General features: G+C 42.1%; 8 protein-coding genes across 14 annotated transcripts; 4 read left to right on the top strand and 4 right to left on the bottom strand.

Moving 5' to 3' along the window:
- Positions 1–74,477: 74,477 nt before the first annotated feature.
- On the top strand, positions 74,478–575,419 carry LOC134603400 (nuclear receptor ROR-alpha). 3 transcript variants are annotated; one of them, XM_063449322.1, is made up of 11 exons: positions 74,478–74,734; positions 395,914–395,943; positions 544,192–544,277; positions 558,216–558,357; positions 558,488–558,883; positions 563,902–564,023; positions 566,381–566,513; positions 567,667–567,774; positions 570,295–570,405; positions 572,930–573,042; positions 573,242–575,419. In XM_063449322.1, the coding sequence occupies exons 1-11, from the start codon at positions 74,575–74,577 to the stop codon at positions 573,404–573,406; spliced, it is 1,566 nt and encodes a 521-aa protein (XP_063305392.1). In that variant the 5' UTR covers positions 74,478–74,574; the 3' UTR covers positions 573,407–575,419. The 3 variants fall into 3 exon arrangements, with proteins under 3 accessions (XP_063305392.1, XP_063305394.1, XP_063305393.1); XM_063449324.1 differs by having other exon boundaries at positions 558,488–558,697; XM_063449323.1 differs by lacking the exons at positions 74,478–74,734; positions 395,914–395,943 and adding an exon at positions 490,580–490,668.
- A 25,215-nt stretch (positions 575,420–600,634) lies between these two features.
- On the top strand, positions 600,635–699,804 carry ICE2 (interactor of little elongation complex ELL subunit 2). Its single transcript, XM_063449315.1, has 15 exons — positions 600,635–600,871; positions 605,715–605,819; positions 612,426–612,681; positions 614,858–614,977; positions 617,992–618,126; positions 619,660–619,776; positions 620,607–620,766; positions 627,992–628,164; positions 642,905–643,790; positions 644,053–644,228; positions 645,672–645,801; positions 651,940–652,024; positions 654,683–654,733; positions 673,253–673,508; positions 699,081–699,804. The coding sequence occupies exons 1-15, from the start codon at positions 600,846–600,848 to the stop codon at positions 699,309–699,311; spliced, it is 2,907 nt and encodes a 968-aa protein (XP_063305385.1). The 5' UTR covers positions 600,635–600,845; the 3' UTR covers positions 699,312–699,804.
- Positions 699,805–730,272: 30,468 nt separating this feature from the next.
- Positions 730,273–745,736, top strand: ANXA2 (annexin A2). The gene is made up of 13 exons (XM_063449325.1): positions 730,273–730,379; positions 736,438–736,496; positions 736,888–736,990; positions 740,548–740,642; positions 741,161–741,274; positions 741,403–741,493; positions 742,498–742,577; positions 742,887–742,946; positions 743,084–743,177; positions 743,486–743,581; positions 743,852–743,910; positions 744,033–744,155; positions 745,534–745,736. Exons 2-13 carry the CDS (start codon positions 736,449–736,451, stop codon positions 745,591–745,593), a joined length of 1,023 nt encoding a protein of 340 aa, XP_063305395.1. The 5' UTR covers positions 730,273–730,379; positions 736,438–736,448; the 3' UTR covers positions 745,594–745,736.
- A 5,957-nt stretch (positions 745,737–751,693) lies between these two features.
- SIN3A (SIN3 transcription regulator family member A) lies at positions 751,694–800,783 on the bottom strand. 5 transcript variants are annotated; one of them, XM_063449318.1, is made up of 23 exons: positions 800,689–800,760; positions 797,542–797,625; positions 785,659–785,867; positions 782,779–782,955; positions 782,150–782,256; positions 781,522–781,801; positions 780,464–780,730; positions 779,764–779,916; positions 779,040–779,126; positions 777,954–778,112; positions 777,327–777,413; positions 777,049–777,167; positions 776,184–776,394; positions 775,714–775,830; positions 774,918–775,156; positions 774,191–774,374; positions 773,130–773,715; positions 772,561–772,730; positions 772,125–772,298; positions 769,678–769,770; positions 758,329–758,423; positions 753,859–754,057; positions 751,694–752,577 (listed from the first exon to the last, which is right to left on the bottom strand). In XM_063449318.1, exons 3-23 carry the CDS (start codon positions 785,833–785,835, stop codon positions 752,347–752,349), a joined length of 3,912 nt encoding a protein of 1,303 aa, XP_063305388.1. In that variant the 5' UTR covers positions 785,836–785,867; positions 797,542–797,625; positions 800,689–800,760; the 3' UTR covers positions 751,694–752,346. The 5 variants fall into 5 exon arrangements, with proteins under 5 accessions (XP_063305388.1, XP_063305386.1, XP_063305390.1 ...); XM_063449316.1 differs by lacking the exon at positions 797,542–797,625 and having other exon boundaries at positions 800,689–800,783; XM_063449320.1 differs by lacking the exons at positions 797,542–797,625; positions 800,689–800,760 and adding an exon at positions 795,499–795,765.
- A 110,121-nt stretch (positions 800,784–910,904) lies between these two features.
- PTPN9 (protein tyrosine phosphatase non-receptor type 9) lies at positions 910,905–931,331 on the bottom strand. The gene is made up of 13 exons (XM_063449326.1): positions 931,034–931,331; positions 927,986–928,129; positions 927,497–927,586; positions 926,771–926,907; positions 925,005–925,110; positions 923,377–923,487; positions 922,647–922,969; positions 922,087–922,177; positions 918,776–918,845; positions 917,861–917,939; positions 917,557–917,707; positions 913,631–913,838; positions 910,905–912,428 (listed from the first exon to the last, which is right to left on the bottom strand). Exons 1-13 carry the CDS (start codon positions 931,076–931,078, stop codon positions 912,262–912,264), a joined length of 1,722 nt encoding a protein of 573 aa, XP_063305396.1. The 5' UTR covers positions 931,079–931,331; the 3' UTR covers positions 910,905–912,261.
- Positions 931,332–943,606: 12,275 nt separating this feature from the next.
- SNUPN (snurportin 1) lies at positions 943,607–948,847 on the bottom strand. The gene is made up of 9 exons (XM_063445896.1): positions 948,713–948,847; positions 948,139–948,297; positions 947,690–947,861; positions 947,480–947,584; positions 947,295–947,391; positions 947,078–947,175; positions 946,186–946,263; positions 945,864–945,944; positions 943,607–944,282 (listed from the first exon to the last, which is right to left on the bottom strand). Exons 2-9 carry the CDS (start codon positions 948,294–948,296, stop codon positions 944,028–944,030), a joined length of 1,044 nt encoding a protein of 347 aa, XP_063301966.1. The 5' UTR covers position 948,297; positions 948,713–948,847; the 3' UTR covers positions 943,607–944,027.
- Positions 948,848–955,403: 6,556 nt separating this feature from the next.
- SNX33 (sorting nexin 33) lies at positions 955,404–975,716 on the top strand. The gene is made up of 4 exons (XM_063449327.1): positions 955,404–956,244; positions 965,521–966,231; positions 973,207–973,922; positions 975,022–975,716. Exons 2-4 carry the CDS (start codon positions 965,537–965,539, stop codon positions 975,273–975,275), a joined length of 1,665 nt encoding a protein of 554 aa, XP_063305397.1. The 5' UTR covers positions 955,404–956,244; positions 965,521–965,536; the 3' UTR covers positions 975,276–975,716.
- Positions 975,717–984,773: 9,057 nt separating this feature from the next.
- CSPG4 (chondroitin sulfate proteoglycan 4) lies at positions 984,774–1,075,260 on the bottom strand. Its single transcript, XM_063449329.1, has 10 exons — positions 1,075,174–1,075,260; positions 1,050,521–1,050,672; positions 1,044,863–1,048,447; positions 1,031,824–1,032,291; positions 1,027,338–1,027,514; positions 994,233–994,428; positions 993,241–993,372; positions 992,993–993,156; positions 992,470–992,653; positions 984,774–987,248 (listed from the first exon to the last, which is right to left on the bottom strand). Exons 1-10 carry the CDS (start codon positions 1,075,241–1,075,243, stop codon positions 984,982–984,984), a joined length of 7,395 nt encoding a protein of 2,464 aa, XP_063305399.1. The 5' UTR covers positions 1,075,244–1,075,260; the 3' UTR covers positions 984,774–984,981.
- Positions 1,075,261–1,153,433: the final 78,173 nt, after the last annotated feature.

Genomic DNA, 1,153,433 nt, shown 5'->3' on the forward strand with positions numbered 1-1,153,433 from the left:
TTCATTTGTCTTTAGGACTTTGCTACCCAAAGAATATAAATCTTTTTCTCCATTTGAACGGCACATCAATCCATTTTTACCCAAGAGCTGAGCAAGCAGGAAAGTTGAGGAGATTTTCTCTACATGTACCACTTCTGTTGGAAAATGTGAGATTTATCCTTCGTCAGAATGGTGTTGAAGAAAGAGGCCATAGGTTATCAAATGCTCTGTGTTAAATATCAAAGTGCCCGCATGTCCCCACTTCCTATCCACATTATCATTTCATTTAAAAAGGGAAATGTAATAATATTTAAAGAAAGCTGCACAGATGACCCAGTTGCACAGTTACAAACTCTCTGAGACACTTTTTACAAACACTTTCACAGACCTGACACTCTTTCAGACATTCGACCTTACAAACTCACCCTTGAGTTCAGTCACCTCTCACAGTCACATACACAGACACGCTCACAGACACACACAAGACACTCTTAAAAGCTCAGACAGATATTTCAACACACTTACTTACAAAAGACATACATTGACTAATCCATAGACATACCGGGGCACTTAAAAACTGTCACAGATATCCTGACACTCTCCCTGAGACATAATAGGACAATATTAAAAGCCCAAGCAGATACTCGGATATTCTTACTAACAGACATACTCAGACAGCATGAACAAGTAAGAATGGGTGTAAGAGAAAAAATATCTATACAAAACAGGTGCAAACTGATAAATGATTAGAGCATTCCATTGGTGATTGCTCCTTATTTGGCACTTTGCCTCAGGCTAGAACCTGTTTTTGCCTTGATACATTTGCCTATAGACCTAATTTCCAAACCTCCCATTGCACGGATGGGGCTAATCTTTTCCAGCCTTGTGATAGATTAATAATTTAATAGTTCAGATATATTTGAGTTTGTCCCTTTCTTTGTTTAGAGCATTTTAACAAGTCATCATATTTATTATTACTGAAAAGAAAAGCCACTGGTGCAATGCCAATTGATTGGAAGCGCCCACTACTAGGTCCGCTAGATGGGCACACGGATTTATAGCACATCACCATCTGAGAGGGACAAGTCAAGCTGTCACTCTGAGTAATAAAAAAACACTCTGTGACGGAGCGCCGTCACTGTGTACCATGCCTACATGTTTGCCTGCTTATGGTTTTCAGGTCAAGACTATTTCACAATGTATTGTTTGTCTGTGCCTCTGCCACTCCCTTTGCCTGTCACAGCAGGACATTGTCCCTCTTCCATCCCCCATCAGCTTCTTGGGATGGAAACCCCTGTTGTTTTGTTTTGGAGACCCCATGTAAGGGTCTGTGCATGAAAAACCTTGTGAGACGAAATAAACAGAAGGTAGTTGTGTTGTACTCCCAGAGCTGTGTGTCGTCTAGTTACTGGGGGGAAATGGATGCCTACTTGTTTTAAGGGTTCCATAGTGGCTGAAGGAAGGTATTAGCGGAGGTAACCGGCCGGGTTACCCGGGGTCTGCTACAATTAGTGGTAAGCGGTGGGATGGCACTTCCCAGCCAAACTGAACTAGCGTTCGTTAATTGAACAAGCATGACGCCCAGCTACAGTAAGGCAGAGTTTGACAAGGTTGCTGGCTTTCTATGGACCCAACCCCGCTGAGGAATACATACAGGACACAAGGCATATTGTGGCGAGGCACCTGTAGCGTAAAGCAGATCGGCAGTAGGAGTTATTGGGAGTGAAGACAACCGGTCTCACTCCCCAGTGTCAGAGTGCAGTACAGGGAGAAGAGACAGTCGGTCTCTCTCCCCAGCGGCAAAGTGCATTACAGGGAGAGAAGCATGTCGTCCTTCCACCCCAGCGGCAGTGTGGGGGCCAGGGAAAAGAGACACTCGGTCTCTCTCCCCAGCGGAAGAGTGTGTTATTGGAAAAAGAGACACCTGGTCTTGTTCCCCAGCTGCAGAGTGCGTCCAGGGAGGTAAGTGTTTCGTCTTTCCTCCCCAGCAGCAGTGTGAGGTCCAGGGAACAGAGACACCGGGTCTTGTTTGCCAGCAGCAGTGTGCGTCTCATTGAAAGAAGTGTTCCGTCCTTCCTCCCCAGCGGCAGTGTGAGGTCCAGGGAACAGAGTCTTGTTCCCCAACAGCTACCTGCACCTTTGTGCCAAACAGTAATATCTTATGATTTGGTTAAAGATGAAGATTGTCATTTATCAAAAACCATTTACATGATGTCTATCACATCTGCATTGGTTTTTGCTTAATTTTTCAAGTTTGAATTGTAAGTATAAATAATATAGTTATGTTTTAGTTTTCTTGATAATAGAAATCAGCACTTCTGATGGTTACGTTTTCAACAAATCTCATTCTATTAAAAAAAAAAAAAACCCTGGGTGCACATCCTAATTAAATGTGCTGTGAACACCTTTGTCCAAATCCTAGTAGTGTCTGAAATATCTGTGAAACATATAACTATTTTTGTATTTCCCGGCATGTTGTTGTTACTGTAGAATCTAGAGAAACTATTCTGGTGTCATGAAATTTTTATACATGGCTACAAGGCGTCGTATTGTGTGTTCTCGCATCATAGGAGCCTGCATTGTCCCTTTAATGGCATAAGGACGTTTGGGTAAAGTGAATAGAAGGAAAAAGACTTGTTTCTTTTTTAGGGACACTAAGATTCAGGGCGATAATAGCACACGCAACAGGAAACACACAGGGTTATTCACTAAACACCAAACTTTCCAGAATTAAAGGGACACTATAGTCACCAAAACAACTTTAGCTTCATGAAGCGGTTTTGGTGTATAGATCATGCCACTGTAGTCTCACTGCTCAAGTTTAAGTCATTACAGAATTATATCACTTTGTTTATGTAGCCCTAGTCACACCTCCCTGCATGTAAATTACAGGGTCTCCCTGATCACTTCCTGTACAGAGTAATCTAATGTTTACACTTCCTTTATTGCAAATTCTGTTTAATTTAGAATTTCTTATCTTCTGCTTAATATCCTTGCTAATATCCTGCTAGATCTTGAATTAATCTCCTGTATGTAACTAAAGTTCAATTTAAAGAGCAGGAGATTAAAACGTATAAAGTAAGTTACATGGGATTGAAAATGAAACCATTTTTTCCATGCAGGCTGTGTCAGTCACAGCCATGGGAGGTGTGGCTAGGGCTGCATAAACAGAAACAAAAGTGACTTAACTCCTAGATGGCAGAGAATTGACCATTAACACTTCAGAGGGGTGACCTATACACAAAAATTGCTTCATGAAGCTAAAGTTGTTCTGGTAACTACAGTGTCCCTTTAACCCCTTAAGGACACATGACATGTGTGACATGTCATGATTCCCTTTAATTCAAGAAGTTTGGTCCTTAAGGGGTTAAATCATGTGGAAAACTGGAGATAAAATAGCTGATCTGGAAGAATTCACCAACTCAGCCACAGTTGGCTCTTTGGCTATTTTAATCTCAGTATTGTTATTTTGATATAATTAATACAAATTATGAGCGTAGTGAATAGCTACCATTGCATTTCCTACTACATATTCCATGATCCACTGTACTAAATGAACCACCATATCATCCGATGACATCACTGAGGGAGTGATCTGCCAACATTGATCTACACCTTTACTTTCACTGAGCAAACTCTCTATATGTTTTAAAGTGTAGAAGCAACAAATATACTACTTTCAGCGATATGGGAGACACGATTGAAGCTTACTGATATATCAAGGATTTTAACAATGTATAAGGCAGTGACATTTTAAATAAAAAGTGAGTAGCAAGGAAACAATGAGATGCTGAAGGAAATAAAATTTAAGGGTAATGCGGGGGAAATGTGTCTTTACAAAAACAGACTTTCAGCTGCGTAAAACATTCTACTCACAGTTGTGGAAGAGACTAATAGAATGGAAAGGTTCTGGAAAGATTAGGACAGAGACTCAACCATAAATCCTGTTCCTTTACATTTTAAATAAGAAGACATGATGGGCCAGTTGTTTTTTTTTTTTAATGCCATCGTCAAAATCTATGTTTCCATGACAATCCTTTGTAGTGTTCTATCAAGACCTTCTAAAAAGAATTTGGATGTGAAAAACCCTGGATAAATACAACATTTCCATTTGATTGAACAGTGAACTCTGTTCTAGTGTGAACGGAACATCGATTGTTTCTCTTTGAAGAAGAATCTTCCTGTATGTTTTTATACAAACTATCAGCCTCGTAATGTACTGTTTTGAAGCTGTTTCTCAATTTAGAAACCCGTAAAACATCATAACTACTTTATTACTTGTTCTTCAAAATGCTGCTCTGCTAGATCTCATGACGCAAAAAATCTTGATCAATGTCTACCATATTTCATACCATCAAACTGAGGGGCAGGAGTTTTTATCTTGCAATATGGATAGAGTACCCACAGGTATCTCGAACCAGGATCCAGACAGACTAATTAAGGAGACTGATTGTTGGTGGATTTTAGCAGTTGGATTCATCTATAGAGATTAATATAAGAACACAAATAAAAGTCTCAGTCGGAAACAAATTACTACAGAAGACTACCTGATTCTTGGGGTTTGCCTAGCCGTGGATATTAGCAATTCCCTATAAGTAAACACTGGTATGGTCTCCTTGCTATCAGCAACAGCAGCTAGAATTTGTTTATTTTACACCCCATTAATTGGTGATATTACGAGGATTTGTAAAATTACATTAATGTGATGTGAAGCAATCCAAAATGCTTTTTGCTTAGGGGTGAACTAAATCCTGCTCATCATGTAGAACCAAACATCTCTCGCCCACAGGCAAAAGAAATGTAAATCAGTTGCTGAAATTAAAATACATAAAAGGTTGTGGTGATTTCTTCTGTATTGAGGTAGGTCAATATGCCTTAAAAATGTGTGAGAGTCCAGAAGGGTGTGTTTCTAATCATTTGATGGCATTATTTAGAATCATATGAATGTTCAGCTCTTGGCTGCCTCTCCCTCTAGATGGGAAATCAAATTGAGCCATCTGTCACCTGTTTAATTTTTAACTTTCTCTCTTTGTCTTCATTCTTATTCAGTCTTTAAGAAGCAACTTTCAAAGAGACCAGCCATCTGCACCTTTGCGTCCGGTCCAGCTAAAACTGGGGTTAATGTCCATCTTTTTTAAATGGGAAAGAAAGAAAATTAGAAACAAATACAAAGCTGTATTCCTAACACTACAGCGTGCTTCGGCTTCCTGCTTCCCGTGTCCCCACCCTCGCACCCTGCGGCAATGAAAGAGTTAAAAAAAACACTAACTTTTTAACACTAACCTTATTCCAGCACGAGTTCCCTTCTACTGGCTCCTCCAACATCATTGCGAGAGGATCCTCATGCGCATGCATTGATTTACTGCTTATCTATGGGGATTTTGAAGAAGCTGGGCGCCCTCATGCAAAGCATAATTTCACAAAGTTAAACTCCGTGGAACAACAGGAAGCGCCTCTAGTGGCTGTCGGTAGGCAGACTCTAGAGGCAGTCTTAACACTGCAATGTAAACATTACAGTTTCCCAAAAACAATGCAGGGTTAATGGGACAAGGACACTGCACTTCAATGAGATGAATGGCCTGGGTGTCCCTTTAATAATGCTAATACAGTATTCTTTGGCTACCAGCATAGGATCCATCATACGAGCTGTCAATATCACCTTAAGCACACGAGTACGATTCTTCTTGAGCGAAAGGTAAAAGCATTGGCTACAACTGACAAAACAAGTCTATAGACACAATTCCATATTGATTCTTTCCAAATGAATAAACCTGTCACAAGTACTTGCCATGGACTCTCTGACAGTACTATACAGTTCATGGACATACATGTATAAAGATTGCTGCAGTGGGTTGTGTACAAAGATAGATACTGCGGTGACTGAGTATTTATACAGATACAGAGATAATAATTATACACCTTCCTTGATAAACCACATGTACAGAGATAATAATAGTGTAGCAGTTATACGCCTTAATAAACCACTTTTATATTTTATAATCTTCCAAATTTCTAAAATAGCTAAGATTATAATCTCAGGTTTCCCTAGCTCTCTCCCCATTGACTAAGCTCCCCATTTAATCACACGAAGGAGGCTCCTGCCGGATCTAGAAGGCTATTAGCAGGAGCTAAGCAAGTCTAAATGACAAAAAATGTTAAATAAAGGAAGTATAAACATTAGATGACTCTTTACAGGAAGTGTTTTTCGGAAGGCTGTGCAATTTACAATATAGCAGAGAATTGAGCAGTGAGACTGCAGGGGCATGATCCATTTAGAGGTGTACTCACTTTTGTTGCCAACGGTTTAGACATTAATGGCTGTGTGTTGAGTTATTTTGAGGGGACAGCACATTTACACTGTTATACAGACTGTACTAATTTACATTGTTCCAGAGGGTCATTTCTTCAGTGTTGTCACATGAAAAGATATAATAAAATATTTACAAAAATGTGAGGGGTGCACTTAGTTTTGTGAGATAATGTATATGCCAAAACAGTTTCAATAAGCTAAAATCCAGCCCATTGAATAATCCATTGAATAGGGAGTGGGAAGCATGACTGCTGCCCTGATGGGTTGGCATAGCAACCAAATGGATACAGTTGGTTTTACAGTTGGAAGCAGGGAATTCTGGGAAAATTACCAGACTACTGGTGAACAATGCGGAGGGAGCCTGGCAGTGTCTTTCCCCACCCACCCTCCTCAATGGTTCTATTCTGGAATTGTTGTTTTGTGTTGTGTTTTCTTTGTTCTCATTTTGTCACAGCTGCGGGTTTCCTGCGCCAGCTAGTTTGGTAAAAGAATAATGCCCGGACGGGCTTGGGGAGTCGCAGCCTGAATTTGGTTGATGACGAAGGACAGGCTGAAGACGCTCTGGAAAACCAGCAGCTGACAGTATTTGGTTATGCTGGTTTAAATAAAGCTGTGGCCGTTGCCCTTACCCACTTAACATGGTGTTGCGTTACTTATTGGGAATGGAAGGGGAACGGGATTTGGTGATCGAGGGAGTCAGCAGTCATGTTGTTTTGGTGACTATAGTGACCTTACAAGTGTATGTTTCCTGAGCCAGAAGGTACCCATGAGCTCTTTTTGAGGTCTCCCCACATGTGCACAAAGTTAGGGATAGGGATAATGACGCATATGGAAATCCAGCTGCCTATCTGTTAAACAATGTGTTAGTGGAGTCCATATTTACCAAATATAAATGAATTGTCATTTGGTGCCAAATTTCTGGCACAAATAATGTAAATGTACATTTAAAAAATGAGGCACAGGCTCCAAGTAGTTCCATTCCCTTATTAGTATGCCAGAGATCTGCCTGGTTCCTCAAGTATTTTAGTAGTTTTTGGTTCCTTAAAACTACTTACTGCCCTTATAAGCAGCATTTATTGGTGTGCAGGACAAATTGTGGTGAATTGGCCGTCTGAGTTTATTAAATTGGGTTAAAATATCGGAGATGGACCATTTCACCAATTTTATGCCAAGACAGGAGGCTTAATATTTGCTTTATCTTTCTTTACTGAACCTCCCAGCAGCAAAGGAACAGTTAACAGTAAAAAGTTCAACCAATCAGATTGTATAACAGTATTATATGATGTCATCAAACTCCTCCCATACCCTCTTTCTTTGCTGATTGCCTCCCAGGTGAGTCTGTTCCATTTACATAGCTCTAATTTTCTAACATTATACTATATTTTAACCTAACTTATTACCTTATTACTATGTTTTCTTAAGGTATTATTTATTTCCAAACCATTTATTGTGCCTGTTATTCTTTATTACACTTGCACTCAGCATTTACCACTTATTTGAATTTATTGTGTGTTCCCCTTTAAAACGAGCGGGTTAATCCCGCGAGTATTTCGTTGCTTGTGGCCGCGGTCTCTTCCGAGTGACCGCGGCTCTACTTTCAACTTATTATTACTACCGCGGACTCCATTTCCCAAGAGTCCGCGGCTCAATTCCGCGACTATTTCCGTGCCTTTCGGTTTTCCCGCCCTTTCGTGGCTAATTTCTGACGCGCTTCCTCCCGCCCTTTCTTCTGACGGTGGCCATTTTAAACCGCGGTTTCACCTCAAAGGACACAGATCGCTTGTCCCAACGTTGGATTTGGTAAGTACCTTACTGATCGCTAATCAATATTTAAAGTGCCCACTTTGCATACTGAATTCTCATTATATCCTTTTGTGTTTCAATGAACAGGCTATATCTGCTGTACTCATCCTAGTATTAAAAGGCCTTGTGGGTGAACCCCACCTTTTTTTCTTAGCTAAAATTGTTTCATCTTTGTATGTTTATTGTGGGTGACCCCCACCTTATTCTTTATTAGTCAATTTCTAACAAGTGTTCACTTAAGTGAGTGACCCTCACTGGTATAACATATATTATTTAAAGTGCATCACACTTTAATACAAACAGACATACACCTTTTAATAAAGGGTCTAACTATTTGTGTGGTAACCCCACCATTTCTTTGATACAGTGGTACAACCCACTTGAATAAATTAGTGGTCTTCCCCACTATTGTGCCGCCCTCTACACCAACTGCGTTGATTTGGGTGACCCACATTTTTAACCCACTAAACACTTTGGGTGAACCCCATTTCAATCTGATCTCAGATTTTCAGTTAACTCATTCATTAAAACTAAAACATGCCTGTTAATAATGAACCCGCAATGTCTCAAGAACTCAAAGCCTGGCTGGTCTCCACAATAGCCGAATCCATCCCAAGGCGTTAGCAGCCTTCCATGAAAAAACTGGCGATATCAATCCCATCACTCACATACCCTCTGACTCAGAGGACTCTCAGCCCTCAGACCAAGAACCAACTTGCAAACGCCCTTGGAAAGGGAGTAGTATTTCCGCGGGCAAGGGCAAGGCTCCTGCCAAATCCCTAAAATTAGCAAACAATCGCCCAGCACAAGATAATTTTGACCCCTTGGAGGGTTCTACATCTCATAGGGGCGATGAAATTCAAGACTACTTTGGCTATTCTGATGAGGACCCCTCGGCGAATGTGCTAGGGGATACCTCATCGGAATTCGTCAAGGAAACCTTTATCACTCCAAAAGACAAACCCGAATCAGACATCATCCTGGATGCTTCAGGTGCCCCCTTATTTGACCCTAGGGTCATCAGACATCCACGGTCGGCCGAATGGGCCCCACCGGAACATATTTCGAAATTTTGCAAAATGTGGTTACGCAAACCACTTGAAAAAGAAATTAGGGCAAAACTCAGAGCCGAGTGCCCCAGACCTACCATTCCCAATAAGGTGGCTCTCACTCCAGAGTTTGATCCACTTTTTGTGACCTTCCTCACTAAGACGGGCAAAGACCCCTGCAAGGGCATTGAACAAGGTCTTAAGACAGCCCAATATAAACTCCTAGACATCGCAGGCCCGGTAATTCAAATTTTTATCCTAGCTGACGAAGCTATAAATAGCGGTGAGTTTGACCCAAATACGGTCAGAGAATGGGCCCAGAGAGCCCTATGTTTCCTAGGCAACGCAAACGTAGCCATATCCACAGAGAGACGCAGGGCGGCAATATATAAATTAGACGCTAAATTAGCTTATCAGAGGCCAATGGATTACTCTTTGGATACTCATTTATGAAAGATCTCTCCAAACACGTAGCGGTATTCACTACCCTAAATAAGGCCCAATCCTCCTTAAGGAGAGTTTTTCGCTCCCAGTCAGGCCGTTTTTCTGGGAGAGCTGGACGTTATAGAGGCCGAACGAACAGCAGAATTGCCTTCACAGGCTACAGGCCTCACCCCTCAGAAAATTATTGGCAGTCGGGCCAACCCCGACCATACCACAGACAATTATTCAACAATAGAGGATCTATCCGGGGACGTGGATCTGCCTCCTTACACGGACGCACTGCTTCAGGTAATAAACCTTACCTCTTTCAATGTACCTATAGCAGGTCGACTAACCCATTTTTTCCAACAGTGGCAGGGGCGGACTGAGAACCCTCAGGGCCCCCGGGCAAAATAAATCAAGGGCCCCCTTACAGGCCCCACCCATACTCTGCAGCAAGCGCCACCCATGTCCCGCCTCCATTCACCGCCTCCAGCCACACCCTACACAATCTTTAGACACAAGGAACAAAAGTGCAATAATCCCTTCAAGGCCCCAGTAGAGACTACAATTGAGGGCTAATGGGCCATGGAGGGGGGTCTTTCTAGCAGAGGCTATCTCCGTGTCCTTTAGAGAGTGTGTTAGAAAGAATCCCCTCCAGGCCCTATTAGAGACTACAATGGAGTCTAATAGGCTTGGAAGGGGGTCTTTCTAACAGAGGCCATCTCAGTGTCCCTGCTGGAAACAGTCGCCTCCAGGCCCCAGTAGAGACTACAATTGAGGGCTAATGGGCCATGGAGGGGGGGAGCATTCTAGCAGAGGCTATCTCAGTGTCCTTTAGAGAGTGTGTTAGAAAGAATTTCCTCCAGGTCCCATTAGAGACTACAATGAAGTCTAATGGGGCCTGGAGGGGGGGTCTCTCCAACACTCTGGTTCCTATTCACAATATAGCAACACAACATAGCTGATACCTAGGCCAAGTTGGCTCCTCTTACCTTAATTACTGTTGCTGGCTGGCAGTCTGTGGGCTTGCTGGAAGGCTGTGGGCTTACTGGCTGCGGCTGGCAGGCTGTGGGCTTGCTGGCAGGCTGTGGGCTTGCTGGCTACTGCCGGCAGGCTGTGGGCTTGCTGGCTGCGGCTGGCAGGCTGTGGGCTTGCTGGAAGGCTGTGGGCTTACTGGCTGCGGGCTTGCTGGCAGGCTGTGGGCTTGCTGGCTACTGCCGGCAGGCTGTGGGCTTGCTGGCTGCGGCTGGCAGGCTGTGGGCTTGCTGGCTGCGGCTGGCAGGCTGTGGCTTGCTGGCTGGCAGGCTGTGGCTTGCTGGCTGCGGTTGGCAGGCTGTGGGTTTGCTGGCTTTAAGCCTAACTGGTGGCCTGTAGGCTGGCTGGCTGTCTACTGGCCAGCCTGTGGGCTGGGTGGCCTGTGGGATGGCTGGCTTGCTGGCTACTGGGGCACTCGTAGATTATTTAAAGAAATAATCCATGCACAATAACCACTACTACTCTGTGTAGTCGTTATGGTGCCAGGAGGGCCGGGCCCCCCTCCCAGAGTAAGTAGTCAAACCGTTTAAGAACAGTTTGACAACTTACCTGGGGTCTGCTGGGATATGAGGCTGTAGTAGGGTATAGGAGCAGTGGTGTAATGTGTAAGGGGTGCAGTGTGTGTGAAAGATTCAGTGTGTGTGAGGGGGTGTAGTGTGTGAATGTGTAGGGTGTGTGGAGCAATGTGTGTACGAGGGGGCTGTGTATGTGTGTGGCAATGTTAGTATGGGGGGCTGTGTGTGTATGGGTGGGCAGTGTATGTGTGTGTGTGTGAGGCAATGTGTGTAAATGTGTATGGTGTGTGTGGGGGCAGTGTGTGTATGGGGGGCAGTGTGTGAATGTGTATGGTGTGTGGGGGCAGTGTGTTTATGGGGCTAAAGTTCACTCTCACCACTGCGACCACCAGGAATACCTGGTGGTCACAGTGTTGAGAGTGAACTCTAGCCCGTAGCTCCAGGGCTAGAGTTTACTCTCGCAAGAGCCGTAACGTTGCCGTGGTAACCGCGGCAACGATCTGTGCTCGCGCAAGAAGGACCCAGAGGAGCTGCAGGCTGAGCTCCCGGGTCCTCTCTTCCTCCCTCCCCTGCCGGCTGCCCGCACGGTGCCTGCGGACAGGGGAGGGGGCAATTGCCCTCCTCTTACTCCCCCCTCCCCCTCCTCTTACCCCCCCTCTTCTTACCCCCTTCTTACTCCCACTCTCTTCTTACCCTCCTTCTTACTCTCCCCCTCTTCTTACTCCCCGCTCCCCCTCTCCTTACTCCCCCTTCTTACTCTCCCCCTCTTCTTAATCCCCCTCCCCCTCTTCTTACTCCCACTTCTTCTTACTCCTCCCTCTTCTTACTCCCCCCTCTTCTTACCCCCTCCCCGCTCTTCTTACTCCCCCTTCCTCTTTTTACTCCCCCCTCCCCTCTTCTTACCCCCTTTACTCCCCCCCTCTTCTTACTCTCCCCTCTTCTTACCCCCTCCCCCTCTTCTTACTTTCCCCTCCCCCTCTTCTTACTCCCCCTTCCTCTTTTACTCCCCCCTCCCCTCTTCTTACCCCCTTCTTACTCCCCCCTCCCTTCTTACCCCCTCTCTCTCTTCTTACCCCCTCCCTCTTCTTACCCCCCTCCCTCTTCTTACCCCCCTCCCTCTTCTTACCCCCCTCTCTTCTTACCCCCCTCCCTCCTCTTACTCCCCTCCCTCTCTCTTCTTACCCCCCTCCCTCTCTCTTCTTACCCCCCTCCCTCTCTCTTTTTACCCCCTCCCTCTCTCTTTTTACCCCCTCTCTCTTTTAACCTCCCCTCCCTCTCTTTTAACAACCCCCCTCTCTCTTTTAACCCCTCCCTCTTTTAACCCCCCTCCCTCTCTCTTTTAACCCATCTCTTTTAACAACCCCCCTCTCTCTTTTAACCCCCCTCCCTTTTAACCCCCCTCCCTCGCTCTTTTAACCCCCCCTCCCTCTCTCTTTTAACCCCCCTCTCTTTTAACCCCCCCTCCCTCTCTCTTTTAACCCCCCTCTCTTTTAACCCCCCTCTCTCTTTTAACCCCCCCTCTATTTTAACCCCCCCTCTCTTTTAACTCCCCCCCTCTCTCTTTTAACTCCCCCCCTCTCTCTTTTAACTCCCCCCCCTCCCCTCCCTCCCTCTCTCTTTTTACCCCCTCCCCGTAGCGTGGCCGAGCTGCTCTGCGTCCGCGGTGCCGGCCGGATTGATAGGAAGGTGCACACACACTGAGTGTGCACCTTCCTGTCAGTCCGGCCGGGTACAGGAAACAGAAACTCCTGTTCCGCGCGGGGAGGGGAGGTGAGAAGCTGCAGCCGCCTGAGCGCTCTTAAGAGAGCGCTCAGGCGGCTGCAGCATTTAAAGGGGCGGCTGGGCCCCCTGATGGCGAGCCCCCCTCCCGGCCGGGCCCTCGGACCATGTCCGAAGTGCCCGACCGGTCAGTCCGCCCCTGAACAGTGGGAACTGATTTCACAAGACCTATGGCTCCTAGACACAGTACAAGGGTTCCAAATAGACTTCCTTTCCATTCCTTTCCAGGACACTCCACCTACACCACTACCGATGTCTACACCAGACAACCTGACACTTCAAACAGAATTACACAAGCTAGTAAACAAAGGGGCGATAGAGAAATCCCCCTTTCCACACACCTTTATCAGCAACATTCTGGTCCACAAAAAAACTGGAGACCTACGTCCAATTATCAATCTGAAGGACCTGAATCACTATGTCAGGTACCACCACTTCAAGATGGAGGGCATCCATCTTCTCAGAGACCTCCTTTGCGTGGGAGATTGGTTCTCCAGATTCGATCTCAAAGACGCTTATCTCACAGTCCCCGTGGCTCACAATCATCGAGCCTTTCTTCAATTCATCTGGCAAGAAGAGATTTGGCAGTTCACATGCCTTCCATTTGGTCCAAGTTCCGCACCATGGTGTTTCACAAAACTGCTGAAACCAGTGATGGCGCTACTCCGATCACAAGGGATTCGGTCCATTATATATTTGGACGACATCCTAATAATGGCTCAAGATTTAGACCTCTTACGCCAACACACGGACATGACAACGGCCTTGCTACAAAACCTAGGTTTTGTAATCAATTTTCAGAAGTCGCCCCTGAAACCTTCTCAAAAGGTTCAGTTCCTCGGATTCCTCATAGATTCCGTACAAGCGATATTGCAATTACCCTCCACAAAAATCAAAACTAAAAAAAGCCATTCGCAAATTACTATCAACCCACCAGATTCGCTTACGCGATCTGGCCCATATTATCGGCCTACTGTCCGCCTCTATCCAGGCCATTTATCCAGGACCCTTACACTACCGAGCCATGCAACGGCTCAAGACATACTATCTACACCGTTCCACCTCCTGCGATCAATACATCCACCTAACAGACGAAGTTCGTATAGAACTTCATTGGTGGCTCCACAACATGGAAGCCTGGAATGGCAAAGCCATCTTCGGATCCCAACCGGATTTCATTCTGGAATCCGATGCCAGTCTCCTAGGTTGGGGTGCCACTTTCTCCGAACGGTCCACAGGAGGCCTTTGGTCCCCCTCCGAGAAAGCACTGCACATCAATTGCCTAGAATTGATCGCAGGATCTTTTGCTCTTCGCAGTTTCGCAAAAGATTGCTTCAATTGTTCACTAGTACTACGCATGGTCAACGTATCTGCAGTACGTTATGTGAATCGCTTGGGGGGTTCCCGATCCAAGTTACTATCAGATTTTACCAAGTAACTCTACCAATTCTGCCTAGAGAGAAACTCTATCAGAGCGGAATACCTTCCGGGCACAGACAACCTAGTCGCAGACTGGTTCTCCCGCCATTGGAGGGACGTAAGCGATATGCAATTGGCCCCTCACCTATTCTATCAAATTCACTGTCTTCGTGGTCCCCTCTCACTGGACCTATTCGCATCTCGGCTCAACCGCCAGACGGAGGCCTTCTTCAGCTGGCTCCCAGACCCCCATTCCCGAGCAGTCGATGCATTCCTGCATCCTTGGCCGGTGACAGGCGCATATGCGTTTCCACCTTTCTCCATGATCCAACGCACCCTTTACAGGGTCAAAGCCCTAGTAGTAATGATAGTCATTGTCACTTCCCTATGGAGAGCCCAGACTTGGTTCCCAACCCTACTAGAATTATCTGCGAATTACCCAATTCTTCTTCCTCGACTTCCCGACATCCTCAAAGACCCAACAGGGCTCTGTCACCCACTCGCCCTTCAGTGCCGACTCCAACTTGTGGCCTGGACCGTTTCAGGGGATCCTGGAATGTGTCGGGACTTTCGGAGACAGCTCAGGCTCTCCTATAGGACTCATGGGCCCCAGGTACCAGACGAGCTTACCTCTCTGCATGGCGATCTTGGGCCGGCTGGTGTCTAGAAAGGGACACCGATCCCTTTTCAGCACCTTTGACGATCATTCTAAATTTCCTATCTACCCTTTTTGACCAAGGCAAATCCTATAGATCTATTAACGTTTTTAGATCAGCTATTTCTGCGGCCCATAACCCTATTGATAATGCATCAATAGGAAAACACCCGTCGGTAATGAGAATTTGACCTTGCGTCAACTCTCTGCCAAACTGGCCTTACTCCTATGTCTGATATCCTTCCGTAGGGTCTCAGACATTCGAGCCTTCGACTTCCACGCCATCGTCTTCTCACTTGAAGGCGTTACACTTCATATTACCAGGCGTACTAAGTCTAACTCATCATCTGTTTTCTACCCTTATTTTCCAGACAGTCACTCTGTGTGGCGCTCTGTGTAAGACATTACATAGATGCCACAGCAACTTTACGTCCATCTACAGGACCCCTTCTCGTGTCCTATGTCAAACCACACAAACCGTCAAACGTGTCGACCCCCACCATCGCACGGTGGATCAGATGGATATTAGCCCAAGCAGGTGTTGACTCAAATTTTGGAGCACACTCGGTCAGAGGAGCAGCCGCATCCTCAGCCTTTCGTGCGGGTAGTTCCCTCTCAGACATCTTGTCATCTGCGGATTGGTCCAGGGAGTCTACCTTTCGTACATTCTATTTCAAACCTATACCACATGCTGCATCTTCTATTGTATAGGAGCGTTAAAACAGCAAATATGAAGCCTCCTGTCTTGCCATAAAATTAGGGATTATTCTAGCTTTAGTGACTGAATAATCTAAATTTTATTAACGACAGGAGGCGAATATTTCCCCCCCCCCTTCTTTATTCTCACTATAATTACACCCAACCAGTTAAGTTACTATGCATGTTCGAGTCTACCGGTTCCGCACACTTCATACACCATCTGCCATAGGTTCACGCCATAACACTTCTAACCTAGAAGTGGAGCGATATATAGTGAATAAGCCCCTATCACCAAACAAAATGAATGTATACTTAGACTTTGCTGGATAGGACTCAAATTTCAAATATAGCATGTAAAAAAAGAAAATTAACAAGAGATCATAGTACAGATCTGCATGGACTGGTATGAATTCATATACGTGTATATAATATAAAAAATAACAATTTATTGCATACAATTCATAAAAACAGCTAAAATATAGCTAGATAGCAGTAAAAACTAATTCCTGCTTACTGGGAATGGTGGTGAGCATAACGGTATATATTCCCGTTTGCTCACATCAAGACTGTCCCACACTGGGTGATGTCTCCTGAAACGCAAGAGTTGTATGGAGCTCCTGTTGTTGAAGTCGGGTCGGCAGGTGAGCATTACGTCCTGACGAAGCCGTCCGAGAACGGCGAAACGCGTAGACACGTCATCACGCAAAAAGAGGAGGCGGAGCCTAAATACGAGCCGGGAAATACGGAAGACGGAACGAGTGTATACTCACCTGCCGACCCGACTTCAACAACAGGAGCTCCAAACAACTCTTGCGTTTCAGGAGACATCACCCAGTGTGGGACAGTCTTGATGTGAGCAAACGGGAATATATACCGTTATGCTCACCACCATTCCCAGTAAGCATGAATTTGTTTTTACTGCTATCTAGCTATATTTTAGCTGTTTTTATGAATTGTATGCAATAAATTGTTATTTTTTATATTATATACATGTATATGAATTCATACCAGTCCATGCAGATCTGTACTATGATCTCTTGTTAATTTTCTTTTTTTACATGCTATATTTGAAATTTGAGTCCTATCCAGCAAAGTCTAAGTATACATTCATTTTGTTTGGTGATAGGGGCTTATTCACTATATATCGCTCCACTTCTTGTACATTATACCACAATATCCTATATCTGGTGAAGGGAACACCTATAGAAGTGTGGTAGCTGTTTTGATTAAATTGTACATAATTATATGCCTAAATAGCTCTAAATTTTCATCTGTATAGAGCTTGAGTATATTGAATTGCTCCAGTAAAAGTAACTCTACTTCTAACCTAGAGTTTGAAATATTCAATATCTTTTTCAAGGAGTAACTACAGTTTGTTCTTAACTCGCATGCCATAAAATTGCATTCACCTAGTATGAGAACCTATACTCTCACGTCTTTTCTCTATTCCCTTAGTGTGAAAAATACCTACTCGTATATATGGATTCTTCAAGCGCACTGAATATTTACATGGTTGACTACTTCAGGACTCCAACTTGGTCCACAGTTCATCGTTACGGTTTACACGGTTGACACAGACATACCATCGACCACAGCAAGAAAGAGGATATGGGAGGAGTTTGATGACATCATATAATACTGTTATACAATCTGATTGGTTGAACTTTTTACATTACTGTTAACTGTTCCTTTGCTGCTGGGAGGTTCAGTAAAGAAAGATAAAGCAAATATTCGCCTCCTGTCGTTAATAAAATTTAGATTATTCAGTCACTAAAGCTAGAATAATCCCTAATTTTGCTTTATTACCAATTTTGCTGTATTATTTTGGCCTAAATTTAACAAATAAAGACAAAGACACAGTTCAGTGAATGCATTTCACATTGTATCTTTCCTGCTCTTCTGTCTGAACTCGTTCGGCTCACTATCCTAAATACTTTCCCTTTCATTCCCCAATAAGAGTTCCTGGCAGTTATAGTTTTTAAGCCTGACTTAAGATTGATGAGCTTGGGGTTCTCTGAGACTCTTTCGTACTTGCCAGTGGCTTTCAAAAAAGCAAACAATTTTTCATGCTGTGGGCTCGGGGACTTACAGCTCCGTACAGCAGGTGCATGAACAGAAAAGGGATATATTCATCTGCTGTCCTCATACACATCGATGGATGAAACCGATTACTTTCCAGCAGGGCTGGAGAGCACATGTGTTGGGTTAAGAGGTAAGCATGTGATCCATACACTTGAAGATGAGTTTAATAAATAGACGAGGGATCTATGCACCTGAAAAGATACATAAAGTGTGTTTCACTTAGGAAGGAACATAATGATGCACAGATATGTCTACATTCATAATATTCATAATATTCCATACACTATAAGGAGGGGTAATGGGGAATAAACCTATGGCTGTATCATACATTATTGGCTTATTTGCTAAATCTATGGTATATGATTGGTTTATATACTAAATCTATCATATAATAATATCGCTTATAATAATATGAATAATAAATTAGTAAGGAAATCTCTGACTGGGTGGGGAGTTTTTACCTTGTACCTAGCTTTGTGCTTAGGTTAAACCTTAAAATAAACAGAATGTGAGATGTTAGTTATATGTCATACTGTTTAAAGGCTATTAAAGTATTGCAATAGAACAGCATGGAAGTATTGCAAATACTAATTTTCTTATCTGAATCTAAGTCTGCCACAGCTGCTGTTTTAAAAAGCATAGAGCAATATTTATGCACTGCAATTTGAATTTACTTAGCAGTCATACCTGGAGACACTAGAATTCTTCTGGCCCAGAGATTATAGTAACATAGTTCAAGTTCAGCCTTTCTCACATCTGTTTTTGCTGTTGATCCAAAGGAAGGCAAAAAAAACACACAAAAAAACAAACAAACAACTAAACAGTTGGAAGCGCTTCCCAATTTTGCAACAAACTAGGAAAAAAATCCTTATTGACCCCAGAATGGCAGTTAGATCTCTCCTTGGATCAAGAAGCTGTTACCCCACTAATTAAAAATCATAACCCTGCTTATTATGTTTTTGCATGTATTCATCCAGCTGCTGTTTAAACATCTTTACAGACTCTGATAAAACCACCTCTTCAGGCAGAGAATTCCACATCCTTATTGTTCTTACTGTTAAAAAACCTTTCCTTTGCCTTAGACTAAATCTCCTTTCCTGCAATCTAAAAGCGTGACCTTGTGTCCTTTGTATAGTCCGGTTTATGAGTAGATTTCTAGACAATGGTTTGTACTGTCCTGCTTACATTTGCACAATGCTATCATATCCCCTCTGAGGTGCCGTTTTTCTAAACTAAACTGATTTCAATTTGTTAAACTTACTTCATAAGTAAAATCTACCATTCCTTTTATTAATTTTGCAGCCAGCTTCTGCACTTTTTCTAGTGCCGCATTATCCTTCCTTAGATCAGGTGCCCAAAATGGCACAGCATATTCAATATTCTCTTACTATGGATTTATAAAGAGGCAACATTATATTTTCATGACGAGAATTAATGCCCCTTTTTACCTTACACAACTGTGGATTGACATTGCACATTGTTACTTTGTTGTCTATAATGTATGGAAAGGCTTGACAAAGACAAAGATCCATTTAGGATTAAACATTGCCACTTTGATAGTAAAATAAATGAAATTTGGCATTGTGGGCATTATTATTATATGGAGTATTTATGTATTATAGTATTATATGGTACACTGGAATTTAAATCAATTGTATAATCTTATATTTCATTAAAGTCGAGTTGTCTAAAACTGTAAATCTTGGGTTACTGACTGGTTACTTAAGGTCGCACCAATTGCTCCTCATTGCCCTATCAAGGTCTCTCTTACCTGAGAGTACGTTCTTGATATTAGTGTACGATTTCTGGTTTTCACTTTCTTCTTTTATTTTCTTCCTTGATCTCTTAAATCCTAGGCCTTGGCCCTGCTTTTTCGCTTTCCAGTAGTTCTGTAGTATACCCAACCATTCTAAGGACTGGTAATACATTTTCTTACTATAGTGTGATACTCTTTGCCCTATTATTATTATTATAATTATTTATAACAAGTTCTGTATCGCTTTACAATAAGTGCACTAACAGACACGTATTTGTGACCAGACAAGTTGGACGCACTGGAACAGAGGGATTGAGGGCAATGTTCAATGAGCTTACATGCTAGAGGGAGTGGGGTATAGTGACACAAGGGGTAGGGTAGGGTAGAAAAGTAGGTTGCCCTATGTTTGAGTGTTGGGGTAGATCTACTTTGACCCAATGTGAACACATCAAATGATTGTCTGGAGCTTCTGAAAATGGGTTTGCCTCTTTCAGCAACTGCATGCATGTACATGTACAATGTCTATCACCAGCTGGAGTGCCCAATGGTTTTTCTTCATTGGATTCTCTGACAGTGGAACCAGAGTGATGACTTGTGCTTTACCGTCTGGCAGTCCAGAGATCTACTCTGGGTTTGGTGAATACCCAGAGGAATTCCCCCACCAACAAATGTAAATGTTGGTGGGGGAATGAAGGTGTAGGTATGTTTTCTTGGTTTGTGTTGGGAATATTACATTTAAGATAAAGAGATATGTTCACTGTACCTCAATGGATGATATTCTAGATGTGTCAATCTTTGAGGGAACAATTTGGTGAAGCTCCTTCCTTCTATTAATGGCATTGCCCTGTGCCTATACTGAGGTAAGGATCTCAAACACTGCCCCCAGATGATGATGGCTTACAACCTCCAGAATTCTTTGAACACAATAAATGTCTAGAAAATCAAGTTGTAGTTTAGCATAGTTTGAGATGTCTGTGCGGTATAAAAAGAAAACAGACTTCTACAACTTCCAGCACCTTTCCGATGAGTACAATCTTTGACTGTGAGCCAGATCTAATTGTACAACATCGGTGCACAACTTCACCAGTTGTAAGGAAGCAAATCCCAGTTCCCACATTCCCACATTTCAAGAGAATATTAACACCTACATATTTAAAATGAGAAATATGGTCAAGTGATGTGTGCATGTATATATTTCTTATTTTGTAAAAGTATCTACATTATTATTATCTTAACAGATTTTTATCAAGATGACAAAAGTCATATAAGGCAGTGTTAAGTAAGAACGAATGGACAAGGAAGGGGGAGGGAGAACTAAAATCAGTAAGTTAGTTGACCGTACCTGGTTATTCCAGTGGTGGGATGGTTATTAGGGAGTCACACAAATGGTGGAACTCCCCGGACAATTTTAGCAGAAAAAAGAGAAACGTTTAATATAGGACTCACGTTCAGAAGTATGACCATTAAAACAATAAGTAGTTATGGGTTTCCTCAGCATTGAGTTCATAAGACATCACATTTTCTAAGGTTATACACTTCCAATTCAGTGGAATCAGAGATTTAACCACTTTTTAATTTTTTTAAATTTTTTTTAATTCTTAAATTCTTTATTTTTGTGCGTGATTTAACCACTTTTAATAGTTAGCATAAGAGATTTCTTATATGCAGCTATTATCCAGGGTCGAATAGCACGACAGAAGGGTTTATGGTAGGAGAGGAGTAAAGGCTGATAATAACATCATATAATAATATCATATATTTTCCTCCGGGAAAGCCTAAATCTGGCATCTAAAATTGTATTTATATTGTTTATTTAAGGGAATTTAAAGTAGCGTGACCTATCTGATTATGAGCCATCTTACAATCTTATAGTACAGATATTTTATGAACCCACAGTGCAGCACTGACAAGCAAGAAGATATTTTCAGATCTATAAAAGAAACTAATAGACAGACTTTGTATAGGACCCTCTCTCTCTCTCTCTCTCTCGTTTAATACATTTTCAGTCTTACTCTTTTATCTGCTTTGTGATTATAGGATGCCGAGTGCAAGCACACAGCGTGATCATTATATTCTCTGTCTTTGATTATGATATTAAGGGGAAAAAAACATATTTCAGCCCATTATATTCTTTTTCTTTGTGACAAACATTTTTTCTTGAATCCCTTGAATAAGATCACATTCCTTCCTAAATCTCATTAAGGTTCCTTCACTATCTCCCGTACACTAATGACTTCATCCAATCTGAGACTGAAGGACATGTGAGGTCACCCTTCCGATATCTAATGCCCGGGGCTACTGTTGGTATATTTTGTCCTCTACCTGGACTTTCCGCCTCATTTCTCCATGACAGATCCCATTAGGTGCTTAATAAATAACAGATGGACCATCTTTAATTCCTCTCGGTCTAGGTTCTACTCCGTGGAGCTTTCTGTCATGTTTTAAACATCCCACCTGGACCAAATTATGTTCAATATCACCATCCAACAAATTATCTTAAAGGTGCAGCAGGCAAGCACAACCGATTGCAGGTACATTTGTTTCAAATTATTATAACAAGTTAATTGTGCTACCTACCACCAAAAAAATCAGGTAACCTTGATTAGAAATTACTTTAAAAAAAAATAAATAAAGTTAAAAAAAGTAAAAAAAAAAATAAAAAATTATATACCTGAAAAAATGAATTTTCACAATTCCATTTCCATTAAGGTGAACATTTGTGTGGTGCAAATATGAGTTACAGTTCCTGTGTGAGTGTGTGTGTCCAGGGGCAGTGTTAAGAAAAAATAGATGACTACTAATAATTTACAACAAACAAAAAACTATTTAAAACAAGAAAAGTGCGTCTTTTTTACACAACCTGATTTCTAAGTGTGTTTTTTTTAGGACACAATACTGTGAATATTATTGCTGTAGAACTCTGGTATAACTTCAAACACACCTACAAACAGCAACATCTGAATAGAAAAGAGGGTCAGAGGGATTTGGGCCCATAATAGGGACTGTGCCTTCTAAATAGGGACACTTGGGAGGTATGCAGGAAAATCTAATTTCTTAAAGGAACACAAATCAGTATGACATCGACTAGAGTCATTTTAAGCCTGCAATGTAAACATTCAGTTTGTGCAGACCAGTTATATTTTACTCTACAAGGTTAAAACAAGGGGGCATGTCACCCAGACCCTTTCCTTGAGATGAAGTGGCCTGGGTGCCTATAGTGTCCCTTTAAGAGCAATAACTTGAACCAGAAGAGGGGAAATGCCTGCAGGCATTGGTATCAGACCTTGAGAGCAGGAAATCTTAGAAGAGTGATACATATCACCCACTTTCATTTTATGATGGGGTACGCAAAACCTATGTAGTGGAGCACCAATACCCCGAATGGGTATCTCCAATGATTCATCCTCGTACCTAGAAGATGCGCTGGTTAGTGATTATAGTTCTAGGAGTACAACTCTTTTTATTGAGCCGAATGCAGCCTTTTATGCACAGACCCTCAGCATGAGGTCTCCATCCAATACATATAGTGCCCACCCAGGTGCCTCTGTGTCTGGGCGATAATGGAGTTGTTGCTCGCTAAACGAATTATCTTCTGAGTCACAGAGTTTCTTAATACAAAAAACACCCAAAAATACAATAAATGCACACAGGAACCCCACATATTATATACCCCGTATAGCGCTGGTCCGAGCGCCAACGTTGGTCAAAGTGACCAGGATTCCAGAGGTAACATGGCTGCGTTAAAGTTACATAGAGTTTGCAGCCATGTGCCACTGGGGAACTTTAGGTAGTTTTGGGGCCGAACAGTTGTCAGAGAGTGGACACGTTTGGCAATGGCGTTCGGGAGAAGGGAAGGCACTGAACCAGGAGTAGTTATAGCTCCTTTGTGTTTCCAATCGTGGTCACTTTTTAGGCTCAGGATCCTATTGTTAGTCTTTCTCTACAGTCTACACAGCTCTGGGGGCACGTACTCCATAAGTTATCAGACAAATGTAGTGCCTACATTTCTTCTACCTATTCTCTCCCCTTGCCCAAGCTATTAACATGGTCATGAGAATTGGCAAAAATCAATAGGACATGTGAATTCCATCTTTGGGGGAAAGTTGAGATTCAGTGTGCAATACTGCTGTGCACTTACCTATTCCCAAAAAGTGTCAACTACCACAATAAGTGTAGGATGATAGTCAGCATTTGGCTGTTTATCTGTCCCAGTAGTGGGTCACCTTTGCCTGAACACAGCCAGTCTCACCCTGTCACCCCCTGTGTTCTGAAGAATCAAAAATGTGGGAGATCATCATATATAAAAGACACAGAAAACATAGTTTGGGGGGCGGGGCCGGGCCGCCGAGCTGGTCGGTCGCAGGCCAGCAGAGCTCCTGCTACACCACTTAACTAATCGATTTAAAAACATGCCTATATACCGAAAAGCCGACCGACGGCTACGAAGCCTGAAGCAGGGGGACCGCTGGATCCAGGGAGAGGCTGGCTCTCCGAGCTACAGTCCCCTGGAGGGGAAATCCTCACGGACTTGCCTGAGGCCTACTCCGGTGGTGAGTGGGGCGGACGGCCGCTGCCCCACTGGCCTGCCACACAGCACCCAACCTGGAGCACAACGCTGGGCGGACCCGGCCTCGTTCCCCCCCCCTATGGACCGGGGGGGTGATCCCGGTCCTCACCCCAAGGCCTTGATCGGGAAACCACGGCCGAAGCTGAGAGGTCTAACCGCTAGGCCCAAGATGGCGGGCGCCATGTGCGCAAGCGACGAAGTACGGACTAACACCTAACACTGGCGCCCAAGACTGACAAGGTGGCCCCAGCTCTCAGATGGGGCTGAGCCGAGAAGCGAGTTCACTTACCCCCGCAGTCACTTCACTCAACGAATGCAATGGCGGCATAGGAGGTAACTCGCAAACAGACGGAAAGTGCCTCCGACACGGAGACAAGCCGACCATCCGCCCCACTCCAAGCCTGTAACAGACTCACCCAGGGACCGAAAACCGGGCTCCCCTTCACGGCAGACGCCGACAATTTGATTATCGGAGAGACGAGCACACTCCCGCACAGCTACAGCCCTATGGGAACCAACGAACACTCCACAATGCAGCATGGGGGGACTGCGTCCTGATACCTGCCATGATGGACACTCACTTCTCGGCATGATCACAAGGCAGAGCGGATTTTTCAAGCTCATGGGACTCTCGCTGAGCGTGGGGTCTCTGGACCGCCAGGAAGACTGCCACCCGCAGAGGCAACAATGGTGGTCCCGGTCGGCGGGGGTGATATAAGCAATGAAGCGACTCACTTACTCATAATTATAATTTAATTTACTTACAAAGCGTTGACTGTTCTGCATGATGTTTATACTGTACCAGCATTAGTTTTTTGTTTGTTTTTTAGCATTTAAAGCTAAGTCACTGTTCCTATAGTACAACTAAGCTATTTGCTATTGGTATTTTACCACCTTAGCTTAAGCTAACAGATATCCTACTCTGATTTTTATTTTTTTCTTCTCTTGTTTATAGCATGGTTATAGCATCAGTGTAACTCACTTATAATCTCTTATATATGTCTAAAGCTAAGTGTTTACTAACCTACTTATATATGACTAAAGCTAAGTGTATGCTAACTTACTTATAACTACTTATATAAGCCTAAAGTTAAGTGTATGCTAACTTACTTATAGCTACTTATATGTCTAAAGCTAAGTGTATGCTAACTTACTTATAACTACTTATATAGGTCTAAAGCTAAGTGTATGCTAACTTACTTATAACTACTTATATAGGTCTAAAGCTAAGTGTATGCTAACTTACTTATAACTACTTATATGTGTCTAAAGCTAAGTGTTTAAGTCTGTTAAAAAAAAAAAAAATATGTTGTGCCTGTCATTCTTGTGCCCCACATGTCAAGCGTGGGAAAGGCCAAAGGATTGCTTTTGGGGCACCTCTCGCCACTCTGTACAATTTGCGTGCACAGCAAAAATAAAGAATTTTATAAAAAGAAAAAAAAGAAAAAAAAAGAAAACATAGTTTGATACTAAGTTTAAAATAAAAAATAAAGTTAAATAAAACTGGGACCTGAATGCCATATTTACACGACAGCTTAAAAAACACTGATCATCCAGTGCACCAAAACATCCTTAGTATAGGACGCCGCTATCCCTAACCTAACCGAGTTGCATCATTTTAAAATGAACACCATCTGTAACTGCGCCTACTCACATAATAGCATCTTTCTAAAGAGGTGTGGCAAATAAAATGCATCATCTCAACAGCAGCGTTTAAATACAAATAAAATGGTCATGAGGTAATAATGGTCACCAAGGATCCCTGAAAATGATACATGGACACTCTTAGCACCATAACTACCACAGCCCATTTTGAAACCTATGGTTGAGATTACTGTCTAGCCATGTTGGAGTAATTGCAAAAAAATGAGTGCTCTCTCCAGAACCCAGAACCCAGAACCCAGACTCTCCCTGCTGTGTAGATATAACACAGAAATGTAGTTCCGTAAGATAACTATATCCCTGGACCCCACAAAGAGCCTTGACCCTAACACATAACCTGTGATCAGGTCCTGCAACTTTTACCCTAATGCTAACCTTGAGGAAATTACCCTACTAGCCAAATCTGATCTCCACAAGCCCTAATGCACTAACCGTTAATAAAATGTCAGGTCTATAATGAATTTTTTTTATGAGCTGCTTCTAGACAAACTAGTCTAATAATGTGCATATCCTTATTTTAGGCGATTTGTCTAAACATTTTTAAACTTAAGAAAGATATAATGAAAATCACTTGTGATTCGGCATCACTTCTCTGTCTGTTTTATCAATCCAGATTGCATTTTCTATTTTGCTTTTTTATATGTAGTGTTCTTGATATCCTCTAGAGGGAGCAATTCCTTGTGGCCATGTTCTGTATAATTAACATACACATGCTAACTCCAAAAACACTATAATGTTCAATCACAAAACATCACATGGTGAAAGCTGAATTGCAAACCTCAGGTAAAAAGAAATGATTTGAAAAAAAACAAAACAATTGCTACGTGCCAATGGGAACCAGTAATCAGCAACCCATTCTACATCAGTCGAAGACACAACTCTGTTTAGGCCAAGTTAAGGGAAACTGTCATCATTGTTTAATATTACTAAAAAATAAAATATTACATGTAATGTAGCCTTCCTAAACACTTTCTGTAAAGAGGCATCTAATGTTTACAATTACTTGCACATTCTGTTTTATTTAGAATTTTCATCTCCTGTTGTAGCTTGCTAGACCATGTGGGAGCCTTCTGCAATTAAAGTTTAATTTTCTTAGCAGGAGACAAAAACTTTAAAAGTAAATTATGTCTGATTAAAATGAAACTTTTTTTTCATGCGGTCTGTGTGGGTCACAGCCAGGGGAGGTGTGGCTAGGGCTGCATAAACAGAAACAAAACAGACTTAACACCTAAATGGCAGATAAATGAGCAGTGAGACTGCAGGGGCATGCTTTATACAACAAAATTGCTTCATTAAAGGATCACTATAGGGTCAAGAACACAAACATGTATTCCTGACCCTATAGTGTTAAAACCACCATCTAGCCCCCTGGGTCCCTCATGCCTCCATAAATATAGCAAAATCTTACTGTATTCAAGCCTGAAGCTGTAAATCTGCATGCTGTTTCCCTCAGAAAAACAAGCTGCCTGTTGACATCATCAAAAGTGGTAGCCTTATCCAATCACAATGCTTCCCCATAGGATTGGCTGAGACTGACAAGGAGGCAGATCAGGGGCAGAGCCAGCATGATTCAAACACAGCCCTGGCCAATCAGCATCTCCTCATAGAGATGAATTGAATCAATGAATCTCTATGAGGAAAGTTCAGTGTCTGCATGCAGAGGGAGGAGATACTGAATGTTTGGATGCATTTTAGGCAGCCATGACCCAGGAAGGATCTCTAACAGCTATCTGACGAGTGGCCAGTGGAGTTATCACTAGGCTGTAATGTAAACACTGCATTTTCTCTGAAAAGACAGTGTTTACTGCAAACCGCCTGAAGGTAATGATTCTACTCACCAGAACAAATTCAATAAGCTGTAGTTGTTCTGGTGACTATAGTGTCCCTTTAATGTAAAGTATAAGCTAATAAAACGTTTTAGTGTTCTGTCTGTGCTATGCTGCTCCCCTCCTGATGGTCTCTGTATGTAGCGTGGTCGAGTGGACCAAGGCCTGACAGGAAGTTCTAACTGAGAGACCGGATACTGTGTTGAGCAGGTACAGGAGGGGAGGGCAGAGACGGAATGAGCCACATAGTCGGGCTGGTCGGGGGGGGGAGGGAATGAGACACATGGTGGGGTGAGGTGCGAATGAAACACATGGAGGGGCTGAGGGGGGAATGAGACACATAGAGGGGCTGGCGAGGGGGGGAAGGTGAGACACATGGGAGGGTCCCAGGGCAATTTCCACACTTGCCCGGTGAATTCTAGTTGCGCCTCTGGCTCCGAATGCATTTTTTTTTAGATATGCAGCCCTTTTTCTATGATGTCAGGATTCATTTAAAAAAAACCTAACTATTGATTACTTGCACAGTTTTCTGTAAGGGATAAGCTGTGCTTCCAACCAAAGAGTACAGATGGCTGCCCCATAGACCAAAGGTAAGCTAGAAGATGCTTTAAAATTATGTCTTTTCTTATAAGTAGTAGAGGGAAGGAGTTGGGAGTAGTGCCTTAATATAGTCTCTGATAGTATATACAACAAAACACAGGAGGGCAGGGGGGAATAATATAGTGTAGTACGTAAAACAAGTGAAGGACAAAAAGAGATCCATTACAGTGGATGGAGCTATATAGCTCCAATAGGTTGCACTTAAGCGGGATAATCCTCGCCTAAGGATATTGTTGGGCTTCTCTTGATCTCAGTAGGAAGTCCAGGCATAGGGAACAAAACACAAGAATGGACACTATATAGTGTAGTATTTTATAATTCTCTAGTATCATAAATTAAATAAAACAATTTTATAATATGTGAGTGTATTTGGATTATCTGAGTTGTCTTCTTGAAATTAATAATATCTTTTGGTTGTTTATTAACTTATTAGTGTTATAAATAGCACACACCAAGGTTATAAAAAATTGAATCTTTATTTGAAATAATGGTAAAAAAAAAAAAAGAGTTTTCTTTTAAGGCAAAAATGGATTTTCTTCAGGTCAATAATCTTTTAAACATACTACACAGGCACAACTTTACTAGCTAGCATTAACTTAATCCTTTCAGAGCATTAGCTGATTGTGGCATTTAAAGACATTTAATAATGTTAATAAACTTTTATCATTATTGGGGGTTGGTAAGAAAAAATGAATGCAGTTCCTCAAAGCCAGAGACTGGGCAATGCTTATAAATATATGAACAGAACATTGGAGTTGCAAAAAGTGTGATTAATAGCCCCCCACTCCCACAAACTGTAAAAAATTGCTAATTAGCGGAGAGTGCGAGAGAAGGGAAAGAGGGTTCTTAGCACATGGACACACTACAGAGATTCTTTGCACTCTGCGACAACAGATTATAGTGGCCTATTTTGTACATATGCTCAAGAGACTCTGTCTATTCCATACTATTTTTTTTATCCCTCCTCCAATAAGAAACTTAGTAGTGAATGGGTTGACAATAGGTTTGGATCCAAAGTAAGTTATCATTTTTAAGTTTAGGTTTATCTATCGATATACAGTGCCTCAACTAATATTGTCACCCTTGGTAAATATAAACAAAGAAGGCTGTGAAAAATTGTCTTTATTGTTTAATTTTTGATCTTTCGTTCCAAAAATATAAAAAAAATACTCTGGTCTCATGGACATCAAACACTTGCAAACACAAAACGCATTTATTCAAAATAAAACATTTTTGTAAAAATGTTGTAACGATACTTATAATATGTCTACTTCAGTCCAGTCTGTTACTGTTATCCTAGACTCTGCATATTGGGGTTATTCCTTTTGACAAATCTATGTGGGGCACAATTATTGGCACCCTTTTAGTTAATACTTTGTGCTACCTCCCTTTGCCAAGATAACAGCTCTGAGTCTTGTCCTATAATGCAAGGCTGGAAAATACATGGCAAGGCATCTGAGACCATTCCTCCATAGCAAATCTCTCCAGATCCTTCAAATTTAAAGGTTGATGCTGGTGGACTCTCCTCTTCAATTCACCCCACAGGCTTTCTATGGGGTTCAAGTAAGCATACTGGGATAGTCATGGCAGGGCCTAGATTTTGTGGTTCGTAAAACCATTTTTGTGTTGATTTTCATGTATGTTTTGGATCACTGTCTTGCTGGAATATCCAACTACAGCCCATTTTAAGCTATCTGGTAGAGGCAGTCAAATGTTCATCTAATATCTGTTGATATTTGATAGAGTCCATAATGCCATGTATCCTAATAAATTGTCCAGATCCTTTGGCAGAAAAACAGCCTCAAACCATTAAAGAGCAACTACCATATTTAACTGTATATATGAGGTACTTTTCCATATGGCTACCTCTCTGCGTCCACCAATTTAACCTCTGGTGGGTATTGCCCAAAAGCTCTATTTTGGTTTCATCTGACTATAGAATCTGTCTGATCCCATTTGAAGTTTCACTAGTATCTGGCAAACTGAAGATGCTTGAGTTTGTTTTTTGTACGAAAGTAGAGGCCTTTTTCTTGAAACCTTTACAAACAACTTGGGGTGATGTAGGTGACATTGGATTGTGGTTTTGGAGACTTTCTGACCCCACGACACAATTAACTTCTGAAATTCTCCAGCTGTTATCCTTGGAGATTTTTTTGCCCATTTGAACCATCCTCTTCACAATGCATTGAGACAAGATAGACACACGGTTGACTCACAACATTTCCAGTTGACTGGAACTTCTTAATTATTGCCCCGATGGTGAAAATGGGCATTTTCAATGCTTTTGCTATTTTCATATAGCCACTGCCCATTTTGTGAAACCCAAAAACCTTTTGTGGCACATTACAGATATATTCCTTGATCTCACCCCTGGTGATAAATGACTCAGGGGATTTGGCCTCATACTTATACCCCTGTGAAACAGGAAGTCGTGTTTTTACAATTTCCTGTTCCTAGTCACCAAGGTGTACTAAATATTTTTCAAATATAAATGGGAATATACTTTTTTTTTTAATTCTTTATTTTCATTGTGCAATATCCGACAATATAGCCTTCATAGCCCCAACGGCTTATGCAGGCACAATAATAACACTTTGGTACAATTTCGTGACATTGGTGGTTTTAACGCCAGTTTTACAGATTGTGATATTCGAACCATATAACATGTTCAATTGTATGATGCGATCTAAGCGTGTATATATATATAAGTATGCCACCTTAACATATGCCTAAGCTATCTCTGCGTAACAGTCAACCTGTAAGTCGGGCTGAGGTATAATCTGCACTTTTTAGGGATGTATTGGGCTGGTTGGTCATAGCGCATGTATTGTCTGTGCCGCTAGTGACGGTGGTGGGTAGTAGGTTAATACAGGCATAGAAGATTAGCTTATGGGCTCCTGGCCCTTTACGTGGTATTAGGTATGTTAGATTTGGCGTCGGTGTATGGGCTGGGTGTCCGTGGTTCATCGTTGTGTGATCGAGTCTTATATCGGAGCTTGGTTGTCTGTGTGTCCCCAGGTCTTAGCTTATATTGTCTGCTGATAGGGGTTGTTGATATGCCTTGTAAGTAGAGTACGTGCTCCATTAGTTACTATGCCCTTTAACCCCAGGGCATTAGGGGGGGGGGGAGAGGTCTATAATCTATGTACGGGGCATTCGCCTCGTCTGTTCGGGGCGTGTAGGCCTTGGCCGACCGGTAAGGTGAGGTCTAGACTGTAAATATTATAAAATAATATAAAATAACTGGTATAACAACAGGAGTGCAATCTCAACTAATAACTGTCAGGATCGGGACAGGGATCCAACACGCAGAGTACAAAGAGTGGAAAGGTACGTATACCGGGCCTTAGAATGGCCGGACTAACGTACCGAGAGTAATAGAGAATAGTCAGAGACAAGCCGAGGTCGAGGGAACGAGAAGACAGATAAGCGAGAGACAAGCCGGGTCAAGGGATAACAGAGATAAGCAGGGTAGTACAACAAGCCGAGTCAAAACCAATAGAGCAAACTAGAATACCAGAGCACTGAGTGACTAGACAAGCTAGAACCACGACAGGGCAATGAGCTGAAGTGAGAAGTAAGCTTAAATACCCTGGCTCCGGATGGTAGACACGCCTCTGACAAGTACCGATTGGATATCGGACACTTGAGTGGCAGGTCGCTCGTGATAGCGTCAAGACGTCACGTATTGAGCGTCCCACTAGAAAAGGACGTGGATTCCTCGCGGTCGGTGTTTAAGTGACTGGATGAACCGCGAGGAACGAAGGAAACAGCTCGTTTGGACGGATAAACTACTAAGTCTCTACCTCTTTTAGAGGTAGAGACCTCAGGTACCCTGACAGTACCCCCCCCTCTCAGATACGCCCACCGGGCGGAAGGAACCGGGACGAGATGGGAAGCGGAGGTGAAATGCTCTGCGAAGGCGAGAAGCATGAACGTCCTCCTGAGGTACCCAACTCCTCTCCTCAGGACCATATCCCCTCCAGTTGACCAGATATTGCAATTTTCCCCTTGAAATTCTGGAATCAATTATGGAGCTGACCTCGTACTCCTCCCGACCCTCCACCTGAACAGGACGAGGTGAGGAAACCTTAGAGGAGAATTTGTTGCAAATAAGAGGTTTCAACAAGGAGACATGAAAAGAGTTAGGAATGCGTAAGGCAGGTGGCAGAGCAAGGCGATACGCAACCGGGTTGATACGAGTGAGAACCCTGTAAGGTCCTATGTAGCGAGGAGCAAATTTCATAGATGGAACTTTTAGGCGAATATTCTTAGTACTCAGCCACACCCTATCCCCAGGAACAAAGACAGGAGCCGCTCTTCTATGCTTGTCAGCGTGTTTCTTGAACAACGAGGAATTATGTAACAGAATTTGCCGAGTCTGATCCCATAATTTCTTCAGGTTGGCGACATGATCATCAACCGACGGTATCCCCTGAGAAGAGGAAACCGAAGGAAAAATTGAAGGATGAAAGCCATAGTTCATGAAGAAAGGGCTAGAGCGAGTTGAATCACAAACAAGGTTATTGTGTGCGAACTCCGCCCAAGGAATCAAACCGACCCAATCGTCCTGGTGTTCGGAAACAAAGCAACGTAGATACTGCTCGATCTTTTGATTGGTACGTTCAGCAGCTCCGTTAGACTGAGGGTGATAGGCAGAGGAGAAGTTCAATTTGATACCCATTTGAGAACAAAAGGATCTCCAGAAACGTGAGACAAATTGAGAACCTCTATCAGAAACAATCTCCGAAGGGATCCCATGTAGGCGAAAAACTTCTCTCGCAAAAATCTCTGCCAATTCAGGAGAAGTCGGAAGTTTAGGTAAGGGCACGAAATGAGCCATCTTAGTAAATCTATCCACCACCGTGAGAATAACAGTCTGTCTCTTGGAAGCAGGCAAATCTACGATAAAGTCTATGGACAAACAGGACCAAGGTTTCTCAGGAATGTCCAAGGGGTGTAACAGACCACAAGGAGATGTATGAGGTTGTTTAGTCTTGGCACAAGTCTCACAGGCTGCGACGAACTCCTCAATATCTTTTCGTAGTGAAGACCACCAGAAATCCTTGGATATCAGAGAGTATGTCTTGCGAATACCAGGATGGCCAGCTACTTTACTTTCGTGAAAACATTGTAAGAGCTCCAGTTGGAGTTCAGGAGGGACAAAGTTTCTTCCCTCAGGAGTGTTACCGGGTGCCAGATGTTGTGACTTCAAGATCTGGTCAAGTAGCGGAGAATGGATTTTGAGACTGGTATTAGCAATAATATTGCATTTGGGTACAATGGAGGACAAAAGTGGTTCAACTGAAGCAGAAGGCTCATATTGGCGAGATAGCGCATCGGCTTTAGAATTTTTTGACCCAGGTCTGTAAGTCAGAACGTAATTGAAATGGGTAAGAAATAACGACCAACGAGCCTGCCTGGAGGACAAACGCTTGGCCTCTCCGATATAAGACAAATTTTTGTGGTCCGTTAGAATGGTAACAGGATGTAATGTACCTTCCAATAAATGTCTCCACTCTTTCAACGCCTTGATAACGGCTAGTAATTCTCTGTCACCAATGTCATATCTGCTCTCTGTACCAGACAATTTTTTAGAGAAAAATCCACATGGATGTAATGGTTTATCAACACCCAACCTTTGAGATAGGACAGCACCTAAACCAGTCTCTGATGCGTCTACCTCAAGTAGAAAAGGCAGGGAAGTGTCGGGGTGAACTAAAATTGGAGCGGAAGCGAAAAGCTCCTTGAGAGTTTTGAACGCAAGAAGAGCTTCAGTAGTCCAATTCTTAGTATCAGCCCCCTGTTTGGTCATATTGGTGATAGGTGCGATAATTGAAGAATAACCCTTAATAAAGCGCCTATAATAATTAGAAAAACCAATAAATCTCTGAACGGCTTTAAGACCTTTGGGTAAAGGCCACTCTAGAATGGACTGGAGCTTATCCGGATCCATCTTAAATCCCTCCCCAGAGATCACATAGCCGAGAAAGGTTACCTGGGTTTGGTCAAAGCTACATTTCTCCAACTTGCAGTACAAGCCATGCTGGAGAAGCTTGTGCAAAACCCTCCTGACTTGCTTGTGATGAGTCTCAATCTCACTAGAATGTATGAGTATATCATCTAGGTATACAATGACGCAATCTTGCTGAAATTCCCTAAGAACCTCATTTATCAGATCCTGGAATACAGCTGGTGCATTGCATAACCCAAAAGGCATAACTGTATATTCATAGTGGCCATATCGAGTATTGAATGCCGTCATCCACTCATGTCCCTGCTGGATTCTCACCAAGTTATATGCCCCTCTGAGATCTAACTTGGTGAAAATTGTAGAGCCCTTCAAACGATCGAAGAGTTCGGTGATCAAGGGAATCGGGTAGGCATTTTTAATGGTTATCTTATTTAGGCCTCGATAATCAATACAAGGTCTTAAAGAACCATCCTTCTTTTTAACAAAAAAAAATCCAGCCCCGGCAGGAGAGGAGGACCTCCTAATGAATCCCTTGTCTAAATTTTCGTGAATATACTCCTCTAGAACTGAGTTCTCTTTCGTAGATAACGGGTATACATGACCTCTGGGCGGCATGGTACCAGGGAGTAGGTTAATTTTGCAATCAAAGGACCTGTGTGGGGGTAAGGTATCGGCTTTCTTTTTGTCAAATACTGCCTTTAAATCTAGATACTGAGACGGAATTTGTGTCTCTGTAGGATTGTCAGAGTTAGCCGAGGTGTTGGTTAAGCAGAGAGGTGAGACCTTCCGCAAGCATTTCTCTTGACAATTCTGTCCCCATGAAACTATCTCCCCTGACTCCCAATTAATAATAGGGTTATGTCTCCTCAACCAGGAGTACCCCAGGACTATGGGAATAGACGGAGAAGAAATGAGCAGTAAGGATATGTCCTCTCTATGTAGGATGCCAGCAGTTAAGTTAATCGGTATGGTCTCACGGAAAATAACAGGCTCAAGTAACGGTCTACCATCGATGGCCTCAACAGCCAGTGGTGTCTCTTTTAACTGGGATGGAATAGCATGCTTGGCAGCAAAACCCTGATCTATAAAGCTCTCAGCAGCTCCAGAATCGATTAGTGCCATAGTCTTTACTACTCCCTTCTCCCACTTTAAAGAAACGGGTAACAGAAGCCTGAACTCTTTGTAGTTGTGAATAGAGGACAAAGTAGAAACACCCAAGGCCTGTCCTCTAGAGAAACTTAGGTGCGAGCGTTTCCCGAACGATTAGGACAATTTAGGCGTAAATGACCTCTGACTCCACAATACATACATAAACCCTCCCTTCTTCTGTACTGTCTCTCCCTCTCTGTGAGATGAGTACTGCCTATCTGCATAGGTTCAGAAATACGTAAGTCCTCGAACTCAGAATTTTGAAAGGTAGGCGCTAGTTTAAAGGAGGGTCTACGGGTCCTATCTCGAGTGTTCTGCCTCTCTCTTAGGCGTTCGTCAATACGAGATATAAAAGAAATTAAATCCTCCAAATTCTCAGGGAGTTCTCTAGTAGCGACCTCGTCAAGAATTATATCTGATAACCCATTCAGAAACACATCTATATAAGCCTGTTCGTTCCACTTAACTTCTGCCGCCAAGGACCTGAACTCTAGTGCATAATCCACAAGTGTTCGATCGTCCTGTCTAAGGCGCAACAGTAATCTAGCTGCATTGACCTTTCTACCAGGAGGGTCAAAAGTTCTTCTAAACGCAGCTACAAAGGCATTATAATTATAGACTAGTGGATTATCATTCTCCCATAAAGGATTGGCCCATCTCAGAGCTTTCTCAATGAGTAAAGTAATAACAAATCCAACCTTCGCTCTATCTGTAGGATAAGAGCGGGGTTGTAATTCGAAATGGATGCTAATCTGGTTCAGAAAGCCACGACACTTCTCCGGTGACCCGCCATAACGTACTGGTGGGGTAATACGGGAAGAAGCACCTACAGTGGCTACCTCTAGACCTGAGACTGCAGGAGAAATAGAAGGAGTACGTGTCTCCTCAGGTGGGTTACTAGCACGAGACAAAAGTGCCTGTAATGCTAGAGCCATCTGATCCATCCTATGCTCCATGGCGTCAAACCTGGGATCAGAAGAACCAAGCTGACTGTTTGTACCTGCAGGATCCATTGGCCCTGTCGTAATGTCAGGATCGGGACAGGGATCCAACACGCAGAGTACAAAGAGTGGAAAGGTACGTATACCGGGCCTTAGAATGGCCGGACTAACGTACCGAGAGTAATAGAGAATAGTCAGAGACAAGCCGAGGTCGAGGGAACGAGAAGACAGATAAGCGAGAGACAAGCCGGGTCAAGGGATAACAGAGATAAGCAGGGTAGTACAACAAGCCGAGTCAAAACCAATAGAGCAAACTAGAATACCAGAGCACTGAGTGACTAGACAAGCTAGAACCACGACAGGGCAATGAGCTGAAGTGAGAAGTAAGCTTAAATACCCTGGCTCCGGATGGTAGACACGCCTCTGACAAGTACCGATTGGATATCGGACACTTGAGTGGCAGGTCGCTCGTGATAGCGTCAAGACGTCACGTATTGAGCGTCCCGCTAGAAAAGGACGTGGATTCCTCGCGGTCGGTGTTTAAGTGACTGGATGAACCGCGAGGAACGAAGGAAACAGCTCGTTTGGACGGATAAACTACTAAGTCTCTACCTCTTTTAGAGGTAGAGACCTCAGGTACCCTGACAATAACACGTTAACTTAAATCTGGGCGTATAGTCGCTACCGGTTTCAAGGTACAGTCTCAGGGTGTTCAGCAGGAATGTCCGTGGCGACATTGGGTAGCCCCAGTGTGGCCATTAGGGCTGGAGCATCCCCCAAGGAGGAAATCTTATAGTGGTTGTCGACTTTGGTCACCCATAGCGTTCTTGGAGTCGCCCATCGGTATGCTATGCCAGCTGTTTGTAGGATGGACGTGACTGGCTGCAGGCTCTTTCGCCACAGTAAGGTATCTCTGCTTAAGTCCTGGAAAAATGTAAGCTGGTGTGTCTCGAAGTCATGCGGTGATTTCCCTTTGACTGCTGTCATCAGAGCAATTTTGTCCGTGAGGGACTGGCATCTCAGGATGACGTCTCGTGAGGCTGCTTGTGGTGCTAGTCGAGGTTTGGCGATGCGATATACGCCATCAAATGTGAAGTGTTTTGTTTGCTTATTTGGGAGCAGGGAGTGGGGGCAATTCGTCCAGTGGTACCTCTTCTGGTACACCTCGTATTTGATGTTCTTTCTCCTGCCCCTGTCCTCCAGTACATTTATTTGTCTATTGACATTAGCTTGTGCCTTTTGCAGCTGAGTGACTGTGTCTTTTAGGGATGTGAGGTCTTGGCACAAATCTCGTACCTCTTGTTCTGCAGCGTGGGTGCGGGCCAATACCGCTTGTACTTCAGTTGCTAGTCCTTTTAAGTCAGCCTGCCACATAAGCTGGAGATGTCGCTGGAGGCCAGTCAGCATAATCTGAATATCCTGTTTTGTGGCCGGAGTTAACTCTTCGGCGGGTTGCATGTTCGTGCTGTCACTGGCGGCCTGGGCTGCACTGTGTGTAGAGTCTCCATTCTCTGACCGCTCGGGTGAGACTGCTGTGGCGGTTCGAGTCCGCTGGTGCGTGGGAGTCTGCAGCATGCTGCTTATGTCCCTGTGCGGTAAGGAGTTGTTCTGGACTGGTTTTTGGGACCTCCGTCCCATTTCTTCCTGGGAGTAAAAGTCTGCGTCGGCAGAGTATAAGCTCGCCCCGATGTTAATTCCTTGTTAAGGGTCTGCTCACGTGTATAGTAGGCCCCAGTACCTTTGGCGCGGCGTTTCATGCCCGATTTCTGCACAAACGGCATCTGTGGAATCAGCCGGTTGTCGGGAGTATGTGCCCACTGCTCTCTTTTCCCGGTGAGGTTTATTTTTACGCCTTTTAGCCGTTTTTCCGCTCCTAGATGTCAGAGCTGCTGGAAATGGCGCCCTTCCCGCTGTGCCGCTAGCTCCGCCCCCAATGGGAATATACTTTATATATATTTTTCTCATATTACTTCTTAGGAGTGCCAATGATTGTGCTACACATATATTTAACAAATATGTTTTTTGTTTTGTTTATTTTGGAAACCTGTGTTATATTTGCAATTGTCTGGTATCCAGAATATTTTGTCTATTTTTTTAATTAAAACAATAAAAAATAAAGACGATTTTTTTTCGCCTTCATTGCTCAAATTTACCAAGGTGCCAATATTAGTAGATTTCTCTGTCTTCCTTTAGATCAACTAATTATCCTTGTTTGCAAGTTTATAAACCTTGCTCATGGAATAACCAATTTAGATAAAAATGACAAGAAAATAATGGAATAATTTCAGCATTTTCTGTCTTAAAACTAGAATACATATTTTCCTAAACTCAGATTTCTCTGTAATTTGGTTCCCCTGAAATCACCATTATTCGTAAACCTGTATTTTCTTGGTCACTGGTCCCCGTCACATTGAGCTATCCTTTCATTGTCACCTTTCTAAAATCCAAGAACACAGTTCAGACATGATATGAATTGTTAATGCAGACAATGTCTACAGAAAGTGACTGCAGCTATGAGATACTGCGCGTTGGTCTACAATTTTCCTATGTGCTCCAAAACTGCTGACTCAATTTTTTTCCGTGTGTAAATACCCAAAATAGTCTTACGTCTGCCCAATTTCATTTATTTATTTTTTCAAACATTTTCATGCACCAGATTTTACCACTTCTACTGGGATTCTACATAAAATGAATGTCTTTCTAGCGTTGTTCTTTAGAAAGGCAAAAATATCTTTCTCTATTCAGTAACAAAGTTTGACATATGATGTTCTTTTGTAGTTAGTTATTTTATTTAAAAAGAGCATGCTTTAATATAACTTTGAGATCATTTGCATAATGTTCACCCATAAACATGTGCCTTTCTCAGCATCCTCCTGACATTGATTCATAGTGTTCTATGTTTATTTATATCAGCACAGCTTACGATCTTGTTAGGCTCTTCCACTTACATCTGCATTATATCCCGATCTTTGCAAAGACATTCAATAAATGTCATTCAAGAGAAGGAGAGCAGGACGCCTGCAGTTTTACCACATAGATAGTGTACGAGAATCAATGACAGATGACGCCCAGGATCTAAATAAACAAAGATTCAATCCATTGAGACCACTCGTGTCACTGATTGATATTTAGCAATGACGGATTATGTTGGTTAAGTTTTCCTTTCAGCTGCATCAGGCTGTTATTAAAGAGATCACTACTCTGCTCAGTAATGTTTATCATCACCCACTCAGTTCTGCTTAGTTATTTAAAATAAAGTAACAAGTACTTTGTGCCCATTTTTATTATCATTTCCCTATAAAGCGGCAACAGAGTCCGTGGCGTTCTACGCAGAGAAAGAATGCTTTTGTGTGTTAATTGCTCAGGACATTAAAACAAACAAAGCAATGAGTGCAAATGACCTTGTTCCTTTGGACAACTGAAAGGGAGTTCGAAACTGAGAAGCAATTGGGTTTATTTACTTATCTCCAACTTACAATAAGTTAAAAATCTCAATCGCAAAACTGAGGCAAAGTAGACAAGCTAAAATTAAAGTTGAGTATCTCCCTGGACTGAAAAGGAAGGGAGGGCATGACTGCAGGCCAGCAGTAAGGGGGTGTGTGGCTATACTGTATACATTGTTGCAATGTTAAATATAAAGCAGGGTCAAGGAGGGGCCTTATCAATTGCTCAGTAAAGTGAGGAGTGAGAACGTACTAATTTAGGGCCTAGTGTTAGATCTAGTGTGTTAGCTCTAGTGTTAGGTTTTCAGCACTTTTTAGTGTTAGGTCATAGTTGTTCTTTTTTCAACATGGCATCTACTTCAACAACAGTGTCCCAGGAGGCACTGGTTGACATGATGAGGGCTTACCTGGAGTCTCATGGCTCAGGTGCCCTGAATGCAGTGATGGCCGGCGTCGCTGGAAGTTCGGATACTACTGGGATGGAGAGGATGGCGGTAGACCCCCCTGCAGACGGTCGGAGGGCCCGGAGGACAAGGCCTCCGACGCGGTTATCCCCCAGCCCTGTCAGAAGAACCGGTACCAGGCGCGGAGATCGGAGGATTGGTGAGAGGAGTTCCGGTGCAGAGGAGGCCCCCCTGGTCCATACTTGGTGTGGGCGCTCCGCCATGGCGTCGGGTGCAAGGGCCCAAGATGGCGCCAGCTTGGAGGTGTCTTCCGGTACAACCGGAAATGACATCATCGCATCCGACGCATGGGCGCAGAATGATGACGTTTAGACCGTGTCTGCCTGGGTGTATCATATCCCCACTGGGAGTCCATATCCCCGCGGAGACACAGGATAGGATCTGTAATGGTGAGTACGTTGACTTCTTGTCCTTGGTTCCCCCTGACAGGGAATCTGTTGACAGGCCCCGTAGGGGGGATCCGCTGGAGGGCGACAAGTCTAAGCAGATTCCGCGCACGTTCGGGAACTGGCTTCAGGGGTTTAATATTTATTCTAGCATTCTAGTCCGGCGTTTTCCAGAGAAGGCTAGCTCTCTATTTGGGTATCTGGATTTAATCTGGGGGGCTTATAAAATTTATGGGGGGCAATGTTGGTTTCGCTATGACCAACAATTTAGGCAAAAAATGGCTGCATGCCCGGACATGGACTTCAGCATGCAGGATGGTAGCTTATGGCTACTTCTGATGACGCCGTGTAGGCCATCGCCATCTCCCTTTTCCGGGCCTGCCGGCGTGCACAGTGGCGCGCCGGCAGGCCATAAGAGAGGAGTCTGCTGGCTGTTCAACGACAGCCAGTGTAAATGGTTCAGTTCATGTCGCTTTAGACATGAATGCTCTCATTGCAGAGGAGCACACCCCGCTATGCGCTGCTTTAAAAAGGGGAGACAGACCTCGGGGAAGGGAGCCGGTAGGGATGACGTACCTAGAGGCGAGGACTCCAGTGAGCGTCACAAGGATGCGGCCGTGGCTCGCCCGGTACCCCAATAGACATGCCGCGGCGCTTCTGTTAAGGGGATTTTTTACGGGTTTTTGGATTCCCTTTGTCTTGTCTGAGTCCTTTTGTTTCGCGGAAAACTTAAAATCTGTCCGCGGGTTGGAGGATCAATTACAGGACAAATTGAATAAGGAGATGCAACTGGGACGGATGGCCCCTTTGTCTTCCCGCCTTTTCACAATCTCCACGTGTCGCCGCTGGGCTTAGTTCCTAAGAAAGAGCCCGGCTCCTTCCGATTAATTCATCACCTATCTTACCCGGCTGGAGGATCGGTGAACGATGACATCGGAAAGGAGGTGTGTCGGGTTCGATACGCATCCTTATTAGGGCTTTGGAACTGGTTCGGGCTGATGGAGCGGGTTCCCTGCTAGCCAAGTCAGACATTGAGTCTGCCTTTCGGTTGTTACCAGTTCACCCCGAGTGCTTCCACCTCCTGGGTTGCCACTTTCGTGGTAATTATTATTACGATATGTGCCTGCCCATGGGGTGTTTGATTTCTTGCTCCTACTTCGAGATGTTTGCATCTTTTCTCGAATGGGTTACGGTTCAGCACTCGGGTTGGAACTCTGTTACGCACTACTTGGATGACTTTCTGTTCGTGGGCCTTGCGGGCTCCCAAGTATGTGTGGACTTGTTGTCTTCCTTTTGAGCTATAGCTAAGGAGTTTGGGGTTCCGGTCGCCGAGAATAAGACAGTGGGCCCGGTGACGGTTCTTTTGTTTCTCGGTATCGAAATCGATACTGTTAATATGATTTTTCGGTTGCCGGAGGATAAGCTCACGGTTCTGCTGGACTTAGTGGACCGGGTGCCAGGGACAGGCAGGGACAGGCAGGAGTACAAGAGGAGCTGCAACTCTGCCAGAGACAGGCAGGAGTCACAGAAGATCATCAACTCTGCTGACAGACAGCAGGAGTGCTAGGAGACTTAGTGTTGCTCAGGAAGAGTCAGATGCAGACTCTTGGTAAGAGGATGAGGAAGATGCTGTCATGCCTGCAGTGCAGGAGCCACCTGTGCCACTCTCCAGGGGTGAGTTGACTTGCGCGAGCGTCTGGGGTGATCTGCCTGGGGATCAGGGTAGCTCTAGGGAGGTTGTCAGTTTACTGCGCGCAGTATTAGAACAGCTGTCTGGGGCACAGGCGCAGAGCAATAGTGCGCAGGTATCTAGGGGTGTTCAAGGGGGGTTTAGACCGTGTCTGCCTGGGTGTATCATATCCCCCCTGGGAGTCCATATCCCCGTGGAGACACAGGATAGGATCTGTAATGGTGAGTATGTTGACTTCTTGTCCTTGGTTCCCCCTGAGAGGGAATCTGTTGACAGGCCCCGTAGGGGGGATCCGCTGGAGGGCGACAAGTCTAAGCAGATTCCGCGCACGTTCGGGAACTGGCTTCAGGGGTTTAATATTTATTCTAGCATTCTAGTCCGGCGTTTTCCAGAGAAGGCTAGCTCTCTATTTGGGTATCTGGATTTAATCTGCGGGGCTTATAAAATTTATGGGGGGCAATGTTGGTTTCGCTACGGCCAACAATTTAGGCAAAAAATGGCAGCATGCCCGGACATGGACTTCAGCATGCAGGATGGTAGCTTATGGCTACTTCTGATGACGCCGTGTAGGCCATCGCCATCTCCCTTTTCCGGGCCTGCCGGCGTGCACAGTGGCGCGCTGGCAGGCCGTAAGAGAGGAGTCTGCTGGCTGTTCAACGACAGCCAGTGTAAATGGTTCAGTTCATGTCGCTTTAGACATGAATGCTCTCATTGCGGAGGTGCACACCCCGCTATGCGCTGCTTTAAAAAGGGGAGACAGACCTCGGGGAAGGGAGCCGGTAGGGATGACGTACCTAGAGGTGAGGACTCCAGTGAGAGTCACAAGGATGCGGCCGTGGCTCGCCCGATACCCCAATAGACATGCCGCGGCGCTTCTGTTAAGGGGATTTTTTACGGGTTTTTGGATTCCCTTTGTCTTGTCTGAGGCCTTTTGTTTCGCGGAAAACTTAAAATCTGTCCGCGGGTTGGAGGATCAATTACAAGACAAATTGAATAAGGAGATGCAACTGGGACGGATGGCCGGCCCCTTTGTCTTCCCGCCTTTTCACAATCTCCGCGTGTCGCCGCTGGGCTTAGTTCCTAAGAAAGAGCCCGGCTCCTTCCAATTAATTCATCACCTATCTTACCCGGCTGGAGGATCGGTGAACGATGACATCGGAAAGGAGGTGTGTCGGGTTCGATACGCATCCTTTGATAGGGCTTTGGAACTGGTTCGGGCTGATGGAGCGGGTTCCCTGCTAGCCAAGTCAGACATTGAGTCTGCCTTTCGGTTGTTACCAGTTCACCCCGAGTGCTTCCACCTCCTGGGTTGCCACTTTCGTGGTAATTATTATTACGATATGTGCCTGCCCATGGGGTGTTCGATTTCTTGCTCCTACTTCGAGATGTTTGCATCTTTTCTCGAATGGGTTACGGTTCAGCACTTGAGTTGGAACTCTGTTACGCACTACTTGGATGACTTTCTGTTCGTGCGCCCTGCGGGCTCCCAAGTATGTGTGGACTTGTTGTCTTCCTTTCGGGCTATAGCTAAGGAGTTTGGGGTTCCGGTCGCCGAGAATAAGACAGTGGGCCCGGTGACGGTACTTTCGTTTCTCGGTATCGAAATCGATACTGTTAATATGATTTTTCGGTTGCCGGAGGATAAGCTCACGGTTCTGCTGGAATTAGTGGACCGGGTAAAAGGAGCTAGGAAGGTTCAACTGCGGCAAATGCAGGTCCTTTTGGGTCACCTGACCTTTGCATGTCGGGTTCTGCCCATGGGTCGGGCATTCTGTAGTAGACTTTCTTTGGCCACTGCTGGTATTCAGGAACCGCATCATTTCATCAGGGTAAACAATCGCATGCGTGAGGATCTGCGCGTCTGGAGTTCCTTTCTGGGCACCTACAATGGCCATTCATGTTGGTTACGGGAAGCTTCACCCAATGCATCGTTGGAGCTCTTTACGGACGCTTCTGGCTCCGTGGGATTTGGAGCTTTCTTTCGTGGTCAGTGTTGCGCGGAATCATGGCCGGTGGGCTGGAAAGGTAGGGATATCATGCGCAACCTCACCTTTTTGGAGCTCTTCCCTATCGTGGTGTCCTTGGAACTTTGGGGTGGAGATTTGCGGGGTCATGTTGTCGTTTTTCATACTGACAACTTGAGTGTGGTTCACGTTATTATGCGAGCTACTTCTTCCTCCCCATCGGTGTTGGCCCTGCTTCGGCGCTTAGTGCTGTTAAGCTTAAGCTTCAATGTCTGGATTAAGGCGTGTCATGTTCCTGGGGTATTGAATGTGGTGGCTGACTCTCTTTCTCGGTTTCAGTGGGAGCGGTTTCGAGAGGCGGCGCCCGGTGCAGACCGTGTGGGTCGGTCCTGTCCTCCATCTTTATGGGACCTGGCTTTGGAGGCTTGAGACGTTTGTTGGCGGATTCACTATCCCAGGGGTCATGGCGGACCTATTAGGAGGTATGGTCTAGCTGGCTGTCCTTGACGGATAGGACTCAAGGGGTTTTATCGGAGGAAGGCCGGTTCGAGGCCACGCTGCTTCTCCTTGCCTCTTTGGAGTCTCAAGTTAAGTCCAGTGCGGTGGCATTGCGTTCTATGTCTGCCTTGTCCTTTTTCTTTCGGTTTATGGGTTGGAGGGATCTTTCCAAATAATTCATTATCCAGAGAGTATTGAAGGGTTGGAGACTTCGAAAGGGTAAGGATCGCCGTAGACCAATCTCTGCGGACTTGCTGGAGCTTTTGTTGAAGGGCCTTCCGAAGGTATGTTTTTCGGATTTTGAGGTGTTACTGTTTCGGGGAGCCTTTTCTTTATGTTTTTTTGGGAGGAATAGAACTGAGTATCTCTGTTGTAATGTTGTCTGAAGATATAATATAAAGTGTTTTGGTGTTGGAGTTGCTGCTAGGAGCAAAGAGCTTCCTAGTTTCATTAGTTTAGGAAACGTGGAGTGAGTTAAAGTGTATTGAAGAGTAGTTGAAACACCACCTGACTGTACCCAACCAACAATTGACATTTTGTGCAATGAAAGCTGCAGAGAATTGACATTATGCAGCCCCAAACTCTAGTTCAGTGTACCTAAGGGCAGACGCCTCTCCCTCTACGAAGGGGTACATCAAAAACCTCCTCCAGGATCTGAGAGCAGTCTGGAAGGCAGATCTAGCGGGGGTGCTGACAGACACTCACTCCCAAGTGGAAGCCCTCACACAGTAGGTCCAAAGCCTCTTCCATACAGTGGCATAGTTTGAGGCAAGACACCGCCGGAAAAATATCAGGATCCGAGGAGTGCCTGAAACAGTGGGCCCAGAGCTCCTACTGGACTTTGCCTACAAGGTGACTCGGGCTATGGAGGTGAGAGGGGCAGGAGACTCACCGCACTTCGTGGAGGACTTCAGAATAAGTAAAGGCACCGACCGCCCCAGTGAACGCACCCAGACACATTATCATGGTCACCCGGGACATAGCATTAAAATTGGCCATTATGGCCTGTTCCAGGAAATACCCCAGCATTAATGTAGACAACTGCAGGATTACAGTCTATGCAGATTTACCCTTCTCGGTCCTGCTGGCCAGACGCAGGTTCCTGCCCATCACCAAAACCCTGCAAAAACACGGCTTCAAGTGCCAAGGGAGGATAAGGTCCTTGTCCTGTCGGCCTCTGAGGACCCAGCAGACTTTCTGCAAAAGCTCCAACTGCCATCTCCACCAGGAGCCCAGATGCTCAGGACAGTGGAAAACACAGATTTTACCAGGCTACCTGGCCCTCCATAGAGCTGCCCATATCGATGGTCTTTACGGGCCCTCTTACAACAGTGATCTACCATGGGATCCTGGGGCTCCTGTTGCTGTCCAGTTGAGGACTGGAAACAATACCTGTTTTATCTGCCATCACTTGTTTCAGTTCTAACGAACTCATGATGTTTTCATAATGCCCTCACATAACTATTATATTATTATTGTAAGCCCTTATATGGTTCTTAATGATGTAACTACCATATCACCAATGCACACTGATGTTTTATACGTATTGAAATGTACTAAAAGATTTCTTGGTACCATTCACACCAAAAATAAAGAATTTTTTAAAACAAAAAGAAGAAGAAAGGAGGGCTAGAATTTCTTCTCAGGAAATTAGGTACAGAATTCTCATTTGGAACAATGTTTTGAAATTTAATCAAACTAGAAAGCTCCATTGGTTTCCAAACCAATTGCTCTCCATTTATAAATCTGCCCCAAAATTCCAAATTCCATTGCAAGTAGAAATGTAGTGGAAAGTTCCAAAACTAGGGCAATCACAACGGAAGCAATAGGATCAGCCTTTGGTTTTCATATCAAATGTTTAACTTACAGCACTTTGCATGACTTTTACATCATTTTCACAGCTCTTCCCCATGTTAAAATCCCATTCCTAGAGGGATGGGAGAAACACAGACCTAGAGAAAAATGTATGTTCTTGCCTCATTATCTCATATCGTGCAACGGTGAACAACTTAAAAACGAAAGAGTTCTTTGTGTTTTAACAAAGAGACTAGATTTGTAACAGCATGCTTTGACTATAAGAATATTTTACAACAAATGTAATATACCTGTTATAAGTATTTGGTGAATAGAAATTGGATGACGGCAAAGATTTACAACCTATCATGTTTTATGCAATGTTATTAATAATATTGGATTATATTGACCAAGATGGAGTGTTCCTCCAGGAACCAGACTCTAGCTGTAATTTTGAAAATCTAGCTTACTCCGAGATGTCACATTAACAGAATTACATTCTTTTGTCTATGTCTTGTTGAGGAACACAAGATTAGAGGTCCTCATCATTCTTCACCACTACTTCTGCAATATCTCACATTCATAGACTATTTCATTTTCCTTTTTCTCTTATAATGCCTTTAATCCATTTGGTTACAAGTAACAAAGCATCACCCTGAATATATTGGTGGTACAAAGGAATCTAATAATTTATTCATTGTGTATAAAAAAAATAAAAAAAATATGCAAAGGTTATACAGTAAATATTAAAGGAACGTTTGCCAGAAATTGTATTTTTAACTATTAAGGAACAGTTTAATTTCTTGAACAACATGAATTATTCTGTTAACTTTTGGTTGGTATTGTATACCCTGTAAAGTCCCCAGTGTTTTTTTTCACCCTGCAGATAAATTAAGGCATTTGCAAAGGGTCCCTCCAAAGTGGTGGTAAGTGGGGACCCACCACCTCCTACCAAAATACAGCAATGTTTTTGTTCAGATTTCATAACTTTCTGATTCCATTTTAATAGTTTAGAAGCGGTCTGAAATTTTTAAATTAATGGGTACTATGTAATCTCTAAAACATATTATCTCTGTCCTGTTTCTATCAACAATGAATACATACATTTAAAAAAAATACTTGTGAAAATGTACAACAATCTTCCTGAGCAGAAATCTTGGCACGATTATTTTACGGGCTAGCCATGCAGCCTATGTTTAAAATAAATGGAATGCGTAAAAATATTAAAATAAATATATATTATTATTATGATTATTATTATATACTAACTGGTTGTATACTATATTACATCCATTAAAGTGGCTCTGTAACTTCTCAGTATTTAAAAAATATAATATCTTCATGAAATACTCTTGACCAAAAATGTAATTTCATTGAAAAGACAAAAAACAAACAAAAAACAATTGCATATGATAAAGTATGGACTAATTTGTCTTATGGGCAAAGCAAAGGTTGGCAAAAGGCAGAGCAATGTCACAAAATGTCACACTGTCACACTGATATTGCTAACAATATTGTGAGAGGGTGATGGGACATGGGGTCCCTGTCTTTTCTCAAGTCGAATGAAAAAGGTTTAACCCAGAACCGAGAAACAGCTGCCGCAGAGTACTAGCACTGTAACTGCTACAATTAAAAATAAAAATGTATATACAGGGTGGGCCAAAATTCACAATAGGATTTCACAGGAAAATAACTTATTTGTTAGTAGCTCAATTTTTTTTGTTGCAGGTACATAATATAACTGAGTCTTGCAAACCGCAAACGCTAGGCAACCCTGCCATTAACCGCCACAGCAACTCCACGGAAATCTTCCAACGTCGGTCCAGGCGCCTCCGACTCCTCCATCCCAAAAACAAGAACGATAAAGCAGACAGAGCCCATTCCGCCGCTGCGCAAGAGTGACCCTGCTCGAGTAACCTATTCAAATATTTAAATGTAACCTCAAACAGGGCCGCCTCAGACGGCAGATGCACCGACCCGAAGAAGGCCCCAAAACCTACCAGTACCGATGCATCCGTGAACTCTGAATTGGACACCGCTTCCTGCAACCAGGATGACCACCCATTCTACTTACCCAGGAAGGTACTCAAGACTTCTAGGTCAGCCCGCAGCTTGGCCGTCACCCGAATAAAGTGGTGAGCCTCTCTAATCCCGACCGTCGACAAGGACAAATAATGACAAAAAGCCCGCCCCATAGGCAGAACCCTGCAAGCAAAAGCCAGATGACCCAGCAACACCTGCATAGTACGCAACTGAACCTTACGAGCGGACTACACCAGATCAACCTGCCTCAGACGCACAAGGAGCTTTTCGTCAGGCAAATGAAAAACCAAGTCCACCGTGTCAATTTCTATCCCTAGGAAAGACAACTTAGTAGACGGCCCTTCTGTCTTCTGCCACCGACATGCCAAACAAAGTTGCCATGGAGCGGAATACCGACAATAACTGGGCACATCCATCACCCTTCCGATGAGTCACAAACAGGAAGTAATTGAGAAAGTGAGTTACTGAATCAATACCCGAAAACCACTCCAAAAACTAAGCAAATGTTTCAAAATATGAACACGAAATGAAGCAAGCCATGGGGAGGCACATGTCATAGAAATACGACCCCTGAAATTGACAACCCAGAAGGTGAACATTCCGGGTGAACCGACAACAACCGAAAGGCCGATTCAATGTCAGATTTTGCCAGGAGTGCCCCCACTGCTGCTCACCTAACCAGCGACAACGCCCGATCAAAAGAGGCGTAACGCACCCTGCTGAACTCCCTGTCAATGTCATCATTTACCTAACTCCCAGCCAGGTAGGACAGGTGATGAATCATACAAAAGAGCCAGACTCCTTTTTTGGCACCAACCCTAAGGGCGATACCCGCATGTTAGGAAAGGAGAGAAAATCAAATGGCTCAGCCATGCGACCCAGCGATGTCTCTTTAGACAACTTGGCGCCCAACATATCCTCCCTACCCCAAACCGACCGCAAATTATCGCTTAAACCTGCAGGAGGAGTACCACCTGCAGTGGCTCTCATTAAAGAGCGCTCTGGCTGCCCCTGGAAATAACGCGGGACGACTGGGTGTCATGCGCAACAGCCACAGGCTGCCGTCCTGCGTGCTAAATTCCAATCCTGGACATGCCGCCATCTTTTGTCGGAACTGCTGGTCGTATTGGAACCAGCTCTGACCCCCATAGACCTTATAAGCACCTCAAATAAGGTCCGAACAACAACGGCGCCCACTCTGGAAACCTACGGGTCAGGATACTCGCAATGAGCACAAACCCCTGTAACCAATTCCCAAACGTATGTGGGATTTGTTTACTCCTATTCGCACCCTGTGGATCACCACAATGAGGCCTATCCACAGAATCTTTCTCAGGGGAAACCAGTGAAAGTAAATCCACAAACTCCCACTTGAGGATCTTGTCACGCATCTCCACTGGGACATGCATGCCCAAAGGAGACAACTCACATCCAGACAGGGAGGGGCAAAAATCATCCCCAATACCTGTGCCCCTTCGGCCTGTGCCTCCTCCAGCACCCTGTGCATTACTACCCGTGGTCTAGGTGCAGCGCCTGGCAAACTATCCACTACTGACCTAAGCAAGCGCAGCAATTCCCCTTGCGTAGCCTGATCCTGCCCTAGGGAGCCCCCTAACATGCCCTGCCCTTCTGCTAGGCTACTCCAAGAATTAGCGCATGCCAACTCACCGCTCACTGGAGCTGCCACGGTAGCCCGCTCAACAAGACAAGCACCATCCGGTCCTGGTCCTCTATCGCCTCCTGGGATCCTGAATCCAAATCTTCAGGCAGCCGCCCGGTCCATTGGATACTGGACTCCTGGCAGGCACAACACTCCGACTCCATCCTGGGTCCACTGCTCCTTGCGGATGCCCTCCTGTGCGGTAAGGACCTCCGGACCTGCTCTACAGCCCTGGCTCTACTGGGGCACCGATCCTGGAAGTGCGTCTACTTCCGGGTTCCAAGATGGAAATTGAGCTGATTTAAGAACAGATTCTGAGAGAGGAAGAGAAAAGGAAATAATAGGAGAAAGGTAAGTTTGGCATGACAGTGCCGCTTTAAATTCCCTTACCCATCTCTTTAGCAAATATTAATTTTAAACCTCACCAAAAGGAAACAAACTTCATCACTTTAAAAGCCACCTTCCTCTGCATTCTTGTTTTGGAATGCTGAAGAATGTCTGTTCCAGAACTCAGAATCTTTTCGTTATCTGCAGTTATAAAAAAAAAATAAAAGAATCATCATAATTTGTACATTGCTTTGAAATTGTATATGCCATTTTGTTAAATGAATGATTATTTTTTTTTACCCCAAAAATATACCTTTTAAATTTCTATATAAACATGTGATTTATATCTTAGATGAAATTTCATTTATCTCTAGAGAATTTCACATATTCCCCGCAGAGCGTAGGTTTGAAACGTCTCTCAGTTGGGGTCTTAAGATTATTAATAGTGGTATATTAATTGCGTTAGCAGCATGTTATTTGGTGCTAGAGTTTATAGAGAAATAAAATTGCAGTTAACACAGAGATCTCAATGACAGGAAGGGGCTTCTTATTGATATGTTTAATAACAGTACGTTCTCGTTGTGCCTTCCCTGTTCCACAGTACATGGCGCTCCATTATTATCTGTGATGATGCCTGGTAACCGGAAATCTGCCCTGACTGTCTGTAACCCATCCTGACATGAGAATAGTCTCACTCGTGAACAGGATTGCATGGGGAGGCAAATATCCTCAATGAATAGTTCATTTTGATAGAGTAAAGGAAAAAACCATAATGCACATTAGCTTTCTGAAGTCTTTTATGTGTCAAGAGGGTGTTCCCTTTTTTGGCAAAAAGTGCATATTTCAATAGAAATTAGCAGCTTTTTAACCCCTTAAGGACCAAACTTCTGGAATAAAAGGGAATCATGACATGTCACACATGTCATGTGTCCTTAAGGGGTTAAATTAACTTTGTAACAGGTCATGTTACTTCCTTGTTTGTTTAGCTCCTGCCTTGCAAGGATTTCTCATTGACTTGCATTGGGAATTCTGTGATTGGATAGCCACAGAAGGTCTGGGCGGGGTTAGAAGAGGAGGACTTGCAGAGACTGTAGACCAGAGATCTGCAGCTTTTGCAAGCTGTTTTTAGAAATATTCCCAATGAAAAAAAGCATAATTAAATGTGTGCATGTTTTTATTTGGGGTATATCTACTAAACTGTGATTTATTTTTTATTTGAGCTGTAGTATGTCCCTTCAAGTTGTTATAAGAGTACTTATTTTATTTACATGTACACATATTGTCATAATTATCTGCTATTTAATAGAACTATTTCAGTGTCTAATGATTCGCTAATGTGCTAATAGCCAGGAATTCAAAGTGATTTCCAAGTGAATTTCAAACTTTAGGCCCAAATTTGCCAAACTGAAAATATAGCTCACCTGGAGAATTTTTTTTTTTCATTTTGGCCATTTTAAATTTACTTTGAATTTCCAATAATTCCCAATTTATAGCAGGACTCTGCCATGATTAATAAGAGCTATGATCTGATTTGCAGTGAGCTAGTTAGATTACAATTGATACAGCCTCACTGATGAGGCCCAAAGAAGGCTGAAACGATCATCTGGGGTTGCTGTATCTCTCGTGCAGAGGGAACTTGCTGGCATTTCTGTTCTGGACCACCTTTACGGGTGGGACCAGTCTGATATGCTTCAGATATGTTCTCTCTGAAATAGCACAAGTGAGCAAAAAATATTTTGAGACCTGGATGGAAATTAACTGAAGGGCTTTTGTCCGTTCTCAGAGCTCTCATATTATTTGTTTTTGCTTAGATTACAACTGGCTGCTGTTGTGTCTTTTTGTGCTGCAACATTTTTAGTCCACAATTTAGTTTTTGAACTCTCCCACGCCCCAATTGCGGCTGTCTAACACTAATTTTCCTGATTCTCTTCACAATGTGTTTACTTCTCCTGGTGATTTGTAATGGACCCTATAACCTTTCTGGATGTTTATATCTGCCACAATATCATTTAACTGTGCCACTATACCTACCTGTCTTCAACTCTGATACAGGTGGACATTCTATCTTTCTCTGACTCCACCTGTTATGTGGACATTGTACCTTAAAACCTCTGATTCTGTCTGATTTTTTTTTGATGTTCTGAATGTCTGCTGCTCTTCCGGATATACAGATCTCCCCGCGTTTCGTCTATGTCGCTCCTTGGTGAATAAATAGTCTCTGCACACGGGCAAGGATACAGGATGCCGAAGATGTACCCGGGTACACCGAAACAGTTTTTTTAATATGAATTAGTTAAATTAACACACGATTGTACCACTGCTACTTGTAAATATTTCTTAACAAGAGCAATCCCTTTTCATTTAATTTATGACTGCTTACTGCATTTTTCCACTTTACGTATCGCTGGTGTTGAAGAAAAGATATGGATGTCTATGGTGTAATAGCACCACATGGATAAATTATTACATGGGGACAGGTAATATGGCAAGTGAGAGGGATGAAGGTCTGTAAATTCCCATGGGGATATGTTAAATGAGTGAAATATGGCAAACTGCAGCGGTTATGAAAATGGTTCTGTATATGCCTATTCTGTGCTCAGACAAGGTTCCCCACCAGAACACGTGCAGTTTGTGGTTAGAAGAACTGGACATTGAGCTTTTTAGCATTGGGCAAAATGTTTTATGATTACAAGCCTTTCAGGTTAAAATTGTCTCTTTGGGTAATGTCTATAATTTTGGTGTGCTTATGTCTCATTTTCTTTCTTTTTGAACATGTGGTTATTGGTTTGTTGAATTCATATTGCGTTATGATGTTTAGTTTAGATGGTCAGATTTTAGGTCAACTAGCCTGTCAGAGATAGGTCATCACTGCAAGAGAATATAAACAGGACAGGCGCTCACATAATATATATTCGTTTTACTGTTTTTATTGGGAAGATGGCAGAAAATGAGGTCAAGAGAGCGAGACAGACATTTTAAAGGTTTGGAGTGGAAGATATCAGATATGTATAAGGGCAGGTAATACACACAGGTAAACACTGAAATGGACAGAAAGGGGGTTAAACAGATGGCTGTGTTCAAAAAGTGTAAAAGTGTATGTTAGTGTGTAAGCATGTTCTGAGTGAACAGGACCATTTTTATCATTTACTGAATTCTGGGTAAAATAAATGTACAGAACTCCCCATATCCTTACATAATCTTGCAGCCCCGTGGCACACGTTCACACAGAGTGGCATGTGCATGCGCACACACAGAGACCCACACGCTCGCATCATGCGCGTAGAGACAATGAGTAGAGATGTTCAAACACAAAGACACTCTCCTACACACACAATAAAACATTGCAGATAACTGAATAAACATAAACAGCTCTTCAAACAGACAATGACAGAGAGACTCTCAGACACACACACACACACATGTTGGGCTCCCTTACTCTCTTTTCTCACCTTTCTCAGAGAGGTAGAGGGAATCCATACTGTGTCTAGTGATGGGAAAACAGGAGAGCTGAACAATGGCACCTACCTTTGGTTTGCATCTGTCTTTTTAATATATTATACCCCAGGCACACATTGCCTGTTGGAATATTACTGTATGTTTGTATGTGGAACCTACGTCAATGACAGCACCTCTGCCCGTTGCATAGCCTGTATTGAAGTCTCAGGGTTTGCCAGGCAAGCAGTGAAATAAGGGTAAATGCTGCACCACCCTGGTATTACATTCACATAGCCCCCAGAGCCAGTGTCCTGCTCTTCCTGTCCAAAGGGTGGATCTGTCTATGAAAATCTGACTGTTGTAAAACTGTCTTATATTGTACAGCGCTGTGGAATGTGCCGGCCTCCTCTAAAAATAATTAGTATAATGCAATTTTCTACCCTTAGATCCATGGAACTAAACAAGTCTGATTCTCACAGATCACATCTACTACCTTTTTCCTATACTTTATCGAAATGCAACATAATATCTGAAGTCATAAATTTCAGATTGGCAAAGTTCTGAATCCCGTTTATTAGACGATATTATATTACATTTTACCTCCTTTTTAGTCTTCCTTGTCAGGAGGAGATAAATCATAAGGTCTCCTTGACACATTCCATTATTCACAAAGACAAGAAAGGATCTTTGGATAAAGTGGCAGATATAACCAGAACGCACTGCAGAGGACTCACCTAAATATTTTCACAAACATATTAGTCAAACTGTCAATTTTATAAATTTACCATTGAACAAAAACTTTTAAGTTTTGTTGTCCACTAAGCCCCACCACTCCTTGTATGTTTGCTTGCATGTGGGTCAACATGTGCGCACTGCATCACTACTGTGCTGGAGTTTCCCAGCATGCTTTTTCTTGAGCACACTTATAGAGTTATTTACTAAACCATGAATTATGAGGAATCTGAGACAACACATTTGCCTGCAAATTAAAGCGCAATTTAGGTGATTGTGAAGAAACTACACCTTTTGTTTCATTATCTTTGATTTTCCTTGTTCGGTAGATAAAACTACCGAACACCGACCATCCCCCTGGCTCATTAACTACAAAGCAGACCACAAGTTAAGTGCTCTCTCTGTGTGGCCACCGTTCGTATAGCCGAACGCCACGTGCAGGAGAACGGCGGCCATCTTGTTTGCACAAAAGGTGGCAGCGGAACTTGGTCGTCGAGTGTCTGGAACTAAAGTTGGACACTTGACTTCCCAAACGCCAGTCAACTTCGCAAATGCCTGCTTCCTTTCACCGACCAGCCAGGAGAGCGCTATTCGGTAGGTTTGTTCCCACAAACTAGGAGAACAAACGCAACCTATGAGCCAGGTGAACCATTGGTGGATTTGTTCGTTTTTTCAGACTTTTTGAAATAGACCAACCGCACAGCCTTATTTCATGGAACTATTTCTGGGCAGGAGCCTCATGTACGGTCGGTCAAATTAAGACTCCCGAACCTCTGAACTGATCTGGGTGATTTTTTAATATGTTGCTCCCCCAGATCAGGGCTATCAGGGGATATGACTTTGGTGGGGTTTCCATGGAGTTTGGGGTACTTTCTGGGCTTTGTGGAAATGTGTGTTTTTTGCGTTTGGAGATAATTGAGTTTAGTACAGTACTTGACTCAATTATCTCCCAAGTACAGGGGAAGGATTATATTTTTGTATGTATGTATGTATGAATGAGTGTCCTGGACCTGAGAGCCAATGTAACTGCAGAATTTATTCTGTCACTGTCCCATCTCAGGTCCAGTGGGGAATACCTCTGGACTATGTCAATGTAAACCCTGTGCATTTGTAACTGCATATAAACTGACCAGTTGGCCTGAATAAACCATTCCTGTTGTACCCTTCATCTAGTTTAGGCTGATGTTTGGGTATCCGTCTGATTTGCTTGAGGAATATACTTGGATGCTGTACTTAATCGGGAGAACGTTCGATTTAACAACTGAACTGCAAGCTATAATCACTCAGCCTCTAGCAGTTCAGGAGGAAACAAACGTCCGGGTTTCTGCAACTCCAGCGTTCGCTTCAGTGATAATGAACAATCTCCTAAAATAATAATAATGCCCATCTTAAGACAATTTTTTTTTTTTTATAAATAAATAAACAAACCTGGGCGATTAAATATTAATGAGCCCATATGTATGACCACAACAGAATGTGAACGGAATTGACAGCTCAGGCCATCACATCACAGTGCCTTTGGCCCTCAAACACACTTGGCCAGTGGAGATAATTTCCTTTTTATTATCAATGGGTTCATGGGTCCCCTGTTCATTGAGTGAACATGACGTAAATAAAACAGAAGAAGCCAATCTCACCTAATTAATAGAAATTAGAGGATCTCCACGCAGTGTGCATGGTACAAGAGAGGTGCAGGAAGCGTTAAAGGATTTTTTAGATTTACTTATATTTTCCCTGTAATTTTGTTTGCGCCTACCGGATCTTTTTCTGGAAGGAGGATGAGTTTTGGAAAATTAATTTCTGGTCTATTAAGCCCTTAATTTAGCAACCATTTTGCTGCCGTTTGGGAGGTGTCGTTATTTTTCCGATTCAGTGGATTTTTTTTATTATTCAATTAAATGTTTAATGAATAATTTCATAAATAAACAGGCAATTTAGGGTTATCGCTCAAGAATTCTGATTAACGTAATCGTTTGAGATGAGACTTAATATTCATCATAGACGTTGGCTGTAAAGGACAGCATTATCCAACAGCTAGAAGACCTTAATGTGCAATTAAATAACATGTTATCCCATGCAACACTGGTTGCAAATATTTAATTAGCACAAGTGACAAACTCTAGTTCCCGTCTTATTAAACTCATTAGTTTTTAGGTGAATATACATGGCCATTTGACCTTATTGCAGGCAGAAATCGAGACACGTTTTATGTGAGCAGTGATCAAGGTAATACGACAAGCAGGAAAAAAAAGACTCCAAGAAATAGAATGTCAATATAGTTATCAGATCAGTGGTTTTATTAGTTGTTTAACAAGATTGTCTGATAGAAAATATAGCAATGTGGTCACTCATGGCTGCCCGCCAATTCAGAATAAAGTAGGCTCGTATCAGATTGGAAGTGTTAGAAGACACAGAAAGTGGGGCATTGCGATGTACTGGTAGTGCATCTTCTGGGCTGACTTTCCAGGTTAAATAAACACTATCAGTGGATGTATTCTCCCAGCTTAAGTGCAGAATGCTGGTAAAAAAAATAAATAAATAGATTAATTAATTCATTCAATAAAAGTGGCAGTTGTAAACTGTGAGATTTCTTTGAAATTTATAGCAATTATGTTACTGGTCATGTTTAAAAATTTTTTTTTTAAAAATGATGCTGCGTGTCTCTGCTGTAACACTGAAAGGGTTAGTTCCACTAGTTGGTCATTGTGTCTTTGTGGATAATTTTGCATTTGTTTACGAACTATAGGATTCACGCCATACAACTATCACTATTTTCTTGATGAAAAGTTGTTGTTTGCTATTCTACAGGGACATGTTTAGCTTACAATGGAGATGGCTTACAACTAGCACAGCTCCTGAGTTATAATGGCTAGTAAATAAAAAAAAAAAACGTAATTATCAATAGCATTATTTTTTTACATATGACACTCACTAGTAATAACGATTATCCCACTTCTGCCACAATCATCCACTACAGCATTATCTCCCACTACAGCATCTATTACCCCACTGCAGCCTCTATGCCCCAGTACAGCACCTAACACCCTCGTCTAATCCTTGTACCATACTAGGCCTTGCACGCTACAAAACTATAACTGGTAGATGTATACTGAGTCACACCAGATCAACAGTACTGTTGTTCCGGACTCAGGTCACCTATCTTCTTGAATAGGTGTGCACTATGAAGAGGGGCCACCAAATGTTCGCACACCACAATGACTGAGACAGACCGACGCTACAAAAAAAATGATACACCAACAAACACACTCCCAAGGACCCCCACTGACAAACTATGACTTGGATAATCAAAATTTATACATCTATACCATACACTGTTACCCCGTAGACACCGGTGGAGTGGTACGAAATAGGTTACTGTCCCAGTGAAACAGATATAACTCACCGAGTTTCACCTGGACCTTTTTCCCCTGTTATCCCAACCTTACTCTCAATACCAAGCTACATTACACCATGATGGCTCAGTGTATACATAGTATATATCGGACTGTGAAATGATCTGTAATTCTTCCTCGAGTGCATATGTATTGCCATATAATGGCATGACGATGTAATCTTTCCCATTTTCATTAATAAACAATTTGAAAGACGCAATAAAAGCATTTAAAAAAAAAGATGAAAGACACAACACACACCTCACACACAGCTACAACACTTACTGCCACCTCACACCTACACAAGTCACACACCCACACCACATGTCCACTCAACATTTTAAGAAATATTCACATTACATAACATTAAAAAATAACAAAGGGGAAGAATTTCCCGGTGCACACCCTAAAGAAATGAGCTGCACGCACCTATGCTGAGCCCACAATAATTTAGCAGATTAAAAAAAGGTAAGTAGCCAGCACATACACTGTTGCATACTCACTATTATGTGGGTGCAAAAGAGAACCTGGTTCTCACATCACATCAACCTGGTTCTGACACCTACCGATACCAAATGCCATTTCCGATACCACCTTGGTCCCCATCAAGTTACAATATATGTTTTGCCAATTTCGTTCTATAGGACAAATAAACAGAGGAATAACACTGATACTGATATTGGGACCTGCGTGTCCAGATTGCTTGACACATCTTTATCGCTTGTATTATCTCATGTTTGCAATGCTCAATATAAAGCTTTTGCAATAAAAGAAAACTATAAGTGGATTCAAACACCTCCAACACTAAGGATGTGCAGTGTTTTGTAGGTTTCTTCAAACTCAAGAGGAAATTAATTTGTAATTCAAGTTGTTCAACCATTAACAATGGTTACTAAGGAAGATGTCACATTTGGATGTAATGAGTAAGTATCGACAACCTTTGATTTACTTGAAAGACTGTTCACTATAGCTCCCATTCTAATTATATCGACACCTGGTCGACCTTACTACCTAGACGTGTATGCCTCAAAATCCCCTACTGGAACTTTATTATCCTGAAGGAATGAAGACAAAGAGTTCATATATACCATTGTATGTTTTCCTATTTTTTTTTTTTTCATCATCTGCAAAATGATTACTATATATACTGATCAGAAAAATATTTCTAGAATGTGCGGCTAAAACTGTGAAAAGCAAAATAACATGCATTCACACAGAGACACTCCATACACATACATCCATGCATTCACAGACACTCCATACAAGTACATCTCTGCATTCTCACAGCCACTCCATGCAACTACACCCCTGCATTCACACAGCCACTCCATGCAAATACACCCCTGCATTCACACAGACACTCCATACAAGTACATCTCTGCATTCACAAAGCCACTCCATTCACACACAGACACTCCATACAACCAACCCATCCCCCTCCCCCCCCCCCCCCGGCATTCACACAGAGACACTCCATACAAATACATCCATGCATTCACAGACACTCCATACAAGTACATCTCTGCATTCACACAGCCACTCCATGCAAATACACCCCTGCATTCACAAACAGACACTCCCTACAAGTACATCTCTGCATTCACACAGCCACTCCATTCACACAGAGACACTCCATACAAATACATCCATGCATTCACAGACACTCCATACAAGTACATCTCTGCAGTGCATTCACACAGCCACTCCATGCAAATGCACCCCTGCATTCACAAACAGACACTCCCTACAAGTACATCTCTGCATTCACACAGCCACTCCATTCACACAGACACTCCATACAAACACCCCCCGCATTCACACAGAGACACTCCATACAAATACATCCATGCATTCACAGACACTCCATACAAGTACATCTCTGCATTCACACAGCCACTCCATGCAAATACACCCCTGCATTCACAAACAGACACTCCCTACAAGTACATCTCTGCATTCACACAGCCACTCCATTCACACAGACACTCCATACAAACAACCCCCGCATTCACACAGAGACACTCCATACAAATACATCCATGCATTCACAGACACTCCATACAAGTACATCTCTGCATTCACACAGCCACTCCATGCAAATACACCCCTGCATTCACAAACAGACACTCCCTACAAGTACATCTCTGCATTCACACAGACACTCCATACAAATACATCCATGCATTCACACACAGACACTCCATACAAATACATCCATGCATTCACAGACACTCCATACAAGTACACCAGCATTCACAAAGCCACTCCATGCAAATACACACCAGCATTCACACACAGACACTCCATATAAATATACCCCAGTATTTCTAAATGCACACAACATAAAAATGCCAGAATTCACAGGCACAATGACACTTCATGCTTGTGATCACATGTATTAAAACCAAAATGCTGTTCACTTACATTTTCAGATAGTGAGCAGCTCCGTAACTTTTGCCCTGTTCATTACCATCCATGTCCTTGAAGTACGTACACCAAAAAATCACAAATGTACTGTGAGCAATATTAATAATGTTTTAATCTGCGTTAATCCATAGAACACTGATTGCCACATACTGTTGTCTGCTATTGAGTACAGAAAAAAATGTGTTCAGGTGCGCTTTAGAATTAAAAGTTTGTTAATGTGACATCCGCTACACACTTTAAGGGGAGTCTCCCACACCCCTTTGTAAAAATTGTATAATAGTGAACTAGTATATGCCTTAGATCGGGTGTCCCCTTTCACAGGTCATATACTAAAGTGGAGCGCTATGGAGATATTTCACACAGATATTTTACTCACATACAGTATGTATAACGGATGATATTCAGATACATAGAATAAAAACAAGAAATAACATAGGATAATTCAGTTTTGTATATTCTAGACAATAACCTTAATAAGGATTAAACTCACATTTATAAGAGCCTCACGTAAGGATAGGCTCAAACCACACACGTTCCTGTGCCGTCTGGTGGCACTTAACCCTTTTGAATTTCGTGAAAGGTGATCCTCAAAAGAAAATCGAAAGCAGAGAACTCTCTGGTGAAGTATATCCCAACAGCAATAGTATGGCAAATAAATTGAAGTGATTTGCTCACCTTATCTAGAGCCTTTTGTGCCTGCTATTGTTATATTGGTTACCAAATTCCTGCTTAAAGGGACACTATAGGCACCCAGACCACTTCAGCTTATTGAAGTGGTCTTGGTGCATTTTCCAAAGTCCCTTAACACTGCAATGGTAATTATTGCAGTTTTTAATAAACTGCAATAATAATCTTTCTGGGTTAACTCCACCTCTAGTGGCTTCCGGGCTGTTCGGCGACTTTTGGTTGCCTAATTGACACTGGACGTCCTCATGCTATGCTATTGTATAATGCTTTCCTATGGGGAAATCTTAATGTGCGTGCGGCCATTGCCGAGCATGTGCATTAGGTCTCCCCTGCAGGCTGACGTCAGCAGGGGAGGAGCGAAGGTGGACCCGAGCCAGCACCTTTGGACATTGCTGCTGGACCTAGGTAAGTGACAGAAGGGGGTTTTAATCACTTCTGCACCACAGGACTACAGGAGACTCTCCATCTGTGCAAGGGTGGAGGAGGAAATAAAAATCTTTACAGGGAAGGTAACTCAAGGACCAGGGAGTAGCATTCTCTGGTTTCTGATATGCCAAGATAGTTCCAACTGTGTAATTCCCTCTCCCCTCGCCTTAAATACAATTGCAAGAAAAAGTATGTGAACCCTTTGGAATGATATGGATTTCTGCACAAATTGGTCATAAAATGTGATCTGATCATCATTTAAGTCACAACAATAGACAATCACAGTCTGCTTAAACTAATAACACACAAAGAATGAATTGTTGCCATGGTTTTATTGAACACACCATGTAAACATTCCCAGTGCAGGTGGAAAAAGTATGTGAACCCCTAGACTAATGACATCTCCAAGAGCTAATTGGAGTGAGATGTCAGCCAACTGGAGTCCAATCAATAAGATGAGATTTGAGGTGTTGGTTACAGCTGCCCTGCCCTCAGTGGTGTATCCTGGTTTTGTGCTGCCTTGGGCATTTGGGGGCGGCGTTTTTTGCCGCCCCCTGGAAAATGCCGCCCAAGGCAAATGCCTAATACACCCCTGCCTGCCCTATAAAAAACACACACCAGTTCTGGGTTTGCTTTTCACAAGAAGCATTGCCTGATGTGAATAATGACCTACGATTAAGAATTGTTGACTTGCATAAAGCTGGAAAGGGTTATAAAAGTATCTCCAAAAGCCTCGCTGTTCATCAGTCCACAGTAAGACAAATTGTCTATAAATGGAGAAAGTTCAGCACTGCTGCTACTCTCCCTAGGAGTGGCCACCCTGTAAAGATGACTGCAAGAGCACAGCGCAGACTGCTCAATGAGGTGAAGAAAAATCCTAGAGTGTCAGCTAAAGACAAAAGTCACTGGCAAATGCTAACATCCCTGTTAGCGAATCTACAATACGTAAAACACTAAACAAGAATGGATTTCATGGGAGGATACCACAGAGGAAGCCACTGCTGTCCAAACAAAACATTGCTGCACGTTTACAGTTTGCACAAGAGCACCTGGATGTTCCACAGCAGTACTGGCAACATTTTCTGTGGACAGATGAAACCAAAGTTGAGTTGTTTGGAAGAAACACACAACACTATGTGTGGCGAAAAAGAGGCACAGCATACCAACATCAAAACCTCATCCCAACTGTGAAATATGGTGGTGGGGGCATCATGGTTTGGGGCTGCTTTGCTGCATCAGGGCCTGGGCGGATTGCTATCATCAAAGGAAAAATGAATTCCCAAGTTTATCAAGACATTTTGCAGGAGATCTTAAGGCCATCTGTCTACCAGCTGAAGCTCAACAGAAGATGGGTGTTGCAACAGGACAATAACCCAAAGCATAGAAGTAAATCAACAACAGAATGGCTTAAACAGAAGAAAATACGCCTTCTGAAGTGGCCCAGTCAGAGTCCTGACCGCAACACGATTGAGATGCTTTGGCATGACCTCAAGAAAGCGATTCACACCAGACATTCCAAGAATATTGCTGAACTGAAACAGTTCTGTAAAGAGGAATGGTCAAGAGTTACTCCTCTCCGTTGTGTACGTCTGATCTGCAACTACAGGAATTACAGGATTACAGGAACTACAGTTATTGCTGCCAAAGGAGGCTCAACTAGTTATTAAATCCAAGGGTTCACATACTTTTTCATGAATGTTTACATGGTGTGTTCAATAAAAACATGGCAACATTTCATTCTTTGTGTGTTATTAGTTTAAGCAGACTATGATTGTCTATTGTTGTGACTTAGATGATGATCAGATCAGATTTTATGACCAATTTGTGCAGAAATCCATATCATTCCAAAGGGTTCACATACTTTTTCTTGCAACTGTATAATCACCCTCAACAATCTCCACTAGCCACAGCTGCCCAAGCCTTTACCAAATATATATGATCTTCAACATCACACATTCCTGATCCATTACCAAATATTAAATTAATATGTCCACTCATTATATTTCACCCTCCTAATTCTATTACGGAGGAAAAGAGTCTTTCATTATCTTTGTAAATATAAAATAAAGCCTGTAAAAAAAAAAAATTATCGTACAATATATTGTCCACAAATCACTTCAATATGCATTACCTACCCCAAGAAACAACCTCCCAAAAAAATAATAAAATCCCAACTCAACTAATATAAAATAATAACCCAAAATCAATCCAAGAGGGAAATCCATTTGAAAAGAGAGACCTCCAGCTTGGGCGACAGATGGGGGGGCACTTGATTAGAGCCAAGGGACTAGGCACAAGGTGCAGATAAAGAGAAAACTAATCTTATGGGTCTTGAGGAAACTGAAGAAAATCAGTGAAAACTCCATTAAAATGTAGGTTTACTGTTATCTATGGGGTCATGAGAGGAAATAAAGGTCTGTATGGCTGGCCTGAAAATGACTGTTATGTGAGCCTAAAAACAATGATTACAGAACGGAAACATTTATATTTAATTTGGGAAGCATTATTTTACATGTTCCATAGCTGCAAAACGTTATTCTAGGCCTGTATTATGTACAGGGTTCATATCATTCACTGAAGAAATGTAACTATGGATTCTTGCCTAAGTGACACGAAGCTTGTGATATTAAGATTAAGGGACAGAATTCAGTAAAATTACAGAAATCACAAAGGACACGTAGATGAGGTAGCCTCACAAGCGGCAGGGAACCATAAAAGGCACAAATTGGAAAAGAGACCAAAAAGGAAAATGAGGTGAGGTGTCGGCAAATGGACATTGAACCACAAGAAAAGTGGAGGGATACTGTCACAGAAAGGAATTAATCATGGAAAATAGTTGATCTTCAAATGGAAAAATAGGAACAAGTGATGCGAAGGTTACTAATGGAAGAAAAGACAATATTAAAAACTGGTACAAAGACACAGGAGTCGGAAAAAAGATGGGGAGAGAGTCAAGGAAGTAGTAGCTCACTACAATAGAGACAAATGCATTAAACAAACAAAGAAATGCATTTGTCTCTCTTGTAGTGACAGAGGCTAAACAAGGCAGAGATGACTGTGTGGATTTATTAAAAAGGGGATGAGGCGTGGTTTTACGAATTCCCAACCCCCGCTAACACACACTAAAGCAAGCCACACACAACAACGGACCGTGGCACACGTCCCCCCTACCCAGCTCCCAAAGGGGTGTTCCACTGGCTTGTTTGGGTTTCTCTTTTTTTTTTTCCTTTCTCTCTCTTTCTTCTTCCCTTTTTCTCTATCATCCTCCCTCCCCTCTTGCCCTCTCCCCCCTACCCTAACCCACACCACACTACGGCAAAAGGACCACGTAAGTGCCACTAGTAACATAAGCATCCAAAACTGAGGACATCATAAGACCCCATCACAAATGGCAACACAGCCTCCCAACACCCCCACCTAATCACACCCCACCAGAACAAAACACTCCCTTACCCCCCAAATCCCCAGAACATGGCAGGAACCTGCAACCCCTGCACCCAATAACCTAGACTACCCTCCCCCCACAAACGCGACATAAACCCAAAAATGTGCAAGACACAACGTAAGTGGAATCCACCTCGCTTACTGTACTTTAGGTATGACCATAATTGATGCTACGCTGTAAGATATATAACTGATCACCTCGAACCAATTTGAACGCTGTACCAAAATGTCAACTGATGTGTTGTTACTTGCTTCTATGTCAACACACAAACAAAATAAAGAATAAAAAAAAAGGGGGGGGGGGATGAGGTAAGAACAGAGTCTTAAAGATGGTTTGATAGTACCACAACAAGAAATAATAGAAATAATAAGGTGAAAAAAAATCACAAACAAAACAGGGTACCATAAGGAGTACAGGGGATCACAATAGGAAGAAGAGGAAGAAAAAAGTCAGAAATGATAGGAGAGCACAAGAGGGTTGGATATAAAATAAATGGGAGAACATGAGGGACAGCATGAAGAATATATCACAAACAAGATATGCAAAAGCTGGTATGATGAGTGGAGAAACGTTTAAATGGGACACGGAGCCACAGAAGGCAAAAGAGGCTGACAAAGAGAAGGATGGAGCTTAGAGACTCACAAATAGAAAATAGGATGAGTGGCAAGTCACAAAAGGGGAAAGGAATTGCAAAATGTAGAATGGGCTATCTATAGGAGAGACAGAGAAAGACTATAAATATGAAAAGAGTTAAAGGGAGGCAGAGTGAAGACGACGATATACAAGAGGAACAGAGGAGGGTAGGCGCATGCACTTAGAGGGCAGAGCCAGGGGGACCCTAAAAAGGACAGTAACAAAAAAGAGGGAAATCACTAGGGTTAGAAAAAAACACAAACACAAACAGTGAGGGGAAAAAATGCAATACCTGTAAGCCCTATTTTTATTAAAACTCTCTATATGAATATGTATAACTTATGGAAGCACAGAGTACAGATGTTTAGACATGAACTAATTGAATACTTTTACTAGCATAATATTCAGGCATATCATTTTTAATATGTGGGGTAATAGCTTGTTTATCCAAGTAGAGTTCTAATAGCCATTCTGGGGTCGAGAAGGAATTTTTTTACCCTAGTTTGTTGCAAAATTAGAAAGTGCCTCTATTGGATCAACAACCTTCTATTGGATCAACAGCAAAAACAGATGTGAGAAAGGCTTAACTTATATAGAAATTATTAGTTTTAGGGGATCGCACACCTACACTCACAATTCCGTTTTTCATGGTGCACCGATAAGCTCAAATACCTCGGGATATGGCTACCCACTAATCTGACCCTACTGTACCAGTTAAACTTCCTCCCCATCCTTTCGGTCCTACAGAATGACCTCCGGCGCTGGAGGGGCCTCTATGTCTCCTGGTTCGGCCGGATAAACGTTGTTAAAATGAATGTGCTACCTCGCCTGCTATTTTTGTTCCAAGCGGTCCCCGTTTCACTACCACGAACCTTTTTCCAAACGATCTCCGCGGCGGTTCGAAACTTCGTATGGAACGGGAAAAAGAGCAGGGTGAGCAAGGCGATACTAGAACGCCCAAAAACAAGAGGAGGCGCAGGGCTCCCATCATTCCTGAGATATTACCACGCAGCCCACCTACTCAGGCTAGTGGACTGGCACGCTCGCCCAACCACCAAACTGTGGGTCCCCATGGAACTCGCGCAGGCGGGCAGCGTACTGCCCTCACGCCTCTGGTTAAGCACTCTAACGCTAGGATCCCTGCAAACTGGCAACCCACTGATCGACGCCACACTGCAAATCTGGTGCACACTGCGATACTTGCACCGACTTACGACTACGGACAGCCCTCTCACGCCCATAACGCACAACCCGGGGGTGGGTGGGGGACTAACACCCGCAGACCTCAGCACATACACCGACACCAACTGGCTCAGCTTTCATCATCTCACACAAGGGAACCGACTTAAACCTCTAGCGGACATCCTAGGGGACGAGGTACCCACGGGACTAGACACCTTCCATTACCTACAAATTCAATCATACTACAAGACTTTCCCAGCCAAACAGTGCTTACACAGAGCCGCCACACAGTTTGAAACTCTTTGCACAGCCAGGTCTCACCCGGATAAGGGGGTCTCCAGGCTATATGCACATCTTCTAGCTAGCGAACACCTGTCACACCCAAGATATGTTCCCAGGTGGGAAAGGGACACGGGGATCACACTCACAGACCAGGAGTGGGAAAAGATCTTAATACTGTCCCATAAAAGCTCCATCAGCTCCAAATTCCAAGAGACAAACTTTAAGATCCTTACGCATTGGTACAGGACACCGGACACTCTGCACCGTATGGACGCAGAGATACCCGGAGACTGTTGGAGGTGTGGAGCTTCAGACGGCTCCTACCTTCACATCTGGTGGAGCTGCCCCGAGATTACTCACTTCTGGACATCGGTCAGAGACTCCATTCAACAGATCACGGATATTAACCTGCCGTTCCAACCCCTCTCCATGCTTTTACACCACACAGACATGTCGCTTGCAGCCTATAAAAAGTCCCTGCTAAAACACTTGCTGACGGCAGCCACCTCACTGATCCCCACGATGTGGAAGCGACGGGATGCGCCCACACTCCGGCAGTGGATGGACAGGGTGGGGGAAATCTACACTATGGAATCCCTTACGGCGGCCTTGCAGGATAGACAGGAAAAATGTACCCGTATCTGGACACCCTGGTTGTGGCACATATCGGCTGCCGGGGCGGGGGGTAGGAGACATGCAACCCTACCCACCCCACCCTCGCACCCCCTCTCTCCTTCCCCTCCTTCCCTTAGTCCCGATGGACAGACTCTTTAACTCCTCCGTAGAGACGACTCCCCTGACTTCCACACTGTAAACTGCCGTAACGGTTACGGCCAAAAGCCGTTCTCGACCGTTCCGAGTGACGAACCCACAGACCCACCAGAGGGTCGACTCCCTCCCCTCCACCGACACGACTGTCTACCACTCAGTGTTCCATTCAAGCTCACATGAACCAGTAATGGACACCTCATGAACGATCTACTTAGTAGTGGCCCTGTAACCCTGCAAAGACGACACGTAGTATAACTACTAAAACATAGAAAGACCTCCATGTTATTGGTGGGAATTATAGGGGCGAGATGAGAAGTCAAGATGGAGTAAGATAGGATAAAGTTACACGTAGCACCGTAAGAGTATAACTTTGTAACACTAATCAGTGAACAGGAACCTAGATAGCCTGATTTGTCTTACAGTAGTCTTAAACAAGAGTTCAACAACGTCCTACCACTCCGAATGTACTAGGGGTTAACAAACTATGCATGGCAGTTGTGAATATTCCGCGCATTCAGTATCTTACCGTCTAAAATTATCTACCCTGGATTATACTATGTGTACCTGTTATACGCTTGGTGAAATGTACTTTTATCATATTATTGCTTGTTATTGTTATAATACATCTTGCTATGACAACCAAAATAAAGATTGTCTAAAAAAAAAAAAAAAATTATTAGTTTTTTTAAAAAAATAGGGATTCTGTGAAGATCACAGTTCTATTTAAAGGGACACTATAGTCACCTGAACAACTTTAGCTTAATGAAGCAGTTTTGGTGTATAGAACATGCCCCTGCAGCCTCACTGCTCAATCCTCTGCCATTTAGGAGTTAAATCCCTTTGTTTATGAACCCTAATCACACCTCCCTGCATGTGACTTGCACAGCCTTCCATAAACACTTCCTGCAAACAGAGCCCTATTTAGGCTTTCTTTATTGCAAGTTCTGTTTAATTAAGATTTTCTTATCCCCTGCTATGTTAATAGATTGATAGACCCTGCAAGAGCCTCCTTTATGTGATTAAAGTTCAATTTAGAGATTGAGATACAATTATTTAAGGTAAATTACATCTGTTTGAAAGTGAAACCAGTTTTTTTTTTTCATGCAGGCTCTGTCAATCATAGCCAGGGGAGGTGTGGCTAGGGCTGCATAAACAGAAACAAAGTGATTTAACTCCTAAATGACAGTGAATTGAGCAGTGAAATTGCAGGGGGATGATCTATACACTAAAACTGCTTTATTTAGCTAAAGTAATTTAGGTGACTATAGTGTTCTTTAAAAAAAAAAAAAAAATTATTAATGAAAGTTCATTCAAACAATTGAGATAAAAATATTCCTGGGATCTGAGAGCTGAAGAGCGATATCGTACAGAGACAATTGAAGATGTTCAAAGATTGTAAGCTCTTTAGATCAGAGCCTTTCACTCCTCTTGCCTCTTTCAATGTTACTTTGTATGTCAAATACTTGTTGCCTGATATCCCTATTCTATAATTGCAAAGTATTGTAGTATTTGTAGGCTCTACATAAATTTGATTAATAATAACATCCATTCATTTTTGAAAGTTACTCTTTTAGGGCGTGTTCTCTAAACACCAAGAGGTCCAGTATACTCAGTAAACTTATAGCAAACTGAAATTGGATTGGCTACATTTAGACAAAAATATGCAAACTATGACTATGGGTGGATTGTAGAATTTATCCAAATCAGCTCTTTTCCCCTAAATTTTGCTATTCAGGTATCAGTGTCATATAATACAGACTGTGAATAATCCTCCAAATTCTAGTGAATTGAAAAAAAGAGTTGCAAAATAGCCAGAGATCACAGGTGAATTTTTCCAAATCAGCACTTGCCCCCATTTTGCAATTTAGTTTCTAATTCGCCACAGCTCAGTATTTAGTTAATAACCCCCTTAGAGGTCTTCCTAGAACTTGCGTTGCTGCAGAGCAGAGACTGGGCCCCTTAAAACAGCATTAACACCCAGCACTCCCAAGCAACCAAGTCCTGCTGAATCTTCAGAGCAGAGGTATCATCTCTGGAAGATCTACTCAAGAATACCTGTATTACTGTTTCCTTTAAACTCTTATTTTAAAATTGTGTTCTATTCCATCTCCCTCCCTATACTATCACTACTTAATTGATACCTATATCTCCCATCCCGATCTTCTGTTTTTGTTTTGCTTAAAGCTGGTGTGATCATGTCATTTTATGTTCATTCTTTAAGACTTTTTGTTAATTGTTTGTTTACCTAGTGTTACTACTCACTGATAATCTTGTAAATTTATGTTCATGGTTTATGACTTTCACCTATCTGATCCTTCCTATCCCAAATGTTATCTCCTTTTAGTTTTTCATCTCTAATTAATTACCCCAATAGCCCCATGTCTCCCCACCCATAATAGTGTGTTTTATTTTATTTTTTTTCTAACCTCAGACCTTATATTTCAGACTGGGCCCCTTAAAACAGCATTAACACCCAGCACTCCCAAGCAACCAAGTCCTGCTGAATCTTCAGAGCAGAGGTATCATCTCTGGAAGATTGCCCACACCATCCCACCCCATGGTCAACAACCAACTTACTTACTTACTTACTTACTTACTTACTTACTTACTTATAGATAGTGCACATCAGCTGGTTTCCTTAATACACCAATCAAATCACTAAACCTCTCCTCACCTGAATTTATTTAACACACTGCATCCTTACATTGGTTTAATCACTCATTGATATTTGTGTGTTTGTATATATGATCTACATATCTATATAATACACATTTTTCTAATGTTCTCCCTTCTATTTTTCACTTTAACACTAACTTCTCTCATCACTAAAATATCCCTATCCTTTCACTCACCTGTCCCTAGCAACACCATAATTATTACTTCCACCTTACTCCCCTCCCCTCTCTATTCATCCCATGCACTCTACACATACCTTTCCAGCCTATCTCCACCAACTCCTCCCAAATTCTCTACATACATACCCTCCTACAAAACTTTCAAATCCTACTCCCACCGTCACTTCCTTTCTATCCTTCTGCTCCTAGCTGCTGGTGATGTCTCTCCTAACCCCGGCCCCCTCGCAACAAACTCAGCACATACTAACCCAAGGATCCACACTAATCTCATACCCATCTCATGTTCCTCTAAATCCTCCTTCAATACTGCCCTCTGGAACGCACGCTCTGTTTGCAATATAACTAAATCCACTGCTGTGCATGACTTCTTCATCTCTCGTTCTATAGATTTACTAGCCATAACAGAAACCTGGCTCTCCCCCTCTGACACTGCCACCCCTGCATCTTTGTCCTTCGGTGGTCTCCAACTTACCCACAACCCAAGAAACTCTGACTGTAAAGGTGGTGGTGTTGGGTTTCTCCTCTCCCCTCACTGCTCTTTTAAACCTCTTCCCACCCCCCCCTTCTCTCTCTTTCCCATCATTTGAAATACACTCAATTCGCCTTTTCAAACCCTTCTCTGCTAACATTGCTGTTATTTACCGTCCCCCTGGTTCCCCTCTTCTCTTCCTTGACCACTTTGCTGCCTGGCTACCCTATTTCCTCTCTTCTAACATTCCATCCCTAATTCTCGGGGACTTCAATATTCCTTTAAACCCACCTTTGACCTCTGCAGCCACTAAACTACTTTCAATTACTTCCGCCCTCGGGCTATCGCAGTGGGCAAATTCTCCAACCCATGTAGCTGGCAATACCCTTGACCTAATCTTCACTTATGCATGTACAGTATCTAATATCTGCAACACTCCATATCCACTCTCTGATCACCACCTCTTATCATTTGCTCTCACATACCCCCTCACCCAAAAACCTCAGCCTAACCCCCCTCAACTCAGGAGGGACCTTAATTCTCTTGATCTCCAACAGTTGTCAGCTGACATTGATTCACAACTGCTGTCCATCCCTTCCCTCTCCTGTCCTTCACAGGCCATCTCCATATATAACTCTACTCTTACATCTGCCTTGAACACTGCAGCGCCACTCCAAGCAAGCACCTCGAGGAGGACCCGCCCCCAACCATGGCATACTAAATCAACGCGCTACCTGCAAAGATGCTCCCGTTGTGCTGAACGCTCCTGGAGGAAGTCTCGTACCCAATCAGACTTTCTCCATTATAGATTCATATTGTGTTCATACAGTGCAGCCCTTGCCCTTGCCAAACAGTCCTATTTTTCCGCTCTCATTAGTTCATGTTCCCGCAACCCCAGGCGTCTCTTTCACACCTTTAATTCTCTTCTTCGCCCTGCTGTGGCCACCCCCAAAACTAACCTTACTGCTGATAACTTTGCATGTTACTTCACTGACAAGATTGAACAGCTAAGGAAAGAATTCTCCCCTCCTTGCCTTTCTGTTTCTCAATCACACATAGATCATGCCTTTCCTACCCTCCAGACATTCACCTCAGCTACTGACCAAGAGGTGGCTGCTCTTCTTTGCTCCTCTCGCCCCACCACTTGCCCGCTCGATCCTGTCCCATCTCACCTTATTAGATCTCTCTCCACTTGTCTCGTGCCTTCTCTAACACACATCTTCAACTGCTCGCTCTCTTCTGGCATCGTCCCTGCTGACCTTAAACATGCCACTGTAGTACCTATACTAAAAAAAACATCCCTCGACCCATCCACCCTCTCTAACTACCGTCCCATATCCCTGCTCCCTTTTTCCTCAAAGCTTCTGGAAAGACTTGTGTTTACCCGTGTGTCTCATTTCCTCAATTCCAACTCTCTCCTTGACCCCCTTCAATCTGGCTTCCGCCCTCTCCACTCTACAGAGACTGCCCTTATCAAAGTTACTAACGACCTAATCACAGCTAAATCCAAAGGCCACTACTCCATACTAATTCTTCTTGACCTCTCAGCGGCCTTTGACACCGTTGATCATGCTCTCCTTCTTCAAACTCTTCAATCACTTGGTCTCTGTGACTCTGTCCTCTCATGGTTTCCCTCTTATCTCTCCCAATGCTCATTCAGTGTCTCCTTTTCTAATGATACCTCCTCCCCTTGCCCTGTCTCGGTTGGAGTTCCCCAAGGCTCCGTCCTTGGTCCCCTTCTATTTTCTCTTTATACTGCCTCTCTTGGCAAACTTATTACCTCTTTTGGATTTCACTACCACCTGTACGCTGATGACACCCAGCTATATCTCTCCTCCCCAGACCTCTCCCCTGCCGTCCTGCAACGTGTCACTGCTTGCCTTTCTTCCATCTCTGACTGGATGTCATCCCGCTTTCTGAAACTCAATCTCTCAAAAACTGAGCTCCTTGTCTTTCCTCCTCCTAATACTGATCCTCCTCTTTCGCTCTCCCTCCAAGTTTGTGGTACCAACATCAGTCCATCCTTGCAAGCGCGCTGTCTTGGCGTCATACTTGACTCTGGTCTCACCTTTGAGCCTCACATCCAGCATGTTGCCAAATCCTGTAGATTCCATCTTAAAAACATAGCCCGCATCCGCCCCTTTCTTGCACCAGATACTACCAAGGAGCTTGTCCATGCTCTAGTAATTTCCCGCATGGATTATTGTAACCCTCTCCTGATTGGTCTTCCCAATAGCCGTACTGCACCCCTACAGTCCGTAATGAACGCTGCTGCTAGACTGATTTTCCTCTCTAGTCGTTTCTCTCACACCTCGCCCCTCTGCCAGTCCTTACATTGGCTTCCTGTATGCTATAGGAGTAAATTCAAGGTACTAACTCACACCTATAAAGCACTGAACAACTCTAGCCCCTCTTATATCTCCTCACAGATCCATAGGTATGTCCCTTCTCGGTCTCTCCGTTCTGCCCGTGACCACCTCCTGTCCGTTGTCCGCACTCGTACGGCCAACTCGCGCTTGCAGGACTTCTCACGGGCGGCTCCCTTCCTATGGAATAGCCTGCCTACCGCCATCAGACTCTCCCCTAGTCTTGCATCTTTTAAGAAGTGCCTTAAAACCCATCTCTTTAGGAAAGCTTATGGCCTCCAAGACTAACCCTTACCTCACACACCTGTCTCTTGCTCTCTCCTAAAGGGCAGCCCACCTTATTTGATTGCAAATTCCTGTCCTAATGTGTTTTACACCCCACCTCCTATAGAATGTAAGCTCGTTTGAGCAGGGTCCTCTTCAACCTATTGTTCCTGTAAGTTTATTTGTAATTGTCCTATTTATAGTTAAATCCCCCTCTCATAATATTGTAAAGCGCTACGGAATCTGTTGGCGCTATATAAATGGCAATAATAAATAAAAATAAATAAAAATGTTAAATGGAGAGTCAGATCACAGGCTGTAGAAATTATAAAGAATTGTCAGTGACCTAGCACGGACATCTAAGTGTCTATGTTACATGTATTGCTTACTTTTAAGATGCCCAATATAACACTTTGTAGCAAACAGCCTTGCTATTAACACATCTTTATACTACATCATATTAGCATGTATAATCTGTAAATGTGACTATAATAAATCCCAACTCTGGTTTATCTCTAGCGCCTCCAGTGGCCATGAATGGGAACTGTCTTCACATTAACACTCTCTGTATCTCTCCCTCCTTTCCTCCCTAACCATAGAGTTGCATTGACACAGAGACAGAGGGAGTCTATGAGCCTCCTCCCAGCTATACCTAACATTGGGGGGGGATCTTAATCCTCAAGATCTTACAACATCTTTCATTTTTGGGGGGAATGATGGATCCTTGTTCTCCCTCTAGTCCTGAACCTGCTTTGGAAACAGAAATCAGCAAAACAGCCCCCCAGCCTAAGGAACCTTTGGATCCTGCAAGAAGAGGAGATCAGACAGGGACAGGAGGAAGGCACAGCTACCCTGTAACCACTACAAGCAGAGGTACCATTCCCAAAATTAATGTGGGTTAATGGAGAAAGCCAAATACATGTGCATGAAACAGCTGTATTGTTATATATCTATTTATTTCATTTGAGCTTTTATGGAGGGAGAAAGAAGCAGGGGTGGCAGATTAGTGAGAAGAGAGCAGTGCAGCCTTACAAAAACTTTGACAGCTTTTTTTTTTTTTTTTTCTTCGATGGTCATTATTTTAAAGGGACCCGTGTTAACCTGTGAAGTGCTGCACAAGTGATGCTGTTCTAGTGGATAGTGTGATAGAGGGTGCTTTAATACAGATGCTGTTGCCCTAGGTGACAGGCAGCTTCTAAAAGTTTGAATTGCAATGATTTGCACTGACAGATGCTACAGTGTTGGTTGGGGGTGTTGACCTGGGTACCACTCCTACTGATACTGTAACCATCACTGTAACATTCCAAATTCTTCTACTGTATGGCGATTCCAATTCTGCCTAGGCGACAGGGACAGTGCAACTACTTTCGGCACGTGTCACCTGCTGGCAAGGGGCAGTAACCCTTTCGGTGCCAGCGCTGCCAGCCCATTTCTGGATAGGAACAGTAATAGTTGTTTCTCTGATTTAACAATGGAGTGAGTGGTTCACAGCGGATGTTCAGACTTCACAGTAGATGAATGCAGCTTAATGTAGTCACACGTGATATTCTTCATGTGTACAGATTTTAATGTGTGAACTCTTTTTTTTTTTTTTTTTGCCTGTATTGTATCACATTGCATAGACCATAGAGTGAATGTGGGATGGCTGGGGTGGAGATAATGATATTACCATAATCCTGGCATGGTTGGTGCAGGAAAATAATCTTTAATTCTGATTTGTTCATATTTTTTTTATCCTTTTCAGTATGCTGGCTGCAGTCTGCCACAACATGTTTTTTTTGTTTTGTTTTTGCACTGCTATACAATCAATGATACAACGTTTTCAGATCATTAGAGATTGCTGTCTCTGAGTGAATATATGTTATACATTATTTTATATTCCTTGCGTTTTATTACAAGTTCAAATTTGTTATGATATATGTGTTTAAATAAATAAATAAATATATATATATATATATATATATATAGATGTGTGTATGTATATATAATTTCTGTTTAATTAGAGAGCAACTTTACTTAAATTACTAGGTATTGTTTTATATTGTTTTTGTTATTGTTGAATCTATAACAATATTTCAGGAACAACTCGATTGCTTTGTCTTTAAGTCAAACATACATATTTCTAATTATTTTGGAATGATGTGCTCTATCCAAACTTCCCTTACAACAATGAAGAAGTTAGTCACTAGGTAAAGGTATTTCAGGGGGTGGGGGAAGTTGGTAGTCTCTGAGTATATCTGTGCCTAAAATCAATGGATGCATTGGGTGATCATGAATAAAGAAAACAAATGGATATTACTCATAAAAATTACTTTGAATTATGTGAAAATTACATTATGATCACGCACACGAAATTCACAATTCTGCTTTAATAGTGATTTTTCTTAAAATATGCAGCTATGTTTGTACCCAATTTTGAGGTCTAAGGTTAGACAAATATGTCTGTCAGCTCTGCTGTATGGTAAAATGTAGTTAAATGTATTATTGCAAATCTTTTGCTTTCTGTAACATATTGTCTAGCCTCCAGGCTGGCTGAACATCATTACAACATATTATACGCCAGTTGGACTACCAAAGGCTGATCTATCCCAGCAGTAACATAAACAAGTACTTTCTCTGTCTAATCAGACGTAGAAACACAGAGGGTTAATTTAATGGGGCAATTGTAGCTCAAAGTTCTCAAAACAGAGCAATCATCACCATGGACATACTTGATTGGTCCAGGCTTAGAACTTTTCTCAGAACAGCACTTTATCAATAACCCCTAGAGTTTTATACAATGGTGTTGATATTGTTTACTGTAGACTTGATGTGGACTTCAAATGCTGCCAACCATTAAGACGTAACTAATTTGTTCCAGTCACGTGACCAGCTTCCAATAAATAATTAGGACTGCGTGTATATAAGAAACTTACATGGTGATACTGGGACTAGTAATATCTTGGCTAATGCAGTAGGCATGGACGTAGGATCCTGATTTGCAGAGTTTTGCCTAAGGTGGGCCTGGCTCACAACCGCCATCCCCCACCTCAATTTAAGCACTTGGCTCAGTGATGGTGACTATCTATCCGCAGATGGTTGAGTTGCCAGGGGGTGTAAAACTAGAACAAAGTGCAGAATCCAGTCTGAAGTTCATATTAATGTATCAATCCAAGGAAGAACAGAGGGGCCACAGGACTAGATGCAAGGAAGGACGAGAAAGAAAGCCTCCAGGCTGGCTGTAGGGATCCTAATAACAGAAAGTGAATCTGTGAGCCACAGTCATCAGTACAAGGAGGCCAAAACAATTTAATCTGCCGTGAAAGGAGCTCCAAATTCAACCTAAAACCAGGGAGAAACAAAATAAACCATGGTCAGCTAGATCCAGGAGAACATGAGGACACAGATTGGTGGAAGTGTTGCTTGGATGGGCATGTCAACACGCCAGAGTCTCGTAGAAACAAAGACTGAACCCTAAAACTAGTGTCTTTTAACTTAGAACTTTGGAAAATAGAGTTCCACATAAATACACATTTCTTTTCATTTACTTTTGTCTTTTGATTCCTATGATTATGTAAATTCTTACCGCTGCCATGGCGGATACTTTAAGATAGCTTAACGAGGTGAATTGAGAATAAGGTGGAGATTCTGTACAGTATTTGTATAGAGTATATACAATGTCATACAGTACAATAGTCCCAATAATAATTCCAAAATAAACATGGAAAATAAAATAAAAAACTTTAAACTTGAACATTTCAGAAAGTTAAATCTTAATATCCAAAAAGATCACAGTGACAAGTCCACATTGAGAGAATATACTTTTACTTAATATAAGTAATGCTTAATATAACGCTATCCATCAATCAGCACTTTTCTGGCAATTAAGAGGTAATCATTGTTATATTTGTCATAACAACACGTGTATCTAAAAATAACCCATTCATACATTGCCAGGCTTTTAATCATATAAATAAATGCCACTTTGTTCACTGGGGTTCTCAAAAAACCCGCTTATTAATGTCCAAACTCCAAAATATAAAGCACATTTTCAACATGTTTGCATATCTCTTTCTATCTATCCATCTATGTCTATCTATCTATTTCTGTCTATCTATCTATTTCTGTCTATCTATCTGTGTCTGTCTATTTATCTATCTATCTATCTATCTATCTATCTGTGTGTGTCTATCTATCTATCTATCTGTGTGTGTCTATCTATCTATATATCTGTGTGTGTCTATCTATCTATATATCTGTGTGTGTCTATCTATCTATATATCTGTGTGTGTCTATCTATCTGTGTGTGTCTATCTATCTGTGTGTGTCTATCTATCTATCTATCTATCTATTTGTCTATCTGTGTCTATCTATTGATCTATATGTGTCTATCTATCTGTGTGTGTCTATCTATCTATTTGTCTATCTATGTCTGTATATTGATCTATCTATTTGTCTATGTCTGTATATTGATCTATCTATCTATTTGTCTATGTCTGTATATTGATCTATCTATCTATCTATCTGTGTGTGTCTATCTATCTATCTATTTGTCTATCTATGTCTATCTATTGATCTATCTGTGTCTATCTATTGATCTATATGTGTCTATCTATCTGTGTGTGTCTATCTATCTATCTATCTATCTATCTATTTGTCTATCTATCTATCTATCTGTGTGTGTCTATCTATCTATCTATTTGTCTATCTATGTCTATCTATTGATCTATATGTGTCTATCTATCTGTGTGTGTCTATCTATCTATTTGTCTATCTATGTCTGTATATTGATCTATCTATTTGTCTATGTCTGTATATTGATCTATCTATTTGTCTATGTCTGTATATTGATCTATCTATCTATTTGTCTGTCTGTATATTGATCTATCTATCTATTTGTCTATGTCTGTATATTGATCTATCTATCTGTGTGTGTCTATCTATCTATCTATTTGTCTATCTATCTATCTATCTGTGTGTGTCTATCTATCTATCTATTTGTCTATCTATGTCTATCTATTGATCCATCTGTGTCTATCTATCTATCTATCTATCTATCTGTGTGTGTCTATCTATCTATCTATCTATTTGTCTATCTATGTCTATCTATTGATCCATCTGTGTCTATCTATCTATCTATCTATCTGTGTGTGTCTATCTATCTATCTATCTATCTATCTATCTATCTATCTATCTATTTGTCTATCTATGTCTATCTATTGATCCATCTGTGTCTATCTATCTATCTATCTATCTATCTTCTTTGTCTGATTTTAATTGTACTTTGAGAAAGCAAATCAGATTCTGTGTGCAATGTTCAACCGGAGAAAATAAATAAATTTAAGTATGCTCAATTTGAACTAAACCCAGTTTTGGACCCTCTTTTATAGAGCCTCGAATCCTGTAGCAAGTTATTTTTATGCATACTATTACTATATACCCTACACCGAAGAGTGCAAAATGCCGAAGTAATATAGTGAAGAGTTATGCGCATGCGTGAAATTTATAACGGTAACAATAATGAACTAAAAGTGACTAAAATAGCATCTAGAAAGAGTAACTAGTTGTAAAGCACTGTGGATTATGAGTCAGTGCACAATCACTTCTATTAGTCCTGATAATATAATATTTTATAGTATGATGACTAAAACAGATTAAGGGTCACGTTCTAGCTGCTGTAAATTAACACATTGGAAAAATGGACAGAGTGAAAAATTTGCATTAATATTGTTCTCTGTAAATTTTCATTATTTGTCTTATCATTGCAAAAAAGCTATTGAAGAACATTGCAACATGGTGATAAATCGCAAATAGAAATGTGTACACTAAACAAAATAGCGTTTGAGAGAGCTGAAGATTTGGCTGAGAAGTAGTAGAAAGACCTATTTAAGTGTTCTTGCATAGCAAGACCACTTACTGTTATCTCACATATATATTATTCTTATTATTATAGCCAAATTTACCACCCTAACTCCTCCCACAGTTTTTACACTACATAGACAGTAATATACCGAAACGTGTGGATTGTTCCCGATTGGATTGCTATTACTTTGCGGAACATTTCGCCGAATGGTTCACGGAATATCGTCGTTCTTGTGGCGAAATTGGTCCCATAGGAATGAATGGCAAAATGTTCAAACCTAGAGTGTGAGCTGGCAAAAGCTGAAAAATCAAGACATGATTTCTAAACTGCCATTACTCCCTCATTTTCAAGCTCACCTACACAAATCTTATATCAAAACGTTCAGCTATCCCTGCTGCCGCTAAAAATGTCCACGGCTAAGCCATAGTCCTGATAGTTTTCACAATATGACCATTTGTTTGCAACTCATGCAGTCCATTGACATTCATTGAAACCTCACTCTAGCCAGCTCAAACTTGAAGGGCAATTTCTAAACTGCGACTGTGCCTTGATTTTTAATACTTCAGAGACATACTATGCATCAAAATGTAGGTCTGGGTCTTGTGATTCTCACAATATAAAGCTCTTCGCTGTAGGAATTATAGTTTTTAAAATACAACAGTTTGAAGATGGCAACCGCCAAAATACTCTGACCTGTGCCAGGCTGCAGCAGCAAGTGATGTCATAGACAGGGCCTTTTGTTCACCTGCTAATGTTTTTATAAATGTATGTTTTAATGTAACTGTGAAGCACTTTGGGCAACAACGTTGCAATTAAATGTGCTTTATAAATAAATAACAGTTACTCCACCCACTCCAGTTGTAGACTACTGGTGGAGGCAAGAACACTTCACACAATTTCCCCAGAAATTGTAGCTTTCTAGTTTTAAGTTGGGTTTTCTCCCAATCTATACATTTGCTAGCACAATGTGTATATAGAATTGTGTTCTCTTTTCCAAAGAGCATAAGTAGTTTGAGGCATGATAGGTCCCCTTTAACACATAATGATTATTATTATACGAGATCTGTTAGGCCTGTCTGCAAGTTAGGTATTAGCATCCATGTCTATGTTAGCATCGATCCCTAGGTTAGCCGTTAGTGACTGTTTGCAACTAAATACATTCCATTTGCTTTAGAATAGAAACGTGGCGAACTATATTCAAATACCGTAATGCAAAATTGCAGAAAACCAAATGATGGCCCTTACTTAACGTAGATAACACTTCTCCCTCTTCTGTGAGATATTGTGCTTTGTAGGATCTGCTGATTTGGAAATATAACTCATTCCTCAGACATTTTTTTTTCCAGCCGAGGAAGAATAGTTGAAGGCATGTGCCATGCATACTGGGAAAATAAGCCTGCAAGTTTAATTATTCTTATAAATAATGTATAAATCAGCCCCGGCTTTCAGAGAACGCTTGTCTTCTTGTGGCAAAGGGAAAAAAATCTGATGTTTAACTCTTTTATCTAGCATTACGTTAAGAGCAAGTTTGTAAGAAATATATGACACCAGTATTTGATTAAACTTATTTTCTCCTTTTGTGTTTCTATATACAATATGTATATATATATATACATAATAATCATCCATAATGAATGATGATATCCTTAATTAAATAATTTAGCATCTGTCTGGCATACTGTATATACCAATAGATTTTGATGGCATTTATGTAAAAAAATAATTGGCTAATCCATGTTGTCCATTCTCTCTAAAAAAAAACAAAAAAACAAAAGCACAGCTAAAAGAGGACTCTGTTCGCGATAACCACTACTCGAGAGTGCTCTCAGTCTATCATTGCCCCCATAATTTTGAAAAACTTTGCACCACCACCACCACCACCACTGTGGATGTTTTCAATTTCTGTCATGTTAGAGCCGTTAAAGGACCACTAGAGTGTCAGGAAAACAAACTCGTTTTCCTGACACTATATAATCCTTAGGTCCCCCCCACCCTCAGGGCCCCCCTCCCGCTGGGCTGAAAGGGTTAAAACCCCTCCAGCCACTTGCCTTTATCCAGCTCCGGGGCTCCCTCTTGCTGGTGACCTCTCCTCTCCCTCCAATGTCAGCTCCCGAGTGAAGCCGAATGTGAATGCGCATTAAAAACGCCCATAGGAAACCATTTCTCAATGCTTTCCTATGGACGTTCTGCGTGCTCAATGCAATTTTTGCATTGAGCGTTGGGAAAGCGCCTCTAGAGGCACTCAGGAAGACAGCTACTAGAGGCTGGACTAACCCAGTGATGTAAACATAGCAGTTTCTCTGAAACTGCTATGTTTACAGCTGCAGGGTTAAACCCTGGGGGACCTGGCACCCAGACCACTTCATTCACTTCAAGTGGTCTGGGTGACTATAGTGGTCCTAATGTATCGTTGCATACTTGCAAAGGTGAGGTTGCATAGGTCCAGTGACTTTTTAAAATTGCTTCAGCTCCAAGACAACCCACCAGAGCTGTCAATCAGGCAGATGAAATGCTTAGATCTGGCTGTCCAAAATCAGTTTTGTACAAGTCTTGCAAGTGCCATCTGCATGCTGAACACAAAACATAGAGTTTGCTCTCCTCCCCAGAGAGAAAGCCAAGCAGCAGACTGCACACATATGATAAACAGTGATTCATCTGGCAACTTTATTTATTAATTTTTACTTTCCATTTTTTAAACCATTGAAAGACCACTAAATTCACCCAGGCCACTTCTTCTCAATGAAGTGGTTTGGGCGATGTGGTCCTGTCCTTTTAGTCCTGCAATGTAAAACAGTGTAGTTTTTAGAAACTGCAGTGTTTACTTTGCAGGGTTAAATCCAACCCGTAAAACTCGGTCACGTGGCACGTTAGGCCCCTGTACATGCGCATCAGGTCCCCAATGCTCCTCTATGAGGAACATTAGATTGGACTACACCAGAGGAGGCCATGACTCTTCCATAATCGAGAGAGCGTTAGTCCTGGAAAAGGGTAAGGAAAAACATATATTGCATTACTTTTACGGTACAAAAGGGGAGGGGTCCTCTGTAGACAGGGACAGGGGGGCTTAAAGGTTAGACATGCATGTTTATATTAATAATTCTTTAGTGTACCTTTAAAAATAAAAGTTAAAATATTTATATTTTTACCAGTCTTTTCACGCTCCTAAGTTAACACTTGGTAGTACCACCGCTGGCTGCTTCCTAATGCAAGGCACTGTAAACTCTTCTAGCAAGTGTCATACTTTCTTAATTTGTTAGTTATCTTGTGATAATACACCATCTGCCTTTAGGGGAAAATTATCCACACATTTACAAAATCAGATATTGCTCATAACTGCACTGACACTGTGAGGGGCACAGAGTATATACACATATACAAGTATTGAAAATGGTATTCTTGATTTGAACAGAGAAACATGTAACCCACTAATTAATGGAATTCAAGTATATTTGCTGTCATCTTATCAATATTTTTATTCTAATCAAACAAGCTTTTATTTATCCTTATTATAATTTAATTCTTGGATTTGGGAATTTTTACTAGACTATTTGCACCTTTTCCAGGTTGCTTCATCCCTTACTGATGGATAGTTTTTTTATTTACACAGACTAATTTTGAAAAGTTTGTTCAATAATATTAGGACTGTGTGTTAGTTCGCTTCTTGGTCACTCACAACGAAAAGCTTTGCAGTCGTAAATAACTCCATTTATGGGATACATGAATGGAACTATTTAGAAAACGATCAAAGATGTACCTGTTTCTTCCCATTGTGGTTTCAGGCATGTATTTTCAAGAATTAAGCTACTTGAAGCTATTGAATTATATATACTATGAGCTCATGCTGCAGGATTGACTCTACATCATGGTGAGTGGTAAGTATATTTATTATTTTTCAAACAAAATAAATGCAAATTAATATTCTTTCTTTTTTTGCATTTTCTTTTCAATATGCACTTAATGCCGAAGATGGGGGGATGGCTGGATTGACTCTTTAAGGCACCAGGAGCAAGTGAAACATATTGTTGGGAGGAGAATTAAGAGGGTCTGTCAATGTCAGATGGAAACAGAGAGATGAAAAGTGGGTGGGCTATTCCTAGCTTGCATCCAGGGAAGATAGTACAGAATAATAACAACGAAAGAAAAAGTATAAAACAAATGGTTTTTTTCTCAAGGAACAAGACAAACAGTGACGATGTTTGGATTTGGCAAAATTTGCCCTGGAATGTGTATTGTTAGAGTAATGCTTTTTTTTTTCTTGATGCTTGCTGTTACTGTACAGATTCTGGGGTGCAGTTGGTGTTGACGCTTGCTGTTATTGTACAGATTCTGGGGTGCAGTTGATGTTTGCTGTTACTGTACAGATTCTGGGGTGCAGTTGATGCTTGCTGGTACTGTACAGATTCTGGGGTGCAGTTGATGTTTGCTGTTACTGTACAGATTCTGGGCTGCAGTTGGTGTTGATGCTTGCTGTTACTGTACAGATACTGGGGTGCAGTTGATGCTTGCTGTTATTGGACAGATTCCGGGGGTGCAGTTATTAATGATGTTTGCTGTTACTGTACAGATTCTGGGGTGCAGTTGGTGTTGATGCTTGCGGTTACTGAACAGATTCTGGGGTGCGGTTGATGCTTGCTATTACTGTACAGATTCTGGGGTGCAGTTGGTGTTGATGCTTGTGGTTATTGTACAGATACTGGGGTGCAGTTGATGTTTGCTGTTACTGTACAGATTCTGGGGTGCAGCTGGTGCTGTTGCTTGTTGTTATTAGACAGACTCTGTGGGTGCTATTGGTATTGATGCTTGCTGTTATTGGACAGATTTTGGGGGTGCAGCAGATGTTAATGTTTGCTGTTACTATACAGATTCTGGGCTGCAGTTGGTGTTGATGCTTGCTGTTACTGTACAGATACTGGGGTGCAGTTGATGCTTGCTGTTATTGGACAGATTCCGGGGGTGCAGTTATTAATGATGTTTGCTGTTACTGTACAGATTCTGGGGTGCAGTTGGTGTTGATGCTTGCGGTTACTGAACAGATTCTGGGGTGCGGTTGATGCTTGCTATTACTGTACAGATTCTGGGGTGCAGTTGGTGTTGATGCTTGTGGTTATTGTACAGATACTGGGGTGCAGTTGATGTTTGCTGTTACTGTACAGATTCTGGGGTGCAGCTGGTGCTGTTGCTTGTTGTTATTAGACAGACTCTGTGGGTGCTATTGGTATTGATGCTTGCTGTTATTGGACAGATTTTGGGGGTGCAGCAGATGTTAATGTTTGCTGTTACTATACAGATTCTGGGGTGCAGTTGATGTTGATGCTTGCTGTTACTGTACAGATTCTGGGGGTGCAGTTGGTGTTGATGCTTGCTGTTACTGTACAGATTCTGGGGGTGCAGTTGGTGTTGATGCTTGCTATTATGGGACAGATTCCGGGTGTGCAGCTTGCAACTTCGGAACTATAGTGTTTAACCTCGGCATATGAAACAAAGCATCACTCAGCCGTGTCATCATTAAAGCTGCTCATTAGTCTGTACTCACAGCAATTGTTAGTTTGTCCTCCCATGTCCTCCCGTACGCTCTGGACAGTGCTGGACTGTAATGAAGAAAGAGGAAAAACAGGAGAGAGCGGAAGGAAGATGGGAATTCAAGCAATGGGTGATAATCTGCTATCATGAAAGTATAGAAACTAAGTCTTTGACAATCCTTCATACCGGGGTGTCTATGCCAGTATGTCCGTAGGGTACACTTTTGTATGTCAGTGCTGTCCCATGTCTAAAATGAATAAGTGAGTAACTGGAGAATCTGAGGATGTGATCTCCAGCCTTTGATACTAGTTAACGGAATAATAGTTTATAGAGAAATCTTCACAAGCTCCTACATTGACCTCATCTCTTCCGAGCATTTACATACAGTCCTTCAGAGGAGGTGAGATTGACAGTTTCTGAGCTGAAAGGAATGAGATGTTAATGGAATACTTTAAACACTATAACCACTACAGCTCAATATTGTAGTAATGATATTATGAGTCTGTAAGTAGATCCCTAGTTTTTAGCTAAACTGTTTTGGAGTGGTTTTGCAAAACGTGGGTCTCTTTGGCACCCCTGACTTCTCTTAATCTCTCTAAAAAACACACGGATTATATAGAAACTAAATGTCCATGTTATCAGGTGCAAAACTGTCCTATCTTGCATGGTAAGGATAGGCGGAGAGCTCTGAGGGAGCTCTGGGGGGAGGATTAGCACAAGGCTCTCAGTCCATATAAAATTTTGAATATGTTACGCTTAAATTACATGTATAACGCATGACAGGAAGTGTTATAAAAGTAATGGTATACATAAGTTTTATGAAAAGTTGTTTCACTAAACGTTTTTTTATGACTTTTTGTGACTTTTCAACATGATCGTAAATAAGACAAATCTGAAAGACGGGAGAAGGAATTGTGGCGTAGCTTCCTTATATTTACAGCTCCCCAACCATTCTAAGTCACCATCTTGGACAAATAAGAAGCAATGGTCAGATAAGTAAACTTTTAATCCAGCTATTGACTGGTAATTTGCACATTGAGTACATTAAATCTTTGACTCTGGAGCATGAATGCAATATCAACATGATTTCCAGGTGTCAGGTTTTGTCAAAGGAATTTATCATTAGGGTTACTCCAAACATTTGAAGTGGTAATGGTGCCTGGAATCTGTATGTGAAGATTCCAGCTGCCGGCGGTATAACTTTACTCTCTCTAACTCTACTCTCTGGAAGCATCATGAGCCAGCCTTGAATTAAGTTCTTGACTGTGCCGAATTGCCATCTGATGTCAGCACACAAAGTATGCTGACACAGATAGCCAGTGGTGGCAAAGCCTCCCCCTCACCTCCTTCTATGGCACCTGTCCTCCCTTCAGACAAGGAGAATTGGGCTGCAAGGAGAATTTGGACACAGCGATGGAGCGGAGGTAAGCTTTATGCTTTTTTCTGTTTGTTTTTGGTTTGGGGAAGATTGACCACCTCACAAAGTGTTGCCAACAGTAATTATTTGAATCAACATACTCTTAGAGAAAGTTGTCCTATTTAGAACTTGGTCACAACTTATTTGTAGTTGTATAGTTTGAACCTAGGACCAATTGACATTTTCAGATTCTGGGAATTTTATTGCCGATGCTCATCCAAGCCTGTTTTGAAAAAAAAAAAAAAAAGAGGTTCTACAAAAATACCAGAAATAAAAGAAAAATGATCCAGCACAAACATCTCCACATTAGGGGTTTCTTTCATAGGTTTGAAAACAGGTGGCCACTATGATAAAAGTTTTGATAAAGCCCTTGTCCTACACTGAAACATGGCCTATTTTGTTTGGGAACCAATGAAAGGTACACTAAGCCTCCCAACAGTCCCATGTTTGATGGGACAGACCTGCTTGTGGCATTCTGACCCGAAGTTCTGATTTTGTTCTTTGATGTCCCGCATACAGAGATACCAGGGAACTGTCTATGGGCAGCACAGCACAAATGCATCATTAGACATGGCCGTGCTGTTAATGACACTAGGAGCATGCACCTTGATTGCTTAACCCCTTAAGGACCAAACTTCTGGAATAAAAGGGAATCATGACATGTCACACATGTCATGTGTCCTTAAGGGGTTAAAGGGCCACTCCACACCTATAAAGCTGAGGTGCTTAATTGGTAACCAGAATCCCATAATGATGACAGTTTATAAAAATCTGGATATCTATTCGAAATCATAAATTTTATAAATAATTGTTGAAACACCCCCCTGAATGTCAGTCACGCAGGGGTTTCTTCCTGCTTCTTATAACTCCCTTGAGCTCTATTTGAGCGCGCCTGCCTTCCCCCTGCATACCTTAGACCAGCGTCCAGTCTTCAGATCAATATGCTGCCTGTGTGGGCATGTACGAGCTGACTTGTGCACAAGAGCAGGCATGAGAAACCTCTGATTGGCTATTTCCTTGTGAAGAGACCGAAAGTCTCTTTTGGGGGAAAAGGGGTGGACTTAAAACCTGTAGTCTTTTTAAACTTTTTTTAAGATATACCCCCAAATAATATATGCTTGAAAATGTATTCATTGGGAGTGTATCTACTAAACAGTGATTTCAGGTTTTTCAATATGGCCAATGGAGTGTTCCTTTAAGCAGTTTATTATGATCATTGTCTTGCTACAAGGTGTCTACCGATGGATTTTGATGCATTTGATTGGCCAGAACACATAGGTGTCTTCTGTACTCCTTATTGCCGGCAAAGAATGTTTGTAGTTCTGCACAAACTGGTGGTCTACATTTGCCCACCGATGTACACTTAATTTATGTCTCTACATATACCTCTTTCATGGAGGTAACAGGTTAATTTCATCTGCTCCAGAAGACTTTCTTAGAGAAATCTATTAACCAATTTAATATATATTTTTAGGAAAGTGCAGATCATGCAGCCACTCAGGGATTCATCTTTAAATCACCTCTTCCACCTGAATGGAAAGTTTATCCCCTTGAAGATAATCTTGACAGACTCTTTCTCCACTCATCTACTCCTCCACAAAGCCAAACATTAGTGAATATCCCATCTCAAATGAATGTGGTTATTCTCGGGACCCATCCTGCACTTAAAGGAACACTATGTCCTTAGGAATAAAAAAAAAAAACTTATATGTATAGTTCCCTCTTCTTTTTCTGTAAAAAAAATAAAACTTTAACTCACCATTTTCCAGCGCCGAGACTCCCTCTGTGGTGACTTTATGAGTCCTTTACAGCTGTCTATGCCCATTGCTCCTGGAAAACTACTGGTAAGTCTACACACTTTAAAGGGACACTATAGTCACCAAACAACTTTAGCTTAATGAAGCAGTTTTAGCGTATAGATCATGATCCTGCAGTCTCACTGCTCAAATCTCTGCAATTTAGGAGTTAAATCCCTTTTGTTTCTGTCCATGCAGCCCTAGTCACACCTCCCCTGGCTGTGACACACACACCATGCATGAAACAAAAATGGTTTCACTTTCAATTAGATGTACCTTACTTTAAAAGTTCTTATTGCCTGCTCTCAAAAATGAACTTTAATCATACACAGAATGCTTCTGTTGGGTCTAGCTAGCTATCAACAGTGCAGGGGATAATACATTTTAAATTAAATAGAATCTGCAATGAAGGAAGTGTCAACATTAGCTGACTCTTTACAGGAAGTTTTTAGGAAGGCTGTGCAAGTCACATGCAGGGAGGTGTGACTAGGGTGCAAAAATAAAGGTATTTAACTCCTAAATGGCAGAGAATTGAGCAGTCACACTGCAGGGATCTATACACCAAAATTGCTTCAATAAGCTAAAGTTGTTTTGGTGACACTTGTGTCCCTTTAATGGGGAGGGAGTATTCTCTTTAAGACCTCTATGTGCTCTCAGTTCTTTATCAACTGCTACAGAGAAACACCACTTATTCTGGAATCTGGTGATTGGAGGAGCCCTACTATGCTTGTGCATTTGGTTTCAAACAAATTGTGATTGATTTGAATTTTTGAAACTATGAAATGCCATATGAATAAATCATGAAACAGACAAGGCACAGAATCATTTTGTTTGATTCGTGATTCGGAGAGGGTGACTGAAGGAAAAATAATAGATTATTGATTGTTGAGACATAGCCTGTAAATTTTACAGGTCAAGTGAGATATGACAAAGAGAAAAAAAAAGGAGAAGTATAAAAAATAAATCTAAATTTATATATCTAATAAATTGAGACATTTTACTGCTCCTCCTATATTTTCCTCTGTTGGTTACTTCTTTTTATTTGATCTGTAACCCTATAACCAGATGGCGTAAAAATATTTATATTTGGCAGTACACCGATTGCCCTTTTTTTGGTGCCATTGTATCCAAATTATTTTCCCCAGATCAATCGCATTGAGGAAATTTGTCCGAACCAAAGTGCCACATAGACGAACCCAATATTACCCAAAACTATTTTATTTCAGAAGAATCAAAATCTTTTGCCCAGACAAGTCTACCCGCTACATGTTGTTGCTTACATGGCATTGGTACTACATCTTATGGCCTCCAATTCCCTCTGATGTTTTATTACTACTTTTGGTTAGCAGTTTTGAAAAGTCTGATTCCGTAATTTATATCCATAAGTAATTTGCCCACACTGCTATCTTAGTGTTCTCCTTGACATTATATGTAAATTACCGTAAGTGAAGCATATTTACGGCTTACTCCAAGCACCACAACCACTACCGCTTATTGTAATGTTATGGTGCAGTGAGACTTTGTGTGCTGTCCTCCTGTTTTCTATGAAGGGCGTATGAAAGACACAGCTGAGCCCAAAAATCGCTCTTTGACAGTGAGGAACAAAAGCACGCATATTCACCGTATAATCAGCATTTTTACAAAAAGTGAAGCTCTCTTGCTATCCAAAGCTTGACCCCTCTGTAGATAATGCTTAAGATTCACCTACAAATTATCTGTCCAACCTTGGTGAGCACTTATAGGTGGAGAGTGCAAGATGCGGGATAACCCACTGGAAAACAGATTGACAACAAATGTGAATACAGGTGGTCCTCACTTTGCGACCTTCCGGTTTTGCTAAAGCTCGCACTTACGACCAGCTCTCTAGTGTGGGGATTCAAGGGAATACCCACGTTAGAGAGCTGGTCCCCACACATAGACAAGCGCGCCAGAGCAGGGAATCCCTCTAATCTATGTTCGAGGGAAATTTCCCCGAACATAGAAAAACACACCAGAGCATCAACTTGCCGGTTTTGCGACAGCTCGCACTTACGACCAGCTCTCTAATGTGGGGTTTCAAGGGATTCCCCACGTTAGAGAGCTGGTCTATATTCAGGGAATTTTCCTCGAACATAGATTAGGGAGGTTCCCTGCCTGGTCTTTGTTCGGGGACCTTTCCCCGAACATAGATTTGAGGGATTCCCTGATCTGCTGCGCTTGTCTATATTTGGGGAAATTTCCCCGAACATAGACCTGCACTGGTGCGCATGCGCCTCACTTACCGACCAATTCGTTTTAAGGACCGGGTCGATGGAACGGAACCCGATTGGTAAGTGAGGAGCATCTGTATAACCGGCAAAGAAAAAAATAAATTAAACATTAAACATTCACTTTAGAGGTCCTCACGCATTATGATACCTAACTAAATGTTAGTTATACGTTTCATTTGTGCATTTGTATTTAAAATAAATAGTTTTTATTATTATTTAGATTTCTATCAAATGCTTTCCCGCAACAGTCTGATGATAACTCTAGATGACTATAATTTGCAGCACACCCAGGGGCGGACTGACCGGTCGGGCACTTCGGACATGGTCCGAGGGCCCGGCCGGGAGGGGGGCCCGCCATCAGGGGGCCTGGCCGCCCCTTTAAATGCTGCAGCCGCCTGAGCGCTCTCTTAAGAGCGCTCAGGCGGCTGCAGCTTCTCACCTCCCCTCCCCTGTAGCTTCTGCGTGGTCCGCGGTGCCCGGCCGGAGTGATAGGAAGGTGCTCAGTGTGCACCTTCCTGTCAGTCCGGTCGGGTACAGGAAACAGAAACTTCTGTTCCGCGCGGAACAGAAGTTTCTGTTTCCTGTACCCGGCCGGACTGACAGGAAGGTGCACACTCAGTGTGCACCTTCCTATCACTCCGGCCGGGCACCGCGGACCGCACAGCAGCTCTGCCACGCTACAGGGGAGGGGGTGGGTAAGAACGGGGGGAGGAGGAAATGAACAGAGAGGGGAGGGGGGTAGTACAGGGGAGGGGGTGGGTAAGAACGGGGGGAGGAGGAAATGAACGGAGAGGGGAGGGGGGTAGTACAGGGGGGGGATGAACAGGGGGGGGGGAGGAGGAAATGAACAGAGAGGGGAGGGGGGTAGTACAGGGGGGGGATGAACAGAGGGGGGGGGAGGAAATGAACAGAGAGGGGGGAGGGGGGTAGTACGGGGGGGGGATGAACAGAGAGAGGGGGGAATGAACAGAGGGAGGGGGGGTTGGGGATCAGAATGAACAGAGGGAGGGGGGAATGAACAGAGGGAGGGGGGGTTGGGGATCAGAATGAACAGAGGGGGGGGGATGAACAGAGGGAGGGGGGGGAATGAACGAACAGAGAGGGGGGGAATGAACAGAGAGGGGGGGATTGAACAGAGAGGGGGGGATTAACAGAGAGAGGGGGGGATTAACAGAGAGAGGGGGGGATTAACAGAGAGAGGGGGGAATGAACAGAGAGAGGGGGAATGAACAGAGGGGGGGAATGAACAGAGAGGGAGGAGGGGTAAGAAGAAAGAGGGAGGAGGGGTAAGAAGAAAGAGGGGGGGGGTAAGAAGAGAAAGGGAGGGGGGGGTAAGAAGAGACAGGGAGGGGGGGTAAGAAGAGACAGGGAGGGGGGGTAAGAAGAGACAGGGAGGGGGGGAGAAGAGAAAGGGAGGGGGTAAGAGGAGGGGGAGGGGGGTAAGAGGAGGGGGAGGGGGGAGTAAGAGGAGGGGGAGGGGGGGAGTAAGAGGAGGGCAATTGCTCCCTCCCCTGTCCGCAGGCACCGTGCGGGCAGCCGGCAGGGGAGGGAGGAAGAGAGGACCCGGGAGCTCAGCCTGCAGCTCCTCTGGGTCCTTGCGCGAGCACAGATCGTTGCCGCGGTTACCACGGCAACGTTACGGCTCTTGCGAGAGTAAACTAGCCCTGGAGCTACAGGCTAGAGTTCACTCTCAACACTGTGACCACCAGGGATTCCTGGTGGTCGCAGTGGTGAGAGTGAACTCTAGCCCCATAAACACACTGCCCCCCCACACATACACATTCACACACTGCCCCCCATACACCCACACACACCATACACATTTACACACATTGCCTCACACACACATACACTGCCCACCCATACACACACAGCCCCCCATACTAACATTGCCACACACATACACAGCCCCCTCATACACACATTGCCCCACACACCCTACACATTCACACACTACACCCCCTCACACACACTGAACCTTTCACACACACGGCACCCCTTACACATTGCACCACTGCTCCTATACCCTACTACAGCCTCATATCCCAGCAGACCCCAGGTAAGTTGTCAAACTGATCTTAAACGGTTTGACTACTTACTCTGAAAGGGGGGTCCGGCCCTCCTGGCACCATAACGACTACACAGAGCAGTAGTGGTTATTGTGCATGGATTATTTCTTTAAATAATCTACAAGTGCCCCAGTAGCCAGCAAGCCAGCCAGCCCACAGGCCGGCCAGCCAGCCAGCCAGCCCACAGGCCACCAGTTAGGCTTACAGCCAGCAAGCCCACAGCCTGCCAACCGCAGCCAGCAAGCCACAGCCAGCAAGCCAACAGCCTGCCAGCCGCAGCCAGCAAGCCAACAGCCTGCCAGCCGCAGCCAGCAAGCCCACAGCCTGCCGGCAGTAGCCAGCAAGCCCACAGCCTGCCAGCCGCAGCCAGTAAGCCCACAGCCTTCCAGCAAGCCCACAGACTGCCAGCCAGCAACAGTAATTAAGGTAAGAGGAGCTAACTTGGCCTAGGTATCAGTGAGCTATGTTGTGTTGCTATATTGTGAATAGGAACCAGAGTGTTGGAGAGACCCCCCTCCAGGCCCCATTAGACTCCATTGTAGTCTCTAATGGGACCTGGAGGAAATTCTTTCTAACACACTCTCTAAAGGACACTGAGATAGCCTCTGCTAGAATGCTCCCCCCCTCCATGGCCCATTAGCCCTCAATTGTAGTCTCTACTGGGGCCTCGAAGGGATTATTGCACTTTTGTTCCTTGTGTCTAAAGATTGTGTAGGGTGTGGCTGGAGGCGGTGCATGGAGGCGGTACATGGGTGGCGCTTGCTGCAGAGTATGGGTGGGGCCTGTAAGGGGGCCCTTGATTTATTTTGCCCGGGGGCCCTGAGGGTTCTCAGTCCGCCCCTGAGCACACCCATACCCATTCATACATATGGACTCTAAGAAATCTCCCCCCTGCATTCATACACATGGACTCTGCTAACAAGTCTAACCCTGCATTTATACAGATTTACTCTAAGAAATCTCCCCCCTGCATTCATACACATAGACTCTGCTAACAAATGACTCCCCTTCCGCATTCAAACACATCAAAACTACTAACAAATCCCGCCCCTGCATTCATACACATCGACTCTACTAACAAATCCCCTCCCCATATTTACACATTCTGAATCTCTACCCAACCCCCCACCCCCCATTCATACATACTGACTGCCCCCACAAAAACCCCCTTACATTCATGCACAAATAAATTGCTTCTTCATGCCACAGATATAAAATGGTTTATTCTGTAAACTCAGTCTGAACCACAGCAAATTGAAAGCCCAACGGTAAAATTTAGGCAAAAATAACTGATGTGGAAAATGTCTCCCACCCAGCGATAGTCACAACTTGACTATTATTATAGCCTGAATTTTGTCATTTGTATTTCAGTTTTCTATAATGTGTAATTTAGTGAAAAGCCCAGTTATTTTTAATCTGAGGACAGATTTTACCACTTTATATGAAATACTGAATTAACTTTAGCCGTTTTCAGTAATATTCCCCAGTTTTCTATGTAGTATAACGAGAACTCATGGGTCATCATACTAATTCATCAGCTGTGCAGAGTACTAGGAACTACACATCCCAGAATCCATTGCAGCTGGTAAACAGCACTCATAAAAATAAATAAAATAAAAAAAAGATCCAAAAATCACTCATGGGTCGTGAGAACTAATTCCACTTAAGACATCACTACTGGTCCAAAAGCCAGTTAAGTTTCACCTGCACAGGCTGTGCAGTGCTATCATACTGGCAGTGGATTAAGAAAAATGGCTGATAGTGTGCATGAGCTGTACTTGGCATTAAGAAAGATATTTAATATGGGTGATGTTAGGCAGGGAATTCTACAAGCAGCGTTCTGTCGAGATTCCTGGCTGATTTGCTTTCTGCAGGGGGAGAATTTAAGCCAGAGGGATTTGGGTGGCTGAAATGCAGGATTTGGAAAAGCTGGTCTGTTATGTAACCAGGTTCATAAGGGGGGAGAGTGAATGCTAGGAGAGAGAGAGAATAGGGAGGGGGAGAGGAGGGAAGAGGATGGGAGGAAGAGAGACAGCAAGAACGGAGACATATTATAGTGATACCTAATCTCTGTGTACAGATCAGAGACAGCAGATAACCATATATATTTATCAGATTATGTAAATATATGCATGTGCAGTGTTAATGGGTACAGAACATGCTGACGGTAAATAAAGGACAGTGAATTAAAGAAAGTTGAAATGCTGTTTCCAATGAAGGATTATATTTGTTAATACTGAAGACTTCTCTGTTACTAACAGACACAGTGATTGAATATGCACTGTGCTTGTTAGTACTTAAAGGGGCAGTCAAGCCACCAAAACCACAACATACAATTCTAGTGATTATGGTCACATTCTGCTTTGGGCCCTGTCCTTCGGTTCCTGGTCAAATCGATTTCAAGAAGTTTGACCAAAAAACTGTAAGAAATATATAGGTTTTCTTGCTTGTAATATGTTGCACATCGTGATAGCCAAATCAGAAAGAAGATGCAGTTGGATAATGTTTTTCCAAGTTGGTGTAATATTAAATCTAGTGGCAATTCCGAACACTTTTTCATGTTTAGTGATTATTACTCAAGATGTTTGTAAACATCAACCTTGATCTCTATTATAAACACAAGAGTCCAGTCGGGTGACAAGTAGAATTGTGGCCTCTTAACTTCCAAGGAATTATTCAAGTGTTTTTACGAGAAAAACAAAGTAATAGGTTGCTTAAAAAAAACCCCAAAAAATCAGGAGCTTTAGCCCAAGGTTAAATTGTATGCCCTCCCCCTCCCCACATATACTGACTTGAGTCCCTGATAAAACCCACCCTATAACACTTCATATATTCAACCCTAAAATATTCTATGAATCGCGTTATGACCCCCAATATTTCGATGAATTCAGTGTATTATAGAAAACTGTATTTATAAACTCCACAGCCGCTGTATTACCCCTGCACCACAGGGCACCTTGAACCCTGAATAAGTAATTTGGGCAATACACGTTGGCGTTTTACTTCCACCATCCTCCACTGTTGCTGTATTCCTGGGGCAGCCCCCCTTTTTATCCAGAGCATCTCATAGTCAAGCTACTTACGTGAATGCCCAATGAATTACCACATAAGGCACTCTCCAACCATGAACCCAACAACTGCACCTGCCCTTTACATCTCTATATCAACAGAATGCCATCTAAACTGTGACAACTGTGTATGTCACTGGAACGGATCCTTGAAGGGCCATGCGAGTCTGCTGCTCTCTCGTTATCTTGGAGATTAAGCATTCTCTTACTCAGGTTCTTCCGGTTTATTTTTTATTCATTGGAGATAGTTTGTTGGTCTGCTGACACCTCCTATTATTGGACTCCTCCTGTCCAGAGGTCATTGTTTTTGCCTTTGGTTAGTTGATTGTGGAAAACTGACCCATTTCCGCTAAAGGGTAGCTGCGTCAGATTATGTTCTTTAGTTTGAAATTTTGAAGAGTTGTTTCTATTCCTTTTAACTTTCTGACACCTCCATTTTTTGGAGTGAGAGCCGTATGCGTATCCTTTAATGTTCTGCCGTTACCCTCTGTCTGTTTTCTGTAGGCTCTCTAGCGTAACCCCTTAAGGACACATGACATGTGTGACATGTCATGATTTCCTTTTATTCCAGAAGTTTGGTCCTTAAGGGGTTAAACACCATTCCATGATGTCGCCCTGCAGAACTCTACCTTACTACCTTTCTATCTTTCTTTCATTTGTGCAAGTCCCTCACACCTGATATTTCCCTAAATTTCAGCTCCTGTATGTATGTCTGTGCCTAATTAATTAATTAAGTCCACCCCTTTTTTAAGGATTCCCTTTTGAGTCGGAAATCCGGCATGACTGAAGCCAGTACCTATTTTTACAGGTGATATAACTGGCAAGTCTAACCCCCAGCTGTCTCTAGCTAATTCCACCACTGACCCCTTCACCAAATCAAGCAGTAGGGTAAACAAATGAAATGCTTGGCCCTAAGCAATGCTCCTTTTCATACCTCCCAACTGTCCCTGTTTAGGAGGATCAGTCCCTATTTTGGGCCCAGATCGCTCTGTCCCTCTTTTCAATTATAATATTCCTCCTTTGTAGGAGCTCCAAATTCTTTGTGTGTCTGAATTTATACCAGCTCTCCTCAGCAATGATACTCCCAGGAATGTGTCTTTAAACTACGATAACTGTGTTTAGAAATCAGTCAGTGTAAATAAGATACATTGTTCTTGCTATAAATTACATTTTAGTTGTATACATTCTTATGAGTAAATTACCTAAAATTTCTCAGAACATGCCTGCCCCTGGCCACACCCCCAACTCACAGCGCTAAAGTGACATTTAGATATTTATGCGATTTTTGCCAGCTGAATCATTTTTGCAAATGAAATTCAAAAGCCTTGCAAGTTAGATACAAGGCATATTTTACCAGGGTATATAAGGGATCATTATGCTATAATGCAGAATATTTTTTTATAGACACCTAGAGAAAAAGTGGAATTTAAATATGATTTTAATTCAAATAATTTTCTGTAAGTAAAATAAATTCTTGACAAACGTAGTTCTCATCTAGAGCTCCCATTGAGTTTACACAAAACACCAGCTCTTAGAACAGCCTGAATATTAATCTGATTATTATTTTTATAATTATTATTATTATAATACCGGATCTCTAATAACTATGTGACCATGCTTCTGTATTTTATTCAGTATAATATTCCATTATTTGTAAAGTTAGATTAACATGGTTGTTTATTGAACGTTCTAGGTTTCCCTTGGCTTCAGCCTAAGTGAGCATTAAACCTGCAGAAGCTCACTAAGATACCTCGCCGATTGAAACTAATAAAACAACCATTAACGTCAGTGACATCAGTCAGTACGCAGCAATATTGATACAAATTTTCTGGGTGTGCAATTTCTGCCAAAGCAAGTAGCCGTATAAGCAGTCAATATGGAATTAACATTGATTCTACCATCTTCAGTTTTCACTCATTGTGGCTGTTTAATGGGATACCATAACAACTTGCATAGGTTATGAAGCAATAAAACCCATCAATTGTAGCCATTTGAAAACATCAGTTGTGCTCTAAGTCTATATCATCAAACAAAAATAACGTGTGTGGAAGACAGTATTAATTGTTGCTGATACAAATACTTGTATTGTCTTGAGAGGATGAAAAGTTGGGGTCTCTGGAAACTGTAGTTTTAGTGGTCAACTTCAGTTCAAAGCAGAAAACTAAAATATGACTCTTAAGCCTCTGGTTGTGCCAGTAGTCTTACTATGCAGGGATATGCACTGCCATAAAAGGTTATACAAGCGTTGTGATTAGCTGAGCCTCTTCCTGGTCTGTGTTAGAGCTCAGTAAAGAAGATGCAAAACTCAGAGACTTACAGGACATGCAATAACTCAAGAGTCTAGCTCTAGAATATTTTAAAAGCACCTAGAAAAAAATGCTTTTATTTTTTTCTTAGTCCCTGAAATCGTAACTCTTCTGAAAGTTCTGTAGCCAAATTGATCTACTCCCTCTTTGCCCAGCACTGATATCTTTGCGCATGTTGGGATAGTATCCAATCAAACAAGTCTTGTAGAGATGCAATGTAAACAAAGCGAGCCATTTGGAAGTTATAAAAATCATATACATGAAAATCCAGTCTAAATAATGTGCACTGGATCTTTTACAAATTATATGAATAATAATAATTACTCACATTGTGCTGGAATTGTGCTGGATTTTTGTGACCCCCTCCCCCCTTGCTCTGGGCCCTAAGGCGGCTGCCTGTACCACCTTATGGATGGGCCGGCCCTGTGTGGACCTATTATCCCTTCCCCCAGCACCAACCAGGTGGCGGCAGATGGGAGCCCTAATAATAATAAAGAGGGGGACCTATTGTTTCCTCCAAACTGGTCCCTCCCCATCCCATGGGCGGTGAGGGGGGCCCTAATATTAATAATAAAGGGATAGAGTTTCCCACGCTTTGCCAATGTGGTCGAAATTTGGTAATTTTCACCAGATTTTGTCTATTCAGTAAATAAAATACAGTGTTCAGTGGATAACCCTCTGTGTAACTCTGCTATAATCACAGTTTAGATATTACCTTTTAGATTCAATTCACTAACATTCAGTGTTTAGAGAATTGTCTAGTATTATTGTTTCACATATAATTGTTTTTTACATATGTTTCTATATAATGCAAAAAAAAATAAATAATTCCAACCTCGAGAGCCCTTTTAAACAGGTGGTTTGTCACATAAAACATTAGTAAATATGGAGACGGTGACATCTAATGTCATAACAACTGATAATTGCACATTGTAAGCAACGCGATGCTCGAATGTCTGATTTTATAAATAGCAATATTTGAGCCAAACGATACACTGACAGATTATTAACGAAAACCCTTAATGTCACTCTGTCAATTACTGCCAATTCTTCACATTAATATGTATAATATTATATAACTCCAGTGATCATTATATCCCCGTAATTAGCTAAAAGGCTCTGAATAGCAATCTGCAAATAGATCAATTTTTCAATAACCTGCTTGAGACTGTGCGTGATAATATAATATTAGTATTACATCATAGCACATTACAGTGTTAATCTACATGTTAAAAAGTATTGCATTTTTTGCTTATCAGTCATTATTGTAAATATCATCAGACCCAATTTCATTGCTCCTTATCTTTGTTGTATGTGAACTGTTCAATGCACACTCATTTATTTTCTAGAGATTTTCTTTCCTTATGGCATTTGCATGATTTTTATACTTTCAGGGCTCGCATGTGAATTCCACATCTAAAATAGATGAGCTGTGCATTCCTCTAACCTCAGTGGAAATTTAAGTACCACTAAATGTTAAAAATAACTTTTACTCGTTTAATAAAAGCAATGGTTTTATTTGTTTGATTGCTGCTCAAATGGGTTAAATCTGACATATGCATTATTCCAGGCTGATATATTATGTTTTATGTAGAATGAGGCCTACATCATTATTGACCGTGCCTAATTGTTTTATTCAACACTGATGGCATTCATATAAAGAATTATTAAAGAGGAAGATTCACTTCTCTGGAACTACATCATTGAATAAAATATTTAAAATCACATATAATTGGTGACGTTCTCTTTACTTTTACATGCTTCTTCAATATTCAACAAATTGCATGATAATCCAGTTTCTTCCTGGCAAGGAGTTGTGTCGATTTTTACATTCTATTTAATATTTGACATGTCGCAAATACATAGTGTTAACAAAATGGGATAAATAAACATAATTAAGAACACTGGGACATGATGGTTCGTTTTTTTTTTTTTTTTTTAAATGAACTGATATTTATATTATTATTCTTTTTTTTAATTGAAAGCCTGGTAGCAATGCAGACATTACAGCCATGAGAGCACCAGAATAGTGCGACAAAAAGGTGTTCGACATTTTCAATAAACTGGAACTTATGGGATGATTGAGTAGAAAGAGGCCCCCACTGAGAGAAGTAAGTACTACCAAGAACACAGTGAGGTATCAGAAGTTATATTCTTCACAAGAAAGCCAAGTTTTTTTAAATCAGGGTAAAGAATGCCACCCCGTAGCAATGAGGTAGTCTGCCAGTTGATATTCTTCAATTAGAGTCAACACATTTTTTATAAAGGTGACTTAGTCACAGAGCCAGATCCTAACAAGGACCCTACAAGCAGCTAATGTAGTTTGTTTAAAGGATCACTATAGTGTCAGGAAAACGAGTTTGTTTTATAACCCTTAGGTACCCTCACCCTCAGGGCCCCCCTCACTTGGCGCTGTTAAAACCCCTTCAGTTACTTACTTTAATCCAGCGCCAAGTGAGGGGGTCCCTGAGGGTGAGGGTACCTAAGGGTTATAAAACAAACTCGTTTTCCTGACACCAATAGACATTTCCTGACACCAGAAGCAAACATACAGCACTGTTTGTGCACTATAGTGACGATGGCTAATCTTGAGCATCTACATAAAGTCCTTCGACTGAACCCGTGTCTATGTCATTAGCCTGGCAGCGGAGAAAAGGCCCTATCTTCTTGTCCTAAATACCATGTGTTTATGTTTCAACCAGTGGACGGAGGATCAGATAAAACGTCATGCAGCTCTGTGTCACTGCCACTCTGTTGCGGAGCAAGATAAGTCTTTGTTATTATATTGTCAGGCTGCGGAAGGTGGAGTTCGTATATAGAGTTGGTACACATGATGAATAACTCCCTCTACAGCTCTGGTGGAGGCGTGGGCTGGTTTTATACATCTATGCTACTAGTTATCTCTGAAAGGCAATGTCATGTCTCTATATTTGAAAATAATAACCTACACGCTGTGTGTCAATTAAAAGGCAAAGCTGCTTCAGGCTGGCTTAGTTCGCCAACTAAATGATCTTTTACCCCACAAACAAACTGAAGATGCTTTGCTTGAGAAATCGTCCGTGGTGTACAATTTTTACATTTTTTGTTTTTTTTAACGAAAAGAGGTTTATGTAATACGTCTGCATTTTTGTTTCCGAGTTTATTCCAGTTCTTTTTAAGAAGAGAACACAGAGTTCTTTTTTTTTTTTTTAAATGCTTTCCAGCAATGAATATTAGATTTAGTTTTAACTCAAAGTACTGTGTTATGAAAGGGTTAAGTATTTTGTATCCCCCCTTCTATCACTCCTTTCTACTCCTCCTTTTGCCTTCCCTCCCCTGTACTCATATTCAGCGAGGAGAGCTTGCTGCTGTGGGTATGATTTCTGCGAGCGCTTTCCTGTTACTGAGCATCAAAGGCCTCCCCGTTTTTGACCTGGCGTATTCATCCTGTTACATAACATATCCGTCTAGCGCAGATTCAGAATTAACCAACAGATCGCACCGAGATTCTGCTTAACTCCTTCAGAGAAAAAAAAAAAAAGAGGAAAAAGGTTCAGGGCTACAAATCAGTTCTTTGTAATGACGAGAAGTATATTGTGAAACTCAGAAAACAAATCAGCAACTACATCAATCATTCTAGAGCATGGGTCCTCAAACTTCGGCCCCCCAGATGTTGCTGGACTACAACTCCCATGATTCTTTGAATTACATAGATAGCCAGAGAATCATGGGAGTTGTAGTTCAGCAATATCTGGGGAGCCGGAGTTTGAGGACCCATGTTCTAGAGGAACTAAGAAAGAAAGATGTATAATGATTTTATCACATGCAGCTTACTATGCTGACTAATACATTGCCATTGATATACACAGTTATCTACAAATCAGGTTTGATACATACGTATATATTTTTACTTGAAACCAGTATAGGTCATCAGAGTGCAGATCTCTGTACTCATTGACTGCCATTTCCTCTTACCTGGAAACGTGAGAATGTCAAACGTTTAACTATAACAACTTCTTTGTATAAAAATATTAACCAAATGGCAAAATAAGCCACACGTGGACAACACATATTGGCAAATAGGAAGATTTGTCACAAACGACACAGACAGATGGACACTTCACGCCATGGTTTTTAAATGCCAAAAAATAACCCAAAAATAATACAGAATGAAATCAACCCTTTTGTGACCCAGTCTCAACAAAACCTGTGCACTATGAGCGTCACACAGCTGGAAATTATGGCAGCATTCCAATTTAGAAGTGGACTGTATCCAAATCTCAAAGAACACGACTTGGGAGTAAGCTGCGCTAGAACAGGAACTGTGAGCAATGTTAAGACGTTACTGAGATGGATTTATATTTGGAGAACTCCAAAGGATTTCTTGAGCCCACAATGTCTGTTACTGACAGGTAAAGACAGAAGAACCAAAAACTCTATGGACACAGTCATCCCAGCTGACTCATCAGGTCCAATGATTGTTTTACATGGTCACTACCCACATAATTCAAATTATTTTGAAGGACCAGGCAAACCTTATGGCCCAAACATTACTTGCTCGTGATTCTCCATATTCCTTGCTTGTCTATATACACGCATAATAATAAGTAAAAAATTAATTTCAGGATAAAGCCAAACATTTTGAATGGTGTCGGCAATCCTCAGAAGTTGTGGACCAAAGAACTGGAGGTTTTCTGTGTTGAGTAATGGTGGACTGTCCCAATAGACACAATTCATAATTAGTTTCAAAGAGGTTCAAGAAGGTTCGATGCTGCTCTAATAGAAGATAACCTATTCAATATAAAGTCTGTGATACTCAGAGATATTGATTGGTGTTTCTATCATTTTGTTTGTCCCAATTTGTCTTCAAAAATGTATAGCAGTAATTTATCTGTTCAAACTTCAAAGCTTAGGAAGACCTGGTACATCCATACATAGGAAAATCTCAAAATTTCTCACCTTGAAAATGCAGACGGTCAAAATTTTATTTAGATGGTAGACAATACCTGCCAAACTATTTTGGATGGGCAAACTTAATAATGACCTCTGTTGGCATAACTGTGAGCACAATGGTTCTTACTTACAAATGTTCCCCATTTTGCTCTTTACTGGACTTAAATTAAAGTGTTATTGTCTGCAGTTTTACGGGCCTATAGACTTGGACCAATGGTTCTTTCTCTTGTCCTTCATTTCCTTCTAAGCACCAATACAACTGTAATGCATTTGATAGATTTGGCCTCATTAATATGCTGTATTTTTTGCATGCTGAAAACTTTATAGCTTTTGCACAAAATAAATAAATGTTTTTCAGAATTTTGTACCATAATCCTGCCTCCATAGCCATGCCCCTCATGCCAGAAAAACTTCCTTATCAAAGGTATGTACATAATCTCAGCCCCAAAAGCACTGAGTGAACGGCTTTTTATTCACAACCTGACTGTAGACTGTGAGAGAAACTTCAAGTGGTTTGTGGTATTCGTACGATCGGGGTTATTCCCTTAAGTGAGAATTTAAGATGAATTGAAAGTGAATTTAAAATGTATTATTTTTGTCAATTAAGTTTTTAATTGAACATATGATAAATTATACCAGTGTCATAACATGTCAGACAATAAGAAATACGTTATAGAAAATATGCCGTATTGGTGACTGGCATAGCAGAATGCATCTCGTTTTATGTATATGGTAATGTAAGCAGTCTAGGCATTGGCAGACAGATAAAACCGGCTAATAAGTAATGCCATAAAACATGCTAGGCAAATAGCAGAGTAAAAAGATAACTGGAACTGAATAAACTCATCCGTTTTAGCATGACACAAAGTGAAATTAAAAGAAAAGATACAATAACATTATAATCATTAACGTTATAATCAGAGAGGACTTAAATCTTATCCAGTTAAATCAGCTGACTCCCAGTGTTGGGAAGCTCAAGGTATACAGAGGGAAGTCCTTGGGTGCAGCAGCTTGAGGGTACCAGGATGGAGCACACCTCCAGTCCCAGGCCGGTGTCGCTGACCCACGGACTCAGGGGCTCAGAGAGTCCAAGTCCTTTCTCCTTGGGGTGCAGCAGAAGGAACCGGTGGGCAGTCGCTGCTGTCGGCGGACGTTATTTTCTGACAATTACTTTGCCGCCCAGAGAGGGTCCCCCCCTGCGGCTCACCTCCTCGGTCCTTATCATGTGGCATAAGCCGAGTGGCAGGCGCACGCTCTTTGAGTTGTGTCCAAAAGTGCTTGAATAGTGTATTCAGCTGCATCGGGAAACTCTTGGTGCTGTCGTGCTGAGCTCCTAGCTACAGATCCATGCCCTGTATGTTAGAAAGCAGGGAATCCACCATCTTACGAGTAGAACGTGTCCAGGATTTAGCTTGGAGCAGGTCTCAGATACCCCTATAGTTACATGAGGCAGTCCAGTGGCGACCGGGGTATTTCCCGCTGGTCCAGAGTAGCTGAATGGAAAGCATCCGTGGCTGAAAGAAATTCACAGGAGTGTTCCACAGGAGACTCTGGAACACTTCAGACCCAGTTGTCAAAACTTGACCAGGGTCTCTCCGGAGCTTTTCCACCTGACCAGGCTGCAGCTCTCTCCTTCTAGGCAGATATAGTCCCATCTGCCTATTCCTCTGCAGCTCACATTCCAGGCAGGTATCCCCACCTGTACCTGTAATGTGATTAGCTCCTGCCTTCATAAAAGGCACTTCGCTCAAAAGGCCTAGCTCTTTTGACTTTGTCCTATGCTACAGGGACCATGCAGCCAGCCAGTAGGTCCGAAGACTCTGTTACCGGAATCACTGAACAAATTAGACACAGAACACACAGTTCCCAAAGGAACTAGCATATAATTCTTTATTTAAGTACAAGCCTTTGCTGACTAGTCCTTAAGCATGTGGTGAAAACCATAAAAATATAAACAACATACATAATGTGAAAAACAAGCAACATAATGCCTCCAATATATAACATAATTACGACTTTCAAAACTATGGGGAAACAGAGAAACATAGATACAACTTGTCAGTTTTTACAATATCCTAATTTGCATAGTGTAATTATCCCAACAATAAATTTTTCGGTTTCACCAACAAAGGGCATTAGAAAATCATTACAAGCCTGAAAATATAAATCTCCTTTTAAAACAAGGGTAGCCCTTGCTCACGGTGCCTAGAGAGATATTAGCTATGCCTCACTGATGATGCCTAACAAGGCTGAAACGATCGTCTGGGGTTGCTGTATCTCTCGTGCAGAGAGAACTTGCTGGCATTTCGGATCTGGACTACCCGTATGGGTGGGACCAGTCTGATATGCTTCAGATATGTTCTCTCTGTAATGGCACAAGATGAGCTAAAACCAGCTTGAGTTCTGAGCGGGGACCTACCGAAGGGCAGGCTATTTCAGTTGCTGTCCGTTCTCAGAATACTCTTGCGACCCGTTTTTTCTCTCCATAAGTTTAAAGGGTAATCCAGACGTGGACCCCTTGCTCACGGTGCCTAGAGAGATATTAGCTATGCCTCACTGATGATGCCTAACAAGGCTGAAACGATCGTCTGGGGTTGCTGTATCTCTCGTGCAGAGAGAACTTGCTGGCATTTCGGATCTGGACTACCCGTATGGGTGGGACCAGTCTGATATGCTTCAGATATGTTCTCTCTGTAATGGCACAAGATGAGCTAAAACCAGCTTGAGTTCTGAGCGGGGACCTACCGAAGGGCAGGCTATTTCAGTTGCTGTCCGTTCTCAGAATACTCTTGCGACCCGTTTTTTCTCTCCATAAGTTTAAAGGGTAATCCAGACGTGGACCCCTTGCTCACGGTGCCTAGAGAGATATTAGCTATGCCTCACTGATGATGCCTAACAAGGCTGAAACGATCGTCTGGGGTTGCTGTATCTCTCGTGCAGAGAGAACTTGCTGGCATTTCGGATCTGGACTACCCGTATGGGTGGGACCAGTCTGATATGCTTCAGATATGTTCTCTCTGTAATGGCACAAGATGAGCTAAAACCAGCTTGAGTTCTGAGCGGGGACCTACCGAAGGGCAGGCTATTTCAGTTGCTGTCCGTTCTCAGAATACTCTTGCGACCCGTTTTTTCTCTCCATAAGTTTAAAGGGTAATCCAGACGTGGACCCCTTGCTCACGGTGCCTAGAGAGATATTAGCTATGCCTCACTGATGATGCCTAACAAGGCTGAAACGATCGTCTGGGGTTGCTGTATCTCTCGTGCAGAGAGAACTTGCTGGCATTTCGGATCTGGACTACCCGTATGGGTGGGACCAGTCTGATATGCTTCAGATATGTTCTCTCTGTAATGGCACAAGATGAGCTAAAACCAGCTTGAGTTCTGAGCGGGGACCTACCGAAGGGCAGGCTATTTCAGTTGCTGTCCGTTCTCAGAATACTCTTGCGACCCGTTTTTTCTCTCCATAAGTTTAAAGGGTAATCCAGACGTGGACCCCTTGCTCACGGTGCCTAGAGAGATATTAGCTATGCCTCACTGATGATGCCTAACAAGGCTGAAACGATCGTCTGGGGTTGCTGTATCTCTCGTGCAGAGAGAACTTGCTGGCATTTCGGATCTGGACTACCCGTATGGGTGGGACCAGTCTGATATGCTTCAGATATGTTCTCTCTGTAATGGCACAAGATGAGCTAAAACCAGCTTGAGTTCTGAGCGGGGACCTACCGAAGGGCAGGCTATTTCAGTTGCTGTCCGTTCTCAGAATACTCTTGCGACCCGTTTTTTCTCTCCATAAGTTTAAAGGGTAATCCAGACGTGGACCCCTTGCTCACGGTGCCTAGAGAGATATTAGCTATGCCTCACTGATGATGCCTAACAACGCTGAAACGATCGTCTGGGGTTGCTGTATCTCTCGTGCAGAGAGAACTTGCTGGCATTTCGGATCTGGACTACCCGTATGGGTGGGACCAGTCTGATATGCTTCAGATATGTTCTCTCTGTAATGGCACAAGATGAGCTAAAACCAGCTTGAGTTCTGAGCGGGGACCTACCGAAGGGCAGGCTATTTCAGTTGCTGTCCGTTCTCAGAATACTCTTGCGACCCGTTTTTTCTCTCCATAAGTTTAAAGGGTAATCCAGACGTGGACCCCTTGCTCACGGTGCCTAGAGAGATATTAGCTATGCCTCACTGATGATGCCTAACAAGGCTGAAACGATCGTCTGGGGTTGCTGTATCTCTCGTGCAGAGAGAACTTGCTGGCATTTCGGATCTGGACTACCCGTATGGGTGGGACCAGTCTGATATGCTTCAGATATGTTCTCTCTGTAATGGCACAAGATGAGCTAAAACCAGCTTGAGTTCTGAGCGGGGACCTACCGAAGGGCAGGCTATTTCAGTTGCTGTCCGTTCTCAGAATACTCTTGCGACCCGTTTTTTCTCTCCATAAGTTTAAAGGGTAATCCAGACGTGGACCCCTTGCTCACGGTGCCTAGAGAGATATTAGCTATGCCTCACTGATGATGCCTAACAAGGCTGAAACGATCGTCTGGGGTTGCTGTATCTCTCGTGCAGAGAGAACTTGCTGGCATTTCGGATCTGGACTACCCGTATGGGTGGGACCAGTCTGATATGCTTCAGATATGTTCTCTCTGTAATGGCACAAGATGAGCTAAAACCAGCTTGAGTTCTGAGCGGGGACCTACCGAAGGGCAGGCTATTTCAGCTGCTGTCCGTTCTCAGAATACTCTTGCGACCTGTTTTTTCTCTCCATAAGTTTAAAGGGTAATCCAGACGTGGACCCCTTGCTCACGGTGCCTAGAGAGATATTAGCTATGCCTCACTGATGATGCCTAACAAGGCTGAAACGATCGTCTGGGGTTGCTGTATCTCTCGTGCAGAGAGAACTTGCTGGCATTTCGGATCTGGACTACCCGTATGGGTGGGACCAGTCTGATATGCTTCAGATATGTTCTCTCTGTAATGGCACAAGATGAGCTAAAACCAGCTTGAGTTCTGAGCGGGGACCTACCGAAGGGCAGGCTATTTCAGTTGCTGTCCGTTCTCAGAATACTCTTGCGACCCGTTTTTTCTCTCCATAAGTTTAAAGGGTAATCCAGACGTGGACCCCTTGCTCACGGTGCCTAGAGAGATATTAGCTATGCCTCACTGATGATGCCTAACAAGGCTGAAACGATCGTCTGGGGTTGCTGTATCTCTCGTGCAGAGAGAACTTGCTGGCATTTCGGATCTGGACTACCCGTATGGGTGGGACCAGTCTGATATGCTTCAGATATGTTCTCTCTGTAATGGCACAAGATGAGCTAAAACCAGCTTGAGTTCTGAGCGGGGACCTACCGAAGGGCAGGCTATTTCAGTTGCTGTCCGTTCTCAGAATACTCTTGCGACCCGTTTTTTCTCTCCATAAGTTTAAAGGGTAATCCAGACGTGGACCCCTTGCTCACGGTGCCTAGAGAGATATTAGCTATGCCTCACTGATGATGCCTAACAAGGCTGAAACGATCGTCTGGGGTTGCTGTATCTCTCGTGCAGAGAGAACTTGCTGGCATTTCGGATCTGGACTACCCGTATGGGTGGGACCAGTCTGATATGCTTCAGATATGTTCTCTCTGTAATGGCACAAGATGAGCTAAAACCAGCTTGAGTTCTGAGCGGGGACCTACCGAAGGGCAGGGTATTTCAGTTGCTGTCCGTTCTCAGAATACTCTTGCGACCCGTTTTTTCTCTCCATAAGTTTAAAGGGTAATCCAGACGTGGACTCCTTGCTCACGGTGCCTAGAGAGATATTAGCTATGCCTCACTGATGATGCCTAACAAGGCTGAAACGATCGTCTGGGGTTGCTGTATCTCTCGTGCAGAGAGAACTTGCTGGCATTTCGGATCTGGACTACCCGTATGGGTGGGACCAGTCTGATATGCTTCAGATATGTTCTCTCTGTAATGGCACAAGATGAGCTAAAACCAGCTTGAGTTCTGAGCGGGGACCTACCGAAGGGCAGGGTATTTCAGTTGCTGTCCGTTCTCAGAATACTCTTGCGACCCGTTTTTTCTCTCCATAAGTTTAAAGGGTAATCCAGACGTGGACTCCTTGCTCACGGTGCCTAGAGAGATATTAGCTATGCCTCACTGATGATGCCTAACAAGGCTGAAACGATCGTCTGGGGTTGCTGTATCTCTCGTGCAGAGAGAACTTGCTGGCATTTCGGATCTGGACTACCCGTATGGGTGGGACCAGTCTGATATGCTTCAGATATGTTCTCTCTGTAATGGCACAAGATGAGCTAAAACCAGCTTGAGTTCTGAGCGGGGACCTACCGAAGGGCAGGCTATTTCAGTTGCTGTCCGTTCTCAGAATACTCTTGCGACCCGTTTTTTCTCTCCATAAGTTTAAAGGGTAATCCAGACGTGGACCCCTTGCTCACGGTGCCTAGAGAGATATTAGCTATGCCTCACTGATGATGCCTAACAAGGCTGAAACGATCGTCTGGGGTTGCTGTATCTCTCGTGCAGAGAGAACTTGCTGGCATTTCGGATCTGGACTACCCGTATGGGTGGGACCAGTCTGATATGCTTCAGATATGTTCTCTCTGTAATGGCACAAGATGAGCTAAAACCAGCTTGAGTTCTGAGCGGGGACCTACCGAAGGGCAGGCTATTTCAGCTGCTGTCCGTTCTCAGAATACTCTTGCGACCCGTTTTTTCTCTCCATAAGTTTAAAGGGTAATCCAGACGTGGACCCCTTGCTCACGGTGCCTAGAGAGATATTAGCTATGCCTCACTGATGATGCCTAACAAGGCTGAAACGATCGTCTGGGGTTGCTGTATCTCTCGTGCAGAGAGAACTTGCTGGCATTTCGGATCTGGACTACCCGTATGGGTGGGACCAGTCTGATATGCTTCAGATATGTTCTCTCTGTAATGGCACAAGATGAGCTAAAACCAGCTTGAGTTCTGAGCGGGGACCTACCGAAGGGCAGGCTATTTCAGTTGCTGTCCGTTCTCAGAATACTCTTGCGACCCGTTTTTTCTCTCCATAAGTTTAAAGGGTAATCCAGACGTGGACCCCTTGCTCACGGTGCCTAGAGAGATATTAGCTATGCCTCACTGATGATGCCTAACAAGGCTGAAACGATCGTCTGGGGTTGCTGTATCTCTCGTGCAGAGAGAACTTGCTGGCATTTCGGATCTGGACTACCCGTATGGGTGGGACCAGTCTGATATGCTTCAGATATGTTCTCTCTGTAATGGCACAAGATGAGCTAAAACCAGCTTGAGTTCTGAGCGGGGACCTACCGAAGGGCAGGCTATTTCAGTTGCTGTCCGTTCTCAGAATACTCTTGCGACCCGTTTTTTCTCTCCATAAGTTTAAAGGGTAATCCAGACGTGGACCCCTTGCTCACGGTGCCTAGAGAGATATTAGCTATGCCTCACTGATGATGCCTAACAAGGCTGAAACGATCGTCTGGGGTTGCTGTATCTCTCGTGCAGAGAGAACTTGCTGGCATTTCGGATCTGGACTACCCGTATGGGTGGGACCAGTCTGATATGCTTCAGATATGTTCTCTCTGTAATGGCACAAGATGAGCTAAAACCAGCTTGAGTTCTGAGCGGGGACCTACCGAAGGGCAGGGTATTTCAGTTGCTGTCCGTTCTCAGAATACTCTTGCGACCCGTTTTTTCTCTCCATAAGTTTAAAGGGTAATCCAGACGTGGACTCCTTGCTCACGGTGCCTAGAGAGATATTAGCTATGCCTCACTGATGATGCCTAACAAGGCTGAAACGATCGTCTGGGGTTGCTGTATCTCTCGTGCAGAGAGAACTTGCTGGCATTTCGGATCTGGACTACCCGTATGGGTGGGACCAGTCTGATATGCTTCAGATATGTTCTCTCTGTAATGGCACAAGATGAGCTAAAACCAGCTTGAGTTCTGAGCGGGGACCTACCGAAGGGCAGGCTATTTCAGTTGCTGTCCGTTCTCAGAATACTCTTGCGACCCGTTTTTTCTCTCCAAGGGTAGCCCAACCTTGCAACAATGGCAATCCCAAACCAGGGGGGAAACAGCAGTCTGAATGACCCCTGTGTAACTGCCTCCCCAAAACAGAACCTCATTACCTCATTCCAGGTAAGGGCCCATAGTTGATGGGAAGAGGCTGACCTGCAGTTCCTACAGTTCTTTCCAAGTGACAAGGTAACTGAGGATTCCGCTAAAAGATCATTCAGTACTGTTTACATCTGTGTGCATATATTTTATAAGTCTTTCTTTGCAGTGAGGGTGTATGGTTAAGGTGGCAGGCTTATGGTGCAATATTCTGCAAAACATTTATTTATTGTATGCAAAAACTATAAAGATTTGAGCATACAAAATAAAACATATTAATGAGGCCAAAACCAAATACATTAAAGTTGTACCAATGAATCATAAATAACCACTCTCCTTCCCAGAGACCACTAATGTTAGATGTTTATTGGCAAGTATATCTATCATACAGTTATTTTTGTTGGGGAAGTAGATGTCCCTCTGGCTAATTCTTATTCTTGAACTAAGACATGAAGTTAATGAATGGAAGCCTTCATTGATTTGCTTGAGCATGTCTTAGTTAGATCTTCTCATGAATGAGAAAAAAAATGGCTCAGTGAGACAGTGCATGGGCTATTGGATGGATCCATACTGAAATGTACAATGGTATTGGCCGATACTGCGGCTGCTGTATCTGTTCCATAAACACTGAAATTAGCTGGTAGATAGGGTTGGATTCCAGTATTCCAGTTCCATTTTTATTCACCCCAATGAAATTAATTGAAATGCCTAGATTGTAAGCTTGTTTGGGCAGAGCCCTCTTCACATTCTGATGCCGTATGTCATACATATTTTTTGTAGAATTAAATGTTTGTCTTGTTTTCGCTGAGGAGTATGTTGGCATTATATAAGTAATTATAATAGCTTAAAAGAATAACTCACTTTCAAATACTTATACTGCCATCTTGTCATGAGGCATGTTTTCCCACAATGCCATGTATGGCTGACAGTCTTTCATTGACCTTGTGTGTTCATATACCTGGTGCATACCTAGTAAATTTACATTCACAGCCAAGACGTAGTTTGGCATCCTTGTGAATAGTAAAAATCATAATAAAAATGAGACATTTCGAAAAAAGGAATTTGTAAAAAAAAATTAAAAATAAACTTATTATTATTTTAGTAAAAGCTCTGGAGGTTGACAGTTCCTTTTTGACAAAAAAAAACAAAATTTTTTTATTGTATATGTTTTGTTAATTTCTTCTATATATTACATAAACTCTATTCAATCTTCCTTTTAAAAAAGTAGTTTTTTTTTAAATCTGCTACATAGATTTAAACTTTACTGAACTGTCTTTTAAACCCTAACTCTAACACTAGCATATTGATTTGTTGCTTTACGGCATTTGTGGATCACAAGGGTTGGAGGTAGTCCTCAAAACATTATGTACGGTAACTATGAAGGAACCTTGATAGTTCTCACTACGTATATATATTTTAAGGTCTGCAATGAAAAGGAAACCAACGTGCATGTCTGTCAATGTGTGTACTGGTGGAGTGTTATTAAATAGAGAGAGTTCTATGTGACTTTCAATCGTCATGTTTTCAAATGAACTCTTGTCCACACATAACAGCTTAGAGGCATCACATAGAAAACATTTAGTTCACTTTGATAAAACCGAGCAGTTTATTTCTCCAAATCCAGTGGGGATACGCACACGTATTAGAGTTGCTTCAATATCACTTAGTTTCGATTCACGGTTGGCTTAACTAGGCCTTTCATTCTTCCAGATTCAATAGTATGATTGCCATTGAGTTTGGTAAAATAATATTTACACCCTGGTACTAACTGACCAAAGTTAAATGTACATACCTTTCGTGATTAAAACAACAGGCTATTATTGTTATTATATATTTTCTAAAATGGTGAGGAGCAGGGAAAAATTGGGAAAAGAGAGATCATAGGGAGTGAGAGGTGCTTTTGAAGAAAATATAATTTTGGGTCAGGAAGGTATCTCACAGGGGAGTGACGGGACTGGTGCTTTGCAACAGGTGGGTTTGCAAGTTTGTGTAAGTTGTAAGGTAGGTGGCTGTACTTGCAGCTGTATAAGAAAGTCTGTAGTAGAACAGCAATGTCTGTCTGAAACTAACCCAGTTTTGCATACCTTGCAACATATCAAAGTGACAAAGAAGGACATTTTAATTGGAGGGGTGTGAGACTGGGGGTGTGAACAGGGGCGGGGTGTTCTGTGAAAGTTCAGGTGACATATTAATAACAATTTATGCAACAAAAATGTAAAATTCTTTATTTAGACAGACTGGTTTTTCGAAACACAGTTATTATAGTTTAAAGATACATTACTAGGAGTATTATTGGTGTGGAGCTCTGTTAAACACTCAGACACACCAATAATAGGAAACTCCTAGAAAAGAGGGACAGAGTGAGCAGTCCCTCCTACATAGGGACACTTGGGGGGTATGGTTTTTGCTGCTCTGACATTTTTTTTTCAAATGTAATCCATAGCAGCTTCAGTGTCAACGGTTATACAAAGATTATACATCACTGAATTGTAACATATTTCCCGGATCACCTGACTGATTATCCAGTTATTTATTTATGTGTATGCAGTAATAAAATATACATGCGCATGCATCAAGTTTATAAATAAGAAAGTGTGCCTGAGACCACACGCATCAGAAATCCTTTTCACCATCACTGCTTTGCAGCCCCCATTCTACATTACATTACAGTGAATTTCACACTACCTGCCATTTGTACTTTACCTTGCTAGGGTCGAGATCTGTCAAGGCAAAACAGGTGTTATTTGGTGTGGTTAATGTGATAGACAGTCTATTGGTTTCCACCACAGTGATTGCTCCCCGTTTAGCACTTTGCTCCAGGATAGTACCTATTTTTGCCTTGCTAAATCTCCTCTCATGTTGCCAATCAAAATGGCTTCCTCTGTAACAAACTCCCAAGAATGGGTTCCCAGCCCTTCCTGTCTTAGTAAATATGCATATTCCTAATTAATGCTTTATGTTTGCGCTGTAACTTCTATTTCATAGTAATAAATAATGTTGCCTCTGCGCAGCAAAGTATAATAAATATGTTAGAACACGGGTACCCAAAAGGTAGATCCCAGAGGGGTTTTAAAACTACAGTGTCCATGTTGCTTTGTCACTCTATCTAAAGGCATGCAAAGCATCATTGGAGTTGTAGTTCCACAACATCCGGGGATCTATCTTTTGGGCACCCCCCCGCCTTAGAACTTTTCAATTCCTGTTTTTTATAATGTTGCAGTTTTCCCCAGCACCCGGTGTAATACATATAATGCAGGTATAGATAATATTATCAGGTGGGCGGTTTAACCGTTTGAGTGCCAGCGGTATGCCCGGTACAATGCCTTGAGCACACTGCCGGCAGTAAGCGGTGCAATGCTGGATCTTTGTTGGGATGTATACTCAGATATTTTGGCATTCACCTTGCACACGTGTAAAACTCTACAAGTGACCTTTAATTCCATCTTCAAATCTGCCCCCTAAATACATTCCTTCAGAAAGCAAGACTTCCATGATTGAGAAGCCTCACTTATAGGGTAATATTCTACCTTTTTGTGCTTCAGGCTAGAAGAGCCTCAGTAAATCGTTGCCTGCGGCTGAGAGGATAACTGTGGAGGCTGGGTAGAGTGGCAAAAGGAACTGGCAGGCCAGCTGAAATCTTCAGTGCTAAGCACAGCTGATGCAAATATCCTTTATTCTGACAGACAGCCGCTGCTGAAAGCCCAGAGATTCTTCTGCTTCTTAAAGGAGAAACCTCCGATTAGGATTGGGACTACAGAGATTGACAGGTCCTGCTTAAAGGAATAGTAAAGGCTTTGTGAAATTAGTAAGGAAGCCCCTATTGAACCCATCACTACCAAGCGGTTTGCAAAACAAATAAAATACACCACCAGAATACATTTTGGATGTCCTGTCCTGGAAAGCAATGTTTTTAATTTCTGTATGCATATGCAAAAGTTGGAAATACTTAAAAAAAATATTTTAGAAATAACAAATTTATAGATTGGAAACATCGTTTTTACAAAACAGTAAATAAATAAATTAATTCCTGAATCTGTAACAGAGATATTTTTCTCACCTATTCTATAACCCTCTCATATATGTGAATATTCTGTGTGAATATATATTTATATATATATGTGGAAGGATGTGGAAAGTGAAGGCAGTAGTAGTCCCAGTTGTGACAGGAGGACTCGGGTCTGTACCTGCTAAGTTGGGGGAGTGGCTTCAGCAGATTCCAGGTGGAACATAGGAGATCTCAGTCCATAATAGTTCTAGGAACAGCAGAGACTGCACAGAAACTTCAGACTCCCAGGCCTCTTATAGAGGACCCGAGAATGAGGAATACACAAACAAAAATACACATTTGACATTGCCCATACCAGATCACAGTCACCTTACAGCACATACACACACTGATACCTGCATACACATACACGCATGCATATATACATTGATACACACACGTATGTACACACGCTGATACATGCATACACGTACACACTCTGATGCACGTACATGCATACACATACAAACACACTGATGCACATTTGTAGATACCGAGATAAAGTCACAGTGTGTGTCTGACTGGGTGTATCTGGCTGTGTGTGTTTCTGACTGAGTATGTATTGGTGTGTGTCTGGCATTGTATATCTGTGAGTGTATGTCTGGCAGTAATTTTCCCTGTGTGAGTATGTGTGTAAATGTGTAATTCTCTCGGGGGAAAATTATTTGGAACTCAACTGCAGGTGAATGAAGAGATTTGATACTGTAACTTTAAGAAAATATAATTTATTAAAATTAAGTAATTTAACTTTGGCAGACGTTTGCAGCAATAGGGTTTTGAAATAATAATGCATAAATATTGAGAATCTTGTTTCAGTATTGCTTCACAAGAATATAGCATTTAGAAATAATTGAAAATAAGGAATGCTTAATTAGCAGTAAGTAGATTAGTCTGTTAGACTGCAATATCGTTTTGACAGAGCAGGTGATTCCTGTTGTTGGAAAATAACAGCCTTTTAACTTGAACCAATAAATATTGGAAATGGTATATATCCTGGTATGAGACATCGTTATAGTCTTTTAGACTCCAATAATAATAGTTAAAGGACCACTATAGTGCCAGGAAAACAAACTTGTTTTCCTGGCACTATAGTGCCCTCAAGGTGCCCCCACCCTCAGGTTCCCACTCCCGCCAGGCTGAAGGGGGAGGAAGGGGGTTAAACACTCACCTTTCTCCAGCGCCGGGATCCCTCGGCGCTGGGGACTCTCCTCCTCCTTCGGTCATCAGTGGCTGAATGCGCATGCGCGGCAAGAGCTGCGCGCGCATTCAGTCACTCCATAGGAAAGCATTCTCAATGCTTTCTTATGGACGCTGGCGTGTTCTAACTGTGAAAATCACAGTGAGAAGCGCGGAAGCGCCTCTAGCGGCTGTCAATGAGACAGCCACTGGAGGCTGGATTAACCCATTTGTAAACATAGCAGTTTCTCTGAAACTGCTATGTTTACAACAGGCAGGGTTAATCCTAGAGGGACCTGGCACCCAGACAACTTCATTAAGCTGAAGTGGGCTGGGTGCCTATAGTTGTCCTTTAACATAAATGTGCAATTTAGCAAATGAGAATTTCAGTAGAGAAAGCAAGTGGAATCCCAGAGGGCAGACCTTAGTATTCCTTTTCTTTCCAAATAAACTTTAAGTAAGAACCAATTAGTAATCCCAATATCTGGAGAATGTATCTTGCCTTTCCTGGATGATGATGAGCATTGTAGTCCATTCCAGAGTAGATTGGACTATGGTTACCTGAAGTAAGTGGAAAGGGGCAGGAATCCGAAGTGAAGTCTGTTCCTTGTCAGGGAGCTGAGAGTAGAGAGTAGCCAGGATCAAAGCCAGAGAGGTCCAGTACACAGAAAATCAGTTAGCAGAGCTCCGTCGGGAAGCGGCAACAATGTAGCAAGTAGCGAGAGCACATCAAAGATGAGTAACACATTGATTGAGCAATTTAGATGCGGGTGCGGCTTCCTTTTGAAGGGAAGCGTGTGACGTCAGACGCATGGATGGAGACGGATCGGCGAAACCCGGAAGTCATACATGTAATGCCGATCGGTCTTAAAACAATATGGAGGAATTCCAAAACAACATGGGGGAATCCTGACATCACCCCCCTCTTAAGGAACATGCTCTGAGTGCTATTAATGTGGTTTTACAGGATATTTTTTTAATGAAATTATGCAATTAGTTGAGAGGCATGAATTTTTTCCTTGTCTTCCCATAAGTCATCTTCAGGGTCTCCAACCTTATATTCAGGAGGAGGTCTTGGCTTTTTGTCAGCAAATTTATTTTAGCTTGAAGAGGAAGATTCAAGATTGCTTTTTAGTGTTTTGAACAAATTCATAATTTCTTCTATTTGAAAATTAACTGAAGGATTTGAGCTACAAAGTATTTCTGTAGGAAAAGAGGTTGGATGAAACCCATAATTGGAGTAAAAGGGTATTATCGTTGTGCTCGAATGTAGAGAATTAGTATAAGCGAATTCAGCCACAGGTAACCATGATCACTCTCTCAGTGATTTCGAAATCCAAGACTCTTACATAATTCTTTCCAGAACTTAGATGTGATCCTCTATCTGAGATAATTTCGTCAGGTAAACCATGAAGTCGTACTATATTAGTGATGAACAATTTGGATAATTCAAGAGAAGTAGGAATTTTTGAAATTGGAATAAAATGAGACATTTTAGTAAAACGATTCACAACCACAAGAATAGTGGTTTGTTTTGGTAGAGATGGATTTCCATGGACGATCGGGAATAGGCAAATTCATTAATAGTCCATAAGGATGTTGCAGGACAGGTTTAGATATTTGACAGACAAGGCATGAGAACACATAGAATGAAACAGTATTGACTAAATCAGGCCACCAAAAATGCCTGGTAGTTAGACCAATGGTTTTCTTTATTCCCAAGTGTCCAGTTAGTGGAGGATCATGGACCATTTCTAATACTTCGGTTCTTAGAGAAGGAGGAATAAATAACTTATCACCTTTAAAGTAAACACCTTCTTGTTCAGATAAACTTGGAATTGGTAGGGATATGAAGTTCTTTATCAATTTGTTTTATTTTGTTTATAAATTGAGACGTTATTCCAATATTTTTAGAAGGTGATATGATCGAAGTTGGTTCATTTGGGTTTTCATCTTGGGGATGCATACGTGATAGTGAATCAGCCTATATACTATATGAAAATGAAACCTTTGAAAAAACAGATTCCACCTGAGTTGTCGAGCTGACAATGTTCTAGTAGTCTGCAACAATTTGAGGTTTTTATGGTCAGTGTAGAAGAGTATAGGTTTTTCAGTTCCGGCCTCAAGTAAATGACGCCAATTTTCGAAAGAATCTTTTATTCCTAATAATTCTTTTTCACTAATTGCATTTCTTTTCAGCTGGAAAAAGGGTACGAGAAAAAAAGGCAATAGGATGTAAAGGAACTTGAGGACTTACCGTATATACTCGAGTATAAGCCGAGTTTTTCAGCACATTTTTTGTGCTGAAAACCCCCAACTCGGCTTATACTCGAGTCAGTGTCTGTATTATGGCAATTTACATTGCCATAATACAGACTGGGGGCTGTGGGGGCTGCAGAGCGTTTACTTACCTCTCCTGCAGCTCCTGTCAGCTCCCTCCTCCTCCGCGCCGGTCCGTTCAGCACCTCTGTCAGCAACCAGTGTAAATCTTGCGAGAGCCGCGGGGTCATAGTGCGGCCGCGAGATGTACACTGGGACTTACTCTGGGAGCTGCACGGACCGGCGCGGAGGAGAAGGGAGCTGACAGGAGCTGCAGGAGAGGTAAGTGCTCTCTGCCAGCCCCCCTCCACTGAACTGCCAATGCCACTGGACCACCAGGGAGTGAGAGCCCCCCTCCCTGCCATGTATCGAGCAGGGAGGGGGGGGCGAAAATAAAAATAAATAATAATAAAATAATACAAATAATAAAATAAAAAATAATAATTAAATAAAATAAAAAATAATAAAAAATAATTATTAAAATAATTAAAAAAATAATAATAATAAAATTGCCCACCCCCCACCAAGGCTCTGCAACACACACACTGCATTCATACACACACTGCACTCATACATACACACTGCACTCATACACACACACTGCACTCATACACACACACACACTACATTCATACACACACTGCACTCATACACACACACTGCACTCATACACACACACACACACACTGCATTCATACACACACTGCACTCATACACACACTGCACTCACACACACACACTGCATTCATACACACACTGCACTCATACACATACACTGCACTCATACACACACACACACACACACTGCATTCATACACACACTGCACTCATACACACTGCATGCATACACACACTGCACTCATACACACACACTGCATTCATACACACACTGCACTCATACACACACTGCATTCATACACACACTGCATTCATACACACACTGCACTCATACACACACTGCATTCATACACACACACACTGCACTCATACACACACACTGCATTCATACACACACTGCATTCATACACACACTGCACTCATACACACACTGCACTCATACACATGCTGCACTCATACACACGCTGCACTCATACACACACTGCATTCATACACACACACTGCATCCATACACACACACTGCATTCATTATATACACACACTGTAAATAAATATTCAATTAATATAATTTTTTTAGGATCTAATTTTATTTAGAAATTTACCAGTAGCTGCTGCATTTCCCACCCTAGTCTTATACTCGAGTCAATACGTTTTCCCAGTTTTTTTGGGTAAAATTAGGGTCCTCGGCTTATATTCGGGTCGGCTTATACTCGAGTATATACGGTATTTGTTGGGAATGAACAGCACCTATTGCATTATCTGAAGCATCCACTTCCAGGATGTAAGGAAGAGAGGAATTAGACATCTTGAGTATGGGTAAAAATGTTTTTTGAGATAATCAAATGCCTTTTGAGTGTCAACAGTCCAATTAAAAGGAAAGTTCTTATGGGTATACATTTACGATAGAAATTAGAAAATCCCAGAAAACTTTGGACTTGTTTCACTGTAGTAGAGATAGGCCAATTGAGAATACACTGTCTTTTGGATCATCCATCTTAATGCCTTGAGGTGAAATAACATATCCCAGAAATGAGACTTCTGATACTTCAAAAATATGTTTTTCTGGTTTTGCATAGTCTGTGTGTACTTAATCTTGAAAGAACCCATTTTACAGGTTTTCTGTGGTCATGAAGGTTATTGGAATAAATAAGTATGTAATTGAGATAGATTATGACACAAGTGTCCAAGAGGTCACGAAAAATACCATTAATAAAATGTTGAAAAGTGGCAGGAGCGTTGCAAAGTCCAAATGTCATTACTAGATATTCATATAATCCATACCTTGTACAAAAAAACAGTTTTCCATTCATGTCTATCTTTTATTCTAAATAAAAATAATTTTATTACTTCCGAGTTGACGCACATGGCACCCAGCAGTATAGAGCAGAGCATCGGAAACCATCAGGCAGGCTTCCGATGCTCTGCCTGTACTGAGTGCCTCGAGGGGTTTAGGCACTCAGTTAAAGTAAAAAAAATAATAAATAAAAAAATAATAACAAATTAATTCAATTAAAACCAATCCCTGCACAATCACACTCAGGCACCACACACATTCCACTCAGATGTATTGCCTAGCAAAGAGGGACAATGATGGGGGCCCCTTGGTTCCTAGTTACACCCTAAATATAACTAAATGCTAATAGATGTGTGCAAGAACAGTGAAGAGACACTGGTGTTTTCATACATTTATAGGAGAGTCTGGAAGTGTTGCCAGGAGACGGGGCTTTTCAGAGTGAATTTCAGTCATTTATGTTTCGAAAAGTACAACAAATATAATTCAGTGTAAGACCAAAGTATCTTACTTAAACAGCCATATTAATTTTTAGGCTGAAACTGCAGGTATTGCCGTTTATAGGTAGAATGGTATTTTTGTTTTGTTGTTGCAGAGCCAAGGTAGTATGGTATTACACTCCGATTATTTTTATTATTATTATTATTATTATAATTTTTTTAGATATCGTCAACTTATTCCGCAGCCCTTTACAATATTATAAAGACAGAAATTAAACAATATATGAGATAAATTTAAGATGTGACAGGAACAATAGGTTGATGAGGACCCTGCTCAAACGAGCTTACAGTCTGTGTGTTTACACCATATGTTTCATACCATCTAACCATACTTATTACCTGACACATTCATTGGATTTGCGTATTTAATTAACACGAATGGGATATTTCTAGCTGTAGTCCTTTCACAGATATTACAGTTAGATATTACGGTTATTGGACGACTAGTGTTCTAAGATAGTATTAGGTAAATACACATTTACAATATGCATCACCACAGGGGTCAAACATGGCTAACATGTAGCCGAGAATTCTGGGTAATACAGCTTTAAAGGACAAGACTGAATAACAAAACTTTTTCCAACTTAGTGTCGACCTATACAGCATATTTTACTATAAGCGTAAATTATTCTATGGAGTCTGAGTAAATACATTTTCTCGGTTACATTTTATATGGTATTTTAGAATTTAAGAACTTAGGGAGAGTCTGGGGTCTTTTATTTTTTTTAGGTCCCACAAAAACTGAGACATTTTGTACATATTGCCTAGGAAATTACTGATACCATTTTCACTTCTACCAAAAGTGGTTCATCCTAAAAAAAAAAGTGTCACAAAACATATGTTCTTATAATATGCCATCCCCTCACAAAACTCTACAACAATATATTGAGGAAAAAAACTCTGCATTTATTTTCCCCACAATGAGGAAAAATACTGTAGAATCACAGAGTTCTTTTTAAAAACATGTAGCAGAATATTGCAAGGACTATTGCAAACTCACCTAGTTCCACCAACCGTTGAATATTAACACAGCGGCCGTGCACGAATCGCTCATCTGTTTCCCAATGTTATAATCTACTGTCGTTCTCTCATTCCCCATGTCTGTTTCATGTATCGTAGGAAATGGCTGATTTTTGTAATGGGTTAGTGGGAATCTCTGCCAACCCTCAGCTCTGATCTAGTCATATGATCGAAAAGCTGTCTCAGAAAGATGTGTCGATAACAAGTTTCTTTGATGAAACGATGAGAACAACTAATTTAGATGTCTGGGTGTGGAGACAAGTTTCCGTTACGGTTTAACCTTTCGTACACACAACTCATAACTTTATGGTAATGACGCAAACTTTATGGCAGAAAAACGTAAACCTACACTGCAAACCGCATGGACAATAGTGTACAGATATACCCCTTTCTTAACAACAGATTTACAAGTAGCATCACATTAACTCATCTCTCCCTTCCATAAAATGTAGGTTTCGTGCAAAATTCCTAATGTCAGCGCTGTCCAAAACACATAAAATACCAAACCACAGTGCACAGCTCCATTCATACCATAAAACTTGCCAAGTTTCAACTGGACTGTAAAAATTTGGCTACTGACGGAACTAGTGTTAATTTAGTTTTAGTCAAATTTTTGTTGACTAAAATGCTTAGATTTTGTTGACTAGAAGTAGACTAAAACCAAAAAAATTTAGATTACTAAAAGTAGACTAAAACTGGTAAAAAGACTATGACTAAAACTAAATAGAAATTTGCTGCCCATATTAACACTGAACAGAGGGGCTGTGGAAGGGGCAAAAGAGACAGATAGAGGCTTTAACTAAACCCATTAGATTTTAGTTGTGTTGACTAAAATCTATTAAAGATTTAGTCAACTAAAATCCTGTTTGATCCGGGTGGACTAGCTTCGGGAGTAGTGTGTTCACTTGGCTCACCAGGACCTTGGTGAACAGTTTAATGTCCACAATCAATAGGGAAATTGGCCTGTAGCTGCTGCAAAGCTCTGGGTCTTTGTTGGGCTCGGGGAGGATGGTTATTGTCACTGCCAGTGTTTCATCGTGAAACCTATTCCCTGACGTGAGTGCATTAAGTGCTTTGACGAGGTTAGGGATGAACGTGTATTCCAGGCAGAATCCGCCCTGCCTGTTTTTGCCGTCTTAATTACTGCTTTCGGTTCCTTATCCGTGATTGGTGCTTCCATGAGATCTGCTTCGTCTAGAGTCACTGTTTTAGAGAGGAAGTTTAAAAGATATTGTTGAGGCGTCTGTAGAGTTTTATTGTCGTAGGTTGTATAAGTTTAAATAAAAAGTGCAGAATCACTCGCTATAAGTTCCGTGTGTTGCGTCGTCTTGCCCCCTGTCAGTTTCAGTTTGTGTACCTGCATGTGGATTTGTTGACCTGGAGTTTTCCCCCTTTATTCACGTGTATGTAAAAAAAGCCCTTGAATCCTTGTATGTGTCTATAGTGCTTTTTAACGAGCATTGCCTGCAGCTGTCTCCTAAGGTCCAACAACTCCATGTAATCCTCGTCAGAGAGAGTCCTTTTGTGTTTTGCCGCGATTTCCCTGATTTTGGAAAGTAAGTCGTCCATCATCCGCAGAGCGTCTCTCTTTTTCTTAGTTGCTATTTGGATAATGAGGCCTCTCAGGACGCTTTTATGAGCCTCCCAGATGGTGGCATCGGAGGTCTCTCCCGGTACATTGTCTGAAAAGTAGGATTCCTGTGCCTGGGCAATCTGCTTCCTGATTTCTATGTCCGTCAGCAAAGATTCGTTAAGTCTCCAGCTCATTGTTTTGGGTCGCAAAAGTGGTGAATCCATCTCCATTAGTACCGATCCGTGGTCGGACCAGGTAGCAGCTTCAATGTCAGCTCCCTGCAACTTTGGCAGTGATTCCTGTTGGAGAAACAGGAAATCAATCCTTGCGTGGTGCTTATAGTCCTTTACTGTGGTGTGCAGCACTCTCCAGCAATCCACAAGTCTTAACGCCAGCTCATGGTACCGTGGCGCATTGGGCAGTTACCCCACCTCGTACACAAGGGGAGGGAACCACGAACAAGAGGAACAGGAGGTAGGGGAGGAGAGTAGCCAGCACAATTTAAAGACTGATCCCAGAGAAACGCAATTAGGGAACTCACCTTACGTAGCTTAACAACGAACTGAGGGGGGATGGTTCCCGGGACCTGCTTACCCCAGCCCCAATCCTGGAACGCCACTTGGAGGAAATACATCTCAAGTCTCCAAACAGAGCCAAACACAAATAAAAAAAATAATGAGTTGGGATAGGGGTCAGAGTTGAGAGAGGATGGAGGGGGGCAACAAACCCTAACAAGATACTTAAAAGGGGCCTTGAAAACCGATAGTCGTATATGCTAACTACATACCTAACACTCAAGGCCTGTAAGCCCACATGCCGACAGTGCCCAGAAACTTATGGTTTCCTCAGCTCTGTAGTGGGGCACACATCACATCCAAATAAAATAATCTAAGAAATGTTGGGGACTGAGGCCCGATTGACACCTCCACTAATGTTATGACATGATGGAAGACGAGAGACCTGCGAGTCTCCAAACCATACATTAATAGCAAGACCTGCACATCTATATTTTTTGCATTTTATCCTGTTGCAATTATTTCTGAGATTCTTGCAAAACCTGCAAGACCTGAGTGTCTCAAGCTCTGGAGGTGATGTTTGACCTCAAGATTCACCAAAAACAAAATAAAACAAAACAATATTTACCAAAAAATTTTTTTATTTTTTTTAGAAGATACCAGAACAAATCAATTATGAATCAATTTTAACTGTAGACTCTGTTGGTAAATCTAAATTTAAGATGATTTGGGATCAATTTGTTTGACAATTAGCAAGAATTTTATTCTGAGTTGTTTCAAACAATTTTTTGCACATGTCTAACCAGCTCTAACCACTACAGCTCATTGTAATGGTTATGGTGCTTTTATATCTATGGTTAATGTCCCTGAATGGTTTTCGTCAAAAAATTTTGGGTTGACTATGCCCAATCAGGATGGCAATGACAGGCTGACAGTGTGAGTAGCAGGTAGGCTCAGACCCTATCCATGGTGGAAAAAATTGCGCTTGGTAATGTGGAAGTGTAAATCATCAGTGCTCCGAATGTACTCAAAATGCTTTGACAAAAACAAACACAAAAAAGACACCTAATAAACTTTCTGTGAAGTGAAATCCTGGGTATTAAAAACAAGCAAATTATCTTTAAAAGTCTGCATCTTTTCCTTTTTTTATTCATATTTTTAATTGCATTAAGCGCACAATACATTTGACTATTGTCATAAGAACAACTACAACTTAATGTAGTGGTTCAGGTGTGTACAGTATGTCCCTGCAGGCTTTTCAATGTAAACGTTGCCTTTCTAGAGAAAAGGTAGTTTTTACATTGCTGCCGAGTAACACCTCTAGTGGCAGTTACTCAGAAAGTCACTAGAGGTGCTTCCTAGTCTACACTCTGCGTGTAGATGCTGAACGTTCCCCATATTGATGCACTGATTCAATGCATCTCTAAGAGGAAATGCTGACTGGCACAACGCGCTGTTTTACCGTGCACGGGAAAGCATTGGCTTGGCTGAGTTTGTCAAAATTGTGGGTCTCAGCTTGGGAAAAAAGGGACGTAAGGGACCTCACTAAAGTCACCATAAAACTCTTTATCCAATTTTCATACCTCCCAATGTTGTGAATCATGTTATTTTGCTGCGTGCTACCCTCTTCTAGTGTCTTAGTAGCAGCTATAATGTATATCTCATTAACCAATATAGATCTCTCATAAGCCTAATATCTTTCGTTCAGAGAGCTTTATTTAGACATTATTCAAATTATTTTATCTTTCACCTGTACATTGATTTTAAACAATTTTAAAATCATTGCACTTATTTGCATGTATATCTATGCCTCCCAACCGTCCTAATCTTGTTTTCAGGTCCTGTCCCACCATACTGACCTGACCTGTCTCCAAAAAGCTTGTGTGAGCGCATCAGTAGACATTCTCCTGCTTTGCTAAGGACACTAGGACCCTGCAAAGAGAACAATGCTCCCTTCAAGTCCTACCTTCAATGGGTCAGCCTGTGGGATTTAAAGGTATCCAGGCTGATCTGTCAATTTTTTGGGGTGGACCCTTTTTTTGGGGGTAGGTCTACCCCTTTGGGCGGCACAATTCAAATCGCTGTCCCACTTCCTTCAACACCTGCCCACCAACGTCCCAAGGAACTTGGAATTTGCATCACTGACTCACCTCCTTCTACACCTGCCCACCAACGTCCCAAGAAACTTGGAATTTGCATCACTGACTCACCTCCTTCTACACCTGCCCACCAACGTCCCAAGAAACTTGGAATTTGCATCACTGACTCACCTCCTTCTACACCTGCCCACCAGCCTCCCCCTTGCAAGGTAGGTATGTATATCTATTAGTACATTACATAATTATCACAACATTTTCACACAAGGGTGTTTATTCACTTAATAAATGGAAATTGTAATGAACTGAAAAAGAACTTAAAGAAAACAAAAAAAAAATAATTGTCAAAAATAGCCAAACCTTAATTATAACTGGGGTTGGAGAATTTTTCCAAATCACGACTTACTGCCTAAATTGTGCAGCTCGGTGAACAAACCCCTATGAAAAACAAACAAACAAACAAAAACAAAACACAGTTTAGTATCTCTCGTGCCCTTTATATCTGTCGAAAATATGGCCAACGTGAATCAAGCATTCGTGGCCACTGGCCAGGTCTGATACAGCCTTCTGTGTGGACGTGGTTATACGGTTCTGGGACTCAGCCTCCCACAGCTAGCGCTACCCAGTAATATCACAGCTGGAAAAATCAATAAAATGTGTGAAGGAGAGGATCTTTAAAGGTTGTGGACAAACTGATTAAAGCAAAATGATACAGTAAAACATAAAAGGGGCCTTATTTTGCTGAGATGAGCTAATCTATCAAAGCGAAGCGATTGAAACTGATATGTAGGCTTGGTTCGTTTTTGTATTACATATGTTAATGTTCAAAATTGTTTGAAATTGTTTTGAAATGCAAAGCTCCTCTGGCTGAACAGTTCCAGCGTGTGGAATTTTTCGAACTATCCATTGGTTTTTGGAGATACACACATATGCCAATAAATACGTAAACAGGGTTATTCATTAATTAAAGTGTTAATTGTCAGGAATTCAAAGTGCATTCTAAATGTTAGGGCACAATAGCTGAATTAGAAACATTCTCACAAATCAGACATATTTTTGGTTTGACTATTCATTTTGAATTCCGGACATTTCACACGTTGGTGACTAACTTAACAATGGCCTCTTTTAATTTTACCTTTGTTCTGTTTTGCATATTGCTGTCACAAAAGCCTAAACACTGATCAATTCTGCATTCTGGCAAACGGGGGGTTTGAAAGTTCTGCTCAGCAGTTTATGGAAATCATCAATAGATAAATCACAGCTCCTATCTCAAGGATTCCGACTAGAAGCACATGAATCCTATATACTCTGCTGTCTCAGATTTTCCTCACCAAGCCTGGCCAACTTCAACCTAGACTTGTGCATTTGGTTTCGGATTAATTGTGATTCGTCCCAATTTTAGGTGATCGGTGATTCCTCAAAAATCCGCCACTCTGAAACTCCATATGGACGTATCGCAAAACAGACAATTGATGAGCCATTTAGCTTGTTTAATGTTTTGCAGTCCGTCCCTCGGCAGTGCACAGGTTAATGCATGTAGCAGCTGGCCAGAGTTTGCAATATTTGTCTAGAGAGCGTGGATGTTGAAGTTACACATCCCTGCAGAGTTGCCATCCTCACCACTATAGGCTCGTCCATTCATTGGCCAGCGTCTGCAAGTCTTGTAATAAAAGGGAGTGGACATTGACCTATCTAGCCTCCATTATTTAACTGTAAGTCCCTCCCCCCCACCCCCGATGCTCACAGGTGGAGGCACTAGACATTCTCCAACTGTTGGGAGGTATGAATAATACAGTTCTGTTTTGCAATGTGCGTAGATATAATTTGTGATGTTGTTTGAGCGTTTTATTTTATTTATGTATTTTCAAATGATCCCCTCTGTTTGTTTCTTTCAACCTAGCCTGCTACAGCCTGATTAAACACTGAAAAATTATTTTCAAGAGTCATGAGCTCAAATCGAACCAGTATTTTTGTAAAAAACAAAACAAAATTTTTTGGATGTTAATATCAAATGGCTACTCAGGGCCAAAGAGTTAAGTCCACGTGGAATAAACCAGACCTAACTAGTGTGCTGATGTGGTTATGGTACCTGGAGTCCTCTGGTAACATCCCAATGTTCAGAATCAAACTATTTTCTAAAAGTCTGCCCTTTGTCACAGATAACACTTTTTTTTTTTGCCCTCACTTCATCAACTTTGGACAGAATTAATGATCAGCTAACACTCCCAGCAGATGGATTATTTATAAAGGTGCATGGAATTAATATTGCAAAGTAGGAAGTGGGAACGCCTGCATTAGCGTTATCTGTGAAGAGAGGATGGATCACAGGGGCAGGGGGACATCAGTAAGCGTCAAGCCATTCAAACAATGTCTAACTTTAAACATCATGGTGGTGCACAGAGTCCCCCTCGAAAAGCAATTCAACAAACATACACAAGGTGATAAACCAAAGTAAAATTTCAAAGTGAATTTTAAATTCAAGGCCAGAGTAGCCAAACTGAAAGCTGAGCTGACTTACAGAATGTTTCCAGTTCGCCCATTTTGACCTTGAATTTGAAATTATCTTTTGAATGCTCTCTTTAGTAAATAAGCCCTTACAGTGTAGTTTCCATGTGAACACAAAACACTCCATGCAAACAGCAGAGAAACCCTCTATGAAATGCCATGTTAGTGTTATTATGACTGGAAGCAATATAAAGGAAGGATTGCGTGTGCTGAGTGATTTGTTAACCCACTTAATACCAAGGTAACCGTGAAGTAAAACAATGTCCTTATCTGTAACTTTGTCCTCTGTATGTGGAATTTACGTATAGGGCCTTTTTCATTTGAATTAGTGGTGTTGGTTATTATGAAATTTAATTTGGCTTTGTTTGAAGGCTGAAAATAATACTTCTGAAGGTAAGGATACTCTTTTTAAAACATGTTTTAGATTTATTGCCCCACTCACTACTGTTAGGATGAGAGTTTCTATGCAAGTCCTATGCAAGGACTTTGATTTCTTTTATCGGGTGGCTAGGGGATTGGGGGACCCCTAGTCACCAGGGGGCATGCTATTTTTTTTTGGGTGGGGTGGATACGGACATGTCCACCACCCTTATTTTATAATTAATTAGGCCCCATAGGTGAGTTGCTCTTACTTATTTTTTTATTATTATTATTTTTTTTTTATATATACATGATATAATTTTTTATATTTTATTATATTAAATTCTTTTTTTTTAAAGTTTCATACAAGTTTATCCCAAAAATATTAAATCATTTAAAAAGCGTTTCCAAGAATATTAAACCGGGGCCCATGTGTATACGTTGTGTTGCACAATTTAAAAGGCCGTTTCAATCAATGCATGGTCTCTGCAAGTCACAATATGGATTTACCTGATGCAGATATTGGCCTAAACAATTCCATGTGTTCAAATCAACTCTACATAGCAGTGCGTATCGTAGTAGACGGTCTATAACAGTTATATGAGTCATGAATCGTGTAAATGACTGGGAGTTTTGTTTTTTTTTCATGTTTTGTTATGTGTTTGCTATGCAGTACTGGATTATATTTTTATTCATGGAAATTGTAACCTATACTTGTACATAATTATTTTCCTCATACTTAATTCTTACTTTTCTTGGAAGAGAGCCGTTAGAAGGCCTGCTTTGCATACTTTAAGTAATATTGTATACATTTGCCATATAGATTATGTTACAATACCATGACCAAATTAAATGACCCATTCATGATGGTCTCTTCATGTCCAACATTGTATATATTGTTTGGGTTTTTTTCATTGCATTTTGCTCGTGTGACAAGAGGAATTGCAAGCTTTTACCACTATGAAGCAGCACTAGTAGTTGTAGGTTAATTCAGACACATTTAATGTTCAGCCCATGTACCAGACAGCTGCCCCGGGCATTGCCTCTAGGGGGCACTACTTGAGTAAAGGCAGCCCAAGCATCCTAGTCAAGCTGGGGCCTCATGATGTCCAATCAACCTTACAGCTGTATTAGCTAGTTTTGTGAGCACTATGAGAGAGAATGCTGTAAAAGGGAGTCTGAGCATATCTTTTAATTAGCTTATTGAAATTTCAATAAAAAAATTGAAGAAAAGAGTCACTTTCACACAATCACAAAATCCCTATGCATATATAAATACCTGGAGTTTTTCTAGTCTTATTCCAATGGCCATTTAAGTGTGCACTCACCTGCCACGTCAAGGCAAATCTCTTAGGTGAGTCCTACGCTAACAATTCACCTTGCTTCTTTAAGCTTCAGGTAAAAAAAAACTCTAATGAGACAGAGAGGGGTATTTTTCAAGACTCCTACATACTTATTAACCCATAAAAGGGTACACGTGGGGTGCGCAAGGAACTTTTTTCTTTGTATTTTACTGTATGTATTGGGGGTTGGTATGTACTATAGTCATTGCTGCCGCCCAGGAGTAGTGGGAGTTTGAGCACAGGGCTACATTTTGTATATTTACATTGAACTTTTACACCCATGGACAGCTTGCCATGCTATGATAGTTGGCCCCTTAAGGCCAGGCACCTTATCAGCAATGGATTATGGACCTTACCATCCTCCTTCCTCTTGCCTGCTCCTCCCTCTCCGGATTTCAAACCTGACCAACTAATTTGTCAGGAATTCATAGTTTTGAATTAAAATTTTAGGTGAAATTAGCCGATACGAAAACATAGCTGACTTGGAGTATTTGCAAAATAGAGCTATTTTGCCCTCTAGTCAAGACTCACTTTGAATTGTCAGCATTTCACGTTTTAGTGAACAACCCTGCTCTATTAATTATTTATACGTTTATACATACATTACGTATACATCATGTCCCTTTTAGGTAAAATACTAGTCCACAGCTGATTAAATATGTATTTCATTTGATGGCAATTTCCATTGGGTATTGTCAGTTGCTTAATAAAAATAGATACTGCTTTTTTTTTTATATATATATATATAATTCCTGGGTTCAAGATTTTTTCCCCTTGGCATCCCTCCCCATTTTAATCTGATGGGGGTGGGGGCATCTTTCTTATCTTCACACTGCAAAATTACACAGCCCGTCTCTGAGCTAGCTGGTAAGAAGATTAGTTGGGAAAGCTGGATTTAAACTTGCATTTACAGTCCCGGAGAAAAAGCACTTACCAATTGAACGCCATATGTGTCATTAGATCCTCATGGGGCCTCACCTAATATGTTGTGGGTCCTCTTACTTGTAGAAAAAACAACACGCCATTTACAATAAATCAGCCCTGATAATAATGATGATGCTCCATAATATACACGCAGGGAATCTATAATTTGTCAGGTATTTCTCGGGACGAATACAGCCATTTACAGTTAGGTTCTCAATTCTGTGAGGTAGCTCATTCAGAAATTATTACAGCTGACAATGCATGTTATGGGTGCACTACCTCTCTCGTAGATCTAATAAGAGTGCCAGGCTTAGCCATTGATATCGTCTGCCGAGAGAGAGATAGCCTAAGCAGGAAATAATGTGGGTACTAATACAGCTAAAATTAATCGAATAAAAGAAACTAAAATTCAACACTGCCTCTGATAGAGCACCGTGCGCAAAAATAAAATATTTATAATCCCACTTCATATTTATCTATAAGCAGACACTTTCGCAGGTATAAATATTCACTAAAACATAACATTTAATACACCTTTTATATTTGCATCCAGAGATAAATTCCCACTCACTCACACCCCTGCGTTCACACACCTCACTGGCCATGAACATGCATACACACACACACACACACGCAAATGTGAATAAAAAACAAAATGGTGTATGCACACATTTGTGTTAATAACTTTTAAGTCTGGCTAGCGAGTTAGAACTTGGAATGTTGAGCTCTATATTACATGATCGATCTGTTATTGTGTTTCAGAATTTGATGATCTGGGACACCAGTGTGCATGTTCAGGAAATCCCCACGTTGCGCCAATACAAATGATCTCTGTCTGAGTCTGACTCAGTTCTCAGAGGGAAAGCGCTTCTAGTGGCTGGGGCACTGCACCCAGACCACTACATTGAGATGGAATGCTCTGAGTGGTTTTAGCGTCTCTTTATGCCTAAATCTGTAACGATCAATAAATTATCTCACTATCACACAGTTCAGTCATTGATAATAATTGTCACGTAAGACAAATCCGGTCTAATTCTCAGCAAGAGAGATCTAGAAAAACCTTTACCATTCCTTATTATGGAAACTAATATATAATAATATGACTGCGTTTTACTTTTGACATGGTCTATATTTTCATAGGATGTTGACTTTATCTATTGATTGGGATTTATTAACCATGCCTTATCTTATGATGGTGTAACACCTGTTTAATGTTTAAATACAACCGTGTCCTCCTCCCCGAGACATCTATCACCAGTCTCGAGCTCTACACTGTGTAGAACAAGGATAATCGGCTCATTGCTATGGGTGCAGGTGTGAATTATCTCCTGCTGATAATATAATTCCTCTTTTAATGTGATGCCAGATTTCTCGTACACAGCTTGTAGTAAGCACCGGTGAATGACGTTACGCAGATAACCAAGTTTCATCTGTCCTTACTCCCTTCTGTTAAAGGATGAAGGCTGCTGAATATTGAAATACATTATTATTATGATTATTATTATTATTTATAAAGTGACAACATATTTCTTTACACTGTGCATGTGTATGTATTAATTGAAATTAGTTTCTTTTAACTTTTTCTGTAGTGTATACCTTTTATGTACCTGCCAAGTTTCCCAGATTCAGTGGGACAGTCCCAATTTATGGTTATTCATGTGTTGTTCCCGGAGAATAATACTTCAACCACTCAAGGACACATGGCATGTGTGACATGTCATGATTCCCTTTTATTCCAGAAGTTTGGTCCTTAAGGAGTTAAATGTGGTGCATATCTTTGATATTGGGGGCAGTGTGGATACCTAGCAGGACCCGGGTAAGCGTCAGATGGCCATCTAGGGCATTTCTGGCACCATAACCAGTAAAGCAAGCCTCATTGGTTCCTTTAAAAGCCATATATTGTTGAATAAAGCAGGTACTTATTGCCTTACCTGCATAATTAAACTTTGTATCAAGTTTAACTGCCTGAAAGTGAACGGGAAACTCTTGGCAATTCATTTTATTAATGCAATATTACAATGACGCTACCCAAAAATAACATTATTATAGAGTAAAAACACAGCCCTTCTACACAGGCAAAATAAAATATTCCACGAATCATACGTGAGGATGTTACCCGCTCACCTCAGGTCATTAAACCTGCAGTGATAAAGTGAAAATCGCCTGCTGCACTTGGGAAACATCTACCACAACAACGGTTGAACAGAGCATGTATCGTATCTTAGCACAATTTTTATAATTTTAACAAGCATGTCAATCTAGGTGGTAGTGGAGGTACAGAATGAGTTTAGTCATATCAGTTGGTTTGTGGGCATCGTTACCTAGGTGGTGGGACGGTAGTAGAGGTGTGAACCAGTGTGAGTACCGTCGGTAGATTATGTGTGAGCGGTTTAGCACATTACTTCTATAAGGGTTATATGGGGGTTGTGGTGTCGGTCGGTGAGTCGTGCGAGTTGCTCGTCGGTAAACCCTTCCTCTCGATAGAGGTGTAGTGGTCTTGAGATTAGTGGAGACTACTCTTGAGGGGTGGTTGCCCTAACCTAGGGGCTGTCGGGGGGGGGGGGGGGGTTATTCTTTTAAAACGTTACTGTGCCAGTGTCATCTCTAGCAAACGCACAGAACAAACATTAAAGCTAGTTTGGTAACTTGAGCATTATCAACAACAGTGTGTGTAAAGAAAAGAAAAAACATGCAATATGAAACAGGATAATTTTGTATCACCTTTGAGCGAGTAAGGATAGGAGACCTCTCCCCCCCCCTACCCATCAGGTGGCCTGTGTGTCCATTCTCTGTGTTCTCGGTATGAATGGTTCAGTTGTTGCCGGGTCCCAGGCAGGAGTAGTGTTCTGGTCAGACATGGTCGGTAGGCCCAACTTTGTTAGGAATGCAGGAGCGTCAATTCCTGTGGTGAGTTTATGCGGGGTCCCCTGATGGGTGACAAGCAAGGAACATGGGTTACCCCAGCAGTATGGTATCCCTGCTGTGCGTAGGGGACCGGTGAGGTCACTGAGTGATTTCATCCATTGGAGAGTGGTTTTAGTTAAGTCTTGGTAAAAAGTCAATTGAGACTCCTCGGAATTGAGTGGGGTCTTGCCTTTGATCGCAGTCATAATGTGCCCCTTGTCTTGGGGTAGGATGCAGCAGACGATGACATCTCCGGCAAGCGTTGTGGTAGCTCTAGGTGGAGTGGGTAGGCGATATATCCCCGCGAAGGTGAGCTTCCTTGCCACTGAAGGGGGTAGTAGTGATTGCATGAGTCTTCTCACATAGTGTGGCAGGTTCTCTTTGGTCACAGAGGCAGGTATGCCTCGGGTATTGATGTGGTTGCGTCGGTTTTTATCCTCTTGTGTTGCCAGTTGTCAGATTTTGATGGTTATGCTGTAGTTGGAGAAAAGATTCCTTTAGCAAGGAGATTTCTCCCTGGATCGCCTTCACCTATCAGTGTTAACCACTTTCTCAGTGATCTGTTGTATGCTCGTTTTTACGGGCAGGTAGGTCTGCAGCTAGAAGGCGTTGTATTTCCTGCAGCATGTTTTGCATGTGCTGCAGGTCCTGCTTGGTGGCAGGGTCTGTGGTTCCCTGTTGGGGTGTGGGTTTGGGCTGTATGGCTCCCTGAGAGGCATGTTCTGGAGGGGTAGCCGTGTGTGGGGAGTCTGGGCCGTGTGCACCATTTTGGTGGGTGTTTGCCTCTGGAATAGAGCGCCTATATCAGGCTGCGTTTTGACTGCACCTTGCTGTTATCTCTGTGATCCGCGCCCCCTTCCCCGAGGTTTCGTGGTCGGAGTCTTGCTGGGGCTTGTCTCCTGTGTCTTCCAGGCCTTCCCCGCCCAGCAGATATTCCAGGCTGTGGTAGTTCGGTGTGAGGTAGGCCCGGGCCCTGCACTTTGGCTTAGCCTGCTTCCGGGTGTACCGGAAGGGCATCGGGTGATGCAGGGTGGTTCCCCCTGTTCAGTGCTAGTGTCTTTGTGTCTGGATGGCATGTATTTTTCGTGATTCCGAGGTGATTTAGCTTGTGAGTGATCGGAGCTGCCAGATATGGCGTCTGGTCCATCTCGCTGCATGGCTCCGCCCCCAAGAAAAACATTTTTAAAACATATATATTCCTTTATTTAAAAAAACAATACAAAACATAAATACACCAGAGGGCTCAAAACAAAAAGAACAGGATGAGAGGAAAAGAAAACCCTGATACATTCTGGGGATCCTAAGCAGGATACTCCAAATACCATAACCACTACAGGGCAATGCTGTGGTTATGGTTCCATTTGCCAAGAATTTCCTGGCGCCCTGATAAGTAAGTGGTCAAACCTCTGTCAGACGTAGTGGGGGTGGTGAGTGGTGCACAGGTAAGAAATCAAAATGTTTTATAAGGGTTTGACGACTTGCAATGGGGAGGTGCCAGGGCACTCCTAGCACCATAACCACTACAGCACGCTGAAGTGGCTAGGGTGCTCAAAGTGTTCCTTTAATCACTCTATGGTGACTTATCTGATTCAATATTTATGGAAAACTCATAAAAGACAGTATCACATCAAAGGACCACTAAATTCACCCAGTTCACTTCATCTCAATGATGAGGTCTGGGTGCAGTGGCCCTGTAGCTTTAAACCTGCAATGTAAAACATTACAGTTTGAAGAACCTGCAATGTTTACATTAAAGGGTTAAACACACCTCTAGTGACTTTCTTCCAGAGGGCCACTACAGGTGCTTCCGCAGAAACGGTCATGTGAACAAATGCAGATCGTTGGAAATCACTGACTTCTATGTTTTCCTAGAAGAAGCATTTAACTGGACTCGCAGCACTAGCCGCGCTCCTTATGAGGAGCAGTTCATTGTTCAGAGAAGCTGGGAATCAACGTCTCCACGATATAAGTAAAATCATTAATTTCACTTTTTTTTTTCAGGTGAAATGGGGGGTGGGGGGGGGAAGGCTGTAAATCTAAACATGCACTAAGACACTATAGTGTTAGGAACACAGAGGATATTACCTGGCCAGCAATGTGTCTGAATTGAGCTCACAACACCTTGATACATGTATATATATATATATTATTATTACACTATTTAATAATACAGGAGCTCATTCAATAAACTGTGAATTGTGGCAAAACTGCACTTCAAACTTCAAGGTAAGCTAACTGAGCTATGATTATGGTTAAATTATCCAAATCTTAAGCCAAAAAAGAAGAAAAGAAGCAGCAATGTTACGACCCGCTAAGGGGTCTTTGTCTGCTCCTTTTTTTTGTTCTAGTTAAACTGCCAGCGGCTTTAAACACCTTGAGTGCCTGGAGAATTATGATGGCTTATCATTGTGGGATTGTTGGTCCTGCTCCGGAGCACCGGGTGGCTGCTGAGATTGAGTGCAGCTCCTATTGTCATTTTTGCAACAATTCACTTTTCAGTCAATAAACGAATGCCACGTTTCCCTTTTTCTGTTCCCTAGCTATTTATACATTTGGAAAAAGACTGCATGCAGGAAAAACCTTTGCGCGGAAATTTCCTTAAGGGCCCAAAGAACCTCCAAATGCCCTAAACCATCAGAGTAAATTTGTTTTATACTAAACGGTTGGGGAAACCAGTCTTGTAATTCTTATAATGTAAAAGGAACACTAGGAGGACATGTTTGAACTAGCTGCACACAGAAAACAAATAAACAGTGTTTTTAAAAAGGTCGTAATTATGAATGTTCCATCTAGTTTTCTTATTTTGTGGTTATACCACCAATAATCAATATGGCGATTAAAACAGAGCTACTGTGATATATTGAAAATACAAACAAAATACTTTATTATAGCATATTATAGGAAATATTCCTGTGTATTTTTCATAGGTATATGTCACCATGTGCTAAAATAATTATAATATGTGAGCTGAGCTGGATACATAGGGGTACATTACAATCCAGCATTGATATCTGGTAGTGTCTATAGTGTCTATAGTATCTATAGTGTTTTTTGACTTTTGACTGGTATCACTAGATTCCATTCCCCACATTTATCTTTAGAAAATGTAAAATGGCAGATACACACACTGGATACAATGGCAAATACCTTTGTCTACACCCACGATACATATGCCCAACTGCAGATACATAGAGCCACATACAGACAGACACACCGATATATTTAACATGCATATAACTTAGGTGGTTGGTCATTCATTCAGCCTCCGCTGTCAGCTAAATATAAATGCCCCTGACCATTCGGTGGGAGCGTTTTTCCTCGGGCCCTCCCCCCTGGATCTGACACTGGCACCCATTAGGTTTCCCCTTTTATTACTAATTGTTTACATTTTCTTGTAATACTGCTAAAACAATGATATGATTTTATTCAGGAGCATTCCGTGGTGTCCTCGAAGGCATGTCTTTTTTTTTTCCTCGTTGAAGATACTCTACTATCTTAAAATAGATTTGTCATTTATACTCAGAATGCTTACTTGATTTCAGAATGTCTTATCCTGTCATCCCTGCTACTTTGATGTTCACCCATGCTCAGTTACATATTACCCACCACGGGGGAACGAATGCTGCACGAATGCTGCATCTAGAATGATCTTCACAATTTATGTAGATCCAGTACAGGCTGGGAGAGCATCATGGGATTTGTATTTCTACAGCGGCTGGGGATGTACCTTATGAATAGCCTAGCTCTAACTGCTTTAACCTGATATAGCTTTTGTTAATATAGTTTACCCTCTAGGTCACTGTTGTGCTATTGAGCAAAAACGGCACAAAACACCCTCCCCCCCACCCCCCACCCCCCAATTGTAATGAATTTCATAAACAAATGTGAAAATCGGCAGAATGCAAACTTTGAAATAATCAGTTTGAACTTGATATTCCATATATTCTCTAGCTACGCAGCTCTATTATTTCACTTGCCGCTACCACTTTAAATTGTGACCTGAGATGACCGTTCGATGCTAGAAATCCCTCTCTCTTCCGCTCATTAATCTCGGCTGAGTAAATAAATATCTTTCTTGGTCTTGTCTGATGGCATCTCAGGATCATCTTGTGTACTCAATTCCACTGTCTCTAAATTGTCTTGCTGGAAGCCACAATTTTAAATGGATACACACCCTCAATAAATGTGCGGTGATCTCCCCCCCAACCCCAACTGCGAGGACTGTACGCTTTATGACACAGACTGCTACAACCACTTGTTCTCTGTATCTTTTTAAACTGCCACGTTATATAGTTAGTTATTTTCAGGCAGCAAGATTCACCAGGCATCGCCGTAAGGGATTAGTGTCACGGACTGTACAAATTTAGGAGCAGTTCTTTCCATCGAATGGGACTAAAAAAAAAAAAAACTGCTTTGTTAAGCACCGTTTAGTGAGCTGGGCCCACAAAACTCTAGCATTCTTCCTTGGCTCCCTGAGCATGCTGTGCTTCTAACCTGCAGCCTTTTGGATCAGTGAGCTGGCGTTATATAACAGTAGTTACTGTCTTTCATGTGGCGCTCTCAAAAAAAGACAGGAAAGGGCATGCTGGAAAAAGGAGGATTTATTAAAGGCACATTTACTCCGTAAAAGTGGCAGACTGTAGGAATTATCAGTCCTGGTTGCAATCACTTGATTTTAAACCATGTTTTTTGTGATACTAGCTTATTTTGCAAATGTTCGAGCCTTAGATCTGAATGATCTTTTCTATTCTAGCCCTTCCCTCCTCTGCTGGGTGCCTAATTCATGAATCCACTACTCTCTAAGGAATATTCACTCAATTAGGAATCATGTGGAATTGAAAGGGAAATGTCTTCAGGTCAAAAAAGCAAGAGTTGAAGGAAAAAAAAAAAAAAAAAGCTCAATGGAAAAATATTTGTGTTTTAATGATTATAGCCTAAAACTGCTATTCCTTTGTCACATCTAGATTGTAAGCTCCCATGGGAAGGTTGGCCTGCAAATCCTCCTGTTTTTCTATTCTTTCAGATGTATTGTATCTTTTCCTTTTTGCTTGTACTAATAGTATCAATGTACAGAACTGCATAATGTATTGGCGCTTCATAATGAATGTATAATTGTAGTAATATCTACATAAGTAACAGTTCAGTGGATAACCGTGAATATATTAAATCAATATTTTCTACCTATTTTGATAACGAGCTCTTGTTCTGGAACTTCTCACTGATTACATGTTTATCTCATTTAACCCTTAAACTCCACAATTAACTGTGAAGTCGGTAAATAAGCGCCTACGTGACCCTCCTCACTGGAACCAATTCCATTCTTCATTAATTGGAAGCTGCATTCTATTAATTAGAAGTGTGTTCTGCAGTAATTTCATTTCTGCTGTCTCTATCACCTCCACCTCTCTTATCCTGCATTCTATCAACGTCGTACGGCCTTTTCGGTCCTCGCTAATATATTTCGGCTTGCTTATTTTTATTGGCGCCCCTCACCAGGCCATGACTATCACTTTCCTCCTACTGAGTTTCAGGATAAACTCTTTATTAGCAGAGTCCTTAAACTTAACTCAGATGGAGTTGAAAAATAAAACATTGCATTTCTTAAAGGTCAGAAATACGTCTCGAGTGGACGACGCATACATTTTTCACAGCTGTCAGATTTCATAGCCATTTCCTTTGCAGAGGCTATAAATGGGAATTTATTCTTCCATTGTTCTTACTTTTTTCATTTATCTATACTCAGAAAGGTCTCCATTAAAACTTCCCGGACTCCCAACACCAAATACAGTAAAGGTTTGGTATTTCTGTTGTCATTTGAAATGAGTTTGCTGTCTTTAACTGTTAATTAATAGCTCTTGGCTTTGTGTGCTCATACACAGGCGGTGGGTCCCTGCGGTTTGTCAAGAGGTAGTTTATCTTTGTCAGGACGAAGCTGGGTTTGGACTAAATGTCCTTCAAAAAACCTAGCGGGCTTAAAAAAAAATAAAAAAATAAAAATAGTCTGCCAATACACTGAACCAGTTTGTATATTTTTAATTGATACAGTAGAGTTCAAACTCAAAGTACTTGATGCAGTGGACTCTGAAATTTGACCATTATTACCGTTGGTTATTATTTTTCATAGTTATAAAACACCCACATATACCGCAGGTGTGTGCAATGAATATGCCTTTGTCTAATGCAGGCAATAGATATCATAGGTAGACTTTTATAGGAAGAGAAATGTTGCTGTAATTAAGTTTAAGAACTTCGTTTTTCTCCGAAGAATTTTTTATTTCGAAAGGATATTTAAAGATTTGAAACTAGTGGGGTGCCTTGGGCCAGCCCAAAAAGTAATGTACATGAGTGACAGAGATGGGAGTGAGAACAGAGGACATTCGAAGGATGTTGGCAGAACAGAAGAACCAATCTACTTTTCCTTACCAAATAAAGGTACACTTTTATTTGGGGGCACTACTGTGGTACTATTTGTAAGTTAGAACTATCATATAAAAATTGTTACCGTCAGTATAATGGAAGCCAGGGATGTACTGTCATAGACGCTAAGTGTAAGAGGAGTGGAAGGTGAAGCCTGAATGCTGAAGATAAGCCTATCAAAACAATTGATTATGGGCCTGAGCACAGGTTGTTATTGTCATTACTATTATTATTATTATTATTATTTAACATACAAAATTAAGCCCTGCACTCAAACTCCCACTACTCGTGGGCGGCAGCAGTGACTACAGTATACCAATAGTAGCAGAAATTACGCTGGACACCCTCACACTGTATGAGGACATCCAGATTAATCTGAATTGCCTGATTATTATTTCTCGTTAAATTTAAACCCTATTTTTTGTATATTTTTTTTTGCAGTGCATATAGAGGTTACAACAAGCCTTAGGTACCACAACGGCATTCCTTAGGCGACTCAACATATATTACAGAGGGGTGATCGGGGAGTCATGCACAATGTTTATATTATATACGAGTTAGGTAAACTAGTAACATCGTAGCTTGGTATTACCGGTATTTAACTGTGTTTGCCGCATATGTTGTCGCAAAACCGCAAGGCTGAACATCCTGTTATTACAGTAAAAGCGCCGCATAGGCGAAGTGAGTATCCACATCATAAAAATTCATGAGTGTTATAGACTGCGCGTAAACTATTGCGGTTGTGTTATACGTGTATACGAGTGCTTTGCGTTTAACTATGTACATCTATTGTGGCCTTGTATAGCAGGTCGGTCTAGTCGTGCAGCTATGTACTGGGTGGGTGGTTAAGCTCTTTATATGTTTGTCCCTTTGCTAGGGCTTGGGGCTGGCGTGGGGGGAGATTACTTAATATGTGATAGGCATCTTGGTTACATCATGAGAGAAGTGTAGGGTCAGTGGGCGCCGGTTAGGGGGTCTATACATACGGGATGTGTGGGATGTTGTACGCTGGGGTGATTAGAATGCGGCAAATGCTAAAGGTCCTTAGGTTACAGGTTAAGTTCACATTGCAGGCATCAGGTGGAGGCGACAGCGCTTGAGCCATGGTTGTTCTGCCGTGGAACGAAGGTAGTCGCCTTTTCCGGGTTCCATCTATGTGGTGTTCCGCGGGTTTCATCTTCGCTTGAGACAATCCCAGTGTGGGTAGTAGGCTCTGTGCCCTCTGTAGGTCGATGACTTCATGTCTGGCATTGTCATGTAGGACGGAGAGGGAGAGGGTAGATCGCCATCTGTACTGTATCCCTTGTTGCGTTAGGAGGGATGTGAAGGGCTTGAGGGACCTCCGCCAGGCCAGTGTATCGCCCGAGATGTCCGCAAAGAAAGTGAGCGACATTGATTCGAACTGGCATGGCGTGTGGTCTCGGACTGCTGCCAGTGTCAACACTCTGTCTTTCCTCTGTTGGAAGCATATGATAAGGTCTCTGGTGGCTGTGCTAGGCGCACTCGCTGGTTTTGGGGCTCTGAAAGTGCCGTTCAGCTCTATATTTTTCACTTGCCGCGGTGGAGCAGCGCCGACAGGAGCCTGCGCACCAAGTGCGGTAGTTCCTCTGTTGGGATATCTTCTTTTATGCCCCATACCTTAATGTTGTTCACGCGGCGCGCGTCCTCCAGGGATGCAAATCTCCGATCATAGTCCGCATTGCGCTTCTTCAGCCCCTGTATCTCCTGCTGTAAGGAAGTGATTTGCACCTCGTGGGTATCGGAGGTGTTCTCCAGGGTGCTCAGCCTTCCTGACAGGCCTTGGATGTCTGTTCGCAGACTGGCCACATCAGAGTGGATGTTAGCCTGCAGGTCTGCAAAAAGTTTCTTCAGCACTTCTGCTGTGACAGGCATAGTATCGGAGCTCAAATGTTTCGGCTTATGCGCCCGCCCGGCTGGCAAGGTGTACATTTCTTCTTCCTGTGAGGATTCTTCTGAGTAGCTCTGAGTAGGCCTATGGGTAGTCGACCATCTTGGGCCCAGCAGCTCTCCTCAGCAGCTTTTCCTCAGCAGCTCTCCAATGTCCAGGCTTTGCCGTTGCCCGTCCGGTTTTTGTTTTTTGGTCTTTCGACCCATACTGTGTTCCCCTGCTCGTTGGATGTTTGCAGTGGGTTTTCCTGTTTTTTTGTTTTTTTTTCCCCCAATCCGGCGTTTTTTAGTGTTAGTTTGCAGGAGCTCTGAGGCCATGCGACCGCTCAGCTCCGTGGTTAAGCTCCGCCCCCTAAACCCTATTTTTTAATGGAAAAATATGTATTCTGGCAGCTAAGTTCCAGAAACGCATGTGTCTTGAGTCCAAAGGAAAACTTGATGACCTGTACACTAACAGAGAGGTGGGGATATGTCATGGCCGTTCACAACATTTCTATGTCACGTTCATCCCTCTCTCCCATGATCAGTGTGTTACTGATGCTCACCGGGATCTCAATGAACGCATTGCCAAGTATTCAGTGTGATCCCACTATACCACCTACGTAATATAGGGTGTACAGGAAAGCCAAATTCTCTTTCCCAGGACCACCTTCTGACATTGCTCCATTACTGGAAGCCAATTAGTGTGTAAGGTATCAACTACCTAGGGGTGCGGTCTGATGACATTTGATTGGTCCACCTCCCTCCCAAATCGAGCTAGGTGACCTTGTGTAATATGGAAGAGCAGGGACAATATTCGGAGTGTTAACTGAAACCGGCCTCTAGTGCTGGACGTATACTACTGATTGTTTTAACAGAGGTCACTGTTTTGACTAGCAGCTGCCTGTTGTAAAATTGGAAAAAAAAACTATTGCCGGCCTTCACAGCTGTAGAGATACATGGCTAAAAAAAAAAAAAAATCGTCCATATCAATGCTTATGCTTGGCAGCTTAACCACTAGGTAAGTGCCCAAGGTTCCCATTCCATCTAACTGGTTGCAACATGCACTTCAAATTCATCAGGCTTCAGGTAATTGGCATTAATTAAGTGTTTTATTTGGCAGAATTGTCTTGCCAAGTGCATCGGAAAATTATTTTATACTAGGAATCTTTAAATGAAGGTGTTGAATATAGTTTATTTTTTAATAAACTGAAAAATCGATTACTGGTCTAAATTTACAATTAAAGTGTGGCTCACCAAACTAATGTGATGTATTCAATTTTGGGTAAAAATAAAGAAAGTTAGAGTAACTGTCACTCCCCGGGATTTTTAATATAAGGTTTACTTATCCCCTATATTTTACAATTATGCATGTGTAAAGTATGAATAAAAGAAAATAAATGTAGAAATTTACACCCCTTTATCTTGCAAATTGATACCTCCATCATTGCTCCTTATCAATTATTGACTGCATTTGGCAGTCATCAGAGAAAAGAAAAGAATTGAAACAACGTTTTCATTTTTTTTCTTCATTTGCATTGTGTGCCTTGACTGTGCCTGGACTGAAATGCCTTGTGATGTAATTTGCTAAATATAAGTGTAACAGTAAAGAGAGTATTGCATGGAAAAAAGGCCAACACAAATTATTGGTGATTTTCAATGTTTTAATCAGTGGTATCGATCTCTGTTGAATACTCTCACAGAAGAATGAAAAAGGCTGCCTCTATTAAAAAAAAAAATAGATGCAAGACTGAGCTTTTAACACAAGCCTTTCAAGACCAGCGGACCAATATCTATGCATCTCCTAAATATGACTAAAGCTGTTTCAGTCCTGTAATTTGCAGATATGCAATGGTTCCCCTTTAAGAAGCACTGCTCTGGCATAAAGGATGTGACCCAGGCACCAAAAAACGCATTTTAAAATATGTGTAAGCAACCCCTCCCTCGCCCCCCCCCCCCCCCCAAAAAAAAAAAAATGAAATGCATTTAATTTAGTTTGGTTAACTGAAATATGTAAATGTTAAAAGAACACTCCATGACAAAAAAAGATTTTGTAACCATTCAGTATATATATTCCATAATACATGTATTTAATATTTTTGTTTATATATGTATTATTTTTTTGGACGGGTATGAAAAGGCTAGCTTACTTTGTTAATATCTCCTCTTTTTATTCAGAACTCACCTTCCCATTAGTGATGGACAGTGTCCAATCAGAGGTGCTACTGACCAATCATACACTTCTCAGTGAGCTGTATTAATGAATAGAAAGCTCCTGTCTGATTGACAGTCAGGAACGTATGACAATTCAACATTTTTATAACATAGGCCAGTTCCTTTAGATCAGCTCTGTCACCTTCTGGGGTCTTTGCATATTTAGCAAAAACCCCAGATGGTGACATCTCCACTTGCTGTGCAGTGGCCCATGTGTGCAGGGAAAGGTAGACTTTACTTACCTGAACCAGTCTATCACAAGCACAGCCATCTTCTTCCACGATGTACTCTTCCACCGACGTCAGAGCTGTACTCTAGAAAATACGAAAGAGTAAAAAACATATGTCTATGGAGCATCCAGCCTTTCATCAAGCAAAGGGAAAAATACATAATACTAAGTCGTCTTTTGACTAAATGGGAATTGCAGTTTTTAAAATGTTTAAACTTATCAAATGTTCTTTTGAGGGGAGTGGTGGTGGGGTGGGAGTTAACAGAGCCCTTTTAATATACATTTTCCAATGTTACTCATCTTTGATAGATTTTAAACTTGTTTACACAGGGACACCTTCTCCTTTTGTCTCTGTCACCATCATTTTGTAAGTCAATACTTGTTTTATATCTTTATCGCCAGTGTATATTTGTAACGCGCTGCTGAATATGTTGTCACTCTATAAATGATAATAATAATAATAATAAGAGTGTTAACACAGGTAACGACAGACATTAGGCCAATTTGTTTCTCTATCTGACATTCCCTTTAATCCATTACACAATGCCAATACCACTGGTCCACTGTGGTCGTACAAAGAGCTAACCTTTTATCCAGTTCAGTATGTCACCGTGACCCTGCAGATTCTCATTTGGGCTTGCTTATTATCTAGCACATTATAGATAGTTTGGCATGTCATTTAGTACAAAATCCATCAAAGGTACACCAAGCAGATACCTTGCAGTCATTGCTCAATGCCAGTCAACCCTCTCATCCCAAAGGAAAACCGATAACAAATAGATATGTCAAGATGTCTTTTCAGTCACATGTTTATTGTGCCAAGGGTGAGTAGTGGTATCATAAGATCATTTTTACACACACGAAAACTGCCATATGTAGCAATAGCAAGATACATAGGAAGATAATATTGATCACTGAAATGGTCCCAGAAGGGATCTTAAGGAAAGGGCTCATGCTTCAGATAGTTCATCAAGTAATAGGAAAATACGTAGCTGTCCCCATGAAGCAAAACAGACAGACAAACTGATTAAACAACACTTACGGAAAATTAAAGTAAATGTTAACTTGGCATGACATGTATAAAAAAAAAAAAGCCTTTGGCAGGATCAAAGGGAACAGGAGCAGACCAGGAAAACAAATATAAGACTGAGGAAATACCATCTAGATCAGACCTGCACAACAAGGATTAAGATTGTGTGTGATCAATAGAGCCAGTGGCGGAACTACTGCCAGTGCAGCTTGTGTGCTGCACTGGGGCCCGGACACTAAGGGGACCCATGCCCGTAGGGCCACCCGGCGGTGGGCATGTGTCACCAGGGAAAACAGAAAAACCAAGTAGTGGAATAGCGCTGTGTTAAGGGTAGGGAAGGCAGCACACCTAAACGGGTTAGTCTCTCCCAAAAACCCAAAAGGAATAATAAAAATACAGAACAATAGGGTGCGCCAAGGGGTTGGGAATCAGAATAACTAAGTAAAACAAATGAGATAAAACAAATTATACACTGTCCATATGACAGTATAAAATCGTGTAGATAAAAAGAACAAACCAAAAGTCCAGGATAAAATAGAATAGTATGAATAGGTCTGTAAGGGGTTGCCTGTATCTTCAGGTTAGTTTACCTTCCTGTGCTAGAAACCAGGAAGTGCCCTCTAGTGGCTGTGTAGTAGACAGCCACTAGAGGTGGAGTTAACCCTGCAAGGTAATTATTGCAGTTTATAAAAACTGCAATAATTACACTTGCAGGTTTAAGAGTAGTGGGAGTTGGCACCCAGACCACTACTATGGGCAGAAGTGGTCTGGGTGCCTGGAGTGTCCCTTTATGTCAGCCTGGTGTCCTTGACATGCCACTTCAGTGAATTTACCCACTATGCCCATTATGAGTGTCGCTGGTGGTTCCGTACCTCCCAGTGTTAGTAGGTGTGTCTCTCTGTGCTGTCAGACAGGTGCAATAGGTAGAGTTTACGCAATCCAAACATAAAGTCTTTTATACAATGACTGACAGAGAGCGAAGATGGAGGTGCTGACAGCAAAGTGGATCTCTACATTTAATTTTATTATTCATACCTCACAGAGAACTATTCAAATATAGGAGATAAACATACATCATATTACAAATCCTGGGATGTGACAATTCCCTTTTAAATACATATAAATATGTAAGTAGCCTACTGGTTGATTATTATGATTTTTTTTAATGTTTTGAAGATGTTTTATATCAGGTGCAGTAGAGATTACCGGGTTTATTTACTACTGTGAGAATTTAAAGTGGATTCAAAGTGAATTTCAAATTTAAGGCGAAAGTAGCCAAATTGGAAGAATTCCTTGATTTGAGTTGGTCATGGTTCCTGGAGTTTGTATGTACAGTGTTTTGAACATATGGGGTTTAACCAATCTGCTCCCTGAGGTGTTACCTCCAGCAGCAACATTGGGGTGCCATCAGTCAGCATGGAACTAGTTTTTTGGGATGGCTAATATCAATTCTGTGCACAGCATGTAAGTCATTGGCTGAGAGTGGTCAGGTGAAGCTCTCGGGCCAAAGAATGTTGACCGCCAAAGCTTCTGCATAAGCCAAATGTGCGTCACTGGACCACCAGGGAGCAATGGAGCCCAGGCAAGGGCAATGTAGCAGCATTACTCTGGATCAGGGTCATGGTCCTCCTTGCACCATAACCACTATAGCAGGTTTTAGTGGTTATCATTCTTGGAATAACGCTTTAATAACAGAACTAACTGTGTATAACTATATACCTGTTGTGTTTATTTATTCTGAAATTTAAGGTGGGATCTAAAGTTGGGGTCTGTTTTTCTCTAACTCTATTAGACAAATACTTATAACTTAGGTTGGCAAGGCATCATGGGAGTGGTACTTCCAGCTGATATAAAGTATTGAAAATAGAGACATAACACTTATCAAAAAAAGCATTATGTGAGTCTCAGGGGCTGCAAAGCCCACTCTCACTCAAACACCATTGAAGAGTAGTTTGAATTGAGTCGTCAATGGCCCCGTGGAGACATGGCTCAGCGTCATTACAAAGGTTGGTGTGTTGGTGTGTTGGCATTGTTCTCAGATATTTGCGTCAGCCGCCACGTATAGTTTAACTCCTTTCTTCCTGAATCTGTCTGCCGTTGCTTTCAAATAGACTCATTGAAGGTTCTGAATGTGTTAGCGTTACACTGTGCAGTCAGGATGATTCAAGTGTCTGCGAGGTGAGGATCTGTGTTACTGAAGAGGGGGAGATATAAGCTTTACGTAGGCTCCAGTCAGATGTGAGAGAAGGATTTACCGTTGCTGCTTCTTTTGTAAATTTTTCCCATAAAGGATAATTGGCACTTTGTTATTTTCTCTGCACTAGCAACGGTGACATACAGTATAAGTACAGGCAGCCTGGCTCAATCTGAGAGCTACATGATTAATAAACAGACGGAAACCAATTGGACCTTATCTTCTGAAGGCTGGATGGTAATATTCTGCAGTAGGGCTGTCCAGGCCGGCCCGTGGGGGCCTATATTGCTGTAGTGATAGGGTTTCTCTTGTTAATATATTAGCAACAAGCTTGCTCTATTCTATTCCTTATAATTCCTTCCTTATAACCTCTCCCTATAACTCCTCCTATTACTCCCTATAACCTCTCTCTATAACTCCTCCTATTACTCCATATAACCTCTCTCTATAACTCCTCCTATTACTCCATATAACCTCTCTCTATAACTCCTCCTATTACTCCATATAACCTCTCCCTATAACTCCTCCTATTACTCCATGTAACCTCTCCCTATAACTCCTCCTATTACTCCATATAACCTCTCTCTATAACTCCTCCTATTACTCCATATAACCTCTCTATAACTCCTCCTATTACTCCATATAACCTCTCTCTATAACTCCTCCTATTACTCCATATAACCTCTCCCTATAACGCCTCCTATTACTCCATATAACCTCTCCCTATAACTCCTCCTATTACTCCATATAACCTCTCTCTATAACTCCTCCTATTACTCCATATAACCTCTCTATAACTCCTCCTATTACTCCATATAACCTCTCTCTATAACTCCTCCTATTACTCCATATAACCTCTCCCTATAACTCCTCCTATTACTCCATATAACCTCTCCCTATAACTCCTCCTATTACTCCATATAACCTCTCCCTATAACTCCTCCTATTACTCCATATAACCTCTCTCTATAACTCCTCCTATTACTCAATATAACCTCTCTCTATAACTCCTCCTATTACTCCATATAACCTCTCTCTATAACTCCTCCTATTACTCCATATAACCTCTCTCTATAACTCCTCCTATTACTCCATATAACCTCTCTCTATAACTCCTCCTATTACTCCATATAACCTCTCTCTATAACTCCTCCTATTACTCCATATAACCTATCTATAACTCCTCCTATTACTCCATATAACCTCTCCCTATAACTCCTCCTATTACTCCCTATATCCTCTCCCTATAACTCCTCCTATTACTCCATATAACATCTCTCTATAACTCCTCCTATTACTCCATATAACCTCTCTCTATAACTCCTCCTATTACTCCATATAACCTCTCTCTATAACTCCTCCTATTACTCCATATAACCTCTCTATAACTCCTCCTATTACTCCATATAACCTCTCCCTATAACTCCTCCTATTACTCCCTATAACCTCTCTCTATAACTCCTCCTATTACTCCATATAACCTCTCCCTATAACTCCTCCTATTACTCCCTATAACCTCTCTCTATAACTCCTCCTATTACTCCATATAACCTCTCCCTATAACTCCTCCTATTACTCCATATAAGCTCTCCCTATAACTCCTCCTATTACTCCATATAACCTCTCCCTATAACTCCTCCTATTACTCCCTATAACCTCTCCTTACAACCAGTGTTTAATTAATGGGAATCCCTAGTATTGAATGCTATCACTGTATGTTAATTTACGATATGAAGTATAAGAGTGTACCAGAAACTTTTTTTTTTTGCTGGTATAGAATAGTACTGGACATTCGATTTTCCAAAATGGAGCAAATAGCATGCCCCTCCTATTGCGCTCTATCTGCGCTCTCTGTAATCCCTTTGTTTAATTCCTCCAGAGAGCGCTAGTATTGTGAAAGGTCGTACTTCACATTTTGCCTAAAGTCAGAAATCCTACTGAAACATCAGCATTTAAATAAGATAAATATCCACAGCGGGCTGGTCTGGTGACAACACAGCTTCACGTCTTATGTATTTCTGCGTGAAGACCAGGTCTGCTATTGTGCTCACAACGCTCACTGATTTCCTTGACAGATAACGTGAAGAGTTGTCAGAAGGTATTAACTTGCTTTTTTAAACATGTGTCCTCCGGCTGATCAGATATGCAAATCCATCCAGTGCTTCCGATTTGGCGCTATTTTTATGAATATGTACAAGAGAGACGGCAATAGACGGGATAAATTCAGACAATGGTTCTCTTTATGTCTAGAAACTGATTTAACTCTTTGTTTTTCGAGGGCAACATTTTATAACGATTGAAGCTTGCAATAGCCTTACAGTAATGAAATGTAAAACAAAATTATAACAAAAAAAAAAAAAGCTTTAATGGGGTAACAGGGGAAATGTAATTTCTGTGGAATTTACACTGTTGAGTAAAAATTGAAAATAACCTATAACTTGTTAACCTTTTTTTTTAGCAAATGCTTTCTTTCCTTTTAAAATTATGTTAAAGCGGATTTATCACTTTTCGGTGTATCATAAAGATATATTCTTTAACACGAATGCCCAAAGGGTGGATCCCAAGATGTTTTATAACTACAGCTGCCATGATGCCTTGTCATTCTAAAGGCATGCAAAGCATCATGGGAGTTGTAGTTCTACAACATCTGGGGAATCTACCTTTTGGGCACCCCTGGTTTATAAGATATTGATCAAGGCTGTCATTGAAATTCCAACGCAATCCAAACATAAAGTCTTATGGACAAGCCTTAACGTGACAAAAGACTCTGCCATCACCTTTTTGTCCAATCACAGCATTCAGGTATTGTCTATGGAGGCTCCCGCTGTCTCCCAGAATTATTCAGAAACCTTTGTGTTCTAGTCTTGCGTGAGAGTTGCGCACTGATGCGACTACTAGGAACTGAAGCGCCAAGACTTAAGGATGACCTGTAGAATTAAGATGGCGGTGGCCAAATGGAACAGATTGAAGTGAGTAAAACGTACCTTACCCTGCACCTTGCAGCCACCAGGCACACACCGGATCCAGGGCTGTCTTTCCCCATGGGCACGCTGGGCAGTTGCCCGGGGGCCCCACAGGCATAGGGGCCCCACCACGCTGCCAAGCGTGCCCAGGTCGATCGCTCCTCCAGCGAGCAGGCTGTGTGGAGCGTTGCATCATGTTACCATGGCAACGCTCCACACAGCATTCTGCCTGCGGGAGGATAGGAGAGCCTGCAGCCAGGCGAGCTGCAGGAAATAGAACCACCAAAGGTAAGCAGAAGGGTGGGGGGATGACATTTTTTTATTAATGTATAGTATACATTACATTTGCCACCTGCACCCCTCAAACTCTGCAACACACACACATCACCTCTCAAACACACACAGCACTCTTCACACACACAGCAGACCCACACACACACAGCACATGCATTCTCACACACACAACACCTCCCAACATCACCTCTCAGACACACACACACAGCACCCCCAACACACAGCACACACACAGCACCCCCCACAGCTCCTCTCAAACACACAGCACCTCTCAAACACACACAGCACACTCAGACCCACACACCATCCCTTAGACACACACACACACAGCACCCCTCACACACACACCTCACCCGACACAGCACCCCTCACACACACACATCACCCCTCACAAATACACACACAACACCTGTACACACATACACTGCACCCCTCAATGCAGTGTGTGTATTTAGCAGTTTCTATGTATTCAGCAGTTTGTGTGTGTTTGTGTGTGTGTATATTTAGCGTACTGTGTGTATGTATTCAGCGTACTTTGTGTATGTATTCAGCAGTCTGTCTGTGTGCACTCAGCAGTCTGTGTGTACTCAGCAGTCTGTGTGTATTCAGCAATCTGTGTGTATGTGTATTCAGCAGTGTGTGTACTCAGCAGTCTTTGTGTATTCACCAGTCTGTCTGTATGGGTATTCAGCAGTGTGTGTATTCAGCAGTCTGTATGTCTGTTTGTGTATTCAGCTGACTGTGTGTGTGTATTCAGCGGACTGTGTGTGTGTATTCAGCGGACTGTGTGTATGTATTCAGCAGTCTGTGTGTATGTTTGTGTGTGTGTATTCAGCGGACTGTGTGTATGTACTCAGCAGTCTTTCTGTGTGTACTCAGCAGTGTGTGTGTGTACTCAGCAGTGTGTGTGTCTATTCAGCAGTCTGTGTGTGTCTGTTCAGCAATCTATGTAAGAATGTGTTCAGCAGTCTGTGACTGTATTCAGCAGTATGTGTGTATGTGTTGTATGAGTGTATTGAATTTGTTAAAGGTACTAATAACTATAAGCTTAATTTGATCTATAAATATACATTTTTATTCCTGTGCGTTGTGTGTAGGCAGAGCCCCAGTGAACTGCTTGTCCAGGGACCCATAATGTTGTTAAGATGGCACTGACCGGATCTGTCACTTACCGGGATCTTTGTAAAATATGCAAAGACCCCTGAAAAAAGACACATCTACTTTGATGTTTAAGCAAGTTTTACCTTAATCCAGGTCATTCTAATCATAGCCAGGACATACATTGCAAATGAGGAGGATAAATAAAAATATATCTTGTTTTCTCTTCTCTGTGTGTTTAATCCATGCTGTCTGTCGCAGTGTATAACAATGATTGACAGAGCTAAGATGGAGGTGCCCATTTCCAAGAGAAAGAGTTGTGGTTTTTTTACATTTTGGGAAGTCACAGTTCCCCTTTAAGTGTGCATGCGTATAAATCAATTCTGAAAAATAACACACAGGGCTGTTCACTGAAGTGTGAATTATCACGAAATCAAAGTGGATTTAATGTGATAAGCCAGAAGGTTTGCACTGGGATAACAAAAATGATATATTTAGTTATTTTTTTAGTTTTTCTATTTTGGACTAAGGTTTGAAATTCTATTTCAATTCTCTTTGAGCTCCTGACAAATTGCACACGTGGCTTCTTATCTATTGTTACAATCTAATACTTGCCAAGTCTTTTGAATTTCCAGAGACAGCCCTGTTTTTTGATAATCCTGTGCTCATTGGGTTGTCCCAAATTTTAAAAATGGCTTTTTGAAATGTGTAATCAGTGACGGAATATATATATTTATTGAAATTAGCAATAAGTAGTGGTACAAGCATTGAAAAGCAGGGCTTCTCAGCAACGTACTGAAGAATGCATGCAATCAATTAGCAGGCTGAAACATACAGGGGTTTTTCATTTGTATGAAGGCACATACAATGTTAACATTAAAAGCATACAGTGATTACAGCTGTGTCCTATTTTCAGTTTTATAAGCTTTACACCAATAATTCCAGTACACTGTATCATGTGGGTTACAATTGGTGAGTCATAACTAGCACCCATTTAAATTTTCTAAATTACCTAAATCAACAAGAAACAACAACCCGAGGATAGCATAACATACCCATACTTTGAGTTCCTCTCTCCCTTCCACCTCCCCCCACCCCTCTGAGACCGGAGAAAGTCCTGTAAGAATGGGACCACTTCTATATCCCCCCATCTCTTCCCACGGAGACCAGAGCCTCTCCAAAGAGTTCATGCTGCTTTGTACTATAGCCATCAATTTATCCATAAGGTAGTAGTTGGTTATTTTAGCCTTGATGTCCTCCATAATAGGGCCTGTCACCCACAACCACCTTTGTGCTAGTGCCCTACATGTTGCCAAGGTAATTTTTTTAAACGGTTTCTGTGAGCGCAATGGGAAACCTTCAATAGGTTTGGATAAAAGATATGTCCATGGGTACATCTCGAATGGCCTTTGGAACACTAGCGTAAGCGTAAAACTGAACCACAAGGGGGCAGTCCCACCTCATATGCTTGTAGGTCCCTCTAAAACCACAGTGACTCCAGCACAGATCGATAGTTGTCTTTTTTCATTTTGTGCAGTTTCACCGTGGTAGTGTAGCACTTTATCATTATTTTTACCATCTGTTCCTCTAACCCTATACAAATGGACACTATCCATGCCACTTCCCAAGTATCTTGCCATACCACCCCCTCTTGCTCCCATTCCAGGGTCCTCCTCACATGACTTCATATAGGTAAGTTTCCCCCACATTGTGGAACTCGAGCATATAGGATCATACAGCAACGATATGAGTTCTTTTCTACCTTTCCCTGGGTGTGAGAGTCTCCACCCCGTTAGTTCATCAAAAGTCAATAACACAGAATTTTTGTAAACTTAGTGTAAGTGTAAGTGTAAAGGCTTGCCCTTTCTATCCCTCTAAAATCTTTGGACCTCATTCCTGGGGGAACTCTCTTTTCCTTAGAAAGTGAGTCATGGGGGATGGAAAGGAGGTAAGATTCAACTTTTCTTTCAACTGGTCCCATATGGATGTAAGAACTACTGGGCATATCGTTCATAGAAGTGCTCTATTTATTTTCACGGTACAGATGTAAAATTGGGGGAGGTCCGTCTCCATCAATGCGGACTCCAAATACAGCCATCTCAGTTCCCGAACTCGATTATTACGTCTCTTGGCTGTTCTCCTTCTGCTTTTTAGGCTCTTAGGGTCCTGTCAACTCTGTTTATCATCAACATGTGATCTGTCAACTCTGGGGCCAGGGGGCAAAACAGCTCTAACCGGAGCAGTCTTCCCTTCCTGGCTTTTCCAGGTAACCCCGTCAGGCACAGATTGTTTTGGCGTGACCTATTTTCTTCCATTGTGTGTCCTCCATTGCCAACAGTCCTTCTTGCATTACTGTGGAGCAGTCCACGACTGCATTATGTACTTCAACAATTTTTTAAACTCTGACCTCAAGATCAGCCACGTGCTTGTCTTTTACGCGGAGGTCTTCCTTAATCTCTTATGAGCCTCTGGAGATCTCTGTGACTTAGAAGCTCCTCAGTTTCCCCATGCGGTTGAGGATGTGTGTTGTGACACTCCAAGTTAGATTTCCACATCTGCCTTCTGCATCCCTGAGGCCAGGTCCTTTTGCTAGGCTCCTCCTCCAAAGTGGTTACAGTGGCGTCTTCGCCCTTCTGTTTTCTTTTTTGCGATATCGGGTGCCCATGTGGTAGACTATCTAGAACTGTAGGTAAACGGATTGGGGAATGACCTGTTCCCTTTTTATTGGCTCTGTATGTTCCTGCACTATACAAAAGGGAAAACAAAAGGAAACATTATTCAAAAGTCACAAAAGTAATAAATAGTGGAAACAACTTTCAGAACTGTTAATTCATGCTAGAAAAAAATATCAAAACAGGTTCAGATTGTTCCTCCGAAGAGGGTCAGAGTGTCAGAGAGTGATTTTAAAAGACAAGGAGGTAGTCACTAAGAAAGTGTAAGACGGAAAAGATGGCAGTACAGGAACATATCCCCCAACAATGGCATCCCCAAAAGTGGGGGTGTATAGGGGGTGAAAATTGTGTCACTGGCTGCACCCAAAAGCAGAACACCAGGGAAGGAAGTCAGGATTGCAGGACAGGACCTGAATATCGTCTCTCTTGGTGGCTTGCAGGAGGAGAGTAACAAGAGAGTTTGAGAAAGAAAGTGACACATAGCTAAAGGGATAAAGTAACACCTACAGAGTTATTCACTAACGTGAGAATTACCAGGATTTCAAAGTTACCCTCAATTTGAAAAGGGGAGAATTGGTTATTTTTTCTTGTGTTATTCTATCTTTAGTGGCTGATCCCTTCGCACACGAGTCCTTTCCTCTAAGAAACACTCCAAACTTATAGACACACGCGCTTGTAATGTTGGAGTGTTCCTATGTTATTTTAGATTTAGGACCTCCCTCCATACAGTTGTTCTAAATAAATACATTACTCACCTCTAATCCACTGGTGAGACACTAGCGATGATCTCCCGGCCAATCCATTACTTCTGCTTTCACTGAGCTTACTCTCCTTTCTCTTCGTCACTGCCGAATATTGGGCCTCCCGAACTTGCAATCGGAAGCTAAATTCATTATAAGTGGATAAGGCTTTGGAAAGCTGTGGTGATCTCACTATCCATGTATATCTCTGTTTTGGCCACCATGGCATTATATGGATGGTGATAGATTCTATTTGGAATGTAATGGAATTGAGCTGTGGCTAGATTCCTTCAATAGAATTCATAAACTAAGCATTGCATTGGTGATGTGTAGGCAGTTCCCTCGAAGCTGGTTCATGAGTTGTCTGATACCTTGCATTATTACAGACTAAGTTACGTCTTTATTTGGCAGCTGTATGAATGAAGCCCGATGAATCATACCGCATTGCGAGTTGTCATGTGCAATAGGCTTTTAATGTGTTTGGCTATTTAGACTTATGACATATGAGGGGACTAAATGTGTTCTGACTTGTTTTATCAAGGTTCTGTAGATCAGCTTAAATTAGGGGAGAATCTGAATGAGTGACATGACATTATTCTGGATGTAGCTGTCAGGATTTGATAATAAAAAATAAATCCTGACATAGACCAGTAACGCAGCAAAGTCTAGAACAGGACCAGGTGTAGATAACTTTTTGCGGCAGTGGCTTAATGATGGTTTGTGATGAAATGCATAGAATAATAATGCAGAATGTAATTGATTGTATGACAGTTTATTATCCTTAGGCTTCTTAATAATCCATAGAACACCAACCCAACTAACTGTGAGGAACTGACTCTGCTGGGTTTCGAACCCTGGTTTACATGCTGCTAAAGCTCTTCCTTACCAGTACACCAGCCTGCCTTTTGCAAATGTACCTGAGATCTGGTAAACTTGACTCTACAAGCATTGGTATCAGTGACAAGTCTCTTCAGCTGTGTCTGGTCATGTGTCTGGTTCTTGGCCTATAAAAGCCACTTCCTGTCTCTGTACCTTTGCCAGATTATTGTGGTTCCTGTACTCTCTAATCAAGCTTGTTCCTGTTTCTCCTACCTGTTGCTGATTTTGGACCGTTTTGACTTTGCTGCTTCTCCTTCCCACTGACCTCGGCTTGCCTCACTACGATTATCATCTCTCTGTTTCAGTCTCCCATCTCTGCTTAAGACCAGAAGGCCGCTCAAGGCTCAGGGGCTCAACCACCTGGGTAACGAGTGGCTACCTCTGGCAGAAAACATTGCTGATCTGGCTACTGGACTCCAAAACTTTGTAACATCAATATCATTACACTAACATTGATGTATAGTCAGTCAAAGGAATTAGCGGGGTGTCCAAATAGGGAATATGTGGACATGCTGAAAATCCTCGTACAATTTTTGAACATCAGTTTATATAGAATGGAACCAATTCTGAATATTGTTTTATCAGCCTAATCTGAATAATTTCCAACCAAACACAGCAGGCAACCTGTAATATATTTGACGCTTTGCCATTTGTGGTTTCATAGCAAAGAGTTATTCATTAAAATGTGAATTAAATGGGAATTTAACCCCTTAAGGACCAAACTTCTGGAATAAAAGGGAATCATGACATGTCACACATGTCATGTGTCCTTAAGGGGTTAAAGTGAATTTCAAGGCTTAGTCCAAAAATAGCTGAATTAAAGACATAGCTGGCATGTAAAATGCTTCCGATTCATCTGTTTTGACATTTAAATTTTGAAATTCACTTTGAATTGCCTTTAGTCCACATTTCAGTGAATAGCCCCATAATTGGCCCGTTTGCATTTCAATCATGTCTAAATCGTATCGCATTCACTGTTCACTTAGTGATCAGTGTATAGCCACAGTACCCAGTGTCAACAGGAATACAAAAAAAGTTTAAATAAAAAAAAAAAAAACACAACTCTACTTTCCTATCTGTTGGCATTATGAACATACACTATATTTCTCAGCATTGTCAACAATACCAGCAGCTTACACTCCTTTAAAAGCATGCGTTAATTGCATTTTCCTGTAGTTTTTATGGGGGATAACATCAAGCCCTGAGTACACATCACTAGGAGCTGTTAAAAAATACTTATCTAAAAAAAAATCGTAGAAGGAAAACATTATTGTAGCCTGTTACCAGACTTTAGAGTGGTCAGACTTAATGCAATGTTTGTGGTAAAGCGAAACGTACATCCAAACAGACAAATCCAGAATGAGTTGAAGTCTAGATATGGAGAGTCAACAAAATGAGAGAATAAGGTGGTTTATTTTGCAAAGTTTGTTTAGACTGGATCAAATACAAACTGTCTAAAATACCAAATAGTCACAAGAAACTATAACAGACTCTTAGGAATACAGATAACATGGTAGGGCACACAGATATCATGCAGGAAGAGTGAGGAACTGGTTGGAATCAAACCCGCTATGCAATAATGTATTTGTACCATGTCACACATGGTACATCAGAATGTGGGTCTGTAAATCTATTAAAAAAATGAGGGTAGTGCAGGAATCAGGGAACATGGTATAGGGAAGTGAGAAGAAAATAGAAAGAATGGGGGGATAAATGACAGGATGGAAGTCTCATGAGAGAGGACAACGGTATTCAAGTCTCATCTACTACGAACTATTACCATGATTGAATATTTATGGGGCAAGGATGAGCATGGAAGCAATGTTTGAGTTAAGCTGAAGTGACCAATGGAGTCAAGAAACTCTATATCCTTCGTCATTGTTAGACAACAGTATGATTTCTTCAATCAGGCAAATCTTCTCCACCATGGAAATCTCTGTCGTTCTGTAGGAAATACCCGTATCCTCCAGTTAGTCAGGATCAGGCGTCATGCCTCATTAAAACAGGTGTGTGTGTAAGGAACATCTGTATCCTTGAATAGGGAGTGGATTAGAGTGTAAAAAAAAGCAAAATGATGTTGGAGAGAAGGTTAGAAGTCCTCTACCAGTGAAAAATGTTTTTCCAAAATAGCTCCCATCCTCAGCACCAGCACTCAAGACCTTGAGAAATGGATGGGAAATAGCTTTGTTGGGGTTGCAGTACTTTTGGGTTAGAATTTTAGATCCCACCTCTTAATATGGAGTATTAATAGTAGAATTTGTGTTAGACAACCACTTTAGTACATTGTTCCTAATCAAGAACTTTACCTAAGCCTGTCTCTCAATCGTTTGCTAAGTATGGTATTAAGTAATAATCCCCAGGAGTAATACACAAACTGTAAAGCCTGGAGATCCAGTGGTCAGAAAGTATATTTTGAGTGCAAGACTCCTCACCTTTAGTAGGTATATGTGTACACTAATGTGTTTAGGGCAAGCTGGATTGAAAATGTGCTAATTGGCCCGTACCTAAATCATCTTTAGGAAGAGAAGGGAATTTACAGACAAGTCATCAAGAAGCGCTAACATTCCATTCTCTAAGGAGTCTTTATGTCTTAATGAGTGTGGTAGTCCGAGGGAGGACTGATAAACGCTTGTGTACATTGATTATCCTGCTTTTGTTAGGCTTGACCTGAGTTCTGCGTGTTAGGGCATTACCCTATACTGAAACACTATTCTTCTCCTGGTACAATCTGCAATGCCTTTAGTTTAATGGACTGGCAAAGTACTGTGAATATACAAAACAGTGGGAGTCTTTTCACTTTTTGCAACTAATTTAGGGTTTGCTTTTTGTACATAAAGTCCCATGCCACTCTACAGCGAACAGGAAGTTAAAAGGTCAGAAAACACTTTCAGAAAAGGATCGTACTCTTGAATACATTTTCCTGGTTGCCTATTTTGGCCTAACATTTTACATTCTCAGGTCAACTGCCAACAATTCCTGGTTTAATGTTATTTTATAAAAAATCCTAGGAAAAAAAAAATTCATTCCTTTAATGCACTAGTCCTTCTTAGAACGTACGTCTGTTAATTTATAGTCTTTTTACCTGATCAGTTTCCACTCGTAGTGATGAGTTGTTATATGTAATCATATGTGTAAGTGGTCATTTTAGTAATCAGTACAGGTCTTCAGTCGTGGTGGAAATGTCAAGAAGACGTAATGCATGATTTGAATAAATCTGGGTTGGTCTAACAAAGACATCATTAGGAAGCCAACAAGGTATCTTTGTGCCGGTAAATACTCAAAGATGACCTATTTATAAGAGTACTTGGGTATAATTAAGTGTCCAGACATTTTTTCTACCGAATTTAAAATGGTTGTTCCTGCTGTCAGTACATCATTAGGCTGATTTGGTGTTGGTATTGAGATTACCTAGATATGAACATGTTGAGATCTATTCAATAGCTTGGCCTATTAACTCTTTCACTATCTTTACACTTTTTCTTTTGAAAAAATATTAACATGGCAATTCTATGAAACATGGGGGGAAATGGCTTAGTAACATTGTGTATAGATTGCGGTTCCAAAATATAATAAAATTAAATTGTGTAAATTTGCACAGTTTTATTTTTCAGTTTATTTTTTATTATTGTGGTGGAGAATTGTAGAGATTATTATCATTATTATTTATGTATAAAGTATCAGCAAATTCCGCAGCGCTGTACAATAGATTACATGGTATTACCTTCTTGAAGTATGTCAGACTGGGTCTGAAATATTAAAACCAAGCAGCCAAAATAAACAAAATAAACAAAACAGCCAAATATCCAGATTTTGGGTATTAATAATGAACCTCCTGACATTTTAAAAGTTCAGCTTCATAAAAATGCAAAATAAATTAAATAGTAAGTTAATAGTGGGAGGACCAGGAGCTGCTATTTAGGATATATATTAGCACCTGTCATCACACTATTAACTTAGTGGGGGGGGGTTTATCTCGTGAATCCTGATCAAGTTGAGCACTATTTAGCATCTCATTTTTACGCTCCCTCCCTCCACTTATCTGGTTAGTACACATAAAAAAGTAATTGTTAGAACGCATAAAGTTTCTTATTCAAACTTTTTTACAAAATGGGAGAAGAGAAGAGGGGCTTGACATTTTCGATTCCATTACATACGTTAAAAGCAACAGTAGGAATTAGAAAGTTATCTAGAGAAATTTGTTTCTCTAGAATTACATTTTTGGACACAAATATAAAGGTACATGAACTTAAAATATTACGAAGGATGATTATTTGCTTTACAGAAATAAGCAGACGCCTGTGGATTAATTTGATAAATCATAATTAATCATTTGCAAACAGAACTATAGGATCTGTTTTTGTAAATGTTATTTTTCCATAGATTATTGCAAAATGTGTCCTCCTAATATTTATGCAATGTAAATACATGTGAAAGAAAATATAAGCAGTGTGATACATTACTACGGGAAACACAAACCATACAAAACAGCAATCTCCTACTAAGTATAATTTATGGACCAGTCGTTTATACATATTATCTTACATTCAATGAACAAGATATAAATGATGCATGTATGTGCAGTGCAGTAACAATGATTTCTGGTTTGACGGTAAACCATAAATGGAGGGAAATGTGCAGTATTGTGTGTGTGTGATGGTGTGTTTGTGTATATGTGTGTGTGTGTGTAATGGTGTGTTTGTGTTTACATGTAAAAACTAGAGGCAGTCTTTACCTTGCAATGTAATTATTTCAGCTTCTCATGAACTGCAATAATTAACATTGCAGGAGTATAGGGACAGGGACACTGCACCCAGACCACTTCAATGAGCTGAAGTAATCTGGGTGCCTATAGTGTCCCTTTAAGACGGTAAGACTTATTGTTCACATACAAACACACGCACGGACACACACATATATTTCTGAGCAGCATAAATTAACTTAAAACAAACATCTTGTGCATATTTTTAATTTTTAATTATACACCTTTTTTACCCCAGAAGTTTTTGCAATTTGTTTGCTACATTTTAGCATTAATACTAACCTGAATGTTATTTATTCTGTCATCATCATTACAAAAAAAGTGTGGTCAGTTATTTGAAGAAAACATTGTTTACTATACAGAATAAGCTTAAAATAGCTTAGAAACCAAATTATAGGCATTTTGTACACTTGAAACGCTACAGTTTAATTAAATAAATATATTGCCAATAAAAGCGTATACAAGCACTGCATAGGATCCCTTGCAGTTTAACATATACTAAATTTTATTAACAGAAATCCATGAATTATTGCTGTGATATCAAACCCCAAAGGGTGCAATACATCTTGGCAGTAATAATGTTGGCCTCCTGCTGTGCCATGTGAATGGGCCCTGCACACTCTTTAGATATAGTGTAACTCATCGGATGTACCAACTAAATTACCAATTAAATTACCAGCTCAGACACAAACACCAAGGGTACAGGAATGTAGCAATTCTATTGGTCTCCCTGGGGACCTCCTGTTGAGACCCTAGATATAAAAGGTGCCATGTTTACCCAATAAAACAATTCTTGTTCACCCTTCACTAAATTTTAACTAGTGTTAACAGCTATACACACTGCAAGAGAAAGCTTAACCACACTAGAGCTATTACTACAGGGGAACGGGAATGCTTGAATTTACCACCACACTTTGATAAATAGAATTTATGCTTGTGATTCAGTATGCCCCTTATAAAATAAAAAAATACCACAGGGAATATTATAATGTGTATATTTCTCTGGGTACATCTTTACTGTCAGGGTTATGTAGTAAAGTGAGATTTCAAGGTAAATTCAAAGTGAATTTCAAATGTAAGGCCAGAGTGGATGAACTCAAAGAAATGCTAATTTAGAGAATGTTTTCTAGTTTGGCTAATAGAGAAGTACGTCAATGGCAGTGACACTCTCAAAAGACCTTCCCGTTGCATGTAGGGTCAGTGTTAGTTTAGGGTAGAGTTTAGGATTAATGTTGTTTATAATTAGGGATAGAGTAGGATTATGGTTATCGGTAAGGTTAGGTTATGTATACAGTGAAACGTGTGTAAACTTAGGGTTAGCATTAACTGGCAACTACCAAACCAATCAGGGCTGATACATGAATCTATTGACGTTTTCTTTAGTTTCATTTGATGTGTAAAAATTATTATAAGCAAAACTGTGAAAAGTTGTTTGTTTGTTTTTCTCCTTTCTCCTTTGTATTATATCCAGAAAACAACAATAAATCCAGCACAATCCTTAAAGCGGTTCCAGATAAACAGGTAACGTTTTGGCCGGATCCAGTTTGATGAAGGCCCGGTCAGGTTATTTTGGAATTACAATAAAGGATTACTTTAAGGATTTGTTGATGTTGTCTTTCCAATGCTGGTAAACAGAAAGAAACATGTTACCTCCACAGCTGGTTTAGCAGAGGTATATGGTTTATCTACTCTTCATCATAGTTATCTCCCTATTTATTTTGTTACTTATATGCTAATTCTTTTTCAACATTGTTACTGGATATTTAACAGTCAACTGATGGACTGTGTAAGCTATTTTGTGTTTGTTTTGTCATATCTTGGTCTGGTATTTAAAGGGACTCTATAGTGTCCAGAACCACTACAGCTTAATGTAGTGGTTCTGGTTTCTATAGCATGTTCCTGCAGCCTTAGCACTGTTTCTACAGAGAAATAGCAGTGTTACATTGCTGCCTAGTAACTCCTCTAGTGGCAGTCACTCAGAAGGCCACTAGAGGTGTTTCATGTGTCAGTGCAGCACCAATGTTCAGCTTCTCCATGCTCTGAATGCTCCTCGTAGAGATGCATCTATTCAATGCGTTTCTTTGAGGAGATGCTGATTGGCGCAGAGCAGTGTGTTGCTGCACATGCGCAATAGCCTCCCAATGCTTTCATTGGCTGAGATCATCAAGATTGATGTTCTCAGCCACGGAGACGGGTCCTGTCGTGGAAAGACCGGCATGGCGAGGAAGAAAAGTTAAGTGAAATCACCTTCAATCTCCAGAGAGAGGGGATCATGGACCTAACGATGTATTTCAGCAAGATTTGGATTTATCATCCTGGATATTTGTATATATTTATTGGATTGCAAATAAATACTTTTATAAATATATGGGTTGTGCTCTTAAATGGTGTTGTGATAAATGATTTTTGACCCTGAGGAAACGGGGTATTCATAGTGCGGACCCTAACATTGATATCTAAGTTATAAGTATTTTCATTTATGTATTCCCTCCACCTTGATCAATTTATCTATGGGTGTTTTTAAGGTAGGTGCATGGGTTGAGTATCACCGAGGTACCCTTAGTCCAAGTTCTCTGTACACATTTAGACTCATTGGCCCCGCCACAATGCCATCCTTGGCTGCAGATTCCCATTAACTGATTAGGTAGATCATTCTCTGTGATGCCTTGTAAAATTAGGATGTGCCCATATTCAACAAACCGCAATGTGTGTCTATGCTGCTCCCAGCTTTCATATGACAAGAACACAACAGTGCAGCTCCCAAGTATTCTTATCCCCACGGAGCACATATTTTATCGCAACAAACACTGTTGCTCAGTCGTATTACAATTTACAATGGAATCAATGTTAGCATGCACAAAATTGCTATTCAATAATGGGAGCAGTTATCTAATTGGTGTATGTAGAGCACTGGTAAATATTTCTAGTGGGAAATTCTATAAGTACAGACCTGACTTATTTCAATGTTGTGCCAGTATTTGAACAGAAACACATTTCTACGTAACCTTCAGAATTCTACCGGTGTGTGGAGGTTCATTTTAAAATCCATTTTTACAAGGATGTAATAACATTTAGTTTACACAATATATGGAATCAGCGTTCTGTTTGGAAGACTCGTGGTTCTTAGACAGAAAACGGTAAACGAAATTGAATGGTGAATGAAAGAAAATACAATATAAAGTGTAAGACTATGTATTGACTTATCAATGGTACTCAACATATGTAGGAGACCTAATTTGTTTTCGTTTTATTCCTCCACACATACACTGCCACAGACATTAGACCTCAATTTTTATAATTTTCTAGGCTATGAAAGCAGACAGATAGTTTTAATTACAGAGACAATGCTAAATGACTGAGCGCTTTACATTTGCTGAAATTGCAGTGTGTGTTGGGAAGAAGCGCATTAAAGTCTTTTTCGCGAGGATGAATTATAAATGAAAGAGCGGATTGTGAAAAAAAATATTCTGGCTGTCAGCTTGTCAAAGCAAAGCGTCCTCTGAACGGCAAGCTCGTCTCTTTTCAGGGTTTGGAATCACACAGTTTCCTTGCTTCTTTTCCCGCATGTCCTATTCATGTCTTGCATTATCATTTCATGCAAACGTAGAATTTAAAGAAAAAATAAATAAATATATATATATATATATAAAAATCAAAAAAATACCGGCACTTTAGGTTTTCTTCATCCAATTTATTGTATGAATCCAAGATTGTCAACGTTTCAGCTCCCGGTCGGAGCTTTCATCAGGACACATGAAATAGCGTAAATAAAAATGACAAACATATATAGGACACATAATCAAAATTCACTCACCAAGAACAGGTGTATCCTATCTCATCAAATGCCTGGCGTGCACTGAGCGTATGTGCGCATGTGTGCCATTCTCTAAGCCACCCCCAAGTCAGGAAGTAGCTGTAGCCAATCGCTATTCCGCGGGTACGTGACTTGGCACCAGGTGTTTAATTGTTTTTTAGTTGGAGTGCAGGAGTCTTATTTCATTTTTTATATATATATACATATACAATCCTTTCTGCCAGAGACATGGGTGATGCACTAGATGAAAACCCATGTTTAGTATAATGCTAGTATATCAAGTCTGTACTACTATTACGTACAAAGAGGACGCCATATTTGTTTACCCTGGATGCAGGATAAATGGGTGAACAGATTGCTAGGGTAAGAAGAACGTCAATGTACATAAGGTCGTGTTGGATTAGGCATCTAAAGTTTGCTGAAGCCTTAGTCATTTGATTTAAGAGACGTTTTTAAGACTCTTCACCAAAGTCTTACGGTCGAATGTGGACAATAATGATGGATGTGGGATATCCATGGGCTCCATGGACTACTGGTAAATGTCCCGCCATTATTACTTGAAGGCAGTGGATTTAAATATGGCAGAACCAGTTGAGTGTAGCTTTTGTACTGTTTGTTTTAATGTTGCCTTTTTGTAGCCTGGCTGTTGCGTTCTTGAAGTTACATGTGGTTTATGTGTTGTGATAAACGCTATGAGCTTACGGTATCCTTTGATACTTCTATACTTGCTCCATATTTTTGGACACCGAATACAGTGCTCCTGAAAGGTCTCACAGGACATACCTTATTGCTGAGAACGTTCATGCTTCATAACAATGTGCCACTACATGGATTTTGACAGAATTAAGGCTATGAATATATGCCTAGTCAATCTATTCTTATATTACACCCTAATGTTAAATTACAAAACCTGGGCATTGATGAATTCCAGGAACAATGTCTGCATTTTGCAGTCCGAATGGCCCCGCATGCAGACTTATGGTTTTGCCCCATTCAGTTTGTAAATTGAAAGTGAATTTAAAACGTAGGCCCTAGTAGCTAAAATGGATGCATAGCTGACTTTGGGCCTGAGTTTTTCCATTTATGATGGACTAAATTCACCTTTAATTCCAGACACTTCATAGTTTAGTGAATAACGGTGTTAGCTTTTGTGCTGTATGGTTTGTGCTGGATAAAGAAAATATGTATATTATGTGTAACAGTGGTGCATACATACATTAAAAGGTATACTGTAGGCACAATAATCACTTAATCGGACTGAAGTGTTTATGGTTCCAGAGTCCGTGGGCACTGGGTACCTCACTGATCAGTTAAGATGTTCATCCCCTGCAGCCTGGCCTCCAATGACAAAATGGCGGTGACGGAGCTATGCTCTACTTCACACCATCCCAGGGGCAGTGTGTGTTGATATGACTATCAGCCAATCACTGCCCCAATCCCTAGTATGAATTGGTATGGAACAAGATGCCTCTATGCCTCTCTGCCATATTGTCATTGAAGGCCAAGCTGCAGGCTGCCAGGGACAGACAATCTCTGCGAAATGGCAATAAAACCACTTCAATCTGCTGCTGATGTTGTTGTGGTGCCTGCAATATTCCTTTAAATAATCAGATTGCACAGTTCTTGTTATCTCTGGCGAAATCTAAATCTGTGTGGGCACAGTCTGAGAAATTTTGGGGAACATATTAAGTGCTGATGATAAAAGATAACTAAAGTTAGACTATCATTTACTGCACTTCAAACACAATACATTTGTAGAATCACTTTTATGTTACAATGGTGACCTCCTGTGGTTCTCACATGGTTCGAGATGTATTGACTTGTTCAGAGAATCAATGTTCTTACATAACTCTGTCAGCAAACAAAGAGCCACTCTGTGCGTCATTCCCAGCATGACAGTAAAACGCTTATGTCACAACTCATGTACATGTGCCACACACTATGCATCAGAAACAACGCTAGCGTGCTATAGCAGAGTTTTTCGTACAGTTTATTGCAACACAATGATGTCATGTTTGTTTCTTAGCCATTCTTAACTCCTTAATGACACAACTTCTGGAATAATAGGGAATCATGACGGAATATTTCCATCATGTGTCCTTAAGGGGTTAATATATTTTAATTGTTCCCTGCAAAGCACTGTGACCTCAAAACCAAGACTGTTGTCACACATTTTATTTTCTTGTTTTCTCTAAAAGTTTTAGTGACATATTCCAAAATCATCTGTAAAGCAGATGTTATAAAAAAAAAAGAACAACAACAACACAAAATCCGTTTACCAGTCTGTTATTACATAAACAGAGAATTTAAAAATATCCAAAGTCTTTAGAAGACCACGGGGACAGCTGTTAGGGACACTATAGTCACCAAAACAACTTTAGCTTAATGAAGCAGTTTTGGTGTATAGATCATGCCCCTGCAGTATCACTTTGCTTATACAGCCCTAGTCACACCTTCCTAAACCCTGAATAACCTAGATATTCTATGTTCCTCGAGTTCGCAATTTACTTTGAATTCTCATTTTAGTCAGTAACCCTGTAAGTATTCTGTGGTTGTCCACTGGTCCATTTAGGTCATGTGCTGCATTTTTAACAATGTGCCACTGCTAAGGGAGTCTCTATGTACATGTGAGTTGGATATCTAAAACAACTTGTATAACCTTCCTGGAAAAATAACCTATATATTCTATGTTCCTGTATTGCACAGTCTGTTTAATGTAGAATTTCTTATTTCCTGCTCTGTTAATAACCTCCTAGACCTTGCAGGAGCCTCATGTGTGTGATTAAAGTTCAATTTACAGAGCAGAAGACAAAAACTTCTAAAGCAAGTTAACATCTGATTGAAAATGAAACCATTTGTTTTTGTGAGTCACAGCCAGGGGAGCTGTGACTATGGATGCATGGATAGAAACCAAAGTGATTTAACCCCTTAAGACCGGAGGGCGTACAATTACGCCCTATTTTAAGCGGCTCTAAACGCCGCCGTGCGTAATTTTACGCCCTCCGGACTTTTCTTACTTACCCGGTCACCGGCGATCCCACGCCGGCGATCGCGGTTGGGGGGACTCCCAGGGAGCCCCCCGCGGCACATCCGTCCTCTTCCAACCCCCCCCCCCCCCCCCGCGCCCATGTGAGAGTGAGGTCCTTGCGAGAACCTCACAATCACATGGCCGGGATAGCTGGCTGAGGCATTGCCAGCAGGGGGACTAACTGTAATGACAGTTAGTCCCCCTGCTGGCTGGAAATAAAATAAAATTAATTAATCAGTGTAAAAAAAATATATACTTAGATCATATATATATATATATATTATATATATATGATCTAAGTACTTTTATACCATCCTACACTTATTAAGGTCTTATTACTCTATACCATCATGAGCCCTTCACACAAATATATATACACACACACACATACACTGTCTAGGTGTATTTTACTATTAATATATATAATTATATATATATTAATATCAAATTACACGTAGACTGATACTGATTAAATATATATATATATATATAATTTTTGTTATATATATATTTAGATATAATATAAAAAAATATTAATATAAGTTAAAAAATAATAAAAAAATAATAAAAAATAAATAATAAAAAATATATAGATGTGTGTTATTTCGTTCTAACTGTATTGTGATATTAATATATATATATATATATTTATATCAAAATACACGTAGAACGAAATAATATATATATCTATACCTAGATATAAATAAAAATATTTAAAAAAAAATAATATATATATATATATATATATATATATATAAACTATGCAATTTCTGGCACTCTTCCCAAATAATACATACCAGGTGCTATATATACACACATACGTATATATATATATATATATATATATACATATATTAATTCTACACATATTTATGTAATATTTTTACATAATTAGGTATCTTAATTAATTACAATTAGCGGGACCTGCCTGACAACCCATGCCGAAAGTATAGGGAATTTAATTTGCTAGCACTATATTTAACCCTATAACTTTCCAAGACACCATAAAACCTGTACATGGGGGGTACTGTTTTACTCGTGAGACTTCGCTGAACACAAATATTAGTGTTTCAAAACAATAAAATGTATTACAACGATGATATCACCAGTAAAATTGAAGTTTTTTGCATTTTTCACGCACAAACAGCACTTACTGTTTACTGTTTTGAAACACAAATATTTGTGTTCAGCGAAGTCTCCCGAGTACAACAGTACCCCTCATGTACAGGTTTTATGGTGTTTTCAAAAGTTACAGTGTCAAATATAAGGCTTGTGTTTCATTTATTTCACATTAAAATTCGCCAGATTGCTTACGTTGCCTTTGTGACCCTATGGTAGCCCAAGAATGAAAATTACCCCTATGATGGCATACCATTTGCAATAGTAGACAACCCAAGGTATTGCAAATGGGGTATGTCCAGTCTTTTTTAGTAGCCACTTAGTCACAAATACTGGCCAAAATTGAAGTTTTTTGCATTTTTCACACACAAATACTAATGCTAACTTTGGCCAGTGTTTGTGACCAAATGGCTACTAAAAAAGACTGGACATACCCCATTTGCAATACCTTGGGTTGTCTACTATTGCAAATGGTATGCCATTATGGGTGTAAATTTATTTCCTGGGCTACTATACAGTCTCAAAGGCAACGTAACCAATCTGGCGAAATTCAATTTCAAATGTAACACGCTATATTTGACCCTGTAACTTCCCAAAACACCATAAAACCTGTACATAGGGGTACTGATTTACACGTGAGACTTTGCTGAATACAAATATGTGTATTTTATTGCAGTAAAAGCAAACAGTATTATGACATTGACAGTTAAAATGTCATGTAGAACTAAAAAAATAACACAATTTCTTATTTTCTCCCATTCTTTTCATATAAAATTATGTTTCATAGCTAAATATTTGATATTAAATGAAAGCCCTGTTTCCCCTGAATAAAATGATATATAATAAGGGGGGGTGCATTTAATAAGAAAGAGGTGAATTACGGTTGGACAGACATATAGCGCAAATGCCATGTTTTGTTTACGTTTTGTTCTGTTCACAACGTGTACATTTGGCTCAGTCCTTAACCCCTTCAGGACGGAATCAATAGTACACGTTCTGATCAAAACAAAACGTAAACAAAAACTGGAATTTGCGCTATATGTCTGTTCACCCGTAGTTCCCCTCTTTCATATTAAATGCACCCACACTTATTATATATCATTTTGTTCGGGAGAAACAGGGCTTTCATTTCATATAAAATATTTGTATATGAAACAATTTATTATGAATAAAATTAAAAAAAACTGTGAGAAATTTTAATTTTTTTTTACATTTGTAGTTCCGCCTCACATTTTAGCTGTAAATGTCAATACTGTTAGGTTTTATTGCAACAAAATGCACATATTTGTAATCAGCGATGTCTCACGAGTACAACAGTACCCCCCATTAACAGGTTTTATGGTGTTTTGGAAAGTTACAGGGTCAAATATAGAACGTTCCATTTTCAAATTGAAATTTGCCAGATTAGTAATGTTACCTTTGAGACGGTGTGGTAGCCCAGGAATGAGAATTACCCCCATAATGGCATACCATTTGAAAAAGAAGACAACCCAAGGTATTGAACGTGGGGTATGTTTAGTTTTTTTTAGTAGCCACTTAGTCACAAACACTGGCCAAAGTTAGCGTTCATATTTGTTTTTGTGTGAAAAAAGCAAAAAACTAATATTTGGCCAGTGTTTGTGACTAAGTGGCTACTAAAAATGACTGGACATACCCCATTTGCAATACCTTGGGTTGTCTACTTTTGCAAATGGTATGCCATCATGGGGGTAATTCTTATTCCTGGGCTACCATACGGTCTCAAAGGCAACATAACTAATCTGGCAAATTTCAATGTCAAAAAAATGAAATGCAAGCCTTATATGTGACTCTCTAACTTTCCAAAACACCATAAAACCTGTACATGGGGGGTACTGTTATTCTCGGGAGATTTCACTAAACACAAATATTAGTGTTTTAAAACAGTAAAACATATTACAACAATAATATAGTCCATAAAAGTGCCGTTTGTTTGTAAAACATGCAAAAAACGTCACTTTTACTTAAAATATCATCGTTGTAATACAATTTACCAGTTTTAAACACTAATATTTGAGTTCAGCGAAGTCTCCTGAGTAAAACAGTACCCCCTATGTACAGGTTTTATGGTGTCTTGGAGAGTTACAGGGTCTAATATAGTGCTTGCGAATTAAATTCTCTGCACTTTCTCCCTGTGTTGTCAGGCATGTCAATTAAATTTTAATTAATCAAATGACATAATTATGTTAAAAAATTACTTAAATATACACGTAGAATTTTAATATATATGCATTTATAGGTATATAAATTCTACGTGTATACTAATGTAATCTTTTATGTAATTATATGTATTTATCTCTATATATATATTTGCGGTTATTTGTATTTTATATATAGATAGATATATATAGAATGTCATTCTAAGTGTATTCTGTTTCCAATATATATATATTAATAACAAAATACAGTTAGAATGAAATTACATATGAATACATAATTTATTTTATATTTTGTTTCAATATTTTATTTATTTATTTAATTTATTTATTTATTATTGTAATTATGCGTATATATATATATATAATATATATATGTAGATCTATTATATATATAATATATATACATATATATATGTAACGTCATTCTAAGTGTATTTTAATATTAATATATATACTAATATTAATATTAAAATACATTACGTATGACGTTACATATATATAATATGTATATATATTATATATATAATATATATACATATTATATATATATATAAAAAGGCATTTATTTTATTTTATAACATGTTTAATTTTTTTTTTTACACTACCTACCAGCAGGGGGACTGTCTAATATTTTAGACAGTCCCCCTGCTGGCAGATCCATAGCCAGCTATAGGGGGCCATGTGATCGCTCTTTGAGAGCGATCACATGGCCCCCGGGGGCCTCATTTGCCGGAGGGGGGCTGCCTGGGCTCTCAGACAGCCCTCCAGAAGAGGATCGCGGCGGAGGTGAGTACACCTCTGCTCCTGGGGCTGCAAGCCGTTACGGCGTTCTATGCCGCCGCAACGGCTTTAAAGCCCTTTAAAGCCGCGACGGCATAGAACGCCGTAACGGTGTTAAGGGGTTAAAGGGTCAACTCCTAAATGGCACTGAATTTAGCAGGGAGACTGCATGATATATATACAAAAACTGCTTTATTATGCTAAAGCTGTTTTGATGCCTAAAGTGTCCCTTTAAGGCCTATGTGACAGAAGCTCCCATGCCATTAACTTATGGAGAGGGTTGAAGGCCAGCCTCTTGCCCACACAGCATGGACCTGGTCCCAAGAGTCCTTGAAAGGGGCTTGCGATGGTAGCAATTGAAATACAAACTATTCATTGTTACTTGTGATCTCGCCCTCTGCTGGCTGAATGGAAGTGCGTTCATTTACATAATGAAAGTATGCAAACGAGGGCAACCAAATATGAGGTTAAATGCATATATTGTTGCTTTTTATTGTGTTGGAATATGTTATTTGTATTATATAGTTCATGTATTAATTATAATCGCTCGTTTGCTAATGTTCTATATATTTGTATTTTAAATGTTTGTCACTACATGCTTAAGGACTAGTCCTGAAAGGCTAGTCAGTGTCCAAAATTAAGCATGGTATGTTAGTTCCTTTTAGAACTTTGTGCCACGGATTTGTTCCGGGATCCCAGTAACAAAGTCTTCGGTACCTTTTGGCTGGATGCATGGTCCCTATAGCTAGCCTTGGATTAGTGCAAAAGAGCTAGGCCTGAGAACCACAACTAGCTAAAGGAGCTGGAATCATGATAAGCAGAAGTGTTGATACCTGCTTGGGAGAAAAACAGAAGAGGCAGAGGGGACAATACCTGCCTGGAAGAAAGGAGCTGTAACCTGGATGGATTGCAAAGTTCTGGAGAGACCCTAGTCAAGCTTCAGCGAAAGGGGTTGAAGTGCTCCAGAGTCCCCTGTGGCAGTGAGAAAGCGAACTTGGCGGAGGTACTTGGTCGGAGTAGAGGAGCTCATTCCCAGTCTGAATAGCAGAAGTGAAAGCATCGCTGACTTTTCCAGTTCTGGTATTTTGACCTTGAGTTCGAAATTTACTTTGAATTCTCAAATTCTCATTATAGTAAGTATTCTGTGGTTGTCCACTGGTCCATTTAGGTCATGTGCTGCATTTTAACAATGTGCCACTACTAAGGGAGTCTCTATGTACATGTGAGTTGGATATCTAAAACAAATATTACCCGTCTGTGTATTTTTATATTCAGCACGGCATTCTGGGAAATTTCTGGAAACAGATTCCGAGAACTGCTGTGTCTTCTAAGGTTGACTAAGGATATTCAGGTGATGTAAAAGATGAATTTACTGTCTGTCTGGAGCCCTGCAGCCATTCTGTACTGTTTGCAATATTTTTGATGAGCGAGTATTTGATGGATTCTAACGTAACAGGTGCATGTTGTATATCAAATCAGTTGCAATCATGGTTTAGCATATCACGATTACACAAACAATATATAAAGCAGTTCCTGTGGTCATCTCAAACAACATACTGTATAATGTATTGATTTTTTATTGAAATTTTCAAGACATATACAAACAAAAACCTTGGTACAAAACTAAATATATAAGAAAATCTAAAATTGTGTTAGAGGAAGCAATTTAGGAATGATACCTTTGGGAAACTAAATATTTTGTGTTTATTTTTTTATCCTGTTTTTTTTGTTTTTGTTTTGTTATTGGCACTATACAGTCCAAGGCAAGCACTGACAAACTCAAGGATGCTGTCTTATAAGGTACTGTTCAGCAACACCTGTATTTAGAATGTCTAAGTTTCTTACTGTACACCATGACCTGCAGATGTGCCACAGATTAAAAGGTCATTCTAAGCACCAAAACCACTTCAGCTTAATGAAGTGATTTTGGTTCATAGCTCATGCCCCTACAGTCTCACTGATTAATTCTCTGCTATTTTGGTGTTATAATCGCTATATTTCTGTAACCCTAGTCATGCCTCTCCTGTCTATGACTTACACAACCTCCATTCATGCAACCTGGGGGAATTACATTTTTAATTTGGAACCTTACATTTTCATCTACTTCTGTTCTGTCAGAGTATCCTTTTGTTTTTCCCAAGCTGTCTGCCTTCATAAAAGTGTAAATTTTATGTATACCTGCGTCTCATGGTCATACCGTCCTTACTGGGCGTCACCTGAAGTTTCTTAGTTTGACGGGTAATTAACGGGAAATTTTTTTTTTATAGAACTTCCTTTTCTAGTCTCAAGTGACTTTAACCCTGCCCACTAATCACTAAGATACTTCCCAAACCCACTTATACCAGGCCAGTTAAGTATAGTTTACCATTTTTCGCTGTTCTGCTGATTTTCGTGTGAAATTGAAAATACACTGCAATACCGGCGCCGGTACATGGAGAGAGACAGGGACAGGAAGCTGCATCTTATCCCTGCTTCTCTCTGACTGAATCCGCAGGGGAGCAACACATGCAGCCAGCAGAGACAGCCTATACATCAGGTAAGTTACGGATGGGGTGGGGGTTTAAATAGCCTATAGATTAGGGAAGTGAGGGATGGGGGGGCAGCCTATATATTAGGGAAGTGAGGGATGGGGGGGAGGGAGCCTATATATATTAGGGAAGTGGGGGGGGGGGAGCCTATATATTAGGGGAGTGAGGGATGGGGTGGGGGCAGCCTATATATTAGGGGAGTGAGGGATGGGGTGGGGGGCAGCCTATATATTAGGGGAGTGAGGGATGGGGTGGGGGCAGCCTATATATTAGGGGAGTGAGGGATGGGGGGGGGGGCGCAGCCTATATATTAGGGGAGTGAGGGATGCGGTGGGGGGGTTTAAATAGCCTATATATTAGGGGAGTGAGGGATGGGGGGCAGCCTATATATTAGGGGGGTGGGGGGGGCAGCCTATATATTAGGGGAGTGAGGGATGGGGGGCAGCCTATATATTAGGGGAGTGAGGGATGGGGGGCAGCCCATATATTAGGGGAGTGAGGGATGGGGGGCAGCCCATATATTAGGGGAGTGAGGGATGGGGGGCAGCCTATATAATAGGGGAGTAAGGCATGGGGGGGCAGCCTATAGATTAGGGGAGTGAGGCATGGGGGAGCAGCCTATATATTAGGGGAGTGAGGCATGGGGGGGGGCAGCCTATATATTAGGGGAGTGAGGCATGGGGGGGGGGCAGCCTATAGATTAGGGGATTGAGGCATGGGGGGCAGCCTATAGATTAGGGGAGTGAGGCATGGGGGGGCAGCCTATAGATTAGGGGAGTGAGGCATGGGGGGGCAGCCTATAGATTAGGGGAGTGAGGCATGGGGGGGCAGCCTATAGATTAGGGGAGTGAGGCATGGGGGGGCAGCCTATAGATTAGGGGAGTGAGGCATGGGGGGGCAGCCTATAGATTAGGGGAGTGAGGCATGGGGGGGCAGCCTATAGATTAGGGGAGTGAGGCATGGGGGGGCAGCCTATAGATTAGGGGAGTGAGGCATGGGGGGCATCCTATAGATTAGGCAAGTGAGGCATGGGGGGGCAGCCTAAAGATTAGGCAAGTGAGGCATGGGGGTGAGGGGGGGCAGCCTAAAGATTAGGCAAGTGAGGCATGGGGGGGGAGCCTATAGATTAGGCATGGGGGTGCAGCCTAAAGATTAGGCAAGTGAGGCATGGGGGGGGGCAGCCTATAGATTAGGCAAGTGAGGCATGGGGGGGCAGCCTATAGATTAGGCAAGTGAGGCATGGGGGGGGGGGCTAAATGAAGAGTCAGCAAGGAGCAGGGGCAGCAAGGAGCAGGGGCAGCAAGGGTCTGCAAGGAGCAGGAAGGGACAGAAGGAGCACAAAGGTAAAGGAGCAGAAAGAATCAGAAGGAGCACAAAGGTAAAGTTGAAGAAGGAGCAGAAAGGGACAGCAAGGAGCACAAAGCTAAAGTAGGAGAAGAAGCAGAAAGGGTCTGCAAGAAGCAGAAAGGAATCAGAATGAGAAAGGAGCAGAAGGGCGCAAAATAAGCAGAAAGGAGCAGAAAGGTAAAGCAGCAGAAGGAGCCAAATATAGAAGACAGTGTCAGAAGAAAAAGAAGACTGTCAAATGAAGGAGAAGAAAAGGAGATTGGAGCAGGAAGGACAAATGAACTGAACCCTCCACTTTATTCTGGACACCACATCATAAGGCTTTGGTACCTGGGCCTGGCAGGGAAACTCTGGACTTTCTCATCTCCCCAGGTAAACAAAAATATCAGTGTTAATGTGTTCACTTTTATTTACTGAGTGTCAGGAAGCACAGAGTGCCGCTGGGTAGGGGTGTTGGTGATTGGCTAGAGCGATCAGCTGGCACTCTAAGCCAATCAGTAGCTCCCCATTCATAAAAAAGTTTAAAAAAATTATGAACCAGGAACTAGCGATTGGCTTAGAGCGTCAACTGTCAACTCTAGCCAATCAGCTGCACCCATGCCTGACGTCAATATGCACTTCCTGACACTCAGATGCCGAATACCACTGAGGGACCTGGAGCTGGAGGAAGCCTTTGGGGTTAAACCATTTGAGAGCGGTTTAACCCCTTAAAGGAAAGAGAGCACCCAGGGGCTTCCTGGCATCATAGCATTTTCATTTAGATGAAGTTGTTATGGTGACCAGAATGTTCCTTTAATTTGCTTAAAGGAACACTATAGTGTCAGGAATACAAACATGTATTCCTGACACCATAGTTGTGAAAACACTATTCACCCTGGCTTTATGTGATAATCACTATGCTCCTCCCCTTCATGACACTGTCAAAAAGGGGCCAAGCATAGATGTCATTACAATTATGCCCCCCCCCTGAAAAAATTCCTGCGGACGCCCATGGCTGTTGGGACTGTTATTGTGATCTCCAGGCTGGATCAGGATACAGTCATGGATTAAATCCCGGTTACAGCCCATTCTTTATATCACCAATTTCTGCACAGTTGGGGTACGCAGATTCACGAGTATTCTGTACTAATATGGCATCTTCCTACCTACGACGATGCATGAAATATGATTCCATGCACAATTTTGAATTCATGTGCTGCAGGTAGGAAGTGCATCGAATGCATTTATCAAAGAGGAAATCTAAAGGAACTGCCTCTATTAGTTAATTGACTTCCCCAATGTATAAAATCTTCACAGTCTACCGATCCGTGAAGAAAATATTAAATATGTCCATGAAAACGTGGATATGGCAAAATTAACCACTGTGCACCTTTTAGTTGACATGCTACTTAGTGTTTCTGGTCTCTGATGCTTCTGCATAATCTTTTAGGCATGGAGAAAGCACGAGTTGAACCTGTGACTCCATCCTTTTCTGCAGAACCTCCCTTGTTTTCCATATGGATCAATTTGTCCATAAATGGTCAACATTCCCTCTCTCTTCCTGCAGCTTTGGGATGGAATACAAGGCTGATGTCACCTTCTGTAGAAAAAAGGTCACAGAGAAGCCTGATTGACTACTAGGTAATAATCAAAAACACCTGATTGGTTCCCAAGTAATAAACAGAAAAATCAGATTGCATACTTCGCTAGTGGCCTGGGTTTTAAGGGACCAACCTAAATACAGGTTGATGTCCTTTCAGGTATCGTTCTTGATTTCCTGCATCTGAAGACAGAAGGAAACTGTCTCCAGTCAGCATCGTATGAGTACGCCATTAGACTTGCTTTTGCTGCACTGACTGAACACAGAATATTAAGCCCATGTTCTGAATGCTTCAGCAATGCTCTGAGCGTGGGTGGCCCTGAGTGGGGCCGGCCTGAGAGGCTGTCAGTCAGCCTGCGGTGCATGCACAGAGCTGCAATTTACTGGGCAGACCAGCCTCTCAATGCCACCATTTCCTGGCCTGCCTAGCAATCGCTGATCCATACTTCCCAGAGCTTCTAACATACCTTCAAATATTGGGTGGTATATAAATGGGGCAGAGGGGGCATTGCCAGTTATGTGACTCGTGACACCCGGGACATGCAAGTCCTCCCAGCAAACGGGCAGGGGTCGGCAGGCCCACTCACTGAAGAGGAATGACTGCCTGTCGTTGTAGGGAGCGTGCTGAAGTCGTCTAATAATGTGCTTGCGCTGTGCTGCACAAGGACAGTCCCCTGGCACAAAGGATCACAAAAGGGAGAGATTCCATGCATTGAGTGGATCAGTACTGTTAGTCCAGAACTACAAAGACAGCAGAAATAAAAATCCAACTACTCTCTCTCCGTCACATTTTTCAGATCCTGGTCCTTAATCCCCTATATATCCATCTGTAACCTTCCACTATACAGATGATCAAATAACAGAATATGAGCACAGGCGTATTGTGTTTGAGGAGAAGTGAATCTGTCAAAATAAATGACACGTATTGATCCTCTTCGAAAAATAAAGCAACTCTGCTGAGTGCACAGAAGGAGACATGTGCTTCAGTATTTCCTAAAAAAAAAAAAAAAACAGCCACGTAATAAAAACAAAAAACAGCCACGTCATTTACACAAGATCTAAATAAACCTGAATTTTAAATGGTGTATTAATTAGTTTTAGGAATATTATCACACTGTGCGACATTTTTGTATTTTTGAGAATATTGGGGAATTTATCAGCTATTTAAAAAGGTATATTTGTTTTAGACTTGGTCTCCTGTTATGTAATTCCATTATTAGAAGGTGCAGTGGGTATAATTATCTCTCTCCTCCAAGGTGCCCGCCAGAAAAGCCTTATGTTTAACTAGTTGCTAACAGCGCCATTTTCCTGGTGCCAAAATCCCCTTAGGAAAGGCCTAAAAATAGAAGTGTCCCTTTCTATCCTGTTATAAATCTATTCCATAGCAGTTCTCAGTGAACCTGGGTCTCAGCACACAAGAAACCTGACGAAAAATAGTGTTGTGTGTAAAAATTAGAGATGTGTGCTTGCACTAGCAATTAACGTTAAAATAAAGGCCCTCTCATATCGAGACAGACTTCGGTATTCACTAATCTGTAAATTGTCAGGAATTCTCCAGGGAATTTTATATCTTAGGCTAAAATAAGCGAACCGGAAAGATTTCTCAATTCAGCTATGTTTCCAGGGCAGCTATTTTGGCCTTAAATTCGCAATTCTCTGGTCAAATTGCAGTTTTAGTGAGTGACACTGCAAGTATTTAACATTTTTTTTGATTGGCTCAAAGTATAGATCATCCCCCTCTGGAACACAAAAGGTTAAACATAATTTGATATGTTTATTTTTTATACTTACGGAAATCTCACTTTGGCCTTGATCACAATCCTGCACTGGTCATTATTTGATCCATAACGTTTTCGGAACTCAGTTGGATTCGAGTGTGTGTGATTTCAAAGCAATCACCGTGCAAAAATGTTGCAACCTTTTTCTGTCGATAATGTCTCCAAAGTTAGAAATGCTTATCGACTTAAAACGAGGTTTAACTTCAGTCTTCATTGTTTATCACATGACCTCGAGAGCACTAGTCCCAGATCGTGAGGTTAACAACGAACAAATTGGATCCATCTGACCCGCCTGTTTAACCCCCTTTTGTGCTCTGTGCTGTGTCAGTAACCTTTTGTGTTCCAGAGAGGCATTTATTTAAGCATGATTATATCAGACATTTCGGGTATTGTATACATGTGTATTTGCTGTGTAATCAATGTTGTTATGTTGTATTTATGTAACAGTGCTTATTTATACTTTAATTGCTTTAACTGGTTAATAAGGAATAATTAGTGTAAGTCTAGTGAGCTTTCTTCCACACGTCACCCATCACTAGCAGCTACTGTTAACATGTCGATACTTAGTGTGATCAAAGCCTTTATTGGTATCCGAATCTTTGCTATTATTACTGTCACCAAGTGCTGGATATTTTGGAGGAATAATTTTTTTAGGATAATCGGAACTATCTTATATTAAATCCCTAAAACCATAACTACAACAAGACAATGATGTTACCGTAACGAAAAAAGAAGAAATGATAGATGGATAAAAACGTCAAAATATTTAAAGGGTTACTGAGAGCATCATAATCACTGTGGCAAATGGGTTAAAGTTTGTATGTGCAGCATTTCAAAGTGAAATCACTGAAGTGCTGATGGTGCATAGAGTAACTTACCCTTTAAATTGTAAGGACGCATTTAAATGGTTCTTAACTAAACTGGGAATTATAGAAACTTGTCCATAGGAAAAGAGCCGAATTGTAAAAATTATTCTACTCAGCTATTTTCACAGCTTTACAATTATGACTTCAGAAGTTTAAATGCCCTTATCATTTCACAGCAATTCTCAATTGAGTGAATAACCCTGTTAGCTTTGTTGGTTGTCATTGGTTATACGTGGCATTATTAGACAGTCAGCAGGTGTATTCCCATAGACTTCTAGCGTCATAACCACTACAGTAAGCTGTAGGGGTTATGGTACCTAGAGAGTCGCTCTCAGCAAATGTTTGTGTCTGTCTCCTGTTATGTGTCATGTTAAGTGCTTAAAGTATTTTAGCAGTCTGACATTTGTTTTCTGTATATAAATAAAAATAACAATCTTTTGCGTTAAAATTGAACACTTCGCCGCTTACTAAGACTGTGTGAAAGAATTAATACAAGTGCATTTCTTTTCATGGAAATTCAAACCCTCGGTTTATCAGCAAAGGAAAAAGGCTCTATTTTAAGTGTTGCAACATATAAATGCTAAACTTATATAATTTCCCAGAGAGTCGTGCCTATTATTTTTTCCCTAAATTGGCACTTTTTAGATTGCGAATACCTGTCTGTGCAGGCAGGGGACATAGCTCGCTTATTATACCGGAATATATTACAGTCAAAGCAGCTGGCATTTTGATGAAAGTAGATTTATTTTCATCATTCACTGAGCCATTTACCACTACAGCGTACTCTGAACTCGCAATTCAGAGACCTTACAAAAGAAACCAGCCGACTTTGAGTGTGTTCAAGCTAGAGCTGGATTGCATATGTGCGTCTACTCGCTGTACGTTCAACAAGCTACAATAGAAAGGTTTAGGGAATAAGGACTAATAATGGGTAATAAGGAGAATCAGTGAACAATGCATAAGAAGGCTGATAATCTTTAATACCATTAATATATCCACACTTGTTTAAATATATACAACGTAACAAAGAATTTACATTACCAAGGGCGGCCAAAATGTAGATCCCCAGAGTTAAGAGATGAAGTAGCAGGAGAAAAGAAGGTGTTGGAAAGTGTATTTGGGCATGTGGGGTGAGGTGTCTTGGGGTGCAGTGTTATCTAAAGCTTTGTACATTGGAGACATTATCCTGGAGGATCTCAGCACTGTCATAGGGGAGGAGACGATGGGGGATGAGACTTGGAGTAGGACTTGGAATGGATGTGGAAGGGGGGATGAAGGAGGCCAATTAGGAGATACTTGGATTGGTGGAGGATGTTAAAGACGAGCAAATTATTTTTAAAATATTTTTTTTATTTTTGTTATCTCTACGGAAGTGTTGGAGATATTGTAAAAGTAAGTATATACTGCATAATACAGTCATAGTCTGTTCCAGAAACACATTGATAACCTGTATCTCTAACAGACAGGTGAGACTATATCATGACATGCCTTTTTATGCTATGTCCTTTCCTCTCTACCCTAAAAGCATAGCCAGAAACTAGCACATGTTGCACATCCAAGTATTCAATGTGATCCCATCACGCTATCTAACTAATATAAGGATGTACAGCAAAGTTCTGTTCCCCAGCAGCACCCACTCCTGACAGTCATCAGGGGAGCACTTATCCATCCCCTTAAGTAGCCTGATGGACCACTATGCGCGTCTGCTATAAGAAGCAGCTGCCTGATGTAAAGTTTAAAAAAAAAAAAAAACTCTCTACTGCCCCTCAGGCAGCTCTAGAAATCAGAGGCTTCAGCCCCCAAAGCCCACCCAGCACTGCCTTTGGTGACAGTTACATTTGAAGGAGGATCTTAAAACGCATGCTCTGCCCGACATTGTTAGAGAAAGGCGATGCCAATCCTTCAGTTGAGAGCTAATTAGTTGAAAACTTTGAGAAATTTTAAAATTGCATTAATTATTTACCTGTCTGGGAATTAGGACTACTTGATACGTTATGCGTGAACATGACCATTGGGTGGCTATTAAAAGTATAAGAAGGGATGTGTTGTACCCATTACAAAGCTTACCATTACTTCTTTTGAAACGTGATGTTCAAAGGTTACACTATTTTTTTTACCGCCGTCCTATGGCATGGGAGAAATTTGAGGGTGGCTCTGATACACTTAATTTAGATTTAATTCAGGCTTTAATATCACCCACATATTAAAATGTAGCTTGGCAGTGAAATACCGCCATGCCTTGACCTGGATTCTGGAGCATGATACATTCTCTAATTCAGGGCTGCCCAATAGGTAGATCCCCAGCTGTTGTAGAACTACAACTCTCATGATGCTTTGCATGACTTTAGAATGCATTTAGAATGACAAAGAATCATGGGAGTTGTAGTTCTACAACACCTAGGGATCTACCTGTTGGGCAGCCCTGCTCTAATTGCATCATGGAACAACAATTTATTCTGAAATCAATCTTCCCAGCTTACTCCATGCACCGTTGTTAAAATCACCTGAAAGACTCAATCCTACACTTTTTGTACCTTTAAAGCTCGGAAACTTACAAGAAACAAACTTATTGGCAAAATTCAAGATTCCTCATGTTCTCTAAACATTATTTCATAACAATCTGCCCAGCCTAACTCATCATCTTGCATTGGTAACTGGTTAAACGTTTGGTTCACCATCTATGAAACACAATAGATTGACATGAGAATCTGTTTCAATAAATTAAACAACATTGATGAACTAGACCTGCAACTGTAATTAGCGCGCTATTGGGTAATTCCACAAGAAACTCCAAAGAGAGCCTACTTAATTATAATAAAAATGCAGAACACACAAAAAAAGCATTTAAAAAAAAAAACAAAAAACATTAATTTTAAAATATCAAGGTTTGACAATAAATTAGGAAAAATACATTATTAAGCCAGGGATGAGATAACAAAGTAGTCATTAGAAATTAGACTATAGAAATGACAATTCTATTATAGCCAGAGTTTCTCATTTTAACAACTTAAAGATAAAATTAGACTGTAATAAAAACTGCCATTTATCATAGCCTGCAAAGCATACAATGATGCTAGAATTATTACAAGAAAAACACTTTAAACAATTACATAACTTCGCCTTTTCATTTTTCAAGAAATATATTATGTTTCGTGAATATTAGTGGATATTGATGAAGATGGGTTACATCAAAGTAAATTATCACCTGGTTAGCATAGGGCAGGGCTCAAAAATCTACTTGCCCACTAGCCACTGGTAAAAAATTGAGCCCTTGTTTGTGTGCAATAGACCCTCCAGGCTTACTTTTAGGCCTGGCTAGTAAGCATAGGACTTGGAATTGTGAGCCATGGCATATGGTAGTGGTGGGTAATGACAATGGTGTTGCCAACAACAACTCTTGTAGAGTGCCATGTTGTGTCTTCCAGGGAAGTTTCAATTTTTAATTGCATAGTTATATAAAAAATGGTAACATGTTTTTTCAAATCTTTTTAAAAAGTACTTGCGATTCTTTATTTAGTATTGTATATACCCAATCTATTAAAAAATTATATTGGATAGTTTTTGTTTACATATATTCGATGGTAGGCTTGTTTGGCTTGAGACCCGAAAGATCATTTTGCAAGCAATTGCATAGATTAAACAAGCCGGTTTACACTGCCACAACAACTGGTGTAAACTGATCGCTAGACATAGTGTAACAGCAGTTTGGCATTGAAAAAGAACATTGCACATTTTTGTTAATGTAGAGAAGAAACGAGAAGACATAGTAAAACTTAATAAAACTCAGATTGGCATAAGGAAAATATAGCTTGATTTTAGCAGTTCAAGTTAGCATCCCTATATCACAGGTAGATATGTGAGAAGATGAAATTTCAAGTTGCTCCTAAATAGTAAACTGGGCATGACAGTAGTGCTGCTCTATTAGGAACATACAAGAAACCATGTAAAGTACATTACGCATTGCCTAGAGAATGAACTTGCGACTTTTTCTGGCAGATAGGCGCTATCCATTCTCCGGTGGAGATTATACGTAGGAGAAAAAATGCAGCGTGTGTATTTTGAAGCTTGGTAAGGCATAGAGATGTGTATGAGTGTATTGCAACATGTCTACCTTATGAGTTTCAAGCAGGGGGGAACATTTTATATGACTATGCAGGCTATGCTGAGTGTGTCTGTGTGGTCGTCCAGAGCACAGTACTTTGGTCCCTAGTGTGTCAGTCCTGGATGGGGGACTCTGCGTGTCCGTGTGAAATACATGTGGGAACCTTGTCTATAGTTCCAGGGACACGGGATTGGAAACTCTTGACTGTCCCGGTCATCCGATTCCCTTTGGTTGTAAGCAGCTGGAGCCCTTCTGTGTGCCTCTCAGTGCCGCCGTGGTACAGGTGCGAGTGGAGGTGTCCCTCCAGCCCCAGGCTGTTGCGTAGGTCGGCATTTCTGTGCCACTAACCCGGTGACTGTGAGAGTCCGAGTGTCTTCCTCGTGTGGAGGTGCCGGAGGGTCTGATGGTCTGCATCCGTTTGCGGTGCGTGCGCCTCCGTTTGTGTGGGTAATGCCTCTGGGTCTGAGCCCTCATGGCCTTCAGCCCGGGAGGGCCCTGGTGGTTAGCAGTAGGAGTGTAATTTGGCGCTGTGCCCGAGGGTAGCCCCTTCGCTCCACATTGTTCACGGTCCAGCACACTCTTTGCTGGGAGAGCCTGGTGTCCCGTCTGCTCCGCCTGAGCCTGCTTTCGTAGTTTTTCCCAGAAACACAGGAATATTTGTTCCAGGCGGTGCAGGGAATCAGCGGAGGTACCAAGATGGGGCCCTTGGCTTGGAGGCAGGCTCGGTATGTCGAGGTATGTAAGCGGCCGCCATCTTGAGAACGCCAGAAGGAGAAGCGTTTCAGGTTTGTTGCTCAGCGTGTAGGACTGGGGCTAGGCAGATAGCTCCGGACGTCTAGCGTGGACCGGGATAACCCCCACCGGTCCGGGGGGAGGGGGGGGTAGGATGTAGTAGTGCTTGGGAGTCTGTTTTTGGGGCCGCGAGCGGGAACAGTGTCCGTCTCCTCCCGCCTCAAGCCTCAGCAGGCCTCAGTGGCTGGATCGGATCCCCCGGCTATCGATCTACTAACTATGTGGTATTGGGTTGCTCACCCGGGTGTCCCCTGCTTGTTTAGAGCTAACCTGGAGAGGGACGTGCCGAGTTTCTTGGGTTTTTCCCCCCAAAAGACGATTTGGATCAGGAGCTGGGACTCGGCACGTCTGCTCAGCCTGGCTGCTCGGCTCCGCCCCAATTGCGGAGATAATTAGTGCTAACTTTTTATGAGAGAGTAAAGGATCTGGAGGTATGTTAGATATGTTATGCTCAGGTAGAAAATGAGATGATAAAGTTTAAGGGTTGTAAGAAAAGTAGGTATTTTGATCTCAGAGGAACAAATGAGAAGATTCTTAGAAGCCAATGTAACCACTACATGTAGTGGTTCTGATGATTACATCATGTCTCTTTAGTGTTAGCACTGTAGGGGGAAGTTACAATTTTAGGTGCTGTCACTCAGACGGCCACTAGAGGTGCTTCCTATCTCAGTTCTGCATTATTTGCAGCACGTACGTTCAGTTTCTCCTTCAGTGTCGCTCTGCATGGAGAAACTGAACTCTCCTCATAGAGATGCATTAATTAATTTCCTATTGGAAAGCCTTGGATCGGCTGGGGCCACCCGCATTGAGACCAGAGCGGTGATGAATAAAATGCATGCTTAAAACATTTTTACTCTATTCTAAGATGGCATGAGACCTAAATAGGTACTACAGAACTATAGTGTTAACAATACATGTTTGTATACCTAGCACTAAAGTGCTCGTTTAAGCATAGTGATGGGTTTTTAGTGCTATTTCATAATATACAATGTGTGGTAATAGTTCGTTATTACTGTATAAATTAAATGTTGTAAGATAATATCTATGGAGTATAGTGCTACATGTGTTATCAGGAAGATCTTTGGTCATGGAGGAGAATGTCCCTTATTTTACAATGTTTTCACTATAAGTAGTCACAGGACTACGTAGCCACCATTTCATAACAACCTTTATTGTCAACAGATTTAACATCTTTCGAGTTGACCTATTGCGACCCAACGCTATAGAACATTAGATTTCCCATATTTAGAACCTGCTTCAATCACAACTTTCCTCACATAGACCATAATTTATGGGCAGATGGGAAACATATAAACATATACTGGTGGCATAAAAAAATTGTGATTTGACTCATCATTCCTCGATCTCCAGCAAAACCCAAGAAACTTTCAATAACTCTTATGTTTTGCACCCGCGGTTCCTACAGATGGTGGACCCTGATGGTGGACCCTGTTGGTGCTGCTACCTTACTCCAGGCACATTATTCCACCTATGGTGGAATTGCCCTATCATACAACCTTTTTGACCCCCCCTGCCCTCCCCTGCCCCTTCATACAGCACCTGTGTTACTACATCCCACTACAAGAAATCCCTCAACATTAGATATATAAAGTCTCTAAACAGATTGTTGCTCTAGTTTGGAAACAAGCTACAGTATTTCCCTCCTCTAAGGCTATAGTCTACTCAAATGAAAGAGCTTCGCTCTACTGAAGAATTTGACTTAAGATGTCTGTGTGCACTGCAATATAGTCATACTGGCTCCTCACTGCTAATTCCGAACCTCACTACTAATTTCAAAGACTTTCAGAGGCTGCTGTAGAATAGCTTATTTCACTGCTGATCAGAGGTTTAGTCCCCCTGCCTGGACGATCACCCCCTGTATTCCCTTAGTTTTGGTTTCATATTTCTTCTTTTTTTAAATTTGCATTTTATTTAAAGTATTATTCAAAAAAACAGTATTAAACTTCTTGAGCTATGTAGCTCCATTCAACTATGGCTATTCTTGCTTACACAGTTGGAAGAGATGTATCTACAACGAGGCAAACAAGGCATTTACCGTGGGCTACAATTTCCAGGGGGCGGCAAAAAAAATGCCTCCCCCAAATGCCCAGGCAAATACCTTGTTTGCCTCGTTTTATGGGAGCCCAAGAGCTGGCCGGCTGGCCACCTTTGGGCTCCCCTGGGGCAGGCGGGCGGTTGTTTCGCGGGCGGGCAGCCACACTAGGCTGTCAGCGAGGGAGCACTTTCCCCTGAGCGCTCTGCTCAGCCCCCCTGGCGCGACCCACAGTAATGCCGGGAGCCGGAATATGACGCCATATTCCGGCTCCCGGCATCAGTCTGCGGCGTGCGAGGGAGCTGAGCAGAGCGCTCAGGGGAAAGTGCTCCCTCGCTGACAGCTTAGTGTGGCTGCCCGCCCGCCTGGGAAATAACCGCCTGCCTGTCTGCCCAGCAGCCCAACTGGGCCCCAGGTGAAAAATACACCCAGCTATCCCAAACGTAGGGAGGCTGGGTGGATTTAAATTTAAATTTTTTTTTAATATTAATTGTGAATGTGGGGAAATGTGAATGTGTGTGTCAGTGAATGTGAGTATGTGTGTGTCAGTGAATGTGAGTGTGTCAGTGAATGCCCGAGCACCGTCCTGCCTAGGGCAGCACAAATACTAAATACACCACTGCCTGCAAGGCCTGTACTTGTTATATAATGAGACCCCCTTTCTCACTTTGTGCATTCTCCATTTTATTTAAAAAAAAAAAAGTTATAAACAGATATGTGAGGGCATGAACTTGTGTTGGAGTGTACCATAGTGTCTAAGGGATTTACCAGTAAAATATGTCAAAACTATATGCCTTAAATGAAGAGAAGCAAACCATAGGAATGATAAATTAGCATTATTTCTGTAAAAGGCACGCTACAGAGAAAATGGACTTAAAGGAAAAAATGACTTTAAAAAGTAATTTCTTGGGGGGCGGGGCCTGACCGTCAAGATGGCCGGACGCACATGCTGAACGCTCCGGCGGCAAGGGGCATAATATGAGCCCTCACGGCGACCTGCTGAGCCTGAAACAGCCTACCGGACGGCGGAGGTTAACCAGCACCTAAAGCGGCACCTAACGATACGCGAAGCATGCAGCTCCGACCGCGGAAACCGGAGCTGAGCAGCAAGGCCTACCAATTTCTGGGACAAACGGACCGCAGGGGAGACGGCCGCTCTCCTGCGGCTATCTTAAGCTATGACCTCGACTTAGGTCCCCGTTCCCCCCCCTTTGGACCGGCGGGGGTCATCCCGGTCCCCACCAAATCAGGGCAAATGATACCACAAGCCTCTGCTTTACCCCGCAGCCTGAACAACGCGGCCAGTGGGCCACTCAAGATGGCGGCTGCGACTCAGTGGCAGCAGCCTGAGCCAGACCACCAAAGCAGCCAAAGACACTACACAGAGGAGCAATACGCTGAAAGACTGGACAGGCTCTTTCGGAGCGACTGATGCTATGCTGCAGATGGGAATCACCTGTCCCGGTGGGAACGGTAAGGAGGGACGGGGTGCGGAGCTGGACCAGACCCACATCGGGCAAACCACGCACGGCTAAAACCACAGCCCGCCCTGCAATCCTTCCTGGGTTGAAGGCCCACCGGAGAATACCTCCACGGCACCGACCACACCGCCGGAAGCCCGACCGTCGCAGGCGACGGCAGAACACCCGAGCTCCCCATGGCGCCCAACAGAGGGTAGACCCGGCCTCATTCATGAGAGCACGAGTCTGTGGACAGCAGGTGCCTGCCTTCATTCCGGCCTGGGGCTGGATCGCCCCCTCCTTGCACCAACGGCTCACCGGTCTCTCGCTAGCCCGCCCGGCTCATGGATCCGACCTGCCCAGCAGAGGTATCGGCTGATAGATGGCCCGCAAGCCCACAACCCCACTACGGGCCGCACCCACCATGGACCCTTGGTGGACAATATAAAGTGTTCCTCACCAGCAAAACGACTCTACATGAAGTGTACACCAGGACGTTGCTTCCCAGACACTCATGAACCTCACCAGTGGGCCAAGTGGTACTACGCCTTTATACACCTTACTTGTCGCAACACAGACACATGTTTTAAGCTAAGCCCAGTTTGAGCAGGCCCCCGCTACGGAACACTGCAGATATGTTTCAAGCGCATTAAATATGTTAAATATGTTCATATGTTCTTAACCTCATAATACCATACTGCTAGACCAGCTGAGTACCCAGCCCTCCTGGGCATTATGTGTTTTTTTGTCTGTTCGCACATAGTATTACACACTAACTTCTCCTCAGCATGTTTTTCTAGGCTCGGTTGATAGGCCTTGCAGTATATATGGTTTGTTTATCTTTATCCACGTTGCTGGTTGGCATTCTTGGTCCCGGCGTATACCCACCATGAGAGCACTAGCACTTAATAATGTTATTTAGCTTGCTCCTCACGTTACATAGACTTAGATCTGCCTTAATAACTTAAAGCATGCCTATTGATCCCGTTGACATACTAACACATATCTAGCGAGGTCATTATAGTAACCTGTCTTATGCCTACATCTATTTCAAATCCTGTGATGCCTTAAATTGTGAGCTTAACTCTTGATGATACAATCGTTTAGTTACAGCTACCTTTATTATTGTTACTTTATGCGTGCTATTAACCTATTGAAAAGCTTGTTTAATATAAAATATAAAATGAGGCTGTCATTCGAAGGAGATGTACTACTGTGTTAAAGCGATCCCACTTTGTACAAATACTGTGCATCCCCTCTTCTTTATTCTGTACCCCATTTAACTCCTGCCTCAATAAAAGAAAGATTGACAAAAAGTAATTTCTTATGGGATAAACACTTCAAAAAGTTACATCACCGGTCAAGTGGATACATCGTTTATTTAAGGATAAAGTCATAAGCATTTTGTGGAGATCACTACAGGTGAGGGGTCAGGTCATATAACATATCTAAAACTCCTGAAATATTCCTGATCCAGTAGGAAAGCCCTGATTTGATACATCTGCCCCAACATTCCAAATGTTCTCTCAGATGTCTCACTTCTGGTGGCACCACAGAAAAATATTTTAAAAAAACACGTGAGCATGTCATTAGTTATGCTTGTGTTGTGTGTGATCCTGTGCACTTCTGAATCTTCCCTTCCCTTCTGCCTTTTTTTTTTTTTTTTTAAATAACTTTTTATTTCGTTTTCATGAAACATGAATGGAGTACAGGAAAATGAAAGTGGGGAGGTATGCAAGAATAACATAGTGGGGATCAATAATACAATGCACAATCTGCAGGACAACATGATACATTTTCCAGAACCCTGTACCTATCGTGGGTCGCTGTGGAGCTATGCCCATGGGGATGGGGATCCGTTCTGCCTTTGTAACCAATGATGTGAAATAATTCAATAACACTTCCTCCTGTACTGAATTCATCATACCACCCACTGCCACTGCTTCTTGTTCGAGCCCTTTCTAAACAGTATACGTTGTCTGTTTTATGCTTTAATATAAAACGGAAGATGTTGCCCTCCCCTATATGCACTGTATCAAAGCACTGTTACTGTAGAACAATCAAGCTGTTATTGAAGATCAGTAGAACCTTATCTTGCTCTCTGGTGGGCAAGTCAGGAACATCCTCCGCAAATAATAAAAAATAATAATACTTTATAGGGGGGAGGCACAGGAAATAAACATGTAAAGTCCAGTGGGATTTCGATACTGTTCCTTCCAGCACATGTGTTGTTTAGACCCCAGATCTCTTTCCCATGTTCCAATAATAGCATTCAGCATTGCAGGTTGCCGTACAGTGTACACTATGCATATCAGGGTTATTCTTCAACGTGAGAATTCAAAGCGGATTTCAAATTTCATGCCAAAATATCTGAATTAGAAAAGGTCAGGTTTGAAGCTACTTTGGCCTAAATTTTGAAAATTTTAATTTCACTTTTAATTCACTTTGAATGCTTTCACTTGAGTGAATTTCCCTGTAGATCTGGACAAATTTCCCTCTGTTCATTTCTCTTAATATACCGTATATACTCGAGTATAAGCCGAGTTTTTCAGCCCATTTTTTGGGCTGAAAAACCCCAACTCGGCTTATACTCGAGTCAAGGTCTGTATTATGGCAATTTACATTGCCATAATACAGACTGGGGGAAAGGGGGGCTGGCAGAGCTGTACTTACCTGTTCTGCAGCTCCTGTCAGCTCTCTCCTCCTCCGCGCCGTCCGTTCAGCACCTCGGTCAGCTCCCAGTGTAAATCTCGCGAGAGCCGCGGCTCGCGCGAGACTTACAGTGTGAGCTGATAGAAGGAGCTGCACGGACGGCGCAGAGGAGGAGAGAGCTGACAGGAGCTGCAGAACAGGTAAGTTACAGCTCTGCCAGCCCCCCTCTCCCCCCCACTGAACTGCCACTGGACCACCAGGGAAGGAGAGCCCCCCTCCCTGCCATGTATCAAGCAGGGAGGGGGGACGAAAAAGAAATAAAAATATAAATAAAATAAGAAATAATAATAAAAAAAAATAATAATAAAAAAAAAATAATAATAAAAAAAAGGGGGGTATAAGGACCACTGTGGGAGGGCGGGGGGGGGGGGGTATAAGGACCACTATGGGAGGGAGGTGGTGGGATAAGGACCACTATGGGAGGGAGGGGGGGTATAAGGACCGCTATGGGAGGGAGGGGGGGGATAAGGACCGCTATGGGAGGGAGGGGGGGGATAAGGACCACTATGGGAGGGAGGGGGGGGGGAATAAGGACCACTATGGGAGGGAGGGGGGGGATAAGGACCACTATGGGAGGGAGGGGGGATAAGGACCACTAGAGGAGGGAGGGGGGGGATAAGTACCACTATGGGAGGGAGGGGGGGATAAGGACCACTAGGGGAGGGGAGGGGGAAGTAAGGACCACTAGGGGAGGGAGGGGGGGATAAGGACCACTAGGGGAGGGGAGGGGGAAGTAAGGACCACTAGGGGAGGGGAGGGTAAGGACCACTAGGGGAGGGGTGAGTCAGGACCACTGGGGGAGGGGGGTGAAGGAACACGGGGGTGGGGAGGTAAGGACCACTGAGGGAGGAGGAGGGGAGGTCAGGACATATGGGGGGGGGGGGGGGGCAAATATCCTTGCACCGGCCCTGCACACACTGCACTCATACACACACACACACACACTGCACTCATACACACACACGCTGCACTCATACACACACACGCTGCACTCATACACACACACGCTGCACTCATACGCACACACTGCATTCATTATACACACACTGTAAATAAATATTCAATTAATATATTTTTTTTAGGATCTAATTTTATTTAGAAATTTACCAGTAGCTGCTGCATTTCCCACCCTAGTCTTATACTCGAGTCAATAAGTTTTCCCAGTTTTTTGGGGAAAAATTAGGGGCCTCGGCTTATATTCGGGTCGGCTTATACTCAAGTATATACGGTATATAAGAAAATCCCATCACGTTGCAATGAAGTGTGCGAGCAGGTCGGGAGAAGATAACGAAGAAGCGAAAGGTACTGCAAAGCAGGTTTAAAGAGAACAAGACACCAGGAGGAAGAATTTTCGTGCCTTGACGGGAGAAACAAAAAGAGATTGAATGAGATTGTAAAAAGGGAGAAATTGCGCATGAGAAAGAAAGAATATTAGTGCTCCTGCCAGGCCTCATCTCATTAGCAAGTTTCTTGCACTTGGCTCTCACTTTTGGCAGTTTTGCTGTTTTCTAGAACAAGGCATATGCAGGAAATGAACAGCCTGGTATCCCAGACACTGCACGGATCAAATCAAACAGAACAATCTGTTTGAGTACCAGTGAAAACACTGAATAGGGCCTTCGCTTCCTGCTAACCCTTATGTTGCCAGAAGGACTGCGATGATGCTTAACGTGAAAGGATTTAAGATTACAGTCTGAGGATTCTAACCTTACACTGTCACTTTATATCGGTCTATATAACCAACCAGATATCCCAAGAAACAGCTACGGTGTATACAGCCCGTTGTTTATTACAATCCATATTACTCAAGAAAATTTCAATATTAGGAAGATAAAATGCTACTATCTATTAATGATATATTTTTGTTAAAGGGATGCTGTCATCAGAAATGATTCTGTAACACTGCAAAAAATGCCTGTACCTTATTTTAATCATTTTGAAATCTGGTCAGTGTGAATATAAAAATGTCTAACAAATTTGGATTTAAATCATAGGGCATGTTGGGAAGCTGTGAGTAACTCAATAAACCACATATTTAATTTAATTGGTGACTTCAGAGTTCACTGTAGCCTTGTTTTTTTTATGAGGTCATAACAGTCTGTTGATTTCGCTTCCGTAGTTTGTGTAATTATTGACAGAATAAGCACATACTAACTATAGCACAGTTTTTGGTGAATACAAACATGAAATTAAAGCCAGACGGATGGTTAGCTAGTTGCATGGATGGATGCAAAGATAGTGATATAGAATTTAATTTATATTATAAAGACCCCGCACAGCCTTTAAAGTCATGGATTTGTTTAGATAAGATGTCAAGCGCTGCACTGTAATAAGTCAGGATCTGTGAGCATGTCGAAGCCTTTGAAAGCATTTCCCATTGTTCCAACACCAACTTGCAGGGGCCACCAAATGTCACTCTTTTTCCTTCCGTTCAACCTTTCCAGTGCAAGTTCAGCTTCTTCCTCAGATTCTAAAACTAGGAGGGAAAAAAAATCACATTTAACAAGCCTGGCTGACCCGAAAAGGTCTGCTTGCACTTGTACCAGTATATCTCTTTATTATTATATGTGCCTCTTGTATTTCCACAAAACATTGTTTTACATGCATACTGCTAGGGGAGATAGCACCAATGCACATAGTTGTCAATGTGATTAGCAAGATTGCTGCAAATTGCTATAAACGTACAAGGGTTTTCCATTTCAGATGATGTACCTGGCACCCGGAGTTGTTTTATTAAGAGCCATATTTCTGGTGTTTTTCTCTAGAGAGTCTAAAATCCACTTTGGAATCCTGCTGATGTCGTCCAATCTGTTTTGCTAGGTCTTCACCCTCTAAACTCATCCACATATGAGCTTCTATATCTTACCAAACGTACAGTGTGTCTAGAACACAGAAATTGTATTAAACCTACAACAAAGTTGTCAAAATGCAAACAGAGCCTTAAATGATCATATGTGACACAGCAGGTACATTTTCTATGACAGACGAAGAATATTTAATGTATTCTAGATTTTCGGGATTTTTCATGTGTGCGTATACAGATGTGTAGTTGATCTTGAGTGACAGAGACAGAAGACAATTGCATGATTTTGCTATTACATGACGAAAAGTCATGATTTTATTAAAGACACGGAGGCGAGTATTGCATAACCCTTTCTTTACTGTCCACCAATAGCAGCAAAGAATACAAATATAATGAAAAAATGAAGAACATACATTAACATAGGCCCCTCCCCGCTCAGGTCCCGGTATATTAGGCAGCACTTCCCTTCCATAACCCTCTTTCTGAAGATGCGACTTAGTAACAATGTCCGAACAAGTCCAATAGTCCAAATAAGAGATTCTCATAACAGGGAAGCACGACCAGATGAGCTGTAGGACCAGAGATTTTCAGCGGGAAGAGTCCATTCAACTTGGATAACAGCATGCCATCTTGTTGGATTAGGCTGTGGAAACATAAAGAGACAGGAGCCGAGAGGTTAAGATCGATAATTGCAACTATTGTCAGGTACCAACTGAGGAGAAAAATTCCAAATAAATACAAACCCACATCTTAGTGTGATTAGTAAGCCTATCAAAACATAAACCTATCCTTGAGACATGGCCCCACTTACCGTACCCAAATCTTCCATGTGACTCGTTGCAACCTACGAAATAAGGGGTGGGGAGACATGAATAATAAACGTGGGTGGGACAATACTCGCCTCCGTGTCTTTAATAAAATCATGACTTTTCGTCATGTAATAGCAAAATCATGCAATTTTATAACAAGACACGGAGGCTCATATTGCAAGTTTAAAGCTGATTAACTACGGCCGTAAAAGAATGTGGGGCCGGGCGAAAGTAAAATTCACGGAAGGTAGATTCCCTAGACCAGTCGGCTGTCCTCATAATATCTTCCAGACGAGCCCCTGCAGTCATCATCGAGGATGCTGAGGCTCCCCGGACCGAATGGGCGCCGAAGATCGTGGTATCGATGCCTGCCTGATCCAATAACCATCGCACCCATCGTGACAGTGTGGTGCTAGAGACCGGACGGAAAGGTGGCCAAAAGGATAGGAACAGCTGTGGGGATACCTGTGAACGATGACATCTGGTACGATCTTCGTATTTGCGAAGGCAAGCCACGGGACATAACGCTGGAGAGGTAGGAAAAGCGGGGTAGGACACTGACTTGATAGAGGTTTTTGTCCGGCGACTAATGTTGAACGTGACCCCGTCCGGGGTGTACGACTTGGCATCGAAGTCCAGGGCTCTAACGTCCGAAACTCTCTTGCAGGATACGAGGCAGAGCAGGCAGACCAATTTGGCAGAAAGTTGCTTCAGGGAGAGCGCTGAGTTAGCGGGCCACGACGAGATAAAGGATAGTACAATGGACACATCCCATGACGTGGAGTAGCGAGGTCTGGGTGGTCTGGAGAAACGTGAGCCCCGAAGGAGCCGGCACACCAAGTGATGTTGACCCGCCGGGCATCCATCGAAACCTTGATGAATTGCCGAGATGGCTGACCTGTAAAGGTTGATAGTCCTGTAAGCCTTCCCCGCCTCGAAGAGGGACGTCAAAAATTGCAGAACCATGGTTACAGGGGCCGAAACGGGATCCACGTCCCTAGCCATGCACCAGCCAGTCCAAGCTCGCCAAGCTGACCCATAGGCTCGTCTAGTTCCTGGGGCCCATGCTTCCGCCAACAGGCGTCTAGTTGTGTCCGAAACTCCTTGGATTTCCCAGGGTCCCCGGAGATCCGCCATGCCAGGAGTGGGAGGGAGCCGTCCAACCGGAGCGGGTGACACCGCCCCGTCGGGTCTAGCAGCAGATTGTGGTGTGGCGGTAGCAACCGTGGGTAGTCCAACGTCATCTCGAGAATCTGGGGGAACCAAGATTGGGTGTCCCAGAATGGGGTTACCATGACTAGTTCTGCCCGGTGTCTGCGGGTCTGAAGGAGGGAGCGTGGAATCATGGAAAACGGTGGAAAGGCATATAGGAGGTCCCTGCTCCAGTCTTGCAGGAAGGCGTCTACTGCCTCCGCCATCGGGTCTGGCCTCCAGCTGAAGAATCGAGATAGCTGGGTGTTGAGTCGGGAAGCGAAGAGGTCGATAGAAAAGGGACCCCAGAGAGATGATAAACTGGAGAACACCTTCGTGTCCAACTTCCAGTCGCTGGAGTCTGAGAGATAACGTGACCCCCAGTCTGCTTGGACGTTGTGCAGACCAGGTAGATACTCCGCGTGAACCATCAGGTTCCGTTCCAGGCAGAATTCCCAAAAGTCCTTCGCCAGTGTGGCCAACACTGCTGATTGTGTACCCCCCAGATGGTTGACATATCTCACCGCCGAGACGTTGTCCATTCGTAGGCGGATGCAGGTTAGGGCTCTGTCCCTCGCGAAGCTGCGGATGGCGAAAGAGCCTGCCAGAAGTTCCAGTGCGTTGATGTGTAGCCGTGACTCGGCTGCCGACCAACGACCCCCTGTAGATATCCCGTCGCAATGGGCCCCCCATCCGTGGAGGCTTGCATCGGAATCGATTGTGAATTCCGGTTGCGGGCCGAAGATCGCCTTGCCGTTCCATGCAGAGAGGTTGAGAATCCACCAACGCAATTCGTCTTTCATTTCGGTGTCCAGTGACACTTGGTCTGCGTAAGACGCACCGGTTCTCAGGTGTGCGATCTTCAGGCGCTGCAGTGCCCGGTAGTGGAGTGGGCCCGGGAACACTGCCTGTATAGATGAGGCCAGTAGGCCAATGAGCCGTGCCAGTTGTCGCAGGGTGAGTTGGGGCCGAACTAGAGCTCTGCGTAACTCCTTGCGTATGGTGAGAATCTTGGACCTTGGCAGGCTCAGAGTCGCCTCCTTTGAGTCCACGAGGAATCCTAGGAATTCCATTCGCGTGGCGGGGGTTAGGCATGACTTTTCCCAATTGATAACGAAGCCCAAGTGGGAGAGGAGGTCTATGGCCAGCCGTAGGTGGGCAAGGAGAGTGGAGCGATCTTGAGCCATAAGGAGTATGTCGTCTAGGTATACGATTAGACGAACTCCCCGGCTGCGTAGCCATGCCATGACAGGACGTAGTAGCTTTGTGAAGCACCACGGTGCTGAGGAGAGGCCGAAGGGTAGGCATGTAAACCGCCAAGTCTCTCGTTGCCAATGGAAGCGTAGGAGGTCTCGGGAGTCCGAGGCAATTGGCACCGTCAAGTATGCATCCTTGAGGTCTAGCTTTGCTAGCCAGTCTCCGTGAAGGAGAAGGTCCCGTAATAGGTGAATACCTTCCATCTTGAAATGGCGGTATCGGACTATGGCATTGAGGGGGCGTAGATTTATGACAGGCCTCAATTGTCCGCCTTTCTTTTCCACAAGGAAAATATTGCTTATGACCCCTGTGGGTTCGGGAGGTGCTTTTTCTATAGTCCTTTTGGTAAGAAGGGTGGAAAGCTCCATGTCGATCCGTCTGCGATCCTGGAGTGAAAAGCAGATCGGTCGAGGAGGGGGAATGTGTACGATGTTGTCTATCAGTTCTATGTGAAACCCTCGAATGGTAGTCAGTACCCAGGGGTCTGAGGTAATTTGTGACCAAGCTGGCAAAAAATGTCGGAGTCTGCCCCCTACACAAACATGAGAAAAAACATGAGGCTTGAGGTAACTCACCGTAGGGTCGTCTCGAACCAGGTTGTCCTCGGAAGCCTCTAGATCGCCACGGGCGTCCTCGAGATGGGAAGAAGGAGGGGCGGGTGTTAGCCTCCTGGTATTGGGAGCGTTGGTGAAAAGAGCCTCGTCCCGTGCCACGGGATTGGAAATAGTTCCGGCCGGACAGACGGCTCCTGGATCTGCCGGCCCTGGTAGAGACCCGTCCCTGGAAAACTCGCCTCATAGAGGATTGAGCCTTATCCAGGGCAGTAAATGCCCCAACGAAACGCCCCAAGTCTTTTATAAAGGAATCGCCGAAGAGGAGGCCTTGGGCGTCCTTACCGGCTTCTGTTAGGGCGAGGTTCGCCAATTTGGGCTCTATCTTAAATAAGATAGCCTTACGTCTCTCAATAGATAAAGAGGTGTTAACATTCCCTGCAATACAGATTGCTCTCTGGACCCAACCACGTAGGTCTTCAGGGTCAACCATGCGGTTTTCCGCTCTGGCGTCTTCCGCCAAATCAAAAAGTTTAGCCAAAGGGCCAAATATGTCCAAGTGCTTATCCTGGCAGGATTTCAAGGCGGATTCAAGCCCTTTACGGGGGTTCCAGCCTAGCTTGGTAAGGAATTGGGTCATCTTGGGGTCTACCTCTGGAGTGTCGCAAACTTTGTTAGGCACAACAGGCCTTGGACACTCTGCCCTCAATTTGTTGCGTGCCGCTTTCCTAAGTGGGTGTCGCACCCACTTCTCTAAATATGTGGCAACATGGTCAGCCGGGAGCCACTCTGCCGATCTCGGATGGTGGTCTCCCCTGCTGAGTGGGGTATCAGACTCCCCAGAGGGAGGTGAACCAGAGTTTAGTCTGGGTTTAGGCATTTTAAATAGAGTGAATCAATAAATCTAAAGAAAAACTGACAAGGAACAGTTTTTTGGGTTAGTCACCCAAAGTACTAACAAGCAAAACAAAAAGCGATCTCACCAGGGCCCAGACCAGTGCACACTCTGACAGGGAATAGGGAAGAAGACAGGAGGTTAGAAAATGGCCGCCGAGAATCTCGCGAGATTCGCGGTAAAATGAAGTAAGGTGAATAAAAGAAAAAACCAAACATTCGGTTAAAAGAGGTGAATTAAGTGAATACAATGGTGAGTATAGGACAAAATGCAAAACTGCCGAATGGGCCGTTTGCAAGAAACAGGCGAACGCGGCAAAACAGCCGAATGGCCTAAACTGCCGAACGGTGATAGCGATGAGAGTGCACTATGAAAGACAGCTAGAGAAAAATGTGCGCAAGATGGCGCCGATGCGGGAAAGCAATGAAGAAAGCGAAAAAAACGGGGAGTAAGAGAAGACAGAGAGGTCTGGACCCTGGGCACCAAAAAACAACTACCAAGTGTAGTAGAGAGGAAATACCATAAAAGTAAGAATCAATAAGGTAATCAGGATAGAAAAAAATGATAATACAAAATATCAATAAAATATTAATAAAATATATAAAATACCAATAAAATAATAATAACAATAATAACAATAGCGATAGTTAACGGTTATAAAGAAAAAACAACTAATACTGATAATATAAATATATCAATAAATGTAAAACAGTATTGAAAGAAGTGACATGTACTTATCTTTGATCGGAGCAGCAAAGAAAGAGGGTTATGGAAGGGAAGTGCTGCCTAATATACCGGGACCTGAGCGGGGAGGGGCCTATGTTAATGTATGTTCTTAATTTTTTCATTATATTTGTATTCTTTGCTGCTATTGGTGGACAGTAAAGAAAGGGTTATGCAATATGAGCCTCCGTGTCTTGTTATAAAATAAGTGATGCAAGCTCTATTCTGTATCTCAGTGTCCGTGGAACGTGGTAGTTGAACTTTTATATGACCTTATAAGGTTATTAGACTTGTGAACAGGACAGCTGTATCAATAGCACTGGCATTATAATGATAATGTATTCTTACACACAACTTGTGTGGTGTTATATATATATATATATATATATATATATATATATATATATATATATATATATATATAATGTATTCGATCAGTAAGACTGAAAAACTAAAAAAGATACAGAGACACAAGAACACAGGTGTGCAGGGTGTCTCCAGCCAACATCCAGCAATACCATCTGCTATTGACCTTTTAACATCAATGTATCTGTAAGATTGATTTGTATTTTTGAAGAGACGGGAATAAATCTGTTTTTAGAAGAAAATCCATGTAAACCCAATGGCATATTTTTATGTGACACACAGAAGAATTCAAAGTATATTATTATTATTATTATTATTATAATGATATTTATATAGCGCCATCAAATTCCGCAGCGCTTTACAACGGGTGGACGAACAGACATGTACCGTAGTTGTAACCAGACAAGTTGGACACACAGGTACAGAGGGCCCTGCTCAATGAGCTTACATGCTAGAGGGAGTGGGGTAAAATGACACAAAAAGGTAAGGATAGTATTAGACTAGTGACAGTTGCAGAAGAGGAATCAGTTAGGAGCTATTAACAGTTTAATTGATACGCTTTTATGAAGAAGTGGGTTTTTAATGATTTTTTGAAGGAGTGGAGACTGGGTGAGCATCTAACGAAGGAGGGAAGCGAGTTCCACAGGAACAGTGCAGCCCTCGAGAAATCTTGAAGGCGAGCATCAGAGGTGGGAGTAAGGACAGAAGAAATATGTAAGTCTTCAGCAGATCGTAAGGGCCTAGACAGGACATACTTGTGTATAAGGGAGGATAGATAGGTGGGAGCAGCATTATGTAGAGATTTGAAAGCAAGAACCAGAATTTTAAATTGAGCTCTATATTTTATAGGAAGCCAATGCAGGGACTGACAGAAGGGTGACGCATGGGAGGTGCGGGCGGACAGGAAGATGAGCCTCACCGCTGCATTCATTATGGACTGTAATGGCGCAAGTTGGGAGCACGTAAGACCACTGAGAAGCGGATTACAGTAGTCAAGGCGAGAAAGGACAGTGGAATGGACCAACGACCCAAGGCGAATCATATCATGTTTATCATTATATTTAACTAAATGATTGTCAGAGCGTAATGAGAAATGTGGTCCATAGCAGCTACATTTTATCACTCACCAGAGTATGGTAAAAAATATGCTCCTGGGGATTGGATGACATCCCACAGGTATCCTATTTTTGAAAATCCTCAGATTTGGTGATAAAGAGAGAACTGTCAGGATTATATTAATCCAGTACGCAGAATAGTATCACACCGTAGAACTAAGGACAACATCTTACCGGACCATAGAACGGCTGGACTTAAAGTACCCAAGAATAGTCAGAAAGCTAGCCGGGGTGAGGGACACAGAACGAGACACAGCGATAAGGAAAAGCCAAAAGTCAAGGGTACAAGAAATCAGGGAAGTCAAAATGAAGCCAAAGTCAAAACCCAGAAAAACACGATCAGGAACACACTCTCGGATAACCATCTAAGGTAAACCACGACAGAGCAATGAGCTAAGGAATAAGTGAGTTTAAATAACCCTCTTGCAGATCCGATAGGCTGTACCTAGCCCTTGACCCCCAAAACATGCGTGTGCGTCTTTTGCGTGACGTCATCCGCACATCGACGCTGTCTTTTTTTGTGGATGGACGTGGGGCTATATAATTACGTGGGTCCGCAGTGGCCGGCGTGCACCGACATGCCGCACAAGCCAGGCATCATGGCAGAAGACCACTGAGCGGCACTCCCCTCGATCTTCGGAAGGTAATTATCTCAGTTTTTGCCACATGGATATGAAGGATACATGACAAGAACTGAATCAAATCTCTAATTAGACATGAATTCAGTGGAAGCAATGGGAGCAATGTGAAGTTCAAAAGAGTCATGCGCATATTAAAAGTGCATATTTTGTCTGCATACAAAAAGATGCTAATATGCTCAGATAATTTTTTTTTTTTTTTTTTAAAGTACTTCGTCTTATTTAAAAACTAAACTGACCAGACGTGCTACTTTAAATTTGTCTGCAGGCTTTGACTTGCAGTAACAAGATCCAGATGTTTATCTACACAAATCTAGGGGGGGGGGGGAATTACAAGATGAGCAGCAGCATGGCTGCCTTAAAGGCACCTATCTAGGTAACCCTGTAGAAGTGTCTTACATTAACACTTTATATATCAGAATGCATCCTCAGAAGATTTTAGTGGAGTGGTCAGTGTTTTACCCCGAACGCCCCATATGCCTTGTTATGCTTCCAGATCTTTCACAAATGTATGTAAATGTTACATTTCTCTCTTGGGCCCTCTATGCATTAATCTGGATATTTCTGTAGGCTCTGTCTGCGCCAATAAGAGATTAGTTGACAGATTTTTGGCGCACATAGGTTTTCTGGTCTCAATGCCCTGAGGATTATGGAAAGAGTGATTTTGATTTGGGAATTGTAAAATAAATCATTTTAATTATATCAAACAGGGTTTTTGGTTAATAAAAAAAATAACTCAGATGTCAGCATTTCTGGTCTTGTACATTTTTCTTTTGTTGGTTAACTTATTGGAGCATGGCGTATAGAAAACTTTGGTTTCTAAATATGAATTTTATTTTAATCCCTGTCTTTTGTTAAGATCCCTTTAAATGAATCCTATAATGTTGGGAATACAAACTTATTCCTAAGACTATAGTGTTCTGCTGCATATTTAGGTGTGTGTTTGTGTGTGTTCCGTTAGGGTTGAAAGGTAATTTTTACATAACTTTATCCCTTCACCACGCTGGATGTGCCTCAACCGCTCTGCCTCACTGGCTGAGATCATCAAGATTGATGGTCTCAGCCAATCCAATGCTTCCTCATAATGAAGCATTGGGAGGCTATTGTGCATGCGTGGCACATCGCTTTGCCCAATCAAAAGCTTTCTAGGAGCAGCATTTGATGGAGAACCAAGTCTGACAAGTGACTGTGAGGAATATAGCCTCCAGAGGTGTCTTAACCCTGCACCCAAAACATTGTTGTATCTACTAAACAGCAATGTTTTACATTGCAGTGTTAAAACCTGGGGGCCACTGCACCCAGGCCACTTCATTGAGATTCATTAATATGGGTGCCTTTACTGGTTCTTTAGGCATATGTGTCTTATGTATGCTATATAAATTGATCAACAAGTAACACTTTGGTTATATTTGTGACAAATAAAACTGCAACAGAGGCAACAATAGTTGTCCCTTTATCATGATTAATAGAGTGTGTGTAGCATGCATGTACTGATGTCACAGTTGGTTTTAATGTTTTACATGTCATTATTAGTTGGACTGTGCAAATCTTACAAATAGGTCCTGACTAAAAATAACATTTCTAGTGTCAGATATTACTGATAGCATTTAATTACAGGGGGACCTAATAAAGCTTCCTTGGACCCAGAGCTTAGACAGAGCCTACCCTGCTGTGGTACCCACACCTAATTAACTGTACCTCTCTTAGCATCTGACTGGAATTAATTACTGCCCAGATGGTGGACTCCCTCCTCTATGACATAAAATAAATCCAGGGAACAAGCAGGAATAATCCTAATTGTCAGTCAGAACAGGTCAGTGTGTTCTATGTGAGAAACAGTGGCACCCCAGATGTTTTGCCAAGTGGGAGAACTACATTTCCCATGGTGATTATCCGTTCCTTAGTCTGAATTGTGTTTCAGTTTGCTGTAAACATGTTGTGTGCCAAGCGCTATAGTTACACGTTGTCACTGATACTATTGTTACCTACAATAATCAGCCACAACATTAAAACCACCTGCCTAATATCATGTAGGCCCCACTTGTGTTGCCAAAGCAGCTCTGATGCATCGAGGCTTGGACTCCACAAAACCTCTGAAAGTGTCCTGTGCTATCTGGCACCAAGACATTAGCAGCAGATCCTTTAAGTCCAGCAAGTTCCGAGGTGGGGCCTCCATGCATCGGATTTGTTGTTCCAGCACATCCTAAAGGTGCTTAATCAAATAGAGATCTGGGGTATTTGGAAGCAAAGGCAAACCTTGAACACGTTGTCATGTTCCTCAAATCATTCCTGAACAATTTTTGCAGTGTTGCAGGGTGCATTATCCCACTGAAAGAGGCCACTGCCATTAGGTCTGCAACAATCTCTAGGTAGGTGGTAATTGTCAAAGTAGCATCCACATGAACGCCAGGATCCATGGTTTGCTAGCAAAACATTGCCCAGATCAATACACTGCCTCTGTAGGGATGCCTTCATCCCATAGTGTGTCCTTCTGCCATTTCTTCCCCAGGTAAATGACGCACATGCACCCAGCCATCCACCTGATCTAAAGGTAACTGTGATTCATCAGACCAGGCAACCTTCTTTCATTGCTCTTCAGTCCAGTTCTGATGCTTACGTCCCCATTGAAGGTGTTTCGGCGGTGGACAAGGGTCATCATGAACTCAGAAAGGTGTCATCATGGGCTCTGTGACTGGTCTGCAGTTACAGCAAACTGCGATGCACTGTGTGTTCTGACACCTTTCTACCATGGCCAGCATTACATTTTTAATCAACTTGAGCAGTAGCAGTAGACGTAGCTCTTCTGTGTGATCGGACCAGATGGGCAAGCCTTTGCTTCCCACATACATCAGTAAGGCTTGGGCGCCCCTGACCATGATCACCAGTTGTCCTTCCTTGCGCCACTTTTGGTAGGTACTAACCATTGCATACTAGGAACACCCAACAAGACTTGACGTTTTAGATATGCTCTGACCTAGTGGTCTAGCCATCACTGTGTGGCCCTTTTCAAAGTCACTCAGATCTTTTCATTTCTCCATTCATGAAATTCAAGAACTGACTGTTCATTTGCTGCTTCATGTATCCCACCTCTTGACAGGTGCCACTGTAACGATATAATACATTTTTATTAATTTTACGTGTTCGTTTTAATGTTGTGGCTGATCAGTGTTGGTCATAATGTATAATAAACATGATGGAACATGTATTTCTCTTCTAGATAAAGTTCCGAATTTAGCTTTTAATCTCTCAGTGAAGTGCTTAATTTTTCAGCCTGGTGATTTTTTCTTTGAATATCTGTTTTAGAGTAGAACCCACAAATAGACCATCTACTCTTACCAAGTCCCTTATGTGTTACAGCCAAGAAACACTAGCTAATTAATAGTCTCTCTGTAAAGAAGAAACAAGAAACCTCCCTGAACACTGGAGAGGGGGTTGTTGAGGAGGATAATGATAAATCTATTTCACTAATACATAACTGGCATGTGGATTTTCCATAGATGTACTTCTTAATATGTTCTTTAAAAACTCTTCTAACCTGTATGACCATTGTTTCCGGTAACCTAAATAGAAAAACTCACATATTATGGATAAAACAAGCTGATAGATAAAACAAACTAAGAATACATTTATAGGTTATATTAAAGCAGTTTGGCCAAACTTACACTTTGCCCTAATTTTCCATTACTAGACAGGTTTGGAACCGAATATATTACAAACTTAGTAGTTCTTGATTTACTGACAACGGAAAGATAAGAGGCTGAGTTTACTTTGCCAAGTTTCGAATCTGCCACATTAACGTTTTGTAGCTGGATCTACAGCCACCAATCTGTCTCAGCTGTACAGTTATTTGTTTATATTTTATCCCTGGGATCAATTTACTTTCTGACCAAGACTTTTCGTGTATAGACCACTACAATCGATCTGGAATTCTTCTTCCGAGATTACCTGTTTAGTTAATAAATCAGTCATCACAAGAAAAGAACCGTGTGGTTTTATTTCTTGATTTATGCTCAAAATTTTTTGTCTTGTCTATATTTTCTGTACTAACTAAATTCATTTTTCCACATTTCTTTCCATTATAGCAAAGTGTTTTACTTTTTATTTATTTTTTGCCTTATTTCTTTTAAAAGTCTTTGACAGTGAAGGGGGTTTCATGATAGATACATTCCATACGTACCTTTGAGTAAAGAATAGACACTGTATCCAAGTACTAACTGGATGTTTCAGCACTCCTTAATAATAATTAGAAATACTGTTTCGGAATTCTGTTTATTCTTGGAAGTTCTACAAATTTGTTTATTTGTGTCATGTTCTATGTCAGCAGTCATGTTTCAGTATATATAGAGAGCCCAGATATTACTCAGTGTGATACTGTTAAAAAAAGTAAATCTATCATTAACTGATATGAATGCATGCATGGAGTTGTATGGACACTTCTCATATATACTTTGTTCGGATAGCTTTGACCCTGTAACTATGCTATTATGACAACAACCCTCTCTTCTTGCCATACATGGCTTGATTTAACCCCTTCAGGTGACATTTTCACAGTTCCACACAGATTGTATGCTACCATGTGGTACATCACAGAATATGACTGCCTGATAAGCACCCGGCATGTTCCGAACTGAGGTTCTTATTCAGCACTGAATCTCTAATGTGATTGAAATGGCTTGTGCATTGGATTCTGGGTAATGAGGCAGTGTTAGAAGCAGGAGTCATGTATTATGAAGGGGCTCTTCCTATTATCTGAGTTTCCTTTCAGCTCAGTGTAAAACATCAGACCATCATCTCTCCTACTGGCAGAGGCAGACAGCAGAGTGAAGTCTTTGAAGTACTCTACGGCAGAAGCGTCACTCCAGGGATCACTCTGAACCTTTGAGTGAAAGGTTAATATGTCTCTTTCAGGCTCTTACATGCAAAACCTTGTAATTTAAATCCAAGAGGAGTTGGGAGCCATTGAACAAGTTCTTGGGTTTTTGTGGGCGAGTTGGGATGAAAGAAACGGTAACTTGTCAGAGATGGTAGTACAATATTACTGTGTCTGTGGCCTTGGGGTGAGAATCTTAAGCATTTCATCAACCGTACAAAGTAAAAGTAGAACGCTGGGTGTACTTGGTCTGGTTTTCACTTTCCCAACATTAAATTCATACATTAATTGATATATGTCCCGTATTTGCTATATCAACCTTACAGCACTTGTAGAGATAGTTATAAAAATATAGTGTATCCACAGACCCTTCAATAGCAGATTGCTTTGTGGAGCATGAAATGAGGGGTATCCTTGTCCCCTGAATAACATGGCGCATAGAGGCTTTAATTTACATTGTAATTGTTGCTTATCTCATGATCGACAACAGGACTTGGCCAAGCTGGCAGGAGGTAACTGTTCCCTCGTAGGGCTTTTGGGCTACAAGACCATTCTTCTTCTAATTTAAGGCAACTAGTGGACTGTTACAGGAATGAGGTAGCATGATTTTCTTAGCACAACAATATGTTATTTTATGCTTGATATTTTATCACATGACCTCATTTGTAAGGATAACAGTGCCTTCCTGGTCCTGGACATGACCTAGCATTGTATATGTGTATGCAAGAAGTTTAAAAATTGTATGAAAACATAAATTTGGAGTACAGAAAAACTATGTAAGAGATTAGAAAAGACAGTGCCTGAAAAATTGTAGGAATTTAATTAACCGAAGACTGTTTCAGGGTTTGGTTCAATCAGAAATTGAGCTGAGCCAGTGGACCAAGATGCCCCTCGTCAGCAGTCACAGTCCGTGTCTTTATGACACTTTAAATCAAGTGTGTCTAATGGATCTCCTACCATCATTACTGTTTGTTAATTCAATTGAATCCTGCTAATAGCATCTTATTAGGCTATATTAGGTTTCTTGCTATTCAATTAATTTACTACAGCTGATTTGGTATTAGCTGTTTTTTAGATGCTTCATGACTGTAGTGGTCTCTAGATGGGAGGAATGAACTGGAGGACCACCAGAGTTTAGGGGCCCACTATTAGCCACCCATCAGGGGAGGGAGAGCAGTGAGGGCCCCAGAAGTGAACTGAAGTGAGAGCACACCCAGGTTTCGTACTGTCAGGCAAAGCACCATGTCCCAAGTGGCCCGAATCAATGGGTTCGGAGTTAGTTGCTGCCGCCATCTCGCCCCACCCCTTCTTACTGTATGGTGTGTGAATATGTATCTAACTTACATTTCGTGTGTGTCTGTGTCACTGGCAAGTTCCTTACAGGGTAGGACTTGTTCATTCAGGGCCAGGAGGGGTCTGACAGACAAGGAGGGCAGAAATATGGCAGGGCCCAGCACTTGAGGAGCCAGCGTAGGACCCTTGAGCAGTGAGTGGATAGCAAGGAAAATGAGAAGATTTATTTGGGAGGGCTGAAGGGGTTTGAAATTAGAAGAGGAATGTAGTCACCTAGTTGGGGAAGGGTTTTATGGAAGATGAATGTCCAATCTATAGAGAAAAGAGATGGTTAGTTGGCAGACAAATGTACAAATCGAATTTGGGCATGGAGAGGGCTAATTTTCAGGGAAAGGTGGCAGTTTAAACTGGTAAAAAGGGGATGTAGGGTGTTGACTACATAGTTGGTTATTTGGCAGTGGCAAGAGGGGAATTTGGGGGTAATTAGAGGTTCATTGTCTGAAGAGGTAGGGGCTCAAATAAAGTCTTTCACCAGGGCACTGTGTTCATTAGTTCAACTACTGAGAAGGTATGGTCTTCTCTAGCAGCAAGTTAAGAAACCGGAGTAAGGACTACAATATTGCTCATGGACTAGGAAAAGTTCTAACATCTGGTGAAGTTTGATGAGGAAAAATGTTGACATTGTCCAGGTCCTTGTAAAGTAAAAGGCATTTAAGGCGGCAAGCGTCACTCTGACTGCACAGTAAGCAACCAAAAACTGAAGTCTTTGCACAAAAACACAATTATTAACTAAATAAGAAACGTGATCCAAGACCTTCGCTGTCATAACCCACCATTTTAAAGAGCATATGTTAAACTTCTGCAGAACCATAAAAGTTTCCTTCTGTGATTAGTCAAGTAATTAAAGGATAATTATAGATAGAGTCTCCAGTAGATCTTGTCATGTGCCTCAAGTCACACTAAGCATCCAGAAAACATTGAGTGGAGATTTTGCGAAGTTCTGCTGGTATACAACTGGTGCAGCGTTCTAAAAGTGGTGCAACCATAAATAGAAAAAAAATTGAATTAAAAGAAGATTTGATTAATTTCTTTTGTTATTACTTCACGTTTAGAAGTTTATTCCTTTTCTACTAACACGGTTATAAATTTCCCTAATTGAATATTTAGCATGAAAATAGTTGGCACTATTGAAGAATCTGAGCAAGACACAGATAGCAGGTATCCACTGGTAGAGCTAAATGATCAATAAATAACAGCAAGTGATATAGTAGAAAATAAAGCTGCAGCTGTAGGAGGTAAAACATATGATATACTCGGGGACGTGTAACATCCTGATAAACCAGCTTCCAAGTCATTGACGGAGCCAATTAAAATACTTACTGAACATTTTTCAGCCAAAACCACTACAGTTATCTGGGGGATATAAATTCTACAACAGACGCCAGTGTGTGGGTGAGATTTTCCTAGCTCAAACAAGGATATCAGGCAAACTAGATATTGCTTGCTGTTCTGGTGATTTCTTTTACATTAAATTCAGGGATAATTGTGTGATTGGAATAAATAGAAAAATTGGCAGAAGATCTATGATTCAATAGTGCAGTGGATGTGGCAGATATAAGGGAGCAAGTTTAAAAAGGCAAAATACAAATGTATTTCATCCCCACAGTCCCACATCTGTCAAGACAACAGTCCTAATACTCTGCTACAATGGCTGCTACTGAGGTCTAGTTCACCTCTCTGGGCAAATGCACATCATTCTTCTATATGAAAAAATACATGAATACAAATATAACAATCCTGGGCATAAATCAAATAAACACAATGTCAAAGATGACCTGAGTAAAGATACAGAATATTCACTTCCTCCAAGCCCTAAAGAAGGCCTCATCAACCTAGGGCTGCCAGACCAAAATAGTCTGGGGAGATCTGAGGATGTCTCCCGGAGTTGGCCGACAAGGGTCCGAGTGGGAGATCTTCAGATATCTGCTAGTGCCGGATTGCAGTGGGCAATACACTGCTGAGAGGAACTAACCTCAGATCACTTTCTCTGAGCATTTGTGAAGGAGAAACCATGCAGGAGGATAGCATACTACCTGTCCTTGCTCTGTACCTGGCTAGACCGTTCCCTACTGGACACCAGTTTGTTTGAATCTTTGGAAACTTTGGTAATTCTGTTTATAGGTCTTTTAATGTGTTTTTTTTTTTTTTTTTTTAATAAAGTGAGGATTGTCGGGAATAAAGGTCAAAGTCTCCTGAGCCAAATAAATGCATTCTCCTCCATCCCAAAACTTTAAAGGAACACTATAGGGTCAGGAACACAAATGTGTATTGCTGACCCTATAGTGTTAAACCCTACCCTCTCTTAAAGCTAGTAAAAGCTCACCTTATATCCAGCGCCACGCAGGTGTGGCGGCTTCACCTTTGATTTGCCTCCCTGGCTGACATCATCAGAATTGATGATCTCAGCAAATTAAATGCTTTCCTCATAGAGTAGTGTGGAAACGCTGACCCAGGAAGCACCTCCAGTGGCTGTATATGGAGTGGCCACTGGAGGTGTCCCTAGGCTGAAATGTAATCACTGTATTTTCCCTGAAAAGGCAGTGATTAAAAATCTTGCAGCAACTGGCTAAACTCACCAGAACAACTAGATAAAGCTGTAGTTGTTCTGGTGACTATAGTGTCCCTTTAAAACAACATCAAGGTGATATGACCTGTTGTGGCATAATAAAGCTACAACTATCGGACCACAATATGCATATTAGCAAAATTAACGTTGTATATGAGTGTGAAATATCAATATTCAGTGTTGTGGATGCAAGAAAATGTATTACTCCAAATCAATAGTAAAAAATGTGTTATAGCGTCCATGGACCTGTCCAACGTAGGCTTACTCTTTTATAATCTGACGATTTAAAGCTGATTTGTAGTCAAACTTCACTCTGTTTGTCTTTGGCTTATAATGATTGCAACTCTACTTAGTGAGCAAAGAACAGAATCTCAAGAAGAAATTTCAAGATACTGAAACAAGAGAAAAATCAGTATTGAAAGGGAATATCCAGTTCAGGTATCTAAAACAAAATATTCCATTACCCTCCTCATAAATATAATTATAATGTGGCCTTCAACCAGTTCCATTTTGAGTCCTACTGTGATCTCGACTTTGCATTCCTTCCCGTCCTCTGCTCTCAAACAGTCCCATTGTCCAAATATTTGCTGATGGGTCAGAAAAGCACAGTGGAAGTCTGACAGCCAAGAACAATACTTATTAAATAGGAAGCAGATGTTTTTGTGTGAGATCCGGGGACACAAATCTTTGGAAGTAGACCACAAGTGTCTGTGTTACTTATGAGTTGTAGTCTTAATATGTCGTCTCAAAGCAAAAGGCAAGTTAAAAGTTAATCTACCCCACTGTGGCTTAGAAAATGGTTTCTGTGATCAGTTGTCTCGGGTGTTCTACGCAGTGGCACCCAAACAGAGTCTTATATTAAAGCACAACTTTTTGTACAAATGAAGCGAGATTTTGAAACATAGTACACTTTTTAATATTCTTGGCAATTATTTCCTCTTGGCAATTTTTTAGTCTTGCCTGCACACAAATTGAAAGGTGCAGATTCTGAAAAACTGTACGTGTTTTTTTTTTTTTTTTTTTATTGAATGTGTTTGATTGTAAGGGCAGTTGTCATCAATTTAAATCCTGTGTCCGTTTTCCACTTAGTGCAGTTTTTGTCATCAAGGGTAAAATCTCCATCAGGATTATTCACCAAAGTGACAATTTACAGTGAATTGAAAGACAAAATTCAATTTTAGGCCATAGTAGCTGATCTGTAGTATAGCTGATGTTGAGAATTTTTCCAGTTCAGCTATATTGCACTTAAATTTGACATTCACTTGAAATACTCATTTTAGTGATTAGCCATGCAGGTATCATAAAACTTGCAACTATAAAAAAATAATAAAATAAAGTGCATTTTTAAAAAGCCTCCTGGAAACATGCAGCACTGCAGCATCGGACAGCTCTCAGACATCAGGCCTCAGGGTCTTGTTCAAATGGGAACCGAATACATGCTTCCAAACAGTCCCACTTTTGGCAAGACAGTCCCAATTTCAGAACAAAAATAATAATAGGTCGCGCTACAATGGATATAAATAGAAATAAATGAATATACTGTACTCACATACACTGAAAACGTAAACAAAACGAGTGTATAAATAATAGTCCCAATACTTGGTAGACTTCTTATAGGTTCCAATTGGTATGTGAAGGCTTTGATGGATAATATGTCCAACTAGATCTTCTAATGTTGGAGAAATCTTGACTCGGTGATGAATATGGAAATAAGCAGACAGAGACAATCCAATAGTGCAGACTGTATACTGATAAGTAGAAATTAAATATAAAATAGGGAGGTAATTCACTCACCTATTCAAGAGCATGAACTAGCTCAAGTATAATTGGCATCCAGTGGCGTCTGTCCCCCACTGGTAGGATATGGGTGATGATAATTCCTCGGGATGGAAAAGAGATAAGAGCCAAATATAGTGCTCACTGCTTGTATGATAAGATAAATTTAAAATAAAGAAATCAAAGTACTCACATTTGGATGAGCAGGATGTACTGCTCAATATAATCACGTAGGTGGTACTATCCCCACCTTGGATTCTTGGGCAGGTGTAGACTCCAAGATAATATATGACCAGGTAGAAAGAAAATAATAAAATATGAAATAAAAGGTATATGGCAAGTATATAGTAAAAAAGCCAATAATCCTTTATTAATATAATCTAAAATGTAAAATTTCGCCAAAACGCGTTTCGCCTCAGTCTCAAAACACTTTATAACACATAATAAAGATCCGACACTTTTAAAAGTTAATGGGATAGAACAGGTTACTCTCCCATGGAGAGGCGGAGATATGATAAAAACCTTAGGAAAAAGGGAAATGTATTGGGTCTTTCAACTGAAAACCCTTTCCCCTGAAGGACTAAATGCTGAATTTGATCTTTTTAACTTTTTATAATATTTCTTTTATACAGTTTTCCAATTGATAAGAATTTTTATTTTCAATAAAAATATTTTTTTTTATTTTTTTTTTATATTTTTTTTATATTTACCTTTATTTTTTTATTTTTTTATTTTCACTCTTCATTTTATCCTATTTTATATCTATTTCTATTTGTATTCTTATCTTACTCTTATTCCATCAATACATTTCTATTCCCATTTTATACATTCTTATTAGCTTTTTACATTTGATATAAAACTGCTCTATTTTGCCCCTCTGTATACTTGTGTATTTGGGGAGAGGAGGCTTTTTTCTCTTATTGTACAGCTGCCATCCTTGGTATTCATATTTATCTGCCCTTTTTTATTTTTTTATTTTTTGCCCATATTTGGCATCTTGCCCTTAACGTGCATTAACAGGGCGGCGTGTTTACTCGGATCTACACGCCGCCCAACTCGCTGACGTCAGACGGAGGCGTGCTTTTTGTTGCCGACCTCCGTCTGAATACTCCATTTCCCAACGGCCATTGCGGCAGTGTCACGTGATCGCGGAAGATCGCGATCACGTGACTATTACCTCCTTCTCCTCCTCCGGCTCTTTTGGTTTGTTCTACACACACTATATTTCCCAAAGGGCACCAGGGCAAACCATGTGATCGCGTTAGATCGCGATCATGTGATCACGAATCTCCCTCTCATCTTTCAATTATTTTTAAAACACTCGTTTTAAAGTTTTAAATAAAGGTATAATAAGTACTTTGCCTCACCAACATTATGCATTCTCCATATTTATGTTTTAAATTACGTTTGTATTTTACACAATGTACTGATGACGTCATTTTGGCGCCAACATTTGAATAATCATGTTTTTATTAAGTTTATATAAGCATCTATGTACCAGGTTGACTTTTACTATTGCCAGTTGATAAAGCCCTGTGTGGCGAAACGCGTTTTGGCTAAATTTTACATTTTAGATTATATTAATAAAGGATTATTGGCTTTTTTACTATATACTTGCCATATACCTTTTATTTCATATTTTATTATTTTCTTTCTACCTGGTCATATATTATCTTGGAGTCTACACCTGCCCAAGAATCCAAGGTGGGGATAGTACCACCTACGTGATTATATTGAGCAGTACATCCTGCTCATCCAAATGTGAGTACTTTTATTTATTTATTTTAAATTTATGTTATCATACAAGCAGTGAGCACTATATTTGGCTCTTATCTCTTTTCCATCCCGAGGAATTATCATCACCCATATCCTACCAGTGGGGGACAGACGCCACTGGATGCCAATTATACTTGAGCTAGTTCATGCTCTTGAATAGGTGAGCGAATTACCTCCCTATTTTATATTTAATTTCTACTTATCAGTATACAGTCTGCACTATTGGATTGTCTCTGTCTGCTTATTTCCATATTCATCACCGAGTCAAGATTTCTCCAACATTAGAAGATCTAGTTGGACATATTATCCATCAAAGCCTTCACATACCAATTGGAACCTATAAGAAGTCTACCAAGTATTGGGACTATTATTTATACACTCGTTTTGTTTAAGTTTTCAGTGTATGTGAGTACAGTATATTCATTTATTTCTATTTATATCCATTGTAGCGCGACCTATTATTATTTTTGTTTTGCCATTTCTCCTTTGAGGACATTAGAGGGAACCTCATACTTATAGGTTGCAGCTTTCCATTCCTCAGCTCACATTAGAACATACAGCGCTGATCCTTTATCTACCTTAGTCCCAATTTCAGGATTTAACTGTAATAAAAATGTCTATAAACGACAGTATAACGCTGAGTGTAATATGCTGAGACATACAGTTGTGCTCAAATGTTTGCATACCCTCGGAGAATTGGTTATATATGTACCATTTTTAAAGAAAACATGAATGAGCAGGCAAACACATTTTTTTTTCTTGTGGGATTTATATTCAACTGTAGGTTGTAACAGAATGGCACAATAAAAACAAACAAAACATGGCAGCAAAGAAAAAAATGTAATGACCCCCTGTTCAAAAGTCTGCATACCCTTAGTTCTTAATACTGTGTATTGCCCCCTTTAGCATCAATGACAGCGTACAGTCTTTTGTAATAGTTGTCTATGAGGCCCCAAATTCCATTCTTGACAAAATGCCTCCAGGTCATGCAAAGTCTTTGGTCGCCTTGCATGAAGTGCACGTTTGAGATTTCAGCAGAGTGGCTTGATAACATTAAGTCAGGAGACTGTGACATGTGTTTCTGCTGTAACCACTGGTGGGTCCACTTGGCCTTGTGATTAGGGTCATTGTCATGCTGGAAAGTCCAAGAGCAAATTGTATTTTCTAATAACATGCTGCATTCATCTTGACATCAATTTTCTCAAGATTCTCTGTGCCTTTAGAGCTTTTGCATTTTTTTATGATCAGTCATATTTTCAAAATCAATGCCAAAATTTCACAATTCCTGCCAGGGTATGCAAATTTTTTTAGCACAACTGTATGTTTAGAAATTAGTCTTTTTAAATGAGATATTTAGAGTGGATCTGTCACTTTTCAGTATTTCATAAAGATAATTTTTTTTGGTGAAACACTGATCAAGATAGGGTTGGCATTTCATTTAAATACCAACGCAATCCAAAGACAAAGTCTCAACTACTTATGGATAAGCCTTAGGTTGACAAAAGTTGTGAAAAGGTAGAGCTCTGTTGTAAACGTTTGTCAAATACATGCAGCCATCCCACGTGATGGTTGTGGGATTCAGGCTCTGTCTATTAAGGCTCCGGTGTTCTCGCTGGATCCTCCATAGCCCTCAGTGTGGTAATCTTGCACGAGAGTACTGCACTGATGCGGTTCCTAAAAATTTAGCGACAGGAGCTGAAGAGGACTAGTAGGAGGAAAACTGCTGCAGCGTGAGACAGCTTAAGGTAAGTAAACCAACCTTCCAGCATGAGGTAAGTAAACAGTTTGAAGTAAGTAAATCAACCTTCCAACGTGAGGTAAGTAAACAGATTGAGGTAAGTAAACCAACCTTCCAACGTGAGGTAAGTAAACAGCTTGAGGTAAGTAAACCAACCTTCCAACGTGAGGTAAGTTAACAGCTTGAGGTAAGTAAACCAACCTTCCAACGTGAGGTAAGTAATATTGTGAGTAATTACCTGTGCTTGCTGCAAAAAAAGTAAATCGTTTTACTCTAGCCTTTCTGCCCCTCCATCCTAATCTGCAGTCATTCACTTTTTGCTCCAAAAATACTCCTCTACATGATACCATGACCATAGTGAACATGGCATACTCATCACTCAGTGGCGTACACACGATCCATAGGACCCCGGTGCAAAAAAATGATGGGTGGGCCCCCGCTGGTTACACCACGCATGCCGGGCCGCAACACATGGCAGCCAGGCCCCTGTATGTACGCCACTGTACACACACACACATACAAACACACATACATACATACAGACACATACTTACAAACACACACATATATACAGACACACATACATACAAGCACACATACATACAAACACACACATGCACAGACATACACACAAACACACACACATACACACACAGACAGAGAAACATTCATACAGACACACAAACATACATACAAACAAACACACACATATACAAAATATTTCAGTCACTCTCCTGTTTCCTACCTTTTAGATGCAGGAGGGTGACTTTCCTGGGGTCCAGTGGTGGCACCGCCTGATGGGAGTCAGAGTTCTCTCTCTGACTCCCTCCTCTCTTCCTCCTGCGTGGCTCAATCTGATAGCTGGGAGGAGTGACGGGGCAGTCACTTCCTCCCAGCGTCTGATGTCATCTCAGGGGGCTTGGTTGCGCTGTTAAAGTGCCGCAGCGCTGACCGGACCCCCTGGAAATCCAAAGCCAGTCGGGTGTTCCTAACAGCATGGGCCACCCGATGGGCCCCTTTACGTGCGGCCCCGGCGGTTTCACCGTGCGGGCCGGGGGCCACACCACATGGCAGCGGGTACCCAATCGCAGGGGTCCGCAGGGTGGCCGGGCCCCCTGGAGTGATAGCCCGGTCGCATGTGCGACCACTGTATGTACGCTACTGTCATCACTAGTACCCCGGCAACTGGTCATGATGAATGGCTTGCTGTAGCAACATTACTTTCTCCAGTGCAAAACTGGGATGAAAGTGCATGAATGGATGGATGGACGTTCGGATAGACAAACAAAATGTAATTCTTTTTAATAACCTGTGGCTGAAATTATATTTTGACCGAAATAGGAGTCACCAAACTAATGCCTTGTGTATCATATGAGTCCCTGTTAAAGTTCAATAATCAGTGATCTATATAATGCATTTAGAAAAAAGAAAGTGTTAACGCTAGCCCGAATTAGTGGCGTTCCTCTATAATAAATATTACATTGTAAATGTTGACTATAAAATTTCATTTTATGCTTCTTTTTCCTCTGTGTATTTCTCCCTTTACAACCATTAGGGGGAGCTATTGCACAATTATTTTTTCATTTCTGAGACTATCGAAGTACATGTAACCCAACGAACGAAAGCAGAGCTGTAAGTTTAAAATGCAGCAACGTGAACTATCAAAGATTAGGGCTACATGGTTAGAATTACAGAGACGCATCAATGTCACTAATTGGGGTAATCTGTACCTTAAAGGGACACAGGAATCATGGTTTGATGTCTGCTAATTATTAGTGCAGTTATTCATGTATATTTAAATCATTGTATGAATTTTAAGACTTATTAGCTGTTAAACTGATCTTATTGAATTGTTAGCCTGATCCCCATGCAGCTCACATTATCACAGACACTGGCAAGGAAACGTGCCATCATGTGGGTGGAGAGTTTATTACATCCGAGTTATATATTTATCTGATATTGCAAATCAGAATAGTAAATATCTCTGGCCTTTTCTACAAAACAGAGGTGTAAATCTTTTAGTTTTTATTTGTACCAATAAATCAAACTGAAAATGTTATGTATGTATTTGTTAGGAATTTGGCAAGTACACAATGTGGATACAATGTATTTTAACAGCTAAGTCCACAGAATTACCACGAACTAATCACAAATGTTAGACCAACATAGCCACGTTAGCTATATTTGAAGATCAATTATTTTCGGTCCGAAGACTCTGTTACGGGGATCCCCGAATAAACTAACCAGGACACACAGTGGTTCAAGAAACTAATGTAACATTCTTTATTTTTGGTCGAAGCCTATCTTGTGGGGACAAGTCCTTACACATGTGGTGACAAACATTTAAAATACAAATTATATAGAACACTGGAATTAATACAATGCAAGTAATATTTTCAAACACACTACAAAGCACAACATATACATTTAACTACTTATTTGATTGCCCTCATTTGAATACCAGCATTATGCATATGTATACATTTCTGTTCAGCCAGCAGAGGGTGCTGCAGAGTTCATAACTAACAATGCATAGCTTGTTTTTCGATTGCTACCATCACAAGCCCCTTTCAGGGGTTCTTGGAACGAGGTCCGTAGTCTGTGGGCAAGAGGCTGGCCGTCAAGCCTCTCCAAAAGGCCATTGCATGGGAGCTTCTTTTACAATATATAGCTTTCTGTATTTGGTATGTCGTTCCCAATTTAAATAGTTTTAGAACAGTTTGACTTATTATCTGGGCTATGCCAAAGGCCTTCAGGAGACCCAATGGCCTGTAATGGTTATGTTGCTTGGAGTATGTATTTAATTTCCAGGGAGATGGAAAATAAATAATTGAACAGTTTTGCTGTAGCTGACCCCCGAGTAAATTTCAAATTTTAAACCAAAACAGTCGATCTTAAAAAAAACAAAAACAAAAACAAACAGCTAAATTGTAGAATTAAGAAATGTTGGAATAAAATTTCCAATTCTCTTGTCAATTGTCCGCAATTCTTGTTTTATTACATAATTTTTAAAGGCAGACATTTATAAGCTGACACTCTCAGCCAATTAGCAGTGTCCCTGTCCGAGGATTCCTGATTCCAGTCTCGGAATGTGTCAGAAGCAGATTAGCAGAGTGATAGTGCACCGTATATAGACAATATAGAAATTATCAGGTGTATTGGAGGCCGAAATGGAACTATGAATGGAAAACGTACTTGTTTTTTTTTAAATCTGGTTCACAAGTACAAATATATGAATCTAGAGGGCTATTTTACTTTTAAAAAAGTGTCTCTTCTTTTTTATTTTCATTTTAGAAAAATTGCAAATTGTAATAGAAATTGGCACATTTATCAAATTTACATTGTTACACCTCTCCCCCCCAACTGTCAATCAGACAACCGGTCCTCTTACTTCCTGGTTTGCTTTGCTTAGTGGAGCTAAAGTCAAGAGGCAGCAATTGCCCAGAGCACTTGCTTTCAAAGATGTCTCATTGTGCTGCATTGGGAAGTCTGTCATTGGACAGCCACAAAAAGTCTGGGCGGGGTTAGAAGGGGAGGGCTTGCAAAGGTAGCAGACAAGAGATCCACAGCTTTTACAAGCTCTTTTTAGATATACCCAAATAAAACAAAAATGCATAATAAATAATGCATGCATGTTTTTTGGGGGTATATCTAACTAACAGTGATTTTATTTTTATTTGGGCAGTGACGGGTTCTTTAATGTCAAAAGTAGTTGAACTGGAAAAAGCCTCAAACTCAGCTAGGCTTTCAGTCCACTTTGAAATTCACAGTGAATTCTCAAAGGTTAAAAGAAACACTTTTGAAGCATGTTAAAACCATATGACAAAAATCTGCTATTAACACAGCTTTGCTATATTTTGAAATTTATTTTTTTTATTTCATTGCAGTTCAGTTTTTATTTTGTGAATAAACCCCATGGTTATATGGAATTATAAGGGATTCTGTTGTAGTACCGCCTTATCAGGGTCTAGAGTAGTATAGTTAAATTTGGGTTCCCATGCAGTTCCCATAATCCTCTCCTAGTATCAGGTCTGCAGAACATGATAGAATTAGCATTTCATACATTCATATACAATCATTTTGACATGCTCATAAAGACTGCAGAGGTCAAATTCTATCAAAAGATAATATAGGGACTACTTTGTCTGACAGTAAAGCTTAAAACTTAAAAAAAAAAAAAAAGGTTGGAGCTTTCACCACCAATTTCTGTAAATTCCCTCAGCAGTGGTGGAGGTAATAAGGGGGCAATTATAGGAAAGTAAGTTATTTAACTTTAACAACAGCCCAAAGATTCCCTTCCCCTCCTTCCCTATTAGGTATGTCATTGGGGGTATTTGCTAAATATGTAGAAGACCCCATAAAGTGCCGCTTTAAATGTTCTTCCAGAAGGATTGTATCATGACTGCTGATACCTCCCTGATAATATATATACATAATCCCATTGACATTATCCCCAATAAACAACACAACACCATAGTAGTGGGTAAGGGCAACGGCCACAGCTTTATTTCCATTACAACCAGCAACCTTACTGTCAGCTGCTGGTTTTACCCAGCAGACAGATAACCCAACTTTAACCAGAGCCTCTTCAGTCTGTATCGTGATCCACCAACTCAGACTGCGACTCCCCAAGCCCGTCCGGGCAATGTCCTTAATCCTTGCTGGCGCAGGAAAACCCGCAGCTGTGACAAAAAAAGAAAAACAGACGAACAAACACAAACAAACAATAATAATACTTCCTACCATCCCACCTAAGGGCGGGTGGGAAAAAGCACCACCAGGATCCCTCGGCTGTGCTAAAGCAGAATGGTGAGTACTCCCAGAGTTCCTTGCACTTAGCTCCTGCAACATAACTTGTAACATTTTTTGTTACCATGACAACTACTCCGGCCAGCAGTCATTTTCCCCCCTCCTTATTCAGTCCGTAGGTTGGCCTTTCTCATTATAAATTATTTAAAAATGTCATACCATAAACAAAACAAATTTAAATAATGGGTAAACTGAGGGGTCCATGTAGTAAATGGATTACATCATACTGTCCCCCAAAACCTTCCGGGTTTCTACCTGTGGGATATATCCGAAATCTCCGTGCCATTCAGTTCTGGATGTGACATAATTAATATCCCTCTATAAAATGCTGTACTGTGCTTTTACTGTACCCACAATGATGGAATCCCTTCCCAGTGCCAAGACGTTGATAAGAGAATGTTAGTAAGAAAATTCTAAGCTTTATCCAGCCAAAACCTGAATATTTGGCGCTCTGCCTACCAGCCTCAATAAAGATACCCCATCTGTTCAATACTATAGAAATATACCCTTTAGATGCCAATTGGCAAGGGGCAAAAACTCTATTGTCACATTATTTACATTATTCAATACACAAAAAAGAGATCCTTTCCAAACAGTTTTTTTTATTCTGAGCAAGTGGACCATAGTCGAAGATAATGGAATATTGCTGTCTTGTCACATTCCCTATAGCTAAAAACATAAATTACTCCGACATGAACACCCATTTTTTTATTTTAATTAAACTTGTTTTCTTAAATCTGTCTTACCACAAAGGAGCAGTAACAACGTATTCATCATTTCATTTATAAAGAGACTTTCACAGTTCACTTAGATTTTAGATTCCAAAATGTAAAACTATCTACCTACCTATTAAACATTGCAAACGGGCTTGTGAAGCAAGCATTTATCATGATCTGACAATGTACCTTAGTGTGTTCTACACATCAATGAACAAGCAAAACCTCCCAAGTGCCCCTCGTTAGGAGTACCCAGGCTTGGTTTAGCTCTAAAGTCCGACTTTCCATAATTTCAAGAATCCTTTGATATTTGGTGTGTTAGTGTATGATAATACTTTATAGCAATAAAACTCTGCAGTATTATGGCTGTAGGCCACAATAAATGTGTTTAGAAATTAGTGTGTAAATTAATGTGTAAATGAAATAATAGGAGGCATGGTAACCATGTTAAAGCAGACCTGGCATCACCTTCTCTTTGCATATTTATACGCATAACATATTTAACCCCTTAAGGACACATGACGTGTGTGACATGTCATGATTCCCTTTTATTCCAGAAGTTTGGTCCTTAAGGGGTTAAACTGTTAAAAGGGGCACCTTAAGCACTACAGCTCATTGTAGTGGTTTTGGTGCTATTTCTATTATTTATAACGCGTCAACAAATTCCGCAGCGCTGTACAATGGGTGGACTAACAAATGCGTAATTGTAATCAGACGAGTTGGACTCACTGGAACAGAGAGATTGAGGGGCCTGCTTAATAAGCTTACATGCTGGAGGGAGTGGGGTATAGTGACACAAAACATGAGAGTCGGAGGGGCGGGGCCTGACAGTCATGGTGGAAGGACGCATCTAGCCCGAACCCCTCCACTATTCTTCTAAACTAAGCAATTAGTGCCCTCACAAAGCTTGTTTTGGGACTATTTTCAAGGAATTCTAGTTCCTGGACCTACCTGCTACATTGAGCAGCAGTCAGCAACTCTCCGGGAGCTTCCATTCTCCACCGTGACATATGCGGCCTAGTGATCTAGGGCTGAGCTATAATGGGACCCTGGCTACTCTTAACGTACATACTGTGGGGAAGCTGCAAAGTTTATTTGTATATTTGCCAAACGATCCCCTTTCCATAATTTTCTTTGATTTGTTTTATATGTGTCTATCTCACTGAGTGGCTTTCTCTCTTCAAATCACTTCAAAGGGGTTGGGCCTACCTGGGGAAAACAACTTAGTAATCTTCATGTCTAATTCGCAGTGTTAGAATATCAGCTTTGGGTTTACCTTTGACCTGTATAGTTAGCTTAATACTTATTATAAAAACGTGCAGACAATTCTATGCCCATGTTCAAAATTCTGTGCCTGCAATAGCTGTTGTGGCATTGCAGACATCTATGTAACTTTTATCATAAGGGTCGGGTAGAAAACTAGGTTGGTTGAATAGTATTCATTGAGGGTTTAGTATTTTGTTTTGATGCAGGAGAGGAAACAGGGTGCGGAGAGGGAAACCTGCTAACAGTTTAATTGATACGCTTTCCTGAGTAAGGGAGTTTTCAAAGATTTTTTGAAGGAGTGGAGACTGGGTGAATGTCTAATGGAGAAGGGGAACGGTGCCACACTAGAGAAGTCTTGAAGGCGAGCAACAGAGGTGAGAGTTCAGACAGAGGAAAGACACAGTTCTTTGGCAGAGTGCAGGGACCAGAGAGGGACATACTTGTGTTTTAGGGAGGATAGGATCTACGAGTCTCCAGCCCAGGTCTTGTATTACTGCAGTTTGATAAAATCTTCCTAGCATACATGGCTTTCCCCATCTTTATACGCATTGATAATACAGAAACTATACTTTCAATTTATGGTAATTAGGGTGCCCCTTTAAGAAACAGGTGTGTGTGCAATCTTGGCCTCTCAAACATACGTGATTAGTGAATAACTTCCTCCACCTTTCCCTGTTTGTTAATAAGAAATGAATGTGATCGGTATAAGTAATATTTACATCTACAGGGTTTGACTTTAGTTAGAAGTCTTCCTGCCTCTAATATTTGAACAGTATTACGAAGGAAGTGACATCTATTTAACACTCTACTCTGGGTCTGATATATTTTTTTAACATTGTTAACATCAGTGCAGATTATTTTCTGTTCTAACTCAGTTGGATGTAGGGGAAGGATATAAGGGATAAAAGTGATCCCTAGGGGTGGAGAAAGGTGGGGGTAGGGGTGGGGGGATACAAAATGTATAGTACAGGACTTTATTAGTATGAATACCCCAATTGGTGAATTTTTATATGTCCAGCCCTGAAAAATGGAAAACTGGTGACATTTTGGTTCTTTATCTTTATTTTAACTTTTATCACAATAACTTTTACCTGTAAAATGATCGAAATAAAAACTTGAAAACTAAATTGTAGAATAGTAGTATTAGTAGTAGTATTACTATTTTCCCCCTGCAGTCTGGGAAACAAACAACTATTTCAATCACTGCCTATGCTTTTTAAAAATGAGTACTGTATAGGACAAACTATTAAATAAGTGAAATGACAACATATTCAGTCCCGGATATTATTGGTTTTCTGAATGAATCCAGCGAATATAAAAACTATAAGCATAAAACATTCTATCAATGCATTCTCAAACCTTTCTGAGTTCGTTGTAAGCCATCGTCATTTTTCTCAGAATACCCAGAAAAGTATGTGCGTGAATCAGAATTCTATTTGACTCATTTACCCATTAAACAAACAGAACATCCGACCGTTCCTTTCAAAATGTACAATCCGTTGTTACTGGTATCTGGTTCCTATGAGGGAAAGATTAACATGGGTTTCCATTTAATTTCACATTGATAGTTATTTCCGATTGGATTGCAAGCTCTTGTCAGAAACTAGCCTGTGAAGTCCCTCGTTTAATGACAGAGAGGTTTGTAAGTGGCCTCAATATGTGTGTGAAACATATGGAGAAGGATAATAATACCCAGTTGTACGTGTCACATCTAATTCAGAGGTGACATGTATGTGCTGTTAATTGGTCACTAGGTGAGGTTCCCCATCATCTCCTAGGGGCTGTACTTCTCAATACAGACATTTCTGCTTCCTGACAGCCGTGCCTTTCGGGAGGGGACCTCTCCTGCAGGGCATCTTGTGTCACTGTCAACCACAAGGAAACCAATACGATCTAAAAAGGTCTTTGGCAAAAATGATATTACCAGTGAAATCATGTTATTAACTTTTCTAAGAAATATCCCTTGGATGGTATCGCAAATAAATAGTTATTGTACCATTACTTATCAAAGTCACAGTTTACACATTATCAGTGTTATTTACTAGATTAAAAGGGAATTTCACATTTAAGGCCCAGTGGCAGAATTTAAAACATAGCTGACTCAGAGAATTTTTCCAGTCTGACTATTTTAAACATAAATTAGAAATTTACTTTGAAGTCACCTTAATTTCTCACTTACGTAAGTAACCCTGTATAATGCCTAAAATACATGTTACCAAGCAATCCTCATTCCACTTAAAGGGACACTCCAGGCACCAAACAATTTAATCTAAATTAAGTTTTTACGGTGCAAGGAGGCCCCAGAGACACTCTTACTTTAAGGGGTTAAACCGTTCTCGGTATAATCCCAACGTTGCCTCCCGCGGCAATGTCCACTCCCCTCACTCAGGTGGCATCCAGCTTCTGAATATATAGATTCAGGAAGCGCGGAGTGCCACCAGGTAGGTGTGCCGCTGATTGGCTGAGAGCGGTCAGCTAATGCTCTCAGCCAATGAGTGACTCCCAGTTCTCGGTTGTGTGCATGTATGTGGATTGTCGGTGTTGTTGTGTTTGTGGGGACTGTGGTGTGTGTTTGTGTGTAGGCTTTTTATAATATTTGTATGACAGGGAGGCTTATTCTGAAGCTCCGTCTATAACAGTGTGGGTGGCTTCTCTGGGGTCCAGTGGGGACGGAGCTGGCCTGGTACAGGTCAAGGGCATGAGCTGCGATAACTGCAGCGTGCTGCTCTACTCCAGTGCAGATTCCCATTCACAAGCGTGTGGAGGAAGTGATCAGAGATGTGGTGCAATGTGTAAATTGAGGATTGTCCCTCACCACCTGCAATCACCGCTCAGTTTACACTAGCAGATATCTGAAGCCGCACTGGAGCTCCTGATAGGCCAGAGCCAGTTTGGAGCAGTGCAGTGTAAAGGCACCTCGAGTGCAATAGGTTGCTGACCCCTGCTGTAGACTCTGGATTCTCCTTGGAAACATGTTGTCTTCTGGTAATTGTGTTATATTTCTTTACCATATTGTATATTGTGTTTTATGTATGCCAACTTGATTTCTAAAAAATGTTGTGTATGTGCTACATTCCACATGTTTATCATCCCGACCACCCCCCTCTGAAAATTTCAATAAACATACAAATTAATAAAAAATATACTAAGCCCTGGGTTTCAAGTTTATCAAGAAAAACTGTAACAATTACATATTTGACTTCTTGCCAGGTTCATGTGACGCCTCTGGCAACCAGACTTTCTTAGAAGAACTCTGCTTTGGGTGGTGGAGTCGCCTGTCTATTTTATAAATATCGTTTTATTGAAATGGTTGCAGGGTAAACAAATTGCAGTTAGTCTATGAGCAGTGCGAAACACGCAGGTTTCAATCATTCAGAGTCTCGTTTGAGATTTTGAGATGCGCAGATCTCTAAAGAAGTAATAGTAGTTGAGACTCGCAGGTATCTGGGCACAATAGGTTTCAAATTACGATATTTACAAAGCATGTTGCAGATTAATTATTTACAGTCTGTCAGGTGCGTTAGCTATGTTCAGGCTATTAGTAATCGCTCGCTCTGTGTTATGATATTGTTTGTGATCTTAGGTTCTATCGTGCACTTATTCTTACAGGTTGTAAGTGTCTCTCAGTCTTTAGTGTCGTTCGTCAATAATGGGTGTAGAATGGGGATAATGGGAGGGGGGGGGTCGGTAAGCGTGTCGTGTCCTTTAGTGGCCCATGTCCCGTCTGTACATTTCACGACCTCTTCGCAAGATGCCGATTGTCATGTGTTTGGGGCTGCGGGATGGTGATCTTGTACTTTTGTGTGTTCCAGTATAGGGTTTGATCTCTAGGGTCAGTGCGTCCGTTGGTTCGGTCAGTCTCCCCCATCATATACATGCAGTAGTGTTGTAGTATCGCTGAGGTAGGTGTTGTGTGTTTTCTCCTTCCAGCGTGGTTCCTCCTACCCCTGGTTCTTGTTTTGTCTGCCCCCTGACAGGACAGATTGCATTTGTTACTCGTGTGTTTCTGTATCTCAGGGGGTCCTAGGTAGATCCCCCGAGCACTGGTCTCATCCGCAGGGGCTCTGAGGCAAGGTAGGGGTGTGGGAGGGCCGGAAGGGGGTGTCTTACTTGGGTTTTGGGATGTCGTGCATGTCTTGATTCCCTATGTGTCTTGTCCCCTTTTTCCCTGTGTTGGTATATGTGTTAGGTACATGTACCAAGAACCCCACATTTCCGTATGTTGCTTCTTCCCAGTAAATCAGCGTATTTTGCTTCCGCTGTGTGGATTTCTTCTACTCTCTGTAGCCATTGCGTGATTGTGGGTGGTTGGGTGCTTTTCCACATTGCCGGAATCAGGGACTTGGCTGCATTCAGCAGGTGTCTCAAGATAGATTTCTTGTAGTGTGCGAGTGGTTTTTCTGTGAAGTGAATCAGTGCGGCTTCTATGCTGAGGTTTGGCATATCACCTAGGACCTTGACCAGTTCTTGTTGGATCTTATCCCAGAATGGTTTTATTATGGCACAATCCCACCATATGTGTCTCACTGTTCCCGACTGGGTTCCGCATCTCCAGCAGGTGTCTGGTGTCCCTGGGAATATTCTATGCAGTAGCGAGGGTGTGCGGTACCAGTGTGAGATCAGTTTAAAGTTGACTTCTTGGTATCTTGAACTGATTGACCTCTTGTGCTGAAGTATGAGTATCTGTTCCCATTGGGCATCTGTGTATGTTCTATCCGTGAGGTCCTCCCATCGTCTCTTGAAGGCTATGTTCCGAACCCGGTCTCCTATTATAATCCGTTGGTACAGTTTGGATACTCTCCCATCTGCTTCTGGTTCATTCACGCACAGGTTTTCGAACCACGTGATGTCTCTGTGGACTGCCAGTCTGTTTGGCAGATTGTAGTAAAAATGTTGCAGCTGCGCATAGCGGAACCTGTGCATGAGTGTGGAGGTGTCGGTTCCGGTCCATTCACGTATGTTCTTTAGTCCTGCGTTGCTTAGCGCCTCCTTCAGGGGTAAATAGTCATCTCCCTCTGCTGTCGGCCACGCGCTCCTCGGAAGGCCGCCGCCTAGGTCAATATTATTCGTTAGTGGGATCAGTGGGCTCGGCCGGGGGGATATGTATGTTTCTTTTCTCATTGTGGCCCATGTTTTCAGCGTGTGTGCTATGGGCGAGGTTTTGTCGGTGTTTGGGGTTTCCCTCTGGGTGTGATGCCATACCTGTGAGTGCAGGGTTTTGTTCGTGCTTTCTCTATCTAGTGTTGCCCAGCGTTTGTGATGAGGGGCCGTGTGCCAGTCTCTTATCCGTTGTAGGATAGATGCGCAATAGTATTTGCGGACGTCTGGCAGTGCTAGGCCTCCCCACGCTTTGGGTAGGCATATTTTATCGTGGCTAAGCCTCACTCGGCTTCCTTTCCAGACATATTTGCTAACCGCTGTTCTCAGAGTTGTGACGAATTCCGGCGGTGCCAGGGGTATGGTGTTGAAGTAGTAGAGGAGTCTCGGCAAGATGTTCATCTTTACTACTGCTATGCGACCATGCCATGAGATGCAGTCGTAATTCCAGGTTATCAAGTCTTTCTGTATTTGTTTGAGGAGCGGGGCGTAGTTCCGTATATAGGTTTCCGTTGGGTTGCTTGAAATCCAGATTCCCAGGTATCTCATCTGGTCGTCGCAGCTATGAAAGGGGTATGTTCTTTTGACGTGGTCCCAGTCGGATGTTCGGGCCGAAATTTGTATGGTTTCGCCTCTCTATTTTAGAGATGGGACAACCCCATTTCCGGCCAACAAACAGGAGTGTTGCTAGGTGGCAAAAACACCTGGGGCTTAAGCACAAGGGCAAATTTTATGTCCATATATTTACTTATGCCCCTCCAAAAAACCCACTCTATACCTTGCCCTATGCTTATCACTAAACCCCAACATGTCTGTGAATCACATTATGATACCAAATCTTAAAATATACTAGGAGTATTATATGAACCTATGTTTTTAAACTCCACCCCTGCTCTATTAATGACACACCGTGTTGTATTGATCATACACTCGCTGTTTTAAAGGAATACTACAAGCACCATAACCACTACAGCACACAGTAGTCAAACCGTTTTACAAAGATATAACTTCTCACCTCTTACCTCCCATTAGTTCTGCACTGCTAACACTATTCATTTAAAAGACTAAATAAAAATTACAAACATTTTGGGTTGCCCCTTTATCAATGCATAATGCCCTTACATTAGAAGAGCACTGATCTGTCTGTTTATATATATATATATATATATATATACAGAAACACCAATGGAATAGGATAAAAGGATACCACCCCCAGCTAATGAAACAATTAGGGCATCTCTGCTGTCATGCGCTTTCACCAGGTCCGTTGTGACGACATACGCAACGTGCTACCTACTTCTAATGTAAGAACATTATGCATTAATAAAGGGGCAACCCAGAATTATTGTAACTCTTATTTTATAAAATAAATAAATTATGTTAGTACGGTTTGTGTACTTTGTATCTGATAGCTCTGCCCTCTTTTTTTTTACGTCTTTTGTCACAATTACAGGGGATTCGGAGTTAACACTAAAATGAGACCTGTGGTTTTCAAGTTTACACTCAGGGCTTCTGCCCACATCAACCCTGTATAACAACATTTAGCCAACCAAATGCCCATTCGGACCTATGGTGCCACTATATGTGTAGATTACCAGCCTTCGTTTTCTCTTATGGAGAGATCTTCATGCAAAGATAATTAATTTCCCAGACATGGGCATGAGACAGTCATTAATTACACGTAACATCCTTATGCTCTGTCTCTATGTTATAGCATTTTTTTTAGTTGTTCATATAAATACACTTTGAATGGCTGTGAATTTTAATGCAAAATAACATATACAATATTAAAGGTCCACTAAAGGCACCAAAACCATTTAAGTCTCGATTAGTTTTAACTCTGCAATGTAAAAGGTTTTGCAGTAGAGCCACCGGGAGACCAACACTGCCTGGGTGCAAAGGTGAGTATTACTTACTTTTGAAACCCTCACGGAAGGAGGGACACACACCTACAAAGGTATAGCGTTAGGAATACAGATTTCCTAACGCTATTGTGCTCCTTGAAGTCGATTTATTGGAGTAAATGTATATATCCTGTACTAGTATAACAAACGAGACAAGCCTTTTTGTTCATCATCCTTAAATACCATTAATCAGTAGTGATGTCCCGAACTGTTCGCCGGGAACCGTTCGCCGGCGAACATAGCTTGTTCGTGGCGAACGCGGCGGGCGAACATATGCGATGTTCGGTCCGCCCCTATTCGTCATCATTGAGCAAACTTTGACCCTGTATCTCACAGTCAGCAGACACATTCCAGCCAATCAGCAGCAGACCCTCCCTCCCAGACCCTCCCACCTCCATGACGAATAGGGGGCGGACCGACCATCGCATATGTTCGCCCGCCGCGTTCGCCACGAACAAGCTTTGTTCGCTGGCGAACGGTTCCCGGCGATCAGTTCGGGACATCACTATTATTCAGTACTAATCTAACATCATAATTTGGGGAACACTGTTTAATGTACTCTCATTGAAAATGTTTTGGGAATTCATGCACAGATATAATTACATAATGCTGGTCATTTAATGCTAATCACATACTTCTCCTTTAATTTGGGATGTTTCTAAAAGATGCATCCCCCGGGGTATCGCTGTTTTTTGTACAGCCCTGCATTGTACATGTTCCATAAGCACACTGTAAGTTGTACTCTCCTTCGTTAGAAAGGTCTTGTTCATTAAGATAACAAACCCACACACTGAAATGCATCCATTTCCAGGGGGACGTTCAACTAATAGAATGACACTGGCCTAGAGCATTGGAAAACATACTGTATACAATTTAAAGTAATTGTACACAAAGGGCGTTTGTGTTCTCCTTGAATTTAATATCATACCACGCTTTTCCTATATTTATTTAGAAGGTACTCAAATGTATATCCAGAGAAACAAAAAGACTACAACATTGTAATATATTTAAATATATACAATATCTAAAGGAAAGGCTTACCTTGTCCCGACACTGCTTTTTGGTGCGTTCAATCCTTGCCTTTTACGTTGGAAAGAAGAGCAAGTGTCCAATTGTCTGTTTGTTTTTTCGTCTTTTTTTTTTAAATCTTGTTCTTTTTCTCTTGTTTTGTTTATTGTAACTTCATATCAAAATTCAGAGTCTCAGTTGTAATATTTCTCTTGCTCGTGTCCTATTTTACTGTCTCAACAGAATAATGATTTAAAAATGTGTATATATATACAGTATAAAACTAATATTTAAAGGGACACTCAAAGAAACAAAGAATGTGACGGCAGATAAGAACCATTCGGCCCATCTAGTCTGCCCAATTTTATAAATACTTTCATTAGTCCCTGGCCTTATCTTATAGTTAGGATAGTTAGGAAACCAATATATCCACTCCAGCATAAGTGTATCGGCCTGCAAGTATGGTTAACAAAGGTTATTCCCCTTCTTTAAATTAGTAATGTATTTATATATTTGTATAAAGACTAAAAAAAATTGAATCCACTCGGCCACCCAAGCATGTCTAAACAATGATCTGAATTGATGTCTAGAAACAGGTCATATTTCTGAATTGTGCAAAGACTGTGCAAATTCTATCTGATGCTGACCAACTCCAGAGTGGCGTAGAGAATAGTGACGAGAGGGAGATCAATTTAGAGAAAGTTAGGAGAGGAATATTTGGTGCCAAGTTTGACTGTTGACGTATTAATTTAATTCTGGATCAACTCTGAGTATAAGAGCTAATGAGAATTGACATGTCCATCCACCTGTCTGCCCATGAGAGATGAATGGTGGCATAAGAGTTATGATGTGTTGGACCAAAGAATCAATGCTTAAATGGACATTATAGTCACCAAAACAACTTTAGCTTAATGAGGCAGTTTTGCTGTATAGATCATGCCTCTGCAATGTCATTGCTCAATTCTGCCATTTAGGCGTTAAATCACTTTGTTTATACAACCCTAGTCACACCTCCCTGCAAGTAACACGCACAGCCTACCTAAACACTTCCTGTAAAGTGAGATCTAATACTTATACTTCCTTTATACTTCCTTTGTTGCAAATTCTGTTTAGTTTAAAATTTCTTATCTCCTGCACTGTTAATAGCATCCTAGACCCTACAGGCGCTTACTGTATGTGATTTAAGTTTAATTTACAGAGCAAGGGACACAAACTTCTAAAGTAAGTTAACATCTGACTGAATATGAAACCATATTTTCATACAGGCTGTGTCAATCACAGCCAGGGGAGGTATGGCTAGGGCTGCAAAAATAGAAAGAAAAGTGATTTAACTCATAAATGGCAGGGCATTGAGCAGTGAGACTGCAGGGGTATGGTCTATACACCAAAACTGCTTCAGTAAGCTAAAGTAGTTTTGATGACTATAGTGTCCCTTCAACAAATGTATAAACCATTAAGATTTTTGGAGAGTCACCTTTACTATTGGACTTGGCAACAAGTATAAAACCAATTCATTTTCAACCTTTTTCTAGGAAGAGGACCTTGGTTCCTGGTGGTCCAATTTCCCAATGCACACATCTTTCTCTAACTGCTCCAGTGTTGCTGGATGCTAGCCTGAATTGTGCTGGACCACCAGGTTATATATACGTATCCCCTCACAATCACGGCACTGTACTGCTGCTCCTGAATGGGGAATGAAATTCACAGTTCTCTCTAGATTTTGTTTTTCTTTTTATCACTTTCACAAACCAGGCATATGCCTTGCAAACTGAAAGCACTTTTGAAACATATGATTTTGTTTTTCCCACTAAACAGCAAGTTCTAGTTGAGATGAGAACTGATTAGCAAAATTTTGACCAGAAGAGAATTGGAAAAATTCTTTAAGCCATAGGAATTAGAGATCTTTTCAAACTGGCTGAATTTTCCTACATCTTCAAGGTTTGTTTTTTTCTCACTGCTTAGTGAATAGCGTCCTATGACTAATTTACATAACTTTGAAATCAATTCTAGCGTCAAAGTCAAATCTCGTAGAGCTTGAAATACATTTCTATTAGACATCTTACTTGGCAGCATCAATCATCTTTACACTATGTCAGTGACACATCTAATTTGTATATAAATATAATTAAATTCTCCCAGGGTTATTCACTAAATTGAGAATTCAAATTTAAGGTCAGAGTAGCCGAACTGGAAAGATTCTCAAAGTCATCGATGCTTTCAGTTTGGCTACTCTGGCCTTAAATTTTAAATTCTCATTGAATTCTCATTTAAAAAAAAGAACCCTGTCAGTTTCTGACCCACCAGACCAAGAGGGATGTACTTAGAGTATTTTTATAAAAATTATTTTAAATAAACCTCTTCCTTCCTACAGCATGGTTTTGTCAATTAATTCTTACATTCACTTGTTACATATAGGAAATAACAGAAATTAAAATGAAACATCTCGGAACTCTCATTGACCTGCGGTTTATGTGTTCTGTAGGCTTTGATTCCTCAATCACCTCCCTGTACTTGCATCAGAACAATATGGGCACTGCAGGAAACTGGACAGCATCCTCTGTCAAAAGACATTGCTTTTTGTAGCGAGACGGATGATCAGTTGTGCATTGTGTTCAGCAAAAGCGAAGGCGCTGAAAACGAGTCCATCTGAGATGGACGTCAAACCCTGAACCTAGAACAGCGGTAAGCAACCTTCAGCATTCGCACTCGAGATGTTACGGACTATGTCTCCCCTGATGCTTTGCGTGTACTGTGTCTTTAAGAGCATTATGGGAAATGTAGTCCTAACATCTGGAGTGCTGAAGGTTGCCTGCCCCTGACGTAGAATACACTTTTTTTTTTGTTGTTAAAGGGACACTCCAGACCATTGGAACACTTCCACTTTCTGAAGTACTTTATGTGTGACGAGTGCTCAAAATGCTTCAGACATGAGATCTGCAGCTTTTGCAAGCTGTTTTTAGAGACACCCCAAATGAAAGAATGGACAATTAAATGTGTGCATGTTTTCCTTGGGGATTTGTCTACTAAGCAGTGATTTATTTACTTATTTGGCCAGTGGAGTGTCCCTTTAATTGTTTGAAATGTGTTAGAAAAATTGACACATTGGCTTGTGATACTAAGTTCTTGTTGAGGAAGAAGGAGTCTGTAATTGTTGTATATAGCATGTTTACACATTTATCATACTAAATACTACACAAGTGGGTGACAGGAACAGATTTCCCCCTAGGCCAACCACTTTGAGTGCACCTGCATGTCAGTCAAACATGCTAAATTAAAATTTGAACAAATGTGCTGCCAATTTTGTTGTGGTTTGGAGTTCTGTCAAGTCACAGTTTTAAAATTCTTAAATGTTGTACCTTCTAGAAGTGGTAATGACTAGACACCTCTTAACCTCCACAGCCATGGATCATGTGGCATTTACAATAAGGCCAGAATGCAGGAAGGAACACCGGTCCCTTTTTGGAAACACAACAGAGAGAAATGATGGTGGCTGGTGACTTTATCACCTGTTGGCTCTAACTAATTGTTATAGCGAGTACTTAAAAAAAAAAAGAAAAAAGGAAATCACTGTTTAGTAGATATATCCCCAGCAAATACATGTAGGAATTTTCAGGCATGTATTCATAGGGAGTATATCTTCTAAGAGCTTGCAAAGGCTGCAGATCTTATGTGTCTTCAGTGTCTTCACAGATAAATAACCAATGTCTCTGAATTGGTGCACTTGTGCGCACGTCTGGTCTGAGGTCTGTAAGGGGAAGGCAGGCATGCTCAGGGGAGCTAACGGAAATTTATAATGGAAATCAGCACTTTTATAAACTGGGGTTAAACTAGGCTACTCCTCACCCACAAAGCACTTGCAAGCTGAAGTGCTTTTGGGGTGTGGAGTGGTCCTTTACAGGGAAAGTCTAGGGTTGAAAGTGCATGTTTATTGTTTCATTATTATTAATATTTATAAAGCGCCAACAAATTCTGCAGCGCTGTACAATGGGTGGACTAACAGACACGTATTTGTCACCAGACAAGTTGGATGCACAGGAACAGAGGGATTGAGGGCCCTGCTCAATGAGCTTACATTCTAGAGGGAGTGGAGCATAGTGACACAAAAGGTAAGGGTCAGGTAGAAAAAGTTCATGCATGTAAATGAATTAAAGGACCACTCTAGTGCCAGGAAAACATACTCGTTTTCCTGGCACTAGAGTACCCTGAGGGTGCCCCCACCCTCAGGGACCCCCTCCCGCCGGGCTCTGGAGAGAGGAAGGGGTTAAACTTACCTCTTTTTCCAGCGCCGGGCGGGGAGCTTTCCTCCTCCTCTCCATCTTGATCGCGACGTCATCGGCTGAATGCGCATGCGCGGCAGGAGCCGCGCTCGCATTCAGCCGGTCGCATAGGAAAGCATTTACAATGCTTTCCTATGGACGCTTGCGTGCTCTCACTGTGATTTTCACAGGGAGAAGCACGCAAGCGCCTCTAGCGGCTGTCAATGAGACAGCCACTAGAGGATTTGGAGGCTGGATTAACCCTCATTATAAACATAGCAGTTTCTCTGAAACTGCTATGTTTATAAAAAAAAGGGTTAATCCTAGAGGTACCTGGCACCCAGACCACTTCATTAAGCTGAAGTCGTCTGGGTGCCTAGAGTGGTCCTTTAAGACTCTAAGTAAGAAGTCAAGCTTATCAAAACCAGTTTGATTATCATGTGGGGGAGGGGCACTTATGTCACTATAACCACTACAGAAAGCTGTAATGGTTATGATGCTTGGAATATTGCTTTAAAAACATGCATGAAAATAGATATTCGTTCCCTGCTCCTCCTGTGTGAGAGAGTGTTAGTTACCAGATGGGAAGTGATCCCTTCCACTTCCTGTCTAGCCTCACACACAGACATTGGAGGAGCCGGGACGGGACTGACGTGTACAACCTCTATAACTATTTTCGCAGCTCTGCTATCCAGCACAGGAGGCTGACTGGACTAGAGGACACTGCACTGGTCAAGGCTCCTGGTACTTCTCTCTCCCTCAGCCCACTTGAGCTCCCAAAATGCACATTAAAAGTGCTTAAAACAGGCAGAGGGCAGGTGCAAGGATTTTTGGGTACATAGGCGAAGATGTATTTTTCCGCCCCCCCCCCCCATTCAAAAATAACATCTTCACCTATGTGCCTCTTAACCAGCCCCTCTCTCCGTCCATTATTGGTCCCCTCCCTTCCCTGTCCCTTAGTGTTCTTCTGACAGTCACACACACTCAATGACAAACACAGAGACTCACTGATCTGACACACACACACTGATTGACACTCATTGACAGACTGATAGTCACACAGACTCAATGACAAAGATACTCTCACTGATTTGACAGACACTCACAAACACACACTGACAGACACACACATACACTGACACACTCACATGCAACACTCATACAATCACTCACAGACACACATACACTCACTCACGCACACACTCACAGTCACTCACAGACACATACACTCACTCACGCACACACTCACAGACACACATACACTCACTCATGCACACACTCACAGTCACTCACAGACACACATACACTCACGCACACACTCACAGACACACATACACTCACTCACGCACACACTCACGCACACACTCACAGACACACAGTCACTCACAGTAACACATACACTCACTCACACACACACACAGACACATACTCACAGACACTCACTCAAACACAGACACTCACACAGACACTCACACACAGACACACACTCACAGACACTCACTCACACAGACTCAGACACACAGACACTCACTCACACACTCACTCACACAGAGACACATACACACTCACAGACACACAGACACTCACACACAGTCACTCACAGACACACAGTCACTCACAGTAACACATACACTCACTCACGCACACACTCACATACACTCACGCACACTCACAGACACTCACTCACACACACACACTGACACACACACAGACACTCACACACAGACACTCACTCACACAGAGACACATACACACTCAGACACACAGACACTCACTCACACACTCACTCACACAGAGACACACACACTCACAGACACACACTCACACACACAGACACACACACTCACTCACTCACAGACACACACTCACAGACACTCACTCACACACACTCACACACACACAGAGACACATACTCACTCACAGACACATACACACAAACACTCACACACACACTCACACAGACACTCTCACACACAGACACATCACATACATTCACAAATTATTTTAATACATAAATAATATCCACCCAGCCTCCCTACCTGGAGAGCTGGTGTGGATCATTCCCTGGGGTCCAGTGGGGCTGCAGGGCGGCGTGCGGCAGGGCTGTGATCAGGCGCTGCGAGGGAGCTCTAACCTCTCTGCTCTGCTCCCTCGCGGGCTGTCTGCTGATGCCGCGGGAGCCGGTATATGACGTCATATTCCGGCTCCCGCGGCATCACTAGACAGCGCGCGAGGGAGCAGAGCAGAGAGGTTAGAGCTCCCTCGCAGCGCCTGATCGCAGCCCTGCCGCACTGGGGGCGGAGATGGTGGCCGGCAGGAGGGAGAGCTTCCCTCCTGCTGGTCACTGAAATCTTGCGCCCCAGGAGCCGGTGCGCCCTAAGGCGGCCGCCTGTGCCGCCTTATGGACGCGCCGGCCCTGTTACAGGCACAGCCTACGGGACAGGTACCTGTAGGCAGGTATACAGAACAAAAATTAGGGATCCGGCTAAAATCCAAAGGAAAAACACACCATAGTGTAACACCGTTTAATAGATAAACCTCAGATGCATGCATGCATGTGCATTCACAAGATTTGGAAGAAATCAGGCATATCAGGGAGTCTCAGAAGGTGGTGGGAACCCTCTCCTTCAATGTAATAGAATGTTTGTTATTATTACAGGGATGTTTTACCTAAAGTGTCCCTTTAAGGAATCCAAAGACGGTATATATCTTAAGAGCCCAGCAGTTCAGTAACCTTGCTTGTACTGATTTCATGAGCCGTGCATCTGATAGCCAGTTCTGAGACTTTAGAGGCAAACAAAGGATTAAAGGTGATTGGAGTTTTACAAGCTGTTACAGAACCACTGTGAAGACCAACCTTGCTAGGTCACACCGTCCTGTCTGTGCGCGCCTGTTCCCTCCAGACGAAGAGATGCAGTAAGGAGACACCTTGTACTGAACAAAGAGCCAGCGGTTGGGATATAATTAGAATATTTCAGTACGCTGCAGGAGGGAGGGAGCCAGATAGGAAATCAACTCACCTGCAACGTCTTCCTTGAAACTTACCAATTGCGGATGATACTTATTTGCAGAAAATTAATCATATTTAATTAATAAAACGTTACAGGCACAACCGGGAACAAAGTGCAAAGATTGATTTCACTGGATGATCTGAGTATATGTAGTCGAGTTGTGTTATGTATATACTTTGTGATGCGTGTGAATTGTCAGGAATGTAAAGTTCATAAAAAAAATTTAGGCCAATATAGTTTACCCGAAACCGTAGAAAATGTTTCCAATTTAGGAATCTTCGCCTAAAATCTACAGGGTAGAACGAGAATTCTAGAAGTTATCTTTAGTGTTAAATCTGCATGTTAACCTATGTATCTTCAGCTAGTCTTCTGAATGCAAATCAGTGACTCCTTTGAAGAGTCAAGATACCAAATTAATACTATAAGGGTATGCCCATATTGCAGTATACACTATTAAGGCAAAAATGACTATATCATGGACTTTCTGCATCTAATTCAGTTTCTAACGTCACTTCATTGCCATACCATCTTACCTGTAGAAATAATTAAAAAAAAAAGGGCATGGTGATCAATGAGATGTTTGCACAACCAAATAGCTAACTAAAATCTGTTTTGAAATATCATTTGATTTTTATTTTAATATAGCTATAAAATCGGAAAAATAGCCAAAAACGATGCGGTGCTGTACACAGAGCACATGTACGCATACACAGTTCCTGGAGTAAATACCAAGCGTGCATGCGCTTCTAACGTCTGGTCCCTGAGCACACAAGGTATCATGGCACAAAAAAAGTTAGCCACTGCTTGGAAGTGAAGTGGAGGGAAGACTCCAGGCACCATAACCAATTCAATGAAATGAAATGTTCATTGTGCCTGCAGTGTCCCTTTAACTTGTTTTCACAATAATAGGAGCTTAGCAGCTGGCATTAAGAAGCAGCAGCCGGTAACTCCCTGTCGCAGTTTTGCGGTTGATAAAAAGTTTGTTGCTACAGTTAGTGAGTAGTGGCTGTTTACTTACTAGCAACTGGACAGTAAAAAAAGTTGTCAACCTTGGACACAAACCCGTCCCTACTTGTCTTGGGATTTCCTATGTTTGCAGTGATGTCAAAAAGAGAGTGTGGATCTCAGAGTTTTCCCATATATTTTTTTTGCTAACATAGACTCTAGGTAAGTAGGTTACAAATGAAGCTGGTAATCCGTAGGGAGCGTGGATTGGATGATAAACTTCCAGATGTAATAGAGTATAACCGTCTCAACTTGAATGGACATTCCCCATCATATCCACTAGAGTAAGCTGTAGTGGTTATGGTGCTTAAATAGCAAACACGAGTTAATCTCTCGGGATCCTACCTAAATAATAAGCTGTATAGATTATGGTGCTTGGTTTATGGAGCCCTTTTAATCATTCCTGAGTTGCCTCCATTGGAGAGATGTACCAAAGTCGTTTCCTATAGTTAGACTGGAAGTATAAAATAAATAACGAAACGCCAAACAAACTGCCTACTGTTTCATCACCTTTTACTTGCATTATTAAGAATAATGTCCCCACAATGAGGACACGATATATTACTTCTGTGCATTTGCATTTTAGCATTAGTTATTGTAGACAGAACCCAGCGGGGGCACAGAAGACCAAAGCATGAGAACAACCTCACCTCTATTATTATTATTGTTATTAATATATATATGACTTTACAGAGCTATAATTTTTACCAGCCATCTAATTGGATTCATCCCTACTTAGTGCAAACATCAGGAAACTATTCTGGATGCTCATTAAAAGAGGCATTAGCTGTTTGGGAAATACTATTCATTCATTTATGAAAAATGATGACACAGTCCTGCCAATCACTGCCTCAGAATCCATATAACAAGTAGCTAAGTGTTCTCTAGAAGAGGATCTTTATTTAAGCGTTGATAGGACAGTCTAAGGACCCTGACAATGTTTGCTTGTTACACAGGTTATGTAGCCCATGGATCCGCGCAGCTAAGAGGAATAGGCCTTGACAGAGCCAGGAGGTAGGCATAGCAGCCACAGGAAGTTAGTGACAGCTAGCATGCTGGGTAAGGCAGAGCCATAAGGGGAGTATTTACACCAGCCATTATATGAAGTGGCCATTTTAGGTTAGGTTAGGTTAGTTGATATCCCGTTTTTTCACAGCGGCGGGGAATGGCCTGGTTAAATCGGAGGGTAGATAGAGGAGAAAGTGGGTATCCTGAGGTTTAGTGTGGATTGGGCAGTGTTGCACGTGGTTGGTAGGTTCGAGCCCGTCGGTGGCTCCGAACCTGGGGGTGTGGTGGTGTCTTGGTACACCCTACACTGGAACTGGTGGGTAGCGGTGTCTTGGTACACCCCTTCAATGGATATGGTGGGTAGCGGTGTCTTGGTACACCCCTACATTCGATATGGTGGGTAGCGGTGTCTCGGTACACCCCTACAATTTAACCTGGTGGAAATGTGGTCATATTGGGGCGGCCAGTTTCTGTATTAAGTTTCTGTGTTTTTTAGATTGTTATCTATTGTTATTATTGTGGGGTCATTGCTAGGGGTATGTTAGGTATATGGGGGGATGTTAACTTTAATAAGATTTGTTGGCAATGACCCCATTTGTTATTCCTAAATTATTTTATTAATAATTTAATAAAGCTGTGGATTAATTATTTCCAACAGTATAACCTGTGTCCGTGTTTTAATGGGGGTTTGGGTAAGGTTAGCGCATATGCCGGCAAATCCGACTGTGCGCCTGTCATGATGCTAGGAGGTCCCATGTCCCTGTTTCCCTGCACTTGTTATCCCAGGTAGACACAGGCTTTTTACACCATAGCTGCCCATGCTGAGCTGTCCAAATATATGTACATACACATTCACACCATACATAGACTTATATACACAATCCCATACACATACTGTCAGGGGTCCGCGGGCGGCTAGTAGGGGAGGCTGCTCGCAGCTCGCAGCACTCACCCTCAGTCCATCGCCGCCCGCGGTCTCCCCTCCTCCTACCTGTCGGCGAGCGGCGTCTCCTCTCCGCCGCTCGCCGCTCGCATCCGTCACGCCTCCCAGCGGCAGCATGTATAACGCTGCACACTGGAAGGTCGTTGATTTATGCAAACGCCGGGGTCACGTGAGTGACCCGGCGTTAAAGCAACAGTACCACAATCACAGTGGGAGGCTTAGATATCTCCCACGTGTGATTGTTAATACTGATTGGAAGTTATCCAATCAGAATTTAACCTAGGGTATTTATACTCACCTTTCCTGTTCCTCCCTGCCCTGTTGTGGTCTTTGCTGTATAGTATTGATTCTGAACTTGTGATTTCTGGTTACGTACTCTCTGGCTTGTTAATCTGACTTTGTGACTTTCTCCTACCCTTTGACCTCGGCTTGTTTATCGTTATCCTGTTTTCTGGTTCCCCTTACTCGGCTTGTCTCCTGACTATTCTGTGTGTGCTTAGCCCGGCCACTCTAAGGTCCGGTACGGCACCTTTTCTGTGTGTGTGTGTCTGTTAGCGTGTTGGGTTCCCGGAATCGTGACACATACTGTATCTTCAGAAGGATATTGATACTTTAGAGAGATTACAGAGAAGGGCTACTAAACTGGTTCATGGATTGCAGGATAAAACTTACCAGGAAAGGTTAAAGGATCTTAACATGTATAGCTTGGAGGAAAGACGAGACAGGGGGGATTTGATAGAAACATTTAAATACATAAAGGGAATCAACACAGTAAAGGAGGAGACTATACACATTGCCACACACTCAAATACACAGTAACACACACACACACACACACACACAGTATATACATTTCTATATGGCCACACACCCTCGAATGCACACTGCCACACACTCAAATACACAGTAACACACACACACACAGTATATACATTTCTATATGGCCACACACCCTCTAATGCACACTGCCACACACTCAAATGCACAGTAAAACACACACACACACACACAGTATATACATTTCTATATGGCCACACACCCTCTAATGCACACTGCCACACACTCAAATACACAGTAACACACACACACACACTATATACATTTCTATATAGCCACACACCCTCTAATGCACAGTGTCACACACTCAAATACACAGTAACACACAGATTACATTACTATACACTCCGATGTACATTGACACACACAGATACACATAAACTTTAGAAACAGACACACATAAAAATAAATTATCAATATTTATATTTTAGTAACCTGGAGGGTGGTTTCCCTGGTTTTCAACAATAGCGTGCAGGAAGTGGCCGCCAAGTCCCTCTTTCACATAGTATCCTTTAAAATATGAAAATATGCCCTCCCAGCACGTGCTGCCACGTCAGAACAGCCATGCTGTTCTGGTGTGGCAGAGGCCTAGGCTGATGCAGTTGCTAAATGCATCTAGTGAAATATTTCTATCTCCCCAACCAGGGTAGCACAGGGTTAAAAGGTCCAATCTGGACTCCAGTGCTTGACCAGGCCCGTGGTCACAGTATGGACCTTAATACGCTGGTGGCATTTCTGCACTTGATATCTTTTTCTTAGATATGTGCAATTCGTTTTGGTCTGAATTGAAATTTGGAAGAATTCAGATGCTTTCGAATATCCGAATTGTCGAATTTCCGATTTTCCGAAGTGCCGAACCGAACTGAATTGCTGAAGTGCTGAAGTGCTTTGGATTTCCGAAAAGTGACAAAACAGGAGAGGGAGGGAAAATTAGGGGAATCTAACCCTAACCTAAACCCAACCCTAAACCTACCCCTAGTAGGGTTAGAATTGGGGGTAGAGGTAGGGTTGGGGTTAGGGTTTGGGTTAGGGGTTAGGTTAGAGGTAGGTTTAGGGAATTGCCGAAGTCCCGAATTTTGGAAGTGGCGAATTGCCGAAGTCCTGAATTTCGGAAATGCTGAACCGAAACAAATTTTTTGCTCATGCAAATCCCTACGTTTTCTAAGGTTGCTATCCCTCAATTTCCTCACAGCTCCCCTCCATTTAATTTTGCCTCTAGCCCTGCACTCCCTTAGTACCTGGCTACAGATCTCTGCTTTGTTGCAAATTACCAAGAAGAATCATTATTATTTAACCATTCGCTTTTGTCCCTTCATACCATGGGGCAGAAGGATTTGCAATGCAAAAAGATTGTGTTATACCAAAAAAGGTATATATGATAGGCTGGAAGACACCCATTGCAACCTTCGCCCAACCCTGATAATCATGTCCGTTCTCCATGACAAAAGCCACACAATGCAAACTTCTTTCACCTGCCGTGAACTAATTAATAATAATATCAGAAATGCAATGTTTTAGTTGACATGATACTATTATCCTTGACTTACCAGTAAATTGTCATTCTTGTTGGTCATGGTGGAATAGTTACTGACTGGTAGGTGAACACACACACACACACATATACACACACACACAGGGCATCTCAATACGAGTGGCCATGTGCGTGCATAAGATGGAATAGTTTTATTTTGACATTTATTTCCCCTTGTTCATTAAGTGTGCATTATGTGATGTGCAGCTGGATTGGACATGCCCTTTGGGATTGTGGATGTGTGATGTATTTTCTGTGACCGTCTTGTAATTCTCCCCACAACATCCATTGTGCCAATCCAGCTCTCTGTTCTCATACAGTCCCTCAGGAGGCTGATTCCCAGAGCTCGGGTTCTAACAAATCCCCGCATATCGTCTTCTGCTCTCAGTAGGATCTCTCTTTAACTTCTTTGTTGCCAAGGGATTATTCAGCCTCAAACCCCCAATCTCCCTATTTCTTCCTACGGCTACTTATACATTTTTCTCATAGTTTCTTTGTATTTCCCTATAATGATAGTTTGCAAATTATTCTTCTGTTCCAAATAGCATCACACCGTAAAATAACTTTGTAGCTCTGCAATTTGGGTACCATGAGAAGTATTTAATGTAAAATAACTATTTAACTATACATTTGCTAGCCGTTTGAATACAACAATGCATAATTAAATTAGGAACACTAGTAGTCATGGTATCTGTTTGCCACAACAATGTCCCTTAAACTGCATTAAACAGAACTCTTTTATTGATGGAATTAGTACAATCTCTCCCATTAACTCCTCCTATTACTCCATATAACCTCTCCCGATAACTCCTACTATTGCTCTATATAACCTCTCCCTATAACTCCTCCTATTACTCCATATAACCTCTCCCTATAACTCCTCCTATTACTCCATATAACCTCTCTCTATAACTCCTCCTATTACTCCATATATCCTCTCTCTATAACTCCTCCTATTACTCCATATAACCTCTCTCTATAACTCCTCCTATTACTCCATATAACCTCTCTCTATAACTCCTCCTATTACTCCATATAACCTCTCCCTATAACTCCTCATATTACTCCATATAGCCTCTCTCTATAACTCCTCCTATTACTCCATATATCCTCTCCCTATAACTCCTCCTATTACTCCATATAACCTCTCTCTATAACTCCTCCTATTACTCCATATAACCTCTCCCTATAACTCCTCCTATTACTACATATAACCTCTCCCTATAACTCCTCCTATTACTACATATAACCTCTCCCTATAACTCCTCCTATTACTCTATATAACCTCTCCCTATAACTCCTCCTATTACTCCATATAACCTCTCCCTATAACTCCTCCTATTACTCCATATAACCTCTCCCTATAACTCCTCCTATTACTCCATATAACCTCTCCCTATAACTCCTCCTATTACTCCATATAACCTCTCCCTATAACTCCTCCTATTACTCCATATAACCTCTCTATAACTCCTCCTATTACTCCATATAACCTCTCTCTATAACTCCTCCTATTACTCCATATAACCTCTCTATAACTCCTCATATTACTCCATATAACCTCTCTCTATAACTTCTCCTATTACTCCATATAACATCTCTCTATAACTCCTCATATTACTCCATATAACATCTCTCTATAACTCCTCCTATTACTCCATATAACCTCTCCTTATAACTCCACCTATTACTCCATATAACCTCTCTCTATAACTCCTCCTATTACTCCATATAACCTCTCTCTATAACTCCTCCTATTACTCCATATAACCTCTCTCTATAACTCCTCCTATTACTCCATATAACCTCTCTCTATAACTTCTCCTATTACTCCATATAACCTCTCCCTAGAACTTCTCCTATTACTCCATATAACCTCTCCCTATAACTCATCCTATTACTCCAAATAACCTCTCTGTATAACTCCTCCTATTACTCCATATAACCTCTCCCTATAACTCCTCCTATTACTCTATATAACCTCTCCCTATAACTCCTACTATTACTCCATATATCCTCTCCCTATAACTCATCCTATTACTCCATATAACATCTCTCTATAACTCCTCCTATTACTCCATATAACCTCTCCCTATAACTCCTCCTATTACTCTATATAACCTCTCCCTATAACTCCTACTATTACTCCATGTAGCCTCTCTCTATAACTCCTCCTATTACTCCATATAACCTCTCTCTATAACTCCTATTACTCCATATAACCTCTCCCTATAACTCCTCCTATTACTCCATAAACCTCTCTCTATAACTCATCCTATTACTCCATATAACCTCCTCCTATTACTCCATATAACCTCTCCCTATAACTCCTCCTATTACTCCATATAACCTCTCCCTATAACTCCTCCTGTTACTCCATATAACCTCTCCCTATAACTCCTCCCATTACTCCATATAACCTCTCTCTATAACTCCCCCTATTACTCCAAATAACCTCTCTCTATAACTCCTCCTATTACTCCATATAACCTCTCCCTATAACTCCTCCTATTACTCCATATAACCTCTCTCTATAACTCCTCCTATTACTCCATATAACCTCTCTCTATAACTCCTCCTATTACTCTATATAACCTTTCCCTATAACTCCTCCTATTACTCCCTATAACCTCTCTCTATAACTCCTCCTATTATTCCATATAACCTCTCCCTATAACTCCTCCTATTACTCCATATAACCTCTCTCTATAACTCCTCCTATTACGCCATATAACCTCTCCCTATAACTCCTCCTATTACTCCATATAACCTCTCCCTATAACTCCTCCTGTTACTCCATATAACCTCTCCCTATAACTCCTCCCATTACTCCATATAACCTCTCTCTATAACTCCCCCTATTACTCCAAATAACCTCTCTCTATAACTCCTCCTATTACTCCATATAACCTCTCCCTATAACTCCTCCTATTACTCCATATAACCTCTCTCTATAACTCCTCCTATTACTCCATATAACCTCTCTCTATAACTCCTCCTATTACTCCATATAACCTCTCTCTATAACTCCTCCTATTACTCCCTATAACCTCTCTCTATAACTCCTCCTATTATTCCATATAACCTCTCCCTATAACTCCTCTTATTACTCCATATAACTCCTCCTATTACTCCATATAACCTCTCTCTATAACTCCTCCTATTACTCCATATAACCTCTCCCTATAACTTCTCCTATTACTCCATATAACCTCTCCCTATAACTCCTCCTATTATTCCATATAACCTCTCTCTATAACTCCTCCTATTACTCCATATAACCTCTCTCTATAACTCCTCCTATTACGCCATATATCCTCTCCCTATAACTCCTCACATTACTCTATATAACCTCTCCCTATAACTCCTCCTATTACTCCCTATAACTCCTCCTATTACTCCCTATAACCTCTCCCTATAACTCCTCCTATTACTCCATATAACCTCTCCCTATAACTCCTCCTATTACTCCATATAACCTCTCCCTATAACTCCTCCTGTTACTCCATATAACCTCTCCCTATAACTCCTCCCATTACTCCATATAACCTCTCTCTATAACTCCCCCTATTACTCCAAATAACCTCTCTCTATAACTCCTCCTATTACTCCATATAACCTCTCCCTATAACTCCTCCTATTACTCCATATAACCTCTCTCTATAACTCCTCCTATTACTCCATATAACCTCTCTCTATAACTCCTCCTATTACTCCATATAACCTCTCTCTATAACTCCTCCTATTACTCTTTATAACCTTTCCCTATAACTCCTCCTATTACTCCCTATAACCTCTCTCTATAACTCCTCCTATTATTCCATATAACCTCTCCCTATAACTCCTCCTATTACTCCATATAACCTCTCTCTATAACTCCTCCTATTACGCCATATAACCTCTCCCTATAACTCCTCCTGTTACTCCATATAACCTCTCCCTATAACTCCTCCCATTACTCCATATAACCTCTCTCTATAACTCCCCCTATTACTCCAAATAACCTCTCTCTATAACTCCTCCTATTACTCCATATTATCTCTCCCTATAACTCCTCCTATTACTCCATATAACCTCTCTCTATAACTCCTCCTATTACTCCATATAACCTCTCTCTATAACTCCTCCTATTACTCCATATAACCTCTCTCTATAACTCCTCCTATTACTCCCTATAACCTCTCTCTATAACTCCTCCTATTATTCCATATAACCTCTCCCTATAACTCCTCCTATTACTCCATATAACTCCTCCTATTACTCCATATAACCTCTCTCTATAACTCCTCCTATTACTCCATATAACCTCTCCCTATAACTCCTCCTATTACTCCATATAACCTCTCCCTATAACTCCTCCTATTATTCCATATAACCTCTCTCTATAACTCCTCCTATTACTCCATATATCCTCTCCCTATAACTCCTCCTATTACTCCATATATCCTCTCCCTATAACTCCTCCTATTACTCCATATATCCTCTCCCTATAACTCCTCCTATTACTCTATATAAAATCTCTATAACTCATCCTATTACTCTATATAAAATCTCTATAACTCATCCTATTACCTATGAATCTTCCCATATGTCCATTTATTTCCTTTGAACTTAATTTCCTAGTACTCTAGGAAGCCCTAATAAGCCCATATAATCTCTCTCTCTCTCTCTCTTTCTTACATTGTCCCTGTATTAAAATAGAAATATTTCTTTTGTGTGAATAGTGAACAGCGAAGCTGTAGACTAATGGAATTGCACTGGAACCAGTAAGATAATTACTCTGTGTGTCACTCAGCCCTTTCTGCTAAGGGACCAGAAAACTTTCTCTTTTTTCTCCAGTATTATCCCCCTCCTCCTGTAGGGATAGCCAATTACTTCTTGTGCTAGATGACAGCGTACGCTGTATCAGGACCAAACCACCAGGAAAATCCCTGAGCGGCTTTACGCTGTTTGTATACACTTCACGGACACACCGTTTACTTCTATTAAGGAACCACACATTCCGTGTGCCTGTAGGTTTACTGGCGGTCTACATATGAGAAACTAGGGTGCAATATGAGAAAGGGGGACACTTATTACTCCCAACGGGATCTGAGAATTCTTATCAGCATATTTTATTGCATACATCAGAACAGTATTAGAAGCACTGAATAATAATAATAATAATATATTCACTTTATGATATCTATAATTATTCCAGAAATTACTAATATATGGCTTTCTGCAATTGTTTTATTGAGAAAACACAATATCCATCAAAATTCTGGAGTTTATTAAACAGCTGTCCATAGGTATAATCTGACTTCACATTTTTGAATTTTGTACATGGCAATGTTTGGAGGTGCAAACATTTAATGCATATGTAAGTGATTGTTAATTTTGTATATGATATATAGATTATATAGATTACATTTCGTTATCACATCTTCTGGAAGCAGACCTTGTCAACCCGTCATTGTGTAGAGGACTCTAGATTCTTGTGAACAATTAATTGTGCATCATTGAACTAAGCATACATATTAGAGTATTTTCTATGTGGCACTGCCTGTGCTGCTGTTGAGTGCTGGGGGTCTCCACACTTTAATGCATCCCAGACACCCAAAACGTATTCAAGACCCCTGGGATGGTAGGGGAGAACACAATTCGGTCCTGAGGACTTAGTGGTTGCGTGCCTATGGCATGTGCCTTGATGCATTCTTCACTGCCAGGGAGTCCCTCTTCAGTCTTGTGCCAATGCCAGTCCTGCCTCGACGCGTGTGTGACCCTCTTCCCTCTCCCTATATAAACCCTTTCAGCCATCAGTAATATTTTTAGTTGTTACAATGTGTGTGCTCCTGTGCTGCATTCTGTGTACCATTCCTTGATACATTTCATGGCCTTAAAGGGACACTATAGTCACCTGAACAACTTTAGCTTAATGAAGCAGTTTTGGTGTATAGAACATGCCTCTGCAGCCTCACTGCTCAATCCTCTGCCATTTAGGAGTTAAATCCCTTTGTTTATGAACCCTAGTCACACCTCCCTGCATGTGACTTGCATAGCCTTCCATAAACACTTCCTGTAAAGAGAGCCCTATTCAGGCTTTCTTTATTGCAAGTTCTGTTTAATTAAGATTTTCTTATCCCCTGCTATGTTAATAGCTTGCTAGACCCTGCAAGAGCCTCCTGTATGTGATTAAAGTTCAATTTAGAGATTGAGATACAATTATTTAAGGTAAATTACATCTGTTTGAAAGTGAAACCAGTTTTTTTTTTCATGCAGGCTCTGTCAATCATAGCCAGGGGAGGTGTGGCTAGGGCTGCATAAACAGAAACAAAGTGATTTAACTCCTAAATGACAGTGAAATTGCAGGGGAATGATCTATACACTAAAACTGCTTTATTTAGATAAAGTAATTTAGGTGACTATAGTGTTCCTTTAAACTTCGCCACCTTGATCGACCTGTGCTTTTACCTGACCTGCCCTTTGAATGGCTTAAGGGTAAAGTGATTATTAATCTTTATTTCAAATTTAAGATCAAACCAGTTAAACTGAAAACATTCTCTACATCAGCTTTGCTTTCAGTTTGGTCACTCAGGGCTTACATGTTAAGTTTACTTTGAATCCTTACTTTATATTCATATTTCTTTGGGAATGTACAATTATATTATTAACTAAACAATAATGTTGCATGCATATATCAAGGATCCCTAGAGAGATGTGGCCACTGAATTGGCAAAATAAATAAATTAACCAGGGCTCGAGTCCTGCAGGAACGCATGGGAACGGCGTTCCTGCACTTTTTCCAAAGCAGGAACGCCGTTCCCGCTAGTGATCCTGCAGGACCTGCCATGCGACCTGCACACAGGGGCCATCACACACGGTGTTCCCTCTCCGGCTCTAACTCTCGCGAGACCACGGGTTACCATGGCAACGCTCCGCACAGGCGAGTCTCGCGAGAGTTAGAGCTGGAGAGGCAACACAGCGTGTGATGGCCCCTGTGTGCAGCGGCTGCCTCCCTCCACCGGACCACCAGGCGATGTCCCCCCTCCCTGACAAGGTAAGAAGCAGGGAGGGGGGGATAAAATAAAAACATTTATACACATAAAGTTAAAAAAAAAATGCTTCACCCCCTAGCACCCCCCAATCATCCAGCACACACACACACATCATCCAGCACACACACACACACACACACACACATCATCCAGCACACACAAACACACACACACATCATCCAGCACACACAAACACACACACACACATCATCCAGCACACACACACACACACACACATCATCCAGCACACACACACACACACATCATCCAGCACACACAAACACACACACATCATCCAGCACACACACACACACACATCATCCAGCACACACACACACACACACATCATCCAGCACACACACACACACACACACTGCATTCATTATACACAATCTGCACTTACTACAAACACACTACATTTACTACACACACTGCATTCATTATACACACCCTGCACTCACTAAAAACACACTAAATTCACTATACACACTGCACTCACTACACACACTGCATTCATTATACACATTCTGCACTCACTACAAACACACTACATTTATTATACACACTGCACTCACTACAAACACCTCATTATACACACTCTGCACTCACCACAAACACACTACATTTATAATAAACAATCTGCACTCACTACAAACACACTACATTCATTATACACGCACTGCACTCACAACTAACACACTACATTCATTATACACACTCTGCACTCACTACAAACACACTAAATGTATTATATACACTGCACTCACTACAAACACACTACATTCATTATACACACTCTGCACTCACTACAAACACGTTACATTCACTATACACAATTTGCACTCACTACACACTTCATTCATTATACACACTGCACTCACTACACACACTACATTCATTATACACACACTGCACTCACAACAAACACTACATTCATTATACACACTCTGCACTCACTACAAACACACTAAATGTATTATATACACTGCACTCACTACAAACACACTACATTCATTATACACACTGCACTCACTACAAACACACTACATTCATTATTCATACTCTGCATTCACTACAAATACACTACATTCATTATACACACTGCACTCACTACAAACACACTACATTCATTATTCATTCTCTGCATTCACTACAAACACACCACATGCATTATACACACCCTGCACTCACAACTAACACACTACATTCATTATACACACTCTGCACTCACTACAAACACACTAAATGTATTATATACACTGCACTCACTACAAACACACTACATTCATTATACACACTCTGCACTCACTACAAACATGTTACATTCACTATACACACTCTGCACTCACTACAAACACGTTACATTCACTATACACAATTTGCACTCACTACACACTTCATTCATTATACACACTGCACTCACTACACACACTACATTCATTATACACACACTGCACTCACAACAAACACTACATTCATTATACACACTCTGCACTCACTACAAACACACTAAATGTATTATACACACTGCACTCACTACAAACACACTACATTCATTATTCATTCTCTGCATTCACTACAAACACACTACATTCATTATACACACTGCACTCACTACAAACACGCTACATTCATTATTCATTCTCTGCATTCACTACAAACACACCACATGCATTATACACACCCTGCACTGCACTATATGCATAGGAGTGTAATTTTTTTTTTTTAACGGGGGGGGGGGGGGGAAGGGGGGGCAGGAATCTTGGGTGAGTTCCCACACTTTTTTCCCCAGGACTTGACCCCTGAAATTAACAATTGAATTAGACATTCAGGCCTGGTGGGCCCTTGTCTGGGCCTGCAACGCAGACTTTTGCTGTGAGGCGCATGAGCCCTCGCACCTATTTTGCACCAATATCAGCTGTTGATCGCTGTGAGAGCTTTCTCATGGTCCCTCTGTGCTCTGAGTCATTGGCTGTGCACCGAATATGCCAGGGAGCGCTTAAAGTGATATGAACCCAATATTGCACACCACAATGCTCCTCCATCGGACCACCAGGGATCCAGTCCAGGGTGGCCTACAGTGGACCACCAGGAATCCAGTCCAGGGTGCCCTACAGTGGACCACCAGGGATCTAGTCCAGGGTGCCCTACAGTGGACCACCAGGGATCCAGTCCAGAGTGCCCTTCACTGGACCATTATTGATAGGACCCTTCTCCTGTCAAAAGGTAAGGAGGAGGGGGGAAAAAGAACAGCTTCCCCGCATACTTTCCGACACTACGCACACCCCACTTAGTCACACTCAAACTCTCCCTCGCTCCACAGACACAAAATTCTGCACACGCAACCTTTGCCACCCACATACAGCTCTCAGCCTCCTCCTACCACACTACACACAACACTCACAGAACGGAGCCCAGGGCTATGGGAGGGGGCCCAAATCTGACATCCTGCCCCTTGCCTTTGGCAACCTTAATCCAGCTTTGCTAACAGGTGTCGTAGCCATTGTGTGCCAAATGGGTCCAGTCATGGAACCAGATATCATGGAGATAGTGATGGAAAGGATACACATACCCACACGCATTAATGGCACTGTAACTCGGGTAACGTCATAGGATTCGTTTAAAGTGTTCTGTTATTTTTTTATGACAAATACTGCTCAGAACTGAGAACCCGTGGGGACTGAACAACTCATGATTTGCTTAATGCTCTGCAAGTGTCCTTCTCTCCAGATTATCTCCCCGCTTTCTGTCAATCTGTACATATTCTCACCAACCTCTTGTCTCTCTACCCATATTCTGCACCGCCTCAACTTTCTCCATATTCTCCTTCCACCTTCTATCCTTCTCTCCAAATGTTCTCCATGTCTGTCCCAATCCTGAGTAATACTTTGATTTTCTCCATACTTGTGAAGGTACATGGGACTGATAGCCACGGGAGAGTGATTGATTCAGTTTGGTATTACCTGCTGTGAGGAAGAGGTGGAGATAAAACATAAAGTCTGCGCTGGCACCAAAGTAAACGGTGAGCATGCTCCCAGGACTCTCACTCCCATACCTCTCGGCGGTACAGTGTGCACACACTAAGTTATGAATTAAAAGACTTGAAAGATGAGTTGTATATCAGAGACCCTCATCTGGTAGCCTGGCGTGGTGCCATTCAGCATCTTGGGGGGGGGACCTGCCCTGGTGCCCTTCCCACCGATTCGCATCTGGAAGAAAGTCTTTTTACTTTCTGTACATCTCCACTATATTTCCTGTGTCGATTATAGCAAATTGAGGATAGACTCCAGTTCTGAACTATGAAAAACATTATGGTCAAAATGATTCAGGTGTATGTCAATCTTAGACCATGCATAGATCAGTGGTGGGTTTGTTAATGGATCTGCTGTCCCCAGAGTTGGATCCTGGGCTGATTTTAATTTGTAGAATCTGAGCGTTGATGTTTCTTTTTACCTGCAGTGCCAAATATGACCACTAGTGGTATCTGAAATGTATGTATACTCTCTATGCTTCTGCAGTACATCTTATATACAACCATTTTTAATGCATTCTGGACGCCTGCTTAGTGAGCAAGTCAGACCAATTTGTATATTTATATTTCTGTTTGTCAAAATTATTAGGGCACCTTTCTACTGGCCTTTTGTTCCTACTTGTCCCTGCACGGATTTATTAAGTGTGCCCTGGAGATAATAGACTCGTATATGATATTAGACTTTTGTGTTCTGTGCCTTGACTGCTATTATACCAGCAAAGGAGTGGTTAACGTTTTACTCCTCTAAATAACCTATGACCTTGCAAATGACTTAACGCTTCCCTATTCACCATTTGAGCAACAACAAAAATTAAAAGAGCAGCCATTAAAATAAATTTTATATTTTTAATAAATACTACTGCAGAATACCAACTGCTGAGGAAAAAGCAACAAGGACTAAAAAGGAATTATTTCGTTAAAAATTAATAATGCAAATTCATTTGTGGTTTGTTAATAAGTGCCTGCAGATATATCCGTTACCCCATTGCACCGAGGCCCATTTATTGAAGAGATAAATTAGAGAATGGTGTCAGTGTTTGAAAAATGTTGTTTTATTGGCTGTAATTTGTCATGTTACCTGCTGGGTTCAGCTGACAGGTAACCCACTACTTTAGGAAAAAGGCTTTTTTTAGTGTCATTGTCAAGGGAATATCCTAAACATGATTTATACATCCCTGCACTGTGACAGCTCCAGGCCGCTGGGACAGAACGAAAGTACTGATGGTTGACACGGACTCTTACAATGGAGAGGGGATTTTAATCTACATTCTTCTCTGTAGTTGGAGTGGAACGCAGGATTTAATGGCAAATGGGAGTCCATTCAGCCCACCCATCCTACCGTAGATAAAGAACGACAAAACACGAAAACTAAATAAAAAGAAATAAACAAAACATGCAATGAAGTGCAAAATGTTAATACAAATATATATATATTGATTATTTAAAATATATATGTTTGGAGTTTATTAACTGGCTTCTGAATTGTCCTATATTGAATAAAATACAAATGTAATAATTTAGGTTAGAAGAAGCCAAGTTGTGACTATCGCCGTATTGGAGAATGTTTTCAAACCAGCTATATTAGCCTGCATTTTGCGATACGTATTTTGTTTGGCTACTTTTCCGTGTTTATTGAATATACCCCTCTCTCTCCCCTCATGCTGATTCTCAGGCTGTGAAATAGAACAGGTATCTGACATAAACAATGTGGAGTAAGTGTATGCATGTCTTGCAGAGCAGATTATGTCCTTTAGGAGTCTCCTCACACTGGAATGTAAACAGAGTCATATATTGTAAAGGTGCCAAAGAAACCATGGAAATTAGAGCGCTGATTCAAAATGTATCCGGCTGCTTTCTTCAAGGCTCTAAACTATTCCATTCTCAGAAGACTTATGTAGCAGTGACTGCAAGGTTTTGGCACATGAAGAGGTTCTTTAACTCCCCCCTCCCGCCCCCCACCCCTCCCCCCCCCCGACTCCAAAATGTGCATTTGATAACGACAGTATCTTTATGAAATACTCAGATTGACTGTGTTTGAATTTAACTGAAATTCCAACCCAGTCAAAAGATATATTAAGACAAAGCAGGAACGACTTTGTCTCAGTATTTTTCCTTCACCTGACAAAGCCTGACAAGCCTTCATTTTCCACAGCCGTCACCAGTGATGGCTTTAGGGGAAAAAAAAACGCCATATTTGCAACCATGTTACCTTTGGTCATCTTTATACGCAGTATCACGTGATGTTCGAGAACACAGTACAATGAGCATTCAACGCCGATTTTACAATAACTATAAACAGTTCATCATGTCATATAAAATGTCATGAATTGGACTCCTCTGTATGAGTAGAATTCTAATGCATGGTTTTGAAAAAGTGGTCTGGGCAAACGTGGAGGTTTCTTTGATGGGCAGTCTTTATTTGGCGTGCAGAATAAAATACAAAGTTTCGGCTACTTTGAGCCTTTGTCAAGTCTAATACATGGTTTTTGACACATAAGTAGGACTGGTAAATGAACAGGACTTTGAGGTGGGTTAACTCCACCTGAGAAGAGTTCACTGTAGACTATATATACCGGTATATAAGCATCGGGACATTTGTTGCAGATTATGTCCACTGTTAGTTGCAGGTTAGGTCGAATGTTGCAGAAGGTCTGTAGTAGTCTCTTATATATGCAGCACCGAGTTCTTTTTTTGACTCTTGATGCTGGAAGACGTGTGGACGGAAGAATGAAGGGGAAGCACGCTTTACAACGTGTGCATTCCATAAACATGATAAAAATATAATAAACAATCACTATGTTGGAGAGTTTTCACTATTGACCAGTTGCTGGAGCCTAGTGTCTGTAATCAGTGTGTACAAGTGTTTGTGCATAATTGGCCAGATGTATCACCAGTTTCTCTGTGCCGATTCTGATCTCTCGTATTGTCCCTCGAAGTACAGATGTAAAAGTGCTTTTCTACATCCTCTGCACTGTGCTGACACTATTTACAGTGTTTACAACCTTTGCTCACAGCTCCTACAGTCCTGTATAGCAGTACATTTATCAGTGCTATGAAAGATTACAACCTCTACTGTATGTCCTGGATAAGGGTCTGCGTCTCGTTTGGCCAAATTTAATGCCCTCTGCCATTAGTCCTCAGAGATATATGAGCTGTAAAATAATTAGCTGTATATAATTAGTAGCCACACATATTCATTATTATAATTTAATTATTGAAGCTTTGCTTGGTTGATTTTTAAACCTCTACTGCATACACACGAATCAAAGAATTAATTTGTCTTTTATAAAATAAATCGCACATTTGAAACAATATCAGTTGTAGAATGTAAAAAAAAATTATAAAATTTACAGTGTATATTTCCTTGTATTGTTGTAGCTGACATTTACTTATTTGTACAAAGATAACCCTCCAGCCCGTCTAGGCAGGTGAAATGTAAAAAAAAAAAATCTCCATATGCCTTCTTTTAATTTGCATAAAGTGCCACAGGCCTTGCATGTTAATTATGTAGTGGCAGTGAAGTTGAGACTCTACGCTTCATTGCTTCAATGGAAAAATTATGTATTTGTACAAACATCCAACAAGTGGGCACAGCAATATTTCAACACAATTGCCTGGTCCAATTGTTTACATTTTAGTATTATATTATGCCTCTTAAAGGAACATTATACTGTTAGGATTACAATGCTGTATTCCTACCACTATAGTGTCCCTCTGCAGCCCCTCCCTCATCCCCCCAGGGCTTTTAAAAAGTAAAAAAAAATCTTTAAAACCCTCACCCTTTTCCAGTGCAAAGCTCCTTGGTGCTGGGTCTGACTCCGCCTTCTCTTACGTCAGCACTGAGTGAGAACCTTATGTGCAGCGAGCACCACGTGCTCATTAGGCCTTCCCCACAGGAAAGCTTTGAATCAGTGCTTTACTATGGGACATTTGAAGATGCTGATGTAAACTCTGTGAAACAGCAGGGAGCAACTCTAGTGACTGTCTGGTAGATAGCCACTAGAGGCAGTCTTAACCATGCAGTATAAACATTGTAATTGCAATGCAATAACGTTTTTTGATTGCAGTGTTAATGGGACTGGGAAAGTGCACTCAGACCACTTCAATTAGATAAAGTGGTGTGACTGCCTATAGTGTCCTTTTAACCCCTTAAGGACACATGACATGTGTGACATGTCATGATTCCCTTTTATTCCAGAAGTTTGGTCCTTAAGGGGTTAAGGGCAAGAGCTCTTTCTCTAGCACTTACACTAAGATTAGATAAGTACCCTTTGACTATATCACTTTCAATTAGGTAGCAGAGATATTGTAGAAAATCTGTCTGTCTGTATTTTGCTGTACTGATTTTAAATTGTAAGTGTACCTTCTGTAAGTGTATATTTTTCATCAAATTCTCTTAAAATACTCATACAATGGCGGAGCTAGCATAGCAACGGAGCGGTCGCACTTCTGTGAGCTCCTACTCAAACTTACTCTAAAGAACCCTTTTCATGGTGGTGATACCGGAGAAACTGACGGAAGCCAAGCACAGAGAGATGGACACAGGTTTCTTCAGGAAGGAAGAGATTCTTTATTGGATCACCGATCGGGACTCAGAGGGACTAATGTCACCAAAATACAGCAAGTTCTGAGCCCCGGACAATAGTGCAGGCTCCTTATATAGGCACATAACTCCTCCCATATTAAGCTCCACCCGCACATTCTCTTAACCAATCAACACAAATAAGAATTAACTTCCTGTTTGACCGCATGGCTTGTCCAGCACAATGGAGGAGGGGAATACTACATCCTGTATTCTTGCACATGCTCCGTACACTACTGATCGTATCTTGCCTCGTGCATCCAACTGATCGATACGTCAGCATATGCACGTACACATGCCACGTGGTAATCTCGGCCTACTAAATTTATTTTTACCGAGATTCCACCACATTCCCCCCTTTGATGCCTCTTGATATTTTACAATTACTTGAGGCATCACATAACCTTAGTTTTGCTTACACCGCAAGTTACCTTGAACCAGACCAGACTTATCTTATGATGTGAATCTTCAACATTCATCTTCTTGCATTGGTTCTCCCTGATCTAGAGCCTTATATTTATATATCGCCATTATCTGTGCAGCAGCCTTCCTCTCTGCTATACTTCCTATCAGGCTTTGCACAGACCTAACTACTAGGGGTATAAGACACGGTAGGAGTAGACACAACAGTAAAATCAGTAGGACTCCACCTACCACTGCCTTAAGCCCTCCAAACCACTCATACCAGCTACCAAACCAACTACTTGGATTGTACCCTTTCCATACCTGAGTAGGCACATGCGCTAGTTTAACCATATGGCTAGTAAGCTCAGCTATTGCTTGCCCTTCGTCGTCTATTTGAAGACAGCAATTGCTTAGGTTAAACTTCCCACATACACCTCCCTCTACTGCCAATAGGTAATCCAAGGCTAATCTATTTTGGTAGACTGCTGTCCTCATCCTGGTGTTATGCTTCGCTAGAAGATTGAGCGCTTGTGATGTCTCATTTGTGATAATCTCAACCACCGCCTGTAATCTTATAATACGGTTGAGCATATAAATAGGGGTTCTATAACCAAAGGTACCATCTTCTGCCCACGTGGCTGGCCCATAATAATCTATGATACGCTGGGGAGGCCATTCATTATCTTCCCAGGCGCCTATCTCTATGGGTCCCCTTTTCTTCCTATGATTCACATCATACACTTTAACACCTAAAGTCTCACCTGTTTCTTTTTTTTTTTTTTTTTTTTTTTTTAAATTCTTTATTTATTATAAGGTTACAACATAACTTACATCAGTAACAATTTCAATAGAGACCATTAGGAGCACGATAAGGCGGGCATAAAGACATATAGTTTGAAAACGAGTATATTATTAACATAGCATAACCTATTGCGTTAGGTAAGTCAGATTGTGTTTCCGCCCCGACGTGCCACCCAGGTTCAAGGTGCTCCACCTTAAAAAATTTTTAATTGTAAAACGAGAAAAGAGAAAAGAAATAGACTCGGTTGGTCCAAACGCCTGATACGAAGTAACCAGGAGGACGTGATGACGGCATCTGTTGAGCTTTGTGGTATTGAAGTATGTTTCCCCTCTCCCACCTCAAGGGAAAGGCAGCCTCAGTAAAGGTGCGGTTTAACCATTTTAAGCTCCGGCAGTAATAGCTCCGTGGAGGTAGTGTGAGGATTGTGCCGTCAGATAGTGGGGGATATAGGGACCATATGGAGTCAATAGTGGAAATGTAGCGACAGGAAGATAGAAAGAGGAAGGGGGGGGGGGTGGTAAGGGGGATCAGGACAGGGTTTTAGGGGGGGGAGGGGAAGGGAAAAGGGGGTGCCGGGACCCGTCAGCTCTTTTGGACATTTAAGTATCAGTACCCGGGGGCATTGGATGGACCCAATTTTGATGGCGGAAAGGCGAGTGACATTGATGGGGTATCTTATAGCTTGCTATTTTCCGGGTCGGGTCCCCATACTTCCGTACAGGAGAGAAAAGTCAGGAGTATCTACCGGTGCAGATCCGTCGGGGGGGGTGGGGCGGTGGGGGGTAAACCCACTCCCGCCCTCTCAACCGCCCACCCCGCTATCTATCCATGGAGCCCAAACCCTCTCAAACTTCGCATGTGTGCCTCTGACCTTGGCCGTCAGTTTGTCCATTAGGAATGTATCTTTAATCTTGTGTAGGACCATGTTTAGTGGGGGGGTAGTATTTTGTAGCCACAGTTGTGCTAGGGCTCGTCTAGCTGCCAAATTAATTTTATGAATTAGTAGCTGTTCCGTTCTGGACCAGCCTTCCATAGGCCTGGCCAGAAGGAAGACCCAAGGGTCCAGGGTGATTTCTCTATCGAAAATAGTCTTCAGTACCTCTGCTATCTGTTTCCAGAATTGCTGAATCATCGGGCATTCCCACCACATATGCATGTAGGTTCCTTTATTGCCACAACCTTTCCAGCATAAGTCTGTGGGGGTTCTACGCATCCTATGAAGTTTAACCGGAGTGGTGTACCACCTAAACATAGTCTTGTAGGCTTGTTCCTGCATGGAGACACATACCAACGAAGCCGCAGCGGCCTCCCAGATATCCTGCCAGTCCACCCCTTCAAGCTCTTCGCCCAGATCGGCCTCCCACTGTGCTACGTAGGTGAGTGCTCCCCACTCCGATGTGGAGGTACTTAAGTGAGCGTATAAGGCAGTGATAAGGCCTTTCGGGAATTGCTCCTTCAGGCACATGTTCTCGAAGTATGTAGGCGGTGTTAATGCTATAGCCCGGATCGCTGGTGTTTGAGCGAAGTCTCTAAGCTGCAGATACCGGAAGAAGTCAGAGGGGCGTAAAGTCGCCCTAGTCTTTAGTTCCTCAAACTGAATTATCGAGCCATCTTCGTATAGATGACATAGACGTTTGAGTCCCGTGCTTTCTATGCCCCTAAAGTCCCCAGCCGTCAGCCCTGGGCTAAAGGCCGTATTTCGTAGGTAAGGAGTTAACGGGGAGTACTGCGTGGAGAACCCGTATTTAAGCGATGTAGCATCCCAGAGTTTTATAGAGTTCGCAATGGCCGGGCAGTGGATGCGTGGGAGTGGTCTGTTGGCCTTGGGGACCCACATAAAGAATTGGGGGATGTCGGGTCCCATGAGGGATGATTCCAGATCCGCCCACCTCCTTTCGTTCGGAGGAGAGTGCCATAACGCTATTTGCGTAAGCTGGGCTGCCAAGTAATAGTAGTATAGGTTCGGTAGGCCTAGTCCGCCTCTAGATCTTGCCCTGTATAGAATATTTCGAGATACTCTGTGTTTCTTGTTTTGCCAAACAAACTTCCCTATGGCTTGCTGGAGCGAGCCCAGGTCGGACCTAGTCAGTTTGAGCGGCAGAGCTTGAAATAGGAAAAGGATCCGTGGGAGCACGTTCATCTTCACCGTGTGGATCCTACCTATCCAAGAGATCGGTTTATCCTGCCACCTGTCCATATCCGCTATTAAGGTGCGGATTAAGGGTGTATAATTCTGTTGGTGTAGGTGGGTCGGGTCCGCTGTCAGCCGAACCCCTAGGTACTTGATATTGTCTCTGGCTATAGGAATCTTATATGTCTCCCTTAGGTGTTCCACGTCAGAGTCGCGCATATGGATCGGGAGAGCGCTTGATTTGGTGAGATTCACCTTATAGCCGGCAAGCCTGCCATAGGAGTCCAACACCTCCATCAGAGCCGCCATCGAAGCCCCTGGTTCAGTCAAGGTCAGCAAGACGTCGTCCGCAAAGCCGGAGACCACGTATCGCTGGCCTCCGATCTGAATTCCTTTAATTTCCTGAGTGTCACGTATTGTTTGCAAAAGGGGCTCCAACGACAGAGCGAACAGCAGTGGGGACAACGGGCAGCCTTGCCTCGTTCCATTGCTTAAACTAAATGGTATAGTTTTTGACCCTGCTATCCGAACCCGCGCCTGCACGTCGGTATACATTGCCCCAATTGCAGTTAGGTAGGTGGCCAGAAGGCCAAAGTGCCGAAGGACTTCAAATAGGTAAGGCCATTTGACTCTGTCAAAGGCCTTTTCCGCGTCTAGCGACAAGAGCAGCGTTGGGATCTCTTTATCTACCTGTCTCCAAATGAGGTCAATGTTACGTCTAGTATTTTCAAATAATTGCCTACTAGGAATAAATCCCACCTGGTCTGGATGGATTAGCTTTGTGAGGAAAGGGTTCAATCGGGTAGCCAGGATCTTAGCCAGGATTTTTGAGTCGTGATTGATTAATGAGATTGGGCGAAAGTTCTCCGGAACTGAGTCATCTTTGCCAGGCTTGGGTAGCAACACCATGTCGGCCAGAGACATGTCCCTGTCCGGAGTGCCGCCCTCCATAAGGTCATTAAATAAGGTCTCTAAGTGGGGTGTAAGTTCGTCACGAAAGATTTTATAGTAGCTACCTTCAAAGCCATCCGGGCCCGGAGCTTTGTTACCCTTCAGAGCGGTTATTGCCGCGTCAATTTCTTCGGCCGTGATCCGCGTGCCGAGGATCGCGGAGTCCTCCCTCCCTAATCGTGGAAGAGTCAATCGAGACAAGAATTGCTTAGTTTCCTTGGTGTCACGTTGACGTGTCGCCTCGTCGTCGTTCGAATGGTTGTAGAGATTGGAAAAGTAGCTTGTAAAGACCTGAGCTATGTCGGTGGGATCTGTACAGTTCCCACCCGAACTGTTTTTAATACTCGTTATATGCGAGTGGCCCTGTCTCGGGCGAAGAGTTCTGGCTAGCAGTGTGTCCATCTTGTTAGATTTTTCATAATAGGTCCTCTTGGACCACATTATAGCCCTGGCCGTGTCGTCCAAGAGTGCCTCGCGGACCGAAGCCCGCAGGTCTTGTACGCCCGTTAATGTAGTAGGCGACGGGGCAGCCTTGTGTTTTTCCTCGGCCCGTCCCAACGCTTCTAAGAGAGATGATATTAGTTGCGATTTGCGCTTTTTCTTCAGTGTGGCTTCGCGAATCAAGATACCGCGGATAACCGCCTTGTGGGCGGCCCACACCGTGGCCGGGCGGAGGCCTGACTCTGTTTCCCTAGTAAAATATTCTGACATTTCCTTCCGAACTACGTCCACCACTGCCAGATCTTGTAGCAAAGAAGTATTTAACTTCCAGGACCATGGGGACGCTACGCATAAGTTGTCCAAGGTCAGTGTGACCTCGGCGTGGTCGGACCAGGTGATAGAGCCGATCGTGGCGCCCGTAACCTTTGATCACCTGTTTCAATCGGTAACAAGAAGAAGGATGGTTTGAGCATACCCAACACATATGCCCCTTCCCAGTCCTGTGGCAGCTCCGAATAGGCTTTCTTACCACAGATCCAGTACAAATTGGCTGGGGCTCTCCAGGTAGATGTGATAGATAGATCAAACCACACATCCTTTAAATTGGCGTATCTAGCAAACGGGTTAGATGGTTCTGAGACATTTGAAGCCGACCACCAAGTTGTATTATTTGTATCATCATCATAAGCTTTTTTGCCCTAGACAAGTTAATTCTCCTACAGAAGTATTATACATTATTCCTTTCCTTGCTATGCAAACATAACCTATGATGGAGGTCTTTAATCTCCACTCAGATTTACCTCTAACACTCATATGATAATCGGCTTGTGTAGATATTAGTTGGTCAACTGCCTCAGAACCGGACATTACCTCCTTTGCTTCCCAAGGCCATTGGTCTCCCATGTTAGTACCTCCACACACATAGCAGTTGGTAACATTAAGACTACCGGCAATACTTTCAGCTAGGTCAATGAACAGGTTTTTAGCGTTATGGGGGATCTTATTATCTATACTCATCTCTTCGTAAAAGGAATGATATACTTGATGAGTCTGGGAGGATACCGTATCAGTCTCTATCCCTATAAACAATAATGTCCCAGGATCTAAACCCGTCCCGTATATCTGAAACCCAAATAAATTGCCATACTTATCTAGAAACTTGTCGGGGTTATTAATAAGTATATGGACTGGGTTGCATTCCATAGACTTACAATAAGGGCTAGTCGGCAACTTAGTCACTATCATGTCTTTATCTACTGTCTGTCCCCAAGTCGCCCACCCCACACAAGACCAATATGGGCAAAAGTTATAGTCTTTATTTGGGCATCTAGGACTTACATATTTATTTTTACTACTGGGACAAATATATTTATCATTAGACCCATACGTCCTCTCCCATCTAAGATCCCCACATACATTCCACGGCTTTCTACCACTCGATATCGCTTTACACGCATCAAATAGCAGAACACCCGAAGAATGTACGGATTCTAACACCGTCTTATTAATTAGGGTCCCCTGAGGATCTCCATTCCTGAGAGTCAACCAAATTGTACGAGGTTGATACTCTGGACTGAAGCACTTAGGTTCTCCTACTCCTAAATGGCACACACTATAGTCTATATTTAAGTATCTACATCTCGATACATCTCCTTTACACTCGTATTGTGAATGCCAAATTAGGGTTTGGGAAATATGGTTACCTGTTCTCGTAGTCTTAATGCATACCTCACAGCTAGGAGTGTCGGTACCTCTACCTTCCTGAATATAAAAACACATGTAAATAAACACAATCAAAAGCGCATCTTTCGCCGTCATCCTCAGTCTTCGTCCGTGCGATGGAACCTCAGCTTCCAGGATGTGAGGGCTGCAGGGAATGGAGTTCTGCTCGTCTTCACAGGTGTCCCTTCGAGACTTTCCTGGCTTATACACTATGTGTTGGTAAGCGGACAGGCTTTATTATGGCCTTCTCACTCACACCTGTAACAATAAAATTTGTAATCCACAATAATTCCTCGTTACTCCGACTGAGTAGTGCGTTTCAACCGGATCTTGCAGGGATTCTCTGGATCTGCTGTAACTTGCCAAGAATCAACTGCTGCTGGCTTAACCCTGGAGTGATGTATCCACGGAGTCACTTCTGCTACTTTTATCGCTGTAGGGGTAGACAAAAGAACAACATAAGGACCTCTCCACTTGGGCCCTAACGGTACATTATTCCACTCTTTAATCCACACTTGGTCTCCTGGATGATAATTATGAACAGGGGGATAAATATTCACAGGTAATCTATCTTGTACCCATTTCTGTACCTCCTCCATAGTCTTACCCAACTCTACAACCTGCTGCCGGGTAATTCCTTCTCCCAACTGACTCAAATCCCCCCTTAAGTTACCAAGTACGGGAGGTGGTCGCCCATACATGATTTCAAAAGGAGAGAGGCCCATCCTTCTGGTAGGGGTACTGCGGATTCGCAATAGAGCTATGGGTAAGAGAACGTTCCACTTAAGTTGGGTTTCCTGACACATTTTAGCCAACTGGTTCTTAATAGTTCTATTCATTCTCTCTACCTTACCAGAACTCTGGGGTCTATATGCAGTATGAAGCCTCCACTTTATACCAAGCATATGAGTCAGTTGTTGTAGGCACTGGTGAACAAAAGCTGGACCATTGTCCGATCCTATAGAACAGGGTAGTCCATATCGGGGTATTATTTCTCGTAGCAGGAATCTCACAACTTCTCCTGCTTTCTCTGTACGAGTAGGACATGCTTCTACCCAGCCTGAATAGGTGCACACAATTACCAGCAGGTAACGATGTCCACCCGATTTAGGCATCACTGTAAAGTCTATTTGTAGATCGGACATGGGGAGTCCCCCCATAAACTGGACTCCTGGTGGCTTTACTGGTCCTTGTCTTGCATTATTCTTAGCACACGTTACACATCTGCGTACAATGGCCTGAGTCAAGTTGGACAATCTTGGTATGTAGAAATGTTTCCTGAGAGATTCTTCAGTACTGTCTCTCCCAGAATGTGTCCCGTTGTGATAATTTTGGACGATTTCTACTGCTAGTGATGCTGGTATGACTATTCTTCCATCTTCTAGCTGATACCACTTGTTCTCCAAATACTTTCCCGGTTCAGTCTTTAACCACTCCTCTTCTTGAGTTGTATAAACTGGAGTCCATTGAGACAGTGGGGTTGGTATTAGAGCAGCTATATGCCCCACATACTCCTGTCTTCCTGATTCAGCAGCACGCTTAGCTGCACTATCTGCCATCCGATTTCCCTTGGTTACATCACCATCTCCTCTCAGATGCGCTCGACAATGTATAATACCGACTTCTTTCGGCTCCCACACTGCTTCCAATAGTTGTAGGATTTCAGCTGCGTACTTGATTTCTTTGCCTTCTGAATTCAGTAGTCCTCTTTCTTTATACAAAGCTCCGTGGGCATGAGTGGTTAAAAACGCATACTTAGAGTCCGTATAGATATTTACTCTTAAACCTTCAGCCAATTGTAACGCTCGTGTTAGTGCTATTAATTCTGCCTTTTGTGCTGATGTTCCTTTCGCCAGTGGCCGAGCTTCTATCACCTTGTCTATTGTTGTTACTGCATATCCTGCATAGCGGATCCCTTCTTTCACATAACTACTGCCGTCAGTATAATATTGAACATCGGGGTTCTGGATGGGAAAATCACGAAGATCTGGTCTACTTGAGAATACTTCATCCATTACTTCCAAACAATCATGTTGACTTTCAGTAGGTTGTGGCAAAAGGGTAGCTGGATTTAAGGTGTTTACAGTCTCTAAATGCACTCTTGGGTTTTCACACAACATTGCTTGATACTTGGTCATACGGCTGTTACTAAACCAATGATTTCCTTTGTAATCCAACAACGTCTGTACTGCATGTGGGACTCGTACATAAAGTTCTTGACCCAGAGTGAGTTTATCGGCTTCAGCTACTAGCAGGGCGGCTGCAGCTACGGCTCTTAGACAAGGTGGAAGTCCGCTGGCCACTGCATCCAGTTGCTTAGACATGTAGGTAACAGGTCTTTGCCATGATCCCAAGTACTGTGTCAATACTCCCACAGCCATTCTTCTTTGCTCGTGTACATATAAGTAGAATGGTCGTGTGTGATCAGGTAGACCTAATGCTGGGGCACTCATCAAAGCCTTCTTCACATCTTCAAATGCCGTTTGCTGTTCTTGGGTCCATAAGAAGGGATCGTGCTCTGTACCTTTGATGGCTGCGTACAGAGGTTTTGCTAGTATCGCATAGCTGGGAATCCATATCCTACAGAAGCCTGCTGCCCCCAAGAATTCTCGCACTTGTCTTCTATTCTTGGGCATTGGTATTTGGCAGACAGCTTCTTTTCTCTCTGGCCCCATAATCCTTTGACCTTCAGAGATATGGAATCCCAGATACTTGACAGTTGGCAAACACAACTGAGCCTTCTTTCTAGACACCTTGTATCCTGCCTTCCAGAGAATATGTAGTAGATCGTGCGTTGCTTGCTGACATTTTTCTTTTGTAACTGCTGCTATCAACAAGTCATCTACATATTGTAACAATACACATTCTCCTGGGATAGACTCGAAATCCAGTAGATCTTGACTTAGAGCTGAACCAAATAGGGTAGGTGAATTTTTAAACCCTTGGGGCAGTCTTGTCCAAGTCATCTGGCGTTTTGAGCCCGTTACAGCGTTCTCCCATTGGAAAGCGAAAATACATTGACTTTCTGCGGCAATTCGGAGGCAAAAGAAGGCATCTTTGAGATCTAAGACTGTGAAGTAAGTAGCCCCGCCCGGAATTAAAGCAAGCAGGTTATATGGATTGGGTACAACTGGATGTATACTAACAACCGCATCATTGACTGCTCTCAAGTCCTGCACAGGTCGATACTCATCTGTACCGGGCTTTTGAACAGGCAGCAATGGGGTGTTCCAGGGGGAAGTACAGAATTTTAGGATACCATACCGTATGAACTTATCCAGATAGGATTGAATGTTCTTCTTAGCCTTCTGTGGGATGTGGTATTGTCTTAGGCTCACTGGATAAACCCCAAGTTTCAGTTCAATTTTTATAGGTGGAATATTGCGGGCCAGTCCTGGTGGGTTGTTCTCTGCCCAAACTCCTGGTATGTTAAACAATGTCTCATCACTCCTAGGGTTTTGGCTAGTCAACACTGTATAAAGTCGCCACTCTTCTTCCTTTGGTACGGATAAAGTCATAATACCTGAAGGTCCATTAAACTTTAAAGATGTTGTTCCATTTGGTAGGAACGTAATCTGCGCTTGTAACTTTGATAGCATATCACGTCCCAGCAATTGGACTGGACATTCAGGCATATAAAGGAATTGGTGTTTTACTACGTGGCCTCCCAATGTACAGAGTCGACTTTTAAGAACCGGTCTTTCAGCACTTCTTCCAGTTGCTCCTATCACAGTAATAGTCCTTCCAGATGGAGGAGCAACTAGATTAGTCACCACTGAATGTTCAGCACCAGTGTCGATCATGAACGCACTCCTTTTTCCCCCTATTGATACATCGACCATAGGCTCCGCTCGACCAAGGGGGATGGAGCCCGGTCGGTATCAATAGTCCTCCATGACCGTGTCAGCCAATCCTACGAAGTCCCTACCTTCTCTATCGCGGGACCTTTGCGCTGCTGGAATATACCTGTCTTCCCTAACACTTCCTCTGTTCCCATTACTCCCTCTATAACCATTACTCCCTCCGGGGCCTCCTCTACCTCTCGCTCTGCCTCTAAAGTTTCCGTAGCCTGCCCTGGGTTGGTCTCTCTCGTACTGCTCTCTTTGCGGACATTCGTTCCTCCAATGCCCTTCTTCCCTGCAATACGCGCACTGATCCCTACTCAAAGGCTCCCTACTCCATCTATTATTGCCTCTATCTGGGCCCCGTTTATCTACGCCTGCGATCGCTACCGCTAGCATATCAGCCTTTTTACGCATCTTGCGCTCTTCCTCTTTCTTACTTTCTGTATCCCTGTTCATATAGACCTTATTTGCTACCTCCATTAGTTGGGTGATGGACATACCTGCAAACCCTTCTAACTTTTGTAGCTTGCGCTTAATATCTCCGTATGCTTGGCTGACAAAGGCGGAGTTAACCATTCGGGAATTGTCTGCGTCTTCCGGATTAAAGGGGGTATACAAGCGGTATGCCTCCAATAATCGGTCATAAAAGACACTGGGCGCTTCATCGCTTTTCTGAATCACCTCAACTGTCTTCGACATGTTAATGGCTTTCTTTCCTCCTGCTTTCATGCCAGCAATTATAGCGTCTCTATAGGCTCTGAGTTGAACCATATCAGCACCATTTACGTTCCAATCGGGATCAGTGTTGGGATAATGTGTTGCGGCCCATGCTGCTGGATTAGCTTGGTTCAAAGCACGGGCTCTATCCTCTAGTGCTTTAATGGCTGCTTGATTTATTCTTGTCCTTTCCTCATTGTTAAATAAAGTCATTAGTAACTGCTGGCAATCAGCCCATGTCGGATTATGCGTCTGTACTATTGAGGTGAACAGATCAGTCATGGCTTGTGGTTTCTCAGTATACGAGGAATTATGGGTCTTCCAGTTTAAAAGGTCGGTAGTGGTAAATGGGACATATACGAAGACTGGGTCAGCGTGTGCCATTTGACCTGCGGCATCGATATAAGCTGACCCAGGATTTAGGCGAAGAGGCATCTGATAGTGCTTTAATTGTTGGGCACCAGTCAACTGTCGGGTTTGGATGGGGCTACGTAGAGAGGCGTCAGTCATGGGTTCCGGTCGGGGAGGGATAGGGTATGGGGATGTGGGAGGTTGGTTTTGGGAAAAGGTCGTAAATAAAACACTTCGAGCCGAGCTAGATGAAGCTTGACCGGAAGTCTGAAGTGGCGCCAAATCAGGATATTCGTTTTTAATGGGGGTGGGTTCTGGTTCCGGAAGGGGAGATTTAGTACGAGGGGGGGTGGATCCTGTACTGGAGGAGGAAGCGGAAGTGGATGAGGGTAATGAGGGGAGGGGTGCAGGACTTCCTGCGTTTGCGTCACTTCCTCTTAACGGAAAGTAAGGGGGCGGCAAAGGGATCTCGGACTCAGGGGGCGTGTCCAAAATGGGCCTAACACCAGTCCTAGTGGACGAACAAGTCCTAGCTACCATGAGGCGACACTGCTCCTCGTGGCATGTCTGGAGCCATTTTGGCGAGTCATTTACGGCCTGTCTCCAACAGTCAATATAAGGAAACTGGCCGTAAAGTTCAGGCCTACCTGATACAGCCACGTGTAAGCGCTGTACCAGAGTTAGATCCAAACTGCCACGTGGCGGCCATGCCGCAACCAAAGTAGGCCACTCCCTAGTGCACAAAGTAACTAAACGCACAGAAGACATCTTAACCCCAAAATCACAAGTTTTGAATCCCTTTTTAAAATTCTTCACCATACAACCTAAGGGATCCGGAATCGTTGACTGCGACGCGCCCATACTTATCAATGGAACGTCGTTGACAACGAATACTATGCACGCGTACTATTCAACAGTCACACCCGTTTCCTCTGGCAACAGCACCACGTGGTACGGTTACCAAGTGAAACGTACACAATAATACAATAAACACTCAGGGAATTCCCGTACACACACAGCTGTTACACCAGTCACTATATAATCAATGTTATGCCCTTTGGCGTAACTATACAGTCACCCACGCTATAATTCTCTATATACGAATTACCCGTCTATAACACACCCCAGTAACATCGTCTTTTACAAATAGCGGTTACAGTACGGTTAGCATAGGTCAAAGCACAAGTTAAGGTCACAATACAATTATTAGTGGTTATGGTGTTAAACATGCAATGGACAACAATGATTAGTACTTATATACAGTGTCAGTAAATATACAGGGTTATGGTACCGTGCACTATAATACAGCAACACACTATTAACACTCTCGCTAGACGGCTGAGCTCGCGCTATCTAACAAGATATACACTTTACTAAAACAATCGTTAACACATTTACAATTCCCAACTAAACTATTGGCCAGTACCTTGAATGGACTACCTAAAACTATATACACCCGTTTTGGTTAGCCACACTGCCCAATCACCACATATATAGCGAGCTAGAGAACCGAATTTACACAGGCGCCTCTTAGTCGCACTATCAAAAGTCTAGTGGGTTCCAAATTTACACGCCTTCCCACTTAGCCCAGATAGGATGAGAACTAGCGAACCGAATTTACACAGGCGCCGCTTAGTCTCCCGGTCCCTCCGACCTAGCGAACGTAATATACACCCTAGAACGCTAGTCTAGACAAGACACCGGTGTCCGGCTAGGGCTATTTACACCAGAACCCCGCCTGACTAACCAAATCAAACGGTCTGACTAAAGAGCGTTCGATCGAGCGGTGCGCCTTCGCTCCTTCCCTCCGACAGAGGGGGCAGATACACAGATTCAAAACCCCTTTGGGCCTACCGCACAATCGGTATACCCCTAGTGGGTCCTGCCGTCTAAAACAGCAGTTGTCTTACCTCCTCGTTCCTGAACCTGAGTTCACACTCATCGACGGGGACACCCCAGCACTTCTCACGTAGAGGCCGATGATCTCCTGGACAACAGACCAGTGGCGCCGAGACGAAGGGAGGTCCACGCAGAAGTTCAGGGGTGCAGCCGTAGAGAACGTGGGCAAAGATAGACCGTCTCACGCCTCTGCCTCTCAGCTACCGTTGAACGATGAGCTTCCCGGCCAATGCACCAAATGATACCGGAGAAACTGACGGAAGCCAAGCACAGAGAGATGGACACAGGTTTCTTCAGGAAGGAAGAGATTCTTTATTGGATCACCGATCGGGACTCAGAGGGACTAATGTCACCAAAATACAGCAAGTTCTGAGCCCCGGACAATAGTGCAGGCTCCTTATATAGGCACATAACTCCTCCCATATTAAGCTCCACCCGCACATTCTCTTAACCAATCAACACAAATAAGAATTAACTTCCTGTTTGACCGCATGGCTTGTCCAGCACAATGGAGGAGGGGAATACTACATCCTGTATTCTTGCACATGCTCCGTACACTACTGATCGTATCTTGCCTCGTGCATCCAACTGATCGATACGTCAGCATATGCACGTACACATGCCACGTGGTAATCTCGGCCTACTAAATTTATTTTTACCGAGATTCCACCACAGTGGTACCCGACCCAAAAGTACGCACACATCTACCTGTACCTCACCGCACACCATGGGCCGAAAAAATAAGAAGGCAAAAGCAGAAAAAGGCACCCACGGCAGAGATATCGGAGATATGCTGCGGAACACACAACAGGCCACATGGTCCAAGATGGCGCTGGCGGACGACCTCTCCTCTTGTTCCTCGGAGGAGCTCGCCACAGACCTCTTGGAGGGAGCGTCCTTTAGACCTATGCCGGATCATAACACGGCGCCTAAAACAATCGGGGAACCAGTCACAGCAGACCAACTCAAGAGAATGCTAGCAGAGCTACGTAAGGACCTGGCGGCAGACATGGCCTACTATAGAGAGGCCATAGAAGGAGCCCAGTCCAAAATCACCCGACTAGAGACACGCTCGAGTACCCAGGACTCTAGATTAGCCAAAGTGGAACAACAAATGGCAGACCTGACTAAACAGCAGAATGCCACCACAGACCGGCTAGACGCTCTAGAGGATCAGCGGAGGAGGTATAACTTAAAAATCTGTGGGATACCGGACTCGGTTGGCCTCTCTGAATTACCTCACTATATCAGGCGGCTCCTGGGGAGCATGCTCCCACCGAAGCAAGTGAAATCCCTGAGACTTGATGGGATGTTTCGACTACCAAGGCCGGCTCGAGCTCCAACTGCAGCCCCTGCAGACCTTATCCTGCGCTTCCAGTCCCTAGCGGACAAAGCTGCTCTTAAAGCTGCACTAAGAGGCAAGACACCTATGCTGTTCGAAGGCACAACTCTTACAATCTTCCCAGTTATCACCAAGAGCACCCTTACCTGGCGGAAAGCACTCCAGCCGCTCCTACAACACCTCCATGCCAAAGAGACGCCCTACCGATGGGGAACGCCGCGAGCGGTATTCTTCACCCATAACGGGATACCCCACAAAGCGCAGAGCTTCCAGAAACTGGAGTCGCATCTCATATCTGCGGGCATACTCCAATCGGCACCAACGAGAAATACAGGACTGTCCCAGCTTAACCCCGCTAATGTACGGGAGTTCACCCCCCGAGGGAAACTCTGAGGGCATCACCGGCCAAACAGCCCACCTGAGGCACTAAGAACAGCCCAACCCATGGGGACACTGTTTATTCCACCACGTACAATGAACATGTTTAGCAGAGTTTGAGACCGCTGATAGAAGGTCTATGATTTAAATTTTCCGTTACATTTCTTCATTGCTTGCCTTAGTTCATATATTTTTTTTTTATTCATGCCTTGTGACCAATATGTACTCCGCACCTCCCCTGGCTGTATTCACGAGACGGCTGTCGGAAGTAGCCACACACAACAGGCCGACCACACAGACGAGCATGGCAAGCTCACATACACGTAGGACACCATAGCTACAGCCTCAGCTAGGTTTTAATAGACCGCGCATAGTCATTATGGAGTAACCTCTCCGCAAATCCCCCCCTCCCCCCCAGTTTTATCTGCCGGCCCATAAGCGAACCCACTATAGAGCACACACACACAGCTACCCGGCAAGGGGGGCCCCCTACGTGCCCAGCACTTACTTAGAACCATACCTGGATAACGCCTGGATAACGCTCCCACGTAGGGCACAAGAGATGTTTACTGTTTATATTATTATTGTGCAACCTAAACCATAAAAATGTGCAAAGTTTACCAATGCCCAATTCTGTTATGAAATGTTGAGTCCTTCGCAGGTTAATGCTGTTGTGGCATGACTTGCTACTATGTTTCCTATAAGCACCATAAAATAAAGAATAAAAAAAAAAAATACTCATACAATGCTTGAAATATTTATATATTGTATTATTTTCACTTATTAGTCGAAAGGGAATATATTTAGATTGTGAGTAGGTTTGAACTGATGCCCCACAGTTTGTACTTGTTCTACGGTACAGTTCTACTGAGTATGTTTGTGCTATATTCAAAACAATAACTATTTTGACTTGTTTGAAAAAAATATGACAGTGTCTTTCATTTGTCTGTATTAGGAAATTTGTCATAGTGTGTGAATATTTTTTAAAGATGAATCCAGACATCAGTTTGCACAGTGGTACGTGTTTCTGATTATCGAATGTTTTACAGACTCTTTGTGTTTAAAATGTAAATTATTCTTTATATTTTACTTTAGGCTTTATTCTCAAAACAGTGACTTATGATGTTTTCAATACTTCAATACTAACTTGCAGAATGTAACTGAAAAGAGGGACATGGAGAAGCCATAATACATGTCACAGAGACCGCGCATGTACAATTAAATCATAGTAGGGTTTTAAACAGTGCTTTGTGGTAAATTAATAACCAACTTGCAAAATGTAGGTCCTCTTCTAAAATTTAAACGCAAAGACAATATACGGTATAAAATATATACCAAAAAGTGGCGCGCTAAACAGATAGAACTATGGCAGGGGTTGATACCCCATTTAGTGTAACAACAAACTTGAAGGTGCATATAAAAAAAAAGAAACAAAAGAAAATATATAGTGTAGATGTTCTTAAGAATTATGTATCAGTGGTAGATAAATAACTAGAACCACTCACATGGTCCACATCCTATAGAGTATTGGTTTCGTAAAATTAACCTTTTTTGCTCTTAGGGCAGCAACACACCACTCGCTCTGTGACGTTTCCTCTAAAAGAGATACAAAAAGAGAGAAAAGCGACCAATGTGCGATACTGTACAGATACAGATAAAACACCTAATGGTAAGTAGTATGCTCACCTTTTGAAGAGCCTTCAATTCCTGGCTCTAAGGGTAATTAGCAGGGTGCCACTTTCCTGGGGATGGCACTTCCCCAATATAGATTCTTTGAGGTTTTAAGGACTTGATTGGAATAACATATGAAATGTATTGATTACAAGTAAAAACACATATAGTATATTATATAAGATAAAAAAGTCCAAATCTGCCGAAACGTGTTTCACTCATCTATGAGCTTCCTCAGTCGGCTGTAGTGTAGCCTCAATAATCCTCCATCTTTTAAATGTCCTGTGGGACCCTGCTAATTACCCTTAGAGCCAGGAATTGAAGGTTTCTTTTTCTTTTTATATTTACCTTCAAGTTTGTTGTTGCACTAAATGGATGGGGTAAGTCAACCCCTGCACTAGTTCTATTTGTTTAGCGCTCCACTATTTGGTATATATTTTATACCGTATATTGTCTTTGCGTTTAAGATTGATTGTGGATATAAGGGTTTTCCACTTTATGTAGAAAGATAGCAAATTGGATTTAGGGAGGTGCAGTCAAAGATGGGTAATAAACAGATTATACTTATACTTATGTTAGGTATGTCTTGATTTCAACCTAAAATAAAAAGAAATCCATAGCATAATACTGTAACATTTAAAAGTAAATAAAATCGGAGGTAATGGGTCACTCACGATCTGCAGAGCCTTGGAAAGCAGGCTCTAGCTATAAAAGCATGTGAATAATAAGCTTATTCCAGCTATCTCCACCGGTTCCTGGTGATAGGGCACTTTTCCACACCAAAAGACACCACAGCGGAATATATTAAAATAGAAAAGTTTTACTTGGTAAAAAGTAATATAAACAAGGGCACAACGCGTTTCGACCGGAACAGGTCTTCCTCAGGTGCATAAACAATATACTGCATTGGATTCTAATTTATACATACATGTTAATTAAACAATCACAAACATATGTTGATTGGAGGACCGTATAAGGTCCTTCCGATCAGCCTCCGCCATATTGGGAAGATCAAAATTTACAAAGCTTAAAAAACTTATACAATCTCCTACAAAACATTTCAAAATAACGTTATAAAACCCATTCCACATCATGTACCACATGGACATTAACACTAAACAGAGTACATGTACTTAGCAGGGCTCCAAATCTCCTCAAATTTTTTCGGCTGTATCTTCCATCCGGGATTCCAAGATGGCAGACGGATGTCTTCCGGTCTTTCTGACGTCATGACGTCATCGTGATTGGTCCAGCGTGTCATGTGATCGGGAGTTTCCTCTTTTCACATTGTAGTGTGGGCAAAAAGTCCTCTTTGCAGAAAAATTGCCATTATAGAAGCTGGCATAAAGTCCACTTGACAAATATATTTGGAGAAAGCATACTATTAGATAAAATAAATATAATAAATGTCACAGTGTTATTAATCATCTCCCAACATACATTGAAATCAAGACATACCTAACATAAGTATAAGTATAATCTGTTTATTACCCATCTTTGACTGCACCTCCCTAAATCCAATTTGCTATCTTTCTATGTATGCTTGTTGTGCTTTTTTGGTGATTACATAGCACTTGGGAGTTGTTGCATCTTTCAGTAGAAGCGCCAATCCACCCACCTATATTTTCTGGTTCTCCAGGGAATAATTGTTTTTTTCCACTTTATGTGTTGAGCGGCACTATATTGTATCACTCACTACCTCCTAGTAGAGGTAGGTTTTACTTTTATTGTTTCCTCTTCTTAATCTACCTATTTTGCATTCACTGCACCTATTCCCAATTTTCCTGTTTACAATTGCATTTTATTTGCTGTGCCTCTCTTTCCATCAACCTCTCTCTCTCAGCTATCTTCATGTCTGCTTTTGTATAGTTCCAGGGGTGATCTCCATGAAGGTGATTTTCTTGTCTTGTCCCAACTTATTCCTGTTTTTTCCTCCTGTATCATTCGATACACCCGCTCATGGTATCTCATTCTGTCTGTGTTTCTGTTACTGTATCTCTCTCTTCTATATCTTGCATGGCCTCCCTCCGCAGTGTCACCGTGTCTCCCATTCTATCCTCACTGTATAACTCTGCTTAACTCCACGTGACTCCCAAGAGCACAGAACCTAGTTCTTTAAACAGATTTATCTCCGGACCGTCCGAGGATCTGTACTTCCTTCTCTAGAGATGACACGCTCAGGTTATAGATAGTTTGGATCCTGCTCCTCGCTCCTCAGTGAGAGGTCCATCAATATCAGCAGAAGCCGGGTGCGAGAGGCCTTATACCTCGTCTAAATCTTCACCCACATTACAGCTGCCAAAGATTATTCTTCCAAAGGGCGTCATGCCATGATACAATATAAATCAGGAGAGATGAAGGGGGAAGGGGAGAAACATTTTTACACGCTCCCCTGGGGGATTCAGGCTAGGAATTCACTCTGTATTGGCTTTGTAATGATGTACACTGCAGGCCTAGGACATTTCCTCTAATCCATCTCTGCTGGCTGAAATATCTAATAGAGAAAACGGACCGCCTCGTTCTCACAGACCAAAATATCCCTGTACTTTCTTTTAACTAATTAGCTTTATTATATCCCTTCATCATGTACCTTGCAGTGAAACCTCTGGCGTGTACTGCTTTGCATGGTAATTGATGGAAAGAAACAATTTGTGGGTTTGTTTAAAAAAATGGCCACCGTCATTAGTGTTATTATTTTTTAGGTGGGGGAGTTGGATAACTATAGCATAAATTAACTCACTCACTGTAAATAGTTAAATATCGCACAATTCTTTAAATAGACTTTCTTATTATATTTAATTTTTTTTTCAGCAGAGAAGATTTCATATGTCTAATTTCACGTGATCTTAAATAATAAAAGTTTGTCCTTTAACAGCCTGACATTGCCACATGCTAATGATAATACGGAATTTAACTCAACACTTGCTGAAATGTCATATTTAGTACTATAGCCAAAGTTCCACCTTTTGACTGCAGAGTTCACCCCTAATAGAGTTTTATGGGATCATTCTTTGGACACTATAATTTACAAAGGACAATGACATTTATAAAGTGTCCATTTGTTGTAGGAAAGTTGTGTGCGCGGATTTAAGGGAATATGACATGATTTCAAACGTATCTTTTGTCAGTGTTGTCTTGCACCCATTATTACTAGAATAACAGCTGTGTTTTGATTGATGTGTCATTGGACTCTATAGCTCCATATTATGCTATCATTACTCTTAGGATCTATGTTCCCTAAATATCTCTAGTCAAAAGAGATATGTCATATAGTTAGCTGAACACAGACCAGCCTAGCATGTCAGGTGGGCCGTAGTTTTTTTTCTTGTCTTGTTTTTAGCTTATGTGACACTAAAAATCTATTAATGTGTATTTTATTGAAACTCAGCACAGAGAAAGTTGCCTGTTACGCTTCTATTTCTGTAGATGGTTATTCCATCTAATCTATCTTCCTATATATCTATCTATCTATCTATCTATCTATCTATCTATCTATCTATCTATCTATCTGAAGCATAGGCTCCTTTTCTGAAGTCCCTCTTTCTTTTATAATTAAAATGTTCCGTTTTGAAAACTGGTGCCCAATATTGCTCTGTATATTCAATGTAGTGACCTCAGTAATCAATCAAGTGACACAGCTGGGGCAGCCAATTAACATCTCGTTTTTTCCACCAGGAAGCCTAGCCCATTGTTTTAAATAGTCTCTACATTTACGCAAAGACAAATTCAAACTAAGAATTAAGAAATATATGTTTCCTAATTTTGTGTGTGTATATATATATCTACACAAATTTAGGAAAATCATTTTATTTAAGAAAAAGTTGTTTCAGTCTCGTCAACAAAAATAGTATATTATTACTTAATTTAAACAGCCAGAATTATGCGGTATATGAACAATCATTAAACAGCTGCAAAGTTTCTGGCCCTTGGTGCAAGGTTTAACCATGTCCTGAAAGACATAATATATTAATTCTATATATATATATATTATTTATACTATAGTACTGATTTCCTGCAGCAGTCTGGGAGTCAATTACAGCTATTCAAGATATATATAGAACTGAAACCACAGACCACAAGTCAGAAGGAGTTACATGGTCCGCTGTAGTAGTTATGGTGCTAGGAGTGCCTGGGTGTCGTCCCATGGTAAGATACCAAAAAGTTTTAGCACAGTTTGACAACTAACCTGTGTCCTGCTTGATGAGGTCTAACCGAGCAGGAGAACTGGGACGTCACCCTAAAGCAAGCAGGACCCATGCTGGGCTGCAATCATTGGTTGTGAGCAACACAACTAATGCTCTCAGCAAATGATTGTGGTCCTACTTTGCTCTGAAATAACATCTGACTTCTGCTGTAGAACACTGGATGCATCGTATTCCACACGGGTATCTGGTGGGACCTAGCTATGTTGTCAAACCATATTAAAATGGTTTCACATCACTGTGGGACAACGTTAGGGCACTCCTACCACCGTAAACACCACAGAGGACTGTTGTGGTTATGGTGCTTGGAGTATTCCTTGAATTTTACTGCTGCTATTAAGGCTTACCCCTGAAGTTTTCATAAGTTCAGATTATCCAACATTATTGGTAGGCTTTAATTCCTGCATGTTCGTGGGTTTTTGTAACACATATGCACTGTTTCAGTCCTCTACAGTGACCTATGGCTGCAAGGTTATTTCAATTCTAGAGGAGTTTTCTTTTAATCCAACTAAGTATTTTTCAAACTCTTAACGTATTCGCCTTGTACGCATTTAATGTCGTGCAAATAATCATTTATTTTGTTTTTTTACAATTGGAAGAATCTTTGAAATACATATTTTTGTCGCTTATAGCTGCCTGGTTTGTCTCAGATAATATAAGCCCCGTTCAGGAATTGATAAATTGCAGTGTCATTTAATTGTTTTCCCCTTTCTTTTTACTGATGTTCCCTCTGGGTCTACATCCTGTCTAACTGTGATATGCAATCACCAAAGTCCCCTATGTGGATAGTTTCTTAAAGGGAGAAGAAATTAGAACTATGAAAGAATTGATCCTTTCGGCGCCTGGAACTTACCAATCATACTCTTCCAATTTGCTTAGTATGATTACATTTTTATTTTCTACATAGATTTTAGGTTGCGTATCACCCCAAAAACCTTAAATTTGGCCTTCTATGGCTTCTCTTTGCCACATTAATAAAGTGAGATTCGATAAACACGCAGATGAAGTGGTGAAATAACACAGTGGATAGAGCTCCGGCTGCTGAATCTCATGTCTCTGGGTCACTTTCCGGCAAGGTCAACTCAGCCTTCTACTCTCCTAAGGTTGATAAAATGAATATAAAAATCATTAAGTTGGGTACTAATATAAAGTCTAGGTCCCAGGGCGTACTTGGAAACCTAAGCTAAATTCACCTTTCCTGACTTGAGGGGTTATTCCAATGTCCATATTCCAAAATATGTCTGTTTTCAGTGTTAACTGTGCACTGGAGAATACAGGTAGTGAACTTTTACCCATGCAGGAGCCTCTATCTACCCTCCCTCCTTCCAACATGATCACAGCAAGCCTCCCCACATTTTTGTATATTTATCCATTTTTTGTTTCATGACATGTGCACAGTCGTCCTTGTCGGCATATGCACAAAACCCCCCACCAAATACTTAATTATAATAATGACACTGACACCTGGGTTTTGGCAAAAATATATCACAGCTTTTATTTATTATTAACATAAATTATAAAGGACATTGTCCACATCAGTCCCACGTTGGCCTGCACAGTTTACCACATTAGTTTACAATTTAACCCCTTGACAATGACCCACCCCAACGTAACATCATAACATAATACCCCAACATTGTAACATATTAGCTTAACCTGAAACATGACCATTGCCACCGAAGGGCATTAACCATTGCCACCAAGGGCACCATCCATTGCCACCAAAGGGCACCACCAGTGTAGGGGCATACCGAGACACCCCTACACACCCTGGTTCGGAGCTACCTACGAGCTCGAACCTACCAAACCAGTCCAAAGGCCTACCTATTAGCCCTGAACTCCAAACTGTCCCCCCTCTCACTCTTTTCTCCCCCCAACTTTACTCTCCATCCCCCGCCACAGCTCAGAGCTCGACTCCTCGAGTTCCTGAGCGACAACCCCCCCCCCCCCAGGGAAAAGATTGCCCGCTGGAGGCCCTCCTGGAAACCTAGCAGGAGAAAATCCAAGCCCACGTCTGAGAGGTGAACCCCATCCCGCCTGAAATAGCCTGGCAGCATATCCTCCAACTCTCTGTGCCTAATTACAACCCCCCCCCACTCGCTTCACATACGCCGCCATGATTTTGTTGACCTTACCCTTAATTTTCGCCACAGCGGAGGGGTTCCGCGCGTGCCGCCAATAAAACCTCGGAACCATTTCCGACCACACCACCATAACTCCTGGCACTAATTCCTGCAACTTGTCCACATCCCTCTTCATACTTTCGATCAATACCTTCTGCGGCAATGACCCCACGTCATTGCCTCCTGCATGCAGCACCACAATGTCCGGGACCTGACCCAACAAAATTTTTCGAAACACCTCCCCACAGATAGCATTCCAACCCCAACCCCGGTATCCAAACCACCGGAGCTGCACCACGGAACTTGGAAAGCCCAGCTGTAGACCCCGATGTCGAACTGCAGCTCTCCGATGTGCCCAGTATATATATGAGTGGCCAACCACCCATGCCGTCCAACCTGTAAAACATAAAAAACACAATTCCAACCACGACACAACATTAACATAACAAACCCCTCTGAACCACCCAAAGGCCTCACACCAACTTGTCTGGCCTAACGTAAGACCTGAACCTCAGGGATTCCCACCTGCCGATCCTTTTCACCCGATCATTACCCAACCCCAGCCTCGCCGCTTCCGTATCCACGCCAATCCTGAAGGAATGAGTCCCAAACTGTCTTGGGTCCACTCCCAACTTGTCCAAAACCTTCCGCAGAACCTTGAGGAACTGGAACTTCAACAGTGAAGAACCTCTGGCCGTCGCCCGGACACCCTGGAAGGCCGTGGCGCACTTGACCGGGCACGTGCCCCCACCTGGGAGCTCCCCCAGCGTAACCAAGGTCCCCTTCCCCATCGTGTCCGTTTTGGTCCGCCTCAGATTGATCACCACCTTGTCACTCCACACCTCCACATCCGCTGCCTGAAGCCCCCCCCCCCCGTCCCTTGGCAGTTGCTGCTGACCAGCTCGCTGACCCGAAACGCCCCGAAAAAAGGCGAAACTAAAAGCCACAGAGAACAATTTAACTTCGTACTTCGAAAAACACACACCGGGCAAAACCCCCACTATCCGTTGCAGCAACTCAAACGACACCGGCCTCCTGGAGTCCACTGACACTTTCCCCCTCCTTAGCCCTTTTAGCGCCTGCCTCACCAGAAAGTGTTTCGTGGCGTCCTCCCAACCATTAAATTTAAACAAGAAAGCCAGCGCTGCCAGCTTTCGCCCTATCACCGCTGCTGAAGCCCCTGTGGCAACCCACCTACACACGAGCCACAACAGCGTGTCCAACCGAGCCTCCTGCGAGGGCTGGCCCCTCGACTGTTGCACCAATTATTCCCATTCCCCCCACACCTTACTGTAAGCCGTCCATGTAGCGGGTGCCAGGGAGTCCCTGATCAGTCCGCCAAGCATGATGTCCCGAGCCGCCACATCTCGTCCGGGCAAGACATCCCCTCCTCTTGCACGCCAGGTGCCGCCTGCCGAAACCTCTCCCACTGTGAACGAGATAACGCATCGGCAATCACATTCAACAGACCAGGCACATGCCGGGCCCGAAAAACAATATTAAAACGCATACACAACAATACAAAACGGCGGAGAAGCCGTACCACCGGGATAGAGGACGCTGACAGCCCATTCACTGCGTCAACTACTGCCATATTGTCCGAAAAGAATACGACCTTCTTGTCCCTCAACTGCGGACCCCACAGTGACAGTGCTACGACTAACGGGAATAACTCCAGGAACGCCAAGTTGCGGATCAGCGGGCTGACCCTCCACTCTGCTGGCCAAGTCCCCGCGCACCATTGCCCGGAGAAGTAGGCCCCAAACCCAACGCTACCTGAAGCGTCCGTGAAAAGCTCCAGCTCCTGAGACGAAGCCACCGGCTCCCGAAAGAACACCTTCCCATTAAACTCCCGCAAGAATTCTCCCCAGACCTCTAGGTTGGCCTTCATGGCCGCCGAGACCCGAATAAGGTGGTGCGGGAGCGCCACCCCCGCTGTCGCCCGGGCTAGGAACCTGTTAAAGACCCTGCCGACTGGGATCACCCGACAGGCGAAGTTGAGCCGGCCTAGCAGTGACTGAAGCGCCCGGAGCGTGACTTTCTTCGCTCCTCGTACCTCCGCCACCGCCTGCTGCAGCGCCACCAACTTATCCTGCGGCAGCCTACACTCCCCTTTGATCGAGTCGATCTCCAAGCCCAAGAAGCTCAAGCACGTCGTAGGACCCACCGTTTTGTCATCCGCCAGGGGGACTCCAATAACGTGCGCCACCCATTCCAAAGTCCTCAGTCCCCTCCTGCACTCCTCCGATCCGGGAGGCCCGACGCATAGGAAGTCATCCAGGTAATGGACTACCATCCTAGTGCCCGCTTCCAACTTCACCACCCATTCCAGGAACGTGCTAAACTTCTCAAAGTATGCGCACGATATCGAGCACCCCATGGGTAAACATAAGTCCACATAGTACGCCCCTTCAAAATGACAACCCAGTAGGTGATGGCACTGCGGATGGATTGGTAAAAGGCGAAAAGCCGCCTCGATGTCCGCCTTAGCCAACAACACCCCCCGTCCCGCTCGCTGCACCAGACTCACCACCTGGTCGAACGAAGCGTACGAAACCGAACAGAGGGCCTTGTCGATGTCGTCGTTAACCGACGACCCCTTGGGGTAGGACAGGTGATGTATCAGGCGGTACTTGCCGGGCTCCTTCTTAGGAACCACCCCCAACGGTGAAACCCTTAGGTTAGGTAAGGGGGGCTCGCTGAACGGCCCCGCCACCCTGCCCAACTGTACCTCCTTAAGCAACTTCTCCCTAACCACCCCCGGAAATTCCCCGGCCGACTTCAGATTGCGAAGCCGCTGCACCCCGTCCCGGTCCCGAAACGGTATTACAAACCCCTTGGAAAACCCCTCTTCCAGTAACCCAGCATCCTCCCTGTTAGCGTATTGCTTTAGCCAGGGCAGCATCGCGCCGACCTTCACTGGCGTTGCTCCCAGTGGCAGGGGACGCGGCCGAACCTCCGCCCGCTGCGGAGGCTGACTTCCCCTTCTTAAAGCATCTGTGGAGGCCGTGAGTGCCTCCACACCCTGAGCACTCGTGCTTAAAGCGACAGGTGGCCCCCCACTTGCACTGCCCCTCTTTGTACGACCAACAGTAGCCCCGTTTCTGGTTGGCCGACACGGCGGTAGAAGCGCCCGTGCCGGCCCCCGACTGAAAGGGGGACGCTTTTTGCGCCATCATCAATTTTATCCAGAGCGGTAGGTCCATCTGGTCCCACCGCATCCCCGGATTAGCGGCCAGTCGCTGACGAAATTGCTCGTCGTACCGCCACCATGCGAGGCCCCCGTACGTCCTATATGCTTCCCAAACCCCGTCCAGGTAACAGAAGAGCTGCGAACAGCGCTCCGCCGCCTTCTCGCCCATCATGCTGGCCAAGATGCAAAAAGCCCTGAGCCAGTTCCCAAACGTTTTGGGAATCTTCCTGTACCGCCGTTTCTTTTCCTCCTCCTCCTTTTTTGCGTCTTTTTTATCCTCCTCCTTGAGGTCAATGTATTCCTCAAGGGGGAGAAGCTAAAAGAGCTCCACGAACTCCCCTTTCCAGATCCTCTCCTTCACCTCGGACTTGAGGTGACAGCCTAAAGGTCCTGCAAACGAAACGTGAACGTTTTGCCTCGCAGCCTCCGGGACCCCCCCAAGCAAATTCTCCCCCTCGGTCGCTACACCAGAAGTCTCCGCCGCGGGGGTCGCACCCCTGTCCCCGTCTACACCACCCCCGGCCCCGGAAACCCCCACTGGACTAGACCCGGTGACCTTCCCTTGCAGAGCCCAAACCTGACTACAGTCCCCGTCCTGCCTTTTCCCCTCACCCCATGGATCAATTAACTGTCTAATGCCCGCTAACAGCTCCCCCGACTGCTGAAATGACAGTGCCTCACCTTCCGCACCCCCTGCCGCCGAAGGCCGTGGGGTTGCTGTCCGGCTGCGTACGTCCTGCCCCAAGCGTTCTGCTGCTCTGGGCCGTAGGCCTGTGGCGCTGGGTCTCACCCGGTCCGCGGGCGACCTTGACGACTCCTGTCTTGCAGCCCGGTCTGGAAGTCCTCGCTGCGTAGGGTCGCACCCCCTTTGCGGGTGACCGTCTGCGATACCTGCAAGGAGAAGAAGACATCTTGGGTAGGCTGGCCGTGGAAACCCTGCCCTGCCCTTCCTCCTCCTGGGACCAGTCATCCAACTCCCCTCTATTCGTCCGCCCTCGAGGGGTAAGAGCCTGCGCCGCAGTCCGCAATCCCTCCGAGGAACTCCCACTCATGGAACTATCGTCCGCTGCATCCGTCCCCTATTCCTGACAGGGGGCACCCCACGCCGCCCCTGGGTGTGGACCTCCCCGCAGGGGTCCCTGTCGTCTGCCTCCGTTCCCCTCCGGTGGCCGCTCCGAGACCTGTGTCTCCTAGCCCCTTGCGTTCCAGCCTTGCGCGCTAGCCCCCTGGCGGGCGCCGGTCTCCAACCTCCACGCCGGACTCCAACCCTCCACGTTCGCTCCCTGAACGTTCGGCAGTCTCCGATTCGGTTCCCGAACCCGTGGCCTGCAACTCCAGCCTCGCCTGATGGCCGGTTCGTGCGGCCACACCGCGACGACGCCCGCGGCCAATTCCACTTGCGGCCTTCCCGCCAACAGCCTCACTGCCGCCCCGACGACCTCTGGAGGGGCTCCTCGGACGCCGGGAAGCTGGAACCACGCTGGGGCTCAGTCTCTGCGGGGGCCTCGTCCTCCTCACCGGCCTCTGACCCTGGGAGCTTCCAGATCCGGATGGCAGAGCATCTCCAAGACGGTCCCTCAGCCACTCGAGCCCCCTCTCCTGCACAGCAGCCCTGACTCCTTCCAGCCAATCTTCCTGACAACCTGCAGAGGAGACAAAATAAAACAAAGCCACACAAATCCTGCTACAATGAACAGGTAAGTGTAACTTTGGATTAAAAGTGCCGTTAGACCTAAAATGGCCGCTACTTATACTCCCCTAGTAACTCCTCCCCACTCCATATCCTTAAACCAACCCCCAACTACTGACAACTAGCTGCCTGTCTCCTGGCAATGTCAAGGCCCACTCCCCTTAGCTGCGCTGCTCCATGGGCTACATTTCCATCCCTCTGTCCAACCCTAACCCCTTTTTGTCAACTGGGATTCAGTTTTGAGAATTTGGATTCAGTTGTTCCAACATGACCGCCTCCATGGTGAAATCCCAGCATATCTTCATGGGTAATGCCAGCTACATTTTCTGCTGATTGGTTGGATGGAAATTATATCAGTCTGCATTATTGGTTTAAACGGACACTATAGTCACCAGAACTTCTTCAGCTTATTATGTTTGTTCTGGTGAGTATAATCATTCCTGTCAGACTTTTTGCAGTAAACATTATCTTTTCAGAAAAAAAGGAATTGTTTACATTACAGTCTAGGGATAACTCCACTGGCCACTCCTCAGATGGCTACTACAGGTGCTTTCTGGGGAAGTGCTGCACAGTATGACTGACATTCAGTGTTTCCATCCTCCGCATGCAGACACAGAACTTTCCTCATAGAAATGCATTGCCTCAATACACCTCTATGAGCAGATGCTATTTAGCCAGGGCTGTGTTTGGCTTGTGTTGGCTCTGCCCCTGATCTGCATCCTTGGCAGTCTCAGCCAATCCAATGCGTTCCTATAGAAAAGCATTGTGATTGGCTCAGATCACCACTTCTGATGATGTCAGCCAAGCAGGCATATCAGGGGCAGAGCCAGCACCAGCAGACTGAAATAAGGTACAATTTTGCTATATTTAGGGGGTTAGGGCGAGCCATGGGGGTTAGATGGTGTTTTAACACTATAGGGTCAGGAATACGTTTGTGTTCCTGACCCTATAGTGGTCCTTTAACCCCTTAAGGACCAAACTTCTGGAATAAAAGGGAATCATGACATGTCACACATGTCATGTGTCCTTTAGGGGTTAAACCGATTTATTGAAAGAAAATTTTGGGTGGCAGTGCCATTTTAATTAAATATTTCTTCTAGGTGGTAGTTCTACTTGCGAGGAACACTGTTAGTCCAATTTTACAGTAGGATGAATGTTGTGTGGTTAACATTAAGCGTGGTGTATAATGGACTAAGGTGCTGTGTGTTTTAGTTAAGCAACTACAGCAGCAGCACTGCTGTCAAGGCCTGTATGAAGACGCAGCAGTGTTAAGTATATTTGGGCCGCTATGTTTTTAGTCAAGCATAAGTGGCTGTGATTTCTCTCCGGAGTTGCTCTTCCTATACTCTGCCAGCATTAATTTCACAGGCTTAAAACAACTCCGACAACAAAAGGAATTGGTAATGAACAGCCACAAGATACTATTGTTCCATCTACTGAGGAAAAGATGTTACTGTTTCAGCCTTATTAAAAATCATTTCTCAATTAGAGTACTTACATGATTTAACCATTATTGAGCTGGAAGGGAATGTGCAATACTGAGAAATTACATGCTTATTTCATTCTCAGACATTATTAGCACAGTGCTCGTCTGCATGTGTGTGTGTGTGTGTGTGTGTGTGTGTGTGTGTGTGTGTGTGTGTGTGTGTGTGTGTGTGTGTGTGTGTGTGTGTGTGTGTGTGTGTGTGTGTGTGTGTGTGTGTGTGTGTGTGTGTAAAGATAAAATTTAGGTAATTTTTTTTTTTTTTACATAAGATAAAATTTGCTTTAGAAATGTAGAATGAGAAAGAAAGGGGAAATGGTGATATGAGAGAATATTTCTTTAACCGTTTGTCCAGAGGCAGACACTTTTTTAAACATAGTTGATCGTGTGTGCTCAAACTGCAGGAAATACGTTTTAAAAAAATGTGTTTGTGTAAAAAAAACCTAAAACTTGCCTAGAGTAATTTTGAAACGTGCGGAATAGTCCCTGATTTTCATAAAAAATTACAAGTTTTGTTTACGAAAGGCAAATCATAGACCAGAGGGTGGGGATGAGGTACAATTGGATTCTGTTTTAAAATGCCCTTGTCACCTTCTGGGGTCTTTGTCTTTGAATATTTAGCAAAGTCCACAGATGGTGACTGCCACACTTGCATTCAAGTGGTCAGGGAGTGGACTATTCTGATTTCTGCTTTCCCTGACTCTGCTTCGTTACTCGTTATTGTGTATTTTTGGCTTCCCTTGCCTTGGCTTGTTTCTGACGTTTCTTGTAGTTATCTCTTTTATCTGGCCATTCTAAGGACCGGCTTAGGGACTTTCTTTCTGTCTCTATTTCTACTGGTGGTTTTCACTCTGCGTGTTGGGTTAATTATTACAGAACTAAGGTATTCTGAATCTATGATTTTTTTAACATGATGCAAAATCTGGAAGAGATGCAACTTTGAATTTCTCCATGCGTTTCCTAGATTTTTCAAGTGAACGTCATGGATTGCTCAGAACAGGTGTGCCCAGAAAGTGTGCAATTTCTATCACATCATAGCCACTTGTTCATTCTCAGTGCTCAACTCTAATGGCTTTCAAGCCACCGCTAAGTGTGCCAAGACCACCTTGACTTCAGGGCTTCAACAGATTGAATGCAGTCGTTCAAACGTATTTTTTTTTTAAAGAAACGTCAGAATTAAAATTGGGATTCCCATCTGGTGATTAATTAAAACTAATCCATCAGTTTAGTTTTCTAGTAAGACAAATTAATATGATATTTATAAGCTTCGGCTGAAGTTAAAAATAAATTAAAAATAGGTGTTCCTTGATCCTAAGAAGGTTGAGAAGCACTGCTCTGCACCGTGCCGCCTTGCTGTTTAGTATTTCACTTGCCAGAGAACTCTCTGTGCTTAGCAAGTCTCTCCAGGAAGTGTGACGTGCCTTAAAATGCATGGCCACATGTTCATTCGCAATGCCCTACACTATGCAGCCTTGATCTTGCCTGCTTTGTGTGCCAGTGAACCCACTGTGCCCAGCAAGTGGGCTATTGCACACATTTAATTGCCGTGTCTTTATTCTCACTGCAATGCCTTGTTGTCTGCCACAGAAAGTAGGTGTTTCTATCAAACTTAGCAGCATTGCAGAGCATCGCAGGATGCACATAGCTCACCAGTCTGGACCAGGATTTTGTGTGTGTGTGTTGATCTGGCTTTGCTGCAAGAGTGTGGTGGGGCACTGAAAAAAGAGCAAAGTCAGGCCTTTCCAGTAGCAATAGAGATGTGATCTGTAGCGCCCTTAGGAGGTCAGAAACTCCCTGGGGGGCATGCATTTGAAGGGAGTCTCCTGCAGTGTTGATCTTCAGAAATGTTGGTGGGAGGGGAGAGATCTTGGGACACGGACATTGTTTGACAAAAGAATGGTCCAAGAACGTCATATGTTCTGTGTAATTTCCTACTTCAGAGAGGAATTGGTAATGCAGAAGACAGGGTCCCTTGCTGATGCAGGCATCGGGGGCTTTTTGCAAAATGATGTCTAAGCAGCTGAGAAGGGCACGTCTCCTTGCTTTCCCAGCATGGTATGAAATTGGTTATCATCATGAGTTGTTTTGGGTCTTTAGAGGCTTTCTTGTATGTCTTAATCTGTTATTTGTGGATATCTACTGAGTTCAATGAGAAAAATGTAGATTGAGTCTTGACCCATTTCTTCCAAGGGTACCCACCCTCGTCAGTAATTGTGCAATTTCAGTTTTCACAAATAAAAGATTACATTGTTTGTTTGGCGCCCTATAAGAAAGAGTTGGAATAGCTGCTATATGCATATACAACTTCAGGATTGACCTTAGACCTGTAAACTTTATAATACGTAACTTAGCTACTTGTCTTATCAACATATATTATGTATAAATTGCATATACAAACATTGCTGTATCTCCAAAGTAAAGAAGATACATAGATATAATAATATAAGAGAGCAATCCATAGAAATAAGCTTTAAGATAATGAAAATTCCCTTGGAGTCCCGAAATCGGTATCATTTAATAAAAATCCTATATTACCACTTTTAATAGCCAATATCAAGAAATTATTAAAACCATTATAGGGAAAGTCTAGGTAAAAGGCCTATTAAAAAAAAAAACTGGCAGTTAAAAAAAACTGTCTAATTAGAAATATATATATATATATATAAATATATAAATATATGAATAAATCTAAAATATTTAAGAAACACATCTCATTTTAGTAAATAAATAAATACCGTAAATACAAATATATATATATATATATATATATATATATTTATATATATATATATATATATATATATATATTATATATTTGTATTTATTTATTTATTTATTAAAATGAGATGTGTTTCTTAAATATTTTAGATTTATTCATCCACACAAACATCTATACACACTTTTTACATTCACGCGGATTTAAACAGACACTCATACACACAAGGTCGATCCTTCGTAGTATTGTTCTAGCTGCGACTTGGGGTAACTAAACTTTGGAATTTTCTGGTGCTATTGTTGCGGTCACCGGCCCGCCGAGCCTCACGGTCGTGCCCGACCGGCACGACCGCTCCGACTACACGAGCTTACCTGCTCGTCGGCGAGCCGGGAACCGCGCGTGTAGTTCTTCCGGGCATCACGCCCGAATCCAATATGGCGCCGACCACGTGGTCGCGTCTATGGATAGCCCCGCCCCCGAGAATTATACTAACGTGTGCGTGACGTCACGACGTCAACGCACACGTACGTTCTGGGGTCAGAGGTCGCCCTCTGACCAATCATAGCTTAGAGAGGGGTATTTAAACCCCTAATTCACCCTAGTACTTTGCCATGTCGTGGTTTCAGTTTCCTGGTTTCCTGAAAGTGCTAGTTTCGTGTTTCTGATTTCCTGGTATCCTGATCCTTGGCGTTTCCCTGGTTATTCTGATCTCTGGTTTCCCTGACTTGGCTTGTCTTATCGGTATTGAGTATTTTCTGGCTTCCTTGACCTCGGCTTTCCCTTTGACCATTCTCTGTCTCTAGCGTATTAGTCCGGCCATTCTAAGGTCGGGTTTACGCTCTGTCCTGTTATTTTTCCTTTTCTGACTTATGTATATGTTTACATAGATTCTGCGTGCTGGACCACATTACTAGTCGTGACATTACGACATGGCCATGGATCCTGCAGAACTATGCAAACATATGATCGCCTGTGAAAATAGGGTGGAGGATATGGACCACAGGTTAGACCAATTTGCTCAGGCATTTCAGACCCTGCTCCAGAGGACTGCCTATTTAGAGGTTCCTCCTGTACCACCTGTGGTTCCGCCACCTGTAGTGGTTCCCGTACCACATAAACCACCGTCCATAACTTTGTCACCGCCCCCTCGTTATGGAGGTGATTCTAAGGAATTTAGAGGTTTTTTAAACCAAATAGAATACCACTTTGAGGCCTCCCCAGGTTCATTCCCAACAGATAGATCTAAAATAGGCTATCTGATGAACCAATTAACTGGAAAAGCCTTGACTTGGGCTAACCCCTTATGGGAAAGTGGTGACGCAATAGCCCGTGATTACAGTACCTTTCTTACGGCCTTTAAGGCTACATTTGAACCTAAAGGCAGGGAGAAGAACGCTGCCAAAGCCCTTATGAGAATCAGGCAAGGCAATCGTTCTGTAGCCGATTATGCAATAGAGTTCAGGACATTAGCGTCTGAGGTTGATTGGACCAATAGCGGTCTGGTGGCTGCTTTCTCTGAAGGTTTAGCTGAGAATATACAAGATGAAACTGCAGCTAGAGACCTTCCGGTTAGTCTTAATGAGTTTATTGCCTACATGATAAACATTGATAACCGGCTCAGAGAGAGAGAGAAAAACAAACAACGTAACAGACGTTCTAATTTGTCCATAGCTCCTCGTTTCTCTAACCCAGTGGTGAGTAGCCAAACGCCTCTTCCAGAACCTGAACCCATGCAATTGGGTAGTGCTAAACTCACTGAGGCAGAGAGACAACACAGACGTAACGAGGGGTTATGTATGTATTGTGGCAAGAAGGGACATCTAAGATCGTCATGCCCGGTTCGGCCGGAAAACTTGCACACCTAAGGCACGTACGGGGACCGACCTTAGGTGTGATGTATATGTCCCCTAAATTGACTAAGAACCGTTTCCTGGTCAAAGTAACCTTATCTTTCGAGAACACTACTGTTCAGTGTGAGGCTATGATTGACTCTGGGGCAGCGGAGAATTTCCTAGACAAAGAGTTCTCTGCTAAACATCTCCTGCCCTTAAGACATAAAGAGAAACCTATAGCAGTCGAGGCCATTGATGGAAGGCCTCTTACCCAGCCTTTCATCACACACGAAACTCTGCCAATCACTGTTTCAGTGGGTATTCTCCACTCTGAAGAAATTACCTTTCAAATCATATCTTCACCTACAGTTCCGATAATACTCGGTTTCCCTTGGCTCCTGAAACACAATCCACGTTTAGATTGGATTGAAGGAGAGATTGTGAGTTGGGGTGAGAGATGCAAAGGTGTTTGCTTTAAGCAAATCCCACAACCTATTGGCACCATTAATGTTCCTGTTACACCTCCCTTGACCACACAAATTCCTCAGCAGTATATGGATTTGAAAGAGGTATTTAACAAGGTCCAGTCAGAAGGGTTACCTCCTCATAGACCTTATGACTGTACTATAAACTTGTTACCAGGGACTATGCCTCCCAAGGGAGGAGTCTATGCCTTGTCCCCCCAGGAAAATCTTTGTTTGGAGGAATATATTAAGGATGCTCTCAGAAAGGGTCATATCCGTAGGTCCTCCTCACCAGCCGGGGCTGGATTCTTCTTTGTCTCTAAAAAAGAAGGAGACCTACGCCCTTGTATTGATTATAGGGGTTTGAATAGGATTACCATAAAAAATGCCTACCCTATTCCCCTTATATCAGAGCTATTCGACAGATTAAAGGGAGCTCGAGTCTTTACCAAGCTCGATCTCCGAAGTGCCTACAATCTAGTCAGAATTAAGGACGGTCACGAATGGAAGACCGCATTTAACACCAGAATGGGACATTACGAATACCTGGTTATGCCGTTTGGATTATGTAACGCTCCAGCGGTATTCCAGGATTTTATCAACGATGTCCTAAGAGAGTACCTTCACATGTTCGTTCTAGTGTATTTGGACAACATTCTCATCTATTCCCCAGACCTAGAGACACATCACGAACATGTGAGAATTGTACTGAAAACCCTGTTACAGAACGGCCTTTACTGTAAACTGGAGAAATGCCAGTTTGACCAAACGGAGATACAATTCCTTGGATACGTTATATCTCCGTCTGGTTTCCAGATGGATCCTCGTAAACTGGAGGCAGTCTTACAGTGGCCATTACCCAAGGGCCTTAAAGCTACTCAACGCTTTATAGGTTTTGCGAATTACTACCGCAAATTCATAAGGGGATTTTCCTCCGTGATTTCCCCTATAACCAATTTAACAAAAAAAGGAGCAAATTGTATATCTTGGCCCAAAGAAGCAAGAGAGGCATTTGAACGATTAAAATCTTTATTTTCCTCAGCACCTGTCCTGACCCATCCTGATCCATCCAAACCATTTATCCTAGAGGTGGATGCATCAGAGACAGGAGTTGGAGCCATTCTGTCTCAAAGAGAGAGTCCTGATACGCCTTTACATCCCTGTGGATTTTACTCTCGCAAACTCACACCTGCAGAGAGGAATTACGACATAGGGAATAGGGAACTTTTGGCCGTTGTACTTGCCCTTAAGGAATGGAGGCATCTCTTGGAAGGTTCCAAAGAGCCACTTTTGATCTTTACTGATCATAAGAATTTGGCTTATATTGGGGACGCTAAGAGACTGTCCTCTCGTCAGGCTAGGTGGTCATTGTTCCTCTCCCGATTCAATTTCGTAATTACATACAGACCTGGTACTAAAAACACCAAGGCAGATGCACTTTCTCGGCAGTTTGAGACAGATGAAGTTCCGGAACAGGTGATATATCCTATTGTACCTCCTGAATGCCTCATTGCCACTACAGTTTCCGAAGTGTCTTCTCCACTCTTCTGTGCCATAATAGCAGATCAAACTCAGGCACCTGTGGGAAAACCTCCGGACAAACTGTATGTGTCACCTCAGTTTCAAAAGAAGGTACTAGATTTGTTCCATGACAGCCTCACAGCGGGCCATCCTGGAGTCCATAAAACTCTCTCTGCCATCTCCAGGAGATTTTGGTGGCCTGCTCTTAGAAACGATGTCAAAGATTATGTTGGGGCATGTCAAATATGTGCTGTTTCTAAAGTTCCTCCCAGGTCACCTCCTGGACTATTACAACCACTGCCCATACCTAGTGCTCCATGGACCCACTTGGCCATGGATTTCATTGTGGATCTACCCAGTTCAAACGGGTTTAATACAGTCCTTATGGTCATTGATAGATTCACGAAGATGGCACATTTCGTCCCACTTAAAAAATTACCATCTGCTCAAGATCTAGTTCAAATATTCTTGAGAGAGATCTTTCGGTTGCACGGTGTACCCAAAAGCATAGTATCTGACAGAGGTACCCAGTTTGTTTCTAGGTTTTGGCGTTCCTTTTGCAAACAATTGGGCATCGAACTCTCCTTTTCGTCAGCATATCACCCTCAAACAAATGGAGCAGCAGAGAGGGCGAATCAGTCTTTAGAAGCCTATTTACGTTGTTTTATAAATGCCAATCAATCTAACTGGTACGAGCTCTTACCCATGGCTGAGTTCGCCAGAAACAACGCCACTCATGAATCTTCTAATCACAGTCCATTCTTTGTTAATCAGGGTTATCACCCCACTGTTTTTCCTTCTGCATTCTCAGACACAGAAATCCCCGCTTTGAACACCCGTTTAGATTCGATTCATGATACTTGGGATTCCGTCCATTCAGCTCTGCAAAAAGCCTCATTACGAGCGAAGGTCCAAGCTGACAAGAAACGGGGCGCTAATCCTGTCTATATTCCAGGTGACAGGGTGTGGCTCTCCACAAGACATATCAAGCTTAAGGTCCCATCCATGAAATTTGCCCCTCGGTATATTGGTCCCTTTCGAGTTACCCAACGTATTAATCCAGTGACCTATACTTTGGCACTACCGGCTCATATGAGAATAGCGAATACTTTCCATGTGTCTCTGCTCAAGCCCCTTACTTGCAATCGCTACACAAGGGTATCCACTCCTCCTCCGCCCTTGGTAGTGGGTGATCAAGAGGAATACGAAGTCCGTTCTATTATGGACTCCAAATTATCCAGAGGTGTCTTGTCCTATCTCGTTGACTGGAAGGGTTATGGTCCCGAGGAACGTTGTTGGGTTCCTGCTGACCGGGTCCATGCGCCCCGTCTTATCCGGTCATTTCACAACCGCTTTCCTCTTAAGCCGGGTCCTTCCCGCTCGGTGCGCGGTCTTCGAGTGGGGGGTACTGTTGCGGTCACCGGTCCGCCGAGCCTCACGGTCGTGCCCGACCGGCACGACCGCTCCGACTACACGAGCTTACCTGCTCGTCGGCGAGCCGGGAACCGCGCGTGTAGTTCTTCCGGGCATCACGCCCGAATCCAATATGGCGCCGACCACGTGGTCGCGTCTATGGATAGCCCCGCCCCCGAGAATTATACTAACGTGTGCGTGACGTCACGACGTCAACGCACACGTACGTTCTGGGGTCAGAGGTCGCCCTCTGACCAATCATAGCTTAGAGAGGGGTATTTAAACCCCTAATTCACCCTAGTACTTTGCCATGTCGTGGTTTCAGTTTCCTGGTTTCCTGAAAGTGCTAGTTTCGTGTTTCTGATTTCCTGGTATCCTGATCCTTGGCGTTTCCCTGGTTATTCTGATCTCTGGTTTCCCTGACTTGGCTTGTCTTATCGGTATTGAGTATTTTCTGGCTTCCTTGACCTCGGCTTTCCCTTTGACCATTCTCTGTCTCTAGCGTATTAGTCCGGCCATTCTAAGGTCCGGTTTACGCTCTGTCCTGTTATTTTTCCTTTTCTGACTTATGTATATGTTTACATAGATTCTGCGTGCTGGACCACATTACTAGTCGTGACAGCTATAAATGGTCATCGTGCAATTTTGAGAAGAAATATAGCGTATTTTAAACACTGGCTATATTCCAACACATGATCTGTATTGACAAAGTGATCAGATGATATCTTGTAACATGCTTCTATCAAAATACCCTTTTTCTCTGTCTGCCGTTTGCTCATTTTGTTCCTTCTGGTTAAAGTTTTTCAACCATTTTACTACCAGGCAGTTTGCAAAAAACAAACAAAAAAACTCCCCAGAACAACAGAATTACAGAACAGAAACATCCTGGAAATGTATATTGTTTCACAATATTTAATTGAAACAAAAATGAATATTTTCGTTGGATAGGAAATAGAAACATAGAAACATAGAATGTGACGGCAGATAAGAACCATTCGGCCCATCTAGTCTGCCCAATTTTCTAAATACTCTCATTAGTCCCTGGCCTTATCTTATAGTTAGGATAGCCTTATGCCTATCCCACGCATGCTTAAACTCCTTTACTGTGTTAACCTCTACCACTTCAGCTGGAAGGCTATTCCATACATCCACTACCCTCTCAGTAAAGTAATACTTCCTGATATTATTTTTAAACCTTTGTCCCTCTAATTTAAGACTATGTCCTCTTGTTGTGGTAGTTTTTCTTCTTTTAAATATAGTCTCCTCCTTTACTGCGTTGATTCCCTTTATGTATTTAAATGTTTCTATCATATCCCCCCTGTCTCGTCTTTCCTCCAAGCTATACATGTTAAGATCCTTTAACCTTTCCTGGTAAGTTTTATCCTGCAATTATGAACCAGTTTAGTAGCCCTTCTCTGAACTCTCTCTAAGGTATCAATATCCTTCAGAAGATACTCCAAGTGAGTTCTCACCAGTGTTCTGTACAATGGCATGAGCACTTCCCTCTTTCTACTGCTAATACCTCTCCCTATACAACCAATCATTCTGCTAGCATTTCCTGCTGCTCTATTACATTGTCTGCTTACTTTAAATCATCAGAAATAATCACCCCTAAATCTCTTTCCTCAGATGTTGAGGTTAGGACTCTATCAAATATTCTGTACTCTGCCCTTGGGTTTTTACGTCCAGGGCCGGCGCTACCTGTAAGGCAGACTAGGCAGCCGCCTAGGGCGCCCATTGGGAAGGGGCGCCGCCAGGAGCGCCGGCCCCCCTCATGCTGCAGCCGCCCGAGCGCTCTGCAGAGAGCCTCAGGCGGCTGCAGCTTTGCCCGGGCTGGTGCGTCCATGAGGGCGCACCGCCCGGGCGCAGCATGAGGAGAGGGGCTGACAGGAGGGAAGCGCTCAGCGCTCCCTCCTGTCACTCCCTCACTGTAGCGTGGCCGAGCCCTGTATGGTCCGCCGGTACAGGGAGCATCTGTCTCCTGTACCCGGCCGGACTAACAGGAAGTGCACTTCCTTTTAGTCCAGCCGGGTACAGGAAACAAAAGTTCCCTGTACCCGCGGACCATACAGGGCTCGGCCACGCTACAACACAGGTAGGGGAGGGTGGGACCGTGGGGGGATAAATGGAAAGGGAGGGGGGGGAATAAATGGAAAGGGGGGGGGGAATAAATGGAAAGGGGGGGGAATAAATGGAAAGGGAGAGGGGGATAAATGGAAAGGGAGGGGGGAATAAATGGAAAGGGAGGGGGGAATAAATTGACAGGGAGGGAGGGGGAATAAATTGACAGGGAGGGGGGGTAATACATTGACAGGGAGGGAGGGGGAATAAATTGACAGGGAGGGGAGAGGAATACATTGAAAGGGAGGGGGGAATAAATTGAAAGGGGGGGATAAATGGATGGGGGGGCATAAATTGACAGGCAGGGTGGGGAGAATAAATTGACAGGGAGGGTGGGGGGGAATAAATTGAAAGGGAGGGGAAAGAAATTGACAGGGTGGGGGGGAGATATTGACAGGGAGGAGAATTGACGGGGTTTGGAGGGGGAATGAGAGTGGGGAGGGGAGAAGAGAGTGACAACGGGGGAGACAAGAGTGACAAGGGAGGGGGAGAAGAGAGGGACAAGCAGGGGAGAAGAGAGTGACAGAGTGACAAGGGAGAGGGGGAGAAGAGAGGGACAAGGGGGGGGAGAAGAGAGTGACAAGGGAGGGAGAGGGGGAGAAGAGAGTGACAAGGGAGGGGGGAGAGATTGACATCCATCACACAATGCACCCCTTACACACAAAGACAATGCACCCCTTGCACACAGAAAAACACACAATGCATTACACACACACACACACACACACACACACAAGCAATGCAACCCTTACACACAATGCATTCCTTACACACACTCAATGCACCCCTTACACACACTCAATGCACCCCTTACAGACGCACACACTGCATCCCGTACATACACTGAAACACACCTTGCAGCCCTTACACATACAAACACAGATTCACACAATGCATTCCTTACACACATATCAGGACATCCCCTACTCCACCTCCTGTGAACAAACTCATTGGTGGAACATGAAGGTGGACCCTGGGACCCAGACCTTGAGCTGTGTAAAGGGCGTTAAAAAAATGGAGCTGCTTCCCGTTCTCCCAGAACATTGATTTTTGTGACCACAGTTACAAACAGCCTCCAGAGCCTGTTCTACACCAGACCAGTGGTGCCAGACTGCAGCTAGAGCCCATCATCATCCTCATCTGGTTGTAAGTAGGCAATCTAGTATATTATTCGTGGCACTAATCTCTAATTTACCTCACATTAAAGAAACACTATAGTCCCCAGAACCACTTCAGCCTAATGTAGTGGTTCTGGTGTCTATAGCCTGTCCCTGCAGGCCTTTTAATGTAAACACGGCGGCACTGCAGCACTTGCGTTAGTTAAAGGGACACTCTAGGCACCCAGACCACTTCTGCTCATTGGAGTGGTCTGGGTGCCAACTCCCACTACTCTTAACCCTGCAAGTGTAATTATTGCAGTTTTTTATAAACTGCAATAATTACATTGCAGGGTTAACTCCAACTCTAGTGGCTGTCTATTAGACAGCCACTAGAGGTCACTTCCTGGGTTCTAGCATCGCTGGACGTCCTCACACTGTGTGAGGACCTCCAGCGTCGCTCAAAACCCCATAGGAAAGCATTGAAATTATTTTTCAATGCTTTCCTATGGGGAGACGTAATGCGCATGCGCGGCATTGCTGCGCATGCGCATTAGGTCCCCTCGGCCGGTGGGCGAGATCAGTCTCGCCCACCGGTCGACGCAATGAAGAGGAGGAGCGTCGCGGAGGCGGAGACAGCGACGAGGGACATCGCCGCTGCCTCAGGTAAGTCACTGAAGGGGTTTTCACCCCTTCAGTAACCGGGGATTGGGGGGTGGGAGGGAGAGGGACCCTCCAGTGCCAGGAAAACGGATCGTTTTCCTGGCACTGGAGTTTCCCTTTAACATGGCAGATCATATGGGTGGGGCATTGTGATGTCATATGGGGGGGGCGGCAAACTTTACTTTTGCCTAGGGCGGCAAAAATCCTTGCACCGGCCCTGTTTACGTCCAAGATGCATTATCTTGCACTTATCCACATTAAATGTCAGTTGCCACAACTCTGTTACATATCTTAGTATCATCAGCAAAAATACATACCTTACTATCAATACCTTCTGCAATATCACTAATAAAAATATTAAAGAGAATGGGTCCAAGTACAGATCCCTGAGGTACCCCACTGGTGACAAGCCCAAGCTTTGAACATTGACTACAACCATATGTTGCCTGTCACTCAGCCACTGCCTCACCCATTCAACAATATTGGAATCCAAACTTAAAGATTGCAGTTTATTGATAAGCCTTCTATGTGCAACAGTGTCAAAAGCCTTACTGAAATTTAGGTAAGCAATGTCTACTGCACCACCCTGATCTATAATTTTAGTTACCCAATCAAAAAAATCAATAGGATTAGTTTGGCATGATCTCCCTGAAGTAAACCCATGTTGTCTCTGATCTTGAAATCCATGTGTTTTTAGATGTTCAACAATCCTATCCTTTAACATGGTTTCCATCACTTTCCCCACTACTGAAGTAAGGCTTACTGGCCTATAGTTGCCCGACTCCTCCCTATTACCTTTCTTGTGAATGGGCACAACATTCGCCAACTTCCAATCTTCTGGGACTACTCCTGTTATCAATGATTGGTTAAATAAATCTGTTAATGGTTTTGCTAGTACACCACTAAGCTCTTTTAATAGCTTCGGGTGTATTCCATCAGGTCCCATTGACTTATTTGTCTTTACTTTTGACAGTTGAAATAGAACCTCTTCCTCTGTAAACTCACGTGTAATAAATAACTCATTTATCCTTTTTCTTAACTGAGGTCCCTCTCCTTCATTTTCATCTGTAAATACCGAACAAAAATATTCATTGAGGCAGTCAGCTAGACCTTTATCCTCTTCTACATACCTTCCTTCTTTTGTTTTTAATCTAACTAATCCTTGTTTTACTTTTCTTTTCTCATTTATGTATCTAAAAAAAGTTTTGTCCCCCTTTTTTACTGACTGTGCTATTTTATCTTCTGTGTGTGATTTGGAAGCTCTTATAACTTGCTTAGCCTCTTTCTGCCTAATCTTATAGATCATTCTGTCTTCCTCACTCTGGTTTTTTTTATAATTACTAAATGCTAACTTTTAGTTTTTTACTATTTTGGACACATCTGCGGAGTACCACAGTGGTTTCTTGAATGTTTTGCTTTTACTGACAAGCCTAATGCAATTTTCTGTTGCCTTCAGTAGTGCAACTTTTAAATAATCCAATTTCTTTTGGACGCCATTTAAATTGCTCCAGTCTGATAACGACTCTTTTACACATATTCTAATTTTAGAAAAGTCTGTTTTTCTAAAGTCTAAAACTTTTGTTTTTGTGTGGTGTGTCTCAGTCACTGTTCTTATATTAAACCACACTGATTGATGATCACTGGATCCTAAACTTTCACCTACAGTAATATCTGATACCAAATCTCCATTTGTTAACAGTATGGCCTCTTTACGAGTTGGCTTCTAGTATGGCCTCTTTACGAGTTGGCTTCTCAACGACTTGTTTTAGAGACAATCCCAGTAGGGAGTTTAGAATATGTGTGCTCCTGGCACAAGCAGCTATTTTTGTTTTCTAATTCACATCAGGAAGATTAAAGTCACCCATGATGATAACTTCCCCCTTCATTGTCATTTTAGCTATTTCCTCAACTAGTAGACTATCTAACTCTTCAATTTGTCCTGGGGGTCTATAAATCACACCTACACGAATTACTGTGTGATTAACAAATTCTAACGTAACCCAAACGGACTCTATGTTCACCTCACTAACTTTTATTAGGCTAGATTTTATGCTATCCTTCACATACAGGGCCACCCCTCCCCCTTTCCTGCCTTCCTTGTCTTTTCTATATAAAGAGTACCCTGGTATTGCTATGTCCCAGTCATTTATCTCATTATACCATGTCTCAGTAACAGCGACTAAATCTATATTCTCAGTTGCCATTATTGCCACAAGTTCATGGATCTTATTCCCTAAACTGCGAGCATTTGTAGACATGATTCTAAGCTTATCATTTTTTAACACACCTGCTACAGGCACCTTCTGTCCTTGTTTTGGGGGACAATTGGATTGATGTTTTATCACCCTTTTGCCCCCCTAGTTTAAAGATTTAAAGACATCCTAGCAAAACCTCTGAACTGCTCACTGAGAACATTTGTTCCCTTTTGAGAAAGATGCAAACCATCTTTTTTGTACAGTTTATTTCCATTCCAAACAGAGCTACCATGAGCAATAAAGCCAAATCCTTGCTCCCGACACCATTCACAAAGCCACAAGTTAAAGTCCCTAATACACATCCGCCTGTTGTTCTGAGTGTTATGCACAGGCAGAAGTTCAACCTGTGGAAGCAACCTGCCGTATATCATTGGCAAAAACACTAAAAACTTCCTTAACCTCTGAAACCTCATTGCAAGCCAAGTCATTTCGAATTTCAATAGACAAACGGGAAACATTCTCTAAGTCAACTAAGCTTCCAGATCAGCTTCTCTGGCCTTAAAGGAACACCATAGCATTAGGACATTTATTCCTATCACTGTAGTGTCCTGTTCAGGGGATGGCCCCTCCCCCCCCCCCCCCCCTCCCACCTCCTGAGTGCATGTAAAGGTAGCTTCTTTAGTTTTTTTCCATGCTGCAGTGCTCTCTCTGCAGGGGGTCCAAGGATCATAGGAAACCATAGATGGTCTATGAGACCATCTAACAGAGCTAGCTGTGTTTCCCTTGGCTATTTCTGCATAAGTACCTCTAGTGGCTGTCAGAGTGAATACCTATAGGATGGTTAATGTGAGATTAATCTTGCCTTTGTCATGATCTGATAGACCAGTGACATTGAGTGTACCTGTGATGTATGTTAATTGGTCTTTCCATGTTAAAAGCTGCCAGATTGAGTGCATCAACACTAAAAATTTTACAGGTTTTTCGGTGGTTCCTTCATTTTTCATGCATCCGGAGCAGTATCCCTGCAGTTCTAAAAAAAATTCATAAGTACCCCTGCCTTGAGAAAGTAATTTCTGTTGGTTTAAATTCCAAATGAAACATGTAGAGAGACAGTGATAGTTAAGTTAATCCTATGTCGGAGAACATGCCTGATTAAAGGTAGAAAAGAATATTTATAAATAAATATGACGTAATGTGAATATTGTGGATGTGAGGAGGAGTGTATGAACTATTAATCTGAAGTATAAAAGTCCAAAAATAAAATATAATACACACATAATAGAATAGTTACACACAGAGGACACTGGCACATACACACTTACACACAGAGGACTATGGTACACACACTTACACACAGAGGGCACTGACACACAAACTTACACACACAGTACACACTCACTAAACGGCACACTTAAATAATATGACATACAGACACAAACACGTGCAGAGGACACTGACACACACACTTACACAGAGATGTAAACATATATAGGGTTATTCACTAAACTGATAATGTGAAGTTAATTAAAAGTGAACTTCAAATTCAAGGTAAACATAGCCAAACTGGAAACATTCTTTAAGTCAAGTAAGCTTTCAGATCAGCTTATTTGGACTTAAAGCAATAAATACACTCATTGACAGACACAATCACTGATTTGCCTACTGTGCCTTAGTGCACAGCCGGCAACCTCTTGTGGGGCACTAAGGTAGCCAGCCAGTTCTTGGCATGCTCCCTGCCTTTGGTGTGCGTACATACCACTGGTTGGAAACCATTCAATAATTCTGAGTATGTGCAACATTACCTGGGAAGGGGATGGATCTATGTTAGCTACAGAAGACAGTTCTTCAACTCGTGAAAAGAATATTGTAAGAGGGGTTTTTTTTTGTTTTTTTTTTAATTCTTTATTTTTGTCATATTTTATAGCGTTTTCATTGTCATTGGGGTGGGGGCACAGAAGGAAACAAGGGAATAAGATTATTATTACAGAGATCAAAAAGCTTAATTACCATGTGAATGACAAACATACATGAGATACTTGTAAGATAAGGTCTTTCATTGGTTACCTTATCAGATGTTTGTTAGTACGTTTGTACTACATATGTAACATTTGTTGCTGCTCTGAGTCTAAGGGTTAGGGAGGGGTACAGAAATAGAGAGGGGAGGGGGTACGGTTGCCCTATTCGATTTTGCTGTGATTATCACAAGTAAGTGGGGGGGTGGTAACAGGTGGGGAATCTCGGGGAGGGGTGGTGGTGTATATTTCACCCCTGAGCATTTATGTTTTACATTCTGAATAGTTTTCCCGTATATTCGTACGCTTGTCCGTCATATGTGTCGTCATTATGCATCTTTGTGAAGGGTTTGGTCTTTCAACGGGGTGTTGAAAGAGAGAGAGTTAGTGTGGTGGGGAGGGGGAGTAGTAGTGATAGTGGGTGGACCTTGGCTGTCCCGGTGTATGTCATCGTTATCCAGTGCACACCCGTATGGCTTGATGCGTCTCTGTGGGTACTATGGAGTCTTTGTTGCGTTCCGGGAGTAATTATTCTATTATCTCCCTCCCTCCTCCCCCGTTTCCCTCTGCGATTCCCATAGAAGATGCAGTTGGTCGTCGAGATTTATGGTGTATAAAGTCTGTGTTGTTGTGTCATGGGGTCAATTCTAGACCTGAGTCACAAGCGTCCTTTGTAGTTTGGGTTCGCGTGTGTTCTAGTGGGTACGGTTTGTGCAAGATTTTTGTCAATAGAGCAGTGACCTGCGTCCACAGGGGTTTGATCTTGGGGCAAGTCCACCAGCAGTGGAGGAACGTTCCTTGTTCGCCGCACATTTTCCAGCAAGTGTCGGGTGTTTTGTGTATAATTGCTAAGCGTTTGGGCGTAAGGTACCAGCGGAATAGCATCTTATATGCTTGTTCTGTGTGAGTTACACAAATAGATATTGACGCTGTAGCGTCCCAGATGTCAGCCAAGTCAGTGTTGTCTCCCGGGGGTCCTAGGTCTTTCTCCCAGGCTGCTATGTACGGGAGTGTGATTTGGGTGGGGTGAGTTGCTATGGATGTGTACAGGTCTGAGATTTGTCCCCGTCTGGTCGGGCAGTGTGTGCATTCTTTTTCGAATCGGGAGGGCGTTGCTGTGCCTGCTTGTTGGATTATCGGGTTTGAGGCAAAGCTGCGTAGTTGGATGAATCTAAAGTGATCAAATGTCGTCAGCGTGTCCGCATCTTTGATTTCCGAGAATTGTATCACCTTATTGTTTAGGTATAAGTGCTTAAGCCTGTCCATATCTCTTTGGTCGAAGCTAGCAAAGTGCCTCGGGGTGAGTCCTGGTGGGAACAGTCTGTTCCTCCAGATCGGGGTCATTGGGGAGAGGAAAGAGGATAGGTCATATTTGGTCTGTAGTTTGTCCCATAGGTCCAGGGAGTGAGTGATGGAGGGGGCGGTTGGGGGGGGCAGGGGTCTGTATGGTTTAGGGACCCACATGTAGAGAGACGGGTGATCTCTTCCAAAAATTGTGTGTTCTATGTCTACCCACCGTTTGGTTTGTGGAGGTGCATGCCAGTGTTGGATTTGGGTCAGTTGTGCAGCTGCGTGATAGTGTGTGAAATTTGGTAACCCCAAGCCTCCTTGTTTTTTTGGGACATATAGGGTGGTTCTGCGGACCCGGGGCTTACGCCCGTTCCAAATGAACTTGTCAACCGCTGTTTGTAAAGCTTTGAAATCTGTTGTGCGGAGAGGTATGGGTAGTGCCTGGAAGAGATACAACAATCTGGGGAGAAGGTTCATTTTTATTGATGTGATCCGGCCTAGCCATGATATTCCCAGAGATTCCCAGTTTTGGAGGTCGGTGTGTGCTTTACGCAGAAGCGGTGTGTAGTTTTTCCCATATAATGTGTGTAGGTCAGCTGGGAGCTGAATTCCCAAGTATGTTATGTTTGAGGGACATATTCGGAATGGATATTTATTTTTTAGGTTGGATAGTTGCGAGTCCGACAGTTGTATCGGTAGTATTTCCGATTTTGCGATGTTCAGTTTGTATCCTGCTACCAATGCGTATTCGTGTATGGTGGCTAGCATGGGGTCTATGGAGTGATCTGGGTTGGTGAGCGTGAGGAGTATGTCGTCTGCGTAAGCGGACACTGTGTATGAGTCTCCCCTGATGTTGACACCTTCGATGTTAGGGTTGGTACGGATTGCCTGAAGAAGGGGCTCTAGGGATATGGCGAACATGAGGGGTGAAAGTGGGCAGCCTTGCCTCGTTCCGTTTAGGATTGGAAATCTAGGTGGGGAGATGTTGGGGAGTAGTAAGGCTCCTTGCGGGGAGTGGTATGTTGCCCGCAAGAATGCGAGAAATGAGCTCGGGAAATTCATGTGTTCTAATGCAGGGCCGGCGCTACCTGTAAGGCGGACTAGGCAGCCGCCTAGGGCGCCCCTTGGGAAGGGGCGCCGCCAGGAGCGCCGGCCCCCCTAATGCTGCAGCCGCCCGAGCGCTCTGTAGAGAGCCTCAGGCGGCTGCAGCTTTGCCCGGGCTGGTGCGTCCATGAGGGCGCACCGCCCGGGCACAGCATGAGGAGAGGGAGGGGGCTGACAGGAGGGAAGCGCTCAGCGCTCCCTCCTGTCACTCCCTCTCTGTAGCGTGACCGAGCGCAGTATAGTCCGCCGGTACAGGGAGCATCTGTCTCCTGTACTCGGACGGACTAACAGGAAGTGAACACTGGTGTTCACTTCCTGTTAGTCCGCCGGGTACAGGAAACAAAAGCTCCCTGTACCCGCGGACCATGATACAGAGCTCGGCCACGCTACTATAGAGGTAGGGGAGGGTGGGGGGAATAAATAGAGAGGGGGGGGAGATAAATACATGGAGAGGGAGGGGAGGAGGAGAAATCAATGAAGAGGGAGGGGGGGGAGAAATAAATGGAGAGGGGGGGAGGAGAAATAAATGGAGAGGGGGGGGAGGAGGAGAAATCAATGAAGGGGGGGAGAAATAAATGGACAGGGAGGGGAGGAGGAGAAATCAATGAAGAGGGAGGGGGGGAGAAATAAATGGACAGGGAGGGGGGAGAAATAAATGGACAGGGAGGGGGGAGAAATAAATGGACAGGGAGGGGGGGATAAATGGACAGGGAGGGGGGGAAATAAATGGACAGGGGGGGGATAAATGGACAGGGAGGGGGGAATAAATGGACAGGCAGGGTGGGGGGAATAAATGGACAGACAGGGAGGGGGGGATAAATGGACAGACAGGGAAGGGGGAATAAATGGACAGGGGGGGGATAAATGGACAGGGGGGAAATAAATGGACAGGGAGGGGGGTAAATAAATGGACAGGGAGGGGGTAAATAAATGGACAGGGAGGGGGAGGGAATAAATGGACAGGAGGGGGAGGGAATAAATGGACAGGGAGGGGGGGGGATAAATGGACAGGGAGGGGGGGGGAATTGGACAGGCAGGGTGGGGGAATAAATGGACAGGCAGGGTGGGGGGAATAAATTGAAAGGGGGGGGATAAATTGACAGGGAGGGGAATTGACGGGATTAGGAGGGGGAATGAGAGTGGGGAGGGGAGAAGAGAAATCAATGAAGAGGGAGGGGGGGGAGAAATAAATGGAGAGGGGGGAGGAGAAATAAATGGAGAGGGGGGGAGGAGGAGAAATCAATGAAGGGGGGGAGAAATAAATGGACAGGGAGGGGAGGAGGAGAAATCAATGAAGAGGGAGGGGGGGGAGAAATAAATGGACAGGGAGGGGGGAGAAATAAATGGACAGAGAGGGGGGGATAAATGGACAGGGAGGGGGGGAAATAAATGGACAGGGGGGGGATAAATGGACAGGGAGGGGGGAATAAATGGACAGGCAGGGTGGGGGGAATAAATGGACAGACAGGGAGGGGGGGATAAATGGACAGACAGGGAAGGGGGAATAAATGGACAGGGGGGGGATAAATGGACAGGGGGGGGAAATAAATGGACAGGGAGGGGGGTAAATAAATGGACAGGGAGGGGGTAAATAAATGGACAGGGAGGGGGAGGGAATAAATGGACAGGAGGGGGAGGGAATAAATGGACAGGGAGGGGGGGATAAATGGACAGGGAGGGGGGGGAATTGGACAGGCAGGGTGGGGGAATAAATGGACAGGCAGGGTGGGGGGAATAAATTGAAAGGGGGGGGATAAATTGACAGGGAGGGGAATTGACGGGATTAGGAGGGGGAATGAGAGTGGGGAGGGGAGAAGAGAGTGACAACGGGGGAGACGAGAGTGACAAGGGAGGGGGAGAAGAGAGGGACACGCAGGGGAGAAGAGAGTGACAAGGGAGGAGGGGGGAGAAGAGAGGGACAAGAGGGGGGAGAAGAGAGGGACATGGGGGGAGAAGAGAGGGACAAGGGGGGTTGAGAAGAGAGTGACGAGGGAGGGAGAGGGGGAGAAGAGAGTGACAAGGGAGGGGGGAGAGATTGACATCCATCACACACACACAATGCACCCCTTGCACACAGAAAAACACACAATGCATTACACACAGACACACACACACAAGCAATTCAACCCTTACACACAATGCATCCCTTACACACACAGAAACACACAATGCATTCCTTACACACACTCAATGCACCCCTTACAGACGCACACACTGCATCCCGTACATACACAGAAACACTCATTGCAGCCCTTACACATACAAACACAGATTCACACAATGCATTCCTTACACACATATCAGGACATCCCCTACTCCTGTGAACAAACTAATTGGTGGAACATGAAGGTGGACCCTGGGGCCCAGACCTTGAGCTGTGCAAAGGGCCTTAAAAAAATGGAGCCTTCTTCCTGTTCTCCCAGAACACAAACAGCCTCCAGAGAGCCTGTTCTACACCAGACCAGTGGAGCCAGACTGCAGGTAGAGCCCATCACCATCCTCATCTGATTGTAAGTAGGCAATCTAGTATATTATTCGTGGCACTAATCTCTAATTTACCTCACATTAAAGGGACACTTTAGTCCCCAGAACCACTGCAGCTTAATGTAGTGGTTCTGGTGTCTATAGCCTGTCCCTGCAGGCCTTTTAATGTAAACACGGTGGCACTGCAGCACTTGCGTTAGTTAACATGGGGCATTGTGATGTCATATCGGGGGGGGGGATGGGGGGCGGCAAACTTTACTTTTGCCTAGGGCGGCAAAAATCCTTGCACCGGCCCTGTTCTAATGTGCGGTACAGGAAGGGCCATAGCAGGCGGTCAAATGCCTTTTCGGCGTCTAATGATATTACTGTGGTGGGGATTTTGCGGTGTTGGGTCAGCCAGATGAGGTCAATGTTCCTACGCGTGTTATCCAGTGCCTGCCTGTTGGGGACAAAACCCACCTGATCTGGGTGTATTAATTTTTCTAGGTATGGGTTGAGTCTATTAGCCATCATTTTGCTCATAATTTTGAGGTCTACATTGAGTAGGGAAATCGGTCTGTAATGGTCCGGTTCTGTGAGGTCTTTATTGGGTTTGGGGAGTAGGCATATGTTCGCTGTCGTCATGTCGGGTGGGAGGTGATCTCCTTTCAGGGTAGCGTTAAACACTGCACATAGATGTTTAAGGAGCAAGGGGCTGAATTATTTATAGTAGAGGGCAGTATATCCGTCTGGGCCTGGGCATTTGTTGGGTTTGCAGGCCCCGAGGGCTGTCGCAACCTCCTCTACCGTTGCCTCAGCTGCTATGGTTTGTTTGGCGGCCTGGGATAGGGTGGGTAATGATGTGCGTTGTAGGTATTTGTCCAGTTGTTCCCGATATGTTGCGTTCTCTTGGTTGAGATGTGGGGAGTGGTTATACAGTGATTTGAAATATTGTTGGAACGTGTCTCCTATCTGATCAGGCAAGTTGCTAATTGTGCCCGTCTTTGTGCGTATCGATGATATTTTTTTGGATTCTATGCGTTTCTTAAGTCGCCGGGCTAACATAGTTTCTGCTTTATTGCCTGTTTCATAGTATTTCTGTTTAAGCCACATCATGGCTTTGGTTGTGTCCGTGTGTGTGAGTCTTTTGAGGAGATCTCTTGTGGCAATTAGGTCTCGTAGTGTTTGTGGTTGTGGGTTATGTTTGTGGCTCATTTCTAGTTTTCGTAGCTCGGTTAGCGTCTCTGTTATTTGTTGCGTTTTTCTTTTTTTGTAGGCAGAGGCTAAGCTAATGAGGGTTCCTCTGATCACTGGTTTGTGTGCAGCCCACAGTGTTAATGGGGAAGTTACCGAGGTTGTGTTGGTGTGAAAATAGTCTTTTATGGCTTTGGCGATTGAGAGCCTGATTTGGGTATCGTGTAGGAGTAGTGGGTTCAGCCTCCACGACCAAGGTCGTTTTAGGTCTGGTATGCGGATGGTGATAGTTATGTCGGCATGATCCGACCATGAGATAGTGCCTATGGACGAGTGACTTATCTGCGTTGTCAGGTTCGGGGATACGAGAAAGTGGTCTATACGTGAGTATGAGGAGTGCGGGTGCGAGTAGAAGGTGTAATCACGGGCGGTCGGGTGTTGTGCCCTCCATATGTCGACTAATGATTGTGTGGCTAAGAATTGTGCGAAATATGTGTCGTTTCTGGATGGTTGCGGGGCGTTCGTCTCGCGAGTTGATCTATCTGTAGCCGGGATATGTGTGGCGTTGCAGTCTCCTCCTATTATTAAGCGTTTGCCTGCATATGCCTGTAGGTGCGATGCATAATGTTGCCAGAACGTGCTGTTAGGAACAGATGGGGCATAGACTGAGCTTATGGCATAGGGGGTAGCGCCTATTTTTCCTTCTATTGTAACATATCGTCCTTGTGGATCCATGACACACCCGACGTCCGTCAGGGGGCATGTGGTTTTGAGTAGTATTGCCACCCCTTTAGTTTTAGTATCTGGGGAGTGGGCCATGTAGCTTTGTTTGTAGTAACGGTTTGTAAGGGGGAACGATCTCGTGGACGTGAAGTGCGTTTCCTGTAGGAGCAGTACGTCTATGTGTTGCCTGTGTGCCCATCGTAGTAGACTGTGCCTTTTAATGGGAAGAGGGGTTTTTTAATTATTTTGCAAGTGTTTACAAATCCATGATTTTTGGGAGGCAAATTAATTAAATGCAATGAAGAAAAGATAATTAGTGAATAAATCTGTATGTTTCTAAACACTAAACTGTTAAAAATTAAAATGTAAACTTCACAACTGATGACGAAATACCTGCTCTATGACGATAACTGGTGAGCAGAATTTTTTATGGAATAGCTATGTTTGCCTAAGTTCACATTTTAATTCACTACAGTTCTGACATTAGTTAATAACCAAATCCTTTTTAAAAATCTATGTGTTTTTCCCATTGAGTGGCAGGTTATATTTCATACTTGTGCTCAAAATGGTATTAAAGTTAAGGATTTTGTTTATGAAATATAGAAACAAAGTGATTTGTTAAAAGTTCATCCTGTGCGACTGTTTCATTTTCCATCATAGATTCACATTTAGTATGAGTGTGCGTGCATACGAGCTATGTGTCTGTGTGCCTGTGTGTGTCTGTGAGTTTGTAGCTGTGAGGATCACTTAGTGGCTTTGTTTGTGTGGTAGAATCGCCTTCCTGTCAGGCAGCTACGGGGCTCACCAGGCTAACAGTGTTTGAGGTGCAGGTACTTCTCCTTGTTAACCCCTTCACGGGGCAGGTTAGATATGACAGACCTGCTGACTCATCCCTGGACTCGGGGAAAGTTTGAGGCTTCCAGCTAACGTCATTATAAAGCATAAAAACACAATCAGTTCGCCTACTTATTTCACAGAATTGGTCTGATTATCTGGCTGTATTATTTCCTAATAGTGCAAGAGCACAGATAAAAATAACTTTTTGAAAAAAACCAAAACAAAGCAAAACATTATTTTGTTCTTAAAATAAAAATGCCTGCAAGCAACCTTGCTTTTTTTGGCAAGTAAAAGCACATACCTGTATATCTACAATGTAAAAAGAAAAAAACAACAATAAAAGAAATGGGGGGCCCTCGGACAGTCTATTAAAGGAATTCTGTGCTGTGGTGGCTTTTGTTCCAGGAGGGCCCTAGCACCCTCCCAGGGTAAATTTCAAAACACGATCAACCCATTTGCAAATAGTTCCATGATTTACCTGGGGTGCGCTAGGCACCTGTTTCCTCCAGGAGAGATATAAGCTCCTGCTAGGAGTTCCGTTAGCTCCACTGAGCTAAGCGCCAGCTCATTGGCTGAGAGTGTCAGCTGAGAGTTATCAGCCAATGAGTCAAGCCCTGCACTGGTGGGCTAGCTGAGAGCAGAGAGCTCTGACACTTGGACCCTGGGTAAGTTACCAAACCGCGTTGCAGTGGTTATGGTGGTTATGGTGCTTGGAGTGCCCCTTTAATCCCGAGGAACCCAGCATATGAACCTGGAGGGGCAATCATTGCTGCCTGCCCACTCAACTCTTTCCCTGGACAGTGGGATTATAAACAAAAATAATTTTGAAGACGCCTGAGAGAGCACCTGCTCAATGGGCCAGCTGGCATTTTCAGTCAATGAATAACTGATATTACTAAAGTGGAATGGGAATGTATAATGTTCCATGGGCGTCCAGAGGTCCAAGGTAAATAACAAACAATTCAAAAGCAGTTATAAAACCTACCATAAGATGGGCCCAGGAAACTTCCACATTGGGCTGCAGTGGTTGTGGTGTTTAGTCTGAGCTTTTAATAGTTTTTTTTACTATAAAATATAATTGTTTTCATTTTAACATGAAATGAACATGTGTGCATACTCCCTTCCCCTCTTAATCGGACACTCTGATTTTACACACTTCCTTCACGCCATACCAATTCGTACCAGCAATGGCCACCATGATGAACTGATAAATGGTCAGCTGACACTCTCACAGTCGCCTATTGCTGATCAGGCTAATACGTCCTTATTAGTTCAAGCAGCACAGAGGAGATGGGCCGCTGATAACTCTAGATCAAAATTTTTAAATGCATTGTGGCTGAGCATGTTTTGTTTTGATTCGTAATTCCTTATTCTGCCCTTGATGCCAATAGAAGAGTTAAAAAAAAAGTTACTCTTCTGCATAAAGAAGTCTCCGATTTATTCGTCACATGGAAGTATGAGTGTGCGTGCATACGAGCTATGTGTCTGTACGCCTGTGTGGAAATGTGGAAATGTGCACTGTTCCTTTGTAGATTCTCCTGATAATTATTAATTACCCTTTAGATTCTACAAATGACCGCCTTACCATCCGGAATTATAGAACGTGTTTCTAACTATAGACACATACACTGTATCACTAATTGCCACTCACTTCTTCACCCTATAAGTTCCCACTAAAGAAAGCTCATCTGTAGTAGTCTAAGAAATTAATTCACATAATATTCAAAAACTGAGACAGTCTCTCAATTTCACGCTTTTTTGAAAGAAGGTGACAATGACTTCGGCTGAAGGACACAGACGGAGATGATTTGCCAGATATTACATATTCCAATTTGAATAAGCATTTTACAATACTTGGGGAAGAAAAAATCTTCCTTGATGCAGATTTCAAGGTGCATTTAAAACATGACTTTCAGCTGATGTAATGAATGGCCACCCATGGTAAATAAGTAAGTACGGTACATTGTTACTTTTCAGGACAAACTCTTTGGGGTCTGTTTCCTACCCGAATGTCCTTCTTTCCCGTGACCTGAGAATGTTTGAGTTCTATGAGTTTACAACAGAGTTCCAGAAATGTTAAAAGCACTCCCTATACATTTAAAAGAAATTGGGACGTATATTATATCGTTTTTTTAGATGAAGAGACAATTCCATGTTTCACAACATTTCGAATGGAAAAAGAGGGACACTTTAATTTTAGGGGTGACCAGGGGGCGGGGCTGTTCTGAGAAATATTAGGTGACTTACTAATAACAATTTATACAACAAAAATTTAATAATCCTTGCATACATTGTTATTAGTAAGCTACTTTAGCAAATCACCTAATGTAATTTAGAAGAACAATGTATTTGTTTAAACAGTAAAACATATTTCTAAATTATTATTTATTGCAGTATAACGACTCATTACTGTGAGTATTATTGCTGTGGAGCTCTGTAATACACTCAGTCACACCAATAATATGAAGCTCCTAGAAAAGAGGGACATTAGGATAGAAACGACACATAGAGATTTAGACTCAAAATAAGGACTGTCCCTCTCGTATAGGGACATGTGGGATGTATGCCATTCCTTACAGCCATGTAAGGTTGACTGTAGATTATAGAGTTTGTACAGATCTATTTATGAGACTTGTAGATTCAGTTAGTTCCGAACTGAAATTCGTCTGCATTTGGGCAGATCAGGTGACCGGTCAAATTCCTGAATTCCAAAATATAGCTGAATAACGAAAATCATAATGGCTGAGCATATTTGTTTTAGATCATGATTAAAAAGATTATAAGAAAAAAAGTTGATTGATAGCAAGGGGGCAGTCACTAAATATTGATTTTATTCACAGATCAATGAAAGGGGTGTAATAGAAGGTAAAAAGGAAGAGCAGAAAAAGAAAAAGAAAAGGTCTTATATATTTAAATCGGTAATGTCACTGTCTAGGGCAGTGGTTCCCAAACCAGTCCTCATGGCCCATCAACACATATTTTCCTGTTTCATTCCAATGGAGATACTAACAAAACCTGGACTGCTGGTGGGTTTTGGGGACTGGTTTGGGAAATGCTAGTCTAGGGTCTTTGCATGCATGAGAGCACAACACTATGGAGAATCCCACTAGACTGCCTTTTCCCCCTCAGCCTTCACTAGTGACTATTAGGGACTACTTTGTCTCTCTATATTTACTACTTCTGACACTTCTAGGCAATGGGTGGAGCTACTGCCATCTAGAAGTGTCAATCCCCCAGCCATCATCAGTGACAGCTGCAGGGAATTGGCTCTGTCTATGCAGTATCCCGCAGTCTATCCTTCATAGACCTCAATGTTGTAAAATCGCGCATGCATGACAGTACAGCACTGACGTCGGCTCAGCACCAGGAGCTGAAGAGGACCTGCCAGAGGAAGATGGTCGCACCCACGAGGCACAGATTCAGGTAAGTAGAAGTTACCTTTACCTGCTCTCCGGCCACCAGACCCACAGCGTAGATGTCACGGTTGGGGGTCTTTGCAAATTCTGCTGCAAACTCCACAGATAATGACAGTGCCGATTTAAGGCTTTGCATATAAGTACGGTGTCTGTCAGATCTCTATAATTCATGATGGCTTTCTGTTAACTTCCTCATATAAAAAAATATATAGATACAAAGAACTGATATTTTATGCTAGTATTGAACCGAAATGAAACTATGCTACTGATGAGTCAGTTTTAGTTTCACTAAGTTTATCTTTATAACTTTGACGTGTTTTGTAGATAGCAAAAAAACTATCACATGTAGTGAGTATCAATTTCTCAGTTGTTACACAGTGCTGAATATGTGCAAATTGACAACGGAATAATTTAAGAAATTGTAGCAATAGAGTTACAATCCAGCCAGCGTTGGTGAAATAGGTTCAGAGTCAATATATTGCATAAGAATGGGTGATGCAATCAGGATACCTTCTCTCGGTTACGTGAAGTTTCTCGTGTAACACCTTTAAGAAAAACTATCTTTTTGTTTTCTTTCAGCTTAAGGCATTTATTTCCTGTCTTTTAAAAAACATTTTTCTTTAACCCCATTCACTACTGAGCAAGGGATGCATAGCTAGCATATAAACTTATCGCAACACAGCAATTTTATGTATCGATTATTGGCAGATAAATGTTAAAATGATGTACATTTACACTATTTTTATTTTTTACATATTTGCTCAGCCTCTACAAAAATATTTGGAAAATGAAAAGCTATTGACAATATCGAGTGTCCTTTAGCTTGCAATATTTCACACATTGTCCAAAATGCTAGTATAAAAGGAAAAAATATTTTTTTCACATACAGTAGGTGTATGACAAAAATAGACAGTTTGTAATGATCCCAACGGCCTTATTTACTGTGAAGCTTACTGAAAATAGAAACAGAATATTAAAAGAATGTCTGCATTGAAGCATAATGTCTGCATACAGTAAATACAGTTAAAAATAAAAGTACTTAAATTGACTAGTGGCTTCTGGCAGATAAATCTGTCCCTCTACAGCAGGGGTCCTCAAACTCCAGCCCCCCAGATGTTGCTGAACTACAACTCCCATGATTCTCTGGCAATCTATGTTACTCATAGAATCGTGGGAGTTAGTTCTCGTAAGTAAGGGTAAGTGAGACTTTATAGATATCATAATAATAATAATAGACTAAGTGTATTCTTGCAAAAAAACATGAAAATAAGAACATATATCCTCAATTTAGGTAGTAAAGTAGTTAATCATTTCTTTCATTCCTCTCTTTCAAATTCTGAGCTGCCATTTTGAATAATTTTGGGTAGGCATCAGACTGTTATCCCCAAGATCACTCACTTGCCCAGTTGCTGTGAGTTGACAAAACTTCGCACAGTTGGTCAGATTTTTTTAGTCTTTTCATTTTTTAACTTCACGTCTTCTCTCTGCTGAGCCTGTGGTAGTCGGAGCCACTGAGCTTTACTGAGAAGTAAAGATGAACGTGAAGGTTTTCTAGCTGGGCGTTACTATATGAAAATGTGACATCCAGCGAAGTGACCGTGAGCTTTGGGTAATGGCTGATTCTGACCCAGGATCACTCAAAATGGAAGGCAACAGAGACAAATATTTTTTGTAAAAATCCATATCTTACGGTCTTGTGGGGGTGTCGGGCCGCTGGCCGAAGGGCTTTGATGGTGCCTGGGTGTGGACTCGTGATGATTTGTTGCCTCACTCAGCGACTTGGAGTGGACAGTGGCGCTTCCCCTTGCTAGCCAGGTGTCCCTGGGGATTGTCTTGATCCCTAACTTCAAACTTGTAAGAAACATGCTCAATCCACACCTATCCAGACTATGTAAATACTTACTTTGTAGATAGTAGATGTGGTAGGACCTATCTATCGCATGCAACACTTGTTGAAATGTCACATAGACGTCCTCAGGAACACCAGACGAATCCAACAGACTACACGTTATCAGCAACTTAGTGGGACTGGACGTTCGAGTTTTCTTTTTGTTCTTTTGTATAGTTAAACAGCTCCATTTCATGTAGCAAAAGTAAATATCCACCCTTTTCATCTCCACTGACTCCATTGCTGTTGTAGCTTACTTATTCTAACATCTCAATTGAATTCGTGCTTGTGGCTACCGGTACAGTTTAACATCATATCACGACTCTCTCGAGTGGAGAGACTTGCTTGATTGACAATAAATACAAAGGCAAAGGAGAAATGAGATACGGCTGTATACAATCTAAAATAGGAACAGAAAAAGATACATAGTGTAATACAGTAAAACACAAAAATGATGCGCCAAGATAATATTGCACTCACGAGATTGAAGTGAATAATGCGCCTGAACAGGTGCCTGCCCCAATACGTTTGGGCGGCTGGGTGTCTCCGCTTTCCACTGGAACTCCAAGCGGACCAAGAAATGGACAGAGACTTCAGTAGAGATAAGTAAAATAAATATGCAGATTTATTGTAGAAAAAAGGCTACAAATAATAGCCGTATTCAATAAAAATATAAATAAAAGAGAGGACCTCTCTTTTATTTATATTTTTATTGAATACGGCTATTATTTGTAGCCTTTTTTCTACAATAAATCTGCATATTTATTTTACTTATCTCTACTGAAGTCTCTGTCCATTTCTTGGTCCGCTTGGAGTTCCAGTGGAAAGCGGAGACACCCAGCCGCCCAAACGTATTGGGGCAGGCACCTGTTCAGGCGCATTATTCACTTCAATCTCGTGAGTGCAATATTATCTTGGCGCATCATTTTTGTGTTTTACTGTATTACACTATGTATCTTTTTCTGTTCCTATTTTAGATTGTATACAGCCGTATCTCATTTCTCCTTTGCCTTTGTATATGTTGTAAAAGGTCGGGACTGGGCCACGACCTTGAGAGGCTGTTCTTGATTTTATCAGATAAGTATAAGTATATTTAGATACCATTGTTATTCACTCTAAGGTATCATACACATATATATACTGTTTATATTTCTACTTGATTGACAATAAGCATGTATTCACTGTTTCTCCTCGTTCAACAGTTTGTCCAAAGAGTACCTACTTTTTCACCCCTCTGGTCGTGGAGGAACATCCTATTATCCAACCCTTCTTTCCCAACTCCCTCCCCCTTTCTTTTGTTTTTTTATAATCAGGAATTGAAAATGATATGCATTATTGTATACCAACATCTTTGATGTTTTAATTGATCTACTCGATAACCTCACAATGTATTTTTGTACAACATTTTACAAGCACTCTCAATAACACTGTTTGAGGGGGAACAAAATCCATATATTTCTTAAAATTAAAATAAAAACTGTGCATCCGACTGTTAAAAAAAACAAACAAATTTATATAATGTCAATGCTTTCCTTTAAGAGGTGAATTCAGGGGTGTCAATGTAGACTTGTTGGCATTTTGGTTTTTTTTCAAAGGCTATTGTATTGCAAAATGCTATGTAATAACAACAGGAATGGTACAGTTAGCAATTGCCAAACTTCAAGTACATTCCGGGGTATCTGATATTATTACCAAACTGAATGGAACTACTTTTATTGATCTTGGAGTGTTGCGAAGGCTGATTTTATTCTGAATAAACCGGAGTCTGCTGTTTAAGCAGATTCTAGACAGCAGCTAATGCATTAACCACAGTGTAGGCTTTGTATCTTCCATTTCTCTGTTTGAATTAATGATACCTATTATTTTACTTCTGGCAGGTGGATTCAGGTTCTTAGAAATCCCAGCTATGTCCATCTTTGTGCCAGGAAGGATTTGACTTATTAGTCATAATGCATTATGTATGGAATAATACAAATCATCCAGGCAACAGCTGCCAAACTAGACCCTGCTAGCTTATGTACAGCTCTCATGCTTCATGGACGCCTCTTAGGGTCCACTGTGCATAGCTGATTGATAGCAGTCCTAAATGTACATCTGTATGTGTTACCTAGTAAAGTAGTCATAGTAAGCATACTATCCTCCTTCCTTGTGCCATTATAAAAACACTCCAGATTCGAATCTTTTTCAATTTTTTTTTCAATCAATTAAACAACTATTTGCAGCGTTTTGATCTATGGGGCATTGCTGGTGGTGGTGAGAGAGAGAGAGAGAGAGAGAGAGAGAGAGTGTGTGTGTGTGTGACACTTACTAGGTGTATTTGTGTATACAGTATGTTGTTGATTATATATATATGTGTATGTATATAGCTACACGACTGTGTGAGTGACTACTTATGTGTTTGGCTTGTTATGAACGTGAGAGTAACTAATAAGGTGTGTCTGAGAGAAGCATGGCATATTAGGTAGGTGCATTTGAAAGTGGTAGATTACGTAGGTAAGTGTAAGTGAAATTTAGAGTGTTAAAGGGACACTATAGTCACCACAACAACTACAGCTTAATGTAGTTGTTCTGGTGAGTATAATCATTGCCTTCAGGCATTTTCATGTAAACACTGTCTTTTCAGAGAAAATGCAGTGTTTACATTGCCCCTTGGGACACCTCCAAGTGGCCACTCCTCAGATGGCCACTGAAGATGCTTCCTAGGGCAGTGCTGCACAGTAGGCAGCACTGCCATTCAGCGTCTCCACGCACTGCATGGGGACGCAGAATTTTCCTCATAGAGATGCATTGATTCAATGCATCTCTATGAAGAAGTGATGATTGGCCAAAACAGTGTTTGGCCCCACCCCATCCCGCCTCCTTGCCAATTTTAGCCAATCCCTGTGGGAAAGCATTGGATTGGCTATAAATCAGCAATTCTGATGTCATCAAGGAGGCGGATCTGGGGCGGGGCCAGCGCCGGCAGACCCGTGTGGCACTGGAAATAAGGTGAGTTTTAATTCCTTTTAAGAGGGCTGAGGGGGGGGGGGGCAAGCCACCTAAATGGTGGGTTTAATACTATAGGGTCAGGAATACATGTTTGTGTTCCTGACCCTATAGTGTTCCTTTAAGTAGTATGTGTAAGAGAGAAATGGAAAGAGAGAGAGATTTCGGCGAATTAAGTGTGAAGTTTGTGTGTATGCGTGTGTTGCAAACATATGTTTTCACAAATGAACCCTTCTTTACATATATATCTCTAGGTCAAAAAAATTACATAAATACATTAAACCTCCCCCCCCCCCCCAAAAAAAAATATATAAATACATTATTGGATTGGTCCAATCTTTTTCCCTTCCCTACACTGCCCCCCTTTTTCTAAAATACTAGAATATTAGGTGGTATTTTGGGGAACTTCTTTCTTGGGGTGTTTGAATATTTGCATGGATATGTGTATCTTTATATGTGTCTGTGTGTAAATATATCCATACATTAGTTTGTGTAAGTAATCCTATTTTAGCATGTTCAAACTGACGTACTAATAGGTAGATAAAGAAAACCGTCAAGTAACAATTAAATCACCAAAATTTCCCAATAATGCTCTCACTAGTCACACTCCTGTAAACACCCCTAACTGATCTCCTGAGCAATTTCATGTCATTTGTAGGTAAGTTCAAAAACTCCTCGCTGCTTTTCTAATTGTGTAAATCTGACTGCTATTCTGGGGTCAAGAAGGAATTTTTTCCTAGTTTGTTACAAAATTGGAAGTGCTTCAAATTGATTTTTTTTTGCCTTCTTTCGGATCAACCGCAAAAAATAAATGTGAGGAAGGCTGAACTTGATGGACATAAGTCTCCTTTCAGCCTATGTAACTATGGAGCAACATGTCTGTTGCTTCATGCACAACTGATTATTCCATATCTCCCAAATATATAACTATACTCACTGTTATTGTCTAATTCCCCTACGCGTTTTAAAAGATATGACAAACACTATGCAACACTGTTTAAAAAAATAAAATACATATGTGAAAGTTAAAAATTGTTTTAAAAAGCATCAACTATTTCCTATATAAGAATCAACATGTTTAAAATAAAATAATAAATAATAATTATTTTGCATTGAACAGAACAGTTATATATGGACACATTTAGAATTTTATCTCACACATTTTAAATTTCAAATGCATTTTAAATATATTTCTTCATAAATGAATATCTCTATAAAGTGTATTTAATATGTTCTTTTTTCACCTGGATTTATTAGCACAGACATGTATGTGCAAAACATTTCTACGATATATCCTTGAATAATTACACTTTATTTGTACGTATAAAACAAAATACAAGCTAAGACTGAAAAATAAAAATACATCACATATTCAGATATTTTATGTACAAAATATAATACTGTATAATATGTACCCAATAGTGCAGATTTCCACCACTGACAATTATTGCCCACAAGAAGAAAAAAAAAAGTAAGAGGAACATAGCCGTCCTTAGAATGATTGTCATTTTTCAATATAATTTGATAGTAGATTCAGTTTAGTTACTAATAAGGTTAGTAACAAACTCCAAATTTAATTAATTACATAAAAATGGCATGACTGAGACAAAAATATCCCGTCTGTGATTGTAGCTAATTTGGGGATTTTTAGATAAGCTATTTTGGCTTAAATGTTGCCACTTTTTTTTTTTTTTTTTTTTTTTATTATTTAATTTTATTGTGCAGAATAAGTTTGTCACGCCACGACAGCAGGACAAAACAAATGGTAACATACTTTTTGTGACAACGACATGGCATTCACATTTCATGCACATTTTTTGTTAATTACACAACGGAACTGCATCAATCCCTAAACGTTAAAGGTATAACTGTGCTTCGGTTTGATTAAACAGTACAGCTGTAAATGTTGCCACTTTTAAATTTTAAATGTATTACGTTTAGTGAACAGCTTTGTAGCAGAATCTCACATTGTTTTCTTGCTGGAGGTAATATTCCTAATTTAGTTGACGTATACAGCATAGACGTAATATATGTGATGCAATATTGCTTTAGAATTTGTTAAGATATTTCACAGAAAACACATTTACATCTTTTAAAACACCATAAAATATTGCTTAAATTACATTAAAAAACCACATAATCCAGATATTCTCACCCAATGCAATACTTCTTATTCCAGACCTTTTCAACGGTTGTTACGTTGAGAAAAAATAAATACATTTCTATAACAGTGATAAATGTTTTTTTTTTTTTCTTCTTCCATTTTCTGTTCTCTAGATTTCTAAGAATGACACATAGAATTTACTCTCGTAAACAATTGTACAGCAAGGCAGGGAAAACAGTGTGCATTAAATGATACAATATTCTTTTGAATAGCAAAGCTGTCGAGAGATGTTACGTTGTATAGAATTACAGTCACTGATAGAGCGTGTAACCCATTCAATGTGTTTTTTCTACGTATTATGTCAGCCTTTTCCTTTTGAATATAACACATTTATGTGCCTATTGATATGCACTTTTTGAAATATGTTGCTTTGTTTAAGTACAGAAGGAATTTCCTGGGACTTATTTAATGAAAAACCTTCTTAGAGGTGAGATCTATGACCTCGAATAAAGAGGCAGGATGGAAGTCCGTGGTCGGATTAGAAACGATTATATGTGTCATAATACATGTCACATAGGTTATGTAGCATTGTCCCACTGCACTTTTTCTCTTTCTTACTTAGCATTCGCACATTTTTAGGGAATTCTCAAGTTATCAGACGTCATGATGATAACGGGAATATATGCTCAAAGTCACACAGTGTCTATGGTAGACCAACCACCGCTCCAAATATCTATAATTTGCAAGAAAGTAATATGTAAAAAATGTGCCGTGTAAGTATTAATCTCCTTGAACGTTTCAACATTTTTAGTATTACAAGCAATGTAAAAGTGGATTTTATTTGGGTTTTTACTAGATGTTTTACATAATATACCTAATAATTTGAAGGTGAAAAATATATTTATTCTGACAATAGTTGTCCGAATAACTTCTGGCCTCAGCTACATAGAAACATAGAATGTGACGGCAGATAAGAACCATTCGGCCTATTTAGTCTGCCCAATTTTCTAAATACTTTCATTAGTCCCTGGCCTTATCTTATAGTTAGGATAGCCTTATGCCTATCCCACGCATGCTTAAACTCCTTTACTGTGTTAACCTCTACCACTTCAGCTGGAAGGCTATTCCATGTATCCACTACCCTCTCAGTAAAGTAATACTTCCTGATAATTTTTTAAAACCTTTCCCCTCTAATTTAATACTATGTTCTCTTGTTGTGGTAGATATACTTCCTTCCTTTACTGTGTTGATTTCCTTATGTATTTAAATGTTTCAATCATATCCCACCCAAAGTTAGAACTGTGAGCTTCTATCAGCTTTATGTACCGTATGTGTATTCAGGAATATTTGATTCTTCTTCTTAAGAACATTGCTCAAGATGAGTCACATTGAACGAGGGACATTGCAAACAGCAATTCTCGAAATCTTCCCACTCATTATCTCATTCAGGATGTTGGTTTCCATCTACTTCAGTGTAGACGTGGCTGTGTGCATAGGGTCACTATCCAGTTGGAAGGCGAACCTTTCTTATGGTTTCAGGTGTATTTGCCTTGATTGTAGCCCCATCCATTTTGTACGCAATCATAACTAGTTTCCAAGAACCTTCTGATGTACACTATCCTCAAATTATCATGTCAATGCACCCCCCATGGCATTTGATTACACTGGCACTTACACCTGATCTTTACAAATTTACTGGTGCCTTATAGTGTGTGTGAATACATGTGCAATGTGCATAACAGAATACCTCTAAACCGTTAGCTTGTTTGAGCAGGGTCCTCATCGACCTATTGTTCCCGTAACATTTTGTAATTGTCTCATATATTGTTACATTTCCTGCTCTTGTAATATTGTAAAATGCTGCGGAATAACTTGGCGCCATATAAATGCCAATAATAATGTGTATATGTGTAATCTGTGTAAATGTACGTGTGTGTTTGTGTGTTGAAAAACACGTTCTTAAGTCAAATACTCACAAACATATATCAAGTCACATGCACATTCATGGATATATTGAATATATGCCTAACCGCACATCACACACACATACATTCATAATCAACTACACACAGACACGGGTGTCCATTTAAACATAGGGCACATATGACACAAGTTCATAAATAGCCACACATGAATGTATCCAAAACTTTCCATATACATTTATTTACATACATAACTAGACAGACATGCAGCTAGACAATAAGACACATTAACCACACACACACACACACACACACACACACACACACTCTAAGGCAGACAACCACATACACTACATACTCATAGGCATATAATGACTCATGAACATTCAGACACAAAAGATACTTTGGTTTAATATTTTTTCACATAAGCTTTTCAAATGATTCCATATGTTTGAATAACCTTTTTAAATGATTTAAAGGACCACTATAGTGCCAGGAAAACATACTCGTTTTCCTGGCACTATAGTGCCCTGAGTGTGCACCCACCCTCAGGGACCCCCTCCCGCCGGGCTCTGGGGAGAGGAAAGGGGTTAAAACTTACCTTTCTCCAGTGCCGGGCGGGGAGCTCTCCTCCTCCGATCCTCCTCCTATCCTCCCATTCGGCTGAATGCGCACAAGCGGCAAGAGCTGCGCACAAATTCAGGCAGTCTCATAGGAAAGCATTTACAATGCTTTCCTATGGACGCTTGCGTGCTCTCACTGTGATTTTCACAGTGAGAATCACGCAAGCGCCTCTAGCGGCTGTCAGTGAGACAGCCACTAGAGCATTTGAGGGCTGGATTAACTCATTTATAAACATAGCAGTTTCTCTGAAACTGCTATGTTTATAAAAAAATGGGTTAACCCTAGCTGGACCTGGCACCCAGACCACTTCATTAAGCTGAAGTGGTCTGGGTGCCTATAGTGGTCCTTTAACTACAAAAATTCCCATAGACTTTAATGGTGACTTCTACAGATAAATCATTTGAAAAGTTTTTTGGGTTTTTTTACAACAGATTTGAATCATTTGAAAAATGTATCCAAAGATAATAAATGGAGGACTTAGTCTCATTAATTAAATAAATCTAGCTGTGAGGAGTGCGGAGGTGTGGACAGGGGTCGAGATGAATGTGGCACTGACTGATTGATGTCTCTGGTCTAGAGGGGAATCAGGAGAGCTGTGCACACACACTGTCCTGCTATTCATTCACTCAATTCACGTTAATAGGGAGTGAGTTGCTGAGATATCAAATTATATCCCCGCACCTGTATCTGCTATTGATACAAATAGGCTGATGATGGGGAGATTTCCCCGTAACCCTGCGCACCTCTCTAAAATGACTGGGTGTCAGTCGCCCTCATGTACATCCTTGGATCATAGAATGTATTTCCCTAAACTATTTTAAAATGAAAATGAAATTATAATCACCTGTGTATTTCAAAAAATAATAATAATAAAAAAAGAATACATATATACCGTATATGTTTAAAATACAAAATATAATTCATACACAGGTGGGGATTCTTAAACATGGAACCTCACAAACAGCCTCCAAATGCATACTAAACTGCAGGCAGCCTTCCCATACACACGCTAATCTCCCAAAGTTGGCATGCCAGTTTGCTCCCCCTCTGGGGCAGCGCATGCACAGAACCCTGCTGAACATCTCTGACAGGAAAAATGCCCTGTGTTTTCTTAGTACAGTGCAAGACAATTTAATGACACATTTGTTCTGCATTTGCCATAAACTTGCCTGTGGTGTCCCCATAAGTGGTATACCAGAGGAAAAAAGGACAGGGTTGAAAGCAGATATCGTGTATATTGTGTATATGTGGAAGATTCCTGTGGTTTTGAATTCATTTGACAGCTGAATGTGAGGTTGTGTGTGTGAAGGATGACTGCTTGTGGGGTTATGTGTGGGGGTAGACTCCCTGTGGTGGTTTGTATGTCGGAGGAAGGCTGTTTGTGGGGTTTCATTTGTGTGGTGCTGCTGCTTGTGGGGGTTGTGTATCTGTGAACGGGGCTATTTGTTCGGTGTTGCAGGATATGGCAGGGAGAGGCAAACTTCGGCACTCCAGTTGGAATAAATCTCTTATGCAAAGAGCATTATGGTAGATGTAGTCCACAACGTCTGGAGTGCCGAAGGTTACTTAAACCTGGTGTAGGGAGTTAGGGGCTGTAGTTTGTGGGGGCAATAAGGAGAAATGCTGTTAACGTGGTAACCTGCAGCAATGCTCTAAAAAAGAACAAGGAGCAGAGAACTTGGTCTGTACAAAGAAGTTTAAAACATATTCCCAACATCATGGTGACCTGTTTGGTGGGGTAGATCTTTGGTCTCTCTTTTATATACATTAATTGCGTCAAAAGTCCCAAACAATAGTTAGATCATTGATTTAATTTGATATAAGAAGCAAACTGCTATCTACTTCTGGCAAGAAATATTTATTTATACACAGTGTAGACACAAATTGTGTCGCCTGTACTCTCGGAAACATTTACACATGACCTCAGTGCTTTACACCTGTAATAAACCAAGGGTGACCTATACATCGCAAATGAACTACACTTCACCCACGGCACAAACTAAGCATGACCGATGCTTTAGGTACATTCCTGATTATAAAATTCTGATGGTTGTATTGTATACATCGCAATTAGAGATGTCGCGAACATAACATTTTCCGTTCGCAAACGGCGAACGCGAATTTCCGCAAATGATCGTGAACGGGCGAACCGCCATAGACTTCAATGGGCAGGCGAATTTTAAAACCCACAGGGACTCTTTCTGGCCACAATAGGGATGGAAAAGTTGTTTCAAGGGGACTAACACCTGGACTGTGGCATGCAGGAGGGGGATCCATGGCAAAACTCCCATGGAAAATTACATAGTTGATGCAGAGTCTGGTTTTAATCCATAAAGGGCATAAATCACCTAACATTCCTAAATTGTTTGGAATAACGTGCTTTAAAACATCAGGTATGATGTTGTATCGATCAGCGAGTGTAAGGGTTACGCCCGCTTCACAGTGACAGACCAAACTCCCCGTTTAACGCACCGTAAACACCGCAAACTGTTGTCAGAGGCAGACACAACAAAAAAATGCCACACTGCTGAGCTCTGCAATGACGGCATTCTGGTGGTGGCAACAGCATGCGTTGATTGGCGTGCTGTCTGGCTGACCGCGGGTGTCGATGCATGCTGTCTGACTGTGCCACTAGCTCCTTGCGACGACCTCCCCTTGCTTCCAACTCGTCTCCTTCTCCTCTCTGTCTCCCCATCTGAACTTTCCCCCTGTTCTTCTTCTCTTCTAGCGGGCACCCACGTGACATCCACGGACGCATCGTCATCATCAACCGCTTCACTTGTATCTGACAACTCAGCAAAGGAAGCAGCAGTGGGTACAACATCATCATCATCACACCGTACGCCCATGTGTGTAATGCTGCCTGACTGAGACATATCCCTGTTATCTACATCCTCTGGCAATAATGGTTGCACATCACTCATTTCTTCCAACTGATGTGTAAATAACTCCTCTGACAGATCAAGTGAAGCGGCTGTGGTGCTAGTGTTGGTGGTGGCGGCAGGCGGGCGAGTGGTAACTTGAGGTGCCCGAAGCTAAGCTGGAGGAGGATGGTGCGTCAAGGTTCCGTGCGGCAGCTGTAGAAGATTGGGTGTCCTGTGTTAGCCAGTCAACTATGTCCTCAGACCTTTTCAAGTTCAGGGTACGTGGCCTCTGAACACTGGGCATTATTCTAGGGCCAAAGTGAATCACAGCACCACGATCACGACGGCCCCTGCGGGGTGGCCTGCCTCTGCCTGTCATTTTTTTTTTTCGATTAGTGGTGCAAGCTACTGTGACAACAGATATGAGTGGCACTGTGCACTGGCAGGAGTTGACAGAGTAGACGCTGTAGGCCTGACACACACGCTTGCAGACAACTAACTGCTATTCAATCTATTACTGTCAAAATTGTATTTTTTTTTAAATGTACACTACTGTTACACCAGATAGGAGTTGCACTGGTGTGACACTGTGCCCTGGCAGGCCCTGAAAGGCACACGTGTGAAGGAAACTGACTACTATTATTTCACAGTCAAATTTCGATTTTTTTTTTTTAATGTACACTACTGTTACACCAGATATGAGTTGCACTGGTGTGACACTGTGCCCTGGCAGGCCCTGAAACGCACACGTGTGAAGGAAACTGACTGCTATTATTTCACAGTCAAATTTCTATTATTTTTTTAAATGTACACTACTGTTACACCAGATATGAGTTGCATTGGTGTGACACTGTGCCCTGGCAGGCCCTGAAACACACACACGTGTGAAGGAAACTGACTGCTATTATATTACAGTCAAAAAAGATTTTTTAAAATGCAAGCTATTGTGACACCAGATATGAGTGGTGGCACTGGGCAAGTGGGCACAGTATACGCTGTGAGCCTGACACACACGCTGGCAGGCAGGCAAGCAACTGCAATTAGATTACACAGAAAAAAAAAAAGCAGACTGATGTTCTAGCCCTAAAAAGGGCTTTTTGGGGTGCTTTCCTTACAGCAGAGATCAGATGAGTCCTTCAGGACTGTAGTGGACACTGAATACACTAGCCTAGCTATCGATTTCCCTATTAAATCAGCAGCAGCTACACTGTCCCTCCTCTCACTAAGAATGCAGCTTCCAGGGGGCGGGGCCTAGCTGTCATGGAGGAAAGACGCACTTCGTGTGAGCTCCCTCAATATCTCACTTTAAGCAGCTATCAACAAGCGAATTTCACCCCAGAAGGGGATGACCCAGCAATGTTGCTCCTACCTGACCGACCCGACATGCTTAATAGCGGTCAGCAACTTGACAGAGTCTTACTTACCTCCATGTGGAAAGGGAGAGGCGGCCGATCTCCCGATCCTGGGATGCCCAGGAGCAGCTACTTCCCGGTAGGAGCTCCGTTACCACCCCCTCGGACCGGTGGGGGTTATCCCGGTCCACCCCTGAGAGGCTGTCTGGAGCTAATGGACGCACAGAGCACAGCCGCCCAGACTGACATACTCATCTGCGACTCTCCCAATATGGCGGCAGCTGCGTGTCCTCCTGGTACCAGCAAAGCATAGCAGGATATTGAGTCTAAGCTAGACAGACTCTTTAATCAATTTTGGAAGCAAATAACAAGCAGGAAGCCCCAACAAGCTCCACCACAGCCCCAACAAGCTCCACCACAGCTAAGCGAAGTAGTCCCCATTAAAACCCACCAACGCAAAAGGCGTCGAAGACGGGACCGGAGGCACAAACAGAAATGCAGAGCCTGCCCCATGTCAAGCACTCGCCTCCACCTTAAGCCACCACAATCCCGCACCGGACGTGAAGCACCACCGGGACAGATCCGACCACCCGACAAAACAAGCTTCCACCACCTCAAGCCGCGAACCCGGCACTCAGCCAGAGATTTGCCTTTGTTGTTCCAGGTATCAGGGACTCCCAGGGTCTGCACCTGGTGCCCAGAAGGGATCGGATGAGCACAAGCAGTAAACAGCAGCCTGCCAAGCATGTCCCACTATAGCCGATCCTCCACACCATGCCTTTGATCACATGAACTGCTCTCTGCACATTAACTAATCGTAAAGTAGCAAGCGTTTAAACATGTCATTATTTCACCTCCTATAGAGTTTATTGTCGTAGTTCCTTACATGCCTTTACCTTAACCGTTCATGTATTATGTTACTCACTAGTCTCATCTCATGGGACGACTCACACTTGATTTATAACTAGTGGTGGAGCTGCTGATATAAATACACAGTTGATAACGTGCATTGTGCAAGCTACACCCTAAACATGACAGCCATATACTCATACCCTCAGTGCAACTAGCCATGATATACACACGTGCAGCTTCCGAATGAATTTAAAATGGATGCTGTCCAGGAGGTGGCAGGGTCTGGGAGGGAGGGTCTGCTGCTGATTGGCTGGAATGTGTCTGCTGACTGTGAGGTACAGGGTCAAAGTTTACTCAATGATGACGAATAGGGGGTGCACCAAACATCGCATATGTTCGCCATCCGTGGCGAACGCGAACAAGCTATGTTCGCTAGGAACTATTTACCAGCGAACTGTTCGGGACATCTCTAATCGCAATACAAGATAAGTTCTTTATTTTTTGATTGATTTATCTATTTGTTTAATTTTTAGCTCAATTGTCAAGGTTCACTATTAGGGTTATTCAATAAAGTGCGCATTTCTGGAGATAGTGAATTCAAACTGAATTTCAAATTGAAGGCATATATAGCTGATCTGGAAAAATTCTTAAAGTCAGTTCCGTTACTTTGGCCTTAAATTTGAAATTCACTTGGAATTCCTGACAATTAGAACTTTGGTGAAAAACCCTGTATGCGTTAGAATTTGTGATTGGCACGGCGAACGCAAGTATTATTGTGTAGAGTTCCCAGGGTCACCTCATTTCGAAAGTTCTTAGCTATGATATTAATATTGTAAGAAACATCTTTCTCCTGAGTACCCGTGGACTTATAATGTGTTCTTTCTATATTAGTATCTGGTAGGTTTTGCATTTCACAACATCCAACAAGGTGAGGATGTGATGTACAAAGGCATGTAATAATGACATGTATACACATTTGCCTGTGCTTGCAGATATATAGTTCTGAGTAAGTGGGACTGCACGCTGCTAAATATACCAGCATATTATGCAATATCAGTGCTTACTGGTAGAGTTAGGACAGCAAAGTGTGTTAACCAGAGGAAACAAGTTGTGCGCGGGAATATATCTTGCGTGTGCCTTATGGGAGGTGTCTGTGGTTTAGTGTTGGGTAGCGAGGGGTCCCAGAATTCAGAAGTCAGCAGAAAAATCGAATGCAGCTCAGCAGAACTTTACAAATACCTGGAATAGCGTGATATTCGTCTTCTTTAACTTCTCATCACTCCAAAGCCAATGGGTCTCTATTCTCCCTGAGAACCTTTAACCCCTTAAGGACCAAACTTCGGAAATAAAAGGGAATCATGACATGTCACACTCGTCATGTGTCCTTAAGGGGTTAAAAGCTTGGTGTAGGTTTGTTACAAACTACAAATGCAGAGATGTGCTTATTTATATCAGAGCATCCTGGCTTTGAAAGAAGAACATGTTTTTTTTTTTTTTAAATAGTAACTGGAGTCTGCACGCTACTCTTAAAATTTAAACTCAAATAAACTCAAGTCGTCTTACCTTGAAAAAGAGATAACAGGGGAACTAACAAAAAAAAAAGTCTGTCCTTTTCTTTCAATAGTAACAAGTGTGCCATGTCTTCAAAATGTAACAATAAAAGACATTTAAGAAATGTGCTGACTATTTAGTTAGTATTTGGAGATGTTTGTGTATATTTGGGAATGCACATTATTCTTTTAGCACTCACCGGGTATTTGTACAGCATTTATTGTGTATGATGCATAAGGTGTGCAATACTTATGTTTGTGTTTTACACTACTTTTAGAATACAATTAAAAAAAAAAAAAGGAATAATTACATTACAGCCCAAACGTTAAAACATTAAATGCAACTGTACAGATACGCACAGGGTTGTTCAATAAAGTATAAAGTGCCAAAAGTCATAAGTGATTTAAAGGGAATTTTAAATTTAAAGGGGCAGTCTCTGCACCATAACCAGTTTAGTGCGCTGGGTTTATAATTAGACTGTGTTGAATGCCTGATAGGGGCTCTTCTTGTGCCTAGTCTGCTGAATTAAAGCCTTGACCTGGTTACTTGCGGTGTCTGGATCAAGGCTGTTGGAGTCTGTGCTGATATCCCTTTGTTAAGCCTGAGGAAGCTCTACATGCAGAGTACAAATACACACACACAGACAAAGAAGCATACATATGTGTGTAAAAAGTTTTTAGACCTTATTTGTACCAGGCGGTACAACAAGATTAAAGGGTTACTCCGACCCAATTTACAGTAAAGAAAAAAAGAGTAAAATAGTTTTACTCACCTTGAATCCAGGGCTGAGAAAGGCTCCTGGCACTGATTTTCACACCCCCTCCAACGTCACTAGGGCCTTGCGTGGTCTAAGGGCAGACTTCTTATAGAGAAGCCTGTGATTGGACTGCCTTGCCGGCTCAGACTGCATGCTAGTACTCAGGGCCCACAAGGCAAGGCGTAAGACAACAAATTCTGTATGCAATGGAGAGAGGTGAGAGGGAGAACACCGTGGGTAAGAGGGAGGGGGGAACAAATCCTGTCTGCAAGGGAGAAGATGACCAGAGTTCTGGGCTGCCAATGTCACATGTGCTGGGGGTGAAGCTAGCCCCCCAGTACACAATTACAAAAATCTCAGTATGTGCAGTCAAGCAGAAACACTGCACATACTTACTCCTTCCAACATGACCACTTCAAATCACTGAAGTTGTCATGGTGGTTGGAGTAACCCTATAATTTAAAAGTGCTATTGAGATATGCACTTTCTGTAAAATGAAAAAAAGAGCAAGCTGACACGTTTTCGGGGCCCGGAGTGTTCCATTAAGGTTACCTTTATTACGACAAAGAGGCAGACTCCCTCCTAATCCTCCTACTGTGAAGGCATGTACCATGAGCACTTTTGTCTAATCAAAGGCTTCTCATACAGAAACATATGGTTCATGTGCAGCTATCACCACGATCCACCAATCCAGTGCTTTCTCTATCTCAAACATTGAATTCAATGTTTTGACACACATGTAGTATCAGTATACTTTATATGCTAACACTGGATGTAAAATTAACGTATTGACTCCCTAGTGTCTGTGTGAGAAACAGCCACTAGAAGTCTGGTAATTGCAAAAAGAAAACCGTGTTGTTTTTACTTGCAAGGCTGCATGGACAGCAGCTATCCCATAAAATCACTTTGTTAGCATGAATTGATTTTGGTTACTTACACTCAGGGCCGGCCTTAGGCCTTTGTGCGCCCTGTGCAAAAAATCTTCACAGCGCCCCCCCTTCCTGTCCCCCCTTCCCCCACTCCTCCCCCCCACCTCCTTCCCCCTTCCCACACACCCTGTCACACACACACAGGCAGACAGCCATACACACGCACACACAAAAACACACGCAGGCAGTCACACACAGACAGCCACACACAAACACACACACACAGACATAGAATGTGACGGCAGATAAGAACCATTCGGCCCATCTTGTCTGCCCAGTCAGTCACACATAGGCAGTCACACACACACACACAGGCAGACAGCCACACACACACACACACACACAGTCAGGCAGTCACAAACACACAGACAGACAGCCAAACACACAGAGGCAGACAGCCACACACACACACAGACAGGCATATAGTCACACACACACAGACAGGAAGATAGTCACACACATACAGACAGTCAAACACACAGTCAGTGACACACACACTGGCAGACAACCACACACACACACAGGCAGACAGCCACACACAGACAGTCACACACACACACAGGCAGACAGACAGACACACACACACACACACACACACAGGCAGACAGCCACACACAGTCACACACACAGACAGCCACACACACACAGGCAGATAGCCACACACACACACACAGGCAGACAGTCACACACACACACACACACACACACACACACACACAGGCAGACAGTCACACACACACAGGCAAACAGCCACACACACACACAGGCAAACAGTCACACACACACACAGACAGTCACACACACACACACAGTCACACACACACAGACAGTCACACACACAGGCAGACAGTCACACACACACACACACACACACACACACACACACAGGCAGACAGTCACACACACAGGCAAAAAGCCACAGACACACAGGCAAACAGTCACACACACACACAGACAGTCACACACACACACAGTCACACACACACGCAGGCAGACAGCCACACACACAGGCAGACAAACACACAGACACACACACACACAGACAGTCACACACACAGGCAGACAGCCACACACACAGGCAGACAGGCAGACAAACACACAGACACACACGCACACACACACACGCACACACACACACACAAGCAGACAATCACATAGTTCCCTATGTTCCTTGTGCAGGCAGACAGGCAGTGCAGCTCCTGGATTCTGGCTGTTTGGGGAAGCAGGGACTCCTTCCTGCTTCCCCTGCAGCAGCTAGACGGCATTTTAGCTCTGCCCCCGCCGCATGGTAAGCCCCGCCCCCGCCGCAAATTTATTTTTATTCTTTAATCCCGGCCGCAGGTCGCCTCCTGCTCCATGGCGCCCTGTGCGGCCGCACACCTCGCACTCCCCTAAGGCCAGCCCTGCTTACTCTGTCCTTCTTACACAGTAATTTGATCCCAAGTAACTATCACTATATAAACCTGTGTACCCCAGGTAACCTGTACATAAACCTGTGTACCCCAGGTAACCTTTACATAAACCTGTGTACCCCAGGTAACCTTTACATAAACCTGTGTACCCCAGGTAACCTGTATATAAACCTGTGTACCCCAGGTAACCTGTACATAAACCTGTGTACCCCAGGTAACCTGTAAAACCTGTGTACCCCAGGTAACCTGTACATAAACCTGTGTACCCTAGGTAACCTGTAAAACCTGTGTACCCCAGGTAACCTGTATATAAACCTGTTTACCCCAGGTAACCTGTACATAAACCTGTGTACCCCAGGTAACCTGTACATAAACCTGTGTACCCCAGGTAACCTGTACATAAACCTGTGTACCCCAGGTAACCTGTACATAAACCTGTGTACCCCAGGTAACCTGTACATAAACCTGTGTACCCCAGGTAACCTGTACATAAACCTGTGTACCCCAGGTAATCTGTATATAAACCTGTGTACCCCAGGTAACCTGTACATAAACCTGCGTACCCCAGGTAACCTGTACATAAACCTGTGAACCCCAGGTAACCTATATATAAACCTGTATACCCCAGGTAACCTGTACATAAACCTGTGTACCCCAGGTAACCTGTACATAAACCTGTGTACTCCAGGTAACCTGTACATAAACCTGTGTACCCCAGGTAACCTGTACATAAACCTGTGTACTCCAGGTAACCTGTACATAAACCTGTGTACCCCAGGTTACCTGGGGTTACCTGTGTACCCCAGGTAACCTGTATATACCCCAGGTAACCTGTACATAAACCTGTGTACCCCAGGTAACCTGTATATAAACCTTTGTACCCCAGGTAACCTGTATATAAACCTGTGTACCCCAGGTAACCTGTATATAAACCGTTGTACCTGTGCATAAACCTGTATACCCCAGGTAACCTGTACATAAACCTGTGTACCCCAGGTAACCTGTACATAAACCTGTATACCCCAGGTAACCTGTATATAAACCTGTATACCCCAGGTAACCTGTATATAAACCTGTATACCCCAGGTAACCTGTACATAAACCTGCGTACCCCAGGTAACCTGTACATAAACCTGTGTACCCCAGGTAACCTGTACATAAACCTGTATACCCCAGGTAACCTGTACATAAACCTGTGTACCCCAGGTAACCTGTACATAAACCTGTGTACTCCAGGTAACCTGTACATAAACCTGTGTACCCCAGGTAACCTGTACATAAACCTGTGTACTCCAGGTAACCTGTACATAAACCTGTGTACCCCAGGTTACCTGGGGTTACCTGTGTACCCCAGGTAACCTGTATATACCCCAGGTAACCTGTACATAAATCTGTGTACCCCAGGTAACCTGTATATAAACCTTTGTACCCCAGGTAACCTGTATATAAACCTGTGTACCCCAGGTAACCTGTATATAAACCGTTGTACCTGTGCATAAACCTGTATACCCCAGGTAACCTGTACATAAACCTGTGTACCCCAGGTAACCTGTACATAAACCTGTATACCCCAGGTAACCTGTATATAAACCTGTATACCCCAGGTAACCTGTATATAAACCTGTGTACCCCAGGTAACCTGTATATAAACCTGTATACCCCAGGTAACATGTATATAAACCTGTATACCCCAGGTAACCTGTACATAAACCTGTATACCCCTAGTAACCTTTACATAAACCTGTGTACCCCAGGTAACCTGTATATAAACCTGTATACCCCAGGTAACCTGTACATACACCTGTATACCCCAGGTAACCTGTACATAAACCTGTATACCCCAGGTAACCTGTATATAAACCTGTATACCCCAGGTAACCTGTATATAAACCTGTATACCCCAGGTAAAATGTTATAGTGCACTTTTTGGGGCCCTTGCCCTTCTTGTTCTAGTGCTACCTGAACCGAATCAGTTGGAGACCTTTCATTCATCTCTAGACTGTAAGCTCGTTTGAACAGGGCCCTCTTCTACCTATTGTTCCTGTGTCACTGTGTAATTGTAAATGCCCCCCTTTCATAATATTGTAAACCGCTGCGGAATTAGTCGGCGCTATATGAATACCAAAAAAAATAATATAAATTCACTATCCTGTTATTGTACTTGGTGTGCTTCCCCTTTAATTTTGTTGCCAATTGGGCTTTTTTCTACAGTAGAATACGTCAGGCCACTAAGAATACTACTTGGATTTCCGTTCAAATATAGACAGTACTAGTGAAGTGCGGAGAGTGAAATGTAATAAAAATGTAGCATTCTTTGTTTACTTTTCATTTACTCTCTTCTACTTTCTCTTGCTATCTCTCTATCTCCCCCTGTCAGGGTACCTGTAGTCTCTACCCCTGAGACGGGTAGAGACTTAGACGTTTTTCCATCCAGACGGCATGATTCTCCCGTTCCTCGCGGTCCCCTCGCGCATGTAAACGCCGGCCGCGAGAGAGCTATGCCTTTTTGTAACGTGACGCTCAATAGTCGACGTCATGACGCTATTCTAGCCCGACCTGTCAGTCAAATCCCGGACACGAATCAGGTCTCGGCGGAGGCGTGATTAGTCTCTAGAACCAGGGTATTTAAGGGAGCTCTCAGCATTTGCTCATTGCCCTGTCGTGGTTCTAGCCAGCCTAGTCACACAGTGCTCTTGTATTCTCTTGTCTTTTGGTTCTGACCCGGCTTTGTTATTACTTACCTGTCTTCTCTGTTATCCTTGACCCGGCTTGTCTCTCGCTTACCTGTCTTCTCGTTCCCTCGACCTCGGCTTGTCCCTGACCATTCTATACGTAGTATTACGTTAAGTCCGGCCATTCTAAGGTCCGGTATACGTATCTGCTACTCTTTGTACTCTGCGTGTTGGATCCCTGTCCCGATCCTGACATTACGACAGGGCCAATGGATCCTGCAGGTACAAACTGTCAGCTTGGTTCTCCTGATCCTAGGTTTGACGCCATGGAGCATAGAATGGATCAGATGGCACTAGCACTACAGGCGTTACTATCACGTCCTAATAATCCACCTGAGGAGATGCGTAATACTTCTATTCCTCCTGTGAGTTCAGGGCTAGAGGTAGCCACTGTAGGTGCTTCTTCCCGAGTTACCCCACCTGTACGTTATGCTGGTTCTCCTGAAAGGTGTCGTGGCTTTTTGAACCAGATCAGTATTCATTTCGAGCTACAACCCCGTTCCTACCCTACTGATAGGGCAAAGGTGGGATTTATTATCACCTTACTCATTGAGAAGGCTCTGAGATGGGCTAATCCGTTGTGGGAGAATGATAATCCATTAGTCTATAACTATAATGCCTTTGTAGCTGCTTTTAAAAGAACTTTTGACCCCCCTGGCAGAAAGGTCAATGCAGCTAGATCACTGTTGCGCCTTAGACAAGAGAACCGAACACTTGTGGATTACGCACTAGAGTTCAGGTCTTTGGCGGCAGAGGTTAAGTGGAATGAACAGGCTTATATAGACGTATTTTTAAACGGATTATCCGATGTAATACTTGACGAGGTAGCGACGAGAGAGCTTCCCGAGAATTTGGAGGACTTAATTTCCTTTATCTCTCGCATTGACGAACGTCTAAGAGAGAGGCAGAACACTCGAGATAGAACCGGTAGACCTTCCTTTAGACTAGCTCCATCATTTCAAAGCCCTGAAACCAAAACTCCACGGTTTCCAGAACCTATGCAGATAGGCCTTACTCGCCTCTCAGAAGAGGAGAGACAGTACAGGAGAAGGGAGGGACTGTGTATGTATTGTGGAGTCAGAGGTCACTTACGTTTGAATTGTCCCAATCGCCCGGGAAACGCTCGCACCTAAGTTTCTCTAGAGGACAGGCCTTGGGTGTTTCTATTTTGTCCTCTACTCATAACTACAAAGAACACAGGCTTCTATTACCCGTCTCTTTAACTTGGGAGAAGGGAACTTTAGAGACTATGGCATTGATAGACTCCGGAGCTGCTGAGAGCTTTATCGACCAAGTTTTTCTCACCAAACACGCTATCCCATCCCAGTTAAGGAAGACACCCTTGGCTGTTGAGGCCATAGATGGTAGACCTTTAGTTGAGCCTGTGATTTTCCGGGAAACCACACCTCTTAACTTAACTACTGGTATTCTACACAAGGAGGAGATATCTCTACTACTCATTTCATCTCCTTCTGTTCCCATAGTCCTGGGATACTCCTGGCTGAAGAGACATAACCCCATTATAGATTGGAAATCAGGGGAAATAGTCTCGTGGGGTCAGGGTTGTCAAGAGAGATGTTTAAAGAGAGTGTCACCCCTTTGTATTGTTAACACACTTAATAACTCTACCGACTCTACTAAAGTACGGATACCGTCCTTGTATCTAGATTTAAAGGCGGTATTTGACAAAAGAAAGGCTGATACCTTACCACCACACAGGCCTTTTGATTGCAAAATTAATTTACTTCCTGGTACTATGCCTCCCAGGGGCCATGTATACCCTTTGTCTACGAATGAGAACTTAGTCTTAGAGGAGTATATTCGTGAAAACTTAGACAAAGGGTTCATTAGGAGATCCTCCTCCCCTGCTGGGGCTGGATTTTTTTTTGTTAAAAAGAAGGATGGTTCTTTAAGACCTTGCATTGACTACCGAGGTTTGAACAAGATAACCATTAGAAATGCCTATCCGATCCCCTTGATCACCGAGCTTTTTGATCGATTAAAGGGTTCCAAGATTTTCACTAAGTTAGACCTCAGAGGTGCTTATAACTTGGTGAGAATTCAGCAGGGACACGAGTGGATGACTGCGTTCAATACTCGTTATGGGCACTATGAGTATACACTAATGCCTTTTGGTCTCTGTAATGCCCCGGCGGTATTTCAGGATCTAATTAATGAAGTTCTTAGGGAGTTTCAACATGACTGTGTTATTGTATACCTCGATGATATACTTATACTTTCCAGGGATATTGAGACTCACCGCGGACAGGTCAGAAGGGTTTTGCACAAACCTCTTCAACATGGCTTGTACTGCAAATTAGAGAAATGTAGCTTTGACCAATCCCAGACTAACTTTCTTGGTTACGTGATTTCTGGAGAGGGGTTTGAAATGGATCCGGAGAAACTCCAATCCATTTTAGATTGGCCTTTACCTAAGGGTCTCAAGGCCATTCAGAGATTTATTGGTTTCTCTAATTATTACAGATGTTTCATTAAGGGTTACTCCTCTATTATTGCTCCTATCACCAATATGACCAGACAAGGGGCTGACACTAAGAATTGGTCTACTGAAGCACTTCTGGCTTTTAAGACTCTCAAGGAGCTGTTTGCTTCCGCACCAATTTTAGTTCACCCTGATACTACTCTGCCTTTCCTACTCGAAGTTGACGCTTCTGAGACGGGTATTGGTGCCATCCTGTCCCAAAGGTTGGGTGTGGATAAACCATTACATCCATGTGGGTATTTTTCCAAAAAATTATCGGGTACTGAGAGCAGATATGACATTGGTGACAGGGAACTCCTAGCAGTTATCATGGCTTTAAAGGAGTGGAGACATCTATTGGAGGGGACTTTGCATCCTGTTACCATTTTGACGGATCATAAAAACTTATCCTATATTGGGGAGGCTAAACGATTATCATCGAGACAGGCCCGTTGGTCTATATTCCTCACTCACTTCAATTACATACTCACATATAGGCCTGGTTCTAAGAATTCTAAAGCTGATGCCTTGTCTCGCCAATATGAACCTTCTGCCATATCTGAGCCGGTTTTATCCTCTATAGTACCTAAGTGTAATATTATCGCTAACACAACTCTCAAAATCCATTCTCCGCTTCTTGATCAGATCAGGAGCTTGCAGCATCTGGCACCTAGACTGACTCCTGCGTCTAGACACTTCGTTCCTCCTGAACTCCAACTGGAGCTCTTACAGTGTCTTCACGAGAGTAAGGTGGCTGGTCATCCGGGCGTTCGCAAAACATATTCCTTGATCTCTAAGGATTTCTGGTGGCCTTCTTTACGGAAGGATATTAAGGATTTTATCGGAGCCTGTGAGGTCTGTACTAAGACTAAACTACCTCATTCGCTTCCTTGTGGTCTCTTACATCCCCTGGAAGTTCCAGAAAAACCTTGGTCCTGTTTGGCGATGGATTTTATTGTGGATTGGCCTGTTTCGAAAAAGCACACTGTTATTCTCACAGTGGTGGATAGGTTTACCAAGATGGCTCATTTCGTGCCTTTACCTAAACTTCCGACTTCACCTGAATTAGCGGAGATTTTTGCTAAAGAGATCTTTCGCTTATATGGGATACCTTCTGAGATTACTTCTGATAGAGGTTCCCAGTTTGTTTCACGTTTCTGGAGATCATTCTGTTCTCAACTAGGCATTAAATTGAATTTTTCTTCTGCTTATCACCCTCAGTCTAACAGAGCCGCTGAACGTACCAATCAAAAGATTGAACAATATCTGCGTTGTTTTGTTTCTGAACACCAGGACGATTGGGTCGGTCTGATTCCTTGGGCAGAGTTCGCACACAATAATCTTGTTTGCGATTCAACTCGCTCTAGCCCCTTTTTCATGAATTATGGTTTTCATCCTTCCATTCTTCCCTCGGTTCCTTCTTCCCAGGGGGTACCGTCGGTTGATACTCATGTTGCCAATCTGAAGAGGTTGTGGGATCAGACTCGACAAATTCTCCTACATAATTCTATACTGTATAAAAAACACGCTGACAAACGCAGATGGCCGGCTCCTAGTTTTGTACCTGGTGATAGGGTATGGTTGAGTACTAGAAACATTCGTTTGAAAGTACCGTCTATGAAATTCGCTCCTCGCTACATTGGACCCTATAGGATTCTGAATCGAATTAATCCTGTTGCGTATCGCCTAGCGCTCCCCTCTGCCTTACGTATTCCTAATTCCTTTCATGTTTCCTTGCTAAAACCCCTGATCTGTAACAGATTCTCCTCCAAGGTCTCCTCTCCTCACTCTGTTCAGGTTGAGGGTCAGGAGGAGTACGAAATCAACTCCATCATCGATTCTCGAATCTCCCGGGGTAAAATCCAATACCTGGTTGACTGGAAGGGATATGGTCCAGAAGAGAGGACCTGGGTACCACAGGAGGATGTCCATGCTCCTCGTCTTCGCAGGGCTTTTCATTCCCGCTTTCCATCTCGTCCCGGTTCCTTCCGCCCGGTGGGCGTTTCTGAGAGGGGGGGTACTGTCAGGGTACCTGTAGTCTCTACCCCTGAGACGGGTAGAGACTTAGACGTTTTTCCATCCAGACGGCATGATTCTCCCGTTCCTCGCGGTCCCCTCGCGCATGTAAACGCCGGCCGCGAGAGAGCTATGCCTTTTTGTAACGTGACGCTCAATAGTCGACGTCATGACGCTATTCTAGCCCGACCTGTCAGTCAAATCCCGGACACGAATCAGGTCTCGGCGGAGGCGTGATTAGTCTCTAGAACCAGGGTATTTAAGGGAGCTCTCAGCATTTGCTCATTGCCCTGTCGTGGTTCTAGCCAGCCTAGTCACACAGTGCTCTTGTATTCTCTTGTCTTTTGGTTCTGACCCGGCTTTGTTATTACTTACCTGTCTTCTCTGTTATCCTTGACCCGGCTTGTCTCTCGCTTACCTGTCTTCTCGTTCCCTCGACCTCGGCTTGTCCCTGACCATTCTATACGTAGTATTACGTTAAGTCCGGCCATTCTAAGGTCCGGTATACGTAACTGCTACTCTTTGTACTCTGCGTGTTGGATCCCTGTCCCGATCCTGACACCCCCTCTCTCTCTCTCACACACACAAACACACACACACACACACACACATTCTCTCTCCCTCTCTCTCGCTCTCTCACACACACACACACACACGTTCTCTCTCCCTCTCTCTCTCTCTCTCTCTCTCACACACACACACACATTCTCTCTCCCTCTCTCTCTCTCACACACACACACATTCTCTCTCTCTCTCTCTCTCTCTCTCTATCTCTCTCACACACACACACATTTTATGACAATTTATGAGATTTTGAGCTTGTCAGATATATATCTTAGACAGTGACATTCCAATTGCTCGAACTTCCTGGGCAGTGTGGGTGGTCAGAGTGAGGTGTCTTTGAAAGTTAATGATCTACAGAGATCCTATCTGTGCCCTCTAATGTAAGAATACTGTAGTGTAACCTTCACAAGAAACAGGTTATTCATGGATGAAGGTGTCCTGTGTCATTTGGGGATTTAAATGTAAATGGGATTATCCAACAAGTAGCCACAGTGGCTCTGTTACCAGAAATAAACTTTACGTAATCTGCTTCCATATAGCTCATTGTGTCTGAATCTTGCATATATTATAATACATAGTATAGTAGGGACTACTTTTCCTCATGTAAAGCAGTCAGGTTGACAAACAATGACATTTGGCAGAGCTTAAAGCAAGGTTCTGTTTGTCACCCATCAAATTTACCCATTATCCATCAGTCAAAATAATCACACAGATGGGCAAACTGCAGACATCATGGGCAGAGGAGAACAAAATGGCTGCTCCTAGATATTAAGATCCGGCACAAACAAGAATAGATAATAAAAATAAATAAATGCATGGCAAGAGGAGATTATAATCATTAAGATAAAGGGTGCATAACATTATTCCCGCCCTCACTATGCATTGCTGGTGTTTAAAAAAGCTCTTGGACAAATTATAATTCCTATTGGCCCTGGCCGAATAATAAAAACAGACCTATTAAAATTATTCATGGACAGTAGACGTCAGTCACGCTCATTTCAAATGTCTCAGTAGAGGTGGATCTGGGGGTTTAGCTCACTTTTTTGTCCACGTATTTTTAAATTATCTTCGGAGATGTCACCTGTGTGTGTATTTTGCAGAAACTACAAAAGCACACAAGTTGAGAGCTGCACATAAATTAACTTCCCATGTTGCACAATTAGTAAACAATGCGGTGTACCTTTTGGTTTGCATGTCAAGAATTGTATTTAATTTAAGTCACCCCCTGTCATTTTAGTTTCTTAAAGGGACCCTAGTGGTACCATAACAACTTCATACTTATTAAGTTGTTATGGTGCCCAGTGTTCCTTCAAGTTTGTCCATCATGAAACATCTAATAGCAACAAGTATATATATATATATACATAGATTTTTTTTTTTTAATTATTATTATTATTATTATTATTATTATTATTTTTTACATAATGGAGAGTGAGAGTTCAAAAGAATTTTTGCAGACGCTGCAGTCGAAGAAAGAGGAATTTTATACGTGGTGGGAGAACGTGGCTGGGAAAAGTGACACTCATTGCATTTAGAGTCTGCCAGAGTTAGAATATTCCCAGTGCAGGGTATAGCTGACGGTGCACATACACTGCTAATTGTGACGGGTTCTTCAGAAATGAAAGAGTAAGCTGGTTTAATTAGCGGAAAACTGAAAATGTGAGCTAGCTCCGGAGAAGAAACATTTTACTTTAACCATTTCATCCTGTGGCTATACAGACAGCATTTGACAAGGTGCTTTCCTCACTGCCTGGACTTACATTCCAATCTCTAGAAAGAATGTTAGGTATTGAAATATTGAGTTCTTCTAATACTATGTAAAGACACAGGTAGATTTAAAGGGACAGCTAGGCAGCTACCTACTCTCCTCTTTTAATGCATTATGTAGACAATGCATTATCATAGTGCTTCCCAAACCAGTCCAGGTTTTGTAAGTTCCTTCACTTGAATAAAAAAGGGAAATATATAACTCCTGGACTGTTGGTGGGCCATGAGGACTGATTTGCAAATATAGTCGTAGTTTGACACGCTTGACTTATGATAAAATCTATTACTAAAAAGCAGTATTTTGCCAGCCTCCATTGAGATAGAAATTGACCTGATGCTGGATTCAAGGTAAATTTTAGTTAGTTTTTTTTTAAATACATGTTTTTTTACAAAAACAAAGGGTCGGTACCTAGTGGCAAGTGCCCAACGGAGTACTATAAACACAATTTAGCACATACAAAAGGGTTAGAGTAGCCCTTTAAATACCTCAAGATGATGCCCCCAGGAAATTAGAGATATATTCTGCAGAAAATGTTCTTATGGAAGGAGGAAGGATAAAACCACCTTAAAGATTGCCAATCGGTCTGTTTGCAAGCCCATTTGGGATTGCATGTGAACACTGGGAATCCTTAGTTCATAGGACGCCAACTACTGTAAAGTAAATTTGTGATGTAATTTAGGAATGATATGACCATAACTCTTAATTTATTTAATTGAATTGTATTATTCTTTCATGAAATATTCCTACCTCTAATTTTTCATTGCTTTGAAATATCTTATCTATTAGCTGATATATGTTTGGTATTATATATACAGTACTGTCTAACAACAGAAAAATATTTTGAAACTAAATACTGATGGTCACAGGATCTTCATCTATGAGTGTACATATTAGTGTCTTAAATTCCTATTAAGACATAAGCAAAATAATTCCTAGATTTTACAATTAACATGACGTAAAGTCATGATTTTATTAATGACACGGAGACAAGTATTACGCTTTCTCATTCCTTTAATTTCCCTTAGCAGCAAAGAGAGAGATGCATGCAGAAAAAAAAACAATAAACATAACATTGCATAGTAACAGTGCAACCAATCAGCACTCATCAACTAGTATATAAGGTGTATATCTTCCAATCTACAACCTATCGTCAAAGCTTTTGATGCCATAGCGCTTCTGACCGAATGAGAGGAGAAGATTGTGGTATCAATTTCAGCTGATGTTAGCAGCCATTTGGTCCACCGTGCCAGCGTAGGTGTAGACACCGGTAGATGGGGTCTCTTGAATGAGATGAATAGAGGACCGTCTTGTGATGGGCGTAACGTGATTGTGCACAATTCATATTCCTTCAGACATGCGATCGGGCACATGTTCGGATGACCCATTAATTTAGGATAGAAGACGTTCATAGTCGCAGACTTCATCCTCCAGTAGATTTTTAAGGATACTCCTTCCGGGGGGTGAATACCCGGGCTTGCTAATCCGGGCTTGCTCTGACGTCAGATACACGTTTGCATGAGACTAAACAAATCAGCATGAGTAATTTGGCCGATAACTGTTTCAGAGATAATTTGGCGTTCTGAAGCCAGGTGTCTAGGAGGTTGAAGATCACATTCATATCCTAAAATGGTCCATACTTATGTTTTGGGGGACGTGAAAACCGAATGCCCCTGAGTAGACGGCAAATCAATGGATTTTGTTCGATTGGGAGACCATCTAAACTTTTATGATCTGCCGAGATTGCTGACCGGACAGTACTTTCAAATCGACTTTGAATGCCCAACAATTCACACTTTGGTAAATAACCCAGAGAGTATTTTTATGCCATTTAGTGTAAGCCCTTAAGGACCAATGATATTTCTTTACATCAATCAATACACTGTAGTCCTTAAAGATCCAAAACCAATAATGGAATCTCCAGATACTGATTTAGGATACGCAGCTCCATAGAGCGCGGGTGCTAAACGAGGAAAGTGTTCCATTTTGAAATTAGATCTTTGACAAAATAGTTACAATTGTCTAGTGTATCAGATGTCGTCAAGGGGTTACATGCTTGATTGAAATGAGCCATATTGCCATTAATGGCTAGTGGCACCGCAGATGTTTGTGGACTACATGATTATCAGCATGGGAAATAAGTTCACAAAGATATGAGGTGTTCAAGTTAGCCATCGCTGCAATAGTGATGCAAAATAATTTTGGTGTTTTATAAATAATGATAATGATAATCAGACAGTCTTGTTCCTGGTGAAAACGGCTGGTGAATCAGCTTCAGTCCCCCATAGCTGCTGAGGCAATAGAGAGCTTCTGTATGTGTAGGCATCTAGCGTAGCTCAGGAAACCAAAGCCATGTAGATAGAAACACACACTTCTTTTGAGGTTTCTCATTGCAACAGGAAACCTTTATCTCGAATGCACACAGAGAAAGTATAGGATTATTTCATAATTTTTTTTTTTCAATGTTCCTTCAAGCAAAGGGAAATATTTTGCAAGAATACCTCTCTTTTCTTTCCTGAGAGATTCAGAGACAATACTATTACAATTAAAGTTTAATCAAAATATATGATGCCCAATACCAGTATCACACACACAGCTCCTGTATGTATCTGTTCTGTAATTGTCAGGTCCATTGTGTACATGATTACAAAAATGTATTGTGGGTTATTAGTGTGAAATAACCCAACCCGTGTCTACTCCTGTCTCTTAACCTGCAGTGTTTTCCTACAATAAATCTGTACATGATGTCCTGACTTGGGTTTCTGGGACATTATCCAGGGTCCAGAATGGAAAATACCCCGGGGTTATTTAGAGCTTCTGTCCTTCCTGATAATGTTTGACTCAATTCCAATCTGTCTAAAACGTTGCTATCTGGATTTTCTTCCTAATGAATATACTGTAGTACTGCTTCTAGTGTTTCCATGCCAGCTTTCCAGGTATGAAGGCTGGGTGGACATTTTTTAAATTTAAAAAAAATAATAATAATTTGTGTGTGTCTGTGAGTGTATGTGGGTGTGTGTGTGTCTGTGTATGTGCCTGGGAGTTTATGTGTGTGTCTGAGTATGTGTGTGTGTGTCTTTGAGTGTATTTGTCTGTGTGTCTGTGAGTGTGTGTGTGTATGTGTGAGTGTCTGTGATTGTATCTATGTGTGTGTGTGTGTGTTTGTATGTGTGTATGAGTGTGTGTATGTGTGTGTCTGTGAGTGTGTGTGTGTGTATGAGTGTGTGTATGTGTGTGTCTGTGAGTGTGTGTGTGTGTATGTGTGAGTGTCTGTGATTGTATCTATGTGTGTGTGTGTGTTTGTGTGTGTGTATGTATGAGTGAATGTGTGTGTCTGTGAGTGTATGTGTGTGTCTGAGTGTGTGCGCGCACCTGTCAGTGTGTGTGTGCACCCATTTATAAGTGTATATTGTGGGGGTTTTTTTGGGGGGAGGGGTGAGTTCCCACACTTTATTCCCCAGGACTTGACCCCTGAAGATCGACAATAGTGATGTATTTGTGGGGGGAAAGCAGTATATTTCATTGTGCACATTGGTGTGTGTGTGAAAGGCCAGCACACTTGTGTTTTTGTTTAGTATATTCATGTCTGCAGCACAGAGTGTGTGTGTAAATTCTGTGCATATCTGTGCTGAGCAGGGGATACTGCTGTGTACAGCCTTGTGTTGCAGCCCCTGGTAACATTCCATGCTGTTCTCACAGGAGATTCAGCATAAAAGGGAATAATAAAAGATTCTCAGAGCTGGAATACTATATTGAGCTGTAAAACACTCATGAAAAATGCATGGATCAGACATGTCTGTATTAACCATGTCTTATCCTTCTGACAGCGAACTGCTCCCTTTTATTATATATTGATTTAATATGTACGACTCATATTGTTCCAGGTTCATCAATTAAATCCTCCCTCTACTCTTTACTTGTAACTTGCCCTGTTGGTCTGAATAGCCTCTCTCTATAACTCCTCCTATTACTCCATATAACCTCTCTCTATAACTCCTCCTATTACTCCATATAACCTCTCTCTATAGCTCCTCCTATTACTCCATATAACCTCTCTCTATAGCTCCTCCTATTACTCCATATAACCTCTCCCTATAACTCCTCCTATTACTCCATATAACCTCTCTCTATAACTCCTCCTATTACTCCATATAACCTCTCCCTATAACTCCTCCTATTACTCCATATAACCTCTCTCTATAACTCCTCCTATTACTCCATATAACCTCTCCCTATAACTCCTCCTATTACTCTCTATAACTCCTCCTATTACTCCCTATGACCTCTCTCTATAACTCCTCCTATTACTCCATATAACCTCTCTCTATAACTCCTCCTATTACTCCATATAACCTCTCTCTATAACTCCTCCTATTACTCCATGTAACCTCTCCCTATAACTCCTCCTATTACTCCATATAACCTCTCTATAACTTCTCCTATTACTCCATATAACCTCTCCCTATAACTCCTCCTATTACTCCATATAACCTCTCTATAACTCCTCCTATTACTCCATATAACCTCTCTATAACTTCTCCTATTACTCCATATAACCTCTCCCTATAACTCCTCCTATTACTCCATATAACCTCTCTATAACTCCTCCTATTACTCCATATAACCTCTCTATAACTTCTCCTATTACTCCATATAACCTCTCCCTATAACTCCTCCTATTACTCCATATAACCTCTCTATAACTCCTCCTATTACTCCATATAACCTCTCTCTATAACTTCTCCTATTACTCCATATAACCTCTCCCTATAACTCCTCCTATTACTCCATATAACCTCTCTATAACTTCTCCTATTACTCCATATAACCTCTCCCTATAACTCCTCCTTTTACTCCATATAACCTCTTCCTATAACCCCTCCTGTTGCTCCATATAACCTCTCTCTATAACTCCTCCTATTACTCCATTTAACCTCTCCCTATAACTCCTCCTATTACTCCTTATAACCTCTCCCTGTAACTCCTCCTATTACTCCATATAACCTCTCCCTATAACTCCTCCTATTACTCCATATAACCTCTCCCTATAACTCCTCCTTTTACTACATATAACCTCTTCCTATAACCCCTCCTGTTGCTCCATATAATCTCTCTCTATAACTCCTCCTATTACTCTATATAACCTCTCCCTATAACTCCTATTACTCCATATAACCTCTCTCTATAACTCCCCCTATTACTCCATATAACCTCTCTCTATAACTCCTCCTATTACTCCATATAACCTCTCTCTATAACTCGTCCTATTACTCCATATAACCTCTCCCTATAACTCCTCCTATTACTCCATATAACCTCTCTCTATAACTCCTCCTGTTGCTCCATATAACCTCTTCCTATAACTCCTCCTATTACTCCATATAACCTCTCTCTATAACTCCTCCTATTACTCCATATAACCTCTTCCTATAACTCCTCCTATTACTCCATATAACCTATCTCTATAACTCCTCCTATTAATCCATATTACCTCTCCTTATAACTCCTCCTGTTGCTCCATATAACCTCTCTCTATAACTCCTCCTATTACTCCATATATCCTCTCCCTATAACTCATCCTATTACTCTATATAACCTCTCCCTATAACTCCTCCTATTACTCCATATAAGCTCTCTCTATAACTCCTCGTATTACTCCATATATCCTCTCTCTATAACTCCTCCTATTACTCAATATAACCTCTCTATAACTCCTCCTATTACTCCATATAACCTCTCCCTATAACTCCTCCTATTACTCCATATAACCTCTCCCTATAACTCCTCCTATTACTCCATATAACCTCTCCCTATAACTCCTCCTATTACTCCATATAACCTCTCCCTATAACTCCTCCTATTAATCTATATAACCTCTCTCTATAACTCCTTCTATTACTCCATATAACCTCTCTCTATAACTCCTCCTATTACTCCATATATCCTCTCCCTATAACTCCTCCTATTACTCCACATAACCTCCCTCCATAACTCCTGCTATTACTCCATATAACCTCTCTCTATAACTCCTCCTATTACTCCATATAACCTCTCCCCATAACTCCTCCTATTATTCCATATAACCTCTCTCTATAACTCCTCCTATTACTCCATATAACCTCTCCCTATAACTCCTCCTATTACTCAATATAACCTCTCTCTATAACTCCTCCTATTACTCCATATAACCTCTCCCTATAACTCCTCCTATTACTCCATATAACCTCTCTCTATAACTCCTCCTATTACTCCATATAACCTCTTCCTATAACTCCTCCTATTACTCCATATAACCTCTCCCTTTAACTCCTCCTATTACTCCATATAACCTCTCCCTATAACTCCTCCTATTACTCCATATAACCTCTCTCTATAACTCCTCCTATTACTCCATATAACCTCTCTCTACAACTCCTCCTATTACTCTATATAACCTATCTCTATAACTCCTATTACTCCAAATAACCTCTCTCTACAACTCCTCCTATTACTCCATATAAACTCTCCCTATAACTCCTCCTGTTGCTCTATATAGCCAAATACTGTAACAGTTCCACTTCCTCACTTTAAATTACTTACACTCATTTAATGTTCTTCCTTGTGCTGTGCAGTCACATGCCTCCCAATTTTCCCTTCCCTCTTTAAGCTTTCAAGCAGCACAGATTTTGGGTTCCCCCGTGACAGAAACATTAAAGTTTTTATAAAAGTTTAAGAATAAAGTTACCTGTATAATTAGTGCGTTCCTACAGAGGATCGCTCCCTTTTTATAAATGCCCTTTAACTCGATCCCCTCCTGTTTAATTTCTTTCCATTCCCTTCTTGATAATTTCTCTGCTCCCCTCGGGGGATGAAGTGAAACACAATTAATATATCACATTTTCCATTTAGAAGGGTTATTTTAGCTATTAACTCTTCTGTGTTGGTGCTTGGTTTGACACGTATCTTTAACTGAGTTGGGGTTCTCTCCAATCCGTCTTGACATCTCTTGTGTTCATATATGAAGGTGTAGATACTTACTATCCCAAATGGCTCATATGTCACTTCTACCCAGAAAGTCATAGACAGCCAAGCATTTGTATCCTGCATACACTGCAATCCAATAAGGCCAGGCTCAGGGAACACTGGTTGGTTATCATCTCCTGATATTTTAACTTTTATTTTGTAACAGAAGCCAACTGCAGGTCTAGTTCTGAAAAGCTCTAGTTCTGAAAACTCACAGACATTTCCACCACTTGGAGGCATTTGTTGGAGGCAATGGTTTAGCTATCGACCAATCATTTTGTTGGCATTTGCTGATTACTTTTTTTTGGTATTGTACTACTTGCTAATTTGGGGGGAAGTAAGCATTGCTCGTCATTTCTACTGTGCATTTTCAGGCTCAGTACCCACATCAGAGGGCATAAAATACATCCAGTAAAAGATACAAGAGGCCGCCCTATAAGAGACTAGTTGTACTAGCAGGACTCATTATGCCAAACCATATATATATATCCAGGTTGTAGAATCTTAGTTCATTTAAGACATGTAGGTATAAATAACCATGTTCTGGCAGACCCAGAACAATACCGTGTATTCTCTGTGCACTTATAGTACCAAGCTCTGGAAGCCACAGTCATACATTCTATTTACATTTATAGTATCAGGTATCAGGATCTGACAGTCCTAGAACACGGCTATCTACTCGGCAGTCATTTATGGGCTCCTAGGACATTTAAATCTACTCTACAAGCAGGGACGTTTTAGCCGCGAGGCAAACAAGGCCTTGGGCGGCATTTTCCAGGGGGCGGCAAAGAAAGCCGCCCCCAAATGCCCAGGGCCAATGTCTTGTTAGCCTTGCGGCTAACTGACATGCTGGGCTGGCTGCTGGGCTGACTGATGGACGGGCGGCTGGAGAGGGAGCACTTTCCCCTGAGCTCTGTGCTCAGCTCCCTCGCGCGCCGCCCACAGAATGAGGCTGGGAGCCAGAATATGACGTCATATTCCGGTTCCCAGCCTCACTCTGCGGGCGGCGCGTGGGGGAGCTGAGCAGACAGCTCAGGGGAAAGTGCTCCCTCGCCAGCCGCCCGCCCAGCAGCCCGCCCAGCAGCCAGGCCAGCAGCCCGACCGGCAGCCCCAGGGAGAGGGAAAACCCCCTCCCCAGCATTCCTAAAGGTAAGGAGGCTGGGGGTTAAATAAAAAAAAAATGTGAGTGTTAATGTGAGTGAGTGTGTTTGTCTGCTATTGTGTGTCTGTTAGTGTATGTCTGTTAGTGTGTGTGTCTGTATGTCTGTTAGTGTGTGTCTGTCTGTTAGTGTGTGTGTGTGTGTGTCTGTGTGTGTCTGTTAGTGCGTATGTCTGTTAGTGAGTGTGTGTGTGTCTGTTAGTGAGTGTGTGTGTGTGTGTGCCTGTTAGTGAGTGTGTGTGTGTGTGTGCGCCTGTTAGTGAGTGTGTGTGTGTGTGTGTGTGCCTGTTAGTGTGTGTGAGTGTTTGTCTGTTAGTGAGTGTCTGTTAGTGAGTATGTGTTTCTGTCAGTGAATGTGTGTGTATATTTAGAATGCGGGGTAGGGGGGAAGGGTGGGGTGGCGCCCGGTGGGGGTGGGGGTGCGCCTGAGTTTTGTCCTGCCTACGGCAGCACAAAACCAGGATACACCACTGTCTACAAGCAAGTCCTATGGCTTTTCTGGTATGTGCAGATCTGTGTTTGACAATGTGTATACTATCTACTGACTGCAGGAAGAAGGGGTTTTCAACCGTTTATTTTTACCCACCATAACTTTATTGGTTTGTGCTCCACAAGCCAATAACCAACCTCATGCTGATACCAACGAAACGGCTATCCATGAGCGGCTATTTGACTTTGCACTTCTTCCTGAGTTTTGTTTCGAAGCGGTTGTATAAAACCAACATAAACTCCAAGAAATTAATGTATACAGTGGAATAAATGAGGTAAAAAGTTGGTTCTTTGTTGAGCACGTTTGCATATGCCCACCCAGAATCCCTTGCAGTAGTAACAGCAAAGCAAATGTGAGATTTCTGTTGGAAAAGCAAGTTTTATGGCAGAGGGTGTGTGCAGATCTGTGTTTAACATTGTATTTACTATCCGCTGACTTCAAGTTGAAGTAGTTTTCTATAACCTTTTTTCTCCACCATAAATCCATTGGTTTGTATATAGTATATAGTATATAATAATATTTTTTACATAAATATACCTAATATCTACTTTTATGTATGTTTTTAAAGGAATATTCCAAGCATTATAACCATTACATCATTATGCAGTTGTTATAGTGATATGGGTGTCCCTGCCCTGCATTTTAAGCAAACTCTTTTTGAACAGTTTAAATTCTCACCATTTATTGTGTGAGATTCTGGAAGATCTGGGATACTGCACATTGCGATCAGTGGTGGAATAAACATAGAGAGGGCCCTTGTGCAAGAATATTTTTTGCTCCCTCACTTATCGCAATGGTGGCCAATAGGTAGATTCCCATCTGTTAACTCAGATAATGCTTTGCCACTGGGGATCTACCATGTGTACATTCTTGCAGGGTTATATGGGGTTCAGGTCAGGCGAGTTTGCTGGCCAGTCAAGCACAGTAATCCCATGGTCATTGAACCAGGCTTTGGTGTTTTTGGCAGTGTGGGCACGTGCCAAGTCCTGCTGAAAATTAAGTCAGCATCCCCATAAAGCTCGTCTGTGGAAGGAAGCATGAAGTGCTCCAAAATTTCCTGGTAGACGGCTGCGTTGACCCTTGACTTAATGAAGCACAGTGGACCAACACCAGCAGATGACATGGCTCCCCAAATCAACACAGACTGTGGAAACTTCACACTGGACTTCAAGCATCTTGCAGTGTGTGCCTCTCCATTCTTCCTCCAGACTCTGGGTCCTTGGTTTCCAAATGAGATGTAAAAGTTGCTCTCATCAGAAAAGAGGACGTTGGACCACTGAGCAACAGACCAGGTCTGTTTTTCTTTAGTCCAGGTAAGACTCTTCTGACGTTGTTGTTCAGGAGTGGCTTGACAAGAGGAATACGACATCTGAAGCCCATGTCCAGGATCCTTCTGTGTGTGGTGGCTCTTGGTGCACTGACTCCAGCCTCAGTCCACTCCTTGTCAAAAATCCCCAACACATTTGAATGACCTTTTCCAGACAATTCTCTCCAGGCTGCTGTAATCCATGCCACATAACTTTCTATTAATGTGCTTTGATACAGCACTTTGTGAACATCCAACTTCATTCGCAATTACCTTTTGAGGCTTTCCCTCCTTATGGAGGGTGTCAATGATGGTTTTCTGCACAACTGTCAGGTCAGCAGTCTTCCCCTTGATTGTGATTCCTACTGAACCAGACTGAGAGACAATTTAAAGGCTCAGACACCCCTTGCAGGTGTTATGGCTTACTTAGCTGATTAGAGTGGGACACTGTGAGCCTAGAATATTGCACCTTTTCACAATATTCTAATTTACTGAGATTGTGGATTTGGGGTTTTCATGAGCTGTAAACCATAACCATCGCACTTATGACAAATCACAGCTTGAACTATCTTGCTTTGCATGTAATGCGTCTATCTCATATATTAGTTTCCCCTTTTACGTTGCACTACTGAAATAAATGGACTTTTGCACGATATTCTAATTTTTTGAGTATCATGTGTATGTCAGTATGTATGTATGTCAGTATGTATGTGTAACGGATCACCTGGCACCCTGACTGGGTACCTCCGTTGAAGGATGCTCCTATCGCTTCCTGAGGGCTCCAAGCGCTCCACTAGACACCATAACCACCGCAGACCCCACAAACTGAGGCAGCTTGGTTGGGATCTCGCCGTCTCCTACCCACCCTGGACCTACGACAAGGCTTCAGGTTCCAGTGGGTGAACCTCTCTTTCCCCAGAGAGTGAAGCAGGAACAAGCTCTTAAAAGAGCTTAGTGATCCCCCCCAAGAGAGAGATGGGGCGCAAGCACCGAAGATTGGCCCAAGCTGAGAGCAACAGTCACACAGATATCCGACTGTCCTTCACCAGACCACCGCCGCAGGCCCGACTAAATATGGTGCCCGTGGAAACACGCAGCTCCAGCGACTCAGAGCGATCACTGGAAGAAGAGACATCCCAAGCACCCAATTCCAGCAGTGGGATATACCAGATGTCTGAATCAGACTCAGACAAATCCCCCTCCACCAAGGGAGATATTAAAAACCTCCTGCGGGACCTGAGAGAGGTATGGAAGGCCGACCTCGCTGGAGTACAGGAGGAGGTCGGAGGCCTGAACCGCCGTATGAGAGGAGTCCAGGGAAGTGGAGAGGGGAAAGATGCTGGATGATACCAGCTCCTGCCTAAATACACTCACCGAACAAGTGCAGCGCCTCTCCCGCACAGTTACCTCCCTAGAGACACGGCACCGACGGAAAAACATCAGGATCCGTGGAGCCCCAGAGTTAATAGGCCAAGAAGCCCTGATAAGCTTTACCCACGAGGTCCTGAGGGAACTCGGAGTTCAGACGGATGGAGAGCGACCACCAATCGTGACAGCCTTCAGGGTCCGGAAGGCCCCCACGGCACCCGCGGATGCACCCTGGGACATCATAGCCATCACCAGAGACACTAACGTGAAGTCCTCTATAATGGCGCGGTCCAGACAAAGACCAAGTCTGCTCATAGCCAACACGAAAATCACAATATACGCAACTTACCTTTTGCAGTCTTACTTGAACGGTGCAGGTTCGCACCCACCACCCGGATCCTTTGAGACAAAGGTATTAGATACCGATGGGGACTGTCGGGAACACTGGTGGTGCCACATGGGGACACAGTACACATTCTATTGGCCTCCGAGGATCACGCAGAATTCCTGAGAGGCCTGGATCTGCCAGCACCGCTTCCAGCGGAACAGCAAGCGGTAGCCCAGTCCAGCCCAGTCGACAGCGAACCCCACATGAAAAAAGAAACACGGGTCTAAATCAGCCAGGGACGCACAATCACTAGATCGTAAAGACCCTCCATAGGGCTCTCCAACCCAGTGGTAACCCGGCCGCGATGGCAGGGAGGGGAGGCCAACTACCACCTATGATAGCACACCCGGGACTGATCTCTTGGACTTCCATATTGCGAATCCTTACCTGCACTAACCCCATAGAGGGCCTTCACGCGAGCCCCAATGTGTTGATGTAAATAACTGAAGGCTACATGAGTGCTCCTAATTGCTGATGTATTCTATTCATTATTTTAATTTTAATGTTTTTTTGTTTTTTTCTCCGGTCTCTTTAATTGTAATGCCATGACTATCATTATATATGCTTTTACTCAGACTGGTTTTACTACTCAGACCCCCACCACGACTGAGCTTCACGGACAAGTAGAGACCATTGGGACCAGATGGGTTTCACCAACACACTTACAGTAAGGGGGGAACATGGACGGACGCGGACCACACCCACTAGGTCGCACACAAAGACCCACGCAGGAACTTATAGCACCGACACTTAATTAGCCAGGTCCTCATTGGAGGACAAGATAAGGATATTTGCCCAAGGTGCCAACACCGGACGGACACCCGACCAACTACAAATAACACAACGGTAATCCAACACCCGTCCCTGTATACCAGGTCAGAGGGGGAGACATATGAAGTAACTGTCCGACCAATAACACCCTCATGGCCCCATACCAACAGGCCACTGAACAGGATACCGAGCATATCGGTACAGCACACCAAGAGAATAAATTACTATGCCATTATTATCCCCTTTTTTTTTTCTTTTTTTTGTGTTCCATTGCTTAACGTAATATTGTTTCCTCACCACACTACTAAAATGACTTCTGTATATGGCTATAAGTTATCGCACGCATAGATCCGTCTTCGGACAGGAATATGTTACTCTGTTAAACAACACTCATAACGGCGCAACATAATACTATATGACTATGTGCAATACTCCGCCTGCAATCGCTGTTGTGGCGATGCGGGAATATGTGAATTCCTTATGTGCGCTATGAAAATGAAAAATAAAGAATAAAAAAAAAAAGAGCTTAGTGATTATCCAAGGGAGTATGACGAGCATAGCAATCCCGTGTAGCTGTTTCCCCAATAACAGACAGGACTCTAAATTGAGGGTGAAGTAGAACGGGTTTAATGAGCACAAAGGCATTTCTTATATACACATTTTCCCACAAGGTTACCATCCACGTGGATCTTGTGGTACACAGGACACAAAGTTACAACAGCCAATCAACACAGTATAATACAGTCAGACACTCCCAGCTAAGGCACAGAAACCCTCCCCTCTGCCTGTGATACAATAACTGAACACAATGGGCTAACTTAATTAGCCCAGGCAGAAAATATACAGTTTTTACCCAAAACACAGAAACACCCCAAAACAGCAACATATCCCCATAAATATTACATCCCTGGATATCCCTGATCTGGGTGAACAACATATCCCAAAATCACCCAGATCAGAGCAGGGGTTCAAAAGTTTTATGGAAGTCATATTTGACCAACCGCAAGCATGGCTTTCTTGCCAAAAACAGTTGCACAGATTTAGGCTGTGCGGCCGCTCTATCTTCTCCTCTATCCTGGACATAATTGGCTTAAGTGGCTGTGGTAACTTAATTATCTCCAGTAACAGGAAATATCTCTAAGTCAAAAACTGTTACAAAAACCACATAAAAATACATAACTCTTAATACAATGTTTAACCTATATGTCCAACATATCCCCAGATAGCTTGGATCTAAGCCCTCAATATGTCCGAAAAGCGCTCAGATCCCATGAATACAGTTGGGTCTCCATGGGGTTAAACAATAGCAAGGGCTGATTAGAGCTTGAGGAGGGACAAAGCAGCCAGTTTCAACTGGGCTGGTAGTGTCCCTGGGACAACGCCCTGCTGGAGAACAATAGGACAGGAAAAAGGGGGAGGGGAAGAGGCACATTTTCCCATGGATTTAAAGGGGCAGAAAAAGTGTTTTAAAATCCAGTATGCCCAAATACAGTTGTTAAAGGCAATACATCCCAGGGGCCATAGTCACAGGGTAAGAGGCTGGCAAGCAGGCCCCTCCAAAAACTTGTGGCAAACTTACAAGAAAAGGGGGGTTTGTCACAATATGTATGTCAATATGTGTGTATGTCAGTATGTATTTGTGTGTATGTCAGTATGTATGTATGTCAGTATGTATATATTTATGTATGTCAGTGTGTGTGTGTGTGTGTGTGTATGTCAGGATGTATGTGTGTGTATTTATGTATGTATATGTCTGTATATATGTTAGTATGTATGTATGTGTGTTTCAGTATGCATGTCTGTTAGTATGTGTGTTAGTATGTGTGTCTTTGTGTGTGTGTGTGTGTGTGTGTGTGTGTGTGTGTGTATCTATGTCCTTTTGTAATCAGTGTGTGTGTGTGTGTATTCTGTGTCAATGTTTGAGGATCTGTGTATGTGTGTGTCTATGTGGGTATATATCTGTGTGTCAGTGTGTGTATCTGTGTGTCTGTGTATTTGCATGTGTGTCAGTGTATGTGTCTGAGTATCAGTATGTATGTTGAAGTGTATAAACTACACAAAAATGCACACCTGCATTCAAACACCAACATTCACACACATACTCCATACAAAAAACATGCTTACATTCAAACACAAATTGTCTGGGCACCCGAGGGCCCAGACCTTGAGCTGTGTCAGGGGCCCAAAAAATTCTAATGGCGGTCCTGTGAAGGAGAGTGATTTCTGCTGACTTAGGCTGCTTGGGAATAGGGACTTTATCTCCCAGTCCCCCCCCCCCTCCCTGCACCCCTCCACCTCACCCTTCCACATGGCTCAGTGTAAGCTGGGAGGGGGTGACAGGCGCTCACATCCTCTCAGAGCTTCCGACACGAGAGGGGCCCGTTTGCGCTTTTAAAGCGCGTAGCGCAGGACCGGGCACCTGATTACACATGTCCATCGGGGCCACCCAATGCTTCCCCTCAGCATGCTGTTTGCAATATCCAGAAGAAATGGTAACATGATGCTTCTCAAATACATTTATTTTACTTGAAATAAATGAAAAGCATTTAAATACATTGAAGCTCTCAGCATCCTTTTCACAATAGCAAAGGTAGTGTGACTGTTAGCAGCCTCCCTTTCCTTCCTACACTTCACTAACCAGTTTCTTTTCCTTTGCTCCAACTGCATCATAGAATGTTCATAGATCTGATTTATTGCAAACTTGCATCGTAACCAGTTTTTCGGATGTATGAAATCAATTTTTTTTTACTTTTACCTTTTGTGTCATTTCACCCCAGTCCCATTAGAATGTAAGCTCCTTTGAGCAGGGCACCTTCTGTTCCTGTACACTGCAGTATGTTTTGTTGCATATACTTATTTGATACTCCCAACTGTTGTACAGCGCTGTGAAATATGTGGGCAATATTAAAATATCAATAATATTGGATGACCTCACATATACCATATTTCCAGTTTCAGATTTCGTATCCCATTTGGCCACTGGCGTGTGGCGCAGAATTACCTATCATACCCATTATCGTAGAGCTGACTGTTATCATCACTCAGCGTTGTACACTTATAACTACTTATAACAGAAACAACTATTTTTACTATTTCATCATGTGCAGAGATAACACAGTAACAGATATTGAAAATACCGACAGCTAGCGGGACTGTTAGACACCGCGGACAGGCAGACCTTTCGTGTGATAGCAAGCCAAAAGGCACAGACTTTTCATTCCTCGTCTAGATCTATTTCAGGACTTTTATCCAGAACATTAAAACACCATTTAAAAATTTAGAAGGTTTGAAGGATCCAGCTCCATAGGCAACAAGCCCTCCCCCAATGTTAGCTCTTTAAATTAATTACGCTGCTTCTGACAGCTCCCTGCACTTAACAGAATGGACCGCAGGCCGCTCATTAATTATTGCGTTTGTCATGCATTATCACCATCATTGCACTTCACGTTGTCTTTCTAAAGCTGCAAAGAGCTTACAATCAAATATATGGGAAGACCCCAGTGACTGGTCTGGCTTTTCCACTTTCATACAAGTAAATGTTTTCTGCCTTTTCTTTGAATCCAAATGACTTTATCTCGTAATAAATCCCATTTGCCAGTCACTGTAAGTTTGTTCTCAACAAGTCTGCACATTCTATTTTCATTAAAAACTGTAACAATAAAACAATACCAAAACATAGCTGTTTTGTCTTAGCTTTATTTTATTTTATATTTTAGTTAGGTTTGCTTTAAAGGGGAAGCTGTGGCTTCGTTGAAAATTGCATTATTGAATACAATTGTGAAAATGACCTATAACTTATAGTAACCTTTGTTTTATGTAACATTGTTTCATCTCTTTTCTGTATTCTTGCTGATTGCCAGGTGTGAAGGACAGAGCTTATAACAATGATTGACAGGAAGGCAAGATGGAGGCACCCAGTTGCAGGATTAAAGGGATTCTCCAGTGCCAGGAAAACATTCTAGTTTTCCTGGCACTGCAGGACCCTGTAGTGCCCCTCTCCCTCCCACCCCCCATCCCAGATTGCTGAAGGGGTTAAAATTCCTTTAGTGACTTACCGGAGTCCAGCGCCGATGTCCCTCGGTGCTGGTCAGGCTCCGCATACTCTCCTCTCCCGCCGAAGTCAGCCAGCAGGGGAGACATAATGCATTATTCAATGCTTTTCATATGGGGATTTCGGCAACGCTGGAGGTCCTCACATAGCAACGTCCAGCCGCCGTATAACACACTTTTCGCGTTCTAAGAACACGGAAGTCCCTCTAGTGGCTGTCTGATAGACAGCCACTAGAGGAGGACTTAACCCTGCAAGGTAAATATTCCAGTTTATGAAAATTGCAATAATTACTCTTGCAGGGTTAAGGGTAGTGGGTAGGGCTGGCACCCAGACCACTCCAATGGGCAGAAGTGGTCTGGGTGCCTGGAGTGTCCCTTTAAGAGGTGTGAATTTCGACATAAAATTTTATTTGTCACACCTCACAAATGCATATTTGTTAGTTATGCAAATTAGATAAATATAATATGAGAAGGGAAAATCACTCTTTAATAGTATATTACTATTTTTATCTACTAATGCTATCTTATTGTTAGGTATGTAAAGTATGTTTATTTATACAACAAAACTTACAAATCTTTTAAAAGATTTAATTAAACATGTATCTCATTTGATATTGTGTTTTTGATAGCAAGATACTATATCGCACTATGCCGAAAGACACCATTCCAACTCTGCTATAATGTTATCACGCATATCTACAATGCTATATTACTTGGAACCGAAGTCCATCTGGCTGTCAACACGCTAATATCCTCCTGCAATTAATTTGTTTGCGTTTGCTATATTTTTAATGCACGATCTATATAATGCATTAAATAGAATGGGCCGGCTCAGAGAATTCAACAATACATATCTTCCCCGTAATCACACTACAGGATTTCCTATAAGACTATAATTAGTCAGAATCTAGGCAATCTTATAGTACGATGTTATGTATGTGATAAATATATATATATGTTGGATGTTGTGTTTGTTTTTATAATCTATTAGAATGTCTTACTTCATAGATGGTGACTTTGTCTGTGCAATTCTTTTCTGTAATGCACAGGGAATAATGCCTGGGTCTCCCCTGTGCAGTCTGCCGGCCATAACGTTGAGCTGAACTAACATATATATATGTCCTACTCTTAGATTAGTGGGAGTTATAGTCTCAAGTATCAGCCTGCACTAACCAACACAAACTCTGACTTCAACCCTCACCCTAACCTAAAAATAGCATGCAATATAAAAGACACAAAGCAGATAATAAAGGAAGAAAAATGCCATTTGGTCTTGTGGTTTATTGTGATGCTGGCATCATAATGTATTAACAAAGTTCATGTATACCAGTGACTAGTTTAGGGTTAACGCATACAATCATTGGCGTGATAGAGAGTAAATAGAGAGTAGCAGTGTCTCTGTCTTAGAGCATAGCTTGGTACATGTGGCTGAGGTCAACTGCTCCTCAGTCAATATTGTGGGTACAATCATGACCATACGATCACTGCTTTGAAACTGAGCCAGGCGTTGTTATCAAAGACAAGAGACACAATTCTTAGAACTGTAATTCTGAAAACTTAAAAAAAACACACAAAAAACACAACAACTTTCATAAATAGAACCGTTACAAATTACTAGCTGAACCCAAGCTCCAGTAAAGAGGCTTATTTCCAGACGGTTAATCAGTTTTCAGACACGCAACCTTATTTTTCTATGACTGATTTCTTGTCAGCTATTTGCATCCTCAAAGGTGGAGGAGATGAAATAATCTAAAAATATACAAATAAAGTAGGAAACACAAGCATCATAAATATAACGACAATAACAGGCACATTTTTCTCTGTGTTTCACGTTCCCTGTACACTCATGAGCAATGATGGCTTACCTTTGGCATTCCAGCTGTTGTAGACTGTGTTTCCCATGAGGCCCAGCCAGCCATCGCCTAGGAGAACCTCATGGGGAACGTAGTCTGGAACAGATGGAGGTCCAAACGGAGGCCGTCACGGCTATTGAAGACACAGATAATGTGAATGAGCTTGAGAGTGGTGTCCATCTACAATGAGAAAACGCCTACTTCAAAGTAAACATTTTTATGACACTTGGACATTTTTTTTTTTAAGACTGCCAAAAACATTTAGAAGTCGTGAAGTAAAACGCAGGCAAAAATATTGGGAAATAAATAGAAATAAAAAAGTGTTTAAACACATGGGCACAATACTGAATCCTAGAATTTATCTTTAAACACAATTTAAAAGCATATGTGATATATTAGTTGGACGTTAGGCAGGATTTTATCTCAGCCTATTTAATCCAGTATGGCCATCTAAACCACAATAGATCACACGTGGTAGAATTTTGACAACAAACCACTAACAAGAAGGAGGCTTTAGAGAGGCATAAACTCCGGCAGAGAGTTAAGCATTTCTCTAAGTTATGACGCCATTTTTTATCTGGACCACACCATAAAGGATGGAAGTTTTCCGCCTGGGTGAAATGGTGACTATTAATTAAAGCAGTGATACTCAGTATCCAGTGAGTTGTTGAAGACGTGGTAGATGCCCAGCATTGCAGGACTTTGAGATTCCATTTTTTTTGTATGTTCTTAGGTGATATTGCTACATAGTTAAAGTATATGTGGTTCCAAATTTATTTTTAATTTGAAAAAAAATAATAATAATATCAATGTGGTTTAATATCAGTCTCTTAAGAAACTGGGGCATTACCAATTCCTGGAGACTGCCCCCTCCAACTTTGATCATACAGAATTACAATTGGGCATTATCATTGTCAATTTTAACCAACCTGGATGATGTCGTTTGTTGGCTTAAAGTGATGGGAGTAGATTAGCTCTGCTCTCTGAGCCAGTTAATATAGCCCAGGTGGGATGAAATCATCATCATACAGGCAAGAAAGGGTGATCTCTGGTACCAGACACAGCCTCAATTTATATCTAATTTGGAGGGGTAGCAGTGCCGGGCACCATAGCCAACATACACAATACAGCACACTTCAAAGTTATATTAAATTTCGAGGATGACGGCTCCAGACCAGCATTGAATGACTACCAGACTCTCTATAACACACAACACCACATTAAAGCAGATCTGTCACTTCCAGAAATCTTTGCATATTTCGAAAAAACACAGAAAGTGACCGATTCAGTGTTGGTCCGGTGGCGGGGTGCAGGGTGCGGGGGAAGATAAGTTCTACTTACCTCTAGCTGCCATCCCTGTCTTGCAGGTCCTCTTCAGATGCTACACTTCAATTTTGGGGAGTCACGTAATGACTGCGGGATCCTCAATAGATCGATGCCTGTATCTTACAGCAGTCACTTTGTCAACCTAAGGCTTGTCCATAAGTGAATGCAGACCCTATTTTGGATTGCTTTGGAATTTCAGTGAAATCATTCAATCTTGATTAGGATTTCATAGAGAATATATCTTTATGAAATACTGAAAACTGACAGACCCAGTTAAAAAATATCCATGAGACAAAACTAAATCTTCTAAGATCAATGGTGGTTGGTGACGTTTTAAGATGTTGGGGTGCAATACTTCCTACTCCAGAATCTGACTCTGCACCTTAACTCTGCAGGCTGCAGCCACCATATGATGACCTGTGGGATATGTCTGCTTACTTTAATGTACTCAAACTCTAATGGTCTCCATACAATATAGAAAAATGGATATAATACAAAGAAACCCATATAATACTCAAAGTTAGGCATAATCAGAGATACACAATTTTGTGTTTAGATTGTTCTGCAGACATACTTAAACATTCAAAGGATGTAAATGTACATGTTTTTTTCACTTATTCATTCAGTTTTTAGAAAAATATCTAGTAAATGGAAAGGTTATACTTTAATTGTTCTTCTTTTATTTCTTTAAATTCATTTTTTTACTAGGGATGTCAGATGTTCCCAAGAACACTGATAAAAAACAGCGAATGATAAGCATTTCGACAAGTTAGATAAGGTCATGATATACATAGTTATGCAACTGGTGACATTCCAAACATTTTGGGTGTGAATTCTTAATGACAAAAAAAAATAAAAAATAAAGTATTGAACTGATTAGCCTTAACATGTAGCCAACTCTTGGTCCCATCAGTCTTGTTTCGCTTTCCCTCTCTCCCCCTACCCTACCCCCCAAAACAAGAAATATTAATAATACAAATGTTAGGGTCCGGAGAGACCATAATGTCTAGTATGAAAGGTATATTAGTGGTCTGAGTCTTGGGACAGTCATGCCCTGGAAGTAGGGCTGCAAGCCATAAATCAGAATTTGTCCAGTTACGTTAAAAAGCAAGTGGGCCAGTAAGCCCTACAACTAGTAAAATAACAGCTATAACAATTGCACAGAGTGCCACGAACTCACAACATTTCTACAAAGCGGTGTAAGTAGGCAGGGGCGTACCTAGAGCATTTGGCACCCGGGGCGGGTCCTATTTTTGTCACCTTCCCCTTGCCCCTTCCCCTTGTATTTAGCACTAGGCAGTGTTTGTGTGTTTGAATGTATGCATGTTTTTGTATGGAGTATGTGTGAGTGAATGTAGCGGTGTGTTTGTATGTAGTGTTGGCGTTTGAATGCACGCATGCATTTGTGTGTTGTGTGGTATTTGAATGCAGTGGTGTGGTTATATATAATGGTGGGGTTTGTATGTAGTGTCGACGTTGAAATGCATGAGTGTATTTGTGTGTAGTGTTGGCGAGATTTTTAGATGTCTGCACATATACACATACACGGACATACACACATGCAGATACCTATACACACAAACACAGTCACACACATTGACACACATGCAGACATCGTGGCGACTCTAGGAACAATATATAGGGGGTGGGGCACATAAGATACCACAGTCAAAACAGGAGGGGAAGGGGAGCAGTAAAACTTCTCACTAGGGGATGGGGTAATATGCTACCATTGGCTGTCTGATGCCAGCATGCTGTGTTCTGCATGCTGGCATCTGACTACACATTTGTATATAATTCACATTAGCCACCCAGATTTCTTGTTGTGGGCTGGCTGACACCTCTTAATTTCAATCTTTGTTTAGCAGATAACTCCTCTATTTGCTATCCTTTGTGGTATTGCCATATTTAAGGACACCAAAAAAGTTGCTATCTGCTAAACAGCACCCTCATTTGGTATCTTTAAATATGGAAATCTCACATACGGGCACCAATTCAGGGAATGATCTACTAAACGACTAAAGGATTAAAAAAAAAACGCCCTTGTCTTATTTTCAGTTGTTTAGTAGATAAATCCCTTATTTGTTATCCTTATGTGGTATTGCAAAATTTAAGGACAGGAAATAAGGGAGCCATCTACTAAAAACATACGCATAGATACACACAATCACACACATAATCACAGATATACACAAACATCACATACATACACACATTTCATAATTAAGAGGTCCACCCAGCCTCCCTACCTTGCTCTAGAAGGGCTGGAGTGGATTCTCAGTCCCTGGTGGTCTGTGGTCTGTGCTCTTTCTGCCCTGTAATGACGCCGACTCACTACAGGGCGAAGACCGTCAGACACAGTCAGATACACACAGTGCCACACACAGTCACTCACACACCTTTACAGGCAGACAGTCAAACACGCAGGCAATCACACAGGCAGACAGTCACACATACACACACACAATCACAGGCAGACAGTCACACACACACACACACACAATCACAGGCAGACAGTCACACACACACACACAGTCACAGACAGTCACTCACTCACACACACACACCCACAATCACAGGCAGGCAGTCACACACACACACACACACACACACTCAGAGGCAGACAGTCACACAAACACACACACAGTCAGACAGTCACTTACACACACACACACACACACACACCCACAATCACAGGCAGACAATCACACACACAGTCACACAGACACACACAGAGTCACACAGACACACACAGGCAGACAGTCACACACACAGAGTCACACAGACAATAACATAGACAATCACAGGCAGACAATCACACACACAGTCACACAGTCACACAGACAATCACAGGCAGTCACATACACACAGGCAGACAATCACACACACAGTCAAAGACACTCACAATCACAGTTACACACAGCACACACTCTCTCACTTACAGTAAGCTTGGGCTGGAGGAGGAGTGTATTCAGTCCCTCCTGTGCTGTAGTTGGGGAAGCAGGGACTCCTTCCTGCTTCCCCTCTGTGTGCAGCAGTATGAGGCTGCATTTAGCTCGCCCCCACACCCGGCTTCGCTCCACCCCCACGGCCGATCTGGCTCCGCCCCCAAATCTCTGTGCAGGTTTCCTGCTCCTGCTCCTGCGCCTGCTCCTAGCCACTGCGCGTGTGAGCTGTGTCGGCTGCCCGGCGCCCCTGCTGCTATGGCACCCGGGGCAGCCACGCAGATCACTGAATTCCAAGCCTGGCCAGCCCTGGAGGCACCCTAGGGCAGACCGCCCCCCCACTGTAGGTACTGTGGAATTTTTTGGTTTGTCCATTAGTCAATTCAATTTAGACAAAATTGATCTAATATTTTTGTTTTTCTGAATTTTTTTTTCGAATGAACTGAATGCTGCAATCGCCAACAAATCTTTCTTTGGTTTAGAAAGTAAATACGTCCCTAATCTGGTACCCTTATGTGGGAGTCTATATTTAAGTGTATTACATTAGGGAGGAAACTGGCATTTGTAAATCGCTCCTACATATTGATACCAACTTAAGGAGCTATCAACTAAGTCCAGCAAAATCAAGTTTAAGAAAGGGGATTTCTGTCATTTTGATCTTTCAGCTGTTTAGTAAGTAACTCCCCAACATACAATTTCTACTCTCTTGTGGAATTGCCATATTTTATGGTACCAAATTAGGGAGCTAGTCAATAGATGTAGCTTAATTGGTATCCTTAAATATGGTAATCCCACACATATTAATGAACTGAATAAAAAATGTTACTTCCCAGTGATTCGTTCATTATTTAATTCTTTCATTGTGTCATGACCGGTGTATAGTCGCCATATGGGCAATCGGATTCCAGGACAACCCCCCCACATACCTAACCCAATAACTCACTGACACACAGGTATATGGTAAAATTCGTCCACAGCTTTATTTAAAACAATCCTGAATAATAGCAATGTATTAATTACAATATTAATAATCCTAATAATAATTTAACAATAAACATGGGTCATTGCCCCCCATACACCGCCCTCGCATCCGAATCCTTCTGTTGATATAAAAGGCAATGACCCCCATATAAATAACACATATATATATATATATATAACATACATACCAACATATTCCAACATACCAACTTAAAGTGGCAAACATAAATTAACCATGGCAGGGGTATACCCGGATACCCCTGCCCCACCAGGTTCTGAGCCACCAACAGGACTCGGAACCTACCAACCACCAATGACCACAGTTTTACGTCTCCATGACGTTCATCCTAGGGAGCCTATTTCTTCTCCTTCAGCTCCCTATCCCGCCACAACCTCAGACCTTGACTCCTTAAGCTGTCTGAGCTCCGCCACCCCGAAGAAAAAGTGCCTTGGTTATCCCATCCTGCCAGCCCAGGGTCAACAGATCCCAACCAACTGCGGAGAGATGGACACCATCCAAGCGGTAGTACCCCGGCAACCCACCTTCCAACTCGCTGTGCCATACCACCACACCCCCTAGTTTACGAACGAAGCTTGCCATCAAGCTATTCACTTTGTTCCTACACCTGTCAATAGCCTCCGGGTCCCTAGCGTGCCGCCATCGCCTCCTAGGGACAATTTCCAACCAGACCAACATCACCCCAGGAAGCAGGTCCCTTAAACTGTTAAGGTCCTGCTTCATCCACTTCACCAGCCGCCGCTGCGGTGTGAGGCCTAAGTCGTTGCCCCCCGCATGGAGTACCAACTGATCTGGTCTTTGCCTGCCTGCCACCATCCGGAACACCATCCCGCAGACCTCCCCCCAACAAAAACCCCTGTACCAGCTGGTGGCCCTGAAAGCCCAGCTGGTGGCCCTGAGCTCGAGCTGCAGCCCTCCTTTCGGCCCAGAAGACAAATGAATGGCCCACGATCCATGCGACACGGCCTGGGGAAGAGAAGAAAACAGATCGTAAAACCCCCTTTCGTATCCAGCCCCCCTCGAAGGCCCCCCACCATACTAGTCCAATAAACCCAAGCGCACATACGAACGGAACCGTACCGACTCCCATCTCCCAATTCGCTTCACTATTGTCGGGATCCACTCCGCTCGCAGTACTCACCCTCCAGCCGTCCGCGGTCCCCTCCTCCTTATGGGCTCGGCGAGCGGCATCCTTCCAGCCTCGGATGCCACCCGCGTCTTCCTCCACGTCCCCCAGCGGCAGCATGCATGACGCTGCACGCTGGGAGACCGCCCATAATATTACACGCCGGAGTCAGTCACCTGACTCGGCTTTAAAGGCACAGTACCTCAATCACAGTGGGAGGTTTAGATATCTCCCACGTGTGATTGTTAATTCTGATTGGAAATTATCCAATCAGAATAACCTTAGGGTTTAAATACTTACCTTTCCTGTTCCTCCCTGCCCTGTTGTGGTCTTTGCTTGCTAGTATTGCTACTGAACTTGTGTTTCTGGTTACGTACTCTCTGGCTTGTTAATCTGACTTTGTGACTTTCTCCTACCCTTTGACCTCGGCTTGTTTCTCGTTATTCTGTCTTCTGGTTCCCCTTACTCGGCTTGTCTCCTGACTATTCTTTGTGTGCTTAGCCCGGCCACTCTAAGGTCCGGTACTGCACCTTTTCTGTGTGTGTGTGTGTGTTAGCGTGTTGGGTTCCCCAAATCGTGACAACTATGTCATCTCCCAGACCCAACCGTGTTGCCTCCGTGGCCGCCCCAATGCAAAAGGAGTGTGTACCAAACTTATCCGCCCTCAATCCCAGCTTCCCCAAGCCTGACCGAAAAACCTTGGTGAATTGGAACCGGGAGAGGGAAGACCCGTCCGCGTGCACCAGTAGCGATCCCCCAATCCCCGGCCTCCGTGCCATGTACCCTGCCACCGCGGCCACCGGGCACAGAGCGGAGCCCAGCAGGGCCCGCAGCATCACGTCCCGGCCCCAGGTCGCACCTAGCCGCCAAATCTCATCCTGGCAAGCCTGCCCCACCTCCTGCGCTTCCGGCGCCACAGTTCGGAATCGGGACCACTGAAAACGAGACAGAGCGTCAGCCACATCATTCATGAACCCAGGTACGTGGCGCGCGTGAAAAACAACATTTAGCGATATGCACAACAAAACGAAACTCCGTAGCAACCTGACCACGGGCTTCGCCGCCGCCGATTGATTATTCACTGCGTGCACCACGGCCATGTTGTCCGAGAAAAACATCACCTTCCAGTCCCGCAGCCTATAACCCCACAGCGCCAACGCCACGACCAGCAGGAACAGTTCCAAGAAAGCCAGGTTACGCACTCCCCTGGCCATCGCTCCGCACACCAACTTCCCCCAAAGTAGGCCCCGAAGCCTAAGCTACCAGACGCGTCGGTGAACAGCTCCAGTTCCGCCGCCGACACGCCCTCCTGCCTAAAAAACACTGTCCCATTGAACTCCCGCAGGAAGGCATCCCATATGGCCAAGTCGGCCCTCATGGCCGACGATACCCGAATGAAGTGACGCGGGGATCGCACCCCCGCCGTCGCTGCCGACAAACTACGACTGAACACCCTGCCCATTGGGATCACCCTGCACGCAAAATTCAGCATCCCGATCAACGACTGCAGCTGTCACAGGGTAACCTTGCGGGCTTGTGCCACCGCTGCCACCTCCCCTTCTAGCCTCTGCAGCTTTTCCACCGGCAGCCGACACTCCCCTTGCACAGCGTCTATCTCCAGCCCAAGAAAACTAAGGCACGTAGCTGGCCCTTCCATTTTGTCCACCGCCAGCGGGACCCCGAAATGGCCAGCCACCCACTAGACCGTTCTCAGCAATTGTAGGCAGGCGGGGGAGTCCGCCGGCCCCACACAGAGAAAATCGTTCAGATAGTGCACCACCGCTCCACTCCCCACCTCAACCCGAACCACCCATTCAAGAAACGTACTAAATTTCTCAAAGTAGGAGCATGAGATAGAACAACCCATTGGGAGACACAAATCCATGAAGTACTCCCCTTCGAAGAAACACCCCAGCAGGTGATGACACACTGGGTGGACCGGAAGCAGCTTAAATGCCGCCTCAATATTCACCTTAGCCATTAGTGCCCCGTGCCCGGCTCTCCTTACCAGCTCGACCGCCCTGTCGAATGATGCGTAGGAGATCGAGCACAGGTCCCTGTCAATGTCATCATTCACCAACTCCCCATTCGGGTAGGAGAGGTAGTGAATGAGCCGGAACTTCCACTGTTCCTTCTTGGGGACCACCCCGAGTGGGGAAACCCTCAGTCCCTCCAACGGAGGAGCCAGGAACGGTCCTGCCATCCTCCCCAACATGACTTCTTTGCCCAGTTTTTCCCGCACCACACCCGGGAATTCAGCCACCGATTTAAGGTTGCGCAGAACCTCTGTCCCCCCCTGTCCCGGTAAGGGATAAAGAACCCCTACCCAAACCCGCCCGGAGCGCCGCGGCGTACGCCCTATTACCGTAGCGGCTTAGCCACGGCTCCATCACGTCTAGCCTCCCCTCCCTCCCCAGCCGCGGCAGGGACTCCAGCGTGCCCCGACTTCCCTTTCTTGAAGCACTGGTTGAGCCCATGGGCGCCTCCGCAGCCCGAACACTCGTGCTTAAAGCGACAGGTGTTACCCCATTTGCCTGGCCCTCGTTAAAGAGCCAGCAGAAGCCCTTGTGCAAGGCAGCCGACGAGGCGGACTGCCCCTTTGCGCCGGCCGTGGGCTGAAAGGGCTGCGCCTTCTGCGCCATCATCAGCTTCATCCAGAGAGGCAGGTCCATTTGATTCCACCTCATACCCAGGTTAGCCGCCAAATGCTGCCTGAACTGCTCGTCGTACCGCCACCATGCCAGTCCGCCTCCCAAATACCGTCCAAATAACAAAACAGGGAGGAGCACAAGCCCGGCGATTTCTCGCCCAGAACACTAGCCAACACGCAAAACGCCCTCAGCCAGTTACCGAAAGACTTAGGTATCTTACAATACCGCTTCTTTTTCTCCTCCTCCTCCTTCTTCTCGTCTTTTTTATCGTCCTCCTTGAGGTTGATAAAATCCTCCAAAGGGAGAAGAGAAAAGATCTCGCAGAATTCGCCCTTCCAGATCTTATCCTTCACCTCCTGCTTAAGGTGAATCCCCAGCGCATCCGCAAAAGACACATATGCATTTTGTCTGGCCGCATCAGGAACCACCCCCCCAGCCAACTCAGCCCGCTCGCTCGTTGCGTCTGCCCCGGTAACCTTCGTTGCAGTGTCCTCACCCGAACTCTGCTCCGCGGAAGGAATCTCACTAGGGCCCGCTACCCCAGCCCCCTGAGCCCACACCTGACCCACACCGCCCCTTGTGTCACCCCCCGCTCCCAGTGAGTGGAGAAGCGCTTGAAGTGTGTGAACTCGCGTACTGGATTGCAGAGAAGCACAGGACTCACCGGCCAAGCCCCTCGTTCCTGAAGCTCCCGGGGCTGCGTCGTGCACTGTCCCACGACCAGGATGAGCGACATCCGTCAACGACCCTCCAACCGGGGAGCCAACCCGGTGCCTGGCCACAGCAGAGGCGGAGCGGCTCCGAGATCTGTAACGAGGAGAAGAAGTCCTGGGCAGAGCATACTGATCCCGAGCAGCACCCCCGTCCCGACCCTGGGAGCGCCCTCTGGACACCAAAGTCTCCCGTCGCGCGCCCTCACCTTTCCGCCCACCTAAGGCCCCTCCTGAGCTACCAGACAAGGACCTAGTGCGCTGAGCCCTACCCCGGGGGGGGGGGTTAAGGGTCTTTACCCAACAGCTTCTCCATGTCATCCATCGACCCTGCAAAAGGAGAGAAAACAAAAGGCCCACCAAGCCAAATCCGTGGACATAAGAGTGTACACAAACTCGGCAAGGTAGTAATTAAAAGTGAATGATTTAAAATGGCTGCCTATTTAAATAGCCAAACCTACTTACCCATAACTCCATTCCTTCCTTGCTTCCTCCTATGCCCGTCTCCTAACCCCTGTCAAGGCCTTTTTTTGCTTAGCTGCGCTTTGGCTACATGGGGCTACATTCAAACTGGGATTCTTCCAAAAACAAATGCCCACATCTATTAGATACTGTTTATTCTTGCAATATTTCATATGGGGCTGAAATATGATTACACAAGCAAAAAGGCAGTTTTTCTCACGTACCATATGTGTGACATAATTAGATGACTGATCAAATATCTTGCTTAAAATGGGTATTTGTAAGGACCCTGAAGGCATTACTAGCCGTACAGCTTACTGAAAGTGGCAACAGAATAAATGAATGAATCAATCAATCAATCAAAATCTGGAATGCTAGTAAAATGATAGAGTACATTCACACCTTTTCTCCCCTTACTGTAGGAATGGTATGACTCATTGAAACTTCCTGTAGCATTTTGGAAGGAGGAGTTGATCTGACATGTTCAGCAAATTTGCAGGCATTAAATCAGTGACCAGTGACTTCTGGCAAAGAAATGAGTTTCTCTACTCATTCCTACAGTATATACAAGGGTGAGTGATGCTTTGTGGAGTAAATTTAGTTCAGCAAAATACATGAAAACTACATGTAAAAATTTTTATTCTTGATTCAGGTAGTGAAGTGGTCAAAGCAGACAGAGCCGGTGCAAGGACATTTGGCTAGAGGCATTTTGCTGCCCCTCCCCCGAAAAATGCATTTTCATCTGTATGTCTCTTGACCTCCTTCTTGAATTTCTTACCTCCTATTGTGTGTCTTAGCTCCTCCCTTGAATGTTGTGGGTCCCTTCCAAAACTAGCCACTTTTGTGTTTCTCTTCCCCAATAGCCCCTTTTGTATATCTTCTTCTCCCCCTCCCCAGCTCCTCTGTGTGTTTCTCCCCCATCCCTTTTTGCATGTCTCTTTCTCCCCTTTCCAGCCCCTCTGTGTGGCTCTTTACCCAGCACCTTGTCTCCACGCCATGTGCCTCTTTTTCCATAGACCCTTTTGTGTGTCTTTTTATTCCCCCCGGTTCTATTGTGGTCTCTTCCCTTGTGGCCTCTCCCTTAGTATGCCTGCTCACCTCCTTTGTTGTAGTGTGGCCTCATGTACCACTGTAGAGGATCTTCTGTATCCTCTACCCAGTCTGACAGGAAGCCTTGCGCTGAGAATAATCAGCAGCTATCTGTCAGACCTGGTAGAGGATATAGAAGATCCTCTACTGTGGTCTGCACGGCCACCACGCTACAAGTAATGACTAGCGGGAGGGGGAGCACTGGCGGGAGAGGGAGTTCTGTGCTGTGCCCTTAGACCAGTGCATGCTAAAGCCGCCGTCGCCTTTCGAGCCTTATGTTTGCGCAGGCCCTGAAACCAGCTCTGTCACTCCCATATCGAAAATGACTATTTCATACAGATAAAATCTTTATGAAATACATTGACAGTTTTGGAATTTCACAGAAAAAATATACTGAGACCAAGTAGGAGGGTCAATCTTGTCACGCACTCTGCATGCCTGCTTTCTTACAATAGAGATAAAACAAGATGCCAGGTATATAAGCATGTGTACAGTAGAGGTGAAGCACTATAACGACAGTGTGATAGATGACGTAACTAGAACTGTGTTATTAGCAATAATCAGCATGGTTTTATGAAACATAGGTCATGTCAAACTAACCTAATTGCATTCTACGAAGAAGTAAGTAGAAATATAGATCAGGGTGTTGCAGTGGATGTGATCTACTTGGATTTTGCCAGTGCATTTGATATGGTTCCTCACAATAGGTTAGTCTTTAAACTAAAAGAAATTGGTCTAGATGAATATTCTTGTTCTTGGGTAGAACATTGGCTTAAGGATAGAGTACAGCGAGTTGTCATAAATGGTAAATTTTCAAGCTGGACAAAAGTGGTAAGTGGTGTCCCTCGGGGTTCTGTTTTGGGACCGCTTCTATTTAACATATTTATAAATGATCTTGAAATGGGCATTGAAAGCCATGTTTCAGTGTTTGCAGATGACACAAAACTTTGTAAAGTAATAAAATGTGAGCAGGATATTGCCTTGCTGCAGAGGGATTTGGATAGATTGGGGGCTGGGCACTAAAATGGCAGATGAAATTTAACGTAGAAAAATGCAAAGTTATGCACTTCGGGGTTAAGAATGCACAAGCAATTTACACCCTAAATGGTAGTGAACTAGGGATAACCACACACGAGAAGGATTTGGGAATTGTTATAGACAACAAATTAGGTAGCAATATGCAATGTCAATCTGCCGTTGCTAAGGCCAGTAAGGTTTTGTCATGTATAAATAGGGGCATAAATTCTCGAGATGAAAATATAATTTTGCCTCTTTATAAATCGCTGGTAAGACCACACCTTGAATATGCTGTGCAATTTTGGGCACCTGTTCTAAAGAAGGATATCTTGGCACTAGAAAAAGTATAGAGACGAGCTACAAAATTGATAAAAGGAATGGAGCATTTTAGTTATGAAGAAAGGTTAAAACATTTAAATCTCTTTAGTTTGGAAAAACGGCGCCTTAGAGGGGATATGATAACATTATACAAATATATTCAGGGCCAGTACAAACCATTATCTGGAAATCTATTCATAAACAGGGCTGTACATAGGACACAAGGTCATTTAGGCTTGAAGAAAGGAGATTTCATCTAAGGCAAAGAAAAGTTTTTTTTACAGTAAGAGCACTAAGGATATGGAATTCATTGCCGGAAGAGGTGGTTTTGTCAGAGTCTATACAGATGTTTAAATTGCAATTGGATAAATACTTGCAAAAACATAACATACAGGGATACAATTTCGAATTAGTGGGCTAATAGCTGCTTGATCCAAGGAGACAGCTGACTGCTATTTTGGGGTCAAGAAGGAATTTTTTCCTAGTTTGTTGCAAAATTGGAAGCGCTTCAGACTGGGTTTTTTGCCTTCTTTTGGATCAACAGCAAAAGCATATGTGAGGAAGGCTGAACTTGATGGACGCAAGTCTCTTTTCAGCTATGTAACTATGTAACTAACCAGTAACCAGACATCAAATAAAATAATTTGCTTACCTATGGTGCTTACCTATATATCACTAAAATAAAGTACACGTTTTTTAAAAGTATCAATTTTGGGGCGGGGCCTGAGCCTCATGGTAGCCAGAAGCATCTCGAGAGTGCTCCTCAGCAAACTACTGCATACTGCATATAATCGACCTCTGGCCATCTCAATTAGCACCAGGGGTGACTTACATGCCTTCTAAAACGAATGAGAGCCTTGGACAGAACTTATGAAGTTCCGGGTGTTTATTTTACACGGAGCTCCAGGTGAGGACTAGGGCAGGCATCGGGAGGGAGAGGTGGCCACTCTCCTAATCAGTGCAGAACAGCCTCGGAACAGAATTATCTTGCTCTCCCGCCCCCCTCCCCCTCTCGGGACTGGCGGGGGTCAACCCGGTCCCCACTGAGCCAGCATACATACCTCTGTCAGTGTTCACAAGCTTGCCTTCCCTGGGTAGCTGAAGTTGCCAAGATGCATTTTCCATCCTCGCAGGCAAGGCCTGTCACCAACCCAGCATTGCTCCATCGAAAGCTCCCTGTTGAAGCTAGAAGCTATTTACAAGCGCTTCTGGGCAGCATTGGAGGCAACAGCTTCACAACCTCTACCTCGTGGAGATGATCGAGGGAAGGAGAGACAGGAAGGGAGGGGGCCTCTTTTGGGCTCAGCAATCCCACCAGCACCTGTCACCACCCGTGCTGGCCCTCTTGGGCTGCATACCACAAGGGGTCAAACCCTGATGCACCATCTACGCAGGAGGAAGACTGCACAACATCAGCGACCCGCTATACCAGTCACCCATCCACAAGCAAGCCCGCACAGCATGGACCTTACCACAACATGGAGGAGTAGTAAACTTGCCGTGAAGAAGGTCTCTCATCTGTCTCCAGTCTGTGCCTGGCTCTGCGGCGGCAGTCCCATCTGTCGCCTAATACCAAATTGCCTTCCTAGCTTAGCTCACCAGAGTTAAAACCTGTACGACGTAGGCAATTTAATATATAAATGTAATGTACCTAATCCATATACCTACCTAGTCTAATGATATGTATGATAGTTTTCTCTATGCAGTAAGCACCCAGTGGTTTTATTTTTCACTCTTCTTTTTACCTTATGCTTCTTTGCTGCACAGATTGACTGAAAAAATGCAGTGCAAAGCTATTAATCCCAGAGCTGCTGGACAAAAATATTTTCTGCTGCCACCTATTTTAATTTTGCCTCTCCAAGTAACGATATAGTAGAAGAGGAGGAGATATAATCGTGTAATATTTTACTCTTTTTGTTTACCCAATTCCAATATAACACTATCTCCTGAAAGTAGCTTGCACTGTGATCTATCACTGAAATCACACCTCGTTAATGAAATCTACCATCTTCCCAAGTGACGATCCTTTTATTACAATTCCGCTCCTCAGTTCCCTTGTCTCTATAGCCCACCTTACTCTCCTACAAGTGTTCGGTTCTTCCATATACGAGTTTTATCAGCTTATTTTAACATCTAATCCATCAGCCCCTCTTCCATCTGTGACATGCTGTTCTTCCTCTTTGTCCATTTCTTATAGACTGTAAACTCTTTGATAAGGAACTTCTTCACCTCCTGAGATGGTTAATGGGGTCAGGCAAATTCATAATTCTGGAACCACTGTCTAACTCCTAGGCCCTAGGTTGCTGCTAGGGCCCAGGTCTGCTCTGATAATACTAGTGGTAAGAGCAGAAGCCATTCCAAAGGGTATATTGATTAGCTAGAACAGTGGTTCCCAAGCAAGTTCTCAACTACCCCTAACAGTAAAGGATTTAGGGATTACTTAATTGTGTCTGTGGTCTTTCTAGAAGAAAACATAAAACACTTTAGACAGAACAAAGTAATCCCTAAACCCTGGACTGGTAGGGAGTACTTGTGGTTGGAAACCCCTGAGCTAGATCGTTATGTTACTCTTGCTGGTAATTGTTAAGGTCCTGTAAAAATAATATTGCAGGATAACTAATGGGGCAGGCAAAATGACAGAAGCATGGACTGGCACACAGCAAGATGTAAATTGAATGGGGCAGGGATAGGTAGGAGTATTGGCAAATCAGGAACATGAAGCAATGAAGGAACATGGGTTCGGAAACTATGGTCACAGTGCTGTGTTCTCCACTTGTAACAATTACTGTGATCACCAGTTTGAGCTCTTGTGTTCTCTGAGTGATGTAGCCACATGGCACAAGAATGTCTAGAAATGTTTAACAAGATACTAGGGAACATGAATGTCCCTTCCACTTCCTACTGGTCTGTGGGGTAGAAGGTAATATGAATGCAGGATTGGAGGTTAGATACTTGGCTGTCTTGGGATAAATCCTGGATCTCATGCAGCGGCACAGTAAGGGTTAATGTTAGTTCTAGCTCACATACACAGTGACTGGCAGTACATGGTTAGTGAGACCTTACCTGAGGTCCTTCTAGTCATACAACGTAGGCCTGAAAATGGTCTATTTCACAGCTAAAGGAAAACTACTCTGTCCACATGAAGGATGTAATACAAACACGTCATAATCCCATCATTTACCATACAGAATCATATAAATAAAGGGCGCCCAGAGTGGTCCTTTAACTTATAAGAATATCATGCAGTAACTTACAACAAAAAATAACTGCAATGTACACATGTAGAACTGGAAAGTACTATTTAAAGGGACACTATAGTCACCAGAACAAATGCAGCTTAATGTAGTGTTTCTAGTGTCTCTGCAGGCTTTCAGAGAAAAGGGAGGATTTACATTGCTGCCTAGTAAGACTAAGACAGCCACCAGAGGTGCTTCCTAATCCAGTGCTACACAATGTGCAGCACTGGCATTTCCTAAGGGAAAGCATTGGATTGGGTGAGATCGTTAAGATTGATTCCTGACACTATAGTGTTCCTTTAAATATACAGTTTAAAACATCTTGATTAAATCATGCAGAAATACATGATTTACCAGTACAAACGTTTAAATAAATCTTGTGTATCTCAACAGTCATATGTTCACTCTGCTTTTTCTATCAGCAAAAAGAGTATTCTAGTGTCTATTTTTAAATAAAGACTTGTATTAACAGTTAACACCCTTTTTATGGTTGACAAAGTAACTCAGGGGCAAACTCTCAAGCTGTAGAACCTGTTTAAATCTCACAGTTTTGGGCTCTGTACCCAACAGGTAAAGCCAGACATTCAATCTCCCATGGGCAATAAACTGAGTGAATGATGTCATTATAACACCAATAACCTTAGGGTGAACAAAATAAATACACACGTAACTTCCTCGGAAAATAGTTTCATTTTTTTTATTAAATTGCATGTTGATTTGGAATGTTGTTGTAGATATATTCTTTAGTTTTATCGGTGGCTATACTAGTATCTGAAAATTTTCTTATTTAATGTCCATTTTTCCTATGAGAGTGTTTAAACTAGAGAGAAACTTTAGCATCATTAATTAATTAAATCTCATCTTCAGGACCTCTCGTGACTGTCACAACAAGTATGGCAGAGCAGGGCTTTATAACTAGAGGCCCATAGATAAATACAGGCCCTTGGGTCCCAGACTGATTTAAAAAATTAATCGTTTCCACTGGCACTGAGTAACATCATTGATTTAAAACGTGAATATGAATAATGCACGCAGCAATCCATTAAAGCTTCAGATGCCACCATGGTAGACGTTACATTGTAGTATTGCGATGAAAATTGTTTGGGATGATTCAAACCTGCCCATTACGTGAGATTACATTGCTCAGGGATAGAACAGGTGGTTTATTATCTACTGACACAAAATCTGAGGCTACGTAGGGTTAACGTAATGATGGTAATTACTGGAAGGGCTTCTGTCTGTCTGAAGGAAGTCAACCTACGTGGTGTTGCCAGTGGAAACCCTTCCATCAATCCCGAGATAAGGGCAAGATTAATTGCCCCTCTTAGAATGCTACATACGTTACAGCAGGGCAGATCTCTGTGTCTCCTGCAGGTTAAATGGATTGTTCCCATTAGTGGAAGGTGGTGTCTGAAGGAGATTGTTCGCTCCTGAATGTCACAAGGAGGGAGAGGGACAGAGCTATACAGAGGGTGACAAGCCTGCGCGTAGTCATATTTTATTGTTATCGTTAAGAACATCATAAAGTGATGGCTTACAGGAAAGCCTCTCAGTTAATAATGATAACAAGACCTCTGGCAGACAGAGAACTGCTCTAGCACATATTCACTAAGTACTGTTCTGCCAAAAGGCTACTTTTCATTGCGGAATGGAGCGAAATGATCTTAGACCCGTGCTCCTTATGAGCTTTTCATCTTCGTGTCTTGTTGACTTATTTGCTGCCAGAGGGGTCTGTTTATTAGCTGCATTGGTAGCAGAAATTATACATCTGTTATTTAGACTGTTATACATCTCTGTCTCTCACACCAGTGGAGGAACAATAGGGGCCACAATGAGAGCATTGGCTCAGGTTGAAAGTCCCAAAGTGCTTTGCAGGCCTCTGTCTTCTTTTTTACCTAACCTGGTGGATGGAATTAGATTGGTAGAGAGAGAGGGAGATAGTTTTTCCCATATCTCCAAAGTGTCCCTATTTTGGAGCGACAGTCCCTATTTTGCAAATAAATCCCTCTGTTTCTCTGAGCTCCATATTGTTGGTGTGTCTGAGTGTATAACAGACCTCTGCTATACACTCTGTCACAGAGGACAGAGGAATTTGGGCCCAACATAGTGACAGACTGCTCCTCCTAAATAGGGACACACGAGAGGTATGCCATAGTGTTCCTTTAAGGACAAAGTAGCCGAAATGGAAGTATAGCTGACTGAGAGAATTGGTTCAGTTTGGCTATTTTGACCTGAAATTTGAAAATATCTTTCAATTCTTTATCTAGTAAATAACAATGTTTGTGTTTTTCACCCTCATTACCCACTGTGGATCTCATCTCTGTTTCTGTAACTCATCAGTATTTTTTTATTTTTTTTAGCCATTTTACTGTCTAAATCCCCGCCCATCCCCCCCTCCCCCCTTCCTTTTTTTAATTCTGTGTAACTGAGGTTTTTTTTGTGTGTTTCTTTTTTGTTTTGCCTCGAATGGAACGTTCTTAGAAACGCTGGTAAACCAATAACCGTTGTTGTTTTTTAACCCCCTCGTGACCAAAGGCATTCTTTAAAATAATAATTATGATTTATTGTGATGTAATTCCAGTAAAATACAAGTTTAGCAGGCTAAGATTGCCACAAGGCATATGTATGTATATGTGTTTGTAGTATCAGTTAGTTAATTACACGTAGCTAAGATACTGTTATCACTGTACTGACCAGGTGCAGGAATGTAAGAACTGGAATTACGCGTCCCTCTCCTTTGTATCAGATGAGCCACGTGGTTAGACCGGATGGATGAGTTTAGACTCTATTTATTAAATAGGTTAAGGGTATGTGTGGGTGTAGTTAATTGTGGGAGGAGCTACAGTGCTATATAAGGAATGTACTCTATGTATTCAGTACTCAGACTTTGCTGTATTTTGGTGACGCTAGTCCCTCTGAGTCCCGATCGGTGATCCAATAAAGAATCTCTTCCTTCCTGAAGAAACCTGTGTCCATCTCTCTGTGCTTGGCTTCCGTCAGTTTCTCCGGTATCATTTGGTGCATTGGCCGGGAAGCTCATCGTTCAACGGTAGCTGAGAGGCAGAGGCGTGAGACGGTCTATCTTTGCCCACGTTCTCTACGGCTGCACCCCTGAACTTCTGCGTGGACCTCCCTTCGTCTCGGCGCCACTGGTCTGTTGTCCAGGAGATCATCGGCCTCTACGTGAGAAGTGCTGGGGTGTCCCCGTCGATGAGTGTGAACTCAGGTTCAGGAACGAGGAGGTAAGACAACTGCTGTTTTAGACGGCAGGACCCACTAGGGGTATACCGATTGTGCGGTAGGCCCAAAGGGGTTTTGAATCTGTGTATCTGCCCCCTCTGTCGGAGGGAAGGAGCGAAGGCGCACCGCTCGATCGAACGCTCTTTAGTCAGACCGTTTGATTTGGTTAGTCAGGCGGGGTCCTGGTGTAAATAGCCCTAGCCGGACACCGGTGTCTTGTCTAGACTAGCGTTCTAGGGTGTATATTACGTTCGCTAGGTCGGAGGGACCGGGAGACTAAGCGGCGCCTGTGTAAATTCGGTTCGCTAGTTCTCATCCTATCTGGGCTAAGTGGGAAGGCGTGTAAATTTGGAACCCACTAGACTTTTGATAGTGCGACTAAGAGGCGCCTGTGTAAATTCGGTTCTCTAGCTCGCTATATATGTGGTGATTGGGCAGTGTGGCTAACCAAAACGGGTGTATATAGTTTTAGGTAGTCCATTCAAGGTACTGGCCAATAGTTTAGTTGGGAATTGTAAATGTGTTAACGATTGTTTTAGTAAAGTGTATATCTTGTTAGATAGCGCGAGCTCAGCCGTCTAGCGAGAGTGTTAATAGTGTGTTGCTGTATTATAGTGCACGGTACCATAACCCTGTATATTTACTGACATTATATAATAAGTACTAATCATTGTCGTCCATTGCATGTTTAACACCATAACCACTAATAATTGTATTGTGACCTTAACTTGTGCTTTGACCTATGCTAACCGTACTGTAACCGCTATTTGTAAAAGACGATGTTACTGGGGTGTGTTATAGACGGGTAATTCGTATATAGAGAATTATAGCGTGGGTGACTGTATAGTTACGCCAAAGGGCATAATATTGATTATATAGTGACTGGTGTAACAGCTGTGTGTGTACGGGAATTCCCTGAGTGTTTATTGTTATTGTGTACGTTTCACTTGGTAACCGTACCACGTGGTGCTGTTGCCAGAGGAAACGGGTGTGACTGTTGAATAGTACGCGTGTATAGTATTCGTTGTCGACGACGTTCCATTGTTAAGTATGGGTGCGTCGCAGTCAACGATTCCGGATCCCTTAGGATGTATGGTTAAGAATTTTAAAAAGGGATTCAAAGTTTGTGATTTTGGGGTAAAGATGTCTCCTGTACGTTTGGTCACTTTGTGTACTAGGGAGTGGCCTACTTTGGTTGCGGCATGGCCGCCACGTGGCAGTTTGGATCCAACTCTGGTACAGCGCTTACACGTGGCTGTATCGGGTAGGCCTGAACTTTACGGCCAGTTTCCTTATATTGACTGTTGGAGACAGGCCGTAAATGACTCGCCAAAATGGCTCCAGACATGCCACGAGGAGCAGTGTCGCCTCATGGTAGCTAGGACTTGCTCGTCCACTAGGACTGGTGTTAGGCCCATTTTGGACACGCCCCCTGAGTCCGAGATCCCTTTGCCGCCCCCTTACTTTCCGTTAAGAAGAAGTGACGCAAACGCAGGAAGTCCTGCACCCCTCCCCTCATTACCCTCATCCACTTCCGCTTCCTCCTCCAGTACAGGATCCACCCCCCCTCGTACTAAATCTCCCCTTCCGGAACCAGAATCCACCCCCATTAGAAACGAATATCCTGATTTGGCGCCACTTCAGACTTCCGGTCAAGCTTCATCTAGCTCGGCTCGAAGTGTTTTATTTACGACCTTTTCCCAAAACCGACCTCCCACATCCCCATACCCTATCTCTCCCCGACCGGAACCCATGACTGACGCCTCTCTACGTAGCCCCATCCAAACCCGACAGTTGACTGGTGCCCAACAATTAAAGCACTATCAGATGCCTCTTCGTCTGAATCCCGGGTCAGCTTATATCGATGCCGCAGGTCAAATGGCACACGCTGACCCAGTCTTCGTATATGTCCCATTTACCACAACCGATCTTTTAAACTGGAAGACCCATAATTCCTCGTATACTGAGAAACCACAAGCTATGACTGATCTGTTCACCTCAATAGTACAGACGCATAATCCGACATGGGCTGATTGCCAGCAGTTACTAATGACTTTATTTAACAATGAGGAAAGGACAAGAATAAATCAAGCAGCCATTAAAGCATTAGAGGATAGAGCCCGTGCTTTGAACCAAGCCAATCCAGCAGCATGGGCCGCGACACACTATCCCAACACCGATCCCGATTGGAACGTAAATGGTGCTGATATGGTTCAACTCAGAGCCTATAGAGACGCTATAATTGCTGGCATGAAAGCCGGAGGAAAGAAAGCCATTAACATGTCGAAGACAGTTGAGGTGATCCAGAAAAGCGATGAAGCGCCCAGTGTCTTTTATGACCGATTATTGGAGGCATACCGCTTGTATACCCCCTTTAATCCGGAAGACGCAGACAATTCCCGAATGGTTAACTCCGCCTTTGTCAGCCAAGCATACGGAGATATTAAGCGCAAGCTACAAAAGTTAGAAGGGTTTGCAGGTATGTCCATCACCCAACTAATGGAGGTAGCAAATAAGGTCTATATGAACAGGGATACAGAAAGTAAGAAAGAGGAAGAGCGCAAGATGCGTAAAAAGGCTGATATGCTAGCGGTAGCGATCGCAGGCGTAGATAAACGGGGCCCAGATAGAGGCAATAATAGATGGAGTAGGGAGCCTTTGAGTAGGGATCAATGCGCGTATTGCAAGGAAGAAGGGCATTGGAGGAACGAATGTCCGCAAAGAGAGCAGTACGAGAGAGACCAACCCAGGGCAGGCTACGGAAACTTTAGAGGTAGAGCGAGAGGTAGAGGAGGCCCCGGAGGGAGTAATGGTTATAGAGGGAGTAATGGGAACAGAGGAAGTGTTAGGGAAGACAGGTATATTCCAGCAGCGCAAAGGTCCCGCGATAGAGAAGGTAGGGACTTTGTAGGATTGGCTGACACTGTCATGGAGGACTATTGATACCGACCGGGCTCCATCCCCCTTGGTCGAGCGGAGCCTATGGTCGATGTATCAATAGGGGGGAAAAGGAGTGCGTTCATGATCGACACTGGTGCTGAACATTCAGTGGTGACTAATCTAGTTGCTCCTCCATCTGGAAGGACTATTACTGTGATAGGAGCAACTGGAAGAAGTGCTGAAAAACCGGTTCTTAAAAGTCGACTCTGTACATTGGGAGGCCACGTAGTAAAACACCAATTCCTTTATATGCCTGAATGTCCAGTCCAATTGCTGGGACGTGATATGCTATCAAAATTACAAGCGCAGATTACGTTCCTACCAAATGGAACAACATCCTTAAAGTTTAATGGACCTTCAGGTATTATGACTTTATCCGTACCAAAGGAAGAAGAGTGGCGACTTTATACAGTGTTGACTAGCCAAAACCCTAGGAGTGATGAGACATTGTTTAACATACCAGGAGTTTGGGCAGAGAACAACCCACCAGGACTGGCCCGCAATATTCCACCAATAAAAATTGAACTGAAACATGGGGTTTATCCAGTGAGCCTAAGACAATATCACATTCCGCAGAAGGCTAAGAAGAACATCCAATCCTATCTGGATAAGTTCATACGGTATGGTATCCTAAAATTCTGTACTTCCCCCTGGAACACCCCATTGCTGCCTGTTCAAAAGCCCGGTACAGATGAGTATCGACCTGTACAGGACTTAAGAGCAGTCAATGATGCGGTTGTTAGCATACATCCAGTTGTACCCAATCCATATAACCTGCTTGCTTTAATTCCGGGCGGGGCTACTTACTTCACAGTCTTAGATCTCAAAGATGCCTTCTTTTGCCTCCGAATTGCCGCAGAAAGCCAATGTATTTTCGCTTTCCAATGGGAGAACGCTGTAACGGGCTCAAAACGCCAAATGACTTGGACAAGACTGCCCCAAGGGTTTAAAAATTCACCTACCCTATTTGGTTCAGCTCTAAGTCAAGATCTACTGGATTTCGAGTCTATCCCAGGAGAATGTGTATTGTTACAATATGTAGATGACTTGTTGATAGCAGCAGTTACAAAAGAAAAATGTCAGCAAGCAACGCACGATCTACTACATATTCTCTGGAAGGCAGGATACAAGGTGTCCAGGAAGAAGGCTCAGTTGTGTTTGCCAACTGTCAAGTATCTGGGATTCCATATCTCTGAAGGTCAAAGGATTATGGGGCCAGAGAGAAAAGAAGCTGTCTGCCAAATACCAATACCCAAGAATAGAAGACAAGTGCGAGAATTCTTGGGGGCAGCAGGCTTCTGTAGGATATGGATTCCCAGCTATGCGATACTGGCAAAACCTCTGTACGCAGCCATCAAAGGTACAGAGCACGACCCCTTCTTATGGACCCAAGAACAGCAAACGGCATTTGAAGATGTGAAGAAGGCTTTGATGAGTGCCCCAGCATTAGGTCTACCTGATCACACACGACCATTCTACTTATATGTACACGAGCAAAGAAGAATGGCTGTGGGAGTATTGACACAGTACTTGGGATCATGGCAAAGACCTGTTGCCTACATGTCTAAGCAACTGGATGCAGTGGCCAGCGGACTTCCACCTTGTCTAAGAGCCGTAGCTGCAGCCGCCCTGCTAGTAGCTGAAGCCGATAAACTCACTCTGGGTCAAGAACTTTATGTACGAGTCCCACATGCAGTACAGACGTTGTTGGATTACAAAGGAAATCATTGGTTTAGTAACAGCCGTATGACCAAGTATCAAGCAATGTTGTGTGAAAACCCAAGAGTGCATTTAGAGACTGTAAACACCTTAAATCCAGCTACCCTTTTGCCGCAACCTACTGAAAGTCAACATGATTGTTTGGAAGTAATGGATGAAGTATTTTCAAGTAGACCAGATCTTCGTGATTTTCCCATCCAGAACCCCGATGTTCAATATTACACCGACGGCAGTAGTTATGTGAAAGAAGGGATCCGCTATGCAGGATATGCAGTGACAACAATAGACAAGGTGATAGAAGCTCGGCCACTGGCGAAAGGAACATCAGCACAAAAGGCAGAATTAATAGCACTAACACGAGCGTTACAATTGGCTGAAGGTTTAAGAGTAAATATCTATACGGACTCTAAGTATGCGTTTTTAACCACTCATGCCCACGGAGCTTTGTATAAAGAAAGAGGACTACTGAATTCAGAAGGCAAAGAAATCAAGTACGCAGCTGAAATCCTACAACTATTGGAAGCAGTGTGGGAGCCGAAAGAAGTCGGTATCATACATTGTCGAGCGCATCTGAGAGGAGATGGTGATGTAACCAAGGGAAATCGGATGGCAGATAGTGCAGCTAAGCGTGCTGCTGAATCAGGAAGACAGGAGTATGTGGGGCATATAGCTGCTCTTATACCAACTCCACTGTCCCAATGGACTCCAGTTTATACAGCTCAAGAAGAGGAGTGGTTAAAGACTGAACCGGGAAAGTATTTGGAGAACAAGTGGTATCAGCTAGAAGATGGAAGAATAGTCATACCAGCATCACTAGCGGTAGAAATTGTCCAAAATTATCACAACGGGACACATTCTGGGAGAGACAGTACTGAAGAATCTCTCAGGAAACATTTCTACATACCAAGATTGTCCAACTTGACTCAGGCCATTGTACGCAGATGTGTAACGTGTGCTAAGAATAATGCAAGACAAGGACCAGTAAAGCCACCAGGAGTCCAGTTTATGGGGGGACTCCCCATGTCCGATCTACAAATAGACTTTACAGTAATGCCTAAATCGGGTGGACATCGTTACCTGTTGGTAATTGTGTGCACCTATTCAGGCTGGGTAGAAGCATGTCCTACTCGTACAGAGAAAGCAGGAGAAGTTGTAAGATTCCTGCTACGAGAAATAATACCCCGATATGGACTACCCTGTTCTATAGGATCGGACAATGGTCCAGCTTTTGTTCATCAGTGCCTACAACAACTGACTCATATGCTTGGTATAAAGTGGAGGCTTCATACTGCATATAGACCCCAGAGTTCTGGTAAGGTAGAGAGAATGAATAGAACTATAAAGAACCAGTTGGCTAAAATGTGTCAGGAAACCCAACTTAAGTGGAACGTTCTCTTACCCATAGCTTTATTGCGAATCCGCAGTACCCCTACCAGAAGGATGGGCCTCTTTCCTTTTGAAATCATGTATGGGCGACCACCTCCCATACTTGGTAACTTAAGGGGGGACTTGAGTCAGTTGGGAGAAGGAATTACCCGGCAGCAGGTTGTAGAGTTGGGTAAGACTATGGAGGAGGTACAGAAATGGGTACAAGATAGATTACCTGTGAATATTTATCCCCCTGTTCATAGTTATCATCCAGGAGACCAAGTGTGGATTAAAGAGTGGAATAATGTACCGTTAGGGCCCAAGTGGAGAGGTCCTTATGTTGTTCTTTTGTCTACCCCTACAGCGATAAAAGTAGCCGAAGTAACTCCGTGGATACATCACTCCAGGGTTAAACCAGCAGCAGTCGATTCTTGGCAAATTACAGCAGATCCAGAGAATCCCTGCAAGATCCGGTTGAAACGCACTACTCAGTCGGAGTAACGAGGAATTATTGTGGATTACAAATTTTATTGTTACAGGTGTGAGTGAGAAGGCCATAATAAAGCCTGTCCGCTTACCAACACATAGTGTATAAGCCAGGAAAGTCTCGAAGGGACACCTGTGAAGACGAGCAGAACTCCATTCCCTGCAGCCCTCACATCCTGGAAGCTGAGGTTCCATCGCACGGACGAAGACTGAGGATGACGGCGAAAGATGTGCTTTTGATTGTGTTTATTTATATGTGTTTTTATATTCAGGAAGGTAGAGGTACCGACACTCCTAGCTGTGAGGTATGCATTAAGACTACGAGAACAGGTAACCATATTTCCCAAACCCTAATTTGGCATTCACAATACGAATGTAAAGGAGAGGTATCAAGATGTAGATACCTAAATATAGACTATAGTGTGTGCCATTTAGGAGTAGGAGAACCTAAGTGCTTCAGTCCAGAGTATCAACCTCGTACAATTTGGTTGACTCTCAGGAATGGAGATCCTCAGGGGACCCTAATTAATAAGACGGTGTTAGAATCCGTACATTCTTCGGGTGTTCTGCTATTTGATGCATGTAAGGCGATATCAAGTGGTAGAAAACCGTGGAATGTATGTGGGGATCTTAGATGGGAGAGGACGTATGGGTCTAATGATAAATATATTTGTCCCAGTAGTAAAAATAAATATGTGAGTCCTAGATGCCCAAATAAAGACTATAACTTTTGTCCATATTGGTCTTGTGTGGGGTGGGCGACTTGGGGACAGACAGTAGATAAAGACATGATAGTGACTAAGTTGCCGACTAGCCCTTATTGTAAGTCTATGGAATGCAACCCAGTCCATATACTTATTAATAACCCCGACAAGTTCCTAGATAAGTATGGAAATTTATTTGGGTTTCAGATATACGGGACGGGTTTAGATCCTGGGACATTATTGTTTATAGGAATAGAGACTGATACGGTATCCTCCCAGACTCATCAAGTATACCATTCCTTTTATGAAGAGATGAGTATAGATAATAAGATCCCCCATAACGCTAAAAACCTGTTCATTGACCTAGCTGAAAGTATTGCCGGTAGTCTTAATGTTACCAACTGCTATGTGTGTGGAGGTACTAACATGGGAGACCAATGGCCTTGGGAAGCAAAGGAGGTAATGTCCGGTTCTGAGGCAGTTGACCAACTAATATCTACACAAGCCGATTATCATTTGAGTGTTAGAGGTAAATCTGAGTGGAGATTAAAGACCTCCATCATAGGTTATGTTTGCATAGCAAGGAAAGGAATAATGTATAATACTTCTGTAGGAGAATTAACTTGTCTAGGGCAAAAAGCTTATGATGATGATACTAAAAATACAACTTGGTGGTCGGCTTCAAATGTCTCAGAACCATCTAACCCGTTTGCTAGATATGCCAGTTTAAAGGATGTGTGGTTTGATTTATCCATCACATCTACCTGGAGAGCCCCAGCAAATTTGTACTGGATCTGTGGTAAGAAAGCCTATTCGGAGTTGCCACAGGACTGGGAAGGGGCATGTGTGTTGGGTATGCTCAAACCATCCTTCTTCTTGTTACCGATTGAAACAGGTGAGACTTTAGGTGTTAAAGTGTATGATGTGAATCATAGGAAGAAAAGGGGACCCTTAGAGATAGGCACCTGGGAAGATAATGAATGGCCTCCCCAGCGTATCATAGATTATTATGGGCCAGCCACGTGGGCAGAAGATGGTACCTTTGGTTATAGAACCCCAATTTATATGCTCAACCGTATTATAAGATTACAGGCGGTGGTTGAGATTATTACTAATGAGACCTCACAAGCACTCAATCTTCTAGCGAAGCATAATACCAGGATGAGGACAGCAGTGTACCAAAATAGATTAGCCTTGGATTACCTTTTGGCAGTAGAGGGAGGTGTATGTGGGAAGTTTAACCTGAGCAATTGCTGTCTTCAAATAGATGACGAAGGGCAAGCAATAGCTGAGCTTACTAGCCATATGGTTAAACTAGTGCATGTGCCTACTCAGGTATGGAAAGGGTACAATCCAAGTAGTTGGTTTGGTAGCTGGTATGAGTGGTTTGGAGGGCTTAAGGCAGTGGTAGGTGGAGTCCTACTGATTTTACTGTTGTGTCTACTCCTACCGTGTCTTATACCCTTAGTAGTTAGGTCTGTGCAAAGCCTGATAGGAAGTATAGCAGAGAGGAAGGCTGCTGCACAGATAATGGCGATATATAAGTATAAGGCTCTAGATCAAGGAGAACCAATGCAGGAAGATGAGTGTTAAAAGATTCACATCATAAGATAAGTCTGGTCTGGTTCATGGTAACCTGAGGTATATGCAAACCAAGGTTAAGTGATGCCTCAAGTAATTGTGAAATATCAGAGGCATCAAAGGGGGGAATGTGATGTAATTCCAGTAAAATACAAGTTTAGCAGGCTAAGATTGCCACAAGGCATATGTATGTATATGTGTTTGTAGTATCAGTTAGTTAATTACACGTAGCTAAGATACTGTTATCACTGTACTGACCAGGTGCAGGAATGTAAGAACTGGAATTACGCGTCCCTCTCCTTTGTATCAGATGAGCCACGTGGTTAGACCGGATGGATGAGTTTAGACTCTATTTATTAAATAGGTTAAGGGTATGTGTGGGTGTAGTTAATTGTGGGAGGAGCTACAGTGCTATATAAGGAATGTACTCTATGTATTCAGTACTCAGACTTTGCTGTATTTTGGTGACGCTAGTCCCTCTGAGTCCCGATCGGTGATCCAATAAAGAATCTCTTCCTTCCTGAAGAAACCTGTGTCCATCTCTCTGTGCTTGGCTTCCGTCAGTTTCTCCGGTATCATTATGATCAAAGTATTTTTTCCCAAAATAAAAGAAACGGTGATGCCCACTCACTGAATACAGTGTTGTCATCTATGTTTGTCTGAGACTTTGGCCTTTGTTAGTTAACACACACAATGCTACTGCTCTAAACACACACAAAACAACTTGTCTGCTGTCTCTTACTCCTTCCTTGTTGTCAAGATGGTTTCCTGACCAAAACCTGCCTAATATTATGAAGCACCATTTCATTTTAGCTTTATTCTGCTTTGGTTTTGTGGCTCTAAAGGTAACCCATGGCTCCCACCATTACCAGACTCTGGAATGACTCACAGTAGTTCTGTTTGCTGCATAATGACGCTCAGATATCTTGAGGTCAGCTATGTTGTTAAATATGCATATTTTCTATCTTGTTTATTTATTTATTTTATTTTCATATACCCATCCTAACACTTCCCACTTAACATTCTAAATCTCAATCTATATAGAATTTATATTCCTTTCCATTACATGTAAAAAGCACACAATTTTATACGTACAAAACACAATGTCGGATGCCTTAACTAAACTGGGAATTGTGTAGAATCAATCTGGGAATTGCAAAATGTAGGCCAGATAACTGATATCAATTATTTTATTAAGTTAATTTGATCATTTTTAAATGAGTTCTTATTTTAAGCTGATGTTTAGTATAACTGAACAGGTCATGTTTTGTATGTTGTCAGATCTAACATCAGAAATCGCGGGACCTCTTACAAAACCATTTTGCACCCCTACACGCTCAATCTCAGACATGCGCACTAACAGAAACCCAGAGACATATACACTTTCCCAGACACACACAGATATACACTCATAGATACATTTTCTTAACAGCACACACATTCTCATACATACACCCAAATACATATTACAAGACACATCTATTCCATGCTAGACACACAAATTCTTAGACATACACTGCCACCAACAAAGATTAACACAATGCTGCACACACATAGACACGTGGGTGCACAATGACACATAAACAGGTACAAACATTGACACACGCACTGATACACAAAGATAAATACACAAACATAATAAATACACACTTTTGGTCACCCTCCTGTTTTCATACCGATTGTGTACAGAAGGGTGGTTTCCATGACGTTCAGTGGGAATTAGTTGGAGTTTATAAGCTTCGTCTTTCCTGCCCCAATCTGTGTAGTGCAGCTACGGGCTGGTGCATCTAGTAAGGGTGATCATTTTTGGGAAGATATATCTGTCTCCCCAACTGGAACACATAGCACTAAAGGGCCCCTGTGCTCAACTGGGCCCCTTACAAGACAGCGGGCTTTAGTGCACAGCTGGTGGATCCATGTGTGATTACTGCAGATATCAGCGCCATTATAATCTATTTCTACAAAAGCTATTATTTTAGATCTGCACGTGAGTTTGGAATGTAACACTGATCCACAGATTTCTTCTGAGCAGTGTAAAGAAGAAATGCTAATGGTAGATACAGTGGAGTGGTTTACCCAGCTCTCCAAGCTAGGAAAATATAATATGTTCTTTATAAAATTACAATTTAAAAAAACAAACAACTTTTTATTAAAAAGACACGCTTGTTCTGCACAAAACAAACACAAGGATTTTCTCCCCATGATGAAAGCGTCAGCAGGGCTCTGCGTGTGGGCAACTCTGAGAAGAGCTCCCCAGCACAGCTTCAAGACAGTCAGGCACGCATGCATGCCAAACTAAAATCTCACCTTTTTCACCTAAAAAAATTGATAAATAAAAAATAAACAGATACCCGGCAATAAGTAAGCACTCACCCAGCCAGCATTCAGAGCAAGGTGTCCACCTTAAAACCTCATAAACATTGACATGTATTTCTAACACTACAGTGTCCTTATCCTTTAGGTTTAGGACCCCCCTTTTTTGTGTAAAACCCATAAAAAATTATTTTATTTACCTTTTTCCAGCGCTAACACTCCCGCTGCGCTGCTGCCCAGCGCTCTATTTAGCATGAGGCTGACAAGGCATTTGCCTTAGGCTGCACTTTCAGGTTTGCGACAAAAAACGCAGCCCCCCCCCCCTAAGATGCCAGCAAATACCTTCTCAGCCTCTTGTCCTGGGAGCCGATAAGCTGGCATGCCACTTTGGGCCCCCTGAGGCTGGCAACTGCTCAGTTTGTAGAAGGGCGGCGAGGAATCACTCAGTGTGTGTGTCTGACTCTGATTGGATGTGTGGCTGTCAGTAAGAGTGTAAATGTGTCTGTCAGTGACTGTGTGTGTCTGCCATTGAGTATGTATGTATGTCTGTCAGTGAATATGTATGTCTGTCAATGTGTGTGTGCCTCTCCATCAGTAAATGTGTAACTGTGTCTGTCAATGTTTGTCTGTCAGTGAATGTGTATGTCTGTCAGTCTGTGTGTGTGCCTCTCCATCAGTGAATGTGTAACTGTGTCTGTCAATGTGTGTATGTGTCTGTCAGTGAATGTGTATGTGTGTCTGTTAGTGTGTATGTGTGTGTGTCGGGGGTGCCAGAGTTTCATCACGCCTAGGGCAGCACAAAACCGAAATACACCACTGCTGACGCCCATTCAGGCTCCTGTAACATCATCGAGGAGGCGTTGCTTGCTTGTCACTAGTCTAATTCAATGCTCCTCTTAGATGAGTACAGGGTACCTGATGCACGTCTGCTGAGCTCTCATCCAATCAAATGCTTTGATGAATTGTATTTGATGACATTCGAGATACAGGACAGAGTCAAACTTGCGTGTTACAGCAGAAACCTCTCCAAAGTCTGAAAGTATGACGGCCATTAGAGGCTTGTTCAACCATTGAAAGTAAATGTCACCATTTTTACAAAACGGCGGTTTTACCTTGGAGGGTTAAAACTGTAAGACAACTGCATAATGAAGTGGTCTGGGTGACTTAGGTGCTCCATTAATAAATGTTCTGCCACTGTGGATACTCCAATAATAATGTTTCCATCCCAAAAGCCTTGGAAGACTTGTTGGGATGTTAGAATGTTGCAAGGTCCCTTTGGTGGTAACTCAATAAAATTATTTTTCCCTAATGCTTTTTTTTTTTTTTTAGGGCTAGGGAATTCAGTACTGCAGAAATTAGTAGGAGTTACACTCCCCGAATGCTGCTGCTATTTTCTGAACGCAACTAATTTGGTCATAGTTATCAAGATACCGAATTCTAAAGTGTGTTTAGCACCATATCTCATATTTATTGCTAGGCATGTCCTGATGACTGATCTCAGGGGCGAAGTTCTAAAAGTGAAGCAATCAGCAGGAACATTCCATTCATTTTCATGGTGATTATTCCACATTGTGAATTTTGATAGCACCAACAAATTCCACTGTGTATTGTAATTGTCAAACATGGTTATACAATAGGAAATAATTGACAAATAAAATAGATAGAAGAGGTGAACAGGACCCTGAGGAAGTGGGAAAGAAGCACGAAAGACGAGCGCGATGAAGAACAATGTGGCGGGGGTGGGGGATAGATTGATAAATGTGATGCCTACAAAAATGTGGTATGTGGAGGAACCCTAGAATGATTTGTGAAAGAGTGAATAAGGTATGAGAGAAGTGTCTTAACAAGAGCAGGTACACACACAGTCATGAAAAATGATAGATGTTCATAAAAAGATGAGTTTTAAAATACTTCTTAACCCCTGAAGAACACATGACGGAATTTTTCCATCGTGTTATCCTTTCGCTTCTGAAGCTGTGTCCTTAAGGGGTTTCTAAATGACATGGGGAATATCTGATACGATGAGATAGGACATGCCATAATAGATATATCCTGTGGGTGAGAATTACTCTTTGTACATATATAAAGATATTCATTTTTTTTTATTTTTATATTTTATTTTTTTCTAAACAACATATTGTTTAAATTGTCACCTTCAAAAAATTGTTTGGCAAAAATGTTTGGCAAATACTAAATATCCCTGTAATTGTGTAATGTGTGTATAATGCTTATTGTTTTCTTTGCTATAGGCAATACCATGGTAGGTTAATAGTTAAGTATTTTTATATTTTTGCACACCCAGGATTTTAGACGTCTTGTCCAGCATCCCTTGTCCTTGCCTTGAGCCTGTGATTTATGTTCCTAAGTGAACATTACAGCTCCATTAACAATTTGTGCAACCAAACTTTGGAATTACTAAAAGCACTTGCAATAACAGTTTGTGATTATCATTAATAGTCGGATTGTCCTACACAAGGACACACTTGTAGCAGATCTACTACAGGATTGTCTCTAAATTCTATCGGGCTTCTCTAGCACTATTAAATTGTTCACCTTTATGACTCTTTTATGTTTCCATTTGTTAATTAGTGATCATACAGCACTTCCTGTGTCCATCAGTTCTCCTCCTATTTCATTACTCTTTATGTATAATTCTCAGTCTCTGTTACTGAGCCATTTACGGTGGTGGTATTGACGCTATATGAAAAACATGGCCTACAATGGTACAGACTAGGTATGGACTACACGGATACTGAGAGTAGAAACATATGAAGACATACATATGACTAGTTCAGACAAGTCAGATTTCTATATAATAGAATGTCATGTGTGTTGGGTGCAGCGGCATAACTACCACAGGTGCAGGGGTCGCAGTGGACATAAGACATGTGGAGGGACTGGGAGGGATAATGACACAAGTGGAGGGCCTAGGGGGGAATTAGACTCGTGGAGGGGCTAAGGGGGGAATGAGACATGTGGAGGGGCTGGGATGGGGGAATGAGACATAACGTGGGGCCCCATGGCAATTTTGGCACTAGGGCCCGGTGATTTCTAGTTGCACCTCTGGGTGGGTGTCAGGTCCCTAGTTACATCGTACCATTAAGTAGTTTTTTTTCCCCTCAACCCAGTAAATGCTAGTAAACTGTTTACTGCAATGTGGTGTGCACACATAACACTTGCATCCACTGTACCTGTGAATACTGGCACCAATTTATTTCACAATGTTAAATGCAAGCTTGTGTGGTATGGCATTCTTGTTGTGATGCTGTATGCATGTATGTGTTACACAGTCCCACATGTGCACACATGCATACACCAATACAACCTCCAGACATAAATACACATAGATAAGTCTCACAGGCACACATAGAAATGCACTGCCACACAAATGCACAGCAATACACAAAACAAATTGCCATACGTGCATGCACACACAAATAAACACTGTCACGTACACAGATAAGCACTGACACACAAACACCACACACACGCACACACACTTACTTAGCTGTAGACTGCTGGGATCTTTAAATTTATTATTTCTATATGTGGATCAAATAATATCAACTGTGCTAACAAAATGTTTGCTAAACATGTAATTGCTTTTATATTGTTCTATAACTTTTCTCTTGTATGGGTAACTTGCTTTGCGTTTATGAAGATATATATATGTATATAGTTAGATAGTATTTGTATCTTTTTAAAAACTCACCTTGATGTGTTTCTCTTGTTATTCTCTTTTTAGGTCTGTCGATAACCAAGAAGACACATACATGTGAGTACACCTTTATATTCGTGTCACAGCAGTGCTTCACGGTTCCTGTCACCCTGTACATGTGTGTCCTTGTTTGTGAGTGCAGGGTGCTTGCAACGTCTCCTCCAAGATAATTCTAAATCAGTTTATTTTTGTATAAAAGGAATGACTACTATCGGGCCCTCGACCTGTGAACATTTAGCCCCACTGGCCGTTTTCCGGTTTGTCCAATGTTCATTCATGGCCTGGTCAACTACAACAATTAGATTTAATTAATTATCATCTAGTATTAATAAAGCAAACATGATCCCCCCAAAAAAACATTCCCCCACCACATTACACCACCAGCCTGAAACATTGACACAAGGCAAGACCATTGGAATCATGCAGTTTATTACAAATTGTACACACAAGGGCTGAATTATTTGACCAGTTGGCTTTTTGTAAATCTTATTATTGCCATTTGTGTGCTTCCATGATCCCTGTAGCCTCATATTTCTGCAGCCAAGATTGAAATGTCTTCTCATGCTGCGGCCCGTGTTCAGAATACCCACTGTAAACCATTGTAAAGAGTACTTAGTTAATTGAGATATTATGGGTTTTCTGTCAGGTTTAACAAGTCTGGCCTCCCACCTCTGACTTCTCTCATTAATAATAACTGGCATCCATTGGATGGTGCTTATTTACTGCACCATTTCATGCACGTACTTGTAGGACCTAGGACAATGCTCCTGAAACCACCGTGTCTGGTACAATCAGTCATACCATAATTACAGCTACTTATATCACACTTATATCAACAACCAAATCTCTTTAAAGTGAAACTGTAACTGAAGATTTTTAACATTATATTTTCATATTTCCAATATTTAACACATTTTTGCTTGTGAGGCCTGAAAAGTGAATACATGTAGAACAATTGGATTAAATGTTATCTGCTGAGGTCTTAATAAACATTTTTTTTAAAAAAAAACCCGAAATGTAGCATCATGCGAAAAAAGATTAACACAAGTTATAGGGGATTTTCCATGTTGTATTCAATAGTGTTCAATGGCGGCTGCATTTAAGTCATGTTTTAGTGATTTTTGTATTGATTTACAATCTCATAAAATGACTACTATGTTTATGAAGAGAGAAAATCTAACCAGGGGTTATTGGAAAAGCTGTATAACAAATCCCAGATAGCCGTGGTTGGACATTACTGATTTAGTATAGTGTACAATCAGCCTTTAGGTTAAGCATAGTTGCAGTTTTCTGATCCAGGTTAATCCGTTCTGTAAATTAAGATATTTATCTTTCACCAGTGTTACATGTCACGTTAGAGTGAGCTATTGGGAGGAAAAAAAAAAAACCTAGTCACTCAAAAGTATCTCACTAATAGATTTACTACTTGTTAGCATTTCTTCAATATTATTATTTTATTGTTATTTTATCATTTATATAGCGCCATCAGGTTCCATAGCGCTGTAAAATGGGTGGGCTAACAGACATGTAATTGTAACCAGTCACCTCACATTCTAGAGGGAGTGGGGTATAGTGACACAAAGGGTAAAAGTAGGGGTACGAAGTAGGTTGTTAGAAAACTATTCATTGAGGGCTTCGTAGGTAATTTTTGACAGTTGCAGGAGAGGAGTCATGGGGGGTGGGTGATAAAAACCTGCTAACAGTTTAATTGAAATGCTTTTTTGAAGAAGTGAGTTTTCAATGATTTTTTGAATGACTGGAGACTGGGTGAAAGTCTTACAGAGAAGGGAAGGGCGTTCCACATAAGAGGTGCAGCCCTGGAGAAATCTTGGAGACGAGCATCAGAGGTGGGAGTACGGACAGAGGATATATGTAGGTCTTTGGCAGAGCTCAGTGGCCTTGACGGGACATACTTGTGTATTAGGGAGGAAAAGTAGGTTGGAGCAGCATTATTTAGAGATTTGTAAGCAAGCACCAGAATTTTAAATTGAGCCCTATATCTAACTGGAAGCCAATGTAGGGACTGATAGCAGGGAGGCGTGAGAGGTGCGGGCGGACAGGAAAATGAGCCTCACCGCCACATTCATTATAGATTGCAGCGGTGCAATCTGGGAACACGTAAGACCACAATATACCAGAATGTAATACCTTGGGAGTCGATATTAGATTAGCAGGGACTAAGATATCTCCTAAAAATATAAAAGATATAATGAGAAGCAGAGTTTAAAAAAAAAAAAAAAAAGATGAAAAACCTATGGATTGCGACTGCTGGTTCTACTGATATCCATGGTGATTGCACCACGTTCTAGAACAGAATGCCGAAACACCTCATCCATGGTGCCATGCTCATTGTTAGTAATAATCGCCAGGGCCCTATCTGAATGTGTTGGAGAACTTGCTGTTGCTCGTTACATTTAATTGTCTGTGCTCGATGATACCGGAGAGGAGGTGTGTTGCCTTCTTCACTTTCTTTTTTCTCTTTTTTTCACTTGCTAAGCTGCCATTTTCACCTTTTGAGATATGACGAAATTGTGTTCCTTGTTTTATTAAATCAGTCTGCTCCTGCAAACCGCTGACTAAGGATTCTTAATTAATTACAGGGTCATTCACTAGTAAGAATTAAAAATGAACGCAAAGAGAATTTCACATTCAAGTTTAAAATAAACCCATTGGAAATATTTTGTAAGCCAGTTATGCTTTCAATTTGGCTAATCTGGACCTAAATTTGAAATCGACTTTGAATTCACTTTGATATCTCACTTTCAATAAATAAACCTGACAGCTTCATATGTGTTCTCTTCTAAATGAAGCTGCAATGTTAGTACAACTTTGCTGAATTTCAACATGCATAAGGCATCAAAAGCATTATTTGTATACGTAGGAAATAATTACTCCATCTACTCCCCATCATTTTAATTTGTTGTATTTACCGTCAATCCTGGTCTGTCCACGGTCTCCTATTGGACAATTACTGAGCGTGTGCCTGTTTACATGTAATTTCACAATATTTTTTTATATATATATATTTTTATATATATTTTTTTTTTATCAGTTGAATATAAATGTAGACAATTCTCTATTTAGTCAGAAAATGCTGCGTGTGCATTCAAGATTTTCTTTAGAACATTCTTTAGAACTTGTACTTTGACTCAACGCCTCTAAACTTTGCTCTGGGCCCATCAGAGACTTGAAACAGATTTCTGGATTAACCGAAGCAGTAAAACTGACTTTTTTTTTTTTTTTTTTATTAAAACGAGACATTTTTAACACAATGTTAATAAATGTTAGAAGTTATAGCATTTTGTTCTTTTTGGTTGCAGGTATACCTTCCATCAAAAATATACGTGGCGATAATATGCCTTGCACGTGCACTGTTTGATTAACATGCATTTGGCCTTTGCATTTTTAAACTTAATTAATTTTGGGGGGATATATTACTGTAGGTAAGTGTAAACTTAAATAAAGCTAAAGTGAACAACAATAACATAAATCAGTAAAGCAATTATTGTGGCACATGGGCATTAAAAAAATGTAGAAAATCAAGAATTAATTCTGTAGAAATGACTTTCTCCGGAGAATCCTCTTTTTAATTTCAGTCACTCCCTATTATGATTACTAAGAAAGATTTAACACTTTTACAAAAAGTTATAGATAACTTCATATGACAAAATAAGCAACATTGCATCTCCAGAAATTAGCTTCACTTTTCAAAGTTGAATTGAGGTCTAGGGTTGCCAAATTTATATTATAATATATAATGCCAAATTATACCCAGAGCAAAGAAGGTAAGTAGGCCTAGAGTCCTTGTGGATGGGGGCAGGTTTGGCACAGTTTTTCATATGGGTTCCCAAAAAAACACAGAGCATTATTTGTGCAGAAAGATGCTCTCTGGCCTCATTTCCCTCTCCACTCACTCATTTACTAAGAAACAAAACTTTTATACCAATCATGAGGTCATGGGAAAGTTGGTAGAGGAGATCTTAAATCTAGCATTACATAAAATTGGATAAGCGAGGAGATGTGCGAGGAGATTATATTTTGTGAATGCTACGACCATGCTCACCATGTATTGTACGTTTTGCTGTCCATACTAAAATAAAGAATAAAAATAAATAAATGAGAATTTAGTGATGATCTGAGCTGGCCATTGTACATATCTGCCGCATATGTTTTCTCATTATAAATACAACTCCTAATATTGCATGCTAAGAAGAGGAAACCATTGATCTAAGAAGTCCGTAGTTAGACAGTGTATTATGGGGGAACGTGGAAAGAGTCCTGAATGGATTCAGAGATTCTAAAACCTTAGGAAAAATATTGGTGTTGATGAGATTAACATTTTGTGATTGAGACTGATTGCTTGGCTAATTTGCATTTTCCATATCAATGTGTGTGCACTCCATTAATGATCAAAAAACAATTCAAAATAAAAATGTAACAATCTCCTACAAACAGACCATGTGGGGCCACTACATTATGAAATAAGATGAAGCAGAATGTAGTAGTTCCACCTTTTTGATATTAGTAATTACCATTTTAGGCTGAATTTATTTTAAATGAGCTACATTCCAGAGAATAACTCTTAATAATCTAACGATAAACAGTAAAGATGACGTTCCAAGAGCTGAAAAAAGAGGATGGGTTACAAGGGACAGCGTTAGGCAAGTATAACTCTTCATCTGCACATAGCAAATGCAGATGTTAACTTTGGGTACATTTGCTAAATATGTAAAGATAAATCTAGACAAAATAGGAGAGCGCAGATCTTAAAAATAAATAAAAATAAATATAAGTAAAAACGTGAGTAGATTCAGCAGCTATACACATACAAAGATCCTTAAAAACTTTACACACAATATATAAACAAAAAAGTGTCAGCGCTATACTTGAAAACCTTATTAAGGTGATCACTCTCAATCTGAGAGTGACTAAATATGTAAAGACCCCATAATGGGACATGGCCACTTTGAAGGAACACTACAGGCACGCAGTTCGCTTCATTCCTCTTTTAACCCTGCAGCTGAAAACATTGCTGTTCAAAACACACAGCTCACACAGTGTCGTATTGTGCTCCTTGAAACAACCACACCATCTTTTTCCAAAGCAAAGTTACAAAGTTACTTATGGGTTTTTCTTTGTATCCCGAACAATTCTTCTGGCAGTTCTGGCTGAAATCTTTCTTAGTCTACCTGACCTTGGCTTGGTATCAAGAAATCCCTGAATTTGCCACTTTTTAATAAGTGATTGAACAGTACTAACTGGCATTTTCAAGACTTTGGATATCTTTTTATATCCTTTTCCATCTTTATAAAGTTCCATTACATTGTTACGTAGTACGCAGCCCATGGCTCAGTATCTAGCCTGCACAGTGCATCCATGTGAGAGCTAACAAATTCCTTGACTATTTATACACAGACACTAATTGCAATTTCAAAAAAGCCACAGGTGTGGGAAACTAACCTTTAATTGCCATTTTAACCTGTGTGTATCACCTTGTGAGTCTGTAACAAGGCCAAACATTCAGGGGTATGGAAGCTTTTGATCAGGGCTATTTGTGTGATTTCTCTTATCATTATGATTTAAAAAGGAGCTAAACAACTATGTGATAATAAATGGCTTCATATAATCACTATCCTTCAATAAAAGAAAATTTTGTGCATGATGAATCATATTTTCAAAATCAATGCCACAATTTCACATATTCTGCCAAGGTATGCAAACTTTTTTTTTAATTTATTATTTTTTTATTATTTTATTGAGGCAAATAAGTATACGTTGCAGAAAAAAAAGAAATGGATATATCATGTGCAAATACAGCGCAATGTCATCACATATATAATCATATATCTCCCGGGTGTATTTGCCTCTTTTATATTATTTGAAAGTAAATAGAAGGTAACAACGATAAAAGAAACATAAGAAAAACATGTAAGGGGTATCAACCTCGGAATTCCTTTGAACTGACTTATTTTACTTTCCCTGAATTCTGTTCCCCGGATGAAGTACCGGGTGTACACTTTGCATGCCACTCATAGCATATGATGATAAACTGTTAAAATGCTGAAAATCACAGCATCCTATCTAATGCATCTACTGTCTCATACTAAGTATTTTACTATACAGAATTGAGTGGAATACTGCTCATGGGTTGTGATAAAACCTACATTGTAGGCTCTCATCTACTCCTTTTAGTCATCTATTCGTTTGATTGATTTTCTTATATTTCAGTGGTGCTGTGCTGCATAGTGCGTTGGTGCTCTTTTAATACATTAATAGTAATTATAATCATCTTCATAATAATGACAAAAGTATCCCAGTGCAATAAACGTGTTAATACTCTGGTAAATTAAAGGCAAGACAAGTGAAATCACGACTAACAATAGTATAACACAGCTAATCTGACCACTGCTGTATGCTTCACCCTAAAATGGTTTATTCGGGACGTGGAGGAACTTACTAAATAAAAGGAATTTTACACACGGTATTCAATAACACAGATTGATATAAAATATAGTGGCATATTTCACTCTGGATATCATTTCTATATCATGTCGTGGAAGGAGACTGCATTCATGTCGTTTCGGGCCTACACTCACGTTTCCATGCCTGTTTAATTTCAGCTCATACGGAGTAGGGCTAATAGAGAGCAGAAATAATCAGATCCCTCTAGAGTACATTCTGAATCTAAGCTTCGTTCCTCCATCCCCCTCCCTGAGGCCCTGAAAAATAGCAATGGAAGTCCCAACAGGATTGCTTCATAAATGTCTTAACTGGGCAGCCTTGGGATCCCTCACGGAGCTTTCTCCTACTGCCAAATTACTTTCCCTTTCTCTCGGCGGCTTTAAAAAGGCTTATTAAAAATGATTCTATAATAAAGCTGTGAGTTCTCTCTTGGTTGTCCTTGAGAAGGAAGTGTGGAATCTTAGAGTCGGCTCTTCCAATTTAAGGGCATTGTTAATTCTTCAGGCAACACAGAGGTTAAATCGAAATGGTATTTGCTTTTCGTAATTGGGAAGGCCTCACCTCTAGTGTACTGTTGAGTTGCGTAGACCAGGTAAATTAAAGTGTATGCAAAGATCCTGCAATGTCTGCACCTTAGGAGAGACCAAATTGTACCACGAATGCTCAGCAATGGGTAGAAGTTTGAAAAATGTCATCACATGCGATGCTAAAGAAAGAATTCATTACGGAGTGACAAAAGGCATGCATTTAAACAAACTTGGAGGTGGATTTAAGGGACAGTTTTTAAAAAGCGCAAATCTTCTGATGTTGTTCAATTTACAGACTCCATTTTTTGGCACAAATTTTCCTGCATTGCTATTAAACAAATTTCAAGCATGTATGATTTAAAAAAAAACAAAAAACGTAAAATGTATTATTGCGACATGCATATGCATTTATTGTCATATGTGGTTTTATCTTTCGGTCCCATAAAGATTTTATTTTGTTTTGGTTAAGACTGATCTTCCTCCCAATTTTGTTAGATATTTACATAAAGCCACAAAAGCACAGTTCGGGTCCCAGTGACATGCTCACAAGGTCCCATTCCAGACCTCTGAGCCCACGTTTTCATTTAGTGTGTGTACCATGTGACATAATAAAATACAGATAACTGTTAGAGCCTGTTATTAAAGCCTATTGGTTGTGTAAAAATGTCTGATTGAGAGGGTAGGAAAAGGGTTAAGTAGTAGAGTGTATGTTCTAATCCAGGCTTCCCCAAACTCCGGCCCTCCAGATGTTGCTGAACTACAACTCTCCCGATTCTATGAATGAAATAGATAGGCTGAGAATCATGGGAGTTGTAGTTCAGCAACATCTGGAGGGCCGCAGTTTGGGGAAGAATTAGCCAGCCAGTCAAACATAATGGGTTATTTTATTGATGGGTTTTGTCCAGTCACTTAAATCTAACAGGACTGTTCACTAAAGTGAGACTTTAAAGTGAATTTCAATTTTAAGGCCAGAGTAGCCAAACTGAGTGCATAGCTGATTAAGATAACTTTTCCACTTTGGCTACTTTTACCTTGAAAGTTAAATTTCACTTTGAATTCTCACTACTAAACAGCCCTGTAAATATAAGCTGTATAGATTTATTGTTTCCCATATATATAGGTCTCCCTACTGTGGTTTATAACTGAACTGTTAATTTCTACATCCAGATTACACAACCGAGGCCTTGTTTTACCTTTCGGTTGCGCCACCATTGTGGTGAGCAGGTGACATGGTTTAGGATCCTGTTAGCGGCCACTTCCTGTAATTCTTCTGCTGCCCATGAAGCCTGGTTTAAATGTCATATCTGTGTTCGAGATCGCAGGTCTTTCAGATGGGCTTAGTGATTAAACACTTTCCAAGTGTGGTTTAGATGAGGTGTGAACTCCTATATCTGAAATGCTTTCACTATTTCCACTGGTGAATGTTTTCGAGAGATAATGTTGCAGTTACGTTTGGTCACTCTCGTTCGTTAAGGATTTGCTCTATTTATCACCGGTAACGTTTATCTGATGATCTGCTACACTGAGGCTATAATACTAATATTATAGAGGTCATTTCAATACATAGTATTTTTAATTTCTTAGGTATTATTGTACCTCAAATAATTAAAAGAACACTATAGCATTAGGAGTACAAACCTACATGTCCTGTATATAACTAGGGACAGTGCTCCTGTCCCTAGTTATATAGAAGGACCGGGTGACCAGTTCCTCCATGTTTTCTGGGACATATATCATATATACATATTGATGGGCAGCACATGAAAAGGATAGCCTTATAGTATGTAGAATTCAGAAAAAGGTGTATAAGATTAAGCAATGAAGAATCCTGCAGAATATGCATTATACATACTGCAGGGCAAACCTTTTTATGCATTTTAATAAATATGACGAAATTATGTGTGTGCCTGTAAACATTGTGGATCTGGTCACTCTGACACTGGACCACTTTCACTACTCACCTGCTTCTATCACAAAGACTCAATGTAACTTCTGTATTACCTGTAAAAGTTCTAACTATTTAACCCCTCAAGTGGAAGGATAATCATGTTGAGTGACATCATTCCCCCTCAAGTGGGAGGATAATCAGGTTATCAGGTGAGTGAAAACTTGACCTTGGTATAGAAACCAACGCGAGTTTTGGCTATTTTTGGGGGGTGAGGGTAGAGGGGTGGGGTATTACAGATGGTTACTCTGACCAAAAACTGTGTTTTTTTTGGTGGATTAACCTTTTAAAACCTATTTACATCGTTTTACTATCTACATTTTAAAGGAGTACTCCAAGCACCATAACCACTTCTGGTCATTTTAGTACATTAAATGACCTACAGAAGGCTACGGTGGTTATGGAACTTGGAGTTTTTCTTTAACAGTAGAAAAGATATATATTTTTTTACATTAAGATGTGAATTCCCATATTCAATGGTTCAGTGCAATCAAAATAGATTACAGCCTCTGACGTCACATACATGGACGATGCATTGTATAATTGCCTTAAAAGGAAAACCAGAAAGGTATAATCCCTCAATGCTACAAATTAACCCCCTGTGTTCCCATAGGTGAGTGCATGCTGGTAAAGGAAATTACGTCATGAAAATAAAATCCAGAGTCCATCCCCTTATAACACTAACACTGAGACAGCAGGAAAATAAGAAAACCTTCTTTATGATATCTCCCATACAAATCATGGGATTTTTATTACCTGTGATACATTGTAAAATGAGAGGGTAATGCAAAAAGCTTAAATTGTGTTGCTTGTGTCATGATTTAATTTGCGTTTATTTTGTGTTTCCCTATTCAGAGGGCACAGTCTTTGTTTTGAGCACAAATCACGATGTCCTCTTTTCTTTCCTAGTGTCCCTGTTTTTTGAGGAGCTCCATATTACTGGTGTATCTCAGTGTTTAACAGAACCCCACAGCAATAATACTCCCAGTAATGTGCCTTTAAAGGAACACTACAGAGTTAGGAATCTAAATATGTATTCCTAATGCTATAGTACTGTACTCATCATTTAGGTGACCGGGCTCTGCACAGAGGCATTCAGGCAGCTGCTGGTAAGTGTGAGTCAGTGTGTGTGGTTCAGTCTCTGTGTGTGTGTGGGGGGGGGGAGTCAGTCTGTGTGGGGGCTGGTCAGTCTGTGTGTGTGTATGGGGGATCTGTGTGTGTGTATGGGTCAGTCTGTGTGCGGGGGGGGGGCAGTCTGTGTGTATGGGTCAGTCTGTGTGTGGGGGTCAGTCTGTGTGTGGGGGGGTCAGTCTGTGTGTGTATTGGTCAGTTTGTGTGTGTGTGTGTATGGGTCACTCTGTGTGTGTATGTGTATGTGGGGGAGGGGGGTCAGTCTGTGTGTGGGGGGGGGTCAGTCTGTGTGTGGGCTGGTCAGTCTGTGTGTGTGTATGGGTCGGTCTGTGTGTGTGGGGGGGGGGGTCAGTCTGTGTGTGGGGGGGTCAGTCTGTGTGTGTATTGGTCAGTTTGTGTGTGTGCTGGTCACTCACACACACATCACCTTAACACACACACAGCACCCTCACACACACATCACCCACACACAGCACCCTCACTCAAACACACATCACCCTCACACAGCACCCTAACACACACAGCACCCTCACTCACACACATAGCACCCACACACATCACCCTCACACAGCACCCTAACACACACACAGCACCCTCACTCACACACATAGCACCCTCACACAGCACCCTAACACACACATCACCCTCACACAGCACCCTAGCACATAATACCCTCCCTCACACACATCACCCTCACACAGCACCCTAACACACAAATCACCCTCACACAGCACCTTAACACACACAACACCCTCACTCACACACATCACCCCCACACAGCACCATAACACACACAGCACTCTAACACACACATAGCACCCTCCCACAGCACCCTAACACACACACAACACACACACAGTACCTTCACACACACACTGCACACCACACAGACACAGCAGCCCTCACACAGACATACTGCATCCACACACAGCACCCTCATTCACACACACACAAACACATAGTCCTCACACAGCACCCTCACTCACACAGCACACACACACACACACATCACCTCACACACACTATACTCCTCACAAATGCACACTACACCCCTCACACATACACACTACACCCTTCACACACACACACACACACACGGCACACCTCACAAATACACACAGCAGCCCCCAAACACGCTGCACCACACACATACACACACACTACTTCCAAACATATATGTATATATACTACAGAACCCCTCACAGACATACTGCACCCCTAAACACATTATATTCCAGACAAACACTAGATCCCTTACCCAACTCTGGATCATCTACAGATATGCAGACACTAGATCTCTATATACACTCTGAATCCTCTACACACACACACACTCACTAGATCTCCTATACACACTCTGGGTCCTTCAAACACACACTTGATCCCCTACACACACGCTGCACCACCTTCACACACACTACATTTCTGATAAACACACTCTGAATCCCCAATGCACACACTAGATTTCTTGTAAGCAAACACATTTACTTACAGTGAGTATCCCATTTATGGAAACCCCAGAGACAAGTTTCAAGCAAACACAATGCAAGCATGTTATTATATTTGCTTGTGCTGTGCAGAACAAATTCAGGGCCCCAGGAAGAGCATTGAACCAACATGCTAACTTTGAGATGGGGTCTGCTTGTCATTGGGGATGACAAAACACACCCTATCTGGCCCCGCCCCCTTTTCAGTGGGCCTCTGTGGAAAAAAATGCCTGGGCCGCAGCAGTTGCCTGGATGTGTGGTGTGCCCAAGGTGGCTTGCCCCCCTTGTTCCCCTCACCTTCATCTCATGGGTAGGTGGTAGTGGAGGTTGTACCAGGCGTTCTTCCAAAAACGATGGAATATCTTGTCCAGTCATTGTAGTGCAGTTTCCACATAGTTGCTTCTCAGTTGCTGAGGTGTGAGCACTGACGACCGGGGCATATCCACCATTTTGTTAGGCCTAGTGCGTTTTGGCGAGGCCAGTGAGTCCACCTATGCAGTATCCTTGTGTAGGTCTCTCAGTCCTCTGTCGATTGGACAGCAAGATGAGCCGGTTCTCAGGGTTTACCAGTGCAGAAATTTGATTAGTAAGCTCTGCTTTGCTGGAGCCGCAGACAGATACTTCTGCTCGGTTCTGCAGTCAGGCCCCATCACCTCACCTCATCTTTAAATGAACACTTCCAACTCCATAGCAACTTAAAGGGACACTATAGGTATGAAAAAAGTTTAGCTTAAAGGGACACTATAGGTTTAAGAACAACTGTAGCTTAAAGGGACACTACAGGGGGGGCGGGGCCTGACAGCCGAGCTAGCCAGACACACAGGCAGAGAGCTCTGGCCCAAACAAGAATAAAAGCGACAAATTTAACCTGTAACCGGGGGTTCCAGTAGCCTAATTCAATGATGGCTCACGGCACAAACGGGTGGGAACCAGAGGAAACCGACTCCGAGTTTTTCCGCCGAGGCATAAAGCAACCCGCACTGAGGCCTAGCGTGGAAGGCGGCCTCATGGCTGGGAGAGACGGCCACTCTCCCGCCGTGGGGACCGCGCCAAACGGCAACCATCGCAATGCCCTGCATCCCCCCCCTATGGACCGGTGGGGGTCATCCCGGTCCCAGCTGGAGAGACTCACGCACAAGCAACGAGGGAGTACTCAGCCTAAGTGTGGGCCGCACGCTACTTCTAAGATGGCCGCCGAGCCACTACCTCCGAGGTCCCAGGAGAACACAGAAGCCTGGAGGGAGCGTTTCAATGCCAAATTTGACCGCATATGTCAAGAATTTTGGAGACGCCTGGAGTGCAGACCTCCCCACAACAACTCACCTACAGCACAAGAGAATACGGCGGATGCAAAAGCCCGCCGACCTGGAGTGAGGCCAGAGCCCAACATGATGGCACGCCTACCCTGCCGCCCGACATACCAGGGGACACTGAGGATATTGAAACGCCAGGTGCCACTACATTCCCGTAACCCAACCTCCCACCTCCGAAACACCAAACGACCAAGATGTCCCCCTGACCTAAAAGCTCCACTCTGCCCCATCAGCAGTCACCCAGAGGCCTTATAGCCAGCCACAGTGTACCCAGAGAAAGGGGCCAAATCCAGGGCAGATGCCCGGAAACCTCAGGTTGCAACAACACTACTCGGCATCACCATCCAAAGAGCAACCAGAGCACCCTTCTTACCTCTCCATGCCAGAGCTGTGGGCTCCCTGGACACTTGCTACACCTCAAGGCATCATCACACCCAGGACTGGCAAGGGTTAAGCAGGACTTAGCCACAACACAGCACCCATACAGCAACTATATCATAGCTCAGTGTTGTTAATCTTAATGTGCATAACTAACGATAGATCCTTTTCTCACCTGTAAGATGCGTATACCCCTGCCTTGTTTAAACTGCTGCCCACAAAATCAGATATGGGACCAAGCTTAGAAACTCCCTCATACTGGTTGTTCTATTTACTCCTGCTTCATATCGTCTAGCCTGTATAGCCTGCAAGATATCTAACTTAAATACGAGCCACTAGTTTAATCAACAACAATATCTCGACTAACTCATGTTGTACCTACAAACTTGTTGTTAGCTTAATCGTTTAATATAAAATGACATGCTGTTTTACTAAATTATACAAGTACTAGCTCTAATAGACCTCAAAGTCATCTTAGATGTATCATTGAATGAACCGCAATTATTCGCATTTGCTGTTGTGGCAATGCAGGATGTAATGTAACCTCATGCATGTTCAAAAATAAAGAATAAAAAAAAAAGGGACACTATAGGTATCAAAACAACTTTAGCTTAACCCCTTAAGGACACATGACATGTGTGACATGTCATGATTCCCTTTTATTCCAGAAGTTTGGTCCTTAACGGGTTAAAGGAACACTCTAGGGTCAGGAATATCAAACACCATTATGGACCCCAGCCCCCCTTGTACCCCTTAAATATATTTAAATCTTAACTTTATTCCAGTGCTTTTTGGGTCTGCTGGCACTGGCTCCGCCCCTGATATGCCTCCCTGGCTGAGATCATCAGAATTTACTATCTCAGCCAATCCATTGCTTTCCTATGGGAAAGCATTGCGTTGGCTGAGATTGTCAATTCTGCCAAGCAGTGCCAAGGATCTTCGCCTGGCATTATTCTTTCAGACATGAAAAAGGGTTGGAGAAACCTTTTAAAGAGCACAACATTTTTGTGACATGTGTTCTTTATTTTTGACAAATTAAACAATGCCACAAAGATAAAAGACTTACCATAAGCAGGAGTGACAGAGTGGAACACGGGCAGAAGGTATTTTTTGTAGGCAATAAAATTATTAAATTTTTAAGCATGTTTGCAACCAAACCTATTTTGCCTGGATTTATGAAAAATCATCTTGCATTCTTTACGACTTAAAATAGTCTTCTTGGCACACCGAGAATGTGTCATCTCACAGGTATCGTGTTCAGCTCCTGCAGTGAGAGATGCTCTATTTTCATTCCAGCCATTGAAGAAAGAATTGTTCAAATCCCGTGCATTGATGTAATTTTAAACCATCTGTGTCTGCAGGAGCAATGAGGAAACTGTCACCGATTGGACATTGCTGTTTGAGTTGTAAAAGACATGTTCCAGGAAGGGTAAAAAAAATCTATATTAAAAAACGTATGGCACGCATTACACATAAGATTCACTGGACAGTGAACTAATGTGAAATGAAAACTATTCCAAATAAGTTGAATTTTACTTCTTGATTATACCAGTCTAAACATTGTAAATTGGTTTTAATTTTCACCACATTTCACAGTTTAAAGGGTTACTCCAAACTTTTAATGTTTTTTTTTTATTTAAGTGTTTTTATTGTATTATACAGTTTTTACAATCTCTGAGAATACAATGCAAATTTTAGAATTCATTAATGACTTATTACACTTATCATCTCGTAATTTTTATAAATGATAATCTCATTTATGTGTAAGGTTCCTAATATTCCCAGAGGAATAAGCAATGACATATAACAAACAAAGAATAAATAAGATAATAAGGAAACCCCAAATAAAAATAAATAAAAAACAAGGTAATATAAAAACAAAATAATAAATAATGAGCTCAACATAATATTCTAGGCTGTAAATTAGTATCTTAATAGATTAAGACTTTAATTGGTCTAATTCTTACTCTTTAACTAAGCCGGTAGTGATACTCCTATGTTATAGGTTGCGAACCACTATTATAAATCCAAAAAGGTGAGAAGAGAAGGCTCATACAGTGCTCAATCCAAGTTCATTTGTGGTGCTTATAAGTTCCTTCCTAGTGCTTCATTAATATTATCTAACTTTTTATATTGACAGTGAACCAAATTAATAGTAATTATGATCCCACCATAATATCTCCAAACCTTATCAAATAACCCCACCTACTTACCTTTTCAAAATTTCTAGTTAGTGATCCAGGGTTCCCATATTTTTAGATATTTGTTTTTTTTATTATTTACTTCCACAATGTAATTCCTCCACCACTTTTGTGTTCTCAACTTATCTACCCATTGGACCATAGTTGGTATAATTGTATTTTTCCAACAGGTAGGTAATAAGGCATTCACTTTATTTAGTAGGAACCATAAGAGTTCTGCTTAGTAATATCTAAGAAAGTGTTTAGCCAACCCAACAATATCTGAGAGGGTTATAGGGTAAAGGGTAAGGGTAAACCTGTTTTATATAGTCAGTAACCTGTTGCCAGTATACTTGAATTTTGGAGCAGAACCACCAAATATGTTCATAGGTGCCTGTTTCCTGTCCACACCTCCAACATTCCTTATCTAAATATGGTAAATATGAGTTGTGCCGGTGTTTTATACCAACGTATTACTCTTTTATAGAATGTTTCCCTTTTGGCTTGGCTTACCGAGTTATCCATTACTCTTTAATAAAATATAAGACCAATCTTTAATTGTAATTTGTATATGGAGGGCTGCTGCCCACTTTTTCTGGAAATGCCTTAATATTCCTTCAGTTGCCCCTTTCTGTTTCATAGAGTATATTGTAGATATTATCCTGATTCCTTGTTTCTCAGAGCTGCATATCTGTTCAAATACTGAACATTCTCCTGGTTTCCATTTTATTAAGAAAGAGCAAAGAGGAGAGGGGATAAGGGACACCCCTGCCTCATTTCATTCTTAATATGAAAATAATTAGAATATTGTCCATTCACTTTAATACTAGCTGTAGGATCTGTATACAATGTCTGTACCCAATATCTAAACCTCTCACCCAGCCCAGCTGCCTCTAAAATACTAAATCGATAGGACCAATGCACTCTGTCAAAGGCTTTCTCTGCCTCTTTGGCAAGGAGGACTGTGGACATCCTTGAAGTTGTTGCACCATCGATTACACTAAGTATCTTGGTGGTACTATCCCTTACCTCCCTGCCAGTCACAAAGCCTGCCTGATCAGGGTGGATTAGTTCAGGCAAGAAGGGCTTTAAGCGTAAGGCCAGCATCTTTGCGAAGAGTTTTAGGTCAATGATTATGAAGGAGATTGACCTATAACTCCCACAATTATGAGTATCTTTCCCTATTTTTGGAAGCACTGTGATCGAGGCTTGTAACATGGGAGGGGGTATAGCACTTCCAGGGCACATAGAATTAAATGCATTAGCAAAGTGTACTACTAATTGTGATTGAAATGTTTTATAATAAAATGTTGTAAAGCCATCAGGCCCTGGGCTTTTCCCTTGTGGCATACTTTTAATTACCCTTAAGAATTCCTCTGTTGTTAATGGAGTCTCTAAACAATTAATCTGATCGATCAATATTTTCTGAGGCAAATTCAAATTTATATATTCATACATGAAATCCTTACTTTTTGGTGGACTGGGTAGATTATTTAATTTTTGATAATATAAACGAAAAGCATCTGCTATTGCATCTGTCGTCATATATTGCTTCCCTGTATCGTTTATGATTTTTTCAATATATGAATTTTTTCAATATAAGAATAAAATGTTCACCGCGTCAGTTGTACTGCGTGCTGTGCCTCAATATTTAAAAGCTTTTCAACTCCATACGGAGAGGGACCAATTGCTTATAAGTCTCATTGACAGGATTATGCTTATGGGCCAGTTCTGCCACATAGAAATGTAAGTCACTCCAGAATTTGCGTTCTTTTTTAATCCGTGCCCCACATTTAATTAATAATCCTCTAATGACACACTTGTGTGCGTCCCAAATCTATGGAATGGGAGTATCCAAATGTATATTATCTTTAAAATATGCATTGGGTGTTTTCTTTACTTCCTCCTCCTCCACCCTTAAATCAATCAATAACGATTCATTCAATCGCCAAAGTGAGTTTGGGCAATTCAGCCCAGGAAATTTAAGATTTAGGAAGACTGGGGCATGGTCTGACCAAGTGATGTTACTGATACTCACTTTTTGTATTAAATGAAAGTGTCTATGCAGGATCATAAACATGTCTAGCCTTGAGTAATTATTGGCAGAATAAGAATAATCTATTTCAGATGGGTTAGCCATGCGCCAACTATCTACTAATTGATGTGACTATAATATTTTTTGAAACAATATTCTTTGTAATTGTAAAGAATCTCTGCCCCTGGAAATGCTATCCAACCTCTGGTCCAATGCCAAATCCCAGTCTCACCCCCACTACCAATATTCCATCCATAAACTCTTCTAATTTATTTAAGATACGTCTTATAAATGGTATTTGATGCTTGTTAGCAGCATATATATCAGCAAACGTAAATTTGAAGTTATTGAATGTTCTTTTAATAAGCAAAAATCTTCCCTGAGGGTCAGTGATATTTTGTGTTAACATAAAATTCACTTTTTTTGAAAAAATGATTGCTACTCCCCTTTATGATAATTACTTTACTTTCTGTGGCATGTATTTAGAATTTTAAATTGGTGCTGAGCCTTCATTGAAATGAGTCTCCTGAACGAAGCATACATCGGCTATGCACTTATGGATTTCATTAAATACCCTGTTTCCCTGAAAATAAGACATTCCCCGAAAATAAGCCCTAGCTTATTTTCTGGGGATGCTTGTAATATAAGCCTTATCACAAAAATAAGCTCCAGTCGCTAGGTTGCTAATCTGTGTTCGGTGAATTTTCCCCAAACATAGATTCGCAGGATTCCATTCGTGAGTAAGTTAATCTATGTTTGGGAAAGTTTCCTCGAACATAGATTCGCAGGATTCCATGCCCTAGTGAACTGGTCTATGTTAGGGGGAATTCCCCCGAATGTAGACCTGCTTTCTAGCACATGCTTGCTAAAGTTTTTCCTTGAAATAAGACATCCCCCGAAAATAAGCCCTAGTGCGTGTGATGAAGTGCCCTTTGCCACTTGTTCCTGGAGAGGCTCTGCGGTGGTTATGGTGTCTGGTGGAGTGCTTGGAGCCCTCGGAAAGCACAAGGAGCATCCTTCAACAGAGGTACCCAGTCGGGGTGCCAAGAGGTCCGTTACAGTGCGTTTTTCAGGGGGAAAATTAATATAAGACCCGGTCTTATTTTCGGGGAAAGACGGTAAGATGGTATGTTTCTCTGGGATATTTAGTCCCCTGACATTCAATGTCATTATTTTAATATTCGCCATTACCAATATGTATGTATGTATGTGTGTGTGTGTGTGTGTCTGTGTGTGTGTCTGTGTGTCATTATTTTAATATTCGCCATTACCAATATGTATGTATGTGTGTGTGTGTGTGTGTATGTATGTGTCTGTTTGCATGTATGTGTGTCTTTATGTATGTGGGTGTGTGTCTCTGTATATGTGTATCTATGTGTGTGTCTGTATGTGTATCTGTTTGTCTGCATGTGTGTGTGGGGAGTGGGGGGACCTATGGGTGAAGGGGGGAGTAGACGTATTGGGGGACCCTAAGGCAATTTTGCGCACCGGGGCCACGTAATTTGTAGTTACACCTCTGGTGATAACCCTTAACTCTCCCCAAGTGAGATTTCTTTATGTGACAAAAAATAGAAACTTTATAACTAATATATTTCTGCTCCATTTATCAGAGTGACAACAGTTTACAATAAGCCAGATGTATTTATTTTCCTGGGCTTTTCACTATTTTGCTTTTCCTTTGTAGGGTTCCCTATATCACAGCCTGTACTCCATTTCACAGCTAAGTTTGCATTCCAAAACATTTCACCATAAACTTTAATTTCATAGATTCACTTCAGGCACAAGAACACCAGAGGGCACCTTGGGATTCCTAATGCTATGGGAATTCTTGCCTGCTTCCCTAGTCTAACACATTACAAATTGTCTATATGGATTACACCGTTTTTAACAATGCTATCTGTCTTATTACCAGGGTCTCTATTCTAGGGGTGCTTGCTAGCTCTTAGTCAAACTTGTTTTCAAATAAAGCTAGTATAAACTATCGGGAACAACATGGATTTCTGAGAGTTTTAGTTTTCTTCTGAAAAGAGTTAACTTTGTAACCGTTTTTAAAAAAATATATTGTTCTCTCTTCTTGGTGCTCAAATGAAACTATAGCACCCACAGTGACAAGTTTAAATATTGCTAAGTGAAAATGTTTCTAATTCTTTTTGACTTTTTGTACACCTTTGACTCGGTTGATTTCCATCATAACCCAGCATCTATAAACACAGTATTTTACTTTGTAAATATTTATATCTTTTCATGTGATAACATTGAAGAAATGACACTCTGCTAGAATGTTAAGTAGTAAGTGTACAGCCTGTATAACAGGGTATATTTGCTGTCCCCTCAAAATAACTCAACACACAGCCATTAATGTCTAAACCGTTGACAACAAAAGTGAGTACATCCCTAAGTGGAAATGTCCAAATTGGGCCCAAAGTGTCAATATTTTCTGTGGCCACCATTATTTTCCAGCAATGCCTTAACCCTCATGGGCATGGAGTTCACGAGAGCTTCACAGGTTGCCACAGGAGTACTCTTCCACTCCTCCATGACGACATCACGGAGCTGGTGGATGTTAGAGTCCTTGTGCTCCCCCACTTTCCGTTTGAGGATGCCCCACAGATGCTCAATAGGGTTTAGGTCTGGAGACATGCTTGGTCAGTCCATCACCTTTACCTTCAGCTTCTTTAGCTAGGCAGTGGTCGCCTTGGAGGTGTGTTTGGGGTCGTTATCATGTTGGAATACTGCCCTGCGGCCCAGTTTTCGAAGGGGGGAGATCATTCTCTGCTTTAGTATGTCACAGTACATGTTGGCATTAATGGTTCCCTCAATGAACTGTAGCTCCCCAGTGCCGACAGCACTCATGCAGGCCCAGACCATGGCATGTACTCCTCACCTGGTTGCCGCCACACACACTTGACACCATCTGAGCCAAATAAGTTTATCTTGGTCTCATCGGACCACAGGACATGGTTCCAGTAATCCATGTCCTTAGTCTGCTTGTCTTCAGCAAACTGATTGTGGGCTTTCTTGTGCATCATCTTTAGAAGAGGCTTTCTTCTGGGACGACAGCCATGCAGACCAATTTGATGCAGAGTGTGGTCTGAGCACTGACAGGCTGACCCCTCCCCCCCCCCATTAACCTCTGCAGAAATGCTGGCAGCACTCATACATCTATTTCCCAAAGACAACCTCTAGATATGACCCTGAGCACATGCACTCAACTTCTTTGTTCTACCATGGCGAGGCCTGTTCTGAGTGGAACCTGTTCTGTGAAACCACTGTATGGTCTTGCCCACCGTGCTGCAGCTCAGTTTCAGGGCCTTGGCAATCTTCTTATAGCCTAGGCCATCTTTATGTAAAGCAACAATTCTTTTTTTTCAGATCCTCAGAGAGTTCTTTGCCATTAGGTGCCATGTTGAACTTCCAGTGACCAGTATGAGAGAGTGTGAGAGCGATAACACCAAATTTAACACACCTGCTCCTCATTCACACCTGAGACCTTGTAACACTAACCAGGGAGAGGAAAATGGATAATTGGGCCAACGGTTTAGACATTAATAGCTGTGTGTTGAGTTATTTTGAGGGGGCAGCAAATTTACACTGCTATACAGGCTGTACACTTACTAATTTACATTGTAGCAGAGTGTGATTTCTTCACATGAAAAGATATAATAAAATATTTACAAAAATGTGAGGGGTGTACTCACTTTTGTGAGATACTGTATGTTATTTTCTGATCTCTCCCAATCTCAGTGCATTCTTTCCTGCACCTTGCCCTATCAGTAAATGGTGGTGTCACGAAATCTTGTCTGCCAAACACAGGATGCCTCTGTCATGGATGCCATTAACCTAACTCACAGGATAGCCATAAAACGAGGGTGCAAAAAGCTGTATTACCTAGCCTTAGAGTGGCCGGACTTAACGTATTAAAAGATAGAATCAAAGTCAGGAATAGCTGAAGTCAGGAATACAGAAATACAGACTACCTGGAGCAATCGGGCCACACAGCTAGAGGGGAACTGCTGAGCACGGAGCAGGTAAGTATCGCTACAGTCACACACTTCTTCAATCTCAGTCTTATCAAAACTAAAAGTCTTCTCTTTCCTATTCAATGCACTACCAATCTCGGTCAATCTTTCTTTAGATCAATGGTTCCACCATAAAGCCAAGCACTTCTTCTGTGGTTTCAGAAGTTACTATGCCATCATTATGTCTGTTGGCATGCAATCAATCTCCAAAACCTTGACCTACATTCAGCTTATGGGAGTTCCGGTCAATAAAATACAAGATACAATCAAAGCTCCTGTTTTATCCGTTACAATCCACTCATCATCTATCTAGCTCACTCTTATTAACCCCCTTTCAATCTGTATTCTTGTTTACTGCCATCTTCACCTTCCTTACCTGTTCATCTCCCCTCTCTCCCTCTTCCGCATCTTACATTGGGTTCCTGTATAAACTTTAGCAGTCAATACGAGATTTGGTTCCCACCATCAGTGTACCACTTATTACATATAATCTCTAATCACCGAATAAAACCCATCTCAATCACGATACGTTGCCAAAAACCTTCAACGGTCCTCTTTTCACTTACCCGCCTCTGGCTCTTGCTTAAAATATGTCTTGTAAGGAAACCTGTGACTGACTCATGGTGCTGGGGCGAAGTCGCCACATTTTACTTTACTTTTGCCAGTGAGCGCTCTCAGACTAATCTCATTTAAGGAAAATCTGTTTTGGGTCACTTTGTCCGCACCAGTTGCAATATGCTATTACAGGTATTGCTAGATTGACTACTAATTACTGAAGCTCGCATTTAAGTCCATGGCAGCTTCATGCAGCCCTTAAGTACATTCTAGGTGTTCAAAAGGTAGATCACCAGGTGTTTTAGAACTACAGCTTCCAAGATTCTTTGTCATTCTAAAAAGGCATGCAAAGCAACATGGGCGTTGTAGTTGCATAACATCTGGGGATCTACAAATAGGGCACCCGTGTTCAGGATTGTTGATTATGTTAATTGTAATGTTCTGCACCCCAGATTCCTTGACATTGGCTTGTTTTACATGACTGTCTGCATTCCTGTCTCTTTTCTATCCTTCCTAATTTGGGTTCGGCCTTCATCGCACAAGTTATGCTCCCTATACTAGGACTGCCTCAGTGTTGCAAAAAGTTCTATACTGACCTTTTAGCAGGTCCTGATTTACACTTTAGGTGCCTATAGGCACAGAATTCTAATGAGCAGGGGGCCCCTCTCCCACAGAAATAAATGGCAGAAAAAGTGAGTTTTATTACTCTATAAACTAGACATTACAGGCATAAAAAAGTCTGAAAACATATATTGGTATTTGATAATTTCATTTGTGTATATATATATATATATATATATATATATATATATATATATATATATATATATGTAAGTGCATATTTTAATTGTAATGTAGTGTGTTTGAATCTGTTAGTATAGTGAGTGTGGCGGTAGAAATACATGCAGGGATAAAAATAATGTTAGAAGTGGTTATGGTAAAGGGGGAGTTAAGGTTAGCGAGGGGTTAAGGTCAGAGTTAGATTACATAGAGTGTTTCGTGTGAAGAGGATTTAAAGTTTGATATTCGTTACATTTGTGATATAAGGTCTGCTTAGAATTATTGAGTTTAGGGTTAGAGTTGGGGTGAATGTAATAATGGGGTACATGGGGTGTATAGAAGTTAATCCGCGGATTAAGAAAAAGGATGCAAGTTATAGTGTGCTCAGAGAATTGAATATCTACCCATCAGGGCTAAATTTACGATTGTGATTTGCTTATTATCTATAGTTATTATATATAGTTTGATTGTGTAGCTGATACTGTATCATCATAAGTTTATCTCTGCAAATCCCTTGCCACCTCTTATTTATGAATTTATTTCTGTGTCATCTTTTACTTATATGAAAATCAATTTGCCATTGTTTACTTAAATGAAAAGAAGATTTAAAAAGTAAGCTTTTAAATCCTCCTGGTCTCTCTGCATAAAAACAAAACAAAACAAAGGAGCAGGTAGGTGAACTTGTTAAAGTAACAATAAACATATTCATTACATCTGGTTAAACCGGTTTGAAAAGAACATTATGTAACACACAAATTAGCCAGTTATATGCAGAGCAAAAAATACCATTGCTCAATGTGTTTTCACACCTCCTGAAATTTCCCTATTCCTTCCTTCCCTAATAATAGTCAGATTATCACGAAATAAGAGAGATATGTCGGGATTCTGTCCAAGGATACTGTTTATGCACGAATTTGCACATACCTCCTCCCTTCTCATGACTGTACCTGCATATCAGTTTGGTTACTTGAATCTCTTCCACCAGAAAATAATTTTGAATCTTCCTTTTTTTCCCCTGTATTTAATACACAAATATTTAGGGAGAGATTAACCTTAAAAAACTAGGCAATAAGTTACAGGTGCCACATATAATAAAGACCATGTTAATGGTCTGTTGGTCAATTTACTAAAATATTAGGAAGCTAGCAAGTTATTATTAATAGTTAAAAGTTTTTCTTTTTTATTTATATGTTTTAAAGTGAACCTGTTTTTAAAGCATGATGCATATTATCTATGCTTCACTGCAAGCCCATCGAAATCTGAGTGAACTGGTGTCTGTCAGTCCAATCCTGTACTCCTCTTGCAGAGCATGAGATGCAGTAGCTGGAAAAATAATCACAGCAACTACAGCGCATGTGCTGTAGTGGTGTCATGGTGCACAGGAGAACCACTTGTAGCACGGTTCTTCTTCTCTACCTGCCACTCATTCCACTATGTGTCAACAGTTGATTGGCAGGTGAGGAGAAAGGACAATTTGTTTAATTATTTTTTTTTTATTGAATTTATAGAAACATAGAATGTGACGGCAGATAAGAACCATTCGGCCCATCTAGTCTGCCCAATTTTCTAAATACTTTGATTAGTCCCTGGCCTTATCTTATAGTTAGGATAGCCTTATGCCTATCCCACGCATGCTTAAACTCCTTTACAGTGTATTAACCTCTACCACTTCAGCTGGAAGGCTATTCCATGCATCCACTACCCTCTCAGTAAAATAATACTTCCTGATATTATTTTTAAACATTTTCCCCTCTAATTTAAGACTATGTCCTCTTGTTGTGGTACTTCGTTTAAATATAGTTTACTCCTTTACTGTGTTAATTCCCTTTTTGTATTTAAATGTTTCTATCATATCCCATATCTTGTCTTTCCTCCAAGCTATACATGTTAAGTTCCTTTAACCTTTCCTTGTAAGTTTTATCCTGCAATCAATGAACCAGTTTAGTAGCTCTTCTCTGACCTCTCTCTAAAGTATCAATATCCTTCTTGAGATACGGTCTCCAGTACTGCGTACAATACTTTTTTTTTTTAACCCTCAGGGGATCAATTTATTTGATTAATTAATTTAAATTATATGTTTTGCTAGCTGGGGTGGGTGGGAGTTATGGGAAATTGGGGAATTTACTGTAAGTGTTGCTTACTGCTAGTTTATAAAAAATGTAAAAGTGTAAAAAAGTTTCAAGTAAGTTTTAAAACGTTTTAAGTTTTAAAAAAGTAAACAAAAAAGTATAAAAACAAGTTTTAAAAAGTAAAAAAGTTTTTAAAAATACATAAAAAAAATGCTCATTACCACTACACCTGAAATAAACTAGTGAAAAAAGGATCCCATGCTAAGGTTCAAAATATGCCTTTTGAATTATTCCGGGATGTTTTCTTTAATAAATAGTATGTGTTTGTGGGGAAGTTTGAATAACCAACCAGCTAAACCACTCCGAAATGAAACATGGACACAGCGTAAAACTTCAAAGTTAGAAAAAAACTGAATGGCTGCGTCTCAAATGTGCTCCTTCAACATCCACATATACTTGGCAAAGGTAAATACGGGTGTATTGCTATACTCAGATGACAGAGCTGAGCAACATATGAAGTATTATACAGTCGTAGCACACATAAGCTTTGCAAAATATACTGTGCAAACTCACTTTGTTTGTCCAAAAGGCAGGAAAAATGCTTATTACCACTACACTTGGTACAAGCTAGCGGAAAAATGATCCCACGCTAAGGTTCAAAATATGTCTTTGAAATACCCTGGGATGTCTTCTTTAAGAAATGGCATGCCTTTATGGGATAGTTAGTATATATAGCCTGCTAAAATACTCTAAAATGGGACCTGGACACAGCTTTGAATAAAAATTCAAAGTTTGAAAAAAAACTGGAATGGCTCTGTCTCAAATGTGCCCCTTCAATACCCACATATACCTGGCAAATGTACATTCGGGGGTATTGCTGTACTCAGACGACATAGCTCAGCAACATATGAAGTGTTATACAGTCGTAGCACACATAAGGTTTGCAAAATATACTGTGCAAAACTCTAGACATGTGCAATTCGTTTCGGTCCGAATTAAAATCAGGCCGAATTTCGGGTAATTCGGACATTCGGGTGCTTCCGAATGTCCAAATAGCTGAATTGCCGAATTGCCGAAATTACCGAATTTCCGAAGTGTAGTAGTGCCGAATTGCCGAAGTTCCGAGGTGTCAAAGTTCCGAAGTTCCGAAGCACAGTATTGCCTAAGTACTAATATACTTACCCAGTGAAAGAAGAATGTTACATTGTATACAATTTTTTTTTTATTCTTTATTTGTCTGTGCACGAAGTGGTACAGGCAGTCGTGTTGCCACGACGACATATGGAAAGGATATAAATAACATGAAGAATGGCATATACATGGCATATTTCATAGGCACAGTTTTGAAATTATTAGAACATTCAAATAATATTGCTGCCTAATAAGGGTCTCTCTTTAGGCTTGTGGTAACAACCTGAGCTGGCGTGTGGCTAAGAACAGTGTGGGTCGTAACTATGTGCCCATTTGCCTCGTATGCTCCGTTCTTCAGAAGGGCTATGAGTTCAAGACAGTCTCAAATGTGTGCTATAGGTTGTAAGGAGTAGCTGTGTTGAAGGTCGGATGTGGTGGGGTCGAGTAGAGACTCCCGCTTGCTAATGGGGGTAACGCTCGCTGTAATTTCAACAGCGTGCATCTTATTCCCGTTAATTGGTCCCTATTTTAAATGTCTATTGCCTTCTAGCTTTCACTTCCATCCCGCCACCCCTCCTTTACTGCTATTCTCTTTTTAGCTGGGCGATTAAGCTACCGTTAGCATCTGAACGCATTCTTGCGCTCTTGTGTGCTGTCCGTGTCTGATAAGAGGCCCCCTAAGGAAACAGGGGCCGAAGGAAAAGAGACAGGACAGAAGGTAGACAGAGATAAAGAGAGGGTATCATTGTATACAATTTTAAATAAAAAGTATACAAACATAGCTAGGATTCAGCTGTAAGCGTTTGCAACACTTACAACAATCAAGTAACACACATTCATATAAAATGTAAGTTACTTGGCCAGTCATGTAATGACAGGAATTAATAAGTAGATAACTCCCTAAGTATTAGGGAGCTATCTACTAAAAGGCTGAAAGACCTAAATTGGTCTTTCAGCCAATTTTACTAATACTAAGTAAAGATTACTTAGTATTAGTAAATTATGCCCCTACTGAGCAGTGGGTGGAGGCCCTAAACAAGAATAAGGGGGGAACTAATGTCCTCCCCCTTGGCCCCAACCCCTGAGCGGTGGGTGGGGGCCCTAAATACAAACTGGGGGGTGGGACCTAATGTCCTCCCCCCTGGCCCCCACCCCTGAGCGATGGGTGGGGGCCCTAAATACAAATTTAACCCCTCTCCCCCCAGGTGACAAGGGGTCCCTAATCCCCTAGTTACCCCCTCCGACCAAAAAATGAACCCCTACCTACCCCCCTCACCCTAAAAATAATGATGGGGGAGACCTTTAACTAACTCTAAAAATAAAGATAAACTTACCATTTGATGTTTTCTTTCTTCTAAAATCTTATTTTTTCAGCCCCCAAAAAAGGACAAATAAAAATCCCTAATAACCGGCGCAATAAAAAAAACAAAAAAAACAACCCGAGAGCAAAAAAAAATTATCCATCTTCACCCAGCGAGGGCTCCGCGAAGACTGAGCTCTGCAAGGCGGGGGAAGGCTTATAAAGCCTTGCCCTGTCCTGCAATTAGGCTCAGAGCACTCTGATTGGTGGGTTTAAGCCATCCAATCAGAGTGCTCTGACAGGTAAATGAAGAGACTGACAAGTAAGTCTCTACATTTACCTGTCACAGCACTCTGATTGGTTGGTTTGAAATCCACCAATCAGAGCTCTCTGTGTCATTTTACACAGCGTGGGAAAATTCTTTGGAATTTTCCCAGGCTGTGTCATTTGACTCATAACACTCTGATTAGTTACTTAATCCACCAATCAGAGTTTTATGAGTCAAATTATAGACATAGACATGCCCCTACTCGCGGTATAGTGAGTAGGGGCAAAATGTACTAATACTAAGTAATTTTTACTTAGTATTAGTAAATTTGTCTGAAAGACCAATTTAGGTCTTTTAGCCTTTTGATAGATAACTCCCTAATACCGTGGGAATTAGGTAAAGAGCCTGTGATGATACTTTATATAAATATATACTTTTGTGTGCCAATTTAGTTTTCTGTGATGGCTACTAAACCTACAAGACAAACATATCAACATCTAAAATTGCTTCACATTGAAATTGTATTTTAGTCCTTTTATTTTGTGACCTGTAACTTTCAAAATAAGCTGAAATCCTATACATATTATGTACTCTATAAATCAAGACACATAAATGAATTTATTTTGAATAACGTTTTCTAAGCTGGACATAGTATGCACACGCTATTATTGCCAAAACTGTGAAGAGAATGTTTTGCTTCCCCCCCCCCCCCCCCCATTTTTTGGCATTTGTTTTATAATTAATGATAATTTATCTATGTATACGTCACATCAAATTAAAGCCATTTTTGCCCTGTAAACAACAGTATAAAATATGCGTTGGTGCAAAAAATGACAGAGAAGCAAATTGCGTTTGAACACAAACAGCAAAAAATGCAAAAATGGCTTGTGTCCTTAAGGGTAAGTCTAGTTTTTGAAGCTGCGTCCTTAAGGGGTGAAACCGCACTGACTGATGATCACTGGATCCTAAACTTTTATCTACAGTTATATCTGATACCAAATCTTCATTTGTTAACACTAAATCTAGTATGACCTCTTTATGATATGTCATTTTAGCTATTTCCTCAACTAGTAGATTATCTAACTCTTCTATATGTCCTGGGAGTCCCCCTTTAATATAAAGTTATGATTTGTTTACCACGAAAGATACACTTCAAATACTCTACAATAAAAAAAAAACATTTAACACTGTTGAAAGAGTATAATTTACGCTTATTTTGGGTTTTGCCTTTCTATGTAATCATGTGAGCAGTGTCTGGTTCCTCTCTACTAAAACTCACAGCTTAATCCCATTATGTGATTCGCTTCACCATGCGATTTAAACAGAAATCAATGAATTTACAAGAGTCTCTTATGCATCATCAAATATATTACAGCAATGCAGTCAGATAACATATTGATGTGATTATAATTTTTCTGGAACTGGTAAAGAGAACAAAATTAAATGTGTTTGTAAAGAAAACAACATTCACAAAATTACAATTATAGGAAATCTTGCATTGTTGGAATTCATGTAAACAGGGTCATTTTTAGTATTAGATAGGATAATGCCTATTTTCATATGGTAATGTTTCTTTAAAGCGAAATTCCTCAATTATATTGGGCTATATTTATTTATTTATTTATAAAATATTTTACCAGGAAAGATACATTGAGATTTCTCTTGTTTTCAAGTATGCCCTGGGTCCACAAAATATTGCATTGATACAATGGGGTACAACAAAATAAAAAAACATTATTAATACACAATATATACAAAATTTAACATAGAACAGATAGTAGATATATAATCAATCATGACAGGTGCATTCAGATGCAGTCAGAAACCCTGATATGCATATGCAAGCAGGTTAGCAATTTAATGGAACCACATGCTAATGATGTTTTTATCAACAAATCCAGCAGTGAGTCAGTTATGGGCGACGGGAATGTGATGACGTAGAATCTTTGTGGATTGGGCAAAAGGGCATCCATGCCAAGTGCTACAGCAGAAAATCCTGTAATCCCATAATTGGTAATGGCTGAGGCTCATGGTGATAGTCCCACACCCATGCCCCAGTGTTCTATACTTGTTCTGCATGAAGTCATAAAAAAAAGTGTCCATGAATGGTTTGACACTAATAATGATACTCTTTACAGCACTGAGTCATGAAATAAGCTGGCTGAAGACAGGTAGCACATGAAGGGCTGTTTTACTAAGCTGGCCAGAAGTTACAGTTTCACTTGCTTTCTCAACACTGAATCTGGTTACTCAACCCATCCATCGTTTATTGACTTTGCTCTGATAACATTGTGCAACCTATGGCGCCTTTGGACGATGCTGCAGCTGTTTCTATACAATTGCATAATATTTGCTACTAACTATTCATCTTTTTTTTTTATTATTATTTTGTATATTAAACAAATGTTACGCTCCATGCAGATAGGCCTTGTTGGATAAGCTTTTCAAATTAAGAATTTACCCCAGCAGCCAACATGGTTGGAGATACAGCCAAAGCTTGTATCCTATCCATTTCTAACGCTTTATTGTATAATATTCCCATGCGTTGTACATAATCACAGCAACTTCAGAGCATGTGCTGTAGTGGTGTCATGGTTCACAGGAGAACCACCTGTAGCAGGGTTCTACTTCTCTCCCTATCACTCAATCCATAGCATAGAACGTATGCTAGATGTTAGCTAGATGACTGGTACCGGTCAGACATCTAGCTCCTTTCTTGCATATCAACTTTCATAGCTCCTGTGCATTCTCGCACCCACACAAGATGTATTTCTCACTACTCTCTACTATCTAGCACAGGTTTAGACAATACCTTCCCATATAGGAGGGTTTTCACTTATTATTATAGTATATTTTATGTTGGCTTTCTATATGACGTACTATCTTTTGATGCTCAAGTAAGCTGATTGATAAAATATATAGGGACATACGATATACGGCTGAAATTGGTATGCAAAGTTTGCAGGATGCAGGTTTCAGTTATCACCATGTAGTTCTGCTGTTTCAACTGCAAAGTCACGCATTTAGACTGGAAGAAACAAGATTTAGTCTAAGGCAAAGGAAAGGTTGTTTTTTTACCATAAGAACAAGAAGAATGTGGAATTCTCTGCCTGAGGAAGGGGCTTTATCAGAATCTGCACAGATACTTAAACTGCAAATAGATGCATACAGTGAGGGGAAAAAGTATTTGATCCCCTTTGAAGGTTTGCCCACTAAAAAAGAAATGATCAGTCTATAATGTTATTGGTAGGTGTATTTTGACAGTGAGAGACAGTATAACAAACAAAAAAATCCAGAAAAACGCATGTCAAAAAAGTTATAAATTGATTTGCATGTTAATGAGTGAAATAAGTATTTTATCCCTTCGACTTAGTACTTGGTGGCAAAACCCTTGTTGGCAATCACAGAGGTCAGACGTCTCTTGTAGTTGGCCACCAGGTTTGCACACCTCCTCCTCCAAACACCGCAAGTTGAGTTGATGCCAAAGAGCTCGATTTTGGTTTCATCCGACCACAACACTTTCACCAAGTTCTCCTCTTTTTTTTTTTTTTTTTTTAATTCTTTATTTTTGTAGTGCATAGTTTAGTTAACAAGCTCACAGTGACATTTTTAAACGAAAATATACATTGATGTTGAGAGCAAGATTGTTGTAAAATGTCAACAGTTCAGCACTTTTTGTTTTTTAAGGTAACATGGAAAAACAATGATGAAAACTGTACAGTGCCTATGAATGATAATAAAACAAGGTTTGTTATAGCAATTACCTCATAGGCACTTATATTGAGTGCCACTATTAATAACAAGCTTAGTCAAATATAGGCTAGTATACAACAGTAGTGTGTAGTGTAACATGTTATACTATATATGCGCATAGCCAGGCTAATTGCGCTTTAGGTTATAGGTGTAAAGCTGTGCATTAGTGAGGTTAGCAACTTTTATGCTTAAGGCACCAGCTGCACGTGTTTAAGTGTAGAGATAAACCAACAGTTTCACCACCAGTTTTAATCCTGGTTGGAGTACCGCGTTAAATAGGACTAGCCAGTGAAGTAATACAGATGCGGGTGCGGTAAACACACACACAAGGTGTCATTGCCAGAAAAGAGAAAGCTTTGCAAGGGGTGAGAGCAACGGCATATCATTTGTTGTCACATTACGTTTAGCCAGGGTGTAGCAGGCAGTTCTTGCGATATAAGGGAAGGTGAGAAAGTCCAGCTAGTGCAAAAAAGTGCCTAAAAACATAAAGGTTAGGCAGCTGCAGTATACGTGTGTATGTATAACCTCGTTAGGTTGGCCTGTGTGGGTCATGTATGGAAGTCCCAGTATTGGCAACTGTAGTCCGTGGTTAGTCCCGTAATGGCGGCACAGCTTTAGGCAGCGGGCTTAAGTTCAGCCTATTCCCAAGGCTGGGAAGTGTGAGTCCCGTGTGTTGAGGGCAAAGGTGGCTATAGCACTTGGATGGTTCTGTTGGGCGTCCTTCCAGCCCCAGGCCGGTTGATAGGCCAGCACCTTCGTGCCACGGACATGGGGGCTCCTAAGGTCCCAGTCCTCCCCTCTGGGGGGTAAGCAGGAGGTTGTGGAGGTTGGTGGCCGCACGTGGCGGGTGGACCTCCGCCTGTGTGGACGGTGCCGTGGGGTTCTGCCCCTAGGTGATCTCTTAGTGTGAGGAAGTGCATGTGATTTGGAGACATGAATGATCAAAGGGGGCCCACTCACCATCCCATTCTCAGCCTCACGGTCAGCATCTTGATGTGGGGGCTTTACTGCTTCTTGTCGTGTCTCCAGCTTGGCCCAGAAGCGGGTGAAGAGTTCTTCCAGCCTCTTTTGGGTGGTCTGTGCCATGTTTAGAGGTTCCGGCTCGGAGTGCTGGGAGTTTGCTCCTTGCATGGTAAGCTGGGCCGCCATTTTGTTTGATTCTGCTATCTTAGTCAGTTAGGGTGATTAGAGTCGCTTGGTGCCAGGTTCAGGCTAGGAAGGACCGGGATAACAGGGCTGTGTTGCAAGCTTGGGAGGGCACTAGGTCGCACAGAGCGGGGGATCGGCCGCCTCACCCGTCCGGCGATGCTGCTAGGCCGCACTCCCGACGGACGCTCCGTGCACCCGCGGGCGGCAGACCCGGGGCACCTCGGCTGGCTCCTGAGGTAGGTATGTGTTATATCAGGCGTTTATATGGGTCCTGGCTGGCTGGTGTGCAATTAATCAAGCTTTGTGGGTAGATTGAGCTCGGAGCTCACACGAGGCACGTCCAGCCGCCATGAAGTCCAGGCCCCGCCCCCCCGAAGTTCTCCTCTTAATCATTCGAATGTTCATTGGCAAACTTCATACAAGCCTGTATATGTGCTGGGAGGTGCGAGCGGACAGGAAAATGAGCCATGCCAGCCGCATTCATTATAGATTGCAATGGTGCAATCTGGGAACACATAAGACCACTGAGAAGAGTATTGCAGTAGTTCAGGCGAGAGAGAACAAGAGCATGGACCAGCACCTTAGCCGCATCCGGGGTTAAATAGGGGTGAATGCGTGCTATGTTTTTGAGATGGAAGCGACAGGATTTGGCAATTGATTGGACATAAGGGGTGAAGGAGAAGTTGGAGTCAAAAAGAAGACCCAGGCAGCGAGCCTTCGAGGTAGAGGTGATGGTAGCGCCGTTGACTTGGAGGGAGACAGACACGGGAGTAGTAACACTTATCAGTGGCGTACATACCGGGGTCGCAGGGGTCGCGGCTGCGACCGGGCCCGGCCCACCAGGGGGCCCGGCCGCCCTGCGACCCAGGTATGTACCCACAGGGCCAGCCTCTTCTGCTGGGGGGCCCAGGAGCCGGCCACCTCCGGACCCCCGAGGCTGGCCCTGCTGTCACCCGGCTGGCTGGCGGGCGCACGAGGGAGCACTGTCCCCTGGGTGCTCCCTCTTCAGCTCCCTCGCGCACCGCACTGAAACTGGAGCCGGAAGATGACGTCATCTTCCGGCTCCGGCATCAGTACGCGGCGCGCGAGGGAGCTGAAGAGGGAGCACCCAGGGGACAGTGCTCCCTCGCGCGCCCGCCAGCCAGCCGGGTGACAGCAGGGCCAGCAACACCACTGGACCCCAGGGAATCCCCCCAGCTCTCCCACAGGTAAGGAGGCTGGGGGGATTAAATTTAAAACAAAAAAAAACAAAACGTGTGAGTGTGTTAGTGTGAGTGATTGTGTTAGTGTGAGTGATTGTGTTAGTGAGTGTGTTAGTGTGAGTGTGTTAGTGAGTGTGTTAGTGTGAGTGATTGTGTTAGTGTGAGTGATTGTGTTAGTGAGTGTGTTAGTGAGTGTGTTAGTGAGTGTGTTAGTGTGAGTGTGTTAGTGTGAGTGTTAGTGAGTGTGTTAGTGTGAGTGTGTGTGTGTTAGTGAGTGTGTTAGTGTTAGTGTTAGTGAGTGTGTTAGTGTGAGTGTGTGTGTGTGTTAGTGAGTGTGTTAGTGTTAGTGAGTGTGTGAGTGTGTTAGTGAGTGTGTTAGTGTGAGTGATTGTGTTAGTGTGAGTGATTGTGTTAGTGAGTGTGTTAGTGAGTGTGTTAGTGAGTGTGTTAGTGTGAGTGTGTTAGTGTGAGTGTTAGTGAGTGTGTTAGTGTGAGTGTTAGTGAGTGTGTTAGTGTTAGTGTGTGTGTGTGTGTGTGTGTTAGTGAGTGTGTTTGTGTTAGTGTTAGTGAGTGTGTTAGTGAGTGTGTTAGTGGGAGTGTGTGTGTGTGTTAGTGAGTGTGTTAGTGTTAGTGAGTGTGTTAGTGAGTGTGTTAGTGAGTGTGTTAGTGTGAGTGTTAGTGTGTGTGTGTTAGTGAGAGTGTTAGTGTTAGTGAGTGTGTTAGTGAGTGTGTTAGTGTGAGTGTTAGTGTGTTAGTGTTAGTGTTAGTGAGTGTGTTAGTGTGTGTTAGTGTGTGTGTGTTAGTGTGTGTGTTATTGTGTGTGTTAGTGAGTGTGTTAGTGAGTGTGTTAGTGAGTGTGTTAGTGTGAGTGATTGTGTTAGTGAGTGTGTTAGTGTTAGAGTGTTAGTGTGTGTGTGTGTGTGTTATGGAGTGTGTTAGTGTTAGTGAGTGTGTTAGTGTTAGAGTGTTAGTGTGTGTGTGTTATGGAGTGTGTTAGTGTTAGTGAGTGTGTTAGTGTTAGTGAGTGTGTTAATGTGAGTGTTAGTGTGTGTGTGTGTGTGTGTGTTAGTGAGTGTGTTTGTGTGTTAGTGAGTGTGTTAGTGAGTGTGTTAGTGTGAGTGTTAGTGTGTGTTAGTGAGTGTGTTTGTGTGTTAGTGAGTGTGTTAGTGAGTGTGTGTTTGTTAGTGTGTTTGTTAGTGTGTGTGTGTGTGTTAGTGTTAGCGTGTGTGTTAGCGTGTGTGTTAGTGAGTGTGTTAGTGAGTGTGTTAGTGAGTGTGTGTGTGTTAGTGAGTGTGTTAGTGTGTGTGTGTGTTAGTGTGTGTGTTAGTGTGAGTGTGTGTTAGTGAGTGTGTGTGTGTGTTAGTGAGTGTGTGTTAGTGAGTGTGTTAATGTGAGTGTTGGTGTGTGTGTGTGTTAGTGAGTGTGTTTGTGTGTTAGTGAGTGTGTTAGTGAGTGTGTTAGTGTGAGTGTTAGTGTGTGTTAGTGAGTGTGTTTGTGTGTTAGTGAGTGTGTTAGTGAGTGTGTGTTTGTTAGTGTGTTTGTTAGTGTGTGTGTGTTAGTGTTAGCATGTGTGTTAGTGAGTGTGTTAGTGAGTGTGTTAGTGAGAGTGTGTGTTTGGGTGAGTGTGTTAGTGTGTGTGTGTTAGTGTGTGTGTTAGTGTGAGTGTGTGTTAGTGAGTGTGTGTGTGTGTGTTAGTGAGTGTGTGTTAGTGAGTGTGTGTGTGTGTTAGTGAGTGTGTGTTAGTGAGTGTGTTAGTGTGTGTGTCTGTTACTGAGTATGTTTGTGTGCGTCTGTCTGTCAGTAAATGTGTGAGTCTGTTCATGAGAGTGTGTGTGTGTGTGTCTAAAGCATTTACCTTTCTCCAGCGCCGGGCTCCCTTGGCGCTGGGGATCTCTCCGTCCCGATCCGCCTCTCAGCTCCAAATGCACATGTGTGGCAAGAGCCACGCGCGCATTCAAACCGCCCATAGGAAAGCATTACTCAATGCTTTCCTATGGACGTTCAGCGTCTTCTCACTGTGATTTTCCCAGTGAGAATCGCAGAAAATCCTCTAGCGGCTGTCAATGAGACAGCCACTAGAGGATGGATTAACCCTCAGTGAAACATAGCAGTTTCTCTGAACTGCTATGTTTTCAGCTGCAGGGTTAAAACTAGAGAGACCTGGCACCCAGACCACTTCATTGAGCTGATTTGATCTGGGTGTCTGTAGTGGTCCTTTAAGTGTATGTGTTTATGCATGCACTGGCGTACATACCGCGGTCGCACGGGTCGCAGCCCTGCTACCAGATGCCCGCCGCCATGTGTTGCGGCCCCAGCCCGCGCAGAGTAAGCGCGGGGGGGGGCCCACGGATCAGTTTTCGCACCGGGGCCCCATGGGTTGTGTGTACGCCACTGACACTTATTATGTCTTTTGAATTAGCTTGGTAATTCAATTACAATATGTTATAACCAGGGACAAGGTATCTGAAAAGGGAGCAAACAACGGTAAGAAGGTAGGTAGCTGAGAGGAGCAGGGTTTAAGATTTGTATGAAAGGGGGAATTTGTAAGGTAGTCTAATAATTTACCTAGATTTCTGTCATTCTGAACTTGGCACGTTCTCTTTCTTTCTCATTTTCTGTCTACTGGTCACACCAATCATTTGAATAGTGCATATCAATATTCTAATTTCTGGTTGATATTATGGTCAGGAATTCCGATACCATATTTTTGCAAGTATCTGTTTTTCCATTTAATGCTGTTACCTCCCAGGGATTAGTAATCAAAGCACACTACTTTACTGTACTTATGAGGTCTCAGTAGTCCTTGAGAGGTCAGATCACCAGAAAGATTTGAATCCAAGTACAGATTTATAAATACCAGTGTGATGAAACTGTGTAAAAACAGCCACAATAACTATTAATCAACCATTTGTGGCTCCTTGCCCTTTCTGCAGACACTTCCAGCCCAAGTGCCCTGAAATCAGACAACCTGGTCGCCTAAAAAAAGAAAAGTGGTAACTCAGGCCGGTTGTGTGGTACTATTTCTCAGGTTTAAGCTCAGCTGCGGCCGATCAAGTCTTTAACCAGAACCGTTTCTACCACGGAAAAGAGATCAGGGTAGGGAGCTATTTTCACAGACAATATGCTCTGGAACAAGCCATCTGGTAATGCCAAATGCGTTGGGTTATTACTGTTTTTCGTGATGTTTTTGTAGATATTCATCTCTAGATGTCTGGAAGTTGGTTAGATTAGCGGTACTTAATCTGATAATCTCCAAGGCACAGAGGTGCCTGGGTGGGATCTCTATTATTGAGTTAACAACTCCCTACAGGGGATCTGTGTACAAAAGTGGGTGCAAAACTTAATAAAGTGATCTTATTTTCACCATTCATCCAGCATTAACTGATGTTTGGTTGGGCTGCTATAATTCGCCAATTACTTTGTGGGGTTTGGAGAGGGGTTCGGGCGGAGATACTCTGGTCAAATATTGGAACTCCTCCAAAACCAGTTTTAGTATAAGGCAGCAATTTTGAAAACCCATAAGTTTCCTTATTTATTATTCCTTAAATCATCTGATTTTTGACCGTACATTTTTTTAAGGAGCACTATAATGTTAGCAATACAAACTTGTATGTGTAACGTTAGAGTGATCTTCAGGCTATTTAGATTTCTGGAACCCCTGAAATAATAAAATAGAGCAATTTTGCTTACTTTATATCCCACACAGTGTTGGTCTTGCCATGGCCGTCACTCCTCCCTTGGCTCAGATCATCAGGAGATCATTGGGGAGCTATTGCACATGCGCACTAGTTACCACACTTCTCCAGTCAACATCTCTGTCTATAGAGACATTATCTAAATGTATATCTATGAGGAGCTTTGGCAAAAGTGAAGACACCCAGTTTTTGTCCTACAATAATTGCAGTACTGCAACAGGAAGTGCCTCTCATGACTATCTGAGTGACAGGCAATAGAGGTGTTCTTGGGGACAAATATAAACTCCTTTATTTCTCAGAAAGAGCAGCGTTTAAAATTTTTTTTATTTTTTTTTTTATTTGTATTTTATTGAATTTTCATGAATAAGACATAACTTTGCTGTGTTGCATATGGGTAACATTATCAAGAGTAAAACACAACTGTATCATTATATATATAGATAGTAGTGGTTGATTTGAAGTCTCTGATCACCACTGTCTTGGGGTATCTAGAAAGGGGCTGTGCTGTAACGCTCCGAGCAGCGGGGTGGAGGTGATCTGTGGCTCAGCGCCGGGATGTAGCCCCTTCTGATGGTCTGGCTAGTCTCTGAGCCTGTCTCTCTACTGCCTGCTTTTTGCTGTGTAGCGGGTATCTCTGTCCATGCTGGGGACGTGCTTCAAGGAGTTTGTACAGCTCCTCGGGGTCGTCTGCTGAGGTCAGTGTGTAAGCCGTGTCGCCAGCTGTCACCTCCAGGGCTCCTTCCACCCCCCAACGATATTTTATTGAGCGGTCTCGTAGTTTCCTTGCCACAGGTGCCAATTTGCGTTTTTCTACCAACACTGGGAACGGGATGTCGCTATAAATTGCCACTGAGCTCCCTTCGTGGGTTATGTTCCCCTGTGTTCTGGAGAACGTCATGATCGCGTTCTTGACTGTCACATCTCGTGTCACCGCTATGACGTCTCTGGAGGTTCCCTCTGGCGCCGCTGGGGATTTTCTGACTCTGAACACTGAGGAGATCAGTGGTGGGGTTGACCCCCCCTTGATTCCCAGTGAGTCGATGAGGGTCTGTGTATATTGTAGTAGGTTCTCTGTGCCTATTTCTTCTGGTATCCCCCTTAGGCGTATATTTCTGCGCCTGTGGCGCATTTCTAGTGTTGTCACCGTGCGGTGTAGCTGCTGCACCTGTGAGGCTAAGCCTTCTATCTGTGCCTTGGACTCCTGCATCTGGCTGTTTCTGGCTGCCTCTTTTGCCTCTATAGCCCGGACTTTAACTTGGACCTCCCCCACCTCTGTCTGGACCTTCTGTAAGTCCTCCCTCCATACCTTTCTGAGGTCTAGCAAAAGCCTCTTTATGTCTCCTTTTGTGGCGGGGGCTGAGTCTTCATCCGACTCAGGTACGTCGGATTCTCCGCCCGACTGTGGCGTGGAGATCACATCCTCCTCGTGGGAGTCCTCCGACGTCTCCTGTTCTTTGCTTGCTTCCGGCGCCATCTTGTATTGCAGCCGCGGCACGGGCCTTTCAAAGGAGAGCCTTATGTCTTGGGATCGGTGTGCCTCCGGACGCTGAGCTTTCTTATTTTTTCGCCCCATTGTGTCTGCTGTAGGGGGGTGAAGTGTAGTTGCAGGTAAACCTGTTTTTTTCGGCCAAAGGCTTCTTTTTTGCTTCTCTGGCACGGAGCCTCACAAAGAGACGTCCGTTCAGTCTCTCAGTTGACCACGCCCCCCAGCGTTTACAATTTTGATACTGCAAAGATGATATGTTTGCACCAGATCCACTACATAAGCTATAGTGTTCTGGTGCTTAGAAGGTCCCTTTAAAATAAGGCTACAAAGTTCATTGGAGAATCAGACTTGTTCTATTTAAAGTTTGAAATGTACAATGAGGGGGGCGGGGCCTGACAAGCATTGCGGATGGCAGCACTATGCAGGAGCTCCCTAACAAACTACCTTCCCGAGCGTCTTACCGGGACTCCTGCCGCCCACAAACCGCACCAAACAGGGACTTAATCAGCGAGAAAGACGGGCAGAGCGTTCCGATACTGAAAACCGGAATGCTGCCCGATCACGACGAGACAGCGAGGCTGCGGCCTGGTGACGGCTCCGGGCGGGAGAGACGGCCAGTCTCCCGTCCCCTGCCTGAACCCCCAGCAGGAATACAAAGAGTCCCGTTCCCCCTACACTGGGCCGGGGGGAATATCCCGGTCCACAAACCCTGGCCACACAGACCAGCAAGGAAAACATGCAATACAGCCACAAGACATGGCGGGGCAACTGACCCACAAGGTACAGTCAAAATGGCCGCCCAGCCTAGATCTAGTAAACGGAGAAACCGCTCTAAAGCACACATATCCCCTGTGGAAGTGTTTGACCAGCTACGTGCAGGCCTCAGGAAAGCCCTGCAAAGCCGAGGGGCAACCCACCGACAAGCTGACCTAACAGTGGCCTCGTGGATAAGACCAGCGGCGAGACGCAAATATTATAAGCAGGTACCCCGAGCACCTAAGATGGCCTTCAGGCAAATCAGATACCAGAGGGCCCTGAGAAACACGCGCTCCCACCCGCACACAAGCAACACAGGGACCCTTAAGCAAGCGACGCACACGAAAAAAGCGTTGGACCTCGATCAGCGCAGCACCAAGCACCTCTCCCCGACCAATGCTGCAACACAAGCGGCTAAGAGGCTGCACATCATGAAGAGACTTACTGGAGCTGACCCCAGCAACAGAAACACCGAGCCCTGCGGCCATGATGAGCCTGCAACACTCCGCAGCCGCACTACAGCACCCGGCCCATGGGGGTCCAGCGAGAGAGAGGTCTGGCGGGAGACATCACCGGAGACCAGCTTAACAGCCACCATGCCAGCGACACCCTCCACGCTTCGGGCGTCGGATAAACCACCAGGACTTTAGCATGAATGTAGCTCAGCATGTTCATCCATATATTTTATAATTTATTAGATAGTCCCCGTCATGCATGATCTTTTGTTATGCTCATGGTTTCTGGCCTATTTACACACAGGTCTTAGTTTACAATCAGCTGCTACCGGTGGCATCACTCTTTAATGCAGGATATTACACAAGCACAGCGTGCACTTACCCAGCACTGCTCCCTGTACGCAGTGCCCTAACTTAGCATAGCACATTAGTGCCAACCAGCCTACCAAGCAGACCTTCTTTACAGGGCCGGTGCTTGGATTTTTAGGTACATAGGCGAAGATGCATTTTTCCGCCCCCCACCCCAAAAACATCTTCACCTATGTGCCTCTTAACCAGCCCCTCTCCCCTCCCCGACCAATAGTGGTCCCTTCCCTGTCCCTTACTGTTCTTCTCCCCTCCCCCTTCTTTTCCCTGTCTCTTGGTGTTTCTCTCCCATTCCCTCACTGTCCCTTGGTGCACCCCACACCCCTTTAGTGGTTACACTCCTCTTCCTGGTGTGCCTTCTACCTCTATTGTTGCATTGCCTAGCGGAGCAGATCCCCTAAAGGAGCTTCAGTTTTCTGTACCCGGCCGAACTGACAGGGAGTGCTCTCTCTGTGAGCACCTCCTGTCAGTCTGGCCAGGTACAGGAAACAGAAGCTCCTGTACCGCGCTCCGCTACACTCTGTACACACTGACAGTCACACACTCAATGACAAACACACAGACGTCACTGACAGACACAGACTCATTGACACTCATTGACAGACACACGGATAGTCACACACATACTCAATGACAAACATACTCTCACTGATTTGAAAGACACACACTCATACACTGACAAACACACTCATCATACACTGACAGACACACTCATACACTCACATGCACACACACGCTGTCACTCACAGACGCACGCTCTGTCACTCACAGACGCACACTCTGTCACTCACAGACACATACTCTGTCACTCACAGACACACGCTGTCACTCACAGACACACGCTGTCACTCACAGACGCACACTCTGTCACTCACAGACGCACACACTCTGTCACTCACAGACGCACACACTCTGTCACTCACAGACGCACACACTCTGTCATTCACAGACGCATACACTCTGTCACTCACAGACGCACACGCTGTCACTCACAGACGCACACTGTCACTCACAGACACACGCTGTCACTCACAGACTCACACGCTGTCACTCACAGACACGCTGTCACTCACAGTCGCACACGCTGTCACTCAAAGACACACACACTGTCACTCACAGACACACACGCTGTCACTCACAGACACACATCACATACATTCACTAATTATTTTAATAAATATACATTTTCCACCAAGCCTCCTTACCTGGAGAGCTGGTGTGGATGATGCATCCTTCCCTGGGGTCCTGCTGAGCGGTGTGAGGCTGTGCTGTGCTGAGATCAGACGCGACGAGGGAGCTCTAATCTCACCTCTCTGCTCCCTCGCGCGGTCTGCTGATACCGCGGGAGCCGGAATATGACGTCATATTCCGGCTCCCGCGGTATCAGCAGACAGAGCGCGAGGGAGCAGAGAGGTGAGATTAGAGCTCCCTCGCCGCGTCTGATCTCAGCACAGCACAGCCGCGCCGGGGGCCAAGATGGTCACTGAAATTTTGCGCCCCCAGAGCCCGTGCGCCCTAAGGCGGCCGCCTGTGCCGCCTTATGGACGCGCCGGCCCTGCTTCTTTATAACCCTGCAACATATGACAGCAATTCCAAGACTACACATCTATCACTACTTACTCTCCTACGTTGTATTTAAAGCTTAACATGCATGTTCTCTTGTTTAATACTACCTTTTAAAAATTGTGCTGATTTTCTAATGCCATACATCTGTTTTACTATGTTGAAATAACTGAGCCTATTTCTGTTGATGTGGCATTACAGGCATCATTGTATTCATCTGCACAACAAAAATAAAGAATATAAAAAAAAAAAAAAAGAAATGTACAATGAGAAGATCTTTTGTATCTTACGTAATATTATCAAGGAGGCTAATTGTATTAGGAATAACCAGAATAGCCAGTTATGTAATGAACAAATGCAATCTTAATTTCCACATGCGGAATGTGTCACGAGGCATCATTTTCAACATTCGTATAACAAAATCGATCGTGATGAAATAGTATTTCTTTTAATTATGTCCGTGTGAGATGTGGTTCACATTGTATTGTTACACCACTTGGCTCTGTAATTACAATTTTACAGACGATATTTTGTGACCAATTCTGGGTTTTTCATACAGTAATTTAGACTAAACATTTAAGCATGGCTGATCCCACAACCCCCAGCCATCACTTTTAAAAGCACACACACAGAATTATCATACATTCAACGTGGTGAAAACTGTAATATGTAAATAATATCATTTAATATAATTATGGAATCAATTCATTGTGTGCAATATCATCCAAGGCAGAGGTGTCAGAACATGTGGATTCTAGTAAGGGAGTTTGTAACAAGCAACAAAAGATGGTGAGATTATAAACTCAATCATTTGATAGCCATGATGCCAACAACTTAAAAAAAACAACAACATATTTTGTTATCCAAAAATTTTTGGTTTTTTTTAAATCATAGTACAGCAACAGACAGGAGCATAGCATGGTACGTGTTTAGACTGGCACTCAATCCATTGGTAATAATGTTGCGTAGAATCATAGTTTGATTACAGAATCTGCCAAATAAGAGACGTGGATCATATCTGAGTGCTTTTTACCAGTAATTAGATTTTTGGTTTTAAGATAAGAACTATTAGGCCTGGGTAAAATATTATGATAACACAGACTATCTTAAAATGTATTTATTCATACCTTGGCCACATGCTACACATGTTATCCAATTCCCTTTTTGCCACTTGGGGCATATGTTTACTGAATGCATTCAAAGGCATTCGGCTGGAGATCTATAAATATACTAGTCACAAATGGAGGACTTGGTCCAGAGGGGCAGATGGCAGGTGGAACAGTGCCCCAAGATTTTGCTTCAATAAAAAATACAATCTTTTTCTGTGGTGAGGTCTAATAATAGCTGAGTGTTATAATATAAACACGTTGGGTTTGTCATTATTAATTCTGCAGTTTTTCCACCCTTCCTTTACTGATGCAGAAAGGCTAAACAAGTAATAATGCATTATTTATGAAAAAAAAAAATTCCCATTCACTTGGAATATATCCCTCAGACGTGCCTAGTCTGCTCTAGCAGGACTTCTAATGCCATCTATTTAGGTTTACATTGGGCCGTCTGATTCTGGATGCCCTAGAATCTGTTTCTCAACCTGTGGTACAAGTATGGAGTATGCCAAGAGCTGGTCAGCTGGCCATCTTAGAACCCTCCTGGGAGGCAGCCAGCTGTGTTGTAAGGCAGGGTAGGCACCGGATTAGACGGAGAGCAGGTGCCTACTCTGCCCAAATACAGTGTCCAGGGGGCAGTGAGGAAGCTGTAATCTCTATGTTCTTCTAGCTCTGCTCTCTCATGCGTCCTGCAATGATGCCGGGTTAGAACATCACTCCGACCCTGGCATCCATCACTGAACAGCGCAAGAGGAAGCAGAGCAAGAAGACCTTGAAGATGACAGCAGCCACATTAGACCCCAGAGAAAAGATCCACTCCAGCTCTCCCAAAGGTAGGAGACTGGATGGACGTAAATAAAAATAATTGAAAAAATTATAATTTGTGAGTGTGTGTGAGAATGTGTATATGTCTGTCTGTGAGTATGTGTCTGTCTGTGAGTATGTGTCTGTCAGTGTGTATCAAATTAGTGAGAGTGTGTGTTAGCGAGTGTGTCTGTCAGTGTGTGTTAGATCCCAGGGCCTTTGAAGATCAAATATATGTACATTAATCAAAAATATAACTTTCATGTAATACTGTATTCCTTTGGATCTGTACGGTGTGAAGACCTGTGTATAAACGTTTTTACACACACAGACCTGTGTATAAACTTTTTTACTCACACAGTGTCAGTATGAATGTATAAGTGTGTTGAGTGTTAGTGTGTTGCTGAATGTACGCATTTGAGTGTAGTGAATGTGTGTGTGACTAAGGAATGTATTTTTGTCTGCTTTGTGTTAAAGTAGGGATAGTGATGTATCGAACTGTTCGCCGGCGAATAGTTCCTGCGAACATAGCGTGTTCGCGTTCGCCACGGCGGGCGAACACATGCGCGGTTCGAACCGCCCCCTATTCGTCATCATTGAGTAAACTTTGACCCTGTGCCTCACGGCCCAGCAAACTAGCAGCAGACCCTCCCTTCCAGACCCTCCCACCCCCTGTACAGCATCCATTTTAGATTCATTCTGAAGCTGCATTCTTAGATAGAGGAGGGAAAGTGTAGCTGCTGCTCCTTTGATAGGGAAATTAATAGCTAGGGTATTCAGTTTCCACTACAGTCCTGAAGGACTCATCTGATCTCTGCTGTAAGGACAGCACCCCAAAAAGCCCTTTTTAGGGCTAGAACATCAGTCTGCTTTTTCTTTTTTTTTTCTGTGTAATGTAATTGCAGTTGCCTGCCTGCCAGCTTCTGTGTCAGGCTCACAGTGGATACTGTGCCCACTTGCCCAGTGCCACCACTCATATCTGGTGTCACAATAGCTTAAGCTTGCATTTAAAAACAAAAAAATAGTTTTCACTGTAATAGATTGAATAGCAGTTAGTTGTCTGCCAGCTTCTGTGTCAGGCTCACAGTGGATACTGTGCCCACTTTCCCAGTGCCACCACTCATATCTGGTGTCACAATAGCTTAAGCTTGCATTTAAAACACATTTTTTTTCACTGTAATAGATTGAAGAGCAGTTAGTTGTCTGCCAGCTTCTGTGTCAGGCTCACAGTGGATACTGTGCCCACTTGCCCAGTGCCACCACTCATATCTGGTGTCACATTAGCTTAAGCTTGCATTTAAAAACAAAAAAGGTTTTTCACTGTAATAGATTGAATAGCAGTCAGTTGTCTGCCAGCTTCTGTGTCAGGCTCATAGTGGATACTGTGTCCACTTGCCCAGTGCCACCACTCAAATCTGGTGTCACAATAGCTTAAGCTTGCATTTAAAAACAAAACATTTTTTTTCACTGTAATAGATTGAATAGCAGTTAGTTGTCTGCCAGCTTCTGTGTCAGGCTCACAGTGGATACTGTGCTCACTTGCCCAGTGCCACCACTCATATCTGGTGTCACAATAGCTTAAGCTTGCATTTAAAAACAAAAAAATGTATTTCACTGTAATAGATTGAATAGCAGTTAGTTGTCTGCCAGCTTCTGTGTCAGGCTCATAGTGGATACTGAGCCCACTTGCCCAGTGCCACCACTCATATCTGGTGTCACAATAGCTTAAGCTTGCATTTAAAAACAAAAAAACGCACAGGTGGAAAAGTGGCTGACTCTGCAGCAACTGGATATCGGCAAAGTGGTTTGTGACAACGGAACAAATTTGTTGGCGGCATTGAAGTTGGGCAAGTTGACACATGTGCCGTGCATGGAACAACGCTTTGTGCATAAGTACACAGGCTTACAGGACGTCCTGAAGCAGGCCAGGAAGGTGTGTGGCCATTTCAGGCGTTCCTACACGGCCATGGCGCACTTTGCAGATATCCAGCGGCGAAACAACATGCCAGTGAGGCGTTTGATTTGCGACAGCCCGACACGTTGGAATTCAACACTGCTAATGTTCGACCGCCTGCTCCAACAAGAAAAAGCCGTTAATGAATATTTGTATGACCGGGGTGCTAGGACAGCCTCTGGGGAGCTGGGAATTTTTTGCCACGTTACTGGACGCTCATGCGCAATGCCTGTAGGCTCATCGTCCTTTTGAGGAAGTGACAAACCTAGTCAGTCGCACCGAAGGCACCATCAGCGACATCATACCATTTGTTTTCTTCCTGGAGCGTGCCCTGCGAAGAGTGCTAGATCAGGCCGTAGATGAGCGTGAAGAGGAAGAGCAAGAGTTGTGGTCACCATCACCACCAGAAACAGCCTTATCAGCATCGCTTGCTGGACCTGCGGCAATGCTGGAAGAGGATTGTGAGGAAGAGGAGTCAGAGGAGGAATGTAGCTTTGAGGAGGAGGAGCAAGACCAAACACAACAGGCATCCCAGGGTGCTCGTTGTCACCTATCTGGTACCCGTGGTGTTGTACGTGGCTGGGGGGAAGAACATACCTTCAATGACATCAGTGAGGAGGAGGAACGGGAAATGAGTAGCTCGGCATCCAACCTTGTGCAAATGGGGTCTTTCATGCTGTCCTGCCTGTTGAGGGACCCTCGTATAAAAAGGCTGAAGGAGAACGACCTGTACTGGATGTCCACGCTACTAGACCCCCGGCATAAGCAGAAAGTGGCGGAAATGTTACCGAATTACAACAAGTCGGAAAGGATGCAGCATTTGCAAAATAAATTAAAAAGTATGCTTTACACAGCGTATAAGGGTGATGTCACATCACAACGGGAATCTAACAGAGGGAGAGGTGGAAGTCATCCTCCTCCTCCCACGACCACGCTGGCAAGGACAGGACGCTTTAAAGACGTGTTGTTGATGGAGGACATGCGGACCTTTTTAAGTCCTACGCATCGCCACAGCCCTTCGGGATCCACCCTCAGAGAGCCACTCGACCGACAGGTAGCAGACTACCTCGCCTTAACTGCAGATATCGACACTCTGATGAGCGATGAACCCCTTGACTACTCGGTGTGCAGGCTTGACCTGTGGCCTGAGCTATCCCAATTTGCTATAGAACTTCTGGCCTGCCCCGCTTCAAGTGTCCTGTCAGAAAGGACCTTCATTGCAGCATGAGGTATTGTCACTGAGAAGAGAAGTCGCCTAGGTCAAAAAAGTCTAGATTACCTCACCTTTATTAAGATGAATGAGGGATGGATCCCGAAGGGACTGACAGTGGGCGATACATTCGACTAAACAAGGCCTGATGAGATGAGCTGCCTTGGGCTAAAAATGGTCCACACACTGCTGTATTTTAGCTCTGAATGCCGGTTGCCTTGCGTGACTAATCCGCCACCAACTAGGGTTCAAGCCGCAATGTTTTAGGGCACTTTCTGCCTGGGAAACAAATATCAATTTTTATGGCTGCTGCTACAGCAACGGCTGCAACAATACCTAATTTTTCAGGCATGTGTACATGCCTAATTTTTCGGCCCTCTGGTGCTGCACTGTGGCTTCAAAAACCAAACCAAAAAAAAGGCACATAACAGGGATTAAACTGATAGGAATAGTACTACTTAACACACCACTCCTATCTGGTGGCACATTAGATTGCACGCGCAGTGCCCCAAATTTGAAGTAGGAGGACCGACCAAGCATCTTTTTCAATCTCCCGGTTCCTAAAATCAATGCCATATACACGTCCCCTGATAGGGCGCCAGCTCGTTATTCTCTTGGGCGCCAGCTCGTTATTCTCTTTTTCACTTCACTAGGGACACTTTACAGCACTATGGGCACGTAGACCCACTCTTTGTTTTGCACACTGTTATTCCTAGCCAGCATCTGTGATGGGAAATCAGGCAGTCATCTAAACGTTTAGATTGAGCTTTAGCTTAGAACACCCTTGAAGGTGTTTAAGGAGATTAGGGCTAGTTTAGAGGATTCTTCTTAGACCTCTCTGAGTCTTTATAGCCCTTCTACCTATCCAGCATTTCTGGAAACTAGCTAAGAGAAAGGGTGGCTGTGTGTCTGTGATACATTTAACTTTATATCACCTTATTGACACTTTATCACTCCGGTCTCCATACTCTCTGCCTATACCCATCTATTTAGAGGGAATTTCCTTGCCCCTGCCAATATTATATAACAATTACACAATTAGGTCTCTGAGGACAGGTGTCAATCCATATCTGCCAAGTGACCCTATGTAGGGGGAACAGTCCCTATTCTGCTCTGTGTCAGTGTGTATCAGGGGCTCTGAGGACAGGTGTCAATCCATATCTGCCAAGTGACCCTATGTAGGGGGAACAGTCCCTATTCTGCTCTGTGTCAGTGTGTATAAGGGATCCTTAGGACAGGTGTCAATCCATATCTGCCAAGTGACCCTATGTAGGGGGAACAGTCTCTATTCTGCTCTGTGTCAGTGTTTATCAGGGATCCTTAGGACAGGTGTCAATCCATATCTGCCAAGTGACCCTATGTATGGGGAACAGTCTCTATTCTGCTCTGTGTCAGTGTGTATCATGATCTCTGAGGACAGGTGTCAATCCATATCTGCCAAGTGACCCTACGTAGGGGGAACAGTCTCCATTCTGCTCTGTGTCAGTGTGTATCATGGTCTCTGAGGACAGGTGTCAATCCATACCTGCCAAGTGACCCTATGTAGGGGGAACAATCTCTATTCTGCTCTGTGTCAGTGTGTATCATGATCTCTGAGGACAGGTGTCAATCCATATCTGCCAAGTGACCCTATGTAGGGGGAACAGTCCCTATTCTGCTCTGTGTCAGTGTGTATCAGGGATCCTTAGGACAGGTGTCAATCCATATCTGCCAAGTGACCCTATGTAGGGGGAACAGTCTCTATTCTGCTCTGTGTCAGTGTGTATCATGGTCTCTGAGGACAGGTGTCAATCAATATCTGCCAAGTGACCCTATGTAGGGGGAACAGTCTCTATTCTGCTCGGTGTCAGTGTGTATCATGGTCTCTGAGGACAGGTGTCAATCCATATCTGCCAAGTGACCCTATGTAGGGGGAACAGTCCCTATTCTGCTCTGTGTCAGTGTGTATCAGGGATCCTTAGGACAGGTGTCAATCCATATCTGCCAAGTGACCCTATGTAGGGGGAACAGTCTCTATTCTGCTCTGTGTCAGTGTTTATCAGGGATCCTTAGGATAGGTGTCAATCCATATCTGCCAAGTGACCCTATGTATGGGGAACAGTCTCTATTCTGCTCTGTGTCAGTGTGTATCAGGGGCTCTGAGGACAGGTGTCAATCCATATCTGCCAAGTGACCCTATGTAGGGGGAACAGTCTCTATTCTGCTCTGTGTCAGTGCGTATCATGGTCTCTGAGGACAGGTGTCAATCCATACCTGCCAAGTGACCCTATGTAGGGGGAACAATCTCTATTCTTCTCTGTGTCAGTGTGTATCATGATCTCTGAGGACAGGTGTCAATCCATATCTGCCAAGTGACCCTATGTAGGGGGAACAGTCCCTATTCTGCTCTGTGTCAGTGTGTATCAGGGATCCTTAGGACAGGTGTCAATCCATATCTGCCAAGTGACCCTATGTAGGGGGAACAGTCTCTATTCTGCTCTGTGTCAGTGTGTATCATGGTCTCTGAGGGCAGGTGTCAATCAATATCTGCCAAGTGACCCTATGTAGGGGGAACAGTCTCTATTCTGCTCTGTGTCAGTGTGTATCATGGTCTCTGAGGACAGGTGTCAATCCATATCTGCCAAGTGACCCTATGTAGGGGGAACAGTCTCTATTCTGCTCTGTTTCAGTGTGTATCAGGGGCTCTGAGGACAGGTGTCAATCCATATCTGCCAAGTGACCCTATGTAGGGGGAACAGTCTCTATTCTGCTCTGTGTCAGTGTGTATCATGGTCTCTGAGGACAGGTGTCAATCCATACCTGCTATGCTACACACAGAGACCGACAGGAGGAGAGCACTGCGCGCCTTGCAGTGTGCACTCTTCCTGCCAGTCCTCCAAATCCTGTGCTCCCCGGGCCTTGTGGTAGCACCAGCCAAGCTGCAACGTCTCACTTAGAAGTGAGGAATTGCGATAGGTTACTGGGGACCTGTGCATCATCAGGGTCCTCACAACCTGCCAAGTGACCCTATGTAGGGTGAACAGTCCCTATTGACAGGTGTCAATCCATATGTCAAGGTGTCAATATGTCATATGTCAGGTGTCAATCCATATCCATTGTGATTTAGGAATGTTAGGTGATTTATGCCCTTTATGGATTAAAACCAGACTCTGCATCAACTGTGTAATTTTCCATGGGAGTTTTGCCATGGATCCCCCTCCGGCATGCCACAGTCCAGGTGGTAGTCCCCTTGAAACAACTTTTCCATCACTTTTGTGGCCAGAAAGAGTCCCTGTGGGTTTTAAAATTCGCCAGCCCATTGAAGTCAATGGCGGTTCGCCCAGTTCGCGAACGTTTACGGAAGTTCCCGTTCGCGAAACGAAAATTGTGTGTTCGCGACATCACTAAGTAGGGAATGTATTTGTATGTAATGTTGATGTGCATCAGTGTTAAAGTACTTTGGCAGAGGTTTCTTTGCATGTTGTGCAAGAATGTTAATTCAGTGTTCGATGAATGAATATCACACGTGTGTGAAATTAAAGCTGTATCTATATGGAATGTAGACATGTGACATTTTGGGTATTTTGCAATGTTGGGGTGTATTCTTGTTGAGTCCTATGTGCGTGAATACAGAGACTTGTTGGTGTAGGAATGCCAAAGTGCATTAGTGTGGAGAGTCTGTGTATGAATTCAGAGCTAGCGTTGCCAGGACTGTCTGTGAACATAGTAGTACATTTGAGCAGTGTGTATGGGACTTTAGGAGTGTAATTGTGAAGAGTGTCAGTATGAGTGTGTAGCTGGGTGTATGTGCGTAGAGCGTAGAGTGTAAGCATGTGTAAATGATGGATGTATTAGAGATGCTTAAAAAGCTTGGTGTATTTCTATGTCTTTTTTTCCACTGCTGTCCTTATATACTTATCATGCCCTCCCTAATTCCCCCTTTTCACGATTTTCTCCCTCTGATTGCTCCCTAGATCTTTTCTATGCTATGTTTATTGCCTTGTTTTCCTCTTCTTAATCACAGCACCCCTTGCTTCTCTTCTGAGATTATAGAGAGGACAGCGTTTATTGTAGCTACTTTGCTATTGCTTTCACCAGCTTTCAATCTCTCTCCCCTTTTCTCTTCCCCTTCGTCTCTACCAGGCTGCTGCTCCCTCACCTCGGTGTTTGGGGGCTGTGAGAGCTCTCTGTCTGAGAGGATAGTGAAGGAAGTGATGTAATTTCCTATCTCCCCATAACACAAAGCTCTGCGCAGGAGGGCAAAGAGGAGACCTGGTAGAGGGAACAGGTAATGCTGCCAGGCAGTGCCGGTGCAAAGGATTTTTGACTAAACAGGCAAAGACGCATTTTGCCACCCCTCCCCTCCGCCCTTCCTTCCAAAAATATCTCCACCTGCGTGTCCTTTAATCCCCCCTCTCGAATTTCTTACACCTTTTGGGTTTCTTATTCTTACACACAGAGACCGACAGGAGGAGAGCACTGCGCGCCTTGCAGTGTGCACTCTTCCTGCCAGTCCTCCAAATCCTGTGCTCCCCGGGCCTTGTGGTAGCACCAGCCAAGCTGCCACGTCTCACTTAGAAGTGAGGAATTGCGATAGGTTACTGGGGGCCTGTGCATCATCAGGGTCCTCACAACCTATCGATGGACAGATTTTTTTTAAATTGTGCCTTCCACCTGGAGAGATATCTTATCTCCCCAGCTGGAACATGGCCATGCAGCCGGCCCCTGGCTGTCTTGAGCGTTCAGTCCTTGACCAATGTGCCCAAATGGTCAGCCCATCCCTGACTGCCACTGCTAATCAAACTGCCACCACTAAATAAAATAACTTTACATTTTAAATATAAAAGTAGCTCTGTCCTCACAAGGGAGGCCAAACAATTCCCCTATTTCCCCCCTATCCCTTATGTTTTAATCTAGAGGCACTCCCCCTGTGAGGGAGCATTTGATTGGACGAGCACTGCATTTTGCCATACATGCGTATCTTGTCCAAATGCTGCTCTATGAGAAACACTGGATTGGACGAGAACGCGGAAGATGTCAAGCTTACTGACGAAGGTGGAGGCAGAGCAGGCGGCTGCAGTGGAGGTATCTCAGCGCTAGAAACAATGTGATTACACTTTATTACGTTTTACTTGAACATTCTAAGGGCTTGGACAGAGGTCAGAGCAATAGAACAATTAACTTAGAGGTAAAAAAAAAAGGGGGTTATTATTTTTGTGACTATTGGTTCAGTTTAATGTCAATGTTTAATGTCAAGGCACCTTAGATATTATAGAGAGGGGGCATTTATTGGAACTGGTCTGCTTTTACTGAGCTTTGGGGCCCTCACTCGCTCCCCATCTTATTGCAGTCCTCTCCAAAAAAGCTCCATCAGCATTAGAGGGGAGAACAAAACCAACTGTCATCCTACTCTATGGCCTTGCGAGGGTTACTACGGTCAGTGTTTAGTAAGCATTGTTGTCTGTATGTAATCTGTGCACTTTTTTGTAGTGTGGTGTTTATATTTAACTTTAGACCTAGTTCTAACTTGCTTTATTCCTTCATGGGGACTGTATGCAAATGAACATGTTATCACTACATCTCCTCTTTGATTTTAATGGGTGGCATATCAGCACACAGTGTGTTAAATTGTGGTGTGCTAGAAGTGCCTAAGGGCAGCATTTCAATAACAAAACCAAACTGTAACACTACAGGGAATAATACTTGTTCAGGCTTAATAGAGTCAGCGCTATTGTCTAATCAACAAAATTGTCGGTAGATAAAATAAATAGATAGATAATCAAAACAGCTGACATCCCAACATTCAATGGAAAATATGTAACTATACCTAACTCTACAAATCCAAAATGTCCTGCCTTTTGGTCTCCAGGGCTTGATTCACAAATGGCACTTGAGCACATTAGACCCATACTCTCTCTGTAGGGAGAAGGGCAGCGCACAACTATTTGGTTATCTGTCTCAGATCAGATGCTCTTCACAAAGAATGATATTACACACATTACATGTGCAACACTGTTTGAAGTGTTAGGCAGGAATCCCTTCCAATGGTCTGCCATTATTTCTCCATTCCAACTCCAAGCCTTTTTACAGCATATGGAATGTGAAAGGTGTGAAACATTCTACATCAAATAAGAATACGAAGTGACAGGTAGAATAGACCCTAACATGGATTTTGCAATAACTTGCAATGTCTTGTTTGTTATTCTCTAGGAGGTATTGATGTAAAGGAGAATTTAGGGCAGAAGTGGCCACAGATAGGTCCACAGCTTCTGTACCACTGCATTTTACCAACTTCATTTTTGTTAACATTAAGGACAAGGTGTAGTTTAGCAACATCTGTGGATCTACCTTTTTGCCACCTGTGACCAAAGGAGTAGTGCAATTTTTTTTTTTAAAAGGTTTTTCAAACTTCTTTGAAAACTACTACCTTTTATAGAAAAAACAAACAAACAACACAAATGAAACAATTTAAAGTCAATGTGACTTAGCAGAAGCCTCAGCCAATACATTAGTTTCATGGGAATCGTGTAGCATTCAGCTTAGCATTCAGGCTAAGATGAACATTAGATTTAAGGAAGCCGTTTAAGCGAAACGCGTCATCATGCTGTTGACGCCATTACGCTGAGATTGCCGGCATTCAGACTCAACTTAAGGGAATAGCTTTGCTAGGGGTGTATTTTTATTTTTTTACTTGTATTTAAATAAAGCTTGTAATCTACTTCTAAATTGCTGTCAGGGTACCTGAGGCCTCTACCTCTAAGGGAGGTAGAGACTTGGTGGTTTATCCGTCCAGGCGAGCTGTTTCCTCCGTTCCTCGCGGTTCATCCAGTCACTTAAACACCGGCCGCGAGGAATCCACGTCCTTTTCTAGCAGGACGCTCAATACGTGACGTCATGACGCTATCACGAGCGACCTGTCACTCAAGTGTCCGATATCCAATCGGTACTTGTCAGAGGCGTGATTACCATCCAGAGCCAGGGTATTTAAGCTTACTTCTCACTTCAGCTCATTGCCCTGTCGTGGTTCTAGCTTGTCTAGTCACTCAGTGCTCTGGTATTCTAGTTTGCTCTATTTGGTTTTGACTCGGCTTGTTGTACTTCCCTGCTTCTCTGTTCTCCCTTGACCCGGCTTGTCTCTCGCTTATCTGTCTTCTCGTTCCCTCGACCTCGGCTTGTCTCTGACTATTCTCTATTACTCTCGGTACGTTAGTCCGGCCATTCTAAGGCCCGGTATACGTACCTTTCCACTCTTTGTACTCTGCGTGTTGGATCCCTGTCCCGATCCTGACATTACGACAGGGCCAATGGATCCTGCAGGTACAAACAGTCAGCTTGGTTCTTCTGATCCCAGGTTTGACGCCATGGAGCATAGGATGGATCAGATGGCCCTAGCACTACAGGCACTTTTGTCTCGTGCTAGTAACCCACCTGAGGAGACACGTACTCCTTCTATTTCTCCTGCAGTCTCAGGTCTAGAGGTAGCCACTGTAGGTGCTTCTTCCCGTATTACCCCACCAGTACGTTATGGCGGGTCACCGGAGAAGTGTCGTGGCTTTCTAAACCAGATTAGCATCCATTTCGAATTACAACCCCGCTCTTATCCTACTGATAGAGCGAAGGTTGGATTTATTATCACTCTACTCATTGAAAAAGCTTTGAGATGGGCCAATCCTTTATGGGAGAATGATAACCCACTAGTCTATAATTATAATGCCTTTGTAGCTGCGTTTAGAAGAACTTTTGACCCCCCTGGTAGGAAGGTCAATGCAGCTAGATTACTGTTGCGCCTTAGACAAGACAATCAAACACTTGTGGATTATGCACTAGAGTTCAGGTCCTTGGCGGCAGAAGTTAAGTGGAACGAACAGGCTTATATAGATGTGTTTCTGAATGGGTTATCAGATGTAATTCTTGACGAGGTCGCTACTAGAGAACTCCCTGAAAATTTGGAGGATTTAATTTCTTTTATATCTCGTATTGATGAACGCTTAAGAGAGAGGCTGAACACTCGAGATAGGACCCGTAGACCCTCCTTTAGACTAGCGCCTACTTTTCAAACTTCTGAGTTCGAGGACTTACGTATTCCTGAACCTATGCAGATAGGCAGTACTCATCTCACAGAGAGTGAGAGACAGTACAGGAGAAGGGAGGGCTTATGTATGTATTGTGGAGTCAGGGGTCATTTACGCCTAAACTGTCCCAATCGTTCGGGAAACGCTCGCACCTAAGTTCCTCTAGGGGACAGGCCTTGGGTGTCTCTACTTTGTCCTCTATTCACAACTACAAAGAGCTCAGGCTTCTGTTACCCGTTTCTTTAAAGTGGGAGAAGGGAGTAGTTAAGACTATGGCACTAATCGATTCTGGAGCTGCTGAGAGCTTTATAGATCAGGGTTTTGCTGCCAAGCATGCTATTCCATCCCAGTTAAAGGAGACACCACTGGCCGTTGAGGCCATCGATGGTAGACCGTTACTTGAGCCTGTTATCTTCCATGAGACCATACCGATTAACTTAACTGTTGGCATCCTACATAGAGAAGACATATCCTTACTGCTCATTTCTTCTCCGTCTATTCCCATAGTGCTGGGGTACTCCTGGTTGAGGAGACATAACCCTATTATTAATTGGGAGTCAGGGGAGATAGTTTCGTGGGGACAGAATTGTCAAGAGAAGTGCTTGCGGAAAGTCTCACCTCTCGGCTTAACCAATACAGCGGCTAACTCTGATAATTCTACAGAGACACAAATTCCGTCTCAGTATCTAGATTTAAAGGCTGTATTTGACAAAAAGAAAGCCGATACCTTACCCCCACACAGGTCCTTTGATTGCAAAATTAACCTACTCCCTGGTACCATGCCACCCAGAGGTCATGTATACCCGTTATCTACGAAAGAGAACTCAGTTCTAGAGGAGTATATTCACGAAAATTTAGACAAGGGATTCATTAGAAGGTCCTCCTCCCCTGCTGGGGCTGGATTTTTTTTTGTTAAAAAGAAGGATGGTTCTTTGAGACCTTGTATTGATTATCGAGGCCTAAATAAGATAACCATTAAAAATGCCTATCCTATCCCCTTGATTACCGAACTCTTCGATCGTTTGAAGGGCTCTACAATTTTCACCAAGTTAGACCTCAGAGGGGCATATAACTTGGTGAGAATCCAGCAGGGACATGAGTGGATGACGGCATTCAATACTCGATATGGTCACTATGAATATACTGTTATGCCTTTTGGGTTATGCAATGCACCAGCTGTATTCCAGGATCTGATAAATGAGGTTCTTAGGGAATTTCAGCAAGATTGCGTCATTGTATACCTAGATGATATACTCATTCATTCTAGTGACATTGAGATTCATCACAAGCAAGTCAGGAGGGTTTTGCACAAGCTTCTCCAGCATGGCTTGTACTGCAAGTTGGAGAAATGTAGCTTTGATCAAACCCAGGTAACCTTTCTCGGCTATGTGATCTCTGGGGAGGGATTTAAGATGGATCCGGATAAGCTCCAATCCATTCTAGAGTGGCCTTTACCCAAAGGTCTTAAAGCCGTACAGAGATTTATTGGTTTTTCTAATTATTATAGGCGCTTTATTAAGGGCTATTCTTCCATTATCGCACCTATCACTAACATGACCAAACAGGGGGCTGATACTAAGAATTGGACTACTGAAGCTCTCCTGGCGTTCAAAACTCTCAAGGAGCTTTTCGCTTCCGCTCCAATTTTAGTCCACCCCGACACTTCTCTGCCTTTTTTACTTGAGGTAGACGCATCAGAGACGGGTTTAGGTGCTGTCCTATCTCAAAGGTTGGGTGTTGATAAACCATTACATCCATGTGGATTTTTCTCTAAAAAATTGACCGGTACTGAGAGCAGGTATGACATTGGTGACAGAGAATTACTAGCGGTTATCAAGGCTTTGAAAGAGTGGAGACATTTATTGGAAGGTACTTTACATCCTGTTACCATTCTGACAGACCACAAAAACTTGTCTTATATCGGAGAGGCCAAACGTCTGTCCTCCAGGCAGGCTCGTTGGTCGTTGTTTCTTACCCATTTCAATTACGTTCTGACTTACAGACCTGGGTCAAAGAATTCTAAAGCCGATGCGCTATCTCGCCAATATGAGTCCTCTGCCTCAGTTGAACCACTGTTGTCCTCCATTGTACCCAAATGCAATATTATTGCTAATACCAGTCTCAAAATTCATTCTCCGCTACTTGACCAGATCTTGAAGTCACAACATCTAGCTCCTGGAAACACTCCTGAGGGAAGAAACTTTGTTCCTCCTGAACTTCAACTGGAGCTCTTACAATGCTTTCACGAAAGTAAAATAGCTGGTCATCCTGGTATTCGCAAGACATACTCTCTGATATCCAAGGATTTCTGGTGGCCTTCACTTCGTAAAGATATTGAGGAGTTCGTCGCAGCTTGTGAGACTTGTGCCAAGACTAAACTACCTCATGCATCTCCATGTGGCCTGTTACACCCCTTGGACATTCCTGAGAAACCTTGGTCCTGTTTGTCCATAGACTTTATCGTTGATTTGCCTGCTTCCAAGAGACAGACTGTTATTCTCACGGTGGTGGATAGATTTACTAAGATGGCCCATTTCGTGCCATTACCTAAACTTCCGACTTCTCCTGAATTGGCGGAGATTTTTGCGAGGGAGGTTTTTCGCCTACATGGGATTCCTTCAGAGATTGTTTCTGATAGAGGTTCTCAATTTGTCTCACGTTTCTGGAGATCCTTTTGTTCTCAAATGGGCATCAAATTGAACTTCTCCTCTGCCTATCACCCTCAGTCTAACGGAGCTGCTGAACGTACTAATCAAAAGATCGAACAGTATCTACGTTGCTTTGTTTCCGAACACCAGGACGATTGGGTCGGTCTGATTCCTTGGGCGGAGTTCGCACACAATAACCTTGTTTGCGATTCAACTCGCTCTAGCCCTTTCTTCATGAACTATGGCTTTCATCCTTCGATTTTTCCTTCGGTTTCCTCTTCTCAGGGGATACCGTCGGTTGATGATCATGTCGCCAACCTGAAGAAATTATGGGATCAGACTCGGCAAATTCTATTACATAGTTCCTCACTGTTCAAGAAACACGCTGACAAGCATAGAAGAGCGGCTCCTGTTTTTGTTCCTGGGGATAGGGTATGGTTGAGTACCAAGAATATTCGCCTAAAAGTTCCATCTATGAAATTTGCTCCTCGTTACATAGGTCCTTACAGGGTTCTCACTCGTATCAATCCGGTTGCGTATCGCCTTGCTCTGCCACCTGCCTTACGCATTCCCAACTCCTTTCATGTCTCCTTGTTGAAACCTCTTATTTGCAACAAATTCTCCTCTAAGGTCTTCTCACCTCGTCCTGTTCAGGTGGAGGGTCGGGAGGAGTACGAGGTCAGCTCCATCATTGACTCCAGAGTTTCAAGGGGAAAATTGCAATATCTGGTCAACTGGAGGGGATATGGTCCTGAGGAGAGGAGTTGGGTACCTCAGGAGGACGTTCATGCTTCTCGCCTTCGCAGAGCATTTCACCTCCGCTTCCCATCTCGCCCCGGTTCATTCCGCCCGGTGGGCGTATCTGAGAGGGGGGGTACTGTCAGGGTACCTGAGGCCTCTACCTCTAAGGGAGGTAGAGACTTGGTGGTTTATCCGTCCAGGCGAGCTGTTTCCTCCGTTCCTCGCGGTTCATCCAGTCACTTAAACACCGGCCGCGAGGAATCCACGTCCTTTTCTAGCAGGACGCTCAATACGTGACGTCATGACGCTATCACGAGCGACCTGTCACTCAAGTGTCCGATATCCAATCGGTACTTGTCAGAGGCGTGATTACCATCCAGAGCCAGGGTATTTAAGCTTACTTCTCACTTCAGCTCATTGCCCTGTCGTGGTTCTAGCTTGTCTAGTCACTCAGTGCTCTGGTATTCTAGTTTGCTCTATTTGGTTTTGACTCGGCTTGTTGTACTTCCCTGCTTCTCTGTTCTCCCTTGACCCGGCTTGTCTCTCGCTTATCTGTCTTCTCGTTCCCTCGACCTCGGCTTGTCTCTGACTATTCTCTATTACTCTCGGTACGTTAGTCCGGCCATTCTAAGGCCCGGTATACGTACCTTTCCACTCTTTGTACTCTGCGTGTTGGATCCCTGTCCCGATCCTGACAATTGCTTTGCTTGGATTACTGCTTACCTGAGTCCCACACCATCTATGATCGTTTGGAGCACTGAACGTTTGATCAGACTACACACTGCTCTTTGCTTGTACTATATGTGTATGGACTGTATATACTGAGAAGCTCCATCATATTCATGTAGACATATTCAAAGTAAGTGTTCCCTTTATTTAGAGCACTTTGTGGCTGATTGCATACATTTTTGTGCACATTTTGTACAATATATTGTTTCAAATTTGTTTCACGTTAAATAAATATCACTGTGTTCGCGCACTTTTTTGCACTTTATTCTTTCTGCACTTTAGTTGCATATTTGTTTGCAATATTGCTTTAACCCCTTAAGGACACATGACATGTCTGACACGTCATGATTCCCTTTTATTCCAGAAGTTTGGTCCTTAAGGGGTTAAAGGTATATAGCGCACCTTTTTTCGGTTTGTTTTTTATTCTTAGGAGTGTATTGTTTGATATATATATATATATATATATATTTATTGTTTATGGTCTTTTTGTATAATTCACCGATTTTTTCAGACATATTTTTCAGCGCTTTTTTACTTGTTTTTTTTGTCTGCTACATGCGCTAAATTACATGAATAATCTAGAAGATGTTTCCCCAGAATTTGACTCTTCGTGAAAGAGACAATATGATGTAATTGTTTACATGTTTTGCCCCACCTCTTTGTGTCGCCCTTGTAATGTCAAGAGAGCACCGAATGGTGTAGGAATAATCTGAGCATTCTTGTCGACACTGGATTCTAGTCTACTAATTTCATCAGGACTTATTGGGATTGTTTAATAATGTTTTATTAAAGATACTGCACCCTTCCCTAAACAGGGCGTATTCGTGCGCTTTGTTTTCTGTTCCAAAACACCTCATTAATATTCTGTGTTCTTAGAAACCTAATAATAACCAGCATCCAGCTTCTTCTGTGTCCTATAATATTTGGAGATAACTCTGGACACCAAAAACATAGCAGCAGGCAAAAGAATGACTAAAGACTAGGATAAATGGAGGGACGCAATAAATAATAAACGTCCTATAGGTAAACCTTTCAATGCAAAACGTGTAATGCTATGAAAACCGATTTCACACATACAGGGGGAGATTTATCAAAGTCTTCTGTTCTGATTTGTAAGGCAATCACCAAGGAAACCAGTGGGACCAGCAGGTAAACTCAGTTGGTGACAGTTCGTAAATCTCCCCCATATTCTTTTTAGTGGCTAAAATCTTATGGTTGCTACCTGGTTCGATTTTACTCAAATAGATTGGGCAGCTACGATTGGACTGAAAATAAATAAATATAATGCTAGGAAAATTAGTTTTACCACTATCCAGGATTCCTATGATCTGTGACCCAACAATTATCCATTAAAGCAGTCATGAGAATACTGCGTCTAACGTTATGTTGATATGCCTGTTAAATAATGTCTTATGGATACAAGTGTCAATATTTCAGGCCTCAACTATGGAACCTTTATCAAGTGCCAAAGTGAAGAAACCTGTCACAGTAAATTAGTTGTGTTATTTTATTTGGAATTGTTATTTGTTTCTGGGTACCTGGAGTGCACCCCTCCTCCGTTAGATGCTCACCCGTATTCCACTCCTTCAAAAAATCGTTAAAAACCCACTTCTTCATAAAAGCGCTGCGGAATTTGACGGCGCTCTATAAATAATATAATAATAATAATAATAATAAAGGCGCATCAATAAACTGTTAATAGCTCCTGACTGATTCCTCTTCTGCAACTGTCATTAGTCTAATACTATCCTTACCTTTTTGTGTCATTTTACCCCACTCCCTCTAGCATGTAAGCTCATTGAGCAGGGCCCTCAACCCCTCTGTTCCTGTGTGTCCAACTTGTCTGGTTACAACTACATGTTTGTTCGTCCACCCACTGTAAAGCACTGCGGAATTTGATGGCGCTATATAAATGATATAATAATAATAATAATAATTACTCCCTCCCTTTCTCCATTAGTCGCTCACCCAGTCTCCACTCCTTAAAAAAAAAAAAAAAAAAAAGACACACCAATTCTTGACTGAATACTATTCTACAAATCTACTTTCCTAATACTATCCTTACCTTTTGTGTCACTTTACCCCACTCCCTCTAGCATGGAAGCTCATTGAGCAGGGCCCTCAACCCCTCTGTTTCTGTGCGTCTACAGAAAAGCGCTACGGAATTTGTTGGCGCCATATAAATATATTAATAATAATAATTACTTGGTCTTCCTATTAATCCTACCCAGTTAGAGTGGCAATGAAGTGGAACGCCTGGCAAATATAATAAAACAGAATGTTAAAATCTATAGCCAGAAAGCCCAATCTTTAACATAGTATATTACATATACCTGTGTATATTTATACGCAGTATGATAATACACCATTGCTGTATGTCATTGCATGTGTATTACACACTGCAACATGATGACTTTGTGTTCCACAAATAATTTCCGTGCCATATTTCAGGATGTGTTTTATACTTAATAGTTCAGGCTGTCTGCTCTGATTGCTTCCTGATTCTTGACACCACAGTGGCTGACTGTCTGAATACACATGCTGTATTTCCTTCGGGCTCCTGCAGACAGATATCGAAGGATGTGTCCACGCAGGCAGTGTGTGCACATTACAGCTTCCCATGTAAAGTTCTATGCCAGCTGTTGTGAACAAGATTAATTACATAAGATCTTAGGCTCCTCCTTGCCAAGCTATTACACCCTGACTTATTCCTGTTACCTGGATCGATGCCACAGCACTGATCCAGACAGAATCTCCAGACAGACAATCATCCATTTAACTCACATGAACAAAACACACAATGCGAGTATGCCCAGGTGTGTGCTGTGTATATCCAGTGATAGAACTTACTGACTCTGTGAATTCATAAATCAGGGGTTAAAGGAAGTTCTTCTTATAACCAGACTTGGCTTTAAAAGCACTTGTTGTGACAACGATTTGCGAGGTTCTTTACAATACTGGAAATTGTAGAGAATTGATAAGGGAATTCGGGCTATTTCAGCCAAAATAGTTTAAATGGAGAAAAAAATCTCAATCGCGGCTGTTTTTCCTACTCTGTTATTTTTGCTTAAAATTTGCAATTCCCATATCAGTTTCTGTATTGCTGTAAAACCCTTTATGCGAGCCCCATTGCAATAGCTTTTATTCTTTACATTTGCCTAAAATGTTGTATTGCTTAAAGGGCAACGGTCAATTCCCAGATTTTTTTTTTCTTTATAATTAACTTAAATATCCCTGCATTTAACAAATAGGTATTTATGAGGGTGAAAATCAAAATAAATGTTAAAATCCACACCTCTTTTTCCTGCAAATGGGCGCCTCCATCTTGGCTCCCTGTCAATTATTGTTATAAACTCTGTCCTTTGCACCTGGCAGTCAGCATAAAACAAAGCTTACAGAGAAGAGTAGAAATTAAACAATGTTTCCATTTCTCTTGATCATTAGCAATGTTTGCCCTGGAATTACAGTGTCTTAACTGGATTATAAAGAAGTTTGCTAAATATTTGATATAAATAAAAAACCCAGAGCATATCATGAACAAAGGTTAACATGAATTCTAGGTGATTTTCAAGGTTTTATTCCACTGTGTAAATTCTGAGTTAAAGCTCCTCTTTGAAGAGAAACTATCATGCCACTTTTTACTATAGGTCTTTTAACCCCTTAAGGACACATGACATGTGTGACATGTCATGATTCCCTTTTATTCCAGAAGTTTGGTCCTTAAGGGGTTAAAGGAGCTTGGAATTTCATCTAGCATTCTAGCTGTTGCACTAGCAAATGTATAGATTGCGTGAAAACGCTATTTACACATAGGCTTTTCTCCCATCTGTCTCTCAAATCCTTGGCTCTCCACCCATAGCAACCATATTGCTTGGCTTTCCACCTATAGCAACCACAGTGCATGTGCTGTGGTTGATATGGTAACACCCCCAGTTAGCGCTGGCTAGGTAGTGTAGGAATGGAGAGATGTGGTGACATCACCCCGTTCCGTGGCCGGCGTGGTGGCAACTAAGCCAGCATGTCGGCGTCATAGAGGAGGTTTGTCCTGATTGGGGATGTGTCCCCAAACAGGGCAGATCAATGAAGACCTTGGAGGAGTGAGGGTAGACCAGAGGTATGTGTTAAGAAGTGGTAGTGGAGGGCCAGGTAAGTGGTGACAGTTTTACTTTAATTCAGGTCCGGACTTGGGAAAAAATTTTGCGCTGGCATTTTTCAATCAGAGAGGCCCCCTGCGAAGGGGACGGGACCAGAGAGGGTGTGTTTTATCATCACTGATGACAAGCACACCCCCTCTCAAAGTGAGCATGTTGGTTCAATGCGCAGAGCCCTGCTGCAGAGCTTTAGCATGAGAAAAAGTCCCTGTATTTGTTCTGCGCAGCGCATGCAAATTTAATAACATGGTTGCGCTGTGTTTGCTTTTAAATTGTCTCTGGTGTCTCCATAAGTGTGATACCAGAGGACAAAAGGGCCAGGAAAGCGTATCGTGCATGTGCTTGGAGCCTGCTTGTGGGATTGCGTGTGTGTAGAGTGAGATGATTGTGGTGTGGTATTGTGTAAATAGGTCGATTTCATTCGTGTTTGTGATGTAATATGTGTGGCTAGGGGCTGTAGAGAGTGTGTGTGTGTATAGGGGGCATAGTGTGTGTATAGGGGATGTAGTGAGTGTGTGCATACGGGCTGTATCGTGTGTGTGTGTGTATATAGGTGACGTAGGGGTTGTAGAGAGTGTGTGTTTATAGAATGTTGTACGTGTTTGCTTACAAGGAATGTAGGGTGTGCATAGGTGATCCAGAGTTTGTATGTCAGGAATGTAGTGTATGTATAGGGCATCTAGTGTGTAAAGGACCCAGAGTGTGTTGAGATTGTGTATGTGTATTTGTAGAGGATTCAGAGTGTATATAGGGATATAGTGTATGTGTATGTGAGAGTGTTGTTAGTGTGAGGGTACTGTTTGTGTGAGTGTGCTGTGTGTGTGTGCTGTGTGTGAATATGTTTAGCTGAAAATTTGAAGTTCCCTCCGATACTTACTCTAGTGAATCAGAGAGACATGGAAGGGTAGGGGCAGAGCTAAACAGCACTGGCTACAAGACTTTGGGGTAAACCATTTGCTAGCGCTTTAAGCCCTAAAAGTAAGCTGGTGCCAGGGAGCTCCTTCATAACAATAAAGTTGTTATGGTGCCATTAGTTTTCCTTTAATACAAGGATTGCAGCTAATAATGCTCATAGATACTATGATCTACACAGAGCAGCTATCAACAAATCCATGAACAAATCCAAAAACAAGTCATGTGTAACCAGTTCAGTTAAAATGAGTGCATTTTATTTATGTTTAACGGAAATGCTTTTGATTATACAAATATATTTATTATTTAAATCTCTCCATAGTGCTAGCATTTCAGTCTGTCCTACACTAACTAATTGCAGTTATAGAAAAATAGTAGTTAATCAACTTTGCTTGGCTGATTTATTTAAAATATTACTTAAAAAAATAAATGTAAAATAAAATTTGCACAGTATTTCTAATAAAAGCAAGTGAAATAAATCTCCATAATTAAAGCACTCATAACTATATACCCCCTCCCTTCTTACCTTTAGCCTGGGAGGGGGGGCTGTGCTGCTGCCATCCCTGGTGGTGAGTAAACTCTAGCCTTCGGCCTAGAGTTCACTCTTGTGAGATCTGAGCGTTGCCAGCCTCGCGCTAGAGCTCCCCCGGGTCCTCCTCTCCCTCCCCCCCAGCCGGCGGCCGCTTTTCCCTGCCTGTGGACCGGTGAGGGAGACTTTGATCTCCCCACCGGCCCATGAAGGCACACAACAGGATAGTGCCGGTCCTGCATGGGCTGACAGGGGAGATCCTGTGATCTCCCCTGCCGGCCTCAGCCGATGGCCATCGCGGCCCAACCGGCATTTGCCTGGTATGCCCGATGGCCCGTCCAGGCCTGCTTTAATTGTATACCTATCATCTGGTGGACCTGTCAATCACAGATTTTTTCCTGAATGACAGATTTGCTTTAGAGTAAACCATTCACTAAAGTGTGAATAACAGAAATTCAGAATAAATTCAAAGTGAATTTAAAATTATCGACCAAAGGGACCTTAAATAGTCAGCATTCAGCAATGGTTTATTTCTGCTACTTTGACACACAATGATATTCATTTTGAATTCTTGACAACACTGAAAGTGTTTGTGAGACTTTATTGACCAGATGCACGCAATATATTTATAACCATACTTTTGACATAGGGGATACAATAATTTGATGTTAAGTATTGGATTCTTAAAATGTCATATTTTAATATTTTTGATGCAAATAAAAAGTCACATAAACTCATTTTGCAACGTACCGTTGTATCCAATCTTACATGTCTGTGATTTGTGTTCAATCCAGATATACATTAAGGTTCCTTTTCCTGAAGCCACACTCCTTATGAGTTATACGATCCAGAGAATACAGACCCGCCGTGTAGTATGTCACTGATTTTTATTGAAATGAGAGAATAACATGTATAACATATAAAAGTATAAAATACCATTGGTTGGGAGGTTAAAACATCACATCGCTCAATGATGTCTTCTCCAAATAGTAATCACTGGTACGAGTCCATTCCATATTTTGATAGCATGTAGTAAATGAAACTCTAGTGGTACCAAATCACATAATAATGGAGTGTCAGTGCCGTTATTTCTGAAGGTGGACTGATCGGACAAAACTCCACTAGTTAACATGTAGATAAAAATTGCAGAGGAAAGAATCCCCATCATGAAATAGATTATGAAGATGTATTATCACCCTATAATAATAATACTTTCAATGGATGATATATGTATCTTTATACACAGTGTCTGTAATAATCTGTTGTATAGGGCACTTGATCTGTCCCCCGAGGCAATCTCCAATACAAGTGATATTACCATTAGTGTTTGTATTTCTGATTGATTGTCTGGATAGTAAGAGAGAGAATTGATGATCTGGTTTATAACCTAGCTGGCAATGCTACTGTCAGCTGACTGCCACGATACTTTGTGATTGGATTGTCTGGTTAGAAATTAGGTCTACTTGAAGGTTATAATATATTCATTGGGCTTGATGTGCATGATGGAAACAATGTACACAACTTCTGGAATAAAAGGGAATTGTGACGGAATATTTCCGTCATGTGTCCTTAAGGGGTTAAACTCAAACCTCCAACATTCCAACCTCTCATAGAGCTGTGCTAAATAAATGATCATTTTCGTCTTGGAAAAAAAAATAGGTGGGTTAATGTTTAGTGTTCACCTGAAAGTTTGTTTTGTCTATTGACAATGCACTATCTTGTTTATCTGGTGTACGCGTGTGTGGTGTGTATATGCGAGTGTGTAGATGTGATTTTTTTTTTAATACTTACTTGTTACACCAACTTCCAGAAAAGACCATTTGTTTTCAAGTTAATAATAAAATAAACAGTAACAAAAATATAGAATTAAAGGATCGCATTAACCCAAACATTATAACAGCCCACATGAGTATGATATATCATAATAAACACTTTGCTCACACCATTTACATTTTTTGTTTTTCAGTTGGAACATATTAAATGGAAATCCAATACGGAAAAAAAAATACGAAAAAACAAAACCAAAAAAAAACAACAATAGTCTAAACGTTTACTGATCATGTACACAGAATTAATCTCATTAGAGGATTAGGGATAAAATGTAGAAGGGTATGTGCTTTAGTGCTATCTCTTGCTTTTGCGCCCCATGAATGTGGCATATAAAGGAGGTCTCCGTGAATAATGCATTATTTTTCCCTATTAAATTGACAGTAGGTATTCAGTATAATGTAGCAAAATGTATTTGTCATAAACTTCTCTTTTAACTCTCCGGTTCTGAGATGTGCGAGGCTGAAGGGCCTGGTGTATGATCATTATACATTGTATCTCTATAATACAGGACTTCTGTGTATGAAATAAAACACAATCATTGTGTTTTGGAATAATTGCATACAACATTCGTGTTTGATGACACAGTGTATCAAACATCATTTCAGATCCATACCATCCATACCGTGAGCCGTATTTGAACAATCAAAAAAATATTTGAATGCCTTGCCGGGCTGGATGCATTTAACAATTTAATTTCTTTCCCGATTTTTTTTATTTTTATTTTTTCACGAAAACAATGTCACTGATATTTAAGATCCACCACCCTGTAGCGTTGTCCTAAATGGAATTTCATATTTACAAGGGATGAGAAGGCTGGACATCTCCCATCGATCATTCTCCCTGGGAGGCCCTCCATAACATGGCTCTGCCTGATCCCATAGATCCCCCATGGGGGATTCTCTTCTCGCTCACAAAGGTCGGCCCTGCCTCTCTTATCCAGAAATAATGAGCTGCTGCTCATACTAAATTATTCTACTTCCACATTTGGTCTGAAGAGTAATATGCTGTGTGCCAGCTCACAATAATTAGAGATTTCTTGTGTTCTATGCCACCTGTTTTATCATGGACTGAGTTTCCTTAGTGTTGTAGGTCTTTAAGGAGTCACTAGCCAAATAAATGCTGTTTTATATTAAAGTAGACATTTGCTGTAGAAGAGAAGGTAATTGATATTGACTTTATTGCCTGTGCCAAAATTTTAAAAAGAAGATCTATCTAAGCTATAGGGACAGGGCGAATGATCATCCTCACAAATGAAGAGATACTTGTTTCAGAGTTTTGAAGAGTAACGGTTCTGTGTTCTAGTGAAATACAAATGTAAAGAGGAACATTTTAAATAGAAATTCTGTTTGAGCAAGAGTTTATTTGGAACACTGGTTGGATTGACAATTTTCACATCACTTATCTCCTAAATTATTTGGGACACTGCATTCTTGATTAAAACAGGCATTTGCTCACTATTGGTTTAAAACACTGAACTGTGAAGTGTGGCGAATTGCAAATTATAGCAGAGCTGGATTATCCATTTAGCAACCAAGGCGGCCACCTAAGAACAGGGTTCAGAGAGGGGCCAGGTGGGTTCCTGTTTGGGCCTGGGGCTCTAGCTGTGAGCAGGCCCTCCTTGAGACAGCAGGAGAATAAATCCCTGAACGGCCCTGCGCTCCCTCACTTCGTTGAGGCAGAGTTGTGGACTGTATCAATATCAGGTACATATCAATTTAGTTGCGGTCCCCCTGCACTTCTTACACAGAGAAGAGATTGGGGGCACACTCGAAAGATGCATTATGCAAGAAAGGTGCTGCTGCAGTGACCAAAATTCATACAGAAAAAACTAGTTACAGCGCACTCAGACTTGTAAAAAATCATAACTAAGAAGGCTACTATACAACGCCTATCTAAGAGAAAAAATATGGGAATTTAGTTCCACTATATGGCCATATGATTCCTTTGGGGTTAAGCACCCCGTCCAGGCCCCCCAGCTTCTGAGACCTCTTTAGAGGTGGCCACAGGTGTGTGTATAAATAGGAGGAGTTTTATAGTCATGTCACTTTTATTATTTTCTTCATGCAGCACAGATATTATCTGCAAATGTGAGTATACTCATTCAAGCACCAAGACTTTAATTGTTTAGTTGTTACACTGTTTTTAATTGCTTTTATCACTCTTTATTGTATACTCCCTTTGCTCTTACAAAGAAATTAATTCAACACACTGTAGCTTATGTTTAGCACCAGTATTTAATTTGTCTACCACATTTTGTAATTAGCGTAGGACCCACTGACATTGGGGTACTTTGAAGCAGTGGTGGGCTTAACATCATATGGCCATATGGTGGAACTAAATCCCCATATTTATTCTCTTAGATAGGCGTTTTATAGTAGCCTTCTGAGTTATGAATTTTTACAAGTCTGAGTATGCCGTAACTAGTTTTTTTCCCCTGCACTTCTTAATGACCATAACCACACCTCACACTCCACTGGATCAGCAGGTATTCCTGCTCATCCTCCTCTGTACCACCAGGGAAGGTAAGTAATAGAGGGTGGGGGACAAACCATACACACACAACACTCAACCACACTCAGACTCCCCTTCACACACACACACACACACACAGATTCAGGCACCATATACACACACACTCAGCCTCAAACCACTACAGCTCTTAGCCACTACACACTTTCATACACACAATACTTGTAAACACACACACCACTCACAGAACCAGAGCCAGTGATCGAAGAGGGGGCCCCAATATGGCACCCAGCCCAGGGCTCTGGCCAACTTTAAAACCTCTCTGAAGTACTCTAGATTAGATGAGATGGAAAAATAACCCAACAGTTTCCATCTTAATTTTGTTTTTTGAGTTTGGCTAGTTTGGCCTAAAATTTGGAATACCAAAAAAAAAAAACAATAAGATTTATGTACAAACAGTGTACTGTCTAAACTACTATCATAAAAAGCCTGTTTAGATACCAGAAGAAATCCACCTGTCCCACCATTTTTTTGTGATGATGTTCCCCATACAGACACACACAAACATTAAATACTAACTAGTTCTTCAGGGATTGAAGAAAGACTTTTAACATCATTTGTAATGCAAGTTCCAGCTACTGTTTAGTGAATTATAATACATAAAAATTCTGATTGTCTGATTGCTGAAAGTGTATCTTTCCCACTCACTACGTTAAAGTTCCATGTGCCAGTCTTGTTAAACAGGGCAGGTTTGGGCGCACAGACGGAGTGTACCAGTGTCAATGTCTGCAGCTATTCAAGAAGGAAATTGACACTTTCCATTTGGTTCTATCTCATGATCATTTATTTGCTGCTTGAACTAATGAGGAATCATTAGCTTGAACAACAATGGGCCTCTGAGATTGTCAGCTGACCATTTGCAGCCTATCACATTGCCCATTGCTAGGATGAATTGGTATGACTACAAGGAAGTGTGTGATACCTAAGGTAGTGGCTGGGCTATGGGAACCTAGGAAGCCTCATTCAGCAATAAAATGCTTGAAAATGGTTTAAGACTGAATGGAGGGCCAGCACCTTAGGACTTCAGACACTATAACCAATTGAATGAGATGTCCCTTTAATTCTGCCATTTGACCAAGAAATATATTAATCGAGACATAATACCATAGGAGGCACTGATTATTTCAGTCTCTCCTGCCATTCGTGAAATTCTACATACGACAGGCCAGAACTTTTCATATATTATCCATCAACTGTCCAGGAAAATGTGGTGGATCTGGCTGCTTTATCACATGCTCTTTTTTTCCCTGCTTATTTTGGAATATAGCCAGTGATTACCTCGGAGGACTACTTACAACTTATTTGCTCATTTTCTTATTAGATTCTATTCATCTGTGTGTCACTCATCTAGAATGTTATTTGTTGTATGGCTTGTGTTTCTTAAGCAAAAATAAGGCAAAAAGAAAGATATCCGGGCACACGTAGGCTCTGTCCCAAATTGCAGACTTTATGGAAGTTGGACGGACAATGTTGTGACTCAAACTGGAGCCATTCTCAAGCCACCATGTTTCGTAAAAAGGCACTTCTCTTGCTCTTCTGCACGTTGAAGAGATGATGCTTAGAAATTTCAGGTTTCCCATAAAATTGTCAGTTCCCTTGCCAGCAGCTGTCTCAGTTTGTACTACATCAAGATCTAATGGCCATGATTGCTGGTGGATCAGTTCTTTTAATCTTTTTTCCTGATTACTACAGTTTCATATGGGATTAGGGTGAATTGTGTATTGAGCGTAGGCAGAGTGCATGTAGAAAGAGTCACAAAATGGATATAAAGCTATACCGCCCCTGTTTCAAGCACAGAGAATATACAGTGGAACCTCGGAAATCCGTTCCAGAAGGCTGTTCAAGTTCCGATTCGTTCAAGAACTGAATCAACATTTCCCATAGGAATTAATGGAAATTTTATTAATCCATTCCAGATCCCCAAAATTACAGCATTAATAGAAATGTTTAGAAAATGCACAATGCATTATGTAACAGAACAGCCCTGAATTCTAGCTGTGTCTTCACAGAACTTATTTGAAGTTTAAAAAACTTTATCCTTAACCTTTTTAAAATGCTTTCTTTTTTTTAAATGCACTGCTCTGCACCCAGTAACCCACAGACTCCCCTCCCAGCCCTGCCAGCACCCGGGATCAGACCCCCAGCCCTGACAGCACCCAGGACCCAGCACCCCAGCCCTGCCATCACCCGGGTTCAGAGCCCCAGCCCTGCCATCACCCGGGATCAGACCCCCATCCCTGCGTACTGAGACATTTTTTTGCAACATTTTTGTTTGACTTCGGAATTGTTCGTGAACCGGAACGTTCGAGTTCCGAGGTTCCACTGTAGTTCTGCCGAGGAGGCCTTGTAATGAATTGTTAGTCTTAGAACACGTCTACAGCATCTTCATGTGGAAGACTGTGTGTACCATACCTGCATCAGGAATTCCAAAATATATCATCTAAGAGACTAATCTGGCATTTTTAATAACTAACAGGGTTATTGACCAAAGTGAGAATTCAACGTGAATTTCAAATGTAAGGCCAGAATAGCTGAACTGAAAGCAGAGCTGAATTTGCGAATTTCTCCAGTTTTGCTTTCTTGATGTTAAATTTGAAATTCACTTTGAATGTACCTTAAAATCCTCTGTTTAGTGGATGTAATCCGCTTTTGTGCCCTAAAGGGTTACTCAAACCCTCTAGGACATATATATATATATTTTTAAATTTACAATGCCCTATTGGGAAATCCTAGCTAGACCCCCATTCCTTTAAAACTGGAAAAAAATACTTTAAAAGTTAAAAATCTGAAATCCAGGCGTTTATGTCACCATAGGCCTTGAGGGTCCAATCCAGTGCTTCCCATGAAGAAACATTGTTTTGCACTGTTTCTCTAACTTAGCGCGCATGCACAAGGGGAGGGAGGATGTTTAAAAAAAATAAAAAATTTAAGCTATCGATGGAGGAGGAAGAGAGCACACAGAGGGAAGGGAGAGCAAGCTTCCCCTCCCTGCAAGGGAGAAGATTATTACACGCATTTAATCTAAGGCAAAGAAAATGTGTTTTTTTACAGTAAGAACTATAAGGATATGGAATTCTCTGCCTGAAGAGGTGGTTTTATCAGAGTCCATGAAAATGTTTAAGCAGCAATTGGATAAATACTTGCAAAAACATAACATACAGGGATATCATTTCTAATTAGTGGGGTAATTTCTCTTTTCATCGATGTAATTATGTAACACCTGTCACCAGCGCGCTCACAACAGATGTAGTTTTTACACGGATCTAATACCGGGCAGCCCCTAACGCCAGATCCGGGCTGTTTACATGAAAATGATTATATCTGTGAATGTGCAGTGTGTGACTCCGTACAGAGGTCTTTGTTGGCTCTAAAATTAAATCATAAACAAAAATAAATCAACTAAATAATTTTATACCATGTCCCCATAGCACACTGGAGGTCATGATATATTTTATTTTCATACACTATTTGTTTCCACTGAGCTGGGCTCTGAGGACGAAATTGCAAACGTTTGACCCTAGTAGTTGAAGGATGTCACAGATTACTTATTTTGACCTACGAAGTGCAATCCGCTTATGAAATCTTCACCGGTCCCAATTTAGCGAATACTCTCCATTTGTGCTGTATCTAAGATATTTTTGTCAGTTTAGATCCGTTGCCAGTAATGTAATCCCATTTGCATTGTAACTCTTGTTTTAATTTACACAGTAATTCTGAAGCTGCCATGAGACTCATAAACAGAAGCAGATGATGGAATGATACACACTTCCTGCAGAAACTCAGCATCGCAATATCTATTTACTAGGTATTGCCAGATACCAATTTTAACACTTTCCCTGCTAAAAGAGTCACTACTCTGCGGTTAATAATCATTGTCTGAGCTTCGTTCTAGTGCTCCTTGCTGGAACGGATCAGTGAAGGTGATTCCGTAGAATGCTCGAAAGGGATTAATAGCTATTAAAGATAGAGGGGAATAAAGTGACCTTTTGACAAGGACGCAGCCAGCTCTAAGGTGTATTCTCGGTGTGCCTGCAGGGACAGTTAGCTGCCAGTCCCAGCTTTGTCCTTTAGCGTGTTCATGCCTGCAGAATGGGAGGTGACAGAAAAGGCCCAAATGTCCAGAACATCTTCTCTACATCACATGAATGCCGTCGAACAGTTAATAAAGAGACGTCCTGTGGATTCAGATTCTTAAACAGCAGGGTGAAACATGAGTTTGTTGTAAAGGATGAAGGAGTCATAATCGTAGTTGACCCAATTATTATTTATGTAGCACCACCATATAGCATAGCGCTGTAGAACGTGTCAAAGGTGACACTAACTTTGACTGCTGGGGATGTAAGGTCACGCATTCACGGGAATCCTACATGCACACTGTTAGAAGGAGACTGACTGTGAATAGTGGACTGTAGCCCTTTGACAAGGTGACACAGACAGGAATTAGCAATGGGATGCACGATCGTGGATATCCATGCCAACTTAGCCAAAAATCTGCTTTTCTTTTTAACAGTAGGTTGCACATCGGCCTGACGCTGCCATGCCTCCAAATTGCTCCCAAATCATACCTTTTGCTGTTTCAACATATACCTCACCTCAAGTTTCTACCTGTATGACATCAAAATCCGCATACAGCTAGATTGCCCAATCAGACAGTGAGCAATTTTGGGGAATTCCTTAAAAAAGCCCCTCTTTAGAGATATATAATTAAAGACTGCCATTATGTTAGTCATAGAAACAGAAGGGGAAAAGTATATTTAGGCAAGACAGATATAACCTTCAATACTCTTATTTCTTCTCTTCAGAGAAATGTATAAGGTCATACAGTCCCTTTAACCTCTAATCAATAAAGTCAGTCCCAATACTCCAATCCACTCCATCAATGACAAACAAACTCTCTCACAATGACTTGATCTGCCTCACTGCGTGGTGTAGTTCCCCTGACTATAGCACACCTCAACTGCTGGCCAATACACCTTTAATAGAAACCCCAGACTGGAGCTGTCCTATTATTTGTTAATGCGATACACTAATAGTGCAAGAACAATTGAACATAATTGAAAAGAGAGAAAGAAAGAAAAAGAAACTCACATGTGAAGTTCGTGAATTTACTGCAAGTTCTCTGCAACTTTTGCATGGAGATACCATATGCCACCAAAGCAGGAAATGCAACACATATAGACTTCTATAGCACAGCTGGGCTTATACCATAAGCAGTGCTACTACTTTATGGTCACAGCAGAAATTTGTCGGAATTGTAGTGAAATTGTCAAATTTTCTTCACTAAAAATGTAATGGCTGAACTAAGTCTCCCTAAAACCCAAGGGCTTAAAGAACAAAATGTAATCTTAACCCCTTAAGGACACATGACATGTGTGACACGTCATGATTCCCTTTTATTCCAGAAGTTTGGTCCTTAAGGGGTTAAAGGGACACTATAGTCACCAAAACAAATTAAGGTTAATTAATCAGTTTTGGTGTATAGATAATGTCCATGCAGTGTCACTGCTCAATTATATGCCATTTAGGAGTTAAATCACTTTGATTATACAACCCTAGTCACACCTCCCTGTAAATCAGTTGTACAGCCTTCCTAAATACTTCCTATAAAGAAAGATCTAATGTTTCAACTTTCTTCATTGCATATTCTGTTTAATTAAGAATGTATTATCTCCTGCTCTTTTAATAGTCATCTATACCCTGCAGGAGCATCCTGCGTGTGGTTGAAGTGTAATTTACAAAGGAGAAAATATCTAAAGCGAGTTAACATCTGATTGAAAATGAAACCATGTTTTTCATGCAGGCTTTGAGTCACAACCAGGGGAGGTGTGGCTTGGGCTGCATAAACAGAAACAAAAGTGATGTAACTTCTAAATGGCAGAGCATTGAGAAGAAAGACTTAATGGGCCATTTAGTTTGTTTTGTGATTTAGAGTTCCAAATATGAGGGTAAATATGATCCTAGTATAAAGGATTAGTATAAAGGAGATTTAATACCTCTTATGCATCCAGTTGGGACATATCAGTGACCAGCCAATGAAAGCTAGACTGTCCAGTTGCTAGCAAAATACAAGGGGAGCAGTGACAAGTCTTCTCAAGTCTTCTTTTCTTCAAAATAATACTAATACAATAAAAAAAAAAGACCTGGTTTGCACAAAAATAATTTTTTCATGCCTCTCTCTCCTTGCCACCTTTATTTTTTCTCTCGCCCACTACCCTTCTCTTGCATAACTTAAATCATACATTCAGTCAGTTCCTTATGTTCCTGATTCATTGTCTGATACTTCCTATTATTTAATACATAGCAACACATTTCTCTTTTCTTATCTTTTTTGCTAGTTTGTTTATACAAATATTTCTAATAATACATATAATGATAAGGGAGATGGAAGGATTTTTGTGTCATTCTCGTGGCTGCTGATAATCTGCCTAAGGGAATCATTGATAATGATGTCTCGTGGGCTCACTGAGGCAAACACATGAACACGGCTGGGGTATATTTCATTTGCACTTGCAAAACATTATTATGGGCAGAGATGAGCAGAGATGTATGTGTTACTGTAACGGCATTTAGTGGGCTAGCTAGATTGAGTCACACACATAGCTGTCAAATTATCCACTATTCCTGCTGCAGGGTAAAGCAGGCAATAACTGAGTTTATTTGCCCTCCCATCACAGGGTTCATGGTGTGAGGCTCATATACACAGGAGAGTAGAATATACCATGGATGTGATCTAGTAAATTGTTGCCGTATACCATTGCAATAGTGTTTAAACACCAGACTGTAAATGTTGCTATTTCTGGATTGTGTGAATATTACGTATAGGAAGCTGCCCAAATCTTACCCTCTCTAGGTTTGGCCTAGAGCACTGATGACACAGGGATGATTAGACCAAGCTGTGGCGGAGCAAATGTTATGAATCCATGTATCTCCACGCCTGCCTAACACTTATGTGTATAAAAAGCATTGTCCAATGCTGTCCTGCTTGCAGCCATGCAGTATGTATAATACATATAATTCTAAATTATTATTTCATTGCACCAATTCCATCCTTTGTACATCCCCTCCCACCTTATTTTTCCATTTACAGGTAGTACCAGTGTGCCACTTATTATTAATTGTTTTGTTTCTCCCCCCCCCCCCCCCCCCATTTATGTACGTATTCTCTATTTGTATGTACATCAATGTATTCTATGGTAAAAATGTAAATTAAAAAAAAACCAACAGATACTGCTGGCAAATGTGTGCAAACAAAGCCTTGCTCAGACAAGCTGATAGCCTTGAGGTAGTGGGTTGCAGTTTTTTTAAAACTGGCAATATATCCAGAATAGCGGCTAGATTGCAGATTGCAGAGTGTGAAATCTGTATTGAATTATATACAATGCGTGTATACATTGTATGGCATGTGGTAGCTGAAAATGCTTTAGAGCGGGTATTGAGGACATGTTTGGTGATATAAGTTGATGTTTTTCCATTATTAAATGGATTTGTATTGATTTCTTTAGGATAGGAGATTAGGGGACAATCTGATAAGGAGAGGTACAAAGTTCCATAACAGTCAGACATATCTATAACAGGATGGATGGACAATAAACAGTCAAGATCAAGACTGGGGTGGGATACAGAAAGAGAAATAAATATTTGATTCCCTGCTGATTTTGAACGTTTGCCCACTGACAAAGAAATGATCAGTCTATAATATTAATGGTTGGTGTATTTTAACCATAAGAGACAGAATAACAAAAAAAGAAATACAGAAAAACGCATGTCAAAAAAGTTATAAATTGATTTGCATGTCAATGAGTGAAATAAGTATTTGACCCCTTCGACTTAGAACTTGGTGCCAAAACCCTTGTTGGCAATCACAGAGGTCAGACGTTTCTTGTAGTTGGCCACTAGGTTTGCACACATCTCAGGAGGGATTTTGTCTCACTCCTCTTTGCAGATCCTCTCCAAGTCATTAAGATTTCAAGGCTGACGTTTGGCCACTCGAACCTTCAGCTCTATCCATCATCCATTTGATGCGGTGCAGTTGTCCTGTCCCCTTAGCAGAAAAGCACCCCCAAAGCATAATGTTTCCACCTTCATGGTTGATGATGGGGATGGTGTTCTTGGGGTCTTAGGCAGCATTCCTCCTCCTCCAAACACGGCCAGTTGAGTTGATGCCAAAAAGCTCAATTTTGGTCTTACCTGACCACAACACTTTCACCCAGTTGTCCTATGAATCATTTAGATGTTCATTGGCAAACTTCACTTGGGCCTGTACATGTGCTTTCTTTATGTTCTTGGAGACTATGGTCCCAGCTGCCTTGAGATAATTAAAAAGATCCTCCCGTGTAGTTCTGGGCTGATTCCTCACCGTTCTCATGATCATTGAAATTCCACGAGGTGAGATCTTGCATGGAGCACCAGACCAAGGGAGTTATTTTGTGTTCCATTGCGAATAATCTCACAGACAGTTGTCACCTTCTCACCAAGCTGCTTGGTGATGGGGTCTTGTAGCCCATTCCATCCTTGTGCAGGTCTACAATCTTGTCCCTGATATCCTTGGACAGCTCTTTGGTCTTGGCCATTCTGGAGAGTTTGGAATGTGATTGATTGCTTCTGTGGACAGGTGTCTTTTATACAGGTAATGAGCTGAGATTATCTTTAAGAGAGTGCTCCTAATCTCAGCTTGTTTCCTGTATAAAAGACACCTGGGAGCCAGAAATCTTGCTGATTGATAGGGGATCAAATACCTATTTCACTCATTGATATGCAAGTCAATTTATAACTTTTTTGACATGCGTTTTTCTGGATTTTTTTGTTTTGTTATTCTGTCTCTCACTGTTAAAATACACCGACCATTAAAATATAGACTGATCATTTCTTTGTCAGTGGACAAACATTTAAAATCGGCAGGGGATCAAATACGTTTTTCCCCTCACTGTTTATTTGTGAATACAGGCTTTGTTGTTTTAGTGATCGCTATACAGAGGTTTACAGGTGAGGACCAGAATTTTACACTGAATTCTAAACTATGCACAATGCAAGTGCAAGGTAACAAACTTTATTAAACCGTGCAACAGTCGTCTTTAAATATTGCAACAGAATTATGTAGGAACATGTGAGACAGTAGGTCACAGTAATTAAACCGGGAGATGGCCCTGTGAACAGTGGAAGTATCTTATATTGGGAGCAAAATCAAACAATATTTTACAGCGAAAGTTTCTGGGTTTCAAAAATGAATGGATGCGGAAAGTAAAAGATAAACAGATTAAACTAAGGCAGTAAGATTGTTGGGTAGGGCTAGTAATGGACCCATTGATTTAAAGATGGCCCAAGTTATGACGGGTTAAGACGTGGTCTACAAAATTGAAAGCAGTAGAAGAATTGTTAGATTTTACTGATATTGCAGCCACGTTTCTTGTAGCAGTTTGAGTTACAGATCTGAGGGCAAATGCCACACTGGAAATGGCCACGTACAGAGAGATGGAACTGTGAAAGAAAATAAAATACAGTTTATTACAATTAACATGCTAAAACATGCATTATCGTTAGCACATAATGTGAGAATAATCCTACCACTCGAGGTGTTAATATACTGCATGCATTAAATTGTATTTTAGGTTTTCATCACTCATATTTCTCCCATGCCTCATTTTTTTTATTTTCTGCTGTAGATCTGTTTTGCGGTCCTCCAAATATACATGCCACATTTTGCTGTGCATCTGATCTGAAGCAGTTGCACTTTTTTTTTTAACAAACAATGCCTATTTGGGGAATATTTTCTTAGTCCCCCTAAACGCTAAAATAAAATAAAAAAACAAGCTATAATACAACTGAAATCCCAATGCTGCTTAGCACGTTCTAACGTCACGGGGTCCAATAAAAGCCTTTTCATAGAGAAGGGAGGTACGGAGGGACAAATATTTAATGGAGGGTATAGGGAGGCAAGAGACCTGCAGTTAAGAAGGAAGGGGAAACACAAGAAGGAGGAAGGGGAAGACACAGCCTCTGCCTGGAAGGGGAGAAGAAGAGAACGTCTTTTGCCAACACGCAGTGCACGCTGACGACCAACGTAAATTTTGCATTGAACTGGCATTTGGCCAGCTGCCCAAGTCACGTGTGCAGAGGGTGTAACTAGCCACTGGTACAAAACTGCAAATATCTCAGAATATAGAGTGTTTTAAACAGATTCACTGCACGTCCAGAATCTTTGCTCTATGACCACTTCAAAAAGCAGAAGTTGTCATAAACGAAAGAAGGAGTAATTAGGGATAATGCTTTAATTGTCCTTCCACTGATAAAATGCTTTTGGATGCAGTGCCGAGGTGGAATTGAATACAGTGCCACAGAAAGATCATAAATTGTCTGTTTGCTAGAGCTTGATCTGCCTTTTTGTTGTTGTTGTTGCAGAATAAAAGAAGGTTGCAAACATCAAATGCCACCCACAGCTGGGTGCCACAGGCAATAAGCATGTCTATGATTCATGGGACGATCCAGTGGCATATTACGTAGGATGGATAATAAAGAGCATGCTGTAGTTACTCTGTGATTTGAAATGCAGGCATATAGAATATTTTAGCACTAGTCATACTGTGCTCCACCCTGTTCAGTATTCTTTGTTTTGGAAGGTGTCGGTATCTTCTTGTTAGTTAACAACACACTTAATATACATTACTTCCTGCTCTTATGCCATTCAGCCTCCTGATTGGCTACCATTTTGCTAGTTCCAAGAGACTCCTGTCGGCCGGGGTAGATGCACTCTGCACCCTACAAAAATTCTGATTACCCTTGTGTGAGAAAGATTGTACACAGAGAGACATGCTAAAGCAAGCATGTCAAACTCGCGGCACGTGTGCCGCATGCAGCCCACAATGGATATGTTTGAGACCCGGTGAGCTGCAAGTTTGCCATGCTTACCAAGGCAGAGTAGGCACCTGCTCTCCCCACATTGCAGGTGCCTACTCTGCTCAAATTTACCCGGCCGTGAGGGAGCTCAGTCTTCCTGCTCCTCACTACTTCCGCTTGTCCTCTGTAGTGATGCCAGGTACCGGAATATAGAGACCTCTCTAGAAAAGATCCCCACACCAGCTCCCAAAGGTAGGGAACAATAAACAAAATGATGTGAGTGTGTGCAAGAATGTGTAAATGTGTGTGTCTGTCAGTGAGTGTGTCTGTCAGAGTGGGTGTGCGTGTCTGTCAGTGAGTGTGTGTCTGTCAGTGAGTTAGTGTGTGTCTGTCAGAGAGTGAGTGTGTGTGTCTGTCAGTGAGTGTCTGTCAGAGAGTGAGTGTCTGTCAGTGAGTGAGTGTGTGTGTGTCTGTCAGTCAGTCAGTCAGTGTGTGTCTGTTAGAGAGTGTGTGCGTGTGTCTGTCAGAGAGTGTGTGTGTGTGTGTGTGTGAGTCAGTGTGTGTGTCTGTCAGAGAGTGTGTGTGTCTGTCAGTCAATGAGTGAGTGTGTGTGTGTGTCTGTCAGAGAATGGGTGTGTCTGTCAATGAGTGAGTGTGTGTCTGTCAGTGTGTGTCTGTCAGAGAGTGAGTGTGTGCATCTGTCAGAGAGTGAGTGTGTGCGTGGTTCTGTCAGAGAGTGTGTGTCTGTCAGTGTGTGTCTGTCAGTGTGTTTGTGTCTGTCAGTGTGTGCGTGCCTGTCAGTGAGTGAGTGTGTGTGTCTGTCAGTGTGTGCGTGCCTGTCAGTGAGTGTGTCTGTCAGTGAGGGAGTGTGTGTCTGTCAGTGTGTGCGTGCCTGTCAGTGAGTGTGTCTGTCAGTGAGGGAGTGTGTGTCTGTCAGAGAGTGAGTGTGTGTGCTTGTCAGAGAGTGAGTGTGTGTGCTTGTCAGAGAGTGAGTGTGTGTGTCTGTCTGTCAGAGAGTGAGCCTGTGTGTCTGTCAGTGAGTGTGTCTGTCAGTGTTGCGACAGTGTTGCCGCAGCTGGACATTGGAGAAACTGGAGGTGCACGGAGGCACGAAAGGCCACGTCACATTCCGACGTGACGTCAACGTGCTCCACCTTCACAGCGTTTCAAGGAATAGTGGGAGGATACGCTTTGGCACAGGGTGCGGACGGCGCCATTGGGGGTATACCAGAGGCTGGACTCCGGAGTCGCATACTGGCAGCGGCAGCGGAGTATGCTTGTTGGCTAATATTGTGTTTTTGTTTTTTTTGTTATACAAGTGCCGGGGTTTAGTAGAGGGGTGTGCTAGGACTTAGTAGAGGGGGTGGGGACTGGGATTTAGTATAGAGGGGGGGACTGGGGTTTAGTAGAAGGGGGTGCTGTGGTTTAGTAGAGGGGGATGCTGTTTTTTTTCTTTTCAAACCAAACCTACTTTTATATGAAAATGTAAGTTGTTTCCTTTTTCGGCCCACATGAACCTAAACCATGCTTGTTCTAAAGCAATAGAGTATTCCATGCCTTACTAAGAGATTGATAGATCAAAGACCTATTTTATTGTCTGGTTTGGTTTATCTGCTGTGTAGCATCACTTAACCCTTTCAATAACAAGTCTTTTTTGATTGAAAAAATAATAGCATGACATTTATTCAAGGGATGCATAGCTAGCATAAAATAATTTAAATAAGCACCATTTTTATTTTTTCGCTTATTTGTTCAGCCTTCATAAAAAAAGCTTAGTTTAAAATTCTGGTTCTTACTTTCACATTTATACATAATGCTGCACCCACCTATCTATCCTTCCTAATCCTCCCTAATACACAAGTATGACCCGTCTAGGCCCCTACGCACTGCCGCAGACTTATGTATATCCTCTGTCCGTTCTCCCACCTCTGATGCTCACCTTCAAGACTTCACTAAGGCTGCACCGTTCCTGTGGAACTCCCTTCCCTTCTCCGTTAGATGTTCACCCAGTCTCCAGTCCTTCAAAAAATCATTAAAAACTAACGCTAGCAAAAGTGCATTGAGGTAAATGCATTGGGTTAGTGTCATTTTTGTCCTATTCCTTTGTGAAACTTGTGGGGCTAAGCATGCTCATCTGTGTTATTCTGTGTCTAGGATCAAATCCAACTTTTTATTCAGCTTTTCTGTTCTCTCATAGCATAGACCTGGCCTGTCTATGTCCTTACCTTGCCTGTGGGGTCTGACAGTAGATTTCTATACTTTGAATACAATTCTGGCTTTTTTTTTGCAGAAGACAATGAATTACTATCACGTGAATCATTATTTAAACTGATAAAATACTGAGTTGACCATGCCAGGAATGGAACTTGTAACTATGACAGAATTAATCCATCCAAATTTCACGATTTATTCAAAAACAGCTGATCTGGAAGAATGTACCACCTAAAAATCCAGACTTTAGTTAAGTACGATACTGCATCTAAAGCCATATCTGCCGAACCATCTCACTGTTACTTGCTCCCAGATTGCCTTTAGCAAATACCTATATAGGAACTATTGGCCAAGTTCAAGAATTTTGAAGTTCAGAGGCACATTTGGATCTTAGTAAATTAATGCTGTGTGTGATTTATAAATATGTATTTTCTATATACCAGTAAAGGACAACAAGTCAAAACATTGCAAGCAAATACTCCAAAGTATAAACATCATTAATACATCACAATAGGCTGGGCAAATTTACATCTCCAATACCTATAGGCAGGGGCGTACCTAGAGCATATGGCACCCGGGGCGGGTCCTAGTTTTGGCACCCCCCCCCCCCCCCCCCGCACTTTAAAATGTACAAAACACCCACAATTTTTTTTAATGTATGTATGTTTCAATGTAAGCATGCTTTTGTATGGAGTAAGTGTGAGTGAATGAATGGGTGTGTTTGTATGTAGTGTTGGCATTTTAATGCAGGCATGCTTTTGTGTGTAGTGTTGGCGAGATGCAGTGGTGTGGTTATATATAATGGTGATGTTTTAATACAGAGGTGTGTTTGTATGTAGTGTTTGCACTGGAATGCAGGGATGTGTTTGTGTGTAGTGTTGGCAAGATGCTGAGATGTGGGATTGCCATATTTAAGGACACCAAATAAGGGAGCTACCTGCTAAACAGCACCCTAATTTGGTATCTTTACATATGGAATCTCACATAAGGGCACCAATTTAGGGAATTCTCTACTAAATAGCTAAAAGATCTACATTTTAAAAGTCTTTTTCTTAATTTTAATATTTAGGTTGTTTAGTAGATAACTTACTTATTTGTTATCCTTATGTGGGATTGACATATTTAAGGACACCAAATTAGGGAGCTATCTACTAAACATATACACAACCACAGATATACACACGCATTTAGTTATTAAGAGGTCCAACCAACCTCCCTACCTTACTCTGGGAGTGACAAGCGGTTGCTGCTGGGCTGGGATCTCTGTGCTCTTCTTTCACAGCTCACTTGCACGACCAGTAGTGATGCCGATGCCAGGATGACGTCATCCCCCGGCTGCCGGCTTACTGCAGGGCGTACACAAACTCCTATATGGTCCATAAAAATGTTTAATCTCACTGCCTTCCAGTATATATCTGTCTTATCTGTCTGGGGGAATGTGACAACATGGATGTATATGTAAGTGGATGAGTATTACTATCAGGAGAAAGGTATATGGCAGGGTGGGACAGTGTGGTGGATACTATGACAGTGTGTGCCATTGCACACAGTGGATTGAAGGAGGTGACTGCAGGTGAGGTGGTGAGTATATGGTGTTTTATGTCACGGGTGGCAACAATGCAATTGGGTGTTATATGGAAGAGAGGATATTATGTCAAGGCAGGGGTGTATGGCAGGGTGTGTATTATGATACGGTGGAGGTATATAGCAGGTAGGGGATTATGGCAGTGTGGGTATTATATGACATGTTAAAGGGGTATATGCCAGGGTGGGAATTATGACCAGGTAGTGGGTTTATAGCAGGGAGGATATTATGACAAGGCAGGGGTGTATATGGCGGTGGTGTATATGGCAGAGAGGGCAGGGGTGTTGAAAGAGGGTGTGACTGAGGGAGGGGGTGACAGAGTGACTGAGGTGGGCTGACAGGGTGACTGAGGAGGGGTGACAGGGTGACTGGTGACAGGGTGACTGAGGGGGGTGACTGGTGACAGGGTGACTGAGGGGGGTGACAGGGTGACTGGGGGGGTGACTGATGACAGGGTGACTGAGGGGGGGTGACAGGGTGACTGAGGGAGGGGGTGAGAGGGTGACTGAGGGAGGGGGTGAGAGGGTGACTGAGGGAGGGGGTGACAGGGTGACTGAGGGAGGGGGTGACAGGGTGACTGAGGGGTGATTGGTGACGGGGTGACTGAGAGGGGGTGACAGGGTGACTGGGGGTGACTGATGACAGGGTGACTGAGGGGGGGTGACAGGGTGACTGGGGGGTGACTGATGACAGGGTGACTGAGGGGGGGTGACAGGGTGACTGAGGGAGGGGGTGAGAGGGTGACTGAGGGAGGGGGTGAGAGGGTGACTGAGGGAGGGGGTGAGAGGGTGACTGAGGGAGGGGGTGAGAGGGTGACTGAGGGAGGGGGTGACAGGGTGACTGAGGGAGGGGGTGACAGGGTGACTGAGGGGGGTGACAGGGTGACTGAGTGGGGGTGACAGGGTGATTGAGGGGGGTGAGGGGGTGACAGGGTGACTGAGGGGGGGTGACTGAGGGAGGGGGTGACAGGGTGATTGAGGGGGGTGAGGGGTTGACAGGGTGAGGGGGGGGGGTGACAGGGTGACTGAGGGAGGGGGTGACAGGGTGACTGAGGGAGGGGGTGAGGGTGAATTTACAATAATATTTTCTTACCATGATTCAGGGGCTGTTTCTCTCCATCCCAGCCCAGGCAGTGCAGGAGGTGCAGGCAGAGTGGCCGCAGGGGAGAAACCTGGCAGAATGCACGCTCTGCGCCCCCTGCTGGCACACTCCATAACAGCATCCCTGGTGCTCAGTGATGACTCAGAACACAGGCTGGGAATCCCCTCCCTGTTCTCTGACTCACTCACTGAGCGCCTGAGCCGCGAGGGAGAGGACGACCAGCAGGAGGGACAGAGTGTGGCACCCCCCTACTGGATGGCACCCGGGGCGGACCGCCCCCCCCTTAGTACGTCACTGCCTATAGGCACAGAATTCTCAGGGGACCCAACTTTACCCCTCCCCCTCAAAAAAACATTTTTGTATCGCTTGTTCCATGATTTGAAGTATGAATTTAATCTTTACTTCCTCCCTCTGCAAAAAAAATAAAAAGGAATATGAAAACATATATATAAATGAAATAATGTGGCTGCCTTCTCAGTCTACGGGCAAATCCAGCCATGGGTGTAGGTCCCCACGGTGTACTAGAGAGCTGAGTTGAGAAATGTTTCTACTATTCTAATTTGGCCTGAATGTTGCAATTTAGCAGTCAACACTCAACTAGTCACTGTTTAGAGACTAAACTCCAGAGAGCAAGTGAACTGAATATATTGAAGCAACACGCTAAGCTTCGAAACCATTGTAAGTAATCAAACCGTTTTAGAACTGTTTGACTTGCTACTTGGGATCCGCAAGGTTCCGTTCCTGCTTCCTCCTCTCCGTCTTAGCCCACTGGTTCCAACTGATCAGCTCCTGCGCTGTAATGGTTGTGATACATGGAAAGTTCCTTAGGCACGTGCCCTGGAGAATTTAATTATTTTTTTTACATAAATTGTCTTTAACAGCTGTGTGTCAGGTATAAATATATGATTTGCTGATACATATGTTCTCCAACATACAGTGCATCTTCAGCACTGTTTTAAATTGGTGCATACATCATATCACATATTACAAGGAATCATTTATACATTTTCTATATTGCTTCTTATACAATATATACACAGCACCTGACTGTATTCCAGTTTAATAATAAAGAGTCTTTGCCAGAGGCAACCTTTCTTCCAATAAGTATAAAATGAGGCAAATCTACCTCCAGACTAACTATTTAATATATCTATGTGAACAAAAAGATATTGCTATTTAGCTAGGCAAAGTGCAGTATGCTATGACAACACAACTTCACAGGGCAGACTGACCCCATGGCATTTGACCATAGGCTGAGGGTTCTCAACAGTGCAGTCATTGGCTTGCTATGGAGATCAGAAATCAGCCCCTATAGTTTTTTTTTTTTTTTTTTTTATACAAACTACAATAGCAGGACCCCGTGTTATGGTGAGCCCTGCAACAGTTACCACTTTTTATTCACTTTCAGAATGGCCACCACAACTTGCACTTTTCCTCTACGCCACAAAGTTAGTTCCCACATGAGCCCTGTGTGGACAGGGGTGGGGACTTGAACTTACATAGCCCAAGCCCCCCCATATAAAGGAACCCACCCAGGACTAGATAATGAGGAGAGCACATCAAATGGACAATGGCCAATGTTTAACCCCTTAAGGACACATGACATGTGTGACATGTCATGATTCCCTTTTATTCCAGAAGTTTGGTCCTTAAGGGGTTAAGGCAAATATGGAGGGAGACACGAGCATGGCTGAAAGATGTGTGTGAGGAGATAAGAGAGAGTTTAGTTGCTGAGTGGATTGGAAAACATTAATTTGGTTTGCAACCATTTGTGGAAATAGTTGGTTGTTATTAGAGATTGTCTAAGCAAGTAATTGATACTTCGCAGAAGCAGCAAATGTGGTTTATGCTTTTTTATTGCAGGAAACATTGTAATGTGACACCTTGTCATGTTATGGTGAAGAATATTAAATGTTATGTTGAGTTATTCATTTGTTGGTGATAAATTCTTTGAGCCAGTAACTACATTGCTCATTATCCAATTTCATTGTCTATGCTAGAAATTATATTCTGACATGTTTAAAGTAATTTTCTTTGTAACGTGGTATGATTATGTACTGATTATGTTAATATCGTATAGATTGTTGTTGTTACAATAAATTATATTTTTAAGTAATATAGTTGTTGTATGTCATATTGTATTGAATTATAAAATTAAGTTTAAGTACAAGAATGTGGGATGAGAGGTAAAATAGTAGGGGTCTTTTAAAATCAAAATTATGGGCGTGACCCCATAATTAATATTGCCATATTAATATTCTTAATATTAATAAAACATTTTTTTTTCATGATTTTCACAAAATATTATTTTTAATATTTTGTCCCGCAATTATCCCTACAATGAGGAAACACAATGTCCATTATAATACACCTATGAATTCACACACTTACATGTCTATTCTCATTCACACACACACACACACATTCCTTGCTCAAGTACACACACTATTGCATTCACCCAGAGTGACATTCATAAAATACAACACTGCTTTCACACACACAGACATTGATATGCCTCATTAAAATGCCCAGACATTCACACACATGCCCACTCCTCACTAATACACCCCCGTGTTCACACACTCACACATTCCATACAAAAACATTGCATTCAAATACATTGGACATCAGAATATATGTTTGTATTATATAGGGGGAAAATGCCAACTAATATTTTATTGCAGACCAATATTGCATACTGAATTTGAAAATGTCTACATTCATAAAGATATATTATTTTATGGAAAAACTCGTAAATAACTGCATTGCAATTTCAATGCAAATGATTTTGGGGAAAATTAAATGAAAGAGAGAATTTTTGCTGCCATATCCTTCTGTTTCTCATTAGGGTATTTCATGTTTATTTGCTCTCACTCACAAGTCATAACATGTTTATTAATTACTATTATGGGTATGTGTATACAATTGTACATTTCCTGCTGCTCTGTCCATCATTTCCTGTTTTAAGGTGGGTGGAGCTACAGTGCAATTTTTTTAGATAGTGATAGTGTTAATACTCTTGACAGGATTTACAATCTTCTCTATGAGACAATTAAAGGGGTTTTATATATATGTAACTTTTTAAAGAAAAAAACCCTTTTTTTTATAATTCTTTATTTTTGGAGTGCATTTGCTGTTGACAGAAACATTTGTCAGCATGAAACGAGAATACTATACATTGCTTTGTCACATTTATAACAGTGGTCATGCTAGCTGGTCTGCACTTTTTAATTTTACATGCTTGAGGTTATATCGTGCGTACTTGTTAGTGCTTTACAGTAACTAGGTGCCATGTTGTGGTTATGTGTAGTAGGGTGAGAAGTAGCAGTTCCTAAAGTTGTGGTCTTTAGGTGGGTTCAGTGCCAGGCTTGTCCGCCCCTCTTTGAGTATCGTGCCCCTGACCTACGAGGTGTTAGGGTGGGTAGGGAGTGCTGGGGGGGGGGGGGGGTGAGAGAAAGGAAGGGGGGGGGGGGGTGATGTCCCACCAAGTGAAGTTTGTTGGTGTGGTAGTGTTTCTATACATGAGCAGTGCCCTGTACCAGTCAATACTCCTGTTTGTGGTTTTTATGCTGGTAAACTTGTGCATCACTAAGTAAAAAAATAACTTAAACATAGGGTTAAGGCTTAACAAATTAAAACATGAGATGAAGGCATAGCAATGGGTCTTCTTTGAACTTCCGCGCAGAGCCACGTTCTTTGGGCCAGCTTGGCGATGTGAGTCCTGTGTGGGCTCTGGATGGTCAAGTCCCTTGCATATTAGGGCCTCTGGGGATGAAATACTCTATGTTATCTATATCCCAGGATTTGTCAGGGCCGTTGGGGACGTCAGTAGGAGTTCCCGTAGCAGGTAGTGGCAGTCCTATCGCCTCCAGAAATGCTGTAGTGTCATCAGGCGTGCGGAGGGTATGTATATCTCCATTGCGTTTCGCCACTAGGGTGCCCGCTGGGCCTCAGTGATATTGCACCCTCGAGGACCGAAGGTGGGTGGTTACTGTCCCCAGTGATATACGCCACTGAAGAGTTGCCTTGGAGAGGTCTTGGAAGAAGTGTAGCAGTGAGTCCTCGAACTGTATGGGCGGCTTTTCTCGGATTGCCGCCATGATGTGGGCCTTGTCGTTGGCTGAGGTGCAGCGAATTATGACATCCCGTGGTGCGGTGGTGGTTCCTGAGCCAGGAATGCGATATATCCCTTCTAGGGTGAGTCTATTGTTCACCGCGGGTGTTATGATAGTGGCTAGCAGCCTCCGGGTATAATGAGGCAGCTCCTCCGCTGTTATCCCGGCTGGGATGCCCCTAATCTTAATATTGTTGCGACGTTGTTGATCTTCTAAGTTAGTCACCCGTTGTGAAAGGTTGCACTGCTGGGTGTGTAGCTGCTGTACCGCGCCGTATCATCTGATGCAGGTCAGAGAGGAGCACCTTGAGATCCCCTTTGGTCGTCGGGGCCGAGCTGTCGGTGAGGTGGAGGCTCGTCGGGTGTTCCTGTAGGTGTGGAGGTGGTGTGTCCCGTTCAGCACTCCATGGCATTTCAGGCTGCGGGGTCTCCTTCGGCAGGGTTTTAGGTGCCGCTGGCCGATGTCCATGTCGGGTTTTTGTGATCTGTGCCCCATATGGAGGTTGTGTGGTTGCGGAGTTAGTAGTGTGGGCTCCGGTTCACCTATGTTGTGTGCTGCCAGGAGGCTATCTAGGAGTGTTTCCAGGCCTCGAGTCTGTGAAGCGTGGTAGGACCCGACTTTGCGTTTTGACCTGGTTTGCCTTGGGGTGAACGTGAAGGGCATCAGTCAACGCAGCCTGCCGCCCTGTTTGCGGTGCCGTGATTTGTTTTGAGCTTCGGAGGGTCTGTGTAGCGATTTTCGGGTACAGTTTACAAGGTAAGCAAGGAGCGATCAGGAATGGCGTCTGTTCAGCTCAAGCGTCGGCTCCGCCCCTTAAAGAAAAAAATACTTTAACTCCTATTCATTATGCTGGCTGGCTAACATATTTTCTCTTTACCCCCATCCAATCTATTACTAAAAAGAAATCAGGGTGCTGTCAGCCACAGGAAAATGGTTAAATATCTTAAGAAAGCCTGAGAGGGACACTCCAAGCACCATAACCACTTCAGCCTATTGTAGAGGTTTTTATGATAGGATGCTATGGGACCAGTTGCAGCAGTGTTTGATAAAAACTGGAGCAATTATCCCAAACACATCGGGTTATTGCACTCCCCTTGTGCTCACTTTTGTTTCTAGCCTGGATTTGCACGATTAAAATAAGTATCTATTCACTATTCTCGAGTTAGGTTACATATTCTGACAAACCTGTGATGGAATATGTCAAGATTGCATGTCATTGATGTAGAGGAGACCTTACACCTTGCCTCCGGAAGACACAAACGCTGGATGCCGTATAGTGCGCATCGGTGCATACTCCAAGCACTGAACCTTTCCAGTAATATAGGATTTTTTCCCCCTAGTTCTTGTCAATTCTCAATAGGTTTGACCAAAACCAGTGTCTTAGAACCTAAAGTCCACCATCTCTGCTGGAGATGTCATATTGAGGGAATTCACATTCTTTTTATCAATGTAACAATTCGGACAGCGTGTGCATGCGTTTCATGCTCATTATCCGTGCAGTGATTCTCTGTAAGCACTGGCGTATAATTGGAGTTGACCTCACTAAGTAGCCTTTAACCCTTTCAGTGCCACAAAAGTCACACAGGGCCCTGAAAGGAATCCTCTGCAGAGATTTCACATATAGTCTCCTAGCACCACAACCACTTCAATCGACTTGGTGCTTGGCAAGACCCTTTAAACTAAATCTACTGTCTGTTTATGTTCCTTGCACAGAGCAGTTTATTGTTTAATGTGCCATTTATAGCAAAATAATGTCACTGGAAACACTGGAATTGTAATAGACTGAATATTTTTTTTCATAGTTTAACTATTATTACCTACATTTTACAAGTACATAATCAAATTACCATAACTCTCTGTTTAGCGAATAAAGCGCAGAGTATTTAATATGTTCCTAATGTCTCGAAGGATGGATAAATATTACAGATCCCTCTACAGAGCAAAAACCTTTCTCTAATTTAAAAAAAATAAAATAATCATTATTGCATTACACAAAGCATTATTATCTGAAAATATTGCCAAGTAGCATTTTAAAGCTGAGCATCATTTTAGAGAGATGGAAAATAAGAGAAGTAGAAATGGTATTAATTGGAAATGTGCCTCTAATACCATTTCTCACCTCTCTATGAGGAGAACTATCACCCCTCCTTTCTCCACTTTCTCCCTCACCTCTACATGTGGTGTGCCAACTCTCCCTCTCTGTAACCCGCCTCCGACTATGGAGGACTGCCCCGTCCCCATTCTTAAAGGGAGACTATAGACACCAAAACAACTTTAGCTTAATGAAGCATGGGTAGTCCCCATATAAAAATATGAAGCATGGGCGAGATTGTCTTCCATTAAAAAGGGATGGTTCATGTAGGGTGTAGGAGGCAGTCCTCCATAAGGAGGAATAAGGAATGAGGGTCCAGGGGTAGGAGGTAGTCCTCCCAGAGAGTAAAGAGACACTATGAGCATTAAAACAATTTTACCTTAATGAAGCAGTTTTGGTGTATAGATTATGCCCCTGCAGTGTCACTGCTTAATTACCTGCCATTTAGGAGTTAAAGCGGCACTGTCACGCTGAACTTACCTTTCTTGAATCGATTCCTCTTCTCTCCCTCTGTCAGGATCTGCTCTTCATTTCTTCCTGTCTGCCCTAGTTTTCTTTAAAACATAAGACAAAGTAGGGTCTTATGGAGGTTTCCTACGCTTGGCCAGTGGAGGAACAAAGTGTGCTCTGTTTCCTGTGGTCAAAGCAATTTTGCCACAATTCTTACCTTTCGCAACCTTACGCGATGCTTCCTGTCAGTATTCCTGAATGTCCTGTCACTTAGACAGGACGCCGGAGAAACCACTGAATTTTGTCCAAACAGAATGAGAACAGTTTCTCCAGATGGCAATTTGTTGGTGACTAGGGGGACAATTAGATGTAGTGGAGTTGGGAGGGGGGGGTTAAAAAAACAAACTGGATTCGGCCATGACAGTGCCGCTTTAATTAACTTTTGTTTCTGTTTATGCAGCCCTAGCCATATCTCCCCCGACTGTGTCTTACACAGCCTTCCCATACACTTCCTGTAAAGGAAGCTAGATATTCTAGGTTCCCTAATTGCACAGTCTGTTTACGTTAGAATTTCTTATATCTTGCTCTGTTAATAACCTTCTAGAGCCTACAGAAGCCTCCTGAGAGTGATTACAATTTGATGTACAGAGCAGGAGATAAAAACTTGTAAAGCAAGTTAACATCTGATTGAAAATGAACCAATTTGTTCATGCAGGCTGTGAGTCACAGACAGTGGAGCCAGGGCTAGGTCTGCATAAACAGAAACAAAAGTGATTTTACTCCTAAATGGCAGAGAATTGCGCAGTGAAACTTCAGAGGCATGAACTATACACAAAAACTGTTTCATTAAGCTAAAGTTCTTTTGATGCCTTTGCTCTCTCTATGGAGAACTACATCCTATGCCTGCCCCCCCCCCCCCCCCTTTCCTTATTTCTCCGTATGGAGGATTACCTCCTTCTCCCCACATGCCTCATCTCTCTCTATGGAAGACTGCCTGCCCCCATGATATTTTTTTATATGTGGGACTACCCATGCTTCATAATATATCTTCCATGCCTCAGCTCTCTTTATGGAGAGCTATCTATCTCAGCAGCTCTCTATATATATCCCCTCAGCTCTGTATATGGAGGGCTACCTTCCCCCCACTTTCTATATAGAGCGCTGCCTCTCCCCCCCCCGCTCTGTATATGGAGGGCTACCTTTCCCCCCAGCTCTATATATGGTGGGCTACTAATCCCCCCAGCTCTGTATATGGGGGGCTACCTATACCCCCAGCTCTGTATATGGGGGGCTACCTATCCCCCCAGCTCTGTATATGGGGGGCTACCTATTCTCCCAGCTCTGTATATGGGGGGCTACCTATCCCCCCAGCTCTGTATATGGGGGCTACCTATTCTCCCAGCTCTGTATATGGGGGGCTACCTATTCTCCCAGCTGTGTATATGGGGGGCTACCTATTCTCCCAGCTCTGTATATGGGGGGCTACCTATTCTCCCAGCTCTGTATATGGGGGCTACCTATCCTCCCAGCTGTGTATATGGGGGGGGGGGGGGGCTACCTATCCTCCCAGCTCTGTATATAGGGGGCTACCTATCCTCCCAGCTGTGTATATGGGGGGCTACCTATTCTCCCAGCTCTGTATATGGGGGGCTAGCTATTCGCCCAGCTCTGTATATGGGGGCTACCTATTCTCCCAGCTCTGTATATGGGGGGGCTACCTATCCTCCCAGCTGTGAATATGTGGGCTACCTATTCTCCCAGCTCTGTATATGGGGGCTACCTATTCTCCCAGCTCTGTATATGGGGGCTACCTATCCTCCCAGCTCTGTATATGGGGGGCTACCTATCCTCCCAGCTGTGTATATGGGGGCTACCTATTCTCCCAGCTCTGTATATGGGGGGCTACCTATTCTCCCAGCTCTGAATATGGGGGGCTACATATTCTCCCAGCTGTGTATATGGGGGCTACCAATCCCCCCCAAGCTCTGTATATGGGGGCTACCTATCCTCCCAGCTTTGAATATGGGGGCTACCTATTTTCCCAGCTGTGTATATGGGGGGCTACCTATTCTCCCAGCTCTGTATATGTGGGGCTACCAATCCCCCCAGCTGTGTATATGAAGGGCTACCTATTCTCCCAGCTGCGAATATGGGGGCTACCTATCCTCCCAGCTCTGTATATGGGGGGCTACCAATCCTCCCAGCTCTGTATATGGGGGGCTGCCTATTCTCCCAGCTGTGAATATGGGGGCTACCTATCCTCCCAGCTCTGTATATGGGGGGCTACCAATCCTCCCAGCTCTGTATATGGGGGGCTACCTATTTTCCCAGCTGTGAATATGGGGGCTACCTATCCTCCCAGCTCTGTATATGGAGGGCTACCTATTTTCCCAGCTCTGTATATGGGGGCTACCTATCCTCCCAGCTCTGTATATGGGGGGCTACCTATCCACCCAGCTCTGTATATGGAGGGCTACCTATTTTCCCAGCTCTGTATATGGGGGCTACCTATCCTCCCAGCTCTGTATATGGAGGGCTACCTATTTTCCCAGCTCTGTATATGGGGGCTACCTATCCTCCCAGCTCTGTATATGGGGGGCTACCTATTCTCCCAGCTGTGTATATGGGGGCTACCTATCCTCCCAGCTCTGTATATGGGGGGGCTACCTATCCTCCCAGCTCTGTATATGGGGGGCTACCTATTCTCCCAGCTGTGTATATGGGGGGCTACCTATTCTCCCAGCTGTGTATTTGGGGGGCTACCTATCCTCCCAGCTCTGTATATGGGGGGCTACCTATTCCCCCAGCTGTGTATATGGGGGGCTACCTATTCTCCCAGCTGTGTATTTGGGGGGCTACCTATTCCCCCAGCTGTGTATATGGGGGGCTTCCTCCCCCTGGCTCAGTCTCTGTTTCTCCTGCTGTCACAGACAGGCCACGTGTAAGGTGGGATCAGAGCTGTGAGGGGCGTGTCCCCTCGCTTTCTCTCTTGCCTGCTATTGGTGGATCTGGCGGGCTGGGCGTGTCTGCTGTCAGATTTGGGGGCGTGTCCCGGCCGGGTCACATGGACTCTCATATGGCAGCTCCGGGCGGAGGATGCGGCAGAGCGAAGCTGGCAGCTGACAGGGGTGCACCGCGCTGGGCTTCGAGGGCACCTCCGGCCGGGCTACCATGTATTATGTCATCGCCGCCATGAAAGGTGAGTGACGGCTACGGCCGGGGGGGGGGAGGCGGCACAGTGCGGGCACACAGGGTACAGGAGGGAGCCGGGCAGCACTGGCAGCCGGGCACAGTGACTGGCTACCGGGCACACAGGGTGCAGGAGGGAGCTGGGCGACACTGGCAGCCGGCACACTGACTGAGTCAGCCGGAGAGACTAACAGACCGGGCACACTGACTGACTGACTGGCCACCCGGCACACACTGACTGGCCACCGGGCACACTGACTGACTGGCCACCGGGCACACTGACTGACTGGCCACCGGGCACACTGACTGACTGGCTACCGGGCATACACTGACTGGCCACCGGGCACACTGACTGACTGACTGGCTACCGGGCATACACTGACTGGCCACCGGGCACACTGACTGACTGGCCACCGGGCACACTGACTGACTGGCCACCGGCCACACGGACTGACTGGCCACCGGCCACACGGACTGACTGGCTACCGGGCACACTGAGTGGCATAGGGGGTGCATTATGAACTATCAGGGCACACTGAGTGGCATAGGGGGTGCATTATGAACTATCTGGGCACACTGAGTGGCAGGGTGAGCATGGTTAGCTGGGCACACAGACTGACAGAGAGGCAGCATTGAATGGCAGAGAGATAACATGAAGGGCTAGTTAGCTGGGCACTAATAGCAGAGAGGCAGCATTAAGAGCTACCTGGGCACAATAACTGACCGGGGGGCATGGTTAGCTTGGTACATTGACAGCAGAGGGGTAGTATGCTTACCTGGGCACTCTGGCAGAGGGGGAGCATGGTTATCTGGGCACACTGACTGGCAGAGGGGAGCATGGTTACATGGACACACTGACTGGCAGAGAAGGACATTGTTAGCTGGGCACACTGACTGACTGGCCACCGGGCACACTGACTGGCATAGGGGGTGCATTATGAACTATCTGGACACACTGAGTGGCAGGGTGGGCATGGCTAGCTGGGCACACAGACTGGCAGAGAGGCAGCATTGAATGGCAGAGAGATAACATGAAGGGCTAGTTAGCTGGGCACTAATAGCAGAGAGGCAGCATTAAGAGCTACCCGGGCACAATAAGTGACGGAGGGGCATGGTTAGCTTGGCACATTGACAACAGAGGGGTAGTATGCTTACCTGGGCACTCTGGCAGAGGGGGAGCATGGTTAGCTGGGCACACTGACTGGCAGAGGGGAGCATGGTTACCTGGACACACTGACTGGCAGAGAAGGACATTGTTAGCTGGGTACACTGACTGGCAGAGGGGGAGCATGATTAGCTGGGCACATTGACTGGCATGGTATGCTTGGCACTCTGACAGCAGAGGGGTAGCATGCTTACCTGGGCACACTGGCAGAGGGGGAGCATGGTTACCTGGACACACTGACTGGCAGAGAAGGACATTGTTAGCTGGGTACACTGACTGGCAGAGGGGGAGCATGATTAGCTGGGCACATTGACTGGCATGGTATGCTTGGCACTCTGACAGCAGAGGGGTAGCATGCTTACCTGGGCACACTGGCAGAGGGGGAGCATGGTTACCTGGGTACACTGACTGGCAGAGAAGGACATTGTTAGCTGGGCACACTGACTGGCAGAGGTAGAGCATGGTTACCTGGGCACCCTGACTGACAGAGGGGCAGCATTAAGAGCTATCTGTGTACAGTGGTTAGCAGAGGGAACATGCAGAGCTCTCGGGGCAGTCTGGAAATATGAGGAGCTCCCTACCTGGGCACAGCCAGTGCACGCAGGCCTTTAAGGTAAGAAAGGGTGAGGGCAGGACTGTGGGCAGTATGCCCAGCCACTCAGTACACTCTAGGTCAGGGGATAGTAAAGCCTTATGGGATTTGTTCTTCTACAACTGCTGGGCACCTACGGTTTTGGCCACACCTGCCTAAGGGGGAATTGGGTCAGAAGTTAACAGGGAGTTGGAGATAAAGGTCATCCAGTTGGGATATAGGGAATACTGGTCATCCAGTGGGGTGTAAGGGATAATGGGCATCCAGTAGGGATGTAGGGGATAACTCCAGAGGTGGTGCTGATATTCCTTGTGGTTGAGACTGTAGTGCTGGAAAAGAGACTGTGTTGATTTTGTCATAGTTTGTGTTCTATTGTTTATCCTACCTACCTTTAAATGTAAGAGCATCACAGTATTCCCCAAAGTTAGACTCCAACAGTCCAGGTTAGTTACTTATTATGTAGGGATTCTGTTCAGGACCCTGCAGTCCAGTTTCCTAGCTTGTTTTGCATGTTCTTTTGTATGAACCAGTGGTTGTTTTTGTGTGTGTGTGTGTCAGAATTGTTAATGAATTCAGTAGAAATCAGCGGGCCTGCAAAGTATAGAGTTTAGGAAAAATAACATTGCACTAAGTTTATACACAGGACCACATCAGAGTTCCAATAATGAGGTTCTAGCTTTAGGCACGCATGATTGTGGACCGTGATTCTATGATGCTCAGCCAGCCACTCAGCTGGCTGAGGATCATAGGAAAGGTACTTCACAATAGTTTGAGTATCAAAGGTTGGTCCTTATTGGCTTACAATACCAGGCAGCAGCTGTTAGCATGTTCCTGCATCAGAATACGAAAGCTGTGGTTTGTCTATGTGTGGGTACCCCGACTATTACTCTGTAACATGCTCGCTCATTGTCTATTTCATATATATATGTGTATATATATATATATATATATATATATATATATATGGCTGTTTTGTAAGTGAGGTTGTGGATATTGTTTCCTTTGAAGCCCACACAATCTCCAGAACCATCTGTATCATGCAACTTAATAAGACAGTTTTAGTAAAAATCTGTAGCTATAACTTCATTAGATAAAAAAAATCAAATAGTATGGGGCAAACATATAGTACTTTCTCTCCTTACCATCATTGTGGTTATACCATACTATACTTTGGTATGTTCTAAAGTGATTCTATAAATTAATACATTTGTTATCTGTCGACATATTAATTACAAGTTGCCATTCGTTTGAGTAATGTGTGTAGATATAGACGTGGTTGGGATTATATAGATAAATATTCCCACGTTCTAGATATCTATATCACTATCTCTCACATCCACGGCTATATCTATGAATACTCTGAGATCCTAATTTAGATGACAAGCTTAATTGGGTATTCTGAAAAATTGTGTTAAAGGCCTCGGAAGAGTGACTTTACTAATCATTGACCTTTTTAATATTTAACGTATGTTACTTTTTAAAATCGATGATTTTCTGTGAGTATTTCTGTTCCAATTTTTTCAGTTTTAGTACTTTTTATTTTGCGATTTGTATTTTTGCATAGCTTCCTGTAATAGTTTAGGGTAAGTTGAGAGCTGAACAGTCACTGTTTTTTTTTATTATTATATCACAAAATACTAAACAGTAGCCCTGCTCTGTAATCTAGCGTTGCAGGTTGCCAAATGATGGTCAGCATTACTTAAGCATCGATTAATGTTTAATTAAACTGAGCATCTTTTAATAGCTGTCTGTTGACCTTGAGACAGGAGGTCATAGTCGGGTCTTATTCAGCTCCCTGGTATAGATTTATTTATTTTTTTCCCCCATGATAGGACATTTGGCTTTACTATAATCTTAATAAACAGACGTAAACTGTGGCCTATGTAGATTATTTTAGAGCAAATTATTTTGAAAAGGTAAAATTCACTGGTGCAAAAATTGCCAAAGTTTAAGTAAATTTCTCTGATTTGATTATCTATTCCTCTTTCTGCCACTTCTGGCAATACCAGCATGTCTCTCATTTCTTAAAGCGAAGACATATTGTTGATGATGTGATTTGGGGTCTGTTAGGTGGTGATCATGTTTGTTTCTCTTCGTAAGGGGCCTTTCTGCGCTAAACGTGTTTCGATATTTTCCTGTGTGGGTAGTGGTGTTGTTGACAGTAAAATACACGAAACTCGCAAGGGATGTTTTTTTAAAAAAGAAAAAGCAACTACTGGTTTAATATGATGTAGTAGTACATGTGTTTTTTTTTTTTTATATATATTTTATTTTATTTGACACCTATATGTGTGTGATGCTTTTGCATTTAATATATTAGAAAGCTGGAATGATGGCTTTAAAAAGTTTAGTAACATTTTTGTTGGTATGCATATATCAATACAATAGCATCAGTTTGATTGCTATTGTCACATTGTAAACTTTTATAAGACTGTAGCTGTTAATGATATCTAATATATATATATATATATATCTTGTACATTTTTAAATATTATGTAGTGTGCTCTTTGTAATACGACTGTCATATTCAGACGTTATACATACATGCCGCGGCCAGGGCCGGTGCAAGGATTTTTGGGTACATAGGCGAAGATGAATTTTTCCGCCCCCCCCCTCTAAAATTAACATCTTCACCTATGTGCCTCCTAACCAGCCCCTCCCTCTTCCCCGTCCCTTAGTGTTCCTCTCCCCTCCCCCCTCTTTTCCCTGTCCCTTGGTTTCTCTCTCCCTTCCCCTCTCTGTCCCTTGGTGCACCCCTCACTCTCTTAGCGGTCACACTCCCCTTCCTGGTGTGCCTCCTACCTGTCTTGTAGCGTTGCGGAGCAGACCCTCTACAGGAGCTTCAGTTTTCTGTACCTGGCTGGACTGACAGGAAGTGCTCTCTCAGTGAGCACCTCCTCTCAGTCTGGCCGGGTACAGGAAACAGAAGCTCCTGTACTGCGCTCCGCTCCGCCACGCTACACTCAGTGGTGTATACACACTAACAGCCAGACACACTCAATGACAAACACACAGACGTCACTGACAGACACAGACTCACTGATCTGACACACACTCATTCATTCATTGACAGACACACACTCAATCACAAACGTACTCTCACTGATTTGACAGACACTCACAAACACACACACACAGACACACACATTCATACAATCATTCACAGACACACACAGACACATACACACACTCACATACACAGACACACACACTCACAGACAAACACATACACAGACACACACACACAGAAACACTCACAGACAAACACATACACAGACACACACTCACAAACACATGCACAGACACACTCACAAACACATACACACACTCACACATACACATACACAGACACACACACATTTAGACAAACACACACTCACACATACACTTTCAGACACAGACACACACACTCACAGACACACTCACACATACACACACACACTCACACATACACTTTCAGACACACACACTCACAGACACACACAGACACACACATACACTTTCAGACACACACACTTTCAGACACACACACTCACAGACACACACACACACACACACACTCACACATACACTTTCAGACACAGACACTCACACATACACTTTCAGACACTCACAATTAAATATTAATATCCACCCAGCCTCCCTACCTGGAGAGCTGGTGTGGATGTGTCCCTGGGGTCCAGTGGGGCTTCAGTGCAGCAGGCGGCAACGTTCTAATGAGAGGCGGCGAGGGAGCTCTAACCTGTCTGCTCTGCTCCCTCGCGGGCTGTCTGCTGATGCCGGGAGTGACGTCATATTCCGGCTCCCGCAGCATCAGCACACGGCGCGCGAGGGAGCAGAGCAGACAGGTTAGAGCTCCCCCGCCGCCACTCATTAGAACGTTGCCGCCTGCCGGGGGTCCAGGAGGTGACCTGGCAGGAGGGAGCGGTTCCCTCCTGCCGGTCACTGGAATCTGGCGCCCCCAGAGACGGTGCGCCCTAAGGCGGCCGCCTGTGCCGCCTTATGGACGCGCCGGCCCTGGCCGCGGCCTTGCTATAATTCATACATGTTTTGAGTTTCTATTTAAATTGGATCAGTGAGCGCTGTCTTTGACTTGATAGATTAGCATTGCACAAAGTTTTGCCAGGCCTGGTATAAGGATAATTATTGGAAAAAGCTAATTAATTAGGAAGGAGGGTTTGGACATGTTTGTAAATAGTTTTTTCAAACGTGGCTGTGCTGTAGAATTCTAGGCGCAGTTAGTTCTGGGTATCAATGAGAGCATATGACAGGATTATACATACAGAGTGTGACAAGTTTTTATTTTATTTTTGAAACCATTGCATCGTTCTGCAGGACGAATGGCTTTGTAAAATATGTGACATAAAAGTTTACATCTAAATACTAAATATATCAAAGGTTTGAACTGTGAAATTGTGTGTCAACTTCCAAGTGTGTTCTATGATAAACTAAAAGGAACGCACACGTTTTAAAGGTCTCAACGTCTAGACCTCTTGAACATCTAACAGGTTTAACCCCTTAAGGACCAAACTTCTGGAATAAAAGGGAATCATGACATGTCACACATGTCATGTGTCCTTAAGGGGTTAAAATTAAAGAGTCCATTCTATAACACTTTCACAGTGGTACCATTGACCCATTGGTGAAATATAAGAATTTTTCACTAAACCTGGGATTTGTGTGAATTCATCCAGGAATTTTAATATTGGATCAAAATCAGTTAATTTGATACATTTTACAAATTTCATCTGTTTTAGCAATTTGACTGTATTGGTCTAAAATCTTTAATTTCTCTTGTAAATTCTCCAAAATAACCGGTACAGTAAATAAACCCTATGGTGTACCTAGAATTCACATTCACTAATTACAATATTATATTTTTTCATTTATATCTAAGTGTTCTGTACTGCTTTTTTGCAGATTTGTATAACTCTGTCGAAGGAGTCTGAATATTCAGAGCATTGGATTGTCTGATTTTAGCTGCTGTTGAAATCTTATATTTTACTAAGAAAATGCTGGCTATGGTATTGGATATTGGAGTTTAATAAATTGTCTGAAAATGTGATCAGATGTAAGTTTAGTCAATAAACTGGATTAATAGCCACTTACGTAAATATGGGATCTAAGTGTACTTAGTCAATACAATGGGAATTGTAGAAAATCCTCTAATTCTGCTAACTTTCTAGTTCTTTTGACCTAAAATTTACAAATACTTAGTCAATACTTGTCTGTTTCCAGGTTTGGGAATAATCCTCTAAACATATAGCTATAGTCTGTATTAAGAGTTTATTTAAGGGTTTATTTAACTTGCTAAATTTAGGCACCAAAGTGATATATCCCATAAAATATTGCAACCAATTATAAAGTGGTACAGTGCGTGAAACGTGCTACTAAAAGTGCTGTATGTGATGACCGCAATCCTCAAACATACACCAATATTTAATATAGCCGATTCGCTTCAAGTGTGTAAGATACTGTCCTAATATATATATATTTAATGGATAAAAGATTCCCTATATTTGCCCAAGTCTTATATTCAGCAATCTATTTACTTTATTTTTGCTTTAGCAAGTGTGGTGCGTCACTTTTTTCATTACATGTAGTTCATGTCAGCCATTGTTAACTAGTTGTATTACTGTATGTCGAGAGATTTAGCACTTTCTCCATGAGTTTTGTGCATTTAGTCAAAGCCTCTCTTCTTTTTCCTATGCCAAAACTACATGTCTGACTATCCTTCAAAGTAAAACTTCTACTTAAAAAATGGGTTAGAAGAATCTTGTTTTGGAACACTGTTATTCTATGGAAGATAGGGGCTGGTGATTTTTCTATACCTTTGTGTTTTATTCTTCTAACTCTCTCTCTGTGTATTGGCTATCATAGTTTGGTGCTTCTCTCCAAATCCAGAGGTCCCGTGAGACCCTGTGGAAATGAGGGAGCTTTATTAAGGTAAAACGGGTGCTATTCTGGCTGCACAGTCCTAAATGTTGAGAAATTGGTGATTGTCCTTGTTTAGCATCTTGCACCAGTTTTTGTCTTATTTACAAAGCAGTGAGTTTTTGGTGACATGAGGACTGCTGTGCACAATATCAGTTGGGGACTAAAATAAAAACCCAAAGTCACATGAAACTGAGTTTTTATTCAACGCATCTATTTAAACTTAAACTTTACAAATATATAATCAAACCAGCACAACTCTCCATTTACTTAATAGAACCATATTATTTCTCTAATTTGAGATTTTTATTTGGAGATTGTATTTCAGAAATGTGATTGGCACAAAGACTAAACAGAATAACAATAACCCAACAGATAATAAGTGTTCCTGACCGTACTGATCCAAATAACCTGTAAGAGATAAGTTGTTGCAGGTCCCTTTCAGAGATTGGTACATAGTAATAATATAATATTAAAACAATACGAATCGTGCCTTGGACATGAGTGACTGACACAGAATTTAAAAAACATTTTTAAATTTTTTTTTTAAATCATGGAATGTATAATACTTACAAATTATTTCTAATTTAATTTGCGTCTATTTGAAATATATGTAATACAAAGGCTACCTTTTAAAATTAAAAATAAAGATGAAATATCTTTTTCTTGCCAAGTATTTAGGTAAGAAAGTTACCTTTTTTTTTTAAAATTGGTATGTTGATCATAGAAATCTTAAAATGTTAATTCCATGTATTACAATGACGATATAAGCACCAGATTTTGTTATTTCACTGATTTCGTGCGCATGTAGACCAATTTACCTATTTTAAAAAGGAAAAAGAGAACACGAATTTTCCTCTACAGGAAAACGCTACGTGTGGGGGGGCGGTTGTATGATCTCCCCTTCGCAATTTATTATAGAGGTTACATTGTAACAGACCGAAAGGTCAACTAAATAAAGCCTTTATTTCAGCAGTATTCATTCAGTGAGATTGAATCATATTATTTTGGAGCACAATAGATTGTGTTCACGGTGATAAATGAGGTTTTGTGGTGGACAAGGGGAAAAAGGCTTGCAACCCCGGTCATAGGGAGAGGTTAATTCCAAGAATAGAACGGTTAAAAACATAAATCATATGCAAATAGTTACTGATATGAAACTGAAAGTCTCACTAGCACACTTTTGGTTGTTTTGTGTAGTTTTGATCTGTTCCCATTAAGCATATCTCACAGTTACCTCCTACCGGTGCTTGCCGGCAGTCATTGTGGTGGTGGTGGAAACCATTCTTTGATTTCCCAAGGTCCACCAAAGTACTTGACTTCTCCTTAACTTCTCTATTAAGTCCTTGCTAGATCATAATTGACAATTGATTTAAGGAAAAAGAAAATGAAGGTGATGTAGTGGGGAAAAAAAATTGATCCCTTATGGACTAGTGATATTGTTTGCCAACTCTAAAACGGATCCCTAAATTCCTTAAACCAGTATGGAATGTGTTGATTTTTTGATATTGGGAAGTTAGTATTATTTCTATATTTGTTAAAAAAAAAAAAAAAAAGAACTGTTAAACACTAGATTGTTACAATGATATCGACGGTGGTTTTTCCTTAAAAAGACAGTCCGAGCACCATAACCACTACAGCTTATTGTAGTGGTTACAGTTTGAGAGGTCATAGGGTTTAATCCTTTTTTTTTTTTTTTTTCTTCGAACCTGTTTTAGGGAGCTTGTTTCAATTTGGCAGCTCAGAAAGGGTTAAGAGCGATTCAGCATGGTTGAATCAACCTTACTGTACGACGCTGTTGAATGAATAATAAGGAAAGTGAAATATAGTCATTATTGACCTGATCCCATGCAGTGGTGACGGGCTTTGTTTTTTTTTTGTTATACCACTGTCAAATTATTTTGACAAAGACCCAGGAAGACTGCTCCAACAGCCTCCTTACACCACATCTTCTATAGATGTATAGTGCGCCTATCTTCCCCTCAAGGGTTAACATTAGATAAGAATAATAGTTGGGTGATCCAGTGGGATATTTGATTGCCATTCCAAGAGCGGAGGATAATTTTAACACATCAAATTTATAATTGGGAAAACCTCTTAGAGATTTAAAAAAAAAAAAAACATTTTTTTTTTTTTTGCCTTTTCTCTGGATCACAAACAGTAACGCAGAAGTGTAAAAGGTTGAACTTGGTGGACCTAAAGCTGTTGTTCAGCCCATAATGTGTTATTTCATAGTTACTTTATTGTTCAAATCTGTAACAGGCTAAATAAGGACATTATAGCTCCAGGGTAATGCCATAGCTTTAGTCGGCCGTGAACGCCACTGACATCCCCTTCATTGCATAGCTTGTTGGGATATTATTCCTGAGCAAGAGAGGAACTTTCAACCTGTATGGAATGAAAATCATTGCTGTAATAACACCGCTTTTTGCCTGCTCTGTTATTGAGAGAAGTCACCGGCTAAGCACAATGCTAAATCTCTGATATCAATCACAGAGTGTAAGAGGGAACACTAACATAGGAAGCTGAAAGGGCAAAGATAACCTTTTTACAACCTTCATTTATTTAACCCGGTATGCCACATACAGGAGACAGATTTAGCAGTGTTCTTTGTCATCTTAATAATAATCTTTAAAAAAAAAAAGGAAACAATTACTCAAATCTAAATAATAGTGGACATATAACTTGGGCTAAAGGTAAAATGAAGAATACTGGGGGAGATGTATCAAGGCAACATAGATGCCATTCTGTGCCAAATTGAGAACTGTTGGGATAGAAACATAGAATGTGACGGCAGATAAGAACCATTCGGCCCATCTAGTCTGCCCAATTCTCTAAATACTTTCATTAGTCCCTGGCCTTATCTTATAGTTAGGATAGCCTTATGCCTATCCCACGCATGCTTAAACTCCCTCACTGTGTAAATCCCTACCACTTCAGCTGGAAGGCTTTTCCATGCATCCACTACCATCTATGATATTATTATTAAACTTGTGTTCCTCTAATTTAAGACTGTCCTCTTGTTGTGGTAGTTGTTCTTCTTCTAAGAAACATTCTATTGGTTTCCACGGCAATTGTCCCTTTTTTAACACTTTGTTCAAGAGTAGATGTGTGTTTGTGTACAGTATTAGCTGTGTTCTTCAAAAAGATCTTAAAACAGAAGTGGCTGTCTGTCTGACACCCTCATTTTTTACATTTTTATTTTTTATTTTTTATTTTACACCCTGACATGGTTTAATCTTTACTGGCTGAGAGTGATGGGTGGGGAATACATTTATTTGGCTTTTAGAGCTTTTCCAGTGCTGTCTGTGCGTGACAAGAGGTGAGATCCACTCTTGTTCCTTTACATTGTTGACAGACATTTCTTGGTAATATAATGGTTAAAAACATAGATGTAAATACATTTAAAGTGACTTTCTTATTTAAAAAAAAAAACACAACACTTCCCGTGATTCTCATTAGACTCACAAGTCGTGTGCACAATGTTCCAAACTTAGGAGTCTGAAAAAAGAGAATTGTACTCTCACTTCAATGCCAAGATGTCTGGGGGTTAAGAATAGCTTTGCCCACTATGACATTATTGATGACCAGTTTTGCCCTGGCTGGTATAATCGTACATTTTACCACTAAGTGCTTTCTATTTTTTATTTGTAGTTCAGTTTAAAGAGAATAATTGAATAAGAATGTGTGTTTCTCTTTCAGTCTCTCTGTGTGGACAGCATTTCTGATTTCTTCTTGAATTAGATGACGCAATATGGCACAGGCGTCTTCAACTGGCTCATATTAGGAGGGCGCTAGTCTTAAGAACCCAACAATAGATGAACGTTATGCGTCACAAGAGGCAACAGAATCCCTGTGTGAACAGAACATTTAAAAAACCCAAATTTGTCTCTACCAGTTAACTTTCTTATAGTCTCACATGGATGGCCTGTAGAAGGCTATTGTTCACCAAAATAAATACAGAAATGAACCAAATATGTAAAAACAGAATGTTGTCAGATCCGCAATTTTGGTCCAATCTATCAGTTTTATGTTCACTACAATTCACTGTTTAGTGAATAGGTCCCAAATCCTATCTTGTTAGTTTTCAACCTTGGCAGCAAGTTGCCAACGCTTGCCTCTTTAGGAGAGTGATAGGTGAATGGGAATAAGCAAATGCCCCCAAATGACTGGGGCAAGTAGGAGCCGTTCTTCTAATCTTGGAGTGCAGCAGGGCCTGAGACAGCAGCCATGATTGTCGCATTCTAGCGAGGCAGTGGGTGCATTAAGTAGCACCCTGGTTGGGGTGGTAATAGATAACGATGTAAGAATATTCAGCAGATCACAAGCAAGTCTCGAGGGGGGGGTTTGGAAAAAAATATTTTAGAGGGGTAAAGCTTGTTAAAAATATATATTTACTACCGCAGAAAGAGAGGACAATTTGTATATCGGAACTCTTGCTGTCTAACCTCAAATAAAGACTGACATTTTTTTAGAAATTAAATAAATAAACACAAATCCAATATAAGCCAACACTCCAGGGATTTCCTTCAAAAACCTTCTTTAATTTGGAATTCAAAATATACATGTAAAAGTTAACAGACATGTCCTGATGAAACTTCTCACATAGAACTGAAACGCTGATTTAAAAAAAATATATATATAATATTAATATTTATTAATATATATATATATATTTTTTTTTAACATTTATATTTTGGTTACCAATTAAAGAAGGTTTTTGATGGAAATCCCTGGAGCGCTGGCTTATATTGGATTTGTATTTATAGTGTGGCAGACCGGATAATATATCTACTATTGTTTGTATAATTGGAATGCAAGGCTATAGCTATATATATATATATATATATATATATATATATATATATATATATATATATATATCATATTTTTATTTTTAAAAAGTCCCATTAGTTTGAAGTCAATTAAAGAATATAAATAGATTTTCAATTAAGAAAACCCTTGGGCATATCCAAGTACAGGGCAAAGTCATTATTGACAACAGCTGATTTTCACCCCGAGGTGGTCCTTGCTCGCTGTGTCAGTCTGTAATGACTTCTCCAGCGCCATGCATTTGACCGGAAGCCGTAGGGTTTTCAGTGGTGTTGGTAGGGGAAGGGGGGTAACAGACAGCTGTAAAAGATGTTCTTTCTGAAAGACTTGTACTTCTCTCCAGATATTTTTCTAATTTAGATATACAGGGGTAGGCAACCTTAGGCATTCCTGATGTGGTGAACTACATGGTGTTTGTTACCTGTGGGTTTCGATAATGAGGGACTTGGGTATAGTGGATTCCTGCCTTCAAAGTCTCGCAGGCTGTTATTTACATGATTCTCCGCCAGATAAAGGCTGGTTAAAGGTGATAGGAGTTATTTCACCAGCAGGTATTGAAAAATAAGGCTCAGGGTGCTAAAGTACCTCTATGTGACACAGACCCAGGGTCAGTATTCATTTTCTAAAAAAATAAAGTGCTTAGGTCTTTGGGCCATGTAGCTTCCCCAGAGGTTGGTGAAAGTGTATATACTTCGGAACAATTTACTACAATAGCACACATCAGATTCATGAAATTCACAATATGGCTTTGTGGAAAACGTGGAATGGATCTGTTTGCCAGAAGACTGAATGCACAACTTCCACAATTCTTCAACTCCTTTACTTCAAAGTTAGTCGTAAGGCTGAAATTATGGATTTCCACCCCTTTAAATGATAGCAACGTGTGTGTGTGTGTGTGTGTATATATATATATATATATATATATATATATATATATATATACAGACATACATGCGCGCACACACAAGCTGATCATACTAGATGAGTCAGGCCTGTATTGATTTTAAAATCAAAACTGCTGTTTAGGGTTATTCCATAGGTCTTTTCTCCATAGGTTTTCTTCTGGAATACTAAAAAAAACTAAAAAAATTTAATATATATACTGTCCTTTGTAATATAGCCACTCAATATCTAAAGCAACATACACCCACAACCCATTTTATAAAATGTTTTAGATAAGGCCCTTAAATTTTCCATCACCTGTAAGATTACAGCATGACTGTATGTGCTGGCTGTGGACTGTACTAGTGAGGCTCACTTGCCGGTAGGTAGGTAGGTAGGTGTGTGTGTGTGTGTCTCCAAAGATGGCATTGCCTACATGTGAGATCTGAGAGCAGATCGTTGGAGGACCTCAACTGAAGACCAGTCCTAAGACTCTCTAACACTCTTTATAGTTCATGGTGTTCCAGGAAATGTTCTGTTGCCCCTGGGAACTCATTGCAGCTTAAATCTCTAGAAATTTGTCAGAAGGAAGGGAATGTGATCAAGCAGGAGGCAATAGAACATTGAGTGTACAGAGAAGTGGATACCCGATATAGAGTTTATGTTTGAAGTAACCAGATCATAGACTTAATAATCAATGCATTACCTTCAAGCCCCATGTTGGATGACTGAGATGGCAAAATATCATTAGATATACTCTGCAACAGGTTGACTGTATTCTAAACACTATAGTGTCCCTCTGCCTCTGTGATTTCCTCAGCCCAGCAAATAAAGGGTTGAATAACTTTACCTGATTCCATCCACTTACTTGGCTACGTCTCTGCCCCCTTAAACATCCGTGATGGGAGGGGAACCTAATGAGCAGCCACGGCAGGTTCCGCATGGGGGATTTTAAAAATGCTGGATGTCCTCATGCAAAACTTGAGGCTGTTTAGCCTTATTTCACAGAGTTAAACAGCACGAAGCACCTCTAGTGGTTGTCTGGTAGACAGCCACTAGAGGCAGTCTTAACCCTGTAATAAAAGCACTGCAGTTTCTCTGAAAGTGGAATATTTTACATTTCAAGGTTAAGGAGGCCGAGGCACTGCACCCAAACCACTTCAGTGAGATTAAGTGGTCCGGTGCCTATGGTGTCCCTTTAAGAAAAGCCTCCATTATGTACCATTAAATGTTTTATCAGAAAAAAAAACTAATAAATGAAAAGTGTCTGTGGTTGGACTGTCTTCTTTTTATTTTATTTTTTTACTACCCAATAACAGGAGGAAGAGAAGCAACATCTTCCGCAGACTCCCAAGAATTTTTTTTTTTTTTTTTTTAAATTCTTTATTTTTGTAGTGCAGATAAGAACATACGTCTTGTCATGCCCCAATAGCAATTGACAAGAGAGTCAGGATACATAATGTACAAGCAGTAAGGCATTTAGTTGAAGATGCACCATTTTTTTTAAAAGTAGGTATATCAGGATTATAAACATGCTTTTTTAAATCTCTCTAGTAACAAGCTAGGTACATGCCATATCTACATCTGTCATAGTAAACTCTTAAGTAAATAGTAACAGTAGCTTTAATCTGATCAGATCTAGTAGTATTACAATAGTACAATGCGTATTTCTTAGAGTAGTTAATGCAATTAAAGACTATAGCCTAGGCATTGTGTTATCTAGCATGTCTAGGGTTTTTATGAAAAGGCCTCTTCGCTGAAGCAGGAGTGATTGCATTTTGATTCTTTCCACCCCGGGTAACCCACAGTCCAGCAAGGGGATAGGCGTTGGTTTTGTGTCAGGAGACCCTATTGGGTAGCTTAAACGTGGCAGAAGGGTAAGGGCCCGGGAACCACTGTGTTAGACATAGTGAAAGTCCCCTAGTGGTGTACTTGCGGTTCCTTCCTCATCGTGTCCATGTGTGTCTTGCACGGTACCGCTAGAGATTCAGAATGTGGATCTAGGTCGTTGGGTCACTGTTTCCTCTGTGAGTTGGGCCAGTGGTGGTGTTTAGGCGATTGGTTGCTTGTGGTGCTGTTTGTGTTGGCGTTAGGAGGCTCCGGCTTTTCCGTCAGTTTGGCCGGGTTCTGGGTGGTTCTTTGCAGGTGCCCGCCAGTTCCCCTATGGCTCATGCCGGCCCGCTACCACTGTGAGGCGAATGCGTCCGTCTGCTGTATGTCGCGGGTGGCTCGACATGCGGTCTCCGCCATTTTGATTACGGCCCTTGAGGATTGGGCCTCACTGTCACAGCCTGGGGTGCTGTTGTTGCTGCGCGCTGGCAGGGTTCAGGTGGGGACCGGGATCACCCCCCCGGTCCAGAGGGGGGAGGACAGGACCGGTTCCACCTAGCTCTGTGCTTCGCTCACCTCGCTGGTGGGCAGGATAGCGGGGCAGCGGCCGTCTGCTCCACTCACCGCCCGAGCAGTCCCCATCGTGGGTGACGGAGAGCGCCCCTCCGAGGGACTAGAACGTTACAGCAAGCCTCTCCTCGGAACCAGGGTGGCTTCCTGCACTGGATCGCTGTGCCAGGTACTTATCAAGTCGTTTTTGTGCTATAAAACTGGTAGAGTTTGTAGGAGCCTCTCCATTTTGCGACCGTTCCGCATGGCGGTCCGGCCCCGCCCCTCGACTCCCAAGAATTTTTGAGAACACATATACCTCAATTTTCTTGGTGGCGTCAATAGCTGTTGCTACTGGGATAACTTGCACTTGGATGTCAGTTTAACCCCTTAAGGACACATGACATGTCTGACATGTCATGATTCCCTTTTATTCCAGAAGTTTGGTCCTTAAGGGGTTAAAGATACATGTCTTTTTGTTTTTTTACTATCACATCTCACAGGCTGGATTCAAAGCATAACTGAGCTCAGCCAGCAGATCTGTTTCCTTAACGTAAGCGCTAAGAAAGTACACCCCTTGGGAAATAACCGGAATAATGCTGACAGATATAGCTGCAAACAGCTACACTTTCATGTATTGTCAGTGGGATTAACCCTTTCAGGACCCAGGAGACCGGACATTGTCTGGGTCTAATTTAATTATTACTCTCCACACCACAGCTTATGGGTTGGAGAAAGAAGAGAGGCCTCTCCTCAGAATCTCCTGGTTTTTGTATGGTTCCAGGAGATCCCAAATATTCGTGTTAGTTTGTTTTAATGGCGATACTCAATCAGGTGTCAGTCAGTGAGTGAATCCATCTGATCTCTCGTATTATTTGCAGGGTCTTATTAGATTGTCAGTGCCACTGATAGGATTAATGGTAATGACATACCTTCCGCCTGGTCTTACTAGATGTAACATTAAAGTCATACATTTTTTTAAATTGTTTAATTATGGGGGGGTGTTGAGTTTGTAATAGCGCAATGCTATTTAGTGAATGATGATTTCATCCGGTGCGCTCTCACCCTGGACAGGTTTGTTTTAATAAAATAATATTTAATAGAATAATTGACATCGTAATAGTAAATAACAATTTAGGCATAACTTTCCGATAACTCAAAACAAAGTCCTTCAGGGTCCAGTGGATTAAGCTGATAATACCTACCATGCTTTTTTTGTGCTTGTGTCGTCAAACCTCCATTTTGTGTTATTACAAATGATCGCAATGTAAGTGTACTCTTATAACTTTCTGGTATTGTTCCAGGTGCCAAACATGCTGAAAATGTATTAGTTCTATCTTTGCATGGATTCCAGGATAACTGAAAAACTTGTTTTAGACTGTAGGACGATCTCTTTAAAGATGCCTTTTGTAATACCACTCAGGGCTACTCAGTTAAAGGACCACTATAGGCACCCAGACCACTTCAGCTTAATGAAGTGGTCTGGGTGCCAGGTCCAGCTAGGTTTAACCCTTTTTTCTATAAACATAGCAGTTTCTGAGAAACGGCTATGTTTATAATGGGGTTAATCCAGCCTCTAGTGGCTGTCTCATTGACAGCCGCTCGAGGCGCTTCCGCGCTTCTCACTGTGATTTTCACAGTGAGAAGACGCCAGCGTCCATAGGAAAGCATTGAGAATGCTTTCCTATGGACTGGCTGAATGCGCACGTGGCTCCTGCCGCGCATGCGCATTCAGCCGATGACGTCGCTATGGAGGAGGAGAGTCCCCCGCCCGGGGCTGGAGAAAGAGGTAAGTTTAACGTTACTCTAACCAAAAACCAGCGTTGTAAGAAAACACTAGTTTTGGTTGGAGTAACTCTTCCTAGTCTGCTCGCACCCCCAACTTAAAACAAACAAAACTCTCTAACTTACGTCACAGACCAAGTTCTTCCTGGAGCCGACTTGTCCTCCGCTGACGTCACTCTCTCTCTCTCTCTCTCCAGAGTGTGATGGAAGTCAGTGAGGGCTGTTTAAGGATAAGACATGTAAGGTGCCTCCATCAGATGTCTGGCACGGTCATGCTCTGCGTGTTTGTGTGAGATACCAATTTTGCAAAGAATTGACATTAGCCTGCCTACAACTCCTGTTCCAGGTTGGCTAATGATGCTGCCGGATGTGGAGTTCATCTCCTGCAGCATTAGACCCAATCTATGTATGAGCGGCATTTTTAAACGTTGCAGCTACCATACCATACGTTAATGCCAGAAAGATCACACTTCATAAATGTTTCAAACTTTAATCATCTCGAAGTCTTTTTGTTTTGGCTTGAAGCCACACGTACCTTTTTGAAGTTAAATAGCACTCTTGTTGTACAGTGTTTGCACTTCATATTAGACATCATTTAACCATAGGCTGATGACACCTGGACGGCACAGTGTAGATGTTTGTGTGTCGTTCACTCCCTACACCAGACACATAAGTGACTTTATTTCGTTTTTTTGAGTATTTGAAACAGAAAAACTGAAGTTACAATGAAGAAACTCTATTAAAAAAAATAATGTTGTTGTAAGACTTTGTTCTGTTGTAACTCTTGAGTTTACCAGTATCAGTGATGTATTTCTTTATTTGTGACTGTCCCTTACATCCTGTCTTTCCTGCATTTCCAGTGTCTACTCCTCTCTAAACCCATGCAACCAGCCACCACTTTTGACCTTAACTTGAGATTTGGCAGTCAACATTACACGTTAGTATTGGCAGCCCTACTACGCTCCAACTGTGTAAGGTGTCATGTTGGGCTAATCATTGAACTAGAAGGAAATGTGTTCTTCAAAGACTGTCCGGTGTGCTTTAATTTTAGTTTTAATTTTAGTTAGAAAATTAAATGGTCTAAAAACCATTGCTCTGTATCAGTTTAATTGTGCACATTTTCTTTTTTTTCTTAATGAGTGCAGGTTGGTAATTCTGATCACGTCATACTTCCATAATGCAATCTTTATGTAATGTTGGCTTACTAAGCTGTGACTAATATCCCGGTGATTTTTTTTTATTAATTAGTCAGTTGTCCTCTGTTTGTTAGGTAATCGTAATGATCAGTTGTTTTCTTTAGGCAATTAAATGTCAAATAAGCTTTGTAACGAAAACATAACATAGCAAATACTATGACATAACAAATGCATATGTTCACAATCCCTGAAATGTCTGTCTAGAGGTTCTTTAAAGAAACCCACACACGCTGCAATTTCCATGTAAATTAATACCTGTGACCTATTTGCACTATCTATGCATTTGGATCTTTGTAGTCTTCTGTAACCTATTATGTAATAAAAATATATTTTTTTAAAACTCTATTTTTTTTTTTTTCGTTCGCTTAACGATATCGGCCTGTCAAGCTCACCATTTTGAGACTAACATTAAAAGCGCAGGTTTAGGTTAAACTAATTACATATTCTGACTTCATTGGCGGTACCATCAGATAAATGTTGTGTGAAATTAGGATTATGGTTGTTTTGATAACTGTTACGCAATATAGGCCAAAAATTTGAAAAAACTTTATTGATCAGTTTCCAACATTGGATTGCAATGCAGGCATTTAATTGTGTTTTTCAGGTTTTTTTTTTTTATTTAAGGGAAATTACAATTATATTACTAATATATTAAATCTAGAGGTTTTTTTAAACATAGTTTCATAGTTTTAGGCTTTTATTTTTTTAAAGGGCCACTATAGTGGCAGGAAAACAAACTAGTTTTCCTGGCACTATAGAGTCCTAAGGTCCCCCCCACCTTCAGGGCCTCCCTCCCGCTGGGCTGAAGGGGTTTAGACCCCTACAGCCACTTACCTTAACCCCTTAAGGACCAAACTTCTGGAATAAAAGGGAATTGTGACATGTCAGACATGTCATGTGTCCTTAAGGGGTTAATCCAGCGCCGGGCTCTCTTGGCGCTGGTGACCTCTCCTCCCCCTCCGACGTCAGCTCCCGAGTGGCGCGCGCGCATTCAAATCGCCCATAGTAAAGTATTACTCAATGCTTTCCTATGGACGTTTTGCGTGCTCAATGCGATTTTCGCACTGAGCGTCGCGGAAGTGCTTCTAGCGGCTGTCAAAAAGACAGCCACTAGAGGTTGGATTAACCCTGTAATATAAACATAGCAGTTTCTCTGAAACTGCTTTGTTCACATTTGCAGGGTTAAAACCGGGGGGACCTGGCACCCAGACCACTTCATTGAGCTGAAGTGGTCTGGGTAACTATAGTGGTCCTTTTAATGTATGTGGACATACTCCCATTTTCTATTTAATAAGCTTTATTGAATCATTGCACGGCAAACAAGTTGACACAAGTCAGTGACATTCGCTTGTGTCTTAATCACAGATCACCACGGCCTACGTGGCCTGTTTTTCCACTTATTTGCTCATGTACATTATTTTATTTAAAAAAAACGTAACCGTCATCAAAGTTTCTGACTGTGCAGAAATCCCCATTATGGACACAATTCATATTTCACTCAGCAGAACGTAATCAGATTTACCCACAAGTCGCTAATTTTATTACAGTACTCTTCAGTGGGTGGAATGAAAGCTGATGTGCAGATGTATATGTGAGGACAGTGAATAAAATATCAACACCTACCTCTTCTTACTTTGGTCCAGACCGCCCAATTACTTTACTAGTAACTTGTGACAGTGATTATCTAACCTGGAATGAATGAAACTTATCAAAGGATCAGTCTATTTTGATTTGTTTCCCTCCCAGTTGCCCTACTACTTGAAGTCTCTGGTTAGCAATGATTAGCAATATTTCAAAGAAATTAAACAAAACACAAATCACTCAGATTTCACATCAGGTTTGAGACTGTCTCAGCATTGAATCTAATACCCATTGCTGGTGAATTTCCCAGCTGTGCCAAATAACTCTTGTTAACGTGAACGTTGCAACACCTATCCTTGCACTTCCAAAACTATGGGAAATATGTAGATTGGAAATTGTCTCTAATCATTTCTAATATAATATAGTAAGGTCCCTATAGTTGAAATAAATGGATCGTTGTGTACTCATTTAGTCAAATCTGTAGATAAATAATATATACGGGGGTTATTATAAATAACAGAATACTCTATTGCAACCTCTGTCAATAAAACGTATTCCTAAAACGTTATTATAACCACGTGCCATGGTCCTTTCATTTTGACCATACAAGGTAAAACATTGCTGTTTTGCAGGAGGGATAAACTCCCCTCTAGTGGCGGTCTTCCAGACAGTGAAACTCGGTCACATAACATTGCAGTCCCCATAGGAAAGCATTGATTCAATGCTGAAGTACTCATTGGAAAAGAGACCCTTTTGACTAGCATCGCACATGGGTAAGGGAAGGGCCTGTCTTCTTTACTACAAAACATTTTATTATTTTATTCCATGACTGAGGTCTCACCAACACCTCTCCATACTGCTCATTTTATACCATGATAAGTTATATATAAACCAATTACATGGTATTGTATCGGGCTAACACCTGTATTAGGTGACTGTCTGTGCTTCTTTACAAGAGAGAGATCCAGTTATCCTATGTTAATAGGAAGACATGTTTTCCCAAGCATGATATTGATACTAGCTAGTTTGGCTTTGCCATGTGGCTGACCTGTGTAATACACTGTCCCCTATAGGTACTCGAAACCAGTATATCATGACGTTGCAAAATTACTAATTTTAATATGATGTTATTAGTATGACGCAGATCTTTTTATTAATTTATTCGTAATTGCCCTCTCCTACAACAAGCCTAAACAATGCTGGGAATGTTTTATAGCATTCTCACATTTTGGAACCATGCCATGCCATTAAAAAGGGATGGTTCCACAGACATAAATTCAGAAGACCAACCTGCCTAGAGTATGTGAGATGTCTTCTGAGGTTGTCCACGAAACAAACCCTTTATAGCTCATAAAGGGGTTGCTACTCCCAGGAAAAGAACAAAACGTGCAGAATACTAGGGGAAAGATAAAATAAGGGAATTGAACTGAAAGGTTTCTGGTGATGAGAGAAAGTCTTGTGAAAGAGTCCTCTTCAGAAGGATATATATTTTTCAACCATGGACCTGTGATTTTATTTGTGCTGTATTATTGTTTTCCAGATTTCTAACACTCCCTGATTAAAAAAATAAATAAATAGCTAAGGTTGAGGAAATGCTCATGGAGCTTGTTCACTCCACTTTAAGATCTACACACCTTCTAGTTAGAGAATCTGCCTATTTTAGTCCCCCCATATTTTCAGGCATACTGGGGATATGTCATGATACATGTCTATCTCTCTGTTAGTAGGGGTCCTCAGATTTTCCTTTGAGCTCAAGCCCCAGGTGGCTTGCACTGTGAGGACCAACAAAATTGCAATTTGTTAAATTTCCTTAAGATACGGCTCTGGTTATGTGTAAGCACAAGTATGCTGTTAATAGGAGACCTGAGTGAGCAGATCCCTGGGTAATGGTAGACCACACTAGCTCATAGAATGTGATTACAGAATGGTGACGTCTTTAGCCTCTAAAGTTACTTGAAACTTGGTTCCAAGCTGCCTGTGGGGGCACTGCCTGCACCGGACGGGTTCATTGAGAGCTTCATAAAAGGGTTGGTCAACCACACACATAAGCCTATCCCATATGTCAGCTGGCGTACTGTAGTGATTACCAGCTACGGACCTTGTCCAAAGGAAATAGGTTTTCTGAAATAATGAATCACTCAACATTTGGCAGTCAACAAGACAAGTCAAGGTTTGTGGGATTAAAGAAAATGCTTTCTGTCTGACTGCAAAGCGCCAACTATAAGGTTTGGTGAAGAACAAATATGGCTTGTGCTGCTTTTTTTTTTTTTTGGGAGGGGGGAATTGAAGGAATGGCCTCCTTTGTTCCAGTTGAATGGTATCTTAAAGCTACAGCATGCAATAATACTTTGATGACATCTGTAGCTTGCCTACTGAGTTAGGGCAGTAACTTGGGCAGTATTGAAAACACTGATGTTCCCTATGTGCCCTACACCATTTGTTCTTTCCCTCTTTCATGCTTTGCCTTGCTTTTCCTGTGTATCTCATCCTTATTATTATTATTATTATTATTATTATTATTATTATGTTATTATTTATATAGAGCCATCAAATTCCGCAGCGCTTTACAATGGGTGGACGAACAGACATGTAGTTGTAACCAGACAAGTTGGACACACAGGTACAGAGGGCCCTGCTCAATGAGCTTACATGCTAGAGGGAGTGGGGTAAAATGACACAAAAAGGTAAGGATAGTATTAGACTAGTGACAGTTACAAAAGAGGAATCAGTCGGGAGCTATTAACGGTTTAATTGATACACTTTTATGAAGAAGTGGGTTTTTAATGATTTTTTGAAGGAGTGGAGACTGGGTGAGCATCTAACGGAGGAGGGAAGCGAGTTCCACAGGAACGGTGCAGAGATAAACAGGAAAAAAAAAAGGCAAAGAATATAAGTATTAATGATATGAAGAGCCTTTCAGCCCTCTGGCTATGTATAATATGCAGAGCTGAACAGTACTTTGACTGCGGATAAATCTGCAGAGCTAAGTGGCTCTGCATATAATGTATATGGAGCCAGTGAGCTGCGTATAATGTATATGGAGCCAGTGAGCTGCAAATAATGTATATTGAGCCAGTGAGCGGTGAGGCTCTGCGTATAATGTATATAGAGCCAGTGAGCGGTGAGGCTCTGCGTATAATGTATATGGAGCCAGTGAGCTGTGAGGCTCTGTGTATAATGTATATGGAGCCAGTGAGCGGTGAGGCTCTGCGTATAATGTATATGGAGCCAGTGAGCGGTGAGGCTCTGCGTATAATGTATATGGAGCTAGTGAGCGGTGAGGCTCTGCGTATAATGTATATGGAGCCAGTGAGCGGTGAGGCTCTGCGTATAATGTATATGGAGCCAGTGAGCGGTGAGGCTCTGCGTATAATGTATATGGAGCCAGTGAGCGGTGAGGCTCTGCGTATAATGTATATGGAGCCAGTGAGCGGTGAGGCTCTGCGTATAATGTATATGGAGCCAGTGTGCTGTGAGGCTCTGCGTATAATGTATATGGAGCCAGTGTGCTGTGAGGCTCTGCGTATGTTGTATATACAACCAACAACCTGAGAGGCTCTGCGTATAATGTATATAGAGCCAGTGAGCTGTGAGGCTCTGCGTATAATGTATATGGAGCCAGTGAGCTGTGAGGCTCTGCGTATAATGTATATGGAGCCAGTGTGCTGTGAGGCTCTGCGTATAATGTATATGGAGCCAGTGTGCTGTGAGGCTCTGCGTATAATGTATATGGAGCCAGTGTGCTGTGAGGCTCTGCGTATAATGTATATGGAGCCAGTGTGCTGTGAGGCTCTGCGTATAATGTATATGGAGCCAGTGTGCTGTGAGGCTCTGCGTATAATGTATATGGAGCCAGTGTGCTGTGAGGCTCTGCGTATAATGTATATGGAGCCAGTGTGCTGTGAGGCTCTGCGTATAATGTATATGAAGCCAGTGTGCTGTGAGGCTCTGCGTATAATGTATATGGAGCCAGTGTGCTGTGAGGCTCTGCGTATAATGTATATGAAGCCAGTGTGCTGTGAGGCTCTGCGTATAATGTATATGGAGCCAGTGAGCTGTGAGGCTCTGCGTATAATGTATAGGGAGCCAGTGTGCTGTGAGGCTCTGCGTATAATGTATATGGAGCCAGTGTGCTGTGAGGCTCTGCGTATAATGTATATGGAGCCAGTGTGCTGTGAGGCTCTGCGTATAATGTATATGGAGCCAGTGTGCTGTGAGGCTCTGCGTATAATGTATATGCAGCCAGTGTGCTGTGAGGCTCTGCGTATAATGTATATGGAGCCAGTGTGCTGTGAGGCTCTGCGTATAATGTATATGGAGCCAGTGTGCTGTGAGGCTCTGCGTATAATGTATATGGAGCCAGTGTGCTGTGAGGCTCTGCGTATAATGTATATGGAGCCAGTGTGCTGTGAGGCTCTGCGTATAATGTATATGGAGCCAGTGTGCTGTGAGGCTCTGCGTATAATGTATATGGAGCCAGTGTGCTGTGAGGCTCTGCGTATAATGTATATGGAGCCAGTGTGCTGTGAGGCTCTGCGTATAATGTATATGGAGCCAGTGAGCTGCGTATAATGTATATGGAGCCAGTGAGCTGCGTATAATGTATATGGAGCCAGTGAGCTGCGAATAATGTATATTGAGCCAGTGAGCGGTGAGGCTCTGCGTATAATGTATTTAGAGCCAGTGAGCGGTGAGGCTCTGCGTATAATGTATATGGAGCCAGTGAGCGGTGAGGCTCTGCGTATAATGTATATGGAGCCAGTGAGCGGTGAGGCTCTGCGTATAATGTATATGGAGCCAGTAAGCGATGAAGCTCTGCGTATAATGTATATGGAGCCAGTGAGCAGTGAGGCTCTGCGTATAATGTATATGGAGCCAGTGAGCGGTGAGGCTCTGCGTATAATGTATATGGAGCCAGTGAGCGGTGAGGCTCTGCGTATAATGTATATGGAGCCAGTGAGCGGTGAGGCTCTGCGTATAATGTATATGGAGCCAGTGTGCTGTGAGGCTCTGCGTATAATGTATAGGGAGCTAGTGTGCTGTGAGGCTCTGCGTATAATGTATATGGAGCCAGTGTGCTGTGAGGCTCTGCGTATAATGTATATGGAGCCAGTGAGCTGTGAGGCTCTGCGTATAATGTATATGGAGCCAGTGTGCTGTGAGGCTCTGCGTATAATGTATATGGAGCCAGTGTGCTGTGAGGCTCTGCGTATAATGTATATGAAGCCAGTGTGCTGTGAGGCTCTGCGTATAATGTATATGGAGCCAGTGAGCGGTGAGGCTCTGCGTATAATGTATATGAAGCCAGTGTGCTGTGAGGCTCTGCGTATAATGTATATGGAGCCAGTGTGCTGTGAAGCTCTGCGTATAATGTATATGGAGCCAGTGTGCTGTGAGGCTCTGCGTATCTTGTATGCACAACCAACAACCTGAGCGGCTCTGCGTATAATGTATATGGAGCCAGTAAGCTGTGAGGCTCTGCGTATAATGTATATGGAGCCAGTGTGCTGTGAAGCTCTGCGTATAATGTATATGGAGCCAGTGTGCTGTGAGGCTCTGCGTATAATGTATATGGAGCCAGTGTGCTGTGAAGCTCTGCGTATAATGTATATGGAGCCAGTGTGCTGTGAGGCTCTGCGTATAATGTATATGGAGCCAGTGTGCTGTGAGGCTCTGCGTATAATGTATATGGAGCCAGTGTGCTGTGAGGCTCTGCGTATGTTGTATATACAACCAACAACCTGAGAGGCTTTGCGTATAATGTATATGGAGCCAGTGTGCTGTGAGGCTCTGCGTATCTTGTATACACAACCAACAACCTGAGAGGCTCCGCATACCATTCATACACAGCTAGAAAACTGTGGCTCTTCACCATGGTGGATTTGTCAGGAAGACTCGATTTTGACTCTGAATCTGAAAGACTCATTCTTGCTGGTAGTTAGAATCTTTAATTTTTTAACCAGATGAAGATGCCATATGTAGAATAATAACCTGTCAGATTAGTAAAACCGCTATCAGAACTGATTTTAGTTTAATAGATTAATCGCTCACACTAGTAGAACTACTTAAACTGTTTAATTTAACTACTTGATGCTTATTATGTATTCCTTATTGTATTCACTCAGTACAGCATAAAAAGGAATATTTGCTTATTTCAACTCATTATTTCCTTTTAGCTACTGTATAAAAATGCATTGACAATAACAATAACGAGTATACCGTATTTACTCGTATCTAATGCGTCAGCCGAATTTTTTTTTTTCCGCTGGTAATGTAATGTGCATTTGTACAAGAAGATCCTAACTTCTGCTACGAGGTACAGATTTACGGTACACAGAAACCAAGTCTTGCATCCCTGTTGCAGCGATGCGAAATTAGTCTCGGCGAATTTGCATTGTATTCCCATCATAGCTCCGAGCGGCCGTTGTCTTAGCAAGACGTAAAGTGAGGACCAACTAGGTAAGCAAGGGAGAGACGCATGCTTGGTTTGTGTTTTTCACTGTGCTTTCCGTTTTGTTAGTCCTGAAATTATACTTTAATCTAATGCGCCATTGAATCTAATGTGCATTACAGCACTTCTGGTGATGTTGTTTCATTCGGGTTACCAGGCTTTGCATTTCTTTGTTGCATTGCTTGCATTTCGCACACATACCTGCTTTACCTACTGGTAGAGAAATGTCACTAAAATACTCCCAAACTGGTAAACTTTTTACGGCCTGATGCCATTTTGCTCCTCGAGGGAGGGAATAAACGCCATCAAGTCACGTGCACAAAATTCCCAAGTTTTGTAAAATGCCCTGATTTAATTTTTCATTTACCTACTTGCCCCTCACTCCACACACCTAGAGCTTGGTACATATGTATTCCAATCCAAACAATCTTGAAACCTAGCACCTAAAAGTATTGTGTTTGCTGTTTGCAGAACAAGATCTTTTCCTGAATTTTGTTTATTTTATACATTTTTTTACTGTGAAAAAGGGCAGTTTATCTTGGATTGGATAACTTGGATTAATTGAATTAATTTACAAAAATGTAAATATTGCATGAATATACAGCCTCGTAGTGTGATGTAATTCCAGTAAAATACAAGTTTAGCAGGCTAAGATTGCCACAAGGCATATGTATGTATATGTGTTTGTAGTATCAGTTAGTTAATTACACGTAGCTAAGATACTGTTATCACTGTACTGACCAGGTGCAGGAATGTAAGAACTGGAATTACGCGTCCCTCTCCTTTGTATCAGATGAGCCACGTGGTTAGACCGGATGGATGAGTTTAGACTCTATTTATTAAATAGGTTAAGGGTATGTGTGGGTGTAGTTAATTGTGGGAGGAGCTACAGTGCTATATAAGGAATGTACTCTATGTATTCAGTACTCAGACTTTGCTGTATTTTGGTGACGCTAGTCCCTCTGAGTCCCGATCGGTGATCCAATAAAGAATCTCTTCCTTCCTGAAGAAACCTGTGTCCATCTCTCTGTGCTTGGCTTCCGTCAGTTTCTCCGGTATCATTTGGTGCATTGGCCGGGAAGCTCATCGTTCAACGGTAGCTGAGAGGCAGAGGCGTGAGACGGTCTATCTTTGCCCACGTTCTCTACGGCTGCACCCCTGAACTTCTGCGTGGACCTCCCTTCGTCTCGGCGCCACTGGTCTGTTGTCCAGGAGATCATCGGCCTCTACGTGAGAAGTGCTGGGGTGTCCCCGTCGATGAGTGTGAACTCAGGTTCAGGAACGAGGAGGTAAGACAACTGCTGTTTTAGACGGCAGGACCCACTAGGGGTATACCGATTGTGCGGTAGGCCCAAAGGGGTTTTGAATCTGTGTATCTGCCCCCTCTGTCGGAGGGAAGGAGCGAAGGCGCACCGCTCGATCGAACGCTCTTTAGTCAGACCGTTTGATTTGGTTAGTCAGGCGGGGTCCTGGTGTAAATAGCCCTAGCCGGACACCGGTGTCTTGTCTAGACTAGCGTTCTAGGGTGTATATTACGTTCGCTAGGTCGGAGGGACCGGGAGACTAAGCGGCGCCTGTGTAAATTCGGTTCGCTAGTTCTCATCCTATCTGGGCTAAGTGGGAAGGCGTGTAAATTTGGAACCCACTAGACTTTTGATAGTGCGACTAAGAGGCGCCTGTGTAAATTCGGTTCTCTAGCTCGCTATATATGTGGTGATTGGGCAGTGTGGCTAACCAAAACGGGTGTATATAGTTTTAGGTAGTCCATTCAAGGTACTGGCCAATAGTTTAGTTGGGAATTGTAAATGTGTTAACGATTGTTTTAGTAAAGTGTATATCTTGTTAGATAGCGCGAGCTCAGCCGTCTAGCGAGAGTGTTAATAGTGTGTTGCTGTATTATAGTGCACGGTACCATAACCCTGTATATTTACTGACATTATATAATAAGTACTAATCATTGTCGTCCATTGCATGTTTAACACCATAACCACTAATAATTGTATTGTGACCTTAACTTGTGCTTTGACCTATGCTAACCGTACTGTAACCGCTATTTGTAAAAGACGATGTTACTGGGGTGTGTTATAGACGGGTAATTCGTATATAGAGAATTATAGCGTGGGTGACTGTATAGTTACGCCAAAGGGCATAATATTGATTATATAGTGACTGGTGTAACAGCTGTGTGTGTACGGGAATTCCCTGAGTGTTTATTGTTATTGTGTACGTTTCACTTGGTAACCGTACCACGTGGTGCTGTTGCCAGAGGAAACGGGTGTGACTGTTGAATAGTACGCGTGTATAGTATTCGTTGTCGACGACGTTCCATTGTTAAGTATGGGTGCGTCGCAGTCAACGATTCCGGATCCCTTAGGATGTATGGTTAAGAATTTTAAAAAGGGATTCAAAGTTTGTGATTTTGGGGTAAAGATGTCTCCTGTACGTTTGGTCACTTTGTGTACTAGGGAGTGGCCTACTTTGGTTGCGGCATGGCCGCCACGTGGCAGTTTGGATCCAACTCTGGTACAGCGCTTACACGTGGCTGTATCGGGTAGGCCTGAACTTTACGGCCAGTTTCCTTATATTGACTGTTGGAGACAGGCCGTAAATGACTCGCCAAAATGGCTCCGGACATGCCACGAGGAACAGTGTCGCCTCATGGTAGCTAGGACTTGCTCGTCCACTAGGACTGGTGTTAGGCCCATTTTGGACACGCCCCCTGAGTCCGAGATCCCTTTGCCGCCCCCTTACTTTCCGTTAAGAAGAAGTGACGCAAACGCAGGAAGTCCTGCACCCCTCCCCTCATTACCCTCATCCACTTCCGCTTCCTCCTCCAGTACAGGATCCACCCCCCCTCGTACTAAATCTCCCCTTCCGGAACCAGAATCCACCCCCATTAGAAACGAATATCCTGATTTGGCGCCACTTCAGACTTCCGGTCAAGCTTCATCTAGCTCGGCTCGAAGTGTTTTATTTACGACCTTTTCCCAAAACCGACCTCCCACATCCCCATACCCTATCTCTCCCCGACCGGAACCCATGACTGACGCCTCTCTACGTAGCCCCATCCAAACCCGACAGTTGACTGGTGCCCAACAATTAAAGCACTATCAGATGCCTCTTCGTCTGAATCCCGGGTCAGCTTATATCGATGCCGCAGGTCAAATGGCACACGCTGACCCAGTCTTCGTATATGTCCCATTTACCACAACCGATCTTTTAAACTGGAAGACCCATAATTCCTCGTATACTGAGAAACCACAAGCTATGACTGATCTGTTCACCTCAATAGTACAGACGCATAATCCGACATGGGCTGATTGCCAGCAGTTACTAATGACTTTATTTAACAATGAGGAAAGGACAAGAATAAATCAAGCAGCCATTAAAGCATTAGAGGATAGAGCCCGTGCTTTGAACCAAGCCAATCCAGCAGCATGGGCCGCGACACACTATCCCAACACCGATCCCGATTGGAACGTAAATGGTGCTGATATGGTTCAACTCAGAGCCTATAGAGACGCTATAATTGCTGGCATGAAAGCCGGAGGAAAGAAAGCCATTAACATGTCGAAGACAGTTGAGGTGATCCAGAAAAGCGATGAAGCGCCCAGTGTCTTTTATGACCGATTATTGGAGGCATACCGCTTGTATACCCCCTTTAATCCGGAAGACGCAGACAATTCCCGAATGGTTAACTCCGCCTTTGTCAGCCAAGCATACGGAGATATTAAGCGCAAGCTACAAAAGTTAGAAGGGTTTGCAGGTATGTCCATCACCCAACTAATGGAGGTAGCAAATAAGGTCTATATGAACAGGGATACAGAAAGTAAGAAAGAGGAAGAGCGCAAGATGCGTAAAAAGGCTGATATGCTAGCGGTAGCGATCGCAGGCGTAGATAAACGGGGCCCAGATAGAGGCAATAATAGATGGAGTAGGGAGCCTTTGAGTAGGGATCAATGCGCGTATTGCAAGGAAGAAGGGCATTGGAGGAACGAATGTCCGCAAAGAGAGCAGTACGAGAGAGACCAACCCAGGGCAGGCTACGGAAACTTTAGAGGTAGAGCGAGAGGTAGAGGAGGCACCGGAGGGAGTAATGGTTATAGAGGGAGTAATGGGAACAGAGGAAGTGTTAGGGAAGACAGGTATATTCCAGCAGCGCAAAGGTCCCGCGATAGAGAAGGTAGGGACTTTGTAGGATTGGCTGACACTGTCATGGAGGACTATTGATACCGACCGGGCTCCATCCCCCTTGGTCGAGCGGAGCCTATGGTCGATGTATCAATAGGGGGGAAAAGGAGTGCGTTCATGATCGACACTGGTGCTGAACATTCAGTGGTGACTAATCTAGTTGCTCCTCCATCTGGAAGGACTATTACTGTGATAGGAGCAACTGGAAGAAGTGCTGAAAAACCGGTTCTTAAAAGTCGACTCTGTACATTGGGAGGCCACGTAGTAAAACACCAATTCCTTTATATGCCTGAATGTCCAGTCCAATTGCTGGGACGTGATATGCTATCAAAATTACAAGCGCAGATTACGTTCCTACCAAATGGAACAACATCCTTAAAGTTTAATGGACCTTCAGGTATTATGACTTTATCCGTACCAAAGGAAGAAGAGTGGCGACTTTATACAGTGTTGACTAGCCAAAACCCTAGGAGTGATGAGACATTGTTTAACATACCAGGAGTTTGGGCAGAGAACAACCCACCAGGACTGGCCCGCAATATTCCACCAATAAAAATTGAACTGAAACATGGGGTTTATCCAGTGAGCCTAAGACAATATCACATTCCGCAGAAGGCTAAGAAGAACATCCAATCCTATCTGGATAAGTTCATACGGTATGGTATCCTAAAATTCTGTACTTCCCCCTGGAACACCCCATTGCTGCCTGTTCAAAAGCCCGGTACAGATGAGTATCGACCTGTACAGGACTTAAGAGCAGTCAATGATGCGGTTGTTAGCATACATCCAGTTGTACCCAATCCATATAACCTGCTTGCTTTAATTCCGGGCGGGGCTACTTACTTCACAGTCTTAGATCTCAAAGATGCCTTCTTTTGCCTCCGAATTGCCGCAGAAAGCCAATGTATTTTCGCTTTCCAATGGGAGAACGCTGTAACGGGCTCAAAACGCCAAATGACTTGGACAAGACTGCCCCAAGGGTTTAAAAATTCACCTACCCTATTTGGTTCAGCTCTAAGTCAAGATCTACTGGATTTCGAGTCTATCCCAGGAGAATGTGTATTGTTACAATATGTAGATGACTTGTTGATAGCAGCAGTTACAAAAGAAAAATGTCAGCAAGCAACGCACGATCTACTACATATTCTCTGGAAGGCAGGATACAAGGTGTCCAGGAAGAAGGCTCAGTTGTGTTTGCCAACTGTCAAGTATCTGGGATTCCATATCTCTGAAGGTCAAAGGATTATGGGGCCAGAGAGAAAAGAAGCTGTCTGCCAAATACCAATACCCAAGAATAGAAGACAAGTGCGAGAATTCTTGGGGGCAGCAGGCTTCTGTAGGATATGGATTCCCAGCTATGCGATACTGGCAAAACCTCTGTACGCAGCCATCAAAGGTACAGAGCACGACCCCTTCTTATGGACCCAAGAACAGCAAACGGCATTTGAAGATGTGAAGAAGGCTTTGATGAGTGCCCCAGCATTAGGTCTACCTGATCACACACGACCATTCTACTTATATGTACACGAGCAAAGAAGAATGGCTGTGGGAGTATTGACACAGTACTTGGGATCATGGCAAAGACCTGTTGCCTACATGTCTAAGCAACTGGATGCAGTGGCCAGCGGACTTCCACCTTGTCTAAGAGCCGTAGCTGCAGCCGCCCTGCTAGTAGCTGAAGCCGATAAACTCACTCTGGGTCAAGAACTTTATGTACGAGTCCCACATGCAGTACAGACGTTGTTGGATTACAAAGGAAATCATTGGTTTAGTAACAGCCGTATGACCAAGTATCAAGCAATGTTGTGTGAAAACCCAAGAGTGCATTTAGAGACTGTAAACACCTTAAATCCAGCTACCCTTTTGCCGCAACCTACTGAAAGTCAACATGATTGTTTGGAAGTAATGGATGAAGTATTTTCAAGTAGACCAGATCTTCGTGATTTTCCCATCCAGAACCCCGATGTTCAATATTACACCGACGGCAGTAGTTATGTGAAAGAAGGGATCCGCTATGCAGGATATGCAGTGACAACAATAGACAAGGTGATAGAAGCTCGGCCACTGGCGAAAGGAACATCAGCACAAAAGGCAGAATTAATAGCACTAACACGAGCGTTACAATTGGCTGAAGGTTTAAGAGTAAATATCTATACGGACTCTAAGTATGCGTTTTTAACCACTCATGCCCACGGAGCTTTGTATAAAGAAAGAGGACTACTGAATTCAGAAGGCAAAGAAATCAAGTACGCAGCTGAAATCCTACAACTATTGGAAGCAGTGTGGGAGCCGAAAGAAGTCGGTATCATACATTGTCGAGCGCATCTGAGAGGAGATGGTGATGTAACCAAGGGAAATCGGATGGCAGATAGTGCAGCTAAGCGTGCTGCTGAATCAGGAAGACAGGAGTATGTGGGGCATATAGCTGCTCTTATACCAACTCCACTGTCCCAATGGACTCCAGTTTATACAGCTCAAGAAGAGGAGTGGTTAAAGACTGAACCGGGAAAGTATTTGGAGAACAAGTGGTATCAGCTAGAAGATGGAAGAATAGTCATACCAGCATCACTAGCGGTAGAAATTGTCCAAAATTATCACAACGGGACACATTCTGGGAGAGACAGTACTGAAGAATCTCTCAGGAAACATTTCTACATACCAAGATTGTCCAACTTGACTCAGGCCATTGTACGCAGATGTGTAACGTGTGCTAAGAATAATGCAAGACAAGGACCAGTAAAGCCACCAGGAGTCCAGTTTATGGGGGGACTCCCCATGTCCGATCTACAAATAGACTTTACAGTAATGCCTAAATCGGGTGGACATCGTTACCTGTTGGTAATTGTGTGCACCTATTCAGGCTGGGTAGAAGCATGTCCTACTCGTACAGAGAAAGCAGGAGAAGTTGTAAGATTCCTGCTACGAGAAATAATACCCCGATATGGACTACCCTGTTCTATAGGATCGGACAATGGTCCAGCTTTTGTTCATCAGTGCCTACAACAACTGACTCATATGCTTGGTATAAAGTGGAGGCTTCATACTGCATATAGACCCCAGAGTTCTGGTAAGGTAGAGAGAATGAATAGAACTATAAAGAACCAGTTGGCTAAAATGTGTCAGGAAACCCAACTTAAGTGGAACGTTCTCTTACCCATAGCTTTATTGCGAATCCGCAGTACCCCTACCAGAAGGATGGGCCTCTCTCCTTTTGAAATCATGTATGGGCGACCACCTCCCGTACTTGGTAACTTAAGGGGGGACTTGAGTCAGTTGGGAGAAGGAATTACCCGGCAGCAGGTTGTAGAGTTGGGTAAGACTATGGAGGAGGTACAGAAATGGGTACAAGATAGATTACCTGTGAATATTTATCCCCCTGTTCATAGTTATCATCCAGGAGACCAAGTGTGGATTAAAGAGTGGAATAATGTACCGTTAGGGCCCAAGTGGAGAGGTCCTTATGTTGTTCTTTTGTCTACCCCTACAGCGATAAAAGTAGCCGAAGTAACTCCGTGGATACATCACTCCAGGGTTAAACCAGCAGCAGTCGATTCTTGGCAAATTACAGCAGATCCAGAGAATCCCTGCAAGATCCGGTTGAAACGCACTACTCAGTCGGAGTAACGAGGAATTATTGTGGATTACAAATTTTATTGTTACAGGTGTGAGTGAGAAGGCCATAATAAAGCCTGTCCGCTTACCAACACATAGTGTATAAGCCAGGAAAGTCTCGAAGGGACACCTGTGAAGACGAGCAGAACTCCATTCCCTGCAGCCCTCACATCCTGGAAGCTGAGGTTCCATCGCACGGACGAAGACTGAGGATGACGGCGAAAGATGTGCTTTTGATTGTGTTTATTTATATGTGTTTTTATATTCAGGAAGGTAGAGGTACCGACACTCCTAGCTGTGAGGTATGCATTAAGACTACGAGAACAGGTAACCATATTTCCCAAACCCTAATTTGGCATTCACAATACGAATGTAAAGGAGAGGTATCAAGATGTAGATACCTAAATATAGACTATAGTGTGTGCCATTTAGGAGTAGGAGAACCTAAGTGCTTCAGTCCAGAGTATCAACCTCGTACAATCTGGTTGACTCTCAGGAATGGAGATCCTCAGGGGACCCTAATTAATAAGACGGTGTTAGAATCCGTACATTCTTCGGGTGTTCTGCTATTTGATGCGTGTAAAGCGATATCGAGTGGTAGAAAGCCGTGGAATGTATGTGGGGATCTTAGATGGGAGAGGACGTATGGGTCTAACGATAAATATATTTGTCCCAGTAGCAAAAATAAATATGTAAGTCCTAGATGCCCAAATAGAGATTATAACTTTTGCCCATATTGGTCTTGTGTGGGGTGGGCAACTTGGGGACAGACAGTAGACAAAGACATGATAGTGACTAAGTTGCCGACTAGCCCTTATTGTAAGTCTATGGAATGCAACCCAGTCCATATACTTATTAATAACCCCGACAAGTTCTTAGATAAGTATGGAAATTTATTTGGGTTTCAGATATACGGGACGGGTTTAGATCCTGGGACATTATTGTTTATAGGAATAGAGACTGATACGGTATCCTCCCAGACTCATCAAGTATACCATTCCTTTTATGAAGAGATGAGTATAGATAATAAGATCCCCCATAACGCTAAAAACCTGTTCATTGACCTAGCTGAAAGTATTGCCGGTAGTCTTAATGTTACCAACTGCTATGTGTGTGGAGGTACTAACATGGGAGACCAATGGCCTTGGGAAGCAAAGGAGGTAATGTCCGGTTCTGAGGCAGTTGACCAACTAATATCTACACAAGCCGATTATCATTTGAGTGTTAGAGGTAAATCTGAGTGGAGATTAAAGACCTCCATCATAGGTTATGTTTGCATAGCAAGGAAAGGAATAATGTATAATACTTCTGTAGGAGAATTAACTTGTCTAGGGCAAAAAGCTTATGATGATGATACTAAAAATACAACTTGGTGGTCGGCTTCAAATGTCTCAGAACCATCTAACCCGTTTGCTAGATATGCCAGTTTAAAGGATGTGTGGTTTGATTTATCCATCACATCTACCTGGAGAGCCCCAGCAAATTTGTACTGGATCTGTGGTAAGAAAGCCTATTCGGAGTTGCCACAGGACTGGGAAGGGGCATGTGTGTTGGGTATGCTCAAACCATCCTTCTTCTTGTTACCGATTGAAACAGGTGAGACTTTAGGTGTTAAAGTGTATGATGTGAATCATAGGAAGAAAAGGGGACCCTTAGAGATAGGCACCTGGGAAGATAATGAATGGCCTCCCCAGCGTATCATAGATTATTATGGGCCAGCCACGTGGGCAGAAGATGGTACCTTTGGTTATAGAACCCCAATTTATATGCTCAACCGTATTATAAGATTACAGGCGGTGGTTGAGATTATTACTAATGAGACCTCACAAGCACTCAATCTTCTAGCGAAGCATAATACCAGGATGAGGACAGCAGTGTACCAAAATAGATTAGCCTTGGATTACCTTTTGGCAGTAGAGGGAGGTGTATGTGGGAAGTTTAACCTGAGCAATTGCTGTCTTCAAATAGATGACGAAGGGCAAGCAATAGCTGAGCTTACTAGCCATATGGTTAAACTAGTGCATGTGCCTACTCAGGTATGGAAAGGGTACAATCCAAGTAGTTGGTTTGGTAGCTGGTATGAGTGGTTTGGAGGGCTTAAGGCAGTGGTAGGTGGAGTCCTACTGATTTTACTGTTGTGTCTACTCCTACCGTGTCTTATACCCTTAGTAGTTAGGTCTGTGCAAAGCCTGATAGGAAGTATAGCAGAGAGGAAGGCTGCTGCACAGATAATGGCGATATATAAGTATAAGGCTCTAGATCAAGGAGAACCAATGCAGGAAGATGAGTGTTAAAAGATTCACATCATAAGATAAGTCTGGTCTGGTTCATGGTAACCTGAGGTATATGCAAACCAAGGTTAAGTGATGCCTCAAGTAATTGTGAAATATCAGAGGCATCAAAGGGGGGAATGTGATGTAATTCCAGTAAAATACAAGTTTAGCAGGCTAAGATTGCCACAAGGCATATGTATGTATATGTGTTTGTAGTATCAGTTAGTTAATTACACGTAGCTAAGATACTGTTATCACTGTACTGACCAGGTGCAGGAATGTAAGAACTGGAATTACGCGTCCCTCTCCTTTGTATCAGATGAGCCACGTGGTTAGACCGGATGGATGAGTTTAGACTCTATTTATTAAATAGGTTAAGGGTATGTGTGGGTGTAGTTAATTGTGGGAGGAGCTACAGTGCTATATAAGGAATGTACTCTATGTATTCAGTACTCAGACTTTGCTGTATTTTGGTGACGCTAGTCCCTCTGAGTCCCGATCGGTGATCCAATAAAGAATCTCTTCCTTCCTGAAGAAACCTGTGTCCATCTCTCTGTGCTTGGCTTCCGTCAGTTTCTCCGGTATCAGTAGTATATATCTAAGCTCTATTTCATGTGGAATAATCTTTGAACCACGATGTATCTTAAATAGAAAACTATCTTTAGGTAGATTTTTTTCCTCCAAAAGAATTTCTTTAGAATAAATTTGATTTAAAAATGTTTTTTTTTTTTAAATCCAATAAAAAATAAATAAATAAATATCTGATTTAAATAAATAAAAAAATTAAATTAAAAAAATAAATAAATAAAAATAACCAACAATTTTAATTCACCCTCTTCTGCGCTTACTTCACCTCCTAGAATCTGGCCAGTGATAAATTCTGCATTTAACTTGGCTTTTGTTGGTCTCAGCATATCCCTGAGAGTGAGGCAGTGCACATCATATTGACATGCAGTCTGCAAACAATGAGGCAATGTGTAAAAAGGACAAATGTACCTAACGCACTGCCCTTGGCACAATGATACACTGAACTGAACGTTGCATCAGAGAATAAAATCATTTTTCATTCTGTCCTGTCATTCTATGAAGGATAGAAAGAGATTCTCTGATGTACATTTGTTTATTTTTATTATGGCATTCTTTAATATCATTGAATAAAACTTCCCAATGAATCAGCTATATAACCTAGCATCTGTCAGTGTGTAGATGTGTTGGAACACACGGCACTACAGTGCTCCCCCTTGTGGAATTACTAGGTTACTAGATTTTCTTATCCAGGATGGGTTTTCACAGTAAATGTTTTATTCAAACTGAATTTCAAGTTTATAAACTTCACCATAATATCTCATTTGGAGAAATTCTCCAAGTCTAACTAATTTGGCCTGAAGCTGCAATTCTCTTTGAATTCCAAAGAATTCACACTTTACTGGATAACCCTGTGTATTGTTCCTCAATTTCGCCATTTCGAGACAGATTGGGTCATTCCAGCCTGCCCACTCTTTTCTGATCAAAATGACGAAAACAAAAATACATTGACCCATAAACAAGTTGAATGTACAATGGCAAATTGTAGGCCGATCAGAGGTGGTTTTACACAGGTGGTTGTACAATGGCAAGTCGTAGGCAGATCAGAGGTGGTGTTACACAGATTGGTAATACACAGGTGGTTGTACAATGGCAAGTCGTAGGCAGATCCGAGGTGGTGTTACACAGATTGGTAATACACAGGTGGTTGTACAATGGCAAGTCGTAGGCAGATCAGAGGTGGTGTTACACAGATTGGTAATACACAGGTGGTTGTACAATGGCAAGTCGTAGGCAGATCCAAGGTGGTTTTACACAGATTGGTAATACACAGGTGGTTGTACAATGGCAAGTCGTAGGCAGATCAGAGGTGGTGTTACACAGATTGGTAATACACAGGTGGTTGTACAATGGCAAGTCGTAGGCAGATCAGAGGTGGTGTTACACAGATTGGTAATACACAGGTGGTTGTACAATGGCAAGTCGTAGGCAGATCAGAGGTGGTGTTACACAGATTGGTAATACACAGGTGGTTGTACAATGGCAAGTCGTAGGCAGATCAGAGGTGGTGTTACACAGATTGGTAATACACAGGTGGTTGTACAATGGCAAGTCGTAGGCAGATCCAAGGTGGTTTTACACAGATTGGTAATACACAGGTGGTTGTACAATGGCAAGTCGTAGGCAGATCAGAGGTGGTGTTACACAGATTGGTAATACACAGGTGGTTGTACAATGGCAAGTCGTAGGCAGATCAGAGGTGGTGTTACACAGATTGGTAATACACAGGTGGTTGTACAATGGCAAGTCGTAGGCAGATCAGAGGTGGTGTTACACAGATTGGTAATACACAAGTGGTTGTACAATGGCAAGTCGTAGGCAGATCAGAGGTGGTGTTACACAGATTGGTAATACACAGGTGGTTGTACAATGGCAAGTCGTAGGCAGATCAGAGGTGGTGTTACACAGATTGGTAATACACAGGTGGTTGTACAATGGCAAGTCGTAGGCAGATCAGAGGTGGTTTTACACAGATTGGTAATACACAAGTGGTTGTACAATGGCAAGTCGTAGGCAGATCAGAGGTGGTGTTACACAGATTGGTAATACACAAGTGGTTGTACAATGGCAAGTCGTAGGCAGATCAGAGGTGGTTTTACACAGATTGGTAATACACAAGTGGTTGTACAATGGCAAGTCGTAGGCAGATCAGAGGTGGTGTTACACAGATTGGTAATACACAGGTGGTTGTACAATGGCAAGTCGTAGGCAGATCAGAGGTGGTGTTACACAGATTGGTAGACAGAAAATATAGTGAATTTTGCACAAAATATCGCATTTGCAGTCAAACAACCCTACATTTTGCTTTTTTTTCTTCTTCAAATTTTCCCAAATATCATCTTACCTAGTAGTGCTTAATTTGAATGTTTGTTTGCCATATATATATTGTGTGACTGCAAAGCTACACATCAGTGGATATATTCGTTGTATTGCTATTTAAAGTTGCTGTAAGAATTCTAAAGCTTACTGTTCGATGTTGTGTTGTCTGGATATCCATTGCAGTGAGCTTGATAACTAGAATAGGTTTTATACACTAAACGGCAGAATGTGTTGAATTGACAGCTGAATTGCAAAATAAAGGCCAAATAAGCTGCGTTGTAAAAATCCAGCTGTTTTTCTAACTTCAAGAGCCTGTTCTAGAAGTTCCATTTCTGTTTTTAGTTCACCTATTATTCACTGGCCACCCGAGTTCTAGATGTTATTTCCAGACTGTGCTGTGCCCATAAATTAATCTCTCGATTATTTCTTAATAAAGCAAGTTGCATTCGTTGTTAAACTGCCAATATCAGCGTAGTTATGTAATAAACTTCTCCTACCTGTTTTGAAAAGCTGGTTTTGTATAGTACACATATAATTATGTGTACAGTGCATACAGCTTAATGGATATCTACACACCCAGTGTTCTTTTATACAGGAATGTCTTTTAGTCCAAATCCTGCAAACTGACACACCTCTGATCCCCTTTTTCCAGATGGCCTTTAATTCCCGTAGGGATCTGTTCCTTTGCGTTTTACTCTCCCCATCTTTTTGTCTATCTTGTCCTTTTACCTTGAATTCACGGGGGCTTATTCACTAAAAACAGAATTGTAGTGAATTAAAAACCAAACCACTAAATGGCCCAAATTTTGTCAAAAATGGTTCATTGGGAAAAACACTCTTCCTGGTCTATAGCCACGGCTTGGTGAGCTCACGCTATATTATGCAGTTCATGGTTTTCTTCAGTTCACAGTTCGGTGAATAAAGATTTTTTTGTTGTTGTTTTTTTTTGTCTTTTTGGCATTGGCTGACTCCCACACTGACTCTTTGCCATTCACTCACTCTGTCAGTCTCCTACTGGCTGGACCAGTGACGTGCAGTTCACTGGCACAGCACGAAGGGGCGGACCTATATGAAATGAGGTTACATCCACCTGAATAACTAGCACATCAGCCTGCTGAATGTATGTCAGCCTGCCTGCCAATCACTCAGGCTGGCTCACTGAGGGCGCACTGTGCTGGGGAGCACCAATTCAGCACTGGTCCTTGTGCCCTAAGCATCTGATGCAGGAGTCCCCGAAATGTAGATTCCCAGATGATGTAAAACTACAATTCACATAATGCTTTGCATGCCTTTTAGAATGGAAGCTGTAGTTCTACAACATCTGGTGATCTACCTTTTGGGCACCCCATATCTAATGCATCTAACGAGGCGCTAGCGTTATGCTTTTTGATGTGGTGTTACACAGATTGGTAATACACAGGTGGTTGTACATTGGCAAGTCGTAGGCAGATCAGAGGTGGTGTTACACAGATTGGTAATACACAGGTGGTTGTACAATGGCCTGGTGAATGTATGTCAGCCTGCCTGCCAATCACTCAGGCTGGCTCACTGAGGGCGCACTGTGCTGGGGAGCACCGATTCAGCACTGGTCCTTGTGCCCTAAGCATCTGATGCAGGAGTCCCCAAAATGTAGATTCCCAGATGATGTAAAACTACAATTCACATAATGCTTTGCATGCCTTTTAGAATGGAAGCTGTAGTTCTACAACATCTGGTGATCTATCTTTTGGGCACCCCATATCTAATGCATCTAACGAGGCGCTAGCGTTATGCTTTTTGATGACCGTTTTCAGGTGTCCCCAAAAGCAGGACATTGGGAAACAAACCTGGGACCAATTTTGGGGTCCTGTCCCAATGGAATCGAAAGCATTGGGAGGCTTGGATTGAGTGAAAGTCAGATATTACATAAGAGAAACAGCCAGAGAGATACTCTGCGAGTGAAAAACTAAAAAAGAATTAAAGAATACACATTGAGTGAAACTGGCCGACAGTGACAATGAAACCCTGAAAGTGAAAATTGATTGAGCGTTTGTCACTCTCTGTCTATCTGTTAGACAGAGACAAATTTAGTTTTTCTCAGTATATAATTTAGTGTTGATTTGAATGTAGAGGAAGTAAATAGAGGAATATCAATCACGAACGTGCATTAGATTATCAGACACACTTGTATTTGTTTCTTCAGTGTAACAGTTTTTATTTTTTTTATTTATTTTAATTCTAACAAACTGGCGATTGCTTGAGTGAGTGATGTTTGAGTGATTTTAACTTTTTAGCCAACACCACTCAAATACATGTGCTAAAACCAGTTTGTTTTTAGAATCCGTCAATCAGATGTTTAGAAATACTGCTATGAGACAGCAGGTGTTGTGTACTCTGTTGTAGTACTGAAAGCCATGTTTATATCATTTAGAAGCGGGGAATTAGAAGGGGTTAATGAGCAACCCCCATTTATCTAAATGTACAGAACAATTGGTCCAGCATCCTCCTAGCAGTGCTCATTGAATTTCTATTGAAATCATCCCTCGCGCAGGTTAAAGTTTTGCTCTACATATATTTATCAAGCAGTTTCTCAATACTGCAACAAACCAAATTAAGAGTGAAAATATAAATGTGATTTATGAAGGAATGTGGTTATCCCAATCAGAATTATATACTAGTGCTTAATCATCTATTACTAAAGAACAAACAAAAAAAAAAACTACTTTTTTGTGTTAATCTATACTGCAATGAGCTATACGTTGACGAATGTACCTGCATGTACATATTTACGGAATTTTGTTGCTTATTTTGAATATATATACTTCATTTTAAATTTTGTTCTATACAGTGACATGAATTATGACACAAATATTGACTGGTAATTACAGTTGCGATGTTACCCTCTACTCTACTGTATATGGTTAATTTGATGCTTTGACTATCTTGGGCTATCTGATCTATACTTGGGTATTTTAGTTTATTTATTTGGTACCCACTTTCAGTTCTAGTGTAGAGTGCTAGTTTAACCCCTTAAGGACCAAACTTCTGGAATAAAAGGGAATCATGACATGTCACACATGTCATGTGTCCTTAAGGGGTTAAAAAAAAATTAGACTGTGTGCAGTTAGTGATATTTAGTTTATTGGCAAATAACCACGAGTTAACAAGTACCAAAACACAAGAATTATTATTCATACAAGTTCAGAGAAAATAAACTAAAATTATAGTAAAAATTAAAAAATAGTTGGTTTTATTTTTTTTTTATTTTTTATTTAAATACATGATGTCACTTTCAATATGTACCAACCTATAAGCACCTGATCACTTTGTACATGCATGCTATGTTTATAGTGGTAATTGTGGGTGATTTATTCACCCAATGGTACTTCGCGTGTACTCATCCCTGCACCATGCGGTTTTTTAGGAAGTTCCATGTGTGAACATTTGAACTCTGGCATTATTCCATACATGTACATGTATGCACTTGCACTATCACAGCTCCCAAACATATGCAGAATATGGGTAATCATTGTGAGTGAACACATAAGTACATTTGGCATGTACACCAAAAAAAAAAAAAAAAGAGAGGTGTGTGTGTGTGTGTGTGTGTGTGTGTGTGTGTGTGTGTGTGTATATATATATATATATTTTTTTTTTTTTTTTAGAGCAGGAAAGTCTGCTGTAGCTGACAAAGGCCATGTATTGTGTTCTGTCTGATAAGTAAGTACATTTAACAAATGATCACCAGGCAGACTGATGTTTTGAACTTATTACAATATTATGGTCTGCAGTGTACAAGGCCTGGAAGGATACCTCCCTGTACGTTCACATTATTCCATGCCACTTATGGCAGTGATTTGAATGGAAAAACTGACTGAAGTGGGTTTCAGAAGGTTGGACAATTAGTAGGCCTGCATTTTCTTTTCCTCTGTTCAAGACTGAATTAAATCTTGCTGTTTTCCAAACTTAAGGATATGTAACCAGACAACAGAGAAGAATTGATTACAGATGTTGGATAGGCTTATAAGAGGAATTGTGGCAGCATATGCTACTGGCAATCTAAAAAAAGGTCTATAAAAATAAGAAGCCTACAAAGCGTTATTTGAAGTAACTCCAGGAAGTAACTTCACAACTTGAATTTTAAATCTGTGTATCTAGTTTTGTTTGTTTGTTTGTTTTTAGAAGCTCTAAAAGGGAAAGCTCAACTACAGCGTACACAACAGTGACTAGCTGTAACAATGATGTTTGGTGAATTGAGGTATCTCCTCGAAGAGTCAATATTTTATGTCCAAATTCTGGGAGACCTCTGTCTCAACGTGAATCAAATATTCTGGGGACATGGGAATCTGATAGCAGTTCTCATCATATGAACTTCTCAAAAATGTTTGTCGGACTGTTATATAGCCAGAGGATACTTTGTTTGCTCACACATTTAAATGGTACTGCTTGCAGACTAGTTTTCAGATACCTCGATGCAAGTTCTTTATCCTTTTTACTTTTGGAGTTTTGCAGTGGGCATGTGATACCAAGGGTTGGTGATGAAAAAGGCCCTGCCTTCTGCACTCCCTCTGCTGAATCAAGAATAGGGTTCACATTAACAATTTTGTTGATGAGTTTCGTGTGTATTAAGACCAAGGTTCATGAATGTTTTGGAGTCGGTCCCCAAGTAGAGTTTCAAGGTGTGAATTTGTAAACAGGAAGTGGTCATATAATCACTTTAACCATACACCAATATGTAAATGGAGGTAACCAACAGCTTCACAGTGTGCACGTCCTTCGAGTCAGGAAGTCAATTGCAGCACGCATCTACCTTCCTTGCTTTGTTATGTGTTTGTGTGCTTTGTTTTGCTATCCCATTTAATAGAGGTTTATTTATTAAACCAGTAATTGTAGGGAACTGACAAACGTAGATGCAAATTCAAGTTGCAATTGGAAAAATTCGCCCTCTTGTTTGTTTTGCCCAAAATCCTAAATTTCCCTTGCTGGCATGTCCCACAATTTTTAGTATGGTGAATAAGCCACTTGAAATTTTTGATGCTTGCAGCCTGCCTTTGACCTATGCAACCTTGACTATTCTACCTTGTTGGCCAAGATTTTGACGTCTGGTCACACTGATCTGTGTTTGTTACCCTTTGTGTCCCATAGCAGACTGCCAACCTGTCTAAGTTACAATTGAAGTTTGATATTGATTTAAGTGCATAGAACTAAGAACAACGTAGCCTTTCATTTATGCGTTCTGCTTGCCAAGGTGTTAGTAAAAGTATAGATGAAGAGTTTAGTATGAAACTTGTCCTTTCTGTGCTTTAATGCTATGACATTAGCGTAGCACTAAAAGTTACATATACGAGTGCCACCATGCCCCCTATCATACATCTCGCAATTATTCTCATGTACTTGCACACTAGGAATTGCATTATGCGGCTCGCATCGTTTGGTGATGTGTATGCTTCCTTACAGCCACTCTATCCAATACAGTACACTTTGTGGTGTACAGAGAAATGTATCTTTTAATCTATACATTTGCTGTAGATTTGGCCATGCACCTGAATGTTCACGTCTTATCCATACACTGTGCAGAAAAGTCTCTCACATTATCTAAAACCCAGAATGGCCGGTTGATCTATAAAGATTAATAATTTGGTAAACTATTTGTTGCGCAAAGAGGGAATTAAATAAAAGATGAACCACATTTAAAGATGCTGATGGAAAATCTGTGTTCCGTTTGTGGGGATTCCCTTCTGGATCCCTGAGAAGCATCAGACATTTTTTGATCAGTCAGTAAATTTGTTGCCACCTCTAGAAGTTTTGGGGAATCATGAGTGAACTGCCAAGAAATGTTTGATCAGTACCAGGATTGAATTCTGTCTCTTGACCTAAAGTAATGTGTTTTTTGTTACCATCTGAAAGGGTTGAAATACATTATTCTGACCTTGGGACCAGTGATGAAGTAATGCATCTACTGTTAATGCTTCAAGATCCAGTCTTCAGCTGCAAAATTGTGGAAGTCTTGCATTCATTCTTTTGACAAACAGAAGGCCCCATAGATATAATGATTTTCACGAACAATCCTGTCCTTTGCCAATTGCTGTGGTCTATCAAGTGATCTTTTCAGTCTGATATAGTGTTGGACAAACCAAGCGAATACTCCTCTTCCACTGATATGATGTGTCCTAAGCAAAACTGGCAAAATTTCTTGACTAAATTTGACAAACTTCTTAAATTATTGACGTAGCGAATGGCCAAGCCATTGTCGATCTTGAATAAGATGCAACAGTTGGTCTTTTCGTTCACAGAACTTATGAGTGTAAATTATCCTGCCAATAGTTCCAGTTAATCAATGTAAATGGTTTTCCTTTTCTGACCATCTCATACCAGTAGAAATATCTCCACAGCCCATTCTTCTGCTAACTGTACTGGAGTCTGATTATTTGATAATGTTAATAATGAAGAAGGCTTACATTCCACTTCTCTGTATGTTGAAGCCACCAGTGAAGTCCATGTTTGCAAGTATACCTACAGATTGTGCTTTGTTTTACCACAACCACTGTTTGTATTTCAATTACTAATAATATTTCCACCCTGTATACACCTCATTTCATGTACACAGTGGTACTTTCACTCTCTATAAGAGGTCCATAGTGAATACAATTTTTGTTGTTGCGCACCATCACTACTGTAAGTTATTTCTGAATACTATCGGCCAAGATGGTAAAAAAACTTTTTGATGTTGGAGTGTTCTGTAGAGGAATGGACCTGTAAAAATGACCTGGACGGTGGCTGATAGCTAACTGACTACTCTGGCTAATTGTCTCCATGTCATCAATTATGTATTCAGGAGTCAATATATTTATTTTTTTTGTCTATTTTAATCAGATGGATTGAGTTTGCCACCCACTCTTTTTGTGTAAAAATAAATAAATAATATTTTTAAAAAGTGAATAGGTAAATTAACATCACAATCTAATGGTTCCCTTTTATCTGTGTATGTGACGTTGTTTTCAAGATAGACTTGATAAAGGCTCAGAGGGGAGCTAAAACGTTGTCTCCACTTTTTTGTTAATAATAAAAGACTGCCTCTTAGAAGAAAACCTCAGCTGTGCCTAGATATTTATCTTTTCTTCCATTTGACAGTCTGTGACGCTCTAAAAAAACCTGGAGCAGAGATATTGCGGTCTTCGTTCTGTCCTCTCTGCAGGTCGAAGCCTTCTTAGTTCAATATGAAGGAATGGTTGTATAACCGGCCCTTATTAAAAATTGTAGTGGAAACTTTTTTCATAATTAAAAAAAAAAAAATGTAAAGTCTCTTTCCACCCAAATGTACTCATAGACCTGGATATGTCCTTGGTGGAATTATCTCTGAGGAACAGATAAATTGCCCCTTTGCCCTGTTTGTTCACTGCCACATGAACGTAAGCTGAAGTACCCCCTCATCCCCCCATAAATTTTATTGATTTTCGTTTTTCCAGAGACTATATAACAGAAATACATCCTAACAAATTTTTTACTTTATATTACATTTAAAAAAAAAAAGAAAAGTCAAATGTTTCATCATGAATGGTAAGTGAAGAATTAAATAAAGGCTTACATTTTTATTAGCCAAGTTAGCATAATACTTTATACTCCACGTCAGTCAGATACATTATAACTGTGTGAAATGGGAAAGAAGAAATTATAAGATTCCTATATAATCAGCTTCAACAGGAAAAGGATTTAAGGATTAATAAATGTGCAATTAAGTATTTTTGTGTATTTTTCATTGAGTCTAAGTTTAATAAAGGGTGGGCAAGACCATTGACTGGTTACTCCCAGCTTCATATTATTTCTAAAATTTGAATAATTGGCCCATCTATCCATTTGGTAATTTTCCTCCCTTAACTGACTATAGTTTTTGTGACTTATTATGTTCCACTAATTGAACGTTGTCTGTAGTACTAGGGTTTTTTTGAGTTTGAAATTAAACAGGACATGGCAATTAAGACCTGTAAAATTGGCCACCTGAAGTGTTTATGAATTACAGATGGGAATATTTTGAAGAAGCCTGTGATGGCACCTGGTCCAATCATGCTTCTATTGGTGCAGGACTCAAAGTCTAACTCACCCTAAAAGAGAGTAATCACTCTCTCTGGCTCTTTTCCCTGTTCCATCCACCCCCCATTTAGCAGAGCGCTCTATTTTCCATCCCTGGGACTGCTCGAAGGGACCAGGGCAGCCTTGACTCCTCTAATGGGATCAGGAACTCTAAATCGGGCAAGTACCTGGTGGCTGCCCGGTGCAAATTACACTTCTTGCCACTCAGTTATCCTGTACCCCAGGAAAGTGCTACTTGGAGGGGGAATGGGGAATATGAAGAACAGTCAAAGTACACAAAGAGCCAGGGAGAGTCATCTTCTGCTGAGTCATGAGGACACCTTTCCGGGGACTGGCCCTTAGCTGGCGGCTGCCTGGAACTCTGCGCCAGATGGTAACCTATTGGCATTGTTGATGAGTTGATGATAAATAAGTGCCTGTTGTCTCGATACGTCATTGCTGGCTTTCCCTTCATCAAGTGTTGTCTGGTGTTTAGGGGAAAGGACTATAGTCACTTTCTTTTTCCAGGGAGAGGGAACTTAGACAGAGGTACTCATTGGAGTACTGGAGCTATAACAGTATTTCACAAGAAACCATTCCTATGATCATGGGGTCCTCCGATTCTGTGGACCAAACAGTGGTTCTCCCATACCAGCAGTATGCAAAAACTCTTCTTTCTTTCTTATTAGTAGGTTCTGCCAATATCTTTTCATGATCATAAGATTCTATGTCAAAATCACAATCCGATTCCTCTCCTTATTTCTGTATTAATCAGAGTTTTTGCTACTTTCTACAACATTGTGTCTTTTGCCTTTTTCAACTTCCTCATCACTTCTGCCAGGGGATATGAGCGATTTTATATCTTTTATTTTGTTTTTCACATTTTTTTTGGGATGGGATCAAGCCCATCCTTCTTAAAGGATCGACAGACAAGTGCTTTAATTTGTCCACGGCTTTCTTTCCTAAATTATGTTTCTTATATTAAAGACCTGTGTTGTTTTAGACCCAAACTGACATGTGCCAGGATTCCTAAAATCCCAGTTTTCTACCCTGAAATGAAGATTAAGCATGCAAAATTGCTAGTGATAAAGATTTAAATGGAATTTTAGTTATAGCTTCCATCCGTAAAGATATCCTGTGATGGATCGCCTGATGCGCCATTTTTGTGCCACCTCATGACGCTATGATATACTGTTTGCAATGTACATAGTTATGTCTGTATTGTACCTGTATTACACAGATCATTGTGTGTGTCTGTGTGTGTGTGTATATATAGGTCTCTGGGTCAAGAGAGGGGGAAAGACAGCCGCTCCCAATGCAAGTAAGGTGCTGGGGTACTTTGCTAGAGGAAAATTAATTTTGTAGGTTAATTACGGTAGGTCAAATTTGGTACTGTAAGTGACCACCTACTGTTGAAGCTAGCAAGCTTAATTGTAGGTCTAGATATCTACCTGGCCAATCACGATAACCTTTTTGTCATACTTACCCGTTCCGGAGCTCCCAGATCCGGCGGAGTGTCAGACGCTGCATGCTCTGCGTGCACGTCTATTTGTACGGAGTCTTGCTGACGTCATAACGGCGTAACTCAAACCATTCGGTTTGCATGAACCGAAACTCCCGAATTTGGCTTTCGGCAGACCAGTGGGATCGATTAAAGCCAGGGACTTTCAGTAGCAAGTTGCCCTGTTGTGGTTCTTGTTGACCCAAGAGTGCGCTTTATATTATATTTAAGCTTGTGTATCGTTTCTCCACTTTCTGTGTTCCTGACCTTGGCTTGTCTTACCTTTTTATGCTGTACTCTCCTACGTTTGACCTTTCTTCCTGAATACTCTTAACATTAAATCCGGCCATTCTAAGGCCCGGTAATACATTATATCTCTCCTTTAGCAGATTATGGTCTGTGTGTTTTGGGTTCTCCTAATTTAGCCTTGATACTTTTGTTGTCAGTGTGGACTTGTACAGGTGAGGGAAGAACTAATGTAATGGAACCAATGCTCTGGAACCAGTGTTTTCCGTTGTGTTCTGTTTGCCCAGCCCAATTCTGTATTCCTATTAGTGTAAATATTTGTACAAAATGTTTTACTGTATGCTGTGATCTGTGGAAGCTGGATGTTTCTACAATAAACTGAGTTATTTTGAGTTGCCAAGAAGAAGCTTGTTTGTCTCTTCCTTGAGGTCTCACAGATGCCTCAAGTAAGAGAGCAAGTCTAAGTGGACCCTGGGTAAGACGTCTAACTGTTAGCAAAGGGTTTGATTACTTCCATTGATTTCACCCGTTCAGTGCCAGGATTTAGGGATCTATTCATTTATACACTGTATATTTATGGTCTTTGAGACTAACCATTAATGTTTTCATTCCCAAATAAATAAATAAAAATTATAATCTGCTTTAACTGCAGTATCAAGATTCTTATGATTTAGACATCTGGATTTTCACGTGTAGATATTAACCTTCATTATATGGAGACATTTGTTAAAATTTGTAGAATTTCAAAGTGAATTTCACATTTTAGACCAAAATAGCCAACCTGGAAGCATAGCTGACCTTGACAATTTTGGGCCTTAAAAACATGAAATTCACTTAGAATTCCCGACAAGCCTGACTTTAGTAAATAACCCTGATTATCTGGGTTTGGCCTTCAATGTCAACGAACATAGACCAGCAACAAGTTTATCCATTAGGACTTATCTATTGTTTTGCAAACACTTCTTGTGACTTTGCAGATGCTAAAATATTCAAGATGGGCGTAATGATACTCGGAATTAATATAGAGAACAATGTGTTCCTTATCAGCAGATGTACACACGTTGCAATGATATAATCATTTTCATTAAGAGTATATCGTTAATCTGTATTATTATTATTATGTCATATTCCTCCCACTGTGTGTTGGCCAACCCTTCCTAATTAAGACTTGCACAGTCTCGCTGCCTTCATCCTTTTTATAAAGTGTGATCTTCATCCAAAATAGAAAAGAAGAAGAAAAAAAAAAATCAGCTGACTTGGTAAATGTTTGAAAGTCAGCTCTTTTGATGTGAAATGTACAATTTCTTTGTCAGTTCTCCACAAACACTGGGGGAAAAAGCAACAGACTTCAGTCGAGGAAATAAATGCCTCAATCCACACGATAGAGAGAAAAAAAATGTAACCTTAACTTTATTTCTTGTAAATCATAATACGCCTGGAACAAACCAGGGCTAGCAGTGGATCAAAGCACAAACAAGTTTCTTACATTAACGGCAGTTCATCAAAGTGGCGTCAAAGAAACACTATAGTGTTAGGAATGTCTTCCCTCCTACCCCCCCCCCCCACCCCCCTCACATATATAGGGATAACAATATTTTAAACACTTACCCGATTCAAGCACTGGAGTCCTTTGGTGCTGGCTCTGTCTCCACCACCTCTAACGTCAGCTCCGAGGGGGGATTCTAATGCGCATGCATGCGAACTCCCCGCGCGCATCAGGCCTTCCCCATCGGAAAGCATTTAAATCAATACTTTACTATAGGGGATTTGAAGATGATGGACATCCTCATTCGCAGCACGAGGACGTTCAGTGTAAAAATTTTCTTATTTTTCATTCTTTATTTTTGCGTGAATCACATGACACAAAATACATGTGAAATCTTACAAACTGGATTCATTTTTATAATACAATATACCATCTTAGGCCTACCTACATGAGAGTGCAAGTTGAAGATCTATTTGGCGCCTCTGGTAACGGATATCTTTATATATTTAGGATTGTGCTAAAGTATTAGTGGTCTGGTTGGGTTTTTCGTGGATACAGCACGAATCTGATGTGTAGTACGTCTCTATGGCTCGGCAGTCGCGCTGCCCGCCCCCTATGCCCAGTGTCATTTCATGGAGTTAAACTTTGCGTAAATGCAGGAAGAGCCTGGTAGAGTCTGGTAGACATCCACTAGAGACAGTCTTAACCTTGCAATATATATTTTCTGAAAGGGGACAGTGTGCACCCACAGATGAAGTGGTGTGGGTGCATATAGTGTCCGTTTAAGCTACAAAACACATTAGTACTTTGAGCTGGTGCTCCCCCTGTTCAGCCGTATTGTGATTTACAAGATATTAAGGTGATGTTGGATTTTTTTTATTTTTTTTTTAAATCACTGTTCATATTGATTGAAACATTTTTTTTTTTTTGTTCGAGTCAAGTCCAGGTTCTTATTTTTCAATATTTCAAGCAGTTTCAGAACCTGCAATTGCCACTCAACTTTTTGTTATGTGTTATCCAATCTCTGTCTTCTCTTTTTATTTATTTATTTTTATTTTTATATTGTCCATTCTCCACAAATCCCAGTTTAGTGAACCATTATTGCTGCATGATCTGATTCGAACTAACCGAGATCAATGTGGGGGTGAAATGATCTAGCTTCTACATGCTATATGGGATCGGTGATCACCTTCACTTTAGCTTGCTAAAGATCAGACATCCAGATGTTTAACTTAAAATTCCCACAGCATTATATTCAGCAACATGCGTGTGTGTGTGTGTGTGTGCGTGTGTGTGTGTGTTGGGGGTTTATAGCATGCAATTCTATCATACCTTCTAATCTGAATGATTCTCATCACAGTAGTTATTTGAGGTTGCTTGGTGTAGAGGTGAAACATGGAGTGTCAAAAACTCACATGCATGAATGAAACTGCTGTGTAACAAGTATGATAGAAGCAAGTGAAGATGTGTTTTATTGGTCTAAGATTTAGCTAGGACCCTCCTGTAAACTGGTAGATCAGAACCCAGTATAATCCTTGGCGCATAGTATATAGGACAGATCAAGCAGGGTATTCAATAAACAGAAACTGTAGAGAATAGACAAAAACACCAAAATTGTCCGGTTTGGAGGATTTTTCCATTTTGGCTATTTCTGATTAAACATTTGCAATTTCCTTAACAGGCATCCATTTTCCCTAGTTTAATAAATAATCGTGACTGAAATTTAAAAATAAAATAAAAGCCATTTGTCTACTGATCAGGAGTTCTCAAACAAACTGTACTTGTACACAGTAACAGCTAAAAGCACATCAATAATTTAATTCCTGATGTCCAGCTACTGGATTTACGCCAATCAGGCATGTACAAGCCTACATGTAATATCCAAACTTGGTAAAAAGTTACAAGATTGAATGAGATTTATTTATCTAGTAAGTTTGATTAATTATTAATTGGGTTTTAAAAAACTGTGAACTGGAGGAATTTAATCACAAACATATCTATTTTTAAATATATTTGTATATAATGGTTAATATTTCATTGTTAATGAGTGTGTGAACACACACAGGGTGTTCATGAACCATTTAGTATGGGGAAATAATACCATTTAAGGTTTCTGGAGAAATCTTAATAAACCCTAACATGGCATTATGTTCCCATAATGCAAATTTTTTATTTAAAGTGGTTATGGTGTTTGGAGGGTGTTTTGCTGGTGTTGTTGTTTTTTTTCTGTTCTCTGTGTGTGTGTGTGTGTGTGTATATATATGTGCCACATACACAGATTTCAAATCATCGAACACCTAATATCCTTACATGACCCATTTTAATTACCCAGAAGCCTTAATGAGCAGCTATAATATTGGACAAGAGCCTGGGGGACTTGGGATCACATCCTGCCTTTAATATTTAGTACGAGTTCATCTCGGCCAATCCTTGAAATGGAAGATAATTAACTCTGCTCTTTCCTCTCTTTCTTCAGCTCAAATCGAAATAATTCCGTGCAAAATCTGTGGGGACAAATCTTCAGGGATCCATTACGGGGTCATCACATGCGAAGGCTGCAAGGTATAGTATTCCCCGATTTTTACATTTTAGATACATCTCTGCTAGAAAAACCTAATTACTTTCACTAATGATACATCAGAAGATTTGCACAGAGTGATATTATGTAGAACAAGAGAGTGATTTTCTTCTTGTCAAATAGAATAGTAATCCCAGTTACTCTGCTTAGACGTCCCCTGAGAATAATGATCTATATGTGTCTATACAAAGCACGAGGATCTCATTTGGTAGCTGAATGGACTGTGACATTGAGTCTAAGGCAGGTAAATGCAGTAGCCCCCATGGTTTTGACTCTTGACCTTTGGCAAGTGCCAAGTTAGTCCCACTAGTGCCTTAGGCACCAAAATGTAATTATGTACTCTACGGGGGCCTAAGCTATAGTGTATTGCACAAAACCAGGGATATAATATTTTAAAATTCTTCATTGTGGGATATTTTTAGAGAAATACCCTTCTGATTCTGTCATGAAGGACATTGTGTCCTGAGATTGTGTTAATCGGTGTAGGTGAGATATTTCAAAAAAATGTCGCAAGGACTATCAAAGTTTGTAACTAAATGCAATGTCTAATTGCTCCCCTGTAATTTTGCTCAAATTATTGGGGGGGGGGGGGGGGGTGGAGAGGGGGGAGACCACATTAAATTTAAATGCAAAAATTGTAAATTAGAAATTTTAGGGGAAAAAATTGTAATAGTTTGTATTTTGTATGTTTCTATTAGTTCGTAGAAGATATATTTGGAAAGGAGTATATTAATGTATCCAAAAAAAAAAAAATCTTATTTGCACACCGTTTCTCTCTGTCATATTTCATTTTCTTTAGTGATTATGTATTATATAGTGAGAGAGCTTTCACACATCCCTGTGTCCTCCTTTGGGGTAAGAGAATATTTTTCCTAATTCCAATGTGGCGATCAGATTACTCCCTTGGTAAAACAAGCAGTTAACCCATTCTATCCCAGTGTAATACTTTCACTTTACATTGCATTTATATAGCGTCAACATATTCCGCAGCGCTTTACAGTAATACATTGGGGATATAAAACAACAAGTATTGACATAGAAAGTAGTAAACACTACTAAAAAGACAAGAGGTGAAGAGGGCCCTGCTCAAACTTTCTCACTATCCAAGATTCAAATATTTGCAAAATTAAATGGAAATGAGTGGTTTGTATTTCACACTGTATAGACAAAAACCCATTCTGTCCTTCTTCATCTCGTTAGCAGAATTTAAAATGTTGACCTTCTCCCATAGTGTTCTTGCTAACACTATAGCGCCCTCTGGTTTCCCCCTCCCGCGCGGCCCTATGGCACATTAAGGGTCAAACACTTTATTTACTTACCTGATTCCCAATTCGATATATCTCAGAGCTGGATCATGGTCCGCCTCCTCTGATGTCATCCGAATTAGGCCTTCCCCATAAAAAAAGCATTGCCTCAATGCTTTCCTATGGGTTTTTTTTCTCATCCTGGTTGTCCTCATGCAGAGCGTGAGGATGTCCAGCATCGTTACACGGAGTCAAACTCAGTGAAACTCCAGGAAGTGTCTCTAAAACGGCAATGTTTTACATTGCAGGACTAAAGGGGACACTGCACCCTGACCACTTCAATGAGCTAAAGTGGTCTGGGTTCCTCTAGTGTCCCTTTTTTAATGTTCTTACCTTTTTAACAGGTAGGATCTAGGGCTTTGAGCACACAGAGTGCACTACTAGGGTTATTTACAGCCCACAAGCTTGCGACATCACATGTAGCAGGTTTCACTTCCTCATTATATGCTCAAATGTTTGTACGATATGTACACACACATTGAGCTCATCCTGTGCTCTCAGAGGCTGTAAGCAGTTTTGTATAAGAGGATTTAGCAGTGCCGAATTGCCACAGCCCATTTCTGCGTGGTCAAACTGCGTTTGATTAGACATAGGGGCATTTAAATAAATTATAACAAATTAGTGTGACCTAATGTCAGCCACGAAGACTACATAATCCCATAAATATATGTATATGTGTTTGTATAAATTATATATTTATACATAATGCTAATGGGTGTACAGGTTACATTACGTAAGGTGCTAGCACACTAATTATCCATACTTTATAACAGGGGAGGTGAATATACACGTAGGGATTAGATGTCCCTGCCCTAAAGAATTTTTAATCTGAGTGGGAGAGGCACACGTACAGTAAATTGCAGTTTATGATAATATCTTCACAATCTGCTCCCTAAAGATTTCACGCCAACATAGAGCATTGACATTTTTTTGCTTATTATGCATCAGTAGCCTTATACAGCCATTCCTTCTTTAAATAAGTAGAACAAGATCTGCATTTTATGAAGCCAACAATTGTCATCTCTCCTTAGAGAGTTACGTACAGTGATGTTGTTTTAGTGTGGCTTTGGCAGCTGCTATGACGTTGCAAAGCCTGCGGGTGGCGACAGGAGACTTTGGCGATAAAATGCCAGTTTATGTATAGCAGTAACGCATCGTGTTCTGCGCGTATTGCAGGCTAATATGTATGAAATATAAATTGGGGATCATCAGTGCAGGTTGGCGTTTCTGAATAGGAAGATATAATAGTGAATTTAATTGTGACGGGGTGCTATTCTAGTGGAAAGTGAGATATGAGTGGCTGAACTGACTTTACAAATTAATCAATTGCACTTTTTTTTATTTTATTTTATTTTTAATGTTGGTTGGATGGGTGAAATTCAGAATTTCTCTTAGACAGAGTGCCTCTGGGTAAATGGTACAGATAGTCATACTTGTAAAGGTCTATGGTGAAAGACTGCTTTTAGCTTTTACAGATTGATGGAAATTGCTGTGTATTTTGTTGTATGCTGGCAATATGATTTATAGGGAGACCTTTTTATTTTCTAATTTAAGGGACACTTAAATTGGGATGTTTATACAATCAAACACAACATATGGTCAGGAGACCCCCAAGGTTTTAGTTGGTTGTTAATTACACTTTTGAACTTTTCTATTTGGTTTAATCTGTGAATTTTACTTTTTTTTTATTTTTTTATTTTTTATAATGTTGGATGCGTTATTAACACGCCATAAACACACGCTAAGCACAGTAGTCCTCTCATGCCAAACACAGGTCGCCATGTTAGGTTAAGAGTGGTTATGCCTGCCATACCCCATGCCTGTTGTTTAAATTGCAGCCCTATTGGAGTTATGTAGTATTGATTCTATAAGAAGTAATCTCTGCATTCTCAGTGATGGGCCATATACACTTTTAGTTTTTTGCGTGAAAGCAGTATGTGATAAATCACTACTATGTGTGAAGTTGCTGGAGTCAGAATTATCAGTGGGAACTTTAAGTGTATGGATGCGTTTGGGTGACAGGCTGCAAAGTTTGCATTTAGTACATTTCTGGTCTGTTTGTTGTGATGGTGCCTGCTCTGAATTCTATAGGTTTTGCTCATGCCAGTGGTTTTCAACCCTTGTATGACTGAATTACACTGAACAAAATTATAAACGCAACACTTTTGTTTTTGCCCCCATTTTTCATGAGCTGAACTCAAAAATCTAAGACTTTTTCTATGTACACAAAAGGCCTATTTCTCTAAAATATTGTTCACAAATCTGTCTATATCTGTGTTAGTGAGCACTTCTCCTTTGCCGAGATAATCCATCCACCTCACAGGTGTGGCATATCAAGATGCTGATTAGACAGCATGATTATTGCACAGGTGTGCCTTAGGCTGGCCACAATAAAAGGCCACTCTAAAATGTGCAGTTTATCACACAGCACAATGCCACAGATGTTGCAAGTTTTGAGGGAGCATGCAATTGGCATGCTGACTGCAGGAATGTCCGCCTGAGCTGTTGCCCGTGATTTAAATGTTAATTTCTTTACCATAAGCCGTTTCCAAAGGCATTTCAGAGACTTTGGCAGTACATCCAACCGGCCTCACAACCGCAGACCATGTGTAACCACACCAGCCCAGGACCTCCACATCCAGCATCTTCACCTCCAAGATCATCTGAGATCAGCCACCCGGACAGCTACTGCAACAATCAGTTTGCATAACCAAAGAATTTCTGCACAAACTGTCTGAAACCGTCTCAGGGAAGCTCGTCTGCATGCTCGTCATCCTCATCAGGGTCTCGACCTGACTGCAGTTCGCCGTTGTAACCGACTTGAGTGGACAAATGCTCACATTTGATGGCGTCTGGCACTTTGGAGAGGTGTTCTCTTCACGGATGAATCCCGGTTTTCACTGCACAGGGCAAATGGCAGACAATGTGTATGGCATTTTGTGGGTGATCGGTTTGCTGATGTCAACGTTGTGGATCAAGTGGCCCATGGTGGCGGTGTGGTTATGGTTTGGGCAGGCGTATGTTATGGACAACGAACACAGGTGCATTTTATTGATGGCATTTGAAATGCACAGAGATACCGTGACGAGATCCTGAGGCCCATTGTTGTGGCATTCATCCACGACCATCACCTCATGTTGCAGCATGATAATGCATGGCCCCATGTTGCAAGGATCTGTACACAATTCCTGGAAGCTGAAAACATCCCAGTTCTTGCATGGCCAGCATACTCACCGGACATGTCACCCATTGAGCATGTTTGGGATGCTCTGGATCGGCGTATATGACAGTGTGTTCCAGGTCCTGCCAATATCCAGCAACTTCGCACAGCCATTGAAGGGCAATCAACAACCTGATCAACTGTATGCATAGGAGATGTGATGCACTGCGTGATGCAAATGGTGGTCACACCAGATACTGACTGGCTTTCGGACCCCCCAAGAGAGCAAAACTGCACATTTTAGGGTGACCTTTTATTGTGGCAAGCCTAAGGCACACCTGTGCAAAATTCATGCTGTCTAATCAGCATCTTGATATGCAACACCTGTGATGTGGATGGATTATCTCGGCAATGGAGAAGTGCTCGCTAACACAGATTTAGACAGATTTGTAAACAATATTTGAGAGAAATAGACCTTTTGTGTACATAGAAAAAGTTTTAGATCTAGGAGTTCAGCTCATGAAAAATGGGGGCAAAAACAAGTGTTGCGTTTATAATTTTTTTCAGTGTATTTAGCAGACGTCGTGTGTTCAGGAAAATGTGGGGAATCTGCCAAAAGTTTGTAGGAAATGATGTGATGTATATTATCAGGTTAGTACTTTGATTTGTCTCTATTGATTCGTTTTTATTTAGGTGTATAGTTGCACCAGTCTGCCAATCTCATATGCCTGGCACCAGTCTGCCAATCTCATCTCAAATAGATATTGTCACGCAAACAAAATAAAAGGAGAAAATCGATTATTGCAGTTCCCTCTAGATTTAAAATAATCCCCATCAGTGCAGCATTCTGATTGCCAATGCAGCTACCCTAGCTTCCTAACAGTGAAAAGTCAACGTAAAATAAACAAAACAGGCAACCGCACCAATTATGCTAAGTGGGGGACACTGGTAGATATTGAATGACTTAGAAAGATGTACATATTTGGGGCATTGTGCCATTTATCAATGTAAAAATGGAAAGCCAATGGCAACGCCAATGAATCTTGAAATGTTGACTGTCCTTGAGGTTTGGTTTAAGAAGCGTGACTGTATGAGGTTTGTTCAGAGTAAGTGATGAGAACCGCACTCAGTCCCAACGGCCAAGGGTGCTCCAGAGCAGGACCAGCAATCCCAGTACAATAATCCAAGAAGAAAAAACTCACAGGCACTCCAACTTCAAGCCGCAGGCAGATTTATTATGACAGAATGCAATCCATTTCAAGCTTGAAAAATACCTTTCCGGTCGAAACGTTGCGTTGCATTCTGTCATAATAAAGTTGGAGTGCCTGTGAGTTTTTTCTTCTTGTATGAGGTTTGTTGTCCAATGGGTACAATGTGTAATGTGTGTGGACTCTTACTCCCAAAATGTGTTGATTACTGAACCACCGAGACTTTAGAAATGCTTTGCTATTTACAGCATTAGGTTTTCAATTTCAGTGTAAGTATGTTGGTTTCTACGCTCTTTCATTTAAGTCTATTTTGTATCTATTTTCTCATGTAACGCAGCTAATTCTCTTATGTTGCATATAACTGCCCTTCTCTTGACCTGGTAAATGGCGCAATGTCAATGATTGTATTGTCTAAATTTGTACTTTAATGAAAATTACAATAAAATAAATGTAGGTTATGAGATTGTGAAATATTGTGTATGAGCACAGTTAATGACGAGTCTTAACTCTACCTTAATTTATTGGGCTGGCTAATGAAATTCACAACGATCACATTAATTTTGACAATTCATCATGTTTACATAGAAGATGTTTCAGACCTGACCTTGCTTTAAGAACAGGTTTATTAATTTCTTATGCAAAATTAATTTTATTCTTGTGTCTGCCTGGTCGCTAGGTACCTAGCAGAGTCTTGCTCTTATTAGCTGTTGAGAAGAACAAAAGATATTAGAGGTATCCTAGTCTAGATACAAGAGGGCCAGTCGTTAGGCTTGCTGCTATATAGTCAGTGGGCCCAGTAGAAGTCTCTCTATGCCAGGCATAGGCAACCTTTAGCACTCCAGATGTTTTGGCTCACACCTCCCATGATGCTTTGCCAGCATTATGGGGGATGTAGTCCACAACATCTGGAGTGTCTAAGATTGCCTATCCCTGGTCTATGCCATGCAATGCGCATTAGTATAACATTGCAAATTGCAATATAAACTGCTGCGTTGGCATCATACAGTGAATGTAACAGGAAGACGTTTGGTAAACATATAAAAAGAGTTAAAATGGGGAAACCAAACAGTTGTTACAAATCAGCGGAGTACTGAGTACTTTGTGTCCATTTTTATAATGGTTGATATGAGAACACACTGCATGAATAAAGTGGTCAACAGTTTTGAAAAAGAATGGGGAATAAAGCCCCAAAACATTAATACTTGGCTTTTATTTTGATCTGAATAAAAGTTTATACACAGGAAAGTCATATGTCCACTGGCTTTCATCTTCACATATGATATTCCGTTGGCCACTTTAATCACAGAGTGACACATTTGTGTGCAGAAAAAAATCTTAAGGCAAATCTGAGAAGATCCTCACTTTAAAATCACACACGTACATTTAATTTGTAATAATGTCAGTCAAATGAATATACTTTAACAGCTTTTTGATTACTCTTTTTGTTTGGGGGATTGTTGAGGGGCTAACAAGACATCCTTTGAGACTATTCCTGCCAAGTCCAAAATCAAATTGAATTTCAAACGTTAGGCCAAGTAGCCGAGCCTGGAAGCTGCCGCAGGGAATATTTCCAATTCAGCTATTTTGACTTTAAATCTAAAATTTACTTCACTTTGAATTCTCACTTTAGTAATTAATCCTGAGTGAGACTTGATCAAAATATATTATAAATATATTCCTGAAGCGGCTGTTTAGGTCACCAGCCTCCTCCTTTTGCAGTAAAAAGGTGAATTATTTTTTTTTTAGCTTTTCTCCCGCAACGTGCTGGTCTCGCCTTGCCTTGCTCCGCCTCCGTGACTGAGATCACCAAACTTGACGATCTCTGCCAATCCAATACTTTCCCATAGGAAAACTTTAGGAGGCTGCTGTGTATTGCACATGCTCTGCGAAACCCCGCGCTGCGCCAATCGGCAACTCCTGATGGAGATGCATTAAATCAATGCATCTCTATGTGAAATTTGCAGTGTCTCCATGCAGAGCGTGGAGAAGCTAAACGCAGTGTGCAGCACTAAACTAGGAAGCACCTCTAGTGGCCGTCTAAGTGGCTGACACACGAGATGTTCCTAAGCAGCAGTGTAAACGCTGCTTTCTCTCTGAAAAGACAGTGTTTACAGTGTTAAGACTGATACAACATCCTATAGACACAAGAACGTTAAAGGGACTCTATAGTCAACATATAAAAGCAAGAAAGACAGGTCCCCCAGCCTTCCTTCTTGCTTTTATATGAACTTTCATTGATTTAAAAATATTTTCGAGGTTTTTTTATATTAAAAACTTACCTCTGTTCCAGCGCCGAGCTCCCAGCCATGCCGCGCCCCCCTTTTCGTCAAAATGACGAAATCGCGGGGCCCAATAGGACGCTTCTCAGAGAGAAGCGTCACCGCGATGTGGTGTGCATGCGCGGCTTCCGGCTGCACCAATCGCGTTCTTCATAGAGCAGCATTGACAGCCGCCCTATGAAGAAACTCAGCGCATTACCGCGCATGTGCGCGGAATGTGCGTTCGCGAGCTGAGCTGTCTGACTGACAGCTCAGCTCGCTTTCTATACCCGCCCCCCTCCTACTCCAAACTTTGCATGCAAACACTATATATAGAGACTTCTCTATATATAGTGTTTGCATACAAACACACATATTGACCTACTGTCCCCCCCCCCCCGGCCCCCACCCCTGGCTTGAAATTCATCCAATCACAGTGCTCTGTGTCATTTTACACAGCGTGGGAAAGTTCAATTTTCCCGCGCTGTGTAAAATGACACAGAGCACTGTGATTGGATGAATTTCAAGCCAGGGCTTTATAAGCTTTCCCCCACCCTGCAAAGCTCAGTCTGCGCAGAGCCCTCCATGGGTGAACATGGATTTTTTTTTTTGCGCTCGTTTTTTTTTTTTTTTTTTTATTGCGTCGGTTATTATGGCTTTTTATTTGGCCTTTTTTGGGGCTGAAGAAAGAAGATTTTAGAAGAAAGAAAACATCGAATGGTAAGTTGTTTTTATCTCTTTTTTTTTTTTTTTTACAGGTTTTTAGTTAAAGGTCCCCCCCTCATTATTTTTAGGGTGAGGGGGGTAAGTAGGGAGATAATTTTTTTTGGGGGGGGGGGGGGGGGGTTAACTAGGGTCCCCCCCCTTTGTATTTAGGGCCCCCACCCACCGCTCAGCGGTGGGGGCCGGGGGGGACAGTAGGTCCCCCCTTGTTATTTTTAGGGCCCCCACCCACCGCACAGGGGTGGGGGCCAGGAGGTCCCCCCCCCCCAATTTTGTTATTTTTAGGGCCCCCACCCGCCGCACAGGGGTGGGGGCCGGAGAGGGGGAGGACAGTAGGTCCCCCCCTCATTATCTTCATGGCCCCCACCCACCGCCCAGGGGTGGGGGCCGGGGGGGGAAGGAGAGTAGGTCTCCCCCCCACACCCCCCCTTCAACCACTATTGGCCAGAAAGAGTCCCTGTGGGTTCGGTTTTCAGCTGTCAGCTGAAGCCACTCCCACAGCAGTGCTGACAGCCTCAGCACACAAAGCGCGTTCACAGTGCTTTGTGTGCTGATAGCCCGTCTGAAGTATTCACCCATGCGTGAATACGTCAGACGTGAATGAGGCCTTTTTAGGGCCTCTGAACTCGGAAGTCCCTCTGGTGGCCGTCTGATTGACTGCAACAAGAGGTGTTCCAAGCTTCCAATGTAAACACTGCATTTTCTCAGAAAATACAGTGCTTACAAGAAAAAGGCTGCAGGGAGCTGTAGCACTCACCTGAACAACTTCATTAAGCTGAAGTTGTTCAGGTGACTATAGTGTCCCTTTAAGCAGTAGTGGTTCTGGTGACTCTATTGTCCCTTTAACCTTGTTACACCCACCAGGCTGTCAATCAGAGAACCAGTCCTATTACTTCCTGGTTTGTTTAATTCAGTAGAGCTAAACTCAAGAGGCAGCAATTGCTCAGAGCACTTGCCATGCAAAGAATTCTCATTGAGCTGCACAAAAAGTCTGTGCTGGCGCCGAGAAGAGGAGGACTTGCAAAGGCTGCAGACAAGAGAACAGCATTTTTTTGCAAGCTTTCTTTAGATATATCCTCAGTGGGGACCAAAAAACAAACTCATTTGGTGCATAAATATTTTTATTGGGTTATATCAAACAATAATTTTATTTTATTTTGGCAGTGAAGTGTCCCTTTTTAGTAGCAATCAGAAAGGAATGGGATGGGTGCAGGTTAATGTAGGACCAGACGGAAAATTGTGTCTTGGAGTCCTATTTAAACAAGAGGAAACTCGTGGCAGTCCAGACCTCTGGAATCAGAGAAATCAAAAACACCACCAACGGTACCTTGTTCTTGATTTGGGTTATCACTGTAATCCAGTACAGGTGGTGGAGCATTGATTTAATGTGTTTCAATCCATTTGTTTTGAATCTTTTACCAGCTGAAGTTTATTCAGGAGAAAGTGAAAAAGAGATTGGCCATACTAAAAGCAGTGTGTGTTCTTCACTAGCTGAAAGTTCACCCAGAGTATGTAGAACAGAGAATTTGTTGAGTTCCAAGCAGCAAACATTTCTTGACATTCTGCTACTCTGTGTTCTTCATATGTACGATGGAGGTTGAAGGCTTTGGGATTAAACCGTTTAGCGGTTTAACCCCTGAATGTAAGCCAGTGCCATTTCTGATGAAGTTCTTACGGCGCATGGAGTGTTACTTTAAGAACGTGTTCAATCACAAGATGACATTGACAACCAATTAAACTAACCAATTGTGGACCACATTCACTAATTAGTGAGTAAACGTCACAGGGCATCCTGATGTGAGAAACCCATACCTATATCTGGCATTATTTCATAATCTAAATGCCGCCATGATTTCTATTAACAATATTGTTTTGATTACCCCACCTGACTCTCCTTGACCATATCACAGCAGTGTTCCGAAAATAATGGGCGTGTATTGAAATCCTACACGTTTAATGGATAAACCCCTTTAATCAAGACGTTGGTTTATTCATGAAACGTGTAGATGTTTAATACAATGATGCCGTGTTATGGTGCATTTTTTGATTCCCAATTTGGAGTACAAATATTTAGATATTTTTTAATAGGTCTTTGATTGGCCACCATGGACCATGTCATTTTTCATGCATTTTTTTCTGTTTGGAGAAAGGTCAGTGTTCCAAGGAATGTCAACACAAGAGATGTCCCATCTAATACCTTCCATAAATTACAAAGACCGTTAAGTCAACTGTTTTTTTTTTTATCATAGGGTAGATGTTCTACTTCAACCTGCCAATGAAAAACCCGAAGATGGATACATCCTTTAAGACAAAAATGGATACATTTATAAACTACATTTCCTTTAATGCTTTGTCAACCTGAGAGGTGGCTGAGCATCATGGGAGATGTACTGTATGAACATCCAATGTATTCTTCAAACTGGTATGACAGGCTGTCATTTAGTATGTCGAAGTAAGGAGCCAGCCAAGTGAAGGCGTTCTGTCTTTTTGTTTTGCTAAGAGGGTAACTGCCATAAAGATTCCAGTATCAGAGTTGATCACGATCCAGAGTTGGTATCCTGTTGATAGCGTTTTTATTCAGAATTAAGTGTTTCAATGAAATTGCCATCAAAAACTGTTACAACCCTTTTCTGCCGGTAATAAGTTACAAATCGTTATCGAATCAACAACCTGAGCTGAAAGCAGCCCTTTCACGTTTTTTTATACCTTTTGGTTTTCATTTCCTTATTCTTCTTGTATCTCAACGATTGTACCCCCTTGCCACATGCCTTTATTTTATACTTCTTATATTTTCTTCCTGGTGCAAGATCTTAGTATCTGGGTGCAACCATTTTTCTTCTTCTCTGCCCATGATGTCTGTCCTCTGTCCTTCTGTGGGATTAGTTTTACTCCCTACTATTCCTCTGTATTTTACTGAAACTAGATCGCTCTGCAAAAAAATAGAAAGATATTCAGGCACAGGAAGCTGTATAGAAGCAGATTAGGTAAAGTTCATTTTCGGTGCCCGAGCACTTTAACTACAGTCCGCATTGTCTATCACATGATCTCACAGATCAATACTCCAGGATCACAAGGTTAACGACTAACAAAATGGTTACATCTTAGGAAGCTCTGATCTGCCTGTTTGACCCCTTTTATAGAGATGACAATAGGTGACGTGTGTCATTAACCTTTTGTGTTATTAATTGTCATTGATATGTGTTTACATTTCTTTGAGCACGTTGAGATCAGAGATTTTGGGTGAAGTGTACGTATGTGTGTTTTTTTTCTGTGTTAGCTGTTTTTGTTACTTTATTTTGTTGTTACGGAGCTTGTTAGTCCATTAATTGTTTTAGTTAATTAATGAGGAATTGTTAGTGTAACTGGTGGCATTGCTGCTTCTTAACATCAACTCAGTCAAGGTGGTTACGATTTTAGTTCACACAAAAACTCTTGCTCGAAAGGTGATTTCTGTGACTTATCAAGGTTCCATGAAACCTTTGAAAGTTCAACTGTTTTTCGGATTGTGATGGCAACAACATTGCTAAAGGAACACTATAGGCATATATTGCCATGTATTCAGAAACGACAATGTTTTCGTTGCAGGGTTAACCTGCTTACAATGACTGTCACTCTGACTTCTCCTTAAATAGTCTCATAAAGACCATCTGATTGGTGCAGTGTGGCGTTTTGCCGCCCGTGTGCACTAGCCTCCCAATGCTTTCATATGGGAAAGCATTGGATTGGCTATTATCGATCTTGATGATATAAACCAAAGAGGCGGAGTGGCACGCCAGTTACCAGCACTTTTTAATCCTGACCAGCAGGGCCCAGTCACCTAAATGGTGACTATGGCACTATAGCGTTTCGTAATACATATTTGTATTCCTGACGCTACAATAATGAAACTGTGCACATCACATCACTACTAATAACAACGTTTTATTGCGTGAGAGGTAACCCCCGCTTTCATTTGCGTTGCTTACAAATGAATTGGCAATGATATGATTAAGATCATTTGTTGCTAAATACTCTGCTTATGGGATCAGAACCCTGTGCTGTACAGTTCCACTCCCCATTCATTAGTAGCAATGTGTTTATTCTTATTAAAATTTTATCAATAAATTGTAAAATGTCTGATGCTGCAATAAGTTCTGAAATGGTTTATGCACATAATAGTATCTGTCACAGAGCTAAGGTATGACCCTGACATATCTAAAGGAGAACTTATGTATTATGAGAGTATTAGGTGTTTGCCAATCCCCGGAAGATAAATGAATGTGATCTTGTTCCACTGCTACTCCCGCAGGACACAAGTATATTACGTAACACACATACTGACTGGGTTAATATAAATACAGGAATCTCTCATATTGATCTATACCTGCATTTCTAACCACAGGGAATATGTTTAGTCCTCATGACTGTGAGAGCTAAAGAAACACGTAAAAAAAACAAAAAAAAAACCTACATTTTAATTGCCGGCCCTATTTGGGAGATTAATGAGCCAGAGTATCTTGCCGCAGCTAGCCATAAATCACTGAGCTTTCAGAGAGTCTCCTTGTCACCTGCTGGAGCAGAGACTGCTCAGCGTGGCTGCCGGTACGGAGAGGTATGGCAGCTGGCAGCTGCTTCCTAGTAATTAAACAGCCAATGAGCAGCTAATTAAGACATATGTGTATATAGGATTGGATATGGTTATGGTAATGAACTATAGGAATCCATTTGTTAGGTGGGAATTGTCAGAAGAATGCAGGGAGGCCAGCTTCATCCATTCCTTGCGACTTCAGATTGTTAGCGTAGGAATGAGGCGCATGGGGAGCTGTTTGATAAAAAAATGTATAGAAGAGTGCTGTGGGTTAGTGGCAGATATAACGATGTGAGCTGATGTAGAGGTGGCTGAAGATTTTACAAGTAGACTGCAGTAGTTTAGTTTGGAACAGAGTGTAAAAGGGGCTTGCCGATATGGGGTACACCGGATTAGTAGAATTGTGGATGTAAAGCTAACAGAGGTTGCTATAGTTTGTACTGATTGGTGATTAGACTGTGAACGCTGCCATTGTGTTGGGTAACTGAAAAATGAGAATGTTATTTCGATACAGAAAGAATGTTGAATGTTACCGGTGTATAATATGAAATCTTACACTTAGAGCATCTTTCTGTTACGTGAATATCACTATCCGTATAAACTTTTATTTGATTTTTTGAGTTTTTCCATTTTGTTGTATGTCATCTTTACTCTTCAAGATAATATTTACAGTATTTTGTATCACCCTTTTATTTCCTTCAGGGATTTTTTCGGCGTAGCCAGCAGAGTAACGCCACCTACTCGTGTCCACGGCAAAAGAATTGTTTGATTGATAGGACAAGTAGGAACCGCTGTCAGCACTGCCGATTGCAGAAATGCCTCGCTGTGGGCATGTCACGTGATGGTAAGTGGGAAAACAAGCGAATTGGGCAATAAAGCAGTTAACATTACGACACTAACATATGACAAAGTATGACTTACTAAGTAGCTACGGATCTTCATCAATTAGCCATTCTCTTTCTATTTCTCTTCAGCTGTGAAGTTTGGCCGCATGTCCAAGAAACAGAGGGACAGTCTCTATGCTGAGGTACAGAAACATCGCATGCAACAACAACGAGATCACCAGCAGCAACCTGGAGAGGCAGAGCCACTTACTCCTGCCGGCTACGGCTTAACCCCCAATGGGCTTACAGAACTGCGGGAAGACCTGAGTGGCTATATGGAAGGGCACACACCAGAAGAAGGTAAAACCGAGTCGGCAGTGAGTAGCTTCTATCTTGACATTCAACCATCCCCAGATCAGTCTGGCTTAGACGTCAACGGCATCAAACCCGAGCCTCTGTGTGATTACACGCCAGCCTCTTCCTTTTTTCCATACTGCTCCTTCACGAATGGAGAGACCTCCCCAACTGTTTCCATGGCAGAACTTGGTAAGTCACTGTAGAAGGAGCATGTGCTTACATGAAAGATTTCCTGAAGTTGTGTTGAGCAGACCAATGTTAATGACTATCAATTTTGCTCACAGTGCTTTAGGTTCATGACTTGAAACTATATAAACCAAAAAAAAATGTACTTTAAGCTAGCTTTATATTAAAATATGACTCGTGTTATCAGAATATCAGGGCTAAATCATTATTAATAGTTATGTAATAGAGATGCTTTTTCATCTTAAAGTGGCCGCCTTCCACCAAAATGAATTGTAGACTATTACATCCCCCAACTGGACAGGGAGAGAGAGAGAGACAATCCCAGAAAGCCGCCTCCTTTCTGCTCTTTATGTGGGAAAGCCAAGTTACGTTTCTATCTTCTTCAGAATTGTTTTAACTTTATGAGATCTGCAAGTTGTGTTATTTTTCACTTTGACTAAGGCCTCCTTGTCACTGGATCTTCTACCCTGCAAGTTCTTTGTAAGAATAAGAAACCTAGGCTACCGAGAGAAAACTTTCAGAGTTTTCCAGCTATGTCCTGCCAAGTTTAATGCCCATTCATGGCCTGCTATTTCGTAATTCTCATAGTTCTCTCATGGATGGGCTGGGTGAGTAGAAGCATTCTTGGAGTTCACTGATCCTCAGATTCTCATTAAGCAGCTGCAATGGAGAGCATTCTCAGGCTTTGGCTTATTGCTGCATCGGCCCTGCACCTGCATATGCATCCACCCTGTGTATCTTTCAGAAGCCCTGGAGAACGAAGTTACTTGCTTTAAGTTTGTCACATTTGTAACACCATGTGTGACATCTGTAATTAGGGGCAGGCCCTTTTACACAAAGTGGACTGTTTAGTAATGGCAGCCTATTTTTTCCATATGCCTGATCCCTCCAACAGTAATTGGGCCTCTCCTCCAGATCTACACCTGCCTTCCTGGACATTTTTATGGGGGGAGGTAACATACTCATAGAGCACCATTATGGCCTCTAAGGGCCATAATGTAGGGTAATAACTGCTTGATTCAAGGATAAATCTGACTGCCATTCTGGGGTCAAGAAGGAATTTTTTGTCCTAGCTTGTTGCAAAATTGTGCTTCAAACTGGGTTTTTTTTTTTTTTTTTTTTGCCTTTTGGATCAACAGCAAAAAACAGGTGTGAGGAAGGCTGAACTTGATGGACGCAAGTCTCTTTTCAGCTATCTAACTATGTAACTATGTATATATGTAAGGGCGAGAGTGGCTGCGCTAGCAAGGGACACCCATGAAGCTATTTCTGACTCCCCAATTAACCCCTGTGATTTTGATTACCTCTCTTTGTCTTTGGTTCCCTTTGTGATGATAACTCCCAAGACGATTCAGATGGGGACTCTCAAGTTTCTGAGGAGGATTTCAAACTCTTTGCATCCATTTTAACATTCCATTTAAAACACAAGCGTTTTACTCTTGTTAGACCAATATAACACGCTTAAACTGGATGATGTCTTGCCTTTTATCTACTATAAAATACAGAAAAGAACATAGTGCACACTATCTGTTAGAATAGTACAATATTGTATTAGAGTATATGGTAGAAAACTCACATGTACCTGAGCCATATCACCCCTGGCTCTGGGTTTGAAGTGCACCAGTGGAGAGGGATATTTCCCACAGCGTGGGAAACGTGATTCCAGGTAATGCATATACAGATATTCTACAAAAGTAGGAGATAAGAAGAGAGGCAAGGAGCTCCAATTGAATAGTATCGAAATGCTTTTATTGTTATAAAGGATTAAAAACGCTTACTTATGAATTGGTAGGCATGCCAGCAAAATGTTTTTGTGGTTTCACTCTTGCTGGCTGTGTTTTCAAGAGTCACTTCAAAAGTTCTGAAGCCTCTGCTTTGGATGAGCTACTATTGTATATCACTACTTTCCGGTACACAGAAATGTCCTCTATAATCAATAAAGCCTGGATTTAACCACATGTACTCAATCACCCCTAAAGAGACAAGCATGTTGGAGTCAGTCTCTGCTGTGGAGTGTGCTTTTTCATCTGTCACTAAGAAAAGCACTGGAGAGCGTCCAATTTCTCAAGGGCACTTTTCCTACATGTTACATTCTGAGACTTACCAAAAGAAATTGTGTTCTCAAGATCCTTCTGCAAAGGTCATTGTGGCTTACAAACTAGTCTGACTTTCAAATTAAGGCTTCTTTATCCCAGGGTAAAAGTGCCTATTTTCTTCAGGACAATGGGCCACTAGTGCCAAGCTTGGTTGGAAGGCCATGTTAGGCTTTTGGTCCAGGTCTTCTGAGACCAGAAAGAAATCACCTCTTCCTGGTGGTGCACCCCCATAATACTCGGTTTCAGTGTGGTGCACCTGTAGTTCTTCTGCAAGGCTTTAGTCGTGCTCCACTAATGAACATTGTGGGTATTGAATATCATGTTCTCAGGTTACCAAGCAAGAGTTAAATCCTGCCCTCTGCAGGTCTTATTTCTCATGTCTTTCTAAAGAGCCCAGGCACTGCTGGACTTTGTGAAAACGTCTTACTCCAGACAGACTCTTACATGTATGCATTTCTTTATTTAGACCTACTCATCTGACTCCTGTGAAACCTTGGCTGGTGCATTAACCATCCCAACAAGTCACTAACATGGAATACCAAGGTCTCCTTTTTTTGTACAGTTTTGTTTATGGCATAGCCATGTGCTGCTTGTCTCTGGCTTCGTGAAGATTCTGGTTCTCATAGTAGTATCCTCGGAGGGGGCAACCTGTCAGCCTTTACAATAGTTTTTCCTCCCACAGTGGGATGGGGAATCTGTGCTTATCTCAGAGAATTGTCTTGAGCCCTCTAGTCAGGTGCTCTTTCTGCAGGTAGGGTTTTCACTATTTATGCAGGCCTACCTAGACTATGGCAACCGCAGACTCCAGAACCTTGGTGTGGGATAACATGTACGTGTTGCAAGCTCAGGGTCACCTGGTCTTCTCTGAAAGTGAGGCTACCAGTGAATGTCCAGTCATGCTCTCCGGTCTTGGCCTGTCCTACTTGAAGTGACCCATATCCATCTCCAGTCCAATATTGTTACTGCCAAGGTTAATGTCCGTGACCAGGGATTGCTATGGTGGAGGTCCCCAGAATTCTCTAATGGGTAGAGAATAACAAGGTCATTCTTTCTGTGATTCTGTGAAAAACCGATCTTTCACATGGGAGAATTGAGTTTCCATCCAGAAGTGTTTGCCTCTCTGGTGGACAAGTTGGAAGTTCTGGAGATCTCACAGGATCCAAAGGCTGCTTGGGTGTATGTACTTTCCTGGTTTTCTGTCGTATGTCTCTGATTCAACACTCTTGCTTCTTGGTGAATAAATCTACAAGGACTGACAGAATTGATGTCCTTTCAACCAGAGCAGTAGCAATGTCCTGGGAATTTTGACTTGTGACTTGGATAAGATTTGAAGAGCAACCATTTTGTCCTACTTGCAAGCTTTAGGCAAACTTTGTTGTTCCGATGCATTTGGATGTAAAGGTCTGTGGGAAATTGTTCCAGTTTTTAGGCACCTTCGCACCCTTCCTTCCCTGTGATCCCATTACAATGAGATTTAAAATGTATTCCTACCTATAAATTCCTTTTCATCTGTGTGGTTACAGTCTTTGAGCCCCACCCCTGGCATCCTTAACGTGCCTCGTGCCTGATGGATTTGCCCCTACCTGGATCATATGAGCTTCAGTTTCTCGCTGGTTTCTTTCCCTTCTGTCTGGCTAACTTGGGAATTTCTAGTGAGTGGAGCAGGAAGGAGATGGGGTCACAAGACTTTCTGGGATTGTTTCTACCTCTCCATGTGGGTGTGCAAAAACAATTCCACAAGTAGACCATGGCCACACACGAATCTATTAGTAAGCATACATTTCATTTTTGTTTACTGCTTTTAAATTAGATTGCCAATTTATTTTATTTTTTTATTAAGAGTGTGGGTGATTCTAGCTATGTTAAATATTACATCATTTTGTGGGGGAAATGTTGATAAATAGTGCCAGTGAGGTGTTTACAATCAGTGTGGTGAGTTTAAAAAGTATGGATTTGGTGATGTCAAAAAGAGACAAAGTTATTCACTAATCTCTAATTAAATTCTGAATAACAACATTAATTTAAAAATAATTATCTCTGGGAAAAAAAATCTCCACATAGCTATTATACCATTTTGACTGTTTGCCATCTGGATTTCAATTTGCTGTTTCGGTTTCCGCAAATTGTAGATAAAGTGACTCAAACTTAATTTTATCCTATTGTTTCCTCGGCTCTTCTTCTCTCAGAATCTGTTCTTATTTCTTCACTTCTGATGTATTTTTCTCTTTATAACATAAGGTTATTTATAACAAAGTATGAACAGCTATGCCTTGTGTATTTTTCCTACGCTTGGCCATTTTGAGAAGGGGTGAAGCTAAAGGCAAGCTCCACTTCCTTATGTCAAGATAACAAAGGAAGTGAAGCTTGCCTTACGCTCCACTCTTTGTCGACATTTTGTTACAACAAGTGTAATTGAAATACAGAAATGAAGAAAAGAAGAGCACATTTTGAAAGACAAGAGGAAACAATAGAAGCAAGTTTGAGATGGCAAAGCCACTTAAAGTCAACAAAACCACTAAATATGTCAAACACTAAGGGTTTTATTCACCATGCACCAAATTGTAGTGAATGGAAAACTAAATTGCAACATTTCTGAAATATTAACGGATTACAAAGTACAAACAAAATCTGCATCGAACAGCTTGGATGAAATAATGAAATTTTTTGCTGAAATCTTGCCATTTAGTTTCCAATTCACTGCTGTTCAGTGTTTAGGGAGTAAACCCGTTCGATTAGGCCTGGTGGCACTGAGATAGCTCAGTTGTTAGTGCTCTGGCTACAGAGTCTCAAGTATTCATGTTAAAACTTAACCTTTTGTAATTCCAGAGTCAATCAAATAAGAGCCAATTATTTTTTTTATTTATCATTACATACTGATATACATTAACAAATGCCTTAATGTTCCCCGTTCTCATTCTTTCCCAGAACATCTCGCTCAGAATATCTCTAAGTCCCATATGGAAACATGCCAGTATTTACGAGAGGAACTTCAGCAGATTACGTGGCAGACCTTTCTTCAGGAAGAAATTGAAAGTTACCAGAGCAAGGTATAAGTCACAGTATAAATTCCATATCCAAGTGAAAATTCAGGTCTGGCATGTAGAAATTGAAATTTGGTGTGTCTACTAGTGTAGGATTTGAAATGTTATACCGTGTATGCACACTGGTACCATATCCTGACCTCTCCCACCATACACTAAAATTCATCTTGGCTTCTCGCAGTATTATTGTGTAAACGACAACAACTACATTTTCATTCGAAAATCTGTGGAACCTCTCGTAAATCTAATGGTACAACACTTAGACCTGCTGAAGCTGGACCTCCCTTCTCACTTTAGAACACTAAATCAGGATGCAGGAATCCACTGCATTAGATCAACTCTTTAACATCACCTAGCTTTAATGGCCATAGTAAAAAAAAAAAGATTCTTCTTTCATAAATACTGCAATATCTTCTCCACTTACAGCAGTATTATCTGCCTTTTCCATAATTCTAATAGATGTGGAGACAATATTGTTTTTCTCTTAACTCTAGTTGCCTATTCCTTTTTTCCCTTGCCTTTCCTATTACAATCATTATATTCATTGTACTTCCTTATACCTTCCCCAGGCTCACATCAAAATTCTTCAATTTATTGTTTGTATTTTCTTTCTTATTAGCCATCCCTCTCCAGTCATTGTTTCCATTTGAACTCGTATCTTGATATCCCTCTATGGCAGTGATGGCGAACCTTTTTGAGCCCGAGTGCCCAAACCACAATACATGCCAAAAATGTTTTCCTTAAAGTGCCAACACGGCAATTGCGTGTGTGTGTGGGGGGGTGCGTGTGTGTGTGGGGGGGTGAGCGTGTGTGTGTGGGGGGGTGAGCGTGTGTGTGTGGGGGGGTGTGTGTGTGTGGGGGGGTGTGTGTGTGGGGGGGTGCGTGTGTGTGTGTGTGTGGGGGGGTGCGTGTGTGTGTGTGTGGGGGGGTGCGTGTGTGTGTGTGTGGGGGGGTGCGTGTGTGTGTGTGGGGGGGTGCGTGTGTGTGTGGGGGGGTGCGTGTGTGTGTGGGGGGGGTGCGTGTGTGTGTGGGGGTGTTGTGTGTGTGTGTGTGTGAGTGTGTGTGTGAGGGGTGCTGTGTGTGTGTGTGTGTGTGAGGGGTGCTGTGTGTGTGTGTGTGTGTGTGTGGGGTGCTGTGTGTGTGTGAGGGGTGCTGTGTGTGTGGGGGGGTGCTGTGGGGGGTTAGGGGTGCTGCTGGGGGGGTAGGGGTACTGCTGTGGGGGGCTAGGGGTACTGCTGTGGGGGAGTAGGGGTACTGCTGGGGGGATAGGGGTGTTTGGGGGGTAGGGGTACTGTTGTGGGGGGTAGGGGTGCTGTGTGTCAGTACCTCCCCCCCTCCTCCCTCATCCCTACCTTTAATGAAGTAGGGGGGGGGCGACGGCGGCACAGCCATCCCTGGTGGTCCGGTGGTGGTAAGCACTGCAGGGGGGGGGGGATCTGTGAATCAGCTCCCCTGTCGTCCCGCGCGATGCTGTGTGGAGCGTTGCCATGGTAATGCTCGGCAACGCTCCACACAGCATCGCGCAGGAGGACAGGGGAGCTGCATCACAGATCCCTCCCCCTGCCTCCCGACCCGGAAGCAGAGTAGGCGCCTGCCGTTTTGGGCAGGCAGGTGCCTACTCTGCATTGATGGTGAACCTATGGCCGCGTGCCCACAGAGAGGGCCCGGCGTGCCACAGGTTCGCAATCACTGCTCTATGGTCTTTCTTTGTGTCTTCTTATTTCCTATGAACTGTCTTTGTTCCAGTCCTCCCTTACACATCTTTACTGCTACGCTTGACCTAAAGTTGCCAAGATGCCCTCAAAACCTCCATGTCTCTACTGCTAGCCATGTTCTATGCTTTACTTGACATTTTCTTAGCTGATTAACAATCTCACTTGATCAAACTCATCTGGCCTCTCATTACTTTCTACTTTTTTCCAGTATATTTGTCACCCCAAATCTTACTTTTTTTTCCCCTGTTCATGTAAACTCAAGTTTCTGTGTTTTTTTTCCCGTAATGATTTTATATTGCCAATTATGAACTCTGTAAGGGTCTGTCTGCTCATTAATGATTGTAATATTGTATTAACCCCATTTGACTACCATCCGTTCCAAGATTTTATGTGCTCATTTATAGTCTGTCTAGTGTTGAAAGGCCAGAGTTTATGAAATCATAGTCTCAAAATTTTCTACAAAGAGCTCAGAAACGGTCTGTGATTCTTTTTTTTTTTTGTGTGTAAGAATCCTGAATATCTTAATTCAGGTTTCTTGTTTTTGAACATCTTTATATGCATTTGTGAGACATCTAGAGATATAGCTTACATGATGACATGTCCAGGTGTGCGGTATTTAGTGACCTCTACATGTGCTTTCCTGTGCAGCAGCGGGAGGTGATGTGGCAACTCTGTGCAGTGAAGATTACCGAGGCCATACAGTATGTGGTGGAATTTGCCAAACGCATTGATGGATTCATGGAGCTTTGTCAGAATGACCAAATAGTGCTGTTGAAAGCAGGTAAATACACAGTTTCAACAACCCAGAAGGAGGCCTGGGCACTTTTGTAGATGTACTGTGATCGTATGTAGGGCTGTGTAAGCATCACTATAAATCCACACTACTCACTACTGTCTCATTTTGTATTACACTAAGACCAAGCTGCACCTTTGTACATGTTTTGGTAATTCCAGAATATTCAATATCATTGTAGCACTTAGTATATAGTTCAGTTGTGAAGTTCGGAACGTAGTGGAAAAGTGATGTTAAATGTTTATGACACATATGATGAAGGTACGATTAGAGAAATCATGTGGAATTATACTGCATATTGACCCTCGATTCTTGTCTTCTAAGAATATATAGCCTTTCCTTATGCCTACAATTATATACAATCAAAATTTCTAGACTACATAAGGTTCCTGGTAACCTAATGAAAAATTCCAAAAGGTTAGGTGATAAAAAAAAAAAAAAATCTGATTCCACTACTTGTGGACAACAATATAGACTTGCTGTGTTTGAACCTGAGCCCAATAGGCTGAGTAACAATATGACAAAAGGTTCGGTAACCCTGAGCCACACAAGAGCTTAGGGCATTAGAGAACCTGCTGAGGAATTCTACACCTTAGGCTTCCCAAAATAAAACCGCCCATAGAAAAGTGAAGAAATCTAATACCTAGCATGTCCAATGGAATACGCAAAGCCTGAAACAGAGTTTTCCGTACATAATTTGATTCATACAATTTGGAAAGGCTGACTAAAATATGGAATGGAAAATGTCGGAGTGCCGATTTGATGACGCAAATGTGGATAGTTGTTACTAAACCCTACATGGGAAGTGAATAGCAAATTTCAAAGATTTACACCAGTTCATCACACAGCCAGGTATAGAAGAGGAGGTCTTTACAGCATCAAACACAGCATTGAGAGACAGATTCATCAACAAAATGGTAATGTCTTTGCCACATGTTGAAAAGGTGTACCTCTTTCCAGCAATGCCTGGGCCACTAATGTTAAGGGATTGTCAAATAAGGGAGATAGCAAAGAATATAAGGGGAAAGGTGCAACCGTGATAACCTGATGGTATGCAAATACATATTATGACATTGATTAAATTGTGCTTTGTAGTTCGTGGACAAAATAAACATCATGTATAATTTTGTTGCTGTTGCAGGCTCATTAGAAGTTGTATTCATCAGAATGTGTCGTGCCTTCGATTCACAGAATAACACGGTCTATTTTGATGGCAAATATGCGGGCATAGAAGTCTTTAAATCTCTTGGTAAGTGGCCCTATTACATACACGCACAACATCACTTCTCTATCCAGTTTCTTAAAGAGCATCGTGTTAGTCTCAAAAACATGGGTACAGGGGATAACTTGGTAAACCGTGAAATGTGGTCTAAGTAACTTTTGAAACTGAAGTGACAATGTCCGCAGTGAGGATGTGAATTTACTTAGAGACTGGTAGCATTAATACTGTTGGAATTGCACAAAAAAGAGATGCTGAACCCTAGTTAATTTATCATTTATCCTACGAATAATTATGACAGAGTGAGCTTTAGGAAATGTTTGATTGACTGATTCCTTTTGTGTAGTAACAGACCCCGTCACAAATATGTCTCTCAACTTGTTTTAAAATGGGTACTTGTAGATCATCAGTGTTTATTAACGACTAGTTACACAGATTTGGTTCCCATGCCATTTTAGTGGATCCCTGTTGATTGGAACAGGCACAGCATATTCACCAGGCCTTGGGCAACTCCCCAAATTAAGGTGTTTAGTGTAGCTTCTCCGGTGTTTCTTTAATATTCTATTCCAATTGAAGAATGGGTAACCATGCTTTATATACAACTGAAGAACGAGACTCCAAGCTAATGCCATGTTTTTTTTTTTTTATTATTCTTTATTTTTGACAGTGCAGTAGTGAGTACATCCTTTGGCAATGGTATGGATAAGCATAGGTACATCGGTAATAGACATAAGACAATGTTGGGTAGTATAAAAATTCAAAGCATACTGCACTGTTATTTTTTGTTTAAAGTAGCGTAACAACATATATGAACAGAGCAATTATATATTTTAGTCTGCATGTCCCAACTACATATGGTACTGACGTTTACATGTGATATTTGAGCAGGATGGGGGTCAGTGAGGCACATGTCTGGGACATAAAGGCAGAAAAACAAAAGATGAGATAACTGTAAATAAACATACTGGGCAGTCCTATCTAACATTAGAAACATGCTGCCCAGGCAGGTTAGGCTTAAAACAGAGCAGGCATAAGGTTCAGGGTCACTAGTGGCTAGCTGATTCCTAAGATGGTATGCTAGGACATGCGCCCAGAACTTGCTGAGGTAATAGGCTGCCCATTCGATTAAGTTGACAGGGTGCTTAAAATATACATATCGGCAGCAAGAAGCATAGCTTCCAGGTAGGTTGGTGGTCTGGGATATCTGCCTGGATATTACATGAAATAATAGTTGAGGGCATTAGTAAAGCATAACAGTAAGCATAAAAATCATATTAAAAATTCAACTTGGAGGCAATAGCCACGGGTTGTGCATTCGGGCAGTGTGTCATGACACTGTGAGTAGTGTGAGTCCCCGTGGCTGTGCACGTCTCTCAGCCGATGCCCACCCTGGAGGCCTGATATAACAGCCTGATATGGGGGGGTAACTTCAGTAGAGTGTGCAGCTTTGCGGCTCCCCGGTTTGCGGCTGTGACTTGGAGGCATGGAGACAAGCTGTGCTGAGCGCTCGTTCCCGGGTCGGGTGAGAAGCTTGTGTGGAAGCCTGGTTTGGTAATTTCGGTCTCAAGAGTGTGGGGGCAAGTGCGTTCACCCGAGTAGCATGGTGTCGTTTCCCGCCCATTGGATCGGCGGTATTTGCATAGCCTAGCGGCCGTCCTGGATGCTCGTGGTGGAGGTCTGTAGTGGCGACGGCGGGTTACTGGACGAATCCATGTAGCCACTAGCTTCACTGCCAGGTGGTAATCCATTCCTCTGTCGCACAGCATGGTCCAGAGGCACGCGCAGAGCCGGTCGAGATCCCCCGGGAGGTGCGTGGTAGGTTGGGTGTGTGTGCTCCGTTTTTTGGGCCTTCGCTGGGCGGCCATCTTGGCTGCGTCCCAGTGTCTCGGCCCCTCTCAGCAGGATACTCAAGAATGTGCAGTTGCCGTGATGTCCCTCTACGGCGGGGGGGGAAGCAGGGGCCCCTTCCACCTGTGTGTCCCAGCAGTGTAGACCGCCGAGAGACCGGCCGTATCTTCTCGGCTGCGTCCACGAGTAGGCCCAAAGAAGTGTCAGGATGTGACCTCCGGTTGATTAGGGAGATACCTTTTAAAAGGGTGTCTCTCGTGAGTGTAGAGTGGCTCCGGCAGGGTCGTTGCTTGTTTTCTCGAGTGAAAATTTTTTATTTTTGTGGTTTTGGTGAGTCTTGTCAGGAGCCATCTCTATGTGCGACTTGTCTGCATGGCGGTCAGGCCCCGCCCCCCTAATGCCATGTTTTTTAACTAGGACTCCATTAAAAAACGTTGCTACACATTCAATGGCGGTACTTTCTGAAGCCAAGTAAATCGGTGTTTAAAAGGAGTTAACTCAGACATGCCTATGAGCGGCTTCCTCATCTTAGGGCAGGGGTCGGCAATCTTCAGCACTCCAGATGTTGAGGACTTCATCTTCCTTGATTGTTTGCCGGCATTATGGCTAGAAGAGCATCATGGGATATTTAGTCCACAACATCTGGATAAACTCCATTACACCACTCTGCTCATATTAATTCCTTTCCTTTTTACTCTACAGGGTGCGAAGACTTCATGAGTTTTGTGTTTGAGTTTGGGAAGAGTTTGTGTTCTCTACACTTAACGGAAGATGAGATAGCGCTATTCTCAGCCTTTGTATTAATGTCAGGAGGTAAGTGTGACCATCACTATGGAAGGCCTTTCAGACAAAGTGAAACTACTGCTATATGTGAATTAAATATAAACACTGTATTTTAACAACCTGAGAGAAATCGGGTGAAAAAAAATACAAAGGCGGGTTACAGGGGTACAGACAGGGCTTAAAGGACCACTCTAGTGCCAGGAAAGCATACTCGTTTTCCTGGCACTAGAGTGCCCTGAGGATGCCCCCACCCTCAGGGACCCCCTCCCGCCCGGCTCTGGAAAGGGGAAAAGGGTTAAAACTTACCTTTTTCCAGCGCTGGGCGGAGAGCTCTCCTCCTCCTCTCCGCCTCCGTTCCTCCCCGTTGGCTGAATGCGCACGCGCGGCAAGAGCTGCGCGCGCATTCAGCCGGTCGCATAGGAAAGCATTCATAATGCTTTCCTATGGACGCTTGCGTGCTCTCACTGTGATTTTCACAGTGAGAATCACGCAAGCGCCTCTAGCGGCTGTCAGTGAGACAGCCACTAGAGGAAAAAGGGGAAGGCTTAACTAATTGATAAACATAGCAGTTTCTCTGAAACTGCTATGTTTATAAAAAAATTAGTTAACCCTAGCTGGACCTGGCACCCATACCACTTCATTAAGCTGAAGTGGTCTGGGTGCCTAGAGTGGTCCTTTAACCCTAAATTATACAGAGGATACAAATTAAAGGAGATGAGGGAGAAACTTTCCTGAACAGAAAGTAAATCCCACCAAGACCAGTACCCCAGTGGAGCGCTATATATAAACCTCATAAAAATGTGTCTCAGACACGGTGCAAACCACATAAAGAAAATAATAACGTTTATTGATAATTAATTAAAATCAGCACCACATGCCTCAAGTACATTGGACTGACCAAACAGTCATTGTGGACAAAACATAGAAAAAGAAGTAGACTCCAGCTTAAAGGACCACTCTAGTGCCAGGAAAACATACTTGTTTTCCTGGCACTAGAGTGCCCCCACCCTCAGGGTCCCCCTCCCGCCCGGCTCTGGAAAGGGGAAAAGGGGTAAAACTTACCCTTTTCCAGCGCTGGGCGGGGAGCTCTCCTCCTCCTCTCCGCGTTGGGCTATGGGTGTATGTTTTTCCACTATCTTGCATTCTGTTTCTAGGTAATCTAGTTACCATTAATACGCTTTATCTAAGCAGGGATTCTTACTTTTTTCTGCCGGCGGAATCCCTGCTCTTTACTTCTTACAGTTTGCATGGAACAATAAGAACCTTTATTTATTATTATTTTTCCTAAACCCTTTTGTTTCCAGTATACTTACTCCTTTCTGTCCTTTCGATTTCTTACAGTTTGAGATACTTATAGGGCTAGTTTAATCTGAGTACGTATATTTAGGCTTATGATCCTGATTTTTACCATAGGATCAGGCTTTATTAGGGGATCTTTGGGTTCTTATATGTTATTTATTCCATTCATTTGGAATATTTGAGATATATTCCAGCTTGTCTTCTCTATATATGATTAGTTGATACTTTTTGCTACTTTTGTTGCTACACCTTTAGCCACTTGGTTATTATTTATAGTATCAACTGTATCAATATCATTTAGTTACGCCTTATTAAGCTGGAGTCTACTTCTTTTTCTATGTTTTGTCCACAATGACTGTTTGGTCAGTCCAATGTACTTGAGGCATGTGGTGCTGATTTTAATTAATTATCAATAAACTTTATTATTTTCTTTATGTGGTTTGCACCGTGTCTGAGACACATTTTTATGAGGTTTATATATAGCGCTCCACTGGGGTACTGGTCTTGGTGGGATTTACTTTCTGTTCAGGAAAGTTTCTCCCTACTGCTATATGTGCCCAATTGTTAGTTTTATATTTTTCATCCTCTCCACTATTATTTACTGTCTTCCACCCACCATTCTTACTGTGGTTAAAGGATTACTCCAAGCACCATGAGCACTTCACTGATTTGACTTGGTAGCAGCAAACAAGCATAGTAAAAGCAAGCATGATTGTACAAGAAGATAATAAGTTCCAAGAAATTTCCCTCACCTCTACTTATCCTCTCAACCCCGTGCAAAATCCCTTTTCCAATCTCATTCCTTTGGATTCTATACTTTCTTTTTCTCGTGTTTGTCCTTCTAATTTACAAGTTGCACTGAGAGGTGTTCGGGTTATCTTATATGACAGGATGCCCATGGACATGCTGTAAAATCCAACATCGAATGACACAGTTCTGTTTTATCAAAGTGAGCTGCGGTTGGCTTAGTGACCCATGAATAAATAGATTAATTGTCAATAATACCGCAGTGGATCCCAGTTAGAAGGTCAAGTGTCTTTGTACACTTTCAAACTGTACGTGAAGTAACATGTTGTGATCTTATTTCTATGTATTCCTTTTAATCCTCTATGAATCAAATAAATGTAAATAAATAAATAAAATTCCACTCACAAATGTATACTATAATCTAGTTGTAGAGAGTTGAGTTGCTTTAAAGGCTCAATGGAGCCTTGTTGTAAATGACTTCTGTCTAAAAGGCATATTCTATCTTCAGACCGGTCTTGGCTTCAGGAAAAGCTGAAGATTGAGAAGCTTCAACAGAAGATTCAGCTCACACTCCAACATGTTCTCCAGAAAAACCATCGCGAGGATGGGATCTTAACCAAGGTGAGAGGGTTTTGGATGTCTCTTCTCGGACAAGCAATAATGATAGATAAATATAAAAAAAAGTCTTAAACTTTCTGCTAAAATAAGGAGAGACGGAAATGTCCAAATATCAGCGGTGTTTAAACTGATAGAATTTTATCTATCTCAAGGGTAGATGGATATGTTTTGATGCTAAAAGCAATGTTTTCTTTGTTTGCAGTTAATATGCAAAGTCTCAACCCTGCGTGCATTGTGTGGTCGTCACGCAGAGAAACTCATGGCGTTCAAAGCAATATATCCAGACATTGTGAGACATCACTTTCCACCCCTCTACAAGGAATTATTTACCTCTGAATATGAGCCAGCCATGCAACTTGAAGGATAGAATACCCTTCTACTAATATATGGAATACCCAACTGTTCGTAGAGAGAATAATCTAATTCTAGTACACTGGCGTGTACGTAGAGAAGAGGAACCAAGACACTTTACGCAAACCTGGGTGCTGGAGGAGGGCGAGGGGGTGTTATAAACAGACTATTGTCCTTGACCTCTCTCACCCCAGGGATATTGTTTACAAGAGGTTAAGGAGAGAGCTTATGGACCAACCGCAGGTCAGGCTGGTAAGATAGAACCAAGCCTGCGTTTTTAACCATGAGACTTCAGAAGTCTCTAGCAATACAAGCAAAATAATATTTATATATAGATATATGTATTACAGGGTACGTGGGCATGAACATTTATGTGGCTGAAAAAAAAAAAAAAGAAAAAAAAGAGCATATAAAGTGTAGGGACCGGATTTAGGGTTTTTTTTCCGGTCTGATTCGATATGGCACTTTTTTGTTTCATTTTGCACCTTTTGTTTTCTACTGCTATTATTTTCCCCATTGTTTAGTGATCTGTAATTATTATTTTTTTCGATTTATGATTTGTGCGCACATCAGGCATTGAAATTTAGTTTAAAAAAGATAAAAAAAAGCAATAGATATTTCAAGAGTGTTTTCGAGAGGTAACTGCTGCTGTTGTTTGAGCGTTTTGGTTTTAGTCGGAGATGAGTGGTTATGGCTGGTTCTATCATTTTGTTTACTGCTGGTGTGTGCACTCAAGAGGTTTTTTTTAAACTATCCCCTTCATCATGATGACGGGTCAGATGTTTGGGCGTTTAAAGGAACAACCGGATTGTGTCAACCTGCAGGGATACGAACAATCACCTCTATCAGTATTGCTCTTGCTTCCCTTTGTTGCTTTGTAACGGGAGGTACAGATTTCACGCGCTCTCCATATTTGTAACCACTTGATGCCCGGATCATAGTATGTGATGTGGCAGGTTTGGCTGTAGACCTTTACTCTGCACACAAACCTATAGTGATCGTGGTTGTACCCTTAAACGGGCCAATCTGGTAACACATTCCAGGTTATTAACTAAAAAAAAAATTTCAAAAATCAACTGTCGAACATTGAAAGTTAATTTAGAAATTTAAGCCAACATGGAAAAATTCTCCTAATTAGCTGGTTTTCAGATTAGAGATATTGGCATAAATGTTAAAATGCACTTGAATTCACACTTTATTGATTTTCCCGGATTGTGAATCTCTAAATGTAATTAAGGCTGTGTTCCAGATTAGTTCACCATTCTGGCCAATTTAAACTTTTCCCTGGCTTTTGTCACCCTATCTGCATGCCCTAATTTCTTCCTGTTGGCTGCTGTTCCCTCATCGAGTGCCAGTCCCAGTGTCTCATGCACACTTTGTCCTCTTGTTCCTGTCAGTAACATTCTGAGGATGTTTCCCATGCAATCTGACCTTGCTTATTTACATTTATTGTGGCAGGTAATTCAAAATGATTTCTTGGCTCCTGTAACTCACCTCTGACATAGGTGCGAAATGCCAACTTGCAGCCAAACCAAGCATGTTGGAGGGAGAACTGGTTTTGCATCTGATTGCATCTGAATTTGTGACCATTATTTAAAAAGTGATCACAGACACACACACAAAAAAAATATAATTAATTATATTGTAATGTCTGAAACCCCATTTTGCCAGTTGAAGGAAACACTGTGGTGCTTATTGACTAAACAGTGAATTGACAATCAAATTGCTACATTTAGTCTAAAATAGCCGCTTTAGAAAAATCTCCTACAGTCACAGATTAGTTATTTTAGCCGGAATGCTGCGGCTCAGTTTACGGGTCTCCACAATTTACTGTTTAGAGAATTAACATTTGTGCATTTCCCAGATAGCAGTGGGCTAACGAAGCTGCCAGCAGAGAAGAATTATGATCCCATGGGGCCCTAGGAAGGTTAACAGTTTGGGCTTCCACTTCATTCTCACATTGGGATGGTTAATGGGGCCAAGAGAAACATGGTTCCGGGACCTCTGTCTAACTCCTGGGCCCTAAGCTGCTGCCAAGAGACACCTCTGGTTGAGCGTGCTCTGGCTGACAGGTTACCAAACCCTTAGCTTAAATAGTACTGATTAAATCGTCTGACACCCACATTTAACAGGAATCCTTTGACTTTCCAAATATCATTATCTGCTATGTGTGTGTTACTGCATGGAGGACTAAGTCTGCCTCAAGTAAGATGTGGGATTGAATCTGTACAGGGTAAAATGCATGGGTTAAAGGTTGTACCTACTCGAGGTGATCTTACTCCTCCACCAGTATGTCTGTTGTGCTGGATACATACAGATATGAATGTATTCACCTGCTCCCAAGTATTTAATGTACCTTCTCACAATGCACAGCTGGATGCCTGTGATTTGTTATGGGATGAAACAGGTGTGCGTGCATTCTGTGAGGCAGCCATATTTGAAGCTTCTATCTGTGTATCAGGGTACTAGTAGGTCCATGGACTTACAACACAATATATAGAAACTATTACCATACAGGGTTATTCACTGATCTGTAAATTGCAAATTTTGGGCCAAGATAGTAAAAAACAAACAAAAACAAAAAAAACATAATTTTTTACATAAAATTCACGTAATAAATAACAGTGGTTAAAATTAAATTAAAGGATCACTCATTGGTCTTGGAATCTACATGTTTCAGGCAATGAAAATACAGCTTTGATAGCCATTTAGCCTAAATGCCACAACCCGTGGAAATAGCTATTATTTAATATAATATAATGTTGAGAATTGTAGAGAAAAGATTCAAGTGTAGCTATTTTCAGCTATGCTGTTTTGGCCTCGAATTTGCAACTCCTTGGTAAGTTCTTCATAATTCCTGGTTTGGGAATAATGTGTAGTAAGGTATGATTTGGTGACACAGTTATAATGAGTGGGTGTCAGTAAGACCCCTGACTCATGGTTGTTCCTCTGCGCCCTTTCAACCACAAATTACATTTTGCAATTCAGTGTGTGTGTGTGTGTGTGTGTGTTTTGGCTGCTTTAAGTTTTGTGCTGTGTGTAATTAAAGTGGGGAGGGGAGAAAATGACAATATTTAATACAAAGCTTGGACCACTTTAGAAAACAAAAATAATAATAATTAATAAAAATGTCTATTTTTTTAACCCTTGTATAAATAGTTAATGGCACTTGAAATATTCCTGCAATAAAAAATGTGATTTGTTTAGCGGACATAACGATAAAAAAAGATTTTTGTAATGTGAAAAAAAAAATAATACAAACTAAATAATTATTGTAACAATTTTCTAAGGAGAACAAAAAACAATCAAAGGAGAACTTTGTATTTTAATGAAATTTGTCTATGGTTAAAAAAAACAAAACAAAAAAAACAAGCAAAAAACAAATAACAAAAATCTTCTAAGTGTTTAATTTTCTTACTTGTGCCATAGCAGAAATGTCATTTTGTTTTGTTCTGACATAATTATAATGATTGTCTTAATGAACATGCTGCAATCCACAGTAATGCAGAGTATCATCTTTTACCCTAGACTCAATATAATTTCCATTTGAAGCTTTGAAATGAAAGTATAAAGAAACAGAAACTCTTAAATACAATGATAAATTATCCCTTTTATATCATGCCACGCTGGCATACCATTGGACCTTAATCAGAAAACCAATTATTTAAATTTATGAAACCCATTGTGCCCTGACGGTTATGGGATTATTCATTTACCAGCAACTTGTAGATTGAAAGCCAAATTGCATACTTTAAAATAGCTGATTCTACAGCTAAGTTATAGTTCCAGCTGTAACTTTTGGCAACTGTTTTTTGGTTTTATATGTTGGACCTTTCAGACTGCAATAGACTGTACTTAGCACTTCTGTGGATTGCTGCATGTTTATTTGGCATTTTGCAAACTGACTGTACCTACTTTAGAAAAGTCATGTCTAATCTTGGCCCGTGGATGTATGTGAGCTGAATGCCCCACAATGCTCGGTTAACCTAAAGGCGGGCTAAGCATCATGGGAAATGGAACTCACGTTCACCATGCGTATAAAGATTGGCCATCGCTGCATTAGAACATTCCATGACGCTTTCTGTAACGGTTTATTCTCATTTTTTGTTTGCACTTTCCCCCTACCCCTTCTAATGTGCAATATGTATATAGAATGTGTTACATATATAAATATACCTTGCTCCCTCAGGGAATTACACATCCATCTCGTAAGGCATTTAAAAGTCCGTGGGAAGGGGCAGCTTAACATGTAGCTTGCTCGCCACCTTTTTTGCAAGGGAAATAAAATGTTGCGTACCTTTTTAATATGGTGTATGTCAGCCCCCTTCATGCTGAGAGGTCTTTCAATACACTCTACACATGTCCATTCTGGCAATCTTTGCAGTCCATAATGTAAAGAAAACGGGGAGACATCAATGGGGGTAAAGCACTGGTTGTAACAGCTGCTGTCACCATGTGTGAGGCTAGCCTTGGAGCTGAGATATCAGATATTGTGTCTCTTTGAGGATCAGTCATTACTTTGTATTAAAGGAATTACATAGTATTACTGCATGTTGTTTTCACAGCTTCGGTCCTTACTTTGCTTGAAGAGCTAGGATTACATGGCTCTGTCCGCAGTGTGTAGTGTCCTGTCCTTCTGGATAATGGCTTTTCCTCAAAGTATAGAGTGCCTCTGGGCCAAATTGGGAGGAAAAATCAACTTCTCTTTTTATTTATGATTTCTTCCCTTATTTTCAAACTGCTCTCCTGCAGTATTAACTGTTCTATATAACTACTACTCTGACTTTGTTTCTTTTTAACTGTCCAATATATAACATTCCACCTATAACTTACTCTGCACACTAGCCATATATAATATGACTTTTATAACTCCATTCTCACTCCTGACTGACACTTTTTATCTCCTGCTGCTACTTTAACCTTCCATTAGCACCCATTTCAGAGTTCTAACTTAAGTAGTCTCTCTCTTGTAATATATTCTTTGATTGTCATTACGTCCATAATAGCTTTTCTAAAAGCTTCAGTAGCTATTTCATATAACTCCCCTGCACATATTCCCATTAAAACCTCCTCTTATTCAGTCTCCCACCTTCCTATACTTCCTCCCATTATCACACCTTCCTGTACCTCCTCCCAATATCACACCTTCCTGTACCTCCTCCCAATATCACACCATTCCGTACCTCCTCCCATTATCACACGTTCCCGTACCTCCTCCCATTATCAAACCTTCCCGTACCTCCTTCCAATATCACACCTTCCCGTACCTCCTTCCAATATCACACCTTCCCGTACCTCCCCCCAATATCACACCTTCCCGTACCTCCTCCCATTATCACACCTTCCCATACCTCCTCCCAATATCACACCTTCCCGTACCTCCGCCCAATATCACACCTTTCCGTACCTCCTCCCAATATCACACCTTTCCGTACCTCCTCCCAATATCACACCTTCCCGTACCTCCTCCCAATATCACACCTTCATGTACCTCCTCCCAATATCACACCTTTATGTACGTCCTCCCATTATCACATCTTCTCGTCCCTCCTTCCACTACACATCTTCTTGTCCCCCTCTCATTATACATCTTCTCATACCTCCTCCTATTACACATCCTGTACCTCCTTCTGTTACCACAACTTCCAATATCTCCTCCCAATATCACATTTTACCATACATCTTCCTATTACACATCTTCCCATAGCTCCTTCCATTACAAATCTTCCTGTACCTCTTCCCAATATCACATCTTCCCGTACTTCCTCCCAATATCACATCTTCCCGTACTTCTTCCCAATATCACATCTTCCCGTACCTTCCTATACCACCTCCCATTTTCAGATTTATCTGTACCCCCTCCCATTATCACACTTTCTTATACTTCCTTTCATTATCACACCTTTCCGTACCTCCCTCCATTGTCACATCAATGAATATTCCCTTTATTAACTTCTTCTATGTGCGATTTATGTATGCACTATGTTTGAATGCTTCAAACTTCTGCAGCAGCTTCTCTACGATTTATCTTCCTCCGACTTCTAAAACTTCTTCTAAACCTTTGGCTTTATGCTATAACTCCACCACTAACCACTTCTATATACGCTCCGTAAAAATATGTTCTCTGACTCCTACAACCACTCCTTGAAACTTGTCCTGTGCATTATCTACTGTACCTCTACCACTAACTGCTCATGTATACCTTTCAGACCATACCAGCTCGGACTCTTACCAACACTCTCTAAATCTTATCCCAGGCCATGCATTAACTGATCCACTACCTGAGCCTTATCATCAACTCTTCATATGACTCCTACAAATGCTTCCTGTAATCTACGACTGCGTACTGTATCTTCTGACTCCTACAAACACTCAATTATTGTTGCAGTATAGTCAATAGATTGTACATTCACTGCCAACTGATCCTTTATACCAGCGGTGGGAAACCTTTGGCCCTCCAGGTGTTAAAACATCTGGAGGGCCGAAGGTTTCCCCACCCCGGCTTTATACTCTCCTTAGATCTTTAACTCTGACACCTACAAACACTCCCTATAGCTCTTCCTGTAGCCTATGCTTTAATTCCACCTACTTCCTCTCATGTCTAACCCAAGGACTCTGAGATTTTCCCAGTGATGCCTTTTGCATCAGATGGGTTCAAAGACGTGCATTTGCGAATAATATTAATAATAAAATGCTGATCTGCTAAGGTTTGGAAACCTACAGAGAGCAAGAGACAGGTGACCTCTCCCTACAAGGCTACATAATGTATTGCAGCCTTACGAAATAACCTTTCACTCTGCTCCTTTTACCTGCATCTCTGATCATTTTCCACTGGCACCGTAAACCTTTTATATCTTTAAGAAAAATGGAAAGAAATATATATATATATAAATATAAAGTTAGTTCTGAAAGGTTATCCAGCCATAAATACCTGAATGTCAAAGCAATAAATTTACACTGTCTTTTATCTATTGAAAATACATCTGCATGTTTAAATCTGTTTTGCTGTTTTATTTAATATTTGTCTTTTCGATCACGAAAGATTTAACATTTACGTTTTTTCTATACTTGTTTTTTGTTATTCTGTCTCTAGATGGCGCTCTACAGCTTTTTTAAAAAAATGGAAACTCAAAATTGAGAGTTTGAACTCTGTTACATTTGCAATGGGGTTAAAATATTTGCCCTAGAGTAGATCAATGATTTAGGATCCTTTTCGTTGTCCTTTTTATATTTTAGAACAGGTACATTTGTCACAAACCTTTAACACAGTTACAAAACATTCCAAGTGTTGAGCAAATTTACCCAAGTAGTATTTGGGCTAAAATGGCGCCGTAATTGTGGAATCGATAACAGCGAGGGAAAAAAAGTTGGTCCGAGCTGTTACAATCAAAATGTGAATTCTGATATTGAAAGATATATTGCTCCCAAAGAGCGTTTTTAATTAAAAAAAAAAAATCTCCTCCAAAATCATTTATTAAAGTGAGACTGTCTGGAAATCAAATGAAATTTCAAATGTAAGGCCACAGTAGCCGAACAGAAAACAGAGTTGAGTTGGAGAATGTTTCCAGTTGACTACTTTGGCCTAAATTTGATATAAACTTTGAATTTTCAACAATGATCACTTTAGTCAGTGTTGAACGTAAGCCCCTGGAAGGAAGGTGAACTAGAATTGCATATATGAGATTCTGCAAAGGTTAAAGTAGGAGATCTTTGAAAAAAGGGAAGCTTTGATCAGAAATCCCCAGCATCTACTTCCACTCTGAGTTCCTTATCATTCTGCTGATCTCGCTCGCACTTCTTCAACCCCACTAAAAACTAATTTTGCTGCTGAAATGTTTATTTGAACTTTTCGATGCTACTCTATGCCCCACGTGCTTAGTGTTGACCTCAAATGTCTTAAATACACTTTATTATATGTATGTAAATAAATCTGCTGAACAGATAAAAATGATCAACACAAGCTAAGATCAGTTTAAAAATGCTTTATGATGGTGCATAAACTATTTCTCGTGACTTTTTTGAAGAACCCTTGTGAAATGGAATATCCGACTCATATAGTGACAGCAGGGCAATAATATACAAGCATGAAATTTCACGCGGACATAAGGTCTTAAAGCACCACCAAAGTCACTTAGACCACTTCATCTCAATGAAGTGGTCCTATAGTTTTAAACCTCTAACTAGGACACTATAGCATCCTGAATACAGGCTTACCATATAGTAAGGATGGTATTAAATGTCATTAGCTCTGTAGGAGTTAACAATTGGAATCTGGCTGTACCTGAATGGGAGTTGTAGTGCTCAGTATCTGATGTGGAACTTGTAGAAATTAGCAGTTAGGATCCCAGAGGTTACATTTTTCTTTGGGACGGCTACATGTCCATCACATAGACCCCAATCTACCGAATGAGAGAGAGAGACCCAGCACCATCAGATACCTGATGATAAAGGTGCAAAGTGGAACCAGATACATGTGGGATACATATAAATACAAACATTAGACATGGGCTTGATGGAGCAACATGCACAAAATTTATAATTTATATATAATGTAGGATATTACTTATGGATATTGATTTCTTTTTAGGTCAATTACCAATCGTATGTTGGAACAATTTGATTTAACATCAGGCACGGCTATTCAGTAAAGTGAGTCAAAGGCAAAGTAGCCAAAGTGGAATCAAAGCTGATTTTTTTTCTTTCTTCATTTTGACCTTAATCTTGAAATTTACTTTAAATTCTCACTTTTTTCTTTAAAGCAGTTTTTAAAGGGCCACCACGCAAAAACATTACCCCAATACAATGACATATTTAGGTTCAATTCCCTTTGCTTTTGGGTAGCAATGTGATCAAACTCCTAATTGTGCACTATCCATTTCGGTTACAGAATAGCATAATGCACCTGGGTAGAGCAGATCCTTTAAGCTTTGTTTGTATAGATTCTAAAATAAGATAATATATATATATTTAAAAGCATCGCAGTTTACTCCTTTCTGCTGGAGGGAGGAACCGATGGGTTATATACACGCAATCTTTCCTACTCAGTGAAAATATATCCATGTTGGCTCCAACTTTGTATGTGAGAGACCCTCCCAGAAATGTACTTCGAGGTCTCTGATAGTGAAATGGGGTATTGGATATCACTATATGCTGTTTAAATTACTTTTTACTATATAATCAAATCTGTTTTCAGGCCTCATTCAGCCTGCTAATTTTTTGTGTTATTCTTGTGTGGTGCTAGCTTACAGTAAATATTTTGTGAACAAAATTTAAGATCCCACGTTTCTGGGTCTGTCTGTTTTAAAATATGTTCTATATTTGCATATTCTTGTACTTATGTAAATATATAATATGTCCCTGGCATGCTAGTATCTGTATCAGACACCAAGGGCCAGGGGATTCTCCTCTAAATACAATCAATCTGTATATTATTCTGCAATAAATTTAATCAGGATCTGACTATTATTGTGAGTCTGTGTGATATTTTATAATGTGTTATTTGCACTCACTTCATTGACAGCTCAATTTGTAACATTTAATCGAGTTCACATCAGTTATTTTATTTGCTAAAACTCAAGTTATAATTATGAATCGAAGTATTGACAAACAAATTTCACTTTCACTAGATGTACAGATTAATGCACTATCTCTTTACCACTTTAAGACACAATCCTGCTCCATGTGGGTACAGATGGGATGGCTCACTAAATGAATATGCCCCCTAGTGGCGAAATTAATAATGTTCAAAACTGATAAAACCAATTCTAATAAGTTGATGCTTGCCCCTTCACATGGTTTGTGACTTTTAATTTGGTTAAGACTATCTAATGATAGCAATTTGGCTACTTTGGGTCTGTTCAATGTCATTCAAGATTGCAAAAGAGTTGAAGCATTATTTTTTGTTATGGTTTAACAAATTCCCTTATAAGAAGAAGAAAATAAATAATATATATATATATATAGTACAGAAATCCTCATGGGTCAATCAGGCACAATATGAATTTAATTTCGACAGCAGCGGTAAGACATGCACACAAGGGAACATTACAATTATTATTATATCTAATACTTATTAAAAAAGGCTGTAATAACCAAAACAGCTCGCCATATACCGGTATGTTCATAATGTTCCTAATGAGCAACTGAAATGTTTCAATGTACATACTAAAGAAATAATAGAGTATAACACTGATAACAATATTAACACGTTTGTATGAAATGTCAGCCGCTCTGAAAAGTAAAACTATCCATTTCTCTGCTATGAAGATAAATCTGGGTCCAGAACTCTTTCTGGAAATCAACAAAATCTAGTGGAGAGATAGTTTATGTAATGTAATTAAATAAAGCTTTTGAAAGCCTAAATATTGTACCTCGAAGTCTGTAGCTCCCAAAAACACCAGTTCTCTATGCACGGCAGCTGTACCCAGATTCATGGTTTACCAAGCCTGGAGCTTTACTATGGTGATAGGACAAAGACCGGCACTATGTTGGCCAGAACAAGCGCTACATCTAATTTCATGTGTGTGACTGAGCATTTTAACATCAAGACTTACATGTCTTGACTAGCGGCCGCGAGCTGAGCTGAGTTACAGCTCAGCTCGCGGTCTTTGCCCGCCCCCTCCTCCGCTGACAGGCTGGAGAGAGAAGGCGCGCACACAGTGCCTTCTTTCTCCTGAACACGTCAGACATATTTTAATACGTCTGACGTGTACAGGGCCTTTTTAGGGCCCTGCGTGATAGGAAGTCCCTCTAGTGGCCGTCTGAGTGACGGCCACTGGAGGTATTCCTATCAATCAATGTAAACACTGTATTTTCTCTGATGGCCTGCAGGGAGCTATAGATAATACCTGAACAACTACATTAAGCTGTAGTTGTTCAGGTGACTATAGTGTCCCTTTAACTATTCCTGGGGTAATAATAAGGAGGGGGAAAAGGGTATGAGAAAACCTATACGGTCTATGAGGATAGACAGGTATCGCCAGAAATGGATAAATCTGAAAATAACCTAAAGCTGTAACTATGAGCACTCGGGCAAATCGCTCATGGACCGAGGGCCAGAGGCTCTAGGGGGGCCGCCTGCCTGCCTGCCATGCAGTAAAGTAATAGCTGGGCTGGGGAGTTAAACAATCTCCCCAGCCAGCCAGCAGTCGGTCAGGGGCCGCGCACTGCACTCCGCGGGCTCCTGTTACAAAATACATATCCCCCATGTTCGGGCAGGCACAGTAAGAGACAGCTAAAGGGCCCTCCTAAAGACCCACTATGCTGTCTCTCACTGTGCCTGACTGGTGAGCAGAGCAGGAGAGCTGTCTCTAGGGCTGATCAGGCAGCTCCGTGCGGCTCCTGATAGAGGAAATTACATAATTTGTGGTCGGTTAATATCGTATAGTGAAATACCTTGTGATTGGAATTAAGTCGGTGTGGTGTGCCGGAACCGACGTAGAGGGTAGGCCTGAAAAAGAGGCCCCCCCCTGAATGAATTGTATAAGAGGGAGAGGTGGGTGGGGTGAACAGCGTGCGTACGGCAGGTAGGAAGGGGGGGAGTAGCGTTTATATGGAACGCTTAACTCCTCCCACAAATACAGGCCTTACGGCCTTAAACTTGTGGTCGGTTAATATCGTATAGTGAAATACCTTGTGATTGGAATTAAGTCAGTGTGGTGTGCCGGAACCGACGTAGAGGGTAGGCCTGAAAAAGAGGGCAAAAGGAAATGCCAGAAAAACACACTTATAGCACTATATAAAATCTGTTGTCTTACTACTCATGCGTTGGGAATGTTCCTGTATAATATAGCTGATTCCTAGTGCCTCTAATTGTTTGTTCCGGCGTACTGCAACTGGATGTCGGGCTTATAGAATGGATGTGAAAAATATGAGCCGGTGGTCCTACTTACTGTAATGACAGGAGTGTGAATGTAGAATCGTAATTAGAAGTAGTTGTAGTGGTAGTTGTAGCGGTGTAGTGTTTGTACCTTCTTAAACTTTCCTTGGGGAGACATGACTTACCAGTCTGATTAGTTGTGATCGTGGAGTTGTAGGGTTCCCGAACCCTTGTATGGTTGCAGGCACATAGATTTAAGACCTGGTTGTGTGGTGCGAATGCTGTTTAGGGAGACTGATACTGCCATCTGTGTACGTACGTTACTGTAGCGCGATAAACCAATTATCTTTGTATAAAAAAAAACGGGATATGGTTTGAAAGGCTTGTCAGAAACGTGTATGTCAGTTCGGAATAGTGCGACCATGTGCGTATGAAGGTTTGAATAAAAGGTGGCAAAAAGTAGAAAAGACTACAGGGTGATCAGTATGCCTGTGGAAGTCGTGCACTACTGATTCTAGGAAGAATGTCCCGATTCTGTTATATGTATCTTAGAGCAAACGAATAATGTTCTAGATGATAGCTTGCGTCGATCCCCAACAGCCGAGTGACCGGAAGGGGATGCTAAAATGCGGATTATGCTTGAGAGATGTGAGTTGGGTGAGGTACGAGACTGAGCGACTCTTGGATAGTCGGCCCTAATAGATACGAAAATGCTGCAATCCCTTGTCCGATGTTGCCTTCGCAGGACATCCTGAAAAAGAACATGACAACAACAATGAACTCAAATAACAGCAATACGGTTAAGTAAAATAGAACTGGCTGGCTAACTAGTGCCGAAGCGAAAAGCTCACTACCCCGTGACAAGTGAGGCCCTGCTAGTAGCCAAGTGGCTGGTGAGAGGCTCTACCTATGATTTGGGCGTGGGGCTCGAGCCACTAGCGTGGTGACGGGGTGGTTGCCTCTCGGTGACAGTAAAGATCCAAAACGTGTGGCCGTGTCAGGTGAGGCCCTAACTATAAACCCAATAGGTGGGTGAATGCGAGGCACTAACTATGATTTGGGCCGAGGGGCGAAAATCTCCGTGTTGAGATTGGGGAGTTGGCCTCGCGGGACCAGCTACGTTTGTACAGCTGAGGCCAGCTCCTAACCCTAGATAGCCAGTTCTCTGACCCTAGACGGGGGCTTGATAAGGGGGGTAACATAACGTGCTTGGTAACCCAAGTAGTGGTTAATGATAGGTACCCGGAGATTCCCAGACAGAGACAGAGGAAACGAAGGGAGAGAAAAGAGGAAAAAAAAGAGGAAAGGAACTGAAATCGAGGGAAGGAAAATAATGTGCAGTATAGTGAAGTACTATGGAGATATAGCTGATAGTACAGTATCGATAGACCCTGAGGGTGCTGAAGATTCTCGTGATGGTTACTATATAAACCTGAAAGGAGATGTAGGAAGGCGTTGTGCCAAGAAAACGTTGTAGCAGCTGACGGAGAGAGGAGGGTGAAATTAGCAAGGTAGTGAGTAACAAAACGATTGTTACGGGTAGTGAGTACGAATGAAGAGTTGTCGAGTGGAGCCGTGGCCTGACGAGGCAAGGCAGGAATCAAGCCCCTGTACCCCAAACCCAATCGTGTAACAACGTGGCCTAGTAGAAGAGGCAGTTGTTTGGAAACAAAACGAAATTAAACCTGATAGAAACAGGTGACAATCGTTCGACTAAAGGCCAGTTGCGTAACAATCGTAGGAAAAGTAAACGAAAACATATTTATACCTGTGAGAAACAGGCGACAATAGCGAACCAGTAATTGTCTACTGATAGCAGATAACAATATGAAACAACAAAAGTAATTGTGAAACTAATGTAACATTTGTTTGTTTCCTTCAAATTACACACACGAAAAACATTTACCTTAAGTCTTGCCTGCACAGTATAACTTACAGAGTTGTCCCCCCAAAAAGGGTATTACATAAATTATTACCCTAGCCAAAGCTGGGAGTGATAGGACAGGCAGTCCAATAACAGTGAAAGAATGGTTATCCACCTGGTGAAGCGGCTGAATAATAGATAACCTCAGTTATTATAATAATATTGCGAAACTTACGTAATCGTAATTGAGACAGGCAATTGTACTGTCAACTGATCAGTCAGAGTCAACCGCGATTTAAACACTAGCGGAATTACCTACAATGAAGGACCACAATAAATAAAACAACATTTGAAGACCTGTTTAAACCATGTTATTAACGTATCACACCAGTGTTTGGTTGCAGCCTAAAACAGTGAAACTGACAGTTACAGGAAAATTGCAAAACCGCTAAGGAAAAACGCTGAAATGCCAATTATACTGATTGTGTAAAGGTTGCAATGTATTGGTGCAAATGTCAAAGAAACCATGAAGTGGTACCTGCAACGATCATATTTCTGCAGAAAGATACAGACATAATTGATAATAATTACCAAACACAAACAGACTGCCGAAACGCAACCTGATTGCCGGTCTCATGCAATTCGTGTTGTTCGTGAGTTTCAAGCGTATATGAGTTAGAACGGTCGTGAGTTTGAGCGTTTGAAATATAGGTCATAACTTGCACAGGCGTTGTATGGCGGGGATAGCCCGAACGAGGCTATTCCCACCGATTACCTGAATGCCAGTATGTTTGTCGGTTCGATACCCCATCGTGTAACAACGTGGCCTTGTCGAGGCAGTTGTTTGAAATGTGGACGAAACATAATTGTACCTGATAGAAAAAGGCGATAATAGCGAACTAGTGATTGTCAAATGATAACAAATGACAGTATGCAACATCAATAGTAATTAGCGAGGAATGTCGAATGGCGGCAACGTCTGAACCTGAGGTAATTCAAAATATGTATAACAGGAGTTGCACAAGCGTCAGTGTAAACTGGGAGATAAAATAATCCAACATATACAGCGTTTAGTTTGTTAGATTAACTTGACCCAATAAAACAGTACATGCATAGTGAAGGTGACATACACACAGTAAGTTACACAAAAGGCACAGGAGGCAAAGCAGAACAATAAAGCAATGTCCCCTTCTGAGATCGCTTATACCAGTCACAGGGCCTTAACCCACGGAGTACCAAAGGCGAGATGGGGCAAACCTCTAATTTAAAAGGATTAATTATCAAACATAAATGAATGATTAGGAACCGTCTTAATTGGAAGTATAACCCCTGCGAGCATCTATCAGAACAAGTAAAACGATTACAATGACTGTAAATAAAGTCAATAATGAACCAAAACGTCAATCTAGGGGATAAAACGGTTTTATAGAGGTTTTCAGGAAGGGTGCGCCAATGACAGCAGATGTACTGAATAATGCCAGGGCGCCAGCTGGTAAATTAAGCTCTGCACTGGCAAAGCGTGTCCTTAATAATAGCTTATTGCCTTTAGGTGTCCTTCGGTGACACTGTATATGTGGGTAAATTCAGCTTGTAGTGATAATACCACTTAAACATATATTCAGTTTCGCTCTGTAGCGTATGGAGCCCCAGCAGCATCCAACATAGTGCAGAGGAGTACAGATTGTCCCTTAATGGTGCCTTTCGCATCAATTGTGTCTCCAAAAAAAAAACCCTGAATGAAGCATTTTGCCACTAGATTCGCTTGCAGAGTGCCATTCTGGGCTGTACCCCAGTAATATCAGTACAGGCAGTGTGAGCTGACACAGGGCTCTGGGCTCAGGACGAAGCGCCGGTATGCAGTCCAGTACCACCTAGCTGTGACCTTGGGAAGTTCTGGCAATGCTCATACCCACAGTGATCTCACAAACGCATTAAGAATGATGTGAATTAAAATATACACAGAATATGTAGAGGTGAGATTAAAAGCAGATATTATTCACAAATCAGGTCCACAGTTACACCTCGGTGTCATGGAAACCTCCGCTGCAATAAATACATAGCATGACATCATTTGACCAAATATGCATTTCAAAGATAACTAATGGCAATATTATGTGTGTGGTACTGGGTTCCGGTCTTTGATACACTGCAGTACCGCCAAATTAACCAATTGGATTTATTACACGGGTAATCAACTGAGACTCTGCAGAACGATCACATGGATAAACTACAACTCCCATAATCCCAATTAAGGACCAAAGAACTTCAAGCTCACCAACAGATAAAAAATATAAATTGAAATAATAAATACATTGTCCTAAAGAGTGCAAGAGAATTGCTCCCAGCAATCATATCCCCGACATGTGTGTTCCAGTCCCCCATGAGACCACAGCGATGTGGAGGGGACCGGAATGAGACTCACGGTTAGCAGGCAAGCTGGACCACTGATAGTACGGCTGGAGGTTTGTCGAACAGCAAATAGCCCGAGCGCGGCTATTTGCTGATTACCTTGCATTCGCATGTTAGTTGCCCGAAAGGAGGAGCGGGGGGAACGGAGAGGAAGCCGGACCGGAAGAGGCGAGGACCGGAGGAGCCTGAGTGAGGACCGGAAGTCTGGCTGTCACTGAGTGAACAGCGTGCGTACGGCAGGTAGGAAGGGGGGGAGTAGCGTTTATATGGAACGCTTAACTCCTCCCACAAATAAAGCCTTACGGCCTTAAACGTGTCAAAAGGTCAGGGAGCCGTGCGGAGCTGCCTGATCTGTGTTAGAGGCAGCACTTCAGTGAGAGACAGCATGCTCCAGTGCTGCTGGGAGAAGGATTAACCCCTCTGGCCAAAGGTAAGGCTCCTCTTCCCCCAGCAGCTCCTCATCATTCTACCCACTACTGCCCCTACCCCTACAGTCCCTCTACCCTCTGTTGCCCCTTTGCCCCCTACTCCCTGCTGCCCCTCTACCCCCAGTAGACCCTCTGCTGTCCCCCTACTGCTCCTCACCCCATACTGCCCCTCTACCCCCTACTGCCACCCACCCCTTTACCCCCTGCTGCCCCCACCCCTCTACCTCCTACTGCCCCTCTACCCCCAGTAGACCCTCTGCTGTCCCCATGCTGCTGCTCCTCATCCCATACTGCCCCTCTACCCTGTGCTGCACCCCAACCCTCTACCTCCTACTGCCCCTCTACCCCTTCTACTCCTCTAACCCCAGCAGCCCACTACAACCCCTATACCTACCACAGCCCCTACCCCTACAGCCCCTAAACCCTCTACTGCCCCTTTGCCCCATTCTCCCTGCTGGCCCCCCTATCCCCTGCTGCCCCACTACCCCCTGCTACTCATCTACCCCAGCAGCCCCTTTGCCCCCTGATGCCCCTCCACCTCATGCTGGCCCCCCTACTCCCTGCTGCCCCTCTACCTTATACTGGCCCCCCTACTCCCTGCTACCCCTTTACCCCTTTGCCTACTACTGCCTGCCGGCCCCCTTACCTCCTGCTGGCCCCTTTGCCCCCTACTCCCTGCTGCCCCTTACCCCCTGCTGGCACCCCCTGCCCCCTGCTGGCACCCCCCTACCCCCTGCTGTCCCCTCTACCTCCTTCTGCCCCTCTACCCACTAGTGCCCCTCTACTTCCCTGGTGCCCCTCTACTCCCCGCTTCCCCTCAACCCCCTGCTGCTCCTCTACCCCCAGCAGCCCTTACCCCTACAGCCCTTTTACCTACTACAACCCCTATACCTACCCCTTACAGCCCCTCTACCCTCTGCTGCCCCAGCAGACCCCCTGTTGACTCTCTAGCCCCAGAAGACCCCCTGCTGCCCCTCTACCCCCTGCTGCCCCTCTAGCCCCAGCACACCCCCTACTCCCTGCTACCCCTCTACCCCCTGCGCCCCTTTGCCCCCTACTCCCTGCTGGCCCCCTTACCTGGTGCTGCCCACCCTACCTCCTGCTGCCCCTCTACCCCCTGCTGCCCCTCTAGCCCCAGCACACCCCCTACTCCCTGCTACCCCTCTACCCCCTGCGCCCCTTTGCCCCCTACTCCCTGCTGGCCCCCTTACCTGGTGCTGCCCACCCTACCTCCTGCTTGTCTCCCTACCTCCTGCTGGCCCCTCTACCCACTTACTGTCTGCTGGCCCCCTACTCCCTGGTACTCCTCTACCCCCAGCAGCCCTTACCCCTGCAGCCTTTCTACCTACTACAACCCCTATACCCACCACAGCCCCTATCCCTTACAGCCCCTCTACCACCCCAGCAGACCCCCTGCCGACCCTCTAGCCCCAGCAGACCCTCCCGCTGTCCCCATACCCCCTGCTGTCCCTCTAGCCCCAGCAAACCCCCTACCCCCTGCGACCCCCTACTCCCTGCTGGCCCCCTTACACCCTGCTGCCCCTTTGCCCCCTACTCCCTGCTGGCCCCCCTACCTCCTGCTGGCCCCTTTGCCCCCTACTCCCTGCTGGTGCCCCCCTACCTCCTGCTGGCCCCCCTACCCCTTTCTGCCCCTCTACCCACTTACTCCCTGCTGGCCCCATACTCCCTGCTGCCCCCCTACACCCTGCTACTCCTCTACCCCCAGCAGCCCTTAACCCTGCGGCCCTTCTACCTACTACAACCCCTATACCCACCACAGCCCCTCTACCCTCTGCTGCACCAGCAGACCCCCTGCCGACCCTCTAGCCCTAGCAGACCCCCAGCTGTCCCCCTACCCCCTGCTGCCCCTCTAGCCCCAGCAACCCCCCTGCTGCTCTCCTACACCATGCTGCCCGTCTACTGCCCTGCTGCCCCCCTACTCCCTTCTTCCCCCTACTCCATGCTGCCCCTTTTTTATTACCCCTGCAAACTCTACAGACCCTGTACCCCATGCAGTCCCTATACCCACTACAGCCCCTTTACCGCATGCCTATATATTCCTTACAGCCCTTATCCATTATTATATTATGTATATAGCGCCATCAGATTCCGTAGCGCTGTACAATACCCCACTACACCTCCTATAGTCCCTATACCCACTACAGTCTCTATATACCATGCACCCACTACAGCCCCTATATCCCATAAAACCACTAGAACCCCTGCAGCCTCTACACCCACTACAGCTGATATACCAACTACAGCCCCCTATACCCGCTGCAACCACAACAGCCTCCTACAGCCCCTAAACACCTGCATCCACTACAACCCTATATCCATGAAAGCTCCCATGCCCACTACTGCCCTTTTTCCCTGCACCCACTACTGCCTTTATTGCTGTCTGCACTTACTACAGCCCCTATCCCCCTGAAACAACCACAGTCCCTATGCCTCCCCTGCAACTACCACAGTCCCTATCACTCCCCGGCACCCACTGTAGCTTCTATTACCCCTTGTCCCCACTATAGCTTCTATTACCCCCTGCCCCCACTATAGTCACTATTTCGCCTTACCCCCACTATAGCCCCTATTATTCGCTGCCCCCCACTATAGCCTCTATACCCAATACAGCCTCTGTCCCCACTACAGCCCCTATAACCACTACAGTTTCTATGCCCCAGCACCCACTTCAGCCTTTATTCCCCTGCCCCCACGGCAGCCCCTATAACCACTACAGTTTCTATGCCCCAGCACCCACTTCAGCCTTTATTCCCCTGCCCCCACGGCAGCCCCATGTCCCCTACACCCACTACAACACCCCACAGTTTTTATCTACTTAACCCCTTAAGGACATGTCATGATTCCCTTTTATTCCAGAAGTTTGGTCCTTAAGGGGTTAAAGGGAAACTATAGTGCCAGGAAACATTTTTTTATTTTTCCCTAGCACTATAGCTTCCTAAAGTGCCCCCCTCTTTTACAGGGTTAAGGGACCTGGGACTCTGTACCTAGACCAATTTAATGAGCGGAAGTGTCCCTTCATAGATACTCTGTATTTCGTGTTAGGATATGAGGATTCAAAGGCATACATATATTCACTTACAGTAAATATACACAGAAACATACATTCACTTCACATGCACATAACATCAAATATATTTTGAATCCTAATATCCTAACACCTCACACAAAGACATACATATATTCACTTACAGTGAATATACACAGAAACATACATTCACTTTACATGCAAATACAAGGTACATCTACAACAGTGTATGTGTGTATGTATATATATATATATATATATATATATATATCTGGAGGGGGCCCAGGTCCTAATTTTGCCCGAGGGCCCAGGACTCTCTCAGTCCGCCCCTGTCCCCACAACCTCCAAACGAGATGGTAACATCCACTCACTGTTGCATTATGTTTACTAAGTATTATTTGTTTTGAAACATCCCTCCTGTTTCTTTTACTTATTTTACTCATAAAACCACTGACAGATGGAGATCACAATACAAATGCTTAGTATGATATGCCATGAAGACCACGTGTGTTAACCGACCCAAATGTACACTTCTCAAGGCTTTTGCACACACCGTAAAAATGCAAGCCATGGTAACCTCTGTCATCGAAAAATAAAGAATCATAAAAAAAAAAAAAAAAAAAGGTCTACCTCCTTCCAGCTCTATATTAGAGTAGCTAAGTCTAAATATAGAATAAAAAAACTGAGGAAAGAATATAAACTAATACCTAACCCCTCCAGGAAAAACAGGGAATACAAATATTATTGTTAAAACTGAAAACAGAGACTGCAGCTAAAATATCTGAAAGTATGTTTGGTGTGTATCTCTATAATAGTCAAATACTACAGCATCGTCCCATGTCTCCAGAGCACCATAACCCTAAACCGTCCCACTTACACATATTTCTTTACACAAGTGTTGCTCATTCATAAATATAATACAAAATACAGACCGTAAAAAGGTTAGTAAAAATATCATTTATAAAAGCATGGAAACGCATTGTCCCCAGAAGATGTTTAATAGATCCTGTTAAAGGGACACTATAGTCACCAGAACAACTAGAGCTTATTGTATTTGTTCTGGTGAGTAGAATCATTCCCTTCAGGTTTTTTGCTGTAACACTGTCTTTTCAGAGAAAATGCAGTGTTTACATTACAGTCTAGTGATAACTACACTGGTCACTCCTCAGATGGCTGATAGAGGTGCTTCCTGGGGCAGTGTTGCAGAGTAAGCAGCACTGCCATTCAGTGTCTCCACCCTCTGCATGCAGACACTGAACTTTCCTCATAGAGATGCATTGATTCAATTCATCTCTAGGAGGAGATGCTGATTAGCCAGGGCTGTGTTTCACTTGTGCTGGCTCTGCCCCTGATCTGCCTCCTTGACAGTCTCAGCCAATCCTATGGGGAAGCATTATGATTGGCTCAGACCACCACTTCTGATGATATCAGCAGACAGAGGCAGTTCACATGCAAACAGGACAGAGCCAGGAGCTGCAGACCTGAATACAAGTATGATTGTACTATATTTAGGGAGGCAAGAGGGAACCAGGGGGTTAGATGGTGGTTTTAACACTATAGGGTCAGGAATACAGGTTTGATGCTCTGTGACTGGAAATTACATACAATATACCTTCATTGAACATTATCTTGTAATAAATATATATTCATTAAAGGAAGACTATAGTGTCAGGAATGCAAACGTATGGTATATAGTATGGTATGGCAGTTTAGGTCCTCGGCCTCTTTCTCTGTGGAGTGAGAAGATGTTTTTACTTACCTTTTCTCCCACACCGTGCTGGTCTCGCTGCAGCTAGATCTGTCTCCATGGCTGAGATCATCAATCTTGACAATCTCAGCCATTGCAATGCTATCTCATTAGAAAGCATTGGGAGGCTATTGCACATGCGCTGAAAAACACTGCGCTGCACCAATCAGCATCTCCATTGAATCAATGCATCTCTATGGGGAACATTCAGTGCCTCCAGGCAGAGTGTGGAGATGATGAACGCCACAGCTGCACACTGTGCAGCACTGAGATAGGAGGTACTTCTAGTGGCCATCTGACTGACTGCACCTAGAGGTGTGACTAGACAGCAATGTAAACACTGCTTTTAATGTGAAAGACCATGCGGGGACAAGCTATAGACACCAGAACAACTACATTAAACTGTGGTTGTTCTGGTGACTATAGTGTCCCTTTAACTCTTTTCAGTCAGCCAATGCCCCTAACTGGAAAACACAGGGCAGACAGGCGTAGGATCCGAGAGGCAATGGCACCCAGGATGTGGTGTACGGCATTCCTCCTGCCCCAGGCTGGGTTACTTTCCAGCATCTTACCACGGACTCGGGAGCCCAGAGGGACCAAGTCCTACCTCTTAAGAGGGAAGTGTAGGGTCTTGATGGTAGCGCGGCGGCGTAAGATCGTCTGCTGTCGTGGATGATGCTGCAGGGTTTTGCCCCATGTAGCCCTTGGTCTAAGCAGGCTAGTAGTCGTGGGTGTGTTCACCGGGGTATGCTGAATGCCTTTAGGAGGCTCCCCCTTCCTCCGTGTACCGCTCTCTCAGCTCTCCTCACTAGAGTGTGATAGTGTGGTTGTCTGGCGTGCCTCCAGTGAGGCCCAGAAATTTTCAATGTCTTCTTCCAGTCGTCCCCAAGCCTGCTCTGTGGGGCTGACAGTGTCAGTTCAGATTTCAGGTGAGGATAGTCCCCATCTTGCGTGTTGCAGCTGTAGCCCACACTAAGCCAGGGCAGCCGCCGAAATTTACAGCCTTATGATTGCGAACTAGTGGGGACGTGATATCCCCCACGATCCGGGGGAGGTTCAGTAGTTACATTTTGAAAGTGAAAGACAATTTGTTACCCAGACTGCTAGCTTTATAGGCAGTACTTGTCACTATCTGTCCCTCTCACTTCCTCTCAGAGGACTTCTTGGCTGTTTAAACTCTATCCATAGATATGCCGTGAGCATTCTAAGCTTCTTGATATCTATGCTCTGTACCTCTTATCATTATTCATCTATCTACGGCCTCAATTTACCTTTATTATTATTATTTATTTTTTTGTGCTATACCCTCAGGAGGCAGCATGCTATAATATTCAGTACTTATTTAAGTGACTATTGGATACGCTGCCACAATCAGCATTCTATGAGACCTTATATAGCTTGGGACTTTTTGGCATTACGCCAAGTGCATTCGCACATTAGAGGCTGTTTTGAGGTGGTAGTTCTATTTACTCCTTTTGTTCCCTGTTTGATGTACTAGATACAATAGTGTCAATACTGCAGTAACATATTGAGCCAGATTTATTAAAGCTCATAGTAGCCGTCTGCTGTATTGTTTTGACTATAAGAGTGATATATGAACATCATTCAGGGTTAATGTTCTTTCTATCTACTTTTTAAATCTCTCTATATAGGGATATTTTGACTTTTCGTACCTTATGTACTAATAGATTCTTCCTAGACTACATTATCTTTTCCAGGTATCCTCAGTTCATTACATTTGTCTTTTGTGTGTTCTGTGTTCCCCCCTTTTTGTTTATTTAATTCAAGGTAAGACACTATGAGAACGATTACATTACAACATAATTGGAAACAATAGTACTAAGACGGATCCATGTTGATACAAGGCATATACAAGTGAGCTCATAAAAACAAACAATAAGCACGAGTAGCAGAATGTTACGCGTCCGCTGCTGACGTCTGTGCCTCAGCAATGTCTCACCAAGTTTTTTAACAAGAAGAAAACAGTGCAATAATGGGATCTGACCATCCCTTGTGCATAGAATTCTGTTATCCCGTGCCTATGTTTGGCAACCTATACAATATGCAAGTGAGATCGCAGTAAAAAGGATAGCTAACCCGGCTTCCAGTGTCACCCGTTGTGCATTACCCTTTTAGTAATATTACAACTTATTACATCTCGTTTCATGTCTTGATAGAGGTAATGCTCCCGCTATATATGTGGTCCAGCTGTTGGCGTTAGTCAGAGTGTATGATAATGTAGTTATAAATGTGAAGGAAGAAAACTCGAACTTAGAGGAGAGAGAGAAAGAAAAGAGGGAGAAAAAGAGTAGGGTGAAGGAGAGAGCAAGAGAGTTCCAGGAGGGAGAGGTACAGGGAGTCGCCGGCTGTGGCGGTCATAAGTCCATGCGGCCTAGGTACTGTGAGGCCGCATAGCGTTGAAACAGATCGTGTCGATCATAAGGTGGGCCCTACTATACGGGTCACCAGGCAGGCTCCCAGTCGACCCTCCACAGGAGAGCAATTTGTTTTTGGTGGAAAAGGTTGGTGGATCAATGGCCTTTTGGCTGCCACCACATTTCATTGTTCTGCTGTCACCGGAGGACATCCATGTAAGGAACAGCTGGTAGATTGGACACATGAGTGGAATCAAAACCATAACTAAATGCTGAATGATGTATTTAGGGCATAAAATCCAAAGGTAAATCATTTTGATGGCACTTCACGGAATAACAAAAGAGGAAAAGGACCGAGATATACTTTTTTTTAGATGATGGGAAGTTTGGTGAACAATGCAATAGTGCGGATATAATGGCAATAGAATGATTGCTTGCATTAGTAGAAGAATGTGTTGCAGATATAGTAACATTCTTATGCTACTTAGCAGACCTTGAAGTTCTGAAGACCATGTTTCCAAAAGGATATAAATAATCTTATCTAGAACCAGTTTAAAGGAGAGTTACTGAAATGGTACATGGTTTTAAAAATAACATTTCCAAAGAGAGACTTCATGACCTAAATATGTTTAGCTTACAGGAAAGAAGGGCAAGAGGTGATATGATAAAAAAATTCTTCAAGTATAGAAAGGGAATTAATAAAGTTGAGTTTTTCTCAAAAATAGTGATAAGTGAACAAGGGGTCATGGTCTAAATTCGGAAGCTAACAGGTTGATGGGCAAAGTGCACAAGCTCTTCAATGAAAAGGTAGGTTGAATGCATGGAGTAGACTACCAAAGTAAATGGTAGAAACAAAGACTGTAAGGAATTAAAAGAACATTCAGGTACCAATAACAACTTCAGCAAAATTAAAGGACCACTATAGTGCCAGGAAAACATACTTGTTTTCCTGGCACTATAGTGCCCTGAGGGTGCCCCCATCCTCAGGGACCCCCTCCCACCAGGCTGGATGGAGTGGAAGGGGTTAAACTTACCTCTTTCTCCAGCGCCGGGCGGGGAGCTCTTCTCCTCCTCGTCTGAATGCGCATGCGCGGCAAGAGCCGAGCGCGCATTCAGCCAGTCTCATAGGAAAGCATTTACAATGCTTTCCTATGGACGCTGGCATCTTCTCACTGTGAAAATCACAGTGAGAAGCACGCTAGCGCCTCTAGCGGCTGTCAGAGAGACAGCCACTAGAGGCTGGATTAACCCAAATATAAACATAGTTTCTCTGAAACTGCTATGTTTATAGAAAAAAAGGTTAACCCTAGCTGGACCAGGCACCCAGGCCACTTCATTAAGCTGAAGTGGTCTGGGTGCCTATACTGGTCCTTGAATGGCAATCCCTAGCACCCCGATGATACCATCTCTTCTGTCGCTCCTGGGTTAGCTTGAGTTAGCCGGTGACATGTCTTGCGAATCCTGAGGTGGCCTGCTTGGGGGATATTGAGGCTGAGCTTCAGTAATTCAGCTCGGTATTTTCTGGGTACCATTAACGGTCTTTTAGGGACCTGAACTGACCCTCTCCCTGTCTCTCCTGACCTAACCCTCCCGGTTGCGTCTCAGCCTGCCTCCTATAACCCGCAAGCATCGGGTCTGCTCTGAGTTACTTCTTGGAGTCTTGGAGAATATCCCTAAAGTACCGTATATACTCGAGTATAAGACGAGTTTTTCAGCACATTTTTTGTGCTGAAAAACACTAACTCGTCTTATACTCGAGTCAGTTGTCTGTATTATGGCAATTTACATTGCCATAATACAGACATGGACCGGGGGCTGTCAGGAAGCTGTTACTTACCTTCACCGCAGCTCCTGTCAGCTCCCTTCTCTCTTCTCCGGTGCGTGCAGCTCCCAGGTCAGCTCCCTCTGCAACTCTCGCGAGAGCCGCGGGGTCAGAGCGTTGCCACGGGTTATCGTGGCAACGCTCCGCGCGGCCGCGAGAGTTGCAGAGGGAGCTGACCTGGGAGCTGCACGCACCGGAGAAGAGAGAAGGGAGCTGACAGGAGCTGCGGTGAAGGTAAGTAACAGCTTCCTGACAGCCCCCTCCTACAGCCCATCCACTGGACCACCAGGGAGTGAGAGCCCCCCTCCCTGGCCAGCTAACAAGCAGGGAGGGGGGACGAAAAAATACAAATATTAATAATAAAACAAAAAATAATTAAAATAATAACATAAAAATAATAATACAAATAATAATAAAATAAAAAAAAATAGTTACCTAAAAAAAAATAACATTTAAAAAAAATATTAAAATAATAATTAAATAATAATTAATAAAATGCCCACCCCCCACCAATGCTCTGCACTCATACACACACACACTGCACATACACACACTGCATACACACTGCACTCATACACACACACTGCACTCATACACACACTGCACTGCATTCATTATATACACACTGCATTCATACACACACACACTGCACTCATATACACACTGCACTCATATACACACACTGCACTGCATTCATTATACACACACTGCATACACACTGCACTCATACATACACACTGCACTCATATACACACTGCACTGCATTCATTATACACACACTGCACTCATACACACACACACTGCATTCATACACACACACACTGCATTCATACACACACACACTGCATTCATACACACTGCACTCATACACACACACACTGCACTCATGCACACACACACTGCACTCATGCACACACACACTGCACTCATGCATACACACTGCACTGCATTCATTATACACACACTGCACTCATACACACACACACTGCACTCCATTCATTATATACACACTGCACTCATACACACTGCATACACACACACTGCATACACACACACAGCATTAATTATATACACACACTGTAAATAAATATTCAGTTAATATAATTTTTTTAGGATCTAATTTTATTTAGAAATTTACCAGTAGCTGCTGCATTTCCCACCCTAGTCTTATACTCGAGTCAATAAGTTTTCCCAGTTTTTTGGGGTAAAATTAGGGGCCTCGGCTTATATTCGGGTCGGCTTATACTCGAGTATATACGGTAGGCGGTCAAGTCAGTCTGGGTGGGGGGAAGCAGGTATTACCTGCAGTTCCTCTGAGTGTGAGAGGTCTACAGTCCCTGCCTGGAGTCGAGTGGTCACAGGTCACTGTAGTAGGGGCTGCAAACTGGGATGTGAGGTGCCCGAGATTGTTGCCTTGTAGCACCTCTGCATGTAGGTCCTTCATTATCCTGACCTCCAGATACTTGGCTCCAGGGCCCCAATTGATGTGCACCTAGGCATTAGGAAGCTGATATATAGCTCCTCTGGATACTCTTACAGACATCTGAGGATCGACATTTTGGGAGCCCCTGGGTTAGACCTTTGCCCCCAAAGTGACACCTGTACTGCCATGGCAAGTAACTCCCCCTAACAGGGTGCTGCAAGCACGTGTCAGTGTAAACTAGCGGTCACATGACTCGAGCTGACCAATAGCAGGTCCTGTATAGCAGTTGGTAAACTGGCCTCTCTCTAACATTGTCATCATAGCAGCTGATCACGTGACCGAGGATCCCACTGCATCTCTGCGGCGCCCATCCAAGAACACAGGTGTTGCTGGGGCTGTACTGATGCAGAGGCGGGTTTGTGTCTCGTGTGTGTAGCGCTCGGTGTGTAGATGCCCTGCGATCTGGCTGTGATCACGTGACTCGCGCGCCGCGCTCTGGCCGTGGAGCGGACTCTGCCGGAGGATGGAGGGAGCGGCGGAGCTGAGATGGTGAGAGTTCCAAACAATAGAGCTAACAACACTGCAGGCATGCCTGATGTTTGACATCCAGTCCTGCTTGTGCTTCATTACTGAAACCAATACTAAATACTGTAACTGTCTGCTAATGTTTAATGCCAATCACTTCTAGTGCTGCCAGATCTATCAGGGTCTTCATAGAGCTATAGCCCTTCTACATGGTAGCTGGTAGCACATGAAACATGCTTACACTGCAAGAGGGAAAGCCATTGACCATGACAGTTCCTTTGGGAATCTTCCATAATAAGCTTAGGAGGATGTCAATATCACACAGTGCTGGGGAGCACCTTTCATGGACTGCCCATCAGTGTGTTAGATCTGATAGCCACTAATAGTGAGAAGGAGGGGATGCCAGGCTTACATACAGCAAGGGTAGAGGGTAAAGCTGCTGGGAGTTTTGCCAGCAAATCTTGTTATATTGCAAATGTTTATTTTTTTAAGGATCATTTAATAACTGTTTAACAGTGTATTTATAACTGTAATGTGTAAACCTGTCTCTTTAAAAGTGTAACATTGTATTTGTATGTGCTCCCTTGGACATACTTGAAAACATTGGAAATTAGAGGTGTAGTAAGGCCATGAGGCACCCAGTAAATGGTAAACTTACTGATTCATGTACATTGGTATTCATATAGTGGTACAGGACGTCCTCGTATTGCGACCTACCTGATTTACGACGGCTCGCACTTATGACCAGCTCTCTAGCCGTCGTGGGAATTGGAGAGATTCCTTGATCTGCTGCGTTCGTATATGTTCGGGGACACTTCCCCGAACATAGACGAGCGCACCAGAGCAGGGAATCTCTTAACTCCTCGCCTACCGACCAATTCGTTCTACTACCGGGAATGGAACCCGGTCGATAAGTGAGGAGTACCTGTATACACTCATTGACAAACACAGGTATGTGTGTGCTTTTAAATAAGTAAGTAAATATATATATATATATATATATATATATATATACACCCCCACCCCCATGTACCTTGGTGTGAGTGTAAAGGTGAGTCAGGACCTTACTCTGCTTGTTTTGATTCACCAATCACTTGGAGACCTGGGAGGAAGAGGAACAGTCTGTGCACCCCTCCTCAGTACTTTTGGCACCATAAACCAGTACAGCTTACTGTATTGGTCATGGCACAACAATGCCTCGTTTCCACTGAGCGGATCGGTTCGGTTCGGTACGGTACGGTTCGCTATTTTGGGTGTTTCCATTATGAAAGTGGTCCATATAAGCGAACCGTACCGATCCATTCAGGGTCCTGCTTCAGATGTAGGGCCATAGAAAATGGAACGGTTCGGTTAGGGCGGAGCTACTATACAATCCATTGATTGGTGGACAGGAAGAGCATTTTTTCTAAACCCTGCATGGCCCTGAAGGTCTGACTTGCAGTGGAAACGCTCACCAGAATGGGCTGGTCCATTCTAAACCTTCCAAACTGTACCGACCCGAACCGATCCGCTCAGTGGAAACGAGGCACAAGTGTTCCTTTTAGATATTTTGTATTTAAAAAATAAATAAATATTGAAACCATTTGACACTTACCTTGGTTCCCTGATCTCTACCTGCCTGGGTATACTACAGGTTTGGACGGCATCCATTGGACTTCTCATTCATACTCTCAGACAATGAATTCCACTCAAATTGGGATGCAAAAAGGAGACCTGCTTTAGCTACATTTAAAGAGGTGCTGATTGCATCATGACAGCATCTTGTCTGTTTATGTATTTATTGATGCAAGGTGACATATATAAAACATGTAGTGTAATTAAAACCAAGGTACTAATAGTTACTCTTATTTTAGATTTTATCAGATGTGATCATGTATTTTAGACAGTAGGAATTAAAACAATGTTTATACGTTGCTTGGGATGGCTTCCCTACTTGCTATGTGTAGGAGGAATATGTTCGAGTTGTCCCTGCAATGCTAAATGTAGAACCAGAGGTTGCCTTTTAAACTGCCATTGAAGCTATTGAGAACTTTATCACATTCACTGAAATGTAAATTGTTTGAGAATTCAAATTGAATTTCTTGTTTTGGGGCAAACTGAAACCATGGAAATTTTTCCAATATAACTGGTTAGGGCTAAAGTACAAAATTTAAAGCAGCACTGTTAGTCTGGGGGCTTTGCAGAATTTGTGGCTCCAGTGGCCGGGGGAGCAGGGAAAGGTGAGTTCTACTTACCTGAACATCTAACTTAGGCAGATCCTCTTCAGGCCAGGAGCCAAACGTCACTGCTGTACTCTCATGCACGCACAAGAGTACAGCATTAAGATATGGAGGATCCAGCAAGACTGTGGGATCCTCCATAGACAAGGCCATTTCCCTGCAGCCGTCACTGGTGATTGATACTGTGGCTCCTCCCAGTGTTTAAGAAAGTAAGGCGTAGGAAAAATAAATAAGACAAAGTAGTTCCTACTTTGTCTATAAGTTTTAGTTAGAAATAGATTAAAAATAGAGTAGGAAAGCGGAAGAGTAGTGGAAGTTATTAGGGAAAAATACCGTATATACTAGTCTATAAGTCGATCTCGTGTATAAGTCTAGTGCAGTTTTTTGACCAACAATTGGTAAATATGCTGTGACTCCTGGATAAGTTGAGGGTACGACTTTTGAATGGAATTGTTCTCCTTCTGTTCAGTTACTGAACAAACTCTGTGAGGCCCATTGTTAACACCTCGTAATCACTGACCACCCCTGGCTGTTAACCGCAAACAAGCATTCCCTGGGTGGCCGCCATTCGTATATGCTAACGCACGTGTTCGTCCCCCAAAGGCAGCGGTACATGGTCGTCGACGGCATGGATCTCTGAGTTGGCTACGCAAGCCCGCTGAAACTTGTACCCCTGCTCGTTCGACGAAGAGAACGGCGTTCGGCAGTCGACATTGCCTCACATTCGACTCCTGAACGCCGTACAAAATTCTATCAAAACTAGCACTGACCCGTGGATTAGTCGACTGCGTTTTTTTTAAAAAAAAATGATGTTTAGGACTAATTTCTCGACTTATATTATTATTATTATTATTATTATTATTGGCAACAGATTCCGTAGCGCTTTACAATATTTTACACGAGTATATATGGTAAATACGGCGTGACAGTGCCGCTTTAATATTGAGATCTTGATAATTGACATTTTAATGAATGACAGATACATTCTCAGTATGGGTTCTATAAATGACTGAATGTTTTAAACAACAATAAAAAACTCAACTTCTTCTAAAGATATGGCCCCTTGTCGGTTGAGTGACAGGAGAGAGCAGGAGAACCCTCCTAGAGATGACCTATCTTCTTCATCAAAGCAACCACAGTGCACATACTGTAACTGCTTTGCTTATTCCTCTGATGAGTACATCTTATGCCTTGGTAGAGGAATATAGTAATGTAGTGACTGGCAATGAAGCCAGCGTATTGTCAAAGATTTTATTTAATAAAGTATTAGCTATATGTTTCCCAGCAGATTCGACAATGTGTCAAATGCTTTTCTGAATGTGGTAGTTTTAATGTAAATCTTTAAGCATGACAGATGTAGTTTAAAAGAACTGTAGGGTCAGGAACACAAACATTATATTTTTGACACTCCTGACCCTATAGTGTTAAAAACGCCATCTAGCCCCATAGCTACCCTAATTATAGTAAAATCTTACCATTATTTTAGTCTGCTGCTGTTGGCACTGCCCCTGATCTGCCTGCTTGGCTGACATCAGAAGTGATTAACTCCGCCAATCACATTACTTTTCTATAGGAACGTATTAGATTGGCTGATACTGTCAAGGAGGCAGATCAGGGGCAGAGCCAGCACAAGCCAAACACAGCATCTCCTCATAGAGATGCATTGAATCAATGCATCTCTATGAGTAAAGTTCAGTGTCTCCATGCAGAGGGTGGAGACCCTGAACTGCAGTCCTACACAGTGTGCAGGACTGCCACAGGAACCACCTCTAGTGGCAGTATAAGGAGTGGCCAGGGGAGGTATCCCTAGGCTGCAATGTAAACACTGCATTTTCTCTGAAAAGAAAGTGTTTACTGCAAAAAGCCTGCAGGGACTAATTATACTCACCAGAACAAATAAAATAAGCTGTAGTTGTTCTGGTGACTCTAATGCTACACAAACACAGCCCAACACCTTGTATCTGTAAATAAAGAACCCCTGTTTTGGGAATTCTTTGTAAGGAATAGCATTGTTTTGTTACAAACTGCGTATTCTTTCTGACTTACATTATGTATTTAAGTAAGAAATGTCAGAAATTAAAATGTTAGACCAAAATATCCAAACTGTAAGCTTAGATGATTTGGAGATTTAGTTTTAACTTCACCTGTTTTGACTATAAGGGAACACTATAGACACCAGAACTACTACAGCTTAATGTAGTGGTTTTAGGGTATAGACCCTGCCTCGGCAGGCTGAACATTCTAAGAAAAGACAGTTTACACTGCTGCCTATGAATGGCCTGATCCACTAGAGAAAGTCCCACGGTTTGGTTGTGCAAAGATTGCAGGACTAACGTTCAGTGCCTCCACGCTCTCCATGAAGACCCTAAATACTTCCCATATTGATGTATTGACTCAATGCATTTCACCCAGTGGAGGCAGAGCCTAAATTTTTATTTATTTATTTTTTTCATTTAGAATGTGCCCATGTGTCAAAATAGTTACTGGAACAAAACGTACATATTTGACATCATTGGTAATAGAGGTCACTATAGTGTTCATTTAATTTTTAATTCACTCTGAATTCCTGACAATTCTCCCTTTCGTCAAAAACGCTGTTGGTGTTATATAGTTTGCTAATGTCATTTTTTGTTTTCTCTATTTTTCAGGGACATTGAGCCTCATAATGGCAAGAGCTGTTTTTTCACTCAAGCGACTTATGAAAAGTATTCCTTGGCACCAACGCTGGCTGAACTCATGCTTCTGGCAAACAAGTAAAATTAATTCCTTCTCACGTTCTGTGCCATGTGGATATATTCTTAAACGTTTAATTAGAGTTGTTAGGGCAAGAAAAGAATTCTAGAACAGAAGGTAGCCTTCTTCAGCTGGGGTTTGTCTTCTGACCATACCTGCTCTAGAACAATGGGCCTGTGGTCTCAAGATGATTTTTTGTAATGTAAGGATAATGCATCGAATAGTACATGGACTGGATATCTACTGGTTAACGTTAGCGAGCTAAAAACCTAGATTTCTATTTGTTGCGTTCATGCATTAATGCAAGTTGTATCCACTTTTTGGCAGGTCATTTCTCATGGTGTTTGTTTTAGATTATTGTGAGTATCCTCACAGTTCCAGGCATACTCGAAACCATTTGATTCCATTCTTCTATCTGAATTTGTGCATTCTAAAAACCGAATAATACACATTTCATATTTTTTTCTTTACACCAGCGAAAGCAGTACGAGTAACGCCAGATTTTGCTTATTACCATATAGTCCTTAACTGAGGCAGCCCGGTGTTGCTAGAGCTTGCATGTTCAGTACTTGGGCACCTATGAGTCAGCAAACTTTTACAGCTAGACGTTAATCTGACATGTCAGCTTTTACTTCCCATGGCATCTTTTCCTACAAGGAGAGACAGCTGTGATGTGTCTTCAGCTAAGTACTGCTGATCTCTTTTCATTTTCTCATGTCTCCTGTGAATAATAACTTTTCACTAACATTGGCCAAAACCAGGCACCTTCAAATGTAATATCTCCATATCCTTCATAGCTAATATATCCTCCATATCTAGTATCCTTCATACTGGTGTATATAAATATCTTTAATTAAGATAATTAATTGCCTTATCATGCGATAGGCAGGAGTCACATTCACCTACATAGTTGCACTCCAACTTTATTCAAGGAGCTTAAAGGGACACTATAGTCACCAAAACAAGTTTAGCTTAATGAAGCAGTTTTGGTTTATTGATCATACACCTGCAGTCTCAATGCTCAATCCTCTGCCATTTAGGAGTTAAATCCCTTTGTTTATGCAGCCCTAGTCACACCTCCCTGCATGTGAATTACACAGCCTATACGTCATGTAAAGAGTCATCTAATGTTCACACTTCCTTTATTGCAAATTCTGTTTAATTTATAATTCCTTATCTTCTGCTCTTTTAATAGTTTGCTAGACCCTGCAGGAGCCTCCTGTCTGTATTTAAAGTACAATTTACAGAGCATGAGAGAAATCTTTTAAAGTAAGTTACATCTGTGGGAAAATGAAACCATTTTTTTTTTCATGCAGGCTCTGTCAATCATAGCCAGGGGAGGTGTGGCTAGGGCTGCATAAACAGAAACAAAAGTAATTTAACCCCTTCAGGACGGAGTCAATAGTGCACGTTCTGATCAAAACAAAACGTAAACAAAAACTGGAATTTGCGCTATATGTCTGTTCACCCGTAGTTCCCCTCTTTCATATTATATGCACCCACACTTATTATATATCATTTTGTTCAGGAGAAACAGGGCTTTAATTTACCATTAACTATTCATATATGGAACATAATTCATTATGAATAAAATTTTAAAAAAATGTGAGAAAATAAGATTTTTTTTTAAATTTGTATTTCCGTCTGACATTTTAGCTGTGAATGTCATAATACTGTTAGGTTTTACTGCACAAAAATGCACATATTTGTAATCAGCGATGTCTCACAAGTACAACAGTACCCCCCATTAACAGGTTTTATGTTGTTTTGGAAAGTTACAGGGTCAAATATAGAACGTTCCATTTTCAAATAGAAATTTGCCAGATTGGTAATGTTACCTTTGAGACGGTGTGGTAGCCCAGCAATGAGAATTACCCCCATAATGGCATACCATTTGAAAACGAAGACAACCAAAGGTATTGAAAGTGGGGTATGTTTAGTCTTTTTTTTAGTAGCCACTTAGTCACAAACACTGGCCAAAGTTAGCGTTCATATTTGTTTTTGTGTTAAAAAAGCAAAAAAAAGAATATTTGGCCAGTGTTTGTGACTAAGTGGCTACTAAGAAAGACTGGACATACCCCACTTGCAATACCTTGGGTTGTCTACTTTTGCAAATGGTATGCCATCATAGGGGTAATTCTCATTCCTGGGCTACCATACGCTCTCAAAGGCAACATAACCAATCTGGCAAATTTCAATGTCAAAAAAATGAAATGCAAGCCTTATATGTGACTCTCTAACTTTCCAAAACACCATGAAACCTGTACATGGGGGTACTGTTATTCTCGGGAGACTTCACTAAACACAAATATTAGTGTTTTAAAACAGTAAAACATATTACAACAATAATATAGTCCATAAAAGTGACGTTCGTTTGTAAAAAATGCAAAAAACGTCACTTTTACTTAAAATATCATCGTTGTAATACAATTTACCAATTTGAAACACTAATATTTGAGTTCAGCAAAGTCTCCCGAGTAAAACAGTACCCCCCATGTACATGTTTTATGTTGTCTTGGAGAGTTACAGGGTCAAATATAGTGCTTGCGAATTAAATTCTCAGCACTTTCTCCCTGTGTTGTCATGCATGTCAATCAAATTTTAATTAATCAAATCACCTAATTATGTTAAAAGATTACTTAAATATACACGTAGAATTTTAATATATATGCATTTATAGGTATTTAAATTCTACGTGTATACTAATGTAATCTTTTATGTAATTATATGTATTTATCTATATATATATATATATATATATATATATATATATATATATATATATATATATATATATATATATTTGCGGTTATTTGCATTTTATATATAGATTGTCATTCTAAGTGTATTTTGTTACATATATATATATATATATATTAATAACAAAATACAGTTAGAATGAAATTACATATGTATATATAATTTATATAAAATTTTGTTTCAATATTTTATTTATTAATTTTATTATTTTATTTATTATTGTAATTATACGTATATATATATAATAATATATGTGTATATATCTATTATATATATAATATATGTATATTATATATGTAACGTCATTCTAAGTGTATTTTAATACTAATATATGTACTTATATTAGTATTAAAATACACTATGTATAACGTTAAATATATATAATATACATATATATATTAAATATACATATATTATATATATATATATATTTATTTTATTTTTAAACATGTTTAATATATTTTTTTTACAGATCCCACCAGCAGGGGGACTGTCTGATATTTCAAAAAGCCCCCCTGCTGGCAGATCCACAGCCAGCTATAGGGAGCCTTTAAGAGCGATCACATGGCCCCCGGGGGCCTGATTTGCCGTGGGGGGGGGCTGCCTGGGCTGTGAGGCAGTCCTCCCGAAGCGGAGCGCCAGTAAGGTGAGTATACCGGGCGCTCCAGGGCTCAAAGCCGTTACGGCGTTCTATGCTGTCGCAACGGCTTTAAAGCCCACTTAAAGCGTGACGGCATAGAACGTCGTAACGGCGTTAAGGGGTTAACTCCTCAATGGCAGTGAATTGAGCAGTGAGACTGCATGGGGCATGATCTATACACCAAAACTCCTTTATTAAGCAAAAGTTGTATTGGTGACTATAGTATCCCTTTAAACTTAACGCAGTTTGTTTCATAGAATGGTGACGCATGAAGGTCAAATGTACTGTGTGTGGCTTTACAATGTTACTGTGTCCATTACTGTTGGTCATTTCAGGCTTCCTAAACACTAAAGCTGTGCTCCACAATCAAATCAATGACCTTGTGTACTAACTGAGTGAGGGGGTTGTCAGTGTGTATAGCAGTGTTTCCTAAACCCTTCCTCACTTACCACCTACCAGTCCAGGATTTAGGGAGACTGGTTTTGGGGAACCACTGGTGTATAGGATGGCAATCTACAAGAGTTTACGTAATAGGTTTTTGCGAAACTAGACAATCAAAACAATATTGTGTATATTCCTATACAGTGAAAGATGATATATACGTCTTTTTTTTGTTGTTGTTGTTTTTAAGTTACTATTTGAAAATAATAAAATCATGGGAAGCTAAGTCTCCAATGGCTGCCTTAGCCAACTTTATTGAAAATCAATCGAAGTTTGAAATTAAGAATCTGTACAGTGGTGTGACCATTCTGTCCTCTACATACCAGGTGACTAACCTGATATAAATATACCGGTAGGTATAATCCAGCTACCTAGGGGGTTAAAATCTATATTTAACAGAAAACAAAGGAAGTACAACCTCTCCTTTATCAGACTTTCTACCTGCAAGGCTGTCATAGCCTAGATACATTATATACTTTTATGCAATGGATATGGAAATACACGTCTCTTAATATTTCAAAGATTTTTTTTTTGCATACTCCTGGTAATTTGGGACATTCTAAATAATGAATTTAATGTATTTGTAGAATTAAAATTACCTGATGCATTTCAGAATGGTGCAGCGTGTGGATCAATAATAATAATAATAGTCCTGCAATCTCCACAATGAAATAGGTCAGGCTTATAAATGTCAAAGTTTGATTGATCTTCTGTAAAGTTGGCTAATTGTGGGGAGGGGACCCATACCGCAATTCCTTCAAAATATACTTACAAAGTATCAACTCTCTGGATTGCTTAAAAGAAACACCACAAGGTGGCACTATTTCCTCAGACTATTGATAAGATAATAAATCTAGAGAATGTACCGTATATTATGTATTTTAAAATATGAACATTTATCAAAAAAATAAAATGTTAGAGACCCTAAAAAAAAATAAACAAAACAAAAAATGGAAACATTAAATGTAAATTAGGAACCGATATTTAAAAAAAAGTCATTCAGAGGGATTCTCGAAAAGTAATGAACTAGGGTGATTAAAGGTACCTTTTAAGGTCAATCCAACAGAGCATGTATCAGCATTATGGAATTCTGTGTTCATGTGGGGGGTTGTATACATATAGAAAGTTCAATATGTACAGGCACTCTTTTATCCGTAATGGTACTGGGTATCAAGGTAGCCCACATCAAATACCTTAAACATATACAACCAATACATATGATACCGCATTCAATTGTTGATATAAAGCAAAAAGTATATATTTATTATTCTGCCTATTATAAGTCAGATATCTCTTAAACTTGGTGAGAATATACAAATATGGCAAACAGATTGTTACATAAAGTTATATCCTATATGGACGCAACAATGCAACACCTTCGGTGATATGCCTTAACAAAATGGAATAAAATATCCCTAATTGATATGCTGATTCAATAAGCAATGTTGTAATATAAATGGCAATAATAAATAAATAATATAAACGGCCACTATGAGAAATAAGAGCCTGGTCTGCAACCACTGATATTAACCTGTATTGAAAAATGCAAAAAAAAGGAAAAATAAGGGGAAAAATGTGAAAAAATGTATATACAGCGCCAGTGTGTACACGCTAGAAATGGCAAAGACATGCATCCATATGTGGATGCTCTTGGATAGCTCCCACCACTAGTGATGTTGTAGAAAGTCCTGAATGTAGTTGAACTGCTGCCCAGGCACCCCATTGATAGCTGTAATTGCAACTAGAGACTGACTACAACAGCCACGCATCTGCAATCACCCGGATACACATTGGAACACACCTGGTCAAGCTATCGCATCCAGTGTCAGCAGTTCAACTACATTCAGGACTTTCTACAACATCACTAGTGGTGGGAGCTATCCAAGAGCATCCACATATGGGTGCATGTCTTTGCCATTTTAGTGTGTACACACTGGGACTGTATATGCATTTAAAAAAAAAAAAAATGTTTTCATGTTTTTTTTTTAACTTTTTTTTCCCCTTGTTTTTCTTTTTTTTTTTTTTTGCATTTTTCAATACAGATTAATATCAGTGGTTGCAGACAAGGCTCTTATTTTTCATAGTGGCCGTTTATATTACAACATTGCTTATTGAATCAGCATATCAATTAGGGATATTTTATTCCATTCCATTTTAGGGATATTTTATTCCATTTTGTTAAGGCATATCACCGAAGGTGTTGCATTGTTGCGTCCATATAGGATATAACTTTATGTAACAATCTGTTTGCCATATTTGTATATTTTCACTAAGTTTAGATAGATATCTGACTTATAATAGGCAGACTAGATGGGCCGAATGGTTCTTATCTGCCGTCACATTCTATGTTTCTAGGAAGCTCTGCATTTATTTTAGAAAATTTGCATTTCCTTGTTCTAGTAAATAGGATGATGAAAGTCGAGGAGTGCCTTGCTGCCTAGTTGCACGGTTATGTGCTCTATGGTCAAACAGTTATTACTTTGTGCACAGGATGTGCTTTCTTCTAACTGAACAAGAACTTTTAGGGTTACACACACATTTATTTACTTGCTTTACAACCCGAAAAGTTTGTTTAGCATCCATGTGCAATTTAGCATCATTCATGAAAAACAATGAATTAAGCTGTTTGGCAAGTGAATGGAAGCTGCTATTAGCTTATTGATTATCATTCTTCTTTTATTTTTTTTGCCTCTCAATATTGAAAGTACTTACTGCAAAATCTGTAATCCCCACCCCGTCTGCCATAATGATCTAATCGATTTCAATTACATTTTTGTTTTTATAGAGTACAGAAGGCTCCAGAGAAATCCCCAGAAAAAGAGAAGGCCCCCATTTCCCAGCCCACAGTCCCAGAGAGAGATCAAGCTGTCACAACGTCCACGGACATTCAGTCTCTGCCTGAGCCACGCGTGCCGTACCCCCGCTTCTCCTCACTCTCTTTGTTGGAGCAGAGGACATATGTACAGCTGATGATCAAATTTATGGGCAAGAAATGCTTCAAACCACATATAATACAACTCCGGGAGTATGAACATTATCAGGTATGGGCCTCTCCGTAGCACGGTGTGCAGTTTATTCCCTTAAAGGAACACTCTAGCATAAGGAATACAAATCTATAATCCTATTGCTACAGTGTCCCTATCCCTAGTAGTATTAGGTTTGTCCCCGGAGCATACATTTAAAAAAAAAAAAAAAAAAAAAAAAAAAAAAAAATATTACGTTTTACATACCTTAAGCCAGCAACGAGGCTCCTTGGTGCAGCTGATACTCTCTTCCCATTGAGGTTTGCACTGTGAGGGTCTAATACAATGCTTTTCCTAGAGGAGCATTGGGGACCTCTTTCTCATGCGCGGCAACACCAGTGTGCTTTCAAAATTCCTCATTTCCTATGGGGACCCTGTGTCACGTGACTAAGTTTTACTCGGTCTGAGCTGTGGAAGCTCCTCTAGTGGCTGTCAGTATGACGAGGAGTTAACCCTGCAATGTAAACATTGCAGTTTCCCAAAACCTGCGCTATTTTAGATTGCAGGGTTAAGGGGACGGGCCACTGCACCCAGTCCGCTTCATAGACATGACATGATCTGGATGACCGCAATGTTCTTTTTTTTTTTAATGTAAATTGTGGAGAATTGAAAATATTATTTTTAAAATATTTTAGGCCAAAATAGTGAAAAGTTTACAATTCATTCATTTATTTATTCATTCTTTTGACTAAAACTTATAATTTGTATAAGTTTACTGAATTAACTCCTACCAGAATTAGTGTAATTTATCGACAAATCACAGCGATTTTTTAAATGATCTGTTAAACTATCCATACTGAAGTCCCTGTGAGCTGTTGAAAGCGGTAACCAGCTATGTGGACATCATGGTGGGAGGCACACAGAGCGCTTTATTCCATCTATAAAAGTGTGAGTGCATTTGAGCAATTCTTTTTTTACGTGGTGTAACAGTATTGTGATACTGCGCATCCATTTCTTTTAGATAACACCTGTATCCCCAAATTTGTGAGTACAAGAAAACTGATTTACATAAACTCTGTGTGAGTTTAACCACAGCTTGCACAATTTAAAATACCTTTTCCTAAATGTGTGTACGGATTATGCAACGAAACGGGCAGCCAATGCATCAGAGCCACTACATCCATTTGTACTGCTGTACAGCACTACTAGGTCGCAGGTACCACTCCTTGCTTTTGGGTCAAATGTATTTCAAGTGGTTCCTGTTCACCTTTAGCAGTTGGTGCCCTTTTTTTTTAACTGTATGCACAGAACAGAGAAGTAACATTTCTGTCATCAGTCAGCATTTCCACTGTATTTGCCAACCTGTTTGAAATGAAAGAGAAAGCAATTGATAGACATCAATCCTATCTTTATTTTTTGTGTGTCACAGTTAAAGGATTACTCCAAGCCTCCAGGAGTAATGGGATAAATCATTTAGCAATAGTTTACCCACTTATCTAGGTCCACGCCAGGCTCCGATGCTCCCTCTTGGTCCAGTAATGTTCTTCCGGCCTCTCTAGAACATGCAGCAATCGCAATCCATTGGCTGAGAATGTCAGCTGACCATTATAAGCTAATGACTGACAATCTGTACAACATAGGTTTCTCAGAATTGGCATTAGTCAGCCCAGAACTCTTGTTCTCGCTAATGACACCCCAATGATGATGCTGCTGGAGATGGAGTTACACACATGCACATAAAGACTCCAGGCACCATGACCACTTCAAATCACGGTAGTGGCCATGCTGCTTGGAGTAACTTTTTAAGGCACCAAGCCAAAGGTCTGTACACCTCCCCAGTGCTAGCTTGCCTGGTTTTCACTGTTACCATCTACTCCAAATGAGGCTTATGTGGGCATAATAGGTTGATCTATTGTTTTTGCATACTGTTGATTGAATGTAGTGTTTTTTTTTTTTTGGTTTGTTTTTTTCCTGTAAATCTCAAATCAAATTTTGAACGTGGTTATAGGGTTCAGCAAGTCCCAAATAATTATAAGTCCTTTAATAAGCTGGTCAGCGCTCTTGACTAAATCGTAAACCATGAAACAAAAAAAATGTAAAAAAATTATTGCGCACTATTATAATATCATAATTTTTACTTGTTTGACTACATAGTCAGATTTGTATACACTTTAAGAAAAAAAATGCATATTGTTCTACGTTTCATTTTTGTAATTTTATTTATTTGCAATATTTTTTTTTTTTTTTTTATTAGTTTCTGGAGTCAAAGGCAAGCATTGAGAATGCAGAGTTTCAGAAATTCCTTCAGAACAGTGCCCGGAACTGTATGGAGGATTACAACTGTCTCTCACCAGATGCACAGTTATACACACAGGTGTGTTTGCTATCTGTATACACTAATTCATGTATGCTGTAACCCTCACTAGATCACAATACTGGGATTCACATATGAAGTGTAAAGAGTAGAACCAATTGAAGAGTCTATAGCTTCACTGGTCTGCTACAAATTACAGACGTCAAGGTCAACATTCTTATGGGAATATCTAAAGAGTGTCTGCCCCTCAACGGCACAACTAGTTTGAGATCAAGTTTTGAAAACTGGATTTCAATATAAGAACTAATTCATGAAATCTTAACTGTTAGCCCAAATAATTATAGGACTTTTTTTTTTTTTTTTTTTTTTTTTTTTTAGAGTAAAGTTAGTTTTTCTTAAAGAGAGACCATTGGCTGGAGTTGACAAACCTTTTAACGCAATACGGGACAGCAGTAGATCTTTAAATACACTGCATGTAATTCATTGACATTGAGTTTGGCACAGGCAACATGCAGGACCGCTATCAGAAATTTTGGGGCCCCTAACACAGCTCAAGGTCTGGGCCCCCGGGGTCCGCCTCTAAGCCCATCCTCGGGGACAGCCTCCATATCCCGCCACTGGACCTGCCTCCAAATCTGCCCACATGGAAGCAGTGTTTGTAGAGTGCATGCAAGGTGTGTGTTGTGTGGCTGTAGTGTGTGTAAAGTGGGCACGGTGTGTGTAGTGGATGCAGTGTGTGTGTGTGTGTGTGTGTATATATATATATATATATATATATATATATATCTCAATCTCACAAAAGTGAGTACACCCCTCACATTTTTGTAAATATTTTATTATATATTTTCATGTGACAATACTGAATAAATGACACTCTGCTACAATGTAAAGTAGTAAGTGTACAGCCTGTATAACAGTATAAATTTGCTGTCCCCTCAAAATAACTCAACACACAGCCATTAATGTCTAAACCGTTGGCAACAAAAGTTAGTACAGCCCTATTCTATTTCGGTTCACTCCTGTATACACTGCATCTACCGTATATACTCGAGTATAAGCCGAGTTTTTCAGCACATTTTTTGTGCTGAAAAACCCCAACTCGGCTTATACTCGAGTCAGTGTCTGTATTATGACAATTTACATTGCCATAATACAGACTGGGGGCTGGCAGCGAGCGTTTACCTCTCCTGCAGCTCCTGTCAGCTCCCTTCTCCTCCGCGCCGGTCCGTTCAGCACCTCGGTCAGCTCCCAGAACCGAGAACCACGGGGTCATAGTGCGGCTCTCGCGAGACTTACACTGGGAGCTGATAGAGGAGCTGCACGGACCGGCGCGGAGGAGAAGGGAGCTGACAGGAGCTGCAGGAGAGGTAAGTGCTCCCTGCCAGCCCCCCTTCTCCCCCCACTGAACTACCAATGCCACTGGACCACCAGGGAGTGAGAGCCCCCCTCCCTGGCCAGCTAGCAAGCAGGGAGGGGGGACGAAAAAAAAATATATAAATAATAAAATATTAATAATTAAAAGAATAATAATAGTACAAATAAAATAAAATAATACAAAATAATAACAAAAAATATTAAAATAATTAAATAAAATAAAATAATAAAAAATAATAATAAAAAATATTAAAATAATTTAAAAAAATTAATAAAATTGCTCACCCCCCACCAAGGCTCTGCAACGCACACATACACACTGCATTCATACACACTGCACTCATACACACACACACACACACACACACACTGCATTCATACACATACACACACACTGCATTCATACACACAGCACTCATATACACACTGCACTCATACGCACTCACACACACACACACTGCACTCATACACACACACTGCACTCATACACACACACTGCACTCATACACACACACTGCACTCATACACACACACTGCACTCATACACACACACTGCACTCATACACACACACTGCACTCATACACACACACTGCACTCATACACACACACTGCACTCGTACACACACACTGCACTCGTACACACACACTGCACTCGTACACACACACTGCACTCGTACACACACACTGCACTCGTACACACACACTGCACTCGTACACACACACTGCACTCATACACACACACTGCATTCTCACACACACACTGCATTCTCACACACACACTGCATTCTCACACACACACTGCATTCTCACACACACACTGCATTCTCACACACACACTGCATTCTCACACACACACTGCATTCTCACACACACACTGCATTCTCACACACACACTGCATTCTCACACACACACTGCATTCTCACACACACACTGCATTCTCACACACACACTGCATTCTCACACACACACTGCATTCTCACACACACACTGCATTCTCACACACACACTGCATTCTCACACACACACTGCATTCTCTCACACACACACTGCATTCTCTCTCACACACACACTGCATTCTCTCTCACACACACACTGCACTCATACACACGCGCTGCACTCATACACACACACTGCAAATAAATATTCAATTAAAATAATTTTTTTAGGATCTAATTTTATTCATATAGCTGCTGCATTTCCCACCCTAGTCTTATACTCGAGTCAATACGTTTTCCCAGTTTTTTGGGGTAAAATTAGGGGCCTCGGCTTATATTCGGGTCAGCTTATACTCTAGTATATACGGTATTTAGGTTCACTCCTGTGTACACTACTTCTATTTTCACTTGAATCTTTTATTATGGCGCACTCTATTTTAATGTTTGTTGGAAATTTAAGATTGGTGGCATATATACAAAGGTGTATAGCTTTGTGTTATGGTACTTGATGGTACATTTCTTTCAGCATATTGTTTCTGGATTTTAGATATATGACCAATGTTTGAAATGTAAGTTTGTATCTCAAAAAAGTAAAGTTTCAAAGTTTGTATATAACCAGAAATCTGATGTAATTACGAGAATCCTCTTCCTCTGTGCTGACATACATACACAAAGCAGAATGTATTTATAATACTACTATGATGTTTATAATGCTAACTATAGTGTTTGTGTGTGTGTTTTGTCTTCTGTGTTTACATTTCAGGAAGTACTGAAGGCCAGCCGGTCATACGTGAAAAACTATCCCGAGTTTTACTTTTATCATGAAGTCACCAGTATGCTAGGTGGGAAGATCATCCCTGACCTCACCTTAAAGCTGGAGAAATGCCTTTTAACATTGGTAATGCAGATCAGCATTTTTTCCTTTTGCGTTATTTGGACCTTTATTTAAAAAAGGACATTTAAGGGGACAATGTACGCACCATATCAACTTCAGTTAATTCTAATAGTTATAAAAAGAGTCTATGGATGCCGTCCACCCATTTTTCACGCACTGATTTTGAGAGGTTTGACAAAACACAGGGCTTTCCATGTGGCTAAAAATGCACATACTCTGCATTATCTGCATGTCATACTCTTACATTTACAGCAATGATGGGCTGTGAGCACCAGTGACGGTACTATAACCACTACATTGTACTGTAATGGTTATGGTGCTTAGGGGGTCCCTTTGTAATGACAAAGAGTTAATCCAACCACTTTTAGAAGTGGTAGGAATCTGTATGGGCAATGTTACTGCACATAGCAAAATACATTGTCACAGCGTTAGTTACACCCCCGGCACACATAACTTAGGCAGACTACTATGTTCCAGACTGACTGATGTTAATTCTGTTCAGAAATGATTTCTGTGAACCTGCGGAACAGTCCAAACAAATGCATCTCAATTGATTTGATCTCACAAGGGAAGTGAATGGGGTAGGACAAACTAAATAACAGCTTTAGATAGCAAAGGCTGGAGTAACACTTTAAGGCCAAATAGTCAAACTGAAGACAGGATTCACTTGAATATTTTTTTTTTAAATGTTGTCTATTTTGGCCCTAATTTTGACATTCATCTTGAATTCCCAGCAATTCTCACTTTAGTGGATAACACTGTGTGTCTTCCTGGCCCTGTGGATTTATTTAACCTCTTCAAAATCAACTTTCTAGTTCTAAACCAAAAGAGGTAAAAGGGTCTTGTTAAGGAACCGGATTTGTTCATTTAATAGGCCATATGTTTTAAACCTGTCCTTAAAGCACCACTATAGGCACCCAGACCACTTCAGCTCAATGAAGTGGTCTGGGTGCCAGGTCCCCCAGATTTTAACCCTGCAGCTGAAAACACAGCAGTTTCAGAGAAACTGCTATGTTTCACTGAGGGTTAATCCAGCCTCTAGTGGCTGTCTCACTGAGACAGCATTGAGTAATACATTCCTATGGGCAGTTTGAATGCGCACGCGGGTCTTGCCGCACATGCGCATTCGGAGCTGACATCAGCAGGGGGAGGAGAGGTCACCGGCGCTGGAGAAAGGTAAGTGGCTGAAGGGGTTTCAATTCCATTCAGCCCAGCGGGAGGGGGACCCTTAGGGTGGGGGGATCTAATGACCCTATAGTGCCAAGAAAACAAGTTTGTTTTCCTGGCACTATAGTGCTCCTTTAAAGTGGCATTGCAGTCCACAAATGTTACCAGATTGAGATAAATTCTCTTCAGACAAGTCTGGAAGCCTGGTCACCTGTACATTATTAATAAACAGATTGGCAGCTCTAAACTGTGCGACACAAGGATTTCATATGACAATTAGCTTGTCATTTCCTCTTGTGTATAGGATTTTATGGCACTGTTATTGGTTTTATATCTCCGTCTCTTTAATTATTTTGATTTTATTTTCAGGGTGAAGCGCAGTTTGCAAAAATTACTTTTCCCAATTCTGAACTTGTTCTGCAAACTAGTTACACGAAAGTGTCTTCTAAGGTCCCACCATCCAGGAAAGCTGAGCATACGCACACGGTGAGCTAAGACCTACTGGTTCCTCTAGAAAGAGTCCTGGTCTTATCTTTTCATTTATTCTAATGCTATATTATGGGTCAATTGAACACTCCAAGCACCATATCCTCCTTCTCCTGAAGTACACTAGGTTCTTCATGCAGAATCACAGAATGTAACTTGGTTTATCCATACCTTTCAAGGAAGCAAATTAAAGGCAAACGTTTTCTATAACTCGTACATATGAAAATATCGAACAAGGCTGCGGGTATGTGGATAGCATTTGGAGGTACACTAGAATTACTTGACCATATCTAATTGCTGTTTGCAAAAAAAACAAGAGTGTAATGCACACACTAAAAAAGGGGGAATACTTCCTGCAGGGTGCTTCACAAAGGGAGGGCCAATCCCTGAAGACATCAAATGGAAGAAAAATAAATATCTAGGCACACCTGAGGTTTCTTCTAAAATGCAGTATTTTTTTTATTTTTTATTTGAAACCAGTCTCAGACTTGATAAAGGCTCAGAAAGGAGCTGAAACGTCTCCACTTCCTTGTTTCAAATAACAAAAGACTGCTTTTTAGAAGTAACCTCAGGTGTGCCTGGATATTTCTTTTTCTTCCATTTAGTATCTAGTTGCTGAACAGACTGATGTTCTACATCTTTTCGGGACTTTTGCCTGTGTTGGTGATAAATGGTCTTATTCACTCCAAGCACCGATTGTCTTCTGTGGGTGTCATTGTGTGTGTTTTGTGTTACTTAAATGTTCAGTGATCAGGACTTTAGATGACTTACAACATGCAATTACAATCTGCAAAATAGTACTCACCAGTCTCTCATCTCTTTGCCAACAGAGTGTAAGCTCCGATCCCAACGCAACAAAGTTAGCTGCAAAGTACTGTCCGCAGGTTGTCATGACGTCCCAGGCATTATATGCCCTTCTTAACAATCATGGGAACAGCTATAAGGAACAATGGGAGATTCCTTTTCGTGTGGATACCATAAACAATGCAGGTAAGGTGGGCGATTCTCATACTGGTGATGAATATGGGTAACCTCTTGTGGCATTTCCTTGTCCTACCTTTTAGCAGTTACTAAAATGATGTTTGCTAATGAAGGTCTGCTATGGACAATTACATAATCGTGGCAGAAAAAAAAATCTTGTGTTCCTCCTTAAAATGGCCCTTGTGTTGGTTGAGTTGGCTTATTCTTCCAACTCAAACCCATAAATGCCCACTCTTATTTCCATTTTTTATCTACCTAATTTTATGCAAAATCCTGTTTTCTTATACTACTAATATATGGTCTCATTGTTAGAAAAGCAGGAAGTGACACAACCATTAACATATTTGAAGTGCTTGTAGTAGAAACTGGGTGAAGCGTCTTGAGAGGTTCTCAGATTCTATATGGAACAGGAATGAAATGGGAGAATGGAGAAAAGTGTAGTATGTCATGAGAAATGGAATACGGAAAGAGATACTTATGATATTTAGAGATTTCAGTTAGTTCTACAGACTCTTGACTGGGTTGTTAAGCCGCCTTCCCTACTCACCAGCATCTCTCAAGTTCTAAACCTTTTGTGTCTACTTGTTGTTTTTAACTTATTTGAAACTATAGTGCTAATGAGTATGTCTCATCTAAACGATGATCTGTGGTATACAAAATAGTTTTAATCCAACTGTAAAATTATGCCCTGTTTCCACTGAGTGGTACCATTCGGGTCGGTATGGTCTGGTATGCTATTTTAAATGTTTCCATTATGAAAGTGGCCCATACAACCAAACCAACCCGCACCATTCCTGGGCCCCCTTCAGATGTAAGTCCATAGGAAATGGTACGATACGGTTAGGGGGGAGCTACTGGCGACACACTATACAATCCATTTATTGGCGGACAGGAAAATGTCAATACTCACGACAAATGACACGCTAGGCATTTGGTCTAAATCCCGAATGCCCCTTGGCGGTCCGACTTGCAGTGGAAACGCTCACTCGAATAGGCTGGACCATTCTAACCCTACCAAACCGAACCATAACGCTCAGTGGAAACAAGGCATTAGTCTCCAAATTGAGATCTATATTAGATATGATTATTTTTTCAATGACCATATACAAGAATGAATTTAATTTTATGTTGTGTTATGAATGGCGATATGTTATTGTTTACCAAAGGCCCACAAGGTTGCTAAGAACCCCCAGGATGTCCCATCATATTGAGCAATGGTTGCTTACAGAGGAGGTGAGCAGCTTGGTGGACAAGATTTTACGTCCACTAGTGGAATGATGTTACATTAGGGATACTAAATATACTTTCTAAACTTGAGAACATGGATATTCCACCATATACAGTTGCAGGAAAAAGTATGTGAACCCTTGGAATGATATGGATTTCTGCACAAATGGTCATAAAATGTGATCTGATCATCATCCAAGTCACAACAATAGACAATCACAGTCTGCTTAAACTAACACACAAAGAATGAAATGTTGCCATGTTTTTATTGAACACACCATGTAAACATTCACAGTGCAGGTGGAAAAAGTATGTGAACCCTTGGATTTAATAACTGGTTGAACCTCCTTTGGCAGCAATAACTTCAACTAAACGTTTCCTGTAGTTGCAGATCAGACGTGCACAACGGTCAGGAGTAATTCTTGACCATTCCTCTTTACAGAACTGTTTCAGTTCAGCAATGTTCTTGGAATGTCTGGTGTGAATCGCTTTCTTGAGGTCATGCCACAGCATCTCAATCGGGTTGGGGTCAGGACTCTGACTGGGCCACTTCAGAAGGCGTATTTTCTTCTGTTTAAGCCATTCTGTTGTTGATTTACTTCTATGCTTTGGGTCATTGTCCTGTTGCAACGCCCATCTTCTGTTGAGCTTCAGCTGGTAGACAGATGGCCTTAAGTTCTCCTGCAAAATGTCTTGATAAACTTGGGAATGAATTTTTCCTTCGATGATAGCAATTCGTCCAGGCCCTGACGCAGCAAAGCAGCCCCAAACCATGATGCCCCCACCACCATTCTTCACAGTTGGGATGAGGTTTTGATGTTGGTGTGCTGTGCCTTTTTTTTCGCCACACATAGTGTTGTGTGTTTCTTCCAAACAACTCAACTTTGGTTTCATCTGTCCACAGAATATTTTGCCAGTACTGCTGTGGAACATCCAGATGCTCTTGTGCAAACTGTAAACGTGCAGCAATGTTTTGTTTGGACAGCAGTGGCTTCCTCTGTGGTATCCTCCCAAGAATCCATCCTTGTTTAGTGTTTTACGTATTGTAGATTCGCTAACAGGGATGTTAGCATTTGCCAGTGACTTTTGTAAGTCTTTAGCTGACACTCTAGAATTTTTCTTCACCTCACTGAGCAGTCTGCGCTGTGCTCTTACAGTCACCTTTACAGGACGGCCACTCCTAGGGAGAATAGCAGCAGTGCTGAACTTTCTCCATTTATAGACAATTTGTCTTACTGTGGACTGATGAACAGCAAGGCTTTTGGAGATACTTTTATAACCCTTTCCAGCTTTATGAAAGTCAACAATTCTTAATCGTAGGTCTTCTGAGAGCTCTTTTGTGCGAGGCATCATTCACATCAGGCAATGCTTCTTGTGAAAAGCAAACCCAGAACTGGTGTGTGTTTTTTATAGGGCAGCTGTAACCAACACCTCCAATCTCATCTCATTGATTGGACTCCAGTTGGCTGACATCTCACTCCAATTAGCTCTTGGAGATGTCATTAGTCTAGGGCAGTGATGGCGAACCTTTTTGAGCCCGAGTGCCCAAACCGCAATACATGGCAACTTTTTTTCCCTTAAAGTGCCAAAACGGCAATTAAACCTCAATACTGAGGTTTAAGTTTAGAAAAAAAAAACTTACTGTTGTCCGAACTAATTAACAACTTTTGTTTTAAAAGAACACAACAACAGAGAGTTTAATGATACAAATTTTAAATAATGATATAAATAGATTAAATTAAGATTATATTTATTAGTATCTCCAACAAATGCAATACATACCCACAGAGACTGCTGAATATACACACACAAGACTGCTGAATACAGACTGATGAATACACATACAGACAGACTGCTGAATATATACACACACTGCTGAATATATACACACACACACACACAGTCTGCTGAATACACAGACAGACAGACTGCTGAATACATACACACACAGTCCGCTGAATACACACACTGCTGAATACACACACACACACAGAGAGTGCTGAATACACGCACACACACAGACTGCTGAATACACACACATACTGCACTGAGGGGTGTATTGTATGTTTGTGTGTGTGGGGTGCTGTGTGTTTGTGTGTGTGGGGTGCTGTGTGTTTGTGTGTGTGTGGGGTGCTGTGTTTGTGGGGGTGCTGCGTGTGTGTGTGTGTGAGGGTTGCTGCGTGTGTGTGTGTGTGTGTGTGAGGGTTGCTGCGTGTGTGTGTGTGTAAGGGTTGCTGTGTGTGTGTGTGTGTAAGGGTTGCTGTGTGTGTGTGTGAGGGTTGCTGTGTGTGTGTGTGAGGGTTGCTGTGTGTGTGTGGAGGGTTGCTGTGTGTGTGTGGAGGGTTGCTGTGTGTGTGTGGAGGGTTGCTGTGTGTGTGTGTGGAGGGTTGCTGTGTGTGTGTGTGGAGGGTTGCTGTGTGTGTGGAGGGTTGCTGTGTGTGTGTGTGGAGGGTTGCTGTGTGTGTGTGTGTGGAGGGTTGCTGTGTGTGTGTGTGTGAGGGGTGCTGTGGCTGTGTGTGTGTGTGTGAGGGGTGCTGTGTGTGGGGGGGGTAGGGGTGCTGTGCGTGGGGGGTAGGGGTGCTGTGCGTGGGGGTATGGGTGCTGTGGGGGGTAGGGGTACTGTGTGTGCGGGGTGTGGGGGGTAGGGGTGCTGTGTGTGGGGGGGATAGGGGTACTGTGTGTGGGGTTGTAGGGTGTTTAAAAAAAAAGTATGGTAAATCAGTATCCCCTCCCTCCTTCTTACCTTTAATGAAGGAAGCGGACACACAGCCATCCCTGGTGGTCCGGTGGTGGCAAGCACTGCTTCCGGTCGGGAGGACTGGGGGAGGGATCTGTGAAGCAAGCAAGCAATAGTAACGCGTGGCAACGCTCCACACAGCTTGCTAGTGGGAAGACAGGAGAGCTGCTTCATAGATCCCTCCCCCAGTCCTCCCGACCCGGAAGCAGAGTAGGCGCCTGCTGTTTCGAGCAGGCAAGTGCCTACTCTGCAGTGATGGCAAACCTATGGCCACGTGCCCACAGAAAGGGCCCGGCGTGCCACTGGTTCGCCATCACTGGTCTAGGGGTTCACATACTTTTCCCACCTGCACTGTGAATGTTTACATGGTGTGTTCAATAAAAACATGGCAACGTTTCATTCTTTGTGTGTTATTAGTTTAAGCAGACTGTGATTGTCTATTGTTGTGACTTAGATGATCAGATCACATTTTATGACCAATTTGTGCAGAAATCCATATCATTCCAAAGGGTTCACATTATTTTTCTTGCAACTGTAGGTGGATAGCTAGTTTGGATGTGTACACACTGTATAATAATGTCCTTTGCAAATGGGGCCTCAATGCTTCTAAATATTTCTCCACTAATGGCACTTGTGTAAATCAAGACCAGAACCCATTTATTCTTGAACTGTTGGAATTCATTATTATGAATAATTGTTTAATTTATTTTCTCTTTGGGCATTTCTATCTGCAGAATTGGGGCATAGCTATGGAAATGTGCTTTTGTCCCTACTTACTCCAATCTCTTTCTTGCATGGTGAGAGGTGATAAATGTGTTTATGCAATCAATGCAAAAATGTACCATCCACATACTGATGTGGGTAAGAGTCATGGGTGACATACTCTTGTTCTGGACAGGACCAATTATGTGTTTTTGACTAACTGGTCACTACTCTAAATGACAATAACACAGGTCTAGACCTAACCTCTGTAGATGGTGAGGAAAACAAGTTGGTATTATTGAGGAGGATGGTTCTATAACAACTAATCTGTCCCAGAGAACTGAAATGTTTACATGCAGCTCTAAGTCAGCTCTCAGTGGCGTCAGATTTTCTCCATAGAATAGCATTGAATAATGCTTTCCTACGGGGAGGTCTAATGCGCATGCCATTGCTGTCATCTGCGGGGGAGAGGCATGGGCGGAGCCTGACCCAGCGCTAAGGGACATCAGCGCTGGATTCAGGTAAGTGGCTGAAGGGGTTTAACCCCTTAAGCCCCACGGGAGGAGGGGCACGAGGGAGTTGGAGGACGGGACCTATTAACCCTATAGTGCCAGGAAAACTGATTTGTTTATCTGGGGATCCCTTTAACTCTAACAATTTGGAGTCACAGTTATACTATTACTAGTTCAGTATCCAAGTTACAAAATCCTAATATATCCGATCAAATACATAATAATTCTATGATGGATTTGATTGCATATATTATTATATAGATCTTATATTAATTTATATTCTAAATAGTGGAATTTTTTACATTTTTCAATGATTAAACATTTTTATGTTTATTATTTTTTCTCCTACCTTTTAGATTATCGAATAAACTTTATTTTTATTTATTTTTTTGCACTGCGGGTAGTCACAGGCAAGATTATGATGCCTCAACAGACATTTATAATGAAACATAGAAGTACATCGACATGGCATGGAGAAACGTTGCACTATTTTTTGTTTAGGTAAGGTTAAACAAGATGGGTTAGCTTTAGGTAACATTAGTGATGCGATTTCTTAAGGTTAGTAGTTAGTAACATTCAGGCTGATCGTGCATGTCTAAATGCTAGACTGTGGATATCTTGTCAACGAAGAAAAATATAGAGATATACAAGTAGACTAGTATTCATTCTATAATCTTACATTTTTCATGGTGTGATAGCTTATAAGTTAGACTCTTCTCTCATGCAGACAGTTATAGAAGATAACTGCTAAAAAGAATTAAACATAACAGAGATAATGATATGACATTGTTTAGTGTTTCCCACAAAAACCTTTGGTTATTAAAGAGGAGAAGTGATACCACTGGTACTGACTAGAATACACTAGTTAAGCAGAAAGCAGACTTAAGCTGACATATGCTAACATAGGAAACTGCTGCCCCAAATATGACTGAGAACCACGTTAGGGAAGGAGGCCTAGGCTCGAGGGTGTGCGTATCTTATCCTATGCCCACTAAACACGGTGATGGACCTGGCAGATTTTTGTTGCTCCAGTCCCATATGATGGAGTCCCACCAGCTCCAGGCTCTAGCACAGTCCATTGCACTTTGCCCTCCTGTCCAATCGCGTCCTGCGACCCAGACATGGTCTCTGGATCTACCGCCAGTGGCTTGCTTTGCATGCTGTGTCTTTGTACCCCCGTGGTTGAGGGCCGTGCCTTGGAACTTGTACCCTGTTGGACTGAGGCCTAGGTAAGTGAAGGTTCCTGTTGGTATGGAGCTCTTGTGGACGGTGCGCTTTCCGCTTCCTCCCCTTCTGCCTCCCGGCTTTTGGCGTCGAGGTACGGCAATTGTTGATTTTGCAGGCTGGAGCAGTGTGGAGGCCGCAGCCCTCCATGGTCGTTGCTGAGTGTGGACAGGTGCAACATAAATGCGTGTGCGGCATGCTTTGCGAGTCCAGAAATCATGGCATAGTTTGTCGAATCTATCTTCAAAGTTTGTCACCCAGTCCTGGCTCCCTGGGACTGCTTGGCTTGCTGGTATAGTTGGCATGTCTGCCATCTTTATTCGGCCATGAGGTCTCAGGATCAGCAAAGATCAATGTGGGGACTGGGATCTCCCCCGCCGCCGGTCCAAAGTGGAGAGGAGGGGGGGGAGAGGGGGGGGCTAACAGGGCTTTAGTTGGATCACCACAGGGTGTGATCGGCTGCCTCTCCCAGCCGTCGGGCCAGTAGTCCCAGAAGGCCGTGGTTCAGATGGAGGAAGAAACTTGCAGGTATGCTCACCTTTGTCAGCGGTATCAACTGCGCTTCGTTTTGTGTTATTTGTAGTGATTTTAGTGCAGTTTTAGCGTATTTAGGCTTTGTGCTGGCAGGAGCTCGTAGAAAGCACACCTGGGCAGCTTGAGACTCCGCCCCCAACTTGAGGCCCCGCCCCATCGAATAAACTTTTAACAGTTTAACGAATGAACAATTTAATGTTGTGATTATGTCACTCTCTGCTTTCATTGTCTTCAATACTAGAGCTTGTTTAACGTGATGTTTGAAACCAATCCAACCAATCCTATTTTCTCTTACCAGAGGGCAAAACTTCAAAGGTGGTGTACATCGATTCACCTCTTCCCAAGAAGGAGATGAGTATCCGGGAGAAGAGTCAGATGTTTCACGAGGTTTCCTTAGACCTATTCATGACAAAGAAAACAAAAGTTTTATTGGATCTCATGCACTTTGATAAAGAAAGTGAGATCTCCAATGTAAGTATGCTGTGTTTTATGTAGAGCTTAATTGGCATCTAAGATTTACTGTTAAAAACTACACCACCCTACACACACACACACACTCACACTCACACTCACACTCACACTCTCTCTCTCTCTCTCTCTCTCTCTCTCTCTCTCTCTCTCTCTCTCTCTCTCTCTCTCTCTCTCGTTTTAAATATGCATTGTTTACGTGTGTGTGGTGGTTTTTGTTATGTTATTATTTTTTTTTTCTATTTTGTCATGAACAACAGATTTGATTTGAATGTACAAAGTATCAATAGAGGAATATCGGGACACAATGACTATACAGTGTACAAATAAAGCACAAACTGCTATGAATGGGTATTTTAAAAATAAAAAAATGTTTTTTATAGAGAAATAATATTGCAACATAGAAAAGTATAATGTTTAAAGTCATAAAAAAACAAGACTAAACTTGAAAGGAAGTGGTGTTAAGGAGACCTGCACTGCACAAGCAGGCTTTAGAGTCCATTCAAACTTACTAGAGAATTTGCAGTACTTTGGCAAAGTGTCTGATACGTTGTGAAATGAAGAGAGGTAATATTATGAAGCATTGCATTTAATGTAATATGTGATGATTTAATGCCATCTCTCATGCCTCACCATTTTCTGATGGGTTTAGTTGCAGTCAAAAAGCAGAGAGCCCTTTTTAATGAAAGTAGTTTGCTGTTAATTGAGCTGTCACGCACGCGTCATTCTAGCTCTTATTATTTCCTTGATATCATCAGTGGTTTGAAAAATGAGTATTTCATAAATATAGAATCTTTATAAAAATCTCATATTGACTGCGTTAACATTTTACTGAAATTCCAACCCAGTCAAGAGATATACTGAGACAGAGTAGGGACTTCTTTGTCACTGTATATTTCCTCCTGACACTTGTAGACACTTGACGGAGCTACCACTGTCTAGAAGTGTCAATCCCCAGCCGTCACCAGTGATGGCTACAGGGAATTTTATTTTGTCCAAGAATAGGTGGTAGCTGATCAGAAGTACTATATAGATGATTGGGAAGCAGACAGCCTACCCCATTTGAGATGAAATGTAAGATATGATCATTTCACTTCATTTAGTGCTTAATCATTAGCTGTAGATGTATCTGAAACCACCCATTTGCCCTCCACCCACCCCCCAAGCTATACTGCTTCCTCTGCCATAGATTCACTGAGATAGCTGAAATAGCTAGGTGGCAATTTGAGAAATTGATTTTATGCGGAATTGCGGATGGGTGTGACTCTGATATCTATGACAGATTGTTGGCTATATCCAAGCAAGATCAATGTTTGGAATCTGGGTTGAGCTGTGTAGAGGGGAAAAAAACTCTGTACTATGGGTTTAAACCACTAGATGGCTCCTCTGATATACACTAAATATTTACCTTGCTCTCTTTATTAACGTTTATTGTAGCCAATTCATGATTGTTTATATATAATTTGCAATCTATATATATATAATTTTTTTATAAATTCTTTTAGATTTCTTGGTATTTAATGTTTGAGGGTACAGAATAAAGAAAAGACGTTAAGGGTAGTGATCACATCATTAAAGTTGGGTAATAACAAGGTGCAATAAAAACCTTGTACATTTAGTGAAACATTCTGTTTCGGAGGAGACCTAAGGCATTTCAGCGTTGGTATCAATACATTGTTATTCGTAATCTCAGTGTGGTGGCAGAAAGACCTCCTGTTTAACGAGAGAAAAGCCATGGGGAGGTACAGAAGTAGAAGCCACAAGGACTGACTCCTTTACTTTATAATTGCAAGCCCGGGGAGGGGGAGGGCGGGTATGCATGTTTGTTAGTTTGTGAATTTAAGCGCTTTTGTGTCTATGCGCCATCTGAAGGTGAGGAGGTGCAAAGAAGTTGTTGGTGTTCCAAAGCTATGTGTTAGTGTTAGGGGAATATATCCTTGTCAGTGCTAATGAAGTGGCCAGAGAGTACCAGCCCATCTAAGTGGGTTTTATAGAGAGAGGGGTAAGAGAGCTAGTAATCTAGAAAAGAGAGAGAGAGAGAGAGAAAAACAAAACAACAAAACAACAAAAAAAGTACCCTGTAAGGGTTAATTTAGGTGAGGAGTGGAAACCCCGATTTTTATTGTAGTGTAGTGTAGTGTTTTTGTATAAGTGCGGAGAGACTGGCAATCTGTATTTTATGTTTTTATAATGCACTTTTGGCTGTACTAGTTATAAACATTAATTTGTGACTTTTTACGGGTTATACATTGTGTACTGTGTAAATGACAAGTGGCTGTTTTTTTTTTTTGTTTGTTTTTTTAAGTATCTATTATTTTTTTATGTTTTATATGCAATAACAATTTAGATTTACCTTGGTTGGTTGGCGTCCACTCTACAGTTCTTATACATAGGTTTAATAACCCTCAGCAATGTAAGGGTTAATTATGTGTCAGCTGGCCAGCGATTGCTAGTCGGCCGCTACATTAAAAAAGTAAAAAAATAAAAATCAACTCTATGGGGGGTCAGGTCCATATTACCATAAGGGAGATTTAAAACCTCCCTCTGGCACCCCATGCCATGCACCAGGTAGGATCATCTATAATACAAGTTTAAAAGTAGCTCTGTTAAATAATGGGGACAGATCATAGTCCAGCCCCTGTGCCCCCAACCATGGGCTTTGGGTAACAGACTTTAAAATATGCCAGCAGTCGGGGCTATTCAATAAAAGAAAAGGGAAGGCCCATCCTAACCTCCCACACCCATCTGTGGTCTGTGGGTGATAGCCCTAATTATAATATTAAAAGGGATGGGCAAGGGTCCGCTGCCCCACTCATGGACGGAAGATCGGTGCTCCAAATAAATGGACGTGCCATCCCATATTAAAATCGAATAAGCCTACCTACCACCCTCATCAAAACAAAAAATGAGGGGTGGCGGGAGGAGGGGAGAGGGGCAAGTAAAGTAAAACCATGCTTCACATAATTCTGTTTCTAATCAAGACCAAATTAAAATCCATAACTCCTGACACAAAAAATTGGAAATCCCTTTATAAAGGCTTTCCCGCACTGTCTGCTATTATATCGCGTTAGAAAATTCCCCACTCGTGTAACATCAGTATCCAGGTTGGATGGTTTACAAGCTGGGATTGAGGACCCGGCTTGTAATCCATAGAAGGATAAACGGGCTGGACATGGACATGCCACTAGTTGGGAGGGAGGAGTGGACAATGTCAATTTCACACTTTATTTCCTCCCTGATTGTTTAATTATTTAAAACCCATATGTGGTGATTGGAGGGGATACTAGGGTGCCTTACAAGGTCCTCCTCCCTTTAACATTAGGATGTCCTCCCCCCCTCTTTTATAAGCCTCACCTGCTAGCTGTGAGTGAACTTTAACAGGCTCCATCGCTCAGGACGGAGCCTTTCTAGCGATAATGGCTGCCCAGTCTCTAACCTTTTTGTAGGCATGCATGTGGTATGTGGGGGCATATTATAGTAATATGGGGGGCTTTTTGATTGATGTAACTAGCCAGCGACTACAGGATTACTCCTCGCACTGATGAGGGTTTGTAACTACTTGTCTGCTGGCACTGTCAGTGGGCAAATAGTTCAGATTATTTTCTATCCGGGCCAGGGTTTGAAGCATACGGTCTGGGTTGTAGCTGTCTGGCAATATCCGTGCCAGGGTTTTAGCCATCTGGCAATGTTCGGCCCTGCTGAAAATCAGGACCAATCTCAGGTGCGTTGAGTGCGTAAATTGCAAAATCCAGATATTGTTGAACAGCGTGAGCAGTATCCACATTTTGCATTCCAAAATGGCAAAAGCCCAATGGTTTTGCCTCATTTAGTACAGGGCTGAACTACATATTTTAACCACAGAGCTTAATGAGATATGCACACCGCTTCTTTTTTTTTTTTTTTTTTTTTTTTTTTTTGACAATCTTTATTTTTATTTTGTTTTGGATAGCATAGCAAGAGGTATTACAACCATAGCAAGTAAAAACATGACATGAGTACAGTTCACCAAACTTGTAACGGGTGTACATCAGAAAGTCCAGGGTAGGAAGATTTAGTTAATGGGAGACTTCATAAGATATTACATGTGCCATATACGCACTGCTGCTTATACATAACTTGTTAACCCCTAGTACAGTCAAGGTGGTAGGGCTTTCGTGGAGCTTTCGCCGGAGTCCCCTGCGAGATATTCCAGGCTATTAGGGTGTCTGCGCAATGTTAGTGATACAAAGTTATAACAAGCAAGAACAGAACATGAGTACACTTCACCAGTCTTAGAACAGGAGTATGTCGGAAATTCCAAGGGTAGGAAGTTTTAGTTAATAGGGGACAGCATAAGATATTGAGTGCGCGATATATTCACGGCTGTTTATACATAGCTTGCTAACCCCTAGTACAGTCAAGATGGTTGGGTTTTTGTAGAGCTCTTGCCGGAATTCCCTGCGAAGTATTTCAGGCTATCTGGGTTTCTATGCAAGGTTTATGATACAATGTTATACCGTTATGAAGCCGCATGCGGCTCTCAGCCTATTCCACTTTGATTCGGTGTCACAATTCACACCAGTAGTTCCCCCCAGTATCATGTGGGACTATCCGTGTATCTGTAGTCAATCTACGTGCCCGCTTCACAGTGACATGGGGCCATCATGAAGATGGGCGTCAGAGGGGTATCCTTATCCGGTCCATGGGGGCTGAAACATGACAGTAAGTGGTAGTAAGTCAAGTCGGTGGGGGTGAGGGTGTCTACACATTGACGTGTCTGTGAGTCCGTCCCTCGGGACGGTCGAGAGCGCTTATAGTTCGTACCAAGTATGGTACAATATGGTGCGGCGGTCAAGGGGGTAGTCTCTACGGGGGAGTTAAGGAGTCTGACTGTCGGGGCTAAGGGGATGGGAGGAGGGAGAGAGGGAGGGTGAGGGTAGGGAGGGTCGGGATGCCTGTCTCCCGCTCCCCGCACCGGCGGCCGATAAATGCCACAGCCATGGCGTCCAGACTTGAGTACATTTTTCTTGTCTCTCCTGTAGGGCCGCCGTAAGGGACTCCATCGTATATATATCCCCCACCCTGTCCATCCACTGCCGGAGTGTAGGTGCATCCCGCTGCTTCCACATTGTGGGGATCAGTGATGTGGCTGCCGTTAGCAAGTGTTTTATCAGGGATTTTTTATAGGCAGCAAGCGTCATGTCTGTGTGGTGAAGGAGCATGGAGAGGGGTTGGAGCGGTAGTGTAATATCCGTGATCTGTTGAATGGAATCCCTGACCGCTGACCAAAAGGGTATAATCTCGGGGCAGCTCCACCAAATGTGCAGGTAGGAGCCGTCTGAGGCTCCGCACCTCCAACAGTCTCCGGGAATCTCTGCGTCCATGCGGTGCAGAGTGTCCGGTGTCCTGTACCAGTGCGTAAGGATCTTAAAGTTCGTCTCTTGGAATTTGGAGCTGATGGAGCACTTATGTGACAGTATGAAAATCTTTTCCCACTCCTGGTCAGTGAGTGTGGTCCCCGTATCCCTTTCCCACCTGGTGACATATCTCGGGTGTGACTGGTGTTCGCTAGCTAGAAGAGTGGCGTAGAGCCTAGATACCCCCTTAACTGGGTGTGACCTGGCTGAGCAGAGAGTTTCAAATTGTGTGAGGGCTCTGTGTAGGCATTGTTTGACTGGGAAAGTCTTGTAATATGCTCGAATTTGCATGTAATGGAAGGTGTCTAGTCCCGTGGGTACCTTGTCCCCTAAAATGTCAGCCAAGGGTTTAAGTCTGGTCCCTAGTGTGAGATGCTGAAAGCTGAGCCAGTCGGTGTCGGTGTATGTGCTAAGGTCTGCGGGCGTTAGTCCCCCACCTACTCCCGGGTTGTGCGTTATGGGCGTGTGAGGACTGTCCGTGGTCGTAAGTTGGTGTGAGTATCGCAATGTGCACCAGATTTGCAGTGTGGCGTCAATCAGGGGGTTGCCAGTTCGCAAGGCTCCCAGAGTTAGGGTGCTTAACCATAGGCGTGAGGGAAGAACGCCACCCGTCTGCTCGAGTTCCATGGGGACCCACAGCTTGGTGGTTGGGCGGGCATGCCAGTCCACTAGCCTGAGTAGATGGGCTGCTTGATAGTATCTTAGGAATGACGGGAGCCCTGCGCCTCCTCTCGTTTTTGGGCGTTCTAATATAGCCTTGCTGACCCTACTCTTTCTCCCGTTCCAAACAAATTCTCTCACCGCCGCTGAGATCGTTTGAAAAAAGGATCTTGGCAGCGAAACGGGGATTGCTTGGAACAAAAATAGCAGGCGGGGCAGCACATTCATTTTAATCACGTTGATCCGGCCGAACCAAGAGACATAAAGGCCCCTCCAGCGGCGGAGGTCGTTCAGTAAAGCCGTAAGGATGGGGAGGAAGTTTAACTGGTACAATAGGGTCAAATCAGTAGGTAGCCAGATCCCTAGGTATTTGAGCTTGTCGGGACACCATGAAAAGCGGAATTGTGCGTGCAGGTGAGCGATCCCCGCCGCTGGGAGTGAGATTGGCAGGGCCTCCGATTTAGTCATGTTTAGCTTGAGATTGGAGATGCCCCCAAACTCCCTGAAGGCCCGAAGCAAGTTGGGGAATGACACTATGGGGTTGTCTATGAAAAACAGCATGTCGTCGGCGTATGCCGCCACCTTATGCTCCACTCGATGCATGCTGTACCCCGTAATACCCCCGTCCCGTCTGACCGCCTCCAGGAAGGGCTCCAGGGTGAGGGCGAACAGGAGGGGGGACAGGGGACAGCCTTGCCTGGTGCCGTTGCGTATGTTGAATGGGGCCGAGAGCGCTCCGTTAATCCGGATTCGAGCCGTGGGGTTAGTGTACAAAGCTAAGACCCATGCGCGGATATTGGGCCCGAACTGCATATGGCGCAGGGTGGCTTCCAGGTACTTCCAATCCACCCGGTCAAAGGCCTTCTCTGCGTCCGTGGAGACCAGCACCAAATTTTTGCCAGTCGACCGGGCGGAGTGGATCAGATTGAGGGCTCGGATGGTATTGTCCCGCGCCTCCCTACCGGGGACAAAGCCCACCTGGTCCGGGTGTATCAGCGCGGGGAGTATGCGGGAGAGTCTCAGGGCCATGGTCTTGGCAAATAATTTTAGATCCGCGTTGAGTAGCGATATCGGTCTATAACTCCCGCAGTCAGAGGGGTCCTTACCGTCCTTGGGTATTACCGTCACCGTCGCGTGTAATGTGTCAACAGGGAACCTGCCACCATCTATCAGGGAGTTGAGACCCTGTAGCAAATGAGGCAGCAGTATATTTTTGAATTTGCGTAGGTACGAGGTCGGTAGGCCATCAGGGCCTGGCGCTTTGTTGGACTTAGATTGTTTAAGGGCTGCGGCTAGTTCCTCCTCAGTTATCGGGCGGTCCAAGTCCTCGGCTACATCCGCCGGGACCTTGCACCCCACGTACTCAGAGAGGAACGTCTCTATCCTATGTTGATGTAGGGAGGTGTCCGCGCGGTGTGAGGATGCGTCGATATTGTACAGATCTGCGTAAAAATGCCTAAATGCTTGTAGGATGTCCGGGGGTGCCCGTTTCACCGTCCCATCCCTGCCCCTTATCTGGTGCACATGCTGCTGTCTATGCCTCTGTGTCAGGGTGCGGGCCAACATTTTCCCGCATTTGTTGGAGAATTCGTAAAAGTGTCTATTAGACTTCCGTATTGTATGTAACAGATTCTGTGAGAGCAAGTCCCTGAGTTGTCTACGTTGGTCGGTGAGAAGGCGGTAGGCATCGTCCGTGTGGTCTTGTTTGTGTTGCGTCTCCAAGTCCGCTATTGTTCGTGTCAGTGTCTGTATCCGTGTGGCATGGTCTTTCTTGCGTTGGGTGCAAAGTTTGATAAGCTGTCCCCTTATCACACATTTATGTGCTTCCCACACCGTGAGAGGGGCCACGTCGGTGTCGTCGTTGTCAGTAAAATAATGTGTCAAGGTCTGTGCTATTTGAGTGGTGAAGGTAGTGTCTCCCAGTACACTTTCATTGAGTTTCCAACAGCGTTCCCTGGGTTTGAAGAGTGGGGATTTAAGTGTGATGAGAACTGGGGCATGGTCCGAGTCTCGTTGTATTCCGATGTCGGATGCGAGGAGGAAGGGGAGGTATTCTTGGGCAAGGAAGACATAGTCTATCCGGCTATATCTATTGTGTACTGCGGAGTAGCATGTGTAATCTTTAGCGTCGGGATGCGCCACCCTCCAACAGTCGACTAGGCCCGATCTACCCAGAGCTTGTTTGGCTTGCCTTAAGCAGTGTGCGGGAATGGTGCTGGTGCCCACGGACGTATCCATCCGGGGGTCCAGCGGAATATTAAGATCGCCGGCTAGTATCAGGGTTCCCTCTCGGAACCTCTCCAGTTGTGCCAATGTTTTCATCAGAAATCGATGCTGTCCCTTATTGGGGCAATAGATCGTGGCGAATGTGTACCTATGTGCTGCAATTGCCCCCTTCACAAATAAAAACCTCCCCTGGGGGTCAGCTTGTGAGGTAGTGTCCTCAATCGGGACATTATTAGCGAAAACAATGGCCACGCCTGCGCGTTTGGAGTCTGGGTTGTTAGCGTAAAATCCCAGCGGGTACCGTCTATCCCGTATCTGGGGGGCCTCGTTGCCTTTAAGGTGCGTTTCCTGCAGAAACGCTATCGAGGCCCTATGTGACCACAAAGTTCTCAGTAATTGTCGCCGTTTTTCGGGGGCATTAAGACCTCGAATATTATGTGAGAACAGTGTCAGGGAGGCGGGGGTGAAAGTGGTCGCCATGGCTGTTCGGGGCGGGGTGGGGAGAAGGAAGGGAGTAGGGGAGGGAAAGGTAGGGGTACTGTCCCTGTCCGTGGGTTCGGGCCCGTCTAGGGCTACGGGGGGTTAAGCAACTAAGACCCTAGGTCGTGTAAGGGTGACCTGATCTACAGGTGGGTCGGTTGCAGGGGGGTGAGAAAGTCCGGTAGGATAAGTTCGTTCAGAGAGAGCGGTGTCCGCTCTCCCTCGACCCACGTTGTGGGGCGTATGTCTCGGCTATTAGTCGTCGGGGGAGTGTGAAGCACGTGGCGGAGCGCCAGGGCCAACCCGGGAACCGGGCAGGGGGTGTGGTACCGTCCTGGTGGGGAGTCTGGGTACCTGTTGTGAAAGCGGTGTCACCTCGCGTCATCAGCATACCCCGAAAACCCTATGCAGGTTGCTTACATCAAGGTTATCTATAACGTAATAAAACTACAAGGAACCAAACATAACTGTTGGAATACATCATAACTGTCGACAGCCATTAACCGCTAAGGGCCCTGTGAGTCGGGGGGGAGCGACCCCGGGGCCGCACCCCAAACCGCCCGCCACGGCGTGGTAGGGAGACCACATACAGTTTAATTGTGGGGAAAGCACGTGGTGCGAGCGGTTCAGCGCGGCCCCCGGGCCGCACCAGCCGTAATAAACACAAGACCAATCCAGGTTGTCGTTCCGTACCGCCAGACTGCAGGCGCCGGCCTAGCGGCCTACCGCCCGCCGTGGGGCGGCACGAGCTACTAAGTCGGATAAGGCGACACATCATGGTACAGTACCAGCCCCCGCCCTCCAACAATATACATAAATTGCCCAAGTACATTTACAGCAAGACTCTTCTGCCCCGTGGATGCCCCTTTGCCAAATATGTGCCACTAGTTCAGGCTGGCCGGCCTCCGTAGGCAGCGCATAGGGGTGGTTCTCAAACTGGTCCTGCAACTGCTGCCATAGGGTAAATTGGCCGCTCCCCAGGCGGAGTAGTATTATCAGTCGGGCTGGGCCGGCCCGCATAGGGTGTCAGGGTGTATGGAGTCCCAAATGTCCCGAAAAACAAGAAGGTGATGGCATTTACCCATACCCCACCCAAATTCGGCAAGGGCCTAAATGTGGCTTTGGGGAAACCGCCACTGTTCACATCGCAACAAGTGTGTAGGGAGGCCCTGCCGGCGGTTAGTCCCGGTTCCCACCCATGTTACAAGCTAAGTGTGCAAGTGTAAAAATAGTCAAGTCAACTTATCTGTTAGCGAAGTCGCCTGGGGAGGCCTCCTCAGGCCGGTTCCTGCTGCCACGGGACCAAGACGACAATATGTTTATCCAGGGACCGAGTGTTATTCTTCGGGGCCTTCCGGGCCCCCCCAGCGGGCGGGTTGCGCATCTCTCCTAGGTTGGTTACGGAGGGCCTCAGGGACCTCGGGGTGAGCTGGTCGCGGTGGAGGCTGGTCCAGGATCCAGTTGCGGACCGTGACTGGCGGTAGATCGAGGGCCCTCAGAAAGCCGGGTATATCGTTAGGCCAACGTAGGGAGCACCACGTGTTGCCCTTCTTAGCCTGCAGGCTAAAGGGGAAGCCCCACTTGTATGGGATGCGCTTTTCCTGTAGGATGCCTGTCAAGGGTCGTAGGGCTCTTCGTGCATCTAAAGTGAGGGCAGAGAGGTCTTGGTATAAGGAAATCGGGGCGTCCAGATAGGTGACTGTCTGTGTGCGGGCTGCCCTCATAATGGCTTCTTTGAGCTGAAAGGAGAGGAGGCAGCAGATCACATCTCGGGGCAGGCCATCCCTTCTCGGGGGCCGCAGGGCCCTGTGTGCACGTTCAATGTGGTAGTCATCTTGAGCACCGTCGCCCAGTATACGGGTGAAAAGCTGTGCGAGGGCAGTACCCAGGTCCTCAGATTCAGCCTCGGGCATGCCCCTGATCCTGATATTATTCCGCCTGCCCCTGTTGTCCAGATCCTCCACCTGTCTGCGGAGGTCTAGGAGTACTGAGCCCTGCCTGGCCGTGGCATGGTCAGCTGCCTGGGAGTGTTGAATCGCCTGCAAGTTTTCATGCTCTAGCTCTGTGACACGCTCTTCCAAGGCCGAGAGGTCCCTGCGCACCTCCAGAATCTCCTCACGGATCGCCGCCCTCAGTTCCGCTACCATGGCAGTCTTATCTTGCTTGGTGAGCATATTAGCAGATATGGCTGTCAGTTCCGCCGTGATTTGTGTCAAAGTTTCCCCTCTGGCTGGGCTTGGCTCCGAGCCCGCTCCGCTCTCAGTACTAGGGGATGCAGCCGCCATTTTGTCTGCCTGCCTCGTGGCACGGTAAGCGTCTGGCGTGGAGAGAAAATCATCCATCGGGCCGGCCTGTTTTCTCGATGGGCTAGTGCCCGATGGTCCAGGGGTGCCCTGGCGCTTAGTTCTCCCCATTTCGCCTGCGTGGTTCTGCTAATAATAGGGGCTATGTGGGTCGAGTTCGCGGAGCTCCGAAAAACACGTCTCACTCCATGCACCGGCAAGCCACGCCCCCCCATGCACACCGCTTCTATTGAACACCATCGGAGTGTCAGCATTGGGTTATGTGGCTCAGCAAAAACTACAGTTTTGAGGGGGGGAAAAAAAAAACCAACCCATTTGTCTGTATATGCTTGATTTTGCACAGTGGTGTTCAGTAGCTATTCTGAGATCAGTGTAGGATAAAATCTCACTGCTAAAACAGATTGGATTTTTCATTTTTCTCCATCTAACCTCACTATGTTGTGCTTTGCTAATTCTCTATAATGGGTTGGTTGAAGTTTTCTTCTCAGCCCTATTCAGGTTAGGTGACCGAAGACGTAGTTACCGTGTCACCGACCTGGAATAATCGAGCATTGAGTACAATAAAGGCAGTGGGACTTGGTAGAAGAGGCTGGGATGTTGGCGTTTTTAGGAAGAGTCTGTACTGCCTGTGTTTAAGGGATAAAGGAAAACATTCAAGAAAAATGTGTTTCAGGAAAAATTACTGTTGGAAATGATTAGGTGTGGTTTGTTGGAATTGGCACAGACTAGTTCTGGATTATTCTTTTGTAGTCGTGGATGGCAAATGATAATCTGAGTAAATTCTACATTAAAATTGTGCTGCCTGTGTGTGTTTAGCTGCCTCCTAGCTACTGATGGACACCAACCACTGTAGTAAGTACAGGGTGGGCCAAAATTCAGAGTTGGATTTGACACGGAAAACTTATTTTTAAGTAGTTTTGTTTTTGTTTTTATGTATTTATTACTGGTATTTATAAAGCACCAACAGATTCCGCAGCGCTGTACAATTGGTGGAGAACATACAATATATACAGACAAATACAAGAGGCAAGAGAGCCCTGCCTGTAAGCTGATATTTAGCCAATGAACTTACAAGCAAAAGGATACCGTGGGGATTTGACACAAAAGGTAGCAGGGGGAATGTAGAGGTGATGGCTAAAAGAGAGAAGCAGGTATTGGTAAATTGTAAAGGGAATGAAGCGGTAATTGAGTGAGAATCTCAAACAGCTGGAGGGGCATATTATATATTTAGGGGTAACTTGGGTGGGTGGGAAGTGGTGAGGAAAAAAATAAATAAAATGCAGAGCATCACAATCGCTGTTCCTATCAGTAAGTATGAGTGTGATATGAGGCCTGAAGAACAGAGATGGAGGTATTTACAGCCAGGAGGAGCATAGGGGAGGGAAGAGGAGGGAAGGGGTAGAGTAGCAATGTGTTGAAATGTTTTGCAACCAAATTATATCACCCAAAATATTAATAACTGTGTACATGAAATATTGGTCAGAAACATTAAATGACAATGATTAAAAACTGCATTCACAGAAATTTACAGTGGCAAACTACAGCTATAACTGGTAACCATTCTATAGTAACATAGTATCAATGTAAGAATAAATGAGGTGAAATTTCTTCCAAGCTACAGTCAGTACCTTGGCGTTGTGGGATCTGAGCAGCTCAAGGAGAATATCCGTGTAGAAATTAGAGCGCTAGAGCCTCAAACATTAACTCAATTTATAAACAGTGCAGTCGAAAGAGCCCAACTTTGCGAGGTGGCAAATGGAGCTCATTTAAAATATGGCATCTTCCGTACCTAGTCAAACAAATCTCTGTATGCTAAGCTTTCACTGTATGCAATATCATTAAAATGGGTTCATTAATAAAAAGTTATTGTCTACTCAAGCCCTACTCGAAATTTTGGCCCACCCTATATATAGGAAGAATAAGAGGACCAATATATCTGTATATGGAGGCCATGAGACACTGATACGGATGACGGGAGATGTAGGGAAGGAATGGGATCGCAGATTAACATAGAACTAAATAGCTGTATGTATTAGTTTTACATTCAGTGCTTGCAGGGCCAAGGGTGAATTTATACTTGCCATGGCTAAATATTCACTCTCAAATGGCTTGTGTTGAGTGGAAACTAAGAGTCCTGTTCTCCTTTCTGATACTTTTTTTTTTCTGATGTAATCAAATTCAGTTCTGGCCTTTATTTGAACTGAAACCATCTATTCACACTATTTATTTGGTAGCACACCTTTTGCAGTTTTCCAGTTCCATAATATCCTGACTTTAACGGCTGCTGACTGACATTCTACATTATTGCCAGTCATGTTTATTATTTGTCACATCATTCTCAGTTACGGATACCACGTTGTCCCATACTTCAGTGCTTGTCAAAAGCAAATTAGATACAGAAAAAAAAACATATATATATTCTAGTTGGAGCCATTATAGCAGGCATAGGCAACCTTCGGCGCTCCTGATGTTTTGGACTATACCTCCCATGATGCTTTGCCAGTATTATTACTGTAAAAGCATTATGGGGGGTGTAGTCCGCAACATCTGGAGTGCCAAAGGTTGCCTACGCCTGCTCTATAGATTGAGACCTGGAGAAAACGTTCTTCCTTAAGTTGATCTAATGCAGGCATAGGCAACCTTCGGCACTGCAGATGTTTTGGACTACACCTCCCATGATGCTTTGCCAGCATTATGTGTGTAAGAGCATTATGGGGATGTAGTCCACAACATCTTGAGAGCCGAAGGTTGCCTATCCCTGAATGGTTCCTAAATCCCAATCAATGTTTGTGTTTCATTTCCCAGGGTCTTGCGTACCCATGTAATATTTTTTTTGTCCCTTCCTATTTAATTTTTTTTTCCCTTTTTTCACTAAAGTGTGAATGTTGAGAATTGTCAAGTCAAGAAAAATTAAGTTGAATAGAAAGTGAATTTAAAATTGCAGGCCAAAATAACCAATTTAGAAAAATTAAGAAAGTCAGCTCTTTCATGACCCAATATTTGAAATAAATTATATTTGAATTCCTAAAGAATCCCGTGTAGGTAGTTGTGCAATTTTTATTTATTTATTTTTCTGCATGTTTTTAGATGGGATTTCCTCCCATACACAAGATGGTTTACGTCCAGTTACTCAAAACCGCAGCTGATTTGGCAGTTGTTACTATTTCTGCTACTCTTTTTTACCAACTTCAGAACATTAAACTGCTACGATGACACTGCTGGATACAGAAGCAGTGACGCCAAGTATGGTGCATTAACCACTAGGCTATCTCACTAGCTTAACATGAATAGCACTGGACAATAGCACAAGTAAAAAAGAAAAGAAAAATATTGTAAAAGAATGTAAAAAACGACTTTATCGTTGCAGTCAGATTGCGAAAGGATCAATCATTTTTAGGTTCCTTTTTCAATAGGGAGAATAAATCATGCTACTGCCAGACTTGCTTATTTCCTCAGCTTCTACCTTTTTTAAAACATTTTTTTTATTATTTTATTACCTTATATAGATATAAAACTGATCACTGTGAAGTAGTTTTTTCAACTGTTTATAGGAATGCTCTTTTTGTTGGCTTTTGCTCATTGGCTCTTTTTTTTTTTTTTTCTCTTTTCCACCTTGTCTGTCTTGTTTCCTCCCCTCATTTCTGTACCCACTCTCCTTCTCCGACCATAACATTTTAGACTTGCAACGAGGACAGTTTTTCCAGAACGCAGAATACAAGTGTCAACATGGAATTGGATTTTGAAAATGATGTGACTGAGCTGGAAACCTTTGGAACCAATAATATTTCTAACAGAGCATCTCAGCCTGCATCTCAGCCTGCATCTCAACCTGTGGAATCTGAGCCTACTCCTAAACCTATCTCAATCTCTCTAGAGAAGTCCCTCATGAACAAATTAATGATGGAGAAACAAATTCTCCAAAGTACCAATCAAGAAAATAAAGATGATAAAGAGAGAGTAATTCCCGAGAAAAAAACTAACTCTGCTATTAATTTCCTCTGGTCAGATTCAGATGATACATCTTCTTTTAAAGGATTTGAGTCAGATGAGCTCAAGGACTCCAAGGCAAAGAGGGAGAGGGATGGAGAAGATTCATGCTCGGATGAGGGGAGCACAGAAGAGCAGACCTTTCATTCAAAATCTGATATCTCTTTGGAAACTGAAGAGCAATCCTACACAAAGGGCCAGATCTGCAGTGACTCTGAAGATGAGCAACTGGTCATTGATGTTGGTGATGAAAATAAAATGGATTGTAGCAAAACGCTTAACTCTTATTCAGAGAAAAGTGTTCTGACATCTCCACCCCACTCTCACGTGCAAGAATCCCAGAAGCTCCCCAAGCAATCTGCCAGGAGACTTTCCAAAGAGTTTGATCCTGTGGGTCAAATACTGAAGATGCAGACCCAGCTCCTTAAACCAGGGGCAAAAAAGATGCAAGAACTCAATGCACTAAACCAAGAGAGAAGTGGGCAGTTGCCTGTGGCATTGCCCGTCATCAACTCTGTGGCAGAACCAGTTGAAGACACTCCCAAGAAGACATTGCATGTTTCACCAGATCGAAAGCGTAAGTGCCATCACCAAGCCTGGTTGGGCTACTGTGTGTTAAAACCCACTCGATTTGACAGCAAATTTGATACATGCTCCTCATTTTAGTTTTGCTTCTACATAATATATTTAACAAAAACATAAAAGCCTATATTTTACAATTGGCTAATATGTGAACAATTCTTCCAAGTGAACTAATATTTACGAGTCTTGCGTTTAATTTGTTGCTTTAGAATGACCTCGGGATCTGCTAACACCTACTCTATATCATTTTGCTCTAGCCTTACTTCCCACTGATCTGCTAACGTCCAAAGACGATCCGACTGAGTACACATGTCAGCCAGATGATAATTGTACGTACAAATTGTTCAGCCTTGATGACATGCTTTTGCTTATTCGGAGTAGAATTCACAGAGCCTCTAATAGAGTACGGACTCAAGCCAAAGCCATCCGAAAGGTAGGGTTTTCCCTCTACAATGATAAATGTTTTAAAGACTAGACTTGAACAAGTATATATTAAAATGTTCTCTGCAGAATCAAGTGTCCACCAAACAGACTGTGATTAGAAGAGCATTGAGGTCGAATTATTGTATGTATAAATAATGCAACCTTGTTTTCTTGCCTACATCACAGCAGGCAAGAGTTTAATTCCTAGCTCAATAAATCCATGGCACCATGTTGAAACACAAAAGTGAGACTTTCCAGAGAGATTTTGTGTTGCGTGTGTATTTGTGAGAGTGATTGTCTACTTCTGACTGTGGCTAGTTTGGTATGTCCATGTGATCATGGATAATGCGATACATTGTGTTTGATTAATTAGATATATGTGAGAGTGTCTTAAGGCATCTATTTATTCTTCTCATTCATTTGTCATCTTGGAAATATTAATTTGCAGTTGACACTTTAGAACGCCTGTGATATAGCGCCATATTCTATAAATATTAATGAGATGCCCTAAATTTTGGTGCTCAGGAAACGCCCAAACACAAACACACACCCTTCTGTCATCTTTTTATGCAATACTAAATTGATAAAATAGGCATGGGGGGAACGTTGCTTATCTATACAGCTTCTCATGAAGGAAGAAGTGGCTCAGAATTCTCAAAAAAATCCCTGTCTTCCCCTTCTTTTTTGGGAAGAAGCGTGTATTGCTCACAAACCCCTTCACAGATGAGTTTTTGGGGATACCGCTATATGACACCACTGTATACTTATGCATCGCCACTCATGTTGTGTTTTTTGTTTTTTTTAACACCATAAAGAGCTGCAAAAGAGCATGCTATAGGTATTTGATTCTACATACAGCCATGGGCAGTCCTAAAACACTCATTAGGTAACCACACTATCCTTGAGAGAAGGCTAGATTACTGGACACTAGATGTATTTTTTTTTTTTGAAAGGTAAAGGTCAGGAAAGATTCCTGTATAATTTAGGTGCGTGTACTGGACACGGTTTTTCCCAGTCCAGTACCAGTCCTGGCACTATTAATGAGTCCCTTGCTCTAAGGATGTTTAGCACATGGATATTCCTAGCTCGTTATTTAATATAAATCTCTGTCATGGGGATGGAGTGGGTAACTGCCAGCTGCTCTTCTTTTTATATATTGCCCTCTCACCCATGCACATGTGTTCAGAGAAGGACAGGGAGCGAGCAAGTCTATCCTTGTGATTGGAGGATATGATGGGGCATTGTAGGTTCCATGGTGTCCTGGTAACATAGTAATAGTTTATTGGAAACCGATAATTTTCCAGATGTGGGCTAACACACATGCGCGCACACACACACATTTACTTTTCTGTTTATATTTACCTAATTATTAACTAATTACATTTATTTTTAGTAGCCTAACCTACGTATCCTACGTCTTAGTGCTTGTGATTAAAACTCTGTCTTGTTTCAGCACCTCCCTATCCTTATCTTGGCAAAGATGGACTATCAGTACTGTTACGGTGTCGAGAGACTGACAGAGAGTGAGGTTTGTCGTCTGTGGACTGAGAGCGTCCTGAACTCGGGGAGCTTGCTTTACGTTGGTGAGTGACCCATTCGTGACCTTGTAATCTCATTATGCCATAGAAGATGTGGTGAATTGGTTTGTAACATCTGAGGGAGGGGGTGTGGGGTGTGTGGAGCTGGGAGGAGGGTGTGCTGCAGGTAGCAAATGTATTATTAAAATCTTTATTTTCCCTCCCTTCTTCTTACCTTTGGTGAAGGAGGGGGAGACTCAGCCAGCCCTGGTGGTTAGGTAGTGGTAAGTATGTAGGACGGGTTCTGGCTGCAGCTCTCCTGTCCTCCCACACGCAGAATGCTTTGGCACATTGCCATGGTAACGCACAGCAACGCTCCACACAGCCTGCTCGTGGGAGGACAGGAGAGCTGCTTCCCAAATCCCTCCCCCTGCTTCCTGGTCCTCCCGACACAAAAGCAGAGTAGGCGCCTGCCGTTTTGTACTTAGTACCCCTTATTAGATATTTCTCTTTTTTGTTCTTTTCCTGATAGTTGATATACTGGATGGCTGAGCATACTGGGAGTAATATACAATAGAGTGAGCATTAGAATAAAACACCCTCAAAGGTGTTTTTCCAGGAAACTTGGGGATTAATAGCAGTATTCAGTAATCACTTGAGTAATTGTATGGAAGCCACCCTCTTTTCTTTTCTCTTTTTTACTTCCCTTCTATTTATATCGAAAGAGGGAAGGTTCCCTGCTAATATCCTTATTATAGGTGTGAACTAAGGCATTTGTTTTTGGTTTCTCCCCAAGGGATAAGAGAAAAAATTATAGAAGCACTGATTTACCGGCACTGATACTGCATATACTACTACCCTGTTGTAGCAACTCCTGTCACATCACCTAATTACTACTCATGTTGCTGCTCTGTCTTTGCATATAGCCACAGGAGGATACAGCCTATATTTACCGTTTAGTGGATCTACCCCTATCCTATATATATCTCTCCCTATTATTTGATCTTGGCAGCCTAATAAGTTGTAAACCAACCATGTATATTTCTTTATCGCTGTCTGTGTCCATTTGATGGGGAAAGAGTAGGCAGAGGCTTTCTATTATATTTTTGTTTGCCACCCAACGATAGATTACATTGTATCCTATTGTATAGAATCAAATAAAGTTATTAGTTTTTTGGATACATGTGACAGTATCTTGAACTGCGGGGCATCAGACCTCCTATACAGTAGAAAACTTGGAGGGAAGCTTTTTTTAACTGTCAAGTATTGATTTCATTTTGGTTCTTTTGATGCACATATATCAGTATTAAAGGGACACTATAGTCACCTGAACAACTTTAGCTTAATGAAGCAGTTTTGGTGTATAGAACCTGCCCCTGCAGCCTCACTGCTCAATCCTCTGCCATTTAGGAGTTAAATCCCTTTGTTTATGAACCCTAGTCACACCCCCCTGCATGTGACTTGCACAGCCTTCCCTAAACACTTCCTGTAAAGAGAGCCCTATTTAGGCTTTCTTTATTGCAAGTTCTGTTTAATTAAGATTTTCTTATCCCCTGCTATGTTAATAGCTTGCTAGACCCTGCAAGAGCCTCCTGTATGTGATTAAAGTTCAATTTAGAGATTGAGATACAATTATTTAAGGTAAATTACATCTGTTTGAAAGTGAAACCAGTATTTTTTTTCATGCAAGCTCTGTCAATCATAGCCAGGTGAGGTGTGGCTAGGGCTGCATAAACAGAAACAAAGTGATTTAACGCCTAAATGACAGTGAATTGAGCAGTGAAATTGCAGGGGAATGATCTATACACTAAAACTGATTTAGGTGACTATAGTGTTCCTTTAAGTCTCCCCCTTGTGGGGGCCACTCTCTCTTCATTTTCAATTGTGTTGGCAACCTGGCTTCATGGGAGATGTAGTCCACAAACTCTGGAGTGACCTTAACCATTTGCATATCATGCTAATCCCACCCATCAGGGCAGTCCAGAAGTGAAATTCCAGCAAGTTATTTGTGCACAAGAGATACAGCAGATCATTTCTGCCTTCTTTGGGTCTCGTCAGCGAGGTGTAGTTGATACCCCTCTGGGCAGAGTAAGCATAGGGTCCACGTCTGTATCTCTCATGTAGAGAGAACTTGCCGGCATTACAGTGCCTGACTGCCATTATGTGTGGGATCAGTTTGATACGCAAATCGTATAGGTTCTCTTTGTAATGGCACAAGTGAGCAAAAACATTTTGAGCACTGAGATGGGACTAACTGAAGGTCAAGCTAGGCTTCCGGCAAGAGATCTGCAACTTTTACACGCTGTTTTTAGATCTACCTGCAATGAAACCGTGCATAAATAAATGCATTCATGTTTTCATTTGGGGTATATCTACTAAACAGGGACTTTTTAAAAAAAAAAAATATATATATTTTTTTATTTGGGCAGTGGAGTGTCCCTTTACTGGTAAATGTGGCTCTGGGTACCTCACTGTACCAATTTTCTATATTATCAATAGTTTCCAGTGCTTACTATGTTCCTTTAATGTGGTAGACCTCGCAAAATGACGCAGTAAGAAATCGTTGGGTTTTCACTTAGTTGGTGTTCTTGGCGATTGACAATGGAATTGCACATTTATACTAAAAATAAAGGGGAAAATTCCATAAAAAATTGCTACCCATATTTTTCCAAAGTTAGTGAATAGTTGTCTGAGAATAAAATACTTGTTATCAGTTTCAGATGGAACCCTTCATCTCTGATTTGTTCCTGAACTTTTAAAGTCAAACAAAAAGTTCTCTGCTAATTGTTTCAAAGGGTGGGACCGATTTCTGGGCACCGTCTCGAGGTAGAGCATGTGTGGTCTAGATTTTTGTATGTGAACAACCTGTCAGTGCAAGCCTTAACACTTGCTGACTTTACAGGTTTTCGGATTTCAAGGGCTTCAGAAGAGGAAAAAGATCATTGTTGTAATTATTTTTTTAACACCTTAAATAATTAACTACCGTACTTAGTAATATAATTTTCAGTTTAAATGTAGTAGGGTTACTCCAAGCAACATGACCATGTCAGGGATTTGAAGTGGTCATGGTGCCCGGAGTCTGTATGTGCAGCATTTTGCTATGAAAAGCTGCACATATAGAGTTTTACCTCCCTGCTGCCAAAGCTGCAACTCCACCTGGGGCTATGTCATCGGGACATCACTAGCCAGCCCGGAACAAGGTTTCTGGGATGGCTATTGTGAATTATGTGCAAATTTGGCGTCTCATGCCAGCACGCACACAGCATGGCGGCACCAGATAGCCAATGGCTGCACTTACACCCCCTCTGTTGCCCAGATGACACTGCCACATGGGGAGTTACAGCTCTAGCAGAAAATGAGTTAAACCCTATTTAGACTCCAGGCAGTGATTTTCTTTTTAATGGAATGCAGAATCTTGTATTCACAGTTTGAGATGTCACCTGTCATATCACAGAGCTTGCATGTTTGCTGCTTTCTGGACAGGGTGATCTTTCTAAATCCGTTGACAGAACTTCATTTAATTTAACTTTCTTAAAATTTTAGCTGCATTATTTCTCTGCCCACTTAGGGAATACGAGAGGACACCACTTCTAATACTGTGTGAGTCACACCATAGCAACCGCACACACTCATCCGGTTCACCCATCTCTCCTCCTACCTTGATTTCCTGTTCTGGGAAGAATTGTCTGTTTTTGTTTTCCGTTGTCATGGCTGTGCCCCATCCTGCTACTCCCTCGCTCATTGAATATCTTTTGTGTGTAGTTTGTGGAGAAAGAGAGATACAATTAACCAATTCACGGAGAGAGTTCAGCAACATGCTGGCAACTACCCTGTATTTAAAGATTAACTGGAAATGATTCACCGTTACAATTCGCACCCTGGCTGTACATATTCAGCTTGCTCCTGTATTTTATACTGTCCTTTATTTCCATTATTAACACCTGATTCAGAGCCACTTATAGTTCTAAAACAATAGCCTGGAAATACAGCAAAATGCAAGGGCTGAATCCACAGCGTGATATTGCCAAGGTGCTGGTGAAATCCTCTTTGTGTTTGTTATTTAGTTTTTTTGTTTTTTTTTACAGAAATTTGGAAAAATGATTACTAGATAATGCAGCACTTTTTATTTTATTATTTTGTGTCCTTTGTTGTTTTCTTTTTCTTCAGCATCGCAGATCTAATATAGCACTAAGGTGTCAAGAAGCAAAACTATTCCATGCCTCTGTAACATAAATACCATCAGAAAAATGTCAAAGTCGGTACGACTGATGACTGACTACCTGCAATACGCACGCTGTTAGTTTAAATAGGAGATAAAATCAAGAATTAAAATGTGAATCTTGCTGCCAGGATTCTCCAAACGTATGGTTTGTCTGACAAACCTGCTTTGGTTATGATGCCCTTTCTTCAATAGGGACACAGGGTTATTTGCCAAAAGTGTAAATTTCACATTTTACGACCAAATCGCCGAGCTGGCTGGGATCATTTTTTCCACTTCAGCTGATGTGGAATAAAAAGAAAAATGTACTTGAAATTCTGGAGAATTCAGGCTTTAGTGCATAAACCTGACCGTTTTGTCATTTAAAAAATGGTGCAAATTTCTATATAGGAGATATCACAATGGAACCAGTTTTTATGGCACGTTCTCTCCAACGTTTGCAGCACCGCCGCCTTTGTTGTAGAAATATCTATTAATCCTGGTGAGACGATTTTGGGAGGAAAGTGGGGTGACTGCAGTACTTGGCCAGTTGGATCTGTCCTGTTCAGAAACAGAAATGTTTGAAGCAGATGTATGCTTGTTCCTGCCAGCTCAGTCTGACTCACCCATCAGACAGTTTGCAGCTGTCTGGGGAAGTACCAATAGTACCACAGATGTTTTGAAATAGTTTATATTTGCTAGGGAAACCAAGGAAAGAAGGGTGGGGGTATGATGCATCACAGTTTTAGCTAAATAGCTCTTCAGTGAACTTTGACTTGAATTGTAAGGTTCTATGCAAACCACTGACTCAGGAAATCACAATGAATGGCAACCGGCAAGTGTTAGAGAAAATAAAAACACAAGGTGTAGTCTGCATGATTCTATTATTCTTATTAAGGGTTAATTCAATATGCATCAAATTGCAAATGTTGGACTTAAATAGCCAGCTTGTGATTATTGCAGCAATTTCTCTTCCAAATTAGCTTCTAATTAATTTTTTATTTTTTTTTTTAGTTTCATTTCACCCCCCCCCCCCCCCCCCATGCAGTTTAGTAAATATTGCCCTTGGTGTTATGGCAACAATGGATTAAGAATTCTGAAAACAGTCAGACGGGATGTAAAGTTAAGGCATTGCAGGCTTGGAAGAGTAGGAAAACCCAAACATGTTGTGACAAAACCGCAGCTCTGCCGCTATGCAGAGGCATTTCTTCTCACTTAAGACCTCACACTCACTGAGTTTCCTCCTAACTTTTATCAGGCACAACCCCAGAAACTGGCCATACTCCAACCCACCTGGCGACCGAGCCTCACAGGGAAAGCCACGAGCCTCCCAGTTGTCACTCTGGCTGGCCTTGTGGAACTCTCCATCGGAGCATAAATTAGCCACAGCCAGTAAAAACTTTAACCGGGTAGCCATTCAATAAGATCGCTCTTTTGACCGAAGACAGGGGAGCGCTATTTGTGGTTGTAAGATGTGGGGGTGTTTTCGTGGTGTATTTTGACGGCACTCTGGTGTCTAGATGATACTTTATCAGCAGTTGCTGATCTAGTTATCTCCCATGATGGGATTTACATTACTGCATTGTGAATTATACTGAATAGAAATTCACATTACAAATCTTAGGCCAAAATAGACGATTTGGAAACGTTCTACAGCTTTTCAACTTTGCTATTTCTTTTTCATTTGTTCACAATTAACTGTATAATGAATAAAAGCGATAGTATTATTTACTGAACCAGGAATTGTCTGGGTTTGACCAGGGAATTGGAAGTTCTAGGCCCAAACTGTTCAACTTCTATTTTCCCATTTTAAACAACATTTGACTTAAAATATCCAGAAATCTTCCTGGAAACCCTCCACTGCTCTCCCTTAGAACCGCCAAGCAGCCGCTGGGTCTGCTCCGTTTCTGTCTGATAAATCCATAGGGATGTCTGAAGGAGCAAAGGTTAAATACCTAAATAAATAAATAAATAAATAACCTTTTAAAACTTTTTTGTCTGTACAGCTCACATTGATGCCTTGACGTCAAAGTTCTTTATGTTGGAGGAGATCTCTTCCGAGGCGCTTAAGGACAGACTCCAAAGCTTCAAGTAAGTGCAGCCAGAAACTGGGATTGAGAGATGTTGAGGCAAAACTGTCATTCTGTAAAAAGCAATGGACACACTTTTTGGGTTAAATGAATAGCGCACAGAGTGTGCTCAGAATGCCCATATTCAATGCACTTCCACTGTTTATTAAAACACGTTCCTCCTTCACCAGACACAGACTTTCTTCAATCAGGAGAGTCTAATTCTGCACAGTCTATTCTTATCCCATAAATACCTGTCCAGCAGATGTTTATGGGATAAGTTGTTCCCAATAACATGAGTATATTACGGCAACTGCTTTCTCTTTTCACGTGACACAGTTAACTGTTTAGTGGACATGTACCTTACTCCCAGTTTCCCCAAATGAATGGATCAAACACATCAGCAGGTAATACCCGTTCCCCTGTGTAGTATATCAGGTAGGCAGTCATTATTCATTAGTACCAATTCGTCCCCAACAAGTGTTTGAAGAAGCTTGAAAGTTCAATGTGTCCAGGTTTCTTTTGGATTTTATTCCCTGTATATATATTCCGTGATATGGTTTGTGAATTATTTGTCATTTAAACTATTTTTATACTAAATGGATTTTGAGAAGTTTGAAATAACAAATACTATCCTTATCAAGCATGCCCTGTGTGTGACTGCTAATATATGGATAAAAACTGCCCAGCTCTCTCTCCACTCAAGTTGTACATGGACAAAATTGATATCACTCCGAGTATTCCAGGCTGATTGACAGCTCTGAGGGAATGAGTTGCAGCTACAGAGTTGTGTGTGCTTGTGTGTTTATTTATTTTTTTTACTCAATTGTGCACAGTTGCTATGAAACTTTGAAAGAACTTTTGAAACTAAAAAAAAACAAAAAAACTTTATTTTATTTTTCAAGTGACAGTTCTGCTTTCATAGTGAAAAGTTTGGCGCAAAGCTATATTTCTAAAATATGAACCGTCGAATTTTGAAAATATACGTTATCAAACAGTTTCAACGGTTATGATTTATCGGAATGTTCCCTCTCTGTTCGGATCCCAGTTTTATTCAGGGGGAGCATTATTTCCATAAATGGTAGACATTCTCTATGGAAACCTGATTTGCCAGCCCTTCAACCTCCATAACATTCTTGCAAGATAAACTAAAATAAATTAAATCCATATGGAACGCGAATAGACTGTACGGCTGAAACTGCATGTTTAATTGCAATGGAAAAACATGATTATTGCACTAATAAGCGGTTCTCTAGATTGTTTGACTGATGTACAGCTGTAGCCACGTGTTTTTAAGAAATATATTACTTTCGTGGAGTACCCTATGTATTTAATCATCCGCAAGATAACTATTCTCCCAGTATGTTTCTAACCATCTAATCTGTATAACTGTGAAACAGATTACAACTATTTATAAGCAGGCTGGAGTTTCTGGTCCTGTTCTACGACATCTGCATTGTGAGCAGTTATTCCTCTACAGATCCCTGTAATACAAAACGCATATCTAATGGCTAAATTTAAGGTTAATGTTCTATTATTTGGGAAATGCCTGTTCCCCTTTAGAGTGTATAATGTGTGTTTCATTATTAATTTGCATAAACGGGGGTCATTTGTTCACTTGTGGCTCTATTAACATAAATTAACATAAAAAGCAATATTTTCAACAGACATTTAGAGGAGCATACAATATCTAAATGTGTGACGATGTTCCTTTGATGGATAAGTCCTTCTTTATGTGCTTGGGTATGTGTCCTTGGTACATGGTTGGAGAGTGCTTTTGGGTAAGTTTGTCTGTGGCCTTCTTGCATAGTAAATTAGCCCTCCGCCTCTCAATTTATGAAACAAATGCCGGTGGATAAAGGAACCACTATTTGTCCTTGTAAGAGCAATTTTGTGTTTGTAGATCAGGATTGTGTTTGTAGGGCATAATTGTGTTTGTAGGGCAAGATTGTGTTTTTCCCATTGGTTTTATTGAGATATTGGTTCTCTTTTGTAAATTGGCAACAAATTGTCCCATCCTGTGGAATTTCTATTATTCTATTCTTTAGGAATTCAGAGCAAGCTTGCCACAGACCCAATGTAGGGTCAAAATGTAGCTGGAAAACTTTGTTCTAATAAATGTGCCTTGCCGAGCTTCGGAGTGCCTGGGCCTTTTTCTTCTACCTTGGCTTAAACTGTTTGAGGATTGTGCTAGCCCCTGACCTGGTTACACTTAATTATTTGTCTAATGAAATGAGTGCAGTTTCTCTGAACCTTTGTTGGTATAAATACCCAAAGATTGGTGTGACTTCTTGGACTAAATATGGAAAATCCTGATCAGCTCCCAAATCGTTCCTTTAAAAAAAAAAAAAAAAATGATTTGTGTTAGCGATACGATTGACTGATATTATTAAAGGAACACTTTTGGCACCATAACAACAACAGACAGCTGTAGTGTTATGATTCCACGAGTGTCCTGGCACTTCCCCATGATAGATGTAAAAAAAAAAGTTTTTAGAATAGTTTGGCACATTCCGGTACCACTGAGTCTGATTTATAGCACTTTATAGACCAAAGTGAACCGATGCAAGACTCTGCTCATTGGCGCGTAGGGGGTCTCAGAGTGTAGCTTTAACCTTATTAAAGTTATTATTCTTAAAAATGCTAATTGTGTTTTTTATTTCTCTCTTTGTGTTCTCAGCCCTGCAAACAGTCTCGTGATGCTCCGTCATATCCTGAAACTTGTCACTGGGTGAGTTAATTTTTTATTTATTTTTTATTCTTTATTTTTATTGTGCTTAGAATAACAAAACACACTTATATTGCCACAACAGCAAATACAACCGATGGAATGAAACAAGAATATCAATAACATGGCAATCATTATCAGCACATTTTTTTTTTTTTTTTTAAACAAGAGAAGTCAAGCTAGGTAAAACAATCTGTAGTTGTAGGTTCATTCATGCTGGTAACTTTGAGAAGCAATATATATACTCGATGTTTCGAGTAGTATTTACAAACGCCACTACAGCGTGCAGGTATGTATAAACACAGGTACATTAAACAGTGGCGCGGTAAAATTGCACATTTCAGTTATATAAACACATATGTATCTTGTCTGATATGTCTGATGCTTGAGCAGCCTATGTAGTAGGATTAGTGAGACCTGTGTATGGTGTACTAGCGAAATGGTGTAAGTAATGCAAGTTAAGTGGATCAGGCTTGTAACACGTGCGGTCTATCTGTGGTGTCCTATTAGCATCTTGTATAATAGCTTTAACGAGTTGTAGGGTCGGATGTATGTGCATGAGTGTACAACAAATGCTAGGCTCGTTGTGCTTGTGTAATATACATAAACGTGTGACAATAGGCTTATGAAGCATGCTAGACAGGCTCTGTACAAGCTTAACGAAGTTGTGTTGCAATATGGTTAAGTTTACAAGTAGATCGGGTTCGCCCTGCTATATACTGCTGCAGTGGCTTGTGTGGTAGGACGTACAGGCCCGCTGGGGAGACCAGGCAGGCGCGTCGGTTTTAGAGGGCAGCAGACATGAAGATTGATGAAGTAGATTAGCTAACTAGGCTGTATGATCATTGCAGTTCACCTCTAAGTCCACACTCCCTGGGTCTAAGCTATATGGTGCCTTACCCCTAGCGGCAACATCGTTAGAGTCCACAGGAAGGGAAAGAGAGGATTTAAAACAAGGAAGGAAAACACAAAGAATGAAACCTCATTATCAGGCCTGTGGATGTCAGGCTGAGGTCGGTTGTGATTAGATAGTCCAGCATCAGCCCATGCCCCGGCTTGGAGATGGATGAAGGCTGTCCTTGGTTCGTTCCATGAGGGCACCTTCAGCCGATGCCCATTGCATGGACGTGTCTCTTGCCCTCTGTGTTTGTCCCAGCAGGGGTGCCCCTGGCTCGGGACTCAGCTCCAGCGGCTTTCAGAAGAGTGTGCAGCTTTGTGGCTCCCCGGTTTGCTGCTGTGACGTGGAGGGATGTAGATAGGCTGTGCCGAGCACCGGTTCCCCGGTCGGGTGAGTAGCTAGGATGGATGCCTGGTTTGGTGGTTTCGGTCTCATGAGTGTGAGTGTGGGGGCAGGTGCGTTCACCTGAGTACCCTGGTGTTGTTTCCCGCCCGTTGGATCGACGGAATTTGTGTAGTCTGGCGGCCTTTCTGGATGCCTGTGGTGGACGCCTGTACTGGCGGCGCCGAGTTACTGGGCGAAGCCATGTAGCCACCAGTTTCACTGCTAGGTGGTAATCCATTCCGTGGTCGCACAGCATGGCCCAAAGGCTCATGCAGAGCTGGTCGAAGCTGGTAGTAGGTTGGGCGTGTGTGTTCCGCATTTTGGGCCTTTCGCTGGGCGACCATCTTAGCTGCGTCTCGGTGTGGGTGATGCCTTGGGGCTCTGCCTCTGGTGGCCTTCGGCCTGGGTGATCTCCTGCCAGGAGATCTGTATGCTGTGGAGGCATGGGTGATCAGAGGGGGCCCACTCACCGCCCGACTTTCAACCTCCATGTTGTCCTCTCGGCGTTGGGGAGCTGCAGCAGTTTGGCGTGCGGCCCAGAAGCGGTCAAAGATCTCATCCAGTCTCCTCTGCGTAATCTGTACAGGAGTGAGAGATGCCATCTCAGAGCGCTGGGTGTCTGGTTCCCGCTGTTTGTTCCGGGCCGGCATTTTGTGTGCATCTGCTCGGCTGTAGATTAGTGGAGTAGGTCGGTGAGAAACTCTGTTGTGCGAGAAACGAGCCAGGTGTCAGGGTACCTGAAGTCTCTACCTCAGAGGAGGTTAGACTTCCCGACGTCCGTTCTCTCAGCGGGGCTGATTCATCTAATCCTCACAGCTCTCATAGTCATTCCCACGCCGGCCGCGAGAACCCCACTCCCTTTTATGACACGACGCTCAGGAGCCGACGTCATGACGGCAATCACATCCCGGCCTGTCAATCTGGTTCGGAACAACGAATCAGGGCTCGGCAAGGGCGGAGCCATGATTTAGAGAACCAGGGTATAAAAGCGGGATGTGGGTAATGGTTCATTGGCCTGTCGTGGTTCTAGCTTCTCTGGTTCCTCAGTGCTCTCATGTTTATCGTGCTATCTGGTTTTGACTCGGCTTGTACTATCGTTCCTGTTTACCTCTCGTGTCCTTTGACCTCGGCTTGTCTCTCGCTTACCTGTCCTCTCGTTCCCTCGACCCCGGCTTGTCTCTGACTATTCTCTGCTTTCTCCGTACGTTAGTCCGGCCATTCTAAGGTCCGGTATACGTACATCTCTCCTGTTCGTACTCTGCGTGTTGGATCCCTGTCCCGATCCTGACATTACGACAGGGCCATGGATCCTGCAGGTACAAACGCTCAGCTTGGTTCACCTGACTCAAGGTTTGAAGCCATGGACCATAGAATGGACCAAATGGCTCTGGCGCTGCAAGCATTACTATCCCATCCGAGTAATCAAGCAGAGGAGATTCATACTCCATCTATCTCTCTTGCTAACACAGGCCTAGAGGTAGCCACAGGGGGAATTTCTTCCCGTGTTACTTTCCCTTTACGGTATGGCGGTGCTCCAGATACTTGTCGTGGCTTCCTAAACTAGATAGGAATTAATTTTGAATTACAACCCCGCGCCTATCCTACTGACAGGGCGAAGGTTGGATTCATAATATCGCTACTCATTGACAAAGCTCTTAGATGGGCTAACCCTCTGTGGGAAAATGATAATCCAGTAGTCTATAACTATAATGCGTTCCTTACTACGTTTCGGAGGACTTTTGATCCTCCAGGGAGAAAGGCCAGTGCTGCTAGATCACTATTACGTCTTAGACCGCATAGTCTAACCCTTGTGGATTATGCGCTAGAGTTCAGATCCTTGGCGGCAGAGGTCAAGTGGAATGAACAAGCCTATATGGACGTATTTCTGAACGGATTGTCAGATGCGATCCTAGACGAGGTTGCCACTAGGGATCTTCCTGAAAATTTAGAGGAATTAATTTCATTTATTTCTCATATAGATGAACGCATGAGACAGAGGCAGAACACTCGTGATTTTGGTTATAGACCTTCCTTAAGACTAACTCCCGCATTTCAGAATTCTGAATCTACTATTCTAGCTCTCCCAGAACCTATGCAGATTGGTAACACTCACCTTTCAGAGAATGAAAGACAAAATAGGAAAAGGGAGGGTCGGTGTATGTATTGTGGAGTAGGAGGTCACCTACGCCTTAATTGCCCTAACCGTCCGGGAAACGCTCGCACCTAAGTTTCTCCAGAGGACAGGCCTTGGGTGTTTCTATTTTGTCCTCTACATATGATTACAGGGATCATAGGCTACTAGTACAGGTTTCTTTAACTTGGGAAAAGGGAGCACTTAAAGCTATGGCATTAATAGATTCCGGAGCAGCTGAAAGCTTTATTGATCAAACTTTTGTCAAGAAACATGCTATCCCATCTCAGTTAAAGGAGACTCCCCTGGCCGTTGAGGCCATAGATGGTAGACCGTTGTTAGATCCAGTTATTTCTCGTGAAACTTTACCAGTTAAACTAACCATTGGTATTTTACACGAGGAGGAGATTTCTTTCATGCTTATCTCATCCCCTTCAGTTCCTATAGTTTTGGGGTATCCCTGGCTTAAAAAGCATAACCCTACTATTGATTGGGAACAAGGTGAAATAGTCTCTTGGGGTCAGGGTTGCCAGAAAGGTTGTGTACAGAAAGTCTCACCGTTGTGCCTAGTGGACACACCTAGCAACTCTAACAAGCCCACAGATTTACAGATACCTTCCCAGTATCAGGATTTAAAGGCAGTCTTTGATAAGAGGAAGGCTGATACTTTACCTCCACACAGGTCCTTTGATTGTAAGATTAATCTCCTGCCTGGTACTATGCCCCCGAGGAGTAATGTATATCCTCTATCCGCTAAGGAGAACTTAGTCTTAGAGGAGTACATTCAGGAGAATCTAGACAAAGGCTTTATTAGGAGGTCCTCTTCTCCAGCCGGAGCCGGTTTCTTTTTCGTAGATAAAAAAGACGGCACACTACGGCCTTGCATCGATTATCGGGGCTTGAACAAGATAACAATCAGAAATGCTTATCCGATTCCCCTGATTACTGAGCTATTTGATCGCCTGAAAGGTTCTAAGATTTTTACCAAGTTAGACCTGAGGGGAGCTTATAACTTGGTGAGAATTCAGCAGGGTGATGAATGGAAAACGGCTTTCAATACCCGGTATGGCCACTATGAGTACACGGTAATGCCCTTTGGGCTTTGCAATGCTCCTGCTGTATTCCAGGACTTGATTAATGAGGTTCTTAGGGAATTTCAACAGGAATGTGTTATAGTTTATTTGGATGATATACTAATACATTCTAAAGAGCCTGAAACTCATCACAAACAAGTCAGAAGGGTATTACATAAACTTCTACAGCATGGGTTGTACTGCAAATTGGAGAAGTGTAGCTTTGACTGTCAGGGTACCTGGAGTCTCTACCTTTGAGAGAGGTAGAGACGTAGAAGTTTATCCGTCCGGACGCCATGTCTCCTCGGTCTCCCGCGGTTCACTCGGTCTTGCTAACGCCGGCCGCGAGGGAGTCACTTCCTTTTATAACAGGAGGACCGGAGGTAGACGTCATGACGCCAACCCGAAACATCCTGCCACTCAAATCTCGGGAGACGAATCAGGACTCGCCGGAGGCGTGTCCCCTCTCCCTAGCCAGGATACTTAACGGTGGTTCTCTCATTCACTCATTGCCCTGTCGTGGTTCTAGTCCGCCTAGTCACACAGTGCTTTATGATTCACTTGTCTTTTGGTTCTGACCCGGCTTTGTTGTTTACTCTCCTGCCTTTCTGTTATCCTTGACCCGGCTTGTCTCTCGCTTACCTGCCCTCTGTTATCCTCGACCTCGGCTTGTCTCTGACCATTCTATTGTAGTTATACGTTAGTCCGGCCATTCTAAGGACCGGTATACGTATCTGCTACTCTTTGTACTCTGCGTGTTGGATCCCTGACCCGATCCTGACATTACGACAGGGCCATGGATCCTGCAGGTACAAATTGTCAGCTTGGTTCTCCTGATCCTAGGTTTGACGCCATGGATCATAGGATGGATCAGATGGCTCTAGCACTACAGGCGCTGCTGTCTCGCCCTATTAATCCACCTGAGGAGAGGCGTAATACTTCTGCTTCTTCTGTGGGTTCGGGGTTAGAGGTAGCTACTGTAGGTGCTTCTTCCCGAATTACCCCACCTGTACGTTATGCTGGTACCCCTGAGAGGTGTCGTGGCTTTTTGAACCAGATCAGTATTCATTTCGAGCTACAGCCTCGGTCATACCCTACTGATAGGGCAAAGGTGGGATTTATTATTACCTTACTCATTGAGAAGGCTCTGAGATGGGCTAATCCGTTGTGGGAGAATGATAATCCATTAGTCTATAATTATAATTCCTTTGTAGCTGCTTTTAAAAGAACTTTTGACCCTCCTGGCAGGAAGGCCAATGCAGCCAGATTACTGTTGCGCCTTAGACAAGACAACCAAACACTTGTGGATTATGCACTAGAGTTCAGGTCTTTGGCGGCAGAGGTAAAATGGAATGAACAAGCCTATATAGACGTATTCTTAAATGGTTTATCTGATGTAATACTTGATGAGATAGCGACAAGAGAGCTTCCCGAGAACCTGGAGGATTTAATTTCCTTTATCTCTCGTATTGACGAACGTCTAAGGGAGAGACAGAATACTCGAGATAGAACCGCTAAATCTTCCCCTAGATTAGTACCTTCGTTTCAAATTTCTGAAACCAAAGATCCACAGGTTTCAGAACCTATGCAGTTAGGCCTTACTCGTCTCTCAGAGGAGGAGAGACAGTACAGGAGAAGAGAGGGACTGTGTATGTATTGTGGGTCCAGAGGTCATGTACGTTTGAGCTGTCCCAGCCGTCCGGGAAACGCTCGCACCTAAGTTTCTCTAGAGGACAGACCTTGGGTGTTTCGATTTTGTCCTCTACTCATAACTACCAAGAACATAGACTCCTATTACCGGTCTCTTTAACTTGGGAGAAGGGAACTTTAGAAACTATGGCATTGATTGACTCCGGCGCTGCTGAGAATTTTATCGACCAAAAGTTTCTCATCAAACACACTATCCCATCCCAGTTAAGGAAGACACCCTTGGCTGTTGAAGCCATTGATGGTAGACCTTTAGTTGAGCCTGTGATTTTCCGGGAGACCACACCTCTTTACTTAACTACTGGTATTCTACACAAGGAGGAAATATCCCTACTACTCATTTCATCTCCTTCTGTTCCCATAGTCCTGGGATACTCCTGGCTTAAGAGACATAACCCCGTTATAGATTGGAAATCAGGGGAAATAGTTTCATGGGGCCAGAATTGTCAAGTGAATTGTTTAAAGAAAGTGTCACCTCTTTGTAGTGTCAACTCACTTAATAACGCTACTGACTCTACCAAAGTACAGATACCGTCCTTGTATCAAGATTTAAAGGCAGTATTTGACAAAAGAAAGGCTGATACCTTACCGCCACATAGGCCTTTTGATTGCAAAATTAATTTACTTTCTGGTACCATGCCCCCCAGGGGTCATGTATACCCTTTGTCCACGAATGAAAACTTAGTTCTAGAAGAGTATATTCGTGAAAACCTAGACAAGGGGTTCATTAGAAGATCCTCCTCTCCTGCTGGGGCTGGATTCTTTTTTGTTAAAAAGAAGGATGGTTCTTTGAGACCTTGCATTGACTACCGAGGCCTTAACAAGATAACCATCAGAAATGTTTATCCGATTCCCTTGATCACCGAGCTTTTTGATCGATTAAAAAATTCTAAAATTTTCACTAAGTTAGACCTTAGAGGTGCTTATAATTTGGTGAGAATCCACGACGGTGACGAGTGGAAAACTGCATTCAATACTCGATATGGGCACTATGAGTATACTGTAATGCCTTTTGGTCTCTGCAATGCTCCGGCAGTATTTCAGGACCTTATTAATGAGGTTCTTAGGGAGTTTCAAGATGACTGTGTAATTGTATACCTTGATGATATTCTTATACATTCCAGGGATATTGAGATTCACCACAGACAAGTCAGGAGGGTTTTACACAAACTTCTTCAGCATGGCTTGTACTGCAAACTAGAGAAATGCAGCTTTGACCAATCCCAAACTACGTTTCTTGGTTATGTGATTTCTGGGGAAGGGTTTGAAATGGATCCGGAGAAGCTCCAATCCATATTAGAGTGGCCTTTACCTCAGGGTCTCAAGGCTATCCAGAGATTCATTGGTTTCTCTAATTACTACAGACGTTTCATTAAGGGATACTCCTCTATCATTGCTCCCATCACCAACATGACCAAACAAGGGGCTGAGACTAAGAATTGGTCTACTGAAGCTCTTCGGGCTTTTGAGACACTCAAAGAGCTGTTTGCTTCCGCACCAATTTTAGTTCACCCTGATACTACTCTACCTTTCCTACTCGAAGTTGACGCTTCTGAGACAGGTATAGGTGCTGTTCTGTCCCAAAGGTTGGGTGTAGATAAACCATTACATCCTTGTGGATACTTTTCCAAAAAATTGTCCGGTACTGAAAGCAGATATGACATTGGTGACAGGGAACTACTAGCGGTTATAATGGCCTTGAAGGAGTGGAGACATTTATTGGAGGGTACTTTACATCCTGTTACTATTTTGACAGATCATAAGAACTTATCCTATATTGGGGAGGCTAAACGACTATCATCTAGACAGGTTCGTTGGTCCATATTTCTCACTCACTTCAACTACGTACTCACATATAGGCCAGGTTCTAAGAATTCTAAAGCCGACGCCTTATCTCGCCAGTATGAACCTGCTGCCGTATCTGAGCCGGTTTTGTCCTCTATAGTACCCAAGTGTAACATTATCGCTAACACTACTCTCAAAGTTCATTCCCCGCTACTTGATCAGATAAGGAACTTGCAGCATCTGGCACCTAGACTGACTCCGGCTTCCAGACTTTTCGTTCCCCCTGAACTTCAATTGGAGCTCTTACAGTGTCTTCACGAGAGTAAGGTGGCTGGTCATCCGGGTGTTCGCAAGACGTATTCTTTGATCTCCAAGGATTTCTGGTGGCCGTCGTTACGGAAGGATATTAAGGATTTTATCGGGGTTTGTGTGGTCTGTACTAAAACCAAACTACCGCATACGCTTCCTTGTGGTCTTCTACAACCGCTGGAAATTCCTGACAAACCTTGGTCCTGTGTGGCAATGGACTTTATTGTGGATCTGCCGGTTTCTAAAAAGCACACTGTTATCCTCACCGTAGTCGATAGGTTTACCAAGATGGCACATTTCGTACCTTTGCCTAAACTCCCGACTTCTCCTGAATTGGCGGAGGTCTTTGCTAAAGAAATTTTTCGTTTGCATGGGATTCCTTCGGAGATCACTTCTGATAGAGGCTCCCAATTTGTTTCACGTTTTTGGAGGTCGTTCTGTTCTCAATTAGGCATCAAATTGAATTTTTCGTCCGCCTATCATCCTCAGTCTAACGGAGCTGCTGAACGAACTAACCAGAAGATTGAGCAATACTTACGTTGTTTTGTTTCCGAACACCAGGACGATTGGGTCGGTTTGATTCCTTGGGCAGAGTTTGCGCACAACAATCTCGTTTGTGACTCCACGCATTCAAGTCCCTTCTTCATGAACTATGGCTTTCATCCATCCATTCTTCCCCCGGTTTCTCCTTCCCAAGGAGTGCCGTCGGTTGATGTCCATGTGGCCAATTTGAGGAAGTTGTGGGATCAGACTCGACAGATTCTTCTACACAATTCTGTACTGGTAAAGAAACATGCTGACAAACGTAGAAGGGCGGCTCCGAATTTTGTTCCGGGCGATAGAGTGTGGTTGAGCACTAGGAATATTCGTCTTAAAGTTCCTTCCATGAAATTCGCTCCTCGTTATATTGGTCCCTACAGGATCTTGACTCGAATTAACCCAGTGGCATATCGTCTAGCTCTTCCAGCTACTTTACGCATCCCGAACTCCTTTCACGTGTCATTGTTGAAACCTCTAATCTGTAACAGATTCTCCTCCACAATCGCCCCTCCGCGCCCTGTTCAGGTGGAGGGTCAGGAGGAATATGAGGTTAACTCCATTATTGATTCTCGTGTCTCCCGGGGACGAGTACAATATTTAGTTGACTGGAAGGGATATGGTCCTGAGGAGAGGAGTTGGGTACCACAAGAGGATGTTCATGCTCCTCGTCTTCGCAGGGCATTTCACTCCCGCTTTCCATCTCGCCCCGGCTCCTTCCGCCCGGTGGGCGTATCTGAGGGGGGGGGGTACTGTCAGGGTACCTGGAGTCTCTACCTTTGAGAGAGGTAGAGACTTAGAAGTTTATCCGTCCGGACGCCATGTCTCCTCGGTCTCCCGCGGTTCACTCGGTCTTGCTAACGCCGGCCGCGAGGGAGTCACTTCCTTTTATAACAGGAGGACCGGAGGTAGACGTCATGACGCCAACCCGAAACATCCTGCCACTCAAATCTCGGGAGACGAATCAGGACTCGCCGGAGGCGTGTCCCCTCTCCCTAGCCAGGATACTTAACGGTGGTTCTCTCATTCACTCATTGCCCTGTCGTGGTTCTAGTCCGCCTAGTCACACAGTGCTTTATGATTCACTTGTCTTTTGGTTCTGACCCGGCTTTGTTGTTTACTCTCCTGCCTTTCTGTTATCCTTGACCCGGCTTGTCTCTCGCTTACCTGCCCTCTGTTATCCTCGACCTCGGCTTGTCTCTGACCATTCTATTGTAGTTATACGTTAGTCCGGCCATTCTAAGGACCGGTATACGTATCTGCTACTCTTTGTACTCTGCGTGTTGGATCCCTGACCCGATCCTGACATTGACCAATCTCAGGTAAATTTTCTTGGTTACGTTATTTCTGGAGAGGGCTTTAAGATGGACCCTGTTAAACTCCAATCTATCTTGGATTGGCCATTGCCCAAGGGACTCAAGGCCATTCAGAGATTCATCGGTTTCTCGAATTACTATAGGCGCTTCATTAAGGGATACTCGTCTATTATCTCTCCTATTACTAACATGACTAAACAGGGTGCTGATACTAAGACATGGTCTCCAGAAGCGCTTGTTGCTTTCAGTACTCTCAAGGAACAGTTTGCCTCAGCACCAATATTAGTTCATCCAGACACATCTTTGCCTTTCTTACTCGAGGTAGACGCCTCAGAGACAGGTGTAGGCGCTATTCTGTCCCAAAGGTTAAGTTTGAATAAACCACTGCATCCATGTGGTTTTTTTTCTAGGAAATTGTCTGGGCCTGAGAGCAGGTATGATATTGGTGACAGGGAACTGTTAGCGGTAATTTTGGCTTTAAAGGAGTGGAGACACTTGTTGGAAGGGACTTTACACCCGGTTACTATTTTGACGGATCACAAGAATTTGTCATATATAGGGGAAGCCAAGCGATTATCTGCCAGGCAGGCTCGTTGGTCTTTGTTCCTTACTCATTTCAACTATGTTCTCACTTATAGACCTGGTTCTAAGAATTCTAAGGCCGATTCATTGTCCCGCCAACATGAACCTTCTTTTTTTCTTCTATAGTTCCTAAGCGTAATATTATTGCCAGCACTAGCATTAAGATTCACTCTCCGTTGCTGGAGGAGATCAAGAAGTTACAACATCTGGCACCCGGACCTATTCCGGGGGACCGTTACTTCGTGCCTCCTAAACTCCAACTGGAACTTATGCAGTGTTTTCATAACAGTAAATTTGCCGGACATCCTGGCATACGCAAGTCATGTTCTCTGATTTATAAAGATTTCTGGTGGCCTTCATTACGTAAGGATCTTAAGGAATTCGTCGGGGCATGTGATGTCTGTATGAGGACCAAACAACCTCATACGCTTCCATGTGGACTTTTGCAACCCCTAGAAATTCCTGTGAAACCATGGTCCTGTCTGGCTATGGACTTCATCGTTGATTTACCGGTTTCTAAAAGACATACGGTTATTCTCACAGTAATTGACAGGTTTACCAAAATGGCTCATTTTGTACCTCTGCTCAAATTGCCCTCTTCTCCCGAATTGGCTGAAATTTTCGCGAGGGAGATTTTTCGTTTACATGGGATTCCTTCTGAAATCGTTTCTGATAGAGGTTCCCAATTTGTTTCCCGGTTTTGGAGATCCTTCTGTTCCCAGCTAGGTATCAAATTAAATTTTTCCTCTGCCTATCATCCCCAGTCCAATGGGGCTGCCGAGCGCACCAACCAAAAGGTTGAACAGTTCTTGCATTGTTTTGTTTCTGAACACCAGGACGATTGGGTCGGTCTGATTCCTTGGGCGGAGTTTGCGCACAACAACAGTGTTTGCGATTCTACTCGTTCTAGCCCCTTTTTCTTTTTTTTTTTTTTTCTTTTTTTTAATTCTTTATTTTTGAAGTGCATAGGTTTACAACATTCGCTTGTGAGGTACCCCAAAGGCAGTCCTCTAGCGCAGTAAAAACATTTGAACGCATAGGTACTTGGTAGGTCAGGCACATTTTTGAATGGCTATAAACAATATAGATTAACTTTGCATAGGTGTTTTCTTAACATAACATAAATTAACATCGCTGAAAGGTACACGTTTAGAGTATCGAGTGGGTTACTAGACATATAGAATTTGCTAGACAATGCATATTTCCCGACAAAGTAGGCTTATAGTTAAGATTATGTGCAGGTACCATATTCTGTTCGCTGTGTACTTGATGCATGCTTGAAGTACCTGCACTAATGACATGTCTAAGTGATCGGGATAGCTGCAATATGGTGATAAAAATAAAATAAAATAAAATGCTAGGTACACATGTCTGCATAATTAGGGCATGCATGGAAGAGAACATGCTGAGTAAATGCGTTAGCTTCACATTTTTAGGCAATAGGCAGCTGAACATGTGACGATATTTAAACTTTGTTACTTTCAACTGCGCTATATATAGGCATGCATTGGCTAGACAGTGGTCTAAACATTGAAAGCTTTGATAAAAAAGAAATAAAAATAAAATAAAATAAAACGTTTTTGGTCTATGCTTAGGGTTACAGGTAGGCTAGGGCCAAACCAGACTGCGAGGAAAGAAAGTAAAGAGAAGCAAGGTATTTACATATAACATCAGTTCTTGGTAGTGCTCCAATACCACACCACGGCATGGCCCCCTCTCTTGTATGAGCTGGGAATGGTAAGCTGAAACAACGGGGGTGCTGTACAGCTCAGTCCTTATGTCCCAATTCATCCGATACCCGCTATGGGTAAAACCCGGGTCAGCACTGCTGAGTGAGTCTTCAGGCCAGCAAGCCGTGGAGGGTGGTGGGAGAGGACATACGCCTGGATCTGGACTTCTTGTGATGTCTTCCTTGTTTCTGGAGGGCCTGCTGTGGGTCGCTGTCGTTTGCTGTGTTGAGGTGTAATGCGTTTCGGTGGGCTTACCCTTCCGACCTGCTGCCAAGTTTGGACCTTTTGCACAGGGATCCGGACTTGATATGCTTCCCTCTTTTCTTGAGGCTCTGGTGTGGGTCGCTGCTGTTTGCTGTGCGGAGGTGCCGTGCGTTTCAGTGGGTTTCCCCTTCTGACCTGCCGCCATGTTTGGGCCTTCCGTACAGGGAGCTCTGGTGGCTGCCGGCCTACATGTATTGCTGGCTGGTGTTGTGGGGGACCACTGGGCTGTATTCGGGCATTTTGGCGCATTCTTCGTTCCAGCTTCTGCCAGAAAGCTTCGAAGAGTCTGTCCAGCCTGTTTTCAATGTCGCTTGAGGTAGGGCAACACGTGGCCTCTGCCATGTTTGGTGAGTTGCCGTGGACCCCACCATTGTGCCGCGCTTCACCCCACTCTCCTTCTGGGTCTTGATTGCCCTCCAGGGGCGGACCGGGATCACCCCCGCCGGTCCAGAGGGGGGGGCGACAGGGCTCGTGGTCTGCAGTGGTTCCGTCTTTGCACTTCCGAGCCAGGAGAGCGGCCGCCTCTCCCGCCCGGTGCGCTGTAGGCCTCATGCGTTCTGGAGGATTGTGTGAGTCTGCAAGGAGCCCCATACTGATTCCAGGAGTGTCGAGAAAATCGGGGGATATGAATCTCTCCAAGGGTCGATGAGTTACGAACCAGGACGGTCACAATAAGTCATGTATAGCAAGCTTATGGAGGAGCTCGGTAGAGATGCAACCTTCCTCCATTACAGTCAGGCCCCGCCCCCCTCTAGCCCCTTTTTCATGAATTATGGCTTCCATCCTTCCGTTCTTCCGTCGGCCTCCCCCTCCCAGGGGATACCGTCGGTTGATATTCATGTTGCCAATCTGAGAAAGTTGTGGGATCAGACTCGACAAATCCTTGTTCATAATTCCATGTTGTCCAAACAACACGCTGACAAACGCAGAAGGGTGGCTCCTGTATTCTCTCCGGGCGATAGGGTATGGTTGAGTACCAGAAACATCCGCTTGAAAGTTCCTTCCATGAAATTTGCTCCTCGTTTCATAGGTCCTTACAGGGTTCTGTCTCGGATAAATCCTGTTGCATATCGTCTGGCCCTTCCGCCTGCTTTACGCATCCCGAACTCCTTTCATGTTTCTTTATTGAAGCCTTTGGTATGTAACAGATTTTCCTCCACTGTGCCGTCCCCTCGTCCTGTCCAGGTTGAGGGTCAGGAGGAGTATGAGATCAATTCCATTCTCAATTCTCGGATTTCTCGGGGGAAGGTGCAATATCTTGTGGACTGGAAAGGATATGGTCCTGAAGAGAGGTCTTGGGTGGCCCAGGAGTATGTGCATGCTCCTCGCCTTCTCAGGGCTTTTCATGCTCGCTTTCCTTCTCGCCCCGGTTCCTTCCGCCCGGTGGGCGTTTCTGAAGGGGGGGGTACTGTCAGGGTACCTGAAGTCTCTACCTCGGAGGAGGTTAGACTTCCCGACGTCCGTTCTCTCAGCGGGGCTGATTCATCTAATCCTCACAGCTCTCATAGTCATTCTCACGCCGGCCGCGAGAACCCCACTCCCTTTTATGACACGACGCTCAGGAGCCGACGTCATGACGGCAATCACATCCCGGCCTGTCAATCTGGTTCGGAACAACGAATCAGGGCTCGGCAAGGGCGGAGCCATGATTTAGAGAACCAGGGTATAAAAGCGGGATGTGGGTAATGGTTCATTGGCCTGTCGTGGTTCTAGCTTCTCTGGTTCCTCAGTGCTCTCATGTTTATCGTGCTATCTGGTTTTGACTCGGCTTGTACTATCGTTCCTGTTTACCTCTCGTGTCCTTTGACCTCGGCTTGTCTCTCGCTTACCTGTCCTCTCGTTCCCTCGACCCCGGCTTGTCTCTGACTATTCTCTGCTTTCTCCGTACGTTAGTCCGGCCATTCTAAGGTCCGGTATACGTACATCTCTCCTGTTCGTACTCTGCGTCTTGGATCCCTGTCCCGATCCTGACACCAGGGTGGACCGGGATGACCCCCGCCGGTCCATAGGGGGGGGGGGGGAACATGGCTGAGAGGCAAACTTGGAAGGGCACAGCGTTGGTCTCTCAGAGCGGGGGATCGGCCGCTCCACCCGTCCGGTGACCTTGCTAGGCCTCTCTCCCACCAGCTCCGTCGGATGTGCCGTGCACCCGCAGGCAGTGAACCCGGGATCCTCGGCTGGCCCCAGAAGCAGGTAGGTCCCGATTTGTGGTTTTGTTAGCTGGCTGGGTAGCTGTAATCAGGCTAAATTACTGAGTTTGAGCTCAGAGCTCTCATGAGGCACGTCCAGCTGCCATGTCGTCCAGGCCCCCGGGTGAGTTCATTTTTGTAGAACTTTTCAAATTTCAGAGTTTTATTGTCTAATTTTTAATATATTCATATTTACTGCTGTCTTTTTTTTTTTATTTTCTCTCTCTCTACACAAATGATATATTCTCTTAATGTCTTATGATCTACACTCAGGTGACTTGTTATCTCTTTACATATAATGTGATCTTTTCTGGCATATATATACACACACCATTACTCTCATACTGTGACTCTCTCAGTGAGTTGTGGAAATTTCACAATCAACCTTTTTTACGATTCAGTTTTCATTACGATTTGGTGTTTAGTTAATAAACGCCTTTGGATTCTCACTTAATATTTGACACTAGTTTTTAATCTAAAGAGGGTTTGTTTGTTTTTTCCTCCTGCTGGAATAATCTATTGGTTCCATTTTGACAAAGGATCAGTTAGGAATGTCTGCATTTCCAGTAAGTTGAAAAATAAATAACGTGATGACATGACTGTCTTTGTTGAATGGTAGATATCACTGCAGCCACGCTGAGAGCTTCATTATTGATTTTTACCCAAATTATCCCGGTGCTAAATTATTTATAATGAGAATTTCAAACAGAGCAAGTCTAGAGCAAACAGTATGGAAACCGGATATGAATTTCTCTGAAATAGAGATGGTATTTGGAATCCTTAAGATGAAAAATAATTCTGTATGTTGGGCTGAATTACAAGGAAGCAGTACATTTGTTTAATAGTCCTTCTTCCCCCATAGGTGGTACTTGACAGATCTGATATAGGCTTGCTCTTTATCATATATTAACCCCATAAGGATAACAATGATTATATACTCCTTTATAAAAAAAACAGCACAATACACTATACCTGTACGTGTGTCCAAAACCAGTTAAAAGCACTTATGTTGGATTTGTGCCCGAAATGTGTCCCTTTAAGGATCTTAAATCAGAAACAACATTTAGTAGCTGCAAGACTGCATAGTGTCTTAAAGGGACACATTCACTGACATTATTTTTAGTATTCACTTAACTTATCCCCTTTACTTAACACACATTGGGGGATAAGGTCAACACACGTTATATTATTATGTAGTAATTTTCAGAGATTTGATGATTTTCCCATTTTAAGGTGTTAGATTGTTAAGACAATATGACATTAACCCCTTAAGGACCAAACTTCTGGAATAAAAGGGAATCATGACATGTCACACATGTCATGTGTCCTTAAGGGGTTAAATTGATTCTAAATAAGTCAAGTTAGGTCTGTGCTGCAGATAAAGACCAAATGATGAAGTCCATTATTTATATTATAAGGTTTTCATGAGTTTGCACACCTGCAGATATTCATCTTTACTCGGATATGCAGGTTCATATTAATAAAGTTCACTATTTATGGTGTTTTTAATATGCTGACATGAATGCACATTTATAATATTTATTAAGACCCCTACTTCTGTGAATTTAAAGGAACAGAAGAAGTACCAAAATCACTTTATGCTAAAGTAGAGGCTATACTACCTGCGGATTCAGAAGCTGAATCCCACCTGGGACATCTGACGATCGTCTCTGGAGCAGCATTTTGGGGTTAAGCCATTAAAGAACAATTTAACCCCTTAAGAGAATAGTGCGCCCAAGAATCTCCTGGCACCAGACCAACTTAATTTAGAGGAAGTTGTTATGGTGACCAGAGCGTCCCTTTAAGTATTTATTCACTTATCAGAGAATTGAGTAGAAATTTCTAATTTAGGTAAAAATGGGAGATTTGGAAACATTCTCCAACTTGGCATTTTGGGCCATGCTGAGCTATGTGTCCATAAAATGTATTGCCATTATCACTAGAGATGTACCGTGTGGATTAGCAGGCCTAACCCAGAGGTAGCTTTAAGGTGTATCTATAGATACACTAAGTGACCACCCCCTTGTGTCCAGACCCACATTAATTCAAATGGAAACATTTGGTTCTATCTTCTCTTATGTACCTACCACAGAAATAATAAATGCATCTACGAATTTATTATTTTTCCATTTCATAGATATACAAACACAAAAATAAAGCACTGCGCTTACAGCAACAGTAGCTTAGTCTCTAAAAACAAAGAACGTTACCTGCGCTCTGGCCTAAATCCCTATGCACATTTAAACGAAATGAAGGCTCTTTAGTTTTATTCCAATGGCCATTTGAATATAAGCTCACCTGCCACGTCAAGGGGAGTCCTACAGTAGCCATTAGATTTGCTGATATGAGCCAAGAATCTCCAATGAGACAGGAAGGGGTATTTTATAAACGGTTTCACCTTTAACCCGTTATAGGGCTTCTACACATACAATAAACTTTGCTGGTATCAGACAAAGGTAAACGTCTCTAATGAGACATGAAGAGGTATTTTATAAACCCCTACAAACTTATTTACCCTAAAGAGGGCTATAACACATACAAATCACCTTGCTGGTATCAGCTAAAAGGCAAATTTATCTGTTGAGACAGGAAAGGGTGCTGCCCCTACATACTTTTAAACTCTTAAGACAAACATGGGGTGGCTGGCAGCAATGTAACATAGCTGTGTGATACAAACATCAAATACAAACACAAAAATAAAGCACCACGCTTAAAGCAGCAGTAGCTTAGTATCCATCAGCTCCAAATACGTAGTAAAAACAAAGAACGTCACCTGCGCTCTGGCCCAAATCCCTATGTACATTTAAACTAAATGGAGGCTCTTTTGAATATAAGCTCACCTGCCACGTCAAGGCAAGCATCAAAAGGTGAGTCCTACACTAGACATTAGATCCAGGAATTTCCAATGAGACAGGAAGGGGTATTTTATATTCCATATTTTATATTCCATATTTTATATTCCATATGTCACACACCTTACTTGCGACCCAATATAGCGGATATGGATATATATATATATATATATATATATATATATATATATATATATATATATATACACACCCCAAACATGTTTAGGCTTGTTTAGAAGATGGCGCTTGTCACATGTCAATATATAACACATTCCAAATATAACAAAAATAATGAATTATTATTCTGTGGGTAAATATTAATGTTTTTTCTTTTGGATATGATACTGGAACAAGGCTAATGGCCATTAAGATATCGAAGAGACTGACTTATCAATTAAGAAGTACAGGCCATATGGCTGAAGCCAGACATTCAGGCTGTTCAAGTGTAGAATCTCACACGTTGCAGAGCCTTTGATTATTCACAGGATCCATCCATATGGTAAAACCCTTTTCACATTCCTATGCAATTTAGGAATGTGTCATCTGACCTTTCATACAATCAAATGAACCCCTTTTGTAGTTCCATCTCTACCAGACATGCACTACACCAATTACATTAAAGGATAATATTCCATAGTGCAATAACGAATTATGCACCCTAGGCGAGACAGTTTGCACTTGTTGTTTTTGCTGTAATTTTTAATCCGTGTTTTCAATTTTGTATTAATTTACTTATTTGTTTTTTTTTTTGTTTTTTTTTTTTAGTCTCCAGGACGGCTCTTACCTTCTGAGTCATTCTTCAAGAGACTCTTCTGTCAGTATCTACAAGGGCCTCTCACAAAACGGTAGAGGCTCTTATAACCTACATCAGGCCCACAGTCACCTCCCTAAACCTCCTTCCTCCCTATCTGTACCCTGGGTGCCCTTGGATCCTAAACTCCTGTTGCCGTACCACGCTCGTCACGGATGGCCTCCTTGCACTTTTCCAGCAATGAATTATGGGAATACAGGACATGTTAAGGTACTTCTTAAATGATACAGAATCCCTGCCCACCATTTTAAAAGCGCTAGTGATAGAGAACCAATAAAGTTTATTAAAACTGGGTGCAAGAGGGTACAGAGAACGGGCAACAGCTGAAATATCCAGCCCTTTGGTGGGTCCCTGCTCTGATCTCAAGCTGGTTTTAGCTCACCTTGTGCCATTACAAAAAAAACCTGGGCCATTTGCATTTTAGACTGATCCCACCCAAAAGGGTGGTCCAGATCCGAAATGCAGGCCGGCTCTCTCTGCACGAGAGATACAGCAACCCCAAATGATGGTTTCAGCCTTGTTTGGCCCTGCCAGTGAGGTATAGCCGATATCTATCTCTAGGAACAATAGTTCATTGTTAATTTATTTTCCTACAATCTGTTCAATATTACCCCATTTAGATCCCAGTTATTTTTAAACATTGTTGGACAAAAAACAAAACAGGGTGTTACCCAACACACAGTGACCACCCCCTCCATGGTTGAATTGATAATGAGGAATTTACACTTCCACATTATTAGTGTCGAGTTTATCCAATGTGGCCAACAGTTATGGGTAAAGACTGCTGGGTTTGGGCTGACTATTCATAATTACTGCGCTGAGCTGAAACAGTTCTGTTATTAGAGTGTCCCTTATTAATTTTTTATGTTCATTACAAATGTAGGACACTCCATGCACCATAATGACATTCTTCCCACTAGTTATATGTAAGGAAGTCCCCTGTCCTTAGTCCCTACATAGACTCAGCAAGGTGTGTCTCCCTATCTCTTTATAATTTCTTCTAGTATCCTGAGAGCCTGTAAAGCAGGGGTTTCTGGGAGTTAAACATTGTTTATTTTCATTTAGTGTTTGCATACATTTTAATGTTTTATCTATATATTTCATTGAAAAAGAGTGAATCGAGTTTGTTCAGAATGAAGGGACAATCTAGTCCTATGTCACCTCTAAACATACCTAATGTACACGGGGAGGGGGAGAAAATATCTAATGTTTGACAAAAAAAAAACTGTGTGTCGCAATTAAATTATTTATTTATATATATATATATATATATATATATATATATATATATATACAGATATACAGAGCAGGAACCCATAATTCCTTGATAAACCCACCAGAAAATTTTCCTCTATTTAACCTAGACTGATAGTGTATCTTTGCATAGGTTATGGTGCTGCGATGTCCCCAACCCGTGTCTCCCTAAACGCAGTTTACAAAATCAGTGCTGCTGTAAGACAACCTCAAGAGCAGTGTTCATTTTTGCAGCAAATTTCAATTTAGTTTAGTCTTTTGATAAAAAGCCGTTTTAGTTGTGTTTTAGTCGACTAAATCTACTGGAGATATTAGTCGACATGACTAAAATCTAATGGGTTTAGTTAAAGCCTCTTTTGGACTTTTTTGCCCCTTCCCCAGCCCCTCTGTGTCTTTATATCCTCCCAGCCCCTCTAGGTGTCTCTCTCTCTCAAGCCCTAGTCTGTCTCTTTTGTCCCTTTCCCAGCCCCTCTAGGTGTGTCTCTCCCAAGCCCTGATATTTTTCTCTTGCCCCTTACACAGCCCCTCCGTGCAGTGTTAAGTTTGGCAGCAAATTTCAATTTAGCTTTAGTCATAGTCTTTTGACTAAAAAGCCATTTTAGTTTTGGTTGTATTTTAGTCATCTGAATTGTTTTAGTCGACTTAAATTGTTAGTCGACAAAATTAACACTGTGTAAGAGAGGTCATAGAATGCATCCCAGGTAACTATATGGATATACAAGTCTCTTCCGACATTACAGGCTTCTTATCAGCTTATTGTGAATGAGTTTGAGCCAGGCTGTATGACTGTATTAAAAACTGTGAATGGATCTCTCCGTGATCAGTGTTGCAGCTCCCACTTCACCTTACTGTGGAATGGAACTGTGCAGGGCAAGAGTTTATGGGATATAAACTGCTCCCATTAAAAATAGGAGAGGATAAGAGGATAGGATAAGAGAATATTTGGATTAGCAGAGACACTTCCTGGTTTCTTGAGAGAAGATTCCACTCCTGGGGTATTGCAGCAAAGGCGGGATATGGTTTTTGGGGTATTTTTTTTTTCTGGAGACACGAAGTAAGGTAGTTGTGTGCTTACGATGTCCCTTTAGGTATTTTCTATAGAAAGTAATAAAAATGTGAATCAACTCTAAATATATATTGACAGAACAGTAATGAAGATTCCAGATATAAATATAAGACCCAAATGCTTATTATGAGGTTAATAAGAGGAGATAAATTGGTTTCTTTACCGTAAACAATAAACCACTCTTTAATCATTTATTAAGGATTGATAAGGGTAAGTAAAGGGTAGAACATTACATAGCTATATAAAATATCACATTAAATAGTGCACAAGCTTTCCCAATGTATTTGTTTATTTACAATTTTACAATTTATTTGCAATTTATTTGTGAAGATTATTAGTACTTTACAGTAAACCATTATATTTGCATCATTTACAGATTTTAGATTATATATATATATATATCATTTTATGTATTGTATATTTTCCTATAAGCAGTGTGTACGTAGTATTTGTCAAATAATGACATCACTTTAGCTATTATTAACTGAACTAAAACCTCATGGATCTAAATAAGCTCCTGTTATAGAAAAAAAAATTAAATTGAGCAGCAAGATTTGATGGAAAATGTTTCAGCAAACTACAACTTCACCCTAAGTTCTGTTCTATAAGACAGTGTTTCCCAACCCAGTCCTCAAGGCACACATCCCAGTCCAGGATTTAAGGATTACCCAGTTTTGTCTAAGGTGTTTTTAGAAAAAAAAAGAAAAAAGCACCTTAGACAAAACTGGGTAATCCTTAAATCCTGGACTGGTAGGTGTGCCTTGAGGACTTGGTTGGGAAACACTGCTATAAGATACAAAAGGATAACAATTCAGCTTCGAGGTTAGTTAGGTTGTGTATCACTTGGATATGTAGTCTGTAATATATCACACAGGCCCTAAAAGGCCATTAGTAGCTATGAATTCGTTACTACCACTCTGATACTGTGTTCCCATTGAATGGGCTGTCACCCTGCAATATTCACTTAAAGTAAACCTGTTAAGAAAAATGTAACTTACCTGAAATGGCGCTCATATATTTTTAAGTACATCATAAATCACAAAGATACATGATGTATTCTGTGACGATACAGCCCCGGTGTTTCTGCAGATCTTGTACCACATTATATCCCTATAATGTGGGGGATCATTTACCCCAAGTTATCAAGTTGGAGCTGAACATAAGCTCATGCAAAGTGTGAGTGAACTTATTTTATCTTTTCTTCTTTATATTTTCCATTATACACTATAAGTTTCTCTCCTTCTTGTTTTTTTGGCATATACCCTCAAAGACATCCTAGGCACTGCACCTACACTTCTACTTTTTACATTTTCTACCGGATTTTGTTTGTTTTTTGTCACTTTGTTTATTAGAATATTTTTCAAAACATTAGGTGATACAGAAAGAAAGGAAAGAGTAGTGTTTAAACAACGCTCTAAGGTACATAACGCTTTAAGGTAGATACACCCAAGTGGGTAAATTTTTCAGCTTGCTCCCCACATTTAGGAATACACATCAGGGATTAGGTGGCTGGGTATGTTCATGCATTGGTTGTTGAACTTTGTTTTGCATGACCTCTAGTTATCTAGCTTGCTGTGGACCACTGCATCTCATTTGAAGAGTGAAGGGAGTATGCCCCCTTCTTACCTCCCCGGGATCCCCCTGCCTTTTCCCTATATATGTTTGTAGCATGTGTCAGGTGTCCCGGTGTAGTGCGGGTCATGTGGGTTGCTCGTCTTCGTCCGCGGAAACTCGTCTGTTCTCACCACCTATTGTCTTTCTTATATCATGTACAATAACCAAAAGAGTGAGCGCTAGAGTCCCATACAGACAATATGGCAGCGTTTCAAAATACAATGCACAACAAAATGTGTGAAAAGCACAATAATAGTTACCAAAAAAAACGCGCTAAATCGATCTGTAAACATAAAAAACACACATAATAGTGCAGACCATCTAGTAATAATAATATGAGAAATGGGAGTGATAGGAGAAAAACTCACATGTCCCAGAGCCCTATCACCCCTGGCTCTGGGTTTGTAAGGCTCTTTGGAAGAGGGGATATCCCCACACTGCAGGATCTTCCACAGAATGTATCAGCTGGTAATTTCGTTTTGCTGTGTGTAGGAAAAAGAAGGGCAGGACCTCCAATTGAATAATATCACAATTCAATTTATTTGTACAAAAGAAGTTAAAAACCCTTACTTGGGATGTGGTGGGTATAAACTCGCAGAGTCACCCACATAAAAGCATAAGACAAATATCCGAAAAACGCTTCCTGGTTGCAGTCCGGTCACGTGATCGCTTCCGGGTCCGCCCTCCAATGACGTCCGTGTGACGCGTTTCGCCCGCCTCCACAGGCTTCTTCCGACGACGTCAGGGGGTTCCAGTCTTCCTTTTGAGTTCACAGTGCCGCCCTTCTCTTGCTCCTATTGGCTGGGGGGCGTGGTTCCACACGATCTGTTGCTATCACTGTTCACTCCATATTCAATTACACACATATAGAATTCATTCTATTAAGTTAAACTTAACCCCTTGCAACAGCCAATTGGCTGCATCCTAACACACATTAAAAACGAAAATCAAAAATCCCCAAACTACTTTATTTCACAATTCCTACTCTGAGCAGTGATATTTCAAATGCAAACATGGGACATATCCAGATTATTCAGATTAATAGTTCTAAAGAAGTTTTTTCCAAGAGACATCTTCTGATTGTATTATATTCTATACTTAAAGGTATATACAGTGAAAAGTTGGTACCAATTCCTAAAGATTAAAATTAATGAAGAGAGAAGACATAGACTTTTTACAATATTATCCATAGAGATTAATGAAGGGAGAGGACATGAACTTATACAATATCGTCTCTACCAGATAGAATCAATGTTCATATTTAAAGACACTCTATTCATATATTAAATCCAAAATTAAAAAATATAATTATGTACATAATAAAATAAAATAATAAAAAAAAAAAAAAAAAAAAAAAGGGATAGAGATGCCTGTCAAGTGAAGGACAAGAAAACATAGAGAATTATTTGCAAAAAATGACAAATTATTTACAAAAAATGACAAACTTCAAATTCTCCGTTTAGACCTCTAGGGAACAGCGATTTTAATTTAAACACCCACCTCATTTCTTGTTTTGACAATTTATTGTCTAGATTCTCACCCCTCCAATTTCTACTAACTCTTTCTATCCCAATAAATTGTAATTTAGTGACATCTCCCTGATGTTTGTGAATGAAGTGGGAGGACAGGGGATGTTCCTTGAAACCTCTTCTTATATTGCGCACATGCTCCTCAATGCGAATATGCACTTGTCGGGTAGTTTTACCGACATAGTGCATATTGCACGGGCAAGTGAGGACGTAGATACAGTTAGTGGTGTGGCAAGTGATCAATTGTTTTACACTGTACGTTTGTTGTGTGTTTCCTCCTACCAATTCTCTTTTGACACATTTAGGGGCTCCCGTGGTCCTGCACGCCAGGCAGTATCCACATTGGAAAAAACCAACCTCTTGATTTAAAAAATTCTTATTTTGGTTTTCTTGTTTAAAGCTGCTCTTCACTAGGTGGCTCTTAATACTGGGCACCCCCCTATAGATGATCCTTGGTTTTTTTGGGACTATATTTTCCAACAGGGGGTCTTCCTTTAAAATAAACCAGTATTTTTGGATTATGTTGTTCAAATCCCTATTCTTCCCTGAATAGTCGAAGATCAAAGGGACTTCGTCACTCTTGATATTCTTTTTATTTTTGATCCTCTTACTTGACTTATCCAGTAGCTTTTTCCTCTCTATTTTTCCCACCTCCTTATGGGCCTTATCCAATAAAGTCCTGGGGTACTGTTTAACTGCAAATTGTTCTACCAGCTTATTGATTTGGATCTCACAGGTTTCCTCATTGGTGCAATTCCTTTTTAGCCTTAACATCTGTCCTTTGGGAATGTTATCCAACCACGGACCATAGTGACAGCTGTCATAAAATATGAAGCTGTTCACGTCCACCTTCTTGAAGAAGGTTTCTGTCTGTATTTGGTGATTGGAAACAAAAATATGTAAGTCCAAGAAATTGACCTGGCTATCACTATGATCCATAGTAAGCTGGATTCCCCATGAATTGGAGTTTAGATGTACCAAGAATGCAGTTAATTCCTCCACAGAGCCTCTCCATATCCAAAACAGATCGTCGATGTAACGGCGATAGGTGACCAGGTTCTGCACCCAGCCATGGTCACTATAAATATAGGACTCCTCCCAAAACGACATAAAGAGGTTCGCATAGCTGGGTGCGAACCTAGTCCCCATCGCCGTCCCAAGGATCTGTAAATAAAAAGAGTCTAGAAAGTGGAAATAATTGTTAGTCAGTATAAGATGGATGCCTTCTAGAATGAATGCTTGTTGGTCCACAGATAAACTAGAGGTGGACAAGAAGAATTTAACAGCCTCCATGCCCCTAGAATGCGGAATGATCGAGTAGAGTGATGACACATCCGCCGTTACGAGGATGTCCCCATCCATCCACTCGACCCCTTCCAATATTTGGAGAACTTGACTAGTATCTCTCAGATAGGCCTTTGTTTCCTTAACTAAGGGTTGCAGACATAAGTCTATGTATTCCGACAGGGGTGCTGACACTGAACCAATCCCAGAGATGATGGGCCTCCCTGGTGGTCTAGTTTCGTGTTTATGAATCTTTGGTAGAAAATAGTATACAGGTATCTTGGGGTAGGTGACAACCAAATATTCATACTCTGTTTGAGAGATGACCTCTGATGATAAACCCTTATTCAAGAAGCTTAAAAACAGATCCTTCTTCTCATTAGTAGGGTCACCTTTTAGTTTCTCGTATGTGACGCCATCGTTCAATTGTCTCAATGATTCCTCTATATAATATTCCCTATCCATAAGGACAATGCCACCCCCCTTGTCGGCCGGTTTAATGATCACCTCTTTATTTTCTCTCAAGTCAGCCAGAGCCTGTTGTTCTTCCTTACTTAGATTCATTCTGTTCTTATTAATTCTTTTTATGCGTTCCACCTCCCGCATTACCAACTCCTCAAAAGCATCCATCGATTTCGTCTTACAACTTTTCGGAAAGAAGGTGGATTTCTTTTTAAGTGAGGTGAGATTATGCCCTTTAAATTGTACATCTCCTCTCAATTCATCAGTAGTGTCCACCTTCTCCCGAAAAAAACGTTTTAAACACAATTTTCTAACGAATTTCTTAAGGTCTATATAGACCGAAAAATGGTCCACATTAGCTGTTGGGCAGAATTTTATCCCCCTGGCTAATACTCTACTTTGCATGGTATTTAGTGTAAGTTTCGAGAGGTTGTATATTCCTTTAATTTCTATATCCTTCCCCTTTTTCCTTCTCTGTATCTTATTTCCCCCTCTTGTTCCTCTCTTTCTATTCTTCTTTTTAATGGGGAACTTGGGAGGTTTAGTTTTATTCTCTCTTTTCTTTTGTGTTCCCAATCTAAAAAATCTTTTGGATAAACACGAAACTAGACCACCAGGGAGGCCCATCATCTCTGGGATTGGTTCAGTGTCAGCACCCCTGTCGGAATACATAGACTTATGTCTGCAACCCTTAGTTAAGGAAACAAAGGCCTATCTGAGAGATACTAGTCAAGTTCTCCAAATATTGGAAGGGGTCGAGTGGATGGATGGGGACATCCTCGTAACGGCGGATGTGTCATCACTCTACTCGATCATTCCGCATTCTAGGGGCATGGAGGCTGTTAAATTCTTCTTGTCCACCTCTAGTTTATCTGTGGACCAACAAGCATTCATTCTAGAAGGCATCCATCTTATACTGACTAACAATTATTTCCACTTTCTAGACTCTTTTTATTTACAGATCCTTGGGACGGCGATGGGGACTAGGTTCGCACCCAGCTATGCGAACCTCTTTATGTCGTTTTGGGAGGAGTCCTATATTTATAGTGACCATGGCTGGGTGCAGAACCTGGTCACCTATCGCCGTTACATCGACGATCTGTTTTGGATATGGAGAGGCTCTGTGGAGGAATTAACTGCATTCTTGGTACATCTAAACTCCAATTCATGGGGAATCCAGCTTACTATGGATCATAGTGATAGCCAGGTCAATTTCTTGGACTTACATATTTTTGTTTCCAATCACCAAATACAGACAGAAACCTTCTTCAAGAAGGTGGACGTGAACAGCTTCATATTTTATGACAGCTGTCACTATGGTCCGTGGTTGGATAACATTCCCAAAGGACAGATGTTAAGGCTAAAAAGGAATTGCACCAATGAGGAAACCTGTGAGATCCAAATCAATAAGCTGGTAGAACAATTTGCAGTTAAACAGTACCCCAGGACTTTATTGGATAAGGCCCATAAGGAGGTGGGAAAAATAGAGAGGAAAAAGCTACTGGATAAGTCAAGTAAGAGGATCAAAAATAAAAAGAATATCAAGAGTGACGAAGTCCCTTTGATCTTCGACTATTCAGGGAAGAATAGGGATTTGAACAACATAATCCAAAAATACTGGTTTATTTTAAAGGAAGACCCCCTGTTGGAAAATATAGTCCCAAAAAAACCAAGGATCATCTATAGGGGGGTGCCCAGTATTAAGAGCCACCTAGTGAAGAGCAGCTTTAAACAAGAAAACCAAAATAAGAATTTTTTAAATCAAGAGGTTGGTTTTTTCCAATGTGGATACTGCCTGGCGTGCAGGACCACGGGAGCCCCTAAATGTGTCAAAAGAGAATTGGTAGGAGGAAACACACAACAAACGTACAGTGTAAAACAATTGATCACTTGCCACACCACTAACTGTATCTACGTCCTCACTTGCCCGTGCAATATGCACTATGTCGGTAAAACTACCCGACAAGTGCATATTCGCATTGAGGAGCATGTGCGCAATATAAGAAGAGGTTTCAAGGAACATCCCCTGTCCTCCCACTTCATTCACAAACATCAGGGAGATGTCACTAAATTACAATTTATTGGGATAGAAAGAGTTAGTAGAAATTGGAGGGGTGAGAATCTAGACAATAAATTGTCAAAACAAGAAATGAGGTGGGTGTTTAAATTTAAATCGCTGTTCCCTAGAGGTCTAAACGGAGAATTTGAAGTTTGTCATTTTTTGTAAATAATTTGTCATTTTTTGCAAATAATTCTCTATGTTTTCTTGTCCTTCACTTGACAGGCATCTCTATCCCTTTTTTTTTTTTTTTTTTTATTATTTTATTTTATTATGTACATAATTATATTTTTTAATTTTGGATTTAATATATGAATAGAGTGTCTTTAAATATGAACATTGATTCTATCTGGTAGAGACGATATTGTATAAGTTCATGTCCTCTCCCTTCATTAATCTCTATGGATAATATTGTAAAAAGTCTATGTCTTCTCTCTTCATTAATTTTAATCTTTAGGAATTGGTACCAACTTTTCACTGTATATACCTTTAAGTATAGAATATAATACAATCAGAAGATGTCTCTTGGAAAAAACTTCTTTAGAACTATTAATCTGAATAATCTGGATATGTCCCATGTTTGCATTTGAAATATCACTGCTCAGAGTAGGAATTGTGAAATAAAGTAGTTTGGGGATTTTTGATTTTCGTTTTTAATGTGTGTTAGGATGCAGCCAATTGGCTGTTGCAAGGGGTTAAGTTTAACTTAATAGAATGAATTCTATATGTGTGTAATTGAATATGGAGTGAACAGTGATAGCAACAGATCGTGTGGAACCACGCCCCCCAGCCAATAGGAGCAAGAGAAGGGCGGCACTGTGAACTCAAAAGGAAGACTGGAACCCCCTGACGTCGTCGGAAGAAGCCTGTGGAGGCGGGCGAAACGAGTCACACGGACGTCATTGGAGGGCGGACCCGGAAGCGATCACGTGACCGGACTGCAACCAGGAAGCGTTTTTCGGATATTTGTCTTATGCTTTTATGTGGGTGACTCTGTGAGTTTATACCCACCACATCCCAAGTAAGGGTTTTTAACTTCTTTTGTACAAATAAATTGAATTGTGATATTATTCAATTGGAGGTCCTGCCCTTCTTTTTCCTACACACAGCAAAACGAAATTACCAGCTGATACATTCTGTGGAAGATCCTGCAGTGTGGGGATATCCCCTCTTCCAAAGAGCCTTACAAACCCAGAGCCAGGGGTGATAGGGCTCTGGGACATGTGAGTTTTTCTCCTATCACTCCCATTTCTCATATTATTATTACTAGATGGTCTGCACTATTATGTGTGTTTTTTATGTTTACAGATCGATTTAGCGCGTTTTTTTTGGTAACTATTCTTATATCATGTGCCCATGGGGATGTCGTGTGTCTGTCTAACCTACTGGGGCTTGGCATGTTTGCCTCCAGTTCACGAACCCTACGGAAGACATTGAGTGTCCGGAGTGAACCTCGCCTCCCGATGGTTAGGCGCCCAAAGGAAATGCCGTGCTGGTATAATTAGTCGGGTTGTCGCTGTTAGAGTGTTCGCTGAGAAAGAGACCCAGTTCTGGTGATTAAGCTGCCTTCGCAACTGTACCGGTACTCTACAAGCGCTGAATCCCTTCTGTTTGTATTACATATTGGCACAAATTCATTCAGCCCTCTTCGTGGAAGGCTTTTCTTGTACATTTTCACATGACTTCTTTGACAACCCTTGATCAGGCACAGAATGTTGCACACACTCACGTAATTCCCTCTCCTAGCCAGGCCTTCCTCTCAATCTCACATAGCCCCTCAAACTCTCCTGGTTCTGGCACCTCACATACCAGGTCCTTTGCCAGAGTGGGAGTGCCACCTTTGTGTACGGTGAGTTGAGTGGGAGGGTTCACAACAATTATATCCTTGTCTCGGACGGCGTCCAGCACCCTTGGTACAGCCTCAGAGTGGTTGCTGGGGCCGCCCTGTGGTAGTGATACCGGAACGTCTGTGTGGGGCGCTTCCTGGGTCTCCTCGAACGCCGCTGAATTGGCTGTGTAGTAGCTTTGACTGAAGGGAATCCATGGTATGGGGGGCAAGTTCTTTGCTTTTGCCAACTGAGCCGGGTTACAATCTGGAGGAAGTAGCTCTCCATGGGCCCCAGGTTGTTCCCCAAAAACACATCAACAGGGAGGCCTGGCAACCCTTTCAGTCCACACACGGACCACAGAAATAGCAAGTCACTCTCCACCAGCGATGGCAATCACTTAGGGTTGGAGCAAGCACGGAATACCTCGCTGCAAATGAGGCTTAACAATGGTCAAGAATTCCCCAGTGTTCGCAGTCCTTTTACAGGCATGCCATTTACCAGTGGCGGTTTAGGTCTTCTCCAGGCCACTGCACGGTCAGTACCGGCATCACTCACAGGGACCCGGTGGGCCAGTCCAAACAGTCCTGGTACTGGTCCACCTCCGCTTCCTCTGCTGCCCCAACATATTCCTTAGGTCCCACTCTCCCATCATCTGGACAGGTGGAGCAGGGGGAGAAGGACCGCGGGTCCGAGAGGGACAGTCTCTCACAAAATACACCAATGGCAAACATGGTGGTGCCTAGCCCCGGGACTCTTTGTGGGCCCAGAGTCCCCATTTCTTCCTTTCTAGGATGCAGACTTTCCCAGAGCCCACCGGTTGAGCAGGGTCTGCTACCACTATCCGCAGCCTTGGTACACGAATACAGGTTCTGTAGGATTCTGTCTTGGAGGAGAGATTCTGGGGACTCTTTCACGACTGTCAACGAAGTGCTGGTCTGACTTAGCGGCTGCAGCAGCTGTAGTGAACTTCTGTCGCACCTCTGCCGGCAAGAAGTAGTAAAATTGCCCCATCAGCACAATCTGCTTACGGTCCTCCCGGGAGTGCACTTCACTTCCAGTCCAAGGGCATATGCCAACTTCCACACGCACTCTGCGTAGGTGCCTTCTGGAGTTACCTGGATTTCCCGGAACTTAACCCTGTATCTGGAATCGTTCTGCAGGGCTCCTCCTGTAGGTCTCCCATTCAGTACCCACACCCAGTCATCTGATGGCAAGCGATTGAGCTCACATTGCCGCTCAAAGTTCTGCAGGAATCTGTCTATATCGTCCTTCGTATCTTCAAACTTATAAAAGCTGTGCACTGATACTTTAAGATGGGGACCCTCTGTCTGGCTAGATAGGGAAACCAAAGTTGGGGTCACAATCACTTAAGGATCATGATCCTCTCAGGCCATGTCCTCTACTGCGACTGCTAGCAGCTCCCTCTTTTTTACTTGTCCGCCTATGGCATACCTGTAGTCCTGCATCCTCTGGGCCAGTCTGATTGCTCAGGTTTACGCTACAGGAGCGATGCAGGAAGCCTCTGGTTGTGGTTCGGATACTCCATTCTGATGCTCAGCCATGTTGCATCCATCAGCAGCTCTCTGAGCTCTGGTGAGCATGTCGGGTCAACTTCAGCCTCTTCGGATTACTGTACTGCAAGTTATCCCACCGCTGGGGATGCAGCCCTGGCGTCTCTGTTACCGAAGTTCAGGCCTAATATCGTCCGTGGATACTTGCATTAACTTGCACAGCTGATAGCTATAATAAGTGCTAAGACCTGGGCTTTAAGTCGCTCTGGCAATAATTAGTAATTACACTATAGAGAACAATGAATATCAATATCCTATGAGAAAAAGCAAGACAAACCAGCTTTTCTTGGTACAAACCGCAACTGAACTTTATTTTTGCTGCCAACAGGATATACAACCTACACTTCCACAGTGACAACAAAAGCATACCTAGATCAGCCAGGCAGATATCTCTGCACGACAGACTGTTTTTGTTCCCAGCTGGGGTTGGTAGGCTCTGACTCTTGTGCCATGTGACACATTAAAGTCCCTTTTTGTCACCTATTTAATGTAAAATATAGAGATACTCACCTTGTCCCCATTTCAGCCTAGCCATATGCAGAGTTTTGTGGATATTCTTCTTGTAATGCCTACCTCTGGCCTGTCCTCTGTTCTGTCACTTGTTGTGTGATTTGCCCTGTTTGGGACTCTTTGGGGCTCATCTCAATACAATATCTACAGAGGCTCGCAAGGTCTTCCATATTACTCTGCATGCGCAAGAGTGCAACACTGACGTGGGCTCCTGACCGGGGCTAAAGAGAAATCAATGGTTGCAGATAGAGGTGGACGCAAATTATAGCTTCAGGTAAGTAAAACGTATCTTCCCCCGCACCCTGCGGCCAATGGACACCAAAAACTGAAGTCACCATCTGGGGTCAAGCACCAGAACAACTACAGTGTGGTTATGGTGCCAGAATGCCCCCTGGCACTGTCCCATGGATCTATATCACACAGTTTAACGGTTTGATACAAACTGAGCTTATGCCAGACACCCGTGTCCCAACCTCTTTTAGCATATTTCTATTGCCCCGAGTAATTTCACCTCCAGTTCTGAAAGAACATAATTGCCTCTTATGGTGATTTCCAGACATTTGAAAGACCTTGTGCAACATATATTAATATTTAGCATTTAAGATGAGGAAATTGTTACTGTGATCAAAGAATACTAGTTAGTTTTAAACTATAGCAGTTTAGTGTGATGAACTGTGCTCACGCAGATACAGTTCCCTCTTGCTGCAGCAGCTCAGAGAGCTTAAATAGATGACATGCTGCTTCCACTAGAACACTTTTGATGTATTCATGTATCTATCCACAATAGTGATGGAAAAAGTGAGAACATAGGTCTATGGGCACACTTTACCTCCCAAAGTTCCTCTGTAGGACCTAAATCCATTTTCACACATCTTCTCATTTTTTCCTGGGAGCTCTGAATGTTGCTTATGTCGCTCACTGTATCAGAGCTCCACATCTTAAAAAAACTTCCATGAGTGTCGTTTTGTTCTAGTCTCCTAAAATATTCTAAAATAGCCCTACCCTCAGCACACCTCATGCTGCTACTCCTCCCTCTAAAACAAAGGTGCCTCTGTCTGACTATTTGAAATGCTTGCCCCACACCACCCACTTTTCAAAATGTTCGTTTAATTCATCTCACAAATGTGTGTAAGAGTTGGAAAAAAAACAACAACTAAAATGCAGCTGAATTATTTTATTTAGATTATCATTTCACAACTATTGTTTAAGTAGTTACTTTGCCTAACACATTCCCTCCCCCAAATCAAAGGAGGAGGTTAAGGGAATCCACATTATTTTGTTGAGATTGGAAGAATGAAGTCATAGCTGGATACTAAACACAACGCTCGCTGATTCAATTCTCCAGGGCAGGCAGATTCTAGCTCGGCCAGTTTTGGAGCGTTTCCCACAATGCTTTGGGTTGTCTGTTTAAAAACTTAATTCTACATAGTAATTTGCTTCCCCTCTAGCAATCAGGAATGAATGTTCTCCTGCTTTTCACATGATCAGAAAATGTCATATAGAGTCCACCTCCACCCCCTTCCCAAATCTTATAAATGAGTGTAAACTCCCTCGTTTTGGAAAATGGGTGGGTTCAAGCCTAGTAACAAAGTTAAAAGATTACCTCATAGCCTTGTACTGCTTATATGCATAAACATGCTGAGACCCTAGCCTAGCGTAATGTCAGAGGTTTTAAAGCTAAAGTAAAAATAAGGGTTTGAGTCATTTTAAAAAAAAAATAAAAAATAATTTTGGAATATGAAATGGGAGAATCTAGAACATTAGATCTGAGCAAATGACGAAACATTATTAACCTAGAATAACCATCACTACTTAGACTACAAAATCTATTTTATTTAATGTAGTTTGTTTTGGGGTTTAGTATTGGCATAACATTTAGGATTTACTGAATAGCTGATGGAGATTGACATTAGAGTTTGGAATTTGGGTAGGGATTGGATTAGGAATAATGCCGAATGGTCCTTTAGAGATCATACTTTGCGGCAAGGCACTTGCAGTTTCCTGGCTTCGACAGGACTTCTACCTCCTGCTCCCTAAACACATAAAGTAATTCCAAGCAACTAAATTAAACTAAAATGTATTTATTCCATTCACTGTAAACTTGGTCATTTCACTGTGACTGGAATAGAGAATTTTCACCATTTCAGAGTTTACTGGGGTGAGGCTGGACTGCCAAGCAGAGCAAGCGCATGGTGATGTGGCTTCTCGGCAGATCTTCCTATAGGTTATTTACCAGAGCTCCACTCATACTCATTGAGGGCTGTGCTGCCTCTCGATCGTATAAGTAACTGGCCACTCTATGCACGTAAACAGATCTCTCTTGCACTGCCATAAGCCTCGAAATCAGGTGTTGAACGACGGCCCCTTGTTATCCAACTATTTTATCCCACTGCCATATTATGCATTACTTAGACTCTTATTTAGTTATGTAGTATATCACTTTCACTCTGCTTTTTTTTTTTTTTTTTTTTACATAGGAGCTACTGACTTGTTCCACCTCCGACCTGTTAAAATGGTCCAAACATATATTGTTAGTGCAGATGTGCCCTCTCTTATACTGCACAGTGTGAACTCCTATTCCTTAAAGAAACACTATAGGGTCAGGAACACAAACATGTATTCCTGACCCTATATTGTTAAAACCACCATCTACCCCCGCCGCCCCTTGCTTCCATAAATATGGTAAAATCTTACTGTATTCAAGCCTGCAGCTGCTGGCTCTTCCTCTGACCTGCCTGCTGTCTGCAAACATTATCAGAAGTAGTTGTATGAGCCAATCACAATGCTTCCCCATAGGATTGGCTGAGACTGTCAAGGAGGCAGAGCCAGCACAAGTCAAACACAGCCCTGGCCAATCAACATCTCCTCATAGAGATTAATTGAATCAGTGCATTTTTATGAGGAAAGTTTAGTGTCTGCATGCAGAGGGTGGAGACACTGAATGGCAGTGCTACACACTGTGCAGCACTACCCCATGAAGCACCTCTAGCAGCCATCTGAGCAGTGGCCACTGGAGTTATCACTAGGCTGTAATGTAGACACTACATTTTCTCTGAAAAGACAGTGTTTACAGCAAAAAGCCTGAAGGGAATGATTATACTCACCAGAACAAATGCAATAAGCTGTAGTGTCCCTTTAAGAGCCTACCTACTCATAACATTGAATAACGTGTTTTTTTTGTTTGTTTTTCTATCGATAGTTTTAATGTTCCAGCTACTTACGGTACTTTCTTTTCATAAAAAAAGATAATTGAGCTATAATTCTGGAATGTGCAGCACACCATTTAGTTCAATCTCTACAGATAAACCATCTTGTTATTGTGTAAATTACTGTGTACACTTGTTTATATATCTAAAACTGCGCAACAAAATAAAAATGAAGGGGGGAAAAAAGAAGCAGCGAGATAGGTAAAATATGTAGCTGCCCAGAACGTGGAAGCGCAGAGGATTTTTTTGACATGCCTGCCATTTTCTCCAGGCCTTTGTGTACAGCACTACAGTATGTAAATCAAATTAAGACTAATCTGCATTTTTCTTTTTTTTTTTTTTTTTAAACTTTACCGCAACCAATATCTACCTTTTTATTAAGCAGTTTGGTTGTGCAGAAATCTGTGAAGTGGTATTTCCTATTTGAGGTTTCGGATTGAGGTAAAGTTTTGAGATTGGGGTAGAAATTGGGATTTTAGCGACCTCGAGACCAACTCACCAGTGCAACTGTTGTTCCCGTCTCCTGCCATGTCGGTTACGGTGCTCAAAGAATGTCTTCTACAGGGGGCTGTGTTCTACCCATGGAGTGTATGGGTTGATAGAGGGTGTGGGACTCTTGATGACAATTTACCGTTGCCATTTAACCTTTGCCTTCATTAGGAGTCACAGCAGTTCCTTTTGCTCTACCTGTTGAATTTTCAGTTTTTCTCTTTGTGGAATTTTAAGATGTAACGTCTGCCTCTAACTAGTCATGTAGGAAGCTGATCTCCAATAGATAATTTTAGGGGCCTCTTGGGTGATTTCTTTTTACCTTATGTTAATCTCGTCATTCTATTCTGGGGCTATACTTTATTTAATCATACTCCTAACTGGGGAAGCTGGATTATCTACCTACTTGCTAACCTATTACCTATCTTTCACATCCTACATAGAGGGCATGTTATAAACCGCATTTGTAGTTTCACTCAGCGGATTATATAATAAATGAGACATTGTTACCCTCTATGCTTTTGATATATGTTTTACTGATAAGTTGACTTGATGCATACTTGTGCATAGTGGATTGTACCTTCTCTTATGTTAAAGGGACACTACAGTCACCAAAACAGCCACTGCTCAATTCACTGCCATGTAGGAGTAACATTGTTAACTATTTCTCGAGCTAAACGCTCACGCTCAAAAACTATTTTGCGTGCGAGAGTTTTGAATTTTTCGTTTCTATTTTCAGTATAGGAGTTAAGCCCCGAGACATTACTGGAGGGTCTCTCTGGTGATCTAATTCAGTAAGGGTGGACCTGCAAGGGCAAGCCCACCTTAGCTGAATATTTTTTCATAATGGCATTAATAATAATAATAATAATAATGTTCTGAGTTTTGGAAAAAATCCTTTACACCTCAAAATAGGAGAGTGTTTGAAATTATTTTTTTATAATATGATTATTATACCTCCTTGCTTTGAACCATGTCCTCAAAGTGAGAAGGTATTTGCTTTCTGTCATTATTCTGTCCTTGGTTATCCATTACAGTTTATTTTACCAGGTTTTCCTGCAGATGGTAACATGTGATCTGATCTGTAGATCTGAATTGAATCTTTCAATTGGATGTTCCCTTGCCACTCCCTGATCCCAAAGTTCACTTATTACTTTACGACAGTCACTTATGCACACTATTTTCACCTAGTTAACTCTTTTAAATAACTTGCTTTCTCTCTACCTCTCTGGCGAGAATAGCTTCCAATTAATATTGTTTAACTCTGGCTGCCTAATTATACTTTTAATGTGCATTGTTTTCCATACTGCAGATTTTCCATAGACAGGACTGTATGAGTCAAATACATATCCAGCAATATAGTCCAATAAAGCTGAAAAACATACTCCCAAATAGCACATCTCCAACTATGTGTTTAACCAGCTACGGGCCAAAAATGCACGTCAATGTTCACAAGGACAAAGACTAAAAACCTATGATTAAGTGCTTTGGAATGAAAAGTGTAATGTCTTTTTGTCTTGCTGTGTGATAAACATTTCAGGGCTTGCCCTGATCGATGTGCAGTAGCATGTATCTATAGATTTAACAAGCAAACATAATATAACGGACGCGCAGGTCCCAGCGAAGAATGTGTGAACAACATTTGAACAATGGTACGTATTATACAGATATGTTGTTTAATCATGTTTAACACGTTAGGGTAGTCATATGGGTGACTGGTTTGTGGCTTGAGGAGAGGTATACTTATAGGTTGTACGTTGTGTCTGCCTATTGGTCTCTTTTAACATTTCCTTGTCGCCTCTGAGCCTCTTCCCTGATGGGATGGTGAGGGCTATTGGTCCGGTTTTAGTGGTCATTTGCTGTTCATGAGTGTTTCTTGTTCGTGTTGTGTGATGTCATGATAGAGGTGTTTGCTTCCAGTCTGATGTGTGAGTGTGTGACACAGTCGTTAGCAAGCTCGGGTTGAGGTGGGCTGCATCTGTTATTCAGATAGTACAGGAGTCATTGTTGGAGAACTTAGAGAAAAGATGAGTGAGAGATAAGAGAAGGAGAGGGGGGGGGGAGGAGAAAGGGGTTTGGAGGAAGGGTGGGGAGGGTGGTGTGGAGGGGTGGGGAGTCCCATTGCCTGTGCCTATGGTATCGCATGTACCGTATCAGATTTCAGTCTCCATCCATGGGGGGGGCGCGGGGTTCCTCGGGGCTGCAGACGGTCGTTCCTGTCTGTGCTTCGGTCTGCTATGTAGAGTAACCATGGGCGCCATCTCTCCACATGTTTGTCCTCGAGGCCCATAAGTGTGGCCTGCATTGATTCCGCTCTATATATCTCTTCCACATGCTCCATCCATTGCCTTATCGTTGGGATATTCGTCTGTTTCCAGTATAGTGGAATCAGTGCTTTGGTTGCGTTCAGTAGGTTTCTACGAATGTTTTTCCTATATGCCCCTATGGGGTCTGGTGTGGAGTGTAGGAGGACCGCCTCTGCGTTGAGATTTCCTTCCGTCCCTAAGATTTCCCCTATTTTCTGTAGTACTTCGTCCCAGTATGGCTTAATGAGTGGGCAGTCCCACCATGTGTGTAGTGGCGTACCTCGCTCTTCCCCACATCTCCAGCATGTGTCGGGTATATTCGGGAAGATCTTGTGTAGACTATCAGGTGTTCTGTACCAGAATGAGAGGAGTTTATAGTTTGTTTCTTGATATTGGGAACTCGATGAGCATTTATGGTGCAATATGAGGATCTTATCCCATTGGGACGCAGTGAAGGATGTATCCAGCATGCGTTCCCAGCGCCTGCGGAATTGGTCGTTGTTGGTGAGGTGCCCCACTAGCATGTGTTGATACAAAAGGGATATCGCCTTATCTAGGGTAGTCTTGTGGTCGCAGAGTGTTTCGAACCAGGTTAAGTCCCTACGCAGTTTTTCCTTGCCCGGGAGTGTCCGATAGTATGATCTGAGTTGCATATAACGGAAGGTTTGTAGGCTGGTGGGTTGGTTGCCTTCCAGTAGTTCCCTCAGGGGGGTCATGCCCGTGTTGTTTAAAACCCCATGTATGGGGAATGATTCCCTCTCTCCTAGGAAGGACCATGCCGTCTGTGGCAGCCCACCTCCTATCTGAGTATTGTGTTGTATCTGAATCATCGGGCTTGGTGTTTGAGATACGTGAGGAGCTCTCCTGATAGTATCCCACGCTTTCAGTGTCTGCGCAACAGTAGAGGTCGGAAAGGAGGGGCCTATATGGTTTTTTGTCTAGTTCGATCCATTGTTTGTGTGCCGGTTGGGTATGCCACTGCAGTACACGCTGTAGTACTGTCGCATTGTGGTATTTGCCGAAGTCAGGGAGCGCCAGTCCCCCCCCATGCTCGAGGTAAGCATAGGACTTCCTGTCGGAGCCTTGCCTGTTTCCCATTCCAAATGAACTTCACCGTCACAGATCGGAGTGATGCGAAATATGCCGTCGGTAGGGCTTGCGGGACCGTCTGATATAGATATAATAGCCATGGTAGTATATTCATCTTGAGAATTGCGATCCGGCCGAACCACGATATGTGTGGGTATGTCCATGTTTTCAGATCTTGTTGTATTCGTTGCAGCAATGGTAAGAAGTTCGTTCGGTACATGTCACCCAGGTCTCTGGTTATTGCTATACCTAGGTATTGCATGTGGTTTGCGCACCATCGGAATGGGAACTGGTTTTTCAATGCGTTTGCTTGGGCTGTGGGAACGGTGATGTTGAGTACTTCACATTTATTCATGTTCAGTTTGAATCCTGAGACCTCTCCCTTAGTTCGTGATCATAGTGACCAGGTGGGGCATTGTTGCCTCCGGGTTTGTGATAAAAAATAGAAGATCATCCGCGTATGCCGCTACTTTGTGTGTTGTATTACCGCATTTGAAGCCCGTGATTTCATCTGAGTTGCGCTCCGCTTCTAGGAACGGTTCGAGGGCCAGGGCAAAGAGCATGGGGGAGAGTGGACACCCCCTGTCTTGTCCCATTGTGGATCGGGAAGGAATCAGTAAGTGCTCTGTTCACTCTCACCTTCGCATTGGGGCATCGGTATAGTGCATCAATCCATTTCATCATGTTCTCCCCGAAGCGTGGCTACAAGGAACGTCCAGTCAACCCGGTCAAATGCTTTTCTGCAGCCGTTGACAATAGTAGGAGCTTATCAGTTGACCTCTTCGCCAGGTGATGGATGGATTGTACTCTAAGGGTGCTGTCCCTTGACTTCCAGGGATGAACCTAGTCTGGTCTGGGTGGACCAGTCTCGGGAGTATTCTCCCAATTCTGGTGGATAGAATTTTGGTGCAAAGCTTCACATCCACATTCAGCAGTGAGATTGGTCTATAGCCGCTGCATAGTTCGGGATCCTTCCCCGGTTTCGGGAGGACCGTTATAGTTGCCGCTAGGGATTCGTGTCGGAACTGGGCACCGTCTACCAAAGCGTTGAACGCGTTGGTGAGTTTCGGGAGCAATATGGTTCGGAACTTCCTGTTTGTATTTTTGAAGACTGATGTAGCTCGGAGAAATAGAATCCGACCTTACAAGTCTTAATAAAACAAAAAGTATATTCACAGAAATCATAGACCTGCATCCAGCAGGGCTGTCACAATTTTTGTCTCTTGTCTAGCCATCCCATGTTTATTCCCTACTGCCGTGCATCTGGTAACCCCAAGGAAATATCTTCAAAATGAAATCAGGGCATTAGGCCCATTCCCAGGGCAATTAAAAAAAACAAACAAAAAAAAAACCATCCAATCTATTCCATTTTCTTTTTTTTGTTGGTTTTCTTATGATTTTGCCCATTATCAAAAAAAAATATATATCACAACCTTATTCTGTAAGTAATGCACCCTGGTTTGAAATTGGTATTGACTTTATTTTAGTTGTGAACGTTCAGCATGATTAGTATGCATTCCTCTCATTTCAAGACTGTGACTATGTAAGCAGCCATGTAGGATCACGGAGCCCTTCCTTGGTTAGGAAGTGTAAAGAATATTAAAATGCAAAGTAAATACATAGAAATTCTTTTCAGTCAGCGACGTGTCTGTCGTTACAGTAGCAAACTTTAAAATTCTTGTAATTCACCGCCTTGACTTGGCAAACCATGAAAGACCTGACTGGCTGTTTTTGTGTTTTTAGTGGAATAGAAGAATTGCGGGAGGCGGGGATTGGTCCTTATCAGTTGAAATGTGTTCTCTTTCTATGGGTTTGGCTGACTGCAGATTTTTGTCTTGTTACTTCAATCCACTCGTGGTCCAAACTTTAATCTCCATCTTTGTGGAAATAACTGGATATAGCCCATATCATTTGAAGTTTTCGTGTGACTGTAGGTGCATGTAGGAGTGCAGGATCAGGATTTGTCCATTTGCTGCGGGACTTTCATAGGAATTAGTTTTACAATTGGTTGACAAAAGTGATGGAGATAAGCTTACTTAACATTCTATCAATAGTTCTTTATGCAAACAATGGGTTAATTAAGAGAGTGCATTTTGCAAAGCACTGCTACAGGCCAAATTCACTAAATGGATAGTAGGATGCTCCAGGGAATGTACTTAGATGCAAAGTTACAGGAATCGAGCTGCGTTTACAGCCAACATTTTAGCTTTCTGCCTCAAGGAAATATGAAACACTTGTATTGACAAAATGTTTTCTCAACCTGTGACCTTTGGCTGATTAAGGATTGGGGTGTCCACCCACACCTAATTCTTTAACGGTAAAGCTATGTGTTGATATTTCACGTAAGTCAACCCCTGTCCCTTAGTTGAAGGCAACTCTTCTTTTTGGCTCCTTTGAAATGACTTATAAAAGCTCAAATATAGTGTAGCGTGTCAATACCAATTTTGTATACCACTGTACCAATTTTGTCACCCATAAAGTTTTTTTAAAAGTGCATCCACGCAAGGGCTAAAATATTATTACTTTTGACAGTATTTTAAAGTGCTTCTGCATAAACCAATATGTGCTAAAAACATTTCCCAGCAATGTATAAAGCATGCCAATAGCGGCACAAAATAATCTTCAAATATACAGCAGAAGACTTTACCAATAGCCAGTTGTGCTACACACATATGTAAAATAATTTCCACAGCTATATGTTGAATGTGCAAAAAACACAATAAAATGATTTACACTTATTTTGTTGAAGTGCTTATAGTGCAGTATGCCACCAAAAATGTGTGTCCGTTCATTGATTTGCTTAATAAATATTTAGCAGAGTTTCGAGCTTCCAAAACAAAAAATAGAACACAAATATAAAAACTGGCAAGAGCACACTAATGGTGTATATATAACCTACACAGACAATATAACCATGAATCAGTAGATACCTAAAAAAAATAAAAAATGGTAGACCATAGTGAACTCTGTATATACAATAAAAGTATATGTAAATACAAATCAGTCTCACTCACATTTTGCTGAGCCAGCTAAAGTGGGCTCAGACTAAAAGTGCCTTTGGAACAAATGTAGTTGTAGAGATCAGGAGTTGGCACCAAATGGTTCCCACAAAGTTGAAACCACGATGATAGGAAGTAACCAGGAACAAATTTATTATAAAATAAAGATAAAATATTAAAAGATCTCAAATATACAACCGTTTAACAACTGCACTGACGCGTTTCGACAAATAGTTTTTATCAAAGTGCTCTGTACCTGCTTCAGACTCCCATCCATTTAAATCTTTAAAAAAGGCGCGTTCTTCTCCACATGTATCCTCTATTTCTTCCGGGTACATAATTTCCGGTTACGTCACTTCCGGGTCAGCAGGTTAAGTAAGTGACGTATTTCCCGCTGACTATAGGCACTCATACCACATCAGCTCATTGAAGTGGTCTGGGTGCACTGCCCCGTCAGTTTAGCCCTGCAATTGTAATTATTGTAGTTATTGATAAACTGTAATAATTACATTGCAGGGTAAACTCCACCTCTAGTGACTGTCTACCAAACGGCCACTAGAGGGACTTTAGGTCGTGATGCTGGATGTCCTCACTCTATGCATCGGGATATCCAGCATCAGCCAAAACCCCATAGGAAAGCATTGTTTCAATTAGGTCCCTGATATTGAAGGAGGAGGAGCGGAGTATCCTGGTCAGAGGGACATAGGCGCTGGATTCAGAAAAGTAACAAAAGGGTTCTGCGCTGCAAGGGATCACTATATAGGGTACTTTAGCGCTAGGAATACAATTTTGTATTCCTAGTTTATAGTTTCCCTCTAAATACTAAATGGAGAATTTAGCAGTTGGGTTGCAAGAGCATAATATATACACCAAAACCACTCCATTAATCTAAATGTGTTTAGAGTGTCCATTTAAAATACAGTAAAGTCCGTAAATATAGTAAATACATAAAGTCCGATTTCTATGTAAATCATTGGCAATTTTATAAAATAATGTTCAGGGGCCACCGTTTCTACATTTCTGTTTCTCAAAAAGCCTCCTAATATCTCGTTTGGTGATGATTTTTGTCGCATTCTTTTCTGACTATTTAGTAAAATTTATATTGAGAAAAACACACCTGTTGAGATGTTGTTTGTAATGTAAAGTACCGTAATGCCCAGAGCCTCTTCATACCAAACACAGGTTAATAGCAACTTAACCCTATTGTCAAACCGGCCTCAGATATTTTCTCTTGTACTTCTCCAGAAATTCCGCACATACCAGAGGAGATAAAGGCATTCTGCTGGAGCATTACATTCTACAACTGGCAGCCAATGAGAGCATCCTTCTAGCTGACTGACTTTCTCCTTTTGGGTTGTTTAACTGTCAAAACATAGAACATGGTGGCATAAGGACAGCAAGAATCTACTAACATAAGAAATGTTACTGTAGACTTGTCCTTTTGCCTCACCCATCACCCATATAGAACCGGTTTCATAGGCACACGAAGGGCTCCCTCCCCCCCCCCCCCTCTATATTTGGAGATCGTACAAGTTTTTGTTCAAAGACACCATCTCTCTGGCTTTAAAAGAACACTATAGTATCAGGAATACAAACTGTTCCTGACACTATATAGTCCTGGTATGGCTTTTTAGGTCCCCAACCCCGCTCCGATTGTGTTGAGATGTTTTTACTGACGTTTTCAGGCATGGAGACGCTGAACGTCAGTGCTGCACACTGTGTAGCACTGCCCCAGGAAGCACCTCTAATGGCCATCTGAGTGAGTGTCACTAGTGGTGTTACTAGGCAGCTATGTAAACACTGCATTTTCTCTGAAAAGATAGCGTTTACAGTACCTAGCATTCAGGGATATGCTATAGACACCAAAAACGCTACATTACGTTGTAGTGGTTCTGGTGAATATACTGTCCCTTTAAGGCAGGGTACCCCAAACTCTGGCCCTCCAGCTGTTGCCGAACTACAACAACCATGATTCTGTGAATGAAATGGGTAGCTAGAGCATCATGGGAGTTGTAGTTCAGCAACATCTGGAGGGCCCTAGTTCTGGAAACCCTGCTTTAAAGCAAGTATTTTAGATTGATGAAAGCCACTATCCACTTTAATCTTCAATCCCAGCACTTGCCACAAGTGACGTCTGTGAGATTCCATCATCATCTTTACCAGTCCTGCTAATAATTAACCTTGGTAAGAGACGTGTATTTTTAGATGGGTCTTGTGAGCGGTAACTGCACGTGTCTTGTGGTAACTGTCGTTTAAACATGATACCACGTAATAACAAATACATTCAAAGTCGGGAGAATCCTTCCTCAGATTATGTATCCATCTTTTCAAGTACATGGGAACACAGGACACACTGGGGGGCTAGTACGGATATTATGTTCCCAAGATGCTTAATGTTAAAGGCTTTAGTGTACAAATACCTGAACTAGTGATGGAAGTCACAATTCATATCTGTGTTTGGACCTAGAGAATGCACTGTTTGTTAATACTTGGCCTTTTTTTATTTTATTTATAGGAGATTGCAAGAAAACCATTCACTAAACGAGAAGCAGCCCCTCTGATACCCCAGACTTCTGTAAGTATGGCAACAAGCCAACTACGGAAGAAGAAGAAAAATAAGGGGAAGAAGAGACGCATGGATAGGATTGATAGGTGGAAAAAAACACTGAACGAGTGGAAGACTCTCGCCTCGGCAGAGAAGCAAAAGACTTCAAAGGAATCCGGCAAAACTATGGAAGAATTTTAAAACACTTGGGACTGCAGACAGAGATAAGGAACGTGCTGGAGATTGTGCATTCCCGAAGGTTTCCGATAGCTCATTACAGATACACAGAAGGGGGTTAAATAGCCAATTATTAACCATCTTCTCCACCTATATGTTTAGAGAAATCTGAAGTGCAATTCTTTGGCAAAGAAACAGAAAGCAAATATCATACGGATACTTTGCTGTGTAACTGCTACAAACAATGCATTGTGTCAGAATAAGCACACCTTATATTGTTTCTTCAAACGAAGACTTCTTTTTCACCAAGGATTCTAGGAGATTTGTGCTTTCTACTCTTAAAGGACTAAGATGGGTTCTTTGTGTTTGTCTAACATTGGAGCAGACGTTTGAGTTAATTCACAGCAGCCTGTAAAGTGAGGCACGTTGTATAGTAGTGTAAGTAAGCTACAGAGATTTCTATTTTGTTGACGGCAGTTTGTATAAAGTCGGAGGATAACTGTTCTAGCTCGATATATTTTTTTTATCATTTGGAAAAAAGGATTTACTCTATATGCGTTATATATGAGTTATTTCATTCCTAGTTTCAGCCCGTCCTCAATATCTGACATGTACAGTGCATATATTATCATATATTGGAGTCTGACCGGTAAGCTTGACACTTAAATATCTGGTCAGTCATACGTTTACCAGGTTCCTGAGGCTATGCATACAAAGTGTATTCATATTCAATATATTGTTTTATTTTCTTTAGCAGACATCCACTGGGTTCTTCAGTGTGGAGCACACAAGTCCACGTGGTAACTTATCAGGTTCCTGGTGGGTTGTTTGAGTTTGGGATGATCTGGCCACCAGCTGTTCGGCTCTTCTGCCGAGCGGTATCCTATGTTAGTCTTGGCAGCAAGTTCTTCCTTCTGTTCAAATTCTTTGCTGAGGTTCTGGCACTTGTGTTTGGATGGTAAGTGTGGATATTGGCATTAGATCATATTCGTGCCTTTCAACACATACAGCACTGTGTCTTGTACAGCTGTAAACTGTGACTTCGCAAAGGTAAGGGCTTTCACAGACACAACAGACAATTTTAGGGTGGAGGGATTGACATGGGAGGAGATGAAGAAGTGGGGAATTAAGAGTAAGAGAAATTGGGTAAATTAGAGAAATGGCTTTATCTAGGCCTTTCTATTTTACTAGGTGGTTGTGTGATCCATTAAAGGGATACTATATGCATTGAAACAACTTCAGCTTAATGAAGTAGTTTTGGTGTATAGATCCTGCCTCTGCAGTCTCAGCGCTCAATTATCTGCTGTTTAGGAGTCAAATCACTTTTATTTCTGTTTATGCAGACTTAGCCACACCTCCCCTGGTTGTGACTCACACAGCCTGCAATAAAAAAAATGTTTAATTTTCAATTAGATTTCCTTCTTTGTTATTTGAACTTTATTCACACAGAGGAGGTTCCTGTTGGATCTGGAAAGCTATTAACAGAGCAAGAGACAAGAAGTTCTAAATTAAACAGACTGTGCTATAAATGAAATTTAAACATTAGATGCCACTATACAAATGTGTATGAAGGCTCTGTTTAAGCAGCCCTAGTCACAGCTCCAATGCATGTAAACTCCACAGTGATTTAACTCCTAAATGGCAAATAATTGAGCAGTGACACTACAGGGGCATGATCTATAAACCAAAACCACTTCATTAAGCTAAAGTTGTTTGGGTCCTTCTTGCATATCCACCCCTTATACTTTTTCCCCACCCTTATCTTTTTTCCCTCACCCTTATACCTACCTCTCATCTCTTTTCTTTTCTGCTTACATCTCTATAGAAAATGGGGTTGGAAATTGGCAAAATGACTTTATGCCAATGTTCAAGTGTACCTAGTTGTGGCTGGCTATTCTTGTTTAAAGCATACTCATTATATTGGCGATAATGTTACCCTCTTCACCATTTGTTTTAAGCCTACTCCGTGCAATGTTTGGTATCTTCTTCATCTTTCAATAAAATTCCTATTTATAGCAATAATGGTTTTGCTCCAGTTATCACACACTCTCTTCCCAGTTGTGTCGTATATGTTGTTTAAATAGTGGTGGGGTTATGTGGACTTATACTATGCATAGCAAGACATAAGATGTCCGTGAGCCCCAAATGTGATCAAGCCATTTTAATTTGTTGTAACTATTCCTCCTTAGCTAATCAACTTCCTATGTCACTAGTGGCCAGAAGACCTTTGTTATTTGGATTACATAGGAAAATGTGAATTTCAAAATGGGACAACTCATTTCTTTGATGTGCATAACAGCAGTCGGTCTTGTTGATTAAGGTCTTCCCCCAAAGCTGTCTAGGCTCTGTTATCTTTGGGAACCCTTGAAGTGTCTCCATACTTGCCAGTACGTTAGCTTGGGCCTTGGTGATGACTTGAGAAAAGTCCCTCTTTATAGGCATAAACATAAAAATACACATATTTAGATCAGAAGTGTTCGTTCCTCTTCTGCATTCACCATCATTTTTGAGACTGAATTGTTCGTACCAGCCTGTTGTCTTCTTGCAGTGCTGCTCCGCATGTACCTGTACGTCCTTACTGTAATACTGACTGTTTTTCTTTATAGTTCACCATAAACACAGAACAATTATCCTGGTCCACAATTATAACGTTTCACTTGCTCCGATACTCTGCAACAAGTAGACACATCCAGACCCCAGGGCCGTACATTCCATCACACAGTGACTGTTTGAACTCTGATACACCTGTACTCAATCTCATTCGCACAACCTGTACTGTTGGTGAAACCTGTCAACTCACTTTATGGTAACGGTGAGCAGCATAATGTAGCCCATATATTCTACCAAGCCCTTTGCGTTTTAGACTAACAAAAACAGGACTTTACAGTTTTATTTAAAAATTCCATTTGGAATCCTCTGACTTTGGGGAAAGGAGGGATCACTTTGATACTTATTTACAAATAAAAAAAAAAAATCTATATCCCATGAGTAAACTTTCTCTCCCCAATATTTCCCCTCCTACGTATTTATTATTTATAGTTGGGTACGATAACTCAGGTGGTTGTGAAACCTACTAGTAAAGTCGCACTTGCCACCGAAAGTAACCCAAGAAATGTAAGTGCAAAGTATAAAATAGCAGACACGTTTCGGCTCCAAAAGCCTTCTTCCAGTGCTATATTTTCAGAGACTTGCAGGGCCTCTCTTCAATGCAGTGGGCTTTAAACGTGTGTATATTTATGTAAACTTGTACATATATATATATATATATATATATATATAAAAAAAATACTTGGAATCCCCAGCACTCACGTTTATCTTAAGCCAATGCCGGGCGCCAGACCAAGGCTCCAAACAGATAAAAATCAAAATGAAATAGGCTGCTCTCCGGGCTTAAAAGTTCCAATTTTTATTTAAAGTTGATTAAAAGTGCAACCAACGTTTCGGTCCCCGTTCGGGACCTTCTTCAGGGTCAAATTTCAACAGAAATTGACCCTGAAGAAGGTCCCGAACGGGGACCGAAACGTTGGTCGCACTTTTAATCAACTTTAAATAAAAATTGGAACTTTTAAGCCCGGAGAGCAGCCTATTTCATTTGGATTTATATATATATATATATATTTGGATATATATTGGATTTTATATATATATATATATATATATATATATATATATATATATATATATATATATATATATATATATATATATATATATATATATATATATATATAATGTTTCTTTTGAACTGCCAACTTTATATATATATATATATATATATATATATATATATATATATAGAACGGGGCCTGACACCCAAGATGGCCAGACGTGCTTTCCACTAGCTTCCGACACATGAGATATAAAACCGCGATTAACGTCGACATACTGGCAGAGACCCCGACACAAAGACATGCAAACAGCTACTTAACAAAGCGCAAATTGATAAATCTAGCCTCAAACATCCTGCTTGCCAGCAATCTCGTCCATTATTCTAGAGGCCTACTGAACTGGCGCACGGCAGAGGCGAGAGGCGGCCGATCTCACAACGCAGTGTGCAGGCCTGATGGCTACTCTCGGGAAGCCCTGTTAGTCCCGTTACCCCCCCCCCCTTTGGACCGGCGGGGGATATCCCGGTCCCCCACTGGGCACACTTTCTCCTACCGCGCAAGATAACCCTGCAGCCTTGGAAGCCGCGTGGCGCGACCAAGATGGCCGCCCTGCACAATCATCAACCAAGCCAAGCAGGCCCGGAGGACCTGGAGTGGAGAGCACACTTCAACGCAAGATTCAACAAAATATGCCGGAGGTTCTGGGAACGCATAACACACAGATTGGATACACTCACCTCCTCTGCTATGCAGCAGTGCACCATGGCCACACTGCCGGGGTCGTCACGTGCGGAACCGCTACATATGGCTTCTGACCACACCTGTGAAAGGGCGCCTACCACTGCTCCTGCTGACCGACTTGCGGGTGCCCAGGGCCCTCCTGCTGCCCGATACAGGCATAAGCATCGCCCACGTATTTCCCGAGAGGGGCCGCACAGAAGACCGCGCAGGAAGCCACAGCTACGGACGGCCCCACTTCATCCAACTCCGTGTTCCCGCTGCCACTCACCCTTGCCCCCAGCATGACCAACCTGAAAGGAAGATTTTTCCCTTATGCTGCCAGGAGCGCAAGATCACAGTCCTGCAACCACGAACCCCAGCTGAATCCTGGACTGTATGTGTAGGGGGGAACGGAGCGGACACTCCGGGGACTGGGGCTGCACGCAGGGGCATTGGTTAGATGGCATATCAGCATACACCTGCTATCCTTTCGGTGTCTTCCCTACTAAAATAATGTAAACACTCAGCTGCAGCAACAGCTTACTATTCCTGCCCAGTGAAATCTCATGCAGACAGTTATTTGCTATATGGCATGTTACAATAGGTTTGTTTTCCTGTGTTCCCTTATGTTTGCCTCTGTCTGCTCTACTCCTACCAACAGTGTCCCAGTCAGTGACCGGGTACTATTTTTCTGTGTTTTATAAACTCATCTAACTATAGTCCTGCCTGACAGAATAGACCATAGGGGAATCGTAGGTTAAAGCCTAACACTCAGACGCAGTTATATAGCACGTTTAGCCCGCTTAACACTTCTATGTCTACAATGTTATGCATGCCATTACTCATGATTTGTAAAACTACTTAACTCTATCGTCACCTTATATTAACTCTATCGTCACCAAGATGGCCAGACGTGCTTTCCACTAGCTTCCGACACATGAGATATAAAACCGCGATTAACGTCGACATACTGGCAGAGACCCCGACACAAAGACATGCAAACAGCTACTTAACAAAGCGCAAATTGATAAATCTAGCCTCAAACATCCTGCTTGCCAGCAATCTCGTCCATTATTCTAGAGGCCTACTGAACTGGCGCACGGCAGAGGCGAGAGGCGGCCGATCTCACAACGCAGTGTGCAGGCCTGATGGCTACTCTCGGGAAGCCCTGTTAGTCCCGTTACCCCCCCCCCCTTTGGACCGGCGGGGGATATCCCGGTCCCCCACTGGGCACACTTTCTCCTACCGCGCAAGATAACCCTGCAGCCTTGGAAGCCGCGTGGCGCGACCAAGATGGCCGCCCTGCACAATCATCAACCAAGCCAAGCAGGCCCGGAGGACCTGGAGTGGAGAGCACACTTCAACGCAAGATTCAACAAAATATGCCGGAGGTTCTGGGAACGCATAACACACAGATTGGATACACTCACCTCCTCTGCTATGCAGCAGTGCACCATGGCCACACTGCCGGGGTCGTCACGTGCGGAACCGCTACATATGGCTTCTGACCACACCTGTGAAAGGGCGCCTACCACTGCTCCTGCTGACCGACTTGCGGGTGCCCAGGGCCCTCCTGCTGCCCGATACAGGCATAAGCATCGCCCACGTATTTCCCGAGAGGGGCCGCACAGAAGACCGCGCAGGAAGCCACAGCTACGGACGGCCCCACTTCATCCAACTCCGTGTTCCCGCTGCCACTCACCCTTGCCCCCAGCATGACCAACCTGAAAGGAAGATTTTTCCCTTATGCTGCCAGGAGCGCAAGATCACAGTCCTGCAACCACGAACCCCAGCTGAATCCTGGACTGTATGTGTAGGGGGGAACGGAGCGGACACTCCGGGGACTGGGGCTGCACGCAGGGGCATTGGTTAGATGGCATATCAGCATACACCTGCTATCCTTTCGGTGTCTTCCCTACTAAAATAATGTAAACACTCAGCTGCAGCAACAGCTTACTATTCCTGCCCAGTGAAATCTCATGCAGACAGTTATTTGCTATATGGCATGTTACAATAGGTTTGTTTTCCTGTGTTCCCTTATGTTTGCCTCTGTCTGCTCTACTCCTACCAACAGTGTCCCAGTCAGTGACCGGGTACTATTTTTCTGTGTTTTATAAACTCATCTAACTATAGTCCTGCCTGACAGAATAGACCATAGGGGAATCGTAGGTTAAAGCCTAACACTCAGACGCAGTTATATAGCACGTTTAGCCCGCTTAACACTTCTATGTCTACAATGTTATGCATGCCATTACTCATGATTTGTAAAACTACTTAACTCTATCGTCACCTTATATATATATATATATATATATATATATATATATATATATATATATATAAAAACCTGTAAAGCTTGTACCGCCATCTTGTTTCTTCCACCTGGCATGCCATGAGCAGTGTCACGTTTGCACTAAAGCATCATTTGTGGCAACAATTGAGAAAAAGGCAAGGCAGCCAGAAAAGGCAGTTTTTCTTCTCAGTGAAACATTGAGGTTGTTTTTCATAAGGATTCTATCTTTGCGATAGATCAGCTTAATTGCCTTTCACATTGCGTGATTCTTTGATTTATTTCATTATTTATTATTGTTTTTCTAAATTTAAAATGCACTTTTGTCAACTTTTATTTATATAAAAATTTACTTACACATTCAAATTAGAGCATTTGCAAATGTAAAATAATATAATCTGTTATTAGGGTTTCTTCACCAATCAGACCAGATTAGACCCAAACCACCTAGCTGGAAAACGTCCACAATGTAGTACTATAAGAGCATTATTGTAAATGTAGTCCATAACGTATGGAGTGCTGAAGGTTACCTTGTTATTTTAGTGAATAAACCTTGTGGCAAAAAAAACAAAAGAACAAAAAATGTCAGTAGTGGATAGTAGAAACAAACATGGTAAAACATGTCTGGGTTAGTGGGAATGAAAGGGTATAGTAAAGGGTACAATAGACACAGGTATTGGGTTACCTTCGGCAGTACAGATGTTATGGACTACACCTCCCATGGTGCTTTGCCAGCATTATGGGTTTAAGAGCATTATGGGGGATGTAGTCCACAACATCTGGAGTGCTGAAGGTTGCCTATCCCTGCTATAGACTATTTGAGGTTACAAAGAGGACAATATGAATATCTGATTGAAGATGTCTGGGTACAGTGTCCATGTCCATTAACCCTGCAATCTAAAACATTCCAGTTTTAGAGCAGCTGCAATTTTTATATCGCAGGGCAAAGACTGCCTCTTGTGGGTGCTTCCTGCTGTTTCATGTAAAGAGTAAAATAAACAGCTGGACACGTAAGGCTGGCTGCTGTGTTTAAACACCTCCCCATGTTTAAAGGAACACTCCAGGCACCAATACAACTTAATCTAAGCTCTTGCCAAGGCGGCATCCGGCTTCTGAAATTTCACTTACAGGAAATGTGGAGTGCCGCCGGGCAGGGGCGCCGCTGATTGGCTGAGAGCGGTCAGCCAACGCTCTCCGCATATCAGTGACTCCCTATTCACTAACCTAGCTTGGAAAAGGTACATTGATTCAGCGACGCCCCAGTCTGACCGGGGGGTAAGCTGAGACTGGCGCAGGAGACAACTTTGGAGTAAAACCAAAAAAGGTTAAATCAAGAATGGTTTAACACCTGATGGTAAGATTTCTCATGGGGCACTCCTAGCACCAGAAGGCATCATAACATCATTTACATGAAGTTGTTATGCCTATACTGTCCCTTTAAGAAACTGTTGTTGCTTTTGTCAAGTGAAATACAAAATAATCTGATTATCGTAGAAGCAAAGGTCATGCAAGTACAGGGTTTCACATGTACTACACAGGTCAAAGATCTGTAAATTACATGTTTTCCTTGTTGGCCAGGGAGCTTACAGTCCATGAATCACATTGAGATATCTGGTGTAGTTTGGGCGTACTATGACTTATAACGTGATGAAATATCAAACTGTATACTTTGGTATGGGCCGCTTTTAACCCCTTCAGGACCAGGACAGTCCTATCTGAACTGTCATAATGACGGTTATGCTTAATCCTGTACACGTGGGTTGGTAAAAATCCTATGATTATTTGTGGGACCATCCATCCCTGTAAGGTTAGAACTGGCAGATCTGTTTGGCTACAAAATGTGTTCTGGAACTTCTATGTCATAAAGGGTTAATCAATCTTGCATTCCTCCTGCCAGGTTGGAATACCTCCCCACCTCTCTCTGCACCATTAAACAAGGGTTTTTGTGTGGAGGTGAGGAGTGTGTTTTGGGATCAAATTCCATGGATTTCACAGCCCCACCCCACAATATATTCATGAGTCACTGCCAAGATATTTCAGCTGAATTGCTCCCAGAAAGAAAAAATGTTGGAGGATTTGGTCAGGCCTTGTGTATGAATCCTGCCAGCTGGGAATAGAGCCCTGCGAGCACTGAGTGGGACCATTGACCTGCTTCACAATTAACAAACTGAATACAGTATCTCCTTATAGTGGGAAAGGCGGCAACTTAGACCCTACGCCTCCCTCAGTGCGCAAGTGACGGGGAGTCAGTCTATGGGGTCCACATATTGCACACAATGTGAAAATCAAATGCTTCGCCGGCACAGCATTATAGGATTTGTAGTTCTAGATATCTGTGGGCCCTCTTTGTTTGAGATTTTGGTGGTAAGAGAAAGTTTGTGAGACCTTTAGAATGTTACGGCTTTCTGTATTATCTTTGGGCTGAAGATGTGATTGTCCTGAAGTCCTAAAACTATAAAAACCTTTTTATTTATTGTTATTGTTATAGTCAAATTAACTTTTTTTTTGTTTTTCAAGCTTTTATTGTATAGCTTGGTTCAACATTCATGTATTTTGCCAAATTTGTGGGGGAGTGTCAGTGACTCAGTTCTCTTGACTGATGAAATGCCCAGCTATATAAGGGGTGTGTCGCGCATGCTCATTAAGATGGCAGACTGCCTGGTACTACTGAAGTGCTAATATACAGGCTAACATGCCCCTGAATTATTCCTTTGTACATCTGTAAGCACACTTAAACATATGTTTTTTTCTGGTATCCCTAGGAAACAGCCTGGCCCACGGGACAGAGGCCCAAAATCATGTCCTACTCTGTTTGAATGCATACTTGTAAAAATATAATTCCAAAGTCATTTCCAAGAGTATGTGAGCCTTTCTAAGATTTATCAAGTACTTTTGCATTTGAGTGATATTGGTGAAGTGGAATGTTGCCATTTATTCTTATCAGTATTGTCCCCATTTGGACATAATTTATTGACTGAGAATGCCTGCTTTAGCAAAATCACTGACAAAATTGTAGAATCACTGGCACCCGGAGGAACACAGATAAGTGTCAAATTGTGTGAAAACAATTTGTCTGGTTTAGTGTGTTAGAGGATTCCTGGCACTACAACCACTACAGCTCATGACTTTTGTTCTGTTTGTTGTTGAGCTGTAGACACAGTTGTACAGCCCGTGTCCTGTAGGTTATACTGATAGACGAAGATCTCATCACAGTGTAAGCGTTATGAATGAATAGAAGTGATTCACACGTGTTCGCTCTCCACTGTCTATCAATAAAAAGGTAGATGGTTATTCACCAAAAACAGAAATTGACCGACAATTGCAAATAGTTTTAAGTTAAAATAGATTAATAAAAAAAAAGCTTTTTTGGGGCCTAAAATGTGCTGGATCCTGTCCGCTTCTCAGTTCCTGTTTTAGTGGATAATGTAGGATTAAGAGATTCCTGGATAATAGCTAGTGTATAATAATAATAATGACCAAGGATTTAGAAAACACCCCCCCCAGTTAATCTAAATGATAACAGATTTATTCGCTCAACTGGGAATTGACTTGAGAATTCCAAACTTTAGGTCAAAATTGTTCAGTTGAATAATGTTGGCAATTTTAACATTTTCTTCTGAAATTAGCAATTGCCGCCAATCCCCACCTTAGTGAATAACCCTGTCAATATTATGTTATGTTTACGTTTCCCAGCAACCACCCTGATCAATACTGACGGCAATGAGACAATAAACTATGGACTGTGAGCTTGTTTGAGCCGGGCCCTCTTCAACCAATCGTTACTGTAAGTTTTTGTAATTGTCTCATTTATTGTTAAATCTCCCCCTTTAATAATATTGTAAAGCGCTACGGAATATGCTGGCGCTATAGAAATACCAGTAATAATAAGCAATAAAGTGTCTGATCATTAATTGACGCTTGTGTCAGTATTAATGTAGTTCATAGCATCCTTTCCATCTTGTTTTTGCCTTTTTGTCTGTATGGGTTGTACATTGTTGTCTGGGTGCTTTGTCCACATAGAAAGCACCATTGTCTAATTAATGGTAAAAGACATAGAATGGATTCCCATTTGGTGTTTTAGTTTATTGAAGATTAAATGTTTCATAAGCGATTCATTTTTTTTTTTTTTTAAAGTAAGATATCAAAACCACATCGATCTGACAATATTCATAAGCAGTGATTAGATTACATTTCTGTTCTGGCACGGCCCTTAAACTAATGTTTACTTTGGGTGAAACTCTCTTAGATCTTTTTCTATGTCTCCTCTTATCCTCTTGTGTGGCTTATATGTTAAAGCGGCACTGTCATGCCGAACTTACCTTTCTGTAATCGATTCCTCTTCTCTCCCTCTGTCAGGATCTGCTCTTCTTTTCTTCCTGTCTGCTCTAGTTTTCTTTAAAACATAATACAAAGTAGGGACTATTTGTCTTATGGAGGTTTCCTACGCCTGACCATCTCTGACCAGCAGAGGAGTAAAGTGTGCTTCATTTCCGGTGGTCAGAGAAATTTTCCCACAATTCTCACCTTTCTTCCGTGATCGTGCGATGCTTCTGGTCAGTATTCCCGAACGTCCTGTCAATTAAACAGAACGCAGTTGAAACTACGGAATTTCGTCATAACAGAATGAGAACAGTTTCTCCATTCGTGTAAGGACGCAGTTCGGGACTTTGTTCGGTTCAGAATTTAATTCGAATGAATGAAATTCCAATCCGTGCTGCGGCTGCATCTTGCTTAGTAAATAACTCCCTCATTCCCAAGGTATCAGGGAGCTAATTTACCAAAAGGCTGAAAGACCTAAAGATTAGTATTAGTATTAGTATTAGTAAATTCTGCTGCCCCTACTCGCTATATCGCAAGTGAGTATGTCTAGCCTGTGGCTGCTCACTGTTGTAAAAAAACAAACCAAAAAAATCCTAGTGTCCCCCCTCCCAAGCCCCCACTCATGCTGTGCAACAGTGGGCTATTAAACTGAAGGGTGGACCTAGCGCCCCCCCCCCCAGGCCCTCACCCATGAGCGGCGGGTGGGGGCCCTAAATGAAAATGGGGTGGTGACCAATTGTTCCCCTGGCCCCCACCCATTAGTGGCGGGTGGGGGCCCTGGATGAAAATAGGGGACCTATTGCGCTCCGTCCCCCCTGGCCCTCCACCCATCGGCGGGTGGGGGCCCCCAGGTGTCTAGGGGTCCCCAGGCCCCTGGTTACCCCCCCCCCAACCAAAAAATTCCTACCTACTCCCCTCACCCTAAAAATAGTGAGGGGGGAACAATAAAACTAATTCCCTGTAAATAAAAATAACACAATTTTATGTGTTCTTTTTTCTAAAATCTAAAGCCTAAAAAAGGCCAAATAAAAATCCATTATACCCGTCAAATTAAAAAAAAAAATTACGCTAAAAAAGTAATCAATTTTCACCCAGCAAGGGCACCACACAGACTGAGCTCCACAGGGCGGGGAAATGCTTATATAGCCTTCCCTGGTTCTGCAATTAGGCTGAGGGCTCTGATTGGTTGGTTAAGCCAACCAATCAGAGTGCTCTGTGTAATTTAACACAGCGTGGGAAAGTTCTTTGGAATTTTCCCACGCTGTGTAATTTGACTCATAACACTGTGATTGGTTGCTTTCAATTTGAGGTCTTCGTTCATTCGTTTGAAATTTCTATTCATTTATTTGTCTTTCTGACGAATGAATAGATGAAATTCCCGTTCTCATGCCTAGTGTTTAACTGGGCATGCGCAGGAATTTCACAGCGCTATCTAGTGTGGGCAGATGGCGTGTCCCACAAGGACTTCAAGGATGGCTGTGTGCCCTGCTGTATTTGGGATTGGCCTCCTCTTATTGCTCCTTGAATTGCTTGACCCACACAGTGATGTTGTGGAAGACCTTTGGTGAGAAGGATCATTAATATTATTTACATAGCGCTAATATTTTCAGCAGCGCTTAACAATTCTAGAATGGAGATCATTGACAAGAAGAAATTGACATACAGAATATATCAGAGACAATTGGTTGAGAAGGCCCTGCTCAAACAAGCTTACAATCTATGATATCTATACATCTGGTAGCTATTGTAGTGTGCTGTTAGAGTTTTGTGGACTACGATGAGAAGTTAGGATATGTGCTGTTTGGTAGAAAGCCAGTATAATTTCTTTAGTTTGCTAGAGATGTGGTCATACATCTGTTTCCCTGTAATGATTCCTGTTGCAGCGTTTTATGTAGTCTGTAGGGATGAGATTCGGCCATACGTATGTACAAAGCATTGCTGTGGTCGTGTTGCACCAGTACCAGTGATTTTATTTATTTATTTGCAGTTTTGAGGTTGTTTTGATCCTGCTATACTATTATATCATCCACTGTGGCATTAGTGCCGATGTTGCTGTTGAGAGAATACTGTTTAAAGGACCACTATAGTGCCAGGAAAACATACTCGTTTTCCTGGCACTATAGTGTCCTGAGGGTGCCCCCTCCCGCCAGGCTCTAGGGTTAAACTTACCTCTTTCTCCAGCGCCGGGCGGGGAGCTCTTCTCCTCCTCTCCTCCCACTTCTTCCGTCACCGGCTGAATGCGCATGCGCAACAAGAGCCGCGTGCATTCAGCCAGTCCATAGGAAAGCATTATCAATGCTTTCCTATGGACGCTGGCATCTTCTCACTGTGAAAATCACAGTGAGAAGCGCAGAAGCCCTCTAGCGGCTGTCAATGAGAAAGCCACTAGAGGCTGGATTAACCCAGACCTGGAACCCAGACCACTTCATTAAGCTGAAGTGGTCTGGGTGCCTATAGTGGTCCTTTAATGTCTTTCCAATTATTATTTTCTTTTTTTTTACCTGTTGGAGAGGTGATGTCTGCAAGGTAATGTAAGAGAATTTGTGATGTCGAACGATTGTTTTGCGCTAGATCCTTGTTTGCCTCTCCCGACCAATAGAGGGGGTACTGAGGTGTGCACAAAAAACTAGTCATGTTTAAAATAAAATTAATGGGACACTATAGTCACCAGAATAACTACAGCTTATTGCATTTGTTCTGGTGAGTAGAATCATTACCTTCAGGCTTTTTGCTGTAAACACTGTCTTTTCAGAGAAAATGCAGTGTTTACATTACAGCCTTGTGATAACATCACTGGCCACTCCTCAGATGGCTGTTAGAGATCCTTCCAGGGTAATGGCTGCCTAAAATGCATCCAAACATTCAGTATCTCCTCCCTCTGCATGCAGACACTGAACTTTCCTCATAGAGATTCATTGATTCAATTCATCTCTAGGAGGAGATGCTGATTGGCCAGGGCTGTGTTTGAATCATGCTGGCTCTGCCCCTGATCTGCCTCTTTGTCAGTCTCAGCCAATCCTATGGGGAAGCACTGTGATTGGATCAGGCCACTACTTCTGATGATGTCGTCAGACAGCTTGTTTTTCTGATTTAAACAGCATGCAGTTTTACAGCTTCAGGCTTGAATACAGTAAGATTTTGCTATATTTATGGAGGCATGAGGGGGCTAGATGGTGGTTTTAACACTATAGAGTCAGGAATACATGTTTGTGTTCCTGACCCTATAGTGATCCTTTAAGTTACATCTGAATGCCAGTTCAACCATTTTGTTTTCATGCAGGCTGTGTCAGTCACAGGCAGGGGAGGTGTGGCATAAACAGAAACAAAGTGATTTAACTCCTAAATGACAGAGGATTGAGCAGTGAGACTGCAGGGGCATGATCTATACACTATAACTGCTTCATTAAGCTAAAGTTGTTTTGGTTACTATATTGTCCCTTCAAATAAGAAAACATAAATAATCTCACTCATTGAAAATATAATCTAAGTGGATGCTTGCTGTGTTCTAGAAGTGTATACCTACCAACGTGTTATATTGTCAAGCATTGACACCTATATATGTATTTATTTTTACTGTGGCCAGGATTGGGACTATTGTGGCATACCTTCCTATGTAGAGAAGCTATGCCAGGGATTCATGGCGGACAAGTACACAAGGCGAGTGAGCAGTTCTCCCAGCCCAGTGAACATGGTCGTCCATGTGCAGAGCATAGTACAAGCACTTGCATATGCACAAATGGCCTTACCATGGTCCTTTTTTTTTTTTCTTTCTTTCTTGTGGAGTTTCTTTTTGCAAGTCGGAATGACACCGCGGTAACGGAGCTGAACTCATTCTTTGCATGTTTTGTTTTTTATGTAGTTTGGACATATTTGGCTGCACACAGAGCTGTGTGCGCTTACCCTGGTGTAATTTGCTCTGAACATTCCTTTGTTCACAGTGCTTTTTCTTGGACTGATAATATATAGAGGTCAGACCCTTGTTTGGGTGGGGTGTTTTCTGGCTGGAGGAAAAGTGTTGAATCTTCCCATGCTGTCAAGGCTGGAGGGGGGTGGGGGTGGGGGCTTGCTGCCTGGAGGACAGGGAAGTCCTTGGTTCTGATTCTGGATCACAGTAGGAGATTCTCTAGAAAGGTCATAGTGAGGAGGCTGCTGACAAAAAGGGATTTCTCGGGCAAAGCCTGGAAAATTCTCAGTGTTGACCATGAAAAATGTGCATTATTCGATTTATAAACAGCCAGCATATTCAGCAGGAGAGAAAACCCTATAAACAGGTTTAATAATGACAAAAGCAGGTATGCAGGAACAAGAGGAGATCAGGGCCTGGATCTAGCTTAACGGCTTAAAATAAGCCTGTCTCTGTGTAACATTGTGTTACCTAAACACCGACAAGTAACTCTTTACTAGATCACTATAGCATAAGAATTGAAACATGTATTCCTAATCCTATAGTGTTCTAGTAACTTGTTAGATTCATGGCTGCACAATAAAATAAAGACATAAAAATTATCTTTCTTCCCCGGTGTGTTGGTCTTGCTACTGCCCCCTACCTCCCCAGCTGAGATTATCTATCCTGTTGATCTCCGCCAATCCTTACGGAGGGCAGTGCGCATGTAAGACAATTCGTTGCACTTCAATTGCCAGAAATGATCAAATAGAATGTTAATGGGTCTGGCTAAGCTCTCTAGCCACTCTGCATTACTGCTTGGTGCTTAGATCACCCCAAGCCTACACTTATTAGAGTTACATATAGCATAAACTATAAATATAAATAAAACATACCTTCTGCTAGACAGAGGTTTATGGTATAAGATCAATCCACAGAGACCAGAATGAAATGCTGCTGACTTATTACAATACCTTAAAACTATACACCCAGCTTCCTGACCACTTATTTTCAAATCACTTCGCTCTTTAAAATGGCAGTACCAAAGACAAAAGAGAAATTTAAAGGGATACACTGGGCACCATAGCAAATTTATTGGAATTAAGTTGTTGTGGTGTAAGGAAGTCCCCAGGAACAAGCTTAACTCAAGCAGTTAATCCATTAGTGAACAGTTAAAGCCCAAAGTGTTGAATCTGACTCTCGATCGATCTGCCCACCGACATCTGTCGCAGTCCGAGGCTCCCAGTTCACAAAACTTAAAACTCTTGAGAAATATATGCGTTTTTCACAAGCGGTTTTCTGAATTTGTTTAGTGAATGTTTCCATTTTCTCCAGAATGTATTTCACCTTAACGATAAATCCTAAAAGTGCTTACTTTTTCCCCCCTCAAGTTACTTTGATCTTTATAATAACAGAACCAAAGATAAAAGAGAAAATGAAATGGATGGTATGGTGCAAGGCCGTCCCCAGGCGCCAGCTAGCTGCAAAGGGTTAAACATTAATGAACCCCAAATTGTTGCCTGATCGCCTTGCCCACCAACATCCGCTGCAGTCCAAGAACCTTGAATCAGAAAGCTATGTCTTTGGTGCCCTGGTTTCCTGATTCAAGTCTCTGACTGCAGCGTATGTTGGTAGGTAGAGTCAACATTTTGGGGTCAAACAGTTCATTAAGGGCCCTTAGGACTCCTTGCACTGCAACAACTTAATTTCGCTTAAGGTAGCCTTATGGTTCATCCTGCTCTAAATTTGCTGACTCTTTGGAGGATGGACTGACTGAAGACATTCTTTTCTGAGACCAGTGAGGACCAGCTCTGAAGCAAAGGTAAAGGTACGTGGGATTTTTCTTGTGTAGATAATTTCTCATTGCAATTACATTAAAATTTTAATGTTATTCCCTGTCTTACATTGAACAAGCCTGACCTTCCTAGGCTTCCACATACTGTCAATGTGACGGTACCGCCTGTGGTATCAAAGTGATTTAGTGCAACTGGCACACAAGTGGTTATGGTTACCATTAGTTATGCATGCTGATGCTGTTCAAGCATCTGCACAAACAGAAAGTGAGTGAATAATTGCATAAGAACATTGATGCTGATGAAAGTGCATACATTTTATATCACTTTAATGCTGTTCACTAATCTTCTTATAACACATAATGACCTTGTAAGGTAAGTGATACTGGGGAAAAACACGTATTCTTGGAGAACAACTCCTTTCAACATTTATTTATTTATAACATTTTGTACCAGGAAGGGTACATTGAGGTTTCTCTCGTTTTCAAGAATGCCCAGGGTCCACAATCACTGCATTGTTACAATAGGGTACAATAAAATGGTAAAAATACAAAAGCAATGTTAATACACACAACATATACAAAATGTAACATAGAACAGGTAAGAGATATATAATCAACATCTGGCAATCTGTGATATGTGGGGGCTAATTGGCTGGCTGCCGTAGCCTAAGGGGTCATGAGACATGCCTGTTCTGCTGTTTGTATTGCATAATATGAATAATTACATTTTTTTTATTGCTATTTCAGCCCTAGAGAAAAGGTTGGCATTTTTAAAATTTGGATCTTGTAATGTTCTGTGAGTCAACAAAAAAAAAGTTCATCACAAAACAAGTGGTGTCTAATGTGATTGTTGTGAGCGTGGCTGTAAGGTGCTGGTTTTTACCGTGGGAACATTACTTCCCGGACATTTCATACAGCCCGATTCCCCAACATTGCTCTATAACCCCCTTAAGAACAAAGCTTCAGGAATAAAAGGGAATCATGACGGAAAATGGCCGCCATGTGTCATTAAGGGATTTCTATGGCCAGATCTATTCAGGATCTGCATTCAGGGGATCGAACAAGATTTCCTTTGCAGAGTGGACAGAGGGGTGTCTTAAAATCAGGTCAACAATTGCAATGAAGAGCACGTACTGTATTTAAAATTTAAGGTTAAAATAGCCAAACTTGACAAATTTAAAACATATAAAGTCAGCTATGCTTCCAGTTCAGCTACTTTGGCCTGAAACTTGAAATTTACTTTGAATTCCCCAAAATTCTCAGTTTAGTGAATATCTCTCTTAGAGTTGATTGTTCTCACAGATTGCTAGCTGCATGTAATGTTTGGACACATTCCCTGGGGTCAATCGGACTGTACGTGACTCACTCTGTGATAAGCATATGACTTGGTTTTACGCTAGTATGCTACATGATACTTCCTTCCTCAACATATCACAAATCTATGCTTCCAGGGTAATGCATACTGTTGGTAGGAATATCACTGGCCTAACCCAGAGTTAGAGAACCTCCAGGCATCCCGTGTTTATTGGTCTACAAATCTGGGAGTGGTGGGAAGAGGGGATTGTCCTATAACAATAGCTAGTTCCATAGCTCAGCTGCCAGCAAGAGGTGGGTCCCCATCCCCATCCAACAGGCAGAAAACATAATGAATTCACTTAGCACTGCACAGTGGAACGGAAGGACAGCGACCAGGGGTTATGTGAGGTTTTAGAAACCTCCCAGGTACGGAGAGGTCTATGGGGTGTGAGCCAAGTACCACCGCTGATGATGGATAAACAATGTTACCTTGTAGGACTCCTAACAAAGTTTGATGGTTTTACTGTTGGGTAACCTGCAAAATACAGAAACCGAGAGTACTGCACTCACCTGAAAATGCTTACATTAGAAGGGTGCTGCTGGGGTCAACTCATACAACATACAAGATCCAGAGCCTTCACTCATTCACTTAACGGCAACTTCAAAGCTCACAGAATGTAATTGTTAAAAAAAACAAAAAAAAAACAAGCAACACACTGACGTTGTGGCAGGATTGTGCAATGTATGATCACATACTGTAACTAAACCCCCATTAGTTTTGCCTTGGTGAGGTGTTTTAAGAAACTAAAAAACAAAACTAAATATTACACTCCATGAGCTTACATACCCCAATGTATTCCATTCTGTGAGTTTTAAAACTGCTGTTTTGTGAATGAGTGAGTGCTCTGGATCTTGTATGTTGTGTGAATTGGCCTCAACAGCACCGTATAATGTATGCATGTTCAGGTGAGTGCAGCCCTGTTGGTAGTTTTGCATCCCTCTCGGTCACAGGTGTCTCATTCCAGGGCCATATTTATCCTTGGCCTTTAGAGAGTCCCAGGAGAAGCATTTCCCAAATAAGTGGATTAATCATATAAGAGCAGACATTAGGTTGTTAGAGTAGGACCTGCCAAGAATGGGGTACATTGGGGTTGTGGCAGGCTTATGCAATGTATGATCGTATACAGGGCTGGCAAGTACATAAGGCGGCACAGGAGGGAAACTCTCCCTCCTGCCAGGCCACCTTCTGAACCCCTGGCGCGGCGGGCGGCAGTGATGTGATCAGACGCGGCGAGGGAGCTCTAATCTCAACACTCTGCTTCCTTGCGCGCTGTCTGCTGATGCCGCGGGAGCCGGAATATGATGTCATATTCCGGCTCCTGCGCCATCAGCCAACAGCGCGCAAGGGAGCAGAGCGGTGAGATTAGAGCTCCCTCACCGCGTCTGATCACAGCACTGCCGCACGCCGCCCAGCAGCCCCACTGGACCCCAGGGAATGATTCATCATCCACACCAGCTCTCCAGGTAGGGAGGCTGGGTGGAAAATGTTTATTTATTAAAATAATTAGTGTGTGTATGTGATGTGTCTGAGTGTGAGTGTGTGTGAGTGATTGTATGAGTGTGTCAGTGTATGTGTGTGTCTGTCAGTGTGTGTTTGTGAGTGTCTGGCAAATCAGTGAGAGTATCTTTGTCATTGAGTCTGTGTGTGACTATGAGTGTGTCTGTCAATCAGTGTGTGTGTGTCAATGAATGAGTGTGTCTCAGATCAGTGAGTCTGTGTGTTTGTCATTGAGTGTGTGTGACTGTCAGTGTGTATACACCACTGAGTGTAGTGTGGCGGAGCGCAGTACAGGAGCTTCTGTTTCCTGTACCCGGCCAGACTGACCGGAAGTGCTCACTGAGAGAGCACTCCCTGTCAGTCCAGCCAGGTATTTAAAGCTCCTGTAGGGGATATCCTCCGCTCGACAATGCTAAAAGAGAGGTAGGAGGCACACCAGGAAGGGGAGTGCGACCACTAAGGGGGTGGGGGATGCACCAAGGGACAGGGAGGGGAGAGAAACACCAAGGGACAGGGAGGGGAGGGGAGAGAAACCAAGGGATAGGGAAAAGAGGGGGAAGGTTAGAAGAACACTAAGGGACAGGGAAGAGAGGGCACCACTAATGGACGGGGAGAGGGGCTGGTTAAGAGGCACATAGGTGAAGATGTTATTTTGGGGAGGGGGTCGGAAAAATACATCTTCGCCTATGTACCCAAAAATCCTTGCACCGGCCCTGATCGTATAATGTTACTAAACTCCCTTTATTTTTCCTAGGTGAGGTGTTTTAAAAAACCCAAAAAGAAAACATATCATTGAGATGGATTGGTCTGGGTGACTTTAGTGGTTCTTTTTTTAAATTTTATTCATCTTTATTAGAGTTTCATAATTTTTTCCAGAAATACAAGAAAACCACGTATCACAAAACATACATTACAAACATTGAGCAGCTCACTCAAGTAGTTGCTACATCGAAATAGATCTCATAATATACAAATAGATTTTTTTCCCCCAGTGTCGAGACGTGGAGAGAGACCAAGGGGTTAAAAAAAAAAAAAAAAAGCTACAAGGGCTTTAATCTAATTCGTTTTCACGAAGCCTTTTTGGTGGATTGAGTTGTCATGAGCCAGGTCTGCCACATATATCTTCTTGGGGCATTCAAAAAATACTTGAATCTCTTTCTGTCTTTAGTTGTAAACGTAATTGGTCTTCAATTAATTCCCATGATAATTCACCCGTTTTTTTCCAATTGCGTGCTAATGTGATCTTGTAGACAATATTTATTTATAAAATATTTTACCAGGAAAGATACATTGAGATTTCTCTCGTTTTCAAGTATGCCCTGGGTTAATAAAACAATGAATAACAACGTTCTTGTTCTTACGAGCCATAGAGGGCCAGTGCATATGTAATAGTCCTCTCTATTGTCATATATATGTGTGTGTGTGTGTGTGTGTGTGTGTGTGTGTGTGTGTAAAAAGGGCATTCAAAACCTGCTTAATAAATTCACAGCTCGACCAAATGTGGTAAAGAAGGTACCTTCTTTAAACCCACAACTCCAGCACCATAGAGATGCACTTTGGTACATCTATGCTAATCTGGTCAGAACCAGATACCACCTATTTATGACTTTATAGTAGGTTTCAACTAAATTCAAACATTAAACATGTTTACGAGTGGTGTCAAAAGCTTTATACCATTCTCGTTGGTCTAGTTCGCAATTAAGCTCTTTTTCCCATTTTATCATCTGAGAACGATTCTCCAAATAATTTAGAGTTCTAAGTAGGTCTATTGCGTTTGTTAGTATCTTTGGGAGAGCTTCATTAGAAAATATCTTTATACCCTAGTCTTTTTTTTTTTTTTTTTTTTTATTTGCCTGATGCAGATATTTTTGCAAAAAATATTTAGCTCTAAGGTATTGGAAGATTTTGGAGTTTGGGCCAAAGATTTAAAAGGCAACACATTACCTTTAGTGGTTCTTTTAAACTCTACAAACACCTAATGCAAGTGAGCACATTGATATGGTGCATTTCAGAATGATTTAGACCTGAACAGTTTAGCTACAGCATCAAATAAACATAGTATAGTGTCAATTTATAAGGCCTTTTACTAACAGTTTACAGATAAGAAAGTCAACAGTCTTAAACCTCAGCTTGTGTCTCTGTCTGCATAACATGAGTCAGAGTGTTGGTTCAGTATGATCGTCTGGGACTATAGCCCGGGTATCATACCTGTCTGGGTGAGATAAGCATGTGAAGGAAAGGTGTGTGTCCGCTTACTGCCAGACATAGAAAGAAAAAAGGAGGAGACGTTAACAGAAAATGTGGGGGGGAGATCTGTGCTTTTTACAATCCTACAGTGTTGGCACTATATAAATGAGGGATAAACTTTTGTTTGATGAAGTATTCATGGTTAGAATACCCTACTTAGACTTGTAGTCCATGCACATTTGGAACCAAAATCAACCTTAGATCCTTAATGGGGTAGTTTACTAAAATGTGAATTTTAAATTATAAGGAAAAATTGACAAAATGGGGGGCAGGGTAATCACCAAGTCAATAATCAAAATTATTCAACTGAAAATCAGGTTCATTGTCTAAATTTAGAGACGTTCAGCTGTTTGCAATTGACATAGCTCAACACAATGAATGCTTCAAGTGGTGAAAATGCAACTTAGAATGACTTCTCCAGTCTCAAAATTATTCAACCCCTTCATGGCAAGCATCTTTAGTACTTGGTAGAGCACACTTGTACTGTTATGACCTGATGCAAACAAGATGCATAGCCAGACACCAGCTTCTGGCAGTGTCCCTGAGGAATTTTAGCCCATTGCTCATGAGCAATGTCCTCCAGTTCAGTAATATTCCTGGGTGTGCTGCAACCACTTTCTTCAAATTCAAGTCAGGTGACTGTGATGGCCACTGTAGAATTTCCCAGGACTTCGTCTGCAATCAAGCCTTGGTGGAATTTGAGGTATGCTTGGGATCGTTGTCTTGTTGGAAGGTCCATTGACGCTTCAGCTTCCTCGCAGATGGCATGACGTTTTCTCTGAGGATTTCCTGATACTTCAATGAATCCATCTTGCCTTCCACACGCTGCAGGCTTCCAGTGCCAGAGGATGCAGAACAGGCCCAGAGCATCACCTAGCCACCACCACTGTACGCAGTGCGCTTTTCAGCATATGCTTCGTTCTTCTTTCTCGAGATGTGAGAAAAAAAAGTAGCAAGAGAGGTGAGAAAGGACAACAGCTCAATTAGCCTGCCCTTCGATGGGTCCTCGCTCAGATCTCAAGCTGGTTTTAGCTCATCTTGTGCCATTACAGAGAGAACATATCTGAAGCATATCAGACTGGTCCCACCCACATGGGCAGTCCAGATCCGAAATGCCAGCAAGTTCCCTTTGCACAAGAGATACAGCAACCCCAGACGATCGTTCCAACCTTGTAAGGTATCATCAGCAAGGTATAGCCAACAGGGCCGGTGCAAGGATTTTTGACTACACAGGCGAAGATGAATTTTGCCACCCCCCTCCCCGTCCAAAAAAAGTATCTTAACCTGTGTGTCTTTTACCCCCCTTTTGACTAACTTACCCGCTTTAGTGTTTTATATCCCATTTTGTATGTCTTGCCCCCCCTTTATCCTTTGTGTGTCCCCTTTGCTGTATTTTATCTCTCCTGTGTCTCTTACAACCCTCCTTGTGTATTTTTTTACTTCCCCCAGCCCCTTTGCCTTTCTCTTTCTTCCCCCCAGCCCTTTTGTGTGTCTTTCGTCCCGCTGCCCTTTTGTGTGGCTCTTTCTCCCCAACATATTTGTGCATCTTTTTATCCCAGTACCTTTGTGCATCTCTTTCACCCCCAGCCCCTTTGTGCTTTGTTCTCCCCCACAGCCCCTCTGTGCTTCATTCTCCCCCACAGCCCCTCTGTGCATCTTTCCCCCCAGCCCCTCACCCTTCTGTGCGACTCTTTCTCCCCCCAGCCCCTTTGTGTTTGTCCCCCCTCAACCCCACTGTATGTTTCTTTGTGCCCCCAGCCCTCCTGTGTCTTTTAATATTCTCCCGTACCTTTTATTGTCCCCCCTCCGCTCCTGTACCTTTTATTGTCCCTCCTGTACCTTTTATTGTCTCACCTCCTCCCCTCCTGAACCTTTCATAGTTGACCTTTCCATCCTGTGTCTTTCAATGCTCTCGTACCTTTTAATGTCCCCCCTCCCGTCCTATTTATTGTCCCCCCTTCTTCTTCTGTACCTTTCATTGTCCCCCCTCCTGTATCTTTCATAATCCCCCTAATGTTACTTTTACTGTCTCCCCTCCTGAACCTTTCATAGTCCCCACTCCCTACCTGTGCCTTTTCTTGTCCCCCCATCCTGTACCTTTTATTGTACCCCTACCCTCCTATACCCTTTCTCCCCTCCTGTTCTGTATCTTTTATTGTCCCCCTCCCCTCTTGTACATTTTATTGTTGTCCCCTGTATCTTTTATTGTTGTCCCCTGTATCTTTTATTGTCCCCCACTCCCATATTCTACCTTTTATTATTGTTCCCCCTCCTGTCTCTTTTATTCTCTTCCCTCTTGAACCTTTCATAGTCCCCCCCCTTCCTGTACCTTTTATTGTCCCCTTACACTCCTGTTCCTTTTATTGTCCCCCCTCCTCTCATGTCTCTTTTATTGCCCCCCCTTCCTGTATCTTTTACTATTGTTCTCCCTTCTGTATCTTTTATTGCCCCCCTCCCAACTGTACCTATCCCCTCGTACCTTTCACTGACCCCTCCGCACCTCCATCCATGTGACTGAGCTTGAGGTCCGCGGCGAAGGATCCGGTTTCCTGTTCTGGTCTGACAGGAAGCATTTCCTGTCAGACCGGGTAAGTAGCGTTCCGCCCGCTCAGCCACGCACCACGTGACCATGTGACAGACAGGAGGGGAGCGATGCGAATGGCGCTCTCCTCCTTCTGTTCACCGGAGATTGCGCCCCCTGGACCCGCGCGCCCTAAGGCGGCCGCCTTGGCCGCCTTACAGTAGCGCCGGCCCTGATGGCCAATATAATATAACTGACAACAGCTCAATTAGCCTAGCCCTTCGGTGGGTCCCTGCTCAGATCTCAAGCTGGTTTTAGCTCATCTTGTGCCATTACAGAGACATACCGCTGATCCATTGGGTCAAAAAGTTCCAGTTTTGTTTTATCGTTCCACAAAACAGTATCCCAGAATTTCTGTAGCTGTTTAATATGATTTTGAGCATATTGGAGCCGACGTTTCTTTTGCTTTTGGGTCAGTAGTGGTGTATTTCTTGGAGTTCTGTTATGGAAACCTTCTGCGTTTAGTATGCCCCTAAATGTGCTCACTGAAACCTCAGTGCCTGTTGCCACCAAGCTTGCTGCAGGTCTTTTGCAGTTACCCTGCCTTCTCAGAAATCTGGCTGCAGCCACTGATGGCTTCCTTATTCTGCCCGGTCCAGGTGGTGTAACCACTGTTCCTTCAACATTGAACTTGCAATCTATACTTCCAACGGTGTCTCTAGGAACATTCAGTGCCTTCACTATCTTTTTGTATCCTGCTCCTTGTTTGTGAAGGGTGATGATCTCTTCTCTTAACTTTGTGGACTATTCTTTTGACAAAAAAAACAAACATGATTTTCAATGGGGGTTGAATAATTTTAATTACAACGGTATGCCCCTTCTCCTTTTCTTCACAGATGACCTTCTCCTGACATCCCCTCGTTCATGCACTGTATTTTCAAGGGCTGCCCCATTCCTATAAAATTTTCTACCCTGTGCCATCAGTCTCTCTCCTATTCTCCAGTCTTTTAAGAAAAACACCTCTTGAGTATATCCTTCCATGTTCCTGGGCGATGCTCCAAACTTCCTTTGTTTACATAATCCTGTTCTGTGTCTCTCCTGCCACTGTTTCACACAACACATTTACTGGTTTAGTTCGACACAGGCATCCAGGGCCAATCCTAGGGTCTCTGACACCTGGGTGCAATAATATTTTTGGCGCCCCCTAGTTGGGCGTGGTTATGAAGCCAACTCCTCCCCTTCACAAACATAAAACTTTTAACCACACTCATTTTGTTATGGTAACCACTCCAACTCTTTGGGCCCTCAACTTCCCCAGGTAATATGTCACCCACTAACTACAGTGTCAGCTTTGCCACCAAAAAGCTTCAGTGCTATCTTTGTGCCTTGCTTCCCAGTGTCCTCTCTGTACAGCTGCTCAGTGCCATTTGTGTTTCAACATCGCTAATAAGTGCCATCTTTGTCCTCAAATAACTTATCAGTGTCAGGGGCAGTTCCATTGTAGCGGACCACGGGTTACCTCAGCTAATTCCCTTCCTTCAGCCGGTCAGGAACCATTTAGAGTACAAAGAGACTCATTCTCCCCCCCCTCCCCCGTGGATGACACACAGTCCTGGAGGTACAACAACGCTTTATTGGCCAAACACGGCTTTTATGCATAACCCATGCAAGGGTTTTCCACACAGACATACAAGGTCCCATCCCAAGATCCTCCCCCTCGCTTTGTCCCCAAAGCCCAGTGGAGCAGAGACCCTCTGGCTGTGCATCATGTTCCCTTTTTTTTATTCGTTATTTGGGCATATTGTAGTTTACTGCACTGTTTCTGGCCCTTTATGTACTTTGGGAAAGGACCTGCAGTTTTGGCCTGGCACTTCGGATGCATCCGAAGTAGTCGAAGTGGCCGCCATTCAAAAAACGAACACGTGGCGGCAGCCATTTTAATTCATTCGAACACGGTCAGCGGTGTGTGCCATCAAATCTATGGAACTGTTTTCGGCTACCCAATTGCACGAACACCGCTGACCTGTACCTTCTCCTCCACTTCGACACTGCAGCTGGAGACTAAGTCCCGTTCGAAGATTCGAACCCTCGCCATTTTTCAGTGAGAAATTGACCGACCGCACAGCCCAAATATATAGAACAGGACACAGGCTGCTCACTGTTTACTAGACATGCCCCTACTTGCGGTATAGCGAGTAGGGCATAATTTACTAATACTAAATAATATTTACTTAGTATTAGTAAATTTGGCTGAAAGACCAATTTAGGTCTTTCAGCCTTTTGGTAGATAACTCCCTAATACCGTGGGAATTAGGGAGTTATCTACCAAGCGGCTGCCCAAGCGGCTGCAAGAGAAGTGCCGAATTGCCGAAGTCCCGAATTTCGGAATGCCTAACCGAATATTTTTCCCATGCACATGCCTAGTAGGATGGTTGTAGCTGAAATGGAGGGTATGGGCTGTAATTTGGGGGGTTATGAAATCTAGTGAGGGGGGGGGGGGTGGCTGCAATTGGAGAAAGGGGCTGCAGTGTTTGGGATATGGTCTGCAATTGGTGGAGAGGGGCTGTAGTGGGAGGAATAGAGCCTGAGATTGGGATGATATGGGCTGTAGTGGGGAGGGGAATGGTGGATGAAGTAGGGGTAAGGGACTGCAGCAGGGTGTTATGGGCTGTAGTGGGGGGACAGGGGCTATATTTGGGGACAAGGACTGTAGTGGGAATAAGGTACTATAGTGTTAGGGGCTGCAGTGGGTCGGCTACCATGGCAATGTTCTGACAGTGCGGAATCTTGCCTGAGGAGCTGCAGGCTAGAGTTCCCTCGATATCACCGTACTACCAGGGATTGCAGTGTCGCCCACTTCCTGACCAAAGATAAGAAGGGAGGGTGGATATAAAGTTGTTTTTTGTTTTTAAAAACAAAAAAATAAATACATATTTGCCCCACCTCCATTGCTGAGCAAAATAGAGTACCTTTATCTCATGAGAGAGCTCATCAACAGCAATTTTCACTTTAGTGAATATTTACCAAAGTGTGCATTTTCTATAATCTCAAAGTGAATTTCACATTTTAGGCCAAAATCCTCAAACTGAAAACAGCCGACTCTCCCCCAATTCTGTCTAGAATTTGAAATTCAGTCCGGATTTCAGACAATTCACACGTTACAGCACGGTGTGTATTCAGCTTTAGTAATTACACATCCAGTGTATTTGCCTGGGAACATTTTGGCCAAGTGAAACAGAAAGCTCTCTGGGAAATTGAATCATGAAATGTTCAATGCAGACTTGCAATTAGGAGGTGGAATAATGCTTCTGGGCAGAGCTTTCCATTTATATCAGCAGGATACATATTTATATCCATCTATGTTTGTGGGTAGAAAAGCAGTAACACTATCTCTCTATGTCTTCCTTTAGTTCAGAGTTGTCCATAAGATGAAACTCCAGCTGTTGTAGAACTACAATTCCCATGATTCTTTGTCAGACATGAGGTTGGTAAAGCATCATAGGAGTTACAGTTTGCCACCAGCTGTTATAAAATGTAAGTTCATTTCTGTAGACACACACAAGCTGGGCGAGACAGTGATGGGAAATCAATGTGTAATAATGGGCTCTGTCCTGTTTTTAGTTACGATGACGCCTTTGTTTTGGTTTAAAAAAAAAGATACATCTTGCTACTTGACTTTCTTGCAGATTTCTGTTCTAATTGTGATTTATGGGATGGATCTGAACTGGTCTCGTACAGACCCTGGCAGGGTGTGGCTCACTGCAGCTCTAGCTCTGGGGAGTGGCTGTGTCCCTTGCAGGGAGGGTGAGCATGCAGTGTGAGGGTGTCTGGCAAGGAGGGTGAGCTTGCACTGTGGGATGTCTGGCTTGGAGGGTGAGCATGCAGTGTGAGGGTGTCTGGCTTGGAAGGTGAGCTTGCACTGTGGGGTGTCTGGCTTGGAGGGTGAGCTTGCATTGTGGGGGTGTCTGACAAGGAGGGTGAGCATGCACTGTGGGGCGTGTCTTGCAGGGAGGGTGAGCATGCACTGTGGGGGGTGTCTGGCAAGGAGGGTGAGCTTGCAGTGTGGGGGTGTCTGGCAAGGAGGGTGAGCTTGCAGTGTGGGGGTGTCTGGCAGGGAGGGTGAGCTTGCAGTGTAGGGTGTCTGGCAAGGAGGGTGAGCTTGCATTGTGGGGTGTCTGGCTTGGAGGGTGAGCAAGCAGTGTGGGGGTGTCTGGCTTGGAGGGTGAGCAAGCAGTGTGGGGGTGTCTGGCTTGGAGGGTGAGCTTTTAGTGTGGAGGTGTCTGGCTTAGTTGCTGGGAGGATGAACATGCAGTGTATCTAGCAGGGAGGGTGAGCTTGCACTGTGCGGTGTCTGGCAGGGAGGGGGTGACCATGCACTGTTGGGGGTGTCTGGCAGGGGGTGAGCTTGCACGGTTGGGGTGTCTGGCTGTGTTGCAGGGAGGGTGAACATGCAGGGTAAGTGAGTTTTCAGTGTGGGGTGTGTGGCTGTCTTGCATTAAGGGTGAGAATGCAGTGTGGGGGTGTCTGGCATGGAGAGCGCGAGTCCAGTGTGGGGTGTGTGGCTGTCTTGCAGTGTGGGGGTGTCTGGCTGTGTTGCAGGGAGGGTGAGCATGCAGTGTGGGGGTGTCTGGCTGTGGCAGAGAGGGTGAGCTTGTAGTGTTGGGGTGTCAGGCTGTGTTGCAGAGAGGGTGAGCATGCAGTGTGAGGGTGTCTGGCTGTGGCAGAGAGGGTGAGCTTGCAGTGTGGGGGTGTCTGGCAGGGAGGGTGAGCATGCAATGTTAGTGTCTGGCTGTGTTGCAGGGAGAGTGAGCATGCAGGGTAAGGGTGTCTGGCTGTGTTGCAGCAAGGGTGAGCTTGCAGTGTGGGGTTGTCTGGCTGTGTTGCAGAGGGTGTGAGCTTGCAGTGTGGGGTATCTGGCAAGGAGGGTGAACTTGCAGTGTGGGGGGTGTCTGGAAGGGAGGGTGAGCTTGCAGTGTGGGGTGTCTGGCAGGGAGGGCGAGCTTGCAGTGTGGGGTGTCTGGCAGGGAGGGTGAGCTTGCAGTGTGGGGGGTGTCTGGCAGGGAGGGTGAGCTTGCAGTGTAGGGTGTCTGGCTTGGAGGGTGAGCAAGCAGTGTGGGGGTGTCTGGCTTGGAGGGTGAGCTTTTAGTGTGGAGGTGTCTGGCTTCGTTGCTGGGAGGATGAACATGCAGTGTATCTGGCAGGGAGGGTGAGCTTGCACTGTGGGGTGTCTGGCAGGGAGGGGGTGAGCTTGCACTGTTGGGGGTGTCTGGCAGGGGGTGAGCTTGCACAGTTGGGGTGTCTGGCTGTGTTGCAGGGAGGGTGAACATGCAGGGTAAGTGAGTTTGCAGTGTGGGGTGTGTGGCTGTCTTGCATTAAGGGTGAGAATGCAGTGTGGGGGTGTCTGGCATGGAGAGCGCAAGTCCAGTGTGGGGTGTGTGGCTGTCTTGCAGTGTGGGGGTGTCTGGCTGTGTTGCAGGGAGGGTGAGCATGCAGTGTGGGGGTGTCTGGCAGGGAGGGTGAACTTGTAGTGTTGGGGTGTCAGGCTGTGTTGCAGAGAGGGTGAGCATGCAGTGTGAGGGTGTCTGGCTGTGGCAGAGAGGGTGAGCTTGCAGTGTGGGGGTGTCTGGCAGGGAGGGTGAGCATGCAATGTTAGTGTCTGGCTGTGTTGCAGGGAGAGTGAGCATGCAGGGTAAGGGTGTCTGGCTGTGTTGCAGCAAGGGTGAGCTTGCAGTGTGGGGTTGTCTGGCTGTGTTGCAGAGGGTGTGAGCTTGCAGTGTGGGGTATCTGGCAAGGAGGGTGAACTTGCAGTGTGGGGGGTGTCTGGAAGGGAGGGTGAGCTTGCAGTGTGGGGTGTCTGGCAGGGAGGGCGAGCTTGCAGTGTGGGGTGTCTGGCAGGGAGGGTGAGCTTGCACTGTGGGGGTGTCTGGCAGGGAGGGTGAGCTTGCACTGTGGGGGTGTATGGCTGTGTTGCAGGGAGGGTGAACATGCAGGGTAAGTGAGTGTACAGTGTGGCTGTCTTGCATTAAGGGTGAGAATGCAGTGTGGGAGTGTCTGGCATGGAGAGTGCGAGTGCAGTGTGGGGGTGTCTGGCTGTGTTGCAGGGAGGGTGATAATGCAGTGTGAGGGTGTCTGGCTGTGTTGCAGAGAGGGTGAGCATGCTGTGTGGGAGTGTCTGGCAGGGAGGGTGAGCTTGCAGTGTGGGGGAATCTGGCTGTGTTGCAGAGAGGGTGAGCATGCAGTGTGAGGGTGTCTGGCTGTGTTGCAGAGAGGGTGAGCACGCAGTGTGGGGTGTCTGGCAGGGAGGGTGAGCTTGCAGTGTGTGGGGGTGTCTGGCTGTGTTGCAGAGAGGGTGAGCATGCAGGGAGGGTGAGCTTGCAGTGTGGGGGTGTCTGGCTGTGTTGCAGAGAGGGTCAGCATGCAGTGTGGGGGTGTCTGGCAGGGAGGGTGAGCTTGCAGTGTGGGGGTATCTGGCTGTGTTGCAGAGAGGGTGTGCATGCAGTGTGAGGGTGTCTGGCAATGTGGTGCAGGGAGAGTGAGGATGCAATGTGGGGGTGTCTGGCAGGGAGGGTGAGCATGCAGTTAATGTCTGGCTGTGTTGCAGAGAGGGTGAGCTTGCAGTGTGGGGGTGTCTGGCAGGGAGTGTGAGCATGCAGTTAGTGTCTGGCTGTGTTGCAGAGAGGGTGAGCTTGCAGTGTGGGCGTGGCTCACAGTTAGGGGCTTGCTTTAGGGGGGCGTGCTCCTGATTTGGGTCTGGCTTACACGTGGCTGCCTATTAAAAGCCACGCCCGGCTGACAAACTCTTCAGTTCTCTCCAACTCCTCTTGGCTGCTGCTCTGCTCCTGCTGCGACTACAGGTAATGTACCCTCATACCATCCTCCCTGCACTCCCAGGCAAATCACCCTCACACTACTACACCCCATCCTCCCTGCACTGCCAGGCAAATCACTCTCATACTGCTACACCCCATCCTCCCTGCACTGGCAGGCAAATCACTCTCACACTACACTGCTACACCCCATCCTCCCTGCACTGCCAGGCAAATCACTCTCATACTGCTACACCCCATCCTCCCTGCACTGCCAGGCAAATCACTCTCATACTGCTACACCCCATCCTCCCTGCACTGGCAGGCAAATCACTCTCACACTACACTGCTACACCCCATCCTCCCTGCACTGCCAGGCAAATCACTCTCACACTACACTTCTACACCCCATCTTCCCTGCACTGCCAGGCAAATCACCCTCACACTACACTGCTACACCCCATCCTCCCTGCACTGCCAGGCAAATCACCCTCACACTACACTGCTACACCCCATCCTCCCTGCATTGCCAGGCAAATCACCCTCACACTACACTACTACACCCCATCCTCCCTGCACTGCCAGGCAAATCACCCTCACACTACACTGCTACACCCCACCCTCCCTGCACTCCCAGGCAATGCAGTTCTGTGGGGTTTGTTATGTATAAAGAAGAGGAATACTGGGACAAAGTTCTACCAGTGGAGTAATCACCATGGAAACCGATAGAACGCTTAACTCTTACAACTCTGCCCCAGAATGACTGTTTACACATAACCCCCTACTTGCATCATTCTACAACTTCTCCCCATTGCCGGCACCTGTGGTACCTATTCTCAGATCCCATCAATATACACTACTACCAATCCAGGCATCACATGGTTCTTAACCCTTGACTGCCCAGCGTGCTATCCTTTGAATGTTCAGGGTCTCAGAATTCGATTTGCTAACTAAAGGCTAGTATCGCTGTCTTGTGGTTCAGCTGATAGAAGAGATTGACGGTGGGGCTTCCTCTTCTAAATAAACTTGTACATACCATAATCTTCTGGAATCTTAGCCCTGATAGCAAGTCACACTGAGGGGCACCGCATCGTTTAATCGTTTCTCTGACCGTTGGGACCATTTGTTACACTCTGTTATAAATACATGTTCCTTATCTATTCTTATTCCGATGATCTGATGGATACATTTTTATATAAGGTTTTGATTTTAAATTCCATTTTATTTCTTTTCTGTTGCGCCCCCCAAATGGAAGTGATTTTTGGTGTCCAAATAACTGCACTAGACTTTGCTGTAATCTGCCCATGCATATTAACCCAGGTTAATTCACCCTTTATAATGGGCAGTGACTCAAACATTCACTAATAATCTGATATCTATTGTAATCGTGCCATGCCAAGTATTGCCAACCTTTCTGTGGCATATACCAGACCTGCCACCTTCTAGAACAATTACCAGCATGTAACCTGGGGAGTGGCACAGGTATGGCAAAATCACAAGACAGGCCTTGTTCTTGGGAATCACATACAGCCAGCTGTTTACTATGGGAATTGTCTGGTATTCAATGAGAATTTCAGGATTAGGCCAACTGGCTTGGAGACTTCTGCAGTTTTAGCTATTCCGTCCTAAAACCCAAACGTCACTGTCAATTCCTGAACACTTACAATTTAGAGAATAGGGGAATAATTTCACAGCACCATTATTAAGAGAGGCTTGGGTGTGCCACCTCATTTATTTTTACAGGCTGTATAGTCAGAGAGCTCTTGCCTGTTTATTGTATATGAAAATGACTTGCTTAACCCCCTCCCCCACATATACACAGGCAATGCTTTGTTGTGTACATGCCAATCCCATCATGTTGACACCTGTAAATCAAAGATGAGGCAATAATGTAGTGACTTATCTGCAGAAATTACATTTCAAATAGTTTGTTTTTTTGTTGTTGTACCAGAAAAGTTAGTAACATTAGACAGCAGAAAAATCTGCCAAAATATGTCCTGTTCAAATTTGATTTAAATCGCTGTGCATATAAGTATATTTGTTCTGGCATTGATGAAGGGAGCGTGCTGTATACAAATCCTTTAAAAACAAGAGTAACCGTATGTCTACACCACAAGCGCAATCTGGGTGTGGCTCTGCTGTCCATTTTTTGGCCAGTCCTGATGATATCAGATAATGCAGCACAGATTACGTGTGCCATCAGTGGGCTCCTGGCAATGCAACAGTGCAGTACCAGGCAATCACTGGGGGGAACGGCCGGGTGCAGTATAACTATGGGTTAAATGCATTTGTGCAACTTCTAAAGTTTAATCACAAACTTAGGAATTCTTACCAATTCGTCTTATCCTTCCAGTTTGGCTAAATTTAACCTGAAACGTAAAGTCCCCTTGTCCGTTATTCATAATTATGGAATTAGTGAGTACTCTCTCACAAAAATAGTAAAAACTTCATATTGAATTACACAGGAGTCGCTGTACCTTGATACATTCAGATATATCAAGGGCATCACATGCCCTTTCATAAATCTTAACCTATATCCACATAAAGGTTTCATTTTCTAAATATTTATTGCCTTTAACACAGTGCATTTTTAAATTTTTTTGGGGGGGTGAGGACTAATCACCTGCTTTAGGTCTCTAGTGCTATTTATGGGCTGCCATGTTGTTCCTCCTCCTACAAGTTGCTGGCAGGGGTATTTGCTCAGATTGATGTGAGTGGGAGTTCTGCAGAGTTGCTTTGCATTTCGCGTCCTAAGGGAAACGCCAGAGGAGAGTGAGTTAATTCACAGCTGACTTTATACAACTGTGTGATTCTGTTGGTGGATGGAGGGGGCTGGAATTTTAGGCTCCGTATAAATCAAAATCACTGTCCCATTGCTGCCTAGAGATGTTCTAATTCAAAACTAATTGTTGTTTCTTTATAACAGGCCTTGTTTGTTTGTAGTGAGTTTAACATCTCATTGTCTGGGAAGTGGTAAGACATAACGCATGCTTGGTAGGGTGAGTAGGGCGTGAGACAGTTTGGCATTGAGCCTGTTTTTAAGTTCCTTGTTGGGCTGACGTTGGGGGTATTTTAAAGAACTGAGTCTCTTCAAAGATCCACACTTCTTTTCTTGAATTTGGCTTGCTTTAATATTGAGATACAGTGTTGTGGGGTTTGGCGTGGTTTTTACACCTTTTAAATAAAAAATTTAAATCTTGTCTAACATAACTAAATGATTTGTTTTGATGGATCAATGGCTTTTTAAGTTCTGGAAGTTCACTGTGAATTTTATCCTTAATAATAAAAGATCATTCTCTCTCTCTCTCTCTCTCTCTATGCTTATTCGGTTGTCCTGTCTTAGCCTTCTAGAGTCTCCTGTCTAACTTGCGTGACCGGATTCATGTTTTAATACTTTCTAGTTCAGCCTCGAGGCCCCAAATACAGATACTTGGTTGGTGATGCTGAGGACAATTGAAGGTTGTTCACAAATCCGTGACCTAGATGCCTCTTGCCAAACTGTATTTCTACTTGCCCTGCCAAGCATGGCCTAAAATCTACCACTTTCCAGACCTCCCAATAATTACCTAGCTGCTAAACTAAGCCCATCTCACAAGCATGCAAGGGATTTTGTACAGTAAGTAAGGAAAAACTAGTCCTGAGTTGAATATTTCTAGGTTGCAGTGGTACAGTACCTTTGAGTTATCCTTTGGTCTAAAATTCCAGCCCGCTCCATCAACTGATAGAATCACGCAGTTGTATTAAGCCAGCTCCATATTACAGAACTATCTGAATGGTAGATGATGTGTATGGGCTAAAGTTGTTAGGAGATTTGCAGGTGATGACCAGAATTTCTCTTCGTTAGTCTGATAGACGGTGAGATGCGAATAAATGATAACAACGTTCATTCTGGATGCAGACACTTTTTTTGCCACACGAAGTCCAATATAAGTCTTTTTTTTATTTTTTTATTATTATTTTATTTTTATATTATTATTTTTATTTATTTTTTACACGTAGGCAGGAGGGTTTGAAGACTAACTGGATGTCGAGGGGTGAATGGGCAGCACACCCTACATGCAGTTGGATCATTTATATGAAAGAATACTGACCGTACTGGGGGTGGGGGGGGGGAGAAGGAGACAAACATGCACTTAGAAGCAAAGGAAAGTAAACTGGTGATATGATCTGAGAAGGTATGTCCAGTATCTCTATTGGAGACGTCAGAAAAGGAGATGCATTTTTCATTGGGGTTATACCTAAAAAAAAGTTCTCTTGCCTGCAACTTCTGTAAAGCCCTCCTTTTCTAACCCCGTTCACACTTTCTATGGCTGTTTAATCAGACTTCCTAATGCAGCTCAATGAGAAGTCTTTCCAAGGCAGGTGCTCTGAGCAATTGCGGTCTCTTAAGTTTAGCTCCACTGAGCTAACCAAACCAGGAAGTAACAGGACAGGTTGTCTGACTGACAGCCAGTGGGGCGTAACCAAGTTAATTTATAAAATGATCAATTTTTACTCAAATCTGATGTTTTTGAAAAATTTTTAAAAAAGAGGACACTCTCTCTTCACACACACACAGCTTTTCGGCAAGCTAAAGTTCTTTAGGGGTGTGGAGTGCCCCCTTTTAAATTGCATAACAGCGAGAATAGAAAGTACCAGGAAAGATTAGTAAAGTCCAAGAAGTAGAAGTAAGCCTGTGTTGTCAGAAGAAGCAAAACCTTAATTGGGAGGAACCATGCAATGTAAGGAACCACACGGGATCTGTTCTATGTTGGCTGTCTTCTCAATAACTCTCTAATCCATGATTGGCTAAAAGGTGGAGCCTGGAAGCTTGCCCTTACCTGACCTTTTAAATCCTCTGTAGTGAAGAATCCAGAGCGGTCCCTAACTGGCCAATATGGTGAGAGACTAAACCTAAGATGCCACGTATCGTCAGAAGTCTTAAAGGGGACCAAAACTAGCTCGATCCTAAATAAGGCGTGCAAATATGCCATCGTTGCCCCATGGCTGCTATGTTTGCCACTGATATTTAATTTTACAGGTAGAAACCAAGCCTGATCTTAAACATGATGCATGAATTAGTATGATATAATTATTATTATTTTTTCTTAATGGAAAAGGTGCGTGAAACGTGGACTCAAAGGACAAATATTAAATTGTATCTCAGTTGTGAGGAGAACTTTGATCTTGGTTTATCCTGCCTCTTTCTGAAGTTGGAGAATGAACTCTCTCTATATCTATATATCTCTATTATTTATTTTATTGCCACCTCCTGGGGACAGCGTTTTCTCCGCCAGTTTCAGGATGTAGATTAAGCCGGATGACTCTGTAATGCCTGCTTGTCACAACCACACCCATGTCAGTCCTTGGCATTTGGCAGCCCCCAGGACACTGCACCTTGTAACATCTAATATAAGATATTAAACCCAGCCTGAGCAATGTGTCTGAACAGGAACGCTACTCCTATTATGGGAGATTGGGAAATACTACCAGATTTTTATTCATATTGAGCCAAGCCTCCTTCCTTCTACTAATGGGGGTTGAGGTATGGGTTTTTGTCGAGGAAATGTGACATTACACAACATGCAAACAAGGGGAGGGCAGGAAGGATTTGAGAAAAAGAAAGGATATGTGGACCAGTGAACAAGCTGGGCATACATGTTCACAATATTTCCTAAAGAACATGATTCCAGGAGAATGACGTATCTGGTGCTGATCTAGGGTTTGGCGTAATTAATCCAAAGAAAAAAACAAGTTACCTGCGCTCTCTCCTTAATCCCTATGTATTTTTAAACAAATGGAGGTTTTTTTAGTTACATCCAATGGCCATGAGAGAATAAGCGTAATTAATACCAGGGACCATTAACACTGTTTGTATTTGGTGAAAGAAACCCTACCGTTTCCCCCCCCTCCACATATATTATTAATGCTATTTATGCTCTGTGCACCTTGTACGCTGCTCCCTATCAAACAGGTTGGTACAGCTATTATGAGATTTATAAACACTATTCCCTCCCTTCCCCCCCCCCCCCCCCCCCCCAATTATTTATTTATTATTTTACATGATTGAAGTTATGAATAATTTTTCTATGTCTGTCTCTCTAAATTTTGTCTTTCAATATTCCAGCATCCGCAGTGATGGCGACTGTCCATGAGATCCTTAGCAAGCTCTCACTCCAGGGATCAGTAAGTGTCTCTAAGCTAGGGATCATGTGGTATGGGGGAGGTTTATTTATTTTTTTTTTTATTTTTTGTTAAGCTACGAGACTTTTAGACCCCTTAGTAAAAGTTTTTATCTCACATCTGTTTGTTTGTTTTTTTCTTGTCTACGCATTATATTTCCATTTTTAGATGCACTTAATTTCAATATACATTGAGCGTTCACATAATGTGCGTTTGGCCCTTCTGGCACTCTATGGTAAAGGATGTCTTCCCATTTATACTATGGAATCATGGGACATTATAAAAAATGTAGGGTAGTGACCGCATAGCCAGACATTCCATTTATTAAAGGACAAATAAAATCCCCTGTAATGAAAGTTACCCATGTATTCTGACCATTATTGTCGTCTTTCAGGAAACCTCTTGCTCTGCCCCCAAGGCTGGTTCAGTCAAACCAAAAACCAATTTTGATCCAGAAAAGGCAGCAGAAGCCATTGAAACAGCCATCAAGACAAAAGGTTGGTGTTTGTCAGTGGGATTAAAGAATAATCTTAACTCCCAGTTTATATATATATATATATATTTTTATTTTATTTTTTTAACCCATGATGTTGCGTGGATGAGGTTTGGGACAAAACTATGTTTTAGATTTGCATCCCTCACTGAAATGAAATTCTTGTAGAGCTTTAGAGTTCTGAAAAATTCTTTATATTTCCTCTTTAACTTGAAAGAAAGCACGTTTTTTTTTTATAATTTAATTCCAACATGATGAATCCATTGTGTTTTTAATAAAAAAAGCTTTCCCTGGTAGTTTTTAGCCTTTACTCCTGCCATTGATGCAACGGTGCCATTAACATGGTCATTTTTTGTTTTTATTTTTTTGTACTACAATTTTGGATTGTTCACAATCTTTTGTGATGTGTAAAATGTGTTGGCTTGAAGTCTGCAGCTCACTCTGGATACGACACTATAACTGTCACATCCCAAGCTGCTGATTGCATTTGTTTAAGATCTCCATGAAAACTTCAAGAAACGTCAGACAACTCGTGCAAGCAACCTAAACCCCGAACGATGCAGTCTCTACAGTAAACAAACATGACACTACTTAATTTAAGCCACCTCATTACATTCACAATGGGGTGTTTGAGGTTGGATCGTGGTGATGACACTGTAGCAGGGCTGAATAATTATACCTGCTCTCCAGGCGTTCGTGATCTGGTTCATGATTAACACAAACGAAGTGCCTTGTAATGATCTGGACACCGTAGATTTCCACTCCCCTTTTTTTATTTAATTTTCCCCTTTGAAAATGGTGTCCAGCAATATGTGCTCTCAAATCTGTACCAGGATTGTACTGATCCCACACCTCGCCCCCTGATATTGGATTACAACTGCACAAATTCTCGGAATGTGACAAATGGAAAGAGCGTTATGGGAGTTGGAATTCAGAAACATCTGGGGGGGTGGGGTTGGAGTTTTGACAGTTTTTGACATCATAAACAAAGCCCACTGGCTTCTTTGTTTATCTTGGCCTTAAATTCCTTCATTTATTTCAAAGCTGGTACCAGTACGTTTTTAAACACTGCCCGTCTGAGTGCAGACTTCATTGTCCATTAATACTTCTTCAAAACACACATTATCTTTCCTGGACCATATATGGCCCATCAAACATGAATTTGATGTCGTTTTTATGTGTTTAAGTCCATTCGTTCCAATAATTTGTTTAGTCCTCTTCCAGCCTCCTGATATAACTGTGCTGACTGATCTACTGGGGCATTGGTACAATGTGGCACACTCTGACTGCAGGAAGGGTTTGACAGTGTAATGTGGGGCATTTGAAAAGCCAGTTTCACTTTTTTTTTTTTTTTTTTTTTTTTTTTTAAACACAAAGGATCATGATGATGCTTACTGATAAATGGTTGTTTTTACCACAAAGGGAATCTAGTAAACAATCTATTACAAATCCATTTACCACCGTGCACCATCTGCCTAAGCTGTTTTTTGGTTTTTTTGCCTTTAATTTTTTTTGACTTGTTGCCAGCACCACACCCCTTCCTGCCTGGAAAGTGCAGGTGGGTCTACAATTAGAGTAGTTATTCCCATTGTTCGATGAGCCTAGCAGAACAATGCTTGCAGGCTAATTTGGCCTCTCCTTCTCTAGCAAATGCTCAGTCCCGTGGAGAACGTGGACAAGCCAAACCACGTCAGCTATAATCCACAGGAGGAAACCAGGTCTTCCTTCTTTTACTGGTTTGTGTTTTTGCATAGAGGACATTAAATCTTTAATATTTGTTTTATACCGATTTGCTGTGCTCCTCATCCCTCTGGCATGCTAAATGTTAATGCTCCCCGGGTAATCTTCCTCGATATTATGATTCACCAATTGTCTGCGAACTGGTGGAAACTGGAAAAGTCCATATTGCTGTCTGGTTTTTTTTATTTATTTTTTTTATAACTACTAATGGCTGGCTAAAGGAAGTGCTCTTTGACTTTTAAACCATTTAACAGAGCTATTCTGGGATATGATGTGCACAATCAATGCTATCTGTTCATTGTAGAACAGGTTTTGAAACATGAGCTTATACATAGATCAAACTTTCTTCTTTTATTTATTTTCTTCCCTCTTATGAATATTTATGCTATGGTCAGTTATACTGCAATCTAATATGTACTAAAACAAAGTTACACAACAACTTAACTAACCCTTTCCCATTGTCGATTGTCTCTAGTACGTCCAGCATGATAGTACAGCTATAGCATAAACTCATCATAAACATTGTGGCAGAAATGCCACTGCCACGTGTTCCTGGAGGGGCCTGCTGTCTAGCCTCCTGCCCAAAGACTATGGGCCCTGCAAAAACCCTGTTAAAGAACTGTGTTCGTGCCATTTACCTATATTGTTCGGGAACCGCACAAACCAGAGACCACCCGTGTGCCTGTTAAGCCCAATTGACACCTTATAACGAGTTCCACCGCAGGGTTCTAATTGTTTGTCTGGGTGGCCGCAATTCGTATGAACGACCATCTTGTTCGTATGAACGCAGCCAGCGGTGTCTGGTTGTTGACTTCATGGAACTGAAATCTAACACTGAAACTACCGAACACCACTTGACTTCCATAATTGCGTTTGGTTCTATACAACCTAGAAGGGCACTGTTCAGTGTAATCGTTCCCATGAACAAGCTACACATGTTTACTATGGATTCCGTTTGGTATTTTATGCACTTTTATACTCCCGAAAGAGACCAACCGTTGGCACTGATTTCATGGAACTGTTTTGGGCATAGGACCATGTGTGCGGTCGGTCAAAATCGGCATCCATGGAAAAACCGAACCACTGAACCGATCTGGGTGATTTTTATTTATTTTTTGATATGTTGGTCACTCAGATCGGGGCTATCAGAGAATGTAACTTTTGTGGGGTTTCTATGAATTTTGGAATGTTTATAAATAGTATTTAAAACATTATTATTTTTTTGGACCTGAGCGATTTAATTATGTGTGTTTCTCGGATAATTATCTCTCAGGCACAAAAGCCCCTTGCAGGGGCTTTTGCATAAGTCTGTGTGTGGCATTCAATAAACCAGATGACTCCCAGCATTAAGCCTCGGCTCATGTGTGGGGGGTGGAACCACTATACTGCTATATCACTTGCTCTTTTACTGGCTATAGAGCGATACACTCTTGGAGGAGAGGTCTTCCCACTTGGAGCTGGATCCAGGTGTATGGTCTAGGGTGGGAAGGGATGGCTGGATCCCAGCCAAGCTGTGGCGGCTAAGGAGGCTACAGTGGTTATGGTGTGCGGTGCTTATGGTACTCTGTGAGCACTAGGCAGTGCGATTGGTGGAGGTACCCAGTTGGGGTACCAGGCGGTCCACCACAAAAGTATTTGTGGATAGTTGTCTGGGGCCTGATCAATAAGGGGGTGTGTTTTAGCCAATAGGAACATAGTCTTGACCCAACAGTTAAAGATCCCTTTACTAAGGTGACCTGACAAACTGGTAATATCTGACTGTGTATGGAAAGAAATGCCATTCTAATGATATGCATTTTTTTTAAAAAAAATTTTTTGCAGGAGTGGATGAGTTAACAATTATCAACATCTTAACAAACTGCAGCAGTGACCAGAGACAAGATATAGCATTTGCCTACCAGAGGAGAACAAAAAAGGTGGGTTATTGTTTGTCCCTTTGCTGTTGGTGTTTTTAGATCTTAAACTGTCCTAAACGTCCACCTGTGCATGTTTGAGTTACACCTCCAGCAGCAGAAGGTTTAAATTCCGTATGTGCAGCATTTTCATCGAGAAGTTCTGCCCACACAGGCTGTAGGCACCATGCTCTTTTCAAATCACTGAAGTGGTCATGGTGCTTGGACTAATGAAGGTTAATCCAGTGATTGCTGAGGTTTTCTCGCATGGCAGTGTGTGCTGTTCATTCCTTGGTGGTTTTGTTTGTAAAGTAAACAAGAATGCCTTTCAAAACCCATGACAAAAAAAACCAAAAGACTGTAAAATAGGACGGGGGGCACACGCTCTCATTTAGTGTTGGTGGTTTGATCTTTAAGGGGTTTTAGATTAAATCTAGCTGAAAACAAATACAGCCTCGCATGTAATTTCTGGCCTTGTTAAAGTATCTTGCTGCTTGTCTGTCTATGTAGAGTTTGATGTTAATGTGTCTATCCTCGGACAGGATCTTTCGTCAGCGCTGAAAAGCGCTCTCTCTGGTAATTTGGAGACACTGATGATTGGATTAATAAAAACCAGACCCCAATATGATGCTTCTGAACTGAAATCTGCCATGAAGGTGAGTGGGGTGTTACATGCATGTCTTAACGTTGGTCACACAAGCTTTCACAGGGACACTAAGATGGCGGTAATGGCACAATGTGGTCGCATTGTGGGAGGTTAATGATGTTCCTGCTCTTGTTCCAGGGTCTCGGTACAGATGAAGAAGCCCTTATTGAGATTCTCTCCTCTCGAACAAACCAAGAGATAAGGTCAATTCTGGATGTATACCGAGAGCGTGAGTGCACGTCACATGTTAAAGGAACCCAAACCTGTATTCCTGAGCCTATAGTGCTAAACCCACCATTTAGGTGGCTTGCCCCTCCCTTAGCCCCCTTTAAAGCAACGAAAACTCACCTGACTTCCAATGTCGTGCGGGTCTGCCAGCACTGCCGCCCCCTTGGTGACATCATCACAATTGCCGATTTTTAGCCAATCCAATGCTTTCCAATGGGGAAACACCGTTTTGGCCAATCAGCACCTCCTCATAGAGATGCATTGAATCAATGCATCTCTGAGGGAAAACTCAGCGCCCCCATGCAGAGCGTGGAGATGCTAAACGGAAGTGCTGCCTACTATGCAGCACAGAGCCAGGAGGCACCTCCAGTGGCCTTCTAAGGAGTGGCCATTTGGAGGTGACCCTAGGGGCAATGTAAACACTGCCTTTCTCTGAAAATGCAGTGTTTGCATAAAAATGCCTGAAGGCAATGATTATACTCACCAGAACTACGTTAAGCTATAGTTGTTCTGGTGACTATAGTGTCCTTTTAACACTACATGACCTCCGGCAGTGAAAGTGAAGGTTTACAAAATGTGAGTGTTTGCTCCCTCTGGTTATGGGAAGGTGGAAGTGCACTATTGACTATAGTACATGACAATAGGTATACAGGTCCTCCTATTGTGTCTTTATGTAGCACTAGTCACTAGCGCTCTAATGCAGGTTTTTTGGTAAAAGATGAAGTGATGAATAAATTGGTCATGATAATCTATACAGAGTTGGGGTGAAAGTAACCAGATGGTATTCATGAACAAGCCGCTAACTAGTCGAAGTACAGGCATATTGCTGTATTAACTTTTATTGGTTACATGCAGGTCTCTCATAGCTCTATATGTATTTGGCTGAAATGCATCAAAAGTTCTCGTTTCTTTAGATTTTGTTTTGATTTTTTTTTGGTTTGTTTTGTCTTTCTCTCCTGCTTTTGAAAGTTGAAACCTAATGGAGGTTTTACATCTTCTTTGTAGTATACAAGACAGAACTTGAGAAAGACATTGTCTCCGACACGTCTGGTGACTTCCGGAAACTAATGGTAGCCCTGGCTAAGGTGAGCAATGAGAATCCCAGTGTAATGAGGTTTGTTGGTCTAAATACCGTCTGCCAGGAAAGTCAATGTATATTTTATAAATCTCTATGTAGAAAAATATATTTTTGGCCTGACTCTTCTGGGCAGAAAGTGTAATAATTCTTTCTCCCTGCATTTATTTATTTTCGCATTTCTGGTTGTATTTAATGAATCTAAGTGGAATGTCACAGCTTATGTTGATTCTGCGCCCAAACACTTGGCCAGTGGGAAAGACCCGTCTTGTGTCTTTTTTTTTTTTTTTCTTCATTGTTGTACTTTGTTTCTTTGCAGGGAAAGCGGCAGGAGGAGAGCTCAGTCATCGATTATGAAAAGATTGATCAGGATGCTCGGGTAAGTGCTCTACGGATTGGCTTACACTGGTTTCCGTATGAGTCTTTGAGACTCTTAATAAACGACTTAATTGCCCATATAAATGAGAGAGACACTTGCTACAGATTCTGACACTGTGTATTGATGATCCCTTTTAGGAGCTGTATGAAGCTGGAGTAAAGAGAAAGGGAACAGATGTTGGCAAATGGATTGCAATCATGTCAGAAAGAAGCGTTTCTCACCTCCAGAAAGGTATGTGGACTGTTTGTTTTACAACCTCCACTCCCCACTATGCATCTGCAAGCTTCTCTGTGAAGCTCTTCTCTTAGACCGGCATTGAAGACCTTGCACAATGACCCTAGTAGATCGTTTTTTCTATTTATGATGCCATCAGAGCATTCTTAAAGTATGGTTGGATTGCCATCCACCAATAAAAGCTGTCACGTTTACAATCTTGGTTCCCGTGATTTACAATGTAGGTGAAATGAATAAAGAGCTGATAGAACACAGGTCACAGTCTGTATCAGTGCTGTTATTAAGCATGCTGTATCTTCCTTCAGTTTTCGAAAGGTATAAGAGTTACAGTCCATACGACATGGAGGAAAGTATCCGGAAAGAAGTTAAAGGTGACCTGGAAAACGCCTTCCTCAACCTTGGTGAGTTTTCACACGAATCTCCCGTTCTTACTATTTGGATACAAATGGAATCTTCACGCATCTGAAATGAGATGTGTTTATACGTTGTTTCATATAAAATCACCTCGAGTTGATCCTTTCACCATACAGAAACTGCCTACTGAAATGTCAGTTGACAGACTTCGCGAACAGAATGTTGTCACTGTGTTTCTAGATGTGGTTCCAAGTCGTACGTTAAATCTTGCAGAAGTTGTTGCCATCTGTTCGTAACCTGCTTCTTTCTCCCTGCAGTTCAGTGCATCCAGAACAAACCGCTGTATTTTGCAAACAAATTGCACGACTCTATGAAGGTAAAACATTGATATTTAACCAGAATGAAAATCTTTTCTAGTATAATCTTTCCTGTTTTATCAAACTGAAATATATATAATTTTAATAACAAAATTCTCTCCCTCGCCCCCATGTTTCTTAGGGCAAAGGAACGAAAGACAAAATATTGATCAGAATCATGGTTTCCCGAAGTGAAATAGACATGCTAAAAATCAGAGCAGAATTCAAAAAGAAATATGGCAAATCCTTGCATTACTATATCGGGGTATGTATAAAGCCTTCTGTGTATTACACCTAGCTGTTAACATATAGGAACAATCTCTGCTTTGTTACTCGGCAGTCGGGTTCCTCAGACGTATTTACAGTGTGTATAATCTGTATATCTTGTTAATACAGTGTGTATGCTGGCTATGGCTATCTGCCTTGGCCAATTACTTTACTACAAGCAGTTCCATGGCAACCCATGTTCTTCGTGTTGTTTGTTTTGAGAAAACAATTAAAGTACACACTTGCTAGTCTAGAACACTTGCAGGTTATTTGCTAAAGTGAGGATTCAAGGTGAATTTCAAACTAAAGGTCAAAATACCCCACCTTTCAGAGTTTGGCTACTCTGGCCTTCAATTTGAATCTCTTGCCGGGTCTAGCAAGCTATTAAAGGGAAACTATAGTCACCAAAACTACTTTAGCTTAACAGTTTTGGTGTATAGATCATGCCCCCGAAGCCTCACTGCTCAATTCTCTGCCATTAAGGAGTTAAATCACTTTGTTTATGAACCCTAGTCACGCCTCCCTGCATGTAACTTGCACAACCTTCCTAAACACTTCCTGTAAAGAGTCATCTAAAGTTTATCCTTTCTTTATAGCAAGTTCTGTTTAAGTTATTTATCCCCTGCTAGTGATTTAAAGTTCAATTTAAAGAGCAAGAAATACAATAAGGTAAATTACATCTGTTTGAAAGTGAAACCAGTTTTTTTTTTCATGCAGGCTGTGTCAATTAGAGCCAGGGGAGGTGTGACAAGGGCTGCATAAGAAACAGTGATTTAACTCCTAAATGGCAGTGAATCAGCAGTAAAACCAGAGAGTCATGATTTATACACTAAAACTGCGTTGTTAAGCTGAAGTTGCTAAGGTGACTATAGTGTTCCTTTAACATAGCAGGGGATAAGAAAATCTAAATTTAAACAACTTGCAATAAAAGGATAAACTTAAGCTGACTCTTTACAGGAAGTGTTTAGGAAGGCTGTACAAGTCACATGCAGGGAGGTGTGACTAGGGTTCATAAACAAAGGGTTTTTGTCTCCTAATTGGCAGGGAATTGAGCAGTGAAACTGCAGGGCCATGATCTACACACCAAAACGGCTTCATTAAGCTAAAGTTGTTTTGGTGACTATAGTGTCCCTTTATCTAAAATGAGAATTCAGATTTTATGTTCGTGCTCTGCATTCATTCTGAGCAGCCACATTTGCACACTACTTTTGGCCTTTAATCCATACTTAAAAGAAGCTGTAAACTACTGGGAAAGCTAGACATTCAGAAAAACATAGATTGAATGTATCGGTCTCCTCAATCTAGGTGTAGAAGCGTAGACCTATTCTGAATCTGTGTATGTAACTTACGGTATTATTTTTTTTTCCTCTCTGCAGCAAGACACAAAGGGTGATTACCAGCGTGCCCTCCTAAACCTGTGCGGTGGAGATGATTGATCTCCCATCCACTGTTCCCCTGCTTAAATCTTAACTGCTTGATCTGAATGTATGTTCGTGCTGGTTTTACATTCCTGAGTCGCCATGCAACTCATCCTGTCTTATTTACTGACCAATAAAACTTGTCGATGTAGAATTGTTAATATTGTGTATTTCTTTTATTTAAATTAATTTTATTGATTCGAAAAGGAGCAAGGCTGAAAAGGGATTGCAAGCCATGCTTACCGCGCTTTAGTTTAAGACTGTGCTTAAATGCTCTGCGTACAGGATGAAGCAAAGCTTTCTGGGCGAACTGTAGACTGAATTTTTTATTTTTTTTGGAATGGTGGTACTAAACACATGATTACCATGGTCTGATGCAGTGCAGTACATTTCGAACTGACCTCACCTACGTATCAGTCAATCAGTGGAGTTGTATCTGGTTTTGCTCTCACCAATGTCCACAAGATGGATGTATATACAGCTAGATTAGTAGTGCACAAATGGAAGTTATAGACACTCTTGGCCTATCACTATTGTGAGTACTGCTTACAAATACTACATACATTTACTCAGGACGGGCAACCACCCTCATTACATCACATTGCCGCCTGAACAAATGCTTCGGTAGTAGCGGAGCACCATATGAGAAGCATGACTGGCACCAGGGGACACCACTTCTGTTTTATAGTGTTCAACACTGGAAGACAAAGGTAGGGTGTGAACCATAACCACTCTAGTGGTAGTGCCACCAGCTTTTTTTTTTTTTTTTTTTTAAGGTGTGTATTGCTGACATCACTCCCACCTGGACGGTGGCTCAGTGCCTGCAAAAGGAATTAACCGCACCGGTTGTACAGGTGCAGTGTAGTAAGATCCACACCCAGTTGAAATGTATTTGAAGCACCAGGTGCGTGTCCAAATTCAGTGATTTTTATTTTTTAAATTCCTATAAATTGGCCAACACAGTTGCCCCCCTTTTTGTTACTGTTTAATTAGGTCCATAAAGAGAAGAATAAGGTGTAATCTAGTAAATCCATTTGACCACATGGGCCTCTACTCCTTATTAAAAGTTGGCTTATTAATATTTCTAAAAATAAAATTCCAATAAAATTTTCAGTGGGGAACAGACTAACTAGAAAACGAATGTAAAATTAAAAAATACAGCCTTAAAGGTATAATTGAGACTTAGTAGTTCGGAGTGTATCCTTGTAATTTAAATACAATCCTCCCCCTTTGGGATTGGATGTAGACAGATGGAACCATCAAAGGTTCAATGAATGAACTACTCAGGGGTTTTGTCTGTGGGCGCTCCCAGCAAGTGTGTGTCATTTTGTGGCTCTATGGCCTTTATAATCAAGAGCCCCTCCACATTTTTAACGCCTCTAGTGATCAGATAACCAAATGTTCTATCTAATGATATTTGTAATACTCAAGAATTACTTCAATTAAGAGTCCATTGGAGACCAACAGTGCCACCTACTGTAAAGATTTAGTACTGAAACCCAGCTTTTGTGTGTGTGTGTGACTCATCCATGTAGCATTTGCAGAGTTTGGGCAAGTTCCTAGTGCCAGTGGTATGGAAGCTTTGGAACTCCAGAAGTTGTGGACTACACCTCCCATGAAGCTCGTATAACTAATACTTGCAAAGCAGCATGGGAGATGTAGTACACAACATCTTGAGTGCCGAAGGTTGATTTCCACTACGTCCCATGTTTTGTAATCATAATTTCATGTTCTTGGTAGTTGGAATTATTTTTTATGCAGTTACTTGGAAATGTAGGCTTTAAATTAAGGATTACCTAAAAAAAATGCTCTTGCATTATAACAACAGAAGTGCAAGCAACGCTCATCCACACACCACTCACAAGGGTTTATTCACCGAGCATTGAATTGTAGTAAATTGAGAAACAAGGGGGCGTGGCCTGTCCATCAAGCAAGCAGGACGTGGGCCAGGGGAGCTCCTCTGTTCAGACCACAATTTAAGCTTAAAAAGCATATAATTCTGCAAACCTGGTGACTACAAATATATAAGGTTGTATAAAGAGAACTTATGCACTCACTGTGCTGACTCAGTTGGCACTGCCACATACTTACCAGGCCCAGAGGATCCCTGTGGCCTGCTGCCTGTACCGAGGCGAGGGACGCGGCCGATCACTCGCCTTGAAGACGCGTCTACTGTTTGGGTCGCGCTTCCCCCCCCTTTGGACCGGTGGGGGTTATCCCGGTCTCCACTTGGTCAGATCCGTGCAGTTCTGCATATTAAAGCTGCCTCTGTTACCAAATCCCAGCAAAGCTAAACCTCGCATAAAACAAGATGGCTGACGCTCATGAATGGGCGACCCGGGTCTTGGCGCCAAAACCACCTAATCCAACAAGTTCACCTCTATTCTCTGCAGAAAAACTGGATGCACTCTTCGACCTATTTTGGGCAAAGCTGAGGAGCCGAAAGCAGCATACGGAGTCTCGATCTTTTGTGACAGAGGGAAAGATCGGCAGAGTAAAGCCAGATAGGCCCCAACCGGGCAAAGCAGAAATCATCTCTACTCCTTCCACTACTGATAGCCCACCCAGGCAGAGAGCCACTCGGGGTCCGACCCCAATATACCACCCACGCCAGCGGAGGAACACCAAACGCTTCCAAAAGCAATGGCGTAGAGCATCATGTTGTCCCCCACAGGGGAAGGGCATAGACTTGAGAAGATACCGGGTCAGTGGAAAGGTGGAACCGGTTCTCGAATGGGTCTGGGGCTTGAGGGGTGCCTCACCCAGGCTCCGCTGTGTGGCCCTCTTGGCATGATACAGTCCAGGCTGTCCAAGTCGAGGCATTGGCTGACTACATCCCCCCGTGAGCTGGCATACCTACCAGAGGCCGAGACACAGCTCTTGCAGCAGCTGTCACCCTTCTGTGCAAAGTGGATACATGCATAGGGCCTCCACGGTACAAGCTTGCCCCTGTGTCACATGTTTAGCATGAATATACTTTTTCTCCTTTTCTTTTATTTTAATTTTCGTTTAGCATCTGTTATGGTATCTGTTACTTACCCAGTGGCAGTCTACTTACCCTACGAGACGATTAACATAAGCTTGTTACTCTTATCTTTAGTGCTTAATTCCTGTTATCTCACTAGTCTCTCACCACTCACTAACCATCATTCTAAGACAGACATGTGAGTCTGGCTGGGGTACACTCCTTAGGAGCAGACTCTGGGGAGAGAAACAACACTTGGCTCATCTAATGCCTAGACACTTGGTGTTTATATTGCCTACTCATGTCCTTACTCCTAGTTTATCATCACTTGTGGTAGCTTAACATGTTTTACAAATCCACTGGTTATCTCTTGATTTCTGTTATTGAGATCCTATGTTTAGTAACAAATATAATCGTGGTCACTTTTTAGTTTACTTCCCTTTACCATAAAACGAGGCCTCTATCACCTGTACGTGACATAATGTACTATCCTGAGTTGCTAGATACATCACTTAGCCTGTGCAATTGATGCTTTGCCACTGAATTGTACTATGAAGCCTGTCTACTCATTGTTTGTCTGAAAAACCACAATGTCACTGCTGTACAATCCTGTGATTTTAAGCAATATGCCTCAATAAAAATGTGAATTATAAAAAAAAAAAAAAAAAAATTGAGAAACAAATTATGAAATTTATTTAAAACACAGTTGTGACTATAGCTGAATTGGAGATTCCCCCCAAGCAGTTTTTGCATGAATTACACAAATGTGTTGTCCGTTGACTATAATCCAAGCATTGTTCACTTCTCCGTTAAGTGGTTAAATAATGCACAAACCTGTTTTCTTAAACCTTGTTCTGTCACTTACGTTTAATAACAAGTGTTTGTGTCACTATACCTCACACCCTCTAGCATGTAAGCTCATCGAGCAGGGCCCTCAACCCCCTCTGTTCCTGTACGTCCAGTGGTCTGATCTCAATTATGTGTCTGTTAGTCCACCCATTGTACAGCGCTACGGAATTTGTTGGCGCTATATAAATAATAAAATAATAATCAGTAAGTAATCCCTTGTACAGTATCCATCCTGTTTCCAATGGGATCTAATAATAGAGGGCAAGGGAATTAAACTGCTCTAAAGTAAAGAGGGCAGCAGGCAGATCTCCGACATTTATTCGGCATATGTGAATACCTCCAACCCGAACCCAAGCTGCATTTTCCCCAATGGAATCTCCAAACCAGATCCAACGCACTCACCTTTCCACTAAACAGCAACTTCAATGTTGAGATTTTGTTCGTTTTTTTTTTTTTTTTAAACTTATGCAATGTATAATCATATAAGGTAACATTGCATAAGCCTGCCACAATGTCAATGTACCCCATCTTTGGCAGGTCCTCATCCCACGGCCCTATTTAGCCTTGTACTGCAGAGAGCCCCAGATGGAATTTTCCCCCCAGGTAAGTGGGTTAATCTCATAAGAGCAAACATTAGGCTGTTAGAGTAGGACCTGCCAAAGATGGGGTACATTGACGTTATGGCAGGCTTATGCAATGTATGATCATACACTGTAACTAAACCCCCATTATTTTAGCCTAGATTAGGTGTTTTTAAAAAAACAAATAAAATCTGTCAACATTGAAGTTGCTGTTTAGTGGATAGGTGAGTGCGCTGGGTCTTGTGTCTTGTATAAATTAAAAAAAAAAAAAAAATAGAAGATGGGGCTGCACTCAGGAATCAGGACTCTGGAACTTTGATTCAAATAAAGACATATTTTACCTGAAGACCGTGAGTGCAGCCCCATCTTCTATTATTTTGTATACAAATTTTTGCCTCTGGGATTGGCACCTGGCTATATTTTGCAACTGTTGAGCCTGAGTGAAAGGACAAAACCTGAAATATATAATCGTAGGGGGGGGGGATTTCTAAAAGTGTCATAACTTTAAATAAAAAAATATTATATTGCACAATAATTGGTCCAATGGAATATTCCCAGTCTCCGTGGTGATTGCTTTTCAACTATGGCTTCTATATAAACCTTGAAAGCGACAGTTGCTCTTTAAAGAGATACACTCAGGTCCCCATATATTCTTTACAGATCTGTCTTTGACAATGGTGACTAGTTTCATCTGTATTGTCTGCTCCAACAAACTACGCTATAACAGGGCCAGCAACTGGGCCAGCAACAAAGACAAGGAGCATATAAAGGGTGTCCCACCCCACATATGGCAAATTCCACAGAAAGCCACATCTGAAAAATAATGCATGAAAAGTGTGTGTTCCTTCCAACATACTGTCTAAACAGGTCTCCATTATCTCATTCTGCCCACAATGCAAACAAAAAGGATACTAGTCTACTGAAGAGACTTCTGCTGTGTTTCATTGTATCCTGATCACTGTGGTATGGCTGTAATATCTCCATTGGAATGTGGAAGAGAATGTTAAGAAATATAGAACATTCTCATGTGCTAGAACTAGACCAACAATCCATTAAAGCGGTGATTTCTAAACCAGCCCTCAATGCACACTTACCAGTACAGGATGTAGGTATTACCCAGTTGTGTCAATGTGTTTTTTTCCAAAAACACCTTAGACACAACTGGGTAATCCCTAAATCCTGGACTGGAAGACACACCTTGATGACTGTTTTTGAAACCATTAGATTAAATTGTCAGCCATGATTTGACAGGGCTGTAGAAAGAAACTGGACCCCAGACACTGTACATCCAGATTAGAAGCCCATCAGCAGTCTATGATTACGTCTGATTTGGGAGATTAAAGTATAAGACCAGATGTTGGCACGTGTTTTGGTTTTTTTTTTTAACAGATGCTTCCATAAAGAAATACATTTTTACTCGACAGCACAGTGTCTAGGCCCAATCTAGTGTGCAACATCCCTCTTTCTACTGCATTGCTTTTAAACAAACAACCAGCATCAACGGCACTCAGCGCATTCAACATTTGTAGCCCTTAAGTAATGTGATCTAGGATTACTTGCAAGGTCTGTCTGATTCGCTCTGCTTGTGTTCTTCGTGTGCAGGAGACAGCAGGACACCTTTCGTTTGGGACCAGTTCACACTGTGGATGAACACCCAAAGTATTGGAGGCCGAATGCCCCTGATGTTTCTTGCTTTGGTTTTCACAAAATGATGATAAAAATATTCATAACAAACCCTTTACTTTATTTACATTGTGTTTTTTTAAAAAAGGGACATGTGTGGGGGGTGGGGGAATGGGAATCAAAAATAAATCACACTTGGAGAGACAGCAGTAAGGAGTTGAGGGGTATAATGTGTATGTATAATATATGTCCGATATATTATACAGACATTTATTGATATTAAAAACCACAGTTCAATAGACTCCCTTTGGTAGAAACTGTAATAAAGGAGGTGGTGGTTTGTAAGATGTTACCCCTATGGCACCGTACCACTGTTACAAAGATAACTAACAAAAGATTAAACTAAGACAGCAATAGCTATAAAATAAGATGCTGACATAAGGACAGTGGATGTGTGGAAGGACCCTTTTTTGACGTTATTTACAGTTTTTAGTATTTACATAAAGGGGTTGGGGGTAAATCTGCTTGGACTACGTGGTAAGGGTAGCTGGCAGGATATTTTCAGTAATACTAAATCCCTTCTCAAGTCCAGTAAGGCTTGTTTTGGCAGCAAAAGAAGTGAATAAAACCTCTGGATGTGCTGTTTGTACACTCCGATCCCTGTATCCAATTGTTCTAGCTGAGACTGATGCTGCTGCTTCCCAAGCCTCTGCGAAGTTCCACTAGAGGAAGATGGTTCGGATGTTGATTTCCTTATGGGGTTTTGAATGCTGGTCCATACTTGACTCTGTACTTGTTGATGTCCACAAAGTGGAGTGTCTCAGAGTCCCTCGTGGTGGCACAAGGCACCATGCCCTCAACTCCTTCTCCCATCAGCCATTTCCTGGTGTCAGTAGCCATCTCCCGACTGACGTGCTCCAGGTTCCACTTGCTGAGCCAGGACTGGAAGCGTTGGTGAAGCCGCTTGCTGACACGTTCGTGAGACTGAAAGGAGAGCAGAGTAAATGAATGCATTATGATTGTATAATAAAGAGATTGCATTTCTCAACAACGTCATAACCAGGGTTTTTGTATACTTCTGGACAAAAGCAACTATGACATTTTAATCCCAAAACACATCATGGGCCTTGTTTTGATTCAATAATGATAAATAAAACCACTCATCTGGAAATAAAAAAAAAAGGGGGGAAACTATATTATATTTAATTAGTACTATTGTAAGTATAATGGTGACATTTAAAAAAAAAAAAAAATCTAAACAACAGAAACGTAAAATTGTTTAATAATTAATCATTTCAATTCTTCAGCAGGCTATACATGAAATTGCTGCTATGTCCCAAGTTAAGGGGCTAGTTATGCAAAAGAGATTTGAATGAGAAGTGCTAATGGAAAGGGGTTCACCCATGAGGCTTACTATTTGTTTTAAACAATTTCCTTGCCAACAACAAAGCATGGTGAACAAGGTTGTAGAATAATTATTTTAAAAACAAGTTTAGGGATTAAAAGAGTACTCGTCTCTCATCTTTCCTCACCCAAACAATGGCAGCAGAGAGACGAGACGGTCTTGGCTGTGTGCAATGATCAGCTGCATGTGGTTCGGTATAAAAGGAAACACATGGCACAAGAAAATCCTCCAACAATGCGTGGTGATCACTCTATAAGATGTATTGGTAACTGAACAATGAATAACACTAATTTAGCTGGTGAAATGACAGGACATGTATTCCTTTGAATACAGTACACTGAGAGCCAGTGATATAAAAAGCATCAGATTTTATTTAACACATAGTCCCAAGTCTGCTAGGTATTTGATCAATAATACTGCTATATCCTTTAAGAATTATTCTAAAAAAATAAATAAAACAGAAGCTTGAATCATAAGTACCAAACGACAATACATATATATATATATATATATATATATATATATATATATATATATATATATATATATATAATCTATATGTCAGGGATCAAATGTCTTAAGCCACTAGACAAGCATACCCCACATTGTTTCTACCATATTGTACGTACTTTGATGTCTAGACACAAGGAACTGATTAGCTGTAAGCAAACTGTATTTTGGGCACAGTCATAAAAAGGAGCCCAGTCCTATGTATTTTGTCGCTTTCTGAAGCTCCGTCCGCAAACCATTGAACAAACAAAAAAGACAGCACACTCCCTGGCCCATGTGTTGGACCCTCCATCCTCTTTTCCCCCATGCGCTGCATCACATTCTACATAGTAAACTGGAAGGTTGCTTACCTGCTGGGCCCTGAGCAGGGCCGTGCGACGGTACATGTAGTCCTCAGATTTTATAACATACACCATCTTGTAAGAGTTCAGCTTGAATTTGCACTGCAGCTTGTCCAGACTCTCAAGATTCTCCAAAGCCCGCTTTCCAGTGCCCTCTTTCTCCTGCTGCTCACGACCCTTCAAGCATTTTCTGATCCGGCGCAGGTTCCTGTGTTTTCACAAACAGGAAAAATCTGTGATCTCTAACCTATAGTGTGTCCTATTTGTTCATTTTGCAAAAACGCAGATATCAGCAGAAATTGGCACTTACATAAAATGCACCTGGTTACACCCCCAAGCTGTCAGTCAGACAACAGGTTGTGTTACTTCCTGGTTTGTTTATCTCAGTGAAGCTAAACTCTAGAGTCAGCTAATTGCTCAGAGCACCTGCCTTGCAAAGACTTCTCATTGAGCTGCACTGGAACGTCTGTGATTGGACAATAACATAAAGCCGGTGCGTAGAGGCAGCTGACAAGAGATCTGCCGCTTTTGCGAGCAGTTTTAGATATAACCCCAATGAAAAATACATAATTAAATGCATGTAAATTTTCATTTGGGGTATATGTACTAAACAGTGACTTTTTTGTATTTGTGCAGTGGAGTGTCCTATAATGGTCTCTATGTAATGAGATTAGTGGACAATTAGTGCCATCAGTTATATGCCACATTTAACATCTGAATCAGCCCCATTACTTTCGTTAAGCAACACACGGAGCTAGCCCATCGCTCTACTGCAGAATGACTGACACTAAATGAATACATAACAACACAATGGCATGGAAGTAACTTTTGCTCCCCATTAATGTCACCGTTTTGTGATAATACCCAAACGAGACATGAGAAATTGGAAAATGTATCTGTACATTTAGAACAAAACAACAATAAAAAGAATACAGATATACAATGAAATTACAAAACACCGGGAGGAAGGGAGGGATGGATGAAACACCACTTGGGAGCCCAGATGAAACGAGCTACCTAAATTAGGTAAGCCCAGAGATGTCTCCTATTGCAGCCAGGGAGCTGGGAGTGACTGGGGTACAGGCCGGCTACTCAATCAGGGTAAAAAATGCAGCAAGTGACTCATCATGTTAAAGGGACAACATCATCTCAATGAAGTGATCTGTGTGCAGTGCGCAGATATATATTTGTATTAAAGACATTATAATGTTGCTTTAACCTCCCTGGCGGTCTGATTATCTCAGTATTTTTTTAATGTTAAAACGGTACATTTTTTTTACAATGTATTGTGTATTTTATTTTTTTTTAGTCGGCGCTCACAGAGAAAGGGAATCGGGAAGACGGCATCATGCGGAGGACACTGTGGGAGGACATCAGGGACTCGGAGGGACAAGGTAAGTGATACTACAGTGTAATCCCGAGCTTGGCTCGGGGTTACCGCTTTTAATACTGAAAATTAACCCCGAGCAGTGTTTAGGATTACCGCCAGGGAGGTTAAGACAAAACAGGAGCAAGGACCAGTGGGTCCCCAATGCTTCTTTACTAAAAGCATTTTACTTTTTCCAGAGATTATCAGCTGGGATGATCTCACAGAGGAGAATCAGGCTGCAAAGATACTACTTCTGCATCAGCTTACAGTTACAGTTAAAGGGACACTATAGGCTCCCAGACAATTTCAGCTCATTGAAGTGGCATGGGTGCAATGTTCCTATTGCCCTCAGTGCTGCAATGGTAAACACTGTAGTTCCAGAGAAACTAAGCACTAACTTGTAGCACTAAGTCTGCCTCCCAGACAGCCACTGGAGGCACTTCCTGCATCCAAATGGACCTTTGGTCTGATAACTGATGCTGGACGTCCCCGCACTCTGTATGAGGACATCAAGCATCAGATTTTTCCCCATAGGAACGCACTGATTTAATGCTTTCCTATGGGCAAGTATAATGCGCACGCGGCATTAGCGCCTGCTCTTCAGAGGAGAGGAGCCGCTACACAGCGCCAAGGGACATTGGCGTTCAGAACAGGTAAGTAAACAAAGGGTTTTTTTTTTTTTGTCAATCTCTTTTTATTGAAATTTTGTTTTGTTTTTTCATACCCTTGCGGGTCAAGAATATTTGAAATGTACATCAAACATAATCATGAAAACATAGTATGGCATGAACAATAGCATATAAACGAAATCATGTACTAGAGAATTTGGGCCTGCAATGGTATGTTATCGTGAGTGTGTGAATTGCCTCGGGAGAATGGGCGAGTAACCATAATATGTGTGTAGTAACCCTCTCGGGTTCTGAGTTATGGCCTTCTTCTATGTGTACCCAGGGCCCTGGGGGGCGGTACGTAGGTTTGGAGCAGTCGCTCCCTCTTGCCAGTGGGGGGAATGGGGTGAGCTAGGAGTGGCTCACGGCCAGCAGATTGTGTATAGTTATAACTGTGCAACGTAGAACATGTGTGTTAAAGTCTCTGTTATTGGAATCAGGCATCAGGAGTAGGTCGCTTGTCAATGGCCTGGTTGGGTGCGGGTATGCCCAAAGCGTGGCAGAATGTCGGGAACTCCTCAAGTGTGGAGATTTTGTGAACAGTTCCGTGTCTAGTGACCACCAGGAATCTGGGTGACCTCCAATGGTATTCTATCCCCGCTTCTCTGAGGGTGCTGGTGACTTGGTTCAGCGATCTGCGCCATTGTAGCGTGGCTCTGGTGAGGTCTTGGTAGATGTTAAGCTGTGCGCCTTCAAATGTGAGTGGCGTCTTGCCCCGGAGAGCAGTCATCAGGATTCTTTTGTCTTGGGAAGTAGCACAGCGGACAATCACGTCTCGGGCCAAGTTTGGGGCTGTCCTGCCCGAAGGTGGCAGGCGGTATATCCCATCCGTATTAAATTTCTTGGCCTGTGTAGGTGGCAGGATGGCGGCCACGAGGCGTCTCAGGTAGTGAGGTAATTCGTCTTAGGAGACGTCGTCTGGTACTCCTCTTATTTTTATGTGATTTCGCCTTGTCCTGTCGTCGAGGGCGATATAGTGGAGGGAGAGTGCTTGCTGTTGATTCTGGAGTGCCAGTACTGTGTCCTGCAAGGTGGTTAGTCCCTGTTTGATGTCAGTAACATCGTTCTCTGTGGTCTGAACCCTGACAGCTATAGCCTGCACGTCAGACTTAATGGCTTCTATGCTGGTCGCCAAGAGGTTTTTGATTTCCCCAATTAGGTGTTGGAAGTCCCGCTGGGTGACTGGGGCAGACCCATCAGTGGTTCCCCCTGGTGTAGGTACCTGTTCTGGGGGTTGGGCATGTGGGCTGGGACCCCTGTGTACCTTCATGGTGTCCTGCTCCGCTGTTCCCGCCATTGTGGCTGGCGGCCTGTGTTGTTGCAGCATGGTGCTGATATCCCTGGACCCTGAGGCAGTCTCCGGTGGGGGTTTCTGGGACCGGCAGCCCATTTCTGCCCAAGTGTGTAGGGGTGCCGTATGGGGATCGTCCCCTGCTGAGTCCTCAGGCTGGTCGAGGCCGTCGAGGAACGCCGCCCAATCGAGGGCTGCAGCCGGCTTGTAGGCCGCAGGTCTGCGTTTCCGGCGGTTCACACGTGCCGGGCACACAAACGGCATGGGAGGTGGTAGGGGAGAGTGCCAATGATGCCCCTGGTCAGGAGTGGGTGAGTTGGGGGTGTTAATCCCCACTTGTCGGGTTTTTTGCGGGTTGCGGTCGGGAGCTGTGCTGAGGTGCGACCGCTCCGGCTCGTGGCCAGGCTCCGCCCCCCCCCCAAACAAAGGGTTTTTAACCCTTTATTTACCGCTGTGGGAAGGCGCGAGGGAGGGGGGATGCAGAGGAATATTTAGTGCCAGGAATAATTTGTATTCCTGGCACTTATAGTATTCCCTTCAAGTTTAGTAGCTTATTTATTTAAAAGGGGGGGGGGGCAAAATCTAAACCTACTTAGGAAATCTATAATCTTAAAAATAAATAGATTTATTTATATAAGAGAGTTCCTTCAAGATGGAAATGGTAGAAGACATATCTGACAAATTAAATTTTATTTATGTTAATCTCAAGAATAATGATTTAAATCTGCTCAGTAGTGCCCACATTTATGGGGCAATCAGCAAAGGTGACTAGCAATACCATGTGTTGGGAAAAGATCACATTTATACACATTGACTACCTCCCGTCAGTATTATTAAATTCACCCTTGTGGTTATTTGTCAAACAAGCAATTAAAGAGAATCGCTTAATTTAGGTCCAAATAGTGTGGTTTGAGAATGTTTCCAATCTGGCTATTTCAACCTAAAATTCACCTAATTCCTGGTCTGGTGAGGAATCTATATATAACTAAACACCTTGATGCATCATGATATCTGCAGGCATCTATGACACGCAGGACAGAATGAAAATGGATTTTCAGTACCAGGAAAATCACCAGAGGGAAAACTTTTGTACAGATTATAATCCTGGTTAAGTTTGACTTTGCAGAGCGAGAGTTAAATATGCAGCTCACCTGGGTAAAAATACAGGCTTCTGTGTCAGGTGTTCTCTCAGCTCTGGGGAAGTGGAGTCACAGTTCATGTACCTTTCCACATAGTCCGACCATCGCTGGAAGAAAGAATGGGGAGCGTTAGTACAGAGCCCAAGGTGCAAAGTGACATAACACAGAGAAGAGGTGAGAACACGTAGCCCAAAAGAATGGAAGAGATGGATAGTTCACCGTTACACCTTGAGGCTGGCATAGTATCATGTGAACTGCTGATTTACATCTACCTGGCATTAGATAAGGGGGAGCAAATGAAACTGGGACGTACTAGAGAGGAAACACAGAGCACAAATACTCTAAATAGTATAGAACGGCCTTTCTAATTTTTTTTATGGAGCTTTATATAAATCTCCAGAAGTTTATGAACTCTCACAAAGAACATTGTAGTATTTTCTACCTGCGACATGCAAGATAAATAAATAAAATAAGCGGAGCTGCTTGCAAACAAATTGTGTTATTTCTTAAGATAGAATCAGATAAGGACCATCCTAATGCTGTTGATATTTATGTTCCCAGATACACGTATACATTATTAATTATTTTTTTTGGAGTTTGCTATTTGGTGTTAAAATTCTAAATTTCCTTTTAATTCTCTCCAGTTTCCATTTCTGAATGTTCCAAACCACATCCGGTGTCTTCAATTCGTTACAGAGTAAGCAGGGACTTTTGTTTTATGAATAAAAAACTACTGATGGGCTTAGAGGGTTAGCTGACTTCTCTAAGACAATCTGCGGCTGCCCTGTCCGACGGCAGTTCATGCTTCCTCTATCTGACTTTAGTAAATAACTGCACGCTGCTAGATTTTAGTCCAGGTAGCTTTACTAACTGGAGCCAACATTGCTGAGGAAGTCTATTCAGGAGTATGAATGAATTCCATTAATCTATGATGTCAACATCTCAAAGTTGGCTTAAGATGAGAATTCCTAGTAAATTAGAGTATATTTTCTCTCTATAAGTTCACTCCATGCCTGAACAGAACTTCTGTAAATTAATACATTTAAAGGAACAACTGTAGCCCGCTGTAGTGTTTACAGTGCCAGGAGTAGCCTGGTGTCCTTTCAGAGTAAGTTGTCAAACTATTTTACAATCTACCAAGGTGCAGCTAAGCAATTGGAGCCCTGTTCTTTATAATCCCTGTGTGGCAGACTTTAATTAGTTCCACTGAACAATCCAGGGTCGTGGTCATTTGTTCGGAGGATCAGCTGAGCACGGCCCCATAGTGAGCCACGCTTAGCTCAAGAGAAGCCACATGTGGCTCAGGTACCAATGTAAGTTGTGAAACTGTTCTAAAATGGTTGACAAATAACTCTGGGCAACCTTAAGGGCCCTCCTGGTCTCATAACCATTACAACGGGCTATAGTGGTCATGTTGCATTGAGTGTCCCTTTAATCATATCAAATATGCTGATCTGTAAGCAACATCCACACAAACCTGGAATAACAGACTAATCCAAGCTCAGAGTTGTACCCTATTACTAACTATGCATAATTATTGAAAGACAATGGCTATAATAAAGGAACATGCCAATGGGAAAATCTCATTGAGAAGCTTCTGATTTTGAGCTAAGAGCAAGCGCGTGCTTGTGGCTTTCAGTCAAAGTTCTCCAGGCCAAAATCCAGGGAGTCCGTGGACAGGACTGAAGTTGACGCATGTGCAGACGCAGACAGGAACACTACAGCCTGGGGGAGAACGTGGGAATGCTCCAGCAAAGTGCGTCGGCCACTTCGGTTAGCTCCGTGGAATCGGAAAGAAAACCTGACAGCCAGTGAGGTGGTTCTGAAACTAGTTACAAAAGTGCCAATTTCAAAATCCTCACACAAGTAAGCTGAAGTGCTTTGTGTGTGGAGGGTCACTTTAAGCACTCATCTGAAGCCAATGTTTAAAGTCAACTGGTGACACTACGGAGCTGAAAATTGCGAGGCATCCGAATTTCGCTGCTCTCTTTGGTTGTTGGTCAAGCTTATTTAACAGTTTGCAGTGGTATCTCTGTTTTAGTGGTGTCTTTCGTATCATATAAAGAAAAGGGCTGGATTAAGTAAAAGGAAACAGTGGCTTACATTATAAAAGGTGTTTTTGCAATTCCTGCACGCATTCTTTGTCTTTCGTTTAAATGAAAAGTTGCTTTATTTTAAAAGCAAACAGCCTGCAGATTTTAAGATTAAAAATATATATATATATATATATATATATTTGTTACCCCAATATCCTTAATAGTCAAATTTAAAAAAAAAAAAAAATGAAAAATACTGCATTTCACAAAGAGGAGCACAGTAACATCATAATCTAATTGTTTCATTTAAGTGTGATCTGTCTGGACAACGTGTAAGCATCTCCAGAAAGCAAATTACTCCTGAAATTAGGGTTATCATCTACTTATATCACAGAAGCCTGAAACAACTCAACTCATCTTTTCTTGTAGTAACAGATTAGTAAACATATGAAATAACAGCTTGTGTATGCGATGAAGAATCTGATTTCTGGGGCAATTAATTTTTTTTTTTTCTATAGCACAATTGGAAATCACCTTTTTTAGATTAACAGAGGAAAATGTGTGTGAAACGTTGAATACGATAGACGCAATCCTTTTTCTCTCGAGTTTGCTGCTACTGTTATTATAAGTCTCTCCTAGTGCCAAGTAAATGTTGTTCATACTGCAGCACACTGTAGTGGTTATAGTTCTTGGAAATATTGTTCTAGAACATCAGAAAGCCAATAACAGACCAACCACCAATATATCCCATACTCCCTAACTTCAGTGGCAAAGGTGAGTAATGTCCGCAGTGGAGTTGGCGTCCGTGCTGGATCAAAGAGAATTTCAGCTTTGAGAGTGAAAGACCAGCACAGCAAGGTTTACTCTAAACAAAAACACTTTTTTTTTATTGAATTCACTCTTCAAATATTTTAGTATCACCGAAAAGGCCTATAATTCAGTGTCTTTACTTAGAATTACGATTTTGCTTTTATTAATGTCAAGATTCCGAACGTTGTGAATGTAATGGAAGATTCCAATCAAAGCTAAACACACCTTGATTCCTTATCAACTCCAGTGTGTAATAGTGGAGAGAGGGCGGCACAAACAGGCTAGGTCTACACATTATACATGATTGGACAGTGGTGGTCAACGACACTTTATTTTATAAACTACTTTTATGATGTATCCAACATGATTCACATCAGTCATTCAGGTGCTGTTGCAAGTCACTCCGCAGTTAACCCCAAATTCCTCAACGATGGTGTCCTCCTTCATACAGGATGAAAGTTGAACAATGTATTTTTTTGTTCCATAGACCTAAAATAAATCATCCACCCTCAACATCTAGAAAGCTTCAGAAATGTTCGGATCACTTTAAAGAATTACATTTCTTTAATGTGATTCGTTCTTTAAAACATTAAGAAAACCCATGCCATTGAAAACTATGAATCTTTGTTTTTAGAGGTCTTTTTTTTTTAGGTTGGAACATCTTAATATACTAGCAAAATATTATAGTTTACATTTAAGCAATTCATATGAATAAGTAAATTTCACTAATGAGGTTCGCAAAACATCACAATATGTGATCACAAAAACCAAAAACACAAGTCAACTTCAATTTGCAGACCTTAAAAGAATCAAGGTGTAGTCTATCCAGGTGCACTCTCAATATTATAAATCAACTTAGCAGGTGGATAGAACTAATGTGGTTAAGCAGAAAGTTTTACAATCAGACCAACTTAACGCTGATGGGACGCCATGACACAAAGAAGGCCATAAAATAATTTGCAAAGTTTATTAGGAAATGTATATATTCCGTGTGAAACTGTACCAGAGGTTATTATAAAAATAAAAACAAAACTAGTCTGTTTTCTTACTACCCAAGTAATTCTGACCACAAACGGGTAACCCTGCCACCCAGAAATGCTAGCATTGATTGAACAAGTGGCAGAGAGCAAGAAAAAGTGTATTAAGCCGTTTATTAAAATCTGTGTGCTCCATGTTTGATAAGATGCCAGGTGTTGCCTTGTAGTTACATTCCTAACCCACTCTTCTGCCTTGACGGGTGAGATACAAATTTAGATAAGTTCATTCAGCCTTAAAAAGACCACCAGTGTTACTTGTAGTTTTTTCACATCAGGTTTAAAAGCAATGAACTGTGGAATGACAAGTTGTGGGATTTTCCTACATGGCTTTCTGTATTAGAAATCTCTCATTATTTAGATAATTATTGCATACGTAACTAAACTAACACTAGAAGTTTTCAAAACTAGTAGGGTTATTCAATAAACTAAGAACTCTAAAGAAGAGACAAGGTAATTGCAAATTTAAGGCTAAAATAATGTTCTAGAGAAAAAGTCTCCAATCTCAAAGATTTTGGTCTAAAATCTGCAGTTCCCTTGTCAAGTTTAAAGTTTGGTAAAGAACGCTTGACTGTCATTATCCGGGTTACTCACTTAAAGGGAAACTACAGTCACCAGAACAACTATAGCTTAATGTAGTGGTTCTGGTGTCTAAGTTGTCCCTGCAGGCTTTTTCCATGTAAACACTGTCGTTTCAGAGAAAAGGCAGTTCTTACATTGCTGCCTAGTAACATCTGACACTCAAGACACTCACAATAGGTGCTTCTTGGGTCAATGCTGCACTGGCGCTCAGCGTCTATGTTTTGCATGGAGGTACTGAACCTTCCTCATAGAGATGCATTGATTCAATGCATCTCTATGAGGAGATGCGGATTGGTGCAGTGCTACTTTTTGTGCGCAATTTCTAAGGGAAAGCATTAGACTGGCTGAGATTATCAGATTTGAGGATGTAAGCAAGGCAGGGCCAGCGGCGGGGAGACCGGTGTGGCGCTGGAATAAATAAAATATAGTAGAATAGTTTGGTGACGTAAGAAGCGTAAATAGTGACTTCACCGGTATAGTGTCAGGAATACATGTTGGTATTCTTGACACTATAGTGTTCCTTTAAGACCAAATGCCCTAGTCTGGATTAGGACAAATGTAAATAAATAGATAAATAAATAATCATCAACATCATCTGGTTACCAATTGGGTGCATTGGGACAACAAAATCCAGATACTGATCATAATGTTAATCAATAACCGGTTTAGAAACATACGCTGAAATCTAAACTACATCCACATTAATTTTGAGGCCAACAGAAAACTTAAAACCAGAACAGATTGATAGAATAGGCTGTGGAAGTTCAGATTCAACAGAACACGCCATTAGTGCTCATAAAAAAAATAAAAATATGAGAATTGCAAATCTGGTTGCGGATCAGTTATTTTAAAAGTTTTGTTATTCTGGTTTAAATGCAGTCCTTAACAATAAATTCGTACGAGGTTATTTGCCAACAAGTTAGTCTGCCATAGAATATCAAAAGCATTATGCAATTATTTATTCTTAGATATCCATTGACACCCAACCCCCGTCACTGGTTTCTGCCAAGTTCAGAAATATACCAACGAAAAAAGTAAAAAAAATAAATAAAAAAAAATAAAAAAAAAAAGACCACTGACCACCAAAACCACTTTACATAAAAGTAGCGAGCAGGGGCCAGACTCCACTGGTGCTTTCTACATTTTAAGTGGTGGCACCGCTTAATGCTTAAAGTGTGCCCCAACTGACTTTCCTCTGTTTGAGCAGCAGTAAAGTGCTGAGCGTGTTAGGTTTCTGCATTTGCGAGAAGACAGAAAAAAAGATAGCCAGACTCCCCTTTAACAGTTTTCAAATTATTTAATATTAAAGGAAAGATAATATATAGTATAGTCCCACTGCACACCACATAGGTGTTTATATATATATATATATATATATATATATATATATATATATATATTTTCTATATATTGCTATATGTTTTTGTAACCATTGGGAGCAAGCTACACCTAACTTGCAAACTTCTCTTTTGCATCATCTGCGACTTTAACGGTGTGCTCCTAAGGCTAATAAAGGCAAGATGGCGCCAAACATCTCTGGACACCACAACCACTTAATTGTCATGCAGTGGTTTTGGTTACCAGAGCGGTCCGTTAAACAATAATTTAAGCACAATGAATGCCGTAGGTGGCATCCGAAGCACAAAGTTAATGTTAAAAAGACAGTAAGGTCAAAAACTAGCGGACGTAATGGATTTTGTCTTTAAGTGAATCTGTACAAATATGATAAACTACTTTGGAGAAGAGAGACCAGCTGGGAATTTATTCACTAATTTAGGAATGGAGGAAGACTGATAAAGCAATTAAAGATTTGAGGTCAAAATAGCTGAACTAGCAAAATTTCCAAAAGATTCCCTCTCCTCCCCCCACACTACATACATTTGGACTAAAATGTGCAGTTCCATTGTCAAATCTCTACAATTAAACATTTAGTGAACAACATGTAGGCTAACTGAATAATGCAGATCTAGATTAATCCAACTTATTTTAATTTAGTAGAGAAATACTTGAAAACACAGCTTTCTGAGGACCTTCCGGTTTAAAAGAACACTTATTTAAAACACTCAAGTGTAATCTGTCCTCCTTAGATTACGGTGTCCATCCCCAACTTAAAGGAGCACTATAGGGTCAAGGAAAACAAACATGTATTCCTGACTCTATAGGGTTAAAACCACCATCTAGCCATCCTGGTCCCCTTATACCTCCCTAAATCTAGTAAAATCTTACTTGTATTCAAGTCTGCAGCTGCATACTTTGTCCCTGTTTCCTTTAGACCTGCCCACTGCCTGTTGACATCAGCAGAAGTGGTAGCCTGATCCAATCACAATGCTTCCCCATAGGATTGGCTGAGACTGACAAAGAGGCAGATCAGGGGCAGAGCCAGCATGATTCAAACACAGCCCTGGCCAATCAGCATCTCCTCATGGAGATGAATTGAATCAATAAATCTCTATGAGGAAAGATCAGTGTCTGCATGCAGAGGGAGGAGATACTGAAAGTTTGGATGCATTTTAGGCAGCCATGACCCAGGAAGGATCTCTAACAGCTGAGGAGTGGCCAGTGATTTTATCAGTAGGCTGTAATGTAGACATTGCATTTTCTCTGAAACAAGTGTTTACAGCAAAGAAGCCAGAAAGTAATGATTCTACTCACCAGAACAAATGCAATAAGCTGTAGTAGTTCTGGTGACTAGTGTCCTTTACTAGAAAAAGTTTACTTACCTATAATCCAGTGGGTGACAGTTCCTCCTCTGAGAGACCCTCAGTAATAACCATCTCCCGGCCAACCCAATGCTTCTCATAAAGATACAATGGGATGAGATGCGATCAGGAAACACAAAGCAATCAGGAAGTTGGCCCTCCTGGCTGTCCGATATTAAAGGTGAAAAGTGCTGATTTCTTATCAGATCTAAAGGGCTTTAAAATGCCTTATCAAGGAGAGGTGGGGGGGAATCCTTTCTTTCTATATTTTCCATTTCATCCATAAGAAGCTCCTGGGTAGGTTTTTTTTTTTTGAATGTAGATAAAGGACTGATTGGGACAGACTGAAGGAATGTACAAATATCGCTCTTTGCTATTAAAGTACAAAACATTTCTACGATTAGGGATCTATTGATAAAAGATGTTACGTGAGCAATCTCTGTTGACCTAAACTGCCCAAAGCCTTGTGAAATTTTTTTTTTTTTTTTTTTTTTTTTTTTTTTTTTAAATCGACATTTTCAGGATATCTTTAGAGAAAATAAACTAAACAGACCAATTTGATACAATTTGTTTATTTTATTAAACAACTTTTCCTTCAAACAAGTTGTGTAAAATATCCATTTTAAATGTGTTCTATCTAAAATAATTTGCCCAGCTCTGCCAAACTAAAACAGAAAGTGTTGTCATTTTAAGAAAGGCAGATGCATACCTTTAAATATTCAATCACTAAAGGAACATAGTGGCTTGATCTCCTCAAAATTTGTGTAGCAAGCTCCTGCTGTAGGTGGTTACTTTACTGTGTGTGCAATATTTTTTAAGTTGAAAATTAAGAAGATTATAATGTAAAATATGGATTTTATAATTGGCACATGATTAAGGATATAAAAAAATAAATAAAAAGCAAACAGGGTATTTAATAATTGCCCAACATTTTCCAAATCAGTTCCATATGATTCAGTAAAATAAATTGAGATATTTGCTGTTTTAAGCAGTAGTAATTGATATTGTGATGTAAACTGAAGTTCATTTTTTTATTTTATTTTTTTGACTTACCAATCGAGATAATTTTGACAGACAGTGATTAACAAAGGGTTTCAAATCTAAAACTTCATTTAGTTTAGCAATCTCTCCGAAAATCTTATCTGGCTGGAAAGCAGTTTATTCTTATGCTCTCTCTACATTTATAGATACTAAATGACAGACTGGCACTGCACTTATATTTAGTGGGCTGTTTTGTTCTTTTTGTACCTTTTACATAAAGAAATTAAGATTTTTTTTTTCCCCGCACACAAAAGAGTGGAGAAAGAAAAAGACAAAAAAAAAAAAAAAAAAGGAAAAGGGCACAAGTCAGTCTGGGAAAACCCAAACACCTCAAATAGGAGCTATTTTTATTCAATTTTTGCCCATCAAAAACATCCTTTGCAGGGTAAAGGTTTGCATTTACACAAACATCTTCTACTTAATTATTTTTACAGCAATGCTCTGTGCTTGACAGGATTATTTATGGTATGTCAATGCTTCTATCTAGAAAGTACCTCCCCCTCCCCCCCAAAAAAACTGGACATTAGGTCTTCACAAAGACAAAGAAAAATTTAAAAATAAAAAACAACAACTACCCTTGCCTGCCCTCAAAAACAACACACGCAGCTTGCAACAGCCCACCAAAGCACGTGCATTGTGCATGTTCGGTCTGAAATTGTCCAACTCTAGCCGCTCCCTCCGCTTTCCGTGAAGGAGCCAGAGGCTTGGATGTGAAGTTTTTTTTCTGTAGATCCTGATGTCTTAAGCTACACAATTAACAATTATACAAACACCTGAATAGTATAGAAATAGAATCCGCGATGGCACACACTTAAATCCACATGTATCCTTCAATGTTCTCAGCTACGTTCGTTGCCAGTTCTTAGGAAACGTTCCTGTGCTACCCAAAACGTATACCCAATCCAGTTGCCCTCATTCTCTTCTATAATACAGGGGTCCAAGATTCTTCAATTTATGTTTTAACAGCGTTCATTTCGGAAATACCCAGAAAGTACATTCTCCCTCAGCTACAGTAATTTGGATATTTTTTACCTCTTTGCAGACTCAATATATTGTTTATTCCCTACGGGAATTATTTAAACGGATTTATTTGGCAGTTTTATTCATAGCACACATGCAAAAGTTTTGTAGGGAATATTTGTATTTTCAAATGTCTCAAGATTCCGAACATGGTTTAAAGTGATTAAGCAGATCTCACCCAAAACATTTTTTTGTGCTCCGAACAAAAGTATGTTACAGCTATAATCAGTCTGCTCCCCCATGACTCTTATGTTCTAAGAGGAAGCAATGTTTACCAAAATATTTTCAGGCGTGCCCCCTATTCACATTCGTACTGCTTCCTGTAGAGGAGCTGTTGTGTGGTCGTGTTCATATTATGAAGGCCATGAACGTAGCCACCAGACGACCAGTTTTATTCATATTTTGGCACTGTTGCAGACTGATTAACTACAGTATATAGACACAAATCCTTCCTTCTAGATTCCATTTACCAACAGATGTACATTTATAAAAAAGAGTTTGGCAGCAGTCCATTACAAATAAAAAGTATCCAATTTATATTAAATATTTCCTTCTGTATTTGACTGCTATCAAAACATCTGCGTGTTACTTCTAGTGGTGCAAAACCATGCATTTGTCCTCTGCTAGTTCCGAATAATCTTTCAGTAGGTACCTTGAAACTACAAGTAGATAGGGATGGTATAATCAGGTACTTGGTATTACAAATAAATAAAAAAAGGAGGGGGGGATAAAACAACCCCAGCTTCCCCTAAAAAGCGTGAAAAGGCAATTACATTAATCAATAAATGTGCACAAGCCCATTAACTACTGCGCAACATTTAAAATGATTAAAAACGTACAGCAACACCTGATAAAAACTCAAATAAAAAAATAAAACAAAAACACAATAAACACTAAAAACCACTGATAATCAGCACACAACATGACCAAAAATAAATAAATAGAAAATAAAACCACAATCACCCCCCCCCCCCCAAAAGGTTTTTGTTTTTTTAAAATAAAAGAAAGGCGCATAATATGGAGATCCCTAAATGGAGGTTTATTTACTAAATTAGGAAATGAGGAGAACAAGTGAACACCATTTTTTAGGCCAAAACAGGACTGGAAAAAATAAAATTCAGTGTAGGTTTTTTCCAATCCAGCTATTTTGGTCAAAAACTATACTTTCCGGTTTAATTCTCCACTGTCACCTGTTCGTAACTAACTCCCAATGTTTCGCTGCAAGACCCTCTCCATCAAGGAATAGAACTAGCTATTTACCTCTAGTGATTATACAGTGTGTGATTAGCGAGGGTATTGCTTGTACTTTAATATAGCTAAATAAAAGATTAGATTATACTACACGGTAAGAGTGGAAACCCTTTGCACACACCTTATTTCGTGAGCTAGACTCAAAGGAGCAAGTTAAAAACACAAGAACGGATTTAAAGGAAAAAAATTAAAATCACTTAAAAAAAAAACGCCTTTGCAAACAGAGTAGCAAGATCGCCAAATACACATTTTAAAAAGGGAGCAATATATCAACACATTGTATTATGAGCAGTATTGTAGAAATTCTAAGCAAAAAAAAATAAAAAAAATTGTTAAAGCTAAAAGGCCAGCAAAACCCTAACTTCTACTATAACTAAAAAAATATATAAGTAAAGGTGCCCTGACAATGTAAAACTAGGGGTTAAACGAACTAGGAGATTGTTTGACAGATACAGAGGGATGAGGACAGAGACAAAACAGAATAAGAAAATGGGGAGAGGAGGGAGAAAAACAAAAACAAAATAAAAAGAGAAAAACAGAACAAATCACTGAGTCACCCTGGATCGTTAAAACAAGTTTATTATATTTACAATTTGATTATAGTTCCGATTTTTTTTTTTTAGTTTTGTCTTTTCTGGATTCTGCTATTAACAAACCACAGGTAGGTAACAATATTTTGTACAAGTATGTAAAATTCAGTCAATATGCACACTGCAGGTTGTGTGTGACCGGGGTGGATTGTGATTTGATCTCAGAAGTCGGATTCTCTACATCAGTTCTCATACATTTCCCCTCCCCCGCTGACCCCTTACACAGGGGGTCCCGGAAGTCGGGGGCCTGCCCGGGGTGGCGGTAACCGAGAGCCCCTCAGGCACGAGTTGGGCTTACCTCGGTCTCCGCTGGGTCATCTGAATTTTCCTCCTCAGTGTCCAACAGTTCAATAGTTAATTGAACCTGCCCATGGTTCTGGGAGAACAGCAGCTGTAGAAAGACAAAAAAGGTGAAAACAGTCAAACTTTCAGGTCTTTTGTAAAGTTTACATTATTACAAATAATATCTGTGCAAAAAAGTACAGAAATGCAATCCACATCCCCTTTTCTTGAAAAGGGAATGTAATGCAATATCTACAAGTCACCCATATATAAAATGTTTTTTTCTTTTTCCAATTTCAAAGTTTTGCAATTCAATTTCAATTCACTAAAATTTGGTGTACAGTGTATACACCACGCACTGTACAAAATGACATTTAGAACAAAATTTCCAAGACTGTTTTATTATCGGTAAATGCAGCAATTGTAGTCGGGCAATTTTGTACAAGGTTGATGTCCTGTATTCACAGCAACATAAGGAATGTTCAGTGAACTCTAAGATTTAAGTGACAGGATCAGGAACATAAAACAAACAACTTCTAACTCCCAAACATAAAGGGACACTATAGTGTCAGTAGTAGAAACATTTATTCCTGACACTACAGTTCTAATAGTGCCGTTTAGCACTCCAACCCCCGTGTCAGCAAGGTAAAATGTGATTATACTCCCCTTTTCCAGCACCATGTGGGTCTCCTCGCTGTGGCTCCACCCCTTTGGCAGAGTTCAAACTATGATCTCAGCCAATCCAATGGTTTCCCATTAGGAACATTTTGGGAGGATATTGCCCATGCGCAGCAAAATGCTGAGCTGCGCCAATCAGCATCTCCTCATAGAGATGCATTGAATCAATGCATCACTATGAGGTATGCTCAGGGCCTCCATGCAAGCGTTGCTGCACATTGTACAGTACTGACCCAGGAAGCACTTCTAGTGGCCGTCTGAGTGACAGCCACTAGAGGGTGTTCCTATGCAGTAATGTAAACACTGAAAGGCAGTGTTTACATTAAAAAGCCTGCAGGGACATGCTATAGACAGTAAGCTGTAGTTCTGGTGACTAGTGTCCCTTAAAAGAGAAACGGTCACTTGTCAGGAATTCTAACATTGTGTGTACTTATTCCCTATATTTAACAAATATGTATTTGAGAGGTGTGGGAAAAAAAAGTTAAATGTAGAAATCCACCCATCTTTATTCTGTTACTGTGGGCCTCCATCTTGGCTCCCTGTCAATCAATGCTACAAGCTCTGTTCTTTGCACCTCGCAGTCCACATATAGAATGCATACAGAGAAGAGAGAAATAAAACAAAGTTTCCATTCCTCCTTATTTGCAATGTTTGCCCCAGCTGCCAAGCCTGGACTATGAGTGAGTTTTTGGCAAATGGAGCACCACATTAAAACAAGATTAACACAGGTTTATAGGAGGTTATGGTAAATTTATTCAATTATGTAATTTTACAAAAAGTGACAATTCCCTTTAACAAGTAAATACTTGGAAGTCTAAGAAGATATGCTGAAAAAACCTGATGCTTTTTACCGATCACTGGGGCATTTTAGTAACCCTACAGGGGTTCGTCCTCATTCCATGTACCGTAGTTTTATTTATGTGGCCTTATAAGGTCACTAGCACATCTAAACCCACTGGAGAGATACCAGGAATATAGCAAGAAGGGAAAAATTAACAGATGACAAAAAGGATTGGAGGAATTTAGACTTAGACATCCACGTTATTGGAATGTATGAAAGTGGTCACTGGCACAACTACCATCATGCTCTATGCTGACTTCGTGCAGGAGAAATACAACGGTTAGTAGAGTCTATGAAATCCCAAGTGCCAGATACCTTTGTAATTTAAATCCATACAATTAAAGGGACATTAGTCACAAAACAACTACAACTTGTATATGTTCTGGTGAGTGTAATCATTCCCTGCGGGCTTTTTGCTGTAAACACTGCAGTTTCATAGAAAAAAAAGGCAGTGTTTACATTAAAGCATACGGACACCTTTAGTGGCCTGGTACTTCCTGCCGTTCAGCGTCTTGAAGCTGAACTTTCTTCATAGAGATGCTGGTTGGCCAGGGTGGCATTTGGCCCAGTTTCCCCTATGGGAAAGCACTGGATTGCCTGACATCATCAATTCTGATAATGTCAGCAAAAGATGCGGATTGCAGGCAGGGCTAACCCCAGTGAACCCATGCGGCGCGGGCAACAAGGTACGCTTTAATCCTTTCTAAATTAGGCGGTTAAGGGGGGGGGGGCTGGCCATGGTGGTTTTTAACACTATAGGGTAAGGGACACACATTATCCAAATGATATCATTTAAACATTTGCCAGATGTAATAGTGGTAACACACATTTGTGGTGTAAGATAAGTAGAATTTCCATTCTAGCCCAATTTCAATTTACAGCGTCAGGCGGGAAATACACAGCGAGTAGACAAGTTGATAAAGTTAAGGTTGCAGACATCTCACCTTGAAACAGTTCTCATCTGACATCAGCTGCTCTGCTTTCCGCTGATAATTGGATTCTCCCAGGCTGCGGGATGCTTGGGTGGTGAAGGGACCTCCTGTAGCATTGCAGTTAGTCTCTGAGAGGTAAAGTTCAGTGACTTGCACACATATCTCATCACTCACTATGTGCTGGAGCTATAAACAAAAACAAGGAATTGTTATTTACTTCTACACTAAAATTATGCGCAGTAATACATTATAAGGCAAAGTAATAATTTCTAAAATATCACCAATACTATATACACTACACATGAGAAGAGGCAGGAGATTAAAGTGTGATCTAGAAAGGGATATTGATTATTATAGTGACTCGCTAGTGGAAGCCTAGGTTACTTTTATAACCCACTGATCCCTGTTGATGTGCAGCTAGATTTACTCAGCTATTTCAGATACACACCTGCCTGACAATGCTTTGAATTAATTTGTCCATTGTAAAGGCAATGAAGGCATGGATAGTGAACATTTCCCGCAGGGAGTCTTCATATTGGTTGGAGTCCATATTCCCGTCCAGCAGGTTCCGAACCATGTCTAAGAATGCAGGGTAATAATCTTCAGCCTCAATATCCACTGAAAGGAGATAAACGGTAAACACATAAGCAAAAGTATTTCATCCATTCCCAAACACAAAAATGATTGAAGAAAAAGTCCCACATGCAGCAGTCTCAAAGATGACAGATATTTACCATTTGATTTCCCCCCTCCCCCTATTAAATCCTGGCTTTTAACCCTTTGATTGGATGAATCCTGAAGGAAAAGTGATGCACATTATGAAAACACTACTACAGGCAAGGTCGTATGTTCACTACATAGTTAAATAATATATGTAGAAATACAAAGCCAGTTTTCTAAGAAATTAAATTGGCAGACACAAATTTGGCTACAGACATATTTACACACATTATATATCATACATACACACACACACACACACACACACTTTTCCACCACAAACAAAAGGATACTTACTTGGTTCTTTTAACCGCAACTGGATGGCAGGGCTGTCATTCTTGTCCCTCTTTAGACCCAGCACCTCTCTCTCCCATTCCCTTTCCCTCAACTCTTCCTCTACCTGCCTCTCTGCTTGACTGTAGATGCGCAGGAGGCGGGAACAGAGAATCTGATGCAGGCGCAAAAAGATGTACCAGTTATTGTTCACGTAAAACAGATTGTACGTGTCCTCCATCCCCCGGTGCTTCTGTGCTGCAGTATTTCCAAACATCAGCTTGGCTTTTGGAGGGCTACTACCCCCAACACCACCACCCACCCCATTGTGTTTTTTTGTAACCCCATCTTCTGTCTCTGCATTCTCCTCGTCCTCTTCTTCCTCAAGGTCAGAAAGTTCTCCTCTCTGAGAGAAGAGCATGTCTGGGATGAAATGATAGATAATCTGTTTGATTTTGTACTTGTCCTCCTTTTGGATACCAGTCTGTCGCTTTACATGATGGATGATGAGAGAGGCAGCATCCTCCAAAATCTGTTTATCCTCATATGTCAGGGTCAGGTGGGGCCCTGTGGAGATTCCAGAGTTATCTTCAGATGCTTGCTCTTGGCGCTAACAAGAAAAAAGTTGTATTTAAAAAAAAAAAAAAAAAAAAAAAAGGCATTAGACATTGTGAGGACCAAGATTTTTAAAATAAGGCGACAGTCATCGTTATCATCATGGCTTAAAAACAACAACAACCTACTTGCAACCTCAGTTAAAGAAAATTTTAATTATTTGTGCAAACATATTTCCCAAATATATATATAGTACCCACTGGAATTCAGAAAATAAGAATGGCTGGAAATGTCAGCTACTTTCTGGTCTAGTGAACACTTTCCATAGAACCTACAAACATAGGAACTTATTTTTGTACTAACTGTACCTTTTTTTTTTTTAGGCACCAGGTGATTAAAATGGTTAACAAGCAAGCAGTAACACCCACCAGGAAAGTCAAGAAAGAATACCCAAGCTTAGAGAGAGAGTACACCATGATGTTCAAAGTTCTAAAATCGACAGTACAGGTTGCAAACCATCATTCCCTTACCTCATCATAAATGCTCTCGATTTCATTTAGTAGGCTCTTGGAACGAAGCACCTTTGTGTCAATCTGTTTGTAGTTTATTCCCTGGTGGTCTAGAGATTTCAGATAATACTTTTCGTTCTGCTCTCGCCATATTTTATTGAATCCACGCTGGGCTTCCCTCCACTCCTCTTCTTTCATTTTCAACCTGAATAAAAGAACGGGATAGAAAAAAAAGGGGGGGGAGGGGGTAGGAATTATTATTTTCATCCTTTTGCGGCGTCTAATTTTAACGTGGAGCTTAAACAGAAAACAAATGACTACAAGTGTTAATAAGAAACAAAAAGGTCACTAAACATTCTGTCTGAACAAGCTTACAATACAGAGACAAATACAACCTTAACCCCTTAAGGACCAAACTTCTGGAATAAAAAGGAATCATGACATGTCACACGTCATGTGTCCCTTAAGGGGTTAAAGGAACACAAACATGTAAAAACGAGAGAGGACCAGGGGGCACTATAGTGTTCGGAATACAACTTTCTATTCATAACACTATAGAATCCTTTTAAATCCAATGTGTAAGAACTTGTACAATTCTGTTTAGGTGTTTTGAAGAAAAACCCTAGAACAGGTACTTAAAGTGACAAACCAATTAAAAGGTGCAAGTCTTGAATTGGGCTACCTATCTGCATTCTAGCTCTAAATGTTCAGTGCATTGGGCAGTAGCCGTTTTGGCTAGAACACCAACCTTTTCAGGACAATGGGGACGGCTACAGCTGGGTTCTTTTTCAGGCCATCAATGATGTCAGCAGCTTTGTCTGCATATATCCTTTGCAGTGCTTTCCGGTGAATGACCTCTGATGTTCCTCCTAGAGTGTTGTCTAGACGAAATTTGGCCTGATCCTCTGCGGATAACCGTGAAAGTTTCTTCTGAATACTTTCTAAAACACGTATGGTAGCCAGATTGGTTTCCAGTACGACATCCAACTAATAAAGGGAAGAAAAGGGATTAAGTAATTCAGATTACACACAGTAAAGAAGATCAACCCGATTTATGCCTTCTACAGAAACATTGCATAAATATTATTATTACTGGCATTTATAAAGCGTCATTTTCTGCAGTGCTGTACAATTGGTGAAGATAGACCGTACTAGAAATAGACAAATTAAACAAAAAGGAGACATGATCTCCTCTTAAAAGGGAAAAATGTCCAATTCAACTTTGGTTTTTACTCCTAAAATATGCATTTTATATAAAACAACCAAATATTCCAGTGCCTTTGTTTCCTGTTAAGACACAAGTGCTTTAATATTGACTTCAGTCAATATTAGTAGGACCCCAAAATTAGTCAAGTCTTTTTTGTGCCCATAATGCCGCTTTACTGTAGAATTGTGAAATTATTGCTCATTTGATCAGGTCAAAAGCCCGCATGGCGCTTTACAAGATGACCAGTTTACGTTAAAGTGAGTTACACCCTCACCAGTGAAATCTTATGTCTTGATTCCAGTTTAAAATAAAAACAAAATACAAATCCCAATCTCACCTCAAACCGCTCATCTTCGCATCGGTAAATGTGCTCCTCATATTGGGTCTTCTTCGAGCTTACAAATGTGGAGTCTTCTGACCATGAGGGGAAGGAAACCCAGGTGTCATTCAGAACCTGTATGGACAGCATTGACAATATCACCACTGATCATTTTCTACTGCCTCATTCACAGGACTGTATTCTACTTCAGAGGGGACGTATCACAACATTTTAAAAGAAACAGTGAATGTAAGAGACATGTAACCACTGACACCATCAACTGAAGACAGGTCCACGTTATCCATTATGGCAATCTAGGTCTAATTTTGGAAATTGTAATATCCTCCACATTAAGCAGATGAAATGTAGAAGTGCTCAAAAACAAAAACAAAAACCCAAACTTTATCACTTGAGTGAAAGTGGCATGCACATAAGGGCCTGGTTTTACTGATCAAATAATGAGGAACTAAAGAAATGTTTAATCCTACCTCTTTGCAGAGTGGTGTTCTGCCGGTGCACTTGGGCTGCTGGAAGCTCTTGGGCAGTGCCCTGTAGCTGGAACCCAGCCTCTTGCATGAGGCATAGTCTATCTCCATGGCAATGCCCTCTGTTGCCCGCTCCTTAGGGAAGGACTCCATGTGAGAGGATTCTTTGTAACCCAAGAAGTTTTTAAACCATGTGAACAGTTCAGGAAATTTCCTATGATTTGAAAAGTTAATACACATTATAAAAAAATAGAATTGAAAACAACGTGTGCAAGGTAGTAATGAAGACATAGGAAACCATGAAATCTTAAAGCATTCAAAATGTGCTCAAAACCACATACCAAAAAAAATAAAAATAAAACACTCAAGACATGAGAACAAGACTAGGAAAATAAAGTATAATAAAGCTGAAGAAAATAGGCACAAAAACGTGCAAATCAGGAGCTATAACAATCTTACAGAGAGAATGATCAACTGGCAAAAAGAATAGCTATAGAGTTAGACAGTGTCGATTTGCCCTAACTGGATCTTAAACAATCCTATGCATTTACCGTTTCTGCGTTAAATCAGGTTAAACATGTCAGGAGCATTAGAGACCAAGTGGTAGCTAAAGCAGAGGTTTGGTTGTACAATTAGTCAGCATCTAGTTGTGAAGATTTGTTTAAGACATGGTTCAAAGTATTAAAAATATCTATAGTGAATATGTGCCAACTGTTGCTTAAAAACCCCCCCCCAAAAAACACAAACAGTATATAGTACTGCAGTCATGTTCACGATGCCACTACATACAAAAAAAAAAAACTTACAATGTACAAAGCAATATATTAGAGAACACATAATGCATTCACGTCCAAACAAGTGTACTCACGCAAGGAAAGGAGATACCAACTGAACTAGCTCCGTCCGAGAGATAACTTCTTGGTTAAAGATAACCAGACATCGAAGGAAGTTATCATATGCCTCTGCACTCCGTAAAGCTTTCCGAACCTGTAATATTTAAAATAGTTAATATCTAAGATGATATATCTAAAATTGAAGCCAATGTTTCCGTTGCCAATGCTAGTTTCAGAAAGTGAAATATTTCAGGCAAACAAGAATCACAACAACCACTTAATGGATATGTCACAATACTATGAAATAGCTCACCTTATCGAAAAACTGCGATTCTGCCCCTGTGCCATGTTTGTTGGAATCTGCCATGGACTGATCTTTCGGCATGATTTTAGGCTTTTTCTGTGTGTAGAGGAAAGAAAAAAAAAAAACCTTAGAACCTCAAATATTTACATATGTAATTAAACAGTGAATACATAGAAAGAGTTCGGGCAGTTTCTTATTCTTACGCTTCCTACAGTATTTCCTGTAACGTTTTGCAGAAATATATGCCATAAAGCAGAAGGAACGCTCATAACTCATCTGAAGAGGTGCTTTATTGCAGAACCTCCCCCCTACACTCCCCCCAAAAAATGAAGGACATATAACAAAAAAAAAATTAAAAAAAATAAACCACATTCAAATTAAGGGAATTCATATGCATGCATAATTTTACATAGACAAGCCAACAGGAGGAACATAGTTTTACTACAGAGATTGGATTAAATTGTGGTGGGTAAATCAGACATCCAAAACATACAACGACCTTTACATTGTTGGTAAATGGAGACAGACTGGTATTTACATTCTACAAACAAAAATAGAATGTGTCAAGCTTAAAAAGGAAATCAATAGAATTTAATGGAAGACTCGTTACATTATTACACGGTTTCTCCAACAAACCTTCACAGGTGGAGTTGCCCCGGGCCCAGAATGCCGGCGGATCTGGCAGCCATTTTGGTTGGGTCGCTGCTGCTTATTGTTCAGTTGTGGTTTCTTCACAGTGCCACCATGGTCATTCCTCACGGACTCAACTTTTTCTGCTGTGGTTTTGCTCAAAAGCTACATGGAAAGAATAAAAAAAAAAAATTATGTGAGTGCCCCACATTCCAAATAAACAAAAACACATTAACAGACTACTAAGCTCACGTCCAATCAACCAAAAAGATGAAAGGAAAAAAAAGTTCCTTCTTAATAGAAAATGTACACTTTTTATTAAGGAATGAACATCTAAATTGTGGAAATGTAATACCCAATCGTTAAACAAAACCAAAGCAACCACAGTTCCGAATTAGGGATATTAAAAAGGAACCAATAACCAGAAATTGTGGGAATAGAATGAACTATCGCAAATTAATTCAGTGAACATTTCCAGGGTAACATTCAGCGAGAGTTCAGGGTGAATTTAAAGTAAATTCCAAATTGAAGGTAAATATAGCTAAACCAGAAGAATTCTCTAATTCAGCCATGTTTGCTCTACTGCGACCTTTTATTTGAAATTCAACTTGAACGCTAACTTTAGTAAATAACCCAGTTCGTCACATTCACAATTCAAGTTTATCCATGTTCTCCTCTTTCATTTAACCACTAGATGTCGTAACCACACTGTGTCACGCACCTTAGAGGAAGTTAATACAAAATACGGCCAACTCGATTTGGTGTTTAAAATGACAGTACAACTTTCTGCCTAGGATGTATAATCAAGTTAATTGTATCCACCGTTTTAGTGACATTGGTAGGATTCTGTCATTGGCAGAAGCCATCTCCTCTATTGGTCAGTCAGACTACAACACACATGCATTTATCTTTCTGTAGGGTGGCGATTATTGGAGTAACTGCTGTGGTTTTGCTCAAAAGCCACGTGGAAAGAATAAAAAGGTTAGAGAGAGAGTGCCCCACATTCCAATAAAATCCAGAAAATATTGCCACAATTTTTAACAATGCAATATAATCTTCCTTTAACAGTCAAAGATCTTTATCAAAGCTCACATTGTCAAATGTCAGAATGTCTTGCAGCTCCAGCAGGGATTTGTGGGTATGAAGTTTCTTAGAAAGCTGAGAGCCTACAAAGGAACACTGTGGACAACATAATTCAGGGAGACAGTCACAGAAGAGCTTCTTGCACTATAGCCTATGCATTATGTTGTAGTATCTGGAGGGTCTGTTAAACTTAAATAAATTATTTCAACTGAACTAAGAGTTGAGTCCCCAGAGCACTGTAGGAACTAAGCTATAAATATTTATTTTATAAACAGTGTCTTCTTAAGAAATTTTGTGTAAGTAAAGGGAACAATATATCCTACACACATCAATGGTATACAGTACTAGAAATAAAGACTGGGGAAACAGCCAGAAAGGCAATAAAAGAGTTCACAAATCAAACCTCCATTATACATTTAATTAATAAAGAGCTCTAAGGAAAAGAAAAACAAAACGCTACACAATCAACAGTAAAAATAGAGGAGGATATTTGTTTAAGTGTAAGATTACCACGTTTACATGTTATTTGCACTGGAGTGGTTGACCAAAAATTAACGCTTATAGGTTAGTATATAAAGTATTTAATTCTGCACAGTGCTCAAAGCAAACAAAATAAATTAGATAGTGGCATCAGGAAGTTATAGGGAAATTGGAGTACATATTACAATACATTTTATAAATTTGAGTCAACAAAAAAAAAGTTCCACGATTTTGTTAGAAAGTAGAGCCTTACTACGGAGCTGTTGGCGTCAGGCAGGAACTGTCCAAATTCGGAGAGCAGATCCTCTTGATTCTTGAAAAGTCGGGCCACTTGGGCATAAACCTCTTGCTCTGTGAGGGCTGGGGTGTAATTTCCACCCGCTTCTTTTGCATTCCGCTGCTCTTTCTGCAAAAAGAAGTAAAAGTGACCAAATATTTCAGATAAAAATAAAAAATAAAAAAAAGAGTGCTTTTAGTACCCAGACGTGTCTCAATTCTGCAAACTGAAAAATGTGCCAACATACATGGGGAATCAGCAAAGATACCAAAGCTGTGAAAAGTGTCAGCAAAAATACTTTGTTATAGTACAATAAACACATAAGATGTTCAACAGAAGAAACAGACCGCACAAATGATATATTTTAAGCCTATTAACCAGCATAGGGCACATCTATGGGTTTATTCATTAAAAAAACAAAAAAGTAGTGTACTGAAAAAAAATTAAAATAAAAATAACATTGTAAAATTCAAGCTAAATCAGCCAAGTTGCGACAATACTGCAGTGGGAGAATACTAAATCAGCTATTGTTGCAACTCTGCTCAGTGATTATTACCAGTAGTATGTTTACACACTTCGGTGAACAATTCCCTTTAAAGAGCATCTCATGCTCACAATTAAAGCTCATCTGCATATAAAAGAGTGCCATTTTGCACCAAAGTACCCAAAAGCTCACCTGGTATGTGTGAAGAATCTCCAAGAAGGCTTTGTAGATGTCAGGCTGGCCCTGGAAGCGATTTTTAATTTTGTTTACATAGTTGATGGCATGGTTGAACTCAACAGGTTGGTTGTTCTGCATGGTGGGAGTTGCAGCAGCTGCTGTTGGGGTGGTATGTGGCAATGGAACAGGTGTGTGAGGCTGTGCTGGAGGAGAACGGGGAGATGGGTACTGGATAGGTGTACTCTGCTGGTTTGTCGGCGTGTGCGCCTGAGCAGGCACCGGCTGGATGGGGGGGAGAGAATAAAATAAAAATGTAAATTGCTTAAAATTATGGGTTGTCCATTATTTTTAAAACCAAAACTTTAGATCATGACTTACAGTCTTGCTTGACTTACAGAAAATCACCTGCCGTCAAGAGACCAGAGTGGGCAAAAATGAGAACTGTATCACCATACAAGATTCTCTCTCTCAAAGCACTAATCACCACAAATGCAGATTTTCTCCAATAATAAAATTAGTGCCACATATCTAATCCTTCCCCCATGTCTTTTCAGATAAAGGCAAGCTAGAGTCAAAGAGCACCTCTCCACCAAACTGTCCTATAAGTACCGTAGCTATATTTGTAATTTATTTAAGCAACATCTCAAATATTTTCCACGATTTATATTATTCTTTTAGAATAACCTGCTCTGCTCTGCTCTATGACATTAAAGAGAAAATGTGTGAAGGTTCCCTTACTGCTCAGAATGAATCTCTTCTACAATGTTGCACATTATTTTTGCTATTTTTGGTACACATTGTTGTAGGGACACACACATACTTTCTCTTAAGAAAGAAAACACCCATTTTGGTCCACAAAGATAACAGAATATGAATTCATGTCCACTTTTAAAGTACTATATGGATGTTGGAAAGATATAGATGTCACTAGATGTCTCACATTCTAAGACATCCACATTCTAACTCAAATAAAATATTCTGTGCCACTGACAACTATGCTTTTAGAAGGAATGAAGAGGAAGCGCATTAACATTTTCTCATACACACAAAACTAACTCGGATCCTGGTCCTACCTTGCTGATCTTTGCTGGAGCAGGTGGTGGTGTTGGATGTACAGGAGGAGGTGCAGGCTGGGTAGATGGCTGCGAAGGAGGTGGTGGTTGGGGAACCACAGGCTGCAGACCATGGGCTGTTATTTGGTGGACCTGGCCTGGAGTTGTAACGTTCACCATGTCATTGGTTTGCACCTCAATCTTGTACCCAGGTGGAAGAAACGTGTTGAAACCCATGATTAGCTCTGGGTGACCTTTGAAGAGTTGAGACACCCGACTGATGACCCCCGGAGTGTCAATACTGCAAAAAAGATTATAAAAATAAAAAAAAAGTGTATATATTTATGTCACTTCATGCAAAGTTGATTCATAATGTTCCTACTAAACAAATGACAATTTAAGATTTCTTACATGTTCTTCTCTGCATGTGAAAAATCAAATGTTATGTGGACTAGTGCTTTCCATTAACATGACAAGCTGCCCACTTTTTTTTTTTTTTTTAATTATTATTATTTACTAAAAGATGAATCACAATTTTTCCCCACTGCACCTTGCCGTTATTTTGCTCCCATTTCCAGTCTCTGTTGCATAGGTTATGTTCCAGGGGTCTGCCATAGTTTATGCTTAGTATTCACAGACGGCCACTCACCTCTGAGATTTGAACTCCTTCATAATATCCAAGAAATCATTGTAGACCTGTGGCTGGCTACCAAACTGAAGTTTGACCTGATCCAGGTATGATAAAGCATCCTCTACCTTAAATGGAAAAAGATATGGGTGGTTATATTTCATGGCAAGAAGCAAGTTGTTGAAACCAGGAAAGAAGAAAATAAATAAATAAACTTGTGTTAGTTCACATTCTGCCTGTGCGTACATAAAATAGAATGTTTACAAATCGTCACCCTGTGCTAGAAACAGATTGTGGACAACAAGTAAGTATAGATGTAATCTAAACATTGTAGAAGTGAAATCATATATAAAATCTATTCAAATACAATATTAAGCTGCATTTAGGTAATTTCATCATAAAATCACTGTTACACTGTTACAGCAGTTACAACTCCACACATGATATACAATGCTTATGCTTAGCATGTCGCTGCACTGTTAATTTAACTGTATTTCATGTAAACCATTATGACATTAATTGCAGACAATTTTACAGTCTAAAGAAGTGATAAATAGGAAAAAAAAAAACTGGAGGAGGAATTTGTCACAAACATTAACACGATACATGATAGAGTTATCTTAAACAAATATTAAATTCAAAAGTCTTACCTTTAGTCTCTGAAATTGCTGACCCTGTGCAGGTGCAGCTGGTGGGGTGGGATGTGGGTGACTCTGTACGCCAGGTCCTCCATGGCCTGGCACTGGTGAATTGTGGTGATGACCGCTGTGCACTGCGGCAAGGGCTGCTGGCCCATGGCCACCAGAGCCCTGAGGCACTGCAGACACCTATGGAGAGAAATAAAGTTGCCGTTTGAGAACTTAAAAGGATTACAGAGGGGCGGGGCCTGACTCTCGAACTGGCCGGACGTGTTTGCCTGGAGCTCCGGCAACCCTGAGAATATTTGAAGGGAATTGCGCGTCTTGTAAGTGGGTACCACGACTAAAATCCCCAAGCGAGACATACCCACAGCCACACGGACCCCGATAAGCGTGTTAGCGCTCCGACCGGCAAACCATGTCCCAAGCCTGGCGACACTTAAAGGCGCGCGGCCTGTTGTCTGGGGGAGGCGGCCGATTCCCCGGCGGAGAAAACGTGCCCAAAGCGACACTGGAGCCCCGTCGCCCCCCCTCAGGACCGGTGGGGGATATCCCGGTCCCCGCTGGAATGAAGCACCACCATGCAGCAACAGACCTATCTCCAGCGGACCCTGAGCGGCTCAGAAACAGCGAGCATGGCGATGCCAAGATGGCCGCCGAGCTGCAACCAAAGCAGAGTAACGTAGGCCCAACGGCTCAAACGTGGAGAGAAGCTTTTGAAAGCAGATTTGACGCAATCTGTCAAGCGTTCTGGCACAGACTCGAAGTAAAATCTTTCCCACCAGCATCTCCTGCCAAGAGGGTACCCGAAGCTGCTAACCAGACTACCCGATACTCTTCTGGGCTGGGAGCCTACCCGGAGTTTACTCCATGCCGTCCATACACCCGTGGGGACGCCCGGGATGAGGGGAACTCACGGGCCCACAAGCCGACCACCGAGATTGGGAGGCTTCATGGAAAAAAGGCAAGGGCTCTCATAAAGGCCCAGAGCCGAAGAAGCGGGAAATCGAGACACAGCGGGAACATCCGAATGAGAGGCTCGTGCGGACCCTCCTCGACCCGACAGGGTCACCGTGGCCCACAACGAAAGAGGCACCGTAACCAAAATAATAGCCTGCAGGCATCACCCTCCCACCGCACCGCCAGCTCCACTAAGACTGACCTGAGGAGAAGAGGCACACAGCGACCCGTCACACCCCTAGCCAAAGACGGCTCCTTGCTGAACAGCACCCGCATGCACGAGGTTCATCACCGGCAGCAGACACACGAGACGGCAGGGAGCACTGTGAGGATTTTAACCCCTGGAGCGCTGACAGTCAACCGACCCGGGCAAGCACAAGAGGCCTCCAGAACGGGCATAGGATGACGCAACCGGGAGTGCTGCCTGGAGGGGGCCCACGGCTTCTGACCCTGCTCCTACTGCAGAGACTTTTTCTACACCCAGCCGGAGACAAACAACATCCCAGCATAAACTGTATGATAAATTTGCTTGTCGTAATGTTAGCCAACCACAGCTTATACATAGTTAGATCTCGTAATACTGCTACCAAGCTATCTTATAACTATGCTAAAAGGAATAGTGTACTCTGGCATTAGCGTTTACACACCCACTCACTGCTCTCGGCATGTCGGTTGATTGTACTGTCACAGTCTTTAATATGACATCCTTGCTATAGCTCCTTACGTGTGTTTAATGTAACCACTTAAGCATTATTTGATTAACTAGTCCTATCTAATTGGACACCTTAAGCTTGTTGAACTGTATGCATCCCTAGTTAAACATACTAAGCTAGATTATATTATATATGCTACCCGGTTTAAACTAAATCTTGTATAGACGGCATATTGACTTCTCTGATAAACCTGTTACTCGCTTATCCACAATACTACATTGACTACACTAGTCTACTGGTATAGCTACTGTCACAGAGTCTAAACTTTCTTTTTTATGCAGCGATGTTATTTTAGTTTAGCTTATTTTATGATTTGAATATGCCTAAAGTCAGAACAACCGAAACCATGTAATGCATAACTTAAACATACAAAAATGTGCAAAGTCATCTTTACCCCTCCCTGTTAAAATGTTTTACACTACGCAGGAGGAGTGCCTTTGGGGTACCTCACAAGCGACTGTATTTTGCTTATGCACTTCAAAAATAAAGAATTAAAAAAAAAAAAAAAGGATTACAGATCCTGCAATAAGATTAGTGATTCCAAGAATATGTTCCAAAATAAGCCAAAAACAGAGCAAATGTATTCTGAAAGGAGTGTGGCAAATGTAAATATGATATATAAAACACTTTTCTTTTTACACATGACTAAGGCATGTTTAATAGACACCGAACTAGTTTCATTAGATTTAACTTCAGAAATAGTTTCCCGTTTTTCATCTGAATCAAGTTCGAAAGATTTAGATTTTTTACACCAGTTTATTCACTAAAGTGAAAACAAAGTGAATTTCAAATTAAGGACAAAATAGCTGAAATGGAAGAATTCCCCAAGTCAGCTGTGCTTTTAGTTGGACTACTCTTGCCTTGAATGTAAAATTCACTTTGAATGATCACTTTGTTAAAGAACCCTGATGGTGTATTAGATTTATTTTTTTACAAGTTCTGCAAGTTTTTTTTTCCTGCATTAAGACTAACTTCTACATATGTCTCCCTTAATATACAATGTTATATATGCCATTTAATGACCTCATGCTAATTTGATCAATATAAGCGCAGTCCATTAAACCAGCACTGTCACATGTTTTAATTTCTTGCTTTTAATATTATTATAATAAAATAATTTTATAAAAAGAGTATGATCAGCATATAATTGAGACTAGGGACTACTTTGACTTATGTAAATGTGCTAAATGGTTAGAAAGGAGGAAGGGGGTTCCCTTACCTGGTATCCTGGTGTTACAGAATACTGGATGCCTGTGGGCTGCATTGTATCAGATGGTGGATCATAAGCAGGAGGGGCAGGGGCGAGAACACGATGCTGGTGAGAATATGCGTCAGTAAGTCGGCGCGGTTGCGGTGGATAATTTCCTGAATCTGGATCATCAAGTCTCCGCTTCATCCTGAGAACATAGTCAGGCGCAAGTAATGGAGCTGTTAAAAGATGGGAAAGAGTACGTTTGCAATGTTAGAAGCTGCCAAGCACTAGTAATGAAGAACCAACATTCAGTTAAATAATAAAAGTAATATTAAATGTTTATGGGTCTTAGTCAAGCAAAAAAAAAAAAAAAATTATATATATATATATATATATATATATATATATACACATATATATATATATATATATATATATATATATATATATATATATATATACACATACACAATGAACAGGGAACTTGGAAGTCTGTACAACAACACTACCGATCGCAAAAATGTACACTTCTACACCAGCAATGATGCCGCCGCCTCTTTTTAATTTTTTTGGGTGGGGGGGGCATGGGGGTAGTATGAAGCGCTGCTATATAAAGACCCTAAAGACACGCTACCAAGCCAAGTTCCTGAAAATCTAACCCAGTTAATCACATATTCCACCCATATAACCACAAAGCAAGCAGAAGAAAAAACAAAAAACAAAAACAAAAAAACACGCCAAATAGCTTGCATAATTCTTTACATCAGCGATGAAGAAATTCACATTTTCATCCAATAAATGTATTACAAAATATCAAGAAACATTACTTAGCAAAGGCACAAATTTTTGCAAAAATTCAGAGTGGTAGAGAGCACTTCTAAACGGAGCTTTGGATATTCACTGCACAATAATACATTTACAAATTTAATCACTTAAAATCAATGCTCTTGCTATAAATGGTCAAAATAATAAAAAAATAAAAAAGAGGTTTAAGAAGAATAGTAACTTCTTGTGAAACTGTTACACTAACACCAATCTCAAGCTATTTTAGTATTACGGTTTATTTTCTGCTAAATACATGTTGCTGACATATGATCAGTTACCTTTAAAGGTCTGTAAATGTAAACTAATTTCACCTCTCTCCTCACTCGCTAGGAAGTTAAGATGACCCAAGAACAAGCTTGCAAACTAAACACCAAAATAGTTAAGTATTTTTTTTTATTTTTATTTTTTTTTTTTTTTAAATAAAACACTTCTTGAGCTTTTTGAGGGGTTGGGGGTAAAGAAAAGAAAAAAAAAATGAAGAAAACCAACTAAATGAACACGACAAAATGGAGATGACTATGCCCAAAAGAAAAAAAATGTTTCCGCATCAAAAATAAAAACCTATCTTCAGGTCACCTGACCAAGAAGGATCAAAACTTACAACTCACTAAGATTAGTTCCAATGCAGTAACCATTGAATAAATAGGAGGATTTGCATTTTGTATTTACGACAAATATATAAATGGAAATTGTTGCCATTTTTGTGTTTAAAGGGGTTATAGTGATGCCCATATTTAGCACTTTCCTAAATGAGTGTTATGTGGTATTAATTGTCCCCAATACAGGAGGCTCTGCCTGTGTTATTTCTGTTAACAGGGCATGAATGAATGGCTAGGAAGGGAAGTACATTAATATAAAACAGTGCAAGATTTACAGAGTCCAAAACACATACCTAAGCATTACCTTATTGACAGCATCTGTTCAAATCACGGCAACAAAATAAAATATAAAAGTCACACCAAAATAAATAAATTTTAAAAACCACAAAAAAAAGAAAAAATTTTTTTTTACACACAGACCCACCACCAAACCACTAGTTAACTTGCAGCACACATTGCTGGAGGTTTATAAAACAGAATTTAATTTCAGATTTAATCCAGCTCTTAATATATATTTATTGAACTTCCACAAAGATAGCCCCTTATCTAGAGAGAGTTTAACCACTTTTCCATAATGGCCAACACTAGCTACAAAACACATATAGAAGCACAGCTGGGATATACTTTTGTATATAGGATATATACCTCTACGTACACACTGGTAAATCAGGCCAGCAACCTATGCAGAGAGAACAAGCAACAAGCAAGAGAACACATGTTTAGCATTCAGCTGAAATGTTTAACAACACTGCTCATGAAATTTAACCGAAACCACCAAATAACACATACAAAGTTACTAAAAATAGGAAATCTTGTCAAAACACTATTATGGCAAACAAGTGCACAACTATACAGTCGAAAATCACCCAGCTTCATACAAAAAAAAAAAAAAAAGGCTTGAAAAATACTGCAACTCCACTAGGCACAGCTTGGCTACTTTGATCTGAATTTTGCAATATGGTTTTCAGTTTTGAAAACAAACTTTGGTAAATATAACAGCTGTTCTGTCAAGATGGTTACCCAAGGTGTTTTATACAAGATACAGTATTATTTAGCAGGAACATGTGTTATTCATTAAATCATGGATTATTGTCGATTTACCAGGTAACTACAAAAGGTAAACTAAAATGGCAAAATTATAATAAATAAAACATGTTTTATACATCTCCTAGTCTACTATGGTTTCAATTTCAAGTTCAGCCAGTTTGGCTCCAAATTAGCAATTCCCTGGTGAATAATCCTAAATAGCAAGTGTTATACTGTAATTTTTAGCCACAGGAGAGCAAAGATTCAAACCTTGTACTATTTACAGTCCAAACATTAAACACAAAAAAAAACACACAAACTTAAAATGCAGTGATGCTCAATACCAAACTTAAAGCCTCTGATAGACCCATACTTTTTTCTCCCCGGCAGTAAGTCAAATTTGGATGAATACCTACAGATTAATTCCACCCTTAAAATATGATGCAAGTACTTTGTGTAGTTCAGTATTCAGGAAGTAATGCAGAAGTGTAGCTTTAGAGCTTCTAGCAGTTTAAAAAGTTAATCATATGAAAATACCATGTACAGTTGTGCTAAAGGACACAAAGCAAAAATGTGGTCCTCAAATTATGTTTTTATCACTTTGTTTAAAATGGCAACTGTAATACCACATTCGTAATTGAAAATAAATAACTTACCGATTCCATCTTGGCAAAACAATATAAATGTATCCTTATCCAAAAATAGAAAATCCCTTAAAAATCCAAATAACTAAAAATGACAAGTTCAGTAGGATCTGCAGACTGCAAATGGCACAAGATGAAAAAGCAGCAAGTTCACTGTGCACCACAATTATAAAACCAAGAGGACTATTGAGGAAGCCAATCAGTACTTTTCAACTGTGACCTAAAGATTTAAATTCCCCACCTACTAAATGCACCACAGGGTTTCAAACTGAAAGGAAAAAAAAATGAATTCGACTTTGAAAAGAATCTGAATGTGCTAATTAGAGCAAACTGAATTAAAATGAAAACAATTGAATTTGCAAATTATAGGACACGAATCTGCATTCAATCTGCAATGCTTCTAATCTGCAAAATCAGCTATTGCGTCAGGATATTTGGAATTCATTGCAGAACATTTTGGACGATATCACAGGGATGTGAAGTCCTGTGTTACTAGCAATGCCTACAGGGTACTTTCCACCGTAAAAGCTCATATGTGACCACAGGGGATGGGCAAGGTAACAATACCCCATGGTAAATAAACTGATTTAAATGTTGGTGCCAGAGAAATTAGAGGACCAACAAAGTATTAATTATGCTGTGATTAACAATCTATATGTGAATTTCTAGTCCCAAGGGCTAAACTGCCATTCACCAATAGCTAGTGGACATTTTGAGAATATATAATATTACGTGTTCCTGCATATCTGCATGGCAAAGAGAGAAACCCAGTTTGTGCCATCCCAACAATCTGACAAGCCCAAGAAGGCTTAAGTCATGTCCCACTGCTGCAACTCAACCCTCACTCCAATCATGGGCCACAATAACAAATAACAGGCAATGAGTGCATGTTGACCCATCATCAGCACCCTCATTTTTACTGCCCAAGATTGGTCAAATTATCGAAGGTAAAAAAAAAAAAAAAAATTAAAAAAAAAAGGTAGGACTTATTTTTTTTATAGATGGGGGAAGACAACTAAACATTTTTTTTTTTTTTTTTTTTTGTAAATGGTATCACACAAACCAACCAATTGTTCGAAGCAACCCTCACAATGAGTTCTAGTGGTTATGGAATTCCGAATTCTGCTTTAAAAAGGTTACTACAACCACCATGACCACTTCAGTGATTTGTCTGGATGTGCAGCGTTTCAACTTGAAACACTGCAAGTGCAGAGTTATTGTTTATTTAGTGTTTGGGGGGTAGTTGCAACCCCAGCACACACGACTTAGGCAGCCCAAAACTGGCTACCTAATGTTAATTCTGTGCATATTCTACATCTGTCGTCAGAAAGCACTGCATGCTTCCGACAGATGTTAAAATCTTCCTTTTACACGCAGAGAGTTTGCAAGTGGAAGATGGCTTCTCACTCCCTCCTACCTACTTCCATTTTTTCTTTAACTAGCACATTCTACCCTCCCTAAGTCCTTCCCAACATGCATACTGAGCCGGCAAAACTGTCCAGTCACAGGATTCTCAGAACCTTGCGAGTGCCGGGTGATGTCATGAAAAGCAGCACCGAGAGAGTCGCCTGTCGCTGGATTAAGGTGGGTTTAAAAACCATTTCTAGCATCTTTCAGTAAGATTTTTTGACTTTTATAACTCTACAAGACTATTTTTCACTGTAGGGCCACAGTAATTGTGGACATTTGTTCTATCAGAACTGCCCCTCTCACACCTGCACATGTTCTATACGGTTTTAAAAAGGTTAGACATGTGTTAGTCTATTTTATATGAATAGTGGAGGGAAAGAAAAATAATAAGTGTTTGTCATTACTTTGTCTTTAATTTTTGCACAACTTGTAAAACTTGCAACTTTACAAAACTACTACAGAAAGGATTGAATGATTTTGTGATTTATTGTTTTTAATTTACGGCTTCTACAGATCACACACACTGCAAAAATGTATTTTATGGTTTAAAATACCATGGATATTGGAACATTTTAGCTTTTGAAAGTATATTAAACTGATTAAGGTGTTGCAAAGAAAATAAAAAAGCAAGTTGGGTGGGGACACTGGCAATTTCTACACCTACCCCCAAGCAATGAGACCATCAAGGTTTTGCTTTGTTATGTTAATAAGAAGACTTGAAAGGATCCTAGTAATCAGCTGGTTAAAACACATTTTTTGGGAAGGGGGTGGGGGCAAGCCGTACACTCACAAGCCTGACTCATGTTAGGCAGACACAGAAAGTTCCCCTGCATGCACTTTTTACTTTGACTTCATAAGCCAGGAAAAAATAAAACCGGTAAGTGTGACTTTTGTCACAGTATATTAGCATGTCACTGGTCCATCAGGGCTAATATATGTGATGTGCTTATACTTCAGCAAGTCCTTAAGAGGTTTATGAATAATGTCTTCAGTTATTAAAAAATAAATAAAAAAAATTTTTTAAAAAAAATCAGAAAAACACTATTTGTAGTTCCTGCATTTACTGCAACTACCCAAGTTTTGCAGCAGGTTACTAGGAAGTAGATGAAACCTGCAATTTAAAAGAAAGGTTCCGGGGAATGCTTATTTTAATATCAGGATAGCCATCATGCCCAAAACTACTTTAGCTCTTTTTAAAAGGACAGTGTGCTAGCTAGCAAATTAATAGATTGGGAGGAAAACCTATTTAAATATAGTATTTTCTCCCACCTATGAGTCCATTCTTCAGCATTGATTGTATGCCAAGGAATTTATCGATAAATGACAGCAGAAGAGACCTCCCACAGAGAGTCCTCCTGCTCTCCACCATAAGTACCCACAGCACATGCACTGCGGTTGTTATGGTGGCTCCCTCAGCGGCGCAGCTAGCCCTTGATGGGGAGTAGTGTGTCACTTCATTAAAACACCGGCATGCAGGCCACAAAGCCAGTGTTTTATCTTGGAGACAGTGGAGCATCCCTCAAAAAAACAGGGTGCTCTCTATGGCTAAATGCCAGCCCTTTGAATAGGGTTTTGTCAATACACAACTTCCAACACACAATTTAGTGAGCACAGAACTTCCGTCTGACAGCAAGTGGGGTATCCCAATTCCCCTTGCCTATTGTTGTGGTCTAAAGCAGGATTGCCAATGATAAAGTTCTCTTCTGCATAAGTAGACTCAGCAAAGTAACCTGGCATCAATACACATGAAAATAGTTGACACTAATCTGGATGACAGACCATAAAGACACACTACAAGCACTACAATGAGTGGTTGTGATTATAGTATTAGTAGGCTGTTGCCACAGTCCCATTTCTGGATCAAACTGAAGCGTTGCCAAGGGACCCACAGTCTGGACCTTATCTGCTGGATTGCTAATAAGGAATTCAACTTCATTCATATTTGGACGCCATGTTCTCATTTATTGCGTTCTGAAAGTGGAGCAGTCACAATGGAAACCACTGGACATTTGAACATTCCATTGATTTCCAAGGCAATAACTATTCCACTCTTCAGTAACAGCACTGTTTGCCCACAGCCTTGACAGTGGGTATCTAAATGTTGCAACAGCATTTATAGTATGCTCTAAACCAGGGGTAGGCAACCTACGGCACTAGTGCCATGCACGGCACTCGAGGTGTCTTTGCACGGCACTAGAGGCTGCTAGAACCAAACACGCTCTGGCCTATCAGGAGTCCCAGTAAAACTTCAGATATCTGCTAATACGAAGAGGTGGTGAAGGACAATCCTCAATTTATGCATGGCAGCACATAGAGATCACTTCACAGCACATCTGAGATCACTTCCTCCCAGCACTTGTGAATGGGAATCCACACTGTAGTAGAAAAGCCCGCAGCTGGTGTTGCAGCTCCTGTCCTTGACCTGTACCTGGCCAGCCTGGTCCCCACTGGAACCCAGGGAAGTCACCCACACTGCTAGATATACACAGAAATGCAGAATAACAGCCCACACACAAACATACACACAATCCCCACAAACGCAACACCACAAACAATCCACACACATGCACACAACCCTACATGCAGGCTCTCACATGCAATACCCCAAACAGCCCCCAGACACTACCAAACACACAATGTGACATATCCATCCACACACAATTCCACAAGCAGCCCACATTCATATGTATCATACACGATACCATAAACTACTAATGAACATATACAATATAATAGCTCACATACGCACAAATACCACGATACAAAGCAATTACAGTAAAAATAACAAGCAGAATACGGCAGCATACACACCTCAATTTACAAAAATAGGATCGGCACGCTACGGGACATCACAATCCTATATCGGCACAGTGCTGCTAAAAGGTTGCCTACCCCTGCTCTAAACCATTTCAGCATCTTTACACTTTAACAGGCATACTCTAAGCACCAGAACCACTAAAGCCTAATGTAGCGGTTTTGGTGCAAAGAGACCGTTTGTTTACTTTTGCACCAAAGCTAGTGGCTGTCAGACAGATTCCATTTATAGTCCAATCATTGCAGGACCGGCAATTGGCATTTTCAAGCTCTGCATGAAGATGCCAAACACTCCTTAGCGATGTATTGGTATAAAGCTTTTCAATGATGAGATGTTGATTGGCACCCCAAGGCAATTTCTGCCCATAAGGTCTCACAATGTTTCTCTATTGAAGAAGCACCGGATTCGGAGATCATCAGTTTTCCAAATGATTTTTTTACAAAAATAAATAATCACGATTTTACACTGTATGCATGCACACTTTTGAAAACTTTACGGTGCAATATTTTATTTATACAGTTCCGCTAATATTTTAGCAAAGGATAAGGAGAAACAATTCAAACTCATTCCCGGGAACTTGAACCCCATTAAATGTTACATTATGAAGGGGAAAAATAAAAAGTATTATATTATACAAGTGATATGGTCAGTAGAGAGGTTACTGAGGGCAGTGTGTCCGAAGGGCTGCAAATGTAGCCTGACACCGCAGCAGGGCATTTAATGGGCTGCACAGAGTGAGGAGCTAAATCACAGTGGGAGAGTCCTGGCATTGAGCTGAGGGGGTGGGGTGTGAGACGGAAGGGGCAGCTTACACTATATATAATGCTGGGTTAACATCATAGTCATTACAGTTCGGAAACGTCCGATTTTACAGTTATATGAATATGGGTGTTGCAGTACAGGGAGTGCAGTGAGGCTTAACTCCAAGAGTACTATAGTAAGCAAAAAAAAAAGAGGGAAGAGTGGGCATTTCCCTTAACGTACTCCATAACTTCTTTCCCAAAGTAAATATATTAAGGATTCACTGCAATGTACTATATAAGGAGCAAATACTGTGCAAGCCAATAGTTATTCTTACCACTTCACAAATTGCTCCAGAATGATACCCATCTTGTCATGAGAAATGGCACTACGTGCCAAATGCTGATAAAGGCTTGCATTTAGATATAGCACTTGTGGCTTATGCACCCGCATCATACCATTACACACTGACATACAATGCCCTTCCTGAGTTTCTGCACCTCCAAAACACCCATCGTGCCCTTCTAAGGGCCACTGTACCTCAATATTTATTTTCAAGGGGCCCCAGCACCCCCATGCCAAACTGGTGGTCCCTCTGCATACTGCCTCTCCATGCCCACCGTGTCCCCTGCCCCACCATGCCCACCCTGTGGTCCCTGCACATAATTTCACACTGCCCACCATCCCACTAGTGACCTCAGCACCTCCACCATAACCACCGCGCGACCCTTAAACCTTCATACTGCCTCACCATACCACCTGTAGCCTCAACCATAACCACCGCGTCCCTTATTCTCCCACACTTCCCCATGCCCATCCGCCTGCTCACTGGCCCACCATGGCCACCCGGTGCCCCTACCATGCGCCTTATCAGCCAGCTCAATGCATGCCCACCCGGTCAGCCTTGTGCCCCGTCAGTCAGCTCACTCAGTGCGGCACCATGCCCACCCTGTGGCCCCTGCTCCTCCACCAGTTCTCGCCAGCTGTGCTGTAACTGCCCTCAGCTCTGCCCCAGATAGCCCTCTTGCCAAGCCCCGGTGAGAGCTTGTCTCCGCCCCCCAGCCCGGTAGCGGCATTCCCCCATAGCACACAGCACCCCCCCCCCCCCCAAGCCCGGTAGCGGCATTCCCCCATAGCACACAGCACCCCCCCCCCCCCAAGCCCGGTAGCGGCATTCCCCCATAGCACACAGCACCCCCCCCCCCCCCAAGCCCGGTAGCGGCATTCCCCCATAGCACACAGCACCCCCCCCCCCCCCCCAAGCCCGGTAGCGGCATTCCCCCATAGCACACAGCGCCCCCCCCCCCCCCCAGTACCGGCACCCCCCCTCAGCACACCACCCCCCCAGTCCCGGTACCCCCCCCCAAGCCCGGTAGCGGCATTCCCCCATAGCACACAGCGCCCCCCCCCCCCCAGTACACCCCCCCCAATAGCACACAGCGCATCCCCCCCCCCCCCACCACCCATGGCACACAGCGCGACCTCCCCCGTCCCGGTACCCCTCCATAGCCCGGTACCGGTATCCCCCCCCCCATAGCACACAGCCCGGTACCGGCATCCCCCCCCCCCCATAGCACACAGCCCGGTACCGGTATCCCGCCCCATAGCACACAGCCCGGTACCGGCATCCCCCCCCCCCCATAGCACACAGCCCGGTACCGGCATCCCCCCCCCCCCATAGCACACAGCCCGGTACCGGCATACCCCCCCCCCCATAGCACACAGCCCGGTACCGGCATCCCCCCCCCCATAGCACACAGCGCGGTACCGGCATCCCCCCAGCATGCCCCACAGCGCGGCTCCTCACCCGCTAACTAGCCATGCGGCCGGGTATCCCGCTGCCTTACCCCGGGAAGGAGCATTCACGGCCAGCTCCGGTCACCGCCAGTCCGCTCCTCTGTCACCGGGGAAATCCCGCCTCCAACACCCCGCGTCGGGCGCCACCGTACGCGACATCCCATTGGCTGCAGAACGTCGCCTATCAAGGCCGGCAGCCAATGGGCTTCGAGGTAAAGCGTCCTGGGGGCGTAGCAACGAAAGGAATAGAACCCTGCAGGCCACGCCCCCTCTGCCCGGAGCTCTCGCAAGGCAGGCGCGAGCGGAAAATGGCCGTCAATGGAATGAAAGGGAGAAAGCCCCGCACACTGTAGCGAGAGAGAGAGGAGGGGGGGAAAAAAAGGTACCGCCCCCTTTACATCCGATTGGCTGGCATCAGGGAAGTAGGCTGCTACCAAACCACGCCTCTCCAATGGTAGCTCCTCCCACTGGTGTCATGTTTACATACTGAGAGGGAGAAGACTGGGGCTGAGCATAGCCGGGGACAGGGGAGGAGAACAACTTGGGGGAAGAAGGGCAACAGGAACACACAGACATTACATGAGGGGGATTACAACAACCTTCAATGGGCTTCACAGACTGGCAGAGCAGGGACAACATGGCCAGGGTGATCTAGGGACACAGGAGGTGGCACATGGCCCCTCACAGAGCAAATATACCCAGGAAGGGACTGTATACTGTACCCAGTAACCTATTATTAATTTATAATTTCACAGGCTGAAATAATTCAATAAACATTGCCTCAGCTCTTCTATGCAGCCAGGGTTATTCAATAAACGGTGAATGGCAGCACATTTTTTTTAAACAAGAATAAAAAATGTGAGCAAACATAGTGGGTTTTGCAAAGTTTCTTTAACGCCGATATTTTTGCCTAAATGACGCCATTCAGATACTCACTTGCTACAATCAGGAGTAAAAGTACAGCAGGGCAGAAGTCAAAGTGAATTTTATATCTTCGCCCCAAAACATTAAATAATAATGGCCCATCATTTGACGTTGATAGAGAAACATGCATTGGTTTTAGAGTAAAAAATGCATTAATACTGCAGCATTTTGACATTCATCTTGACAATCCACATGGATTTTATGAATAACAGTTCCTTTAACACACTACCTTGTAATAACAAAATATATCCTCACCCTTCTCTTGATCTAGATCTGCCGATGGTCTCTTCTTATATGTCTGTATCCTGATTGAGCATATAAGTATCTTGGTAGTGGAATCCATTCATGAGAAATGGCATTTGTAATGCAATTTGTCATTATAAAAATACACCACTTAACATTCCATTTAAAAAGTTTTGGGTTTTTTTTTTTCAATATCCAAAACAGTTAGTCTGTTTAACCACTGTTTCTCGGATAAGTGTAATAAATTTGGCTTTTGGAGTGTAGATTGTAAGTGCAACAATGGCACAAGTTTATTGCTAGGATTTAAATTGCACTATCACAGGATTTTTAAATTAAATCACACATTTGGTGTAAACTGAGCGAAACAGAAAGTGTGACCATGTAATATTTGCATAGCTTCATTTTTTCCAACATATGGATCAGATCTGTAGATCTTTGACATCTCCATGATAATCATTTGAATTTCAGTATCAATTACATGCCAATACTAGAAGTCCTAAAACAGGCTGGTAACTACACAATACACATTTACTTTAATGTTTTCTCGCCAACATGAACATTACAATATACAATAAATTTAATGCAAAATACAAGTGTTATAAAAAAAAAAAAAAAGTGATTACCGTAAGTGACAATAAAATGCCAACATTAGAGCTAACTTTAAGACCAAATGCAAAGGCCCACATCTGTCTCTTTCATCAACCATCACAATGGTGTGGAGGTGGAAGTATGTCTGAAGATAACTGCAGGCTATTGAGGTCAACTTAAGGAAGTAAAGTTAACCTGGCATTAAGATTTTTGCATTTCGTCACAAATCCAGAGATGTGACAGGTCCAAGAAAGCCTGGAACGTTTGAAATAAAGATAAAAGCAGAGAACATACTTACTGGAATCCCATTGTGGAATGTAACCTCAGGTGCTATTTTCTGATCGGGGCAATATATAGCACATTTGCATCAGTGTGTATTACCCTAGTACAAGATATGGAAATCATTTGCATCAAAAACAGAAGCTATTTTAAGGTACTTAACAGGCCATTTTCCAAAACAACATTTCTTAACATTTTGTGGTCTACTTTAGAAAGTTAATTAGTTGATCCTGAAGTTTAGGAGCAAAAAGTTAGATGCCCAAAAGTTAGATGCCCAGATGTTGTGGAACTACAACCCCTTGATACTTTGCCAGACTAAACCAATGGTTCTTATTGTCCTTTATATGATCTAATGATATATAAAGTTTGTGGATTATATTCCGAGCCATTTTCTCTTGGTCCACAACAGCTTGTACACAATATATTGTAGTAGTAAGTAGTTAATCCATGTTTCCAGACCTTATTCACTAAGCAGCGTATAATGGGCAATTTGAAGTTGAACTGCAAAATTTAGCCCAAAATTGCCAAACTGTCTGCACTCTGCCAAAATTTTGCCATCCAATATACAATTATCATGTGAGTGAATAGGCAGCTAATCCAGTAATTATGGAGATTTAACAACTGAAATTGTAAGTCCAACATACCAAAACAGAGACATTTTTTTCCCCAACTCCGTGAGATTCATTTACTAAACGCCAAATCGTAGTGGAAATTTTTTTTCTAAAACATTAAAATTTAGGCTAAATAATTAATTCTCCAAACACAGATACTTGGTTATTTTTAACCTAAACTTTGGCATTTGCAATTTAATTCACCACAATTCAATGTTTAGAGAATAAACCATTTTTATTATTATTTTGTTTTTAATCCTACACATGTCACTTCAACAGTAGTACCAGTTTATTCCACATGTCACTCAATATGTGTCATATCCAGAAATAGTACATTTGCAACCATAGCAGAGCCCTGCGCACACAGGCACTCTGCCCTCACTGCCACTACTGAAGGACTAGCGTTGCCTCTTTGTTCCTAGCCTAGCCCCAGTTTTCGCAAGCCCCGCCCCTATTGAATTCCCTAGCACGCCATTGGACTGCACTTCCGGGTATTTAAAAGGGTGGACTCTACACATGCGCGCAGCCAATCAAATCGCTCCGTTAACATGTACTTCCGCTTCCGAAGGAAAAAAACAGACCGCCTGTCATAGAAACCACGCCCCTCGCTGCATAAACACGCCCAACACGGAAGGGAACCCAAGGGGTGTAGAACTAGATGCCAGCAAGAGGAGGAGGTTCTACAAGTTGAACCAATCAATGCACTGATTGGGCGTGGTTATAACGGGACCAATAGCGCCGCAAGGGGGCGGGGTTTGAGGGGAGTGAAGTCAAAGCACGTAGGCGGTGGTATTCAGTACTCTAAGTACGCCATTAGTGTAGCATCGTTGTATAGTAGCAGATCAGTGTTACGCCAAGAGCGCGGGGAGGGGGGCATTGCTTGTAAACAGCTGCTGCACAAGGCGAGGGAGAGAGAGGGCCTGTGCAGCCATATGATTCCCCAGCGCGGCACTCACTGCTGTTTGTAGGGTTAAACCAATGGCGCCTTCAGTACAAACCATCAATGAGCTGGGTGACTGGAGTAACTCGTTTTTAGCCGGACTGTGTCATTTAATTGGGGATTACCAGCTTCACAGCTAAACATGGGCTGGAGGGTGGGAAGGCACTGTAAAACCTGCCATAGGGAGCTATTAAAACCATTATCAGAGGGCCTGGGGAGGGAAACCTCTGAAAAAAACACTATATGGCTGGCTGAGCATTGTGGGAGATGTAGTCAGATAAACATGGGCTGGAGGGTGGGAAGACAGTGTAAAACCTGCCCCCCCAGGTCAGCCATCACTGGAGGACAAGGCTACCTTGGATTAGGGATCCACCATGTTTTCCTGGGCACATCTCTCTGCCCTGTCCCTGTGGCATTCATACCCTGCAGGAGGGGATTCAATGGACCGGAGAGAGAGCAGTCTCTAAGGAGCCCAGCTGGCTAGCAGCATTGAATTCTATATACTACAGGGGAGCACATCATGCTGAGTGTCCTGTATTAGCTGTAAGTGTGCACTGCACTATACAGGATATTCATGGTTTTGGATGGACCTCCCCCAATAGAAAATGCTTTCTGTAGTCCCATGTCTGCCCCTTTTCCCCCAGCAACCATGCACACAAAAACACCCAGCCCCCTCCTCAAAACACCCGACCAGGAAGACCCATCCAGCCAGTGTACTGATCCCAGGGGCTGCTGGGGAAAGATGACTTGCCATGGTGGCTAGTAAATCCTCTCCCCCACCCCTGCTCATAGCATCCTCATTGGACTTGTATGGATCATTTCACTTCCAGCAAGGAATTACTAGCATTTAAAGGGTTAAAAAGTAATGCCCAGCCCCCAGCAAAGGGATTAACCGGAGACATGCCCTGTATGGAGGGTTGAAGCACCCCATCGCTGGCACTTTATTCCCATCGTTAGAGGTCCATTCTGCCTATCCACATGGCACATAATGGCCCAGTGCACACAGCTTCTCCTGGAAGGGGGAGGGGACTGTAACTCCCATCACCCTCTCCCAGACATAGGGAGTCCTAGTAGTCCAAACATGGATAGTGAGGGGGTACTTCGACATCCCTGTCCTAAAAGGGTCGGTGGGGAGGCTGCATACAAAAGTTTAACCCGTTCATTGCCAGTGCTATGTAAAGCCATCAGACAATCAGTTCCTGGCCCCAGACATTTCACCTATTAAAGGGCCACCAGGAAAAATCCACATCCTTGATGGTTTTTCATATAGACACGGAAGAAAAATAAGACTCCTGCATGTGGCAATGGGCATGGATCTCCTATATAGTTACATTGCCAAGAGCTCTACTCCTGGGGCATTTTACCTTCCCACCCCCTCCCCAGGGCTTCTCTGGGAGAGAAAGTGAAATCTATATTTTTTGAGGGGGGTCAATGTAGAGCCGTCCACATCCTCTCTTTTCAGCATGTAAAGCCAATGCCCGCCCCCTCTTCCTAAGAAGAAATAAAATATCCAGATAGAATGCTCTGCATTTGCCCCTCTTTGCAAAAAGAATGCAGGATCAACCCCCTAAAGAACAGATATCTGCATTATTTCAAATAAACAAAACCCACATACCTTCCAAAAATAAATATACGTCCACACCAAGTCAGGGACTCCCGGATAAATACACTCCCACTATATTTTTTTTTTTTTCCTCCAGACTCCTAATTTAGGACCTGCCCCTATTGAAGGAGGAGAATGGGTGTGCAAGGGAAGGAGGGGGTATGTTTAAATCTTGATCACACCTTCCTACCATATACAGACAGAAGTGTGAGGCTCACCATGCCCCCTCCTTTGCTACTGACATCATCCTTGGTTGGGGAGGGGGTATGTGAATGCTGCATACTCCCACTAAAATAATCAGGGCTGATCTGTGCTTGCAAAAGGTGCTGTGTATTGTTTGCAGTTCAATCTATGATCTAAAAGTAACACATGAAAAATTTAAATACAGGTCATCATGGTAACCGATTGTCTAGCAAATAAAGGTCTACTATAGTGTAAGCACCAGGCAGGCAGGAAACTTAAAGGATGTAGAAATTTTTTTTAAAAAAAATTAGCAAAGCATCATGGGATATGTAGTCAACAACAGTTGGAAGTGTTAGAGCTTAGCTGACAGTGATGTAATGCTTTGGAAAAAAATGCACAAACCCAGTGGTTTTCTTAATGCATTGCATAATCCAGTTATATAGAATGCTTTAAAACTACAATTACTATGTAGCAATGCTATTTAAACTTACAGCACCAGTTCTGGGCTCTACGCCCCATAATGCATTGCAAAGAAAAAAAAATCAACCAGATCAAGCAAGAAGATTATACATATATTTACTAAACACATGGTCACCCAATTCGCTCCGTTACATTGACAACTATGCAGATGGCCACAAGACCACATAGCCCCAAGCCTTGCAAATATTGATCATCATCACCCTGAAGTACATAGCACATCATGTATTGCAGTTACATTTCACAGAGAACTACAGCTCCCATAATGCACTGGGTAAGCTTACAAGGACCCTAGCCTAGACTATAGAGATCATGCAGTAGATTTTAGCAGGGATTTAGTTAGAATGTTGCAAAATTCAGAGATACAAAAATGCCCACTGCAAGGTCACCCCTTTATTTTGATGCTTATTTGCCATTGGCACTGCAGACCTGGGTTAGGATCCTTAGCCCTAGCTCAGGGTAGGAGAGTCTGACTGCACAGTCCCTGCTACCAGACGCTTGTATTAGAGCTCCTCCTCTATGGCAGTATTAGCATTGAATCCTCCTTCCTTCATCAAAACTTTCACACCAACACAATGATTGCTGCTACAGAGTCTGGTTACATTGTATCTTTAGGAGATGACAGCAAACAGGTCGAATCAGACAAGTACTGGAGGCAATACAATTCTTGTAGTGTCAGGTGGTTTAGCAAATGATGCACTATCCATCCCCTGGTAGTCAAGCTGTTAACATTGTATCCTTAATGATCATGTATTTGTAATGGTGGTTTCAGTTTTGGGAGAAAATCAATGAGTATTTTTTTTTCTGATCATATTCTAATATATTGGATTAATTAATTAAACAGGGAGTTGTGGGCCCTCTTTATTTCCATCCAGTTGTCATTTTTTGTGTTGCTATTCTAAATCCTTTTTGGACAACTGTAAAGTGCTGCAGAATGAATGTGTGCTATATAAATTATACCCTTAATAAAACCACTATATCAGCTAAGTAACTAAATAATTAATTGTCCAGGGACTTGCAACTTTCAGGCCAAAGTAGCCTAATTTGAAAAAAAAAAGTCTCAAACTTAGTCACTTTGGCCTAATGTTTTCAACCTTTGACTCTCAATGTAGAAATAATTTTCAGAAATAAATAGCCAGAAGTCATTTTGCTCTGTCATTTATGTTTAAGGGGACACTATAGTGACCAAGACAAGTTTAGCTTAATGCTCAATTTTCTGCCATTTAGTAGTTAAATCACTTTGTTTATGCAGCCCTACTTCCTGTAAAAGTCATCTAATGTTTACACTTCCTTTACTAAAAATTCTGTTTACATTAGTATTTTGTATCTCCTGCGTCAGTCACAGCCACGGCTTCATAAACCGAAACAAAAGTGATTTAACTCCTTAATGACAGTGAATTGAGCAGTGAGACTGCAGAGGCATGATCTGTACACCAAAACTACTTCATTAAGCTAAACTTGTTTTGGTGACTATAGTGTCCCTTTAACCCCTTAAGGACACATGACATGTGTGACATGTCATGATTCCCTTTTATTCCAGAAGTTTGGTCCTTAAGGGGTTAATATTGACCTGCTAGGGCACTGGTTCCCAACCCAGTCCTCAAGTACCCCCTAATAGCCTAAATAATACACTTTAGACACAACAGGGTAACCCCTAAATCCTGAACTGGTAGGGGGTACTTGAGGACTGGGTTGGGAACCCCTGTGCTAGGGCTTATTCCCAAAAGTAGGCAGCAAACAACCTAGTCCAATTGAGGTGCTTCCTGGCAATGAGTTAAACTCAGTCATATGACGTGAAAGCTTCCATTGATATAATACTTTCCTTTAAAAATCCTTTTTCATACAAGGGTTTATCCATTTATTTTCAAGAAATATCACGCATAATCATCATTGACTATTCATTGTCAAGGTGAACGTTTGATAGAAAATGTATTGGAGATAACTCAACTCTTGTGTGACCAAAGTGATTAAAAATAGTGAAGGAATAGACCGTTAATTGTTAGTTGGCAGAGGAAATACCAAGGTTGGGCCTGACACTGGTCTACACCTTCTATCCTAATATCATCAGTCCGATGGGCATGACACTGGTCTACACCTTCTATCCTAATATCATCAGTCCGATCTTTTCCTGCATTAATCTGGCTCATCCTTTTCGGGAGGGGACTTGAGACTAGTCTCTCCGGGGAGTCTGTGCTGAAGCACTTTGTGGTCTCAGCCAACAGTAGTGAAGCTTGATTGATGGAGGGGTGACCATGCCACACCAGTCACAAAATCTCTGAGATTGGTCCCTGAAGATTTCTGTAGAACTGGAGTCAAGTACCACCACAGAACAGTCTTCACTCACAGAGGCCAAGAAAGGAGTGCTGTGCTGCGAGAACTCTTGTGCTATGATGGCTTGGGAATGAATAGTTGGAGTCTGGGCGGAATCTGGGCTTTCCAGGTTAACACTGAAAATATTTCCATTTTTATCACCACAAACAAAATTATTGTCCTTGTCCAGATTCCATGTAATTGAGGAAGGAAAGATGACAGAGGCAAACAAAGTTGATCCGAGTAGCAGGCTTTGAATTTCTTGTATCCCACAATAAAACACAACCATCCTCACTACAAGTCCTTGCCAGGACAAGCTGCTACACGTGTAACCTGGTCAGCATGTGCTTTCTATGACTTTAGAAGTGCTTTCTGAAATCTTTGCTTCCACTTACAGCCTGTGTCCCATAAGTGTAAATGCTTAAAGACGTTATAATGTCAACGTGCTCATATTTGGTGTGTATTCACTAAAAATGACTAATTCTCCAGAATTTCCCCAAATTCCAAAGCACCTGAATCTGATGCCACCAACAGGTGCACCAAGAGAATCCTTGAACACCCATGTTAACCTCCCCGGGTGCGGCCACTTAGATTCGATGCAGCTAGAAGCGATGCCCCATAATTTTGGTAGCGTCATGTCTCTAGCTGTATATCCTTGCAGGGCAGGGGCCAGAGCAGAGTGCCACACGACTTCTCTTTACTCATAGCTACACCACACACTGACCCAACCATTTTAGATGAAATCATTTTATTCATTCACCTATAAAACCCTTTAAATAAAGTATAAACGTACCTTTTGTCCAATGCCTAGTTAGCACAATTTTGTCAAAGTCCCAGCTTCGCTTGCGAGGTCTAGTCAAATGGTTCTCATAGAAAAGGGTTTAGATAAGCATTTGCTTGGGGCATTGTCTGACTGGCTTAGTGCGCATGGGTGTACTCTAAGCTGGAAATGGGATGGAGGTACAGACTTTCCCTAAACAGTTTATGTCCCTGGAAAGCTCTCATCATGAGGTGCAACCTGTTCAAATAGTGCCCTAATCAGAGATGTCTAGCCTTAGTGATCTTTAGGGGAAGCTTGATCGGGCAACAATTATTCTCCGATTCAGCGCTGAGTTCAAGTCTGTTGAATGGAAAGTCCCTGTCATAGATGTTGGCTTCTTGTTGCTCCAAGACAGGGAGTTTCATTGAGCCCTTGGTGTCCTTGGATACCTAGTCACCTCCCCAATTTCCCTTCTAAATAGCGCCCTATTTGATGGTCCTGGAGTCACTCGCGATCCAATACACAGTTTGATGTGGATTCTGGGTAGCTCCCGGTCGGGCACGCTGTACCTAAAGAAAGGAGCTTCTTGATTGGGGTGTCATCTTGATTGGGGTGGACTGTAACACTGCTCCTCATTTGATAGTTTCTTCCGGCAGACACAGCCTAATCTTCATGAATCAGATTGGGGATACCCAGGAGTTTAACCATTATTTCACAAGTTTTGTCTGCTTGGATAGCCCGTCTGCTCTCCCATGTAGTCATTAAGCTGTAGGGATAGACTCCACTGCAGTAGCTGAACATTGTTCCCCACTACCCGGTTCAGCCACCTCAATGGGTTATGCTCCGTTATGAGAGTGAAGGGGCATCCATAAAGATATGCGGTCAACTTCTTCAGTGTCTAGACCAAAGCCAGGCACTATTTTTTTCCACAGTGGCATAGCTCACCTCCCAAGGTAACAGTTTTCTGCTGATGTAGCCATGGGGTGTGTTCAACCATCTTCCCGGACTGACTTAGAAGAGCTCCCATTTCAAACATCAAGACGTCTGTGTGCACAATAAAGCCTTTATTAGGATCAGAAGCTCTTTAGGTGTTCTTTAGCTCCTGAAAATCATTTTTACATTCAGAAGACCACAGGACCTGTCTGGGGAAATGCGTTTTAGTTAGGTCCATCAGGGGTTTGGAGATTGCACTATAATTGGAGACAAATCTTCTATAACCTGTGTCATGGTACAGGGTATGGGCCAATTTGCAATGACCTCTATCTTAGCAGGTTCTGGCTGTTGTTTCCCACACCCTACTTTTTGTTCTAAGTATTATGCTTCCGCCATACCAATGTGACACTTGTCAAGCTTCAAGGTTAGACCAGCGTCCCTATGTGAGCTAGGTGTTCTTCCAAGGTAGCACTGTAGATCGCAATGTTGTCCAGTTAAACACACACATAATACTGCTAGCCAACAAGGAGTCTGTCCACCATGTGTTGGAAGTTAGCTGGTGCATTCTTTATCCCGATTGGCATAACCTTAAACTGGTATATGCCAAACTAGGTGACAAAGGCCGACGTGGTTATTGTTCTTGGCCAGTGGAATCTGCCAGTAGTCCTTACATAGTTCTATGGTAGTCAGATACCTTACCATGGTAATGCAACTGAGTAGACCATCTACCCAGGGCATAGGATAGCATCAGTTACAGTCTTGTCATTGAGCAACTGTCAGGATCGGGACAGGGATCCAACACGCAAAGTACAAACAGGACAGGGTACGTATACCGGACCTTAGAATGGCCGGACTAACGTACGGAGAGTAAAGAGAATGGTCAGAAACAAGCCGAGGTCGAGGGAACGAGAGGACAGGTAAGCGAGGAACAAGCCGGGTCAAGGATACCAGAGGGAAACAGAGTAAGTCAAACTAGCCGGGTCGGAACCAAAGGAATAAATGAAATCGCCAGAGCACTGTGTGACTAGACAGGCTAGAACCACGACAGGGCAATGAGTGAATGGGAGAAACAGGTTTAAATACCCTGGTTACAGTGAGTATACCCGCCTCCGACGAGTCCTGAGTGGCTTCCAGTCACTTGAGTGACAGATCGGTCCGGACTGACGTCATGACGTCGGGCAGCGTGCGTGACGTCATAAAATGAGACGGATCCCTCGCGGCCGGCGTGAGAGTGTCTAGGAGAGCCGCGAGGGATGGAGGAAGCCGACCTGCTGGAGGAGTAAACTACTAAGTCTCTACCTCTTTCGGAGGTAGAGGCTTCAGGTACCCTGACAGTACCCCCCCTCTCAGATACGCCCACCGGGCGGAAGGAACCGGGACGAGACGGAAAGCGTGAGTGAAACGCCCTGCGAAGGCGAGGAGCATGAACATCCTCTTGTGGTACCCAACTTCTCTCTTCAGGACCATATCCCTTCCAGTCGACCAAATATTGTACTCTCCCCCGAGAGATACGAGAATCAATGATGGAGTTAACCTCATACTCCTCCTGACCCTCCACCTGAACAGAGCGAGGAGGGGCGATCGTGGAGGAGAATCTGTTACAAACTAGGGGTTTCAACAATAAAACGTGAAAGGAGTTAGGGATGCGTAAGGCAGCTGGGAGAGCTAGACGATACGCCACTGGGTTAATTCGAGTCAAGATCCTGTAAGGGTCAATATATCGAGGAGCGAATTTCATGGAAGGAATTTTAAGCCGAATATTCCTAGTGCTTAACCATACTCTATCGCCTGGAACGAAAATCGGAGCCGCCCTTCTACGTTTATCGGCGTGTTTCTTAACCAGCATAGAATTGTGTAGAAGAATTTGTCGAGTCTGATCCCACAACTTCGTCAAATTGGCAACATGTACATCAACCGACGGTACACCTTGGGAAGGAGAAACCGAGGGAAGAATAGATGGATGAAAGCCATAGTTCATGAAGAAGGGGCTTGAATGAGTAGAGTCACAAACGAGATTGTTGTGCGCGAACTCCGCCCAAGGAATCAAACCGACCCAATCGTCCTGGTGTTCGGAAACAAAACAACGTAGATATTGCTCAATCTTTTGGTTAGTACGTTCAGCAGCTCCGTTAGACTGGGGATGATAGGCAGAAGAGAAATTTAATTTAATACCTAGTTGAGAACAAAAGGATCTCCAAAAACGGGAAACAAATTGGGACCCTCTGTCAGATACGATTTGGGAAGGTATCCCATGTAAGCGAAAAATCTCCCTCGCGAATATCTCTGCCAACTCTTGGGAGGATGGAAGTTTAGGCAAGGGAATGAAGTGGGCCATCTTGGTGAATCTGTCAACCACGGTGAGGATAACAGTCTGTTTTTTAGAGATAGGTAGATCGACAATAAAGTCCATGGCCAAACAAGACCATGGTTTCTCTGGTACCTCTAAGGGATGCAGGAATCCACTTGGGAGCGTATGAGGTTGTTTGGTCTTAGTACACACTTCACACGCAGCGATGAAATCTTTAGTATCTTTACGTAAAGCAGGCCACCAGAAGTCTTTAGAAATCAAAGCATACGTCTTGCGGATACCAGGATGTCCCGCCATCTTGCTGTTATGGAAACATTGCAACAGCTCCAGTTGAAGAGTAGGAGGAACGAAATGTCGACCCTCAGGAGTCTGTTTAGGTGCTAGATGTTGCAGCTTAATGATCTCGGCCAGTAACGGGGAATGAATCCTGAGATTCGTATTAGCAACAATCTTGCATTTAGGAACTATAGAAGAAAGAATCGGTTCAGATACAGTGAAAGGTTCATATTGTCGAGACAAAGCATCGGCCTTAGAGTTCTTAGAACCAGGTCTGTAAGTAAGTACATAATTGAAATGAGTCAGGAATAAGGACCAACGAGCTTGCCTAGAGGACAAACGCTTAGCCTCCCCAATATAGGACAAGTTCTTGTGGTCCGTCAAAATAGTAACCGGATGTAAGGTGCCCTCCAATAGATGTCTCCACTCTTTCAAGGCTTTAATGACTGCTAACAATTCCCTGTCTCCGATGTCATACCTGCTCTCAGGCCCAGAAAGTTTCTTGGAAAAAAAAACACAAGGATGTAACGGTTTATCTACCCCCAACCTTTGTGAGAGAACGGCACCTACTCCTGTCTCAGAGGCATCGACCTCAAGTAGGAACGGCAAGGATGTATCAGGATGGACTAATATTGGAGCAGAAGCAAAAAGTTCTTTGAGATTTTTGAAAGCAACGAGAGCTTCAGTAGACCAAGTCTTAGTATCAGCCCCTTGTTTGGTCATATTGGTAATAGGTGCAATAATAGAAGAGTAACCCTTAATGAAGCGCCTATAATAATTGGAGAACCCAATAAACCTCTGGATAGCCTTGAGTCCCTTAGGCAATGGCCAATCTAGAATAGACTGGAGTTTGTCAGGATCCATCTTAAAGCCTTCCCCAGAAATCACGTATCCAAGAAAATCCATCTGGGTCTGGTCAAAGCTGCATTTCTCCAATTTGCAGTATAAGCCGTGTTGTAGAAGTTTGTGTAATACCTTTCTGACTTGTCTATGGTGGGTCTCAATCTCTCTAGAGTGTATGAGAATGTCATCCAGGTATACAATAACACAATCCTGTTGAAATTCCCTAAGAACTTCGTTAATTAGATCCTGGAATACTGCCGGTGCGTTACAAAGGCCAAAAGGCATGACCGTGTACTCATAATGCCCGTAGCGGGTATTAAACGCCGTCTTCCACTCGTGACCTTGTTGAATTCTCACCAAGTTATATGCCCCTCTGAGGTCCAACTTGGTGAAAATCTTAGAACCTTTTAGCCGATCAAAGAGCTCGGTAATCAAGGGGATCGGATAGGCATTCCTAATGGTTATTTTATTCAAACCTCGGTAATCAATACATGGTCTGAGTGAGCCATCCTTCTTTTTAACAAAAAAAAATCCAGCCCCGGCGGGAGAAGAGGATCTCCTAATGAATCCCTTGTCTAAATTCTCCTGAATATATTCCTCTAAAACAGAATTCTCTTTAATGGATAGAGGATATACATTACCCCTGGGGGGCATGGTGCCGGGCAAAAGATTAATTTTACAATCAAAGGTCCTGTGTGGGGGTAGTGTATCAGCGTTCTTCTTATCGAACACTGCTTTCAAGTCTATGTACAGAGGAGGTATCTGTCTCCCTGTAGACTGGGTAGAACTATCTGGTGTGTTAATCATAGCCAATGGAGACACCCTGCGTAAACACCTCTCCTAACAACCCTGGCCCCATGAGATTATCTCCCCTAATTCCCAATCGATAATAGGGTTATGTCTCTTTAACCATGGGTAGCCCAGGACTATGGGAACAGAAGGAGATGAAATGAGCATAAGTGATAAGTTCTCCTCATGTAAGATACCAATAGTTAAGTTAATGGGTATAGTCTCACGAGAGATAACAGGCTCAAGTAAAGGTCTACCATCTATGGCCTCAACGGCCAAGGGTGTATCCCTTAACTGGGATGGGATAGTGTGTTTAGTAGCAAAGACTTGGTCGATAAAATTCTCAGCAGCTCCGGAATCTATCAAGGCCATGGTCTTTAGCATTCCCTTCTCCCACGTTAAAGAAATTGGTAGCAGAAGCCTGTGATCTTTATAATTATGCGTAGAGGACAAAATAGAAACACCCAAGGCCTGTCCTCTAGAGAAACTTAGGTGCGGGCGTTTCCCGAGCGAGTAGGACAATTCAGACGCAAATGACCTCTGGCTCCACAATACATACATAAACCCTCCCTTCTCCTGTACTGCCTCTCCTCTTCAGAGAGGCGAGTATTGCCTATCTGCATAGGTTTAGGATACAGTGAGGTATTGGAATCAGGACTTTGAAATGTAGGGGCTAATTTAAAGGCAGGTCTGAAGTTCCTCTCTCTAGTATTCTGTCTCTCTCTTAAACGCTCATCAATACTAGAAATGAACGAAATTAAGTCCTCTAAATTCTCAGGAAGCTCCCTAGTAGCAACCTCATCAAGGATAATATCTGATAGCCCGTTCAAAAATACATCTATATAAGCCTGCTCATTCCACTTGACTTCTGCCGCCAGAGACCTGAACTCTAGTGCATAATCCACAAGTGTTCGGTTCTCCTGTCTCAGGCGCAACAGTAATCTGGCTGCATTAACCTTCCTACCAGGAGGGTCAAAAGTTCTTCTAAATGCAGCTACAAAGGCATTTTAATTATATACCAATGGGTTATCATTCTCCCATAGTGGGTTGGCCCATCTCAGAGCTTTCTCAATGAGTAGGGTGATAATAAATCCAACTTTCGCCCTATCTGTGGGATAGGAGCGAGGTTGTAGTTCGAAGTGGATACTAATCTGGTTCAAAAAACCACGACACTTCTCCGGTGAACCACCATAACGTACAGGTGGGGTAATACGGGAAGAGGCACCTACAGTGGCTACCTCTAGACCAGAACTTACAGGAGAGATGGAAGTAGTACGGATCTCCTCAGGTGGGTTATTGGCACGAGATAATAGCGCCTGTAGTGCTAGTGCCATCTGGTCCATTCTGTGTTCCATGGCGTCAAACCTGGAATCAGAGGGACCAACCTGACTGTTTGTACCTGCAGGATCCATTGGCCCTGTCGTAATGTCAGGATCGGGACAGGGATCCAACACGCAAAGTACAAACAGGACAGGGTACGTATACCGGACCTTAGAATGGCCGGACTAACGTACGGAGAGTAAAGAGAATGGTCAGAAACAAGCCGAGGTCGAGGGAACGAGAGGACAGGTAAGCGAGGAACAAGCCGGGTCAAGGATACCAGAGGGAAACAGAGTAAGTCAAACTAGCCGGGTCGGAACCAAAGGAATAACTGAAATCGCCAGAGCACTGTGTGACTAGACAGGCTAGAACCACGACAGGGCAATGAGTGAATGGGAGAAACAGGTTTAAATACCCTGGTTACAGTGCGTATACCCGCCTCCGACGAGTCCTGAGTGGCTTCCAGTCACTTGAGTGACAGATCGGTCCGGACTGACGTCATGACGTCGGGCAGCGTGCGTGACGTCATAAAATGAGACGGATCCCTCGCGGCCGGCGTGAGAGCGTCTAGGAGAGCCGCGAGGGATGGAGGAAGCCGACCTGCTGGAGGAGTAAACTACTAAGTCTCTACCTCTTTCGGAGGTAGAGGCTTCAGGTACCCTGACAGCAACCCGCTTCAGCACCCACACTACTGGTGAACTCATGGGCTATCTGAAGCCTTGATCACTCCCATGTGGAGCATTTCTTGGATCTCCTTCCGCATACCTTTCCGGTCTGCCTTACAGATGCGGTACATGGGCTGCCTGTCCTGGGGTCTCTACCTTATGTGTGGCTACGGTGGCATAACCTGATTCGGTGGAGAAGGTAGACCACTTAGCTTCCAGCAGCTGCCTAACCCAAGCCCTTTCCTGGGCTCCTATCCCTTCTTCTAATTGTACACTCTCTATGGATGCTGCCTGTATCCTTTCTCAGGAGACCAGATAAAAGCAGGCTCCTGAAATCTTTAGAAGAGGGGGCACACACATCTCACCCTCTCATTGGAGCAACTAGTTACTACATCACAGACCTGCACTACCACCTTGTAGGGACCTTGCCAGCTGGTCTGCAGCTTATCGTGGTGCACTGGTTTTAGTTCCAGGACTTTCTGACCAATTTGGAAGCTGCGGTCCCTAGTGTCCCTATCATTAGAGACATGCTGGAGATTTTATTACACGGTCCTTGTCAACTGCTCCAGGCGGTCCCTTAGTTCCAGCACATAAGGTTTCATAGGGGTCCCTTCAATCTCAGGTTCTCCCACCCAATGCTCTCTAATAAGATCTAGGGACCCTTCTCCCTTACAACAGTTTGAACGGGGAGATCCTTGTATATTCTTGTGGCAGGTCCCATTATGCAAACAGGAGGTGCAGCAAGAATCTTCCCAAATCTTTGCAAGTGGTAGCAAAGGACAGAAGCATTTGCTTTAGAGTCCAGTCAAACACAGGCTATTAGTCTGAAGATGATAGGGCAAGTCCTGAATGGATTTTACCCCACAGATCCTCCAGAGTTTGTGTGTGACCTCTACGGTAAGCTGGGTACCCTGATCCGATATGATCTCCCTTGGGAATCACACTCCCGTCTTGGGTTGGATGTTGGTCACTGAGACCCCCTTTATGTACCTGGTAGCATAGTGCACCATGGCAAGAATGTATATCTAGGATTAGGCTTAGCTAGGGGGCCTATGAGATCTACCGCTACTCTGCTGAATGGCTCCTCTACAATCGAAATTGACTGTAACCGAGCCTTAGGACGGTCCCTATTTTTCCCTGCCCGCTGGCAGACATCACACTTTAGGTAATATTGCTGGATGTCTCGAGAGACTCCAGGCCAGAAAAAGTTTTAAGTGACCCGGTGAAGAGTTCTGCAAATGCCGGGATGTCGTGCCATTGGTATGTCATGGTAATCTGCAGAAACTCCAGTCTGTATTTTTGTGGAACAACCAACTGTTGTTTCAATGTTGGGGCAGACACTTGAGTTGTGGTTTCAGTCACTCTGTACAGTAATCCCTTAGTCCAGATAAAGCATTCCCCCTCTAGTCCTGGCTGGTTTCAGCCTGGGACCAGTATGATTGCAAAGATGCATCCTCTACTACTTCCCTCCCAAACTCAGCCAGGGTATTCCAATTTAATGGGACTGTCCCTATTGTTGGGGCATGGATAGTCATCTGAGTGTTCTGGCTTCAACATCTCGAGCATGGAGTCCGGTAGTCAAAGGAAGAGTGGGGTGGAGAGAAGTGAGCTGCCCTGAATCATTGCCCAGCAGGACTTCCATTGGTAAATCCACAACTCTATGACGCCATATCCAGCACCCTAGTCCAGATGTACCCAGGCAGTGGGTAGCCAGTACACTGCCCCTCCTTCCACCCTCATCACTACTGATTGCCTGGTCTTCTTTTTTTCTCCCTGACTAGGTATCTGTAAGAGTGTCCACAGTCCTTGCACTGCCTTGCCATTCATTAGTACAGGTTGCCGGTGGTGTTGCTGATTATCTGCAGCCACAGTGTGTATTAGGTCAGCTTTATGTAGCCTTCTCAGAATTCCTCCAGGCTGAACAGGTCTGGTCTTCCACAAGTTGGTAAGGCAACTGGTACTATTTCAGCGTCCACACATTGAGTGGCTGTTTAAGATATAGTAGTACTGGGAGTGGTCCATGTGTTGTGAGGTGGCTCCATCGGGCAATTGCTTTTAATGTGTCTGATTGGTATCGGATCCACTTCTGGCCTCTTCTCCTGTAGTCCTCTGCATGAGGAGCCACGCATGTGGTCAGAATAGGCCCAGTGTTGAGGTTATCAGTAAAGGGCTGGATCTGAGAGGTTTGGCTGTCTGCCCTTCATGCGTCGTAGTACTTGTCCATCAAACAAGCTGCCTCTAGGAGAGTGAGGGGTCAACAATCCCGAACCTATTCTCAGATCATAGGGAACACCAGGTTGTAGAATTGCTCAAGGAGATGAAGTTGCACCACGTCCTCTGGTGTAGCAGTCTGACACCCATTCAGTAAAAATATCTACAAAGGATCAGCACTAATATATTAGACCTTACATAGATATATATATAAGGCAGCACACCTGAAAAATAGGGCTCCCTCACAGGCCCTATAGAGTAGACAAAGCAAAAAAAGGTGGGGGGGGAGGCGGCGCCACAGGTAAATAAAAATGGTTATAAACTATTCAAGCATATATACAAGACACTACATAAGAGGGAATAACTCACATGTACCGGAGCCTAACTATCTTGGCTCTGTAAGTAACACCTTTGTGCTCTTTGGGCAGCACCACACCTCTACTTCAGTCTGTGGTAACACTCAAAAGTGTAGAGAGACACAGACAAAAGATCAATGTGCAATATGTAAAGCAACCTTCTTTGGAAGATAACTGGTATTGAGCTCACCTTTAACAGAGCATTTGGAACTTGACTCTGAGGATTGCAGGTGAAGTGCCAATTTAGAGGGGCTGGCCCCATTGAAGATTCCTTGAATTCCAGAGGACCTTTAATGGTGCTTAGTGCAATGTATTAACTTAAAAAAACTACTATATATCAAAGTAGTATTTCTGGTGTCTATAGTCTGTCTCTGTATGTTCAGCAATGTAAACACTGCCTTTTCAGAAAAAAAGCAGTGTTAACATTGCTGCCTAGTAACACCTCTCGTTGAAGTCACTCAGCCAACCATTAGAGGGACTTCCAGGGTAAGGTCCTGCATCATTCGCTCTGTAAAAATGTATTACTAAATGCATCTCTATGAAGAGATACTAGCAGTGGCAAGATCAGCGCAGCGATGGAGAACAGGTAAATAAAACAACTCTCCCACCTACATAGATTGTCCAGCATTATAGTATTAGGTATACATGTTTGAATTCGTGACACTATACTCTTTCTTTAACAATCACAACTTACCATGTAAGCAACAAACAAATAGATTAGATATATAATCATCTCAATGATAAAAATGCCTTGTGGTTGGTTATATGATTGTGCAATGCCAACATTCTGGAAGTATAAGTTTAGTTTTCTAATTTCAAGGAAGCCCTCCTTACAGGGAAAGGAATCGAAGATGACGATGATGTCATCCCCTCTAATTTGTGTTGCTTTGACAAATATCTGTAATATTCAATATTATAAAGACGTGATATTCACTTGATGTATGCTTGTTACATATCACCTTGTTAGGTCGTCTTTTTCTTCTGTTGGATTTGGCCATAATTTAGATCAATACAATGTACTTCGAAGTCACCACCATAAAGCCTGTAATGCACCAAGCCAGCAAACTGATTCTGACTGTCCTCAAAATTCACGTTTCATATACAATATAATTGCATAGATTATGGTACATGAGATTGCATCGCCCTCACTGCAGTAATCTGGCAAAATGGATGAGTGCCATCCACTCACCAAATTACATCACAAGGGAAAACTGTGCTGCCAGCTATTATTATTTGTGTACACATGGATAAACAATACAAATCCATGCCTCCTTTGGCAGCCTGGATGGGTCTGTAGATGTCAGGAAACTTCCAATAGTTAATAAAATGTCTACATTAAAGTCCAACAAATGGAATTCTCACCATGGCAATGAGGTTTGGTCTTTAAACTGTCCTTTCATCTGTTCTATCATGGACCTGCATCAAATAAAGAGTGTTCTCTGAATGCCACCCATCCTGGAACTGTATTTACCCCCATTGAAAATCAGGCTTATTGTCAAAATTGACAGATTTTTAGCTGTTTGCAATAAGCAAGTCAAACGAAAGCAATTGAAATAGCTCAATACAACGAATGTGATTTTCCCAAATTCAACTGAAAATGCAGCTTATAATGACTTCTCCAGTCTCAAAATTATTCCACCACTTCATGGCAAGCATCTTTAGTACTTTGTACTTACCCTTTTGCTGTTATGACCTGCTGCAAACGAGATGCATACTAGCTTCTGGCAGTGTTCTTGAAGAATTATTAGCCCATTGCTCATGAGCAATGGCCTCCAGTCCAGTAAAATATTACACCTGCTTTGTTCAAATCCCACCAGAGATTTCTATGGGGTTCAGGTGACTGTGATGGCCACTGTAGAATTTTCCAGGATTTCGTAAGCAACCAAGCCTTGGTGGAATTTGAGGTATGCTTGGGATCATTGTTTTGTTGGAAGGTCCAATGACGTCCAAGTTTCAACTTTCTCACAGACGGCATCATGTTTTCTCTTAGGATTTCCTGATACTTCAATTAATCAGTCCTGCCTTTCACACGCAGCAGGTTTCCAGTGCCACAGGATGCAACACAGCCCCAGAGCATCACCTAGCCACCACCATGCTTAACTGTTGGCAGAGTGAGGGATGTGGGGACCAGGGCAATTTTCACACCGGGGCCCTGTGGTTTTTAGTTACACTTCTGCCTAGCCAGTTCAGGTAGTTCAAGTGTTCCAGCTAAAGCACACCCTGGTTCAACGAATGAAGCACTTGAATAGTTGTATCAGGTCTGAGACAATACCTGTTCTGCATATTTGTGTTGTTGTGAGGGATTCTTTTCAAATATAGTTTATTGAAATTAGGGATTCTATTCTGGGGGTTGCATCACTTTAAGACTGGAGAAATCATTATAAGCTGCATTTTCAGTTGAATTTGGGGAGAACTCTTGAAGCATTCATTGTGTTGAGCTATTTTCAATTGCTCTTGTTTGATTTGTTCATTACAAACAGCTGAAAATCTGTAAAGTTTGACTATAAACCTATAATACAATAAAATGGGTGCACAATGTGGGGGTGATTAGGTACTGATGCTCAAACACCTAAAAAGTGGTATCCCCTACACCACTTAAAAATACATAGTATACATACATAAAAAGGTGGAGCTCAATGCAGCAAGTATTCTGAAAAACAAGATAATGCAGCAAAATAGTGTAACACAGTATATGTAAAATTTGGTTTAAAAATATATAATGGTGTCACTCACAAGCCTGGAGTCATACCGTCATATGACTCCGGTAGTATATGCCTCTGGACCATTCAAGGTTGTCCAAACCCCTTCTGTATGAGGTGTTTTCCTTTAAAGTGCTGTAGTTCTTCTTTCCAGTGCTTTGGAATAATAGATACACCAGGTCCAGGATAGTGAATCCAATAAAATGCTTTATTTCTTTAAAATCAAAGAGTAAAAATAAATAAACGAATCTGTGCCAGGTGAATACCTGGATAGACTAAGTAGTCCAATATCAAATGTCCAAAACGCGTTTCGCCTTGTTAAAAGGCTTCCTCAGTTGGTTGTTCTGTCTCTTCCTCCCTTCTCCTGTTTTTAAATCGCCCGCTTCAGGTTGTTAATTGTTTGTATTTCCGGTCTCTCATTTCCGGTTTTTCGTTTCGTGGAACGCACGTGCGTTCCACTGTGCGTCCTGCTTCCTGAATCATCATTCTGGTGAAACGCACCTTGTGTTCGGTTTCCGCTTCCGGTTCCGCGGTCAGTGGAACGCACTTGCGTTCCAGCGAGTGTTATCACGGACACCTTTGTTTTACATTCTAGACATTAATGCATGAGGTTTAATTTATATGTAGATAACACCATCTTTAGTGGTAAACCTTATTTTTATAATGTTACTATTATCCCTAATTTTGTGTATCTTTCAAGGGTGACTTCATTCCTGTTCATATATTCCCACTATTGCATATACATCCACTTTTAAATATATTTTAAAGAAGAAAACATTTAAAAAGACCTTGTCAATAAAAGCAATGTTAATATATATCCTAAAAATATATATGGATAAAATCAAATGATAATTTAAAACCCATTTCTTTAAAAAAAACATTGATAAAAATGCACCATGTTAATTCATAAAATGGCATAATTCAAAATCACTATTTAACCCATATGGCATCATCGTGTTAAAATTGTAAATGAATTTCATCTCCTCCCTTCCAATCTTTTTAATAAAATCGCCACCTCTCCAATCTTTCTTCACTGTTTTGATTGCCATAAAAATTAGCCCTTCAGGGTTAAGGTTGTGGACTTTTTTAAAATGATTCGAGACACTATGTGTCTCTATCCCATTTCTTATGTTCCTTATATGTTCTGCCACTCTTGTGTTTAAGTTGCGGATTGTTCGGCCTACGTATAAAAGGTTACACGGGCATTTTAAAACATATATTACCCCCTTTGAGTGGCAGGTTAAATGGTCTTTTATTTGAAACTTTCGGTTTATGATGGGCTCCACATCTATTATGTGACGTTTTTTGCTTTTAGTATTTCTGCATGCCAGGCACTGCCCACACCCATAGAAACCATTGCTCATATTAAAAAAGGTTTTATTGGTTTGTGTTGTGTCCTTGTTGCAACTTTTTACCAGCGTGTTTCTTAAATTCTTTGCTCCTCTGTATATTATTTTAGGTTTGTCTGGTAGAATGTTTTTAAGGACAGGGTCATCTTTCAAGATGTGCCAGTATCTATTTACAATTTTGTTTATCTTCCTATTATTTCCATTAAAACTACATATAAATGGGGTGTTGTGCCCGCCCCATTTTGGGTTCTTCTTTTTGTCTTTGTAAATTAAAGTGCTCTCTCGTGGGATCTTGAGGACGTCTTCTAAGGCTGCTTGGAGTTTTGTTTCCTCGTACCCCTTTTGCAGAAATTGTTTTTTAATCTTATTTGCTTGTATTATGTAATCGCGATCCTCTGTACAATTGCGTCTAATACGCAAAAATTGGCCTTTTGGGGCATTCATTAGCCAGGGTGCGTGGTGGCAGCTTTCCTTACCGATGTATCCATTGGCATCTACCTCTTTGAAGTGGTTTTTTGTTACGATCCGTGAGTCCATTATGTTAATTTCTAAATCTAAAAAATTAATTTGCTTAGTGCTAATCTCTGCGGTTAAAACAATGTTCCATTCATTGGTGTTCAAGTGTGTGATAAATTGGTGTAAATCCATGTTAGTGCCTGTCCAAATAAAGAATATATCATCTATAAAACGGCGATAGCACACCAAGTTCGCCCCCCATGGGTGTCCTTGGTATACAAACTGTTCCTCCCAATAAGCCATAAACAAGTTGGCATAGCTTGGGGCGAACTTGGTGCCCATCGCCGTTCCCCTAATCTGTAGATAGAAGGTCTCATTAAACCAGAAAAAATTGTTGGTTAAAATTAAATGGATGCCTTCTAAAATGAATAAAATTTGTTCTTCTTTAAAATTATTCTTCTTTAAAAAATATTGCACTGCTTCCAAACCTTTTTCGTGTGGTATAATGCTGTAAAGAGAGGTCACATCACACGTCACTAAAAAATTACCTTCTTGCCACGTTATTGTCTCAATTAGTTGTAGGATGTGTATGGTGTCTTTCAAATATGCTGCATTTCGGACCACTAGGGGTTGTAGTAAGTGATCGAGATACTCAGATACTTTTGCTGAGATAGAATCTATCCCAGATATAATGGGTCTCCCTGGTGGATTATCCTTATTTTTATGTACCTTTGGGAGGTGATAGTACACTGGAGTTTTGGGGTGTGGAGTAGATAAATACTTAGCCTCCTTAGTTGTTAATATTCCCTTCTCTAACCCTTTTTCAATATAATCGTCGAATTTCTTTTTGATATTTTCGATTGGGTTCTTCTCTAATTTCTGGTATGTCTGTGAGTCTGAGAGGATCCGTTCTGCTTCCTGTAAATATTTGCTATTTTGCATAACCACTACACCGCCCCCTTTGTCCGCCTGTTTAATCACTATCTCCTTATTTTGTTTTAATTCCTTCACTATTCTTTTTTCTTTACTAGACAAGTTTTGATGGTATTTGTTCAAAGGTTTAATTTTCTTTATTTCTTTCATTACCATTATTTCAAAAGTTTTAATCTCGTCTGAGATAAGATGTTTGGGGAAGAAGTCCGATTTTGATTTAATATCAGTATGTATATACTCGGATATCCCTTCTTCTTTTTGTGGTTCTTCCTTGTTGTAAAAAAATTTTTTTAAACAGAGGTTTCTAATGAACTTGTTAATGTCTATGAAAAAATCGAACTTATTAAGATCAGAAGTTGGGGCAAATTTTAAGCCTTTCTGTAAAATTTCCACCTCCCCCATGGGTAATTCCTTCCCAGTTAAGTTGAAGATACCATCTGTATTTACCTCTTTCCTCTCTTCTCTTTGTGTGCTTCTTCTTCTGTTTCTATTTCTCTTTCCTCTGTTAATGATCTCTGTCTTTTTCCCGGTGACTCCCATATTTTGATTGGGCGTATCTGTTTCAGCCTCTCTATTGCTGGGTCCTTCCGAAAAGGGATTGAGTGAGGTTCTTCCTCTGTCCTTTCTATTCTATTATTCCACTTCTCGGGAGATCGTCTATAATTTCTTTTTCTTCTCTCCTCTTCATTCCATCTCATGCCTTCCCTTTCTGATAGGTTTGATCGGACTACCTGGCTGTAGGTTCTATAGTTGGTCTGTCTTGGTGGGGGAGAATGGTTTCTCCTATAGTTTCCCCGTTGAGGGTAGTTTTGTCTCAATGGGTTTAGATCTTCCTGGTCTCTTCTAACTTTTGGGTTAGTTTCTCTTGTTAATTTTTGTCTAGGTGTTACGGTTATTGTCTGCCCTTTATGTCTATTAGATTGTCTAGTTACAGAGGGTGATCTAGTCCTTCTTGCTAGTTTATTTCTGGGGGGTGATTTACTTCTTCTTCTTTCTATAGACCTCCTCCTTTTTGGGAAATCGTATTGCTTTTTGTATGGTACCTTTTTATAGTTCTGGTTTTTTAAAATGTTTATATTGCCCGTTTTATAATCGTTCATATCTCTCAAATATTTACTCCTTTTTATTTCGATTACTTCTTTTTCAATTTTTTCTACTTTAGTTTTTATATCTCTCATTATTTGGCTGTATATTTCGGGGTTAGTGGTTTCACTTATTTTTTCTTTCCAGGTTATTATTTCTTTGTCTATTTGTGACAGGAGAGGTGGCGATTTTATTAAAAAGATTGGAAGGGAGGAGATGAAATTCATTTACAATTTTAACACGATGATGCCATATGGGTTAAATAGTGATTTTGAATTATGCCATTTTATGAATTAACATGGTGCATTTTTATCAATGTTTTTTTAAAGAAATGGGTTTTAAATTATCATTTGATTTTATCCATATATATTTTTAGGATATATATTAACATTGCTTTTATTGACAAGGTCTTTTTAAATGTTTTCTTCTTTAAAATATATTTAAAAGTGGATGTATATGCAATAGTGGGAATATATATGAACAGGAATGAAGTCACCCTTGAAAGATACACAAAATTAGGGATAATAGTAACATTATAAAAATAAGGTTTACCACTAAAGATGGTGTTATCTACATATAAATTAAACCTCATGCATTAATGTCTAGAATGTAAAACAAAGGTGTCCGTGATAACACTCGCTGGAACGCAAGTGCGTTCCACTGACCGCGGAACCGGAAGCGGAAACCGAACACAAGGTGCGTTTCACCAGAATGATGATTCAGGAAGCAGGACGCACAGTGGAACGCACGTGCGTTCCACGAAACGAAAAACCGGAAATGAGAGACCGGAAATACAAACAATTAACAACCTGAAGCGGGCGATTTAAAAACAGGAGAAGGGAGGAAGAGACAGAACAACCAACTGAGGAAGCCTTTTAACAAGGCGAAACGCGTTTTGGACATTTGATATTGGACTACTTAGTCTATCCAGGTATTCACCTGGCACAGATTCGTTTATTTATTTTTACTCTTTGATTTTAAAGAAATAAAGCATTTTATTGGATTCACTATCCTGGACCTGGTGTATCTATTATTCCAAAGCACTGGAAAGAAGAACTACAGCACTTTAAAGGAAAACACCTCATACAGAAGGGGTTTGGACAACCTTGAATGGTCCAGAGGCATATACTACCGGAGTCATATGACGGTATGACTCCAGGCTTGTGAGTGACACCATTATATATTTTTAAACCAAATTTTACATATACTGTGTTACACTATTTTGCTGCATTATCTTGTTTTTCAGAATACTTGCTGCATTGAGCTCCACCTTTTTATGTATGTATACTATGTATTTTTAAGTGGTGTAGGGGATACCACTTTTTAGGTGTTTGAGCATCAGTACCTAATCACCCCCACATTGTGCACCCATTTTATTGTATTATTTGTATTACTTAACCCCTAGCACAAAGTGGTGGTATTAAGAAACACCATAATATGGCTTCAAACGAAAATAGGGAATATTCAACCAATGATATAGATCAAATGTTTGCTTCAACAGAGAATTTACCTAATGAAATTCCATATGTAGATTCAGAAAAATGTAAATATAATCTAGAAAAAACCCTTATACGAGAAATGAAAATCAAATGGGAAATAGCCACCTTGAAAAAATACGTGAGAGAAAGGATCACACCAAGAGGGTTGAGATTCCAAAAAAGCCCCTCTTTTGATAGAGAAGATGAGGGTTTCATGACAGGATGGAACAAAATGCTGGAGGGTTTTTCCTTCAGCACTATGGGGTACATCGTCTCCAGACGAGAGGAGACCCTGTCACAAATAGACAAAGAAATAATAACCTGGAAAGAAAAAATAAGTGAAACCACTAACCCCGAAATATACAGCCAAATAATGAGAGATATAAAAACTAAAGTAAAATTGAAAAAGAAGTAATCGAAATAAAAAGGAGTAAATATTTGAGAGATATGAACGATTATAAAACGGGCAATATAAACATTTTAAAAAACCAGAACTATAAAAAGGTACCATACAAAAAGCAATACGATTTCCCAAAAAGGAGGAGGTCTATAGAAAGAAGAAGAAGTAAATCACCCCCCAGAAATAAACTAGCAAGAAGGACTAGATCACCCTCTGTAACTAGACAATCTAATAGACATAAAGGGCAGACAATAACCGTAACACCTAGACAAAAATTAACAAGAGAAACTAACCCAAAAGTTAGAAGAGACCAGGAAGATCTAAACCCATTGAGACAAAACTACCCTCAACGGGGAAACTATAGGAGAAACCATTCTCCCCCACCAAGACAGACTAACTATAGAACCTACAGCCAGGTAGTCCGATCAAACCTATCAGAAAGGGAAGGCATGAGATGGAATGAAGAGGAGAGAAGAAAAAGAAATTATAGACGATCTCCCGAGAAGTGGAATAATAGAATAGAAAGGACAGAGGAAGAACCTCACTCAATCCCTTTTCGGAAGGACCCAGCAATAGAGAGGCTGAAACAGATACGCCCAATCAAAATATGGGAGTCACCGGGAAAAAGACAGAGATCATTAACAGAGGAAAGAGAAATAGAAACAGAAGAAGAAGCACACAAAGAGAAGAGAGGAAAGAGGTAAATACAGATGGTATCTTCAACTTAACTGGGAAGGAATTACCCATGGGGGAGGTGGAAATTTTACAGAAAGGCTTAAAATTTGCCCCAACTTCTGATCTTAATAAGTTCGATTTTTTCATAGACATTAACAAGTTCATTAGAAACCTCTGTTTAAAAAAATTTTTTTACAACAAGGAAGAACCACAAAAAGAAGAAGGGATATCCGAGTATATACATACTGATCTTAAATCAAAATCGGACTTCTTCCCCAAACATCTTATCTCAGACGAGATTAAAACTTTTGAAATAATGGTAATGAAAGAAATAAAGAAAATTAAACCTTTGAACAAATACCATCAAAACTTGTCTAGTAAAGAAAAAAGAATAGTGAAGGAATTAAAACAAAATAAGGAGATAGTGATTAAACAGGCGGACAAAGGGGGCGGTGTAGTGGTTATGCAAAATAGCAAATATTTACAGGAAGCAGAACGGATCCTCTCAGACTCACAGACATACCAGAAATTAGAGAAGAACCCAATCGAAAATATCAAAAAGAAATTCGACGATTATATTGAAAAAGGGTTAGAGAAGGGAATATTAACAACTAAGGAGGCTAAGTATTTATCTACTCCACACCCCAAAACTCCAGTGTACTATCACCTCCCAAAGGTACATAAAAATAAGGATAATCCACCAGGGAGACCCATTATATCTGGGATAGATTCTATCTCAGCAAAAGTATCTGAGTATCTCGATCACTTACTACAACCCCTAGTGGTCCGAAATGCAGCATATTTGAAAGACACCATACACATCCTACAACTAATTGAGACAATAACGTGGCAAGAAGGTAATTTTTTAGTGACGTGTGATGTGACCTCTCTTTACAGCATTATACCACACGAAAAAGGTTTGGAAGCAGTGCAATATTTTTTAAAGAAGAATAATTTTAAAGAAGAACAAATTTTATTCATTTTAGAAGGCATCCATTTAATTTTAACCAACAATTTTTTCTGGTTTAATGAGACCTTCTATCTACAGATTAGGGGAACGGCGATGGGCACCAAGTTCGCCCCAAGCTATGCCAACTTGTTTATGGCTTATTGGGAGGAACAGTTTGTATACCAAGGACACCCATGGGGGGCGAACTTGGTGTGCTATCGCCGTTTTATAGATGATATATTCTTTATTTGGACAGGCACTAACATGGATTTACACCAATTTATCACACACTTGAACACCAATGAATGGAACATTGTTTTAACCGCAGAGATTAGCACTAAGCAAATTAATTTTTTAGATTTAGAAATTAACATAATGGACTCACGGATCGTAACAAAAAACCACTTCAAAGAGGTAGATGCCAATGGATACATCGGTAAGGAAAGCTGCCACCACGCACCCTGGCTAATGAATGCCCCAAAAGGCCAATTTTTGCAGATTAGACGCAAATTGTACAGAGGATCGCGATTACATAATACAAGCAAATAAGATTAAAAAACAATTTCTGCAAAAGGGGTACGAGGAAACAAAACTCCAAGCAGCCTTAGAAGACGTCCTCAAGATCCCACGAGAGAGCACTTTAATTTACAAAGACAAAAAGAAGAACCCAAAATGGGGCGGGCACAACACCCCATTTATATGTAGTTTTAATGGAAATAATAGGAAGATAAACAAAATTGTAAATAGATACTGGCACATCTTGAAAGATGACCCTGTCCTTAAAAACATTCTACCAGACAAACCTAAAATAATATACAGAGGAGCAAAGAATTTAAGAAACACGCTGGTAAAAAGTTGCAACAAGGACACAACACAAACCAATAAAACCTTTTTTAATATGAGCAATGGTTTCTATGGGTGTGGGCAGTGCCTGGCATGCAGAAATACTAAAAGCAAAAAACGTCACATAATAGATGTGGAGCCCATCATAAACCGAAAGTTTCAAATAAAAGACCATTTAACCTGCCACTCAAAGGGGGTAATATATGTTTTAAAATGCCCGTGTAACCTTTTATACGTAGGCCGAACAATCCGCAACTTAAACACAAGAGTGGCAGAACATATAAGGAACATAAGAAATGGGATAGAGACACATAGTGTCTCGAATCATTTTAAAAAAGTCCACAACCTTAACCCTGAAGGGCTAATTTTTATGGCAATCAAAACAGTGAAGAAAGATTGGAGAGGTGGCGATTTTATTAAAAAGATTGGAAGGGAGGAGATGAAATTCATTTACAATTTTAACACGATGATGCCATATGGGTTAAATAGTGATTTTGAATTATGCCATTTTATGAATTAACATGGTGCATTTTTATCAATGTTTTTTTAAAGAAATGGGTTTTAAATTATCATTTGATTTTATCCATATATATTTTTAGGATATATATTAACATTGCTTTTATTGACAAGGTCTTTTTAAATGTTTTCTTCTTTAAAATATATTTAAAAGTGGATGTATATGCAATAGTGGGAATATATATGAACAGGAATGAAGTCACCCTTGAAAGATACACAAAATTAGGGATAATAGTAACATTATAAAAATAAGGTTTACCACTAAAGATGGTGTTATCTACATATAAATTAAACCTCATGCATTAATGTCTAGAATGTAAAACAAAGGTGTCCGTGATAACACTCGCTGGAACGCAAGTGCGTTCCACTGACCGCGGAACCGGAAGCGGAAACCGAACACAAGGTGCGTTTCACCAGAATGATGATTCAGGAAGCAGGACGCACAGTGGAACGCACGTGCGTTCCACGAAACGAAAAACCGGAAATGAGAGACCGGAAATACAAACAATTAACAACCTGAAGCGGGCGATTTAAAAACAGGAGAAGGGAGGAAGAGACAGAACAACCAACTGAGGAAGCCTTTTAACAAGGCGAAACGCGTTTTGGACATTTGATATTGGACTACTTAGTCTATCCAGGTATTCACCTGGCACAGATTCGTTTATTTATTTTTACTCTTTGATTTTAAAGAAATAAAGCATTTTATTGGATTCACTATCCTGGACCTGGTGTATCTATTATTCCAAAGCACTGGAAAGAAGAACTACAGCACTTTAAAGGAAAACACCTCATACAGAAGGGGTTTGGACAACCTTGAATGGTCCAGAGGCATATACTACCGGAGTCATATGACGGTATGACTCCAGGCTTGTGAGTGACACCATTATATATTTTTAAACCAAATTTTACATATACTGTGTTACACTATTTTGCTGCATTATCTTGTTTTTCAGAATACTTGCTGCATTGAGCTCCACCTTTTTATGTATGTTGACTATAAACCTGATTTCAATGAATGTTGAATAATTTTGATAACAATTGTATGTAAAACCTTGTAACACGAATGTGGATGAAGTTGATCTTACCCTATTCTATTTCCACATATGTAGCTCTGTTCCTACAAAGGTTTGCGGTTTGGGGGCCTCTTAATTTTTCACATACAGATAGTGAAAAGGAACAAGCAAATTCATGGTTCCTGGGCCTCTGACTAACCCATGGGCCATAAGCGGCCTTGTAAGGAGCCCTTATGACTGATCCTGCTCTGATGGTAGATACAGGCTGATCCTGCAAAGACAGTCATTCCCACAGCCTGTAAGGGTAGACTTAGCATAATTTTTAGAGTTGAAACTGGGACCAATTGGAGTATCATCAGATGCGGAATCTTGTGGTCTGGGGGTGGGGTGTAAAACCCAGGTTGGGGAAACATACACATACTGGCACAGACGCACTGACAGATACACATTCTGACACAGATAGACATAGACACAGATATGCACACATCACTACACACATACACACATATACTGACACATACACACACAGATACACAAACATACTGACACAGATACATACACACACATATTGACAGACACACACACTGATACAAACACAAGTGATTATTTCCATACATTTAGCCACCCTCCTGTTTCCATACCCTTTGAAGAGTGGCTTCCCTGGAGTCCAGTATGCTCTGCTGGCTGAGAATGATAGGAGTGTGGGAATGCTGGAAGTCTGCTCCTTCCTCAGTGTGCCTCCTCTTTCTTTCAACCCTTCTCTGTGCATCCAGCCCCCCCGCACAGCTCTCTGTTAGCTGGGAGGAAGTGATCTCTTCTCACTGGACAGGGGTCCAGTAGCGCAGTTAAAGGGTGTCGACGCCCAGCTGGGACCCTCATCAGAGATGCCCATCGAGTGTCCCTAAGCGTGAGGGACACCCAATGGGCCTCAACAGCATGCAGGTCCCAGTGGAGCGGCACGGTTGCTGTGCAGCAGAGACAGAATCACATACTAGACAGGATATCGGGACAGCTCTTTTAAACAGGGACTATCCTGGTCAAACCGAGACATCTGGTAACCCTATGTAATGGAAGCTTAAAAAGTTAGGCTGCTTTTCAGTGTGCAGCACCGACATCCAGGTTCTACCCGCTCTTCATAAAGGAGCTGAACATTCCCCATAGAGATGCATTAATTTAATGCATCTCCATGAGGAGATGCTTATTGGCGCAGTGCTAATCAGAACAATACACAGGACATGCAGTCACGCATTTAGACTTGAAGAAAGGAGACGCAGTCTAAGGCAAAGGAAAGAGGTTTTTTTTTACAGTAAGAACAATAAGGATGTGGAATTCTCTGCCTGAATAGGTGGTTTTATCAGAGTCTATGCAGATGTTTAGAAATTCTAGTGAATGAGGAGCATAACCAGAAAGATAAAATAATACACTTTATTAATCGGATCCACTGTAACAGGTATCCCAAAATACATATCAGAAAATCATAGCATAAATGTCACAATCATAGTACAAGAAATATACAAGATGCTCTGCAGTTACATCCATACATGAATGATAGCTAAAAAAAATATACAATAGTACTATTACTAATACAAAGTCATAAGGATACATGAACAAGACAACCCAGCAAGTAATACCTACCATCAAACAAAACAAAACCAGAAATAGTGAGAAGAGAGGAAAAAATCAGCCAAAGAGCCCCCAACGTTTCAGCAAGATTGCCTTTATCAGGGGATCATGTTCCAAAAGGCTAGAAAACACCCTTATATACCCAAAAATAAATGACAAACACCAGAGTGTAATGGGTGGTCACACACAATGATTGGGATCCTCCCAACCATAATCACATGATTTGGGTTACCAAGGAAACCAGTATACAGGAAGTATGTTTGCATGGACAAATTGTATGTATATCTATCTGGAATAAGGTATATATGCATTGACAGAGCAGATTCCAGAATGAAAGAGAGTCTGACAGATTCCAGAATATACATATTTAGATAAGTAAGTAAATAATAACCAGAATACATGGACAAAAAGGGAGAATTAACTCTTGACAACTCCTGCTATCCATAAAACCTTGCTAGTACAGAAGAACGATTGTGTATCACAAAAATCAGGTAGACCAAATATATTGAATCAATGACCACAGCCTGCTCCCGGATCAGAACCACTGCCGATTGAGCAATCACCCCCAGGAGCTTACCTTATCATTGGCAGGTGAATCTAGCGCTCGGAACGCAATGTGCGTTTCACGCCCCGATGGGGCAAAGATGGCACGTCCGAATTGACATGCATGCGCTAGCAGCGCTCAGAAAGCATCCCTCATTCAGTGAGGATGCTAGCAGTACGTGGAACGGACGATGTGTTCTAACTCTGGAAATCCCAAAGATGGTGCGACCCCCATGCCGCGCAAGCGCGAGGATACAAGATACATAATATAATTTGAAAAAAAACATAATATAACTAAAAAAGCACAAAAGAAAAGAAAAAAGAATAAAAAGGGGGAAAAAAGAGGGCTAACTAAAGATGTACACACCCAAGATATAAACCTATCTATGATCAATCTATAATAGAATGCATTTTATTATGAGTAGTCTCCAAGCAAAATGTTAGACAAAAATGTAATGATCAGAACATCTATATCGTGTGGTAATCAAGAATATATTGAATCATGAGAGCATGCAAATCAAGTCAATGATATTAGAACAAATAACATGTACACAGTGCCAAAAAGGCTTAAATCTGACACTAATATCTAATGTACATACACCACGAGTGACAGCAAAAATAATTAGTACAAAGCAACCATGCAAAACATATCCCAGAGATGTTCAAGGTCCTGACTGGATCCGCAACAATTTCCATGTCACAAGTCCATGCATCCAATTGTAATGATCAAATGTTGTACCAGCATCTGTCCATAGCTCAAGTCCAGGGAGGATCAAAGCACCACGAGGACAAACCTAAAAAGAAAAATAAATAACTAGTAAAACCCTACAAACATAAAACAAAGGCAGAGGTGATAAACAACAATCTATGTAAATAACATCATCTATATTAATTGCAAAAAAGAAAAAGAAACGTATTTCATGGGGCCTTCTTATATAACAGGAACAGACAAATTTACCTGAAGGGATTGAAATCACACTCTTCATTCAGCCCACGAGGAAACAATTTATCCCAACGGTAGATCCAACGAAGATCCGCCCGTTTGAGAGAATCTGCAAAGGAACAGCCTGAATAGTTCTTTGATGCGTTGTATAGTCTGAAATCTAAGTTGAGCCACAGAGTGTCCCGAATCTACAAAATGTTTGGCCAAAGGAATGTGTATTTTCTTTGTGGAATATCTGAGGGTTAAACATATTCCTAGGGGCATGAGACTGGACATTAGGCTCTATTTTTGCCAACATAAGCCGAAAATCGAGGAAAATTGGCAAAGAATTTTGAATAAATGAAGTTTAGATCTCATTGCACTCACTATTGAGGGCATAGAAGAAGAACTGACTGATTTGAAACAGGAGATCAATATTACAACGAATAGGATATTGAATTTTGATAGCCAGGGATTCCTTTAATAAACATTCAGAATTAATCAGGAGCATGTTATCTAAGCATAAAACTAACACTCTCAATAGGAAATTATCTAAGTTCAAACGTGACACCATAGAATATCTGGATAATAGGGTATATAACTGGCAATCCAATCGCCAGAGATATAACGCACCTCAAGGAGATCATACTACTGGTAGATATTCACCTACGAACAGTGATACTGAGGAATCATCAGCTGGTTCTGTTGGTTCTAGTCGTTTTTTTAGAACAGCGACGCCCCAGAGGAGGCGGCACAAGACCAGGAGAGGCAAGAGATGCCATCACAAGCCATCCCCCCCAGGAGGTATCCAGAGAGAGACAGGAGGACATGGATACGTTAGTTGTGAACATCTCCAGGAGGACATTGCCCGGAAGTGAGATTGAGGTTCTCAATAAGGGTTTGGGCTTTGTTCCATCCTTTGATGGAGATAAGCTGGATTTGGACATTGAACTCTATGAATTGTTTGGACTTTGCGTTTAGAAGTTTTCTTTTCGGGGACATCACGCAGCCTTGTGGATTTATCCAAATACAAAAACAAAAGTAAGTTCACTCCACCTGCTACTAATCCCACGGTTGAAACTTTCATTAAGCGTTGCCAATTGGATCTTTCTAAAATCAATTGGTCACGGAGGGGTCGCTCCAATTTAACCAAGGATGAGTGTAATGCTTTAAATACTCTGAAGAACAATGACTCCATCATTGTCCGTGCTGCGGACAAGGCTGGGACCATTGTCGTTATAGCTACTGACAAATACAAAGGTCCAAATTGGCCCAATTATCTAATCAGATTCATAATGAGAAGTTATTGAGTGATCCTACTGAAAAATTCCAAGATAAGATTCATACCATCACCCTTGAGGCCCTGGATAAGAGCTTGATTAATAGAAAGATTTTTGAGTTCTTGAACATCTTCACACCCCGGGTGCCTTTTCTTTACCTGCTTCCTAAGATTCACAAGAATCTTATGAATCCCCCTGGAAGGCCAATTGTGTCGGGGTGTGGTTTACTGCTACAACCATTAGCGCAATACGTTGATGCTTTTCTCCAGGTACTGATGGTACAGATGAGATCGTACATACTTTATACAACAGATTTCTTGTGGAAATTGGATGGATTACGACCCTCGGTTACTGATACTTTTCTTTGTATAATGCAGGCACGGACTAGTCATCGGGCAAACCGGGCAAATGCCCGGTGGGCCGCGATGGCCATGGGCCGAGGTCGGCCGGGAAGATCCAACTGGTCCATGCAGAGCCGGCGCTATCCGAGCGTAGGCCCCGCTGTGTTCCATGAAGGGCCTGTGGGGAGATCAAAGATCTCCCTCACCGGCCCACATGCAGTCAAACGCGGCCGCCCGCGGGGAGAGAGGGAGGGAGACAGCCAGCCAGGAGACGAGGACCCAGCGGAGCTCTGACTTGCAGCTCTGGGTCTCGCGAGAGTGAACTCTTTTTATAAAAATAATTAATACATCAATATTGGCATTTACCTGCCTCCCCCAACACACAATCCTTACAAACACACACATCACCCTCACACAGCATCCTAAAACACACACAAATCACCCTCACACAGCATCCTAACACACACACCACACTCACAAAGCACCTTAAAACACACACATCACCCTCACACAGCACCCTAACACACACACACATCAGCCTCACACAGCACCCTAACTCACACACACAAGCCTCACACAGCACCCTAACACACACACATCACCCTCACACACACACACACAGCACCCTCACACAGCACCCTAACACACATAATCCTCACACGGCAACCTCCCAAACACGCTGCACCACTCACACACACACACACAATACTTCCAAACATATATGCATATATACTACAGAAACCCTCACACACATACTGCACCCCTAAACACATTCAATTCCAGACAAACACTAAATTCCTTACCCAACTCTGTATCATCTACAGATATACACACACTAAATCTCTATATACACTCTGAATCCTGCATACACACACACTCACTAGATCTCCTATACACACTCTGGGTCCTTCAAACACAGACTAGATCACACATCAACACACAGACGGTGCACCACCTACACATACACTACATTTCTGACATACACACTCTGTATGCCCTATGCACACACTAGATTCCATGTAAGCAAACACATTGTGTCTCCATAAATGGGATACAGTCAACCCCTTCAGGTAAATTTGTCCCATTATATGAGATAGCTGTCACGGGTGGCGGTCCGGAGACCTGAAGATGGTAGGAGTTACAGTGTGGATATGAACAGTCAGGGTCTGGTGCAGGGTAACCACATGCTCCTAGCAGCTCCCAGGCAGATACCAGAAAAAGAGCAAGGATCCTGCAACAAAGTCCTCTTGACTTCCCGGAGGCAAGGATCCCCCGCCGGAGAGGTCTCCTGCAAAGGAACCACCAGCCAGGAATGAAGATCCACTCTAGAAGAGGAGCACTGTCACAAAACAGGAACCGGAATCAGAAAGCAGATCCAGGAACCAGCCGGAACAAAGAATCACAAGGGAACACCTGTAGAGACCACCGAACCGCTCAGCAGATCGGCCTCCTCCAGGACAGGCACCAGACAGACTGAACAGGAATGAGGAAGTCATCTCCAGCAAACTGGTCCAGATACAGGATCACTTGCATGCAGAATAACCCAGACAGGACAGTATACAGACAGAACAGGTCAGGAAAGCCGCAAAGTCCACTTCACGAACTCCATGTATGCCTACGGCCATACTGTCACAGGTGGTGGTCTGGAGACCGGGACCCCTGTATGCCTGAAGATGGTAGGAGTTACAGTGTGGAAATCAACAGTGAGGGTCTGGTGCAGGGTAACCACACGCCCCCTGGTGTTGAGCACCAGGGTTTGTGCGGCCACATACCAGCACCCTAAAGCAGCTACTGCAGATCCCAGGAATTAGAAAATATGCAGATATGTATCCAGAAAGAAATACAAGGCAAAACACGGCTTTTATGCATAGCCCCATGCAAGGGGTCTTCCACACACACAAACAGGGGTTGTATCCCAGGATCCTCTCTATCCCCGCCCAAGCGCGTGAATGGGAGGTTGCTGTTCCTTTGTCTCCCAAATATGGGATGCCCGCCCCTCAGGCAAGGGGTCTCCCGCACAGAGCGACAAGAGGGTCTGAAGAAAAGAGGGTCTGTGTCTCCTAGGCACAGAAAAGCCCGCCAAACTAGCCAGTGCCCCAAAAGTGTCCCCACCAACCTCAGACGAGATTCCTATGCTGAAACCTGCAAAGGAAGCATCTCCTTTTGGGGTACAGGGCAGACAGGTCCTTCATCACCCCAACTTAGACGCCTCCAGATCTAGCAACCCAGTTCAAATGTATTTTGGCAGTGGGCATCCAGTATACAGGTCCCCCAGCTGCCTGGACTGCCATGGAGTCCTTGATGAGATGTTGCTTTAGTCTCTGTGCCATCTTGCCATTAATCCAAACTGCTTACCGATGATGTTGTCAGTTGTCAGCAGTGACTTGCAACAGGGTCGGCCTCATGGCGGGTCCCCCATATCACTTTGGTAAACTGTGGCTCTGGTTTTACCCGGGAAGGCAGTTCAGCTGGTGCCGTCTCGGTATTGTAGCAGAAGGCAGCTGCCAGAGGAACTGGTGGAGGACTGGGCTGAAACACTGAGCCTGATCTCTCACTTGTGGGCACTCTCTTCGAAGTTGTGAACTCTGGTGTGCTGGGGACCTAGTGGTCTGGAATTAACAATGGCTGGGTGGAATTTTACTTTCAGTGCTGATTGTTGATGTCACCATGCATCTTGGAACTTGTCAGCCAGTTGTATTGCCATGTATACAGTATTGGCCACGGTTCCATATCAACTCCTGGACCTCTGGAACCACACAGTGGAAGAATTGCCCCAGTGGTAACAACTGCAGCCAGGGTGGTGGCTTGGCAATCTTGGATCCAATTTGTAGCTGCTCGGTGCAACCTGCAGGTCCACTCAGCATACAAGTCCTTATCACCCTTTTTTAGATCCCGGAATTGTCTGCGGAATACCTTTCAAAATCTTACAGGTACTCATCAATGTCCACCTCTTCCTTGATGAAGGGTTTAAAAGTGCCTTACTGTTGGAGTTGAAGGACACTATGCTCATTTGCCCCCTATCCATCAGTTCAGCGACTAAGGTAGCTTTCGACTTGTTGCTGGCTACCTGTCCTCTCATTTCCAGCAGCTCTTTTAACGTGGTGCGTTTTAGTCAAGCATAGCTTCATTCACCTTCTATCCATTTTGGCTAGCAGTAATCACTCCCACTGCTGCCACCAGATGTAATGGAGCCCAGTTCTCTGGATGAGTAACTTTGTTAATAGTTCCCTGTAGCTGGAGAATAAAGCACTGAAGTGAATATAGTTCTTTCCCCAAACACTTGATGACACTTAGTGAAGGGTACAACAACAACAACATTTATTGTCACCAAGTATGCATATTTATAGAGACAAGCACAACAGGGGGTCATCAACTGGGACAATAGGTTTCTTTCCTGGCACTGCTGTGCCTGGTAGATAATTAAATGATCCAGGGCTGATTTTTTTTAATTTCCAGACAAGAGGGTGTTGTATAATAATACATTAAAAAGTACTTGGCCGAGATAGAGTTCCAGGTGGTTAGCTCCTGGTCCCGCTCATGGCTGCCCCTCTCCCATAGAGCAGACCCAGGGATGAAATGGGGGAGCGCTCAGCATTATTATTATTATTATTTCAGCAAGTATTACACCTACTGAAAACATGATTGATGCTCTCATCAGGAGACTGGGGTATTGAAAATAAATTAGAATCTGAGTTTTTAATATTATTAAGGGAAGAATATTTATAAAATGTATAATTACGTATAACTGGAGTCAAATCAGATGGTTGGAAAACTACAAACCTATATTTGTTGTGGCATGTTCACATGAACAATTTCCCTGTTTTTCTCTCTTTTATTTTTGTTGGGAACATACAGTCTTTCTGCATTGAGTGACAATTTTAATCTCTTTAATCTGATCGAACTGTGCAGAGGTCATTACAAAAACCGAATTGCAATGAGAAACAAAAGAGAAACTAAAACTATTAATAAACTATAATAATACAATTAAAATATTTCTACAAAATTACTTTTAGATAATGAATTACATATTATAAGCCCTGAAAGATATCCTTTAAATGTAGCGTAATGTGACCTTAGATTTTCAAATATATATATGTGTTATTTTTCAAATAATTAATTTTGAGAAGTTTTTTTTGGTTTTTTTGTTTAAAGGCTAATTAAATATATTATATGCAAGGATAACCTGATAAACTTAATACTATATACTACTTACTGGATCAAACATATTAATTAAAACACAAATAAGTATTACATATATTCTAAATTTGAATTACTCATTAGAACACATCTTCTTCTGTAATTTGTGTCCTTTGTTGGATCTAGCATCACTTCTACTGTGTAAATAACCTTAATTCAAATTAAACCAGGGAGAGAATAAAGGAGGGGCAAGTATAGGGAGGGATTGGAGACATAGATAATGTGTATATAAGTAATATAACTTTAAAAGCCCTTTTCTTAATTTTGATATTTCAATCGAGTAATACATAACTCCCTTATTTGTTATCCTTATGTGGGATTGGCTATCTATTAAACATATACACATATAGATACATATACAAAAACAAGTCCTGTGCTCAAACTCCCACTGCTCTTGGGCGGCAGAAACAACCATAGAGCACATCAGCCGCAAAACATGTAGGGGTCTAAAAAAATCACCCCTTTCTGTCTCATTAGAGATTTATTTGCCAGAAGCTCAATAAAGCAAGGTGAATAGTCAGTGTAGGACTCACCTAAGAGGTTAGCCTTGACCCTTGACGTGGCAGGTGGGCTTACATCTAATGGCCATCGGAGTAACTAAATAACCTCCATTTATGTAAATATGCATAGGGATTTGGGAAGAGTGCAGGTAACTTTTTCCCTTTGTTTTTTAATATAAATACATATGCACACATAACCAAAGATATACACACAGTCACTAATGTATACATACACAATCACAGACCTATACACTGTCATATACATACACACACACATAATCACATATGTACACACACAATCACAGACCCACACACACATACATGCATAAACAATCAATCACGGACCCACACACACATACATTTACAGACCTATACACACAATCACAGATATACCCACACACAATCACATACATAAACACACAATCACAGAAACACACAAATATACACAAATAATCACAGATATGCACACACACAATCATAGACCAACACACATAAAATCACAGACATATACACAAAATCACATACAATCACAGACCTATACACACAATCACACACAAAAGTACACGCCAATACACACACATATTCACAATCACAGACCCACACACATAATCACAGACACCTGCCCCACCCCACAATCACTGACAAAAATCACATACTGTGCCAAGCGTGGACATCACTTCTCAGGGCCTGGCTGGGATTGAACCTAGGTCTTCATCTCAGTCAGTGATCTTACCTCATCACCACTTCTCTTGTTCTTTCTTGTTCATTTCTCCTGCTATTGTATCGGCATCACTGGACTACTATCACATCTGCATGTGGTTCTTGTCTAAGAAGCTTACTAGCTACATTTATAAGCCCTGCCTTGCCACTTCCTCATAGGGTGCCCACATGTCCTGTATCGCCTGAGACAGTCCCACACTTTAGAACTGTTTACCGTATTTGCCTGGTTTCCGTCTGCCCCGACCACTGGAACCGTACCTAACTACTCTATTGGAATTCCCTTGTCTGTTTTGCGTATCCAGGAGTACTTTTCCTGCAAAGCCTCAGTGCATTGTTTCATAACCTTGGAGATTTCTTCCTAGAGTCTCCTTAGTTTGTGTTAAACTGCAAGGGTGTGCCTTAACTCATCACTTCAGACTCCCACCTCCAGGTAAGACACTTACACACACACACACACATTCAGGACTTAAGAGGTCCACCCAGTCTCCCTATCTTGCTCTGGGAGGTTTGGAATGGACCCTCTGTCCCTGGTGGCCAGTGATTTCTGCTGGGCTGAGATCTCTGTGCTCTTCCTGCACAGGTCCCTCACGCACGGCGCCGGAGCTGTCCAGGCGGAGCACAGACTGTAAAGGGTCCCCTTGCCGATTGGCAATCCTGATTGCAACTGGGCCACGCTGCTATCGGTCCCGGGCCGCAGGTTGGACACCCCTGGTGTAAACTGTACATTTACTTACATTATCTAGACTCATTTATTTCTCATTTCCTTGTGTAAAGTTTTTCTTTATACCTTTCATGAGTATTTCAACACATCTGTCTTTTCAATAATTTTTATAAAATTTGTAAAAATCTACAAGTTGTCACTTCTCTAGAAAATTGCAACACTGAATAAAACTTTGACCATCACCTGTAACTAGTAATAAAGGGTTACATCAACCTCCACGATCACTTTAGTGATTTGAAGTGGTCATGGTGGTAGGTGTCTATGTGTAGCGTTTCTGCTGTTCACTGAACGCTGGCAACAGACGTAACAATCTCTTCCCTTGCAGGTATCGCACCTGCAAAGTGATGTTTGCTCTCCCTCCCTCTGTGCGGTCCCTCCTTCCCACCTCAATCCATTACTTACATTACGGGGATTTTACTATAAAAAAGGAGCCAAGTTGGAGGTGAACAGATGCATGATAAAGAGGTGTGGATACCTACATTTATTTTTCTCATTTCACAAATGCATATTTGTTCAAGGGGGACTGTCACTTCCCAGGATTTTTAATTTTTTTTTTTTTTTTTTTTTTGTCAATCTTTCTTTTATTAGAGGCATATAATATGGGGTACAGAAGAGAAATTGGAGGAAACGTTTGAGTGATTTACAGTATAGGGTTGATACATCAATTCGCAAAATTAGATTACATTTCCAGAAGTGCAATGCCTCATTTTTATATTTTTGTTGCTAAACTTTAGGTGAGAATACAAGCTATGGACCATAAGATCCGGTTGGTAACATACCAAGTTATGATAGACAGATATCTAGTGACACATGAGTATATATCAAGCTAACAGTTTAAGGAAACACAAGAGTCAAGAGACGAGAAAAGCGTTAGGCAAGTGCATTAGGCTAATAGTGGTTAGTGCTGAGCTCGACTGTGAAACAAATGAGCATATAACAGATAAGTGATAAATGATAAGTGAGAGTCCCAACATACATAGATTTGTGAAACTGATGTGCCAGTCCTCCGACCTGCTTGTGCCTCGTGGTTGAGGGTCAGTGCATCGCTGGTGGAGCGGTTTCAGCCAATTCCCTGCTTGCAAGGGAGTGTAATGGCCGGAGAAAGCGCCTGACTGGGATCCGTTTCGGGCGTCGTTTTGTGTGGCGGTTCGGTCTCTTGGGCATGAGCTCTCAGGGGCGCAGTGGGCGGTCGGTGGGGTTCCGTTTTGAGTCTCTTGTATGTTTTCCCCGTCCGGGGAGTGTTGTCCTTCTCGAGGGTTACAGGGCTGCGAAGGGGTAGGCTCTGCTGGGGGGCAGGACGACTCACCGCTGGTCTAGGTCTGTGGTTGAAATGTTTGCGTCGGGTCGTCCGCTTCCTCCTTCCCGCCCTCTTAGCTTCACCAGAGCTCCGGTCGGGAGCCTCAGGTCTCAGTACATCCTCTCTTTGGGTCACTGCTGGTGTAGTCTCCTCGTTGGTGCTCCCCCGGTGATATATTTTTGCCCAAAAGGCGGCAAATAGGCGATCCAGCCTTTCTTCAAGGGGCGGCAGCGGGTTACACGTGGTGACATCCATGGCAGTCAGTGCTGTGTCGGCAGTGTGGGACAGGCACTGTTGTCGCTTTGCTCTTTGTTGCAGGCTTCGGTTACCGGGATATCCCTCACCGGCAGGGGGGGGGGAGGGAGAGAGTGTTCCGGGGAGACCTCCAGATTAGTGGGCTGCAGTCAGCGTAGGGATCGGCCGCCTCCCCTGCTGTGGCTGAGTAGGCCTCAGGTAGGCCTCAGGTCAATCCTCGGATAGGAGCCGCCGGTCGCGGTCAGGAGACTATGTTTTAAATCCCGCAGTCTAGGGCTACCTACTCGGTGTCGGTTAGTCGTCGTTTTGTAGGCTTTTGCCCCAATTCTGGCTGGATTTGAGCGGTTTTGCACGGAGCGCTTCTCCTGTGCGACCGCTCAGCTTGGCTGCTTGGCTCCGCCCCCTCAGGATTTTTAATTTTGTGTTTAATTATCCCATTTAGCTAACAAATATTTATTTGTGAGGTGTGAAAAATAAAATAAAATAATTAAAATTAATTAACACCTCTTTATCCTGAAACTGGGTAATTTAATCTTAACTCTGTGTCAATCATTTGATTAGCTCTGTCCTTTGCACCCAGCAGTCAGTGTAGAAAATGCATTTAAAAAAAAAAAAAGAGGGGGGGGCGGAGCATGAACCAGAGCAGACGCACTTTCCCCGTGCTCTGCAAACTATTGCCCTAAAACTTGAAAAATCGGAAGAAATAGGGGGAATCAAACTCCACTGTTATATGCCTGACAACATGGGACGCAAAAACAAACGACCAAAGGCTGACAAAAGCCCGATAAGCCATGACATTGGCGAGTTATTCCGCTGCTCGCAGAGGGCCGCGTGGGTTAAAATGGCGCTCCTGGATGAGGGCTCGTCGTGCTCCTCGGAGGAATCCTCCCCAGGACTGAGGGAAGGGGCCACTTCCAGCAAAAAAACGGGACCTACCCCCCCAATAGCAGGGGACAGAGAGCCGATCACTGCACCACAATTAAAGGTGATGCTCGCAGAACTCCGAGCAAACCTACAGGGAGACATGCCCATTTTAGAAAGGCGATCGAAAGCAACACCTCGAAGCTCACCCAGCTAGAAATCTCCAACAACGACCACACCACCAGGCTGACTGCAGTAGAACAAGGTCTGGAAAACCTACAATACAAACTACAGCAGACCGACGGCAGAATTAATGCACTGGAAGAGCACCGGAGGCGATACAACCTCAAGATAAGGGGAGTACCAGAATCACAGGGGAGAACAGACCTACCTCATTTCATACGGTGGTTCATGGAAGCCTTCCTCCCGCCTAAACAGGCCAAAGCCATGAAACTGGACGGCATGTTCCGCCTCCCCAGGCCAGCAGGGGCCCCGCAGGACATGACACCTGACCTCATCCTCCGATTCCAATCCCTGCAGGACAGGTCCTCACTTTTGGCGGCTGTCCGGGGGAAGACCCCGATAACTTTTGAAGGAGCGACGCTGCTGGTCTTTCCGGATCTAACAAGACACACACTGAGCTGGCGACGGTCCCTGAGACCCCTCTTGCAAGTGCTCCGGACCCGGGACATCCAATACAGGTGGAGCCAACCACGCACCATCCAGCTCACCTTTAAAGGTGCAACACACAGAGCGGGCACATATCGGGAGCTGGAGGATCTCATGAGAGCCCAGGATATTATGTCGACGGCTGCGAATGGGGAGCCTAGCCTGGCTAGCTTGGACCCGGCAGGAATCCGTGAGTTTGTTCCTAGGACCGCACAGGCCACCCCGCCCGGCAGAGCTGAGACCTGAAAGCTGGGTCAGCGACCAAGAAGAGCACCAGATGTCCATATACGGCCACGGACTGTTTACCAAGGCGAACTTTAGATCACACCTCTCCCTTTTCTCACAATTCTGTGATGTCTAATATATATCTTCCAACTACCTCAATGCCTCTTAGACTAAGGGGTCACCCAAACAACGTTGCGATTACCCACTACCCACAAGCGGCCCACACTGACCAGACACAATATGGGGACACAACCTTAGCTGGCTCGCTACCCTGATCACCATCACGACAGAGCTCATCCCCCCCCCCACACCTGTGACTACACCACACAGCTTTAATGTCCCCCACACAGGGCACACTCATGCAATAAGGACCATACACTACCCCGCTACACCTCAGCTTCAAATTGGATAGCGCATTTATTTACAGTTACACTTGTATATACTAACATGCTTAGTTGGTTGTCTTGGTCCTCAACAATTAACGAGCATAACAAGCTTGATGTACGGAACTAGACCCTCCTTGTTTTAATCTCGTAGCCAGACATGGCCATCTTGTCTTTATCATATTATAAAATGGCGGCTATACTTAGCGGAAGACTACTGAGCTCAACCATGGCTCAGTGGCTGAACCGCTTAGAAGCCTCTCATGTTCAAAGCTAACGCCCCTCGCTTGGCAAATAATAGTTGTATGACTTAAGCTTGTTTTACTTTAGTTTCAAAATCGTTAATTTTTATTATTTCTCAACATGTAACACACATAGAGAGGCAACTCAGGCTATCTAGCCTATCACTCCCGTAGCAAACATTCATTTAGACTGCAATCTTCTATAACGTTGTAATATTGCCATAAGTATACTCATCTCCCCTCTTGAAAATGTAATGTTACATATCATACCAGATGCTTAAACGGAATTAACGTTATCATATGAATCTTTAACTTAGCATGTATACTACAAACTACTGACGCCTCATAACTTGTTATTTTCATGTTAACAAAAAAAAAAAAGTACTGTATTAAATTGCCACACTTTGCAATGATATGAATATGCTTGCAGCTGCTGTCGTGGCTCTGCACGCTTGTTGTTCCTCTACGCACAAATAAAATAAAGAATTGAAAAAAAAAAAAAGAGGAAAGATGAAACGTTTGAAAAAGTGCCCGTGAAATTCTACTATTATTTCGAAATATATTCAAGTGTTTTAAAAGTTATCTAAAAAGTTTGTTTCTGAGGGTGGGGTGTGGGAAAATGTATGGAAGGCTGCCAATATGGTTCCAATATTTGTAGTACTCCAGGAACAAATGCTTAAAATGACGGTGAGATGGCACCAGTTAAAGGGACACTATAGTCACCAAAACAACTTTACCTTAATGAGGCAGTTTTAGTATATAGATCATTGCCCCTGTCGTTTCATTGCTCAATTCTCTGCCACTTTTGTTTCTGTTTAAGCAGCCCTGGCCAAACTTCCCCTGGCTGTGACTCGCATAGCCTGCATGAAGACATGGTTTCATTTTCAAACAGATGTTTATTTGTTGTAGATGTTTTTATCTTTAGCTGTGTAAATTAAACTTTAATCATACACAGGCTCCTGCAAGGTCTAGAAGGATATTAGCAGAGCATGATATAAGACATTCTAAATTAAACAGAATGTGCAATAAAGGAAGTGTAAATGTCAGATTTCTCTTTACAGGAAGTGTTTAGGAAGGCTGCGTTACATGCAGGGGTGTGTGACAAGGGCTGCATAAACACAGTGATTTTACTCCTAAATAGCAGAGAATTAAGCAGTAAGACTGCGGGGGTATGATCTTTACACCAAAACTGCTTCATTAAGCTAAAGTTGTTTTGGTCACTATATTGTCCCTTTAAGCTATTCAGGGTGAGAGAGACACTCTTTGACGTATGCTGGATACACGGTGGCTGCAATGGGAACATACATGCATACATGGTGAAAGTGTTCTCTAGTTGTACCCTTTTGGGCAAAAATTAAAAAGAAGTATTGTCTAATGTATTCCATATGCCTCTTGACTTGGACACCTGGTATATTTTTTTTTGTTTGTTTTTGCTCAGGCAGCCAACAAATAACGGCGCATTAAGAAATATCATCGACATATGCAAGTGTACACAGATCTTGGATTACATGGCAGCGGTGTATCACAATGAAGCAATTTAGCAGTGTCGATTTAGCGGTTTACCCTTATGACTATCTAAACCACCCATGATTTATTGCTACGTCGGAAGTCATGTGCTGTCTGAGCATTTTTAGAGGAAGCATAAATGAGACGATAAAACAAATCAATAATCAACTGAAAGTATATAAAGTTCTGTTCAGGTGACTAAGTGATGCAATTGTGTCATATGAGTACATCTGGTCATACGCCTTGCTACCAGAGTCGAGCCACAATACATCTATGCTCCACTCTCCGTGTTATTAGTCTTATGAGAAGAGAGAGATTGATGGTGAGATGTAGAATGGAGTCACCTAGGTGCTGGTAGGGGTAATGGTTTGTCACATCTTCTGGGGTGGGGACACTTGGTCTTTTATGCTGTCTACACCTATTGATGATTTCCACACACGCCCAAAAAAATGTTTAATGCAATTACAATGACAGCAAGGAGAGATTGGCTATATTTTGTCTTTCCCTGAGATCTTAAGATCTAGGATATTAAATTGACAGACAAAAAAACCCTAAAAAAACTCATTAAGCCAATCCTGGTGACTTGGATGAATTGGATTTTCCAAATGGGTAGAGGTATATGGCTGTCGGTTTTCCAGTGCCTGCAATGTGGCTGGGTTTAATGATATTACAATTCTATATAAAGAACAATTGCCTTCACGTGAGATTTTTAAAGAACGTTGACAACACAGATTTCAATATCAAATGAAATGTATCCTGGCAGTGTTTGACAAAAACATTTTAGAGTAATCTTTTAAGAGTACGTTTTCTCCTAGCCGCAATATTAAAAGGACACTTTAAGCACTAAAACAACTTCATCTTAATGAAGTGGTTTTGGTACAGAGTTGTTGCCCCTTTTCTCTGGTAGCCACTAGAGACCTTCTAAAACCGGTCTTCATGTTCATGCACAGATTGATGATGCCAAACGCTTTTAATGCTTCTTCTATACGAGATGCATTCGATTTAGTGAATGCGAAGCATTGGAACGGAGGAGTTTGGCGATTGCCTTACATGCGCTGTAGATTCTAAATAGAAGCATTGGATTGGACCAATGTCGTCACAACCAATGTTCTCAGAAAAGGCCGACTGCTCAGAGAAGACTGCTTTAGAGTTAGTTTAGAGGCTTTTTTTTTATTTTATGGGGATGGAGGGATTAATCTTAATACATTAAGGTACACACTAAAGTTAAATAGAAATATCTATTACCTATATGTTCATTTCAATCTTTTCAGATATCCCTTGCTCTTTATTATATTATAGTTAACTGTGTACAAGTCTCCTTATTAACTTTGCTATTATATATATTGTATTCTCTTTAATCTTGCCAATATTGACAGGGTTTAAGAAGTTGAATGCATTCATTATATATACTGCTTTCATCAATAATGTTTTTTACTGTGGTTTTTATTTTGTTTTTTCCTTTTAATCACCTGCATTTGTTTGGACGTTGTATTGCTTTACATACATTGTTATATGCCTCTGGAGCCATTAAAGCATTGCATGGATAAGGACTTTTTAAAATCCAGGGACACGGTGGCTGGGAGGTTATGTAAGTAAAGTGTCCATGGAAACCATTTATTGTGCTAAAATCCTTGCTAAAGAGGGCTTGCTGTGTAGAATGCTTTCCTCGTAAAGCTTACATATTTATGCAAAATTTTAACACCAAAGAAGAAATAAATATAATTTTGAACATGATTTTTGGAAAAATATGTTCATTTTAAAGGGTTCTAACGGTTAAATGAATAAAACTTATATTAAAAGTAATGTTTTTGCGTGTGCGTGTGCGTGTGCGTATGCCTGTGCCCGTATGCAAAAATTCGACAAATACAATGGAAACTAGATATTTTATGCTATAACTGATGTACTCTATCATGAGAGACATAAAGAGTGTTTGTGTTAAAATAGAATCATTCAAGATTCTCACGAGGCCCAAATGCAGCTTCACCCATGATTTTGTACCATCTTTGGGCACACTTATCCACCTATGTGTTACTGCTAAGCAGGATCGTGGCTCATCAGACACCAGATTCAGCTTCAATATTGCTTTTACAATATCATATAATCACACTGCTCAGGCCCTGTAACATAGAATGTCCTACAAACACACACACACCCTCTCGTTCTCTTTACCATGATCAATGGATATAGTATACCAGGTGTGAAGAAACTACATACTTTGGTTCCCATTCGTTATTTCTTTTTTGGGTTCGGTAGATAAATCTACAGAACACGACCCCCCCTGGCTCATTAAGTTCAAGAAAACCACAGGAATTAGTGCTCTTCCTGTGTGGCCGTGGTTCGTGTAACCGAACAACGCATGCTGGAGAAAACGGCGGCCATCTTGTCTTTTGAAAGGAGACAGCTGGACCTGGTCATCGAGTGTCTGGAACTCCAAATCAGACACTCGACTCCGCGTATGGCTCTTTCTTTTCACAGCCAAGCCAGGAGAGGGCTGTTCGGTAGGTTTGTTCACACGAACACGGTGAACAAACGCTACCAATGAGCCAGGGGAACCGCTCCCTGGATTTATTCGGTTTGGGACTCCCAATATTGACCGACCGCTACCCTTGAAACTGTGGAACTATTTGGGGCAAGCGCCTTGTGAGCGGTCAGTCTAATCTTTACCCCATTGGTGATTTGGTTCTATTTGTGGGATCTGAGCATTATTGGACAACTTGGGCACTCAGATCCAGGTTATTTGGGGATATTGCATTTATAGGGGTCCCTATAATATTTATGTGAATTCACATATTTATGTGAGTTATGTACTTTTTATATTTTGCATTTTGAGTCATATTTATTTTGTATATATTTTTGTATGTTGAGTCATTGTGACTCAGTAATTTAAGGGGCATGTTGTGGGGGTTTCTGTGGGCGTGTGTAATGTACCCTTGACTTGCATAAAGCCGGCCATTTGGCCTGAATAAAAACATTCCTGTTGTACCCTTCATCTAGTCTAGGATGATGTTTGGGTATGCGTCTGAATACCTGTTGGACTTATTTGTATGCTGTATTTTACATTGGAGAATGTACGAATCGACCGAACTGCAAGCTATAATCACATATTATCTAGCAGTTCGGGAGGAAGCGGATCAACAGGTACCTGAAATACCAGCGTTCGTTACACCTGGTGGTTCTTCTTTAGTACCGGAGTGGTTCTGTGTCTGTTTAGTTTTAGATGATTTAAAATGTTTAATGGGGGTGCCCAAAGATAGATGGCTGCCTAAACACTTTATTATTCCTACACACACTTCAAATTGGGTGGGAGGAATGGAAGGACCCTAAAGGAGGACCATCTACCCTGAGGGAGAGATGGTCCTCTATACCCCCTCAATTAAACATTTTTTTTTTATTATTTTTTTTTTAATTCTTTATTTTTGTGGTGCAGAAAGATATGACAGCGCTTATGTGGTACCCCAACGGCATTCCACATGAGTATCAACGACAGTAATAACAGTGGGGTACATGGAATACTTGCACCTTTTTATATAATAATGCAGGATCAGTTCTATTGCGACTAGTTTATGCCATGCCGTTTGAAGGTTGGGAAGGTGCTGCTGCGCTGCAGTTCGAAGAAGGCTGTGCAAAGCCGGTCCAGGACCTCTAGGGAGGGAGGCTGTGGATGGTTGCTCGTGGCTCCTGTCTGTGAGCTGCGCCTGGCGGCCATCTTGGACGCGTTCCGCCTGACTCGTGGTGTTTTCAGGTTTGTGTACCTGCTCTGTTGTTGTCGCTTATCCGCTTGTCTTGCGGGGACCGGGATGACCCCCACCGGTCCAGGGGGGGGGGTTGGAGGTCAGTTGTGGTTGCTGGGGTGTCCGGCGCCGGAGAGAGCGGCCGCCTCTCCCCGGTCTCGGCTCCCGCAGGCCTCAGATCGCTTTTTGGGTCGTGTTTCCCTGATGTGCCCCCGACGTGGGTAGCACACCTTGGGGGGTCGGTGGGCCATATAGCTGCCAATATTGCCTTTGTTTCCCTCGCCCGTCGGGAGCTCCTTCCCCGCACGTCTGTTCGCCTCGGCGGTCAGACTCCGCCCCCCCAATTAAACATTTTAAACCTCTACCCCATCATCCATTACTATGTGCAATTATTGGAAATCAACTTAATATCTGAACATTTTTACAGATTTTTGCAAATTCAACAGATGTTTTGATCTGAGTAAATGGGCATTTACTGAATGGAACTTCATGATCCTAAATGGTATTTTATTGCAAAATTGGGATTTATGTTCTAACAAAGCGTTATGAATTTTATTTTTTGAATCTTTATTTTTTTCTTTTCTTTTCAATTGTTTTAAACATTTAACAAATTGTAATATTTGTACTTCTATAGTCAATATTCAATTCATACAGATTTACTAAAAAAGAGAAACATTTAGGCCTCTTTACAATAGAGGATTTAGCATTAAATATCTAATAATACATATATTATACAAATTTGCAATATAAGACAGTGTAGCAGCGAAATAGGAAATTTTAAGAATTTTCCTTAGATAGAGTGGGAGGAGCGTTAGATATAGCTTATATATTTTCAATGTTCAAGGTATACTTAGTTGGAATTACTTCCAATTAATCGAAATTTACTCATCAAGTATTTCCTATGTCAATCAATTCTAGGCATTTCATCCAAACAGATACTTTTTTACTTAATTTTTGTTTGCTCAGCATCAACTCCATTTTTATCTGAAACTCGAGTTGGTTTTTTACATTCTTCCAAGGGACCTATAAATCTTTTTTCCACCATCTCGCAACAACTATTTTAACAGCTAAAAAAAAGATGCATAAGGGTTACTTTTAATTCATACGCCATAGGTGGCCAGTTTAGATGTAGCAAAACGACCTCTGGGGATATTTTTAACTTGAGTTTTAGATTTTTGGATATAAACTTTTGTATTATCAACCAAAGATTTCTTAATTTGTGACAATCCCACCAAATATGTCTGAAGTTACCTCTTGCGCAATTACATCTCCAGCAAACAGGATTAGTTGAAGGATATATTTTGTTTAATTTCTCCGGCACTAAATACCACCGATTTAGGACTTTAAAGTGTGTTTCTAACAAGTTTAGTGAATGTATGTTCTTCTTAATATCCTTCATTGAAGAACCCCATTGTTTCATATTGATATCAATGTTTAAATCTTTTTTCCATACAAGTATAGCTGTTGGATTTATATCCTTAACACTTACTTTGGTTAATATTAGAGCTTTAGAAAGTGGTTTATTGATTTTTTTTGAAGTAAATAGTAAATCAATCAAATATCTCAAATTAGATTTTGGTGTAATAAGGTGTGTAGACATATAACTTTTAAGACTTAAAAAATTAAACACTTCTCTAGGTGGAAGGTTATATGCACATGTTATTTGAGCAAATGTTTTGATTGTTCCTTCTATCAATAAATGTTCTAATCGTAATATCCCTAGTTTTTTCCAATTATTGAGATTTAAATCTTCCACCTGATTTTCCACAGTATTTAATTCCAAATAGCCCGGAACTTTTTTTTCTATATTTAATGTTTTCTTTATTTTAGACCAGTTATTTAATAACTGAGTCAAAATAACATTGGAATGATCTTTTTTTGAGGTTTTATCTATATTCCAAATTAAACAATCTAAACTAGAAACTTCTCCTGCCCTCATTTCCATCTTATACCATCCTTCCTTTTTATTTTCTTCTACTTGCATTCTGTAAATATGCAAGATTGTGGCTGCTTTAAAGTTGTTCATTATTAATGGATAAGCAAGTCCGCCCTTATGTAGTTTTTGTACTAATATTGATTGTTTTAATCTTGGCTTCTTACCTTTCCAAATATATTGAAAAAACTTTTTTGTATTAACTCAAGCCAATGGATCGGAATGTGGAGAGGTAACATTTGGAACATATAGTTCCACTTTGGTATTACATATGAATTGATCACATTTATTCGTCCCCAAAAAGTAATTTCTAAGTTTCTGCGATCTTTTAACCATTTGTTGAGTTTTAATAATACTGCCCAAAAATGTATCTCCATAATCCTATTAACCTCTCTAGTGATTTTAATTCCTAGATAATCCATACTGTCTTTGACCCAAATAAAGTCATAACTGTTTTTAATCTCTTGTTACGTTTTTTTATCGAGATTGATGTCTAAAATCAAGGATTTATTTACGTTTAATGTATAATTTCATATGAAACTGTACCGGTCAATTTCCAGCATAATATGTTCCAGTGAGCTCTTAGGATTTGTAACAGTGATTAGAATATCGTCAGCATATAAACTGATCTTTTGGTCTTCATCTATTATTTTGTAACCTTTGATCTTTTTGTTGTTTCTAATATTTTCAGCCAATGGTTCAATAGACAATAAATAAAGTAATGGTGAAAGGGGGCATCCTTGTCGAGTCCCATTTTTAAGTTGGAACCATGGGGCAGAACTGGAACCTCATTTCTGTTTGCATCATCTAAGATGTTTACAATTCTTCTCATACCTGTATAAGAATTTCTACCTGGAACATAACCTATTTGATCTCTATGGATAATTAATGGAAGAAGTTTCTTTATTCTAACAGCCAAAACTGAAGCATATAGTTTAGTATCTACGTCTATTAAAGATATTGGACGATAATTTTTAATATCAGTAGGATTTTTATCGTTTTTTAAGATTGGCAAAATATTGGCTTTCAACATCTCTGCTGGGAGAAATCCTCTATTAGCAGCTGTGTTGAAAGCATTAGTCAAATGAGGACATAATAAATCTTTAAATGTTTTATAGAATAAGTTATTAAACCCATCAGGGCCTGGTGTTTTTGATCTTTCAAGCACATTTATGACTTTCATAATCTCATCCATAGTTATGGGTTTATTTAAAAGTTCCTTATCAATTGCTGTTAGTTGAAACTTATTTATAGTTTCCAAGTATTTTTTAATATCGTCATCTGTGGTAGTTTGAGATTTATTGTATACGTTGCTATAGAATTCATTAAAATGTTTTCCTATTTCTCTAGGAGTTATTGCTGTTTTTCCATTATGTATTAATTTTTCCACTTTGTTCTGTCCCTTTTGTTTTCTAAGTTTTTGAGATAGCATTTTATCAGCTCTATTACCTTTAGACTAATATTTAAGTTTTAGTCTGTCCATGTTTTTAACCGTTCTTTCTATTCATTTTTGCTTTATATTTTCTTTCAATACTGATATTTTCTCATAAATTTCAGGGGATGGAGATTGTTTAATGATATGAGTCATATTTCTTAATTCAGTATATGAATAAGATAGAGTAATGTTTTTATCAAATTGGCTTTGTAATTTGATAAAATGGCCCCTTATTACAGCCTTAAAGGGACACCACAAAATATATGGATCAGTATTTTCTGAAATATTTTATTTAAAATAATTTTTTATATTATTTTCTATATTGGTTTTATTTGTTTCAGAACAAAGCAGAATATCATTTAAGCGCCAATTATATGTTTCTCTTTTAATTATACAAAAGCCTATTTCATACAACACACCATTATGATCCGTCCAAACTATTTCGTTAATGTTTGTTTTTTTAATCATATCGATAATACTTGGATCTACCCAAATCATATCCAATCTTGAATAAGAAAAATGAACTTTAGAGAAATGCGTGTAATCTCTCTCATTAGGATTATAAACTCTCCAAATATCAAATAAATTGTATTCATCTTTAATCTTCTTTAATGCTTTAGCTTGTTTTATCACCATTTGATTTAAATTATTTCCTTTCATAAATTTTTTTGTCTATCTGTGGGTCCAGTACAGCATTGAAATCGCCTGCTAATATTAACTTTCCCACTTTAATTTCGTCTACTTTTTCTAGTATGGTTTTTAAATAGGAAGCTGGTGAATGATTTGGAAGATATATATTACATAATGTAATGTAAAAAGTATGGAGTCAATTTTACATATTACAATCAAATATCTGCCTTTAACATCTTGTACTTGATGAATAATTTCGACTTTGACTTTTTTCTCCAAATACCATAGCTACTCCACATTTTTTTTAATCTTTATTAGACGCCGGAATTATAGCGGAAATCTTTTTCCTCCCCAATTCTGTTTATCTGTTTGCCTCCAATGAGTTTCTTGTAGAAATATTAAATTTAATTGCTTTTCACTTAAATATTTATATAGTAGAGCTCTTTTTGCTATAGTATTCATACCCTGAACATTGATTGTAAGCATTTTTATCATGTTACTTCTCGAGACATCTTGGATCCTTCTCCACCCCATAATCACCAATATATTTCCCTATTGCTGCAAAAACATATACATGACAACACAAAAAACATAAATTTAGGGGGCGGAGCCAGCTACCGAACAGAGCAGACGCACCTCAGAAGGCTCTGTGCCATAATGGGCAAAATAACTGACTTTTTGGTGGAACTTGGGCACTTACCTACCCACAACTTACACTGCACATCGCAGACATCAAGATGGGCAGGAAAAACAAAAAAAACAGGGCGCACAAAGCTCCTGCTAGCCATGACATTGGCGAACTCCTGCGGAACACTCAGAAAGCCGCATGGGAGAAAATGGCGCTGGGGGAAGAAGGATTCTCGGACTCCTCTGACGACGGTTTTACCGACACGGGAGAGGGATCTTCCCTGAACAGACCTGTGGGGCGAACGACCAAACCGCCTCCGCCGGGTGATCCCGTCACTGCAGACCTCCTAAAGAGTATGTTCGCCGAACTTAGGCAGAACTTAGCTAAGGACATAGCCTGCTTTAAGGACGCCATTGCGGGCGCAACCACGAGGCTTGACCTTCTCGAGACCACAGCAAATACTCGGCACACCCGACTAAGCACTTTGGAACAAAAGGTCTCTGACCTCCAAAAGCAGCAAATCAGCACCGCTGAAAAAGTGGAAGCCTTGGAGGATTACAGAAGGAAACATAATCTTAAGATTAGAGGGGTGCCTGAAACCCTCGGATTACCTGACCTCCCACACTACATTAGGCGCCAACTGGCTACGCTGCTACAGCCTAAGCAGGCCAAAAATATAAAACTGGACGGACTTTTCCGTTTGCTGAAACCCGCAGCAGCACCACCCACGGCCACCGCGGACCTTATAGTACGGTTCCAGTCTCTTCAGGACAAGGCTACTCTGCTGGCAGCGGCCCGGGAGAGATCTCTGTTAATATTTGAGGACTCCCAAATCTCCTTGTTTCCTGATTTAACGAGGAACACTCTCTCATGGCGCAAATCACTCCAACCCCAACTGCAACATTTGCGCACCAAGAATATCCCCTATCGCTGGGGGGGATATAGGCTACTCACAATAACTTACCAAGGGACTACACACCGGGCAAGGAGCTCGCAAGAACTAAACACTCTTTTGGGCCAGCTGGGCCTCTCAGCCACACAGGAAGCGACCTCGACCAACCTGTCTCACCTGGATCCTTCCACAGTATCGGAGTTCATCCCGAGGCCACAACGACAACAACAACTACTGGATAAGGCTGCTGGACTGACCTAAGCTGCAACAGATGCCTGTCCTTCCAGAGGACTGCCACACTTTGCACCACCACAACTAATGCATAAACAAACATGTTTCTAATGTTATTTTGTCTAACCAATTTATGTTTCTCCGTTAATTTTATTATATCTTTAGTACTAGACAAACCTACCTATGTTAGAGTGGGTGGATATACACCCCCACTTATAGTTCTCCATAATTTAATATGTTACATGCGCTAGGGGCAAAAACCATGCGGCCGCACGCCCAGAATGTCCCACCTTAAACTGGCTCAATTACCCCCCCCCCCTTGCATCCACAATAGAGTTAACACTAAGAGTTTAACCCTGGAGGGGGTGGCGCCCCTTGGGGCACAATTAGCCCAACAGCATAAGAATACCCCAGTATTGAGTTTAACAGATGTACCCCAGAGGGATGTTATTGTTGTACTTCATCAGTTGTACTGTCCTGTTACTAAAACAAAAATCCTCACTCTGCATTTTTCTTACGAAAGCCAATGTGAATACTGTACTAACTGTCTGCTTCAATGATAGGGCGGTAGCCCACTTGTTGTATTACTTGCATGCAGAGTGAACAAATAAAGAATTTAAAAAAAAAAAAAAAAAAAAATTTAAAAGCATTGGAGGGAATCCTCCCTTCATAGCACAAAGACTGTACATTTTAATTTTGAAAATCAGTCTTTAATGTGTCTTTAAACTAGACACTGAGTAGGTGTGTCCGGAAGGAAATGATACTGTTTACAATTCTACAATTTTACCCCCCCACCCAAAAAAAAAATTATAATAATAATTTTAAACACATTATATCCCACCTTTCCCTGATCCCTTTCCCCTTTTTCCTTTCTCTTTTTTTTCCCCTTCCTCTGCTTTTCCTTTTAAACGTGTTTCTTCTTAAAATACTTACTATACATATTTCAACAAAATTACAAACAAATTTCGTCAATATTTACCATATTTTGGTTACAAGTGTATTCAATCTTATTATCTATTACTAAAGTGTAAGTTTATTAATTCCTTTTAGTTGTGTGCAAATAGTGTTCATTAAACTATCATTCTGAATTTTAGGTCGCATTTGTATTAATATCCAAACGTGTATTTCCCTTTTCAGACCTCCCTTCATTTATTTGTGTACCTTTATTACTTTAATAAATTATTATCCCAGCACATTACTCTTGTGCTTGCTTATTTTCTATATTAGTATAACCTTATAAGCTATACAAGTGAAGTTTACAAGTGAAGCTTTCAAATCAAACTTACTACTTAATTGTGTCTAAGTTAACTCAATTAAAAAGTCTCTTTACCATGAAGAGAAAGAGAAAAAAAAAAAAAAAGATTTGCTTTTTATCTTCTTTCGTTACAGTCTTTTTATCTTTCTTCTTTAATACTGGTTAACCAGCTATTTGCTTCATTTACATCAGAAAAAAAATTATTTTCTTGTTTCCAGATAAACTTTAAAGATGTCGGAAGGCCCCATTGAAATCTGATGTCATTTTTTCTTAGAAAGTCTGTCACGGTTGAAAAGGATTTTCTCCAAGTCCTGGTGAAATAGGATAAATCTTGCAAAAAAAAAATATCTTTATAAATAAGGTTTATTCGGGGTTTAATGCGGCTGGCTTTCATTAGATTATCTCTCATTGATAATGAGGAAAAGCTCACTATCACGTCTCTTGGAAGATGTGAAGGAATTGTATTAGGTTTGTGGATTCGATGGAAATTTTCTATTTGATGGTCATCTGTAGGCATTTCAGGTAGGATTTCTTTAAATAAGTTGCTTAGATATTCTTTTAATTTTTCATTCGTAATTTCTTCAGGAACCCCTCTAATTCTTATATTACTTTTTCTTGATCTATCTTCCAAAGCTGCTATTTCTTTTTCAAGGTTATCAGCTTTGTTTGTTAAAAACTGCATTTTTGTCTTAATTGTTTTTATTTGAGTTCCAAACACTTCAAGTTTTTTTCCACTTCTACCACTGATACTGCAACATTTTTAATATCTTGTTTTATGTCCTTAAAACTTACGAGCATATCTTGTTTTAATGTATTAAGTTGTAGCTCCAACAATTGTTTGAGTTGATCTTGTATGCTGGTTGAAGCAGTTACTTGAGATTGTAATGGCATTTGGGCAGTTGGAACTTCCAAATTAATGTTGGAGGTATTAGCGGGGTGTGTCGTGCATTCAATTTTCTGTTCCTGCCCATCTTTAATGGGAGTTATAAAAAAGCCAGACAACCTCTTTTCTGTTTGTTGAGCTGATTTAGTTTATTTCTTCTTTTCCATAGTAGTTTTTCTAGTTGCCATTTTGTTTCTTAACAACTACTTCGTAGAAACTTTTAATTGAATAATCTACCTTATTATTACTCAATATCACTTTTGTTTTGAGTGATTAGTTTCATTGGATTGGATTGATTATATACTTTAAATATGGCTTTGAGAAGGAGAAGAAAAAAAAAAAAAAAGAAGAAGAAGTTTATCTTCACTATTTTTCCAGCAATTAAGCAGTCAAAAAAAAAAAGAATAAAAAGAAAAAAATTCACATTTCAATTATTACCAATCTCCTCTTACTATATATGGAGATTTTATCTCAAGCCAATATTTATATACAGATATGTTGATGTATTGATATGTTGCAGTATATTCAGAGGTACTCACAGTTCTACTTATAGCTTTTAGGAGATTTCTGAGGGTTTTTTATTTCTTTCTCATTTGTCCGAAAAGAAAACCCTCCTGTTCTCTGTGTAGAAAAAGTAAACGCTCGGCAGATCTTCTCTCCTTCAAAACCCGTCAGCACCTATCAATATGCGCTTCAAACATCAAGCGCCACTGTATTGCCACACTAGCTCTCCAATCCTCCAAGTTTTCCCCCAACACCCAGCCAAACAATATTCACGCGGCAGCATGGTTAGCTTGTCTCCGCGCTCGTTCTCCTCATCTCCGTTCCGGACACGCCCACCTCTAGCACGTGTGACGTCTCACGTCATCACGTACCTCCTCCCCGCGTACACCCGTGTTATGAATTTTAAAGTGTTAAGTGCTTGTTGAAACAAATCACATATAATTATTGTGTTTGGCAGACTTGGCCTTAGATGGATTTGTAGCATGTATATATAGTTTGAAAATACAACACAGTTGTCCACGTTCTCCTAGAACTCTCTGGTTCTAACTTTTCTAATATTTTGCCTGCCTTACCAGTAAAATGTAATGTCCTACATTAATTTTTATCACAGTGATGTTCTTCCAGCAAGCATAGCTATTATATAATAGGTTAAGGGTCCTGAGCATCTGGAAAGAAATCTATATTCAGAAAAAAAATAAGTAGTGCTATTTTTTTAACATTTGTAATGGAAATAAATAGAAGAAAACTAAAAAGGTAGACATATCTATGTACCGAAACAGCATGATTATTTGACCATAAATGATATACTGAATATTTTTTAGAAAATTGTACATGATTAGCTGGAGAAAAGGATAGTAAATGCACGATCATGTGAATGCTGTGTTAGAAACTGCAGAATGAAACATGTCCAATGGCATTTCTCCTATGTAATTTTCCACAGTTATATAGAGTTATAGTGTTTTCATATATTCCACAAAGCATAGACCTGAATTGGAACTCAAATCACAATATGTTAAAGGCACAATTCATTGATGAACACATATGAAAGGAAATATGGGTGTGGAATGGAGAAAGAAAAATACCAAAGAAGACAGCTCTCAAAGAGGCCAAAGTCAAGAACTTACTGAAAAAAAGTAAGACATAAAAAAGCTGTTCCATTTGGGAAACTGAGCAACAGAGGTGTTATTCGACCCAGGGCTGACAAACGGAATCTACTTCTGTGTGAAAGACAAGGTCTTCCTAGATCAGTGGTTCTCAAACCAGTCCTCATGGCCCACCAACAGTCCAGGATTTATGTATTTCCCTGTTTTATTCCAATGCAGTTACTAACAAAACCTGGACTGTTGGTGGGTCTTGAGGACTGGTTTGAGAACCACTGTCCTAGATGATAGGAGGATCTTCCCAGCACAATTAAATATATTCCTGAACATTATGTCTTCATTATTAGGTCGAAACGTTGTGTATTTACATGTTGTCGCCTTAAATAAAAAGAGAGCTTGCATAAGGAGTGTTGGACCATCTTCTATTTTTATATGTTAACAGAGAGGCAGACAAAGTAGAATATAGGAGCAAACACAGAATTAATTAATAAGCAGAGATAATGATTGGGCAAAAATATATAACTAGCTGAGAGAGAGAATGTAGTCACTATGCTAAGCTATAGTCTAAATTGTTCTTCCTAACTAGAAGAACAATAGCCAAAGTCTGGAGAAGATTGGCATGTACCAACCTCAGTCAATGGATGTCCAGCAGACAAAAAAAAAACCCCCAAAAAACATTAAAACAAACAGAAAACTATTCATACAAAATGCTTACATGGAAGAAGGTTTAGTGAAGTTCCAAGAAGCGCCCAATATGACATGATACCTGCAACACAACTCATGTTCTTGAAAGGGCAGCTGTGATACATAGCTACAAACAAACAGCACAATGTGCACAAACAAGCATCACAACACCACAATACACACACAGAATACTAATGCATGCAAACACGAGAGGGCCAATAGCAGAACTGAACGTAATTTGGTACAAGCCTAACATTTACAGAAAATATAAATAAACTTGGTTGGTAAAAAGAAAAAAAATGTATATGTAGTATAAACATAGTCAGTTCGATTATGTATGCAAAATAAGATGATTGAATGTTCCCGAAAGTAACAAACCTTTCTTCAGATATATCAGTAAATGGTGAGAGTCCAGAAGAACAAGCACAGTCTCCATACTGTTACACACTGCATGACAGATAGCAGGACAGTGGGTAGGACATCATAGCTGTGCATGAAGAAAAGTGTCAGATGGAGATAATTGACGCGTTCATAAAGAATAGATAGTTTCCTTCAAATGACAGACACCCGAGTGAAACTTTGCATTATTTTACTGTGATTTATGTGAAAATTAAGATTTGGTAAACACAGGTTTGTAGATCTATATATAGTTTGTAGATCCTAAAATGACTGTAAGTGGTAAGTAGAACAGATTTCTAGGACAGGGGCTGGAGCCTAAAGGAAAACTTGTTGAACCCTTCACTAATAGACGATGGAGAAATGTCATGACATATCCCTACCTATCTATGTTATGTCTAGATTTTTTGACCCCAAACCCGAGCCCGGACATTTCAGTAACAGTTCGAGTTCGGTGTTCGGCGATTTAATAGCGCGTTTTGAAAAGCTGCAGGGCAGCCAATCAACAAGCGTTTGACTCGTGTGCCCTTAGAAACCATCACAGCCATGCCTACTAATGGCATGGCTGTGATTGGCCAGTGCAGCATGTGACCCAGCCTCTATATAAGCTAGTAGGGGCATGTATATTAAACAGTGAGCAGCCTGTGGCGAGTGGGGGCTTTTAATCTAAACGGGGGACCTATTGCCCCCCCCGGCCCCCACCCCTGAGCGGCGGATGGCGGCCCTAAAGTAAAATAATGGGGGGGGCGATCTATTGTCCTCCCCACCGGCCCCCACCTCTGAGCGGCGGGTGGGGGCCCTAAATACCAATAAGGGACGGACCTATTGTCCTCCCCCCTGGCCCCCACCCCGGAGCGGTGGGTGGGGGCCCTAAATAAAAATTGGGGGGGACCTAATGTCCTCCCCCGTGGCCCCCACCCCAGAGTGGTGGGTGGGGGCCCTAAATACCAATTAGGGGGGGACCTAATGTCCTCCCCCCTGACCCCCACCCCTGTGCAGTGGGTGGGGGACCTAAAGTAAAATAATGGGGGGGATCTATTGTCCTCCCCCCACCTCTGTGGGGCGGGTGGGGACCCTAAATACCAATAAGGGGGGGACCTATTGTCCTCCCCCCTGGCCCCCACCCCTGAGCGGTGGGTGGGGGCCCTAAATTAGAATAAGGTTAGGGGACCTAATGTCCTCCCCCCTGGCCCCTACCCCTGAGTGGTGGGGGCCCTAAATTAGAAAAAGGGGGGAACCTAATGTCCTTCCCCCTGGCCCCCACCCCTGAGCGGTGGGTGGGGGCCCTAAATAAAAATGGGGGGCAACCTAATGTCCTCCCGCCTGGCCCCCACCCCTGAGTGGTGGGTGGGGTCCCTAAATACCAATTAGGGGGGGACCTAATGTCCTCCCCCTGGCCCCCACCTCTGAGCGGTGGGTGGGGGCCCTAAATAAAAATGGGGGGGACCTAATGTCCTCCCCCCCCGGCCCCCACCCCTGAGTGGTGGGTGGGGACCCTAAATACCAATTAGGGGGACACACCTAATGTCCTCCCCCCTTGCCCCCACCCCCAAGCGGTGGGTGGGGGCCCTAAAGTAAAATAATGGGGGGGATCTATTGTCCTGCCCCCACCTCTGAGCGGCGGGTGGGGGCCCTAAATACCAATAAGGGGGGGACCTATTGTCCTCCCCCCTGGCCCCCACCCCTGAGCAGTGGGTGGGGGCCCTAAATTAGAATAAGGGGGAACCTAATGTCCTCCCCCTGGTCCCCACCCCTGAGTGGTGGGTGGGGGCCCTAAATACCAATTGGGGGGGACCTAATGTCCTCCTCCCTGGCCCCCACCCCTGAGAGGTGGGTGGGGGACCTAAATTAGAATAAGGGGGGGACTTAATGTCCTTCCACTGGCCCCCACCCCTGAGCGGTGGGTGGGGGCCCTAAATAATAATAAAAAATTGGGGGAGGATGACCTGATGTCCTCCCCCCTGTCTCCCACCCCAGAGCGGTGGGTGGGGGCCCTAAATACCAATTAGTGGGGGACCTAATGTCCTCCCCCAGTCCCCCACCCCTGAGTGGTGGGTGGGGGCCCTAAATAAAAATTGGGGGGGTGGGTACCTAATGTCCTCCCCCCTGGCCCCCACCCCTGAGCGGTGGGTGCCCTAAATTAGAATAAGGGGGGGACCTAATGTCCTCCCCCCTGGCCCCCATCCCTGAACGGTGGGTGGGGGCCCTAAATACTAATGGGGGAATACATATTTTCCTCCCCCTGGCAACCACCCCTGAGTGGCGGGTGGGGGCCCTAAATAAAAATGTAACCCCCCCCCCCCACCCAGGTGACTAGGGTTCCCCAAATCCCTAGTCACCCCCCCCCCAAAAAAAAAAATAATTAACCCCTACCAACCCCACTCACCCTAAAAATAATGAGGGGGGGGACTTTTAACTAAGTACCTGTAAAAATAAAATAAAACTTACCATTTGATGTTTTTTTTCTTCTGAAACCTTCTTTTTTCAGCCCCAAAAAAGGCCAAATAAAAATCCATAATAACCAACGCACTTAAAAAGAAAAAAAAAGAAAAAGGGGAGCAAAAAAATAATCCATCTTCTCCCGGCGAGGGCTCCGCTCAGACTGAGCTCTGCAGGGCGGGGGAACGCTTATAAAGCCTTGCCCCGCCCTGCAATTAGGCTCAGAGCACTCTGATTGGTGGGTTTAAGCCATCCAATCAGAATGCTCTGACAGGTAAATGAAGAGACTGACAGGTAAGTCTCTACATTTACCTGTCACAGCACTCAGATTGGTTGGCTTGAAATCCACCAATCAGAGTGCTCTGTGTCATTTTACACAGCAAAGGAAAGTTCTTTGGAATTTTCCCACGCTGTGTAATTTGATTTATACTCTGATTGGTGGATTCAGTCTGCGTGGAGCCCTCCATGGGTGAAGATGGATTCTTTTTTTTTGCGCTTTTTTTTTTTTTTATTTTTTTTTTTTTTTTTTTTAAGTGCGTCGCTTATTATGGATTTTTATTTGGCCTTTTTTGGGGCTAAAAAGAAAAATTTAGAAGAAAGAAAACATCAAATGGTAAGTTTTATGTTATTTTACAGGTACTTAGTTAAAAGTCCCCCCTCATTATTTTTAGGGTGAGGGGGGTAGGTAGGGGTTAATTTTTGGAGGGAGGAGAGTGACTAGTGTTTGGGGACCCATAGTCACCTGGGGAGGGTTACATTTTTATTTAGGGCCCCCACCCGCTGCTCAGGGGTGGGGGCCAGGGGGAGGACAATAGGTCCCCCCAATTTTTATTTAGGACCCCCACCCAACGTTAGGGGTGGGGGCCAGGGGGGAGGACATTAGGTCCCCCCCCCAATTTTTATTTAGGGCCCCCACCCACCGCTCAGGGGTGGGGGACAGGGGGGAGGAGATTAGGTCCCCCCCTAATTAGTATTTAGGGCCCCCACCCACCGCTCAGGTGGGTGGGGGCCCTAAATACCAATTTTTGCATTTTACTTCCTTTTGCAGCCCTCTAGCCCTTTCCAGGACTTTTTTAGAGCCATTTCAGTGCCCAAAAGTACGGGTCCCCATTGACTTCAATGGGGTTCGGGGTCAAGTTCGAGTCCCGAACCCAAACTTTTTGCCGAAGTTCGGCCGAACCTGGCAAACCCGAACATCCAGGTGTCCGCTCAACTCTAGTTATGTCCTCTCCTCTCTAACTATCTCGATGAGAGCATAGCCAGAAACTAGCAATTGTTGAAAGCCAGGTATTCAATGCAATCTCACAGCGCTGCGCTACCTAATAGAAAGTAGAAAGAGTGTTCAGAAAAGTTCTGCTTTCCAGCACACCATCTGGATAGTCATTTGGGGGGCACCTCCACCTCTGACTAACTAGGTGGGCAGAGCACTATAATACTGATCTTTCTTCTTTTTTTATATAACAGGTGGATGCTTTAAAAATCAGCTGCCTGGGGCGGGGCCTGACCGCTGAGCAGAGCGGACGCAAGCAGCAACAGCTCCTGTGCAAACGGACAAAAACTCGCAGAATCTGCCAAAATCAATACCCAATCCGGGCCCTTGAACGCTGCTACCGAGCTGGGGACATCGAGATCTACCCATCGACACCTCAAACGCAGATACCCCGCTCGGCACCAACATGCGGCCTACTCACATGGGTGGCACGGGAGAGACGGCCGCTCTCCCACCGCTTCCATACCCGGCTGACACACTGCTGAGCCCACGTTCCCCCCCCTATGGACCGGCGGGGGTCATCCCGGTCCACATTCCACAGGGCCACAGGACCCTAAAAGCCTCCGCGACTACCTGCATCCCATACTCAGCCACCAAGATGACGGCTGCAGACCAGGCTGCTGGGCCTACACTCACCCAACCCTTACTGGCGCAACAGGCAAGCGGGATCCCCCAAGAGGACCGCATAACAGCAGCCTTCAACCATTTCTGGACACAGCTGTGGGCCACACTGGCTCGGAACCAGGCGACTACAACAGTCTCTCCACTACCCACTACCTCGCCTGCACACAAACCGGCTCCCATATGCACAACTATGCCACAGACCGGTGCGAAGCAGCAGAGGAGAATGAAGGCTATGCCCAGACCACGCATTCAACACAGCCAGCCTGGGTCCCGACATGCCATGAGACCCCCCACACACTGCCACCCGCTATCCAAGCCGAAGCGACACACTCGGAGAGCCTACGCTCAGCCCGCGGCCAGCGGAGCTGGGAGGATGACACAACGCATCGGCCACCCAAGGACACGCACAGCCGCTACTGATACCCAGAAGGTCTATACCCCTGCATCGAGAGTACAGGGTGTGACACTAGCCTACAGATCTACGTTGGGAGCGAAGAGGCCGACTTGCCGCCAAGCCCAGACCCCCTCCACTCGAGGTACTCACGGAAGACTGGGGGGCGGTGGTAGAGCCCCACCAGCTCACTTGACCGACGACATCAAGGCTCCAAGGGACTCTTTGGACAGCACATCGCTCCTGCCAACTATGGGAGTTGGCTGACTTTCGCTGCTGCACTGCGGGTGGGACTGCTGCCACGCCACCACGTCTATGCAGCTACAGTGGACTCTGCCTTGTATTCTTGTTTTGTGGTGGCCCCCTGAGTTAAGGTACCATTGAGAGCTGGCTGACATGTGTGCCATGCAGTAGTAGCAATCAAAGGCTCACGTATAATAGGATGTAACCTAAACTGCAGCCTTAAGAAATACCCAAAATGTTACCAACAAGTGTTGTTTAGATGCGATATGATATAATGCTATCCTAACCGTTTTTATGTCTAGCTAGCCAGGCAAGCTGCAAAACGTATACCTAGTTAGTTAATTCTCTTTCGACAGCTCCTGTACCGAGTGATAGGTATCAGACTCGACTGAATAGCTTAAGTTACAATATACTGAACCTAGCCTGCCTAAAATATAAAATTCTGATCTGGCGTCCACCTAAATGGCAAATGCAATATATCCTAATGCAATATTTTATGTTTTTTATTGTTCGATTTGGTATTTATCACTTTTATGCACTTCTAGGCCGATAGTTATGGTAACTTTTCCTCATAACGTTATTCTTTGCTAACACTAATGCAATATTCTATGTTTTTTTTTTTTTTTATTGTTCGATTTGGTATTTATCACTTTTATGCACTCCTGGGCCGATAGTAATAGTAACTTCTCCTCATAACGTTATTCATTGCTAAATCTTAAATCCAGTGATATATCACCTAGTTAACCATTGGTCTAGCAGCACAATGTTATGCGCAGAGATTTCGATTTGGTTACCGAACCTACTTCACTCGACTACCCAACCTGCATTGAGAACATAGCCACCCACCTCTGCCTTATAGCCCGAACAAACTACTGAGCCTTGTAACCGGCATGGTTAACACGTTATAAGATGCTCATGTTCGCAATAATGTACATAGCCTCACCCTGGCAACGCACTTGCCCATGCTCAAGGTTATCCATAAGTGTTAATTTTTCTTTGTTATACCTAGAAAGCCTTCACAGGCATGACTCCTTAACTTCTCACCATTACCTACCTTATATACTACTTAATGTTCAGCATACTTCTTGGATAAGATAGTACTGTTACAACCTAAATTAAAAAAATGTGCATGTACTGCTGCCACTGTTTTCCGTGTACTCAAAATGTGCGCTGTTGTGGCGCTTGACCTAACAATGTACCTACCTGCACAACAAAAATAAAGAATTTCAAAAAAATCAGCTGCCTGATATAAAATTAAAAACCAAACAAATGGGGGCGGGGCATGACACTCAAGCGGAGCAGTCGCATGCCCGGCGAGCTCCTGCTCTAAACACTGAAATAAGGCATTAAAAGGCCGATAATCTACAGATCAAACCCTGCAAAATCACCAACGTGAACAAGGGCATCCAGGCGAACCCACAAGTGTCAAACTTTCGAAGTTACTCATCGGATCGCCCAACTCCTGACTTTGCGGCCTACAGGCAGACCTGCCGCGGGAGGGACGGCCGCTATCCTGGGTATCTGGTCGGCCAAACGGACCGCTCAGAATTGATCTTTCCACCCCTCCCCCCCTCTGGACCGGCGGAGGATATCCCGGTCCCCACCTGGGAACACCACCACACCATCCAGGCATTAAAGCTTTCAGTCACCTGACCGACAAGGGGTGCGTGGCAAATCCAAAATGGCCGCCGCACCGACCGACCACATGTCCTGCTGGGAGATACGGTTCCAGGCGGCTTTCGACGCCCTGTGTGCAGCGTTTTGGTCCCGGATAGAGTCCCGCCAGCAACAAACCACCCTCTCCTCATCTAAGCCCACGGAGACCTTGAACGGGATACCATCTCCCTGTGCCCTCAGAGGACTGAGGGTCAAGAGGGATCAAGAACCCCTCACAGCCTGCACCTGGGATTAAGCGTACCCACAGACCTCCAGCACGGACACAAACTCCCAGACGGAGACCTCGGCGACCTAGCTGGCCTGCAAGCAGCTCGCACACTCGAGCAGCCCAGTACTTGCCAGCACCACAAAGACCCAGCCTGACTGCAGCGAGAAGAGCCTGTGACAATGGAAGATGGCTGACAGCGAAGGGAGCTAAATCCTGCGATGGTCCCAAGGACACCGACCACCTGCCCCAGTCTGGCCAGCGTGCCAAAGGCATTGGATGAACACGGGACTTTGAGCCCAGTCTTGGCTCCCTGTTACTCTAAAGTCTTCCTCTCCCCCACCCATTACGTTAAGGACTAACCCATGCAGTTTCCCATTGGTGGTATTTTTGTTTATTTCTTTGTATTCAGCATGTCTTCACCTGATATAGCAAACGTGCTTCTATTTAGCTCTGTTAGATTAATTATTTCCACTCAGCCGATGTTGATATAGACATGCTAGTCTAGACTGTTATAATATAATAACAAAAATGTGCAGTTTATCAGTGCCAAATTTACACTTCTGTTGACTCCTCTATTTGTGCTGTTGTGGCACTTTATGTATGCCTGTAATTATCTTGCATGAAAAAAATAAAGAATTAAAAAACAAACAAACAAAAAAAACACACTAATATCCATTTGCCCCTTCCACTATCTGTAGAAATATGGGGCTAAGAGTCCAACAACCAAGGCTTTAGCCCCCCAAGGCCCACCTTGCAACACCTATGGTCCAGTATAGAAGGTGTGTCTAGTTCTGATCATGTTGTAATATCCAAAAAGATGATGGAATACTCTAAAACTTACAAAAGAAGATCTTTCAATTTTGGAGAAGCAGAAAATATTAATTCCAGTAAATTAACAAGGTGGCTACAAGGCAGAAAGATCACAAGACTATGTGTAATATGCAAATGGTATCCACAAAATGTGATCTAATCAAGATATGAATAATATTGTTCAACACTGCGCAATCGGATGAATTAATTTAGAAATCGCACATTTTAAGCAAAAACAAACAAACAAACAAACAAACAAACGAAAACACAAATTTAAAAATTCTCTAACTATTTTTCAAGCTTGGTGATTTAGGCTTAAAAGAACTTCTTTGTTACTTCTTCACAATACTTCATTTAGTGAATAAAGTCCTTTTGCTTCATAGCAATTTGCAAAATCCGCATGACCGCTTTGGAAGAATTTGAAGGATCAATGATAGAAATCTTGACTTTTATTCTTCCTTTTAAACACCCAGCCACTTTTCTACAAGACTACTTGTGAAGAAGGTAGAATTGTTACAATAGAAAATATATCTTCAAGCCTGTAATTTTACCCATTCAACAGATCAGGTCATTGCAGTTGTTTGTTCCTTGAGTCTTTTTCTGGGAGAAGGAAATTCTATTACCTATAAATTAGTAGAGGTTTTCTATCAATATGTTTAAAGTCTGTCCACATGTTTATTATTGTTATTATTATTTATATAGTGCCAACATATTTCACAGCGCTATACAATTATAGAATGGAGATAATTGACAACAAGTTATTGACATATAGAATATAACAAACATGTGAACTAGTTTACAATCTAAGAATTTATAAATGTAACACTGTTATCTAATCTGTTAATGGTTTATGTAATTTGGGCAGTGGGTGACAGTGAGAAACTAAATAGTGTATTCTAAAAAAAAATTCTAAAAAAAGTGAATTACTAATAGTAATTATTTCCATAGGAAAGCAAACAAAAGAAGGATAGCGGGCACCTTTGATAGGAGTCATTAGTAACAGAAAATAATAACGGGGAAAGATAAAGCAGCTGAAGTTAATAGTGTGGGGTAGAGATGAATGTATTGCTTTGAATCATCGAATGGAATCAATCACAATTTGTTTTTATTTTTTTCGATTCTTTATTTTTGTTTGACAATTCAACATATGACAAGGCAGGATGTTCCGGTTTAAACCGTGGACAAGCGTAAAACATCTTACTACAGTAGAGGCATATATTTTGTAGGTGTGGTAAACACAAGGTAATACAATACATGCCAAATGCACGAGGCTCTACATTGGGGGCACGGACATCATACATGTGCTGTCAGTTTTCATTTTTAATACGCAGTGACTCGGTCACAGGTGGCCGGGTGGGAGATGGGTTTCTGTGGGCATCCGGTGGTGCCTACCGTTAAGCTTTCTAAGGGTCTTAGAGTAGACTTGGATTATTACGTATCTTTCAGTGATGCGGTGTAGCCGCTAGCAATGTGAGACAGGGGTGGTGGACCTGCTTACATGATCCGATTTGGGTGTCATCTGTACTATGGTATCCATGGCTGACTCCTGCTGTTGTACCCGATTCAGCTTAGCTTCGGTGTGTGCAAAAACCATTCCATTCCCTGGTGCCTATCTGTCTGGCATGCGATTACGTGGGTGCTTGTGCTAATGGTAAGCGTCAGTGGGCTATCAGTGCCTATGTGTGCTAAATATGTAAAAAAGTCACAAGAAGGTCCTCGTCTAGAGCAAGGACCATAGTGAGAGAAAGGGTGAGATGTAAAGTAGATAAAGAGAAGGAATAGCAGAGAAGAGGGGTAGACCAGGCACTGGGGGGATAGGGGGGACCCGAGAGGGAGGGGGGAGGGGGAGGCGGAGGGAGGGAGGGAGGCAACAGGGAGCCAACCAGCACCCTTCCTCCGCAGCGTCCACCGCTCCGGCCGGTCCTAGGCCCCCCCCGTCCTGCAGCCCCACTTTCTACGAAGCGTTAGGTCAGTTACTCTGCTAAGGGGCATTCTTTCCAGCATCCCAACGTCTTCTCAAAAGCCTTTTGGGTGCTTCGCAACCTGGCTGTGAGGTCGTCCATGACATAGCTATCCTTTATTTTTCCTAGGACCACCGATCTGGAGGGGGGGGGTTGCATTTTTAACCAGCGTTGTGCTAAGACCCGCTTGGCTGCCAGTGTTATTTTGTTAAATAGTTTTAAGTCGTATTTGGGCCAGTCGTCTATTGGCCTGCCTAGGAGGTATGTCCACGGGTCTAGGGCGGGTGCCCTCTGGAAAAGCTGACCCAGTATGTCTCTAACGTCTTCCCAGAACGTGTGGATGATGGGGCACTCCCACCACATGTGGATGTATGTGCCCCTAAGACCACAGTTCCTCCAACACAGATCAATGGGTGTCTTTTGCATGCGGTGGAGTTGTATTGGGGTGGTGTACCATCTAAAGAGGGTCTTAAAGGACTGTTCCTGCATAGAAACGCAAATGGATGATGTAGCTGTCGCCTCCCAGATATCCTGCCACTCCACTAACTCTAATACCTCACCTAGGTCCCTTTCCCAATGGTCAGTGTATGTCAGGTTGCCCCATTCTTTGGTTTCTGAGCATATGTGCGCATATAACAGTGTGATAAGGCTTCTAGGAGATTGCTCTCTGAGACATATGTTTTCAAAGAAGGTGGGGGCTGCGAGTGCGGCCTTTTTTGTGTGCGGTTGCCTAGCAGAGTCTGCGATCTGGAGGTATCTGAAAAAATCGGCCGGGGTTAAGTGGTGTCCCTGCTTTATGGTGTCAAATGGGATGATGGATCCTTCGACATATAGTTGGCAAGCACTCTGTAGGCCCGTATGTTCAATGTTTCTGAAAGCTTGTGCCACCATACCAGACGGGAAGGCCCTATTTCTAAGGTAGGGCATGAGGGGAGAAGGGGAGGATGACAGTCGGTATTTCTGAGTTGCTCTATCCCAAATGTGAATGGAGTTTGTGATGGCAGGGCAATCTGTCCGCAGTATGGGTCTGAGATCCTTTGGTACCCAGATAAAGTATTGTGGGAGGTCAGCTCCCATTAGAAGAGATTCCAGTTCTACCCATTTTCTCATATCCATTGGGGAGTGCCACATCGCAATCTGGGCCAGCTGGGCTGCCAAGTAGTAATTATGTAAATTGGGTAGGCCTAAACCTCCCATTCGTTTTGGGCGGTATAGTATGTGTCTCGACACCCGGTGTCTTTTGTTTTGCCATATGAAATTGCCAATGACTCTTTGAAGGTGGGCAAGGTCTGCTTTTGCGAGCGGGAGGGGGAGGGCCTGAAATAGAAGAGGATCCTGGGGAGGACATTCATCTTAATGGAGTGAATCCGGCCCATCCAGGAAATGGGCTTGTCGACCCAATTCTCCATGTCTCTTATAAGGGTGGCGATCGGGGGGGTAGTTATATTCGTGCATCTTGGATGGGTCGGCAGTCAGTTGGACTCCCAAATATGTAATAGATTGTCTTGCTACATGGATGCCGTGAGCTCTGTGTATGTGTGCTATTACGTCTGGCGATAGCCCTATTGGTGAGGCGCTGGACTTGAACATGTTGGGTTTGTATCCCGAGAGTGGGCTAAATAGTGATAGGGTCTCCTGTACCGCCCTCATTGAGGTGACCGGGGATGTGAGGGATAGGAGGATGTCATTGGCATATGCCGAGACCAGGAACTCCCTTCCTCGTACTTTTACACCCTGAATATCAGGATGTGTGCGTAGTGCCTGTAGGAGTGGTTCTAGTACCAGGGCGAATAAAAGGGGAGACAGCGGGCAACCCTGTCTCGTACCATTGGACAGTGAAAAAGGGTGTGAGTGGGTCCCAGGGACGCGTACCTGTGCCGAGACCCCATGGTATAGTGCTCGTATTGTCGCAATGAATGTATCTGGGAGTCCCAGGTGGTTGAGGAGGGTAAACATATACGGCCATTTCAGTGATTTCACCCTATCGAAAGCTTTTTCAGCATCGAGTGAGACTATGAGGGTGGGGGTCTTATTTTTGTGTTGTCGCCAGATGATGTCGTAATTCTTGCGCGTGTTTTCGAATAATTGTCTCCCTGGGATAAAACCTACCTGGTCGGCATCTACGAGTTTGCAGAGAAAGGGGTTAAGTCTTTCTGCCAGTATTTTGGCTAGCAGTTTCGCATCATGATTAATGAGTGATATTGGTCTGTAGTTCCCTGGTTGTTGCGGGTCCTTACCTGGTTTCGGGATCAGTACTATGTGGGCTAAAGTGAGGTCCCTGTCTGGGAGGCCTCCCGTCCGAAAGTCATTGAATAAATTTGTCAGGTGGGGGGTCAATGTTTCTCTAAAAGTTTTATAGTAGCTGCCGCCTAGTCCGTCCGGGCCTGGGGCTTTGTTACCATGAAGTTTTGAGATTGATCTATCTACTTCGTCCGTCATGATTTCGGAGTCGAGAACAGCTGTCGCCTCTGGGGATAGTCTGGGTAGGTCTAACTGTCGTAGGAAGGCGGTGGTCAGTTCGATCTCGTTCGCCTGTTGCGATGCAGTGGTTGGTGAGTGGTTGTATAGGGACTTATAGAACTCGGTAAAGATCGAGGCTATATCCATTGGGGCTGTCTTTGTGGTTCCGTCCGGGTGTTTCAGTGAGGTAATGTGGTGTCGTGCTTGTCTCGGTCTTAGGGTGCAGGCCAAGAGAGTGTCCATCTTATTCGCCTTCTCGTAAAAGGTCAGTTTGGACCAGAGGAGGCTGCGGGCTGCGTCGTCTATAAGAAGCTCCCTTACGGCCCGCCCAGTCGTGTCTAGTTGGGCAAGTGTGGTTTCCATGGAGGTGTTGTCTTGTGGCGCTGTTCCCTAGTTCGCAAGGCTTCCATTATTTCCTGCAGGCGTTGCGTTTTGGCTTTTTTCTTGTGGGTGGCGAGTTGGATAAACGAGCCTCTGATCACCGCTTTATGCGCAGCCCAGAGTGTGCCCTTGGCTAAGTCGGGGGAGTCGTTGGTGGTAAAATAGAAGGACAGATTCTCCTTAATGGAGGTCACTGCCAAGGGGTCATTTAGTAGGGAGGTGTTGAGCCTCCACGTCCATGTGGGGCTGTACCTATGTGCTTAATGCTTAAGTGTATTTCCGTGTGGTCCGACCAGGTGATAGATCCAATGCTGGTGCGTGAGACCTTGGGTACGGCGGCGCTATTTACCAGGAACAGATCTATTCAGGAGTATGTGTGGTGGGGGGCCGAAAAGAAGGTGTAGTCAGTGTCTCCCGGGTGCTGCGCCCTCCAGATGTCTATGAGTCCTGTTGCTCTGATAAATTTGTAGAAAGCTTTATCTGGAGCGCCCCTACCCTGTGAGTGCAGTTGCCCTGCCTTCGCGCTTCTGTCCGCAGCTGGACACGGAGCCGCATTAAAATCGCCTCCTAGGACCTGTATGCCATGCGAGAGGGACTGTACCTTCCCCTCTAATACGTTCAATCACAATTATTAAAGTCGTTTTCAAATCTCTGCCATATAAACTATGACATGCCTAAGATTTCTTAGTCACTTCTGGACCAACCAATCTATTGCTGGACATATCATATAACACCCTTAGCAAAAAGAGTAGTGCCCAATGTAATCCAGCCGTGACCCACAGTGATGGAATTAGAATGGGCATTCTGTTACATAGGACATGGCAGGTATTAACAATTTGCCTAGAGTGTTCTATAGCTTGAGATTTGAAAATCTAACACCATCCCCTATGTATATACAGTGAATGGTTAAATATTTAGGTTTGATAATAACTATGACTTCGTGTTTGTGTTAATTGAAGATATAGGTCTAACATTAGAGCTTGTGAGAGTTTTGGTGGACTTCCTACAGCTAAACATTGGTTAAATCATTTAGAAAGATGGAGAGTGAGGAACTGTTTAAACAGTTTGTAGTAATAGTTAGTAAACCTGCCAGAGTCTGGTGAGTTATCTGTTTAATATTTTATATATTCATATGTTTGATATTGGTCAAAACATCCTCTGAAGAGATGGCTTTAATTCATTACGAATCCTGTTGAGGCGTAACTTGAGGGCAGAGAATTCACAACGACAGACACTGACTTCTAAAAAGTTACTATATGGTTGAGGTTATTATCCTACACATAATATTGCCCTTCTAGAACCGTCTGATCATTTTCATCCACAGAGCTTCTTCATGATTATAAGTATTTACCATTGCAAATTATAATATGTAAAGTCACAGCCATGACTATTCTACCGTCACGTTTCTACTTTATCATTTACTGTAAATAATTTGTCACTAACTCTACACCTCCATATATCACTTTCTAGACGTTTCTGTAAGGTTGAAACCAGTCTTTATTTTAGGAACCCTTGTGCTGGATGTTTTTTCCTTGATCTTGTTACCTAGAGCCTTAAAGTAATATCTAAGGAACCCCTATATATTACTTTGCAGTTATCACCATCACATATTAAAACATCTGGTTCATCCCCTACTCCATCAAACTATCTACCTCAGCATTTCCCAATTGGTGTTCCGCGGAACAAAAATGGGGTTCCGCCGTAATTTCGACAAAGAAAATGGCCGTCGCAATTTGAGTGCTTTACCGGGGCCCAGTCGGGCCCCGGACTCTTTAAGAGCACGACCGTGGCCCTGTAGTATTGGCCGGCTGGAAGGAAGTGATGGCAGATTACTTCCTCCCAGCTTCACAGAGTTGCTGCTGCGCAGTAGGAAGGGAGGAGGCAGCTGGAGACTGAGAGGGGCCCACCTAGAGAGGGAGCAGCATGGATGGCAGAAGAGAGGCTGGAGTGAGCATGCAGCAGCTCACTCCCATCAGCCTCAGCCAACATTACCAGGACCACAAGCAAGCCACCCTCCTGGACACGCAAGGTACGTTAACAGGAGGGTGGCTCTGATGTGTGTCAGATTGTGTGTGTGTATGTGCCAGTGTGTGTATGTGTCACTGTGTGTGCCAATTATATATCTGTCAAGGTGTGTGTATGTGCCAGTGTGTATCAGTGTATTTGTATGTATATGACAGTGTGTGTATCTGTGTGTCAAGGTGTCTGTATGTGTCAGTGTGTGTATCAAGGTGTGTGTATGTGCCAATGTGTGTATCTGTGGGTGCAAGTGTGTGTATGTGTCATTGAGTGTATTCAAATTTATTTACAAACAAAAAAATCAAACACACCTTTCACTCAAACAGCAATACTACACACAAATGTACATTTAAAAGGCAACACTGATGTGGGATTATTAAAAAAATCCTTATTGTACTTGTATTGAATTATTGCACTAACTCCATTTTAACTTTATACTGTGACAATCCTCCATTTTGTCCTCCTAACCTGACTTCTTCAATCCTCCATTTTGTCCTCATAACCTAACTTGTTCATTTTAAAACTACCTTACATGAGAGAATTTCCCAGCACATCTAATACAATAGACAAAGACTGTATTTTCTATAAAGACATGATTAACACAGGAAATGCTGACTTTTCCTTAGACTTGCAACATAGTATAATTTGAAGGCCATGAGAACACAGTAATAATGAAATGTTCTATTCATAAGAGACCTTGCACCTGGCCACGAGGCCTGAGATCACCGACCATGTAAAATGACGCTCAAGACCCCTTGTCCCCCACCCGTGTCCAGAACAATCCCACCTCTTAGTGGGTGGACACGGGACTAACCACTTAGTTTTTGAGCCAATTAATAATATTGATAGGTGGACACTAATCCCGACACTTAACAATTAATCCAATTAATGATGTTTATTTGCTGATATTCTAATAATCAATAATGACGTAAAATGTCTCTTAAAAGGACCTGCGCGTCCGCTTTTTAATCACTTGCCAATAAATTTTCTCGAAGTTACTTTAACCTGAACCTTGTGTGTCAGACTTAATTACTTCAGCGTATATACGCAATTCAATTTTATTGATTTGGACAGGAACAGATAGACATTTAAACATTTTGGTTTACTGCTAAAAAGTACCATAACAACTTGGCGCCCAACGTGGGGCCTCGGGCTATGTCCGGCCGGTGAGCCGTCCTAAGGAAGACAAGGGTGGACGGAGGAATCCAGGGGGAAGGAAAGGAGATTGATCACCTCCAGGTACACGGTAGAGACTTCTGCAGAGCCACCGGTATGTTCCGGCCCCTTTGATTGACCCGTCCACGTGTCTGTGACTGCTTCCCGGGAGGACATCAAAGACAGGTAATATCTTGCCCGGTGCCTCGTTACTCACTTGTTTACCTGCATTTTAGTCTATCTGTTGCCTGGGTGTGGTTGAATTGTTTGCCTGTTTCCCCATTTTGAGATAAAGGGGGGGTGGACCTGCAGGGGATTTGCCTGGGGTTCTGTCTTGCTTGTTTTCCCCTTTTTGGGATAAAGGGGGGTGGACCTGAGGGGACTTGCCTGGGTCTTCAGTATATCTGTCTATCTGTTTGTATTTTACCCCTTTTGGGATAAAGGGGGGTGGACCTGAGGGGATTTGCCTGGGTCTCCTGTTGCCTGTTTTACCCCTTTTAGGAACCACGGTGCTGTGGTTGTAGGGAAAAAGGGGGGTTGACCTGTGGATGTGTTCCTGGGGGTCATCTTTTCCTGTTTAACTCTTTTAGGAGCCTCGTGGCTGGGGCTGTAGGGAAAAAGAGGTGTGTTGGATCTGTGGAGATTGTGTAGACTCATAGTTTCCTGGGGATCCTTCTTGTGTCACTTTGATAGCCTAGCTAGCTTCTCTGTGCACGTTACTCTGCTTGCAGAGTGGTGGTACCCTCCAGCTTTGAGCGCTGAGCTGGAGCCATTCCAATTTTTCTTTATTTGTGGTGGATGAATTCGGGCAGGCATTGCTGTTTTCATCGCCACGGAGTAGTGAGACTTATAAAGTGGGTTTTTATAGGGGCACTACAAGGGTGAGGGTAGCGCAGACACCATTAGTGGGCTGCTGTGTCGAGGGAGGCTGGCGGAATTCGGACCGGTGTCAGTTGTTTTCCGCGGCTGCAGGTAGTGGAGACACTACGGGGTTGAGGGAGGTGACTTTGGAGTAAGCACACGAGTAAAGGAAAGGAATTACTGTTGATTTCATTTGAACTGTGATGCATGCACTGTATTTCAACTGTATTGTTGTCTTGTATGTTTAATGAGGAGTCTCATGAACTCCTGTGTCTGTCTCTGAGGATTTTTCCTTGCCTTTCATCTTTTCTACACTTTCTATATTATTATACTATCCACTCCCATTCCTCTTAAAAGAGAAGTGATTGGTCACACACTTCTCACCTCGCTCCAATCCGTGTCTACCATCCCGGGTAGGCGGATTCAGTGACTGGTCTACGTTTTGGGAAGACGCACCTGAGAAAGTCCCACGGTTCTCGGGTGGCAGTCGAGCATTGTAGACGTTCTTGTTCAATTTTCCTTCTCTCTCTCTATATCTAGGACGCTGGTATAGGGGGAAAGGGACTATGGGACAGGATTTAGATAAGCCCAGCAAGGGCTGGTTAGCATGTGATTTAGTAGAGAACAGAGAGGGTGAAGAGATGGTTAAGGGTGTTGAAAAGATTGCAAAAGTATGTAAAATTGCTGTACCGACATGTGGAAGATTGCAACCAGAAAGTTGGCGCAAGTTACTGGCAGAAATGAAAGGCAAGCTTACAGATAATGGTTTATTAAAGACTGCTGAAGCATGGTACAGAGTAGCAAAGGCTATTCAGTTAGAAGGTTGGGTTGAGGAAGAGATAAGTCACAAAGGTGTGAAATTGTTTGTGTATCATAAGAATTGTGTTGCTGGGGTTTACCCTCAGCCAGCGCCCCAAAATGGCGCCCAGGGGATGTCTATCCCCAAGGTTCAGTCAGCCGTAGGTGATAGCCAGCTGACTATGCTCCCTACTCCCGATCCTCCCGAATCCCATCCCATCACCTCCCCTGTCTGCCCGGTCCTGAATTCTGACGGATCTTTCTTTACCCCTTCCCCGTCTCTAACAGTCCCATCATCCTCATCCATCCCCACGCTCCCTTCCATGCCTAATCCTGACATCTCATCTGCCATTTCCTCCCTACTGACAACCCTCTCCATGGCTAATCCCCTCCCGTCAGCATCCGCCCAACTAACTACCCCTCCCTCCCCTGCTACAACTCCTCTTTCTGCATCCATCCCTACCAATCCCGTCCTGTCTCCTCCCATAACCAGCTCCGCCCCAGTCCAATATCCTACCTCCTTAACTGTACCTACCCACCCTACTCTTCTGCCCTCCCCTGCCTGGCCCTACCCCTTCCCATATCCCATGGCCCTGCCCTACCCCGGTTACCCTCCCTTTCCCCAAGCCACTCCCCAGGTTCCGGTCATGCCCAGTCCGGCTCCGTCTGCCCCGGAAGTGCCCATATCAAACATGGCCGCCACTTCTTCCCTTAATCCTGATGCCACTCCTTTCCCCGCCTCCAATATGGCGGCCCCCAGTTCAGCTCTGATGCCGGTAATCCCCGGTGACTACCTGTCCCCAGGTTATGACTCGCTAGCCACCCCTGCATCTGGGGCTTCCCAACCCCCGATCCTTTCACCTCACGCGGGCCCTGCACCGCACAAAAGAGCTAATATCATAGAATTCGATGACGACGAGGAGGACAGAGTGTCCCATGTCTCATCGGAGGTTGCTGCGGGAGCCTCCGTTCATCGTTCTATCGATGACCCCTTTGGCCACAAGGGTCGGGGAGAACGGGCCCCTCCTAAATATGTTGCTTTCAACCCCACTCAAGCTAGTGCTCTAATGAAATCACTCCCTGACCCAGAAAAGCAGCCTATGCCCTTCTACCGAGGGATAGTTCAAATTCAAAAGACTTATTCCGCCGCATGGCGTGATCTACTGAGCATTTGTGCTATTAAAGCAGGGGATGCATATTGGCCAAGCATGGCCCGACACCTCAGTACAGATCTGCTCAGCAGTGACGTTGATTACCCCTCTGGAGTAACTTTTTGTAGCCAATTAAGAGACTGGGCTAAGGACAAACTTGCAGATCAGGCTGCTGGCCTTACTGATGTTATGCAAGATAAAGGAGAATCAGTGGAAAGGTTTCATGCAAGACTGTATCAAATGTTTACAGATTTGGGGTTTGATCTTACTGACAAGATTCATTCACAAATGTTGTCTGGTGCGTTTGTCCAAGGTGTTAAAGACTCTATACGCAAGGGAATTATTGCTGCCCGCCCAGAATATAAGGTTGTTCCTCTGGATACCCTGCTCTTAGTTGCCAGAGGGTTAGAATCTGCTCAGACCCCAAGAAGACCCACTTCAGCTCCTCTCATGGTCTCCCGCTCTACCCCTGTTCCCAAGGGTGTCCGACCGGAGGATGGCCATTGCTTTAATTGTAAGGCTAAGGGACATTTTAAAAGTGATTGCCCAGAACCCAAGAGAGAGCCAAGAAAGCCATCCAGGCCTGCCCCGGTCCCCAAGGCCGAGAAAGAGGTTCCGATAATTGAGGAACCCGATGATTAGGAAATTGGCAAGCCTGTGTCTGTAACCCCTGTAATGGCAGTGTCTACAGGGGATAAGGGGGGGCCACTTGCCACAGTGACTTTGCCCATTGAAGGCCACCCTACCACATTTCTAGTTGACACAGGTGCAGCCCGTAGTGTTCTGCGAGAACAAGACCTGCCAGACCCATCCTTCCTGTCCAATATTGATGTTTCTTGTGTTGGAGTGGATGGCCAGCCAAGGCATAGCCCTCTAACAACTCCACTACGAGTTGGCTCTAGCCTGCTTGCCCGTTTTGTGGTATCCTCCACATGCCCAATTAACCTGTTAGGTGCTGATGTTCTTTCACGCCTGCAAGCCTCCATCACCTTTACCCCAGATGGTCAGGTAGAAATGTCTACACCCCTATCTGAATCAGACACCTCAGCCTTGTGCTCATTGCCTCTGATGCTGCATTTAGAAAAGCCCCGTGAGAAAGCAGCCGAATTAAGGTCCAATTTCCCAGAGGTATTAAAAACACAGGTGCCCGCCAAGTTATGGTCCTCAGGCCCAGAGGACATAGGTCACCTAAATGTTCCCCCTGTGGTGGTAAAGCTTATCCCAGGAGCCAAATTACCAAGAAAACCACAATATCCTTTAAAGCCGGCACAGGCTGCAGCCATTTCTACCCAGATCAAGGCACTCCTGGAGAAGGGTGCCTTGGTGAAATGTAAATCTGAATGCAATACCCCACTATTTCCTGTGAAAAAGAAAACTCCAAAAGGTGAGCCAGAAAAGTACAGGATGGTTCAGGATCTCCGTGCTGTCAATGAAGCCACTGTCCTGGACACCCCTCTTGTACCAAATCCCCATACCCTGCTCTCTGGAGTCCCACCATCTGCAAAATTTTTCACAGTCATTGACCTAGCAAATGCTTTTTTCAGCGTCCCACTGGACCCATCCTGCCAATACCTGTTTGCTTTCACCCATGAGATGCAACAGTATACCTGGACTGTCATGCCCCAAGGGGCACAAAATTCTCCAAGTCAATTTGCAAAGGCCATGGCCACCATCCTTGACCCATGGCAAGCTGAGCACCCAGAAGTTGTTCTGCTCCAGTATGTGGATGATTTGCTGCTCTGTGGAGATGATATACCCACTACTGAAAAGTGCTCAATAAGTCTTCTTTGTTATTTGGCAGAACAAGGATGCAAAGCTTCGCTCATCAAGCTGCAATTCTGCTAACCCCTTAGTAATTTTCCTTGGACATTGCCTATCTCAAGGTACCAGACATCTTACTCGGAACCGGGTAAGAGCTGTACTGGATATTCCAACTCCAAGGACTTCAAAATCTCTCCATGCCTTCCTAGGCCTCATTTCCTACTGCAGAGCATGGATCCCAGAAGCCTCCCTGCTCATGCAACCTCTCTATGACGCACTTAAGTCTGACCCTTTCTGTTTAACTAATGAAGCTCTGGACAATTTCAATGCTCTCAAACGTGCCATTGCTTCTGCTCCTGCCTTGGGCCTACCTGACTACTCCAAACCTTTCAAATTATTTGTCTCTGAAAGACAAGGCCACGCAACAGGAGTTCTCACCCAAACTATTGACTTAAGAGGCCGCCAGAGGCCTATTGGATATTTCTCATGTCAACTGGACATTGTGGCCAGAGGGACTCCTTCCTGTCTCAGGGCTGTTTTTGCTGCAAGAGAGCTCATAGAAAGAACCTCAGACCTGGTCCTTGGCCACCCTCTGGTTGTTTTGGCCCCTCATGACATCTCTGCCATCATCAACCAAGTCCAGCTCAAGCACGTGTCTCCAGCCAGACACCTGCGCCTACAGTGTCATCTTCTTTTGCCTGACAACATTTCCATCCAAAGATGTCAAGTGCTTAATTCGTCCACTCTTCTTCCACTCCCTGAGGGGGGTATCTATTATGGATTTATCACGGATGAAACCTACATTTACCTGCTTTGTGGATGTATCAAGAAAGTCATGCATCCACATTTGACATTCTATGAAGATGAGAAGCCTCTCTGTGAAGGCCCAGATTACGCCTTCTGTACCATGTGGTACAAACCAAACATTACTCCCGAACCTTGCTATGAAGATGAGCTTTACCACTGGACTGATGTAAAACTCACTGCTCAAGATTTCTATTGTGACTCTGAAGGCAATAGCATGGTCTTGGTCCAACTACCTCAACAACTTAACTACCTCTACCGCCATTGGGATACTGCTATCCCACATATTCCTGTTACCAAATTGAAGACAAGGTCATGGAATGATCTTGGGCCCATGGCAAAGTTATGGGCCACCATGGATGAAGAACAACTACAGGAAAATGGTATTGTCAAATACCCAACAACTGACCTTCTGGAAGCATGGCCACGCCACTTCCTAGAAAAAGAATTTCAAGATCTGGTCATAGTGAATGATTATGACCCCGAAACACCTCATGACTGTTTTGAACAGATGAAAATGGAGACAGTGCACCTACCAACTGTGCATGAGAATCCATTACAAGATCCAGATTTTACCCTGTTTGTGGACGGCTCAAGATATGCTGATGAAGAAGGAAGATATCATACAGGATATGCCGTAACCACAACAGATGAAGTTATCAAATCATCATCCTTACCGCCAGCAATGTCTGCGCAAGAAGCTGAATTACAGGCTCTGACTTCAGCATGCAAAATTTCCGAAGGTAAACGTGCCAACATCTATACAGATTCAAGATATGCTCTGGGCGTGGCACATGACTTCGGCCTAATTTGGAAGACAAGAGGATTTCTTACCACCGCCGGTACACCAGTCAAGCATAGTACTGCAATCAAGGAGCTAATGGATGCCCTCCTACTCCCTAAAGAAGTGGCCGTTTTGAAGGTAAAGGCCCATGGGAAATTGGATACAGATGAAGCAAAGGGCAACCATTTGGCTGATCAGGCTGCTAAGCTAGCAGCCAGGGATCTGCAGGAAGTGGATGAAGAAGTGTCCGGACACGAAGAAGAAGAAGTCCCTATTTTTGCTCTGCAAACTCTTCCTACTGATTTGCGAATTTTGCGAGAACAGCAAGCTGCAGTCACTCCTGAAGAAATCCAGAAATGGAAAAAGAAAGGAGCTGCCCAAAAGGACGGAGTATACTACAACAACTTCAAATTTTGTCTTCCAAAAAATTTATATCCAGCAGTTGTCCAATGGGCACATGGGCCTGCACACCTGTCAAAGGAATTGATGGCCGCCCTCATACAGAAGTATTATGAAGCACCCGGAATCACAACATTGATCAGCAGCTTCTGTAAGGCCTGTGTCATTTGTGCAAAATGCAATCCCGGAAGACCAATCAAGGTGCCTGCAAAACACCTGGCAAAGCCCATGTACCCCTTCCAGCGAATTCAAATTGACCACATACAAATGCCCAAGAGTGGGCCCCATGAATATGCACTAGTCATAGTGGACATGTTCTCAGGATGGCCAGAGGCCTACCCAGTGGCCAATATCACTGCAAAAACAACCGCAAGACGCCTACTTACAGAGATAGTATGTAGGTTCGGACTCCCAGAAGTCATTGAAAGTGATCAAGGCCTAGCCTTTACAGCAACAGTGACTAAAGAAATTTGGACTGCTCTAGGGGTGACCCTAGCCTTCCACACCCCTTACCACCCACAAAGTGGTGGTAAAGTAGAGCGCATGAATGGCACTCTAAAAGCCAGAATGTTAAAAATGTCACAAGAAACGAAAATGCCCTGGCCAGAAAGCCTGTCAATAGCTTTATTTAGTGTTAGGCACACACCTAGAGGGAAGCATTCACTGTCCCCATATGAGATTCTATTTGGGACAGCACCCAGACTAGGTTGTTATTATCCGCAGCAGTTACAGCTCCAATCAGATGTGTTAGTAGATTATGTAACTGAACTTGCAAGTGCCTTGAACAAAATACATGCCCAAGTTTTCTCTTCAATTCCAGATCCCGAATTGGATACAGGTACCCATAACCTGCTTCCCGGAGATTGGGTTCTGGTCAAGAAGTTTGTGCGGAAAAATACCCTGGAACCAAGATTTGACGGTCCATTCCAAGTTCTCCTGATTACCGCAACCTCCGTCAAACTGGCCGGTAGGCCAAATTGGATCCACGCTTCCCACTGCAAGAAATCTCCAGCCCCCGAGGAAGCAGATACCACACAAGCATGTACCTCTGGTACACCTTCTCCTTAATTAGCCTCATAAAGGCCCAACAAGTAGCCATCACCAAAGATATTAGTGGGTATACCTTCTGGTACAATTCATCATGCACCCATGTGGCTACTTACACCTTTGATTATTGTGATATTGTAGAATGCCCGTTCCCCACATCACAAATCCAGAGTATCTACAGAGATATCCCTCATTCAAAGGACCCATATGTTTGTGTAGTTGACAAGCAATGGGGGCACAATTGTGATCATTGGGGGGCGGCGGGATGGAATGCCGGGCCTGCCTGGGGTTACAAGCCAAAAAGTGCCTTATCTAAAGTAGATGATCAAGGTAGATCCCTTCTCCAGAGAATGACTTTGAGAAAGCCTGGGGGGGGTACACCAATGAAATTAATCCTTAACATTGAGCATGCAAGCCCAACAGGTGCAGACCAGTATGTGATGGGAATGTATTGGAAAAAGGGTTCCTACCGTAAATTAGGGCATTTCTTCCTAAAAGATATGTGCAACTCTTCTGAGTGGCAAGGGGCCACCCATATGGTCCCTAACCCATTAAAACCTCATATCCAGACCTTTCAAGACATGATGGCCATTGCTAACCCCACCTTTGAAGATACCATGGCCGCTGAAACAGGTTTTAATGATGTAAATTTATGGTTAGAATGGATGAAATATAATGCTAATAAGCATAATAAGACTGCATGCTATGTGTGTGGTGGTGCCCGGCCTCACCTGGGTACTGTACCTCTAATTCTGCCAGTAGATGTAGAGGCATGTGTCTTAAGCCTTTTTGCCTATCACTATGATTTTAACAGGTCCATATGTATTGCATGGACAAAGGAGTATCCTCTCCTAACCAAGGATGTCAAACCCCCAGATGGTATTACCGTGTATAAAGGTAATTACACTTGTTATGCTAATTATGATGGAATTGGTAAATTCTTGGGTAACTTCTCTAAGGGGTATTGTGCTACCTACAGAAATGTCTCCATGAACTTGTTGCAGTTTCACACCAGGTCATTAGGGGATATTTACTGGTTGTGTGGGGATTTACAGTTAAGATCCAGAATGGACAAGGAGTGGTGGGGGGAGTGTACTTTGGCTAAAGCCATTATGCCTATACATATCATCTCTGATACACACCTCGTCACCCATGAGTCCAGGCACACTAAGGTTAAGCGTGAAGCCCCAGTAAAAGGAAGTTTTGATCCTCATGTTTATATTGATGCCATTGGGGTGCCTAGGGGGGTGCCCAATGAATTTAAAGCAAGAGATGAAGTTGCTGCAGGATTTGAATCACTTTTTGCCATAGTTACCACAAACAAGAATTTAAATTGGATAAATTACATTTATTATAATCAACAGCGTTTTGTTAATTATACCAGAGACGCCCTCCAGGGATTGGCCGAACAATTGCAGGCCACATCCCAAATGGCTTTTCAGAATAGAATGGCCCTAGATATGATCTTAGCCGAAAAAGGAGGGGTTTGTAAAATTTTGCCCGACACCATGACATGTTGTACCTATATCCCAGAAAACACAGGCCCTAATGGTAAAGTTACATTAGCCATAGAGAAATTAAATGACCTGTCTATAGAGTTGAAAAGGAATTCTGGGATAAAAGATCCCTGGGAAAGATGGTTTGGTTGGATGACAGGATGGCAAAAGGCTTTAATGCATATTGGTATGGCTATACTAATTTTTCTTTTTATCTTTGCTCTTCTCTTTTGTTGTATCCTCCCATGTCTGAGAAAATCCCTCATGAAGACTGTTGACCAAGCGGCACCCACTTTCACCCATCTCGAAGTTGATGACCAAGATTTCCAAGACATCAACTCACCATGTCTGCCGCTGCAAACAATCCCTTTTGTTGATAAAGTGCAGGAATTCTAGGAAGGGACTAGCTTAGGGACAGCATCTGTCGGTGAATGGTAAAGGCCCCGTGTGGAGAAGTGGTGGGTTAGCTGCCATGGGACACCCATGGGTGTGAAGTGTTCGAGAGCCATACTGACGGATGAGTTAGCCTATCAGGGTCAGATCTAGGGACAGTCTTGCACTTTGCATTAACACCTAGCTAGCGGCCATGGGGTTTCTGTGCCTTTGGGTTAACACGTCTTCCTGGTACTAACTTAATAAAGTTTTATCTCTTAGAATCTAACATTTCATAGGGGGGACTGATGTGGGATTATTAAAAAAATCCTTATTGTACTTGTATTGAATTATTGCACTAACTCCATTTTAACTTTATACTGTGACAATCCTCCATTTTGTCCTCCTAACCTGACTTCTTCAATCCTCCATTTTGTCCTCATAACCTAACTTGTTCATTTTAAAACTACCTTACATGAGAGAATTTCCCAGCACATCTAATACAATAGACAAAGACTGTATTTTCTATAAAGACATGATTAACACAGGAAATGCTGACTTTTCCTTAGACTTGCAACATAGTATAATTTGAAGGCCATGAGAACACAGTAATAATGAAATGTTCTATTCATAAGAGACCTTGCACCTGGCCACGAGGCCTGAGATCACCGACCATGTAAAATGACGCTCAAGACCCCTTGTCCCCCACCCGTGTCCAGAACAATCCCACCTCTTAGTGGGTGGACACGGGACTAACCACTTAGTTTTTGAGCCAATTAATAATATTGATAGGTGGACACTAATCCCGACACTTAACAATTAATCAAATTAATGATGTTTATTTGCTGATATTCTAATAATCAATAATGACGTAAAATGTCTCTTAAAAGGACCTGCGCGTCCGCTTTTTAATCACTTGCCAATAAATTTTCTCGAAGTTACTTTAACCTGAACCTTGTGTGTCAGACTTAATTACTTCAGCGTATATACGCAATTCAATTTTATTGATTTGGACAGGAACAGATAGACATTTAAACATTTTGGTTTACTGCTAAAAAGTACCATAACAACACTACATCCAAGCACACCCTTGCACGCAAATGCAAACATTACATAAAAACACACCCCTGTATCAAAATGCTAACATTATATACAAACACCAACTGTACACACAAAAGCACACCTGTTCCTAAGTAATACTATCTGTTTACTATCTACGGCGCCAATTTTTTTGGGGGGCTATACATTCTTAGCACATTATGTCAAAGGATTCCACAGGAAAAATTAATTGGGAACCCCTGGTCCACAGCATGTCAAAAGCAGGAGACTACATGCTGCCTGGTAAACATGATTCTGGAGACAACCCTCTACCACGATCGCGATCCTCTTACTCCACTTTCTGGTGTCACCGGTCGCGCGTCCTCCACATCTGATGTCAGACGCCCGCATATTTAGTCAGACTAGTGGCCATAAATTCAGTATTTCAGATTCAGAGAACAACTTGGTCAAATATGTTACCACAATATAGTTTCTGATCCAGTTGCTCCAGGAGAATATATGCACGATGTAACATTTTTAAACATGCTATCCTCAACTTTATAGGTTCAGTAGGACAGGAAATTCAATATATAAGGATTACACTCACTTCATTTCCAACCTTTCAAGGTCTTCATATAAGCCACCACAATTAAAAGGGCTGTCGCTTCTCAGTATATAGTTAATTATTCTCTTCTATTTAACAAATATGTCCTTGTTATAATTAAAAGCAGATTTCCACACTTCTGTATTTAACTCTATCCTGGCACTGTGTGCCTCCATCTTGGACCCCGGTCAACCATTGTTAAAAGATCTGCTCTTTTCTTACAATTAAAAAAAAATACTTTTCATCTGTCAGTCAACACAGAGAGAGAAAAGGGAAGGAATTCTATGGATGTGAAGCGCTGCAAAATTTGTCGGCATTATATAAATAATAATATGAAAATAAAATAAAAAGTGCAAGCTATAAGTGATTTTCAAAAAAGTGTAAAAATTCCAGAAAAGTGACGATACACGACTACAAGATAGACTAAAGATTTGGATTTCTGTGGGATCCTGGTTCGCGTGGCAAACATACACGAATGTACAGTGCTGCTATAATGTGTATTACACAAATGCACCAACTTTGCATTTTTTTTTTTTAAATAAAATTTCAGTACAAAAAGGGCAAAATGTATACATTAATATTCAAAAATATTTTTAAACAAAATAAAAGGCATGTGGCTATATTCGACAGAAAAACGTTAGGAATAAATAATAAACACGTTGAGTGCATTTTTTCTAATTGTGTTTAATGATTTATAAATGGATTACAATCGGTAATAATACATTGCTCAGTGTTATATAATTTAATAAAAACATATATATATTTTCCCCATTTATATTTTCTTCTAGCTCTATTTCCATATTTTATTACCCCAGTTTCTACTTTCTCCACAATTTGATTCCATAGTTACATGAGTGGTGCAGTGATTCTTTTAATTGGGCTAACAATACATATCAAGAGACAAGATTTTGAAAATTCCAGGTGAGAAGCAATCCGTATTATAGTTTCCTGGCTAATCATGGCAGCATCACTTATGGGTAGCTCCGCCCTAATCAGGGACAGGACAGGAAAAAATCAATTAATCTGGACCAGACTGGGGTATAAAAGGTCCCTCCTCCTTCCATCCCACAGTCTTTTTTCCTGTCCTTTCAGGACAAACAGGATATTTTATTTTGGTCCACCTTCCCATGTGTACCATGGGCTTCCAGATGAAGTTCAGCCTCTCTTCATCTGAAGAACTCAGTAAACAGCCTGCACAGGCAGGACTAACTGAGTTTAGTACAGATTAGCATCTGTACTATTATGGGAGAAATTATACATAAAGTTCTATATTATGATGTGGGGTCGGCTGTTGCCTTAAAAATTCCCCTTATTGATACCGGAGAAACTGACGGAAGCCAAGCACAGAGAGATGGACACAGGTTTCTTCAGGAAGAAAGAGATTCTTTATTGGATCACCGATCGGGACTCAGAGGGACTAATGTCACCAAAATACAGCAAGTTCTGAGCCCCGGACAATAGTGCAGGCTCCTTATATAGGCACATAACTCCTCCCATATTAAGCTCCACCCGCACATTCTCTTGACCAATCAACACAAATAAGAATTAACTTCCTGTTTGACTGCATGGCTTGTCCAGCACAATGGAGGAGGGGAATACTATATCCTGTATTCTTGCACATGCTCCGTACACTACTGATCGTATCTTGCCACGTGCAACCAACTGATCGATACATCAGCATATGCACGTACACATGCCACGTGGTAATCTCGGCCTACTAAATTTATTTTTACCGAGATTCCACCACATTCCCCCCTTTGATGCCTCTTGATATTTCACAATTACTTGAGGCATCACTTAACCTTAGTTTGCTTACACCGCAAGTTACCTTGAACCAGACCAGACTTATCTTATGATGTGAATCTTCAACACTCATCTTCCTGCATTGGTTCTCCCTGATCTAGAGCCTTATATTTATATATTGCCATTATCTGTGCAGCAGCCTTCCTCTCTGCTATATTTTCTATCAGGCTTTGCACAGACCTAACTACTAAGGGTATAAGACACGGTAGGAGTAGACACAACATTAAAATCAGTAGGACTCCACCTACCACTGCCTTAAGCCCTCCAAACCACTCATACCAGCTACCAAACCAACTACTTGGATTATACCCTTTCCATACCTGAGTAGGCACATGCGCTAGTTTAACCATATGGCTAGTAAGCTCAGCTATTGCTTGCCCTTCGTCATCTATTTGAAGACAGCAATTGCTCAGGTTAAACTTCCCACATACACCTCCCTCTACTGCCAAAAGGTAATCCAAGGCTAATCTATTTTGGTAGACTGCTGTCCTCATCCTGGTATTATGCTTAGCTAGAAGATTGAGCGCTTGTGATGTTTCGTTAGTAATAATCTCAACCACCGCCTGTAACCTTATAATACGGTTGAGCATATAAATAGGTGTTCTATAACCAAAGGTACCATCCTCTGCCCACGTGGCTGGCCCATAATAATCTATGATACGCTGGGGAGGCCATTCATCATCTTCAAAGGCGCCTATCTCTATGGGTCCCCTTTTCTTCCTATGATTCACATCATACACTTTAACACCTAAAGTCTCACCTGTTTCAATAGGTAACAAGAAGAAGGATGGTTTGAGCATACCCAACACACATGCCCCTTCCCAGTCCTGTGGCAACTCCGAATAGGCTTTCTTACCACAGATCCAGTACAAATTTGCTGGGGCTCTCCAGGTAGATGTGATGGATAGATCAAACCACACATCCTTTAAATTGGCGTATCTAGCAAACGGGTTAGATGGTTCTGAGACATTTGAAGCCGACCACCAAGTTGTATTCTTTGTATCATCATCATAAGCTTTTTGCCCTAGACAAGTTAATTCTCCTACAGAAGTATTATACATTATTCCTTTCCTTGCTATGCAAACATAACCTATGATGGAGGTCTTTAATCTCCACTCAGATTTACCTCTAACACTCATATGATAATCGGCTTGTGTAGATATTAGTTGGTCAACTGCCTCAGAACCGGACATTACCTCCTTTGCTTCCCAAGGCCATTGGTCTCCCATGTTAGTACCTCCACACACATAGCAGTTGGTAACATTAAGACTACCGGCAATACTTTCAGCTAAGTCAATGAACAGGTTTTTAGCATTATGGGGGATCTTATTATCTATACTCATCTCTTCATAAAAGGAATGGTATACTTGATGAGTCTGGGAGGATACCGTATCAGTCTCTATCCCTATAAACAATACTGTCCCAGGATCTAAACCCGTCCCGTATATCTGAAATCCAAATAAATTGCCATATTTGTCTAAGAACTTATCGGGGTTATTTATAAGTATATGGACTGGGTTGCATTCCATAGACTTACAATATGGGCTGGTAGGCAACTTAGTCACTATCATGTCCTTGTCTACTGTCTGTCCCCAAGTCGCCCACCCCACACAAGACCAATATGGGCAAAAGTTATAGTCTTTATTTGGGCATCTAGGACTCACATATTTATTTTTACTACTGGGACAAATATATTTATCATTAGACCCATACGTCCTCTCCCATCTAAGATCCCCACATACATTCCACGGCTTTCTACCACTTGATATCGCCTTACATGCATCAAATAGCAGAACACCCGAAGAATGTACGGATTCTAACACTGTCTTATTAATTAGGGTCCCCTGAGGATCTCCATTCCTGAGAGTCAACCAAATTGTACGAGGTTGATACTCCGGACTGAAGCACTTAGGTTCTCCTACTCCTAAATGGCACACACTATAGTCTATATTTAGGTATCTACATCTCGATACATCTCCTTTACACTCGTATTGTGAATGCCAAATTAGGGTTTGGGAAATATGGTTACCTGTTCTCGTAGTCTTAATGCATACCTCACAGCTAGGAGTGTCGGTACCTCTACCTTCCTGAATATAAAAACACACATAAATAAACACTATCAAAAACACATCTTTCGCCGTCATCCTCAGTCTTCGTCCGTGCGAAGGCACCTCAGCTTCCAGGATGTAAGGGCTGCAGGGAATGGAGTTCTGCTCGTCTTCACAGGAGTCCCTTCGAGACTTTCCTGGCTTATATACTATATGTTGGTAAGCGGACAGGCTTTATTATGGCCTTCTCACTCACGCACCAAATCCCAAAAATAATAAAATTTGTAATCCACAATAGTTCCTCGTTACTCCGACTGAGTCGTGCGTTTTAACCGGATCTTGCAGGGATTCTCTGGATCTGCTGTAACTTGCCAAGAATCGACTGCTGCTGGTTTAACCCTGGAGTGATGTATCCACGGAGTCACTTCGGCTACTTTTATCGCTGTAGGGGTAGACAAAAGAACAACATAAGGACCTCTCCACTTGGGCCCTAACGGTACATTATTCCACTCTTTAATCCACACTTGATCTCCTGGGTGATAACTATGAACAGGGGGATAAATATTCACAGGTAATCTATCTTGTACCCATTTCTGTACCTCCTCCATAGTCTTACCCAACTCTACAACCTGCTGCCGGGTAATTCCTTCTCCCAACTGACTCAAGTCCCCCCTTAAGTTACCAAGTACGGGAGGTGGTCGCCCATACATGATTTCAAAAGGAGAGAGGCCCATCCTTCTGGTAGGGGTACTGCGGATTCGCAATAAAGCTATGGGTAAGAGAACGTTCCACTTAAGTTGGGTTTCCTGACACATTTTAGCCAACTGGTTCTTAATAGTTCTATTCATTCTCTCTACCTTACCAGAACTCTGGGGTCTATATGCTGTATGAAGCCTCCACTTTATACCAAGCATATGAGTCAGTTGTTGTAGGCACTGGTGAACAAAAGCTGGACCATTGTCCGATCCTATAGAACAGGGTAGTCCATATCGAGGTATTATTTCTCGTAGCAGGAATCTCACAACTTCTCCTGCTTTCTCTGTACGAGTAGGACATGCTTCTACCCAGCCTGAATAGGTGCACACAATTACCAGCAGGTAACGATGTCCACCCGATTTAGGCATCACTGTAAAGTCAATTTGTAAATCGGACATAGGGAGTCCCCCCATAAACTGGACTCCTGGTGGCTTTACTGGTCCTTGTCTTGCATTATTTTTAGCACACGTTACACATCTTCGTACAATGGCCTGAGTCAAGTTGGACAATCTTGGTATGTAGAAATGTTTTCTGAGAGATTCTTCTGTGCTGTCTCTCCCAGAATGTGTCCCGTTGTGATAATTTTGGACAATTTCTACCGCTAGTGATGCTGGTATGACTATTCTTCCATCTTCTAGCTGATACCACTTGTTCTCCAAATACTTTCCTGGTTCAGTCTTTAACCACTCCTCTTCTTGAGCTGTATAAACTGGAGTCCATTGAGACAGTGGAGTAGGTATAAGAGCAGCTATATGCCCCACATACTCCTGTCTTCCCGATTCAGCGGCACGCTTAGCTGCACTATCTGCCATCCGATTTCCCTTGGTTACATCACCATCTCCTCTCAGATGCGCTCGACAATGTATGATACCGACTTCTTTCGGCTCCCACACTGCTTCCAATAGTTGTAATTTCAGCTGCGTACTTGATTTCTTTGCCTTCTGAATTCAGTAGTCCTCTTTCTTTATACAAAGCTCCGTGGGCATGAGTGGTTAAAAACGCATACTTGGAGTCCGTGTAGATGTTCACTCTTAAACCTTCAGCCAATTGTAACGCTCGTGTCAGTGCTATCAATTCTGCCTTTTGTGCTGATGTTCCTTTCGCCAGTGGCCGAGCTTCTATCACCTTGTCTATTGTTGTTACTGCATATCCTGCATAGCGGATCCCTTCTTTCACATAACTACTGCCGTCGGTGTAATATTGAACATCGGGGTTCTGGATGGGAAAATCACGAAGATCTGGTCTACTTGAAAATACTTCATCCATTACTTCCAAACAATCATGTTGACTTTCAGTAGGTTGTGGCAAAAGGGTAGCTGGATTTAAGGTGTTTACAGTCTCTAAATGCACTCTTGGGTTTTCACACAACATTGCTTGATACTTGGTCATACGGCTGTTACTAAACCAATGATTTCCTTTGTAATCCAACAACGTCTGTACTGCATGTGGGACTCGTACATAAAGTTCTTGACCCAGAGTGAGTTTATCGGCTTCAGCTACTAGCAGGGCGGCTGCAGCTACGGCTCTTAGACAAGGTGGAAGTCCGCTGGCCACTGCATCCAATTGCTTAGACATGTAGGCAACAGGTCTTTGCCATGATCCCAAGTACTGTGTCAATACTCCCACAGCCATTCTTCTTTGCTCATGTACGTACAGGTAGAATGGTCGTGTGTGATCAGGTAGACCTAATGCTGGGGCACTCATCAAAGCCTTCTTCACATCTTCAAATGCCGTTTGCTGTTCTTGGGTCCACAAGAAGGGGTCGTGCTCTGTACCTTTGATAGCTGCGTACAGAGGTTTTGCCAGTATCGCGTAGCTGGGAATCCATATCCTACAGAAGCCTGCTGCCCCCAAGAATTCTCGCACTTGTCTTCTATTCTTGGGTATCGGTATTTGGCACACAGCTTCTTTTCTCTCTGGCCCCATAATTCTTTGACCTTCAGAGATATGGAATCCCAGATATTTGACAGTTGGCAAACACAACTGAGCCTTCTTTCTAGACACCTTGTATCCTGCCTTCCAGAGAATGTGTAGTAGATCGTGCGTCGCTTGCTGACAGATTTCTTTTGTAACTGCTGCTACCAACAAGTCATCTACATATTGTAACAATACACACTCTCCTGGGATAGACTCGAAATCCAGTAGATCTTGACTTAGAGCTGAACCAAATAGGGTAGGTGAATTTTTAAACCCTTGGGGCAGTCTTGTCCAGGTCATTTGGCGTTTTGAGCCCGTTACAGCGTTTTCCCATTGGAAAGCGAAAATACATTGACTTTCTGCGGCAATTCGGAGGCAAAAGAAGGCATCTTTGAGATCTAAGACTGTAAAGTAAGTAGCCCCGCCCGGAATTAAAGCAAGCAGGTTATATGGATTGGGCACGACTGGATGTATACTAACAACCGCATCATTGACTGCTCTCAAGTCCTGCACAGGTCGATACTCATCTGTACCGGGCTTTTGAACAGGCAGCAATGGGGTGTTCCAGGGGGAAGTACAGAATTTTAGGATACCATACCGTATGAACTTATCCAGATAAGATTGGATGTTCTTCTTAGCCTTCTGCGGGATGTGATATTGTCTTAGGCTCACTGGATAAACCCCAAGTTTTAGTTCGATTTTAATAGGTGGAATATTGCGGGCCAGTCCTGGTGGGTTGTTCTCTGCCCAAACTCCTGGTATGTTGAATAAGGACTCATCACTCCTAGGGTTTTGGCTAGTCAACGCTGTATAAAGTCGCCACTCTTCTTCCTTTGGTACGGATAATGTCATAATACCTGAAGGTCCATTAAACTTTAAGGATGTTGTTCCATTTGGTAGGAACGTAATCTGCGCTTGTAACTTAGATAGCATATCACGTCCCAGCAATTGGACTGGACATTCAGGCATATAAAGGAATTGATGTTTTACTACGTGGCCTCCCAATGTACAGAGTCGACTTTTAAGAACCGGTTTTTCAGCACTTCTTCCAGTTGCTCCTATCACAGTAATAGTCCTTCCAGATGGAGGAGCAACTAGATTAGTCACCACTGAATGTTCAGCACCAGTGTCGATCATGAACGCACTCCTTTTTCCCCCTATTGATACATTGACCATAGGCTCCGCTCGACCAAGGGGGATAGAGCCCGGTCGGTATCAATAGTCCTCCATGACCGTGTCAGCCAATCCTACAAAGTCCCTACCTTCTCTATCGCGGGACCTTTGCGCTGCTGGAATATACCTGTCTTCCCTAACACTTCCTCTATTCCCATTACTCCCTCTATTACCATTACTCCCTCCGGGGCCTCCTCTACCTCTCGCTCTGCCTCTAAAGTTTCCGTAACCTGCCCTGGGTTGGTCTCTCTCGTACTGCTCTCTTTGTGGACATTCGTTCCTCCAATGCCCTTCTTCCTTGCAATACGCGCACTGATTCCTACTCAAAGGCTCCCTATTCCATCTACTATCGCCTCTATCTGGGCCCCGTCTATCTACGCCTGCGATCGCTACCGCTAGCATATCAGCCTTTTTACGCATCTTGCGCTCTTCCTCTTTCTTACTTTCTGTTTCCCTATTCATATACACCTTATTCGCTACCTCCATTAGTTGGGTGATTGACATACCTGCAAACCCTTCTAACTTTTGTAGCTTGCGCTTAATATCTCCGTAAGCTTGGCTGACAAAGGCGGAGTTCACCATTCGGGAATTATCTGCGTCTTCCGGATTAAAGGGGGTATACAAGCGGTATGCCTCCAATAATCGGTCATAAAAGACACTGGGCGCTTCATCGCTTTTCTGAATCACCTCAACTGTCTTCGACATATTAATAGCTTTCTTTCCTCCGGCTTTCATGCCAGCAATTATAGCGTCTCTATAGGCTCTGAGTTGGACCATATCAGCACCATTTACGTTCCAATCGGGATCGGTGTTGGGGTAATGTGTTGCGGCCCATGCTGCTGGATTAGCTTGATTCAAAGTACGGGCTCTATCCTCTAGTGCTTTAATGGCTGCTTGATTAATTCTTGTCCTTTCCTCATTATTAAACAAAGTCATTAATAACTGCTGGCAATCAGCCCATGTCGGGTTATGCGTCTGTACTATTGAGGTGAACAGATCAGTCATAGCTTGTGGTTTCTCAGTATACGAGGAATTGTGGGTCTTCCAATTTAAGAGATCGGTTGTCGTGAATGGGACATATACAAAGACTGGGTCAGCATGTGCCATTTGACCTGCGGCATCGATATAGGCTGACCCGGGATTCAGGCGAAGACGCATCTGATAGTGCTTTAATTGTTGGGTACCGGTCAGTTGTCGGGTCTGTATGGGGCTACGTGGAGGGGCGTCAGTCATAGGTTCCAGTCGGGGAGAAATAGGGTATGGGGATGTGGGAACTTGGTTTTGGGAAAAGGTTGTAAATAAAACACTTCGAGTCGAGCTAGATGAAGCTTGACCGGAAGTCTGAAGTGGCGCCAAATCAGGATATTCGGATTTAATGGGGGTTGGTTCTGATTCCGGAAGGGGAGATTTAGTACGAGAGGGGGTGGATTCTGTACTGGAGGAGGAAGCGGAAGTGGATGGGGGTAATGAGGGGAGGGTTGCAGGACTTCCTGCATTTGCGTCACTTCCTCTTAACGGAAAGTAAGGGGGCGGCAAAGGGATCTCGGACTCAGGGGGCGTGTCCAAAATGGGCCTAACAACAGTCCTAGTGGACAAATAAGTCCTAGCTACCATGAGGCGACACTGCTCCTCGTGGCATGTCTGAAGCCATTTTGGCGAGTCATTTACGGCCTGTCTCCAACAATCAATATAAGGAAACTGGCCGTAAAGTTCAGGCCTACCCGATACAGCCACGTGTAAGCGCTGTACCAGAGTTGGATACAAACTGCCACGTGGCGGCCATGCCGCAACCAAAGTAGGCCACTCCCTAGTACACAAAGTGACCAAACGTACAGGAGACATTTTAACCCCAAAATCACAAGTTTTGAATCCCTTTTTAAAATTCTTCACCATACAACCTAAGGGATCCGGAATCGTTGACTGCGACGCACCCATACTTAACAATGGAACGTCGTCGACAACGAATACTATACACGCGTACTATTCAACAGTCACACCCGTTTCCTCTGGCAACAGCACCACGTGGTATGGTTACCAAGTGAAACGTATACAATAACACAATAAACACTCAGGGAATTCCCGTACACACACAGCTGTTACACCAGTCACTAGATAATCAATATTATGCCCTTTGGCGTAACTATACAGTCACCCACGCTATAATTCTCTATATATGAATTACCCGTCTATAACACACCCCAGTAACATCGTCTTTTACAAATAGCGGTTACAGTACGGTTAGCATAGGTCAAAGCACAAGTTAGGGTCACAATACAATTATTAGTGGTTATGGTGTTAAAACATGCAATAGACGACAATGATTAGTACTTATATACAGTGTCAGTAAATATACAGGGTTATGGTACCGTGCACTATAATACAGCAACACACTATTAACACTCTCGCTAGACGGCTGAGCTCGCGCTATCTAACAAGATATACACTTTACTAAACAATCTTTATCACATTTACAATTCCCAACTAAACTATTGGCCAGTACCTTGATGGACTACCTAAAACTATATACACCCGTTTTGGTTAGCCACACTGCCCAATCACCACATATAGCGAGCTAGAGAACCGAATTTACACAGGCGCCTCTTAGTCGCACTATCAAAAGTCTAGTGGGTTCCAAATTTACACGCCTTCCCACTTAGCCCAGATAGGTTGAGAGCTAGCGAACCGAATTTACACAGGCGCCGCTTAGTCTCCCGGTCCCTCCGACCTAGCGAACGTAATATACACCCTAGAACGCTAGTCTAGACAAGACACCGGTGTCCGGCTAGGGCTATTTACACCAGGACCCCGCCTGACTAACAAAATCAAACGGTCTGACTAAAGAGCGTTCGATTGAGCGGTGCGCCTTCGCTCCTTCCCTCCGACAGAGGGGGCAGATACACAGATTCAAACCCCTTTGGGCCTACCGCACAATCGGTATACCCCTAGTGGGTCCTGCCGTCTAAAACAGCAGTTGTCTTACCTCCTCGTTCCTGAACCTGAGTTCACACTCATCGACGGGGACACCCCAGCACTTCTCACGTAGAGGCCGATGATCTCCTGGACAACAGACCAGTGGCGCCGAGACGAAGGGAGGTCCACGCAGAAGTTCAGGGGTGCAGCCGTAGAGAACGTGGGCAAAGATAGACCGTCTCACGCCTCTGCCTCTCAGCTACCGTTGAACGATGAGCTTCCCGGCCAATGCACCAAATGATACCGGAGAAACTGACGGAAGCCAAGCACAGAGAGATGGACACAGGTTTCTTCAGGAAGGAAGAGATTCTTTATTGGATCACCGATCGGGACTCAGAGGGACTAATGTCACCAAAATACAGCAAGTTCTGAGCCCCGGACAATAGTGCAGGCTCCTTATATAGGCACATAACTCCTCCCATATTAAGCTCCACCCGCACATTCTCTTGACCAATCAACACAAATAAGAATTAACTTCCTGTTTGACCGCATGGCTTGTCCAGCACAATGGAGGAGGGGAATACTATATCCTGTATTCTTGCACATGCTCCGTACACTACTGATCGTATCTTGCCACGTGCAACCAACTGATCGATACGTCAGCATATGCACGTACACATGCCACGTGGTAATCTCGGCCTACTAAATTTATTTTTACCGAGATTCCACCACATTATGGCATCAAACCCCCCTGATCTGAGGGCAGAGATTTTGGAGAAGCTAGGGTAAGTCTGTGTTTTAATGTTGTTACTGTCAGGATCCCGCGGGCGGCTGCGAGGGGAGGCTGCAGTCCGCTCACGGCACTCACCCTCCAGCTGTCCGCGGTCCCCTTCCTGGCGTGCGCTCGGCGGGCGGCATCCTCCCAGCCACGGATGCCACCCGCGTCTTCTTCTGCGTCCCCCAGCGGCAGCATGCATGACGCTGCACGCTGGGAGACCGCCCATTTTAATAAACGCCGGAGTCAGCCACCTGACCCGGCGTTAAAGGCACAGTGCCTCAATCACAGTGGGAGGTCTAGATATCTCCCACGTGTGATTGTTAATTCTGATTGGAAATTATCCAATCAGAATTAACCTTATGGTTTAAATACTTACCTTTCCTGTTCCTCTCTGCCCTGTTGTGGTCTTTGCTTGCTAGTATTGCTACTGAACTTGTGTTTCTGGTTACGTACTCTCTGGCTTGTTTATCTGACTTTGTGACTTTCTCCTACCCTTTGACCTCGGCTTGTTTCTCGTTATTCTGTCTTCTGGTTCCCCTTACTCGGTTTGTCTCCTGACTATTCTCTGTGTGCTTAGCCCGGCCACTCTAGGTCCGGTACTGCACCTTTTCTGTGTGTGTGTTAGCGTGTTTGGTTCCCGGAATCGTGACAGTTACAGACGAATTGTGTAGTCAATATTTATTTATGTGGGTTATCTTTCTATTAATTTGTCTGCCAGCTCTTTGTTGTAGTCCTTACCTGTGTCAGTCTTCTTCTTCTGTGTCATTCTGGCGTGCAGAGGCAGAGTTTCTTCCGATCCTTGCTTTTCTGTGGTCGGAATTCCGGCGCATGCGCAGTAACGGCGGCGTCCGGCGGGCAATCTGCGCATGCGCAAATTAGTTTCGCGCTTAAAGGTATATCGCGCCAAAAAATTTAAAATTCTAAATTTCATTCGGAATTGATTCTATCTTCTTACCTGGTCATCTGGTGATAAGGAAAGCTGCCTTTTACATCCAGATTCTGTTTTAAAGGTAAATTTCCTATTCAATCTTGTAACATTTTTTTTCTCTCTTCTTTCTTTTTCTTAATCTTTCAGTATTAAGTAAATGTTATTATTCTAGATGGCTTCTCCCTCTGCCTCAAGATCTCGCTCTAGAAGACATAGGTGAGCCGCATAATTTCTTTATAAATTATTATAAGGGGGGAAAAGAGTGCCATGACAGGCATATAATATATTGTATATTGGCCTCTGTTTCAGCCAAGAAAAATCTCAAGAGAATTCTCCCAGAAAATATAGAGAGAAATCTAATAGATGTGCAAACTGCAACCAAGTGGCTCCTCCTGGGAATAATTTGTGCAGAGCTTGCCTGGCGGAAGCAGCGAATGAATGGGATAAGAAAAGTTCCCCACAGGCTGACTTAAAGAAATGGATATCAGAAGCAATTGCAGAAGGCTTCAAATCCTCAAGTAAGATGACTACTTCTAAGTGTCCCAGAGTGGAAAGTTATGTAGAATCGGAGGAAGAATCTGATATGATGGAAGAATATTCAGAGGAAGAAGATGATGAGAGTGACTCAAAATCCCTGGATTCCAGGTCTGTGGATAAATTGGTTTATCTTATCAGAGAAACCTTAAGAATTACTGAAGAGAGCAGGGAATGGAAGGAGTCTGACAGATATTTTGAAGATCTGAAGTCTAACAGACCCACTTTTTCAGTTCATTCGGCGATCAAGGAGGTCATACATGAAGAATGGAATAGACCTGAGAGAAAGGTTACTTTAAAAAGTAAAACTCCCAGATATATCCGTATGCACCTGAGGACTGCAAATCATGGATTTCTGTTCCTAAAATTGATGCAGCAGTCATTCATATGGTGAAAAAAACGACTCTTCCCATCGACTCAATGGCATATTTAAGAGAGCCAATCGAAAAGCGATTGGACGCTAACCTTATCAAGGCATACCTGGCCCTGGGATCAGCATTACATCCAGCCATTGCCCTAACCACCTTGTCCAGAGCTCTTAAAATATGGATTGATAATCTAGAAGAGGATATTACTAGAGAAGTCCGTAGAGAACACCTGATGGAGGGCCTTAAAGATTTAAAACTAGCCACAGAATTCTGTTCTGAAGCTTCCCTGGATGTTACCAAGATGGTAGCAAAAATTATGGCGCTGTCTGTAGCCTCTAGGAGAGCATTATGGCTTTACTCTTGGGGTGCAGATTACGCCTCTAAGGCCTCTCTATGTGCGCTCCCTTTTCAAGGTGACCTGCTGTTTGGCAAAATCCTGGAAGATGCAATCCATAAAGCAGCTGATGGGAGAAAGGCTTTTCTTCCACAAGGGAAAAGAAGATTTAGTGCTTCTTACTGGAAGGATAAAAAATTCCGAGATCAATCCTTTCGAGATAGCAGAGCATACAGACCCGGAAGAGAATATTCCAGGAATTCTAACTGGAGAAGCTATCAGTCTACTAAATCAAAACCGGTTAGAGGAAGAGATCTAGACCAGCAAATAAAAACTTCTAAACGTTTGCTGGCCCAGCCAAATGTTATAGGAGGCAGACTTCGCTTCTTTTATGCGGTTTGGGCCAAAAGTATTCAAGATACTTGGGTTCTTTCTATCCTTATGCAAGGATACAAGATAGAATTCAAAGAATTCCCTTCTCAAAACACCTTTATCCGTTCAAGAGTTGCAAAAGGAAGAAAATAAGTTGCTCTGAACGACATTATTTCTCAACTTCTGCAGAACCAGGTCATAGAGAAAGTACCTTACGGAGAACGTTATAGAGGCCACTATTCTACGATATTTTTGGCCCCAAAACCTCAGGGGAAATGGCGTCTAATTCTGGACCTAAAAGGTCGGAATACATATTTGATTCCAAGAACCACAATCCTGCCCAATATAAAGACAGGGAACTGGATGACATCTATCGATCTCAAAGACGCCTACTATCAGATACCTATTCACATCAGTCATCGCCGGTTTCTGAGGTTTTGGATTTCGGGGAATCACTACCAGTTCAAGGGACTTCCCTTCGGCTTAAGTTTGGCCCCCAGAACGTTCTCGAAGATTCTAATTTCACTTGTGGCCTTTATAAGGACAAAGAACATCGAGCTTTATCATTATCTGGACGATTTTCTGATCATAGGTCCATCCAGTCAGATAGTGAATCTCCACACATCTATGAACATCAAATACCTTCAAGAACATGGTTGGTTGATAAATCCCAAAAAGAGTTCATTGGTGCCTTCCCAGAGGATGATATTCCTGGGAGCAAATATAGACTCAGTGAATGGCCTGGTATTGCTGTCTACAGAAAGGAAAGAACAAATTGTGAAGAAAATCAGAAGCCTGCGTCAGAAATCCTACATCTCAGCAAGAGACTTTATGAGCCTATTAGGGTCTCTTACTTCCACGATAGGCCTAGTGAAATGGGCCCAGTGGAGGATGCGACCTATTCAGAGGCAGTTTCTCTTACAGTTCAAGGCAAAAAACGGCAATTGGGATCAGAAGATTTGTTTACTCCCGAGGATTTCGAAAGATCTGTATTGGTGGACAAAAGAAGAAAACCTCTTTCGTGGCTTTCCCCTGCAAGAACCGGATTGGATGACTATAACAACAGATGCCAGCCTCCTGGGATGGGGAGCACACTTGAACAACTCATGAATTCAATGAACATGGTCATGGAAGGAGTCAAAACTTCATTCAAATTTGAGAGAAATGAGAGCGGTTCTCAGGGCATTAAAGGGGTTCCGTCCTCTCTTGAGGGATGCCTGGGTGAAAATACATACAGACAACAGAGCAGTGGCTTCTTACATAAATCATCAGGGAGGCACTCAAAGCTATTCTCTTCTGATGGAATTGTCTCCGATAATGAGGTTTGCGCAACTCCATTTACAAGGCTTGAAAGCGGTTTATCTTCCGGGGCCAGAAAATTTATTGGCAGACTATCTCAGCAGAACAAGGATTCTCCAAGGAGAATGGAAACTGCACCCAGATTTATTTCACTTGATCACCCTATGGTGGGGAGTACCTCAGATCGATCTGATGGCATCATACAACAATACTTGGTTTTATTCTCTACATGCGGACCATCGAGCAGAAGGACAGGATGCCCTGTCTCTTCCATGGAAATTCGATCTGGGGTACGCATTCCCTCCCCTACCAATGATTTACTGACTGCTGAGAAAGATATGGAAAGAAGGTCTCAAGGTAATTGCCATCATCCCAATTTGGCCTCGCAGACCCTCCTGAACAAAATGAGCCTGGAACCTCCTTGGCCTCTTCCTCACAGACCAGACATCTTGACTCAGGGACCGGCTGTTCATCCCAACCCCAGCCAGCTGAAATTAGGGGCATGGCTCTTGAAAAGGAGAGACTACTAGCTCAAGGGATCTCAGAAGCTGTTGTGAATACTCTCCTTAAATCCAGAAAAGTATCAACTTCATCTTGCTACCATAAAATATGGGAAGTTTTTCGTTCCTGGTCTCAAGATAATAATGTAGATTTTCTTCAGCCATCTAACGTCAACATTCTAAAATTTCTTCATACATGTCTGGAAAAGGGGCTGAGTCTTAGTACTCTGAAAGTCCAATCATCGGCTTTATCTGCTCTCTGCAACAAGTCATGGGCATCAGAGCCTCTAATTGCTAGATTCTTTAAAGCAACCATCCGTATAAGACCTCCAAATAGGAATTACTCTCCTCCGTGGAATTTACCGATGGTACTGGAGGTATTGTCTGAAAACCCCTTTGCTCCAATAGATGAGCTGGGTATTGTCTTACTAACATATAAGACCTTGTTTCTGGTGGCTATAACTACTGCAAAACGCATGTCTGAAATTCATGCATTTTCCTGCGATGAAAATCACTTTCAGGTGTTCCACGACAGGGTGATCTTGAGACCTAGACAAGAGTTTCTGCCGAAAGTAGTCTCGAATTTCCACATCTCACAGGAAATTGTTATTCCTTCCTTTTATCCATCTCCTTCTACTCCAGAGGAAGTGAAACTTCATCAATTGGATGTCAGACAGTGCTTACTCAAGTACGTAGATGTTTCTCATCAATTTCGGAAGTCTCAACAGCTGTTTGTTCTTCCAAAAGGTCCCAGAAGAGGGGAGGCAGCCTCTACTTCCACTTTGAGGCGTTGGATCTCCAATACTATAATCAAGGCTTATCAGTTAAAAGACCTTAATCCTCCTAGTAAGATCAAATCACACTCTACAAGGGCTTTAGCAACATCATGGGCAAATTGGGCAGAAGTTCCATCTGACGACATCTGTAAGGCAGCTACGTGGTCTTCTCCTCTAACTTTCATCAAACACTACAAACTGGATTTGGCATCTTCCTCTACGGCTTTTGGTAGAGGAGTTCTGTCCTCTGTGGAATCTAACTAAATTAAACTTTTTCAGCATTATCTGGTTTGGAGTATTTGTTATTTATGATTTTCCCACCCTATGGTGAAGCTTGGGTATTACCCATAAGTGATGCTGCCATGATTAGCCAGGAATACAGAAAATGTTATCATACTTACCCTAACTTTCTTTTCCTGGCTATTATTCACGGCAGCATCAGCAACCCCCCCTTAAGATTATTTTAAGCTTTGGAACTCGACTGTGGGATGGAAGGAGGAGGGACCTTTTATACCCCAGTCTGGTCCAGATTAATAGATTTTTTCCTGTCCTGTTCCTGATTAGGGCGGAGCTACCCATAAGTGATGCTGCCATGATTAATAGCCAGGAAAAGAAAATTACGGTATGATAAAATTTTCTGTATTTTTATAGTGCAAAGGCACTATAAAAAAGATAGTCCTTGTGACTATCTTTTTTAAACTCTAATTCCTTTTAAAAACACCTTTCTAGGATAAACATGACAGCATCACTTAAGGGCAAAGCTCCTTCCTAGCTGTCAGGACAGGAATAATTAATAAACAGTTAACATTCATTTCTATCGTAGCCAACAGACAGGGATAGTTTGTTCTCCTGGTACAGAAAATATTTTGTTTTGGTTCTCAACTACCATGTTTAACAAGATACTACCACGGGAGTTTAGCCTCTCTACCCCAACAGTAAACAGCCTGCCAGGCTAAGTGGCTCCACTCATGGTGGGCAGATAATGCTTCCAAAGCTAATCTGTGTGCCCTACGGTTCCTCCTATTTGGGAAAGTTTGGGATGAAATTATCCAAAAAGCAGTAGATGGTAAGACGGCTTTACTAACTCAACCTAACCAAGATTCTCACATTTATCCTGGTAAGAGAAGCGTAACAGATACCAGGCTTTTCGTTATAGCAGATCATAGAGAGAGTTATTCAGATCAAACCTGTGGAGATTCCAGCAAACACCTTCTTCTAGCACCAGAGGAATGAATGAAAAGGGTTAAAACAACATTAAAAAAAAAATGTATGATATGTGGCCGGTCCAAACTGTTTATGTGGGAGGTCGTTTAAAAGAGTTATTTTCCAGTTTGGGCCAATAATAATTCAGAAAATTGGGTTCTGAACGTAATAAGAGAAGGGTACAGACTAGGATTCAAAGAACTCCCTACTCGCATTTCATGATTTTTTTGTTTTTTCCATGAATGCTCAAGCCATGTCAAAATGTCTCCTGAAACGGTTACTTCAAGGTGTAACATAAGAAGTTACTCCGGAGTAGGAGTTCCAAGGTTTCTACTAAGCTCACTCTACTAGAAGTTTAGCAGCTTCCTGGGCTTCTTTGGTGGAGGTGTCAGCTGAAAACATCGGTAATGTAGCTACCTGGGTACCACGTTGGTCCTTCATCACTGTAAGCTTGATTTGACTACTTCTTCCCAGTTTGGATGTAGTGTATTAGCTGCAATAGTCCTGAGCAAGTAAATTTTTTCAACATTTTTATTTTTTATCGTTATTGAGTATTCTTTTCCACCCTTCATTTCACCCCTTAAGGACACATGACATGGGACACATGTCCTTAAAGGGTTAAAGCTTAGGTATTACCCATGAGTGATGCTGCCATGTTTAGCCAGGAAATGAGATCATACATTCTATACTTAACGGAATTTTCTTTTCCTGGCTACTTTACATGACAGCATCATGATCCTCCCTTCTGGGTCTAGCTTTTTAACAGACTTGTGGACTCAGGGATCTTTTACAGACTGTGTTAATTATTCAATTAATTACTCCTGTCCTTACAGCTAGGGATGAGCTTTGCCCATGAGTAATGCTGCCATGTAAAATAGCGAGGATAAGAAAAGTTACGAGAAGTATAGAATACATTTTCTTGTTTTTTTTCTGTGTGTATGGCAGCCTACTTGGACTATAAATCAATCAGCTGGAATACACTTCCTGGCTAGCAATATCAGTTTTATGCAACTTTTATGTCTGGTATACACACCATGCTAACCCAAAAGGCTGGGAGAGTCGCACACATTGTGTGAGCTGCCCAACTCTCTGGTAATTTATGGTGTTTAGGGAGGCTAGGTCTGCAGTTAATGATAGGTTTAAGGGTTTAGGAAATAATTGTGCAAATTTTACTAAATGCATTGTTTGCAACTACTTATGTGCAGTAAAACACATTTGCATTTTTGGACAGAGTTTCTCTTTAAATGAAAAGAAAAGAGTGAAAGATTCACATTTAGTCGGACATCTATACAAGTCCAGTAAGGAATAGAACTTTTTAAAGTTGCAGATATGTCAGCATGACTCTATATATACACACACAAGGTTTATAGATATAGTGCTTATAATTGTAGATTTAAAGTCATTCGAACAGGGTGCTCAATGATCTCTTATTTCTTGTTAACACTTGTAAAAATTGTTTTCTGTTGTATCCCCTCACTAGAATGCAAAGCAATGTGGGGAATGTTTTATTAATCTTTATTTAGAAGTTTGTATACATCAGAAGAGAATAGAAAGAATCAACAAGACAGGCATCAATTACTTTTGAGAACTGGGAGCATGGCTCCAATAGAATAGTTAAAGAATCAAGCGAATCAATGTGGATTAAAGGGACACTATAGTCACCAGAACAACTACAGCTTAAAGGAACACTATAGTCACCTAAATTACTTAAGCTAAATAAAGCAGTTTTAGTGTATAGATCAGGCATAGGCCTGTCCAGATGTTTTGGCACTCCAGATGTTTTGGACTACACCTCCCATGATGCTTTGTCAGCATTATGGGTGTAAGAGCATTATGGGGGATGTAGTCCACAACATCTGGAGTGCCAAAGCTTGCCTATCCCTGGTATAGATCATCCCCCTGCTCAATTCACTGTCATTTAGGAGTTAAATCACGTTGTTTATGTCTATGCAGCCCTAGCCACACCTCCCCTGGCTATGATTGACAGAGCCTGCATGAAAAAAAACTGGTTTCACTTTCAAACACATGTAATTTACCTTAAATAATTGTATCTCAATCTCTAAATTGAACTTTAATCACATACAGGAGGCTCTTACAGGGTCTAGCAAGCTATTAACATAGCAGGGGATAAGAAAATCTTAATTAAACAGAACTTGTAATAAAGAAAGCCTAAATAGGGCTCTCTTTACAGGAAGTGTTTATGGAAGGTTGTGCAAGTCACATGCAGGGAGGTGTGACTAGGGTTCATAAACAAAGGGATTTAACTCCTAAATGGCAGAGGATTGAGCAGTGAGGCTGCAGGGGCATGTTCTATACACCAAAACTGCTTCATTAAGCTAAAGTTGTTCAGATGACTATAGTGTCCCTTTAAGAATAACATATAGATCCTCCGTAAACCTTAAAAAAAGAAGCATGTTTAATTTTAACTACGGAACTACAGTGAGTATTAAGGATGGAATGAGAAAAAAGGGATTAAAAAGGATTAAAAAAACAAAAAAAAAAACTATTGCTTCCTACCCCACATGATGGTCTATAAAGAAAAAGATCAAGAAATAATAAGACCAAAGAAATAACCTTGTGTGGTCATAAGTAGTAGCCCGAGTTCCTTTTGCTAACAATAACACACTATTTTATCTCGTTGGTGTACAGAAGGTTTTCTTATCTAGTTTGCATCTTGGCCAGTAGGGGAACGGATCTTTCCTATAATTGTAACCTTTTCATTTATTACATCTTGATCTGCTAGTTATGGTCCTGAGTGCTCCTAATTCTAATATATATTCCAAGGAGGGCCAGCCATGTTCTCCAGGTTATTTTTCCATCCTATCCCGCAGAACGGGACCCTCAACTCGTACTAGCCAGCTCTGATATGTGGGGGCAGAGGATTGCATCCACGGTCCAGGAATCAGGAACTTGGGTGTGGTTAATAAATGTTTCCAAAACATCTTTTTATATTAAAAAGGCGGCAGCTTAGTGCCATTCAACAACAAATGAGCTGGTTGAAAAACCACCCCTTCCTCTGCAAGTTTATTTATAACTTTGTATACCTTTTTCAAGAATGGAAACGGCACTCAAAAACACATGCAGCAATGATCCAATCGACCCATGGCACCTTCAGCATTTGTCTGAGTTTTCAGGCAAAAATGTATATAACTTTTGATAACATTATGACTAATTGGTATAACACTTATTCATTTTCTGATATTTGGAGCATGAATAGATTTGATGCAACAAAAACAACATTTTGCACTAGTCCAGGTCCATTAAAGGACATCGGCAAAGTGTCTTCCTAGTATGACAGTAAATCAAATGGCAGTGAGTCCCAAGCAAAATCAATTGATAAAGGGTCAATATACTCAAAGCTAATGGTTCTGCTTTAGATCAGTATTGTTCAAAGGTCTTAAGTGGCCTGGGTAAAATCCCTCTGGGAGAGAGATTTATAAAAATAAGTCAACAGTACAAAAACTGTTCCAGTTTTTCTGAGTCCGTTGATGGAATCCGAATTGATGGTCTTCACAAAAAGGGTTGGATACTGCTTAAAAATTTGAAGGCTCAATGTTTAGAACTCAGAGAGAGAGGTCAAAACAGTGCTCTGTATACGATGTTCCAATAAATCTGCCTAATTATGAGCCTGGAGTACCTGAAGCCTTTTTTGTATTTGCTGTATACAATGATAGCGCTGACACTGGCTATGTTAGCAGCCTTTTTGGCTGTTGGAAAAAGTGCAGTTCCAGTTCTTTTTGTGGACTTTACAAGTGAGTGACAATTATTTACAGACCCACAACCCACATATGTGTAGATTAATTATTTTATATCTACAATAAGGATAATCTGCATTGTGTTTTTTTTTTTCAGAATTCATTTGATCATTGGATGTGAAGTATAATCTATAACACAACACTTTTTTTTGGTTTTTGAATAATTTTGTCACTTGGTGAAAAAAAATCACTAGGTGATTGCAGCTTGTTTATTTGCATGCACAATGTATTAAATTTTCTTATAGTACTATCCACTTTTGGGTTATTTTGAGTTTAAGTCTGGGTCTTCCACCCTTCTATACATAATGCAACAGAGCAAAACTAAAAGAGGGGAAAAAAGGGCAGAGGGCATAGGGATTGTATAAAAAAGATACGGCAACCTAGCTAAAAGTGATAATGGATTTTATATGGCCAAACAACAAAAGTTTTGGAATTGACTATGCTGTCATGTTCGTTCTGAATCTAGCTAAAATTGGGAACTTAGTGGTTAGTACAATCAAGGGAAGACTAAGGGAACAAATGGGCATGAGAAAAAAAATGGCTGTGACATGTCATGATTCCCTTTTATTCCAGAAGTTTGGTCCTTAAGGGGTTAAGGTAAGTACAAATAGCAATGGAAACAAGTGACAACCTTGTTGTGTACCATTTGAGATAGTAACCTGGTCTGTAAGTGCCCTATTTACTCGAACCCTAGCTGTGGGAAAAGTGTATTAAGCTTTAAGCAAAGTGCAGAGGTTATTATTAGAATTTATATAGAGCCAGCATAGTCTGCTTTCTACAATTATAGAAAAGGGATATGAAGAGTGTCCTGTTCGAATTAACTTCTACTCTATGAGGATGTTACCACTGCTCTTACTGGTGATCATCAAAACCCATTTTATGGAAGGTCATGTGCATGAAAATCCAATCCACCAAATCAAAAGCTTTCTCTGGATTGGTAAAGATGAGAAGCATAGGGCGATGCGATTATTGCGCCAGCTGTGCTATAGCAACAATGCGAATTGCATTACCGAGAACAAATTTGCTCTCATCTCCTTATAAAGTCTACAAGACCTTGAAATAAAGATATGGGAAAATAGCTGGAACAAATCTCTAGGTCTTTAGCTTTGCCTTAAAAGAGGCAAGAGAGGGAGGAGGTCTTTGCCATGCACCCTACCCATTTTGAAGTAATTTAGGCATTTCATAATTCCACAATTGTGAAGTCAGAACCTTGATAATACCATCTCAAATCTATTCATCATTTTTTGTAATTTGTAAGTCATCAAAATTAGAGTGTATATTGTACAAAGTTGAATAATAGCTACAAAATGCTGCAGAAATGTCCTGACGAAATTCTGTTGGTTTCGATTTTCCAGATTTATTAAAGTGGCTATGGAACCGTTGTTGCTTCAGCAACATGTGGGGAAGGAGCCTGTCCCATTTGTTATAATGTTAAAAGTGCATCAGTCGCAGTAGCTGGAGTACCACTTATTACTGCTGAAAAAGCAATGTGGAAAGTTTCTAACTGCCATCCAGAAGTTTGTGTATTAAGTTACAAAAGTTATATCCTATTATATTGAACAGTGTTGCCTCCAACCTGAAGAAGCAAAAATGTGTCTTTTAATAGCATATTATGTCATTTTAATATATTTAAACCATTATGCATTATATGCATATCTCAACTATGACCTTGGGAAAAGACAGCACTCTAAGAATAAAAATATTTTAAATTGCATAGCTGTCCGCAGACAGAAAGATTTCGACTCACAGACCAGAACCAATGCCATGTTGTTGAGACACCCAGATGCCTGACTTTCCACATTAGCATATTGAGCTGGGACTTCTGGAAGAATTGTGGAAGCGTGAGCTTTCAGAACTACTATGCCCAAGGCGGACTTTCCTCAAGGTCCTACTGGAGGTACATAGATGATGCACAACAGCAATTTTAAAATATAAACATACACATACTCACACAAATCTGTTGATCATTTGGAACATACAGTGCAATCGCAGTTACTACTGCAGCTGTGACAATGCCACGTTAATGGGGTTACATTTTGGGATGTTTGATGTAATGGGTTTTTGGAATACACTGTAGTCCAACTGGAGGCTTGGGTACAATGTTCAGCCCTTAAGATTTAAATGCCCACCCTACAAACAATATGAAAAAATAGCCTGTATTGTATCATATGACCAGTTTAATAAGATTAACAACACATACGTGTGTGATCCTTAAAAATACGTGGCTACAAAAGTGGCACAAAACTGTTAACAGACAGATTCCGTATGCACGGAACATCACTTACTCAACCAACAGGTCCACTAAAGCAGAAGTGAATAGACAGAGAAGCTATCCCATATTTGATAGTGGGTGCATTATGAACTAGGTCCAGCCCTATGTATATACATATATGTGTGTGTGTTTGTATGACTGTGTATATATTTTTTATCTGTACATTTATATATATAAAACAAGGAATGTAGTCCGCTGATAAGAAAGCACAACTGAGCCATTATATTCAGTCTCTCTGACCTTTCTCCCTCCCTTCCTCTATTTTGATTCACCCCTCCCCCCAATGACTGTAGTCGAAAACAATGATGCAATGTGATTGGCTTTAATAACTCAGCCAAGATATTGTCTTCCTTCTATGACACATGGTTACTGTTGAGTGTCAGTATAATTTTTGTAAGCAAAAAACACATGGAGAGACAAAATTACTATTAAACAATCAATATTAGCCAGGTGCAAACCATACAAGCACTCCCTCAAGTGCTTAAACACAATAATCACTATATAATATAGAATGCACACTATAACACTCACTGATATTACATATAAACCTTTAATAAGTATGCAAATAAAGAAGATTTTACATCTTATACAAAATAGGAACAGAGTAACAGTACAAGGCAAATTGCAGACAAGATATTATATCCAAACCTTACAAGCCTCAAGGCAGAGACACAAGTCACCAACTACCCCAATGTCTTGGCATCAACTGGCTGCCTTCATCAAGGGTACCTGTATCTGTGTCCTCATTTGTCTGCTTATAAAGCCCCGTACAGCTGATAGCCATCAGCATGTAATTACCACCAACCCCGGAAGTGACATCACCTCAGGTGCTGGTATAATTCAATAGATACAGTACACTATACATAATATATATACACAAACAAATAATAGCACAATATTATATACCTTGAAAACAATAAGTATGCAATACATGTACTCTCCCTCGTCTGAACTCATTATCCCCATGCATGCGTAAAGTACAGGGTGCAATCTCACACTGCCATTCTGATTATTGGCATCGCACCTACCCGTGGTAGTGCGCATGCGCAAGACGTCAAATCGCACTTGCTTACGCCTTCTAATCACGCATTTGCTTATATTATGTGGTGGTGGTGGTGGTATCTGTATGTTGTTGGTTGCACTATTTACTATTAGGTGCATCCAATATCACAAATCTTTTGTTTTTTAGCCCTTAACAGATTGCTACCCTCTCCTCCGTTTATTTATTCTATTGGAGTTATTTTAGAGCAGTATTTTCAGTCATTTAGGCTATATTTAGGTGCCGGTTTTGGATTGTGGGCATAGCCATCAAGCAAGATAGGCGGCATATACACTCGTGTATACGACATATTAGCAGCGGTTATTTTTACGCAATGTGCATGCACGATTAGAAGGCGTACACAAGTGCAATTTGACGGCTTGTGCATGCGCACTACCGCAGGTAGGTGCGATGCCAATAATCAGAATGGCGGTGTGAGATTACACCCTGTACAGTACGCATGCATGGGGATAATGAGTTCGGACGAGGGAGAGTACATGTATTGCATACTTAATTATTCCAAGGTATATAATATTGTGCTATTATTTGTTTGTGTATATATATTATGTATAGTGTACTGTATCTATTGAATTATACCAGCACCTGAGGTGATGTCACTTCCTGGGTTGGTGGTAATTACATGCTGATGGCTATCAGCTGTATGGGGCTTTATAAGCAGACACATGAGGACACAGATACAGATACAGGTACCCTTGATGAAGGCAGCCAGTTGATGACAAAACATTGGGGTAGTTGGTGACTTGTGTCTCTGCCTTGAGGCTTGTAAGGTTTGGATATAATATCTTGTCTGCAATTTGCCTTGTACTGTTACTCTGTTCCTATTTTGTATAATATGTAAAAAATATTCTTTATTTGCATACTTATTAAAGGTTTATATGTAATATCAGTGAGTGTTACAGTGTGCATTCTATATTATATAGTCAGTATAATTTTTGATCGTCTGCAGCAAGTTTTTAGTTTCCTTTTTTAAAGTTTGCTTTTCATTACGAAGGGTTTATTGTAATGAAAGCCTGCGCCACATGAAATAAGATGAAGATAGTTGGACATTGGTTGACTATGCTATAGTTCTTGCAAATTTAACCTATCATGTCCATATAAATTCAGAAAGAAGTTATGGACCTTAGTTCGCTGTATTTAGTGTGTTATTGAGTCAGTATGACAAGGCACTGCCTTGGCAGCCTTTCTAGAGGATGGGAATGGTATGCATTAAAAGGATAGTTGGAGCATGCTAGTCCTGCTACTGCAATACATTCACGTACACCCCACAAGGGGTGTGAGAACAGGAGGGCATTCACAGCTCTTCACAGCTCTTCCTTGGGTACCCCCATTAATTTCATTACATTCATCCTCTGTACATATGTTATCGGAACAATTGTTTAAGTACCACTGGAATAGCAGGGATCAGGTTAACCCTTCACTATTAAAACTTCCCCATCTTACCGACCAGTACGTCGGCAGAGGGAACATTCATTCCCCCATCCTATGGCGCTGAATAGGAAAAAGAACAGATGAGAAAAATTTCATGTGAATTTTCCTTAATTATTTTTGATGAATTTGTTGCTGCAAAATAGACTTTAAATAAATAATAATTAGTCCTTAGTGTTTATTTCCTTTTTTTTTTTTTTTGTTTAAACCTTCCTTTCTTACTTGTTTGCTTGCAATCTTTTCATCCCTCTTATCTTATTGAAGTTCTCATTGGCTGGCACAGGTTCTGCGATGGCAATTTATGCACATTACCTGCTCTGCATGGGCCGGCGGCTATAAGTAAATCGTGATCTAGGCCCAGAGACAGAGTCAAAAGGAATGTTGTCATATGGAAATACAAAAACAAAAACACATTTCTTCTGCACAGCTCAGCAAATGAAATGTATTGTACTGAACTAGATTAAATACCGTGCATTCCCTACTGTGTAAAGACGTATTAAAGTGCTCTGTAAGATTATATAACGTGTGCATGGATATACGTAGATTAGATGTCATGGATTATAGACTGTTGGAAATAAGTAGGCTATGACTGGATGGATTGGTAGGATGAGTGTGAGATTCTGAGATGTGTGGATGGCGATTTTGCTTTGTTGTGCATAATAATAAAAATAAATGTAGGTAGGAGCATTGTGAGTATGGCTAAATATCCTGAGGGTACTAATGAGAAACCGTAAATATGTTGCCTGAAGGGTGATGTTATAGGACCTTCCACACTGTGCAGAACCAGGGCTGTCTGGAAGGAAAAATCAGGGCAGGAGAGTACCTCACGGTTTTCTTTAAAAAAAAAATAAAAAAAAATAGAATTTTGTTTTTTAAATACGTGATAACATGCCAAATCTGGGCTCATACGGTAAAAACATTTCCAATTCACGGACAATCATCTAGCATGGAGCCTGTCTTATATTGTGATGTTGTCATGGGAATGTTTGATCCACAGCTACCAATCCCACATGCACCTCTGAGCCGCGTTAGCATTATGTGGGTACTATTGTGGCACTCAGCGGTAATTAGAGGTGGTGATAGTTTACAATTCCTACCTATTTACATCCAGGTAGATTGTCTTCTATTTGAGGAGAACAAGAGACTGCAGGAGTGATCGTCTCTTGTTCTCCTCAAATAGAAGACAATCTACCTGGATGTATCCAACATAAAGAAGGACAGGACATGATACATACAGTAGAAAAGAATAAACATCTCGTGTGTGTGTATTTGTACCCATGTCCTGACTATATATGTCTGAGGACGGTTGTCTGCATATATAGGATGACTGTCTGTCTCCCATATGTGAATGGGTTGTGTGCATGTTTATAGGGATGTCTGCACATGGATGGGAAAGGTTAGCGGATACCTGGAATAACCCTTCCAATTTAAATGAAAGGGGATCCATGAACGAAAGCATGTTTATGTGGTAATATACAGTAAGCTTTTCATTCATTTTAAGTCTTTAACCTTCACTTAATTCCCATGGACCTTCGGATGGGCTAGTTTAAAACAAAAATGAAAATAAACAAAAAACATAAAAAACAACCATCTCCTGACTGCATACACCACACTCAGCTTCTGGCTACAACAGTACAGGCATGTTGGAACACGGAACTAGTGAATTGCATGCTCCAATCAGAGCCCCATGTCTGCTGCTCCACACACCTTATTGGGTGCCGGAAGCAGCGGGTACTTGGCCAGGTTTGTGAAATCATACATGATACATGTGTGTATATTAGGGTAAGCACATGTAAGTGTAATTTCTGGTGCAATTATGCATGTGCTCCAGCCCCATGTATTTAAGAATCTTAATGCTCCTTAATGGTAAATGTAATATGTTTTTTTGTAAACTGTATTAATGTCATGGTGTTTGATTTGCCCGATGGGTACATTACAGCTTGTGATGGCTTAGATTGGGTGTAATGTTTGTGTGTGATAGTGTAATGTGTGCGGAGTGTGCGGGATGCAGAGCAATTAGAACACTGTAAAGAGATTTGTCATTTGATGGCTTACTATTCTTGCTGTGCATCATTGTTATAAGGCACTCAGTAGTTGACCTATCAATAACTGGGTGTCATGCTGCCTTCACAGTATCCTAGATAGCTTCACGCTATCGTATGGCCCCAACACTGATCTTGGCAGTGGATGGCAGGATGTGATACCAGTATCAGCTGGCTGTGTGCTCCAGTATGGCAGTGTGGCAGAAGTAGAACTGCTCCGGAGTCTGTATGCTGAACGCTCTTTGCTTGCGCATTCGTCTGACAGTCTGTGGGATGTTCAGGCTGCCGACGTCCTCCAGCTGGGTCAGGCAGATATCCAGGGTACAGAAAGTACCTAAGAGTAAGACACATGTAAGCACAAACTGTATTTTCTTATGACCTACTAAAGATCTATTTCTTATCCTAACAGTTTCTCATGCAAATTTTCCTAAATTCCAAAACTTAAAAGGACCTGTATAGGCACCCAGACCACTTCAGCTCAGTGAAGTGGTCTGGGTGCCAGGTCCATCTAGTTTTAACCCTGCAGCTGTAAACCGCAGTTTCAGAGAAACTGCTATGTTTCACTGAGGGTTAATCCAGCCTCAAGTGGTTGTCTCACTGACAGCCGCTAGAGGGGCTTCTCACTGTGATTTTCACAGTGAGAAGACACCAACGTCCATAGGAAAGCATTGAGAAATGCTTTCCTATGGACTGATTGAATGCGCACGCGGCTCTTGCCGCACATGCGCATTCGGCGGATGACGTTGGAAGAGGGAGGAGAGGCCCCAGCGCAGAGGGAGCCCGGTGCTGGAGAAAGATAAGAATTTAACCCCTTCCTCCCCCTTCAGCCCGGCGGGAGTGGGACCCTGAGGGTGGGGGGACCCAAAGACCCTATAGTTCCAGGAAAACGAGTTTGTTTTTCTGGCATTATAGTGGTCCTTTAATACTGTGCATGGTCTGCATTTCCCAAGGCAATCTTTGAGCCATATTTTGGATATAACTGCACTAGCCTAAAAAAACTTTACTTTAAAAACAGTATTTCACTGCTAGGAATGATTACAGAAATAGGAGTGAGAAGTCTGAAAAAATGATAGCTGTCTGTTCTGCATATTTTGCAATGCATTTTGGGACACTTGTAAAGATGCACAGGATTATTCATCAACATGAACATTTTCATCAGTTCAAATTGAATTTCAAATTTAAAGCCAAAACAGCAAAAGAAAAAAAAGAAAAATACAGAATTGACTTGGAGTTATTTTCTAATTCCGCTTTTGGCTATTTTTATCTAATTTTAAATCTTTTTTGAACTTACTTTGAATTCATGGCAATTCTTCCCTTAGTGAATAACCCTAACAATCTTTCAGACTTGCTGTGTCTGAAGTGAAATTTAAAAGTTAGCTCTAGGATATGCAGGCGATTTACAACCGTAAAAGCATTTACTTAAAAATCGGTGAGGAAAATTTAGCACGTTTTTTTTTGCCTCAACTTTAATTTACTAGTAAAACGCGTTTTCTTTTATTCTAAAACAGCAACCAACCTCTGCTCCTGATCAATTACCTGTCCTTCCAATGCCTGCACTGCAATGAACGACAATGGGAGGTCCTCCCGGTGAACCTTTCCAGCGCATTCCAAGGTCACGCACCAGTCTTCTCTGCTCTTTTTTAACAACATCCCGAAAGTGGAGGAGTGCGGCAGCAGAGTTAGGGACTCCAAAATCAGGCCAGCTCAGGAACTGCAAGTGGCTAATGATTCGCTTCTCCCGACTCTAGAGTATAAACAAACACAATGGTGGGATTCACACAAACACACAGTTTACAAAAATGTTAAAACCACTGTAATGGATGCAGAGAGGTGCTGGGGATACACACACAAACACACACACACACACACACACACAATGAGCCTTACCACACGTCCCTGGAGCCTTACCATTGGCTGCTATCTACAGAGTGCCCATATACTCCTAAGATGGCTGCTTACTCTTTGCCAATTACCTGCATGTCCTTATGGGTAGCAGCTTCACTCAGCACATTGAAAACCCTGTGTGGGGTACACTAAGCCAGTGATCTGGCATAGAGTGGCTTTTACAGCCATCCACGGCATACACCGATCATAAAGCATTATAAATGTAATTGACACCGCTTGATAAAAAGGCAAATCTACCGCTCACCTGGTTATTTTCCCCAGCTGTTACCAGTGATGGCTTTAGGGAAATAAATCTATTTCTACAGAGGATCCTGTGGTCTTGCGGGATCCTCCACAGACCTCAATTCTATATTCTTGTGTACGTGCAGAAGTACAGCCCTCACAGTGGCAGGAAGAATATGGCGGCGCCCGCAAGGCACAGGTACCTCCAGTGGCGATTTCACAGTTGGGGTCTTAGCAAATTATGCAGAAACCCCAGACAGACAGTGACAGGGACGGAGACGCTTTAAAATACCCTCACTTATAGCTCCAGCACCAGTCAGGCACCTGTCACTCACACAGAGGGACTGTAAATATCAGGAGCCTAAATGGTTCAAGCGTATAGGGCCGCATACTAGTAGCAAAAGGGGATGGAGGAGGGAGGGTTCTGGGTACACTGCAAAGCTTATTTAAAGGCTGCGATACCAGCATTCAATTATTTACATAGTGTAGATGCGCACAAACATAATAATGTGAACACCATGTTGGCATTTTGCAGTCTACATTCCCAGAAACATCATCAGGTCCCCACAAACATTTTGGGTATAAGACCAATGACATCAATAATTTTGATCTGGGCTTGATAAAAAAAAACATTTGGATGGCACTCAGCTGACTTAACCCCTTAAGGACACATGACGTGTGTGACATGTCATAATTCCCTTTTAATCCAGAAGTTTGGTCCTTAAGGGGTTAAAGGGACATTATAGTCACCAATACAACTTTAGCTTAATGAAGCAGTTTTGGTGTATAGATCATGCCCCTGCAGTCTTACTGCTTAATTCTCTGCCATTTATTTAAAATCACTTTGTTGTTTTTCTTTTGCCAATCTTGTGATGCCACAACAGAAGGAACACTCTTATGCGTACACTTCAAAATAAACATAGCACTCGAGAAAACAGCCCCTTTTCTGTTATAATAAAAGAATAATTAAAGACAATCTAGGCTAACATGCGTAAGGCTGAAAACAGACGCTATAGCTAGAGACATAAAAATCTAGCTGGAAAGATAGATTGAAATGCAACCTCAGCATAGAATTGTATATAACAATGAGAGCATTTGTCATGCAATGGGTTGTATCAGGCAGTTGCCATCTACACAGTCTCTCCACAGCAGAGGGCCTTGGTGCCAGATGAGCCGATCCCCATAAGCGGTACGGTGGTGAACGTGGAGGGAGAGGAGTCCAGTTGAACAGTTGCAGGGCCTTGCCAGAACTGGGTTCTCTTTTAGTCCCAGGACTTTATGACTTTCTGCATCTTCAATCCATGAACTTGGGTACTCTTAGGAACCGAGTCCTTCCCTCTTCCAGGGTCACCAGAGGATCTAGATGGTGCATGCAGCCTTCGGCGAGTGATCTTACATAATTGTGGTGGATGCGAGGAGGGTATGCCTCAAGAGGCTCTGAGCCCGGGCAGACAGGAAGATTATTGCCATCTTGTGTAGGCAGCAAGGCGTGAGACTTCTGGACTATGCCCTGATTCACACAGTAGGTATTGTGAAGGTAGTACAAGGCAGTCCGGTGGGGACCGGGAAAACACCAGCCAGTACAAACGGTGGGGAAACGGGACTCAACCATAGTTTGTCAGCGACACTTAGGCCACACTGCAAATAAGCTGCAGATGGGTTGTTGCCAGGTCCCTGGTGGCTCGTAGACACTGCCTGATATGCACCAAAGGTTAGAAAGTAGCCAATAAAGTACAAATATAACTACTTAATTTGATTGATGTGAGGAGCTTACTCTCCATGTGGCTGTCCAGCATGGCGGTCAAGCCTCACTGCCTAAATCACTTTGTTTACGCAGCCCTGGGCACACCCTCCTAGCATGTGACTTGCACAGCTTTCCTAAACACTTTGTATAGAGAGACACAAAATGTTTACGTTTCCTTTATTGCAAATTCTGTTTAATTTAGAATTGCTGATCTTCTGCTCTGTTAATAGCTTGCTAGACCTTGCAGGAGCCTCCTGTGGGTGATTAAAGGCCAGTTTCCAGAGCAGTATGTAAAAACATTTAAAGTAAGTTACACCTGAATTCAAGTAATACCATTTTATTTTCATGCAGGCTGTTTCAGTCATAGCCAGGGGAGGTGTGGCTAGGGCTGCATTAACAGAAACAAAAGTGATTTAACTCCTAAATGACAGAGAATCGAGCAGTGAAACTTTAGAGCAGCGTTTCCCAATTGGGGTTCCACAAGAACACAAATCGGGTTCCGCCGTGATTTCCCCAAACAAAATGACAGCCGCAATTTTAATTGCAAATCGGGGGCCCAGTCAGGTGCCGCAGCCCTTTAAGAGCACGGCCCCTGTAGTATCAGCCAGCTGGGAGTAAGTGATAGCACTTCCTCCCAGCTTCACAGAGTTGCTGTCATGTGGTAGAGAGGGAGGAGACAGGAGACGGTCGCCCATAGAGTGAGCAGCATGGATGGCAGAGGAGAGGCTGCCAGATTGTGTGTGTGTATGTATAGTATAGGTACAGAATGGCAAATTTATTGAAGCCTACAGCAACGTTGCGACCTTACAGTCTTTGTCAAGCCTTTGGTTCAATTGCACCCTGGCTCAGATGGATGGGATTGAGTGCAGTTCCTTATGTTTGTTTGGAAAGAGTGTGTGCATGTGTCACTGTGTGTGCCAGTTATTGGTTTGTCAGTCTATGTGTATCTGTGTGTCAAGGTGTGTGTATGTGCCAGTGTGTATCAGTGTGCTTGTATGTGCCAATGTGTATATGTGTGTTTATATGACAGTGTGTGTGTGTGTGTGTGTGTGTGTGTGTGTGTGTGTGTGTGTGTGTGTGTGTGTGTGTGTGTATCTGTGTGTCAAGGTGTCTGTATATGTCACTGTGTGTATCTGAGTGTGTGTGTATTTTTGAGTCAAGATGTGTGTATGTGTCACAGTGTGCATCTGAGTGTGTGTATGTGTATCTGAGTGTCAATTTGTGTGTGTATTTTTCTATATAAAATGCAAAATAGTCACCATAAAACACACAATCCAAATTATAGGAAAAGCATGAGCTCATTTATAGCCGTGTTATTGATTATTTTCCTATTAACACACAGGGCTTGGATTGGGAAGCAGGCTTACTCTGCCATTGTATAGACTAGTTTGGTTAGCAAAGGGTTCATTCTTGTAATATTCTCAACCTACTCCAGTATTGTGGCGTTTGTAGGTACTATAGAAGAAAAATCAAGTCAGAGGCCTCAACGAGAGGAGCCATAGAGTGTGAGTAGAGCAAAAGGGGGCAGAATGCGAGTGTAGGGTGGAGAACAAGGGAGTACAGAGTAAGGAGAAGTAGGGTGAAGTCGTACCTGTCGTACACTTAACTCTAGGGTGCATTTTCTGTAGTGCTGATGATTCTCAATGGCCTTGTTGCTGACTGTAACAGTTCCATATGTTGCAAGGGTCCCAGGAGACAATGGCCAGTACTGGCCACACTTTCGATGGCCACCTTCTTCAACCCTACAGTGAGATAAATGTGGAAACAGAAGGAATTAAAGGAAATTATGAATGGGGTACGAGATAGAGTAAAGAATCCGAGAGGAGAGAGGTGAACGAACATTCCACTCTCATGCTGAATTTCATAACCCAAAAGCCTTTGGTCCCCACCGTTACCTTGTTGTCATAACTATCACCAACACATTCTGTTCCCAAACCATCTGCCAAAAGTCCGGGAATGTGTTCTCCAAAGGTCCTGAGGAAAGAATTGGGCACAGAGCCACACAGTCATAATTACTTCATGTCAGGCTTTTAAATTCTAGAAATATACAGACAAATAATTATAACAAGCTTGGCCCAAACGCTCTAACATCTTACCTGGGTTACATTTATTTTCCCACATTTAGCTCTGTAGGTTAGTATTTGTTTATGTAGGTTGCACTACATGGAACAGAATAAATGTATCATTCTATAGGGCCCAGCATTAAAGCTTAAAGAAACACTATATGGTCAGGTCCATGAAGCTAGCAAATGTAAATGTAAAACACCATCTAGGCCCTCTGGTCCCCATTGCATTCAATAATAACTGACTTTATTTCCACTGGCACTGGCTTCGCACACACTCCATCCCTTGGCTGACATCAGAATTTATGATCTCAGCCAATCCCAATGCTTTCCCATAGGATCTCAGCCAAAGCAGAGCCCTGAATCAATGTGTCTCTTTGAGGAAAGTTCAGTGTCTCCATGCAAAGGGTGGAGACCCTGAATGTCAGTCACACTGTGCAGCACTGCCCCAGGAAGCACCTCTAGCAGCCATCTAAGAAGTGGCCAGTGGAGGTAATGTATGAAAAGACTGGGTTTACTGCAAAAAGCCTTAAGGATTTGATTCTGCTCACCGGAACAAATACAATAAGCTGTAGTTGTTCTAGTTACTATAGTGTCCCTTTAAAAATATTTAAACTACTTTTAATTTCATGTACAAAATTACTGGGTCATTAGGAGACCACTTTGATCAATATGAAAGGTACCCGTCTGACTGACACACATACACACAGTGCAGTTATACCAATGGAGCTCCTTAAATAGATTTACCTTGAGTCCCAATGTACATATTCTTCTGCAAATATCCATCCATGAAGCTAGCATTGATATAGTCGGAGCGCTGAAAAGACACAAGACAGTTGTCAGAGTCTCCAATGTGTATGAAGCTAAACAAACCAAATATGCAACTGTGTCTCTGCAGACAAACAAGAGGCAGGAGGTCAGCAGCTGACGATTTCTCTGTTCCAGACACAAGGCTAACAATCTGTCTGCTTCTTTCAATAAGAGAGATCTGTGGCTTTTTAACAAAGTCTTGTAATCACTACAGAGGACAATCCCAGCTTTTAACCCCTTAAGGACCAAACTTCTGGAATAAAAGGGAATCATGACATGTCAGACATGTCATGTGTCCTTAAGGGGTTAAAATGAAACTCTCATCTATTCAGGGTTCGCACATATTGAAAGGAAGGCATCAAGATTCCTTTTATTCTTAGTTCATTTTTCTAAAGTTCTTTTAAAGCCAGACGGCACTTTTTGCGCCTAGTGGAATTATTCAGCATAGCAAACAAGTGCTGGCAGAGGAGGTAGTACGGGACAGCAAGATAACCAGTTAAAGCAGCACGGTCACAGCAAACGTACCTTTCTCTTATTGTCTCCTCTTCTCTTTCTCTCGCAAAACCTATTCTTTTCTTACTTTCTGCCCACAGAGAAACCACTAGTTTAGATATATAATGAGGGTGCTGGACTATCCAGAGAGGTCAGTTATTCATTTTTTCTTTGGTCAGCAACTTCTAGGAGATCAATACCATCTAAGACTCCCACAAGAATCCTATATGGGGTAACTACATGTAAGGAATTTCTTGTGTTTTCTCCTATTTTATGTACTGTTTTGCAATTTGTTATCTGTATGTCATTTATTTCTGTATTTTGTACTCAGCACTGTGAATCTTTTTTGTCAGATTAAATGTTTACTTAATCAGCTTGTGTCTCTGTTCTCTATGAGCTTCACTCTCCAGAGGAAAGCTCAGGTAAACACGTTACCAAAAAGGTTTAATTATATGTGTTTGATCAGTAAAAGTAGAACTGTGATTCTATAATTCTCCTGTGTGTGGGGTAACCTAAGACGCCCGGGTTTAAAGTCTTGGTGGTGGCAGTAAAGTGTGTACTGGGGGTTAGTGTAGAAGGGTTTGCAGGGGTTAATTGAGTGGTTGCTGGGACTAGCAACAGGTAAGCAGGGGTCTGGTGTCATTAACCCTGTCACTTTCACACTCTCCCCATTGTCTCGGCTGGGCCTATAGTCCACGCTCGTGACACCCCAATCTATCTTTTGGCCTCCACATAGAAAAACTTGCATCTAAACTTTATCCAAAACTAGGTGCCCTGTACAGAAACAAATCCTGCCTAAGCCCTACAGTAAAGGAAAAGATGGTACAGCAAATGCTGATGCCAATCATTGATTATGGGGGATGTAGTATATGCACCTGCACCGCACCTTAATAAACTCAATACATTGTATAACTCGTTCTGCCGATTTGTGCTAATATGTAATTACAGGACCCACCATTGTGACATGCTAAAAGAACTAAACTGGCTGTCGCTGGAATCCAGACGCACCCTTTATCTTTCCAGCCTTGTGTTTAAGACCTTTTCTGGGAAGCTCCCACCCTACCTGAGCAAAATGCTCTCCCCGGCTGTTCCCACCTCCTATAACCTCCGATCCAGTACCAGCACTTTATTTAGTTTACCTCAATACAAAAAGAAAGCAACCCGATCCTCCTTTTCCTGCAGAGCACCGCAATTATGGAAAGACCTCCCGCACACTTTCAAATCTTCCCCAAGTCTAAAGACCTTTAAGAGATCCATCTCTACATATCTCAAAACAGAATGCACGTGTCATGGTTGATTATATATTTCCTACCTGTTCTGTGTTACATTTGTATATATTGTGTATTAATATTGTTTTTGTATTTTATTGTACCTGATTATATAAATGCAATATTTTGTGGACCCAGGACATACTTGAAAATGAGAGAAATTTAAATGTATCCATCCTGGTAAAAATGTGTATAAATAAATAAATAACATTTATAGCTGGACCGGTACATTGTGTGTTACTGTCCAGCCACCTCGTGGTCTGCCCAACCCCCTCCCAAATTCATACCTCTCAATGTTAGGAGTTATAAAGCTCTATTAGATAGGAAGGAGAATATCATCCAGGCACTCAAGGCACAAATTGTAGCAAATTTATTGGAGAATCAAAACATAAGCAGCAAAGTTTCGACCTACAATTAGGTTTTTGTCTATGTATGGGGTATGCCAAACCCGGTTTTGCAAATAGGACTACTCAGTTAAAGGAGTGCAGACTCTCTCCTCTTTGAAAATGACTCTCTATTAGATGCAGATCTGTCTGTCACCGCTTCTCTCTATATAGATCACACAGCCATCTGCCACTCTGTTTCTATAATGTTTCAGTATATGTACCTCTCTCTATTAGATATGTGGCTATCTTCCTTGTCTAGAAGATGCACAGCTATCTGGCACTACTTCTCTTTCTATGTTGGATGCACAGTTGAATTACATGATGAACACTTAAGAAAGGATGTTTTATTATTGTGATATAAAAAATAATCAGAAAACATACTTTTACGTCTTGAAAAAAGGCATAGGATGGTTGAACCAGTTCAAGCACTTTAAGCTTCCAGTATATTCAATTTTAAATAATAATAATGTTTCTGCATGTTAATGGTGTATCTGGTAATCGATTAGCATTTTAACCCGATAACGTTGGCTAAACATTACACTACACTTGCAGCTCACCCAAGGGTGGCGTGTATAACTAATATTCGGCTTTGGTTGGTAGACTGACTGACTCATTTATACACACCAGGGTTAGTCAACTAAAAATTATTTTTAAGACAAACAAACAGCTTTTACATCTACTTTTACACAACGCACAGATTGTGCTCTGACATTTCTCTACAATACACACGGGTTATTCATTATAATGTGAACTGTATAGAATACAAATTGAATTTCAATTTTTATTCCAAAATAAAAACACAGATGACTAATAATTTTTCAAATCTGCCTTTTTGGCTTAAAATGTTAAATTTACTTTAAATTCCAAAGATAGGTTAGATACACAGACAGATATCAAAGTTATACACATACGAACACATACACACACTTTCATATATCTTAGTCGGTTTCTTTTTTTAATATGTACAGGTATCTCTTACCTTTCCCAATGTAATATGCATATTTCTCTATACCATTAAAATGTTATGATATGATTTCGGTCATTACTATACCTACAGACCCTACTGAACTAGAAATAGAAGAGAAATGGTTTTATATTATACCTCATGCCAGTTCACACGTTTAAGTTTAACACGAGTTTGGTCCAGGCATGGAACATCGCCATAACGATTCCTATCACGATTAACGGCAGCTCTAGTATAAAGAAGAGAAATGCAAAAATAAATTACAAAAAAATTATATCTATACAGCTATCACACACACATAATATTATCCAGTCTTTGAAACTGCCATGGAGGACTCTGACCTTTATAAAATATAGTTGGCAGTTCTGTTTCAATCACCACGGAAAAAAAGATATTGGAGCGTTTACAGGGGTAAGGTGGGGAAAGTGAGAGCAGGTAATTATAACACCCAATTACTTCAGTGCAATGGAAACTCAGAATCCACTCCATAATGTGGAGAACACATGTATATGTTCATTGTCTGGTACACAGAATCATGGGATTCCAAAGTTTTGCATCACATGCCAGGTAGTGCCTCTGATACTATGTTAATCTAAATATATATATATATATATAAATAAAAAAAGGATCAATGTCTTCCTACCTAACAAACACACACACACACATAAAAAAAACCTTCCTGTTTCCAATACACTCACAGTGATGTACTGAAAGTCCCCTCGGGCTGCTCTTTCCTAAGATCGTCATATTCTTCATAAATTCCACGTCTTCCCACAGAGATAATGTGTTCTTTAAGTTGAGCCAGGGTTATCCTACCAGGACCTGGCCTATGTACACTTCCTTCTGTCTTGCTTCCAAGCACCAGCACAAGCTCATCAAGGGGGTCCGGCCTTCCAGCACGGCCTGGGAGAAGGAGACAATTCCAAGTGCCGGGATCCCATGGAAGAACACCTCCTAGAGATTCAGGGAGGCACTGAGGAGGTAAGTGTTGAAGAAGTTCATTGACACTCACCATGTGTACCTGCAAGAAATGAAAAGACAATTCATTTCGGATGATTATTAATAGTTCATACAAGATTATTAAAGGTTCATAAAGTCCACTAAAACTTATTGTAATGGTTATCTTGCCAGGAGTCTGACAAAACTTCTACTATATCCTGCACATCCTACCAGAAAGGGCAAATTGAGATAAAGGGTGTGTGTTATGAGATAGAGGAACATCTTCATAAAGAAACTGAGATATGGCCTACACATTCTACCTGGAGACAAAAATCTGTGAAAATACACATTTTTTTTAGGGATTTAATTCACTGGACTCATTTGTCACATAAGTTAAATTACACATGTAAGTAAACAGACCAGAGAAATTTTTAAGAGGCATTGTATTGTGCATTGTGTATTTGCTATATAGTAATAAAATAAACTCACCCTCTCTCGTAGCTTCTCCTTCAACAACATGCTGATAATGGAATAAGGAACTCGGAACCACACTGGCGGTGAGACAATCAGGACCTTCTTCAGACGTGCCGGGAATGCACCCTACAAGCACAACAAGGTTACTAGCTAGACAAGCTATATGAGATTCACAAATCTCAGCAGTCTACGAGTGGGCAGGTATATTGGAGGAGGCAACAGTGCTCCACTTGGACATTACTTGGGATTCCATACATAGTACATCAATGGTTATTTTCTAATAAGTGAATTGATGTTAAATCAAAGTAAATGGAAAAAATTTGGCCAGAAGAGCAAAATTAAAAAAAATAAAAATATATATATATTCTTTGTTTCAATTTTGTTATGGTTATACTCACCAGAAATACATTAAACTGTAGTTGTTCTGGTGACTATAGTGTCCCTTTCACAAATAATAATACGGTCAGGTTTAAATAAGGAAACAAGGAATAGTAAGGACGTGACAAGGGAATTTCCTACTCCGCTATATTTGACTAAAATTGGAAATTCCCTGGTCAGCATCCGGATTAGTGAATAAGACTGACTTTCTGTATGTTAGAATAACGGGGAATCTAGAAGGTGGATGAGTGCGTTAAAACCATAAATTTACATAGCACATTTGAACCAGTAGTCCTGTTCATTCTGCCACTAGGAAGCCTCAGACTTATTGCACTACTTCACTCTTCACGAACAGGTAAAACCCATTCCAGCTTCGTAACGGTTTTATTACAAACGAAATGTCAGGATTGACAAAAAAAATGCTAAATGTTCAATATATGAGAAGATTTTCCTCCCTTATCTCTTGATAGGGTAGGCAATGCTGGACCGGTCACCTTTTCTAACCCAGCAACTTTGTCTTAAAATTAACAATTCCATTGATTCTGCATAATTCACAGCTTAGTGAATAAACTCCATTGTGTCTTTATTGTTCAAATAGTATAATTGGTTTGAAGATAAAGAGGCTTTAGCTTTCTTCCTTCTTATGGCTGCTGTACTCTATTCCCGCACCTGTCCTGAGCTCACCTGTCCTCTTACTCCCCCTTCTGGAACAACAAGGATACACCAGCTTACACCAAAGATATGGAATAAATTCAGGGGTAAGAATTATACCTCTTATAAAGCCAAGTATTATAATTATTGAAAAATCTGCTGTAGTTGGTTGATGTCTCTCGCTTATATATTTAGTTAGTATGACACTGTAGCAATCTAGTGGTTTGTGTCTGAAATCTATCTGGATTATAGTTATTTCTTTTAAAAAAGCCATGATCTCTAGATGTCATTTTCTATAGGACGTGCGATCAATGATCAATAAAGTGCTATAGTACATACTTATTTTTATTCTACAATTGATTTCCTTCCCTATATAGCCTATCCCATTGTACAGCACCACAGAATTTGCTGGTGCTATATAAATAATAAATAATAATAATTATTATTATAATCTGTTTCCTAACATTTTATGCTCCCTTTCAGATCATTAGAAAATTTCAAGCCCAAGATGCTTTCTTCTGATACTGTTGTGCAGTAAAATACCATTAAACCTATACATTATCTTCATCTAATTCCAATCAATGGGCAGCTCGAGGGATGGAAAACTCACTCACTCTCAGAAGGCTCAGGATTTTTTTGCTCAGGTCCAGTTCAAAATTGCTGTACTGGCTGCCTCCCATGTCATAGACGAACACCAGGCCATTTCGCTGTGTGTCAACACTAAAATAAAACAGAACATTGTTATTTTATTATGGATAAAAAATAATTTGCCTATTACTGCAAAACAAATAGCTGTCCAAGCTGCATTTACCTACAACTTATATCACTTATATAACCCACTTCTAATCCTTTAAGGGGAAATTACACTTTATCCAATCACTAGAGTCACCATGTAGGGGGGGGGGGGGGTGGAGAGTGGAGGGGTTCAGCCAGTACTCTAGTACCAGTATGTATGGGAATGTGTGTCATAAGAGGGGCCCACCATTTGATCTGTAATGGTGCCCCCGATTGTTTTTATGGCAGCCCTGGCCACCACCAAAATCTGGTCCTTAACGTCCCTGTGCTGGTGTAGAATTTCCTACTTTTAAATGAGCGGGACATTCCATTTTCATGAAGGATCTCTAAAGGGTAGAATGTTGTAAATTAATTTTTCCATTGTTGGTTCTGATGTCAACTGTGAAACTACTTGCAGCAATTATCCAGGCACAAAGTGTCAATACTAACATGACATATAATATATTAACATGTGACTCTGGTACTTTACGGCAGTGACACCTGTTAAACAGCTTACAGAGTGAAGTATGCCCAGCAATCAATGGCAGCATTTATACACGGTCTAACATGACAGCTGTAGCGAATACCATTTATTGCAACTACTGCTGAAATCCTTGGTGGAGGTTTAGCTTTATACATTCATGGAAAAATGAGTTACAATTGTATACTGTAAGTCTTGAATAGATATAGATGATATCTATGTTCTCTCTATGCTGACAGAGAGGTGCAAAGACAGAGCTTATAACAATGACTGACTTGGAGCCAAGATGGAATCGCTCGGTTCCAGGATAGCGTAGTGTGGGTTCCTACTTTCAATTTTATTTAACTAGTTAAAGAGGCTAGCGACTGACTAAAACACATGTGGTGATGCCAGATTAACAACCTGCAGTTATATCCTCCATAGAAGCAGCAATGTCAACCAGAAATGACACAGTAAGCACAGACTAGATTTTACAGATGGGGTTTTCTATAATGCACGTGATGTTAACACAGCAAAGGTCACTTCCTGTTGAGAATAACTCACAACCACAGACATTTCGAAGCAAAATATATGGTTCAACTTTCATCAGTGAAATTAGAATCTGAATGGGGCACGGGAGGGAGGGGGAGGTCAATTCAAGTCAATTGTGACTCACTTAATTCCTGTCTATATGACTAGCACCAACACTCAACGAGCTCCATATACTGCAAGTCCTCAAGTCTTTTTTTTTTTAGTTAATAATCTATTTTTATTGGGTTTTTAGAACTGACCACATGTTTGACAATAAAGCATGTGACAATACAAATAATGTAACAAGTATCAAAATCCAACGCGGATATAGCAATATTCAATAAAAAGAAAAGAACATGGATGAATCCAAACAAAGAACCGGTACTGAACAACCAGGAACATCAAGCTGCCTTTAGCCTCAGGTTTATTTTATTTTTAATTAATTGTCAGAGCCATTTTGCTATAACATATGTGTACAACAGTTCAGGAGGTGTTTGCAGAGAGATGGGGTTGTTGTTATGGTATTTTTTTAATGTAGAACATTCTCAGAACTGTAGGCTATTCTGTAAGGGGAACACATTACATGTTTTGTCATACTGGTTATAGGATGCTCACCTCTCTATGGCACGGTCCAGTAAGTAGAAGAGAGCTTGAAGCACCGTATGCTGGACCTCTCTGCTATTCTTACTTGCTGGATAGTGGAGTTTGGCAGTGAAGATGGCGATAGAAGCTCCAGAGGGAGCCCTGACACTCTAGAAAATGGAAACATGGAATCAGAACCAGCTGGAATGTCTACAGTGATCTTGTTCAAACATGCAAATTATCTGTGGTTTCTAGGAAAAAAAATACTCCCCAATTACTAAAAAGAGAATTGTGGGAGCAGGCAACAGATATAAACTATGTAATACTATGTATACACTATAGACAGAATTTTGCTAAATTTTTGACCGACTTACCACAACTCGCTGTACAGGGACCATGAATTGTGGAGACAAGAAATTTGCATATTTTCCAAACTGTATCCCCCCCCCCCCATTCACTTCTTTTGTCTAAAATATATAAGACCACACAGAGAACCCTGTAAAACGCATTAAACGGCATATTTGTGGGAATGTCACCTATTAGATCAGTAGATTCCTAAAATATTACGACATACGATTAAAATACTCCTATTACTTTAAGAAGATTTCCATAATATATGTGATAAACACAGCTAATTTCCATTCAGAAGATCGACCTAAATTCAAGAGAGTGAATTTAATTAAATTTATTCCAAGGGTTGGAAAGGGCCGATGGTAACCCCCCTGTGGGCCAGTAACTACGAGATCCTCGGCTTCTTACCAGCACTGTAAATTTGCCACTCAGCAGCTCGGACAGCAATGGCTCCTGCAGTGGATTCAGACGTACAATCCCCTCTCTCTGCCGAGTTTCCTGTTGGTAGGAAGGTGTGTTTTATCAACAGACACTGTATACACAGAAAACACTGCATAAATATACAGGGATTGTATTACAGCTGCACGGTTTATACATAACACAAGTTTCATAAATTAAATGGGAAATGAAAATAGATCACACGACTTATAGTCACACATAGCCCTGCGCAAACTGTGCACTGAACAATTGGTGCTAAAATAAATGAATAAAGATGAAAATTATATAGGTGACAGATCCATTAGAGGAGAGGTAGGCAACCTTCGGCACTCCAGATTTTGTGGACTACAACTCCCCTGATGCTTTGCTCAGTATTATGGCTCTAACAGCATTATGGGAGATGTAGTCCAACATCTGGAATGCTGAAGGTTTCTGAGCTAGAGTATATGTGGTGCTCACTCTGTATGAATGGAAGAGCTCAATTGCTCGGACGACATCAAACTTTCGCGCCATCAGGAATTTAACTGCAACATCCCAGGAGAGAGGGGACACAGAGTGACAGGATGTCCAGGAATTCATCTCCTGCAGGAACCGCTGAGTGGCCTAAGAAACAAGGGGTTGGGTAGAGAGAAAACAATTTATCAACAAAAACATAAATATAACAGAAAAAAAAAGAGAGTGACCTAGTAAAGGAAAAATGATGCCGGGTGAAACAAAGTATAAAGTTAAGATACAGGGAAAAAAACTGCAGTGTATAAAAAGAAGCAAAGAAATAAAAATAAAGATTAAAAAAAAAAAAAGGATTTAAAATTGGCATTTATATTTTGTGTTCTAAGTTAGAACATGCTAATAAATGGGATACAGAGCTTACTCCTAAATTGAAAGGACAGACCTAGCACCATAACCTCTACAGTCTGCTATAGTATTTATCATGACATGAGTGCCCTGGGACTGTGCCACAGTAAAATTCCAAACCATGTTATTTTTTATTTAAATTCTTTATTTTTGCAGTGCATATAAGTGGTACAAGCAGGCCTGAGGTGCCCCAAAAGCAGTCCTCAAGCATTATCGTCGCTTAATATGAGGGACATACGAGTAACATGCACAATTTTATAGTATAGGTAGGCTTAGGTAGTGGTAACAGTAGAGTATCGACTTTAAGAATAGGTTTATGCTGTGAGCTGGCTTGATCGCTACAGAAATTAGTCTATTGTCTACACAAGTATTGCAGGTATACAACGCTAGCTATGCAAACAGGCTTGTGCAGTTAGACCATAGAATAACATGCATGCTAGGGCTAATAATATTGTTTTAGAAAAGTTGTCACCCTGGTATATTGGGGTTGCCTGCGCTGCACTAGTAGGGATGGGCCGTCAGCATGGTGGTCCTGAGACCTCACAAACAGGGGGAGTCCCATAGCTATCCGATACCTGCTCTGCCGTTTCTGTGTAGCAGGGAGCGAGTGTCCATCAGAGCAGGCATCAGAGTATAGTCCTTCCGTGTTTTGCACTGTGCATCTCGCTGGGTTCCCTTGGGCTGCAGCCGTGTTTTTTTGAGCTTGCCACTGATGTGCCTCTGGAGGCTTGTGTCAGCCCTGTAAGGGATCTTGGTGTTGTCCGCATGAATTTGCAGCCTCCTGGGTCGTCTTGGTACAGGCTGAGTGTGGGGTGAGTATGAGGTCGGTCTTCCCGCAGGAGGGTCTCGGTTGGCGGCTGGCACGGTTATCTGAGGTGGGAATGGTCGTAGCATGGCGCTCTTCCCCCACAGTGCTGCCGCTGTTGTCTGTTTGCTTGGGTCGCCTGTGCAGCGCGACTTTGACTTGGTTGGCCGCTGGAGCAGGTGAGTGTTATTCCGCCTCACTGTATTGCAGGGTCGGAAGACCGGAGCCGCGTTGGTTTCTGTGAGCACGGAGAGGGAGCAGGTCTTCTCCTTGTCCCCTGCGCACATGGCGTCCGCCATCTTGAGTGCAGCGCTCGGGCCCTTTAGCCTCGATTGTGATCTCTCGGTCCGGGCCACAGGGTGAGGACCGGGATCACCCCCCCGGTCCACAGGGGGGGGGAACAGGGCCGGGTCCGCCTGGTTTTGCGCCTCTGGTTGGGGTCTGTGATGCAGGATAGTGGGGCAGCGGCCGTCCGCCCCACTCACTGCTGGAGAAGGCCTCAGTCGGGGCAACGAAAGTCTCTCCTCCAGGGGACTGAAGCTCGGTGAGCCAGCCTCTCCCTGGATCCAGCAGTCCCCTTGCTCCGGGCACCATCGCAGTTGGTCTGTTTTTGGGTGGAAAACTGAGTTTGAAAAGTTTAATCATGGGTTTGTTGCAGGAGCCACTCTTGTTTGCGACCGTACAGCTCGGCGGTCCGCCCCCGCCCCCCTCCAAGCCATTTTATCACAGATTGACAACCTACCTGGATCTCGCTGGGTTCCTGCACGGCATCTGCCTCATCCTGTCTTCTCCAGTAGGACAAGCCAGATAAGGTTTTAGAGCAGGCTTCCCCAAACTCCGGTCCTCCAGATGTTGCTGAACTACAACTCCCATGATTCTATGAATGAAAAAGATAGGTTGAAAATCATGGGAGTTGTAGTTCAGCAACATCTGGAGGGCCGGAGTTTGGGGAAGCCTGTTTTAGAGTAAAGCAAATAGGCAGGGCCTGGATCATTGGTTGGTACTCTCAGCCAATGATAGCGGTCCTGCTTTACTTTAAAGAGACATTCTGCTTTGCCTGCTGGAGAAAAGTGTATTTCACTGATGTGGTGCAGGCACCCAGGTAAGTTGCCATAACATTTTTAGCATGGTTTGACATCTTACTGTGGGAAGGCAACAGGACACCCCTGGCACCATAACCACAAGAGCAGGCCAGCCAGACAGAGAGAACAGTAAAAGAACAAAAAAAGTGTGGAGGAAGAATTAAGGAGGACAGATAAGTTATTTTGGATTACGAGAAAGCTTCAAGAAATAGGAGTGAAAAATGAGAAGAAGAAAAGGGTATGGAAAAAGGAAGAAAAATAGAAAAGAGCACAATTATGGACCGTGTACCGAAGTCAAAATTAGCAGTACGACAATAACAGGAGTACAAGTTTAACAAAAATTAAGGATCAAGGGTAACTAAAGGGGTCAGTGAATATAAAAATAAAGAGAAGGATTAAAAAAAAAAAGGAATGAGAAAATAAACAAGGAACAAGTACACACATCTACACATATGTATTGCTACTCTTATTGCAAAAAAAATCCAAATTATCTAAATTTTAACCAACTGCTCAGTTATATATATACACACCAGTGTAAAAATATAGAACATTTATGAAAAATAATGCATATTACAGGATTACGGATACTTTTTAAGAAAAGATGCAGAATGTTTTGGTTTTTTTCTATCCCTATATTCATCAGACATAAAATATATCTGGTCATTTAAATGCAGACATAATCCATTTGTTTCAAAACTATCTATCCATCTAAAATCCAGATATACCATCATGTGCACAAATGCATCGTTTCCCAAGATACGTTACCTGCTCCTCCTCCTGTGTGAGTAACTCTGCCATGCTTGCTTGCATTCCCAATCCCAGGTCTCAGGCTGTACTCCAGGCTGGGGATCCTCCAAGGCCTACAGTCTGGCTGGGCCTTTCTGGTAGTTGTGCATTCTAATCCAAATCACACAGTCTGACATTAAACAAACAAAAAAAAGTGTTTTAGACGGTGACTGCAAAAAGCCAAAAGAGGAGGGGGGAATTGGTCACAGATTTAATTTTAACGAGAACGTTTTATTAGATGGGGTGGAGGACAAGGAAGCAGTCATAAAAACACACAGAGATAGTCAGAGAAAGTCACAGACCCCCTCTAGTGGCATCCATTTATTCCTACAAGTTCAAATTTAAAGAGAAAGTATACCAGATAAACAAATGAGGCATTGGCAAGAGTATTCAGCAAAGTGTGAATTGTGAGACGTGCAAAGTGGTTTCAAAGTGCGTTTCAGTCCAAAATAGCCAAAATGGAAGAATTCCTGAAGTTAGTTGCTTGTTCAGCTCAGCCATATTGCCCTAAAATGTGAAATTCACTTGGATTTTCTGATAATTCACTCTTGTGATTAACCTGGTGGGAGAGTTGCTTATTATATTTATAGAAAGATAAAATGACTGCAGATTAGCAGAAATAAATAATGTACAATAAAAAGAGATGCATAAAAAATGGCCAGTGTTGCAGTTTTGGGAAAATCTAACTAATTCTGTTATTTTTGTTAAAAACAACTGCATGGTGGTCGGTGTATTGATTAGGCTTGGCTAGGGGAAGGAGAGGGAAAGGGTTTTGCTGTCAAACAATGTTATTCACTAAAGTGAGGATTGTTGGTAATACAATGTGAATTTCAAATTCAAGGCCAAAGTAGCTGAACTGGAAAAAAATCTCCAAGTCAGCAATCCTACCAGGTCAGCTACTTGGGCCTTTAATTTTAATTCAGGTCAATGTTCACTAGTGAATAATACTGATTATGTGTGCATGCACTGCAAGCAAGTCATTGGGTATTCAGGGGGTTTCGTAGGGGAAGGAGGAAATTAAAGTGAGAAGGGAAAAGGTATGAATACATTATAATATGCAGAGCCTGAAAAGGAAAAATAGAATCGAAGAAGTCACAGGAGTTGAAAATGAGGGCTGCGTTTGAAAGAAGAAAAAAACCAAGCAAGGTAATAAGATGCTGATAATGAAAAGTAGTTCGAGTGGGAAAGTTGGTACGGGAGGGAAAGTGCGGCATGATAAGCATCATCATTAGAAGTGATTTGTAAATATATATATTTAAAGCTAAAACTATCGAATCCTACACTACTAGTCAGGTCTTAAAATGTCAGGCCACTGCAAGCCGTGGAGGGTCCATGCCACACAGTATCACCAATAGGCAGCAGCAAGTGGAAATGTCGAGCCCTCTATTATCATGATCTGCGGATTACATAAAACACAAAAAGCAGGGAGAGAAGTGGGTTAGATATCATTTTATCAAGCATGTTATATCAGAATGAGAGGGGGTATCAGCTTGAAAAGTATGATGGTTATTCAGTGTCTTTATTTTATTCATTATGCTAAGCTAAGCCACTGGCATATCTTGTGTGATTTGTGCCTTTAAACAGTGATGTGTGTGAGTGTTGTGTCTGCGGAGGGAGGGGCTGTGTGTGTGTTTGTAGTGGAAACTGAGTGTGGTGTGTTTAATATGCTACCCTCCTTACCTGTGCCCAGGCCCTATGCAGCTGCCTAATAGGTGTCTGTCAGTCAGTCCCTGAAATGATTGCATAGTTAGTGAAATAACGGGAGTGGGTTCAGGGAAGACAATTCCACAACAGCTATTCTAGGTATGCCTATGCTTTTAACCCCTTAAGGACCAAACTTCTGGAATAAAAGGGAATCATGACATGCCACACATGTCATGTGTCCTTAAGGGGTTAAAGGGCAGCAGTTTTGGTGTATAGATCATGCCCCTGCAGTCTCACTGCTCAATTCTCTGCTATTTAAAAGTTAAATCACTTTGTTAATGCAGCCCTATTGACACCTCACTTACACAGCCTTCCTATACACTTCCTGTCATATAATGTTTACACTAGCTTGGTAGTCCCTGCAGTAGCCTCCTGTATGTGATTAAAGTATAATTTACAGAGCAGGCGATAAAAACCTCTAAAGAAATGTAACATCTGATTGAAAATGAAATCATTTTGTTTCACGCAGGCTGTGTAAGTCACAGCCGGGCAGTGGTGTGGTTAAGGCTGCATAAACTGAAATGAAAATTATTTAACTCTTAAATGATAGTGAATTAAGCTGTGAACTAGGCATGGTCTATACACAAAAACTGCTTCATAAAGCTAAAGTTAGGTGACTATGGTGTACCATTAAATACCTTCCTACCCTCTCACATGACACCAGGGCCGCCATCAGGGCATGACAACCATAACAGTTGTCATGGGCCCGGCAGTCCTGGGGGGCCCTGAGCCCCACATACTGCTTCAGTAAGTAATGGCTGAGCTGGGGAGTTAAACAATCTCCCCAGCCAGCCTGCACTCAGCAAGGGGCCCACACAGCCGTCCGCGGTCCCCTGCTGCTACTAATCATCTCCCCGTGCAGGGCACACTGAGGGACAGCTATAGGGGCCTTCCAAAGACCCCACTAGGCTGCCCCTCAGTGTGCCTGTCTCCAAACACAGCCTCACTGAGCTGCCTGTAACTGCTCAGGGCAGCTCCCTGCGGCTGGTTCTGCAGGAAGTGACATCACCAGTCACTGTGCAGAGTGAGCTGTGCGGAGCTGCCCTGAGCAGACTTACAGGCAGAGTGTCAGCATTGTGAGGTTCCTTCAGAAGAGGACCACCAGAGAGGTAAGGTTTGGGAGGGTTTTGGGAGCCCCTACCCCCCCTTGCTCCCACTGCATCCCCTACCCCCCCTGCTCCCACTGCATCCCCTACCCCCCCTGCTCCCACTGCATCCCCTACCCCCCTTGCTCCCACTGCATCCCCTACCCCCCCTTGCTCCCACTGCATCCCCTACCCCCCCTTGCTCCCACTGCATCCCCTTGCTCCCACTGCATCCCCTACCCCCCTTGCTCCCACTGCGTCCCCTACCCCCCCTGCTCCCACTGCATCCCCTATCCCCCCTACCCCCCTGCTCCCACTGCATCCCCTATCCCCCTGCATCTCCTACCCCCCTTGCTCCCACTGCATCCCCTACCCCCCTTGCTCCCACTGCATCCCCTACCCCCCCTTGCTCCCACTGCATCCCCTACCCCCCCTTGCTCCCACTGCATCCCCTACCCCCCTTGCTCCCACTGCATCCCCTACCCCCCCTGCTCCCACTGCACCCCCTACCCCCCTGCTCCCACTGCACCCCCTACCCCCCTGCTCCCACTGCACCCCCTACCCCCTGCTCCCACTGCACCCCCTACCCCCCTGATCCCACTGCACCCCTACCCCCCCTGCTCCCACTGCATCCCCTACCCCCCCTTGCTCCCAATGCATCCCCTACCCCCCCTTGCTCCCACTGCATCCCCTACCCCCCCTTGCTCCCACTGCATCCCCTACCCCCCCTTGCTCCCACTGCATCCCCTACCCCCCCTTGCTCCCACTGCATCCCCTACCCCCCCTTGCTCCCACTGCACCCCCTACCCCCCTGCTCCCACTGCATCCCCTATCCCCCCTACCCCCTGCTCCCACTGCATCTCCTACCCCCCCCTTGCTCCCACTGCATCCCCTATGCCCCCTACCCCCCTGCATCCCCTACCCCCCCTTGCTCCCACTGCATCCACTACCCCCCTGCTCCCACTGCATCCCCTACCCCCCCTTGCTCCCACTGCATCCCCTACCCCCCTTGCTCCCACTGCATCCACTAGCCCCTGCTCCCACTGCACCCCCTACCCCCTGCTCCCACTGCATCCCCTATCACCCCTACCCCCATGCTCCCACTGCATCCCCTTCCCCCCTGCTCCCACTGCATCCCCTTGCCCCCTGCTCCCACTGCATCCCCTTGCCCCCTGCTCCCACTGCATCCCCTACCCCCTTGCTCCCACTGCATCCCCTACCCCCTTGCTCCCACTGCATCCCCTACCCCCTGCTCCCACTGCATCCCCTACCCCCTGCTCCCACTGCATCCCCTACCCCCTGCTCCCACTGCAGCTCCTGCCCCCTGCACTGTGTGCAATGGTAGGGTTTCGCTTTTGGTAGTGGCTAGTGGGCTACCCAACTGCTCCCACTGCAGCTCCTATTACCCTTTGCACCCACTACAGCCTCTATTCCCCCCTGTACCCTCTGCAGCCCCTTCCACTCACACCCTTTACAGCCCCTTCCTTTCGGCACCCTCTGCAGTCCCTACCCCTTTGCACGCACAAACATAAAGGGACACTATAGTTACCAGAACAACTACAGCTTAATTTATATTATACAGCTTAATGTAGTTGTTCTGGTGAGTATAGTCTACCACTGCAGGGTTTTTGCTGCAAAGACTGCCTTTCCAGAGAAAATGCAGTGTTTACATTGCTGCCTAGGAACACCTAGGCGCTTCCTGTGTCAGTGTTGCAAAATGTGCAGCACTGACATTCAACATCTCCATGCTCTGCATGTCGACGCTGAACTCTTGTCATAGAGAAGCACATATATATATATATATATATATATATGTGCACAGAGGGCCCCCTGCTACCTGTACGACGAAGAGGGGGCCCAGCAGCAAACTCTGTCCTCCGTTCCAGCTGCTCTCTGTCTAACTTTCCTGCACCCGGCGGCTGCCAGAGCGTTGCCACGAGTTACTATGGCAACGCTCCGCACACACGCAGGCCTGTCTCGTGAGATTTAGTCAGAGAGGAGCTGGAAAGGAAGACAATGTGTGCTGCTGGGCCCCCTCTTCAATGTACCGCGGCTGGCTCCCTCCACCATGCCACTGGATCAACAGAAATTCGATCTCCCCCCTCCCTGGCATGGTAAGAACCAGGGAGGGGGGAATAAAATTGAAATATACACAAATAAATAAAATAATACTCCCCTCCCCCCTATTTTACACACACACTGAATCCTTACAAGCACACTCTGCACTCTACACACACACTACATTCACTAAACACACTCTGCACTACACACACACTACATTCACTAAACACACTCTGCACTACACATACACTACATTCACTAAAACACTCTGCACTCACTACAAACACTACATTTACTAAACACACTGCACTACACACACTACATTCACTAAACACACTTTGCGCTACAGACACACACTACATTCACTATACACATTTTGCTCTATACACACACACTACATTCACTATACACATTTTGCACTACACACACACACTACATTCACTATACACTCTGCACTCACTACAAACACTACATTCACTAAACACACTGCACTACACACGCACTACATTCACTAAACACACATTGTACTACACACACACTACATTCACTAAACACACTTTGCACTACACACACACTACATTCACTATACACACGTTTCACTCACTACAAACACACTACATTCACTACAAACACACTACATCCACTACAAAAACACACACTCTGCATTCACTATACACACACCTGCATTCACTACACACACACCTGCATTCACTACACACACACTCTGCATCTAATGCATGCATACAAACATTACATACATTACACAAAACGTACAATCTGCATCCACTATATACACTGCATCCATGACACACATACTGCATCCACTATACACACTGTATCCATGACACACATACCGCATCCACTATACACATTCTGCATCCACTATACACACTGCATCCATGACACACATACCGCATCCACTATACACACACACACACACACTTCATCCTTGTGGGCGGACTCGGGGCTGGCCCCGGGGGCCCAGATCTTGAGCTGTGTCAGGGGCCCTAAAATTTCTGATGGCAGCCCTGCATGACACTAGTAATGTGAATTACCTCACTAGCCTTAAATGATCACTATAGTGTCAGGAAAACAAAGCGGTGTTCCTGACACTATAGTCCCCCTCCTGTGGCGCTGAAGGGGTTAAAACCCCTTCAGTTACTTACTTTAATCCAGAACCGGGCTCCCTCGGCGCTGGTGACCTCTCCTCCCCGTCTGACGTCAGCGGAGCCGAATGCCGCACGCTTTCAAAGAGTCCATAGGAAAGCATTTCTCTCCTGTGGACGCTCTGCGCGATGGATGCGAAATTCGCATCCAGCGTCGCAGATGCGCCTCTAGTGGCTGTCCGGAAGACAGCCACTAGAGGCTGGATTAACCCCAAATGTAAACATAGCAGTTTCTCTGAAACTGCTTTGTTTACATCTGAAGGGTTAAACGTGAGGGACCTGGCACCCAGACCACTTCATTGAGCTGAAGTGGTCTGGGTGACTATAGTGTCCCTTTAACGAACTCACTACTCTTTTCAATATCAGGAGGTGTTCCGTACTTATCATTCCCTGCTTCACTATACAGCCAGCTGCTCTGGCCTGAAAACCAGGGCCTTATTGCTGCAGCTTCATGGTAAAGAGAGAAGTATATATTTGACCACTTCACTACCAAATTTGAGTATAAATGTTTTTATTTTCATGTATTTTGCAGAATTAAATTCATGAAGCTTCACTCACCCGCCACTATGCTCTTGGAATGATTACCAGCCTGTGGAGAAACACTAGTCTCTAATAGAATGTCTGCAAGTTTACTGAAAATGTAAGCACTATGCTCAAATGCAGACATTCCTTTTGCATTCTGTTGCTATTTTTAGTAAGCTGTTCTGCTACTAATAACGAACTACAGGGTCTTTACCTGTAAGCAAAGTATTTGACCATTTTTATTTCTCTACTTTGTCACATCTACTGTATGTCTGTAAAGTCTGTGTACTGTCTACAGCTATAAGATATAAACAAATTAGTGAAAAATATAAAATATGATTATGACAGCATTTTTAATACAATTTCTTAATAAGGATGGGCATACATTTCATCTGAAAGATATCTTCAATGCTTGTCATTATCTTACGTATATATGAACTAAATAATTCAATAATTCCTTGGGTATAGGTGTAAGGGTAAACTGTAAACTATTGCAACGAGTTTCATTACACATTTTCTCCCAAAGACAAGCTTTTTTTCACCTTTGGGGCAGAAACAGAGAAAGGAAGAAGTGATGATGCCCCTTTAGAAAATGGCCAAGCCACGTCATATCAAATATAACTATATGTCAATGTTTAACTGTTCCAAAAGAGGGCAGTAGATGGAGAAAAGATTTGCCAAAGACATGGAACTGGGCCAACCACCATCACATCCACAGCAACAAGGCTCAGATCGATAGTTTGGCCTGAGTTGTCCGTTCTTCTTTTTGCTATTCCTATAATGCCTGTTTTTAAAACCATCGGCATCCATTTACGCAAGGTCACAAAACCACAAGAATGCTGGGGTCATCATAATGCAGTTCCATGCCATGTTCTGTGGCCTATCAGTCAATCTTGGATGAATGCCTGGGTAATTCTTACCACGTGGCTGCTTTCTGTGTGCTCAATTGCTATACTTATAATTGTATTTAGAGCAGGAAGTAACAGGGAGGACACGGTGGGAAAATCATTCCAAGGGCCGTCTGATTGCTACGTTCCCACTAGCTGTTTATAAATGTGGCACAAATTGTCTGTCTTTCTTGGGCCATAACAATGAAATGTTTCCTCCTGACGTAAACTTATTGTTTTATTTAAACCACATTTATGTGACGGCTTCACTGAAATTTTCAGATTCTCAGCTAAATACATTTTATAATGCTAATATAAACTTGGCAGCCCAGATACATTTCCACACCATGACATTTTATGTATTTTTATTTATAGTTTCCGAACTGTGAATTGGTCCATCAAAAGTGTAACTTTTTTTTTCTGTGTACTTTCCTCGTATTTTTCTTGCGAAAAAAAATGCTAATTGTTCATTAAATTGCACTGATGGCTTGTAAGGGCTTTTATCTGCAGAAAAAAAGGAACCCAAAGTTTAGCAAACCCTATCGCAATCACATATATCTCAGAGCCTAAGGTACCCATGTGACAGGTTAATTCTTACTGCCCAGAGAGCAACAAGGCCACATTGACGTCATTTTTGGTGTATAAATTATGGACAAATCTCTAAAAGGATGTCTCACAGTAAAATACCTAAATGCCCGACAACAAAATGTGTTGTTCGACTAAACCACGATATTCCATGCATAATACTACAAAAATTTGTTCCATGTTTGTCTGTCATTTGCCTCAAACCCCCAATAGATTCTATAGGGATACAAATACATTTATTCTATTAGACTAAAGAAGATTTAAAGGGACACTCGACTGACCATGTACAAAATAAACATCACTCCTTAGTAGATATGCCCCAAATGACAGCATGTATGATTTTAATTACATATTTTTTTTATTGGGGACTATCTAAAATCCTCTAGCAAAATCTGCAATAACCTGGAAGTAACAGGACCTGTTGTCTGGTGGGTGTTACCAGATTAATAAAAATAAAAGGGGACACAATCTTCACACATAATTTCAACAAACTAAAGTGCTTTAGGGGTCTGGAGGGTCCCTTTAAGTGCTCATTTCCTTTAAATATATGTCAAATTGGACAAGTCAGGTAAATGGAAAAACACCAGGGATCACAGTTGAAGTGCTACGATAGGGCTCAAAATGTCAAGTCATGCACCACCAGACCGTCGAGCAAAGTGTTCCTTTCCATACTTTATGTATGCTGCCTGCAACTGTTGAAAATAGTGTCAAGGTTATTCAATAAACTCCAAATTGTAGTGAATTACAAGCCATGTTGTGCAACTAGGGCTAAAACTGACAAATTGTAAAAGTTCTCTAACTCCCATAATCACCGAATGGCTAACTGAGCTTATATTTTGTTATTTGGATTTTTATTTGCTACAAGTTGTGAATTCAAAGTGAATTTAGTCCAAAATAATTGAGTTAGAAAAAGAACACAAAATGGAAAAATGTGACTTAAAAGGTTACTCCTGGGAGCTGGACGCAGGCTGAAAGAGCTCCTCAAAAAGAACTAAGAACACCCTAAGGTGAAAGAGCTCCTCAGCCTAACTTGGATTTCTCTTCAATTTCACAAATATTGCATTTGTAAGGAAAGGGGAGATAACCCTGATGCTGGATGAATACTTTTGGATGCCTGAGGTGATCTTAGATATCGTTCGAATCTGCGGCCTGCTTCTTAACCTTAGGTGGGGGAAGCGGCAGATCTTCCATGTGGGAATTGCACTAACTCCAACGAGTTCTCCCCTTGGACCAGTGCAGGTTATCCCGGTCCCCACTGGACAGAACGAGCCTGATTTACACTAGACCGATGGCAGCACTACGCTATGAGCTGGAGGTTGGACTACCTAAAAGGGCCGATGCATGCAAGCATCATATCTGGAGTCAGGAGCCATGAGAACCAGATTCAGCAATCAATCTCGCAGATGCTGACTCGATTCTATGCCATATGACAGCAATGTTGGGCCAAACTAAATCATCGGTCTGAATCACCGCAACCAATCCCTGTATCTGAGGACGACCACAAGCAGCATGGAGATTAAAGGCACAGGGAGTTTATACTGGGCGTAACTGTCACAACGTCTACCCTTCCCACCCTCACCATGGAAAAAAATTCCATTGCAGTTCACTACCATCACAACAAACTCACAGATGGAAGGTCTCTCCACGCAAGAGATGACATCCACCCAGACAGACCTTGAGATTTGAAGAGGGCAATAACAGGAGGGTCTGTGGCACTGGGGGCCCTCGGGCTCAAGAAATTGCAATATCAGCTCCTGAGCAAAAACGGGCCAAGAGGGGAATCCTAAAAAAGGGCAGGAACACGCTGTTACTGGACACAGCAAGTACATACCATTGATACCTGATTTAGGAACAGGCTGAATGTCCCTACTACACATATTCCACAGCCCTCCTCTTCAGCCATGAGCTGGAGGCTCACTTATACACCATTCCAGTTTAGTGGAGTGTAATTATAAAAAGCAGCCTAAGATTGAAGCTCATAGAAATGTAAAATTACCAATTTAAATTTCAGATTCAATAGCAAGCGCCAATATATACTGTATGGAAGTACAGTTAAGTAACTTTACTAGGAAAGCTACATGTAGATAAATAGTGTCAAAATTCTCAGGTGTTCTGAAAAACAGGTTGTTTTCATCAACATGCTGGATGATAATTCTATATAAAGCAGTGTGACATCTGCAGATGAAAATTCCTTTCTACCCTGCTGGGAGCTGTCAATGTGCTGTATGTCCCCTGAGCCCACTTTTATTCCAGCCAGAATTTATGGCACAGTGGGGATACCATTTAAAGCTGATGGCAAACACTGTGGTTGCGTTATTAGATTTGTACTGTAAATTTAAAGACGATGACTGCAGTATCAAGCCCAAGATACTGGATCTCTGTATTTACCCCATTTGTAAATAATAAAAAAAAAAAAGTATTGGGCTTGTGAAATGCTATGAATGATAAGGACCTTAGCTAGTTTTTCTAAACAAAGCATGCGCACTAGTCCAGGCGTCTGAACAAGTACAATAGTTCCAAAAAGATGTATTATTATTTTGTCTAATGAAAGATGGTGTGAAACCCTTTACTGTGCATAGATGCAATGTTTGTGTTGCCTCCTGTATATACAGTGCTTCCCGACACCTAACTCTTTATGCAAGGGAAAAAAAGAACTTCAGGCTGCACTAAGAATAAAATGGTTTATTGCACCTGGACCTATTCAGTGAATGCAGGTGGCATAAACAACAAGCAAACACAAACACAGCTGAGCGTACACAATGATTGCTGTGTTATAACATCATCATGAGAGGAGTAACACTAAGGCTATGTATGAGTGTTTTGGTGGAACAGTTGCTATAGTCCACCTTAATGCATTCTCTAGTTTATAGAGATTGCAATCTGATGAAATGATATATTAAACGAAACAGTGACAGAAGCACCAGCCATTATCAATACCTGTGTCAAAGCCAGGATAAAAAGACACTGAGGAGAGAGAAAAAGGCAAGTACCGTATTTATCGGCGTATAACACGCACTTTTTTCCCCTGAAAATAGGGGAAAAATCGTGGGTGCGTGTTATACGCCGATATCCCATAATTACTTACCTGTCCTGAAGCGTGGGCCGGCTTCACAGCGCGCACCGCGGTACAGGAACTTTAATTTCATGTTCCGGTTTCCGGCGGGAGTAAAAGGAAGTGTGCACAATAGTGTGCACACTTCCTTTCAGTCCCGCCGGAAACCGGAACATGAAATTAAAGTTCCTGTACCGCGGTGCGCGCTGTGAAGCCGGCCCACGCTTCAGGACAGGTAAGTAATTATGGGAGGGGAAGTACACTATGGGAGGGGAGGGGGGGAAGTACACTATGGGAGGGGAGGGGGGAAGTACACTATGGGAGGGGAGGGGAGGGGGGAAGTACACTATGGGAGGGGAGGGGGGGGGAAGTACACTATGGGAGGGGAGGGGGGGGGAAAGTACACTATGGGAGGGGAGGGGGGGGGGAAGTACACTATGGGAGGGGAGGGGGGGGGAAGTACACTATGGGAGGGGAGGGGGGGGGAAGTACACTATGGGAGGGGAGGGGGGGGGGAAGTACACTATGGGAGGGGAGGGGGGGGGAAGTACACTATGGGAGGGGGGGGGGGAAGTACACTATGGGAGGGGAGGGGGGGGGAAGTACACTATGGGAGGGGAGGGGGGGGGAAGTACACTATGGGAGGGGGGGGGAAGTACACTATGGGAGGGGAGGGGAAGTACACTATGGGAGGGGAAGTACACTATGGGAGGGGAGGGGGGGGGAAGTACACTATGGGAGGGGAGGGGGGGGGAAGTACACTATGGGAGGGGGGGGAAGTACACTATGGGAGGGGAGGGGGGGGAAGTACACTATGGGAGGGGGGGGAAGTACACTATGGGAGGGGGGGAAGTACACTATGGGAGGGGGGGAAGTACACTATGGGAGGGTGGGAGTACACTATGGGAGGGTGGGAGTACACTATGGGAGGGGAGGGGAGGGGGGGAAGTACACTACTGGAGGGGAGGGGGGGAAGTACACTATGGGAGGGGAGGGGAGGGGAGGGGGGGGAAGTACACTATGGGAGGGGAGGGGGGAGAATACTATATGGGGGGAGAATACTAGGGGAGGGGATGGGGAGAATACTATGGGAGGGGAGGGGGGGAGAATACTATGGGAGGGGAGGGGGAGAATAGAGAATACTATGGGAGGGGAGGGGGGGAGAATACTATGGGAGGGGAGGGGGGGGAGAATACTATGGGAGGGGGGGAGAACTATGGAAAGGGGGGGGACACTATGGGATGAGGGGGGAACACTATGGGATGAGGGGGGAATACTATGGGATGAGGGGGAAATTTCCTGGAATTTCTTTCTAAAAATGAGGTGCGTGTTATACGCCGGTGCGTGTTATACGCCGATAAATACGGTAATTTGATTATTTGTTGAAGAAGGAATTGTGAAAATTTACTGTAGAAAATTTTACTCTGTAATTTCTGAGTTCAGAGATTTGAATAAAATAATTGTACTTCCATTCTCAATTCTCCACTTCAGTTTTAGTGAATAAGTGAAAAAAACATGCCTTATTTTTTCTTTTTAATACAAAATGAAAGAATTAGATTTGTATTACAAATAAACAAGCTGAGGTTTCTGTGGCCACATTGTATTCCATGTTCAGAGCTTCTGAGCCACAATACAAAAAAAAAAAAAACAAAGGTGGAAAAGAAAAAGTCTAAAACAGCAGAACACCAATAAGTCCTTATCAATGACTCCATGTTGAACGTGATGTTTTATCTGGGAACGGAAACGAATTCTCCTGTATTCCATCTTGACCTTGATTGAAACAACTTTTATTATCCCATTGCACACAACAGAATGCCCTACTGCAGAGCAACTGAAAACACGAGGAATTTCCATCCACACAATTTGTCTGGCTGCAGATACAAATTTGTTTTAATCCTCCAATCCAGTTTCTCACTCAGGTGGCGGCAGTGTGGAGAGGTGTTCCAGTTCATACCTCCCATCCTCCGCTCCACCCTTACCCCCCTTCTTATTTTCGAGAATTTGACGCATCTGTTCTTGGGCATATGATGGCTTTTCTGCCAAAGGCCCTGGAGGGGTGGGAAAGCCCAGGATTTCAGGGGCCATATATGGACGTAGCCATCCAACCAGTGGAGTGCTACCAGGAGTGTAGTGAGTGTGTTTATGGTAAAAGAGAAGTCCATCGACCTGTAAGGGATGAAGGGAACAGAAAACAGTGGAGAAAATGTTGTACGATGTCATAAGCTCCCCATTGTCAATAAAGCTCCGTTGTGCTAGAGCAGTGTTTCATAACATTTTAATTCACCTTCCTATAACAAAGGTAAAAACATCTAGACAGGTCTGGACAGGTACCGTTTTTATAAATAGTTTTGTTTCAGAAAAAAAAGAAGTCTGCTGTAATTCTAATGTTCATTACATTTCCAATACAAGATATAAACGTTTCCTTACAACTAATTCTTTTCTGGTTTTCCATTAACCCAAAGTTAGTAATGTAAGTTATAGAGCTAAAATGGAGAAAAGAAAATCCAAGACAACATAAACAACTGTTGATGGGGCAATAAGCGGAAAAACAGCCAGGATTCTCTAATGTTTACACATGCATTTTGACCTCTCTAAAATACTCTTTTGCATAAGCATGTTAATATCTAATGTCAACCTGTCATGGCAGGTCCACATTAAACAAAAACCCCAAACATAGTAAACACAAAAATAGTTGCTACGGTGTCAAGAATGCCTCATTGTAAGCAGTCATACCATTTTTAAACAATTAAAGTGGTGTGGCACTCTTGGGAAAAAATAAAATGCGTGGGAACTGGAGCACCTCCTGGTACTCTGTGTTGGAAGCCCAGAACTGCCAAGTAAAAGTATCCAACAGAGAATCCACAGGTTCAACAGGTACGATGCACTGTGCAGTTTATTGAAGGAACACAAAAAGAAATAATACAACATTTCAGCCCAATGGCCTTAATCAAGTAAACGGTTTGAAAATGGTTTGACATCTTATCTGGGGTCCATCAGGTGCTGATACCTGTGTCCACCACAGCCAACAGAAAGCCAGAAGCTCCTAAGCAGGAGCATGTGTTGGGTCTTCTAAACTCTGCAAGTGCAATGATAGTTCTTCGGCCACGGAATGCTCTCAGCCAATGCACAAAGCCACGCACTGCTGGGCTTAGCTAAGACAGAGAACTTCCAGTTCTATGTAGTGTAGGTGGGAAGCGGCAACCAACAGAACCCAGGTAAGAAGCCAAACCATTCTTAACTGTTAGTACTTACCTTTTACCTCTCCCTCCAGTACTGCCATTCTCAGAGGGTCCATGGGTGTTATAAGTATTGTAACATTCACCCATTGGTCCTGTCTCTGTCAAACACAATTGGTCCTGCATGGAAAAAATTATCCAAGCAGGAAAATCCTCAAACCTGATACCAAGATGATGGCTACAATGTCAGCACATCAGCGTCAGAACTTAATAGATTACTGCTGCAAGCGTGACAAATTGTTGCTGGGGAAATATCACTGTAAAATGAGAGGACAACCGCCTGAAAAAATTGTTCACCTGCTTTTTCCTGTTACTTGGTCCTCAGCTAAGACTACTATGCCCCCAGCACAGAGAGGACTCTTCTCTTAATTCTTTTGACAGCTTGTGTACCATTCCATTGACCACTTTATGACATGCCAGGACTTTCACTGAATTTCAAGGTTAGCAGCATATTACCTACTTATAACTTATACAATTAATTATCTACTTATCTGATAAATCGAGTTTATACCTTATAAGGAAACTCTTGCATCAAAACATTGTGCACAGACTCCAGAGAGCAAGGAAAGTTATCCAGGCCAACAAACTTGAACTGAAAAAGTAAAAAGACCAAGAATTGAGAATGAAAACTAAACAGCACAGAAGACCATTAATTAGTGAATTCTGAAGATCAGCAATATTAAGCAAGTACTGTACTTTATTCTTGTTTCTATCACATTTATCTTGTTCCCTGCAGAAATTCCGTTTACCATTAACATCTTTTGTAACTTCCAAGTATATATGTTCAATCCTCCCCCCTAACCCCCACCATGTCATGGCAGTCTGCTACTTACTGGGTTACGCTTGGAAATCTCACACAGGTCTTCATGTTCTTGAAGCTTTGACTGCAGCCAGTAGAAACGAAAATCCGTCTATGGAGATAAAAGTAAGTATTACATTACAAGAAAAGAGACAATTCAAACAGCAGTTACCAGTAAGTAAATGTATTATGGTTTACGGACTAGTGCAAGAATTTCATGACCTGCATTTAATAATAAGATGCGTATCCATTATTCCAGGATAGAGAATTTCAGTGTACATTGGCATTAGCACGGTCCCAGTAATTATACAATACCATTGGTACCTGCTCCAAAACCATAAGTCCCCCTCCAGACATGTTAGCCCTATTTCAGTAGTTAAAAATCCCCTTGTGCCATTTTAGATTGCACCTTTCCATCTACTATTTTAAGCACCCCACTCCTCATCTTTTATCAGCAACACATGCCTAATATCATTGTGAAAATCAAAATTTGGTTGCACAGGTTATGATCAGGCATTAAACACAGCCTAACGGCAGAATAAGACATATATACTACGCTGATCAGACAGCAAGCCATGGTTATATTAGCGCATTAACTGGTGTTAGCTTGCTTGCCATCGAAGGAAACCGCAATGTCCATTTCAGGGGCCCCAGAAAAAAAGTTAAACTACTTTGTTCCTATTAAAGACCCTTCATGACGGATATGCTCTAGATCAGGGTAGGCAACCTTTCGAACTCCAGATGCTTTGCCAGCTTTATGGCTGTTAAGGAATTATGGGAGATGTAGTCCACAACATCTGGAGTGCTGAAGGTTGCCTACCACTGATACAGATCTTGCAGGATAATGAGGATTTATGCCATCTAAGAAAGTGTAATTACATGACACAATATTATAAAACAATAAAACCTATACAATCACACATTACCTGACAATCATACACTGGGTGACCTCTCCAGCACATTACATCCAGAACATAATATGTCCGTGTCTCCTCGTTAAATATGCAGTCCAAGATGGTGTAATCTGTAAAGGTGTATGGGTAAATATATAATATATTCCTCCTTATTTCCCATGCACCCCCTCAGCTATAACAAAGATCAGCAATGAATCTCACACCCACAACCCAATAATCAGTCCCCCACCTTTGCCAGTGGAGCTGTTGTGTCGGTTGCCACCTGGAAGCAGAGATGGAAATCTGTTCACACAGTAGCCACTCTTAGTGTATGCTGCTGTCGAGCCCTGATGTAATCAATAACAGAGTAATTAATGGGGAGGAAGGGGAAACACATAGGGAGAAGGTGATCATAAAATATTGAAAAGAAGGTACCCGAGATGCAACAATCAAAGAACGCTTCCCCACTGGACATACTACAAGAAGCCAAAGTTCAGCCAAGTCTGGAGGAATCTCTATTAGCCACTCAGAAAGCATGATCTGTGGGGGAAGGAATAAAAAGATGCACAACAAAATGTTAAAAGTTGCAGTGAGACAGGAGATTACACGAAAAAGATGCAAGTCTTACTTCCCACTACCACCCACTTGGTTAGCATAATGTCTAGGTAACTTCTTTCCAGGGTCGACATCCATCTCATCATCGCCCTCATCCTCTGCATCTTCCTTAGGTCCTTCCTGATCACCTTGCTTTTCATCCTTCGATGACCAATCCCCCTCTGCTAGACGTCGAGCATGGTTTAAGTAATCCAAGCGTTTCCTGTGAATTGGAAGACAGTTCTCCATAATTTGTTCAGATTAGCTATTTTTGCTCATCCAGATTTAAATTAGCTACAATTCAGAGGTTACTAAATAACCCTGACTGCCGTGATATTTCAAACATATGTACGTGAGGTGCTACTAGACCCATTTATCAATGTTAAGTAATAAGAGACGTCCTTTGATTGAGCACGGACATGAAGAATTTTGTAGGGACACAAAGTGAATGAAAATGTTTACACTTTAAGGAATAACCTTGTACGGGCTCTTTTTCTTACGCTTTCTGTAGCTCCAGTAATTTTCGCCTTCGTTCACTCTGCTCCAAAGAACTGTATTTGCCCTTGTACTGAGCTAACCGAGGATGAGGAGCATCTGGATTGTTAAGGTACGACGAAACAGAAAAGCTTCCGGCAAGGGCATCTGTCAAATCGTCCATTCTGAAGAAGCGGAAGAAAAAAAGAGGACACCAGCTTAGTACATTCCTACAGAAACAAAGGGTTTGATTTAAGAAAATATCCCAGACAAAATGAACAAAGGAAAAGTTATTTAACATTTATGTATTTATTCGATACCTTTTTACATGATGTAGATAATTGTACTGAAAACTAAAAAAAGAGTCAACACGTATAACCTGCATACAAACAAACAAACAGTGACAGAGAGCAAGCACTGAGATGCTCACATATAATTAATAAGAAACATTTATTTAGGATATAATTGATATAAAACAAAGAACCCACTTTTTACATGGAGGCTTATTGTTTTATTTTTTATCTCCTATAATGTGCATGCTGATATCAGAATGGCAGGAATCCATAGAACTCAATTCACAATTAGCCATAATTTACTTACTTGCCGGTGCGTGACGTCACGAGGCTCACATGTAGCCGCAAGAGTGAGAGGAAACGGAACCGTGCAGGGATGCAGTCACGTGATTGCTAGAATGGCTGCAAACGCTAGAGATAAGCGACCTATGTTCATGTTGTATAAGGCAAGCAAGCGGCCATTTGCCCGAAGTCCCATAAGATGATAATACTGTACCAACATTCCCTACCAAAATGGTGCCTGTGCGTCGCGGGGACATGGTTCACGGTTTCTCTAACGTGTAGAACTCCCTGGGGTGCTTCACAGAAAATACATGTTTAGAGATATAAACAAGCGAGATAAACGATGTTTGTTACTTTCTGGAGCCAATTTAAGGGGGCAAATAGTGGAGACCCCTGGGAACAGTCCCTGAAACAGTATTTACTCCTTAAAGACTGCTTCTAAAACCACTGTGCAATGCTTTACACTCCAGGCTGCATTCAACCCATTCTTTTCACATACATTATTCAGCAAAGTAGATTAATGCTGGAAAAATGGCTCATTAACAGCACTGAAAATAAATATATCGTTTAAGGTGCTGTGTTTGCTGCCAATCCCCAAGCTTTGCAGTATATGCAGTATCTGAAGTATCTGGGTTCTCACCAAACCAAGACTCCACATTGAGCTGCATTGGGAAGTCTGTGATTGGACAGCCACAGAAAGGCTGGGTGGAGTTAAAAGAGGAGGGCTTGCAAAGGCTGCAGACAAGAGATCTGCAGCTTTTGCAAGTTGTTTTTAGAAAAAAAAAGCATTAATAAATGCATGCATGTTTTCAATGGTGGTATATCTACTAAACAGTGTTTAAAAAAAAATTATATATTTGTGCAGTGTCCCTTTAATGTATATTCCCCCCAATAAACATTATTTTCTAGCATACCACTGAGATAACACTGCTAGAATTAGACAGGGTATATTTTCTCCTGGTATTTTATTTTTAATAAGACTCTCCTACAGCATGTTTGGTTTGTTGATCACATAAGAACTGTGTTTCAGCTTATTTTGACCTGAGTAGTTCAGCTCTAAATTTACTTTGTTGCTAGCCAACAAGTTGGTTGTCAGAGGCAGGCTTGTCTATTTGCCGAGCTACATTTCTTAATGAAAGTTGCAGATCCCAAATGCAGTGGCTTAGAGACCTAGATCATGTTGTACGGGCATAAGGCCAAAAGTTCTGTTTAAGCAAATAAAAGAATTGCATACTTATTTAGACGAGGCCAGTATGTGCAAGACAGACTATTATTGAAAGCATATTCAAACAAAACTTTACATCTATGTCAATAAAACATGTAGACTTTAAATAAATGAATTGAGAGATGTACAGTTGCCATCTAAAATCTCATAGCTATACTCAGCAAATAAAGATAAAATCTACAATTAATGAGTAGTACAAATTTGCCAGTCCTTATATAATTTGGTTAAAACAAATCGAATCATCAATCCCACCAAACTCAAATAAATCGACCCGAGTAATTTACTAAAGTGTAAATTCAAGGTGAATTCAAAACACATTTCAAAACTTACGCCAAAATAGCCAAACTAGAATCATGTTATCTTTAAATCCGAAATTTACCTTGAATTCTTACTTAACAGTGTAAGGTCCGGATGAACTATAATAAGCGCTGCAAGGTTTTTCATAACACTTTTAGTAACTAAACTGTATACAATGTATACAGAAACAGCTACTTCAAGTTTACCCCTAGAATGTTATTAGCAAATATTATCATTCTGAAAGGTAGAAAGAAACCTAATGAATGTAATATTTTTGGGGGAAATTCTCACTGTAAAACACAGATGCTACATTGTATGCAAAAAAAAAATAGAGTCTCAACTGTCTCAATATAAGCACTCCTTACTTTTTTTTTAATACACAAAAAATATATGATGATACATGGTCGGATGCTGGGAACCTATAAACCTTTTGGCTACGTGAGTGACCTTATCCTCTATGTTACATATTAAAAAAAAAAAATAATTTTTGTTTTATTATTATTATTACTATTGTTTGTTAATTTACCCCTCTGTTTCTGTTCTGTAACCCCTCTATTACCTTGAAAATAAAAACTGTCATTAAAAAAAATTGCTATATATAGGCCATGTTTACAATTAGGTACCTCAACAAGCCTCTCTCATGAAAGCATACATTTATGCTATGACCATAGACTGTAAACTGGTTTGAGCAGGGCCTTCTTCACCTTTGTCTCTGGTCCATTCCATATGTAAATTAGTTATCAAATATCTCCATTTTATAAATGTAAATCATTGCAGAATATGTTGGCGTTATATAAATGACAGTGATAATAATGATTGTTTACTAGAACACCATTTAAATTGCCCACACTTTCTCCTCCATATTTCTCTCTCCTCGTACCTCAAGCTTGAAATCTCAATGGTGTCATGCATATTAAGTAAGTTGTTTATGTAATGTGAAGTTTTAGCAAAGCAGAATTCTAATGGATGTGGCCGTGATCTGGGGAAGGAAGGAGGAAGTTATGGGGAAAGAAGGAAGTTCTTAATAGGGCTTATGAGTTATGGGCATTAACGGGAATGGATGGAAAAGGTGAAATGGGTGCTGGAAGGAAGGGTTTACTTTACAAGAATCCGGCTGGACATTTTTTGGGTGGGATACTTCCATGTTTTGCCTTTAGTTTTAGTTTTATTTTGTTTTAATTAATTTTTTAAAGGGAAACCATAGTGCTAGGAAAGCACAGTTGTTTTCTTGGCACTATAGCTTCCCTCTTCCCTCGCCGCAATGGTGCAGAAAAGGGTTAAAAACGTCAGCCGGCAGGGGAGACCTAATGTACATTGCATTAGGATTTACCCGTAGGAAAGCATTATACAATAAGTTCCTATGGGATTTTGAGGAACCCTGGACCTCCGCATGCATAGCGCGAGTACGTCCAGTGTCAGTAAGGAGACCAAAAGTCGCCTAACGGCCCAGAGGTCCCTCTAGTGGCTGTCAGGTAAACAGCCACTAGAGGTGAAGTTAACCCACCAAACTAATTATTGAAGTTTATTAAAAACTGCAATAATTACCTTTGCAGGGTTAACAGACCTGGGACAGTGCACCCAGACCACTTCAATGAGCTGAATGGGTTTGGGTGCCTATAGTCTTCCTTTAATTAAAAAAGATAACCGCACATTCTACAGCATCAGAAAGTATAAAAGTGCAAATTTAAGGCAGGCACTAAAGAACTTAGTGATCTCCATTTACTAAACAGTCAGAAAGAACATATACCATAAACTAACAAAAATAATAATAATAAAAATAAAAATAAAAAAAATAAACTCCCTAGCGTGGTGTGTAGAATAACTAGCTTACTGTAGGTCCAATACTTTTTTTTTTTTTTTTTTAGAAGCTGTGTAATATACAGGAGGTGAGAGTTCATCCATAATCTTGTTGAGTTCATTTTTTATTTTACGGTTATGCTCGGTAGAGAGTCACTAAGCCAGTGCCCACTGGGAGAAATAGTATGACCGTGCGTTACATTATAGAGACATTTGGCTTCTCCTGCAGGAGTAGACCCAATGTAACACAGGCACCCAGAGGACCCTGATATGTTGTCAAACCGTACTAAAACAATTTAACTATTGACCCAGAAATGGCACCATAACCACTACAGTGGGCTGGAGTAGTTATGGTGCTTGGAATGTTCCTTTAATAGGCAGCTTGTGAAAAGTACTGTCCTACTGTAGGCAGAATTCAAAAGCTGCAGGTAGAATATCAAGCCATTAATCATTCAGGAATCCGAAATATGAATTCTATATACTGCATGTGTGAGTACTTTATGTGTGACACTTGACAACATGAAGAATCGATGTGTAACCTGGAGATCAGTGTAGATCTAGCAAACGTCATCAACAATCCGATTTAGAACAGAATCTATTGTAAAATGCACTGAATTTGCTCTTTTAACTCTGCTTGGAAGTTGCTTGCAATTAAGAGTACTAACATCCTCATGGAAAAGCAGTCAGACTAAATACCAGATAGGGCAAAAAGTGTAAGTTAACCCCTTAAGGACACATGACGTGTGACATGTCATGATTCCCTTTTATTCCAGAAGTTTGGTCCTTAAGGGGTTAATCTTTAGAGCTTTTTTCTCTATGTGTTTTGTAACAAACTCTAAATCGAGTTTCAAGAGTGAAACACTGGGGAAAGAGATGATGTCTGTGTGACACAATTAGATGCATGCTTTTCATATTTTCTCCTGCACAGGGCACATGGGGCAAATTCTGTTTCCGGCAGAACTTTCAACCCCCCCTCTCCCCATCTATGGTCATTCACTCCCCTTAATAATACCATCATGGAAATACAGTGAGATGAATTGGACAGAGCACAGTGTGTCTGGTTAACAGGATGCGGAACGCATGGAAAAATTCGAAACAGTGCTAACCATGCCTCAAATAATACAGAAATAAAATGCTATTATCCAAATAGTGGAGAATTAATCACTATATACAAAAATTGCAACATATTAGGGCTATGTTTAAAAAAAGTTTAAATATTTCAGATATGAATATACTACTACATTTTACAATAAATGTGTAAAAAAACAAAATGTCAGGCTAAAAATATTAATTTGGAGAATTTTGGCAATGCCATTATCGCCTCTATTTTGTTGTAATTGTTTTAGATTCTGTTTTCTTTCAGCCTTGTTTTACTAGCATTTATTCACTAGACTGGTAATTGTAAAGATAATAATAAATAATATAGTAGAGTTAAAAGTTTTATGCCAGTATAGCCCAATAGGACATATGAGGTTTTGGTCGCTACGTGACTTGCAGTGGAAGCGCCTCTAGTGGCTGTCAATGAGACAGAGGCTGGATTAACCCTATTATAAACATAGCAGTTTCTCTGAAACACCCAGACCACTTCATTAAGCTGAAGTAGTCTGGGTGCCTATAGTGGTCCTTTAATACAGGGGTGTGTTTGTATGTAATGTTTGCGTTTGATTGCAGAGGTGTGTCTGAATGTAATGTTCACTTTTAAATGTGGATGTACATTTGTGTGAAGTATTAGTGTTTGTATATTTTTTTGTTTGTTTGAACGCAGGGGTGTGTTTGTATGTAATGTTTGTGTTAGATTGCAGGAGTGTGCTTGTATGTTGTGCTGGTGTTTGACTGCTTGGATGTATGCACATACACTACCACATACATACATACATACTTGAACAGATTTATTTAATTATTTATAAAATAATTTACCGGGAAGGATACATTGAGATTTCTCTCGTTTTCAAGTATGTCCTGGGTCCACAAATCATTGCATTGTTACAATAGGGTACAATAAAATACTAAAACAATATATACAAAATTTTAACATTGAACAGGTAGGAAATATATAATCATCCATGACATGTGCATTTTGTTTTTAGTTATGTAGAGAGGATCGCTTAATGCACATAAACACACAGATGCATATAAATACACCGACACATACACACAAATTCATATAGACACAGACAAATACAATCATATAGATACACAGAGACACATACACACACATAGATATACACCGACATATACACACATGTACCCTGACACACACAAACTTTGATACATGCCCACACCATGACGCAGATACACCCACTGACATAAAAACACACACCCTGACACACAGATGCACATACACAGATATGTGCACACACACAGATGCACACTGACATATATACACACACACACTCACAAACACCCTGATACACACACTCATACTCATACACACACACACACACACACTCATACATACACTCATACACATACGATTTATTTTTCTTTGTATCTCCAGCCACCCTCCTGTTAGCTTACTTTATGTGCCAGGAGGGTGGCTTGGAGGCCTGCTGCTGTGGAAATAAGGGGTCTGGAGCTCTTCATGCTCCTCTCACTCCCGCACTGTCTCCCTGCAGGATGCTAGGAGGAAATGACAGGCTGTCACTTCCTCCCAGCTATCCGACATTACAGGGGCCCAGCCGCGGCACTCGACCGGGTCCCTGTTGAGTAGCACGCGGTGTGGGAACCGCTGGTCTAGTGAATACACCCTTGCTATATTTAAAGGGACACTACAGGCACCAAAACAACTTCATCTAAATGGAGGCACTCTTATCTCTAAGGGTTAAACAGTTCTCGAACAGTTTTAACCCCTAAGTTTCTTCCAGCAGAGATGTCCACTCTAAAGTACAAATTGTCAAGGACTCCAGGCAAATTTAAAAAATCGATGCCTAAATAGCTGAACTATAAACCCAGCTGACATTTTTTTTTAAACATAGCAATTTTTGCTTAAAAGTTAAAAATCATTATAAATCACACTCTAAACTCCCCCCAAAAATTACATTTTAGATAATGACCTTATTAGCATTACAAAAAAAAAAAGTAAAATTTATTTATTAAAGAATAATCCTGCAACTGTTTAGTGAATAAACCCCTAAATGAATGATTTTGGAATGATCTGTAGAAATGATAAGATGTACATTTTAGGAGACAAAAACCATCAACCAGTAGTTGCGTGAAAAGAACTCATTTAACAGCAGAGCAATCCATCTTTTTCCCTTTACCAGACTCCAGACTCAGGAAGGATATTTAGCTAATGATGGGAATATGGGCTGCTGCAGTAAATGGAACACCAGAGCTCATAGCTGTGAACCAGCTTGCACAAAATCCAATAAGACACATTGCACAGTGCTAGCACCTCCTATAAGAAGGAGGGATGAACAATAGGAGGGGTTTAGGATAATACAGCAGTAGCAAGAAAAGAGGGTGTTGTGAGTTTCCTAACAAGAACCCCAGAGGTCTAAAGAGATCTCCCATCCCCCATGTAGTTTGGGATGGGTATTGTCACACCCTCTGTATACCTCCATGCTGAAGGTAACTAGCCATTAACTTCCTTAGAACGCTGTGTATCAACTCTAAGAACTCTGCTGCTGGCTGGAGAGATTGCTTGGAAAATCAATTTATGTTCTTCTTGCTGGACCTTAAACTCTGATCTCTGAGACCCCTTCCCCACAGTGAGGGGTCTCCGGTCTCCCTAGAGTGCTGATCACTTTGATATACTTATTTAGGACGTTTTCCAGCCGTCCCCACGGTGTCCCTCTTTCCCCCCTCCCTCTCTCTCTGGATGTGCTGTGTTGTTCCCTGTAAGCGGAAATATATCTATTTTTTTTTTCAGGATTGAATTCCTGAGGTTCTGACTCTTTACATCACAAGGGAAGTTTGACATGTTTTTCGGCAATCAGCAAAATTGGATTCTCCCCTCTTCCTGAGCACCATGAACTCTCATTTCAACAAAGGCAGAACTGGGAAAAAACTTAGGAATCATATAGCCTAATATTTTGGATTTGTCTGGCTTATGCTTTTTTTTTTTTATATAAGATCATGGAAATTTTGAGAATTCCGCCCTTTAATTCTGGGATCTGAATGTTTTTGCTGGCAAGATCTCATCTGATCTTCTAAAATATTTTTTTTTACCGAGTACCTGGAATATTTGCACTTTTATAAAGGGTCCCTTTTGAATCAGCAGGCTGATCAGCCTTGGGGTGAGTTGCAGTTTTTTTTTTGTGTGTGTGTTTTGTGTTTTTTGTCCTGTCCTGCCTGTGTTTGGATTTAGTCCCATAAACACAGCTTGTGACTTAGTCATACCTGTTTGTGTAACTAATATGCTTTGGAAATGTATCCTGTCCCTGTGCTGTGTCCTTGTATTCTTAGTGTACAATACAGATCATTGTGTATTCAGACATTGCTGTGTTATACATTATTTATTTCATTGCCTTTATGCAGAATTCAGTAAGAGTGTAAATCTATAGGCTAGAGGATTTTTTTTAATTTTTTAATCCCTGGTTGCATTTTTCTTTTTTTTTTTTTTAGCCATATAGTTTTACAAGGCGTCAAGTGAATCCCACATGCAGGAGTCAATTATTATTTCAAAGAATTTACAGTCTGCAACAGTAAAACTCAGGAATGCAGTGAGCAGGTTTATATGTGTGGTTTACAGCTATCATGGGGTGTGTGTAGGTTTCTATAGTATAAAAAATTTAGTTATGCTTGCAATTTGTGTTTAAATAAGGGTAGGCCAAAGGTAGACCCCAAAACTGTGGCAGAGTATCTTGGGAATTGTAGTCCTCCACCTCTGGGAGCCATGTCTTTTACTCACTCCTACGTTAGGCAGTTTTATGCCTGTTAAATATTTTTTGGGGGGTTTACTGTAAGGTGCTGTGGCAAAAGTGGACACAATTCTGTAACAGCTATGTTTCCTGTTTAGATGTTTTGATTTAAAAATTTTGAGAATAAAACCCATATTTCTAGTAAAAAGCTGTAAGCAAGTTGTGGCCACCTGAATAACTCAACTGTGTTTTAGTCAGCACTTGTTATTGTTCTGCAGCTCAATATTTATTGATTAAACTCCCATATTTAATGTCTGTCAGTAAAAAAAAATGTTTACAGCAAGAATAAACGTGTACAGACCTGAAATGCTTGGTTTGTGCCTCAAACGTGCTTCATCGTAGGTATAACATGAAGGTAACTAGATTCCACCTTAAGGACCAAACTTCTGGAATAAAAGTGAATCCTGACATGTCACACATGTCATGTGTCCTTAAGGGGTTAAAGCACACTCTATGCATTCATTTGTTAAAACTCAGAGCACCATAACCACTGTGGCGCACACTGTACGTAATCAACCCATTTTATAACAGTTTGACTTTTTACCTGGGATTCACCGCACACTTCCCTGCCTCCACTACTTCAGACAAAGAGCCAGCTGTGCAGAATTAAGTTTAACAGAGCTAACGGAAGCTCCTGCTTAGGAACTTCCTGATTTTTTTTTTTATTTTTTTTTTATGGAAGTATTGGAGGCAGGGAGCAGCGACCCGTGGCACCCAGGTAATAAGTTAAACCATTCTGAAGCAATTTCACTACAACTACTTACAGTGGGGGTGCCAGGGCACTTCTGGAACTATATCCACTATAAGGCGCTATAGTCGGTAGTTGCTTGGGTTTTATACACTGAACACTGATTTAGAAAATATTTTTTTGGGCCAAAATTTCAAGGTTTTGAATATAACAGAGCTATTGAATTCTTAGGCTGTTTTCATTAAAAAACAAAAAAAAACACAATTTAGAAACTTTTCATTTCACCAAACAATACAACAGGTCCAGATTTAGTGCCATTTTCTCTTGTTTGGAATGTTGCTTTTCTAAAGGTAGTAATTAGACTTGCCGGATTCACCGTGACATCCTGGACACGTCCCTTTTTTCGTGCTAAAATTGGCTGCCATCTATTCTTTAGTATGCAGAATTCATATGCTACAGGAAGAAATTTGATTAACTAATCAATGCATTCCATTTGGAATCTCTGCTTGATTAATGAATTGACGTCTGCTTAGTAACATGTATTCTGCATGCTCCAGGCAGCATTATTCGTGTGCAAAGGCCCAACATGTGGGAGTGATATGTGTTCTGGAAACCAGTGTATCAGGTAACCTTGTGTTGCTTCTTTCCATATGGCGGTTACCTTGTGTGACGAGTTTTTCCCAAACCACTGACAAGTAAGCAGGTAAAGTGGAAGCCCTGTCTCACAATTTAAACATTTTATATAAAAGGGTATTAAGACATTTTAGGTTTCATGAACTAAACACTAAAAATTATGTGGCGGACAAATGCATGTTTCAAATATATGGAGGTCCTAAACAGGTTTTAGTCAATAAAAAGTTCCTTATATTAAAGGAACACTTAAAACCATAACAGCCAACTTACTACTCTCAGCCTGTAGTTTACACATTATTGGTGCAGTCAAAAAAGGGGTGAACTATGGGAGCTCGGGACAAAAAAAGTGGGGGAAGGTACCCGTGGACTTACAGCACCATAACAACTCTGATGAGCTGGAGTGGTTCTGATATCTGGAGTGCCTATTTAAAAGTAAAGAGAAAATAATCCACTAATTGTGTTGGGCACATTTAAAAAGAGGTCAGTGTCAAACCGCAGTGAAATATTTGAATCTTTTAGGTTAATATATTGCACGTGGCGTTAGGCCACAATAATAGGAATATGGAACTTAAGGGGAAAATGTCACTTTTTTGGAAATTACATCACTGAATAATACGTTAAAAATCACCTGTGACTTGTGTTAAAGGGACACTATAGTAACCTGAACAACTACAGCTTAATGTATTTGTTCAGGTGAGATCTATAGCTCCCTGCAGGCAATCTAATGTAAACACTGTATTTTCAGAGAAAATATAGTGTTTACATTGATTGATTGATAGGAATACCTCCAGTGGCCGTCACTCAGACGGCCACCAGAGGGACTTCCTATCATGCAGGGCCCTAAAAAGGCCCTGTACACGTCAGACGTATTAAAATACGTCTGACGTGTGCGGGAGAGAGAAGGCACTGTGTGCGCGCCTTCTCTCTCCAGCCTGTCAGCAGAGGAGAGGAGGCGGGCAAAGACCCTGAGCTGTCAGTCAGCTCAGCTCGCGGCCGCGCACACCGTGTGCCACACCATGAATGCCACCCTATGAAGTATGTACGGCGAAGCCGCGCATGCGCACAAGGGAGCAATGACGCGTCTGATTGCTCCCTGCTCGCGCCCGCCTATTTTGTCATTTTGACGAAATAGGGGGCGCGGCTTCATGAGGCTCCCGGCGCTGGAACCAGGTAAGTAAAATAAGTTACTCCAAGCACCATGACCACTTACTTCCCTTTAACTCTTCCCCTCCCCCTTACACCCTTTCCCATGTGTAGCTCTAAGGTAGATTTCAGGTACAGCCTGAATTGCAAATGTGTTGGAGAAATCGAAATCTATTCTGTGTGTGCTTTCTCTGTGCTGGCTGCCAGGTGCAAAGGTCAGTTAATAACAATGATTGACAGGAAGCTACAACGGAGGCGCCCAGTTGCAGATTAGGGAGGTGTGGATTTAAATTTTCACACCTCACAAATACATATTTGTTAAATCTAGATAAGTAAACCTACTTCTTTTTCTCTATTGACTAATCGTTAAAAGTTGCTTGACACTGCAATCATGGTGGATCCATGACACACTTATCAAGGCTGAATTTTTTTTACTTGCCAGGGCAAAATTTTCACTCGCCAAGTGCTTGTGGGAATTTTGAGCTGTGTGTATATACACCAAACACAGACCCAAATGAATCCATGTTTAAAATAAAATGAGGCAAAAATGTGATTCTTTGTTAAACTAATTTGCATATGCTCACCCAGAATCCTTTGCGGTAGTAACATCACTGCAAATTTGTGATTTCTGTAGGAAAACCAAGTCTTATGGCTTGACTGGTGTGCAGATGTTTGTGTAACATTGTATTAAAGGGACTCTCCAGTGCCAGGAAAACAATCCGTTTTCCTGGCACTGCAGGTCCCCTCTCCCTCCCACTCCCATCCCCGTTTGCTGAAGGGGTGAAAACCCCTTCAGTCACTTACCAGATGCAGCGACATGTCCCACGTTGCTGCTCCTCCCCTTCATTACATCAGCCGGCAGGAGAAACTGATCCCGCCCACCGGCTGGGTAGACCTAATGCGCATGTGCGGCAATGCCGCGCATGCGCATTAGACCTCTCTCCTTAGGAAAGCATTGAAAATGCTTTTCAGTTCTTTCTTATGGGGATTTTAGCGACACTGGAGGTCCTCACACAGAGTGAGGAAGTCCAGTGACGCTATAGCACATATAATCTGTGCTATGATCCCGGGAAGTGCCCTCTAGTGGCTCTCTAGTAGACAGCCACTAGGGGAGGACTTAACCCTGCAAGGTAATTATTGCAGTTTATGAAAACTGCAATAATTACATTTGCAGGGTTAAGGGTAGTGGGAGTTGGCACCCAGACCACTCCAATGGGCAGAAGTGGTCTGGGTGCCTGGAGTGTCACTTTAACTATCCGTAGACTTCAGGTGGAAGGGGTTTTTAATCACATTTTTCTCCCCACCATAACCTTTTTGTTTTTTGCTATAAAAAAAATCTATCTATCTATCTATAATACAATGTTAAACAAACATCTGCACACCAGTCAAGCCATAAGACTTGCTTTTCCTACAGAAATCACAAATCTGCAGTAATGTTACTACCGCAAAAGATTCTGGGTGGGGATATACAAATTGGCTTAAAGGGACACTATAGTAACCTGAACAACTACAGCTTAATGTATTTGTTCAGGTGAGATCTATAGCTCCCTGCAGGCAATCTAATGTAAACACTGTATTTTCAGAGAAAATACAGTGTTTACATTGATAGGAATACCTCCAGTGGCCGTCACTCAGACGGCCACCAGAGGGACTTCCTATCATGTATGGCCCTAAAAAGGCCATGTACATGTCAGTCGTATTTAAATACGTCTGTCGTGTGCAGGAGAGAGAAGGCACTGTGTGCGTGCCTTCTCTCTCCTGCCTGTCAGCAGAGGAGAGGGCAGAGGAGAGGGGGCAGGCAAAGACAGCGAGCCAGTCAGTCATGAATGCTGCCCTATGAAGTGTGTGCGCATGTGTTGCGAAGCCGCGCATGCGCACAAGGGAGCAATGGAAGTGTCTGATTGCTCCCTGCTCGCGCCCTCCTATTTCGTCATTTCACGAGGCTCCCGGCGCTGGAACCAGGTGAGTTGAAAGGGCTGCCTGGAGTGTCCCTTTAACAAAGAATCACATTTTTGCCTCATTCCATTTTAAACATGGATTCCTCTGAGTCTGTGTTTGCTGTATACAACAAGCTTTGAAACACAACTTAGGAAAAGAAGCAAAGCCAGTGAACCACTCATGGACAGCTGTTTCATTGTTAATGCAAATCATCAGCATGAGGTTGGTTACTGGTTTGTTATTGAGGCTTGGTAGTGCTTGGGAAGCAAAAACCAAAAATGTTATGGTGGGGAAAAATTGTGATTGGAAACTCCTTCCATCTGAAGTCTGTGGATTACATATATAATTAAAGGGACCCTATAGTCACCAGAACAACTACAGCTTATTGAATTTGTTCTGGTGAGTAGAATCATTACCTTCAGGCTTTTTGCTGTAAACACTGTCTTTTCATAGAAAATGCAGTGTTTACATTACAGCCTAGTGATAACTTCACTGGTCACTCTTTACATAGCTGTTAGAGACAGGGCCGGTGCCAGGATTTTTGGGTACATAGGCGAAGATGCATTTTTCCGCCCCCCCTCTAAAATTAACATCTTCACCTATGTGCCTCCTAACCAGCCCCTCCCTCTTCCCCGTCCCTTAGTGTTCCTCTCCCCTCCCCCCTCCTTTCCCTGTCCCTTGGTTTTTCTCTCCCCTCCCCTCTCTGTCCCTTGGTGCACCCCCCACCTCTTAGCGGTCACACTCCCCTTCCTGGTATGCCTCCTACCTGTCTTGTAGCGTTGCGGAGCAGACCCTCTACAGGAGCTTCAGTTTTCTGTAGCTGGCTGGACTGACAGGAAGTGCTCTCTCAGTGACCAGGTACAGGAAACAGAAGCTCCTGTACTGCGCTCCGCCACGCTACACTCACTAACAGCCACACACACTCAATGACAAACACACAGACGTCACTGACAGACACAGACTCACTGATCTGACACACACTCATTCATTGACAGGCACACACTCAATCACAAACATAATCTCACTGATTTGACAGACACTCACAAACACACACTCACACACTGACAGACACACACATTCATACAATCATTCACAGACACACACATACACACACACACACACTCACAGACAAACACATACACAGACACACACTCACAGACAAACACATACACACACACATACACACACACATACACACACACAGACACACACTCACACATACACACACTCACACATACACAGACACACACTCACAGACACACACTCACAGACACACACTCACAGACACACACTCACAGACACACACTCACAGACACACACTCACAGACACACACTCACAGACACACACTCACAGACACACACTCACAGACACACACTCACAGACACACACTCACAGACACACATACAGACACACACACACATACAGACACACACACACATACAGACACACACACACACATACAGACACACACACACACATACAGACACACACACACACATACAGACACACACACACACATACAGACACACACACACACATACAGACACACACACACACATACAGACACACACACACACATACAGACACACACACACACATACAGACACACACACACATACAGACACACACACACACATACAGACACACACACACACATACAGACACACACACACACATACAGACACACACACATACAGACACACACACTCACAGACACACACACTCACAGACACACACACTCACAGACACACACACTCACAGACACACACTCACAGACACACACACTCACAGACACACACACACATACACTTTCAGACACACACACACAGACACACATACTCACAGACACACATACACTTTCAGCCACACACTCACAGACACACACAGACACACACATACACTCACACATACACTTTCAGACACACACAGACACACATACACTCACACATACACTTTCAGACACACACACACTCACACATACACTTTCAGACACACACACACACTCACACATACACTTTCAGACACACACACACACTCACACATACACTTTCAGACACACACACACACTCACACATACACTTTCAGACACACACACACTCACACATACACTTTCAGACACACACACACTCACACATACACTTTCAGACACACACAAATTAATAATAAATATCCACCCAGCCTCCCTACCTGGAGAGAGCTGGTGTGGATGTGTCCCTGGGGTCCAGTGGGGCTTCAGTGCAGCGAGCGGCAGCAGTTCTAATGAGAGGCGGCGAGGGAGCTCTAACCTGTCTGCTCTGCTCCCTCGCGGGCTGTCTGCTGATGCCGGGAGCCGGAATATGACGTCATATTCCGGCTCCCACAGAATCAGCACACAGCGCGCGAGGGAGCAGAGCAGACAGGTTAGAGCTCCCTCGCCGCCTCTCATTAGAACTGCTGCCGCCCGCCGGGGGTCCAGAAGGTGACCTGGCAGGAGGGAGCGCTTCCCTCCTGCCGGTCACCGAAATCTTGCGCCCCCAGAGCCGGTGCGCCCTAAGGCGGCCGCCTGTGCCGCCTTATGGATGCGCCGGCCCTGGTTAGAGATCCTTCTGGGGTCATGGCTGCTTAAAATGCATCCAAACATTCAGTGTCTCTATCCTCTGCATGCAGACATTGAAGTTTCCTCATAGAGATTCATTGATTCAATTCATCTCTATGCGGAGAGTCTGATTGGCCAGGGCTGTGTTTGAATCATGCTGGCTCTGCCCCTGATCTGCCTCCTTGTCAGTCTCAGCCAATCCTATGGGGAAGCATTGTGATTGGATCAAGCTACCACTTCTGATGATGTCAGGAGACTACCTGTTTTTCTGAGTCCCACAGCATGCAGCGTTACAGCTTCAGGCTTGAATACAGTAGGATTTTTACTATATTTATGGAGGCATGAGGGGCCCAGGGGGGCTAGATGGTGGTTTTAACACTATAGGGTCAGGAATACATGTTTGTATTCCTGACCCTATAGTGATCCTTTAAAGGGGGAAAAAAAACGTTATTATTTTTTTTTTTTTTTTTTTCAAATAAACATATGGTATGTTTTTATTAAACAAAATAAGAAGTAATTTTTGACTGTGGTGTTTTTTGTGTTTTTTTTTTTAAATGTATTATTATTATTTATTATTATTATTATTATTATTATTATTATTATTATTATTATTATTATTATTATTATTAGTTTCTTGTGGCCAGGTGTATACTGTGTGCTGTATAGTATCCATAAGGAACTAGATAAATAAATTGTGCAAAGAGGTTTATGACACTCATTGAAAGTAAAGGGAGGATCTGATTTGACTAAGCCACTTGCTGATCCTTTAGGATGTCATTGCCGAAGCTGCAACGCCTATTGATTTGCAACATGTGAGAGACCTTGAAAAGGGAATTAAAAAAAAAAAAAAAAAAAAAAAAGTATGCATTTATTTTTAATTTATACGATCTCCATAATGTATTAAAAAGAAATCTGCTCCAGCTTACAATTAGCTTGAAAATTAATATTTTTTTTTTTTTTTAAATTTTCAGTGAACATTTTGATGTGTGTATGTACGCATATATGCGTTTGCAAACAATATATTAAAAATAATACAAAATAAAAAGCCGCTTCTTTTGGAAGTGTTTCTACAGTGAAACCGTACGCCCCATAACATTCTATGGCATTGCTGAGCTTCTCTTATAATCCTTGCCCAGTGTGTTCATTATTGGTAGAGCAGAGTATTCTTTGAATTATAGTTGAGCTCTTTTCTTTCTGTTGTTAAAATTTGACAATTCAATTACAACTCCCTCCTTCTCTGTCACTTGTGTTGGTACAAGTACTTGTATGGGCTAAGAGACGCATAGCTTCTCCCATGACACGTTTGAGTGCTGTGGTGACTCGAGAGCTTATATCTGCACTTAAGACGCAAGTTACTTATTCACTAAACTCAGGATTTTCATGAATTGAAAAACTGAGGCATAAATCCGAAAAGATTTAGCAACTTATCCCATTTGTGTTTATTTTAGCCAATATTTGGGGATTCGTGAATTACACTCCGTGTCTGTAGTTAAACATTGTGAGGGCAAAGTAGGTGAACTGAAATTGGAATTGGAATTTTGTTTCCAATTTTGCTATTTGTGGCCTAAAATTTAAAATGTACTTTTGAATGACCCTGATAGTCTAGATTTGTCTATATTTGTGAGCTATTGTTTCTGGGATATTTGTGTAATGTCTTCCCATTTAATGTTGCAGATTTGTGCCTGCTGTCATGGCTCTCAAGGCCCGTGCGCTCTACAGTTTTCAGAGTGAGAACAAAGAGGAGATTGACATTGTGGAGAATGAGGAGTTGAACTTGCTCAGTGATGTGTCCCTCGACGGATGGCTTCAGGGGACAAACAGCCGTGGTCAGACAGGTCTCTTTCCTGCATCCTATGTGGAGATCGTACGCCCACGCTCTGAATCTGTGCAGGTAGATTACTCAAGGCACCAGTCAAGCTACACCGATACCAACACTACCACCGCCACCCACCATGGCAGTTATGATGACGATGAAGAGGATGATGATGACTGGGACGATTGGGATGATGGGCAGTCTGTAGCAGAAGAACCCACTGGCTCTAACGGAGTGCCCCATAGTCAGCCACCACGCCATAATTACCCCAGGCCAGAGAATGCACACCGGCCACGGCCCCAACTAGAGCGTCAGGACAGTGTGGCTAGTGGTAAAAGGGGAAGTGTAGTAGGTCGAAACTTAAACAGATTTTCTAGTTTTGTGAGATCTGGTGTGGAAGCCTTTGTACTTGGCGATGTGCCCCAGTTCGGTAGAGTTGGTGAAACCCATCTAATAGAAATGGGAAGCAAAGGGCCACAGTGGAAGGGGAGCCCTTATCCTTTCAATTGCTCCGTGGAGGAACCAACCAAACAGACCAAGTTCAAAGGAATCAAGAGTTACATATCTTACAGGTGAGGACCCAGACGGCGGATCAGGAGTTTTTACACTTGTACCTGTGCTGTATGGTACAAACAAAGTATTATTTGAATGATGATTTTGCCTAAAAAAAAAAAATATATATATATATAACCATCGTTACAACTAAAATGTAATTAAAAACTATAACACTGAAACAGGCAACTGGTTTAGCAAACAGACCTCTCCCAGACAAGGAATAAACTCTGCCAATCAGGGACCTCACATTCTAAGGAGGGTTATACTACAGTATATGTAGGACACAAGTATAGAGGGGTAGCTTACTAAACCGATAACGGCTAAACTTTGGCTTCTATCAGTTTATGTAACGTTTTGTGAACCAGACTGTGTGCACTATTGTGCTATGCTGCAAGACCTGAGACAGAGAATATTGGCGTAATGTCTCCAAGGACAACACCCTCAATACTGTGGTTTAAGGGAAGCTCTAAGCACCATAACCTCTATATATTGTTCTGTAGTGGTTATGGTGCCAGGACTGCCCTGGTGCACCCACCCCTGAATGTAAATGGTCAATTAGTTGAACAACTGTTTGATAATTTACCTGGGGTCTGTTGGGCATGGACCCCAGGTAAATTGGGTTTTGTTACTTGCATTGTGGGGCGCCAGGGTACCCATGGCATCATTACCACTACAGCACACTGTAGTGGTTATGGTGGTTGGAATGTTTTATTAAAGAGAACTATATATAGTGTAATCTCCATAATGTGCAAATTAGAAGAACGTTATATTCCAGATAGCTGGAATGAGTGTTCTGCAGGGATTTATTAAAATCTACCACTGCAAGCATTTGTACATTTAGAGGACAGTATGTGCCTAATAAAACACATGCATTTTTTGTTTTGTTTCATTTCATAATACAACAATCTTATTCTTCATGGTGTCTGGAAAGTGCTTTGTAGGATTAAAACATGCTATAAACGTAGTTGTATTGGTTCCGTTTCTCCCCTTGATCCAAAAGTTGGCACAACACATACTGATTTACAAATAAAAATGAGGTTATTTGGATCATCAGTTCTTCATTCCTAAAATGTGATATGTTAAAATGAGTCTAACTTAAATATCACTCCCACCACTTAAAGGGACACTTTAGTCTCCTGAAGAACTTTAGCTTAATGAAGCAGTTTTGGTGTATAGAACATGCCCCTGCAGCCTCACTGCTCAATCCTCTGCCATTTAGGAGTTAAATCCCTTTGTTTATGAACCCTAGTCACACCTCCCTGCATGTGACTTGCACAGCCTTCCATAAACACTTCCTGTAAAGAGAGCCCCATTTAGGCTTTCCTTATTGCAAGTTCTGTTTAATTAAGATTTTCTTATCCCCTGCTATGTTAATAGCTTGCTAGACCCTGCAAGAGCCTCCTGTATGTGATTAAAGTTCAATTTAGAGATTGAGATACAATTATTTAAGGTAAATTACATCTGTTTGAAAGTGAAACCATTTTTGTTTTCATGCAGGCTCTGTCAATCATAGCCAGGGGAGGTGTGGCTAGGGCTGCATAAACAAACAAAGTGATTTAACTCCTAAATGACAGTGAATTGAGCAGTGAAATTGCAGGGGGATGATCTATACACTAAAACTGCTTTATTTAGCTAAAGTAATTTAGGTGACTATAGTGTTTCTTTAATATATCTTGGTAAAGGCTAAACATCTCTGCTTTAAATAGGTATTTAATTGTCACATGCTTTTTGTTTGTTTTTTCTTTACTGCTGGGCTGAGATCCGCAGAAACAGTTTGATGCCAGCATTTAAAACATTCCTCCCATGTTCTGGTAATATTTTCACAACCCATCCTTACAAACCTGGAACTAAATGGAAGCCCTAGAATGAACCCATTGAGTGCTTGGCGAGGCAGAAATATATTGCACTTTATCTAACTATAGAAAGATTTACTACTAAGTTTTTATTTCAATAGAGAAGAGCTTAATTGGTTATTAAAGCATCTCTGTCACTTTAATCCACATATTTGGATAATCCTAAAAGCAGCCTTTATTAAGTGTTCTTGCATAGCAAGACCACTTACTGTTATCTAACACATATATTATTATTATTATTATAGCCAAATTTACCACCCTAACTCCTCCCACAGTTTTTACACTACATAGACCGTAATATACCGAAACGTGCAGATTGTTCACGATTGGATTGCTATTACTTTGTGGAACGTTTCGCCAAATGGTAAACTGCCACCACTCCTTCATTTTCAAGCCCACCTACACAAATCTTATATCGAAACGTTCAGCTATCCCTGCTGCCACTAGAAATGTCCACGGCTAAGCCATAGTCCGGATAGTTTTCACAATATGACCATTTGTTTGCAACTCACGCAGTCCATTGACATTCATTGAAACCTCACTCTAGCCAGCTCAAACTTGAAGGGCAATTTCTAAACTGGGACTGTGCCATCATTGTTAATATCTCAGAGACATACTCCACAATACACTCCACAATAAAAAATAAATCACTATTTACTAGATATACCCCCAAATGTAATAATATAATTATGGTTTTTTTTTTTTTTATTGGGTTATATCTAAACCAAAAGTTGCTGTTTTTATTGTAAACATGGCCTTTTCAGAAAAAAAAAATATTCAAAACTCATGCACGGACTTACTATAATCACCAGAACACCTACATTAAGCTGTAGTTGTTTTGGTGACTATAGTGTCCCTTTAAGATGCGATACTCCTTAGGTGAAATGCTTTGTGGGTGTGGAATGGTCCTTTTTAAAGGAATGCACACTGATCAGCCACAACATTACAACCACTGACAGGTTAAGTGAATAACATTGATAATATTGTTACAGAGGCACGTGTCAGACGTGAGATATATTAGGCAGTCAGTTATTTAATCTTATGCGTTGGAAGCAGGAGAAATTTACAAGCGAAAAGATCTGCGTGACTTTTTGACTTGAGCCAAATAGTGATGACTAGAATATTGGGTCAGAACATCTCCAAAACGGCAAGTTTAGTGGGGAGTTCCTGATATGCAGTAGTTAGTACCTGCCAGAAGTGGTGCAAGGAGGGACAGACGGTGAACCGGTGTCCGGGTCATGGGCGTCTTGTGATTCTCACAATATAAAGCTCTTCGCTGTAGGATTGTAGGATTGAATGAAGGTTAGCCAATCTGGTCCTATCGCGAAGAAGAGCTACTGTAGCTCAAATTGCTGAAAAATGTAATGTTGGTCATGACAGAAGGGTGCATCTCAGTTTGTGTATGGAGCTGCGTAGCTGCAGGACTGTAAGAGTGGTCATGGTGACCCTGGATCACTGCCGAAATTGCCTTCAAAGGGGACTTGAGTGTCAGTACTGAACCATGAAGCAGTGAAAGGAGGTTGCCTGGTCTGATGAATCGCGTTTTGTTTTAGATCAGGTGAATGGCTGAGTGTGTGTGCATCATTTACCTGGGGAAGAGATGGTAGCAGGATGGACTATGGGAAGAAGGCAGGCCGGCAGAGGCAGTGTTATGATTTGGGTCCTGGCATTCATGTGGATGTCACTTACCACCTAAACGTACCACCTACCTAGAGATTGTTGCAGGCCACATAGACCCCTTCATAGCAGTGGTGTTCACTGATCCATGTCGCAACATGCAGGAATTTAAGAATCTGCTGCTAATGTTTTTGTACCCGATACCACAGGACACGTTCAGAGGACTTGTGAAGTCCATGCCTCAATGCATCAGGGCTGCTTTGGGGACCTACACGATATTAAGCAGGTGATTTTAATGCTGTGGCTGTTCATTGTATACTAGATACAGATTAAGGAACCATGCAACAGCCCTCCCACGTTAAAATTGAGTGTAGGACCCACCAATTTTGGGGTAGTGGTGGACTTTAGATGATATGGTCATATCCCCATATTTGTTTGCTGAGATGGATGACTTTCAGTAGTCATGTAAAACTGTGTATTTGTGTGCGTACCTTAATCTGTATTTTGTTTAAATGCAAGTCTCTACGGAGACACCAAGTTCATGTTCCTGATGTGCCCCCAATTCCCTTTCTTTTTCAGTGTATACTGGGTGTCAGTGTGTGGATTTAAGGGTATATGTACACTGGGTGTCAGTTTGTGAAATGTAGGGGTGCAGGTATAGTAGGTGTCAGTGTAATTCTACAGGTGTATGTAAGGTGTATGTAAGCCTATGTGTAGAATATATAATATACGTGTTTTGCACCTCTTTACCTTTCCATGTAGTTTGTCTACCTCCTAAACATTGCCAACTCTATACATTACGTGCCTGGCTAACCTCTCATCCTGGCTCCTTCCTTTTAATTGTGGATTTAAAGGGTTAAAAGCCTAAACACCCCCTCTCCCAAATAAGCCATGAAGGTGTGCCAAAACCTACCAGCACTACCCTGTGTTCTCAATTACTCGTGACCACCATCGGGACTTTCAATCAGGCATCTTGAGTTACCTTTTTAAATGTATGCCTACTCAAACAGTGTAATACAATCATTGGTAACTTGATAACCTTCACAGGAATTGTGGCTCTGCTAGAACCGGATCCGAAATAATTCAAAGTAATTAGTAATTTAATTTCTGGAAAATCCTGAGCTATGCTTAATACAAAAATTACACACAAGGACCTGTCCGGCTCGGGCACAATACAGAAGCTCCGGTTTTACTTTATCAAAGAGACCATACAGTGAGATTCTCATCATTTTCATTTTTTAAAAACATTTTTTTTATATGCTTGTTGTTTTTCTTATTCTTGGGTTCTGGGAGTTTAAAGGCTTCTACGCAGTATCTTAGTTGTTACTAGAGCTGCACTCTACTGGACAGAGTTCTGGATAGTTCACCTGAAATCGGCTAAAGCTACTCCCCCCCCCCCCCCCCAACATAGGGGTTATTCTATAATTATCTCTATATGTACATGTGAAACAAAGGGACTTTCTTCTGATGCAGTACCTTAGCATAACAATAGCACGTAGTTAACCCCTTAAGGACACATGACATGTGGGACACGTCATGATTCCCTTTTATTCCAGAAGTTTGGTCCTTAAGGGGTTAAAGGGACACTATAGGCACCTAGACCACTCAGCTCATTGTCAGACATTGCAGTTCCAGAGAGAGTGTGATGTTTACATTGCAGCACTAAGTCGGCCTACAGTGTCTGTGTACCAGACAGCCACTGGAGGCACTTCCTAAATCGAAAAACAGACCTTGGTGTGTTTATCGAAAAACTGTGACTGACGCTGGACGTCCTCACACTCTAGGAAAGCATTGATTAGCTATTTACAAATAGCCAAGTACTTTCATTGACTACGAACCTAGAAATTAATCAACAGGTCGATGTACAACTTCTTTGTCCAGCGACGAGCAGGCGCTAATGTGCATGCGCGGCATTTGCAGCGCATGCACATTAGCGCCTGCTCGTCGCTGGACAAAGAGAAGTTGTACATCGACCTGTTGATTAATTTCTAGGTTCGTAGTCAATGAAAGTACTTGGCTATTTGTAAGGGATCTCTTCTAGTTTCTCATGCTGCCATCTTTAAAAAAAAAAAAAAAAAAAAAAAACACAATAAATGAATGTATGGTCTCTAAATTGAAGTGGAAGCCACATCGTGACTACTATTCACTTTTTAAATTGTGATCGCTTAACTATATCTCATATACCTCTGTCCTGCAGAGGTTTCTGGATATACAGAACTCTCCCATTGTGAACACTGAGAGACATTGGATTGGTTGAGAAAACTCAGCCAATCTCAGGGTCTAACAATAAACACACATCATGCAGGAATCATTATCGTTGTTAGTTTTATTAAATTATTATTATTATTTTTTTTTAATACATTTCCTCCATAGTTCATTCATCAGGGCAGTTGACTTGCCTGGGATGTCAATTTCATGTAAATATTTGTATACTCCTCTACGAATGTACACACTGAATTATGGAGCTTATTTACTAAACACCAGATTGTTGTGAATTGCAAGATGCTAAAGTGTGATATTTGTCCTATGTGTGGACATGGAGGGTTTGTTGAAAATTGTGTGTTTTGTGGGTGTGCTGTTTGTGCAATCACAGCATTAGAATAAGAGCAGTTGGTGTGTCACTATGAATTGCAAAGAACAATGGGTGTGGGAGACTGTGCATTCAAAGGAAACTACAGCATGCTTTCTGTGTCAAAATGCCATACAGCAGGTTGCGTGACAAAACTCCTTTTTGTCTGCCAGTGTCACCTGGGATGGTGGGCATCTGTCGTTCTAAGTTGACACATGCACATCTCAATTAGTTTGCAACGATCTATAAGGCTATGGTTCCTGCAGCGTTGGAAGTTCATACTGTTAATAGTTGAGTAATAAAAAAAGGGTAATTTAGTGACTAAATTAGCTACTGGTATCAAGTAAAATATTTGCGTGATCGAACTCTGGAATTAAACTGTACCTGCACCCCTCAATTCCAAAACCCACATTCTTTGTTATATTTTGGATACATTGATAGTTCTGTTACGACCTTGTGTTTCTGCTATTGAGAAAGTAAAACCCTACACTCGTAACAAGATGTTTACAAAGCAATTGAAACAAGTCCTGCTTATCTTCCACATTGCTTCTTCACTGTCTTTCAAAATTCAGACAAACACAGTTTTCTACTAAAGCTCCATTCTGTCCGTTTACATTTCTGCAGAAACCACTCTACAACCACTCTTTTTTTAGGTCACACTTCATAGATGTATTCTAGAAGCTGAGGAGGAGGGATAGTTTGGGGGTCTTTGTTTTTCAGACTCCTTGGAGAATAGTATGTTTTGCATTCTGATAAGTTCCATAGCAATCTAGACAAATACCCTTAATTATGATCTATATTTATTTTGCCTTTACCCTGTTATATATGATCCTTATGTGACAAAAATAGTTTGTTTCAATGCTGCCACTTTCAATCCACTCTGCAATATAATAACTCTACTTATAATAATAATAATAATAATAATAGACATTTCTCTCTTCTGGGTTTTACAGACTGACTCCAGACCACACAAATTCACCAGTATACCGACGCTACAAGCATTTTGATTGGCTCTACAACCGCCTGCTTCACAAATTTACAGTTATCTCTGTTCCCCATTTACCGGAGAAGCAGGCAACAGGTCGATTTGAAGAGGACTTCATTGAGAAGCGCAAACGCAGGCTGGTTTTATGGATGAACCACATGACAAGTCACCCAGTTCTCTCCCAGTATGAAGCTTTCCAGCATTTTCTGAGCTGTCGAGATGATGAGAAACAGTGGAAGGCTGGAAAGAGGCGAGCGGAGCGTGATGAAATGGTTGGAGCCAGCTTCTTACTAACACTACAAATCCCTAGTGAGCATCAGGATCTCCAGGATGTAGAGGAACGAGTTGATGTATTTAAAGCCTTCTCCAAGAAGATGGATGAGAGTGTACTCCAGATGAGCGGTGTAGTTTCTGAACTGGCTCGTAAGCATTTGGGTGGCTTTCGGAAGGAATTCCAAAGGCTAGGAGGTGCTTTACAAGGCCTCAGCACCTCCTTCCAGTTAGATCCTCCTTATGGCTCAGAACCGCTAGTGAGCGCCATATCTCACACTGGGCAAACTTATGAAAAAGTTGGGGAGATGTTTGCCGAACAGCCCAAGTATGACCAATTTCGTCTACTAGACACTCTGTCCTTGTACCAGGGCTTACTATCCAATTTTCCCGATATCATTCACCTACAGAAAGGTATGTCCTGAGCCTTTTGTCTGCTGCATAAAACTTTTTGTAGTTTGTAAGTGATCAAACATTGGCCAGGGAAATATACTTAATGAAGGTGATAACTGTATTGACCAACTAAAGCCGTCATATTTAGTGCCCTTAATCACTAATCCCAACAGTGGGTAGATTATAGAAGCTAAAAACGTTAATGTCTTCATGTTACTCATGACTGCCTCCACTGATATCAGCCTCCAGTTACTATTTACCGTTTTGTAAACTGGACAAAAATGGCACAGTTTGTCAATCGCCATAGCAATCACCACTACAATTTTTTTTTGCGCTACCCTTTTTATGTCTGCAATAGTAGTACATGAGTGTGCTAGGAAATGATACGTAACGCTTCCAAGATAAGAATGTGAAAATTGCTGTCTAACTCCATATTTCCGATTGCATCCAAAAGCAAGCTAGACTTATAGTCAAAGGTTGCACTAAAAAAAAGCGTCCCTGAGTTCAAAGTAAGTGAGGCAGGAAACCCCCCCAGATGTCTGCTTGATAGTTGAGAGGAGTTGCTGAGATGTTTTATAAAAAATACTGATTTCTCAAGATATTTGCACTTTTTTCCCCCCACTTTTTATTTACGTTAAGGGAGCAGTACAATGCAGAATCAAAATGCAGTTGGTCCAAAGGTATTGCACCTAAATCTGCATTTTTGGTATCGGGAAGGAAGGTAAACAACCCTCAACAATGAACATAGAATAGAACCAGAAAGAAAGGGGAAATGACTAAGAATAAGGAAGAGATAGCGAAATTTGCACTTTTATAAACTAAACCTGCATGGACATGCAGTTAACATTCTAAAGCACCTCCATCTGTTTGGCTATGATGTAGATTATGCATTAAGTGAGTTGGTGGAGTGATAATGTAACCATAAGGACCGAGAATCAATAGATATTTCCGCAATTTCAAAGTGAAGGTTCCATTTTAGGCAAAAATGTTAATTCTATGTGGAATTCACACTTTGATGAATAACCTTGTCTGAGAAGAAGTAATTGTAGTAAGAAATGAAAGGTAATTAATATAGACATGTAAGGACCTGATTTAACCCCTTTCTTGTTTGTTTTGAAAGGAGCGTTCGCTAAGGTAAAGGATAGCCAAAGGATGAGTGACGAAGGGCGGATGGAACAGGACGAGGCAGATGGCATACGCAAGCGCTGTCGTGTGGTGGGCTTTGCTTTGCAGGCGGAGATTAACCATTTCCACCAGAGAAGGCTGCTGGACTTTAAGCAAGCACTCCAAAATTACCTGAAGGAGCAGATCATCTTCTACCGCAGGGTGAGCGACGAGCTGGAGAAGACCCTACACAAATATGATTCCCTGTGACCTTAGGGTTGAGCAGAGCGAACATTTCCAGAACAAGCTGGGGATTTTTACTATTTGGGTCAAAAACTTTAATGGATTATGACTTTATACCAGCCACAGTATGATGATTGGTCGGGTGTATTTACCATTGGATTCTTCCTCTTCAGATACACCATCTCTTTCTATATGTTTATATTCATTCCAAGATGTCTCTTTAGATTAATCCTCTAATAGTAGATGGCCCCACAGGAAGGGGCACATCAAACACGGGAAGACTGATCTTGTAAGTTGTTACACATGGACTCTGTTTAACCTCCTCTAGGGCCCAAGCACTGTGGTCCTGAAAAGTTTGGGTGTGAGTTTAGAGATGATTTATTCTCTGGTGTTTGTATTTGTAAATGTATATTTTGACGGGTTCTGCTGTGTAACAAAAGCAATAATAAATCAAAGCTTTATATTTTACCATGGTTGGAGTATGTGCCAAGAACTATTTGGGACTTTAAATCCTATCATTTTTTGGGGGGTGAAGATTGTTAAGTGATTTATTGTTGGCAGCCTATCAGCCCCAGCTTAAAATGCACTTCCCTCTCGCTATGGTCCTCTTCAACCCATCGTTTCTGAAAAGTTTTCTTGTAATTGTCCTATTTATACTTAAATTCCCCCCCCCCCCCTCTAATAATATTGTAAAGCGCAACGGAATCTGTTGCCGCTATATGAATGGCGATAATAATAATATGAAAGTTCCTGGTGGGCCAATCCAGAAGCTCCCTTACATCTCCCCAACCCACGGTCCTGCCATCTCCGTTCCGCAGTCCATGAAGACATTTTTATAACTAGTGCCATTGATCTAGAATTTGCCCCCCAGCCCATTGGAGAGGGCAGGACTGTGGGATGTGTTAAAGAAAATCTGGAAATTTTCTTGCGCCCCATTGAACCCTGCACTTGTTGGTACCTGCTCCCCTTTTGCAACACCTCTGCTTCCTGGCCCCCATACCATTTCCCCTCTGCTGTACGTTATCAATACAAATACTCATTTGCCCAATATTTAGCCCGCAGACCCTGGGGGAAACTCTGTTATGTAAGCCCCTTTTAATATTTTCCTTTTTATTATTATTATTATTGCCATTTATATAGCGCCAACAGATTCCGTAGCGCTTTACAATATTTTGAGAGGGGGGATGTAACAATAAATAAGACAATTACAAGAAAACTTACAGGAATAATAGGTTGAAGAGGACCCTGCTCAAATGAGCTTACAGTCTATAGGAGGTGGGGTATTAGATACATTAGGATAGGAAATATCAAGTAGGAGTGAAGCAGAGCTGGAGGAGAGAGCAAAGCACTATCCCATAGGAGAGCAAGAGACAGGTATGTAAGGGAGAGATTACTCTGGGAGGCCATACGCTTTCCTGAAGAGATGGGTTTTAAGGCCCTTCTTAAATGATTGAAGACTAGGGGAGAGTCTGATGGCAGTAGGCAAGTTATTCCATAGGAGAGGAGCCGCCCGTGAGAGGTCCTGCAAGCGTGAGTTGGCCGTACGGGTGCGAGCAGCGGTCAGGAGGTGGTCGCGGGCAGAGCGGAGGGTACGAGGAGGGGCATACCTCTGGATCAGTGAAGAGATATAAGAGGGGCTGGAATTGTTCAGTGCTTTAAATGTATGGGTTAGCACTTTGAATTGACTCCTATAGGATACAGGGAGCCAATGTAAGGACTGGCAGAGGGGCGAGGTGTGAGAGGCCCGACTGGATAGGAAAATCAGTCTAGCTGCAGCATTCATTACAGACTGTAGCGGGGCAGTACGGCTTTTGGGGAGACCAATCAGGAGAGGGTTACAGTAATCCATGCGGGAAATTACTAGAGCATGGACAAGCTCCTTGGTAGCATCTTGCGTAAGAAAAGGGCGGATGCGGGCTATGTTTTTGAGTTGGAACCTACAGGACTTGGCAACAAACTGGATGTGAGACTCAAAGGTGAGACCAGAGTCAAGTATGACGCCAAGACAGCGCGCTTGTAGGGATAGACTTATGTGGATATCACTGACTTGAAGGGAGAGTGAGAGAGGAGGATCAGTATTAGGAGGAGGAAAGACAAGGAGTTCAGTTTTAGAGAGGTTAAGTTTGAGAAAGCGTGACGACATCCAGTCAGAGATGGAAGAGAGGCAAGCAGTGACACGTTGCAGGACGGCCGGGGAGAGGTCCGGTGAGGAGAGGTATATCTGAGTGTCATCAGCGTACAGGTGGTAGTTGAATCCAAAAGAGGCAATAAGTTTTCCAAGAGAGGCAGTATAAAGAGAAAATAGAAGGGGACCAAGGACAGAGCCTTGGGGAACTCCAACCGAGACAGGGCGAGGGGAGGAGGTATCCTTGGAAAAGGAGACACTAAATGAGCGTTGGGAGAGAGGAGGAAAACCAAGAGAGGACAGAGTCACAGAGACCGAGTGATTGAAGAGTTTGAAGGAGGAGAGCATGATCAACTGTGTCAAAGGCAGCAGAGAGGTCAAGGAGAATTAATATGGAGTAGTGACCTTTGGATTTAGCGGAGATTAGGTCATTAGTCACTTTGATAAGAGCGGTCTCAGTAGAGTGGAGAGGGCGGAAGCCAGACTGAAGAGGGTCAAGGAGAGAGTTGGAATTAAGGAAGTGAGACACACGGGTAAAGACAAGTCTTTCCAAAAGCTTTGATGAGTAAGGGAGCAGGGATATGGCACGATAGTTAGAGGGGGAGGACGGGTCAAGAGATGTTTTTTTCAGGATAGGTATTACAGTGGCATGTTTAAGGTCAGCAGGAACAGTGCCAGAAGAGAGAGAGCAGTTAAAGATGTGTGTTAGGATAGGCACAAGACAAGGGGAGAGAGATCTGATGAGGTGAGATGGGACAGGATCAAGTGGGCAAGTGGTGGGGCGAGAGGAATGGAGAAGTGCAGCCACCTCTTGTTCAGTAGCTGGGGAGAAAGTCTGAAGGGTAGGGAAAGCATGATTTATGTGTGGTTGAGAAAGAAAACGGCAAGGAGGGGAGAATTGTTTCCTTAGCTGTTCAATCTTGTCAGTAAAGTAATATGCAAAGCTATCAGCTGTAAGGTTAGTTTGGGGGGTGGCCACAGCAGGGCGGAGAAGGGAATTAAAAGTGTCAAAGAGACGTCTGGGATTGCGGGAGCATGAACTAATGAGAGAGGAAAAGTAGGACTGTTTGGCGAGGGCAAGGGCTGCGCTGTACGAAAGCAACATGAATCTATAATGAAGATAGTCTGCCTGGGTGCGGGACTTCCTCCAGGAGCGTTCAGCACAGCGGGAGCAACTCTGCAGATAGCGTGTTGATTTATTATGCCAAGGTTGGGGTCGTGTTCTCCTCGTGGTGCATGTTTGGAGTGGGGCTGCAGTGTTCAAGGCAGATGTGAGGGTAGTGTTATATGTGGAGATGGCCAGTGAGGGACAGGAGAGGGAAGGGATGGATAGCAGTTGTGAATCAATGTCAGCCGACAGCTGCTGGAGGTCAATAGAGTTAAGGTTTTATATTTGATAACATTTTGTTATGACTGTTTGGGACAGTTTAACTACTTTTTAAATGGAATATTATGATTTTTATTTATTTATTGATTTATTTATAAATGATTTATACTGATACTACTGGGATTATTCACTAAAATGTGAATTAAGGATTGCAAGGGAGTAGCAAACTGTAGTCCAAAATAGTCTATTTATGAAAATGTTAATGTAGAGAATTTAAACTGGATTCAGATATATAGTTTCCTGGTCACATCTCCCGAAAACCCGTTGTATAGTGGACAATCCCTTAGGCTCCTGATGCTTGTCTTTTTCAATTTTCTGGTCTATGTGATTTGAGGTCTGTTAAAACATTTGCCTAGAGAATCTCTTGTCATGCCTGCTGGCTATTCTACAGAATGCACAGGGCTGCTGGCTTGGTTAAATGAGACAGGACGTGACCCCAGAAGCTATGGGTGTGACGGCCATGAATAGGGTGGAGTTTGGTTTGTGTGCTTAAATCTCCCACATACACTCACAAAGTGGCCTGGAGGGGGTGATGTCACTTAGTAAGAATGTGATCCATTCAAGTGGAGGAATTGGCAAGTAGGACTTCTAGGCAAAAGCCCTCACCCCCAGCCAATCAACTGAATGCACCTTGTGACCAGAGCTGGCTATACAATGTATCAGACAGTGTGGAAGACACTAACTCATATTCGTGATTACTTACGCTCTGTTTGCTGTACAGAGACACAAGATCGATAGAATGTTTCTCTGTGGAGAGAGGATCTGTTTGTTTTTTCTTTTCAGAACAGGGAATGTGTTCAGGACAATATGTTCCTAGCTCGTCAGATTTATATATGCATTAGTTTGATGTACACAATTTACACATTTGCTGTGTTTGTTTTTATAATGTTATGTTACAGTCTAAACATTTTTTTCCTTGTGAAAACCAAACCGTTCAAGTCTGCAAGTCTGTTTTATATAAACAAAGATTACATCTGTATCCAGGGAATGTTTTGCTAAATCAGAGAACACTGGGGAATATTCCCAAGTATACATGTGTAACAGTTCTGTACTTTCCCTTTCGGACTTTCTTGTAGCAGTTTTTGGGACGTTTCACTGGTTTGACCCAGGTTGCATTTTGATCATGTTAGCATGGGTTAAGTAAGTGGATGATGGGTATGTGGAAGAGTCCCTATCTTGTGGCAGGATGCAACATAGGGTGAGATGATGGGTATGGAAGGGTGGCACCTGCCAAGGGTAGGAGCTGGACTGTAGCAAGTAGCTGTGTACTGATATTGTCAAGGCCATTCATCAAAATGTAACTTTGGCCAAAATCCTTAAACTCCAAAAATATTTCAACTTGCCAATTTTTTTTTTTTTCTCAGCTCTGGTATTTTTGCCTAAAATTTTAAATTCTTTGGTCATTTTCCATCAGTTACTGGATTAGTGAACAAAACCTGAAGGAATAGAAGGAAAAGCTGTTTTTGAAGGAATAGTCCTCAGGGTTTTATTTTATTAAATACATATTCAGATTGTTCAAGACTTTTTATAAGAAACAAACAGGAAAAAAACAAGTCCACGTCTTGAAGGGACAACTTTGTCAGTGTTATTTACTACAGTGAGAATGCAAAGTGAATTTCTTAATAGAAAAAACATTCAGGTATGCTTCCAGTTCAGCTACTCTCACTTTAAATTTTAAATTCACTTTAACCCTATGAGTGTTTAACCCCTTAAGGACACATGACATGTGTGACATGTCATGATTCCCTTTTATTCCAGAAGTTTGGTCCTTAAAGGGATACTATAGTGTAAGCAATACAAAGCTGTATTACTTACACTTTACTTCCCTTTGGCCCCCTCTCCCTCGTGTTAAAAAAAAAACACAAAAAAAAACTCCTCGCCGTTCCTTAATCTCAGACCGACCCGATAGAAATGTATATTCTTTTCTATGAGTGTTTTTTTTTTTTTTTTTTTTAAAGCTGGATGTTTTCATGCAGAGCGTGTGGTCATCCAGCATCAGTTAGTCGACCAAAAGTTGCCTAGCAAGCAGGAAGTGCTGATTGACAGCCACTAGAGGCAGTCTCAGACCTGCAAGGTAATTACTGCGTTTTTCTTTAAAACTGCAATGATTTACATTGCAGGGCTAACTGAAACAGGGACACTGCACCCAGACTACTTCAATCAGCTGAAGTGGTCTAGGTGCCCATCGGAAAATGTAAGCTACAAAGCAGAATAGATAAAACCATATGCTGTAAGCTTCTTAACCTCTCTATATATCCTCTTACTATAATTTTAAAGTGCTGCGGTATATGTTGCCTCTATATAAATGCTAACAATAATTCATGATAGTTTTTGTTGTTGTTTTTGTTTTGTTTAGAAAATACACCCCATAACGTTGACAGAGTCCAATTATAAAACCTCCAGTCGGTTTTTGCATTCTTTTCAACCCAAGTGTTATTCCTGACCCTTCACAGTACAGGAGTATTGCATCCCCAGAACAAACAAATCAAAAGATGATATCCATCTAAAGAAATGTGATCCCTTTTTCTTTGTAGGCTGACTATACAGAAATAGTTTGTTCACTGTTAACCACTTATTTGCGTAGTTCAATCAGCTGGTGCAGTCACATGGGCAAGAGGCCTTTTCCTTTTTTTTTTCTTTTTCTTTCTAGATTAATAGTTTTGTGTTGCTGATGCAATTGATGGTTTATGTTTTTGTGTGTTTGTGGTTGGGATGCAATGTTTATTATTATGTGGGCATTCACGTTTCTCATGTTGGAGTGCAATACGCCAATAATGGCTCATGCACAAATACTGTTGAGTATGAGATGGTTAAGGTGTTATTGGGTGATGTACAGAACAATAAATTGTCAGTTAAGACCAAAATAGACGAGCTAGAAAAAGTTTTACTCCATTATCTTTTTAGCTACTCTATTTTGTCCTTGAAGCGGCACTGTCACCCCCCACAAAAAAGTCAATCCCCCAGCCAGTAGTGACCGCTTCAGGCAAATTAGCTCTTATCTATGGAGGATCCTGCTTTCTCCTCCGTAGATCTGTATGCTGTATTCTTGTGCTCCTCAAGGCACACGTAAAAGTCCAGGATTTAGGGGTTGCCTAGGTGTGTCTAAGGGGTTAAAAAATAAAATTAAAATAAACCTCCTTCCAACATCTCATTACTTCCTGAAGCATTGCATCAATATGGGTACATCGGAAGTCTGGGCATGCATACAATTTGATGCACGTGTCCAAAGAAGGGCAGAGGTTGGAATTTCCAGCTGCCGCCATCTTGGAAAAGCAAAGATGGCAGCTCCATGAAAGAAGACCTGACTGGGGTCCAGCACAATGTTGGAATAGGTAAGTTGCATCAGTCCTGGGGGAACCAATGGTTGGCAGCATGAGCCAGTGGATTATAGAGAGGCACCAAGTTGGTGACAGACTCTTTTACCTTTACAGTTCGCCACAGCTCTGTTAAGTGTATAAACCCCACACCAATTAATAATTATATTGGAGAAGTGCCCTGTGTAGTGCCATTTTTGTGTAAAATCCTGGTAATAATAATATGTGTTTATGTGTAGGGCCCCGAGGTCTGTGCACTGGTAAAAAGCATGAAGGTGTCTGTGTTTGAGGTTATATTCTGGTGGATATTTATGGAGGTACAGTAATAGTCAGTGTATATGGAAATGCAATCAGCGGCGAAGCTGTGTGTACTTGGTGCAGACAATGTATGTGTATCAGCCATAAAAGACTGTGTATCTGTGGAATGTGTCACCCCCTCCCTCACACAGACATACAGAACGCAATGCTACATTTAATAATGCACTGATTGTATTAAATTCTATTGTGTTCACAGATCAACTTGCAACATAATTACTCAGGTATGCCAACTGTGCATGTTCTTAGGAGGCACACAACGGATGTTTCATAACAGAATAAGAGGAGTTTCAGACCCAGTCTGGCTTGTCTGTTCGTGTCCATATTCGAAAGCTAAATGTGGGTAGACTTGGTGGGAGCGTAGCTTGCGCTATCACATATCTCATGTGCTTTGTGTCCTCATAGTGTGTGGGTAAAGCTGACTATTTAAAAGTCACTTGCCATGTCCAATAAATCACCCTGTTTATACAGTGCGAATAAAGGCATTTAATTTCCTATAGAGCAGTGGTGTTCAAGCAGTATCCCATCAAAACAATGTCATTTACTAAAGTGAAAATTCTTAGTGAATTTAAAATTTAAGCACAGAGCAGCTGAACCGGAATTATACCGGGCTTAGAGCAGTTTTCCGTTTGGCTATTTCGACCATAATCATATTCACTTTGAATTCTCACGTACAAATTCTCTGCTGTAACCGACAGAATGCACTCATTACAGAAACACCATAACCACTCAAGTACACTGTTGTGGAGTGTAAATCTACAGAATAGTTTGACCTCCCTGCCTCCGCTACAGTCTACAGAGGAAGCTATGCGAGTTAAGCATGATGGGCTCAGCGTGATGCGCTGACACTTTTAACCAATGAATTAGCTCTGCACTGAAGGACGTGGCCCAGGAGAGCTATCGGAACCTAAGCAGGAAGTTCCTGATTTCTGTTGGATGTAGTAGAAGTAGGAAGTGAAGCCCGGCAGACTCGAGGTAAAAAGATAAACTACATCTGGCATTATAGCCATTACAGCATGCTAAAATGTGTGAATTGAAATTAGGCTTACCATGTGGCAATAAAACTAATGATACTTTTAGTTAGAAGTTGCATCCTTCCCAGGTAAGGCAGCAGCAAACTTTAAAGTTTTATATGCTGCTGTTAAAGCTTTAAAAATAAATATATAAACTAGCTGTCCTTTGGAAAATAACCTTTTTTTTTTTTTTTTTTTTTTTTGCCATGGTCCAGAAAAGGTTTGGGAACCGTTGCTATAGAGCTCACATTTTCACCAATGAAGATTTTACATACGAAGCAGTGGTAAATATAATTTTTGGTTTTATTGACATTGGCAAACATCAAACATGGATCACAGATAATGTTATTACAGATTCCTAATTAAATACAAAATTGAATGATACGCAGGTGTGTGAAATAGCCGAGGAACCCTGCATGGTTTGCTTTATGTAGATTGTCATGAAATACAGGCTGCACTGGTATAAAAATAGAATTGAAAAAATAAATAATTATTTTAGAGCTTGCAGTAACTAAATATATATATTTATGCGTTGCTGGAAAACCTGACCTAGAAACCTTTCACTCAAATGATCCGTACCTGAGTCACCTGCCTAAAGACAAGGTCTAGACGTTGGCGGTCGCCACACGTCTTCGTTTTGATTAGAAGTGTACAAGGTTTGATAATCGGAGGGGAACAGAATTTTTGACTTTTTATTTTTTTTGCAGTATATTGGGACAAATGGGGTTAATGAAAACAATTTGCCAAAACAAATCAATGACTATGAAAAATGCAATAGAAGAGATGAAGACACTCTATAGTGGGGGTGTTATTCAGTAAACTGTGAATTGTGCAGAACTGACAATAGAGTTAAACATTTTAAGGCATGTTTTCAACACTGAGCAGGAAAAATAGTTAGAATTTTTGCAGCTCAGTTGTTTTAGCTTAACGTTTCCAGATCTCTTGTCCGTTCTCAATAATCGTTGCTTTTATGTTGACACAATCTTCGTTTTGAGAACATTTAATAACCAGGAGGACCACAGTCCACCTTATCTCAATAGGCATGGAAACCTGCAATGAAAATCGTAACACATTTTGTACATATTCTGCTTCATTGTATTTTGTAAGTGTTCCCATCACATTTAATCCTATAAACTTTGAATTCTGAGTGATCCAGACCGCATACTGACAACCCTGAAGTTATATATATATATATATATATATATATATATATATATATATATATCCCAGGAAACCTTATGTTTATACAGGACACATCTGTAAAAATATACAAACTGTTATGCAGTCAATCAATGGCCCATGACTTTGAAAGCAGGATCCTTATATAAACTCTAGGGTAATTAGGTCTGTGCAAATGTCCGGCACAGCTCTCTCCATTTGTTAGTGCAATTTTCCATGAGCATTTAGAGTATCTTTCCTTCACTGGAACGGATCCTCGGTGCTCTGCTTTTTTTTATTTTATTTATTGTTAGGACCATTATGGCTGTCTTGAGGCAAACTAGAGTTCCACTTCATGAACTTGGCAGTTGTTGGGAGGAAGCCTCCCTCGTTTCGACCCATGAGGAAAGTCTTGCTGGGTTCACACCCAGTACTGGCTACCTAATGGTGCCTGTCCTGCTCCATTACTTCTGTGCTCGGCCCCAACTTCACAGAGAGGGATTACCCTGTCTGGCTCTGTGGGTCGGAATGTTTGACGATCGTTGGTTCCATTTTCAGGCTTGGCAGAAGATGTGGCAGCTTTCTGGACATGGTGCATACCCATCTTTTTTTTGCGTAGAAGGTAGACTAGAAGAAGAAGACCAATTGCAACTAGAATTAGCACTAGACAGATTGGTATGATAATGTTATATACATGTGCACTCATGAATCCAAGTGCAGTGTTGTTACCCACTGGTGCCAATGACGTGGATACATCTATAGTCCATGAGCTGTGAGAGGGAAGATCCTGAGTCGTGTTCACAGTAATGTCTGAGAGATTTGATTCAAGTGTACTAAAGTGGAAACTTGTGGGTGTTGAATCTGTAACGTTTACCAGCGTTGGGGTATAAAGTAGACTGGTAGAGGAAACCAATGTTGTGATTGATTCTAAATGTGTTGTTAACTGTATGCTTGTTGTGGTCTCTAAGTGTGTGGTTGTTCCTAGATTTGTTGTAGGTTCTAGATGTGTAGTTGATTCTAAATCGGTGGGTTTTAGACCTTTTTTTGGTTGGAATGTTGTTGTGGGTTGTAAATGTGTGACTGATTCAAGACTTGTTGTGACCTCTAAATGTGAGGTTGAATGAAGAGTTGATGTGGACTCAGAATGTGTAGTTCGTTCCAGGTGTATTTCTGGTTCCAAATGAGTGGTGAGAACATAGCTCGTGGATTCCATTGTTGTAGTTGACATCTCATGCGAGTTTGTGGTTGTTGTAGTTGACGTCTCATGCGAGTTTGTGGTTGTTTCCAAATTCCTATTGACTCTTAGCAAGTTTACACTGTATGCGTTAGAGGAATTGTAGGGCACAGTGTTAAATTTTACAGTAATATTTGCAGGTGGCACCTGATTTGCACTGAGCTCCATATGAATCCTATCACTACGTATGTCTGTACTGCTTTGTCCATCATCCCATAATTCCACACCAATAAACCCACGCTCCAGCTCTGTTTGTGTAAAGGAATCTGCAATTGTGTCTTTTCCGTCCTGGGAGATCCTTACAAGTCTCCCTCCACGTGGCTGTCGAAGAACTCTGAATTCAGGAACACTCGCCGTATGTGTAGCTAATTCTCCTGCATCAACAGTCTCTGTGCCCAGCTTCACTGTACATGCTCTTGGCCACTGTTCCTTGTCTCCTAACTTCACCATCGGGGATACTGTTATTGCCGCCATTCCAGCCACCTCATTGCCTCCAGGGGAAATGGCAAGAAACCTAAATTCATCCTTTGAAGATTGGAAGCTTGTAAAGGCATATGATACTTTACCATCTTTAACCTGCTTCCATCTGAACTCAGACACCGGCACATTTCCAGCAACCAGATGCCCGTGAATTGGTTGCCTGGTTACATTATACAAGACTTCTTGTTCTATGCCTACTGTTGGTGGGAAGTGATCTATTGTCAACACTGACCTTCCAGTTGCTTGTGGAACCTCAAGCACCGTTTTAAAGACGGTGGGTACTTTAATAGGCAGCAATGCTATTCCAGGGGGCTGGTGCTCGGTTGTAACGTTGAACTGGATGGAGCCTGAAATTGCTGTGTAGTTCGCCTTGATGATGACTTGTTGATTAGAAAGATCTTCTTGTGTGAAACTTGAGATTGGCATTGTAATGTGTTCTCGGTTTGCTAATGAAATGCCCACTGGTAGCTCAAGAATGCTGTAAATAATTTTCTTGGAGGAGGAATGAATATTTATTAAAGATAAATGATTTGTGTTGAGGGCAGCATATGAGCCTGGCACCACGATTAAAGGTGACATCGGTGGTGACATCACAGGAGGTAACTTGGGCACACTAATGATGGTAATATTAAGGTTCTCGGTAAGGGCTGCACTATCCCCCTCAAGGGATGGTTCATGAATCGACTTTAATTTAGGCCACAGCCAGGCTTTGAACTGAAAGCTGTCTGCCTGTATTCCAGAACCTGTGTGGGTATAAAGAAGGCTTCCCTCGTCCAGATGAGATTGTAAAAAGTGAGGATTCTGTGGGTTAATTATGGATCCTTTGATGGAAAGATGTCCTTGAGTAGGGAGTCTGGTAAGTAAAAACACCACATCATGAGAGAGACTGGAGACTGAGAGGTTTGCTAACAGGTTGGAAGCATCGAGAATGGTGTGATCGATAGGTGAAGAGCCTCCTCCTAGAACTGTGAGACCTAAATATGGAGACAGGTACATAGCAACATGTTATTATATAGAAATAGTGAAAATTATTTTAAAAGTTCCAAATTCTGTACCAAGTTCAAACTGTAAATATTGGTCCATGTTTAGAACTATTGTTAAATGCGGTCAAGGTGCACTTAGTATAAAAGTGTGTTGCTATGGCAATGAAACTCTTGGTCAACATGTGCAATTTGTTATGTGGAGACTGATAGTCTGACTTCCTAGTACATCTTAAAGGGTTAAGATATACCATGACCACTTCAGTAGTTTGAGGTGGCCATAGTGTTAGAAGTATGTATGTGCAGTGTTTCAGCTTTACTTGGACCAGACTACCTATGACAATTCTGTGCATAAAATACATCCGTTATCTAGGTGCACAGCATGCTGGCAAGAGCTTGTGTATGTACAGAGCCTGCAAGGTGAAGTGTTTTTCTCCTATCCCTCCTCCCCAACAAAATAGATATTTAAAAAAAATCTAATTCTCCTACCTGACTCCCTCTTCCCTCTCCATTTCAGTTTGCGCCCGTGCACTCTGAGCTGGCAAACCTGTGCAATCACAGGTTTCTGTAATTGGATTCTGTGGGGCTCTGGCAGATGCCCGGAAAAGGGCCTGGATTTTATTTTTGCAGGTTGGAAGGGGAGAGTTTGGGCTAATTAATAGTCCCCAGCAGGGCATTTTTCATAGATAAGGGTTTCCCTAAAAGTTTGGAGTATCCCTCTAATCTGCTTTGGCAGATCAGGTTTAAGTGGCTTTCAAACTGGTTTCACTTCCTTCGGAGAGTCACTCTGGACAAGAGACCGTGTAGGCCGTGCTAGTGAGGTGAAGCGGACACCCCTCTAGACGCCGGAACAAGCAGGTCTACATCTGGATTCTTTTTTCAAAAAGACCTTTAAAGTATGTGAATAAGCCAAAAGAAAATTAATAGGGGTTTTGTAATCTTAAGAATTACACCACTCGCTCAAAAGTGCCACACTAGATGACTTGTTTCCTTAATGGTTCACTTATAAAGTGAAAACACATTCTTTAATGTGTTACTATGTATAAACAAATCATACTCCTAGTTGGTAACTAAACATTTTAGACTCACCAAGACACAAAGATTAAGGTTCTGCTCAAATGAGCTTATGCTGATAAACACGTATCTGTCTACATAGACTTAGCATTCCATTCCATACACTGAGCTGTCAGCTGGCATTAGCGGTAACTTACATCTTCTCTACCACTGCCACTTGCTGACTTGTACAATGCACTGCTGGAGCCCGAAATACACAGTGAGCAATTATTAGCAAGCATATCAACTATGCTGTGAACACAATGTTACACATTGTGTATTCAATTTTATTTGCTGTCAGTGTTATTAACCGTAAATTACCAGTGGATTTCAAATTATTGGCCAATGTAACTGAATTGGAGAATTTTCGATTCCGCTATTTTGCCTTAAAATGTCAAATTCGCTCTGAATTTCTGAAATTCACACTTGAGTTAAGATCCCTGCGTGTGTTCCACATGCTGTGTGTTCCATTGTTCTATTTTCAGTGTGTACACACAGACACATGCCTATCCTTCCTTTCTCAAGCTGTGATACTGTGACAGTTTGTGCTAAATCTCAGGATACAGAAATAGTTTTCAATAAGGCCGGTGTGTTGCCAACAATATTATTATTATTATTTAAACATTAGCTTCTTCAGCCCTTTCCTGAGCTATGCGTTTATATTCCATTAACATGTGCTGAATGTTACATGAAATAAAATGTAATGAAGTCTAAAGCACAGTTTTTACATTTCCCGTTGTAACAAAGTTAATGGTACTTCACAATGGGTGCAGATTAGGCGGAAAGTAATTAACTCGTATTGCGATGTCCTTAAAACCTTGTCAAGAATCTGCAATCTCTAGGCTGATTAAGGAACACTCTAAACACCAAACCAACTTTAGCTTAGTGAAATGGTGTTGGTGTATAGATTGTGCTTCTACAGTCTCACTGCTCAATTCTGTGCCATTTAGGAGTTATATGATTTTGTTTATGCAGCCCTAGGTGTGCTCTGGCTAAGGCTCACAGAGCCTCCCTATCCACTTCCAGAGTTTTTCATCTTCACTTATTGCACAGTTTGTTTAAAGGACCACTATAGGTACCCAGACCATTTTATCTCAATGAAGTGGCGTGGCCCTTTAGTTTTAGTCATGTAATGTAAAACATTGTCATTTTGCTGATACAGCAATGTTTTCATAACAGGGCTTTGCACACCTCTGTCTTCCTGATAGCCAATAGAGGGTGCTTTCACTGCAATAACAGAGTTAGACTCTGTTCTTCAATCTACGCCTCTCATTTGATTGGAGGGGTGCAGTGTTTTTCTACGCATGCAACCAATCCAGTCCCCACCGGACCCCAGAGAAGCCACCGAGTAAGAGTAAGTCCTTTAGAGTAAGTCTAAAGGAGTGTGGCGTAAAATAACACTGGCAATATGTGGGTGTAGTACTGTGTGTGTGTAGGGCAAGCATGTCAAACTCAAAGGCTAGAAAGGCCAAATAAACAAGGTTTAAGCTTATGTGGGCTGCAAAAAAACTCTGTAAATTTCCCCCCTCGTCTACTATATCCCAGTCCCCCGTCTACTAAACCCCTGTTTAAAAAAATAAATTTAAAAAACACGCAAACAAGCAGTGTCCGGAGTCCAGCCTCTGGCATACCCCTAATGGTCCCATCTGCACCTTAAAAAAGCGGATCCTCCCGTATCTCTTTGAAACCCTCACACACACTCCCTGAGACACACTCACTGACAGACCTACACACACACACACACACACACACACACACACAAAATCACTCAGATACACTCAGACAGACACACAGGCTCCCTCACAGACACACAGACAGCCACACACCTATACACACGCACATACATACAGACAGCCATACACATACACAGCCATACACCTATACACACACACAGCCAAACACAAAGACTGGGTTGGCTTCTTACCTGGGGTCAAGCAGGGCGGCGGACAGGCATTGAGGGAGAGCTGAGTGTAAGCTCTACCTGCTCAGCTCCCTCGCATTCCGCAGTGGTGCCGGAGTGACGTCATATTCCGGCTCCCGGCATCACTGCGGGGAGCTGAGCAGAGAGAGCTTACACTCAGCGCTCCCTCGACGCGGGCAGTTTAAATATTAGTTGTGGGCTGCAAGTTTGACATGGCTGGTGTAGGGCAATGTATCTGGCAGTTAGTGCTGGGGTGTGCGTGTGTCTTGTTTTGGCACACTTGCTGCTAAAATGTTGCTTACCCTTGTTTTAGACACTAAGCCTGGTTTCTTAAACATTTATCTTGATGCATAGTCTCCATTTAAAAGTGGTTGCACCAAAAAGCAAGAGGCATTTTTTTCTCTGACCCTTGTGTGTTCATTTTGTCCCCTTCAGTGTATCCGTACATACAGTTGCAAGAAAAAGTATGTGAACCGTTTGGAATGATATGGATTTCTGCACAAATTGGTCATAAAATGTGATCTAAGTCACAACAATAGATACTCACAGTCTGCTTAAACTAATAACACACAAAGAATGAAATGTTGCCATGTTTTTATTGAACACACCATGTAAACATTCACAGTGCAGGTGTAAAAAGTATGTGAACCCTTGGATTTAATAACTGGTTGAACCTCCTTTGGCAGCAATAACTTCAACCAAACGTTTCCTGTAGTTGCAGATCAGACATGCACAACGGTCAGGAGTAATTCTTGACCATTCCTCTTTACAGAACTGTTTCAGTTCAGCAATATTCTTGGGATGTCTGGTGTGAATCGCTTTCTTGAGGTCATCCCACAGCATCTCAATCGGGTTGAGGTCAGGACTCTGACTGGGCCACTTCAGAAGGCGTTTTTTCTTCTGTTTAAGCCATTCTGTTGTTGATTTACTTCTATGCTTTGGGTCATTGTCCTGTTGCAACACCCATCTTCTGTTGAGCTTCAGCTGGTAGACAGATGGCCTTAAGTCCTCCTGCAAAATGTCTTTATAAACTTGGGAATTCATTTTTCCTTCGATGATAGCAATCCGTCCATGCCCTGACGCAGCAAAGCAGCCCCAAACCATGATGCCCCCACCACCATACTTCACAGTTGGGATGAGATTTTGATGTTGGTGTGCTGTGCCTCTTTTTCGCCACACATAGTGTTGTGTGTTTCTTCCAAACAACTCAACTTTGGTTTCATCTGTCCACAGAATATTTTGCCAGTACTGCTGTGGAACATCCAGGTGCTCTTGTGCGAACTGTAAATGTGCAGCAATGTTTTGTTTGGACAGCAGTGGCTTCCTCTGTGGTATCCTCCCATGAAATCATTCTTGTTTAGTGTTTTACGTATTGTAGATTCGCTAACAGTGATGTTAGCATTTGCCAGTGACTTTTGTAAGTCTTTAGCTGACACTCTAGGATTCTTCTTCACCTCATTGAGCAGTCTGCGCTGTGCTCTTGCAGTCATCTTTACAGGACGGCCACTCCTAGGGAGAGTAGCAGCAGTGATGAACTTTCTCCAGTTATAGACAATTTGTCTTACCGTGGACTGATGAACAGCAAGGCTTTTGGAGATACTTTTATAATCCTTTCCAGCTTTATGCAAGTCAACAATTCTTAATCGTAGGTCTTCTGAGAGCTCTTTTGTGCGAGGCATCATTCACATCAGGCAATGCTTCTTGTGAAAAGCAAGCCCAGAACTGGTGTGTGTTTTTATAGGGCAGGGCAGCTGTAACCAACACCTCCAATCTCATCTCATTGATTGGACTCCAGTTGGCTGACATCTCACTCCAATTAGCTCTTGGAGATGTCATTAGTCTAGGGGTTCACATATTTTTTCCACCTGCACTGTGAATGTTTACATGGTGTGTTCAATAAAAACATGCCAACATTTCATTCTTTGTGTGTTATTACTTTAAGCAGACTGTGATTAACTATTGTTGTTACTTAGATGATGATCAGATCACATTTTATGACCAATTTGTGCAGAAATCCATATCATTCCAAAGGGTTCACATACTTTTTCTTGCAACTGTATATAAAATAAAAAAAATCTTTTCACCCCCTTCTCTCTCCCCAATGCTGGATCTTCCACTTTAAATCAAACCTTAACAGCGTGCAACAAAGGAAAGCCACATTTTCACAGCACCTAGGCCTTAAGATGTCAGGCTCTCTAGCTGTACATGTCATATTGGCTTTGGACTTGTGTCCATTGTTACCTGTGTTTTTCCAGAGTCGTGTTTGAAGTTGAGGACAGGGATTCTGGAATGAAACCGTCACGTTTAGGAGGTAACGTTGAGATGCTGCACGTTGCGATGTCACATGAAATGCAAAATAATCCTGCGCTGTCCAGAATGGGCTATTGTCTGTGACATGATTGTAATATATTAATCCAGCGTCAACCTAGGTTTAAATAAAAATGACAAGTTAATGGAGAGGATATACATTTATATTAAGAATCAAAATAGATAGCACTCTAGGGACTTATTAAATGCTGTCTAAAATGGCAATGTTCCAGTTTTTAAGGCAAAACTTTCATCAGCACTTTAGCTTTAAAAAATTTAATATTGCCATTTTAGACAGCATTTACTGAAAGTTATGTTTTGTTTATTTTTGTAACCATGCTGCAGGGTGTGATCTATTTTGATTCTTAATAATTTTGCTGACAAGCAACAGGAAGTATTTTTCTTGGCCCTAGAGTGCAGATTTATGATACACATAGAAGAAAATTTAGTTACTCACATCAGATTGTGTAAAATTGGTGATAACCTCTTCGCTGTTCTCCAGTCTCCTGATCTGACCAATCAGAGGAGGCTCGTCGATGTGATATATCAATGCAGGAGGAGGGCCCTTCTTTTCATTTGTCACTGCTGTCAGATGCTGGCTGGTGATTGGCTGGAATGATCCTAGAAAGGAGGAGTAAGACTGGGTATGAGCATGGTGAGTGACGTTCTAGAGAGCACTAGGAGAAAATGGAATTTATCACTCACGTGGACAGGCAATGAGGCTATTGATGGTCTTCATGTTAATGGAAATGGGAATGACTTGTATTCTGAAAAAGTGCTGCTCTGTTTCATGCTTTCCATCAGAAACCACAAAGAAAAACCCACCGTCAAGGACCCCTGAGAGAGAGAACATGTTTTATTTATTCACTTACTGTGGTCATGAGTATCAGTTTCTAACATTTACTGACATAAATGTGTCATGGTTGTGATGAGTACATTTTAAGGCAGAGTCAGGGCATTTAATGCAAATTAAATTCTCCCATGATGCTCCGGTTTTCTGGTTTGTTCCTCCACATTTTTGTAATTTAGGCTTACCGGCAGAGTTCTACTTGACGTTGAGCATCAATAAGCATTTGTCAAACGTGCAAAAATGTGTGAAACATGCACATTTACACACCTTCAGTACACCAAAGGATCATGGGAAAAGCGTTTTTATTTGCATGAAATGCCTTGTCTGAATTTAATTGTGATGTCCGTGTAGTTTTACAACTAGAAATTTATAAAAACCTACAAAAATGTATGTGTATATTGATATATATTCTTATCTGAAATATGTTTTAATAATTTAAACACTTGCTTTCAGCTACTGTTCCTCCTCTGTCTTGCATTTTTTTTCTGCTTTTATCATTTTTATGAACTTGATTATTTTTATCTTACTCTTGTATAACAAATATATCAGAAATGCACTCTTGGTTAATCATTCACAGTCCATAGATAAAGCAGCCTTCAATCCATGCTTTATTTGAAAAGTCAAATTTTAAAAGGGCTGACTCACAATGCCATAGCTCAGGTTTTAAAATTTCCACTTGCCGATTTTCCGGTGGTGAGTGAAAATTCAGCTATGGCAAGTAGAAAGTCACTCTTGGTTAGTATGCTATGGACTGTCCAGGCTTGCAGCTCAATGGTCTACCTAGTAGGGTAGAAGTTGATAATGACATAGATAATAGTTTTAGGCAGTGGTCATGTTAATTTCTTACCTTTATGTTTAAATTTAACTATTCCTTGATCCACTTGCTTTTGAGAAAAGCTTTGAACCCTGCCACGAGTTGTCTTCAGGATCACCTGTCCATTTGTAGGAGAATGTATTGAGTATACCACATCTTCTGGGAGAGAGTCTGCATCAACAGTTTGTAGAACCTGGGTGGAGATATCTGCTGTATCGTCTTCCAATATCTACAGTGAGAAACAACATTCTATTAAACCAGAACCAGGCTTGACCAATGACTCAAATACATTACATTCAGGGGCGATTTTTCTCCTAAAAAACTTTTTGTTGGTTGTTGTTGCGGTTTCCATTTTGGTGGGGTTCCTTAGGTCTTTAACTGTAGTTGAAAATGACTTGGATTTATTTATCTTGAGATGATAGTATTTCATAATATATTGCTTGCAACCATCTATGATAGATTTAATAACCACTCGCTAAATATTAAAGGAACACTGCATGTTTTAAAAGAACTATTTTAGTTTTAACGTAAAATATGCTCCTCTCCCCTCCTCTTTTAGTTGAAAAGGGGGAAAAGCCATGAAACTTACCTTTATTCCGGTGCCAGGACATTCTCCTCACAGCTGCCACCTGCTTAGAGACCATTAAAACTGATGATCTTGTTTCAATCTAATTCTTCATAGAGAGCATTGGGAACATGCGTGGCAGTTGCTGTGTTCCACCAACCTCAATTTTCTCATAGATTTACTAAATCCAATGCTTCTATGAGAAGTATTAGTGGCATTCAGCATCATGAAGGTCTTCCTTGTTGGGTGGTACCTCTCGTGCCTGTCAGTATGACAGCCACTAGAAGTGGGGTTTCTGATGAATGTAAACATTGCTTTTTCTTGGAAAAATGTCAATAACAGGGATAGTATCTATGTACCAAAACCACTCCATTAACTTTCAGGACAAAAATATATTAGACCAGATACTTGTGTCGTGGATGTGTACATTTCTACAGGGATTAAAAGTTTAATATTCACGTGACACATTGTATACACATATTTCTGGTGGTAAGCCAATGAAGGCGACGCTGGGATCACGTCATTTACAATGATTCCTTTCTGTGCAGAATTTATTTTGTGTTAAGTTTCCTTATTTCAATCCACCCTAGCTTTCTTGGCAGATGTGCTCATTTTGATGTGATACTCTTTGTGTTGTGTCTAAAAATGGTTAAACAATGGCTTTCTCAAGAAATCAATGCTATAATTCTATTTTCAAGCATAGGCTTAACTTTCTAGCCTCTGTATTAGAGTCTTTTATGTATATTGTCCCCAATTTTGTTCTGTAGCACTACTGCCTTCCCATTGTAGACAAAGAACCTAAGGTAGAAATATCCGGTGTAGCGCTCTAATGGCAGTGGATATATAGGGGTAGTGAAGGAAAAACCTTGCTATACCTTAATGGGTCATATATTTATGAGTAGTCCCAATGTTTTCAGGTTTACCTTAAATAAAAAACACAAATGTACAAAACATAGTGTAACCTGTATACAAAGAATAAATAGAAATAAAGTGCATAAGTAACTAACTCACACTTTACTGAGCTAAACACTAGCTCAGGTATATGCGCCTTAGGGTCCGTAGAGGCGACCCTCACCCTCCTTTTGGTCCAAATTTTCTCCAGGTGCAGTATCCTAGATGATAGGTACAGGAGGGAACATATAGCGTAGTACAGTCTGTGTATATAGGATGTATATTATGGAATAATACCAATATACTCACAAACCCAGAGCCAGTATCTCGGCTCGCTTCATAGGACGTATGTGGTTAAGGACCACATTCCTTCTTTATAATAGCAGGTAAGAATGAAAGCCGTAAGTGTAAAAAAAAGTATATATGTAATTTATTGTATGTAAAAAGTATAATATAACATCAATATAAAAATAGTATATAAATAAAATAACACTTGTGGCTATAGTCCAAAAGACAATTCTGTCTGCTCACTGTTCATCCAGGACGCGTTTCACCAAATTGGCTTCCTCAGCTGGAAAAAATGTTCATGAGGCATTAAGGACTCCTTCCTGCTTATATATCCTGTTAATTTTGGCTTTAGGCTTGTATTTTTCGCGGGCAATCTTCATGGTGATGGAGATGCCCTGTGTTTCAAGCCTCCTTTTCATCCGGCTACTTCCGGGTATGATCACTTCCGGTTTCGGCTTGTTTTGCATCATGCGTTCCACAGTGCGTTCCACCATGCGTTCCACCATGCGTTCCACCTTATGGCAGCGTTTATAATGTCCTGTGCCATATTTGAATCAGTGTTCCTCGAAAAATTCACAACACAATATCAGAAAGGCACAATTCTTCCACTATCATTAATACAGAAATTTCTGCAACACCAGTACTTAAGAAGGAATATGTATATGCATATTTAAGCATATATTAGGAAAAGCATTTCACAAATAGCTTAGTGTTTAGAGACAGACAATTTCTTAAGAACCTAGTTAATTAACCTAGGGAAAGAATACCAAGATATATGTATATATATGTCATGTGTCAGCAAATCAGTGCATATAAGGCAATAGGAGGAAATAGTTATACACCAGAACTCTTGTACAAATAAAAAACTCCACTAGTAATAAATAGACCCCAAAAATGAAATGGATAAAAACTAGAAAAAATGATAAAAATGTATACATATAAAAACGTGTGGAATAGAAAGACTTGAAAATGACAGTTTAATATATACTAAAACATATTTTAAAGGAGGAGTGACTAAAACTAATCAGTTAAAAAATGACACATTTCGAAATCTGAATTTAAACCATTAGGGATAAGGCTATTGAATTTAAAAATCCATTCCATTTCTATTTTACTCAGTTTTAAGTTAAAATTGCCTCCTCTCCAATCTTTAGATATCTTATTTATTCCCAGAAATATTGTACCTTTTGTCTCACAATTATGGTGGATTTTATAGTGTAATGACACGCTATGTTTTTCAAAACCTTTGTTAATATTTCGACCATGTTCTTCTATTCTTAAGTGTAGGGCTCTTGTAGTCTTCCCTATATAATTTAGCCCACATGGGCATTGCATGAGGTAGATGAGGTTTTTTGAATGGCACGTTATGAATTCTTTAATCGGATATTCATGCCCTTCATTGCATTTAAATTTCTTTATATGTCTTTTTTTGTTTTCGGTTCTTTTACAGGCTAGGCACATTCCACATCCAAAGAAACCTTTTTCTGAATTTAAAAAAGTGGTGTTTGTATTGGGCTTTTCTTTTATATAACTGGAAGTTAAAGATTTCCTTAGGTTATTGACTCCTCTATGTATGAAGCGAGGCTTCTCTGGGAGAAAAGTTTTTAATGCAGGATCTTGGAGGAGGATGTGCCAATATTTCGACACGGTCTTTCTCACTTTATAATTATTTGAACTATACGTACATACAAACGGAATTTGATTATCAGCATTTCCCTCTTTTTCTTTATATTGTAGGATATTAGTTCTCTCTATTTCTTTAATTTCCTGTCTTGATATTTCTAATTTTGTTCCTTCATATCCTTTTTCCATAAAATCTGATTTGATTTTATTGGACTGAATTTCAAACATTTCTACATCTGTGCAATTCCTTCTTATTCTAAAGAATTGCCCCTTAGGGGCATTCTCCAACCATGGTAGAAAGTGACAACTGTCTCTTCCTATAAAACTATTCGCTTCAACGGTTTTAAAATGGTTTTTAGTCTTAATACAATTGTTTTCTATATATATATATGTAGATCTAAAAAGATAACCTCTTTTTTACTCCAACTACTTGTTAGTTGGATCCCCCATGTGTTGGAGTTTAAAATATTTATAAAGGTGGACAGATCTTCTTCTTGTCCTTCCCATATAAAAAAGATATCATCTATGTAACGGCCATAGGTAACCAAGTTCTCCACCCAGTCATGCTGCCCGTAAATAAAGTGTTCTTCCCAAAATGCCATAAATAAATTAGCATAACTGGGTGCGAACTTGGTTCCCATGGCCGTTCCTTTAATCTGGAGAAAGAATTCTTCATTATACCAAAAATAATTTTTATTTAAAATAAGCTCTATAGCTTCTAATATAAATTGCATTTTTATAGGGGTAAGATCTGAATAGTTTTCCATAAAGTGCTTTGTTGCTTCATAACCATCCTTATGTGGGATATTGCTATATAGAGCTGTTACATCACAGGTAACGAGAAAACAATTATTATTCCATCTGCATTCGTTTAGGAGTTTTAGCATCATTATAGTGTCTTTAATATATGATTTTGTTTTCTTGACTATAGGTTGCAAATGTATATCCACATAATGTGATAACCTACTAGATATGGAATCTATACCTGCCACAATAGGTCTCCCTTTAAACCTGTTTAAAAAAATTCTTTATGAAAAATCCGGTAGAACTCCAAATAGAAACGGAAAATAGGTCCCACACAGATTTAAAATTGAAATCACAATTTTACCCTAAACATATGATTTCGGAAAAAAAGACCACTTTTGAAACTATGGTCATGACAGATGTCAAAAAATTAGACAAAATAAAAACGTTCAATCAAAATCTAAGTATACGGGAAAAGAAGGCTATAAAAGACCTGAAAGAAGATACAGACCTCATAATAAAACCGGCAGATAAAGGAGGCAGCATAGTTTTAATGTCCAAAGAATTTTATTGCAAGGAGGCCGAAAGAATTTTAAATGACGCAAAAACATACAAAAAACTAAGTAATAATCCGAGTAATGAAATCAATAAAATATTTTCAAATTTTTTTAACAAAGGGCTGAATTTAGAAATTTTAAACCAAAAGGAATTCCAATTTTTAAATAATTTATATCCCAAAATTCCTGTCTTTTACTTTTTACCTAAAGTCCACAAAGACCTAAACAATCCCCCAGGGAGACCTATTGTGGCAGGTATAGATTCCATATCTAGTAGGTTATCACATTATGTGGATATACATTTGCAACCTATAGTCAAGAAAACAAAATCATATATTAAAGACACTATAATGATGCTAAAACTCCTAAACGAATGCAGATGGAATAATAATTGTTTTCTCGTTACCTGTGATGTAACAGCTCTATATAGCAATATCCCACATAAGGATGGTTATGAAGCAACAAAGCACTTTATGGAAAACTATTCAGATCTTACCCCTATAAAAATGCAATTTATATTAGAAGCTATAGAGCTTATTTTAAATAAAAATTATTTTTGGTATAATGAAGAATTCTTTCTCCAGATTAAAGGAACGGCCATGGGAACCAAGTTCGCACCCAGTTATGCTAATTTATTTATGGCATTTTGGGAAGAACACTTTATTTACGGGCAGCATGACTGGGTGGAGAACTTGGTTACCTATGGCCGTTACATAGATGATATCTTTTTTATATGGGAAGGACAAGAAGAAGATCTGTCCACCTTTATAAATATTTTAAACTCCAACACATGGGGGATCCAACTAACAAGTAGTTGGAGTAAAAAAGAGGTTATCTTTTTAGATCTACATATATATATAGAAAACAATTGTATTAAGACTAAAAACCATTTTAAAACCGTTGAAGCGAATAGTTTTATAGGAAGAGACAGTTGTCACTTTCTACCATGGTTGGAGAATGCCCCTAAGGGGCAATTCCTTAGAATAAGAAGGAATTGCACAGATGTAGAAATGTTTGAAATTCAGTCCAATAAAATCAAATCAGATTTTATGGAAAAAGGATATGAAGGAACAAAATTAGAAATATCAAGACAGGAAATTAAAGAAATAGAGAGAACTAATATCCTACAATATAAAGAAAAAGAGGGAAATGCTGATAATCAAATTCCGTTTGTATGTACGTATAGTTCAAATAATTATAAAGTGAGAAAGACCGTGTCGAAATATTGGCACATCCTCCTCCAAGATCCTGCATTAAAAACGTTTCTCCCAGAGAAGCCTCGCTTCATACATAGAGGAGTCAATAACCTAAGGAAATCTTTAACTTCCAGTTATATAAAAGAAAAGCCCAATACAAACACCACTTTTTTAAATTCAGAAAAAGGTTTCTTTGGATGTGGAATGTGCCTAGCCTGTAAAAGAACCGAAAACAAAAAAAGACATATAAAGAAATTTAAATGCAATGAAGGGCATGAATATCCGATTAAAGAATTCATAACGTGCCATTCAAAAAACCTCATCTACCTCATGCAATGCCCATGTGGGCTAAATTATATAGGGAAGACTACAAGAGCCCTACACTTAAGAATAGAAGAACATGGTCGAAATATTAACAAAGGTTTTGAAAAACATAGCGTGTCATTACACTATAAAATCCACCATAATTGTGAGACAAAAGGTACAATATTTCTGGGAATAAATAAGATATCTAAAGATTGGAGAGGAGGCAATTTTAACTTAAAACTGAGTAAAATAGAAATGGAATGGATTTTTAAATTCAATAGCCTTATCCCTAATGGTTTAAATTCAGATTTCGAAATGTGTCATTTTTTAACTGATTAGTTTTAGTCACTCCTCCTTTAAAATATGTTTTAGTATATATTAAACTGTCATTTTCAAGTCTTTCTATTCCACACGTTTTTATATGTATACATTTTTATCATTTTTTCTAGTTTTTATCCATTTCATTTTTGGGGTCTATTTATTACTAGTGGAGTTTTTTATTTGTACAAGAGTTCTGGTGTATAACTATTTCCTCCTATTGCCTTATATGCACTGATTTGCTGACACATGACATATATATACATATATCTTGGTATTCTTTCCCTAGGTTAATTAACTAGGTTCTTAAGAAATTGTCTGTCTCTAAACACTAAGCTATTTGTGAAATGCTTTTCCTAATATATGCTTAAATATGCATATACATATTCATTCTTAAGTACTGGTGTTGCAGAAATTTCTGTATTAATGATAGTGGAAGAATTGTGCCTTTCTGATATTGTGTTGTGAATTTTTCGAGGAACACTGATTCAAATATGGCACAGGACATTATAAACACTGCCATAAGGTGGAACGCATGGTGGAACGCACTGTGGAACGCATGATGCAAAACAAGCCGAAACCGGAAGTGATCATACCCGGAAGTAGCCGGATGAAAAGGAGGCTTGAAACACAGGGCATCTCCATCACCATGAAGATTGCCCGCGAAAAATACAAGCCTAAAGCCAAAATTAACAGGATATATAAGCAGGAAGGAGTCCTTAATGCCTCATGAACATTTTTTCCAGCTGAGGAAGCCAATTTGGTGAAACGCGTCCTGGATGAACAGTGAGCAGACAGAATTGTCTTTTGGACTATAGCCACAAGTGTTATTTTATTTATATACTATTTTTATATTGATGTTATATTATACTTTTTACATACAATAAATTACATATATACTTTTTTTTACACTTACGGCTTTCATTCTTACCTGCTATTATAAAGAAGGAATGTGGTCCTTAACCACATACGTCCTATGAAGCGAGCCGAGATACTGGCTCTGGGTTTGTGAGTATATTGGTATTATTCCATAATATACATCCTATATACACAGACTGTACTACGCTATATGTTCCCTCCTGTACCTATCATCTAGGATACTGCACCTGGAGAAAATTTGGACCAAAAGGAGGGTGAGGGTCGCCTCTACGGACCCTAAGGCGCATATACCTGAGCTAGTGTTTAGCTCAGTAAAGTGTGAGTTAGTTACTTATGCACTTTATTTCTATTTATTCTTTGTATACAGGTTACACTATGTTTTGTACATTTGTGTTTTTTATTTAAGGTAAACCTGAAAACATTGGGACTACTCATAAATATATGACCCATTAAGGTATAGCAAGGTTTTTCCTTCACTACCCCTATATATCCACTGCCATTAGAGCGCTACACCGGATATTTCTTCCTTTTCCATTATTTCTGATATAAAGATAAGCACGGTGATACAGCAGCTCACGCATATTTATTTGGTATAACCTAGATCTTATCCTACACAAATAAGCGCTTGTACTCTCCATTCTAAAGAACCTAAGGTGTTTTCACAACTTTATTTTAGTAAAAAAAATACATTGTAATCAAACAATGACCTGCTAAACTAATGCTTATTTAATTACTAGGACACCTGAAAAAAAGATGGTTAATAAGCATTAATGTATGACTTATCTTTTCCTACGTTGCTGTAACTCAGGTTTCCTTGTTTGTTTCCCCAGAGCGATTGTATAGCATGCAACAGGTGTAAATTATTCATGTAAATCATAGGCTGTGTGGGGAGCCAATGAGCTAAGCTGGCAGAGAATAAGCATTGTGTAAGCCAGAGAGGGAAAGGTGCTGTTGGAGGGGGTGTTTAAAGGACCACTACAAGAACCTAATATAAGACAGCCGGTTGCAGTGGTTATAGTGCCAGGAGTGCCCTGGTGCCATCCCAGTATAATTTGTCAAACCTTTTTAGAATGGCCTCATCTGGTCTTCTCCTGCAAGGCTGTGTTTTAGTTCAGTAGTGCTAGTCAAATAAACCTGTAGGAGAATCCAGAAGCGGGGGATTGAGCTGTGGGTGCCCTGCAAGAGAGGTTGTAAAAGCTGTTCTAAACAACACGCAGTCAGCACCTCACTATGCCAAGACGCAGGCACACAAAGCCTTGTACGAGCTCCCCTAACTCACTGTTATAGCAAACACACTTGGCATGCAGGGTCTTGCTGCAACTACAAATATAAAACAGGTCGTTATTATACTGATGGCGTGATTGTTATACCATACATGTAAGTATTGATGTTTTCGCCTTAAAGTTGTGATGTGCTCAGAGGTCAAAGCTGACCGCAAAAATAAAGAATAAAAAAACAAAAAACCTGTTCTAAAACAAATTAGACTGGGATGTTGCCAAGTTGTTAAGGATGAGAGACTCAACAGCTGAGACACAACTCATTCCAGAAAGGAGCAAAACATTTTGAAATAAGAACACGAGCTAGCACAACCCATGGGAAGGAGTATATCGTAATAAAAATAGTCTGCTAACTGGCAAACCAATAAATGAAAACAATCTTGGTGAACCGGTACGTATTAAAACGCAGACTCAATGTCCGATTAGGCCACATGCGTGTCACAACCCACTTCCCTTACTAGCTCCAGATCAAACGAGGCGCACCGAACCTGGGCCACTTCTTTATCGATATCATCTGTCATTAAACGCTTAGCTGGAAAAGATGAATCAATGGAAATGAGCCTGGCTCCTTTTTAGGAACCAAGATACGAATTTCGATCAAAGGTCCCTGTTCAGTTTATTTGGGTTTCACTTTCTACCAAGGCAGGAGAGCTAAAATGATGCTGCTAGCTGAAAGTAGGACATGATCAATTTAAATATCAAGGATTCTGTGAATATTTTATATGGTTTTAGTTATTGCAGTTTCTCTTTGTATTTAAGAGGATTTTTAAATATGTACCATCATTCGAAAGCAACACATGCTGAAATAGTACATATCCCATTAACTGCAACCTGATGTTTAAATTGAGTGAATGTATAATTTTCTTTCAGCTAAGAAGCCGAAAAACAACCAAAGCCAAGAAATTAAAAACATCCCTTTTTATGTTTATGTATTGAGGTATTCGGACGTACATATGCAATATGGTACAAAACTCATCTCCACCCAACAGCAAATGCTAAATGTTAAAAATAGCAGCACAGTATTCAGTAATGGGGAAAGTTGGTTGGCTTGGGTGGAGGAATGGAGCATAGAGAGATGATCATGAAGATTTGGAATACAGGGCAACTAAACTTGGATAATACCATGGGGACCAAGCTTGACTTCTTTCTCTGTGAAACTAAAAACCTTCTTAAAGGAAACCTGCGGGCATTGTTACTTCATCAGAATGAATTTAATTCTGCCCCTGTTCTTAAAAGAATTGTTGCAAGTCTTGAAAGAGGAAGCTTTGACAGGAGCTCTGCTAATTGGCTGAGAGCATACGGTGATACTCTAAGCCAATCAGAAGCTCACCAATCATATAAACAACTTGAGAAAAATACATACGTTTCATCTGATGCCAACTGAACAGAGACTATATGGCTTGTGGAGAAGATTGGAGGTCAGCACCCTTCCCAAAGATTATGGAGTCTCTGGACTCTGCAGATGCAGTGGCTGTGACCATAAAAGACTAAGTGTTATGTTTTAAAATCTGTGGTTTATGTTATGAAGTTCTTTTATTTGTGCATGTAATGTAATCAATACATCCTGCCACTTTGACTGCGTTAGTGTTGTTCAGACACTCTGGCACCAGGGTTGGGACCTTCTATCGGTTGCTATCCCAATAAGTCGTATCACTGTTATTGGTTGTCATGTTTTGTCCTCCTCTTGTGGTTCCCTATATAAACAGATAGCCCTTCAATAAAATGTAATTTTGTTCTAAACTTCTCTAAGTGTTGTTTGGTGTTTGGTGAAAGATGGAAAATAGCTATTCAACAATCCATCAAATGGCTGGCTGAGGGTTGTGGGAGAAGAAAGGAGCTGGCAGAAGAAGTTGCTTCACAGAGTCCTTGCAGACAGGGAGAAGGGCGAATGCTGTAGCAGGTTCAGCACTAGTCGTCAAATCTACGACCAGTCTCCCTGTTCCTGTTACAGTCTTTCTAATTTCAAATGTTATGGTGCAGAGAATATCCTCCTTCCTATCTCCCTGCTCAGTGTGGCTTATAGCTGGATCTGTTTGTAAAATTCCCTGCGGCTGTAAACCCGCCTCCTTGAACAGTGACAACAAAGGAAGACATTTACTTCCTCTTTTGGAGTCCATCCTCTGTCCAAATTGTGTGTGTATGCAGGGCGGAGGACATCATGTCATGACCAAGTGCAGAGTGGTCGATAGTTTGGGAAATAGAGGAGAAAATGGGGCACAAACGTAAGAGACACCCATGACCAGAGACAACTCTGCCTAATATCAGGCAGGCTCTCTTCGAGAGACCCACACCGCCATTACCACCTAAGTTGGTGCCCGAGATCCGATGTAGCCCAGAGATCTCGGAGGACTCTGGTGAAGAGAGGGAATCCCCTACCTCTTCTGACCCAGGCGGAGTATATTTATCATCAGAGTCAGATGATGACTCTTCCACCTTCACAAAGGGTGATATCAAGAGGCTGCTCACTGTCCTGTGGAAGGTCTGGAAGGCTGATCTCCAGCAGACTCAAGTCAACATAAGTGATATCCGCAGGTAGGTACAGGCGGTAGAGGAGAGGGTGGCCTCACGGGACCAATGACACAGCCAGACATCTGTGCAGAAGATTATATCCTCTATGGGCCTTAAAGACCGCTCTGATGTCCCCTAAGTATAGAGGCTTCTTTCTAAGTGCGCAAATCCGTGACAGCCCTTGTAGTAGCACCTAGAGATATTATTGCTGTAACAAGAAATATAACTGTGAGAACCGCAATACTGAACCGTTCTAGAGAGATCGGCACGGTGACCTTTGAGGGGCACTCCATCTCTTCGTGCAGCGACCTACCATTCCTGGTCCACACCGAAAAGAGAAGATTGGCTCCAGTCGTCGAAATGCTGCTTGACCAATCCATCAAATACCGCTGGGGTCCTGGGCATCACTGGTGGTTCCTTGCTGGGATAATCTTTAACACTCACCTCGGGCGATGACTCTAAGCTGTTTCTCAGGCTGATAGCTGGTCCCCAAAAGGAGGTAGAAGATACAGAGCCGACACTGAAGGAGGTTGATAGCCCTGGAGAGGGCAGTTCTCAGCCAAACAGGGGCACTGTGTGTGAGAAAGATCTACATGCCGCATACACTTATGAGACTGTTACTCTCATTAAAGTCACACAGTTAGTTCCTCCTCCAAGTGCTACCTTTACAGAATAAAATTTTTATTTTCATTATAGAAGTTCAAGGGTTTTATTGTGAAACTCCAGTTCCATACCCCAGAGTGTTGCAACACCAGTAACGCCACATATAATGTTTTCTCTTTCGTTATTGAGCACTATTTGATACTCTTTGTTTGCGATTTACTACCCATAACCAGTGTATTGTTAATTCTGCTTATACCAATTTCAGTTGAGCGATACGTTGTATAACCCGTGTACAAAACCAATAAAACATACATTTACAAAAATAATAATAATTTAAGAACACTAATTAATACAATGCTTTAAAGGGGTACTGCCATTTCTCTGGCATTTATCCTGTTGAATACAACATTGAAATTTACCTATAACCTGTGTTACTTTTTCATGAGATGCTTAAAGGGACACTATAGCCACCAGAATCACTACAGCTTAATGTAGTGGTTCTGGTGTCTATAGCCTGTCTCTGCAGTGTAGCACTGGAAACATGGCCTTTTTCAGAGAGCTATTGCACATGTGCAGCATAGAGATGCATTTGATCAGTGCGTCTCTATGAGGAACATTCAGCATATCCATGCAGCGTGTGCAGATGCTGAACTCCAGTGCTGCATACTATGCACTGGACCGTCTGAGTGACTGCCACTCGATGTGTTCCTAGGCAGCAATGTTTCTCCGAAAAGGCACTGTTCACATTAAAAAGCCTGCAGGTACAGACTATAGACACCAGAACAACTACATTAAGCGTGGTTCTGGTGTATAAACTGTCCCTTTAATTCAATTTTTCACTTCTAACAAATACATATTTGCTACATAGAGGGATACATAAACAGACTATTAGAAATACTGTACAAGTGTCAGTTACCCTTTAAAAAAATGTGAATCACTTGGAATTTCCCTTAAAAAGTCAGCTATGTGGCAGAAAAACCATGTGACGCATGTTAGCTACAGACAGAAGCACATATCTATGTGACATCACTACTAGAGAACGCCTGGGGCAACACACACTCCCTGGAAACTTGTCGAAGCACAAGTGTAAACAAAACTCAGAAAGAAATTGAAGGAAAGGGATGAGTTCTGGAAATACCTGAGAAATGGGAATTATATTTCACATGGTCAAGATTGGTTTGAAGGAGAGGGCAGACGGTGAGACCGCACTGTCCACAAAGCAGGCCTGGGTGACGTAGTTGTTGAGCATAATTGGTAAGAACTTATAGGGTGGACCTAAGCTAATGCACAAAAGCTCTGCAACATGATGTGGGAAGACTTGTCAAGGTGCAGAGGCATGGCATGATTTGCACCTGTCAACATGGCAGTAACGGCAAAAGTTATGGGTTTAGGCCGCAAAATTAGAGATTAAATATCTTCTATAGAGCAAGTATGTTCCAACTGAGCTTCGAGACCAATCCCCAGGTCCCGAATTCTTACACAGTCACATTGAGACTGATGCACTGGGTTGATGGTATGGATGATCTGGAAGGGTCTAATGTTTGATTGTCCAAACTTTTATGTGGCACAGAAGGAGAGAGGAGCTATAGACAATAACGTTGCGATACAGCAAGAAAAGGAAACCTGAACGTGACTGCATGTTGCCTCTACTGTCCTTGGGTCTTCTAAAAAGTGTGTTTTAGCAACTGGAGGTGCTGCTTGAGTACTTCTTTAAATCTCTCAGTCATTGAGTAACCTCAAGATTCGGAGTGAAGCAAAGCAAACCAGGAAGGGTGGCAGGTGGAGTTTCCATGTCTCCGGTGTCACACAACTTGAGTATGGAGGAGAAACTTTACTTATCCCATGGTGGAAGCTTATATACTCTGACAATTGGGAGGAATCCATAAGGGAAGTAAATTCAAGAGAGGTGGGTATATTATGTGGGGCTTCCACCTGTCCTAGGTGCACTGGATAACCTCTGGAGTTTTATCTGGTCATTTTTGGTTGACTTGCTACTCAATGATTTACTATAACTTCTAGTTCAATACATTTTTACTAAAACATTTTTCCAAATTTAACAAAAAATGAATACAACCAAACAGAACTTACTCAGAAGGCCTATTCTATGACTGTAGTGTACAGATTGAAGCAGCTGGTAATATTTCTGGCCTAATTCTGACTTCATGAAGGATTTTTGGCGTACGCTATAGTGATTTTGTTTTTCGTAACGCCATGTATCTGGCACTATAAACAAACACAGGACAATTATTTGCTTAATGCTGTAATGCAGGGGTGATGGCCTAAAACTCCCAAAATTATTTAAATGCAACAGATGGCTGTAGAATCATGGGGATTGTAGTTCTGAAGAGTTTGAGATGCTTGCTACAATGCATGGTTGCATGTTTGGTACCTGGGGTATACGACATGGTTTCAGGGTGAGAATACTTACTGTCCGCACAGTGAGAGGAAACTTTGATGTAAAACATTGTTGAATGCACAGTAGGAAATCAATTGGAGCAATAAAGAGCCTGTTTTTAATGGAATGCATTGTTCTTTGCTTGAAACACTGTCTGTCTTTATATTGGTTATACCCTACTTATCAAGCATAGATGACACTTCCTCGGGGATACATTTCATCATATTCATTTACATAGGAAATAACAGAGGGAGTATTCAAATTACACATCACTAACTCCGGCTCATTAGCTGAACTAGCAAGGCCTTAGAGATTGGTAAATCACACAGTTCTCCAGCCTGTCATTCCATTGCTGTTGGTCACATTTTGGTGTCTTTACAATGGTTAATTAAGTCTTATGTTAATTTGCCGGGTTCTGCTCAGCTACACGAAGAACGTAAATGGATTTACATAATGGACACTGCACCCCTAGGGGGCCTTCAAGTCCAGATGGATTTTTCACTAGCCATTTATTTTGTATACTATGCAATTCCCACATACTCAATACGCACATCAAATGTATGCTCTTATTGACTGTCTCCTGGAATCCAATTATATGTAATCTGCCCCCAGGACCTGTTTTACCAGTTTAACATCCTGTGCACCCTTTGGCCCGCACCATTTATAATCTAGACGTTAAGGCAAAAAAGTTACAAGTGATCATAAAAACAACACTATATGATGCGAATTCACAACATACCCTTATTTAGCAAAGTGTGAGCTGAACTAAAGTGAAACTCAAAAGGGGTTAGTTCACTAAACATCAAATTGTGACAATTTGAAAACCATGAAAAATTAGATAAAATTATAAAAATGGAAAAATTATTCAGGTGAGCTATAGTAACACCTTGACAATTTTGACTACAATTTTGTCATTGAGTTTTCAATTCACTGGTGTTAGTGAACAAATTCCAAATTTAATGTCAACTTGACAAAAATTTGAGTTTTAAAGGGACACTATAGTCACCGTAGTTGTTCTGGTGAGTATAGTCAGTCTCTGCAGGCAAACTGCAATATTTACCTTGCAGGGTTTAGTCCTCCTCTAGTGGCTGTCTATTAGGCAGCCTATAGAGGGACTTCTGTGTTCTTAGAACATGAAAAGTGTGTTATAAGATTCTGGATGTCCTCACGCTATGTGAGGACCTCCAGCGTTGCCGAAATCCCCATAGGAAAGCATTGAATAATGCTTTCCTATGGGGAGGTCTAATGCACGCGCGGCCATTGCTGCGCATGCGCATTAGGTCTCCCCCACCGGCTGATATTGGCAGGGGAGGAGAGTATGCGGAGCCTGACCAGCACCGAGGGACATTGGTGCTGGACTCCGGTAAGTCACTGAAGGGGTTTTTAACCCCTTCAGCAACTTGGGATGGGGGGTTGGAGGTAGAGGGGCACTCCAGGGTCCTGCAGTGCCAGGAAAACTAATATGTTTTCCTGGCACTGGAGAGTCCCTTTAAACCCGTCCTGATGCTTCAGTTATGTGGCTCTATGTAAATGTATCGAACACAATTAAATCACCATGAATCTGCTACATTTAAGAAATAAAGAATCTGTTTTTAATGGAATGCATTGTTCTTTGCTTGAATTGGGGGAGATATTTCAAACACTGTCTGTCCTTTCCTCAGCTATATCCTACTTACCAAGCATACAAACACGACACCTCCTCAGGAATATAGTCCATCATATTCATACACTGGAAGTCCCAGAGGTGGCATTAGATTTTTCTTTTTTCTTTAAATCTTGCGATCTCTCGTGTGCATGATTTAAAGATCGTGCTTTAGAAGTAGTTAACGCATTTGAACACTTTAACTATTTCGTAGGCACAATATGGTTTACTTGTGTGCACGACCTACTGAACCATGCGCAAGAGACAAAAATATTGTAGGCAGCAGGGCCAGCACTGCCTATCTCCTGGCTACCTTGGCCTGTTCCGGCCTGACTGGGCTCTGAAATAGTGGTGGAGTCGGCCGGCCCTTCCAATGATGCAATTGGAGGAACCGTCCGACTCCACCATGCCACAAAATAATTAAACTGTGGGCACGCTGTACTATCTCGTAGGCACGCTCTGTTAAATTAAGCGCATGATTCAAAAGATAGATATTTCCCCTGTCACTTCTGGGGCTCTGTACATATTACATTTTATGTAGTTGTGAAAAGCCATGTAGCCAAGGACAGTACAGCACTCCATGGCATCTATTGTGAAACCTGCAAGTGAGCTTTTTACCGCCAGGGATATGTTAGAATGGGTTGCTTAATGATCTAGCAATTTACGAGTTAACACATAAACTATTTCCCAACTTGACAATGTTTTTCATAACTTTGTTCTTTTCCAAAAAGATCTGCACTTTACTGTCCTCTAGTGGTCAGATTAATGTATTACTTGATCCGGCCAATTTAATTTAGGCCCTTATTTTTCAAAGTCAAATTCTCACGTATTCAAAGAGGTTTATTCACTAAGCACCTGATTTTGGTCAATAAAAAATGAACTGACATTTTAACCCCTTAAGGACCAAACTTCTGGAATAAAAGGGAATCATGACGTGCCACACACGTCATGTGTCCTTAAGGGGTTAAAGAGAAATGCTATGTTCAAAAAACAATATATTATTTTTTAATTCAGATAATTAATCATTGCAAAGAAAAAAATATCCATTTGCTAAAATTTCTACAAATATTTCCTGAGCACTAAAAACTTACTTTTCATTAGTGGTAGAACTGGCTTCTGCACCTAACCAAGATCCACCTCCTATTTGCACAACATTTCTTGCTGGTGCTTGGCATTGTCAAATCAAATGCTTCTCTGAGGGCATCATGACAGCTTTATCAGAACTCTCCTGATTAAAGCCTCAGAATCAACAGAAGTGGAGAGCCAGAACTGAAGGCAACCGAACTGAAGACTTTGGGACTAAACCATTCGTTAATGATTTAACCCCTGAAGTTAAGCTGTGACATCCTTGCACCAAAGCAATTGAATTCCAATTTAGTGTTATGGTGCTGGGAGACATGGCCGGTGCAACTGCTAGGCAGATTAGGCAGCCACCTAGGGCGCACTGACCAGGGGCACAGTCTCCGGATGCCCGTGCTCTCCCCTCCTGCCAGTCACAGCATGTGGCGTGGCCAAGCCGTAGACGACGGTAGAGGAGTATTCATTACCTGGTCTGATAGAAAGTGTTTGCTATAGCAAAGAGCAGCTTTCTTTTAGACCAGGTAGATGGAACAGAAACTCTTCTACTCCAGTCTCCGGCTTGGCCACGCTACCAGGAGGGACGTGAGCTGGGGTGAAGGGAGTGGCACACAGATGTTAGGGGGGCGGGTGGATAAGATGCACACAGAGGGCTGATGGGGGGTGGGGAGGCACACAAAGCTGAGGGTGGTTGGGAGGAAAAGAGGCACACAGAAGGCTGAGGGTGAAAGAGGCACACAGAGGTCTGAGTTAGGGAAGACGCACACAGAGGGCTGAGGGAGGCATAGAGGCACACAAAGGGGGGCTGCAAGGGGACAAATAGACATACACAGGAGCTGGGGGGAACAAAAAGACACACATAACTGTTGGGGGGACAAAGAGACACACAGAGGGCTGGGTGAGGACAAAGAGACACATAGAGAGGGGCTGGGGGAGAAGAGAGAGACATACAAAGGGGCTGGGGGGTAGAAAATGACCCATAAAGGGGGAGAAACACACAGTGGGGCTGGGGACAAAGATATGGTGGGGCTGGGGGGAACAAAGAGACACACAGAAAGGTTGGGGGAAACAAAGAGATACACAGGGCTGGGTGGGGAAGAGACACACAGAGGGGCTGAGGAGAAGAGAGAGGCACACACAAAGGGGCTGCGGGGTAGAAAGTGACTCACAAAGGAGCTGGGGGGGGGGAGAGAGAGACACCCAGTGGAGCTGGGAAAGGAGACAAAGAGACACACAAAGGGGTTGGGGGACAAAGAGACACTGGATGTCAGGAAAGTAGAACCCCCCCCAGCTTTTATAGCTGAGGATACGGGACATTCTCCATATTGCCCAATAGGGCATTTTTATCGGAGAAAGTCATTCCCTCCCACCCCACCAATGTGTGTATATATATATATATGTATATATATATATATATATATATATATAATTGTCACACCTCCCCTGGCTGTGACAATTATATATATATTCCCCCTCCCTGCTTCTTACCTTGTGCTAGGGAGGGGGCATTCAAAACCAAGGGGGTTCAGTGGTGCAAGGGAGATGCTTTGATCTCCTGCCGTCCTAGACTCATGGCCATCATGGCCCACCGGGCATTTGCCTGGTTTGCCTGATGACCAGTCAGAGTCTGGTTCCTCATGGGCAAAGCTAGAATTCCAGGCTCATATTGTTATATATGTTAAATATTAATTTTGCTCCTATATATGATATTAGTGCTTGAAATACTCTTGATTTAGTTTTATTTTGGTTTTTTTCCATTATATATTTGTCTTGCATGATACTTCTTAAGGTGGTCGACATTGTAACTCTGACCCAGTTATATCCTTTTATCTGATACAAAACAATAATATGTCTTGGACAAAAAAAATAAAAATACTTTTTTGGCCTACATTTTGCAATTTGTTTTTCAAATTATTACAATCCAGTGTTCAGCGAATACAACCCTGTGTGTGTTTCTCTTATTCTCTGTTTTTATAAGTAGCATTTCTGTTGGTAATTCCCACTGGAAGTAAAAAGTGATTGATCACATAATTAGCCAACATCAACAAAACCAATGCACATTTTTTACAGTCTAAGTGCAATTAGGACCCTTACTGCTTGTAATGCACACAGTGCTTTGGCTGCTCTCTGTGCATGGTGTGTCCTGAGTGCGGCCAGCTGGGAGGCTGTCAATCAACCTGGCGTGCGTTTCGAACCTCCCAATGTTAGGTGATATGCACATGTACATCCCCGTACATAAGTCTAGGCAAACACTCTACAACACCCACTACAATTCTCATATACCAATTTGCACACACATTCTGTTGCACACATATTGCTTTTCCACAAACAGCACTTTCATTAAGTAGTGCTTACTATCATAGGAATCAATCAGAGATACAAATAGAAACTGCAGTAAGGACCCTGGAAGCACCATAACCACTACATATTACTGTACTGGTTCAGGCTGGGTGTAGTCACACTCCCAGCACCCTAGCTCGACCTCTATACAAATTCATACACATTTGAGGACACTTATAGGCCGTGAGACATTTTATGTTTTTTTCGCATTTTACTGCGAAATATGAAATATATTTTATATTATATTATTTTGCTTTATCCAGTTAAATTGGCTGGTTGAAGTACTTGAGCCTCATCAACCAAGGTATTTGTGGGAACCAGCATCGTTAATCAATATTTTATTTAGTTACATTTTTTTCCTTGTCTATGTTTTACCATCTTTTATTCCTATGTATACTGCTCCATTACAAAAATATATATTAAAAATTACAGCATTGCGCCGCATGTTTTATTCCACGCCTTCCCATTGCAATTTTAAATGGAAATGCTTGTGGAAGGATAGGCAAAAGACAAATATAGTGTAGTATGTTTATTATCTATGTATGAATATTATATATTATTTTTATTATTATTATACAGAGCAGTGAGATCATTGCTAATGCATATATAGCACATACTATTATAGAAAGCAGCATGTTCATTGCCAGGGTATAGAGGCTAGGTATCATTATACAGGGTAGTGTGCTCATTACCAGTATATATACATATATATGACTTTATACACAGCTGCATGTTCATTATGGGCGCATAGATGGTTTCTACAACTGTGTAACCAAAATTACCTCCCCGCAGAGAGATAAATTGTACCACAGAGTCCATGCCTTGGGCAAAAAAGATTTCCCATTTATAAGGTAATTGGTGATATATGTGATAGCGATGTCAGGAGAAAAACATGAGAGTGTGAACTATTAAACACTTTTAATTTGAATTTTTTTTTAAATTGCAGCTATCCCATTGACATTTTCGAGACAATTACTGTTCAATTAGTAGCTCATGCCTTTATAATCGAATCTAACTCTGAATGAAAGTTTAAAGGGACACTCCAAACACCATAACTGGTACAGCAAGCTGTAGGGCAGAGGTAGGCAAGCTTCGATATTCCAGATGTTCTAACATAATGATTTTACAGCTCTAATGCTGACAAAGCATCATGGGAGATGTAGTCTAGAAAACGTGGAGTGCTGAAGGTTGTCTACCCGTGTACCACCAGACTTAGGTCAGAGCTGAGGAGAACTTCTGGCTGAGAGGAGGCTGTGGAGCAGCAGTGACACACTCCAAAAAGGCATTACACTTAACAGTTTGACTACTTACACTGGGGGGCGCCAGTGCATTCCTTGAACAATAACTACTATAGTGATGTGTAGTGGTTATAGTATGTGGCATTTTCTTTTAAGGGGACACATTTATGCACCATAGCTACATAACTGCAGTTCAGTGGAGTGGTTATATAGTGAAGTAGCTATGGGCAGCTTAGGGATTTTTCCAGCACCCACAGACCACTCTCTCTCCTGGTGTGCTGGTAATATGGAATTTTCCCCACCGTCCAAGTTGACCGGAATTGATGTTGGTAATTTGGAAGTGTAAATACAATGTTATCAATGCGAAAGATTAGTGGTAAAGGTTTCAGAGACCTTTAATCAAAGCACTATTAAATGAATAGACAGAAAAAGGTGGGACAATATTCACAGCCTTTTTTGCATCATAATTAGTACACTGTGTTTGGTGGTTATAGTGATTAAACTGTCCCTTTAAATGTTTTTTAACAAAAGCTTGTTTTTGTTTATATAAATATAAATGTACACACAAAAACTAATGGTAGACCGCCAGGAAGATAATAAGATATAGTGCTAGACAGAGAAGAAAGTCTGGTCGTTAGCCCGCTGGTCACTAGGGAGTCCTAAAAAACAGAGCATGCAGTCTGCGTCCAGAATGTGCTTCAAAGACAAAGCAGGGTCCTGGATACAGTGTGTGCACTGAGAGTATCTCCCTATAAAGCATGTATACTTGGCAGCATTAAACAATATTTCTAAATACACTATTTTTGTGCGGAGGAGCTATGATGATATAGGAGATGGTACCTCCGGTCACATAAGTCAAGCATCCCCCTGTACACTGGATATCAGTTCCTCCCCTGCCTTGGGTCTATCTGCTCTAAAATATGCTGAATAAATCCCGAGGTTGGAAAAGCATTTTCTGGCTTGTGTGATATAGCCGCAATGTCACTAGACATTTTAAATCACACTAAAGAACGTGCGCGATACACATTGCCAAACAACAGAGTTGGCAGTATCGAGGCTAGACTGACGGAACGTGTGGAGGTGGTGGGGGTAGAATTAATGGTAATGGGGGGAAAGGGGAGGTGTTACAGTATGGATATTGGCAGACAGGTCATTTAACCCCTTAAGGACCATACTTCTGGAATAAAAGGGAATCATGACATGTCACACATGTCATGTGTCCTTAACCCCTTAAGGACACATGACATGTGTGACATGTCATGATTCCCTTTTATTCCGGAAGTTTGGTCCTTAAGGGGTTAAGGGGTTAAGTCAAGTGTAATGCAAATCAATGGCATTTTGTTTTTGCACATGAAACTCACGAATGTGAGGAGGGTTCTACTAATTTTAACCAGGAAAGGTACATTTAGATTACTCTGGTTTCCAAGTACATCCTGGGGATGTAACTTTTGCCCATCAGTCAGTATATGTTATTATTACCTATTTTATCTACCTTGGAAGGATTAAGAGCCAAGTCAACGCTGCTGGGAATTAAACCTGTCACCCCCAAGTGCATTAGCCCACTGAGCTTTCTAACCGGCGAATATAATTGTATTAACAAGTAATTGTTCGCTCATTTCTTCATTGGTTTGTTGATTTACGCAAACCATTATATAGATTTTAAACAAGGAACTTTAGTGCAGACTACATCAGAGTAAGATGCAATTTGCACAAAGGCAGGCTGTGCACACAGTATGTTATAGGACAGCATTGTGCTCACACAAGAATAAAAACACAGAACTAAACTCAACCTACACGCTACAACAATTCAATAGGTAAAAGAAAACCAAAAAACATGCTTCAGGAAAAGTTCGTCATCTGGGGGCCAAGCTCACATTGCTGGAAACCGTAAGAGATACATAAAAACAGTCTTATACCATGTCTTTCTACCCATTGATTATCTGCTGCATAAATATAAGATGCAGCCAGCATGTAGAAACATTCACACAAGGGAGAACTGTCAGGAGGGAGCTTTGTTCTGCCACGGACCATTCAATATGTCAATCATTACTCCCTTATTACATTATTGTTTTACTGTAAGAGAAAGACGAGGATGATGTCCTACTAACACACAATATAGTATAAGCCGTCCATATTAGGAAGGCTACGAACTAAAACACCAAATTGGAGTGAATTAAAAATAAAGGTCATATTAGCTGATTTATAAAAAGTACTGTAAGTCAGCTATAGTCACAGACTGGTTATTACAGACAAAAATGGAAAATTCACTTAATGAATATACGCCCACGTCATCAACTGATTTAAGTATATAGTTAACTAGTACATGTTGTGCTAGTAAAGGTACTAGAAGTGTCCGGTGATCTTATATGGAGTCCGTTTTATGAACAGCTTTTATAAAATATCTGCCTCAGTTGAAGTTAAAAGGAGATTTCATCTAAGGCAAAGAAAAGGTGTTTTTTTTTTTTACAGTAAAATTAAGGATATAGAATTCTCTGCCTGAACATGTGGTTTTATCAGAGTCTATACAGATGTTTAAACAGCAATTGGATAAATATTTTCAAAAACACAACATACAGGGATATAATTTCTAATTAGTGGGGTAATAGCTGCTCGATCCAAGGAGACACCTCGCTGCTATTTTGGGGTCAAGAAGGAATTTTTTCCTAGTTTGTTGAAAAATTGGAAGCGCTTCAGACTGGGTTTTTTTGCCTTCTTTTGGATCAACAGCAAAAACAAATGTGAGGAAGGCTGAACTTGATGGACGCAAGTCTCTTTTCACTATGTAACTATGTAACTATGTAAGTACTAGCCCGCGTTGAAGATGGCCACTCTTTGATCAAGAGTTGTATTTGTTCCTTTAGAGAAACACATTTCTCTGCCAAGGCGTCTTTCTGTCCCTATACATCTCTGTAAGAGGATTTAAAATGGCGGCTATCTCCTCCCATACAGTAAGCAAGTTTGAATAAGAAACTTTATTAATGCTCACTAGCGAACAGGAAAGGAGGAAGAGGGGGGGGGGGGGCTCAGATAAGTCTGAATAGAACATAAATTGTAACGTGTCTTAGCAGCTTGCAAAGCCCTGTATACTACTATGGTTAGTTTATCTGTACATGCTATATGAGAGCATTATATCCACATACAGATACTCATTTTGTATTTCTTTTTATTTAACTGCATTGCCAAAACCGCCGTCATAAAACTTCCTAATACCCATAAGAAGGAATTAGACAATTGTATTTCAAAATTTTTGCCACATCTACTCTGTGACAAAAATTTTTTTTCTGTTTGTATGCTAATATTTCAGACCCCATCCCTATCTCTAGGTACAATATAATCCCACCAAAATAATTTTAACTCCCCAAAGATTCTGTAAAGAATTAACGCACAAATTAAAATGTAAAATGGTGTAAATGTACATTAGTTAGATTTTTATGTATCTGAAGAGAAGTCTGTGTGGAAAATCTCAGACATATACGCGAGCTATACATTCCATTAATCAAATAAATGTTGTGCTATTATTTCAAAAGAAAACGTGCTCGGAGGTGAAGGGGTTATACAGGAAAGAATTTCATCTGAGCCGTCAGAGACATCTTTTTTTCCCCCCCTCTTTTTTAACTGGCAATTTCAGGGAAATAACTAAAAACAAGCTTGAAGTTTTACAGCGTATTTAAATGACACTGAAAATAGAGGGGGAAAGAAATAAAATAAAAATAACGAGAGCAAAGGGAATTGAGGCCCCTGTGGAAAAAAAACAAAAAACTCTACCTATTTACATTAATATATATCACTTAGTTTATGTTGGTTTGGACCCTTGAGCTTAAAAAGGAGGAGTATGTAATGGTTTGGAAGTAATACTTGTACATAACTGCTGTTACCTGCAAAAATAACTCTATTGTTAGAACGACGCACCAGTGGGACCATAAGGCATCACGTCGATATGAATATATTGTTTTGAGAACTACACAAGGCAATTTCGCTGCTTGCATTCAAATGCATTTCATTGAACCGTTTTAGCAGAAACCTTTGCACTTAAGCATTAATAATTTTTGTAGATTTTCCTTATTTTTGCACAAATGCCACTTTATTTCCTTTTTGTGCTACTTTAAACAATATCCGACAATATAAAATGTATCATATAATATATTTTTGAAAAGTACGTGACTCAAGAAATTTACTTGGTGAATGTAAGTGAATTATTATAGATGTGTAGTGTGTTGTAGGCTCTTTTCCTGCAGAGGGCACTGTGTTACTCTTTTTGCACAGAATTTCCCACCTCCACCCCATCCAAATATAGTCTACAACAGCTCCAGATTTTGAAAATACCCCACATTCATGTTTCTTAGTTTGTTTAAGGGCTGAAATGAGAACATAAATATTTCATATTTTAAATTCTACAGATTTTATTCCACCCTGGTTAGACAGTTTGCAAGAACTATTAGGAGAGGAAAGAGTGCAGCAATAAAAGAGGATATAACAAGGCTTGGTGTTAGTAAAGAAAGAAAAAATATTAAAAATCCCAATATCCATTTTTTAGGGGAAATGTATTGACATTTTTTTTATAATTTCACTCTATCGTTCACACTTATCGTTGCAATATATATAGAAATCCTATATTGGATCATTAGAGACTTGAGGGCTCACTATCGCCAGTGGGCCCTGTGGCTGTCATTAGTGAATAAACCAGAGGTTATCTTTAACGTTTAACAATCACAGTGCGCTATCTCCCTCTCTGTAGCTGAATGAGTCCTTTGACAGTCTATCGTGGAACTCATTCAATCCTCGTGGTTTGGTCACACGCTCATAGAATACACTAAACACCAAATTGAAAAATTGACACTATAAAAATCTAAGCTGGTTTTAGTTTAAAAAAAAAAACAACCAAAAAAAACCTTTAACTTTATTAACTGACCCTTAGTGCCCCCTTTCCTCCCCTCTAAATTGCATGTTTTTTCATTTAATAATACAGCCGTGTGGTGCACAACAAAGGTTTCTGGGAGTTGCCGTTCAACTGGTAGAATTCTCTGTAAACATTAAGGGGGTGAATACTTTTAGAAAGGCACTGCATAATGTTCTATTTTACACCATTATAATTCTGAAATCAGGCCAATTCTAAGGAATGGATTGATGTTTACTCTATGAATTTGAAGTTGAGTAAAGCGTTTATGTTAATGTGTATGTGGTGAGTTCTCAGGGGATGCTGGAGTAGAATCCTCCAAGAATGATTCTACTGTGCGGTAAACAAGTAGATTATTTAGTAAGGGACCACCTCTTCAAGACCATGTTAGTGTTGTTTTGGGGGACACTGAGAATAGTGGTGTTCTAACTGGGAAACGGGGTTAAGGGCGGTTTATTCCTGTCGCCAGAACAGGCTCTGCCGCTATCTTGTAACTGCCTAACACTGGGGTATGCAACTTGTGGCACTCCGGATGTTGTGGACTACATCTCCCATAATAGTCTTACAGCAATAATGCTGGCAAAGCATCATGGGAGATGTAGTCCACAGAAACTTGGGGACTGAAGGTTGCCTACCCCTGGCCTAGGAGGAAGTGATGGGGATGCTGGGATTTCTTGGCTCTGAATGTTCAGCTCTTTTGCGCACCCTGTACTGGTGATGGTAGCTGGGATGTGACACCAGCACAAGCATCAGTACAGGACTGCAGAAAGCGGGACCGCAATAAGTAGAGATGAAGTTCCTTTCTGTTAATGTTTGCAGAGAGAGGCTGTAACCAGTATTAATTATACTGGTTACACCCCCTGGCTTTTCAAGCAGACAACAGGTCCTGTTACTTCCTGGATTGGTTAGCTTATTTGCACTGAACTCAAGAGGCAGCAATTGCCCAGAGCACCTGCCTTACAAAGACTTCTCATTGAGTCTGTGATTGGACAGTCACAGAAAGTCTGGGAGGGGTTAGAAGAGGAGGGCTTGCAAAGGCAGCAGACAAGAGATCTGCAGTTTTTGCAAGCTGTTTTAAGATATAACTCCAATGAAAAAAAAAATCATAATTAAAACCCCTTAACGCCGTTACGGCGTTCTATGCCATCACGGCTTTAAAGGGCTTTAAAGCCGTTGCGGCGGCATAGAACGCCGTAACGGCTTGCAGCCCCAGGAGGTACTGTGTACTCACCTCTGCCGCGATCCTCTTCTGGGGGGCTGCCTGAGAGCCCAGGCAGCCCCCCTCCGGCAAATGAGGCCCCCGGGGGCCATGTGATCGCTCTCAAAGAGCGATCACATGGCCCCCTATAGCTGGCTATGGATCTGCCAGCAGGGGGACTGTCTAAAATATTAGACAGTCCCCCTGCTGTTAGGTAGTGTAAAAAAAAAAATATTAAAATGTTATCAAATAAATTAAATGCCTTTTTATATATATATATATGTAACGTCATACGTAATGTATTTTAATATTAATATTAGTATATATATTAGTATTAAAATACACTTAGAATGACGTTACATATATATAATATGTATATATATTATATATATAATAGATCTACATATATATTATATATATACGTATAATTACAATAATAAATAAATAAAATAATTAAATAAATAAATAAAATATTGAAACAAAATTTAAAATAAATTATATATTCATATGTAATTTAATTCTAACTGTATTTTGTTATTAATATATATATATATTGGAAACAGAATACACTTAGAATGACATTCTATATATATCTATCTATATATAAAATACAAATAACCGCAAATATATATATAGAGATAAATACATATAATTACATAAAAGATTACATTAGTATACACGTAGAATTTATATACCTATAAATGCAAATATCTTAAAATTCTACGTGTATATTTAAGTAATTTTTTATGGACTATATTATTGTTGTAATATGTTTTACTGTTTTAAAACACTAATATTTGTGTTTAGTGAAATCTCCCGAGAATAACAGTACCCCCCATGTACAGGTTTTATGGTGTTTTGGAAAGTTAGAGAGTCACATATAAGTCACATATAAGTCACATATAAGGCTTGCATTTAATTTTTTTGACATTGAAATTTGCCAGATTAGTTATGTTGCCTTTGAGACCGTATGGTAGCCCAGGAATAAGAATTACCCCCATGATGGCATACCATTTGCAAAAGTAGACAACCCAAGGTATTGCAAATGGGGTATGTCCAGTCATTTTTAGTAGCCACTTAGTCACAAACACTGGCCAAATATTAGCTTTTTGCTTTTTTCACACAAAAACAAATATGAACGCTAACTTTGGCCAGTGTTTGTGACTAAGTGGCTACTAAAAAAGACTAAACATACCCCACGTTCAATACCTTGGGTTGTCTACTTTTTCAAATGGTATGCCATTATGGGGGTAATTCTCATTCCTGGGCTACCACACCGTCTCAAAGGTAACATTACTAATCTGGCAAATTTTAATTTGAAAATGGAATGTTCTATATTTGACCCTGTAACTTTCCAAAACACCATAAAACCTGTTAATGGGAGGTACTGTTGTACTCGTGAGACATCGCTGATTACAAATATGTGAATTTTGTTGCAGTAAAACCTAACAGTATTATGACATTTACAGCTAAAATGTGAGGCGGAACTACAAATTTAAAAAAAAAAAAAAAAAAAAAATTCTCACAGTTTTTTTTATTTTATTTATAATAAATTGTTTCATATACAAATATTTTATATGAAATGAAAGCCCTGTTTCTCCTGAACAAAATGATATATAATAAGTGTGGGTGCATTTAATATGAAAGAGGTGAATTACGGTTGAACAGACATATAGCGCAAATTCCAGTTTTTGTTTACGTTTTGTTTTGATCAGAACGTGTACTATTGACTCTGTCCTGAAGGGGTTAAATGCATTAGGCATATCTACTAAACAGTGATTTTTATTTATTTTGTATTTGGGCAGTGGTGTGTATTTTGTGTATGGGTCTTTTTGTGTATATGAATCTGTGTGTAAATATGAGTCTGTGTATATTTGAATGTGTATTTGTGTATGAGTCTGTGTTTGTATGTGTGTTTATGTGTGTGTTTGCATATGAATCTGTTTGTATGTAAATCAATGTGCGTCTGTGTATGTGTCTGTGTGAGTCTATGTATTTGTGTATGAATCTGTGTGAGTCTATGTGTATATTTGAATGTGTACTTGTGTATCATGAATCTGTGTGTATGTAAATCAATGTGCCTGTGTATGAATGTCTACGTATACGTAGAGAGATCCATTTTAACATGTGTATGAAGATGACTATAACAGTCAAAATTCAATACAGAAATTAGAATTGCAAAGGATTAAAGGTAATATTTTTAATTTGTACAAAATAGCCTCAAAAATGGTTACCTAGCATATTTAAGTACCGTGTAATCAGAGGATGTCTTTTGTTATCTTTTTCTTTCTAAAATGTCATGTTTCAAAGCAGTTGTAAATGTCTGATATATACTTTTGTAATAATTATCACAAAAGGTTATAACAAAAAAATTATCTATATATAGCTTTATATATATATATATATATATATATTTTATCCATCGGACAAAAAGATATGTACTGCTCAAAATGTATTGACATTAAAAACCCTCAATTTTACATACTGGGCAAAAAAACAAACAAACAGTTTTTTGGTTTAGAAAGAGGAGAAATATTGAAGCACCCTGTTGGGTATAGCCAGTGTTTAAGATAAAGTGGTACATTAGTATGAAAATGGTTCTTGTCTTAAAATGCTGTGGAAATGTTTTGCTTGTAAAAGGTCACTTAGATATTTTTAACTTTTCTCTGGTTTATTGTGGCATTTTTATAACACTGTTTCTCTTACTTTCTAATGCCGGCTGTCAATAAGTTGGAGGCTCTGGGGAAATATATTAATGAAGAGTAAGTTCTTTTAGCATGGCACAATGGCTACTGCTTGTGTATACATTGGCCTGGAGTAAAAGGTTATAAAATGCATGTCACATTTACTGTTGATAAGCTATTACAGAGACCAATTTTTAACAGAAAAGTATGTGGATATAAAATTCAAATATACTGCTTCCTAATCAGGCTCCCACTCGCTGCACATTCTGCACGCTATTCATTTGTAAATTAAAGGGCCACTATAGTGCCAGGAAAACAAACTCATTTTCCTGGCACTATATAGTCCTTAGGTCCCCCCCACCCTTAGGGCCCCCCTCCCACTGGGCTGAAGGGGTTAAATCCAGCGCCGGGCTTCCTCGGCGCTGGTGACCTCTCCGATGTCAGCTCTCGAGTGGAGCCGAATGCGCCCATATGAAAGCATTACTCAATGCTTTCCTATGGACGTTCTGCGTGCTCAATTAAATTTTCACATTGAGCATCGGGGAAGCGCCTCTAGCGGCTGTCAGGAAGACAGCCACTAGAGGCTGGATTAACCCTGCAATGTAAACATAGCAGTTTCTCTGAAACTGCTATGTTTACAGCTGCAGGGTTAAAACCTGGGGGACCTGGCACCCAGACCACTTCATTGAGCTGAAGTGGTGTGGGTGACTATAGTGGTCCTTTAAGGTGATACAGACTAAAAGGCCAGGGCTTACAGTTTCGATTAACAGGCTACTAGCCATTAAAATTATCATGCCACTGTAAGCCTTGAATTGAATTTCTACTTGCCAGAGTTAAATTTTCACTCACCAATACAATTACTTACAATACAATTAGATGCCTTTGAACTAGAATGTAAACCAAAGGACGGCTGGGGATGATGGCAGAGGAAGTTGCTTAGGCCAAGTTCAATTTCTATTGCCTGCATTATATTGAGTGATCGGGGCTTTAATTAGCGATTAGTCTTTAGTCTAGCTTGGCTGTTGAGGTGCAGCCTGTCTTGTGACTGTGCATCTTCCTGGAACTATTAAATAAGACACAAAAAAGGGTTTATTCACTTAACAGTGAATTGTCGTGAACTGGAAACCAAATTTGAAATTTTAGGTCAAATTAGAAAAATGGCTGAACTGAAGGATTTTTTTTTTTTTTTTATAAACAACTATTTTTGACCTAAAATGTTACCACAGGTCACTAGATCTTTTCTTTCTTGTTAAACTGTTTGCAACCTACTTGGGGAACAAATCCCCTGTCCCCCATAAATTGAGGAATTCTCATTGGCCAAAGCACTCACTTCCTCATCTACTGTCAAATTTCTTTCTACTGTAACAAGCTACCTGAAGCAACACTGCAGCTGTTTTCATGAACTGTTTTTTATGAGTGTTGAACTCCCCTTCATAAACATCTTGGTGAGGGGCTAGTGGGACATGCTTAGCATTCCTTTTATGAACAGTTGTAGGGCCAGGGTTGGCTACAAATACTCAGACAGTTACTATCCCTGGAGAAGCTGCAGTTTTGCAGGGTGGCGTAGCTCTTCTCTTTTATTTGTCTTGTCACTTTAATTTTTTTTAATTTTTTCCACTAGATGGTACTGTTCACTGAGAAGCACCAAGGGCTAGGCTATAGGATAATTTAGCCATCGGGTTTCCATAGTATGATAAAGCTAAAGTATGGAGTGGACTTTAGCTGCTGTTTTTTCCTCTATATTTCAAAATCGAGTGATGGGGCGAGGCCTGACCTCCATGCTGATTGGTCGCATTGCAGAACAGCTCCCAAATCTTACTGTCTTGTACACTAGCAAAATGGTTCATATACTCACCTAGCACCGAGAGGCTGAGGCTACTCAAGCAAAGAGGTACTGGTGCCATGCCTCAATCCAAAAACTAGGATTTTGGATCCTTGGTGGGAGATCTGCAGCCTTTGCGATTGCAGCCTACTGTGGCGAAAGGTGGGGTGTATTCGTCATCATTGAGTAAACTTTGACCCGGAACCTCACAGTCAGCAGACACATTCTGGGAGGGAGGGTCTGCTGCTGAATGGCTGGAATGTGTCTGCTGACTGTGAGGTTCCGGGCCAAAGTTTACTCAATGATGACGAATAGGGGGCGGACCGGAAATCGCATATGTTCGCCCAACACGAACACGCTATTGTTCGCCGGCGGACAGTTCGCGAACAGTTCGGCTAACAGTTCGGCTAACAGTTCGGGTCATCACTATTCCTGACCCTATAGTGAAAACCCACCATTTAGGTGGCTTGCCCCCCACCCTTAGCCCCATCAGAATGGGTTAAAGTTCACCTATTTTCAGCTCTCCACAGGTCTGCCTGCGCTGGCCCTGCCCCCTTGGTGACATCATCAAATTGGCAGATTTTTAGCCAATGTTTTGGGCTAAAATCAGCAAGGGAGGGGGAGGGGGGGGGGGGGACAAACACCGTTTTGCCCAATCAGCACCTGCTCATAGAGATGCATTTCTATATGGAAAATTCAGTGTCTCCATGCAGAACGTGGGGACGCTAAACGGCACTGCTGCCTACTGTGCAGCCCTGAGCCAGGAAACCCCTCCAGTGGCCATCTAAGGAGTGGCCACTTGGAGGTGTCCCTAGGGGCAATGTAAACACTGCCTTTTCTCTGAATATCATCTTATCTTCCTCAGATGCAAAGACTGTTTAACAGTTGAAACATGTTATGCTGCTATATTATGCTTTATTGTAATTTTTTTTAAAGTATATATTAATAAATGTTATTTTAACTTTATTATTTTGGCTCCTGATATTTTATGCTGCTACCACCGAGCTACCTTTGGGACCTCAATTTACCCGAAGCAAGTTGTAACTGCAAGTCTCTCTCTGGGACCCATACCTACCTGAAGCAAGGTTTCTGTTTGACACCTCCACCGTTTAGAGCCAATTTATAGGCTCTAAAGATTGTGAGTTTTTCCAACACCCCCTCCCCTGATCTTTTTTTGTACATACATGCTGCACTGATGTTTATTGTTGATGCCATATAGGTTTTTAAACTACAGGAGACAATCATAATCATTGTGTGCGCTTTTTCATTTCTTGTATGTTGTCTGTAAAACAGTTGTTTAGATTATCATTCACTTGCAAACAAGGAATTGAACAATAATTTGTGACAGTGCAATCGGATGCATTCCGTAATGCATTTTCTGAATACTGTTACTTTGTGAATATTCCAAATACTATACTTTGTACAGGATATGAATGTGAAAGCATGGAGTTTTAAACTGGTCACTGAATGCATCCAGGTGATTGCTGCAGATTCGGTCAGAAATTCGGTCTCTTCCCATGTTTTGGACCATTTAACCCAGAAAGTATGGTAACCAAAGTGACTCCAGATACTAACACATAACTGAACACTTGGCATTACTGTAGGCTGCACTTTACAATTTCGGGAAAAAAAATGCACATTATTTTTAGATTTTTAACACAAGTGTGAAATTTTATATATAAATTTAATTGAAAAAATTAATACATAATTATTATTATTATTTTGGGGCAATAATCCATCTCATAACACAATGCTTCTTAACCTCTGAGTTGGGACCAAAAAACAAGATCCCCGTGACATTTTAGTGGATCTTCGATCGCTGGCATGCCATATTAATTTGTCCCCTAGCCAACTGCCCACTTCATATTATAATTACTGTACTCGAGTGAAATGAAGACCCATCTGATACGGTGGAGAATCAAATTAAGGTCTTAACTGAAGAATGGGTCCCTGGGTCTAATTTATCGGTTGAAGTAGGGGTATGCAATTGGATGCTATGTACATATTTGGGGTCATTGATTTGGGTCACTCTTGGATGTGAAAGTACTTAGAATGTTAAAAGACATGGTCTATCACTGTAAGCAAGTTCTTACCAGCAGTCCTCCATTGGTGACTATGCGTGGGCTCTCATCATTTACTGCTTCCACTGTCACGTTGACTGTGACTGGTTGACTCTGATGATTGATATCTGTAGCATTTGCGACAATGGTAAAACTGTCACTCAGGGTCTCGCTGCCGTCATGTTCATAAAAAACTCTCCCCTGGTCCAGCTGGGAAGAAATGTAGGCATATGTGTTAAATAGCTGAATATATACAGCTACAGAACAAACAAAAAAAGATAAAAATAACCATTCTTGGGCTGCCATAACCAATAGTACATTTTGAGTACACTACTACAGTACCTGTGACCATATAAATGATTTATTTTTTTTATCCAGGAGAGCTCGATGATGCCTGTTCTGCCTAGGCTTCTTCTTATGAATTTTACACATTTAGTAGAGCTTAAAAATAAAATTCTAGTTTTATATTCAACTATTCCAATATGATACCTTTAAATTTTACATGATTGTAAGAGATTTTATATTTCTCCATAAGGGGAGAAATTATGTTCAATATCCAACTCAATATCCAGTATACAAAAAGCACTTTTCTCCAATAATCAGGACCTCTTGGTGGCTTTTGACCCCATTGATCAGCATTGAATGTCTCATCTATCAGCTCTATTCCACAGATAATTAAAAGACAGATAACTCTATTCTTTCTACGTTATTACATCATTATTCCTATCCTGTGGTGTCCCACAAGCATCAGTGCCTGGTTCTATTCTTCCTCTCCACGTCCTCTATTCCCCTTCTCTTGGCAATCACTTGATTTCTAAAAACATTTGGATGCAGACAAGACTCGGGTTTATCTTTCTTTATTGACATCTCACCTTCTCTTCCCAAACACCTTTCTGCCTTTTATTTGAGGGTGTGACAATGCTCTCTGAAATTAAACTACTTGCATTCCATAGTTCCACTTCTCAACATTAGTACAACTCTTGCTCATAATGACATTTCTATATTCCTGTATCACCATGTATCAGTCATCAGTGTGCAGTTTAAATAATGTTTCATCCCTTCAATTCAATACATAATCCCTCTTTTCTCCTCTTCCAAAATATTGAATATTTCCAATTGTCTGTTAATTCCCTGTTTTGATGACTGCAACACTCTACTCATTCCTTACACAAGCATGACTTCAATCTGTAGAAAAACTTGATACGATTTGTCTTCTACTGAGCCAGTCTGTGAGGCCCATATATAATCAAGAACAACATTTAAACTCCTCAACAATTAAAAACAATAAAAAAACACCCTACAAAACCCTTCTACCGTCTTTACGTCTTTGGGCGTATTGCTAAGAACACGTCTCTATTCAGGATTCCCCACCTGTTTTATTAGAACCATTGACGAGGCTTTTCCCAAGATGACCTCTATGTCTGGAACTGATTTGACTCTGAATCTGTTCCCTTCTCGACATCTTCAAATCCTACTTAAAACTCATCTCTTTAATAAGGCTTCTACGGCACATTATAAATCCCAACACTCAACTGTCTCAATAATATCTACTTCCTTTGAAGAGAGTCTGTTACACACCCTACTACTACATGCAAATTATGTACTACATGCCGACTTTTTGATTGTAAGCTTAATAGAGATCAGCTATTAAAATTTACTCTGTAACACAATTTCTATCAATTAATCTTTTATTATGTCTTTTTATGCTATCCTCCACCTTCTTTTATACCAAATAGTACACCTATTTTAGGATTATGAAGACACATATAGAGCCATGTCCTGTAGTATGTAAAACATTTCCAAGACTGCCACACCACCGACCAACTGTTCTAGACTTTGTTACGATATGGGCACAGCTTAAATAAGAGGCCCACAAACCCCTGCTCGATAGTCCTGATTAGCCCCTAATTCCAGTCATCCCTATCATCTCTTCATCAACCATGGGTGTGGATCCAGGGTTCTCTGAAACACTTGTATCATGATGTCACTGACTGAGCTCCAGAATCCTTTAATAGGGGGGCAGTCCCACTACATATGTAAGTATGTACCCCTAATTTTACACCCCCTCCAGCATTCATCAGATGGTACTTTGTGCATTCTGTATAATTTTACCGGTGTAGTGTACCATCGAAACATTGTCACATGGAAGTAAAATTACTCGCCTCCCATATCTTCTGCCACTCTACTCTCCCTCTTGTTCTTCGCCTAAGTCTTGCTCCCACTGGTCTATATAGGTTAGTCTACCCCAGTCCTCAGTCTCCGAGCAGAGATGGGCATACAGAAGCGAAATTAGACCCTTGGGGCATGATTTCTGTCTGACATAATCATTCAAAGAATGTAAGAGGTTTACGAGCTGCGTCCTTTATATGAGGCCTATGGATGAAGTCCCTAATCTGGAGATATCTGAAGAGGTCAGAGGGTGTGAGATGCCTCCATTGTTTAATTTCCTCAAAGGTAACTACCTCAGTGCCCTGGAAAAGGTGGCATATCCTTTGTAGCCCTGCCTGTTCTATATGCGCAAAATCCCTAGCAGCTACGCCCGGAGGGAATACCCTATTTCATAGGAAAGGTATGAGTGGGGAGGGTGATGATGCCAGTTTATATTTCTGTATTGATGCGTCCCATATCCTCAGGGAGTTAAGGATTGCAGGGCATTGCTTCTCAGCATTGGTCTTTCTGCCTTAGGCACCCACATTATAAATTGAGGGAGGTCCGCTCCCAGCATCAGTGATTCGATTTTTACCCACTTCCTCTCTTCCAGGGGAGAATGCCACATAGCAATTTGTGTCAGCTGTGCTGCCAAATAGTAGAAGTGTAGGTGAGTTAAACCTAATCCTCCGCGTGTATTTGGTCAGTTTCATTAAATCCCCCACTTTCTGTATCTCTCCTCTATTTTCCCGTTCTTTTCTTTTTTTCTTCTTGCCAACCTAGCACCGTCCCCTTTATCCACCTGCATTAATCAAATTATTAATGATATTTTGAGGGGTGTCTTTTCCCTGAGCAGCCTCAACACTGATGCGCGGGTAAGTAGACGCAGTTTGTGGGAGTACGGATATACTGTGCGTCATGCACACAAAGCCTCCGACGTGAACCACAGAGGCTAAACAGATTAAAAAAGGCTGCGGCTTGAACATATTACCCAGGGAGGGGTAAACACTAAGGGACAGAGTGCGCAGTCTGCCCATAGCACCATAGGCCTTGGGCATTTCGTTAAATGGCCTTCCGATGGAGTCTCTGTTACAGATATTTTTAAGTCTTAATGACTTAAAATGGAGAACATGTCACAAGATTGGCTCATCACATAAAAAAAATCTGCAAAGTAAACAAGATGGCTTCTTCCAGTAACCTAATTTTTGGTAATGTTCACTAATTAGCAGTGACACATGATAACAGCTGCATTAATTAAAATAAAGGGAAAGGAAATCAGCGCATCTTGCTGAAGGAAATTGAAAGGGGAGATGTTACTATGCAAGCAATAGCATATACTAATACCTAAAATCAGCAAATAAATGTGTTTTGTTAATTCCTTTTCAAATAACCTTCTGTTATTTTTTTTTACTTGAGCTTTTGCATTAATTACAAGCCTGTCAAGCATAGCCTTCATTGGGTGCATATGTAGAAGACCTGTAATTACCAAACCTGGCCTGGAAGTGCAGGTAAGTGTGTTTCTACTTGTCTCTGCCACACACCTCACCCCTATAGCAGGGGTGCCCAAAAGATAGATCCCCAGATGCTGTAGAACTACAACTCCCATGATGCTTTGCATGCCTTTAAATTCCTTTAGAATGAGAAAGCATCATTGAAGCTGTAGTTTTAAAACATCTGGATAGGGCATAGGGCACAATTATATTTAACGGTGTTGAGTACTGTCACCATTAAAATAATAAAAAAAAGGTCCAAAAATACAGAGAGCCAATGCGTGAGAAAGTGCAGAGAATGGTTGACATGTTGTTGGTGTAAAGATTACCTCTCACTCCAAAAAGGGTAACCTACTAATGTGAGAATTCAAAGTGAATTTCAAATTTAAGGCCAGAGTAGCGGAACTGAAAGCGTGGACGAATTTACTTTGAATTCAGCTTAAATTCTCCCTTTAATAAACAACACTTTCAGCATCTTTATCCAGCACTGCCTTACACGTACATGTGCCATTGTGCATGTGCGTACATCAATATATTACAGAGCAGAGCAAGATAAACCATAAGTTGGCCTTGGGGGGCTGCCTAGGGTTTGGGGGTTAGACAAAGACCCTTGAACCATGCATTTGTTTGGCTCTTTGTGAAAAATGGGGCTCTAAAACGGCAACCTGCCTTGGGCCCTGTGGGATATTTTTTTTGACTGTTTAAGTTGGAATGCATGTTTATGCACTCTTGTTAGACATTCATAAGTACATTCATAAGCTCAGTATACTTCCTTTGCATCACCAAAAAGGCGAAGTTTCTCATTAAGCCCCCACATAGGGTGTTGCATGCACCATAAACCTGTTACATGATTCTACTATAATATAGATAGCCGTTCTCACCTCATTCCAACTGAAGGTTATACGTTCCTTCTTGTCAGTGCTTATGATCCGTCCACTGCTCGGAGCACCCAGTATAATAAATTCCAGTTGAAGATCTAGAAAATATTCATTTGACACGCGCAGGATGCTGGTGGTTATTGTAGCAGTACCTCCCTCCTTTACACGCAGCTCGGCCACGTCCAGTGGTATGTAAAATGGAAGCACTTCCACAAACACTACAATTTCCCGAGGTGCCTCTGTACCCACGGTCACGTCTAGTGTCATGCTATCAGGGTTCATCTCTGAAGCCGAATGCAGGTACAAGATTCGTCCTTGGTTGATGTCTTCTTGCGTAAAGGTATGGACAGAGTCTAAACTGGCTGAGCCATCAGAAGATGGCTCGTCGCTCACTGCCACCAAATAGCCAGAAGCTGGAGGGTCTGTTAAGGTGTATATAATTTTATGAGGGAATGTGTCCTCAGCGGAGACCTGTGAATTCAAAGATGAAAAGAAAAATACTTAATATGAGCTACATACTTCAGTTCTAAACTCTTTTCAATTTTTAAGAAAAGTAAAGTAAACTTAAGTGACCTCTTGGCTATTGATTGTCACCACCATTTGGTCCTCACTTGAAATGATACGATAAATACTAGCCTAAGACCTGATAGGAAACTGTAAAGTAATGCCTCACCCTTGGTTAAGACGCAAACTATGTTGACCACTCATTTATTTATGGATCCCCACTGGCTAAAACAAACCCATCATATTCATCATGCCCCAAGCATCTATTGTAGCTTAACTCTCGTTCTCAGTTCAATATAAATCATATTTAAAATTTATTTCAGAATTAATTTTGCTATATTTTAAATTAAACAGTTAAAGTATAGGTCACCACATTTTTGCTAGTGTCCTGTACATTTGTTGGATGCTTTCTTGAATGCCTATACGAGAGAATAAAAAGTTATGTACTTTTATATAATAAACATAAACTCAACATAAGTTCGTAGGCAGGGTCTCCTGTTCCTTTTGTATTGGTATGTTATCATTATGTCTGTATTTCCTCTGTTGTACAGTGCTGCGTAATATGTTGTCCCTAAATAAATAGCAAATAATAAGATAATATAATAAACCCACTATGGCTACGAGCTCTAGTGGTTGGCCCAAGGTTGTTGATCTGAGGAGAAATCTGATTGTCATTATGGACTCTAGGAGGAATTATTTGGTCATTGCTTCAAATTGGGTAGTTCTGCTTTCTATTGGATCAACATGATACAAAGACGTGTTCTAAAGGTTAAACTCAATGGACTTGAGTTTTTTTTTTCTTTTTATTTCTACTAAATTACTATGTAACTATATAAACCCCTCAGTAACAGAATATTCTGCCCTATTTCATGCCTGTAAATATATCTGTGACATGCAGGAATTCAAATTATTAATTTGAATGTCATCTATCTGAATACTGCTGGTAATGGTGAGAAGGTTATTCATAAATGTGTGAACTGTCAGGAATTCTAAATAAATTAAAAGTGCATTGAAATTTAAAGTCCAATTAAAAGCAAATTAGGAAAACGCACATTGTTAGCTATGACTTCAATGACGTGATTTCAGATAATTCACACATGAAAAAAAACACAATAATTGGAAGAGTATTATGGAAAAAAAACATTTCTTACATGTCACAGATTTTTTTTACTATTCTGCGTGTAGACTTAAAAGAACGCTATTGTATTAGGAATACAAATGTGTATCCCAAATGGTATAGTGTCCTAGTCAACTTTTAGGTGACCGCTTCCCCACCCCCCACCGCCAAGGTTCAAGAAGGTATTTTAGTTACCTTTTATCCCGCGCCGTGCTTTCTCACTGCCGGTTGAGATCTTCAAACTTCCCATAGAAATGCAATGAGAGGCTAGTGTGCATGCAAGGCAGAACGCCACGCTGCGCCAATCAAATGGTCCATCTGATTGAAATAGCCGAATTTCAATTGGTTTAATTGGCAGAAGCGCCTCTAGAATGACAGCCAATTAGAGGCATTTAAACCCTGCCGATTGTCAGTGTAATCACTTGCAGAATTAAAACTACAGAGACTTGGGACCCACACAACTTTATTGAGATGAAGTGTTCTAGGTGCCTATAGTGTATCTTTATAGGAAAGCTATCGGGTACAAATGATCCAATTTGTTATTGCATTTTAAAGATAAAATGTAATAAGTAGTTTATCACATCAAATGAGTGGCCCTTCTCTGTAAACTGATAGCAGCTATATGTCATGTATCAATTTGCCAAAAACCAGGTTCCTATTATAGTGAACCAGGCTATTCTTAGCTCTAATCAGAACTTGGACTCTCTATTAGGGAAGGAGAGGGAACTCGGTCCAAGTTATCAATCCAAGGTGTCCAAAACTAGGATGAAGCTGGCACAGACAGTCAGATAATGCTGCACAGGCTGGGTCTCTGCACCATAAACACTTCAGCAAGCAACAATAAATTGTGCTAACATATGCAGGTATATGTACAGATTATGGGACAGACATGTGAAGATACGGTCTCTCCCTCTCCTGGCACTTATTTCTTCTGTGGAGATGACAGATGTCACTCTACTCTGGCGCCAATATGTGGGCAATGAAGCTGGCACATCTGTGTCAATAAGGAGGACTGTCCTGGTTGGACAAGTGTTTTCAAGCTGGGCCAGTAGTAACAGAGATATGTGAATGGCTGGGAGGAGTGTGTCATGGTAGGGACAAATATTAACTGTTCCTACAGTAATTAAAGAATTTATCTTTCTGATAAAATATATGTTCACTACTTTAGAAGAGTTCATAGGTTAAAGTGAACGTGTTATGACAATCTAGACAATCTAGTTAGATTATTACCCCCACCCTCAGAAGTAATAAAACAAACAGCTTAACTCACCTTTATTCCCTTAGTGTGCTGGTATCACAATGGCCGCCACTCCTCATAAAGATGTATTGACTCAATGAATCTCTAGGGGAGCGCTCGGCGTCTGAGTAACAGCCACTAGAGGTGGTGTTAGGTAGCAATGTAATCACTGCCTTTACACAGAAATGTCAGCGTTTATTACACTGTTCAGCCTATAAAGACAGGATACATTAAAGGGACAGCTGACGCACCACAACAACTTCATCTAAATTACATTTTTATGGTGCCAGGTGGCCCTAGGTGCATACCTCAAGGGATTAAACAGTTTTCTAATGTTTTTACCCCATAGTGAGCCTCCAGCACCAATCTCAATTCCCCGTAGGCGGCATCTGGCATCTGAAATTTCAGCTGACACTCTCAGTCAATCAGTGACATGCTATTCATCAGGTATGTTTCCTTCTAAACCAGTTTTATGAATGGGGAGCCATTGATCGGCTGAAAGCTTAGCTTCCTGAAACTGAAATTTCAGAAGCTGGATGCTGCCTGGTAAAGGTTGCAATTGGCGCTGGAGTCTCCTTTTGAGGTTAAACCATTTGAGACTGGCTTAATCCCTTGAGGGAAGAGGGTGCCCGAGGGCCTGCTGGCACCATAACAACTTCATTTAGATTAAGTTGTTATGGTGCCTGGAGTATTCCTTTAAGATATATTGGTTCTGGTGTCTAAAGTATCCCTTTATGTAAGTTTGGATAATAGATAATGCTGTTATTTGACACATGTTCTGCCATACATGTTTCTTTTTCAAGTATATCCTATTGGCATCTGGATACACACTGCTAACACCTACTGACGTGAATAAGTATTGCTTCCAAGTTACAAAGTGACTCGGAATTCTGAGTTTATTTTCTTAGTGTTGATAAACATGCCCAGCTCGCTCAAATACTGTACCCATTTATCCTCTTTCCATTTTCTTGTTTTTTTTCGCCATAGATGGAAACATTGAGGAAAAAAATGTTACTTTGCTGCTAGGCAGGCACTTCACAATGTAACGCTAAGCGTCTGTGAGGTGCCAAATGTTGAACTAACAGGACAACTCTCAGATCAGATATGAATCAGTGCTTTCTAAGCAGATGAAGGGTTATTAAACCTCATAATAGAAGAATAGATAGAAGATTGTAAATGAAGTAAAGCATCTATATAAGCCTATACAATCAGGGTAAGGGTATTGCAATCTCAGCTGAAATTAATGACAGCGGGGTTTACCCACTAAACATGGCATTGTAGTCAACTAAAAAACACGTCACTGCAAAATTTAGGCAGAACAGAGTTTTAACTTTGACGGTTGATTTGGAGATTTTTTCCAACATTGGTAGGTATGGAATTGGAACAGTGCATATGTCCTGAGGAGGGCATCGGCAGTGCCTATAATTGGTGAATCAGAAAGGGCGTTCCTCCCCACTGAATGGCCTCTCTGATCGTCCCAAATCTATAGGACCATGTAGAGAGGACTTCTAGTCAGGCTAATCTGATCCACCATGTTTTCTGGGACACATATCATATATACATATTGATGGGCAGCACATGAAAAGAATTCAAAAGAAGGTGTATAAGACTAAGCAATTAAGAATCCTTCAGAATCCCTCCCCCAACCCTTAGAGCTAAAACAGCAACAAATGAAACGGACAACCTAATATTATGTAAGCAAAAGATCGCTACTGTAACTAGAGAAGAAATTATATTAAAACGCTCTATATGTAACAAACAGCATAACTATGATTTACAAACTCTGTAACACTAACCCCACTCCCAAGTTTTGTTCTGTACCCAACTCCCGGCGAAAATGTAAAATTGCAAAAATAAAGAAATTATAAAAAAATTAAAAAAAAGAATCCTGCAGAATATGCATTATACATACTGCAGGGCAACCCTTTCAATGCATTTTCATAAATATGACACAATTATGTGTCCCTGTAAACATGGTGGATCTGTCACCCTGCTCCTAGTGCCTGTTTATAGCGCTGTAATGCCTGAGAACAGTTCCCTGGTGTCCCCGGATGTGATTTCGGAGTCATGTCCTGTGGAAATCGGGTCTGTTGGGAGACTAGAAATTGTTCTTTAATTTACTGCAATGCGGTGCTTAGTGAATAAATATCAGAGCTACACACAAGCAGGTAGAGCGTCACAGGTTTTTTTGGTGTTACAATTTTGAGTGGCCCATATCTTCCACAAGCAAATGATTTCATGATTAAAGGGATAGATACTCCAAGCATTATAACTACTTCAGCCCTGGACATTCTGTAGCACTGCTGAGCATTTCCCATGAGCATTGCTTACTGGGCACAGCAAGGGTTTTTTGAGATTGTTCAACTGTCATGTGTGGGGGCCTGGATATTTATTTATTTTGTCTATTTGTGGAGTGAACTTTTTAATTTTTTTACAGAGCAGCTTCCCTTTTATATTTCTAATTCTATTGTGTAGCAGTATTATTATTACATCTGATCTATCTGCTGTTCATAGTTACATAGCTGAAAAGAGACTTGAGTCCATCAAGTTCAGCCTTCCTCACATTTGTTTTTGTTGTTGATCCAAAATAAGGTAAAAAAAACCCCAATCTGAAGCAAACCCCAAAATAGCAGTCAGATATCTCCTTGGATCAAGCAGCTATTACCACACTAATTCGAAATTATATCCCTGTATGTTTTTGCAAGTATTTATCCAATGGCTGTTTAACCATCTGTATTGACTCTGATAAAAGCACCTCTTCAGGCAGAGAATTCCATATCCTTATGGCTCTTACTGTAAAAAAAACCTTTTCTTTGCCTTAGATGAAATCTCCTTTCTTCCAGCCTAAATGTGTGACCTTGTGTCCTATGTATAGCCCTGTTTATGAATAGATTTCCAGATAATGGTTTGTACTGGCCCCGAATATACTTGTATAATGTCATCATATCCCCTTTGAGGCGCCATTTTTCCAAACTAAAGAGATTTACATTTTTTAAGCTTTCTTTGGAACTAAAATGCTCCATTCCTTTTATCAATTTTGTAGCTCGTCTTTGCACTTTTTCTAGTGCCATGATATCTTTCTTTAGAACAGGTGCCCAAAATTGCACAGCATATTCAAGGTGTGGTCTTACCAGCGATTTATAAAGAGGCAAAATTACATTTTCACCCCGAGAATTTATGCCCCTATTTATACATGCCAAAACCTTACTGGCCTTAGCAACTGCAGATTGAAATTGCATATTGCTGCCTAATTTGTTGTCTATAACAATCAGTTACTACAGATTATTTAATGCCCCACACCAGGATTTAATTTTACTTTATATATTATAGTTACAGATTCTTGTAGTTTAAGTAAATTGCTGTCGGCAACCGGAGATGCCTTTATATTTCACGTTGATGGCAACAATGTACAGGATAAAACACGCCATTTTACCTTTAAATGTTAAGGGTTATTCTAAACACCATGACCTGTTCTTACTGAAGTGGTTATTGTGCAAAGACCCTCTTACCAAAGCCTCTCTTATTAAATTACTTAATTTACAAAATACCGTTTTTACTGTATTTAGGGCCACCTCCTCGGGGTGTCAATCAGCCAGCAGGTATTGTCTCTTCCTGGCTTGCGATATCAGTTTTTGTGCAACTTTTGTGTCTGGTGTCAGAACACACAGCATGCTAAACCCAGTCACCTTGGACACGCTGTCCATGGCTGAGTTGGTCACATACACAGTGTCAAAGTTCCTGCTACCCTGCACACAGATAATTTAACTCTCTTACTCCCTGATTAAAAGAAAAACATAAATCTGTTCTAGTTTTGGACCTTGCCTTTCTAGAGGTCAGAGAGAAAAGAAAACAGGTGTTCTGTTGGCAAATTTATAACTGGCTTGTTTTTTTTTTTTTTCGTTTTTTTTTTTTTTATTATAATTTCCTATATATTTGAGACAAGTAAAATATGTACAAAAGTAAAAAAATAAATTAGTTATAGCCTGGTACTAAACAAATAACAAACACACAAAAAAAAACAGTAAGCAGAACAAGTATTCAGTCAGGTGGGAACATGGTTAAAGTCTGTATTCCTTTTTCACATCATCTTCCCACAAGGACCATTCATGCTGCAGTATAGACGTGAATGTAGATGGTTTAACGAAAAGCTAGTTCACACCTTTAACTTTTGAAATACTGCGGATAAAACTTCACCCACAGTTGGAATAGTGGGTGATTTCCTGTTTCGGGAAATGATAGAATTTGCTGAGATCAAAAGATGGCCCAGAATAATTTGTTTATACTTAGGCATGTTAGATGGAATTTGCTTAAAGAGACAAAGACACGGGGATAAAACTACATCGAATTAAAAAATTTGATTAATTTAAGTATGTTCAGCCAATAATATTTGATTTCGGGACATGAATATAAGATGTGGGACAATGTACCAGTGTGACTCCTGTTTTGTTGTGCTATTTTGACCTTAAAGGAATCCTATAGTGTCAGGAAAACAAACCCGTTTTCCTGGCACTATAGGCTCTTGGAGAGCCCCCCTCCTTACCTTAACCCACTGCTGGGCTTCCTCGGCACTGGTGACCTCTCCTCCCTTTCTGATGTCAGCTCCTGAGTGGAGCCGAATGCGCGTGCACGCATTCAATCCTGCCCATAGGAAAGCATTACTGAATGCTTTCCTATGGGGATCTTATCTGACGCTGTACTCCGTGAGTACATCTAGTGCCAGATAAGTGCGATTTACTATGTGTAAATCGTGGAAACGCCTCTAGTGCCGTTCAGGGAGACGGATTAACCCTGCAGGGTAAACATAGCAGTTTCTGTCAAACTACTATGTTTTCAGCTGCAGGGTTAAAACTAGGGGGACCTGGCACTCAGACCATTTCATTGAGCTGAATTGGTCTGGGTGGCTATAGTGGTCCTTTAAATTGTAAATTCACTGTGAAATCTTTAAGGAATAACCCTGTATGAGTTTAGTCATCTTCCGGCTCCGGCATCAGTACGCGGCGCGCGAGGGAGCTGAAGAGGGAGCACCCAGGGGACAGTGCTCCCTCGCGCGCCCGCCAGCCAGCCGGGTGACAGCCTGGCCAGCAACACCACTGGACCCCAGGGAATCCCCCCAGCTCTCCCACAGGTAAGGAGGCTGGGGGATTAAAAAAAAAAAACGTTTGAGTGTGTTAGTGTTAGTGAGTGTGTGTGTGTTAGTGAGTTAGTGAGTGTGTTAGTGAGTGTGTGTGTTAGTGTTAGTGAGTGTGTGTGTTAGTGTTAGTGAGTGTGTGTGTTAGTGAGTGTGTTAGTGAGTGTGTGTTAGTGTTAGTGAGTGTGTGTGTTAGTGAGTGTGTGTGTGTGTGTGTGTTAGTGTTAGAGTGTGTGTGTTAGTGAGTGTGTTAGTGTTAGAGTGTGTGTGTGTGTTAGTGTGTGTGTTAGAGTGTGTGTGTTAGTGTGTGTGTCTGTTACTGAGTATGTTTGTGTGCGTCTGTCACTGAGTGTGTGTCTGTCAGTAAATGTGTGCGTCTGTTCATGAGAGTGTGTGTGTGTGTGTCTTAAGCACTTACCTTTCTCCAGCGCCGGACTCCCTTAACGCTGGGGATCTCTCCGTCCCCATCCGCCTCTCAGCTCCGAATGCACATGCGTGGCAAGAGCCACGCGCGCATTCAAACCGCCCATAGGAAAGCATTACTCAATGCTTTCCTATGGACGTTCAGCGTCTTCTCACTGTGATTTTCACAGTGAGAATCGCAGAAAATCCTCTAGCGGCTGTCAATGAGACAGCCACTAGAGGCTGGATTAACCCTCAGTGAAACATAGCAGTTTCTCTGAAACTGCTATGTTTTCAGCTGCAGGGTTAAAACTAGAGAGACCTGGCACCCAGACCACTTCATTGAGCTGATGTGATCTGGGTGTCTGTAGTGGTCCTTTAAGTGTATGTGTTTATGCATGCACTGGCATACATACCGCGGTCGCACGGGTCGCAGCCCTGCGACACGGTGCCCGCCGCCATGTGTTGCGGCCCCAGCCTGCGCAGAGTAAGCGCTCGCGCGGGGGGAGGGGGGGCCCCAGATCAGTTTTCGCACCGGGGCCCCATGGGTTGTGTGTACGCCACTGATAGCAACCACATAATATATAAATGTTACACTAAAGTATATATCTGTAGATTTTAGAATCCCCTGGCATGTCCACATTTTTCAACAAGAAGATTTAGACATTAAATCTTCTGTCAATAAGCCTCTATTATATTTAAAGGGAAACTAAAGTGCCAGGAAAACAAACTTGCTTTCCTGGCACTATAGTTTCCCCCTCTGTCAAGGCCCCCTCCCACGGCGCTGAAAAGGTTAATTAACCCTTCTGTCACTTACCTGGGTCCAGCACCAATGTCCCTTAGCGCTGGCTCAGCTCCGCCCATGCTCCTCCCCCGCCGACGTACACAATGGCTGCGCTCGCATTAGGATCTCCCCATAGGAAAGCATTATTCAATTTATTCAATGCTTTCCTATGGGGAATATCTGACGCTGGAGGTCCTCATGCAGAACGTGAGGACGTCCAGCGTCAGATAACAGACCAAAAGTCTGTTTCAATTCTTTCAATTGTCTGGTACACAGCCACTAGAGGAGGAGTTAACCCTCAGAGGTAAGTATTGCAGTTTATAAAAACTGCAATAATTACATGCTCAGGGTTAAGGGTGATGGGAGTTTGCACCCAGACCACTCCAATGAGCTGAAGTGGTCTGGGTGCCTACAATGTCCCTTTAATTGTTTGTGTTTTTTCATACACTTTTATTTTTTTACAGGAAATAACTCTGAAAGAATTTAGATTTGTATTTCGCGACTGTTCCTGAGTATGGCAATGTAGAACTTTGCCAGATGTTCTACGGTCAAATTACAGACATGCCATTTTCACTGTTCAGACATGCTAATTTGTCTGATTATGTACTTCTGCTGGGCACACCCAGGACACACACATTTCTTAATAGTGGTGCAGCTATAATTAAGCTGTAATTAGGTGTATAGCACATATAAGGCTTCTTTAAATCACCTGTCTAAAGTAAATAAATGTGGGGATTTAGTTACACCATGTAGAGCACGGGTCCTCAAACTCCGGCCCCCCAGATGTTGCTGAACTACAACTCCCATGATTCTCTGGCTATCTATGTCATTCAAAGAATCATGGGAGTTGTAGTTCAGCAACATCTGGAGGGCCACAGTTTGAGGACCCCTGGTGTAGAGTCTAAAGTAGAAGTGACAGTTACGTGTTCAAATGCAATTGCTGCATTAACTGGAGAGCATAAAGCAGTGGAGGTAAGTAACGAATATACTTACCTCTGCTGCACTTTCATGTTGAGGACGATGGAGTCGTCTCATGATGCCTCAAGCGTGAATGCACATGTTTTCGCATCTTCTGGGAAATTCCATACAAATGCTTGCGATATCTCTGTTTTTCACCAGCAGTTTAATATAGGATAGAGAATAGGCCCTATAGTGATCAGTCATAGGATAAAGGGACAGTACAGGGGATAACCCTAAGTAGATAAATGCGTGAAAAAAGGAAAAGAGGACTGTCCCTCAATGATGAAAGGTATCTTGAAAAATACTTTAATGAATCAAACTAAAAACACACACAGAAAGACTGACATAAAGATATTTGCCAGCTAGCATTCAGCATTACTATCATTACTACGGCTAGGTGCCCATGAAGGCACAGATTGCATGCCAATTATCATCTTCATTGCTAGGTGCCCACGAAGGCACAGATTAGGGCAGCTAACAGTTAGATTTTTTTCTTTCGCTAGGTGCCCATGAAGGCACAGTTTAGGATAGCCGCTAGTAATTTTACAGCTTGGTCGCCACTACAGCCAGGTGCCCACGAAGGCACATACTAGCTAGAAATTCCATTGCTCTGTGAACAATTAGTAGCAGCCGGCTTATCATTGGCTATATCCTCCGCTACACCTATTGGGACCCTGCTGTATTCTATCTCTACGCAGGGTTATTTCCTAAGGGGATATTAGCTTTTGCAGCTGGTGCCCACAAAGGCACACATCAGGACAGCTGCCAGCAATTGTACAACGTTACCGCTATCCCAGCCAAGTTCCCAGTAAGGCACATACTAGTTAACAATCTCATTGCTTTGTGATTTATTATGGGCATTGCTTAGACCGTTAGCATGCCCAACTCCTATTAGCAACGTGCTGATTATCGGCTATATCCTCCGGTATTCCTATTGGGACCCTGCTGTATCTCACTTCGATGCAGGGTTATTCCCTAGGGGGATATTAGCTTGTATATATATATGTTTCGTTTTGGGGCATTTTCTCCTTTTCAGTAGTTCCCACCTTGCAGTTTTATCCAGGTCCTAGGTGGTTACTCTCACTTTTGAATCTGCAGGGATACACACGGTACATTGTAGCCATTTTTTGGTTTTCCTTTACCATTCATTTTTGTTACATGGTATCATTACCCTATTATTGAGTCAACCCCAGGCAACTGTTACAAGGCTATGGTGCAACTATTACTGCGGGGACATATCTACTTAACTACTGTTTATGATTTTTTGCCCCATTAGTGACCAATTTGTTTGTTCACCATCTTTTCGTCTGTGTATACCTCACACTTAGTATGTGCAGTTGCAGTCACCTTTTCTGCCCCAAATATCCACTATTGAGGCAGCAGTGACTAGCAACTTTGTCAGTCTTTCTGTGTGTGTTTTTAGTTTGATTCATTAAAGTATTTTTCAAGATACCTTTCATCATTGAGGGACAGTCCTCTTTTCCTTTTTTCTCGCGTTTAATATATGATGTTTAAAATGTAATAAACTCTATGCTTTGTGCCTGTTTCCTGTTTTCTTTTTATAAAACAAACAAAAAAAAAACCTCTCTTCATCCATATGGATGTAAAACAAGTTAGCTTTGCATGTATTATGCTTTTTATAATCATCATTACACCTTCTTCCGAAACATAAAAACGTGAAGGTGATAATTATATACTCGGGGTCTGTTTTAAAGAGCTTTTTTAGAATTGTGGAGGACTGCACATTGTGTATAAATGCAGGATAGGCTATTTATGCAGACAGTACAATAAAATTGTAGTATTTGCAGAGTCTGCTGGGGAGGATGAACTTGAGAAGACAACTTCTGTTTAAGTTGCGGTTTTGCTACCAAACTAGTTATTTGTAGCCATGGGACAATGAGCTGCCACTCAAGTGGTTGTTACAGATTACCTTTCGATATAAATACCGTGAGTGTGTTTGCACATCTTGCAATTACCTGCGGATCCTCCCAAACTCTTTTATAAACTTCTAAAATACTTTTTCCTGTGTCTACCAATTAAAATGTTTACAGAAAAACAAAACAAAAAAAAAACCATAAAAACCTGATTGTTCTACTATTAATTTTACCACAAAATAGATTTGATGTATTTTTTTTTCTTTTTACCCGAGCGTAAGAAGATAGTAATGACATTGACATGAATCAGAATTTGAATGTAATATTAAAAAAAAATGCTAGCACTTATGGGGTTAATACCAAAGAAATGAAAATGTCGGCTGCAATAAAGATACAAAAGACAGTGTATGGTTCATATAATCACTGGGCTACCTTGTTTTTAACATTTTGTGATAATTAACGTAGATTAGAATATGTTTCCATTGTAGACAGATATTGGGTTTGATTAAATTGATATATGGACCATACACGGACTTGTTTATCGATTCTAGGCTGTAACTCAACATTTAGGTTTGTGGTGTGTTTTCAGACTATGAGGAAGTTTTTGTTTTGTTTTTGTTTTTTATGTTATAGCTGCTTTAAATGTTTATTAAATGTTTATTGTATACTTTTCTAACTACACTTATGGTTAATTGCTGAATTTGGTCATATTGCATCCATGATTCTCATCCATTTCTTAGTTGACAAAATTACTAACAATTATATAACTCAAAAGAAAAAAGGGGTTTATATTTGACTTTACCATGTTTAACCATTTGGCACTTGATTGTTTTTTATGTGAGAAGATGGTATCATAAATGGAACAGACCCAAGAGTTTAAAACTATTCTGTTCTATTGTTCTATGCATTTTCTTTTATTTCCATCTGCATTCTCATCTCTTGGAACATTTCTTTAATGATGTAATATTAAAATAATAATAATAATAATAATAATAATAATAATAATAATATTAAATATTGTCAAAAATAAACTCACCATAAGATACTCCTTTTTTATCTCTGCTGGCTCTCCTTGAAAAACGTAAACCTTCTCATTATGAATCACCTTCAGAACCACTGCTGGAGTTTCTGTGCCCACCTGTATTTCAACAACCCCATAGGCTACCACTTGATTAGCCTCAACAGATATTCTAAAATAGTCCTTTTTGCTTCTTTCTCCACCATGTTGGTAGACTACTAGTCCGCTTGTTAGGTCAAGTTGTGAAAATGAATCTGCCGGTTTTCCTCCTTTAAATATGTGCCCCCATCTGGGCTGAGGCATGATATGATACCTGATTTCATCAGAGTTACGTATATCCAAATTAGTCTCTAGTGTGAAACTTGTAGGTGACAAAGTTCCTTGTCCTCCTGATGGAACATTAAGAAGTGTGACATTAGCTATATGGATAAATGGGTCAGACGCTTGCACTTCAAGAACTGTGGTTAGATGGTATAACCCATCAGATACTTGTAACTGGATAGAACCCTGGTCAGGGCCATTATGGACATAGAGGATTCTGTGCATCCTAAGGTCCTCTTGTGTGAAACGAAAAACTAGAAGTGATGGGTCATCCACAAAGACAATTCTGCCAAATGGTACCCCATACCTAACAAGCACTAACTGAGCATCTGTTGTCCCCACATCTGGGTCCAAAAATGCAATATCATTTGTAGTTAAAAGTCTCTGTCCATCTCGAACTACATGAAAGGTCTTCTGCACTACTTGGACAGGAGGATTATCATTTACCAGTTGGATAGATACACGAAAAACTCCTCTTACTACCTCTTCTTCTTCATCATCTTCCTCTTCTTCACCACTGGTGTCAGTGGCACTGCCCTCTTGCTGCCTGGAAGCCACAAATGGTATATCATCCTCAATAGTTTCTGATCCATCATGTTCATAAAAAAGTTTTCCTGTGATAATATCATCATTGGTGAATTCCTCTATCCCCACTTCCACCTGGTGTCCTTTCCTTATCAACTTTCCATATTGAGGGCCATCAATTACCTCATAAATAAAGTTTGCACTATTACCACTCTTTAGGAATAGATGTTCTGGTGTAATGGCTACTTCTCCACCCTCTAGGACATGTAAGAGCTGGTTAGTAAGTAGAGGAGCATCTGGGTCCACATCAATATGGATTTTGTAAGTATTCACGGGACTTATCTGGGCTCCTAACATCACCTGGAACTGAAACTGATCTTCCATTTCAATAGTATTCCTCACTGTAGCGGCATAGGTTATATGTCCATTTTCCAAATCCCGTTGTGTAAAATGGGAACCTTCTGTAAGTCTTTGACCCATAAGTTGCAAATTACCCTTCCTTGGAGACTGGAGTATTGTGTAGGTGACTGGTAAAGAGTTTAGATCCATTGCCATACTGTCTACTTGCAGTTCCATGTTAGTGAGGCGTATCTCTCGTCTTCTTCCTATTCTTAGGGGGATCATTCTCATTATTTGTATACTTGGCTTTTTCATTCTTACTTGTAATGTTTTGTTACTCACAACTTGTGACCATAGTTTTATTTCCATAGTGACATCTTCACTCAAATCTTCTCCATGAAAATCTGCAACTTTGCTGAAGTACCTCACTCTATTGCTTTCCAAATCACTTTGTCGGAACACTTGACTTGTCTTCCATTGCCTTCCATCAGTTAATCTCTGTATCTCTCCCAATTTGGGATACTTTGTTAGTTGATACATAATTTCATCCCCTAGATTGTCGGCACTGGTAAATGTAGGGACGTTTGAAGGGGTGATAAGTGCTGATGCCCCAGGGATGACAATAAGTTCTGCATCTCTTATTTTAGTATTTTGAGGTTCAAGAGCATAAAAGGTAAGATTGGCTGAGTAGCTTTTTGAGATTTTGTCACTAGCCTCAATGGTAAGCTGTGCATGGTTTCCAGATTTATGAATGAACACTACTTGGCCATTTTTCAAGTCCGTGCAGGGGAACTGGTGAATAGCCTCTCCAGGCCTATGTTTAAGTTCCACTTGACCTTCTCTAGTGTCTAGAGAAACAAAGATGGTTAACTGTTCACACAGGGACTCAGAGTCTGTGATTTCAATTAATTTGGTTGTTAGCGTCACTACACCATGTGACAACACCCCCAATTTCTTTACTTTAGGAAACTGCAAGTTTGGCATGGCTACTGCATGGAGAACATTGATAGGAAGAATGTGACGCTGCATCTTTGATAAACATTCCGGAAGCTTTAAACCACTGGTTACAGAAACCTCTAAATTTATCTTGTCTTCATAGGAATGAGATCCATCGTGAACATAGCGCACTTTATGATTGCTCACATCTAGCAGTGTGAACTTTTTTCTGGTCTCAGCACCGGGCATCTCAAGTTCCAGGTGTCCATGCTGAGCACTGCCTACCAGGCTTAAAATAACTTGAGAGGGACGTATGCCAAATTTTCCTAAATCTACCGTGGGATTAATGTGTTGCCAAAGCAAGATACTAGAACCACCTTTTGTGACAGGCAGAGGTTGAGGATTTACTAATGAGGTCAGGTTGGGAAAACTGGGGTCTGGTTTACATTTATCATGTGAACTGGTAATGCTGGGGGTTTCTAAGAACATTGTGGTATTCTGTGGAATGATAGTAGTACTTAGGACGGGAGTAGTGGTGTCATCATATTCATTATAGTCATAATATTCATAGTCCTGACAGCCATCTGTGACGTCTTTGATCACAACAGCATCACGCAGCCCTCTCTTCACTGAGTTCACCATAAAATCTTTGAAGCATCCAATAAAGGATCTATATTCCATATCATCCACATATGAATCATCCACAAGTCCTTCTCGCATTTTGGCAAGAATGGTTTCATCCACACCTCCCAAGTAGAGGTTCCCATGGAAATCAAAGTCAGTTCCCAGATCACTGATGGGTAACTCTGAAAAAGCCTTATCTACTCCCAGTTTGACCTCTGAACTGTCCAAAAGGATCTGAATCCTGTGAAGGTGACCATCACTGATATACACTGGGTTTTGTATTTGAGCAACATTTTCTCCTTGTTGTATAGTCACTTGCAAGTATCCCCCAACAATCTCTACGTAAATGTAAGATGATCGTGGTCCTGATTGGTAGAGTAATGGTGCACGACCAGCTCTAGAGGTCACCATTGTCAACTGTAGAGAACCTTTAAAATCCCATCTCGGGAAAATCAAGTAGGAACGTGGCCCAAGGAATCCCAATGATCCAACAAATGTGGGTGCTGGGTTCAATTGACAGTCCTCCCACTGCCCGTGCCGCTGTACAAGGGGATGTGAGCTAGAAAGTAAGTTTATTCTGTTAAACTTGGCCTCCAGAATGCAACCATGGAATGTGGGGAGGTTCCCTTGTATGTTAGGAAGATCAGTATTTCCACCACCACCGAGATATAGTCCATGTTTCCAATTTAGCGCTTTGGAATGTGATGGGAGGTCAATGGAGATACTGAGGTTATCCACAATTAGCACCATTTTGGACTTCTCAACCACTAGCTCCAGTTTGTGTTCTTCTGAGTTGTGAAGTGTCAGGTTCCTGTTGGAATTTAGTATGGACTCTCCAGAACCCACCTCCAATCTGGCCTGCAAAATAAAAATTATAAAAATTATTTTCTAACTAAACATTTCTGTGTATGGACTACCCAATATTATCAGGGTTATTTACTAAAATTAAAATTCGAGGTGAATTCAACGTGCATTTCAAATTGAAGGTCAAAATAGACGAACTAGGGCAGCACAAAACCAGGATACACCACTGGTGGGTACGGCAGATGGCTACATGCTGATTTAGGAAGTCACATACGTTTTTTGTCTGTCAAGTCCATATCATTTGGCGTCATTGCAATATATATATATATTTTTTTAACAATTAATGCAGTTTTTCCATGATGGATTCTGCTGTAATTTAATTCCTGTCCACTCGCCTGACGTCACAAGTTCACTGAAAGAACTCTTGAGTTTAGGAAAGCTGACAGCCATGTTTTCGTTATAAAGATTTTAGTGTTTTTAAGATTCTTTGTTTTTTTTTAAATAATACGGAGGATCTTCTAGTGATTCTCTGCCTGAAAATAACTACAAACCGTCCGTTTATAACATTAAAGCAGATAGAAATTTTGCTTTCCTAACTGTTAACAGAACACTCCAGCACCATAACAACTGGAGCCTGCTTAACCAGGTCCTATGATGACTTGAGTTTTCCTTTAAATAGCTGTATGTTTGGCAGACCTGCCATCGTTTTTGTTAGATGATTAAACAATGACACGGCAGCAGCTTCTGTCTTTTATTTCGGCGTGCTTGCGTCTGTGCAGAGGAGTGTGCATCTGGGGGAAAAAAAGTATTGTATGTACACTTCAAGCAGATGGGGGCAGTTAAGGATAATAGCTGTGTTCCACAGCTGGTTTCGATTAGGATACTAGGAACAAAATGATTTATAACGGAAGTTTGTTTATGTCAGTGTGTATTTATATTTATTTATAAAGCAGCAACATATTCTGGAGCGCTGCACATTATTTTGGAATACTTGCATATATGCGCACATCCTAGTAACGTGTATGGGCGTCACATTCCTTTTATTCTCTATCTTTGCAATTCTTTTCTCATCTCTGTCCGTGTATGCTACTCTGTTCCATTCTCATTGTGTGGTGACTCATCATTTTACTTCTGTGTCCATTTCACTCACTTTTCCCAGTCTTCTGTCTCTCTCACATTACTCCCTCATTTTCCACATCTGTGTCACGTTTCCCATTTTTTTCCCACTTCTGTCTCTTTGTGTGTCTAATTTTCCTATTTTTGTGACACTGCATTCTATTTTACCATTTCTTTATCACTTTCCCCAAGTTTCTACATATTTACCCTCTTTTCTTTACTCTCCCATTTTGTGTCACTTTCCCCCCCCCCTGTTCAATTTTCTCCACTTCAGACTCACCGTTTCCTCTTTCTCCGTATTTGTGCTACTCCGCCCTACAACATCCTTTATGTCTTAATCATTTCTTTCTCTCTACTTCTATTCCTCATTTATTGAACATTTGTGTTGTTGCTGTATGTCACCCTCTCTCTCCACCTATCTCACCTCATTATGTGTCATTCTTTGGTACCAGTGTTAATTTTGGCAAATTTAAATTTAGGTTTATTCATAGTTGTTTGACTAAAAAGCCCTTTAGTCGTATTTTAGTCATATGAATTGTTTTAGTTTTAGTCTAGTTTAAGTGGACTAAATCTCCAGTAGATTTTAGTCGACACAACTAAAATCTAATGGGTCTAACTTAGGAATCTGTCTCTTTTTCCCCTTCACCAGCCCCTGTGTGTCTCTTTGTGTCCCCCAGCTCCCCATATGTCTCATTTCCTCTCTTCCCTCTCCCATGTGCCTTATCCGCAAGTGTTAATTTTGGCAGCAAATTTCAATTTAGTTTTAGTCATAGTCTTTTGACTAAAAAGCCATTTTTCGTTTTAGTCGTATTTTAGTCATCTGAATTGTTTTAGTTTTAGTCTAGTTTTAGTCGACTAAATCTCAAAAATGTTAGCCAACTAAAATCTGACTAAAATTGTTAGTCGACAAAATAAACACTGTTTGGTACACACCTGACATCTTTAACCCTACCTTCATGTCCTTATAATAATCCCCATTTTACATTCCCAGTGTCATATTCGCTTGCTCACCCTCAACGTTCCATTGACAAGTTCCACAATCAAGTATTGATTCTCTCCACTGGCAAGAAAGAGTAGGCCGGAACTTCGAGTTGTGGTGAATGTTATCTCTAGCCTTACGTCCAAGCTTCCTTGGCTCCAAGAATCTCCTGTATCATGCTGACCTATGTAGAATTATATAGCAGAATATGTTAGGGAAATCCTAACTGAATGTATAGCATACATAAGAACAGATTTTAAACACACGTACACGAGAAAGAGATTATGTCAATTTTAATGAAAAGGCTACAGTGTGTCAGTTTGAGGGTGCTGGTGTACATGTAAGAATTAGTGTGCATGTTTTAGTGAGTGTGTGATAGTGAGTCATTTTTCTTCAACACAGACGTTCATTCATCTTAGTAGGAAAATATTATTGCAGCTCTTCCTGTTTCTAAAACTTGTGGGGTGGAGGCAAAAGGGGGGGTGCAATGTATTGGGTTCATATACACAGCCCCACAGTAACACTCGCAAACGCAAGCCTACACAGAGATGCAGTGAAGGCGACCACCGTGCCTTGGATACACAGCGCACGCACTCACAAAAGCACCCATTGTAACAACGTATCTCACTTAGAATCAAACTTAAGTAGGTTAACTGCCTGAAAAAATGATTACACTTACAAAAAACAAAACAAACAAACAAAAAAAAAATTGCAATGTGATGATATACAGTAATTACATAAAGAATGATCAATATTTTATATTAACGTAGAGGCATGATGGGGGATGTTTCTTTAAGTAATTTGAACCGATGGGTACCACTTTGGGTTGGGTTGCTAGCTGTTTCTATATTAGGAGTTATAATAGCCAGTGTGCAAGTGCCAGTACTGATGATTCAGCATCCGGGAGACTCTGAGACAGCGGGAAAACCACATCAAAAACTAAAGACCTGCGGAGTGTTACTTCGTTAACCAGTTCTCTGACAAGGCCCCATAGAATATGACTTCAGTAACTTTTCCCTAGCGCCAAGTTTGCAGAGCACACAGGCAACCGATTCCTCCCTCTCTACAGTCTTTCAAAACTCCTCACAGATCAAAGACTAAAGTTTGCTAACATTAAATTAACCCTTCAACTAACAGAACAGAACCCAGTGTATATGTATTCCTTAATATTAGCCTGGCCTGACCACCCGTTTTTTTTACAATTTGATTTAAATAGAAATACTAAAACAGGAGACATTGTGGGATAGCTATATGTTTTCAAATATTTTTTTTAGAGTATATGCCCCCCCCCCTCCCCAAAAAAAAGGACAAGAATATAACAATACATCAATATAATACAGAAAAATAACACAGAAAAAGAAAACAAAATACACACACACACACTTATATATATATATATATATAACGATACACACACACATACATATACACACATACATACATCATTTCAATTACGGTTAAGAATAAAGATAAAAATTTTGATTAAACTTTGCATTGAAGGAACTTAATAGTCATAAAGGAAAAGGATATAAATCTTTTAGTTTGTAAGGGAATTGTTATCGAATAATTATTTAATAGTGCTACCTCTAAAAAGAAGGAAATGCGAACCTGAAGATTAAATTCAATAAGATCATATCATTTTTTTCCCACAACCAAGTGATTTTTTTGGCAATCCCACCAGATAGGTGATAGTGAACCAATCTCCCCACATTCTCGCCAACAACGATTAGAGACATTTGGGTACATATGCTGTAATCCTGTCGGAGTTAAGTACCGTCTAGTAAGCAGTTTGTATGATAGTTCTATGTGGTTTGTACATCTTGAGATTTTTGCGGTGAATCTTAACAGGGACGTCCAATCTTCATCAGAAATTGAACGGTCTAACTCCTTTTCCCATCCTAATTTAAAGGAAAGTTTATCTGAGTATGTTAAGGATATTAGGGATTGGTAACATACCGAAAGGGATTTACGCCCTTTAGGCGCATTTTTTTATTGAATTCGAAAAAACGGCATCTGCTGCTAATCCTCTAGATAGCATTAAACATGCCAGACAATGCCGAATCCTAAGATATTTGCAAAAATCACGGTGTGGAATATTATATTCTAACTGTAAAGAAGCAAAGGGCAATATAATCGATAGTTTCCACCCCAGCCATCACCCAGCCTGAGATATCTAAGTCGGAAATAGTTGTTTCTAAAGTCTCTAACAGAGCACATCGTGAGATTGGTTGAAGATGAGGTATCTTTTTTTGCGAATTAATCCATGTTTTAACACTATAACTAGTAATTGACAATAAAGCTGGAACTTTGGGTAGCTCGGATGTTGACCATAAGAACCAGGATACCCTTCCCCTTTTCAGATATGCATGTTCTTTATCAACCCACAACACGATTCCAGTTTTGAACAAAACAACAGGGTTTGTGGTATAGTGGAAGCGGTAGGTCCTATTGTAATAGCTTGCTGGTTGTAGATAAAGGAACGGTTAACAAAAAAATAATCAATGCAGGTATATTTCTCATGGACATTAGAGTAAAACGTATATTCTCATAAGCCAGGGTCTAATAAACGCCAATCATCATAAAAACCATGTTCCTGCATCAGGTATCCAAGCCTCCTGCTTTTTTATGAGCAGCCTCTTTAGCGATGAAGGATTGGAACCCCCGAGGCATCCATATTAGGGTCCATAAGTAAGTTAAAATCACCACAAAGTACCACCCTGCCTGGCCCATCCTTGGGAATCCTACGTAATGCCCTTTCTAAAGATGTAAAAGGGTCTTTAGAAGGTAAGTATAAATTTAATATAATAAGATTTTCCCTGGATATATATTACAAGATACTATGTTAAAGTGGCCTTGGGGGTCAAAGTGGGTCTGTAGGTTTGAATTAAACACTATCGTTGTTCCACAACATCGGATATTTAAAAGGTATACTGAGGGGCTATAGTGGGGTAATAGGGGCTGTAGTGGGAGGATAGATAGTATTGTGAGTTGAACAGTGGGTATAGTGGGGTGACACTCTCTTACACTCGGCGCTAGCCTAAGCTCTGTGATGCTGTGGAAGGTGGATCAGGCTGCAGGGGCACCTTGGCTTCAGTGCTGGATATCACAGTTCAATGTACACTTTTATTTTCTTTCTTTTTTTTTTAAAAGGGTTATGGAAAGAGCTACTCAAACTATAAAAACTGTGTTTTATTAAAACACAGTTTTTTGGTTGGAGAAACACTTTAAGAACCACTGTTTTATTGCATCAATCTCGAAAAACTCGTTACTTTTTACACAGGGCTTCCTTTAAAGGAGAACTGGATGCTACAACAATATTTCATGCATGCAATATATTTATTATTCATTGTCTATAAGAGTCGGTTCTCAAAGAAGCAGTAATATTTAGGCAGTCAGTTCTAATCACTGTGTATGTACCTGCACGTCCATAAACCATCTTGGTATATCTGCTACGGCAGCTGGATTCAGGAACCCATTAATGCCAATTTCATGTAATCACGGTAAATAGGATTTCGAATGCTAATGGCAGTAAAACACTCGGTACCGTGGGAATAACAACACATTTCCAAAATCCAGTTTTTCGAAAATGTTTCATTAACTAAGCTCTTATTTGCCTGCTCCTATAAATGGGAAATGTGGACACAAACCTGTAATTTTGTATTTCAGTGTAATTTATTTAACTGGTAATGGAACAGCAGAATGTACTGAACTAAATAAACCCATTACGCGCTAACACAAAATAATTCTAACACACTAAATTATGCGTACTTCGAAGAAATGTATTAGTCCATTAGCACCAAAAATGACCGGTGTCTGTGCTTATTGGACTACTGACAAGACCGAGCACAGCGGTAAATGACAGGTAACTGGAGTGATACTCTGCAGAACTTTTTCTAAAACGGAAGACATTTCACAGAGAGTTGGAAAGTCCTACTACATATAAATATAAAAGCTGTGAGGTCACCGTGGTTATACTTTGGCTGAACGCAGGCACAAAGAGAGAACTCGCTATGAGATCGTTGCGTGAATGCGTGCAATGTGTGTGTGCACCCACGCATATACTAATTGACTTTCCAGACGTTGTAGATAAAAAAAACTCTCATCACCTTCAGCTAATCACCCAAAAGTGATAGTAGTTACGTGACATTAATGACAGTAACTTTCCTAGCGCGTGTCGATATTATTACTTCTTTCTTTAACCCTTTCAGTGACAGAGTAGAGAAATCATCTGTTTCTCTGCAATGCACTGCTCTGCCCGTAACGTCGATAGCATTATAGAATGTTGCAGAAACTTTACACTTATTAGTCTCTGTGCCACGGAGGGCTGGCAGATTATAAAGTTATATTGCTAAAAAAAAACCCACACACTGCACTTGTGAAATGTGTATACTGCATGTGTGCAAGTTTGGGGATTGCGTTAGTATTATTTTGTGCATCTGCCACTAGCATTGCAAGGGTTAATCGTGGATCTTGCCTAGTTTTGGATTTTTGGAACTAAAACCAACTCATTGAATTTACAAGGGAGTTCAGGCCACAAAAGCAGAATCAGAATCCATTTGCTCTCTCAGTTAATGCGGCACGGCGGAGATAGATTAATAAATGTCCGCACAATACGTACATACCTTGGAAACGGACTGCAGAGTACACAGAGCGAGCTGGTATGTGTTTACCTTGGAGACAATGAATGCATGTATTATATAGACATGTACAGTATAAACCAGGATAAATACATCAGGGAGAGAGCAGGCCCCGGGAATGAATTGTATACACTGCACAGTGTCCAAGCAGTGAGTGTTAGACAGTTTTAGATTTTGGTACAAATAGCACATTAATACTGCATAGAGAGGTAATCATTTTATATATAGTATAGAGACAGACACTCATTGTGTTGCAGTTGTATTACCCACAAAAATATTTTTATAAACCTTCACTTGCACTCGATGGTATAGCACAGCCCTCCCTTGAAACTGATCCGTCTGCCATGGAACCATATACATGGCAACATTTCAAATATACTAAGAGGGCTGCTTTACTTCTAGACAGGGCTACCATCAGAAATATTTGGGCTCCTTACACAGCTTAAGGTCTAGTTTACGCCATGGCCACAAGACCGCCCATAGGGCCCACCCTGAGTCCGCCCACAAGGACTTAGTGTGTGTAGAGTGTATGCAGAATGTGTGTGTGAAGTGAATGCAGTGTGTTTGTGTAGTGGATGCGATGTGTAAAGTGAATGTGGTGTGTGTGTTTAGTAGATGCAGTGTGTGTAGTTGATAATGTGTGTAGTGGATCATTGTGTGGGTTTGTGTAGTGCAGGGATAGGCAACCTTCGGCTCTCCAGATGTTGTGGACTACATCCCCCATAATGCTCTTACACACATAATGCTGGCAAAGCATCATGGGAGGTGTAGTCCAAAACATCTGCAGAGCTGAAGGTTGCCTATCCCTGGTGTAGTGCATTCTCAGTGTGTATAGTGAATGCAGTGTGTGTGTAGTGGATGTAGTGTGTGTTTGTGTAGTGGATGCAATGAGTGTGTGTGAATATATGTTGGTATTGATAGGGGCTGCCTTCCGTGGGCAAAACGTTTTTATTTTTTTTATTTAAACATTTAGCACATTGGAAATGTGCACACAGGCCTCATACAGCTCTAGCCCCCGGATCTTGGCGCTTATTATAGGGTTGTGATTGGGATGTGTGGCCTGCAGCGGGGCTGTCATTAGAAATTGTAGGTGATTTGCTAATAACATTTTTTGCTACTAAAATTTAATTTAGAGCTACTGTGAGTATTATTGCTGTGGAGCTCTGTTATACACCCAGACACACCAACAATATGGAGCTCCTAGAAATAGGGGGACACTAGCATAGGATGATAGGAAAGAGGAACAGAGGGATTTGTCCTCAAAATAAAGGCTATCCCTCCTAAATAGGGACACTTGGGAGATATGCATTCAGATTATGTTAAACGAACACTCCAAGCACTGTAAATCACTACAGTCTGTTTTCAAATAAATTGCCTGCTTACCCTAAGAGGGTACCAGGGCAGTCCTGGTACCTTAACCACTACAACAGACGTTTAGCAGTTCTGGTTCTTGGAGTGTTGCTTTAAAAATCCACTTTTCTATTTGGTTGAATAACATGCGCATATTGAAATTTAGACTTTTTGTATGCAGTGTTACAAAATGTTAGCTACAATACACTAATAAAACTGGTAAGGGTTTAATATATCTACCCACTCCCCCACCACGAAAAAAAGCACATGTTCCTGTGCCGTGCATGTGGGAAATGAAAGAGATCAGACCAACCCACCAAGGGCGGCCCATGAAGGGAGCACTGTTTCAGTATTCTCTAGGGTTCTAGTGCCGTAGCTTGTCTTAGATCTTTAGGGGACACCAGGGGAAAAAAACAAGATGGCGTGACAAGACCCTGAACTGTCCGGCTGAAATCGGGAACGTTGCAAGGCCTGCTTTAGTGAATATCCCTTTAAGTGTTCTATAAAATTAAAACATCCTATACAAAGTGCAATAACAAAAAAGGAAACAGAGAAAACTATTTTGGCCTAAAACATGCAGTCCTCCTTGTCAATCTGTCCCAAAGTCTAGTATAGTGATTCAACTGTGAAGAACAAAAGTGATTAAAAAAACAAACAAAAAAAAAAGATATAAAAAAACACAAGAGATGTAGGTAGGTTAAAGCAGCTGCTTATTGAGACAAACTTATTTTTCTTATAAGATATTGGAAGGGGGAACGGTTCGGTTGGAATAGGTGAGAGCGACATTGTATAAAGGGCTTAAGGAATCCACATAAATCAGGATGTAGAAAAAGTCCTGGAATTTAAGGGAACTGTCATGGTTCCAGGAGACTAATAAAAATAAAACTGCAATTTATTACAGCTAAGTGCATGATTAACTCTTTCTGTTTACTTTTAAACCACACAAACTTTCTATAATTTGTTCTCAGGAGCCCGTTCCATCCCTCCATTAATTTGTCTAATTCCCAAACGTCCTTTGTCCCCAGTAAAATATACACAGTAACACACTTTTCCCCGGGGAGCCTCTGATTAATGTTTTTAGGTATTTTTAGATGCTGCGTAAAACATGGGAAAGGTTAAGGATTCAGTGATCGAGGGAACAAGAGAGAGGAGGGGAATGAGGTAGACAGGCTTAGTAAGTGAGGTGGCCATGTTACTGCCACAATCCTTTTTTTTCACAATTCCCATTTTATTCCGCCCCCCCCCCCCCCACCCCACCACCACCACCGTCTGCTTGCAATCATCAGCCCCCACTATGCTTAACTGAATTTCCTTGGCCAATATTTGGGGAATTCTGCTGTTAATTAAACAACAGATTTCAAACCTGACCACAACGGCATTCCCAGAGATGGAAACAAACTGTTGATATATAAAGAGAAGCATGTGAAAGAAAAGACCCGGGATGTAATATTGGGATTCATGTGCTTTCTGTGGGTGAAGAAGATGTACATACCATATACATAAAAGTCATATATATACAGCCCTTGTAGGTTGTCACTTCCAGAGCATGATTTTCATACATATTCCACACAAAATGTATAATACCACAACATGGTCACAATGAATTTTAATTAACAATACTGCTTTGGTGCATTAAAATTGAAAACATAATAACATCAATGAACTTTAGTTAAACAAGGAAAAGTTTTTGTAGCATAGCTCCGCCCTTCAGCCACTCTACCTCTTTTCACACACAACTTCCTTTTTAGAAGTACTCTAATTATGTACTTAGTTCAACCAATGGGAGAAAAGTGGGAGCCGAGTTGCTGATATGACTCCGCCCAACAACCATTCACTGTCTACTTATTATCTGCTACCTTAGTACCTTTCCCCGTAGCACAACTTTCAAATACTATACAGGACAGTGTGGACAGTGATTGGCTGTAGGGGTGGAGTTCAGTTTAGACTGATCTTTTATTGAATGAGCAACACTACTTACCTTCCAATCAGGAAGATGTTTTGTGAAAAGTGGAGGAGCGAGTACGGAGACAAGCTTATATTGCAGAACACAGCAATACATATTTTTTTTTAACAAAACTTAACCCCTTAAGGACCAAACTTCTGGAATAAAAGGGAATCATGACATGCAGGGCCGGACTGGGAATTCAGAGCAGCCCTGGAAAAAAATGTATGCCAGCCCCATAAGTTCTTGTGCCACGTAATGTGTATGTGTACATTGGCATACATATAGCGGTCGCAGGGGTCGCAGCTGTGACCGGGCCTGTCACTCCAGGGGGCCCGGACGCTCTGCAGACCCCCGCGACCAGGTGCCCACCATCATCATTTGCGGACCCAGGCCGCGCAGCAAACCGTCGCGGCCGCATTTTAAGGTGCCCATCGGGTGGCCCTTATAGCATGGGGGCCCGGTCAGCGCTGCATCGTTTTGAGATCACACGCTGGGAGGAAGTGACTCCCCGTCACTCATCCCAGCTATCACTGAGAGCCCGCACGGGAGGAAGCAGAGGGAGTCAGAATAGGAACTCTGACTCCCATTAACCTGAGCCACCACTGGATCCCAGGGAAAGTCACCCTCCTGCACTTAAAAGGTAGGAAACAGGAGGGTGACTTAAATATTGTGTGTGTGTTGTTTGTATGTATGTATGTATGTATGTGTCTGTCTGTATTTATGTATGTGTGCCTGTCTGTTTGTATGTATGTGTCTTTGTATGTATGTCTTGTGTGTCTGTCTGTTTGTATGTATGTGTGTGTGTGTCTGTATGTATGTGTATGTGTGTGTCTGTATGTATGTGTATGTGTGTGTCTGTTTGTATGTTTTTCATGTGTGTGTGTGTCTGTTTTTATGTATGTATCTTGTGTAAGTGTGTGCCTGTCTGTTTGTTTGTATGTATGTGTGCCTGTCTGTTTGTATGTATGTGTCTGTATGTATCGGTCTGTCTTTGTGTGTGTCTCTGTATGTGTGTGTGTGTCTGTCTAGGGAGGGAGTTATAGTGGGGCCCCATGGATCCGTTTTGAACCGGGGACCCATGGGTTGTGTGTACGCCACTGTATGTGTGTGTGTATATATATATATATGTATATATATATATATATATATATATATATATATATATATATACACACCGTTCAATCTTGCCTTGCACTCCTGCTTTAATATAATCACTGTTTTAATACCGGGTGCTAGACTGTGGTCAGAGGCGGCTCTCTAGGCGATTTAGGCAGCCGCCTAAGGACTTGCGCTGCCTGGGGCCTCGCAGCCACCTAAATCACCTTAGGGCAGACTGTGTCAGGTCCACGGTCAGTGACCGAGGACCCGACACCAGCAGTGGCCCCGGCGGCTTGCTCTGTATGCCGCTGGTTGTGAGCCCCTCCAGTCTGCTCGGCCAGAGAGCGCCAATCGCAGACACAGGTCTACAACTCCGCAATGTGCAGAGCTGCAGACCATGTGTCTCGCAAGATCTGGCCAATCAGAGCGTTGCCGCGGGTTACCACGGCAATGCTCTGACTGGATCTCGCAAGATACATGGTCTGCAGGTCTGTGGAGCTGCAGACCGGATATTATGGCCACCGGACCACCAGGGAGCTGTAAAAAGGTATTTAATTCCTTACCAGCACCCCCTCCCTACCTCCCAACATTATCACTCACTCCACCAATACCCACTCTTCACCCCATCAATACCTCCTCACACCAGTAATACCCCCTTCACTTGATTAATACCCCCCTTCACTCCATTAATACCCCCCTCCCTCAGCTTACTGACACTCACTACACACACACTTACTACCAACACTCACTACAGACAGACACACTCACAGTATTTAATCCCGGTATCACGGTGGGCCAGTCCAGCCCTGATGACATGTCACACATGTCATGTGTCCTTAAGGGGTTAATTAGGGTCAGGCACACAAACACGTATTCCTGACCCTATAGTGTTAAAATCTATTATGACTGCTAGTGTGGTCCAGCATGCAGAACTATGTAATATCTACAAAGACAGAAAAGCAAAAGGACAGAACGTAAACCAGTGCTTAGAATGGCCGGATTAATATTTAGAAAGACAGAGAATGGTCAAGGGAATGCAGAGGTCAAGAGAGCCAGAAATACACGAGAACGATATGGAAAGCCAAGTCAAGGGAACCAGAAATCAGAGTAGTCAAGGATAGCCAAGGTCAAAATACCGGGAAGATCAAATACAAAACAAGAAAACGCACTTTTGGGAACCAGGAACTGAAACCACGACAGGGCAATGAGCTAAGGAACTTCAGGGATTTAAATATCCCTCCTTGAACTGCGATTGGTCAGATCATATTCGCGTGACCCTGGGGGTAGGGCTATAACTGGCCACGACCTTGTGGTCAGCGCCATTTTGCTTTGTAGCAGAGGAGACGGAGACCCCAGTGGGACAGCTCCTGGCTTGTCGGCGAGCAACCGCAAGACGGGGGCCGTGACAAAATCACTATCTAGCCCCCCTTAAATCTAGTAAAAATGTACCTTACTTTCAGCGCTGTGAGGGTCCGCTGGTGCTGGCTTGCCACCGATCTCCCTCCTTGGCTGACATGATCAGAAGTGATGATTTCAGCCAATCACACTTAATTATAATGCTTTCTCATAGGAAAGCTTTGGATTGGGTGAGATGGTCAATTCTGATGATCTCAGCCAAGAAAGCAGGGGAGTGTAGCCAAACGCCATCCTGGCCAATCAGCATCTCCTCATGGAGATACGTTGAATCAATGCATCCATTTGGGGAAAGTTCAGCTTCTCCATGCAGAGCGTGGCCCAGAAATCACCTCTGCACCTCTGAGGAGTGTTCACTAGAGGTGTTCCTAGGTTGTAATGTAAACACTGCCTTTTCTCTGCTTTTTCTGTGCGCTAAGTCTGCAGCAATCTGAAATATCTCCAGCAATACACAACCTCTTCTTTTCAAAATCACTCACCCGAGTAGCACTCACTGAGACCTGGCTGTCCCTGTCTAATAGTACTACTCCTGACACTTTTTGTTTTGATGGCACAATTCTCCCACACGCCCAGACATAATAACTCTAAAGGAGGCAGTGTAGGCATCCTTCTCTCCCCCCAATGTACCTTTCAACCAACCTTTCCTGCCCCAGCCTGATCTTTTCCTTCCTTTGAAGTTCACACTATCCACCTATTTAAACCCACTCCTTTAGAATTGCCATTATTTATCGCAAATCTGGTAACCAACCCTAGCCTATTCACTGAACACTTTTCCTCCTGGCTAACCCACTTCCTCTCCTCTAGCACCTTTTCTCCTATCCTTGGGGACTTTAATATCCCAATCGACAACCCCAACAGCTCTGATGCCTTGCTAAAAAAATTACTCATAGAAACCTCCACTGTCTTGACCTACAGCAATTCTCCACCAACCTCCAAGCTCTCCTTTTACCCAATTTAAACCTCACCTGCCCTAACTCTACAACTTCCCTCTACAACTTCACCCTCTCCTCTGAGCTGGATATCATGGCACCTCCTATATTTAAACATTGTACGGGACCATAGCTACAACCTTGGAACACTAAGCTGACCCGTTAGATATTAGACTTCTCTAGGGCTGCGCCGTTCCTATGGAACTTCCTTCCCTGCCCCGTTAGAATCTCACCTAGTCTCAGTTCCCTAAAAAAGGTCATTCAAAATTCACTTCTTTAGGAAAGCATATCAATTAAACCGTTAATAGTTTTCTCTCTCCGCACCTTCGTACCCAACCCTGCTTCCTCTCCTGCAACTGTGTCATCCAATAAACTAACCATCCGTTGTAAACTATTCTAGTAATTCACTTTTTCCCCATAAATGAAATACATCCTACCCTTACCTCTTGTGTCACTTTACCCCACTCCCTCTAGAATGTAAGCTTGTTTGAGCAGGGCCCTCAACACCCTCTGTTCCTGTGCGTCCAACTGATTTTGTTGCAAATGCACAGCGGTTAGTCCACCCTTTGTACAGCGCTGTGGAGTTTGTTGGCGCTTTATAAATAATATTAAAAAGGTGGATCTGTATCAAAATGAAATAAACTCTGCCCTAATGGTTTTGTGAATATTCTCATATGTACTGTTCCTATAAATTAACAGGGTTATTAGCTAAATTGGGACTGTGTATTTTAGAACAAAAATTGCCAGTTCATCTATTTTGCTCTAAAATGTACAAATTCCTTTTGAATGTTACAGATTTCCTGTTTAGTGACTAACCCAATAAGAGGTCCTCACACAGTAGGTGTTTCCACAAGTATATGGTAATATAAAGCACATTTTGTATGTGTGTATTTAACACAGTGGGAGCTGTGTACACAAGGAAGCCTTTATACTTTCCTCCTTCATCCCTCTCTCCCTCTCGCTGTCTCACTGCCCTCCTACCCCTCCACTTCTCTGCTCCTTTCCCGCCTCTGTCTCACTAACACACCCCTCCTCCTTCAAATCTCTCTAATTTGTGACCTCACACTTTGGGTCCAGTTCCTGTCTCAGAGACCGAGTCCAAAAACTACTTAGGAAATGGTCACATGCATGCATGGATATATATATATATATATATATATATATATAATAAATATATCATATAAATATATAGAAATATACAAAATAAAGAGGACATACGATTCATTTCACATTTGTGTATACAACACATACCGTAATTCAATATATATTTACATTTAAAGAGTTAAATCATGTGAAGTTAAGTCATAGGACCACTGTAATTGTATGTGTATATATATATAGATGTATATAATTTCAGTATATCTTGTTACAGTGAGATGATCTTATGAGGTAATAAGTGGAGAATTACCAATACCTATGGATAACACAAAGAATGCTGTATCAGTGAGAGATATTTGCTGTACAAATCAACTTGCAAATCTGAACTCCCACATGATATCCATAGGTATAAGCCCTAGCTGATGCTGTAACTAATTAGTCAATGTATGTAGATGCTGAGTTCATTTTAGATTACCATCAGATATCTATCAGTTAAGGTTTATGCATTTCCATGATTCTTCATATATCAAAACAAGGAAACACAAAACAAAATGCATCATAGTTGCAGCTGCAACCCAACAATCTATCTTTCTTTCTGTTTTACTGTGATCCTTGTTCAAAGTAACTCTCTTTATTGTGATGCTTTAATCAGTATGGGAATTGCCTTCAGACACATGGATTATAAATTGGCCCAGCTATTACTTCAGGTGGCCTAAATGGACAGAATGGACAAACTGAGAGCCATTAGTGGTTTGTATATGTATGGTTTATCTATCTATCTATCTATCTATCTATCTATCTATCTATCGGTCTATCGGTCTATCTGTGACGAACTAGACCTCGTCACGGGTTCTTGGAGGGGCATACTTGTCAGCCTCTTGCCCACAGACTATGGACCCTGTAAACTGTGATATAAAAGTCTCAGTTTGTCTATTTGAATTATATGGTTCGGTAACTGAGCAGCCGCACGAACCAGAGACCACCCTGGAGCTTGTTAAGCTTAATTGATAGATTTTTGTAATTTCCACCGCAGTGGTCTAAGTGCTCATCTGGGTGGCAGAAATTCCTATGGACGACCACGAGGTGGCGGCCATCTTGTTCGCATGGACCAAAACCGCAAATAGACTTCAGGGGGAATTAGCCGCGAATGCCCTGGAACAATTTTTGGCATGAAAACTTCGCAGTTCCCGGTCGGTCCTCCAGCGGCACTTAGCACTTTCAGCTATGGGACCATGCCGGTGGTTGGTAAAAACTATGACTTCCATAACATTTCTGAACCCCTGAACTGATCTGAGTGATTTTTCGATATGTTGGTCACCCAGATCAGGGTTTTCAGTAGATGCAACGTTTATGGGGATTTTATGTGTTTTATGGTATTTTGGGGTTTTGTAAAAATGCGTGTTTTTGTGTTTGGAGATAATTGAATTTAGTAAAGAGCTTGACTCAATAATCTCCTAAGTAAAGGGGAAGGCTTATTGTATGTGGGAGTGTCACACATTGTAACTCTGTTATTATAGGTTTGTAAGTTTGTGTCCCTGTTCCTAACAACGTCCATGTGGGCATACCCCTTGCATGGGAACTGTCATAAAAGGCCAGTGTGGCACCATTAAAATTGAGTCCTACTTTACCCTCAACATAGAGCCTCGTCTTTGTGTTTGTAGGGACCTGCTATACAAGCTATATGACAAGCTCTTATAAGAGCTTTACAGCTATACTCTCTTGGAGGAGAGGCCTTCCCAGTGAGAGCTGGATCCAGGAGCTTGGTCCAGGGTGGGAAGGGACGGCGAGACCCCCAGCCAAGCTACGGTAGCTAGGGCGCTACAGTGCTGATGGTGTCTGGTGGAGTGCTTGGAGTTCTCGGTGAGCACTAGGAGCATAGATTGACGGAGGCACCCAGTCGGGGTGGAAGGCGGTCCATCGCACTATCTATCTTTCTATCTATTTATCTGTCTGTCTGTCTGTCTGTCTCTGAGTTTCAGAAAGTGGGAGGAGATCCAATCAGAGTTCGAAGAAAGGCAAGCAGTGACACGTTGCAGGACTGCGAGGGAAATATCAGGGAAGGAGAGATATATCTGGGTGTTGTCGGCATACAGATGGTAGCGGAATCCAAAGGAGTTAATGAGTTTGCCAAGAGAGGAAGTACAAAGAGAGATTAGAAGGGGACCAAGAATAAATCCTTGGGGGATTCCAACCGAGACAAGGCAAGAGGAGGAGGTGTCTTTGCAAAAGGAGACACTAAACGAATGTTGGGACAGATAGGAGGAGAACCACAAGAGATCAATGTCACAGAGACCGAGGGATTGAAGAGTTTGGAGAAGGAGAACATGATCAACACTGTCAAATGCAGCAGAGAGGTCAAGAAGAATTAGTATGGAGTTGTGACCTTTGGAATTAGCTGCGATTAGGTCATTTGTAACTTTAATAAGAGCAGTCTCAGTAGAGTGGAGAGGGCAAAAGCCAAATTGAAGAGGATTGAGAAGGGAGTTGGAATTTAGGAATTGAGTCATACGAGTAAAGACAAGTCTTTCTAGAAGTTTTGAAGAAAAAGGAATCAGGGATATGGGACGAGAGTTGGAAGGGGAAGACGGGTCTAGGGATGGCTTTTTTAGGGTGGGTATGACAGTAGCATGCTTAAGGGGAGCAGAGACAACACCAGATGAAAGAGAGCATTTTAGGATGTGTGTTAAGGATGGTACAAGAGAAGGGGAGAGAGATCTGATAAGGTGGGAAGGTACTGGATCAAGCGGACAGGTGGTGGGACTATCTATCTATCTATCTATCTATATGTCTGTCTGTCTGTCTGTCTATCTTCTATATTTCATGATTTAAAAAAATGAGCTTTAAGGCTAGCCTTTTTCTATTAGTAGAGCTGAATTAAGATATATAGTCTGGTCTGCCCAGGATTGATGAGAGTTACACTCCATGGTTGCAGTTACCACCATTAATTCAGCTCCTCTCGATAGAGACAGTCACTAGAAGCATTTAAAACATGCAATATATACACTGCTGTTCCTGCAGAACGCCAATGTTTTCACTTGCAAGGTTAAAACAGGGGGAACAATGCACCAGGACTACTTAATTGCTATAGTGTCCATTTAAAGGGACAATATAGGCACCCAGACCACTTCAGCTTATTGAAGTGGTCTGGGTGCACTGCCCCTATTGAATTTAGTGCTCTAATGTAAAACATTGCAATTCCAGACAAACTTTAAAGGTGCACTATAGGGTCTGGAACACAAACATGTATTCCTGACCCCATTGGGTTAAAATCACCATCTAGCCCCCCTGGTCCCCTCATGCCTCCCTAAATATAGTAAATCTTAATTGTATTGTAGGTCGGGAGCTGCTTGCTTTGTCACTGTTTCCTTTACACCTGCCCACTGCCTTCTGACATCGGCAGAAGTGGTAGCCTGATCCAATCACAATGCTTCCCCATAGGATTGTCTGAGACTGACAAAGAGGCAGATCAGAGGCAGAGCCAGCATGATTCAAACACAGCCCTGGCCAATCAGCATCTCCTCATAGAGATAAATTGAATTAAGAAATCTCTATGAGGAAAGTTCAGTGTCTGCATGCAGAGGGAGGAGACACTGAATGTTTGGATGCATTTTAGGCAGCCATGACCCAGGAAGGATCTCTAACAGCCATCTAAGGAGTGGCCAGTGAAGTTATCACTAGGCTGTAGTGTAAACACTGCATTTTCTCTGAAAAGACAGTGTTTACAGCAAAAAGCCTGAAGGTAATGATTCTACTCACCAGAACAAATTCAATAAGCTGTAGTTGTTCTGGTGACTATAGTGTCCCTTTAATGTAACATTGCAGCACTAAGTCTGCCTCCAGTGGCTGTCCACTAGACAGCCACTGGAGGCGCTTCCTGAATCAAAATAGACTTTTGGTCTGGTATCTGACACTGGACGTCCTCACGCTCTGCAAGCAGCATATTTAAATTCGAAAAAAACAATTTACAGCGGGAGATAGTGAACAGTGGGAGGGAGGAAGGGATAGGTAAGCAATCTTTCCCTTGCAGGCACTCTGCTTGCAATGAGGAAGATTTTATGTCTGCCGGCTGCGTGCAGTGCGCACTGACGTCAGACACAGAATATGCACAGAATTGATATTAGGTAGCCTGGAATTAACATCAAGTAGTCTTAGGTGCCTAAGTCACATGTGCAACTAGCCCCTAGCACACAATTAACAATAACTCTGGATGTGTGCTGTTTGATGCAGAAACACTGCACATTCGGGCTCCTACAACCATGACCACTTCAAATCACTGAAATAATCATGGTGATTAGAGTAAAACTTTAAGAAAAGTAATTTCTTCCCATTAAAACCACACAATGGATACCTAATGAAGCATAGCGAGGGTCATTAATGTCACTAATGTTATAATGACACGGTTTATCTACAGCCAGTGTATTAGAATGTGAGCAGATACATTGTATGCATGGCTTAACCCGATGCTTATCTTGTCTGAGTGATGGTGTGTAGGAGAACTTTTATATAAGTAACTGGTTGACAGATGGCAGTCACACGTTTCTTTTTATGTTGTGAAATTTTGTAAATCTTGAAAGTGAGTTATATTTTATTCTATGAATGATATTCCTGGCCCAAGGATACAACATATGTTAAATCTGCTTGTATATAATGGGGTGAAATAGGTTATTTTGGTATGAGGTAAAATATGATGCAGATGGGGGAGTTATGAAGAAAGTAACCTCTTTCACAAGAACTATAGTAACTATTATTCCATTAGATTCACAATAGGCGTGCATTGTACCATTGGGTGTGCAGGTTCAAGCACAAATACGAGTTATCAGAGATTATCCCAAATGCGTATACCTAGTGTTAACGTTAATGTATATGGGATCTTTAAAGGAATGGAAAGAGATATACACATTTATGTAATTAAGGAAATGTATAATGTTAAACATATGGGTCTATTTACTAAATACCACATTTTGTTTTAATAAAATTAGGTGAAAATTGGCAAATGCCAACCATAATGACAATTGTCACTTTTATAACGCCATTTCCAGTTAAATTTGTTCAACCCAACCAAATCTGCACCATTTGGCCAGATGCATTCATTGTCGATTTAAAAAGTAGTGCTTTTTGCATCTGGATCATATAGAAATTATAGTATTCGGACATTTACACAGCACTGATTTTTAAAGAAAATTGGTACCGAATACATCCAGCAGGATACATATTTGCAAATTAGCCCTTCCTGGCTTTTGTCAAGAGGACAATAATTGTGATTACTGTTTGCAAGTTGGCAAATAGTTATAAAAAAAATAGCTGTAAAAAAATCCCTTGGTAGCACAATTGTGAAATTATGTTGCAAAAATTTGGAGCCACTAATGTAAAATCTGGAAATCTTTTATTAGTGTGAACAATGTTCAGATAGCGCAGTCTCAGTGGTCCCGTATGCAACTGGAAGGGGACATTCTGACTTTGGTAAATAGATCCGAGAGTGACATTCGTACAATTTACTTTGCCTTGATTATTGGAAGTCGCAATATTCTTAAATGCATCAATCAAATTAAACACTTAAAGGGGAACTGCCGGTGCCACCCCCCCATTGCTGTTAAAGTAATTAATAGGTTACTTTTTTATGTTTAATTCCAGGGGTGCCCAAAAGGTAGATCCCCAGATGTTATAGAAATACATCTCTCATGATGCTTTGCATGACTTAAGAATAAAAGCATCACGTAAGTTGTAGTTTTAAAACATCTGGGGGGTCTACCTTTTGGGCAGCTCTGCTTTATGCAATGGCATAAATTCTAGCTCCTTTTTAATTATCGGGAAACACCCATATTGGTTTTGTGGCAGCTTCAGGGGGTACTATCACTTCCCAGGAATTTTTTTAATGTTATGTTTACTTATATCCCATATTTAATTAAAATCTGAATTATGGAATTAGATGTAAAAATCTACATCAATGTATTTACCTATGTCTTGGAACTGTGCGCATGTATCTGTGCTCCCTGTCAATCATTGTTATAAGCTCTGACGTTTACACCTGTTAACCTGCATAGAGAAAACACAGTGACAGCAGGAGAACCATAAACAATGTTTCTCCTCGTCTGGCTGTGCCTGGAATGAATGTGATTGGGATGTCAATCACTCTTTAATATGATTTTTTAAAGAAAACAGTGCATCACCTTAAAAATAAAAAAGGTCCACACAAGTGCTAATTGATTTTCAATGTTTTACTCAACGGTGTAAACTCCAGAATAGTAATGGGTCCTCTTTAGACTGATGTAGTGGGTACAGGACTCCTTTATTTTGCTGTTTTGGTAACAGAACACAGACTTTTAGCTTTTCTGTTGCTCCATGAACCCAGAGTTCAGTTTTCTACTTGTCCTACTGTAAGCTGCAGCTTATCTGAGATGCTCTTCACCAGGGTTAGACAGTATTAGGTACTCCATATGTTGTGGTCTACATCCCCCCTCATGCTTTGCTCTCATGATGGCTGTACAAGCATCATAGGAGATGTAGTCCACAACATCTGGTGTGCTTAAGGTTGATTACCCCTGGTCTTCACCATTCGTCTTCTCTCTATGTATTTCTATAATAGGTTGTGATCTGGAAAGCTAGTGTATTCCAATGTAACTGAATGTAGTGTGAATGTAGCAAATAGAAATCTGAGTAGAATTGAATTTCCTATAGTTTACATGCTGGTGAAGATACATTAAAACATATATTGAAGGGTAAAGCTACAATATATATATATATATATATATATATATATATATATATATATATTTATATATATTTAAATATAAGCACACGTATGTTGTATGTTTCATTGTCAGCAAATTATCAATGTTCTGAAGTGGTCATGGTACTTGAAGTCTAAACGCAGCACATACAGAGATATTTAATTATGCTGATGGAAGTGTAACTCCACCGCTGGTAGTGTCATGGGTACGTCATTAGCCAATCTGCAACAAGAATGGCTCGTGACAATTCTGTGTGTATTCTATGAAAAGAAGGTCATTCATTGGTGGAGGAGATCCTTGGCCCCACCCACTGTAGGTATGGCTAAGGCAGAGATTACATACTTTCTTAGCCATACCAATTCATACTAGCACTAGAAGCTTTCATAGGCTGCAAGCAGTCTGCTGACACTATCAGCCAATCACAGACAATATTTGCTGCTCAGGCTAATGCTTCCTCATTAGTCCGAGCAGAAGAGAGGAAATTGGCTACGGAATTGGGAAGATCATTTAGCATTAAAACATTAAAAACAGTTTAACATTGAATGAAAAGACAGCACTAGAGGACTCTGAACACTATAACCATTTCAATAAACTGAAGCAGTTACAGTGCCTACAATGTCCCTTAAACGTCATGTCAGGGGCTTGCCTGATATAGAATCTGAAATCTGAAAATCTGAAAAGTGATGGCAATCATTTTGGTTTGTGTGATTATATGTGTGTGCTATTTTTGAATCCCAGGATCCATGGATCCTTAGAACAGGGGTGCCCAAAAGGTAGATCCCCAGATGTTTTAAAACTACAGCTTCCATGATGCTTTGTCATTCTAAAGGCATGCAAAGGCATGCAAAGCATCAAGGGAGTTGTAGTTCTACAACATCTGGGGATCTACCTTTTTGGCACCCCTGCCTTAGAACATACTACTTTTTATTTACTATAGTTAATTATAATAAAATGTGCTAAGTTTCCTTTAATGAAGGGAGGTTTACGGGATATATTCATTAAACAAAACATTGTCTGAAAATAACAAAGGAATTGAAATATTTTTAGCAAAAATTTGACTATTTTGGCCTAAAATTTCTAATACCTGTGTCCTTTCCTCACAGTTACAGGTTTAATGATTAACCTCTAAGAGTTCATATTATGGATTATTTATAATTGGGCATAGTGTCTAAACATTCTGATGCCAGTCAGAGGTAATGCTTATAGGATGGTCGAAGGAGCTGCTAAAGGCGTTGGCATTTGGGCGTAGTCATAGGGTGTGTAAAGCATGTTCAAAAACAAATTTTTCTCCCCATCACCCTCCAAGACAAACTTTGCAAGAGAAATATTTTACATAAGAGGAACATTTAATGCTAGGCGTGTGGTGTGCTGTTAGACGCGTCACAAGAACACAGACCCCTCTGTCAGTGCCGCTCACTCCCAAACACACCCAGATGGAAAAAGTGAGACTGGCCATGGGCTGGGGATGATCACCCACCCCCCCGCACACCTCCTACAGCTCCGTGTCACTGTGTGGCTTTATGAATTAGCACTATTAATCCCCAGTGCAGTACGCAGGTCAATGTGCTCTCCAGATGGACGGAGTATTGTGAATTTAACATGTCGCTGATTTTATGGACCTAGCAAAATGCTGAAGCTTTAACTTATTAAACAAGGCATTAAATGACATTCTTGCAGAGGTTTTATGACCATGCCTGAGACATAACCCTAACATCTGAAATATACATATATATATATACTAAACATTCAGTTACTCAATATATATATATGGAGTAACTGAATGTTTAGTAAGAAATATAACTATGAAAATGTTTGGTGCAGATTTAAAAAAAACCCCAAAAACTTGTTTTGTGTGAGACTCAGAGTGACAGATAGCTGTGTATCTTATTCAGAAAAGAGCAGTGACAGATAGCTGTGTATCTTATAGACAGAGGAGCAGAGTGACATATAGCTGTGTGTCTTATAGAGAGAGGAGCAGTGACATATCGCTGTGTGTCTTATAGAGAGAGGAACAGAGTGACAGATAGCTGTGTATCTTATAGAGAGATGCAGTGACAGATAGCATTGTGTCTCTTATAGTGATAGGAGGGGCAGTGACGCAAAGCTGTGCATTTTATATAGAGAGAGGAGCAGTGACAGATGGCTGTGTGTCTGGAAGATAGAAGAGCAGTGACAGATAGCTGTGTATCTTATAGAGAGAGGAGCAGAGTGAGAGATAGCTGTGTGTCTTATAGAGAGAGGAGCAGAGTGAGAGATAGCTGTGTGTCTTATAGAGAGAGGAGCAGAGTGAGAGATAGCTGTGTATCTTATAGAGGGGGAAGATGCTCAGTGACAGATAGCTGTGAGCTGTATATCTTGCAGTAGTATCAGCTGTGTATGTAATAGAGGGGGGCAGTGTGTATATTATAGGGAGCAGTACAGGAAACTAAACTAAACTCCAAATTGTAGTGAATCGTAATCTGAATGGCAAAACCTAGACAAAATTAGTTGATCTGAAAAGATTTCCCCACTCGGCTGTAATCACAGATTGGCTATTTTAGCCTAACTAAATTTTGCCAATTCTCTACAATTTGAAGTTTTGTGAATACACCCATTGATCTTCCATGGCCCAGTGCTATGCCATTTGCTGAATTAGTACATTCTGCTGGGATAATTATATGTTAATATGAGACATAGAAACAGTCTGGTCATTTGCTTCCAGCAGCTCACTTATAATGAGAGAGGAGCAGACAGCCAAGAGACAGTTTATACAATAACTGTGTGCTCCCTGGAAGTAAAAACACACACGTTTTTTATGGAATTAAAGAGACAGCCCTGTGTGTCCCCTGGAGACAGAGAGGAATACGTTTTGGTTCAGTGTATATATATAGAGAGAGAGAGAATAGAGTGTCAGCTGTCTGTCTAGCCATGAATCAGGATGAGAGATAATAAGACAAAAAGCATCAGTGACAGATATCTGAGAATCCTGTGTAGACAGGACCAGTCTGTCAAATATGTGACAAAATTAGTACACTGACAGGCAGCTTTGTGTCTTATACAGAGGGGAAAGGACTGACAGCTCTGTGTCTTATACAGAGGGGAATGGACTGACAGCTCTGTGTCTTATACAGAGGGGAAAGGACTGACAGCTCTGTGTCTTATACAGAGGGGAAAGGACTGACAGCTTTGTGTCTTATACAGAGGGGAAAGGACTGACAGCTCTGTGTCTTATACAGAGGGGAAAGGACTGACAGCTCTGTGTCTTATACAGAGAGGAATAGACTGACAGCTCTGTGTGTCATATACAGAGAGAAATGGACTGACAGCTCTGTGTCTTATACAGAGAGGAATGGACTGACAGCTCTGTGTCTTATACAGAGGGGAAAGGACTGACAGCTCTGTGTCTTTTACAGAGAGGAATAGACTGACAGCTCTGTGTGTCATATACAGAGGGAAATGGACTGACAGCTCTGTGTCTTATACAGAGAGGAATAGACTGACAGCTGTTACAGAATGGAATACTTGACAGCTCTGTGTTATACAGAGAGGGCTGAGTGCCTCATAGATGTGCATCATTAATGTCAGGATCGGAGTGAGAGATAGCTGTGTATCTTACTGAATCTCAGGATCTGAGTGAGAGTAAGCTGTGCTATCTTAAATGGAAAAATCATAGTGAGAGATAGCTCTGTATCTTATTAAATGGCAGGATACCAGTGACAGTTAGCTGTGCATTATTAATGGCAGGGTCAGAGTGCGAGATAGCTGTGTATGTTATAGAATGGCAGAGTCAGAGTGAGAGATAGCTGTGTATCCTACTGAATGGCAGGGTCAGAGTGAGAGATAGCTGTGTATCCTACTGAATGGCAGGGTCAGAGTGAGAGATAGCTGTATATGTTATAGAATGGCAGGGTCAGAGTGAGAGATAGCTGTATATGTTATAGAATGGCAGAATCAGAGTGAGAGATAGCTGTGTATCCTACTGAATGGCAGGGTCAGTGAGAGATAGCTGTATATGTTATAGAATGGCAGCGTCAGAGTGAGAGATAGCTGTATATGTTATAGAATGGCAGAATCAGAGTGAGAGATAGCTGTGTATCCTACTGAATGGCAGGGTCAGTGAGAGATAGCTGTATATGTTATAGAATGGCAGCGTCAGAGTGAGATATAGCTGTATATGTTATAGAATGGCAGAATCAGAGTGAGAGATAGCTGTGTATCCTACTGAATGGCAGGGTCAGTGAGAGATAGCTGTATATGTTATAGAATGGCAGGGTCAGAGTGAGAGATAGCTGTGAATCTTATAGAATGGCAGGGTCAGAGTGAGAGATAGCTGTATATGTTATAGAATGGCAGAGTCAGAGTGAGAGATAGCTGTGTATCCTACTGAATGGCAGGGTCAGAGTGCTAGATAGCTGTGTATCCTACTGAATGGCAGGGTCAGTGAGAGATAGCTGTGTATGTTATAGAATGGCAGGATCCTAGTGAGAGATAGCTGTGAATCTTATAGAATGGCAGGGTCAGAGTGAGAGATAGCTGTATATGTTATAGAATGGCAGGATCAGAGTGAGAGATAGCTGTGTATCTTATAGAATGGCAGGGTCAGAGTGAGAGATAGCTGTGAATCTTATAGAATGGCAGGATCCGAGTGAGAGATAGCTGTGAATCTTATAGAATGGCAGGATCCGAGTGAGAGATAGCTGTGAATCTTATAGGCAGGGTCAGAGTGAGAGATAGCTGTGAATCTTATAGAATGGCAGGGTCAGAGTGAGATATAGCTGTATATGTTATAGAATGGCAGGGTCAGAGTGAGAGATAGCTGTGAATCTTATAGAATGGCAGGGTCAGAGTGAGAGATAGCTGTGAATCTTATAGAATGGCAGGATCAGAGTGAGAGATAGCTGTGTATCCTACTGAATGGCAGGATCAGAGTGAGAGATAGCTGTGTATCCTACTGAATGGCAGGATCAGAGTGAGAGATAGCTGTGTATCTTACTGAATAGCAGGTTTAGAGTGAGAGACAATTGTGCAAATACTGAATGACAGCATCATAGTGAACATCTTATGTTACTGAATGAGTGGGCAACTTTTTTATTTCATTATTTATATAGCGCCAGCAAATTCCGTAGCGCTGTACTTATCATATTGAATGACTGCCTCACAGTGAGGATTTTATCATTGTAATGTGTGGCCATCTATTCTTACTGAATGAATGAGTGAGCATGTTATCTTACTATATAACTCGATCAGAGTGGATATCTAATTGAAAAGCCAGTGTGAATTTTGCAAAAGAATAAGATATATCTATATAAGTGTATCGAACAGAATCTGGGATCCAGAAACATATTGAAACTCATTGGAGAAAGTATGAAAGAGTTGTGTCTGTCACTGTGTATAGTGAGCAATTCTGCATGCTGAGCCCAGATTTAGTTAGAACTTTCAGTTTATCCCCCCCACCCCCCAGCAATTCTCATGATGTCTCTCCCCCTGCACCCATCCTCTCCCCCTTACCTTGGGTTGCCATGTCTTGCAGGACTCCCCCCAGACTCAGCAGCAGGACCAGCCAGTGTCTCCCAGCCATCTCTCAGCTACTGCTCACTGCAGACTCACTGATAGAGTGAGAGGGACTCACATTACACTGGGGTCCCACCCTGTCTGCTTAACCCCTACTCTGCATGCTGCGCAACTAACTGAGGTCTGACAACTTTCTGGATTGTGTTGTAGTAGTTGGGACTCTTTACAGGGGTAGCTGTGTGTTTTGTCCTGGCAGAGAGCCACAGTATTTTTTTTGGAAAACTCACAAATAGCCGAGTGTGTATTTTTCAAATCACTATATGAGATTTCCAAATGTATCACTGATGTAATAGATGTTCTGGTGCATGCATTGATACATTGTTCTGTTTTATACTTGGGAACCACATATGTGATGCTGGGGTACAGCTTGCAGTAGTAATGATAGTTTTCTCCCAGCCATTTGGCTACCAAGACTTCTCTTGTTAAAATATTTTTTTTTCTTGCATAGATTTAAGGCCCAGAGGGTAGGACATTATTTTGCGCCATATTCCGTTAATGTCAGGAAAACAGAGATTTCTCTGCATTCTATGGGATGGCACAAATTACACCTGGGAGATCGGGCATCTCCCTGGCATTTAAAAAAAAAAAGAGATTTCAGGAGAAAGTCTGTAGTCAAAAGTACAATCTGATAGACCGCTTGTAAAATTGAAGTCATGGATCCAAGGTAAGGGGCCATTAGTCCAGGACTAATGAGATAAGGGGATATTTATCAAAGTGTTTTTAAAAAGCGGCGCTTAAGTTCCGTCATTATTTTAATCATAAGAGAGCTCTAACAGTGATCTAAAAAGTGATGTTTTTCTTCATAGTAAATTCTGCCAATATTCACAGAAATTTCCATTTTAAAAGTCTGACAAAATGAAAATGAAAAATTCTGCCATATTTCTGTCCGAAAAAAAAGTGGAAGAAAAATTGATAAACCCATTGTGCTGCCAAATATTTGACGCAATTTATTAAATCTGTAAGATTTTTCTTCTGTTGCTTATGCGCCATAACCCTATTTTTGAATATGTACCATTATTGTCTGCATCCAATGCATTTAGCAATTTTTTCAGAAACTTTTTTTTCTTAAAACAACAGTATTCTGTTTGATTTGTCTTTTTTTCTGACACTCTAAGTTTGGTGGTCTTATGAAACGGAAATTTATGAAAAATCTGATGGAATATACTATAAAGAAACTGTCGGGGGGCGGAGCCAGCACCCGAGCTAACCGGCCGCATTTTCAGACAGCTCCGTGCGGCACACTCTATTAACTTGCCCGGAGGCATAATCCCCGCACCCACCGGACCCCTAATCCGGCTCACAGCTCACCGACGGTATGGGGAAGAAAAGCAAGAAGCAGAGAGCAGATCCGGGCACGGGATCAGGATATATAGGGGAATTTCTCCGAGCCGCGTTGCGGCCTGCAGACTCCAAGATGGTGCCCGAGATCTATGCCTCACAATCCTTGGACGAGGATAGTTACCTTGCAGAGCCTGCACCGCTGACCCGCGCACCACAACTGCCGCAGAGACCCATGGACATGGGGGACGCTGCACCAGCCACCAAGGCTGATATCAAAGCACTGGTGAAGGACATTCAGGCCATGTTCTAAGCGGACATGGTGCTGGTAAGGGCAGAAATAGCCACACTCACCAATAAAGTGACAAACGTGGAGGTGGGCCTGGGGGACACTAAGCTAGCTCAAAGTGCCACGGATGCGGCGCTGAGCTTACTCCGCAAGCAATACGCGGACCAACAAGCCCAACTGGCTGGAATGGAGGACCGGTACAAAGCAAGAAACCTGCGGGTCCGCGGAGTGCCGGAGACACTCACCAGCACGGAATTGCCGCACTTTAGCCGACGGCTTATAGCCACATTGCTTACACCACGACAAGCAAAGTTGATAACAATAGACTCTTGTTTCAGACTCACCAGGGCGGCCTCCACACCGCGCGAAGGAACCGGTGACGTACTGATTACATTTATACGGGACTCTGACAGGGGCATGATTATGGGGGCTAAGAGGCTCCCCCACGGTGGAGTTTGAAGGGGCACAACTGACGTTCTATAAAGACTTCTCCAGGCACACCATGATGTGGAGGAAGTCCTTTCGCCAGGTCACCCAGCTACTTCGGGACCAAGCTATCCCCTACAAATGGGGCCCACGATGACTACAGGCAGAAAAGGCGGGCGAAACATATAAGCTATCCCACGCATCTGATATACCAGCCTTCCTGCAGGCACTCGGCCTTCCAGCGCTAACAACACAGCAACAGATCCGTCCAAAATGGACTGTTGCGGAGATCACCCCTTTCGTTCCTAGAAAAGAGGCTCCGAAATCCACAGCCCTACCAACCTGAAGCAGCAGCAAAGCTGGGCCCACACGCCCTTTACCTGTTGCACATAACAAGAGACATACCTGACTAGTTCCACGTTTGTAATTTCCAAAACTGTTGCTGTTGGTTTATGTTTTTATTTGTGTTATTTGTGTTTTTATTTTCTTTTTTTTTGGCTCCGTAAGCCTTCGAATACTACGTATTAAGCCACTGTCACCCCCCCACTACACCCAGAGTGCGTAACGCAGCTTGAAACTTATCGCTCACTACCTAGCAACTTAGTCCACCACACCCAGCTACGACATACACACCTACCTGAGCTCACCTAACTAAGGTCCCACGCTCAACACACTCACATATTGAGGTGCCTTAATCCCGCCTACAAGACATACCCCGACACTAAGCGAGCAGGCGCGTAAAGCTACACAAAGCCTTTCATACACTTTATGTAAAAAGAAAAAAAAAGAGGCCGACAATTTTTGGAGATGATGTATACTGAACTGTGATAACCCATCCTGTATGACTTTTTATTGTCTCCCTTTTCTATTCTGTACCCGTAAATTTTATGCCTCAATAAAAAAAAGATTGAAAAAAAAAAAAAAGAAACTGTCACTTTGTTTATTAAAAAGACACTATAGTCAACAGAACAACTACAGCTTGTTGTATTTGTTCTGCTAAATATGGTCATTACCTTCAGGCTTTTTGCAGTAAACACTGTATTTTCAGAGAAACGGCAGTGTTACCGTTAAAGCCTAGGGAGACCTCCACTGGACAATCCTCAGATGGCTGCAAGAGGTGCTTCCTGGGGCAGTGCTGCACAATGTGAATGTCATTCAGTGTCTCCACCTTCTGCAAGGAGACACTGAACTTTCCCCATAGAGATGCATTGATTCAATGCATCTCTATGAAGCGATGCTGATTGGCCAGGGCTGTGTTTGGCTTGTGCTGTCTCTGCACCTGATCTACCTCCTTGACAGCATTGTGATTGGTTTCTGATGATGTCAGCCAAGCAGGCAGATCAGGGGCAGAGCCAACAGCAGCAGTCTGGAATAAAGGTAGGATTTTGCTATATTTATCTGAGTAAGTGGGGACCAGGGGGGCTAGATGGTGGTTTTAAAACTATAGGGTCAGAAATACATGTGTGTTCCGGACCCTATAGTGATCCTTTAATTTTAGAGCTCTTTAACAAATATGATCAACACAATGACAACACAAACAAGTCAATATATAGGTGAATATTTAGTGTTGCCGACACTTTTACTTCTAATTTTTGGTTACTTTTTGGAGCAATTTATTAAATCTGTTGTATTTTCTCATCTGTTCCTTATTTTTTTCCCTGTTATTTTTTAATTTGAGCCATTTTTTTCAGCAATACAAGAGATTTATGAATCTCCCACCACTTTTCAGACAAAAAAAGTATCCTGTTTCACATCTCTTTCATTCTGCAACTCTTAATTTGGTGGTCTTTCAAAATAGATATTTCTTTAAAATCTGGCAGAATTTACTATAAAGATAACTGAATTTTTAGAACACTTTATTAAATGCAATCAAAATAATTACAGAATTTAACTGTTACTTTTCAGAACACTTTGATAAATATCCTCCATTGTTGCAGGGCAATTATGGTATAATGTTAAAGCAGCAACATGGTAGAAAATCTAAATTGGAGAATTTTCCCATCTTTTTTGGTCTTTTGAATTCAATTTGAATCCCAGACCTTTCTCACTTTAGTAACAATAATGAGCGTGCCACTATTATAACATCATGAAACAGTAAATGCTTCCGTTATTCCGTCTAGTCAAGACTATTGAATTAGGAAAAGACTTGTGGAGTAGTTTAAGCAGTAAGTATTGTAGTCAGCATGACTATAACCAATATCAATGTTAGTGTAGGGCCCTCTGATTTTGGGGTACTTTGAAGCAGTGCTAGGCTTAAAGGGAAACTATAGGCTAGGAATTCAAAATAGTATACCTAGCACTATAGCTCCCTATAGTGCCCCACTTGCTCGCGCGGCCCGCCACACAGAACCTTTTTGTCACTTACCTGAATCCAGCGCCGAAATCCCCCGGCACTGGGTGAGGCTCCTCCTTCCCCAAGCTTGGCCAATGTCGGGGACCTAAAGCACATTCGCAGCGACCGCATTAGGACAGCCCCATAGGGAGGAATTGTAAAATGCTTTCCTATTGGGTTTTGGGTGATGCTCGATGCCCTCATGCATAGCTTGAGGATGTCCAATGTCAGTCAGGTGACCAAAAGTCGCCTAAAAACCCGGAAGTCCCTTTAGTGGCTGTCTGGTAGACAGCCACTAGTGGTGGAGTTAGCCATGGATAGTAATTATTGGAGTTTCTAAATAACTGCAATAATTACTATTGCAGGGTTAAACTGACAGGGGCACTGCACCTAGCCCACTTCAATTAGCTAATATTTATTTACTTTAGATTGGTGATTTTAAGTTGGCCTGAAACTGTATATTTGTGTGTGTGTGTGTGTGTGTGTGTGCTGTTTCTGTAATGTGTATTTTAGATTTGAGCTAGAGCCAGTTTTACATTTTAAAACTATCAAAATTGTAATACATCAATGTATTTTAATTACAGTGGGGAACAAAGCAACATAATGAATTTTATGGCATGTCGCATTTAGTAAGATTAATTTGCTTAAGGTGCTTATATTACATCTCCATGGTGGATGGCTGGCATTAATATTTGCTGCATAGTCGTTTTTCTTCTTAGTGAAGTTAAACAGACTTTTTTCAGAAAAAAAAGTTCCTTTTTTGGGATGAAGTTTGGATGAGAGTTTATAAATACAATATGAATGCCAAATTATAGATTGGGATCTAGGCACATACCAAACTATTTATAAGAGCAAACTGTACTGGTTCTTGCGTAATAGGAGCTGTGAAAGATAACCTCATTGCTCCTCATCGCTCCACTACTGGAGCCTACATTGCTCAGAAATAAAATGCTGCATTCAAACAACCAGCTGGAGAAAGTTAGAGAATGAAGTGTACACAGATCACACTACACGTGCAATAGCGCCAACATATTCCTCAGCCCTCTGCAGTTGTAAAATGGGGCTATTTGACAACAAGTAATTTACATACAGAATATAACAGGGATAAGAGATGAAGAAAGCCCTGCTCAAATGAGCTTGCAATCTCTGAGGAACGGGTAAAGACACTCGAGAGAAAACAACAGCATGTCAGAATGGGTAGGGATTGACAGATAAGATGCCTGTGTCGATAGAAGCTAGTAAAAGTGATGTGTGGAAGGACTGAACATGATACAAATGATCGGTTTTAGACAGGTAACTACTTTTAGTGTAGGAGTGTATCATGACAATCATCATTTTTGCATCGAATAATTGAATTTGTATTTGTCAAAATGTCAGCATGTTTATAAGCAATATAAATAAGCAGCTTGTCTGAAAAAATGCAAACAGTATTTTCATATAGAAAATTTTTCATATAATGCCTACTATATTAATTTTTTTTAAACATCTGTGAACCATTGCTTTATCCAAGATAACATTTAATTGACAATATTCTACAGCCCACATGTTTATAAAAAGAATTAACAAATACATTGATAATATAAAAATGGTGTATATTTACATTGTTTTCATTTTGTTATTTGTCCATTTACAGCAATCGATGCATAATATTGCTATTTTTAAAGAGGTACTCCGAGCACCATAACCACCACTACACTGATGCAGTTTAGCACAATTTGACAATTTGCCGGATTTACCTGCAACCATTGGCTGAGAGAGTTCTGGTGTGGATTTTAGCCAATGATTGCGGTCCTGCATCAATCCTGCTTTTCTCAAAAAGTGACATCTGTTTTCTCTTATTAAAGAAGACTGAATGTGGCTGATGCTTTGCGAGGCCCTGGAGGGACCCAGGTAAGTTTTAAAATTTTACTGACCGCAACCTTTATAGCAAGCTGTCGTAGTTATGATGCTTTTAATTTTATGTGCCATTTGTGCCTTTCATATCACAAACAAATGATTTGATTATTTTTTCTTCATTTTCAGAAAATGTACAAGTAGTTACTACAATTTTATTTTTTTCAACCATATTTAATTCCAATATTCCTTTAACATTTATAGTTTATGGTGTCATCTGCATACTTCATGGAAAGAAAGCTTTGGGAAATCACAAGTGTACCATGTGTACAGTGTATGCAAATGAGATTTGGTAAAGTTCTTTATAACAAGTATGTATTTATTGCATTGTCTCCTGAGGGTATTTAACCGACTGTCATATTCATCCTTTTCGGAATAAACAGAAACAGTTTAAGGTTATCTTGCTCCGTATAACTCTTGCTAATTTTACACACATATAAAGGAAGCAATACATTTTCATCGATTTTGCTAAAAGTCAGATTAACATAACGATAGATCAGTAGAGAAAAAGTAATAGTTACACAATTACGTCCTTAATTTTGCTTCTCTTCCTCATTATGCATTTTACTTTGCAGCCTTACAACCCTACCCAACATGATCTGCCTTCTAACTGAGTCAGAACCATGGTTGTGTCCGTTATCTTCAGAATCTATAGGATTCTCCTGAATTCTATTGTAGCTTAAAGGATCACTATAGTGTCAGAAAAACAAACCCTGACACTATGTCATCCTTGGGGGACCCTCACCCTCAGGGTCCCCCTCCCGTGGCGCTGAAGGGGCTAAAACCCCTTTAGCAGCTTACCTTAATCCAGTGCCAGGCTCCCTCGGCTGGTGACCTCTCTTCCCCCGCCGACGTCAGCTCCCGAGTAGAGCAGAATGCGCATGTGCGGCAAGTGCCTTTGCGCGCATTCAAACAGTCCATAGGAAAGCATTTCTTAATGTTTTCCTATGGACGTTCTGCACGCTGGATGCGAATTTCGTCGCAGAAGCGCCTCTAGAGGTTGGATTAACCCTGCTATGTAAACATAGCAGTTTCTCTGAAACTGCTATGTTTACATGTGAAGGGTTAAAACCTGAGGAACCTGGTACCCAGACCACTTCATTAAGCTTAAGTGGTTTGGGTGACTATAGTGTCCCTTTAAGTTCCAAAAGATAGTTTTACTATGCAGAGTAATCTGGAATATTGTCAATCAATCCTGAAAAATCAAGTGGAAAATCTAGTGAAAAGGTAATAAATGTCATGATGATGATAAATGTGAATTCTGAACCATGATACTATTTCTAGAAAAGGACAAAGATTGACAAGAAACCATTTTTACCAAAATAACAGATAGAAATAATCTTTTACACTTCACAGGTTTTGATGCAGAAAGTACTTTCAATTCCCTTCCAAGAAATACGTTTGTTAGCGCAAGACATATTATTTCTGATAAAAGCAAACTTGATTCCCAGCTAGTAAAAATGAGCAATAACTCCACACAAAGGAGTCAGCCGGCTGAATTATTACATCAAGAAAGTGACAGGGTACAAAGTATAGACAGACACAAATTATTAAAAAGAAAACATAAAAATAAAATACCATCAATTTTTGCATCAGAATGTGTTCCACGTTATCAAAGCTCAGCAAGAAAGTTGCGAACTGTCACCTCAAATGGTTTTTAAATTTTAATATTATGTTTACTTTATTCCTTAGTTAACAAATAAGAGTTTCTCAGGTGTGAGGATCTGATTTAATTTTTTTTAGATAAGTTTCAACAGTTCAAATTAAATGTTTTTTTTTTTTAAAAACAGATAGTGATCATTTAAAAAAAAAACATAAAAAATGTATTAAGCCGAGTCCTTAGTCCTTTCATAAGCATAGTTTTGGATAAACTTTTTAAATTATTTTTAAAAATGTAAAAATTTGAAAAAAATATATAAAATATGAAAAAACACGAAATAACGAGATCTAAAAAAAAGACATTGACACAAATAGTTGATTTTAAATGTTTTATTAAATGTTGTAATTTCCAGAGAAGTAACAGTTCTTTTTTAATTGTATATATTGCATAATGAAATGTAATACATTTAGAAATGTAAGAAGGGGAAACATGCACGATCTATAAGTAATTGACATTCCATTCTTTATTTATTCTCTATATTTTTTAATTCCTTTCTGACCTCCTCTATGCAGGAGAAACTACATTAAAAACAAAGTTGTGTTTCAGCACAGATCAATTAATAGGAATAATTAGATTGATTTTCCAATTCCAGCACAATTTAAGCAATTACACACAATGGGAATCATGTATAAAACTATTGCACAAGTCCATACAACCTTCTCCATTGCCTTCAGCCCTATAGCAGGCTGTGTCTCCCTAAACCCAATCCGGACATTCTTAATCTATGCATTTGCCAGGACAACTACCAAACTATGACAAAAAGAAAAGAAAACAACACAATGAAAAAAACAAACAATAACCATAAAACCTCAAGCGTAAATGAAAGGAGGAAAAAATCTGCTAATTTCTTCAGGACCCAAGTAAAAAGGAAGTACAAGTCTTAACTCCCCCACTTGAAACAGTATTGCATTTTCTGACATATGAGCTGGTAGCCCAGCCGCACATGCCAGTAGTCAAGACCCCCTTTCTTGTGAGCCACTTGACCGCTGATGCCTGTAATATTTGCATATGTAAGTTCCAATCACAAAGCAGTATTTAAATTGTGGGATGACTATTTACCCTATCTTGTTTCAATTGAGTCTGTTTTAATTATGCAGCCTCTCTGTCAGTAACAGTTATTTTCACCTCTCTGCTGTATTTAATAAACCGACAACCGTTTAACTACAACTGGCGTTTTAGCTGTACTGGTACATACGCTTCATTAACACAACAACAAAATATTACATAGCAAATAAGACACTGCATAGCTGAATCAATTTCAATACTCAGAAACTACAAGCTATTACAGAGGCCCTCAGTCTTAACATGATAAATCTTTCTGAGTCTCCAGAAAGCTTTATAATATCGTTCTAATATACTCAGGGTTGTTCACTAAAGAGAGAACTTTTGGGAATTCAAAGTGAATTTTAAATTTAAGGCTGAAATGGCCGAACCGGAAAACTTTATTCATTTTTGCCTCCTTTGGCCATGAAAGACCACTATACTTACGGTTAGAGTACTGGGTGGTGGTTTCTCCTCAAACTAGTTTCTGATGAGAAATGGTACCAGGCATGGATGTCCACTTTCTCCAATACACTACCTGTTGGTAATTGAACCTCTACCCGTTGCAATCTGGGCAGATAATCAGATCAAAGGTTTTCCGGTTCTGTCTGAAAATGTCTAAAATACTATGTATGAGGACAACGTAGTACTTACAATCTATGATGTGGCTACTTCTTTGTATAGGTTTTTATCGATTATTAATGATTTCTCAATTCTCTCGGGGTATAAATTGAACTTAAATAAATCTGCCGTTCTCTCTGTTAATCTATCTTCACAGATTAGAAAAACATTATTGAATAAATATAAATATAAATATCTTATAATTTGCACTATATGTTGTTCAACCATAATTCACCTCTTTTATATTAAGTGCACCCACACTTATTATATATAATTTTGTTCAGTAGAAACAAGGCTTTCATTTCATATCAAATATTTAAATATGAAACATAAGTGAATGTGAATAAAATCTAAAAAAAGTCTGAGAAATTAAGTTCTGCATGACATTTTAACTGTGAATGTCATAATACTGTTTGATTTTACTGCAATAAAATACACATATTTGTATTCAGCAATGTCTCACCCCCCCTCAGAGCGATCACATGTCCCTCGGGGGTCGAAATTGCAGAGGGGGGACTGCCTAGGCTCAAAGCCATTAGGGCGCTCTATGCCGCTGTAACGGCTTTAAAACCCATTATAATGGGGACGGCATAGAGCGCCCTAATGGCGTTAACGGGTTAAACATACCAGACAGCTAGAGGCACTCCCCCTGTTTGAACTGACTCAAACTTGGTTCTCAATCAAATGCCTCCCCTAGCACAGCGTTTCCCAATTGGTGTTCCGCGAGAAATAAATTGGGGTTTCGCCGTGAATTGCCCCATCCAAGATGGCCGCCGCTCCCTGCTGTTCCCGGAAGGTCGGAAACAGCAGAGATCGCGCGGCCGTAATCTTATAAAGAATCGCAAGATTGCTACACACTTGGTTGGCTGTGCCCCTTGACCCTGGGGCACTAGGGGGTGGAGGAGGGAGTTATGTAGTCGGATCGCGGAGCTGCCGCCTCGTGGTTTGGGCCTGACATAAAGAGTGTGTGTGTGGTTATGTAGAATCGAACCTTTAAACATAGTTAAAACATGAACGTAAACAACATGCGCTTTTTGTGAGTTCAAGTTGCTGGGCCTCCTTCTTCTTCTCTGTCTGTGAGATTAGTGGTGTCTTCTATGCTGTGTGGGCGAGTGCTGGGTATTTCTGGAGCGGGTAGTCCCTGTGGAGTGAGGCCCAGTGCTGTCAGTAAGGCAGGGCTGTCTGCAGGGTCTGATGCCTTGTATGTATTCCCGTCCTTCGTGACCAACAGCGTTCTGGGGGTTGACCATCTGTACGTTAGTCCTGCTGTTTGGAGGAGTTTCGTGACAGGCTGCATTCTCTTTCTCCATAACAGTGTAGATCTGCTCAAGTCCTGAAAGACTGATATGGTGCTGGTTTCAAACTTGTACAGGGTTTTCACTTTAAGGGCGGCTAGTAAGCCCATTTTGTCCGTTAGCGAGTGGCAACGGAGGGTGCTGCGGTGGGGGCTTGTGGGGATTTAGTTATCCTGTATACCCCATCGAAGGTAAAGTGTTTAGCCTGTCGTGTTGGGATGAGGGAGGACACCAGCCTTCTAATGAAGTGTGGTAGTTCCTCTAAGGGTACTGTCTCTGAGACTCCTCTGAGCTTGATATTTTTCCTTCTGCCCCTGTCGTCTATTATGCTGACTTGGTTAGTGAGGTTGGCTTGGTGGGCTTGTATCTGATGCATCTGGTCGTTTAGTGCTTTTAGGCCCTGTCTGAGGGTAAGTATATCTGTCTCATTCGTTTTGGTGCGAGCATTTAGTGTTTGTACCTCTGTTCTCAGTACTACCAGGTCAGCTTCCCACATTTGTCGGAGGGTTCTTTGAAGGTTAGTTAGCATGTCCTGTATGTCCCCCTTTGTTGCTGGGGCTGTGTCTTCTGCCCTGTATGGGGTAGTTTTCCTGGTTTCTGTTGGGGTTTGTTCGTGGTGAGATTCCCCTCCATCCTCCTGTTGATTCTGGGCTGTGTTTGGCGCTGGCGTTCGCAGCATCTGGCCAATGTCACGGTGAGTCTGGGGAGTGTTTGTAGGTTGTTTCTGGGACTTCCGACCCATCTCCTCCATTATGTGTGTGTTCGGGTCTGTTAGGCCGAGGCCGCTCCACATCCAGGGAGCCCAGTCCGCCTTGAGTTGGAGGTTTCCCGCGTGGTAGGCCTTGGGGCCGCGGCTGCGGGTTTTTCTTACCGCGGGTTGGGGCCGCGGCATCGACGGGTTCAGCGGGACGTACCCTGTTATTTTCTGCTCCTTTTGTGGTTAGTTGGGGAGGGGTTTGACTTTTGGTTGAAGTGAGGCTTGCTTGCATAGTGACATATAGTGTTCATGGGAGTAGCTGCAATTTCTTCTAACTACCAAATAATTGCAAGAGTGAAATGAATGTATCCACATGATTTTGTCAATTTTAAAATAATTGTGGTGGAATCTCGGTAAAAATAAATTTAGTAGGCCGAGATTACCACGTGGCATGTGTACGTGCATATGCTGACGTATCGATCAGTTGGTTGCACGAGGCAAGATACGATCAGTAGTGTACGAAGCATGTGCAAGAATACAGGATGTAGTATTCCCCTCCTCCATTGTGCTGGACAGGCCATGCGGTCAAGCAGGAAGTTAATTCTTATTTGTATTGATTGGTCAAGAGAATGTGCGGGTGGAGTTATGTGCCTATATAAGGAGCCTGCACTATTGTCCGGGGCTCAGAACTTGCTGTATTTTGGTGACACTAGTCCCTCTGAGTCCCGATCGGTGATCCAATAAAGAATCTCGTCCTTCCTGAAGAAACCTGTGTCCATCTCTCTGTGCTTGGCTTCCGTCAGTTTCTCCGGTATCATTTGGTGCATTGGCCGGGAAGCTCATCGTTCAACGGTAGCTGAGAGGCAGAGGCGTGAGACGGTCTATCTTTGCCCACGTTCTCTACGGCTGCACCCCTGAACTTCTGCGTGGACCTCCTTTCGACTCGGCGCCACTGGTCTGTTGTCCAGGAGATCATCGGCCTCTACGTAAGAAGTGCTGGGGTGTCCCCGTCGCTGTTTTAGACGGCAGACCCACTAGGGGTATACCGATTGTGCGGTAGGCCCATAAGGGGTTTGAATTGTGTATGGAATCTGCCCCCTCTGTCGGAGGGAAGGAGCGAAGGCGCACCGCTCAATCGAACGCTCTTTAGTAAGACCGTTTGATTTGGTTTGGAGTCAGGCGGGGTTCTGTGTAAATAGCCCTAGCCGGACACCGGTGTCTTGTCTAGACTAGCGTTCTAGGGTGTATATTTTGTTCGCTAGGTCGGAGGGACCGGGAGACTAAGCGGCGTCTGTGTAAATTCGGTTCGCTAGCTCTCAACCTATCTTGGCTAAGTGGGAAGGCGTGTAAATTTGGAACCCACTAGATTTTTGATAGAGTAATCGACTAAGAGGCGTCTGTGTAAATTCGGTCCTCTAGTTCGCTATATGTGGTGCTTGGGCAGTGTGGCTAACCAAAACGGATGTAGATAGTTTTAGGTAGTCCATTCAAGGTACTGGCCAATAGTTTAGTTGGGAATTGTAAATGTGTTAAAGATTGTTAGTAAAGTGTATATGTTATTAGATAGCGCGAGCTCAGCCGTCTAGCGAGAGTGTTAATAGTGTGTTGCTGTATCATAGTGCACGGTACCATAACCCTGTATATTTACTGATACTGTATATAAGTACTAATCATTGTCGTCTATTGCATGTTTAACACCATAACCACTAATAATTGTATTGTGACCTTAAATTGTGCTTTGACCTATGCTAACCGTACTGTAACTGCTATTTGTAAAAGACGATGTTACTGGGGTGTGTTATAGACGGGTAATTCATATATAGAGAATTATAGCGTGGGTGACTGTATAGTTTCGCCAAAGGGCATAATATTGATTATTTAGTGACTGGTGTAACAGCTGTGTGTGTACGGGAATTCCCTGAGTGTTTATTGTGTTATTGTGTACGTTTCACTTGGTAACCGTACCACGTGGTGCTGTTGCCAGAGGAAACGGGTGTGACTGTTGAATAGTACGCGTGCATAGTATTCGTTGTCAACGACGTTCCATTGATAAGTATGGGCGCGTCGGAGTCAACGATTCCGGATCCCTTAGGTTGTATGGTAAAGCATTTTAAAAAGGGATTCAAAACATGTGATTTTGGGGTTAAAATGTCTCCTGTACGTTTGGTCACCTTGTGCACTAGGGAGTGGTCTACTTTGGTTGCGGCATGGCCGCCACGTGGTAGTTTGGATCCAACCCTGATACAGCGTGTACACGTGGCTGTATCGGGTAGGCCTGAACTTTACGGGCAGTTTCCATATATTGATTGTTGGAGACAGGCCGTAAACGACTCGCCAAAATGGATTCAGATATGCCACGAGGAGCAATGTCGCCTCATGGTGGCCAGGACTTGTTTGTCCACTAGGACTGTGGTTAGGCCCATTTTGGACACGCCCCCTGAGTCCGAGATTCCTTTGCCGCCCCCTTACTTCCCTTTAAGAGGAAATGACGCGAATGCAGGAAGTTCTATACCCCTCCCCTCATTGCCCTCATCCACTTCCGCTTCCTCCTCTAGTACAGAATCCACCCCCCCTCGTATTAAACCTCCCCTTCCGGAACCAGAACCAACCCCCGTTAGATCTAAATATCCTGATTTGGCGCCACTTCAAACTTCCGGTCAAGCTTCTTCTAGCTCGGCTGGGAGTATTCTATTTACCAGCTTTTCCCAAAATCAAGCTCCCACATCTTCATGCCCTATTTCCCCCCGACTGGAACCCATAACTGACGCCCCTCCACGTAGCCCTATACTAACCCGACAACTGACCGGTACCCAACAACTTAGACATTATCAGATGCCTCTTCGTCTGAATCCCGGGTCAGCCTATCTCGATGCCGCAGGTCAAATGGCACATGCTGACCCAGTCTTCGTATATGTCCCGTTCACTACTACCGATCTCTTGAATTGGAAGACCCACAATTCCTCGTACACTGAGAAACCACAAGCTATGACCGATCTGTTCACCTCGATAGTTCAGACACATAATCCGACATGGGCTGATTGCCAGCAGTTATTAATGACTTTGTTTAATAATGAGGAAAGGACAAGGATTAATCAAGCGGCCATTAAAGCGCTAGAGGATAGAGCCCGTGCTTTAAATCAAGCCAATCCGGCAGCATGGGCTGCAACACATTACCCTAACACCGATCCCGATCGGAATGTTAATGGCGCTGATATGGTTCAACTCAAAGCCTATAGAGACGCTATAATTGCTGGCATGAAAGCCGGAGGGAAGAAAGCTATTAATATGTCGAAGACAGTTGAGGTGATTCAGAAAAGTGATGAAGCGCCCAGTGTCTTTTATGACCGATTATTGGAGGCATACCGCTTGTATACACCCTTTAATCCGGAAGACGCAGATAATTCCCGAATGGTAAACTCCGCCTTTGTCAGCCAAGCTTACAGAGATATTAAGCGCAAGCTACAAAAGTTAGAAGGGTTTGCAGGAATGTCTATCACCCAACTAATGGAGGTAGCAAATAAAGTATATATGAACAGGGAAACAGAGACTAAGAAAGAGGAAGAGCGCAAGATGCGTAGAAAGGCAGATATGCTAGCGGTAGCGATCGCAGGCGTAGATAGACGGGGCCCAGATAGAGGCGATAGTAAGTGGAATGAGGAACCTCTGAGTAGAAATCAGTGCGCATACTGTAGGGAAGAAGGGCATTGGAGAAGTGAGTGTCCGCGAAGGAAACTTTAGAGGCAGAGCGAGAGGTAGAGGAGGCCCCGGAGGGAGCAATGGTAATAGAGGGAGTAATGGGAACAGAGGAAGTGTAAGGGAAGATAGGTACTATCCAACAGCGCAAAGGTCCCGCGATAGAGAAGGTAGGGACTTTGTAGGATTGGCTGACACGGTCATGGAGGACTATTGATACCGACCGGGCTCCATCCCCCTTGGTCGAGCGGAGCCTATGGTCGATGTATCAATAGGGGGAAAAAGGAGTGCGTTCATGATCGACACTGGTGCTGAACATTCGGTGGTGACTGACCTAGTTGCTCCTCCATCTGGAAGAACTATTACTGTAATAGGAGCAACTGGAAGAAGTGCTGCAAAACCGGTTCTTAAAAGTCGACTCTGTACATTGGGAGGCCACGTAGTAAAACATCAATTCCTTTATATGCCTGAATGTCCAGTCCAATTGCTGGGACGTGATATGCTATCCAAGTTACAAGCGCAGATTACGTTCCTACCAAATGGAACAACATCCTTAAAGTTTAATGGACCTTCAGGTATTATGACATTATCCATACCAAAGGAAGAAGAGTGGCGACTTTATACAGCGTTGACTAGCCAAAACCCTAGGAGTGATGAATCCCTATTCAACATACCAGGAGTTTGGGCAGAGAACAACCCACCAGGACTGGCCCGCAATATTCCACCTATTAAAATCGAACTAAAACTTGGGGTTTATCCAGTGAGCCTAAGACAATATCACATCCCGCAGAAGGCTAAGAAGAACATCCAATCTTATCTGGATAAGTTCATACGGTATGGTATCCTAAAATTCTGTACTTCCCCCTGGAACACCCCATTGCTGCCTGTTCAAAAGCCCGGTACAGATGAGTATCGACCTGTGCAGGACTTGAGAGCAGTCAATGATGCGGTTGTTAGTATACATCCAGTTGTGCCCAATCCATATAACCTGCTTGCTTTAATTCTGGGCGGGGCTACTTACTTTACAGTCTTAGACCTCAAAGATGCCTTCTTTTGCCTCCGAATTGCCGCAGAAAGCCAATGTATCTTCGCTTTCCAATGGGAAAACGCTGTGACGGGCTCAAAACGCCAAATGACCTGGACAAGACTGCCCCAAGGGTTTAAAAATTCACCTACCCTATTTGGTTCAGCTCTAAGTCAAGATCTACTGGATTTCGAGTCTATCCCAGGAGAGTGTGTACTGTTACAATATGTAGATGACTTGTTGATAGCAGCAGTTACAAAGGAAATATGTCAGCAAGCAACGCACGATCTACTACACATTCTCTGGAAGGCAGGATACAAGGTGTCTAGAAAGAAGGCTCAGTTGTGTTTGCCAACTGTCAAATATCTGGGATTCCATATCTCTGAAGGTCAACGAATTATGGGGCCAGAGAGAAAAGAAGCTGTGTGCCAAATACCGATACCCAAGAATAGAAGACAAGTGCGAGAATTCTTGGGGGCAGCAGGCTTCTGTAGGATATGGATTCCCAGCTACGCGATACTGGCAAAACCTCTGTATGCAGCTATCAAAGGTACAGAGCACGACCCCTTCTTATGGACTCAAGAACAGCAAACGGCATTTGAAGATGTGAAGAAGGCTTTGATGAGTGCCCCAGCATTAGGTCTACCTGATCACACACGACCATTCTACCTGTATGTACATGAGCAAAGAAGAATGGCTGTGGGAGTATTGACACAGTACTTGGGATCATGGCAGAGACCTGTCGCCTATATGTCTAAGCAACTGGATGCAGTGGCCAGCGGACTTCCACCTTGTCTAAGAGCCGTAGCTGCAGCCGCCCTGCTAGTAGCTGAAGCCGATAAACTCACTCTGGGTCAAGAACTTTATGTACGAGTCCCACATGCAGTACAGACGTTGTTGGATTACAAAGGAAATCATTGGTTTAGTAACAGCCGTATGACCAAGTATCAAGCAATGTTGTGTGAAAACCCAAGAGTGCATTTAGAGACTGTAAATACCTTAAATCCAGCTACCCTTTTGCCACAACCTACTGAAAGTCAACATGACTGTTTGGAAGTAATGGATGAAGTATTTTCAAGTAGACCAGATCTTCGTGATTTTCCCATCCAGAACCCCGATGTTCAATATTACACTGACGGCAGTAGTTATGTGAAAGAAGGGATCCGCTATGCAGGATATGCAGTAACAACAATAGACAAGGTGATAGAAGCTCGGCCACTGGCAAAAGGAACATCAGCACAAAAGGCAGAATTGATAGCACTGACACGAGCGTTACAATTGGCTGAAGGTTTAAGAGTGAACATCTACACGGACTCCAAGTATGCGTTTTTAACCACTCATGCCCACGGAGCTTTGTATAAAGAAAGAGGACTATTGAATTCAGAAGGCAAAGAAATCAAGTACGCAGCTGAAATCCTACAACTATTGGAAGCAGTGTGGGAGCCGAAAGAAGTCGGTATTATACATTGTCGAGCGCATCTGAGAGGAGATGGTGATGTAACCAAAGGAAATCGGATGGCAGACAGTACAGCTAAGCGTGCCGCTGAATCGGGAAGACAGGAATATGTGGAGCATATAGCTGCTCTTATACCAACTCCACTGTCTCAATGGACTCCAGTTTATACAGCTCAAGAAGAGGAGTGGTTAAAGACTGAACCTGGAAAGTACTTGGAGAACAAATGGTATCAGTTAGAAGATGGAAGAATAGTTATTCCAGCATCACTAGCGGTAGAAATTGTCCAAAACTATCACAACGGGACACATTCTGGGAGAGACAGCACAGAAGAATCTCTCAGAAAACATTTCTACATACCAAGATTGTCCAACTTGACTCAGGCCATTGTAAGAAGATGTGTAACGTGTGCTAAGAATAATGCAAGGCAAGGACCAGTAAAGCCACCAGGAGTCCAGTTTACGGGGGGACTCCCCATGTCCGATTTACAAATTGACTATACAGTGATGCCTAAATCTGGTGTACATCGCTACCTGCTGGTAGTTGTGTGCACCTATTCAGGCTGGGTAGAAGCATGTCCTACTCGTACGGAGAAAGCAGGAGAAGTTGTGAGATTCCTGTTACGAGAAATAATACCCCGATATGGACTACCCTGCTCTATAGGATCGGACAAAGTCCAGCTTTTGTGCACCAATGCCTACAACAACTGACTCATATGCTTGGTATAAAGTGGAGGCTTCATACGGCATATAGACCCCAGAGTTCTGGTAAGGTAGAGAGAATGAATAGAACTATTAAGAATCAGTTGGCTAAAATGTGTCAGGAAACCCAACTTAAGTGGAACGTTCTCTTGCCCATAGCTTTATTGCGAATCCGCAGTACACCTACCAGAAGGATGGGCCTCTCTCCTTTTGAAATCATGTATGGGCGACCACCTCCCCTACTTGGTAACTTAAGGGGGGATTTGAGTCAGTTGGGAGAAGGAATTACCCGGCAGCAGGTTGTAGAGTTGGGTAAGACTATGGAGGAGGTACAGAAATGGGTACAAGATAGATTACCTGTGAATATTTATCCCCCAGTTCATAGTTACCACCCAGGAGACCAAGTGTGGATTAAAGAGTGGAATAATGTACCGTTAGGGCCCAAGTGGAGAGGTCCTTATGTTGTTCTTTTGTCTACCCCTACAGCGATAAAAGTAGCCGAAGTGACTCCGTGGATACATCACTCCAGGGTTAAACCAGCAGCAGTCGATTCTTGGCAAGTTACAGCAGATCCAGAGAATCCCTGCAAGATCCGGTTAAAACGCACGACTCAGTCGGAGTGACGAGGAACCTTGTGGATTACAAATTTTATTGTTTCAGAGATTTGGTAAGTGAGTGAGAAGGCCATAATAAAGCCTGTCCGCTCACCGACGTATAGTATATAAGCCAGGAAAAGTCCCGAAGGGACCCCTGTGAAGACGAGCAGAACTCCATTCCCTGCAGCCCTTACATCCTGGAAGCTGAGGTGCCTTCGCACGGACGAAGACTGAGGATGACGACGAAAGATGTATTCTTAATAATGTTTTTATATGTGTATTTTTATATTCAGGAAGGTAGAGGTACCGACACTCCTAGCTGTGAGGTATGCATTAAGACTACAAGAACAGGTAACCATATATCCCAGACCCTAATTTGGCATTCGCAATATGAATGTAAAGGAGATGTATCAAGATGTAGATACCTAAATATAGAATATAGTGTGTGCCATTTAGGGGTAGGAGAACCTAAGTGCTTCAGTCCAGAGTATCAACCCCGTACAATTTGGTTGACTCTCAGGAATGGAGATCCTCAGGGGACCCTAATTAATAAGACGGTATTAGAATCCGTACATTCTTCGGGTGTTCTGCTATTTGATGCGTGTAAGGCGATATCAAGTGGTAAAAAGCCGTGGAATGTATGTGGGGATCTTAGATGGGAGAGGACGTATGGGTGATGTAGAATTATTAAAAATCTCTATTGAACTTGTACTGAATTATTGTACTAACTCCATTTTAACCTCACACTGTGACAAACCCTCCATTTTGTCCTCATTACCTGACAGATTCTCCATCTTAAACTACATTACATGACAGAATTTCCCAGTACATTTAATACAATGAACAGAGACTGTATTTTCTATAAAGACATAGCTGACTCCGGAATTATTGAATCTCCTGTAACATGCAACAAAGTATAACCAAGGCCAGAGCCAAGGCCATGAGAACACTGTACTAATGAAATGTTCTATTCATAAAAGAACCTTGCACCTGATCATGAGACTGACTGTGTAAAATGACGCTCAAGCCCTCCTTTCCACCGAGTAAACCTCATGCTGGGAAAGATGGCGCCTGAGCCTTCTGTCCACACCCTTGTCCAGAACAATACCACCTCCCGGTGGGAGGACACCTAGCTGGTCACTCAAACCCCTGAGCCAATTAATAATATTGATGGGTGGACACTGATATAGTCACATAACATTTAATCCAATTAATGATGTTTATTTGTTATTATCTGATATTCAATGATGATGTCATTTTGCCTTTAAAAAGGTCTGCATAACTGTTTTCCAACTAGATGGCATTAAATTTTCTGAAGTGCTTTTAACCTGAACTCCATGTGTCAGTGTGAGCTTACTTCTGCGTATACGCAATTTAATCATCTCAGATTTGGACAGGAACAGATAGACATTTAAACATATTTGTTTATTTCTAAATTAATCTACATCATGGGTCTAACGATAAATATATTTGTCCCAGTAGTAAAAATAAGTACGTGAGTCCTAGATGCCCAAATAGAGATTATAACTTTTGCCCATATTGGTCTTGTGTGGGGTGGGCAACTTGGGGACAGACAGTAGACAAGGACATGATTGTGACTAAGTTGCCTACCAGTCCATATTGTAAGTCTATGGAATGCAATCCAGTCCATATACTTATAAATAACCCCGACAAGTTCTTAGATAAATATGGTAATTTATTTGGGTTTCAAATATATGGGACGGGTTTAGATCCTGGGACAGTATTGTTTATAGGGATAGAGACTGATACGGTATCCTCCCAGACTCATCAAGTATACCATTCCTTTTATGAAGAGATGAGCATAGATAATAAGATCCCCCATAATGCTAAAAACCTGTTCATTGATTTAGCCGAAAGTATTGCCGGTAGTCTTAATGTTACCAACTGCTATGTGTGTGGAGGTACTAACATGGGAGACCAATGGCCTTGGGAAGCAAAGGAGGTAATGTCCGGTTCTGAGGCAGTTGACCAACCAATATCTACACAAGCCGATTATCATATGAGTATAAGAGGTAAATCTGAGTGGAGATTAAAGACCTCCATCATAGGTTATGTTTGCATAGCGAGGAAAGGAATGATGTATAATACTTCTGTAGGAGAATTAACTTGTCTAGGGCAAAAAGCTTATGATGATGATACAAAGAATGCAACTTGGTGGTCGGCTTCAAATGTCTCAGAACCATCTAACCCGTTTGCTAGATACGCCAATTTAAAGGATGTGTGGTTTGACCTATCCATCACATCTAACTGGAGAGCCCCAGCAAATTTGTACTGGATCTGTGGTAAGAAAGCCTATTCGGAGTTGCCACAGGACTTGGAAGGGGCATGTGTGTTGGGTATGCTCAAACCATCCTTCTTCTTGTTACCTATTGAAACAGGTGAGACTTTAGGTGTTAAAGTGTATGATGTGAATCATAGGAAGAAAAGGGGACCCATAGAGATAGGCGCCTGGGAAGATAATGAATGGCCTCCCCAGCGTATTATAGATTATTATGGGCCAGCCACGTGGGCAGAGGATGGTACCTTTGGTTATAGAACCCCAATTTATATGCTCAACCGTATTATAAGATTACAGGCAGTGGTTGAGGTCATTACTAACGAGACATCACAAGCGCTCAATCTTCTAGCGAAGCACAATACCAGGATGAGGACAGCAGTATACCAAAATAGATTAGCCTTGGATTACCTTTTGGCAGTAGAGGGAGGTGTATGTGGGAAGTTTAACCTGAGCAATTGCTGTCTTCAAATAGATGACGAAGGGCAAGCAATAGCTGAGCTTACTAGCCATATGGTTAAACTAGCGCATGTGCCTACTCAGGTATGGAAAGGGTATAATCCAAGTAGTTGGTTTGGTAGCTGGTATGAGTGGTTTGGAGGGCTTAAGGCAGTGGTAGGTGGAGTCCTACTGATTTTAATGTTGTGTCTACTCCTGCCGTGTCTTATACCCTTAGTAGTTAGGTCTGTGCAAAGCCTGATAGAAAATATAGCAGAAAGGAAGGCTGCTGCACAGATAATGGCTATATATAAATATAAGGCTCTAGATCAGGGAGAACCAATGCAGGAAGATGAGTGTTGAAGATTCACATCATAGATAAGTCTGGTCTGGTTCAAGGTAACTTGCGGTGTATGCAAACCAAGGTTAAGTGATGCCTCAAGTAATTGTGAAATATCAAGAGGCATCAAAGGGGGGAATGTGGTGGAATCTCGGTAAAAATAAATTTAGTAGGCCGAGATTACCACGTGGCATGTGTACGTGCATATGCTGACGTATCGATCAGTTGGTTGCACGAGGCAAGATACGATCAGTAGTGTATGAAGCATGTGCAAGAATACAGGATGTAGTATTCCCCTCCTCCATTGTGCTGGACAGGCCATGCGGTCAAGCAGGAAGTTAATTCTTATTTGTATTGATTGGTCAAGAGAATGTGCGGGTGGAGCTTAATATGGGAGGAGTTATGTGCCTATATAAGGAGCCTGCACTATTGTCCGGGGCTCAGAACTTGCTGTATTTTGGTGACACTAGTCCCTCTGAGTCCCGATCGGTGATCCAATAAAGAATCTCTTCCTTCCTGAAGAAACCTGTGTCCATCTCTCTGTGCTTGGCTTCCGTCAGTTTCTCCGGTATCATAATGTTTTATTTATTTTTACTTATTTATATCTAATTGTTATTAAATATAATTTTATATATATATATATATATATATATATATATATACATATACATATATATGTGTGTGTATATTTTTATTTTCTTTTCTGCGTACTATCAGTAGAAATCTGTGATATACCCCAAAACATATCATTCTAAGAGCTGCTAACAAAACAGCGTCCTTTGGGGAAATCTGTAGTAAAGTGTTCTCTTTACTCCAAGATTGTGCAAAAATTCTGCTTATGTTAATTTCTTTCTAAGAGATTTATAACAAAAAACAGCATCCATTGTAGTCAGGTAGTGAGATCTGTAGTTTTTCAGGTTACAGAAGTGTTTTTTTTTGTTGTTGTTTTTTTTTTCCCGGTCGACCACCGTGAATTTGGACAACTGGTTAAAACAAGCAACTATCAAGAGAAAAATTATTACTGCTTCTAATTGTTCGACAATTTTAGAAACCGAGAAAGACGACAAAACAAGAAATCAAGAAAACAAGTCCAAAATAGTTGAATCTACTGTTCCTCAAATAGCAGAGACAAGTGACAAGTCAAAGAAAAAAAGAAAACCCACACAATGCTAGCCAATCTTCTTATCAAACAAATAAAATAAAATACGATGACAGCTACTTAAAATCTGGATTCACAAGTGCCAGAAATTATAATATACCTCAAGCACAATGCTTAGTTTGCAAGAAAATATTGCCAAATAGTTTGTTAGCATCTGCTAAATTACGTCGTCATTTTAAACAAAACCCTCCAGAGTACAAAGATAAAGACATTGCCTTTTTTAAGCGAAAGCTTCAGGAGTATCATAAGACTAAACAGTTTATGAGCAAAATATTTCAAAATAATTATAAAAAAGCCACTTATTAAAAGGTTCGTGCTACGGCGCAATTTTTTTTTGTGGGGTTCCACGATATTGGTATACTGTGTCAAAGGGTTCCACGGGAAAAATTCATTGGGAACCCCTGCCCTAGAGAGTAGTTGATTGGTGTAACGCAGCAATAAGCTGTCAATACTCACTTCAGCCTTGAGGATCTCAGCCAGTGACTGCAGCAAGGCCAGCATGGGAAGGGAAGAAAGGTAGGTATAACTCATATTTTAAACCTTCCTGGGTCAGGGGGGTCACACCTAAATAATTAGGGAATGTTTGTATTCCTAATGCTGGAGTTTTTAATTAATGTAAAAATATGCAACTTGGAGCTCTCACTTGTAAATAAACAGTGATCATGCGCACATTGATGTCATGCGTTGTGAATCCTTATAAAAATTAAAGATTGTGGATTGGCCATATCTGCAACATTAAGGGTCTACACAGACATCACATAATAACAATCAGAAACCTGCCCACATGCAGGACGGAGTGAGTAGCGAAGAAGCAAAGCACTTAAGGTGATAGGACAGGTTCCCTGGACCTATTTTTAACAGGACAGTACCCCAAAATGCAAGACTATCCCAGCAAATATGGGACTTTTGTCACCTATGGGCTTCTTTACTGAACTTGAGTAAACCTTGGCTTAATTAATTAATGCTATTTTAGTAACTTTTTTATGTTGGTTGTATTGGATGTTGATTTTTTACTCAGAAGGTCTGGTTATATAAAAACATTTTTTGGTGAATTAGTAGAAACACACCAGTCACTGTTATTTGCTGCGGTATGACTAATAAGGATATTGGCCTCATAGAGGGAGAATTTAATTTCCCAGGAAAAGGTGAATTAAGACATGTACGAGTCATCCTCCAATGTCTCCTTGCTGTTTAGAGGCATGGGCATGCGGGGCTGTGTCCTGCCGATTGGCACTTTGCTGAACGGACCTTTACCCATTAAAAATGAACCTGCCACACACTTTTAATGCTCGTTGACCCTCTTGGCACTGGGAAAGTGCCAAGAGGCCAGGATAGGAACATAGAATTGCTTCCAAATCAGAAATGTATCGAAATTTCTTACCTGTTGTCTTTTGAAAATTTTATTCAGAATACTTAAAGGGAAACTGTCAGCCTCTGTGAATATTATTTTGTAATAAATACATATAATTAAATATCTCTTTTGAATATACCTACAGCTTACCCTTGCTCATTGGATACGGCCATCTTTATGTCCTCTTTGGTTGGAAGCACAGCTTATCCAACCACAAACCGGGCAAATATGTCCTAACATAATGGAATCTTGACATCAAGCAAGCAATTGGCATATTAAACATAAACTCTGGGACAGGTTCAGACCTTTAACTTTTGCATGATCTCTGTCTTAGCATATAGGTGGTTCTTCTAATGAGGGAGGAACAAAGATGGCTGCTCCCATGAAGCAAGGGTAAACTACGAGATGCTTTGACAAGTTATAATGTGTTCATTATAAAGCAATACACACAGAGGCTATATTATGTGTAGTAACCAGTAAAAAAAAAAAGATCTGATTTTTTCCTTTAGGGCAGTATAGCCTCTACTTGTATTTAAAGGGACACTATAGGCACCCAGACTTCTCATTGAAGTGGTGTGGGAGCAGTGCCCCTGTGCCTTTAAACCTTCAGTTGAAAACATTGCTCTTTCAGAGAAACTGCAATGTTTACTTTGTGGGGATAAGAATGCAGACAGCCACTAGAGGCACTTCCTGCAATTTCACAGAGTTCCCCTTGTGCAAACTTTGGAGGAGGTGAAGACAAAGGACCTCATTGCTGGAATAAGGTAAGTATTTAAAGGGTTTTTAACCTTATGATTGCCACGGGGGGAAGAGGGGATCACTATAGTGTTTTGAATACAGCTTTGGTCTCCTAACACCATAGTGTTCCTTTAAATATAACTGACACAAAAAAAAATAATGAAAAAAAAAGTTTTTTTTGGCATATTCACATTTATTTATTGCGAGTGTCATTCTTTCAGAAGTAAGAAACTTAAACCCCTAATGTAGCTGTGATATAACATCTAATAATATTATGGCCAAATGATCCCGCTAATCTATATAATGATATCCCGTTTGGCAGTGCGTTAGGAGATGCAGTGAATTTGCTGACAATTATCAATAAAGTGACTCATGTGAAATTTAAAACAGTACAATGCTTTGGATACATTTCAGCTATTATCCAGTTTTCATTCGGAAACCAAATACTGGAGAAAAGACAAACTTCTATGTCAATATATATTTTTTTTATTCGACGTGGCGTACTTGTCTGTCCCAAGAATTGTTCAAATGCACTGCGGCATTTTGTATAAAGTCCACATCAGGCAGTTTATATTGTTGATAAATCCCAACCCCTAACGAATCTGTAAACACTTGTCATTCTAAAGATACATAACACAAATACAAGATTCATTAACGTTATTAATTTTAGGTTCATATAAAGCAATCCCAGAACATAATGTGGCCTGTCTTTCTGACTCATACAGGAGGTATAAAACATTACACCTCCCAGCATTTGAGATAGCCAAATACATACTTTTTTCAATAAGGTGTTGCTTAAATTTAGATGTTCTACTAATAACCATTTATTGAACAGTAAATGTAATTTAGAATAAAAGCGAGGGATCTATTTACACAGGCTTATTTCTATACACATCTATTGTAGTTTAAAAGAACACTCAAGGCATCTATCCTGTACTGGTTATCGTATCAGGAGTGCCCTAGTGTCTTCATTTATTCATCTGCCTTAAACAGAATTCCAATTCTGTGCTTTTAGTGGTATCGAAGCAGAGAATTTCTCTGATATAGGCAAAATAAATGTCCTCATTATAGGGACAATGCAACATGATTTCTTTAACTTTTCATGCCTACAATCAGTGAAGCAAACCATTCTTATCCTTGTATTTACTGTCACACCCTTTAATAGCCTTGAAGAGCTATCCTACCTCATTACCAAGAATCAATGTTCTATCAGACTCGGAGCACAGTGAACACTAATGAGCACGTAGCTGCATGTACTATGACCATGAACCACTCTAGTACATTTTAATTGTCTCTTCTAGTTCTTGTTTCAAATCCATGCTATTATGCCTGCCGTAGTTCCAAGACAGACTTATAAAGTCCACAACAGCATACAATGAGTTCTTGGGGATTGCATTTCATGGGGACTAGGGCTTATGCCCCTGTAGATGTTTGAGGACATAGCATCTGATGTTGTAGCAGTGAAAAATGAAATACTAAAATAGAATCAAATTAACGCCACCCAATCTCAAAAGTATTCAGTCTGCACACCCTTTTCCCAAGCAATATGGCTTTAATTGAGAGGGTTAGAGACTTCCCTGTAAAGCCACAAACCACACTAATTTAGGATAAATTTTTTAAATGCAAGTGGAACGGGTAGTGATGCCTCTGTGGACCGTTCCAGATCTGGGCACAAGAGATCAATGGAAATAGAATTCTGGTCTAATGAGTCAAAGTTCAACCTCTTTTCTACATTAAGATCGTTTCACATTAGGAGAAAGGGATGTGTGTGTAGCGGTACTTACCTTATCCAGGGGCCGGCCGAGGTCCTCGGTTCCCGCCGCGCGCAGCTCGCTCGGGGCTCGAATGACGGCGGGCACTGACCACGGGATGTGGTCACGTGTCCCGCCTAGCTCCAAAAGCGCGCCGCGCGTCTCGGGCACACTCTTAAAGGGGAAGTGGGAGCCAAAAACTAAAACGGTCTCCCATTGGCCCCTGTCATCCCACATTCCCCATACACTCACATTTTGGGGGCGTGGATATGACAGGGGCCAATCAAATTAAATGTTAGGGTATTTATACTTACCTCTCCCTTAACTCCCTGCCCTATCATGGTTTCAGTTTCCTTTAGCGCTTGTTGTGTTCAGTTGTGAATTTTTGTACTTGACCGTGGCTTTGTATTTGACTCCGTTTATCTTTTATCCCTGTTTTGTCCTGTTTGACGGCTTATTGATTACTGTGTACCAGACCTTGGCTAGTTCTTGTTTTCGCTGTCTCTTTGTACCCTTGACCTCGGATCGTTCCTGACTCTGTATTTCTCTCCTATACGTCTAGTCCGGCCATTCTAAGGTCCGGTAAGACGTATCTCTGCTCTATATTGTCAATTGTTGGACTAAATCTTGCGAGTTGGTGTAAACTACCGTGAAAGTGTGATGCCAAATGTCAAACACGGTGGAGAATGTGATAGTTCTGCCTGGTCCCATAAGGGCCAAGGGATGTGAGAACTCTATAGGTGCAACCATGCAAAACTTCCTGTTCCCTCATGATTTTTCCCTATTCCAAGACAATGTCCACCATGTCAATGGCTAAAAAAGATTGTACTTTGTGGTTACCACAACTGATATAAGAGTGCAATAATAATTTTTTTTCTTTCTTATTTTGTTCTACTTTTCTTTTTTTGCGTTATAGTGTGTGTTATAGTTCTTTATTTTTTTCTATTCTTTCTTTTTTGTCAATCTGTTTTTTATTGAAGGCATATAAGATGGGATACATAAGAAAAAGCTGGGGAAATGTATGGGTGGTTTACAATATAAGGTTGATACAACATTCAGCAAGAGTATGTTTCATTTCCAGAATAACAATGCCTCATTTTCTTTTTTTTTTTTTTTTTTAATGTTTAAACTGTAGTATGAAAATACAAGCTATGGATCATAGGATCCGGTATGTAACATGCTAAATTAACAATGCATTAACTAGTCTTAATGTACCAACAGTGCAATACAGTGTAGGTTAAACTATGAGTCAGCTGGTATGCATTTGCTATTCGTATGTTGTATATAGGTAATCCATGTATCCTGCTAACTGTGCCTAAACTGCGTGTTGTAATACAAGCTGAGAGCAGGCAGTTATAACTTGTGAACACATTTAATGCGCTTGTAACATAACTGTTGTGCACCGTAATGGGGGCTTGCTCAAACTGCACATAGCTTAATACATGTGTGAGTGATGCGACAGGTAAAGTGTTTAGTGGTGTAGTACCGCTGGACCCACTGGTGAATTGCATGAGTGTCTGGTAGGCAATGTCCTGGTGCAAACTTCAAGTGGAGTCGTTTAACTAATTGGGAAACACGCTGTATTATCCACCAAAGAGTTCATGGCTGTGGGCGGCATGTAGTGGGGCTGCGGGCTTACGGTCCATCTATCAGCCAATACCCCTAACGGGGAAGGTCGAAGCCATGAGTTGGACGGGTCAACAAGAGGCCGGTGAGCTGTTGGTACAAGGAGGGAGCGCTCCAGCCCCAGGCCGGAATGAAGGCAAGCACCTGCAGTCCACAGACTCGAGCTCTCGTGGTCGAGGCCGGGTCTACCCTCTGTTGGGCACCATGGGGAGCTCGGATGTTCTACCGTCGCCTGCGACGGTCGGGCTTCCGGCGGTGTGGTCGGTGCCGTGGAGGTGTCCTCAGGGAGGCCTTCAACCCAGGAAGGATTGCAGGGCGGGCTGCGACATTAGCTTTGCGTGGTTTACCCGATGTAGGTCTTTTCCAGCTCCGCACCTCGTCCCTCCTTACTGTTCCCACCGGGTCAGGTGGTTCCCATCTGCAACATAGCTTCAGTCGCTCCCAGAGCCTTTGAAAGAGCCTGTCCAGTCTCTCAGCATACTGCTCCTTTGTTGTTCGGGCTACGGGGTATAGCCGGGGCTTGTGGTGTCGTTTGCCATGGTTTGGTGGGGACCGGGATGACCCCCGCCGGTCCAAAGGGGGGGAACGGGGACCCATGCCGAGGTTGTAGCTTAATATGGCCCCAGGAGAGCGGCCGTCTCCCCCATGGTCCGTTTGTCTCGGTAGGTGGTAGGCCTCGCTGCTAGGCTCTGGTTTCTGCGGTCGGAGCTGCATGCTTCGCGTACCGTTAGGTGCCGCTTCAGGTGCTGGTTATCCTCCTCAGTCGTATAGGCTGTTCCAGGCTCAGTAGCTCATGTGCATCCGGCCATCTTGACGGTCAGGCCCCGCCCCCTATTCTTTCTTATTCCTTTATACTCTGAAGATATAACGGCCCTTGTGTTATATTTATTTATATGTGGATATTATAGTTGTGATGGTGAACCGATCACGTGCATTTTTGCATGCATTCTAGATTTTTGTTCTATATGTTGTAAATCTTTATAAAAAAAAACAAAAAAAACACTGGGATTAAATCAGACGCCTCATATATCCCCTTTCAAGACACAAAGTAGTCAGGCAAAGCCTAGACAGAAAAGGGACATGTGAGAGTGAGGGGAGTGTATATAAGGAAATAATAGGAAGGTCTTGGGGAATAGTGGGTGGAGGTGAAGGTATGAGGGATGGAAGCAATATAAATAGGAGGGCATTTTGTAGGCCAAGAAGCCATCTTAAGTAACTCGCTTGGTAACAGCTTCCTTCCCACCTTCCCCTGTGGTTGTAGTTGATTTTCTGTTTTTTGTTGTCTTGTCTTGTCACAGCATGGAGGTAAAAGGCCCTTGCCAACCGTGGGTGTAAAGATGTATGGTCGGGGCTTATCCCTCCCCTAACCTCAGGTACAGGAATAGTGACGTGCTCACTGAGCCAATGGACAGCTAGTGGATAGCATTACGTTAATGTAAGGCCCGGGAAAAGGCCATTGTGATGGTTGGGATGAGGAATAGGTCAGGTACCCAAGGGATTGTTTTAGGTTGGCAAGGTGGTACTCAGTAACATGTTTTACACAGATACGGTTATATTATGTTAATATGTTTATAAAGTTGATGTTAAAGATATATATTATTTAATAAAGCTGTGGCATGTTTTGTCACCAAGTATGACTGCGATTCCATTATTTTAGGGGAAATAATAGAATGGAGGTGGTTGGAATACGTAATGTGGGCTTTTTCCCTTTTGTTTCTCCCCATACTCAGTACCCTCCACCTACAAACATGCAAAGGGTAACCCTACTCCTTAATGCTAGTATTTATCTAATATTAATATCAATATGTAGTCATCTCTCTCTCTCTTTCTATTTAACGCCTTATTAGAGAACTATCTCAATATCATCACCGATCAAAACCAATACTAGTGATATGAGAACAATATCAGAAAACACTGAACAGCATAGAGTGACACAAGCAAACTATATATATATATAGAACCTTCCTTTTGACATATATTCTCTCGGAAGGCAAGCTTGGTTGCCTGGGAAACGTATATGAGTATTTTTAATTGTTGTAGAGATTTGCAGTTTGCAGTGATAGTGTGTTGAATTTAAGACATGGTCTCATCCATTAGAGCTGTATATTGAATGAAATGACCCAAAACATATCATCAACTTGCATTTTACAATACCAGCAGCAGGGGACTATTCATAAATATCATTATTATTATTATTATTATTTATAAAGCGCCAACAGATTCCGCAGCGCTGTACAATCATCTTCCACTACTGTTTGAAAATTTAAAGTAATTCTAAGTAGGGAGCTAGTCTTACGGTTTTCGTGAATCATAAGGTATAGGAGACCTTTAGAAATAATTAATAGGAAAATGTTACAGTTAACTTGGAAATAGAGTTTGTTAGCTGGAAATCTGAAACTTTGAGGCCCAGTCACATTTCTACACATTATCCTAATCCAAGATGGACACCTGGGTGTTTGTGTAGGGAGGATCCTGGCATTAAAATATTATACCATTATCTCACTTGGAAACGTTTAGCGAATGGCAGCAGTTAGTACAAGGCTTTGGTGATCATAATCATTATTATTATAGTATTATTATTTTTCATAGGCTTTTTTTTAGACAATCCTCTGACACCTTACTTTATATATAGTAAATTCTTGATTTGTTATTCCCAATTTTCTTTATTGCAAAAATACTTAACGCATAATTGCTTATTTCTCCAAAGCTAAACATCTATTAGACTATTAAAGGCAAGCATTTGACTATGGTAGCTCCTGGGAAAACAGAAATTAATAATTATAATTTTCTTTTTTTTTGCATTGAAATGTGTGTTTTAGACGGGGGCACGGAAGGAGAGAACATAGTTTGGCAGACATAAGAACATGCAAAGCTCTGCGGTAGAATTCTAGGGGGAAAGATTTTCTTTGTTAATTACATAGCTGTGGAACTTTTCGTTCTTTATATAGCTAGAATACACTCGTATTTACTTCCCCAAGGCTCCAAGTAGGAGCTGTATGATGTGAGTTTCCCGTTCTTGGCAGCCAAACGAAAATCTCAAATTTCCATCTTTGTCACTCTAAGGATTCAGAAAGCAAATGATGCTCCCATTAATATATACACACACACACACACACACACACACAAACACACACACTCTCTCTCTCTCTCTCTCTTGCTCTCATGAAATGAATTAATATCTAGTACATTTGGCAGTTTATGTGCTTAGTCATAAACCCATGAGCTAACAAGAACATTTGGGAAATAAGAATGGAAATTTGTTGAAATGGCTACAAATAAAACTACAATATATAATATAATTTTTTACTTATAAAGCACCAACATATTCCACGGCGGTATGAAATATTACAGTAAATATTATACAAATCTTACCCCACAGGCGGCTGTGAAGACGAATATGATGATTCATGATGTATCCAAAGATGCCTATTTCCATTTTGCATACAATTTTGATATTGTGCCACAGCAGTATGTGATCTTAAATGTTTAACATTGGCAATTGTTTTTTACAAAGCATGTTACAATGAAACTACAGCTCCATATAGTGCTTCCCTCCATCGTGACTCTATCTCCCCCCCCCCCCCACCCCGCCCCATTATGCAGAAATGGTTAAAAACCCTTTGTTACTTACCTGATTCAAGCGCTGATGTCCCTGTTTCTGGCTCCGCCTCTGCTGATGTCAGCCTGTGAGGGGGACCTAATGTGCATGCATGGCGATCGCAGCAATCACACTAGGACTTCCCCCATGGGAAAACATTGAATATTGCTTTCCTATGGTGTTTTGGGTAACACTGGATGTCTTCATGCAGAGCGTTAGGACGTCCAGCGTCAGTTAGCCGACCAAAAGTCGCCTAACCACCCGGAAGTCCCTCTAATGGCTGTCTGGTAGACAACTAGAGGTGGAGTTAACCCTGGCAGGTAATTGTTGCAGTTTATGAAAAACTGCAATAATTGCAACTGCAGGGTTAAGGGGACTGGGACATTGTACCGAAACCCCTTCAATGACCACTGATAGTTACATTATTTAGGAGGGACAGTCCCCCCTTTGGGTCCAAATCCCTCTGTCCCTCTTTTCTATCCTAATGGCCCTTTTTTTAAATTTATTTTTTTATGAGCTTTATGTGGTTCGTGTATCTGAGTGTATAACAGAGCTGCACAGTAATAATACTCACAGTAATGTGTCTTAACTGCAATAAATGTGTTTAGACACCAGTCTGTGTTAATAAGATACATTGTTCTTCTTATAAATTACATTTTGCATGAATTATTATTAGTAAGTCACCTAAACTTTATCGGAAAAGCCCTGCAACCTCACTTACACCCCTAAGATTAGAGTGTTCCTCTTTGTGCATTCGAAATGGGAAGGTATTGATTCTGATAAGAAATAACAGTTTATTCAATGAATCCAGTGTGCCACACTGTTTCCTTCTGGGGTCTACATTCTATTACACGTGCTTCATTTAAACTGAATTCTTGGCATGCTGTTGCTTCTGAGCTCCTGCTCTTAAAGGACCACTCTAGGCACCCAGACCACTTCAGCTTAATGAAGTGGTCTGGGTGCCAGGTCCAGCTAGGGTTAACTAATTGTTTTATAAACATAGCAGTTTCAGAGAAACTGCTATGTTTATCAATTAGTTAAGCCTTCCCCCTAATTCTCTAGTGGCTGTCTCACTGACAGCCGCTAGAGGCGCTTGCGTGATTCTCACTGTGAAAATCACAGTGAGAGCACGCAAGCGTCCATAGGAAAGCATTATGAATGCTTTCCTATGTGACCGGCTGAATGCGCGCGCAGCTCTTGCCGCGCGTGCGCATTCAGCCGACGGGGAGGAACGGAGGCGGAGAGGAGGAGGAGAGCTCCCCGCCCAGCGCTGGAAAAAGGTAAGTTTTTACCCCTTTCCCCTTTCCAGAGCCGGGCGGGAGAGGGTCCCTGAGGGTGGGGGCACCCTCAGGGCACTCTAGTGCCAGGAAAACGAGTATGCTTTCCTGGCACTAGAGTGGTCCTTTAAGGACGTGTATCTGGTACCACTAACCTTGTTTTATGAGTCTTCTACCTTTGAGACCTACAAGTAGCTTAGTCTGAGCGTATTGTCAATTAGATTCCTGCCTTCACCATGAGATCAGCTTATGCTTTCCTGCATGTGTGGGATCAATCATAGCAATATCACTCATTGCACAACTGGTTTGTCCAAAACAAAATAAAATAAAAAAACAACCTATTATATATTCCTTGGGTTTTGTATTTCTTGGTAATTGTGGTATTAATTATGTATATTGAAATCAATGGTTATTGTCTGGTGGTTAGTGGTGGCCCCTAACTTTCAATATATTGTATAGATCATGAATTTAAAAAATGTAAAGAGCTATAGTTCTGCTATTGTGTTTTATGTTTGTTAAGTGTTTGTATAAGTACAAAGAAAAAAAACATAAAAATATATAGAAAAAATGTAATATATATAAATCAGTCTATCAGAAAGACCCTATTGGGGTCGTAACGTTGATCTGAATTTTTTTTATGTTGTATTGAAGACGTTTAAGTAAAATATTATCACACAAAAACAAATGGAGTGCACCCTCATTCTTTGGACTATATATATATATATATTCATTCAGGTCCTGCATTTGCTTCACACACCGCTAGGGTGCTGACCTCATAGATCTCTTCTGGACATGGGTTTATTGCACATAAATTAAAGGGGAACTGTAATTTCATAGGAATTTCAATGTTATGTTTACTTACCCAATTTTTGTAACAAAAATGCAGTGGCGTCTCTAGGATTCATTTCAAGGCGGGAGTGGGGGGGGGAGGGGGGTATGGGGGGGCAGGGATGACAAAAGTAGAGGGGCCATTATAAAACATGTATGAATGTGTGTGTATATATACACACGCTCCCTTAATCCCTCTGCAAACTGCAGTCTAAGCCAGGTAGGTAATGTGTCACACCTTAGATGTAGCCGCATTATCCGTACAGCTCACATCTACCCCATGAATTGAAGAATCCATGTCTTTTTTGCCACCCCCTACCATCCATGTCTCTGTTCCCCTCCCTTTCATGTATTTTCTCCCCTCTTCTTCCATGTCGTGCATGTCATTTGTATTGTATGCAGTGTGTGTATTGAATACATTGTGTGTGTCTGTGTAGTGGATGCAGTGTCTGTGTTTGTGTAGTGTAACTAGTGTTTGTGTGGTGGATGCAGTGTGTCTAGTGGATGCAGTGTCTGTGTAGTGGATGTAGTGGATGTGCATGTAGTAGCGTCTGTGTAGTGCATGTAGTGTTGGATAAGTGCTGGGGGGTGAGTGGTTTAAATTAAATTTGGCTTAACCCCCCTCCCTGCCGCTTACCTGTGGGCTGGAAGGGGAGGGACAGTGTGTAGGAAGGGGAAAGTATAGCAGGGCAATATGTAGGAAGGTGACAGTATGGGATGCAGTGTGTAGGAAGGTGACAGTGTGGGGGGGGGGGGGGTGCACAGTGTGTTGGAAGATGACAGTGTGGGGGGGCACAGTGTGTTGGAAGATGACAGTGTGGGGGGCAGGGTGTTGGGATGACAGTGTGGATAGGCAGACTAACAGACAACATGCCCTCACTGATACACACTTACTGACAAACACAGACTCTCACTGATGTGACAGACACTCACAGACAGACACATACAAATTCACTGACAGACATACACACACACAAACATTCACAGACACAAATATTCTCTCACACACACTCACAAATTACTAATATTATTATTTTAATTTGTCCACCCAGCCACCTTATTGAGGCGGGCGGCTGTGCGCACATCAGAGGCAGCGAGGGAGCTGTAATCCTCCTGTTCTGCTCCCTCATGGGACGTCTACCAAAACAGAGAGCCAGACTAACACGTCATATTACGGCTCCCGGCATCAGTAGATGGTTCGTGAGGGAGCAGAGCAGGAGGATTACAGCGTCCTCGTCGCCTCTGATGTGCTCACAGCCGCCCGCCTCAATAAGGTGGCTGGGTGGACAAATTAAAATAATAATATTAGTCATTTGTGAGTGTGTGTGAGAGAATGTGTGTCTGCCAGTGAATGTGTGTGTGTATGTCTGATGTGCTCACAGTCGCCCGCATTGAGGGTCCATAAACTGCTTTCTCTAAAACAAGAGGAAGCACTGGGGACGTCCATGTGGGCACTTTGGGATAGATAGAGGCAGGGACGGCCTTGGCCTATAGGCGCCCTGTGTGATGCACACACAGTTATGATGACACAGAGGCACACACTCACACACAGAGAGGCACACTGTCACAAACACACAGCCACACACAGTTACAGTCATGCAGAGGCATACAGCAGACAGCCACACACACAGATGCATACAGTCGCACACACACAATTACACATAGGAACACAGCACACACAGAGGCAGACCGTCACACACACAGTCACACCTAGGCACACAGTCACTCACACACAGAGGCAGACAGCCACACACATACGCACACACACAGTTACAGTCACACACAGGCAGACAGTCAAGCATACAGAGACAGACACACACACACACACTTACCTCTGTCCATTATGGGCTGGAGGGGAGGCAGTGCAGCTCCTGGAGTCTGGATGTTGGGGAAGCAGGGACTCCTTCCTGCCTACCCCTTCCTGTGCAGCACCGACCGATGTCTTCTGGGCACCTTTAGCCCCGCCCCTGCCCTAATTTGGTCCCGCATGATAAGCCCCACCCCTACCCCAATGTGTTTTTTTTTTTTTTTATAATCCCGGGTGGAGGATTCATTATTCTCCACCAGGGATTATAAAAAAACAAACACATTGCCCTTGATACAGTGCCTGCATTTGGGGGAGGAAGGCACGTCATGATGTAGGGGGGAGCCATGGCCCCCTCTGGACCTCCGTAGCGACGCCACTGCAAATATGTATTTGTGAGATAATCAATAAACACATATTTGTCATGCAACTGAGTGACTCCATCTTAGGTCCCTATCAATCATATAAATAAAACCGTTGAAAGCGCTGACCTTTGTACCTGACAGTCAGTATAGAGGAAGCACACAGGGAAGATAAGAAATTAAACAATGTTTCTCTTTTTCTTCCTCATTTGCATTGTATGCCATGGCTGTGCCTTATCTGAATTGGATTATTGTGTAATTTGCCAAGTTTTTTATATAATTTTGAAAGAAAGTTTATAGATGCGTCTCAATGTTTTATTCAATGGTATATATTCCGGAGAAGATACAGTTGCCATGTAAGCACTCGGAAACTCCATTAATCGAATACAATGAATGCGATTGCTTTGGAAACTGATAGATGCTGCAACCTGGCTACTATCAGCTTACTGACAGCTCCTTTCACTATTCTGTAACTGAGCTACCAGTCATTATCGCATTGCCATCCATGCAATCATCATGAAGCCTATCAGGCATGGTAATGAATTGCATATCGTGAGCACACACTGCATGTGCATGCAGTATAAGTCCTTGGCTAGTGTGATTGTCTGGCAATGCGGGAGTGACATATAACTGTAGCACAAATCCCTGCGGTTATAAGGAATTATTTACAAGGACAGGGGACGTTATCTCACCATAAACTATAAAAACACATTGGTTGTTTTGCAGCTTGGAGTATTTTTTTAAACTTTGTAATTGAAACAGTATTTCCCATAGGCATTTTTTTTCGATGTTTAAAGACTTACTATTTCTTGACTATGCCATACTAACGTTGTATTTGTGCACACGTTTCTGCATATGCACATTTTTCTGAGAGTAGTTTTGACAAAAAATGGACAAGTACTGTATACATTGTTAGTGGGTATTTGTAAGCAATCTGTTAGTCCGTGTCGGACATCTTGTTCATATAAAAATCTGTGTTTATTAGTTTGTTTATTTATTCATTCCTTGTAAATTTTATTTACTGGTAGCAACTAGCTAGCAGAGTTAAAGTTGAACTGTAAAATTTAGGTTAATTGTTTTTTTGCTGATTTTTATCTTGTTAATGCACCAAAACCGTGCCAGTCAACCCATGATGTCCAGGATTTGCAGGCCCAATGGAATATTTATTCACAATGCCAATATATAAGGCATTCAGACAGGACAACTTAGGTAAGAGAAAAAAAGGAGAGCATTGGGATCTATTTTAAACATTTCCAGTTTAGACGGTTGACATAAATGTTCAGAAAATGTATTCCAGAGGACAGCATGAGACAATGGTACAAGATGAAAATTCAATGGAAAATCAAACAATCTCTTCTTGAATTCTGGGGTCCTGTTTTGCTGGACTTTTTTTTGCTAGTGGTAGTGTCAGACTTGTAAGCTGGTTGAAACCTCCGATTTTTTTGTTACATTGTTACATAGGCTGAAAAGAGACATGCGTCCATTAAGTTCAGCCTTTTTCACATCTCAGTTTTAAGCTCTTTTATTGGTCCATAGTGGAGTCTGTTATAATTCTGGCTGTACAATTTAGTATATCTTTTATTTTTATTTTTTTAATCTAGGACTCTAAGACTTTTGTGCAAGATATAACACTAGTCTTGCATAAGGTTATGAGCACACTGACCACCGCGTTATTCCCGCCACCAATCAGGCACTGTCTTTCTCTCTGGCACTGAACAGACCCACCTATTTGGTCGTTCTAACCTTTAAAGTCACATTGCTTATTTCTGAGTAGGTATGAGGCACTGGAAAAAAACAAGGATGGCAAAAGCTGGCTTGTGAACGCAATGCTTGCCCTGCCAAAAGTGATTAGGTCACCGCTGGATGTGCTCAATTATAATACTTTTGTTTTTGCATCTATTTTGAGAGTTCCAGCAGACTGCTTTGCGACTTGGCAGCAACTCATTCTTCCTTCTCATTTGGGAAATATCATTCTGCATTGGGCATAGCAATGAAAATCCACTCCACATTCTCTAATAATGCCCGGCAGGGATTTAAAGAACAGATTAAAGACAAACATAAAGACTGCTGATCCCTAGGGAAATTTGCATTGCAGGATGGTTTAACAAGAAAAGAATGGACCATTGCATAAAAATATGTCAACTAATGTATGGCTAATCCTTCTATAAGTGTATGTAGATATATTCACATGTATATTTATCTTCAAGATTATGGAAAGTTGGGGGAGGGGGCAAATATGTCTGTCTGTGTCTGTTTTGCTGCTTTGCATTCTTCTCTACTTTGCTTGGGGCTAAGTGAATAAACTTATTTTTAAAGTATATATGATTAAAGGAACACTAAAGTCACCCAGACTATGTCATCACAACGATGTGGTCTGTGTGTAAGGATCCTGTCCTTCCAACCCGACAATGTAAGATATTGCGGTTATTTTAGAAACAGCATGTTTACGTTGCCGGGTTCAGCACACCTCTAGTTGCTGTCTGGAAGAAGTGCTTTCTCTACAATGACCACATGTCCTCTGTCACATGAGGTTGCAGCTCATAGGAAAGCATTGCATTCCAATGGTGGCAGTTTCCAATGCTCCCCTAGGAAAAGAATTGGATTGGCCAATGGCTCAAGAGCTGGATGACATCGCAGGAGGAGAAGTGGCTTCCAGCACAGAAAAAGTCTCACTGTTGGAGAAAAAGCTTATTTTTTTGTTTTTTTTTCTGAAAACAGGAAGGAGGACATAAAACTGCTCTGCAAATAGGGCGAGATGGCATTAGGAATACAGGTTTGTATTCCTAACGCTATAGTGTTCCTTTAACTTACACTGTAGCTCGTTTGTGTTTCGGTATTATAGGGGGAAGATGTGGAGAAGTGTTTTTGATCCACTCCCGTGACTTCAGAAAAAGCTTCTGGTCATCTTAGAGAAATCCAAGATAATGCTCAAGGGATGAAATCCACCAAAAAGGTTAACAGTATGGAGTTATGAGTAACATTATTATTTTTATAATGCTATATGTGATACTGGAGAAATGATGAGAATGTATAGTGACATTATTTAAGGGAAGATGGTAAACAAAGAGACACAGAAGGGAAACAGCTGGAACGGAAGTAAACCAGGGGGTATATTCTGAAGAAGGACATGATAATGTGTAAGGGATCGAATCGGGCAGTAGACACACATTTGATAGCATGGAAAGGGTGGAGAATAAAGGTTTGCATAGAGAGGTAAATAGGACATAGGTGATAGAGGGCCAGGTTGCAATGATGGGTCAACTGCAAGAGAATAGGAAGGAGAGGTTGGTGAAGGGGAGAAAGGAAAAGGTAACCAAGCATAGGAAGGAAAGACAAGGGACACATGTGGTGGGTAGTAAGTGAAAAAGGGGAGAAGACAGGCAGGATGAAAAGTGTGAGTAAATAGAGGACAGATTTGATGGGGAAGGAGAGAATAGAGGACACCAGTTGGATAATTACAGAGGCGGGAGAAGAGCCAGGGTCTAAGGTCCAAGCTAGTGGTTGGAGATACAAGGAACAAGAGTGAGAGGAGTAACCAGTGGACATAAATACCAGATGAGGGATAAAAGTGCCCTGCGATAAACGGTGACTGTTCAAAAGACATAAACCAAAAAAAAAAGCAGAGAGAGGTGAGACCAGGTAGAAAAGGAAGAGAATGAGGATTTAAAACGGCTGTGAAAGACAATAAAAGTAGGGTACATGAATCGACTAAACACTTTTACATTTTGCCTAGGGCAACAAAACTCCTTCCTTCGGCTCTGCGTTACATTTATGGTAATCTGCTGCATAATGTTAATTGCACCCGCTATTAAAATTATTTGTACGGCAATCAAGGAATCTTGGAATAGGTACACTGCAGTTTGGTGGATTAAACTGAGCAGCAGTATTTACAGCAGTTTGAAACACTTATAGAATAATATAGAATGAATCCACTAATCACGCTTCACAAATCTTAACATTCTTTATATTATGAACTGGGGCAAAAGAAAAAATAGTATGGATAATAAAATGAATAATACCGCTCCTTTTGACAGGTCCTTGACTACAAGGTAATGGCATTAATCTTTCTGTTATTGGCTTTATGTTCATCTCGTATTTAACCTTTATCTGATGCTAAATATCTCTGGAAAATAGTCTGTTGCGTTATGCAGCTTGTGCCCATAAGCAAGCTTGGATTTACATCTCTCTAGCCTTAGCAGGTTTCAAGGTGCCCTTCTTCCCACTGCAATCAATGATTTTAGATACAGAACCATTTCAGCAGCTTGGCTCATGTCAGTCGGAATCCAAAAACACGAACAAGACTGAGTCTCTGTTACAGCGGCAGGAATGCTTGTGTCTCCGAGAGCATAGAGCGGTTCAGATGAGTAGACTTTGTTCGCTTTATTCTAGTAGATGATGCCGACCAAATATTTATAAAACAGATGAAGGCTATTAAAAGGGAACTGTCACTTTTCTGGAATAAAACTTAGAAAATTACCTATAGCTTGTGTTAATCATTTTTTGCCATATGACATACATGTCTCCCATGCTGACGGACAATATGATATTAGGTACAATCAAATGCCTCTCTTAGAGAAGCATTGGGTATGTAGTGGGCATGCATGGCAAATACTCTGCTCAGCCAGCTCAGAATCCAACGCTTCTCTTTGAGAAGCAATTCGCAGCTGTGCTTGATGACATTGAATGTGTAGACTTTGCATTTTGTAGAGTCTTCATGTGCAATTGCTTCTGGTGGCTGTCTCATTCTGTATATCAAATGTAAGCAGGGCCATCTCACGTTAACGGGAATGCTTACACTTGTCAGACTGCAGGGGCAGGGTCTATGCACCAAAGCCTTTTACATTAAAGGAATACTATAGGGTCGGGAACACAAACATGTTTGCCTGACCCTATAGTGTTAAAACCACAATTTAAGTGGTTTGCCCCCCTGCTCCATTAGAAAAGGTTAAAACTTACCTTATTTTCAGCTCACAAAGGGTCTGCAGGTGCTGGCCCCGCCTCTTTGACTGACATCAACAGAATTGATAATATTAGCCAATCCAATACTTTCTCACCAGGAAAGCATTGGATTAGATAATATCACCAAGGAGGCAGAGCAGGGCCAAACACTTCCCTGGCAAATCAGCATCTCCTCCTCTATGGGGAGTGTTCAGCGTCTCCATGCAGAGCGCGGAGACTCTGAACATTAGTGCTACAAACTGTGCAGCACTGCCCAGGAAGCACTCGTAGTGGCCGTCTGAGGAGGGGCCACTAGAGGAGTTCCTAGGCTCTAATGTAAACACTGCTTTTTTTTCTGAAAAGACAGTATTTACATTAAAATGCCTGCAGGGACATGTTATATTCACCAGGACAAATACAATAAGCTGTAGTTTTACTGGTGACTATAGTCCCTTAAAGATGCAGCGTATTAAAATTGTAGAAAAAGACATTACAATCCTGTTCAGTCCTGGCATAATCATTGCACATGTTGCATTGGTATATACATACAAAATATAGCTAGCGGTCTACAGTTGTGGATTCGTGTGCATAACATGCAGCTTTCAATGTGCAGGGTGTTTAATAAGTGAAAAATAACCCATTTCCCTACAGGTCCATAAATAATGTAGAAAATAATAAACTCAAAGCACACCTTGTAATATTGCATAGAAAATGATTTTAATAATCACAGAGCAAGATAAAATATACCCACACATATAAAGTGCATATATGTATAAAGAAGAACCATGCAAACAGCCACATAGACCCAAGGCACTTAAGTGCTCACTGCAAATCCAAAATATCAAAAGATCTAGGACAGCGTTTCCCAATTGGTGTTCCGCGAAATGCTTGGGCCACGCGATGGGTATCGCTAAACAGGGGTCCGATCAGACTCCGCGGTCATCTAAGACCGTGACCGGACCCCTGTAGTATTGGATGCTGGGAGGAAGTGACAGCACTTCCTCCCAGATAGAGCGCGCCGCCTGGAAGGGGAAAATGAGCAGCGGGGACTTAGCAGCACACCAACCTCAGCCAGCAGCACTGAAGACCCTCCTGCAAAAAAAGGTAAGTGAACAGCAAATTTAAACGTGTGTGTGTGTACCTGTGTCAGATCTGATCTATACACCAAAAGTGCTTCATTTTATCTTTAATGAAAACCCAATATGGAAAAATAGCTGCATAGATGATACACTCTAAAAGAATAATAATAATAAAAAAGAAACTGTGGGAATAACAGCAGTGAAGTAAAAAAAAAAAAAGAAAAAAGAAAAAAAAAAGAACAAAAATCATTTTATAATGCATTAGTTAGTGAGTAGGCCTCATAATAAATGACTACTATTGCTAAATTAACTAGCTTGAAACTAGTTTCATTAGATAACAGAATCGTCTTGTCGACCCCAGATTAATAGTCTCTAAAGCCTCAACTGCATTCTCTTCCAAACCCTCTAATTACACCTTGGAACAGTTTGTACTGTGGGGACTTGGTATATATTTACTTGTTGCTGTGCTGTCAGATTAAAACAGAAGATGAAATTATATTTAAAAAAATACATGCTCATGGATAATTTGTGTCTTTTGTCTGTGTGCCTGAGATATACAGTAAAAAAACCTTTCCTTTGCCTTAGACGAAATCTTCTTTCTTCTAGTCTAAACGCATGACCTCGTGTCCTATGTAAAGTCCGGTTTGTGAATAGATTTCCACACAATGTTTTGTATTGGCCTCGAATATATTTATATAATGTTATCATATCCCCTCTCAGGCGACGTTTTTCTAAACTAAATAGGTTTAAATTTGTTAACCTTTCTTCATAGCTGATATGTTCCATTCCTTATATATATATATATATATATATATATTCTTGTTTGCCTGTTTTGCATTTCATTACATTTTTAACAGTTTTTTTTTCTCTACCTGTTTTGTAAGATTTCTTTTTTTTTTTATATGAATACATCCTCCTAGAGATACTTTTCTTTTGTATTGGACATGACCGTATATCAATTCCTATCGGAAAATACTTAGACTGATATTTGTTGTTAGTGGTATGTATTTTGGCGACGCATGCCATCACAGACTTTGTGTGTCGTCGCCTATTAGGAAGGAAGACAGGACTCACTTATTATAGTAACGGTATAGCAGGGATGGGATCTTAGCTACACAAGTAGCGTATACGAGAGGGACGATGAAACTGGACGTTCCTGATTTTGCTCCACCATGGAACGTACGCCATGCTGGAAAATCGGAAGTTGGGATAGCTGTCCACAGTGGAATGCACACCGCTCATCTGTAATACCTGTGAGCCTCTATTAAGCCTCTGTTTAAACTTGGACAAGGACAGAGAACTGCACATTCCTGAAGAAGTCCAATTGGACGAAACGCGTTGGATTGCTGCCACCACTATTTAAACTATATTTATTTGTTTTTAACTTGTGGTTTTGCTTTTTATTTTTTAATGGCTACTTGCATTTTATTTCACTGAGAAGACTTACTAGACTTGGAAGTGTTACTTTGTTCGACTTGGAATAGAGGTAAGCCTGATGACCTTTAATGTTTGTAAGTGCTTATATTAAAATTCATCTTTGTGTACAGTATTGTACTATTTGCTGTCTCTTCTCTTTTCATTCATATCTGAGGAGCCTGGAAGTGAAGATACCAGTCTTTTGGGATATACTCCTGTGGTGGAGACAGGCCTGCTATCTTTTTCCAGCTTGTGAGTTCTCTCCCTCTCCTTCTCCTTAGTCCATATACTCAGTTGTTCTTCACCATATGCAGTTTCCTTTTCTTTTAGATTTTATCAATAGGTTTTGATATTTATTTAGCCTGATATTTAGGTCGTATTTTATATTACACTACCTGTGTGTATTATATAGTAGTGACACCATCCTTTTATATACTTATTTTGGTATATAATTTTGTTTATTAGAGGAGGGAGTGTGACAGGATGATAGGAGCTAGGTTTGACAGGTTTAGAAAGGGTTCATGTGAGTGTGTGGTGGGGTGAAGGGGGTGAGTGTGTGTTTGGGTTGACAGTTTGTGAGTAGGCTGTGTTTCAGTGACCAGCCTCCCCACACTGTAATACCATTTTACTTTATGCATTTGCCCCCATTTCTGGACAGGGAGAGAGCAGTAAATGATCCCTTGGTGGTCCAGTGGGCCCCCTTGTGGTCCAGTGGTCTACCTTGTTGTTGTCCCCTGGTGGTCTTGCTATTCAGTCTGCAACTTCGCCGGATACAGAGCTGCAGACCATGAGCTTGTCTCACAAGCTCTGGAACTTGAAGTTTCAGAGCGTAACCATAGTAACCCGTAGCAATGCTCTGATTGGCCAGAATCGCAAGACAACTACTTCTCGGTCTGCAATTCTCTACTTGACGGAGCTGTAGACCGGAGACTGCTGGGCACTGATCTCCCTCCCGATGTCAGAGCAAGCTGCCTTAAAGGGAACTAAGGAACCAGGAGGCCCCATTCAGCCCAAAGCCTTGGGTGGCTGCCTAACTTACCTAATGTCAGGGTACCTGTGGTCTCTACCTCCGAAAGAGGTAGAGACTTAGCTGTTCCTCCATCCAGACGGTCTGATGGCTCCCTTCCCCGCGGTCTATACGGTCATGCTAGGCCGGCCGCGAGGGAGTGACTGCCTTTTACAGCATCTAGGCAGGAAGTAGTCATCAGGACACTCCCCCGGAACAACCTGTCAGTCAATGGCTGCAGGACCAATCAGGACGCCTTGGAGGCGTGGTTACTGCTCTGAACAGGGTATTTAACAGAGCTTCTTTCATTAGCTCATTGCCCTGTCGTGGTTCTAGCTTGTTCTAGTCACTCAGTGCTTGTGTATTCTATTATCCCTTTTGGTTTTGACCCGGCTTGTTTACCTTACTCTGCTTATCTCTGTTACCCTTGATTCGGCTTGTCTCTCGCTTACCTGTCTTCTGTTACCCTCGACCTCGGCTTGTCTTTGACCATTCTATACTGTACTACTTACGTTAGTCCGGCCATTCTAAGGTCCGGTATACGTATCTGGCTACTGTTTGTACTCTGCGTGTTGGATCCCTGTCCCGATCCTGACATTACGACAGGGCCAATGGATCCTGCAAGTACAAACAGTCAGCTGGCTGCTCCTGATCCTAGGTTTGAAGCTATGGATCACAGAATGGATCAGATGGCGCTTGCGCTACAGGCTCTATTAGCTTGTGCCAATAACCCACCAGAGGAGATACGTAATACCCCTGTTTCTCCTGTCTGTTCAGGTCTAGAGGTAACCACAGTGGGTGCTTCTTCTCGCATTACCCCCCCAGTACGCTATGGTGGGGCTCCTGAGAAGTGTCGTGGTTTTTTAAACCAAATTAGTATCCACTTTGAATTGCAACCTTGCTCTTATCCTACAGATAGGGCAAAAGTAGGATTTATTATCACCCTACTCATTGAGAAAGCTCTGAGATGGGCCAACCCACTATGGGAGAACGATAACCCATTAGTTTATAACTATAACGCATTTGTAGCTGCTTTTAGAAGAACATTTGACCCTCCAGGTAGAAAGGTTAATGCAGCCAGATTACTGTTGCGCCTGAGACAGGAGAACCGAACACTGGTGGATTATGCACTAGAGTTCAGGTCTCTGGCGGCAGAAATCAAGTGGAATGAGCAGGCGTATATGGATGTATTTTTGAATGGCCTATCTGATGTAATCCTTGATGAGGTTGCTACCAGAGAACTCCCTGAGAATTTAGAGGATTTAATTTCGTTCATCTCTCGTATAGATGAACGTCTAAGAGAGAGACAGAACACTCGAGAGAGGAACCAGAGACCTTCTTTTAGGTTAGCTCCTGCTTTTCCAAGTCCTGACTCCACGATATCTTTGCTTACTGAACCTATGCAGATAGGGTATACCCGCCTCTCTGAGGTGGAAAGACAGCACAGGAGAAGAGAGGGTTTGTGTATGTATTGTGGAGCCAAGGGTCATTTACTCTCGAACTGTTCTAACCGCCCGGGAAACGCTCGCACCTAAGTCCCTCTAGAGGACAGGCCTTGGGTGTTTCTATTTTGTCCTCTACTCCTAATTATAAGGATCACAGGCTTCTGCTACCAGTTTCCTTAACTTGGGGGAAGGAAGTAATAAGGGCTATGGCATTGATAGATTCCGGTGCTGCTGAGAATTTTATCGACCAAGCCTTTGCTAGTAAGAACAATTTTCCATCCCAGCTAAGGGAGACACCTTTGGCCGTTGAGGCCATAGATGGTAGACCACTACTAGACCCTGTTATCTTTCGTGAGACCGTACCCATTGATTTAAATGTTGGTATCCTACACGTGGAGAATTTATCTCTTCTGCTCATTTCGTCTCCTTCCGTTCCCATAGTTCTGGGGTACCCATGGTTGAAAAAACATAACCCTATTATCGATTGGGAGTTAGGAGAGATACTCTCGTGGGGCCAGGGCTGCCAGGATCGGTGTTTGTGCAAGGTTTCTCCATTAGCTAATATTAACATACCGGAGAATCCTACTCAGTCCACAGAAAGACAAATACCAGACCTTTACCTAGACTTAAGGGCAGTGTTTGACAAGAAGAATGCCGATTCTTTGCCTCCACACAGGTAATTTGACTGTAAGATTAAGCTGCTACCCGGCACTATGCCTCCGAGGGGCCATGTATATCCTTTGTCTGTTCAGGAAAACTCGGTTCTAGAGGAGTATATTCGGGAGAATTTAGAAAAGGGATTCATCAGGAGGTCTTCTTTTCCGGCCGGGGCTGGGTTCTTTTTCATTAAGAAGAAGGATGGCACGCTGAGACCTTGTATCGATTACCGAGGCTTGAATAAAATAACTGTCAGAAATGCCTATCCTATCCCACTGATTACCGAGTTATTTGATCGTCTTAAGGGCTCCAAAATCTTCACCAAGTTAGATCTCAGAGGGGCTTACAATTTGGTGAGAATCCAGCAAGGTCACGAGTGGATGACGGCATTCAATACCCGGTATGGCCATTACGAATACACTGTTATGCCATTTGGACTATGCAATGCTCCTGCAGTATTTCAAGATTTGATTAATGAGGTACTTAGGGAGTTTCAGCATGATTGTGTTATTGTTTACCTGGACGACATACTAATACACTCTAAGGAGATTGAGACTCACCATAGACAGGTCAGAAAGGTATTACACAAGCTGCTGCAACATGGTCTATATTGCAAATTGGAAAAGTGCAGTTTTGATCAGTCTCAGGTAGACTTTCTTGGATACGTGATTTCTGGGGAGGGTTTTAAAATGGATCCTGTAAAACTCCAATCTATTTTAGACTGGCCCTTGCCCAGAGGACTCAAGGCTATCCAAAGGTTTATTGGTTTTTCCAACTACTATAGGCGCTTCATTAAAGGATACTCCTCTATCATTGCGCCTATTACCAATATGACCAAACAAGGGGCTGATACTAAGTTCTGGTCTAAGGAAGCTCTTGGTGCTTTCAAGACTCTGAAGGAACTTTTTGCCTCGGCTCCCATTCTAGTCCATCCTGATACGACTCTGCCTTTCTTGCTCGAGGTCGATGCCTCTGAGACAGCAGTTGGGGCTGTTCTGTCTCAAAGGTTAGGGGTGGATAAACCATTACACCCTTGTGGTTTTTTCTCTAAGAAATTTTCTGGGCCTGAGAGCAGATATGACATCGGGGAAAGGGAACTGTTAGCAGTCATTAAAGCCTTAAAGGAGTGGAGACATTTGTTGGAGGGGACCCTACACCCTATTACGATTTTGACGGACCACAAAAACTTGTCCTATATTGGGGAGGCTAAGCGCTTATCCTCTAGACAAGCTCGTTGGTCCTTATTCCTGACTCACTTCAATTATGTACTGACTTACAGACCTGGTTCTAAAAACTCTAAAGCCGATGCATTATCTCGCCAATATGAACCTTCTACTGTACCTGAACCAGTTCTTTCTTCTATAGTTCCGAAATGCAATATCATTGCTAATACGAATCTCAGGATTCATTCTCCATTACTGGCCGAGATCATTAAGTTGCAACATCTAGCACCTAAACAGACTCCTGCGGGCCGTCATTTCGTTCCGCCTGCTCTTCAACTGGAACTTTTACAGTGTTTACATAATAGCAAGATGGCGGGACATCCTGGTATTCGCGTTGATCTCTAAGGACTTCTGGTGGCCTGCTTTACGGAGGGATATTGAGGAGTTCATCGCTGCATGTGAAGTTTGTACTAAAACCAAACAACCCCATACGCTTCCATGTGGATTCCTGCACCCCTTGGAGGTTCCAGAAAAACCATGGTCCTGTTTGGCCATGGACTTTATTGTCGATCTACCTATCTCTAAAAGACAGACTGTTATCCTCACCGTGGTTGACAGGTTTACTAAGATGGCACACTTCATTCCCCTGCCTAAACTCCCGTCTTCTCCCGAATTGGCAGAGATATTCGCTAAGGAGATTTTTCGCCTACATGGGATACCCTCTCAAATTGTATCGGACAGAGGCTCCCAATTTGTTTCCCGCTTTTGGAGGTCCTTCTGCTCTCAACTTGGTATTAAATTAAACTTTTCTTCTGCCTATCATCCTCAGTCTAACGGAACTGCTGAACGTACCAACCAGAAAATCGAACAATATTTACGATGCTTTGTTTCTGAACACCAGGATGATTGGGTCGGTTTGATTCCTTGGGCGGAGTTTGCACACAACAATCTCGTTTGCGATTCTACTCATTCAAGCCCCTTCTTCATGAATTATGGTTTTCATCCGTCTATTCTTCCTTCGGATTCCCCTTCCCAGGGGGTGCCGTCGGTTGATGTTCATGTTGCTAATTTGAGGAAGTTGTGGGATCAAACTCGACAAATCCTTGTGCACAACTCTATGTTGGTCAAGAAACACGCTGATAATCGTAGAAGGGCGGCTCCGGTCTTTGTTCCAGGTGATAGGGTATGGCTGAGCACGAGGAACATCCGTTTAAAAGTGCCCTCCATGAAGTTCGCTCCTCGTTATATTGGACCCTACAGGGTGCTGACCCGTATCAATCCAGTTGCGTATCGTTTAGCTCTTCCTAATACCTTACGCATCCCGAACTCGTTTCACGTTTCATTGCTGAAACCACTCATATGTAACAAATTTTCCTCCACAATAGCCCCTCCTCGCCCCGTTCAGGTGGAGGGTCAGGAGGAGTATGAGGTTAACTCTATTATTGATTCTCGAATCTCCCGGGGGAGAGTACAATATCTGGTTGATTGGAAGGGATATGGTCCTGAGGAGAGGAGTTGGGTACCTCAGGAGGATGTTCATGCTCCCCGTCTCCGCAGGGCGTATCACTCTCGCTTCCCATCTCGTCCCGGTTCATTCCGCCCGGTGGCCGTATCTGAGAGGGGGGGTACTGTCAGGGTACCTGTGGTCTCTACCTCCGAAAGAGGTAGAGACTTAGCTGTTCCTCCATCCAGACGGTCTGATGGCTCCCTTCCCCGCGGTCTATCCGGTCATGCTAGGCCGGCCGCAAGGGAGTGACTGCCTTTTACAGCATCTAGGCAGGAAGTAGTCATCAGGACACTCCCCCGGAACAACCTGTCAGTCAATGGCTGCAGGACCAATCAGGACGCCTTGGAGGCGTGGTTACTGCTCTGAACAGGGTATTTAACAGAGCTTCTTTCATTAGCTCATTGCCCTGTCGTGGTTCTAGCTTGTTCTAGTCACTCAGTGCTTGTGTATTCTATTATCCCTTTTGGTTTTGACCCAGCTTGTTTACCTTACTCTGCTTATCTCTGTTACCCTTGATTCGGCTTGTCTCTCGCTTACCTGTCTTCTGTTACCCTCGACCTTGGCTTGTCTTTGACCATTCTATACTGTACTACTTACGTTAGTCCGGCCATTCTAAGGTCCGGTATACGTATCTGGCTACTGTTTGTACTCTGCGTGTTGGATCCCTGTCCCGATCCTGACACCTAATTAGAAAGCCATCTCTGTTCACCAGGCAATCTCAGTGATTTTGCTTTTGTTTTTTACATGGGAACCTGTTTCAGGTCCTCTGTTATTTTAATGTGTGCAATGTATTTTATGTGTTGAAGTGTATGTGTTTCTTTTCAGTTTTGCAGCTGACAGCTGATATTTTCCACTGTCAACTGCAGCATTGAAAGGCTAAACTTATACAGGGTTATTCATTAAAGTCTGGATAATTCGGACTGCAAAATCTGGACATTGTTCACGCAAGTCAACAATGTCTGGATTTTGCAATTCCAATATAGACATGACATCACCACATTTTGGGTAGTTTCCGCTTCCTCTCTCAGAGTACGCCACCTCAACTTCCCCGGCTGGGCAGTAAGTGTTTGATTGTTGTCTTATACATTTACGTGGAATAACTCCATATGTCAGGCTTGATAAAGGTTCAATAGCAGAGCTGAAACATTGCTTTGAGTACCGGTAATAAAGTCTGCTCACAATAATTTCAAGTGCACAGGATATTTCTTCTAAAGATTTTGCAATTCAGACAGCGAATTGGCTGAAATGTGGTCCAGGTTTCAGACTGACCAAGCAATGCAGGACGGCTAAAATCTGGACTCAAATCTCAACACGTGGGCATTGGGTGGGGGACTTTATGTTGAATAATGCGGTGTGAACAGATCAGCGGGGGCTATTAAAAATAAATGGGTTGGTCATCAAAAGTTAGATTTTTTTGCATCATGGTTTTGAATTTCTCTGGTGGGTGTTTTGCAATAAAAAAATGTACTTGGCATTTTTAGGGGCTAAAGATATATATTTTTGAAGGTATTAGTTTTAATGCCCCTCCCCCTCACTATTATTATGGTGATGGGAGTAGGTAAGACTTATTTATTTTAAATTGGGTGGTTAGGGTGTTGGGGAACATGGCACTAATTGGGGGTGGACAATGGCATGTCCACCACCCGTGTATAATTACATAGAGCCCACAAAGGCAGTGGCTCTGAGGGAGGACATTAGGTCCCCATCCATATATTATTAATAGAGCCCCCACCTGCCACGAATGGGACATTAATAGAACATTAGGTAGCTCCTCCTTTAACTATTTAGAGCCTCCAACTGCAGCTAAATTGAGAATCCCCCTCCCACTAACCACTAAGGGGTACACCTTTTAATTTAATTGCCCAAACCTGCTAGTCACTGCTAGCAGGTCCACCTCCATTGTCCACCACCATTATTTAATTTAAAGTCCACATCTGATCCCCACCTCAATTAGTCTACAGGCCCCACTCCATGTGCATGGGGCCTTTTTGTAGTCAATTCCATTGCCATTTTCCGAAATATTGTGTATTTGTTTGAAGACTTTCAAAGAAATTCCGTAGAAACTGAGATGCCTCTCCAACAATGCAATTTGACCAAGTTTATAGTAAGTTTATAGTTTCCCTTGCTTTATTTTGCTTTGTATATTTGATTAAAAGAGTTTGCTTGCTGGTTTAAAAAATAAATAAATAAATTGTCGAGTGATGCACCCCACTTACCATTTAGCTGATAATTACTGGTAAAATCCCAACAAGACGGTCTCTGCTCTATTCGGTTGAGTCTGTTTTTATCAAGAAAGTGATTCATTGTGCAGGTAGAAAAACACTGCACACACCCACTAGATATACAGGATCAAGTCCACACGTGGACAATTTATCAAGCAAGATTCGCTGTAAATATCAAATATTCAACGGTCTGGGTAGAGTACCGACTGAAATGGAATTTCTTAGTAAGTTCTAAGGTACAGTGAACGTATTTGGAGAGGAATTGAACATTACTGAGACAATCCACCATGGGAAAGGAGTTTCCCAGATCTCGTTTCAGCATTGAAAGGTAATTTATAAGTACCAGAGGGTTGAATAATTTGATAGCGTTGCAATATAATGTTTTTTAAGGACTGGTCTAGTTGAGCTAAAAAAATCAGAAGGGTTTGCAGGTTGATAAATGTATTCTTAATGAATTTTGTACATTACTTATGGAGTAGTTGAAGATATTTATAGAAATCTTTTTGAGGGACACAATATTTTTCAGTTGTTTTTTAAGGAGGTTATAGTAGCTCTGTGAAATTCATCTGTAGCCAGAATTATGTTAGATGTCTTCTATTGGGACAGGCCTATTGTTGGTTCCCTTATACACGACAGTAACAAGTAGAAGGGCTTAGAATCCTGACAAGGAGAGGATGGTTTCACTAAAAAACTATTCTAATTATCATAAGGGTAGGATGGTAACATATTACTTGTGTGGTACGTTGGACTTAGACAAGGTCAGATAGTTCTGCTACCTCTTTGGAAGTCCCAAAACAACCTCAGTAATTACCAAATCTATATTACCGCTCATAGAAATGTTGCTAATATCCCAACTTTAAATGACACAATCTCAATTATCTCACACACGTTAGAAGCCTTTCTTGTCAGTAGGCAGGAGCTGGAACCTGGAGAAACACAAAGTTAATAAATAATTCAGTAATTGCTGCTCTGCTTCCCAATCAGGAAATTTGGGAGTTTCCTCCACCTAAGTGATTCAGGTGTTTGACAGGCTAATAGCTGTAAAGTTGTGGAAATGTTGTATATTTTTGTTAATCTATGGGGTGCTATAAAAGAACTGTCAAATAAAATAAATAAATATTATATTTCTCGTGGAGACTTAAACATCGGCAAGGAGATGCTTCACACATGCTACAATACAATTCCTCAATTCTAAGTATCTGAACTAATTTGTAAAACTGTTCAGGGTATAAATTGGGTTTTTACACATCTCATTGTCAGACAGCGCGAGGATTTCATTTTTACTGATCTTTCTCCCTTCCATCCTGCCTGGATTAGAAAATTCTCACCACGCTGACAGATGGGATGAAGCTTTAGAGAAATGTTCACTAATATTGATGGAAATTATAGTGGATTTCGAAATAGAGAATTTAAGCAATGTAACGCAAGAGTTAGAAAATTTGCATAGAAATAATACTTTTGATAAAAAAAAGTCCAGATTACATACAAAAAGAAAAAATCTTGTAGGAAAGGGTTCAAAGAATGGATGAGAAAATTGCAGAAACTAAAAAGAGTATATACAGATTGAATAATAAAAAATAAAGAAGCCCAACACTTTTCCATCAAAAATAAAAATAGAAATTTTAGAGACAGACGCAACCACTTTGTTTACACTTTGTTCCTTTATTATAATAGGAGAAAGTTTGATAATATCCTAAAACATTTTTTTTTCTTTTAAATAATTGTAGGCTTCACTCCCCGAGCATAGGAGGGAGGTATTCCCCCACACATAATTACGCACAGAAAGGGAGGTTTACCTCACATAATACTTCTAATGTAGAAACTAGATCCCATACTGTTAACTTACCATCATGTGATGACAATTCCCAGAATAGGGATTTTTTAGAGAGGGGGCTAGAAAGACAAAAAAGAAAGAGATCATTCAATATTTCTCCCCAAAACCTCCCAGGACCAACTTGACCAACCGCTTTGCCCCGCTCAGAGATCGAGACACCCCTACAAAGAGAAGAAGAATGAGTGTAGACATGGAGGATTAGATCTAGAGCAGGGATCCTCAAACTCCGCCCCCCCCCAGATGTTGCTGAACTACAACTCCCATGATTCTTTGAATTACATAGATAGCCAGAGAATCATGGGAGTTGTAGTTCAGCAACATAGGGGGGGCCGGAGTTTGAGGACCCCTGATCTAGAGCTACGTAAAAAAGAATAATTTATGGGAATATTTAATATCTCTGAAGTATCTCTAACGGAACAAGAATACCTAATTTTAAAGAAAGGTCTTAAATATACTCCGATTGTCCATCCAAACCCATTTCAAATCTATATAGACATGCAAAAGTTTTTTAGAAAAATGAGCATTAAGAGATTCTTCATTAAAAAGGAAGTTGGAAAATCCCAAAGATACAGAAATGTCAAAATATGAACAAAATCCCTTTAACCCTTTAACCCCTTAAGGACACATGACATGTGTGACACGTCATGATTCCCTTTTATTCCAGAAGTTTGGTCCTTAAGGGGTTAAGGACCAAACTTCTGGAATAAAAGGGAATCATGACATGTCACACATGCCATGTGTCCTTAAGGGGTTTAACAAATTAAACCACAATCCACTTTTTTGTTCTTATGACAAGGGTAGCCAGATTCAAGTTTTTAATAATATGGTATTAAAAGATCTAGACCAGGGGGCGGGGCCTGACCTGCAAGCCGATCGGTCGCATGGCGGAGGAGCTCCCGATACACATGCTGCCTATAAGGAGAATACTCACCGCTACTAAGCGTGAAATCATGCCGGGAGTTGCTACCCAGGATGGGGGCACCCTGGCGAACCCGAGGATACCAGATCCGAGTTCCTCCTGCAATCCTGAACCGACGAAGGCGGGCTGCGGCCTACGGTGGACGGAGCTGAGGAGAGACGGCCGCTCTCCTCGCCTGAATGCTGGGGGTACCAAGCTCTTGCATACCCGTTCCCCCCCCTCAGGACCGGTGGGGGTGATCCCGGTCCAACCACCCCTGGCACCAAGGCTCATCCAAGCACAAAAAGCGACACTCAGCGGGTCACCCGCAAAAGCAGGGAAACACACTATGGTGGACGCCACGTGTGAATACAGCGGCACACTATGGCACTTCACTTGGGCACGTCTTGAAGCCATAATCGACACCTTCTGGGAGAGCCTGGAGAGCGGACAGCAACAAGCCGCAGACCCGGCGAACTCGCCTAACAGAAAACCCAAGGACCCCTGCTACAGCCATTCTGACAACCCCCTGGTACAATCTCAAAGATGGCGCCGCAGACGGAGACCTCACCCGCGCGCACGCAAACCAACACAACAGAGTCACACAGTGAGGCCAGCCCGAAAAGACCCAAGGGCCATCACCGGACCCAAGGCATGGCAGAGAACCACAACGCTACCACCAGCAAGTGGGCTTACCACACCGCATCGAGCACAGCCACGGCCAAAGAGCGCCCCACTCACCCGGCCGAAAACACCGTATACCGGCAACATCAACACAGACCTGCGGGAAGACAGGTGGCCGAGCAAAACGATGGCATCCACACCACCCCACCCTGCTCAACCCCTGCGGGACACTCAGGCATACCCAAAGCTCTCCTATAAACGAGGCATAGGCTGACAGGGCACCCTCACCCCAGGAGAGGGGAGAGGCCCTTACACATTGCCTCTGCTGATAAGGACGCTGCCCAAACCCTACCACAGCCTCCACAACTGAGACTGGCTTAACACTTAAGTAACTGACAAAGTTTCAATGTGTACCATCTTTCTTGTCTTGTTCACCCAAGTTTAGCAATTGTATGTCACTCTTAGCCTAAATGTACTATGCTTTGCTGTCCACACTGGGCCATGTCACCTGCTACTCACGTCTTGACAGGCCAGCTGCCAGGCACTCTCTTGAGCCCTACTACCATTCTCACACTCCCTGTTTATAAGCGTGTAACATAAGCTATTCAACCTATTTTATTTTCTTCTAGTCAATCGTATTACCTAAGCAATCTCTAAATATAAAAAATTGTGCTTGATTTCGCATGTACCCATATGTTTCACATGTCTTTTAAGCATTGAAGGAATGCCTTTGGGGTACCTTGCAACAACATGTTATCAGCTTATGCACAACAAAAATAAAGAATTAAAAAAAAAAGATCTAGACCAACTAACCCAAAAAAGAGAATATTGCAATAACTTGACCAAAATAGAAATGCAAGTTCTAAAACAATTAAAAACTCAGATAAAGGGGATGCGGTGCACAATTTGAGGGAAGGATGGGGAGAAAGGCCAAAATGTGCTTCCTGGAACACCTTAACAACATCAAAAAGGAGATCCAGACCCATTCCATCCCTATGCATTGTAATAAATGTCCCTCCTTTAAAGTTGAAAACTTTTTGGGGGTTATTATTGAACAGGTCACCTTGGATGTGAGAGGCGGCAATATAACACTTAAGTTAAGACAAAGGGAGGGATTCTGGATACACGGATTGAAAACACTTCAACCACTAGGGCTGAATGTGGATTTTGACTTTATTTTTTTAAAATAAATTTGTAATATATATATTTTTTTAATCTATTTTTTTTTTCACTTTTTACGATCTGTGTCTCCAGACTCCCCCTCTGGGTCTTTTATATCACTTCCAGGGTTTTATTATGTTCACTTCTTATACTTATACCTTGTCACAATACATGAATCGAGAAGCATGTACTTAGTTAATATTTCATATTTTCGATATGTTTCACACATATACATGGCTATTATGGATTCATATCTTTATTTGTATGCTGGTATAATGAGTTTTTTTATGTATGGTTACTAATTGCTTTTTAATATTTTTGTTTTAACATGATTGTTTAAAACCTAATGATATACTGAGGACCCTCTACGATATTCTTTTGCGTTCCAGACACACACCATCTACGTCATCATCCCCCGCAGACCAATACCCATGATTTCCTGACTGGTGGAACGCATGTGTGTTCCAAAGACAACTAACTACCAGAACTCCATATATGGATAGAACTGATTGATGGATCCGAAACTAAAGGGAAGAGACAGGCGGATTGGCCGGGAGCAACCTGATACATGAAAGAGGGACTTTTAAATGAGGCTTCGCTCTCAATACAGACGGCAGTATTTTATCTCTTGTACTATTTAGCACTATTTTTACTCCTGATAAAATCTAAAGTTATTAGACAAAACCCGTAGAGTGAGTTTTTTCATTGTTATTATTTTGTATGATGTTATTTTTGCCTACAACACCTGTGAGGACCCCTATACTCCACACTACAGAGATTAGGACCTGGGAATACAGAGTTGTATTGACGGGCCTTTTATCTTTGTGTATGCGGTTAGTGTAACCATTAAAGCGTGTGATTTAATTTTATACCAGCGTTGCACTATGTTTCTTTATATCTCTTTACATGCATTATTGGACATCTGAACACTGCTGGATCTGTGTGATTCTACATATTATTGACGAGTCTGAATTTTCTGCTACTCTGTGAGTGCAACCTTGAAAACTGGGGTTTATTACAATTAACGTTATTATTACCCTTTTATTTCTCTGTTCATGTTCTTAGGTATATCCTGTTTCTCCCTTCCATCCTAGCCATTTCTGTCTCACGGCTATGTGAATATTCTGATAGCCCCAGACCTATCAAAATAGATTATTATACTTTAATCTGAAATAAAAACTACACCTAAAACACATTTACCCCATAAGGGGTGAGACCTTAATGCTTGTTTATAATGAGTGATTAAAATCAGAACATTTAATTTAGAAAGTCGCAGCATTTATAAAAAATATAAAACGTGCACACACAAGGAAACATGGCCTTATGTTTATAAAATCTGCAGCATCTGGATTGAGAACTTCCACATCTTTTAGAGAAAGCTGACTGTATTCGCTCCAAGGACAATCTCTCTCCAAGAGTTCTCTCTTTCTGACAAACGCTTCTTTCAGTAACTTATCCAGGGCCTCTGTACTTGCTGGCTAGCTTAACCTTATAGCCTCTGGAGACACACATGGCTGCTGCACATTACCGGTAAGTACTGCATATAATTCTCCATAAAGGTAAAAATGAAACGGTTCAAGGCAAAGTGCTTAATGCAGAGAGATATATTATGGATTTTCCATAGTCATTGTGTGTGCATTGCAGCATCTCTAGATTTAATAATTTTGGATTGAAGACGCTTGGCCCCTAGTACTGTACGTCACTGCATTTCTGATTAATGGCTGAAGATACAGTATTCTCTCACCAAATATAACACCTATTCTTTTAAATGTAGCCAGCTCCCTACGTACTTCTCGAGTGTCCCTATTTAGGAGTGACGGTTCCTAATTTGAGGTTAAGTACCGCTGTCCATTTTTTTCGGCCTATTGTCCCTTTTTTTTCTAGCAGCTTCATATACAAATCCCTATGTCTCTCTTTTCTGTCCAAAGGTTCCTCTGTAGGAGCTTCATATTGTTGCTATGTCAGAGTGTATAACAGATGAGCAATAATGCGCCCAGTAATGTGTCTGTAAACTACAATTATTGTGTCTAGAAATCAGCCTGTGTAAACAAGAACTATTATTTTTGTTCTGAATTACATTTTAATTGCAAAAATTGCCCTGCGGCGAGGGGCCCCTCGATGTGCCACATTCTCTGTCCTCCCCCTAGTCCCTAGCCCCTCCATGTGCCTCATTCTCCCCCCAAACCTCTCCATGTATCTCACCAACCCCCAAGTGTCTCATTTCGTTAACCCCTCCATGTTTCTCTACCCCCCCAGCACAGCACATTGCTCCCCTCCTGCTGGTCAGCTGGCGACTGCGGACCCTGGGCCAGTGCAGCGCATGGGCCCAGTAGCCACTGTGACTGTGGTAGTTACGCCACTGGTTCCAATCCACAAAACCACTCACACTACTAAAATAAAAGTGAACAGCACATGAGCACTTAACCTGGCAGCCCAGTGTTGGTATGTCAGTTATTGAAGAGAAGCCTCACTATTTGTGGTACTTGAAAAGGAATTCCCAACCAGAAAATATATTTTGCACCTAGTTACACTTCCTACCTGTTCCTACCTAGTTACACGCTGTAACAGCACCCAGAGTAGGTGAAGGGGTTAACGCCGCCAAAGCTGTTATTTTTCCCGAATGCGTAGTCAGCTACCGAACACTCTTAAGCGCCAAACAGGAATCATACGAATTATCCCCCCAAGTACGAGACGAGGCTCTGTATTGAGGGTCAAGCAGGATCTGTTTAATGGTGGCTACATGTCAGCCTTTTATGCAGGTCTTCCAGCAAGGGACACTCCCATAGGGACCTTGTAGAAGACTGAGAACGTTTTTACAGTAACCAATCATGTACAAGTACAGAATGCAAACACTCCCACAAAACAGTACAACTCCTCCTCTCTATCCTGGAGATAATTGGGTTAGGTGCTTTTAGTAACTCAATTACCTCCAGGCATAGAGAATATTCCCCATTTTACAGTAACAGTAAAAACACATTAAAATACATATTTCCCAATATACCGAACAGAACCTCCGCATTCAACGTATAGCTTAGATCTGAGCGCTCAATATAACCGAACAGCGTTCAGATCACATCCATGGAGCTAAAGTCTTGTACATTGTGCGTTCGACGAAATGAATGAGCTCCATGGGTCTACTATCTGGTACAGTTCCGCAGCATTTGCAGACTTGAATACAAATAAGATTTTACTATATTAAGGTAGGCAAGGGTGGCAGGGGGGCTAGATGGTGGTTTTAACACCCAAGGGTCAGGATTACATATTTGTGTTCCTGACCCTATTTCCTTTAAAGAGGAAGATGGTTGGCGACTTAGCATGGGCACACAGATTGTACTACACTCATTAGCTTCAGTTAGTAAAACAGCAAACTTACAATATTGGATCTCACCTACTTCCTGGTCTTTTATGCCATTTATGTCATTTTTTAAACTTGCTAAATTTGTTTAGTTAGATTGGCCACAAATCTCATCTCATAAAGATAAGTTCCTCAGCTAACGTTTTCACTAAATGGTCTACACCGATGGTCTGTTACCCCAAGGGATAAAAAAAAAAAAAACAGGTTACAGACTTTATATACACCAAATAGTATATTTTATAACTTCTTCAGGTTTTCTCTCCCACACACAAACCAGGAATAAAAACACAAAAGGTATACTTTCATAATTTTTAGAACAACTAAATCCTTCATCCAGAAGGAAAAATTAGTCCTACCTCCCTCTCATGATGAGTGCTCATCAGGTTTTTCACTAAAGTGTGCTTTTATACATCGGTCCTACTCCACCATGGTGGAGAACCACATTGCTTAAGGTTTCTCTCAGCCTTTTATATCTGATTAGACTTATACAGTGCTCAATATGTGTACCCCACTGATTAGAAAGTGCTATGTACAGCTATAATTTACTGATTGTTAAATCTACTGGCTATAAGTCATAGTCAGTCTTAACACTCTTTATTGCCTGTTTTATAAGAAAAATAAAATAAAAATGTGATTGGTTTCCTTTTTCGGTGTGACAATAAATGGTTTTGAATAGATTTACACTATGCACATTTCCCTTTCATTTTTACATTGAATTGCATGCTGGGAGCTCTAACCAGCTCAGAATATTTGTCATTTTGTCTGCTGAGAACAACAATCTATTTGAAGTGCCATCTATCATTCTATTTGCAATTCTCGTGCAATTCTGTATATGTCTCAAGGTTCTCTTTAAAGCTGTATTACACCATCATTTATTCCTGTTTCTTATTCATGTGTGTCCCAGATATGCTGCAAGGTAGGTTTGTTCTCAAGGAAATAAATACCGTTTTACTTTTATACATAGAAGTGACAGTATTTTTTATATATATTTTGTTTAACTCAAACGCGAAGAAATGTGGATTTGTCTGCCTTTTAAGATTTGCCTTTATCAGTTCTGGTTTTATATATACCAGAACAATGTGGCTTATTGGAAATTTAAGCCAATACAGTAAAAATAAGAAAAGTGTATTTAAAGTGAACAAATCAAAGGCATCCCACAACATCTGGAGTGCCGAAGGTTGCCTATACCTGCTATATTATATACAAGCCAAGCTAATAATGCTTGTTAAAAGGTCATTAGATGGGTGTTATGGATCCAAGATCCAAGCTAGAAAATGAGAGTTATAGCCAAAGAGAGCAAGACTAACCCCAAAAAGATTTTTAAGCAGATTATTTAAAAAACAACAAGCAAACCAAAAATTATTCCGTAGGTACATTGAAATCAGAGATGGATATGTTATCAAATGAAGAACAGGAAAAGTCAGAATTTGTAAATAATGCATTTTCTTCAGTATATATCAATGAGGAACCTATGGCGAGAGATATGCAAATGATTGCTGCAAAAAACTTTCAGAAAAACTGTGATTGGATGACTCAAGACAAGGTACTGCAGCAACTAAAGTTAGTATAAACAAAGCCCCAGGGCCTGATGGTATTCACCCACATGGGCTTAAGGAGCTACATTTGGAAATAAGTGAAGTTCAGGAATTGTATGGAGGATTGGAGATAGGCAGATATGGCTCCTATGTTCAAAACAGGTTCAACATATTTGCATGGTTCAAAATATTTGCATGGAAATTATAGACATGTGAGCTTAACATCTGTGGCTGAAGTGTTGCTAATGGATAATATTCAGGAATTCATTGGGAGCAACACTGTTATTAGCCAAATTCATGGCTTTATGAATAATGGATCATGGCAAACTAACTTAATTGCATTCTATGAAGAAGTAGAAGTATAGGTCAGGGCGTTGCAGTGGATTTAATCTACTTGGATTTTGAATACAGTTCCATACAATAGGTTAGTGTCTCAATTTGGACTAAATGACAATTCTTGTTCTTGGGTGGAACATTAGCTTAAATATAGAGTACAGATAGTAGTTAATAATGGTAAGTTTTCAAGCTGGACACAAGTGGTAAGTGGTGTCTCTAGGGATTTGGAACCACTTCTACTCAACATATTTATAAATTATCTTGAACTAGCCATTACAAGTCATGTTTCAGTGTTTGCCATTTACACAAAACTCTGTAAAGTAATACAATGTGAGCAAGATATTACTTCACTGCAGAGGGGTTTAGATAGATTAGGCTACTGGGCAGTCAAATGACAGATTACATGTATTGTAGATACATGCAAAGTTATGCACTTTGAATTGAAGAATGCACAAACAACTTACACATTAGGCATAATAACATAAAAATAATTTGGAAATTGATATAGTCAAGAAACTAGGCAACAATTTCGATCAACCACTGCTAAGGCCAGTAAGGTAAGTATCGTCATGCATACAAAGGGGCATTAATTATCTGGAAAAAAATATAATTTTGACACTTTATAAAACATCTTGAATAAGCCGTGCAATTTTGGGCAGCTTTTCTAAAGGATATTATGGCAATACAAAAAAGGGCAGAGGTGCGCTAAAAATACGTGGAATGGAAGATTTTCATTATGAAGAAAAGTTAACATATTTAAATCTGTTAAGTTTAGAAAAACAGGACATCAGAGGGGATATGATAGCATTATACAAATATATTTGTGGACAATACAAACTACTGTCTGGAAATCTAAGGTTGCACTCACAAAATTAGTATAGAGTCAGGCTCATCAATATAGTGTGGATAGTAGATGTTCTTTAGATATCCAGTAGTCACAGGCATATGTGACGAAAAAGTGCAAAAGAACACATAGTGTAACACTGTAATATGAAATAATCAATGCATTTATTGGTTACACTTACAAAATAGACATGAAAAAACTGCCCATTAATCTAGTCCTGAAGTCCCAACGCCAGGTAGTCCAATAGACAAAGTGGTATCTTCTGGCAGGAATCCTCAGGTCCAGTATTCGAATATGATCAATAAATAAAATGTATTTAAAAACAAACTCAAATATAAAAACCTTAATGAAATGGGAATAATTGCCCTACGCATTTCGTCTTGATAACAAGACTTCCTCAGGGGAAAGTTAAATATCAGTGTTTACTGTCCCCAATGTTGCAATTCAAATGTTCACATATATCTTTCATAGGTCTCTTGTTTCATTGGTGGATCACCTTGAGCCAATCCACTGTGCTGGTATCATCTGTATTCCATCTGCAATTAAGTTCCAACGTCAAATGCCAGAACTCTTTTACTTATAAGGAGTTCCGGATCTGTGTTCTTCTTGGTGCGTTCCACCGCCATCAAGGAGCGCACGTGCACTTCCCCGTCATTACACCTTTTCACTGTCTTCCTGGAAAGCACCCGCATTCCATCATCATTTCCTGGATCCTCGTCCGTTCGTTCTTCTTGGAGCGCACATGCATTCTGACAGCACTTTAATGAAGCTCCGCATACTACAATGTCCGTAGGATCAAGTATATGACCTGGAATGCTTATTGCTTTACATATGTACACATATTTATAAAGATTAATACATGTATTAAAAAAAAATACATACTGGGGGTGGGGCCTGACCTGCATGGTGGCTGGACGCATTCTGCAGCAGCTCCATGCTTAACCACTGACTTTCACATGCTATATGCCCCTTGGGACACTAATCTCTTGGCTACATCGACAGGGCTCCTGTGGGGCTACTAAAATCTGGCCTACCTTACACAAGTCACAGAGGATGCGGTGCGGCCTGGTGCGGCTGGTGGACGGGGAGGCGGCATTGAGCCACCTAAACTCCGGAACTCTCTGGTAATGGCGGACACCACGTGCCCTAAAACTCCCAGCCAAGACACTGCCGACACCCTCACTAAGCTGGATCTCCTCTTCGCAAGGTTGTGGAGCATGCTGAGCGAGCGGATACACTCAGCTGCACACCATGTGTTCCGACAAGCGGTTCCAATAGGCGTCCACCACCCACAGCCATGAGGAAGGGAGCGAAGGCGATCCCTACAAGAGCCAAGGTCAAACGAAGGAAGAAGCTCCACCAGCCACATGGCAAGAAAGCAACCAAACATGCCTCAGGTCTGGGCCGAACGGCTCTACACCCGGGACTATGCGCAACAAAAAGCAATCAACCACAGCTCACAGTACCTCAAGGCTTAATCCAAGAGCCTTCTCTCCTCCTTAGCTTCATCATATTGTCCCCTCCCATCTCATCTAAAACTACCTGTTCTATAACGATGAATTAAAAATTACGAAAATTAAATGCTGGGCATTTATTGCAATAGTTAAGGACTGAGTGTGAAGTGAGGTTTTTCCTGTTATTATTTAAGTTCTCCAAATAACGGATTTTAACTTTTCTGCCTTTCCTCCCAACATATTGCATCCCGCACTTACAAATGAGGAGGAAATGTGGAAGAACAGGAGACTTTACTTTTTATTATAAAAGTTTCCTGAGTATTGGTACTAGTAAAAGAATGGGTGTTTGTAGATAGAAAATGGCAAGCCTTACAGTGACCACATGTTTGAAATCTCCCTTTCTTTGCTGTCTAATAGTTAAAACCTCCCTTTCTTTGCTGTCACACTACTAATTTTGTGAGTGCAACCTTGAAAACTAATATACAGAAGGTGTTTGTACTATACTACACTATGAGTTGTATGTTGTGTTCTGTATTTTTGTAGATATATCGTTTGGGTTTTAGATGTTTCCACCACGCCATAGTACTGCACATGTATCTATTGCATAGAATTTTAAAAGATTAGAATTTTTATTGTGTATTAAAAATTGTTTTGACCTTTTAAAATATTTCTACATTTGGCTATTCTTGTTTTCAGGCATATGTGGTCATCCCGGCATTTTGGAGGCCGCAAGGGCACTTCAGTACGTAGATGACATTTTAAGTGCTACACGTAATAAAAGTGTTATTTCATATTCTTTAATTTCTTTGCAAACATCATGACCTAATTCTGGCTGATTTGGGGAAGTCATTTAAAACTGGGACAATTATTTTTTGTTTTTACTCTGTTATAGTGTTGTCGCGAACCCGAAATTTTCGGTTCGCGAATGGCGAATGCGAACTTCCGCAAATGTTCGCGAACCGGGCGAACCGCCATTGACTTCAATGGGCAGGCGAATTTTAAAACCAACAGGGACTCTTTCTGGCCACAAAAGTGATGGAAAAGTTGTTTCAAGGGGACTAACACCTGGACTGTGGCATGCCGGAGGGGGATCCATGGCAAAACTCCCATGGAAAATTACACAGTTGATGCAGAGTCTGCTTTTAATCCATAAAGGGCAGAAATCACCTAACATTGACACCTGTCCTCAAAGCCCCTGATACACACTGACACAGAGCAGAATAGAGACTGTTCCCCGTCCTCAGAGACCATGATACACACTGACACAGAGCAGAATAGAGACTGTTACCCCTACATAGGGTCACTTGGCAGATATGGCGGGGTCGTGGGAGGGGGAGGATGACTTTCACCTCTTCCCCTGTTAGATTCCCGTTGTGCTGTGACATCACCCTTATACGCTGTGTAAAGCATACTTTTTAATTTGATCAGCATGGCCACTTGAGTTTTTATAGTTTTCACGCTGCTTGTAGTTTATATTTGGTTCACAAAAATCAAACAAACGATAAAGTAAACATGTAAGGATTCAGAATATTCTTTCAAACCCTTACACATTGTGTGTACGTATTTTTTGTCTTAAGTTTGTGGCTTTAAAGAGGTTCATGTTGTTTCTATGATGTGCATAACATGTTCTTGTAAATGTTTGTTAAATTTTTCCTGGAATTGTAATTTTGGAATCTGAATAAAGATAGTCAAATCCCTGATACACACTGACACAGAGCAGAATAGGGACTGTTCCCCCTACATAGGGTCACTTGGCAGATATGGATTGACACCTATCCTAATGATCCCTGATATACACTGACACAGAGCAGAATAGAGACTGTTCCCCCTACATAGGGTCACTTGGCAGATATGGATTGACACCTGTCCTCAAAACCCCTGATACACACTGACACAGAGCAGAATAGGGACTGTTCCCCCTACATAGGGTCACTTGGCAGATATGGATTGACACCTGTCCTCAAAACCCCTGATACACACTGACACAGAGCAGAATAGGGACTGTTCCTCCTACATAGGGTCACTTGGCAGATATGGATTGACACCTGTCCTCAAAACCCCTGATACACACTGACACAGAGCAGAATAGAGACCGAGGGTCTAGTAGCGTGGACACCCAGCACAGGTTGTTCTCCTTCAGCCTTTTTATACGAGGGTCCCTCAACAGGCACGACAGCATGAAAGACCCCATTTGCACAAGGTTGGATGCCGAGCTACTCATTTCCCGTTCCTCCTCCTCACACAGAGCAGAATAGGGACTGTTCCCCCTACATAGGGTCACTTGGCAGATATGGATTGACACCTGTCCTCAAAACCCCTGATACACACTCACACAGAGCAGACTAGAGACTGTTCCCTGTCCACAGAGACCATGATACACACTGACACAGAGCAGAATAGAGACTGTTCCCCCTACATAGGGTCACTTGGCAGGTATGGATTGACACCTGTCCTCAAAGCCCATGATACACACTGACACAGAGCAGAATAGAGACTGTTCCCCCTACATAGGGTTACTTGGCAGGTATGGATTGACACCTGTCCTCAAAACCCCTGATACACACTGACACAGAGCAGAATAGAGACCAGGGGTCTAGTAGCGTGGACACCCAGCACAGGTCGTTCTCCTTCAGCCTTTTTATACGAGGGTCCCTCAACAGGCACCACAGCATGAAAGACCCCATTTGCACAAGGTTGGATGCCGAGCTACTCATTTCCCGTTCCTCCTCCTCACACACTTGGCAGATATGGATTGACACCTGTCCTCAAAACCCCTGATACACACTGACACAGAGCAGAATAGAGACTGTTCCCTGTCCACAGAGACCATGATACACACTGACACAGAGCAGAATAGAGACTGTTCCTGTCACGATTCGGGGAACCCAACACGCTAACACACACACAGACACACACACAGAAAGTGTGCCGTACCGGTCCTTAGAGTGGCCGGGCTAAGCACACACAGAATAGTCAGGAGACAAGCCGAGTAAGGGGAACCAGAAAACAGAATAACGAGAAACAAGCCGAGGTCAAAGGGTAGGAGAAAGTCACAAAGTCAGTATAACAAGCCAGAGAGTACGTAACCAGAAAGCACACGTTCAGAATCAATACTATAAAGCAAAGACCACAACAGGGCAGGGAGGAACAGGAAAGGTAAGTATTTAAACCAGAAGGTTTAGTCTGATTGGCTAATTTCCAATCAGAATTAACAATCACACGTGGGAGATATCTAAACCTCCCACTGTGATTGAGGCACTGTGCCTTTAATGCCGGATCAGGTGACTGACCCCGGCGTGTAACAAATTGGCCGGTCTCCCAGCGTGCAGCGTCATGCATGCTGCCGCCGGGGGACCCGGAAGAAGACGCGGGCGGCACCCGTGGCTGGGAGGATGCCGCCCGCCGAACACATGGCAGGAAGGGGACCGCGGACGGCTGGAGGGTGAGTGCCGCGAGCGGATTGCAGCCTCCCCTCGCAGCCGCCCGCGGGATCCTGACAGTTCCCTGTCCACAGAGACCATGATACACACTGACACAGAGCAGAATAGAGACTGTTCCCCGTCCACAGAGACCATGATACACACTGACACAGAGCAGAATAGAGACTGTTACCCCTACATAGGGTCACTTGGCAGGTATGGATTGACACCTGTCCTCAAAGCCCATGATACACACTGGGGGGAGCTACTGTCCTCCCCAACCCCTGCGTGGTGGGTGGGGGCCATAAATCACAATGGGGGGACCTACTGTCCTCCCCCCCTCGGCCCACACCCCTGCGCAGTGGGTCGGGGCCGTAAATCACAATGGGGGGGCCTACTTTCCTCCCCCCCGGCCCCCATCCCTGCGCGGTGGGTGGGGGGCATAAATCACAATGGGACGGACCTACTGATAGGAGTGGAGTATTGTTCATATCAGTTTAATACCTTCCGCGTCTCCTATCAGTGGACGTGTAAATGGCAGCGATTTTTAATTGTTGAATCACCTCCCCTTTTTAGGCCAAGGTGGGAAGATGCTTAGACCACTGGTATATTGGTGCCATCTTGGTGGATTTTTTTTTGGTCTGGTTTTTGAAGCCACAGTGCTGCACCAGTGGGCCTAAAAATTAGGCATGTACACATGCCTGAAAAATTTGGTATTGTTGCTGCCGCTGCTGTAGCAGCGGCCAGAAAAATTGATGTTTGTTTCACAGGCAGAAAGTGCCCTAAAACATGGCGGCTTGAACCCTAGTTGGTGGCGGATAAGTCACGCAAGTCTGTATAGGATTGGGTTATTTGGGGTAGTGTCCTTATATAGCCAGAGTTTAATTTAAAAGTTCTAATATAATTTTGTCTATGAAAGAAAAGTGGACAAAGAATCATGTTCTCCTCTCTCTGGGTGTGTCCCTAACTTGCTGATACAAAGACAACGACATCAAAGATCTCTCTCTCTGTAACATCGTTAAGAAATGCCATCTGTTATGTATATAACTGTTTTTTATAAAGAACGTCAGATTGCACATTAGTATTTCTGGGTGATATAGAAGGACCGTATTTACTCGTAGCTAATGCGCCATCGAATTTAATGCGCACCTCAATTTTTGAAACCTGGAAGCCGAAAAATGTTTTTGCTGGCAAATATAATGCTCATTTATACTAGAGGATATTACTATACAACATTGAGCTACAATAAAAAAATGTATTGCCATATACCATAATAACATTAATGGTATTTCAATTCTAGTGTTACATGTTAGCTCTATTCTTTCTCAAGCGCTTTTTCAGGAACGAAATTTGCCTGTGTGAATTTGCCTGAATGAATTCACCAGTTTTAATTTACCTGTTTGAATTCATTAGTTTTAATTTACACACAAAAAAAATAAAACAAAAAAGCGCAATATAAAATTAAATCGTCTGTATGACACTAAATATTACAAGTCCAAAGATAAAAATTTGTAACTGCCAGACATAAAAGGTTATTCCGCAAATTTATGTGATAGAATGTCCAAAACGGACATCCACGGAACGCGTGGATGAGCTAGAAGCCTTTCTTCTTATCTTTCCAGGCAGACTCCTTTGGCAGTAAGTGCTTTGTCATCCCTCCATTTGAACTTGCAGCATTTCGGCTAGATCCATGGACGTTTTGTGAATTCCTGCTGCACCGACGGAGTGGTAATACTTTCAGCACACTGCTTATCTGCCACATATTCTGGACTCTGTTTGGATTCCTTGATGGAAAGTAGGATTTAAACACCATCTTTTTTACTGTGTATGAGTTTTTTAAAGGAATTGGAGTTTCGTTTTTACATGACATTTATAAACTGTGTTGCACTTTCTTTGCTTGGTTTGTATCTTTGAAGATACGTTACTGTGATCACTGCTATTGGATACAAAGTTTACACAGAATACTCCTAATTTCCTAAACCACCGCTGTGGAGGTGGAAATCATGCACATTTATCTCCATACCCAGCTTCCCCACAAACACTTATTTGGGACTATTGCACAGCGCTGACATTTATCTACTGTTAGTTTTAATTTGTTTATGTAAATTCGCCAGAAAATTTAGAATTTTGCCCCGAATGTAATGCGCCATCTAATCTAGTGCGCATTTAAATTTTGAAAACTTTATATTCCAAAAAAAGGTGCGAATTAGATTTGAGTAAATACAGTAAATAAATTAATATCACGGCAAGCCTAAGACGATATATACATTACAAAATATATATATTTTAATCACCCTTGAACATATAAACCAAGTCATTACATTAAACAATTTATGGTGCCATGGATTTTGGCTGTCAAATTATGTTTTTATTTCAAAAGAAAAATATCTCTGGTTGGAAGGAAGTAGCATTGCCAAACAGCCCGACACCTATTCCTATATGCTGGTTTGGAGGAAGCTGACTATGGTAAACCTAGATCAAGGGTAGACAACCTTCAGGGCTACACATCCCCTGATGTTGTGGGCTACACATCCCCTGATGCTTTGTGAGGATTATGGCTGTAAGAGTAATATTGGAGATGTGGTCCACAACATTTAGAGTGCTGAATGTTCACGGATCCCTTCCCCTGCCCTAGATGGAAGTGAATAATTATTTTGCCTGTTCTGGCGCACAGAACTGGATTAACTATCGATCTGAGTACACTAAACAGCCTTCGTCATAGCCTAGCTATGTAGTAAGACAGAAGGTTATGACTGGGTAACTGAATTCCAGAGCTGCATCGGGTGGACAAGACCAGCTGTGCTATGAAAGTTTGTTCTCCCGTATTGTCACAGCTGTATAGGATTTTTTTCCGAATCCTCTCTTTATCCTCATCATTCCATCCTAGAATCATCTGCTTGACATATCACTCCATCCCTAAAACACAGTGTGCTAACATTCCTTATTCTTATCAACTTCCTTTCTCTCCTTTAAACATCAAGCTAAGGTACAAATCTTTAGCATTTAGTCATATACGTCACAAATTGGCCCCAGGAAACATACTGCTTTGTTTCCCAAATTCTTATTCACAGAGTGCCCAAGGGCATTTGCGTTATATAACAGGGTAATAGAGGGTAGTAGATATTTGGAACAGAATTTTAGCCGATGCTGGCAGGCACATCTTTGTGTAGGGAGGATTGACAGGGATATTCAAGAAATTAAATTCAAAATTTAAAGGGTTACTCAAAAACTGTTTTTTTCTATACTTCTTCTGTGATGTCCCCTTTTAACACCTAAATAAATAAATGCATAAATGCACCTTTTTTTCCAGGACCGGCGCCAAGTTCTTCCACAGGCCGATCTCTCTCCAGTGACATCACTCAACCTCGCTGGAGTAGGACTGAAATCAGGGAAGGCGGACTGATGTCCACTTCAAATCAATGACGTGATTATGGCGCTTAGACTAATACATTACATGTTTCACATTGCAAGTGCTGCTAATCATTGTTGACGTCAGGCCAATAGGGCAACTTGTGAGAAAATAATAGCTGAACTGAAAAATGATTTAATTCAGCTACTCTAGGATTTCAATTTTAATTTCACTTTGAATTCTTGCTTTCTAAATAATCCTGTGAGTATTATGCAATGACTGGGAAGCATAAGTAAAAGAAGACAATCCTAAAACTGTAAAAAGTATAATGTGGAATAAATGGGAAAAACCTGGGCATTTATATTGTGGTCGCTTTGGGCCTCTTTCAGAGCATGGACCTGGAGCTGTTGATCCAATAGCCTCTTTGTTAATCTGACCCTGGCACTTTGAAGTTTCTTCCACTTCATTTAACACAATTTTAAAAAATAAATATTTTTTCATTTTATATATATATATATATTTACTTATCACAGTTACAATGCCATCAATGCGCTGTGTACTTCAGACATAGACCTGTTTTTATTTCTGAACTCCTGTTTGTTTTCTGGACATGCTTATTGTCGATGAACTTGGACTGTCTCATGGCTCACTTTACCCTGCCTTGATTCTCATGTCAATGTGACTGCAGTATTCTGGAACCCAGTTTTCTACTTGTTCATTTATCAACCACATCCAGGGAAAGGCTCAGCTTGTAATATGTCCCGTTCTGCCCAATTCGGCTCTACAAACACAACATGTCAGAACTGAAGATTCCCTAACACACAAACCTAAAGGGAAGAGTACTGGTCCTTAGAGTGGCCAGGCTAGTGCCTTAGACAGATAAATGAAATGTTTGCAAGCAGACAGAGAGTAAACAAGAGAAAGGCCAAGCTCTAAGATTAAATAAATACACAGAATTGATAGTCAAGCCAAGGTCAGGATAACAGAGAGCAAGAATGGTCAAACAAGCAGGGATCAGAAAAAAAGTAAATCCAATACACACTATAAACACACTTTTAGTTAAGAACAACCATGACAGGGCAAAGAAACAACAAAAAAACAGGCAGTATATACCCTCTACTGGGTTGTGATTGGTTACAGAGGGTCATGATACCACCAGTGTGTATGCATCATCACAAAGTATCACATAGACTGACATTATAAAAGAAAATAAATGGAAGGGTTTCATATCATATATGATGTCATAATGAGGCACCAGGAAGCTGGGGATGAGTGGGAGTGCATCAGAACACAGAAGAAACACCACTTCTGTGATTCCACGAGGGACAGGTATCATGACCCTCCAACAAATATTGGCATCTGATTACATTGCATTGCAATGATTTTTTTCAATTGGCCATTATCTATAGTAATACAGAGGAAGGGCTGGCAAGAGGTGTTGGGCAGGGGCACAATTGCCCACCAGGCCACAAGTATACAGATGATTCTTGGTAGCTACTCACAACACTGCACTAAACAGTATTCTGCAAATGTATTCTGTTATTATTATTAGTTATAATAATATTCTAGTATTCTAGCATCAGCATAAAGTCTTGAATATAAAAAGTTTTATTGCATTTGCGTCTCCGGCCAAATGTATCCAGACCTCCTCCTGTGGCAATATATTAGTGTTTACATTTTGTGGTTGCTTTTTTTCATTTCATACTGCATGTATGGTCATATTTGTTCAAAGGACGCTATTTGAGCATGCGTCAAAGTGTGCCCAGTATTTAGACATCATAAGCTCCCTGTGATACGGATGTGTATGCCTGATTATACACCCAAACTGATTAGATCCCCAGCGCCTTTGTAATTCTACTTAGGAATAGAAACAGAATTCTGTTTGATTATGAGAGAACTGGCATCCTTCCCAGACACTCTTAATCCCGTAGCATTGTAAATATAGACTAATGTGGTGAGAGTCAAGACAGCATATTGAAGCCAAAGTAAATTGAACCTCATTTTATAATTTTTGTAATGTTAAGTAGTGCCCTGATTTCTTCTCAAACAGGTTCAAAGTCATTAAACCTGGATGCAGGTTACATTAATTCTTGACCTCAGTGAGTAATTATAACCAAAAAAATTAATTGGGTTCAATTGCCTTAAGTAGAATGACTAGTGTCACTTGCCACTAGCCTTTTGATGGGTGAAATTGCATTCTTGAGATTAGAGTACGTATAAAAATATACAAATAAAGAACCCGTGAACCACCATCTTTATTAAATTGACAATAGCTTACTGGTCTAATTTTTTTTAAAAAAAACCTTAAACATTTATAAGAAAAACAAACTAGGTTTTGCCTTCTGCTATTGTTTTATAATAAATAATTGTTTATTCATTTGTGACATTTTTTATTTTTGCGTGCATTGTGAGACATACAAGGTTAGAAAGACATTTTAGCAGAAAAATATTTTAGAGTAGACGACGTAGGTTTAGCATAATATGTCAGGAGAACAGCGCACTTTTTTAGAATAATAAATCAAGGTGGTATAGCATGCTATGCTAATGCGGGAACCAAAGTACTTCAGACATGAGAGAGAGATACATGCATTTTCCACTGAATTATCTTATAATAAATATTAATATATTGCTATTGTTTATAAAATATTAGCTTCTATTTTAAGCCACTCCATCAATGTGTGTATTTCTGGCATAATTCCCCTTTTGGGTTATTCAGGTGTCTGTCTATTTTCTACATGAATATTTCCAAACTAATCAGTTTCTTTCCTGAAATATATAGTTGCACTTACATCTATCACAGATTAGGAGAAACTGTGTCCCCATATTACTTTGAGTGGGTCCCCCATCTTCATAATTAGCACATCTTAAATATTGGACTGCCCAAGTGCATTTTTAAAGCAGCTGCAATTGGGACCACTTTGCCAATTCTTTAAGCAATGCTTTATGAACACAACATAAAGGTTTCTGTTGTTCATTTGCCAGAATTTCTGCTGAATTATGTGAGCAAAACTGTTTGGGAAGGATAATTTAAATGATGGACTTGTAGAAAAAAAAAAAACAACAACATCTAAACAGAAGATTAAAGGAACACTATAGGGTCAGGAACACAAACATATATTCCTGACTCAATAGTCTTAAAACCACTATTTAGGTGGCTTGCCCCCCCCCCCCTTTTCTCCCCTATAAAATAATAAAACGTACAGGCTCCTCCACTGATCCGCGGGGCAGAGCCAAACATCGGTTTGGCCATTGAGCACCTTGAATCGATGCATCTCTATGAGGAAAGTTTAGCGTCTCGATGGAGAGGGCGGAGACACTAAACGGCAGTGCTGCACATTGTTCAGCACTGCCTCAGGAAGCACCTCTAGGGGCCATCTGAGGAGTGGCCACTGGGGTGTCCCTAGGGGGCAATGTGATTATACTCACCAGAACAAATACATTAAGCGGGAGTTGTTCTGGTGACTATAGTGTCCCTTTAATAATAAAAAAAACAAGCAACCTAACTAATAAAACCTTAACCTACTAATAACACCAAACAGGTGTGAGTATCTTGGGTTCCTTACTAAAACCTATAAATATCCACAAGTAAACATAAAAGACACCATCCGCTCCCTCTCTACACCTGAGCTGCAAAGCATGTTCTATTCTGCAAACAATAGCCTCAGCGTACATGAAATAAGCCATTTACTATTTCCTAATAAACATTACCCAAACTGGCCCTAAATCTGATTTACCCTTTATGGCTTTATCCATACATTGTAATTATCACCAGAATCTTCCTAATAGGCTTCAGTTTTTGCAAAATAAACACTAAACAACCCTTGTGACTACTAGGTCTATAATCTGGTATTTATGCATTAATATATTTTTCTATTCTTTGTTACTCTGTCTGCATCTGGTTACAATGAATCAAAACAGTGGTTCAAAAATTGGGATACTTCAAGGCTCGTTCATAAGCTCCCGGATTTTGTATTTTCAGACCCTCCCTTGGCAAGCTAATACACTTTCAACATCATCAGTATGCTAAGCTATAAATCTACCTCTCCTCTGTAATGTCTCAACTCATATAGAACGCGTCGGGAAACCTCTTCACTTTGTTGTATTCTGGATATTTTCCTGTAAGCTTCAATTGTCAAAAGCACTTGTCATGTTATTCACCTCTTGCACACCTGAAATTTCAATTACTGTGGACAAGGCAATCGGGTAATATTAATATTTTATTCTCTCAGTTCAGTGCGATTCAAATTTCTACCACTTTCAGGAACAGCCTTGCATTCATTTCTTCTTTGAACACAACCAAACCAACCAAAGCTAATTAATGTATTCCCCTCAAATACTGTAATCCTTTTTCTAATTAGCCCAATCCGCACTCTCCTTACCCGTTCTTGTTCACATTTAAAGGGACACTATAGTCACCAGAACCACTAAAGCTTAATGTAATGTTTCTGGTGTCTATAGCCTGCCAGATTTTCAGAGAAAATGTAGTGTTTAGGTTGATGCCTATTAACATCTCTAGTGGCCGTCACTCAGAGGGCCACTAGAGGTGCTTCCTAGTCCAGTGATGCGCAGTGTGCATGTTCTATCTTCCTATGTTCAGTGTTTCCACTGTTGTGTCTTTACTTTCAGAATGCAGCTTAATTTCTGACTCTTAAAGGGACTCTCCACTGCCCAAATATACACACATACAGATCACTGTTTAGTAGATAACTGTTTTTTTTCCATTGGGGTATATCTAAAAACAGCTTGCAAAAGCTCCACTAAAAGAAAATATCAGGAAGTAACATGACCCACTGTTTGATTGACAGCCATGGGGGTGTAACAAGAATAATTTATTAACGTACTGAAATCTGCATTTTTTTGTAAAATAAAAAAGAAAATAAAAAGAAAATACACTCTTCACACATAAAGCCCTTAAGCAAGCTAATGTACTTTCACGTCTGGAGTTCTCCTTTACATATACATGCCAACAGTAAAATAATCAACCCTATAAAAGATTGGTAAAACATACAGACAATAAAATAGTAAAATACTCAGGGTTATTCGCTAAACAGGAAATGGTGTAGGATTGCATAAATCCCAAACTAGAGTAATTCGCTAACTCATCTTATTGAAGATATTTTGGCCTGAAAATATCAAAACATAAGGCAGCCTCAGAATCTCATTATCTCACCTCAATCTGATTACGTATATATTTTAAAATATATTTTACTTTTTAAATGTAGTTAAATTTACACTTGGCTGTCTCATACACTAAATCTTTAAACTCATCCATGCATCGTTCCTGCCAGAGACTCATTTTACTATGTCTGAACTTTTATATTTATAGAACTTTAATTCTACTACTTCATTTGTTTCCCCGCCCGCTCTCTTTTTATCTGGACTGTTGATTACTACTGTATATTTGAAAAACGTTATATTGAGTCATTAAAGTAAATTAATGTTTTTGAATTTGTTTTCAATAATATAAACATAATGGAACTTAAATTTATCGTCGGTATATGTGTCATCTTAATAAAACTTAAAATGTCTTCATTGCAACCTTTTATAGAAACCTACTTTTCCCATATACAAAATACTCCATAACCCTTGTGTCATTTTAGCCCACTCCGTTAGAATGTAAGCTTGTTTGTTGAGGGCCCTCTGCACCTTCTGTTCCTGTACACCTAACATGTCTTGTTAGGACTACTTGTTTGTTAGTCCACCTATTGTACAGCGATAGATAGATAGATAGATAGATAAACACACCTGTCAAAGATTGCCTCATTCTAGGACATGAACCTAGGTGAGAATTCAGATAAGATGGATGGCTTAACACAGCGAAACAGTGGGCAAGAGCGTAAACGAGAACAAGCCAAGATTAGGGATTACAGACAGGGATAACCAAATACAGGCAATAATAGCTTTCTTGGGTATGATAAAACAATGACAGGGCAAGGAACTGAGCATAATCCAACTTCTATTTATCGCCAATTGAGATTCTGTTGGCCAAAGTCATGAATGTAATCACAAAATGTGCGTATTTAATGTTGCCTGATTGACGCATGGTGTAGGCTCCAGAACATGACAGTCTATTTTAGGTATAAAATCTAACCGAGATGCAGCAGTCCACATCAGTAGTAACGCACAGCAGAACAGCTCCCAGATAGAACATGAACCGCAAGTAGAGATTTGTAGTTTAGATCAACAGAAGGATGGACAGACAGACAGATTGCTCTAGATTTTTTTGCAAACTGACTCAGTTATAAAGGGACACATTGACAGGTAGTTTATTGCACCATAACCTATGCAAGGGACCTCTATTGTTACACTACTTGGGTATTGCATTATGACAGCACTGGTTCCATTCATTTCTAACAATGGCTACGATGACGATAAGCATCTTGATGATTTTGACAATATCTTTGAGAAACAACATCACTTTACTGTCCATTTCAATTGTCTATTGGTTAATTGCCGCATTGGCAGAAAAAAACACAGAGGTGATGGCAATAGGACATAGCCATAAGCAGCCAAATCAAAACATTAACTGGGCAGAACCCATGTGAGGCACAGTACTATTAATAATCACAAAAGCACTATTATTAATTTGTTCTCCGAGAAGAGGACTTGGATATGTTCCCTCCGGCTGCTAAAAGGTCAATACCCACAGTTAACATAAAGCATAAAAACAAACCTCAGCAAAAGAACTGGCAGCACAAAAATTACTTAGCGTGAAAATTAGGACCAGCAAAGATCATAAGACAAGCTATTATTAATAATAACAGCGGGCGTAGAAATTAAATAAAACGCAACATTCCAGCAATGGAGAAAGTGGTAAATAAAGATCGCCACTGGTAATAAGTTACGTTATAATGGAAGGTGTACGCCAAGCACCATAACCACTACAGTTGAAAGCATCCCCCTACCTGTACAAGATCTGGTTTGGAATGTAAAAATATAATTTCTATACATGATGTGGTCAATTCTTGCATTTAATTGCACTATTTTATATCCCAGTAGATTCACAAGTCGGAGAAGCCATTCTGGGTTAGATTATGATTGTGATGTCACTTTCAGCTTACCACATTATAAGTAAACCCAGCTTTGCCTGTAAATAATTGTTCTGCACATGGTTAACAAGCAGCACAGAGCAAAGACCACCATAAGAGGCTTAGCCTCAATTAATAATTACAAACGTAAAATTAAGTTATTTATGACCGCAGAAACAACTTGCCAAGAGCCACACTTTTTTTGTTACTGTTTTATATTATAATGCCTGCTTGGGCCATCTGACAGGGGTGTAGCTAGGAGCCACAGTGCTTTGGTGTAAAGATAAAAGAAGGGCCCCCTTGTCATTCCAGCTATGTAATACACCTAAGTATGTTGTGTGTGGTGGCTGAGTGTGATTG

The sequence above is a fragment of the Pelobates fuscus genome, chromosome 3 (genome assembly GCF_036172605.1).
Source record: "Pelobates fuscus isolate aPelFus1 chromosome 3, aPelFus1.pri, whole genome shotgun sequence".
NCBI lineage: Eukaryota > Metazoa > Chordata > Amphibia > Anura > Pelobatidae > Pelobates > Pelobates fuscus.

Coding starts and splice junctions, on each gene's coding strand:
- SNUPN (XM_063445896.1), bottom strand. CDS start 948,296: ATGGACGATTTGACAGATGCCCTTGCCGGAAGCTTTTCTGTTTCGTCG. Junction 947,392..947,479: donor CTTTGATTGTTGCATCTCGG/GTACCTTCTTTT, acceptor TGATTACATCAG/GGCTCGACAGCAGCATACAC. Junction 946,264..947,077: donor ACCCAGTGTATGATTGTCAG/GTAATGTGTGAT, acceptor TTATCTCCATAG/ACGGATTTTCGTTTCTACTG.
- LOC134603400 (XM_063449322.1), top strand. CDS start 74,575: ATGATGGATCCTTGTTCTCCCTCTAGTCCTGAACCTGCTTTGGAAACA. Junction 558,358..558,487: donor TGTGGGCATGTCACGTGATG/GTAAGTGGGAAA, acceptor ATTTCTCTTCAG/CTGTGAAGTTTGGCCGCATG. Junction 566,514..567,666: donor AATAGTGCTGTTGAAAGCAG/GTAAATACACAG, acceptor TTGCTGTTGCAG/GCTCATTAGAAGTTGTATTC.
- SNX33 (XM_063449327.1), top strand. CDS start 965,537: ATGGCTCTCAAGGCCCGTGCGCTCTACAGTTTTCAGAGTGAGAACAAA. Junction 966,232..973,206: donor AAGAGTTACATATCTTACAG/GTGAGGACCCAG, acceptor TGGGTTTTACAG/ACTGACTCCAGACCACACAA. Junction 973,923..975,021: donor TATCATTCACCTACAGAAAG/GTATGTCCTGAG, acceptor TTGTTTTGAAAG/GAGCGTTCGCTAAGGTAAAG.
- ICE2 (XM_063449315.1), top strand. CDS start 600,846: ATGGAGGGAGCGGCGGAGCTGAGATG. Junction 644,229..645,671: donor AAGCCAAAGCCATCCGAAAG/GTAGGGTTTTCC, acceptor GTCTTGTTTCAG/CACCTCCCTATCCTTATCTT. Junction 645,802..651,939: donor GGGGAGCTTGCTTTACGTTG/GTGAGTGACCCA, acceptor TTGTCTGTACAG/CTCACATTGATGCCTTGACG.
- ANXA2 (XM_063449325.1), top strand. CDS start 736,449: ATGGCGACTGTCCATGAGATCCTTAGCAAGCTCTCACTCCAGGGATCA. Junction 740,643..741,160: donor ACCAGAGGAGAACAAAAAAG/GTGGGTTATTGT, acceptor ATCCTCGGACAG/GATCTTTCGTCAGCGCTGAA. Junction 744,156..745,533: donor CCTTGCATTACTATATCGGG/GTATGTATAAAG, acceptor TCCTCTCTGCAG/CAAGACACAAAGGGTGATTA.
- SIN3A (XM_063449316.1), bottom strand. CDS start 785,835: ATGAAGCGGAGACTTGATGATCCAGATTCAGGAAATTATCCACCGCAA. Junction 782,257..782,778: donor AGCAATTTCAGAGACTAAAG/GTAAGACTTTTG, acceptor TTTCCATTTAAG/GTAGAGGATGCTTTATCATA. Junction 777,168..777,326: donor AATCGCAGTTTTTCGATAAG/GTGAGCTATTTC, acceptor TAAATATTACAG/GTTCGGAAAGCTTTACGGAG.
- PTPN9 (XM_063449326.1), bottom strand. CDS start 931,078: ATGCAAGCAAGCATGGCAGAGTTACTCACACAGGAGGAGGAGCAG. Junction 926,908..927,496: donor GTGGCAAATTTACAGTGCTG/GTAAGAAGCCGA, acceptor TCCATTTTCTAG/AGTGTCAGGGCTCCCTCTGG. Junction 913,839..917,556: donor TAGAGTTAAGTGTACGACAG/GTACGACTTCAC, acceptor TTTATACTCTAG/AGTCGGGAGAAGCGAATCAT.
- CSPG4 (XM_063449329.1), bottom strand. CDS start 1,075,243: ATGGCTGGGAGACACTGGCTGGTCCTGCTGCTGAGTCTGGGGGGAGTC. Junction 992,654..992,992: donor CCAATTTTACACAATCTGAT/GTGAGTAACTAA, acceptor ATTTAAACCTAG/GTTGACGCTGGATTAATATA. Junction 987,249..992,469: donor ACGACTCTGGAAAAACACAG/GTAACAATGGAC, acceptor CTCCATATTTAG/GTCTCACAGTTCTAGGAGGA.